The sequence below is a fragment of the Podarcis bocagei genome (genome assembly GCF_964188305.1).
Source record: "Podarcis bocagei genome assembly, chromosome: 7".
In the NCBI taxonomy this organism is placed as follows: Eukaryota; Metazoa; Chordata; class Lepidosauria; order Squamata; family Lacertidae; genus Podarcis; species Podarcis bocagei.
In genome coordinates, this window is record NC_138132.1 from 67148125 (window position 1) to 68296563 (window position 1148439).

At 47.2% G+C, this 1148439-nt stretch overlaps 14 protein-coding genes and 5 long non-coding RNA genes across 43 annotated transcripts; 7 read left to right on the top strand and 12 right to left on the bottom strand.

Annotated features, from left to right (window-relative positions):
* The first annotated feature begins 23427 nt into the window (after positions 1 to 23427).
* On the top strand, positions 23428 to 748213 carry CAMTA1 (calmodulin binding transcription activator 1). 3 transcript variants are annotated; one of them, XM_081201361.1, is made up of 23 exons: positions 23428 to 23712; positions 42415 to 42533; positions 231579 to 231646; positions 326540 to 326675; positions 529799 to 529870; positions 679863 to 680016; positions 700319 to 700459; positions 702652 to 704528; positions 707889 to 708015; positions 709514 to 709648; positions 715195 to 715343; positions 716357 to 716553; positions 717676 to 717754; positions 718099 to 718414; positions 719295 to 719809; positions 721654 to 721841; positions 722526 to 722772; positions 723365 to 723436; positions 724917 to 724937; positions 727036 to 727229; positions 728567 to 728641; positions 732399 to 732429; positions 744305 to 748213. In XM_081201361.1, exons 1-23 carry the CDS (start codon positions 23688 to 23690, stop codon positions 744335 to 744337), a joined length of 4971 nt encoding a protein of 1656 aa, XP_081057487.1. In that variant the 5' UTR covers positions 23428 to 23687; the 3' UTR covers positions 744338 to 748213. The 3 variants fall into 3 exon arrangements, with proteins under 3 accessions (XP_081057487.1, XP_081057486.1, XP_081057488.1); XM_081201360.1 differs by lacking the exon at positions 732399 to 732429; XM_081201362.1 differs by lacking the exon at positions 724917 to 724937.
* LOC308591203 lies at positions 47697 to 55614 on the bottom strand. Its single transcript, XR_014010056.1, has 3 exons — positions 55001 to 55614; positions 50260 to 51892; positions 47697 to 48862 (listed from the first exon to the last, which is right to left on the bottom strand). It is a non-coding gene; the product is annotated as an uncharacterized lncRNA (long non-coding RNA).
* Positions 531297 to 538135, bottom strand: LOC308591180. The gene is made up of 3 exons (XR_014010031.1): positions 537682 to 538135; positions 535153 to 535236; positions 531297 to 531541 (listed from the first exon to the last, which is right to left on the bottom strand). It is a non-coding gene; the product is annotated as an uncharacterized lncRNA (long non-coding RNA).
* LOC308591153 lies at positions 716809 to 721294 on the bottom strand. Its single transcript, XR_014009997.1, has 3 exons — positions 720914 to 721294; positions 720079 to 720208; positions 716809 to 717170 (listed from the first exon to the last, which is right to left on the bottom strand). It is a non-coding gene; the product is annotated as an uncharacterized lncRNA (long non-coding RNA).
* A 3362-nt stretch (positions 748214 to 751575) lies between the features above and the next one.
* VAMP3 (vesicle associated membrane protein 3) lies at positions 751576 to 759517 on the top strand. The gene is made up of 5 exons (XM_081201701.1): positions 751576 to 752042; positions 754985 to 755063; positions 755956 to 756114; positions 756870 to 756921; positions 757898 to 759517. The coding sequence occupies exons 1-5, from the start codon at positions 751591 to 751593 to the stop codon at positions 757915 to 757917; spliced, it is 762 nt and encodes a 253-aa protein (XP_081057827.1). The 5' UTR covers positions 751576 to 751590; the 3' UTR covers positions 757918 to 759517.
* On the bottom strand, positions 759015 to 762389 carry LOC308591185. The gene is made up of 3 exons (XR_014010036.1): positions 761996 to 762389; positions 761231 to 761373; positions 759015 to 759816 (listed from the first exon to the last, which is right to left on the bottom strand). It is a non-coding gene; the product is annotated as an uncharacterized lncRNA (long non-coding RNA).
* Positions 762390 to 762497: 108 nt separating this feature from the next.
* PER3 (period circadian regulator 3) lies at positions 762498 to 788453 on the top strand. Of its 5 annotated transcripts, none has more exons than XM_081201408.1 (22): positions 762499 to 762584; positions 767006 to 767630; positions 768841 to 768998; positions 769441 to 769556; positions 770387 to 770588; positions 771759 to 771807; positions 772253 to 772395; positions 772995 to 773073; positions 773640 to 773746; positions 774704 to 774860; positions 776467 to 776572; positions 776739 to 776867; positions 777368 to 777485; positions 777724 to 777847; positions 778868 to 778995; positions 779378 to 779587; positions 780230 to 780505; positions 781582 to 782294; positions 783348 to 783540; positions 784756 to 784936; positions 785995 to 786145; positions 787120 to 788453. In XM_081201408.1, the coding sequence occupies exons 2-22, from the start codon at positions 767341 to 767343 to the stop codon at positions 787252 to 787254; spliced, it is 3765 nt and encodes a 1254-aa protein (XP_081057534.1). In that variant the 5' UTR covers positions 762499 to 762584; positions 767006 to 767340; the 3' UTR covers positions 787255 to 788453. The 5 variants fall into 5 exon arrangements, 4 of the variants coding, with proteins under 4 accessions (XP_081057537.1, XP_081057534.1, XP_081057536.1 ...); XM_081201410.1 differs by having other exon boundaries at positions 784756 to 784870; XM_081201409.1 differs by lacking the exon at positions 762499 to 762584 and adding an exon at positions 762687 to 762704.
* On the bottom strand, positions 787796 to 793622 carry UTS2 (urotensin 2). The gene is made up of 4 exons (XM_081201763.1): positions 793496 to 793622; positions 790815 to 790937; positions 789903 to 789949; positions 787796 to 789757 (listed from the first exon to the last, which is right to left on the bottom strand). Exons 1-4 carry the CDS (start codon positions 793593 to 793595, stop codon positions 789641 to 789643), a joined length of 387 nt encoding a protein of 128 aa, XP_081057889.1. The 5' UTR covers positions 793596 to 793622; the 3' UTR covers positions 787796 to 789640.
* A 6869-nt stretch (positions 793623 to 800491) lies between these two features.
* LOC308591072 (uncharacterized protein) lies at positions 800492 to 825482 on the top strand. Of its 7 annotated transcripts, none has more exons than XM_081201631.1 (13): positions 800493 to 802489; positions 807065 to 807129; positions 807595 to 807688; positions 811659 to 811721; positions 813455 to 813587; positions 815028 to 815118; positions 816730 to 816853; positions 817786 to 817904; positions 819679 to 819741; positions 820657 to 820800; positions 821944 to 822041; positions 822279 to 822388; positions 824240 to 825482. In XM_081201631.1, exons 3-13 carry the CDS (start codon positions 807640 to 807642, stop codon positions 824398 to 824400), a joined length of 1155 nt encoding a protein of 384 aa, XP_081057757.1. In that variant the 5' UTR covers positions 800493 to 802489; positions 807065 to 807129; positions 807595 to 807639; the 3' UTR covers positions 824401 to 825482. The 7 variants fall into 7 exon arrangements, with proteins under 7 accessions (XP_081057759.1, XP_081057757.1, XP_081057760.1 ...); XM_081201630.1 differs by lacking the exon at positions 800493 to 802489 and adding an exon at positions 802684 to 802777; XM_081201633.1 differs by lacking the exon at positions 807065 to 807129 and having other exon boundaries at positions 800492 to 802489.
* Positions 825483 to 826587: 1105 nt separating this feature from the next.
* On the bottom strand, positions 826588 to 839483 carry TNFRSF9 (TNF receptor superfamily member 9). 2 transcript variants are annotated; one of them, XM_081201718.1, is made up of 7 exons: positions 839123 to 839483; positions 838963 to 839016; positions 837499 to 837630; positions 836655 to 836721; positions 836446 to 836561; positions 834225 to 834354; positions 826588 to 829328 (listed from the first exon to the last, which is right to left on the bottom strand). In XM_081201718.1, exons 1-7 carry the CDS (start codon positions 839208 to 839210, stop codon positions 829295 to 829297), a joined length of 621 nt encoding a protein of 206 aa, XP_081057844.1. In that variant the 5' UTR covers positions 839211 to 839483; the 3' UTR covers positions 826588 to 829294. The 2 variants fall into 2 exon arrangements, with proteins under 2 accessions (XP_081057844.1, XP_081057843.1); XM_081201717.1 differs by having other exon boundaries at positions 834225 to 834359; positions 839123 to 839426.
* An 8298-nt stretch (positions 839484 to 847781) lies between these two features.
* PARK7 (Parkinsonism associated deglycase) lies at positions 847782 to 853794 on the top strand. The gene is made up of 6 exons (XM_081201750.1): positions 847782 to 847966; positions 849414 to 849515; positions 850230 to 850289; positions 850744 to 850813; positions 852880 to 852966; positions 853387 to 853794. The coding sequence occupies exons 1-6, from the start codon at positions 847877 to 847879 to the stop codon at positions 853545 to 853547; spliced, it is 570 nt and encodes a 189-aa protein (XP_081057876.1). The 5' UTR covers positions 847782 to 847876; the 3' UTR covers positions 853548 to 853794.
* An 872-nt stretch (positions 853795 to 854666) lies between these two features.
* Positions 854667 to 869360, bottom strand: LOC308590996 (taste receptor type 1 member 1-like). The gene is made up of 6 exons (XM_081201483.1): positions 868924 to 869360; positions 866863 to 867145; positions 863645 to 864424; positions 860018 to 860224; positions 858705 to 858825; positions 854667 to 856642 (listed from the first exon to the last, which is right to left on the bottom strand). The coding sequence occupies exons 1-6, from the start codon at positions 869100 to 869102 to the stop codon at positions 855699 to 855701; spliced, it is 2514 nt and encodes an 837-aa protein (XP_081057609.1). The 5' UTR covers positions 869103 to 869360; the 3' UTR covers positions 854667 to 855698.
* Positions 869361 to 887263: 17903 nt separating this feature from the next.
* Positions 887264 to 901851, bottom strand: ERRFI1 (ERBB receptor feedback inhibitor 1). The gene is made up of 4 exons (XM_081201586.1): positions 901744 to 901851; positions 892397 to 892581; positions 891527 to 891603; positions 887264 to 889862 (listed from the first exon to the last, which is right to left on the bottom strand). Exons 2-4 carry the CDS (start codon positions 892510 to 892512, stop codon positions 888676 to 888678), a joined length of 1380 nt encoding a protein of 459 aa, XP_081057712.1. The 5' UTR covers positions 892513 to 892581; positions 901744 to 901851; the 3' UTR covers positions 887264 to 888675.
* A 24598-nt stretch (positions 901852 to 926449) lies between these two features.
* Positions 926450 to 936510, bottom strand: LOC308591204. Its single transcript, XR_014010057.1, has 3 exons — positions 936377 to 936510; positions 935667 to 935801; positions 926450 to 926517 (listed from the first exon to the last, which is right to left on the bottom strand). It is a non-coding gene; the product is annotated as an uncharacterized lncRNA (long non-coding RNA).
* A 29187-nt stretch (positions 936511 to 965697) lies between these two features.
* On the bottom strand, positions 965698 to 980364 carry LOC308592503 (zinc finger and BTB domain-containing protein 40-like). Of its 5 annotated transcripts, none has more exons than XM_081204045.1 (14): positions 979978 to 980364; positions 977684 to 978433; positions 976693 to 976838; positions 975771 to 975954; positions 975187 to 975350; positions 974054 to 974225; positions 972177 to 972581; positions 971323 to 971529; positions 970080 to 970244; positions 969174 to 969388; positions 968354 to 968516; positions 967617 to 967703; positions 967289 to 967515; positions 965698 to 966876 (listed from the first exon to the last, which is right to left on the bottom strand). In XM_081204045.1, exons 2-14 carry the CDS (start codon positions 978375 to 978377, stop codon positions 966763 to 966765), a joined length of 2943 nt encoding a protein of 980 aa, XP_081060171.1. In that variant the 5' UTR covers positions 978378 to 978433; positions 979978 to 980364; the 3' UTR covers positions 965698 to 966762. The 5 variants fall into 5 exon arrangements, with proteins under 5 accessions (XP_081060171.1, XP_081060172.1, XP_081060170.1 ...); XM_081204046.1 differs by lacking the exon at positions 979978 to 980364 and adding an exon at positions 979623 to 979749; XM_081204044.1 differs by lacking the exon at positions 979978 to 980364 and having other exon boundaries at positions 967298 to 967515; positions 977684 to 979509.
* A 27-nt stretch (positions 980365 to 980391) lies between these two features.
* Positions 980392 to 986072, top strand: MUL1 (mitochondrial E3 ubiquitin protein ligase 1). 3 transcript variants are annotated; one of them, XM_081204048.1, is made up of 5 exons: positions 980401 to 980619; positions 982652 to 982799; positions 983163 to 983250; positions 983555 to 983675; positions 984791 to 986072. In XM_081204048.1, the coding sequence occupies exons 2-5, from the start codon at positions 982680 to 982682 to the stop codon at positions 985479 to 985481; spliced, it is 1020 nt and encodes a 339-aa protein (XP_081060174.1). In that variant the 5' UTR covers positions 980401 to 980619; positions 982652 to 982679; the 3' UTR covers positions 985482 to 986072. The 3 variants fall into 3 exon arrangements, with proteins under 3 accessions (XP_081060176.1, XP_081060174.1, XP_081060175.1); XM_081204049.1 differs by lacking the exon at positions 980401 to 980619 and adding an exon at positions 981205 to 981625; XM_081204050.1 differs by lacking the exon at positions 983163 to 983250 and having other exon boundaries at positions 980392 to 980591.
* A 21141-nt stretch (positions 986073 to 1007213) lies between these two features.
* CAMK2N1 (calcium/calmodulin dependent protein kinase II inhibitor 1) lies at positions 1007214 to 1012334 on the top strand. The gene is made up of 2 exons (XM_081201770.1): positions 1007214 to 1007718; positions 1011267 to 1012334. The coding sequence occupies exons 1-2, from the start codon at positions 1007550 to 1007552 to the stop codon at positions 1011335 to 1011337; spliced, it is 240 nt and encodes a 79-aa protein (XP_081057896.1). The 5' UTR covers positions 1007214 to 1007549; the 3' UTR covers positions 1011338 to 1012334.
* A 25260-nt stretch (positions 1012335 to 1037594) lies between these two features.
* On the bottom strand, positions 1037595 to 1039009 carry LOC308591488 (putative CENPB DNA-binding domain-containing protein 1; the record flags this gene model as incomplete). The annotated part of the gene is made up of 2 exons (XM_081202251.1): positions 1038858 to 1039009; positions 1037595 to 1038305 (listed from the first exon to the last, which is right to left on the bottom strand). Exon 2 carries the CDS (start codon positions 1038123 to 1038125, stop codon positions 1037595 to 1037597), a length of 531 nt encoding a protein of 176 aa, XP_081058377.1. The 5' UTR covers positions 1038126 to 1038305; positions 1038858 to 1039009.
* Positions 1039010 to 1068737: 29728 nt separating this feature from the next.
* VWA5B1 (von Willebrand factor A domain containing 5B1) lies at positions 1068738 to 1138684 on the bottom strand. 6 transcript variants are annotated; one of them, XM_081201397.1, is made up of 23 exons: positions 1138311 to 1138684; positions 1138033 to 1138212; positions 1118831 to 1118990; positions 1117859 to 1118020; positions 1116685 to 1116907; positions 1115970 to 1116115; positions 1114514 to 1114645; positions 1113859 to 1113983; positions 1108787 to 1108963; positions 1102471 to 1102581; positions 1101010 to 1101212; positions 1099823 to 1099937; positions 1090992 to 1091177; positions 1088021 to 1088216; positions 1084424 to 1084620; positions 1082534 to 1082762; positions 1081169 to 1081489; positions 1080034 to 1080171; positions 1079193 to 1079306; positions 1077093 to 1077170; positions 1075861 to 1075921; positions 1075125 to 1075248; positions 1068738 to 1073818 (listed from the first exon to the last, which is right to left on the bottom strand). In XM_081201397.1, exons 3-23 carry the CDS (start codon positions 1118967 to 1118969, stop codon positions 1073138 to 1073140), a joined length of 3858 nt encoding a protein of 1285 aa, XP_081057523.1. In that variant the 5' UTR covers positions 1118970 to 1118990; positions 1138033 to 1138212; positions 1138311 to 1138684; the 3' UTR covers positions 1068738 to 1073137. The 6 variants fall into 6 exon arrangements, with proteins under 6 accessions (XP_081057523.1, XP_081057528.1, XP_081057526.1 ...); XM_081201402.1 differs by lacking the exon at positions 1138311 to 1138684 and having other exon boundaries at positions 1077093 to 1077167; positions 1082534 to 1082753; positions 1117862 to 1118020; positions 1138033 to 1138260; XM_081201400.1 differs by lacking the exon at positions 1138311 to 1138684 and having other exon boundaries at positions 1117862 to 1118020; positions 1138033 to 1138260.
* Between the last annotated feature and the right edge of the window lie 9755 nt (positions 1138685 to 1148439).

Consider the following 1148439-nt stretch of genomic DNA (forward strand, 5'->3'; position numbering starts at 1 on the left):
AGCCCTCATCAGCACGGTCCCTGACATGGAGATGGAGGGGGCAGGCTGGGGGTGGGAGGATCCCCCCAAAGGTCCTGAAGGTTATCCCCCTGGAGGGGGGAAGCCATCTGAGCCTTGTCTTCATCAGAGACCTTCCCTGTGCCCTACTTTGCTTCATTGAGAGCCAGTGTGGTGTAGTGGTTAAGAGCGGTAGACTCGTAATCTGGGGAACCAGGTTCGCGTCTCCGCTCCTCCACATGCAGCTGCTGGGTGACCTTGGACCAGTCACACTTCTTTGAAGTCTCTCAGCCCCACTCACCTCACAGAGTGCTTGTTGTGGGGGAGGAAGGGAAAGGAAATTGTTAGCCGCTTTGAGACTCCTTCGGGTAGTGATAAAGCAGGATATCAAATCCAAACTCTTCTTCTTCATGCCCAGCTTGCCTCCAAACCTCCAGCTGACATGCCCTTCTTCCCCCGAGAGGCCCTGACTCCAAGGTGGGAGATGGGGTCATCTCCCCGGTGCACCAGGGACCTCCCCTTCCCATGCCATCCCAGAGCGCCTGGGGCAGGAGGTTGTGAGACAAGGGCCTGTGAGCAGGAAAGACAGCAGCCCACAGTGCGGAAAAGTCAGGCACTTCCCCGCAAATGCCACAGCACCAATTATTCCTGCCAGGGGACCCGCAGCCTCTTCAGCGTTTGTTAATCATGGTTGCCGGTGTAGATCTTGCTTTTAATGGGAGCGCAGACATGAGCTTTGGGGATGGCGGAGGGAGGGGGGAAACCCTTCCTTCGGTGTCGGGATAATGGCCCCGCGATTCGAGTTCCGTAAACAGAGGGTTGCGGTTGCCTTGCGCTTTCCTGACGAAGAGCACACTCTGGGATTAATTAAACTCTCTGCTTTCTGCTCGCCAGCGTAACCTTTCCCTTTATGCATTTTAGTGGGTGTACGGTGGAAAAAGTCAAGTCTATTATCCGCATGGCTCCAAGGAAGAGAGTTATGCACATCTTTGGAGCGAACGAGGCGTTTAATGCTGCACAAGCGCCGTCGCTCCAGACGCAGCTCTCAAACATGCGCCGCTTAGAGAATCAAGTTGCAAGCCGGTCCCAAGCAGACCCTGGCCTGCTCCTTTTTGGGGGTATGGAGTAGGGTGTCTGGAAACACCCTAAAAGCCTCCTGGATCGGGCTGGAGGAGCCCTGCATCCTACAAGATGTTGCCCAGCTCTGACCTGCCCCGACAACAAAGTCCCAAACTGTTCACCTGCTCACAGGGCCAGATTAAGACCTTTAGACTCCCAAGGGCAGAAAAGGTGGTGGGGTGCATATGAGATTCAAAACCATGGCAACATTAAACCATGAAATAAAATTTTGGGTGGTTTTTTTACATGCTTGCTGGAATTAAGGTTCTAGGATTCCTGATTGCAAAATTCTGGATAAGTTGGCTGATTTTTTAAAAAATAAAAGAATCAAATGTCAAATTATTTCAAAAAACAGAACCCAACTCCCTCTTTCATATATGTGTTTTGGTCCAGCACCATCCATCCTCACTGTGAAGTGGCAATGGCAGTGGCAGTGGCGTAGCGTGGGGGGTGCAGGGGGTCCGGCCGCACCGGGCGCAACATCTGGGGGTTAGGGTTAGGGGGCGCAAATCCACGGGTTAGGGGGTGCAAATTACTTGCCTTGCCCCGGGTGCTGACAACCCACGCTACGTCACTGGGCAGTGGTAGATGCCCCCTGGAACAAAGGCTGGCAGAGAGGGCCCTGCCTCCCTATGTCATTGGGGTGACAGTGGAGGGCGTACCTGAGGGAACAAGGCCTTCTTAGAGGTGGCACCAAAGTTAATGAACTCATGGATCTGCAATGCCTTATACACAAGGCTGCCTTTGAAGATGGTTCGGAAACTTCAGCTGGTGCAGAATTCTGTGGCCAGGTTGCTTACCAGAGCAAGACGGTTTGAGCATATTATACCAATTTTGGTCCAACTGCACTGGCTACCGATTAGTTTCCAGGCCCAATTCAAAGTGCTGGTTTTGACCCATAAAGCCTTAAACGGCTCAGGACCACAATACCTCAAGGAGCGCCTCTTCCCATATGAACCTACCCAGACCCTGAGATCATCTTCTGAGGCCCTCCTTGGTGTGCCTCCTCCGCTAGAGGTCAGGACAGTGGTAACATGAAAATGGGCCTTCTCTGCAGTGGCTCCCTGTCTGTAGAATGCTCTCTGCAGGGAGGTTCACCTGGCACCTTCATTATACACCTTTAGATGCCAGGCAAAAACGTTCCTTTTCAACCAGGCCTTTGTCTGACTTGATCTACACATCCTATACCAGGCATAGGCAACCTTGGCCCTCCAGATGTTTTGTGACTACAACTCCCATGATCCCTAGCTAACAGGACCAGTGGTCAAGGATGATGGGAATTGTAGTCCCCAAACATCTGGTGGGCCAAGGTTGCCTATGCCTGTCCTATACCCTTTTTAAAAATACTGGCTCTTTGGGGGGGTATATTGGGTTGTTGGTTTTGTTTTGATTTTATGTATTTCATATATTATGTAAACTGCCCTGAGACCTTCGGGTAGAGGGCAGTATAGAAATTAAATTAAATTAATAATAATGATGATGATGGCTCTCTGATTTCACATTTTGTTGCTTTGCTGTTCCTGTTGGTTAATTCCTGGCACACCTGAGTAGTTATTTACTTCCTGTTGTCTTCTGCAGTTTAATTTTATTGCTTTTTAATATTCATTTCTGGTTGTCGTCCTGCCGATGATAGGAGTTGTAGTTCCAAAAATTAGGAGGGTACCAGTTTGGCCAAGGCTGGCAACATTTTGGACAGCCCTTTTGCCTTTGCTATCTAGAGGTTGGTTATGTATCACTTTTCAAATAATCACGTATAAAGATGCTACAAAATTAGCTTTTGGTTTATCTAAAACAGGGGAGCCTGTGGCCGCACAGATGTGTTGCTCCAGCTCCCATCAACATCCACCAGCACGGTCAGCGATGGTAGTCCAACAACATCTTCAGGGCTGTAGGTTTCAAATCTCTGGTTTCAACCCTTTAATTGTCTTAGCAAAGGGAGGAGGGAGAAATGAACTCCTTAATTCTGGGAGACAATGGGTGGTTATTACAATTCATCAATCAACAGCATATTTTCCTTCTGGCGGGAGACGGAGACCTGCCACAGTTTTTTGGTTTGCCAAGTAATCGTAGAAGAAGAGAAAAAGAATCAAAGCAGCTTTGTTTTTTGTTACTTTTCCCTCACTGGAGAAGGGATCCAGAAAAAGCTTCCCCTGCCTACCTTTCGGAAAAGGCTATTTTCTAAAGGATCCCATTTGCTTTCTCCCCATCAATATTTGATCGGGATATATTTCTTCCTAAATTGGAACGTTGAACTCTGAGAGGGGGCCATGCTGCAATGGAAATATTTTTCCAGAGGGAAGAACCTGAGAGGCGGGGGACCCTGAAGAGAGACGCAGAGAGGAACCTGGAAATGTCAGTGACGGAGAGGAACGATGGAGGGCCTCTCTCCTCCTCTCTTCCCCACACCAAGGGTGTGTGAAACTATTTCTTGCCTCTCCAACAACCCAGTCTGCCTGAGGTAAATCTTCTTTCTCCTTCCTAGATGTTCCCATTCCTTATAGTTCACCTTATATCACAATACAGTGGTACCTCGGGTTACATACGCTTCAGGTTACAGACTCTGCTAACCCAAAAATATTACCTCAGGTTAAGAACTTTGCTTCAGGATGAGAACAGAAATCGTGCAGCGGCGACGCAGCGGCAGCAGTAGGAGGACCTATTAGCTAAAGTGGTGCTTCAGGTTAAAAACATACCTCCAGAACGAAGTAAGTTCTTAACCCGAGGTACCACTGTAGTTTTTTTTAAAAAAACTTATTTATCTTTAACCATCAGCTATCCCCTTTCCAATTCTTTCCTTATTTTTAAAAATAAGTTTATTTATAATTTTTGTTTATAACAAATAAGCATTCCAACAATAAATAAGGATTTAAACAATTCTCACATATCAAACCTCAACATCCCTCCCCCTCTTTCAGCGGTTCCATGAATTTAACCTCTTTTCTTCTTCTTCTGCATATTCCAACTAACTCTATTTATTCTTTTCCTCATCTATTTCGTATATGTTTTAGAAACTGCAGGTTTCTATAATAATCCTGCTAATGTCTTAATTTGTTTACAAATTGTTTGTAAATATTCAATATACGATTCCCATTTCTTAATAAAACGTTTGTTGTCTTGATTTCTTATTCTTCCAGTAAGCTTTGCCATTTGTGTGTAGCCCATTCATTTCTGTAGCCATTCCTCTTTTGTTGGGACTCCCCTTGCCAATTTTTTGCACGTACAATGTTTTAACATTTGCAATATCTACAAGCAGTGCTATTTTTCTAGAAAAAGAGGTGCCGGAACACACCACAAACACCTCCCTTCTTCCCTTTGTGTGTAAATGGTGCCCACCTGAGAGGTGCCAGAACTGAGTTCCAGCAAGTTCTGGCTGAAAAAGAGCCCTATCTGTTGTATGGTGGGAAGTCTCTCTGAACAACAGTGAAGCTGGCTGCCTTATATAATGCTCAATAACTTGTAACAGTAACAAATTCCAACTAACTACCCAATCAGTGAAAGCAACTCTCAATCCTTCATTTACATACTGGTGGTCCAGAGTGAGAACTGCAGCCAGTCTGAATACATAACACTACAGTGGTACCTCTGGCTGAGAATGGGATCCGGAGCCCGTTCGCAACCTGAAAGGCATGCAACCCGCATCTGCGCATGTGTGGGTTGTGAGTCACCACTTCTGCGCATGCACGTGGTGTCATTTTGTGCGTCTGCGCATGCACGAGCGGCGAAACCCAGAAGTAACCCTTTCCGGTACTTCCGGGTTGCCGCAGGACGCAACCTGAAAAGACATAACCTGAACCGAATGTAACAAGAGGTATGACTGTATCTACAAATGAGGTTACTCCACAAAATTATCAGCCCCCATAAACTAACGCGAACCAGGCAGGGAGGGTGGATGATGTGCAAGAGGAGAAGAAAGGCAGAAATACTCAGCTCCTACCTGGCCTTAGTCTCTTGCATCAGGGAAATTGTGTTTTTCCTGGGGAAAATAGAACAATTGATATTAGAGATTTCCAGGCCAGGGACGTGGGTGGCACTGTGGGTTAAACCACAGAGCCTAGGACTTGCCGATCAGAAGGTCGGCGGTTCGAATCCCCATGACGGGGTGAGCTCCTGTTGCTCGGTCCCAGCTCCTGCCAACCTAGCTGTTTGAAAGCACATCAAAGTGCCAGTAGATAAATAGGTACCGCTCCGGCGGGAAGGTAAACGACGTTTCCGTGCACTGCTCTGGTTCGCCAGAAGTGGCTTAGTCATGCTGGCCACATGACCTGGAAGCTGTACGCCGGCTCCCTCGGCCAATAAAGCGAGATGAGCTCCAGAGTCGGTCACAACTAGACCTAATCGTCAGGGGTCCCTTTACCTTAACCTACCTGCTTGCAGGCCAGGATAGGTCTCTGGCTTTCGGACGTTGCTTCAGAGCTGCTGTCTGCAGGAAAGGGTGAGATACTGAAAGACCAGAGGTGGGCAAATGCTGCCCCTGTCTTCAAAAGGAGGCAGGGGAGGCAGATCTGGGAAACTTTAAACCAGGCCACTTGACATTGATACTGGGCAAAATTATTGAGCAGATTATTAAGTAGTCGGTCCGTGGGCCTCTAGAGAAGAATGCTTACTAGGAGTAGCCAGCCTGGACATATCAAAAGTAGGTTATGCCAGACAATTCTTGTCCCGGTTTGTTTTTTTTGACAGACTTGCTCGTCTGATGGATCATGGGAACGCTGCAGACATCGTGCATCTTGATTTCAGCGAAGCATTTTGCGAGCTGCCCTATTATGCCGTTGACAAGAAGACAAAATGTGGGCTGAACGGAGCAACTGCTTCATGGATCCGCAGTGGGCTGAAGAGCTGTTTCCAGCAAATGATCATGAATGGCTCTGCATCAGCCTTGATGGAGGTCTTGAAGGGAGGGCCATAGGGATCCATCATAAGCCCAGCGCTGTTCAACATTTTATAAATGTGGGGTGCTTATCCAATTTGCAGGTGATGTGAAACTGGGGCTGATGAACGCCACACTAGACAGACTCAGGATTCAAGATTATCTTGACAGGCTGGAGAGCTGGGCCGAAACCTACAAGATGAAATTCAGCAGAGATAAATGCAGTTGATTTTTTTTTTCTAGAAAAAGAGGCGCTGGAGCTGTCCATGAACTTCTCCCTTGCTCTCTTACAATGGCAATGGCACCCACCTGAGACATGCTTGGAGCTGAACTCTGGTCAGCTCCGGCTGAAAAAAAATCCCCAAATAAATGTAAAGTTTTAAAAATATATATACAGGTAAAGGGACCCCTGACCATTAGGTCCAGTCATGGCCGACTCTGGGGTGGCGGCGCTCATCTCGCTTTATTGGCCGAGGGAGCTGGCATACAGCTTCTGGGTCATGTGGCCAGCATGACTAAGCCGCTTCTGGCGAACCAGAATAGCACACGGAAACGCCGTTTACCTTCCCGCCAGAGTGGTACCTATTTATCTACTTGCACTTTGACGTGCTTTCGAACTGCTAGGTTGGCAGGAGCAGGGACCAAGCAATGGGAGCTCACCCCGCCGCGGGGATTCAAACCACCAACCTTCTGACCGGCAAGCCCTAGGCTCTGTGGTTTATCCCACAGCGCCACCTGCGTCCCTTAAAATATATAAAACAAACAAACAAAGGCATGATGAACATTGGATGGGGTTCAGTAGTACCTGTGAGTAGGATCTTAGGCCGCTTGAGCAGGAACAGAGACCACAAAAAGTGACTGCTCTCTTCTGCACCGGTCAGCAGGGTGCCCTTAGAATCCTGTCTCCAGTTCTGCGTGCCACGTTTCAAGAAGGACATTGACAAATTGGACTGCGTCCAGGGAAGGGTGACAAGGATGGACTGGGGTCTAGGAACCAAATTAGAATACGAGAAACGGTTGAAAGCATTTGGAGAAGAGACAATTAAGGGGAGACATGATAGCAGCCTTCAAATATCTGTTACATGGGAGATGGAGATGATATTCTCTTTGCTCCAGAGGGCAGGAGGACTAGAATGGATGTTTGAGAACTGCAGGGAAGCAGATTTGAGCTAAGCAACAGAATCTTATCAGTAATAAGGCAAGAACTAACCAGCAGTGGGACAATCTACCAGCTGCTCTCCCTCGCTAGGGGTATTGAGTCAAAGCCTAAGAACGTAAGAAGAGTCTGCAGGATCAGGCCTATGGCCCTTCTAGTCCAGCATCCTGTTCTCACAGTGGCCAACCAGATGCCTGCGGGAAGCCTGTAAACAGGACTGGAGCACAACAGTACTCTTCCCTCCAGTGACTTCCAGCAACTGGCATTCAGAAGTACAGTAGTACCTCGGGTTACAGACGCTTCAGGTTACAGACTCCGCTAACCCAGAAATAGTACCTCAGGTTAAGAACTTTGCTTCAGGATGAGAACAGAAATCGTGTGGCGGCAGCGGAAGGCCCCATTAGCTAAAGTGGTCTTCAGGTTAAGAACAGTTTCAGGTTAAGAACGGACCTCCAGAACGAATTAAGTTCTTAACCCGAGGTACCACTGTATTTATTGCCTCTGACTCTGGAGGCATCCCACAGGCATCATGACTAGTAGCTGTTGATAGCCTTCTCCTCCTCCGTGAATCTGTCCAATTCTATTTTAAAGCCATCCGAGTTGGTGGTCATCAACTCACTGCAGAGTTAAATTCCATAGTTTATGCGCTTCATGAAGGATTTTTTTTTGTCTGCCACTCTGTTCTGCCTTGCTCAGACCACACCTGGAATACTGTGTCCGATTCTGGGCACCACAATTTAAGAAGGATGTTGACAAGCTGTGTGCAGAGGAGGGCAACCAAGACGATTAAGGGTCTGGAAACTAAGCCTGATGAGGAGCGCTTGAAGGAGCTGGGTATGTTTAGCCTGGAAAAGAGGAGACAGAGAGGAGGTATAATAGCCATCTTCAAATACCTTAAGGGCTGTCACATGGAAGAGGGAACAAGGTTGTTTTCACCTGTCTGGAGGGTAGGACTCGAAATAATGGCTTTAAATTAAAAGAAAGGAGATTGCGGAAAAACTTTCCGACAGTAAGAGCTGTTCAAGACTTCCTCTCTCAGTGTTGTTTTGAGGTGGTGGAGTGGAGCTGCAGCTGGAAGGCAAACTCAATTGCTTCCCTTCATTGCCACCTGCCATGGTTTTCCTCCTCTGTGTAGCTTGCAATATTCACTGTGGAGTTCAGGAGCCCAGCAAAGCATAGAAGATTCTAGAAGGTGAGCACACAAATAAACAGCCTGCAAGGAAACAAAGGTGGAAGAAACTGGGCAGTGATTTTTGAAGAAGTGCTTCTCCCTGAGGTACAGCAGGAGTTGGAAAACTGTGTGTGGCTTCATTAGCTAATCAGAGAAGACTGGCTGGGAAAAGAGCTACATGAGGAAGTGGTGTTACATCTACTGCATCCTAACTGAGGCACTACACCCACACACCCATGCAACACAGACTGACAAGGCCCAACTTACATGTGTAGATATGGTGATATATGAGCATGAGCATGCACTGGAGATACAAACAAGCATAATGTAGCATACTGAAGGCTGTGACCAGAGGAGGAATGACAGCTGGGGGGAGCACAGACAGAAGAAAACCACCATGGTGCATCTGCAACAGCACAAACAGATGCCTTCATCTGCTCAACTGCAACAAAACATGTCTCTCCCCCATTGGTCTCTACAGCCATAGCAGGTGCTGTAACTCTTCAACAAGTCTGACTTCATCCCAAAAACGCACTCTTCCATTGTCGCCCAAGACCGACGGATGTCAACAATTTTATAACCACATCATAGGGCTTATCCAGAAGAAGATTTTTCAATATCAAGAAAGCAGGATTCTTGAGGCTAACACATGTGAGAACCTGTTGCAGTGAGTTCATACCTTGCAGTTTGTAAACTGTATCAAAAAGCAACTGTATTTTATAACACCGATTATTAAGAGCTGTTCGACAGCAGAACAGTCTCTCTCGGGAGGTTGTGGACTTCCTTTCCTTGGAGGTTTCTAAGAAGAGGTTGGATGTCCATATGTCACGGATGCTATAGCTGAGATTCCTGCATTGCAGGGGTTGGGCTAGATGAGCTTTGGGGGTCCCTTCCAACTCTACCCTTCTATGATCTGTCCTGAATTTCCCAAAATCCAAAACCATTGGACACACATGAGTTGTAGTGCAGCAAAAGAGAGGGTGAGGAAAGCTTTTTATATCCGCTTCCTTGATGCTTTTATTGTATGCTGCATTGCGGACTCTACTTTGAGCAGAGGTTGGTTGTGATGATCTCCAGATGTCTCTTCCAGTTCCATAACATGATTCCGTGCCCTGCTCCGCCAGCTGCCTGCTGGTCTCCTCGGCTTGGCCCAGCTTCTTTTTCTGCATTACTGTTTCTTCCTGCCAGGCTCCGGGGCAGTTGAGTAATGGTCCCCCATGTAATGTGGGCAAGCGGAAGCTGTAAAAATGGGTGTCGGAGTATTACCTGTCATCAGAGCCCATCGCATCTTGCAGCCTCTCCTAATGGGCTGACATATATCTTAAATAAGAGGATACTGGAGAGTGCTGAGAGCCGCAGAGCTCACCATCGCAGAGCCTCGGTCTCTTGACACGGCTGATGCATAAACAAGGCCCCTCCACTAAACAGTCTGTATTTTCAAGGTCTTTTAGCAACCTGGGGAAGAAATCGCCTCTCCTGCCCGCCTATCACTCTCGTTTCTCCTATTTAAGCAGATGAATTGCACCAAGTACTTGGACTGTGACCCTCTGCATGGAACGACGGAGGGACTTTGGAAAGGAACCTGCTCACATTTCTGCTCACAATGTGGGGCTCCTTTTAAACATTTCCTCACCCCCCACTCTTTGGTTTCATTTCAGATTTTCTCCGTTTGCTTATTTGCTGCATTTATAGACAATCTTTCTGCTATGGCACCTGGTGTGGTTCTTTTGAGTTATTCTTTTTTTGCAGTGCCAAAGACTAGATAGATAGATAGATAGATAGATAGATAGATAGATAGATAGATGATAGATAGACAGACAGACAGATTCAGACAGCCGCACATGCTGTCTACATTGCAGATTTGTGCACGGGAAAAATTTAAAAAGTTGTGTACAAATAATAATTGTTATTATTATTAATATTAATACTACAACAATGACAATAATCATAATCATAATTGTGTACAAATAAATTGTGTAGAATAAAAAGGAAACTAATTAGGTGCCAGTTGTGTAGTGGTTGGGGGTGGTGGTGGGTGGCTGAACTTTGGGGTTCTTGGAGGGACCCCTCCCCCCAATTCTCCAGGCATTACACTCAGATCATGCACACCTAGTTCAAGGGATGCCTGGCATCTCAACTTGAGGCTGGTTGCTTTCCCAGAGGTCTGACTCAGGACACTTTGCCCCCTTCCATACAGAAGCTGGCTGGGCTGGTAGCTGACTCTCACATCAACATTGGCACGTGGGCTAGAATTTCAGAAGGCAGAAGGTTTTTTTTGCTTCTCTTGACTAGGAAGTCAGCACAGCTTCTGCTCTTGATGGAGACTCAACTCTGGTGCTAGTTTGGTAACTGAGAAACTTCCTTTGCCAAGGCTGTAACCCTCAATCAGTCACTAGGGTGAAGTCCTGTTGTTCTTAAAAGGAGCTCCCCTCCTTCTGCAGAATTCTTAAAAAAAAATAAATAACTATTTCAACATAACAAATTATCAAAACAAATTATCTTCATTATTCCCCCCCATTTTTATTTTCCCTTCCACCTCCCCAACAAACCCTCCCTCCCCCCTACGACTTTTCTCAGCTCCTCTCTCTGATTTCTGAACCAGTGTTAACTTCTGCATATTATAAAATTGTATACATCCTTATATTATCTGTCTTAACCCTCAATAAATTTGTGTATATTTATTCAAAACCTGCCAAGGAGTCCAGTTCATTTTGATGTCTTTTAAAGTAATTTGTAAAAGGTTCCCATTCTTCTTTAAAGTCACAGTTGTCCTTGTCTCGTAGTCTGCATGTCAATTCCGCCAGTTCTGCATAGTTCATCAGTTTCTCTTGCCACTGTTCTTTTCTCGGAGTTTCCTCATTCTTCCATCCTCCTTCTGCAAAATTCCAACTGTTTCCCCCAGCCCCTTCAGCTGCACAAGAACATTCCAATTCATGGTTCAACTTATCCCAGCAGGGTGGCCTGTCAGGGCTGGTCAGCTTGCAAAGGAACAGCAACACTCCATCCATTTCTTCGATTTTTACTCTGCTGCTTGGTTGAAGCCCTCGAAGGGGCTCACAGTCAAATAATCAATTATGGAACTCCAACAGGAAGCAGTGATGGCCACCAACCTAGATGACTTTAAAAGAGGATGAGACAAATTCATGGAGGAGAGGGCTGTCAATGGCCATGGCAGCTATGCTCTGCCTCCACAGTTGATGGCGCCATGCTTCTGAATGCGAATTGCTGGAAACCACAGGAGGGGAGAGCAAGTATTGCTCTTGAACTTTGGTCCTGCTTGTGGGCTTCCCATGGGGGCAGCATGTTGGCCACTGTGAGAACAGGATGCTGGACTAGATGAGCCACTGGCCTGATCCAGCAGGGCTTTTCTTGTGTTCTTATGCCCATCAAACAAAACACCCAATGGAATAAAAAGACATGTTTTCAACCAGCTTTTCATAGTGACAACACACCCCTGTAAGGCAGGAATCCAGAAACCAAGCTCCTATAACCTTGATCCAAAATTCCCCAATAAAAACTCAACTGGGGAGCTTGTAGATCTTCTGTGCTTTAGTTTAGCATTGCAGAGGCTCAGACTGGATGGCCCTTGGGGTCCCTTCCAACTCTACAGTTCTATACCAAGGAATGTGGGTGGTGCTGTGGTCTAAACCACCAAGCTTCTTGGGCTTGCCCATTGTAAGGTCGGCAGTTCGAATCCGCACGACGGGGTGAGCTCCCGTTGCTTTGTCCCAGCTCCTGCCAATTTAGCAGTTTGAAAGCATACCAGTGTGAGTAGATAAATATGTACTGCTGCGGCGGGAAGGTAAATGATATTTTCATGGGCTCTGACAGTTGTCATGGTGCTCCGTGCACCAGAAGCGGCTTAGTCATGCTGAGCACATGACCTGGAAAGATTTCTGCGGACAAGTTCTGGCTCCCTTGGTGGAGATGAGCCCTGCACCCCATAGTAGAATTCAACTGGACCTAACTGTCCAGGGGTCCTTTACCTTTACCAATTCTATGATTCTATGATCCAGGAGCTCCAGAACTCTGAAGAGAACACAGTGTTAGGAGTGAGTCCAGGGTGGGTGGGCAGGTGGCACTGTGGTCTAAACTACTGAGCCTCTTGGGCTTGCCGATCGGAAGGTCGGCAGTTCGAATCCCCGTGATGGAGTGAGCTCCCGTTGCTCTGTTCCAGCTCCTGCCAACCTAGCAGTTCGAAAGCATGCCAGTGGAAGTAGATAAGTAGGTACCTTTGCAGCGGGAAGGTAAATGGTGTTTCCGTGCGTTCTGGCTTCCATCACGGTGTTTCCATTTTGCCAGAAGCAGTTCAGTCATGCTGGCCACGTGACCTGGAAAGCTGTCTGTGGACAAATGCCAGCTCCCTCGGCCTGAAAGCAAGATGAGCGCCACAACCCCATAGTCCCCTTTGACTGGACTTAACTGTCCAGGGATCATTTACCTTTACCTTTACCAGGATGAGTGGGATGTTCTTGACCGGTTCTGAGTTGCTTCCTGTTTCTGGGACTTTTTAGCCAGCTGCCTAGGAAATAACACAGATTTTCCTTGGATGACCCACAGCCTTCATCAGCCTTCTCCAACCAGGTGCTCTCCAGATGTTTTGGGCTAAAACTCCCACTGGCCCCTGGCCAAAACTGCTGTCAAATGACCTAGAGGGCACCAGGTTGCGAAAGTCTAGCCTCCTGGGAATGGTTGAGAACTATTGGGTGGAAGGCTGGTGGGGCAGGTTACATGCTGGCAAGGAGCAAAGAGAGTGAGGAGAAGAAATCGAAGGTGCTGTGTTTACTGAAATGTCAGCTGTGTCGGAAAGTACATGCCACATACAAAGAAAGATCACAGAGGAGATTCTTGCCAAGGCATTGCCTCTTCCTCTCTGAAGCTAATAGTTGACCAATCCACCTGCCCCTCCATGTCTTTGTAAACAATCCCCACATCTGCCGCTCCAACAAGGTTTTCTACCCTTGCTCTGTCCCAGGCTGCGATATTTAATATTTAACCATCTTTATTCAGTAAATAATTGATGCGCTTGTCTCAGCAACCTCAGATCAGCAGCCGGCTTTATTGTTGACAACAGGGAAACATTCTCCTGCTGTCCTTAACTGTTTGTTACATATGAACTTTGGGTCTCTGGATATATGAGAGCATCTCTTCCCGGTCCCAAGGCCACACACCTGGCTGCCCCAGCTCTGGAGATGTGGGTGCTGGGAGGATGAGTGCCTGGCCCTGGAGGAAACACAAGAGAAGAAGCAGGTGGGCAGCCCAGCAGGTGAATTGGGGAGGAGCTTGGCCCACACCTGAGCGATGAGCCTTGAGGAATCAGAAGATCTGTAGTGCAAAGCAGAATCCTATGGGCAGCCTGCAGTACTCCCCTCTGGCCACTTTTGGCTGTGGCGTTGAAGAGCAGGCAGAGAGCAAACAAGCAGGCTTGTTTGTGCCCAGGCTGATACCACAGTGGTGCAGACTCCCCCATTCAAAACCTTTAATTCATTACTAGGAGGCAGAGAAGCAGTTGCAAAGGAGTGTGGGGCTTGGGCTGATACCAAGGGGTCTCTCTCTATTTGCCATTCCTTTCTGCCCTGCCCTTTTTTTGAAGATAGAGATGCATACCCTTCAACATTTCTCTGATGAAAATAGGGGCATCCTATTCTATTATTCGGGGACGCGGGTGGCGCTGTGGGTTAAACCACAGAGCCTAGGACTTGCCGATCAGAAGGCCAGCGGTTTGAATCCCCGCGACGGGGTGAGCTCCCGTTGCTCGGTCCCTGCTCCTGCCCACCTAGCAGTTCGAAAGCACGTCAAAGTGCAAGTAGATAAACAGGTACCACTCCGGCGGGAAGGTAAACAGCGTTTCTGTGCCCTGCTTTGGTTCGCCATACGCGGCTTAGTCATGCTGGCCGCATGACCCAGAAGCTGTACGCCGGCTCCCTTGGCCAATAAAGCAAGATGAGCGCCGCAACCTCAGAGTCAGTCACGAATTGACCTAATGGTCAGGGGTCCCTTTACCTTTATTTTATTATTATTACTATACCCCACCCATCTGACTGGTTTGACCCAGCCACTCTGGATGGCTTCCAACATATCTAAAAACATAATAAAACATTAAACCTTTAAAAACTTTCCCTATACAGGGATGCCCTCAGATGTCATCTAAAGGTTGCATTGGTACTTCTCGGCTCGGGGGGGGGGGGGTTGCATAACTCCATATCTCCCAACATTTCTCTGATAGAAACAGGGACATCTTAAGGAATAGCAAGACGTTCCAGGATCAAATCAGAAACCAGGACGGCTTCTGTAAATCCGGGACTGTCCCTGGAAAATAGGGACACTTGGAGGGTCTGGAGATGTCTCCTATGAAAGATTAAGAACACAGTGCAGACTCAGGGACCTTGAGAGGCGACATAGGCTCGTTCCCAGCACCCTGTGATATATAAAAGCACCTGCTGCTTTCCACTCCGCATTGAGTGATAGGCAATTCCAGGGTGGCCTTTTATATGGACATATCAGCACTTGTTTTTAAGCCCAATGCAAACCGCTGCTTATCTGCTGTTGCCTGAATGGCCGTATCTCCTGCCTCCCTGCCACCCACCAAGATGGCTTGACAGGCATCCTTCCCACAAAACTATCATCTCAAAGGGAAGCAAGTTCTCTGGGCTGGGCTGAAAATGAGCAGCAAGCCTGCATTTATTGAACTAAGAATGGAATGTGAGGAGCAGCTGAAAACGTTTGACCTTGGCACTAAAAATCTTGCTTTTGAGCGGTGAGAGGGAAATGCGCTTTTTTTGAAAGTAACATCTGAACTGTCCCCCCCCCCAACTGCAGCTCCTTTGAGATGGCACCCACATCCCCCCCCCAAGTCTGACATGCCTGCCTTGGGAGAGGGATTTGTTGTGCAAACGGCAACAGATGGATAAGCCAAAAAGTGTGAGTGGAGACTCCCAACTTTGTCATTGCACCTTTTAAATGGCATCCTTTTTGTTTTGTTTTCCTCGTGGATGTTCAGTTTACTAAACCTCCATAGCAAGTCTCTGAGAAGCACCCACTCTTCCCTTCTCATTTCTGCCATATCATCACATTAACCCAATTAACCAAGCTTATCCCACAGCTGCCATGGAATGACAATGAGGAACAGGGGACGGCCGGGGTGTGTGTATCTTTAAACATTTTAACCTTTCCAAGAAAAGAAACCAAACAGGGAAACTAACACAAACACCCTCTCTCTCTCTCTCTCTCTCTACTACTCATCTGATGAGACACCAGAGTCCTTCCTTTTTGGGCACCAGGAAGCAGGCAGGTATTTAACCAGTTGCCTACATAGGTTCACGACAAAAAGGAGCCATCACATAAGAAGGTAAAGGTAAAGGGACCCCTGACTGTTAGGTCCAGTTGCAGATGACTCTGGGGTTGTGGCGCTCATCTTGCTTACTGGCCAAGGGAGCTGGCATACAGCTTCCGGGTCAAATGGCCAGCATAACTAAGCCACTTCTGGCGAACCAGAGCAGCGCACGGAAATGCCGTTTACCTTCCCGCCGGAGCGGTACCTATTCATCTACTTGCACTTTGACGTGCTTTTGAACTGCTAGGTGGGCAGGAGCAGGGACTGAGCAATGGGAGCTCACCCCGTCGTGGGGATTTGAACGGCAAGTCCTAGGCTCTGTGGTTTAACCCACAGCGCCACCCGCATCCATGCAGGCAAATTCTAGATGCAGTGTCAGGCCTCCCAGGTTCGCATTCACTGTAGTGTCAAGGCAGTTGTCTGGTCTGCAGCCCCTCTGGCCCAATGAAAACCATTGGATCCTGGTCCAAACCAGTCCATGCATGGAACCAGAATGAAACAAGACCTTCTCTCCTGCCCTTGAAGAAACTCAGGACTGGTCTCAGCACATGCTGGGTAGATCCCCCAATGCAGCCCATTTAGAGAGTCTGCAGAGTTAAGAAATCTGATGCCTGCCCCCAAATTGGTCACCCCCCCACTCTAGACCCTCTCTCACCAGACCTCAGCAGCAAAAGGGCCAATGAGCTGAGCTAGGACCTGGGAAGGGCCAGGGTTCAAGTTTTCAAGCGGCCATGAAGCACACTGGGTGTCCTTGGGCCAGTCGCTGTCTCTCTCAGCTTGACCTACCCCACAGGGTTATTGTGATGATTAAATGAGGGGGGGGGGGAGAGAACCATATATACCATGTTGAGCCCCTTGGAGAAAACGGTGGGATATAAAAACGATAAAATAAATAAAAACAAACTGTGGGTGACTCCCTGCAAAAAGAAAGCGAATATAGAAGGCAAAGGGCAGGTTTTTAATGTTAGTTCTCTACTGGCAAGGTATTTATTTTTGCAAAGGAAATTTATATGGTCTCATTTTTCCTACCACCACCTCCTCCTGAGTTCAACTCACTGAGCTCCCAATTGCTTTGTGAGCAGATTTTCCAGACTCAGTCCACCGCCGTCTCTGGGTGCAGTTCTGACTGTCACTTCAAACAGGGGAAGCGAATTCTCGTTTGATCTCCTGACAAACAAGCTGGACGATTTCCATCTCCGACTGTCTGTCTTCCCTCCCTCTGCACCCCTCCCCAAATTTGCTTCAGTCATCAGCACAAATAATAATAATAAAAAGCCATGAAAACCAACAGGTCGTTGAGAAAGGGAAGCTCGTTCTCCAGAGGCGCAGAAGGGAAGCGATCCCTTTTGAGCGTTTAGTCACACACATCAAAGGAAACAAGCGTTTCCATCTTCATTTGCATTGTGAAGGCATTTGATGTGGTCCAGTTCCAAAGGCGCCGCTTGAGGAGGCAGCGCGTGCCTTTGACGGCGCTGGGGAGCAAAAAGCAGCCAGGCAAGGAGAAGGAGGAGAAGTGGGAGATGGCCCAGCAGTGCCAAGGCACTCTGCATCTCCAGAAAAGGACAGAGCAATTTGCTTCGTTACCGGGGGGACTCATCGAAGCACGGATTCCTTGACATCTGCGATGGGAATGCTGGATTGGCGCTGATTCTTCAGCTCTCGAAACGAAGGCAGTTTTAATTGCTGTCCTAAAAAATAAAATAAAAATGCATCGACTGTTTTCTACTCTGGAACAAGCTCTGTAAAACGTGGCTCCTTATTAGGGAACGCTGGTATGTTGAGGTTTTTTATTATTTAAAATAGGATAGATAAAAGAAAGCCATTCTTCACACAGCACATAGTGAAACCATGGTTGTGAGTCGAGGACCCTCCACCCGCATAGGATTATAATAAGACACACAGACACATTATTTTAGGTTAATGGGCAAAATTAGGCCACAACTTTTATTGGTTATAGCATGTGAGTAGTACTGGCTTTGGCATTGGATGAAACAGCAATACAAGACTCCACCCTGCACAGCCAGGAGTCATATCAGGGTCAACAACCAATGGGAGGAGCTTGTTGATGCAAATACAACTGGAAGCTCCCCATGATGTCACTGGAGGTCGTGCCATGGCCCTAGCCACCAGCAGGGCATTGGACAGGATCCATGACCACCGGATTCCTTTAACGGAATACCCAAAAGAGGAGGGGTAGATGATGGGGCATACCCAATCCTCCAACACTGCACGCTCCCACAGGTGGCAGTGATGGCCACCAACTTGGATGGCTTTTAAAGAGGACTGGACTAATTCATGGAGGAGAGGGCTGTTGACGGCTGCTAGCCATGATGTCTGTGCTGCATCTCCATGGTCAGAGGCTGTAATGGTCCTGAGTGCCAGCTGCTGGAAACTGCAGGAGGGGAGAGGGCTCTTGGGCTCTGCTTGTGTTCTTCCCAGAAGAAGCATCTGGTTGGCCATGTGAGAAAAGGAGGGTGGGGCCAAATGGGTCTTTGGTCCAACAGGTCTCTTCTTACATTCTTTTGAGGTCTCACATGCTCCCAGTTGGATGGTTCAGCCTTAGGCAGAGGAGAAGGACCATGGCAAGACGTGGCACATGTACATGCTTGGGATTCTGGGAAGTGTTGTTCATCTAGGCCAGGGGTCAGCAACCTTTTTCAGCCATGGGCTGGTCCACCGTCCCTCAGACCATGTGGTGGGCTGGACTATATTGTTTTTGGGGAAAATGAACGAATTCCTATGCCCCACAAATAACACAGAGGTGCATTTTAAATAAAAGCACACATTCTACTCATGTAAAAACACACTGATTCCTGGACTGTCCGTGGGCCAGATTGAGAAGGCGACTGGTCCGCATCCGGCCCACGGGCCTTAGGTTGCCTACCCATGATCTAGGCACACACAACCTCTTCAGGTGAGGTGTTGACTTCACCATGACCCTCTCTGAACAGAATGTGCCCCAGAAGAACTCCATACCCTCCAACATTTCTTTAAAGAAAATAGGGACGTCCTATTCCATAATGATGATAATAATAATAATAATAATAACAACCTGGGTGGTTTCCAACACATATAAAAACATAATAAAACTATATAGGGCTGCCTTCAGATGTCTTCTAAGGGTTGTATAGTTACTTATCTCCTTGGCTCAGGGGTCACAGAACTCCATACCTTCCAACATTTCTCCAGTGGAAACAGGGACGTCCTAAGGAAAAGCGGGTCCTTCTGGGATCAAATAAAAAACTTTACAGCTTCTGTAAAATTAGGGTGGCCCTGGAAAATCGGGACACTTGGAGGGTGTTAACGGAAAAATCCGAGGGCTCCCTTGGACAAAAACAAAGACACCAACCAGGATAACTTGGAGCAAAACAGCAGCCTGTAGGCTTGGCCTTTATTGAACTGTTGCAACAGGGTGTTCCCCTCACTTGCAGGAGAGAGGAAAGAACCAGAAAGATGGTGTGCAAGACCTTATAAAAACTTTTGAAATTCCCATCCTCTAGGTCAAGCCCACCCCCAGAAACATCATGCATATATTACAGAAAGGAGGGGTTGAGGGAGGAGTTGTGGTGGTAACCTGAGTGTCCTGTCACCTGGATGGTTCTTCCTTTCCCCCTGCCCATGAGTCACTTCCAGGAGACAAAGGGGAGTTTGCAGTTTCCTGCCCCCAGAGGGAAGATCTGATCATTGTCCTTTGTTTCAGTCCATGCTGAATCCACTCCCATATGCAAGTTCTTTGTGATCCTGATTGTCTTCTGTCTGGGATCATCAGGGTTGACATAGCAACTGGGCAGGGCTCCTGTGGATGTGCTGGGATGGTGAAGGGATTATGGCTGACCAGAACCAAGCCACCCCCCTTTGATAGTCCTTGTCATATGGAGTAAAATAAAAATGGAAAAATGGAACAGTGCAAATCCGATGTATGGTTGATTTTCTATGAATTTATAACAGAAATGTGGCGTATGTAGTGTGTGAGTGTGAGTGTGTGTGAAGTTTGTACAAACAGAATGATTGGGGTGGGGGGGTTCCTGCTACAAGGGTAAGGAACTCAGCAGGAACTTCCATGTCCTGCACTGGAGGCGTAAAGCCATCATGGCAGAACAGCTGGACTTTTGTCAGCTGGTCTATCATTAGTGATCTTTCAGGGAACCCCAGTTAAAGATGCCCCTTAATACAAGAGACATTGAGCACCATGAACTTTGAAAGCTTTGAAACAGAAGTTTCATGATTAAATAGATTCCCCAGCCTTCTCAACTTCCCCAGCAAAGAGATTCAGACAAAGCAGGAATGGCAAAGAGATTAAAATTTGCTTCCTCACAAGAGACATGACCAGCTTCCCTATTCTTTTAATTTTTTTTAGCCCTATTAGAAACTAAGATGTCAAAGAGGAGGCTGTAGAACAAATTAATACAGTAAACTGCAATTAATCACCTGCGCTAGATTGTATGCATTCAAGAATTCAGCAAGATTTTAAGAATTAAACAGCTGTGCGGCTTGAAGGGGAAAAAAGTAGAAAGTTAATCTATCATTAAAATCAGTTCTCGTCCTGGAGTGTAGCCAGGGTTTTGCCGATCTGTTTGAAAAAGGCCTGAGGGTAATCTTGGGAATGGCAGACCAGTAAGCCTGACTTTAGAACCAGGTAAATTAGCTGCAAAAAATAATTAAAGATGGCATGGTATGATAGGGGCAAAGCAGCAGGGCTTCTGCAATGGGAAAAGCTTTGCCTCTCCAGCCTAATAAGATTCTTTGAGGGAGCCAACAACACAGCGGATAAAGGGCTGCTGGCAGATAAAATTTATTAGACTTTTCAAAAGTCTTTGATAAAGTTCCTCACAAGAGGCTATTAAGAAAACTAGGTAGTCATGGGGTGAGAGGTAAAGATCTGTTATGGATTAGAAACTGGCTAGGAGATCGCTAGAAACAAAGCAGGAATAAATCTTCGATGGGCAGCAAAAGGAAGAGATTAATAATGAGGTACTCCAAGTATCCGGAGTCTGACGGCTGGTTCTAAATACATGAATATGTTATGAAAGCAAGTTGTTAAAATCACATCAGCTTTGCAATGAAGAGTATTCTCTGGTGCCTAGCCAAGCTATTCCTAAATTTATGAAATAAAGTGTATGGAGACGTTATTAGGCAAATTTCTGTTTGTGTATAAAGGTGAAAGCTATGGTATTACACAGGGTTCTTCAGCAGGGAGATGGTATCGCTCCAGGTTCCCTGCTTTCACAGTCACTTTCCTGGTGAGGAGAGCAAACTGGGGCTTTATAATGTTAGGTGCCACCCCAGTTTCTGGGGAATGAGAGATTCCAGGGGTTCCAAGTGGTTTTTCCCAGGGTTTGGTTTCCTTGGAATGAAGGTCAGTGGAGTCCGTGGTGTTTTTAGAATGTGTGGATTTATTTGCACAACCTGTGCAGAGGATGGAGGGACTCACAGCATTAATGCCAAAGCAGAATTTGCTTTTCTTTTAGGTTTCCAAAGAAGCACCAAACCCAGCTTTGGATCCAGCACGGAGCAAAATATGGCTCTTCCAGCATCAGCCCAGCTCTCTCCCACATATTCTCATGCACAGCCCCTTGGGTTTTTCTTTTTTTCCATTCTAGGATAAGGTGGCATCCCACCAGGTGAGGTGAAAAAGACCCACCCATTTATGTCTATAGAAACTGAGCAACCTCTTTGGCTATATTCAATTGCCATACTTAACTTGCCAGCCAAAGCCTAAATTACCTTGACAAAGGAATTGGTTTGGCAGGCTTCCTCTTATACATTCTAGTGTTGGCAGCTTCAAGACTGCAGGTTTGGAAGGCACCCATGGTATCATCTATACTGACCCCTCCAAACTCGTAAGGATAGTGTTTCCTTTCTTACACATCAGGTTCTCCCGCTCCCTCCCTCTTTGGCCATGCAGAGGGAAATCAGCCTGTGAGAGAAGAGGAAACCAAGAGGCAACAAGAGTTTATGTTGAGCAAGGGGATACAGCAGGGCTCAGCAGTATATATATATATGTATATATCTCCCCATTTGGCCATGATGTTTCCTGGGTGACCTCAAGCTGGTCACAGCCTCTCATGCACCTGTAGAGGTGTGCCTTGGATTTCACCTGGCATGCAACGAAATGTGGGCATGTTCAATGTAGGAGAGACTGAGCCAGGTCAAACTGAGCAGGAGAATTGGAGGATTTTGGAGGGGATATTCACTGAGACCTTTCACAAGCACCACAGGAGAAAATGGCAGGGAACCCTGGGATACAGATAAGTTTCTTTCACTCATCCATAGAATCCAGTGGGCTCATGCAATGAAGCTGAATGAGAAAAGACAAAAAGAAGGACTTATTCACATATTGCAAAGTTACAGCTATGGAGTTATCTACGCAAGGTGGATGTTGCAATGAATATGATTTCCCAGCTTTTGAAGTACAGAAGACCAAAAAACATCTGTTGCAACTATGCATCCATTCCTGTGGCATAAAATATAAACATATTAGGGCTGCAACTTTAATAAATAGGGCAGATTTATCTATTAAAATATGTTTTGAGTCACTAAAAAGGTACTTGGGTTAAAAAAATCAAAAACTTTAGTTTGAAAGTTTCCTGTACAGTATAAAGCTTGCAGGACCAGGAGGTGCTTGGCAGCGGGGTGGAGGGCTCCTGAAATTAATAATGGTTGTACAGTATTACCACTACCACTTTCTGTCCTAAATGTATGCTTTTAAATTAAATTAATCTTTGCAACAATTATAATGGTGATAATACTAACAGCCGTCCTAACATTATCATTTTTAAATGGAATAGTTGCTATAACAATAAAAAATTATAATTGCATCAATAAAAAAATATAATTGCAACAATGAAATTAATCAGCGCAGTAATAAGAAAAACAGGCACAGTAATAAACAGATAATGCAATTAACACAAACCATAATTAATTAATTAATTAATTAATGGATTAATAGCGATCTTTTTATTTGCTTTTTGCAAATAAGGACCCATGCAGACACAAGCCCCTCCAGAACCCAGCAGAACAGCTAATGATGGCAGGGACCAAGGGAGATCCTCCAATCGGACAGAGATCTAGACACTTTCAACCATTGAAGTAAGCCACTGAGAGGACCCCTTGGTCAAGCAGAACCGCGGATTCGCTCCGCACCCCCTCCATTGGTCACAGTGCCCCTTTTGCGCCTCCGCCAATCAGAGCCTTTGTTTAGGGTTAACAAGGCGAGCAGGGGCGTGGCTGCCTGTCAATGCCAGCTGACCAATAGGAGCGCTCATCGGATTCCAGCCCCCGCCTTCATTCTCCCTCTCTGCTCCCTTCTCTCCCTTTGGGACGCGGCTCCCTCCCTCCCTCTGGCGTCGCGCTTCCTCGCCCTATTCGCTGCCTCGCATTTGCGTCACGGTTTTTCCCCGCCGCATCCATCCTAACGCCCTCATTTGGCACGGCTATTGGCTGAACCACCTGCCATCAACCCCCTCAGCACCTTTCTAGAGTCTGATTGGCTACGCTCCCCACTCTAGAGAGTCCCTCTGCCTCTCCCCGCTCCTTTCATCATGGCCGCACTAGCGCCTCTGATGCGCCTCCCTCCTCTTCTCCCGCCCACTCGCCGACTTAGCCGCCCATAGGCCGGCGCCGGTGCCAGTCAGGCCCATCCTCCCTTCCGGCTCGCCTCTGCTCAGCGAGGGTTGGCGGAGAGAGGCATCAGTCCGCGAAAGGCCCAATGGGTGCGCCGCACTGCCTGTGAGGCGGTGGCTGGGGGGGGGGTCGGTTGGCTGGCCCGGTGTCGGAGGCGGCGGCGGCGGCGAGGGGACGCAGGCAGGCAGGCAACAACGGCGGCAGGGGCTGGAGGTGGACGGCAGGGGGGTAACAACAGCGGCGACAGCAGGGGAAAGAGGTGGGGGGGCCTGAGAGAGAGGGAGCGGAACCGGAAATAGGTCGGCAGGAGGAAGGGGCGGGGGCAGCAGGCGGTGGCGGCAACGGCAGCGGCGCGCGCGCCTGCCTGGATCCCGGTCGCGAGGAGGAGGCGGCGGAGGAGGATGTGGCGCGCGGAGGGGAAATGGCCGCCGAAAACAAGCCGGAAGGTGAGCTGTGAGGGATGGGAGGGAGGGAACCGAAGCGCCGGCAGGACAGACCCGGCTGGTTTCACTGACTGATGGAGGGGACGGCGGGAGGGTGGCCGGGAGGGCTGAGGGGACACGCGGCGGAGGCGCGCAGGCGGGAACGCGCGCGCGCGCGCAGGGGGGGACAGCCCCCTCCCTCGAATTCCGCTCCCGCCTCGCGCGCGCTTCCTCCAAAATTCTTCCAAACCAGCCCAACGAGGCGGTGTCTCGGCTCGGCGTCTCGGGTCGGTCTCCCGGCCCGAAAGTTTCGAGGAGCTGCTGCCGCTGCTGAGGGGAGGGGTCGGCGGAGGGGGCAGCCTGGGGGCGGGGAATGGCCGGCCAATGGGAGAGGGGGGGCGAAGAGAGAGGGGGCGCGCGCGCGCGCGCAAACCCCTCCCCCGCCTCTGCTCCTGGCGACCCTTCGGAATAGGATTCCGCCTCTCATTGCCTTGCATGACAAGTGAGGCGGGCGGTGGGGTGGGAAGAGAGAGAATCGGGGGGTCTTCCCTAGGCGAGCGGGGGGTTTGTCCCTGGGGTGATGGTGATGGAGTGGGTGTCCTTCTTGAGCTGCAAGAAGAATGCTGGAGGGGCGCAAAAAGAGAAGAGTTCGGCGTGGGAACACAAAACACACATACACACGTCTGTGCCTCTTGTTTGTTAGGCTGGGGGTGGGGTAGGAAGCAGCACTTTTAGGCAGAAATCAAAAATATTTGCCTTTAGGTGCTGAATACCTAAAAGAAAAAAGAAACCTCTAGAGGTGACGTCTGCCTGCTCCGTGGAGCGTGTTGGAGTTGGCATGTCCCGCGATTTGGGCTGGCCGGCCAGTTCTGTCAGTGCACTGTGATGACGTCCAAGTGGGGAGGGTTGGGTGGGTTAAGGTCCTGTGTGCTAAGAGAGTGGCTGTCTGGCAGCTGTGACATGCTCATACACCCCTGTGAACACCAAAGGCATAAGCAGCATCTTTCTCTGTGTGAGGATTGCAGGCGGACAAGCCCTGCCTTTGAACACATGGTTCACCTGCCAGGGTTTGCCAGGCAAAGGAGCGACAGAGCCACCTGTTCTCCTTATCAGTGGAAAGGTCTGTGAAAGTCACTCTTTGCATACTGGGGAAAGAGCTCTGGCACTTTTCTCTCCAGTCTCTGGCACTGGAAGGTTGCGATTGCCCTCACTTTCGTATATTTAAACGACATGGGATTGGTGCCTTTTCGTGTTGGGATATTGCTGACCCACACAGTAATCTGCCAATGGCAAATGCAGGTGAAAGTGGGCATTTACTTGTCAGTTTGGAAGATCCATGCCTGATTACATACAAGGACACAGGTACTCTGCTGTACGGTGTTGGTGGGACAGGCCTGCTTACTGAAGGCTGGGTAAGGTTTGAGCCATAGTGAGGTCACAGCAGGCATTGCTATTTGTGCAATTGGAGGGAAGAAGGGATGTTTGACTTCTCCAGATGTAGGGAAAGAGAGGCATAATTTTGCCAGCTCTTTTGCTGGGCTGTGGTAATATATACATCCAGCCTTTTTATGTGGGGATCCGGTTTGCTGTTGTCACTGACAAGGGCAAGGCCTTGGAACATTAAAAAATATAACCCTGTTGATCCTTGGTAGCTAGCATGGGCAGAGAAAAGTGCTGTGGTACATGCATGATTAATATGTGCGTGAAAAAAACACCAATGTTGTGGACCAGAGAAAGAGGCAATGTTCTGGGCAGCCAAGGGCATGCCTTAAAAGGTAAGCTGGAGGCCAGGTCATCCTTTCTGTTGGTGGGGGTGGGTGGGAAACTGAATAAATTGAGTGGAGGACAGGGCCTTGCATCTCATGGCAGCTGAGGCATTACCATATTGCTCCAAATAGTCTATCCTCTGCTGCTGTTCAAGGAGAAGGTATGGTATTGCTGCTTGGAGGTGCAAGTGGAGGCTACAGCAGTGTCATGCACGTAGGTATTTGGCATGTACAAGTAGAGAGGCAGCCGTTTGTATAGAATAATGAATATCTGTGATTTAAATGTGTGCATGATAGCATTTTCACCCTTATGTATGCTCCACGGGCCATCTCTGGGTAGCACAGGCACACCTGTGTGGCTGGACATTCGTCTCCCCCTCTCCGTATAGAGAAGTAAATAAATTTGATGGCATTTACCCAACTTTATGCTTAGGTTTGTAATTGACCCGCATCTGCTTGTTTCCTTATGATGCTTCCCCTTGTTGCTTCCTCTCTGTGTTGTGGGCCTAGTGGGGCATGGGCTGGCTATTCAACCCTTGGTTTACTACCTCTTCTGCATCACGCTGTAAGACATCTGAGAGGGGACATGTTTTTAATGGGGTTGATTGACTGCTTCCAATTCACCTTCACCTCTTGGCACCATTTTGTTTCTCCTGTATATACTTCAGTCACAGGTGCAATATGGCCTAATTGATGCTGAGCCATAACAATCTTAATATGCCTCCCTCACCTGTAGGCAGGTGTGTTGGTGCTATCCATTTAGGAGCATTGGAAGCTGCCTTCTGTTGAAAGAGACACTTGATCCATTGAGCTCACTGTTGTCTACACTGACTGGCAGTGGCTCTCCATCTCTGGAGATGCTAGGGATTAAACATGGGACCTTTCACATGCAAAGCAGGTGCTCTATCGCTGAGCTACAGCTTTTTTATTTTTGCCTTGCATTATGGGAAGGGCCGATCCTGCCAGTGTGTGTGCATTATAGGACAGACAACCACAGTGGCCCATGCAAAGTGAAAGCTGGGGCACATGCACCCTACTGTACCAGTGTTTCTTAGGGAAAGGGGCTAGGCATTCTAGGTGTGACTTTTCAAAATGGGTAATCATCTACTATGGAGTAGTACTAGCTCATTAGTAAAGCACATGCTTTGCAGCAGGCATCTCTGGTTAAAAAATCTTAAGTAAGAAGCTTTGGGGAAAACCTCTGTCTGCTGGAGACCTTGGAGAGCCCTTGTCAGTTGGAAATGGTGTAGATCATATTGAGCTAGATGGACCAGTGGGCTGTGGCTCACTGTAAGGCAGTTTGAGATGTGGGAATTGCCATTCATAATAATATGCCCACTCAATAAACATACCCAATGTGTGATGTTATCAAACATTCTTTTCCAGTAGTACAGTATCTTGCCTTAGTGGCATTATCTTCCTTCTTTCTTTCCTTCCATCCTGTTGTTGTTTATTAAATTTGTATACTGGGCTTCAGCTGAAGATCCCAGGGCTGTTCACATGTGTGATGTGTGTACTTTTTTCTTGTGCAAATCAATCAATCTGTTCTAATGCTTCGAATATGTAAATGTGCATAACTTGTGTCTACATATCTCCATCAGAAGGAATTGCTCAATGCATATCTTCCTAGCATATGTCCTTGTGTGCCTGTCTGTTAAAATATTTAGGCAATAATCCATGTGCATGCCATTTTCATGGTGTAGGTTAGAATTATTTTGGTCCCACAAAATATTTGGAATGTCCAGTAAGCAGAGGAGTTTCCCTTGTTTTGAGTCAGTGGGTTTAGAGTTTGCTTTGGGGCATGTTGGTGCAGGTGAGATACTGGTGTCAAAGGCCTAATATTCAAAGTAGTCTAAAAATGAGAATGGAAAAACCCCCACCTGTGATTGGGATATGGTATCTGAGTTGCTACGAATCAATCTCAGGTGGCTCATTTTATGTATTACAAATTAGCATTCAACTTCTTTTTTGATCGAGAGCTAAAACTTTTAGCTGAACTAAAATAAAGTTGGTATGGTGCATGTCCATGCTTTAAACATTACTGCACAATGGGAGTGGTGTAGTAATTGAAGTGGTGGCAGTAGTAATCAAGGACTCTAGCCAGGGATAAAATGAGGGATCAAATTGTTTGTTGTTTACATCATTTTAAAGCAATAAATTTTATATTAAAATAAAATTGATTTTGTTAATGAATTCTCCACAAGTGTTTGAACCTTTTGTGTGATGTACAAAAGTCTTATTGAGATGTCACCTTGGTCTTGGAATTAATTAAAGCTTAATAGGTAAAAAAATATGACATGTGACGGGAAGAGGTAAAGCCTGTAACTTTTTGGTGAAGTTGCATGAAGAGAATACGGTTTTGAAAATCGGAACACGAGGCTTTTATTGCATAGCCACAAGGGGGTAGTGATGTACTGTCAAAGAAATTTGTAGTGTATTGGCTGATCCCTTTAAGAACATTTTAAATATACACATTGGGCTGGTATATATGAATGCTAACTCTGTGAGATATTAATTTTTTTTTTTTGCAAGTAAAGGTTTTCAAGGGTTAAACATGCCCTGTCTTTATATAGGCTGTGTAATGCTGGATGGTTAAATGTTCTTTTCTGTGCTTCTGTAGTCATACCTGCGTACACTTGCCAAGGCTTCGGTTGCAATCAAAGTTGTTGTTTTACATATTGCATTTAGAACTTCAAAAGTACTAAGGTGGCATGAGGTGAGGTGGGAAGCTGTGCCCAAACCTTATAACCATACGGATATGACAAGTAGGGGATGTTTACTCTTGAGATTAAAAAGCAGGTTCCAAACAGCAAAAAAATAAACCATATGTGAATTGTTTCCTTTTTGTTCAAGGCTTTCATTCATTTGCATAACTTTGTCAGAAACATGCAACATCACCTTTATTTGTACAGTGCTAGCAGGGCTGGAAAGCAGCTTGAAATCTCTAGATGTAGTCAATGGGTTTTCAGTCGGTAGTGGTATCAAATGTCACAGAGGACTTGTACCCAGTCAAACTGTTGTGGCTGGGTACTTGGGGCCCTACATGCTGGAATGGACTTTGGAGGTCTGAGGGAGTGAAATGGCACATGTTCTCGTTCCTTATGGAGATGCTGCTGAAACAGTATAGAATGGGATGTTAATATGTGTTTGCCTTAATAGAGAAGGTGAAGAGTCTTTTGTTAACATAGTAGGTCAAAGGATGCCATTCAAAATCTTCCACCAGTTTTATAACTCTTGTGCTTTAAAATACCTCATTTGCAACTGCACATATTCAGCTAAACGTGTACTGTAGTTATACAATTACCCACATCTTTCCCCCATTCACAAAATCACTGACTTGAGCTCCCAAATTCATGGCTTCTGCACGTCCATTTGCTGTGTGCCGTGGAAGTTTCGGGATAATCGAGCTTGCGTGGGTAAGTAAATGGAGAGGAAGATGCTGGCTTTGCCTTCTAAGATGCGAATAAGCATTTTCCTCACGTAAAAGGTTGTTGATGTCCTGTTTTGGTACAGGCATTACTTGAGGTGAATGAATTTCATGTGGGCTAGTAGTTATAAGCCATAAAGTTGCTTGAATAGTGCTTAAAGCTTCATTCTTGTACAATGTTCAGGAAGTCTAGTTCTTTGGGGACTGCAACAGCTGTTAGTGTGTTGAGACGATTAACCTGCAAGGTCACTTGTTTCTCTGCTGCAGAAGGTCTGCTGTAAGCCTTGACTTGCACCCTGTTTAAGCAGGAAGGTGTCATGTAGTCTTGCCATGCCATGTGATAGTAGTGTTGTCATGTGATATTCATGCATTAGTGTTTAAAAATGTCTCTTTATGTATTGCCCTTCCTCAACTACATTCTTGGTCCTTGTCGATAGTAGATGTGAATGCTGGCATTTAAATTAACATTCCGAAAACTCTTGCTCATCATCAAACTCCTGCGAGCTCTCTGAGATTGCCATATTCCAAACTGCTTGATCCCCACCCAAAAAGAACATTTTACCTTCATTACTTTGTGTTTACCTTGTCTGTAAATTATTACATAATTTTAAAATGGGTTACACTGTCCTTTACAGTAGCTCAGATTGTTCTAGACATCCTGACATTAACATGTTTTCCACTTAGTAAATATTTATTGTAATTTTAGTGAGCTGGCCTGTGGGTGGCCTTTCTCTCTTTCTTGGAGGAGGGGAAATGGCAAAAATTCTTTTTTGCTTTGCTTAATCACATGATACTTAACCTCTGTCAAAAGTATAAAGGGAGCCATTTCTCTCCTTTAATGATTGTACAAAGACAAGTATTTCACTAGTGGTTTATAATTGGAGATGCTGTTCCGGTTAACTTATAAAACTTAATGTTTAATAATCTCTGGACTTAACTGCGTGTGAAATCAAGTGGGCTGACCATTCTCAGGTCTGAGAATGTGACTGTATTTTGTAAGCCATTGATGCACTCCCTAAGGCACCATGGATGAAGTGGAAAGCGCTGGTGCTAAGAAGGAAGTCATGTTTATCCATTTGTATTGAAGGGTGGCTGCCTCTTAACTGTTCTCTGCCACCTGCAACAGGGGGAATAAATGACAAGGGAAGGGTGTCATTCTCAGTGGAGGGTTTAAGGGATGTTCTTGTAGTACAAGAGTCTTGCCCCTGTTGCGAGAATGGTTTGAAAGTTTGGTTGTTAAATTGTTTTCACCCCTTAGTATTTCTATCCAGAGTGTTGTACTGTATGGCCTGGTGGCTCACTTGGGGTGATGATGTACTTCCTGGGGGCGATAATGTTACCAGAACACAAGCATGGAGAAGCAGTCGTCTCCACCAGGGCAGATAATTCAGCATTTAAAACTCATTTCACAAACTGCCAGCCACATTTCTGGAGTCAAAAAAGTGTGTGTGGATTTTGAAGTGTTAAGTATTCAAGTGAATATTTATAGCAAGGCATAGAATGGGGTTGGGGGGGACCATGAACAGATTAGTTAACAGGTGAACGCAGATAGCTGTGCTAAGTGGATTCTCTATTGTATAGATTTGAAATAGCTTCTTGCTGAGCTGCTTCTTGGTAAAATCGAGCATTTAATTTGAAAAATGAAGACCTTTGTGGAGTGTTAAAGCTAAGGGAAAATGTAGCCTGTGCCTATAGTTTAGGACTGGCAGTTATAAAACTTAATCTTCAGAGGGTTGGGGATTGGAACGGCATCTGATGATGTCTCTTGCACAACATAGACATGTTATGATCTGGTTTTAAAGAAAAGCATGTTGTTGTTGTTTTTTGTGTAAAAAAACCTCTCTGTCCAAAGGTCTTGCTCATGTTGGAGTTTGGACTTTGAAGGGCATTTCCTGTGGCCATCTACTTTGATTCTCTTGCTTGTAAAATGTACTGCATGACGGCGGCTGCTGCTGTTGAAGAACTGTTCTGGTTTTATTGACCAACCATAGGCTGGGGGCAGCAAATCATCAACAGAAAGATCTCTGCTGTGGAATTTGCTATTAGTTCAGCTGGAAGCCTTAGCTGCCCCTGAGGTTTTCATACATGACTGGAATGGGAGCAGGGCTTTCAGCGTTTAAGCAACAAATGGCTGTTCTGGAATAGGGTTCACTTTAAAAATGAAATTGTGCCCCCTGTTAAATTAACAGATTTTCGTCACTTGTAGAAATATTAAGTAACATCTAATTTTAAACTGATGGCTTCATCTAGAAGTGGACACAGATCAATTTTTGAGTATATTTAGAAATGTTACAAAATTAAAGGTTTAGTAAATAGGGTTGTAAACTTGGACTGGCAACTTTCCCCCAGGTTTTTTTTAATGGAATGTGACTTTCACTTTGCATTTTGATGCCTAGGAAACTGGGAAATACTGTAGTTGATAGTCCAGTCAGGTTTTGTCTTTTGGCTCCAGGCCCTGACAAAGATGCAAGGAAGCTTCTTGGTTCCAAAAGGTCACTGTAGGGAAAAGAACTGGAGAATTTCTGTGACCCATTGATTTTTTCCAATATATCATTTTGAAATAACTGCAAGTGTATGGGTGTGTGTGTGTTTGTGTGGAAAGGACAAGTTCTTTGCTAGTGATTATCAGGAATCAAATGGGAATGAAAATAAGAGGGTACAAGTCTGTAAGGCTATTCTCTCCCAAGACCGGTATTATTTGGCCTAGTGCAACTGCGTTTGAAATATGGGTTACTGTTCTGGTTGCTTCATCTCAAAAATGATAACTGCTCTTTCCCATTTTTTCAAAAGGCAACCAATGCAATCAAAAGGTTTCAAGCACCTTTACTATGGGCAAAATATCTGGGGCTTTTTAGTTTAGAAGAAAAATGACTAAAAGGGCAATAATGGTTTTTAAAACTATGTAAAATGTAGAGAAAGTGCAGATATATTTTTGTCCTAACTTGTAATACTAGAGCTTTGGGTTATCTAATAACTCAATGGCGGGAGATTCAAAACAGTCATGGGAAAAGCAGTTCACACACACAGGAAGGCATAATAATGGTATGAAATTCAGTTGTGTGAGCCACAAGATGTGGTGATGGCCATGGACTGATATTGTAGAAAAAGGCATGGGGTTAGAGAAATTCTGGGAGATGAAAGATGGTCTTAATGGTTCTTCAGAGTGAAATTTTGAATCATATAATCTACCAAAAATGCGTCAAATACCCTTAATTAATTGGCACCTAGTTTCGCATATTCATTTGATGCTTTTTAAAGTTTTGTTTACTAAATATAGATGTGCAATCAAAATTTTATCTGTTCTATAATAATCTAAAGTTTCCTATAGCTAAATATATTTGGAGTGAAATATTTGATTAGGAAAAACATTTGAAGCACAATTACGGTGCAATCCTAGACAAGTGTACTTGGACAGAAGTCTCACTGAATTCTTGGGACTTAGTCCAAGCTAAGTATGTATAGGTTTGCAGCCTTAATGTGGTTTCAGTGTTTAAACAAATCCAAAGCTTTCCCTGGAAATTATTTTTATTGCCATTCTTGTAAAGACGTGACTATTCAGCAGCATGCACTTCCTTTGTATCATTTAAGAAGAAAATAACAAGGCATTTAAACCTATTAATAAGCTAGTTTCAATCTGCCCAAAGACCCACGTATTGAATATTTTCCAGGTAAAGTCATCTGAGAAAGTAATTAAAATGTTGAAATTGCCCAAATGCAGTGGCATTCTATCTACTCATTAGGTTAATCATTAAGAAACTACAGTGGTGCCCCGCAAGACGAATGCCTCTCAAGACGAAAAACTCACTAGACGAAAGGGTTTTTCGGTTTTGCGTTGCTTCGCTAGACGAATTTCCCTATGGGCTTGCTTCGCAAGACGGAAACGTCTTGCACTTTTTTTCTTAAAGCTGCTTGAAGAGGCGCAGTTGCGACGGACCGTGCTTCGCAAGACGAAAAACATCGCAAGACGAAAAGACTCGCGGAATGAATTATTTTCGTCTTGCGAGGCACCACTGTATGCATTTCTAGAACTGGGAAAAAAATATGTGGAAATAGAAATGGACATTTTCCTTCTCTGCTTCACTGGTTATTCTCTTTAACTGTTGAATGGAGTCTGCAGGATTGGAAACAATGGGCTTCTGAATACCAGTTGCTGAAGATACATAATATTGTACAGTGGTACCTCTGGATGCGAACGGGATCCATTCCGGAGCCCCGTTCGCATTCTGAAGCGAACGCAACCCACGTCCGCGGGTCGCAATTCACCGCTTCTGTGCATGCCGTGACATCATTTTGAGTGCCTGCGCGAGCGGCAAAACCCAGAAGTAATGGACTCCATTACTTCCGGGTCGCTGCGGAGCCAACCTGAAAATGCTTAACCTGAAGCTACTTCAACCCGAGGTATGACTGTAGTTGATCTTGTGTGTTGTTTGGTGACTTCCTGGAAGCAGGAGGTTGGTTTGCTGGAGAGAAAGCCATTGGGGAATGAGGGTGTTGTCCCTGGGCTTCTCCCCCTCAAATCTTCTTTTCATGCTATGTGTACTTACCTTCTTCCTGCTCTTTTCTTGAAATTGATTACAGCTGCTGTTTATATCTTGGTTATGAAGAAGTCTTTCCTAAACATGCTCCCTGAGGCAAGGGAGTTGTAGTCCAAAACATCTATGGGCACCAGCTTGGGGAAGCATTGGCAGAGTTTCTTGGTAGGGCGTCTACTACCTTACAATGTGAAAGTTGTAATGTTGGAATATATATTTTTTATACAGTCGTACCTTAGAAGTTGAATGGAGTCGTTCGACTTCCAAAACGTTTGCAAACCAAAGTGCGGCTTCTGATTGGCTGCAGGAAGCTCCTGCAGCCAATTGGAAGCCCCGTTGGACATTCAGGTTCCAAAGAACATTCACAAACCAGAACACTCACTTCTGGGTTTGCGGCGTTCGGGAGCCAAAATGTTCAACTTGCAAGGCGTTTGGGATCCAAGGTACAACTGTACAGAGGTTTTTTTATTATTATTTCAGTACAGGTAACTACTTTTTCTTGTTGCAATTTTGTTCCTACACTTGTAGATTCTTATCTCTTACTACTTTAGCTTTTACAATAATTATGGAAAAGACAAGTGCCCTGTAAAAGGCGAGAAAACAATTTTGCAGGCTTTGAAAAACGACTGCCTGGAAGCAAACCTAAATGGTACAAATGCATCCGCTCCAGGGCTTGTACAAAAAAGGCCAGCTAGGCTGCGTGGAGCTGGAAACTGCCCTGGCGTGTATTGCTGCTTTGTTCAGTTTTCAAGCACATGTTGAGCTTGCAGTCTGTCACCCAGATGGCTATTTTTAGCACTACTACTGCCGCTTTCAGAATTTCTCCCTCCCTCCCCCCTTTCCACTAAACCTTCTTGTTAAATAATATTCTTAGATGTATTTGATCTTACTTGGCGATTTGAGCCTGGCTTCAAACCTGTGCAGTTCATTTTATGCATTTCGTCTTCACTCTGCTTTCTCATGCATAAACTGAATGGGACTTAAGAGATAGCAGCTTGAGAATGTACATCATCATCATCATCATCATCATCATCATCATCATCATCATCTGGATTTCTTACACACCCTTCACCCTGAGGTCTCAGGGTTGTATGGCAGTGCAACATTAGAAGCAGTTAAAGCAGCTTAAAATCAAAAGAATTTGGTGATATATATGTCAAAGGCTGGGGCAAAGAGGTGAATTTTCAGCGTACAATAAAACCTATATACTGAAGTGCAATAGGGACGCGGGTGGCGCTTTGGGTTAAACCACAGAGCCTAGGACTTGCCGATTAGAATGTTGGTGGTTTGAATCCCCGCGACGGGGTGAGCTCCCGTTGCTCGGTCCCTGCTCCTGCCAACCTAGCAGTTTGAAAGCACGTCAAAAGTGCAAGTAGATAAATAGGTACCGCTCCGGCGGGAAGGTAAACAGCGTTTCCGCGCGCTGCTCTGGTTCGCCATAAGCGGCGTAGTCATGCTGGCCACATGACCCGGAAGCTGTACGCCAGCTCCCTCGGCCAATAAAGCGAGATGAGCACCGCAACCCCAGAGTCGGCCATGACTGGACCTAATGGTCAGGGGTCCCTTTACCTTTACTGAAGATGCACCTCTGTGGGGAGGGAATTCTACAACTTAGGGGATGCCACAGGGGATGTTCTCTCTTGGGCCAGGACCCCTCAAACATTTGTGGGTGGTACGACTACCCAAGAGGGCCCACACTCTCGAGATGGTCTATATAGGAAAGGAGGTAGCCTGTTCAGATATTTGTGGCCTGTAGTGTTTGGTGAAGTATGGCCTTGGTGCTGCTGTGCTCTCTCTCTCTCCACACATACCCCCCGCCTCGTACAGATCCACCTAAGTCATCTGGGAGACGAAAGTGAACAGAGAAGTAGCATAGTTTGAATAGGTAGTAGCAGTTAGCTGCATGAGAGTAATTGCATTGAGGAGTTCTGTCATCACATTATTATGTAGTGAGAACTTGATGGGAGTAATCAGCTTGTTTGTGATCCAGAAGAACTGTGTGCAGGGTAAATAAATGACAAGATGTTCAGTCCAAAATATTACTTTTCCAAGCTTCAGGAGAAATGTCTTGAATTGGATAATCATACTGCAGTATGTCTCCAATGACATCTTTATTTCCTCTCTCAAAAATACTTCCCTGAACTCTAAAATTGCTTAGAGGCATAATCTAGTGATTCTGCCAAAGAGCAGTAACATCATTAAATACTTTTCACTGTTTGCATTCATATCCTGGCTGTTGAATTTGTTGGGAGTGGGCTTCCTGCCCACCGCCTGATCTTGTGTGGCAGATTGTTTAGTTCTAAAGCAGAGGTTCCCTGCAAGTCTCATTCTGGTGGTTCACAGTATGCCCGTATTAAATAATTGTATTGAACTTTAATTGTATTTTTATTGCTGCTTTTAATTCTTATTGTGTATATTATTGTATTACAATATGTATTCTTCGGAAGGTATACAATATAATACAACATAAGAAATAAAAGAAGCAGTAAAATGCACTTGGAAATAATCCAGCACAGTGCATTACAGTTGCTGCAATAGGCAGAAAAATCATTTAAGTAGTCCTCCAATACAATCAGCAATTTTTAAGTGGAGAAAAAAAGTTTGAGAACTACTGTTCTAAAACATAACGATTACCTTTTTGTGCCCTAATCTTGAGTGTGTTGAAATTACAAGGGCAGGAAAAGACTTGACCTGACACAGCTGTTTGTCAGTGTTGGGAAGAACAGCCAAGCAGTGCAAGCGTGTTGCTTTTGTATAGTTGGAATAGGCTGTAGGTAGAACAAGACTGCATGTTCTGTGCATTTGTTCTATATTTGTAAACCACTTAGAAGCCATTTTGGCATATAAGTGGTATATAAATGAATAAATGATGATGATATTATAAACATGTGTAAATATCTGCAGTCACAGTGGCTGGTATAATGCTCTTAGGGATTTGTTCTTGTGTCCTTGGTTCTTTGTAGGATGGAGAGGTGGAATATAAATACAGTATGTTAAATGAAGAATTTTGAACCCGAATGGAAGGTCTGTTTTATGGGACCCTTTGGCGGGGGATGTACATTGCAAACAGTAAAAAGTTATTTGCACCAAAGCTTTGATAGTTAAAGGCCTACAGTTCCAAATCTATTGGATCACCAAATATGTAAGAACTGGTAAAAAAAAGAGAGGGGTATGTGTATATAGAGGAAGGGAGGGAGGCATGATTTGTTTGCTGTTGTATGTTTCAAATTTTTATTGTCTATGTTGCCTCCTTTGGGAGGATGAAGTGCAAGGAATGTGAATGAGGCTATAAAACCACCAAGACTTTATAGAGTGTAATTAATTCAGAATCCTTTATGGACTTTTATTGGTTGGCCTTCTCTCCCTTCCCTCACTTACCTTTAAGACTTTTAAGATTTTTGTACCATGGAGTTTAGATGATTGCTTTGCAGAACTTGGACTGCTGTCCAGTCCAATTTTTCAATTTTTGAGTCCCACTGAGTTCAGTTAGTAATTCCTAAGTTTTGGCTTAGTGTACTACACCCAAGACACTTACGAACAATGCCTTACCTGAATATGTAGCCACTTTGTTATTTTGTCACGGGGAATTTTTTTCTGCTTGAGCTGTATTGATTTTTTTTTTTTTTAATGACGTGGAGCTCTTGTTCCTAATACTGAATTCAGTTGTGGTCTGCCACTTGCTGCTCCATGTTCTTGCCTCCTTTGCCCCAATTTTTGCATTTGTCCACTGTGCACATGAAATGAATAGTTCAGTGTATAAAGTGTGACAGTTTGGTTCTTAGCTCTATTTTACCCTTCCAGTCAATGTGAAGTTTGTATGGTTCAAGAAATAGATAAGAGGCCTTCACCGGTTTGGTCCTTCATGAGGGTTGTTGGCTGTGCAGGACTCAAGAGAAGACTCAGGATTCACCAGCTGACCATTGGTTCTTGCTGAAAGCCCTGTGATAAGCTTTGAAGCTCTGACAATCAGCTGATCAGCAGTTCCTGCAATCCCCTTTTGGCCTAGTGCAACTTCAGCTGCCCACAGCTGATGCACATGGCTTTTTCAAAATGGCGTTGTGGGTCAGATGAGGAAGCCTGGCTGGTCTAATTAATTCTGCAAACTGGAGGTTCCCTGCCCCTTCCTGAAGTGATAAAAAGTTGATAGTTTGTAGGGACACGTTCCTCTTGAGTTGAGGAGAACACTTGAGACTTAATATGCCTGTAATAATAAAGAAATCTCAAGCTTCATCCGAGCCAACTTTCCCTGTTCTGGCACCCTTCAGATATTGTGAAACTACACCTTCCTTCATCCCATGCTGGCTTGGCACTCATGGGAGTTGTAGTGTGTGAAGGGCACCAGTCTGAGGAAAGATACAATTGTAGTGTTTTGCCATTACCTCCCACCTGCACTCTTGAAACTCCATTTTAAAATATTTCCTATTCTCCACCTCTGAAATCCCCAGCTGAGCAATTCACTTAACTTTTTTCCTCTTTCCTCCTGTTGCATAAACAGAGTAGGATGTAAATATTATTATTTATTATCTCATTCTACTGTTGTTTGCACCCAAAGTATGCATCCATACCACCATTAATTACTTACTGATAAAGGTGCTTTGTATAATGACTATACAGTCATACCTTGGGTTAAAGTCGCTTCAGGTTGAGCATTTTCAGGTTGCGCTCCGCGATGACCCGGAAGTAACGAATGGGTTACTTCTGGGTTTCGCCGCTTGCGCATACGGTCAAAATGACGTCACATGCATGCGCAGAAGCGGCGAATTGCGACCCACAGACGTGGGTTGCGTTCTGCTCATTCGCATCCAGAGGTACCACTGTATATCCAGACCAAAGGCTCCATATTTTGGTTTGTACTAAGCAGTGACTCCAGTTACTGAAGGTTGATAAGAATAAAATGATGCATGATCTCCATGTCTTAACAGTTTCTTTACTCTGGCATCAGAACATGTGTAACCCAACAGTGCTTCCTTTTTGCTCCCTTTTTATGTTACGTAGATGCTTCAAAGGGGAGCAGCTTTGCTTGATGTTCTGTCATACAAACAGCAACTTAGTGTGAATCTGAAAGAATGAAAAGACAGTTTAGATCTGAATGGCAGATCTCTGCTTTAAATAAGGAGAATGATAAAATTGAGAGGCTTCATTTCTGTAATTTTTGTGTTCACTGTAGACTTAGTTTATCAAGGCAGCATGCATAGTCCTTCCCTTTCCCTCCCCACCCCTATTTTATCCTCCTAACAACCCTCTGAGGTAGGTTAGGCTTAGAGTTGGTGACTGGTCCAAGTCACCCAGTGAGCTTTCATGGCTTAAAGGGGATTTCAACTTGGGTCTCCCCAGTTCTGGACTGACAACCGCTATACCACACTGATCCCTGAGTAAAGCTTCCCTGTCTTTCTTGACCTGGCTCTGCTTCGTGCCTGAGCTTAAACATTTTATAGTACTTTTTTGTCTGGTGAAGCTGATAGATGCTTATAATACAAGTCTTTCTTGAGGACTGTATTTTAGACCATGCACATTATTCTTTGTGTAAGACTGAAAGTAGAAAAACATTTGGAAATGTCAGTGGAAGATAATCTACTTTGCAATAGGATAAGATGTTATTTCTATATCCGTCTGCCCCCCTCTTTCCTGCAAATTAAATGCAGCCTATATGAATAGCCGCTTGTTACCTACACCTTATTTTAGGCCTGGATGTGGTATTCTAACAAATCCTCAGATGTGCTCAATGCACACAACTAAGGCTGATAGTAGAATAATTCACTGCTAGTTTGCTTGTGCTGCATCTATGTTTTCCTTTTTGTTATCCAAACTTCTTTTGCTTTTGCTTTCAGATCTTTGATTATACAAACATACATGCTGAAAAATCTGGAGAGAGGGCCGTATTTATTTTTAACTGGTATAAGCTTTTTTTTTACAGCACCTTGGACAGTACATGCTGTAGAGTAATAATAAGAATTTTAGTTGAGAAGAACAAACCCTCCCCACAGCTGTGCAGCCTTCCTGTCCATCATGACTTGGGTTTGGTCTCCATGTAGGCGGCCATGCTCTAGCTCACTCTAGACATCTGGGAGACTTTGTGGTTTAGTAGCCGTTCAATAGCTATTGTGTTGCTTCAGGAGACTATAGCAGTTTGCAATGGCCAGGCCTCTGTCCTTTTGTATGTGAGGATTGGGATGCTATGGTTATATGGTTCATGCAGTGATCCAGAGCAGGAAAAAAAATTCTGGTCCTATGCTTTCCCATGGAAACGTATTCATTTCTTAAAATGTGTTGTTGAACAAAATGAATCAGTAGCACAGTGGCCTAGGTCACATGTCACTTTAAAGCATAGTTAAAAACAAGCTGTTGCTTAAAAGCAAGCAATGTGCTGGTGCATTTACTCCCCCTATTCCTGCCTTTGTTGCATTGGGAGGGAAATAAACCAGAAGCTGGCTCAGTGTTACTTGCAAACAAGCGCTCATGATCTGTTTCTCTCAAAACATACCACAAGCAGTAAGCCAAGAGCAAACCTTGGCTAATGAGATTCCAGTTGAATTTTCCAATTCAGATTCTGTTTTTCAAGTAGCCTATGACTGCTCCAGTCATTTGCAGAAGCGTCAAGAGTTGTTGTGGTATTACTGAACCATACATGATCTCTTATACTGACCTGACACTCTCAGCACTATTGAACTTGCCCTTCAACTGTCATGCCTTATTTTTTGTGTGGAGATAATGAATAGAGAACATTATTTTGCATTATTTTCCAGTCTAGAACTGGAAGTTATTTGTTGTACTCTTTCTGGTTTGTGGTCAACCCTACACCAAACCCAGGACTCGGGCTCTATTGCTGTAATCTAGGACTATTCATGATTTTAAAAAAATATAAATCCCCAAAAGGATTGTAGTTTAAAATTACCTCTTTAGCTCTCCCATGTATAGAAGGCATACTGGGGTACTGGGAATGTCTTCTGTAGAAGTGGCAGCAGAGATTGGATTTGCTGTTCTGACACTTCATTTAGTACCACTTGGGAACAAAGCTGCTGGCAGCTTGTGTGGTTGGTTTGGAAAGATGTCAGCTCATAAACATACCGTATTTTTCGCACTATAGGACGCACTTTTTCCCCTCCAAAAATGAAGGGGAAATGTGTGTGCGTCCTATGGTGCGAATGCAGGCTTTTGCTGAAGCCTGGAGAGCGAGAGGGGTCCGTGCGCACCGACCCCTCTCGCTCTCCAGGCTTCAGGAAGCTATCCCAAGTCTTGCAAGCCCGGCGGGATGTCCCGCGGGCTCGCAAGGCTTGCGGGCAGCAGCCTGCACCCAAAAGCTGGGGACAGCGGGGAGGCGCAGAGCCGCCACCCCGCTATTCCCCGACCTGATCTGGAGGCTGGCGGGGGGAGAAGCAAGCCTGCTTCTCCCCCCCACCATCCCCACAACCTCCAGATCAGGTCGTGGAAAAGCGGGATGGCGGCGCTCCGCTATCCCGCTTTTCCCCGACCTGATCGGGAGGCTGGCGGGGGGAGAAGCAAGCCTGCTTCTCCCCCCCACCAGCCCCACAACCTCCAGATCAGGTCGTGGAAAAGCGGGATGGCGGCGCTCCGCTATCCCGCTTTTCCCCGACCTGATCGGGAGGCTGGGGGAGGGAGAAGCAAGCCTGCTTCTCCCCCCCACCAGCCCCACAACCTCCAGATCAGGTCGTGGAAAAGCGGGATGGCGGCGCTCCGCTATCCCGCTTTTCCCCGACCTGATGGGGAGGCTGGGGGAGGGAGAAGCAAGCCTGCTTCTCCCCCCCACCAGCCCCACAACCTCCAGATCAGGTCGGGGGAAAGCGGGATGGCGGCGCTCCGCTATCCCGCTTTTCCCCGACCTGATCTGGAGGCTGGCGGGGGGAGAAGCAAGCCTGCTTCTCCCCCCCACCAGCCCCACAACCTCCAGATCAGGTCGGGGGAAAGCGGGATGGCGGCGCTCCGCTATCCCGCTTTTCCCCGACCTGATCGGGAGGCTGGGGGAGGGAGAAGCAAGCCTGCTTCTCCCCCCCACCAGCCCCACAACCTCCAGATCAGGTCGGGGGAAAGCGGGATGGCGGCGCTCCGCTATCCCGCTTTTCCCCGACCTGATCGGGAGGCTGGGGGAGGGAGAAGCAAGCCTGCTTCTCCCCCCCACCAGCCCCACAACCTCCAGATCAGGTCGGGGGAAAGCGGGATGGCGGCGCTCCGCTATCCCGCTTTTCCCCGACCTGATCGGGAGGCTGGGGGAGGGAGAAGCAAGCCTGCTTCTCCCCCCCACCAGCCCCACAACCTCCAGATCAGGTCGTGGAAAAGCGGGATGGCGGCGCTCCGCTATCCCGCTTTTCCCCGACCTGATGGGGAGGCTGGGGGAGGGAGAAGCAAGCCTGCTTCTCCCCCCCCCACCATCCCCACAACCTCCCGGCTTCAGGAGAGCCCCACCGCCAGCCCCACAAGCTCGGGGGACAGCGGGAGAGGCGCAGCGCGCCATCCCGCTGTCTCCCGACATGGTTTGGAGGTTGGCGGAAGGCTTCCTCCTCCCCCAGCCCCGCAAGTTCCCAGAGCGATGCCAAAGCATGGCTCTGGGTCCCGTTCTGGGGGAGGGGGAAGCTCGGGCTTCCCCGCCCCAGCCCCGCGCCTGGGGGGGGGGGATAAATTTTTTTTGCCTTTATTTCCCCCCCCCCCCAATCTAGGTGCGTCCTATGGACCGGTGCGTCCAATAGTCCGAAAAATACGGTATTCTCTGCTTGTGAGATCAAGGGAGTATTATGTCTGTGGTACAAGCTTAGATTTGTAGTGGCTCATAGCCTTATGGTCACAAGTGGTATACGTAATGCGACAAGTTATGGAGATGAATTCTCTCTCTCTCTCTCTCTCTCTGTGTGTGTGTGTGTGTGTGTGTGAGAGAGAGAGAGAGAGAGAGAGAGAGAGAGAGAGAGAACTTGAACCTTTTGCTTCAGAGAGGAGGAGTAAGTTCTAAGTCTTGTTTTCTGATGTATTGTATTTACTTTTTTCCTCTTTGTAGATGATCATGGAAACAGCAATGGAAGTCATGTAAAAATCTTTTTACCGAAAAAGCTGCTTGAATGTCTACCAAAATGTTCCAGTTTACCAAAAGAGAGGCACCGTTGGAACACTAACGAGGTAGATACATCCAATTTCTGTGTTTTTCACTGGCTGGATTGTTTAAATCATATCACATTGGAATCAAAATCTTGTTCAAAAAGGCTCTGCCACCATCAATTCAGAAAGGTTCTGCCACCATCCCCCTCCCCCGGCAAGAATTGTCAATCAAGTCATTGGAAACTTAGCATGAAGTTTGAATTGTTTGTGTTTTTAAAAACAAAGAAGCAGAATTTGTGGGCTCTGCTGCATGTGGCAGGTGTTGGCATTTGTTTGCATGTCTTGCATTTTGCTTCTCTCCAAGGTATAGTTAAGATCTGTGTGAATCTGATGTAAATGCTCTTACACTTGTCAGGAATTAATGAAGACATAGCTATGGTGCATCTTTGTCTCAAGTATTAATTTGATAAAGACAGGAGGAAGATGATAAAACTTCCCAACAGCAGAACTGCTCTTGACCCTGCTTGCACAATAACTTCCCTGCTTTTCAAATTGCTTTAATATAGCATCCTCTTGACGGTATAAAGAATGAAATCTAGCCATGTATGAAACATTTGGTAATGTGCATAAAGGCTTTCAGAAATATTTAGTCTCTGAGGAATGTAGCATTCTCATGTCAATTTTAAAAAATCAAACCTTTTAAATTCCAAGATATAGTGGTCAAGTGTGGTTTGTTATAATGCAAAATATGTGAAGAGATGTGAACTCTATCCAAGCTCTTCTAAGTTCTTTGTTGACTTCTACAGAGTTAAGCACAGGCTTAAATCTCTGCTGATGAAATGGGTGGGTCTTTAAAGAGCATAATCTTTGTTTGGATTGTTCCTTGCATATCAAGTATTTCGGTGTAACTTTGGGCTGAGCACTGCGTTTAAGCAGTCACACTCTGCAAAGGTTCTACTTGCAGCTTGTAGAAAAGTATAGGTTTGTCAAGAATAAGTGGCTTGTAAGTAGTTGTGAATATAAGCAACTAACAATCTGTGAGGGAAATGTATATTTGATAGTTAACTTGCTAGTTGTCAGAGTTGCTTCAATACCTTTATCTGGTAACTTATTTCAGAAGGTTTCATCATCATAAATTGGGGGCACCATCTAGCTTAAGTTCAATGCTCTTAACATTCCATTTATTTTAGTGGAAAATTTTAAGCATGTGTGCAGTCAATGGGATTTACTTACCTTTGACAGGATTGTATCTGTGGTGTAGAACATGCACCTTCACAAGTGGGAAAAAGTGTTGATAGCAAAGTTATATTATCCTTGATTTCCCACTGTCTACCTTTCGTAACTTGTTTAGTATTTCATGGATTTTTTAAAAAAGCTTTTTGTGGTTCCTGAGTTCTGACATCTTAGGTGATAACTTCTGTTGGCTTTGTTGTAGCTTTACTTGGCTATTTGTCTTGCAGCCATGCACAATTGGACTCTGTCTCTGTAATTAGTAAAGCTTTTCCACGTAGTACTCTTGATGCCGTTTGCAAACCATTTTGAATATAATTAGAAAGTTCTGCAGCTTTTAGCGGATAAGTAAGAAAGAGAAAAGTCAATTCCTTCTAAAGGGAGTATCAAGCCTGTGGGCCAATATCTTTTGGTCTTTCTCAAAAGCGTTTTCTCTGATTTTAACCAAATCTCTGGTCTTTTCAATTTCTGCTTTGAAGGATATGAAAATAGCCAAGTGCCATTCATAAAAACTTGTGGGACTGGCTGCCACTGATTAGTTATTCACGATATGTTGATTCCTTAGGCCTAGAACTTCCACATAGACTGGAGATTTGCATTCCTGTTTGGGTTTAGGCAAGAAGCAGCTGAGTGAGAAGCAACAATAGTACCTCCTCAGTACAGTTAGATAGATATAGGGCAGGGATGGGAATGGGCCTGTGGTCCTCGATGTTGTTGGACTCTTTCCCCACATGAGCATCAGCCAGCATGGCATAGTGGGTGTTGTAGACCAACATCATCTGAAGGGTCACAGCCTCCCTGTCCCTAATGTAAGGGCTGATCTTCCTGTCATCCATACAGGATACCAATGAGGACCCCCCCCCCAGAGTAAGATACAGAAATGCTCTTGTAGGTTAAAGATTTCTGAAAGAGGGTTCTGTAACAAATGGAGCACTTAATGATTCTAAATCCTTTTTAAAGAGTGCGAGTATGTTTGGAATAATCATAGAAACAAAAGGTGCCCAGATACATTGCCAGCTGTAGCTCTAAGATACAGCATGGTCCATGTCAATTGGTTTGAAGAATGGCTTCCATTCATTCTGGGAGGGTGGGGCATGATGAGAGAACAGCCTCTATTGGCTTGTGTACTGCTGGTCAGGGAGGGTGGGAGAAGGCCTCCAAGAGCCTGTGGACAGGAGTTGTATTAGCAGTTGTGTGGGAAAGATGGCACATTCTCTGTGTAAGCCATAGAACAAATTGCAGTTGTGACCTATGCAGCAACTTGCTTTGTTCTTAGAATAGTGTTGATCACAAATGTGTGTTCTACTTTGAGTTATGCAGCATAAACAGTTGTATGATCAGGCACGAAATAAATTGTTGACTTTGCAGATGGTGCTCTTGAAGTTGAAGATTCGTCTTTATGGAGAGATTAAAGCAAATGGTTTCAAGTTCTTCAGAGCTGCAGTTTCATTTTTACTGCACTCTTTCTCAAAAAAAGAGTAGTTGCTCTTTTATCTTTGAGAATTCTTGGAGAACAGGTGAGGTCCCTACAGACTGGAGGTGGGCAAATGTTGTTCCCATCTTCAAAATGGGGGAAAAGGAAGACCTAGGTAACTACTGGCCGGTGAGCTTGACATCGATACAAGGGAAGGTCCTAGTTAATCCAACAATCAGCCTGTGAGCATTTAGAAAAGGATGATGTAAATACTAAAACCCAGCATGGGTGTTCATCTGTCATGGATGCTTTAGCTGAGATTCCTGCATTGCAGGGGGTTGGACTAGATTCTATGGACTAGATCCAACTCGTAAGATTCTATGATTCTATGACCATAGAGCACATTTTCTTATCTGTAAAATAGACAGGACAGCTGTAGCACAGGGTGGTTCAGATCAAGTTCTGGAAGGAAGAGGGAAACTTGGAGGAAGGATAGTCTCAAACCTTCCATTTAGTAAAGTAACATCTGAAGTTGTGGGTGATGGGAAAGGTATACAGCCTCCTGATGAGGGATTTGCTATTAGTTTGTGGTGAGTCACTTAAAGTGTTTGGAAATATGTAGTTGCCCAAATGCTGTCTCTTTTAAAATAAAAGTCATGGTGTCTGTTCTTGTTGAAAAAACACTACTTGTTCATTTTTTCCTTTCAAATTGGAGAAGGTAAATTATATCAGAAGTTAGTTTGATAATGTCATTGTGGCTTCACGTGGTTGAGACAGACTAATATACATTTGATAGTTAGGGGGAATAAAAGTTAAGGGTTTGTACAGCCATCATTGCTTAAGTTCGCTACCAATTAACTTCTCCAGCAGTATATGATGCATATCAATTTATATGCCCTTTAAAGAATTCCTGTTATACTCAGGCTAATACTGCTTTTATATGGCAGCGCCGCCTCTGGCTTTTTCAGCAAAGGAAGAGGGTGGTCGCTCCATTAGTTGGGGTTGAAATTACAAACTACTCATACCACATTCTTGCGATTCCCTAACACGTGTTCATACTGCAGTGTGATTTTTGTCTGTACGTGCAGTCTTTTTCTTGTGTGATTGGCTTCTATTGAGTGTTTGAGATTAGATTCAATTTTGATTTAATTTGTATGCTGCCTTTTCGTTAAAAATTGTACTTAAAGCAACTTACGATATATGCACATCTCTGGAGAAGATGTTGAAAGGAACCATTCCCATTTGACCATCAAAGCTGTAGTGGTAAACAATGATGTGGGACAGAACTTTATTCTTTCATGGAAAAATTTCCATTGCATAAGTTCATTAAGTAACAATGAATAAGTGTTAATAGCAAATACCATATTAGGCAATCATAGCTGTTTCAAAGCTATATTTAATGTCTTTGAGGTGATTATCCCTAGTAAGTATGTGAGAGAATATATATATATTTGAAGTCAAATACTTGTGGTGTGTTGGGAGAGGAGATTAACTTGGGGCACTTTTTAAGCTTTGTTCACTAAACTAAAGCGGATATGTTAAATGAGATCACCCTGGGGCATCAGAAAAAAATTCTGATGCAAATTATCCCAATCTTCAATAAAATAAAATAAAATCCTGGGAAACCCCTATCACTAATGCCAAGGATTCAGTTTTGTAGCCACCAGCTAGGAGGGGAAAAATGAAATGGCCAGACACCTTCACTTTACTAGCTGAAACTTTCCCTTGCATCAAATTGTATTTGAAGAGGCTCTGCAGCTCTGTGCAAGCACAGGTCTTTGCCAACTACTGGAAAATGTTTAGGGTTGGGCAGATGGGATGGACTTAAGTTGAAAGTTAGGGTAAACAAAGTAAGATTTGGAAGAATTTGCATTCTTTGCTTGATTAAAAGACAGCAGTGGCTGTTTCACTGATTTCACTGATATCCTTGAGAATTCTTTGAGAACGGGTAAGGTCCCTGCAAACCTGAAGTAGGCAAATGTTGTCCCCATTCAGAAATGGAAAAAGAGAAGACCTAGATAACTACTGACCTGTCAACTTGATATTAATACCAGGAAAGGTTCTAGAACAGATTATTAAACAGCTGGTTTGTTAGCACTTAGAAAAGCATGCAGTGAATACCAAGAGCCAGCATGGGTTTCTTAAAAATAAGTCATGCCAGACTAATCTTATTACTTTTTAAATATTTATTTTTGATTTGATTTACTTTTTGACTTACAAGCATGTTGGATCAGTGGAATGCTATGGATGTAGTGTATCTTGATTTCAGTAAGGCTTTTGATAAAGTCTCACACAATATTCTTGCAAAGAAGCTCGTGAACTGTGGGCTAGATGATGTTGCTTTTGGATGGCCACCTGTCATGGATTCTTTAGTTTAGATTCCTGCATTGCAGAGGGTTGGACTGGATGACCCTTGGGGAATCCCTTCCATATCTCCAAATCTTTGACTTGCGGGTATAGGGTGGTATACAACATTAATAATAATAATAATATGGTATTGGTAGCAAGTGAAAATGATGCCATGTTTCACAGGACAACATCAGTCAGGAATCTGACCCCTGTAAATTGCAAGGTACACAATGTTCTTCTTAATTGTAACCAGCAAGAGATTTGGTTTTTGGAATGTTTGCAGGAAACAAGGCTTCACCCTTACCTATAGTTAACTTGTAATATAGTTAATGATAGTTACAAGAGCCCTGGATGATTTGATTGGTTCATGAAATAGAGTATCTACAGTGGTTGGTGGACAATCTGTGCTGGCCATGTTGGCTAACAAGCTTTCAGGGTGCATAGACATTTTTATTATGCGGGCTTACTCTTTTCAGGAACCAAATGCTAACATTTCTGAAATGCCCTTTTTGTGGGAGCAGCAAGACAAGCTTTGCAGTGATCTCCTAGCTAATATTTATGAAGGGCTATGTCCATAAGCTGGCCTTTATAAGGGAAGCCAGCAAAGCAAGGTGGATACTGCCCAGCTCTGTTGATTTCAAAGTTGCTTTCCCTGTCCTCACTGGAATGAGCAGATGCCTATTCCATTCTGGCAGCCTTCATGGTTTCCTCCCTCTAAGTGTTATATAATGTAATGCCATTGTGATAAAAAGATACAGAACATCAGTGCCAGAAGCTGTCAGTTTAATTGGGTCCCAACATTATTGTTTTTATTTGCAATGTAGTCCACACATTATTTTATATTGGAAGGAATTACTCTCATGAAGTTATACAGAGCAAACTCTTCCCTGGTGAAATTTCCGAAATCTCTTTACACAGGGACTTCATGCCTCTTGGCTTCCACAGTGCCTTTCTGTCTTGGCAGAGTTCATTAAATTGACAGAAACTGAGGTTACCTGCTGTTAATCACAGGCGCAGCTGTCTGTTGTGAAGTTTAGAGCTGGAGTTACGGAATGTACTGTAGCAATCTCTGTTCTCCAAGAAACATCAAAGCCACAGACTTATGTGTTTTAGGAATAGGTTGTGTAAGCAGGCACATTTGCACATCTTTAGTTCAGCAGTACAAAACACCTCCTATCAGTGGGCTGAACACCAAGCCAATTTGTACTGCACATGATAGAAAATGTTTTGGTAAAAATACACAGAAACATTTGACTGCCAAGTTCATTTTCTCCTTTTAGTTTCCTTCATGAGAGCACCTTAGTTATGACCTATAAGTCTCTCTGTAGTTTTCCATTGCCCTGTCTTGTAGCAACGTTCACACTTGCAGATTTCAGGCTTAATGTCCCCGGTCTGATATTTTGGTAAATTGCTTGTGCTGGTCATAGGGAGAAAGTTCTTTCCCTTGCTACGGCTGTCACCAGAGAAAAGAATTTAGGGGAGGGATGAAGACAAAACACTTGGCATAGTGTACAAATCTTGGCGGTGTCCCCCCCAAAAATACCAAAAGTGCATGTGCTTTTCTAGGAATCCAGGCTGATGAAGCCAGTTGCATCTAAATCAAAAGTTACTGTGCCAGTCTCCCCCACCCTGATGACTGTGAATGCCATTCTGCTTTCTAAGCAGCTATGCAGCAGCCACTGTGTGCGAGGAGCCAAGATACTGATAGATCAGGAACCCCAGAGGAATTCAGGAGGAGAATTCTGCAGCAATACAGAGAATCACAAGTGAAGGTCAATATCTGCCTACTGCAATTCTTCTGTTTGTGAGCACCTTGCAGCCAGCCTGTCACAGTAGCTTTAGGTATTAATCAGTAGCAACCTCCCTGTTACAGAATGCTACTGGCAGAGTGGCTTTCTCCCCCTTAGCTATCCTATAAGGTAGGCTGGCTATGAAACAGCAGCCCATTTTTTTAAAGGGTGCCAACGCTGGTGTGTTCTAACTGCCCCTCAATGAGTCAGGTAAATAAAGTATTTTTCACATAGAAGGGTAGGTGAGTGGAAAGAGAAGCAATAGGCTGTCATGCTTGACTACTAATCTTCGTGAAACTAATTTGCTATATTGTGTAGTATCAAAATCAACTATTTCTACTTGGCCGAATGTACTGGGGTTGTCCCCACCCCCAAAAATGTGAAAGTAGCGATAACGTCTTAGGCCACAGTACAAAAATATGTTGTGAACAATCCTCTGATGTCCTTTGTATGGAATGTAAATGCAATGAGTTGAGTGCTTTGTGGTCAAGTAAGTTGCTTGTAATGTTTTGGCAGCCTATATAAGGAGGTCATCAAAATACATTTTCCTCTTGGGCCTGAGCCTTTGTATTACAAAGTGCTGTGCAGACATTATGAGGGTCAAACTGCCATTGAAAGCACAGCACTCTAGCTTGAACATAGTACTTTTGCTTGGAATAGACTGTTGAGGTAATAGGTTCAAATCCTGTGTTTTGCTGTTCTCAGTATTTCACTAATCTGGGGTTTTGTTTCTGAGATAAGGTTGAGCTTTGGATGCCTCTGAAGCTCATCCCAACTGCAGGGGTAATTTTCTACCCTCCCCAAGTCAACTTTGCCAAAGAGGGTAGGCCTGTTTTCATAGTCAATGAATGTATGAACCTCAGTCTCATAAACTAGTGCTGTACCCCTGAACATCTAATCTTTCACCTGAAATGTCAGCCAAAGCTTAGAGGTAGAGTTTACACTATGTATGTTCAAATCCTTGCACAGCTAATTAAAAGACAACAGAGTCCTACAATTTGGGTTTGGGGATATTAAGAATTACTGTTAGTCCAGTAGAGAACATATTCATAAGTTCAGACTACAGTAAATACCAGGATCTGGGTGTCATTAACATATAGCTGATACTGAAATCTCTTCTGGGATGTAGCCAGGGTGCCTAAGGAAGGGAAAGAATAGCAGGATGGTAAGAATAAACATAAAGGGACCCCCAACAAAGAGCAGGAAAGCAGAGAAAGAGCTTTCCCTTGTGGAAACATTAAAAGAACAGGCAAGAGAACTGGCTGAGGATGGAATCGTGGAGAGCTGGGGCATAAAGGGAGACAAGAGGGTGGGATAGGACTGAGGAGGGTATCAAAGTTGGAGAAGATGCTTCAAGAATTCCTGGTGTGGGTTGAAGAGGTGGTGTAGTCTTTTTTGGCTACACTATAAAACAGATGAGAAGGTGCAAGGATGATTTGGTTGTGGATGAAATTGGCCACGTCTTTTGTTCTCCTCCAGAGGTGTTCACCCATGTGAGAACATGAATGGAGACAGCAGTGGGCCAGGGCTGGGAATGAGAGGAGTTAGTAGTCTCCTGGAATAAAGGGCAGATATGTCTAGTTGCGGGCAGGATGGAATGAATTGAAAGTGAAAACTGCAGAGTCTGAGAAGGAGGCAAAGACAGCAGATGGAGAAGATCAGTGGATTGGAGGTCTTGGGAGGAGCAAGAGGCAAAATGTGGGGAGGTGGATGAAGGTATCAATCTGGCAGAGGGAATTTCACTACAGAAGCATTTGAGACTGAGTGGTTTTTGGTGAAGAGAAACTCAAGAGTGCCCTAGGCAGTGAATGAGGAGTCTGTCCAAAGCTGAAGAAAGACGAGGCCAAGAAGCAGCTGAGTCAGGGCGATAATCAACGTAAATGCTGAAGTTGCCCAGGAGCAAAGTAGAAGTGTTGTCCCAAACTCAGGTCATGCAGGTCACATGCCTTTGAGCCTTCAGATTCTATATCTGTGTAGGGACAGAGGGACAGTTGTGAAATTTTTGTTTGATTCTATACACATGCAATAAGACAAAGCAAGATCACTTACGGTAGTTGAAGACAAAATGGTCAGAACTTCCTAGAAGCAAAGGCTAGCAGTTATTCAGTGGAACGTTCTGCAGCATGTCAAGGACTGTAAATGTTCATACTTGATGGTTAACAGATAATAGTTTACACAATAATAAATGCCATGTATGCAACACCTTAGAGATTATGTCTAATTCTTGACCTTAAAATTCAGGTATTTTGACCTGGTTATCTCAGGTTTTGTTTATAAGCCCATGAGTTTAATCTTAAGAGATTTGCCACTGCTGGAAGCAGCTTATATGTGGCAGATCAGCAACATAAAATAATCCAGAAAATGGGTGCATTAGGCTGATGCCTTCTTTTAAAAAAAACCAAAACCAAAACTAAAAAATTGAGAGCTTGTTCACCTGTTCATGTATTTCACTTATGCTGCATTTGATGTCTGGCAGCTTTGTTGAGAAACATTTCTGCTTTTGAGAAAAGCGAAGGTTCTCTCTCTGATGTTATAGCAAGTCATTCCTTGATGTGCAGGGAAGCTTGAGTCATGCTTGTGAATATTGATGTGATGTTGACTTGCCCATAACAGACAACTATGTGTATATGTCCAGCGCGGAGGTGCAGTAGGTGCATCTGTAATGAAAGCAGACAGTTTCAGTCATGGCTGCGGTGCTCTTCTCCTCTTTCCTGAAATTCTGCTGAGTCATTTAGTACCGACTCCATGAGCTTCCTCCACCCCATACTCCATCCCCTGCATTTGTGCAAAACTGACTTGGCTACTCCACATTTTGCCTTTAAAAGAACCTTGAGGCAGAATTGAAATTTCTTCGTGCTGTGTTAAATTTACATAGTGCAGAATTTGCTGTTAATGTTGCCCTGCTGTATGTTTCTGCTAATGTTTACCAAATTAGCAAACGTTCCGAGTAGGCACAGTAATTTCACACGATTGAAAGGTTATAATTCTGGCTGATTTTTAAACAAACACATCGTACTAACTGTTGGGCTTCCAAAGAAGGTATCAAAGCAGTGCTGTGTTTTGCTTAAACTGCTGCATGGAAGTAGCTTTCTTTTTTGCTGCTTTTCCCAGTCTTTATTATTATTATTATTATTTTAGCTATAGGTAATATCACCTAGTTACAGTTCCCATATAACTTACAACTCCTGCAGATCTTTAAATGTTTTTGAAAAATATTTAAAGGAGCTGTTGAACGAATGAATAAATTTGAAATGCACACTACCTAATTGTTATAAATGAATATTTCAGAGGAGTTTGGGATGAAACTATATTGTTGGGAACCGTGAAAAATGCCTCTAGACAGACCTTCAGTTCATCATTATTTCAGTGAAAAGGGATTGGTGCCATGCAGAGTCGGTGAAGAAGAGAGAGGAAAAACCTGCCAGGCCATGTCTGAATTATCTCCCCCTAACCCAGCAGGAGGCAGGGCAGGGTTTGAAGTGAGCAAACAAACCCTTAAGCAACTTTGGAAATACTTCTGGGCCCTTTCATTGAAAGGGCAGTAGGGAGTGACTGGCAGATCCTAATGGACTCCTCTATTGTGCTTAAAGCCAATTAATAGCATAGTTTACAAAAAGTAGCCAAGGTTACCATTTGAAGTGCAGATTCCTTAGCTGATGGGGCCAATAAATCTTCCAATCAGTCTACTGTGATAGGCTTTCATCACTTTCTCTTTCTGGGAAAACTGGAAGACTAATTTTAGACTTGCCAGTGGCCTGGACTCAGAAGTGAGAGATGATTAAGTTCAGGACACTTTGCCTTTACGTACATGAAAAAAGAAGTGTTATTAACAAGGGCACCATAAAGTGCATGTGTGTGCACACTCCTGCCCCACAGCATTGTAAATTTAGTACAATTTACACAAGAGTTTGGGACTGCAGCTTTGGGCTGACAGTTGTCTGTTCATGGTTGCTCTATGCAGTGACAATATGCCCCTCGGTTCTCTTTTCTGTGGCCCTGGGGTTCTTGGAACAGAACTCAGAAATAACTGACTGGCAGATCTGGCTGGATAGCCTCAGAGACACAGAGAGAGAGAGCATGTGGAAACTGGCCTATCTATTTGTATTAACATTGTTCCATAGCTGCTGCGAAGGACTTCCTCCTTTATTTTTTTGAGACTCAAGGCTTCAACTGCTTCATTCCACTGGGTTTCCATACCATATGTGTCCCATTAATGGGTTACTACCATCTCTTTAGTCTTGGGAAAATGACACCATATCGTATACCCATGGTTTCCAGTAATTTGTGGCTTTGTAGTACCAAGACCTTTTGAGGGACACATATGATTTTTTGTGTGTGGGGGGGGGATTTTTTTCTTTTTTGTTACATTATTCCAGTTCATTAAAATCCTTTTAAACGTTGAATAGAGGAGTGAAGAGATATTTGTGTCTACTGATTAACATCATCACCATCATTTTATTTGTATGCCACCTTTCCATAGTTGCAACTGTGCTCAAGGCGGCTTACAACATGACAAGATTTTCATAACTACAAAATTACATAATTACAAACATAGCAGAAGTCATAAACAATAAATAAAACACACCAAACGTACACAACCAAATGGAAACAATTTCCATGTAAATCATAAGCTCTAAAAATAAAGATACAAGAATGATATCAATAACAGCAACAACAACATAACATAAAAATGTGATTGACCTCTGGAAGCATAGGTATTTGATTGTCATCCACTGCCAGTCCTTTCACTAGCAGTATCTGCCATTTGTTTGTGTCAAATTTGTTGTGATAAGAAAGCTTGCTGGCGATTGCACCACAGACTCTAAAATTGTAGCCTTGCATTCTGAATAAGTTGACGGGAAAGAATAATTATTGAGCAATAGGATTCTGTGCAGAAAACTTTCAACTATGATTTTGGTTTTGCAGTATCTGTTGAACTGTATGGTGCAATAGCCCACTTGGTGGCTTCTAGATGTTTTGGAACACAACTTTGATGGCCATGTTGATTGGGACTGATTAGAGTCAGGGGTCATTAAGAGAGTCAAGTTGGCTTCAGGATTGCTTTGTGAACTTGGATAAAGTGTCTATTTTTTCAGGGAATATTTCCTAAATTTTGACAGGCGAAGGATTTGTTTTCTGTGGAGTGTGTCTGGTATGTGTGCACCTTAAAATTCATGTAAAACTACCCCTTTGCTCACTTTGGAGAGGGTTCTCTGTCCCAAATGGCACCTCTTTAACAGTATGTTTCCCTGACTGTATCCTTCTAAACAGGTTTCTCCCTTCTTTTCAGCTGGCATTGCTATAGTCTGTTATATCCATTTATTTGGTTTCAACAATTTCTCCACCAAGCTTTTAATTGTGCCCGTATGATCTTTTATGGCACTTTGTGCATAATATATGTGTTCCACAATATAGTTCACCAACTCTGGTGCTTTAGACATCTCTCTCCCCAATTCATGTACTTTTTCCTGAACAGGCCAGCTAGAAAATTGACCTATCTCTCCTGAATGTCAGAGCACAGAATCTGACTGTTCTACCCATTATTATATTCCTATTCAGTTCTAGAAAGGGAGGGTCATTAATGTACTGAAACAGTGAAGAGACTTTCTACAACTAGAGGTTAGCTGCCTCATAAATAGATAGATAGATAGATAGATAGATAGATAGAGGAGAGGCCTTTAAAGATGCTTGCTAAGAAGGTGAATTTGCTCTTCAGGTGCCTGAATATAGCTCCTGCTTCACTTCACAGGTATATTTCACCCTACCTGTCTTTTATGCTGCCCATTTTCCCCAAGGAGTTTTTTTCTGCCCCCCCAACATAACTTCCTTCAGTCTTAATTTCCTGCTGTACATTTTTTCACTCATTATATTTTCTCCCTCCTTGTTTTGCGGGCTGCATCATCTTCCCCCACATTCTCTACCAAAGACTCTTTCGAAGTCTTAGTTTCTCTTCCCTTCCACCACTCTAATGCCCCCCCCCACCCCCATGGAGTTTCTGTGCTGCCTTCCTACTGTAGAGGTCAGGAACTTTGTTCTCCAAATGCCATTATGTTGTAAATCATGGTCCACACCAGCCAAAGGTCATAAAAGTGGCTAGTGTTCTTAGAGCTAAGCTGCTGTATTCCTTATTCCTTTCTGCTCCCCCCACCCAGCACTTAATACATGTGTGTCCTTTATCCTCAGAACTGTAACCTACTGAGTTCAATGAGATTTTCTAGTAGGTGTGCCTGGGGCTGCAGCCTTCCCAACTGTTTTGAGGGTAGCCATAAGTTGGAGGGTTGTATTCTACTAAGTAATACTTAAGTAGGCCTATTGGGATGAATGCATCTACGTGTGTCATGACCATGAATTTCAGTGGGTCTACTCTGAGTCAGATTAGCATTGTATAGAACCTGACAAAAATGAATATATCAAAATACTTTATTTGCGCTTTTGTATACATCCATTAGCGGTTTTTTCATTGTTTGCTGATTGTTTATATTTTGAAAAAATGCGAATAAAAACATTCTAAAAGGCACCCTAACACTGTATGCATCTGATACACTGCAAATCTCTCCCTGGCAGTAAATGAAAGATGATCAGCAGCCTTTTTAATGCTATGCCAATTCCTTGTATCAGTAGGTATGTATGCCTTTTTAAAATTCATCTCCTGCCCTAGCCATGTAATAGTGAATCTTGTGCTGACTAGTGGTTGTATGTGAAGCATCAAGGGTTGTATTAAATGATTATTGAGTTTTGCACGTTTTCCAGTGGCCTCTTCCTTTAGGACTAATTCAACCCTCTTATGCTTTTATGGATGCAGGTAGTATTTTTTCAGCTTCCAGGTACACCAGCTTGTCTCTTGTTACCCTTGGGGACCTGTCCCGACTTCTCCTTTGCCACTGTCTGACCCATGCCCATTCCATAAGCATTAGTATTTCTCTAGGTAGGTGCTATTTACAGCAGGTAATGGTAAGCAGGTAGTATTTCTGCTTCCTTCTTTCCTATTCTCCCACTTTCAGCAGTGGCCACTCATTTTATGTACAGCATTCTGTATCTGAAATATATTTAGAGCATCCAGCCTTTCTCACTGAAATCAATTATTGAGTATTTTCTTGTATAGGCTTTTTCTATGTGGGCATCTCTATGCCCCACCCCCGCTACTTCTCATGTTGCTTTTGTTTTCCATGTGAAATAACCCCCCTTGGAAGCATAGAAAGCGAGATTGAAAAGGCAGCATTTCAGCAACTTAGAAAATGTAATATTCTTCATTCCCAATTCATTTGATAAGTGAGCCAGTTCATCCGCCTCTTTTATTCTAGTGCCTTGCACAAAGATGTTTAAATCGACTTTGGAAAATAGTTTCTTTGTAAAATGCTGTGTAGAAGTACCAGGACCTGCAATACATATTGTAGAACATTTCCTTGAATGCTGATTTCCAGAGGCTGAGTGTTTTGTGATGCAGCAGCAGCTAATTGCTGCTTCTGCCCTCCAGATAAGCAGGATAAACACAGGATAAACACTTTGATAAAATTGAACAAATTACTGCATCTCTGCCAGGGTTTTGTGTGTGCGTTTATTTTTTTGCCAGCATGTTTTGAGATGTTTGGTTATTGCAGGAGGAATGGACTCATGGGTAATTTGTGATTACTTTTTCAGAAATAAGTAAATATTGGGAACTATTTCCAGAAATTTGAAGCAATGGGAAGGATGGATCCCCTCCATCCAGGGTATGTTCATTGCTGGGCACACTACCACCCCTCAAAACTTTATTGGCCATGGCTGCCCATGGGCTCTCTGGCAACCATGGAAAGGTTTGTATCCCTGGACCTGCTTTAGGCCAATCTTCTCCATGGGTGTGGTAAGAACATGGCTGTCTGAAGTTAAGATACCTCTGGGTGTTGGAAAAAATGTAATAAATGCTTTAGGGCCAAGAAAATTGAATATGAATCTTTTAAAAATTCTTGTATTCAATTAACAATTTAAAAACAGAATGATGTTGTAGCTCAAGTGTATTAACTTCAATGGGTTGTATTCAACATTGGTTCTACTCAGAGTAGACCCATTTAAATTAATAGACATGGTCTGTTAAATTCAGTGGGTCTACTGTCTGTTGGTCTAACGTTGGATACCACCCCAAGTTTGTAGTTTGGATTTCAAGGACAATCTTTTTAAAACTTTCAAACTGTTCAGTTTCTAAACACTTTAGAGTGAGCAAACTTGGCCCATACATTCCTTTTCATCTCCCCTCTCATAGAAAAGGACAGTCTTTACATTTGCAGACATAATGGTGAAATGACTTACACTTATCATAAATATTTGTAACTCATATTGCCATAAAAAAGGAATTCATGGGTTTTTAAAGTGTGTGTGTGTGTGTGTGTGTGTGTGTGTGTGTATATATATATATTAGAGATTGTCTACAACAGATATATATATATATTAGAGATTGTCTACAACAGATAAAGATGAGATGACAAATACAATAAATCAGTGGTTTAAAAACTGGTGGGTTTGCCAGCAGCCAAATAGTCAAATAGGAATCCCCCAGCCCAGCCTTCTGGAACTGTCTGTCCAGGAAGGGCTGCAACCAGTGTCCCTTTCCAATTGGATGGTCCAGAATGGTGCTGTATTCAATTATATCAAATGCCATTGAATGGTTCAGTAGAACCGGCAGGTGGCACTCTTACTGTTCTCTTCCCAGTGTGGTTTGCCCAACTGGGTAACAACAGCCGTAACAGGACCTTAATCTATTTCATCTGGGAGAATGTGGACTGATGTCACTACAGTGGTGCCTCGCAAGACGAAAATAATCCGTTCCGCGAGTCTCTTCGTCTAGCGGTTTTTTCGTCTTGCGAAGCAACCCTATTAGCGGATTAGCGGTTTAGCGGCTATTAAAGGCTTAGCGGCTTAGCGGCTAAAAGGCTATTAGCGGCTTAGCGGCATAGAAAAAGGGGGGAAAGTGAAAAAAATTGCAAGACTCACAAGACGTTTTCGTCTTGCGAAGCAAGCCCATAGGGAAATTCGTCTTGCGAAGCGCATCGAAAAACGGAAAACCCTTTCGTCTAGCGGGTTTTTTGTCTTGTGAGGCATTCGTCTTGTGGGGCACCACTGTACCACATTTTCAAACACCTTGCTCGGAAAAGGAATATTAGTGATTACCTGGAATATGGTGGGATTCAGTAAGGACTATGTTAGCAAAGTTCTTAACCACTACCTCATTTAATAAGGAAGTGTTTATCACTCTCCTCACCCACTTGGTCAGCCCACCCCTGGATATCTTTGTCCACCAGAAAGTAAAAGGACAGAATATGTTCTTAGTTTATCTACTGACTCTGCCCTAACCATTATAGTTTAGGGACCCCCTCCCCTAATCTAAGTTTGACACTGGGCCCTATTTAGTTAATTAATTTTTGTTACAGTGTGAGAGGAAAGCTGGAATGATCTACAATGGTTCAGAACTCTGACAAACAAGAAGAAACATGGTGATGTGTAGCCCTTGAGCCACATCACAACAGTGGTTGAATTCTTACCACACAATGTGAATAATGTTATGAATTAAGCTGAATATGTTTTCTGGAATGGTTTATACTTCAGTAGCTAATAAACTTCTGGCATTCATGTGATTTTGTGTGTAAGCACAATTTTAATCATTGTGCCCCCCATCCCCACAAATCATTTTATTTTTTCAAGTTTTTTGTGGGTTGTATCAAGTGTTGTCTCTTTAAGGAGACTAATTGAAATCAATGGACATGCCTAACTCAGGTCCACTAATTTCAATTGGTCTATTATGAGGGACACAGGTGGCGTTGTGGGTTAAACCACAGAGCCTAGGACTTGCTGATCAGAAGGTCGGCGGTTCAAATCCCCGCAACAGGGTGAGCTCCCATTGCTCGCTCCCAGCTCCTGCCAACCTAGCAGTTCGAAAGCACGTCAAAGTACAAGTAGATAAATAGGTACCGCTCTGGCGGGAAGGTAAACGGCGTTTCCGTGCGCTGCTCTGGTTTGCCAGAAGCGGCTTAGTCATGCTGGCCACATGACCCGGAAGCTGTACGCCGGCTCCCTCGGCCAATAAAGCAAGATGAGCGCCGCAACCCCAGAGTCGGTCACGACTGGACCTAATGGTCAGGGGTCCCTTTACCTTTCCCCATTCTGAGTGAAACTTAGTTCAGTGCAACCTTACATGTGAGATATTCAATATTTTGCAAAGTTTTGGAGATTAATTTTTGTCAAAAGGCAACCAGCCATGTCCTATACCTTACATTGGGGCAATAGGGGGGAAAAGTTTAATTTAGTGAAGGTTAAAAACTTAAGTTGTCAATTCGATAAGAACTATAGAAGGCTTTCAGTTTTACTCTGAAGCTCCTTAAAAAAATGGGTGCATGTTGTTCTTAGACATTGCCTTGTAGCTCAGATGTTAAGACATTAATAAAGAAATGTTCTATGTATGCTTTGATATACTTGTTCTGAAACACCCCACGTAGGCATATGTTAAAAGCATTTGTGGCAGTTTCACAAGAAACCTTGCAGTTTCAGTTGTCAAAAGATTTAATTTGTCCTGTGTGAATTTGGCCTTAAGATATTCGTCTTCAAATGAGTCATCACAATAATCACCCAGCCCTTCACCAGCTAGATGTTCACCATCTTCTGAACCCAGTGCCAGTTTTGGACTGTGCACATATCATTGCACACAAATCCATTTTTCTGGCAGACACATTTTGGCTCATTTATGCAACCGCAGGCTAAATGATAAAGTACACCCTCAGTGTATTGTATACATATGTATGATTTGGGTGACTCAAAGCTTACTGTCGGGTGCATACCCCAGTTCCTTCATTAATCTGTTTGTGCATATTGGGTACTTTTAGCAAGTGAATGCTGCATTTGAGTGTCTTGTGCACCAACAAAGTATTGGCTTGGACAAGAGGCTGTGGTATCTGGTAGAGTTTGGGTTGTGTTTTCAGGGGGCTCAAAGTTTACTGTGGGGTGCACAAACTCAGTTCCCTATTAATTTATACATATTTTTTGCTGTTACTGGCAGTGCAGTATAGCTTGACTATGTTTGTTGCCTTAACAAAGCATTGGGTTGGATGTGATTCTGTGGCAAACTGTAGAAGATGCTGCACTGGAGATGTGAGTGAGTTTGCAAAGCACTCTGACTGTTGTAATTCCTTAACCAGATCGCTTCACCTTTCTGCATAATTTAAGTAATGATCACACACCAGCTGCATGATGCCTGCAGGTCTGCCGCCTATTTTCCATCTCTTAGGTTGTAGACCTTTCCAGGAATGATATACACAGTATTTTTAATCAGGTATGGTATGAATTTTCAGTGTGGTTTGTGGACTAATATAGATAAATTCAGAGTGGGTGCTGTTTCATTAGCTGCCTGGACTAAGTCGTGTGGTGTTTCCTATGTAGCTTACGTGTTTTTTATTACTTGGATTAAATAGGGAAATGTTAAAAATGCCTTTTTAAGTTTAGCATGAATTTAGTTACATGGAATGTAATGTTTAGTTCCGGGGTCTGGATTTCTGTCTCCTTGAAGGATTCTTGATAGGATTGGATAAAAACAATGTATTGCTGAAATGTCACCTAAATGCTCAATTATAATAGTTAGGGATGCTTTTCAGCTTAGTTCTGCAAGGCCTCTTGTTCTTGGAGCGATGCAGCTGCTTCATTCTGGAGTTACCCATGTTACTTTCTTAATGATGTATCCCAGAAGTTATACTTTGGCTTTGAACTGGGCTTAGGGTTACTGAGGAAATGGTGCCAACTTAATCATACTGTTTTATCTGAAGTATGTTATCATTTCTCCCCTCCCCAAATAAATACGGTGTTTACTCAGATGAATCTGATTTCACCTTGCTTATATACTAGTTATCAGGCTTCTTAGCTCTTCCTCCCCCCTCTCCTTTCAAAGACTAGAACAATACAAACAACAGTGCCTCTGAAGGATTGTGTGCCTCATACTGACATTGTGATGGGATATTGATTCTTGCTGTAACATTTAAAATGGCGTGCATGCCTCCCAGCTGTGAATACATATGACAGATGCAATATGAGATGAGAATTCTGGTAGAAATGAAATGATGTAGGGTTTATTTTCCCGTTCCAGTGGCATTGCTGAGTGGGGAGGGGAGAGATGGGTTGGGTTTATCTTTTGTTCTTTTTGTAGGCAGCAGCCCCAAGGAACTAAGACATTAGTTTCCAGTCCTGCAAGTGATTTTAATAAAAAAACTAATTTAAGGAGAGGATTGGGCTGACTCTGCTTTTGTTTGTGTGCGTGTGTGTTGGTTGCTGCAGGATCATATTCCCAGAACATATTCTTATTTTGGCTCACTGTGTTTCCCAAGTAATTCCAGGGTTAACGGCTGGATGTAGAGGATGTGAGTAGGATGAAGATAGAAAAAGCAATACATGAATTGCAGTGAGAAACTTAAAAACTCTGGCTCAGCTTTCAGGTCCTGTGCAGATGTAGTGCTGCCCAGTTTCCTAATCATGTTGCAGACTTTCATGCCACCTCTCTGCACAGATCTTCCCCTCTCCTTTTTGACTCAGAGCAAAGTATGTCTAAGTGCTACCTTTCTGCCCATTCATTTCCTGACTATAGTTGGCAGCAAACCATAGTTTGCAACGATGGTCAGAATTAGATTTGCAAAGCATGGTTTGGGCAAACTATGAGTAGTGTGCTTGTGTAGACATTGCATGCTACTTGGCTTTGAAATAGTAAGGTTTTTGTTTTATTTAATGCCTGCAAGAAAGGAATGGGTTGAGGAGTGACTATGGGGTGCTCTCCCTCCCAACCATGGTTGGTCAGCTGTTCAGAGTTGTATCTAAACTGAGCCTGGATCTGGGAAACTGGCCTGTGATGCTTCTAAAATGTGAATGCCAAAAGCCTTTTAAACTGGTACCAGTTGGTATCCTTAAACTGGTACCATTTGGTGTAACTGGCTTTGTGGCAGAGACTAACGAATTCGTTTCTCTTTGCCTTAGCCTGGTTACTTCTTACTTTTCACAGGCTACTGTGTTTTGGGTTGAGATGGAAAACCAGGAGCAAACAGCCACACTGACATCACCCAGGGGGGTTAGTGGAAATAGTATGCAAATACAATGTATCTAAGACCAGCCGTCACAATTTCTGGTTGCCTGTTTGTGGGTCATCCCAACACGAAGGACTGGTCTCTGATGTCATGCTGAACTTTGCTGGTCAGCATGCAGCATGAAGTTAGGGATGATTCCCCCCTGCCCACTCCAAGCCTTGGTGGGGGGATTTTCTTTGTTGTGTTATAGAAACATAGGATGCTGTCTTATATAATGAGTCAGAACATTGGTCCATCTAGCTCAATACTGTCTACACTTACTGGCAGTGGGCTCTCCAGGCTTTCAGGCAGAGAGGTCTTTCCCAGCCCTATCTGACAATTCTGGGGATTAAGATTGAGATCGTATTCATGCAAAACAGATGCTCTATCACTGAGCTACAGTCATTTCCAAACTTGGGGTTGGGAGCTTGAGGTACTTCTACAGTGAATTGTGACTTCAGGGGCAACCCCCATTTTTTGGTGTGTGTGTGGGGAGGTAGAGGTTCATTGTGCTCACGAAAGGGGTGGGGTGCTTACCGTGACAAGAAAGTTATTGAGTTTCTTCCCCATTTGAGACTTAACTCTCTTTAATCTGTGTGGTGTAGTGGTTTGGACTGGGACTGAGGAGATGGTTCAAATCCCCATTCACTGATGATGCCCACTCGGTGATCTTGGGCCAGTCATAGTCTCCTAGTCAAACCTAGCTGGTTGTGAGGGTAAAATAGGAGGTGAGCAGGAAGAGAACGGAAAGTGAGGGACCATGTGTGCAGTCTTGAGCTCTTTGGAGAAAAGACGGGATATAATGTAATATATAAATTCATTCCCTTTTGTATTGGTAATCAGATTACTTCGTGTAGAGTCTCAGTTCTGAGAAGTCTGTAGCCTGTGGCTTGTTGCCTGAACTTATACTTTTTACCCTTTCTGCCCCGTTCAAATATCTTACATTACCAATAAGCCAGGAAGCCCTAACATTTGCTTTTTAAATGCAGCTCTAGGTTGATTGTATGCTGCCTTTTAATATAATGTTAATCTGTACATTACAAAAAAAACCCAGATTGAACTTGAAGTAGTAAGATGTGTTGTGCTTGGTGGCTGAGGGTTATGCAGTGTTTGTTTACCATATGAGACCAGCTGAACTCTTGAGGAGTCCTCCCCACCGCGCCCCCCTCCCCAGCAAAAGGAAAAATATTAAGTCTTAACAACTTGCTTTTTCGTGGGGAATAAAATTTAGCAAAATGAGAAGAATCAACATAACATTCTTATTTCAGAATGACTTGGGAACTGCTCTGAGATGTGTTAGAATGTATATCAAAGATTATTCACTTCATGTAGCGGAATTTCAATCACTTTAGATGTCTTTAGTAGTAAACTTACTTTAGAAGACCTATTTATTGAGTTAAAGAGCTACTTAAGTACTAACTTTAAACATGTGTGTTGGCTTTTATAATGTTTGCTAAATCAAGAGCAGCCAGATCAATAGTCCAACTGAGCTCAATATAGTGGGGTAACTGGGTTGAAATTGGAATCTGCTTCTTTTAAAAAATATGTGGGGGAAGCCTTTTTTTTGCAGTACAGTTAACAATATTATTTCCAAATAAATTGTTCATGCATTTCATCTATCACTGTGTCAAAAACATAGTGTGGTTTTAACTTTTTTTATTTAAAAAATTAAGCTACTTGAGTCATCACTGGATATGTGATGCATTCTATTTATTGGATTTTAATAAATAAGCAACTACAAAACTAACTGCTAAGTCTGTGCAGAGCCCCTCCCCCCCAAAAGTAGTAGAAATATGTTTTGAAGTGAAGGTGACTGTAAATGTTGATTTGTAACTGATTGCAATGTGTTTGATTCATTTCAGTAAATGTGAATCTGTGCAACATACTTAGTTTTTTACTTACTGTAGCTCCTTTGTTTTGCAGAGATCTTGATGCAGCGCCATTTTGGATTTCTTTTTAATAATGTGTGACCCTTCACCTTTGATCCCTTGACCTGCATTATCTTGGTAACCATTTCATTTTTAATTTAATTTTCATTTTTTGATTTTTGGTGTGCAAGCTTGTAACATTTCACCTTCTTAAATTGTAACATTCTTTGATTTCTCTAAATATAAGTATTATGTTTACCTGTAAATGTTGTAAAATGTTAGTTTCATTTTCTGTATTAAAATTCATTTCAGTTTTAAAAATATGCAGTTCTCATTGTTTTTCTTTTGATGTGTAACAGTGTGCATGTTTTTATACAGTATGTTTTCTAGCCATGTGTTTAGAGCACTTATAAACTAACATTCTTTTTTTAAAATAATAATATGCAAGTTTTAAGCTTGCATATTCTTAAAACATTTTTCTTGCCCAAGTCATATGTTAGCAGTTTTGAGATCATAAGAGTATTATAGGGCTGAATTTTAAATCTATCTATCTGTCTGTTACACACCTTACTTCACAAGCCTCCTTTGCAAGTACAGTTTCATTTAAATGTATGTAAAGATGCACCTTTTAATTTTTGTTCAGCCAAGTTAATTCTCCTTTTTCCTGTTCTGGAGAATATTTGTTTCTTTTATGAAGACTCCATAATTGTTGTTTTGCCTGATGATGATGACCATGCCTTGCTAGTTGACTTGTCCCTACTTGGTGTTTTTGGGACTTGCACTTCAAATTATTGTTGGTATAGTGCAGCCTTCACCAATCTGGAGCCCTGTGGATGTTTTGGACTACAACTCCCATCAGGCCTAGCCAGCAAAGCACCATGTTCCAGTTGCATTGAATTGCAGCCCAAAACATCCGGAAGGCATCAGATACATGCAAACGCTCCATTCTTAACTAAAATCTGATGTAACAATTTACTATCACTAGACAGCAGATTTGTTGGACAAAATGAAGTGATCAGCACAGATTCAGATGACTACTTCTCATCCTCATAACTGAAGTGGATGGACAATCGCTTGTCCTCCATATTACATTTTAAATTTCAAGGGAATATGTTTAGCAGCAACATTCTTGGCATGCACTGGGTCAGACTTCACAGAAGAGGTGACATGTTAAAATCTGAAAGGAACTGAGCTTGCAGATTCTTCCGAAACAGGTAGTTTTAGAAGGTTGGAGCATGCTTACAAATCACATTGATTTCAGTGAAGTTTTCTTCCAAGTAAGACTGCATAAGAATTATGGCACCAGTGGCACTGTTATGATCTAATGCTATTGGAATAGTTCACGTCAAGAGTGAGTATCGATTGATTGTAGAGCTCCAGCGTGTTTTTATGTATAAAAAAAGGAAAAGGTGTTGACACTTAAAGCAGTCAGCTAACTTAGGACAATGACTGTGACTTTGATAGGAATCTATTTTTGTCTTACAAATGATCTGATGAAATCTGTGCTGAGCATGGCCCAGTGGAGCACAGATTATTTTTTAAGTGCCTCATTATTTTATTCTCTAACATTTAATACTGAAGTTTTAATTGCACACAGCTGAAGCTGCTAAATGAATGCTGAAATGGGTTTAGGGCCTCTTGGAGCTGCCTTTGTCTATGAAACTGTTTTGTTCATTACAGTCACAAATTACAATTTGGGTTTGGTACTAGGGATCTTGAGCTCTTGCTGTCCACCTCTCCCTCATTTAGGATAATATCTTTGCCATCTCAGCATTAACAAACTGCAGACTCCAGGATTATTTGGGGGAAGCCAAGTGATACAATGCTGCTTTAAACGGATAGTGCAGACGGGGCCTTTTCTCCTAGGAGTTATGGAAGCCATGCAAGGCTGTGAGAATGCACCCAAGGCTCCTGAGGCCTTGCTGCTTGGAGTTAAGGAGTCAGGAGTTGGCTGTGGTATCGCACAGACCACCTCCTCCTCAACCCATGTGCTAATTTTACTCATCATTACATCTGTCTGTTAATCAGGGTCTATGATTTTTGCTGGCCAACCCCCAAATTCTGATTGTCTGGTTCTTCCCTACACTGGTTGGCTGGCTTTGGCACCTCTGCCAAATGGCAAAGAAATCCCCCCCCCCAACATTTCTTGTGGGAAAAGCAGGATGGAAGAAGCTGGTGCTTGGCAATGCGGTTTGGAGTCTTGCTGCTGAGCAGAGGCTAAGAGAGCTTCCCTACCTGTTTTCCTCTCCCTGTGAAGAGCGAGGTGAGGAGCTTGCTTCTTACTCTCAGCCAGCTTTCCTTCCAGGATTGGGGTGGGTGGGAATTGCAGTGAAGTTGCTGTGACAGTCCCAGCCCCACTCTGTAGCTTCAAAAGTGGACGCAAGCTCATCATGTTTGCCAGAGGTTGATATACTCACCATGGAACAGCACAGAGGACAAAGCCTGCTGTTACCATTGGTTTAAAATTCAAGTTAGAATCCACCTGACAGAACCACGACCATATTCCATTCACTTACCTCCAGGGAGCATTGTGTATACACTCCAGTGGATTCCACTGCTGCATAAATGAAGTGGGTTTTCTGCATTTGAACCTAGCACAATTCCCCCCCTTCTTTTAGTGGCTATAGCTGAGTACTTTGTCCTGCCAAAGCAACCCCATTGCCTTGAGCTGCCAGCTGCAGCCCTAAACACTTTGTGAGTTGGCTTCTTTGAAGTCAGCAGAGTTTTCTTAAGTAAATGTGCTTAGGAGCAGAGCATCAGGCTGTGAACCTGCCCACTTAGCTGTTCAAGAGCCCTTATTGGAGTTGAAGGGACTGTCTGAGCAGGAAGCCAAAGGATGAATCCCGGAGGCATGTATCTGGGGAAATGCAGGCCTGCTGCATGATGGGGGCACATGCTTTTGCTGGTTCTCATCATCAGATTTGCTAAAAGTCCAGAGGGTTTCAGTATTTTAGAGCAGTTTTTAAACAAGCCTTGTGGCGTGGCAAGCAATGAGATAGTCATGCTTTTCTAAGTGCAGAATGAGCTTTCAAACACTATAGGTCCAAAGGGTTGTTTTTACTTGCAAATGAGAGGTCTTTGTTTTCTTGTTTGCAGCACTTTTAAAAGGCAGGGTTCAGAAGTGCATTCTGCTGTTTTAGGGGACATTTGTTATTGAACAGCTGTGTCACCCCCCCCCCCCTTGGAGCTGGTTTAGAGAACTCAAGGTCCTGAAAGTTGTCTGGGTTTCCTGCCTCCTTTCCAGATGCTGCTGTAGCTGGAGTTGGTCAGTACTTTTAAAAACTCAAACTGATTAGGAGTTGGTCAGTACTTTTAAAAACTCAAACTGATTAGGGGCTTTTGCTCTGTTTTCAGCTCTTGGCAAACTCTTGGCTACCAGGAACTCCTAATTATGAACATACCAACAAGAAAGACCAACAGCTCACTCACACACACACACACACACACACACACACACACACACAGAGTAGTAGTAGCAGAACCTCATTTAAACATGACTTGAATATACCCCCCTCCCCCTTTCCTTTAGGAGTCATGCATAAAAGCAGTTGTTATGCATTTGAAATGGAACCTTTTAAAACACATTTTTCTTCTTTTAGGTTGCTGCTAACATGACAGCATTAAAAGCTTGCTTGTAAAATAAAGCGGATTGTCTCTGTAAGCCCCCTCCATCCTACTTCAAATAATTGTGTGGGAAGACAAACGAAATAAGTAATGGAAGACATAGAAGTACACCAGATTTTTCACCTAGTGCTCTCTGGAAGTTTGCTGAAGAGATTTAATAAATGGCAAAATGTAATAAGATGCTTGGAGAGAGCTGACATTCCTGTTTCAGAGGGGCATATTGTAGGTCCCTTGCAGGGCAAAGTTGGCACTCTTGTTGGGATCAGCCTATGGAAGTGAATCCTGCTAAAATTATTACTATTATATACAAATTAATTTATTTGATTTATATTTTACCTGTCCTCTAAGGAGCTCAAGGTGTTATGCATGATTCCGCCCCCCCCCCATTTTATCCTCACAACAACCCTGTGAAGTAGGTTAGGCTGAGAGATGGGTGACTGGCCCAGGGTCATTCAGTGAGCTTTGTGGCCAAGCGGGAATTTGAACCCTGGTCTCCCAGGTCCTACTCTTAACCACTACACCACAGTGGGTATGATTGTAGTACATGAGCAAAAACTCCATGCTCTAGTTGATTTCAGTGATACCTGGCCTCAGCAACATACGGCTGATGAAGCCAAATGGATTCCTCCAATATGGCAGCTTGTTTGGAAATTCATTGCTTCTTCTCCATCTCCCTCCCCACCCACCACGCAAAAACTGGCATGTTTGCCATTTCCATATCCAGGGTAGCACCAGCCAGCATAGTTAGTGATTGGGAATGATGGGAGTTGTAGTCCAATAATATCTGTAGGGCACCACATTGGTTTCCCTTACTACATACCATAATAATGTTTACAGTAGTTGAACTCTCTGCCAAACCTCATATTCTCTCCAGGAAACCAGGATTGAATGGCTCTTGGATCCCTCCGTTTGTACAATAACTTGGACAATTACATTTTTATCCCCTCCTTCCCTCAAGGAGCTTGGGGTGGGCCTTCTGTCCCCCTCTCCATTTTATCATGTGCTCAACTCTGCTGATTTACTTTCCAAAGGAGTAGCTGTGTTAGTCTTTTGCAGGAAAACATCAAAGTGTATTCTGCCACCTTAAAGACTAACAAATTTTATGATGGCATAAGTTTTTTTGTGAACTAAAGCTTGTGGTGTAATAAAATGTGTTGGTCTTTTAAGTGCCAGAGGACCTTACCGTTGTTTTTTCCTGTGAGGTGGGTTAGGCTGAGAGGCAGTGACTGGCCTAAGGTCACACAGTGATCTGAGTGGGGATTTGAACCTAAGTCTTCACAGTTGCAATCAATATTTTATCCACCACACCAGGGTCTACTTAGGTGGTGGTGGTGGTGTTTAACTAGAACTGCAAGATCTACCAACCAGATCCAGCTTGTAAATACACAACCAATTAAGGAACAGGCAGCCTCTATGTGCATTCTTCGCTGAGACATTTGTTTCTTGAACCAGAGAAATGAAGTGAGCCCAGAGTTCTTTCACCCAAAAATGCATTCCTGATTACTCCCAAATTTTCAGAATTCTCATTTAAGGAGGAAAAGTCCTATTTTTTCATTGCTATGGTTCATGCATAGGGAACTTGTTTATGACTCTTCAAATGTTACAGAACTACAACTCCCATCATCCCTGGCCATAGGCCATACTTGATAGGACTGATGGAAGTCGTGGTTCTGCAACATCGGGAGAGCCAAAGGTTCCCCATAGTTGAAAGCTGTTGCTAACCTACTTCAGCTCACCCAGAAATCTTCTGGTAGATCTTGGTCTACCTTCTCTCCCCACCTCAAGTCTGCACTGCAGCATACTGGATCTTTACTGAGAACACTGTGTGCAGTCTATAATGCTACATAAATTAACAGTTAAAACAAAGTAAGCATAGGGTATTAATCTCCATACAAATCTTTTTTGCTTTCGCTCTCTGTCATAGCTAAGAAAACACCAAGAACAGAGACTGAATTGTGTGTGAGTCTTGAAAGGCTTCTCTTACTATTTCATGTATTGCCCATACTTGGCATCGGCTTCGATGCCAGGTTTTAATGGAGGCCATAAATTTAAAGCCAAGACCCTCATTTTCTTTCCTTGAGCTGGAAAATCTTCCGGTTGGCCCCAAAGATCTAGAAGTGTGTCCTTCACTCTTCATAGGACTGGTGACCCAAGTGGTTGCAACATTATTGTCCAGTTTTCTTCTAGCTTGACCCTTGCCTCAGTGTTTGGACACCTTCTTTGGCCAGAAGCTTTGCCCTGGGGCCAGCTGTTAAAGGTTGCTTTGGGAACCTTAGACCCTCTACCAATGCCTTGTTATGCTTCTACCCATGTCCCTCCATGCTTTCCTACCAGCTTTGAATCTTTGCTGCAACCAGCATAAGGTTAAGCTTCTGCTCTTGGTTTGGAAGCTGATCAGTTCTCACTGTGTTTGGAAATCCTAATTAGCTGGTCTCACACAGGAGATTGGGGCGAAATTGGGAGGAGAGCTTGGGAATTCTTGCCTTGCATTGTGTGCAATAACTGCACCATCATTCTTGCTTGCACCAAAAGGGAACTGGTTAGCCACAATAGCTCTAGGGTTTAAAATGCCACATGAACAAGATTCATTCAGCTAATAAGCTTTGAGCCTTCGCCTTGGGTATCAATATTAAGGGGGTGGGGAAAACTATTTTCTTCACTAATGCAGTATTAAAATGGGTGGGAGCATAAATGAAGAGCTCTTTCCCTCTAAGCCAGTTTTGAGAAAGCCATTACGAGGTAACAAATGGCCGTTGTAGGTTGCTGTTCATACATGCCTCTGCATAGTCATAAGGTCTGCCTGCATCAGCACCATGTTGTCTTGGCACATCGCATCCCAGTGTTTTTCAGGAGGGGGCTTCACATTCTGCATCCACTTCCAGCTCCTGTCACAGACAAGCTTTTTACTTCTGTGGCTCCTTTGTAAAGTAAGTGTCTTCACATATTCTTATGCTGTGAACTGCCCTGAGATCTTTAGGTGAAGGGTGGTATACAAATTCAATAAATAAAAATAAAAATAGCAGCTGCACATGGCAATATATCATTACATTACATAAGCCTGCAACCTGTGCAGGGACTACGTTCCGGGAACCACACCTAAAGCCAGAATCGTCAAAACACATTGGGGACAATGGTGGGTCGGATTGTTGAAGTATTTTTTCCCGTGGGCACCCGCCCCCCCTTTTACTTTTTTTTTTTTTTGCCAAGAGCATTAAGCTCAATGCGCAAAAGTTAAATGTGCCATAAGTTGCGGGCTTACTGCATATATATTTAATGGGGTGTGAATGTTTTTGCCTTACAACATTTTTATATACTGCCTTTCCCCAGGCAGTTTATAATTTATAATAAAGGGCTTGCAATTTCAGAAGAGCCATGATACGAAAAGAAAGGGTATTGAGACAGGAGGAAGAAAATAAACATGTTCAGGTGGCAATTCTTTCACATGCTTGGTTCCAGAAGGATTGGGTTCAATGTTCATGCCTGGAGGCAGTTCTGGGAGTGGAGAAGCCCAAATCACAGTTGGTCCCAGGAAGCTAGGCTAGATGGGCCTTCAGTGTCTGTATTCTTCCTCTGGTGCAGCCAGTTGGAATGACCACAGATGAAATCCAAGTCAAGCAATCAGTAGGCTGGTCTATTTGGGGCCTCATGTGGTACAACATTTTGCTTCCCGAAGAAGCCTTCTTCAGACAGAGGAAGGCAGCACGAGTGGCACCATGTTGAGTATGGTGCTCTGTTTTCAGGACCCAGGCTGTGGATGCATAGTCCCCCCCCCCCCCAATGCCAGTGGCTATGAGCCATGCTGAATGCAAGATGTGGCACTTGTGGGACACACGGCCACTGCTATTTTGGATGCTCAGCATGTGTAAATCTAGGTGCTTTACCGCACACACAAGTTGCATCAGAATGGGGAAGAGTGTGCTTTTACAATGTAGTTTGCTCAAGCAACGATATGAAATGTCAGTGCATGGAATGAGTTGCTAGAGGACAGAGACAAGCAAACAAAAAATGAAGGGCACAAACTCAACCCCCAGGGGCTCTGTGAAGTGAGGAATTTGGGTAGTGTCATATAGAAATAGACCTTTTTTTTTAAAGCACTGTTCATCTGTATTTTAAATATTTTGTTGATGGGTGAGAGAGAGATTCCTGCCCACTAAATACGGTACAGTAGCAGCTTCTCAAGCACTGCAAAAATCAAGACAGCAGTACCCAAACTTTTTAGCCATCTTGGTCACCTTGGATCACTTGTTGAGCAAAGCTTATTGTAGTTCTTGAGGGGAGGTATTGGGAGAAACCCCAAGAATACAGCTCACTCGTGTACATTTTTCAGATGAATGCTCCTAAGTTCCTTGTGTGCTGGGAAATGCTAAGTAACTTCTCCCTTTCGCTTGCATTTAATATTCTGTCCCTCATGAAATTCCATGCAGGGTCATTGTGGGTAGGGGTCACGGCTACAGCCTTCACCCTGGGCACGGGTCTCTTGAGTGCATTGCCTTTACAGCTGGTGAATGAGAACCATTCAATTATACAGCAGGGAGTAGAGTACTACACTTGAAAACAACATCAGAGACTGCATTTAGTGGAGAAATTGCCCTGTTTGAAAGCTTGTGTTTCCAAGGAGCTGGTGTTCATACACACAATGCACATATCTGCAGACCTCAGATTCATATGCACACGTTTTAATAATAATAATAATAATAATATTTTTTTATTTATACCCCGCCCTCCCCAGCCAAGGCCGGGCTCAGAGCGGCTTACAAGCAATAATAAAAACAAGATGAGTGATTACAACTTAAAAACAAAAATAAAATACAACATTAAAATAATGGAACATTAAAATATTAAAATGGAGCCTCATTGCAGGAGAAGGAAAAGAAAAAAGAAAAAGGGGGGCGGAGGGAATCAAATTGGCTCCAATCCAAAGGCCAGGCGGAACAACTCTGTCTTACAGGCCCTGCGGAAAGAGATCAGATCCTGCAGGGCCCTGGTCTCATGAGACAGAGCGTTCCACCAAGTTGGGGCCAGTGCTGAAAAGGCCCTGGCTCTGGTTGAAGCCAATCTAACTTCCTTAGGGCCTGGGACCACTAGGGTGTTGTTATTTATGGACCTTGCGGCTCTCCGTGGGGCATACCAGGCGAGGCGGTCCCGTAGGACAACCCTATAGAGATTCTGAATGGAGGGAAGAGCTTTTCTTTCGTATCCTCAGGGCCTAGAGGCAGGCTTCGGTTTAGGACAGATACAGCACAAGCTGAAGTTTGCAGAATCAGCCCCCATCTTGCGTACTGCCTGGGGACTGTGGTCTCAGTGACAGGTGGAATGATGCAGTTTGGGGCAAAGTAGGTGCCTCTGTTGGGGGTAAACAACTGGGCATCTTCCCCTACTCGGTTGCCCACTGGTTCGTTGCATTGGCTGACACACACAGTTGGGCTTAGGAATTAATATATCCAACGTGAATCTGCACATTCATTGAGATCCTCCTGATGACCCTCGTCGGACGCGGGTGGCGCTGTGGGTTAAACCACAGAGCCTAGGACTTGCCGATCAGAAGGTCGGCGGTTCGAATCCCCGTGACGGGGTGAGCTCCCGTTGCTCGGTTCCAGCTCCTGCCCACCTAGCAGTTCGAAAGCACGTCAAAGTGCAAGTAGATAAATAGGTACTGCTCCAGCGGGAAGGTAAACGGCATTTCTGTGCCCTGCTCTGGTTCACCAGAAGCGGCTTAGTCATGCTGGCCACATGACCTGGAAGCTGTACGCTGGCTCCCTCGGCCAGTAAAGCGAGATGAGCGCCGCAACCCCAGAGTCAGCCACGACTGGACCGAATGTTCAGGGGTCCCTTTACCTTTACCATGGATGGGAAAAATGTTAGGGAGCAGCAGGAATGGCATCATTGGCCTCACCTGTGTGAAGCTGCTTTATAAGGAAGGAGCCTGCTAACAGTTCCTTTTTCACCATCTCTTCCTGTGCGGAGATGGTGATGAAACTCTAATCTGCCCAGTGTGAGCTGTTTTGCAGAGCAAACAGCACCAAAAGGAGGTGCCTTCCTCTTCTCTCACTACTACTGCTTCCGAATTCACTGTTTTTGTTTCACAGGGCCTTTTGATATATCCATATAAGCAAAAATCCAATAAACAATTTCAAAAAGCTTGCTCGTTAGGCTGATTTCCTCATTCTTTCACAATTCTAATTATCTGATGTGGAGGAAGTAACATAATACACCGAAAATCAAATGAGGAATTAAAATGGCAATAGCTTTATTGCTGGAGGTTTTTTTCCCCTCTTAAAAAGAAAATACTAATGAAGGTTTAACTATTATGGGTGGTGGGAAGTGGGGGAGAACTTGTACCCGCATTAGAAAGGCAGTTTCAGAATCTAGTTTCACACTTGAGTCATACTTGTCATTTGTAACCGGAGGCTGACAAGATGATGGCTCATTTTACCGAGGCTGGATGTGTTTTGTGTGTTGGCAAAGCCATATAATTTCTCTCTTCTCTGGCATAGGCTTCTTCCTGGGAATTACCTTGGGGAAAGGAGACGAACACTAGAAGAGCCCTGCAGCTGAATCAGGCCAAAGGGGGCCCATCTACTCCAGCATCCAGTTCTCACAGTGGCCAGGCAGATGCCCAAATGATGATGTTGTTGTTTAGTCATTTAGTCGTGTCCGACTCTTCGTGACCCCATGGACCCGAGCACGCCAGGCACTTCTGTCTTCCACTGCCTCCCGCAGTTTGGTCAAACTCATGCTGGTAGCTTCGAGAACACTGTCCAACCATCTCGTCCTCTGTCGTCCCCTTCTCCTTGTGCCCTCCATCTTTCCCAGCATCAGGGTCTTTTCCAGAGAGTCTCATGAGGTGGCCAAAGTATTGGAGCCTCAGCTTCAGGATCTGTCCTTCCAGTGAGCCCTCAGGGCTGATTTCCTTCAGAATGGAGAGGTTTGATCTTCTTGCAGTCCATGGGACTCTCAAGAGTCTCCTCCAGCACCATAATTCAAAAGCATCAATTCTTCGGCGATCAGCCTTCTTGATGGTCCAGCTCTCACTTCCATACATCACTACTGGGAAAACTCCATGGATGCCCAAATAGGAAGCCCCAAAAGCAGGACTCTCCCCTTTTGTAATTCCCAGCAATTAGATACCACCTCTTTCTCTGGAGGTTCTGCACAGCCATGGACAGCTTTATCCTCAGTGGATTGGTGTAATCTTTTCATAGAATTGAAGAGATGGAAGGGACTATGAGGGTCTTTTAGTCCAACCCCCTGCAATGGAGGAATCTTTTGCCCAATGTGGGGCTTGAACCCATGACCCTGAGACAAATACGTCCAAGTTGGTAGTCCTCAACTACCGCTGGTCAAAGCAAATTCCAGAATTTAACTGGGTGAAGAAGTTTCTTTTGTCTGTCCAGCAACCTGCTTCATTGGTTGACTCCAGGTTCTAGTATTCTGAGAGTGAGAAGAAAAAATTCTGTACCCACTTTCTCCAGGCATGCATAATCTTATATACCTGCATCATATCCAAAGGTTAAAAGCTACTTTGAATTATTCCCTGAAACAGGCAGTCCACTTTAAAACTGGTGCATTGTGTTTTGAATGACCAGTCCCACACAGAAATCTAGCTTTTGAGGTGATTGTAGCTTGTCCATAGTCTTTTGAAAGTCAGCCCCATGTATAAGGGACAGCTGTTGCCTCAGTCTGGATGTTACCAGGGCATGGATGACTGTGGCAAGGTTATCTCCATCTGTGAGTTGCTACAGTGGAACCTGGTCCTGAAAAGTATTTTGTAGAACCAAAAGTGCAACTCACGTAGTGGTAGAGCATATGCTTTGTACTTCTAGGATCCTAACTTCCATCCTCTGGAAATGCAGACAGAAAGATCTGAGATGGCAGATTTAACCTTGGAGAGCTGCTGCTTCTAGTTAGAGTAGACAGTGCTGGGTTTGCTTGATCTTAGTGGTTCTAACTCTGTGTCATCGGCAGCATCACAGACTCACACATAAGTACTGAAGGAAATTAGTTCTGTAAATTATCCCGTATTGATGAGAACTAGAAACTTCAGTGAACTGAGGAAGGAATAAATTGCTTCAAACTTGTTCTCTTCCTACAGAAGCGCTGGCTCTTAAAAGTCATTAATTGATGCGTGTGACTGCCTTTGAAGATGAAAACTTGCTATATAAATGCTAAGTATTATTATTATAATACGCTGCGCAAATCAATTGATGCTCCTGCGTTTCTGGAACTCTACTATGTCAAGGCACAGATAAATTACTGCCCAATCTAAAGCACGATCAATAATTTAGACCTGAGATTTATTCAGCTTCAATTTAAAAATGATCTGAAAACCCAAGGATAAAGTATGGATCACATCTATTGAACTTCTTCAGTTCTGTGCTTCTGCTGTGAAACACTATGAGGGTATAAATAATTGCATTGCTATTATTCACAAACAGTTTTAATATTTAATAATTTGATAATTATAAGCTTTTAAAACATCCATTAAATTCCTGAGCCTTTGCTGTAGAATTGGGTGGTACACTCCGTTTTGTAAATAAAAATGAAAAAGAACAGGGCCCCATACAGAACATGGAGTTGTGCCAAAGATAAAACAACCCTTTATATATTTAGACAGGGGTAAATCCTATGAGTTCAATCTTCCTCCCATGTTTACTGGATATAGGACTTCAGTATACAATGGTTCCAAGGATCTGTGAGCATGTAATACACCCTCTCTGGTCTCTCCTTCCCTGCACAAATATCCCTCACTGCCTTAGCCATGGTTATGATATGCTTCAATGCAACCTTAAGCTCCATGGTTAACATTAAGCAGGTAACTAATAGCCAGGGTTTTGCAACCAGTGTTAGACTCACAGACCCGGTTCAGCTGACACACTGAACCATACCATGGCACAGTTTGAACACATGGGTTCCCAGGGAGGAAATGGACACTTGCTCCTCTGGTGCTGCTGCGCTACTATGAAGTAAACCAATGGTTTGGCTTAGTGTGTTGACTGAATGCAGGCTGGTGCTTTGGCGTTCCTCCAGAAAAACCATGAACTGTAACCATGGTTTTTCAGCTTGTGATTTCTGTAGAGGGAACAAACCACAAGCCTGGGTTTGGACAACTTACTGAACTTAACTGTGGACTAGCTCACACAGCAGCAACAGGATTAGGAAGAGCAAAGTGAGAGTAATTTCTCTGGCAGCCTGCATGTTTGTGTGTGGTTTAGTGCTACATACAACCTGTGCCATAGTTTAAACTGCTGATTTATCAAACCATGGTTTGCATTAATGTCAATCTTTGTTATTGTGTGTGCCAATCTAAAGAGGGAAGGGCATTACATCACTGCCTATTCTTGATCCCTTAATCATGGTGCATCATTGTCTCAACAAACATATGATTGTACAATATATATTTGATTTATGGTGCAGAATAATAAGCCATTATAGCAATTTTACCTATAGAACTCCCCTGTGAATTCAAGGGTTGACATCCAAAACTGGTATACCATATATTAAGAGTCTGACTATGGTGTGAAAATGTTTGACTAGGAAATCTAGGGCAAGAACTGCCTTTATAGGGAGACTATTAGTCTTGGCAGGAAAGGCAGCTTTGGAAGGAGTTCTTTGAGAGATATTATAATTAAAAGCTTTGTTTAAATGTAGGGTTCCCCCCCCCCACCTTCTGAGGAGTTTAAAGAAATCCCCTCCCTTCCTAAATTGATTACCTCTCAACATCAGAACTCTTTGGCATTAAATACAAACTAAGCAGCCGCCTTGCTGATTTGACTGTTCCTTTCTGTAAAAATGCAAAGTAGGTTTTTAATCTTCTGATTTAGATGTTTTAATAGAAAGGAAATGTTTAACTTGCTTTTGGTTGCAGCTGAACCTGAGTTTAATCCACAAGAAAATTATTAGAGGAAGAGAGAGAGAGAAAGAATGAAAATGAATAGAAATATGTTATTTGCTGGACTAGCTGTTTTAAGTCTCTTGGAATATAATAAATTCCAAGCAGGGTTACTGTTTTTAATAGAAATGACAGCTTGCATTTACACACTTCCTATAATTTTAACTGATGGCTTATATATGGCAATTTAGTAGTATATTTGTGAACTGGGGCAAAACCACTTGAGTGACGAACTGGATTTCTTGTCCCATTCAGCTTGCCCAGTATCTCCTTAAAGAGAGTTTTCAAACTCTCTTTAAGTTTGAAACTTTCCTTTGAGTTTTCAAACTTCCTGTGTTCAGTTGGTCCTTCCTATCCTTTTTCCTTTGTGAATTCCATCTACCATGGGCACTCCATGTCAGACCTGGAGTTTTCAAAGTGTATTTATCCAAAGTGCACCTTCAGCAGATGCTGGTTTCTGACCAAGCCTGTTAGAACACCCTCCAGAACAGCTTCTGCTAGTTTGGTGTTGTCAGATGGGGCTGTTGTAATCCAAAACATCTTGGGAAGGCACCAGAGTTACAAAGGCTACTCTAGAATTTGCCTGACACTCATCCTTTGGCTATCCACTATAAGAAATATTGGGACATGGGTGGCGCTGTGGGTTAAACCACAGAGCCTACGACTTGCCAATCAGATGGTCGGAGGTTCGAATCACCGCGACGGGGTGAGCTCCTGTCGCTTGGTCCCTGCTCCTGCCAACCTAGCAGTTCGAAAGCACGTCAAAGTGCAAGTACCGCTCCGGCGGGAAGATAAACGGCGTTTCAGTGCGCTGCTCTGGTTCGCCAGAAGCGGCTTAGTCATGCTGGCCACATGACCCGAAAGTTGTATGCCAGCTCCCTCGGCCAATAAAGCAAGATGAGCGCCACAACCCCAGAGTCGGCCATGACTGGACCTAAAGGTCAGGGGTCCCTTTACCTATAAGAAATATTTTGTAACAATGGACAAAATGCTGGGCTTCCTGGGAAGCCTAATGCCACCATTATAATCTGCAGAGTTCAGATTTTTAAAGCCTGTAACCCACCTTTATCCTTAAGCCAGGAATGGGGAGCCTGCGTCCCCCCAGATGTGATTGGACTCCCACTCCCATCACCCCGACCCTTTGACACGTTGGCTGGGGCTGACTGGAGTTTGTAGCCGTGGTGTCATGTACTGGCAGAACGCAGATGAGTGATGACTGGATGCCGTTGAGTCGGTGCCAGGTGAAGTGGGGCTTGAGGCTGACTTGGAAGAAGAGATCGGTGATCTGGGGTAGCCTTTAGCAGCCAGGAGATGATAGTCAGAGGCAGGAGAAGCTGCAGGATTGGAGAGTGAAGAACAGGTGCAGAAGGAGAGAAAGAGAGAGAGAGAGATCAGGATGGCGTAGAGTCAAGGGCTTTCACCTCTCCACCTCTCCTGCTCCACTGTCTCCCAGGAACAGGTGAGGATTGGAGCTGCAGGAGTAGAAACAGGTTGCATGCAGGCACAGCTTGTGTTGGGGAGGTATATAAGCTGAGGTCAGGGGCAGGGCCTCTGTTGCAACAACTTCCTCATCGGGTGCACATCCAGGAGTAGCTGGTGGGCATGCCTTTTCCTAAGTTGTAAGAGTACTTTTGACAATGAAGAGTCAACTGTTCGCTCTGGCAGCGCCATGACACATGGTGGCTGAAGCTGATGGCTCCCCACCTCTGCCTTAACTTGCCACAGGGAACCCACTTTTAAAAAGCAAATGTTCGTATTTCCCCTCTCTTCCAAGGAACAGGGCTGTGTGTGTGTGTGTGGACTTTTCAGCCCTGAAGGCTGCGTTTGCTTCCTGCGAATCACATTGCAATGGTGGACGGGGCCAGAGAGAAAAGTGGGCAGAGCAGCGATTGCACATTTTATTTTTGTACAGGGGGCCAATTTCTAGGTACGCCCACACTATCCTATCTGTCCTCCATTCAGAAACAGAGATGCTTTAATCTCTTTTAATTATTTTAATTTTTTTTAAAATATTACCGTATTTTAATATTTCTAGTAAACTGCTTAAGAAGTTCTGCTACCATCAAGTAGGATATTACTTTTATTAAGTAAATAAAGATCATGGCAAGCAAGAAGGGTTTCTAGAGTTCAAGGACATACCTCCCCCCCCCCCCGTGAAACTGCTCAAGCTGGGCTTGAAGTATGGGTGTGGCTTGAGAAAGTCCTGAGGGCCAGAGAGAGAGAGCAGTAAATGACTTCATTTAGCCCTTTGTTTCCCCATCTCTCCCCTGGCGATGGAGCCATGGACATGATCCAGTTGAGTTGGATCAATGTGAAACGGCAATGCATTAAATCATGCCTGTAGGTCTCTTTCCCTCCCTTCTGTCTCTCCCATCTGTTGCCCGCCCCATGGACTATCATGTTCTCCCGAGGGCCATGGTTCCTAATGCAGAGTGGCCCTTCCTGGCATCTGGAATGTGGAGATGAAATGCCAAACCACCTTCACCTCCCGTCTGAGTGGTGATCTGCTGATGGACACTCTCACAGGCTTAAGTGTACAGATTTAGAATTCCTTGATGTTACCGTCTCTCCCCCCCCCCCGTTACAATACATACTGCATTGACTTCAGCTGGTTGAACCTCATTCCTATTGAAACGAATGGCATGCTGAGCTAGTCCCATTGATTTCAATGAGACCTAAGTTCAAGTAATAACTCAGTCTGGATCCAGCTCACAGGCTAGGGATCCTTCACATGAAACCCCAGAAGCTTCTTATGCTGCTGATACGAAAATCTTAAAATAAGGGAGAACAAGACGCGGGTGAAAATCCTCCCCCTCTTCCTCCTCCTCCTTGCCAAACTAAAGGGAAAGAAAACATGTAATCAGGACAGTCATCTGATGGATGAAATCTTAGCTGGCTGCTTATATGATGATTAAGTGATTTGGGATCTGCATGCATTTTGCTTTTGAATGAAACAAGAATTCTGGGAGAAGGAGGGCAAAAAAACAACAACTTACTTTGTGTTAAGGGGGTCTATTTGTCTGCCTCCACAGGTACCATCTTAGAAGGGTCATTTCTGTAGAGAAAAGGGGATGGCTCTTCTAAGTTAGCACACACTATTTGCCTTTTTCATTGGTTTTTTAAAAATCCAGTTAATCAGCAACACCTTTTCTAGCCAATGAATAAACATAGAACTGCAGCCCTATGGTAAAGGACATCCCCTCTTCATTCAGCTTGGTTTGGGCGGAAGTCTGCAGGTGGGAAGGAACGCGAGTGGCACTGTGGGTTAAACCACAGAGCCTAGGGCTTGCCGATCAGAAGGTCGGCGGTTCGAATCCCCACGACGGGGAAAGCTCCCGTTGCTGGGTCCCAGATCCTGCCAACCTAGCAGTTTGAAAACACGTCAAATCAAATAGGTTTTTATTGCATTAGCCGTGAGGCCATAGCATGATATACATTGAAATAACAACATAAAATGGGGATGGGGAGATAAAGGTAGATATCGTCCTGGGCAATTACTTAAAGAAAGGGGGGGGAAAAAACTGCTGAGGCTGGAGGAGGACCGTTAAAGGGTCCTTCAGCTCCTCAGATATGTCCTAACTCGATTGTCCTTGTACAATAAGGCTGCTTGGAACTTCGTTCGGTTGTGCGGCGTATCGACTGCAGCTGTGGTGTTAAGGAAGAAGTTAGTGCCGCTTTCCTCTTCATCACACTAAGCAGGAAGTTAGCTGTCATCTCGGTAATCCAACAATCAGAATCCTGCAAAAAGAGGGAAACTATCCAAGGCTGGATTGGGAGATGAAGCTTATTCACGAGGGGAGTTAAAAACCGAGATCTTTCATCTGTCCAGTTGGGACAGAAGAGCATTACATGTTCCATAGTCTCCAGGGTCATGTCATTACAGGTGCATGTTCTGTTTGCGATGGGAACTCTGGAATAACGACCCGACAGAACTGCTGTAGGAAAACAGTTGAGACGGGCACAGGTAAAGGCCCTACGCTTAGCCTCCGAAGAAATTGTGAAGCAGTATAGAGGGATCCCTTCAGGGGGTGGAATAGCTAGGGCTAGGCCTGAACACGGTCCTCTTGCATAGGAAGCTGAAAAACACGTCAAAGTTCAAGTAGATAAATAGGTACCACTCCGGCAGGAAGGTAAACGGCATTTCCATGCGCTGCTCTGGTTCGCCAGAAGCGGCTTAGTCATGCTGGCCACATGACCCGGAAGCTGTACACCAGCTCCCTCGGCCAGTAAAGCGAGATGAGTGCCGCAACCCCAGAGTCGGTCACGACTAGACCTAATGGTCAGGGGTCCCTTTACCTTTACTGCAGGTGAGAAGGAGGCTTCAGAGTTGTAGTAGCCATTAAAAACACCTCCCCAAACCTTTTCTCTGCTTGTGTTCACCATATGGTTGAAGTACTCAGGAATTCCCAGTGCATTTGAGGTACCACAATGGGATATAGGGAAGGAGGCAATCTTTTAGGTATGCCCAGCCCAGACACATCAGCACCACATAGCCTTGTTAGCCTCCAGAAAATGGCACGTTTTGTCTGGCAGGTTTAGAGTTGCTCTGCAGAGAATACTTAAGGATTTCAATGATTTGTCATGCTCATAGGAGAATTCCAAATATTCCCTATATAGCAGCGGTTTTAGATTCATTACTGAAGGCAAAATCTCTCTTCAGCATTTATTGCGTTTGCTGTTGAAGTTGCAAAGTGCTCTGGCTCTGGATATTGCCTGGAAAAGAAGAAGTACTGCTGTTTTTCTCTTCTCTGCCGAAAGATGATTGATCAGGCACTCAAACCATCTTGGATTACTCCGATACTTCGCTGGACATGCATTAATTACATGCAGTTCATGGCTGGATTGGGTGAATTGGCCGGCTGTACAACTGAGCTCCACAGGCCTTCATGAGAAGCTCAAATGTTCAGAAAGTTTCTTCCAAAGCAGCTTCCCCAGCTTGGTGACTTCTAGATGCTTTGGACTATAACTCCCATCAGCCCCAGCAGGAAGGTTTGCGCAGGGAGGGAACAACACACTGGGTTTTTGGACGGGGCTATTCAGGCCACATAGAATGGCTAAATTGTACCTCCCAGTGTTGGAGGTAGTTTGTCATAAATGCCACTTGCTGGGGGAGGCAAGAGTGGAGAGTGCTGTTGCACTCAGTTCCTGCTTGGGGGCTTTCCTGTGCAGCAACTGGCTGACCACTGGGCAAAACAAGATGCTGGACTAAAGGAGCCTATTGGTCTGATCCAGCTGCAGGGCTCTTATTTATATATTGAATAGTCTTGCATTTTTCTCCAAGGAGCTCACGGTGGTTCACTTGGTTCTCTCCTCCTGTAATCCCCACAGCAACCCTGTGAGGTAGGTTAGGCTGAGAGGCAGTGTGACTGGCCCAAGGTCACTCAGCCAAGGTTTCATGACTGAGTAGGGATTTGAACCCTGTTCTCCCATGTCTTAGTCTGGCACTCCAACCACTACACCACACTGGCTCTTCTTGGGTTCTGGAGGATCCCATAGGCAAATGTGAGTGGAGAGAACCATTCCGTCGCTGCATCCTGGCTGTGAGCAAATGCAGTCCGATCCAAAGGCAACCAGCTTGAGGCCTGGCAATTGCTTCTCTGGGCTGACAATGGGGAAACCTTATTTGGCTGGAGCGCCATGTTCCCTTCTGGGCGAGGTTCAGAAGGCCTCCCGCCAGTGGTGGGTGGATGGGTAGGAAGAAAGTGGATGGAGCAATGAATTTAATTTTACTTTTGCACGGTAGGCTGGTTTCTATACCGATACACCCACTCACACCCTTTGGTATCCTTTACCTAGAAAAGCAAGAGGCGTGTTCACAGTTCACAGTTCAAGGACATATTCCAGCCAGGCAAAGAAGCTCAATCAGGTCCAGAGAGGGGAGTGATCTGGGGGCCAAAGGAAGAGGTGGGGGGGGGAACATTCAGCCCCATACCTGAAATTCCTCCATCACTGCACTAGTCAATGCTGTCGATTCAGCCTTCTGCACCACCCTTAAACCTCCCAGGACTCCTGTCTTGGCATGACCTTGGCTGGGGTGGACATTCCCAGTCACACTGCCCACCTTTACTCTGGTGAGCACTGGGCTGGGGTGGGCAATGATAAGCAGCACTCAGACATCCTTCCTTGCGAGATTTCCGGGTTGAAGTTGACCCTCTGCAGCCTTGAGTTTGCAGCAGTGTGAAGTTGCCCCCCTCCGACTCCCCCACCACTCTGCTTCAGGTTGGCTTAACCCAAGTTTTCTTGATGCTGTTCTTTCCAAATCTGCCTCCCACCTCCCTGCCTAAATCCGCTCTTGTTATCTGAGCAGAGTGATTAGGTTCTTTACTCCCCTCCTGTGGATGTTGTCAAATAACATGCAGATCCCCCCCAACCTGCTGGGATTACCCTGCAGGCACATTTTAAATGACCCAACAAAGATTGCAGCTGGAAGTGACTTTTCTTTGCCCTTGTTTCCTTCCCCAGATGATTTAGGAAACTTTTTTTTTTTGTATACATAAATACTTTTGGGAAACATTTTGCCTACGTTTATAGAAGTGCAAAAATTGGTTTGTAGTCTGTGGAAATCATTGACTCCCCCTCTCGAATTTTTCTAGTGGTCCTTGAAGTTGTTCAGCCATTATTGGAAACTCTCAATGATACTTGACCCATTTAGGGTTTTATTCCCCACCCCAAGTATTCCGGTGTGTGTGTGTCACCTTTCCAAGTGACATATCTATACATTGTAAAACTAAATGCTAGCATGTAGTGATTCTCCAGTTGACATTGAGGTCAATGTTGCTAGAGGAGACTGGACTTCTAGCAGTGTATAAATTGCTGAAATATCTGGAGATGCAAAGAGCGCTCATTTCCCTCTCTCACTTGAGTGTAGTAACCAGGGGGTGTTGCTAGGTGCTTAAAAAGACTCTGGGCACAGGCCCATGGCACACATTTGCATAACATTTGCATATGCTAAGATAGATGTAAATTTAGACTGACTTTTACAGGGGAAAAACAAATTGTGCCTCTTGCTGTCAGGGCTTACTGTAGTCTATGGGGTGCAAACAGAATTTCCCTCTGGGCAAATTAAGTTGGTTGTTGATGGGGTCTCAATAGCCCTGGCTTTGTAGCACATCCAGCTCCCTGTAAGCACTTTATTTTAAAAATGTGACCACAAATAAAGGAAAAAAATAGGGTGAGAATTGCAACCATGCATGTTGGCCAAGACCACGGTCTCCGACCCTTTCACATGCAACTCATGCCTTAACCTGCAAAGGAAAAGAAGAGAAAGTCATAACAACATTTTACTGTTTCAACATTCTCATAGACCTTAAATGTTCCTGGAAAATAATAATAAACTTGACATATACTGAATTTCAATATTTAATGTATTAATGTGCTGCAAATTTATGGTTGCAAATATAAGCATTTTTTAAAAAGCTTTTTAAGCTTTGAAAACGGGAGGGGCAGGAGATCTGGGTCCGAGTGCAAAAGATTCTGAACCAACCCCCTACTGATGCTTCTGGTGGCAACAAGTTCAGGGGATATCTCTATGGGTCCATGGTTCTGTGTCACTTTACTTTTGGAAATGTTGGTTGCAACATGCTACTTCTGCGCTTTGAAGGAGCGGAATGCAGACACCCCCTGCGACTTGCTACACACTTGTTCCAACCTGTTCTTTGTTAAGCTTGTTAGTTGTTCTTGTGTAGGCAAGTCAAAGTATCTGGCCAGCCTGAGGTGGAGGGAGGTTCAAGGTGCCAGTCTCTCTTGAGGTCCACCCACACCACCCACCTGTCCCTTGACCCAAACACTCACTCTGCCTACATTTGTACTATTTATTTACAAGGCTTGCAATCGTTTGCACTATTCATTTCCAAGTTATTTACTATTTGTTCACAATAATTTGTACTGTAGTTGGGATCTGTCTATCTCGAGACAATGGAGTGTGCCTCCTGGGGTGAAGTCAAACCATTGTGTTAAGAGCACTGAAGTGACCTCCCCAGGGTACAAGCCTGGGTGCAGTGTGTGTGGAAGTCCTGGGCTGCCCACACGACAAGAGCCCCGTCTCGGCCTCGCTGATGTCGTCCAAAGGAAAGCAGAGCAATACATTTGACACCGGCTTGGCTGCAGGAATTGCCGGAAGGAGGCGTACAAGGTGCCATCCAGCCACCTTAGGGACTCCACTTCAGATTTGTGTAGGGTTTTCTCCTTGGTTTGTACTATTTATTTACTATTTGTATGCTCATCATTTGCTATTTATTTGCAATCGTTTGGGCTCTTTATTTCCTGTTTGTTTGCGCAAGGGAAGTCTCCTTGTCCATGGAGTGAGCCAGGGCCAAGCAGGGATTTTGCTGCCCTCCCAACTCACAGCTGCTTTGTGGAAAGTGTGTCTGAATTGCAAATAACTGAATGGCGAGAAAGGGGGGGGGGAGCAGTTTCTGCTATGCCCGAGCCCTTCCCTCCTTGGGCCAGGGACATTCCCTTCAGGGGTTCCCCAGTTCTTCCTTGGGCTTCTTCCATCCTGATCTGTAAAAGCAGCCACCATCTCTGCTTCCTGCCTCTTTGCTGGAGGGGCTGGTTGTGAGGCAAACTCTGCAATAGCTGCTGGGGCAAGGGGCTGGGGAGAAAGCCGAAATCAGCAGTTTTATTTTTAAACCAAAGCACCTGTCAAAGCCATGTGACAAATTGACTGGCCTTTCTCTCTCCCCCCGCCCACCCTCAAGGCTTCAGTAATTGAATCATAAACTTGGTGAAGTTCGTAATGTCACTGTTTCAAATGAAGATTTTTTTTAAAAAAAAAGTTGGTTCATTTAAATCTCAAATGTGGGCTTCCTTTTGTTTTCGTTTTGTGGGTGCTTAGCTATAATTGAGATCTTTTTCTGAGCCTACCCACCCCCCTCCGGCCTCCAAGGCTGAACACTGTTGGGCAAACAACGAATCCCTGAAGTCTGTTAAGAAAGAAAACAGAGAACTTTGCAATTTAAGCTTTGCACACCTATTTCCAAGTTAATTGTTTTCCAATCTGATGTATAGCAGCTACATTTTCTCTGCCTTTTGATTAATAGCTTTGCTAATTATGTGGCAAGAAGAGATGGCTGGATAGATTTTAGACTTCTCTTGATAACGTCCAAAGGGTTAGCCATGCTAGTGTCTTGCTGCAAAAAGATCAAAGGATCTTGTGGCACTTGAAACGACATGGGGATTTATGAAGGCATAAACTTTTGTGGGCAGCAGTCTCCTTTATCAGATGCATGGAGTGTTACCTGAGTTGTGAGTGTGTGTGTGTGTGTGTGTGTATGTATGTGTGTGTGTGTGTGTACACCAGGGGAATTGTAAAAAGTGAGGCCAGAGGAAGATTGACTGCTGTTTTGCCATGGACCTTTAAGTGGCCGTCTTAGGCTGAAGGAGCCTCAGAGGGAGACTGTGGTGCCAATCTGCTGAATTAAAAGTCTACGTTAATAGATTCAATGTTAAAATTTGTAGGCTGAGCTGGGAGAAGGGTGTTTTAGCACACAGAACCATACAATTGTAGACCCTGAGAGTCATCTAGTTCAACTCCTTGCAATGCAGGAATCTCAGCTAAAGCATCCATGACAGATGGCCATCCAACCTCTGCTTAAAAACCTCCAAGGAAGGAGAGCCCACAACGTCCCGAGGGAGATCATTCTACTGTCAAACAGCTCTTACTGTCAAAAAGTTATTCCTGATGTTTAGTTGGAATCTCCTTTCATGTAACTTGGAAGTCATTAGCTTGAGTCCTACTCTCCAGAGCAAGAGCAAACAAGCTTGTTCTCTCTTCCATGTGACAGCCCTTGAGATATTTAAAGATGGCTATCATATCCCCTCTCAGTCTCCTCTTTTCCAGGCTAGGCATACCCAGCTCCTTCAGCTGCTCCTCATAAGGCTTGGTTTCCCTTCTTGTGGTTTCTAGCAACTGGTATTCAAGAAGCATTACTGCCTCTTTCTGTTACTGTTCAACATTTGCAGGTTGCATGTTAGTTTAGAGCAGGGGTCACCAACCTAAGGTCCATGGGCCGGAAGCGGCCCGTGGAGGTTGTTTGAGCGGCCCACGAGCTGCCCCCAAACTGAGATGCCCACCTGTGTGCTGCACTAAACCAGCGCGACGCGGGGACTCGCTTCCGCGGTGCTGGAAATTGCGTCTGCGCATGTGCAGAAGCTGGAAATCACATCTGCGCAGACGCTGAAAATTGCAGCTGTGCACGTGGTCTCGTGTGTGATCCGGCCCACAGAGGGATCTCTGTGGGACGGATCCAGCCCAGGCAAGATAAACCTTGCTGACCCCTGGTTTAGAGAAAAGTTGAGAAAGAGGCAATATGATAGATGGACCAATGGTCTGACTGCATATGAGACAACTTATTTGTTGCTAATAGTCATATGGAAACAGCGTAGGGAAAGAGAGGCAGGTACAACCATCATTTTATTTGTATGATGTCTATCCACACACATAAAGGTCAGCCAAAATGATCAAGGGGGTGAGATGACTTCCCTAGGAAGGAAGGGGAAACATTTGGGACTTTTTAGTTTAAAGAAAAGGTGAGTAAGAGATGATATGATGGAGCTTTATAAAACTTTGCATGAAAGTGGATAGAGAAAAGTTGTTCCCTTCTCATAGCATATTCAAGGAAGCTGAATGCTGGAAGATTCAGAACAGGTCAAAGAAAGTACTTCTTCACCCATCTCATCGGGTCGCTCATCCACTCTGGGCAGCTTCCGACACATATAAAAACATAATAAAACATCAAATATCAAAAACTTCCTAAACAGGACTTCAGATGTCTTCTAAAGCTTGCATAGTTAGTTATTTCCTTGACATCTGCTGGGAGGTCGTTCCACAGTACAACACCACCAAGAAGGCCCTCTGCTTGGTTCCCTGTAACCACACTTCTTGCAGTGAGGGAACCACTATCAAGGTCCTTGAAGCTGGACCTCAGTGTCCAGGCTGATTGACTGGGGTGGAGACCAGTTCATAGAAGGCTATCAGTACTTTGCCTTCACGCTTGGAAGCAGTAATAGTTCTGATTACAAATTGCTGGAAACTGCACAAGGGGAGAGCGCTCTGCTGCTTGAATCTTGCTTGTGGGTTTCCAGTGGGCATCTGGGTGGCCGCAATAAGAACAGGACTCTTGGCTAGATGAGCTCCCTTTTGCCTGATGCAGCAGGGCTCGTATGTTCTTAGCGGTGGTAGTGATGTGTATCTGTGTGTGTGAGAGCGAGGGAACAAGCAGCTATTGCAGCAGTCAGAGTGCAACTCCTGTAATCTGAGAAACCAATTTTATTCTGGTATATGAAGTCCCAGAAGGTCAATCAAGCAGGTAACACACTTTCTAGGTATAAATGTGACATATCTGTCCTTGCGGTCCGGCCTGTTGCTAATTTGGGTGCGCAGTCCGCAGGAATAGTTAGGAAAGTCGGTGATTGGTGCGTGGGGAATTCTTTTATTTTCAGCTTGCTTTTCATTACTGCCATGTAACAGGTGAAATCCTGTGGGTTCTCTCTTTCTCTCCCTCCCACACACACACCTTAAATAAAATGACACGTAGCTGTAGGGTGCAGCTCAGAGAACAAAATAAAATGGTTCAATTTTAGACTTGTTCTACCCCACTGATACAGAAAATGAGGTTAGGCTGGAGTTACTGCGGGCGGTGAAATAACCTTGCCGGTAATCTTTGTCATATATACATTAAGAGGTTATGCATTTTTAATTGATATACTTTAAATGGAGGCAGGTAAAACAAGATGATTATTTAAAGAGAGAGAGAGAGAGGAGGAGGAGGGGAACATTTCATCATACATTAAGGGACACAGGGCGATTCTCTTTGGGGATTTCTTGCAGTTCATCAACTTGTGACATAAATATTCAGATGCCTCCAGCTTTTAATTTAACAAGCCCAAAGCAGCCTCCTGTGCTCTTTCCCTCATTAAAAGCAAGCAAACAAAAACAAACAAATAATGAACTGGCCACGGTTATAAAGCACAGGTGTTTTCCCTCTCTCTTTTTCAATGGATGTGAAAATGTCCACCAGGACCATATCAAGTTAAGGGTTCACATTAATCAGGACTCTTTGTGTTTGGCCGTTTAAAAAATAATTGCATGGAGGTAGCCTGAATATTTTGCCCAGGGAAAAAAACAACAACCTGAGCATATGCAGTTAACAAACAGAGAAGAGGTTTGTGTCCAAGGCTGATGAGTATGAGGGATAACTGAACAAGCCACCGAGGAGGAAGCACAAGGGTTGCTTTTCTCTTGGGGGGGGGGTCTTGGGTGCTGACTCCACCACTGGGGAGGTGTTTTCCCAGTCTTTCCCACACAGTCATGATGGTCTCTCGTGGTGGGATTGAAGGAAGATAAATCAGCAAACATCTTTGCGTATATGCTTCTGATGATGATTCCAAGTTGAAAACTGAATAAGCATGCAAGGCCACCAAAAGCATGTGCGACCAAAATAATGTTGGCATTTCAAAGGTTATTTATTCAATTTATGGCACCCCAGCTTTTTTTTAATCCAAAGAGCTCAAGGTGGCACATATGGTTCTCTGCCTTCTCATTTAATCCACACAACAACCCTACGAGGTAGGTTAGGCTGAAAGAGCTAGTGCCTGGCCCAACGTCACCCAGTAAACTCTGTGAGAATCTGAACTTTGGTTTGGCAGGTCCTATTCCAACACTCTAACCACTGCACCACAGTGGCTCTTCCTTGAGGTAGCTTGGAAAGGACCACAACTTTCATATGAGAAGGGCTACTCAATGAACAGCTGTTGCCATGCTTGTGAAACAGAACCTCCTTGTCAAGATGCAGTGCACCTCTGTAAAATGGGTGCAGGGGCAACAAAGGCAGCTGGAGTGTTGGCTTCAGGCTGTTCTCGAGAGCTCCTCCCGGATTTAAACACTCACGGAAGCCCAGCTATGTGACAAAAGCTCAATTTGCATCTTTCAGCAACCACAGAGGTGGTGGCAAGCCTTTTGTCCCAAGGCATATGCAGAGAAGGCCTTGGTCATGCTTTCACTCTCACCTTGTGGCCGGGGGGAACTTTAGAAGAGGGATGGGGAACTTGTGGCCCTGAAGATGTTGTTGGATTCCAACGTCAGCGTGGCAGAGAGTAGGGCCAAAATATTTTGGGGAGAGTGTTGGGATGCCCTGGTAGATTCAGGGCAGCTTGAGGCTCACAAGGGAAGCAGGCAGTGCCCAAATGGAAGCAGAGAGGACCAGCACCTTGGACAGCTCCAGAGGCCCTGCAGTCCTATAGCAGGGATGTCCAACTTCCAAGAGACTGTGATCTACTCCCACTAAAAACAACAACAACTGGCTGTGATCTACCCATTGTGTTGACGTAAGTTGTTGAGCTTTTTTGGGGGAGCATTGGTCAGAGTTGGAGTGGTAGGGGCTTCCTCCCTGGAGTTGCCTGGCTGGCTAAAGAGCTCGCTGCTCATTTCACAGTCTTCAGCTTCTGGGTAGCAGAAAAGATGATGTTGTTCCCTACTGCATATGGCAGGGATGTAACTGTCAGCTGAAAGGGACCCAGACAAACTGCTTACAAATATTTGGGGCCGTGCCGTTTGGATTGTCCACCTTGGGGCCCAAAATGTTTTTGTGCTGAACTGGCATAGAGGAGGAACTTGCACCAACTCAGCAGCTTAGCGAGACCAGCACGGGATCTCATTGAATTGTTGAGATCCTAGCCCCACTAGTCTCAGAAATTATGCTACAGTGGCTCTAGAATGGCTCAGTGTCTGGTAGGAAAAGGACCCTTGGACGGTTAAGTTCAGTCAAAGGCAACTCATCTTGCATCAGGCCGAGGGAGCTGGCATATGTCCACAGACAGCTTTCCAGGTCCAGTGGCCAGCATGACTAAACTGCTTCAGGCGCAACGGAACACCGTGACGGAAGCCAGAGCGCATGGAAATGCCGTTTACCTTCCAGCCATAGTGGTACCTCTTTATCTACTTGCACTGGTGTGCTTTTGAACTGCTGGGTTGGCAAAAGCTGGGACAGAGCAACGGGAGCTCACCTCACTGTGCAGATTTGAGCTGCCGACTTTCTGATTGGCAAGCCTAAGAGGCACTACCTGTGTCCTGCTCATATGTCTCTCCCCAACTTAAAATACCCCCTCTTCCACTTCCTTTCCTGCCCTGCTTAGGAATTTTTCTGGAGCACCAAGGGAGTGCTGTGCTGTGCTGTTTTTTGGGGGGGAGGGGTGGATGATCCCTGGTCACCCACTCCTCACTTCCTTTCTGCTCCTGGCCTCTGAGCTGCCTGGATCATTAGTTGCCCAAATCCCTCAACTCCCACCCTCCCTATTTTTCATTGTAAGCTTTTATATTGACAGCTGAACGTGCAGTACTAATTCGGCCGTGTTCAGCCTTCTTAAAAATAGCCCAACTATTGAAGTCAATGCCAAGAAGGCTCGGTCAATTTCAATTTAATTTAAAAGGCGTCAGATCAAAGGATAACATAGCAAAGCCCAATAATAGCCCAGGGTATGGGGATCGATGCATAACGATGAGTGATTCGGATCTGAACCTCACTGAAGGACAGTTGAATGGAGCAGTGGGAATGGGCTACCCACAGCATGCTTGGAGCCTGAACTGTTTGGCAGCTGCTCCCATCTGAGCTGGTTTTGGAGGAAGCAGAAAGGAAGTGAGGGTCATAGCCCAGGATTCTCCCAACCCCTGTCTTTGTTGCTTTGCCTTCTTGCTCTCTAACTCCCTCTGCACAAATGGTTGTGTTGCAGGGAACTGTTTCCAGGTGAAATGCATGTTGCAAGACAGGCCCAGAGGGCTGCATTCAGCCCCTGGGTCGGAGGCTTGCCACCCTTGCTGTAGAGGAGACACGTGTGTGCATTTGGGTATAAGAAAAGGGTTCGGCTCTGGAATATGCGGAAGCTACAGAGCAAGGCTTCTCCTGCAATGTTTACCTCTAATGGTGCTGAAACACCTGATCTGTTGTGACATCTTTTGAAAATCCATTTGGGGAATCAAACATATGTTTAAATGGCGTCAAAGTCGGGATTGATATGTGGTGGGATGTTTTCTTGTGTGTGTGTGTGTGTGTGTGTGTGTGTGTGTGTGTGTGTGTGTGTGTGTATGAAATAGAAATCTGTTCTGAACTAGCACCAAGCAGTGCAATGAAACTTCTTTGTGCGAGTCCTCTCTCTCTCTGTCTCTCTTTTTTTATTGGAAACTTGTCACTGTCAAGAAAGGTCACACCATTCCCTCAATCCGTCTCATGCTATCTGTGTTTTGCAAAATGCTGCAAAACAGGGTCATAAACCCAGATGGAATATTTTAATACTGACATTGACTCGCTCACCCACCAAAGGATTTCAAGCTTTTATTCCCTTGTATTCCTGACAAAAGGCCAGAGTAGGTGTAGTGCTGCCCACCCATTGCAAAATACCCCCCCCCCAACACAGCATTCCTCCTCCTCCTCCTGTGGACCATTTTCACCTGTGAAGGCCCCAGCTTTCCGAAGGTGGCTTTTCCTGCGTGAGTGACTCAGACATGTGGCAAAGGCTACATGGATGAGTCATGCTTCTGAGGACAGGTGTGAGTCCCTCCCTCCCCCATTCCCACAAGACACCAGAAGCTCGGAAGGAAGGATTCTGCAGCTCATTTGCATTGCTCCTGTGCAATGTGGAAAGAGAAAGAAGTTGTCAGCTGTCCAAAAAGTTGTCTGTTTTAGGTGCAGTTGCTAAAATAAACATTGCTGGGGAGGGGGGAGATTTTCTTCTTTCTCAACCATTTTTAGAAAACTGACCTTATGCCCTCCAGATGCTTCAGACTGCAATTCCCATCAGCCCCAGCATGGCCATATGAGCTCTAGGTAACTTTGGCTTTGCTAATAGACCCTGAACCCTCCACGGGAGGGGTGGAAAGAGATTCGCACCACCACCACATGTGACAGTGGATGCTGGACATGCCAAGCCAGACTTGCTTGCAGTCTTGCTCCCTGTTGTGGACTTGGTAGACTCAGCGCTTTTAAGACTATTTCCCTTTCCGCAAGGCTTGTACTATCCCTCCTTATTCCGAAGCTGCAGGGCGAAACTGCTACCTGGGTCCCAACCCATGCTTCTAAACCTTCTGGGCTGCAGAGTTCATCTTCTCAAGACTCCAAGGTTACATTTTGCTATAAGCTTCCAGGCCTTATGGCAGCAAAGAAATGCCCAAAGTGTGTGAAGGGTGGTGCCTGCTGAAATCTCAGAAGCTACAGGAGGGAGACACTGGGTAAGATTTCTGTGGGATCAGAAGAACATTAGAGCAGCCTCCTGGATCAGGCCAAAGGGAGCCCCATCTAGTCCAGCATCCTGTTCTCACAGTGGCCAACCAAATGTCCCAGCAGGAAACCTGTGAGCAGGACCTGAGGCTTCCAGCAACTAGTATTCAGAACCATACCCCCTCTCTAACCATGGATGCATAGCATAGGCATTGGGGTTAGTAACCGCCGATAGACTTCTCCTCCTCCATGAATTAGTCCAGTCCATCTGTTAAAGCCATCCAATTCAGTGGTCGTCCCTGCCTCTTGTGGGAGCAAGTGCCATAGTTTCACTGTGTGAAGGACTACCTTTTATCTGTCCCGAGTCTTCACTGTTGCATTCAGTGACTGTATGAGGAGCAAACAGGTTTTGCCCAGTGTCATGCACCATAAGCCAGGGTTGGCCACGCACCTTGGTGGGCTGTCTAATCAGCATTTGTTTAGGATCTACAGGGCTTCTCAGTTTCATGGAGTGGCATGCTCTCCCCTCCTGTGGCTCTCAACAACTGTTTTTCAGAAGTATTGCTGCCTTCAACTGTCTAATCCTTTTTTAAAGCCATCCAAGGTTGGTGGCTATCCAGTGGCAGTGAGTTCCATAGTTTAATAGTGCCTTGTGTGAAGAAGGAACCTATCTTCACAGGGGACTTGCTCCACTCGCTATATTATTTTTGGTTGCTCTTTTCCCCCTCAACCTTTCCCAACTCTACAATATCCTTTTGGAGGTGAGGTAACAAGAACTGTACAACCTGTGTTCTCCGAGGAGTGGAACAAACTGTGCCAAATGAGCAGATTTCACGCAGGTTGCAGAATTCTGGATGCTGAAAGTAGTCCGGGAGCTGCGGTTGAAAGGAAGTCCTTCGCTGGAACCTTGATCGTTGGCAAGGTCGAGGGCGCACGGCTGCCATCTGTTCCTGTGTGGCAAGTGGCATTTACATGGCACTCTGCTGAAACGTCTTCTTCTGCTTTCCGCACCAATAAGCCCCCTGCCCAGTGCCCCTCCAAGCTTGCACTGAAAGGCCTAGAACGCTGCCCCCTGGCAAAGTGTTACACTCCAGGCTTGGATGCAAACTGCAGATTACCAGCCCTCTTCTTTGGCTGGTCCTTGCTTCAGTGGCTCTGTGCTTCTGTTTTGTTTAAGGTCAAGGTATGTAACCCATACAGCTGCTGGAAATGTAACTTTGCAAATGTCGCCTCGCGTTCGTAAAATGTGAATGTTCGGCTGAGCGGCAATTGCGAGCCGAGCCATAAAGTTCTGGGAAGTGGTGACTGTGTGAATAGCGTGAACTGGGTGGGTCGGGTCGTCTTTGCAGAACAGCTTTTCAAAGGGCTTTGGATTAAAAATGTCCTTCTTTGTTTGAGAATTTATCTGATTGGCTTCTCCTTTTGTAGTTTTCTCATCACTGACAGGTGAGAAATGCCTGACCAGGTCACTTAGCCTGGTATTCTGCTTCCAGCGCTAGGCAGCCTGGTGCTTCCAAGCAAGGTATGAAAAGGATGTCCTTCCTTTATGACTATTTCTTTGCTTCTCTACAGCATCTTGTATTCAGGGATACTGCCTCTGTAAAGAGAGGTTTCATTCGACTTCTGTGGCTTATAGCTGCTGTTAGTCCCCCTCCTCTACAAATCTGCCACATTCTGGCAGAGATTTCCACAAGTCACTTATTTTGTATTTGATGCTGAATCCATTGGTTGGGGCTCACAGCTGCTTCAAGCAAGCCTCCAAGACAACCAGGTGGACCCACCCTTGTTAGAGTACTGTAATGCCTCTGCGTGGGGCTGCCCTTGAAGACTGTTCACACATTTCTGCTAGATGTGACTGCAGAGAAGGCTTGCTATGGTGTTCCTGGTCTGAACAGAGACATTGGATTCTTATCTCATTATACATGACTAAGCCATTTTTCACCTTCTCACCCCTTGCCTTTTCCTGTAAGACCTATTACAGTCATTAAGAGTCGTCAACAGGCTCATCTCAGCTATCTGCCAATCTCCCATTCCCACCACCCTTCTGAGTAATACCCCTCCCCACCTTCTCACTATATAGAAGGATCTGGCAACTTCTGTTTCAGTGTATCTGAAGAAGTGTGCATGCACACGAAAGCTCATACCAAGAACTAACTTAGTTGGTCTTTAAGGTGCTACTGGAAGGAATTTTTTTATTTTGACTATGGCAGACCAACACGGCTACCTATCTGTATGGTGTTCCTGCCAGACATGTGCCTGGTAGAGTCTGCAGGAAAGCCTTCTCGGCTGATCTTAAAGGATGAGTGGAGATCATATGTGAGAGAGGCACTGCATCATGTCAGGGTTCTGGGATGGGCATTCCAGGCATCCATTGGCAGCAACAAAGGAAGGGTGGAGACTTTTGAAGGAGCAGAACTGGAGAAGAAATAGTTGTAGGCTGGAATACCAGGTGGAGGAAGTTCTTGGAGAACACGTAGCGGGAGAAGCCTTCTTTGAGGATGGGGCACCCATCGCTGAAACCTCTGCTCTGCTCAAGAATGCACAGCAATTTATTCTGAGCCGAAAGATAAAGACTGCCAAGTATTTAATGCATCAAATGGCATTCTCTCTCTTTCTCTCTCACACCCACTAATAGTTATTAGCCACGTTGAGTAGGAGTCCTGAGATATTAGAGGAGGATTCCCCCCCCCCCTTTTCATTCGTGTAAATCAAGTGCTGTGTTTGCTTCAGGACTCTCCCTCTCCTGCTACTGCTCCTGAAATATCCTTTAGATTAAATTTTTATATTTGCCAGGAAAGGGCCTTCATAAAGATGATCAGATTAAGGTAACACCAGATGCCAGGAACTTGTTGCCCCTGTGAGGAGGGACGTCACAAAAAGTTTCCCCTCTCCTTGTTCTTGCGAACAATTTACATACAGCTGTGCTGGGGGGGGGATTATGCCAATTTGCTATGAAATCGATCCAGTAGCAATTATTTTTTTTGTTTAGTGGTGAGTGAAACTTATTAGATGCCTCAGTAAATATATATATATATATATATATATATATATATATATATATATATATATATATATATATATCCATCCTATAATTAACTGCCCTGAGACCTCCGGTTTAGGGTGGTATATAAATTCTAACAACAACAGCTGTTTGAAGATCTTGCACCGTCATTATTATTTGTTATTTATCAGATTTATAGATTTAATACAACCATTGTCAACAATTCTGTTTTCTGGGGCTGCAACCTCTAATTTGGGCAAGGGAGCTGTAGCTCAGTGGGTGAGCATCAGCTTTGCATGCAGAAGGTCACAGGTTCAATCCCCAATGACAGCTCAAGGTAGGGCTGGTGGAAAATCTCACTGTAACCCTGCAGAGCTGCTGCCAGTCAGTGTGGACAGTACTGAGCAAGGTGGACCAAACTTTCTGACTTGGTTTAAGGCTGCTTCCTCTTTCCCTATTTAAACCAGCCCTTCGCTCAGAACCATAAGGACTGAGATCTTGCTGTAGCTCAGTGGCAAAGTGCCATCAGTTTCCTTGGTTCATGGCTGAATCTCCAATGGTATCTCCCAGTAGGGCTAAGAACTCTTGCCAGGCATAAATACGCTGCAAAACAAAAAAATAAAACAACTCCTAGTTGCGCTTGATTTACAACATGGAATGCAACTACTTTATAATATGATCATGGGGCATCCAGAAAGTTTAAAAGAATGCAGCTACATAAGACCATCAATCATTCTCAAGATATAATTATAAGCAAGCCTCTTACATATGTACCTTAAGTAAGTATACCAACTCAGTGAGAGGTGGGAACTTGATTTTGCTGGGTAATCTCATTTATATTCGGTCTAATTTGAGACAAACAAACTCTCATCTCCTCATCAACGCAAATAAGCCTTTATCTCTTTTGATCCTTCTTAGGGATGCAGGTGGCGCTGTGGGTTAAACCACAGAGCCTAGGACTTGCCGATCAGAAGGTTGGCAGTTTGAATCCCCTCGATGGGGTGAGCTCCCGTTGCTCGGTCCCTGCTCCTGCCAACCTAGCAGTTCAAAAGCACGTCAAAGTGCAAGTAGATAAATAGGTACCGCTCTGGCGGGAAGATAAACGGCGTTTCCGTGTGCTGCTCTGGTTCGCCAGAAGTGGCTTAGTCATGCTGGCCACATGACCTGGAAGCTGTATGCTGGCTCCCTTGGCCAGTAAAGCGAGATGAGCGCCGCAACCCCAGAGTCGGTCACGACTGGACCTAATGGTCCCTTTACCTTTTTATTGTTCAGAGTTGAAAAATCTCTGTTCTCAGCGATCTCATGGAGAACTGTAGAAGACCTGCCAAGGCTCTTGCTCTCAGTTTGAAAAGATATCTATCCATATTCTGCAAATATAAAACATTCTTTTGATACTATATTACTATACTATACTAGACTGAAATGTTGAAATGTTTCTGTGATTGTCCTTGAATCTTCCTGCCACATTTGCCACCCTCTCCTGCCGCACCCTTTGAGAACCACTGGTGTTTTTATATAACGAGACCTTTCCTTCTAACTGGGAGCAGTAGTATTTAACCCCCACCCCCAATCAAATCATAAACAATCTACACCAGGGTCCCCTGGCGTTTTTAGGAGTTAATGGGCACATTTAAAATTTTGAGAGATGTGAAAAGGCACCTTCATCAGTCACTGCTTCACTTGCTCAGAGAGAGAAGCTCTCGCTTGTTCAGTATGGATGGAAGTATTGATGTGTGGTCCTGGCAGCCAGTGCAATGTGGGCTTGTGGTGTGTGTGTGTGCGTGTGTGTGCGTGTGTGTGTTTTCAGAACAGGAGAAGCTGGGGCAGTGCAAATGGGAATGGAGCTAGAAGAGCAAACAGCCTCGCACATGTTTTATTTATTTATAAAAAATATTTACATACCACTAAATCATTTACAAAAAGATAAAAACCATGCGATTTTTGAGGGAATATATGCAGAGATGCTTTGCAGGCATCATAGGGCATCCTGGCACCAGCTGGGTACCAGCACCTTTGTTGTTGTTTAGTCGTGTCCAATGCTTCATGACCCCATGGACCAGAGCACACCAGGCACTCCTGTCTTCCACTGCCTCCCACAGTTTGGTCAAACTCATGCTGGTAGCTTCGAGAACACTGTCCAACCGTCTCGTCCTCTGTCGTCCCCTTCTCCTTGTGCCCTCCATCTTTCCCAACATCAGGGTCTTTTCCAGGGAGTCTTCTCTTCTCATGAGGTGGCCAAAGTATTGGAGCCTCAGCTTCAGGATCTGTCCTTCCAGTGAGCACTCAGGACTGATTTCCTTCAGAATGGATAGGTTTGATCTTCTTGCAGTCCATGGGACTCTCAAGAGTCTCCTCCAGCACCATAATTCAAAAGTATCAATTCTTCGGCAATCAGCCTTCTTTATGGTCCAGCACCTTAGTGACCCCTAAAATTCTACACCACCCCCACCACCTCCAAAATCTTATGTATGGATGTTTTGCTGCTATGTAAAATTATTTTTAAAACCCCATCTCACTGACATAGTCTTACTCAGAGCAGGCCAGTTGAAATTTACAGACGTGGCTAACTTAGGTCCATGAATTCCAGTGGGTCTACTCTGAACACCACTTACGGTATTTGGGTATCGCTCAATGTACGTAAAGGATAAATCAATGCAGCTCTTTAATTGACTGATAGGACTGGCTTTTGCTAACTTGTCAAAAGGCATTTCTGCCTGATGGGGGGGGGGACGGGGGGGTTCACCAAAAAGAGATGGCGTTTCTGCTGCTCACCATTGTACTCTGAGCCCAAATGCCTTTGTGTCATTTCGCCAATGAAATTGGTGCCAGCCAGCTTTGCTGCTGGATGAATTACCCCGATTGACTGATAAATGAATAATTCTCCAGCCAATCAGATTTGCTTACTCCCGGTTGTACAGTGATTTTTGACTGAGGCACTGGGCATGCCAATCTCTCCCCCCCAAAAAAAAAACCCAAGCCAATAAAAATGTGCCGTTTTAAAAATAACGAGCCCAGTTGCCACTCTGGTCTACTACCATCCATCACAGGAAAATGACAAAAATTTGCATCGTTAATCTCCGGCTGCCACAACAAAAATGCAGAAAGCACCAAGAGAGAATTGCTCTGGGCCGCCGGGGTTTGGGTGGGGGGAATGAATGTCTCCCCACTGCAAATAAATGCTTTCCGCTCCCCCCCCCCCGTGGTGTTTTCAATGTTTGAAAAATGCCCCGGCTTCACAATGGCACTTACCTGGCACCAGGAGACCATTATCCTGACACAATGTTCTATTCTATTGACATAGGCTCTTAACTGCTTGCCTGCCAGCTTTTAAGTGGGCAGCTTTCGCCCTCCCTGGGGCAGGCAATGTTGAGGCAGGAAGCACAAGTGTGTGTGTGTGTGTGTGTGTGTGTGTGTGTGTGTGTGTGTGATTGTTACGGGTAAGCGATTAGCTGCCTGCCAGAAAATATTATGGGGGTAATATTTTGTAAATCACATTGATTGTTTGCTTCAAACGAAGTTCACAGATGAATTAAATCTCCCCGTTTCCCAAGTTTCACCCACGCCTGTAAATGTGTGATGGGGAATTGACTTACTTATATTTATCTTATCATTGCATTTACAGTGGTACCTCGGGTTAAGCACTTAATTCGTTCTGGAGGTCCGTACTTAACCTGAAACTGTTCTTAACCTGAAGCACCACTTTAGCTAATGGGGCCTCCCACTGCTGCCGCGCCGCCGGAGCACAATTTCTGTTCTCATCCTGAAGCAAAGTTCTTAACCTGAAGCAATATTTCTGGGTTAGCGGAGTCTGTAACCTGAAGCGTATGTAACCTGAAGCGTATGTAACCCAAGGTACCACTGTATACCCCACCTTTCCTCCCAAGGAACGCAAGGTGGCTGATGAGCTTCTCCCGCTCCCCATTTTATCCTCAAAACAACCTTATGAGGTAAGTCAGGCTAAGAGACAGTGACTGGCCCAAGGTCACCCAGTGGGCTTTGCAGCTGAGTGGGGATTTGAACCCTGGTCTCTTGCTAGTGCAGCACTCTAATCCATTTGCTGTCTTACCTTGGAAGGAAGACACCAGCCAAGGAATGCTGGAACCTCTATAAATCACAGTGAAGCCTTCCTGTGGCCTGGTCTCTTTTGCCGAAAGAGGTGCAGGTGACTTGATTCATCCTGTGTTTATGGTGTTGTGCCCCCAGCCTCTCAGCCTGTGCCCTTGGCTGATTTTTTCTAGTGTGCTGCTTCAGCCTAAGGTGTTGATGGACTGTCCTACTGCACATGTTTAACTTCGGTGGCACACGCTCATGGCACTCTTTCGCAGGTGGAATAAAGCTGAGAACTCTTGCCAGGCATAAATACGCTGCAAAACAAAACAAAAATAAACATGTCTTTGCCATCAAGCCTCTGAGTGGGCTAATATATGTACCATCCTGAAAATGCGTCAAATTCCTGCACCCCCACCCCAAACTGAAGAGAAACCATGGATTAAGGCATGCTCAAGTTCATTAATTTCAACAGATCGACTTTGACTAAGACTAGCATTTGATACAACCCCATGCCACAATTAAACTTAAGAGCATAAGAAGAAGAGTTTGGATTTGATATCCCGCTTTATCACTACCCGAAGGAGTCTCAAAGCGGCTAACATTCTCCTTTCCCTTCCTCCCCCACAACAGACACTCTGTGAGGTGAGTGGGGCTGAGAGACTTCAGAGAAGTGTGACTGGCCAAAGGTCACCCAGCAGCTGCATGTGGAGGAGCGGAGACGCGAACCCGGTTCCCCAGATTACGAGTCCACCACTCCTAACCACTACACCACGCGGACTCATTGGTCCAGCATCCTGCTCTCACAGTGGCCAACCAGATGCCCCAAGGGGAAACTTGCAAGCAGGACCGGAGCACAAGAGAACTCTTCCTTCCTGTGTTTTCTAGCAACTGGCATTTCACAGCATTACTGCTTGTGGAGGTGGAATGTGGCCAACATTGTAGCCATCAAACAGCCCTTTCCTCTGTGAATCTGTGCAAACCTCTTAAAGTCATCTAAGCTTGTGGCCATCACTACTGCCTCCTGCAGAAATGAGTTCAATAATAATAATAATAATAATAATAATAATAATAATAATAATAATAATTTTATTATTTATTTTCGCTGACCATCTGACTGGGTTGCCTCAGCCACTCTGAGCTCCCAAACAGAATATTAGAAACCACAATAAAACATCAGACATTAGAAACTTCCCTATCTATACAGGGCTGCCTTCAGATGTCTTCTAGAAGCCAGAGAGTTATTTTTCTCTTTGACATCTGATGGGAGGGCATTCCACAGGGAGGACACCGCTACCGAGAAGGCCCTCTGCCTGGTTCTCTGTATAACTTCACCTCTTGCAGTAAGGGAACCGCCGGAAGGTCCTCGGTGCCGGATCATAACATCTGGGCTGAACGATGAGGGTGGAGATGCTCCTTCAGGTATACAGGGCCAAGACCATCTAGGGCTTTAAAGATCAGCACCAACACATTGAATTGTGCTCAGAAATGTACCGGGAGCCAATGTAGATCCGTTAGGACCAGTTTTATATGGTCCTGGCAGCCGCTCCCAGTCCTCAATCTGGCAGCCGCATTCTGGATTAGTTGTAGTTTCTGAGTTACCTTCAAAGGTAGCCCCACGGAGAGTGTATTGCAGTAGTCCAAGCAGGAGATAACCAGAGCATGTACCACTCTGGAGAAACAGTGCTCAGGCAGGTAGGGTCTCAGTCAGCGTACCACATGGAGCTGGTAGACAGCTGCCCTTCACAGCCAGTAGACAGCCGCTCATAGTTTAACTAGGCGCTGAGCGAAAGAGGACTTCCTTTTGGTTTGAAATGAATGCATTGCAAAATGTCACACCGTTTTGGATGCCCCCTTAACACCTTGATCTGGGCCTGCTTCTTCTGTCCTTCATGTGACTGAGCAAGACGGTTTCTTGCATTCTCAAAACCGATGCTTGACTGTGAATTACACAGCTGGGGGAAAAAAAGACCTCTGGAAATATAAATACCCCCCCCCCCAAACTTCCTATATCCTTGAGATCCAGCGAGGTTACCCTGATAAGGGCAGGCTCATCTGGCGTCGTGCTGCTATATTAACTTGCGTGGCAGACATTTCCTTTGCAAAAGGCTACAAACTCCATTCCGCCAGGTCAGGCAAAAGGCTAAGCTAGCTTGGAGGAGGAACGTCTCCCATTACAAGCAGCTGACCTCATAGGAGAGAGGGAGCTAGCCCATCAATTGTCAGCTATGAGAATTATCTCAGGTACTACGGTGGGAGGGAGGAGGGGGTGGGGTTGGCTGGAGGGAGGGAGGGAGATGGCAAAGTTCCATATTTCAATATTCCATATTTCACAATGGAAATGTAATCACATCCTGGCAGCCCTTCTCTCTCCCCTCCTCCACATTTCCCTGGATATTTTAGCTTGAAATAATTAAAGTTATTGCCCAGATACTATTTTTACAGCTTGCAGGAGTAACATATGGTGAGACAACCAGCCTGGGTTTATTTAGGCAAGTGCTGGAGTTTTAACAAAATTAAAAAGAATAAAAATTCCTCCAAAAATATATATATTTAAAAAGAGACTGAAAAGAACAGGCGCCGTTCATGTGTATATATATATATATATGCTTTCGTAGATTTTCACGGGTACAGGAATGCAGGTTTTGGTGTCTTCGGGTGTCTTCCCGTGTAAGAGTTGGGGTGTCTAGGCGACGTTTCGACGAGGTCTCACTCGTCATCTTCAGGCTGGTGCTTTCGGCTTCTTGTTACTAGAACAGAGCAGGATCTCAGTGTTTGAGTTCCTATAAATACTGTTGAGGGGGTGTGGTGTATAGCCTCCAACGTTCTGGGCAGAGAGGGAGTTCCCAGGTTAGTGTGCCTTTTCTTCTTTTGTTCCTTAATTACTTGAGGGATATCTTGAGTGATTTCTTGAGTGATATTCTGAGTACCACTTAGGAGGGTCATTAGGTGTGGATTAGTTGCTAAAGCTTTCGTGTCTTGACCTCTTGAGCTTGTGAAGAGTTTTTCTGAGAAGATGGCTGTACTGCACTTAGTTGTGCTCTGGCTTGGCTTCGTGTATAGGGGCGAGCTGTGGTTTTGTGCCCTGTGCCAGCCAGATCTGTGTAGGGATTGCAGGGGGGTGCAGCATCCGGAGGTGCCACTATGGTTTGGCTACTGGATGGTGTCTGTACTTTATCTGTGGAGAGGGTCTGGGTTTGGGTCTGGTGTGGTTGATTGGAGATGGCGTTCTGTGTGTCTCTGGTTCTGGTGTCGGTTTTTGTGGGGAGGGCTAATTTCCAGATGTCTGGCAGGCGGGACGTGTCGTCACGCTTGTTCATGTTGTGAGGGTGTTTCTCTATCTCGATGGCTTCCATGATTATTCTCTTGTGGTGATGTTCCATGTTAAAGAGCAATTTGGAATCTGCAAAATTAATTTCGTGTCCTGTTTCTTTCATGTGTTGGTAAAGAGAGGAAGTTTTTTCTTCTTTTTTGACGGCATTCTTGTGTTCTGCGATACGTGCATTTATTCGTCTGTTTGTTTGTCCAATGTACGTGGCTGGGCAGACTTTGCAGGGTATTTCATAGACCCCTTGGTTTTCTAACTGGATTTTATCTTTTGGGTTTCTGAGGATATTGGCTATTTTTTGGTTGGTGCAAAAGGCTGTTTTGATATTGTGTTTATGGAGGATTTTGCTAATTTTATCTGTAGTGCCCTTGATATAAGGAAGGAGGGCCATGCCATTGTTTTCTTCTGTGTCTTGGTTTTTGGGGGGTGTTTCTTTTTGGATTAGCTTCGTAACCCTGTTTTGTTGGTATCCGTTGGCGATTAACACATTTGAAAGATTCTGTAACTCAGTTGTCAAGTGGTCTTTGTCAGCCAGGCGTTTGGTTCTGGAGATGAGAGTCTTGGCTACGGAGTTTATTTGTGCAGGGTGGTGGTGTGATTGTGCATGTAAGTAGCGGTTGGTGTGTCAAAACAGCCTTTTGCACCAACCAAAAAATAGCCAATATCCTCAGAAACCCAAAAGATAAAATCCAGTTAGAAAACCAAGGGGTCTATGAAATACCCTGCAAAGTCTGCCCAGCCACGTACATTGGACAAACAAACAGACGAATAAATGCACGTATCGCAGAACACAAGAATGCCGTCAAAAAAGAAGAAAAAACTTCCTCTCTTTACCAACACATGAAAGAAACAGGACACGAAATTAATTTTGCAGATTCCAAATTGCTCTTTAACATGGAACATCACCACAAGAGAATAATCATGGAAGCCATCGAGATAGAGAAACACCCTCACAACATGAACAAGCGTGACGACACGTCCCGCCTGCCAGACATCTGGAAATTAGCCCTCCCCACAAAAACCGACACCAGAACCAGAGACACACAGAACGCCATCTCCAATCAACCACACCAGACCCAAACCCAGACCCTCTCCACAGATAAAGTACAGACACCATCCAGTAGCCAAACCATAGTGGCACCTCCGGATGCTGCACCCCCCTGCAATCCCTACACAGATCTGGCTGGCACAGGGCACAAAACCACAGCTCGCCCCTATACACGAAGCCAAGCCAGAGCACAACTAAGTGCAGTACAGCCATCTTCTCAGAAAAACTCTTCACAAGCTCAAGAGGTCAAGACACGAAAGCTTTAGCAACTAATCCACACCTAATGACCCTCCTAAGTGGTACTCAGAATATCACTCAAGAAATCACTCAAGATATCCCTCAAGTAATTAAGGAACAAAAGAAGAAAAGGCACACTAACCTGGGAACTCCCTCTCTGCCCAGAACGTTGGAGGCTATACACCACACCCCCTCAACAGTATTTATAGGAACTCAAACACTGAGATCCTGCTCTGTTCTAGTAACAAGAAGCCGAAAGCACCAGCCTGAAGATGACGAGTGAGACCTCGTCGAAACGTCGCCTAGACACCCCAACTCTTACACGGGAAGACACCCGAAGACACCAAAACCTGCATATATATATATATATATATATATATATATATATATATATATATATATATATATATAAAGTGTTTCTCAAAAAATAAAGTACGGCACGCTCCCTCCCCCCTCCCCATCTTCCTCCATGTGAGATGTGCTTTTGGTACTTTCGAGGAGTAGCAGCTGCACATTTCTCCTGCAGAGGAAGGAAAATGGGTCAGTGCCAGTTCTGATGCTGAAGGGAGGGGCCAGGAAAGGTGTTCAAAGAGAACAGCTGGGGCAGGGCAGGAGCTGGTCTTCTCTAAACAAGAGGAGGGGGAGTCTGTAAACACCCCTGGCCTGGTAGTCTGTAGCCAGTGAGAATCGTCTTCCAGCAAATAATAGAACTGTAGAGTTGGATGGGATCCTGAGAGTCATCCAATCCAGCCCCCTGCGATGTGTGTTCAAGATCTCCTTCGCCACAGCATAAGGAGGTTTGTTTGCAATGAAGAAAGAGAGAAGACAGGTACAGTCAAGGCTGCGCCTGTAGAGTTCGGTGGTTCAAGAGCGCCTATAATCCGTTTTGGCTTCAGGATTCAGGATTCAGAATGCTGTGTATCTCAGCTGTCAGTAAGAAGCAAAAGAATCAGGCAATCTCCTAGTCCTCATGGGCTTGAATGTGCATGTTTGCGTGTTTGCCTGCTGCAGTCCCTGAAGCTGGCAAGAGGGGTCATTAACTGGACCGTTGTGTTCTGCAAAAACTCATGGCCATGCTCTATGGCAGGCATCCCCAAACTCGGCCCTCTAGATGTTTTGGGACTACAACTCCCATCACCCCTGACCACTGGTCCTGTTAGCTAGGGATGATGGGAGTTGTAGTCCCAAAACATCTAGAGGGCCGAGTTTGGGGATGCCTGTTCTATGGCTAGCAGGAATCCAGTAAGTTACACAAACTGAATAATTATAAGCAAATGCATTTAGTTTGCATAGTGTATACAAGTTGTTGGCACTTAGAGAGCGAGGAAAGAGCATGCTGTGTACAAACAGCTCTGAATGTGATTCTGAGGTCTGTAACTTGACATAAGAAGAGCCTTTTGAGGCAGCCCAACGGCTCATCTAGCCCACCCCACACTGCTGGTCTTTCAGCAACTGATATTCTGAAACACCAAGGGTCCTCTTGCTAGGAATCCAAACCTGGATTTAAACCTCCAGCAGCCGACTCCTATTTCCCCATCTTTGATTTATTTAAACTTATTTGACTTATTGCTTTTTCTGACCCTGGAGGCAGAGCATAGTCATCATGGCTCGTAGCCACTGATAGCTTTCTCCTCCGTGAATTTTGTCCAGTCCTCTTTTAAACCCATCCAAGGATAGCTCAGTTGAGCATGAGACTCTTAATGTCAGGGTCATGGGTTCCAGTCCTATGTTGGTCAAAAGACCCCTGCATTGCAGGGGGTTGGACTGGATGACTCTTGTGGTCCCTTCCAATGCTACAATTCTGTGATTCTAAGTTGGTGGCCATCACTGCCTCCTGTGGAAGGGAGTTCCATAGTCTATGCGCTGTGTGAAGTCTTTTCTTTTTATCTGTTCTAAATCAGCCTGGATAGCTCAGTTGGTTAGAGCGTGGTGCTGATAACACCAAGGTTGCAGGTTCGATCCCCGGATCCGGAACTCAGGCAGATGGGTGGGGTATAAATAAATAAATTATTATTATTATTAGGGCTTAAATGATCCTCAGGGTCCTTTCTGACTCTACAATTGTATGATAAATCGCCCAGTTTTCAGTTTCATTGGCTGCCCGTGAGTTCTAATCTTAATTCATGCTGGCATCAGGTCAAAAAGACAGGGCAGTTTGCTCTTTGCAGGTGCCCAAACCTGAATTTGCTTTTGCCTAAAACACAAAACTGCAGGAAGGTCCCTTTCTGCTTCCACTTACAGCTCAAAACACACTCCTCTCTTCAGACCACCAGACTATCAGCTGTTCTTCCTTTCGAGTTTCTGGTCTCTAAATGTCTGATACTTGTCTTTCTCTTTCTCTCTCTCTTTTTTTAAAGGAGATTTTTGCATGTTCTCGGCTTCCCCTCTTACTCCTCCGCTTTGAAATGTGTCTCCTGCGCTCCTGCGCTCCCCGCTCCCTCCCAAATAGGAGTGCGCTGGGCTTCCTCTGCGCTGTTGCCCTCTCTTTGAAATTTAAATTTCACCCCTAGCTCAGCTTTCTGCTGCCTTCGCTTTACTTTGAAGTATTCATGAGCGCAGTTATTTGAGGAAACCCTGACGCTATGATTAGTGATAAAGTAAACCGGGAACCTCGGAGGTGAAAGCGGCAGCGACGGCGTCGTCGTCGTCGTTTGCTTCGGCAGCTTTTTCAACCTGCAATTTCTAATTATAAAGCTCTGCCACGTTAATCCAATGCAGTCTTGCAAGGAGTTCCAACAATGAAACGTTCGGCGGTGTCGGCGGCAGGGGACGCAGTCTCTCATGCAAAGTCCATACCCTCGAACATTTCTCCGATGAAAATAGGGATGTCCTATTCAAATAATAATAATAATCATAATCATAATCATAATAATAAAATAATAATTTATACCCCACCCATCTGACTGGGTTGCCCCAGCCACTCTGGACGGCTTCCAACATATATAAAAACATAATAAAACATTACACATTTAAATTTTTTTCCCTATACAGGGCTGCCTTCAATATGTTGTATTATCTTATCTCCTCATCTCCTGGGGTGTCGCATAACCCCATACCCTCCAATATTTCTCAGATGAAAAGAGGGACGTCCTAGGGAAAAGTGGGATACAGTGGTACCTCGGGTTAAGAACTTAATTCGTTCTGGAGGTCCGTTCTTAACCTGAAACTGTTCTTAACCTGAAGCACCACTTTAGCTAATGGGGCCTCCCGCTGCTGCCACGCCGCTGCTGCGTGATTTTTGTTCTCATCCTGAAGCAAAGTTCTTAACTTGAGGTACTATTTCTGGGTTAGTGGAGTCTGTAACCTGAAGCATCTGTAACCCGAGGTACCACTGTATTCCGGGATGAATCAAAAACCAGGAATAGACCGTCCCTGGGAAATAGGGACACTTCTGAAAAATATTACCTTGGGTTAAGAACTTTGCTTCAGGATGAGAACAGAAATCGTGCTCCAGCGGCGTGACATCAGCAGGAGGCCCCATTAGCTAAAGTGGTGCTTCAGGTTAAGAACAGTTTCGGTTAAGAACGGACCTCCAGAATGAATTAAGTTCTTAACCCGAGGTACCACTGTAAATGGAAAGGGCTAACGTACATCCACGCACATCGGAACATAACAAGATGCCCCAATGGGAATCCCACAAGTAGGATCTGAATGCAAGAGCAACTTTCCCCTCCTGCGGCTTCCAGCGACTGGTATTCAGAAGCATTACTGTCTTCTGACCATGGAGGCAGAGCATACCCACCATGGGAGTAGCCATTGATGGCCTTCTCCATAAGTTGCCCCATCCTCTTTTAAAGCCATCTAAGTTGGTGCCAATCACTGCCTCCTGTGGGAGTGAGTCCCACAGGTTAACTCCGTGCTGCATGAAAAAGGCCTTTTTTTATCTGCCCTGAATCTTCCAACACTCAGCTTCATTGGCTGCCCACGAGTTCTAGGGTTACGGGAGAGGGAGGAAAACTCCCCCCTGTCGACTTTCTCCCTGCCAAGCTTCATTTTATAAACTCCTATCATGTCCTCTCCAACTCGCCTTTTCTCTAAATTAGCCCCTGTAGAAGGTACTCCCAGTCTAAGCAGAGAATATACTTGCAGATGGCCGTGTGGTTTGAATGGGTATAAGGTAGATTCATTTCGCTGTAGATTTTGCTGGCGTTCAAAGAGGATTGGGTAGGTTCACGGAGGACAAAGCTACCAATGGCTACTAAACCCAGATGGCTCTGCTCTCCCAGCTGTAACTACAGATACCAACAGCTGCTGAACCTCCAGACCTTTCTGCATGCTGAGCCAGGGCCCTGAGCCGAAAGATGGGTCAGCCGCGGGATAAAGTCTTAAGAACCTAGTTGCCACGTGGCTCCCCACTTTGGCAGGTTCAGCAAATATTAGCAGCCTAGCAGTTCCCCCCTTCCTCTACTGCGTGGCCTATTGCGGTCGTCGCCCTCTTAATTCCGCCCCGGAGACCCTGCATTCAGCTGCCGGGTGCCATGAAGGAGGCGATTTACGACGCCGGCACCTGCAGTGGGAAAATGACGGATGAAGAAAATGCCTTTAATTATCATTCCGTGCCACGTCCCTGTCTGCTCTCGTCTCGGGCGCTGCAGCTGTTGGCGCGCACTTTATTTTAAAGCCAATGTGCTTATCTGGAGGAGAGGCTGATCTCCCTGGGCAAATTGACTTGTGGGAGACGGGGGAAATGGCGCAGGCGGCCGCGAGGCAGGAGCAGCGGCAGCTGAGCAAATGCAGATTTGGGGCTGCGTTTGCTCCTCTTAATTGTCTGATCCGTTTGACTTCCCAGCAACTTCCCCCCACTCCCCGCCGCCACCGGCTTCTGTAAATAAAACATTGGTGGGGACACCGAATCGAACACCTACGACCAAATTGCTTTGCAGAGGAGACTCCGTGCCAGATTCCTTTCCCCCCTCTTTGCTGCTATCCCCGCCTCCCTCCCCCCCCACCCCGGCACAAAATGCATTCTCTGAATAAATAAGATTTATGTAAGTTTGCTTGCGTTGTGGCTGCCTTCTCCGCTGACGTGTGCTGCTGCTGTGATAAAACACATTTGTTTGGCTGAATTTGGGATTCTGTTGGCAAGGGGCGGTGGAGTGGGCCGCAGAGGATGTGTTTTTCGGAGTGGAGGAAGAGCCTGCGCTGGATCAGACCTGCACCCTGTGCCACCCACAGCGCTTGACCAGATCCCCTGAGGAAGCTCGCAAGCAGGACCTGAGGGCATCAGCCTTCCCTCTCTCTTTGCAAAGGAATCCTGAAGTTGGAAGGGATCTTATAGGCCACCTAGTCCGCCCCCCCCTGCAAAGGAGAGCCCACCTCCTCCAGAAGCTGTCTCTACCCATGTCCAAACTGCTCCTTACCTTTAGGATCTTCCCGCTAATGTTTAGCTGAAATCTACTTCCTTGCCATTTCCACCCAATGGTCCTAGCCCTCAGTGGGCAGGAGGGCTCCTCACTTCCAATGCAAGGCCTCTTCCTGCTGGTCTTTACTTTCTGCTGAGTCTCACCGCGTCTCTCAACATCCAGCTCCCTGCTCACCAGGAATTTGATTCCAGAAACTTGACTGCTCATGAAGTGTCAAGCATTGAGAGTCCCGGACCAGAAGCTCTTTAACAGAGAGGTCCAAATGCCTGGTCACCTCCACCACTCGGGCAGGGGAATCATAGAACTGTAGAGTTGGAAGGCCCTCTGAGCATCATCTAAAAATCTGTCTCGAATTCTTCACTGGAAGTCCGCAAGTTTGAGTGTTATATCGCTGCCGACTCTGGCCTGGATCCTGGGCTCTGAGCAGCTTGTTTTTCAGGCAAAGGCTGCCCATCTTGATGTGTCCCCGTTGCTGCTGCTGCTGCCCACTTGTGCTGCTAGCTTGCCTCCAGACTGTGAGATGATGAGAAGAAGGGCAGTCCTGGCCCCTGGATCACTCTGCACAGGTGTCCACTTCTTCCTTCGCTTCCCTCATCCAGAACAGGGAGCTCTTTACGGAGCAGAACTAGGCCCTGCCTGCTCCATCTCCTCCTTTAGTGCTCAAGAGTCCCAGGCCCTGTCAAGGAAAACAAAACAGCTACTCAGCTCCAATTATCTCAAGAAACATCCCCCTTTTATCTGGTAATCATCGCGTGACATCGGAGTAATACCAACAGCAATTGTGATGATGTGGAGGCAAATATAATTAAACAATCATGTGGCAATAATTGACTGGAGCTGCTTAAAAAGAGAGGCACAGAAGCAGGTTTTTTTAGAAGGAGCCTTACAGATTGCATCAAGGTCAGGAAGAGATGGCAGCACCGTTACGATGCTCATCAGAGGAGCCGCGCCACGAAAGAATTAACACGTCTTTTTTTCTGAGGGAACGCACCACGTACACAGCCCTCCTGCATTAATTTTTATTAAGCGTTTTATGTTTTAATACAAAGCCTCCTCACGGCGTTCTCCGAGCCTCATACGCTTTATACGTGCCATATATTTTGGCGAAGGTTTCGCTTAGTGGAAATGTGAGATTTAGCACTGCACGAAGCCAAACGCCCTCTAGGAGGGCTGACTCGCTACTTGACCTCTAAACGCAGTTGGTGGTTAAGGTGCCACGATCTTACCTGCTGATAGGTTTTGTTTTTTTCCAGGGAGGCAGGGAGACAGAGATCTGTACTGGAAGCTGTACTGAGCCACTATTGGCTGAGTTGTCCTGACGTCAGAGAGTGGAGTAGCAGGCAGCCAGGATGCTAGAAGGAGCGTCTAGGAGAAGCGGACGCAGGGGTGGCCCAGAAAAACAGGAGAGCAAATAAGACAGGCTGGGTGGGTTGCACTGCAATGCTGCCTTCTAGCCACAGACCATAAGCTGCTATTTCAAGGCTGTCTGCTGACTGGTGAAAAGGAAGAATAATCCTCATGAATAGAGGCTGTTCCCTCTATCGAGCATTGGATCCAAGTGAGATATAGACGCTTACATCCTTTTCCCCAAAGAGCAAGTCAGTGTGTTTGCCCAGCAGCAAAGCTCTCTCCCCTAGTCTCCCCACCTTCTCCTTTATTTTCCCAACTCCTGGTGCAGGATGGGGCACAGACAACCGTGGCCCCCACCGGGGAATGGCTCAGGTTCTCATGTGTTTTTCTGACAACAAACGTGCTTATCTCCTTTTCCTGGTTTTGGGTTGTCTGTGCTGTTTGGTTGGGTTGGGGAAGTTTCTCTCTCTCCAAGCGATGCAACAATACAGGCCTTTTGGCTGAATGAAAACCCCCTAATTACATGTGTGTGTGTCCCCCACAATTCTGTGTCCCACAATATGGTGGCAATCACTTATGGCGATTTCAAAACACGCTCTAAAGATTGTTTTTGGTAGTGGCTGTTCAAACAGTGGCTTATTTCTTCTCCAGAGGGGTAGTCCCCAGCCTGGATGGACAGCAGCTCTGCCACAGAATTATGGTGCTTCTGGGTCAGGCCATCCCAGGGCATTCCTGCCGAATGAAGCAAAGGAGAAGATGGCGGGGCCCAACCCCACACCCCATTCCACATACAGAAGCTGACCTGGCTGGTAGCTGAAACAGTCTCCAGCACTGGAGATGAACCAGGGCAGTGGTATAGCATGGGTTGCCAGTGCCCGGGGCCTAGCAGGAGGAAAACGGACGGAGTACACATGAGCATTCAACTGCTTAATGGCACCCAAGTTACCCAGGAGATTGCAGCTGCAGAGATAAGAAAAGAAGAGTTGTTCCCTTGTCTGGAAATGTCACAATGGAGCCCAGCAATGGAAGTGCACAGCTGTATTGAGGCAACACTGGGTGTTGAAATTTTCACTCCCTACGAATTCTGCGCCTGAGGCAACCGCCCCTGTGGCCCTCTCCATGCTATGCCACTAAGTCAGAGTCCTCTGCTGGCCCTGGAACTAGCTTGAGGGGGTTCAAGGCAAGCCCCCGACATAATAACACCCGTATCCTCCAATGCCCTGGAACTACTCCCCAACATCCATCGCCTGAGGCAGTTGCCTCAACCTGCCTAATGATAGGGCCGGCCTGGTTGCTGCTGCTGGTTGATGGCATCAAGCCCTTTTGCCTCACTGCGGTCTCTTGCCTCTGGCTGATGCATGGAGCCTTCCTTTTTCCCCACTGGAGAAAGGTGAGGTCTGCAGGTCTGCTGTAGTTTGATGCTGCTCCATGCATGTGTGCTTGTAGCACAGGGTTCTGTTTCCTGAGAAAGTGGGCACCCAGTGAAGCTGAATGTTGGAAGGTACAGGACAGCTAAAAGAAAATCCTTCCTCACGCACCACAAACTATGGAACTCACTCCCACAGGAAGCAGGGACGGCCACCAACCTGGAGGAGAAGGCTATCTATGATTCCTAGCCACGATGGTTCTGCTCTGCCTCCAGAGTTGGATGCAGAAAGGCTTCTGAGTACCACTTTCTAGAAACCACAGGTTTGGGTCCTGCTTGTGAGCTTCCTATTGGGGCATGCCACTGTGAGAACAGGATGCTGGACTTAGACGGGCCATTGGCCTGTTCTTAAAGTGTGAACAAGGGTCAGACGAAATCTCTGAAACGGGTGGCCAAATAAGAGTGTCACTTGATTGGCTCATGCAGCTCTTGGCCCCTCCCCCCGACTAGCAGAATAAATTATGCAAATTTGCAGGGTGAATGCAAAATGGATTTGGGGCAATAGGAGAGCTATGGTTTCGTTTGCAGTGTGGAGGTATTTTGGTGGAGCCTCTGGCTGCTTCTGCTACTGACCTAAGCCGGCAGCCTCCCCCCACCCTAAGCCGGGATAGGGGGACAGCGGGTGGCTCTATGCAGCTTTCGGAAAGCTTTCTGGGCTGCTGTGTCGTACAACAGCGTCTCGTGTTCCTACATCTGCAGTAGGGATTTTTAATGTGTGAAGCTGAATTTTAATCACTGCCTCAATTGACTATTAAAATACAGCACCGCACCGTAAAATCACTGTTGCTCTGCTGCGGGGATGCGTCCCACAGCAGCAGAGTGGCGCTCATGCGGGCGGCGAGCTGATGATTCTGATGAGGGCTGCAGCTTCTGTCATCTGTCTTCGTCCCTAGCTTGGCTCCTGTCCCTGCTTCCTTTTGCAAGTGGGGACCAGGGGGCGACGGGGTGAGTTGAAAGCCATTGTAGCCCCAGGGCAGAGCATCTTCTCTGCATGCACAAGGTCCCAGGGTCAACCCCCAAAGGCCTCTCCAGGGAGTTCTGGGAAAAGAACCCTGGTCCGAAATCATGGAGAGCCGCTGCTGCCAGTCAGTGCAAGCAGTGCTGAGCTAGGTGGACCATTGGTCTGACTCAGTAGAAGGTGCCTTCCTATGGTCTTAGGAAGAAATCCCCCACCAATCACTGAAACTGAAATGGCTTGGTAAGAAAGCAGCAGTGGGAGGGACCACCCACACTGCAGGAAGAAGGCCCCAGGTCCAGTCCTTGGCATCCTCAGTCCAAAAGGGACCAGGAAGGATCAGGTGATGTGTCAGAGAAGCCCTATCCTCCTCTATGAACTTGCCCCCTTTTAAAGTTTCCTCTTTACCCCTTGGACTCAGGACTCATTACTGCAACTGGAGGTTTTGGGAGCTTTCCTGATGAAATGAGCACAGCATCCCAGCATTGGGTTACAGGTTACAAACAGGCAGAGAACTACAAGATAAGGATAGGCTTAGCTAAGATGTTGAGCCAACCATTGACACATACACCCCCACACTCTCCTTCCTATGCGTCCAGATCTCCACCTCCCAATCCGCTGGGACCCTACCCCAGATTGAGCTCTTCCACTATGTCTCCATGGGACTCACGACACCACGAGCAAGTTGTTGGCCGTTACCATACGTCCTGAGGCTACAAGTCCCACATTTTTACCATGCCCGTGTGGAGAAATCCTTCCTTCTGCCAACATTCCAAGAATGGTGCTCAAAGGGTTTGTGGGGCAGACGGCCGCAGCCACAAATTCGCATAAATCGGCACATGCTCATTTACAGATGCTTCTGGGCATATGAAGATGGCAGGTGGGCCTGGGGGTCTCACCTGTGCTGTGTTTTGCAGGCCCTGCACCCGGCCCTGCAAGCAAGCGGACATATTATTTATTTATAGTGGTGCCTCGGGTTAAGAACTTAATTCACTCTGGAGGTCTGTTCTTAACCTGAAACTGTTCTTAACCTGAAGCACTACTTTAGCTAATGGGGCCTCCAGCTGCCGCTGCACCGCTGCTGCACGATTTCTGTTCTCATCCTGAAGCAAAGTTCTTAACCTGAGGTAATATTTCTGGGTTAGAATAGTCTGTAACCTGAAGCATATGTAACCTGAAGCGTATGTAACCCGAGGTACCACTGTATTACATTTATAGCCTGCCTTTTCCTCCAAGTATCTCAAGGTGGCGTACATGGTTCTCCCCACTTCACTGTTGTTGTTTTTATCCTTGCAACAACCCTGTCAAGTAGGTTAGGCCAAGCCTGAGGGACTGGCCTAAGGTCACTGCAGTAAGCAGAGCCAAGTGGGGATTTGAACCCTGAACTGTCCCAGGTCCTAGTCTGGCACTCTAACCCCTAGGCCACCCTGGCTTTCTAATTTAATACATGAGAGAGTTTGAAAATAGGGTGGGAAGAGGTTCTGGGGTCCATACACTTGGGACTCGGCCACTCTTGGCCTCTGGCTAGCAATGTTCTGCCCGGTCCGTGTTGAGGAAGCCTTGAGCCTGGTCCATTTGCCTCTGAAGCGGTGACACAGCGGACTTGCCAGGGACGGCCATCTGATTCACGGTTTGTTGGCACAGACTTTGGCTGTGTCGTATTTACTTTTTTGTTTACTGTTGGCTGTTAACAACGGTAATTACCGTATAGTTGTGAGATGAAAACATGACTAAATTATGACAGCGCTTGTGTAACAATCTCTTTGAACGGGCTCGGAAGGCAACAGCTGTACAATTAGGCTATAAATTCTCTTAAATGAACTTGTCTCTGCCAATGGTACCTGGGTGGCAGTGCTTTGGAAGAGATAACTAGGCTTAATGGGCTCGGTGAAGGAGCCCCGTGAATCGCAGGAGAAAAGAAGGGGAGAGAGGGGAAACTTTGGTATCTCTCTGCAAACCATCTTGCTCTCTCCGGAAAGCAAAATAACCTGGCCCGGTTAGTTTCCTCGCTTTTGTTGTGGGACAACCGAGAAAGCCAAGAGTTACCCCTTCTCTCTGCCTCACTCTCTCTGGTGTGATATTTGCTTCAAAGCCCGGCTGGAGTCTCAACACAGGTTCTCTCTACAGATGGCAGAAGGGAAGTTGGGAGAGAGAAAGGAGGCCTTGCACTGGATTTGTGTCGGTGCCAAATTCCGCGTGGGCAACTGCCTTCGTCTGATCGTCTCTTGAAGCTGTGAGGCAAAAGCCAAAACGATCAAGCAGTGCAAAGAGACGAGTTTCCGCTGCATTCCCTGTATTGATGTGTATTTTGCTAATTAAAAAGAAGCTGCTCCGGTTTGAATTAGACTGCATTTCAGGCAGCAGTTAGGGAGCTTCAAAGCTGTATTTCTCGTGTTTGGAAAATAAACAGCCGTCCGAGACTAGCTTCCTGTATCTTTTCTAGTCTGAAGCAGACAAGGGTAAGACCATGAGGGTGGAGAGGGTGATGGGTGGCTGTAGTCAGGGTTGCTTTCTCCAGTTCAGGTTTCCACCCCTGCACTCTGGCTTAGAATTGCCTACAGAAGATAGTCTTCTGTGTTATATCACTCATCAGCCCAGCGCTGCTGTCCTGGAGTCTCTTTCTCTGAAGCTTGCAAGCATCGTTCTGCCCAGACGTTCTGTCCAGCACCGAGGGTCTTCTGGCGGTTCCCTCACTGTGAGAAGCAAAGCTACAGGGAACCAGGCAGAGGGCCTTCTTGGTAGTGGCGCCCACCCTATGGAACGCCCTCCCATAAGATGTCAAAGAGATAAACAACTACTTGACATTTAGAAAACATCTGAAGGCAGCCCTGTTCAGGGAAGTTTTTAATGTGTGACATTTTAATGTATTTTTAATCTTTGTTGGAAGCTGCCCAGAGTAGCTGGGGAGACCCAGCCAGATGGGCTGTGTACAAATAATAAATTATTATTATTATTATTATTATTATTATTATTATTATTATTATTATTATTGCAACCGCACCATAGCATCATAGAAGCGTAGAATTGTAAAATTGTAGAATCATAGACTCTCATAGAATCATGAGTTGAAAGGGACCACAAGGATCATCTAGTTCAACCCCCTGCAATGTTGGAATCTCAGCTAAAGCATCCATGACAGATGGACATCCAACCTCTTATGAACCTCCAAGAAGGGAGAGTCCACCACCTTTCATGGGATCCTGTTCCACTGCTGAACAGCTCTTACTGTCAGAAAGTTTTTCTGAATGTTTAGTCGGAATCTCCTTTCTTGCAACTTGAAGCCATTAGTTCAAGCCCTACTCTCCAGAGCAGGAGAAAATAAGCTTGCTCCATCTTCCATGGGACAGCCCTTGAGATATTTGAAGATGGCTATCATATCTCCTCTCAGTCTCCTGTTTTCATATAGGTGGAAGGAAGTGAGTGTGGTATTGGCAATCCTAAGCAGGCCCCAAATTGGGGCTCTTCCCAGAGGGGGCAGCACATCTCCCCATTGCCAAGGAGCCCTTGGAGCTGGACATCATTGCCCCAGGGTGGTGGTGGGGTGTCCCCATACCAGCTACCTGACTTCCTGGCTGGCTCTCACCCAGGACAACAGGAGGAGAGAATATGGAGAGCCAGGCAGGAGATTCAGAGCTGCCATGGTTGTGCCCTGCCTGTGAGGCTACTCAGGAGGAGCATGAAGTACATGAAAGCACTGGCTCAGATCAGGACCCGGCTGAGAGCCAGGAAGGCCTCCAGGTCCTCTGAAAGCTCCTTATCTGAGTGGCTTCATTGCTCCAGACAGAAGTGCAGGACATTGCCCTGGGTTGCCACTCCAGTTGCAACATCTTCAAAGGAGTCTTTTCAGTGTGGTGCAGCACTGCACATCGATCCTGGCCAGAAGCTGAATGTTGGAAGATTCAGGACAGATAAAAGAAACTCGCTTCCACAGACAACCAAACTATGGAACTCACTCCCACGAGAGGCAGCGATGGGCACTAACTTGGATGGCTATAAAAGACGGTTAGCAAATTCATGGAGGAGGAGCAGGAGGAGGCTATCTGTGGCTTCCAGCCATGATTGCTATGCTCCGCCTCCACAGTGGTAGTGAGGCTTCTGAATAGCATTGTTGAATCACATGTGAAGGAAAGAGTTGCTCATGTGCTTAGGTTCTGCTTGAGGGTTTCCCACTGAGGCATCTGGCTGTCCACTGATGCTGGCCTGATCCAGCAGGCTCTTCTTATGTCCCCCCATTGAGTAACGTGGTTGGTCACTGTGGAAACAGGATGCTGGATTAGATGGGTTAATCCAACAGGCTCTTCTCATGTTCTTATGAACTAGCTGCCCATAATGGTGGCTGCCTCAACTCTCCTAAAGAACATGTGCATCCTTGCTAATATGACGCACAACTGTGTGCTACACCAGGCTGAGGGATGAGTCGATGCTGTGTGTTGTATTGAGACACACCCACCCCATGAATGTGTTTAGTACAAAGAGAATATTGGTACATGCAACCCCAATCTCTGAGAGACTCCTGGGATCCTAGCACTTACCCAGGGTTTGGTATGGTTGGAGGGTACATTGAGACTGGTGATTTACAGATATATGTTGCTAGGAACACCAGCAGGCAGAGTTTTCTATTCCACGCGGGTCCCGCTTACGGGTTTCCCATTGATGGATCTGGTTGGCCACTGTGAGAACAGGATGCTGGACTAGATTGGGCTGCTGGTCAGATCCCCATGTTGTTAGAGGGATCCATTCTCAAGTGCCCTGGAGCACGCTGGTTTTTGCATCAGCGTCCCGTTTCTTAACTTATGGATATTGTTATCTTTCTTGGAAAGCTGCTGTTTTTAATTCCAGTTACTCTGATCCCTGTAGTAAGGAGGGGCTGAAAATGTATTGGCAGAACGGAATGGAATTGGGTTTGGTCATAAGCTGAATTTCCTCCCCCCCCGCCCCCGCCCAGCTGCTCCTTGTAGCTCTTTCATTCAAGTTATCTGATGGATGTCTGTTTCTTAGGGTTTTTTTGTGAATGGATGTAGCAGCACATTAGAGAAACCGGAGACGGTGAAACGGTGGGGGTGTCCCCTGAGGGTGTACCCTTTCCTGAACGAAGATATTTTGTGTGTGTGTGTGTGTGTGTCTGAGCGTGTGCTGAATTTTCAAGCGGCTTTGCTGATTCGACAGTTTTGCTGAAAGTTTCATTGAAAACCTCCTGATGTTCTGAATTGTGTGTGTGTGTACACACATTCTGATTGCCATGACCTGTGGTTGAACAATGGATGATGATGAAGACGGACATGTCAAACTCAAGCAGCAATTTCTCTGTGAAAGCACTTAGTTTGGAAATCTCTTGTGCTTTGATCAGAGTGCCTCTTTTCATTGAGCTCGGGAAATGTTGCAAAATCCGAGTACATTTCATTAATCTGCATTTTTATGCGATGTGTGGGTTTGATTGTTTTTTTGCTTGCAATGCACTGCATTTTCTTGTCAAACGTTGAATAATTTTTGTTACTGTTTGTAAGTCGCGGACCAGAGCAAAGATGGGCGAAATTAATCAAAATCTCTTAAGTCAGGTGCAAGGCTAAAGGCCCAATCCACCTGTCTCCCCACCCTGGGGGTGCTTAGTTTTCTTTGCTCCTTCCCACATGGCAAGTGGATTGTAGGAGAGGTATCAGGAAACTGAGACTGGCATTGACAGATTGGAACACAGAAAGTTGCCTTCTATGCCAAATCAGACCCAGCTTTTTACTGACCGGCAGTGGCACTCTGCGATTTCAGACCAGGAGTCCTTCCTGGTCTTACCTGGAGATGCCAGGGCCTTCTGCATGCAAAGGAGATGCTCTGCCACCTAGGTACAAGCCTTTTCTTATAAAGCAAGATTCCAGTCATCATGGTTCTGAATGGAGGATCATCTCAGTATTGCCTGCACTGCCTCCAGAATTTCAGACCGAGAGTCTTTCCCAGCCCGACCTGGAGATACCATTCAGGATTGAACATGGGACCTTCTGCAAGCAAACCGTTGAGCCCGGGCTCTTCCCTTTTTCTTACAGGAAATACATTTGCCGATTGAAACCCTGCATAACCTTCCTTCTCCCTACCCAGGTATGATCTAAGTTGACTTGGGGGCTCATTTGGTTCATCATCCACTCATCATGGCCATCCCCCCACCCCATTCTCCGGTGAGAGAGCTCCTGCTTGCTTCTTGGAATAAATTGCCCAGCGATGCGTTTGCCCAGATTTATTCCCTCTTTATTTTGCTAAATCGAGATTTTCTACAGTGTTTTGTGGTTCAGGAGGAGCTCAGCTTTGTGGGGCCGTGGGCAGGCGCTGCCTGTTCCTGATCCAGGCTCCGAAATGGATTGGCTTTTGCTGCCACTGTTCCGGCACTGTCTTTCTAAGTCCTGGTTATTAATGGGGCTCTGCAGCTCCCCACGGAAAGATTCAGGCTGTAAATAGCGAGGCCAGGAAAATATGGCACCTGCAATCAGGCTCGCTTGTCTGCTCTCGGAAAGAGAAAGCTCTCCACGTCCCGCCATATATTGCTCCGGACTTCCCTTCGGAGCCACCTGATTGCTGGCAGGATGCTAATTTATGGGAGCATAACTCAAAAGAAACAACACGAGAAAAGTTCTCTTCTGCGTTTGGAGATAATCCACTTAAATCTCAGGGAATGAAGAATTAAGAGGGCGTCTATGGAGCAGTGATAATTCTTTCCCACAACCTCTCCTTTCCCAGAACCAAGTGAATTGAAAAGAAAAAGAAAAAGACAAGGGGGCAAGGAAAACACACAAACTTTGCAATGTTTGAGGGGAGGTCTGTGGGATCTGCCTGGCTTTCCTTTTGGACTCTGGTGTTGCAGCCCAGTCCCTTGTCTTCATTGATAATGACCATGACCATTGCATTTTATTTAGAAACTGCAGTAATAACAAATGGTGTGAACCAGGTTGATAGGCAACTGATTAATAATAATAATAATAATAATAATAATAATAATAGGCCTGCATTAGGGTGTGGCAGCTTCCCCTGTTCTTAGGTGCTGCTCAAAACCTGATCATTTCACCTTATGGTTTACTGGTCCTCTTGCTAGGGTTTGGGATTATAGAGATAAATGTGAAACTCCATGCATGCTTGAATACAATGCCCAGGAGAGCTTGGGGGTAAAGGTGTCAAGCTTTGGAAACTGAAATTTCGCGGAACATGTGCCAGTGCATGGTATGATTCTGAACATTATCTTGCATGCCAAAGGTATTTATTAAGGGTCCCTGAAGGGGCTACTATTGGCAGAGACAGATAACATATGATTCTTAAACATAAACCATTAAGAATGTTTTATCTAAATCCCACGTACGAGGATTTTTTCATGCACAGCCCAGTTGGCACCACTGTCAAAAAACCCCCTGAAATAAAGCCAGTGAACACCTGGGCATATTATTATTTTTTAGTATTTGGTTGCTGCCCTTCAGCTTTTGATCTCAGGGCAGTTCTTGGCTAAAGCCACCCAGTCTCTGTTCACCTGGGTCTTGCTGGATCTAGCTGCGTTTTCTCTTCCACTGTGATCTTCTTCAAATGGATTCCTGGAAATTAATGACCGGGGCCTCATAACAGCAGGGCACATCTCTTGAGTACCAGTTTCTTGGAGTCACATGTGAGGGAAAGGGTTGCTCTAGTGCTCAGCTTCTGCTTGAGAGTTTCCCATTGAGGCATCTGGTTCTCCACTGATCCTGGACCAGATGGGCTACTGGCCTGATCCAGCAGGCGCTTCTTATGCCCCCCCCCCAATTGAGTAACATGGTTGGTCACCGTGGAAACAGGATGCAGGATTAGATGGGGTAATCCAGCAGGCTCTTCTCATGTTCTTATGATCTAGCTGCCCGTAATGGTGCCTGCCTCAACTCTCCCATAGAGCATGTGCATCCTTGCTAACATGATGCACAACTGTGGGCTACACCAGGTTGAGGGATGAGTCAATGCCGTGTGTTGTATTGAGACACATGCACACACCCCATGAATGTGTTTAATACAGGGGTGCCCAAACTTTTTTCAAAGAGGGCTGGATTTGATGAAGTGAACATGCGTGAGGGCCGACCAAAGTTGTTGAGCTTTTATTGAAGTTGCTGGTTTAATACAAAGAGAATATTGTTACATGCAACCCCAATCTCTGAAAGACTCCTGGGATCCCAGCACTTACTTGGGGTTTTGTTTTGTTGGACTGAAGGTCCACGGAGACTGTGGTGACTTACGGATATATGTTTTTATCTGCACATATATACAGCTTAGCAGAGGATGGAGGGGCTCACAGCATTAACACTTCAACAGATATCGGTTCCCCATTAGGAGTCCAGGGGAGCTCCAACTCACAGCTTTTGGTCCAGCGTAGAGTAAGATGTGTCTCTGTTTTTGCAGCTTCCGGCATCAGCCAAACTCTCACAAGCAGCACATGCACCATTGGCTTATTGCTCTCCATCCTAGAATGATGTGGAATCCAGCCAGAGGAGGTGGGAAAAGGCCCGCCCATTTGTCTCCATGGCAACCTTTTTCAACATGTAAATGGGAGTACTTCACCGGCCCATCAAGGCCATCACCTTAACTAAAGAACTGGATTAGCTGGTTCAGCAGCCTCTTTTACTACATTCAAAACATCACCGGATACAGGATCCAGACCTGGAAGGGACCCATAGAGACCCTCCAGACCCCCCTCAAACCTATAACACTATGAATTTCAAAACCCAGTAGCCAATAAGCAGAGAGTACTTGTCCTGCTTCCTTGAGTCTTGGGACTTGGTCCCTGACACCAGCCTGCCCTTCCCTGTAGGCAATTTGCATCCAGCGGATTATCATACTAGAGCTGGCCACTCCATTCTCCCCAGTTAGGAGGGCCACAGCTCAGTGGGAGAGTGTAAGAAAAATTCCCTGGGATTCCTGTTGTAGTTGGCCTGGGTAAGACTCCTGCCCAAGAAACTGGAGAACCACTTGCCAGTCCGAGGAGACAGCATAAATGGCTTCATGCATTTCTCAGAAGATCTTGTGGGAATGTTGTAGATACTAGGAGAGGATATATTGATTTAATAGTATCCTTCCTAACTCACACTTGTGAGTCAGCAGCAGAGCGACATTCCCCAAGATATAGCAGGAAGCTAGTTGGTAGATTCATTTGAATCTCTTAAACAATCCAATCTGGCTTTGTTCAGATTGGAGTATATTCCTGGTAAGAGCCCTTTTATCCCTCCTAAAAAGAATAAAGACACAAGGAGCTTCTTTTAGAAGTAATAAGAAGTTTACTCACATTCAGTTCACAGTTGGATCTTTGAAGGCAGGATTTAGCTTAGAGTTACAGAAGAGGGTTTGCGTTCATCCCATATGGGAATGAGCCCATGTCCTGGTGCCTGAGCGTCAGCAGACAGCAAAATACATCAGTATTAGGAGAGCATGGCATGAAGAGGAAGAAGAAGAAGAGTCAAGAGAAGGAAGGTGGCTGCATGACTGGACCTTTTGTGTAATAGGAAGTTCAACTGACTGGATCAACATCCTCCTGTCTGTGTCCACTCTAGGCAGACAAGGAATGTTGTACTTGACTGCTGCCATAGATTACACCCCACAGATTTGTCACTTAGAAGATCTGTCAGCTACAAAGTTCTCCATTAGCACAAGGGTGGAGGACTCTGTATATAGAATAGTAAGCTACTGAGAAGAAAGGGAGCCAGGTAGCTCCTTTGCAACCTTTGGGGAATGCTGTACCCCATAACTCCAGTTCCCTTCTATTTGACCCTTTTGGGCAACCAGGCCTTACATTCTTGTCCTTCAGCTCAGTGGCAGGATTTAACCCCTTAAGGAATCCTGCCGTTGCTTTCGAAAGCTCAAGGAAACGTCCTTCTCTCTCTCTCTCTCTCTCTCCCCACCCCCCGTCATCCTTTGTTTCTTTCTCTTACAAAAAAAAAATTATAGTAAAATTAAGCAGTTATTAGTATTCACGAAAAACGGCTTGTAGCAGCCGCCATGGAAGTAACGAGAAGCCACCTGCAGTTCAAAGCAGTACTTGATAATGCTGTAATTAGATTTGAGATGCAAAAAAGCTCATTAAAATTAAATAACATATTTGTCACTGTTTTAAGAGGTACAGATTGCCTCGAATCACGCTGGTCTCCTGACCTTGATGTCTCCCGCGCTGTCGTGGCTGTCAGAATTCAAAATGAATGCTGGCAATTTTACGCGAGGATTTCTGGGGGTGCCGTGGGGTGGGGTGGGGTGGAGAATATTTGAATGCAATGTAAGCTGTAAGATGAAACAGCCAATGAAAGCTCCCGTCTCAGTAGCTGGATTGTATTTCGCCCCCTCCTTTTTTGAGGAGGGGGGAAGGGAAAGGGATGTAGCTTGGAGTGAATTTACATGGCCATTTGGTGAGGTCAGGTATTTGGGGGGGGGTCTTTTTGCTTGCCTCTGCTTGGGAGCAGACAACTGGGGACTGTCTTCTCAAATGTGCTTCTGGGATAAAGCAAGTGGATGGGTCTCCATGCAACCACCAACACAGATGCTGACTCTCTGGGGCCCTGGGTGCCTGAGCACCCACAAAATTTGCCATGAATGGGCTGGGCAACTACAAATTTCGGCACCAGGGCCATGCACGGCCATGGTGCCAAGTGTATGCAGACCATGCTTGTGGGGATACTGAAGATGTAGCCAATGGTGGCACTTAACCCATTGTTCATGAGGCTGCCATACTGCTGCTCTCCTTGGCTTTCTGGGCTGTAGTGGAGGGGGGAGACCCTCGCTCAGTGGGAGGCCATCTTCTTTGCATGTAGAGGGTCCTCAATTCAATTCCCGGCATCTCCAGGTGAGTCTGGGAATGTCCTCCACCTGTCACCCAGGAGGGCTGGACAAGACTGAGTTAGATGAACCAAGCAAGGCAGGTTCCTCTGTTTCTGTGATGCTTTGATTCTAGAGATAGCCGTTAAGTGAGGTGTTGCGTGGAAACATAACATTTACAAATGTCCAATACCTGAATGGAAAGAAAAAGGTGCTTGTGAGGAAAATGAGCTTGGTCGTTTGAGCATGAGACTCTTGCTGTCAGGGTCATGGGTTTGAACCCCACACTGGACAAAAGATTCCTGCATTGCAGGGGGTTGGGCTAGATGACCCATGGGGTCCCTTCCAACTCTACAATTCTATGAAGTAAACCTTTCAAGGTGGGGCCAGGGAGTCTATAGGTGGAGTGTTTGTCAGGGTGTATGTCTATCCCCACACTGCTGTGCAACCTAGTTGGCAGAAAAGAGAGCTCGTCAGTGCCTCCTCTTCAGGTGGCCAAAAGTTATCTACACAAAGGGGATGGGACGCAGGTGGCGCTGTGGGTTAAACCACAGAGCCTAGGACTTGCCGATCAGAAGGTTGGTGGTTCGAATCTCCGCGATGGGGTGAGCTCCCGTTGCTCGGTCCCTGCTCCTGCCAACCTAGCAGTTCGAAAGCACATCAAAGTGCATGTAGATCATAGAATCATAGAATCCTAGAGTTGGAAGAGACCACAAGGGCCATCGAGTCCAACCCCCTGCCAAGCAGGAAACACCATCAGAGCACTCCTGACATATGGTTGTCAAGCCTCTGCTTAAAGACCTCCAAAGTAGGAGACTCCACCACACTCCTTGGCAGCAAATTCCACTGTCGAACAGCTCTTACTGTCAGGAAGTTCTTCCTAATGTTTAGGTGGAATCTTCTTTCTTGTAGTTTGGATCCATTGTTCCGTGTCCGCTTCTCTGGAGCAGCAGAAAACAACCTTTCTCCCTCCTCTATGTGACATCCTTTTATATATTTGAACATGGCTATCATATCACCCCTTAACCTCCTCTTCTCCAGGCTAAACATGCCCAGCTCCCTTAGCCGTTCCTCATAAGGCATCGTTTCCAGGCCTTTGGCCATTTTGGTTGCCCTCCTCTGGACACGTTCCAGTTTGTCAGTGTCCTTCTTGAATTGTGATGCCCAGAACTGGACACAGTACTCTAGGTGAGGTCTGAGATAGATAGGTACCGCTCCGGCGGAAAGGTAAAAAGCGTTTCTGTGCGCTGCTCTGGTTCGCCAGAGGCAGCTTAGTCATGCTGGCCACATGTAAAGCGATATGAGCGCTGCAACCCCAGAATCGGTCACGACTGGACCTAATGGTCAGGGGTCCCTTTACCTTTACCTTACACAAAGGGGATTTAGGTATCTCCCACTGGATTTCCCCCAGGCTCTCTGGGACTCTCTTAGTCTGGCTTCTTGGGCAGAGAGCAAGGTACTCTCACAAGGCCAGACTCTCCCATTTCCCCTGCACTCCTGAGTCCCTGTTCCACTCCCAGCCTGCTTGCTCAGGCTTCCAGCTTTTCCAGAGCTATTGCTGGCTGTTGTAAAGATGGCTTATGCAGTGTTTTGTTTTAAAATGGGCCACCCTTTCATTATTTTGCTCTGGATGCCATGAAAAGCTAAACATGCTCTTAAAAACTCGATAAAACAATAATTTCATAAAAACACCGTAAGAAATCATTCTGACGGCGGCAAATAAACTCAAGCACTCATTAAAACACTTTCCTTGGGTGGGTTGGGGGTAAGGGGGTAGAGCTTCTGGGCTTTTTTTTGCTAGCTTGTGGAAAGAATATAAAGATGGCGCATGACGGACACCCCCTGGGGAGAGGATGCCCCAAATTCTTCCTCTGTCTTCCTACGATGTTGGAGGACGTGACGGCCACTGTCCTGTTTATCTGCAAAGCAAGGTAGCAGGAGCCGAGCACTGGAGGTGAAGTCAAGGAGCCTGAATTTGATATGGAAGGCAATTTGGAGCTAGCGGCAAGGGGACGAGGACTAATTGTCTGGCTGGATTTGCGACTTGCTGAAATCCATACCGTGACCATCACGGCAGGGGAAGGGCTGAGCGGAGTTTTGTCCGAAGGGCCCAGGGGTGTGTGTGGGGTGTGTGTGGGCTGCCTTCTTTGGGGGGGGGCACTTGGTGGGTGCTGCGTTTCCAACTTCCCAAGGTCCTCGGAGAAAGGGGAGAGAATTGTTCTCCGAAATCTGTGGCCTCCCCCTCAATTGGTGCAGGACTCTGAGCTTTCCCTCTAGGTCACCCTCTCGCCGCACGGCACGGTCCGTGAGCACCAGAGACATTACTTTCATTACAAATCTAAATATGATCCATATTAAACTCAATTGGCAATGCAGTTTTGGCCTCGGCAGTCAATTAAAATCATTTGCATTTATTACTAAACTACTTGTTTGCTTTCTTTGCCCCTTTCCACGCACACACAATCTCCAGCTGCTGTAGAAAATGTCCCTGAAGGTGACTGCCGTGATTGTGGGGGGCGGGCAAAAGCATCTGTTGAGCCCTCAAGTCCACGTGTACCTTTGAGTAGTGCCCTGTGTGTGTGTGTGTGTGTGTGTGTGTGTGTGTGTGTGTGTGTAGGAGTGAACTTGGCTGGGTTCGCTTGCAGCGATGTCAGAAAACATTGCCTAGAACGAGCCAAAGTGTCCAGAGAGCTGAGAAGCTTCTGCAGGCAACCCCTCCTCTCCCTGTTCCAGGAAAGGGAGCACTTTGGGGCTGACGCCATTCACAATTTTAGCATTTCAGGCTGGTCAGTATAAATAAAAAAAATTCCTTCCAGTAGCACCTTAAAGACGAACTGAGTTAGTTCTTGGTATGAGCTTTCGTGTGCATGCACACTTCTTCAGATACACGGTGTGTGCATGCACACGAAAGCTCATACCAAGAACTAACTCAGTTGGTCTTTAAGGTGCTACTGGAAGGAATTTTTTTTATTTTGACTATGGCAGACCAACACAGCTACCTATCTGTAGGCTGGTCAGTGAAATTGATCAAAGCGAGTTTCCAGCTTTCCAAGGGACTTGAGGGTTGGGAGAGGTGGCGTGGTTTATAGACTGGGCTGTGGTGGTACACGGAGGGGGCAGGAATTAATCTTAAGGGGTTGAGGATCCCAGGAGGAGAGGGGCTTGAGGTTGGCTTAAATATGAAATGTGCTGGCCACAGCATAAAACCCCGAGAAATCCCTTGGCCGGTTTCCTCTGCCCTGGATCGAGGGGCTCAGAACGGGTCTTCCAAACTGGAGAGCCAGTGTGGTGTAGTGGTTAAGAGCGGTAGACTCGTAATCTGGGGAACCAGGTTCGTGTCCCCGCTCCTCCACATGCAGCTGCTGGGTGACCTTGGGCTAGTCACACTTCTCTGAAGTCTCTCAGCCTCACTCTCCTCACAGAGTGTTTGTTGTGGGGGAGGAAGGGAAAGGAGAATGTTAGCCACTTTGAGACTCCTTCAGGTAGTGATAAAGCGGGATATCAAATCCAAACTCCTTCTCCTCCTCCTTCTCTTCTTCTTCTTCTTCTTCTTCTTCTTCTTCTTCTTCTTCTTCTTCTTCTTCTTCTTCTTCTTCTTCTTCTTCTTCTTCTTCTTCCAAACACACACCGTTGTGGCATTGTCTGGGACTGATGGGAGTTCTAGTCCAAAATATCTGGAGGATGCTACTGTAATGGGCAATGAGAGTGGCTCTTGGAGGGCTTTTCCAGCCTTGCTACACAAGATCCTTTTAACCGGAAGGTGCTAGGGTGCAAACCATACCAGATTCGCGCTGCGCCACTGTGCTGTGGTCCTCCCCTGATTGATGTTGTCTTCTAATCATTGCAGTGTTGTATCCACGCAGCTGTGTGCTTTTTATTGATGTGCTCTGTGTCTATCACATTGTTTTGTTTGGGAAGGGGTCTGGGGTCTTCTGGTTGAAGGGTGCTGTAGAAGGGCCCATATCCCTCAGTGGCAGACCAGCTGTTGGGTATGCAGAAGGTTGCAAAATCTCCAAGCCGGGCTGGGAAAGATTCCTGGCAGGAACCCTAGAGATCTGCCACCGCCAGTAGATGTGCTTGGTGAACCAGCAATCTGACTCAGTATCTAAGGCAGCTCCCTATGGCTCTCCAAAATTGCTAAACTAGCACACCTAAAAAAGCCCCTTTTGGCTTCTGGTACCCACCATGCTTCCTTCACAGCACCTCCTTTCTTTCTTCTACCTTAGAGGGACAAGCAAAGGAACATAGGAATATAGAAATCTGCCTTGTAATGTCAGACCATCGGTCCATTTAGCGCACTATTGTCTGCACTGACTGGCAGCAGCTCTCCTGGGTTTGGGGCAGGGGGCATTCCCAGCCCTACCTGGGGAATCCAGGGGTTGAACCTGGGACCTTTGGCATGCAAAGTAAGTCTTTACCATCTGTCACCACAGGATTCGAGCTGGACATGTGAGAAGGTTCCTTGCCTGTTTGGGGGCTGCTGGCCTCTGATATCCTTGCCTCCAAACACTGGCTTGCTTTGGAACATGGTATCCAAAGACAACTGCAAAGACGACCTTGAAAGCCCAGATGAGACAGGAATGGATGGAATAATTATGGGGGCCAGAACTGAGTTCTCACCTGCCTTGCCTTTGCATACCTTTCTGTGGCTTTATTTTAGGTACTTATTCCTTGTAAACCACTTAGAGCTTTTATTGCAATCCAAACAAGATATAAATTTTGTTAAACAAATACAGTGGTACCTCGGGTTAAGTACTTAATTCATTCCAGAGGTCCGTACTTAACCTGAAACTGTTTGTAACCTGAAGCACCACTTTAGCTAATGGGGCCTCCCGCTACCGCCGCGCTGCCGGAGCACGATTTCTGTTCTCATCCTGAAGCAAAGTTCTTAACCTGAATCACTATTTCTGGGTTAGCAGAGTCTGTAACCTGAAGTGTATGTAACTTGAAGCGTATGTAACCCGAGGTACCACTGTAATTGCGCAAAGAGGGCTGGGGAGCCACGGAATCTATTGACTTTTGCTGCAGCCAAAGTTCTCGCACCTCCTGTAAGTGCCACGTAGCTCAGATTCCCCCTTTCCCCCCCATTTTTTAAATATACAGTATATAAAATTATTATTATTATTTAAAAAATAGTTTTAATTTCATTTGAAGCAAATTATAAACCACCTGTCCTCGCCAAAAAAACAACATTGAGGCTGTTTGCAACCCACTAAAATGCAAGTTCATTAAAATCAATGCAACAAGCAGCAATCAATAATGGTGGCAGCAGCACCCCCATAACTGGCTAAAGTGCAGTGAGATGGGCTAATGGACCCCAAAAGCCAAAGCAAGCAAGCATGTTTCTGACGAGTGCCAGGAGCACATCACCACTGGCAGGCTGTAGAGCAACTTACTGAAACGAAACTGAAGACTCCGTGCGTGGCTCTTAAAATATGACCCAGAAAAATAGCTCATTCTAGACATTACGTAAAGAGCACTTTAATGATTAAAGTGAGGCTGCTGTTTCCATCCCCACCCCCTCGCCAATTGGCTTGATATTATTCCAGTAATCAGCAAAGAGCCTCCACGTTGCAGGAAACAGCTGACTTGAATGAAGAGTTTGTGTCTCAACGTTCCCTTTGGCATAAAACTCCCAGAGTGGAGGGCACCGTAGGCCAAGCTTTACTTCACCCAGATGTTTTGGACTACAATTCCCAGCAGGCCTAGGCAGCATGAACGTATGATGTAGGGGCTGATGGGAGTTGCAGTCCAGAATCTCTAGAGGGTACTAGGCTGCAGAAGGCTGCCATAGCCATTCCTCCACAACAGGCGTCACCTTTTCAGTATTTCACAAGCAGCATGCATTTCAACTTCCCTGTCTATTGTCCGCGCCTCCTTCCACACCATTCTCAAAAGAGCCCAAGTTAATTACTTGTGCATGGAATGGTACCTTGTTACGGCTTACTGCCCTTGGGTGTCCTCATATATTTTGCCAATATATTTTAAAGATGATTTTCAGTTCCACAAGAGTCTGTGTTGGCCTCATAACAACAAAAGCAGCATCTTTCAGAGTTGTATGGGTACATTAAAGGAAGAAAAACCCAAGGTGGTACTTAACATGGTATCTTACAACTGCTGTCTTTCAAGGCCATTGCTGAAGAAAGCCTTGGGTCCATTTTACAGGCCTGTTTGCCGCCTGAAACCGGGATTGCAGTTTGGAGATCTCTTCCCCTAATTCCTCTTCCATTTTGTTTGCAAGTACTTTTCTTCCAATATTTACAGATTAGAAGTGTGATTGCAAGGACACAAGGAAATTATAATCACAAATCTAATGAAGTTTGAGCAGTTCTTTTAAAGGGTTTCCTCTCTCAAATAGACAGCGTTCTTTGTCTCAACTCATTATGCCTGTTAAACTCTATGGTGGGGAGATGCCATAAATCTTCTTTTCCCAACCTACCAAAACCACTTATTTCCCTAAGTACTGCAAACTCTTTACTATGTATTGCTGATGCCAATGGTGTTTATGTGGCTTTGAAAGAGGTTATTAGACAAAAGGGAACAGTTGTTCCATCAGGCTGCTGGAGAGCAGGGAAGAGATGCAACTGCAGATCATCAACTTTTGGTGCCTCTTATACTTGAAATCTTTCCATTCTAGCCGGCCATTACAAGAATTCTGTAACTACAAAATAGTGCCTGAGTTTGCTTTTCTCCTCCGCCCATCCAATTTCTTTTCCTTTTGTGTCATGTCTTTTCAACTGACATTTGCAATCTGTTTAGGGAGCCTTCCCTCGCCGCCTTGACTGAAGAGTGGAATAAATCTGAGACTCCATTGCCGTGCCTGTCTTTGCTCCTTCTGCTTCATGCCAGAGGGAGAAGAGGGAACAGACTGGGAGAAGGAGGTCTCTGAAGCTGAAGAGGCAATAGGGTTTAGTGAGCAGGAAGAGGCTATGGCAGAGAGCAGTCCAGAAGAGAGGCTGGAGAGGAGAAGGGGCCAAGAGGCAGAGATGAGTCTGGTTGGTGAAGATGCCAGGGGGTCTTCCCCTCCGACTGACCAGCTCCCCTCCTGACTGGTCTTCTTCCTCTGGCCACTCATCATCATCCCACCACCAGCCACCTGGCTCTGAGACTTCTTTCCCTGCAGGTTCTCTTTGGGGTTCCTCAGCTGGCACCTCCCACCACTCCTGGGTATCTAGCTAATCCATGACAATTGAGGGGCGTAGGTTGATCAATATGAGCCATCACCTCTAAACAGAACCTCCTGGTTTAGAAGCAATGAGCCTCTGTAAATGTGTGTTTGTGTGTGTGTGTGTTTGCTTTCATGCCTTGTTTACAAGATACCTGGAAGGATCTGCCATTGTTGGAGTCAAGGCAATGGACTTGATCTGAACCAGCCAAGCTTGGTTATTTCTGTGTCAGTTTGGGAATTAGTGATACAATTAGTCAGAGGAAACACCCACACGCAGATGCAAGGGAAAGCTGTTCCACTGGCTGCCAGCTCCATCCGTTGATTCAAAGCTGTGAGGCACATCGCCACATCTGTTACCGGAATCAGCTGATTCTGCTTCCATCCCCAGGAGGGAGATAAGTCTACCGTGCCCTTTGGAAACTGGTCCTGCTCTGAGATTGTTGCTTTCGTTTCAGTTGCACATCTGCCCGATTGCCATTTTGTGGAGGCCAAGGGAGCTCTCTGGCAGGCGCACACCTTGGACTACCTCCTTGGGTGGCATAGCTGCACAGAGAGCCACTATTTGCCTAATGGATTTTGCTCACATGCCCGGCATGGTGCGTCAGCAGAAGCTAGAAATAGTTTCTACCCTGAGACATGACTGAAGAAATGTCTGTTTTGAGATGGAGAAGGCTCTATGGCACGGCTTGTGACTGACCTACATTGCTTTTTCCTTCTGAAAATGTATCCCCCCAGGTTTGGCGTTCTGCTGTTTGGGGTGCTTGTAGTAGCATCTGCTGGGCACTGACCTCTGAGACTGGTCACATCTGTCCCTTGTTGGTTTTCATGAGAACCTAAGCAGAGCCTGCTGGATTGTGCCAGTGGCCCATCTCATCCAGCCTCCTGTTCTCATTGTGGCCAACCAGCTTCTTCAATGGGAGACCCATAAGCAGGATTCAGGCAGAAGAGCAGCATTTCCCACGCACCCTGTGGTTTTTGGCAACTGGTATTCAGAAGCATTCCTGCCTCCAATTGTGGTGGCAGAGCATAGCCACCAAACATTTCATTGCCCATTTGTCTTCAGGTTTAAGCTTTGTAGACGCTGGACATGTTCTAACGGGATTGTCCTTCACAGCGATGCCATAAGATGTTGAGGAAACACAGCTATTCCCTGGGCAGATGATGCCCACAGGAGAGATTGTGTGCTTGGTGGTGGGACAAATCTCTCAAGGACAGCCCAGCTCAGTATTTATGTTTGGAAATGTTGACATCTTTACATCTCTCTCATGAGAACACTGACTCTACCCGTTTGGCAAATCCTATGAGATCTCTGAATAGGGTGGTTACTGTATGAACTTTTAAAATGTCATTGGTTGCATAAAAGAACTTGCTGTTAAGACTTGCAATTGCACAATGTTTATTCATCTCAGGAGGGCCTCTAGAGCAGTGTTTCCAACCCAGTGTGTCCTTAGATGTTTCTGGACTATAACTCCCATCAGCCCCTGCTCTCCTCAGCTTCAACATCATATGGTGGTGTTGGCTGGGCCTGATGGTGGGGTGGCAGCCTGAAACATCTGGAAGGCATCTGGTTGTGAAAGCTGCTCTGGATATATTCAGCAGAAAGGTTCTCCAATACCAGAAGTATTACCAGAAGCAAATGGCAATGATCAAGAGGTCTCGCTGAATATATTGTTTTATAAATATAAGATAAAGGTGTTGTGTTATAAGTAATGAGCAAATAACCCTGCTTTTCTGCAAAATATATTGCACAACTATGTGCTTCACATCTTTTCTCCACTCTGTTCCCACACTGGGTACTTTGGGAATCAACTTAAACCAAAGATTAATGCCATCAATTTGCACCAAGTCAGATTGTGATCTCAGTGCTCATGAAATCATGTCACAGCCTGCATTGCACCTTTCCCAGCCTCCAGGAAAATGGATACGGGTGGTGGTGTCAAGCTGGTGTTCAAATTTGTTCTGTGAAACTGGATACCTAACAAGCACACCAACATCCATTCTGTTTTTCAGTCCAGGACAGACAGCCCTGGACAATGTATTTTGCATCTTTCATTGAAAATGGGTGTTGGGAATTGGTGGTGGTGGGGTTCAACCTGACATTTCAACTGAAAACATGGAATCATAACAAATGTGGGATGCTAAAGACGCTGCTCTGCCCAGCCAGCAATGTACTGAGGGGCTGCTGAGAGAACAGATTGGCAGGAAATTGGGCTCTTCTGAGGATTCCTCTGTAAGACATCCAAGCTCTCTGAGAAAATCACCTTCCCTCCCTCTTCACTCCACAAACTTGGTCCTGCGTCTAGAAGCTTTTCTGAAAATAATGAGAGCTGGGGAAACATTTGCAGCAATTGTGCGGAGGACCCGGTTTGCAGTCAGGTGAGCATAAGCGAGGCTGGTTCCTGATGCAATTGCTACGAGTGGGCTTTGCTCTTTTCAATATATAAAAGAGGTGAGCAGACTTTAGGCTCATCAGGTCTACTTTGCTCTTATACTATAACCCTAAGATCTACTCACCAGAGCCAGTTTGCAAAAAGGCATGAAGATACAATTAAGAACTGGGTGCCTCGGAGCACATTCTGAGCCAAGGAATTTTGTTTTTGGGCACTGGTGTCTGGTTTGGCAAAGGAACCCACTTACCACAGCAAGGCAGCAATTGCAGCACCACGGTCAGCTCCGAGCGAGCCCTTTGCTCTGACAAAGCCAGAGGTGGACTGAGGGTTTTGAGTCTGTGGTCACATCCACCCCTTACGCTTAAAGCAGTATCCTCCCACTTTACACAGTCAGGGTTTCCCCCAAGTAATCCTGGGAACTGTAGTTTGTTAAACATGCTGAGAGCTGTTAGCAGACCACTCTTCCCCTCACAGAGCTACAGTTCCCTGGAAAGAGGGATCCACTGTTAAACTCCTTTGGGAATTGCAGCTCTGTTAGGTTTGGAGGGAAGGAAGGAGGATGGCTCTGCCTTGTGCCCTGTGAATTGGGAAGGTTTGAGCAAGCAATAAGAAGACAGGAGCTTTAGACACCAGGAATGACATTGTACTAAGTAACAGGACAGAAATGCATTACAAAAATAAAGGCTGCTTCTGTGCCAGGGTGTGAAAGGAGGGGTGGGACTTAAAGGGTCAGCCTGTGACAAGTTGACAAGACCAGCTAATGCAGCATCTCCTGTTCATCCATCACCTTCCATGCTTGGTTTGGATCCCAAGCTTTGTATCTAGCCAGGGCGCGAATCGATGCCGAGCAGAAACACATGCACACACTCATCTCCGTCTTTCCAGGCTTTGATGAAATGGAAGAAGACATGCTTGAAATGGCCACCCTTGCTTCTGCCTCTGAAGAAGCGGGAATCGGGAGTGCGAAGTGGCCTCCATTAGCAAAGCGTCGTAATTTTCCAAATTAATTTTTAATGGCTAATTTGTCTTGTTTCCCCCCCAAACATTTTAGAAAACATCTTCTCGTTTTTAAAGCAGTTCTTTCCTCTCTCCACAATGTCATCCTGAAGGAGAATCGGATTATCTCAGGATCTCCCAGTAAAGGCAGGCAGGCTGTTGAGCTCCTTCTCGTCTCTCTCGCAAAAGACTTTAAGCTGCAGAATAATTGCCAGTCACAATTAAATAGAAAGTGGTTGCGAAAGGGCCCTTGCAAAATGACAAGTGCAAACATGGGCACTGAAACAGCAACGCTCCCTTTGTGACATAAGCAAATGGGCTCTCCTCACTTAGATGGAAGGGAAAAGGCCACACACACCACCTCATTTCTTTAAAGGAAGTGACCAGCCGATCATGCCTGGGCTGTGAGCCTGTGTGATAGACCAGTGTTTCCCAACCTTTTTTGGGCAAAGGCACACTTGTTTCATGAAAAAAATCTCGAGGCACACCACCATGCCGGATGGGGAAAGGTCACTTTTTACTTATGTAAAAAAAAATAAAAAAATTGTAACAGCATAGAAGGTAATGGTTATCTCTTTGATGTCTGATGGGAGGGCATTCCACAGGGCGGGTGCCACTACCGAGAAGGCCCTCTGCCTGGTTCCCTGTAACCTCACTTTTCACAGTGAGGGAATTGCCAGAAGGCCCTTGGCACTGGATCTCAGTGTCTGGGCTGAACGATGGTGGCAGAGACGCTACTTCAGGTATACTGGACCGAAACCGCTTAGGGCTTTAAAGGTCAGCACCAACACTTTGAATTGTGCTCGGAAAGGTACTGGGAGCCAATGTAGGTCTTTCAAGACTGTCGTTACGTGGTCTCGGCGGCAGGTAGCAGCGCTCACAGCTTATGGACTGCACCGTGTAACAGGTGTCTGGCCCAGCAGCCTAAGGCGGACAAGCCACTGAAACAGGCATTCAGAATCCATTCATTTCATAAAACCTGCAGGGCTCAATCTCTGTGTTTGTGTATGTGTGTGTTTCTGTTTTGCCCAAGGGTCTGGGGGTGGGAGAGAGCTCTTTAGCATGATGCTTTTAAAACAATTAAATTATCAACAAACAAACCTGATGATACGAATAGCAACGTCAGGTGCTACGGGGGGGGGGGGAGAAGGGGGCCTACTCGGAAGTAAATACTGCGTCCAGGCGCAATTAGCGCTGATTTAAGGTGCACCAAGACTGCCTAAAAACCTCACCAAAGATATGCAACAAAGCGCTTCGTTGCAGAGGGGAGAGTTTGTGCACCGTGGAGGCTGGAGGGCTTCTATTCTACATGCGGGGGTTGGGGGGGCGAGGAAAATGTGCTCCGTGGGGGGGGCGGGGAAGGCAAGAAAAGGAGCTGAGCTCTAACTATAGGCTCCCACGCTTGAGCAGGCCCGACTCGGTGGGGCGGACCACCCTCTCTCCTGGAGGAGGAGGAGGAAGAGGAGGAGGAGATTCCCATCTACGGCGTGGCCTCCCGCGCTCCTGAACGGGAAATCTCTGCAGCCCAAGACTCTCCGCGAGGCAGCTCCTCCCTTCCTGCCTTGAGCCGCCGCCAGCCGCGCCCCCCTCCCCAGTTATCTGCTGCCTGCCAAGCCCCGCCCCTCTTCATTGTCCTCCCCTTCTGTTTATACACAAAGACCCCCATCTTCTTCCCCCTTCCCCTTCCTTCATCCCTCGCTTTTTTCCCTCTCTTTCCTTTTTTTAAAAAAATATTTTCTCTTCCCCTTCTTTTTCCCCACCCTTTCTTTTTTCTCTTTCTCCCCCCCCCCCCGCCCTCCTGCCTTCCTGGGTTAAAGGATTTGAGCAATGGGTCTGGAGGTGGAGCTCGTCGGAGGATTAGCCCGACTCGCCCGCCTCCCTCCCACGGCACACCAGGCAACGTCCGGCGGCACACTAGTGTGCCGCGGAACACCGGTTGGGAAACACTGTGATAGACTGCCTAGGAGGAGAGTTCACGGGCTTCAGAGAACAGCAACAGGACCCTGGACAGCTCCCTCGATAGTCTCCCAAGGACGCTGCTCTGCCAACACTCAGCACCTCAGAAGTCAAGCCCTGTCTGGTATTTGAGGGCTTTGCAGCCCTGGCTGCTTGGCACTCCCAGGCTAATCCTTGGGCAGCTGCAGAGTGGTGAAACCTGACTCCTTGGTGGAAGAGTCTGAGTCCCCAGCCCAAAGGACAGAGTCTAGGGTCAAGCTCTCTCCCTGGCCTCTTCCTTGGGGCATGGAGCCTGTGCGATCTTTCAGGGAGACTCCAGTTGACTCACATCCCTCAAAGCCCCCACTGCCTCAGAGCTGGCATACAAAGCCCCATGAATATGGGACAAAACAGTCACACTCAACTGATCAGAAGGATACATAAGGAATCACCTCCATAGCCAACAAGGGTCAGTCCATCTCATCTTAAAGAAGACAGCCACTACATCACCATCCACTTCAGGCTTTCTCAACCTCGGCCCTCCAGCTGTTTTTGGCCTACAACTCCCATGACCCCTAGCTAGCAGGACCAGTGGTCAGGGATGATGGGAATTGTAGTCTCAAAAATATCTGGAGGGTCAATGTTGAGGAAGCTTGATCCACTTCCTCCAATGGTGTTTGTAGCCAATCCCATGCACTGTGAAACTTCAGGAGTCAGGGTGTTAAGGGGTGTGCTTAACACAACCGGCAGAGCACATCAATAAGAGGAGACTGAATTTCTTTCTGGTTCTGGGGTCTGCAGTGGGCTCCTCTTTTGAGAAGGTTCCATCTCAAAGGACTGTAGCTCAGCATCCCCAGATGAAAGGCTCCCTCCCTAAAACCCCCAGAAGCTGCTGCCAGTCAGTGTAGACAGTATTGAGGTCGATGCACCGAAGGTTTGATTCAATATAAGGCAGCTTCCTAGTTTCATCAGACTTGGCCTCCAGGAGCTGGCATTTCCTGCCACTGGGCTGCAAGCTTCATCCCAAGTCCCTGCCTCTTGTTCCATCTCCCTGTCAACTGTTCCAGCCCCTGAAACTGGACTTTGCCAGTGCAGGGGGAAATGTCTGCCTTGGTGGACAAGGCTCCTTTTTGGAGTGCGCTGAGGCAACCCCAGACCATCAGCGCCAGGCCACCTGCGCTGGCCACAGAGCCTTCTGTCCTGTGTTGCGGAGGCGTTTCAAGTCCACCCATGCAGCCCCCTTTTCCTGTGGAGTTAATTGACTGCTGGCGATGCTAATCTGGGAGCCAGGCATAATCCTTTGCTGGGATGTGAAATTGACCAGAAAGTACATCCGAGAGATAAAGCCAGAGCCGACAGTCCCGCCAAGATGACTCATGGCCCTTTCCCCCCAATGTAAATATGTAAACATTGCTTGCGGCATCCGGGTGACATTGCACGGCTATTAATTACAAATGCAGGCTTAAATATATGCGGAGTACTCTTACGTTAACCCAAAGAGCACCAATAAATTTCAAGATCTTTGCATTAAGCAGCCAGTGGCTAATGGACAGGCAGGCAGGAATTGTCTGTAATGAAATGCCAGGCAGCTGTTAAGCAAGCAGTGGGAATGAAAAGGGAGCCTGATGGATCGTCTTGGAGAGGAGCTCATCCTGAAGTGCCCCCCAGCAGTTTTATGCCCCAACTTCTTTCCTCTCGTGGCCTGCCTCTCCGCAGATCCTTCTGCTGCCTGCCCAGACTCTCCTGCACCCAGCTTCTTGCCTTTCCTGCCCATCAAACATCTCTCCATGGACTTACCTGCCCGCTTTCCTCTGCCTTGATTTCCTGCTTGCCCCAGTGAGCTCCAATCCTCCAGCTCTGTTGTACTGGAAGTTTGCATGCAGCTCTATTTGCAGGAGTGGAATTTGCATGGATTAAAACAACAGAGTGAGGAACCTCCAGTTTTTCCTACTGTCCTTGTATCTTTAACCTCTTGAGCTGAGATTTCTATCCCTTTGTTGTTCAGATGGGTACCTCCTAGGTTGCATCCTGTTTTACAAATTCCTTCTCGGTCTCACATCTCTCTCTCTCTTGGGTTGGCCGCAAAATGAGATGTCATCTTTAACTATCCCCAAGAGAACAAAAGAGAAAGTGTGACTGCTTTGCTCTCCTCTAGACTAGATAGACAGACTGGAACTAGAAATTTTTGTATCCAAGTTATATATTTCCTACAACCATCAACTTCATTCTTTTTTACCTGTGTGTCTGCAACAGGTAAAGCCTGCCCTTTAAAACCATGATTCTCTAGCTAGAGGCTGCTGATCCCAGTATCAGGTCTGTTTCTAGGGGTTTATCTACACACAGGAGAAAAAAAGCTATAAATAAATAACAAATTAAATTGTTTTAACAAAAGGGGGAGGGAAACCTCTATGTAAAATTGCATAGAAAAGTTTTCTGCTCCACATCGCCATCTGGTGTTGCATGTTTGTAACACTGGTTTTTGACTAATGTAGCTGAGTCGCTGATTTCTTTAATGCATCACCACTTTCCTCTCTGCCCTACCCTCCAAGTGCAGAACACCCACCCAAATACCCAGATATCAGTGGTGGTGATGGGGACTTTTTTATTGAGAAAAATGCTTGCACACCGAAGTTTCATTTTTAAAAAGTCCAGCGATAATTACATATACACAATAAAACCCACATACACATTTAAAATTACAGGTTGCTAGCTAAGTATAGATATATTTCAGCCAGAGCCCTGCATTTCCTTCCTGGCCAGCCTCCCGAGGGTCACATGCCAGCAGTGGGCGGGGCCAGAGGCAAAAGTGGGCGGAGCAGCAAATTGTACCTTTGCTCTGGTTTCTGCACAGGCTCACCCACCAGTGGCTGGAGAGGGCTGGTGCCTTTGGGCCTTCCTCGTGCGCTTCCCAGAGGCATCTGCTTGGCCACTGCTGAAAACAGGATAGAGCAGGGTTCTATTTAACTTAGGATCTGGTGGGCAGGATCTGGCCCTTGGGGGTGGGGCTCAGTGCCCAGTCTGGGGGTAGGGCTGCTATTCTGGCTGGTGGCAATTCTGGTCTAAGGACACTTGTCAGTCACCTTACAAATCCTCTCCTTTTCTTAGTTGTCTGGGTGGCCCGGGGAATTAGGCCTTGCCTACAGGGCTCCTGGTTCGAGTCCTGACAGATCTCCTTTGCAGACGCTCTTCTTCCTTTTTGTATGTCTTTTCATCACCAACATCAAAGCTGTAGTGAAGTGCTTGAGGAGCTCTTCATGTCTGTCTCCCTCTGTTGCCATAGGAAGTCCCCCCCTCTTTGTGTGTGTGTGTCCCTTTTTTCAAGCATCTCCCCTTTAAGAAGAGTCAAATGCATGGCTGCAGCTGCTTTAGTCACAGAGGCAAGCACAGCTTGTAACACTTCTTGTTCCAGGGAGTGTCAAGGAGTGAAGAAAGGGAGGGAGTGAAAAAAAAACCTTGGAAGTAATTAATGGAACTGGGGGCGGGTGGTGGGCCTCCAGGAGAATAATAGCACACTGGTCCCCCCACTCCTATTTCCTCCCTCCTTCTTCATTCTATGAGTGCAATTACCTAGAAGTTCCTTTGCTTTCCTCCCATTCCATCACTTGAAATAGGAAAAACTAACCGAGGGAAAGGTGATGTCAAGTCTCCAACTTTGGCCAGGATTAAACGAGTGCTGTGCCAAATTCTGTCCTCTGGTTTTTCAGAAGCTTGCTCCTTCCAGGAAAGATGCTTCTTCTAATTTCCTGCTTGTTTTCAGGGCACTTCAGAATTCCTTGGAAATTTTAGAGAGAGTTTGGGGCCTTGCAGACCCTCCAAGTGTCCCTATTTTCCAGGGACGTCCCTGATTTAGAGAAACCATCCCAGTTTTTTATTTATTCCTGGAGGGTCCCATTGTTCCTTAGGCTGTCCCCATTGTCACTGGAGAAATGTTGGAGAGTATGGAATTATCCGACCCCCGAGCAGTATGAAGGCAATCCAGAGGGAAGTGGTTTTTTTTTTATAAAAAAAATGCTTAATGTTTTATTATGCTTTTATATATGTTGAGAGTTGCCCAGAGTGGCTAGAGCAACCCAGTATGATGTGTGGGGTATAAATAGTAAAAATATCATTATGGAATGGGACGTCCCTATTTTCATCAGAGAAATGTTGGAGGGTATAGCCTTGGGAGGTGGCTGCAGGTGGAGCGAATGTGCTTCTTTCCAGAACACTTTTCTGTAGCCTCCCTCCATGTCTGCCTTTTGTGGCCTGAAAAAGCCCCATGGGGAAGGAGTTCACCTCACCATGCCTCCCCCCCCCTCGGGAAACTGGGGGAGGGGGGCTGTGAAGTGTAGCCCACCAAAGAGATGATTTGTAGAATGAAAGAACAGAGACCCACAAGCAACCCTTAGCCAATAAGGGGCACCCCACCCAGGAAAATTCCACCGAAACGTTCTTATCCCTTTAATAAGGAAATGCAATTTCATTTTTTGTTAATTGGTGGGAAATGGTAAAAAAAAAAAAGGGAATTATTTTGGATGCAAAATTAGGCAAAATCGTCACGTATTCCTAAAGGCCTTCCTGGACCATCATGGAACATTCTGCCCACCCCACTTCCCAATGCACAGAGAGTATATTTGTATGAATTTTAGACACTATGCAGAACCAGGGGTGCATAGAATCCAGACTTTCCCAAGCTGGTTCTGCCCAGATGTTTTGGACTACAACTCTTACCAATCTCAGTCTCCTAGGACTAGGGAACTGTTGTACAAAGCACCTGCAGCTTATGGGAGGCTGGCTTAATCAGAGAGTGGCCGGCGAAGTGTCTCTGCAAAGCCCCAAAGTGGGTAAGGAGGTGGGCTCCACCTTTCTCCTCCTCCGAAGATGCAGAAGGACCCCTTTTGCACTGGGGTCTCCAGGCTCCCCCGCCTCCTCCTCAGCTTGTTCTTGTGAGAAGGCACCACACAGGAAAGGATGCCTATTTCTTTTCCTTGGTGCCTGGGAGAGGCCTCTACGCTGCTGCTGGTTTTTCCCTTGACTCCCTCCCAGGAGACTGGAGCTGTTTCGCAGTCCCTGGGGCACCCCGTTTCACAGGGGGGAAAAGTAATTTCACTTCTGAGAGAATCCTTTGATGTCCGTAGCCCAGTTTGTAGGCAGCTTCTTCCCCAAGCAGAGTTGCCTCATGACATCTTCCTATGGGCTTGGGGAAACCAGGACACTTGGCTATGGGGAGCCTTCAATCAGGGTGCTTGCCAATTTTCTTTTTAAGGGAACCATTCCTTCCTACCGTTTAAATCACCTCCCCCCGTTTTTTTTTTAAGTCCTCACTTTTTAAAACTAGCAACAAGCAGCTGCTAGGAGCATAAGAGTCAGCCTCCCAGCCTCTCGGTGATTACAGGGAAGCCCAGCTGAGGGTATTATGGGATTTTCAGGGAACTAGGGGCACCTGGGAGGGCTGCAGGATGCAGAGGACTGGAGGGATTATTTGTAGATTGAAAGGAAGGGGACTCACAGCCACCTTCCTTGAAAGTAAGGTAAGCACAACCAAACCCTGAACCCCACCCAAGGGACATTCACTAAGCACTTTCTTCTTCCTTTTGCTAGTTTTCAAATGGGCATTTTTGGGATTATTCATTGGTTGGAGAATTGTCATCGGGAAAAGGAAGAAGGCTTCCCCTCCTCCCTCCCCTCCATAGTTGGTTTGGCTGCTGCCAGTTTTGTGTTTTGCTGCTATTTCCGTGCTTTCGTTCGTAAGGGCTTTTTGTTTTGTCGGGTTTTTAGAATGTACTTAACGATGACACATTGGGTTGCTTTCATTTTTAAACGTTGGCATTGAGTATCCTAGGACTGGGAAGTTTAAAATGTCTTTAGTAAACCAGAGTATTTGCCACCTTGCAAAGGGGCGGTGGAAAGGATGAATGGCAAAGCGCAGGCGATGTGCTTTAAACATGCGCCAGCCGTAGATGTCAAATGCAGCAGTTCCTCCATCAATGTACTCATTTCACTCTGGCCCTCTTTGTGTGGGCTTCCCCTCTGGTGGCCTTCCTCTCTTTCTATTGCTTATCCCCACCAAAACCAGGCACCGTGGTACTCATGTAGATCGAAATAATGCAAGGAAATCGGATCCTGCCATGCGCTGCAAGAAATCTCTTCTTTGTTACTGAGATGATCTTCTGATCATGTGTACTGGATTTGTTTTTCTCCCTTCTTTCGTATGTGTGTGACACATATACATGTAAATAGTGTGCTGTGTAATTTGGTGTTGTTGTTTTTAATTGTTATTCTGAGTTATATATGGGAGCACCAGGGTGTTTTTTCCCTCAGCTAAAACTCACTGGAACTCAGTTCCGGCACCTCTCAGGTGGGCACCATTGCCATTCTAAGAGAACAAGGGAGCCATTCAGGGTGAGTTGCAGCACTTCTTTTGTCTGGAAATATAGCACTGGGGAGCACCATAATCTTGTCCATGTTTAGGGTCTCCACAGGTCTTAATCCAGCCTTTCTGGTTGGCCACTGTGAGAGATCTAGGGCTAGGCTAGAGGGGTCTTTGGCCTGATCCAGCTGCAGAGCTCTCAGAGGTACATAGGAAGCTGCCTTATACTGATGAGTCAGGCCATTGATCCACTTAGTTTGGTATCGTCATAGAATAATAGAATTGTAGAGTTAGAAGGGACCCCGAGGGTCATCTAGTCCAACCCCCCGCAACGCAGGAATCTCAGCTAAAGCTTCCATGATAGACGATCATCCAACACTGAATGGCAGCTTTCTGGGGTTTCCAGCAGATGACCCTTCCTGCCCTGCCTGGAGATGCTGTCTGGAATTGAACTCGGGACCTTCTGCACACAGTGCAGGTCCTCAGCCACTCTGCTATGTCACTTCCCTCTTTATGTTCTTAAAAAGCTGCACTGGGCCACTTGAGAGGAGTTTGCACTGGCCCAGTGCAGTTCCACCAGCTCTCTGCCCCTTTTGCACTGTAGGCTTCCCCTCTCCGCAATACCAACTCACAAATAGTTTTTGGAACTGCTACAATTACAGACAGCCCCAGCCTGTTGGACTCCAGCTCCCATCAGCCCTTGCAAGCAGCACTCCCAATAGCCGGGGATGATGGGAGTTGTAGTCCAACAACATCTGGAGGGCAGCAGGTTGGTTGGGAAAGCTGTGTCACATTTAGAGCCCTTTTGAGCTTGCTTGGCTAAGCCCCCTGCATCCTGGCTACGGAGGCTACTTCAGTGACCACCCTGAATATTGCATTCAGGGTGGGATTCCTAACCTCTCAATACTTGTCCTTTCGCAATCTGTAAATGAACAAGCTTGCATGTTTCCTGACAACACAGGGATTCGCCTCTGTGGAAGGACAGCCACTGGTGACTCAGGCCCCCTTGGCTGTAATCTCTTAATTTGTATTTATCTCTGCAATCCGCCACCTGCCTTCTCCGCCTTGTGGATGTCACCCGGGGTTAGATCACTCCCAAAGGCAACTAGGCTAGTACAATTTTGGGGATTGAAAAAAAATGCCTTCTGCCAGAGCGTTGATGAATTCTGTGTGACCTTGGAAGTCTGCGTCCTTCTAAATCAGCAGTTTATGTCCCAGCCCAGGCTTCTTCTCTTTGCACCCCTTGTTAGCCTTCCACTGAAGGAGGTGGAGGTAGGCCTCATCCTGTCAGGTGCATCTGCCTGGGATCTAGATCCTATGCTCTTAACCATCTCAGGAGGTCCAAGGAGCTGCAGACGGCGATACCCTTATGAACCACCTTTGTCTCCTGTGACTGTAGAGCCCAGCTGCCTGGGGATAAAGATCTCGCTCTACAGTTTTCCTTTTGTCTGTAAGGGCCACATCCTGCCCTGGCAGAAGTCTTTTAGCTGGAGGTGCTGCCTGGGATTCCTAGCCCTCTTCTCATGCAGTAACAAGAAGCTGAAGGAGCTCTGCTAGAAGGACCAGCCGCATTGCCAACTCAGGTTTGCAAAAGGGTTGAGCTGTGTAGCTGAAAGCAGCCACCCAGCCAGTCTTGGGGCCTGCTAGATAATCAATGGCCTGGGAAGGCCATGGCTTAGTGGTAGAGCATCTGCTTTGCATGCAGAAGGTGGCAGGTTCAATCCCCAGCATCTTCAGGTAGGACTGAGAAACGTCTCCATCCTAAAACCCTGGGGAGCTGCTGCCAGTCAGTGTGGGCAGCCCTCAGCTAGCTGGACCACTGTACCCAAGGCAGTTTCCTCTGCTCCAAAGTAATTCATTAGGATTTTGTGTCCAGGCTTTCATGGGGCTGCCCTCAAGGTGGCTTACAATAATTGAAAGAAGTAACAGAATGCAAAGCCCCCAAACAGCAAACAGTAAAGCCATGGAGAAAAAAGAGCCAAGCCGCTATATAAAAATGGCAGCCAAAGACCCTCAAAAGGGTCTTAAGAGAACAGGACAGATCTCTTCTAAAAAGGAACAAATGATGGCGCCAAGCCCACACATCTAGGGTGAGGCTGGGTTTCATCGTTTGGGTGCCACTGCAGAGAAGGCACTGCTACCCTCCCATGACCCCAGAAAGGGGGAGGTATTCAAGAAGACCCCTGGACAGATTGCTATTGGTAAAACTCAAATGGGAAAAGGGGCTGGGGGGGGGGGAATCCCAAGATGGGGCTGCTATTTTCCATGGCGCAGGCCTGTGTTCTCCTTTCCCTCAGGCAGTCTTTCTCAGCCTTGGGTTCGCAGACATTGTCAGACTACATCTCCCATTATTCCTAGCTAGCATGGCCAGTGGTGGGGGTGATGGGAGTTGTAGTTCAATAACACCTGCAAACCCAAGAATGAGAAAGGCTTTCCCTAAGACGTCTCCAAATTTTCCTTGTTGGCTCTCTTTTCTTCTAAGCCTTCTGCTCTGCCCTTCATCCTTTGGCATTATAAAATAGGGTTGCCAACCCTGAAAGGAGTTGTTGAGCTTTTTTTTAGACAAACTCCCAAGTTGTTCATATATATATATATACATATAACGATTTTTTGGATTGACTTGCCTAAGATCCAGGACAAAGCACAGCCTTTCGGAATTTTGGAAACCCCCCTAGACGTTAATTCTGCCTTTGAAATCCCGTAATATCTGGGAAAATCTGGACGTAAGGCAGCCCTATCATAAAAGGTGTCCCTTGCCACTTTCTGCTTTCTCTGTTCTTGGGGGAAACTGCAGCCATTCTAGCTATCTTTACAGCGGGTGGTTTTACATGGGCATCTCCAGGGAGACAGAGAGAGATCCTATTGGAGCAGTGCACTTCTGCAGTGGGGGAGAAAGTCCTCTGTTTTGCAGCCGCTGGAAAACGAGAGTTGTTTCTCCCCCCTGCTATCACCACCCCCAGCTTGGGAGCCCACAATTTGTATTCAGATGAAGGTCATCTGAAAGGTGTAACACAGTAAACAGCCATTATTTCATTTTGATGGTGGTAGTAAAATTATAGTGTTGGTTGAATTATTTTAGTGTGGGACCATTACCATCTCCCTAAAACACTTCTAAGGGGTTTTTTATATCGGCACTGCAGTCCTGAAATTAGAGGAAAATTAAAAATCACAAGGCTGAGGGAGCACCGGTAATTTTTTGAGAGCCTGCCTCGATTTTTATTAGGGTCCCTCTTGCAGCTGCTTCCGCTCTTGTGCTGAGAAGGGAAGCGTCCTCTGTCCCTTGACAAGTTGCCATTGCTGGAGTCACCCAATGACGTTCCAGCTCCATCTTCAAGCCCTGCCCTTGTGGGGGGGGGAGGGGGCTTCCATTCTGGCCCCCTCCACCTGCACCATGACTTGCAACAGCTTCACAGATGACTCGAGGGCTTCCACAGATATCTAGGTGGTGGTGATGGTGGTTGAGTTGACCCCCAAAGCAAGCAGAAGCAGCCCAGTGAAATAACAAGAACCTATCAGCCTTTCTCAACCTGTGGGTCCCCAGATGTTGTTGAACTACAACTCCCATCAGCCCTAGCTAGCAAGGCCAGAGCTCAGGGATGCTGGGAGTTGTAGTCCAACAACATCTGGGGACCCACAGGTTGAGAACCACTGCGGCCTAAATCATGAACTTAGCAGAGCTGTGAAAAACTGAACCCACCATTTCTTGCAAAAGATGCTGGGAAATTCAGCCAGTCTCGCCAAATGAGGAGAAAGGGACAGTAGCTTGAGAAACTACCAGGAGCGGAGCTGTAGTCCTACTCAGAGTAGACCCATTGAGCCTAATGCATCTGACTTGGTCACGTTCATTACCTTTGTCGCCGAGTGGAGGGGATTTGAACCCAGGTCTCTCCCAGGTCCTACTCTGACTCTCTTAACTGCCAACCAAGCTGCCAGTCTCTATCACTGGTACGTTAGGACTTCAAAGGTTGAAACCAGCACTTTGAATCCAGCCTGGAAGATCAGTGCAACTGGTCCAGAATCAGTGCCATGCACTCTGGCCATCGTTGCCCACATCAGAAACTGATCAGTAGCACAGCCTGTGCCAGTTGGGAGTTTTCAGACTGCCCTCAACAGCATGGTGCAGTGGTGAGGGACTAGGGACCTGGGAGAAACCAGGGTTCAAATTCCCCACTCAGTCATGAAGCTCCCTGGGTGGCGTTGGGCCAGTCACTGCTTGTCCTACCTCACAGGGTTGTTGTGAGGATTAATTGAGATCAGGGAGAACCATGAGCTCCTTGGAGGAAGGTAAAGGGTAAAGGGACCCCTAACCATTAGGTCCAGTCGTGACCGACTCTAGGGTTGCAGTGCTCATCTTACTTTATTGGCCGAGGGAGCCGGTGTTCAGCTTCTGGGTCATGTGGCCAGCATGACTAAGCCGCTTCTGGTGAACCAGAGCAGTGCATGGAAATGCCATTTACCTTCCCACCGGAGCGGTACCTATTTATCTACTTGCACTTTGACATGCTTTCGAACTGCTAGGTTGGCAGGAGCAGGGACCGAGCAATGGGAGCTCACCCCGTTGCGGGGATTCGAACCGCCGACCTTCTGATCAGCAAGTCCCAGGCTCTGTGGTTTAACCCACAGTGCCACCTTGGAGGAAAGGTCAGCCATAAATGCAATAAGGAAGTATCCAGGAACAATGCAGGTCAATATAAAGCCCGTCAGCATGGCGGGGGGTCGGGAAAGGTGAATGAATCTGAGCAGTGTACAGTATAGCAAACTGGCCAGCAGCTCTTAATCAGGGACAAGGAGTGCTTAAGTTTGCTATACTTCTGTTATGGGGAGAGCTGACTGTTTGGAAAAATCCTGCTCCTTGCGACAGTTACGAATCTGCCTTGTGGATAAACATCCTGACGAGGCAACGCCACTTTTCATCATGGCAGTTATAGGGAGTAATAGCACAAGGCATTATACAGACCGCTTCACAGATCCCCTGTTAACATTCAGAGCAGCCTTCCTCAACCTGGTGCCCTTGGGGAATTCTGTCCACGGCTGCATTCGCAAGGCAGTTTATTTTGACATTTCCCTCTTAATTTCTGCATTATACTTGAGCTTTCAAATGACGTAAACGCGGTTCAAGTTGAGCACTCCTTTCTGTGTTACTTTCCCCCCGGAGGGGGCGGGGAACCCCATTTGTACACAACACAGAAATGAGTGCTAAAGTTGAGCTGTATTTCAGATCGCGGTTTTTACGTCATGTGAAAGCTCAGATTAACAGTTAGGGAAACACCAGGAAAACAAAATAAGCTACTGTGTGAATGTAGGAAACAAGCAGCGGGTGGAGGGATGCAATACACCCAACCTGGGGTTAAAATGGCCCATTTACATACACCACACTGGAAACGCACATTCTTGCACATTTTCAGATATGTGGACCTTATAGTACTAGCAAACGGTGCTGGAATTCTGCTAGTATTGATGGGGTATTTTGAGAGGTTGGACTCTTGGGCATAGAGGGCAGTTTGCAGTCCCAAGCATCACAAACAGGCATAGGCAAACTCTGGCCCTCCAGATGTTTGGGACTACAATTCCCATCATCCCTGACCACTGGTCCTGTTAGCTAGGGGTGATGGGAATTGTAGTCCCAAACATCTGGAGGGCCGGAGTTTGCCTATGCCTGATCACGAAGGTACCAGCTTGGGGAAGGATAGGGATTCCATGCCTGAGATCATTAGGAAAAGGAACTGAAGGTTAAACTGATTATTTTGTGATACCATTATACGCTCCAATGGTGCAACTGTGTTTGGGCTACTGTGCGCAGCTGTGGTTGCCTCACCTCCAAAAGGATAATGGAGAGTTCGGAAAGGTTCAGAAAGGGGGTGGAGTGACTTGCCTAGGAGGAAGGGTTGAGGCGTTTGGGAAGTTTTGGTTTAGAGAAGAGGTGAGCAACGGGGGACATGATAGAAATTTACAAAATGATGCGTGGCATGGGGAGAGTGGACAGAGGAAAGTTTTTCTCCCTCTCATAACACTAGAACTCATGGGGTGGAGGATGGAAACAACGTCTTCATGGGGCACATAGACTATGGAACTCTCTCCCACAAGAGGCAGTGATGGCTACCAACTTGGATGGTTTTAAACGAGGATCAGAGAAATTTGTGGAAGACCAGTCTCTCAGTGGCTACTAGCCAGGATGGCGATGCTCTGCCTCCACGGTCAGAAGCAGCAAATGCTTCTGAAAACTAATTGTGATTTGAGGACCCGCCACCCGCTTGAGGATAAGAAGGACACATGGACACAGTTAATGGGGTAAAAAAGGCCACAGCTTTATTGATTACAGCATGTGAGAGGAATTGGCTTAGGCATTGGATAAAACAGGGAGGGGTGAGTCTAACAAGGGTTAACCACCAGTGGGAGGAGCCTGCTGATGCAAATACAACTGAAAGCTTCCCCTGATGTCACTGGGGGTCGTGCCATGGCCCTAGCCCCCAGCAAGGGCATCGGACAGGATCCACGACCGCCGGATTCCTTTACTGGAATACCCATAAAGTGGAGGGGTAGGTGATGGCCACAGCCTGTCCTCCAATGCCCAAACATATTCCAATGCCTAACAGCCAACACCTAAAAACTGTGACGATTTGCTACAAGGTAGGTGAAAAACCAAGTGGCCGGTGCCAATTTGCCAGTTGGATAAAAATTCCTACCAGGCCCCTTGGGCAACCAAGGTGACCAACCACAGGTCCATAGCAATGTCAAGAACCAAGCAATAAACTAAAGGGAGGGTGGGTGGGTGATCCAACGAAAACCAGCAGCACAATGAAAGGGAAGTGCTGCTGCGGCCACATTTGAGCGGCTAAACCCCACCCCCAAGCCTCCACCTGACTGGCTGGCTACCTGGGGGCGCGGCATGGCAGCCGGGCCAACTGGGCAGGGGCCGGAACTCCCCCTGCCAACGCGGGAAACAGCTCCCGCTCACAACTCCTCCCCTCTGTAAGGGGAGAGGCTTTGTTGGAAACCACAGGAGGGGAGAGGGCTGCTCTTGTGCATGGCTCCTGCTTGCAGGCTTCCCTTGGGAGCATCTGGTTAAGCACTGTGAGAACAGGATGCTGGACTATGTGAGCCATTGGCCTGATCCAACAGACTCTTATTTTCTTACGTTCAGGGCGGCTGCAGTATTTGGAGGGGGGACTTAGCTTCCAGCTCACGCTCCCTCCCAGCCCCCCCATTGCATCGGCCGTGTTTTGAGAAAGAGATCCCAGGAATGGTGTGATGTCCCCAATATAAGAAGAAAGTTGGTTAGAGGGAAGAAGCGGGGCTTGAGAGGGAAATAAAAAAAGAGCGCTGAATGTTCCGAAATACAGTGGTGCCTCGCAAGACGAAATTAATTCGTTCCGCAAGTTTTTTCTTCTTGCGAGTTTTTCGTCTTGCGAAGCACGGTTTCCCATAGGAATGCATTGAAAATCAATCAATGCGTTCCTATGGAGACCGTCCAGGGACAGAGGGGAAGCGCCGCGCGCCTTCCCCTCTGTCCCCGGACCTGTTTTAAAGCAAGGGAAGGGGCAGCGGGGAGAATCGCTTCTCCCCGTTGCCGCCCCTTGGTTCAAAAGGGGTCCGGGGAGAGAGGGGAAGGTGCGCACGCCTTCCCCTCTGTCCCCTCTTTTGAAGCAAGGGGCGGAGGGGAGAAGATCGCTTCTCCCCGTTGCCGCCCCTTGGTTCAAAAGGGGTCCAGGGAGAGAGGGGAAGGTGCGCACACCTTCCCCTCTGTCCCTGGAGATTGCGGGGCTGGCAACGGGGAGAAGCGATCTTCTCCCCGCCGCCCCTTGCTTCAAAAGAGGTCCGGGGACAGCGGGGAAGACGCGCTGTGCTTCCCCGCTATCCCCGGAGCTTGCGGGGCAAGCTTCGTTTTGCGAAGCAAGCCCATAGGGAAATGCGTCTTGCGAAGCGGCTAAGAAAACGAAAAACTCCTTCGTCTAGCGAGTTTTTCGTCTTCCGAGGCGTTCGTCTTGCGGGGTACCACTGTAAACAATCTTTTGGAAGCGGCTTTTCCCACCTGGAAAGGTAGCTTGGCATGGCTTGATTTCCATGACACAACAGTTTCCATCGCTGCAGATGACAGTACAGTCAGGCAGACAGCACCCTAATCCTACGCCATGAGCCAACATTGACTCACTCTTGGGAACTGAGTAATAGGGAGAAACAAATCTGACACCGTGCCAAGAGGACCAGGCACCTCTGTGAGTGAGTGAGTGTGTCTCTGTGTGTGTGTGTTGGGAAACAGAGTCAACTAGGCGTGGGGAATTCTCTTGGCAAAGGAGCTCATGAAAGCATTCGTTGCACAGCCATTTTCGGTTCAATTAGTGTTTTCTCACAAATGTTTGAATCGACCCCAACTGTTTGCTTGACGTTCCAGCGTCGCAGGCGCAGCAGCTGAAAGGCAGATGAGAGGCTGCCGTGCTGTTTCAAGTAGCCGTCCAGAACAGGGGGATTAGTTGGGGGTGGAGAGAGGAACCACAGTTCATCGGACCTCTTTTCTCTGCATGCCATAACCCCCAAAGCTTTCAGCTGGCTTCAAAACAGTGCACGCCTCTTTCTGTACAAAAGCAGGAAGCAAAATTGGATGGGCAAAATCTTTGCTAAGGCATTTTTTTTTAATTTTGCAAGGTTGGGATGCTAGCTATTTGTGATATTCAGCAAGAGGGGCAAGCGATTGCAGCCCCCTCTCTTTTCCTTGCCTGCTGTTATATGAGGTCCCTTTTGTGTTTATATCCCCACCACCACCACCACACACACGCTTTCCTTTTCAGAACTCTTGCAATATAAATGCCAGCTTAGCGGAATGAAAATAAATTCCACCACCCCAGTTCTAGCGAATCTTGGGCATGCCAGGGTGGAGGTTGGCTAGACAGGCTCAGGCAATTACACCTATTATTAGGAGGACGTTGGAGGGGTTGATGTACTGTGGGCCAGGCGGAAACAGGCGTCTCTAGACGTGGGCTACATTTTAATAGTGGGATTCTCATAGATTATCGCTTCCTTCATTAACATTTTCACACCTCGCTGGCTAACAAACGAGGAGAAGGCCTCTCTGTACTGGTAGATTTATAATGCTTCAAATGCGCTCTCTCCTCCTGTGTGTGCCAGACTTTAATCTCCCCTAACCTGGAGCTGCCGGAGATTAACTCTCTCTCTGCTGAGCCTTCTGAGCAAGATCCACACTCTGCATTTAAAGCGTACTCAGCACCACATTAAAATGACACACGCACACACCCTGCAAGAAACCTGGGAACTGCAGTTTTTCCTGCAGTTTCCAGCACCTCTTAGTGAAGGACACTTCCCACCACGGTGCCTGGCACTTTCCAAAGTCCTTTAGGGTGGGTGACTGTGGCTTTGCATGAGCCCCTTTTGGGGAATGAGTGGTTTCCTCTGCAGAACCCTTCCTAGCCTCTTGATTCATCTGCCTCTCGTGAGCCGGAGCCCCTGGATGCACAGGTACTGTTTAACTGCTCTAGCACCAGCCTGAGATCGCTTTATGGCACTTGCGGCAGTCCATAAATCTTGGGTGTACGTGTGTGAACTGCCTCCTCCTGAATCCAGCGTGCCTCCTCAGCACTGCCTTGACCCTGGACCATAGCAAGGAGTTGCATGGAGGGATGAGAGGTGATGCTTGTATAGTGCTGTGACTACAAATACCTACTGCTCTCCGGAGGTTGCTGGACTGCAACCCCCATGGGGTGTTAGGGGAGGGGTAGTGCCTCTGGTGGGGGACATGTCGTGCTCCTCCTGGGGTAGCTTGTTCACCTTTGGTCCCCACCCTGCACTCAGCTCTCACATGAAGCTCTTAGAGCCAGTGTGGTGTAGTGGTTAAGAGCGGTGGAGTCATAATCTGGTGAACCGGGTTCGTGTCCCTGCTCCTCCACATGCAGCTGCTGGGTGACCTTGGGCCAGTCACACTTCTCTGAAGTCTCTCAGCCCCACTCACCTCACAGAGTGTTTGTTGTGGGGGAGGAAGGGAAAGGAGATGGTCAGCCGCTTTGAGACTCCTTCGGGTATTGATAAAGCGGGATATCAAATCCAAACTCCTCTTCTTCATCTAGGAAGAGGAGGAGGGGGCTACGAATGGCTGCTAGCACAATGAAGTCTATGCTTTGCCTGCACTGTCAGAGGCAGCAGTGCTTCTGAAAACCAGCTGGAAGCCACAGGAGGGGAGAGGGCTCTTGTACTCAGGTCCTGCTTGCAGGTTTCCCACCAGACCATCTGGTTGACCTCCTTAGGTCTGATCCCCCAGGCTCCTTTTACATAGGTTCTCTCTCTCTCTCTCTAGCTTTATCTCACCTCCTGGGTATCTCTTGCATTGATCTCTCAATGGCTTTAAATCACTTTGGTATTTTAGCACCTGAGAGAGAGCTGGTACTCTCTTGCCAGTGTCATTATCTTACCAGTGAATGGCAGGAGGTTTCTCGTATGTGTCAGGAGCTGTCCGCTAAGTTGCATGAATGCACACCTGTCCGTGAAATGACACTAGTGATACTCCATGAGGGGCAGACGGTGACACATACTGGCCCCACTAAATGTGTGGTTCAAGAGCCTTAGACCAGGACTCAGAATAGCTTCCTCATTGGAACATTTCCCCTGCCTCTGCTTTCTGCAAACTAAAAAAAATAAATATTGACTTGAGCGCAGTAACAATTCTGGGATTCTGCAAAGCAAGACTTGTTGTTGTGCGTTAATATGATACACTGCTCACATGGCAAAATGGCTTCTAAGTGGTTTGAAACTGTAATGCAGAGGTACCTTGGGTTACATACGCTTCAGGTTACATACGCTTCAGGTTACAGACTCCGCTAACCCAGAAATAGTACCTCGGGTTAAGAACTTTGCTTCAGGATGAGAACAGAAATCGTGCCGCGGTGGCAGCGGGAGGCCCCATTAGCTAAAGTGGTGCTTCAGGTTAAGAACAGTTTCAGGTTAAGAACGGACCTCCGGAATGAATTAAGTACTTAACCTGAGGTACCACTGTATTTGTTTTCCCTCTCCATTTTATCCTCACAACAACCCTGTGAAGTAGGCTAGGCTGAGAGACAGTGACTGGCCTAAAGACACCACAGTGAGCTTCATTGCTGAGTCAGGATTTGAACTTGGGCTCTCCCAGGTCCTAGTCCAACACTCTAACCACTGCTCCAACAGTTCTCAGATGAAAATAGGGGCGTCCTGTTTAATAATAATAATAATAATAATTCTCTGCCCATCTGACTGGGTTGCCCCAGCCACACTGGACAGCTTCCAACATATATCAAAACATAATAAAACATTAAACATAAAAACTTCCCTATGCAGGGCTGCCTTTAGATATCTTCTAAAGGTTGTACAGTTGTATCTCCTTGGCTCAGGGGGTCACATAACTCCATACCTTCCAACATTAGGGACATCCTAAGGAAAAGCTGGACATTCTGGGATCAAATCAGACACCCGGACTGTCCCTGGAAAATGGGGACACTTGGAGGGTCTGCACCACATTCAGTCATAATTCATAAAACCATTACTTAATTAAAGTATGCCAACCTCTGGATGACGCCTCCCTTGGCCTTCAGAGCCTTCTGACTCCTCTTCCAAGACAGTCATCATCCAGCTCTCCAGAACAAATTGGCAGAGCAAAAACCGGCTGCTCCACCCCATGAGGGACTCAGGTCAATGAAGCACATGCGAAAAAGGGAAAAGGGAAAAGGAAACGACCGGAGAGTAAAGAGGACATGTGCAAAATCTCAATGTAACCTGCACCCCTAGAGCACTGGCAAATATCTTGGGCCTCGGAGGTGCTGCGTGGCCGTGTGAAGGCAGCCTTAGTGGGGGGGACGACACTGTGGTGCCTTGTTCATGCCCCCCTCCAGAAGCTGGAGTTGACCCGGAAGCAGTTTCCTCCAAGGAGGTGGGGTGCTCGGGTTGATGAATTGCCCCCGGCATCGGCTGCCACTGGAGATAAGCATCACCACCTGTTCTGTATTTATTATGAGCCACAATTTGGCGAAGGGAGAATTTAGATTAATAACATTCAGCCCGAAGAAGTAATTTCCTTTGAGGAAAGCGATTTGCATGCTCTCTGCCCAAAAGAGCCGTCACTGTGCTCTCTCCTCGTGTCAGCTCAAATAATGAAGTTGAAAATAACATGGAAGGTTAATAGGTCCTACTTATCTCCTTAGAGCCAAGAAGGGAGATTTACAGCGTGGAACCTCTTTTGCATATTTCCTTCGGAAAGCAAGAGTGCTCTAACCCCCCACCCCACCCCCCGGACAAGATTTATGGGAACCCCTCTGGCAAAAGGGACCTGCTCTGTGATTACTCAGCAGTGAGGCTGTACGCCTCGCTATTTGCACAGACCAGCTGTCCCCAACCTGGTGCCCGCCAGATGTTTTGGCCTAGAACACCACAGCTGGAATGCACAAATTAGGCAAGGCTAAGAGCGTTTCACAAGGCAAAAAGACGTCTGCTTTATCTTCCAGTCACTGATTTGTGGTTTTGATTGCGAATCAAATTTTTGAAAGATAATGATAGCAATTTTGGGATGCTGATGGAATCACTCGATGGAGTGAGATCAATGGGTCGAAACACTCTCCATACTGAAAATGTGCTGTAATTCGTTTTTGGCTACAAAAAAAATAATATCCCTGAGTTGATGTGCCTTATTTGCTGCAAATTAATGTCTTCTTCAGCTAGCCTATTGCCACAGTCTCTAGTCTAGCTGTTTGTAGCCTTCACAAAAAGTCTTGACTGTAAGATTTCTGTGTTTGTTCATCTGGAGGTGAGTATTACCTGCCACGGCTGACCAGTGGCAAGACTATTTACAGGCCTGGGTACAGGTTCCTAATGTGCCACTGATAGCACATGGAACACATGCAGAGGAGAGTAACCAAGAGGATCAACGTCTGGAAACCAAGCCTTGTGAGGAACAGTTGAGGGAGTTGGGTATGTTTAGCCTGGAGAAGAGAAGACTGAAAGAGGGGTGGGTGGGGTGATAAGATAGGCATCTTCAAATGTCTGAAATGCTATCAACATGGAAGATGCCCCAAGTTTGCTTTCTGCTGCTCCAGAAGGGAGGACATAAACCAATGGATTCAAATCACAAGGAAGGAGGTTGCAACTAAACGTTAGGAAGAACTTTGTGATGCTAACAGCTGCTTGACAGTGGAATGGACGCCCTCAGAAGCTGGTGGACCCTCTTTCACTGGAGGTTTTTTAGCAGAGGTTGGCTGGCCATCTGTCAAGGGGGTCGTTTCCAACTATGCAACTCCACGATTCCATGAGTATTCATGTGGAATCAGCTGGTGGTGCAGCAGGGGTCCATAACACTCCCAGGAAACCTCTTGCATGCGGGAAAGTGGAGCTCAGATGCTTAAAAAAGGTGTCCTCTTTCAGAACGGAGCAGTGTGGGAAGTCGTTCTGTACCTGTGTTTATGCGTGTGATAGACCATTTATCCAGCACCAACAGCGTACCAAATTAAATGAAAAAATGGCATATGTGGTATTTGAAGGTATTTAAAATCTATACAGGGTGGAGAAAGAGGACATACGGAAAAGTAGGAAGGGAAAGTCCAATGGAACCACGAATGAGAATTTGCAGATTCAACTTCAGCTGATCTGTTTTTTCCACACAGAAGTTCAATGGGATTTGCAAAGGGTGTAGGTAGGATTGTAGCGTGATGCTTTGCCTTGCCTTGGGATGAGGTCAAAGGATTAAGCCAAAAGCTGCATAGGAAAGGTGAGGTTGGGAAGAGGGCGGAGAATGGTGGCCGACACACTGGGGTGACAAGCATGGGGCAGAGAGGGAGAAGGAGCAGAGCCATCATGCCTGGGGCTCCCCTGGCCCAGAATATGAGACCCTACTTTATGTGTTTGGATCCGTTGGATTTTTGTCTTATTTGATTGCTTTTACATGTTTTTATTCTGCTGTTTTATTGGTTTTAGGATGTAATATTTGCTTTAATGATATTGTTTGCTTTTTATCTTGCACACCACTAAGAGATTTTTTAAAAAGAAAATATTAACACCATTTAGACATGCTTTTAAATAAATATATGCATTTATTTAAGAAGAGCAGGAAGCATTGGAGGGCACTGAAGCCGGGCGCAGTCTTGGGAATCCACACAATGGGAAATAATGGCAGATTTTTGTATCCTCTTGAGCCCCTTGAATGTACCCATAGAAGCTCCAATTTGAGAGGTGTCGGGTGCAAACAACTCTGATGGGGCGCAAATACATTTGGGGAAGGGGGTGTTTTACAGTTCTTCAACTGTGTTTTTAACATGAGAAGGCTTCAGCCATCATTTCCAAAGTCTCTGATCACTAATGGACTAAAATGCAGTGGCGTAGCGTGGGGGGTGCAGGGGGGGGGCCGGCCGCACCGGGCGCAACATCTGGGGGTTAGGGTTAGGGGCGCAAATCCACGGGTTAGGGGGTGCAAATCCACGGGTTAGGGGGCGCAAACTTGCCTTGCCCCGGGTGCTGACAACCCACGCTACGCCACTGCTAAAATGGAAACCCACATTTTGCTTTTCAGCCTGAAGGGCTACATGTTGAGTGTGAAGAAGTAACCAAGGCTGCAGCTTTGCAGCCTCACGTGTTCTGGGATGCTTGGAGCAAAGACCATGCAGAGGCACAACAGGCAAGCTCCTTTGAATGCAAGTGGTTGCAGAGGACCTTCCCATCCAGATTGGTTGAATGAGCCAGTCCTGCTTTGGGGGGAGATTAACTCACCTGGAAAGCGGCAAGGCCAGATTGGCAACTCACACAGAGACACGACAAGTGCCCTCCTTTGTAGATGGGCATGTCGGTCTCTTTGGGAGCCTTCCCTTATTTGGGGATTCCTGATCTAACCCAGCACCCGATCTCTCTGCTTTCTAAAATGTGATGAGTGGGCCTGGTGGAACTGCCATGTCACCCAGAACCTCTCCTGTCCTCAGCAGGCAGCCCTGACCTTGCGGGAGCTGAGAGGAGGCCAATCTGTTATCTCAGCATAAAGGAGTATCTGGAGCTTGCTCGGCAATTGACCACTTTAAAAAAGAAATCCATCTTGCTTAAGCAGCAGATGATAACAGGCTGCGCAGGAGGGAGCACTTTCAGGACGTGCTCCCTGCTGTTCCAAATTATTAATTATTATTGGTGCTATTATTATTGGTGTTATCATTGCCCTTATTTTGATTAAATTCCAAAGGGACCCAGGGCGCTTAGTTACGGACTTGAGCAGGCATAATTTCATTTTTAACAGCTAAGCTGTCCTTAGGTTATACAGACACAAATTACACAGAATTACCAGTTTCCCTTGTCCTCCCTCCCCCACCCCACCCTCCCCCTCTGCCCGCTTCCACTTAACTTGAAAATGGCCAAGCATGGTTTTGTTTTGTTTTGTTATTGTTGATATTAAAAATGGAAGTCAGGGATTCTTGTAATTGGCTAGCAGAAAATACATTAATTTTCAAAAGAATTGCATTATGAAACGGCGTTCTGTTGCTCCAGATAATGACAAAGGGGGAAATGGATTAGTTGTTTTAGAAAGAAAGAAATTAACCAAGTAGGCAGGTCTCTTCGGCACTTTGCCTGGCTTAACTTAACTCATCTTCCACTGGCACCTGGTTCCAATGTATTTTTGGTGTTTATTTATTATTTTTATTTTTAAAAAGAGTTGCAGAAATTCACCTGTGTTGCAACACCTCCCGTGACCATTCCCCATTTGTTGCCTCGTAAACAGGCACAATTCACTGGTGATAATACAGCTTTCTCAACAGCCCTTTCCTCCAACAACTCCTTCCGACCTGTAAAACTTATGTGTTTACAGGGTCATACCCTCCAACATTTCTCCAGTGAAAATAGGGATGGCCCATTCCATAATGATCATGTTACTATTCATACCCCACACATCTTACCTGGTTGCCCCAGCCACTTTGGGCAGTTCCCAGCATATAGAAAAACATAATAAAACATTAAACATTAAAGAAAAAAAAACTTTCCAATACAAGATAGCCTTCAGTTGGTTCAGGAGTTGAAAAATTCCACACCCTCCAACATTTCTCTAATGTAAATAGGGATGTCCTAAGGAAAAGAGGAACATTCCAAGATCAAATCAGAAACTGGGACAGCTTCTCTAAATCAGGGACTGTCCCTGGAAAATAGGGACACTTGGAGAGTCTGCGCACTTCTGAGCAGTTGGGGTTTCCATGAATATTCTATAACACCCCAGCGGCTGAGCCAATTGGTAGAAAGGGCTAGTTTCAGCCTGCAGAAGCCCATAGCTGTGAAGGTTTTTGGTGACTGTCACCTGCCTTTCCATGAAGTGTGTTTTTCTTTTGGTGAACTTCTCTAATTTGAGAGCAAGGCCCTGTTTCCCCGCAAATGTTCACGTTCTTGATTAATACCTCTCTTCAACTGTTAGAGCTCTTGACTACGTACCTCTCAAGCTACGCTTGCTGGCGTTCCCTGCAGAGAAGGGTGGAGGGCGAAGGCAGAATTACCTTTGGAAGTGGGGCGAAGGCATCTTGAAGGCACCACCCTGACAATGAACGTTGTGGGAGGCAGGATACAGAAATGCAAACTGCCTCCTTCTCACTTGAGAGCATGCGTCTGCTGAGAAAATGTGTGTGTGAGTTGTGTGTGCATGGAGGTTAATTCTCAAAGTCTTTCCCCTGTATTATTAAGGGGAAGGAAGTAGTGGTTTGGTTTTGCTGTGCTGCGTTTTTGCTTGAGGTGAAACCATTTGGTTTTTGCTAGTTGAGGTTCACCCTAGACAGGATGGAGAAAATTGTGTTTCCAGTCACAAAGCACTTCCTTGGAGGTGAAATGGACCAGCAGTGCCATTTTTCCTTCAGGTGACTTCATTTACATGTTTTTAAGTTTAAGTCAAGTGTTATCGGCCACTGCAATCTCTGCCAGACGGTGCACAAGATTCCAGGGGTCTTTGCACTTAACCAGGAGTTTGTGTTTCCTTCAGAAATGAGGCACAATGCAGGCTGTAGTGAGAGCCAGTGTGGTGTAGTGGTTAAGAGTGATAGACTCGCAATCTGGGGAACCGGGTTTGTGTCTCCGCTCCTCCACATGCAGCTGCTGGGTGACCTTGGGCCAGTCATGCTTCTTTGAAGTCTCTTAGCCTCACTCACCTCACAGAGTGTTTATTGTGGGGGAGGAAGGGAAAGGAGAATGTGAGTCGCTTTGAGACTCCTTCGGGTAGTGATAAAGCAGGATATCAAATACAAACTCTTCTTCTTCTTCTTCTTCTTCTTCTTCTTCTTCTTCTTCTTCTTCTTCTTCTTCTTCTTCTTTGTGAAATACGATTTATTTACACCTGAGCCTGCTGTTGAGCGGGTTAAAATTAAAAAAACAACAACAAAAAAACGTGAGGAGCTCCAAAAGGAAGAACTTTCTGACGGTAAGAGCTGTTTAACAGAGGAATGGAAGATGGTGGGCTCTCCTTCGTGGGAGGTTTTTAAACAAAGGTTGGATGGTCATCTGTCGGGGATGTGATTCCTGCATTGTAGGGGGCTGGACTAGATGACCCCTGGGCCCCACTCCAATTCCACAATTATATGATTCCACGAGCTTTCCATGGGCAGTGAAATGGTAAATGCAACTCAAAGCAAACAAGCCGTTAAGTGATGCACCTTGGTGCAGAAAGGTTCTTAATTTCACATATATTATAATAGGGTCTAAACTGGGGGTGGCTGGCCAGGAACGAGACCTAGGGGTGGTTGGTGAGGAGCTCGCGAAACTTGTTGAGCCCACATGAGGGCATTATTGGAGCAGCATGCTTTGCCTTTGATTCTCCCTGAATTCCACTCTTACCTGGCCGTGGGCTCTTCCTTCCTTGCAAATCAACGCAGGAGAAGATGTAGCCTTGGATTCTTCTTTTGCTGTGACATCTCATGTCTCTGAATGGCATGGAGCCTGCATTCTGCTGTTGTGAAACACGTTTGACATAACCTTCACCCACCAGCAAATGTAGGGATGTTTCAAGCGTCACGTTGACGGGAGAAGCATTTGCTCGGCATGTTTACAAGGGATTAGGAGGAGGCCGCGTTGAAATGGCAAGCACGTGGTCCTCTGCTTGCAGCGTGATTTTCGAGAAGCGGAGAAAGGGGGTTGCAGCAGCGTGATCCTTTCTCTGGAGCTAAACAGAGACAGGTTCTGGTGAGATAAATCTTCTCGACCCCCATGCCCAACCCCAGTACTGTAACTGCCTCCTAGGGCAGGTCACAGGGCGGCCGTATCTCAATCCAGCTCAGGCAAAGGCAGAAATCCAGTCTCTGTTTACATGCAGGCCTGGCCAACCCAGAGGTTTTCTGACATTTGCCAACATCATAGAGGACAAAGTGGTGCACCCCTTTTACTCAACTGAAGAGGGCTAGATGCATAATTCATAGGAGCTCACTGGCTGCAACAGCCTCAGACTCTTGAAATTTCAAAACAGAGAGTGGAAATACTGACACCTAGGGACAGAAGCCAGGTATTACAATTGCCACCTCAATATGGCTGCCAACATGGACAGCTTTGAAAGGGGATTAGACAAATTCATGGAGGAGAAGGCTGTCGATGACTAGTAATTCTGCCTCCTGGATTATAGGCACCATTGTCTGAAATCCATTTGTTAGGGAACACAAAGAGGAGAGCACTGTTGTGCTCGTGTCCTGCTTGCGGGCTTCCCATAGGCTGGCCATAGCGAGAACAGAAGTCTAGATGAGACGTGTGTCCCAATCAGGAGAGAACATGCATTTAGACTAGGACTTGGGCTGATAACTGAGAAAAACAAAGCCCAAAACAGAATTGCACCCAGTATTGCAATTGCGGAAGTTTTTGGTGGTGTTAATCAATTCCACAGTGATTTAGATTTATTGACTATGTGTTCTCCTTGGATAGCGACATTTTCATTTTGTTAAAAATATCATGCTTATACTGGCAAGCAGTATTTTATGTATTTTTCATATTTATATCCCACTTGTGAGCCAAGAGTGGTTCCTCAAGGCAGCTCACAATTAAAAGCAACAACACTGATGGTGCAGGAGGGGTATATTTATGGTACTACGCTCTGGTCTCCAGCAATTGACGCCATAGTCCAGTTTCCAGCTTCTTTCCTTCAGAAAGAGGCAGCAGAAGTTGTAGTTATGCTTGAGGGCTGAGGGTAACCCAACGAAGTCTCAAAGCAAACTACGGAGATGTGAAAACCCATGATGCAATGTGACAGTGGCAAAAATCTCCGGTCATTTCTGCAGTGTTAAGGCCAAAACATTACAATACCTGAGCCGAAACACAGCTACCCTTGGAAATTCACACCGCTTTGAGTTTTGCAAGGCTGTTCTCTAACCAAAATATCCATGCAAAAAAAATGTATTTTAGGGAGAGGTGTACACATTGTTACTGGCAAAAACAATGCACAGGTATGCATTATGTTAGATGAAATTTCTTGTAAAATGTGTATATCAGGGTAGATTACATCCAAAAATGCACATTCAAAATGCAGATGGATTTCTATGCAGGGTGTTTGTTTGTTTGTTTAATTGCAAACTAGTGTGAAAATGGAGAGGACCAAATTTAAGATTGGAAAAATGATCACCACAAAATGGACAGATTTTTTCCCGATTCCTGGGCTGACAGAAATGAATTTGAAAGCAACAACAGCAACTTGACAGAAATAGGCTGGATACACAAGTGAATAAACTGTTATCCAGAAGGCAGTTAGTTCTCCATAGAAACTGCTTCCTCTGGCAATTGGTTTCACGTCTGACCTCCTGGGTTTTTTCTTTCCATTTGCTCTGCTACACCTTGGAGATGATTCACTCCTTACTTTTGTAAAAAGAACATACTTTTTCATGCGGCGCGAGTTAAATTACGGAGCTCGCCCGACAGCCACCAAGTTGGACAGCTTTAGGAAGAGGGTAGGACAAATTCAGGGAGGAAGAGAAGACTCTCCAGAATGCGGCAGCTAGACTGCTTACTGAGAGTGGCCGCCAGGACCATAAACACTGGTCCTAAAGATCTTCACTGGCTCTCGGTATGTTTCCGAGCACAATTCAAAGTGTTGGTGCTGACCTTTAAAGCCCTAAAGAGCCGCGGGCCGGTATACCTGAAGGAGTGTCTCCACCCCCATTGCTCAGCCCGGACACTGAGATCCTCCTTCAAGGGTCTTCTCCTAGTTCCCTCATTGCAAGAAGCAACAGGGAACCAGGCAGAGGGCCTTTTTGATAGTGGCACCCTCCCTGTGGAACGCCTTCCCTTCAGATGTCAAGGAGATAAAGAACTGCACAACTTTTAGAAGACATCTGAAGGCAGCCCTATATTGGGAAGTTTTTAATGCTTCTACCTTGGGTTACAGATGCTTCAGGTTACAGACGCTTCAGGTTACAGACTCTGCTAACCCAGAAATAGTACCTCGGGTTAAGAACTTTGCTTCAGATGAGAACAGAAATCGTGAAGCAGTGGCACAGCGGCAGCGGGAGGCCCCATTAGCTAAAGTGGTGCTTCAGGTTAAGAACAGTTTCAGGTTAAGAACGGACCTCCAGAATGAATTAAGTACTTAACCCGAGGTACCACTGTACTATGTTTTTATATAAGCTGTAAGCTGCCCAGAGTGGCTGGGGAAACCCAGTTAGATGGGCAAGGTATAAAGAATACAATTATTATTTATTCATTATTATTATTATTATTATTATTATTATTATTATTATTAAAAATGCAATTATTATTATTACTACTACTATTACTATTATTACTGGCTTTACCTCCAGGGTCAGAGACAGTGATTTGCCTGCATACCAGGTTCTGGAAGCCACAGGAGGGGAGAATGCTCTTGTGCTTCTGGGTCCTGCTTCTGGGTTTCCTATTGGGGCATCTGGTCGGCCACTGTGAGAACAGGATGCTAGACTGGTTGGGCCATTGGCCTGATCCAGCAGGCTCTTCTTATGTTCTTAAACTGGATATCGGAAGTTAGTGAAAAGGCGCCTGTGCATTCAAAGAGCTACGCAAAACAAGCAGCTGCCAGCCTCTCGCTTTTGCTTAGCCACTTAAACTTCATTCGTTTGTCTCTGTTTTTCAGGCTTGTCTCTCACCCTTCATCCTAAGACCTCAAGGCAGGGGGCACAGCAAGTCTAAATACAGATAAAAACCACCCTGTGAAATTCAAAACTTAAAAAGCGCACCTTGGTGGTCTGTTAATATAGAAGTTAATTGCCAACACGTTAGCATTGAGGCAGGGGCTTTTTGGAGCCCAGGTTTGAAAAGAAAAGTGCAGATTAGCAGCCCTCTTAAAAGACAGCTCTGAAAAAAACGGTGTGGTTGGAGGGGGGGGCATGAGGGCCTAATAAGCACCCCCTTGTCTTGTGCAAAATGTAAAATATTAATTTAAGGTGGTGATTTCCCATTACCAGATAAGTGCAAAGAAAGGAATTAACTTTTCCAACTGCTTAAGGTATGATTCAATAATAACTGAAGCTTTTAAATGGATGAAATATTTAACATAATTTGCATACATTAAATGGCGGAATACTGGAATCTAACTGATGCATCACTGGAACGAAAGGATAAAAACCCGGAGGGATAAATACGAAATTACCTTCAGAATAAGAGGCTTCCTTTCTTGGCAACAATGGCATTTGTTCCAGAAAGAGTTAGCCAAAGCTCTTTCTAGAACTTCTCCCTCCAACAAAGGAAGATGCAGGGAGATGCCTTGTACTAAGCTAGACCTTTGGTCCATCTTGTTCAGCGTTGCCTACAGCAGGGGTAGAGAAAGTGGGGGGCTGCAGTTGTTTTTGGACTACAACTGCCACCAGCCCTTGCCAGTGTGGCAAACAGAGGTGATGGAAATGGTAGTTCAACAGTATATGAATGGCACCACATTGACTATCCCTTGACTCTATGCTGACTGGCAGAAGCTCTCCAGCTTTCATTCTTTCCTGGAGATGTTGAGGATTGAACCTTGGGCCTTCTGCGCTCAGAGCATGCCCTGCTCCTGAGCTGTGGCCTTTTCCAGGGTCTGGGAAGAAAATACACACCAGCAGGGTTGATGAGCAAAGCATTGCAGAGATGGGGAGCGAATCCCGGATTTGTAGAGCTGGAAGGGTCCCTGAGGATCATCTCGTCCAACCCCCTTGCAATGCAGGAATACGCAACTGTCCCATGCAGGGATCGAACTTGAAACCTTGGCGTTATCAGCACCATGCTCTTACCAACTGAGCCATCCGGGTGGATTGAGCCACGTTGGGCAGAAGAAGACGTTCCTGTTGGGTGGGCTCCCAACACAAGATGGCTTTGCTAGACAAGTGGAGGAGGAGCAGAGTTCAGTGCTGGTGTGTGACTACAAAAGGTGTCCATGGCATTTCGAGTGAGTCTTGCATAAGGCAGCGGATCTGTGCCTCTCCCTTGGGATGCCATGGCGGGTGGTTGAAAGAGGGCTTGAGTGCTACCCCTTTCTGAGGCCCATAAAGAGTGTTACGGCCACCCTCTTTTGGCAGCAGAGGCAGTATAAATTGGTGTTCTGGGAAATGGGTGCAGAGGGTGTGCTTTTGCTGAATCCTAGTAATGGACGGGATCCATTATGAATCCCCCTGTGAGGAAAGGCTGCAGCGTTTGGGGAAGTTTTAGTTCAGAGAAAAAGTGAGCAAGAGGTCATGTGATAGAAGTTCATAAAACTACACGTGGCACAGAGAAAGGGTATAGGAAATTTATTTTCCCTCTTAACACTGGAACCTGGTGAACATTCAATGAAGCTGAATGTTGGAGGATTCAGGACAGGTCAAAGAAAGTCCTTCATGTAGGGCAGGCTTCCTCAACCTCAGCCCTCTAGATGCTTTTGGCCTACAACTCCCATGATCCCTAGCTACCAGGACCAGTGGTCAGGGATGATGGGAACTGTAGTCTCAAAAACATCTGGAGGGCCGAGGTTGAGGAAGCTTGATGTAGGGCAGCCTTTCTCAACCTGTGGGTCCCCAGATGTTGTTGAACTACAACTCCCATCACCCCTAGCTAGCAAGGCCAGAGCTCAGGGATGATGGGAGTTGTAGTCCAACAACATCTGGGAACCCATAGGTTGAGAACCACTGATGTAGGGCATAATTAAACTATGGAACTCCCTCCCAGAGGAGGCAGTGATGACCACCAACTTGGGTGATTTTAAAAGAGGAATGGAGAAATTAATGGGAATGAATAAAGCTATTAATGGTTACACCTCCATAGTCTGAGGTGGTTAATGCCTCTGAATACCCGTTGCTGGAAACCGCAGGAGGGGAGAGGGCTCTTGTGATTGGGTCCTGCTTGCAGGCTTCACAGAGGCACCTGGTTGGCCACTGTGAGAACAGGATCCTGGACTAGATGGGCCATAGGCCTTTTCCAGCAGGTTCTGCTTATGTTCTTGTTATGCAGCTTAACTGGCTGCTGGGACCAGTTTCTCATCTCCCCCCACCCCGAAGAAGAGTGCCCACATGTTTGAAACGCGCAGGGAATTCCTTAAAAAACTTCATCCTTCAATAATTGGCTTTCTGGCACTGATTGCCTTTGCCCTCCTGCCTTTAGCTGCTGTCTTCTGCAGCTATATATGTGTGTGTAAAAGAGAGGGAGAGGGAGCTCAGCTTTGCTTTGCTTCGGAAATTTCCCTGGTGTCTCCTCCTCCTCTTAGCACGATACCTTTCTTTAGCTGCCTAAGAGCAAAGGGAATTTCATGGTAAATACTTCATACTAAATATATTTTCGGAAATCTAATGAGCCCCGGTCCTCCCCACTCCCTGTGGGGTGCAAATCTTACACACACACAGAGAGAGAGAGAGAGAGAGAGAGAGAGAGAGAGAGAGAGAGAGAGAAAGAAAGAAAGAAAGAAAGAAAGAAAGAAAGAAAGAAAGAGAGTGCTTTAGTCTGAGTAGGTAGGAGAGAACCTTCATTTTTCCAAGGATATCTAAGCTGCCCCATTTCAGAGGTTCAGTCTTGGTCATTATATAAACCAAACTCAACATTCAAAGAAGAAATCATGCAACATTTCAGACCTTGCTCAGCTAAGAATAACATTTTCTAGGCTCCCAGTAGCCACCATGGCAAGAGCTTCCTAGTCCTTCTGAAATCCTGTTGCTTTCTTCCCGTTGCTGGGGAGTAGCTGAAACTCAGGGGGTTGGGTAGTTTCTCCCCAGGCTTAAACTGGCTCAGTCACCATTCCTTTGGGCCTGGCTCTTTGGCCAGCTGTGCATCACTCACCACCCAACCAGACTTCCTTAAGCGTCACATACGACTTCCAGCGTCACATACAACTGACTGTCTTTGCAACCAGTTAAGAGATGATCTAACAGAGGGATGAGCGACCTGGCCTCTAGCCCAAAGCAGACAGCATTGCAAGCCATCTGTATTTTACTGAGCTCCTTAGTCTTGACTTTATTCTCCCAGTACTGAGGCCTGGAAAACCAGCAAGCAACATTCTGCCCTACCTTCGCTCCTTATTTATTAAATTCTATTTGGGCCCCATCTGTGAACCCTGCCTAGCCTCCCTCATCCTGCTATTTTCAAAAAAACAAAGCTTGGCAACCCCACAAGTGTGGGCTAGATGTCAACCAATCTGGCTACTGGTAGATGGAGGGATCTTGGGAGAAAAGCAATGACAAACCTAGACAGCATCTTAAAAAGCAGAGACATCACCTTGCCAACAAAGGTCCGTATAGTTAAAGCTATGGTTTTCCCAGTAGTGATGTATGGAAGTGAGAGCTGGACCACAAAGAAGGCTGATCGCCGAAGAATTGATGCTTTTGAATTATGGTGCTGGAGGAGACTCTTGAGAGTCCCATGGACTGCAAGAAGACCAAACCTCTCCATTCTGAAGGAAATCAGCCCTGAGGGCTCACTGGAAGGACAGATCCTGAAGTTGAGGCTCCAATACTTTGGCCACCTCATGGGAAGAGAAGACTCCCTGGAAAAGACCCTGATGTTGGGAAAGATGGAGGGCACAAGGAGAAGGGGACAACAGAGGACGAGATGGTTGGACAGGGTTCTCGAAGCTACGAGCATGAGTTTGACCAAGCTGCGGGAGGCAGTGGAAGAGAGCAGTGCCTGGCGTGCTCTGGTCCATGGGGTCTCGTAGAGTCGGACACGACTAAATGACTAAACATTGACAACAACAACAACTTCAAGGGTTTACCCTATATAATCCTGATGCAGCATCCAGACTCTTCTGCTGATCTTCCAGCACCCAGTGCCTGGTTTTGCCCATACTCCCCCCACTCCAATCCAGCAAGGTTCTGTTTATTTTTCTTACACCCCCCCCCCCAAATCATGAGGCTCTCTTGCTGAGAGTTGCAATTTTGGGCTAGGCTTTGGAGTAATTTGCTCACTACGGAAAGCTGTTGCCCAATTGTGGGAGTCAACACTAGCCTTCTTGCTAATGCTCATCCTACTAAACAACAAACAACAGCATAGATGGAGGGAATAAAGGGCGCTTGCCTTCTGCTCCTGAAAAATGCCCAGGCATCTCCATGAGAAGCTGGTGCCTCTCCATCTTAGCCGGCACATTCAGAGTTTGTCTGTAATCCTGATAGTTTGCTTGTGTACTGAAATACATTTCCTAGCTTTAAGGGAGCATGGGGGTGGGGTGGGGACAGCATGGAGGGAAGATTAAACACACCCAATTTCACTCCACCATCAAATCTTTTTAAAAGCTTTTTTCTTTTGTGGGGAGGGATTAGGGGTTGCAATTGGAGAACAGCCTTGTTGTGCATCCAAAGAGTTTAGAATCACAGAACTGTAGAGTTTGAAGGGTCGTCTAGTACAACCCCTGCAACGCATCCCTTGCCAGGAGCAGCCATTGCCCAGTGAATAGTCCCATTGAAATAGCAAACGAGGCAGAGGGGTTTAGACTGGGGAAACAGTACAGTGGTACCTTGGGTCTTGAACTTAATCCATTCTGGGAGTCTTTTCGACTCCTGAAACCATTCAAAAACCAAGGCGCGGCTTCCGACTGGCTGCAGGAGCTTCCTGCACTCAAGCGGAAGCTGCGTTGGACGTTTGGTTTCCGAAAAACGTTTGCAAACCAGAACACTTACTTCCAGGTTTGCGGCATTCGGGAGCCAATTTGTTTAACAACTAATCCGTTTGAGAACCCAGGTACCAGTGTATGGCCTAATGGGCCACATGCACACACCAGCCAACCAACCTGGTTCCACCCTCCAATCTAATGAGGGTGCTTTGAACTAAGAATGAAATGCAGAAGACCCATTCTCAATCCCCCTAGCATATTTTCTCATTTGGCTCTAAACTTTACTAGTTCCCATGTGATCCCCAGGAATTATTTATCTCATTCAGAAGGTTCATTGGGGTGGGCCTCGGTTTGGTATTCCTGTACTGAAGAAGGTATTATTTATTTATTTTATTTCCGATACGCTCCCTAACATTCCAGATTTCTGAGTGGCGTCCAGGATCATCCTCCTCTTCAAAACCGGGGTGCATTTCCATTGACTTCCTAGGTGCTCGAGCTGATCCCTGCAAGATGTTTTCTACACTGGCAATGCCATCTCAGAAGAAAGGCCGCAAAGAAGCCCTTTGCCAAGCCTTGCTGCCTGCTGCCACCCCCCCCATCCCTGGAGACCCCAAGAAGGGCTCTCGGTGGCTTATTGCTCTGGTTCACCATGGGGCAAGGGCAGGAGACACCACAGAAGTGCTCGGATGAGAGTGATTGCTGGCCGGCAGGAATTGGGAATGTTTGCTCCAAGGGTGCAGCTTACTTGAGTGAGGCAGGAGGTGTGTGAAAGGGGCTCTTTCCTTCCCTTGGGACAGTTTGTGCTCCTGGAGAGACAAACGGGGCTGTTTCCGAGAAAGCCTGGCTGTTAAAGGAAGCCAAGAGGAAAGAAGATTAAGGGAGGAACTTGATAACAATCTTCAAATAGTCAAAAGTCTGCTGCAATATAGTTGCAACTCAATTGTTCTCTGCTGCCACAGATAATCAAGCAAAGAGGCTTATATTTCAGGAAGGCAGGATTAGGAAACACTCTGCATGTGTGTGCTTTGGCGGGCGGGCGGGCGGGCGGGAGGGAGGGAGGGAGGGAAACATCTCAGCCACCAGAACAAGCGCCAACAAAACAGGTTGTCAAATCTCTTTTATGGAGTTTTCAAAGCAGATTCTAACCAACGTGTGGGAAGCTTCAGTCAGCCTGGCCAACGATCAGAGGTGATGGAATCCAGCAAAATCTGGAGGGTGCCTTGTTGGCTACCCCTGATATATCCCAACCTGATGACCAGCACTTTGCTGGGAGGCTGGACTTGAATTTGAGCCAGGAGGATTTCCACAGCTAGGAAAAGGGAGCTGTTAACACACCCAGTAAAAGCGCAAAGGAGACTGCTGCTGGAGTCTCTGCCATCTCCTCCTCTACTGAGTTGTTGCTTGAAGCTGGACATTCCCCCTCCTCTCATGGTAGACCATCACTTGGTCTTCTCCCTTCCTCCTGAGTAGACCTCTGCCCAGCAACTCTTGGCTCCCGTTAGGTCCATTGCACCTTTGCTCCTGAGGCCTGGGGAAGGATTGGGAATCAAGGCAGGGCTCATGGTGAGGTCAGAGAGGTCCTGGAGCTGGAGCTGTAGGTTCCTCCAGGTCTTAAGTTAGAATGAGGGTCCACCCACAAGGGTCCAAGTCCCTCCTTCCCAGCAAGCATGGGATTGATGGGAACACAGCGATGATGGCTGGGATGGATGAGAGCTGCCATCAAGAATGTTGGGCTGGCATCAGGCTGAGGAAGGCTGGTCCAAAGGAATGCAGGCAGTGACTGTGTCTGGTCCTTTGAGTGATTGTTCCACATTCTTGGTGCTGCAACCAAGAAGGCCCCGCTCAATGCATCAGTGGACTATCCTACTTCAAAAACACAACACAGGTTCTCGTCCCCCCAAATTTGTGAGCCCAGGGAGGAACACAGAGGCTGTCTCTTTCCCTAAGACAAATATGGGGAACTTGATGCCCTCCAGTTGCTACTGTACTCCAACTCCATTCATCCCTGACCCTTGACTGTGTTAGCTGGATTCCGACAGCATCTGAAGGGCACCAAAGATTTCCCACCCCTTCCCCTCAATGTATGCTGAGCTTGAGAGGCAATAACCAGCACTTCAGTTGGGCTTACGTTCATTGAGGAGACGGCTCCTAGCCACAATAGCTATTCAATGAGGCAGCAGTGCTTCTGAATACCTGTTGCTGGAAGCCAGAGGAGGGGAGAGGGCTCTTGGCCTTGGAGTCTTCTTGTGGGTTTCCCAATAGAGGCATCTGCCTGGGCACTGCGAGATCAGGCTAAGAGCAGGGGGAGCTAGTTTACTCTGAGTCAGTCCATCTTGGCAGAGTATCACCTACCCTGACTGCCAGCAGCAGCTCCTCAGGGTTCCAGGCAGGGGGTCTCTCCTAGGCCCGCCTGGAGATGTGGCTGGGGATTGAACCCCCGGGACCTTCGGCATGCAAAGCAGATGCTCTACTGCTGAGCTATGGCCCTGGTGGGCTAGATGGGCCATTGGCCTAATCCAGCAGGCTCTTCTTCTGTTCTTAGGGCCCCAGGAACATAGGGGTGCCTAGCATAACTTGACCAACTGGAGTTAGCGTTAGGAGCCTCAGAAAGGGCTGTGTGTGTGAAATCCAAGAGGCAAATATAAGGTCACTTTCCAAAGGAGTCCATGCCACTGCCAAACAGCATTAACAAGCAGATAGAAACAGGTTTCTAGAAATGCTGTTTCGTTTCTACTTATAAATTGCAGTTCATCATCAAAACAGTGGCCAGGCTGGATTGTCAATTAGGCCCAATTAACATGAGATCCTCCCCATCCCCCAGTTCTGAGTGAAATGCATTTTAGCAATTCATTATACTCTTTCTTTCTTTCTTTCTTTCTTTCTTTCTTTCTTTCTTTCTTTCTTTCACCAGCTCTTTGCAAATCATATCCTGAAATTAAAAGAACACCTGGGAGGAAAATGAATGTGGCTTTCCCAGTGGCTGGCTGGCTTTCGGTGCCTGATGGGGGTGGGGGGGACAGGAAAGGCTTTTAACCTCCTGATAGCTTGGATGCAGAGCTAGAAAGGGGGAAGGACATGTGGGTGTTGGCTGACAGGAAAGGCTGCTGTTTGCTGAAACGGATCTATACTTCTAACTGTGGGGAGTAAGAGCTGAAAGAGGTGTGCAGGTGTTTGAAACGGGCCAACATTTTCTGATTTCCCCAAATGCTGAACCTGCAACTTCAATTGTTAAAAAACATCTTATTTATTGAAACATGAACGCATCCGAAAATGAGAATCCTGCCTAATGGAACCGTAGAATCGTGGCATTGGGAAAGACTTCAAGGGTCATCTTCTAGTCCAGGAATCTCAGATGAAGAATCCCTGACAGGTGGCCATCCAACCTCAGCTTGGAAACCTCCAATAAAGGAGACTCCACCACCTTCCAAAGGAGTCCATGCCACCGTCAAACAGCTCTTCCTCTTCCTAATGCTTAGCTGGGATTTCCTTTCTTGCAATTTGAATCCGTTGGTTAAGGTCCTCCACTCTTGAGCAGCAGGAAGCAAGCTTGCTCCACTTTCCATGTGACAGCCCAGGTATTCAAATATGGCCATTGTATCGCCTCTCAATCTTCTCTTCAGTGACATACAAATACAGTGAATAGAAACTGAAAGGGTTCTAGTAGATTAAAGACAGCATAAAGGTAAAGGTAAAGGGACCCCTGACCATTAGGTCCAGTCATGGCCAACTCTGGGATTGCGGCGCTCATCTCGCTTTATTGGCTGAGGGAGCCGGCGTACAGCTTCCGGGTCATGTGGCCAGCATTACTAAGCCGCTTCTGGCGAACCAGAGCAGTGCACGGAAATGCCGTTTACCTTCCCGCCGGAGTGGTACCTATTTATCTACTTGCATTTTGACGTGCTTTTGAACTGCTAGGTTGGCAGGAGCAGGGACCGAGCAACGGGAGCTCACCCCGTTGCAGGGATTCGAACCGCCAACCTTCTGATCGGCAAGTCCTAGGCTGTGTTGGTTTAACCCACAGCGCCACCCACGTCCCTCAAAGACAGCATAGCATTGACTATTAACAGTAGACTTCTTATTATGGCAAAACCTTACCAAAACCCACCCATTTCCCCGTAGAATTATTGGTTTGATTTGCACATGCTGTTTTATGACCATGGGAACTTGATAAACATTACAATGGGCTAGATCTCTTCAATCCATTCAAATTCAGGAGGAGCTCTGCTTTTCTACTGGTTCTTTACAACTATTAGCCTGACGGTGTAATTTCATATTTGAGCATGGATGTTTTGGGGGCACCGTGAGAGCACAGCCCCTCCCCTCAAAAAAGTGTGTCTTTTGGACTCTGTAATCTCACAGAGGTTACATAACTCACACAGGGTACACAGACATGTACCCTGGTTTGGGGCTCAGGATGTTGGAGGTTATGCCATTTTAGCTATTTAGCCCCCTATAGCCCTCTCTTCCATGAGTTTGTCTAATCTTATTTCAAAGCCATCTCAGTTGTGTTCTGTAGAATGTTAATGGCCATATCTCTTGAATCATCTGCAGCCATTACTTTGTAATGCACCTGGATCTCTCTGTGCAATTTAGATGATGTGTGTGGCTGGTTTGTCACCAGATCTTGCCTCGGGATAGAAAGCTGGTTGATTTTGATGTCCCTTCTGCTTCTTTGCAAATTGCCATCTGGAACTGGGGAGAGAATCCTCAGGTACCCAGGGTAACTTGTGCTGACTTTATTGCTTTCAAAATCAATGGTTGTGTCACCTTTTGAGCTGGACAGAAGAGGGGGGTGGAGGGGGATGAGAGAAGCACTTTGCTTTCTTGCCTTGTGGCAAAGCAGACTTTTAAATTTTGAATGTCCCTGAAAATCCGATTTGAGATATTAAAAATACTTAAATCTCCTTTTGTTTCTTTTATGCAGTCGACACGCTGTGATCAGCACAAATTTGTGGCCTTTTCCAAAGTGACTTCCCACCTCTGGAAACAATTTTAAAAATAATATGTTTGTTTTAAAATTGAATATCTCTTCCTAACATCTTCTGATGGCCATCGAGAAGGAAATGCCCCCTCACTTTTTTAACCCGAAAGCTAGAGGTGTTTTCTTGGTGGGTATTTGTAGCTAGATGTTTTCTTAAATAGGTACTGGTGGCTTTTGACGATTCCACTGTTGATGTATGAATATAAACAGCAGTTCTTGCCAATAAATGTGTGATGTGAGAGCCCAAGAAATCTGGTTATGGTCCCTGACACAGAGCAAGTTCTGTCTGCGCTGGGAGCTTCTCCCAACTGAGACTGCTTTCAGTATATACAAGGGTAAAGGTAAAGGTAAAGGTAAAGGGACCCCTGACCATTAGGTCCAGTCGTGACTGACTCTGGGGTTGCAGCACTCATCTCGCTTTATTGGCCAAGGGAGCCGGCGTACAGCTTCCAGGTCATGTGGCCAGCATGACTAAGCCGCTTTTGGTGAACCAGAGCAGCGCACGGAAACACTGTTTACCTTCCCGCCAGAGCGGTACCTATTTATCTACTTGCACTTTGACGTGCTTTCGAACTGCTAGGTTGGCAGGAGCAGGGACAGAGCAACGGGAGCACACCCTGTTGCGGGGATTCGAACCACCGACCTTCTGATTGGCAAGTCCTAGGCTCTGTGGTTTAACCCACAGCGCCACCCACGTCCCTATATACAAGGGAACCACCCCCCCAATAAAAGTGGTTTAGCGCTTGGAGTGCTTGTGTTGACAGAGCCTGTGCTTTAGTGGGTTGTGGGTGGGTGGGGAGTCAGCATCAGAGAGAGAAATCTCTGCAGGAAAGGGTCTCCCATTTCAATTCCATTATTATTATTTAAGGTTTTGAGCATTTAAAAGTGCAGCCAGTCTGCACACAGGTCAGTGGAGCACAAGGCATGCCACTGAGTGTTTGCTGTGAATCACATCACAGAGGAAGTTGAGGGGACAATTGGGCTACTCTTTGCTGAAGCCTGAGAGATACTGAGGGTTTTGGACTGGGAATCCAAATCAGCCTCAGCACCACTCGGTTAACAGTGGACTATGTTGCAGTTTTCCAGCCTGCCTCAAACTTGGGTCCCCAGATATTGTTGGACTACATTTTCCACCATCCCTGATAATGGTCCTTGTAACACTTGCAAGAAGAAGAAGAGTTTGGATTTGATTTCCGCTTTATCACTACCCTAAGGAGTCTCAAAGCGGCTAAAGAATCTCCTTTCCCTTCCTCCCCCACAACAAGCACTCTGTGAGGTGAGTGGGGCTGAGAGACTTCAGAGAAGCGTGACTAGCCCAAGGTCACCCAGCAGCTGCATGTGGAGGAGCGGGGACGCGAACCTGGTTCACCAGATTACGAGTCTACTGCTCTTAACCACTACACCACACTGGCTGTTATACCCAATTTAACACTGGTTGTTATACCCAATTTCAGCCAAACAGTGGTCTCATAGCAGTGGGCAACAGCACAGGGTTGTTGTAAAACACCCAGAGCCTGACTTTCGGTATTCAGTGTGAGCTATACTGCAGGGCTGTGATAAGCCACTCTTTCTCAGCGCCAGCCCTTTTGGATTAGCAGGGTTTTTTGGAGGGGAGGGGATGAACTGCATGTGCAGTTCTCCTTCTGCTACATTTGGGATTTGTTGGGGTGTGGTGAGAACCCCTCTGTCCAGGCCTAGCTTTATTAAAATGCTGGATTTCTCCATTAGTTTCCGTGAGCAGTTTACACTTTTGTCTTGCAGGATGCTTAAAAACAGCTCCCCAGTGTGAAACAGGAAATGTCTTATCCAGACAATGAGACGGTCCTTTCTACACTTTATATGCTGACTTGTCTCTTCCTTCCAGCACCTTCAGTTCCCACTGAGTCTGCTCAGTCTTCATTGGGTTGATTTCGGTAGTTCTTGCACCCCCCTCCCCTTAATTTTTCTGTAGTCCTGCCAATGTTGGGATCCTCCTGAGCCTGGTGACCCCCTCCCCATTTTCATGTGGGTGCAGCTGCTGTTTTGGTGCTGGGCACTGGATATCGAAAGTAAAATGTTGGGTTGGAGTTCATAGCATAATGTCCGAGGCTAGTTCTCCCTTAACTTTAGCCCAATTGAGCAAGAAAACATTAAGTAGCAGCTTTGTTAGATATACAATGCAGCTGGTCTCTTCTTAAACCAAAGATCTTTTTTTAACACCACCATAAAGCATCCAAAGGTATTTCCGAGCCAGATTGCGCCTGTATTCTTAGCAGACATTTTGATTGATCCATAAACCACCTTTCTGGTTCCTGAGAAGCCATGCAGTAGAATGTGATCTTAGGAGCACGGATACCTCCATCTGTTTTTCTGAGCACAAGTCATTTGTATCGGGATGCGAGGGAGGATACAGGAGGTGCATACGGATCTCCTAATCAGCTTAATGGCCCCTTGCACTGCCTGTGTGTGAATCTGTAAACAGGGGTAAAAAAAAGGTATGCGGGTGGCACTGTGCTCTAAACCACTGAGCCTCTTGGGCTTGCGGATCGGAAGGTCGGTGATTTGAATCTGCGTGGTGGGGTGAGCTCCCGTTGTTCAGTCCCAGCTCCTGCCAAACTATCAGCTTGAAAGCACAGCAGTGCAAGGAGATACAGTGGTGCCCCGCAAGACGAATGCCTCACAAGACGAAAAACTTGCTAGACGAAAGGGTTTTGCGGTTTTTGAGCTGCTTCGCAAGACGAATTTCCCTATGGGCTTACTTCGCAAGACGAAAATGTCTTGCGTTTTTTGCAAGTTTGTTTCCTTTTTCTTAACACCGTTAATACAGTTGCGACTTGACTTCGAGGAGCAACTCATAGAACGCGGTGTGGTAGCCTTTTTTGAGGTTTTTGGTGATTTTTGAAGCTTTTCCAAAACTTTTCCGACACTGTGCTTCGCAAGACGAAAAATTCGCTAGATGAAAAAACTCGCGGAATGAATTAATTTCATCTTGCGAGGCACCACTGTATATAGGTACCAGTGTGTCAGGAAGGTAAATGGTGTTTCTGTGTGCTCTGGCTTCCGTCACGGTGCCCCATTGCTCCAGTAGCAGTTTAGTCATGCTGGCCACATAACCCAGAAAAACTGTCTGTGGACAAGCGCCGGCTCCCTCGGCCTGAAACGAGATGAGCGCCGCAACCCCATAGTCACCTTTGACTGGACTTAACCATCCAGGGGTCCTTTACCATACCTTTTTAAACAGGGGGGACAGTCACCTCCTGTTCTTACATTGGGGCCTTTAATTGCAAAAACTTGGCTCTCTGGTTTTAACATGATTTTGAGTTCAGAACATATCCTCCAAAATGTTCGCAGTTCCTCCCAGTTTTGCATCACACATAGACTTGATGTGCCCACTCCATCATTGGGAGGGTGATTTCATACTCTCCAACATTTCCCTGATGAAAATAGGGATGTCCTATTTAACAACAACAACAATTTTATTATTTATACCCTGCCCATCTGACTGGGTTGTCCCAGTCACTCTGGGTGGCTCCCAACATATAAAAAACATAACAGAACATTAAACATTAAGCCGCTTCCCTATGCAGGGCTGCCTTCAGATGTCTTCTAAAGGTTGTCTAGTTACTTAGCTCATTGGCTCAGGGGTTGCATAACTCCAGACCCTCCAACATTTCTCTGATAAAAATAGAGACATCCTAGGGAAAAGTGGGGCATTCTGGGATCAAATCAGAAACCAGGATGACTTCTGTAAATCTAGGACTGTCCCTGGAAAATAGGGACACTTGGAAGGTCTGGGATTTTAACATTAACACATTAAAAGAACAGCCAATCAAGGACCGGCCCTACAAAGAACTTTCTAGTTGCAGCGGGAATCCGCTAATTTTCAGCTTCTCTGCTATATTCAGGAGCGAGCCTTTCTGATTTAATTCTGTTTTTCAAGCTGAACAAGTAACCACAATAAAACAGAACGAAATCCAGGACAGTTACTGATGGAAGCAATTGATGAATTGCAAGCGGTTGGAGCATGGATATTAAATTGGCATCATCCTTATCCGATAGATGAAGAAGAATGACCCGGCTTAATAGTGATCAGAGGTAAACAGCTAGAGCCCTATTCATCTTGCTTGGAAACACACGACATTTCTCGATGCAAAATGATTCTATTCTTTGAGACACAGAAAAGATATGAGCTCAGAAAACTTGGGTGGGGGTGGGAGGTTGTTCTGCATTTGATCTGCCTTGTCTTCGGAATTAACAAGCGCCCCAGGATGTTTCATGGCTGTACTTTCTCCTCCAACTCCCAGCAGTCCCAGTAGCCAGCATGACCAATGGTCAGGGATGATGGGCATTGTAGTCTGGCAACATTTGGAGGGCCTCAGCAGCCTCCTCTGTTTTGCCGTCCTATCAGGGAATTCAGAGTATGGGGCTTTCAAAATGTTTTCCTTGTAGGCAGGTGTTTGCCAGATCTTCAGCCTCCTTAGCTTCAGAGGTGGACCACACAAGGTGGTCTTGCTATGTGTGTGTGTGTGTGTGTGTGTGTGTGTGTGTGTGTGTGTGTGTGTGTGATCTGTCCTTCCAGTGAGCACTCAGGGCTGATTTCCTTAACCTAACCATTCTTAAAGACTAAACAACAAACGTGTGTGTGTGTATGTGACGTTTTCCCTTACCAAAGCAGATAGGTTTTGGGAGAAACGACCATGTTTCCTCGGGGTATGTTCTACAATGGAACAGGCTGATCAGACAGAGCTTAAGGACATAAGAAGTTGCCTTGCTGGGTCAGAGGAAAAGTCTCCCTAGTCCAGGACTCTGCTTCCTACAGTGATGCTTCCAGGAAGCACACAGCTGAAGGCAAAGCCTTCAAGGAACTAGGATTCACAGGCTCACTACCCAACCCTGTCTCTCCATCCCATCTGAATCAGGAGAGGCTGTTCAGTCTGAGGGCAAGTGTCTGGAAGCAGCCATTGGCTGGGTGACAGCTAATAAACTGAGACTGAATAGGAAGGCACTGATGGCTGGGTTGTTCCCAGATCTGAGAGGTAGCTAGTTGGCCTGTTCTGAACAGAGTCACATTCCCCCAAAGGAGCAAGTCTGTCAACTGAGGAAGCTTCTTCAGCAAACACAGCCACTAGAGGCCCAGGTGGCCTCAGGGGCAAGGCATACCTAGTTCCCTCTCCAGCTGGTTTGCCAGCTGCAGCTCTTCCTGGACCAGTATAACCTAGCATAAGAAGATAAGAATAGCACGCTGGATCAGGCCAGTGGCCCATCTTGTCCAGCACCCTGCTCCCACAGCAGCCAACCGGACGCCACTCTAAATGCTCTGCTAACCTCCTGCTTAGATCATAGCAATGCACTCCTTGAGTCCTTGATGTCAGCCTGGAAACTGAAGCTGATGGAGAATGCAGCTGTCAGGCTATGTGGGATCATTTCACATTGATCATAAAAGAGCTTCTTTGGCTTCCCCGGCTAAATTCAAGGTGTTGACCTTAGTGTGTGAAGTTGTACATGTGTTGGGGACCCCTGCCCTGCCCTGCCCACCAAGTATCTGAAGTAGCTCCTGGTCCATCATCTGCCTTGACATCTACCAGGGAGCTCTTGCTGGAACTTACATTGATGACCATGGGGCATGCTGCCATGCCATGGGACTGGGCCTTCTCTGTTAATGGTGTCTTGCATGTGGAACTCCCATCCACTGGAGCCACAACTGTCCCTGTTTTGCTGATGCCATTTCAGCATCTGCTGAAGACCCAGCTGTTCCTGTGGACTTCTGGGGAAAGCTGAGTCAGCTCTTCTTTTCACTGTAGGAATGATGTATTGCCACATTTGTGGAAGACTCATTGGCGATTCCAAGGCCTTAACGTAAAGTCTGCACACTCTCCTGGGTGGTTTGAAAATGTCAGAACATATGAAAGGTCCTGTTGGGTCAGTTTTCTGTTCCCACGGTGGCTCAAAGCAGGAGTGCAACAGCAACTCTCCCCATTTACAGGCCACAGCAGCTGGTATTTGGAGGTATTTACTCTGAGACACCTAGGGACCCGGGTGGCGCTGTGGGTTAAACCACAAAGCCTAGGACTTAGAATCATAGAATCATAGAATCATAGAGTTGGAAGAGACCACAAGGGCCATCGAGTCCAACCCCCTGCCAAGCAGGAAACATCATCAGAGCACTCCTGACATATGGTTGTCAAGCCTCTGCTTAAAGACCTCCAAAGAAGGAGACTCCACCACACTCCTTGGCAGCAAATTCCACTGTCGAACAGCTCTTACTGTCAGGAAGTTCTTCCTAATGTTTAGGCGGAATCTTCTTTCTTGTAGTTTGGATCCATTGCTCCGTGTCCGCTTCTCTGGAGCAGCAGAAAACAACCTTTCTCCCTCCTCTATGTGACATCCTTTTATATATTTGAACATGGCTATCATATCACCCCTTAACCTCCTCTTCTCCAGGCTAAACATGCCCAGCTCCCTTAGCCGTTCCTCATAAGGCATCGTTTCCAGGCCTTTGACCATTTTGGTTGCCCTCCTCTGGACACGTTCCAGTTTGTCAGTGTCCTTCTTGAATTGTGGTGCCCAGACTTGCCGATCAGAAGGTCAGCGGTTGGAATCCCCACGACGGGGTGAGCTCCCATTGCTCAGTCCCTGCTCCTGCCAACCTAGCAGTTCGAAAGCATGTCAAAGTGCAAGTAGATAAATAGGTACTGCTCTGGCGGGAAGGTAAACGCTGTTTCCGTGCACTGCTCTCATTCGCCAGAAGCGGCTTAGTCATGCTGGCCACATGACCCAGAAGCTGTACGTCGGCTCCCTCGGCCAGTAAAGCGAGATGAGCGCTGCAACCCCAGAGTCTGCCACAACTGGACTTAATGGCCAGGGGTCCCTTTACCTTTACTCTGAGACAACTCAGTTGGCAGAGCATGAGACTCTTAATCTCAGGGTTGTGGGTTCGAGCTCCATGTTGGGCCAAAGATTCCTACATTGAAGGGGGTTGGACTAGATGACCCTCGTGGTCCCTCCCAACTTTACAACTCTGCAACTCAATGATTCTACTGCCTCAAACAGTGGAGGGGGAACCAAGCTATCATATGATGATGATAATACATATAACTGTTCCTAGCATTGTCTACCCACTGCCCTGCTTAATGAGGGTTTTTATTTGTGTTGCATATGAACATGTAAGCAGTTAAGCTTGCAAATGGTGGGGATACTCTGCAGGAAGTTGCCTTTGTGTTTATGTGTGTTTAAAAGATGCATGAAAAGATATGTATTGCTTAAAACAATCCTCATTTCCTTTTTGTTATGGCATTATTGTTATTATTATTATTGTTATTATTATTATTTGCATTTGTTGGGAATGCACTCTCTGAATTCTTAAAGTCATCCATTCTGGGACTGGCGGCTTAAATGGAAGGCGGTTAAGGCAACCTTCCCCAAAAGAAGCCCTTTCAAAGCCTCTCTCTCCCCCTCTTCAAATACCAAGAGCTTAAAGGTTCAGACCCAGTGAACTGTATGTAAAGAGGGATCATGTGAGTGAAGACTTTAAGATGAATGACGTGAAGGCGCCGTCAGAAATGCTTCAGCCTGCCTTGACTTGTTCTAATGGAATCTCAAAAATAGCAGCAAGAGGGGCTTAAGGAAACCTGGCATTTCTCCAAGCACCCATCTGCGGTGCTGATGTTAGCAGGCATGGCTTGCTCCCCAAAAGGACTCTGGGATCTGTAGTTTTGTGTGTAAGGTAAAGGTAAAGGGACCCCTGACCATTAGGTCCAGTCGTGGATGACTCTGGGGTTGCAGCGCTCATCTCGCTTTATTGGCAGAGGGAGCCGGCGTTCAGCTTCCAGGTCATGTGGCCAGCATGACTAATCCGCTTCTGGCGAACCAGAGCAGTGCACGGAATTGCCATTTACCTTCCCGCCGGAGCAGTACCTATTTATCTACTTGCACTTTGATGTGCTTTTGAACTGCTATGTTGGCAGGAGCAGGGATCGAGCAAGTCCTAGGCTCTGTGGTTTAACCCACAGCGCCACCTGCGTCCCAGTTTTGTGTGTAGTTGCCAGGAATTATTAATCTAATGGGTGAGGAATGGTCAACCTCTGCGGAGCATGCCAGCAGTGAGAAGGGGCAGAGGTAAAAGTGGACAGGGTTGGACTCTTATTTTTTGGTGGTACGTTGCATCCCACCTATGTGGAAACCAAGAGATTGCTACAACCTCCTCTCTCCATCCAGCCCAGCAATAGGCATGATCACAACTCAGGGGCGCATTCTGAGCTGGTGTGGAGCAGGGCTGGTGCCAGGCTTGGCTTGGCAAGGGAGCTGAACAGAGAGATTGGGAAGGGAGGGCGCATCTGGCCCCTGCCTCCGTGGCTCCCCAACCCTGCATTAGATGGTTTCCACTTCTGCTCACAGCTATTGCTGTTGTTATCGTTTATTTATATAGTGCCATCAACGTATACGGCTCTGTACACAGTTAAAACAAGAAATGCTACCCCGAAGAGCGTGCAGTCTCAAACAGTTGTTATGCTACGGAAATGGCCGTTTGCCTCCGCAGTGCAGACAATGCGGAAACCGCGAGAGTCATGGGTCCAGCGTGGCCATGCTTCATCCATGTTATTCTCCCCTTAGGGGAACTCATGTGCAGAAAGATGCGCAGGTGACATGAACATATCTAAAGGCTTCTCGTACTGCAAGTTCCCCTTTGGGCTTTACAGGGAGCATGCATGGAGTCTGTGTTGTTTTGTTTTTAAAAAGATTTTCGTGGATAACAAGGGATAATCTACAACTTCTCTGTTTTCAATTCATAGAGTCCTTTTTACAGGTCAGTTATGTCGTCTTCTTCTTCTTTGGCTATCACTCGTAGCCAAGTAAGATTGCCTTCCATAAACACAGTTATAACAATGAGTCTGTAAGTGACTGTGGAGGCCAATTCTGGATCTACATGTCCTTCCACAGTGGGGACATTGTTTTCTGGGCGGGAGTTGATCACGGTGTGGATTTGCCAAGTGTGCCTTCCTGTTAGCACATTTCTCCTTTGCGTCCTGAGTTCAAGTGTCTTCAAAGCTGATGACACTTTTGGTAAAGGCTGTTCTCCAACCGGAGCGCTTGCAGGCCAGTGTTTCCCCGTTGTCAGTATTTATACTACATTTTTAAAGATTTGCCTTGATACTGCTGTCATAGACATTGTGAGGTTGAGGGGATGGGGTGGGAGAGAAAGTCAGGGTGAAAAAGGGGTGGGTAATGATCTTTCATTCTTTTGCTATGTTTATGTGCAGAGTTTTTGAGTCAGCATCAGCGGGTTAGGTTCTTTGTTTGCCTGTTTGTTTTTGTCGGTGGTGCGAGAGGTTGCAGAGCCCAGAGAAGGGTAGGTTACATTCAGTTGACTGCAGTGAGTTTTGTTTGTGGGTGTGAGGGGATGAGGGGTGGTTGGGTCAAATCAGAAACAGCCCTACTAGAAAAGCTAAGCAACAAATTGAAACTAGCGTGGAGACAAACAAAAGAGGATCCCTTCACCCCAACGAGGCTCCCCTTTAATTTCTAGACAACCCAACAAGACAACGACCTAACCTGTGTTCCAGCAACATGGAACCTGTGTTCAAGAACCTCATGCCTCAGTGTGGATGTGTTGGGAACATGGCACCCAAATCCGTTCTGAGGCCACCCATTTATTTGATTTATACCCCACCTCTTCTCCAAGGAGCTCACGGCTCTTTTCCTCCTCGTTTTATCCTCACAACAACCCTGTGAGGTAGGTTAGGCTGAGAGAGAGTGCAACTGACGGAGCTGGAGAGATTTGAAACCTGGTTTCCCCCAGGGCCCTAGTCTGACTCTCTACCAGGAGTACTGACTCTCTACCAGCAAACTTTTTCAGCAGGGGGCCGGTCCACTGTCCCTCAGACCTTGTGGGGCGCCGGACTATATTTTGAAGGGGGAAAAATGAACGAATTCCTATGCCCCACAAATAACCCAGAGATGCATTTAAATAAAAGGACACATTCTACTCCTGTAAAAACACGCTGATTCCCGGACTGTCTGCGGGCTGGATTTAGAAGGCGATTGGGCCGGATCCAGCCCACGAGCCTTAGTTTGCCTACCCATGCACTACACTGCACTGATTCCTCAGTCTTGAAAAATTTTGCTTCCATGGTGGATGCATGAAAGCAGATAACACTCCCTCTCAAGCACCATCAATGCATGAGCAGCAGCAAGCCCTCCATCCCAAATTGGAGTTATGACACATGGAGGGTACCAATGGGCTTAGCCTGGATTTGTGTTGGGGGAGGGCAGGCCTTTTGTTGGGGGGGGCAGAACCTCAGTTAGCTATGGATTTTTATTGATTTAGGGTGGCAGCTGCCCCTCCCTGCCCCCCTTGGCTATGCCCATGGAGGGCACCCTGAAACAGCTGCCTGATATGGGGAAAGTTGCCCCAGGACCCATAGAGAGACATATTGCTAGTGTTGGACATGTGTGAACACCTTCCAGGGTACAGACATTCCCACCCGCCCCCTGTCTAACGTAAGGATGCATGCTTTGGTAGTGGTGGTTTCAGAGGGGCTGCACGCATTCAGTACCCCCAGTTTGAGACATCTTGTTCCCTTCAGTAATGACTGATTTCCATTCAGAAACAGCCCTTCCAATGAGCCACTCTGTGGCCACCTCCCTGCTAGGCTGCCCACAGTTAAAAGCCCCAGCTGGATGGAACAGAGATCTGATTGCTGGTGGGTTTCCTTCCTTCTTTCTTTCTTTCTCTCTCTCTCTCTTCCCCCACACTCTCGTCCTCTTTTTGGTAATGGTAATGATGAATGGTGTTTCAGCCCGGCCGCGACAGTGAAAAATGTGACAGCAGAATCCAGCAGGATGGAGCCGGGGTCCCCACTGAACTGGAACCAGATCAGCTGATTTGGAGATGTCTCTCGCCATGGGCACCTCTTTGAGTCTTGCCAGAAGCACTGGTGGACAGATGTTGGAGGCAGGCTTGGCTCCCCCCTCCCTCTCCCCCCTTTGCAATAATCAAAAGCAACCGTTTACGGAGTGTAGAGAACCTCAGAACATTTATCTAGTGCTTAACCTTTGGAAACTCTTCCTCTTGCATGAGCTGTTGTGTTGGGGATATACTGTGACAGCAGAAAGCTGGAAGCAAGGCCGATGATTATCCCGTAGTGTCTGTTGCCAGGAAGGAGGGGAGGCTGAAAAGGACCAGGAATAAAGCCCATAGAAAATAGAGGGAAGCAGAACTTGGCTCCTTCCCACATGCTGGCAATGTATGCTGGGGACACTTACCTGCAGAATTAGAGTTGTGCAGCTGCTATTATTATTATTATTATTATTATTATTATTATTATTATTATTATTATTATTATTAATGTGCCCTTCACCAAAGGCTCCAGGGCAGGTTACAGCCATACAAAATACAGCATTAAGACCACTTTGAAACAAATCACAAGAACAACTAGAGTGGGTCCAAATATATATATATAATCTCATGTGTCAAAGGGCAGAGTAACGAGATGCATCTTCATCATTTGCAAAAAAACTGTGGAATGAAATTGCCAGGCACACCTCTGTGGGGAGGAGGGGCTGCCTCAGAGATGCTGCTGTCCTGGGTCACTCCACCCAATCTCTGAGGGCAGTGGAACCTCCAAGAGGACACTTTCCGCTGCTGTTATCACCCAAGGGGATCTGTAGGGAAGGAGGTGGCCTTTCAGGTATTTGGGGCCTAAGACATTTAAGGCTGTAAACACCTTGAATTAAGCCTTGGAGATGAACTGGCAACCAGTGGAACTGTTTTTAAACTGGGTTTATACAATTACCCAGTCAGTAATCTGGTTGCTGCAATTTGGAGCGGTTGATGGGTGGATCTACACACAGGAAAAAAACACTATAAGTCAGAAATTAAATTGTTATATGTATATATAAAAGGCTACATTAAAATCTCATAGAATTTTTTTTTGCTCTCCAGCGCTATCTGGTGTTGCACATTTATAACATGTTCAAAACATTTTATTTTGACTAAGGGAGCTGAGTCCAAAGTTTCCAAGTCATCTTCAAGGGCAGCCCCACGTACAGTGCATTGCAGTAATCCTGTCTGGAAGTATGGAGTACAATGGCCAAGTCAGATTGATTGATTGATTGATTGATTGATTGATTTAGTTAGTTAGTTAGTTAGTTTTATTTATTATATTTGTATACCACTCTTCATCCGTAGATCTCAGGGCAGTTCACAACATAAAAATACAAAATACATAATAAGAACAAACCAATAACCCCCCCTCGCCCCCACCCCTCCCACATCTCTGAGCTGCCTGAAGCCGCCTGAGCCTCCCACGAGAGTGTTGGGTATGGTAGCACCCCCAAGCTAGAGACCTGCTCCTTCCAGAATAGGCTGTCTTCCCATCTCCTAGATGTAAGAATTTGGAACACCTCTGTCTTTTCAGGATTCAGCTTCAATTTTAGGGAAGTGAGGGGTCACACAGGCGGAGCTGAACCAAGGCTACTCTTCCATGCACCTTCCCATAACATTCAGTTCAGTAAGAGAGCGAATATCCACACACACCCCTGGTTGTTGCCTGTGTGCGAGTGTTGCAGCATTTTGTTTGCAAAATCTCAAAACCATTCACAGGTTAGTAGGGCGAGCTTTCGGATTGGGGAATTCCAGATGGGAAAGGGCTGGTAAGCAGCGTTCCTTCCAGGGGAAGGAGCGGGAAGGGAGCTTGGGGAAGGCGTTGCCTCCTCCGTGTCTCCTTAAAATGAATGGCATTGAATTAGTAATAGGGGCCTGCTTTAATATTCATAGCCTGCTACTTACGCAAGCCAAAAATATTTTCGCTTTTATGTCCTGCATGAAATTGTAAAGGAGAAGGCGATTTCATGGCAGCCGTGGGCGTAATGAGTTGCAGAGGAGCCTGATCTTGTACATTAATCAGCATTTGTTAGCCACCTTCTTCCAACCTGACCTAGAAGAGCTCTCCCTGCCTTTCAAAAAACAAAAGAAGACGACTTGCTCTTTTCTTAGGCTCAAGGATGGAGTTTGCCATTTATCGTCCCATGAGTCTATCCTCCTCTCGTGTTCCGCCTAAGTTCTTTGGTGTGCGTAGGCATGCCAGATTGTCACCTGGGGGTCTCCCCAAATAAAGTGGGGCATTTCGGTTGTGGAGAATAGCCTCCCTAGAGAGGCTTACCTGGCCCCATCTTTGTCATCCTTTCAGTGGCTGTTGGAAAAGACCTCTATCTTCCACCAGGCCTTGGCCATCATTGGTCAAAGTCTGGGTAGCTCTGAATGAACAGATCTGCCTCTTCAATCTGAGGGGGCAGTGGGCTTTTTTCTTTCTTTGCATCTGTGCTCATGGCTTGATGCCTTACTTTGCATTTCAGTTTTTTTAAAAATGCTTAATTATTGCAACTTTCCCAGAAAACTTAAGGTTATGGAACGGCCCACCAATAAATAAATGAAGTAACAAATGCCTTTTATGCTGAGGGGGTATTGTGTCGGCTGGCATTCCTGGCTGCCCTCCTTGCCCCAATCAATTTGAAGCTGTATCCTTTTTTCATCACTGAAAAAAAGACAAGTTGTGGTGACGTGTGTGGAGGAGAGAGAGGGATGGGATCAGAAGAAGACCTGAAAGGGTTTGGCAAAGGGCAAGAGAGACCCGCTGGATGCTTTTCGGGGAAGCTGCAAGCACTTGAGAATATTCTTGAGAATATCCTTGCAGGCTGGTGCTTGGCTCTGCATTCCCTGAGAAAACTGCAAAGAGAAGGGCTGAGGAAAGACAGTTGGACTGAGAGGCCCTTTTTAGTTTCACTTCACCATTTGGGACTGTTCGGTTGTTTCCTGACACAAGGCTCAGCAGCAAAAATGCCTCTGGGTTCAACTCTGAGCCATAAAGTGTGGTGTGTTGTCATTACGGAAACGCGGAGGTTTTCCTTCGTCGCCTTAGTATTCACAGGGAATTTTGGCTATTGCGTCTTTTCTTCAAGAAAAGCTCTTTCTTATTTTGTGAGCCTCCCCTCTCCCTGTTGCCGCTCTGCAACTTGGTTGATTCCCACCCCACCCCCCGACTTTCATCCTTTGTACTGAAAGCAAGATGTATTTAATTGCCTTTGTAATGGACTTATTTATACTCTCTGTGTGTTGGGGATGGGGGGGGGGAGGTTATGAAGAAGGATTTTGCGAGGTTGTTGGCTCATATTATTCCACTGAGAGGGCAGCCAAGGGTCAAAAGATTATGGAGATAATGTATGTGAAAGGCTTTGATCTCTCCTGATGAAGCTGTAGGAAGGAGGAGGGGTGCTCTTCTTAATTTTGAGGCATTTGGAGGAAAAGGGAGTGGAAGGACGTGAGATGAGTCCTGCTGGATCAGGTCAGAGGGGAACCCATCTAGTCCAGCATCCTGCTCTCACAGTGGCCAACCAGATGCCTCTTCTGAGAAAGCCTCAAGGAGGACCCGAACACAAGAGCTCTCTCTCCTCCTGTGGCTCCTTTAAGCAAACCTACTTCAAGGGTTTGGGATGCGGGTGGCGCTGTGGGTTAAACCACAGAGCCTAGGACTTGCCGATCAGAAGGTCGGTGGTTCGAATCCCTGCGACGGGGTGAGCTCCTATTGCTCGGTCCCTGCTCCTGCCCACCTAGCAGTTTGAATGCATGTCAAAATGCAAGTAGATAAATAGGTACCGCTCTGGTGGGAAGGTAAATGGCATTTCTGTGTGCTGCTCTGGTTCGCCAGAAGTGGCTTAGTCATGCTGGCCACATGACCCGGAAGCTGTACGCTCCCTTGGCCAATAAAGCGAGATGAGCGCCGCAACCCCAGAGTCGGTCACGACTGGAGCTAACGGTCAGGGGTCCCTTTACCTTACTTCAAGGGTTTAACCTATATAATCCTGATGCAGCATCCAGACTCTTCTGCTGATCTTCCAGCACCCACTGCCTGGTTTTGCCCAGACTTCCCCCCACCCCAATCCAGCAAGGTTCTGTTTATTTTTCTTACACACTCCCCCCCCCCCAAATCATGAGGCTCTCTTGCCGAGAGTTGCAATTTTGGGCTAGGCTTTGGAGTGACTTGCTCACTATGGAAAGCTGTTGTCCAACTGTGGCAGTCAACATTAGCCTTCTCGCCAATGCTGATGGTGATGATGATGAAGAAGAAGAAGAAGAAGAAGAAGAAGAAGAAGAAGAAGAAGGAGGGTTTGGATTTGATATCCCACCTTTCACTCCCTTTAAGGAGTCTCAAAGCGGCTGACATTCTCCTTTCCCTTCCTCCCCCACAACAGACACTCTGTGAGGTGAGTGGGGCTGAGAGACTTCAAAGAAGTGTGACTAGCCCAAGGTCACCCAGCAGCTGCATGTGGAGGAGCGGAGACACGAATCCAGTTCTCCAGATTACGAGACTACCGCTCTTAACCACTACACCCACTGGCTCTCTGATCTGTTGCCATGATGGCTTTGCTCTGCCTCCATGGCCAGAGGCAGTAGTGCTTCTAAATACCAGTTTCTGAAAACCACAAGAGGGGAGAGGCCTCTTGTGCTTGAGTCTGCTTGAAGGTTTCCTCCTGGGGCGTCTAGGTGGCCACTGTGAGGACAGGATGTTAGGCTCGATCAGGCATAGGCAAACTCCGGCCCTCCAGGTATTTGGGACTACAATTCCCATCACCCCTGACCACTGGTCCTGTTAGCTAGGGATGATGGGGATTGTAGTCCCAAACATCTAGAGGGCCAGAGTTTGCCTATGTGGGCCATTGGGTGATCCAACAAGGCTCTTCTTGTGTTCTTAGGTTCTTACCTGGTCACTAGCTGAGTGTGCTTTATCTACATGGCTGTGGTGTGATGGGCCCACTCCTGCTGTGTCTGGATTTTGAGTGCTCCAATGCTTTTCACTGACCTCTGAATGAGTCTGAATCCCAGGCAGCCATGCTTCGTTGCACCTTCTCTGCCGTGGCTCCATTCAACATACAATATTCCCCCAAGAAGAGTTGTTTTTAGCATCAACTGTGCTTGGGAGAACTTGAAGTTCTTGCTTACGCCGGTGCATTTTTAGGGTGACCTTTGGTGATGCTCATGGGAGTTGTAATCCATCAGTATCCAGACAGCGCACCATTTGATGGACACTTTCCCCACCCTCTTGCATTTGGGGAGGAGGGGCGTTTCCTTTGGGATGCGTGGTTCTCTCTCTCAAACCATCCCATGCGGCGCCGTACCAGAAGGCTTCATGTACTGGACAGAGCAGGATCTGGACCATGAAGATCCTCTCTTGGACTCAATGGCTTGGCCTTCCTTGTGACTCCTTGCCGGTTTTCAAATGGCTTCTGCTCAGGAGAGATGGTAGCTGGCGGAATTGTATGGATCCGGGATTATATGAGTGTCTGGTTATAATGGCCCCTTCGGCGCCATTATGGTTTAGCCTTGTAAACAGCATACATTTTAAGAGCTGCTTTAATATGTGCTTATACAACGGCCGCTAATGGGCCCTCCATATTCATTAAATCTATCAAGAGCTTCGTGTAATAGTTTTCTTTTGAAAACAAGCGTAAAAACTGTTAACACCGAGGTTTTGTAGCCCTTGTGGTCAGGCTCCACCCAGGCCGCCTCCTTCCTGCCTTTTACCACCCTTCCCTTGAAACAAGCCAGTGCATTAGGGCGCATTAGGAGGGAAGCTAATGCTTGTGGCTTTGCAGGCAGAGAGCTGGGGATGAGAACAGCAAAGGAAGAGGCTGGTTTCCGTCACAGCAGAGAGAGCAGATGGTGCTTTTCCAGCATCTTGTTTGGATTTCAGAGGGGTCACTTCTTCTGGACATGGGGCAGAACCAGGTCCAGCTGATCTAATGGAAGTTCTCAAGATGAAGCCTTCACCTCCCTCTCTCCTCCATTTCCTGTTGTTACAAGGCCCTTATTTTGTGTGTGAGTCAGAGTGTGAGCTTAAGGCAAGATCCCTGCAGCTGGATGAAGCCAAAGGACAATCTATTATTTATATTTATATTTATATTATTTATATTATTTATAATATTTATATTTATATTTATATTTATATTTATATTTATATTTATATTTATATTTATATTTATATTTATATTTATATTTATATTTATATTTATATTTATATTTATATTTATATTTATATTTATTACACTGATATAGTATACCACCTTTCTCCCCAAGGGAACCAAGGTGGTGTAACATGGTTCTCCTCCTCCTTTTCATCCTCACAACAGCCCTGTGAGGTATGTTAGGCTGAGAGATGGTGACTGGTCCAAGGTCACTCGCTAAGCTTTATAAAAAGAATCCCCAGAGTACTTTATGAAAAAGTTAAAGCAACAAAAGCAAGAGAAATCGACAAACAAGAGCTTAAAGCATACAAAAAGTTAAAATAGTAAAACAGGTTAAAGTTCCACATCAACTTTCTAAGCATCTGGCCGGGCTGGTCCAAACAGAAATGCTTTTAGCAGGTGCCAAAAATAATGCAGCGGAGGCGCCTGTCTGATATCAATAGGCAGGGAGTTCCAAAGTGCAGCTGCTGCCATACTAAAAGACTGAGTTCTTCCAAAATGTACATCTGTATTCTTACAGGAAAAGAGAGACTGTCTTTAGTGCTTCGTGCTGAGTTAAGACACAACCCAACTTCTTCCCACAACCCATCATGAATTTGCAGGGTTTGCTGACACAAGATGCAGCGATGGCCACCAACTTGGATGGCTTTAGAAGGCAAATTCAAGAAGGATAATTCTAGCCCTGATGGCTGTGTTCCATCTCCAGGCTTGGTGAGCCTCTGAATGCCCATTGCTGCCAGAGATCACAAGCAGGATGAAAGCTTGCACCCTCATCCTCCTGCTTGCTAGTTTCCCATCGTCATCCGGTTAGCCACTGCAAGGACGGGTGAGATGCTGAAGCTGATCAAGTTATTACAAATGCAGAATGGATATCATGCGGCACCAATAGTAGTGTAAATTCCACTAGTTGAAGTGGTCAAGTGGCCAGCAGTGTAAAGCAGTCTCATAGGTAAACTGGTTCCAAGTTGTTGACGTGAGATAAAGGGCCATCATAGTGTGTCAAGTTTATCTTTATTGTGTTTTAATATTGTAACCAGGCCTGGGACCTTATGGTTAAGGGTGGGACATTAACAACAACAACAACAACAACAACAACAACAACAACAACAACAACAACAACAACAACATGAATGGCAGTGGTAGTGGAGGGGGGCATTTCACAGAGCTGCCCATCTTCAAAGGAACTGAGTTTCGGTCTCTTGTAGCTCTGATATGTCCCAGCACAATCACTCTTAACATAATTTTGGCAATGATTTAATGTGCATCTTCTTCTTCTTTTTTTCCCTCTTTTTTCCAGAAAGCATTTTAATTCCCTGTTTGAAATGGGAAGGGGGGGAATCCCTCTCCACCATAAATCAGAGGCTGAATCTTTTAACATTTACAGTTTTAAATGAATTCCTGCCGAGAGTCTCTTAAGCCAGATTTATATCTGATTTTGCATTGAACTGTGTCGTTATGAGGGCCTGGAAAAAAATCTCGTAGAAAATTAGGCGTAATGCGGAAACATGCTGAAGAGACAGTTCTTCAGAAATGTGGAACGTTATTATGTTTCAGGGATATTGGAGGAAGGATATGCAAAAAAGAACAATTACCATGGACATTTTCCTTTTAATGATCCTTGTACAATTCTTTGGCAGAAAGGTTTGCTGATGCCTCGTTATAGATAAAGGAAAATTGAGGGAGCGATGAGACTGGCCCCAAACGGTGTCCGAACAAAGAGGAGGGCATCGAGCAGAGCAAGACATGTGCGTTCAGCTCAACCAGTCGGATGAATGTTTGTTCCCTGGACCAGGGATGGGTTGACGTCTCTTGCATGAGTCGCTCGTACATCTCGAGTTTACAAGGCTGTCTTGACAGTTGAGGCAGAGCTAATCTGCGCTGAGGGATCCTGAGTCTGCATTCTTGCTTCAGCAGATGGAGGAAGTGCCTTGCTGGATCCGGTTTTTACATTATTTTAAATATGTTTCTCCAGCATTCTTTGGAAGAATGCCAGATGGAAGTGAGGATCGACTTGGAAGCTGAATAGTGGCCTGACCTTTGCTTATTTATTGCCTTCACATCCCAGCTTTTTCTCTAGGGAGCTCAAGGCGGCATAATAATAATAATAATAATAATAATAATAATAATAATAATAATTTATTCCCCGCCCATCTGGCTGGGCCTCCCCAGCCACTCTGGGCGGCTTCCAACAAAATATTAAAATACAGTAATGCATCAAACATTAAAAGCTTCCCTAAGCAGGGCTGCCTTCAGATGTCTTCTAAATGTCTGGTAGTTGTCGTTCTCTTTGACATCTGGTGGGAGGGCGTTCCACAGGGCAGAAGGCCCTCTGCCTGGTTCCCTGTAACTTGGCTTCTCGCAGCGAGGGAACAGCCAGAAGGCCCTCGGCGCTGGACCTCAGTGTCCGGGCAGAATGATGGGGATGAAGACGCTCCTTCAGATATACTGGACCGAGGCCATTTAAAGGTATGCTGTTCTCTCCCCCCTCTCTTACTTAATCCCCATAACAACCCTGTGAGGTAGGTTAGGCTGAGAGACAGCGACTGGCCCCCAAGGTCACCCTGTGGGCTTCATGGCTGAACGGGGATTTGAACCCCGATTTGCTAGGTCCTAGTCTGATGCTCTAACCATTAAGACACACTATCTCTCTACCTTCTCTCCTCCCTGTCTGCAATATGCAAGGATCCCTTATGGCAGGGATGGGCAACAGGCCTTCTCAAGCCACACCCGCTCTCCACAGGCCACACCCCTTAACAGCCCTGTGTTCCACCTTCCCTGGATGTGTTTGCCTACCTCGGATGTGTCTTTTGACTTGGGATAAAGCCTCTTGCATGTCAGGATGGGGACAGAGATGTGCATAGGCATTTCTGACTGTCACATGGTTGGAATGTGGCCTAATGTATTAATGTGGGTTGCTGCATCCCCTTTTGCCATCTGCGCCTGCCCACACCCTTGTTGTTTTGGGATTGGAGAAAGGCACAGATTTTGCCCCCTATGATGACATTCATGTAGGTCCTCTGTCCTCCTTGGTTCTTTGCTGAAATGAGTGGCAGCCCTTGAAGGCTCTGCTGGGAGGCGGTCTGGGATAAAACCGTCCACAGAGGTTTACTGGTGATTCCTCCCAGAGTGCTGGGATGGGTGGGGAAGCCAGCAGCCTTGAATCATGGAATTCATTCAATCCTTCCTGCATCTGGGATTACTTTCCTTTTGCCACACAGGTTCGTTACAGGGGAAATCCTCATAGCGGGAGCCTCATTAGTCTCTAATACAGCCTTTCTCAACCTGTGGGTCCCCAGATGTTGTTGAACTACAACTCCCATCACCCCTAGCTAGCAAGGCCGGAGCTCAGGGGTGATGGGAGTCGTAGTCCAACAACATCTGGGGACCCACAGGTTGAGAACCGCTGCTCTAATAGATCTCATCACTGTACTAGTCTAATGAAGATTGCAATCCCATGCGAGGTGGGAGTAACTCCCATTGAACTTAATGGGTGTTCCTGAATAAACATGCCCTGGGATAGGCCTCAGAGCTTCCGATGCCATCTAAGGGCCATTTCGCCATTTATTGAACTACTGCTTTCTTTTTAAGCAAATGAAATGAGGAGTAGGCAGTGGGAATAATTCAGGGTTTCCCCATATTGAAAACACGGTCACTAGTGATGTAGCTGAGGCTGAGGGCGGGAGGCAGACAGGACGGGGCACTTCACACATTTGAATGAAAAGGGCGTAGGGAGAACAGTGGTCCATCTATCTCAGCATCCAGATGTCTGTGGGGAACCCATGAGCAGGATTCAAGCACAAGAGTCCTCTCCCCTCCTGTGGTTTCCAGCAACTGGTATTCAAAGCATTGCTGCCTCCAGCTGTGTAGGCAGAGCATAGCCATCGTGGCTGGTAGCCATTGGCAGCTTTCTGCTCTATGAACTTGTCCAATCCTCTTTTGAAGCCATCCAAGATGGTGGCCATCACTGCCTCCTGCAATCAACACCAAAAAAATCAAGGAAGACAAAAACTGAAAATGAAATAGATATGGCCTCTGAGCAATGGACACTCCAGGGAGTCTCTTTACGTTGCCGATAAATTCCATCAGTGTCCTGGTTACCCATAACTGTTTCCAAAGTGTACAAAGTATAGCAAGGGGAGGAGGAAGAGCTACAGTAATTTCTGGGCTGGGTTCAGATCATGCTCTGTGTTACGGACACCCAGCAAGCCAAATACATTGTGGGCATCACAAGCGTTTATAACTTTATTGACGCCAACATTTCACATACATACATACATACATACATACATAATTAAATAAATCCAGAACTCATCTAATACATTCTAGCCAAGTTGCAAACTCCAGTTTTCAGGAGAAAATATGACCCACCCCATCCAAGCTTGTTATTTAGAACACACACACAAACACACACACACACCCTGCTGCTGAGCTGTAAATTAAGATTGTGAAATTAGCAATTAAAAAAAAAAAGATAATTACAGCCACCGCGCAGTATCTCGATTCGACTAATTTAGAGTCACTCGCTTGTATTACACACTGAAAGTGATTTTGGACAGATGGTCCTTGCAGAAAGGTGACTGCCTCGCCACGTCCTCCAGGGGGCCGTTTCTGCCGCTTTCTGAGCTGAGCAAGGGGCTGCCGTTTGCTCGGCTTTGGCTTTTCATTAGCCAGCATTTTTGAATCGGAAGCTGCTTCTTTTTTTTTTTTTGCTGGGGGTGAGGAGGGGATGTATTAAATTTCATTCTCGGGGATTCTCCGAGTGGAAGAATTTCTGCGATTTCTTAGCCAAATGGATTCGGCGACAGCTTGCGAGGCAGCAATAACAGCAAACGGGCTATTCCCACCTCTCCATCCTTCCTTGTGTTTCCAGACACTGAAAGTTGCTTGCAACGTGCTGCGGAGGTCTGTGCCTCGGCCCAAGTCAGGTGGAAGGCAGGTGCTCTTACCCTGTTTTGCAATTTGCCCGAGACGGATAGAGATTTACCTCCAGGAGAGTCGCAGCAAGATTCCGAGGACTTTAGTGGGGTTAAAGGGTGAGCTGGGGAGCCACAGAACCTGGATAACTCCTTGTTAAGGTAACATCCTTAACACAAAAAAGATGTAGGGGGGGGGGAGCTGCAGGAAAAGGAAGGCAAAATGAGGAAAGGTGGTAGCATTTGTGGTTTAGGAAAAGGGCAATTGAATAGGGGGCGTGGAAGAGGTGTAGAAAATTCTGCATGGGGTGGAGAGGATGGTTAAGGAGAACATCCTCTCTCCCAGTGCCAGAACCCAAAGGGACCGCCCACTGAAGTTGAATGTTGGAAGCTGGAAATAACTAGTGTGGCATAGCAGGGGTCAGCAAACATTTTCAGCAGGGGGCTCAGTCCCTCAGACCTTGTGGGGGCCAGGCTATATTTTGAAGGGGGGGGGGGAAATGAATGAATTCCTATGCCCCACAAATAACCCAGATATTCATTTTAAATAAAAGCACACATTCTACTCATGTAAAAACACAGTTTCTCCTGGCCTGTGGACAGTCCGGATTTAGAAGGCGATTGGGCCGGATCCGGACCCCAGGCCTTAGTTTGCCTGCCCATGCGTTAGAGTGTTGGACTAGGCTGGGAGACGAGGGTTCCACTCCCCACTCAGCCATTGAGGTCCCACTGGGTGACTTTGGGACAGTCATAATCTCTCAACTTAACGAATCTCACTGGGTTGTTGTGAGCATGAACTGTGGAGGAGGAGAACCATGAGCTCCTTGGAGGAAAAGGCCGCATAAAACGTAATAATTAAATAAGTTTTAGGACAGAAAAGAAAAAGTACACCGGGAAAGACAAGTCGTGCAGAAAAGCCCTGCCAGATGGCTACTTGTGGTGTAGCTTTCTTTGCTCCTACTTGTGTTCCTCAGCAACTGATATGAAGTTTCTAGCCAACATGCATGTTGACTCTGTCTGCATGTTGAACCATTTGTGGATTTTTTTTATTATTAATGATATTTATTAAAATTTCAGAAACAAAAAGAATTACATAATTAAAAGTAAAAAAGACAAGGAAAAATATAGAAAAAAGAGAAAAAAACATACAAAATACAAAGTATAGATTTTTTTTTAGAAAAAACACTTAAAAACAAATTAATCCTTCCGTATCTTACATTTCATTTCCTTGCTTTCCTGACCTCCTCTCACCTCCCTTTTTTGTATTCCAGTTCAATTGGTTAATTCAGCAATTCCTTTCCCTCTTTGTTTTTGTCTTAGTCCTTTAACTTAATATATTATAGCTTTAGATTCTCACCTATTAACCATCCATTTTTACATACACCTTTATGACATTGCTGCTAAAACCACTTAACTTCATTCTGACATCATTCTAACATTCATTAATTTTACAATATTTCTGTAAGTAGTCTTTAAATTTCTTTCAATCTTCTTCCACCGACTCTTCTCCCTGGTCTCGGATTCTGCCAGTCATTTCCGCCAATTCCATGTAGTCCATCACCTTCATCTGCCATTCTTCCAGAGTGGGTAGATCTTGTGTCTTCCAATACTTTGCAATAAGTATTCTTGCTGCTGTTGTAGCATACATAAAGAAAGTTCTGTCCTTCTTTGGCACCATTTGGCTGACCATGCCCAGGAGAAAGGCCTCTGGTTTCTTCAGAAAGGTATATTTAAATACCCTTTTCATTTCATTATAAATCATCTCCCAGAAAGCCTTAATCCTTGGGCACGTCCACCAAAGGTGAAAGAATGTACCTTCAGTTTCTTTACATTTCCAACATTTATTGTCGGGCAAATGATAGATTTTTGCAAGCTTGACTGGTGTCATGTACCACCTGTATATCATTTTCATAATATTCTCTCTTAAGGCATTACATGCCGTGAACTTCATACCTGTGGTCCATAACTGTTCCCAGTCAGCCATCATTATGTTATGTCCAACATCTTGTGCCCATTTAATCATAGCAGATTTCACTGTTTCATCCTGTGTATTCCATTTCAACAGCAAGTTATACATCCTTGACAAAGTCTTAGTTTTGGGTTCTAACAGTTCTGTTTCTAATTTTGATTTTTCCACCTGGAAGCCAATTTTCTTGTCCAGATTGTATGCCTCCATTATCTGATAATAATGAAGCCAGTCTCGCACTTTGTTTTTTAATTTCTCAAAACTCTGCAATTTCAGTCTATCTCCCTCTTGTTCCAAAATTTCCCAATATTTCGGCCATTTGACCTCCATATTGAGCTTTTTCTGAGCCTTCGCTTCCATCGGTGACAGCCACCTTGGGGTTTTATTTTCCACTAGGTCCTTATATCTTATCCAGACATTGAACAATGCTTTCCTGACAATATGGTTTTTAAATGCTTTATGTGCTTTGACCTCCATTTGTGGATATTCACCACCTGTAAGAAAGGGAAGAGAACAACCCATCTTTTGGTGGTGAACCCAGGCATTTGGCTTTCATCTTCCAGGTTCTTATAGTCTTTCAGAAACCTGATTTGGTCAGAGGGGACCACAAGTTATGAGAGATGAGTGAAGGTACCATGAGGAAACAATGTCTCTCCTCCTCAAGAGTAGGCCCTCTCACTCCAGCCTTGGTTACAAAGGATGGGGAAGCCCTTGTAACTCCCCTGTCATGAAAAATGGGGTCTCTCTCAATGTCAAAAGGGTCAGCCGAGGACTTGATGGGGCCGCGGAGAAGTGTCTTCACAGTCAGATGACTTCATTGGCTAATCGAAGCTCCAGATTCCTAAATGTCATTTTATAATGTCCAATTAAGGTATCAGTTTGAAGGCATCATGTTATTTTAATTGAAACCGGTAAGAGTAATCTGTTCAATTTTTCCAGCTAAATTAGCGGTACAGACCTTTTAACAGATACTTAATAGGACTTTGTTATTAATGGAAACTTCCTGCTGTGGGAAAAATCTAATGACTTGCCCTGTTACATAAATGGAAGTGGGTGGAAGGAGCCACCTATGAGTATGTAGTCCTCAGTGGAAGATGGTTGGTGGACTCTGGAGCTGGTGTCCTATCTCCTTGAGAAGATCTAGACCAGGGTGTTTAACCAGAGACCCTCCAGAGGACATTGACCTTCACGTTCCATCAACACCAGCCAGCACGTCCAATAGGCACAATGGTGAGCCCTGGTCACCCTTGATATAGACTTCACAGCATTGAGGAATTCCGCCGCTCTGTTTTGCCAACTAGGGAGAGATTCAGTGTGGTGGTGTGGTTAGAGTGTTGGACTAGGACTTGGGAGACCTGCGTTCAAATCCCCAGGTGACCAAGAAGCTCCCAGAGTCACCTTGGGCCAGTCACTGCTTCTCTCAGGGTTGATGCCTCAGCCTAGCTCACAGGGTTGTTAGGCAGATAAAATTGGGAGGAGGAGGACTATATACACCGCCTTGAGTTACTTGCAGGAATGAAGGTGAGATATGGATGCAATAAAAGAGAGGGGGGGAATAGGACTGCACGAACAAGCTAATTTGCCTGAGTGTGGCTAGAGGCTTTGGGTTCTGTGAAAATGAGGCCAGGGTGGATACTTCTGTGGCATAAGAGTGTTGAACTTTGGAGAACGGGCTTCAGATCAGATCTCCACTCAGCCATGAAGCTTGCTGGCTGATCTTTCACCAGCCACGCCCTTGTTCAGCCCAGCATGGCATGTTCTGAGGTTAAAATGACTGCAGTATCATATGCACTGTCAGGAGTTCCGTAGGAGAAAAAGGTGAGAAGCCAATGTAATAAGTGACTAAAATCTCTCTTAAGGGGCTGCTCCTGATCTGACTTGTTTTTGAGGCCTGCTTCTGTCCCGGCGGTATGGTAGGGGCTTTGTCCACACAAGGCAGCACTGGGCTGCAGATCTGACTCTGCTAAGTTTTTTGGAGGGGAGCAGCAGCTCTCAATGCACTTCTTCAGGATGAGGGAATCTTCCTGCACTCATGAGCAAAGAGCTGATGCTGGGCTCTTCCTTTCGTAGCTTTTTTGCATGTTTTAGGATATCATGTTGAGACGGAGAGGGAGAGAATGCACATTTAAATATGTAAAGTGGTACCTGGGGTTACATACGCTTCAGGTTACAGACTCCGCTAACTCAGAAATAGTACCTCGGGTTAAGAACTTTGCTTCAGGATGAGAACAGAAATTGTGCTCCCATGGCGTGGCGGCAGCAGGAGACCCCATTAGCTAAAGTGGTGCTTCAGGTTAAGAACAGTTTCAGGTTAAGAACGGACCTCCGGAACGAATTAAGTACTTAACCCGAGGTACCACTGTATTTAATGATGAATTCATATTTAAATATGACTCTTCCTATGCATTTAAGCAAAATTATCCTACTGATTTGTAAATGTATTGGGTTGGACTTACCAGCGAACCCAGGCCAAACAGCAAATGAAAGTTAAATATGCAGGGTGAAATATGAGTGAGCTTGCTGATGACGCCTACAGCTTCCGTCCCCAGGGATTAAGCAGGATGGGCTCTCTCATATCCTGCCCCGCATAGTGGGTGGGCTCAAAGCAAAAGGAGGTGCTGCCTCCCTTGTGGGTGGGTATTCTAGACCCCTTCCCTCCTAGAGAGCCAATATGGTGTAGTGGTTAGAATGTCAGACTACTAGGACTTCAGAGGAGCAGGGTTCAAATCAGGCTATGAAGCTCACTGCAGTGATATTGGACCACTTACTCACTCTCAACCCAAGCCACCTCGCAAGGTTGTTGTGGGGAGAGGGGAGAGAACCATAAATGCCCCCTTGAGCTCCTTGGAGGAAAAAGGGGGATAGAAGTGCATTAAAACCTTGGTTCTCGAATGCCTTGGTGCTTGTACTTTTTAGCTCCCAAATTCCAAAAACCCGGAAGTAAGTGTTCTGGTTTTCAAACGTTTTTCGGAAGCTGAATGTCTGACACAGCTTCTGCTTGAGTGCAGGAAGGTCCTGCAGCCAGTTGGAAGTTGTGCCTTGGTTTTCAAACGGTTTCGGGAGTTGAATGGACTTCTGGAACGGATTGCATTTGAGAACCTAGGTACGACTGTATGTGCCCTGTGTGGTGTAATGGCAGAACGTCTCTGAATATTTAGTGCTGGGGACAAGGAACATGGAGGCTGCTCTTGTCCTCATGACCTCCTTGCAGGGCTAGCTGGACCTTTGGATGGATCCAGCCTCAGGACTCTTTTTATGTTCGTATTGCCGGCTTAAAATCTTGATTTTTTTTTTTAATATTCATTTTAATAGAAACTTGTCAAACAATAAAATCACTCTTATACGTGGATAAATTAATTTTTCTTTTTTCTTTCTTTTTCTTTTGGTCTTTTTTTAATTCTCCAGTCTAGCCTTTCCTTCCAACACACACCTATTGAGATTGCAAATCCTCTGTGTAAAAAAAGAAAAGAAAAGAAAAAAATACCTCCTAATTCAAAATGATGGATTTTTATGAGCCATTGGCACTTCCAGCAATGATTCATAATGACATGCACAGAACAAAGAAATATAATCAAATAAAGAGGAAAGCCCAAACGAGGGAGTGAAAGGGAAAGTAGTGGGGGTAGGGCAGGAAAAAATAAGAAAGAGAATCAGGAAAAGGTAAAATATATTTTCAGTACAGTGGTACCTCGGGTTAAGTGCTTAATTCGTTGCGGAGGTCCGTACTTAACCTGAAACTGTTCTTAACCTGAAGCACCACTTTAGCCAATGGGGCCTCCTGCTGCTGCCACACCGCCGGAGCATGATTTCTGTTCTCATCCTGAAGCAAAGTTCTTAACCTGAAGCACTATTTCTGGGTTAGCGGAGTCTGTAACCTGAAGCGTATGTAACCTGAAGCATATGTAACCTGAAGCATATGTAACCCGAGGTACCACTGTAATGCGGTCCCTATAACCAGGTCCATCTCCTGCCTTGTGAGATGCCCCCAACCCAGTTGTTTGTTGGTTGTTGTTATTTAACCACCCTTCACCCAGGTCAGGCTACAGCATCAAAACACATTAAAAACACTTTAAAACAACTCAAAATCATGGAAATAAAGTGGGCCCCTTTTCTGTCTCTCAGCCTACCTTATGTCACAGGGCTGTTGTAGAGCATGAAGCTATGTGACCTGCCCTGACTTTATTGGGGGAAGGTTGGGTTAGAAATGTAAACGTGTGAATTTTCAGAATTTTCATAAGACCATCAGAAGAACCCCACAGCAGCAGCAGAACCAGGCCAAAGAGGGCAGTTTCTGCAGTGGCCAATCTGGGCAGCCCACAAGCGGGACGTGAGATCTCTGCCTTAGGGAATTTGCTTATAGAGACCCAAGTTACTGCTGCTGCTTTATATCTTTATATCTACTTGGAAATAGGTGCAGGGACTGAAGCTTGAACTTCAAAGGGGGTCTTTTGGCCTTTAAGGAAGGCCAAGATACAATGACATGGTGACTGGCTTAGACACATTCTAAAGGGGATTAGATAAGTTCACAGAGGAGAAACTCAATAAGGGAGGTGGTGAGTGGGACTATGGCGAGAGAACCCCTTCGAAGCTTGCCGGTAGCTCCCCAAAAGCATCTGGAGAAAAGTGGAGCCTTAGTCTGATCCAGCAGGATGCTTCTCATTAAAGTGTGTTCAAACTTGCATGCAGGTCTTGCTAGCAAACAGAGGAAAGAGGATGTGTTCTGTGGGAGCTTGAGGACCTAATGGAAGCAGATCAGGACCTTGGACAGCTCCTTAGGCCCTGCTGCCCAGGGAAGCTGGAGTCCCTGAAGTCTTATGCAGACTAACCAGTCTTGACGGTTGGGAGGGTTAGAGTGCCAGGCTAGGACATGGGAGACAAAGCTTAACAACAACAACAACAACAACAACAACAACAACAACAACAACAACAACAACAACAACAACAACAACAACAACTTTATTATTTATACCCCGCCCATCTGGCTGGGTTTCCCCAGGCACTCTGGGAGGCTTACAACATATCTAAAAAACATCAGTCCTTAAAAACTTCCCTAAACAGGGCTGCCTTCAGATGTCTTCTAAAAGTCAGTTGTTTATTTCATTGACATTTGAAGAGAGGGTGCCACTACCGAGAAGGCCCTCTGCCTGGTTCCATGTAACTTCGCTTTTCACAGTGAGGGAACCAGCAGAAGACCCTCGGAGGAGGATCTTAGTGTCTGGGCTGATGTGATGGGGGTAGAGATGCTCCTTCAGGTATACTGAACCGCTACTGTTTCAGGCTTTAAAGGTCAGCACCAATACTTGGAATGGCCCTCGGAAATGTACTGGGAGCCAGTGAAGATCCTTTAGGATGGGTTCGAATCCCCACTCAGGTACAAAGCTCACTGTGTGACCTGGGGTGCAAGTCATTGCATTTCAGCCTAAACTACCTCACAGGGCTGTGGTGGGTATTAAATGGTGAGGGGGAGAACCATGTACGCCATTTCAAGCTCCTTGGAGGAAAAGGTGGGGGTAAGAAAGCAATAAATAAATAAATAAATACAGAGTCCACCTTCCAGAATCCAGGCCAATGACCAGAAAGACTCTGGGATGACTGGCAATCACTTTGACTCTTGGTACTTGCCCGTATATTTTTCTTTGTTTTAATGAAATGTGTTATTTCCACAATGCAGTTGGCTTCTGCTCTTTCTACATGCACGCTGATGCATGGCCATAAACCGAGCTGGCTGTGAGCCACGATGTTTGGGAGGGGAAATGTGGCTGCGGAGAATGTGTGTGTATTTGTGCGCCATGGGGCTGTTTGCACCTGGATTGCTTTCCGTTTGCAAGGCAGTGGACCAAGGTCCGTGCTGAGCTTCCCTTTGCCCACCTGTGGCTCTCTGTCTCTCTCTCTTTTGCTGGCAGTGTGGGCCGGTTCCGGATGCTGCTGCAGAGCCTCTAAATGAGTCAATTAGGGATGGTTTCACATGTTGATAATAAAAACCCCGCTTCTGTCTAATTAGGTAGGACATTAGTCGGTGTATCCTTCTTCAATTAGGAAAAAAATACATTTTAAATGTAGTTTTAATTTATTTGTGCCTTTAATTCAGTCACAACAGGGGAAAGGGATGGCGGTAATTGCCTGGGCTTGCTCACGAGGTTGGCTGTGATGGGAGCCCCGTGTTTGGGCTGATGGAGCTGGATTTGTTGGGGATATTAAAAGTCGGTCTCGCATCTGGCATAAATGACCGTCAGTCTAGCCAGGAAGCACCTGTGCCATGCCAACCTGTGAAGGCACCTCCAGGATAATGATGGAGGGAGTGTTGTCGCCTGCAAATGCCGGACGGGCACAGTTCCTTGGCCATCGTGGGGTCTGCAGGCTAGTGTGGTACCCACTCAGGAGGTTTTTGGAAGCCAGGCCGTATCTTCAGGATAATGCATTGCAAAGGCATGTCCCAATTAACTCGGGACAGTTGAGGGCTATGCCAACATCCGGAAGGCCAAAGTGTACCCGCCTCATCAGAACTGAAGGGTTTTCCAGAGCTTGATGCTAGATCGATTTTGCATATTTTCCAGTCAGCACCTTTTACCCCCCAGGGAAAGAAAGCTTCCTCCCAGCTTTGGAATCACACTTTGTGTGTGTGTGTGTGTGTGTGTGTGTGTGTGTATTATTCCAAAGCACTCCTGTGCTGCCTTATATTGTAAATGTCCAATGCAGTTTACAAACGGAAGAAGAAATACAACCAATAATGCAATTAGAGCTGTGCAATAATGACACAATGTATGTTCAAATAATGTCCCTGCTGATGTGAAGGACCTGTATCGGTGGTTATCACAGATGAGTTTGAGAAAGAAGTGTTCAGATGCAGAGGAGTGTGGGGGGGGCACGACACCCACTTGTCCCCCAGCATAAACGCTGGATAAAGACATCTCCATTAATTGGAGGTGAGCTGGATGGTGTCTCTTCGCATCAGTATTTAGATTTCAAACTCGGATTTCCCAGATGCAGATGAGGGACACAGGTGAAGATTTTCCTCCTCTTCCTATGTTGTGGTTATTAAAAATGGGGAATTTAATTAAGAGAATTAGGAAAGGGGGAGGGGGACCTGCATGTCATTAAAGCTGCAGCGGAAAAGCAATGCCAGTGCGGCCACGGTTCTCCTTCTGAAAATGGCTTTTTATTGCACATAAAGGTGAAATTAATAAGACGTGGAGCTCAGAGTGGTTTCCAAGATCTCCTCTGTAGGTTTCTGGAGAGGCTGCTCTGCTTATGGCTTGGAATCCCTGTCCAACTCAGCAGTTGGTTCTTTATTGGGACAGTGTTTAGGGATGATGTTCCCTTCTTCTTTTCTGGGGATTTCATGCTGTGCTTGGGTGGTGAGTGTAGCTGAAACCTACCAAGGGCAGCAGTAGTGGGAGAGTGGTGATGGCAGCCAAAGGCTTATTCATGACCTCAAGGAAAGCCAACAATAATCTCACATCGACTCCATCATGCCTAGGAGCCATCAATAACCTTACCCTCCATGAATTTGTCCAGCCCTCTTTTAAAGCCATGTGAGTTGCTGGCCATCACTGACTCCTGTGGAAGTGAGTTCCACAGTTTAACTATGTTCTGCGTAAAGAAGTCCTTCCTTTGACGTGTTCAGCGTTCAGGTTCAACATTCTGCTTTGTAGGCTGTCCACAAGCCAAACAATATCGTCTCCTGTTCATCACTTAGCAGCTTGTGGTTATTATTTCTCTTTCGTGCATCCGACCAATCAAAAAATGTAAGGAATGCAGAAATAATAAAAAGCAACAGAGCTCCGCTGTCTAAAGTGCATCTCACCCACAGTGACAAAGTGTAAATTATCCCACTAAACGGGGTCCGCTGGGGAAGGAAGCGGCGGCGGCGCGTGCGTGCGTGGTGTGTGTGTGTGAGCACCGTAAGCGAGGTTTTTCAACATAAATTATCTAATTGCTTTATACTGAGTTGCTATTAGCCAATTAAATGTAGCTGTCTGGTGGCAATATGTGGAGAGAGCCACAAAGGGGGGCGGCTTCTCTTTGAATTTACGTTGTACCATCTGCATAGGGGGCCCTGGACCCAGAAGCTCCCAAGTCGCATTCAATCGGAGCAAGCACCCAGAATGAGATGGGCAGGTGCCATCTACCAGCCTTGAAATGTGGTAGAGCTTTTTTTGGGGGTGATGTGGAGTTGCTTCGTTGGCACTTTCATGGCTCTTGTTTCAGTAAAGTGCGTGGCAGGGGGTGACAAGTGGCGGAGAAGATGCGGGTGCAGATGCGGCCCCCTCCATCCGTCAACGGCCCTCGCCCGCCTCCTAGACAGCCACGGCAAGTGAGCTCAGTGGCCTTGAATCATCAGCCAGCCTTGCTTTAATGCTGATGCCCTGAATAGTGAGCGAGTGAGTGAGCGGGTCCTCTTCAGCTGATGCTTGGAAACAATAACAACAACACAATCTGCGCTGTGCATATCGGGGGCTCGGACGGATCCATCTGCCGGCTGCATTTTGATTGCCTGGAATGAGGGCAAAAAATGGCAGATGACTAACCTCAAGCTGCTCCGAAAACGGGCCGAGAGAACACCTGCAACGACAGCCTCCTGAACTCCTCATTTTTAATGACTAATGGAAACGGCGGCGATGGCAAGAGGCGAATTACGTCGTGCTGTGTTCAGTCATATATACCTGCACAATCCTTTCAGCTGTCAGAACCCATCAGCGCTTGGAGTCGAGATGAAAGGATGCAATTTATTACAACCTGTTGCATGACCACCCTCGGCCTCTTGCTATTCGCCGGGGGATTCTTGTCTGCACACCGAAATACCACCCAGTGTGGCTGGAGGGAGTCGCGAGAGGGGTGGGGGGAGCCTTATTCTCAGCCCAGTGATGCTGCTGCTGCTGCTCTCCCCCCCCCCCAATGTTCATTGTCAAATGATTGATCTCTGCACTTGCATTCAATTCTCAGCGTACTTGGATCTCAGACACCCAAGATTCCAGCCCATAGCTCCTCTCTGCCCACTCTCCTCTTGGTTACTAGGGGTTGGGTGCTTCCTTAATCCTCCTCCATAGGCACTTCTCCCCTGGAGTTTGCAGTTCTGAATGGCCTGGGCTTGTTTCTGAAGCGGAAGTGATGCATTAGGAATCCTCTGTTGTTTCATTCTGTGCTGTGCATGCTTAGTTGGCCACAGGCTTTGGTTCGCTCATTCATGTCTGCCTCCCTCTCCTACAGCCGGGTGTGTGGAGGCATTGCTAAAATAACAGGGGGAAAGGGAGCGCAAAATGGAAAGAAAACGCTCTTTGACAAAAGGATCTTTGTGCAATGGGTTTTCAGGGGGACAGTCTGGATGACACTTGGGGGTCCCTTCCAAACCTGTGATCCTGTGTATGTGGAGATGGATTCTATGAGAGGAAGCCTGCTGAACCAGTCCTTCTGAAGGGAATGGCCTTGGCAGGACAGTTAAGTACTGCTATTTGCATGCCTAAGAGGTTGCCATAGAGACAAATGGGGGTGTTTGTAATCCCCCTCCACCTAGTTGGAAGCCACATAACCTTGTAAGTTGGAAGGATAATACCCAGAGTTTTGGCTGATGCTGGAAGCTGGAGAGACAGAGGATTGCCTTGCTCTGTGCTGGACTCAAGAGCTGAGGTTAGGGGCGGTGTTAATGCTGTGAGCCGCTCCATCCTATTTTCAAGTTGTATATATGTGCGAATAAAAGCATATATTCCAAAGGCGCCACAGTCCCCATCAACCTTCCTTCCAGGGAAAACAAACCCCCGGGTAAGAGATGGAACCTCTTGGCTTCTCCTGCTGCTCAGAGATTGGGGGTGCACATTGTTGTTTAATCGTTTAGTCGTGTCCGACTCTTCGTGACCCCGTGGACCAGAGCACGCCAGGCACTCCTGTCTTCCACTGCCTCCCGCAGTTTGGTCAGACTCATGTTTGTAGCTTCGAGAACACTGTCCAACCATCTCGTCCTCTGTCGTCCCCTTCTCCTTGTGCCCTCAATCTTTCCCAACATCAGGGTCTTTTCCAGGGAGTCTTCTCTTCTCATGAGGTGGCCAAAGTATTGGAGCCTCAGCTTCAGGATCTGTCCTTCCAGTGAGCACTCAGGGCTGATTTCCTTAAGAATGGATCAGTTTGATCTTCTTGAAGTTCATGGGACTCACAAGAGTCTCCTCCAGCACCATAATTCAAAAGCATCAATTTTTCGGTGATCAGCCTTCCTTATGGTCCAGCTTTCAATTCCGGGGGTGCACATATATATATATATATATCTCGTCACATTAAAGTGGGGAGGGGTAATATGTGGAAGTGTGCACCCCGATAACACTGAGAAGGGGAAAGATGCAGAAGAAGTGATGGGACTGGAAGTTGGAGGGAAGTGTACAGTGGTACCTCGGGTTACAGACGCTTCAGGTTACAGACGCTTCAGGTTACAGACTCCGCTAACCTAGAAATAGTACCTCGGGTTAAGAACTTTGCTTCAGGATGAGAACAGAAATTGCGTGGTGGCAGCAGCAGTAGGCCCCATTAGCTAAAGTGGTACCTCAGTTTAAGAACAGTTTCAGGTTAAGAACGGACCTCCAGAACAAATTAAGTTCTTAACCTGAGGTACCACTGTCCACGCTCCAATGCCTTCTTTCAGTAAGTTCAGAAGTCCTCCTGGCTCAACAGGGGAAGGGGCCGTGGGTCAGTTGTAGAGCATCTGCTGTGATTTGCTAAAGGCCCCAGGTCCTTGGCATCTCTGGGAAGGCCTGGGAGAGGCTTCTGCCGCAAAACCTGAAGAGTCGCTACCAGTCCATGTGTTTGGAGGGTCAGTGCCTTGACTGGGCGTAAGTCAGCTTCTGGCATTCCTATGAACTCAGCAGGAGCGGGACACAGCATAGACTGCATCTCCAGAACCCTGAAATAACAGAATGAGCAAGCACATTCGTTCTGCACTCTCTTCTCCATAACATAGAAGGCTTATCCCGGCCCCTAGTGCTGCCCATCTCTTCCCCCAGGGAGATGCACATCAAAGGAGTTGCCCCTCCAGGCCAGGATTGCCTCCTACCTGATGGTTGGCTGCAAGTGGTATTCAGGGGTATACTGCCTGCCTAGGGAGGCTTCTCACGGCATAATGTAAACAGAGTTTGACTGTGTTTGTGGATAAGGACCTGGATGTTGTGCTGTAGTCCCAAAGAAAAAGGAAATTTGAAGAGATCTCCCGGAAGGTGGTAGACTCTCCTTGGAAGTTTTTTAATGGAGGTTGGATGGCCATCTGTCAGCGATTCTTCATTTGTGATTCCTGCATTGCAGGGGGTTGGACTAGATGACCCCTGCAATCCCTTCTTACTCTGCAATTCTGTGATTCTGTGAACAAAAGAGGTGGAAGTGGCACCCTTCTGGAACTCAGGGCAGGGTATTCTGTAGTGGTTAGAGACCCAAGGGAGTGGGGGAGAGAGGAATCCTGCAATACTGATTTCTGAGGCGGCACTAAGACTTCTTTTTTGCCCTCTGTTTCTTATTTTCTTTCATTCTTCCTTTCATGCTGCAGTTTCAGTGCAATCTTCACAGAGAGAGAGAGAGGAAGGAAGGAAGGGGGGTGTATAGCCACATTGTGCAGGAATTAGATCCGACTCTGGTGACCTTGGTACTGACATCCTGGCTTTTGTTTGCAAAATTGGGCAGAATGCAAGTGACAAATGGGGAGATAGGAGACAAACGCAAACAATGAGCCTCTCCTGGAAGGGACAATGGATGGGGCTTAATTGATTTTCCTTTTCTTCTTTTCCTTTTTTCTGCGAAGACATTGATTTGACCCTGTAAGACACACAGAGAGCCGATCATTAGGGGGCTTAATGCACATCGAAATGTGGTTTATTATCGCAAAAACCCTGACTGCACACGTGGCAGCTTTGTCTTTTAATTATTATTTTAATGACATCTTTGTTATCTCCAGGCCTGCAAAATCTTTCTCCTTCTCCTTCCCCTCCTCCTCTGCTCGCTCAGTTCTCTCTCCCTTGCCCCCCCTCTTTAAGCACCATAAGCGATGGGACACTTCTGGAGACTGGGGAAGTTGAGGGTGGTGCAGCTAAATGAAAAGGGCCGCCACTGCAGCTCTAAAGCCGGCGGGAAATTTCATTTCATTTTGCTGTTTCTACCCTGTGCAGTTTGTGAGAAGGAAAACACCCTCAGAGATGCACAATAATTTATTTATTTTTTTAAAAGCACAAAATCCCCAAAGATAACAATTGACAAAGAATGTAAACATCCAATTGCATTTATAGTTGCCAAACACATATAATAAAGAGGATGGGTTGGGTTTTGCACAGAAAACCCAGATAACTTAGGGAAGGGCCGTAGCGCAGTTGCAGAGTATCTGCTTTGAGTGTAAAAAGTCCCAGGTTCAATCCTAGAAGGCGTTTTCAGGCAGGGCTGCAAAAGACTTCCTGCCTGAAACCTTGGAGATAATACAGTGTAGACAATACAAAGCTAGATGGTTTCCTACGGTCCTATAATCTTCACTTTCTACAAGTTTCTAGTCCTTATGGAAATAAAGATCTTCATGCATGCCTAGGGGCACCTTGCCTGTTTGCTGAAACTTATTTTGTATGTTGCATTCATGTCCCACCTTTCCTCCAGGAAGCTCTAGGTGGCCTACATACTTCTACCTATTTTATCTTCACAACAATCCTGTGAGGTAGGTTTGCCGGAGAATGAGTGATTACCCCAAGGTGAGCTTCATGGATGGGGGGGATTTGAACCCTGGTCTCCCAGGTTCTAGTCCAGCACTCTAACCACTACACCACACTGGCTACCAGAAGGGGGACAGCAGCTGAGTCTTTGCAGTAGACAGCAGCTGTGAAGGTCTGGAGTGTGGCAACATGAGAATGGGTCTTTTCTGTGGTGGCTTCCTGCTTGTGGAACACTCTCCCCAGGAAGGCTCACTTGACACCATCATTACATAGCTTTAAGTGCCAGGCAAAACCATTTCTTTCCCTTAGGCCTAATTGGATTTTAATTATCTGTGTTCTCCATGAGTGGGTGGGATGTTCCAATACCTGCCTTTTTCTTTTTTGAAAAGGGCTGTGTTTTAGATTTTTCTTTCTTTTACTTGATGCTGGTTTATTTTAGGTCACTTTGAGTCACCTGGGTTAAAAAACAACTTATTGATGATGATGATGATCTTAATAATGCAATGTAGCATCAAGCAATTGTGATCCCACACTTTCCAGTGCATTTATGCATTAGAGTCGCACCATGGTTTTCGAACAGCTTAGTTCTCGAACGTTTTGGTTCCCGAACGCCGCAAACCCGGAAGTGACTGTTCCGGTTTGTGAACTATTTTTGGAAGCCGAACGTCTGACGGGGCTTCCACAGCTTCCAGTTGGCTGCAGGAGCCGCGCTTTGGTTTCCAAACGTTTTGGAAGTTAAATGGACTTCCAGAACGGATTCCGTTTGACTTCCAAGGTACGACTGTACTTTCCTTACTGCAAAATGTTGTGTGTGTGAGAGAGAGGGGTGGGGTGGGGTTTGATTTCACAAGACTTCCAAATCTACTTTAATTGTGCAACATGAGTTTGCTGGTATATGACTGACACCCCCTGCCTTCAAAACAGCGGAAGCCTTGAAGCCACCATTGCTGTTAAAGTATTTTTATCCCACTCTCTCTTTTTCTTTTTTAAAGCCTCTAGGAATGCAGACAGCCAGAGATTTGATTTGCCAAGTGAAAGAGAGGACATTCACAACCCTTCTCAAGATGCCAGTGCTAAGACAGCCCCTGTAAAACACACAACACAAAAGGAAAAGGGATACGGATGGAGGGGGGGGGGAGGAAAAAAAGAAAACTTATGCACTAGTTCTCTGTTGGACCTTGTTCTGCATTTGAAGGCTGGAAAGCAAACTGCTTCCCATAGGGAGCTCTTCCCATTGGTGTCAGTCCTCCTGCAATGTCTGTCATGAGGGCAAATGGAGGGTTGCACCATAGACCTTGCACAGCAGACCTTTCCCATGGGAAACTTTGCTGGCCACTTTTTATTTTCTGCTTAGAACATTTAGTAGGTTCCTTGCAGCTGATGGCATCTTGCACCCAGCATTGGCCATCACAATGGCCTTGTTGACTCATGCAGGAAGTGGGAAGTAGGTGGTCCTATGGGAGAATGGACAGCTACTCAATAAAGACTGCTGCTTTAGTCCCCAAACACAGAAGCATAGAGTTGGAAGGGACCCTGAGGAACATCTCCTACAATCCCCCTGCAATGCAGGAATAGGTAGCTGTCCCATATGGGGATCAAACCTGCAACCTTGGCATCATCAGCACCACGCTCTAGCCAACTGAGCTATCCAGGCTATGTGGCCCATGCCAAAAAAGATTACACCTTTTTTGTTTTTAAAAAAGATGTTCACTAAGGGTAGGGACCCTTAGTACATTTGGAGAGGATTCTGTTTATAGCCACTGAAATCCCAACTGGGTTTAGGCTGTAAATGTATACAGCGTGTTGAATGTGCTTGATTGAGGGGCCTCTTGTCTCGATTTCCTGGTTTTGAATCATAAAAAGCCACCCTGATTAAACAAATAAGGTAGAAAAACCATATCCGAGTTAATGACTTCCAAGGCTGACCATCAATTGGCCAAGCGTTAATCAAAAGGCCCCCATAAAGCCAGGCTTCAGAGGGGCTTTCACAGCCATTAATCTCTCTAAGAAGTTCATTTCTCTCCCCCCCCCCCGTTCCCCCTGCCACCCCCCTCCCTTGGTGTGTGCTTTTTTCTAATGTGGCAAAAAAGAACATAAATTTCTCTCTCATAACATTGATATCCCTTTATGGTAACCTCTCCAAGAGCGGGATCCCTTTATACGAGTTTGATAGAATATATAAATTGCATCGGAAGCAGCTCTGTAGGATTTCTGTGATTGACTACGGCACCAGGAGCGGACGCAGCGGTCCCAGCGCCGTAATAAGGCCATTACGCATTGCTCAGTTTTTATATTCTCCAGCAGAGCTTTGCTTGGCAAGGGAGGACGTGGTGGTGTTAGGGAGGGAGAGGGGATCACACACTTTTTTGCAAGCTGAGCTGTGCAGGGGACGGTTGCAGGAAGCTGGTCGCGGCCCTATAAGCTGCTTGTGAACTGTAACTCCGCTAACGTCAGTGTAGGGAGTAGGATCGCACCCGGGTAGGCTCTGTTCACACCTTTGTATCAGTGCATGGGACGTGGGTGGCGCTGTAGGTTAAACCACAGAGCCTAGGATTTGCCGATCAGAAGGTCGGCGGTTAGAATCTCCGCAACAGGGTGAGCTCCTGTTGCTCGGTCCCTGCTCCTGCCCACCTAGCAGTTCGAAAGCACGTCAAAGTGCAAGTAGATAAATAGGTACTGCTCCGGCAGGAAGGTAAACGGCGTTTCCGTGTGCTGCTCTGGTTTGCCAGAAGCGGCTTAGTCCTGCTGGCCACATGACCCGGAAGCTGTACACCGGCTCCCTCGGCCAATAAATCGAGGTGAGCGCCGCAACCCCAGTGTCGGTCATGACTGGACCTAATGGTGCTTTACCTATCAGTGCATGGGGGCTGCCCCATCCCTCTCTGCCTTAAGAGGAGGACCCCAGCTGCTGGATCAGACCAAAGGCCCATCCAGTCCACCAGCCCTAAATGGCCTCGGTCCAGTATATCTGAAGGAGCGTCTCTACCCCTATTGTTCTACCTGGACACTGAGGTCCAGCGCCGAAGGCCTTCTGGCGGCTCCCTCACTGCGAGAAGCCAAGTTACTGGGAACCAGGCAGAGGGCCTTCTCAGTAGTGGTGCCTGCCCTGTGGAACACCCTCCCACCAGATGTCAAAGAGAACAACAACTACCAGACTTTTAGAAGGCATCTGAAGGCAGCCCTGTTTAGGGAAGCTTTTAATATTTGATGTATTACTGTATTTTAATATATGGTTGGAAGCCACCCAGAGTGGCTGGGGAGGCCCAGCCAGATGGACGGGGTATAAATAAATCATCATCATCATCATCATCATCATCTTGCTTCTCCCGATGGGCCAGCAGAGCTTGAGGGCAACAGCCCTCTCCTGCTTGTTTGCCCTTGAATTGAACATCTGATACCCAGAGGTAGACTACCCCTGAAAGTGGAGGCTCTGTATAGCCCTCCTAGATTACAGTGCTAACCTGACTCTTTCTTCCCTCCCTTTAAAGCCCGTGTACATCACCATGTCCTACGTACAGGAAATTCCATCAGGTGCTCTAATTAGGTGTGTGCGGACTTGTCTTATGGCTTATATGTCAGACCTTGCTGATGAGCCTCTCCAATTGGCTCGGAATCGCCACCTCCATCAGCAATTCTTCAAGCAGCGTCTATCACTGCTGTGAAACTTTTTAATTTAACCTTTCACATAAATGTCTAATGAGAAGCCAGGAGTGTTTTTCATTTTCTTTCATAGAGGAGTGGGGAAACAGGCCTGACTTGGGTCATTCCTGCTCTTTACCTCTAGATTAGATTACCCTGATGCACTTTGTGGGGGGCTGCCCTTGAAGACTGCCCTGGTCCAGAAGGTGGCTGCAAAGGCTCTGAGAGGGTTGTCCCTCCAGGCCACAACTCAAGCATTCCCTGCCAGAATGGAGATATCCAGGGAAGTCTTCCCAGTTTCTTCACTGCCTGCTCTCAGGCGGGTGGCAAAGACCATTTTATTCAACTGGGAGCATTTTAGAGAGCGTATGTTCTCTGCTGCCGTTTTAAATTGCTGTGAATTGGTATTATTCAACGCCGAAATCTATCTTGTCTTTTCTGCATCTTGACATGTCTGTAAGCCGCCTTGCAATATTTTGTTAAAAGGTTGGGGTGTAATAAAGCACAATTATGCTGTTTCCAGGTTTTATCGAGTACCAAATAATTAAGGCATATAGGAAGACGAAACTTGTGCTGTCATAGTGTGCTGTTTTTAGTCGTGTTACTGTATAATTTGAACTGCTAGGTCAATAATCTTCTAGAGGACCATCTCCTTTAAGAAAATATGTGCTTAGCCTTAATGAACTTTGGCTCTTTAAATTCCGAGGCCCTCCAGACTTCCTTTTCAGGGTGATTTGTGCTCATGATGCCATCAGGGTGCTTATAGGCAATACGGCGTTCAATACTGTTTGCGTCTACAAAAATGTCAGGGCGGACACATGTCTTTTTTCCAGTCAGTGTGCTCTCTGTTATCCTGTAACTTTTCAAGTTTGAGTTTCTCCAGAATGGGTTTAGATACGACAGACGGTACACCCATTTTGTTCCTACGTGGATGGCAATTAAAGAAAATAATCTGCGTTCGTTTAGGCTAACTTTGCTGAATCTACATCTTAACAAATTTGAAGTGGACTGTTGGAAAATCTCTCCAGGCCCCAGTAAGCTTTTAACTAGAGGGATTCCTCCCTCCCACCTAATACACAGTATTTTCTTAAACCATATGGTGAGTTCCACCTGGAATATGTTTCCCAAAAACTACAGAGGAAAAGCATAAGTAAGATTTTAATGTAAATCGATGTCATTTCTGCAAGAACCCCGAAGTAAACAAGTGTGAAATAATGTCCACTCTGGAGCAGATAAACCTGCTTATTACTATTTTGAAATTCTTTCTTGAGGTGATTTCTTGATTAGGTCAACCAAAATGTCACAAAACAGCATGGGAACTTGAGAGCCACCCAGAACTCTTCATCAGGCTAGGTGGTCAATAAAGCGGGAGGCCTGGGAGCAGCGGTGGAGCAAGCCAATTGGGTGTCTGGGGCAGTGGGCATGCCCTGGGCCCAGGGCGGGGCCAACCGGGGCAGGACGCTCCGCAGGGCCTCTGAGGAGTCAGCCGTCCTACAGCTGAGGGGGAGGCAGCGGGAGGACCGTTTGGGGCAGCGTGGAGCCTGCGGGCGCCCAAGCCACCATGTCACTCCCAGGAGAGACATGTGGCTCGGGCGCGCTGCAGGCCCCATGGTGAGCGCATTTTGTCACCCCCCTCTGTGGTGACACCCAGGGCGGACCACCCCCACTGCACCCCCTTCCTCCGCCCCTGCCTGGGAGTGGCAGAACAAACCATGGGCTCCTGGTTAAGCCCTACATCTGCCCCTTGTGCACATTTTCAGGGAGAATGTAAAAGGAAGGGATGGGGCTCAGTCTCAGGAGCCTTGCAGGGTCCAGCTTTCTCCAAGGCCTGATGGAAAGGAGAAATAACAATGGCCTGATTCCCCCATCACAAATTCTAATGAGCCAACACAGTTACCTTTTTTAAAAAATTTTAAAGGCAACCATACGGTTGAAATGTGTTTAGCAATTTATTTTTATTTTTAGCTCACCTTTTCTGCCCAAGGAGCTCCCGGTGCTATACATGGCTCTCCCTCCCTCTCCTCATTTAATCCCCACAATGACCTTGCGAGGTAGGTTAGGCTGAGAGTGAGTGACAGGCCCAAGGTTGCTGCAGTGAGCTTCATGACTGAGTGGTGATTTGAACCCTGGTCTCTCCCAGGTCCTAGTCCGATGCTCCAACCACCACACCACACTGGCTCTGGGGTATTGTTTATCTACCTCATGGTGCTTTTGAACATACTCTTGTCCTCTAGGCAATGTTTAATGGTGTCAAACGTCAATGCCAGGTGTCAAACGTAAGTTAATTATTATTATTGGGGGTGGGGGAAATGGCAGGATCTTTTTTTAACGGTCCTAACTTTCCCATTATTTCTCAGTGTCAAGACGTCAGTAACTATTTCTGTCATTTGTGACTCAGGCTAATCAGAAAGCAAGCCCCCCCTTTCCCATTCACCATCCACTTACCTCCCAGGTGAGCTTGCTGAAGAATGGGTGGAAAGATATCTTTAACCGTTGTTTTAATCGATGGCGCTAAATCATTCCTGCCATGTTGGAAGAGGGAAATGGCTTTGCCACCGTCTGGTATTTTTAAGTTGTATTGTTATTGATTGCATAACTGTGGAGCTGCTAGGTCAGTGAGCCTTTAAGAGGATTATCTCTTTTAAGAAAAAGTGACGAAATAAATGTTTTGATGAATTGGCGGGATGACTTGGAAAAGCAAAGTGAAACGGGGGGGGGGGGGTTTGAACCATTTCACGAAACCCTCCTTGAATTTCCTGGGCCACTTCTGCAGATGTTTAGGTCTGAATTTTGGGGTTTCCTGCCAGAGCCCAACTCCAGGATTAATGTAAGATGAGTTGGTTTTGGTTCATCTGGCTTGGGACCCCTCTGGGCCTGTCTTTTGTTGTGGGCGTCTCCTGCAACATGTTTTTTTTATTCTGCCTTATTTGCTGTGCCCACCCGGGTGGCGCTGTGGGTAAAACCTCAGTGCCTAGGACTTGCTGATCGTAAGGTCGGCGGTTCGAATCCCCGCGGCGGGGTGAGCTCCTGCCGTTTTGGTCCCAGCTCCTGCCCACCTAGCAGTTTGAAAGCACCCCTAAGGGCAAGTAGATAAATAGGTACCGCTTTATAGTGGGAAGGTAAACGGCGTTTCCGTGTGCGGTGCTGGTGCTGACTCGCCAGCTGCAGCTTCGTCACGCTGGCCACGTGACCCGGAAGTGTCTTCAGACGGCGCCGGCTCCCGGCCTCTTGAGTGAGATGAGCGCACAACCCTAGAGTCGGACACGACTGGCCCGTACGGGCAGGGGTACCTTTACCTTTTTATTTGCTGTGCTGCCACGCTGTCCAAATTACTACCACATTACTGCTGTCTGGAGAGGCTGTAGAACAACAAAATCTGGACAAAAACAAGCCAGAACATTTGTAGCATCAAAAATTATTGGATTTCACCAGGAGGTTATGGGCAGACACTCCAAGTGTCCCTATTTTCCAGGGATGGTCCTGGATTTACAGAAGCTATCCCAGTTTCTGATTTGATCCCAGAATGTCCCACTTTTCCTTAGGACGTCCCTATTTTCATTGGAGGTATGGAGTTGTGCAGCCCTGAGCCAAGGAGACAAGTAACTATACAACCTTTAGGAGACATCTGAAGGCAGCCCTGTATAGGGAAGTTCTTTAATGTTTACTGCTTTATTATTATTATTATTTTAAATGTTGGAAGCCACTCAGATTGGCTGGGGAAACCCAGTCAGATGTGCAGGGTATAAAGAATAAAATTGTTGTTCTTGAATTCCTTGAGCCAGTGTGGTGTAGTGGTTAAGAGTGGTAGTCTCGTAATCTGGGGAACCGGGTTCACGTCTCCGCTCCTCCACATGCAGCTGCTGGGTGACCTTGGGCTAGTCACACTTCTTTGAAGTCTCTCAGCCCCACTCACCTCACAGAGTGTTGTGGGGGAGGAAGGGAAAGGAGAATGTTAGCCGCTTTGAGACTCCTTAAAGGGAGTGAAAGGCGGGATATCAAATCCAAACTCCTCCTCTTCTTCTTCTTCTTCTTCTTCTTCTTCTTCTTCTTCTTCTTCTTCTTCTTCTTCTTCTTCTATTTTCATTGGAGAAATGTCGGAGGGTATTGAGGAATGTGCACTGATTGGCAGTGCAGCAGTGTGACCATCTCAAAAGCATTTGCAGACACAAGCAGTGTTGAGAGTGGAGTTGCGTGTGACTGCCCTGATAGCATCATGAGCAGAAAACCTTGTGAATGTGCAGTAAAGAGGCCATCTGGAGGTCCCCTTCAGCATCTGATGACACAATCCCCTGGGAAACTGGCAGAACTCAAGACGTAGTTTCTGCTGCTGCTGGAGGTAGGGTTAAGGCTGTACCCTTTGAGTACGTGATTCTTGTATTTTTCTCAATAGACATTTGCAGAATGGGAGGACTTCTCTGCTGGGTAACCATGTTGCTCAGAAGCCATTCATTATGGCATCCACACAGCCCTAATAAAGCACACAACACAGAGATCTGGCACCACAGGAATGCCCAGAGGATGTGAAGTATGAGCCTTAACACTAAGACTATTGGAAACAAGATATTTTTTGTGTCTCATTTGGGAATACTCTAATTGTATTTTGTGGCTCTGGCAGATGCCTGGGCCAGCTGGTTGGAGAAAAAAGCGTAGGGTTCTCTATCTGGAGTTGGTACCACATAAGAAGCCTTTTGGATTCTTGTTTGAGAAACACCGCTGCTTTTGAAACAAACCTGTTCTCATGTTTCTGTTAGGCAGGTTCGGGAGCTTTTGGGTGGGCTCAAAAGAGACTCCAGATGATAGCTGCAAGGGAAGGGAGGGTTGCTGTTTCTATACCCAGGTCAGACTCTCTCCGGAACCTGCACTGGGATGTGATAAGAAGAGCTGTGGATCTTAAAAGGCAAGGTTCTCGTGGCACAAACTGTTCCTGGGTTAAAGCTGTTATTGGTGTCAGGCAGGTTTGGCCTGTGCGTGTCCCAGCTCTCTCATTCAGTTATCCCATGGCTGAATGCGATAGACTGTGTTAGAGCATAGCAGTGCTTGTTTTCAGGGTCTGGTTGGCTGAGGCGGAGAGCGGGGAGCCTCCAGCCCAAGATCAGACCCTCCAAGTGTCACTATTTTCCAGGGATGTCCTTGATTTAGAGCAGCCGTCTCGGTTTCTGATTTGATCCTGGAATGTCCCACTTTTCCTTAGGATGCCTCTATTTTCACTGGAGAAATGTTGGAGAGTATGGAGTTATCTGACCCCTGAGCTGTTTGAAGGCAATCCTGTATAGGGCAGGTGTTGTTGTTGTTTTTTTTTAAAAAAAGTTTAATGTTTTATTATGTTTTTGTATATGTTGGAAGCTGCGCAGAGTGCCTGGGGCAACCCAGTCCGTTGTGTGGGGTATCATTAGTAAAATTACCATTATGGAATGGGACGTCTTTATTTTCATCGGAGAAATGTTGGAGGGTATTCAAGAGCCCCCCAGGGAGAGCTCGGACTGGCTGGATGAAGAAGAGCAGTGGGAGCCTGCCTCCCAAAAGCCCCCCCCCCCCGGGAGGGCTCCACAGCCACCTTAGAGCCTGGAGCTTGGTGGTGGGACACTGAGGAGCAGTCAGCAGAAGGGACGAGCTGTGAGCTGTTAGAAGCAGGAGATCTGAGCGATCAAGGGGTGTGTGCAGTGCTTCTTTTTCTAAAAGAATGTTTAGGGTTACTCTCATTTTCCCACTCATATTGAAATACTGCCCCTCAATGAGGCCAAACTTAGATTCACAAAATATTCAGGGCTATGCATACCCCTGTGGTGTCCTCCCAGAAAAAAGGACTGTGTGTGTGTGTGAAATGACTTCAGAGCAATCCAATACAATCTATTTCAGCCTAAATGGATGGCCCCTCCAGAATTTGACACACACACACACACACAGAGAGAGAGAGAGAGAGAGAGAGAGAGAGAGAGAGGAATTTGTAAATCTCTTTGTGGTTTGCTATTCAGAACTGAAATAGATGACCTTTCACACTCATGCAATACTGTACCATACAATACATGCAGGCCTGGGAAAATAAATAAATAGGGGGAATACAGTGGTACCTCAGGTTACATTAGCTTCATGTTGCATACGCTTCAGGTTACAGACTCTGCTAACCCAGAAATATCACCTCAGGTTAAGAACTTTGCTTCAGGATGAGAACAGAAATCGTGCTCCTGCGGCGCGGCAGCAGCAGGAGGCCCCATTAGCTAAAGTGGTGCTTCAGGTTAGGAACAGTTTCAGGTTAAGAACGGACCTCCGGAACGAATTAAGTACTTAACCTGAGGTACCACTGTATTCTGATGAGGGGATGAGTTTTGTTCCACATGTCAAATTTATGAAGGAAAGGGAGAATACGGGGGGGGGGGGGAGAATGGGGACGGCAAGCCTTGTGGGGAGCTTCTCCTCCACCCACCCACCTCTCTCAAATATTATGCAAGATAACTATGTTAAGAACAGGAGCTTCTGAGCTATACTGACATGAAACCGCTTGTTTCCAGAGACTCAGACTCTGTTGCTCGTTGAGGGATGGGACCTGGCATTCCCACGCTGCAGCCCTGCGGATAGTCACCTTAACCTAGCTGGAGCTGCAGGGCAGGGGTGAAACTAGGCTTTATTTCACCCGGGTCAAAGACACCCCTTCCCTGCATTTGTGTGCTCACACGCACAGGCTGAGAACCTCAGTGGCACCCCTCTGGAGGCTTCACCTGGGGCAAAAAACCTGGCTGCAGGGAAGTGGAAGGCACAACTGGAAAGCCTTACCCTGGTTGGCTCCTCCTTGGGGGCAGGATGAAGAGAGGGAGCAAAGTGGAAAAAGAAAAGGAGAGAAGTGAGAATCAGGGAAAGAGAGAGAAAAAGTTCAGCAGCAGAGTAGGAATAGGGGAAATACAGAACAAATTGTGTCCTGTATTGAATTGATACAGGACATAGCATTTTATACTGAAAGAAGGGACAATCCTGTATTACACAGGTCAGGGGGTGGCGCTGTGGTCTAAACCACAGAGCCTAGGACTTGCCGATCAGAAGGTCGATGGTTTGAATCCCTGTGATGGGGTGAGCTCCTGTTGCTCGGTCCCTGCTCCTGCCAACCTAGCAGTTCGAAAGCACATCAAAGTGCAAGTAGATAAATAGGTACCGCTCCGGCGGGAAGGTAGACGGCATTTCCATGTGCTGTTCTGGTTCGCCGGAAGCGGCTTAGTCATGCTGGCCACATGACTCGGAAGCTGTACGCCGGCTCCCTCGGCCAATAAAGAGAGATGAGCGCCGCAACCCCAGAGTCAGTCACGACTGGACTTAACAGTCAGGGGTCCCTTTACCTTTAAAGGACAATCCTGTATTACACAGGTCAGGGGGCCGGGCAACCTGTCTTGGGGTCCACCTTGTGGAACACACTCCCTGTGCACATAAGGCAGGCCCCGACTGTGGTGCATATAGCTGCCACCCCGACGCATAGCTGGCCCTATAGAAATATTTTAATAAAATGAATAAACAACATGACAATGCTGGCAATTCTATCTGTATGTCATCCAAGTAGGCGAACAGGTACCCAATTAGCTTCAGAAAGGGGGTCGTGGGTTGTTGCTTCTCATTTTGGGTGTCCTGACTGGGATTGTTATCTGTGTACATGTGTGGGGGGGGGAGGGGAAGAGTCGCCTCTTGCCTTGCAAGGATGAAGGATTAAATCTATTACAACACTTACCGGTGGCGATTTGTATTTTGTTCTCACGCCTGTTGACATGAAAATGTGTCTGTGGCTTCAGAGAAGCAGAGATGTCCATCAGCGTAATTGATGGATCACCGGCGTTTTAACCAAGCCGTTTAAATCTGCACATTATCCAAAAGTCTCAGTGCCTGCCCCCTTATTGAGATGTCGGAGGAAAGCTTAGCACAGAGGCCCCTCTCACAGCTTCCCTTTGCGTTCCCAGTTACAGTAAGCCCCCAGGAATAGCAGCCGCAAAGCACACTTATCGAGGGCGGCTTTCCGTTAGCTCTCCCAGCCCATTGATTAAAAATGGCACCACTCACTCAGTCAACTGAAGTTGCAGTTGATTAAGCTGCTTGTTAGTGTTAGGAACCCTGCAAAGAAACAATTTGTCTTACTGTAACCTTTCCCCGTCCTTGCAGGATTTTGCTTCTTCTGGCTGTTAATTATTCTCTCTAAACAAAAAAGGCTTTTCATTTCTGAGCGGGACAAAGGAAGTGTACAGAGAAGGGGATCGCACAGTTTAAATGTCAGCTGGGGCAGGTCTGGCTTGATTTATGTGGAGGGTGGGGAGCAGGCAGGCGGAGGAAGGGCAGAGTCCCCATGGCATCTGGGGCGAGGAGCAAGCCATATACAGTGGTACCGCGGGTTAAGAACTTAATTCGTTCTGGAGGTCCATTCTTAACCTGAAACTGTTCTTAACCTGGACTTCCGGGGGCGGCGCGAAACTGTAATGGCGGTCCTCTTCGAGCTCTGAAGAGGGGCTCCGCGGAAAAGGGTCGTTCGCTGCGGCATAGCGACGACCCATCAAGATAAACCACGGGTAGAGTGAGCCCGTGGCCGTGGGACTCGGCGGGCACCAGAAGCTGCTCCAAAAACACAGAAGGGACCCCGTAAGGAGACCCGGAGTGAAGGAGGGGTAGCGGTGCTGTGAGTTCATCGCTCTTTCCGCGGAAGTGAAGCCGCGCGGCTGTTACAGATGAGCGCTGATCCTTCTTCCTAAAATCAACACCAAACTGCAAGTAACATACCCGTGAGTAAAGGGGACAAAAATTTGGCAAAGAATTTCGTAAATTTGGCTGAAAGCGGGAGACGAGAAAAGGGAAGTCCGTCTTCCGACATTGCTGACAAGATCAAAGCAAAGCTTTAAAAAGCGGAAGCGCTTGAAACGGGACTTTGGGAAGCTTTAACTTTTTCGTGCTATTAAACCTGCTCTTTTTCCTGCTGAACTGAAGGTGGAAAGGGACTTTGATTATAAGAACGAGTAACGGGGGTTCTCCTCCTACCTTTCCCTCCCTTTGGGGTGATTTTTAAAGAGCCAGATCGTCGGGCTGCCGGAGAGAGAGACCGTGCTAAACTGCGGAAACAGTTGCAAACTTTGTAAAAACTTTGTTGGAGTATAACTGATACATTTGAGCAGGAAAGTTTGGATGTGATATTGTTGCAAGCACCCCTTGTGAAACTTTGTTGAACTTTAAAAGGTGCTCTGGGGAATTTTGAATCTTTGAAGGGACTGTTGGATATTGAACTTACTGAGTCGAAAAAATTTGGAACTTTAATGGCGGTCTACTTCCTTCTTTGTCTTTGAAACTTGGTGGCACTCCCCCTACAGGGCTTTCGGATTATAAAATCCTGGGAACTGACTTTTGTTTTGAATTCCACTTTACCGGTTGTTTATAATTGAATTTGTCTTTCTCATGGAACAATAGACAATTTGACCTTGAACACTGACAGATGTGTAATGAGTGGTGCAGGGAGAACAAGAGCATCTAAAGCTAAGGAATCTAAAGAGGCCAAAGAGAAAGAAAAGGAAAGAAAACCAGCACAACTTGTACAAACAACACTGACCCAAGGACGCCGATCGTCGGTTCCAGCTGTACTGGTGACCCAAAGGGAACAAGGGGAAACAACTGAGAAGTCCACTGAGGAAGATATGGCAGCAGGTGGGTCAGATACACTATTTAAACAAATATTGGAGCAATTATCAAGTTTAAACCAGAAGGTGGACGACCAGTCTTTGAAGATAGATAAAGCAACTTCCTCGATTCAAAAATTGACTGATCAAGTTTCCCAGCACACGCAAGCCATAGAGAATCTGCAAGGAGCAACAGCGGAAAATCGGGAATTGGCTGGAGAAGCAATCCAGAAAGTGGGAGCTCTACAAAAAGAAGTGGAAGAAATAAAAGGAGAAGTTAAGCCCCTGCACAAACAGGTGGGTGAACAACAAGTTTATCTGTCAATGGTGGAACTGAAAAATCGCGAGAATAACATCAAATTGAGAGGCATCCCGGAACTAGAGCAAGGAGATTTGATTGGATACTTAACACAGGAATTTTCGAAGTTCTGGGGTTTAAAGGAAGACACAGATTTTAAGATTGTCTCGGCATATAGACTGGGAAGAGTGGTAAAGAAAGATAGATCCAGAGACTGTCTGATAATTTTAAGATCAAAGGAAGAGAGGGATAAGATCCTAGGTCTTCATTTCAAAAAAGCAATTGAAATACAAGATAAAAGGGTGGAAATCTATAGAGATATCCCGAGACAGCTGTTGGATCTTAGAGCCACCTATTCAGAACTAGCAAAATTGCTGAGATACAACGCAATTCCCTACAGGTGGGAGTTTCCACAAGGATTATCTTTCACCTACAAAGAAAGGAAGGTTAAAATTAGAACACCTGAAGATAACCAAAAGTTCCTTCACGACCACGGAGAAGATCTCCAAAAAGGAGTGGATTGGCTTCCAGCTGTACCGGCACCAATATTGCCTGAAAGCGGGCCAACGCCTGCACCCTCGGGATCTGAGCAAAAGGAAGGCACACCATCTTAAGAACGTTTAAAATAGAACAGGATGTCTCTGCAGCTACTTAGCTGGAACATAAATGGCGGGAATTCTCCGGAAAAAAGAAGGAGGATATTCCATATTTTGAAAAAAGAACAATTGGATGTAATATGCCTTCAAGAAACACATGTGACTAGGCTCCACAGGAAAGTATTAATTAATAAAAGACTTGGCCAAGAATTTATCTCATCAGACAAAGTCAAAAAAAGAGGTGTTGTAATTTATGCAAAGGAGAACCTGTCACCAAAATTCTTATTTAAAGATGATCATGGAAGAATTCTCGCAATTGAAATCCAAACACAAGGGGAAAAGATTTTGATATTAGGAGTTTATGCGCCAAATGATGGAAAATCAGAATTTTATAAGAAGCTGCATGAGACAATGATGGACTATTTGGACTATTCTAATATTATCGTGATGGGAGATATGAATGGGGTGGTGTCTACAAATATGGACAAATCCCAAAATCAAAATTTAACAACAGACGGCAGACTCCCTAAAACCTTTTTTGAAATGACAGACAATATGGACTTGATTGACATTTGGAGGACAAGGAACCCCTTGGGTAAAGAAGGAACCTTCTTTTCTGAGGCCCATTTGTCATGGACACGAATCGACCAAATTTGGATATCTAGAGGGCTGGCCCCGAAAACGAGAAAAGTGGAAATCTGCCCAAAAACCTGCTCCGACCATAATGCCTTAAAAATGGAATTGAGACTTTTCCCAACTGGATCCTTCAGATGGAGAATGAATGACACCTTGCTAAGAGATCAAGAGATCGTTAAGAAGGCCCAAAAAACGCTAAAGGACTACTTTGAAATAAATTTGAATACTACGGTGGAGAAAAGAATAATCTGGGATGCAAGCAAAGCTGTAATGAGAGGGTTTCTGATACAACAGAATACAATAAAGAGAAAATTTTGGAATGGAAAGAAGGAAAAAATTCTAGAGAAAATAAGTGAAGGAGAGAAAAAGCTGAGAACTAATCCGAAGTCAAAAGAGGTGCTAAGAGAGATCAAATTCCATCAAGCACAATATTCGAAATTGATTAATCAAGAGATTGAGTGGAAAATCAAACAAATGAAGCAGAGATCGTTTGAATCAGCAAATAAATGTGGAAAGTTGCTAGCTTGGCAATTGAAAAAAAGACAAAAGCTAAATACGGTTACAAACTTGGAGATTCAAGGAAAAATAGTTCAGAAACCAGAAGAAATAAGAAAGTGCTTCCACAGATATTTCAAAGAACTTTATGCACAGGGGCCTCAGAAAGAATCGGAAATAGACCAATTCTTGAGGACAAATGGACTATCCAAAATAAGTCAAGATAAAAGATCAATGCTCAACAGTAAAATAACTCAACAGGAAATTGAAGGTGCCATCCAAAATATGCAACTTGGCAAATCTCCAGGCCCAGATGGTCTCACCTCCAAATATTATAAGACTCTGAAGGACTGTTTGACACAACCGTTGTTGGAGGTTTGCAACCAGATTATGGAGGGGAGAAAGGCACCGGAAACGTGGAAAGAAGCATTCATCACATTGATTCCCAAGTTAGAGAAGGAAAAGACTCAGCTTAAGAACTACCGTCCCATCTCACTCCTGAATGTGGATTACAAAATATTTGCAGACATTTTAGCAAGTAGACTTAAAAACGTATTAAATGAAGTAATTCACAAGGACCAAGCAGGCTTTCTCCCTGGTAGACACATGTCTGATAATACCAGGAATATTATTGATATATTGGAGCTGTTGCGAATTAGAAACACAAGGGCTGCTTTAATCTTTATTGATGCGGAGAAAGCATTTGACAACATTTCTTGGATGTTTATGAAGAAAAACTTGAAGGGGATGGGAGTGGGACGGGGGTTTGAAAATGGAATAGAAGCAATTTATTCAGAGCAAAAAGCCAAGTTGATAGTGAACAATGTGGTGTCGGATGAACTTCTAATTGAAAAAGGGACACGACAGGGGTGCCCTTTATCCCCTCTGCTATTTATTTCTGTTCTGGAGGTATTGCTGAATATGATTAGGGAGGACCAGCTGGTGCAAGGTATAGAGGTCGGAGCGAAACAATACAAACTGAAAGCCTTTGCAGATGACCTAGTCTTGACAGTACAGGAGCCAGTATCTAGCACAAAAAGAGTTTTGGAACTTATTTTGGAGTTTGGTCGGGTGGCGGGATTTAAGTTAAACAAACAAAAAACTAAGGTTTTGGTCAAAAATCTGACACCTACAGAGATAGAGGGGTATCAGAAAGAGACAGAGCTAAGTGTGGTTAAAAAAGTGAAATACCTGGGGGTATACTTGTCCACTAAAAATTTAAACCTTTTCAAAGATAACTATGAAAAATGTTGGTTGGAAATTAAAAAAGACTTGGATATTTGGTCAAGATTGAAACTTACCTTGTCAGGCCGAATCGCAGCTATAAAGATGTGTGTTTTGCCTAAAATGCTATTCTTATTTCAGACCCTTCAGGTCGTGGACAGAATGGAATGTTTTGGAAAATGGCAGAAGGATATTTCTAAGTTTGTCTGGCAGGGCAAAAAGCCCCGAATAAAATTTAAAATATTAACCGACTCAAAAGAAAGAGGGGGGTTTGCCCTGCCGGACCTAAGGTTGTACTATGAAGCTGCAGCCTTCTGCTGGTTGAAGGATTGGTTCCTGTTGGAAAACACCGATGTCCTAGATCTGGAAGGGTTTGATAATGTGTATGGTTGGCATGCATACTTGTGGTATGACAAGGCGAAGATTCATAAATTGTTCAAAAACCATATTGTCAGAAAATCAATTTTTGCCGTCTGGATGAAGTACAAGGACTTATTAGAAAGCAAGACCCCGAGGTGGCTATCACCTGTGGAAGCCAAGATTTCTAAAAAAAAGCCCAATATGGAGGCCTACTGGCCAAAATATTGGGAACTGATTGAAAGAGTTGGAGATAATTGGAAGCTCCAAAGCCAGGACAAATTAAAAGGTAAGGTGCGAGATTGGTTACATTATGCTCAAATTCAAGAGGTATTCAAAATGGACAAAAAAGTGGGTTTCCAGTTGGAGAAATCGAAACTGGAGACGGAGTTACTAGAACCAAAGATTAAGGTACTTTCGAGGATGTATGACTTGCTGCTTAAATGGAACACACAGGATGAGACAGTTAAATCTGCTATGATAAAATGGGCACAGGATGTAGGACACAACATTATGTCTGAGGACTGGGAAAGGTTATGGAACACCGGTATGAAATTCACGGCATGTAGTGCCTTGAAAGAGAACATTATGAAAATGGTATACCGGTGGTACATGACCCCAGTCAAGTTGGCTAAAATATATCATCTTTCTGATAATAAGTGTTGGAAATGCAAGGAGGCAGAAGGGACATTCTTTCACCTCTGGTGGACCTGCCCGAAAGTAAAGGCCTTTTGGGAAATGATACATAATGAGCTGAAAAAGGTATTCAGATATACCTTTTCTAAGAAACCAAGGATGAAGGATTAAATCTATTACAACACTTACCGGTGGCGATTTGTATTTTGTTCTCACGCCTGTTGACATGAAAATGTGTCTGTGGCTTCAGAGAAGCAGAGATGTCCATCAGCGTAATTGATGGATCACCGGCGTTTTAACCAAGCCGTTTAAATCTGCACATTATCCAAAAGTCTCAGTGCCTGCCCCCTTATTGAGATGTCGGAGGAAAGCTTAGCACAGAGGCCCCTCTCACAGCTTCCCTTTGCGTTCCCAGTTACAGTAAGCCCCCAGGAATAGCAGCCGCAAAGCACACTTATCGAGGGCGGCTTTCCGTTAGCTCTCCCAGCCCATTGATTAAAAATGGCACCACTCACTCAGTCAACTGAAGTTGCAGTTGATTAAGCTGCTTGTTAGTGTTAGGAACCCTGCAAAGAAACAATTTGTCTTACTGTAACCTTTCCCCGTCCTTGCAGGATTTTGCTTCTTCTGGCTGTTAATTATTCTCTCTAAACAAAAAAGGCTTTTCATTTCTGAGCGGGACAAAGGAAGTGTACAGAGAAGGGGATCGCACAGTTTAAATGTCAGCTGGGGCAGGTCTGGCTTGATTTATGTGGAGGGTGGGGAGCAGGCAGGCGGAGGAAGGGCAGAGTCCCCATGGCATCTGGGGCGAGGAGCAAGCCATATACAGTGGTACCGCGGGTTAAGAACTTAATTCGTTCTGGAGGTCCATTCTTAACCTGAAACTGTTCTTAACCTGAAGCACCACTTTAGCCAATGGGGCCTCCTGCTGCCGCCGCGCCGCCGCACGATTTCTGTTCTCATCCTGAAGCAAAATTCTTAACCAGAGGTACTATTTCTGGGTTAGCGGAGTCTGTAACCTGAAGCGTCTGTAACCTGAAGCATCTGTAACCCGAGGTACCACTGTACATGCGAATCAAAGGGATCATAGGGGGTCGCATGATCTGCTTCAGAGGGGGCCCCTTGGATTCAGTTCCAGAATTGGAGTGCCCGTTTCGCCACTGCTCTCTGTTCCTCCTGTCCTCTTCCCTTTACCAACGGTAGCCAAGGTGTTGCCCCCCAGACGGTGTCCAGCAACATTTTCGGGGGCACCACATCGTCTTCCCCACTTGGCATCATGACAGTGCCTACCTGCAGGCTGCTCACCTGGCAGTGAGGGGAAAGACGCAGAGGAATGGAAGGAGCCTGTTCAGTCGTGACAAACCACACACCTGCAGTGCGCTCTGTACAAAATTTGGAAATAGCAACTGAAATGACTGAGGTCTCGGTTCCACTTTGGAATGAAGATCAGATAATGCTGGGAGAAACCAATATGAGAGACCACGGCGCGCGCGCGCGCACACACACACACACACACACACACACACACTCCTTAGCCTGCTCTTTAGGCGAAACAATCAAACAAACGTACTGTACCAGGTTTCCCCAGAACAGTTGTCAAATGTCAGCGATCAGACCATTGCCACCATCAGGCTCACAATCTAAAAGCCATGACACAAAAGGAAAAGGGGTTGGGAAGCAGGAGGAAAGACTGCAGACTTGGGCGCCATTTCTTGGTTGACGGGATTATTTTATTTTCTCACAGAATTTTATTGGTCTGTGACTGTGATAAATAATTCTTTCCTCCCTGTCGTGACCAGCTGGAGCAGGAAAGACTTCAAGGACAGGAGGAGTCAAAGGTTGTCTGATCAGAAGTTATTTTGAATATGTATTTTGAATACTTTATAGCCTGATTGGTCCCCAAAGGAGCTCACAATGAAAGTGTGTTCAAGGGTGTAACAAGAAGGCTACATGGGAAAGGTTGAATGTGGCCAACCCTTCTGGTGTCTGGTTGTTGATGTCCCATTCCCCAGCTCTGGGCTCTGCTCTCTGGGGGGAGGGGGTAGAAGGGGCTGCGGAGGCATTGGACTGGATTGGGGGTGTGTGTGTGTGTGTGTGTGTAAGGCCTGGTGAATGATCAAGATGCAGAATCATGATGCCCCACTCTTTGGTGATGTCAAAGTCCCCCGACAGCTGATGATTTGCCGCGATCCCTGCTCTCATCAAGAGAAATGGTTTTTAGAGAAGTGAAAGCACTGATTTTTAATGGTTTTTCTTTTCATTTTCTCACCATTTGTGAGATGCTTGTGCGGTGCAATTAATAAGCTTCATTCACTCATTCATAATCTAACCCTCCCCTGTTTTTTCCTCTTTCAGGAAATTGCTGCATATCTAATAACATTTGAGAAACATGAAGAATGGCTAACAACCTCCCCTAAAACCAGGTAAGACTCCCAAAAAAGCCCTCCTTCTTGTGAAAATGCCCATTGATCTATTTTGCTCCTGATTTTACTTGACTGGCTAAATCAATTCATTGGTCACCCAGTGAAGGCAAAAGGCAGGGAGGGGCTCGATGGGGTGGGGGCCAGGCTGCAGAAGAACCAGCAGCCCACCAAGTCATGCTTGATAGCTTGTGACACCAAAGTCTCATTAATTGACTTAATGAGTATTTTATTGAATGAAATCAGACTGATTAAAACCAGGCCATCTGCAGTCTTGACAGGTGGGGAGGGGGGAGGCTGAAACCTGATGGCTTAACGTTTAATTGTTTCTGTTGAGAGGGATGGATTTCGAAGGCTTGGCTGAGCGAAGGGGTGTCGTCTGCTCAAGTCCGCGGCGTTCCCAATTGCTGCAAACCATTTTATACCAGACAGCAAAGGGAACCAGAACTGAAGGGGAAGTTGTGCGGGTGAATCTGAGATTGTCTGTTGTCCTGTTGGATTAAGCTTGCTGCGATGAGACCCTACCACCACCAGCCCCATCCCCAGCCCACTTTCCCAGGAAAGGCCACAACTGGAAGACCCGTTGTATACACTTTAGGTCGTAATTGCTACAAGGTCTTCCAGCTTTTAGAATTGTAGTAATTTTGCTCAGCCTCAGCTACAACAAATGAGAACAGAAGGTGTGTTTTCGTGCTGCGCAAAAATTGTGGACATTTTCAGTAGGGTTGAGAAGTATGTTGGGCTGGGTTTTTTTTTTTAATCTGGTTGTTATTATTTTTCTTAACTCTATTCTCTGCAAAGGTTTGTGTTTCGGGAAGGCTGTTTTGGGTCATTTTCTTCGGGCCACAGATGTTACTGAATTACAGGTCTTCTTCAGAATGACAGGGACAGGGGCTTATTGGAATTAAAGGTGACTTGAGAGCTCCTCTTGATAGCTCCACCAGCTTCAGAAGTCCAGGCGTGGTGGTGGCTCAGGAGAGGGCCTTCTCTGCAGCAGCCCCTAAGTTGTGGAACTCTCTCCCCCCAGAAGTGCACCTGGCAATGTCACTCTGTCCTTCCCATGTTATGCTGAAGAGGCATCTCTTCACCCTGGCCTACGACACCCGAGATACGTATTTTAGGACCCATCCCATTCTCTTGAACATAATCTGTATTTTTTTAATTGTTGTAATATGCCCTGGTGCTTTGTGGTAAAGAGCCATCAAGAGATTGAAATAACAACAGATTAATGACACAATTTGGGAGGCGGGAGGTAGAACATCTCCCTTTCCATTTCTTCTTGCTCTGTAAGGAATTGCAGTGAGATTAACATTTGCAAATAGCTGACATTTCAGCAATATCCAGAGGTTGCCGTTCAAAATGTGGAATTTAAGTTCCGTTTTGAATATGACGCTTTCATCTCAAAATACGAATCCTTTCCCTAAGGTACATTCTGTTACGTTCAGGGGGTCTTATGGCCAGGTAAGCATGTAATAAGAGTGTCATTTTAGAGGGACATCTCGGAGTGTATGTCAGATTCAGAAGTTCTGCGGCACTTCAGCTATCGCAAGGGGCCAAGCACAACTGCCTTCCAAACTCTTGAAGTGTTTTCAGGTATTGAAACTGGATATCTTCTGTCAAATAATCAGTGAATACGGTCAATGTGATTTGTTGCATATTAAGTGTCAGAATTTGCAGTGGGGAGCATTGGATTCTTTTGCAAGGGATAGATTAATTTCAGCTCCAATGAGTTCAACCATAGGAGCCAACTCCTAGGAGCTGTGGGGCCTCCTCTCCCCACAATAAAATATTTGAGGGGGCCAGGCCCCACAAAGTTGATAGGGATTCCCATTCAAATGCTGTGTGTGCACAGTGTCCTGTGATCAATTATGTGGGGCAGGCCTTACCCTGGCCCCCATAATATTTTATACAAGTTGGCACCTCTGAGTTCAACATTTATTATTTGACACATTTTATAGCCAACTTTTCTTCTGTGATAGAACTCGAAAGAGCTGGCATGGGGCTCCCAGAAAGCTTCTCATGTAGCTGATGACCAGGCCAATTTTTGAAGAAAAACATAGAGAGAAAAAATAGGGGTTACGGAGGGAAAACTTCAGCTCAAAGAGACAATAATTGTGCGAAAGCTCCCATTCCAAGCCCACTTCTGAAACATCAGAAATTTTGGAAGCATCAGAAATTGGGGAAGAGGAGTGGACTGTCCAGATTGGAGCCTTGGGCAAGGCTTGGTCTTGCTAACCTGAGAATGCCTTCATTTACAGTATTCCCAAATTCAGGGATTGATGCAGAAGATCCCAACTCATAGGCAAACTTGCACTGGGGTCCTGCTTGCGGGTTTCCCATTTTGACACCTGGTTGGCCACTATGAAAACAGGATGTTGGGGTTCCCCCCCTCCAATTCTTTTTCTCTCTCCATTCCCAAACCCAATGACATGCAAAAGCTACGCAAGTCAAATTCCATTCTCTTTACTTGCCTGTTGCTTGGTTTGACATCTGATTCCTTGGCAAACAGTTAGTCAGGAGGACAAAATTTTAGCAAGACTCGAGAACTGCTGTTGGGAGTAACACGTGGTTGTTGTTGTTTAGTCATTTAGTCGTGTCCGACTCTTCGTGACCCCATGGACCAGAGCACGCCAGGCACTCCTGTCTTCCACTGCCTCCTGCAGTTTGGTCAAACTCATGCTGGTAGCTTCGACAACACTATCCAGCCATCTCGTCCTCTGTCGTCCTCTTCTCCTTGTGCCCTCCATCTTTCCCAACATCAGGGTCTTTTCCAGGGAGTCTTCTCTTCTCACGAGGTGGCCAAAGTACTGGAGCCTCAGCTTCAGGATCTGTCCTTCCAGTGAGCACTCAGGACTGATTTCCTTCAGAATGGATAGGTTTGATCTTTGTGCAGTCCATGGGACTCTCAAGAGTCTCCTCCAGCACCATAATTCAAAAGCATCAATTCTTCGGCGATCAGCCTTCTTTGTGGTCCAGCTCTCACTTCCATATTTCACTATTGGGAAAACCATGGCTTTAACTATACGGACCTTTGTTGGCAAGGTGATGTCTCTGCTTTTTAAGATGCTGTCTAGGTTTGTCATCACTTTTCTCCCAAGAAGCAGGCATTCCTAAGGTTGTGCTGATGCCAAAAATAAAAGGAGACCCTGGCCCAGTTCCTTCCAGTAGGCAAAATGGCCTCATGAGCCATTTACTTAAAACAAGGGGGTTATAGCTTGTATATAAGTTTATGTCCCATTGTGTTTGATAAGAAGGTTGGTGACAGGCTATGAAGTGGTGGCGGCCCCCTTTTAAAATCAGCAGGGATGTGCTGAGCTCATGCTTGGGGACCATGGCAGGCAGGGAGATGGGTTTTCCCATCTTGCTACCTGGGAGACTTTAACTGGGGATTCTGTGGATATTCTGCAGGCAAACCAGGTGCTCTAACACTAAACCACAGCCTATTCCCCTGGCTGCTTGGAATAACTCAACTGCCGCAGGTGCTCCTGGGACCTTGGAGTGGAGTGCAAGCAAGGAAGGCAAATTGTAAATAAATAGATTTTCAGCATAGCCCTTAATTCTCCACTCTGCAGCCTTGAGTTGCTCCTTGCCAGAGCACCAGTATACAAGGGAGGAAGCTTTCCGTGCAAGCATTGGATGGCCTGGGCCAGGATCAGACCCCAAGGGCTTCGTGCATGGAGTCTGCCTTGCCGTCTTTCTTCTGACCGGTGAAGGATTTCCACCCTCTTTCTGTCTTCTCTCTCCCCTTCCCTTCCTTTTTGCTGAACAGCAGCCAAGGGTGGGAAACGCCGTTTCCTGACTTGAGAGGTATCGTGAAAGCGAAAGCAGATCATCCCGACCTGGTGCCGAGTCAACCTATTGAACGATCCAAAGTTCTCTTATGCAAAGTCGGGTGGGGTGGGGTGGAAATCAGCCGCAGTATTAAAATGTCTGATTATGGATGTATTTGCAGAAAGAGTTACTTCCCCCTCCTCCCCGCAGCACCCCATAAAACTTTGAGGGTTTGTTTAGTCTGCTGAAGGCAAGGCACAAAAATAGCAGGATTTCTATTAATATTACACTATCCTGCTCCTTTGCGATTATACTTGAAAGCTCTGCTGTCCCGGGAGAAGGAGAAAAAAAGACTGAATGTGTGCGTTTGTGCCTGTGTGTGTGTGCGTTGTTGTGCGCACAATTGCTGTTCAAGGACCTTAAATTACTTGTTTGAATTTGCTTTGGAATTTATATAATATATTGAAATTAATTGCTGCAGTTTAGTGCTGAGTTCATACAAACAGGCCTCTTGGTATTAAAGAATTAATGACATTGATCCTGCACTGGACTGGAACATTCTTTTGGGTTGTTTCTCTCCCCCTCCCCCTGCCCCCACTACTAATTTTGTTTGAGAAAATTAATAAAAATGAATTGCAAGGCCGTGACAGTTTCATAGAGTTTCTTAATAAAATGATGCATAATGTGAGCTGGAAGGATCCCTCTTGCAGCCGCTGTAGGTTCTGATATTATTATTATTTTTTAAAACCAAACATCCGCCCCCCCTCTTGCTGTTGGGGTGGCTCAGGAGACAATTAAAAACACAATCTATTAAAATGATTTCTAAATCAACACAACACCAATCAGCGGAGAAAATGATCGTGGCGGCAGAAACATCTACCAAACCCTGTCTGAGTAGCTAACCTCCAACAAACAGCAGCTGGAAGGAGAATGAGAGAGGCTGCAAGTGTCTCCTTTAGAGCCCCATAAGGAGGACACCACCACTAAGAAGGCCCTGCTCCTTGCAGCCTTCTGCATGACTTTACAGAGTTTCCCCGATTTGTAAATGAAGTTTGCAGCACTAAGAAATAAACAAACTGTCCATAGTCAAAACTGTGGGATTCACTTGCACAACATTAAGCGATGGCAACGACATCAAAGGGATGCCCACCAACTTGGATGGCTTTAAGAGAGGATTAGACAAGTCTACTGATGGCTACTAGTCACAAGGGCTATGGTCTGCCTCCACAGCAGGAGACAGCAATGCTTTTGAATACCAGTTGTTGGAGACCACGGGAAGGGAGAGGGCTCTTGTGGTTGGATCCTGCTTGAGATTTCCCCGCAGCCATCTAGTTGACCCCTGTGAGAACAGGATGCTGGACTTGGTGGGCCATTGGGCTGATCAAGCTGGCTCTTCTTGTATCTGTTTGTTAGTGTCTTCAATTCTGCATGTGACTTAGTTTTTATTCACACTTTCTGTACCACCCTGGTATCTTTTGAAGGAGGCAGTTAACAAATATATTCTTGAACAAACTAAGGAACAGCCTTGCTGGTGGGCCTCTTGGCAGGACTGGATCTCATGGATCACTGCAAGGAGGAGCATACTGAACTACACAGACCTTTGGTATGATCCCATAAAGTAATAAAATAAAATAAAATAAAATAAAATAAAATAAAAAATTATATATTTGTCACAAATAAAATACAATTAATCAAACATTTCCCCATACACATTCATTTAAAAAGTCGACTTCCCTCACACCCTTCCATGGTTTTCTAATGGTTAACTTCCGCTGCTGCATATTATAGTTAATCTATCCCTTCTTTTCTCAACTTTATTCCCAAAATAACTTTTACTGCCGTATTTAATGCCAAACCTGCTAGCAAACTTAGCTACTCTACAAGCCCACCACGTATAAAATGTACTTTCTATTTATTTGCATTGGGCCCTCCTAATGGTTGGTGGAGGAGGGCATTATTAGAGCACAAGACCAGCAGGCTTAGAGGGTAGGCAGGAGACATTCCTCAGGAAGGTTCTGCAGAGGAAATTGATCTGAAACGTGACAGGCCGGATCTTGGGCTGCAGATCTTTTGCCAGAAACCCAACCATATTTCGGTGATAAATGACTGCTATTATGAGATTGCTATCCGAGATCTGCTATCTTAAATCCTTGCTTCTGATTGCATCAGCTTATTGCTGGAGTGAGACCTGCTCTGCTTGGGAAGTGATAACTAAGGGGGGGGGGGGAATCTATGAGAATAACTGCAGGCAAACAAGGTCATGTGACAGTGCTCGGGCCATTATCATGTGGAAAGCTACCTCCATGAAAATGAATGGCGCAAGGCATCCAGCCCCACACTAACAGCCATTGGGATTTCTGTTGATATAATCAGGATAACAACAACACCAATAACAACAACAACAACAACAACAACAACAACAACAACAACAACAACAACAACAACAACAAATGGGTTTTCCACCAAGATGTGGGAGGACTGTAGTGCCAGAAATTCCCATGGTGGTTCCTTTGGGGCTTTCCTTTTGGTTGTGGTTAGAAAATATGCTAATGCATCAACTTGAGTATTATTAAAACTAATTAAAAACTAAATGCCACATCAAGATAGATCAACAAAGTACATTTCGCGATGCGTTCTCCTTGATGTTCCCTCCCTTGTAATCTCATTTGTTTGCTTGTTGTTGTGGTTGTTTTTTAATTGGCCAGCTAATCTACAGCAGAGCTGGCAGTCATTAGCATGGCTTGGGTGGGGGTGGGGGGCGGCACAGCGAGGAAATAAATGAATACATGAACTGGTCGAGAAGTACAGTAGCATCACAGGAATCTGGAATACTTTGCAGTTTCTACACAAAATCGTGGAAATTAATTAGGCGTTCTTGCAGTGAACAAAAACGAGGTTGGTGGGGGGAGCCGTGGGGGGTGGGGGTGGAGATGTGCTTTGGGCCCCACCAGGTTCCTTGTCATGACTAATTTTGGGAAACATCAGACAGCTCCTCGTTCTCCAGCTTCCATGGTGTATATTCTTCAAGGAAACAAACAAAAAGGCCTTCTGTTGTTGTTGGGTTTTTTTTGGGGGGGGGACTAAGTGTGTGTGTGTGTGTGTGTGTTGTGTATGCACCCACATCCACTTGTAACATCCAGTAAGATGAGCCGCTTGCATAAGCCTTGTGCCGTGCATGGCATTACTGAAAAGGCCATAATATTCAGAAATCTGCCACCCCTCCGCCATGCACTTCCTCTGGGAATAAGCTCCACAGAGCAGACTGAGTCTGCTCCTCCATGAATCTGACTACCAACACCTACCGGCCAGGATATCTAAACCACTGAGCCTTGTGGGCTTGCTGATCAGAAGGTTGGCAGTTCGAATCCCCGTGATGGGGTGCGCTTCCATTGCTCTGTCCCAGCTCCTGCCAACCTAGCAGTTCGAAAGCACGCCAGTGCAAGTAGATGAATAGGTATCACTGTGGCGGGAAGGTAAATGGCGTTTTTTGTGCGATCTGGTTTCTGTCACAGTGTTCCATTGTGCCAGAAGCAGTTTAGTCATGCTGGCCACAGGACCTGGAAAAGCTGTCTGTGGACAAATGCCTGAAGTGAGATGAGCGGCACAACCCCATAGTCCACTTTGACTTTTTTTAACCTGTGTACTACCTCCACTGCTAAAGGCAGCAAATGCCTCTGAATACCAGTTACAGGGGGATATATGATTGGGGAAAGTCCTGTTTCTGCACACATGTCCTGATTGTGGTGGGCTCCCCTTTGCCGCATCTGGCTGGCCAGCGTGAGGACAGGGTACTGGAGTAGATGGGCCTTTGGACTGATCCAGTTGCTGCAGAGATTTTCTGATGCTCCTTTTAGGGGCCGGGCAAGATCAGTGTTATGGGATGCAGGTGGCGCTCTGGTCTAAACCACAGAGCCAGTCAGAAGGTCGGCAGTTCGAATCCCCGCAACGGGGTGAGCTCCCGTTGTTCAGTCCCTGCTCCTGCCAATCTAGCAGTTTGAAAGCACACCAAAAAGTGCAAGTAGATAAATAGGTACCACTCTGGTGGGAAGCTAAACAGTGTTTCTGTGCGCTGCTCTGGTTTCGCCAGAGGCAGCTTAGTCATGCTGGCCACATGACCCTGAAGCTGTCTGCAGACAAACACCAGCTCCCTCGGCCAGTAAAGCGAGATGAGCACTGTAACCCCAGAGTCGTCCGCAACTGGACCTAATGGTCAGGGGTCCCTTTACCTTTACCTTTAAGAACAGTGTTGCATTGACACCAGCCTGCAAGCAATTCTTAGAGCCAAACTTGCATCCCCAGTGAATTCCTGGTACACCAGTGGAGGGCCGTGATCCCACACCCTCCAACGTTCCTTAGATGAAAATAGGGATATTCTATTCTATGACAGTATCATGGCTATTTAGTTGTATTTATTGAACCAACCCCCCTCCCCCGCAACCCGGGTTTCCCTAAATGCAGAACATAAATTCAAAAACTGCTGGGCTTAAAATACCTCAGTTTCTGTGTGTTTCCTCTAATAACTTTTGTACTTTAAAAAAAATAATATTTCATTAAGAGAATTTTATATTTAAAATGGTAGAGTGAGGAAAAAAAGAAAGTGACTGAGTGAGAGATAATGGAAAAAAGAGAGAAAAATACTGTTACATTACCATACATTAATATGCAGGTGTTTATCTTCTTATTTTCCTAATACACATATGATTGTGGGTAACCTAATATATTCTGTGTAAACCTATTCCAAATGTCATTGTATTGATCCAAAGAAAGTTTGCAAATAACTTTTGTACTTGACCAGGAGGAATTGCTCAAGCAATGATACTGATGTGGAATAGAATGTCCCTATGTTCATCTGAGGAATGTTGGAGAGTATGGGATCCTGGAGGTACTTAAGCCTAGGTCTTACTCTCAGTGGGTGAAAGAAGCCCCTGTGTTGTCCTTTTGACACAGCTTTTGGTCTGCAACCTTTGTTCTCGTGGCCCTGGGGGTGAGCATGTGTGTGAGAGAGACAGAGTCTTGTGGCATAGTGGGAGCTCAGGCCAGGGTGCATTTCTGAGTCTCTGTTCTTAGTCTAAGGGCAGACATCCTCCCTGGGTGCTGCCCTAGAACTCCCCAGTAGTGTCTGCTGGCTCTTCCTGGTCTTGGCATGCACTAAGGGCTCTGTGTGGGGCAGGCTCTCTTCTTTTGAGGGGGTGACACCAGGGAGTTAATCATGCCAACTGCGTGCCAACTCATGCAGATGGTTGCACGGGCACATTAGCAATTGGAGCTGGGCCTTTGTTTATCCCCACTTCATCCCTTGGGGAAGCATTTATGGGCTTTCCACTGTGGGATGCCACTTCTGACACCACTTGTTGCACTCATGTTACTACAGACAAACCCTCCTAGCCACTCTGTCCACACCTACCTTTTGGGCTTACCTTGTCTCCACCTTGCAAAACTTCAGCAGCTGGCTGTTTGGCTAGAAAGAAAGGCAGACATGTGGAGGGCTAGGAGTGATTTCCTTCGCAATTCATATTTGCCCCCTTGCCTTGTTTGGGCCCACACAACTGGCTCCTGTCCTCGCTTCCTCTAAAACATACCTGTGTGTTTGGAGAGTCTGCACCAAGGAAGTTGCTGTGTAACATTTCTAGGCAGCAGGAGTTGGCAATGATTAATATTTCTGAAACCCCAAAGTTCTGCGGCACTGTACTCTGGCGAATCAATAGCAATTTACATGCGGTGTCAGTATCTATTTGTGGTAATTTAGTTTTACTTCGGCTACCTCCTGGTTTTATTTTTAGCATTTTAATTTCCCTCTGCCAGCTTTTAGGAAAACAAGAGTCACTCCCCCCCCCCCCCGGCAGACAAGGGCTACTGGATGGGGGAGCCGCCTTTCTTCCTGTGATAAATTCTCACCTAATAAATCATGAAGCTTTTCGAATGGCCCGATTCCTAAGAAAGCAAATGTGCGCCTCTCCCCACCTTCCAAAAACAACCGGCTTCCTTTGTTGGTGGTCTCAGGGGAGACCTTTCCCTTTTGTGTCTTTTCTCTAACTGGTGCAAAAAATGGCTTTCTGAAATCCTTGCAGAGACAGGTGTATGAGCCTTCTGGAATTATGATCTCTCCCCTAATCCCCTTCCTCTTCTTTCGCACTGGGGCAACTTGGAGTCTTATCCTGTTTGATGGTTTGGTGGTTCGAGTGTCAGACGAAGACCTGGGTTCGAATCCATATTCAACCGTGAAGCTCACTGGGTGACTTGGGGGGCCAGTCAATGCCTCTCAGCCTAACCTCAGGGTTCGTAGATGGTCATAGACTCATGGTGTTGGAAGGGACCATGAGGGTCATCTACTCCAACCCCCTGCAATGCAGGAATCGTTTGCCCAACACGGGTCTCGAACCCACAACCCTGAGATGAAGAATCTCATGCTGTAATTGAGCTACCTCGGGTTGTTGTGGGGATTAAATGAGGAAGGGTGGGGGGGACCACATACACCACCTAAAGCTCATTGGAGAAAAAAGTGGGACATAAATGCAATAAAGAAAGAGAGGAAAGGGATTTTGTGAGGTGGAGGGGGCGGTATTTTAGGGTTGTATGGGCTGTGGTCTAAACCACTGAGCCTCTTGGGTTGCCGATCAGAAGGTCAGCGGTTCAAATCCCCACGATGGGGTGAGCTCCCATTGCTCGGTCCCAGCTCCTGCCAACCTAGCAGTTTGAAAGCACGCCCAAAAGTGCAAGTAGATAAATAGGTACCACTGTGGCAGGAAGGTAAACAGAATTTCCGTGCGCTGCTCTGGTTTCGGTGTTCTGTTGCACCATAAGTGGTTTAGTCATTCTGGCCACATGACCTGGAAAAACTGTCTGTGGACAAACGCCGGCTCCCTTGTCCTGTAAAGCGAGATGAGTGCCGCAACCCCAGAGTCATCTGTGACTTGACTTAAATGTCAGGGGTCCTTTACCTTTACCTTTTTATGGGTGTGAGGAGGAGGCTAACAAATGTGAACTGGATCCTGGAGGCAGGAGGTTGAGTCAGAGGCTCAGCTTGTGTGATACCTGGGGTGTTGTCTGAAAACACTGAAGCACTATTCATGAATTCTGTTTTCAGTGTTTGATGGTAGTTGTAACATCCAGGTGAGCCAGAAACCCACAGACAGCAGTTATAATTTTGCAGATTATAATGCCAGCACTTCTGACCTGATGTCAGTGTTCCTGTTGCATTAGGGAACCGCGGCTTTTGGACTGACATGCCACCATGCTACACTAAATTTAAAATGTCAGGAAAGACCTGTATGCCGGGATACTGCTCCAAATTTCGTCACGTGAAATTACGGCGCAAAACTCCCATCGTTTTCTGAGTCAACAGGGTTGCAGGTGGATTTTTTTTCTGAATTAACACGGAAATTATTGCTAAACTTCTACCAGACTCTAGTAGACTTCTAGAAATGGCTTTTATGTTGTGTGAAACATCACACATTTAACAGGTGAAGATGGAATAAAGTGCCATCTTAGTGCAGCCTAAGTCTCTTGGTTGTATAATAAATGTTGCTTTTTAATTCCTCTATTTTTTGTTGATTGGAAGAGAGTAGGGATGGGAGGCTCTGTCAGTTTTGGTTTGTTCAACTTTCTCAGTTTTCCAGTTTTAAATTTAGTTCACATTTCTGCAGGAAGTTACAAGTTATTATTATTTTTCTTAAAAAATCCCCATGAAAATTCTTCAGAATTTCTGTGTAGATTTCTCCTAATAAACACGGTTTTGACAAATAGACACATTTTTGAAACAATTTCTCTTAATATAATGCATTTTTGTATTCATTGTTGTGCATTCATTCCTCGAACACGTGCCTTTTTGTAAACTTTATTTGGTTGCAGAACTGCATCACAAAGTTCAGATAAGTTCATTTCTTTTAATGCACTTAACTCTTTTTTTCAATTCACCTAATTGTTTCGTAAAGTGCAAATTTGATAAATTTGGTTTTAAAGGTGAACTGAGTTAAATTTCTCCCCCATCCCTAGAAGGGAGGACATGCAGCGAAACACCCTGGGGAGGCTGCATCTGTTGAGACATTATTTAATCAGCAGCCCCTTTGGGACAGTCATGGAATTGCAGAATTTGAAGGGACCCCAAGGATCATCCAGTCCAACCCCCTGCAATACAGGAATCCTGCCCACAGCTGTCCCTGGGTGGGCTCGAACCACCAACCTTCTGGTTAACAGCCAGCTGAGAAAACAGCCGAACACTACCAGCGTCTTCGCCGCCACCCCCATGACCAAAATTTGGTGTTGAATCATCACCCTTATGGAAACCCCATATGGACATTGACTCAATGCCTTTTGGAGAGATGGGCGTCTACTGGTATTCCAGAACCTTTGCAATATATTAATTTTGCAGTATATAATTAATAGTAAAGTTAATTGATGAATTATTCATTTTTTTCATGTAAAAATAGGAGCAATAAATATTAATAACTTTTTTTTTTATTAAGGGACTTTCCATTTCCTGTGTCATTAAAGAGAGATTAACCAAAAGTTGGTTTTAAATGAAGATTGAAAACAATTGTGCTGTTGAATTAATTTACAGTGTTAAGGCCGTTATGCCGTGATCATAACTCCTTGCGTTGGAGAGATTCCCCTCCCCTTGACTGGATTAGTAATATTGGAGGCGGGGAAAGAGAGCACTGTGTGGAGCTACGGAGCATGCTGCTAAACTACAGAGCTTTCTTTTGGTGTTTCCAGATGCAATTCTGCCTTAAATTAGTAGACGAGGCAAATGCGGCCATTTGAACAGGCCAGAAACTGTGGAAGGGGGAGAGAACCACTGAGATTGTTTGCTGAAGTGCAGGGTACACATCCTGGCATTGCAGGGCGTTGAACAAGACAACCGTTTAGGTCCCTTCCAAACCTACAATTCTGTGGTTCGAAATCCCTTTCAAAACAGAGAGCCACTTGTGCTAACAATCTTGGGTGAGCAGTGGGGTGCTGTTGCAAATCCAACTTCTTGGACTGTCTAAGACAGATGTTGGATCTCCACTCTGTATTAGACTGGCTAAAATCTATTTCTCTTCCACGTTCACTCCTATACTAACAGGTTTTTACTTTGTGAGCGGTAGAAGTAGATCATAGCTGGTAACTAGTGGCAGCTAGACTGGTGACCAGGAGTGGCTGCCGGGACCATATAACACTGGTCCCAAAGGATCTTCATTGCTTCCCAGAGCACAATTCAAAGTGTTGGTGCTGACCTTTGAAGCCCTAAATGGCCTCGGCCCAGTATACCTGAAGGAGCGTTTCTTTTTTTTTTTTTTTTATAAAATTTTTATTGGTTTTACAACATTTTTAAGAAAACAAACAAACACAAAAAGTGACAGACATACATGAATAGTTTCAAACATATTTTCATAAACCTCTTTTCTTGAACTTCCCCATACCCCCCCTCTCTGCATCCCAATGTCCATAATTCAACTAGCAACTCCCAGTTGTTACTTTCTAATCTCTGTCATCTTAGTCCTCTTTTATAGTCTGGCCTTGTATCCCTGTACCCTTTTGCTTCTGAAAACCACAACATTTTAGCATTCATTAAGTTTATAGTAGTCCTTAAGATAACTTTTAAATTTTCTCCATTCTTCTTCCACCATCTCTTTTCGTTGATCACGGATTCTGCCTGTCATCTCGGCCAGTGTCATATAGTCCATCACTTTCATCTGCCATTCTTCCAAAGTGGGTAAATCTTGTGTCTTCCAATACTTTGCGATAAGTATTCTTGCTGCTGTTGTGGCATACATGAAGAAAGTTCTATCTTTCTTTGTCACCAATTGGCCAACAATGCCCAAGAGGAAGGCCTCTGGTTTTTTAGAAAAGGTACATTTAAGTACCTTTTTCATTTCATTATAGATCATTTCCCAGAAGGCCTTTATCTTCGGGCATGTCCACCAAAGGTGATAGAAAGTGCCTTCAGTCTCTTTACACTTCCAACATTTATTGTCGGGCAAATGATAGATTTTTGCCAGTTTGACTGGGGTCATGTACCACCTGTAAACCATTTTCATAATGTTTTCCTTTAAGGCATTACATGCCGTAAATTTAATACCGGTGTTCCATAACCATTCCCAGTCAGCTGACATAATGTTATGCCCAACATCTTGAGCCCACTTAATCATAGCCGATTTAACTGTTTCATCCTGTGTGTTCCATTTCAACAACAAGTTGTACATTCTAGATAGATTCTTAGTATTGGGTTCTAACAATTCAGTCTCTAGTTTTGATTTTTCCACCTGGAAACCGATTTTCCTATCCTGTTTAAAGAATTCCATTATTTGGCGATATTGGAACCAATTTTCTACTTTATGCTTCAATTTCTCCTGACTTTGTAGTTTGAATTTATCTCCATCCTGTTCTAAGATTTCCCAATACTTTGAAGCCCTAAATGGCCTCGGCCCAGTATACCTGAAGGAGCGTTTCTACCCCCATTGTTCAGCCTGGGCACTGAAGTCCTCCTCCGAGGGTCTTCTGCAGGTTCCTTCACTGCGAGAAGTGAGGTTACGTACAGGGAACCAGGCAGAGGGTCTTCTCGATAGTAGCGCCCTCCCTGTGGAACACCCTCCCTTCAGATGTCAAGGAAATAAACAACTCTATGCCTTTTCAAAGACACCTGAAGGCAGCCCTGTATCGGGAAGTTTTTAATGCTTGATGTTTTAGTATGTTCTGATATATGCTGTTAGCTGCCCAGAGTGGCTGGGGAAACCCAGTCAGATGGACGGGGTATAAATAATAAAATTATTATTATCATTATAACCATACTTTACTATAGCCAGAAAAATCCTCACGTTGACGGGCTTCCGGGCTAAGTAGCAAATGGCTCATTGAAGGCTGCCCGGAGGGAGCCTGATTCCTGTTGGTCTGTCGGTCCAATACCCCTTATAGCTTTGATTCCAGAAGAGGATGAACTGGACGGAAGTGGTATAATGGCCTTGGACTGAAAAGATTTCTATCGCATGGAAGTCCAGTAGATTTGGAAAGCCAACAATGAATCCTTTCAGCAGCTCAACCTTCTTCCCACTTTGTTTTAAAAATGGCCTTAGAGCAGGCGCTCCAGAGCAGCCGAGATCCGTTCATTGTCTCAGACGATTTCATTTTGACTGTTTCCGATGAATTATTCAGCCAGGCGGCAGGTGAGAACGGGCTCCCCCGGACGGCTTGTTTTATTTAATATCTGGCTGGTAACCGAGGAGGAGAACAGCGTCGCGGTGATAGACAAGAGATCTGCTAACTTCGGCGTGGAAGGAGATATCCGTGTATCCTCATATGGGGATTTAATTGGTACAGATGTTGATATTTCGGTTCTGCTGTGTAAGACAGTTTGTTGAACTTAGGAGGCGGGCAAAGGAAGGGGGAATTTCTGAATTGCTGTGGTTTTTGTTTTTTGAAGAGGTATATGCCTAGGCTGTCTTGGTTTGTGCATGAGAGAGAAAGAGTTATTTAGGAAGCAGGAAGTTACTACATATTTCTGGAGCAGCTGTTGGTTCCCTCTTCCCATTTCCAGTCATTTAACTTTTGAATTGGCTCTGCCCTGCTCAGGTGGGTAATTTGATACTCCATACCCTCCAACATTTCTCCGATGAAAACATTTCTCCTGTTCCTCCATCATCATCATCATCATCATCATCATCATCATCATCATCCTATTTATACCCCAAACATCTGACTGGGTTGCCCCAGCCTCTCTGGGCGGCTTCCAACACATATAAAAACACAACGAAACATTAAACATTAAAAAAACTCTTCCCCATCCAGGGCTTCCTTGAAATGGTTCAAGGGTTGATAACTCCAAACCCTCCAACATTTCTCTGATGAAAATAGGGACGTCCTAATGAAAAGAGGATCAAATCAGAAACAAGGGCAGTTTCTGTAAATTCAGCCAGCCCAAGTTGGGGAAAGAGGGGTACATGCATGGCAGCCCTGTGTGCCTTTTCCCCCACCTCAGGTTGGCAGTGGCTCGGGCTGTCTTGTTTTATTTCTCTTCAAGATATGGCAACCCTATTTTATTGGGAAAGTCCAGTTGAATGGCTGGTGACACTACTGTACCTAATGCTCTGTACCTTCAATGTATTATGAAGGACAGGAGAATTGTCCACAACATTATTATTATTATTATTATTATTATTATTATTATTATTATTATTATTATTATTTTGTACCCCGCCCTTCTGACTGGCTTATCCCAGCCACTCTGGGTGGCTTCCAACATATATTAAAACATCATAAAACATTAAACATTAAATAAAATAATAATTCAGCTTTGTTTTTATTTTGGTATTTATTGTGGTGGTGGTCTGTGTTTGGAAATGATGGGAGCACCTCTTCTTCCTGGTGAAAAGTTGGAGCATTTCAGGGGGACCCAACAAACTCATATTTATTCATGATATTTAATGGGGGTAATAAAATTAAAGACTTTGTGGCATTTTAAATGCCTTACAGCTTAATTTATATTCTGGCATGCTAATGAAGAGCCAGCTTTTGTCCAGGAGGTGAGATATGCAAAAATAACCTTTAAGTTGCTCATAATTAACCTTTAATGATATTCCCTCCACTTTACCAGTTTTGTTTTTTTGCACATCAGGAAGTGAAATGTAAGAAGCTGGCCACCCCTCTCTGCAGCCAGCAGAGCATGGCATTTTCTTTTTCTATTTTTAAAAAATCTTTTGTTTGGGGGTTTATTTATTTGCACAGTTTCTTTCTACGTGAAACCTGGCACCAGAAGAGGGAATGCTGAAGAACAGGGGCAGCTTTCTCAGTTTCCTTCCAATCTCTCTCTTCTGAGGATGATAATTATTGACAGAGTTAGTAGGCATGAAATGGTGACTAAATGAACTTTCTCTCCCCCTGCCTCTCTTTCTCTGCAGGTTTTTATTTTGGGGGGACGGGGGGGGGAGGAGAAGATGGGCTGTAAACAGATAGGATTAGTGGCGTCCCTGAGACCAGAGAACAACAGCAACTGAGCAGTAGGTGCCGCTGTCACCAGAGACTTCCCGTGTGCTGCTGCCCCGTGACAGGGCCTTTTCGGTGGTGGCTCCCCGGTTGTGGAATTCCCTCCCTGGTGAGGTGCGCCTGTTCCCATCATTGTCAACTCTCAGGAGGAATCTGGAAACATTTCTCTTTAACTAGGCATTTGGTGGCTGGAGGGAAACTCTTCCAAACAACCGTAAGATCCTTGCATAGAAGGATGCTTTGAATTGCTGTAAGGATGTTTTTCACTGTAGCCGACTTTAGATGTTACAAATTGTAATTGTTTTTAGAATAATTGCTTTTAGAACGGGTTCTTTTTTTAATGTTTTCCAGGAGCAGGGCTGGGGGGCGGGCAGGAAAAACCCATGTGGGCCTCTGGTGAGCTGCTGTCCGTCACAATAGACCATGCTCAGCTACATGGACCAGAGGCCTGACTCATAAGCCAGCTTCATATGCACAGGAACCTGGGATAGCTCAGTTGGTGGCGCATGAGACTCTTAATCTCATGGTTGTGGGTTCGAGCCCTATCTTGGACAGAAGATTCCTGCAATGCAAGGGGGTTGGACTAGATGACCCTCGCAGTCCCTTCCAACTCTACATTTCTGTGATAACACAGTGGATCAGGCCAGTGGCCCATCTAGCCCAGCATCCTTTCTTACAGTGGCCACCCCAAAGCCCCAATGAGAAACTTACAAGCAGGATCCGTGCACAACAGCACCCCCCTCCTGCTGTTTCCAGCAATTGGTATTCAGAAGCACAACTGAGTGTGAGAGCTAGTAGCCATCATTGGCCTTATCCTGCCTGAATTTGTACAATCCTCTTTTAAAGCCCTCTAAAGGTAAAGGTAAAGAACCCCTAGATGGTTAAGTCCCGTCAAAGGCGACTATGGGGTTGCAGCGCTTATCTCACTAAGAGAGCCACTGTTTGCCCACAGACAGCTTTCCGGGTCTTGTGGTCAGCATGACTAAACTGCTTCTGACGCAATGGAACACCATGACGGAAACCAGAGCGCACAGAAACGCCATTTACTTTCCCGCCAGAGTGGTACCTGTTTATCTACTTGCACTGGCGTGCTTTCAAACTGCTAGGTTGGCAGGAGCTGGGACAGGGCAACGGGAGCTCACTCCGTCGCAGGGATTCGAACCACTGACCTCCTGATCGGCAGGCAAGCCCAAGAGGCTCAGTGGCTTAGACCACAGCGCCACCCTTTAAAGCCCTCTGCGTTGGTGACAATCGCTACCTCTTGTGGGAGCGAGCTCCATTGTTTAACTAAGCTCTGCATGGAAAAAGAACTATATTTATCTGTCCTGAATTTTCTGACATTCAGCTTCATGAGATGCCCATGAGTTCCAGTGTTATGAGAGAGGAAGGCCCAATGTCACCAGGACTCATAGAATCATAGAATTGGAATAGACCACAAGGGCCATCGAGTCCAACCCCCTGCCAAGCAGGAGACTCAGAGTAGTTGGGGTTGGAATCACTGGAAGCACAGAGTTACAGGAAATCTGGTGAACTGAGGGAATGACAGGGCAGGAAAGAATGGGGTTTTTTTTTATTAAAATAAAATTAAAAAGGAGTTATTTTGAATTCTCACCCTGTAACCTTCTGCAATGCTGTCACGCCATTTCCTCTGCTGCCTTCCTGCTGTGCCCCCCCTTGCGCCTTCCCAACCTCAGCATGCATTCTTTAAGCTACCAGGGAGGGTTGGGATGCTGAACACCTCTGCCAGAGATGGATGTAACATTTGATCTGCTACCAGTTGTGACACTTGTAAGTCAGGCAAAACAGGGCGTTTTTAATTGGATTGAATATATTTCATGACCAAGAAAAGGCTTCATTGATTCCGGAGTCTTTTTGATGTTATCTGCAGGCACATTAACATCCCTGAAAGAGACTCACCCCCAGCAGCAGCAGCGGCAGCAGCAGCAACAACATCCGCCTCTCCCTGCCCCATTAAGGTGTCTGATAAACTCTGCTATGAGCTGTGCCTGGTGTTATTTACAAACACAAGGTGACCGGCTGGCTTCGGGAGAGGTGTCAGCCAGAGCCAAGGCCAGCTTCTTCTGCTGGGAGGAGGCTCTTGCACTCCCCAAAGGGGCTTTCACGTCCCTCCATGCCAGTCTGAGCCTTCTCTGCAATTACAAAGACCTTCATTAACTGCAAAGGCTTCCTGATGGAGGTTGGGGATTTCAGAGCAGCCAGGCCAGCTTGCCAAGGGGCAGAGTGGGGTATCCTTGCCCTCGAAAGGTGGAGGTAAGGCCGGGCCCAGGTGCTTCAAGACGACAGTGCTCAGGAAAGGACTCAGGCTAAAAGAGACAACTGGCACCCCTAATTTCACTGCAGCTTTTAAAACTGTCATTGGGGTGACAGTTTCCTCTTTCTTTCCTCCCTCGCTCCCTTGTAACCCATCCACTCCCCCCCCCAACCAAATAATAACATTCAGTGTCTTTTCATAAACCCATTATTCAAGCCCTATTTCAGAATGCGTTATGACTTAGAGCTACAGCATTTAAATATATTTAAATTGGTCAGGCCATTTACAAAAAAAACAAAAAAAAAAACCCTTTTAATTGACTTAAATAAACAAAAAACCTGATTAGTCTGAAAGCACTTTTGTGCGTGCATTTAATGTTTGTTTATTTTTTGACTTGTATCCAAAGTTAGCCCTCCTCAGAGCAGACCCAACTGAAGTTAATGGGCATGACTAACTCAGCCCCATTTATTTTAGTGGGTCTACTCTCAGCAGGATGGATGAGACCCAGCGTTTGCAGCGAAAGCCCTTACACAAACTGCGGGTGTCGAGTGCAGTCGTAGGAGGCATTTCCCCTTCTCACCTACATAATGTTACTATTTTTCCTTTTTAATTAATTCCCACTCAGCCCTATCATCCAAGGAGGTCAAGGTAACATATGTGTTTCCCTACACCCCATTCTGTCCTCACAACAACCCTGTGAGGTCAGTCTGGCTGTGAGAGAGTGATTGACAGAAGGTCAACCAGTGAGCTTCATGGCCGAATGGAGATTTGACCCTTGGCCTCCCTGGTCTTAGTTCAGCACTCTAACCCAGAACCTACCAAACTGTGCGTCACGATATGTTAGTGTGTTGGCTGCATTGCGTAGGTGTGTCACGCAAACACTCCCAGCGCTCTTCCCGGGGCTGATAAGGGGTTAGTTTAACCTCCGGTTTGCTAGCAAAACTGAATTACTTTGTCATGAAAAGTGAGTCACCAACGTGAAAAGTTTGGAAAGTTCTGCTCTAGCCATTATGACACTTTGGTGTCTCACAAGAGGAAATGATGTTTCTAAAATGCCTCCTCTGACAATGCATGCCTTGTTGGCAGCCATCAGAGGAATCCTGTGCTTCTCAAAGTAGCATAGAAGCATGGTCAGCAGAGAATAGGCCTGGCTCAACTCCCAGGAAGGCTCCTCTGGGATAGTTCAAACACTTCATAAGGCAATACAGGGCCAGGACCACTCCCCACCTGGAATTGGAGCTAAAAGACCAAGGAGAAGTGTTGGTGCATGGAGAGTAAGTTGTAGGCAAGCCCAACTGACGATGTTAAACATCACTTCTGATCATGGGGCATGTCTGTTGAGGCATCAGCCTTAGTTTCCAGTTCCCTGGTTTTGTGGAGCAACATGGGGCAGCCTTAAATCTGATCTTAAACCACCAAGTCTCTTAAGCCCTCTCACCGGACTGTTTTTACGCACGTGCAATTTATCTGTACAAACTTAACCAATCAATTGATTAATTGCCTAAAGCTCATGTGATCCATTAAGGAATGTTTAATTGGGTGTCAGCCCTGATTATTCGTGAGTTGGGCCCAAAGGTCCTGTTCCAGAATGTGGAAATCACTTCTCCTTCTTTTGAGCAAAAATCGTAAAAAGAACATCCCCTTGACGTTCTCCTTCTGCTCTGTTGCAAGAACATGTCCTACGTAGTCTCTTTGGGACCCCATTTTCCTGCTGCTCAAGTTTCTTTTCATCCAACCCATTTTTTAGTATTTATGCACCACCTTCAGCGGGCCTCTGCAATGGACAGAGTCCTATCAGAAGAAGGCAGCTCCCTGTCTCAAGGAGTTTACAGTCCTTTCTGTTTTGGTTTCACAGTGGATGGAAAATGGAGAGAGGAAAATGAGAGCTGCGAGTGACGGGTAGAATTTGAAGAAGTGTTATTACATTGTCAGTTGCATGGATTTAGGTCTCTACCTAGAAAGCCAGCTGGGCCCAATCTGGCGCCTTGCAGATTGATGTTTTGGATTCCAATCTCCCAAAAGGCTGGAGGACACCAGGTTGGGGAAAGCTGGGGTAAGCTAAGATCTGTATGGAAGGATGTCTGGAGGAGTTGGCACAGCCCAGGTGTCCTGGCATGGAGATCCAAGCATGAGGGGCAGGAGAGAGAGTGTGTGTGTGTCAGAGACATCACTGAAGGAAGCAGGAGACCTTTTGGCAGATCATTTTCAGAGAGCTGGAGGAACAAGGGACAAGCTGGAGGGAGAACTCAGAAGAGAATGGGATGCTGTTGCCGGTCTCTCAGGTGCCACCACCATCCCTGGTCAACCTGTAGGCCTAGCAGCAAATGACCACCGTGCTTGTATTGAATTCAGTGCACCCCTGTAGTTGGTTGGTGCACATGGTCCTGTGCCCCATGCTTGGGGGTCTCACTCTTGGGACATTGCTGAGGATTGAATTCACAGCAAAGTGTTGACGGCATTGTCCTGTGAGGCTGACGGCCTCTCTGATCCCCCACTTGGAGCAGCTTGTTCCACCGTTGAGGTGTGTCCTCTTGTTGTTCCTCCTTGCTGTGAGTTTTTTAGCTGCTGCGCTGGGGATCTCGGCGGGGCATTTGATGCTCTGAGTTCTAATGGCATGTGCTCTTTGGCTCCTGCTGGGGAGATGAATGTTTAATAAAGGCCTTCCACGGTGGTTTCCACCAGCCGCCTTTGCTGCCGCAGGATCACCTGTGCACATAAAAGTCTTCCTGCTCCTTGTTGGGAGTTCTGCCTCCCCTCTCTCCCTCCCCTCTTTATTTTAAGCATCTGATACTTGGGAACTTGTTACCGGAATGCTCCCGGCTGGAGATCCAAAGCCAATTTAAGCGGTGAGGGGGAAAAGCCGGCAAGGTAATTTTCGAGACCCATAAGCAAACAACTTGCGAGAGCAGCTGATGGGAAAGTGGGGAGCGAGATGTCGCCTACTGAGTTTACCTGGAGAGAAATCGTTCGTGCATCCCTTTATCTCGGCCTCTTAACTTATCGCATCCACTTTGCATTTAAATGGAAATATTCTCTCCACTCCCCCAATGTTTTTAATACTCCACGTTGGACTTAAGCATTTCTTAAAGTGCAGTGAGTAAACAGACAAGGAAGCGCAGTGGGGTGGCTGCTGCTCGGAGGTCACGGGGAGGGGCAGGCTGCTCAATCTTTTTTGGAAGTCTATATATATCTGAGACCTCTGACTGTGTGCTGCCTTGGGTTGCCGGAAGGCCAGATGAAGCATTAGGCTCAGTATGTGGGCATCTTGATGGTGTCATCTACCGTATTCCACATCCGTTTCCAAGCTCTACTTTGAAGGCCTCTTTTCTTCATCTCTCCTGTCCTGATCCTCTTTGCACAAGAATTTCCTCCCACCTTGGGTGAGGAGTGGAACGTGCCCCCTGCCCAACCTGAAGCCTTAAATGACACAAATTGGATGGCATGTGTAGTAGCCGATGCTATTCCTACTCAGTGTGGATTCATGGATGTTGACGGACATGACTCACTTCATTCATTCCAATGGGTCTACTTTCTCAGTAGGATTTAATTGAACACAACCTTATGCAATGGCCTGTTTGCCTTGGCTGGTCTTCTCCAATTGGAGCAAGCTGGCCTAGTCTGGTGTGTCTTCTGCACCTCTGAACCCTACACCACCTTGAAGATTGGCCAAAACCTACCTGTAAGAAGGAGAAAAAAATCTAGGCGCCTTGTGGATTTGTTGTGGCTCCCCCAAGAGCTGACCAAAAAAGGACCTGACATTTCCTTTTGGATACAGCCTTGGCTGTTTGAGAATTGACAGGTGTGGCTCTTCTTCTTTTTGAACACTTCACTTCCAATTTTCCCACCGCCTCTATTTGTTCCAGGCAATTGTGAACACAATCGGTAAAGTAAGCATCAACTAAGGCTTTAATTGTTCCGCTTAATGGACAATGACTGATGAGATGGAAGCTTTAGCCTGGCTGGTACCTTATACTGCACTGACAAGCTGCTCTTGTGGCGATGGCAGCAGCTGCCTTCTGGGCTCTGACCTCCTCTGGATTCAGAAGTCTTCCTTTACTTTGCTTTTCCAAGAGTTAGTGGCTGTATCAGAGAATCCTAGGGTTGTGAAGTTGACTTCTCTGTCCACCCCAACCCCAAGACCCCTTTTGGGGGAGCACCTGGGGATAAGTGTGATGGTGAGATGGCTATGCCAACACCAACTTCATCTCCAGGGTTACAGAAGTGCCCAGCTGTAGCAGACTGTGGATGCCCAGCCTCCATGGAGGAGTCCCCATTTGCTTGTCAGGATCTGAACCTCAGGGTGCCAGCTGTGCAAATAAGCTGTGCCCACCTGGCTCTTCAAAAGGAGTGCACAGGGGGTGTTCAAGTTGTTGAGTCAACGCCTTATCAGTTTCCCAGACAGAAATTCATACAAAATTACATATATATGGGAAGGGAGGGGGAGTTTACAAAATACGCACAGTGCATTATACTGGGCAAATCAGCTTATTAAAATTCATACTTCAGGGCTAAACTGTGCACAAAAATGTGAACATTTAGAGACATGTACATGGACATTCATACAAATTACTGTGTTGATTCATTCATTCATTTATTTACTGAGATCACAAACAGATGCAGGAATGCAGTGAACTAAACCAAAGTTTGGACAAACGAGAAATCGACTGATTCTTCCATTCCTAGCAAGGTGGTATAAATGCCTCCCTCTTCCCTGGGCAACAGCCCTGTGTGATGGGTTAGTGAGAGAGCTTCATGACTGAGTCAGGATTCAAACCCAGGTTTCCTGATCTTCACTTATCTACTCTACCGCACTGGCTCTCTTTCCTGTTGCCTCTTCGTCGAAACGTTTTGCCAGCCGTACAAACCAGAGAGAGACCTATTAGTGGCGGTTTCCATTTTGCAGTTGGGAAACTGAGTCAGGGTGCTGTTGAGCAGGGATCTGAACACTGCAGGATCTAGGCTCTGGCTGGCTCAGAGCCACATGGTACGCTCTGCAATCTGCAGCCCATCCCATTCTCTCCTCCTTCATAATTTGCCCTCTGCTTGCCCAAGCTGGATTTTTAGAACAATTAATAATAATGGAGGGGGATCAACAGTGCTGCTATTAATGATCTCTGCACCTGCTGATTCTTTGGAGCACCAAGCCTCTAGGGTTATTTCTGATTCTTATTATTAGAGGAGGGGTTTGGAGGCCACCAAAGGTGGAAGAAGGTGGGCCTGTCCAGAGACGTGGCGTTGGCATTGCTAATCGGGCTGCTTTAATTGAGGGCGAAGGCCTCCTTCAGGTCCCTGCCAAACCATCAAGCGTGAAGGTAATTTGGAAAGCTTTACAGTGCCTGCCTGCTTCCCTCCCTCCCTCCCTCCCTCCCTTCTTGCGGATGGTAAGCAGGTCAGCTCCTCTGCAACAAGGCCCTTGTTTTACGACAGAGCCTCAAAACGATCAGCTGAACAGGAATGCCAAGGGCTGGGATGTGTAAAAATTCCCCGACCCCATCTTTAGGTTTCTTTCGCCGCTGCTGGCAGTAACAAGTCCCAGGCTGTTTGCTAAAGACTGTAAAAAAACACCTTGCCCTCCTCATCTATGGACAGTGAGAGTGTCAAGCCTCTGTCGAAAGGATTTAGCTTCCTCCTGCTCAGTAGAACCAGGCAGCCACCATCGAAATCAGATGCCTTGGGCAGCTGCATTTACATGCTCCTGGCTACTTTTATTTTACAACCTGCTGTAACTCTCTATCCCCTCTCCTCCTCCTCAGTTCTTAGTGAATCTGAAACACCCTTTCTTAATCTCGCATTTTCTCTTTCTAATCCTCTCTTGCTGTTATCTGTCCCCAGTGATTAATTTTAGGTTGCAACAGCCTTGAGGCAGGTTGAGGCAGTGACCTATGATTTCTCCCCTATATTTTATTTTATTTTATTGCTTTTCTGAATCTCCTGAAAAAAGGGGGAGGAGTTTGGGGTGGTTTTTTTTGCTGCCTCTGAAAACCAGCAAATCACTGGGTCTGAATGTTTGCTACCCCAGAGTCCTAAAGAAACACAAATGTGAAATTGGTGATCTTCTTACAAAAAAATGTGTTACTTGTCCCTAAAATATCCGAGGACTGGAAAGTGGCCAGTGTAACACCATTAAAAACAACAACCACCAGATCTAGGAGGGACCCTGGAGATTCTAGACAGATTATTGTCTGCTCTTGGAAAACTGTTAGGAAGTATTGTTAAAGATATGATTAACTAGTGTATAGAAGAACAAGCCTTGCTGAAGCAGAACCAGCATGGCTTGTGCAAGGACAAGTCTTGTCTCACTTACCTTTCAGAATCATTTGGAAGTGAGAACAAGCATATAGATAGAGGTGACCCAGTTGACATTGTGTACTTGGATTTGGTATTGAAGTGTGACAAGATGCTGAAGAGAAGAAGCAGGTGTGTGCTCTTCCTGTTTCTCTCCTGATAAAGGTCATATTTCAGGGAAACCAGGACTGATTCAGTCTCAAACTTGGGTCTGAACACAGATTGAAATGGATATAGAAAATCGGTTTTCTCCAGAAACACCACAGCCCCCTCCACCACCCTACCTCCCCAAAATCAGCAACTGATCGTAGAATTGTAGTGTTGGAAGGGACCACAAGGGCCATCTAGTCCAACCCCCTTCCAATGCAGAAATCAATTTGCCGGTGGTTGTTACATGCCATTGGCATCCAGCAACAGCACAGTGGATAGGGCCCCAGTCATATGAAGGTGAGAAGGTGGATCAGAAAGGAGCACAGAGCACAAGCAGTTCAAAACTCCACAATGAAATGTGTCCTTGGTGAAGCCAAGGAAATCGCGGAAGGCAACAATGCTAGAAAACCATGCTAAACCTACCATTGGACAGAGTGAGCCAGTGAGGCTTCAGGCAGCAAAAGGTCTTGGGCAGGCTCTGCTGGGGCAGAATAGGGAGCATGCTTGAACCGGGACAGCTGGAATGTGTGCTCTTAGCCACAAACAACAACAACAACAATAATAATAATTTGTTGGGCTATGCTTTACATATTGTTTTGCATGTCTTGATTAACTTCTGGCTCTTAATATTGATTGTGGCCTCCATCTTTTGCATGTCTTGGCAATATTTTGCTTGCCGTCAGCTCCCGTGAACACCCCCCTTTCAGGTCTAGTCCCTGCCCTTTGTGCTGCTAATGAGATTATGTTCCTTTTCTCTCCCCGCACCCGCCTTTTGGCCTTGTTTTCTGCGCAATCTCTGAGCTGAGGGTTTTTGAATTTGTGGGCAAAGATAAGATCCGGGAGCAGGGAGGGCTCATGCCAGCAAATGGCATACAAGTGGATAAACATTTTCAGGCCCAGGCTAGGTTGCTTGGTAATCGATAGATGGAGAGGGAGCCGTAGCATAAATCCACGTGTCAAAATGATTTTTCAGCCCCTGTGAGAGAAACGGATTTCAAAAGAGAGATTGACCCAAAGAAAAAAAGAAAGGAAAGGAAAGGACGGTTTTCTCCCAAGTTCCAGTTGGTTAGCATTCTTGCTAGGCACTCTGTAACAATACTTTAATATAATTAAATTTAAAATTCCATGTAGAATCTAGTGGGTAGGCAGATGTACTGGTATGTTAAACTTTATGTCGCTTGAAAATGGTTTTCAAGTACATCAGAGGGAGACCATCCAGCTGTAAAATTATCTGCTTTATGACGGTGCATCACAGCTTTGGTCTTTCCCCCCTCTTTTAATTAAAAAATATACCTTTAAAGTCTAACAACCACACAGGCTGGCTCGACGGTAACTCCCACCACCCCTCCCTCCTTCCCTGCAACCCCCTCACCCACCCCACTATGCTTGTTTCTTCTTGGAACTGAGAGGTAGGTGTCCCATCCCAGGAGCCGCAGTGTGGGAACGGCAGGGAGGGAGGTTGTGGATGTGGTCTCTTGACAGAAGAGGAGGAGGCCTCAGTGCTCTTTGCAGTGGGAGGGGCATGGTGGGGGCAGTGAAGGGTGCAGGGGGTGGCCGACACAGCACTAACTCCCAGCCAGGCCGTAGCTCAGAAAGTCCATGTTTGACCCAGGTAGGGCATCTCCAGGTAGGGCTGGGAGCAAATCCTACCTGACCCTCTGGAGAGCCACTTCCAGTCAGAGTGGACCATAGTGAACTAAATTGACCAATGGATTGGCTTGTTGTAAAGCCAGCTTCCTGTGTTCCCATTTTGGAAGGGACAAGCTGATTGGCTGAGTGCCCATGTTGCCTTCTTTCAAAACGAGGAGGACTGGGATCAGGTGGGCAGGGTACAAGTAAACTCATCGTCGTCGTCTTGGGTGAAAGACTCAGTAGAGCACCTGCTTTGCATGCAGAAGGTCCCAAATTCAATCCCTGGTAGCACCTCTAAGGAGAGGACCTGGCCTGAAATCCCAGAGAGCCACTGCCAGTCAGTGCAGGCAGCACTGAGCGAGATGGATCAATGGCATCTGTCATTGACTGGCAGGACATTGATGAGTGTGCACTGGGAGAAGGGAGGTTGGAGTCTGACTCGGGAGAGGGGAGCAGCGGTTTGTGGGGTACTGTACCAGCCAAGAGGCAAAGTCAGAGGCAGGGGTAGCTTTGGAGCTGGAGGAAGAGGCAGGCCCAGCAAGTGAAGGTCTGGATGCCCCCCACCCTCTCCTGCACCACTGTGTCCCTGAACCAGGAGAGAGCTGAAGTGGGAAGAGCATAGGACGTTTCCATGCAGGCACAGTCTCTGGCTATGTGTGTGCAGCCCATCCAGGGAAAGTCCATAAACTGGTGGTGGGAGAGTTGTTGCCTGTTGCTGCAATTGCTCCGTAGAGCGCTGACCTGGGAATAGCTGCCTAGATGCCAGATTGGTGTCTGTAGATACCCAGAGGTGTAGAAGTGACTTTGAGTGTTATCTTTGACAGTAAGAAGGGTTTACCCTCTGCCATGTGCACTCCTTTGGCTGGCTAGGAAATGACCTTGATAGCATCTTCCTGTGTTCCATCATCTCACTGGTACAAAGCCATAGACCAGGGGTCAGCAACCTTTTCCAGCTGTGGATCGGTCCACCGTCCCTCAGACCATGTGGTGGGCCGGACTATTTTTTTTGGGGGGGGGGATGAACGAATTCCTGTGCCCCACAAATAACCCAGAGATGCATTTTAAATAAAAGGACACATTCTACTCATGTAAAAACACGTTGATCCCTGGACCGTCACAGGCCAGACTGAGAAGGTGATAGGGCTGCATCTGGCCCATGGGCTTTAGGTTGCCTACCCCTGCCATAGACTACTTCACTGGCAGCAGTTTTAAGCTACTGCACTTCATGCTGGCCAGGGATTCTGGATATGGAAAAGAAAGAACGGGTCTTTTTTGTGTTAGCCCCCCAGAGCTCACCTGCCTCAGACAATTGTCATCTTTTCAGTACCAGGCAACACACACACACACACACACACACACACACACACACACACACTGTATATATTTGCTGGCATTTGGACTGTATAAATGGCTAGGCTTCTAGCAGCTGTTTCTGCTGGTTGGTCAGCAGATATAGATAATTCTTGTGCTCAATGGTTTTGGAAGAAAGCTTTTAGTATATCCGTTATTTGTTTTTATGGATATCTTACGACGCAATTCTCTCTCTCTCTCTCCTTCTAAAATTGATTTGGGGCTTCTTTGGGTTACATGAGGTGATATATAAATTTAATAAACTGAGCTAAAACGGACTAAGTTCAGCAACCACCCTGAAATAACGAGGGCTATTCCAAAATGCTGTCGCACCATAGACTTGTTTAATGGCAGGACCATGCTAGCATTTTTATTTTCAAGTCGTTTCCTAATGATTCCTTTCCTAATGCTTCTTGCCAGCTTGGCCTCTGAACCCTGCCCCACCCCTCGGTATGGGGCAGCCTGTGCCATCCGTATGTGCCGTCCCATATTCATCCCCACGGGGGAAACAGCTTGAGGATCGGGTAGTGCTGAAGAGCATCCACTTTGCTTTGCCTTGTGGTCATTCCTGTGGTCTGTCAGATCAGAAAAGAGAATAGTTGTTTCGTGTGTGTGTGTGTGTGATGGGCTGGACAGTCACATCCTGCTTTGGAAGAACCTTATCAGACCTTAGGTGTGCAAAGGAAAGAGGGAAGTTGGTTAATGGAGGCTGGTTGGAGCTGGGAAGGAAGAAGAGAAGACAGCAACAGTGCAGCAGACGGACGAAGCTGAAGGCAGAAGAGGGAAGGAAGCAGATCAAGGCGAGGGCAGGAGAAGAACAAGCCGCGAGGGAGGGGCCCTCTTAACTAGCAACCGCTGACTGGCAATCATTTATTTATCCTTCAACAAATTCCCTGTTGCCAAGGAACCAGCAGCAGGTTGGTTTGGCAGGTATCATGGAGGGTTTGTTTTCGTGGACTTCTGGCTTACGGTTGCTCTGTATTTGGTATTCCTTAAGCTGGCAAGATAAAAGGATAGTTTATCAGGGACGTGGGTGGCACTGTGGGTTAAACCACAGAGCCTAGGGCTTGCCAATCAGAAGGTCGGTGGTTCGAATCCCCACGACAGGGTGAGCTTCCATTGCTCAGTCCCTGCTCCTGCCCATGTAGCAGTTCGAAAGCATGTCAAAGTACAAGTAGATAAATAGGTAATGCTCTGGCGGGAAGGTAAACGGTGTTTTTGTGCGCTGCTCTGGTTTGCCACAAGCAGCTTAGTCATGCTGGCCACATGACCCGGAAGCTGTATGCCGGCTCCCTCGGCCAGTAAAGTGAGATGAGTGCCGCAACCCCAGAGTCGTCCATGACTGGACCTAATGGTCAGGGGTCCCTTTACCTTTAAGCTGGCAAGATAAAAGGATATTGTTCCATTCAGGGTGTTTGCCAGCTTCCTGAGCACAGGACCATGAGGCATCGTAGTCCCGACAAATGCCATGACTAGAAGGGAAAGAGGTTGGGGAGCTTTGATGGTTTTCAGGCTGGTTTATAAATTTGTAAAATAATTGCAACACCGCCACCCCATGTTTTTATCAAAACAAACATGCGTAATTTTGATCCAAACAGTCCACATAATGGTCTCAGACTGACGCAGGGTAAGCACATTTAAGTTCATTGATTTCCATGGGCTAATGAATCCTTCAGGTTCTCCTGCACTGCCAGGGTTTTGGTCAACAGGCCAGGAATGTTCCGTGCTCATCTTGGGAGACAGAGGACCTGACAGTTTCAATGTGCTGAGTCACAAACTTTGAAACCTGAGTTATCTTAAACCTCACAGCTGTGCAGTGGGATGCATTACACCCTTGGCTGTCTCCATTTGCATTGGAAAAACTGGGGCAATTCCCTCTCACTGCTGCCTCCCCCCCCAAAAAAAAACTTTTTGAAAGTGGTTTCACTCTGTCCCATTACAAAACTTTGCAAGCCTCCCCCCTCCTTCGAAGAAACAAGGGCTAGTGACTTCTCCCCACGCGCCACAAGTAATGCTGATAGTTTGGCACATTAATTCTCCTGAGCTGTTGTTTGATGGGTTTAGGATTTGCCAAAGGGGTTTGCGAATGAACATCCAGAGAACCTTTGTGACATTTCCACATTTTAATTAACCTCCCGGCAGCAGGCGCAAATGTTATGAAGACGCAACCTGAATGTCAGTGACTATCTTCGAAATGCACAGAGGGAGAGGCGAGATTCTGACGGCCGCGGCCATGAGTGACAAGCCCAGGGTGCAGGAGGGGACCTCAGCTAGCGCCGGAAGCCACCAGAGAGGATCTTTTCCTCTGCCACAGGCTGGGTCGGGACGAGATCCAGTAAGGTGCGAGGAGATGGCTTGCTCAGCTGCGAAGGGCCTCCTTTAGGGTGGGAAAAGTTTGTGGAAAGCACAGCCAGCCAAGATGATGGCTCTGGAAATTGTGTCCCCTTCTCTCAACTTCCAGATCTGCCCACCCAAGGACAGAAGAGATCTAGTGACAGCACCTTCCATTCCCATCAACGTGTATTGATGAGCAGCAACCCTGTTCCCACCCACCAGCTGTTGTCCTCCAAACTCAGGCTCTCCCTAAGAGATTGCTTGGAGCTTCACATTTGAGTGGTTGCTGCTGCAGAACTGTCCAGCATGGTCTGCAGCAAGGTAGCTGAGGTTACAGAATCATATCATCAAAGAACTACAGAGTTGGAAGGGATTCCCAAACTCATCTAGTCCAACCCCCGTGCAGTGCAGGAACCACAGCTAAAGAATCCCTGATAGATGGTGATCCAACCTCTGCTTAAAAACCTCCAAGGGTCCACCGCCTTCCGAGGTTCCAATTTTCCAATATCAGAAAATTCTTCCTAATGTTCCATCACAATCTCCTTTCTTGCCATTTGAAGCCATTGATTTAGGTCCCACCGTTTGGAGCAGCAGAAACAAGCTGGCTCCATCTCTCACATCACAGACCTGTAGATATTTGAAGGTGGCTATCATATCTCCTTCTCAGCCTCCTCTTTTCCAGGCTAAACTTTCCCAGCTCCCAGACCCATTCCTCATAAGGCTAGGTTCCCACAGCCTCGATCCTCTTGCTCACCCTCCTCTGCACACATTCCAGCTTGTCAACATCCTGCTTAAACTGTGGTACCCAGAACTGGACACAGGACTCCAGGAGTGGCACTCCTACTTCCCTTGATCTGTATGCTTCTATTTAAGCAACCTAGAGTAGCATTAGCTTTTTTGCTGCTGCATCACACTGTTGACTTACAGTATATTAAGCTTGTGGTCTACTAAGAGCTCTAGATCCCATAGCCATAGAGGAACTGTCCAGCCAAAGGGTCACATGGTTCTGGAAACCGCATAGGAGATGCTTGTGCTCACAAATGCTGGACAGCCATCTGAGCACTTTTAATAATTGTCCCACCCCATCCTTGGGACATTGCCAGGACTTCTGCTCAGACATGCTCTTGGCTCTGCATCCTGGCGTGGCCTGGAGCTTGGTGTGTTATGTGTATGATCAATCAAAGTGCATCGTTCTCAGGTTCTCTGGATTCTGGGAGCTCTCTAAATGGGAGGTAGTTTCAAAGAATTTGTTGGGATTATCTGACTCCCCAAGAAGGAGGAGGAGGGCTGGTCCCGATAGTAAAGTGGCAGTATATTTATTTTATTCCCAAAACCAATAGACCATTTGATTGTAAAAGAAACCTCAAAGCAATTTAGAAAAGGAATAAACCTTGAGAGGTCCGGAGGCAACATGAGAACGGGCCTTCTCTGCAGTGGCTCCCCGTCTGTGGAATGCTCTCCCCAGGGAAGTCCACCTGGCACCTTCATACACCTTTAGGCACCAGGCAACAGTGTTCTTTTAAAACCAGATCTTTGGTAGATTTGATTGGCATCCTATGCCCTTTAAAAATGTGGGTTTTTGGGGGGCGGTGTTATTCAGTTGTTGTTTTTATTTTGATTATATATTTTGTGGTTTTATATTTTGATTTTGTTCTGTGAACCTCCCTGACACCTCTGGGTATAGGGAGGTAAATAAATTCAAATAACAACAATAATACTAATAATATTAGAATGAAATTGTCTGTAAAAGCAGTTAAAAACAACTGTTTAAAACACTCAAAAAATAATTAAAATCAGCGATAAACTAAAAACAGATTCAGACATGTGTTTGGATAGGTTTGACTAAACAAAGATGTTTTTAGCAGACATTGAAAAGAGTACAGCCAAGTTGCCTGCTTGGTCTCAATAGGCAGGGAGTTCCAAAGTGTCGCTGCCACCACACTAAAACATTGATTTCTTAAAGGTGGGGAGTGAATATTATATGACACTTGTAACAGTGCTGGTTCTCCGTATCCAAGCAGCCAAGTGGGCATATGGGAGTTAAGGTGATCACATAGGTACAACACCTTGATTGGTGAACTGATCTGTTGCCTCCAGCTCCTGACCCAGATCTGAAGAAAACAACACACAGAAACACTCCATCTGTATTTGGCCAGTGCTGCCCATGACTCCAGCCTGATGTTGGCTGCTCCTTTCCTCCTCTTCATTCTGATTGCTCTCTGATTGCTGTCAGTTCAGAGAAGCAACAGTAAAGTGAGGAGCAGCTGCAGCAGCAGCAGCAGCGGTGAGGCTTTCTCTATCTGCTAGTAGGGAAAGTGACACTGAGTGATACAGATGGCAGGAGGATGGAGTGTTTACAAGGGAAATGAGGTTGTATATTTTAAGCCCTACTGTAAATACAAGTGACGGGCCAATGAATCAGAGTCTGTGGGTCAGGCAGAGAAAGTAGGATTCCCAGCGCTGATTTGTAGCCTGGTGTTCGGCCTTCCTATTGGCACGGGGAGAGAGGCTCTTTCTCCCCCCCCCCACCCGAATTCTGTGCAAGTTGATGTACCAGCTAGATGCAGACTTTGCTGAATTAATATCTTGCTGACCTTTTGCATTATCCTCATATTGGGTCCTTTCAGCCCTTGGAAACACTCTTGTTTCAGGGCCAAAGTGACCAGGGACCGGCTTGTAGGCTGGATGTCTCTCCCAAAAGCAATGTTTCTGTCTTTTGGTTGGTCTTACAAAATTTTAATTGAGGCCTGTTTGAGGTTTGTCCACCATCTGCCTTTCAGAGGAAAAAAACGGCAATTTCAAGCTGTTGCAGATAGGTACATCGTACAGTTACTATACTTCAACCTTCCGTTTAATTTTGTACACGTGCACAATCTGGAAATGTCTACATTACAAAATGTTTTGAAGTTCTTTTGCGTTTTTTAAAATATAAATTTTGCTGGAAGCTGCACAGAGTGGCTGGGGCACTCTGGTTTAGATGAGTGGCATAGAAATAATAAAATTATTATTATTGCTGTGCAGTGTGGTGCCTGAATTTGTGCTCTGCCTTCTTCAAGCCACCCTGTGTCCACTCTGAGCCACTTGGAGCCAGGGCTCAGAGCTGAGAGTTGGTTCCAAGAGTCAGAGTTGAGAGAAGAAAGCAGTTTTAAAATCAGAGGAGGTCCAGAAGCAGATCCAGGAAAGGCTCACCAGGAACCCTGACGTAGAAGGGCTAACACATGCATTGATGGGGTATGTGCTGGTGGTGACTGACCAGGAATGAGACCTTGGGGTCCTAGTGAATAGCTCGATTAAAAACATCAGTCAAGTGTGCGGCCGGTGGCATAGGAAGGGGGGTGCGGCGGGTGTGGATCGCCCCGGGTATAATCACTGAGAGGGTGACCACAGGGCCTGGCCTGCAGTGTGCCCAAGCCACACGTCTCTCCTGGGGAGTGACGCTGTGGCTCAGGCACTTGCAGGCTCCATGCTGCCCGAAATAGCAATGTGGGGCTTGTGGACTCTGTGGAAGTTCCACGCAGCATGCTCTGCCCCATCTTGCCCGGCCCTGGGTAAAGGGCATTTGCGCTGCCCCGGGCGCCCGAGCAGCTAGCTATGCTGCTGTGTGCTGCAGCTGTGAAAAAGCCAAATTCCAGACCCTCCAAGTGTCACTATTTTCCAGGGACGTCCCTGGACTTTAGAGAAGTCGTCCCGGTTTCTGATTTGATCCTGCAATGTCCCACTTTTCCTTAGGATGTCCCTATTTTCATTGGAGAAGTGTTGGAGGGTATGGAGTAATCCGACTCCCAAGTCGTCTGAAGGCAATCATGTAGAGGGGAGGGTGTTTTTTTGTAATGTTAAATGTTTTATTATGTTTTTATATATGTTGGAAGCTGCCCAGAGTGACTGGGGCAACCCAGTAACATGTGTGGGGCGTAAATAGTAAAATTATCATTATGGAATGGTCTGTATTTTCATTGGAGAAATGTTGGAGGGTATGAAATTCCATGCTGGAGATTTGAGGGCCTTCTGGCAGTTCCCTCATTGCAAGAAGCGGGGTTACAAGGAACCAGGCAGAGGGCCTTCAGTAGTGGCGCCTGCCCTGTAGAATGCCCTCCCGTCAGATGTCAAGGAAATAAACAACTACCAGACATTTAGAAGATATCTGAAGGCAGCCCTGTATAGGAAAGTTTGCAATGTTTGATGTTTGAATTTGCTGGAAGCTGCCCAGAGTGGCTGGGGCAACCCAGTCAGATGGGCATCATATTATTATTATTATTGATGATGATGATGATGAAAGGGATTGAAAATAAAACTGTGGATGTGAAAGTTGAAATGCAACTGTATCTGGAGGGGCACATCTTCCCTGGCTCTGTTTCACCAGCAGGCAGTGTGGCTGCCTTGCTTTGATAAATGCTGTGCCACCCCCCCCCCCAAAAAGGGGAAAGCTTGGGTGCTCTGTGCCTCTACCCCCTCCCTGCCTGCCACATGCGCCTCGTGCTCAGCTTCCACCCCCACCCAACGTACACAGTGGTCTGACCAAGTTTTCAGCCTGCTGTTCACAGTGTTGCCTTTCAGAAAGGTTTTACTGATCTGGCAGCATGTTAATTGACTATCTTTATGGGGGAATATATATATATGCATTTTTGAGCAGAAATTTCGATTCAACATGCACAGGATGGTCATTATAGGGGAAAAAGCACTGATTAATAGAGCAAGGAAAACTGGGCTGTTTATCAATGGAAGGGAGCGACGGCTTTCACCTTGATTTGGGAAAGGGCTGGAATGGAGTGGGGCATAGAGGGAGATTGATTCTTGGGTCTGCAGCCTCCGATGGAATGCTACTGTCAGGGAGGCTTTCAAAAGTCTCCGCATCCAATTCCATCCCACATCCTGGAGTTCTTTATCTTGTTTCTGGAGTGAAACGAATGAAGTAGTCATTCTTCATTGCTTTGTTTCTTGTTTATTTATTTATTCCTACAGAGTAGTGAAGGGACACGAGTGGCGCTGTGGGTTAAACCACAGAGCCTAGGACTTGCCGATCAAAAGGTTGGCGGTTCGAATCCCCGTGACGGGGTGAGCTCCCGTTGCTCGGTCCCTGCTCCTGACAACCTAGAAGTTCGAAAGCACATCAAAGTGCAAGTAGATAAATAGGTACTGCTTTGGCGGCAAGGTAAACGGCGTTTCCGTGCACTGCTCTGGTTCGCCAGAAGCGGCTTAGTCATGCTGGCCACATAACCCAGAAGCTGTACGCCAGCTCCCTTGGCCAATAAAGCGAGATGAGTGCCGCAACCCCAGAGTCGGTCACGACTGGACCTAATGGTCAGGGGTCCCTTTACAGAGTAGTGAGCATTGACATATTCCTTACAGCATTTGGCTCTTGCCTCCCAAGCATCCCTGAGCATTGGGGGAAAGAGCAGGTGTGGGGTGGGAAAACTCTGTTTTGATGTGATTGTGCTCTGTTTCAAAATCTTTGTGTGTGTGTTGGGTTTGGCCGTCGAGTTGCCTATGTGCATATCTGTTCAGAGAGCACGCAAAAAAGGAACTCAATGCAAAACCACACATCAATTCCTATCTGTGGCTTTCTTGGCAGGAGCCTAGAAATGTAGAGTCAGAAGAATAGACCCAGTCCTAAGTGTCTCCAGTTTTGAGTGCCTCAGCTTCTTAAAACTAGACCCTGCAGTTGTGAGGGGCATGTTGAAAGGGGAAAATTAAGTGAAAGCAGATGCACGGGAGCCAAGTCAGTCAGCAGAGAAGAACAATTTAATCTCCCGAGTATTTGTTTCTGTATGCTATTTAATGATACCTTTGCAGTGTTTGCCTGATGGCTCAACTGCTGAGGAAGGTTACTGTGTATTCTTTTTTTATAAAAAATATACTTGCTGCTGAGTGTGGCAAAAAGAAAAATTACACAACGAGAGGCTAAAAAGATTTGGGATTCTTTAACTCGGAAAGTGATGGCTAAGCGTCAGGGCAGCCCCCGACGTCTCTACTTATAATGAACCTTTTGGAAGATAGGAATGGAAAAGAGATGTCTACTATTCCCCCCCCCCCCCGCCCCCTGCATCCTACTAGATTCGGAGGGTGCCCAACAAAAAGCTAATGAACCAGCGGAGAGATAAAAATTTGAAAAGTTTTTTTTAAAAGAACTATTCTGGCTGCTCATCGCTTTCCAGGGCCACAATGCAAGGCTTTTTGATTTTATTTTTTAAAGACATAAGTGCGGCTAGGGTACTTGGAAGCTCTGGGCTGGATTCAACTACAGTGGCACCTCGGGTTACAAACAACTCAGGTTACAAACACTTCAGGTTACAGATGCTACTAACCTGGAAGTAGTACCTCAGGTTAAGAACTTTACCTCAGGATGAGAACAGAAATCACACGACGGCGGTGCAGCAGCAGCGGGAGGCCCCATTAGCTAAAGTGGTACCTCAGGTTAAGAATGGTTTCAGGTTAAGAACGGACCTCCAGAACCTATTAAGTTCGTAACCAGAGGTACCACTGTATCTGGTTCCGTTAGTACAGGCTTCCTCAAACCTCGTCCCTCCAGATGTTTTGAGACTACAATTCCCATCATCCCTGACCACTGGTCCTGCTAGCTAGGGATTATGGGAGTTGTAGGCCAAAAACATCTGGAGGGCCGAGGCTGAGGAAGCCTGCATTAGTAGAAGCTGGCAGAAGGACTCATGCTAATGCAGTGGGACTTCCCTTTCCCTAACGCACCTGGTGTGTCTCCCCCAAATCCACTCTGGAGGGTTAGGGAGAACCTCAGAACAGTGAGGTGGGTGCGGCGAGGGAAGAACATAAGAAGAGCCTGCTGGATCAGGCCACTCACCCATCTAGTACACCATCCTGTTCACACAGTGGCTAACCAGATGCCTTTACAAATAGGGCCATAGAATCACAGCATTGTAGAGTTGGAAGGGACCCTGAGGATCATCTAGTCCAACCCCCTTGCAATGCAGGAATAGGCAGCTGTCCCATACGGGGATCGAACCTGCAACCTTGGCGGTCTCAGCACCACGTTCTAACCCACTGAGCTGTACACACAACAGATTTGTATAATGGCATTATGATGTTGACTTTCCCCCGTCCCCCATTCCTTTCTTAGTGATGCCTAGCATAGAATTTGAAAGGGGAGGAGATGGTTCTTAGGTATGGAAAAGTGGCCCCCTTACACTTCTGATTGGTGTTGCACCCCCCCACCCAAAGAGCAGCTGTACAGTCTGGAGCATGGGTAGGCAAACTAAGGCCCAGGGGCTGGATCCGGCCCAATCACCTTCTAAATCTGGTCCGCAGATGGTCCGGGAATCAGTGTCTTTTTACATGAGTAGAATGTGTCTTTTTATTTAAAATGCATCCCTGGGTTATTTGTGGGGCCTGCCTGGTGTTGTTACATGAGTAGAATGTGTGCTTTTATTTGAAATGCATCTCTGGGTTATTTGTGGGGCATAAGAATCCGTTCATTCCCCCCCCCCCAAATATAGTCCGGCCCTCCACAAGGTCTGAGGGACAGTGGACCGGCCCCCTGCTGAAAAAGTTTGCTGACCCCTGGTCTGAGTGTGCTCTTTGACACAGCTGCGTTGCTGGAACATCAAGTATTGGCATGCAGTACGTTTTACCAATGCTGGTTTGCCAGCAGTGACTATTACTGGATAGGGATGGCTCACTCCTAGCTGGACTACTGCAGTGTATTGTATAAGGAGCTACCCTCAGTACCTTTGATTACTTAGAATTTGGCTGCAGGAATTCTGTCTCTTGAGGGTAGGTGGAGCCATGTTACACAGTCCTCCGTTTCCTCCTGAGAGAATTTTAAAAGCCAATGGAATACATTGTTCATTGTTCCTTTCACATGGAAATTAGCACCTGAGCAGAGTGTGCATTTGTGAAATAAAACATTGCCATTTAAAATAGGACTTAATATGTGGTTAAGTGGCAGGAGCAAGTCATACAATCTCAAGACACAAAGAGCAAAATATCAACAGGATGCTAAACTCTTCTTCCCCATATGTGATTGACAGAAAAAACGCAGGATGATAAGTTTATACTGTACTGTGAAATCAAGCTATCGAGATAGGCTTCAATCCTAACTGCACTTACCTGGGAGTAAGCCCCACTGAATTCACTGGGATTTACTTTTGAGTAGACATGGTCAGGACTGCAGCTTTGTGATGGGTCGTTAGCTATTTCATTAACTTTGCCTTTAAGATGTCACAACAAGACTTTTGGGGTTTTGCTGCAAAAGGCCAATAGAGCAACACCTCTGGAAATTCATTAACTTTGAAAGGGAGCACACAGAGAAAAAGATTGCTTTGTAAATACCTGTCGATGCCCGAAATGTGGTTGCGTGGCAAGTCCCCTTCCCCATGTGAAATGAAGACACTGGACACATTATTTAAGGTTAATGGGCATAAAAAGGCCACAACTTTATTGATTACAGAATTGAAAGGTATTGGCCTTAGGCATTGGCTCCTATTGACTACCCGGCATGGAGACCGGGAAGGGTTATCCACAAGCCATGGGAGTCCTGTTGAAGTATGCCAACTAGGATCTCACGGGTGTCACTGCTCGGGGGCGTGCCGGAGGCCCTTACCACCCTAGGTTTCGGACAAGGCAACGCCCCCTGGAGTCCTCTACCGGACTACCCTTTTCCTTGGGGGAAGGTGATGGCGCTTCCTTCCCCCCATTCATTTGCATAACAATTAACCCCTGCCAATGCCTAACCACCAATACCGCGGAAGTTGTGACGTTTGCTACGAGGTAGGCGAAAAAACCAAAAGGCTGGAAGTGCGCCAAATTGGAAAAATTCCTACCAGGCCCCTTGCGGCGACCAACCGGAGTCCATAGCAAGATCATAGCTAGCTAAGCCTAAGGGTGGGTGGGATGGGAAAACTGCTCAGCCGGAAAGGGGAAAGAGGGCGGTCCCCGGGGCGTGCCTGGCCTTAAATAGGCTAGGCCATGCCTCCCCAGCCCGCCGATTGGCGGGCCGGGTTGAAGGCACGCCCGGGGATTCCCTGGATCTCGCGGGGGCAAAGGCCAGCCCCCGCGTGTGTGGGAGGGTGTAGCCCGCAACCCCTTCTCCTCCCAAGCTCGGAAATGGCTATGTCAGTGTGCACTATGATATACACATAAGATATACATTGCTTCCAGCAGGTGAAAGTTGCCCACAACTCACTTCCATGAAGCAGCATGCTCATTGCGCAAACCTGATAGACCTTCATCTTGATATTGGTCATTACCATCACATTCTCTCATATCCTTTCGGAGAGGCTAGCGGCCATTGCTGTAGCTGCCTTGCCCAGGACACTTACCCAGTTCGGCGTTGATGGAAAGATGGCTGGTTATGGTGGAGCCCAGGTAGACAAATTTGCCTACCACCTCAAGTGTGTGCTCACCAATGCTGATGTGTGGAGCGCTTCCTCGGGCTGATGGTGAGGCTGAACTCCCTGCAGCCTTGGGCAAAAGCAGTTGATGAATCTGTCTAGCTTCTTTGGAGTGTGCTGTCAAGGCTGCATCATCTGCAAACATCATCTGTTGTACATCACAGGTGCAACATATATATAGGGAGAGGGAGAGGGAGAAATATATACAGGAATGAAAACAAACAACATCTTGCTTCCTATGGGAAATTAGGGACAGAGAGAGAGCTAAACCAGAGTTCTTCTCCCTGATTGCCTAGTTGCCTGCTAGATGCAAGGACAGATCTGGTTGGTCTGAAGGATGCTTTTCTGCAGGTGTAACTATATCTTTAACTATATCTTTCAGCCCCAACTAGCTGTGGCCAGAGCCAGATACCAAGGCAGGCAAAACATTGGATGTGATTCTTGCCTTTCTATAGTAGGGTGTGTGCCAGAGGTTTCCACACACACAAACACATCCTCCACCTAGGAGAGCAAGAGAGACCTTCTGACAGGTCTAAGGCCCACTTCAGCCAGGCACCAGCATTCACTGATTGTTAGAGGTGTGGGCTGGGGAAAGGGGTGCATCCTGGGATAGTCCCAAGGGGCCCTATAGAGAGTTCCTAGGGTCCACATTTGGCCCCTAGGCCTGAGGTCCCCCCTGTGTTCTGTGAATGTGCTGACCACACTTTAAAAGTCCTTTCCCTCCAAAGACTGTTGCTGCTCCCGACAAGCAGGAAGCATCAGCCGTTGCCTCCCAATTGGACTGTTGTTTATTTTCATTTTTTATTTGTAATTTTCAGTTATATACATTTCAATAGTTTTACAGTCATTTTAACATTTCAAAACTCAACTTCCTTCCTCCTCTTTCTGTGGTTCTTTAAATTTATATTTCCTGCATATTCTAAGTTAACTTATTCTTTTATTCATCTACTTTAATTATTTACTCTTATGAAACTGCAGGTTATTCCAATAATCATGCCAGTGTCCTTATTGGTTTGGACTGTTGTTTATTGAAAAGTGTATTTCAGACCTCAGTGCTCTTGAGTCATTCCCTGCCCATCAAAAGTGGAAGCAGGGCCCTGGCCTTTCACCCTGCTGCTAGGGAAAAAGCTTTGAGATTTGAGTTCTAGGAGAGGCAGGGGAGGAGAGCCGGGTGCAAGCCGTGCTTCTTCCTCTGCAGGGATATTTCAGCTGGACTTGGCCTGCCCCAAACATGACTGCTGGCCTGGCCTTTGACAACCGGCTGTAGCTCAGCTGATGAGTTGGTCTTCAAGTTTGGCTTCCCAAAGGTCCAACCTCAGTTCTTCCTCTTCTGGGGAAATCCAGCAAATGGTCATGATGCTGCCGGTGAACTTGTGCAGCTGAATCCCAGCAATCGGCTGCCACCTACACACACACACACACACACACACACACCCTGCTTCTTGCAATTGTCTGTCTTCAGAGAAAACATTTTGTGCCTCTGCAGGCCGCAGTAATGGCTGAGAGCAAGGAGGAGATTACCATAGGAATGGCCCATTCATCTCCTGCCGTTGGTTTGGAATCAGCCTCCAGTGGAGAGCCTGCAGCCAAAAATGGCACACAGTAAGAGAGGAGCCAAAAATAGCCCTTTCGGTGGAGCGGAACTTTTAGGCCCTGAGTCTCTTGAGCAGAGAGTCCAGGTAGAAATACAGGAGCCGATTTTTAAGAGAATAGCTCCTTCTATGGTTTCCGAGCACAAATCAAAGTGTTGGTGCTGACCTTTAAAGCCCTAAACGGCCTCGGTCCAGTATATCTGAAGGAGCGTCCCCACCCCCATTGTTCTACCCGGACGCTGAGGTCCAGCGCCGAGGGCCTTCTGGCAGTTCCCTCACTGCGAGAAGCCAAGTTACAGGGAACCAGGCAGAGGGCCTCCTCGGTAGTGGCACCCGCCCTGTGGAATGCCCTCCCACCAGATGTCAAAGAGAACAACAACTACCAGACTTTTAGAAGACATCTGAAGGCAGCCCTGTTTAGGGAAGCTTTTAATGTTTGATGAATTACTGTATTTTAATATTTTGTTGGAAGCCGCCCAGAGTGGCTGGGGAGACCCAGCCAGATGGGCGGGATATAAATAATAAATTATTATTATTATTACTGTGGGACAAGGTATAAGGGCTGCCTCCTGAGGCCAAAGTGGCTCAACCTCTCCTACCCTTTGTACAGGTGCCCGGGTCATTTAAGGACAGGAGACAGCAGGGCCAGTCCCAGAACTTTAAAAGACAAGGTGGGGAGGTGATGTGCATGTGCTAATTTTGTTTATTTTTATTGCACCGATGTCCCACCTTCTTCTTCAAGGAGCTCAAAGTGCCATAGATGGTTCTCCCTCCCCTCATTGTTTTCTTCACAACAACCCTGTGAGGTAGGTTAGGCCCAAAGTGAACGACTGGCGCAAGGTCACCCAGTGAGTGGGGATTTGAACCCAGGTTCTGGTCTGAAATTCTAATCACTGCATCACACTGGCTCTCTCCTGTATGTACTGATGCAAATTTAGGCCAACTTTAAGAGGGAATGTTGCTCTATAAGTAAAGTTACAAATAAGGGGGGTGGGTGCAGGAGAAACGCCGCTCCCAGGGCACCCTGTAACAATGCCCCTGGGGACAAAATCACCCTCAGCCTGGTTGTTTTCTCCCATATAAGTGAATGGTTGTTACCATTAACCCCAGTGGGGAAAATTCCGTATTACTTTTCTATACTAGGGGTGTGTGTGTGACCACCTGTCAGAGTTGACCCATGAATTCTTTGCTCATCAGGGGAGCTTAATCCTGCTTTTTGCAAGGTTTGGGTGCATCAGCAAATTACCTACTGGGAATTATCTCATGTACCTGAACCAAGCAGGATTGAAACAGGTAATGTGCAGGGAATTCTTTCGGTTCTTCATTTTTCCTATGGTAGGAAAAAATGGGAACCCCAGAGTAGATCTTGCAAGTTTGAAGTTTGCTCACCTGGATGTAGAACCTCTTCGGTGCAAATTTCAAAAAGCCGTCAAGAAATGCGACATAGCTGACCTGCACAGCTGCCACAACAGTGCTGACTGTGCAACCGTATTTCAAGATGGATAGATACCTGGGCAAGTATTCAGATATTCACCTCCACCTGCAATCTTTGGTGTTACAGTCCAAAAACAGGTGCATTGCATTAGGCTGCTGTTCCTGTCTTCCAGCTTTGAGAGACAGCGACATTTCCTTTCTTGACCCCACGAAGTCCTCTTGGCACTTTGCTACTTCAGGGATGACATGACGCAGGCATCCTCCTCTGTTGTTTTTTCCCCGCTTAGGAAAGTGGCATCTGCTTTTTGACGGGGAAATGTGGTACATCAGACTGGATGGGTGAGCCATGGGGGGGGGGGCGACGGTGGCGGTTTGGTGCGTGCGTCGGCCTCTTTTCAAAACCAATTTCCCTTCCTTCACGGGATACACCAGCAAAGAGCTGCCATCCCTTGTCACCAGCTCCCGGGGAAAATTCATAGAGTTATAATTGAGAGAACAAACTGGGGATGGTGCTGCTAATATGCCCCGACAGCGCTAAGCTGAGTGAAGCCATATTATAGAGGCAGATGTCAAAACGGGTTATGTGCGTCACTCAGGTGGCTCTCTGGAAAGAGCAGAGCAGGGGACACTGGCCTTTAATGGAGAGCTCCTCTTCTGCATTCCCTGCTGCAGCAACCCCCTCCCAGCAGGCTCTTTTGAGGAGGTCCTGTGGCACTCAACTCCTGTGCAAGCAGAGAGAGGGAGAGAGATATGTACTCTGGCTTGTGATTAGCCATCTGCCCAGGAGGCAGATTATGGGAGAACTCAGCTGCAACTGGAGTGTGTAAAGCAGGTGAGACATGTAACGGCTTTTGCAATCTGTAGGACACCCTGGGAAATGGAGTCGGGGGTGGGTGTGGGTGTGGGTGTGTGGGTGCTCCTATGACAAAGCCCTTGGCTGCAGAGATGTGCAGTCCTCTCTCTCTCTCTCTCTCTCTCTCTCTCTCTCTCTCTCTCTCTCTCTCCTGGCGAACTTGTCAAAATCAGTTGAACATCCCTCAAAATTCCCACAAGCGCCTCACTTGTGACACTATCCAGTTTTCTCAGCTTCCAGTTCCAGGATTTGGGTCCATTATCATGCCTCCTGAGAGCTCCTGGACTAGATTCTGTTCTTTTCTAGCCCGCTGCATTTGCGCTGGCGGACTGCTGTAATAAATGTTTTCTTCTTTGCTTACATGTAAACACTTCTGTGGTTTGGTCTTGGGTGGGAGCCAGGGCAACATCACCACTCCTGGCAGTGTGTATCCCCAATTCCTGGCAGTGGTACCCCAGCACAGAGCAAATATGCTGTGTCAGAAACACCTCCCCCCTCGCCTACCTGCAAGTATTTATGTATGTTTAATTATACGTTATGGGGCAGGAAGAGGACTCAACTAGGGAAGGAATCATGCCTTTGTGAGCTGCTGGGGGGCTTCCCAGGAGACCCTGACTATCTCACTACTAGCAAAAAAGTGCTGGGCAAGATGCATCCACTTTCTTTGATAATAGCAGCCCTGCTGGACCAATCAATCAATCAATCAATCAATCAATATTATTGTTACTGCTTCTACTGTTACAAGGTGGAATGCCACTTTTGGTAAGTTGTTTTCACAGTTGCACTTCCCTCCCTCTGCCCCCTCCCAGAGATGATGATACTCTCTCTCTCTCTCTCTCTCTCTCTCTCTCTCTCTCTCTCTCTCTCTCTCTCTCTCTCTCTCTTGCTCTCTCTCTCCTTGACATCATTTGGGCTTGGATGACTTTGCTTTATCCTTCACACTAACATTGAACTCTCATTTCCAGGTCGTTTTGCCCAGCAGGGCAGCACAGCAGGTTGAATGAATTTGGAATGCAGATTTTGTTTGATAAAAAATTGCTTCTATGAATCAAGCCATCTAAATGATTTGCCTCAATTACCGGGTTTGTTTACCCTGGAACCGTTTCCTGCCGAGCGAGCCTGGCACCGAGGCTGTGTAAGAAGGGGGTGCCAGTGGCTGGCCTGGTTATCAAGGCAAAAAGAGGTTTCGCTTCATTGACTGTCATCAGCTGCTTCAGCGAGGCGGCGATGCTGAGCCAAAACTGCAAGTCAGACGGAGTCACTCATTTTCCAGGTTCCAGCTGGGACAGGGAACCTGTGTTCCTCCATAAGAGCATAGGAAGTAGCCTTTTGCTGAATCAGACCATTTGGTCTATCTAGCTCAGCATTGTCTGATTGGCAGCAGCTCTCTGAGTTTGCAGACAGATGTTCCCAAGTCCCCTTGGAGATGCCGGGGATTGGGACCTTCTGCATATGAAGCAGATGTTCTGCCAATGAGCTCTTACTCCAAATGTTGTTGGATAACAGCTCCAATTGCCAACCTAGCAGTTCAAAAGCACATCAAAGTGCAAGTAGATAAACAGATACCGCTCCAGCGGGAAGGTAAACGGCGTTTCCGTGCGCTGCTCTGGTTCACCAGAAGTGTCTTAGTCATGCTGGCCACATGACCTGGAAGATGTACGCCGGCTCCCTCGGTCAATAAAGCAAGATGAGCGCCGCAACCCCAGAGTCGGTCACAACTGGACCTAATGGTCAGGGGTCCCTTTACCTTTAACAGCTCCAACCATCTTTGACCATCGTCCTTCCTGGCTGGGGCTGATGGGAGTTTGGAGTTCACTAACACCTGCCATGCAGCAACACCCCCACATGTTCACAAACCTCATTTTTGACAGCGACAAATGATGACCTCACTTTGATGTAGGCATGTAAGTCACCACCAGCCTTCAAAGGGCACAAAGCACTTCAAAAACCTAGAGAGGGTGTTTGGCATACCCAGGTATCTCACAACCAGTAGGGCCATTTCTGCAGATGCTGTATTTCATTGCTAATGGCCAAAGCCTCATTCACCATGCAGCAGCAAAGTTTAATCTGTTTCCTTTCCCAGAGAGCTCTGGTGCGATTCAGGCCACGGATTAACATTTTGCAGATTGTGGCTGTTTCTCCGCTCTCTTTCCACCGAACCTCGCTCCTGTGCACTCGGTAGCTATCCTGATAATACAGGAATTATTTCTCAGTCACTCCAGAAGACCTGCTTCATTAGGTTGGTGACTGTTTGGCAATTTGCAAAGTCACTTTCACAAGTCCCCCCCCCCCTCTCCTTTTAATACTCTCTGGTTGAGAGTCACTGTAATAAATGTATTCGATCTTAAGAGTGTTATGATTCAGTTTGGAGTGAGAGGAGGGGAGAAGGAAAAAAATTAGTCTCCATAATTAGCTGTGACCTCAAGATAAGCTTGGCGCTCTCTGGGAGATTGTGAAGATTTCCTGCTAGGAGCCCCCCCACCCCCACTCTCTCTGGGTTGCAATTCCTGCAGATATCCTGCAGCTGCTGTGATTACATCTCCGTCAAGCTGGAATTGGACCTGCACTGGCTAAGGTGGGCTTTCTGACTGTATTTCTTAGCGGTAGTGCTTTCCCTCCAGCTTGAGCTGTGCAGACAAGTAAACAAAGGGAAAAAAACAACACACAAGGACAAAGGAAATTGGGGACTTATGGGGAGGGCAGGCAGGCTCCTTGCATCTGTGGAAAGACCACCTGGCTTCAGTCCCAGGTCAGGGGGCTGCTAGGAGGACCTATGGAGATGTGGTCTTCCTCCCCATCACCTGCTTGGAGCCACTGCACCATAGTTAGTGGGTGGCTTCAGGTGTTCAGCATCCTTTGACCAGTTGAAGCTGTGGGGTGAGGTGTAGGGACAAAACGGGAAGGAGCAGGTGGTGGCAGGTAGATGTTTGGCAACAGGGGGGCCAGGAGTTAGCCAGGTCTAAGCTCTGCAGAGAACTTGCTTCAGCAACCTCCAGAGGAGGCCCAGAGGCTGTAACTCAACTGATGCACACCTTAGTGTCCTGAACCACAGGGTACCTGGTGGCCAGTCCTGCTGGAGGGCATGATCCCACAGCAGATGCTTGCATGCAGTCCAGCAGGCCAATGTGTCCAATGAGTCCAGGTTCCTGCCTCTGCAGCCGATCCAAGGGCCAGGGTGCATGGAGATTAGTCCCTCACAAGCACAGTCCCAGAGAGCTCTCTGGACCATCCAAGCCATGGTCCAACCAACATGGGAAGTTGAACAGACACAGCAGTTCAGCTCTGCTTCCTTTGTGTACTTTGCCTGCTGATGGCAGCATCTGGGCTTGACGAGGCAGGTGACCCTCACCTGTCCTGAGCCTACTGGAGCTGAGGAATCACACCCTTCCTCCCAGAGCTAGCAAGCCCCACCTGGCCAGCTAGGGAGCTGGGCTGGGTGCCCTTGCCTGCCTCAGCTTCTTAGAGCTTCCCTCCTGCTGCTCCCTATGCCTTAGACCCTGCCGTGTTTGGGGAGAAAGGAGCTCCTCTGGCTCAGGTGATGGGTCCTGCTGCTCTGGTCCCTGTGCACTGACCCCCATCCCCTCTCCATCCTCCCATCACCCCATGAGTACTTCCTACACCAACCTCTCCTTCCCCACCCCCAGCTTCCCCAGTGTGTCCCAGTCCCAGCTACACCCCTTGTGGGATCCACTTCCTCCTCCCTGTCGTCAGTTTATGACACTTAAGGAGGAGGGGATCTCGTAAAGAGGCCTTGTTTTTGCTTTGGAGTCCAGAGCTCCTTGGCATCCTATTTCCTTGTGGCGGATGTGGTGGGTTCCTGCATGGCAGAGGAGCAATTGCTGCTCATCCCCAGATGGAGGGTCAGATCCTTGAAGCCCCATGGATACTTCCCCATGCCCATGTCTGAGGTCACTGCCATTGGTGAAACTGTGGTACCTTTCTATGTACGCCTCACTGGTTCGAACCAATTTGATCTCCACTTTATTGGTGCAATTCCCAGAAAGGATTGTTTCAAGAAACACCTAGTTAAACTAGGAAGCAGTGATGGCCACCAACTTGGATGGCTTTAAAAGAGGATTGGACAGCTTCAGACTGGAGAGCCAGTGTGGTGTAGTTGTTCAGAGCGGTAGACTCGTAATCTGGTGAACCGGGTTCGGGTCTCCGCTCCTCCACATGCAGCTGCTGGGTGACCTTGGGCTAGTCACACTTCTCTGAAGTCTCTCAGCCCCACTCACCTCACAGAGTGTTTGTTGTGGGGGAGGAAGTGAAAGGAGATTGTAAGCCGCTTTGAAAGCCCTTAAAGGTAAAGGTAAAGGGACCCCTGACCATTAGGTCCAGTCGTGACTGACTCTGGGGTTGCGGCGCTCATCTCCCTCTGTAGGCCGAGGGAGCCGACGTACAACTTCTGGGTCATGTGGCCAGCATGACTAAGCCACTTCTGGTGAACCAGAGCAGCGCATGGAAATGCCGTTTACCTTCCCGCCAGAGTGGTACCTATGTATCTACTTGCACTTTTACGTGCTTTTGAATTGCTAGGTTGGCAGGAGCAGGGACCGAGCAATGGGAGCTCACCCCATCATGGGGATTCGAACCGCTGACCTTCTGATCGGCAAGTCCTAGGCTCTATGGTTTAGCCCACAGGTAGTGATAAAGCGGGATATCAAACCCAAGCTCTTCTTCTTCATTGAAGACAAAGAGGATTGTTGCTATTAGCCACAACTGCTGTGTTTTACGTCCACTATCAAAGGGAATATGCATCTGAATCCCTGTTGCTGAAAACTGCAGGGGTGGAAAGTGCTGTTGTGCTCAGGTTCTGCTTGCGGGTTTCCCATGGAGTCATCTGACTGGCCACTGTGAAAACAGGATGCTGTTCTAGATGGGCCATTGGTCTGATCCAGCAGGCTCTTCTTGTGTTCTTAAGGTGAAGGCATGACTTGTGGCCTTTGGGGGTTCACCTAGACCACTAGTCTTCAACTTGTGGGCCGGGACCCACTAGTGGCTTGTGGCCTGATCCCAGGTGGGTCACAACAGGAGCACTTGCTCCATGAAGATATATGGTAAAATGTTATGAAATGGATCCCCAAATGCTTAAAAGTAGGTCCTGGCTCTGCAAAGTTTGAGGATAACCTGACCTACAACAATAGCATGCAGAAGATTTAGATGGGCTATTTTGTCTTATTCTGCTTTTTTATATTCTTGGAGGCTATTGGGTATGTTAATTGTGTTTTTTAAATGTTTTATTACTGGACTTCTTTGATTGTGTAAACCATGTTGTGAAGCAATATTGCCTGAACCGAGTCCAGAAACTCTTGAAACAAAGGAAGGAATAATTTCTTTCATCCTCTGGGGCCAAATGGCCCTTCTCAGTTTCTCCCCCCCCCCCACCCAAAGGGTTGTTTGTTTGCTCCGCAGAGACTTCCAGGCATGCTCACAAAATCAAAAGAGGCTCTGGCTTGCCAAAACTGTCTTTTGCTTTTCTGCATGTGAGTGGAATTCATACAATATTTTTGTCCTTTGCATAGATTTTTTTTTGGGGGGGGGGTATTATTCTTTGTTGTTGTTGCTGCTGCCATAAATGCCTCCCTCGTCTGGAGCAAAGCTTAACAGCAAAATGGATTTTGACATTTTGATAAGGCTCGGAATCGTGATGCTGCTGATTTATGTTTTTTTTCTTTTTGGGGAAAAAATAATCTATTTTGAAAAGCTGGTTGCTTGATGTAAAAGAAGAGTGGAGAAGGAACCCTCCTGAGCTCAAAGGTCTCTCTAATATATGCTTGAAATGTATCATTTCTGGATAGATAATGAAATTTTGAGTTGCGGAGTTGATCGGGGGCGGAGAGGCAGCAGCGGCAGTGGTTTCATCAGGCTCAAGGAGAGGGAGGGAAGTGGGACTGCAGGCCCCCTCCATCCCTTCTGCTGAAAGACCAGCAGCTTTTGGCTCTTCCTTTCCCTCTGCAGTCTTTCCATTCCAACCGCCCATCGCAAGAACTTTGCAACCAAGAACTGTTGCCTAAGTTTGCTTTCTGCCCTCCCCCTCCCAATCTCCTTTTCCTTCCGTGTCGTGGACCATGGCTGTCATCAGCGATATTTGCAAACTGTTCTGGGAGCTTCCTATGAATTTGGAGGCTTCGTGAAAGTGGTGTTAATGAGCAGGAATCTGCCAAGAAATCGCCCATTATTATTATTATTATTATTAGTAGAATTATTGTTATTATTAGTCCAGCTGTTCAAGGCAGCTGTGAGCTGGATCAAAGCCTGTACAGTCATACCTCGGGTTACAGACACTTCAGGTTGTGTTTTTTTTGGGTTACGGACTGCCGAAACCTGGAAGTACCGGAACTGATTACTTCTGGGTTTTGGCGGCAACGCATGCACAGAAGTGCTAAATCGTGCACTGTGCATGCACAGAGGTGCTGAATCACAACCCACACGTGTGTAGATGCACCGCTGCGGCTTGTGAACGCTTCGGATTGCGAACGTGCATCCCGCACAGATCATGTTCGCAACCCGAGCGTCCACTGTAATTATCACCACCTCTTGCGACATGAATTCCACAGATGAGGATGGAAGAGGGCACTAAAGCTTAGTCAAGGTTTCCTTTAGCTCCCAACTATACCTCTAAAACACTTATGGGTGAACAACTTGCTTTAAAAATAAAAAAATAAAGAAATCTGAAGAAGCTGGATTTTGTGGCCAGTGCCACATTAAGGCAAAGGGGGTGGGGGAGAATCAATGTCCAATGTGCCCTCCTTTGTGTGCCTGCTCCACAATATGTCTGGAGGGTGGCAACATGAGAATGGGCCTTTTCTGCAGTGGCTTCCCATTTGTGGAATGCTCTCCCCAGGAAGGTTGACCTGGCGCCTTCATTATAAACCTTTAGGCACCAAGAAAAACATTCCTCTTTAACAAGGCCTTTGGCTGATTGACATCCAATGCCCTTTTAAGAAGTGTTGTGGGGAGTGGGTTATTGGGTTGTTTTGTTTTTATATTATACCCCCACTTGGAGGGGTCTGGAGTGCTGAATGCATCGAACATAGTGGCTTACTCTTTCAAGGCACATGCAATAACCCACATTCTATCCAACTTAGCTATCCAGGCTGACACCTCACAGCCCAGCCTAGTTTGTGAATTGCCTTGATAAGGGCTAGAAACCTGTTGTTTTTTTAAAAAAATGAAAATTGTGAATCTTGGGTTGCTGAAGAGGGTGGTGCATTCTGAGAGTCCATTTCCATGGTACAATTTTGTAGCCATGGAATTCAGGACGACTGACCAGAACGCCTTGGACCTTGCATAAATCACCTGCAATATTGCAACGTATGCCGGAAGCAAGAGACTGGGTTAGCCTGACCAGTTGGTCTTACAACATAAGGCTGCGTAGCTTCCCTCCCTCCCACCCACCCCACTGCCGCCTTCCTTTTCTTGAGCTGATTGATGTTTTCCAGAGATTCTTTTACAATATATCAGCTTCTGCTGTAAGAGCGATGCAATTTATGAAGGAAATTACAGGGGGAACATGTCCTTCCTCTGACAGGTGTTTTCTTAACTGTTGCCTCCTGGATGACGGGGCTGATGTGGAGCTTCGATATGGAGAATTGCGGGGAAGGAAATGCGCAAGTGGTTAAAGAAAGTTCTTGCCATAACCTTGGAAGTGGCAGGGTGGTTTTTTGACAGGAGCCGCGGGGGCTCTGCGATTGCCCCCCCCCCAGATCTCTGGGTTTCATAGAAGCTGGCGCCTGACCAGTGCAATCAACCTGGTATGTTCTCGGATTGAGTATCATGCCATCAGTTTAATTTAATTTAATATTATTATTATTTTTTGCTAAAAAGGGTTATCTGCCCAACTCAGGGCCATGAATCATTTTGTCAGCTTTTTGTGCTGACTCTGCTTGTCTGCGTTCCGCTGTCAGAAATGGGACAAGCGGATTCAAGCCTGGGCTAAACGAGGAGAAGGAAGCGGTGACTCAAAAGAGCTCCCCTTGGATTTGGCTGTCCTGATCTGCTCTTGGCTCACATTTACACAATCGCCAGGGTGAGGGAGGGGGCAAGCTCGGGGCCGTTCCTTCTGCACTCCGCTAGGGAGAAGATAACTTGTTCCGCTTCTGAATTTCCCGCCGAGGAAACCTCTCAGGACAGATGTTGCCAGCCTCATGGTGAGGCCTGCAGCTGGGAACCCACTGAATGAACTACCCAGGATGGTGAGTGCACCAAGGGAACAAGGAATATTGGTGCCTGTGATTGGCAGGCAGTATGGAGCCTCTGGAATGGTCCGCCCTGGCATAAATGCAAAGAGCCTCGCCTTCTGCCTAAGCTTGTTGACTGCACCTTCTGCCTGCTGAACTTGAAGGTTCCAGATTGTACCTTTGCAGTCTTCCTGTTCCACCAACTAGCCTTGGAGGACATTGGTCAGATTTGGTTGTGGGCTAGCCCCCAAACACACCACTGCAACCACCACTTATTTCTCCTCCGCCTCCTCTTCCAGACAATGATATATGTGTCCTATATTATAAATAAATAAAATCTTGCAAGCCAAAAAGGAACCATGCTTTGGGGAGAACCTCCCCCCCCCAGGAGTTCAAGGTGACTTCCATGGTTCTCCCCTTCCCCATTTAATCCCCACAGCAAGCATGTGAGGTTAGACTGAGAGGCCCAAGGTCCCTCAGCAAGCTTCTTCATGGCCATTTGAACCCCTTTCTCTCCCACATCCCAGTCCTGCTCAGTAACCACTATACCAACCCCTGTCCTGGTGGTGACTCAGCTTGCTGAATGATGATAAACTCTGAAAACATCAGGGAGGGAACTCCAGATGCAGCTCCCCTGCCCTTCCTGCCCTGCCATGTGTTGGGGGTCCAGAAAGAAATGAACAAGGCAACTGTCAGGTCTCCTCTCTACAACACTGTCAGAAAATGCTGCTTGGCAGTTCTAAGCTGGAGTCAAAATGAATTTGGAGTTCAGCTAAGGAGGATTTTGGGGCAGAGGAGAGCTACTCAAACTCACTTCTGCACAAAAGTCTCTTGTCTTATTGTGGGACGGGAGAGGGGGACGGGTCCCAAAACTTACCTCAACCTCTGATGAGATGCTGGCTGTGACCAAAGGATAAGGCTTCCCCCCTCCTCCACAGCCCTGCCCGCCCCCCTCCTCAGGTCTCTCATTTCCACTGTACCTTTGTCTCTGAGAACATCCTCTTCTGATGCGGGCTCCCCCTCCTCACTTTCGCATGGAAATGCAAAGTATCTGCTTTAAAAATAATCATAAAGGGAGTTATTTATAGCAGATGGCAGTAACCACCAGCAGAATGAATTCCCTGGTTGTCCTGCGTGCAAATTACTGACAAAAGTAAGAGGGAGACAGCGATAAAGCCTGGCTGTGTTAAATCACCACTTTCATGCCTTCCATAAGTACCACTCATGATCCAAAATACGCCAGGCATCTCCTTTCTTGGTGCCCATCTCATCCCTTGCTCACCTTACAGGCCACTGTCTCTACTAAGGAGGCTTCAACATCAAAACTTCTGTCCAGATTTCCAGAGTCCTGAGTCACCTGTTCTTGTTTTTGAAGGGAGACAGGTCTCCCTATTTGGAATTCTCCAGTCTCCTGTTCATTATTATTTCCAAACATCATCTTGTGAGAGCAGCATATGTACAGTTTCAGGGACTTTGGTCAGTTTTGTGGGATCCCCTTCTCCATTACCAATATGCTCAATAAGGACCCTTAAGCAATGGGACCATTGCTTATCCTTACTTTGCTTCTTGGCTCCTGACTTGTACATGTTCTAGAGTCTTTGGACACTTTGGCTAGAAAGCTCACCTCCCCCAGCCTCATTGGGTAGAACTACTACTTGGGGCAAAACAGCCTGTTGAGGGAAAACAGCTGCAGGAACCCTGGCAGAGAATCCCTCAGGATTTAAGGAGAGTGCAGCTGCACTATGCCATCAGGGAGCAGATAGGCCCGAAAACTCTCCTTGCAGCTCCTTGTGAGTGATCTGCGTCTCCTTCCTAGCAGAAAAGCCAGGAATGTTCCTTGCCTGAAGGAGCCTGCCAGCTTAACTGTCGGGGTGAAATATGCCATCTCTCTCTTTTGCATGGGATTTCTTGCCGCCTGCTCCAGGTAAGCAGCCCGTAGACAGTATCTTATTTGAACAGTTGGACGGGCTGTGCCTGATAACACAATTCCATTAAGACGCTCCTATCTTTATCATAAAAAGGCAACTTGTAAAATAGGGCTGGTATTGTAGCAGAGTATAATCGGAATAAAAAATGCAGGGGGAGAGAATATTTGAAAGTGTTTATTTCCTGGGACGCTGCTTTGGCAAATGTCAGCGGTGATGGATGCGGCATTCAGAGGTTTTGTCAGCTGGGTCCCCCCCCCCCAAACGCCGTGCCATTGAAGGTTACATTTTCAGTATCTTTTCAGCACTGGAAGTATGCAGAATAAATCACTATTAAAAATGCTGGACATCCTGAATAAATATTCTGGCTTCATATTGGAATATTTTGATGGTGGCAATGCGTTTTATCTTACTCCTATCCAAGTGCGAGGAGAAGCAAAGGGAGGGAAGATAAAGCCATTTCTGATTTGAAATAACTTTAGAACAAGCCGGAGATATTGTACAATCTGTCAGTGGATGTGCCAGGGCCTGGGACAGGTTGAAGGGTTGTTCCTGAGCATGACTTCAGCCACACATGGATGACAAATGGAGCAGGGAGAAGTGTGATGCTCTCCAACTCAGTGGCAGGAACTGGACCAAGCAGGTGCGGGGCAGGGGGAAAAGTTAACCTGTTTCATCTCACAAGGTTCCCTTAAAGTACAGACTTCCTCTCCATCGTGACACCCACCCTGTGGAATTGCTTCCTTTGAAAGAGATTTGAGGAATGCCTTCCGCTCCATTCCGTATAGGTGGAATGCCTTCCACTTCCGGCATTGATAGGAGGTGCTGTCAAACAACTGTGTGGGTATCCCTGGTCAAGATACTTGAAGCTTTAAAGTACCTTGTTGGGTGCCTAGGGTTTCTGATTTTGAGAGATAGGTCTAGAAACAAGCTACCTTCTGCCTTGTAAATTATTCTTCCTCCTCCAAAATCCGGTTCAAACTGGTGCCTTCTGAATGCTGTTGGAACACACAACTAAACAGCCCCTTTGGCTGATGGTTCTCCTTCCTAGGGTGAGGTGTCATCCAGCTAGGTGAGGTGGTTGGGGGAAATTCCTGCCTCCTTCCTGAAGAGCACCCTCACTTAGTTGTAGCTCTTGCTGCAACCTAGCTCATACTTTGAGATTTGGAAGGGAGCACTTGAGTGGCCAGCTAAGACCATTGTCTTAAAAGGAAAAGTGGCCAGTTCAGAAGGCTCTTCTACTAAATTCTAATCCTCACTGGAAACAGCATCACAGACCTGGAAGTGCTCCAAGGAGACCATCCAAATTGCCACCCCCACCCCCAAAACATACAATAATATTATTCCTGATCTCCCATCTTGACTCACTCACTTCAGGGATGGGCATGGGCTTTCTGGGCAATGGTGATGCTTTTGGGATTCCTGATGACACTGCCTGCATGTGTATGCTTGTGGTTGGGGGGGGATAATTCTACCCAGGGCCTCCCCATTATAACTATGTGGACTGCTGGGAAGCATCCAAGCTGGCGGCTTAACTCCCCCCCCCCTCACTTGTCAGTCCCTCCTTTGGTGGCACTGCTGCTCTGGAAGACAAATAGAATTAATTTCTGCACCTCTCTTAGTCCTAAACTGAGTGTCATGTCCGGGCTTATTCCAGCGACCTTTGCGTACAGCTTGATTGCTACATTTTGCTGGGATGCTTTGCACTAATGAAATCTGATTGGGAAGATAGAATAGATTTCCGCCCAAAGGAAAGGAAGGAAAGAAAGAAAAAAAGCCGCCTCTTGCTTGCTCTCCCTGCCTGGTGTCCCACTTTAATTGCCTTGTCATCATTAATTGATGTCTCAGAAGTGATATAAATAAATAAATGGCATTCCTGAGGTTTGTTTGGAGCCTGGGGCAGAGAGGAGGAAGGGGCCCTCTTTGGAGCCTGGATGCATAACAGAGGTAGCCCAGAGGCCAGGAAATGGGGCTCAAGGGAGGTAACCTGGTCTTATTGCCGCAACTGCTCTCCTTTGAATCCCTTTGTATCTTAGAAGGGCGGGACGCGGGTGGCGCTGTGGGTTAAACCACAGAGCCTAGGACTTGCCGATCAGAAGGTTGGTGGTTCAAATCCCCGCGACGGGGTGAGCTCCCGTTGCTCGGTCCCTGCTCCTGCCAACCTAGCAGTTAGAAAGCACGTCAAAGTGCAAGTAGATAAATAGGTACCGCTTTGGTGGGAAGGTAAACGGCGTTTCCATGCACTTCTCTGGTTAACCAGAAGCAGCTTAGTCATTCTGGCCACATCACCCAGAAGCAAGATGAGTGCCGCAACCCCAGAGTCGGCCACAACTGGACCTAATGGTCAGGGGTCCCTTTACCTTTATCTTAGAAGGGAGGGTGACAAAGGGAGGCACAATAGTGCTAAATGTGGAGCTCACCACCCTGGCTGCATACTGAGCTCACACATCTCTTGGGGTGGGGGGTGGCGAGGGAGGGTGAGATGTAACAAATGGGCACATGGCGATTGTGATCTGTAGGTAGCACGGAGGGCCAGAGCAGAGAGGCAGAACAAGCAGAACTTCCCAGGTTCCAACCCTGACCCCTCCAGTTCAAATGACAGAATCATAGAATTGTCATCTAGTCCAACCCCTTGCAATGCAGGAATCTCAGCTAAAGCATCCATGACAGATGGCCATCCAGTATCTGTTTAAAAACCTCCAAGGAAGGAGAGCCCATCACCTTCCAAGGTAGTGTGTTCCACAGTCAGAACAGCTCTTATAGTCAGGAAGTTCTTCCTGATCTTTAGTTGGTTCTTGTAACTTGAAGCCATTGGTTTGGTTCCTACCCTCTGGAGGAGGAGAAAACAAGCTTGCTTCATCTTCCCTGTGACAGCCCTTCAGATGGCTGTCCTATCATTCCCAACCCTCTCAACCGTTCCTCATAGGGCTTGACATCCAAGACCCTTGATCACCTTGGTCGCCCTCCTCTGCACATATCTCACATATCAGGGCATCTCCTGATAAATCTTGGATATCAGGGCTGGGGAAAAGTCTCTTTCCACCCAAGACACTGAGGAGCTCCTGCCAGTGTGACTAATTGACTAGCCTTTGCCAACCTGTTGCCTTCCAGGTGTTTTGGACTGCAACTCCCATTAGCTCTAGACTGATTGGGGCTGATGCCAACATAAGGACACAAGGAAAGCCTGGCTGCTGGATCAGGCCACAGGGAAGCCATCTAGTCCAGCATCCTGTTCTCATAATGGCCAGCCCCAATGGGAAGCCCCATAAGTAGAACCTATAGAACAGTGCAAGAGCACTGGCATTCAGAGGCATACTGCTTCACAGCAGAGAAAGAACATAACCATAGTGCCTCGTAGCCATGGAGAGCTTTGTGTTTGTCTAATTGGCTTTTAAAGTTGGTGGTCATCACTGCCTCGTGCAGGAGTGGGTTCCATAGTTTTAACTATGCACTGCAAAAAGAAATGCTTTCTTTTAGCTGCCCTGAATCTTCCAACATTCAGCTTCATTGGAAGCCCGTGACTTTGAGTCTTAGGCATGGGTAGACAAACTAAGGCCCGGGGGCCAGATCCAGCCCAATCGCCTTCTCAATCCGGCCCGCAGACAGTCCAGGAATCAGCATGTTTTTTATATGAGTAGAATGTGTCCTCTTATTTAAAATGCATCTCTGGGTTATTTGTGGGCATAGGAATTCATTCATTTCCCCACCCCCCAAAAAATATAGTCCCCCCCAAGGTCTGAGGGACAGTGGACTGGCCCCCTGCTGAAAAAGTTTGCTGACCCATGGTCTTATCATGTCTCCTGCCTACTCACTAAACAGTATTCAATGCTGCAACTTTTCCTCATAGGGGAGTTGCTCCACCCCCTTGATAATTTCGGTTGCTCTTTTCTGAACCTTTCCCCGACTCTACAATATCTTTTTTGACACAAGGTGACGAGAACCGTACATAGTATTCCAAATGCGTCCACACCATAGGCTTGTATTGTTGCAGTAAGAGGTTGGCAGTTTTATGTTTAATTCCTTTCCTAATGATCCCTAGCATGGACTTTGCCTTTCTCACACCTGCCACACACTGGGTCAACAGTCCTGGTTTAGGCACAGGGTGTCATGGGCTTCAGACCAAGACATAGGGAAGTTGGGTGTAGAGGGGAAGCTCAACTCAACAGGAGGCAACTGTCTTGGGGTGGAGGTGGCAACCCCACCTGCTTTGTAATGTGCAAACCCACCATGCACAACCCTTTCAATGCAATGGAGTGCTGGCACCCGTGCACAGACTCTCAGAAGTGTGGCTTCCCATTTCATCTGAGAAACTTCTCGCTGAGTTTCAAAGAGTGATAAATTGCTAGAATATGATGGAGAGGGGAGAGAGGAGAGGCTGTTGGCCCACCCCACCAGGGCTGATTTACATGATGCACTGAACATCTCTCAGCCCTGGGTCAGCCTGGATTTATGTATATAATTAGTATTAATCAACAATCAAATGAGAGCTCTTGAGTAAATCAACGTTTTTTAATTAGATTGCTATGTTGCGTAAAATATTTTCTGACTGCGTGGAGAAAGGGAGCCCGCTGGAGCTCCTCCGTCGTGCCCTCTTCATTAGTGTTGGGGGCTCATATGTTTGCAGCCGCTCTCAGCTTCTGCTAATCAGGGGCTTTTGGTGGCTCTGCTGGGCTAGCAGTTGCATTCTGGGACAGCCTGGAGTGGAGTGTCTCGCTCTCCGAAGCAAGATTCCCAACAGCTGGATGTTGAAACATCAGCAGGTGAATATAAAACCATGGGGCTCAGGCAAGCCATTAGCAAATGGAGCAGACAGAGGGAGTTTCTTATTGATCTCAGAGCTGCCAGAGAGCCTGGATAACAAAAGACCCCTACTGGATCAGAACCAATGATCCTTCTAGGATTATGCTCATCGCAGTTGTCATGGTCTTGAGCCCTCAGAATCCCCAAGCAGTAGACGCTTCACAAAGGAGATGAACCCACCCACTCAGTGGGCCATTCTGAGTAGACCTACTGGCATCTGATTCCAGAACAAACCAACCCCCAGTCCTCAAACCTGAGAATGTATACTTGGCTGTGGACTCGGAGGAATGGGTTCCTAATTGCTCCAAGGATCACAAAAGCCCTGCAGAGCACCAACAGCTCTGTTCTCCACTGCTCCAAGCCCTAGTGCCTACAGCAGGGGACAGTAACCTTTTTCAGCTGGTCCACCATCCCTCAGACCATGTGGTGGGCTGGACTATATTTTTTGGGGAAAATGAACGAATTCCTATGCCCCACAAATAACCCAGAAATGCATTTTAAATAAAAGCACACATTCTACTCATGTGAAAACGCGCTGATTCCTGGACCGTCCATGGGCCAGATTGAGAAGGCGATTGGGCTGCATCTGGCCCCTGGGCCTTAGGTTGCCTACCCCTGGCCTAGATGGACCCTTTGCTTTCATAAGCAGCAGGCTGCAGCGCTCAGAACTCTCCATTCTGGAATTCTCCAGGTCAGACTACAAAGCTGTTGCCTGGGCAGTCACTGTCCATGGTCCTGAAATGCTTGCTCTTAAAGTATTCACTAAGGGACACGGGTGGCGCTGTGGGTAAAACCTCAGCGCCTAGGACTTGCCGATCGCATGGTCGGCGGTTCGAATCCCCGCAGCGGGGTGCGCTCCCGTAGTTCGGTCCCAGCGCCTGCCAACCTAGCAGTTCGAAAGCACCCCCAGGTGCAAGTGGATAAATAGGGACCGCTTACCAGCGGGAAGGTAAACGGCGTTTCTGTGTGCGACTCTGGCTCACCAGAGTAGCTTCGTCACACTGGCCACGTGACCCGGAAGTGTCTGCGGACAGCGCTGGCTCCCGGCCTATAGAGTGAGATGAGCGCACAACCCTAGAGTCTGTCAAGACTGGCCCGTACGGGCAGGGGTACCTTTACCTTTAAAGTATTCACTGCTGACACTGTCCAGGGTCCTGACTTCATGCTGCAGTGCGAAACTAACTTGGGAAGCACTGAACCCGTTTCAGTTGTCTTGCCTGGGCCATCACCACCTCAGGGGTCAGGACATGGGTGCAGATAGACCTCTCCTCCTCCAGCTGCATATGAGTTTGCCAAGCCCACTTGAAAGTGTAGTCCAATCTAAAGGCCATCTAAGCCAGTAGTCCTCGCTGTATCTTGTGGCCATGAGGCCCATAAGTTTACCACCACTGCATGATGGAATCGGTTGAGTAGGCAGCCTTTGTGAAAACGTACTCAAGGTAGTTTTGAGAGAGCAGCTTCTGAGATGTAAGGCTGTGATGTTCCCAGACACAGGCCTCAAAGGGATACGTCTGGGGATGCTCTGTGGCCTAGGATGAAGATCTGAGCAGTTCTAAATCAAGGATAGAGAGCCCTTTTCAGCCTGGGGGACCTCATTTCATCATGGAGGCATTCCTGGGGCCACCTGCCAGCAATGGGTGGCACCAGAGGCAAAAGTTGACAGGGCAGCAGTAGGCTACATTCCAGCCAGACGTCTCTATCTATCCTCTATCCAGGCAAGCAAGAGGTACCATAACAATGCAAGAAAACTTTCCAGTCGGGGAAGAGCCTACAGAACAGGGCAAGTGATGGGTGTGGCCATTGGCAAAATTAATGAGGGCTGCATTTCACCTCTGGTCCTGAGGATTTCTTTTTTTGCTCTTAAGGAACACCCTGGAAGGATGTGTTAGCTGTACTGTCTTTGACTAGCTGGGCAGGAAATAACCACCTCCCCCCAAATCAGTGAGTAGTGGAGTACCCTCTATCCACAACCTTCCCATAATAGGGTATAGTAGCGCTGAAGTGAGTCTTTTTCTTCTTCACCCTATGGGGTGCAGTGCTGTGGATGTCTGGATGACAGCAGCCATGCAGGGTCTTTAAGTGGTGGTCTGAGTGGCAGTTCCTGAGTTTTCACTCTTCCCAGGGTGAAAAAGAGGAGTGGGGTGGGTGGGTGGCAGGCCTGGATTCCTTCGGAAGCCTCTGTGATGCTCAGGGGGCAAATTGAGGTCTGTAATCTCGATCTATCTAGCCACTTTTTCTTTCTTTTCCTGGCTGACATGCAGGAAGGAGTTTGCAGACTGTCAAAAATGTAATATTGGCTTGAAGTGCTTCTCAATTAAAATTTATAATTAACAAGTTATTATTCCATTTTCAAATATTTACTGACTTTATAATATCTCAAATCATCTGCCAGGCACGACACTTTGTTAGAGGGAGATCCAGGGACCTGGCGATGACAGTGTTCCCTTGGTTGCTAAGCATGGAAGGTGTCTGAAAGTGTGGCGCTGGGGCTGTTTCCCCCCTTCAAAATTAGCTTATGTTACACAGCTCTCTGTCCCTATCCTTGTGTTTGTTGAGGGGTTTTTTCTGCACATATTTTGCCTATGTTGCTACTGTGGCAATGATTGTGGCATTTGTGAATGTGAGAACAAAGGCTCATTTTCATGAGAAAGCAGGAAAACTGAATCAGACCACTGGTCTACCTTGCACAGCATTATCTACACCAGGGGTAGTCAACCTTTTTATACCTATCACCCACTAATGCATCTTTCTTCATAGTAAAAATTCCTTATTGCCCACCAGTGCTTGATGGGATTCAGCTTGTGCCATATAACCCCAACCCCCCCACCTAGAATCCTGAAACACCTACTAGTGGGTGGTAGGGACCAGGTTGACAACCCCTGGTCTACACTGACTAGCAGCAGGCCTACCTGAAGGCACTGCGTATTGAGTCTAGGACCTTATGCATGCAAAGAGCAATGCCTCTCCCCCAAAAGAAGGAAGCCCGGGGCCTCACCCAGTTCTGAACTAGGGCTCAGATTCATAGCACCATGCTCAGACCAGATGAGCTAGGTGGCCAGCAAAATCTCATGGCAATTTGTAATCAGTGGTTAGGTGCCTCTGTCCTTTAGTGGTGTGTGTACATTACTTTATTTCTTCCTGTCATGCTATGATCTGCTTTGGTTCTGCAGAGGCAAGCTGGTTCTTGCAGCACTCCTGGGTGAGCCTTGGCTCCCAGCCCACTTCTCCTTGTCTCCTCCTGGGGTCCCTTGAAGACAACCAATACTGTGGCCTGAAGATGAGTACTTCTCCTGTATTTCATTGCCTCCCCGCAAGGTGCAATCCCTGCAGCTGGAAAGGTATTGCAGGAGACATTCAGTTTCTCAGGAACTGGGAGAGGCACCCACAAGCGTCCTTGCCCAGGTTCTGTGGACCACAGAACTATGGCATCTTCATTTCCAGGGGCTACTGATTACCTACATCAGCTTCAGATCCAGGAACTGTTGTTGACGCTCTAGCCTTTGATTTCCCATCCTGTTCTTTGCTGGCCATAGCAATTTCACATCAAGACTGACTTGCAGAAGGGCCCCCAAGGAACATCTGGGAAGATGCTGGACAGACAAAAGAGGAGGCAGGCATGGCCACTAACTTGGATGGCTTTCAAGGAGGATTAGACAAACTCATGGAAAAGAGGGCTATTGATGGCTACCAACCATGCTGGCTATGCTGTGCCTCTGAACACCAGTTGCTGGAAGACACAGGAGGGGAGAGGGCTTTTGGGCCTGGGGCCTGCTTGCTGGGTCCTGTGAAATTGCCATGACCGGTAGAGACCAGGACAGGCGTCTTGGTCGGCCGCTGTGAGAACAGGATGCTGGACCAGATGGGCCTCCTTTTGTCTGATCCAGCAGGCTCCCCTTATGTTCTTACCTAGTCCAACACTTACCTAGTTGTCCACTATAAGAACAGGATGCTGGACTAGATGAAGCTCTGTCCTGATCCAGCAGCCACTGGGATCTTTTAATGTTCTTCTGCTTAACACACACACCCTTGATGCAGGAAACCCCTTGTCATTCCATCCTCAGTGGGTAAGCTATCCAGCCTCTGTTTTAATGAAGGAGAATCCACCAACTTCCATGGCAGTTTCTTCCACTGTCTGGTCAGTTTCCAGTTAGTCAGTATTGACACAACGTGCTTCCAATATTTAATCCAGATCCTTTCCCTGCTGAAGTCCGGAGCAGTGCATGTCCGAATGTTCAGCTTTATTTTTCCTCAGGAGCAAATCTCCAGAATGACGTGGTTGCTTCCACACAAGCTCCTAGCCGCTTCCAACCCATTGGGCCATTTTTTTCTCTCCTGAGGATGGGTGAGCATCAAAGCTGGGATAGCTGGTTCCCTTCCCTGGTTCTCCTCTCATCTTCTGGGAGACAAAGTGGTCGAGGCAAGTCAGGAATTGATGAGACCCTTAATCAGGTTAGTTGAAGCAGATGAAACCTCCCATTGCCCCCCCGCCCCCCTGAGCTTCCATCTCTCCTTTTCCCAGCAAGGAACTCCAGAAGCAAAAGCAATTCTAAGTGCATTGTGTGTTAAACTCCTTTTAAAAAAACCACACACACACAACCCAAAAACCAATTAGATTAATAATAAACCTCTCACAGCTCTCATTAGCTCCAAATTGGGTTAAACTTGGTTGTTAAGTTTCAGGGAACATGTAATTTTCTTCACATCTGCTGCAAAACGTAAGGGATAAGAATTGGAGGCTTGCAGGTCCCCCCCCCCCCCAGAATGAAAGGTTTGGGCTTCCCTGGAATTAATGCGCTCTTTATTCTGGAGGTCTTTGCCCCAGGCCTGTAAACAGCAATTTTTATCAGTGCCTGCGTGGTTGTCCATCTTGGATGTTGAGAAGGCTCCTTTTCATTCTTTGCCATGAGGCTGGTTAGTTTTTTCACCCAGGGACTGCATTCCCTCATGGACCACCTTCTGGTGGGTGGAGCTAGAGGCAAAAGTGGGTGGAGTAATAGGTCCAGTTGTCACCTTTTTGCTGCTGTGCAAATGCACACCCACCCAACCACACCCACACCCCTTTTTGTCCTGAACCCTGGCAAGAAAGATGCATTATCTCAGTTCAAGGACACATTCCAGCCAGGCAGGAAAGATGTGCAGAGCATAACCCGGGGAGATAGAGAAGCCTACATGGCTGCAATTTGGTCCCCTGGTCCTGAGATTCCAGTTCACTGAGAAAAACAACAACTTTAGTGTTAAGCATTGCATTTCTCTCTAGCCCAGAATTAACCTCTTTTAACATATCCACAATGGAAGGGATGTCCCTCATGCACAAGCCATCTGAAGTAAATAAGTGAAGTAAATAAGTCTCCAGGGCCTTTTTACATATCTGGAGTGTGGTAGTGTTTTCCCCTCAAAGTGTCTGAGTTCCTGTGCTGTGGGGCCACCACAAAGAGGACCCTGCCCCTCATGCATGAGCCAGCGCCACTCACTGAGGTGCTGAGCAGACAAGAGGGGCCATGATATTCACATGTGGGCAGCTCAGGCGGGTTCTTCAAATAACTCTGGCCCAAACCGCTCAAGGTTTGAAAGAATGGAACCAATGTTTTGCAGTGGGCTTGGAAACCCCCCGCCCTTGTAACATTTGCAAGTGGTTTGGATTTGTCTAATGTGCTATTTTCAAAACTAATATCCAAATGTAAAATTTTTGATGCACCCTTAATAACTCTCTCCTGCTAAATATTTGTGATGCTCTTAATGATGGGTTGTATCCAGTGAAGTTCCACTCAGAATAGACCCACTAAAATGAATGGACCTTAGTTAGTCATGTCTGTAACCTGCAATGAGTCTACCTTGAGTTGAATTAACACTGGATACATCCCAGTAAGTTTTTATTTATTTATTTATTTGTTGCATTTATGGCTTCTTTTTCTCCAAGAAGCTTTAGGCGGCATACACAGTCCCCCCCCTCCTCTTTTAATCCCCCACAACAACCGTGCGAGGTAGCTTAGGCTGAGAGTGAATGACTGGCCCAAGGTCACCCAGTGGGTATCTCCTTGTCTGAATAGGGATTTGAACATTTATGTCTCAGACCCTGGTCCAGCACTCTAACCACTGCACCACATTGTCTCGCTGGTGTATGTGTGTGTATGTATCTATATCTATATATAGATATATGGGCGGGGGTAAATCTTAGCCCATTATTTCTCGGGAAGATGAATGGCCGTTGTCTTTCACAGCATATGCCGCTGCTGTCACAAATTTAAAAATGATTTCTGTATATGATCCTTCATAGACATTTATTAGTGTGGCAGGCATTGTTCCCCGCCGGGCGAGAGTGGCGTCTGGAGGATACCTCTCCAAAAACAAACCCAGGGAATTTTCCTTTTCCCCCTCTCCAGAATGAAATGTGAGAAAGGGGAAGACAGCAAGCAAAAGAGCACCTGCTGCATTTCATTTTACCGGTGGAACATTAAAAGGCCATAAAGAGAGGGGAGTGCCTCTCCCCGACAGCTCTCCTTGCAGCCCTTCTGTGGATTTGCCCACCACCAAATTGGGACATGGGTGGCGCTGTGGTCTAAACCACTGAGCCTCTTGGGCTTGCTGATCAGAAGGTCAGCAATTCGAATCCCCGCGACAGGGTGAGCTCCTGTTGTTCGGTCCCAGCTCCTGCCAACCTAGCAGTTCGAAAGCATGTCAAAGTGCAAGTAGATAAATAGGTACCGCTCCGGCGGGAAGGTAAACAGCATTTCTGTGTGCTGTTCTGGTTCGCCAGAAGTGGCTTAGTCATGCTGGCCACATGACCCGGAAGCTGTCTGTGGACAAACGCTGGCTCCCTTGGCCTCTAGAGCAAGATGAGTGCGCAACCCCAGAGTCGGCCGCGACTTGACCTAACCATCAGGGGTATCTTTACATTTACCTTTTAAATTGGGCTAATGAAATCTATGCCAAGCAGAGGCACACCCCAGCAGAGGAGAGAGGACAACTTGCCATCTTCTTCAGCCCCCCCAATGTAGAGCCAGCTCTTAAGTTTTGGGGTACTTGTGAGGGGGACACCCTCTACACCCTGCTCCCTTAGTGAGACTTCACCCTCAGCACCATGAATCTCCAGCTGCTGCTGCTGTTCCCCTTCCTCATTGATGCTCATCAAGCAGAGAGTCACTGAGCAAGCAGGCTATCTAGTATCTAGGCTCCCTTGCATGGCAAGGATCAGTTTGGCACCTCCGAAACCAGGAGAGATCATGGACCAGAAATTTATTTTGTTGCCTTTCACGCTCTGCCAGTGACTTCCTCTATGGTCATATGGTCATTGGTGTCTGCTCTGCTCTGCTGTGTTCCACCTCCCCCCTTCGTTCTCTGTCTGTCTGTCTGCCTGCCTGCCTGCCTGCCTTCTTCCCTCCCTCCCTCCCTCCTAGCCACTCCAAGGCAGAGTGGAGAGGCACAATTGTAGTGCCCAGAACTGGACACAGTACCCCACGTGTGGTCTGACCAAGGCAGATTACAGTGGCACTCTTACTTCCCTTGATCTGGACACTATACTTTTGCTAATGCACACCAGATTTGCATTAGCTTTTTTTTGCTGCTGCATCACACTGTTGACTCATGTTCACCCTAAGGCCCCAGAGCCTTTTCACATGACAGCAATCGGATTGTGCATTCCCCTGCACACACTCACACATAATCCAGGGCCTGCGTGTTATTTAATACAGGTCACATGATGATGTGAAAAGACACAAATGGAATTTTATAATGTGGTTTCAACTCATCCGTGCACCGCATGGTGATAAAGTTCTGGAAGGCAGATTTCTATGGCCAAATCCAAATTTCACAATGCGGATGTGTGCAGAAAATGTGCTCCTTTGCCTTGTTGTCTCTCCCTGTTTTCTCTTCTTTCCCACACCGTTTTTTTTTAAAAAAAATCAGCATTACATTTAGTCTGCCTAAAGGGATCAGTCTGGCAGGGTTTTATATAAAAGCTGTGTTTTTTCTTTCCATGGTTGTGGCAGCTAAAAACTCGGGTACTACAAGTGAAGTCTTGACGTTGCAGATTGACCTTTGCACCGTTTGCTCAGAACAGAAGTGTTCTTTTAAAGATTAAATCTTAGCTGTCATTTTCTGCAGGATTTTTTTTGTTTTAAAGGCAGGTGTGTTATTCTCTGAGTTCTTCACGTGTGTTTTCCAAAAAGGGGAAAACCTTTGTTTTCACCAATAAATAAAGCATTTATTTGGAATCCCACAAAGCCAGAATGATATGCAACATTTAAGCTATGTTTAAAATAAGCTTTGGGTTTTTTTTTCTTTTTGGAGGGTTTATTCTCCCCCCTCCCCCACTTAAATTGGAACTTCGGGTTCTCAAGATAATGACTTGTTTCCGTGGAGAGAGCAATCAATAACTCAAAACGACAGTTAACACAAAGAACAGAAATCCTGTAGCTATATTTGAAAATATAGATCAAGCAGGCCCTCTCCTAGGTGCACTAACAGATATGTGAGTGATTTATACGAAAACAGTTTAAAACATTCACTTGCTGTAAGGACTAATTTTCAATAAATCAAACTGCATTCCCCATAGGAGTGTGAAATAAATGAGGGCAGGAGAAATTGCTGAAGGTTGTTCTGCAATAAAGAGATGGCTCCGAGTTCCCTTAAAATTATATTTAAATGGACAAAGTTGATTTAACTGTCTTTTCTCGTGTCTAGTACCAAGATTTAGGTCTATAGCACGTCATTAGAACCAGAAATTATTCATCAGCCGACTTTTAGTATTTCGTATGCATTCTACTTAATGGCAATTTTAATATTCCCATCTTCGGCCCTAAATCGTTATGGAGAGGATTCAAATTGCTTGGTATATGGAGCAGCCCATAAAATTCTTTCGGGAAAATTTTTCAAATTGAGTGGCAAAGATAGAATTATCAACATCTGATATTATCTGGTTGTTTGAAAACGGGAAAGGGGGTTTGGGAGGGGGGGTAGAGAAGAGGCCTTTTATTGTGTGTTTGCTGGTGGCAGTAAAATCTATATAACCCAGAAGTTAAATATCCCTGCAGTGGGTGAACAATTTGATATTTACAACAATCACAGTTAAAATGAGAGTGGAACCCCATCCTTCCTCAGTGAGAGTGGTTGGCCCAGGGCCACACTGTGGCAGGCCACTGTCTGAGCTGAGTGGGGACCAGGGTTTAGGGCCAGAAGTGAAGAAACTGATGGTTTGAGTAAGCCAAGAGCCCGCAAAGGCCACCCAGGACTCCCCAAGTCCTTGCCTGTCTAGGAAAGCTCCATAGCCTTTCCTGTTCAGGAGAGCCAGTGGCCTCTTCCTCCTCTTCTCCACCCCCCCATTCCTCTCCCTCCTCCTCATCCCCTTCTTTTTTATTTTTTAAAAGAGCAATAATACAATTCTTCTTCTTCTTCTTCTTCTTCTTCTTCTTCTTCTTCTTCTTCTTCTTCTTCTTCTTCTTCCTTCTAGACTAACGCATCACTGGCATTCTATCTTGAACTGCAAAATAAATATAAGCTTTATAAAATGAACACCATACTTTGGCCAGCCTGGAAAGAACGGTCTTCATCTTTCTGCATATAGTGAAGACCAAGAGCTGTGTGGGTGTTGTGGGAGTTTGTGCACCGTGCTTCTGAGTCACATAAGGGTGTTTGAACCCTTGTGTGGGGGAATGGTAGCCATGAGGTCACTGCTGGCTGTGTCCTTCGGGCTGATGGATGGGTGGGGGGCGCTGGTGTTACCTTGTGTCTTGCGGTTAGTAATGCTGCTGCAAAGAGCTGAGCTGGGTCCATGTCTCCATTGGCATGAGAACCTAAGAAGAACCTGCTGGATCAGGGCATAGGGAGTCCACCATGTCCAACATCCTGTTCTCACAGTGGCCAAGCAGATGCTTGTAGGGAAGGTACAGGAAGACTCCCGCTTGTGATTCCCAGTGACTGGTTTTCAGAGGCAGGCTGCCTTGGCACAGGAGATGGTTGCATTGCCCTAAGGGCTAGTGGGTGTTGATGGACTTTCCCTCCATGAATCTCTGCAGTCCTCCTCATCCCAGTTGGTGACCATCCCTGCCTCTTGAGGGAGCAAAGGATATAGTTTAATTATGTGTGAAGGACTTAGGGAGAACATAGGAATAATAATTTATTTATACCCCCGCCCATCTGGCTGGGCTTCCCCAGCCACTCTGGGTGGCTTTCAACAAAATATTAAAATACAGTAATGCATCAAATATTAAAGGCTTCCCTAAACAGGGCTGCCTTCAGATGTCTTCTAAAAGTCTCGTAGTTGTTGTTCTCTTTGACATCTGGTGGGAGGGTGTTTCATAGGGCGGGTGCCACTACCAAGAAGGCCCTCTGCCTGGTTCCCTGTAACTTGGCTTCTCGCAGTGAGGGAACCGACAGAAGGCCCTCAGAGATGGACCTCAGTGTCCGGGTAGAACGATGGGGGTGGAGACGCTCCTTCAGAGCTTGCAGAATCAGGCCAATGGCCCATCTAGATTAGGGCATGTCGTTTTAGGGGGCGAAACTTATTTTTTGCACATTTTTTTCTCCAGTGAGGAGGTTTTAAAAATATGCCTTTGGATGTAAGAAATTAAAATCTATCATTTTTGTGAAGAAGCACCTAAACTGCTGTTGGAAAAACCAAAGAATTTTAATTTTGCCTTCTCAAAATATCAGGTAATGCTCAATAAGTGAATAATATATAATCTAGCTGCAAGTACTTGACAATTATTTTTAATTATTTCTATGCAATTTTTTAATGCACATTTCACTTACCAAGCAAAGCTAAATGATATCAATAGAACCAACAGATCTTTTGAATTCTCAAGGCATGTTGCAACTTTTTAGCAACCGCTCGTTTGGGGAGTTTGAAAGTTGACAAATTCGACTTGCCTGAGTTCAGCATCCTCTTCTCACCGTAGGTCCCCAGTGGGAACCCCCACCCCAAGCAGGACCCTGGCTCAAGAACCCTCTCCAGAGCCAGTGTGGTGTGGTGGTTAAGAGCAGTGGACTCGTAATCTGGTGAACTGGGTTCGATTCCCCGCTTTTCCACATGCAGCTGCTGGGTGACCTTGGGCTGCTCACACTTCTCTGAAGTCTCCCAGCCCCACACACCTCACAGAGTGTTTGTTGTGGGGGAGGAAGGGAAAGGAGAATGCTAGCCGCTTTGAGACTCCTTCGGGTAGTGATAAAGTGGGATATCAAATCCAAACCTTCTTCTTCTTCTTCTCCCCGCCTGTGGTCCCCGACAACTGGGATTCAGAAGCATTGCTGCCTCTGACCAGTGACTACTGATAGCTTTCAACACAAATTGGTCCAATCCTCTTTAATTTAAAGCCATCTGCCACATGTTGCAGCTTCCCGCCTTCTTATCTGGAAGCGGATCCAGAGCAGGCACCTCTGCTCTGGCCAAGGCAGAGGTTGCCAGGATGCCCCACTTTTTTTGGCACCCTTCTGTCTGTCATTGTGCTGGCCCCGATGAATGGCCGCCGTTGTGTTGATGAAGCAGCCCTGGGTGTTTGCTGGAAGGAGGAGGTGGGGATTAAGTGCCGTGGCCCACCGCTGCTCCGCCAAGACACATCCAGACTCCAATTAATGTGTCCTTGATGGGATTAGTCACTGCCTTGACTACGACTCCGGATAAAAATTGCCACGTCTGTTACTTTTAGGCTTTAACTTTCTCTAAAATATTGCAGATGCGATAGAGGCGCCCTGGCTTTCATCTGAAATGCAAATTGGTTTTAATATTGGCGACTCGGGGAAGGGTTGGCGTATTTACATTTCCGTGACGTGCCCGCGTGCGGGATTTATGTCGGTCCCTGCCTGAGTGGAAGAGGATCTCATCGCTAGAATCTTAATTTCATTATACGGGGAGCCCAAAGAGCCAGGTGAGCGGCAGGCAGGCATAACTCAAGCTTCCTTCAGCCCCAACGCAGGCGCCGTGCTAACGAAAGGGAGCGGAGTCTTTAAGAGAGCGAGAGGCATATAACTCAGCTCCCCGCATAAGATGAAGCACCGCTAGGGCTCCAGCTCAGGCGTCAAATTCAGTGGATTTGTGTTCCGTTGCCGGAGCAGGTGGTGTGCTTTTGTTTTGTAGCTTTGCTACAAGAAGCTGAACGTAAACTAAGATATTTCTCCGCTCCCTGCCCCCACCACTTCCGCTAGCAGCTTGAACACAAACCATATCTCAAGGCCTAAAGGCAAGTGCTTATTTTGCAAAACAAACAGACAGCCGAGAAGTGATGGATTGCATGTTAGCCTGCAATGCCACAAGTTGCAAGCAGAAATCTTTTCAGATAGTGGGGTGTGTGTGTGTTTTAAACTGACTGCAGGCTGTGTGTGACACGGTGGGCTGGATAGAGGTGGCCAGAACCAATTGCCTGCGTTGAGTTTTGAGTACAGTGGTACCTCGGGTTACAAACACCTCGGGTTACAAGCACTTCGGGTTACAGACTCCGCTAACCCAGAAATAGTACCTCACATTAAGAACTTTACCTCAGGATGAGAACAGAAATCGCGTGGCGATGGCGTGGCGGCAGTGGGAGGTCCCATTAGCTAAAGTGGTATCTCAGGTTAAGAACTTTACCTCAGGATGAGAACAGAAATTATGTGGCAGCAGCGGGAGGCCCCATTAGCTAAAGTGGTACCTCAGGTTAAGAACGGTTTCAGGTTAAGAACTGACTCCCGGAACGAATTAAGTTCATAACCAGAGGTACCACTGTGGATAGAAATGGCAGATAGCCATGCTGATGTGTTGAGGGAGGGGAACAGCAAGCAACAGTAGTGTAACAGGTGTGATAGCCTGCCTACAGTGACCCCGTAACCTTCCAGCTGGACTTCTGCAATTCACTGTATTGTGGGGCTGCCCCTGGAGACTGCAGCTGGTACAAAATACAACATTTATAGTGTTAACTACCCACACTGCAGTCTGGGATTTGAGGCTGGATGAGAAGGTCATCTTGGCACCACTGCCAAGTTTTACTTTCAGACACAACATGGAGAGTTTTCTTTTTCTCTGAGGCTTCTAGAGATTTTAGCCACATAGCCTTGAAGATAAGATGCACGGCAGGTGAGCGAAACAGGTCAGTGATCTTACACGTGTCTTTGTTTTGCATGCTGTAAACATTTTGCAACCCGTTCTGAGATTGCTTGCGAGCAACAGTGAGATATAAATTCTATAAAACGAACAAATTCCACTGTTTATTAGCAACGGCGCCATGCCGTTTATTAATTGCCCCTTGTTCTGAGCTGAGTAAGGTTGCCGAGACAGCAAAACAGGGACTTGAACCCCCTCCTCCTCCTTTTATCTGTCCTGAATCTTCCAGAATTTGGCTTCATTGGATGCTTGCGAGTTCTAGCGCTATGAGAGAGAGAAAAAAAAACTTTCCCCAAAATGTTATAAACTTACATCTTGTCACCTCTTACTCACCTTTTCTCTAAACTAAAAAAGTTTCATATGCTGCAACCTTTCCAAACAAGGGAGTTGCTCTATCTCCTTGATCATTTTGGGTGCCCTTTTCTGAACTCTACAATATCCTTTTTGAGTTGAGGCGACCAAATTTGCAGACAGTGCTCCAAGTGCAGTGGCACCATAGATTTGTATAACGGCATTAGGATATTGGCACTTCTTATTTTCCACCCTCTTCTTAATGATCCCAAGCATGGAATTTGCCCTTTTCGCAGCTGAGTTCCTTCAGTCCACTTTGACCTGCGTTTCACTCTTTCTGAATTCTGGTTTAAGCCAGGATGCAGTTTGCTTTAAGTTCCTTCTTGTAATTCCCCTCCCTGTGTTATTTAGCTTTGTGGGTTTCTTGGTTACATTTGTACCCTGACTTCCATATATATATAGAGAGAGAGAGAGAGAGGGCACGCTATCCAAGGTAGGCAACACCAGTACTATTCAACTAACCCACCAGCAGGTAAAAATGGAGCAGATTAAATGGCAGCTTGTTGGTAAGAAACATAACTGAATTAGAGAATTAGAGATACGGATTAAAACACAAAGCAAAACATACTGGCCACTGACTGAACTCCTATTTAAATAGAATAGATGTATAGAAACACATGTTTAGAAAAACAGAATTGGAGAGCTGGAAGGGACCCAGGGGGTGGTAATAATAATAATAATAATAATAATAATAATAATAATAATAATAATAATTTTTATTATTTATACCCCGCCCTCCCCAGCCAGAGCTGGGCTCAGGGCAGCTAACAGCAGTAAAATTATTTATACCCTGCCCATCTGGCTGAGTTTCCCCAGCCACTCTGGGTGGCTTCCAATCGAGTGTTAAAAACAATACAGCATCAAATATTAAAAACTTCCCTAAACAGGGCTGCCTTCAGATGTCTTTTAAAGAGAAGATAGCTGCTTATTTTCTTCACATCTGCTGGGAGGGCGTTCCACAGGGCAGGCGCCGCTACTGAGAAGGCCCTCTGTCTGGTTCCCTGTAACCTCACTTTTCACAATGAGGAAACTGCCAGAAGGCCCTTGGCGCTGGATCTCAGTGTCCGGGCAGAACGATGTTGGTGGAGATGCTGGACTTCTTCATCTGTCATCTAAAATACTTCACAGAAAACAACCTTGATGTGATCTTCCAGGCAGCTGCCTGTTTGGTGCAGAGCTCCATTCATGTCTTCTTACACACTGGCAAATTAGCATGATATGACCCTTTGGGGATGTGGGGCCATAGCTCAGTGGGAGAGCATCTGCTTTGCAGGCAGGTTCAGTCCCCAGCAGCATTTTGATATAGGGCTGGGAGAGGCCACCCCTGCCTGGAAACCTGGAGAGCGGCTGCCAATCAGTGTCGGCTATACTGAGTTGGGTAGACCAATGGTCTGACTCAGTATAAGGCAGATTCCTGTGTACAATCACATCCAGATGGCTTTTCCGCAGTGTTTCACCAAGGCTCAAGCTGTGGGAAACTGCTAACACACACACACAGATACCACTCTGTGCTCAAAATTTGGAATATTTCTGCCTCTTCAGAAATGAGACCAAGTCACCACAAAGTCCAAACTCCAGGGAAAGATTTGTCTGAGGAGGATTCCAGGAGAGCCTTCTGTTGAACATGGACAGGAGAGTTTTTGTCCTGGACTTCCAAACAGCAATGTCAGGAAAGTTTTACCGAGCCAAACTCTGAACCAGAGGTGAGCTTTTAATGGCTTCCTGGCTCAGGGAAGAGTCCTGGGCACTCACATCAGTTTATGCTGATAAAAGCATATAAACCTTTGAATCCAGTCCTTTGAAACTTGTCCTCCCCATACCCAGTCTTTCCAAATACTGGGAGACGATCAGAGGGATGCATTTTCCAGCTTCTCCTTCATCCTGCCGTCCAAGATAAACATCTAGGAGTAGAATCCTGGGGGATTGTGGAAGATGTAGTTGTCCTGAGGGCTTTGAGCTTACACTTCCCATGGTCCATGTCAACATTCCAGGCGCATTTATGCTTCTTTTTCCTGCACTCCTGCAAATTTGCTCTAAGTTGCAGGTGCCACAATAGTCCCTGAAGCCCCTGCTTCTGGCACAGTTCCCAAAGAAAGGTTGTTCTGTGGCTGCAATTGGCGGGACCCCTCCAGGCTAACAAAGCCTTGGAAGAAGCAGAGAGAGGCCAATCCCTCACAGAGGATAAAATGTTGAGGATATGCCACCTTGATTTTGTTGGCGGGAAGGTGAAATAGCAAATCAAATTCATAGAGAGTTAGGGCCAGGGGTCCCAAGTTCCATGGTTGAGATATTCTCTCCCCTCCTCCTCCTTTCCCTGTCTTCCTAAAGCCGTTCTTAACCACACCGGTGGAGAAATTAAGGCAGAGCACTTGGTGAGGCAAGAATGGCTCGTGCATTTGGTTTTTAATTTACAGCGAATCCTCAAAAGATTGATTCAGCTCTGGAAATAATGCCGGTTTCATTTGTTCTGCCGGTAAAAAAAAAAAGTGCCGCTATTGTGTTGTCTCGTAAATGCGCCTTGTTTCCAAAAACAGAAGCAGGCTCCCCTTCCTTTCTTCTCTGGGAGCTCGGTAGCTCTTGCCGTTGTAAATCTCCCAGAATGCATGATGGGCGCTGACATTTGCATTGTGCTGATATCCATGCGGGATGTTCCCTGGGAGTTTTTCTGCCACTGAGCAGCTTTGGACATTAATGATATGCACAAATGCAGGAAGCACCGGGGAGCCGCCCCTCCCTCTTCCCTGACAAATGCTTAACATAAAAACCGGGGGCCTGAAGATTGCTCTCTGCAGCCTCCAGAGCGGCCCCAGCGGTCACCAGGATTTCATCACTTGGAAACATGACTTGGAGCTGAATGAGAGTTGCGTAAGGTTTGGAGCAGGTTGGAGAATCAGTTTGGATAGCATTTCAGTGCAAAGCTCTCTCATTTTCACTTCCTCGAACAGAAAGCAAGCCAAAATACAGCTGTCGGTGGCCCCTTCTTCCATGGAGGCTTTTATGCAGAGGTTGTTCGATGGCCATCTGTCAGGGATGTTCTTTTAGCTGTGGTTCCCGCATTGCGGGGTTATGGTTGGGGTGGGGTTGGACTAGAGGACTCTTGGGACAGAGGGTGGCGCTTGGGGGGGAATTGTCATCACGCCACTCCTTGGTGTGTGGAGTGCCTCAGGGTGCAATTCTCTCCCCGATGCTTTTTAACATCTTTATGCGCCCCCTCGCCCAGCTTGTCCGGAGTTTTGGGCTGGGTTGCCATCAGTATGCTGATGACACCCAACTCTATCTGTTGATGGATGGCCATCCTGACTCGGCCCCAGACACACTGACCAGATGTCTGGAAGCTGTGGCTGGATGGTTACGTGGGAGCCGGTTGAAGTTAAATCCTTCGAAGACAGAGGTCCTCTGGCTGGGGCGGGACGATATGGGATCGAGGGGGCAACTCCCATCTCTTGCGGGGGTGCAATTAGTGCCAGCACCGTCCGTTAAGAGTTTGGGTGTAATCTTCGATACCTCCCTCTCTATGGAGTCGCAGATTACAGCTATAACAAAGGCGGCATTTTTTCATCTCCGCCAAGCTAAGCAGTTGGCCCCTTATCTCTCTCGTCCTGACCTAGCCACTGTGATCCATGCGACGGTCACCTCCAGACTGGATTATTGTAACTCGCTCTACGTGGGGCTGCCCTTGAGACTGACCCAGAAACTCCAGCGGGTGCAGAATGCCGCGGCGAGACTCCTTATGGGGTCTTCGCTGCGAGAGCACATTCATCCGGTATTATACCAGCTGCACTGGCTCCCGGTGGAGTACAGGATCAGGTTTAAGGTGCTGGTTTTAACCTTTAAAGCCCTATACGGCCTAGGACCCTCGTACCTACGGGACCGCCTCTCCTGGTATGCCCCACAGAGAAACCTACGGTCTGCAAATAATAACATCCTCAAGGTCCCAGGCCTCAGAGAGGTTAGGCTGGCCTCAACTAGAGCCAGGGCCTTCTCGGCTGCAGCTCCAAACTGGTGGAATGCTCTGTCAAAAGAGACTAGGGCCCTGCGGGACCTGACATCTTTCCGCAGGGCCTGCAAGACAGAGTTGTTCCGCCAGGCCTTTGGTCAGGGCGCAGCCTGACTCCCTCCTCTGGCAACCTGCACATAATTCTACTTAATTGGTTGCCATCAATTTGATTTAATTAATTTTTATAATGAAATTTTTAGATTGTGTGATTATTTGATTGATTATTTTATTGTTGTTAGCCGCCCTGAGCCCGGCTTTGGCTGGGGAGGGCGGGATATAAATAAAATTTATTATTATTATTATTATTGGGGTTCCCTTCCAACTGAACAGTTCTTTGAATCTGCGGTCCTTCAATATTCACACTTTGAATTTTGTGCTCCTCTTCTCCAGCCAGAAAAATATCTCCAAAAGTGCATTACGTTGGGGGAAAGTGTGTATAAATAGGTATGTATATACAGTGGTACTTTGGGTTACAGACACTTCAGGTTACAGACACTTCAGGTTACAGACTTCACTAACCCAGAAATAGTACCTCGGGTTAAGAACTTTGCTTCAGGATGAGAACAGAAATCGTGCTCCAGCGGCATGGCAGCAGCAGGAGGCCCCATTAGCTAAAGTGGTGCTTCAGGTTAAGAACAGTTTCAGGTTAAGAACAGGCCTCCAGAACAAATTAAGTTCTTAACCCGAGGTACCACTGTATATATTAGTGAAAATAACTTGCACAAATTTATGGGGGAAATTGCATGCAAAAATATGCATATCCAGAGAAATCCACACTAGACAATGGGACTTTTGGAAAAAGGTAATTATCTTGAACTGATGCAGAAATGTAGCGAACTTAAGACTGTAAAACCAACAGTCTTATTTTGTTCACTTTTTTGGCTGATAAGTGAGGGCCACCCAAGTGTTGGGTTTAAGTTGCCCCTTCCCATAAAAAAACCTTCTCCTGTGGCTTTTTAACCTCTTCCTGGTATCACAAGGCTCCTGAACCTGGAGTCAACCCTACTTGTTTGTTAGCATGATGATATTCATACTCCCTTAGAGAGAGGCAGCTTTCTTAGTCTTGACTTTTCCTTCTCTGTAATGGAAATAACGGTAGAGCCGGTTATTCGTTTGGTTAGATCATTTCTAGCCCAATTAATGTAAAGAAATCTCTAAGTAGGGCACAGTAAACTAAAGCAACAACCACAGAAAACTTCAACAAATGTTGCATTAATACAATTTACAAAGAGAGAAAGAGAAGGAGAAAGAGAAAGAGAGAGAGAGAGAGAGAGAGAGAGAGAGAGAGAGAGAGAGAGAGAGAGATTTACTCTTCTAACATATAATGCTCAACACCTCTCTGCCTCCTGGCTGTCACCCAGGGCTCATACAAACTCACTGCTCGCCCCCCAAATCTCACAGAGAATAGGGTTCCTGGAAACCGCTGGCATCACCCTAGTCTCTCCCCCCAGAGTTGTTATTATGGGCTGGCGCCCAGGTGGGATGGAGCATTTCAAGGCTTCCCACAGCCAGGTCCTTTTCGACCACTCTCTACTACACAGCCAGTTTCAGGCTGCAGCAAGCCGGGTGCCTTTTCCAGAAGGCATCAAGGCTGGCAGCTAACAGGACGGCCCCTCCACTTTGCAAGGGGAGATTAAAACACCTGCCGTGTTGTTTAGGGATGTTGTGCACAAATAAGGGCTGCAAACTTTAATTTGTTTTAATTAACCAAGATCTTAAAGTGCGGGGTGCGTCTTTATTTGATGCGACTGTGAGTTAAACGCATACGTGTTTGTATTTTTTGAGGCTCTAACACTGGTGTGTTTCTGTAATTGGGAAGGAAAACAGGAAAATATCTTAAGTTGGTTTATTAAATTCTGAATTATTAATTCCAAATTATATTGCACTTCAGTATCTCGGAGGGGAAAAAGGGGGTCCTGTGTTGAGGTTTCGATAATATGCATATTTAGTTTAAATTTAATCAAGTGATCAGCCAATTGACTGTCAGGTGATGACTCAACTAAAATTATTTTAATTAGTCAACTGCACCGGCATAAATCTAAATCTTAATCTAAATAAGTCAATGGAATCAAAGGGAAGCAAGGGGCCCCATACTCTTCCTCCCTCCTCTCTCCCCCCAACTGCTTCAGATGGCGTTTGAAGAGGATAATTCAGTGCAATGATTATGTTACAAAACCCATTTCTCCCTATCGAGCCCTCCTGTGGAGACTCCAGCTGCCAGGCTCTGCACCACAAGGTCTGGCCCCTGGGAATGGGAATGTAATTTCCTTTATGTTCTAAAGCCAAGAGTGCAGGTGAAAGGGGAACCTGCTTCCTCCCTCTTTCCCTTTACAGACCCGCTCAGAGGACAACACCTTTGGCTTATAGGGACACTGGCCCCATGGGGTGGAGGGAGGAGGAAAGATTAGCACCCAGAATGGTAAGATTACTGTTTTGCCAGTGTGGTGTAGTGGTTAAGAGCAGTAGTCTCGTAATCTGGGGAACCGGGTTCGCGTCTCCGCTCCTCCACATGCAGCTGCTGGGTGACCTTGGGCCAGTCACACTTCTCTGAAGTCTCTCAGCCCCACTCACCTCACAGAGTGTTTGTTGTGGGGGAGGAAGGGAAAGGAGATTGTTAGCCGCTTTGAGACTCCTTCGGGTAGTGATAAAGCGGGATATCAAATCCAAAATCTTCTTCTTCTTCTCTTCCTTTGGTTTTGATGTCGTTTTAATTGCTGTGACCTGTACTGAGTGCAGCCGTTCAAAGGAATACTTTTGCACCAATGTGATGGTGTGTGGGGTGCCTTTCCAAAGTGCTTGGACTTCACCAGTTGTTGTGAGCAGGCAAGTTGGCTCTGTGCCATCACTCCTTCCCCTCTGAGTGTCTCCTGCCACACTCCTTATCACCCTGCTTTTCTGCCGGAAAACAGAAGGATGGACTTTTGACAATTTTCCAGGCACTCAAGGACACAAATTTCATACCCTTCAGCATTTCTTAGATGAAAATAGGGTACTCTTGTCTAATAATTATTGCTATTGTTATTATTTATACCCCACCCATCTGACTGAGTGCCCCAGCCACTCTGGGCCGCTTCCAACATCTAATTAAACATTTAAATTAATTAAATTAAATTAAACATTTTTAAAACTTCCCTATACAGGGCTGCCTTTAGATGTCTTCTAAAGGTTGTATAGTTACTTATCTCCTTGGCTTGGTGGTTGCATAACTCCATGCCCTCCAACGTTTCTCTGATAAAAATAAGGATATCCTAAGGAAAAGCGGGATCAAATCAGAAACTGGGATGACTTCTGTAAATCCAGGACTGTCCCTGGAAAATAGGGACACTTGGAGGGTCTGATAATGATCAAAGGCTTCCTTCCTCCTAGGTTGCACATGAGACCACCAGGGATATGATCTATCTGACTCTCAAGACCCCGCGTTTCTGTTCTAATTGTAGTTGCAGTTCTCCTTCGTTCTGTTTATTGATTTATTTCCATGCATTTGCTGTAGATGAAAAATAATATGAATGAAGTTAATGGTGGGGAGAAGGAGTCGTGGTTGGGGCAAGAGGTGTAAAACCAAGAAGGGTGTGTTGGGTGATCAGGCAGAGCTGAAGGAGGAAGCAACAAGTCTCTGAAGAATGGATATTTTCTCAGGCGTGGCAGGTTGCCTGCCAAGAGGTTGTCCTCAGGCATTGATACACAGGAAACATGGAGGCCTTCTTGAGGCTTGTTTGGTGCAGCTTGGCTTGACTGGGCTAGAAGGCTCCTCCAGCAGTCTGTAGGCAAGGAGCCTGAGGAGCTTGGACAAGACTCACAAGGGGCTACGAGTTATGGCCTCAACCTGGATCTCAGATGTCTTCTGCTGCAGAGGAACAGCTGGTTTGCAGCTGAGCCCTTCTAGAGAGTGGCAGAAAGATGTGGTCAGCCTTTCCTCATTGGTTTATTATTACTGTTCATTACCCAACCTTCACCCTTGGGTCCCGGTGTTAAATTACAATACTAACAACAATTTAAAACAACTTGCAGTCACAAAAGTCAGAACATAAGAGGAGCCGGCTGGATTGGGCCAATAGCCTGTCTAGTCCTGCATCCTCCTAGCGGATGGAAGGCTTTCCTGTGGGGCTGGGAAGCCTGTGACAACTCCCATCAGCTCCAGCTAGCATGGCCAATTGTCAGGAATGATGGGGCTTGGAGACTAGCACCATCAACTTGAAGCAAGGACCCCATCGAAGAAAAGCAAGGAAGTACCCCCAGCCTGTGCTTGATTCTTTCCCTTATTTTCTGACATTGTGTGTATGCGGTGCCATCGTAAGCAAGCCTGAACAACTCATTATCACCTCATTCATTTGCCAAAGCGAGGGGATGTCGTCACTCTTGCGCTGTGTGTGTGTGTGTGTGTGTGTGTGTGTGTGTGTAGGGGGGTGGGGAAACATTCATGTTGCTGCTTCTCCTGCCATTTGAAAGCTCTTAATTACTGTAAAATTGGAGAGCAGAAATAGCCGGTGGCCTGTTGACTTTGCTCCAGGCCTCCAGACAAGGGAAGTTCAGCCACATTAGCTCCATTTAAACAGCAGAAGCAGCTTAACAGCAGTATGGCCAGGTTAGTAGGTTTCAAAGTATATTCCCATCATCTCCAGTGTCATGCTTCTTGACGCTGATGGGATTTGTAGTCCAATACATTGGGGGGCGGATCCAGACTTAGGAAGGCTGATGTATCGACCAATAACTTTGTGGACTAATTTGCAAGGTTGTTGCATTCACTTATTTAACGAAATGTATAAACAGATTATTAGAATGAAAAATCCCCCTATGCTGCTGACAGCAGACAGCCCTAAAATGTTCATTAAAAGTACCAATAAAAACATGCATTAAAAACAAGTTAAATAATGGACTTGCTGAAACACAAAAGGGTTTACAGGTGCCAAAACCAATACAGTGATTGTGTCTGGCCTGATTTCGGAGAGATCTGGCCCAGTGTAGCATTTTGCTCTTTCCTGTGTTTGCATTCAGAAGACTTCCCACCACGTGAGACCTCTCTGTTTGTAACGTGTCTAAGATCCAGAGCATCTGATCCTGCTTTCGATATTCAGAAATGCTCTTTCCTCCAAAGACTGGATGGGAAAGGGGGATCCTAGCTAGTGGCCTGGGCTTGTTTTTGAAAAGCCTGCAATGTTTTTTGTCCAAATGAGGAAATGGTCGCTAATGCCTGCTGACCTTGGCCGCGTCTCCCTTTCAGAAGCTAATTTCTCGATTTTATGGCGATGGGGGCTGAGGCGTTCTGAGTTTCCTTCTCTGCAGACATCTGAAATAATTAGAAGGGTGGAATAGTAAAAAGGCGAAAGGGGGGGGGCAGAAATCAATTTTAGAAAAAAGGACCTTCTCCAGGCAGGCTTTTGGATGACCTTACTCCTTTGTTCTAGAAAACTTTGAGTCACTGTTAGCTTTGCAATATTTACTGCGGACTCAGAGCTCCCTTGGCTGTAAAGCATAGATCCCGATTAAATTATACGCCTGACATTTACCAAATTTTTATGTGACAATTTAGAAGAAACTGGTTGCGTTAAACAGCCTTATTAATATTGCAGTAATGTGATTAGGGGGAATATCACGGTCATTTAGACCAAAGGGGCTTGTAATTTATGGCCATGGCTAGCAAGATGCCTCTTGACCAAAATAGAATTTCCGCAATGGCTGGTGGGCCGAGGGAAATAGGGTCTACCTTTTCTGGTTAACTTTGATCGTTATTAGTGTGTGCCATTTGCTCCTTAATACACAGACACCTGGCCCTTACTCTGGAAATCTCAGAGCAGCTTCTGGAGCAGGGTTTCCCAAACTTGGGTCTCCAGCTGGTTTAGGGCTACGATTCCCACCATCCCTGACCACTGGTCTTGCTAGCTAGGGATGATGGGAGTTGTAGTCCAACAACTGCTGGTGACCCTAGTTTGGAATGACTTGTTCTAAAGGTTCCCAGTGACTGAGTTGTCCATCTAAGCACTGGTCCTGTTCACAACACCATTCACTGGAGGTGGTGGTAGCCACTCCAAGATCATCCCATGGCTTTTCACGCACTGGAGCAGCCCTGCTGAATCAGCATAAGGCGAGCGCATGGAATCCAGCATCCTGCTTCTTGCCAATGGCAGTCGCTGAGAGGCGCAAGCAGGGCTTTGATACCATCCATCTTCTCTGCTGTGGCTCGCTGGCATCTGGCATTCTGTAGCACAGCTGCCTCCAGGCGTGGAGACTTTGCGATGGCCATCGGAATGTCTCTCCTCCCTCTGTGAATTTGTCTGGTCTGGTCTGCCAGGGGTGTTGAATGCAGAAGAGTGGAGCGGATGTGCAGTTAAAGATAAAGAAAGCATGAATAACCAATGTTGAAAACTCCCCTTTTAAAGCCACCCAAGTTGGTGGTCGCCATATCATCTTCCGGAAGCAAATTCTGCAATCCATCCCGTGATATTTTGTCGGGTGCAGGCCGTGGTGGAATTTCTACAGATGAAGTCATCGTTGGGCACATCATGGTGGTAAACGCAGTGCCCAGAAGAGGGGAGGTTGAATGTATCAGCCCACGGCACACCCTCCCTCCCAGTTGTGCCCAGGACAAACAATCTCTCTGTTTGAAATTTCTCTCTCTCTCTCTCTCTCTCTCTCTCTCTCTCTCTCTCTCTCTCTCTCTTTCTCCGTGTGTGTGTGTGTCCTTCCCCCAGGCCCCAAATAAGACACCGGGAGATAGGAGTGAGCAGTTTTCCTTAAATGCCACTGAGCCATAAAAGGGAGGAAATTCAAAGTTGCTTTGGAAGTTGAAGCTTGCCCTGGAAATATCCTGTGCTGTCTTAAATAGGGAAAGCTATTTGACAGTGGATAGATAGATGGAGCTCACACCCAGGCCAGCTGACTGGCTGTGGCTAGGAGGCCAGTGGGGAGCTTCATTGATGGGAAGCAGCAGACCTCCCATGCTGGAGGCTGGGGGGCGAATGGTGGGGTGCCCACCTCCCCTACTGCCAACGTGGCTACTTTGACTGACATTTGGGTTGACCCAGTGAAGCCAGTTCAGTTGTTCTATCTTTGTGCTATTTAAGTTTGGCAATGGCTGTGCTTGAAGATCCCACATAGATCTTCCATGGGTGGTCCTTCCATTTTAATTTTTTTTATTTTAATGTCATGACTTGGTGTTTCTTCTCTCTTTCTCCTATGGAGTAGTTAGAGGCCATCCATTCTGAACCCCTGGCTCAACGCAATGTCTGCAGTGCAGGAGACAATGACAGCATTGCTGACAGAGGCATTGCTAGCGGTCATCGATAGCCTTATCCTCCATGAATACCCATCACCCTGCCCTGGTCACCCTTTTCTGGACATGCTTCCATTTGACAATGTTCTCCTGAGAGCCAGTGTGGTGTAGTGGTTAAGAGCGGTAGTCACGTAGTCTGGGTAACCGGGTTCGCGTCTCCGCTCCTCCACATGCAGCTGCTGGGTGACCTTGGGCCAGTCACACTTCTTTGAAGTCTCTCAGCCCCACTCACCTCACAGAGTGTTTGTTGTGGGGGAGGAAGGGAAAGGAGATTGTTAGCCGCTTTGAGACTCCTGAAGGGGAGTGAAAGGCGGGATATCAAATCCAAACTCTTCTTCTTCTTCTTCTTCCTTAAAGTGTGACATCCAAAATTGGACACAGCACTCTGGATGAAGCCCATAGAGCTCTGAACAGAGTGGAACTATTACTTTTCACGATTTTCATTTGGCATGCCAACTTGTTACATGCAATGACTACTTCCTCTTCCTCTAATTATTATTATTATTATTATTATTATTATTATTATTATTATTATTATTATTATTTACATCCCACACTTACTCTAAAAGGATCCCAGGGTGGCAAAAGCATCCCCATTTTTTCCAAAATGAAGGAAAAAAAGAATCATTTTTAAAACAGTTAAAACATTCCAAAAACAGTCGCAGTTAATAAAACATTCTTCCATCCAGTGATCTCAGGGTTGCCAGGAGCAGTGTTCTTCAATCACCAAATCCCTGGGTAAACAGGAATGTTTTCAAATTGCTCCTGGAGGAGCCCGTTCCAAGCTTTTGAACTGTTGCACTTATTGTTCATTTGAAATGCTGTGAGACATACAAATGAACAGATGCTGAGGATAATGAGGATAAACAAGGGGCTAGTACTGAGATCTGTAGGTTTGGCTCTTGGTTTTCCAGAAGACCAATGAAGTAAAAGAAGCAAAATGAATACGATGTCAAAGGGCTAGTGAATCATAGAACGGTGAAACTGGAGGGGAACCCAAAGGGGCATCTAGTCCAACCCCCTGCAATATCTGTGTCTATATATCACATAGTATATTTACTAGCAAATCAAGTGACTGAAGATGTAAGCGCCTGCATTCATAGGCAAAACCTCCTCCCTTTATTTATTTTGGCCCCCAAGTTTGTGCTGTGTCTTCATGTTTGCTGAGGTCACTTGTCAAACGAGTTCCAGAAATACACTCCAAATCTATTGGAAGGCTGTGTCTTCTTGTAGTTTATTTAAGGACATAAGTATGGCTCTGCTGCTGGATCAGGCCATTTGCCCACCCAGTCCATCATCTTGTCCTCACAGTGGCCATTCAGATAATAATAATAATAATAATAATAATAATAATAATAATAATAATAATAATATTTTATTATTATTTATACCCCACCCTCCCCAGCCAGAGCTGGGCTCAGGGCAGCTAACAGCAGTAAAATTACAGTAAAATCATAATAGGAAAAAAACAACCAATTTAAAATACAAGTTAAAATGCAATTTAAAATGCAGCCTCATTTTAAAAGTAGCCCATAGATCAAAACCACAAGGGGAGGGAAAACATAAGGGTCAGACTGAGTCCAAACCAAAGGCCAGGAGGAACAGCTCTGTCTTGCAGTCCCTGCGGAAAGATGTCAAGTCCCACAGGGTCCTAGTCTCTTGTGACAGAGCATTCCACCAAGTTGGGGCCAGTACTGAAAAGGCCCTGGCCCTAGTGGAGACCAATCTAACCTTCTTGTGACCTGGGACGTCCAAAATGTTGTTATTTGTGGACCTTAAGGTTCTCCGCGCGGCACACCAGGTACGTGGGTCCTAGGCCACATAGGGCCCCATGGGGAACCTCAAGCAGGACCTAACGCAACAGCACTCTCCCCTCCAGAAATCTGATATTCAGAGGCATCACTGCCTCCAATTGTGGGTGGGGAATATTGTGACATGTTTTCACAGGTCTGTGCGCATTATCATAGAATTGGAGAGTTGGAAGGGACCCCAAGGAATCAATAATAGTAGTATGAACAGTTATATTTTTAAAAATCTGTTTGTTAAATATACATATATTTCTAGCAGTTAGAATACCCCCCCCCCGATTTTGATCGGGGAGACACAGCTTGGGTTATGAAAGGGAAAGGGGTGCTTCTCTAATCTGTGACGTCTCTAAGCCCCCCGCAACCCAAGCTTCCCCATTCCGTGGAATAATATTTCTTTACCCCTCCCTGCAATATTCAAAGCGAATGGCCCGTGTGTCCCTTGGAGGGGTCCCCCGGGTAATAATTTGAGATAATTTTTGCTTCCGATAACGCTCTGCAGGCTGCCTCTCCATTTGCATATACTGTCCAGCTTCCTCGGTACTTCTGCTCTGCCCCTGAAGGGACACAATTAAATTACCTGATTCACCTCCTTCCCTTTTTGGATCTGTGGGGTTGATGAATGTCTTCAGCTGTGATGTTGTAAAAGCAAAAGCCGGTCTCTTTCTTGGCCTGTCTTCAAGGTGATTAATGAGCCGTTCCAGGACGGGGGCAAGGAAAGGGGGGGGGAAAGAGATTTTCTCCAGCCTCCCTGTTTTTTATTAACTGCACATTGGGGAGAAAGAGCATTTAATATTCAATGATAAACAATTTAATAATTCAATAGCAACAATGAGTCAATAATACATACCATTCCTTCTTGGCACCTGTTACTGAGAGGAGAAGCTCAAGTGTTCAGGTCTGCTGAGTCTGGAGGTGGCGGAAGAAGTTTAGAAAACTCATGAGTGGTTTTGGAGGATGCGATGAGGTCCCTCTTCCATTCCATCATTGCAGCACTCCCTGCCTGCGTTCTCCACCTGTTTCCAGTTGAACTATTGGTGTTTGTCTAGTTTGCCTCAGTGATTTAATCACAAAGCGAAAAGGGATCTTGGTGCAATCCTGTGGCTGCAGCAAGATTCATTATCTCACTGCATTTTATAACAATATGTGTCATATGCGCCAACTCCTAAGGGCCGAGGCATTTTCGGCTCCTCCCCAATGCATTTTTTGAGAGGGCCAGCAACCTGCACGTTCGGAGGACATTTGGCTACACCTCCTGGCTCCTTGCGATGATGTTGCACGTGTGACTTCAAGACGTTGTGGGACGTCACACGTGTGGCATCAGAACGTCACATGGGACCCCCTCCATCAACTTGCGAAGATGGCGCCTCTGATATGAGTATCCCAATGTGCCCAGATGCTTGTCCACAGAAAAAATAGTGAAGTTGTGAGCCTTAAGTTGAGGAACTCCCTCCCCTTTGAGATGCGTTTGGCACCTTCATTATACAGCTTTAGTTGAACGCTGGCTTTTGACCCTTGTGGTGCATATTTGTAGAACCTGCCTTGCTTCTGTGATTGTTCCAAACCGATTTTAACATTGTGTTTTAATTGTTCTAACCCACTGTGGGACCTTTAGGTGAAGGGCAAGCAATTAATAATAACAATAGTTTTTACTTTTATTTGTTTAGAGCATTTGTGCCCTGCCCAAAAGTCTCCCAGAAAAGTTTGCATACAGTCAAAAAGGGACAGTCCCTACCCAAAGACTTAACACACAAACACGACAAACAAGGAAAAAGGGATAGGGAGGGAAGAGGAAAATCAAAACTCGGGCACCAATTTCTGAACAGTTGTTCTTATAATGACCAGTGGGCACAATCCAGGGGCAGGAGGTGCCTGATGGAGCTGGGCCCCCAGCAAAGCTGATGCAATGAGCCCTGCTGCTTTGCATCTCTCCAACTGAGGCTGCCCTCAGATGACACTTGAGAGGAGGCCTGATGGAGCTGGCCTGTCGCAGCAGAGCCCATGGAGGGAACCCAGCTTCACAGCTTTCTTACTGCTGGAATGGCTACTCCTTGATGATGTTGATGATGATGATAATATAATCCTGTGGCCAAAGGGAAATTACAGTTCTCAGCACCACTCAGCAAACAGAATTCAGTGGTTTGTAAACCCCAATTCCTGGGGCAAAATTCACATGAGATGATTTTTTATAAAACATTTAATGAGAAGCTGGACAAGAAAGATTTTCTACCTCCTCTGGCAGATGGGCAAAGGTTGTTCAACGAAGCTGAATGTCAGTAGACAGGCAATAAAAAAGTTTTCTGCTCTCCCAATGTGGAATTTCTGGCACAAATTGTAGTGATGTTCACTGGCTTAAGTGGTTTGGACAAATTTATGAAATGGGAGAGGTCTACTCAAAATAGTTGATTCACAGTGGAACCTTCCAAGTTCAGAGGTAATGTACCTTTAGTTACAGAGGCAGCTGGCTGGCCGCTGTTGGTGACAGAACACTGGGCTAGCAAACCCGGGACCTTTTTTTGAGCGAGCAGAAGTGGCCATTGCATATGCAGAGAAATACTAGAGGAAAGCACAGATTGGAAAGGCAGGAGAACCTCAGCGCTCCCCCACCCCACCCCCAATCTCGACTGTGCATGGTATAAATTTGATGAGAGAAATCCCCAAAGGGAAGTTTACAGGCCGAACCTTTCTGTGTGATTAGTTTGCAGGGTTTGTGCGTGCGTGTGTTTTATTTTACTTTTTGGTAATGTAATGTAGCAACGGAGCCATTTGTTTGCAGGATTTGTATCTGATCTTGATCTCGCCTTGCCTCCGCCATCAATTTATTACTCCTGGCCATGTTTGTGTTTGAGAGAGATAAGCGTGGGAGACATATTTTCTCAGCCTCCCTTTTCTCCCCCTGTCCCGGCCTCCCCTTCTTCGAAGCACAGAGAAAATCTGTAGGAATAATTCTGCAGCAGGTTGAATTTGACCCTTGTTTGTTATGACGCCAAAAACTAGTTGGCTTCTGCGAGGAACAGACTGACTTGGAGGGCTGTTGTTGAAATAGGCCATGGGGCTGATATCTGGAATTGGTTGCCTTCAATACCCTTCGGTCAAAGTTTGTTCATCATTGATTGCCAGGGAACAGCACCTGCAGGAAGCCTTGAGTAGGAGACCCAGGAATATGTAAAAATACTTATTAAGCAGCCGCAGGCAGCTCAAGCTCTTTGCTGAACAGCTGAAGGTCATCTAAGAAGGGAAGGGAATCTGCTGGCAAAAGATAAAGGGAGTGAGACTTGCTGAAGGAAAGGGGCCTGAACCCACATCTCTGAGAGAGTTGGTGTGCCCAACTCAGTGTACCTCCTGCAAGCGATTTGGCCCAGAACTGTGATAAATGCTTCTTGCTTCGCTGGGTGGAGGTGTGTGTTTGGAAACCTCTGGCTTTGGAGTAGCTGGATTTGCACCTGTTGCACAAAGCTAAGCACCATACTGTACCATTCAACATTTCTCGGATGAAAATAGGGATGTCAAAAGCAGGACATTCTGGGATCAAATTAGAACCTGGAGTGGCTTCTGTAAATCTGGGCCTGTCCCAGGAAAATAAGACCACATGGAGGATCTGTCACACCTGTTGCTCCACCCACATTTGCCTCTGGCCTCGCCTACCACTGACACCAGAAGGTTGCTCACGAGGGCATGCAGCTCTGAAAAGGGTGTACAGACTAGTCAGGTTCGTGAAGGATCATCCCTCTGTGAAGGGTGGTCCACATCAAGCCATTGGTCCCTCAAGCCCAGCATTGTCTGGTCCATATTTCTCTGTCCTGGTGGGCTCCCGATGTTTGGAATATAGGTTCCTATCACCTCTGACCACTGGTAATGCTGGCCAGGGCTGGCAGGAGTTGTAGCCCCAAGCCCACCATATCTGATGTAGGGACGTAGGCAAGGTGGTCACCGATGCATGTGTGTATTTCGCCTCCCTTTTTCCGTTGACCTTTGCAATGGGGATTTCATGCAACAGGTCAAGCACTGCTGGTCTGGAGGAATGAAGGATACAGATCATCCCACTCCACCCCACCCACAACTCTGCCACATTTAAGCCGTTCTGCTGGTGCATCTTCACAGCAGAACAGGTGTGCCAGGGGTGTGTCCCACTCATATGCCCGGGGGTGTTCAGCTGCTATGTCCTGCGTGCTCACTATGCATCTCTTGTTAAGAAGATAAGAAGAACCTCCTGGATCAGGCCCATCTAGTCCAACGTCATGTTTTCGCAGTGGCCAACCAGATGCCCCCAAGGGAAGCCTGGAAGCAGGACCTGAGCACAAGCACCACTTGCGATTCCCAGCAATTGACATTCAGAGGCATTTGCTAGTTTAACTACTTGCTGCATGAAGGAGGACTTTCTTTATCTGTCCTGAACCTTCCAGCATTCAGCTTCATTGGATGCTCAGGAGTTCCAGTGTTAGGACAAAGGGAGGACAACTTTCACCGAGAGGGAAATGGATTATGGATTGGTCCCCTTCCCAGCTCCCTGTTGTGTGGCATGGTGCCTTGGGGAAAACATGGAGCGCGCTCTCTCTCTCTCTTTCTCGTAATCTCAATTTTGATCTCAGTGGGGGGAGTAAAGCGATCAGCCTCCCTTTCCCGCCTGCTGCCTTCACAGCGAGACTTGGGCTGCCACACCTGTGTAATTACTTAAGGAGAGGAAAGATTGGGAACTGCCTGTGAGGTCCTTAAGCTTATGTCTTAGTGGGAGGCGAAGGAGGCCCTGGCCACATTGCCAGCTGCGGGGCAGCACAGCTGGGCTGCTTTTAGGTGGCTCTCGTCACCCCCCACCATTTTTCTCGGTGGGGCAGCACCTTGAAGCATCAGAGGGATGTAGGGATAGTGAAGAAATTCAATTCAGTTCACATTTAAAGGCAAACCTACCTATTGTGTACTTTCCCAAACAGTATGCAAATAGAAACATAAATCATCCTTCACATTTTGTGCTTCTCTGAATTTTGCAGTGCAGTTTTTCTCCAGCCAAGTCTTGTTTGCAAAAAATTGCATATATCGGAATAAAGTGAGTGCAGAAATGCACCGGTTAGTGAAAACATCATGCAAAATCACTTTCCAGTTTGGAAAAAATAATTGCCGTTCCAAAATTGTGTATATTAGACAAAATTGTGTACAGAATTAGGAGGAATTCACACTAAAATGCTGCCGAATTTCCACGATGACTACATGGAAATGTGGAGAACTGAAGACTAGGAAAATGTGAAACTGAGAGAAGCTGAAATGGATAGATTCTTCCATCCCTACACTGACTCAAGGGGACCTGAGATGGTCAGCTTTTCCTGGAGGTTCTGAGGGCCCCTTGATCTCAGCAATGAGTAGCTCGAGGCTGATGATGCTGAAAGCGCCTTTTGACTGGCACAACATTAAGATATGTGTTAGGAGGTGAAGGTCAGAGAAGAGACTGGCACACTTACTGATCCAAGGTGAAACAGTGTTCCCAGCCCTTGCTTTGCGGGTGCCAGCTTTGAAGTCAGGGTCATAACTCAGACCTCTGAAAATTAAAATCTGGAAGACCATTAAAAAAAAAGTAGAGAAAACAACAAAAGTTTCACAAATGTCCCGTTGTAAAAAATAAATAAAAATCTTGAGCAATCATCAGCAAGGCAGCAGGGACCAGACACACAAAGCTCTTGGGAGAGCCAGTGTGGTGTAGTGGTTAAGAGGTAGACTCGTTATCTGGTGAACCGGGTTCACTTCCCTGCTCCTCCACATGCAGCTGCTGGGTGGCCTTGGGCTAGTCACACTTCTCTGAAGTCTCTCAGCCCCACTCACCTCACAGAGTGTTTGTTGTGGGCGAGGAAGGGAAAGGAGATTGTTAGCTGCTTTGAGACTCCTTCGGGTAGTGATAAAGCGGGATATCAAATCCAAACTCTTCTTCTTCTCTTGCAGGAGGGGTAACAGGAGAAGACCTCATTCCTCAGTAGGGAGATAGTTGGGCACTCATACCAAGTGGGTTTGGAGGACTTGTTTGACCAAAACTGAGAGAGTGCATGTGTGCCTGTGATAGGCAGCAATACAGCAATCATTTTATTTAGACAGCAGTCACTTTGTTTTGCACTATTTGGACTTCCAGGGGAAAGACATTGGGAGGCAGAGGAGCCCCACCTCACATGGCATCAGATGTTGGGCCAAGCCCTCTGAAGGGCCAGTATGAACAGCCCCCCTCCCCACTGACCGCAAGGTCTGGGGCAGATGGTATAGGACGATGCAGATTGGTAAACTTCTAGACCTCTTGGGGAAGGGCGTTGTGTAGGCTGGGTGTGATGTCTGACAAGACCCACCCACATCTCATGGGACGATGGTGTCATAAGAACATGGGAAGAGACTGCTGGGTTTATTTATACCTTTGAACACTACTTTGAGATGCTAAACCCCTAAACAAATGGAGAAGAATATCTAAGGAGCCCTGCAGCTAGATCAGACCAGTGGCCCATCTAGTCCAACACTGCGTTCTCAAAATGGCTGACCAGGTGCCTCAAGGGCAATCCCACAAGCAGGATCTGAGCACAAGAGTGCTCTCCCTTCCACCAACTGCTTTTCTGAAGCATCACCTCCTTTTACTGTGGAGAGCAGAGCCTCCTCCATCATCTCTAGTAGCCATACCCCATGGATGGAGCCACAAGCAGTCCCCACCCCTCTCGACAGATCTCAAACCCGAAGCTGGTAGGTGCTCCTTCAGGCATCCCTCAAAGTACTTACCTTGCTACTTTTGGCTCCCTGAAAACGGCTGCCTGATCCTGAGCACAAAGAAAGTTTGGGGGTCTTTTACACTCTGGTTAATATATGTGTTTTGGGGTGTGCAGAGCAAGGAGAGAGTGACTTCCTTCCGCCCTCAGTTCCTTGCGTAGATTTTGTTTCACTTCCACAACTTCAAGAGATTTACGTGCTCAAATGCCGCCAACTCCAGGTTTTTCCCCAGAAGTTGTTTATGGCGGCAACTGCTGCTAATGTTGTTGTATTTCTTTCTGTTCTTGGTGTTCCAAAGCCAAATTACTGTGACTAATGTACTTCTATAAATTTTTGCAGCCATCTCCATGGCTGCTGTCTGAAAATGATGCACAGTCTCTTCTTTGTGAATTCTGGGTTTACTGAGGGCTGTTTTCTTTGGGGGGGGGAGGGAAGGATGGCTTGCGCAAGAGTGGTATTTCTATTATATCAATTTGCCATATGGTAAAGCGATTGGGGGGTGGATATATAAACATGGGCTGAATGGACGGCGACAGATGTTTATTGGACAAATGGCTGCACCATCCCCTGTAGCTATGCCAAGAAGGACATTTCTGAAAGAGATCTGGGAGCTTCCCTGGAGCTGATGAAGACAGAGCAAAAGCCAGGTCTAACACCGACCTGTGTTGGGGGGGTTCTGTTCTGGGGAAAATCAATGCTGGGTTGTTGTTGTTTTAATCTGACTTCTTTATTCCAAACTTCCTTTTTACTTAAATCATGAACGATGGGTTAAGAGAGAGAGAGAGAGAGAGAGAGAGAGAGAGAGAGAGAGAGAGAGAGAGAGACTCTTTTGAAAAGTATGAGATATTGTGGGGACCATAAACATAATCATTTCAACACCCCCTTTTTCTGCTGCTTCCTCCCTACCCCCCCCCCGACCCCACCACAAGACTCTAGACAAGCTGAAGAGTCTTTGGACACATCACACAGAATGAGGCAGGAACATTTTTCACAGTTCCTTCTAAGACCACTGGTTAATAGACCGGTCACATTTTTGAATGTAAATAAAGTTGTGTGTCTGCTTTAACTTGGCGTGTTAGGGAGAGAGGTTTTGCTCAGATCTAACAGTCAGGCTCCGGATCAAAACTCCCCCACTCATAAATGTGTGTCCCTTTTCAAATGGGCCGCAGACCCCGTTGAGACATCACTGGAAATGCTCTTTGCAGGCTGTGAGATTTTTTTTACTGTTCTCTCTCTCTCTTCCGTAGGGATGGGAGACAAATTTGGTTTGGCCCACAACTTCTTGTAAATCTCCTTAATTTAATGCAAACCTGCCTAATTCGCACTTCCCAAAAACATATGCAGAAGAGGGGGGGAACAGCAGCTGCACTTTGAAGTTTGTTCATTCTTCCACATTTTGTGGTGGCCAGCTCCAGCCAAGAAACGTGTACATGGAAATGCATGCAATTAGTGAAAATAACATCCAAAAATATAGGAGGGGAAATTGCATGCAAAAAATATGGATACTTGGGAAATGCACTTCAAAATGCTGACAAGTTTTTGTGAGGACTGTTTTTAATAAACTGGGATGAACTGACTAGAAAAATTAGAAGTGGAGGGAAAAACTGGAATGGGCAGATTCTTCCATGCCTTCTCCTCTGCCAGTGCCTGCCTTCCTTGACAGCAATCAGTCACCAATCAATCAATCAATCAATCAATCAAGGGGGAGGTAACCACCACCAGCAGGAAGTGCTTGCAGGTGGGTAGGCAGGTGCCCCTGTGGATGAACGGGTTGAAAATGATGTTCCTAATTATGATTTTCAATGTGAGTGGGAAGGTTGGTTGGTTGGGGAGGAATGGGATGCGCAAAACCAACTGGGGCCTTTTGAGCCCTTTCAGATACTCAAAGCCAAGCAAGCAATCCCTGGAATATTTCAAGAAGTTTGGCGGGATGCTCAGGCAGCCCAAATTGTTATTGAGACAAGCTGGGAACATTGCTAAGTGCTGGTGCTGCTTCATTGATAGCTGCAGGGAGCACCTCCAAAATATGATCTCCCCACCCCACTGCAATCCAGAATTCCCACACCTTCTGCAGCTCCTTCCTGGTTATGGGGAGGGGAGAAGGAGTTCTTCTTCACAGCTTCAGTCTACCCTTGGAAGGAGCTTTTGCTGTGTTGGCTTCCTGGGCTTTTAGGATCCCTCCAGCAAGTTCTCCCAGATACCTGTAAAAAAAACCCAAGTGTGGCACTTTGGTTTAAAGCCCTTTGCGTACATTGTCTGGGCAATCCAGGCAAGTCAGCCTGTCCTCATATTTGTAGATTGTGTGTGTATTGGGGGCGGAGGAGGACTTTGACAAAGGCCACTGAGCATCTCCATGGCTGTCCTGAGATTTGAACCGAGGGCATCCAGCTCATAGCTCATGCTCTCTGTCACAATGCTATGCTGGATTAGTGCGCTGCCTCCTCTGAACTCTCATTCTTAGCTGTTGCACTGCAAGAACTTTGATTGACAGGTTTCATTCTTTAGGGAGAATTTTCCAGCTGGGGTTTGGGAGAGGCGCAGGGAGGAGGAATACTAGGTAGGTGATAATTTTCTGCCACACGGAGAATATTTCCTTTCTACAGTAACTGCCATTGGTCACCTTATAGGAGTGAGTTCTCTACCCCTGGTAATTGACGGCTGAACCTCCCTCTCTCTGTGCATGTGTGTGTATGGGACTCACTCACAGCTTTGAGGCAGCAGCATCCCAGGTGTTGGGTGTGAACGCAGATTTGCTTGGCCTCTCTGATGAGCCACCCTCCTTTTGTTTTCCAGGCCTCAGAATGGCTCTATGATCCTATACAACAGGAAGAAGGTGAAATACAGGAAAGATGGATATTGCTGGAAGAAGCGGAAAGACGGGAAGACCACCCGAGAAGATCATATGAAGCTGAAGGTTCAGGGGGTGGAGGTAGGTGCACAAGGCGAGGGGGGCTTCATTGCGGGGGCTGCCATGTCTGGTTGCATCGGCTGACCAAGTAGGATGTTGCTGTTTTTTTTAAAAAAAATGTTGTGTCCATTTATATGTATTTTAAAATGCTCTGCTCCACTTGCGAAAGGCTACCTTCATGTGTGACCGTAATCCCTGTTATTGTAGGAGAGTCTCCTATTGCTGTTAGGGTTTGTTTTGCGAGCAAGAGGTTGTTTCTGTTGGTGTAGGGCTAAACCCAGCACTCCGGAGCAGTGTTCGAAACTCCCATTGTTCTAGGCACATTTTGCGACAGGGAATTTCATTAGCGTGAGCAGTTTCTGAGCTCTGGGAGCGATACTGTGCCTAAGATTTCAGATTAAAACTGCAAAGTGGAAGGAAAGGAGGACCTTTTCCTGCCTCCCCACCTCCAGCTACTCTCTGAAGATTGGGGAAGAGACTCTCTTAAGAATATTGGGGGGGGGGGTTGGCAGGGGAAGGACTAGACCATATGAAAAATGAACATAATATTTTGGTTACAGTTCATTTTCAGCTTTGTATTCTTGTTATAAAGTGGGCCTAGACGTCCTTTGTTGTGCCCTTAACCTAGGCTTAAGGTGCCATTTAGCTCCTAGCTTTCATATCTGAGTTTCGAACACTGCTCTGGAGAGTCCTTGCGACTTGGTTATGGGGCCAATGGAAGCCGCACATAGGAATCTTAACTGGTTGGAGTTGGATGGAGTTGTGACAGTTTGGAAGGGACTTGATTCTGTGCTTTTCTCTTGCTGAGCTTTTTGAGTTCTCTTACTCTGGTAAGGGGAGTGTGCGTGTTATCCTTGCGTCTTGAAAGATGAGTGATGCTTTGGGGAATTCTTGTCTCCCTGATGACAGTTTTTTATGGAAGCTTTTGAAAGCTGTTTATTGCTTAACAGGTTAAAAAAAACCAAAACCCTTATTGTGATTGAGTTCATTTCTTCTTCTTCTTCATTATCATCATCATTGCAATTGTGAATTACATCAATGGCGAAAAAGTTTCACAAGTGAGTTACTGGTGATACCAGAGTTGTGCATGCAAGCGAATTTCAATTCGTCCTGCTCTCGGTTTCCAAAATAAGTGCTTGAGAAGAAATGGCTTCTGGAGCCAGGGAAGAGCGACAGCTTTAAAAAACAAAACAGATTTGTTCAGATGTAAAAGAGAGTGTACAAAGTCCCATCAATATAACAGAAGTTTATGCGTTGCTGTATTTTATTATTCAGTTGCTTCACAAGGGACTGCATGTCGTGGTTGTGATTGATTCTCCTTGTATTTTAAAGTTTGAGCTTCTGCTACGTTGAGCTAGTTTTGACTTCTTCTTCTTCTTCTTTTTTAAAGGATATAAATATAAAATAAAACATGTGCCTAATACATGTCAGGATTTTAAAGGGATATGATGCCTGGTGGTACCTCTCATCCGCATTGATATTGCTTTCTAGAATGCTAAGGAGCTGTAATGACCATTAGCCATTAGAGATGTGCTTTTCCCACTCAATACTTAATAATTAAACTGCCCCTGGAGGGATCCGTGGAAACACTGTGTGTGTCACCATCAGACCATCTTAAATTCTAACTCATCCCCCACCCCCGCTGGTGACGCGATTCATGACAGAACTGAATCTAATTCGGCAAGAGGGTAGCCCCTTTCCATGGCACAAGTCAGATTGGGCACTGCCGTGGTTTGTGGGGCATACGGGGAAGCATTTCCATTGGCACCCCACCCCGTGGCCTTATTTGCATGTTGCTCCGCTGTGGATCTTGGCCCGAAGAAGTCTAAAGTCCTTTTCGGGCTGCCTGGCCATTTCTGCATCTTTGACAAAAGTGGCATTTGGGTAGCGATTGGGTGGGTTTTCTCAGCAGCAGAAGCACGAAGGACTGTGCTCTCTGCGTCTTTCTGCCTAATGACAAGGCAGTGCAGTCACAAATCAATGGAAAACTCTTGCCGGGCACCCTTCTCTTGCAATTCACTTCGTTCTGGTGCCCATTAAGATGCAGATTATCCTGAGACTCCTTGTTGCCACAGACTCCCAGCTCCCAGACGCTGGGCATTGATCAGGCTGCTCATGAATATTGAAAGCTGCGTGTCACTTGCCGGTTCCCCCTGACACAGGGCAACGAAGCGATGGCTGTGTCAACCAGGCAAATGCAATGCCCGAGCGGAGAAGCGGGGAGCCCACTTGAGGCCAGAGCTGTAGCTGTCTGCTTTCATGACATACCAGTAGCCCACCAGCCATTTCCCTGTTTGCTACGGTTTCCATTGCTGCTTCATCTTGTGGGAGAAGGACTTCTTACTTGACATTTTTTTGTGTGCTGGGGCAGACTGATATTATACCCTCCAGCATTCAACTGATTAAAACTGGGGTGTGCAGCTTTCGTTGCAGCTTCTGTAATTCCAGGATGTCCTGGGAAATTGGGGGTGGTTGTGTGGTACGTGATACTACCCTGGCTCACGGCCACTTATCATTAGTGCATACGTGCATGGTCCAATCCAGTGCTTCCTCCAGGGTCTCAGCCCCCACTGCAGTGGGGTGCATGGCTTCTGCCAACCTGTTTCCCTGGTAATGTGCAGAAAGAAAAACAAGTGCCTTCTTCGCACAATGCATATCTGAGTTACAAAATTCACTGTGGCAATCTGTATTGCTGGCTACTGACTTGGATGGTTTTTAGAGGGGTTTAGACAAATTGCAACAGGGATGTGGGTGTGCTGTGGGTGGCGCTGTGGCCTAGGACTTGCCGATCAGAAGGTCGGCGGTTCGAATTCCCGTGACGGGGTGAGCTCCCACTGCTCGGTCCCTGCTCCTGCCAACCTAGCAGTTCGAAAGCACGTCAAGTGCAAGCAGATAAATAGGTACCTCTCCGGTGGGAAGGTAAACGGTATTACCGTGCGCTGCTCTGGTTCACTAGAAGCGGCTTAGTCATGCTGGCCACATGACCCGGAAGCTGTATGCTGGCTCCCTCGGCCAACAAAGCGAGATGAGCGCTGCAACCCCAGAGTCGGCCATGACTGGACCTAATGGTCAGGGATCCCTTTACCTTTACCTTAGACAAATTGCAGTCATGCTTCCGAATACCATTTGTAGGAAGCGGGGGGGGGGGAGTTCTTGTGCTCAGGTGCCGGTTTCCTACTGGCATCTGGTGAGAACAAGATGCTGGACTAAATGAGTCATTGGCCTCATCCAGCAGGATCTTAATGGAGGGGATAAGGCTGTCTTCTACCTCCACTGTAGAAGGCAGTGTGTCTCTGAATGCCAGTTTCTGGGGATCAAAGCTACCAAGACTGCAGTCGTGGTCAGGACCTGCTTCGCATCTGGGCATCTGGTTGGCCACTGTCAAAATAGGACATTGGACCAGATGGGCCATTGGCCTGATCCAACAGGTTTTCCTTATGTTCTTAAGGGAGGGATGAGATACAATGGCTGTATTCGACCTGTAGCAGGCAGTATGTTTCTGAATGCCTATTGCTGGGGATCGCAACTGGGGAGAGCGCTATTGCATTCAAGTTCTGCTTGTGGGCGTCCCATAGGAGCATCTGGTTGGCCACTATCAGTACAGAATATTGGTCCCAGATCAGTGTTTTCCAGCCTTGGTTCTCCAGCTGTTTTCGGACCACAACTCCCATGGTCCTTAGCTAGCAAGACCAGTGGTCAAGGATGATGGGAATTGTAGTCTGAAAACAGCTGGAGACAAAAGGTTGGGAAACACTGGTTCAGATGGACTATTGTGACCTCATCTCTCTGGGTATTCTTATTCATTTGTTCAGGTGTTTTTATGTAGCATCCTGAAGTGGGGTACAAAGGTATAAATAAATTAAACCATATTAACATTGCAAAAATACACAAAATGACAACCCTCCAAGTCACTGGCCACCCCATGCAGGGAGCACAGAAATACTGACCCTGATGATGTCTTTTGCTAAATGTTTTTTAGGAGGCATTTTGGGTGGGTTTCCCAAACTTGGGTCTTCGGCTGTTTGGGGATTATAGTTCCCATCATTCCTGACCACTGGTCCTGCTAACTAGGGATGGTTGTAGTTGTAGTCCAAAAACAGCTGGAGACCCAAGTTTGAGAAACCCTGATCTAGACTCTCAGGGTAATCAGGCCCTCTGCCACTCACACAGGTTCTCAGTCCCCCATCTCCTCTGAGCAATCACATCTAGGCCACCAAGCCAGGGGAACCAGGCTGTTCAGTGCTCCTTTGCCATTCGGAAAAGACATGACCCCCCCCCCCAGGGAGGAGTATTTGCATGTGGGATATCTGTTAGCCTAGCATCACTCGGAAAGTGAGGCACATCCTTGTGTGTCAGCGGTGTTTGTCAGGTGGAATTTGCTCAGACTTTGGGTTGCCATTAGAGCTCTCTTGAAACGTCTGAGATGAAGGAGCGGAGGTATGCTTATTGAATTGTACAAACCCGAAGGAGCTGAAAACACTCTGAGGGATTAGATTAAAAATCAGGCAAAGATGGATTTTGCATTGCTGCGGTTCCTTCCACATCAAGTTTACTTGTCGATTCAACAGGAGCAGACTGGCGACGGATTCGACCGCCAGCTCCTTCTGCTCTCAGTCAAGCTCTCAGTCAAAGAGGGACGGACATGAACTGGTGAGACCAGAGGAGAGTGTTTTTGCATTTAGTCCAACCTTTCCCAAGCTGGTGCCCTCCAGGTCATCCCTGACCACTTGTCAGGATTGCTGGCTAGGGATGCTGGAAGCTGGCGTCCCAACAACATCTGGAAGGGAGAAGGTTGGTCTAAGTGTTTGACATATAACCAGATTTAATGGTGAGCTGGGATTGTTGTTGGGGTTTTTTAAGCACGGGCATCAGTTGACATCTTTGAAGGGGTGGAAGGAGGCATTGTCAGATTTCTGGATAACCAGGAAGTGAGTGAGTGAGTGTGTGTGAGAGAGAGGCTGATTCTTTAGGAGGCAGAATGAATAAAATCCAGAATAACCTTGGACTGACTGGTAAGTGGGTTGGGACTAACCAAGAGGAATTCAAGGGAGACCAATGGAAAGCTCTGGATTTAGGCAAAGCAAGAAGCAAGGAGAGGAGAGCCCTGCCTTAGTAGTTTTCCCTGGGGCACTTGGGGCAGCGGTGGCAGCAAAGAGACCAAGAAGACTGTCCTCACTCTGCATGTGCTGTTAGATCTTCATCAGAGGTCCAGCTTCCTTGATGTGGAATAGGTTACCTGAAGGTAAAAACACCCTGAATGAAACAACGCCTTCAATTGCTTAGCAACTTGCCCTCCTCCCCACATTTACGCTGTCCCAGCAGTGACATTACGCCTTTTACGGTTTCATTCTCACTGTAATTGAATGAGATGGTCTTTATGTGGACTTTTACAGGGAGGACTAGCAGAGGAAAGGGGCTCCCATCTGCAGCAGGGCACTTGCCACATTAGGTATTAAGAGGGCGAGAAATAATGGCTCTGACAAACAACTCCAGCTCTGATTTGCTGCTAGAGGAGGAACTCTTTATTGGGGTTGACAGAAGGCTCATAAAAAACACAGTGCTGAAGGGAGGCCAATGAGGAACATGGGAGAGGTGTCAGCTGATCCGAGGGGACCCCAAAGCTCTCAGAAGTACAACGTATCCTCTTTTCTAAAAAGATCTAAGGTGTGTCCCCTCAAGAAAAAGCATTACAGTGAGGACTGAGCATGCTCAGTAGCCACGGAATGTTAAGTGTCAGTGGGAAAAGAAAACAGAAAACCCATGGAATGGAGGAGGATGTCCCTGAACAAAACCACCCTTTGTTAGAGAATCAGGACGAAGCAGACACTGCAACACTTTGTTGCAGGTCCCCAAAGAATTTCATACTGTGGGATAAATGCTCCAAGAAGACAGCAGGTTCACAAATACTAACGCCAGATTTGCAGGGGGTGGGGGAGCTATGCAAGCCAGTTGTGCATGTGATCTGTTGCGATGATTGAGACCGGCGCTGCTTTGAATGGGGGAACACGATGTGCAATTAAAATAATTAATTGTGCCATGATGAACAACAACCATTTGTGTGCATGGTTGGGTTTGTGAACATGACGCGCGATTGCTGTTGTTTTACATTGCCTCGGGTGGTTTTATTTTTATTATTATTACAGAAAGGTGATTCATAAGCTTTACGAATGAACGAAATGCAGGTTATGCTCAAGTGATACATGAGAAGGAGCGGGATCAATCTTTTGACAACCACATCTCTGCGTTGGTGAAGAAATGCTCTAACTGTGGGGTTGTCAGCAGTGTGTTGGGAGGTGGAGTCGCTCGTGAATAGAAAGGACCAAACTGCACCGATTGCTTTAAAGGTTTTGATTTGCTGATGGAGGCGGGAGAGACGGCCAGAGCAAAAATCCCCAAAATGTGAAGTGGGCACTCTAGTGGAAGTTTGATGAGGCTTCTTCAAGTCAGACCATTGATCCATCTAACACTGGCAAGCCCTCTCCAGGGTTTCCAGAGGATTCCCAGCCTTTCTGAGGCTGCCAAGCATTGAACCCGGGGTCTCCTGGGGTTGCAAAGCATGCTCTCTACCACAAGGAACAAATGGTTGCACACACCCCAATCAATGAGCAGTGAGAGGCTCCATGGGCGCCTGTACTTGTCCAGGGTTCGGTTTCCTTGGAAGGAAGGTCAATGGAGACTGTGGTGTCTTTAGGACATATGGTTTTATTTGCACATACGTACAAGCTGAGCATAGGGTGGAGGGGCTCACAGCATGGCTCCCCCCCCCCATTTGGTTTCCAGCGAAGCCTCAAGTCACAGTTTTGGTTCCAGCTTGGAGCAAGACAAGCCTTTGTGGCTCCCCAGCTTTCAGCACCAGCCATACTCTCTCTCTCTCTCTCTCTCTCTCACACACACACACACACACACACAGCCTACCTTGGCTTATTCCCAGGTGAGGTGGGAAAAGCCCCCCCCCATTTGTCTCCATGGCAACAGAGCAACCTCCTTGGGTATGCAAGTGCCAGGTACTTAGCTGAGCAGTGAAGACTATTACCCCATCATTCAGCCCGGACACTGAGGTACAGTGTTCTGGCGGTTCCCTCACTGCGAGAAGCCAAGTTACAGGGAACCAGGCAGAGGGCCTTCTTGGTAGTGGCACCCGCCCTGTGGAACGCCCTCCCTCCAGATGTCAAAGAGAACAACATCTACCTGACATTTAGAAGACATCTGAAGGCAGCCCTGTTTAGGGAAGCTTTTAATGTTTGATGTATTACTGTATTTTAATATTTGGTTGGAAGCCACCCAGAGTGGCTGGGGAAGCCCAGCCAGATGGGTGGGGTAAAAATAATAAATTATTATTATTATTATTATTATTATTATTATTATTATTATTATTATTACTTGTTTGACTTCTTTCCTGTTATAGCTTCTAGCCCACATAAACTGTACCATAGGCTTGGAAGGGCCCCATAGGTATCTTCCAGACTGTATCCTTTCTCTACACTGATTGGCTCTGGTTCTGCAGGGTCTGTCCCATCCCTCCTTGGAGATGCCTTCTTCCTGCAAAGTAAGCATTCTACCCCTTCCCTTAAGGCATTGGAAGATGCCTTATACAGAGCCCTGGCTGCTGGTCCATGTAGCTTAGTGTTGTCTACACTGGCTGGCAGCAGCTCTCTGAGGTTTCAGACCAGGAGTCTTCCCAGTCCTTACCTTGGAGATGCTGGAATCTGGGACCTCCTCCATTCAGAGTAGATGCTCAAGCCCTGAGTTTTGATGTTGCTCAGTGAGTGTGTGTTGCTGTGGCCCAGGAGAATGGGAGATTCCTGGGGAAGAGTTCCTGTTCATTCCCTGGCTCCCTGTTGCTTTCCTAGCTTACATGGCCTGCAGTCTTTTAAAGCAAAAAAAAAAAAAAAAAGAAAAAAAGAGGAGAAAAGATTTTAGGCGGCAGCCCCAGCCATGAGGATTCACTTGGCCCTGTTGTATTTATATCTCTTGGCAGAAGCTGCCGAAGATTCCCCCAAATCATCGTCCTCCTTGAACTTCTAATTAGTTAGAATCCCTGGTGGTGTGTTCATAATCAATTTGCCATAATTAAAAAATTCAGCTAATAAATAGAGGTAAAGCTGAATGTTGGAAGTCACACCGTCGTCTTTCTGGGCTGACACGGCGCTGAATTTACAGCTGGGTGGTTTAGTTAATGGGTCTGCCTTATTCTTTGTGCATAAAGTTCTATAAATATCCAGGAATGATGTGTTTTGAATGCAGAATGGACCTCCCCCTTCTTGTTTGGGGTGGGGGAAAGAATAAAAGCATTGAGCAGTGGGTTGTTGTTTTTTAAATGTTAATGCTCGGTAAGAGATGCTTTTAATGTAGAAAACGACTAAAGAAATAAAGCAATAAGATGGGTTTTGTCATTTAATTTGGATAAATGTTGGGGCCAGGCTTTCTGAAGGACCCTGCCTCGCTATATGAGCCTGCCTGGGCTTCTGAGATCTTTGTGGCAGGCTTTCTCTCAGTCCCGCCGCCTGAGAGTGGGCCTTCTTGGTGGTAGCTCCCAAATTATGCAATTCGCTTCCACGGGAGGCTAGGCTGGACCCCTCTCTGCTTTCCTTTTGCTGGCAGGCAAAAGTTGGAGAAGCAGGTGCCAATTCTGCAGAGAAAGAATGGTTTTGGGAAACCGGAGGGCAGGTTTAGCACAGCACTAGCTGGGGATTGTGAGTCGGGAAGCTATTCTGGGACGGGGAAGGAGGTTTTGCTAAGGATAAAGCCTAGATGGTGGTGGAGGAACACAACATCATGGCAATGTGTAACCTCCTTGCTTAGAGGCAGTGTACCACAAAGTAAGCAGTTCTGTGGACATCAAATTGCTGCTGCTGGTGAGCTTCCTGGAGGCAGTGCAGCAGCTGCGAGGGGTGGGGTAGCCGGGTTTCTTAACCCGGGTGAAACCTCCAGAGGGGTGCCATTGAGACTCCTGGCCTGTGTGTGTCTGTCTCTCTGTGTGTACGCAAATCCGTGCAAGGTGTGTGTGCCAAACTGCATCTTTGACCCAGGTGAAATAAAGCCTAGTTTCGCCCCTGCTGGAAGCATCAGGCCGATTGCCATGCGAAGAAATATATGGGACAAAAATGATCCTTTTGGCCTTAGCAGCTGCAGAGCTCTTCTTGCATTTCTTTGGAATCTGGAACTAGAATCTGATCTCCTCCAAAGAGGCCAGACCAGGAACTTTCAGGTAGTAATTGCTTTTGTGGTTGTTGAATTGAATTGCTGGGTGTGTGTTGTGACCTGTCCTGGGAACGTTGATTGATGAAGGGCAGGCAAAATATACGAGAAATGTTGATGGATTCTGCCAGTGTCTAAACAGAAAATTCTCGGGGGGGTGGGGGTGGGTTCATACCTCAAGTGGGACAGTTTGCCAATTTCTTATGCTTGCCTTCAGGGCACCCATGCAGCTGGGAACCCATGTTTCTTTAAACGAGCTTTGGAGTCAGTATTTTGTGGCACGTTCAATACATTCTTTCTTTATAGCTGCGCCATACCTGTTTTGAACTTCATTAAAACAAAAAAAATCACTGAGGTGGGGGGGAAGTGGCCGCACGGTGTCAATTTTGCATGCAAGCCTTTCATTATTATTGTTACAATACAGATCTCCCTGTATGGATGGATGGAAAAAAAAGAAAATAAGTTTTCTTATTGCTTGGTAAGCGCTAGAACATTTCTGTCAAAAAGTGGGTGGGGGGAGGGAGGAAACCAGCCCACAAAAGGCTTTTGTAGTGTTTCAGTCTAACTATTACATGCAGGCTGGATGTTGCATTGCCAGGATAACCTTGGTGATAATAGGGTATTATTATTACCAACACAGCTTGGGAGCAAAGGAAGCCCTGCCTGAGAGCACGCTGCCTTTTTATTTTATTTTCCAAAGCCACCCCCAGTTTGCAAGTGACCAGTGGGGTTTTTCTGGCGTTCTGGATGTAAAGGATCCCCAGCTGGATCCAAAATTGCAGGAATATATGCTGGCATTACTCAGTTCCTTGCAGCTGTCGGCAAAACGCACTCCCGGGTTATTACCGGAGGACGAAGCAACTTGTGAGACCAGAGCTAATCTTGCAAAACTATTCCTAGGATGCTCTGATCTGCTTTAATTTAACATGGGTCTTTCTCTCCATCGGAGGTGAGCTGTGTAGTTTGCAAACTAATTAGGTTCATGTTGTTCAGACCGGCTGCTTAATGCATTTCAGCAAAATAGAATGAGGGCCACTTAGAGGAGGAGGCCGGGTGGCTGCTTTGATGCAGCCACACTGAGCTGTCCTTTGCAAAGGATGGTGCTTGGCTCAACACCCAAAAGATTTTGTGTTAACAGAACAGCTTGGTCTCATTCCAAGACCACCTCCTGCCCCCCCCCCCAGGATGCAGGCATTATGGCTGTGGTAACTGAACGTTTTTGACCAGGGGGCTACAATCCCTCTGGGGGCCATGTGTGCCACCTCCCCATTCTTCCCCATTCTTAGTTCATAAGGATCCCTGCTAATCGAGTTATCAATCTAATGATGGGAAGGAGGTGATTTGCATCCCTATAAGGGCGCCAAGCAGGATACAGGTGGCGCTGTGGGTTAAACCACAGAGCCTAGGGCTTGCTGATCAGAAGGTTGGTGGTTCGAATCCCCGCGACAGGGTGAGCTCCCGTTGCTCAGTCCCAGCTCCTGTCAACCTAGCAGTTCGAAAGCACATCAAAGTGCAAGTAGATAAATAGGTACCGCTCTGGTAGGAAGGTAAATGGCATTTCCGTGAGCTGCTCTGGTTTGCCAAAAGCAGCTTAGTCATGCTGGCCACATGACCCGGAAGCTGTACGCCGGCTCCCTCGGCCAATAAAGCGAGATGAGTTCCGCAACCCCAGAGACGTCCGTGACTGGACCTAATGGTCAGGGGTCCCTTTACCTTTAAGGGTGCCAAACTTCTCTGGCTATCGCCACACCCCCTTTCTATTACCACCAACAAAAGCATTGGGGGGGCGATGGAAAAAACTGCTCTGTGTTTTATTTTTTGGGGAGGGGCACATCATGCCTGTGGACTAGGAGTTAGCCACCCCTTCATGGCAGAATATAGATTGCTGTCATCCACTCCTAGGTAGGCTATAATCCATGGGACACTGCAGGATACTGCCTTGTGCAGGTAGTGGTGGGACATCCCTTTCAGGACCAAGGACAGGTCCCAGAGGAAAGAGGTGTTGTCCTCCTGCAGACACTCAGGCACTAAAGCAAAGAGGCTAGCCTTGACCTCAAAGGTGTTGTGGCCTCCCGCTGACCCCTCTAAGAGCTGCAGGGAGTCATCTAGGTGTGGACATGGCAGCTCACCTGACTCCAGTTGCCAGAGGACTCTTCAAGATGCTTCAAGTGCAAGGTCTCATATTGGTTTGGGGTCAGTGCTCACCCTCATCTGGAGAGATCCCTCAACTCTGAAGGTGCTGTCATAGGAAGCTGAGGGATTGAGAGACATGACAACCAACGTACCTTTGTGGTAGCGACAATGCGCTAGAACCTGTGCCTGAACTTGTGCGGAGAGTTGTGCCATGACTGTTGAAATTGGGCATCCTAGTTTCTTGTGAAGTATGTGGGTGGTATTCAACTAAGTTTTACTTAGAGTAGACCTGTTGAAACTAACAGGCCTAGCTAAGTTAATCGCAGAGGGTCTACTTTGAGAAAAAAATTGTTGAGTTCCACCCAATGTTTTCAGAGTCTCAGACCATGAAAAAAGACCCCTCTCTCCCCATCACACACACACTGACAAGTTACGCAAAATGTGAGGATAATAGTGTTGGCCTGCCTTAAAGGGTTATTTGTAAGGATTCCTAAGTTAATGCATGCAAAACTCTTAAAGTGCTCTCTAAATGCTAGGTGGTGTTATTACCCTATGCTCTGAATGTTCCTTTGGCCTGATGCAGATTTCAGTGAAATTCAAAAACTTTCGCCAAATGCAGCCAAAAAGTGGAATCCTGCCCATTTACCCAGGAGTAAGTCCTGCTGAACTCAGTGGAGCTTCAGGCTAGCCCAGGATTGTGCTGTAATTTCATTTTGCCGCATCAAGCAGTTGGTCCCTTACCTTTCCCGCCCCGACCTGGCCACAGTGATCCATGCAACAGTCATCTCCAGGCTTGACTACTGTAATTCGCTCTATGCGGGGCTGCCCTTGAAGCTGTCCCAGAAACTCCAGTGGGTACAGAATGCTGCAGCGAGGCTCCTCACGGGGTCTCTGCCATGGGAGCATATTCATCCAGTGCTTTACAAGCTGCACTGGCTCCCGGTGGAGTACAGGGTCAGATTTAAGGTGCTGCTTTTGACCTTTAAAGCCCTTCACGGCCTAGGACCCTCGTACCTACGGGACCGCCTCGTCTGGTATGCCCCACGGAGAGCCTCAAGGTCCATAAATAACAACACCCTAGTGGTACCAGGCCCTAAGGAAGTTAGATTGGCTTCAACCAGAGCCAGGGCCTTTTCAGCACTGGCCCCAACTTGGTGGAACGCTCTGTCTCATGAGACCAGGGCCCTGCAGGATCTGATTTCTTTCCGCAGGGCCTGTAAGACAGAGTTGTTCCGCCTGGCCTTTGGCTTGGAGCCAATTTGATTCCCCCCCCCCATTTTCTTTTTTCTTTTCCTTCTCCTGCAATGAGGCTACATTTTAATATTTTAATGTTCCATTATTTTAATGTTGTATTTTATTTTTGTTTTTAAGTTGTAATCATTCATCTTGTTTTTATTATTGCTTGTAAGCCGCTCTGAGCCCGGCCTTGGCTGGGGAGGGCGGGGTATAAATAAAAAAATATTATTATTATTATTATTATTTACATTGTGCTCTTAATACACTGCTTTTCAAAATAGAGGCATGAAGCAGTTTACAGTATAAAGACTCATAAGATGACAGGTGAAACCAGTAACAGTAGAAATAAGCAACTTAGATGTGGTTTATCATTGGTATGATCTCAAAGAAGAGGTGGAGCAGGAGGGATTTTACCTGCCTCTGAAAGCATCCAGTGAGGAGGATTCAGGTACACCTAAGAGTGGAAAGCACCCCACATGTTGGGGCAATGACTAAGAAGGCCCTGCCTAGTAGATTTTGTGACCTTTCCCTGGAGATCTCGAAAAGGGAGTGGCTCTTAAAGTAGATTACACATTTAAAAATTGCACCTCAAATTAGGTTTGCAAACATAGTAATAAGCAACACAGTAGAAGAGACATCTTGCACAGGTACTGGCTTGTCCAAGTCAAAAGATGAGCAACAGTAATTTGAATAACTTGAATTTTACAAACAGCCTTCAAGGGCAGGCCTACATGGAAAGTGCTCTACAGTAGTCTAATCTGGACATTGCTAAAGCACCAGTGACAGTGACAAAGTTTTTGGTCAGCAGCTTTTGAGAGAAGTTGAGGGGAGGTGAAATGGTGGGAAATGTTATTATTATTATTTTTTACTTAAGCCATTTCCTCCCACTCTTCAGCCCTAAAAGGCTCCTGGAGTGGCTGGAAGTCAGGTGCTGGTGGCAAGACATTCCCTGCCCACTGACCTGCAGACATGGCACAAAAGGAAAGAGGATTGAGAGGGAGAAGGAGAAAAGCAAGCTATTTGAAACTAAGAGCCTTTGTAGAGACCAGACCAGCTAAAATAGAAAGCTTTCCGGGAGAGGAAGAGCAAAATGCCGTACATATTTTCGAACAGCTAATGGGGAGGCCCTGCCATCTCCCTGCCCCCAGATTTTCTTCCCTCTCCTGTAGGGGCCCTCTGAAGTGAAGATGGGATTTAAAATTCCCAGGATTGGAGTTGAGAGGGGAGAGAGAAAGATAGAAGCCCCTTGCTTGCCAGTGCATTTATTAAGGAGAGAGCGCCTGCCCCTTAGGACACATATATTAGTCTTTCCTGTTTTAAGCATTTACATGACAGTAGGAGAAAAGCCTCGGTCTGTTTTCTGTAATCTGCGTGGCCATAAATCCTGCACCCTCGGTGGTGATGGATGTGAGAGGCAGGGGTTTATTACAAGGAGTGTTTAAAAAATGTTGACTCTTCACAAATTGATTATTTGGGATTTATTTCAGAAAATATTTGCCACGGCGTGTGATATACTGAACTTACGGTCATTACCGGCTCCTTAACGATTCACGCATCAAAGGGCACACCAGGGAAATCGGAGAGCTCCTTTTACAGTTTCTGAAGGGGGAATATGGATTATTATTAATTCTCAAATGGGCCTCCCGAGGATCTCTTCAGAAGGGGACGTGCATATCAATAATCCCCTTTTCTGTATTGGGGATCCTAATGTATTCATACACGGAAACATAAATTAAAAGCAAACACTTTTTCTCTTGTGGCAGGTTGATGCTCTAAGTGCTTGAGGGAGAATGTCTTTGAGCTTTGCCAAATACATAACACCCAAACTGTTTTAAACCACTTCACTTCCTTTTCTCGGAACTCATAATAGCGTTTACGGAGACAAATTCCTGGGAGCTGATGGTTTAAGGAGCCCTTTGAGCCAGTAAATGGAGCTTCCAGGTTCAGGCGCAGTCTACCTCTGCTGGGCGCAAGCAGCAGGGAGAGGACACTTCTTCTTTGTGCTTCTCTTCTCGGGTTCCCAGAGGATCTGCCCGGCGACAGTGGCGGGGATGGTGGCGGTGGTGGCGGAGAGAAATGTTGAACTAGATGGGCCATTTTATTTCTATTGCAGAGCAGGGATTGCCTTTGAGGGACTGCTCTGTGTTTGTTTAGAAAATGAAAATACTTTCAATACCAGATGGAATTGCTTGATGGTTTTAAGCAGCCCCAGAAGGGTCGGAGATGGCAATAAATCCGCAAAGAAGTAAAGAGTCTATTTCTTTGTCTGTCTCTTTTCAACTAATTCCTCTTGAAACATATTGTGAATGGGCTGAGTTATAACAAAAGCCACAGAGGGAAAAGCCGAGAGGCAGGCAGAACCAGCCTCGACATGGGCTTTAACCGGGAGAAAGATGCAAAGCAACTTCTTTTTTTGCCTTCCCCCACCCCCACCCTTTTTACACTCAATTAGTTTCCACGCTGCGCTGGGTGCAAACTTCGATTGGAGAAGGTTTTTTTCCTTCTTCTTCCCCCTGTTTGCTTTTTACATGATTAAGAGAGATGAGATGAAATAAATTGCATGAATTACCCACTGTGGTTGCTGCCTTCCAGCTTTCTTAAGGAAACCTTCCGGTGACTTTCTAATCTCAACTTTTGGAGCTTTTGGCGTTTTGCGTAGGGCTGGTTTTGCTATTGGTGGAGGAAGCGACAGCTGTTGAGTTCCAAAGAGGCATTATTGTCACAGACACCTACATAAGGACCGCGTAAGCCACCAACTTAGATGGCTTTGGAAGACGATGGGACCAATTCGTGGAGGGGCAGGGCTATCAACAGCTGCCAGCCACAGTGGCAATGCTCTGCCACCACTGTCAGAGGCAGTAAAGGGTTGTTCTTATGCTCTCACATTCTTAACTGCCTTGCTGAATTGGTCTAAAGTTCAACATCTGGCCAGGTTCCCCCAGATGCTCATGAGCCAGGCATGAAGGCAGCATCCTGGCCCATTGTTCATCTCCTCTAAGAACTGGTGCCAGCGCCATGCTGCTTCTCTGGATGTTCCCACAGAACTCTTTGCTTTGTCCTCCTCCATGAATCGGTTGAATCCCCATCCAAGTTAGCAACCACCACGGCGTCTTCTGGCAGGCAATTCCACTGAGTCTCTTTTCTCTTCCCTCCTCATTCCTCCCCCCCCCCTTTGTCTATTTGATTGGCAAGAATGGTCTTGTTCTCTGTATAGCACTTAGAAAATTGTAGGGGCTTATTAAATGTGGTGTTGTTGTAGTCGATGATGATCTGTGGAATGCCTGCCAGTACGTATTGGCCAGTTCCAGTGCCACCACTGTTGACTAGAAACACAGCTATTTCCAACGAATGGTCCAGGTTGTTGTTTTTGCGAGTTTCTTTTATTCCTAATAGTACTACTACTAATAAACCTTGGCTGATCCCTTCTTTGCCAAACCGTACAAGTGTTCCTGTTTGTCTTGAAAATGAAAACTAGAAAGTGCCGTCTTCTCCCCCCTCCCATCCTTGTAAATGTTTTCTCCCTCTCACCCATTTTCTCTCTCTGCCTGTCCTGTTTCCTTCCAGAAAGTTTTCTTCTTCACTTAGCTGAGCTCCCCTGTAGCAACTTGACCTCATCTGCCCACCAGTTGCCGTGGGTTGAGGATGAAGCTGACATACGTCTGAGGTTGACATCAGGAGTGAGTGATTCTCCCTGACTGAAAGCAGGTCTTTGCTAGGAGTCAGCTCCTGAGGGGGTGGGTGGAAGCCAGACACAGATGCCATCAGTTGCTGGAGACCTTGGGCATCTGAGTTAGCATCTTTCTCCAATGAGATCTGGAGTCCTACATAATGATGTAACCAGGTAGTTTTCACCAGTCACTTTGATTGTGATGGGTGTTAGGAATGTGGCTCTTAAGGGCATGGAGTGCCATGGGCGTAGCCAGGATTTTTGTGGGGGGGGGGAAACAGGCTTTTTTGGGGGGAGCAGAACCTCAGCTTTGTATTGATTTGTATTGATTTAGGGGGGACAGCTGCCCCGGTGCCCCTCTGCCCCCCTTTGGCTATGTCCATGCTTGCCTCTTGGTAGAATCCAGTTTTCTACAAACCATAGGGGTTCCTGTTTTAAGGATCTTGTATTCAGGGTGTTCCTGTCTGGTGTGTCCTGGGGAGTGCTTGATTCAACTGGCCCCCAACCATTCCAGTCTATGGGCTTCTTGTAGCTGAAATTGTGATAAAGGCAGAGAATCACCTGGTGACCTTGGAGGGTTTTTTGTTTTTTTGTTAATGGGTCTGCTTGTGCAAGAGCTGTTTTGGTGGTGATGCTACAGTTCCCTGCTTTGATAAGAGCACGGTGGTGGCACACAAATGGATTTTGGGCTCAGGGCTCGTTTATACACCCCTGCCCCGTTGTGTTGATTTCCTGCTATGCAAGCAGGATGGAGGCTCAAGAAAACTGAGCACTCTGGAAAACATTCTCTCTGCAGCAATAAAGCAGAAGGAGGGGGATGAAGCCTCTGCACCCCAGTCCCACTCCCACCCCACCACCCACGCTGGAAGAATTTGTCTCCTTGCTCTTGGGATTTTTTTTGCTGCAGTAACATTTATGGAGGGATGTTAAGACCCAGCTCTAGTGCGCTTGGGCTGCTCAACATTTTGCCTTCTGAATTTCACTGAAGGATAAGCAAGCGAAGAGGCGAACATCTGCTGGAAAACATTTAAGCAGCAAAAAAGTGTTTGTCTTGCAGAATATTTCAGGAAGCGCATTTAATTTATTTTGCTTAATTATCTCTCCTTGCATTTTTAATGTCCTTTAATACAGTTACGTTAAGCACTGCAGTGTCAAGATACTTAGAGCCCCCTTCTAATACATCCCGAATGAGGTGATTAAATTGCTTCTCTAACATGGCTTTGCAAAAAAATTATATATCTGTATCTCTCTCTCTCTCTCTCTCTCTCTCTCTCTCTCTCTCTCTCTCTCTCTCTGTATATACGTTGTGCATCATCACAGGGAATGGGGGAACTTGCATAACCCTTTGAATCGAAAGGTCACCATAAGTTTATAGAAGACAAAAAGGGAAATACTGTCCTCTTCCACTTAGGGATTTTTAAGCAATGAAATAATGCAATGAGTACATCTGCAAATTTGTGAAATATTTTTTTCAGTGCTGAGATCGATATATATTTTGTTAGTAATTTGTGTCTTGTAAATTTAAGTAATTTCTCTGGCAAATCCATTTTTAAACTTGTGAGCTCAATATTGAATGGATTTTCATTCTTTGTGGTAAATACTCGCCATGTGTCTCCCATCTGTGTTTTCAGAATTGCAAGAAAATTATTAATAGAAGGAGAAGAAGAAAAGAAGAACGCAGGAGTGTTGGGGAAAATATCCTGTCTCCCGTTTTATACTCCCTAATGCATCTCAAATAAATATTGCGCTTTCATGTTACATCTAGCAAATGTTTTAGGCAGCATAAATTATACAACTCATTATCTTTGCTTAGAAAACCCCCAGCAAAATTTTGGCTCTCAGATGCTGAAATTCCTGATAGGCTCCCTGTAATTTAGTTTATTACTGACTCACCTTTTTTATTATTAATTCCCAAGTGTGAGGGTTTGATTAGCTGCTTGTGCGTGAAAACGTGCTCCCTCAGAGTTTGTGCGCCCCCACAAACCTCCGTGTGTGACGGAGCTCCTCAGACATGTCTGCTCTAGTCACTAGTAGAGTCCGACAGTGGCTGTCTGCGGAAGCGTTTCCAACAAAGAAGTTCCTTAACGGAAACGCGTCTCCTGGACTCACGGCGTGACAGTTTCCTGCGAGGTATGGGTCTCCCTATGGGAGACTCCGATACCTCCCCACTGTTCTCGCTGGAAGCCTCCCTGAGCCCTCCCTCCTGCTCGCATTCCCTCAGAGACCCACTCCTCCCCCTGCTGGTCCCTGCTTCAGCAGTTGAGTCTCTTTCATCCTGCCTGAGTCCCTCCACCACCTGATGCTCTGATGGCAGTTCCCTGACACCAAGGAACTCCATCTCTGTTGCTCAAACCTCTGGGAATAGGGTTGTTTCCTAGAGAGAAATCTCACTTTAGAATTTTTTTTAAAAAAATATTTTGTTCTTTAGCACTAAGCATGGAACGGCTCTCTCTGTGGCTCATTCTTCTTTGCAATATCCTTTTGCTGCTGTTTTCTATTTATTGTTGGGTTGTTGTTGTCGTTTTTTGCAAATCTAACATGCCTGCTAGATTTTTCTATTAACCGTCCATCCTTTTTGCTGCAAAGTTTTCCTGGTGGATTGTAGCAAGAGCAACAAAAGAGTTCTGTGGCATCTTAAAGCATAACAAATTTTATTACAGTGCGATCTTTCCTAGACTACAGTCCACTTTATCAATCACATGAAGTGTTATCCTGAGTTCATAGCTATACACAGATCCCCCCCATTTCCCCCCTTTTATCAGAGATGCAGTTGTAGAAAGTGGGATTAGAGGGAAACAAGTACAAACAGTGAAAAATAGCTCATTAACAGTGGTTAATTCAGAAACCCACACATACCTCCTGCCATTGGTAAACCAATTCACACATATAGGGTGCTAAAAATCCTTTCTCTTGGCTCATTCCAGAAATGACAGCATCAAACTTCTTGCTGTCTTTCCATCCAGTTGTTTCCTTTCAATTTCCTTTGCTCTAGGGTGGTCTCTGCCAGGGTCTCAGGGTACTCTGGGAAGTTGAAATGCCTCCCCCCACTTCCAATATATGGATACTGCCATTTCTGATGTCAGATTCGTGTCCTTTCATTGTTTTGTATCAGGCTGGCCCCTTTTGTGTAGAAGCTGCAAAGGGGCACAAACGATTCCATACCCTAAAATATGACATCTACTCCTTTCAGAATGGTTTAGATTCCTCAGTTGAGATCGGACTATATGGGTTAATAAAAAGGGCTCCTCCTGGCTTGTTTTGCTTTTAGGCTGAATTTTGTCCTGTTTCCTACCTGTGCGCTTTCATCTCATTTGGTCCTCTTGTCAGTTTTGTGAAAGCTGTCTTGTGGAATTTGTTACTGTCAGTTGCCATGATGGCCACTCACTTAGGAGGAGTTTAAATGAAATCGCGGGAGGGGAAGATGTCTATTAGTGGCCATTAGCCAAGAGAGCTAAAGTGGAACCCCCATGTTCAGCTGCAGGGCTACCTCTTCTTAGGGGAGAAACACAAGGAAATGCCCATACCCCCAGCCTGGAGCTTTTTGGAGGCTGGGCAGCCCCTCAGTCTCACACGGCATGGCTTTTCATCTATTTCAGAGCTGCCTTCTCTATTCCTTGTGACGTATTTAAAATGAAGGACAAAGGGTGTTAACCCTTTGGCTTTTGAAGTTTTTTAACTGCCTAGTACTGTGGTACCTCGGGTTACATACGCTTCAGGTTACAGACTCCGCTAACCCAGAAATGGTACCTCGGCTTAAGAACTTTGCTTCAGGATGAGAACAGAAATCGCGCTCCGGCGGCACGGTGGCAGCAGGAGGCCCCATTAGCTAAAGTGGTACCTCAGGTTAAGAACAGTTTCAGGTTAAGAACGGACCTACAGAACGAATTAAGTACTTAATCCGAGGTACTACTGTAGTTTCTTTGCTAGCAGGATGTCACAAGCTGGGGGAAATCCAAAATGCACCCCTTCTTCCATCTTCCTCCTCTCACTGATAATCATGGTGGAAGTAAGTCATGTCTTAGTCTTGTGCGCTCTCTAATAGTTGTGTGGAAAAGAATTCTTAATGAAGGAAGGCCAAGGGAAGCAGGTGTATTGAGCCTAGAGAAGAGAAGATGGGGGGGGGATGGACCCCTGAAGGGCAGCCCACACAAAAGAAGGCAGGCTTGTTTTCTGCTGCCCCCGAGAGAGGGGCAGGCCTAGAGCTTATGGGCTGGAGTCAGAGGAAGGTAGATTGCAGTTGACTATTAGAAGAAATGTATAGGATGCGGGTGATGCTGTGGGTTAAACCGCAGAGCCTAGGGCTTGCCGATCAGAAGGTCGGCGGTTCGAATCCCCACGATGGGGTGAGCCCCCATTGCTTGGTCCCTGCTCCTGCCCACCTAGCAGTTCGAAGGCATGTCAAAGTGCAAGTAGGTAAATAGGTACCGCTCTGGCGGGAAGGTGAATGGCGTTTCTGTGCACGGCTCTGGTTCACCAGAAGCGGCTTAGTCATGCTGGCCACATGACCCGGAAGCTGTACCCCGGCTCCCTTGGCCAATAAAGCGAGATGAGCATTGCAACCTCAGAGTCGTCCGCGACTGGACCTAATGGTCAGGGGTGCCTTTATCTTTATCTTTATTAGAAGAAATGTATTGATGGCAAGAGGTTGAGAACAGAACTGATAATGCAGAGGGGTGTTGGGTGGGCTCCCTGCCTCACTGGGGGCGTCTTCAAGCAGAGGGATGCTCTTAGCGCTGGATCCTCTGACCCAAACAAGGGGTTGCAGCTCAGGCCCTGTTGCATCTGGCAGCTGTGTGGCAGAGCCGGGATCTCCGGCCTGCCTCCTTCCGCTGGTGGCTCAGCGCTGGAGCCAGACCAACGGGGCTCTCACGCTCACAACCAGCAGGGCAATAAACAAATCTTGCATTATTTATAATTGTGGAGATTAATTATGAATTGTAACGGTAAGGAACGTTATAGTGATGGATCTGCAGAGACGAAATTGTTCTCATTAAAGGAGCAGGAGGAATAGATTGGGGTCGGCAGTTGTCTGGAGAAGGTTTCTCCTTGGGCTCTGCTCCCCTTGTGGGTCTGGAATCCTGGTGTGGGGGGAGGCTGTTGCTCCACTCCTATGGATGTGGGTCGCAAAGGAAAGCCACCAAAAGGGGGCAGTTAAGAGGCGCCCACCCCAATGCAGCCTTCCCTCATCATCTGATTGCCACAGTGTACATTTATTTCTGCTGCTCAAACATCACTTCCTTGGTCTTGGGACCATCAGGTAGCAGGGGCCCGATGGTCCATTTTGGACCATTGAAGGATGCTTCCTTATTCTTATTCTCCTTTAAGCCCTTGATGATTGAGCTCCTTGCGTTGCTGGCTACCCAGTTTGCATTTGTAGATGGATGCCATCACCGTCATTGGGATTTATTCACACGCCTTGGCTGCTTCTGCTTCACCATAAGGTGCCAGAGTGGACCTCACAACAAAATAAAAATGCTAAATTAAATCAGTTAAAAGCAACTTACGACTGGAAGAATAGGCCGGGCAATATGGCGTCTTGGGGATCTGCTTCCACCTCTCCTCTGTGCTCATTAGGAGGCCAAACACCTAATGCTTTGCTGTCCTGCCTGCAAATCTGTTATGTGGCCCTATCTCCCTCCCACGGTCCCCAAGGATAACCCTGGTAGCTGTAGTGCTCCCTATCACTTGTTGGATCCTGTCACTCTTCCTGCTTCTGCACTGGAAATGTCAGCAGGACCTAAGGAATTATTTCAAGTAGACCTCGAAAGAGCATCTCTTTCTACCTACCAAAACAGCAAGTCCCAGAGTTCCTTGTGCAATCCCTCTCTCTTTTTCAAAGGGGGTCCTGGCCCAGCAGCCTCCTAGTTGGAATGTAGCTTCACCTGTTCTGATGGTGTTTCTGATTGATGCATGGAGATCTTACATGTTCCAGGCATGCTCCTGTTAGAAAAGCTAACCAACAAACTTAGTCTAGCAAAGTAGGATGCCTTCATCCCAGTGTTGTATAGCATAGCAGGACAATGACCTACCCCCTCTCCAAAAAAGTATACAAATCAATATGGCTAATCTGACCCAAAACCACCCCTATAACCTCACACATACAAACAAACAAACCAGAATTCCACTCTCTCCCACCACATAGCAATTCCCTCCGGAAATAAAGGAGGAGTTTAAATTCGGGTTGCGATATGGCACGGGGCAAGGATATTTGTTGCTCAAGTGCAGGGGGTAAACCCAGATACAAAAATACCATGTGCTTCACTTGGGGGTGTATAAAACAGGCTTAAGGATTCCAGTCCACATTTTAAAACCTGTAGCATGTTAATAATACCTTTTCCGGAGGGGTGGGTGGGTTCTGTGTTAAATCAGTTGCAGCAAAAGCGGCAGAGTCTCGTGGTGCCAGGAAGACTAACAAGCGGGTTCAAAACGGCAAAAGCTTATTCCAAAATAAAGGGGTTGGCCTTTCAAGTGCAACAAGAGGCTTTGATATTGTTTTTTACATGCACGTGCCAGAAGTAATGTGTGGCCCGTGACACACAGCCATGTGTCTCTTCCAAATCCGCCTTCCGGCAAGCTAGCCTTCGCTTGCGCTCCGTTGCATGTGCTGCAAATGCAGAGCAGGTACATGAGAATTGGGAGCCTTGTCATCTGCGGGGAGTGTAAAATATGGATTTTCCAGCCTGGCTTTGAGGCTGCCTAATTCTGCCCGAAGCAAAATCTCAAGGGGTATTTGAAAGACCCAGCTTGGATGAAATCGTCACAGCATTTTCAGGGATGCAAATGAATGTTTGGATAACGAGAGGGTGCCCGTTGCATCTCTTTGCCTGACTCATGTCTCCAGGTTTACCCCCTCCCAAGCAGCAGGCATGTCTTGAACCAAGTCACACACACCCCCACCCAGAGTTTTGCCAAAAGCATTTGAGGCCACTTTGGAGATTTCTTGCCCAGGTGAAGTAATGAATTCCTTGCAGTTTCTCTGCAGATGTTCCCCACATGTTGATCCCCCTGACGGATCTCATTTTCCAATTCTGAGATATGGGTAGAGTAAGGATATGATGCTCCAAAAGCACCTCTGGCATGGCTTGAAGCCAGCCCAAGGGGAAAGAGAGGCTCCTAGCATCTCGTTAGAATGTGGTCGAATCAGAATCAACCTGCTCTGCTTCCTGTGGCTTTTGCAACAGGCCGGGCTAGGGAAGGGGGTAGGAGAGAGAAAGTTGTTTTGCATTTTAAGGTGCACCCCCCCCCCAATTTGCACCTCCTGAAATAACCCCTTGCAAAATCTCTGAAATGCACACTTTTTCTGAATTGTGATGCAGTTCTCCAAACAAAAACAAAAAAGGATGCGAAAATGTGTTTTCTTTTGTTTTTTGAGAATAAAAATGCATTTATCAGTAGACATAATATTTGGTCAGTTGGAAGGCGGAATAGGGAATAGGGATTCAGCCTGCGCTGGAGGGGGGTAATTCTACCATTGAAGTTCGCAGTTTGGACATGCTGTCCTGGGCTCATACCTGAGCATAGATGTCCAGGTCTCTGCAGCAGCAAGGAGTGCATTTGCACAATTAAAGCTAGTGCACCAACTGCGCCCATTCCTTGTGATGTCTGATTTGGCCACAGTGATGCATGCCTTACTGTAGTTACATCCTGTTTGGATTGCTGTAACTACATGGGGCTGCCTTTGAGTAGGGCTCAGAAACTTCATCTGGCTTAAAGAACTGCAGCCAAATTGCTGACCGTAGCTGGTTCTTGGGAGAATACAATTCCCTTGCAGGAATAGCTCCATTGGCTTCCAGTCTGTTTCAGGGCACAGTTCAAAGTGCTGGTTGTGATCTATAAAAACCCTACATGGCTTAGGCCCAAGTGATGTGAAATACCATATTCCCTCATTTGACCCTGCTTGGGTTTTGAGATCTTTTGGGGAAGCCCTTCTCTCGGTCCTGCTACCTTCACTGGCATGCTTGGTGGGAAAGTGGGAGAGGGCCTTCTTGGTGGTTGCACCCAGGCTTTGGAGAATTCCTTCCTGGAGAAGCTAGACTGGCTCCCTCCTTGTTGTCCTTCCACTAGCAGGGGAAGACCTTGTTCCAACAGGCTTTGGGGAACTGACTGCTTTGAGTTAAAGGGCTGGTGCCATGATGTTTTTATTGTAATCATTGGTATGTTTTAAAATTACAGTGGTACCTTGGTTTGCATATGTCTTGGTTTGCATACGTTTTGGATTACAAACACGTCAAACCCGGAAGTGCATGTTCCAGTTTGCAACCTTTTTTTGGATGACAATCCCTTTTTTAAAAATTACGAACAATTTTCTTTTGGAGGCCCCATTGGCGAAAGCGCGCCTTGGGTTACAACCTGTTTTGGTTTACAAACGCACTTCCGGAATGGATTATGGTTGTAAACCAAGGTACTACTGTACTCTATGTTTGTATATAGTTTTGATTCTATCAGTGTTTAATTATTTTTAAATGATTGATATTTTTTACTGGTTTTTTCACTGGCTCTGTTTTTATCTGTAAACCACCTTGAGTCCCATGATTTTAATAGTAATATTTTTAAAAAATGCATATATTATGAAACATGGGTTGTTGAATTGTGTATATTGGACGAAGGTGTACGCAAATATATTTCTTTTAGGAGAAACATGAACTAAAATGCCAGCGATTTTTTGGAAAAAAACAGGAAATAAGAGAAATCAAAATGGAAGATTTGTGCCTCCCTTGCCTGGGCAGAAGGCTCTGAGCTGTTCCTGGGTGTCTTGCGACATCTGCTCCCACCATAGGCTCCTCTCTCTACTCTGATTGGTCACCTGAAAATTCTCACCGGAGCCCTTGAGAAAGCTACATCTTCCATTCATAAAACCTCAGGTCTCATTCAGCTGTTTCTTTTCCCAGGCCCATCCTTTCAATACCTAGGTTTATAAGACAAGCATCTAGGAGGACAGATTGAACGTGCACCATCTGCACCCACACCAGGAACTGGATGCTCCTGACCTTGTTTTTAATTAATGTCCGTTTTCTTTGTTATTGGAACAATTCTGCGCTGCATTGTAAGAAGGAAAGCTGGCTTACCCAGGCTTCTGTCTTTCACTGGTCCCACAAATCCGTTTGACCATCTCTTCCTCCCCCTCTCTCATTTTCTTTTAAACACAAGTTATTTTTTTAAAAATTCCTCTTTATGCTTGTTCCGGGAGGCAAAGCATTTTGTCTGCCTGCCCTTTAGTCAGAAGTGCCTGAGGGCTGCTAAAGCGACTCTGCCCAGATGGCTCAGGTCTCCTCTTTGCAAGATCGGCAAGGCCAAGGGTGCTTTGCTTCTCCTAAACCTGTCACCCGTCTTCCTGGCAAGGCTACAGCAACATCCCAGGCAGAATACAAAGGATGCTTTTGTGCCGAGCGAAAGGTGAAGTGCTGCAGCTCTGAGGTTTGCGCCTTCTCAAAGGCATGCAAACAAACACACGTTCGCCTTGTGGTATATTTTCTTTCTGAATCATTGCTGCTTTTTGCTGTAGGACTACGGCAGACTCTTCTCCCCACAACCTGGTTCTTTGACACCTTGCAAGGTTTTATTTCAGTCCCAGCTCCTGCCCACCTAGCACTTCAAAAGCACTCTTAAGTGCAAGTAGATAAATAGGGACCGCTTTATAGCAGGAAGGTAAATCGCGTTTCCGTGTGCTGCACTGGTGCTGGCTCGCCAGCTGCAGCTTCATCACGCTGGCCACGTGACCCGGAAGTGTCCTCGGACGGCGCCGGCTCATGGCCTCTTGAGCGAGATGAGCACGCAACCCCAGAGTTGGACACGACTGGCCCGTATGGGCAGGGGTACCTTTACCTTTAAGGTTTTATTTATTTACACATACACATAAGTCCTGACTTCCTTCCATCTTGCTGCACAGAGTCGTACTATGTGTGGTTTCCAGGAGGTCTGCGACATGGGCACTGAGCAGACACAGACCTGCTTAGCTCCAGGAAGGGGCCCACATTAAAGACCTTCACATCACCTGGTCCCGTTTCCCAGTCACTCTCTCCATCTTGTCCGGGTTCAGAACACACCAAGCTTTCTTAAGTCAGGCCACATTGTCCACATAGACCTCCAGTCATGGCTCTCTGTGGTGGTTTCGGGGAGAGTTGCATTTTGCCACTGAAAGTGTCCCTGGTGTTGGTGGGGATACTGACCATGTACATGGTGTCTTGCATAACCCTCCCCTCCATATTGCACCCTTTTCAATTTCCAATGAACGTGGGGGAATTTGGGGCTGGCTTTTGGAAGGAAGATCTGGGAAACACAACTGAGCAAGACGGACCTTGTAGTGTGTGGGTGTGGGGGGAGAGTTGCATATCCTCCAACATTTCTCTGATGAAAATAGGTACATCCTATTCAATACTAGGTAAAGGTAAAGGGACCCCTGACCGTTAGGTCCAGTCGTGGCCGACTCTGGGGTTGTGGCACTCATCTCGCTTTATTGGCCAAGGGAGCCGGCGTACAGCTTCCGGGTCATGTGGCCAGCATGACTAAGCCGCTTCTGGCGAACCAGAGCAGTGCACGGAAATGCCGTTTACCTTCCCGCCGGAGTGGTACCTATTTATCTACTTGCACTCTGACGTGCTTTCAAACTGCTAGGTTGGCAGGAGCAGGAACCGAGCAATGGGAGCTCACCCTGTTGCGGGGATTCGAACCGCCGACCTTCTGATCAGCAAGCCCTAGGCTCTGTGGTTTAATCCACAGCGCCACACACATCCCTTATTCAATACTACTACTAATACTAATAATAAATATACCCCACCCATCCAACTGGGTTGCCCCACCCCCTCTGGGCAGCTTTCAACACAGAAATCATTAAACATTTAAAAAACTTCCCTATACAAGGCTGCCTTCAGATGCCTTCTGTAAGTTGTATGGTGACTTATCTCCTTGGCTTGGGAGTTGCGTAACTCCATTCCCTCAACATTCCTCTGATGAAAATAGGGACGTCCTAATAGCAGGACCTCCCAGGATCAAATCAGAAACTGGGATAGCTTCTGTAAATCTGCGACTGTCCCTGGAAATTAGGGGCACTTGGAGGGTCTGGAGTTACTTCCATAGTAGAACCACAGAACTGTGAGCAATGGAAGAGAAACCATGTTCCATCTAGTCCAACTCCCTGCAATGCAGAAACCACAGCTTAAGAATCTCTGAGAGAAGACCATCCAACCTCTTTTTAAAAACCTCCAATGAAGGAGAGTCTGCCACCTTTCATTTTAATTACATCCCACTCCTAAGTTTAGAGGAATTTCAACCTTACTCTGTCTTCGGGGCCATTTTTACCCCTTCCATCCCAAACACCCTTGCAGAAAATATTGGGTCAGCTCTAAATTTTGCAGCCTGCCTGGCCAATGCTGGGGCTTCGCTCTGCATGCTGACGCTGCAGATCTCCATTATCTTCCGTACTTGTCTAGTTCCAGGCACCCTCCCCCTCCCCATGCAACAGGCCCCCTGCCACGAAGTTTCTGGTTTACTTGGCTGACCTTCCTGAGCACAGGCTCTGCGTGAATCAAGGCCGCGGCCCTCCCTCCTTCCTCTGCTGCAAGGCGTAATATTCCGTGTGCGGTATCAAGTTTGCAATAAAGGCATTGGTAATTGCTTTGTAATTGACTGCTTCACCTTTCCCCCCTCCCCCTCCCCCCATTTAATAAATAGCACGAATAAAGCCGAACCACATGTGGTGGGGATTGTAATTCAAATCCCATTCACTAAAAGCGGACCATTTTTCATTTAGCATGGAAAGGCGAGTTTCCTATGTAAATTATTCCAAAAGGATCTCGCTAGACTAATGACATTAGTGTCTGGATGGATTGAAGTTGTTTGAGTAATTGATGCTGGAGCACAGCTGCAAACTGTGCGAGGAGCCGAGGGCGCTAGCTGCGGGGCGGGAGACAGTGGGCGGAAGAGGAGAGTGCAGGGGGACACAGAAGTTTTAGCACCTTTCAGCAGACGGACTGCAAAAGCAGTAGAAAGCAGAAGCCGCCTGCAATGATCTGGTGTATGGGGCAGTTGCCCCCTTTGCTACATGCAGAAGTGACCCCGCAGCTCTAAACTTCAATTTGAACTTAGCCTGATCTTTTATTCCCCTTCTTTCCCTCCTCTTTTTATGAAGATTACCCGCTCTGGGATCCCACAGCTAATTCTCCCCTGGTCTCCTCACTGGCCCAAATAGGACTAATTTAGCCAGCTAGCCCTGGTGATCATCTAATGTTTATTGGATGGATTTCCCCCCTAAATTGATTTTTGAATTCTAAATTTATTGTTATTCATGTTTTATATTGTATTTTATGCTGTTTTTGTTGTTGCATCAATTAAGTGTTTTAAATTTGTTGTTAGCTGCCCTGAGCCTGGTTTTCTGAACCGGGAAGGGCAGAGTATAAATAAAAAATTATTATTATTATTATTATTATTATTATTATTATTATTATTATTATTATTAACACATCAGCCCAGCAAAAACCAGGTCTCAGGGGGCACAGATCGGCTGTTAAAAAGCTGTGGCTGTGCCAGCGAACTCAACCTAAGAACATAATCAGGGCCCTGATGGATCAAGCCAGTGGGCCATCTCGTCCAGCATCCTGTTTTCACAGTAGCCAACCAACCAGATGTCTTTAGGAAGCCCACAAGCAGGATCTGAACATCCTCTCCTTTCTATGGCTTCCAGGGCAATGGGAAGTTGCACTAGATAAGCCTTTGGTCTGGTCTACACTGAGTCTTCTTAAAGATGGAAACCGGGGCTTTGGGAATTCCATTGCCTCTCCAGGCATGGCTTCAGTGGAGAGGGCCTTTCCACAACATTCAGGATGCAGGCTTCAAGATTACATGTGGGATCTGCAGCAAAATGTTAAGAACATAAGAAGAGCGTGTTGGATCAGGCCAGCGGCCCATCTAGTTCAGCTTTGTGTTCTCACACTGGCCGACAAGCAGAATTTGAACATAAGAACCCTCTCCCCACTCTGTGGCTTCCAATAGCTGGTATTCAGAAGCATTTCTTCCTCTGACCAATGAGGCAGAATATGACCATCATAGCAAGTAGCCTTTTCCTACATGAATCTGTACAATCCTCTCTTAAAGCCATCCAATGCATATCCCCAAACATTTCTCTGATGAAAATAGAGACGTCCTAGTCTAATAATAATAATAATAATAATAATAATAATAATAATAATAATAATAAAAATAAATAATATTTATACCCCACCCATCTGACTGGGTTGCCCCAACCACTCTGGGCCGTTTCCAACATATATAAAAACATAATAAAACATTAAACATTAAAAAACTTCCCTATACACTCATACCTCGGGTTGCGAACGCTGCGGGTTACGTCTTTTCAGGTTGTGTCCTGCGGCGATGCGGAAGTACCGGAAAGGGTTACTTCCGGGTTTCATTGCTCATGCATGCGCAGACACACAAAATGATGTCACATGCATGCGCAGAAGTGGCGAATCGCGACCTGCGCGTGTGCAGACGCAGGTTGTGTTCCGTTCAGGTTGCGAACAGGGCTCCGGAACGGATCCCGTTCGCAACCAGAGGTACCACTGTACAGGGCTGCCAGGGACAAAGCTTGTATAATTACTTATTTCATTGGCTCATGGAGTGTTTTGGGTTTTTTTTGCATAACTCCATACTGTCCAGCATTTCTCTGATGGAAGTAGGAGTGTCCTACCATACCCTCCAACATTTCTCCCATGAAAATAGGGACATCCTAAGGAAAAGTGGGGCAACCCAGGATCAAATCAGAAACCGGGACAGCTTCTGTAAATCCGGGACTGTCTCTGGAAAATAGGGACACTTGGGGGGGGTGTTCTGAGGTAGCTTGCCTGGGTCACATTGTAGAGAGTTGGGGTGGGGGGAACTACCCTCCCCCCTCAAGCAAGCAGTCAGGGATACTCCTCACAGGGCCTCCGCACCCCAAGCACGGGGAAAACTCTCCGTCTTGTGTGCAAAGCATAGAGAGATGCTTCGCCGAGCCCCAGGAGCTGCTGCAATATTATTATCATTTATTACCATGGTTTAAAATATTTATATCCTGCCTACTAACTGTAGTTCTCGAGGTGGCTTCGCAGGACATTAAAAAGCGAGTAAGATAACAGGGAAAACAAACATCCACGTTAAAAGGGAGCGGCCACCAGCCGATTAAAAACCAGAAGCTGGGTTGATTAATCAGTCACTTAAACTCACACAAAAGCCCAGGTAAATAATGGGTCGATCTGGCCCCTGTAGGCATGTGTGTTTGCACATTTATGTAGGGGGTAGATTTATACCCTGACCCCCCTCCTCAGAAAGAGGGCATCGCGAGGGTTACAACAGCGATAATAAAAACAGCATAATCATAATAAACCAAATTTTAAAACCAGCAAATAAAATAAAACACAACCGTAAAGCCGCAGCAGTAAAATTCTGCATAGAACCACACTGCCGCTGCCCGTTGCTTGAAAATGTCAGCAGGGGGGGGGCAGGTTGGATATAATTTGGGAGGGGATTCCAGAGGTCTGGGGCTACCCCCAAGAAAGCCCTGCAGGCCGCCAGCAAAGGGAGAGCCCATCCGCTCTAGAGATTGGGTACCATTGCTCAGCTGCCTTTCCCTGTCTAGAAGAGTCACCTATTGTTCAAGCATTGTCTTGGGACTTAGCCTCTGGAGCAGCAGAAAGCTAGTTTGCACCATCTTCCATGTTAACAACCCTTCAGATATTTGAAAATGGATACCATGTCACACGTAAACCAGTCTTCTCTTCTCCAGGCTAAACATACCCAACTCCCTCAACTGTTCGTCATAAGGCTTTGTTTCCAGAGTTCAGCCTCTCCCTTTCAGCTTTCCCTTTCAGCTAGGACTCCTTCCTCCATCATGCCCATCCTTCCCAATATTTCTGTGATGAAAATAGGTAAACGTAAAGGGACCCCTGACCGTTAGGTCCAGTCGCGAACAACTCTGGGGTTGCAACACTCATCTCGCTTTATTGACTGAGAGAGCTGGCGTACAGCTTCCGGGTCATGTGGCCAGCATGACTAAGCTGCTTCTGGTGAACCAGAGCAGTGCACGGAAACGTCGTTTACTTTCTTGCCAGAGCGATACCTATTTATCTACTTGCACTTTGTGCTTTTGAACTGCTAGGTTGGCAGGAGCAGGGACTGAGCAATGGGAGCTCACCCCGTCACGGGGAATCAAACCACCAACCTTCTGATCGGCAAGCCCTAGGCTCTGTGGTTTAACCCACAGCACCGGACGTCCTATTCAGTAATAATAATTATTATAATACTTTTATTTATATCCCGCCCATCTGACTGGGTTGCCCCAGCCATTCTGGGCGGCTTCCAATGTGTGTGTGTGTGTGTGTGTGTGTGTGTGTGTGTGTGTGTGTGTGTGTATAAAAACATAATAAAACTATACAGGGCTGCCTTCAGGTGTCTTCTAAAGGTTATATGTCTCCTTGGTTCATGGGTTGCATAACTCCATACCCTCCAACATTTCTCCAGTAAAAATAGGGATGTCCTAAAGAAAAGTGTGACATTCTGGGATCAACACAGAAACCAGAACAGCTTCTGTAAAACCAGGACTGTCCCTAGAAAATAGGGACACTTGGAGGGTCTTGTCAGCCTGGTTTTGGATGTCCAAGGTGGGGGAGGATGTCTGATCCTGGCAAGTGCATGTGTGTGAGCTGTGTGGTTTCCCATTCAAGGCGATTCTCCAAGGAATACAAGGCCTCCTCCATCCCATCTCTACCTAGCCCAAGAAGGTCCAGGTGGGCATTCTCTTTTTCACTTGGTTCAGGTAGGAAGAGACGGTGAAGGGCCAGATTCATGCAGGGGAGGGAGTGTGGCCCAGGAGGTGGGGCTGCCCCCTCCCCTCAGAGGGCCCCATGTCCAGGGCCCCCTCCCAGCCAGCAGGGGGCACTGCACCCCGATGAAAGAGGTCACCTTTGGCATCTGTCTCCCAGTATAAACCTACCCGGAAAGAGCATCTGTTTTGAGGCCAGCTTCTCTTTTCATCCCAGTGGTTTATCATTCTTCGCAGACATCTCCTGTCTGCAGCTATCAAAATAACCTGAGCAATCTTTTCAGGAAGTGGGAGCCTCTGGGAGGGAGGGAAGGAGGGGGGAAAGGCAGGCTGCCCCTTGAGAATTGCTCTCCGCTTCTCCTCCTGCTCACTCTGGGGGAGCAGCTCTCTAGCTAGAATCGCCTGGGATTGCCACCAGCTCAAGAAACCTCCTGCAAGCAGCTCAGCCACACTTAAGAGATTCACCGCAACTCTCTCTCTCCCCCCCCCATCTTTTCCGGCCTCTTGAGAACCTGTCAGCGGGATAATGTAGAAATCAAAACTGCGGTGCAATTAAATACTTACTTACTCCTCTTCATGTCCCTTTAGACACAATCTCGCCTGGAAACTCTTGCTCCTTTCTATGTGATTATTTTGAGGCGAGGGTAAAATGGTGGTTTTTAACTTGGGGGAGCAATAACTTCATTTCTGGAAGCAAAAAATGCATGTTAATTCTTGGTGCGGCAGCCGCACACATAATGCTCAGGGCACATCTTATTTGGGCTACTGTTTATGAGTCTCCTCTGACGACAATTAGGAAAAAACCCTCCTACCCTGAACAAGAGTTCTAAACTGGGTCGCAGGTGGTTGTTGGTCCCCCTTCCCTTTTAATATCTGCGTTGGGGGGTTTTTTTGTCCTTGCAACTCAATCATTTCTGGGCCCAAAGATCTGGGTGAAGGCAGGAAAGTGCAGGGATTACAGAGAAGTGTTTATGAAACAGAACAACTGGGATATAAAATTGGTGGGCACTCCTTTCTTGGAGGTTTTTAATCAGAGGTTAGATGGTCATCTGTCAGGCATCCTTTAGCTGTTATTCCCGCATTGCAGAGGGTTGGACTAGATGACTCTAGAGATCCTTTCCAACTCTGCAGTTTCTGTGATTCTGTGGCTCCAACATTGAGCAGAAGTGGAGGCTCCACACTGCTCCACACAGAGGCTGCTGAGAGCATTACTTTGGCCCTTAAAGGGGTTTGGGGGGGAGCAGCTGGGTTTCCTTGCAGTGCAATGCTTGGGAACAAAGGTATGGTTTGGAGCAGGCTAGCAGGACTCAGCACATGGTAGCAGGAGCAACTGCTGCTCTTCAGGGTGTCTTATGCATTCCGAGGCCCCCAATTAGTTCCTTGAACTTTCAAAATAAGGAGAAAGAGGTATTGGCCGCTGAGAACCTAAAAGAAGGCACCTGATCCAGCAGCCCCGGACCCTTCACTCTTTCCCTCATTCCCATGTGGAAGAGAAGCTTGATTCTGCAGATTGGTGAATGAGCAAGTAAGATGAAGGGGGCTGAGTGAGTTTTCCCCACCCAAGCCGCATGTGGCCTGGGGAACCAGTATTTTTGGGCATTCCCCCCCCCCCTAATATATTCAGTTTGGCATGCAGTCCGTCCCCCCCAATATACACAATTCTGGTTAGATTTTTGCAAAATCCAGAGAAGCGTGAATTCCAGAGGATCGGTGCTCTTCCGTTCATTATTGTTTCCAGAAGTGCAAGTTAGGCAGGTTGGCTCGATGCAAAAACAGAACGGAATTTCTCCCTCAACCCAGGCGTTTGACGTCTGGAAAAACCGATGGTTTCCATGTGGCCAGAGACAGTCGAGCAACTCGAAAGGTTCCCTTGCTCGGGGTGAAGTGGCTCCTTAATCTGCTTGAATTGCTCACATTAATCAACAAGTCTCCTTCACTGCTAATGCTCCAAATGGCAGGCAGTTCACGTCCGTGACTCGGCCCAGGGATAGGCTGATAGCAAAAGTGCTGCCTTTAGCCCGGGGGGGGGGGGAGGCTGCCTCTGAAGACAGTTCGGAAACTTCACGTGCTGCAAAATGCTGCTGTCCAGAAGAATTTGCACTAGGATTGTAGTATTTAATTTATTTATTTGTTAAAATGTTTATACACCAGTACATCATGAGAAAAGGGACACGGGTGGCGCTGTGGGTTAAACCACAGAACCTAGGACTTGCCAATCAGAAGGTCGGTGGTTCGAATCCCCGCGACAGGGTGAGCTTCTGTTGCTTGGTCCCTGCTCCTGCCAACCTAGCCGTTCGAAAGCACGGCAAAGTGCAAGTAGATAAATAGGTACCACTCTGACGGGAAGGTAAATGGCATTTCCGTGCACTGCTCTGGTTCGCCAGAAGCAGCTTAGTCATGCTGGCCACATGACCCGGAAGCAGTCTGCGGACAAATGCCAGCTCCCTCGGCCAATAAAGTGAGATGAGCGCCGCAACCCCAGAGTCGGTCACGACTGGACCTAATGGTCAGGGATCCCTTTACCTTTACCTTACAAGAAACTGCATATTCTAATTTTGGTATGCAGTGCCATCCCCCCCCCCCCCAAAAAAATATATCAAGGTGGTTTGCAACAATAAAATATAAAACTCTACAAGGAAACCATAAATCAAGTTAAATACAGACATCAGTTTACCTTTGCGGAACAATGGAGTCTTGATTGCCTGCATGGGCCTGGCATTATAGAAAAGATTTCAGCAGCAGTTTAAAGTTATAACAGAAGGCACCCACTGAATCTCTATTGGCAGGGTGTTCCACAGGACTAGACTGATGACATAAAGCTCAGTTTCTTGTTGTTGTCAAATAAGCCTCACCAATTTGGAGAATGACCAGCGATGCTCCTGCCAGTGAACTCAGTGACTGAGCTGGGATACAAGGCTTCCGGTGGCCGTCGAGGTACTCTGGACCTAATTTGTTCAGGGCTTTGTATGCAAGGACCTTGAAACTGGCCTTGTAGTAAATGCTGGCACTTTAACAATGGTGTCCCTCAAGCAGAAGCTTCCACCAGCAGTCTGGCCACCATCTCCTGCATCAGCTGGAGCTTCCCCACATAGAACACGCTGCAGTAATCCAGCCTCAAGGTTCCGAATGCATGGACTGCAGTGGTCAGTCTATTTCTGTCCAGGAATGGCCATAGTTGGCAAACCAGACACAGCTAGTAAGAGGCACTCCTAGCCACAGAGGACACTACTTGGCACAGTGGTTCAGTGCTGGTAAAGGGTAAAGGGACCCCTGACCATTAGGTCCAGTCGTGACCGACTCTGGGGTTGCGGCGCTCATCTCACTTTATTGGCCGAGGGAGCTGGCGTACAGCTTCTGGGTCATGTGGCCAGCATGACTAGGCCGCTTCTGTTGAACCAGAGCAGTGCACGGAAATGCTGTTTACCTTCCCACTGGAGCGGTACCTATTTATCTACTTGCACTGTTGTGCTTTCGAATTGCTAGGTTGGCAGGAGCTGGGTCAGAGCAACAGGAGCTCACCCCGTCACGGGGATTCGAATTGCCAACCTTCTGATCAGCAAGCCCTAGGCTGGTAGTCATCTTTAAATCCCTCAATGGGTTGGGCCTAGGTTACCTGTAGGCCACCTGCACCGAGCTTCTGCTTGCACATAGCAATCTACTTCAGAGTCCCTGGCTGCTTTGGGGTTTCTCAGTGGTGAGATCATGTGGAATCAAACTGCTTGGGAGGATAGACTGGCTCCATCCCTCAAGAGTTTCCAAGCTCTCCCAGAGCTTTTGGTGGAGTATCTTTGGGTGCTGAGTTTGTGCTGGGCTGGGCTGATGGCTTATGGCTTTTGTGCTGACTTCTTGGATCATCATGATAAAACGTTGCTGTTTCTAAATGCTATTTGTATCGGTCGTTTTCTTATTGTGCCCTACTTGGCAAAGAATGTTTTATTAAAAAGTGGTTCATAAACCCATTAAGCCAAACGAAACAGTGCAGCAAAGATGGTGATGGGGAGGTGGTTGGCAGCAAACTCAGTGGCGTTGGTTATCCTTTCGGGAAGTCGCCCAAACTGTTCCTGTTTCGCCGGCAGCTAAAGATGAATGATTTCATAATTCTTTGGTTGTGTCCACAATTATATGCTCTGTGGCTTAGGAAGGGGTGGTGATTTCCTGAGCCGTAGGCATCCTGAATCAAGGAAGCTGGCTGGTGCCATTGTACCCTTGGCCCACCTGTGTGGCCTGCGTCCTCTGGGTGTTCTGGATTATTAATTCCCACCAGCTTCACCCAGCATGGCCAACAGTCAGGGATGATGGGTTTTGGAGGCGAAAACATTTGGAGGGCACCAAATACTGGGGAAACTGATCTCCTACACTGACTGGCAGCTGCTCTCCAAGGTACCAGACAGGGGTCTTTCCCAGCCTTACCTGGAGATGCTGGGGATCAAAGCAGCCATAAAATCAAAGCAGAAATTTTATTAATCGGCGATAACCTCATTAGTGTTAAAATTGAACCCCCTCAGGGCTAAAATCCTAGGAGTCCTCGATGCCATATCTGAGATGAGCTCAGGCAAAAGAACAGGCAGCAGAGTAGTCAATAGCCTGACTGACATATATTCAATCCTGTCCCGATTGCCCAATACCAAGTAGCCAGCTCTCTTCAATTGGTCCAGGGTAAGGAAGAGCCTGAAGGGACGCAGGTGGCGCTGTGGGTTAAACCACAGATCTTAGGACTTGCTGATCAGAAGGTCAGTGATTTGAATCCCCATGACGGGGTGAGCTCCCGTTACTTGGTCCCTGCTCCTGCCAACCTAGCAGTTTGAAAGCACATCAAAGTTCAAGTAGATAAATAGGTACCGCTCCTGTGGGAAGGTAAACGGCATTTCCGTGCGTTGTTCTGGTTCGCCAGAAGTGGCTTAGTCATGCTGGCCACATGATCCGGAAGCTGTACGCCGGCTCCCTCGGCCAATAAAGCGAGATGAGCTCCGCAACCCCAGAGTCGGCCACGATTGGCGGGGTCCTTTACCTTTACCTTTAAGGAAGAGCCTGCTTTCTTGGGCCACTGATATCCACTCTCCCCATCCACTGAGGCTACCATGTTCCTGGACCACAAATACCACAAAGAGCCACTGGGCTGAGACATCCCTCTCTGTTGCCATCTGAATCAGGTAGGGTAGGATTTTTTATTTTTATTTTTTTACCAGAGGCAAATGGGGAAAAATATAGACTGTAATTTTCAGAACTTGAGTAATCCCATTAAAGTTAATGGGGCTGCTCCAAGCAGAAGCCGCTTGCTGCTTGTTGCCCTCCCATCTGTGTCTGAAGCCACAGACATTTTCCTACGGGCGAGTTTGCTCAAGCTTGCCCTTTATGCAATCGCTGCTGCGCTGGCAAACGCCAGTCAATTTTCTCCTGGAATTACTCTGCAATTAGGGATGTGGAGGCAACGGGAAGGTGGCATTCAGCTACGTGGCGCTGTGAAAGGCAGGCCAGGCATGTGCTCGCCACTGTCACTTGCAATCCAGGGAGACGTCTGCAGCTTGTCTCTTGGCAATCGGGACTGATTACAGCAGACACCAGGGAACAAATTAGTGCACTCTGTTAAGAACGAGGGACCCGGACAGCGTCTGATGGCACTTCTGAGAATCACTCAGGCTTGAGCTGGCAGAGCAGCTGTTTCCGCGCTTGGAGACCAGGGCTGTGGCTTCCACAGTTTCCTCACCCCTTGACCCGGTCAGTCCTAGCCTGGAGTGCTGTAATCCTGTCTGCGTGTATCTCAACTGAAGAGTTGAGAGTGGCAATTGGTGCAGAGGTTTAGCTGTAGGACTCCTGCCCATGGCACACTGGGTAGCTCGGTTGGTTAGAGCATGGTGCTGGTCATGTCAAGGTTGCAAGTTCGATCCCTGTGTGGGACAGCTGCATATTTCTGCAGGGCATTGAACTAGATGATCCTCAGGGTCCCTTCCAGGGGTTTTTTTTCCCAGCTGGAACTCTCTGGCGGGCGCTTTTGGTATTATAGGAGAACAAGGGAGGTGTTCATGTTGAGTTCTGGCACCTCTTTTTCTAGAAAAATAGCACTGGGACTCCCTTCTAACTCTACAATTCTGTGATTCTGTGACTTGACTATGTTGAGTTGTCTCTTGCTCTATGGCTCAATCCAAGGTGCTAGAATTACGTTTCTGGGCACCAGTTGCAGGAGATCACAGTTGAGCAGAGTGCTGTCATGCTCACGTCCAGCTTGCAGGCTTCCGCCACAGGGATCTGGTCAGCCACCCCGATTCTGGCATTATTTTTGGAAATTCTGCTGCTCAAACCAGAAGCCCAGAGGAACAGGATACAGAGCAGAGCAAACCCACAAAGCCACCCAGGGGTGCTTTGGGTTACAACTCCCATCAGCCCGAGGGAGCGTGGCCCCATTCTTTATCCAGCCTATGGGAAGGCTTGGCCATGGATGGTGTCAGAGGTGCACATGGGCAACCAACGCATTTGTGAAACTGACCATAACTTCTGTATATCATGCACTGTAGAAAAATTATTGTTAGGATATTCCAAAGCCTAGCAGCAAAAATAAAATAAAATAAAGCTGCAAGAGATTAATCCTATTAGGACAGTTCAAACAGGCTACAGCTGGAAAAGGTCATTCATTATCAGTGGTGGGTGAGGGGCAGTTTCCAACTCTTGACAGTAGTCTTATTTGGCAGAGACATTGGCAGGAGTTTGCCTGAGTGAGGAGGCAGACCAGCGTGCTGCTGTTGGTTGCAGGAAGATACAGTGGTACCTCAGGTTACAGACGCTTCAGGTTACAGATGCTTCAGGTTACAGACTCCGCTAACCCATAAATAATACGTCGGGTTAAGAACTTTGCTTCAGGATGAGAACAGAAATCGTGCGGCAGCAGCGGGAGGCCCGATTAGCTAAAGTGGTACCTCAAGTTAAGAACAGTTTCAGGTTAAGAACGGACCTACAGAACAAATTAAGTTCTTAACCCGAGTACCACTGTATGTTTTTAGGACTTGGTTTGTGTTGATTTGAAGAATCACTTAAATATAACTCCCCAGGAAGGGCTGCTTTGGGCTCACATGTTTTGACGGACATCTTTGTATGTAGGTGCAGAACTTCGGTCCCTACAATTCATTACATGTCCCGAAAGAGATCTAAAGGGCCAGGTATTAAGGTGTGTGCGGGGAGCGGGTTGTGGGACAGAGGGAAGCAAAGCGCAACCTTAGCTGACTTCAGATTGCAATGATGAGAGCAGCAGGGGCACCGACACACCACCCCAACATCTATATTGACTTTTTCACTTTGGACGGATTGGAAATGGAATATCCTTTCCTTGCCGGCGCTCCAGGGGCTGGGATGGGGGGGGGGCGCATTTCATAGAAACAAAATCCAATTGCAGATCTAAAGATTGAGGGCCTGAAATGAAATATCTCAGGAATAAATGATATGGAGATTGGACGGTTGGATCTGTAGCCAAGGATCGGATGAAGGGGAGCAAGGTTTATTGGCCGAACCTCTCGATAATTGTGTGAGCTGCTTTTCACAACTTGGCAATTTAAAAAGCGATTCTTTCACTGTGAAATAAAAATGGGGGTGTGGGGTGGAATGCTGGACCTCTCTCTCTCTCTCTCTCTCTCTCTCTCTCTCTCTCTCTCTCTCTCTCTCTCTCTTTTCAATCTGTGTATGTATACCTTAAGAAAACAACGCCCTGAAGTATGTGGAATATGGAAAGTTAAACAGAGTTCCCTGTCTTTCTGTTTCCTTTACAATTTGCTTCCAACTTAAACATGGGAGAATGCTTTGGTGTCCAGGGTTATGGGGCTTGAATTGTGGCCTTTATGGCAGAAAATGTGCTTTTATCTCATGGGCCTGCTCTAGAGGAGCCTTCCCCAGCTTGGTGCTCCCCAGCTATTGTCAGACTACAACTCCCATAATCCCTCTGCTGGCTGGGCCTGATGGGAATTCTAATCCAGAACCATCAGCATGGCACCAGGTCGAGGAGAAGGTTGGTCTACGTGATTAATGGGTACCCTCCCAAATTTATTCTCATCTGGAATTCTGCTCTCCCTGCATTTCAAGATTTGAAAGGATCTGGCCTTTTCCCCAAAGTGGAAACTATGGTCCATTATTTTACCTCGTAGTGTTGAGCCCATCACTGGGTGTGCAAAGTTTATGCCTTGACGCCCCTTCTCTGGCATGTTTGATGAAACGCTACAAAAAAATGACGAATACGATTTTTGAGAAGGGATTACTTTTGTGCTGTGCTTTACCAACACAAAGGAGCATATAAACAAAATTACACAGAAGAAGAATACTGATGCAATTGTAATATACAGTCGTAACCTTGGCTGTCAAACTTAATCCATTCTGGGAGTACGTTCGACTCCCGGAACTGTTCGAAAACCAAGGCACGGCTTCTGATTGGCTGCAGGAGGTTCCTGCACTCAAGCAGAAGCCATGGAAGCCACGTCAGACATTTGGCTTCCAAAAAACGTTCGCAAACCGGGAGCTGAAATGTTCGGCGACTAAGCCATTTGACATCCAAGGTACGACTGTACTGAGAGCAACCTCATTCTCTCTCCTTGCCCCACAAGTATTGTTTTGTCAGTACACAAGTGTGCACTGGTTAAATAAAGGAGGGGAGGAAGGTGGCAGCAAACAGATTGGATCAGACTTCCAATCCCAGAGTCCCAGAGGAGTGAGATGCAAGGTGGAGCAAACCCACAACAGGCACTAGGGAGAATGGGGAAGAAATTTGGTCCAGTTGGCATTTTAATACTAAACTCCCTCATTTCCACAATCCTTCAAAAGTCAGGCTTCTCTGAATTTTGCGACGCAGGTCTCTCTAGTCAAGTAACTTGTACCAAAAAATAAATCAATCCATAAACTAAACTTTGCAAGAACAGGCATTCATTAGTGCCAATGACGTGTGAAAATACAGCGTATTAGGGAAGATTGTTCTGCAAATATGTATTGGGCAGAACTGCTTAGGGGAAAAAAGTGTATTGTGCATTTGCACAAAAATGCTGATGAATTTTGATGAGGACTTCAAAAAAATAAATCACAAACTGATGTGGAAATGTGAAGACTTGGAAAATGAGAACGCGAGAGAAGCTGAAATGGAAAGATTCTGCCATCCCTCCTTGGTTTCCACTCCCTGTAACCCTCCCAATTTTTATTTTTATGCATTTTATTTGAGGGGAGGTTTTTTGGATGGGGTGCTACCTGCTTTCTTGGAGGGTGCCTGTTTTTATTCTTGGTTTTGTTTTGTTTTAAAACAAAACCCTTTGTTTCATTTGTTCTGGGGCACCTAATTGTTTTGTCTGCTTCTGGAGTTCTGAGCATCGCCTAGTTTTCTTCTGTGAAATGGGTACTTAGTTTCCTAGATTTCCAAACCTGTCCCAGGGGACAAAAAGTTTGGGGAGGCCTGTTCTGCTGGCACTGGTGCATGTGTGTGTTTTGGAGGTGAGGGGTTTCACATGCAAAAACCCCAGCAATTCATGCAAAGAATCCCTGAAGGGTCTGGATTAGGCCTTTGGTTGCCCAGACTTTGCTCCATGCATCTGATTCCAATGGAGCTTTGAATTCTGGACACCAAACGGTGTTGGCCATTCCCAAGATTGTCATCCCCTCCTCCTTCCCCTTCCACCCTTTGCCTCTGGGAAGGATTTATAGGGGCAATATGTTCTCTGTTTGCAGGCCTTCGCTGGCATTTAGGAAATATTCTTAAATCTTTTTGTCTTCAAAACGACGCGTCGAGTGGATGATGCACTGTCTGTGATTTTTGTGCAATTTGTCAGAAAACATGTAGCCATCTATATTACCAATGTCCAGCTGGGCAGAAAGATAGCTTTTTCTGTGGGGGGAAAAATCTTGCACACCAAGAACATTTATGAACATCTGAAATATGAGCCTTATGGCGCTCTTGGTGAGGAGGGAGGAAGCCTTTAAACTTTTGCCTCCTTTTCTTGGGAGCACATTAATCGCCCATCAGAAATGGACATGCTACATGGATGGACCGTTCTGATTTACGTACATAGCATGTACAATCCTTAGCAGAGCATCATGAGCAATGGAGAAAGGCCCTCGCCTGCAAGGAGCTTACAGTCAGTGAGGGGAGCAGATGGGTGTGAGCTGATGTCCTTTCAAGAGGCTGGATTCTGGCTTGATGAGCTTCCGGCTACAGTTTCAGAACCTCCAAAGGTCCCCAGGCCAACAATGTCTGCCTGGAAAACTGAGAAGGGGGAAAAGAGATTTGATTTGACTCCCATATCAGTGCAAAGCTAACATATTGAAGCAATCTGTGAACTGAAACACGGGCACCCTTCGAAGCAGCTCACCAGAATGCGGTGCAATTTTCCAACAGAAAAAGTGTTGAAAACGTCACAGTAGTTTATTGCTCTTTGGCCAACCAGGTCAAATGCATCGCACCCACACTCACCCCGCAAACACATGCATCACAAAGCAAAAAACAAGCTTGCATGAAATTAAGTGCATGCAGGATGTATTATCATGAAAAGCTGTTTAGAAACATTCTCTCATGAAAGCAGAGCTCCGAAGTTATTTTAATGTGTGTGATCTTCAGGTGCGGTCTGTAGCATGCGCCTCTCGTAGCCTGTTTGAAAAATCTGGCGGCTCTGTATGACGTGTCGTAACCTGTATCTCCTGCTAGGAACGAGTTTCTCTTAAAGGGGGGTTGCTAAGTGTACAGAAATGTGACTGTTGGAGGAAAGGGTGCATGAAAACAAGTTTGGTTGTGAAAATAACATAAAGGGTGCAAGTGTTAAATCAGCAGCCTAAGCACAAATGATGGGGCTGTTTTACCAGTTTAACCAAGTTGACATAACTGGTGGCGGCGAGATGAGGGCTGACAGGGTGAGGAGCAGAGTTTTTACAGCCCTTGCATATTGAGCCTGCTGAGTCACAGGGAAAGAAGAGGCAGGGAGGACAGCGTCTCCCTCTGGGAGCTGCAGCCAAAAGCATCTTGTTCACCACATAGCTCTTTCAAAAGCAGCTAGGCTTCCCTGGCAGGATCGGGCCACAGGTGAGAAGGTCAGGGCCTGGGAACTCTTTTCAGCCTTCAGAATCATAGAATCGTAAGACCTGGAAGGGACCATGAGTGCCATCTAGTCCAACTCCTTGCAGTGCAGGAATATTTTGCCCAACATGGGCCTCGAACCCACAACCCTGAGTCCTGTGCTTTGCCAACTGAGCTATCCCAGCTGACGTGTTGTGGGCCTGCTCCTTGTTGGTGCAAAGCAGAAGCTGCCCTGTGTGGCCCATCTGAAGAGGAGCTGCCAGCCGAGGCCAGGCAAGGAAGGGGCAGAGGAAGTAGGAAGTAGGGAGGAAGAAGAACCCAGCCAAGAGGTCCAGGGATCTGGAAGCCTGGGGGGACCAGGTTGGTGCCGCAGATCTGCCTTTGGGGCTTGCCATGGTTTTGGATGAGCTTTGCGAATTGAGGAAGTGGAGCTCCAGGTGGAGTTAGGTAGATTTACAGTGGTACCTCAGGTTAAGAATTTTATTCTTTCAGGAGGTCCGTTCTTAACCTGAAACTGTTCTTAACTTGAGGTACCACTTTAGCTAATGGGGCCTCCCGCTGCCGCCGTGCGATTTCTGTTCTCATCCTGAAGCAAAGTTCTTAACCCGAGGTACAATTTCTGGGTTAGCGGAGTCTGTAACCTGAAGTGTATGTAACCCGAGGTAGCACTGTATCTATTTGCCCCTCTTGCCACTCTTTGCAGTCTTAAATGCTCCCCCTTCCCAAAAGCAAAAGAGATATTCCTGCATCTCTCCCCCTGCCCCGCCCCTTGTGGATCTAATAGCATTTTGGCTGAGGAAAGTGAAAGCAGGCACCCCCCCCCTTTAAAGCAGACACTTTGGGATGGATAATTAGGAAGTAAGGGAGAGCTGGAGTCATTAGGGTTGCCAGCCTTTCTGGGGGCACTTTTGCAAGCCGGGCAAACTGCTGCACACACACAGCTCTGCAGCCAAGCACACAATGCGATCTCTTCTCTCGGCTGCAACAGAGCACTGCTTTCCAGCCAAACCTCCATGAGGGGACGGGGAGGGGGCCCTGTGGGTGTTGGGGAAGACGGGTGTACCGGTGAGAGCCAGGTGGACAACCTCTGACATAGATTATGAACTGCCCGTGTTTTCAGCACCATGGATAGATCCCAGCAGACGCACCACTGGAGGGCGAAGGGAAGGCCAGGAATCTCCTGCTCGTCTCTGAGAGTTCACAGAATTATAGACCCACAGAATTGTAGGGTTGGAAGGGGTCCCGGCGCTCATCTAGTCCAACCCACTGCAATGCAGTGCTGGTCCAGTGCAGTCCTGCTCCAGTGAAGGGTGTGTGGCTCAAAATCCCCGGGAAGGAGACTAAATAGAGCAGTCGTTCCCAAACTAACCCCAATGGACCACTTGAAAATTGCTGAGGAACTTGGCAGACCATGTAATGATTCTTTTAATATATATATATATATATAAAATGCCTGTTTTAGCAATTGCAGTGTGCTGTGCTAGATGCTGTATGGTTTTTAGCTGCGTTTTTAAAATTCCTGCTTTTCTTTCTTATGCATCATACCCTACTGCATTACAGTTTGAATTCCATAGGGTTCCAATTGTAACGCAATAAAATGCAATGTAAGGAATAAGCGAAGCAGTAAAAATACAATTAGAAATCGATACGGAAATTTAGTGCGAAGGCTGCGCCGCCTCTCTCCTTCAACCACAAATCCACAAATCCATGCCGTGGACCACCTGAATGACCCTCACAGAGCTGTGGTGGACCACAGGCAGCAGTCTGGGAACCTGTGTCATAGATGAAATAACCTACACTCTGCCACCTCGGCCATGTGTCACAGAGGGTCCACTGATCCCTCTGAGCATGACCTGGATGTGGGCAGGTGGGGAGGCTTGCAGAGGATCCTGGAGAGGAATCTCTGGTATCTGAAGGTGCCCAGAAGGTAATGGGTGGAGCGAAGGGTTCGTTGGGTGATAATAATAATAATAATAATAATAATAATAATAATAATAATAATAATTTATTATTTATACCCTGCCCATCTGGCTGGGCTTCCCCAGCCACTCTGGGCAGCTTCCAAAAAAGTATTAAAATACTGTGATACATCAAACATTAAAAGCTTCCCTAAACAGGGCTGCCTTCAGATGTCTTCTAAAAGTCTGGTAGTTGTTGTTCTCTTTGACATCTGGTGGGAGGGTGTTTTCCACAGGGAGGGTGCCACTACCGAGAAGGCCCTCTGCCTGGTTCCCTGTAACTTGGCTTCTCACAGTGAGGAAACCGCCAGAAGGCCCTCAGTGCTGGACCTCAGTGTCCGGGTAGAACGATGGGGGTGGAGACGCTCCTTCAGATATACTGGGTCTGCCTCTTCCCCCTTTGTGATCTGCAGTGACTTTGTCTTAGGATCCCTGCCCCATACAAATCCTTTTCTGCGGACAAGCTTCCTGAATTTATGTCCAGGTCCTGAGTCACGGCAGGACATTCCAGAGGCGATGCTTTTCTGGACACCAAAAGGCCTCTTAATAAAGATGGTGGGGGAGGACATTCCATGCGCTCTGTGCAGCAGAAGAACCCATTTTTATGATTTAATAGTGCCTTTAAAAAATCAAAATGCATGGAATTTGAATGCAGAGCTTTTCTGCGCGTTCTTTCCAAAGATCTGCACAAAACGGGTCAGGACAGACCTGTGACTTGAGTGCCAGTGAGACTAAAAGGAGATGAAATTAGGCTGCTGGGCATTCCTAATCCTATGGGGTTTTCACACAGAAGCATATAATTGGATGTGACCCCGAGCATCATCTAGTCCAACCCCCTGCAATGCAGGAATTCCCCCCCCAACATGGAACTCGAACTCACAACCCTTAGATTAAGAGCCTTGTGCTCTACCCACTGAGCTATCCCAGGCATTGCCGTAGGACCTCCTCCCCATGGGCTGTAGGAGCCAGGGAGGGGCAGGGTCCATGCTGCCACAGCCACATGTCGTAGAAATGCTCTTCCTTTCCTGGAGGATGAAAGACTCTTGATGGCTACTGGTCGTGATGGTTTCTGCTCTGCATCCACAGTCAGAGGCAGAAATGCTTCTGAATACCAGTTTGCTGAGAAGCGCAGGAGCAGAGGGTTGCTGTGGGGCTCGTGGGTCCTGCTTGTGGGTTTTGCATTGGGGCACCTGAGAACAGGATGCTGGACTAGATGGGTCCCATTTGGCCTGACCCAGAAGGTTCTTCTTCGGGTCTGAAATGCTTCCCTGAAATCTGTAGGTTCGTCTGAGAAGGGGAAACGCTTCCTTGAACACCCAGATGCATATCCCTAGAGAGGACTCTACAGGAGAGACCTGAAGGTGTGCAGGAACTGCTCTTTTTCCTAGATGGTGAAGCATTTACTGTCCTTGGAGGGCAGAATTGCTCCCCTAACCCTCTCTTGCTCTTTCAACACCTGAGTCACAAAAACCTCCCTTGTGTGAGAATTTAAAAGAAAGTGTGGTGGGAGAGGAGATTTCATTAAAAAAAAAAAGATGTGCAGATGTCTCAGGCCTGCCAATAAACAGTGCTAGGAGCGCCCTCCCCCCTTTTATTGCTCTGCAGATATCCTGATTTTACAGGTGTGCAAGCAGGTGAAAAGGAGTGTACGGACTGTGGGTCCTACGCCTTTCATAGCTTTCACACAGGAGAAGCCTGAGGCTTGTCAAGACAAACCCCGCCATAGAGATCTTCCCTTTTTTTTTTTTTTTTTTTTTTTTGCAGCTCTTCACCCTCACTCGGCGTGATCCTTCACAGCCACTTCTTCATCTTAGCAGGTTTATAGTCGCTCTAGAGCAAATCACCTGGTGATATATATTCGTCTTGTGTCTACTGCCACCTTGTGGTCACCTCGATGTAACTGCAGCCGTGCCAAGCAGATCAAAATAGCTTTTTTGGTGTGTGTGTGTTGGGGGGGGGGGCGGTGTTCCCCTTCCCGCTGAAAGGAAAGAATATGATTTGTCATTTAGAGGTTTCTCTATTCCATGAAGTAGCAGGGAGTCTTTAACGCAGCATAGAAATGCAAGAAATCTGGAGATTTACTAGTTCCCATTTTTTAAAAATGAAATTAACATGTTTTTTGTTTTGTTTCTTACATGCATTTTACCCGTGTTAAGACGCACTCCTGCACCCCACTTTCAGTGGGGCTTACCTCTGAGTAAACCTGCTGCGTAGAAGTGCAATATATTGGTTTGCACTCAGTGGTTATGTATAACTTAGCAAATAAAATTAAAATATATAGAACATATCATAGATTCATAGAATTGTAGAGTTGGAAAGGACCCCTGAGGCTCATTTAGTCTAACCCCCTGCAATACAGGAATCTTAACTAAATCATACATGACAGAGACCCATCTAACCTCTGCTTATAGAAATATGCCCTCTGGTAGAGTCCTCTGAACTGCTTAAGGTGCTTAAATAAGGTATCAAAACTGAAAACCAAAAGCAGAATCACAGCCATAAACAGAAAGGAAGGTTTGATTATCTGCGGTTAGGAAAGCCAAACAGAAACAAAAGGAACTTTAGAACAAGCTCTTGAAATAAACATCCCTCTAATATAAGAAAGCAATACATATTCAATTACGCTTTATTATTTCCTATTCACCCTGCCTGGAACGAAGCCCTGTGGAACATTGTGGGACTTGCTTCTGCATAAACAGATATTGAGTTTAGGGATAATTTCCCTGATCAGTGCCTGCAAAAATCATTGCTGCCAATTCTGAGTTCTCACTTTCTGCTTTATGGACTTTAGAAAATGGAAGGTTCACACTAGTTGGAAATCGGGTTCTCTCACCTCTTCCCCAAGTTAGTCTGCTCTGTTTAACATGCACCCTCTCCATTGTTCATCAGTTGTTGGTTTTTTGCCTGTATCCCAGAGAAGGATGCTGATGCTGCTCAGTTGGGTTGAATTAAGGTCTTCATTCAAAGAAAGAAATCCCGCATGGAAATCAGCTCTGAAAATACATATGTTACTGTCGGGGTCTAGTCATGTTTGTGGGAGAGAGGAGGCTGTTCCTCCAGAGTAATGCAAATCATCCCACCCTTCTTTAAATATTCTGTTGTAATGTGGAGGCCAAATTCAGACTTTGGAGCTGAACTCTCAAGGCCAACTTGCTTTCTTCAACTTCCCTGGGCTTGGGTGACATTATCACACATGCAGAACCCTGGCTCAGGGTAGGTCCCACGTCTGGGATGTTGCAAACATACTGGACCCATTGAAAGGGCCTTCTGAGTTCTGCAGGCCCCATTGCCTAGACTTGGAGATGCTGTGGGATCTACCACAGGTTTGGGCATAAAATCGTTTTGTCCCTTTGCCTGGCTGCTTTAGCAATAAAGGTAAAGGGATCCCAGACCATTAGGTCCAGTTGTGGCTGACTCTGGGGTTGTGGCACTCATCTTGCTTTATTGGCCGAGGGAGCCAGCGTACAGCTTCCAGGTCATGTGGCCAGCATGACTAAGCCGCTTCTGGCAAACCAGAGCAGCGCACCCTTCCCGCCGGAGCGGTACTTATTTATCTACTTGCACTTTGATGTGCTTTCGAACTGCTAGGTTGGCAGGAGCAGGGACCGAGCAACGGGAGCTCACCCCGTCGTGGGGATTCGAACTGCCGACCTTCTGATCGGCAAGCCCTAGGCTCTGTGATCTAACCCACAGTGCCATAACAGTCTCCAAATCTAGCCAGCTCCACATCTCTTTTAAAGCCTTCCAAGCTGCTGCTTAGTTTTGGGATTGCCCTTCCTGTTATGTGTTGTCAGCTCCAGAAAGGAAGCTCTCTGTCTCTCTCTCCATTACCTTCATTCCCACCACCATCACCACATTGAATGCTATGACTTCTCCTCAGCTGCTAAGATGTGGCTAAAGGCTGCCTGTTTTACTCTGGCTGCAGTGAAAACTAGGTCAAGGCTGTGCCAGCAACTGGAGGTGACCTGTCGTTTGGGTGTTTTAATCTGTGTGCTTTATTATCCCGTTGCTCGGTCTCTGCTCCTGCCAACCTAGCATTTTGATAGCACAAAGTGCAAGTAGATAAATAGGTACCACTCCAGCAGGAAGGTAAATGGCGTTTCTGTGCGCCGCAACCCCAGAGTCGTTCGTGACTGGACCTAATGGTCAGGGGTCCCTTTACATATATATATAACCTCCAGGGATCCAGTTTAAACCTCTTCCGGGCTCTCAGGGGTGCTTTGCTTCCAGACAGCAGTCTAGACCTGGAAGTGTCTTGTGCCTAACCTAAATCGACTTCTTCAGCTGAACTAACAGACTAATGCAGCTGGTGACTCCAACAGCAAGTGCTCCACAGCTGTGGTGTCTGGATATACTCTGGTGCAGCTGAGACATCGAATTCTAGTGTGGGAAGGGACCCTGAGGATCATCCAGTCCAACCCCCTGCAATGGGGTTGTCCCATATGGGGATCGAACCTGCAGCCTTGGCATTATTAGCACCACACTCTAACCAACTGAGTTATAGATAGCACATGTTTGATACAAAACCCAGGGAGATGTAGCATTTGGGCTGGGCCTGCACCTGTCTCTTAAAACTTGATCTCCACCGCCCCACCGTTCCTAGGAGTGAAACGGCTCCTTCTAATCACCACCTCCTGATGAAAACTCAGTAGGGGCTGATAAAATTGCTTTATGGTCTAGAACAGGCCCTTATTTAAATGATGGCAGACTTCTCTTTGTTGCAGATGCATTTGGTGTGGAACACCCCAAAAACCTAATGTGGGAAGAGGCCCTTAGATTCCATGTCCATCGTGCAGGAACCACAACATCCCGATTTCCTCCAGTACAGCACCAGTGCTTGCTTAATGAATGAATAATAAGTTATCGTGTACATTTTTATTTTGCTCATCCTCCAAATTGCTTGTGATAGCTGGGAGGTTTGCTGGTGTTTGTTGCATCTTCCTGGTATCCCCACAAGATAGGCCGCTCAGCAAGCAATATGGCTAAGTTGGGGGTATGAACTTGGGTCTTCCCAGTGCCACCACGCATCCATTTCTAATGGCCCTCCCCATTCCCTCGTCTCCTGTGTTGCAAGTGCCAGGAAGGGTTGGCTGAACACTCTGGCTCTTTTCTAGCCTTGTACACCATGGAGGAGGGAAGATAGGGACCCCCCATATCTCACAACCATAAGAGTGTTTTATGGTTCAGTCTGCAGGGGAAGGGAAATCCCTTGGGTGCTTCAGTGGTGGTTCAAAAGTAGTGCCTGCTTGACCTTTGGGCGAATTTGGATGAGGCGAGAGCCACTTCTGCTGGAGGGCCATCATTGCAAATCATTGCCTTGCATCCCCTCCAGCTTTTCTCCCAAAATGGGGGGTTTTTTTGCAAGCTAGGGATGGAAGGATGCAGGAATGCCTCTGGATGCAGCTGTTGGAGGCCACACAATTGCACACGTGGCTGTAATTTTCCCTGGATAATGGTGTCATGAAATTGAGCACTTAACTTCTCCTGACCTTCTGCAACCTCCGGCAGTCTCTTAGGACTCCTGTGCCACAGGTTCTGCTCCCACAATTTCCCACCTCCCTCAGCTGCCTTATTGGATCCCTGGATCCCCCCCTCCACACAATTGCTCACTGCAACAGATATATTTTTTCCAGTGGAAAGGAGGAACCCTGTGTTGCTAAGGACTGCACAATTTTGCAGTACTATAAACCTGCTTTTGAGGATTATGACTTCTCTCTCTCTCTCTCTCTCTCTCTCTCTCTCTCTCTCTCTCTCTCTCATCTAAGTACATTTCTCAGCAGTGTGCTGGAATAAGAGTTTACGGCAGTGCTTTTGCTGTAATTTTTGCATCCCTGTTGTCATAAACAAGGAAAGTGGGTTAAAAAGGGCCCACCTCCTAAAAGATGGCATTCATAAAAATAGAAAGAGGCTCATGAAATCCACACACAGGGACTCACACTACCCTTTCTGGTGTTCCTATTTCTGTAGCTAATTTCCAAACTTAGCGTGTGCTTGGTGTGGGGCCTGTTCCAGGGGTGACCCTAGCACATGTGGAAGGTATTGAGGGTCTTGTTGATGGCTCTGGCCCCTCCTGTGGACTTCCCATCGGAATATCTGGATGGCCACAATCATCATCATCATCATTTTTAATTTGTATACAGTGGACGCTCAGGTTGCGAACATGATCCGTGCGGGATGCACATTCGCAACCCACAGCATTCACAACCCGCGTCTGCGCACATGCGGGTTGCAATTCGGTGCTTCTGCACTTTGGCGCTTCTGTACTCATTCCGGTACTTCTGGGTTTCAGTGGTTCATAACCCGAAAGAACGCAACCTGAAGTGGCTGTAACCCGAGGTATAACTGTAGCGTCTTTCTATCTTACAATACTTGGGGGGGGGGAATAAATAAATAAACAAAAACAAAAAACAAAAAATGTACACCTTATAACAATCCAATGCAATACAAAAATGCGATAATAAAACATAACTTTAAAATAAGCAAGCTGCATCAAAAAAGTAACATTCAACAATCATTAGAATAGTAAAAAATAATAATACAGCATATAAAAGTTAAACAGAAATTCACTCTTAACAGTTACAATGAATAATTTCTAAACTATAACCAATAAAACAACAGCAAGCCACAGTACATAAAATAATACAATACAAATTGAGAAGCAGAGACTAGAGGGTGGGGCAAGCCAAGTGAAAGAGAGCCAGTGTGGTGTAGTGGTTAAGAGCGGTAGTCTTGTAATCTGGTGAACTGGGTTCGCGTCTCCGCTCCTCCACATGCAGCTGCTAGGTGACCTTGGGCTAGTCACACTGAAGTCTCTCAGCCCCACTCACCTCACAGAGTGTTTGTTGTGGGGGAGGAAGGGAAAGGAGAATGTTAGCCGCTTTGAGACTCCTTCGGGTAGTGATAAAGCGGGATATCAAATCCAAACTTCTCCTCCTCCTCCTCCTCCTCCTCCTCCTTCTCCTCCTCCTCCTCCTCTTCTTCCCTGGTGAAGTCTCTCCCCTCACAGTTCTTCTTCCAGGACCAGCTCCCTTCTGAGGACTCCTAGGGCCAGAGGGTGGGGCAAGGCAGGTGAGAGAAAGCCTTGTCTGATGAAGTCTCTCCCCTCACAATGAGGACGGGACGCTGGGCTAGACGGGCCTTTACTCTGACCCAGCCGCGGGGCTCTTCTTGTGCTCATCTGAGCATATCCATTTCCCAGGGTCCCCCTCTCCAGGGACAGCCCCTTCCCCAACTGCTCTCACAATTCCCTCAAGCTTAAAGTGCAATTTAGAGGTTCGGCTTGAGAGCAAGGAAGCTCAAGACCCCTTCGGGGAATGTTGCTAGTGAGAGTTCCCTTGGTGTTACTTCAGCCAACCGCCCTCCACTCTCCCAGTTCTCCTTCAAATGTCAGTTTAGGTCAGTGTTTCCCAACCTTTTCCCGACCCTGGCCCCCTTCTGACCTTTTTTTCCTTCCTGTGCCCCCCTATGGGTGTGACCCCCTAGCTTCATGCTGTGCCCGCCCCCCCTCCATTTACCTGTTGCTAGGAATTGCAAGTAGGAGGGAGAACTCCTGGTGCTTCTTTGTCGCTGGGATGTGCTTCTCATTGGGGTATCTGGTTGGTAACAGGATGCTGGACTCGTTGGGCACTGGCCTGATCCAACAGGCACTTCTTCTTACTAGATTTCAGTAAAACACTCTCTGGGGACATTAATGATGCCCTTGAAGTTGACTCGGGAGTTGCAGCCGGTCCGAAACACAGCGAAACTCCATTGTCTGGGCAGAGCCAGCTATTGGAACCACATTTTCGCAGTTCTTCAAGATCTGCACTGGCTTCCAGTTTGTTTCCTGCTTGAATTCCTGGAATTTAAGCATCATAGCATGTGTCACAAGACAGGGCAGAGGTGGTGGTGGCCCACTTCAGTGAGAAGGAAGAGACTCGGTGGGTGAGTGGGGAAAGAGGGGCACCAGGTTGACAAACAAGGAGGTTTGGAAAAGGAATGCCTAGAGATTGAAATACATATTTAAGCCTCAGGAGTGTCAAGTTCCCAGTTCAAGAGCACAAGGCTCTCAATGCATCCACCTTGCCAGACAGCTTAAGCCATGGGTAAAACTAAGGTCCAGGGCGAGATCCAGCCCAATCACCTTCTAAATCTGGCCCGAGGACAGTCTGGGAATCAGCATGTTTTTACATGAGTAGAATGTGTCCTTTTATTTAAAATGCATCTCTGGGTTATTTGTGGTGCCTGCCTGGTGTTCTTACATGAGTAGAATGTGTGCTTTTATTTAAAATGCATCTCTGGATTATTTTTGGGGCATAGGAATTTGTTCATTCCCCCTCAGAAAAATATAGTCGGTGGACGGTGGACTGGCCCCTTGCTGAAAAAGTTTGCTGACCCTTGGCTTAAGCAGGCCTGGATCAGGGCAAGAGAGTGTTTCGGGCCCTCCAGGCATGTTGGCAGAAGGGTAGGAAATAATAAATTAGCACTGTAAACTCCCTTCCCCTTAAAGGAATTGGATAAAAATACAAATAGCTATGTAAAGTATGGAGTTATTTGCTCCTTGGCATGATTTACTTCCTTCCAAGTCATGTCTTCTACTCCTTCGTAACCCACTGAGCAGCAGGCAGTGGGTAGGCCTTGAAGCCTGCGGGGATTCCTGAGGCCCTTGACTTGCTACGGATCGCGTTGGGCCCAGGGCAAAAGCAGCGTTTATCGCCCTTGCCAAGGAGTTGTGAATGCCGCTCGCCCTGATTGCTACCTGCTCTCCACAGCTTAGGAGCTAATTACTGTTTTTGCCCGTCTCCTCTGTGTTGCGAAATTGCTAACTGATTAGGAAAATTGGTACGTCTCCCCGTCACCCAGGGCGGGGTTTGTGTTTGTGTGTTTTCTGTTTTGCCGAAAGGCCTTTTCTGAAACGCCTGAGGGGGTCTGGCACCGATTGGCAGGCTCTGTTCCTTGCCGTTTGAGCGGGAGATGGCGGAGCTGATCTTGGGGGAGAGGGCGGCACTTCTGAATGGGTGGCTGGGTGGGCAGCAGGCCTTGGGAGAGGGAAGGCACAGCTGCCTGCAGGGGAGCTGCGAGTGTGTCATTATCGGCCCCTCAGAAACCTCTTTCTGGCAAAGTTACGTGGATCGCGAGAGCTTTTCATTTTGAGATTTCATTTTGAGATCTCGCCTTCGGCCCAAAGAACGAAGGCCAAGCTTTGCAGGTGCATCAGAGCTGCACCCACTCCACCTTTGCACAGGTAGACAGCAACATGCCTTTAGGAAGTCCACAAGAGGCACACGAAGCCCCCACTCCTATGATTCCCCCCCACCTGGTATTCAGAAGCCTGTTGCTTCGGATCGAATCCCCACTTGGTCACGAAGCTCACTGGGTGACCTGGGTCCAGTCGCTGCACCTGAACCTAACCCACCTCACAGGGTTGTTGTCAGGATTAAATGAGGAGGGGAAGAACCACCTTCAGCTCACTGGAGAAGAAGGTAGGATTTATAAGTCCATTAAATAAATAAACAGGTCAATGGAAAATGCAGCCTGTATTTGGACCAGGGTGGGGGTTTGTCCTACACCCTCCAGACTCAGAGAGCTGCTATTCCTGTCTCCATGAACAAGGGGTTCAGGGTGAATCTGATTCCTACAATGTCAGAACTTGGGCACATTGGGTTGTCTCCAACTAAGTCCTGCTCAGGTGAAACACATTGAAATTGATGGGCTTAAGTTCACCATGTTCATTAACCTTCCAACCTGGTCTGCCCTGAGTAGGACTAGCACCGGATACACAGTCCAACGTCTCATATCCTGGATTGCCTTCCTCCCTCTCCGTGGGCCCCCTCGTTTGAAGTGGTCACAGTGCAGAATTGGGCCAGAGAGCCGAATGCATCGTCTTCTCTTATCCCATATTATCCTCATTTGTAAAATGGTGCGTCCGTCAGCTGAATGCCTTGGAAGGGGGACAGGAAGAGACAACTCCAGGTTTGCAAATAGCACACGGATCACCTCTAGATGGTCAGGAAAAATGAAGAAGTTGTGTTGCTTCTTAAACAACAGCTTGCAGAGGAGGGTTATTTATTTAAATGTTTTAAAACAAATCAAAAATCTCAGCAGAGCTTTTTAAAAGTCCTCCTCATGCTTCTCTGGGCTGGGACCAGAGGCTCCCGTAATCCACTGTGAAATCATCAGCCAGTTTCTCCCATTCACCTTGTGTGGCTGCAAAGCACCCTTGATGGTTGCTTTTGTAGAGCCTTAATAGAAATCAATGGCACAGCCCAAGGTGTGCGGAGCCTCCATTGTCCCAGTTCCAAAATGGAAATAATAGAGCAAGTGAAATGAAGAGGAGCAATTACGATCAAGGGCAGGAGACATCTCTCCCGGCAGAAGGTGGGTTTGAAAAGGGCTGGGGAAGAGAGAAGGGAATAATTGTGGATGGGCAGGATGGCAGAACGGAACCTGGAAGGCTGGCGTAGACTTTTTCTATACCATACCAAGAGTGGTGGAATTAACATTCAACGGGTCTGAAATGAACAAAGGGAAACATCTATTCATCTCCCCGCCCCTCACCCGACATCCCAGGTCACAATGAGACATAATAGCGGACAATTATATAGAACTTGTTCAGAACCGAACGAGATTTATCCTTAGCTGAGCTTTTGATTGCACAAAATTGGAGGACGGCGGATCTCCCTGCTCAAAACGAATTGCTTTTGAGGGTGTAGGAGCTCGGCTGAGCTGCGATGATGCTCATGAAACAATGGGAAGGAGACGTGTGGCTCAATGCGCTGGTTGCCGTGAGAGCAACGTGGCGGAGTTTTCAGGCAACTTAACGTTGCTCCAGGACCGCTCTATTGGAAATACATCAGAAGGTGTAGATAAAGATGGTAAGCAGTATCCAATAGATTCACATCCTAAAGGACCCCCAAAGGAAATGGCACTGGGGCCTAGCAATGCCCCCTTCCCCAAATCTCTACAGCTAGACACAGCTGGCCAGAAAACGCCCCTCACTTGCATGGTTTTGCCAGTGGCTCCCTTTTGAAGGCACCTGGGGATGGAGGGTGGGGAAAGGCAGGTGCAAATGGCCATTCCCTGATGGTAGAGACAGTCTCTCTTTCCTCAGAGGACTAGGAACTTGTAGAATATGGGTAACAGATGAAATGCCCTCCAGAAAGTGTTGGGCTTCAACCTCCCTGAGACCCCAAACTGCTCCAGCCCCAGCCAACATGGTCAACAGTCAGGGATGATGGGAGTTGTAGTCCAACAACATCCAAAGGGCACCCTGTTGGGTGCCCTGCTTCAGGACTTCCATTCAATGTTGGCTTTCCACTCCTTAGGATTCCAGCTTCTTGAGCTCCTTGGAGAACAGGTAGGGTTACGGAATAAAACTAATTTAAACAGCACACACGTAGTGTTCTCAGACTGGCCACAGGGACCTTGTTTTTAAAAGGCAGGTTTCCATTCATGGTGATACCTGAGGAGACAGATGGTCACCTGTCTGGGCAGCCATGGAGAATTTGTAGCACTGTCCATAAATTGTCCAGATGTCTGCAGTCTGGCAGATGTTAATGGGAGTTCTGCGGGCACCAAATCGTTTAAACAAAGTGACCCGACTGCATCCTGTTCCTGATCCACCAGGGTCAGAAACAGAAGGTCAGAAGTATGGGGAAGGGTCACCCACCCAAAAAACCCTTAATTTGATTTCAAATATTGATTGATTGATTGATTGATTGATTGATTGATTGATTACCTGCCCTTCACGCTGTGGTCTCAGGGTGGGTGACAGTAGTAAAGCACCATATTAAACCAGATTAAAACAACTTAAAATTAGAGGAAGTATAAATAGACACCTCCAGGGTCAAAAGGCAGGGTGAAGAGATGCGTCTTCAGCTGTATAATGAAGGTGCCACACACCCCTGTGGGGAGAGAGTTCCACAACTTAGGGGCATCCACAGAAAAGACCCTCTCCTGGATTGTGCCCCCCCCCCCCGAGCCTCTGAGGGCAGAGGAACTACCAAGAGGGCTTCCTGTACCCTCTAAATTCTGCAGATGAATCATCTGCACCATATGAGCATCTGGATAGTATCATTCCTCAACAGAGGAGGCTATGGTATGGGTCTGCCCTTGTCTCTTCTCAGTGGTGGAGGGTCTCGTGAAAGAGCTTCTGATATGAATAATCACCCAGGAGGAGTTGATCCTTGAGGAGTCCTGGACCTAAGGCATTGAGAACACTTTGAAACATCCCCAGAAATAGACAGGGAGTCAGCATAGCTGTTGCCCCACGGAGATGTCCTCTGTGAGCCTTGGCCTAGTAGCAGTGGCGTAGCGTGGGGGGTGCAGGGGGGGCCGGCCGCACCGGGCGCAACATCTGGGGGTTAGGGTTAGGGGGCGCAAATCCACGGGTTAGGGGGCGCAAATTACTTGCCTTGCCCCGGGTGCTGACAACCCACGCTACGCCACTGCCTAGTAGTCCATGGACCCTCTTGCTGTCTTCTGTAGTACTGCGTGTCCTTTGAGGTCCATTTTCGAGGCAGCTCCGTGTTCTCTAGATGGGCACAAAGAACTGTGGCTAAGCTAACTGTTATGTACTGAGCTGAATCCTAGAACAATAGGATCCAGAATGCAGCAGTCTGATTGGTCTGCAGGAGCCACCCAATCCAGCTCCAGGTGGAAGCGAATCAGCGACCTGATTGGCCTGCAGGAGCAGCCAATCAGGTTCCTGGTTAAAGTGAATCAGCAACCTGATTGGGCTGCAGGAACAGCCAATTAGGCCTCTGGAGGAGGTGAATCCACAACCTGATTGGCCTGCAGGAGCATCCCAGAATTAGCCAATCATGTGGGGCTCATTGTGTAAATAATGTATATATAGCTAGATGTTTTTGGGACGCGGGTGGCGCTGTGGGTAAAACCTCAGCACCTAGGACTTGCCGATCGCATGGTTCGAATCCCGCGGCGGGGTGAGCTCCCATCGTTCGGTCCCAGCTCCTGCCCACCTAGCAGTTCGAAAGCACCCTTAAGTGCAAGTAGATAAATAGGTACCGCTTTATAGCGGGAAGGTAAACGGCGTTTCCGTGTGCTGCTCTGGTGCTGGCTCGCCAGAGCAGCTTCGTCACGTTGGCCACGTGACCCGGAAGTGTCTGCGGATAGCGCTGGCTCCCGGCCTCTAGAGTGAGATGAGCGCACAACCCTAGAGTCTGTCAAGACTGGCCTGTACGGGCAGGGGTACCTTTACCTTTACCTAGCTAGACGTTTTGGGGGAAGCTTCATTCATTGCTGCTATGAGCTGAATAAAGAGCATGAAATTCACACTCTACTCCGAGTATTTTTCACTAACCTTATCTAGGAGAGGCTATAACTGGTGGACCAGCCAAAACCACTGAGGCCACTTGGAGTTCTGGATGGAAAGTCAGATCTAATGGCACACCTCCCCTACCCACAGCACGACCTGACCTTTAAGGGACAGCTCAGTAGCTCCATTCAGGACAGCCTGAACACCACCTCCCAAATCAGATGAACCACCTCCAAGCCGTATTGAGAAAGAGCTTCAGTGTATTGGCCTATTATCAACCCCAGTCATCCACAATGACACCCAGATTTGATAAAAAGGAGATGTAGAGTTGGGTGTCACCAGCATAGTCAGCAGTTTTAAGTGGATCAGGGTGAAACCTCAGCCTTGGGGAAAATGCAGTCCTCTTGACATTTGGTATCTGGCCCTTCCCAACCCACTCTTCTCACATTGCCTTTCTATAGGAATGGCTACTGTCGACATTCCAGGTGCAGCTGAGAGGCCGGCTCCTTCCACGCAAAGGCTTTCTCCCCTGCAGAAGGAAGTCCTCTCGGGGTGCGTTCGCTGTTGGTTTGGTCCTGGGCTGTCATTACCAGTGGTATTTTAAGCTTATTTGATTTTGTGCCTCTTCCCTTTAGCAGAGGCCAATCTCATTCTGCAGAATAAATTTGCCATTAGATGTGAGTTGCCTCGGACGGTGCCTATTTTGAATTCCCTCTGTTACATGTAGGGCTGAGCCAAAAATTACTTGCCCTGTTTCCTTTCTGCAAGCATTGAGAAACGTGGTGATTTTCAGAACTTGCCACAAATACATTTGGGTTGGTTTAATACAATTTTGGGTTTTTGCTTTCACTGCCCTTGGTCTCACTAGCCCACCCTGCCCTTTAATCCAATTAGCTGTGGCAGCCCACATGTTGATGACATCATAACGCTACATCTGATGTGTGGTGATGTCATAGGTGTTGCAAACAAAACCAGAACAAAATGCACAGCCCTCCTTGGGTTGCTGTTGCACTTATCTTCCTCGAGAGCAGGATTTCCCCAAACTTGGGTCTCCAGCTGTTTATTTGGCTACCACTCCCATCATCCCTAGCTAGCAGAAACATCTTATTGTAGAAGCCAGATTTGTAATTTCAAAGCACTGGAGAACTTTGGTGACCTGGTTTTAGAACGGACACCTCAAACCTGGCCCTCCACCCTTGTGGAGAAATTAACTCTCAAACTAAGTGCAAGAAGGGAAAACTCCGCAACAGACAATTTACGTATTATCTGGTCAGACTTTCTTTCATGCGCAATGGCAAAAGAGCATGATTTTCGACTGCCTGTAGTTTGTAGAAACTTGTGAAAGACCATGTTGGGATAGTACTTTTTTTGCTTACCATATGTCCAGTGCAGGTGGAGGGGAAGGGAAAATGTTTATCTTCTTCTCAAAAACCATGTTTTTGTTTTGTTTTGTTTTGTTTAAGGCTCAGATAAATGCTTTCGTATTGTCATGTAGTTCAGACATCTTAGTGGTGTCTCGCCATTGTAGGTTTTTTTTTATAGAGGGGAAAGTAAATGTGGGGAACAAATAATACATTTTCATTAGATGTGATTACATACTCCGTTAATTGAAGATAGCATCTCACCTTATAAACTGTTTTCAACTATCTAGCTTCTGAAAGCCTCTCTTTTGCAACACACACACACACACACACACACACACACACACACACACACACTTTTCTCCCTCCTGCTTCTCTTCCCCTATTTTTTATTGTTCCCTTCTCCTTTTTCTTTCTCTCTTCTATCCCCTGTCCTTTTCCCTTCCTCCCTTTTTTCCTTCCATGGTGTCCTCTGTCTTAATACCATACCTTAGTTATTATCACTAAAAGGTACACCTCTCTCTATTATACTTTGTGTGTGTGTATTTGGTTGCAGTAATATACCTCGCAATGGATGGGATAAGGAAATATTTTTCAGATGTACATTTTAATGTCGTATATGGCAAGTGGCCTTCAGAGCGTTCGTTGTTGCAGGTGTCTAAGAAACTGAAAACAATAATGTCAAACTAACCCCCTCCCTTTCACCCAGCCTGAAGGCAGAGTTCAGATCTAAATAATAATAAGAATAATGTTCATATCTGCACTGAAGTGCAGAGAGTCCAAAGGTTGCTGATCTCAATATAAAAGAAGGCATTGGCACCACAATATTTTCTCTTTGCAATATGCAACTCAAAGTACGTTTTCTTTTTTTCCTTTTTTCTTATTTTGAAACCATGAAACTAAAAAGGAAATACTTTAAAAACAATAAATATTGTTGTTTTATTTGATGTTCGAATGTGCTCTAAACTGCTTTGAGATTCCCCCCCTCCCGCCTTTAAAATCTAAAGCAGTAGAGAAATGAAATGGATAAGAAAAAGAATTAATAACAGATACCCAGCTAAGTAGCACCTAGAGTATCGCTTGCCCCGGGGATAGCTGGAGAAGTAGAGGAAGTAATCTCTGTGGTGGGGAAGTAGGGAAGACTTTTTCTGGATGATTCTGCCTCTCCCCTTCCTTCCTCTCTCTCTCTCTCTCTCTCTCTCTCTCTCTCTCTCTCTCTCTCTCTCTCCCACCCACACACCCACACACATCCCACGTCAAGAGCAGAGCTGGCAACTTTGGCAACTTTGTACAGGCTCCAGATTCAGGAAGGTCAGCATGCAGTCCACAAGACCGGTGCCAGCAATATTGTTTGAGAGAGATGGATTATCTGTCTTTGCTGGAGGAGGGATGGAGGGTCTGCAGAGGGCAAATGGAATACATAGCGGCACGCGTCAGACCGGCTGAAAGGCGAAAAGGGAAAGGTGGGTGTTTTGCAGAGCAAATCCCCAAGCAGCCCTCCCTCCTGGATCAGAAGTTGCTCGACACAGACTTTTCTCTCCCCCCCCCTCAACCCGCGATGGTCTTCTGGTACAAATAAGCTGCCTAGCCCTTCTCAAAGCTGGAGCAATGCAAGAGGGAGGAATCTGAATGTCAAAAGGGCTGCTGATGGGCTGTCTTAGTGTTGTCAGGGCTTGAGATTTGGATTTGAAAAGTGTCAGAGTTTAGCAGGAGGCAGCAGCCCCCTGGTGCTCCCTTCGGAGAGTCAGAAACAAATGCTGGCAAATGGAGGGTCAGCCGATGACATGCTTGCCTCTGGAGGTTTCACGGAGGTGGAGGAGAGGCCTGGATTTCCAGCTTCTTCAGGCTTCCTTAGCAAATGCCTTAGGCTGCTACTGAAACCTTGTGGATAAGGCCTGTGATTCGTATCACCTAAAGGAGCTGATAAATATCACCCAAAGGATACAGAGAGCCAGTGTGGTGCAGTGGTTAGAGCAGGCATAGGTAAACTCGGCCCTCCAGATGTTTTGGGACTACAACTCCCATCATCTCTAGGTAGCAGGACCAGTGGTCAGGGATGATGGGAGTTGTAGTCCCAAAACATCTGGAGGCCCGAGTTTGCCTATCCCTGGGTTGGAGTGCCAGGTTAGGACCTCGAAGACCCAGGTCAAGCGTCCCATCTCAGCTGTGATGCTCACTGGGTGACCTTTTACCAGGTCTGGAAAGGTCATGCCCACCCACTAGTCACATGCAAGGAAGGAAGTTCCAGGACAGGAGGAACAGGAAATTTCTTGCATGTCCACTCTAGGAAAACAAGGAATGTTGTATTTGACTGCTCCCAATGGATTCCATCCCACAAGGTCAAGATGCTGGACCAGGTGGATCCCATTGGCCTGATCCAGCAGGTTCTTCTTTGTTGTTGCAGAATGCCTTTCTCCCTACTGAGCCCTCTCCTGCCCCAGCATCTCCTCCCAGTTCAAGCTGACAGCCTCTTTGATGATTTATCCTACTATCTGTCTCTGGTTTGCCTCTGTTCCAGCCTGCCTGGGAGCTCCAAAGGGGCTGGAATCTTTATGCGAGGGAAGCAACTTCGCAAAGGTGGATGGGGGAAAGAGGGATGGCGCCCCGAAGGCTGATAAAATGCTGGGGATTTAGAACACATTTCCAATGGCCTTTTGGTGGCAGGAGGGTGTTAGGAGTTACGTGCCTGTTGAGATTATGCACTTTGCTTGTTGGTGTTATGGATGTCTTGCTGTGAGTTGCAGCCGGGCTCCAAGGTCTTTTCAGAGAGGCCGGTTTATATTGCTTTGAACTCACGAGAGCAGAGACCTTGAAAGGTGCCTCCATCCTTCAGAGGCATTTGCCACGGTGTTGCAAACCTAGAGCTACAGACCCAGCACCGATTTTCATCCGAACGTTCTCCTAATGATTCTGAAAGAGGGAAGACAGCAAGGGGAGGCCAGTTTTTCTCTCAAGTAGCGTATGTTGGGGCAGGAGGAGGATTTTCAGAGGAGGATTTTAACACCCCCCCAAAAAAAAACTTTAGAAAGAGGTTGACATCCTGTGCCAAATTAAAAACCTGACAATCAACAATTAACACAAGGGCCAAATGTTTAAAAAGAGAGGGGGGGAGATTGTGCAGAACTTAAATGACAAGATACATTACTTCTAGAATAAGCTGGCATAAAACAGAGATGTCTCGAAGTGTCTCCTGAAGTACCGTACTTTTCTGTGTATAAGATGAGGATTTCTCAAAAAACTGGGGGTCGTCTTATACAGGGATAGTGTATAGTGGGGGGGGGGGGACGCGCGGGACAGGTTGCTGCTGCAACCTGGAGATTGTCAGTGGCTATTGGACATGTTATTGGTGGCTGTGGCAAGGGCTGGTGTTGATTTGCTGTCGCTGCGCCAATTGGGTGGGCGATTGGCGGCTTCTGCCGGTGAGGGGACAGACGATAGGTAGTTTTGGGGGACATGCGCGAGTGGCAGCGTAGGTCTGGCAGGTGAGTGATTTTCGGCAATCCCACCATTTTCTCAATTTTAAGTCCCCCAAAACAGGGGATATCTTATACACAGAAAAATACAGCAGACCCAAAACTCTAGGCCCTCTGGGAAGAATCTTGATTCCCCAGTGATCCCACTATGAGGAAGAGCGCAGCCTCTTTACCTGGATGGAGGGAAGTCCTAGCAGGTGCCACCTCTGCTATGAAATCTCATTGAGATCGCACCAAGTAAAAGGCTCAGAGATCAAGGCTCTATAGCAGCTCCTTTGCCTAGACCAAAACCTCTGTGGTCTTGTCCACTGGCATCCTGAACAAGATGTTCTTGAATTTTTGATTAACACATAGGCAAAACTTTCCCAGCAATTCACCTTTGCAAGGCTATGCGGAAAAGAAAACAAAGAAAAGGTGACTGATTCTGTGAAACCTTAAAAGCACCAATGCCCTCACAGTGTTTTGTTTTTTGAAAAATTCCTTTGTACCCTACCTTTCTTCAACGAAAGTGGTTCATGTGGCACTGAGCAGCCCCAGAGCTTCAGTGAGGGGGTGGCCCCAGGCGATATACCAGGTTTAGGAGTCCTCCAGCCTCCTTCATCTTGCTCACAACCTCCTAGCAGCAGGTCTCAAGGATGCCTGCAAGTCGAGGGACCAGAGAAGTTCAGTGGAGCCACGTGGTTGGCTCCTTAGCATCATTCATCACCAGTTACAGGCTGTCAATTAAGCAGAGTGGGGAACAAGGTGTCCTGTGCTCTCAGCAAGTTTACTTAACACCCTGGGCTTTGTGCAAACGCACAGAGTTAGCGCTGTGGAGAAGAAGGCACAGTTGAGTTCTCAGTTTCCATACTCTGGGGAACCTCCAGATTCTTTAAAAAAACACAAAAAAGGCACACATCCAGAGTTCGTTTCCAGAAATAACCAGGTGGCTTTAAAAACCTGCAGAGTCTCCAACGGGCTTTGAAAGCAACGATCCCAGCAAAAGCATATATAGCAATTCCACTTTCATACATGCTGGCGTCGCAAGTTTCAGACACCCGTCCTCAAAATGGGTTGCATGGCTTTCACGGTGCATTTGTCACACAAAGCATGACGCATCTGGCTGTTTGTGGATCCTGTGAGTCCATGCATACAGTTTTGCACCTCTGCAGGTGCAGAGGGGGTGAGGGGCTGCTGGGAAGCTCCAGCGGCACTGCTTGCACAGAATACCCTTAGAACACTGTCCCATCCTACAGTTCAAGAGATCCCATTGGTGTCTTGCAGCAGGAGTATACAGACCTCAATCCCTGTTGAGCATTGCCTGTGCCATTGACTTAGATGCACATCCTTCTGATAACACCCTCCAAATTGCTCCCTGCTCAGGACTTTTCCCTGCACCTGGGGGACAGGTGGCTTCTATTTTCAGAAGAAGGGAAATGTGGATCTCCTCAGCCTTCGTAGGTGGAGCCAGGTGAGGTGGGATCCCTCTGTTATTTCTGCGGCCATTTGGATGTGGCACGATGATGGAAACTTGCAGAGCAACCACAGCTACCGGGCAGGCTTAAATTAATTTCTTTGCCACCATATGGCATTTAATTAGCTGAAACCAGGGGAAAGGATCCCGCTGCATTAATGGAATTTCTTGGACAAATGTTTTTTATCCGAGAGAGAGCGGGCAAAAATGTCATAGCTCTGAGTTGCGGCAAAAGGCAAATAGGAAGGGATACTCATTCCCCCCCCTTCCTTTTTTTTAATGCCAGAGGGGCGGAAATTGTTAGATATCCAGAAACACAAGCAGAATCTAAATGGGGGGAAGGACGTTCAGTGTGCTTTTGCTTCTGTTAAACAAAACAGAATGTTGAGTTGAGAAATGGAGGCCGAGGCAGCCAAAGTCCGCTGGCAAGAACCGCTGGCAGAGCAGATCAGCCTAAGCCATGCTCTGTTAACTGAGTTATTACAATGGCTCATCCTCCTGGAGTGCCAAAAAGTGAAGGTTCTGTAAATAATCCGGGAGGAAGATTGTCCTCACTCAGAAGGCTCGCTGCCTTATGGCAAGTGTGCCACAAGTCAAGTCTACAACATGAGTGAGTATCACTCTTGCATGCGCACACCATAAAAACTGCACACCTTTTTTTTAACAACAACAAAAAGTGGAGGGGGAAAATTCAAATGAATGAGTACCCACACATTGTTTTATGGGGTTGTAAGATGAGGTGGATGGGACGTGGCTGGCGCTGTGGGTTAAACCACAGAGCCTAGGGCTTGTCGATCAGAAAGTCGGTGGTTCGAATCCCCACAATGGGGTGAGCTCCCATTGTTGGGTTCCAGCTCCTGCCAACCTAGCAGTTCGAAAGCACGTCAAAGTGCAAGTAGATAAATAGGTACCACTCCGGCAGGAAGGTAAACGGCGTTTCCGTGCGCTGCTCTGGTTTGCCAGAAGCGGCTTAGTCATGCTGGCCACATGACCTGGAAGCTGTACGCTGGCTCCCCCGGCCAATAAAGCGAGATGAGCGCCACAACCCCAGAGTTGGTCATCTTACCTTTTAAGATGAGGTGGGAAGTGATAGATTTCACAAGAGCCCAGATGGATCTGCGGCGCCATTGTTCTTTGTTGAGGTGGGTGCGTTCCAGGCCTCTCCAGCCCTCGCTTTCTAAGAGATCAAATCAAACACATTGTTTTTGCCCCCACAGGAGGCAAGTGTCTTCTTGCTCTGCACTCCTCCGTCGGCGGGAGGTCCTGGCTAGCAAGCGCTCTCATTTAATCAGTTCTTCCCCCCAAACGATAGTTCTCTCCGGTTTTCCTCACAGCTGAATCTGCATTACAAATGAAGACATCTTTAATCACGCCTAGGACAAGGGTATGGATTTGCAGAAAATATGAAGCAATTATTTAATCAGGTTGATTTGTGCTAATTGGTTGTTTTGGCTACTGGGGCCACGAGAGCAGCAAGTGATTTACGGGTATTTCCTTGTGGCTGTTTTTGATCAGTATGAAAGTTAGGACTGGGTTTTTTTGGTGTTGTTGTCAGATTTGCAAGGGGGTTGGGGCAGGGGAATTGTCCTCCATTTATATGGGTTAAGCAGAGGGTGCCATGCTACTCAGAAGCAAGCTAAGGTGGCAGGCTCGGTGTTGTGAATGGCAGTTGCGTGAATCAGGAAGAGACAGAGAGGCAAGAAAGAAATGGGATTTCTGGGTCACAAAACAATGGATTATTCTCTTGCATCAGTCCATTGAAATAACCAAGATCTAACCAAGGGTACAGTAGACTCTGGTAGAGCTCCTGTTCCATTCTACTGAGGTTTTTTGCAGAAAAAGTTGGTGTGCAATGCATATTTTCCAGTTCCAATTTTCAGGTAGAAACTTGGAAGATTTTGTGGGAGAGAAATTCACCCAAACACTTAGAGCCACCCAGTCAGGAATCACACACAGTTGACTGGCACAGCACTGTATCATCATAGCCAATCGGGTGTGACTAATTGATGATGTCACAGCAGGCATGTCTAAGTGGACACTATCACAAAGTGCCTGATTGGGCGACCGCTTGGGAACCGCATGTATTCTGCCTTGAATTGCATGGTAGAATCCATGTGGAATATAAATGCGAGGAAATAAATTTTAAAAAAGGACAATCGGATGAGAGCTTGTTTTGGCACCACCCAAAAAAGTTTGCAAAAAACCCAAACAATCCTGTAAGTCATTTTAACTCTGCTCTCGGGAGGAGTTCCTGGTGGGTTGTGCCCATTTCAGTTAAAGTGAGGTTGCCCATTGGGATGTTGTACATCGGTGCCAAGATGTCTTGGGCCAGCCCTGATAGAGGTTGACAAGACACAGCAAAGGTTGCCAGCTTTGGGCATTTCAATAAGCAAAGGAAGCCAACACCGGCTGGCATGCCACCCAAACATCATGTCTGGCTCTAGCCCTGTGGTTTTGGCATCTAGTGGATGGTAAAGATCAAGTGTGCTCAATAGATGTTAATGCAGTTTCATCGCTGCTTCCTCTTGGATACGGCCAGCAAATTCCCCTTCTCAACCACCATCTCCTCCTTAATGTGATTTGATAAGCGATATCCTTGTGCCTTGATTCCCTTGGCTGGTCCTCCAGCAATCATAGAGTACTGGGAAGAGTGGTCAAAAATGAAGCTCCTCTTGATCAGTGTGGGTACTGGAAAGTGCATTCTGGGAATATTTCACACAGTGCAGTCAGTGGTGCACTTTGAGCCAAAGGATGGGAAACAATGAGAGCGACTGGCGTGCCGGCACTGCAACAAAGGCAGAATTGCATATCTGCTCCTTGTAGGAACTACAGGCATGAACACATTAGCAGATAAAAACACAGCGAGGTCATTCCCCCCCGCTGTGTCTCAAGGTGACTTTTCCATTGCTGTGCATAACATTACCTGATTCGCTTCCCTGTGCCTGCAACCACCCCTGTGCTCTTATTCAATGAAGCCGTCATCTGAGCATGTGCAATGACTGTACACACCTCAGCTTAACTGTGGGGGTACATTTTCAAATTGGACGGAAGCTGATTTGAGGGAAAATGCATCAAACAGCAGCGTTTCTCAAGGAACGGCAGGATACAGATAGATTGCGGATGGTGCCATGTTTTCTCGGCTTCAAATACCCGCCGTGAGAGTGCACGGTAACTGGAGTAAGGGGCCGTATGTGTGTGCAGCTTATGACTTCTGAAAAATAGCTGTAGTTTCTCCCATGCTTTCTGGAAAACTGAGAAATGTTTTTACATGGCAGGGTGAGGTAACGGAGCAAAAATGCACACAGGAACACATGAGTCCCTTTGGATAAATTTTGGGTAGCTTTGGCATGACTTTTGCTTTGCTACCCTCAGCGTTCCCCCGGAGATTCCACCTAACCAGGAACCTACAAATTTCCCTCAAAATGTCAGCCAGGAATGGGGAAGATTTATGGCCCTCCAGGTGTTGTTGGCTGGTGTGGTTGATGGTCATGGAGAGCCACCTGGAGGGTATCAACCTAAATGCTAAGATGCCCTGAAAAGACCTAGTGGGTGCCCTGGCTTGGCTACCAGGCAGAAGGAGTTCATCTTGATCTCTCACCCCATTTTAGCTCCACATTTTTGCATCCAGGTATTCCAGTCGACATCAGAGGCCATACTTATTTTATGAATGACTTCTGGGAGGGGATTATAAACCCCACCAGGATCCTCTCTGGGAGGCTGGCTCATATTCTATTTTGTCAGCAAACAAAAAAAAGAGAGGCAAGTTTAATACTTGCACAGGTCCTTTGGGATCACCCTGATGAATACAAGATGACAGTTGTCACAACACTCCATATAAATACAAGCAGTTTTGCAGAGCTCTCTTCTATTTTTAATGCAAAGCCCACCAAACTTGCTCTGGGGGGAGGCTGTCTGGGGAGCTGGCTCTGGTATCTATCATCCATATTGTGCCGTCACTTCTAAACACCCCCCGCCCCGCACTCCACTTTTATTAGTTCAATGAAAAAACAGTTAATCAGGTAATTCATCTGCCAGGTGCCATCTTGACAATCTGGATATATTTAACTGGCAGCTCAGCGGAGCCTGGCTGGGGACGGTGATTGGTGCTACCCTCTCATTGTCGCTGGCATTTTCTGCATATACGGCTGTTTTGTTTTGCTCCCCCCCCCCCAAGTTGAGCTGAACATCCCAGCAGCAAGAATTTAGGCCAGTTCTTCCCTAGTCCGTGCCCAATTCTTTGACCACCAGGCTATGCTTCCTTCAGCCCAACCCTGGCCTCTCCCTGGTGGCAGTTTAAAACCTGAATATGTTCCTGGGCGAAAATTGGGCAAAGTCCTAAAGTACTGAAAGAATAGGCCACATGGTCTTTCAAAAACTGGCACCTTCCAGCTGTTGTTGAACTACAACTCCCATGAGCCACAGCCAGCTGTGGGGAGTTGTAGTCCAGGCAGTGGAGGGTGGTTCATTAGGGCCAATGGGGCACTGCCCCATCAACCTAAGCCTGCCCTCAGCTAGCCCCCACCATGGGCGTAGCCAGGATTTCTGTTGGGGGGCAGGCTTTTTGGGGGGGGAAGAACCTCGGATTTGTATTGATTTTGATTGTTTTAGGGGAGGCTGCTGTCCCTCTGCTCCCCCCTTGGCTACGGCTATGGCCCCCACCTGCCTGCCTTCTTCCTTGCAACAAGTCCAGGGGGTGGCACCACCCCCCCACCTCAAAAAGGAAAGTCCTAAAAGTGGGAAGGGAACAGGGAAGAATAGCAACATAATGATGGGGGGGGGAGCGGTTTGCACAAAGAGCAATGAGCATTTTTAGTTGTGAGGAGGTAGAAAAACCCGGACACAAATGTTGTTGAGGGTTTCTTTGGCTCATTTTTGGCTTTGCTTCTGTGAGAGGGAGACAATGGAGTGAGGGGGAATCGGCAAGGTTTGTTTGTAGATTTCCGGGAAGGTGGGGAACTACAAACAGCAAATCAGCTGATGAAGTACACGGACCTGCCGTGGTCTGATCCAACAGATCTTAAGAGCTCCCGAAAAAGCCAAAAACCTGAATGCTGATCGCTGGTGGTAGGCTTGATCTCTTCTGCATTAGTATACTGTACTCAGCAAAACAAAACCCCGGTCCTGCTGCTCTTTAAAACAGCTCAAAATTATCTTGCTTTGTTTACATGTTAATGGATGCTGCTGGAGGTCTCCCTCCCGCCCCTTTTTTATTGCTTGCTTTTAAAGTGGGGGAGGGGGCGCAGGAGACCTTCAGGGATCCAGCTGCTTCTTGGCAGCCGATCCATTATCCTTCTTAGCAACTGACCCCCACAACTGCCTCTTCCGGATAAAGCGCCAGGGCTATTTTTAGCTCATCAAAGAGATGCCAAGGAAGAGACGTTTGGAAATGAGGGCTGAACTTTCCCAGAGAGGCTAATCAGAAGCAGACGCCTGAAAAGGGGTCCCAGCATCTCTGCTCACCCCTCTTGCCTGGCGGTGGGAAGAATGGACAGATATCAGGACTTGACCCGTCAAGGTCTCTCAACACATCCGACCGCCTTCCTTTTGCATCTGTGGCGGACCTCTAAGCTGCTTAGCTAAATTGATGCATCTGGCTCTTTTTAGCTAGCCGTTGCCTGCTCACGTCTGTGGGAATGCACACTGGGAAATTTCTTTCAAGCTATCCTGCTCCTCAGTAGTCCCCCCCCCGTCCATGCTCGCCCCCCCCGCCCATTCCTCCAGGCAAAAACAAAAAATTGCCTAACCACCATCTTCCTGGTGGGCAGGCTGACATGACAAGGAAGACCCCCGTTGCCTCGGAGCCCTGAAATGTGAGGTCGCCTTTGCGTGGAAAAGTTTAATAGCAACTTTCCTGAGCACAAAAAGGAGACTTCCTTGCATCCCTGTTGATTGCATAATAGAGGAAAATGAGTTGAGTCAGCTCCTGTACAACTGAACAGGCCCAAATGCCAGCTTTTGCCCTTAGGGAAAGCTTTCTCTATTCCTCTCCTGACATTCCCGGGAGATAACCTAATTAAAACTACAGATGCTGGGGTTTTTTTATTATTATTATTTAAAAAATGCTTGCCAGATGTTTGCTTAAAATGACCTAGCAGTGCTGGCAGATGAAAGGGAAAGTGCTGGCCCTGGACGCATCTGATGGCATGATGCAACCTTTTTTCTTTTTTCTTTTTTTGTGGTGGTGGGGCATTGAGAGGAGGCTGCCATTCTGTATGCTAATGAAGCCCAGCAGAATTTCAGTAGCAGGCCACTAAGCCATAAAGCAAATGGGTTTCTGAGAGCGCCGCATCAGTAATTCTTATCACCTGGCATCTGGAGCCACCAGCACAAGCAAGATGACTCTGGAAGGAGAGCCCAGCTCTGCATGACTGAGAGGACTCTGCAAGCACACCCTCTGTGGCCGGTGAGCTGGACAGGTGTCCTTGCCTGCAGCCAGTGACGTCAGCTGAAGAAGGACTTGGAGGAGGGAAGGGCCTTATGGGGTCTGGGATGGAGTCACCTTTCTTGCACTGCCACCACTATAGCTGCCTTTAAAACTAGCCTCCGAACCACTCCTGTCGCTTGTGCTCCTCTCGTCGCTGGACTTCCCTGCTCCTGTATCAACATCAAATCAAAGTACTTTGACGTGCAGCACATGAACTGTGGAACACACTGCCACAGGAGGCAGTAATGGCCACCGACCCAGGTGGCTTTTTAAAAAAGGATTCGACAGATTCGTGGATCAGAGAGGGCTGTTGATGGCTACCAGGTCAGAGGCAGTAAATGATTCTGAATACTGAATCGCAAGGGGACAGAGCGCTGTTGAGCTCAGGTCCTGCTTGTGCCCATCCCACTGGGACATCTAGTTGTCCAGTATGAGAATAGGATGCTGGACTAGAGAGGCCACTGGCCTGATCCAGCATATGCTTCTTATGTTCATATGTTCCTTCTCCTGCCAGCACATCCTCCTGGAAGCACCTTGAACATATATGTTCACATGTTAAAGCTGAAAAGAAGAGACGGTCCATTGCACAGACAAAATCTCTCTCCTCCCTGCCACTGCTAGAAATCTCCTTCACCCCAGGAATCCTGCTTCCTGCTGCCTTTGCAGACAACTCACTTTAAGTGCAAAATTCATGAAAGAATTGGCTCCTCCCTTACACGGTCCTTAAGTCCTTCTGTCCGGCCATATCCCAAGAGTCCAGAGTCCTGGAGAATTCAGCACAAGAGAATCCAATCAGACCTTGCTACGTCCTCTGCTGCGCCATCACCCTCAAAGGTGCGGGACTTTCCTATTTGGCGCAGATCAAAGATAATAAAACAGGCCGGAAAGGGACAAAGATGATGGATGCCTGATCGGCAGTTGCAGTAACCTGATCTGATACTTTAGCAAAAGCAGAAGCAGCGGCGGTAGCAGCAAAAGGAAAAGTTCAGCAAAAGTTATTGGTGGAACATATAATTGCTATTCCGTCCCTGTTGTTTTCCGGCGAGATGATGAATATAGCACCCTTTAATCAATTTCTTTTAAAGCAAATTGACTCTCGCTTTCCCTTGGACCGACAATTTATAGGCAACAAACGTCTATTGGCACATTTATCAAAGAAAACATGGAGGTTAAATTACAGTTAAACTAGCAGCCAGCTGTCAATATCTAAGGATCGCAAACTATTTTTTGCAGCCTCCGTTGGGGCAGCTCTCTGAGCTCCCAACCATGTGAGGTCAGGATTATTCCTTTGTGCGTACACGCACACACTCATGGATGACATATATCAATGTGTCATATCTGGAATTAAATCCAGCTTCTTGCACCTAAGAGACTTATAAATTGGTCCTGGGAATGAATCACTCCAGTTCCCCCCCTCTTTTTTATTTTTTTTGGCAAAAAATCATAGAGAATGCAAGGAAAGATCCCCCCCCCCCGCATATATGTTTTCAAAAAAAGGCACTAGAATTGTTCCTTTTTTACCCCTTCAAGGAAGCTTAAATTGTAACTGTGCTGTGTCACAAGGTACAGGTTGGGGGGAGGGCATAAATTTGATCTGCATTTTAAAACAACCCGCCAAGCCTGATTTGCACATCAGGAAACAGTTTGCAAGCCAAATCACAGCTATCCGTCAAAATCCATACTTCTGCAACTGCAGTGCAGTTCTCAAACCTTATTGGGGAAAGCGTAATCAGACGTGCATTTTATTACGGAAATTGCTTTTGCAAGAAAATTTCACATATTAGGCTAAATTGTATTCAAAGATATGCATATTAGAACAAATCCACCCCAAAATGATTTTATAAGAAAGCATGCATAAAACTTTCTTTAAAAAGAAAAGGAAACTTCCAAACAGATGTGGAAAATGGGGCTAGCTGACTGCGAAAACGAGAATCTCAGAGAAACCAAAATGGAGAGATTCATCTTTCCCTGCTACTGCAGTTGGTGGAGAAACACTGTTTTGGGGCCTCTAGTGTGTGGCCATGAAGAGGAAGGAGCCCTCAGGCGACTCTAGCTTCACCTATGCACTCTCAGTGCAGAGCAAGCTGCCCTCTCTGCCTCAGTTCCCCCACCTGCAGTATGGCAATAAACAAAAATACTCCTGCCTTACAGAATTTCTGGAATTTCAGAAATAGACTGGAAAGAGAAGCTGCTGAATTGCAACTCATTACCAAACTTAAAACCATGGAGAGACCTGGTTTGAACAAAGACATTGGATTCTTATCTCATTATACATGACTCAGCCATTTTTCACCTTCTCACCCCTTGCCTTTTCCTGTAAGACCTATTGCAGTCGTTAAGAGTCGTCAACAGGCTCATCTCAGCTATCTGCCAATCTCCCATTCCCACCACCCTTCTGAGTAACACCCCTCCCCACCTTCTCACTATATAGAAGGATCTGGCAACTTCTGTTTCAGTGTATCTGAAGAAGTGTGCATGCACACGAAAGCTCATACCAAGAACTAACTTAGTTGGTCTTTAAGGTGCTACTGGAAGGAATTTTTTTATTTTGACTATGGCAGACCAACACGGCTACCTATCTGTAACCTGCCTTACAGGGTTTGTCGGAAAGGTTAAGACACTATGATTTGTGTAAAGCAATCTGAATATTTGATGGAGGTCTAAAAAGCTCTGGCCACCTCGCCAGCATCCTTTTCTTTCCTTTTCCAATTCTTCAATGTCCGTTTTGAAGTGAGGCAACCGGAACTGTACGCAGTATTGCTAATGCGCTCCCATTAACGCCATTATGATATCCTGATAAGCTGCACCTCTTTGCGGGGAGGTTAAGAACGCAGCTATTGCAAGTACAGCATGCTAACTGCATGTGTGGAGGTTGCAGGCTCCAGCGTCTTATTTGAAAAGACGTCTCTAACTGTGCAGCTAGGGAATGTGGTGCTTGGCAGATGTTGCTGGACTCTCAACTCCCATTCGCCCCAGGCAACATATCATGGATGACAGGAGCTGGAGTTCAGCAGCTTCCTGGAAGCCCCCATGCTGGCAAACCCTGATAGACGGATCACTGCTGCTGGGGGATAATGTGTGTATTATATGAGCAAAAATCAGGAGACTTTATATTCAATGGGACTTACTCCTCTTAGAGACTAAAGGGCTGATGTGCTATTGGTGAGAAGATGTTTGGAGGGTTGAGCAACCCCCAATTCCACATGTGGTTTTAAGGGGGAGGTGGAGGAACTCTCCACAAAGTTGGTTTGTTTGTTGCAGGCCCAGCCGCAATGCCACACACCCCGCACAGTGGCTAAATTCTTAACATGTGATTAATAAACTCAAGCAGACAATGATCTGGATTAGAAATGGCCACAACTTTGTTGATTATGGATATAGGCGGCTTTTTTGGCTCAGGCCTTCGGTGTATATCCATTCCAGCCCCAGCCCCAGACAAAAAAATAATTATTATTTAATTTAAAAAGGTAAGGGAGCTCAGTACCTGCTCAAAAAACAACCACCACCACCACCCTGGTTTTAAATATTATTATTAAGATGTGCAACGTGCATCAGTGCAAAAACACCACCCGTACCTTCCCAGGAGTCTTTGCAAAACATGGTCCCAGATCCATCTCTCAGAGAAAGCAGTAACCGTCCTGATACAGTGGTACCTCGGGTTAAGAACTTAATTCGTTCTGGAAGTCCGATCTTAACCTGAAACTGTTCTTAACCTGAGGAACCACTTTAGCTAATGGGGCCTCCTGCTGCCGCCGCGCAATTTCTGTTCTCATCCTGAAGCAAAGTTCTTAACCCGAGGTACTATTTCTGGGTTAGCGGAGTCTGTAACCTGAAGCATCTTTATCCCAAGGTACCACTGTGTTTGGCTCCTGTGATCGCTTTTTAAAAAGCTGCACGATGGAGCTCTCCTGGCTCAGCTTCTCTGGTGCCTGTGGACAATCTGGCTTGGATTGTGTTCTGGTTGCAACCACAGCCTTCCCTTCCTTCCTGTGCAGGCTGGATTGTGGTGCCATCCAATAACTTTTGCTGCTTTTTTGAATCTTGGAAGAGAGGTGATAGGAGCCAATAGATACGGGGCGCTACTGACCAGAGGCATTTCTGCCCTGGAGCTGAGCCAGCGGCCCAGAGTGACAGGTCTCCCAGGGGAGAGGGGAGACCTGCCAAAGATGGCCACTGCTAAGCGTGGGTGATGGTGTTGTTGTGTGTGTTTTTTGTGTGTGTTTTTTTTAATGCCACCTTTGCCAGCTGCAGTGCCAAAGAGAGAGAGAGGCTGGTGATGAATGTGGGATTGTTCTCCCCTCTCATAAGCATCATCTGCGTGCATTATCTTCCGACCGCCTCAGCTCCGTCATTTGGTTGGCGTCCAGCGATGCCTTTGCAGAATTTCTAGGAGGCATTGTCTCTGTCTGGCCTCTCATTCTCTCCCCCCCCCCTTCTCTCTGTGGAGCAAAAGAAGAACGTGGAAGCCGCCAGCATTGCGGTCTGTGTGCCAAGCGCCAATCCGGATGGTGCAGTAACAAAAGGCAGGGAAGGCATTGTGCCACAAGCTGCCAGCCTGAGACAGAGGGGATTTAGTCTGGTTTCGCAGCGAGCGCCTGGTGGCTGTGCCGTGCTTTTCCTCTGCTTCATGACATGTGTTAGTTACGTCCCGCACCCAGAGATGTACCTGATTCCTTTACACCCTTGGCAGGGAGCTGTATCTGTCTGCCCCCCCCATCCCTTGGCAAGCAGATGTATTGGCGCCTCCAAAGCTAGGAGAGACCATAGACCAGAAACTCAAAAAGTTTTATTTTCACCACCTTTTGCGCTCCACCAGTGACTTCCTCCATGGTCATTGGGATCTGGTCTGCTCTTTTCTGCCTCTCCTCCTCCTCCTCCTCCTCCTCTTCCTCCTCCTCCTCCTCCGTCATTCCATCAATTTGTCTGCCGTCCTTCCTTGCTTCCTCTCACCGCTTTCCCTCTTAGCCATTCCAAACCAGAGTGCAGAGGTGTGATTTTTGCACAAATACTTTGCAGTTTTGAAACAGGCAGCAAATAGCAGCCGAGGAACAGAATAGGAAGAAAAGATTTAGAGAAGAAAGAGGAAGACAGAGGTAGAATGAAAATGCAGGTTGTCACAATAAGAGCCAGTGTGGTGTAGTGGTTAGAGCAGGGGTCAGCAAACTTTTTCAGCAGCGGGCCAGTCCACTGTCCCTCAGACCTTGTAACTGTTAGAGATGGATGGGCCTGCTTGTATCTGGTCCCTGCCAGTTTTGTGTGTCTACAGTCATAAGGCACTTCCTGCACGTTTCCAAATGAACGTGTATTTAATGTTTTTAAACTCCACTCTTTTTTGTATTTAAATATGTATTTCTGAACACATACATTTTTTAAATATTTAAATATGTATTTCTGATGAGGTTCCCCGAAAGAATGCATTTCTGAATGTGTATTAATTCTAAAATGCGCATTTCTATAGTTATTTTGATATTTTGAACTGCAGTGCAAAATTTGTAGAGCATGGAAAGCTGCCTTTTACTGAGTTGGGCCATTGGTCCATCTAACTCAGTATTGTCTACACTGACTGGCAGTGGCTCTCTTGGGTTTCAGGCATCGGCCATTCCCAGCTCTGCCTGGTGATGCCATGGAAGATTGAACCTGGAACCGTAGGCATGCAGAGCAGACTCCCTACCCCTCAGCTATAGCCCTTCCTCCAAGGGAGGTGCAAAATTCCGAGGAATAAACCACAACTGCATTTTATTCTGGAAGCTGCAGATCAGGCTGGCTCTCTTTAAAATACAAAGCGACCAAGTTCCTTGTGCATCTCTAGTGACAAGTCTGCAAATGCGCAGAGGACCTCATGAGGATACTGCATGTGGTTAAAAAAATAAAAATAAATGAAAAGGCAGGTGTTGAAAGTTCTTGGACTCTGCGCTGGTACAAATTTGCTCCTTCCCTTGAGGAAGCTGCAAACTCTCCACAAGATGCCAGAATTTCTTTGGAAGTTTTAGCCTCCTGGTGCAGTTCATTCACTGATGGCCATCTCAGCTGCAGGGCAGGAACAGTAACCCCAGCAGGGAGAAATTCTCCCATGGGGACCCTGTTTTATTGCTGTTCTGCTTTCTGGTGACCTGTCAACCATCTCCTTTTCCGATAAGTGAAGGGAAGCCATTTTGCAAATCTGATTTGGCTGAGCACAGCTCGCTTTCCAAGCCCAGCAGGGAGGCGACTGGCGGTTTCTCGGAACTGATGGGGCAGAGAAGAGAGGACTGTGTCTCCCTCTGCAAAAGTGGGTGGGGCTTTAGAAACTGGCATGTGGGCGGGTAAGAATCATACAGTGCTGGCCTGCCCTTCATAGAATCATAGAATCATAGAGTTGGAAGAGACCACAAGGGCCATCAAGTCCAACCCCCTGCCAAGCAGGAAACACCATCAGAGCTCTCCTGACATATGGTTGTCAAGGCTCTGCTTAAAGACCTCCAAAGAAGGAGACTCCACCACACTCCTTGGCAGCAAATTCCACTGTCGAACAGCTCTTACTGTCAGGAAGTTCTTCCTAATGTTTAGGTGGAATCTTCTTTCTTGTAGTTTGGATCCATTGCTCCGTGTCTGCTTCTCTGGAGCAGCAGAAAACAACCTTTCTCCCTCCTCTATATGACATCCTTTTATATATTTGAACATGGCTATCATATCACCCCTTAACCTCCTCTTCTCCAGGCTAAACATGCCCAGCTCCCTTAGCCGTTCCTCATAAGGCATCGTTTCCAGGCCTTTGACCATTTTGGTTGCCCTCCTCTGGACACGTTCCAGTTTGTCAGTGTCCTTCTTGAACTGTGGTGCCCAGAACTGGACACAGTACTCCAGGTGAGTACTGACCAGAGCAGAATACAGTGGCACTATTACTTCCTTTGATCTAGATGCTATACTCCTATTGATGCAGCCCAGAATTGCATTGGCTTTTTTAGCTGCCGAGTCACACTGTTGGCTCATGCCAAGTTTGTGGTCAACCAAGACTCCTAGATCCTTTTCACATGTACTGCTCTCAAGCCAGGTGTCACCCATCTTGTATTTGTGCCTCTCATTTTTTTTGCCCAAGTGCAATACTTTACATTTCTCCCTGTTAAAGTTCATCTTGTTTGTTTTGGCCCAGTTCTCTAATCTGTCAAGGTCATTTTGAAGTGTGATCCTGTCCTCTGGGGTGTTAGCCACCCCTCCCAGTTTGGTGTCATCTGCAAATTTGATCAGGATGCCCTTGAGTCCATCATCCAAGTCGTTGATAAAGATGTTGAATGAGACCAGGCCCAAGACAGAACCCTGTGGCACCCCACTAGTCACTCTTCTCCAGGATGAAGAGGAACCACTGATGAACACCCTTTGGGTTCGGTCAGTCAACCAGTTACAAATCCACTGAGTGGTAGCATAGTCAAGACCGCATTTTACCAGCTTCTTTACAAGAATATCATGGGGCACCTTGTTGAATGCCTTGCTGAAATCAAGGTAGGCTACATCCACTGCGTTCCCTTCATCTACCAGGCTTGTAATTCTGTCAAAAAACGAGATCAGGTTAGTCTGACATGACTTATTTTTCAGAAATCCATGCTGACTATTGGTGATCACAGCATTCCTTTCTAGGTGCTCACAGACTGTTTGCTTAATGATCTGCTCCAGAATCTTCCCTGGCATTGATGTCAGACTGACTGGGCGATAATTATTTGGGTCCTCTCTTTCCCCCTTTTTGAAAATAGGGACAACATTTGCCCTCCTCCAGTATGCCGGGACTTCGCCTGTTCTCCAGGAATTCTCAAAGATGACTGCCAGTGGTTCTGAGATCACATCTGCCAGTTCTTTTAATACTCTTGGATGCAGTTCATCTGGCCCTTGAGACTTGAATACATCTAAACTAGCCAAGTATTCCTGTACTATCTCCTTAGTTATTCTGGGCTGTGTTTCCTCTGCTGAATCATTTGCTCCAAATTCTTCAGGTCGGGCATTGTTTTCTTTATCGGAGAAGACTGAGGCAAAGAAGGCATTGAGGAGTTCAGCCCTTTCTGTGTCCCCTGTTTGCATTTCACCATCTTCTCCTCTGAGCGACCCCACTGTTTCTTTGTTCTTCCTTTTGCTACGGACATACCCATAAAAGCCTTTTTTGTTGCTTTTAACCTCTCTAGCAAGCCTGAGTTCATTCTGTGCTTTAGCTTTTCTGACTTTGTGTCTACACGTGCTGGCTATTTGTTTGAATTCCTCTTTGGTGGTTTCCCCCCTTTTCCATTTTTTGTACACATCTTTTTTTAATCTTAACTCAGTTAAAAGTTCTTTAGATAGCCACCCTGGCTTCTTTAGGCACCTTCCATGTTTCCGTCTCATTGGTATTGCCTGAAGTTGTGCTTTTACTATCTCCCTCTTAACAAACTCCCAGCCATCATGAACTCCCTTTCCTTTTAGTATTACTGTCCATGGGATCTCACCCAGCACTTCCCTAAATTTTATGAAGTTGGCTTTCTTAAAGTCAAGAAATTGAGTCCTAGTATGCTTGGCTGCTCCTTTCCACTGTATAGTAAACTTCAGAAGAGCATGATCACTCGCGCCTAATGATCCTTCCACTTCTACCCCACTAACCAGCTCATTAACATTGGTTAGGACCAGATCTAAAATGGCTGTTCCTCTTGTTGCTTCTCCCACTTTCTGGACAATGAAGTTGTCTGCAAGGCCAGTGAGGAATCTGTTTGACCTTATGCTCTTGGCTGAGTTTGACATCCAACAAATATCCGGGTAATTGAAGTCCCCCATTACTACTATCTCCCTTCCTTTTGCATGCTTGGCCATCTGTTCCAGGAAGGCATCATCTATGTCCTCCGTTTGGCTTGGGGATCTATAGTAAACTCCCACAAAGAGGTCTCTGTTATTCTTCTCTCCCTTAATTTTGACCCAAATGCTCTCACTTTGGCTTTGAGGATCTAAATCTTGGATCTCTTCACAGGTATACACATCCCTGACATATAACGCCACTCCTCCTCCTTTCTTGTCCGGTCTGTTTCTCTGAAATAGATTGTATCCCTCCATTATTACATTCCAATCGTGGGACTTATCCCACCAGGTTCTGCCCTTGCTGGGGCAGAAGGCAGGAGCCCCAGAGCCGATGGCAACAGAACCAAGTTGAGCAGTTTTGCCCCATCTTCCTCCCTGCTGACTACTACGAGGGCAAAAGGAAGAACATAGGAACAGCCTACTGGATCAGGCCAATGGGCCATCCAGTCCAGCATCCTGTTCTCATAGGGACCAACCAGATGCCGGTGGGAAACCTGTGAGCAGGACCCAAATTCAACACCACTCTCTCCTCCAGCAACTGTTATGCAAAGCATTGCTGCCTCCGACCATTGAGACAGAACATAGCCATCATGGTTAGTAGCCATTGATAGCCTTGTCCTTCACCCCCTTTTGAAGCCATCTAGGTGGGTGGCCACCACTGCCTCCTGTTTCATAGTTTTACTATGTGCTTCATAAGGAAGGACTTCATTTTATCCGTCTAGCATCTTCCAACATTCAGCTCCATTCAATGTACACAAGTTCTAGTCTTCTGAGAGAGGGAGGAAAGCTTTTCTCCATCCACCCTCCCCATGCCATCCATAATTTTACAGACTCCTGACATGTCACCTTTTCTTTCTTTTTTTACATGTACATTTTTATTAGTTTTTTTAACCTATCATTTTCAACAATAATTAAACATAATTTTACATCACATACAGTTTTTTTGACTTCCATCAATCACATCTGAAAATTTTCCAATCTAATCACTTAATATGCATTTCTTACATGTCACCTTTTCTCTAAACTAAAAAAATCCCAAACTCTGCAACCGTTCTTCATAGGAGAGTGGCTCCATCCGCTTGATCCTTTGGACTGCCCTTTTCTCGAAGCAACCAGAACTGTACACAGTATTCCACATGTGTTTGTACCATAGATTTGTATAGCAGGACTATGATATCAGCAGCTATATTTTCAATTCCTTTTCTAATGATTGGTGGACTGTGTTGATAGCTAAGAAGGCAGGGAGGTTGGGGGGGGCTGCCTGAGGGCAACCTGAGGTTGGGAAAGTCCAGTGCCCCTTTTGTCCTCATGGACCAGCTTCCACTGGGAATGAATCTTCAGCCTGGACTGCAGCGTGTTGAGAAGATGGCAGAAGACGGAGTGGGGAGGAGGAGGAGGAGGAGGAGGAGGAGGAGGAGGAGGAGGAGGAGGAGGAGGAGGAAACAGGCAGCGGGTCCTGCTCTGCTGAACTGGGAAAGGGAGTCAAGCCAGGCTGTGGCACTGCTAGAGGGCCTTCCTGGTCCAGAGGTAGACCTTATATTTCCTGACCATCACAGAGGCTGATGTTGGGGCCCCTGATCTGTTCTGTGTCTAATAGATGAATACCAATGTCTAGTAGCCACAATGTCTATGTTCCACCTCTGCAGTTTGAGGAAGTAATGCCTCTGAATACCAGTTACTGGAAAATACAGGGGGGGGGCAGTGTTCTTGTGTTCAGGACCAGCTTGAGAGCTTCCCACTGGGGTATCTGGTTGGCCATTATGAGAACAGAATGCTGGACTAGATAATATTGACTGCAAAACTGAGCTGATTCATCCATCTCTGGTAGAAAGCAACTAGAAGGCCTCATCTTGCGAAAGGATTGGCCAGAATTGACTGTCTAGGATCCACCTGGAGCCCTGTTCCTTTTAAGGCAGGGTTTTTGGGGTTTGTTTGTTTTTACAATCAAGTGCTGTAGAAATTTTATTAAATAAATAAGGCAAGCAATGAAGGCAGCAGTGCTTCTGGACGCCAGTTGCTGGAAACCACAGGAGAGGAGAGTGTGCTCAGATGCTGCTTGCAGGTTTCCCAGAGGAGGCATCTGTTTTGCCAGCACAAGAACAGGATTCTGGACTAGATGGATGCTTTGTCTGACCCAATAGGGCCGTTCTTATGCTCTTATGTTAAGCTGCTCTTAGCTCTGCATACAAGAGGGAGATAGAACTCATGCGATACCATTTAAAAAAGGAGAAGAGAAGAAAAGCTCCCTAGGATCATTGCCATGCACCAAGCATTTTTAAGGTTTTAGTAATCATTCCCACTCTTAGTGTTGACAAATGCTGCACAATCTGCCTTCAACCATTAGTAATAAATATGCAGGCAATTGAATCGATTGATGTGCAGAGAAGCAACTTTGTGAGAAGAGTGGGAAGGGAGCAAACAGTGGGGGAGATCTGTGCTTGGTGGCCTCTCCCCTGGGGGGCCAGGGAGATGCCTCCTGCACCTCCCATGGTGGGCTCCCTGGGCAAATTGAGGTCAGGTGCGGGATCTGTAGGACCTGCAGGACCTGGGACAGCACCAAGGCAGCAGAGACGTTTCCCCAGCGAGGTAGAAACAAAAAAGCTTGCAGAATCCCTAGGCAGGGTGTAGTGAGGGCTGGCCCCTCACCATGTAGGATCATGGAAAGAACTCGGAGGCAGTCGCGCAGGAAGCTTCCTTCTACCGAGGCAGAATCTTGGCCCATCTGTCTCGGCATTGCTCACAGTGACTGGCAGCAGCTCTCCATGCTTTCAGAGAGGGGGCATTCCCAGCCGCATGTGGAAATGCCAGGGATGCTGGTGCATGCAAAGCAGATGCTTTGCCACTGAGCTATGCCTCCCTGGCCAGTCCTCTGGCTTGTCCTCACTCAGTCATCTTCTCAAAGGTGGAAGGTGGAAGCAGGGGCCCTGGGACACTCATTGGGGTGCTTACAGTTGCTGGTCCCTGCTGAACCCCCTTTGTTTTACCCTTCTCCCTTCCCAGGCAATTCTGCACCTATGACAGCAGTGCCCCCTGAATCGACTGCTTAGGGCAGTGTGTGTGTGTGTGTGTGTGTGTGTGTGTGTGAGAGAGAGAGAGAGAGAGAGAGAGAGAGAGAGAGAGAGAGAGAGAGACTGACTCTCCTTCTCATCCACGATTCAGAAGGCTTTCCATTTCCCTAATCAGAAATTACCTCCTCCGCCCCCTCCCACTCCAGCTTGGACCAGCTTTCCCCTCCGCTCCAGCAAAACTTTCTTACATGGGCCGAGCATCAAAAAACCCTCACGCGGGTGTCTTCTGCATCATCTTGGATGCACTGGCCGGCCAGTCCTAAAGAGTCCTTTAAACTGATACAAGCCCATTAACGGGCATTGTCGGTTTGGGCACACCAAGTTGGCGCCATGACAGGTTTCTGTTTGCACCCGCAGGTCTGTGGGATGCAAGAGGGGGAGAGTGTCATTATCATTGTACTGTGTGAGGTTGGGGGGGGGGAACAGCTCGGAGAGAGACGTACGTGCTTTGCAGGGCAGTTGGCTTCCAAGCTGGCACAGGGGAGGCTGGGAGCCATTTTTCAGCTCAGTTCCTGGCTGATGAGCTGTTGAAGGACAAAAGGTCAGGCCATAACGTTGGCAGAGACAGAACCTCGGGCGGGCTGGCGAGGCAGTGGCTGCTCTTCTCCCTCCCTCTCTTTCTCTCCCTCTCTCGCTAGCTTGTCTCGCTGTAGTGAAAGTTGCTCAGAGTGTCACAGGAGTGGGGGGGGGGGAGAGGGAAGCAGGTGACAAGAGAGACAGCTGTGCCCATCAAGAGATGCTCCTGTGTTTCTAGGAGACGGCGGTGCGTGGGCCTGTTTGGTGGCATTGTTTGGCAAACGTGGCGGTGTGGGAGGCACGGTTGCACTCCTCCACGTCGGGCAGTCCTCCGTTTCTTTCTCAGCAAATTGCCAAGGGGTGGAAGCCCGTCTCTCTGCTCTTGGAAGCCTTAGGTGGGCGACGGGCTGAAGGCCAGACATTCTGTAGATCATCAAGAATCATTACCAGTACAGTAGTACCTCAGGTTAAGAACTTATTTCATTCTGGAGGTCCATTCTTAACCTGAAACTGTTCTTAACCTGAAGCACCACTTTAGCTAATGGGCCTCCCGCTGCCACCACGTGATTTCTGTTCTCATCCTGAAGCAAAGTTCTTAACCCGAGGTGCTACTTCTGGGTTAGCGGAGTCTGTAACCTGAAGCGTATGTAACTTAAAGCGTATGTAACCCAAGGTACCACTGTATTATCAACTGCAAACAGGCTTGGGGGCACCTTATGTTTTTTTAAAATGTATATTTTCACATAAAACTACAACTAATCCAGAATGCGGCAGCTAGACTGGTGACCGAGAGTGGCCACTGAGACCACATAACACTGGTCCTGAAATACCTACATTGGTCCCAGTACGTTTCCAGGCACAATTCAAAGTGTTGGTGCTGACCTTTAAAGCCTTAAACGGCCTTGGTCCTGTATACCTGAAGGAGTGTCTCCACCCCCATTGTTCAGCCCGGACACTGAGGTCCAGCTCCAAGGACCTTCTGGTGGTTCCCTCACTGCGAGAAGCGAAGTTACAGGGAACCAGGCAGAGGGCCATCTCAGTTGTGGTTCTCGCCCTGTGGAACGCCCTCCCATCAGATGTCAAGGAAATAAACAACTACCAGACTTTTAGAAGACATATGAAGGCAGCCCTGTTTAGGGAAGCTTTTAATACTGGATGAATCATTGTATTTTAATATTCTGCTGGTAGCCACCCAGAGTGGCTGGGGAAACCCAGCCAGATGGGCGGGGTAGAAATAATATATTATTATTATTATTATTATTATTATTATTATTATTATTATTATTATTACTACTACTACTACTACTACTACTACTACTACTACTACTACACTAAGATGCTGATTATATATATATATATATATATATATATATATATATATATATACACACATATACATATATAATTTTGACAAACATTTGTGAGGACTATTTTATTTACAGACTGATGTGGAAATTTGGTGGACTGAGCTTTAAGGCTGGGCAGCTGGAGAATGGAGAGAACCGATTTGTCCATTTCTGGCTGTAGCTCTGAATCACCAGAACCCAACACCTTTGCCCTGTGGCTCACCTGTTGCCTCAATGCCTTGTCTTTAAAGTGAGGAGCAAGTTCTGTAAGAAGAGGTGGGGGAGGATTCCCACTCAAATGCAGCAGTTCTTTACGGAGCGAAGAAGGCAATCCTTCTCTGAGATTGGGAAGAACTAGCGGCAGCAGGAGACTCTGGGGAGAGGCAGGCCAGGGAGTTGGAAGGTGGCTTCCTGACTTCCACCTTCCTGATGGCTTCAGGACTACAGGGCTTTTGAGGCTGGAGGTTTCGGCTAGTTGGCCTGAAGTGCTTGGCCGTTGTTCTCCTCAACCCGCTGTCCTGGTTGTGCAGTGATTAAAGCACCCATAACAACTCTCCTGGAGTGTCTGACTCATGAAAAAAGGGGTGCGTGATCCAGCCCAAGTGAAGCAAAAATTCAGCATATGCTTAAGCAGGAGACCCCAACGTCTGTCATGCTGAAAGGTGCATATTTGGGGGGGGGAGCAGAACTTGGGGGAAGGCTTTTGCTTGCAGTCATCCTTTTGAAAAGGGGGCCCCTGCTTTCTCCCCGCCCCCCCCCCCTGACTTGGTTATCTCTTGCCAAGATGAGACCCTGTCATCTCTCTGTTGATTTTCAACAGCTGTACCAGTTGGAATATTTTATTCCGTGCAGAGGGGTTGAGACAACAAATTGTAGCTGTGATATCAACTTAAAAGCCATTAGCATTCCATGCTTGCGCATGTTAATGACACCGCGGAATAGCGATAATTAGATGAAGCATCATTTAACATCATCGCCGGTGTACTTTACATTTATTTATACATCATTCCACAAGCCCCCCCCCCCGAAGTCAGCAAAATCGAAGCCCTCCATGGTGTTCAATAAGGAAAATATCCCATGGCTGCTAGTTAATTATGCCAGCTTATTTGTGTAATAATTCTCCTTATTGCATTACTGTCCGCTTGCAGAGGGATCTGGGGAAGTGACCCTGGCCTTCTCCCCCCCCCCCACCATTCTTTTCATTCATCACTTGTTCTTGTGTCAAGGCTCTGCTGCGGCTCTTATTGTCATTTTCTGCAGTGAGCCTGGCCGTGATGAAGCTGTGCCACGGTGCAGAGAGGAAAATCTAGCTGAAGGATGACAAATGAGAAGGGGATTATTTAGCTGCAAAAAGCTTGGTGGCAGCAGCAACAGCATGGGTTCTGGGAGGGTTGGAACCAGGCCAGGGGGCTGGGGGAGATCTTCACTCACCTGATGCCCTCCAGATTTTTTGGAGCACAACACTCTTCAACCTCAGCCAAGACAGCACAGGATGATGGGAGCTGCAGCCCACACCTCCAGGCAGTGTACGACAACACTGTGAAACACGAAAGCAAGGCAATAAAATCAAAAGGCAATCTGCCATCCAAATAAATCCAAACTCGCAGCAACAGGCACCCAGAACCAGAAAAGGCCATGAGGAACGGAAAGGTTTTCACTGTGCTCTGAAACCATGAGAACATTGAAGTGTGCCTTATTTCCAGGGGGAAGGGGGCCACCACAGAGAAGGGAAAGTCCTCTTCCTGGTTGTTGCTGGATGGAGATGGGGAGGTTGTGGGCAAACTGGGAGGGCTTGAGGTGAATGCATCTTTAGTCACTTCAGGTCAGAAAGAACTAATTGACTTTTGGAAGTGTGTGAGAGATGGACCGACCCATGTACAGATATGGGAAGGCCCCACTTCTCATTCCCTAATGGACCAGTTAGGGCACCACAAAGGGGCACAAGGCCACACACTGAGAGGCTCCACGTTCAAATCTCAGCTTATCCAGACAGCAGGAGAATGGCTCTAAGGAAGCTAAAGATTCTCATCCAGCAGTATCTTCTGTGAAGGCTGTTGGCTCCCACCTGTTGGGACTTGAGTCCCCATCCTGGTTTTGGAACCCTTAGAAATGTTTCCCCACCAGCAGAACCCCTTCCGACATATGAGACAAAAACTGGGAGCGCCACTCAGGAGATGTGCAATGGAAGAGCAATATCAGAACAAGTGTGATGGCCTGGGATTCCGAGTCTGAGAGCGATCCGGAGGAATCCCAGCCGGCACAGGAGTCCCCGCCTCCAGGGCCGGCTGAACTGGGGCAAGGCCTAGATGCTGAGGAAACTCAAGAGCAGGCACCAGGTGAAGCCATTCTGGCCCCAGAGGTGCTGGAAGACTCAGTGGCCACAGGTGAGCCTCCTCCAGGGCCCAGTAACCCTTCGGCCTCTCCTGATCTGCAGAGGCTTAGGGCAGAGAGGCGAAGGGAACTGGTTGCCCCCAGGAGGAGTGCTCGCCTTAAGGCCAGAGTAGGCGGGGCTCCTGGGGGTCGGGACCGCCCCTGACCTTAGAAGAGGATAAAAGCCCACTCATCCCGGCCCCAGGTTGCGGGAGCAACGTCATTGTTGGCTTCGGACCTTCCTGTGATCCTGATCCCTGCTCGGCCTCCTGTTCCTGACTAACCGGTACTCCTGTTCCCTGCTCGGCTTCCTGTTCCTGACTATCCAGTACTCCTGTTCCCTGCTCGGCCTCCTGTTCCCGACCATCCGGTGTTCCTGTTACCTGCTCAGCCTTCTGTTCCAGCGTTCCTGTTCCCCGCCCGTCTCTCTGCATCGGACCTCGCCCCGCTTCATGTGGACTCTGCTACACTCACGGTACCTTACCCCCGGGACCAGCACAACAAGCATGGAAGGCGCACAAGGAGACTCAGTTGGCTCAGACTGATCTCATGGCATCACACTGTGTGGTGGTGGGGCCTCGGGGACAAGGGCAGCTCAGTCACAGTACAAGCCTCTGGAGGGATAGCTCAGTAGGTAGCACATGAGACTCTTAATCTCAAGGTCATGGGTTTGAGCCCCACGGTGGGTGAAAGATTCCCGCATTGCAGGGGGTTGGGCTAGATGTTCTTCGTTGTCCCTTCCAACTCTATAATTATATGGTTCTATGAAGAGAGCAGAGTTGAAAGTCCAGTGCACTCCAGCCAAGCCAAGGCCAAACCCCCAAGTCTAGACCCCAGAGGCCAAGGTCAAGAGCACAGCCAGGAGAGGGAACTTAACCTAGAAGCCAGAGGCCTGTGGAGAGTCTGCTTTGCCCTCTGGGGTCTTGGGGTCTGGCACCAGGGCAGGGCAGGGCATAACAAACGGTCAGAACAAAGCCTGATGTTGCAACAAGGTCTGCTTGCACTTCAGGGCATCTTTGACACCCCCCTCCGAGAGCAGCCTCTGGACCACCTTCCGTATGTCTCTCCTATTTTTATCTCTCTCTCTCTGCCTTGCAAGGTTTGTAATTGCCCTTGGAACGGGGCCGTACAGATTCTTGGAAGGGAGGATGTGAGATTCCCAGCATCCTCGCAGGCGAAAGACAGGCCCTGCTATGTTGGCACAACAGTCTCCTTCCCTTGTACAACATCCTCACAGGAGCATCTCATGTCTCGCGCTTCTCATGCAGCAAGCACGCCTCACTCACTGTTTGGATTTGGCATGAGAGATGAATGCTGATTTCAGAAAATGGCACCTTCCAGGACAGACCCTCCTCCTCCTCCTCCTCTCCCTGTTTCTCCTTCTGAGGGTTCCCTTTAAAGTTCATTACTTCCCCCTCCACCCACCCCGTACAGGCGTGAATCCCTAAGTGCTTAGAAATTGCTCCAGTTCACCAGATGTGGGGAGAATATGAAAGGTTTTTGGTGTTTCTCTATTTACGACCTCCTCTTTAATAACAGAGCAAGAGGCTCGGCTGTTCACTGAGAGGCGGAGGAGATGGGAGGGGGGGCATTTCTGGGTTTTCGACTCCGGCTGACATTTTGACACAAATGTCATCATTTGCAAATTCCTGCCTGCTCTGTTCGCAAGGCACCTCATCTGCAGGTTTAACAATTGTCACTTCAAATCCTGAGGGGGGAGATGAGAGTGAGAAATCCAACCTTAGAATACAGTCTAAATTAGAACACCGTCATCCCTGACCATTGGTCCTGCTGGCTAATGCTGATGGGAGACAGAGTCCAGCAACATCTGGAGGGCCGCAGTTTCCCCATCGCTCCTTGAGCTAAATATGAAATAAAATAATACTGGCCTACCTTACGGTGTTGTTGGGATACTGAGATTATGTGAAGTGCCTTGAGCCCCTCATGTACTCTATAGAGATGAATCTGCTACTGTTATTATCCATTACCTTTTAAGAGGCTGTTCTTATTTCAGTTGGATGAGCAAATGGCTTTTCCCTCCCTCCCGTTTTCTATGCATCTGGTAGGCAGAGTTCAGGGGCAAAGCTGGAAATGGCTGTATTTGTGCCTAAGGCTCAACATTCCTCTCTCTCTCTCTCTCTCTCTCTCTCTCTCTCTCTCTCTCTCTCTCACACACACACACACACACACACACACACACACACTGCCCCTGGTGGGAACCAGCACCCAGACCAGATCAAATGAAGCGATGAGTACTGCTGCTGTTGTGTTTCCAAATTCTCCCTGCCCAGGTAGACTGCTCTTGCTCAGAAGCTCTTGTGCAAAAACTAAGGAACAAAGCAAAATCCTCACCCCCACTCTACCAATTTATACCTATCTGTAACCACCTAGAGCAGCCGTTCTCAACCTGTGGGTCCCCAGATGTTGTTGGACTACAACTCCCATCATCCCTGAGCTCTGGCCTTGCTAGCTAGGGGTGATGGGAGTTGTAGTTCAACAACATCTGGGGACCCACAGGTTGAGAAAGGCGACCTAGAATCTCACTGCACCTACCCCCACAAGGAGCGGAGTGTGTTTTGCCAAAGGAGGGGCAGCAGGAATTAAGTGTCCCAAATGTGAAGCCTGCAAACACAAGAGCATTTCCACCTCCCGTGGTTTCCAGCAACACATATTAGGAAGCATGACTTCCTCCAGCTGTGGAGACAGGAGCATAGTCATCATGACTAGTGAGGGTTAGGGTTCTTGTGTGATTTCACAGGCATTTCATAACTGTCACTGGGATAACTTGAATCTCATTTTGCACCCTCTCCAGTCTGTGCCAAAGCAGGCCCCCTTTCTACTTACCCTCCTTGTGAAGATTCACAGCAGGCTCCCCCAACCTGGTGCCCTCAGGGTTGTCTTGGACTACAGCTTTATCAGCCTCAGGTGCTACCTGGGGTGGCTGTGGGAATGATGGAATCTGCAGCCCAAAGCATCTAGAGGGCACCAGGTTATGGAAGCCTGATCTATGGATGCTGACCAAGGATGGAAAGACCTGCCAAGTTCGATTGTCTCAGGTTTTCTTTTTCTTTTTTCCAACCTTAAATTCAGTTCTCCACATTCTGCCGCAATTTGCAGTTAAAAACAAAACAAACAAAAAATCTCCTGAAAATCTCATGCGGTTGAGTGCATATTTCTCCTAATAAACACAGTTTTGTACCTATTTTTGAAAGCAATTTCCTCTAAAGCGACGCATTTTTGTATGTTATTCTCATGAATATTTTCATTTCTATGCACACTTTCCCCTGATATATCCATTTTTGTAAACATTGGTTGGCTGCAGAACTGCATCGCAAACTTAGAATGAGTGTGAATTTTGAAGGGTAACTGTGTTTTGGTTCTCATAATTGTTTCAGAAAGTGCAGATTTGGTAGGTTCGTTTTTAAGTGTGTATTGAGTTAAATGTCTCATTTACCCGAATGCTGACTGACCTGTCCCTCCCTATTTTTGAAAAGGAGCACATTTCAGTTTTGTGAAAAAGCACCTTCGACAGCTCCTTGAGAAATCTGAGAGCTCTGCCATATTGCCCACCTCTCCCCACTCCCCAACATTTTCTCTCTCTGCATTTTTGAGTTCTAGATAAATTCCCTGTGTGTGCGCACACATCCACACCCCCCCACACACACATTGCAGGATCGGATGCAGTTTGCAATACATTACTCGGTCTTGACATTTATGGCGAGTCTAAACAGTGTGTGTTATTCCTGCCAAATCATCAGGCTCAGGCCAGGGGGAGAAACGGCCAGCGGCTAGAGGAGGTTTTATACAAAAGAGAGCAAAGTGATGCACTCTGGCTTTTCGTACTGCCAGCTATAAAACAGAAAAGCGAAGAGCAGAAAATTGAAACCATCATGAAAGTGTCAGGTCCAGGGGCATCTGAGGCAGAAACCTTCCTGACTTTCGGAAGTGATGCCTGCATGGAATCCTCTGGTTGGCTCTCCTTCAAAGTTTCCCCCAGTGATTCTTTGGGTTTGGCGGGACAGACAGTGGGTGAGTCAAAGGGTCTCCCTTGCCACCCTAGCCCCATCCACACAGATACCATTGGGCATTTCTCTCCCCCAATTAAATGCTTCTGGGGTGAGGGGGTAGAAATGAAGGTTTATTTTTCTTAGGATGAAGCAGAGCTCTGTATGTGAGCTACTGATAGCTCTTTGAAATGGATGACTGAGAAGAAAGCTGCTATGATTAGGGATGGAATTGGTTGTAGGCTTTGACATTCTACAAGGTTGCCCTGTGTTATTATTTTTTATGGCTCAACTCCTGCCCTGTGGAATAGTTAATTTTAAATATAAACTGTTATATATTGGTCTCTTATAAAATAGCCATGCTGATTGAGGTTGATGGTGTGTGTGTGTGTGTGTGTGTGTGTGTGTGTGTATACAAACACAAACTAGGGGCCGTGTCTCTGCAAATTCTGCTGATCAACCCTATCATTTCCCCCACATTATGCAATGATCTCCTTCCCACCTCATGCAACTACTAAGCTTGCTTTTCATCTTCCCAACCTGATTTCTTTGTGCAAATCCAGGATGTGATGGGCACTACAAATACTCCAGTGGGAACTGCATGATGACAGCCTTACATTTCTATGCATATAGGAAGATATATATCCCACTCTCATATCTCACCTATTGTTTTGCTATTGTTCTTTTGGAAATTTCTTACAATGAAAGCCACTTTGGGGGAATTTTGCTCAGAAAGGGAGCCTATAAATATTTTCATATTTTACAGATTAAAACACAAGTCAACATTCTACACATCTGGGTAGGCTTAGGAACAAACCCCACTGACCAGAAACATAGTGCCTGACCTTGTTCTTCTTTAATCTTCAAGGGGCTTTTTGCTGATTGTATATTTATTCCATATACAAATAAATTCCAAATATAAATAAATATTATTCCACCTTTGTCCTCCAAGGATCTCAAGATGGTGTCCATGGTTCTCCCCTTCCTCATTTAATCCCCAAAACATCCTGTGATGTAGTTTGGGCTGAGAGGCAGTGACTAGACCTAGGTTGCACAGTGAGCTTTGTGACTGAGCTGGGGTTTTGAACCCAGGTCTCCCAGATCCTAGTTCAACATGCTAACCACTACACCACACTGTCCATAGTGTGAATGACATCTCCAGGCAGGTTCCTTCCCAGGTTCCTTCCCTCAGGGGGATCTTTCCTCTCTGAGTCCATGTCAGGGAGGATCTCTGAGTCTTGTGTAAGTTATCTGAACAGACAAAGGCATCGCGGCAACTCAGCCAGGTTTGCTAATATATTCATGGTTAAATTTAATATGAAGTGGAAGGCCTTTGTTGGTTTCTGTACATGTAGTTAAAACTCCTGACTTGACAAATGAGATGTGACCTTGAAGTAAATTTGTCTATTATCTTGAAGTCACGCCGGCAGATATTAAAAATGGACTTCATTTATTTTACGAGGAGTCGGGGCATGTCAAGCTGCTCATAATTAGTAATAAACTTATCTTTGCCTGACTACTTTTTACACTGTTTGTATTTTTTTATTGATCTCGTCATGCTTCTGCAGCAATCATCCTCAATCGGCAGCAGCGGGGTCATTTATAACAAAACGAGTCATCTCCCAACTTGGGATAGAGATGGGGGAAGTCCTTTAACTAATTAGTGCCATTTTGTAGGCTTTCATTCCGCGCAAGCTATCTTTAATCATAACTGCCAGTCAAAACTGCTCTCTCTCTTCTCTCTCTCTTTTGGTTTAAACTCCTTTTTGCAGCTGGTAAACAAAGTTGAAAGAATTTGTTTCCTCAAAGTGAAATAAAATACAATTGGCCAAGCCCCTCAGTCTGAAACAGGTTTGCTACACTGGCTTTGCTTCCTTTGGGTCTCTGTAACAAGACACACGAGACCTTTTTAGTTGTGCTGGAGTCAAAACCAAGAGAGAATGAAATGAATAAGCAGTGTAAAGATTAACATGTCTTTTTTTTTCAACTTTGGGTTGTGTTGTCTTGCTGACATAACTTTGCTGCATCAAAATAAAGAGACACACTGAATTGTTGATCCCAAATGATTCTAATCCTGGGAACCATCGTTTTCAGCCTATAATGAGAACAGCTCAGTTCAATGAGGCCAAGCTAGACACCATTTATCCCGGTCTCTTCTTCCCAAGAGGTGCCAACCTCTGAAAAGCTTATGAGCAGCGGATGAAGATTGTGGCCTCTACCTGTTGCTTGCCTCCTATCCCTGCTTCTATAATATTTCGGTACACTGCTTTGACAGCTGGAAGCTCCTTTGGACTGTCCTTTTTCTAGCCGTTGATCGACCTTTCTGCCTCCATGATTTGTCTTGTCTTCTACTTCTTTTTTTAAAAGCTATTTGAACCATCACATCAAACAGTGTTAAAATATTTTATTGGCAGGGGCCAAAGGGTCCTGGGCCCCTAGGAGTGCTCTCCTATTATCTAATATGCATATTTTTGCCTAATGGGCCCATGTTTGCAAGCAGTTTGACCCAATACAACACATTTTTGCACATTAATTTCACTGACGTAAGCAGATTTTGTGTGTACACACTTCCCCCCAGTACATCCATTTTTGTATGCATTTTGTCTTGGTTGGGGAAATGCGTCACAAAATTCAAAGAAGTGAGTTTCCTACTTTTGAAGATGGCTGCATTTTGCTTCATAAATCGGTTTGGACCAGGTAGGTTCACATGAAGATATGAACCAAATGGATTCCCCCACCCCATCCCTAGCTCTGGTAAGAAAAACCTGGGGGGGGGGAGGGAATAACACTTTTTGTGGGTCCTGAAACTTGCCTTGCAACCAGCCTTAACTTACCCCTTCCTAGTCAAAATATATAAAAAAATAAAAAATTGTTTAGTTGCACCTTAGAGACCAACTAAGTTTGTTCTTGGTATAAGCTTTCATGTGCATGCCAGTGTGGTGTAGTGGTTAAGAGCAGTGGACTCGTAATCTGGTGAACCGGGTTCGCTTCCCCACTCCTCCACATGCAGCTGCTGGGTGACCTTGGGCTAGTCACACTTCTCTGAAGTCTCTCAGCCCCACTCACCTCACAGAGTGTTTGTTGTGGGGGAGGAAGGGAAAGGAGAATGTTAGCCGCTTTGAGACTCCTTCGGGTAGTGATAAAGCAGGATATCAAATCCAAACTCCTCTTCTTCTACTGGAGAATTATTTATATATATATATATTTCGACTGCGTCAGACCAACACGGCTACCTACCTGAATCTTCCTGAGTGGTGTTCACTGTGCTGTGGATGTTGTAGAATGCGGTGAAGAGAGAAAACAAATGATGAGTCACTACATGATATTTTTGAATCTATGGAGCTTGCCCTTTGATATCTCTTTTCATTGTTTTAGTTTATTGCTTTTGGTTTTCTCCTCCACCACCCTTTTTATTTCCTTTTAGGCATCCTTCCTTATTTTGAAAAGTTCACTCTCCAGCCTGTGAATTTTTGCTCAAAGTTTGAAGGTTAGTTTGCAAGGGGCGGGGAAGCATTGAAAACAAGCAGAGTGGGGGTTTAATTCAGGAGGTACCCAAGATACCCATGTTAGAGGAACATGGTGGTTGGTGCAGCTTTTAGAAGCTGCTGCCAAAAGAATAAGGGCGGAGAAAAGCTTTTGGTCCTCGTAACACTAGAACATCCAATGAAGCTCAGTGTTGGAAGATTCAGGACAGATAAAAGGAAGTCTTCATGCATAGTTAAACTATGGAACTCCCTTCCACAGGAGGCAGTGATGGCCATCAACCTAGATGGTTTAAAAAGAGGATTAGACAAATTCGTGAAGGAGGGTAAAGCTATCAATGGTTACTAGCCATGATGGCTATGCTCTGTCCCGAAGTCAGAGGCAGCAAAACCTCTGAAGACCAATTACTGGGAGCCACAGTGGATAGGGGAGAAAGCTCTTCTGCTCAAGTCCTGCTTCTGGGCTTTCCATTGGAGCATCTGGTTGGCTGCTGTAAGAACAGGATGTTGGATTAGAGCATGGGTAGGCAAACTAAGGCCTGGGGGCTGGATCCGTCCCAATCGTGGACAGTCTGGGAATCAGCGTGTTTTTACATGAGTAGAATGTGCCCTTTTATTTAAAATGCTTCTCTAGGTTATTTGTGGGCCCTGCCTGGTGTTTTTAAATGAGTAGAATGTGTGCATTTATTTAAAATGCATCTCTAGACTATTTGTAGGGCATAGGAATTCATTCATTTTCCCCCAAAAAATATAGTCCGGCCCACCACAAGGTCTGAGGGACAGTGGACCGGCCCCTGTTGAAAAAGTGTGCTGACCCCTGGATTAGAGGAGCCATTGGCCTGATTCAACAGGCCCTTCTTGCGTTATTGTGATATCATACAGGTGTTCTGGGGAGCAGGTCCAAGCATACTGTCCTGATCCAGTGTGGTATAGTGGTTGGTGTGTCAGACTTGGTCCTGGGAGACTGGGGTTCAAATCCAAACACTCAGCCACAAAGCTAACTGAGTGACCTTGGGCCAGTCACTTACTCTCAGCCTACCTCACAGGGTTGTTGTGAGGATTAAATGAGGAGGAGGAGAGCCGTGTGCTCCTTGGACAAAAAGGTGGGATATAAATGCAAGCAATAAATAAGCCAAGCACTTTCAGTACCAGATGGAGATCTGGACCCTGGACAGGGGCATGTGTACTGGGTCAGAGTGCAGGAGCAGCCAGGGTTTCAGAGCAATCTCGCAGGCAGCAATCACACAGGTAAGAGTAGCAGGAGGAAGTTGCCTTTTGCAGAGGATTATAGTGGGGAAGTTTGTGGGCCCCAGTGCTCACCATGCCTGACCATTAGCCATGCTGGGTGGGGCTGATGGGAGTCCTACAATGTCAGGAGGGCCGAAGGATTCCCTTCCCGGCTAGAAAGTCTGGTCTGGAGCAATGACATAGCATGGCGGAAGGGCAGGAGTTACAGGGGTGGTTGCCCTGGGTGCAAAATTGTTAAGTGGTGCAGAATTTCAATACCTGGTGGTACCTCAATACAGCTGCATGCTTCTGTCGCTGGGCTCCATTGGAAATGCAAACCAAGAAGTGACCTCTCCAGACAATGGAACAACTTTTCTTATCTCTGTGGCTGCAACCTCCCAGGTGATGTGGATGCTGTTAGGCAGTTGAATGTGCATGCGTACTCTGTCCATTTTCCTCCCACCGCCACCCTCCACATGGCCCTGGCAACCCACGCTATGCCACTGGTCAGGAGAATCCAGGCAGATGCCTCCTGAGCATTGCAACATGCCTGTTAAAGGGCTCATTCTTGGCAGAGGGGGTTTGCGGGGCCTTGGCCAATGGAAGTTTCTTTGTCCTCAAGGCCAGGTGCCTCCTTGCAGGTTCAGGAGGCTGTGTGTCACATTTGGTGCTGGTCTAGTTGAACTACCTGGGGAACCTAAAACTGAGGTCTGTTTTGGGGCATATGGCGGAGCAGGTGGAGAGTTACAGGTAAGGGATTCCTTGGGGAGTAGGGGCAAGGAGAGGAGGGAGGGGGGCTCTGAAGAACTGGGATGAACTGAGGACTGGCTCTGCCACTCACAGGCATGTGAGGGAAGATTTTGGTTGGTTTTTTTTACAAGAAGGCAGCTGAGGCCTCGAGAGCGAGAGCTGGCTCAGCGTCCAAGGTGATATTTCTGTGTCTTCATTTCTGCCGTCATTCATCTCTTTTGCAATCTGGCCACAGGCCAGTTATTTCCTCTCTCCTCCCCACCCCACTCCTTTTTGCAAAATGAAGTTTACTGCTGCAAGTAATAGGGTCATTTTCCCGCGGCCATAAATCCGACTGTAGTTTGCTGTGGCTTCTGGATGGGAAGAGTGGAGGCCTTAGTTAATGGGCTTGAGCCACTGAAAAATGCAGAGGCCTCTTTCAAGGCATGTGTTTGGTGCTGGGGGCAGGGGGGACAGATTCTGCCTGTCTGCTTTGCAATTATGGCTTAGCGGAGGGGTGGGACTGAGAGGAGTCTTTGCCGCCCGTCCATCTGCCAAGCTCTTCTCAGTCTTCTTGAGCCAGGACTGGAGAGATGACCCTGTAGGTGTGACCATTAACATTTCCCCCCTACGATAAAAGAGGGAGGCAAATTGGTTTCTCCTCTTTCTCTTAGTCCCTGCATCTCATTTCCTACAGACTGTTGCAATTTAAAGAGGAGCTCTTTCCTCTCTGCAGAAGAGAGGATGCCCTTACTTTTCTCTGTGCTAAACAGAAGGGGAAAAGGACCATTGTCGTCTGTGAAGAGCAGGAAGAAGTTCTCATATCCAACTAAAATGCCTATGCCAAAATGGTTGGGGAACCATTTTCACACTGGCCACTTCAAGGGGGTTTGGGGTGCTCAGTGTCCCACAGTGGTTCCCTGTTGGTGAAGGCTCAGCCAGTCAGATCGGGTCAAGAGTAGAAGCACAGGTTTGGCCCCCAAGCAGCAAGGCCTTGGCGTGGGTGTGTGATCAGTTCTCTTCCCTGACCCTGTGATTCCAGGCATCAGTACCCACACCTGCTCCTGACTGCAGAGCCCCCATCCCAGCTCTGTGTTTCTTGGTCATGCAGGTAAGAAACACAAGACAGAAGCTTAAATGTTCATCAGCCTTCCTCAACCTGACACCCTCCAGATGTTTCAAACCACAACTCCAATCAGCATTTCCCAGCACTGATGGGAACTATAGTGGACCCTACCTCTGGTCGTTCATATATGTTCCCCTGCATGTGCCATAGAGCCACTTCCGCCTACAAAGGAGATGGGATTGTGGGTGTCATGGCCCCACCTCGCACGCAGAGGCTGGAGCCCAGCCCTTGCGCGATTGGGGGAGTCCCCAGCTGCGTCACCCCCGGCCAGCCAATCGGCTGGCTTTGGGGGTGTAGCCCACCCAATTTAAACGCAGGCACAGCCGGGGATCTCCCTCTTTTCCCGCATACCAGCTGTTCCTGTTTCCTCTTTAAGCTTTTCGTTCCGTAACCAGTAAAGTTGTGGCCATATTTAGCCCATTAACCTTAAATAATTGTGCCATGTGTCTTTATTTCCATTGGGGGGATGGGAACTCGCCACACAAGTAGTCTCTCTTTATCCCTCTGTATAGGGAAATGTTAAGTGGAACAGTTAATGTGCATAGCAACTCGTCATTGTGCACATTCACCATGCCTCGTGGAGTATGTGCACATGATCCTTCCAGGAATAGGACATTTCCCAGTTAATATACATAATAGCCAACAGGCCTTGGGGAAAACATGTGTGTTTAATTTCCATCAGAACTGGAAGAGCAAAGGTCTAAAACTCCTCTTCTTCCAGTCCTGCTGCTCAGTTGACTAGGGAACAACCGAGAGTGGTGAAAAGGGGGCTGGAATGCAGAAACAAAGTTTATTTATTTAAAATCTGGAATGCCCTTCTTCCTGCTGCTTAGCTGATCAGTGGGAGGATATGTTGTGGATACGTAAATCTAGGCAGTGGTCCAGAAGCAACCCAGGGGGTACAGATGGCACATTTCTGAACGGTAAACAATAATCTTTGGGAAGGCAGCATGAGGGCTTGGGTAGCTTCCCAGGGCTCTCCTGTGACCTTCCCAGAGCCCAGTAAGCAAGGGAACCCCACCGGGGTGCCGGAGTAGAATGGGGAATAAATAAATGGAAGCTGGGGAACGTTGGGTTTCCCCAGCTCTCCATTTATTTATCTGTATTTCCCCCACCCACAGACAGCTGTGATTGTGTAACTCTAATAAGTGTAAGATGCTATTTACCTGTATCTGTCTATATCACTATATTCCTGTTGATCCACTGACTGGTTGATATAGATGCAGAATTGTGTTTTGTAGCTGTACACAATGCGTAAGTAATTTATGGACTCCGATGGCCTCTGGCTTTGGTGGTTTTAGTCAAGGGGAGGGGAAGTTCCATCAATATCTATTATTTCAATCGATCGATCAATTTATTGCAGCCAATAGGCCAGAAGGAAAAAAAGCACACAGTACATATATCTACTGTTTTCTTTTCTTCTTTATTTCAGCATCGCTAACCCACATTGCTGTGTTGAAGTCAAACTGTGGGTGGCTTACAGATAAAAATATGTCAAACCAAGTTCAAAACAGTCGCTGAAAATAACAGTGCTGGTAGCTCACATAGAACCTTCATGTTCAGCAGCAGTCTACCTTTCAACATCCCATTCCCAGGGGGCACAGAGTCATGGGTGGCTGTTGCCTCCCCCTCTGTTTGTTGGCTTCCTATTGGGACATCTGGTTGGCTGCTGTGGGGCATCTGTTGGATCTGAGAGCCCTGCCATGGTGTAATCCAGCAGGCATTGTCTTTTTTCAGCATACTCTAGGAGAGAGAAATCACCCCTTAATCTCTCGGTTTGCCCTGACAAAGGAGGAGCTGAGAAATACCATTATTTTTTACATTCTGATTTATTTATTTTTTTTGTTCTGCAGAGGCCAATTAATACAAAAGTGCATCGTTGTGGATTTACTGTTCAAAAATCAAAATTCACCGGCTGCAGGAAAACAATGAGACGTTAGCTAAAAATAACTGGATTACTTCTCACCTTTGAGAGCTTGTGGATTCTGATTTTAATGTCTGCAGCATTTGGGGCGAGTCTGAGTTTACTATCTTAAGAGGAAAATTCCACACTCGTTGTGCAACCCGTCAGAAACAATCAAAGGCACCTTATTTTAAATATGCACCCCCGCGCGTGCGCCTTTTGGGATCCTGTCCTCAAAAGGCGGCTTCTGGCAATAGGCAAAAGCACTTAATGATACAAATAGAAAATTCGGACTGAAACTAAACATCAGGTAAAGTCGACAACTGAAGGCTTGTGTGATAGAGATCTGCTCAGACAGGCTTAAAACATAAAAGGTCAGTTGGGGAAGGAAGTCTTAAGAGCCCATTTCAAAGCAACCAGAGAAGATCTCTGGCACGTGGTGATGCTGGTTCAGGAGGCCCTTGTCTCTTCAGACCAGAAAGCTGAGCCACCATGACCCTTCTTAAGGTTCAGGCAGTTTCTTGAAACATTGCAGCAAGCCTGTTACATATTGATGAGTGTTTTAATCTCAGTATCAAAGGTGGGAGCCTGAGGCTGACCAATGGTGGCAATGTCCAAGCAAGATGTGGACCACTAGGCCCACTCAGTCACTTTACTGCATGACACCAGTACCTTCATAGATTTGGGAGAGGGACCTCCCCCCAAACCCTGTAAATTAATAAATGGTAGGATTTTGATTATTTGGGATGTGAAGGGAGAAATACAAGCTGTAGAGGAATTCCTGGACTAGCCTATGCAAAACCACCTGGCCAAGCTAGGGCCAATAGAGGGTCGTTGAGAGCCATTGGCAATGCAAGAGAACTGTCCTTCCCACTCGCCCTGAGGTATGAACAGAGACTGGGCCAGGTTTGGAAGGTTGCCAGGGAAATTGTGTTTGAGGTGACTGGAAAAGGGAGTCTGGTGGGAAGGGCATATGGGAAGGAGAAGGAAGAAGAGGTTAGGAATCCATTTTGGGCAGGCTGGCTGAAGGCTGGCTGAATTCTATGGGGTATAAGCCCCTCTTGGAATGACCATGATGTAAGATTTGGACTCCCTCCGTGCAGATTGAAGATGTAAATAGGTGCATAAATCACATTGCTTAAAGCCACAGCAATTTCCGCCGTGTCTCAGTTCTCCAAAGGAGCACAGACTCTGGGTGACCCCCATGGGCACTTGCTACCGCTCATCAGAGAGAGGGGGAGGCACCCAATTTTTGTAACCACATTCTTTGAGGGGTTTCTTCCTAAACTCAGGTGTGATTAGGATGAAAAGCCGCCCCATCACTTCTGCTCCCCAGTGCAAATTTAAGCTGGCACCTGGCACCACTTACACATTGGGATTGAGTTGTCAGCACTTCTCCTTCCCCCAAACACACACACACACACACACACACACACACTTCTGGTTACACCTGTAGGGGACCTTGAACTATGAAATCATATTTCATCTTCTGCACAGAGCCAGACGATTGATGTAATGTGAATGTCGAAGAGGTTGTTAATAAATAATGAATTGCAGAACGAGCCAAAGGGTTGACCTTTTGGAGAACACTGTCTGTCACTGGGAGCTGTGCTTGATCTTTCACTTTAACACCCATTTCCAAGGGGGGCAATCGGACTTCTCTTTTGCTCCCCTTCAGGCTACTGTAGCTTCTGGTCTTGTCTGTGCCTCAACTTGAACTCGCAGGAACTTTAATGCAGGCTTTTGGTGCAGTAGTATATGCACCCATTAATTCACCACTGGAGGGGTAGAACTGGGAGGGTTCCTTTGTGCAGATACGCTTGCTTTTTCCAAACCAAAAAGCTGGGTTTCTAGTCCTCATCATCCATATGAAGGTAATAAGTCCTCCCTGAACCCACCCTCTGCCTGTGTTGATGTCCTGAATAACAAAGGAGGCTCCAGAGGGAGAGGCCCTCAGAAGTGGCTTGCTCCTTTCTGGGAAGGAAGAAGAGGAAGGAGGGGAAATTTTGGAGCCTCTGAATCTCTTTTCCCCGCAAACTTAAGTTCGGTTCTTTCCATTTCATCCCTCTTTCTCCAAATACATTTTTGTATGCAATTTCTCCTCATAGAAATATTTCTGCAATGCAAATATATAATGCTTTTTCGTGCTGTTTCCGCAGATATGTGTATTTATATGCCTAGTCTATGCAATTTTGTACACATTACTTGGATGGATAACTGCACTGCAAAATCTGCAAGTTTCAAATGCAAGGCTGCATTTCAAGTCCTGTGTTGCTACGGGGAGTGCAAATGAGGGAAATTCACATTTGAATGTGAACCGGATTGAATTTCTCCCTATCCGCAATTACTTCAGTTGTGAAACACACAAGTAACATTTCACATGCCGCCATTGCGACCTTTCTATACAAGTGCTTCTTCATTTCTGATATATTACAGCAAAATTAAACAATCATTTTTTAAAAAAAGAAAGAAAAGGGAATGCTCTGAGCATGTGCAATTTTGCTTTTTAAAAACCCACCAACACCATAGTGCTATCATGACTGCAGGAATGAAATAGGCTTTGCTCCTGCCTCTTCACTAAACACATTTACTTGAGTCTGAGCACCATTTTGTTGTGGGAAGGGGTTGTATATGTTTCTGAAATAAAAAATAGTGCTGCGAGGGGCACCTTTCACCATGGACATTCCCAACCAGCCACCATCAGATTATGTATTTTAAAAGTTTTAACAAGAAGGAAAGCCGGTCTGCTACCCACCCTCATCATTTCCTGCTCTGTAGGCAATCATTTCCTCTTCCCCCCAGGTGGGGGTGGGTGGTTCTAGATGTAGAGGCACAGCTTCCTTCATTGAGGGGAATCTGTTCTGTTGTTTGGGAATAATTAAAAAGCAGGAAGAGGAGCTCATCTGTTCCCCCATACGCAAGTGAGTGTGTGAATCAGCCTCAGGTCAACCTGAGGAATCCACTTCAGTTTCAGTTTGCATGGTGAGTAAGATTTCTCAGGGCTCTCTGCTGGGCTAGGGATGCTGCTGCTCAAAAACAAGTGGGGTCCTTTGACTGTAGCTGCTGCTGCTGCCGCTATAAAGCACAAACACAGCAAAATCGACTGCCTAACTGCTTAGCAGAATTCTTGATGCTTTGCAATACATAAAGCTCCCCACATTTGCAGTTGCATTGAAATGTTGAAAGACATCTGGAAACATTTCTAGTTCCATCCTCTCCAGTGAGATACTCCAGTTTTGATAGCATTCATCCTAAAGCTAACGGCAAGGTTTTAAGAAGAAAAAAGAACAGCTTTGTTTGGAGGAAGAATGTCTCTCTCCCTGCCCCCCCCTTAAATGGTGTCACAGCAACCATTTATTATTATTATTATTATTTTCTCCTCCAGAGGAGTAGAGTTCTTATTGATTTAGAAATCAAGGCACCTGAAGTCACTTGAACCAAAGTACGCAAAGTGCAAAGTCTTCCCACAGCCCCATCCCCTCAATAAAAACAGACATGGATGGATAGATGTCAATAAGTGATGGGAGGGAGGGAGAGAGAGAGAGAGAGAGAGAGAGGCTTAGTATCTTTTAATGTCATGGGCACATGGATTTCAAAAAACTGGCAACAGGTTGTTCGGCTTGTAGTTGATATTCTGTTTAATGCAATGAGCTGCAGACTTCCCTTTACAGAATGTCATTATCATAAAGAAGATAACTTTTAACCTCAAAACCTTTCGGACTTGGAAATATTTCCAAATTAAAAAACAAACACCCAGTGTCTGGGTATTCAAACCAAGCAGATATAAGCCTTAACTAAGGCCACATTCACACCATCCATTTAGACAACTAAATGACCACTTTAAACAGAACTAGCTTCCCCGCAAAGAATTCTGGGAGCTGTAGTTTGGTTAAGGAGGATGAGAGTTGTTTGGAGACGCCAGCCATTCCCCTCCCAGAGCTACAATTCCTAGAACAGTTTAACAATCAATCCTTCTCCACAGGGAACTCCAGAAACTGTATCTCTGGGATCAGGATAGGTTTCACCTAAGAAGTCTCAGCACTGTCAACAAACCACAGCTCTCAGAATTCTTTGCTGGAAGCCATGACTGTTTAAAGTGGTATCATAGTGCTTTAAGTGGTTGGTGTGACTGTGTCTTTAGAGTACTGTAGCTAAGCTTTAACCTACATTTTGGATTCTTTTCAAAACCTCCCCTCTACTTCGATGTGCCATTCTTGAGGCTTCTCTCCATTCGCGGCCTTCGGTGAAGCTCCTCTCTCGACGTCCTCCGACAGCCTTTCTGACAGAGGTGGAGGTGGAGACGTCAAAACGCCTTTAAGTCATTCTCTCCTTTGTCAGCCACTTATTTACATATCAGTGTTTGTGTCCGGCTGCATCCGCAGGAGTCTGGGCCTCAGATCACCGGTATCTCTCTCCTCGTCTAGACCTCGGCTGCGCTTTGGCCCTTTTTTCCAATTTATGCAAAATGTAACCTTTGCTTGCCTCTCTCTCTCTCTGCCCTGCTCCCCACTCCTGTCCTCCCTTGGCAATCTTTTCCTCTTTTAAGGGGGGAAAACGCTGACAGGGCCTTTCTCCTGTGTCATTTTGGAAACTGTCAACAAATTCTATGGAGAGGTGACCTCCATTATGAGAAAGAAACCCGGTCTTGGACGGCGCCCAAGCTCCACACCGAAGCGCTCCTTTGAGTGGCAAGGTGACATTGTTTGTCATATCAGCATTCATGACCAGCTCCCCGCTCCTCGGAGAGTAATTATTTCTTTCTGAAAGAAAGGTCCAATTTGCTGTAAAGAACAGAGCCCCAGGTGAGAGAGAGAGAGAGAGAGAGAGAGAGAGAGAGAGAGAGAGAGAGAGAGAGAGAGGAGCCTGCCAGCGGTTCCCCTGGTACAAAATGAGGCAAGGAAACCGAACTTTGCATCACCCCGGCAATTGCGCGGGGCTTATTACGTTCCTCTCTGTGGCTTTTCCCCTGCCAGGTCCCATTAGAGCACCCAGGTGGCACTTTGGTTCGGCATACAGATCACAGGGCGAAGAGCACCAGCTTGCAGGCGTATTTGAAAACCCCAAATGCCTGAAGTCTAAATGGGACCCTTTCCTTCCTGTGAAATTTCTCAGACTCTTCTGTTTGCTAGGAAGTTTTGTCTCCACATTCCCCTTTAGCACTGGGTGCCACGTGGTGGGAATGCACAAGCGCACACTAGGAAATGTGGGCACTCTTTTTCCTAGTTGAGGTTATTGCAGTAATAATATCAGGGCAAAGACCCTCATCAAAACACCCTTCTCTTTCTCAAAATTGGCTTTGGAGAGACTGACGCCTCTGGGCGTCACTTGCTGGGAATCATAGGACGGCAGAGTGTTGCTGTTGGGTTCGGGCTTGCAGGCTTCCCACTGGGGCATCTGATCAGCCAATGTGAGGACAGGGTGAGGGTCCCTTCCAACCCGAAAATTTTATGGCTCTGTGGATTGAGCTTGGGGGCTTCTGCATGCAGTCCGTGTCCCGCACCCCCTCCTCAGTGGTCCCATTTAAAAATGCAACATGGGCATTGAGTCAAAGTGTTTTGCTTCCCCTGCTGTCTTTGTGGCTCTGGGCGCTGGGAAAAGGAAAAGAGGGCCAGTTTCTGTAGGTGCTAGAGGAGGAAACTTATCTTTCTTCTGTACAATGGTACCTTGGTTCTCAAACTTTATCCGTTTCGGAAGTCCGTTCCAAAACCAAAGCGTTCCAAAACCAAGGTGTGCTTTCCTATAGAAAGTAATGCAAAACGGATTCATCCGTTCCAGACTTCTAAAAACAATCCCTTTTAACATGAATTTTACTATCTAACGAGACCATTGATCCATAAAATGAAAGGAATAATCAATGTACTGTACTATAAAATAAATAAGACAGTATTGTAGATGATTAAAAATTAAAATTATTTTTTGTCTTAGCTGCACTGATGATAGCCATTGTTTAGATAGGGGGCTTTTATCCATTTCCGTAGTCACTCACTCACTCATCAGTAGCTGAACTGGGTTCCACACAGTCACAAAAGCAAATTAACCCAAAAAGCCTCAAAAACAAAAATGCAAAATAAATAGCAAAAACAAAAGTGCCAAACTTAATCTGTCCTAGAAGTCTGTTTCACTTCTGAAATGTTCGAAAACCAAGGTGCAGCTTCTGATTGGTGCAGGCGCCCCAGAAACAATAGCCGGCAACCATATCGATGTTTGGCTTCCGAAAAACGTTTGAAAACTGCAACACTTACTTCCAGGTTTTCGGCATTTGGGAACCAAGGCATTTGAGAACCAAGGTACCACTGTATTCCAAAATCAATGGACAGAATGGAGTCCTTGGTTTCCTGAGTTGGGATAACTGCAGTCAAACGTCTTGTGTTTTTTTTTAAAAATCGAACAACTATTTTGAATCCATTTGGTATGGCAAGCCTGGCTTTGCTATGATTTATCTAGCAGGGAGAAACTACTTGACACCCAACACAAACACACACACAGACAGTAGCCATTGCTCACCAGAAAACCCCAGTGACCCCCCCCCCATACTGCCCATTATGAGCTCTGTAGAAAAGGACAACATCATTTGGCTTCTGAGGTCCACAACGTGACACCCCTGGGCATCAAGCTGCCCTTGGACTCCCACTTGGTAGGACGCCTCCTACCATTAAAAAATGGCAAGAATTCCACTGCAAACTCCACAGAGCTGCTTTTGCAGAAAAGCATCCTGGACATGTAGAATGTGTTCTATTTTTTTCATCATGCCGGGAGAGTACAGCAGTAACCAAACGTCCGCACTTGTGTGCAACAGTGGGAAGCTGTAGAAAACAGGGCCACCCGTGACTGTATATTTTAGATCATAACTCACATGTGCTCTTTTCTCCTGGTGGGACTGAGATGTGCTTCCAAATAAAAGCCTTGATGCTGCTTCAAAACATTTTCACATCGTGGCTTACTCACCACTGCGCTGGGCCTGGGAGGAGAGGAGCAACTCAGCCCAGCACTGCAACAGGGAGAAAGGGCTTTGACTTCATTGCAAGAGAGCCTTCTCGCCCTCCAATGTGGCACCATTGCTGCAAGGTCCGTATTTAGGAAACAGGGAAGAACACACCTGGTTTCTAGAGCGCTAAGACATTCTGGCAAAAGTGGCGGGTCAGAAAAAGAAGAGGTGTCTTTGCAAGGAAGCTGGGGACAGGAGGAAGGGGAGGGCATTTTAGGAGGGATCTGGCAAGCCACTGTTAGCAGCTTGTGGGCCAGATGCCAGCTGCAGGTTCACCATACCGGATTTAAGGATTGCCTCTCTCCATAAGAGCCTCCCCATATGCCAGGATCCTCCTTGGAGGACCCATGTCATGTCCCCTGAACATCTGAAGATCTGGTGCATAGCAGTGCAAGGCACTGAGGTTGTGATGCTTCCTCCCCACTCACTTCTTTGTTACTAGCTTTTAGATGCCAGGAAGCATTAGGAGTGCTCTGATGGCCATTTTTCACCATGCATCTTCACATTGTACTTGTAGTGGGTTTGATAACTTCCCTTCCTGCTCATCAAAGCAATGACTAGGAAGGAGCAATTTGACGGTTCCGGGTCCACCTTGCAGGGTTCTCATTGAGGCATCTGGTTGGCTACTGTGAGAACACGATGCTGGACTAGATGGGCTCCCAGCAGGCTCATCTAATGTTTTCTCTTTAGATGTCCAAGCAGAGGCTTCACGTGCATATCATACTACAGTGGAACCTCAATTGTCGAATGTAATCCATTCTGGAAGACTGTTCAACTTCCAAAATGTTCGACATCCAAGGCTCAATGGGCGGTTGGCAAAGTCTATGGTGAAAATTGAGAAACACACCTCGGAAGCCGTTTGACTTCCGAGTCGCATTTGAAAATGGAAGCAATTACTTCTGGCTTTTCGGTGTTTGGGTTCTGAAATGTTCGGTTTCCGAGACGCTCAAAAGCCGAGGTTCCACGGTATTATTTTTGGCAAGCTAAGGTGGCAGTCCTTCTTCCAGGTTAGATACGACCTTCCCTGGCTTGGCCGTCATTTGATCAGGGGCTCACCTTTTTATCCAGTTTGAAAAAGGAATCTCGTTGGCCACTGTGTGAACAGGATGCTGGACTACAACGGCCCTGATCCAGCAAGGTTCTTCTTACGTTCTTATCCCATCAGTGTGCTGAGTTGGGCAAAGAGGTTGAAATCACTATGCCCACACCAGAACTGTGTCTATGATATATTCTCTCTCTCACACTCTTATTTTTTAGCTGCTGTCAAAAGCATTGGGGGCTCAGAAATCCACATGGGGATGCTTTTGGGGGGTGGGTGGGGGTCAGATCAGACTCAACATCTGGACCTTAACCATTCCTCCAGTAAGGACTATTGTTGCCTAGTTAAAGACACATCCACTGCAGAACATCTTTTTTATAGTTCTCCTGGTAAAAGGAAGCCTGTGGCTCTCACCCTGAGTCATTGGATTCCAGAATTCTGCACAAACCACTGCAGCTGTTGTTATGTAGACATCCTGCATCAAGCTCTAGGTCTGCTGCGCTTCATCCTTGGCATCCCCCTGCTCCGTGCATTCAGCAACCCACCTTGAGCAACTCCAAATGTTCTTACGTCGTCATGCAGCTTCCCAAACGACACTTTCCACATTCTGTCCTTTAAGGCCTCATGTTGGGAACGATAAAAATCCCGAGAAGGCAATTGGCTTCGGCACGGCATAAATGCAGCTTGGATATTATGGTGTATGCTAAATTTTAATGGCATTTAGAAAAAGTGTTTTGTGGGGTAGAAAATAGAACTGAACCTATCAAACATCCAGTGTGCTGTAAGCTTTATTGAGCAGAACCCTTTCGCTGCTACAATCAGAAGGATTTAAATGTAATAAGGTGCACCGGAACCCAAGGGTTTTTAAATATACGTGGCGTTTTGTTTATTTTTTTATTTTTTAAAAAACACACATTGATGCAAGAAGTAGAATGAACAGGCTGACTTTCAGTGAAGGCAGAATTCAAGAGGGAAGAGGGAGCTTTTAAGTGGTGCATGTTTGACAAAGAATTATTTATTGACAAGTGTTATTAAAATATTACAGAGTTAGGAAGAATAATGCCATCTCTCCACCTAGGTTTCACTCCTGTAATTTCTGTTTGTTGGTTCTTATACTCAAAATGACATTTAAAAAAGAAGCCATTAAATTTCCGTTTTAGCTAAATGTGTAGTGGGGGGGGGAGCTCCAGCAATGAACTGCCTCCACCTTTTACGGCAGCATGGAGTGGGGGATGCCCTGGGCTCCCCCTGCCACACTTTATAAAAGCGCAACATTGCTTTGCATATCTGTCCCGAAGAGGCTCAGCTGCTGCTGCTGCTGGCGCTGGGGTGCCTAGCTTTCCATTTTAGTGCCTGCCGTTAATGGAAGAGTGGTTTACATATGTCTACAAGTTTTAAAGTACTCTTTTATATTGCAATAAATGTGTTCTAGGCTGTTCCTCGTGAGTTGTGGTGAAGGGCGGACAAATCTGTCAGCTTCCATTTCTCTTGGTTTCCCAATTCCGTTTGCCACACTTCAACATCTGGAGGCAATTTATTCCCCCCCCCCCAAAAAAAAAGTTCTTATGGAAATTTGTCAGATCTTGATATGCATATATAGCCATTTCTGTATGCACTTTTTGGGCCTAATATATACATTTTGGCAAGTCCCCCTAATATAGTGTGAGGGTTTATTTTATTTGTATATGCATTTTTATGCACAATTTCATTTAATTTTGTTGCACATAAGCCCAGTCACCAAGCGGCAAGAGACTCAGGGGTTCCAGTGCTTACTCAGGGTGCATTTTCCTTGGATGAAGGTCAATAGAGACTGTGGTGTCTTTAGGAGATATATGAACACATATATACAACCTGAGCCTGGGCTGGCTCACAGCATTATCTCCCACCCCTATAGGGCTTGCTTCCCTGTTAGGCTTCCAGGGAAGCTTAAAAACATAGGCCAGCAAAAATAGATAAAACAGTACAATAGAAATGGTAGCCACTCAAGAATAAGTGTCTAAAATATAGCCTTAATTAAGAAATGGCAATCCAAAATACATAGGGGATGGGCAAGTTAGTAATATTCATCAACATCAATGGGCCTACTCTTAGTAAAGGGATGCTGGTGGCGCTGTGGTCTAAACCACTGAGCCTCTTGGGTTGCTGATCGGAAGGTCTGCAGTTCAAATCCCCGTGATGGGGTGAGCTCCCATTGCTCTGTCGCAGCTCCTGCCAACCTAGCAGTTCAAAAGCACGCCAGGTCAAGTAGATAATTAGGTACCACTGCGGTGGGAAGGTACACGGCATTTCTGTGTGCTCTGGTTTCCGTCATGGTGTTCCATTTCACCAGAAGCGGTTTAGTCATGCTGGCCACATAACCCAGAAAGCTGGCTGTGGACAAGCGCTGGCAATCCGGGCCTCAGGAGCAAGTTTCTCTGCCCAGGCAGGCTCATGCAATCCTTCTGATAACATTCAAATAATAAGGTTAAGACATGCCCCCAAACCCCACATAACTTACACCAGATTTGGCACAAACAAACATATGAAGCAAATTTGGGAGTTCCTGTTTGGATGACACAACACCTGAGGGGGAAATGGAGGGAGATTATCATGTTTTGGTTGGAATGCTGGGTTTTCCCAGGTTATGTGGTTTTGGTTTTTTGTATGCGGTAGCCCTACTCAGAGTGGACCCATTGAAATTGCTTGGCATCACTGATTTTGGTTCATTGATTTCAATGGGTTGTATCCTGCTAAGTCCTGCTCAGAGTAAACCCAATAATAATTTAATAAGCCTAAGTGATCCACGCCTACTCATTTCAATGGGTCTACTTTGAGTAGGACTAGCATTGGGCGCATCCCATTGGATCTGCTCGGAGCAGTTGAATGCAACCTCTAGCAATCATAATTGGTTGTGGGAAGACGTCCTGAATGTTACTTTTTTTTGTTCATACAAAGCACCTCCTTTGTGGGTCTGGATTAGTGCCTTGGCTTTGCCCTAAGAACAGGGACCTGGACTTTTGGAATCAGTTTGGGAAATCAGCCTCGGTTCTTTGTTTGTGGCATCATTGTATTTCCCCCTCTTCCTGTCTCTTAAATGTAAGGAGGAGGCATCTGTAATGGAGCCGAATTTTGCAGCATAACTCATGGAGTTGTACAAATACCCCATCAGCGGCGCAGCGGCTCATTTCATTGTCCTCAGTGCATGGAATCTTCATTATTTGCACTGTTGATAAAAGGCTGGGTTTCTTAGCAGATCTGCGCTACTCCATTTAGCCGGGAACAGTGATGTATTCTTCCCTCGCGATTGGACATCCTCTGTTTCCTTGGGTAATAAAGAACTCCCACACTGAAAGAGGAGAAAATGGCTGTTTCTCCCCTTGCTGGAGAGAGAGGGAGAGAACAGACCCAAACAATGCGGGGTGGGCAGAAGTCCCAGAGGGTGGGCTTGCCTGGAGAGAGCTGCCCAAATGCTCTGTGTTTCTTTCTTTCTCTCCAGATTTTGGAGTGCCGAGTTAGCTGGTTTCATTGCCAAACTGTGCCCGATGCCTGAGGGACCCTTGGTCTTTCTGATATTTGTTTCCAGATTTGGGGGATGCCTTAAGGGTACAGCTGGTCGTGGGCTGGAGACAGAAAACAAAAAAAGTGGGACATGGGAAGATGTCAAGTCTTGCCATTACTCCATCAAGCTCAGCAGTGTCTACAGCGGTTGCATACCCTCCAACATTTCACTGATGAAAATATGGACATTCAGGTTGGCAGTGGCTCCCTGGGGATTTAAACAGGGTCTTCCCTGCCAAGCATCTGCTCTGCCACTGAGCTGTGGCCCTTCTACAGGTTTGCACAAAGTTTGCTTGTTACAGGGGCCAGCAGGTCAGGCAGCTGTCCATGGTCCTGAGCAATGTAAGAAAACAAAAGAACTGGGTGAGCCCCAATGAATAGTATGAACTGAAGAAAAAATGACCATCGCTGATGCTAAGGAGCAGCTTCCTGGACTAAGATACTGAAACCCAAAGCATTTGCAGTGTGATTCCCTTCTTTGGCAGATATTGTCAGGTTGGGGGCTAATCCAAATTAGCCCAGTGGAGGGTTAGGTACGTCTCTCAGCTGTGTCTCAATACCAGCTTCTTCGCTTCTGTGGTAGTCAATGAGACTAGCCTGGAGATCTGACAGGGCTGGATTCCCATAGCTGACCATCCTTGCTGGCCCTTCCTTTGAAATCTCCTGATGTGCACTGGCCCTCCCTCCCCCACCCCTATAGATAGCCAGCAGCCTTCCCTTGTCTACACAGGCTATAAACATGCTCCAAGTAATTACGTTCCTGGCAGGTAATCCTGGGGAGAGAAAGGGAGACCCTTTATCTGCGTGTGCAGAGCGTCTCTCTCTAGACTTTTATCAGCTGCAAACAGAAAGGATGGAGGGAAGGCGAGGTTTATTTTCCCGACGATAAGGATCTAGGCTCCTCAGCAGAGACAAAGAGACAGACAGACAGACAGACAGACCCCAAACTTCATTGCGCAGGATGATCTGCCCAGCCAAGATCGCTCGGCAGATGGATGTTCTGGGTGGAGCAGGGGCAAGTGGGCCCTGCAGATTTACTGGCATGTTGGATGTCCCAGCATTCATTGCTGCTCAATCGTAATTCTTACTCAAGCTGTAATTGTAAACAAAGACACTTCCACAGTGTGACCCTATGAAAATAGGCCTCCTCAGAAATATGTCCTTCTGCATTCAGTGGGAATTACTGCCCTGTAAGTAGGAAGTGGGTGGCGCTGTGGGTTAAACCACAGAGCCTAGGACTTGCCGATCAGAAGGTTGGGAGTTCAAATCCCCGCGACAGGGTGAGCTCCCATTGCTCGGTCCCTGCTCCTGCCAACCTAGCAGTTTGAAAGCACAAAGTGCAAGTAGATAAATAGGTACCACTCCAGCGGGAAGGTAAACACTGTTTCTGTGTTCTGCTCTGGTTCACCAGAAGTGGCTTAGTCATGCTGGCCACATGACCTGGAAGCTGTATGCCGGCTCCCTCGGCCAATAAAGTGAGATGAGCGCCGCAACCCCAGAGTCGGCCACAACTGGACCTAATGGTCAGGGGTCCCTTTACCTTTTACTGCCCTGTAAGTGCTGCAGAGTTCAGAAGGGAAAGCGAACCCAATGGATCAAGCCAGTGGCCCATCTGGTCCAGCATTCTGTTCTCTGCCAGATGCCCGCAGAGGAAGCTCGCTAGCAGGACATGAGTGCAACTGTACTCTGCCCACCTGTGACTCCAAGGGCATAATGCCTCTGACAGTGAAGGTAGAACAAAGCCACCATAGCTAGCAGCCGTTGACTGCCTTCTCCTCCATGAATTTGCTCAATCCTTTCGTAAGATGACCATCTAAGTTGGTGGGCATCCCTGCCTCCTGTGGGAGTGAGTGTCATGGTTTAACTATGAGCTTTGCTCAATCCTTTCGTAAGATGACCATCTAAGTTGGTGGCCATCCCTGCCTCCTGTGGGAGTGAGTGTCATGGTTTAACTATGAGCTGTGTGAAGAAGGACTTCCTTTTGTCAGTTCGTAATCTTCCAACATTCAGCTTCATTGGAGTCCGCCTGTTCTGGTGCTATGAGAGAGAGAGAAAAAAAACTTCCATATCCACTTTCTCACAGATGATGGGGGTCTTGAGAAGAGACATGATGAATGAATGAATGTGGAGGAGATTATTCTTCCTGCGCAGCCTTCACCCTCCTGCTGCCTTCCAGATGTTTTGGACTACAACTCCCATCAGACACAGCCAGTGTAACTGTATGACAGTGTTGCTGATGGGAGTGCCGGTCAAAAACCTCTGGAGGACACCGAGTGGGTTGACTTCTCTTCTCATATTTCTCTCTCTCTCTCTCTCTCTCTCTCTCTCTCTCTCTCTCTCTGTGTGTGTGTGTGTGTGTGTGTGTGTGTGTGGAGAGAGAGAAAGATGGGGGTGAAGAGAGATCTTTTTTATTATTCTCTTTGTTCCTCTTGTTCTTTTAGTGGCTGAGTCAGCACTTTGTGTGGCATTTAAGAAAGTTAATAGGGAATGCTGGATAAATAATTTAAGGTCATAGATAGGCTCCTCAGAGGCCTGCCTTCGCTTTTTTCCCAAGCTTCTGTAATGTGATGCTTATGCTGTTCAAAGCAGGGAAAGCAATCCTAGAATGTTGGCAATAAAAACTGATACATACAATGATGGCTGCTTTGGTTGTGCCCAAATGGGCATTGGGGTAAATCCACATGGCTGGCACAACCTTTCTCCTACGACAGCTGAAAATATCTAGCTCCATAGTTTTGCTCCCCCACTCACTGTAAGGATGGAATCAATCAAGGACTCGATACATTTTTAAGAAGAATTTGGTGGGATTTGTTCTGGACATGGATACATGGGAAAGGTTTTGCTGGTCAGAAGATAGAACAGCAGGCCAGAGAGGGGGCTAGTGGGGGCCAGTAAAGGTACAGATCCAGCATCCATGACATCTACCAGGGTTCCAAGCTCGTTATCTTAGGCATAGGAGGCAGAATCCTGAGCCTCTGGGTTGTGCTTCATCAGTGTGGGCTGCTCCCTTCCCTACCTGGGTCAAGAAGTTCTTTCACTGTCAGTGGCATTTGGATGCAACCAGGCCTCTGTTCAACACTGTCAATCCCCCTTGCTTCTTGGTGGGTGTGGTTATGTGAGCTTCCTCTGATAAGGCACAAAGAAATGCCCCCATTTTCTCCCCACATGCTGATGACTTATGGTGGTCTCTGTATTGGAAGAACATAAGAAGAGCCCCATTGGATTAGGTCAAAGGATATTTAGTCCAATATCCTGTTCCCACCATGACCAATCAAGCGGGACCAGCGGGCAACAGCCACTCTCTGCCCCATTTGTGCTCCCCAGTTACTGCTATCCAGAGGCAAACTGCTTCCGAGAACCCTTCCCCCCCTTCTTAAAAAAAACAGCTCATTTTGCTCTTCCATGTGCACACATTGAAAAATGCTAATCTAAACATAAAAATATCTAAACAGACTTAATGTACTATGGAGCAGCTTTTTATCAGCTTGGGTCCTGATTCATTAACATTTGCTTGCCGAGGTGAGGGCCATTATTGTTATGGGATTCCTCGGCATGGCCATATGGATATGTTGGCTGTGTTGGATGGATCAGCATGGGAGCAGCAACAAAGCCATCTGGGTGGTGCTTGCCGTTCGCCTCGAAATAGCTTTTAAAGTGCAGGCATGGGGAGGCCCCCACATTTCCAGGCAGAATCTGGTGCCTTGTGTGACTGAAAGGCCCAGGAATTCACTTGCTTTGGTCTGGAAGTACTCAGCTCTCGGCCCTCTCACCACCTCTTCTTTTCCTACCCCTCACACCTCCCTTAATTCTCTCTCTCTCTCTCTCTCTCTCTCTCTCTCACACACACACACACACACACACACACACACCCTCTCTTTCTCTTGGATTGAAACTAGCAAGGTGTTTCTGAGGATGCAATGGCCTTGGCACACATGAATCATGGTTAGCTAGCAGGCATTCAGGACCATGGACAGCTCACTGCCTGGCTAGCAGCCAGTCGGGACCATGGACAGCTCACTGGTTAGCTAGCAGGCATTCAGGACCATAGACAGCTCACTCTGGGCTCAGAGTGAAGCAAGGAGGGAACCTTGGAACATTTTACCTTAGTTTGGGGCCTACCAAGGGCCAAACTGGACCTTACTAGGCTTGGCAGCCAGATCTGTTTAAAAAAACCAAACATAAATACCAGGAACTGGTTTTCACCAGGAATTGAAAACATAGGAAAAAGCTGTGAACCTGAAAAATAGTGCACCTCTCCCCACCCCCCAGGGCACTTAGCACTTAAAAAGAAAATACTTCCCTCTGATATCAATGGGAGTCTTCCACCCCCCACCCCCCGCATGCGCCCGCTAATTGTTGGGGAGGGGTGATTTTTGCCAGGATCACAACCAGAAAAATAAGTGTTAAAGTATCTCTCCCCATGTGCTCCCCAATGAAAATCAGGGTGGGGGTATCTGGTATTTCATTTTTGAAAACCATAGGTGTGGTTGTTAGTCATGCAATTAAAGCAGGCATAGGCAAACTTCGGCCCTCCAGATGTTTGGGACTACAATTCCTATCATCCCTGACCACTGGTTTTGTTAGCTAGGGATGATGGGAATTGTAGTCCCAAACATCTGGAGGGCCAGAATTTGTCTATGCCTGAATTAAAGTAACACCTAGTTGCCCTGGGAGGTTATGTAATCCCTGAGGGAGGTGAGTTCCCCCAGTTTTGTTTTGTTTTTTAGTGTCCACAGCATGGTTAGCAGTCGTGTAACCAGCAGAGGCCCATGGGGTCTCTGTGCCCCTTCCTGCCCCACTCCCCAGCCCAGGCTCCTGTCTCAACCCTGTGTAGTAGAAACACGCCATTTCATGGTATTTGTCAGCATGCCGAAAACTGCCCTGAGGTCCTGCATTTATGTTTGCAGACTTTGTAAAAATATTATTTCCCATTGCTACTTGGTTTTTATAATGTCAATATGTTCAGATCTACTCTTTGGAATTACATTTTATACACAATGCTGCTCCCTTTATGCCCTGGAGAATGTGTGTTGTCGAAGTTAGGTTTTTTTATAAAGGGGGTGAGAAAAGGAAAAGCCAGCCCCTTTTCAAGGGGAAATTCACAGGAGACTTGGGCTTTTGGCAACCATGTGGTGTGTTTTTTTATTGTGGTCTGGAGTGAAATGTGTCACAGATCCTTAATTGAAATTCACCTTTTTTATAATCCAGAAGCCTCTTCCCTCCACTTCTTTTTATGGTTGTGATTTGAAATCCATTGTTGAGGATGATTATCATCAAAGATTAATTCTCCTTGGGGAGGTTGCTGAGTTGCTGGTGTAATTGGAAAGACTGAAAGATTTTTTTAAAAAAAAATTTGGAGGGGAGGGGTGGGGAAAGGAAAGGAAAGGAAATAGACCTGTTTGCATCTCCCATCCCCATCATTGGCACTACTGTGCAATCCTAAGAACCGTCCTCCTGGACAAACTAGTGGTCTGATTTTGTGATGATGCAAACACAGCCATTCTATTGAGGTCCATAGTCTAGTCAAAATGGCCCCATCCGCTGCTCTTAATCCCAGTGTCTCACAGAAGTGGCTCTGAAAATAAGTCCCTCCAAAAGGATCAGCCCTTGCTTGTGGCTTTCCAAGAGACCTGGTTGACTACTATGAAACGCAGGGTGCTGGTCTAGATATATCCATCTAATCCAGCTGGAATCTTCCTACACTCTTCCAATATATTAGCTGTACAATCCCTGGCCTATCAGTGGCTACAACAGAAGGGCCCACCTGGAAGTTCCAGATCTTCATCCCAATATTTTCGGCTATTTGCAGGGCTGTGCAAAAACCTTGGTAACATTCTTCTCGGTGGATGTCAGCTGCCCTACCACCTAAAGCTCCCCTGCTCCCCTTCCCCCAAAACCACTTGTGCAAGATTTATAGTCTTCCCTGGCTTTGGCTACAAAATCATTCCAGATGATGACACTCTCCAAGGGCAACATCATCACCAGCCTGTCAGCTCACCACTGTCCCATGTGGTGAGCAAGATCACTGCAGTTTCTTAGGGAAGAACCTCCTGGACTGACTCTATCTATGATGGCCATTGGCTCCTCCTAGGCAGGGAGGAGCATAATGGGGTGTATAATATGTCTACTGAGCAATAGTTAGTGTGTCTGGTCTTGGCCTTTAGTTCTGATGCTGGGCCAGAATTTCCAGTCCTGCCTCCTAGTTCGCGCTGTGATCCAGACTGCTCTTTGGTCTGGATTTCCTGTGCCCAGCCCCAACAAACTCCTCATGAGAGGTTCAATCTTGTATATACTGTTGTAGACTGCCTTGATATTTTATGTGATGCTAGTGGTCAATAGTGTGTGTGTGTGTGTGTGATATCAACAGATTGCCCAGGTGGGTGATGCTTGTCATGTATTTCCCGGATCCACAAGCTGAATAGCAGGGATGTCCAACCGGTCGACCGCAATCGACTGGTCAATCCCTGGGAAGTTTGGGTCGATCGTGGTTGATGTGGGCTCTTTTTCCTTTGCGGGGGAAAAAAGAGGATCCGGCCCTGCCCCCTCGCCCTGCCCTCCATTCGCGCATGATTGCTAGAACAGAAGACGGAGTTTTCATTGTGAGGCTGCCTGTTTCCTGATCGATCTTTTGGTGAGCAACTTTTCCCCTAAAGAAAGCTCAACGACTCTGACCTGAACCCCCCCAAAAGAAGAAGATAACGGCCAGTTTTTTATTCTGTGAGTAGATCACAGTCTCTTGGGAGTTGGACATCCAAGGTTTTGTTTCAGTTTGTCATAGTCTGTTATTCTGGGACAGAGCTGATTCTGGCTCCAAATGCTTGACTCTTGGCTCTCTCCAGATTGCTGCCCACTGCCCAACACTGATACAGCCAATAGCTGCAATAGCCAAAAATGACCCTCCATGTTCAGAGGCACCTGACCATGAACACTGAGTGAGGGGGAAGCTCTCAATGTGCCCTGCTTGTGAGCTTCCAAGAGGCATCTAGTTGACCACTCTGATAAACAAAACAGTGGACCAGATGAAACTAGATCCTTAAGTTCTGGTGTTTTAAGCATATGAGTGTCTATTTACAATTGCAGTCTGATGTGTGTTCTCTCCAAAAGTGGAGATGCTATGCTCTTTGGCTGCCAGGGCTGGTGGACTCCAAATGACCTACCTTGCATGTTGCGTATATAAGCTATCCATTCTGAAAATGTGTGCCATCAGAAATAAAAAAAAGACTCAACTGAACATGTGCCCACCCACAGAGGAGGCCACCTGGCCGGTTCTAATCCTGCCTCCATCTGTGCATCATGTGTGCATGGATCAGCAAGAGACTCCTGACATTGAATCAGGACTTCTTGCGAGAATGCTGGTCATGACTCATTGCTCTGGGTTGCCTCCTTCAAGTCTGGAGATGTGCCCTGGGCAGTGAATCATGCAGAAACACAGATGGGCACTCCTCTGTGGACACTGATTTTTTGCTCTTTCACCCTTGCTAGAAATTGGGGGTGGAGGTGGAGGGGGGCTTTCAGGTCCAGGAGCAAAGCACTGCCTGCAGTTTGCTTCATAATAAAAAATCATGCTTCAGCTATCATAAGTTTAGTAAATACTGTTCTGTGTGGTGTAGTGGTTAAGAGCGGTAGTCACATAATCTGGGAAACCGGGTTCGCGTCTCCGCTCCTCCACATGCAGCTGCTGGGTGACCTTGGGCCAGTCACACTTCTGTGAAGTCTCTCAGCCCCACTCACCTCACAGAGTGTTTGTTGTGGGGGAGGAAGGGAAAGGAGAATGTTAGCCGCTTTGAGACTCCTGAAGGGGAGTGAAAGGCGGGATATCAAATCCAAACTCTTCTTCTTCTTCTTCTTCTTGTAATCCCTTTTAAAATCCGTTTATACAAGTTGCAAACATGACATCCCATGGCAAGCAGTCCTAGGGGGTGGCGTTGTCCATTTTTTGTGAATAAAATGCTTCCTTTCTGTTTTCCGGAAGCAGATCTTTGCCAGTTTCCACACCACAAAAGCCTTTCTAGGATTAAACATTCTAATGGATACATGAAGCCCACCCAGTTGAGAGCTCTAGGGAGTTTGGGGATGAGAGTCAACTACAGGATACAACAGGAGCAGCATTTAGGACCTATGAGGGTGGGCCTGTCTCTGATACGGCCCCCATTTCCTGATACCCAAAACTTCCCTTAGTTTTCTCCTTTCCCTTTGGTTACTGCCATTGTGTCCTTCCTGATGCCAGCTGCTCCGAGACTCTTGCTAAACTCTCAAAATTCCCCACCTTGTGAAGCACAAAATTAAAACTATGGTTCAATTATGGAAGGGGATCATTAGCTGGGAAGCAGGGCAATCCTTAATCAACTGCCCCAACTTAGGTAAATAGCACAGTTGTGCAATTAATTGGACTGTGCCTTTGCCAGCAACTGACTGGAGGGGAAGGTACTCCAGAATTTAAGGAACAAATTGTGTCGCACAATCCGGTTAAGAATCCCAAATCCCACCATCTTATGTTTTGACATGTCTATTATTTATATGCAAATGCAGTCTTTTCGGCAGAATTTCCTTGGAGATAAACTTTATTAAGGAGTTAAAGGCAGAGGACACAATATGTTAATGGGAGATAATCAACATGTGGCTTGTGACTTTGGGAACAGGCTTGCAAGGAAAAGGGCAGATTAGCTGCTTCTGTTCACGTTTCCTCCCCTGCGGAGGCAGCTGGGTCTACAAAATCATAGAGGGAGGGGGCTCTTGGCAGTCCTGCTTGCATTTCTAGTAGGCACCCTCCTGCGCTGGCGATGAGGACAAAAACAAACCCAACAGAAGCAGCCAGAACTCACTGAAGTCAAGTTCTCCATTGTTGGTGCTACCCAGTGTGTGCCCTCAATCAGCACAGTGTTGTTCAGATGGCCTTAAGCGAAAAACAAAACAAGAACAAACAAACCAGTCTTTGCCCCAACCTCTTGCCATGTAAATTTGACCAAGGGAAACTTGTAACAAGGGAGTTGTTTGGGCAAATGTTAGAAGGACTTGGGATAGCTCAGTTGGTAGAGCATGAGACTCTTAATTTCAAGGTCATGGGTTTGAGACCCATGTAGGGGAAAAGATTCCTGTGTTGCAGAGGGTTGGACTAGAGGACCCTGGTGGCCCCCTCCAACTCAACAATTCCGTGATTCTATGATTTGAAGAGGTGACCCTGTGTAAAGTCTGCGGGGGTGTGGTGTGGCTGAAAGGAGCAGGGAGAGCTCTGCAAGGGGATCGCACTGTGGTCTTGGGGTCATGGCAGCCCAACTCTTTCCTCACATCAGTATACCAATGCAAAGAGGCTGTGCTCCATTACAGTGGTATCTCAGGTTAAGAACTTAATTCGTTCCAGAAGTCCTTTCTTAACCTGAAACTGTTCTTAACCTGAGGTACCACTTTAGCTAATGCACCGCCGCCACCTGATTTCTGTTCTCATCCTGAAGCAAAGTTCTTAACCCGAGGTACTATTTCTGGGTTAGCGGAGTCTGTAACCTGAGGCATCTGTAACCTGAAGCATTTGTAACCTGAGGTACCACTGAAATGAAATTTGGCAACAATAGAAAATCTTGATAACTCTCTCTATAAATGGAGACATTGCAGTTTGGGGAGAGCTCAGGCTCTGGGCACATCTCTCAGACATATTGCATGAATGGGAACTTACAGATTCACCCCAACTTTGCTTTCACTGAGAGTCAATTGCAACCTGAAGCACCATTAAAGCTCTTAGTCTTAGCCAACCCCTGGCACTTTCACTACACAGCTTCTGGTGAATGCTGAAGACGCACCTCTTTACCGTGGCCTTTGGCACTTGAGGTGTACAGTTTTAGGACCCACCTTATTTCTGTAATTTTAAGTTGTTTTAACCTGCTTTTACTACTGTGTTTTAATGGTTGTAACCCGCCCCTGGGACCTTAGGGTGAAGGGCAGGGAATATAATGATAATACCCCATGCATTCCTTTTGTGTTTGTGGCTACCTTGCATGGACAGAGCTCTCTTCCATCTGCTTGCAAGCAATCACAAGGCCTTCTGTTTTTAAAAGCCATTCTTCCGAAGCTCAGCCTGATGCTGATGGAACTTCAGTGCACATGCCCGGACCTGCCAAGTGTCCCTACTTTCCAGGAACAGCCCCAGATTTAAAGAAACCATCCTGGTTTCTGATTTGATCCTGGAATGTCCCGCTTTTCCTTAGGATGTCCCTATTTTCATCGGAGAAATGTCAGAGGGACATGGAATGTGACATCCCCAGTGCATTTTTTCCAGCCAGGACTCACTAGAACTCAGTTCCAGCTTCTTCTTCTTCTCTCAGATTGAAGAAGAAGAAGAGTTTGGACTTGATATCCCACCTTTTACTCCCATTAAGGAGTCTCAAAGCAGCTAACAATCACCTTTCCTTCCTCCCCCACAACAAACACTCTGTGAGGTGAGTGGGGCTGAGAGACTTCAGAGAAGTGTGACTAGCCCAAGGTCACCCAGCAGCTGCATGTGGAGGAGCGGAGGTGCAAACCCGGTTCACCAGATTACAAGTCCATTGCTCTTAACCACTACACCAGGCTGGCACCATTGCCATTCTAAGAGAATGAGGGAGTGTTCATGGTGAGTTCATATTTCTAGGAAAATAGCACTGGACGTCCCTATTTTCATCAAAGAAATGTTGGAGGGTATGCATGCCTTGCTCTGAGGAAGAGAGAAGGGGGTTAATGTGCATGATTTGTATGAAGCCAGCTGGGAGACATAACAACCAATAAGATGAAGGGAATTGGGTTGGTGAAGCTCATGGTTCACTATGTGTGTGTTTGGGGGGGGGGCTATCTGCCCAAATGTCACTCTGTCCCCCAGAGTCCCACTTAACACAAGGTGACTTCAAGGAGCTCTCCGGAACTTGTTAAACTTTCTTCCAGGGTAGATGCAAACTGTTTCAGGCCTTTGCTGGAACATTTAATTTGAGGAGAGGAAGAGACAGATTGGAGGGAGGAGTCTCAGCTATCAGGCAATCAACCCTTCTGTTATTTCCACCTCCAAATTAATTTCTTGTAATTGTTTTGCACTTCCAGAACTGTGGCGGCTTAATAATGCTTCAAGAATGCCTCGTCTCTTCTCGTGCTTTTGCTTCTCTTTACTCAAAGGCTGGGTTCTGCGTCGCCTTCAAGGATTGGGCATCCAAGAAGCAGGGAGGGGAGAGGAGTGGGATAAGAATGCCTTTGCAGGAATAACCTGCTCTGTCGTGGCCAGGTGTTGAGATAAAGAGTCCTAGAGAGGGGTGCGCTTTCAGACTCCCAGCTCCCACCTTCATCCTCGGCCATTGGCCATGATGGTTTCTGGGGCTGATGCAAGTTGGAGGCCAAAATCATCACTTTCTTTTTCTCAGCAGGACCAGACATATTTGTAGAAATGCCCATCAGGAAGACAGGGTTCCTGGCCTCTGGCTTCCATGGAAGGTTGGACTCATAAGCATTTATACAGTGTCCTATAAGCCTTGAAAGAGGTTTGCTCGCAGTGGGGGAGGGGGTTTCAGGCCCAGAGGCCAGAGGTGGCCCCCGAGTCCTTCTCACACACCCACACACACGAGTCCCTACTCTTTGCTTTGCTTTTGGCTGAGCTGGAATGTCTTTGTGAACTGTGTTAGGTCTCTTGCTTGCCTGGATGGTGAGAGAAGAGATGTGAGGGTGGCTAGGAAACCCCTGGCTTTTGTGTGGCTTGGATCTCTCTGTACAAAGGCAAGTCACCTGTGTTGTTCCGTCCACTTTTGCACCTGGCCCTGCCCACCATGGAAGATTACCCATGAGGGAATGCAGCCCTCAGGCTGTAATAGGTTTCTGACTCCTCGTCTGGGTTTCAGGCCTGCTGTGTTTCCCAGCCCCACTTGGAGATGCCAGAGGTTAGCCCTCCTGTGGTCTAAGCCTTTCACCCGAACCCTTAAACTGCCTCACAGTGTGTATACAGCCCATCATTAAATGGTGCTTAGTGGCCAGCTCCAGGGCTGAAGAGCGCTTTACGTTTGCTCAAAGTCACACTGCAACATGGTATTTGAAGCCTTTGTGTAAAAAGCATTAGAGGAGCATACAGATAGCTGTGAGACTTCAGAAGGAGTTTTGCAGTGTCATGGAAGGTACCATTGCTTGCTGGTGTTGGCATTTGACAGTGGGGTTGTCAGAACCTTCCTGCGTAGGATTGAAAGGGTCTTTGGAAGCTGAGGTCAGAGGGCCAAGGACAGCCCAGACTGAGTAACTGTTGGGTGGTATGTTTTGGCCTTTGCTGCCTTGTCTGTGTTTACTGCTTACAGCTCTTGCAGTCTGCAGTCTGGTTCCCGTTTATACCCAGAAGCGAGCCTCAGCGAACTCAACAGGGCTTACTTCTGAGTAGACATGCATCGGATTACACTGTTAATCTTCCCTGGGAAGCTGCAGCTTTCAATATTTCACTGGCAAATAAGGTTGTTCCAATGTTTGCTCCAGGCTCTTAACTTCCAGTTTGAATATATTTATTTCTGTGTCCCCCCCCCTCCACCTTCTTCTATTCATCTCTTCTCTGGGGGGATGTTGTGAATGTTTAATTTTCCCCGTCATAAGCAAAGCCTGTTAAGCAGAGTGAAACAGAAAGAGACATCTCAGGGAATAGCTCACAAGACCAGCTCCCTTTGCATGCAAAAGGGTAACTGGATCTCCCCCCCCCCAAGAAACTCTGAGAAAAGAGGGGTGGGGAGATGGGACAGAGGGAAACTTGGAGAGGCTGGAGGGTTTCAACCTGATCCCTCTGAATTCTCCTGCCATCCCACCAGATCTGCACTTCCCGAAATATAGTGCGGATCGGAACCTGATTAACCCTCCAGGTTTCGCATCACAACAAATGTGCGTTTTCGGATGGAAATGTTAGAAATGCGTACATGGAGATAAAATCTGCCACTGTGCATTTAAATACAAATCTCCGAACAGATGAGTGTGTGTTTATGTGCATAGGTTTTAATGAAAGAATTCAGAGACTGCCGCAGAAAGAGGAAGGCGAGGGAGCTACGAATGAGCACCTGCAGAACCGGCTCTTCCATAGAGCCAGACATGCCAGGCTGTGAAGAGACAAGGGGAGTGGAGGGGGTGGGTGGGTGGACATGAGGCTACCTGAATGGCCCTCTTGGCTGAATCACACCATTGGCCCACCTAACCAAAACAATCAAGGGGGTGAAGCTACTCCCCTGTGCAGAAAAGTTGCAGTGTTTGTGATTTAGTAGTTCAGAGAAAAGGCAGGTAAGAGACAACATCATAGAAGTTCAAAAAAATTATGCACAACAAGGGAAAAGGTCCATAGGGAAACATTTTTCTCCCTCTCATAACACTCAGAACTCGTGGGCATGCAATGATGCTGAATATTGGAAGATTAAAGCTGAAGGGACCCCTGACCATTAGGTCCAGTCGTGGCCGACTCTGGAGTTGCGGCGCTCATCTCGCTTTATTGGCCGAGGGAGCCAGCGTACAGCTACCAGGTCATGTGGCCAGCATGACTAAGCTGCTTCTGGCGAACCAGAGCAGTGCACGGAAACACTGTTTACCTTCCCGCCGGAGCGGTACCTATTTATCTACTTGCACTTTGACGTGCTTTCGAACTGCTAGGTTGGCAGGAGTAGGGACCGAGCAATGGGAGCTCACCCCGTCGCGGGGATTCGAACTGCCGACCTTCTGATCGGCAAGTCCTAGACTCTGTGCTTTAACCCACAGTGCCACCCACATCCCATTGGAAGATTAAGGACAGATAAAATAAAGTATTTCTTCCTGCAGTGCGTAGTTAATCTGTGGAACTCACACCCACAGGAAGCAACCGATAGAAGCATCCTGGGATGGGGGAGAGCTGCCTATCCTTCAGCTCATCCTTCAGTGTGCCCAGACATGCTTCCTGATCTGCCACTCTGCCCTCCCCCTCCCCAAAAATCCTTTAAAGATGAGCTCATGCTGGCTCCCCGTGTGATAGATTGGAAGGGGCAGCAGAGGGCGAGCAAGCATCTCCGTTTCCCTGAAGGCAGGACCACATGTTTCGCCTAACACAGGTATCTTTCCCAAAATGTCGTCCCATCATGCATGGGAACACTTGCCCCAAATCATGAATATATTACATTGTCCTCTGCCCTGCCCCGCCTACCCACCCTACATACACCCCCCCACACACACACATCCTTGGCTGCTGGGGATCTTGCTCCTGAAGTTCTAGGTTAGACAAGCTCAGTTTTCTGACTGCAAAGTTTTTGTGGATGCTGCCCATCGTGGCCAGGTAGAGCATCTGAGCGGCTGGTGAAGATCAGCGCCCACCACAGATGGGCTTGGCCAGGCCCCTCACTCTTGACCGCCTGGCCTCCACGGCCGTGACGGCAAGCCAGCGGAGGGTGGCCTCATCGTCCTTGGCGAAGGCAAGCTCATTATGTATGCCTGAGCGGACGTTTGACAATTAACAAATGCAGAAGGCCTGGGTGGATGAGGAGGACCTATCCATCTTTTACTCCTCACTAATCTCTAACTATTCTTACAAATGGTCTGGAAAGTGGGACATTTAACTCAACGTGGCAATTATTTCTAACCTTTTCCCCCCATGCCGTGGGAATAGATTTGCTTTGACAAGGATCGTTGGCAGGGCTAATGGCGCTAAGGATGTGGGGGCAAGAGGATGGGGGCGGGGAGAGCAGCAGGCTCTGGACTCAACCCGGATTGAACCAGCTGCCCTGCGTGGTGCGAAAGAGCAGAGAGCGATGCCTCCCATTTCTGTCATTTTCGTCAGAGGCTCTGGGGATCCTCAAACCGAGAGTCTTGCAGCCAGAGTTTGGGACGTTGCTGAGCCAGCTCCCTGGCGCTGTGCATGCTCAGGACCAAAGGCTACCTCCTTCAGCCATGGAAGGAGAAAAGCCTGTGTGACATCAGCCACTGTCCTTGTAGGGCAGAGGCAGGCTTCCTGATTGGCCAGGCCTTGGAGGAAAGACCCTCAACAGCTGATATTCATGAGGTCAGATGGTTCCCACTATAGCAGCTCCCCTCCAACCTGGTGCCTTCCACTTGTTCTGGACTCCAGCTCCCATCAGCCCTGGCCAGCAGCTTCAGAAGTCAAGCAAGGAAGGGAGATGAGGAAGCAGGCCTGCTTCTTCACATTCCTGTCTGCATGAAGTTGATGCACTGATGTCTTTGCAAAGTTTGTGTGGAGGGGTGGAGTGTGGGGGTTCAAACTAGGCAGAGAAAAGATAAATTTCCCCCATCTTCTTCAGATGTAAAGGTAAAGTAAAGGGACCCCTGACCATTAGGTCCATTTGTGACTGACTCTGGGGTTGCAGCGCTCATCTCGCTTTATTGGCCGAGGGAGACGGCGTACAGCTTCCGGGTCAGCATGACTAAGCTGCTTCTGGAGAACCAGAGCAGCGCATGGAAACGCTGTTTACCTTCCCGCCGAAGTGGTACTTATTTATCTACTTGCACTTTGACGTGCTTTCGAATTGCTAAGTTGGCAGGAGCAGGGACCGAGCAACGGGAGCTCACCCCGTCGCGGGGATTTGAACTGCCGACCTTCTGATCAGCAAGTCCTAGGCTCTGTGGTTTAACCCACAGCACCACCCTCGTCCCTTTATTTAGATGTAGACCCTGCATTACTACATAGTGTTGCATGGCCCCCTAATCTCTGAGCAGGGCGAGATTTCAGCGGCCCCAGGGTTCATGTTTTCTTTGGGAATGAGGCTAGGCAGAGATTGCGGTGCCTTTATGATATATGGTTTCTTTGCATGTATATACAACCTGAGCCAGCGACGGAGGGATTCACAGTATCAACACCCCAAGAGGGGCTTGTTTCTCCCATCACTGCAGCCTCGGATTCAGACAGAAATCAAACATTTGCTTGTTCTTTCTCTCTGCCTTTTTGCTGCTTTGCTTCTAGCTCATATCACAAATCCCTCATCTCTTGCCTTTTGTCCTTTTCTACTAGCCAATTGAAGGGGGAGGGGCATGCATTTGCCATCTCATACAGATCCACTTCCTTTGTTTCCCTTAATGGCCCATCACCCAGCCCAGCACCTCATCAGGAAGCTAGACTTGGCTTATATTTTAACATTTGCTGGATCCAGGGGTTAGAAGGGTATTGCATACAGCCTGCTGCCCCCAAACTCATAGCAATACTAAGCGCCGTGGCATAACAAGGGCATAACCTCGCTTTCTGGAGCAACCTTGACCGGTCCTTTTCCAACCTGTGGCTGCTATTAGGAGCCAGGCAGTAGCTTCAAAGAGGGATGTATTTGAAGTGAGATGTGGAGGGTTCTCTCTGTAGCTCCTGTGGCATGCCATGCAATTTATCATGTTTATTCTACCTGGCAGGAAGGCACTTGGGGGTGGGGGCAAGGAGTGCTCTGCTCCTGCAGGGGCGGACTGAGAGGTTTGCAGGCATCTGTCTGAAACTTTGGGTTTTGCTCATTTGAGAAGGTGCTCTTCTCGGAGAGTGCAGTTGGGAGAGAGCAATCTATTTTGGGGAAGATTGAAGCTTCTGCAACTGATAATAGAGAAAATGGTCTTCTTTGAATAAAATGCACAGGAAGTGTGAAGGTGTCTGCTCCTCGGAACGCCCCCTCCCTAACTTTGAGGCCTCTTTCCCCATGGCTGAAGGCTGAAAAATAGAAGCAGGAATAAATTAGTCCCCTTCGTTAAAAAGACTGCTGAGATTTAAATAGCCGTGGCAGGATTCCCTTCCTGCCTCCCATCCCCTACCCCTCCTTCAAAGAACAGTGAATTGAATTAACATTTTGGGTTGCATTTATTGCTCTTCTCTCTTTTATTGGCTGCTAAATAACTTTTATGGACACATCCGTTGCTTCCAGCCTGCAGAGGTAACAACCCCCGTTTTGTCGCTCTGCCGTCAACTCTTATTTCACGCAGATGCTGAGGGAAGTTTAGAGTTCTGGTAACGCATGCCCTGCCCACCCAACAGGGTGCCGGGTTCAAATCCTGACTTGCAGTGTCTGGGTCCCTCTCTTGAGAAGTGGGCCTGCCTGATGCTTGTACCTCTCCAAGCCGCTCAGGTGTTTTCTTGGGGGAGGAGCCTCCATGTCTCTGCCAGATGTTTACAGTAAGTGACATCCAGCGTTGTCTTCAGGAGGTGTGGTAGGGGCCCCTCTAGCCCCACACCAGAGGAAAGCTCCCTGCCTTACTGAAATTCTTTCGGTTCCCCTTGAAATCCTCCAAGAATGTTTTATGAAGATGACAATATTTCTTGGAGTTTTATGAAGAAGAATCTGCATAGGATGGGGGTAGGTTCGGGTTTTGAGAATGGTATGGCTGCAATATACTCTGAACAAAAGGCCAAACTGATTGTAAATAATGTGGTGACTGAGGAGCTTAAGATAGAAAAAGGAACACGACAGGGGTGCCCGATCTCCCCATTACTCTTTATTACAGTTCTGGAGGTCTTGCTGAATATGATAAGAAATGACCAGCAGGTTAAAGGTGTGCAGGTCGGAGCTAAACATTACAAATTAAGAGCGTTCGCGGATGACTTAGTATTGACTTTGCAAGAGCCAAACACTAGTACGAAAAAGGTATTAGAAATAATACAACAGTTTGGCCAGGTAGCTGGATTTAAGTTGAACAAGCTAAAAACCAAAGTTTTAGGGAAAAACCTAACAGATATGGAAAAGGAGAAATTTCAAGAGGAAACAGGTTTGACTGTGGTCAAAAAGGTCAAATATCTAGGGGTTTATCTAACATCCAAGAATCAGAATTTGTATAAGGATAACTATGAGAAATGTTGGTCAGAAATCAAAAAAGATTTAGAAATATGGTCAAATTTGAAACTGTCAATGTTAGGCCGAATTGCAGTAATTAAAATGAATGTATTGCCTAGAATGCTATTTTTGTTTCAGACCTTGCAGATTATTGACAAGATGGAATGTTTTAAGAGGTGGCATAAAGATATTTCGAAATTTGTCTGGCAGGGCAAAAAGCCCCGAATTAAATTTAAAATACTGACAGATGCTAAAGAAAGAGGGGGTTTTGCCCTGCCGGACCTAAAATTGTACTATGAGGCAGCAGCTTTTTGCTGGCTCAAAGAATGGATGCTCCTCGAGAATACAGACATTTTGGATCTGGAAGGTTTCAACAATGCTTTTGGTTGGCATGCATATCTTTGGTATGATAAAGTTAATAGTGTCTTCAAAAATCACATTGTTAGAAAAGCATTGTTTAATGTTTGGATAAGATATAAAGATCTATTGGAAAATAAAACCCCTAGATGGGTGTCACCAGTGGAGGCTAATGCTGTGAAAAAACTCAATATGGAGGTCGGATGGCCGAAGTATTGGGAAATCTTAGAACAGGATGGAGATAAGTTTAAATTACAAAGCCAGGAAAAATTGAAACATAAAGTGGAAAATTGGTTTCAATACCGTCAAATAATGGAATTTTTTAAACAGGACAGGAAAGTCGGCTTCCAGGTGGAAAAATCAAAATTAGAAACTGAATTGTTAGAACCTACTACTAAGAATTTATCTAGAATGTATAACTTGTTGCTGAAGTGGAATACAGAGGAGGAAACAGTCAAATCAGCCATGATTAAGTGGGCACAGGATGTTGGTCATAACATTATGTCAGACGACTGGGAATGGTTATGGAACACCGGTATCAAATTTACGGCATGTAATGCCTTAAAGGAAAACATTATGAAAATGGTATACAGGTGGTACATGACCCCAGTCAAGCTGGCAAAAATTTATCATTTGCCCGATAACAAATGTTGGAAATGCAAAGAGACTGAAGGTACCTTCTACCACCTTTGGTGGACATGCCCGAAGATTAAGGCTTTCTGGGAAATGATTTATAATGAAATGAAAAAGGTACTTAAATGTACTTTTCCTAAAAAACCAGAGGCCTTTCTCTTGGGCATTGTCGGCCAATTGGGGTCAAAGAAGGACAGGGCTTTTTTCATGTACGCTACAACAGCAGCAAGAATACTCATCGCAAAGTATTGGAAGACACAAGATTTACCCACTCTGGAAGAATGGCAGATGAAAGTGATGGACTATATGACATTGGCAGAGATGACAGGCAGAATCCGTGATCAAGGAAAAGAGACAACGGAAGAAGAATGGAGAAAATTTAAAAGATATCTTAAGGACTATTATAAACTTAATGAATGTTAGAATGTTTTGGTTCTTAGGAACAAAGGGATACAGTGATATAAGGTTAGAATATAGAGATGACTAAGATGATTAAGGTTGGAAAGTAACAATTGGGAGTTGCTATAAAATTATGGACATTGGGATGCAGAAAGGGGGGGTATGGGGAAGTCTTAGAAAAGAGGTTTATGAAAATATGTTATGAAATTATACGTGTATGTTTGTTCTCTTAAGTGTTTGTTTGTTTTTTAAAAATTTCGTAAAACCAATAAAAATTTTATAAAAAAAAAAAAAAAAAAAAAAAATGAAATCCTCCAAGAATCACACTTGAGGAAGAGGCTTCCCTCCACACACATACACAGACCATTATCTGAAATTAAGTTTTTAAGTAAAATTTCCTTCCAAGTCTTCTAAGCCTCAGTTGAAAACTGGCTCTTTTGTAGCAGAGAGGTTTCAAAAAACGACTCTTTTGAAGGCAGGGCAAATCCAATCCTTTCTTCGATTTGCTTTGCACTGAGAGGAAGTCTCTGCACGCAGTATTAAAAGGAGAACGCTGACAGACCCGTTAGCCTGGTGATGAGGGTGCATTTGGGGAGAGGAAGCCGCCCCAGGAACAGGTCGAGCAGCCAGATCCATTGCAGGGGGGACATTTTTTTCTCTCCTTATTGTTTCTGTCCTAACGTGACGCACATCATATGCCAGTGTCCCAAAGAGGAGCCGAGTTAATTGAAGTGGAAGTCTTTGCTGCTTGAGCGCTTCCGGATCCAGGCGCGAGAGGCTTCGTTCAAGAGCTGGCAAAACCCGCTCATTAGGATCGATGGGCTTGGAACTATTGAGTTTGACATCTCCTCCAAGCAGCCCACGCCCTGCTCTGTATGGCAGTCAGGAGTGGGACGAATGCAGCTGCCAGTCTCCAGGCATCTCCCATTCTCCCACATCATGAAACTGGTCACCCACCTCCAACCTTGTCAGCAGCGCTCTGCTTCTAGGGGCTAGGCGAGCATCAGGGTGTTGTTGTTGTTGTTGTTGTTGTTGTTAACAGCTCACTTATGCCTGCTAAATCTTTGCTGATCTTGGCTTTGGGCGTGTGTTTAGGAATAAGTAGGAGGTAGCTTGGCTATTGGCTCGGTTTTCTTTCTTTTTTCCATATAATTTTTATTTGGTTTTACATATTTAAGTTTAAGTTACCGGTAGGTAGCCGTGTTGGTCTGCCGTAGTCAAAACAAAATAAAAAAGAATTCCTTCCAGCAGCACCTTAGAGACCAACTAAGTTTGTTATTAGTATGAGCTTTCGTGTGCCTACACGCTTCTTCAGATACACTGAAACAGAAGTCACCGGACCCTTATATATAGTGAGAAGGTGGGGAGGGGTATTACTCAGAAGGTTGGTGGGAATGGATGATTGGCTGATAAGTGTGGTGCAAGGGGTGAGATGGCTAAAAATAGCTTTATCATGTATAATGAGATAAGAATCCAATGTCTCTATTCAGACCAGGTCTCTCCGTGGTTCTAAGTTTGGTAATAAGTTGCATGCACATGAAAACTCATACCAATAACAAACTTGGTCTCTAAGGTGCTACTGGAAGGATTTTTTTATATTTAAGTTTATAATCATATCACAACACATCCAACTTTGCAAGATCCCCTGGACTTCCCACCATCCCTTCCATGGGTTCTGTTGTTAAACCTTTTCTGCTGCATCTTTTTTAAAAAAAATAATCCCCCCCCAAAAAAACACCTCGATTATATCCATAGCTCTCGTTACATTACAAGTGTCATTGCAATCCTGCTAATGTTTTCAGCTGTCTACAATGGTCTTCAAGGTAAATTATGAATTTTTCCCATTCCTTATTAACGTTTTGGTCTTCCTGGTTCCTGAGCTTTCCGGTCAGTTTTCCCAATTTGGCATAGTCCAACAACTTAATCTGCCATTCCTCTCTGGTAGGGACTTTATCTTCTTTCTGTCTCTGGGCTAACAGCATCCGTGCAGCTGTCAGCGCATGCATAAAAAGTATTTTCTGCTCCCTTGGAATTTCAGCACCTACAATTCCTAATAGAAAAGCCTCTGGGTTTTTTGAATAAAAGTTATTTTAAACATTTTTTTCAGTTCATTATACATCATTTCCCAGAATGCTTTTATTACCTTATATCTCCACCACATATAATAAAAGGTGCCTTCTTTTTCTTTACATTTCCAACATATATTTGTACCTGTCTTATATTTGCTTGATTTTCAGGAGGACCATGCTGGGTTGGAGTAAGGCCACTTTGGGCTCCATCCAATCTTTCTCACTGTCCTCTGCCTGGAGGTCTATCCCAGATCACCTGCATGCTCTCACCTGTCTCTTTTTCCCAGCAAACCCCATGAAAAAGAGAAAACCCAAAGATCTCAGGTCCGAAGTTCTCAGGTCCTTCACTTCTTAAAAAAAAAAATGCACTATCTTGGAAAAGTTATTAAAGTGGGTATCAAAGCCCCATTTGCTCCTCTTCCAGCATTCCAGGTGATGCAGTTCAATTATCAGCGCAAAATTGCAAAACTGAGACAAGTAGGAGTTGAGCCTATCAAACAAGCACATTGGCATGGATGCCCTCCGTCTGGGCATTTTGGAGGTGGGCAGAAAATTGGAGCCAGCCCTCTGTTTATTCATTTTAAGCTGCCTCCAACCTCCCTTTCCTTCCACCCCATGCAGAGTGGCTGTATCAGCCCCATCTCCTCGTCCTTTTGTGTTTCAATTGGCAGCAAGCGCTTTCCTCTCATCCCGCTGTGCCCTCCTGGGGATGTGAGTGTCTTTTGGTTCTGTCAATTCTATGAAGCTTTTAGTGTTCAAAGTGCTTTATTTTACTATGGTCCCATTCACTCATCCCCTGAAGCCACCCACACCCACACCATTGAAGCAGGGCACAGAGCTCAAGAGTGGCCACCAGATCTCACCTAAAGCTAAATTCCAAGGCAAATTTGGTGGTTTCTGCTTAGAATCATAGAATCATAGAATCATAGAATCATAGAGTTGGAAGAGACCACAAGGGCCATCGAGTCCAACCCCCTGCCAAGCAGGAAACACCATCAGAGCACTCCTGACATATGGTTGTCAAGCCTCTGCTTAAAGACCTCCAAAGTAGGAGACTCCACCACACTCCTTGGCAGCAAATTCCACTGTCGAACAGCTCTTACTGTCAGGAAGTTCTTCCTAATGTTTAGGTGGAATCTTCTTTCTTCAGGGGGAAGATCTGAGGACTATTATTATTTTATCTTTAGGGAAGAAAGAAAGTGAAAGAAAGTGATTTGGTGGGATGAGCTGATTTGCTCCAGGGAAGGAAGCACTCTGCTTCCAACCCACCCAACTAGGACTTCCAACAACCACTGCGGTGCTGCAATGGATAAGCTTTGCTGGCTTACTATTGGGAATGGGCATATTAGTCTAGAGCAGCGGTTCTCAAACTGTGGGTCCCCAGATGTTGTTGGACTACAACTCCCATCATCCCTGACCACTGGTCATGCTAACTAGGCATGATGGGAGTTGTAGTCCAACAACATCTGGGGACCCACAGGTTGAGAAACACTGGTCTAGGGGTTGCCAGTGCAGTGCCTGGGAGCACCAGTCTGTCCGCTGGTACCACCTACGGCGCTTGCAAAAGGTCTCTGTAAATATCCCCTTGGAAATACACAGTGCACCAGAGATTCCTTGCTCTTCCTGCTCAGAGCCTGTTTGGAGCCTGTCTCAGCCTCTCCTATGCTAAACATGTCCATGATTTATTGGATGTCAGGACTCGACACCTGCCCTCCCATCCTTTCTGACCAGAGGAGAGGCACAAAGAGTTTCTCTGTGTGGGGCGAGTGTGGTGGCTGCCGATGTAGGTGCCTCTTCCCCCATTGGTTTGGGGAGGGGCAGGATATGCCTGTACCATTTTGTCATCCTGCCTCCTTTTCTGCTCTGTTAGATGTGATGGGCATTTCCTGTACCATGACTCCAAAGCAGCCACTTTCTGACTATCTGAGACCATACCATCTCATACCAACCTGCCCAGGCTCTGAGATCTTAAGGGGAGTCCCACCACCCTCACAGGCATACTTGGTGGGGATGCAGGAGAGGGCCTTCTTGGTGGCTGCTCCCAGACTCTGCAACTCCCTCCGCAGAAAAGCTAGAGTGGCTCCCTCCTTGCTGTCCTTGAAGGGACCTTTGGGAACTGACTAATTTTTACAGAAAAGGCTGGTTCTGCTGATGTTTTTATTGTTGTTAGTCTCTTTATTTTAATAGGGTTTTTTTTAAAAAAAAACTGTTTTAATTCTATTAGTGTTTAATGGTGTCTGTGTTTTTAGCTTTGCTAATATTTTAAATGCTGTTTGTACCTGCAAACTGCCTTGAGTCCCAGTCTGGGGAAAAGGCGGTGTATACATAAATATAGTGATGATGATGATAATTCTGATGGGCATCTCAAGGTGACTGGCAGCTCTGCGCTTTCCCTGCCCGGTTAACGTGCAAAACAGTTTTATATATTTCATACAGAATCCATTGGCACAAAGCAAAATAATTGATAGAAGCCATTTTTATTGCCTCTAAGGTAGCAAACCTCCAGTGTAAATTAACTGCCTTAATTAATGATCAGCATAAAATCACCCCCCTCTTTTTTTTAGTGTAACTGTAAGTTCTCGGCTAATTTTACAGTTGAGCCAAAGTTAAAGACATCCTTTAGAAGATGAATGAGGCTGATAAGTTCTGGCTGTCTGAGAGGCTTTTTCTGGACTGACACCCTTTGGGCTGGTCCTCACATATATATTTTTGCCATTTGATGAATTGGAGCTGAATATGTGAACCGACTCAAAACAGAGATCTACTCGTCGTACCAACACCCAACCAGATTCCTTTTCATTCGTCGGTAAGCAGGAGGTATAAATCTCTTGGCCAGCTGAATTTGCCCTAAGCCCACCATGCACTGAAGGAGGGGGGAATTCCTGCCATGTGCTGAATGTGTCTCCAGCACAAAGCAATGGTGTTTAAAGTTTGGGACAGTTTAAAGAACAGTTTGGCCATTCTGTGGGAGACTTCTTCAATCTGGTACCTACCAGATGTTTGGGACTATAGCTCCCAATAGCCCCAGCCAGCACAGCTGCTGAGAGAGGCAGCCCAAACTGAGCCCAAACACTGAGAGCCAGTGTGGTGTAGTGGTTAAGAGTGGTAGACTCGTAATCTGGTGAACCGGGTTCGCGTCTCCACTCCTCCACATGCAGCTGCTGGGTGACCTTGGGCTAGTCACACTTTTTTGAAGTTTCTTAGCCCCACTCACCTCACAGAGTGTTTGTTGTGGGGGAGGAAGGGAAAGGAGAATGTTAGCCACTTTGAGACTACTTCGGGTAGTGATAAAGCAGGAGATCAAATCTAAACTCTTCTTCTTCAAAGCACTTGGAGCGAAAACTGGCCCATAACCATACCAGGAAATATGGAGAAAGGGCCACCACGGCCGGTGCTTGGGCAGGAGGTGCCTTTGGGGGTGGCCACGATTCAGGGTTGCCCAGCAATATGCTGGCTGATGCATGTAGAAAAGATTTGGTAGACTTCAGGATGAAAGGTGGCCGGTGGAAGTTCCCCATTCCTAAAACCTGGCTCCAGAGATTTTTAAATACCTCCACCTGGGCCTGTCTGGCAACCGTCAGACCAGTTAGTTTGCTGTGGTTTTTTTGTGGCACGCAGTTGTATTTCAGTGACCCGGCTTGCGGCGCAATAAATAAAAGCTCCTTGAAGGTTGCCGACTCCTTCACGTCACCCCAACATAGATTCTGTGTGACTTATACGAAAACGTCGAGAACATAACAAAATGCTTCTCCGAGACTCATTTGTTAGTGCGTTGCTCTCCGGGACTCAGGAAAGAAATTTATTCTGGATTTTGCTTATTTTCTCTCTTTTGTGTGTGTGTGTTGGGGGGGGGGCAGAACCCACGAGTTTTGGTTTCCCCCCTCCCTCTAGTTTCTTTTCTCTTCCTATATTTTGTCGAGGATCGTTGATATATGTCCCGGTGCTCTGGAATCTGTTTGCCAAGGAGTTTATCTTGCTCTAGTCGTTGGGATAAAGGGGACAGGCCTGCTTAAAAAGAGATCTTTCATATTCTGAGCTGTCTGAGCAATCAATAAGCATTCGTGAGGGGCAGAGCCACTGACCTCATGACAGTAATTTCAGTCATTTTAAAGAAAGTGAGCCATACTTCACTCTTGACATGCTGGAGAGGGAGGAGGAGGAGGACGCACTGCTGCTGCTCCTGCCTGGGACTCTTTGTTGCTTTCAGGGTACAATACCTCTTCTGTTGCTCCCCCCTCCCTCTTCAGGACTGACACTTTCCCACACTGTGACTTCTGACTAAGGATGCTCAAGGATTTTGTCTGCTTTGCATTTCTCAAGCAAACTGGCTTGATTCTCACCTTCTGAACCAATACAGTCATACCTCGGATTACGTTTGCTTCATGTTAAGTTTTTTCAGGTTACGTTTTTGCATCCCGCGGTGACCCAGAAGTAGCGGAAAGGGTTACTTCTGGGTTTCGCCGCTCGCACATGCACAGACGCACAAACTGACATCACGCACATGCGCAGAAGTGCCGAATCGCACCCCGTGCATGTGCAGACGCGCCGCTGTGGGTTGTCTTCCTTTCATGTTGCGAACAGGCCTCCGGAACGGATCCCATTCACAACCAGAAGTACCACTGTACAGAAAGAGTGTACTAGTTTTCATACTTCCCCCCCAAAAAATTATGCAGTAGCAAGCTGTCAGCTTCCCACCCCCCAAAGAAACCCCACCCACAAACCCCTATTCCATACTGGTGACTCTCAACTTATGCTGGGGTTATATAGCCAAAATCACATCTAGTCAAACCATATAGGGTGTTCAAAGGCGGGTGGGATGGCCAAACTCCAGCTGCTGAATTGTGCACTAGCTGAAGTTTCAGAACTGTCTTCAGAGGCAGCCCTACATATAACGCTCATTACCATCAGGATGATCCTCTCGCGTTTTGTCCAAATCCCTTTTTTTCTTGTCATTTGAGCCCAATGGGGGAGGCATATTTGGCCCATCGATTATGTGGCAGCCCTTGAAATGTTTGGAAATGGCTATCATATATCATCAGTGATTGATTCTCTGAAAGATGTCAGGGGTCTCCAAGAAGGGACTTGTCAGGGGAAGGAGGTGTTGAGTTGCCTTCTGCTGGGCTTCAGCACCCCCACTGCAGATGGTCAGAGAGGGGGGTTGCTCAGCAGGCGTCCGGGGATGCAGAAGGCCAGTTGGGCACCATATCGGGCACCATAAAATGGCTGATGTGGGGTCAGCCCAAGCTGCCCTTTTCTTGGATTGTGTACTTGACTCCCAGACCACAGGCTCTGAAAGTCTTTTGCATTTCGGTTTCAGTGATATTAATAATGATAATTAACCAGGGCTGGGGGAGAAATGCCTCCAGTTTAAACTTTTATGCGAGCCTACCAGATTTGCATTCTCCAGACCGAAATCCTCTGTGGAAATTTGACAATTAAAAAAGAAAAAACACATACGCGAAAAAGTGCGTATTAAGTGAAAGTGCCCACAAAAATGCATAGTTGTATGGGCAAATTGCTTGCAAAAATGCATAATGTATGGGGAAATGCTTGCTAAAAATAGCCCATATTGGGCAAAACGGTGTACAAAGATCTGTGTAGCAGGACTAACGGGCGCAAAACTGTGTCTGGTCTCTTCATGCAGACTTTGAAAAACAAAAACCACAAATTGACATGGAAAAGTGAGAGATTGACTTCGATTGGATATCTATGCACTGGGCAGTGTGGGCTGCAATCAGAGTCCCTGCCGTGTCTTTGAGGTTTGGTTCCGTATTTCCCACCTTGTAGCCGTAGTGCTGCTTTGTACATTTTGAATCCAATTCATTTCATGGGCCTCGTTCCCCGCTGCCACCACGGGATCAAAAGCACTCTTTCCCCAGAGGGTTTCGTGGGAGCTTCCCTGTCTTTGGGGGTGTTGCCTCCACCTGGGTGCCTCCCTGGCATAGGCAACATCTTCATCGGCCTCCCACAGCCGTAATCGGCTCCTGATTGAGATTAATAGAGAAAATATTTCCGTGCGCCTTTTCATTAATCTATGTTCGGGAAATTAATCTTGTGGGGCGACCTGTGAAAGGTGTTAATTGCAGTTTCACATGCGAATCTATCAAAAGTTTGGGAGAGGCACGCTAACAACGGCAAAACAACAGCCGGCGGTTCCGAGGGGATTTCTGCGGCTCAGAGGCACATCTTCCACCTGCCAATTAGGAGCAGAAAAGGGTTCCTGATGTGGCACAAATCTGGCCCCTTTTGCAGCAGGGTGGATGCATTTCTTGAATGGCTGCCAGGGGCCGCCGGGGAGGTGGTGAATCTCCGCTTTATTTGCTCTATTCTGCTGCACAGAATCTAATAATTGCTCATTCGCCGTAATGTGCTGCAGCAGCCAGGCAGCTTGTTGTTCTGTGGCTTTCATCCATGTCCAGTGACTGCTCCTGCCACTGATGTTGTGCACATGGAAAAATGACACACTTGTTTTAAAAGAAAATAGAGTGGGGCGGAATAAGCACATTTGAGATCTCCTGACCTTCGGACTCGTCACGTACTTAGAATCATAGAATTCCCAACTTCTTGCATTGTAGGAATCACAACCAAGGAATCACTGGCAAAAGGCTATCCAACCTCTGCTTAAAAACCACCGAGGTGTAGTAGAGTCCAGCATCTTCCAAGGGAATCTGTTACAGTCGAACAGCTCTCCCTGTCAGAAAGTTATTCCTAATTATCACATTTACAGTATATACCCTTCTTCTTCTTCTTCTTCTTCTTCTTCTTCTTCTTCTTCTTCTTCTTCTTCTTCTTCTTCTTCTTCTTCTTCTTCCCCAACCTTCTTCCCCAACTAATGGCTCACATCAACTGATCTGTAGTGAAGACTCTACAACCTGAAATAGAGACAATTCACGTATTTTTGTAAACCGAGAAACTCTTTAATAAACATTCTTTAGAAAGAAAGAAAAAGTTTCCTCCTAATGTTTAGTCAGAATTGCCTTTCTTGTAATTTGAATCCATTGGTTGGAGTCCTGCCCTCTGGAACAGCAGAAAACAAGCTTGTTCCGTCTTCCATGTGGCAGCCCTTTTGGATATCTGAAGGTGGCTCTCGGATCACCTCCCCACCCTCTGTAACCTTTATTGCTCTTACTTATCAGTGTGGGATTATAAAGGAAAACAAACCTTGTAGTTTTTCAGAATCTTTTTTTTCCCTGCCAGAGCCCCCAAACACCTCCGTTCCTCTGTGTTTTGTGCCCTGCCTAATGAAAATATTCACTGGTTCATTCAAATTTGCCTTTGCTTGCCCCAGTGACATAATTGCATAGGGGAGTGCCACCGCCCCCCAAGTAAGTGAGGTGGTAGCTTCGTGGCAGAGCACTTGAATTGCATGCAGAAGGTCTCATGTTCAATCCCTGATAGCATCACCAAGTAGGGCTGGGAACACCCCCTGTCTGAAAATCTGGAAAGCCAACAGACTGTCAGTGTTGGCAAAATGAGTTATGTGGACCAATGGCCCAACTCAGTATAAGACAGCTCTCTATTTCAAATGGACTTTTATTCCTGAACTTGGGGACTAGACTCTTACTTTCTTTTTAAGGGAGGGGCCACAGCTCAGTCATAGGGAATCTGCCTGACATGCCAAAGGTTCTGGGTTCTATCCCTGGCATCTGCAGGTAGGGCTAGGATTGCCCCCTGCCTGAAAAGCCAGAAAATCTAAAGGCATATCAGTGCTGACAACAATGAACCAGATTTACCAGGGGCCTGGCTCAGAATAAAGCAGCATCTTATATTCTTATGAGGTCACCAGGCAAACAACAGTGCTAAAAAAAAGGAGCACAAAACAAGTTAAGTATTCTAAATATTTAAATTGAAAAATCCCCAAAATCCACCAATTTTGATGCAGGAAGTGAAAGTGGTTCATACGTTCCATGGCTGTGTTAGTTATTCCAATTATCAACATTTTTGAATGAGCGTACAGTTGTCACTTGATTCTTCCCCACAACAAAGCAATTATTCCTATTTTACAGATTAGGAGACTGAATCAAAAAGATGACTCGCCCAAGGTCAGCAAAGGAGCACAGAACTGGGCTGCGATTATGTTCTTATCTCCATGTTCTAAACTTAGTGACAACAAATAGATTTAGATGAGCCTTTGAAGTACATCAGTGCCTGCCTTCCACACCATGGCAGGTAGATGGGACTGGCTTATTGGAAGCAAATCTAACTTTTTCCTGGCTATGGAGTCCATAATGCCTTCAACCAGAGGACTTTGGTCAAACTTTGAAAGAAGCAAGAGGATGTTAGAGCATTTCTTCCCTTTTCAGCAGTCAACAGTTAAAGATTTGTGAAAATAAATAAATGATGGCTGGCTTTTCTGGTTTTTGTTTGTTTTTTACTATTGAACCAAAGAAATAATAACAAAATGGAAATGTAAAAGCAACCAAATGCATTAGCCATCATGCCAAGATGGGGTGGCATTGTCCATGGGGATGCCATGCCCTCCAGCACTGATAGGTGATGGCCCAAGCAAGAGAAAGGCCAGGAACTTCAGGGTTTCATGCAGGCGAAGAATGTGAAGTAAGGAATTGGGTCAGCACCTTGGAGAGAGGCCAAGCATGGGTTTCAGGACCATGGCTAGCGACACTGCAGTTGAGGCCAACATGGACAAGTTGCCTTAGCACTGCCATGGAAGAAACACCTGGCAGATTTTTATAACCCATTTTGGCTGATTTTTCATTTGCAGCTATTGGCTTCTATTAAGCTGTAGCTGCCAAGAAAGACTCGGGTGCACTCTGTCCCTTCAGATTTTTTTCTTTCCATTTTTTTCTTTTGGCACTTCTTGAATTTGACACCATTTTCATTTGCCTCAAGTTGACAGGAAGAAAGGCACCACATTCAAAAAGCACCAAAGTCTCCTAGTGGCTGGAAAAGAAGAACTGGGAACCCACTCAGTGTGCCCCTCCCCCAGCGCCTTTCTTTTTAGTTTGGTCCTGCAGGTTTTCCTTGTTCTGTGCTTGACATCAGGTGTTCTGCAAGTTTCAGGGGCATCTCCACCCGTGCTGTAGGCTGATGTATCTGCATGAGGAAGGGTACATAGAAAGGAGCCCGCGACCTTCCTAGACTGTCCTTTGGATGTCCTCTCAGGGTCGCTGGCCTGACGTCACTTCCTCCTCCTTCTCCAGACATGCTTTGAACTCTCTCCACCTGTGATGCAAGAGTGAGTTGTTCAAGGCATCTGCACCTTAAATAGGATTGGGATCTTTCCTATCCAACATGTGTTTCCTGTCATGAACATGGCTTTCTTGTTTCCTTAAACTCTGAGCCTTGTCTAGTCTAAAGGGTGCTGCTCTAGCAGGGATCAACTTCAGCTTCTGCTGAGCATTTGGCTGCAAATGCTATCAAAGTGATAGTTTGGACTAATGAGGGGAGAGCAGCAGGGTTTGTGAGGGGCCTAAGAAGACCACTGTTCTGGAGGTCCCCCATCACATTCCTAGGCCCTGGGGTCTGAAGGGGCTGTGAGGATACTTTCTCAGGGCTCTTCTGATCCTCCCAGGAGTCTGTGGGCCAATTATTCAGAGTCCGATGGCAAAAGTACCTCTTCTTTGTTTAGTGGAGGAGATGTGGGCTTCAGTGGGTCGAGAAGTGGGCCCATTTCCTCTCTGGGGCTGTTTTCATTAGAGGTCTCTGCCTCCAAGGATTCCTGTTCTGGAGCCATGTCGAGAAGTAGATCCAGCTTTGCCCTCAGGATCCTTTTCTGTTCCCAAGGAGATTAAGGTGACGTGTGTGTGTGTGTGTGTGTGTGTGTGTGTGTGTGTGTGTCCCTCTTTTCCATCTTTGCCATGCATATGGATGAGAATTGCTTGGGGAAATTTTGCTTGCAGTTCCTAAGGAACTCAGGGTGGAATTGATTCATATTTTCTGGTTCTGGCAGTTCCACGACCAGCAAAAACTTTATACGTTAAGAAGATATAGGCACAAAGATGTTCCAATATTTGGACTAAGCAGGCTGTGTACATATTCTCCAGTAGACTGTGTGCAGAATAGTCCCAGGGGTTCCACTTGCAAGCTAAGCACAAACGTAAGGGTGGGGGCACTACACTCTGAGCAGACTGCGTGCCCAGAATTAAGTGTCAGTATTGCCTCTGTGCAGAAGATTCCAGCTTGGACTTGCTTCCCCGAAGAGCAAAGGAAAAGTTAAAGGCACTGCTAGCTGTTCCCTGTTGCCAGAGATATGAGTTGAAGTCCTCCTGCTTTTTGGAATTTAAAAAGTTCATTGCTGGGTCAGAACAAGGGGCAACCAGTCCAGGATTCTCCTTCAGGCAGCAGACAGGCCCTGGAAGGCCACAAGCAGGGAGTGGAAGGAAACAGCCCCATCCCCATTGATTGATAGCATTGATTGACTCCCTCCAAACCAGGCAGGACATTTAGCCACAAAAAGCGGAAGTGCAATTCTCCCCAGGCAGACGAGAAAAGCAGCTAACCATCACATAATGTGTATGGTGGTGTGGACAGTTGCCCATTCAAAAAAAAAGAGAGAGAGAGAGAGAGACCCATTGATCAGAGTTGTTGTGCCTGCAGTTGTTTAAAAGAGGGCAACAGCTCACTTCTTTGGGTCTGACCAGGGACTGACCATGTTGGGCAGAGGATTGAGACTGGAGTTAAGAGGTTGAAATATAACACAATAAAAGTAACAAAATATTCAAAAGCTATTGGCGTATCCTGGTTTGCTTCCCTTTTAGACTGTAGTTTGTATAGGGCAGGGAGCTTTTTTTATTTCTAAAAAGATGCAGCATACACTTTTAGATGCTCTACAACTCCTCACATATGAGATTGCAAAAAATGTCTGTTGGTCATGCTGGCAACATCCTCTGCAGGGTGAGTGTGCAGCTCAATGTGACCAAGAGACAGGGGAGGCAACAGCTTCCTCTGTGTAAGGGTCCCTCCCCCTTCTCCATCTGGCCTTCAGCATGGGGTGACAGGGGAGGGAAATGGCTGCTACCATGCTAGGTAGAGGCTCCCACTTCCTTCTTCCTTTTGCAGGGGATTGTGGGAAGAAGTTAAACCTGGCTAAGGCTAAGGGAGAGCTGCCACTCCAGCACACACAGCAAGAGAGGAGGGCTTTCTGGTGCCCTGTGGATCAGAGCTCTTTTCAGAAAGGAATTATTTATTTCCAATTACTGGTAATTAAATGTGGCATGGCAATAACCCTTGTTTACATTGCCCAAGCAGCCTCAGGATGATGATCTACAGTTGGCTATTACTTATGAAAGGACTCTTGGTAAATTTTGCGCGACTTGAAAAACTGCAGAGAACGTATTGGCGAAAATTGATGAATTGGAGGGCCGAGGGAACCGCTGTCTCCATTCCTGAGAGGCTCATTTTTAATGATACTTTTTCTCTGTGTTTGTTAGCATACTGCTTATCTCTGACTTGGAGAAGCAAACGGCAATCTGGGCTTTCACTTGAACCAGAGACAAACAGGAGTCAGTTTCAAGGGCTGAGGAAATATTACTTCTGATTTATTGCTATTAATAGGGCTGAAGTAAGACCCGGGGACACGGGTGGCGCTGTGGGTTAAACCACAGAGCCTAGGGCTTGCCAGTCAAAAGGTCAGCGGTTCGAATCCCCATGATGTGGTGAGCTCCCGTTGCTTGGTCCCTGCTCCTGCCAACCTAGCAGTTCGAATAGGACGTCAAAGTGCAAGTAGATCAATCGGTACCGCTCCGGTGGGAAGGTAAACAGCGCTTCCATACGCTGCTCTGGTTTGCCAAAAGCGGCTTAGTCATGCTGGCCACATGACCCGGAAGCTGTACGCCGGCTCCCTCGGCCAATAAAGCAAGATGAGCACCACAACCATAGAGTCGGTCACGACTGGACCTAATGGTCAGAGGTCCCTTTAAGACTCAGGCACCTGGTCAGTCTCCATCATGTATTTCCACCTGACAGTCGGGAGGCCCTTGAATGCTGCTCCCCTTCTTGGGCTGCTGGCAGAAAGCATTTTCCCGGAAAGGCCTCCCTTCCTTCTGTGGAGTCACATGGCTGTGGAAGCCTCTGGGTGCCCATTGCATGCAAGAGCATGGTTAGCTGCGAAGCCAGCGTGTCAGACCAAATTAGAGCCATCTCCAAGTGGGTTGACGCATCACCCCACCTGTGTGGAGCACACAAGCGCACACACGCAATCCACCAAGACTCTGTTTGCATCCTTGCTTTCCGGTCTCCTGCTGCTGGTGCCGCCATGCACAGAACATCATGAGCAGCCCCAGCTTGGAACAGCCTCTGCCTGGCTCTGCTCTGTTCCCCTTGTGCAATGCCTGACCTGCTGTGGCCTCATTTTGCTCCCCTTGACTCGCCAGGAATGAAAACGCTGCCGCAGCACATGCAGATATTTTTGAAGGGGAGGGGGGACGGGTGATCCGTGGCGCTGCTTCCTTCTACCAGGACTTCTGTGAATTTGACGGGCAGTAATACAGCAGGGTTGGGGAAAGCTTCTCTTGTTGAAATAGCACCTCGCATGCAGATGAGGAGCAGGAAAAAGTGGTAACTTGAGCCCCAAACCACATCATTTGTACATGCATGTGCACAGACGTGTGTGTGTGTGTGTGTGTGTGTGTGTGTGTTCATTCGTACCTGCAAACACACAAGCATGCTCTCCCCATCCTGTCAATATTTGCTCAAACAGGATATTATATCATGTATGCTGATTGCCTGAATTATAATGTACTCTGATCAGCCTCAGAGTACCTGCTCTGTGTCCCATTATGAATAAGGCTGTGGCACAAGAGCCATGGACCCTGCCGTGGTGGCTCCTCGATTGTGGACACTCTCCCTGCAAAGACCTGCCAGATGGCATCTTTGCTGGCTTCCCGGAAGGCAGCTAGAGTTTTTGTTTTTACCCTCAGATGATTGCTATGCTCTCTACTTGTGATCTACTGATGCTGATATTTAAGGGACAGCGTTAGGATGTTTGAATTTTATATTTTAAAAACAGATTTTTTTGTTTATTACAGTGGTACCTTGGGTTATAGACGCTTCAGGTTACAGACGCTTCAGGTTACAGACTCCACTAACCCAGAAATAGTACCTCGGGTTAAGAACTTTGCTTCACGATGAGAACAGAAATCGCGCGGCGGCGGCACAGCAGCAGCAGGAGGCCCCATTAGCTAAAGTGGTGCTTCAGGTTAAGAACAGTTTCAGGTTAAGAACGGACCTCCAGAATGAATTAAGTTCTTAACCCGAGGTACCACTGTACATTGATATACCACTGTTAATCTTCCAAGGATCTCAAGATAGTGTACATGCTTCTCCGCCTCCCCATTTCATCCTCACAACAACCCTGGAGGTAGGTTAGGCTAAGAGATGGTGACTGACCCAAGGTCACCCAGTGAGCTTCATTGCTGAGTGGGACCCCTGCTCTCCCAGGTCCTACACCCTAACCATTACGCCACAATGTTCATCCTTTACAAATGGCTGTTCCAAGTGAGATTGCTAAGCTTAGGTTCTTTTACACAGAAAAGAGATATATTCAGATAAATACATCAGAAATGGTACATCGGAAGCTGTCTTAAACTGAATCAGGCCATTGGTTTATCTAGCTCACTATTGTCCACAATGAATGGCGGCAATGGCTCTCTCTGGGATAGAGCCTTGGGCCTTTTGCATGCAGTGCTGCCTCTTGACCTATGAGCCTTGCGTGTGGCACTACAAGTCATTGGACAGGGATTGACTCACTAGATTGATCATTGGTTGCGTTCTCAGCAGCTTCCATCAAGACCTACAGAAAAATAAACAGGTCGAAATTGGGAGATGATTGGAGAGCATCCTGACCGGGGGGGGGGATGCTTCCCAGCTGGAATTTCACCCCTCCAAGCAGCGTAGTCTGAAAATTCATCCTCCTGCAGAGGGAGGAAAGATGAAAACTGAAAACCCCCAAATAATTTTATTTGCTTGGTATCCAGTTCCCGCATCTACCAATTCTTTAGATACCAATTCTTTAAAAAGTATGGTGGTGGTGATGGGGGAGGGGGAGTTGTTCTAGCTAGTGACCCAAAATATTTAGTGGATTCAAACTGTCCCTTCCCACTAAGCAGACAATGATGTCCATCAACTCCTCTGTTCATCGCAACCAGCCCTGTTTCCATTCTGCTACAATTTGGCTTCTGCTAAAACCTACATTGTTGGACTTGCTATTCGCTATGGCCAAAACTAACATAACATTGTATTTAATTATGCAATAAATTTCAATGGAAAGGGAACATCAAAAACAGTACAGAAAATAAATGTAATTATTTACATAATATTTGTGGGCTTTAAAAAAATGATAGCGAATACTGCTCATATACACTTGATGATTTCCATTCTTGGCCTTTGATGAACAAGCAGATCATAGCAGCTCCCACTCCCATTTTCTGTTGGTTTTCTCCAATTTCCATACTTCCCACCCGGCATATACCTTGACCTTGCAATAGGTCCATCAACATACTCAGCACAGCTAAGACAACCTGATGTGTGAGTCCTGGAATCCTGTGTTCAGTTCTGGGCACCACAGTTTGAGAAAGATACTGACACGCTGGAACATGTCCCAAAGAGTGCAACCAAGATGATTTAGAGTCTGGAAAGCAAGTCTTACAAGGAATGGCATGTGCTGATTTATCATTAATAGCTATATCCCACACCTCTTTATACCATTCGTCCTTCTTATATTCTGCTTTCCCCTTCCACTTCCTAACTATAATAATTCATGCAGCTGTCAATACATTTGTGAGCAAGTCCTTCATAGCTTGTGAACCTTCCATCACTGATACATTGATAATTGTACATTGATAATAATGCTACCTCTGGACTTTCGGTCAGCTTTAACCCAGTGATTTCTGTTATCTCCTTAAACACCCTTTGCAAAAAAAAAAAAAAGGTACACATTTACAGCTCCACCACATGTGAACATAATTCCCTGTTTCCTGGCACCCCCAAGGAAGGAGTTTCTAACAGTAAGAACTGTTCAACAGTGGAACGGACTCCCTGAGAAAGCAGTGGACTCTCCTTCACTGAAGGTTTTTAAAGAGGTTGGATGACCATCTGTCAGGGATTCTTGAGCTGTGATTCCTGCATTGCAGGGATGGGACTAGAGCAGGTTTCCTCAAACTCAGCTCTCCAGATGTTTTGAGACTACAATTCTCACCATCCCTGTCCACTGGTCCTGCTAGCTAGGGATCATGGGAGTTGTAGGCCAAAAACATCTGGAGGGCCGAGTTTGAAGAAGCCTGGAGTAGAGGGACCCATGTGGTCCTTTCCAATTCTATGATTCTGCCATTCTATGAGTTGCAGGCAAACTGGTTTTCACACCGCATAGTCACAGGTACGATAATCCACACACTGGCCCAAATAAGAGCTTGAGCTGTAGGAGAAGCACATCATCTCCTCCAGGCAGCAGCTGGGAAAGGCTGCTAAGCCACACAGTTCCAGCTCACTTAAATTTCTGAGTCCAGCTATGGAAAGGTTAACAGTGGACTGCTCTGTGGCTTAAGTCCTGCAGAGAAGAGTAGAGCTGCACTTCTGAAGCATGACCGTCAGCACGGGGGCACTGGGCTGTGTCCTAGCCTTCTCCAGGGGCTTTTAGGACCATCCTGAGCCCGTAGGTCATTAAAAAAAAAATTTAATCCATTCCCTCCCCCCGCAAAAAATAGATCTCTCTCATACCATCCATTGCACAGAGAAAACAGAAGCCAAACAAAACCCATCAGTGAGAAAGAATTTAATCCAGTCCAAGTATGAGGGATAAGCTGTGTGGTATGTCAGTTTTAGACATGGGGAGCGAGAGGAGCATTTGGAGGCGCACGAAAGGGAAAGCAAGGCAGGACTGCATGATATTTGGTAGAGGTCCGTTTGCCAGCCCAGTGAGCTTCCCTTGCAGGTGGGAATTTTCCTGTTCCAGGGCACTTTGAAGGAGCCTGTTAACCAATCATGGAAGACATGTTGATGATCACCCCATGCTGGCTCTGTAATCAGAATGCAGACATGGACGGAAATGACTCTGTGGGAAACTTCCAGACGGAACGAGATCCTCCCGCCTTAATTGCGTTTAGTAATCAGCCTTGGCTTAACGAAGGGGATGGGCACCTCATATTGTACCAGAGTTGTTAACAGGTGGTCTTTCAGAGAGGGATGTACTGGCAGTCTCCACCCTGAAGCTTTATTTTTCTTGCTGCGGGTAGAACAGCCTTCTGACTCTAGGTGAATCCCGTAAGGATTTGCTGGGCTGGATCATGCCTGCTGCCTTGTTTTCCGTGTGCATACATTGATCCTGGAGGCGCAGTGATGTACCTTTTGTTGTTGTTGTTTAGTCATTTAGTCGTGTCTGACTCTTCGTGACCCCATGGACCAGAGCACGCCAGGCACTCCTGTCTTCCACTGCCTCCCGCAGTTTGGTCAAACTCATGCTGGTAGCTTCGAGAACACTGTCCAACCATCTCGTCCTCTGTTGTCCCCTTCTCCTTGTGCTCTCAATCTTTCCCAACATCGGGTCTCTTCCAGGGAGTCTTCTCTTCTCATGAGGTGGCCAAAGTATTGGAGCCTCAGCTTCATGATCTGTCCTTCCAGTGAGCACTCAGGGCTGATTTCCTTAAGAATGGAGAGGTTTGATCTTCTTGCAGTCCGGGACTTCCGGTCGGTGCCAGCGCTTAATGGCGGTCCTAGCTCCGAGCTCCGGAGAAGGACTGCTTCGCAAGTTCGGGTCTTACCCGCTACGGCAAGCGGGGGACCCCTAAAATCCCAGGCGCAGAAGCCTGAGAACAAGGAGACTCGGTGGGCACCTTTGCGCCCCCCGGTACCGTGAAAGAGCCTTTTTAAAGGCTACGGATCGACATCGGGAGTGAGCGCGGTGCTGAGAGTCGCTACCCAGCCTGCGAAGTGAAGCCGCGTCGCCATAAGCGGAGAGCGCCGATTCCTTCCTGAAAAGAAATTCGGACTGATTCCCCGTGAGTAAGAACTGAAAAATAACTGGGACTCTTTTATTTTTAAAAATTGGGCTAAAAACGGGGGAGATTTAAACAAAGGAAGTCTGCCTCCCCCCGACTGCATGAAAGCGAAAGCAACGGAACTTTAAACCTGCATCCGTTTAAATCTGTCCTTTGATCAGCTAAACCGGACATTTAAACCTTTGATCTCCCCTCTAGCAAGCAGGGCAGAGGGGAGGCGAATCTGACCATTAACTGCATGACTTATTTGGAGGAAAAAAAAACATCTGCTGTCTCATCTGTTTGATTTTACGAAACGGTCTGCCTTCTTAGTACACTGAACTGACTTTTCCCTGTGAAGTGATACTTTGATACAAAGTTTTTACACTGCCTGACAATTGTATATCACAAGAAGAAACAGTATAAATTGGGCAACTGTGGCAATTTGATTTAGTAACATTGGCTTGGACTGTGTTAATTTTCCCCTTTTTCTCACTTTTTGGACTGTCTCCTTTGTTTTGGTACTTGGAAATTTTGTTCTATGGCCATTTTGATTTGCTCCCTCTAGAGGATAAAGTAAAGTTCGGCACGGCTTAAGACAGTGGAATTTTCCAAGGGAGAACAAATCCCGTGGGAATTGACCTTGACATGAGTGGCCCACAAGAAGAGATAGTGACAAGAGCCAAGATCAAGCAACAACAGCAACAACAACAGCTGCAGCTGCAACAAGCAAAGAAAAGAGGTTCAATTTCAGGCGCAACAGCCGGATCAGCAGGAACAACAGGTCAAGACAAAGGAGCAGCCGTCTCTATGGAAGCGGTGACAGAGGCCTTGCTTAAAATAAACCAAACCCTGGAGTCTTTGACAAAACAGACTTCAGAGAACACACAAAAATTAACAGAAATATCAGCAAGATTGAATCAGAATACAGAATCTATAAATAGATTGGTACAGGAGAACGCCACCACGCGCCAAATTGCCGAGGAGGCCAAAGCCACTGCCGGAGAGACACAGGAGAAGCTAGAACCCCTTGCCAAGAAGGTCTATGAGCATGATGCAACATTGGCCTTGTGGGACTTACAGAGGAAAGAGAGAAATTTAAAATTAAGACTGATTCCGGAGAACGAAAGAGACAGCCTTGTGGAATACTTGACACGGGAGTTTGTGAATTGTTGGGACCTTGAGGAAGACGAATTTAAAATTACGACTGCCTTCAGATTGGGTAAAAAGCAAGATAGAAAGACACCGAGAGACTGTTTGATTACACTCAGATCCAAGGAGGAAAGAGACAAAATATTAGGATTACACTTCGAAAAGGCCCTGCAAATTGGAAACTCAGCTGTACAGATCTTTAAAGACATCCCAAAATACATTCTGGACTTAAGAAACTTTTACAAGGACCTGGTTCTCTTGCTAAAGAAGAACTCTATTCGTTTTAGGTGGGAGTTCCCACAAGGACTGTCATTTGACTACAAGGCAAAGAAAGTGAAAATAAAGACAATTCAAGACAAAGACAAATTTTTGGCAAGATACCAGGAGGATTTACAGAAGGGGACTGTGGACGTACTTGCAGAACAGAGGAGAGCATTGGACATCTTGAATCTCTTGCCTGGACAAAAATCATTACCATCAGAAGAAGAGCAACAACTTGGAGCTGTTGGAGGAGTCTTAAGAAAATAACAAGATGGCTCTGCAATTCCTTAGTTGGAATTGTAATGGGCTCAATGGGCCTTTGAAGAGAAGACAAGTATTTCATATATTGAATAAAGAACAATTGGACTTGATATGCTTACAAGAAACTCACATAACCAGAGCCCATAGGAGATTACTTTCAAATAAAAGGCTAGGACAAGAATTTATCTCATCAGATAAAGTTAAGAAGAGAGGAGTTGTAATATATGTGAAGGAGAAATGGGCTCCAAAAATGATATTTAAAGATGAACAAGGGAGATATCTGGCTGTGGAGATACAAGTACATGGAGAAAAATTCTTAGTTGTTGGAATTTATGCACCAAATGAAGGCAAATCTGACTTCTTTAAGAGACTTCATGAAACCTTGACGGACTATTTGGATTACAATATGATAATCATGGGAGACATGAATGGCGTGGTCTCCACTAATATGGACAAGGCACAAAGATTAACAGTCACTAAAGAAGGGAGACTCCCTAAGACTTTTTTCGAAATGACAGAAAATATGGATTTGATAGACATTTGGAGAACAAGGAACCCTCTGGAGAGAGAGGGAACCTTTTTCTCCCAAGCAATGATGACCTGGACCAGAATTGACCAAATTTGGGTTACTAGTGGACTGGCTCCAAAGATTAAGAAAGTGGAAATCTGCCCAAAAACTTGCTCCGACCATAACGCCGTGAAGATGGAGATGAAACTCACAATAACTGGTCAATTTAGATGGAGAATGAATGACACCCTCTTTCGAGATAAGGAGATTCTCACGAAGGCCCAAAAGACCCTAAAAGACTATTTTGAAATAAACTTGAGGACCGACGTCGAGAAAAGAGTGATCTGGGATGCAAGTAAAGCGGTTATGAGAGGACTTTTGATTCAACAAAACTCAATAAAGAGGAAAAAACAAAATGAGAAAAAAGAGAAGATCTTGGAAATGATAAAAGAAGGAGAGAGGAAATTAAGAATAAAACCAAAGTCTCAGGACATTTTAAGAGAGATCAAGTTATATCAAACCCAATATATGGAATTGATGAACCAAGAGATTGAATGGAAGATAAAGCAAATGAAGCAAAAAACTTTTGAATCAGCAAATAAATGTGGTAAACTTTTGGCTTGGCAATTGAAGAAAAGGCAGAAACTAAATACAGTTACAAGCCTAGAGGTGGATGGAAAGAACATATCTAAACCCAATGAAATTAGAAATTGCTTTTTAAGTTATTTCAAAAAACTCTATACTCAAGGCCCGCAAAATGAAGAAGATATAGACAAATTCCTTGGAAGATATGGATTACAAAACATCTCTCAGCAAAGTAAGATGGACTTGAACCAGAGAATCTCAGAACAAGAGATAGAGGCTGCCATTCAGAATATGCAACTGGGCAAATCTCCGGGACCAGATGGATTGACTTCTAGATACTACAAATCGCTGAAGGAATGGTTGATTCAACCATTAAGAGAAGTTTGCAATGAGATCCTTGAGGGAAAAAGGGCACCTGAATCGTGGAAAGAGGCTTACATTTCACTCATACCAAAGTCAGAGACTGAAAAGACCCAACTCAAGAACTACCGCCCAATATCATTGCTCAATGTGGATTACAAAATTTTTGCAGACATTTTGGCAAAAAGACTTAAAAGAGTTTTGATGGAGATGATCCATAAGGACCAAGCAGGCTTTCTCCCTAAAAGACACCTGGCGGACAATGTAAGGAATGTTATAGACATTCTGGAAAAGCTAGAGGTGAATATAAACACTAAAGCAGTATTGATATTTGTAGACGCGGAGAAAGCCTTTGACAATATTTCTTGGAGTTTTATGAAGAAGAATCTGCATAGGATGGGGGTAGGTTCGGGTTTTGAGAATGGTATGGCTGCAATATACTCTGAACAAAAGGCCAAACTGATTGTAAATAATGTGGTGACTGAGGAGCTTAAGATAGAAAAAGGAACACGACAGGGGTGCCCGATCTCCCCATTACTCTTTATTACAGTTCTGGAGGTCTTGCTGAATATGATAAGAAATGACCAGCAGGTTAAAGGTGTGCAGGTCGGAGCTAAACATTACAAATTAAGAGCGTTCGCGGATGACTTAGTATTGACTTTGCAAGAGCCAAACACTAGTACGAAAAAGGTATTAGAAATAATACAACAGTTTGGCCAGGTAGCTGGATTTAAGTTGAACAAGCTAAAAACCAAAGTTTTAGGGAAAAACCTAACAGATATGGAAAAGGAGAAATTTCAAGAGGAAACAGGTTTGACTGTGGTCAAAAAGGTCAAATATCTAGGGGTTTATCTAACATCCAAGAATCAGAATTTGTATAAGGATAACTATGAGAAATGTTGGTCAGAAATCAAAAAAGATTTAGAAATATGGTCAAATTTGAAACTGTCAATGTTAGGCCGAATTGCAGTAATTAAAATGAATGTATTGCCTAGAATGCTATTTTTGTTTCAGACCTTGCAGATTATTGACAAGATGGAATGTTTTAAGAGGTGGCATAAAGATATTTCGAAATTTGTCTGGCAGGGCAAAAAGCCCCGAATTAAATTTAAAATACTGACAGATGCTAAAGAAAGAGGGGGTTTTGCCCTGCCGGACCTAAAATTGTACTATGAGGCAGCAGCTTTTTGCTGGCTCAAAGAATGGATGCTCCTCGAGAATACAGACATTTTGGATCTGGAAGGTTTCAACAATGCTTTTGGTTGGCATGCATATCTTTGGTATGATAAAGTTAATAGTGTCTTCAAAAATCACATTGTTAGAAAAGCATTGTTTAATGTTTGGATAAGATATAAAGATCTATTGGAAAATAAAACCCCTAGATGGGTGTCACCAGTGGAGGCTAATGCTGTGAAAAAACTCAATATGGAGGTCGGATGGCCGAAGTATTGGGAAATCTTAGAACAGGATGGAGATAAGTTTAAATTACAAAGCCAGGAAAAATTGAAACATAAAGTGGAAAATTGGTTTCAATACCGTCAAATAATGGAATTTTTTAAACAGGACAGGAAAGTCGGCTTCCAGGTGGAAAAATCAAAATTAGAAACTGAATTGTTAGAACCTACTACTAAGAATTTATCTAGAATGTATAACTTGTTGCTGAAGTGGAATACAGAGGAGGAAACAGTCAAATCAGCCATGATTAAGTGGGCACAGGATGTTGGTCATAACATTATGTCAGACGACTGGGAATGGTTATGGAACACCGGTATCAAATTTACGGCATGTAATGCCTTAAAGGAAAACATTATGAAAATGGTATACAGGTGGTACATGACCCCAGTCAAGCTGGCAAAAATTTATCATTTGCCCGATAACAAATGTTGGAAATGCAAAGAGACTGAAGGTACCTTCTACCACCTTTGGTGGACATGCCCGAAGATTAAGGCTTTCTGGGAAATGATTTATAATGAAATGAAAAAGGTACTTAAATGTACTTTTCCTAAAAAACCAGAGGCCTTTCTCTTGGGCATTGTCGGCCAATTGGGGTCAAAGAAGGACAGGGCTTTTTTCATGTACGCTACAACAGCAGCAAGAATACTCATCGCAAAGTATTGGAAGACACAAGATTTACCCACTCTGGAAGAATGGCAGATGAAAGTGATGGACTATATGACATTGGCAGAGATGACAGGCAGAATCCGTGATCAAGGAAAAGAGACAACGGAAGAAGAATGGAGAAAATTTAAAAGATATCTTAAGGACTATTATAAACTTAATGAATGTTAGAATGTTTTGGTTCTTAGGAACAAAGGGATACAGTGATATAAGGTTAGAATATAGAGATGACTAAGATGATTAAGGTTGGAAAGTAACAATTGGGAGTTGCTATAAAATTATGGACATTGGGATGCAGAAAGGGGGGGTATGGGGAAGTCTTAGAAAAGAGGTTTATGAAAATATGTTATGAAATTATACGTGTATGTTTGTTCTCTTAAGTGTTTGTTTGTTTTTTAAAAATTTCGTAAAACCAATAAAAATTTTATAAAAAAAAAAAATGATCTTCTTGCAGTCCATGGGACTCTCAAGAGTCTCCTCCAGCACCATAATTCAAAAGCATCAATTCTTTGGCGATCAGCCTTCTTTATGGTCCAGCTCTCACTTCCATGCATCTCTACTGGGAATAGCTTTAACTATACAGACCTTTGTCGGCAAGATAATGTCTCTGCTTTTTAAGATGCTGTCTAGGTTTGTCATTGCTTTTCTCCCAAGAAGCAGGTGTCTTTTAATTTCGTGACTGCTGTCACCATTTGCAGTGATCATGGAGCCCAAGAAAGTAAAATCTCTCACTGCCTCCATTTCTTTCCCTTCTATTTGCCAGGAGGTGATGGGACCAGTGGCCATGATCTTAGTTTTTTTGATGTTGAGCTTCAGACCATATTTTGCGCTCTCCTCTTTCACCCTCATTAAGAGGTTCTTTAATTCCTCCTCACTTTCTGCCATCGAAGTTGTGTCATCTGCATATCTGAGGCTGTTGATATTTCTTCCAGGAATCTTAATTCCGGTTTGGGATTCATCCATTCCAGCCTTTCGCATGATGAATTTGTTAAAGAAATAAATTGCATCTTTCTGGGAACAGTCGCTGACCCCATAGAAGCTCCTATGCAGAGGACAGCTATAGCCTTTGTTCTCATCCTGTGGTTTTTGGAGGTAGACTGCTTCTATATATGGAGGTTCCACTCAGATATCATAGCCATTCATAGACCTCCCCTCCTCTGTGAATGCATTGCCCTTTTTCTAAACGATTTAGGGTAGAATTCTGTATGACTCTTGAAAAAAAAAAAAAGCAAAGTAGTTCTAAGGTAAAGGGGACCCCTGACCATTAGGTCCAGTCATGACCGACTCTGGGGTTGCGGCGCTCATCTCGCTTTATTGGCCGAGGGAGCCGGCGTACAGCTTCTGGGTCATGTGGCCAGCATGACTAAGCCACTTCTGGCGGACCAGAGCAGCGCACAGAAACGCCGTTTACCTTCCCGCCGGAGTGGTACCTATTTATCTACCGTATTTTTTGCACCATAACACTCACTTTTTCCTCCTAGAAAGTAAGGGGAAATGTCTGTGCGTGTTATGGAGGAAATGCCTACGGGTGGCATGCCTACGGATTTTCCTCCTCTAAAAACTACATGCATGTTATGGTCGGGTGCGTGTTATAGAGCGAAAAATACGGTACTTGCACTTTGACATGCTTTCAAACTGCTAGGTTGGCAGGAGCGGGGACCGAGCAACAGGAGCGCCCCTCATCACAGGGATTTGAACCTTTGACTTTCTGATTGGCAAGTCCTAGGCTCTGTGGTTTAACCCACAGCGTCACCCGCGTCCCAAAGTAGTTCTAGGAAGCTTCAATTGGGAAAGGAGTAAATGGGTATTTAGGTCTTTCCCTGATTGACCCCTCAAGCCGCTTTGCGGTCTGTGGGTTGATGGGAATACAGGTCCCCCTTGCAACTCTGTGCAAACTATGTTTGACCCCTCGGAAGGTCCTTGCCTGGTCCTTTCTCTGGGGCTGATGTTGCTTCCCTCTAGTACCCAATCAACCCCAGTTACCTCCTGCATCCCCAAGAATGGGCTTCCAAGGAAATTGGCATGGCTGAGTCGCTTGCAAGGGAGAGCCAAGCATCTCTTGGTGCCCTCAGCTGGAATCAGAAGCCCGGAGAAACACGACCAGGCAGCTGCCTTTCAGCCTGAGCTGGGCCCCATCTCAGAGCATCGATCCGCCACCTGAGCACGACAGCCTGGAATAGCCACGGTTTTGTGTGGAAAGTGCCGACGCCAGCCCTTCTGGCTGAGATCCTATTATCGCCTAAATAACCGTATTGATTGGATTGATACTCTTTTCTTAGCGTTTTCTGTCTCATTATAAAACATAAGAGGCTGTTGGATGGGGGGGGGGCAAATGTGGACACCCCCTCCCCCACACTGCCTTTTCATGTATAGAATTTGTGAGATTAACTTGCTTGTTGTATGGGGGCAGCAGGGGCTGGGAGAGAGCCCTGGTTTTGGCAGTCCGCATTTAATGAAAGGTGGATGTTATGTCCTGGAGTTGGTAGCTTTAGAAAAGCTAGTTTTAAGAAAAGGAAGGAAGGATCCCAGCCAGCCAGCCAGCCAGCTAGCCCCAGCCAGCCTTCTGAATCCCCAGACCCCCCTGGGGATGAGACCAGGTTGTCTGAACTTCCCAGTTCCCTCTCTGAAGAGGCAAAGTTGCCAGATGAGAGTATCAGGATCCGCCCATGGACAGCATCCATTTCGGAAGCCCTACAAGTCTGGCTGTACCATCGGCAGAGAGAAGTGGGCACCTCAGGACGCTGAGTCTGAGAGTCACAAAAGGGCAGCAAGTTGTTAGCAAATATGTTAGGATTTTATTTCTTCTGCCAGGCAAGGGGAAGACAGAAGCACTTGGGGAGTTTCCTGCTGAAGGTAGAAAAGTGACTTGCCTCACTTTGGGTGCAGTCAGGGGCATTCTGAGGGGGGACGGGGGACAGTCCGCCCTGGGTACCATTCCAAAGGGGGGGTGACAAAATGCTGACCTCCGGTTGGCGGCACCCCCTGGGACGCGCTCTGCTCCGGGTACCAGAGCAGGTTGCTTCGCCTCTGGGTGCAGTTCATCTTGGGTTGCATGGGAGTAGGCAGGGATGGATCCGTCCCTCTCGATTCTCTCAGTTTCTCATTCCTGCCCCCATCTTAAATCCAATTCTCCATATTTCTGCAGGAATTTTCAATTTATTTATTTTTCAAAGAAAAGCCTTGTGCAAATTTGCCGGTGTCTCTGCAAATTTCCCCCCAATAAAGACATTTTTTGCGTGCAGTTTTGCCTAACGTACAGATCTTTTTTAAAAAAGTCCCCCCATATAATAATATATCTTTGAACGCTCTTTTTGCTAATATATGCATACTTAAGCATTCTTTGTCCATCCTAGTGATGCATTACTTTTTTTTTGCACACTTTACTTTGAGGGGACAAGGATAACTGCATTGCAAAAGTTGGGAGAAGTGTGAATTTTGACGGGTGGTTGTTTTTCAGTTTTGCATCTTGTTTCAGAAAGTGCAGATTTGGCCTGTTCTCCTTTGAAATGTGAACTTAATTGAATTTCCTCTCCATCCCTGAGAGGGATTGAAAATGTCTCAGGCAGCAAAATGCCCTGGGCTGACTGGATGTTTCTGACTCCCCCTGCCTCATCATCCACATTCCTCCCCTGTATTTGGTGGGGGCAGGTGGCTAAATGATGCTGTTTACAAGGTGGAACCAGCAGATTAGGAATTGTGTTTCCCCTACCTGGATTTTGTACAGGAGAACTTCTTCTGCCTGTGGAGTTTGCAGCAGCTTTTAGTTTCTTCATGCCTTCTTATCTCTGCTCTGCAACCGAACACCCCCAAAATGTGAGTGCACCTTGAATTAAACAAGGCAAAAGAAAAGAAACCTCTGTGTGCTCCTGTGCACAATAACATTAATATTATATATATATAATTCTACCACCTTTCTTCTCCAGGGAACCTAAGATGGTGTACATGGTTGTTCTTCCTCTTTTAATCTCCACAACAAACCTGTGAGGTAGGTTAAGCAGAGAGGCAGTGACTGGTCTTCACTGCAGAGAAATTCAAAGCCAAATTCAAACTTGAACCCTGGTTGATATTTTATTTTAAAGAGTAGTGTGTTTGTGTGTGTTTTGCAATATTTTAGCACTGAACATGTGGGAAGGCAGAGTAAACTAGAGGAGTAATAAAGGCGCAGAGAGGAAGAACATATTGTCATCCTGCACATGAGGTTTAGGGCTGGGGCCTCTGGATCCAGCCACCAATGCACTTGAACAATCCTTGATGTCCCAGGCATTTTCAGAAAAAGCAATGGTAGCCGTTCCGGCCACATAAGGAAAAAAAAAATTGAAAATCTGCATCAAATTGCGTACAAACATTTGAGTTTTCCAGAACTCTTCATCAGGTAAACAAAGGGTTGTCGAGTGCGGGGGGAGAAACAGCTGGTGCTGGAGCCACCTAAGTCTGCAACTAGTAGATCAATTTTCACTTTTGTTAATATAAAAACCGCTCCTAGCCTCTCTTGACTTTTGCTTCCCACCCACCAAGGAACCTACCAAGGATGGAGACAGACCTGAGCAACCTGTTTCTCCTTCCCAGCAGGTCTTGCTACCACTGAAGGCCTGCATGGTGTCTCACAGAGAGCTCCATTGGATTGGGTGGTACCCAAGTGTTAGGATATAGTTCCATTCCACCTTTAGAACAGGCATGCGGAGTTGTTGTATGTCACATGTCAGTTTACTTCCAGCACAGTCTGCTGGGAACTTCCGTTGTATATAGCTTTTGCCTATGCTGCTGTTTGCTTGGACACGAAGGGAAGCAGACATGTTTTCCTTTGTCCTGATGCTGAATAAATGCCTGTAAATATGCTTACATATGCCTCTGTCCGCTACTTCGGTTGCAAAGAGTTCTTATCTCTGCTGGCTTGAGACTCTCTCCAGATGCAGTGTTTGGTAGCACCCAATCTTTTTCTCTATGCTACTCTTGGGCCCTCTGCCTGTATTTTACCATCTAGCTGGGGAACTCTAAAGCTTGCACATTTCGGAGTGCTTGGGGAGGGGCCATCTTGGCTCAGTGGCAGAGCATCTGCCTTGCATGTAGAAGGTCCCAGGTTCAAACCCTAGTGGCATCTCCACGTTGGGCTGGGAGAGACACCTGCTTGAAACTCTGGAGAGCTGCTGCCAGCCAGTGTAGGCAACACTAATGATAATGGTCTGGCTCAGTATAAGGTAGTTTCCACTGTTTTGTGCCACTTTGGTTAACCTAATAAAAGAATTACCCTACTACTGATAATTGGAATCAAGAGTTAGTGTAATTTTGATTGTTTTGGTGGCAGTGTTGCTAGTGGGCTTGAACAAAAAGTGGGGTGTACCCTGTTTAGATTGGCCTTTCTCAATCTTAGGGACGCAGGTGGTGCTGTGGTCTAAACCACAGAGCCTAGGGTTTGTCGATCAGAAGGTCGGCGGTTCGAATCCCCACAAGGGGTGAGCTCTCATTGTTCGGTCCCAGCTCCTGCCCACCTAGCAGTTCGAAAGCATGTCAAGTGCAAGTAGATAAATAGGTACTGCTCCAGCGGGAAGGTAAACAGCGTTTCCGTGCACTGCTCTGGTTCGCCAGAAGCGGCTTAGTCATGCTGGCCACATGACCCAGAAGCTGTACGCCGGCTCCCTCGGCCAACAAAGCGAGATGAGCGCCGCAAACCCAGAGTCGGTCACGACTGGGCCTAATGGTCAGGGGTGCATTTACCTTTACCTTCTCAACCTTGGGTCCCCAGATGTTGTTGGATTACAACTCCCATCATCCCTCACCACTGGTCCTGCTAGCAAAGGATGATAGGAGATGTAGTCCAACAACACCTGGGGCTCCGAGGTTGCGAAGGACTTGTTTAGATAGATAAATAAGTTACTGGGGATGGAGGGGCTCCCCTTTCCTAAGCCTTCCCCACCTGGGAGAAGAACTCAAGGTATATCTGCTACTTCTCCCTCTGGAAGATTCTTTTCCCTTGCTCAGCAGTCTCTGCTGAGCCTCAAACTCCGACAACTCCTGATGAAACAAAGCAGCCGTAATTTACGGGATTTTTGAGATAAGGTCGGAGCAGAAGACAAGGGAGAAGGGCTCCCAAGCCTTGCCATTTTTCATGTGGTGGAATTGACCGGCGCCGTATATCTTACGAGAGCAGCTCTCGGACAGCATTTATTATCTCCCATGAAAATGAGCTTTTCAGCTTTGATAAAAAATTAATACAAGTAAATGTCGACCTTTTTCTCTGCTTATTGAATGTCAAGAAAGCTGAGCTCCATGGGCTCATTTTGAACTTTGGTAAATTTCTCCAGACTAATCAGAAGAGACGAACGGGCCCCCGTTTGGGTTTTGGGGAGGCATGAAAAATTTATTGGTTGATTGTGGGCAATGTAAACTTGGTATTTTCGCCGAGGCCTGTCCAGAAAAGCCTTTCTTAAAGGCTTACTTACTGTCACGGCTGCCAAGGGCCGGTGAGCTATAGCAGGAGGCTGGGAGGCTTTTAAATTGGAACAGGAAGATTTAATACAGGCATACACAATAATTTGCTTTTAGCTGTATAAATAGCATAACAAGCAGGGAGTTGTCCAGAGGACGCTTGAAGGTCAGACCTCTCCATGTTTGGAGCACACTTAGTGGTGGGCTACAAGACGTGGCGGCAGGAAGGACCTGATCTGGGGCCATCAACTGCTTCTAAAGGAGGGCAGAGAGGACTGAGGTGCAGCCTGGGTAGGCCAAAGAGGGGGAGCTGAACGATCCCCCTTGCCAGCTTAACTATACTTTGATTTTTGATTTTTAGCCAGTTTCTCTCAGAAGGGAATTACTTATGGGCACTAAGTGAAGAACAGCTTAAGGGGGTTGGATTCTCTCCCCAACTTTTGCCAACATCATTCTACTCTGTCTCCTCTACCTTGACCTCTGCAAAGCAGTTTTAAGCCTTTCTCCAAACCATAAACTGATGTGACGCAAGGAGGAACCTTAATAGTTGGAACCGCGTAAAAGTGAGAGCTGGTGTGTGTGTGTGTACACATGTGTGTATGTGTGTGTGTGCATGGCCTATGTACAATATCTAAAGGGGCTCAGCCCCTCTCTCCTGCCTCCTGCCTTCTCCACAACAGCCCCTCCCTCCCACTCAGGAGTTTAAATTGATCATGTCCAGGGAAGGCTTTGAACACTGATAATTATTAATTCTCCAAAGTGTAATGACTTCTTATCTTTAAAGATAATCGAGGAGTAGGATGAAACTAAGGGCCATCAAATGAATTGGCTCACAGCAAAGTTGGAAACGTTCCATTTTCTTTTCTTTTCTTTCCATTCCTTTCCATTCTGGTCAGAGGACAAAATGCATCACGGGCTAACAATGGGGAGGATAAAAAAGCAGCTGTAGGAAAAGAGCCAGAGAGAAGCAAACAAAACGCCAGGTGTGGAAGTTTATGATGCATTTCGGAGAAGTCCCTTTTTGAGCAAGGCTCTCTGTACCACAAAAGGAGAGAGGACATTATAATAGGACAGAAACTGCATCTTCTAAAGCTAGGACTGTCTGCTAGGAGCGGGCAGTAGGAACTGTGCCTTCTTTGAAGGTACTGGGAGAAGAATCCTTCCCATTTTGCTTTAGGCCAGAAAATATTCTTCTAAATTTCTTTCATCTCCACATGTGATCTATGGTGCTGAGGCCTCTGGAAGAAGGGGCAGGACTCTCCCTGAGCTGGCCTGAAAGGACCAGGGGCCCACCTGGTGTTAGTAGGCAGGGAAAGAAGCAATGGGATCCTAAAATCGTAGAGTTGGAAGGGACCCCAGAAGTCATCTACCCCAACTCCCTGCAATGCAGGAATCACAAGCAAAGAATCCCTGACAGATGCTCATCCAACCTTTGCTTAAAAACCTGAAATGAAGGAGGCCCCACCACTTTCCAGTGCAATGTGTGTCCAGCAAAGTCCCACCCAGCCCTGGAGGAGAGCACATCTTGATTTATGCATACTTTCACACAGCATCTTCCAAGATCCACCTTCAGGGGCCATAGGAGGAGCCAGGTAATGAAGAAGACCCTGTTCAATCCCCAATATCATCATTGCAAAGAAAAAAAGGTACCCATGGGGAACGTAAAGTATGACCCATTTCTGCACCACCTCTGCCACTTGACTTAGTAGCGATCAGCAGAGAGATTGGCAGTCAAGTCTCCATGTGGCTTCTGGATCTTCATCACCCGGTTGTGATGCTGTGCTAGAAGTATACCATGGTTGCCATCCTATATATTCTTATCCCAGAGGATAGGGGAAGCCCCATTAGACTCAACAGCCAGAGCTGAAAGAAAGTTACTCCCATATGTTCTCTAAATGTGCAAATATTTGGCTGGTACTCGGTACGCTCAGGGCCGGCCCTTGCATTAGGCAGAGTGAGGTGGCTGCCTCAGGCGGCAGGTGCTGAAGGGCGGCAGTGGAAGGAAGCACTGAGTATCACACTTGTCCAGGCCTCAAGCTCCTCTTCTGCCCTGTCACCAAAGCTGGTAAGATTCAGCTCCCAGCCTAGTCAACTTCTCTATGTAAAACTGCTGGGAGGGGATGGATCTTGTCCTTCACCTCAAGGCAGCAAAACGTTTTGAGTCAGCCCCGAATATTCCAAGTCAGCATTTGACATCCAATGATATTTAGTGTCAATATTTCACTGCTGATGTGACTTGCCAGTTGGTATCTGATAACATTTGACAGCTGATATGCAATCGCAGCCAGACTTTGACAGCATCTGACATGTCGCATGTCAACCTGTGACGATATTTCACATTAAGCAACAGCAGCAGCCTCAACGTATGTGACAGCCCCCAAGTCAGCTGACTTTCTGCAGCATTTAATATGGGGGTGGGTGGGGTAGGGGGAGGTTGCTCATTCATTCCATTTGCTCCCTGATCTCGAACCTCAAAATAATCTGAAAACCCAAATGGTTAAATCTTTAGTTTCATGCCAGATTCCAGCTTTGAAACCCAAATGTCAAGTCTTGGAGGTCTAGCCTCAGTGACACTTTCAAATTGTGAAATTTGAAATTTTGTGGGAATTTGAACCCTTCCACTCTGCTCGATGGGTCATTACGGTTTAATGATTCTTCTGTGTATAGTGGAGGCTGGTACCCATTGTGGCTTGTAGGACAGAAGGCAAGGAGCTCAAACAACAGATGGAGCAGGATCCAATGACAGACAGAGCCTACCCTTGCTCCTTTTGCTCCCATCCTCCTCCCTCCTGAGCTCCAGAAAGGGCAAGACTGAAACTTGTGAATGAGGAGGAAGCAGGCAGAGGGCCTGCTCGGTGGTGGCACCCGCCGTGTGGAACGCCCTCCCATCAGATGTCAAGGAAATAAACAACTACCTGACTTTTAGAAGACATCTGAAGGCAGCCCTGTTTAGGGAAGTTTTTAATGTTTGATGTTTTATTCTGTTTTTAATCTGTTGGGAGCTGCCCAGAGTGGCTGGGGAAAGCTGAGCTCCATGGGCTCATTTTGAACTTTGGTAATAATAATAATAATAATAATAATAATAATAATAATAATAATAATTGGAAGGCAGTTGGACTGGTTTTAAGTGAGAAGGCAAGCAAGTGAGGGCTGGCTGAGGTTGGTGGGACAGCACCCCAGGGATTCTTTAGCTGTGATTCCTGCTTTGCAGGGGGTTAGATTGGATGGCCTTTGGGGTCCCTTCCAACTCTACAGTCCAATAACTGTGTAGCAAACTTCACTTCACTTGGGAAGCATGCATGTCAGCAAGCAAGCTGGGCCAAGCACTTTCCCCTTGGCAATGTGCCTGTTTGTTTTAGGGGTTCCCACCCCATCTTTTAAGACGTTCCCAAGGCAATGTATTGAGTAGCCCCAAATGTTGGACCACCTGTACCCGTACCACCCTGCTTCTTAGGTTTCTGACAGTTGTTTGTGCAAGAAAAGTGACGCTGGCAAGGTTAGGACCCTCCAGCAGCTGCACCTCTAATCTATCTCCTGACATCCCTTGCGGCTTGTCCCATCACCTGGCCAGAGGCACATTTGCCCTCCCAGGTATGGCAACGTCTTGACTGTCGTCACAAGGTTAGGAGAATTGCAAGCAGAAGGCGGGGAGGGAGAGAAATCATCCCGAGCATTAAAGTCATATGGAAATACGGCTGCGATGCAGAGAACTATTTCATATTTATTCTCCTTTAGCAACCGTTATAAAAGGCATATAATGGGGATGTTGCAAATTAGACAAGTGTTTTCCTCCTAGCCTGACAATAAAAAAAATACATCAGAGTCGAGCTGGAAATCCTAATATAAGGAAAAATAATGTTGGAGCTGAGCTGTGACAGGAGTTAATGAAGATTTTACTAGAAGGTTTTCATCATATCGGCAGCAAGAAAAGGGGGAAAAAAGCAGAAGCAGGGTGGGAATCAGATATAAACTTGCGGTAATGAACTGTGACTGTGCCGGTGGGTTGCTGAAGCCAATTCTGTGCAGTGGGTCTCTGAGGCAGGTAACGGGCCCCACTCCGGGTCAGGTAGGATAAGGAAGGCTTCCTCAACCTGGTGCCCTCAAGATATTCTGCACTACAAATCCCGTCAGTCCCAGCCAGAAGGGAGAGGTTATCTCGTCCTGTTTTTGACAATCCAAAATATAGCTATAGGGATATAGGGATATCTAGAGAGATGCTATAGGGATGTATAAGGATATATATAGGGACGCGGGTGGCGCTGTGGGTTAAACCACAGAGCCTAGGGCTTGCCAGTTAGAAGGTCAGTGTTTCGAATCCCTGAAATGGGGTGAGCTCCCATTGCGCGGTCCCTGCTCCTGCCAACCTAGTAGTTCGAAAGCACGTCAAAGTGCAAGTAGATAAATAGGTACCGCTCCGGCGGGAAGGTAAACGGTGTTTCCGTGTGCTGCTCTGCTTCGCCAGAAGCAGCTTAGTCATGCTGGCCACATGACCCGGAAGCTGCACTCTGGCTTCCTCAGCCAACAAAGCGAGATGAGCGCCGCAACCCCAGAGTCGTCCACGACTGGACCTAATGGTCAGGGGTCCCTTTACCTTTATAGCCATAGCTAGATATATTTGACCTTCACATTGGTTTTCAGCTTTTACTAGCATGCAATCCTGACCTGCTGCAGAGTTCAGCATCTGACAGCCAGCATGTAGTCACGCCATCGTAGCTCAGCAGCACAGCACTTGTGTTACATGCAAAATGCCCCAGGCTCAATCCCCATCCCAGCCTGAAACCCTGGAATACCACTGCCAGCCAGTGTCAACCATACTGAGCTAGGCAGACCCATTAGCTAATTTGGGTCAAGGCCACTTCCTTTGCCTCCACGTTCCTGTTCGCTGGCGTTTGGTCGATGGGATACAGAGGTCCTTAGCGTTCAGCTGTGTTTGCCTCCTGGCAGCTCAGGAGAGATCAGATCCGATGTCTTGCAAAACAACCGAGAGAGGCCAACAGAGCAATGCCATCTGATGCAGAGGAGTTTCACAATGTGTGGTGTGAATCTGGTGGTTTTGTGAATATTGGTTTTGAATCTCTTTCAGACAGGTCTCCCTGTCCTGCTTTGACATCTTATCCTATTTTGCCTCTGGTTTAAGTCAGTTTCACTCTCCCAAAGGTTAGCAGTCCTTGGCGGCTAACCCCAGGAGTCAGCAACTGAGCAGCTCTGGCCTAACCTGTCCCATTCGCCTTCTGGGACCTGCAGCTATAGCAATGCACCTGCAGGGAAATATGGGGTGTGCCCATGTTTACCTGCAGGTACGTTGTGATTCCTGTATTGCAGGGATTGTACTAAATGACCCTTCCAACTCTACAACTCTATAAAGCTTTTCATGGATCATTTGCCTTAGTAAAGCATGAGGCTCTTAATTCAGAGTCCTGCGTTCGAGCCCCACACTGGGCAAAATATTCCCGCATTGCAGGGGGTTGGACTAGAATACCCTCGTGGTCCCTTCCAACTCTACAATTCCATGATTCTGTTATTAGGGATTTGTGGTACAGCAAAGCAGCTCAAGCTGAGAGCTTAAACAGGAGTTAGAGGCTCCAGACCTTCCTGGCTCTCAGCCAGGCCCTGATCCGGGCAATTGACTTCCTGCACTGCTCCCTCCTTCCAAATAACCTCACATGGGGGTCTCTTCTCAGGGCAACCATGATGCTCCTGCCTGGCTCAGCAATTTTTCTGCTCCTGTGGCCTTGGCAGAGATGAGGGAGGGCCCAATACCCATCTAGGAGTCCAGACAGCCACTTTGGAGATGTCCAGAGCCAGGGACCCCAGATCCAGCAGCTCTGCTGTTCCTGTAAGGGTTGAGCCTGTAAGGCTGAACCCTGACAGGTTGCAATACAGACAGACACACTGAGTCTTGGTGTTCCTTTCTCCCCAAGATATAAGAAGCAAAAGCCATAGCTGAGCATCTTCTTTGCAAACAGAAGGTCCCAGGTTTTGGACCTGGGAGAAGTACCCTGCCAGACTTTTCTTTCCACCACAAAGGTCCTAAGGATCCCATTTGTTCTGTCTGTCGGAGGCTGGTTGTGGTCATATCCAGGTTGTGATGCGAGCACCATCAGAGTTATTGCCGAGTTTCCCCATCAGCTGCTAATTACCCGACTCCTCTTGGACTTAATTATTCCTTTTGCCTTGGCAGTGATGGATATTGCCTGTCAGGGCAGCAAACGCCGTTCCAGCCACACTGGTGGGATGCCTTTCGGTCTAGTGTTCTTGCTGCGGGGCTCATTCTGTTCTGTTTTTGCAGAGGCCCCCGGGAGGCCGAGCTGAGTCGTACTTCCTAATGAATCCCTGTGATGATGCAACTTGTGAAAGCGCCCTTTTTGGTGTGCATCGCAACCGCTTCAAATGCAACAGTATTTTTTTTTTAAGGTAGCTTCTTTGCACTATAATTCAGCATCTCAATACAATGCAGATGGGCAGTGGGAGAGAGAATTACGTGACATAAGAACAAAATAGCAGAAAGACAGTGTGGTGCAGTGGTTAGAGTGTTGGATTAGGACCTGGGAAGCCAGGGTTCAAATTCCCACTCAGCCATGAAACTCCCTGGGTGACCTAGAACTGGTCACTGCCTCTCTCATCCTGACCTACCTCACAGGGTTGTTGTGGGGAGTAAATGAGGAAGGGGAGAACCATACACACCACCATACACGCCATAAACCAAATAAAATATCAGAGGAACTGGCTGGATCAGACCAAGGCTCTATCTAGTCCAGCATCCTGCTCCATGGAGTGGTCAACCAGTTGGTTTCTGGAAGCCCACAAGCAGAGGATGATTGCACCCATCCTTCTTGTTTTCCCAAAACAACCAACAATTGGTATTCAAAGGCAGACTGCTGCTGCTGCTGCACAGTTTCCATATACTGTTTATGTTAGTGGCAAGTTTGTCTAAGCTCTCTTCAAAACCGGGGATTAATTTTGAGTTGGGTTTTAAACCTGCCGCTCCCTCAAAGAAGTGTGCGAGGTCCCCACAACAAGAACCTTGTGAGGTAGTGTAGGCCAGGGGTCAGCAACCTTTTTCAGCAGTGGGCCGGTCCACCATCCCTCAGACCATGTGGTGGGCCGGACTATATTTTTTTTTGGGGGGGGATGAACGAATTCCTATGCCCCACAAATAACCCAGAGATGCACTGTAAATAAAAGCACACATTCTACTCATGTAAAAACACCAGGCAGGCCCAACAAATAACCCAGAGATGCATTTTAAATAAAAGGACACATTCTACTCATGTAAAAACACGCTGATTCCTGGACTGTCCGTGGGCCGGATTGAGAAGGCGATTGGGCCACATCCAGCCCATGGGCCTTAGGTTGCCTACCCCTGGTGTAGGCTAACGACTCACACAATGTTGTATGATGAGCTTTAGGACTGAACCAGAGTCCACCACTCTTGTACAGTGGTACCTTGGGTTAAGAACTTAATTCGTTCTGGAGGTCCGTTCTTAACCTGAAACTGTTCTTAAGCTGAAGTACCACTTTAGCTAATGGGGCCTCCCGCTGCTGCCGTGCCACCACCGCACAATTTCTGTTCTCATCGTGAAGCAAAGTTCTTAACCCGAGATACTATTTCTGAGTTAGCAGAGTCTGTAACCTGAAGCATCAGTAACCCGAGGTACCACTGTATACTGGTTCTCCAAGACGACCACTTTGATTCACAATCAGAGCACTGCACTCAGATGTAGAAATTAGTGGTTTTGCCATTTCCCAAGGTTGTGGGAGGCTGGACGGGGGCCTTGTTGGTTTCAAAATCTGGTTTGCCACAGTGTGGCTCTCTTGCTTGAGATACACACACCTAACTGCATGTGTCTTTAGGTCTCTGCCATAATAGAATCATAGAGTTGGAAGGGACCCAAAGCGTCATCTGGTTCAGGAGTCACAGCAAGACTACCTGTCCAAAGAAATGTCACAATCCAGTCTTTCTTCATTAGCGTAGCACCGACATTCTATCATGTATATGGAATGGAGATTCAGGTCCCTGTGCCTATTGAGTTATTTATCTAAATTTCCTCTGGGAGGGTGACTTCTAAGGGATCCCCTCTAGCCTCCGTGGTGAGAACCTTGTTGCCTCCATAACATTCCCCCAGTTTCTAGGCCCACATTCTCTGCAGGCCACCAGCCACTCCCCGGCACTGACAGGAACTTAGTTTTAAGAAGACTTGAGAGCTGTGGCAAAGGACTCCGCATGTTTCTAGGCAGTAGAGAGGAGTGTGGGGAGAGATTCCAAGTGGCCCCCGTCATGGTCCACTCGCTGCCTCGGCAGCTTTCTGCTATGTGCCTGTGTGCTACATCCAATTTCCTGACTAAAAAGTGAGGCAACAAATATGAATATGTATTAACAAAGTCCTTGATTAATTGCGCTGTTCAGCGTGGATACATCTTTTAATGATTATTTCCCTTTTTAATTAGAATTTATCTCTCCCCTAACCACAGACAACAGGATTAGAAGAGGGACTTTTTATTCTGCCATCAATTCTTTCCCCTCCCTTTGATGCGACTGGCAGGATGCAGAGCGAAGCAGCAGCCAGTAATCTGCATTGTTGTGTTGTCCCCCCCACCCAAAATGCCGCCACTCTCTTTGGGTCTGCAGGGAAGCTGGGGTTGGGGTTTTTTTTGGGGGGGGGAGATTCCTTCCCCCCTCCCTTCTCTTCTCATTGTTCCTTGCGTGGATTAGGCAGTCTGCAGACTTGGATGAGAGTCCACAGCTTTGTAGTATCAGGAGTTTGTTTGCTCTCCTTTCACAAAAGGAGGAGTGTTAAGAAGCTTCAGACTCAGGCGAGTTCAATTAATGACCCTCTTTGCCCTCAAGCACAAATGGAAGGAGCTTGGCTCTGACACAGACATCATCTGGCCAGCTTCAGATTCCTGGCTGATGGAGGCAGGTTGGTGGGGAATGTTGGACCAAGCAAGGAAGGGCGTTTGGAGGTGTGATCAAACACTTGGACTTTGATTTCTCCTGTTTAGAAATGTGCTGACCAAATGTCTTCTGCAGCAAAAGGAGGGCTTTGTTTCCTGATTATTTTATTCAAGCAACATATTTATACCATAACATAACAGAGCATCCGTGTAAACTTGCATCAATATTTTTTAAAAGCCTTTAACCGCCTACAGAACCACTTTGGATGTTAATCCAATTAAGAGGCTGCTTTGTACTGAAGATACTGCTTTGGTTCACATAGCTCAATATGATTGTCTACACTGGCTGTCAGGGGTTTCAGACAGGGCATTCCCAGCTGTACTTGACATCTCCAGATTCAGGAAGGCTGAATACCAGGGACAGGGAAACTTGTAACCCTCCAGATGTTGCTGGCCTAAAACTCCCATCACCGTTCCTGACCATTGGTTCTGTTGGCTTGGGCTGATGGGAGTTGGAGTCTGATAACATCTGGAGAGCTATTGATGTTCTCCATCCCTGCTGTAGCTCTTTCAAGGTGAGAGCCAAAATGGTAAGAAGCTGTGTCTGGAAGCAAATGGGTTGGTGTTCCTTAGAAGCAAATGGGTGGTGGTTTTGCTACTGCTAGTGCCAATTGAGAATCATATCATGGGCCAGCTGACAAACCTCTGGGTTGTCTTTTAGGGCAGACTCCCATAGAAGTAATGGTGATAGTCCAAATGAGAGCTTCCTTGTGCACATGTGGCGGTAGCCATGCATGATGACCTGAAGATTGGATCCCGGCCCAGGATTCAAGAAGGCTCATTTGGATTGTGGATTTGCTTGCTGCCATTGCCAGGGCTCCCATATGGAGCTGTCCTGGGTACTGCAGGATCATGATGCTAATCTCTAGGGATGTGCATATCACCCGTAAGATGTGCCTTGCATCTGTATCTGTGCACTTAAAAAAAAAAAAATCATATCTGTTTCTTAGTATCTGTAAAACGAACCTTTGTTTTCACCATGCACTATAATGGGGAATCTAAAAATGTGCAAAAGTGGGTGAAATTTGCAGGTACAGGAGTTTACCCAGAGTAGATGTGGTCTAGGGAGGGGGGAGCACGGGAGAGTTGTCTCTTGCTCTTTCTTACCTTAAAGTCATTAAGTGGTGGCCAAAGGCTGTGCCTTCTTGCTTATACATTCTTTAAAACTTTACAGCTTCACAACCGGCCTTTCCTTTCCCAGAGTTGTTTGTGTCCCCTGAAAATACACCTTACAACAGGCTTCCTCAACCTCGGCCCTCCAGATGTTTTGAGACTACAATTCCCATCATCCCTGACCACTGTCCTGCTAGCTAGGGATCATGGGAGTTGTAGGCCAAAAAACAGCTGGAGGGCCGAGGTTGAGGAAGCCTGCCTTACAGCATAGACTCTCCTAAATGTGTCCTGCATAGTTCTGAAGACGTCTGCTTTTGCTTGCTTGCTTAGTTTGTTGTTGTTGTTGTTGTTGTTAAAGCCAAGCAACATATTTTTTTAATGAAGTTTTTTTTAAAACAACAACAACAACAATCAACTGCTGCTGTGGTTCAACAAACAAAAAACAATAGCAACAATAAGCCCAAGTTCTCCCAGGTGCAGGCAGTGTTTTGGACAACCTCCCCAAGCCTAATAAGAGGAGGTGGATGGTGCGACTCCAGAGGGTTTATTGGCATTGCACAACAGCCCAGGAGTGGGGGAAAGCCCCTTGCATTTCTCTAATGTACCTTGCATCTAATGTACACAGCCGCCACATGGAACCATTTCACATCCAGATGCATCACTGCTGCCATTTTTGCTGCTTCAACCCGGCTCCCGACTATGCACACTTTGGACTTACTGTTTTAGCAACTTCTGAAACCCCAGCCAAAGAGTGTTGAGATATCTGAGGATTTGCAGGGGTCCGTGAGGATGCTCAGGCGTCCTCAGGAACATCTGACTGGTTGCTGCTAGACTGGGTGGGATTTTACTTTGAACCTATGAGCCTTTCTCTTATGGGCATGGTCAGAATTTTTGTGTGGAGAGCCAAAGGTTTTTTGTTTGTTTGTTTGTTTGTTTGTTTGTTTGTTTGTTTGTTTGTGGGGGTTGGAAATCACATTGAGCTTTTCTTGGGAAATCACAGCTAGAAATACTCTGTAAATAGGACATTGCGGGGGGGCTTCTGGGGGGGCCGAGAAACTCAGATAATTGAGTGCTTTCCATGCTTCTCAATAATATTTGTGGATCTGCCCCTACTTGGCTATGCTCATGGGTACAAGAGATGGGGAGGAAAGCAGGAGGAAATGAAGCTACAGGCATTTTTCATGTGAACAGCTCCAAATCCGTACCTAGTTTGGAGTGAGGTATCACTTATTTTTATTTCTGGACTGCTCTTTTGTGCAAGCGTAGTAGATCACAATAGGTCTATGTGCACATGTAAACAAATACCCATGGATCTCAGGTTTCCTGGCTTGGAGCAACACACACAAACACAACCAGAGCTGCTGTTTTGTGCAAATCTGGTAGATTGAGTAACTTGTAATTTTTTTAATAAATAAAGGTGTGTGCTTACAGGAAAACAGATACCAGTGTGCAAGGCCAGCCCACCCAGTATAGGTGCTGATATCCTGCTGATTTCTTGCAAGATCTCATCAAAGTCTTGCAAGATGTCAAGGAGAGCAAAAGATCTCATAAGATTTGGGTGAGAACTTGCAAGCTCTGAGGTAAGGCAGGCAAGGAAAGACAGCCTAAGTGGGGATCGTTAGCTCTGGGAGGAGGTGTCTGATTCCTCAATGGGAGTAGGCTCAGGTGAGGATCAAATGCCTTGTCCATCCCAATCCCAGCAGGTACCGTATATAACAGGAAGACCGTCCTGGCCGCCATTTTGTGGAGGGAGAGACCTGTTTAATTGGGGTATTGGCTGTTTTGGCGTGATATACCTGTGGTCGGTGCTATTTTTCTAGGAAAAAAATGTGCCAGAAATCACCACAAACACCTCCCTTGTTGACTTACAATGGCAACTGTGCCCACCTGAGAGGTGCCGGAACTGACTTTCTGTGAGTTCCAGCTGGAAAAAAGCCTTGCCTGTGGTGATGTTTTGCTGGGTGCTGTCTCCCTCCATGCCCCCTACTTCCGTGTGTGTGTGCGCGCACACGCCACTGGAATAGTCAGAGGCAGCAAATGCTGAATTCCCAGTGCTGGGAATCACAAGTGGGAAGAGTTGCTGTTGCACTCAGGTTCTGGTTGTGGGTTACATTTGCGGCATCAGTTTAGCTAGTTTGAGAAGAGGATACTGGACTTGATGCTCCTGAACCAGCAGGCTCTTATGATGTTCTTAACAGAAAAAATGGCAGCCTTTTACTTGGATTAGGGCATACATTGTAATAGTTTCTCATCTGTTCCTCTGATTCAACTCCTTCTATAGGAGCCGCTTTAATCTCTCCCCCTCCCTCCCTCCATTCCCCCCTCCCCAATTCTCGCACATCAAAGTGAGAGGTACCTTCATCGCCAGTGTTCTCTCACCAAGGCTGTTGTGATTAAGCACTTAAATTGATTAATCAAATTTCCTGCAATGAGAACCACTGTCATTCATTAATCGGAGCTAGATTATAAATAAGAGGTGGTAGATATAAGCGGCAAACGTGTTGACAGACGCGGCGCGTCACCTTGAATACAAATGGACCTGGTGCATCCACTGGGTTCTTGCTATAGGCAGCTGCTTCCCCACATATGAAATCAGATCCAGGTCATTTTAATGAAGAAATATGCTGTGGCTTTTGCCTGCATGCAAACTGTGGGTTGCTCTCAGTCCTGCCAGGAGATCTGATGCTGACATGATATGTAGAACTCCACATGCTCCCGCTTTGAGTTCACAGAAGGCTTGATACGACTTGCTTTGCCCATGTCTGCACTTGGACTGGGGAGGAGACTCACAATTGGAACTGCCTCACCTCTCTGCCCTTCCTTCCATCTCTGTGCTAAGGGGCTTGCAAGTGCAAAGACTCAAACCTTCTGGGTGCCACAAAGCAGTTGAGACTGCAGATAATTCCTTGTTTCTTTTCTGGTTTTGTATTATCTTTCTCTCAGTTTGGGTGTTGCTGTTGTTGTTTTAGCAATTCTGGTGTTGTCTAGATGGGGCTTCACTTCCTGTTTTGTTTTGCTTTTGCCCACATTTGGCCACAGTGCTACTGGATCCGATTGGCTGAGGTGGCCCAGCTGACTTGATCTGACACAAATCAGAATCACATGAGTTCCCACAGCCAATGAGAATAAAGGGCTATGGACACCAATTAGACTGAGGAGTATACAGAAGGAGGGGAGGTTGCTAAAGAGAGCCAGCAACCCAGTCGCTTCCTTGACACTTGTTAAGTGTTTCCCCCTCCCGTGTATCTCATGTGCTTTTTTTGAAGCGAATATTGCAATTGGAGAACATGGCAATTAGAGAAAGCCTTACTTTCCATGTTGTGGTGTTGAACACTTTTTGCATGTAGCTCACCTTATTGCTGTGGTTCTAGGCAGGTAGCAAGGGCCTCTTCTTCCTAATTTTATTATTATTTTTAGCTGAAGTCCAATCACAGTATATGCTTTAAGGCACAGCCATTGCATTGCAGCCTTGGGATGTCAATGTGTTTTAGGAGTGACTGAATTATGAAGGCATCGAAGATGATAAACAATTGAACCAGTGATTTGGGATGTCAGTGTTGAGCAACATCTGAAGGGCAGCAGGTGTGGGAAGGCTGATCAAGTCCATCCTTCCTGCGGTGATCTGCCAGGCACTTTTAGATGGGCCACCAGCAGGGTGTGATGTCTCCAGGCACCCCATCATCACCACCATCTTCACTGGTGACCCTCCAATTGCTGATCTTCCTTAGCACCCTGCCTTTGAATGGAAGTGCTGTAGACCCATCTTGACAAAATGTGCATCTCAAAGCTTTAAGGCAGCACATTAATGAACTCCAGAGGTCTTAAAGAGCATTTCCAGCCCATTTGACAAGAGATCCTAAGTTAGTGATGCCCATTAACTTCAGTGGGTCTACTCTGATTAGCATATAGGGCTACAAAAAGCTGCTTTATACTGAGTACATCCATTGGTCCAGCTTGCTCAGTATTGTATGCACTGACTGGCAGCAGCTCCCGGGGGTTTCAGACAGGAGTCTCTCCCAGCTGGGTAACTCAGTTGGTTGGAAAATAGTGCTGATAGCGCCGAGGTTGCAGCCGTGTATTCCTGCATGGCAGGGGGTTGGACTAGAATTCAGCCTTTCTCAACCTGTGGGTCCTCAGATGTTGTTGAACTACAACTCCCATCACCCCTAGCTAGCAAGGCCAGAGCTCAGGGATGGTGGGAGTTGTAGTCCAACAACATCTGGGGACCCACAGGTTGAGAACCACTGGACTAGATCGATGCGACTGGGGATTGAACTTGGGACCTTTTGCATATAAGGCAGATGCCCTCCCACTGAGCTATGGCCCTTCCCCAAGTGGAGCTGCCATAGAAATGTGCATCTCAAACCTTTAAGGCAGGCTTCCTCAACCTCAGCCCTCCAGATGCTTTTGCCTGCAACTCCCATGATCCTTAGGTAGCAGGACCAGTGGTCAGGGAGGATGGGAATTGTAGTCTCAAAACATCTGGAGGGCTGAGGTTGAGGAAGCCTGCTTTAAGGCAACCTTTCCAGGTGAGAGGCGAGCTAGGGCCCACAGAGGCTGAGTTTCTCCAGCCCACTTTCTCTGAAGTCACCCACTATCACTGAGAACTTGAATCGCAGAAGCTGGAGCTTGAAGTATGGCAGGTGAGAAAGGTCTGTGCTGTCAACTCAGATGAAGGCAGAAGGTGCGGGTCCCCATGAGCTATTGATATACCAGGCATGCCCTGCTCAGAGAGCTTACAATGCCTACAGCCACAGGGATGAATGCTGATCCTGCCCTGAACCCCAGGGGTTGGAGTGCCCAGAGTTGCAGGTGGACCACTAGGTGAATTCCCAAGTCCACTGCTCCCCTCTCCCACTTGGGGAATAAATGGCAGCTCTGCTCTTCAGCTCCAGCTTCTGGAGGGCATGTCAGTAAGTGGAGGGAGCCTTGCCGAGATTAAAGCTATCATTTCTCGCTGTGCAGCCTGCATGCCTCTGAGTCGTAAATATTTAAAGAACTCTTATTAAAAGAATTACCGTCGTAAAAGTTTAAGTGTTTGATAGATGAAAACCAACTTGGGTGTTGCTCTCGCGCTTTCGGGAGCGGTGGGAAGGGGCTGCTCTGGAGGTGAGGGAGCAAGTCAGGCTTGTGGGAAAGGAAGGTTTTTGTCTTTTGCAGGCCTTCTTTCAACTGCCCTTATAATTAAATTGGCCTCTCCTTTCATGGCACAGTGCCCCCTTCTGGCCTTGTCGATGTCTCCACCTCAGGCCCTTCCTCCATGCAGGAATGAAGGTAGCCCCGCAGGGAGAAAAGTCCTTGATGTGCTACATTTCTGTGCTTGAGTTTGGTGCATTCCCAAAATTCAACATCTCCCCTGAGGTTTGAAAGTGATGACCTTCAAAGAGGATTGGTCAGATTCCATACCCTCGAACATTTTTCTGATGAAAATAGGGATGTTCTATTCCATAACAATGAGGGATGCGGGTGGCACTGTGGGTTAAACTACAGAGCCTAGGACTTGCCAATCAGAAGGTTGGCGGCTTGAATCCCCGCGACGGGGTGAGCTCCTGTTGCTCGGGCCCTGCTCCTGCCAACCTAGCAGTTCAAAAGCACGTCGAAGTGCCAGTAGATAAATAGGTACGGCTCCAGTGGGAAGGTAAATGGCGTTTCCGTGCACTGCTCTGATTCGCTTAGTCATGCTGGCCACATGACCCGGAACCTGTACGCCGGCTCCCTCAGCCAGTAAAGTGAGATGAGCGCTGCAACCCCAGAGTCGGTCACAACTGGACCTAATGGTCAGGGGTCCCTTTACCTTTACCTTTAGTCCATAACAATAATTTTATTCTTTATACCCCGCCCATCTGACTGGGTTGCCCCAGCCACTCTGGGCAGCTTCCAACATCTATAAAAACATTTTTAAAAGTAACCATTTAAAAATTCCCCTATACAGGACAGCCTTCATATGTCTTCTAAAGGTTGTATAGTTACTTATCTCCTTGGCTTGGGGGTGTTGGAAAACGCCCTGGGGGGTGCCTGCAAGCCCCCAGAACTCTGAGCGTCCTCTGGTATGCACAGCTCTAAAAATGGCAGCTCCCTTCTCTTCCAGTGTGCTTCTAGTGACATACATCATAATGATATATGCACACTAAGCTTCTGGCAGAACACAGCAAGAAGCGTGAGACATCGTATAGCTAATCTACTATTTATTTACACAGTACGTACAGACAAAAGCATAATGGCGTCCGTTCTCTCCAGCTCCGAGAGAAACAACAGGCACAAGTAAAAGCGAAAGTACAGTGGTACCTCGGGTTAAGAACTTAATTCATTCTGGAGGTCTGTTCTTAACCTGAAACTGCTCTTAACCTGAGGTACCACTTTAGCTTATGGGGCCTCCCGCTGCCGCTGCTCCGCCGCCACACGATTTCTGTTCTCATCCTGAAGCAACGTTCTTAACCCAAGGTACTATTTCTGGGTTAGCAGAGTCTGTAACCTGAAGCGTCTGTAACCTGAAGCGTCTGTAACCCGAGGTACCACTGTATATTACAAAGTACATACAGTGGAAGAGATAAGACAGTCTTCCGTGTCCCACACTCTTCTCCGACTGGCATCTAGCCAATCACAAATGCAGCATCAGAGGAGTGAAACTGCTAACAGCGGGTTGCATAACTCCATACCCTCCAGCATTTCTCTGATGAAATTTGGGAAAGCGGGACATTCCAGGATCAAATCAGAAACTTGGGACAGCTTCTGCCAATCCAGGACTGTCCCTGAAAAATAGGGACACTTGGAGGGTCTGAAGATTCATGAAGGAGAGGTCTATTTAAGTCAGAGGCAGCAATGCTTCTGAATTCCAATCGCTGGAAGCCACAGGAGGAGAACGGGAAGCTTTTGTCCCACAAGCATCTGGTTGGCCACTGTAAGAACAGGAAGCTGGGCTGGATGGGACATTGGCCTGATCCAGCAGGCTGTTCTTACCTTCCTATAGTGTGTTTCTATGTCAGGAAAGCCCTCGGCTGCACACTCACCAGAAGGTCAGGACTAGCGATGTGCAGCTTCCAGCCCAGGGCAGACTCAGTAAAAAGTCCAGATGGTGCAGAATGGCCCTGGCAGAGACCTCTTGCCTGCTGGGAGCTTCCATTCTAGTGCCTGGCTGTTGAAAGCGTCAAGGGAGGGAAGAAGAGAAGGTGATGAGGAGGAAGGGGGTGCCTGGGAGCCGAGGCAGGTCTGTGAGGACCAGGCCTCCCCACCTCCCCCTCGGCCTGAGTGCCAGGCCCCTGAAAAATAAAGATTGATGGAGCCTGCTTGCTTCGGCCTGGCGTTGGCTGGGAGTCAGGGGGGCTTTATAGCGGCACGTTGGCTGTTCTCACTGAATTTTGATTAATGGAGCAGGCTGGAACTGCTGATGTCTCCCAGCTCCTTTAGCTGACAGGAATGAGGGTAATCTGGTGTTTAAATGGATTTGGGGATGTGTCTGTGGTTTTAGCCTCTGAGTCCTGAAGGGATGGCCATCTGCTGCATGATAGGGAAGCTCTGCATGGCTCAGAGGCTCTGGATTTCGGGTCCGCCAAAGACCAATGACACGTTTATAAAACAGGAGGTTCTGCGTCTCAGCGTTCTTAGGGTTCTGTTCTGTTTTAAAAGACTTTTTTTTCAGATTTGGCCAGAGCAGAGTGTGAAAGCCGCAGATCAAAGGCCTCTGGTCCCCTCCCTACGCTAGTCTCTCCTTTCTGGACCAGTTAGCCGTACATGTTCCCCTGGAGGGATTCCTTCGCAAACACAGATGGGGGGGGGAGGGGAACCTGCTCCTGAGTGTAATGTCTTTTGCACACCAGCAACCTGTTTGGCATTTTGATGATTTTGAGCGCATCCTTCCCTTGCCCTTTTAGAAACAGGTGCAACGGAGACAGTAAAAGAGGGTCCTCAAGCATCGTGCAGATGGCATGAACCCATTCAGCCTGGGTTTTATAAACAGCACGAATTGACAGGGTCGTTTTGCATGCGGCTGGACAATCCCCAACTCCCAACTGCATTGTGCTCCCCATGGCTGATAGTTGGGCTTTTTCAAGGAAAGGCAGGGTGGAAATGCATTAAATAAGTCATGGGGAAACTGTGGCCCTCTGGGTTTTTATGAACTGCAGCTTCCATCATTCCTGATCAAGCTGAAGAATGAGGCTATGTCACTCTGTGACTGTCAGGACATGACAGTCATAGTCATTGGGGCATGCTGATGCCTTCTAAAAAGCTCTGAGAGGGCCATGGTGAAATGGCAACCCATCTGTAGTGGGTGGTTGAGCTGGACAATATATTGTCCAAAATAGTTTGAAGTCCATATCGTGATATCAGTGTCATCATTTTTGACCTGGCAATATATAGTGGCTCATGGTGTGTGTGTGTGTGTGTGTGTGTGTGTGTGTGTTGTGCAAGCATCGCAATGTGGGAAAAACCGTGAAGCCAATGTCTCTACATAGCTTCATCTTTATTTCGGACATCTCAGTGTTTTGTTGATGATATATCACATTGTTGAAAACCAGGTTTTGCCCAGACGTAGTGGGTGGCTGAAGCAGGATTGGCATGGCTTGCCCTGATCACAGCTGTCTCCCCAAGCACCTGTGTTTCTTGCAAATCATGTAGTTGGTGTTGTGCGAAGTAGTGTCAGAGTACCTGCAGTAAACACCACTTTAGTAACCTGTTAGGCAGGTATTTTATTATATTTTGGAGTTTCTGCCTTTGAAGGGTTTGACTTCCATTGAAAGAGGAAGCCAGGACGCACATCAATCTGTTGGCTTCTTAAGACTCAATTCTGGAAGGCTGTCGCATTAAGAGAAGGCTGGGAGTGGGGTAGAGAGGGGGCTACCAGACCTTACAAATAAGCTGCATTTGAAATGTGTATGTGTCTCCCCTCCCTGCCAGAAAACACCGGGGTGCCTTGGTAAGCATCATGGAAACAGGAGGGACTAAATTACCCGTCCATGCCTTAGGGGGCTCGGAGGCCCACCAGTTCCTACATTACACTTGCAAAATTCAATACTGCTGTATTTGAAGCCTGACTGCTCATATTTTAAAGCAGTTGCATTTTGTTGCAGGCGACAGAAACCCTGTTATACATCTAAGAAATGTGTACCCCATGCAGCCGACACGCCGTTACATGTTTTAAAACGCAGCAGGTCCATCTTCTCCAAGCCTCATCCATAACGGAGCCAATAAGGTCCAGGACCAAGGTTATGAGCAGCTCCTGATTAAACCTGGTGACAGCCTTTTAATTTAAGGGACCTGCATCTCGTGGCTCAGGTTAGGGCCTGGCTCCCCTTCCTCCCTGGAAGTTTCCTGCTATTGTACAGGATGTTGTTATTCCCCAAGGAAAACTCCTAGAACAATCGGAGGGATAAATGGGGCTGTATTTATACCGCAATTTCCCCAGAGCATAGAAGACCTTGAATTTGTCAAGAGATCCAGCTTCCTCACCTTCCTTCCTTCCTTCCTTCCTTCCTTCCTTCCTTCCTTCCTTCCTTCTTTCTTTCTTTCTTTCTTTCTTTTCTCTCCCTCTCCCTCTCTCTCCTTCTCTCTCTGGATAGCTAGGTTGCTTAGAGCGTGCTGCTGATAATGCCAAGGTTGTAAGTTTGATCCCCATATGGGACAGCTACATATTCCTGCATTAGAAGGGGTTGGAATAGATGGTCCTCATAGCCCCTTCCAACTCTTCTATTCTGCTCTGCTCTGCTCTCTCCTAAAAATAAGTTTCTAGTCCTTATGGCCATGAAGTCCTTGTTCCGCACATTTAAGTCTTTAGCCATTAGAACATAAGAAGACAACCTAAGGAGAGTCTGGCTGCTGGATCAGGTCCCCAGGGGCCCACTCTGTTCTCGCAGTGGCCAACTAGAAAAGGGTGGGTGTCAGGAACTGCCAGAGACCCGAAGTGAGTTCCTATTGAGCCTCAAAGAGTCAGCCCTTGACTCAGGTGGTCAAAATGCAAAAAGAAAAAGACAAGGCTTCCTGGTTGCTCTTTTCGTCAGCACCTCTCAATCTGTTTCATTGGGTCTTTCAGTTCCAGAGTGCTGAAAGACACCAACAAAATGCATGCCCGCCCAGCCTCTGCAGGTCAGGCATCATTTTATAAATGTCTCTCATGACCCCCACTTGGACACGACCCTGTGAACTGCCTGTGTGCGGGATGCATCACTTTGTAAGGGTGGTGGGAGGGTGGGAGCATTCCCCACTCCCCACCCCCCACACAGTTACACCCACAAACGAACCTGTCATCTTTGGATGTCTTGGTTGGGCTTGCGATGGGCTGCCCTGCACTGCTGGGAGGCTGCCCTGTCCTCCCTCTTAATCCTACTCCCTCCTTGCCATTTTCCATCCTGATTTGGTTTTCCCTGCGGAAAAGACGGTGGCGCCTAAATTGGCCAGTTCAACTGGGCGGGAGGCAGGTCCTTGATGTCTCTTCCCTCCCCTGTGTGATGCTCCTTCCCTTTGCCGCTCATCTCAGTGCCTGGCTGTTCTCTTTGGATTGATTGTGGAGGCAGTTCCTTCCCCTTCACTCCCCACTCCCCAGATGCTGACAGATCTTTGCAAAGTAGATTTCACTGTCTCGTGGTTGTGGCGGTTGCTTAAACCCTGTTTCCAACCAGCTTCTTTCGCTCAGAAGTTGCTGCGACTGTATTTATTGGGAAGTCCGTCTTGAGTCGGGATTTCAGTCCTGCATGGTTAACCCGAACCTCCCCTCCCTCTTTTTGCTATCAGGTTAATTCTTCTATCTCTTAGCCTCCTTTTGGAGAGAAGGGAGTTAGGCATGAGAAATTGGATGTCAGGAGGAGAGAGGAAGATTTGGGGGGGGGGAGGAAGAAATTGCCTGTTGAGGGAGAGGGGGGGATCATGTGCTGATAAGACACTGCTTGGAGAGGGACTCCAAGACTGCTCAGCTGGGTCAGGAGAAAGAAGCCTACCCCCCTATCATTATGCAAAGCATGTCACTGCACAAAATAGGTGCATGTCAGCATTCCAGGGACTTCTTATGGAGAGAGGGGAGCCAGCCACCACTGTCTGCCAGGTTGTTTCCAGCACTGATGGATACTATAGGGATCTGAGTCGAATGAGCCAAACCACTGGTCCATCGAGCTTGGGATGCTCTCCTTGACTGACAGGGGCTCTCCGAGGTCTCAGGAAGAGAGAAGGGGCTTTCCACATCACTTGCTATCAAATGCTCCTCTTGTAGCTGCAGATGTTGGGGATCAAACCTTGAACCTTGCTCCCCAACCTTCTGGAGCACCCCTATGTCTGATTATTACAGGTCGGGGGACCACTGACATGGTGATCCCTAATACGTTGCTATCGGACCCCAGCTCTCCCTAGCCGGCATGGACAATGGTCCTGCCCCCTTCAAAAGCACTCTTGGTGGAGACGAAGAAGAGGGCCTTCTTGGTGGCTGCTCCTAGACTCTGGAACTCTCTCCCTAGAGAAGCCAGACTGGCTCCCTCCTTGCTGTCCTTCCACCAGCAGGCGAAGGCTTTCTTGTTTCAACAGACCTATGGGAACTGACTGTTATAAAGGAAAGGGCTGGCGCTATGGTGTTTTTTATTGTTGTCATTGCATGTCTTTCTAATAGATCTTTTTATCTATTGTTTTAATTCCATTAGTGTTCATTTACTTTTCAGTGGACGTGAGTGGCGCTATGGGTTAAACCACAGAGCCTAGGACTTGCCGATCAGAAGGTTGGTGGTTCGAATCCCCGCGATGGGGTGAACTCCCATTGCTTGGTCCCTGCTCCTGCCAGCCTAGCAGTTCGAAAGCACTTCAAAGTGCAAGTAGATTAATAGGTACCGCTCTGGCGGGAAGGTAAACGGCGTTCCCGTGTGCTGCTCTGGTTCACCAGAAGCGGCTTAATCATGCTGGCCACATGACCTGGAAGCTGTACGCTGGCTCCCTCGGCCAATAAAGCGAGATGAGCACCGCAACCCCAGAGTCAGCCACGACTGGACCTAATGGTCAGGGGTCCCTTTACCTTACTTTTCAATGACTGTATTTTCTATGTTTCTATGTTTTTTCTATTTTATCTTATTTTTGTTTGTTTATCTGTAAGCCACCTTTAAGTCCCAGCCTGGGAACAAGGTGGTGTATAAATGAATACAATCGTCACCATCTTGTTTAATTGATCATTATGTTTACATCCCACTTTCTTCCCTCTGAGGATCTCAAGGTGGTGTATGTGGTTCTCCCTCTCTCCATTTTATCCTCATAACAACCCTGTGAGGTAGGTTAGGCTGTGATATGGTGACTCATGGCTGAGTTGGGCTCTGAACCCTGGTCTTCTGATAGACGACTCTAACCACTACACTACCGCTGCCTTTTAAAGACAAGGAAGGGGGAGGTGAGAGTCGGATGCCTGACTCCAACTCAGGGAAGGCAATGGATGGGAAAAGGCAGCTTGGGAGGGTGACATACAGAGGTCCTTCCCTCTGGAAGGGATCACCAGGGAGAAGATAAATCCCTTAGAGTGTGGCCTCCTTACCTACAGCCCAGGTGTGCGGTACCCAAATGCTAAGACTGGAGCTCCACCTTTAGGGTTCCCAAAGTTCTGCATTCAATATAGGGACATCAGGACAGAAGTCCATAGTCACTTACCTCCCCCCCACGCCCCACTATTCTGTCAATGCAGAGAGTGTTACGAGATGCATTATGGAACGCACCGGGTCCAGGATCATAATTTACCCACATCTGCATATATAAACTTTTTAGAGCAGAGGTTTTTATGTGATTTGTTCTCTCTAAAGATTGATTTAGCTTCTTATTAGGGGAATTGGGGAATTGCATATGGAGAAAACTAAACCTAATCCAGGGGGGGTTTTGAAGGGGGTGATGGTGGTGGAGTAGGAAATAGATTTTATTTAAATATATATTTCTCTCTCTCCACTGGTGCAATTCAGCAGGGAGTAGATTTCAAAGCTTGTCCAACCTTAGCTTGAATTTCTGATTTCTTTTGCTTTTCCCGTTCACATCCCCCAAGGTGGTCTCATTAAAGGGAAAACACCTCAGCATTATTGTATTATTTTTAAATAAGCCACAGAAACTTGGAGGGCTTTGCAGAAGGGCAGCAGGTGGGTGGGGGGGGGAGAGAGAGAAATTCATCTCCTGCTTTGCATCCTCTTCTCTGCCCGGTTTTCACAAATGATGATCACGCAGGGATCAAAGTGAGCACACTTTGGAGTTGGGTCACCAGCAACCTTCATAGACACCTTCAACTATCTGAAGGGCTGCCACATGGAAGTCAGAGCAAGCTTGTTTTCTGCTGCTCCAGAGGGCAGGACCTGACCTAATGGATTCAAACTGCAAGGAAGGAGATTTCGACTAAACATTAGGAAGGACGTTAAGAGCTGTTTGACAGTGGAGCGGACTCCCTCGGAAGGTGGTGGCATCTCCTTCATTGGAGGTTTTTAAGAAGAGGTTGGGCGGCCATCAGTCAGAGATTATTTAGCAGCGCATTGTGAGGGATTGGACTAGATGACTCTTGGTATCCCTTCCAACTCTACTGTATTCTAAGATTCTATAAATCAGTGCTTGCTTTGGGTCTCATAGGATTGTTCTTGCACTCTACGTGGGGCTACCTTTGAAGGTGACCCGGAAACCACAGCTAATCCAGAATGCGGCAGCTAGACTGGTGACTGGGAGCGGCCACCGAGACCACATAACACCGGTCTTGAAAGACCTACACTGGCTCCCACTATGTTTCCGAGCACAATTCAAAGTGTTGTTGTTGACCTTTAAAGCCTCGGTCCAGAATACCCGAAGGAGCGTCTCCACCCCCATCGTTCTGCCCGGACAGTGAGGTCCAGTGCTGAAGGCCTTCTGGTGGTTCCCTCACTGTGAGAAGCCAAGTTACAGGGAACCAGGCAGAGGGCCTTCTCAGTAGTGGCACCCACCCTGTGGAATGCCCTCCCACCAGATGTCAAAGAGAACAACAACTACCAGACTTTTAGAAGACATCTGAAGGCAGCCCTGTTTAGGGAAGCTTTTAATGTTTAATAGATTATTGTATTTTAATATTCTGTTGGAAGCCACACGGAGTAGCTGGGGAAACCCAGCCAGATGGGCGGGGTATAAATAATAAATGATGATGATGATGATCATGAGCGACTCTCATTGTATAGTATAAACTAGTGGATGTCAAGCTCTCATCTCTATCTCAAATGAACCTGCTCCATAGCCCTTTTCACATTTTACACGCATGCAGGGCACTCTTGTGTTGAAATCAGTGTGAGACCCTGGCCCCAGTATCACACAGCCAGCTCCATCCCAGCCTAGCATCTGAAAGGTGAGCACTGAATTCCGGAAAGTAGAGGTGGTTGCCCTATGTCTCTCCCCTCCCCCAAATGCTGCTAGACTACAACTCCCATCAACCTCCCTGGTCATTGGCCAGGCTAGCTGCTGGAAGTTAGAATCCAGAAACGACATCTGGAGGGGACATGGTGAAGGGGCTTCCAATAATCGGAACACTCCATTTGCCAGGTCCTCCTCTGTATGCATGATCAGCTCTTCCGCTTGTAAAAACACAAATCAGGATCTGGAGGCAGTTATTGGGCTGGATGTGGGCCAGCAAACTGAAGCTGGACATAAATGAAATGTAGGTATTTTGGGCGGGTGGTTCCTGGGTGTGGGAGTTGGCAGAGCACCCCATTCCAGATAGGGTTGCACTCTCCTTGAAGGAGCAGGTGTGCAGTTTGGGGTTACTCCAAGAACCTCCTTGTCACCGGATGCCCAGGTAGCCTCAGAGGCTAGAGTAGCCAGCCATGGTTTTCCATGTTTGGGTAACCTCCAGGTTGGAGTACTGCAATGCGTTCTATGTGGGGCTGCCCTTGAAGACTGTTCAGAGGTTGCAAGTACAGTGGTACCTTGGGTTAAGTACTTAATTCGTTCTGGAGGTCCGTACTTAACCTAAAACTGTTCTTAACCTGAAGCACCACTTTAGCTAATGGGGACTCCCGCTGCTGCTGCACCGCCAGAGCATAATTTCTGTTCTCATCCTGAAGCAAAGTTCCTAACCCGAGGTACTATTTCTGTACCCTGAAGCGTATGTCACCTGAAGCGTATGTAACCCAAGGTACCACTGTAGTGCAAAATGCATCAGCCAGAATGCTTGTGGAAGTGGCATGCTGCTTGCGCATGACCCTGCCATCACAAATGCAATTGCACAGGTTGCCAAATATCTCCCAATCCCAATTCATTGTGCCAATGTGACATTTAAAGCCATGGATGGCCTGAAACCCAAATACCGTATCTGAGAAAACGCACCCCCCATACCATCCTGCCTGGTTCTTAAGATCATTTAATGAGGTCCTTCCTCCTGGTGGTCTGTTTGATGGATAGGAATCATATTGGAGAGGGGGCTGCAAGGCTGTTTCAGTGGCAGCTCTAGAATTCTTGAATGATCTCCCACTGTCTGGCCTCAACATCACATCTGGTTAGAAGGCAGGTGAAGACACACTTAGTCTGCCATGCTTTTGGAGGGGAGTAGGTGTGATGCATTGAGGGCTGTGAGTTGCATCTGACCAGACTCATTGCAATGAAGAAACCTAAGTCAGCCACGTCCATTAACTTCAGTGGGTATACTCTGAGTAGGACTAGATAAAACCCATCATGTGTGGTACCTGTAGCTGTCATATGCTATCCCATCAGCCCCAGCCAGCATGGCCAATGGCCAAGGTTGAGCGGGGTTGTATCTGTTTATTTCGTTAATGCACACAAAACATCTCCAAGTGGCAGATGCGCAGGAGGGAATCAGCCCAGACTATGGCAGGCTAGGGGTAGGTCATGAAGGAGGGCTCAATCAGAGGGATTGGGGCCCTTTCTGGCTAGCAGGAGAGCAAGGAGAAAGTGGCAAAGGAGTGAAGCCCAGACTCTGGCGCTGCAGCTATTCTCTGGCTTTGGAGTTATTTATAGCTTGGAGAGTCGATGGGGCTACCTGGGGTTAGCGGCTGGATGTTGCCAAGCCAAGCCCTGGAAAGAGAAGAGGCCCCCCTCTTGCCTCCCCCTCAGAAAGGCTGCTGCTCTTTTCTCCGTTGTGAAATTTTTCTTTTATTTTTGTCAAGTTAAAAGAAAATCATGGGTCGGTGTGTGTGTGTGTGTGTGTGTGTGTGTGTGTGTGTGTGTGTGTCCTCGCGCGCATGGAATTCCACCCGTCTCTGTCCAGCCCATTAATTCTGCATGCTCAGGACAGAATTAACCTTGGCAAGCTTTCTAGAGGAGAGAGTAATTCTAACCATAAAAATCTGCTGATTAAAGCTAGGAATTCGATTTCACTTAATGCCTTGGCAGCCAGCCCAGCAGAGCATTAACACAGCCACAGATACACAAACCTCTCTCTCTCTCTCTCTGTTGTTCGTTGTTGTTGGGGGGGGGGGTGTTCTTTTTTGTTTTGTTTTGTTTAACCTCTTCAATTAAAAAAAAAATCAAGCTAATGAAACTCCCTTTGCATGTTTTAAGCAAGAATTCATTTTAAGAACTCCTTTTAAAAAGTGCATTAAAAAAGGAGGAAGTGAGGTTTCCCTCCCTCCTGTTGCAAAGGGAAGGGGAGGGGGAGAGAGAAAGCCCTTGTGACAGTGGCGGGACATGTGCCCCCCTCCCCCTCCAAACAGCATGGCATTGTGCCTTGCAAAGGAGGCCACCCAGGAAGGGAGGGCTGTCAAGGAGAAAGCAGTCTTGGAATGCTCCAAGCGGAGCCCGGAGTGTGCTGACATTTGGAGGAGAATTGCCAGCGCTTTTGAAGGCCTCATCAGCCTATGCCAAATGTTTGCTAATTTTGAAATTTGCTTCAAAATTAGCATCTTTGACACAGCCAAGCTAATTACTGCTGAAGACAGGATGGGATGCTCACTTCGCCGAAGATTTACGCTGCTATGGTTCTCTCGGCCGGCTGCTACTGCTTCTTTGCACCACCTTCCTCCTGCTTTTGCCCTCACTGTCCCTGCCCTCATTTGCCCTCACCTGGCTTCTTCCTCATGCTGACTCCCTCTGCTGGGCACTCAGGAAATTCCTGGCCACAGGAAGGTGGTCTCTTATCTCTCAGCGATCATGTGAAGTTCTCCTGAGAATGGGTAGAGCATCTTGGCAAAGGAGAGAGAGTAGATTAGCCTTCCTCCACCTGGTTCCCTCCAGATGCTTCAAACAAAAACTTCCACCAGACACACAGCTTTCCTTCAAACTTTGCACATCTTTGAATTCAGTACTGCAGTTCTGCAACAGCAACAAGCAGTGCCCAGAAAAATGCATATATTGTGGGGAAAGGGCGCATGAAGTGCATATATTTGTGAAAATATTACGGAAATTCACAATTGGATTGCAAAAATGTGCATGCTAGGCAGAATTGCATACAAAATGTGTATATTATTATGGCATGCTGATGGGCAGGAGGATTTTCTGGAGGACTTCCAATAGATAGATAGATAGATAGATAGATAGATAGATAGATAGATAGATAGATAGACAGACAGACTGACAGACAAGCCAGAACTGGCCAATTCACCCATTACTTTCTGTTGCCCAAACATCTGGAGGGCATGGGGTTTAAGGAAAGGATAGAGCAGATCAAGTATCTTGAAAAGGGATAGATAGCTGCCTTCTCCATGCAAGTAGTTCCTCCTGCTATCAATGGCTGCTAGCCTGGGTAGCTATGCTCTGCCTCTGCAGTTGGAGGCAGTAAACACTACTGAATACCAGTTTCTGGAAACTGCAGGAGGGGGAAATGATCTTATACTCATGTCTTGCTTGAGGGTTTCCTAGAAGAAGCATCTGATAGGCTAGGCATAGGCAAACTCAACCCTCCAGATGTTTTGGGACTACAACTCCCATCATGCCTAGCCAACAGGACCAGTGGTCAGGGATGATGGGAGTTGTAGTCCCAAAACATCTGGAGGGCCGAGTTTGCCTATGCCTGTGATAGGCCATGGTGAGAACAGAATGCTGGCCTTCATCTGCTACAGGGCTCTTCCTTGTGTTGCACCTTTTGAAGTATTCCCTGTTGGTCTTGCGGAAGTGGGTCTTCTTTGTTTTGGATTTATTTGGATGTTGATTGAAAAGCGGAAGCCGGCCTTTGCAATAAAAAATGGAAAGGGTCCTTGTTGTTTCTCCTTCCCTCTCCAACCACAGGGTCGCTGAAGAGGGCCTGCCTGATACAGGGGGTGGGGAGCAGCGATTGAATTATGGAGGCGTGGGCTTTCTATCTTTCTCCTAAGCTGCTCAGAAGATGCTGGTGGCATCAGAGTGTCCATCTGCATGTGTCTTCCTGCCCCAATCCATTCGGTAACCTGTAATTTGGGATGCCTGGTTGTTTTTGCTGCCACTGTTGCAGGAATTTATGTATAGATTGGGGGGGTGCCCCTCCAGCAGATATCATGCACATGCAGCCCACTACCAAAACCAGCACAATCACTTTTGTGATTTGTCCCCACAAAACACTTCATCACAGTTCCTTCCTATCTATTCAAAGGGCCTTTGCTGCACGATACCAAATGTAACAATTGACTGATAAATGTCTCTATGTAATAGCTCACTGGGAAAACTTCAGAAATTCATATAGACATGTGAGCTCAGCTACTCAGCAGCCCCTCTGCCTGAGTGATAATTCCTGGCATCCTGATACCTGAGTGCCAGACAGGTAGCCATTCCAGAAATAAGGGTGTGATTAACTTGGCTGGGAAACAGGGAAATGTAAATATCTTTTTTGTTACACTTGATGGGTGTTTGGTGGAGGGCAAGGGGGACCATGGGGCAGGGTCCAGGATGCTCAGATTACTGCCACCAGACCTCCCCTTTCATGATGTAACCATGATGTATGAGTGATGTAGTTTGGGGGGGTGTAACATGGGGATTAGCGGCTAATAAAAGTTTGGGGGCTCTTTTGTTCCGGGCTTCCATCTTGTTCCACCTTGTGGCAGGTTGGAGTCCTGTCGCAACAGTCTTCAGTAAAGACCAAGCCTACTGGCTGCTGTTTTGCTCTGGTATTCCTGGCTGGTGTCCTTGTTTTATTGTCCAAGGGAGCCCTCAGATTTCTCCATTAACACCACAGATGTGTAGAGCTGCTCCTCTGGAGAGGTTGCTTTGAGAATGGCTCCTAGCATGATGTCCTTACACACACATACACATACACACACACACACACACACACACACACACACACACACGGCCTGTGGTCTGACCTGTGAATGACAACATGCTGCCCTGGGAGAAGCTTCCAGCCAAGCAAGATGTGAAAGACAAGACCTGGAGGTGAAAGGCCTCATCCCTGCCGGAAGGGCAGTCTTTGTTCTGTGCATTTATAAATGACTCGCTGGCTCCCCGTGGCGAAGGAGAGGTGAGCAGGCTAAGGCTGGCTAATGGGGAGCGCTTATCCCTGGCTCCCAGTAGCCCTGGCTGTGTGGCTTGACTCCTGCCAGGAATGGGCACAGAGCAGGAGAGCTTCCAGGGCTTCTGTCCAACATGACAGATGCGCTTGAAAGCAGCCCCTTGATAGTGGCTCTGGCCTTTGCAGGAACAGCTCCCCCTCCTTCCCCTTGCCCTACACTTCCTTGGAGGGAAGATTAGCCAAGGAATTCAACACTGTACATCAAATGGGTGGTGGACACTATTAGAAGGACAACAGATGCATAATTCTGTTAGAAATGCAAGAGTATTAAAAGCCATCAGCTGTGTTAGGGCTCAAGCAACATATGCAGGCTGACTGCAAGTCCTATTCTTTCGGGGGGGGGAAGAGAGATTTAGGGGCAGAGTGGCCCCTTCTTATTGCAACAGCCTGGATGTTTAGGGATAACTTTTAGTGCATTATTTTTAATGCCATGCTGATCTATTAAAAAGCAACCCACAGACGGATATTGTCATGAGGATCTACTTCAATTCATTATATGTAAGAACACAAGAAGAGCCAGCTGGATCAAGCCAATGGCCCATCTAGTCCAGCATCCTGTTCTCACAGTGGCCGACCAGATGCCCCACTGGGAAACCTGCATGCAAAACCTTGAATGCCAAGGATATCACAGTTTATACTTGTGGTGTTCACATCTGGTACACAGGCTGAGACCCTACCTGCCCACGGACTGTCTCGCCAGAGTGGTGCATGCTCTAGTTATCTCTCGCTTGGACTACTGCAATGCGCTCTATGTGGGGCTACCTTTGAAGGTGACCCAGAAACTACAACTAATCCAGAATGCGGCAGCTAGACTGGTGACTGGGGGTGGCCACCGAAACCACATAACACCGGTCTTGAAAGACCTCCACTGGCTCCCCGTACGTTTCCGAGCACAATTCAAAGTGTTGGTGCTGACGTTTAAAGCCCTAAACAGCCTTGGTCCAGTATACCTGAAGGAGCGTCTCCACCCCCATCGTTCTGCCCGGACACTGAGGTCCAGCACCGAAGGCCTTCTGGTGGTTCCCTCGCTGCGAGAAGCCAAGTTACAGGGAACCAGCAGGGGTGCCCGCCCTGTGGAACGCCCTCCCACCAGATGTCAAAGAGAACAACAACTACCAGACTTTTAGAAGACATCTGAAGGCAGCCCTGTTTAGGGAAGCTTTTAATGTTTGATAGACTGTTGTGTTTTAATATTCTGTTGGAAGCCGCCCAGAGTGGCTGGGGAAACCCAGCCAGTTAGGCGGGATATAAATTATTATTATTATTATTATTATTATTATTATTATTATTATTATTATTATTATTTATTTTGCTGCTTCTTGATCTCAGGAAGGGCTGCAACTTTGCATGCAGAACGTTCCAGCCCATGTAGAGAATAGTACTCACTTAGATGGGCCAAGGCAGTATATTCAGTATAAGAACGTAGAAAGACTCTGCTGAATCAAGCCAATGGCATCCTGTACCCACAGTGGCTGACCCAATGCCTCTTCTGGGAAACCCACAAGCAGGACGCAAGCCCTCCACTAAGTGACATGCAGGTTTCAGGTTGCCCCTAAGACTGATTGGAAGAAGAAGCACACAGTGGTCAAGCCTTCGTTTTTCAGAATCATCTAACTGTAGAGTTAGAAGGGACCCTCAAGGGCCATCTATTCCAACCCCCCAGCAATGCAGGAATCACAGCTGAAGAATCCCTGACAGATGGCCACCCAACTGCAGCTTACAAACCTCCAACGAAGGATAGTCCATCGCCTTCCAAAGGAGCTGAATAGCTTTTGAAATATAAAAACCCAGCTGTTCCCCAGATCTGCCTCCACCCTTAGGCAAAAAAAACCCACACAGAAGTTCTTTGCGGAGACTGAAATGTTGTTAAGGTCGATCTTCTGCTTAAAACAGACAGCTGGGATGGCAATGGGGGATACCCTTGCTGGCAGATAAGGCAGAGAATGTTAAGAAATGCATTTGTAAGTTTGCATTTGAGGGGTCTGAGAATCAAGAGGTGGGTAGATTCTCTTAAGCACCATGAATCACACTCTGCAGCACTTTCTGTGGATTTCTCTAAAACTTGGCTTCCCAAATAACTTATGCTTGGGATATCGCAGCCTCAGTCTGAGATAAAGCAATAAAGGTGTCTCTGGAGGATATGGTCACACACACACACACCAATGGGGACGTGCAAAAAGGGAGTGCGGTGCATGGCGGACACGTCCCCGTTCTCAGAGGTGGCTCTTTAACGTCCTTTGAAGTTGGTCTCTTTGAGAGTTTGCCCTGGAGGGAGGCTGGCACACGCACGCGCCGTGGGGCCGGCGGAGATGGAATCCACTGTGAGAATAATTAAATCCTCTTCAGGGAGCGGCACGCATTTCCACCCCATCGCAGAGGGGCTGGGCCACTTTGCTGGCGTTGGTGAAACAGAAATCAACAAAAAGGGAGCGCGAGAGAGCTGATTGAAATATTAAATTATGGTAAGCAGGAGCCTTGCCAGGAGGCTTCACACAAGCAAATAGGCATTGATTTTCTAATTAGAGGAAGGGCTGCCCGGGTGCTTGCTCCGCTCCTGCCTGCGCGGGGGATTGATTGAAGGGAAGGAAGGGACCTTCTTTGTTGGGGAGGGAAGAAGGAGCCTGGGCTGGGCGGAGGGCAGATCTGTAGCGGCTCCCAGGCTGCCAAAGGAAGTCAAAGAGGCTAAGGGAAGACTGTAGCTCAGCGGTAGAGCATCTGCCTGCATGTAGAAGATTCCAAGTTCAATGCCTGGCATCTCCAGGTTGGGCTGGGATAGACTCTGCTTGAAACCCTGGAGAGCCACTGTCAGTCATTGTGGACAACACTAAGATGGGCCAAGGATCCAACTCAACAGAAGGTAGTTTCCTATGTTCTTATCCTGCCATCTTTGGAGACATGCAGGTGTGCCCATGCTCAGGTAGAAGGTGATGGAGATGTACACAACCTCCTGAGAGATTCTCGTTGGCTTCCCATGAAATGCCTAGATTCCGATACTTTCTGCAGCTTAATGGTGATCCTGTTTGGTCCCAATCCAACACTGTCGGCAGAAACCTATTATTCCATTACTCTTACTCTTCCTCCTCTCTTTCTTGTTTCTCTCCTGGCTGCCCAACTGGGGATGCTTCTAAACGCAGGAACCTAGAAACCCAGAAAGCTGTGCCTTAGATGCAATCAGGTTCCTGGTCCAATTAGTCCTATATTGTCTGTGCTTAATGGTTTTGCCTGTGTTAGCCCTGAAGCAGGATCTTTTCATAGGCTGATGCTAATCCACCACCACCACCCCAACTGGAGACTCTGTTGAGCAATTTGAGGAGATGCTAATGGTCATTAGCAATCCAGTGTGAAAATGGGGTGGGCTTTTGCCATCTTAAATGTAGCAATCAATAGAATGCTATAATGTTATACTTTATTTTATTATACCAGTTGGCAAACACAAAAATACATATCCTGCATTGTTCATTTCCTGCTGTCTCAAATTCCTCCACCCACTTCACTTTGCTGCCTTTTAGGGTTCATAGAATCATAGAATTGTAGAATTGGGAGGGAACCCAAAGGATTATGTAGTCCAACCCCCTATGATGCAGGAATCACAGCTAAAGAATCCCTGACAGATGGCCATCCAACCTCTGCTTAAAAACCCTGATTCAGCTGCAGGGCTCTATTTCCTTATGTGAATCTCCCAATGGGTCATACCTGCCACCTCCTTGGAAGATGCTTCCTGAGAACCCTTTGGATGTCCACCCAATGCAAAGACAGTGATGCTGAGGACCCTCAGCAATTCATTTGGAAGGGCTGGAAATCCGATTTTTCAAGAGCGCCTGCTGTAAACAGAGGAAGGCTTTCATCTCCCTGTCATTAATCCATTGCGATAAACTGATCAGAATCAACTCATTCAGCATTAATGGGGCTGTCATAAAAAGCAACGCAGCTAAAAGCTACGACTTCCATTGCAGGAGAACGAACTCAAGCCATCCTCTCTGACTTGTCGCTGAAAACAGGTGGAAATAAGTTGGGGCTCTTTTCTGGTTTTCGATGCAATGTTCAGTCAAGAATGGAAAGTTGTCCACCACCACCTGGCAACCTTTGCATACCTACACACCACAACACATCTCACCAGCACCCCCATGTGGCTTTCTGACGTAGATATTTCTGGTAGTTATGTCAGGAAAGTCCGTTGGGTGGGGAAGACTCAGCCATGCAACCCAGTCCATGTGGCTGCCTGGTGCTTGTCTTCTTGGATGTCCTTGAGTTCTAAACATTAGGAGGCACTTTCTGAGGGTAAGAGCTATTTGACAGTGGAGCGGACTCCCTTGGAAGGTGGTGGACTCTAGGCTTTTAAGCAGAGGTTGGATGGCCACCTGCCAGGGATTCTTTAGCTGTGATTCCCGCATTGCCTGGGTTCAGACTAAATGGCCCTTGGGGTCCCTTCCAACTCTACAATTCTGTAATAAGTGTTATGAGAGAGGGAGGAAAGCTTGTCTCTTTCCACTTTCTCCGCACTGTGCAGAACATTATGCACAGCAGCCGTTTGCCTCCCCCATACTAACAAGCGCTGAGCATTGTAACCTTTTCTCATAGGGTAGTTGCTCTGCTCCGCTGATCATAATGCTTGCCTGCACCGACAAAGCATGAGGGCTGGGAGGGGGGGGGTGTGTCGAAAGCAGGAAGCCACAACTAGTGAAATTCCTCCAGGAAGCTTTTCTGCCTTCCAACCTGGAAGATCAGGCTGAGTTCAGACTTTGCCCTTCAAAGTCCCCCAAGGAAGCTGCTGATGCCGGCAGGTTAACAGGGAATCCAAGTGAGACTCACCTGCAACAAGAGAGAGGGAAGTGTGCATTATCACCATGGGAGCAGGCTGGGGAAACACCATTAATGGCTGTGCCCGACTGTGAGAATTGAGAGCATCTTGTTGAGGATGTTATGCCCCAGTTCACGTCCTAGGAGCCGTGTAGAAGCAAAAAATCCATTAAAAGAAAAACTCCACTTCCTACCCTCTGGGGCTGGCATTTCCATAGAGTATCTCTCTCCTTCCAACCCATCTTTCCCCAGAACATCGCTTTGAGCCTCTTGCCAATTAAATCCAGCCCCACCCCCAAATCACCACCACACATGCTTCCTGGTTCCCTTCAATCCAATTGTAGCATGTTATCAATTTTTTAGCTGTTATTTCACTTTATAGCCCTTTAATATATTATTAATCTCGGAAACCCTGCTTCCTGCCCCTCCAAAAAAAGGAAGCCATCCACCCACTATAGATATAGATATATAGATGTATATTTTCCTTTTCGCAAATTTATGTCTTCAACATTATTTTTATGTCTTTTTATCTGGAAATGCATTTAATTTTTATTACAGTCTTCACTCATGTCGTCTTCATTCCAGCAATTGGATTTATTAAGATTTGTTTCCTCTGCAGCTGGTCCTCATCCTTCTCCTCCAACAGTGTTTGTTCGGAAGTTCCAGGCAGCCTGGGCTGCCCGCATTTCATAGGAAGGCAGGGTGTATCTGGAGTCCCTAGGGAGCCTGCAAGATGCCCCTACCCTTGAGCAAGCTTATAGGGCAAGCGTCTTTTGCTAGCTTTGGACTGTGGTAGGGGAAAAGGATCCAGGGCCGTAGCGCAATCCAGAGATTTTTGGCTCCTGAAGAGAGCCCTTTGCCTGCTAGTCACTTCTGCAGCTTCAGGGATGGGGCGCCATTTGTCTACTACAAAGCTCAGTTCCACCCCCACATTAGTCCAATGCCCAGCCGTTCTCCATCCTCCTTGCACCTGAGGCAGAATCAGATTGGAATCCATTTAGTTAAAATTAATTTTGGAGCAATTCTCTCTTGGTTAACGAGTTCCATGCTCTCCGCTCTCAGTCAGTGGACAAATGGGATTTTAATCGGCTGGTCTGATCTACGACTTGCACTAGCCACAGCCTCAGAATGCGGGCGACAGCTTTGCAGGAGCCCGGTTGAGACAACCCAGAATATTGTTCCTCTGGATAATTTGTAAGAATAGACAAAATGAACATCGTAAAGTCCGAGGGGAGGGGTCTAGTGTCAGAGCATAAGGACAGCTTTTTGCTGGATCAGGCCTAAAGAGGCCCACACAGAACAGCATCCTGTCCTCACAGTAGCCAACCAGATGCCTGTGGGAAACCCACAAGCAGGACCCAAACACAAGAGCAGCCCCATTACTTCCAGAAACTGGTATTCAGGAGCATTACTGCCTCCAAGTGTGCAGGCAAAGCATCATCATCATCATTTATTATTTATACCCCGCCCATCTGGCTGGGCTTCCCCAGCCACTCTGGGCGGCTTCCAACAAAATACTAAAATACAGTAATGCATCAAACATTAAAAGCTTCCCTAAAGAGGATGCCTTCAGATGTCTTCTAAAAGTCTGGTAGTTGTTGTTCTCTTTGACATCTGGTGGGAGGGCGTTCCACTGGGCGGGTGTCACTACTGAGAAGGCCTTCTGCCTGGTTCCCTGTAACTTGGCTTCTCACAGTGAGGGAACCGGCAGAAGGCCCTCGGAGCTGGACCTCAGTGTTCTGGCAGAACGATGGGGGTGGAGACGCTCCTTCAGATATACTGGACCAAGGCCGTTTAGGGCTTTAAAGGTCAGCACCAACACTTTGAATTGTGCTAGGAAACATACTGGGAGCCAATGTAGGTCTTTCAAGACCAGTGTTATGTGGTCTCGGCAGCCGCTCCCAGTCACCAGTCTAGCTGCCACATTCTGGATTAGTTGTAGTTTCTGGGTCACCTTCAAAGTGATCATCAAAGTGCATCATGCCTTGTAGCCACTGATAGACCATTCCTCTGTTAATTGGCTCTTCAGACATTGCTGGACTCCCAACTCCCATCATCCTTGACCATTAGCATTGCTGGCTTCTTGAGGTTGGTGCTGAACAACAGCTGGAGAAGGACCACAGGTCCCATCACCCATTTCAAAGAATCCTAGGAAGGGAAACTTCAAAGGACCACACAGCCCAACTTCAGGCCTGGGATGCCTGTTGGCAGTGCAAGTTCCCTGGGATCCATGACTGTATCTTCTCTACATCAGGGGTTGGGCCATGAGTCACAAGGAGACATCTTGGCCAGGCAGGTCAGACGCAGAGGAGGAATGGGGTAGCAGTGTGGAACCTAAGCCCAGTAGCTTAGACAGTGTTGAGCTGGATGCTGAGGAGAGTCTGAGCAGGCTGTCGGGAGAAATCCTTGCCTCGGTAGCATCAGATGTCACAAGCGTCAAGGGAGAGCCACTTGTCTTGGCCCACCTGACACTCCCAAGCTGAAGGGAGGTGTTGGATCCTCGGTCAGACAATGAACAGACAGCTTCAAAGCCCCACCTCCATCTCCAAGGATGCACCACCCTTTGTGCCAGCATGAGCAGAGAAGGGTTGCTTGCCCAGTCCTGTGGCTTGGGGTGGGACACAGGGGAATGACTGTGCCCCCTCTGCTCTTCGAAAGGGTCGCTCGGGGGACATGCCAAGTGTTGGGACAAAGCTGACACCTAGCCGTGAATGCCAGAGCTCTGTTGCGACCACGTGACTCACACACCTTGCTACCTGATCTATGTTTGGAGATTGTAGTGAACTCTAGAATAAAGCTTTTGGCAATAATTGAGTCCAAGCGCCACACCCACAAGTGGGAGCCAGGGCAGGTAGCATGTTAATGGCTGCAATTCCCACCTGCCCCAGACAGCATGGCCAGTAGTCAAGGGAGTTGGGAGTTACAGACCAACAGAAGGCCAGAGGTGAGCGACCCATGCTCTATTGGAATTTTGAGCTCTATAGGGAAGGTTAAAGGTAAAGGTAAAGGACCCCTGACAGTTAAGTCCAGTCACAGACAACTCTGGGGTTGTGGCACTTATCTCGCCGAGGAAGCCAGCAATTGTCTGCAGACAGTCTTTCCGGGTCATGTGGCCAGCATGACTAAGCCTCTTCTGGCTCCAAAACCAGAGCAGCGCATGGAAACACTGTTTACCTTCCTGCCGGAGCGGTATCTATTTATCTACTTGCACTTTTGGGTGTGCTTTCAAACTGCTAGGTTGGCAGGAGCTGGGACAGAGCAATGGGAGCTCACCCCACTGCAGGGATTTGAACCGCTGACCTTCTGATTGGCAAGCCCAAGAGGCTCAGTGGTTTAGACCACAGTGCCACCCGCATCCCTACTATAGGGAAGGTTAGAACTGGCTATGCACCAGCCAAAGGGTTACTGCTGTGTTGACCAAGGAAGATCACGCCCTGGACAGCCCAGAGGCATGCTGCCAGCCAGTTACAGGGGCTGGTGTTGCACACCCTTATTCTCCTTTGTAGCTCTGAGATCCCACATAACGTACAAGACTATTAGTCTGACCAGTTTCAGAGCCTGCAGGTGAAAACCTGCAATGCCCCCCCCCTTCTGCCTGCTATGTGATAAGCTGAATTCACTTCCTTTCCCTCTTTCAATAGTGGGATTAACGTGCTGCACTTTCCTTTGGCTAACATTATCTGCTCCCTCCCTTCTTAGTCTTATTTTCAGCAGGGGGTGTCAATGTTTTTCCCCTAGACATGTTTTGGAAATATTATTAAGCGCTGGCATTTTGTGTTCATAAAAATAACTCCGTGACAGAAGCTGGCGGCCTTGAAAATCCTTCTTAATTCAAGCCAACCTTGTGAGTGATTATCTTGGGTGGCAAAAGGAGGCATTTCCTCTGAGTGTGCTCCCTGATAAAGCATGTCCTTTTTAATGACTCACCTGAATTGACATTTCCCCCCTCCCACTAATCCCGTTATGGGCCCAGCTAATGATGTAAAGCCAGGAAATGCTCTTATTGTTTTCAAAAAAAGATATACTTCTTCTTTTCCATTGTGAAAAGGATCTTTGGTGCTGAAGAATTATACATCTGAACTGGTGGAGGCAAATATATGGGGATGAAATAGCTCAGATTCCAGCATCAAGGAAGATATATGGGTCTGTGTGCACGGGCACAAGGATTGTAAATGAAGGCAAGGAGAGGATGAACAATTGAGTTTAAGGCTTTAGGTTCTTATCCTGTTCTGACGGGGTATGGTTTGTGGGGTGCTGGGCAAGACCAAGGCAACCGTGGGAAGAAGCATGAAGCCATCCACTGGCGGTGGAAACCAGAAGTATGAGCAAGTGGCATAACACTTGAGATGTGCAGGCTTGAGAAATAGCCAGGGCACAGTGAAAACCAGCCAGGACCAAGGACAGCTCAAAGGCCGCACCAAGTTGCTCCAACAAGCAGCAGAGCCCAACAGAACCTTTGTCTTCTGCTGCAGACTCTGATGATGGTATGGTGCTCCAAGATCTGGCTTGGGCCACAGATTCCTTCTTAATCACTGTCATCTCCAGTGTCAGCTCACATAGGAGGGCACTCCGCAGTCTGTACACTCCCAGGAGCTTTTGGGGTCCTAGTCCAACCTCAAGCCCTCCACTTCATAGAGATCTGCACACACTTCTCCCACAGACGCTTCCTTAGCCAAACGTGTGGAGTCAGGAGACGATGCTGGCCCTTGCACCTCTTCAAGGCACTAGCTGTATTTCCACATGATGCTAAGCCATGCAAGGGCAACCCTTGGGTCCCAGCTGGCACAGCTGCTCAATAAGGTCAATAAGCTTGTTTCCATTTCTGAGGAACCACAGTTTAGCATTACACTCTAAACGGTGGTTAGTCTTTCTTGAAACAAACCAGGTTTGTAACCCTCAGACTGAAGCTGGTTAGTCTCAACAAACCATTGTGACGTTTAGCTGCGGTTTGTTTGTGTTCAGATGTCATGAGGTCAAAAATGGAAGCGGAAGCTTCTGAACTCTGCCTTGTGGCAGAGGTAGGGAAGGGGAAGCGTGCAAGCCAAGCATCATCGTGCGGGGGTTCTGTGCAAGCACAACCACTGTTGAGGTTAGGGCTAGGGTTTGTGAGTATCCCAAATCCAATCTCCGATAATGCTTTGTATGTTCTGTATGTTGCATACATCTCTATGCTTGCCCATTCTCACTTGATCCTGTTATGCAGAAAGGTGCCAGTATTTCAAACCTTCTTTCTTTTCATTTTTGACATTTCTGTATGTTGGATTCTGAACCTGCTGCTATCAGGGAAAAATAAATGGGAAGGAGAACATCACCCAGAAACAGGGTTAGTGACTGCAGGGTGATTTCCAGGAGAGACCTACAGCAGCGGGAAGGCGTAGCATAGAGACAAGGCAGTGCACAAAGGCATGACAGCTGGTGGCTGATAATAAAGTCAGGGCATGATGGATATCCGTGATTTTCTTTGCCAGTGTGAAAGGCTACAGGTACAGATATGTGTCCCAAACAGGCAGCAGGGTTGAGAATGTTATCATCAGATGCATGAAATATCAGAAATGCTACCTCCTTCCCCACAGACACTCTCAGGGCCCTCTTGGTAGTTTCGCCACCCGCAGAAGTGTTGGGAATTATAGCCTGGATGAGGGACTTCTCTGTGGAGGCATCTGGGACTCCCTCCTCACAGAGGGACACCTTTCTTCTTCGCTATGCAGCTTCCAGCGTATGCTGAAGATGCACCTCTTTATCCTGACTTTTGACACCTGTGATGTGTTCTTTCAAGGCCCACCCCATTGCTGTGGTTGTAAGCTGTTCTAACTGTTTGCAGTTTCCATTGTTGTAATATGCCCTGGGAGCTGCCGGTATTGATGATGATGATGATGATGCAGAAAGCAACTTGATGGTCAAGTTGAAGTGCAGCTAAGCAAGTTGCAGATAACAGACGGTTCTTTAGGTAAGCTTTACTCACAGTTGACCCGCTGAAATGGAGGAAGTCAAGTCCATTAATTTCTATAGGTCTACTGTAAGTGAAACTTAGCTGAATGCCACCCAATGATATATGTTCTGTTGTATTTGGCATCCGTTTGTCTCAAGATAGAATGGAGTGCAGCTCTGGGGGTGACTTCCCCGAGCTGTAAGCCTGGGTAGTGTGTATGGAGGTCCTGGACTGCCCAGATGACAAAACCCCCCTCTAGACCTCACTAATGCTGTCCAAAGGAAAACAGAGCAATACGTTTGGCACCAGCTTGGCTGCAAGAGTTGCCAGAAGGAGATGTGCAGTGAAATGTTTGTGATGCATAAGAATGATTCACCTCTGTGTGCTTAGACAGTGCTTGAAGAGGTGCCTTTCTAGAATGGGCAACATTGTCCTTTGTTAACCTGGTACTTGCCAGATACTTTGGACTACAACTCCCATCAGCCCCAACCAGCATGGCTGGGATGGATGGGAGTTGTAGTCCATAAAACATGGAGGGCACTATGTTGGAAACATGTGTAGTACACGGCAAACAGTTAATCCAGCTACAAAGGACAACGTGAATTCAGATCCACTCCACCTTCAAAAAGCACATCTGCCTTCTTTTGTAGATGAGGGTCCCAAAGATCCAGTGCTAGCCTGCAGACTGCAGAAATATTCAGAGGAATCCAAAGAACTCAGCCCTCATAAAAACAGACACAAATAATCTCTCCCTCCAGAGCTGATGGAAGAGACCTCTGGCTATCACCAGCTCCTGGGATGATTCCTGAATGGCATTTTGTGCCGTTGGGAAAACTCCTTAAGAAATCCAGAAATAACTCGGGTGGGGGAGTTAATATCTTCAGAAGGAAAAGTGGCATCTCATAACTTATTTAGTTTTGGTATTTATTTCAGAAGCAGAGAGGCAGGAAGCAAAAGTTTCTGCTTTATCCGAGACCTGCTTTATCTTAATCCTCTGCTTTATGGCATCCGGGTGCTGCTAATATTTACACAGAGCAGCTCGTTTTAAAATATTTACAGTGCATATAGCTCTTAATAGCGTTAATATTTTAAAATGCTTTGGCACTGAAGGGTGCTAAACTTGCTTGCTGAGGCAGTATTAAAAAAAAGGCTCCAGTGGTAATAACTTGAAATCCAGATCAGTTTGGCACCTTTTCCCTTCTCTTCTTCCCATGCAATTTTGGAGCAAATGCGGCTTCTTCTGAAATAGAAGCTTACATAATATTGCCCTGTAGATCTGTGAGCCTTTCTGGCTGCGCCTTCTTCCTCCTCGGTGGCGCAACCGGTGTGCACCAGGAAAGCATGTTTGGAAAGCTGAGAGGGAGCTGGTGACCTTTCACCTGAGTGAGGACTCTGCCCTATATGCCCCTTCCCCAGAAATGCACGTACTGCTTTGCAGGAAAAGTCTTTTTTTATATAAAAAATATATTCAAAATTATAACAAGACATATTATCCAAAAACATATCATCCTTGTCCCCCCCCCATTTTTCCTCCCTCCCCCCTCCCACACAAAACCCACCCACCCACCCCGACTTCCCTTGGTTCCAGTCTTTGGTTTCTCTAAGGATGTTGTTTTCTGCATGTTACAAAGTTGTATAGATCCTCAAACTATTTAGCTGATTATTATCAATAAAAAAAATTGTGAATGTTTATTCAAAACCTGCCAAGGAGTCCAGTTCTCTTTGTTGCATCTTCAGATACTTTGTAAAGGGTTCCCATTTCATCCTTAAAGTCACAGTTATCCTTGTCCCATAGCTTATATGTCAGTTTTGCCAGTTCTGCATAGTCCATCAATTTTTCTTGCCATGATTCTTTAGTTGGGGTTTCTTCAGTCTTCCATACCAGAACTCTCATGGCCGTTGTCGCATACATGAATATGTTTTTCAACTTTTTTGGCAGGCTTTGCAGGAAAAGTCTATGTCTCAGTTCAGAGGCAGAAAGTCACCAGGCTCCATTTGCCAAGAGGCAGCCATGGAAGTGGGGGCGGTTAGAGATGCTGTGCTTGATGCAGATTCATGGTTTCCCTCTTATAACTCTGGATTTTTTCTCTCTTCTTTCTCCCCGTCTTTAGTGCCTGTATGGTTGCTACGTCCATTCTTCAATCATCCCCACTTTCCACAGAAGGTGCTACTGGCTTCTTCAGGTAAGACATGGCCTTTGTATCTTATGGTGAGAAGCAGATCTCTTGAGGATTCTGGAGGGATCCCAGCTACCTCCGGTTTGGGGAAGCGTTTCAGTCGCACAAATGTTGTCACAGATGTTTTCTTTGCCACGTGGTTGGAAATGAAATGGCTGCTTCTTTTTCGAAGAATTCCTGTTGGCGGACTCCATTGTTGTTGTTTGTGAGAAGGGATTGGATGAGGAGACCTGAGTTTTCTGTTTCTTGTGGTGTTTTGAAGCGACAACTGCAGAGGCATTGCAAGGCCAGTCTGAGGAACCAAGACTGGTGGCTTTGAAATGGAACAATTTGCACCAATTGCCCCAGCAGAGTGAAAGAAAGCTGGCTGGCATTGAACAGAGGTGGGAATAGGTGAACAACAGCGCTTGGATTAGGAAGGAAATTGTAGGGGAGAGTGCAATTTTATTTGTGGTATCTTTACCTGAGGCATCAAAGTCAACTATCTTCTTTGGTGTCAAGTTGTAGGTGAGGCAGAGAGGATGCAAGGCCGAGAAGGAGGAGAAAGTGAATGGCGGCCAATTCAAGACCTCAAACCTCACCAGAAAAGCCTTATTACTTGTGAGCGCCCAGGGGGCTGAAAGTCTGTCTGGTCCCCTCTTTTTGCCTGAGCCAAGTGTTGGTGGTAAGCCTCAAGTTGCAGACCCCCTTGACACCCATCCGATTCTGGTAGGCTGAGGTGCCCTTCTGTGCTGTGAAGTTCAGTTGTAAGCTTGGTGAATACTGGCTGAGCCTTGGGCGTCTTCTCCATCGAGCCCTGCCGGCGAAGGGGTTTTCTGGCTGTTGCCTGTTTTTCCAGTTACGTCTGCGTTACTTACTGGCAAAGCTTCAGGCCTCGCCGTTGAGTGGAGATGATTTGTGACTGAGTCCGGGGTGGGGAAGCTCTTTCCTCACTCGCCCCTTCCACTGTGAATCCCTGGGCTGCAAGTGGTGCAGAAATTGTGAGCTCGTGAGTTCAGCATCTCTCTTAAAAAATAAATCTGGCCTGTGTGTCAGTTTGAAATGGGACGTGCAATCCTGAGTAAAAGGGAAGATTTATTGTGCTGCCACTGTAGGAATGTTTGTGGGTCTCCCGTTGTTTCCATGTGAGAGGCCCTGCGAGTTTGTGAGGAGACCTGAGGATGCTTTTAGAGAGAGGTGGCGTGATGCAGGGGGTGCCAATAGCCTGTTCCATTTTGTAAAGCATAGCAAAATAAACTCGTATCTAGCCTCTATCTATCGGTCGGTCAATCTCCCATCAGTTGTTTTAAGGATTGCTTGCTGTCTACTAACCACAAATCAGCTACTTGAACATTATTTCCACATGGGATGCAGGTTAAGGTTTGCGGCTCAGTGTTTAGTTTGATTTATTTATTTTTATTTTTAAAAGGACGTAATCCTGAGAAAATGGGCTTCATGGTCCCACCCTTCTGTCCCTTGACCATCAGTGGGATCTACTGGCTTCTAACGGTTGTGTGAAATTCTGTGTCAATCAGAGGAAACTGGCGGATGACAGGGAGAAGATCCAGCATAGGGCTGCAAAATGGGTTGGGGAGAGGACAGCGCTCTTTGCCCCTCCCTCCTTATTTGCTCTCCTTTCATCTTCCAGAGGAGTCCAAAGGGCAATCAGGCCAGACAGAATGTTCATTTCCAGCTCTGCTATAATCAATGGAGAAATAAACGTGTCATCGTTTAAGAGTGATAGCATTTCCGTTTTTGGCTGACATAAGAACAGAATACTTTTTCCAAAGCCCTGAAATCCAGGGTCCATTTTCTTCTCACTGCCTCCCTGAGTGAACTTAAGTTGAGTTGAGTTTTTTGGGTTTTTTCAAAAAAAAAATTATTAATTTTCACAAAATTATAAACAAACAAACAAACAAAAATCATAACCTTATTAAAAATTGCACTTATTAACATTGTTAAGTGACTTGCTTGCTTCCCCTTGGTTGAATTTCAATGCATATCCTTTTAACGGTTTTCCAAATCACAGTTCTTATAAAATTTAACTTGAACATTAACATCTTTAAATCTTTTCATTTTGAAATTAAACATATTAATTCATCACCTAACTTATATAAAATCCTAAGCCAATTAATTATCTGTTGAGTTGAGTCTTGGCCTTCTCTTCTGAGGAACCTTGGGAGACCAGAGACCAGACTTCGTACCTCAGCAATCAGGCCTCTGGTCTGCCTAGGCACTGTCTAGATCAGCAGGCGTGTGCCCAGCAAAGACCTTCCCCAGCCCAGCTACTGGAAAAGCTTATTTAAGAAAGAAAATTGAGAAGGGAGGCCAATGAACCTGGAGCATTTTGCTCTGATCAGCTATTTCTTTCTGACCTGGGAGTTGCGGGGGGCGGGGGGCAAGCAGGAACCCTTGGGCATTCTGAGGCTTGAGATGTTGTCAAAAGGAGCTCTGGGGTTGTGAAAGAGCCAGGAATGTGTAGCCAAGCAGAAGTCGCAATTTAAGGGAGTGTGAGGTGGTTGAAGGGTGGCAAGAAGGGGCAGGCAGCTCAACTCACTGTTGGGCTCGGAAAATCCAGAAACCAGCTCAGTTATTCCAGTTACACACCCTTGCAGATTCTGTTGCATGCCAGTTTATGTCACTAGCAGCACGGCAGGGTTTAAATACTGCTTTGTGCCTGGTTCTCCTCTGGTCACTGCTGTGGGGCTGGGGATCTGCCTCCTGATGGAGTGATTGGGGGTGAGGAGGAGAGAGCTCAACCACTGGTCCAAGGTACAGAGGCTACAGCCTGCACTCCTCCCAGCATGAAGGAACTCTTGGCCCATGGGTGCCCCCTGTCTGCATCAGGGAGAGGGGCTGCTGAGCTGGTCAGTATCAGACTCTACCAACTAACTGGGTATAGCCAGGATGAGGTAGGAAAACTGTCCGGGACTGTACCACTTTGAAGACGGAAGGCTCACAAGACAGAATGTTCTGCTGCAAACATATATTATCTCAGCACAGAAAGCTGGGATATCATAGAATCATAGAGTTAGATGGGACCCTGAGGATCCCATCTAGGCAGGAATATGCAGCTGCCCGATATGAGGGATCGATCCTGCAACCTTGGCGTTATCGGTACCACACTCTAACCAAATGAGATATCCAGCTATCAAAACCTGGGAGAATGTTAGAGTAGCCTTCTTCTCTCTGACACCTGGTTTTCCACAGGCAGGATTTTTTAATTTAGTTTGTTTTATTGACATCAGAGTCCAGCTGGCCTTAAGGAAGCCGCTGCTTAGCCAACTTCAGCCCTCCTCTCACAATTGCAAAATGAGGATCATTTCCTGGCAGCGTTGTTGTTAAGATTGATAAAGGCATGCATGCGACTTCCTTCAGAGTGCTTGACAAGCGTGATGAGTTCCTTGGAGAAAAAGGCGGGATATAAAGGAAATAAGTAAAGTAAAATAAATACAGTGGTACCTCGGTTTATGAACTTAATCTGTTCTGGAAGTCTGTTCTTAAACTGAAACCGTTCTTAAACTGAGGCGCGCTTTCCCTAATGAGGCTGCTAGTGCCCTTCCACCATTCGGATTCTGTTCTTAGACCGAGGTAAAGTTCGTAAACCAGGACACTACTTCCGGTTTTGCGGAGTCCGTAAACCGAATAGGTCTTAAATAGGGCTGTTCTTAAACTGAAGTACAGTGGTACCTCAGGTTACAGACACTTCAGGTTACAGACTCCGCTAACCCAGATATAGTACATTGGGTTAAGAACTTTGCTTCAGCCTGAGAACAGAAATCGTGCGGCAGTGGCGCGGCAGAAGCGACAGGCCCTATTAGCTAAACTGGTACCTCAGGTTAAGAACAGTTTCACGTTAAGAACAGACCTCCATAATGAATTAAGTTCTTAACCCAAGGTACCACTGTACATTATGGCTGTAGTGTCATTGCTTTGGCTTCAGTTGAAAATGGTCGTTTGAAGGGGCTCTTTCCTCACTCCTGTCTCATGATTCTGTTCCATGGATCTTTTCCTTGGTGGGAATAATCAGCTCCTCAGTGAATCTCTCCTCTGCCTGGAGAATTGATGGAGATTTGGGCGAGCTGACCAAAAGCCCCTTTTTCTGGTGTGAGCTCGTCCATGAGTAGCTCTTGCCTCACGAAACTAAATTGCCTTAATCAGCCCCAAGGACGGGTTGTGCCTTTGTTGTGCTGAAGTGCAAGCGTGTGATTCATTTGAGCATCTTCCTGGCGGAAATGGGCATCCTTCGATCACCTCCCCAAGGTCAGACAGCTTTGCAAAGAGAAAGCGTGGGGATGGGGAGGCAGTGGGCAGAGATGGCTAATCCCTTTTCAGATACCTCCATGAGGCATCCATTCCGCGTCAAGGGTGAAAGCTGGGATAAGGAAGATGGAAAGCCTTCGCAGTGCCAAATGAAGCATCCATGATCAGAGTCCTTGCTGATACCTCTATATCAGAGCATGACAAGGGAGGGATTTGGGGCTCAGGGCTGTGTAAGTGATTCTCGGGCAGCTCCTGGCCATATGTTATTCCAAACATGGTGTTCTGTGCCACTTTGACTTTTTGAAGCTGGAAATTTGGTATCCTTGTGGATGTCAGCCTCCACTCTCAAAGGCTGGTTCCCCACCTGAAAATCCTCTTGCAGTTTGGTGGAGAGCAGGGCAACTGGCATGAAGAGCAAGAGGCCGAAAGGCCCTGCAGGCTGAGTATTAAACTTTCCCCTGGGTGCGGTGCCAAGTGTTGCTACTGGTCAGTTTGCACTCCATCCAGGGGGACACCACCTACATTCAGCCTGTCCGCAAAGCCACCCACCCAAAGAGGGCAAACAGACTTCAGTGCTGAAAAACAGCTCTGTGAGCCTGCATGTGGAGTTTGCACGCTGCTTTTGGTGTCCTGACCTGAGCTTCTTTCAAGTTTGCAAATTTGCGTTTAGGCTCCCTAAGGACTTTTTTTTTTTTTTTTTTGGTGTGTTTCTCCCCCCCCCCCCTTCAACGCAAGAGCGATGCCAGCCAAACTATTTATACACGCAGTGGCAGTTCGACTCTCTGTCCAGAACTGGGTTCCTAGTTCATGGCAACAGCTTGTTAAAATTAGAAAATAGCTTTAAAAATTCATGTGCCTCTTTTGCGTTGCTGTTCCTTTTGCTCTCTAAAGCCAGAGCTATTCTCAAGCCTGTTTTTACCTTTGATGACCTGTAAGCAACTCAACATTCATTTCTCCATTGATGTGGGGGGGGGGGTGCTGTGCCTGCTCTCAACACTACCTCCAGCTTCTGCCCCACAAAGGCTCTCTTCTGTGAAACTACTTACTTTTAATGCTGGTAGACAGATAGTTTATGTCAGTTCACCCTTGGAGAGAGGGTCAGGCCAGGCATCTGTCTTGCTCCAAAGGCGCTGAGGATGTCTATGATAGAGTGGTGGTGTTGTTACTGTTACTGTTGCTGTTGTTGTTCATTTCCTTTCTCGGTTGCTTTATATATTTTTAAGCAAAACATCTCAAAGCGGTTTACAGCACATCAGAACATCAGATTGGCTCACTCCATCTGTGTGAGGTAGGGTTGGGCCCTGGCTTTTATATAGATCTCCCTCATCTGCAATTCCTGAAGCTATGCACGGACCAGAACTCTGCTTCTCTTTTGGAAACTGCTCTCCTCCATTGTTTGCAAAGCAGTCCTCTCCATGTTAAAAATGCATACAAAAAGAAGGATCTATAAAGGTTGAGATTCAACACTGAGTTGCTACAGATGTTCATTTCCTTTCTGCGGGCTTTTCAGCTTGCCAAATGGACCAATCCCTTCTCCACTCCCAACCAGCGCTGTTTTGGGGGTTCCCTTAATACCCCTCCAAGACAATTCAGCGGGATGGGGGGGGTGCCTTATTTTGTAAGCCAAACTCCATGTGCAGAGGCTCTTACTGACAGGACCCATCAGGTGAATGCCACCCATAAATTTCCGAAAGCATTGTACAAAAACACGTCACTAAAGCGAGAAGGTATCACATTTGAAATCGGAAACTCAAAGAGATTGTAGTTTTCCCCTGAGCAAAACAACAAAAGAAGCCATTTCTTGTTTCTCGAGCCATCCTAAGCGCCCTACTGTTGGAATCAAAAGATTGCGCTCGACAATGCCATCAGAACAGGACCCTCTTTGACAAAAGATGAGCACCAATTAAACGGCTATTTAAGAATCCCCAGCTTAATCTGTATTAATGAGGCAATCAATTAATCATTCCGGATTAATGTTTTAAGCCCTACGATTTGCCTTTTCAAAGGACAAACGGTGATAAACAAAATGCCTGAATTGGTCGACTCTCCCAGCCCCCATGGAAGAGACAGAGAGAAAAAGCCAGGCATCTGATCAGCAAACATTGATCATCTGGTTCTGGACTTAGATGTCTTTAGGTGGGGAGTGGAAAACTTAGAAGTTCTCCTTCGCATGGGGTGAGGATTCTTCCCTGCATGTTCTGCTCCAACCTTGCGAGTTACCTCATCAGGGCAATGTTTCTTGATAACACCTTCCATGCTCTGGGTAGAATATAGGCATTAAATTGTTTCCTCCATCAACAGACACTTGAAAAAACATAATTGTGCTACCTCACCTCCAGATCTGTGGTTCACATTGAGGAGAACTGTTGCTGCCACAAAGTGTGGCAATGGCCCCGAAGATAATGGCTTTAGAAGAGGAGGCACAAGTTACCGTATTTTTCGCTCTATAAGACACACCAGACAACAAGACGCACCTAGTTTTTGGAGGAGGAAAACAAGAAAAAAAATATTCTGAATCTCAGAAGCCAGAACAGCAAGAGGAATCGCTGTGCAGTGAAAGCAGCAATCCCTCTTGCTGTTCTGGCTTCTGGTATAGCTGCGCAGCCTGAATTCATTCCATAAGACGCACACATGTTTCCCCTTACTTTTTAGGAGGGAAAAAGTGAGTCTTATAGAGCAAAAAATACGGTAATTCTTTTGAGGTGGAAATCCAAAGACCCAGAACCAGCAGGTATTTGTCGGCAGCTGTACTGCTGCAAAGTGATTTCACAGAATCATAGCATTATAGAGTTGGATGGGGTTCTGAGGGTCATCTAGTCCAACCCCCTGCAGTGTAGGAATGCACAGCTGTCCCATATAGGAATCGAACCTGCAACCTTGGCATTATCAGCACCATACTCTAACCAGTTGACCTTTCTACAGATATGAGTTGCTTTAATCTCGCTCACTCTCTGGCCTCTTTATTGTTCGGGTTTTTATTTTTTAAATAAATTGATGATTTTATGCTTTTGATTGTTGTGCTCAACCTCAGGCTTCTTGGGAAAAGAAAGGATGGATGGATGGATGGATGGATGGATGGATGGATAGTTGGCAGGCAGACCCAGCTAGCATCCCTTAGTAAAAATCTGTGTAGTTTCTTAGCATCCTTGGATGCTTGGGAAGTGATCCTTCCTTCCTTCCTTCCTTCCTTCCTTCCTTCCTTCCTTCCTTCCTTCCTTCCTTCCTTCCTTCCTTCCCCCCTTTCTTGCCCATGCTTAAAGGGTTTGCTCTGTGGAGCTCAGACCTCTTTATCTCTTCTCTGGGAAGTGCCATGTCTACTGGCAATGAGCAGAGTAATAAATAATAAAAGGCAGTTGAGCCCAGAGAGAGAGAATCCGCAGGTGACTTTTTTCCTGGGCTAGGGTGCCCTCCCTGTGTTGCGTCTCAGGGTTTTCGCTTTCTCTCTTTGAGATGAGGAAGAGGTCAGGGTCTAGCTAGGAGGGTAAAACACTTGGCCGTTGGGTTGCAACTCTTCCAGCAGAGAAGATTGCTTCTTGGCCTTTACCTCTGAGATTTGAACCACTCCTAATTTATACCTTGGTAGGTAGGCTGGAAGGAAGCATCTTGTAATGAGGCTGCCTCTTGTACTTCCACATATTCTGTAGTGCCAAGAGATCCACTGCAGGCTGTGGAATAAATTTTAGTAATAGCCCTGCTTTCTAGAAGGACTCGCACTCCTCACCAGCAAAGGGAATGTCTTTCCTTCGGATGCAATCTGTGCCAGTTCCTTTTCAAACCCTTGGAAAGGCTTCTGCGCTAAGAGACTTGTTTGACAAAGTGAAGGACTTGTCTCTGTGTGTAGAGAGAAACACAAGTTTGTGTGTGTGTTTAGACAGCACCAGACTTCTAGCAATGGAAAACAGGCCTGTATTTACAGCGATTAATACTGCCAGGAATGCGAGTTGGCTTTGCTGTCAGTTTTGGCCCAGCTGAATGGCAGAATGGAGTGTTTCCCTTCTGCTGTTGAGAATTAGTAGCTTGGGAGGCTCAAACACATCTGGCTGTTGTGAGATCGCAGGGCTGGCTGCCATTTGCCAAGCATCATCCTGCTGTCGAGTTCACCGTTGTGATGCTGGTTCCCCCCCCCCCAACTGCACAGCAGATTTGTGGGATCTTGGCAGGCACCGGTCTCCAGTCTTAAACTTAAACCATGCATTACTTCTATAGCATAGCATAGGGTTGAAGCCAATGTTGGTCCTACTCAGAGTAGGCCCATGGAAACGAATGGACCTGGCTAACATCTGTTGATTTCAATGGGTCGATTCTGAGTAGGATTTAATCGGATAACAACCTATAGGTGCTGGTTCAAAAAGAAGGGGGCAGATTTATTTAGATTTCATCAGTGTTATGCTCTAAAAAATAAATAAAAAATCAGTGTTAGGCTCTGTTCATTTAGGACTCAATCAAGACCTTGGCTTTCCTTTCCCATGAGAGCTTTTAAATTAGCATGGTAAAGCCGTATATAAGAAAATAGCAGACCCTCCAAGTGTCCCTGTTTTCCAGGGACAGTCCTGGATTTACAGAAGCCATCTCGATTTCTTATTTGATCCCGGAATGTCCCCCTTTTCCTTAGGACGTCTCTATTTTCATCAGAAATGTGTTGGAGGGTATGCAGTTGGGCAATCCCCAAGCCAAGGAGATAAGTAGCTTTACAACCAGTTTAGAAGATACCTGAAGGCAGCCCTGTATAGGGAAGTGTCTTAATGTTCAATGTTTCATTATGTTTTTATAGGTGTTGGAAGCTGCCCAGAGTGGTAACCCAGTCAGATGGGTGGGATAATAATAATATGATGATGATGGAATAGGACATCCCTATTTTCATTGGAGAAATGTTGGATCAGGCCAAAGGGGGCCCATCTAGTCCAGTTCTCACAGTGGCTGTCCATATGCCTATGGTAAACCTGTGGGCAGGACCCATGCACAACAGCTCTCTCCCCTCCAGCAGCCTCTACACACTGGTGTTCAGAAGCATCACTGCCTCTGACTACAGAGGCAGAACTTAGCCATCCTGGCTAGTAGCCACTGGTAGCCTTGCACGCCATGAATTTTCTGTCTAATCCTTTTTTTAAAGCCGCCCTGGTTGGTGGCCAGTTTCTGCTCTCGTGAAGGGGCACCATGTTCATCTTGGCTGCGTTTGAGCTTCATGCTGAAATGTCACGGCCCTCCTGTCCCTCTTTTGCTTCATATCCATTTTTCTGTGTGCGTCTTGAGTTGCATCCGTTGTCAGACCTCCTCAAAGAAGACCCGTCGAAAGGTTTACTCTGAGCAGAACGACTACTGGGTACAACTCTGTGTGCGCTTGCTGGCGGAGGGTAGCGTTTCACACCTCCGACAAAGCTGGCTCCGGTCCACGAAACGTTTCTGCCACAATAAATCTGTTAGTCTTTAACAAGTCGCTGCTGCTTTTGTGGCAACAGACCAGCACGTCTGGTCCTCTGGAAGTTGCTCAAGGAGTTGCTGCAAAATTCCCCTGTATGTTTTGTGAGCAGTCTTCTTCCGCTTCATTTGGGGTCCCTTCCAAACTGGTGGCAAAGTTCTGCTGTTGTTGTTTTTTCAGGGTTTTGCAGCACAGACCCCGTGTTTTGCAACACACATACACACACACACAAACAAACAAACAAACAAACTGAGTGGTAGATACCGTACATCAAACTGGGGTTCATAGTTAGCACCCCAAAAAACTCTAAATAATTTTTATTAACTTTTCCATTTAACAATCCAATCATGTCACATTAGTTATTCCAAATTATACCAATACATATCGAAAAGTCCAAATATTTTGCCAAATTTTAAATTTTTGTTGGGGGTTCCCATGCTTCAAGTTCAGTAAGGGTCCGATCATCTCATATTTCTGCTGCTTTTGGATTCACAAGTCCCATCTTTCGATCTTCTTGTTGTTATCGTTTTTCTTCTTAATAACATCTGAATTGTTTCCACAAGTGAGTTAAGGCAAGCATTATTATGTTTCTGTGTGAACTTTGTAAGGCTCTCCCTTTTTAAAAAAAAGCTGGTAAGTCTTTTGTTTGCAGTAAATCATCACACACAGCACTCAAAAAAACTCTCGCCGTCCCATTCATTCCTTGACCGTGCAGGCATCTGGTTGGCAGGCAAGTAGCTGAGGCAGGGAGTAGGCAGTCCGTGGTGCTGCAGGCGTTTCTCACCCCAACGCTCCTCACAGGGTTGTTGTGAAGGCAAACCTGTGGCAGGAGGGGGCTCTGTGAGCTCCTTGGAGAAGGAAGGGATAAGCATGCTTATTTGAACTGTGCACGGAGAATCCTCTCCTCACTATGGTGCCGGGAGGCATAGCAATGTTTTCTTTGCCCGAAGGCATTCTGAGATAGCTGGTCCTCCAGAGGCTGGGGTGTTGGGTTACTTTTATATAAAGGGGTGTAAATTCATGCTGTAGATGGCATGTGTTAATTTACCACTCTCTTGGGAGAGAAGCACCATTACTGGGTGATAAAAGAGGCCCTAAGTGTGAACTCCTGCCTCTGTTACCCATAAATGTACAATAAAGGCACGTGTGTGCGCTTGGGTAGCTCCCATTACAATAACTCTAACCCATCTCCACAAACATGCCCTGTCCGCCTTGAAATCATGGTTGGTAAGTAGCCCCTCTGCCCCCCCCCCGCCATCATATATGTCTGCCTGATGTATAGGAGGGTGTTAAAAGCTCTTGTGAACTTAGCCAGAGGCTACATATTATCGCTTCATAACAAGGTGGCAAAGGCGTCTCAAATTGGCACCTTGACTGTAAGTGTTGACTTCACAGTATCTTAAATGGAGCTGAACTGTAGATTTTTGTTCCCTTTCACATTTCATCCCTTTAATTATTTGTCTTTTCAAAACTATCTCCCCTGCTTGCTGCGCCGGGGCCGATAAGGTGACAAGGAAAGTCATAACAAAGGGAGGTCAGCAATACCTTTTTCCTTGACAAGAACATGGGCCAGGCAGGCTGAGGAAATGAATTGCCGGATGTTCATTCCGATTAGGCTGGGGGGGGGGGGATACCAAGACGCCATCCCCAGTTGCTGAGAGCGTGTTTGTTATTTGATTTGACCGTGTTGAGGATCCTTTATTTTCAAGGCGACAAGGTTTGCAGCTGCAAGTGTGTGCATGTTTGTGTGCACGAGGAAAGGGGGGTGAAGAAAGGCTCAGAGACATGTTTGCCCTGGAAGTGCCCTCAGCACACCAGTCAACCCAAACGCCTGGTCAAGGAACTTGTTTTGGGATCTAGGAACACGCTGAGTTATGATGGCACTGACCTGCATTGTTCCCGGGTCAGGAGACTCATTTGTCCAGCTCACGATGCTCAGCGGTTTTCCAGATCTTCCTCCCAAGTTTCTCTTCCAGTTTGGATGGGTGAAGGAGATTACAGTGGTACCTCGGGTTAAGAACTTAATTCGTTCCGGAGGTCCATTCTTAACCTGAAACTGTTGTGTAGTGGTTAAGAGCAGTGGACTCGTAATCTGGTGAACCGGGTTTGATTCCCTGCTCCTCCACATGCAGCTGCTGGGTGACCTTGGGCTAGTCACACTTCTCTGAAGTCTCTCAGCCTCACTCACCTCACAGAGTGTTTGTTGTGGGGGAGGAAGGGAAAGGAGATTGTTAGCTGCTTTGAGACTCCTTAGGGTAGTGATAAAGCGGGATATCAAATCCAAACTCCTCCTCCTCCTCCTCCTCCTCCTCCTCCTCTTCTTCTTCTTCTTCAACCTGAGGTACCACTTTAGCTAATGGGGCCTCCTGCTGCCGCCACACAATTTCTGTTCTTATCCTGAAGCAAAGTTCTTAACCTGAGGTACTATTTCTGGGTTAGCAGAGTCTGTAACCTGAAGCGTCTGTAACCCGAGGTAGCACTGTACCACTCTTTGCTCACCTTCAACAGATGAGCTGCTTTGCAGTGTTTTGTGAAGATCTTTTGTGTTAAACTCCTTACCATCTATGGGGCTCTTGACCTGCTCGGGATGCTATTGCAGGAGTCATGCAACTCCAGGTTATACCCCGCCCTTCCACCTGAAGGAGTCCAGGATGGCAACAGCACCGGCCTTGATCTGCTTATTGGTGTTCAGAAGGCATCTTTGCTAACCTGGCTTGTCACCTGCTGTGTCCAGAGTTTGGGGCCAACATCTCAGGAGCTTGGAGGTTCTGGACGCATTGGGCTTTGGGGTCAGGATACCCAGGCACTTGCTAGCCCAGGTTTCCAACCAGCTGCAGTCAAACTACAGTGAGACCTCCCTGTGCATAGCCACCACTAGCAGACTAGTAATGCTGTGATCAGTGTGGATCAAGCCTTACCTTGCCCAGATTCTCTCAAGCAGTGAACTGGGTCAGGAGCTCATCAAACAGCACCATCTCCTCAAGCTCATTTACCTCCTCTCTGTCAAGGAGCTACTAATGGTACCAGCATGGACAATGGTCCACAGTGGTGGGAGCTATAGTTCAGGAAGATCTGGAGGGCATCCTGTTGACTGCACCCTATCATGGATGGGTAAGGAATCCATTTACGGCAACCACCATTCTCTTCCATCCTTAGAACAGGGATAGGGTACCCAAGGTATCCCAGATATTGCTGGACTCCATCTCCCATTATCCCTGACCATTGGTCATGCTGGCTAGAGCTGAAGTCCCACAACATTTGCAGAGCCACAGCTGCTATGACCCACTCCTCCATTACCTTAGAATGACACAGAGTTGGTGGCAGGAAAGGGTTTTAAAAAGAATAATCTGTGGCACTCACACACCTCAAATGGACACACCCTCTTTAAATCTTGGCAGATTTTTGAACATCATTCCTCCCCCTCCCCCCAAAAAAATATTTGTTTCGCATTTTGGACCCCAAATTCTCTGCCTGCAAAATGGAGTAGCATACTTGGCACCTATTTTTGGATCAGCACTAAGATAGGTAGACAGACAGATCTGTGTACATAATTATGGTAGATAAATCTATTGAGGTACCAGAAAGGTGTACCAGTGCAACATCCCCTCTAGTGGAAATGTTGCCATTTTCTCTTCATCATTTCCCCTTTATTTACCTGCTCTGTAGGCAGGCAACCCACTCAGGTTGCCCAATTTGCAGTGGGTTTTATCTTCCTGTTCTCTGTGCTTTGATGGCATCATAATGCTATAGAAAGAAAAGACCCCACAGCTGGGGTTCAGCACAGAAGGTAGACAAGAGAGAGAGAGAAAGAGAGAGAGAGAGAGAGAGAGAGAGAGAGAGAGAGAGAGAGAGAGCATTTTGCAAAGTGTTAAGCAAGATTTATGAGGTTTTCACCGCTTCTGTTGGTGTGAGAGAACAGACAAGCTGTTGGATGCACACAGGACTCTGCCTGACCAAGAGATGAATAAAATCAGGAAGACTTCTGACATCATGGGTTCCCTTGTGGCATGTGAGCACCCATTTGAGCAGGTCGGAAGGTAGCTGCTTCTAATGTCAGTGGCCATATAGAGCAGCAGAAAAGAAAGCACACTGGACCACCAACTCCTTCTGGAAGAAGAAGAGGAGGAGGAGTTTGGATTTGATATCCTGCTTTATCACTGCCCAAAGGACTCTCAAAGCAGCTAACAATCTCCTTTCCCTTCCTTCCCGACAACAAACACTCTGTGAGGCGAGTGAGGCTGAGAGACTTCAGAGAAGTGCGACTAGCCCAAGGTCACCCAGCAGCTGCATGTGGAAGAGCGGGGAATCGAACCCAGTTCACCAGATTACGAGTCCACTGCTCTTAACCACTATACCACACTGGCTGTCTGGTTCAGTGCCCACTAGCTTCTTGCACCCTTTCCTCCAGGAATGCTGCCACCAAATGTTGCCAGTGATGCACTGTAGAGACCACAGTGGCGAATAAGAGCCCACATGCATGGGAGATCTGCACTGCACTCCTCACCTGTGCCTCTGAATGGGGACCATTCAGTACTGCTTTACCGTTGCTCCATTTCACTCCGTATTGCCTGCGACTCTCCAGGATTGCAGACTCAGAGTTCTCTCCAAGTCCTGCTGGGAGATGGCATTGGACAGGTGCAGGGGGACCAGATCTGAGGCATTTTGCATGCCAAGCAAACTTCTAACACGGACCTGCAATCCCTCCCCGTTTTTGAGCATGCGTCCCAGACATGTGATTCCCATGTCAGAAGGAGGCAGTGGCGGGGCGTTCCACGTGCCCCACGTGCTTTATCTGAGGCCAGCCACACCTCCGTCGATTCCTCCGGTCTTCCTTTCCAATCTCCAGTCTCCCGTCATAGTTTAGAGGACCGCGGCTGTTAAGCCCAGAGATAAAGGGAAGAGACAAACGGAAGCTGAATGAGATGCGGAGTCCTTAGAGATGGAAATTATTAATTAGACTTATTATCCGGAGCTTGTCAGTTGACTAATCCTTCGTGATGCTCAGGGCTTTGTGCTGCCAGGGTTGTGTCCCGTCAGCCTTGCGAAAGAATTGCTTTGCGATCAGAAGCACTAAGCCGGCTGCTTTGCTTGCTGTCTTTATTTGTCAGACCAAACAAGCGCTCACCTCTCTTCCCCTCGTACGTGGCTACGCCACAAGCAAAGCGGCCTGGAAAGCAAGATGCGACAACAGAATCCGGTGCTGCATTTCCAGAGACTGAGCAAAGCTTGGTGTTTCTCATGGGGAGAGGAGGAGAAGGAGGAGAAGTGGATCTTTGTGGCCCCTTACCCACTCCTGCTCCCTGGCTTGAATCTGGCCCTATTTCCACTGCAGTGGGGAGAGATGGAGGGGCAGAAAGCCCTATTATGATGACCCAGTGCCTGACCTCCTCTCTGCGGCTGAGGCCAGGGGCAGAGGAAAGGAGGCAGGCTTGGTTTTGTGAACCTGGACCTTCCCTCTCTGTCTGTGACCTCCAGGCCCACAGATAGGAGATATGGAACTGTCCCCCAGCCCCAAACTGGAACCTGAATTCAGAATGAAAGGACAAAAAGAGCAGGTATACTTGTGAGAATGAATCTGCTCCCATTCCATGCAACTTTCTCATTGGTACTAAACGAAGGCAGGTGATGACTGCATTCTAATCAGCAAAGTGGAGGCGTAGTCAGTTTGATACAAAATAAGTCGTTTTGGGTTGCCTTAGGCAAAATAAAGCGGCTGGCAAATTAAATTAATGGTAATAGCAGAGATATATTGAATCCTCAAGCATCTCTAAGGGGAACTCTTCCTATTCCTAAGCATTAATTCATTGCTGGATCTGACAAAGGTCCATTTGGTCTGGCACGGCATCCCCAAAGTGCCCACCAGCAACATGCCTCTGAGTACTCACATTTCTGCTTTCTCAAGTTGTATAACATTTTTCTTTCATCTCATGGAGGAATCTGCCTGATAAAGGCACTCTGAGGCACTGGAATGGACATAGAAAGAGTGGCAGCTACTTGTGCGTTGTTGTTGTTGTTTGTTGTTGTTGTTGTTGTCTTCATTATATAAAAGGATGATGAAGAAGAAGAGTTTGGATTTGATATCCCGCCTTTCACTCCCTTTAAGGAGTCTCAAAGCGGCTAACATTCTCCTTTCCCTTCCTCCCCCACAACAAACACTCTGTGAGGTGAGTGGGGCTGAGAGACTTCAAAGAAGTGTGACTAGCCCAAGGTCACCCAGCAGCTGCATGTGGAGGAGCGGAGACGCGAACCCGGTTTCCCAGATTACGAGACTACCGCTCCTAACCACTACACCACACTGGCTCTCAATCCACTAAAAGCATGAGCACAGTATCAAATTAGTATCCAAATTAAGCTCCCAAAGCCTGGCTTGTTCTTGCCTGCTGCCTAAAGATAGAGGAAGGTGGTGTCTGGTGTTCTTCCCTGGGGAGAGGGTTCCACAAGAAGGGAACCACCACTGAAAAGGCCCTGTCTCCTGTTGCCACCCCCTGTGCCTCCCTCAGGGGACACTTGGAGAAGGACTTCAAATGATCAAGGCAGGATCCAGGTTGGTTTTGATGAGGAGACGCATTGGGATCCTTAGGCTTCTTAGGCTTTATATATAAAGACCACCACTTAAAACGGAGTCCAGAAACTATCCGGTAACCAGTGCAGACATGCCAGTATCGATGCTGCTCGCTCAAATTTTCTCATCCCAGTTAGCAGTCTGACTGCTGAATTCTGCACCAACCACCATTTCTGAACCATCTTCAAAGGCAGTCCCACGTATAATGCATTGCAGTAATCTAGCCTCCAGACAGCCATGGCTAGGGCCTCTTCAGAGGGAGGGTCAGCCCATCCGGAGCAGGCCTGACCCCACCTGTCCAGTCCAATTGGCAACCTGCTCCGAGGCAGCTGTCAGGAAGGTGCGAGAGGAAAGCTCCAGCAGCCGCTTTGCAAGAGTTCAGCGGCTGCTGGTCTGGTCTTTGTCAGCTCCTCTTTTGATCATCCCGGCCTCTGCCTCAGGCGTGCCAGGCCCTGCGCGTCTCGATCGCAGGAGGGGGTTGCGGCAGTGTGGAGTGGCAGGCAACTGTCTCAGCTGCTGCTTGTGATGGGCGTTGAGTGTCACCTGCTGAGACAGCTCCTCTTGTTCGTTCCAACATGCTCATTTGCTGCCGCTGGAAACCTTGTTCTCATTTGCTCGCTTCAAACGGGTGCGGGGAAGAAGGGGCTCCATTGTGTGCCCATTTCCTCTGTTCGAGGGTCTAGGAGAGGCTTCCTTTGAGAGCCAGAGAGGTCAGTTGCCATCCATGGGGTTGGGGGGGGGAGAATGGGGCTGGTTCACGAGGGTAGCAGGACAAAAACAACAGCCTTTATATGCCCATCTTTCCTCTAAGGAGCTCAAGGTGGCGGACATAATTCTCCTCTTCCCCATTTTATCCTCACAACAATCCTGTGAGGCAGCTTAAGCCAAGAGCGACTGACTGTCCTGAGGGCACCCAGCAAGCTTTATGGCTGAGTGGAGTTTTGAACTCTGGTCTCCCAGGTCCAGCAGCCTAACCACTAGGCAACCCTGGCAGAGTGAGGTTGGAAAGGGGTTGCTGAGGTAGTAGAACGGGCATTTCTTCCCAAAACACACACACAGGTGGTGAGTCCCAGGTTCCCCCTTTGAAGCTCCCTCTTCCAGCAAACAAACAAGCCCAGCACCTCACTGAAAAAGATCCACACCCCTCCGGTTTTGTGCTTGCAAGGAGAACTTCATGTTGAGGAACCTTGAAAGCAGTTATTGTCCCCTCCTGCCGATGGAAGCAATGCAGGGAACAACACTTATGTTGTTCAAGGGTTTAAAGCACTCCGTAGTCCTTGTGGTAATCCAGTACGCACAGTAATTGCCTCAGTAGAAGAAGAAGAGTTTGGATTTTATATCCTGCTTTATCACTACCTGAAGGAGTCTCAAAGCAGCTAACATTATCCTTTTCCCTTCCTCCCCCACAGCAAACACTCTGTGAGGTGAGTGGGGCTGAAAGACTTCAAAGAAGTGTGACTAGTCCAAGGTCACCCAGCAGCTGCATGTGGAGGAGTGGAGATGCGAACCCGGTTCACCAGATTATGAGTCTACCGCTCCTAACCACTACACCACACTGTCATTGTCATCCCACACCATATTGCAGATGAGGTGCCTGAGAAGGACTAACAGCATCCTGCTCCCTTCTCAGGCTACATGTCTCTTCCCAAAGTAACAGGATTATTGCAGCATGCTTTTTTTCCAGCCGGAGTGCATCAAAGCTTAGTTCCGGCACCTCTCATGTGGACACCATTGTGGGCCAGTGGTCCCTCCACCCACTTCCTGCCTTTACGTGCTTCTGAGAAGCCTAAAACAAACATTTCAAGTGCTGAGTCTGAACTTTTCTTAGATCTGTGACTCCACCTAGCTCCTAGCCATGATTGGTCAAGCTACAGGACAGGCCTCATTCATATTTCCTTTTCTTTGATCCATCTCCTTTGTTGCGGCAGTGGGCTTTAAGCTTTCCAGCCAGGTCTCTACCATTGCGCACACGCACATTTGTGCAAGGGCCCTTCCGAGCTGCCTTAGCCATCCGCCTGAATCTAAGAGAGCGAGGGAGACAGGGGTGCATTCATTTGACCTGCCCCAGAACCAGGGGTGACCCCCCAATCCTGCTAGGGAAACGGCTTCACCATAGTTTTTAGCACCTCCGTGGGTGGTGAACGTGGCTGTTGTCAAACCGGCATCCGTTCAGGTCTTCCCCGAGTTGCCCGGCGACTTACTGGAGCAACTTCATGGAGAGTTCCGGCACCTGTTTTTCTTGAAAAAAGACACTGTGCCTGTACACATGAGCATAAGAAGATCAGTGCAGCAGGATCAGCCCAAAGGGTCCATTTAGTCCATCATTCTGTTCTCAAAGTGGCCGACCAGATGCCCCCAACTGGCAGGACCCAAGAGCAGGAACCCTGTCCTGAACTCCTGCAGTTTCCAGCAACTGGCATTCAGAAGCATCACTGCCTCCGACCTATAGGATGAGTAAAAACCAGGGATAGCATCCAAAGGTTGAATTGATCTTCTGTTGATGTTCTGGCTCAGGAAGAGCGAATGTGGGTTTTACAAATGAGCCGCTCTTAAGAACACGGGACGCATTTCACCAAAAGGGGTGTGTGTGTGTGTGTATAAATTTTATGGGAAGTTGTAATATATCAAGGCCCGCCTCTACGGACTGCACGGTGCAGAAATGAAATTTCCAACCTAACTTCATTTTTGCAGAGGTTTCTGCCACTTTTGTCTTGGGGACACACACACAGAGGGACAAAACCCATAAAGGTTCCTTCCCTGGGCATACAAAAAACCCCTGACATAAGTGCAAAACGAAGCCAGTGAGCCAGCCAGGAGCTCAAGTCTCTGCTTAAATAAACCATCAGATGTATTTTCCAGTCTGCCCTGGGATGTGCCCGGGTTGCTAATTGCTAGGGGTTTATGATCGAAATCCCATAAAAAAGAGAGTACTGAACAGGGGTGATTCGTGCTGGGCTGGGGGGTGGGGTGAGGGGACCAAAAAGCAGATTTAATGCTCCTGGCTCTGTGTGGAGCCGAGGTATCGTTTGCACTTTTACACCAGACTCAAGAGGCTGAGAGAGGCCTGTAGTTTTATCGCTGCGGCTTTGCTGCCATTCACCGCTGGCTCAGCCAGCGCCACACAAAATAGCAGCACAGCATGAGAATTGCCAGCAAGAACCAGGGGAGGGGCAGATCTGGCCTGGATGGGACAAGTGACAAGTTGGCAGTCGTGCTTCTGCCAGCTGCTAGAAACCACTGGTGGGGGAAGTGATCTTGTGCCTGGGTCCTGGGATCTGGTTGGTGACTGCAAGAATAGGATGCTGGGCCATTGGTTATTCTTATATTTTTTTCAAAGCAATTGTGATTCCCCAACTACCCCCCCCAACACACACACACACACACACACACACACACCAGAAGGCTTTATCGAGGTGACCTTAGTTTGTTCCACCTTTATTGGCCCATAACAGGAGAAAGTTCCGTGGTTTGATATATGTTATTGGCACACATGCATACATCCCTAGATCTCATCTCATGATGATGCCCAGGCAGATTTGGGAGCCCTTTGCTCACAGAAAGGTCTGATGTGTCTGAGCTGAGTTCTGCTTGGTGCAATGACTGAGATGGGAGATGAGAGATGAATGAGATGGGAGAGTTGAGATGCTTACATTTGACTGCATTGGCAAGACAGCAAGAAGGAGCCAGTGTGGTGTAGTGGTTAAGAGCAGTGGACTCGTAATCTGGTGAACCGGGTTCGCATCTCCGCTCCTCCACATGCAGCTGCTGGGTGACCTTGGGCTAGTCACACTTCTTTGAAGTCTCTCAGCCCCACTCACCTCACAGAGTGTTTGTTGTGGGGGAGGAAGGGAAAGGAGATTGTGATCCGCTTTGAGACTCCTTCGGGTAGTGATAAAGTGGGATATCAAATCCAAACTCTTCTTCTTCATCTGTGTTCCTGGGTTTCTTCTGTAGGCTGTTGCACTTGGATATTGGGATCAAACTGATAGCTGTCTAAAACAGGTTCTCTGGGACAACTGAACTGACCAGGTGAGCTGTAGATCAGTTTAATGTGAGTTCCCTTACACCCAGAAGTCCTTAAAATGACCCAGGTTTTTATTCCTTCACATCTGCAGGTGTACCTCTTAGCTTGCTAGGTGTATATGCTTGCTAAACATTTGTCCTACAAATCCTCCGAGGTGCTTAGGGTGGTTGATGACACTCCTTTCACATGCACAGTTTAAGTTCATAAACCAAACTCCTCAGTTCTGAACTGTGGATGCTTCACTCATTCTTCCTCTGTTTCCACCCCCTCGCCGCTGGTGCCGCCGTTGCAGCTCAGGCACCGCTTGGTCCCATCCCACCCGAATCTTTGATGCTTTCCATGAGTTATCTTCGCTGCGAGAGCCGAAGTCTGACAACAGCACAGCTCAGTGGGAAACAAAATCAAACTAAAGGCGATGTGATTTTTTATTGAGTTCTTGTACACCAAAGATTAGCCTCTCTCATTTTTGGCAGCACTTAAATTGCATTCTAATGCTATTTTGAGACATTGTGCATGGTAAATTGACTCCACCTCGGATCTCGGGTAAATGACTTATGAAATTGTGCTGTTTTCATGGAGTCAAATGCTGCGTTCTGTTGAGGATTGTTAAAACAAGAATTGGAGGTGGGGGTTCTTTTGTGCTCCTTTACCCACCCACCCCTTCCTTAAGGCTGCATTCCTATAAACCCTTACCTGGGAGCTTACTTCTGAGTAGGCATATATAAGATAGTCCTGCAAGCTTCCTTAGAGAGCAGATTTTACCTTTGTAATAACTGTTTAGAAATGTATGGAAGTTGATCGGATATTATTGGAGGTGAAAAAGCAAGCACATAGTAAGTGGTGTCAACATTAGCACAGTCTCAAAACTCAGAATTCTTAAAGATAAAAAACATATCTGTAGACTTCTTACTGATTTTGCCACACTAGTCCCAATGGGCAACAGCCTCCACTGCTTCCATCTGTCTGTCTGGAATTTCCCACCAATCTGTTTTCTTGGATGGTCCCAAGCCATATTTTTCTGTCCTTTTCTCTCTGCTTTCTCCAAATTGTGCATAACTTTTATACAACTCCATCATTTCCTCCGTTAGCCAGTGGCGTAGCGTGGGGGGTGCAGGGGGGCGGGCCGCACCGGGCGCAACATCTGGGGGTTAGGGTGAGGGGCGCAAATCCACGGGTTAGGGGGCGCAAATCCACGGGTTAGGGGGCGCAAATTACTTGCCTTGCCCCGGGTGCTGACAACCCACGCTACGCCACTGCCGTTAGCTGCTTCCCCACCCCTCACAAATTAAAAATCCCCAAATGCTTTGGCATTGTTTGCTTCCCCAGAAAGCTGATTTAAGGGTTTTTTCCGTAAATTATTGAGCATTCAGCTTTTGCATCACTGAAGTGCAAACAGGCCTCATGTTTCCACATGGCAGAAACACTTAACCGTTGACTCCTCACCTCCTCTCGTCCAGAAAGGACAAGGCAGACTTTTGTTTTGATGCAGCAGGGCAGTCCTTGTGCTCTTGGAATATAATGTGAAGGAGAGGTTTGAATGTCCCATGTTATATCTGGAGAGTGGCAGCACTTCCAGAAGGCACCAAAACGACCTTCCTGGTGAGTTTGCAATGAGCCCGGACTGGGGTTTCCTCACAGCCAAGCTACAAGCTCGCCCTGACTACTGATGGAGGGCAGGAGGCGGCTGTCAGGCTGGTGACATGGATGAGCCGAGCAGTTGGTGCTGGGCAGAGGATGCCTCTGTGTGGGTGAGCAGGTGAGGGCAGGCGGCTGCCAGGCAGCTACTGGCATGCAGAGTTAATTAGCCAGCCTGTCACACCTCTGACAGGCACGGACAGGGAATAAATCCTGGCTCGGGCATCCAAGGCACCTTAAAATAGATTCTGGAATTAGGCCTGGCCTGAAACGGGGGAGATTCTCGTTAAAACGGTTCTGCTTTTCGAGAAACGACGCCATCACGCTGGCAGGGCTCGGAGATCGGCTGCTTGCTTCCGAGTGCGGCAAAGCAAATGAATAAATCAAACGCTCTTGTGTGCTTTGAAAGACTGAAGAGATGGCTGGCTGTGGCTCCTCATCTCCCAAGGGGTGGAGGTCAGGGTTAGTCATGCCTTTCAGATTCTGGAAAGGGCCACTGCAGCTGGGCAGAATTTTAGGTGTGCAGGTTCCAAGGGGAGGAAACTGGGAAGACTGAAAGTTGGGAAACAGAGAGGAATTTACTGCCAGAGAATCCCCACCCCTCTACGAATTTTGGTGTGGAGTTTTCTCCCAACGTTCAGCAGATATCTCCATGAAAAATTAATTTGGGAGGTTTTACATAGCCTCCTATTGGGATATTCTGGTTTCCACTTGTTTCGTGTTGTTTCCTGGGGTCGGGGGATCTATAAAGTAAGCAGCACCCACCCCATCCTCTGCAGGTAAGTTAACCTGATTGCAGAAGTGCCGTGGTCAGCAACTGAGGCTGTAATTGTCAGCCCAAGCGAGGGAGCGAAAGGTCAGAGGATCAGGTTGCAATCCATTGCGGTTTGCTTACAGGGCTTCTTTTAAAATCCATATAAAACTGTCACTGTTTGGAGGAGGTACGCAAGCAGCTGAAGAAGGAAGGACGTTTCCAAGAGGCTCTCTGAGTTCTGAGTGTTTCCAAGTTCCCCTTGGATGCTTGTAGAGGGGGGCTCATTAATGAACGTACCTGCAGGGGGGCGTGGAAATGGAGTAATTAATTTTAGATACTTGTGAAACCAAAGAATGTTTAAAATATATATATATGAGTATGTTTTTTAAAAGAACGAATTTCTGGAAGGGACAAGAACCCAGTTAAAGGGAGATGCTTTGAGAGTGAGAGAGATTGAGAGAGAGTTTAAGCAAATATAATTTTGCTGCTCTGACCCCCTTTTATCTCTTGCTTTCAAGCCAGATAATAGCATTTTAGAAGAAGTCACCCCATGTGATTTTCTGTACAAAAGCTTGCGAGATGACGGGCAGATATTTGTTTGTGGTGCCTGAAGGGGCTGAGCAAAGTAATGGGATTGCCTCAAAGGCCTCCCCTCCCTCCTCCCTTTGTAGGGAGACAAAACGCGTAAGTATATCGAGAAGATCCTGCTGGGTCTCCAAATATCAGGCATTTCTGGGCATACAAAGGAAGGGTTTGCCTTCCTGCATTTATCGCTTGTGATCCCGACGCCTCCTTTGCTTCCCCACTCCTCTCCCTCTCTCTCTGTCTGCCCTTTGTCTGTGAGGACAGGAAACTGAGATGGTGACAGGCAACAGAACTGAGGAGGGCCGCTGGGCAAGCCTAGCAAAGGACTCGTGAACTTGAAGCAGACCCCTCTGGTGCCTGCGCACCATGCACTCAGCCTCCCAAAGTCACCAGAAGGAAGGGGACGTTGGGGTAGAGCAGGCATAGGCAATCTCAGCCCTCCAGATGTTTTGGGACTACAACTCCCATCATCCCTAGCTAGCAGGACCAGTGGTCAGGCATGATGGGAATTGTAGTCCCCAAACACCTGGAGGGCCGAGTTTGCCTATGCCTCTGCCTTAGCCAGCCCTCCTTAAAAAAAAAATTCCTCTGGTTCCCTCAGCCCAATGCCTCAGCTCCAGCAGGCACCAGGCTGGAGAGCTCCCACTCCCCACTTGGATTTGGGCATGGCTGCCAATGAGTTCGGCTTGCTCCCTCTCACAGGGCAATGGGGGGCTAGGGAGTAGAGCAACCATTGTTACAGTGTTCAGGTTCTCTCCACCTCTTCCTTCAAACTCCTCCCCAGAAGCTACCTTCCCTGTGAAGTGAGCCAGTGTGGTGTATTGGTTAGAGTTTCAGACTAGGACCTGTGAGGTCAGGGGAAAAACAATGCTGTCCAGAGCTGTAAAGACTGCGGAGAGAATAATTGGGTGCACTCTTCCCACCTTGGATCAAATCTATGCTTCCAGGTGTCATAAGAAAGCTGCAGAGATAGTGCAAGATAGTGCACACCACGGAAATGAACTCTTTCAGCTTCTGCCTTCTGGAAGAAGGTACAGGGTTATAAAGACTAGGACTAGCCGCCTGAGAAACCGTTTTTATCCAAATGCGATTTTGGCTTTAAACACAGTGTAAGGTAGTCTCTGTGGGAGTATATTGTATTTAATTATGGGGTATCAGAGTTTTTAGGGGGTTAACCAGGCTGGGATAGCAGGCTTGTTGGTTTTTGAATGTCTGGTGTAGATTTTTTCAATTTCATTGTTCTGCATGGGACAATGACAATAAAGATTATCATATCGTATCAATATGGGAGATATCAGGGTGAACCTGGGCCAGTCACTGCCTCTCAGCCTAACCTACCTCAGACGGTTGTTGCGAGGACAAAACAGGGAGGGGTAGAAGCATGTACGTCCCCTCGAGATCCTTGAACTAAAAGGTAGGGATATAAATGCAATAGATGGATAAATAAATGAAGTCTTCACCAGGAACCTTGAGTCCACCTCCTCCTCAAATGAAATTAACCTGATGTACATGCTGCTTCCTTATGTCACCTTCGTCCCTTGTGAACTTGGCCATGCCCTCCTTCTTCCTGCTGCCAAATTGCCTCCCACCGGTGATCACTGTCGACATCAAAATGATACTGGTCCTTTGACGCAGGCAACTGTCCATTGTGCTTCTCAGACTAGGATGCAAAGTCTTGCGTTCAAGTGTCCACTCAGCCTTGAGAATCACTGGGTGGCTTTGGACCCGTCACTGCCTCTCAGCCTATCACACGGGGTTGTTTGCTTTTTGTAAAAAAAAAAATTATTGAAGTCAAAAGTCCAATCAAGAAACAAAGAACCTAAGCGAACTGCTTCCAATGTTTGTTGGAAATGTAAAGAAAAAGAGGGCACATTCTACCATATGTGGTGGATGTGCAAGGAAATAAAAAGCTTTCTGGGAAATGATATATAATGAGTTGAAAAAGATGTTTAAAATAGCATTTGCTTTTAAAAAAAAACCAGGCTTTTTTGTTAAGCTTTTTTGGCTCAGAAATTCCAAGGGAGCAGAAAAGACTTTTTATGTATGCACCAACAGCAGTGAGAGTATTATGGGCCATGAAATGGAAGGAAGACAAAGTTCCAACACAAGAAGAGTGGCAGATGAAGATGATGGACTGTGCCGAAATGGCAAAGCCAACCGGGAGACTCAGAGACCAAGTGGAGAAGAAATTTAAGAAAGAATGGGAGAAATTTATAATGTATTTAAAAGAGCATTGCAAACAATTAAAAACTTTGGCAGGATTAGATTAATACTTGTGACATAATATAATATAATGGAAAAGAAGATAATGTTAACAATAATTTAGATAAAATAGGATAAGCTGTATGTAAAAAGGGAGAATAATGGAAACCAGAGGGGGTGGGTGGGAGGGAAGTCAAGGGATTCAGAGGATCCTATGTGCAATGGTGAATGATGTGTTTTGATGGAAATTTTATTTGTGAAATTTAATAAAAAATATTTATATATATAAAAAATAAACACTGCAATGGGGGGGGGGGGACCTAAGCGAAGTTACGAAACACTGGAGCAGAGCAGAGGTTGCATTTTCCAAATAAAGAGAGAGCGGGGGGGGAGCAGCAAAACACATTACACAATCCAAATTCTGTGGTTTGTGGGCAGGCAAAAGTTTTGGGTATGTGAATTTGACACGGAAGAAATTAAACCCCACCAAATTGTGTAGAAATGTTAAAGATTTTCCTTTCTTCCAAGTCTACCCTTTAAAACCCATAATTTGTGAGTTACCGTATTTTCTCCGCAATAGCCAGAGTGCACATATTCTTGTGCCACAATGAGAGGCTTAAGTCCTGTCATGTCTTCCGATTCTGGGCCTAGTAAGCTCTCACTGCAGCCAGCATCCATGTGAGAAGTTCCTCAAGTCAGAAAGCTGCTGTTTCACCTCACAAGCCCCAAAGGGCAAGTTTTGGAGAGGCTTGGGTGAGGCATTTAAATTTGTTTTGATACTGGGTCGGCCCAAAATTGAGATGCATGGAAAATTTAGACCTTGGAAAAATACTCCAAGAACCCTGTAGAGTATTTGATATATGAGGAAGATGCACAGGTGTGTGGTACCACCCTCACAGGGTTGTCATAGTGATGAAATGTGGCAGGAGCAGAGAGAAGAACACAGTAGGTTACCTTGAGTTGCCTGGGGGAAAGATGTGATACCACTGTGTTAAATAAATAAAGTGCTGTGCATATTGCACAGGTCCTGTACTTCATAGATCCTCAGTTACATTAATGCAGTAATATTTACAGCAAGGTATGCAAATGTTTTTGTCCTCCCCCCCCCCCATAGCATATGGGGCTCGGTGTCTGAGGTTGATAAACATTGCCTAACACCACTTAATGTATGGATGAGGCACCTGGAGCCGCTTGGCTCACAGCTCACGCTCTCAGCACCAAGTCTAAATAAATAATCAGTGGAGTGGGTCTCTCATCGTCCGAGTGATTCCTCTCTTGCCTTGTCAGAATTGCCTCCCAGGACAGTGATCTTGCTGCTACTGTAGCTGTAGCCGTAGACTTGGCATTCTCGTGTTCCCCTCCCTCCCAATTCTCTTTCCCCACCAAATTAAGGCAGGAAACAGGAAATCTGTCTCTGCTTAATGAGCTGGAGACATTAAAACAAAGAAAAAGCCACTGCGCTTAATATTCCGCAGGTGTATCAGCTTCTCTCCCAGGTAGTCACCTGCAGTTCCTAAAGAAAACAAAGCAAGCAAGCAATTGGAATGTGGCAGAATTATGGGATGGCAGGACTGGTCTCAGGGATTGGGCTCTTGCATATAAGCAGCATCTTGGTTCCTCCTCCACCCCATACAGATGAAACTTTGCTCAAGAAACCAGGATAAATAACCGAAGGTGATGGGAGCACCTTCAGCCAAGGCTCAGAAATGCACAACTGTTGGCCAAGATGCTAAATGCTGCACCCAGCCACGTATGGTGGTCTTTCTAACAGAATGGGAGGAACCATTTCATATGGGGGGGGATAGTGGTGGAAAGAGAGTTGAGAGAGAGAGAGAGAGAGAGAGAGAGAGAGAGAGAGAGAACAAAACAGTCCATATCTGAAAGCCATGGTGCAGCTAGAGGAGTAGCCTACAGAGCAAAACAGCTCCGTAGTTTCAGCACCATGGAGAGATCCAAGGCTGTAACTTGATTCAACAAGAGTTGGGAGATGAGACCAGAGGCATTTTGAACCTCTGCCTCCTGCCCACTTCTCCTCCACCTTCACTCTTTAAAGGGGGGCTAGGTGGTGCTGGGGGAAAAAAATTGATTTTGTTCACATTTTAAGGAGAAACTACCTCATTTGCACTTCTTGAACCAATATGCAAACCAGAACACAGCTATCCGTCAAAATGCACATTTCTCCAAATGTTGCTATTCAGCAGGCGGTGTGTACAAAGATGCCTAGAGGAGCAAAGTGTGCAAAGAAATGTATATATAAGTGAAAAACACACAGAGAGGTGTGTTATATTAAGGGAAAGTGCTTGTGAAATGTGTATGTGTCAAAATTGCGTACAAAAGTGTCTTGATTAGGAGAAACTTGCCTTAAAATGCTGATGAGGTGTGTGTATATATATATATATATATATATATATATATATATATATGAAAATTTATGTGGAAATGTGGAAGAATGAATCTAAGATTGGGGAAAAATCAGAAACTGAGAGAACTGGAACTGAGCAGTCTGTCCATCCCTGACACTAGAGAACCTCTCCAAGGAACAACAACCCCTCACTCTCAGAGGCAAGTCCTTCTCCTGCCTTCCATCATGGCATCCTTCCACCTAGAGCAGGGGTCAGCCAAGTTTTTTGTGGCTTGGACCAGTTCACGGTCCCGCAGACACCGGGGTGGGCCAGAGTGCACGGGCACACACGCACACATGCACAAACGCGAGGCATGCACAGCTTCCCATTGGCTGCAGGAGCTTGAGAAAGTGACACAGACCAGAAAGAGACTGAGATCCATCCTTCCGTCATGGAGAACAAACAAGACCAGAAGCCCATCTAGCAATTACTCTCTCTGAGTTCCAGGTGCTATAGACTCTCTGTCAAGCTTACAAAGAGCACATGAGCATCTGTCAAGCGCAGCGGCCACCAACCCCTTCCCTTTCCCTGGCACCATGGAAGGCAGAATGAGCTTCTCCATTTGTGTCCCAACGAGGTGTGGCAAACAGCCCCGAATTTCCCAGCAGTGTTTGGTGGCCATACAAATAGCTCAAGATTCAGTGGCTGTTACTCTTTGAATTTTATTGAACATTAAATCCATCACGCACAAGGGAGGGGGGAAGGAAGAGGGAATGTAGGAAGAAAAATGAATGCAACATCTTTCAAGGTCACTTACACGGATTGCTTCCTCCCCCTTCCCAATGCACAACGGACGGATCCAGGGCACTGGTGTGAAAAAAAATCCTGCATCAATTAACCACAGGGCCTCTGATCCAGCAGTGTGAACTCCACATCATCACGCTAGAATTTTTCTTCTCTAGTTCTGTCTCAATGGGGCTACAGTCGGAATCCAGTCTGGGGCCTTCAAAGTCCACCCCAGGGGATCAAGGTCCTCTGCTGTCCAAGGCTCAATCCATGCATCATCATCATCTGGGGGGGGGGGCTAGATAAGTCATCACTGAATGCTCCCTTGCTGGGATAGCTGGCCCTTCCATGAGGCAGAATGAAGAAGGTGGCCAACTCAGGCAGTAAATGCTGAGGGGCAGGAAGAAGTAGCAAGGTGACAAGTTATTCACAAGTTATCGGCCAGCCAGTGATTATTGACAACGTTCGGTTATACCCCTAGGACTGATATCTGAGCAGAACCAATAATTTCAGAGTCACCTTCAGGCATAGGCAAACTCAGCCCTCCAGATGTTTTGGGACTACAGTTCCCATCATTCCTGACCACCGTTCCTGTTAGCTAGGGATCATGGGAGTTGTAGTCCCAAAACATCTGGAGGGCCAAGTTTGCCTATACCTGAATGTGACTCTGAAATTATTGGTTCTGCTCAGATATCAGTCCTAGGGGTATAACCGAACGTTGTCAATAATCACTGGCTGGCCGATAACTTGTGAATTTGTCTAGTCCTCTTTCAAAACTGTTACAGTCATACCTCGGGTTGAAGTTGCTTCAGGTTGAGCATTTTCAGGTTGTGCTCCGTGGCGACCCGGAAGTAATGGAATGCATTACTTCCGCGTTTCACCGCTCACGCATGCGCAGACGGTCAAAATGATGTCATGCGCATGCACAGAAGTGGCAAATCACGACCTGCGCACGTGCAGACGTGGATTGCATTCACTTCAGGGTGCGAACAGGGCTCTGGAACGGATCCCGTTCGTATCCAGAGGTACCACTGTATAAGCCCTATTTGGCATCTCATGCTCACGCAGTTACAGTTTCACAAGGTGGGACAGTGGGTCTCTCTTCTGGACACCAGCCACTCTTTTTGCATTCTTGACTCCTAGTCACATGCCTCTCACATCCTATTACAAGCAGTGCTTTTTTCTGGGGGGTACACAGGGGTACGCATACCCCTAAACATTTTGTTAATCTTAAGTTTGGCCTCATTGAGTATTTCAATATGAGTTGGAAAATGAGAGTACCCCTAAACATTATTTTTTGGGGGAAAGCACTAATTATAAGGATGTGTAAATAGTGTTTATTCCCTAAGAAGGACTGAAGCATGTCTTTGTTCCGGGGTTCTGGCACTTCTTCTATAGCTTCCACTAAGTTCAGCTTAGGTTGCATGCCTTTCTGAAATACTGTGTGTCCCAAATACATCACTGAGATGGTACGGAATGAGCACTTTCATAGGACTATTTTGTTGCCGTTCTCCTTACACCACTTTCGAAATGCCACCATGTTCCACAGCAGTTTTGCCATACACTGAGAAGTACACAACATCTGAGGTATTGCCAAAAAAATGTGTGTGATGCGCTATTCTTTGAAGGGTGACGAGACTAATCCAAATGGCATCCTTTATGCCGGAACAGCCCTTCTGGGGTGCTAAATGCCATGTAGCCAAAGGAATCTGATGATCTGCTAGTGTCATATCCAAAGATATAAAGGCTGAAGCCTACTTTGAAGTAAGCAGCATCTGCCCTTTGGAATTCCTTCCCCTCCTCTGTTGTCTTTTCTGCATCTGCTTTCCTCTTTTCCATCTTTCCATTTCAACAAACCATTTAAGATCTTTCCAAGGCTGCATCTGTATTGGAATCATTTTAAAGGGTTTTTTATTATTATTCTTATATCTTCCTGATCGCTTCTCTGGGCAACTTTGGGAGGGAGAGCAGGATATAAATTTAATAAACAAAGAAGTTTTGTCAGTGTTAGGTAAGGGGAGACCACCTGCAACAACGTTAGTTTGCACCTCTCAAATCTATGAGCATGTGAAGAGTTCCATTCTGTTTCTGTTATCAAGACAGTGGAAGAAACCCATTCTGATGAGATCTGGCTATTATTACAGGTATTACAGCCAGGTTCAGCTGAATTTTATGTCTGGAATGCTTGGCATAACATGGAGTGTCAGTGAAAAAAAAATGGGTGATTATGTCTCTACATGCTTCATTGTTCATTTGTAATGCAGGATCCACACTATTAGCATCCAAAGTCATGTGGAGATCTTGCTGCTGATTCCATCCTTTTATGGGAACTTTTGCAACCTACATTTTACCTTCTGAAATAGGGTCCTTATACTCCAGAGCAGCTTTGAAACATCAATTGATAACACTAGGGGATCCTCCATAAACCCCTGGGTTTACATCTGGAGCTTCCAAGTTAAAGCATAGCTTGTAAAATAGCACCCAATATAACTGAGCTGGAATTGTGGATTAAGGGGGCCTGGAGCCATTCTTCGTTCATGCCTATTTATTTTCATCTGACTGTGTGCGACGGGTCATGATCACACTTAAGAAATTGTCCGGAGGCATTTCATCCTCATTTCCATCAAAATCCCCTGAATCACTACCACTTTCATAATAGACTTGCACACTTTTGGCAAAATGTCCTTTATTTGCGGCATTTGTTACAAGTCACCTTTCAAACAAGACACTCTTGGAAATCAGCTTTGTGGTTTGGATCCCCTCATTGGTAGCAGAAATAACTTTGCCCTGCACATTTGCCTTACAAGGCAGAATGGAAGCAGATTCCCTCCCCACCCCTGCCACCTTTGGAGAAGTTGTATCAAACTCCCTTTCCCCTCCCTGGCATGGCTCTTCTTCTGTTTTTATACAAATTCGTGAAGGAGAACACTATTGATGACTACTAGCTATGAGGGCTACAGTCTGCCTCCCTGGTCAGAGGCAGTAATGCTTCTGAATACAGTGGTACCTCGGGTTACAGACGCTTCAGGTTACAGATGCTTCGGGTTACAGACTCCGCTAACCCAGAAATAGTACCTTGGGTTAAGAACTTTGCTTCAGGATGAGAACAGAAATTGCGTGGCGGTGGCGCGGCAGCAGTGGGAGGCCCCATTAGCTAAAGTGGTACCTCAGGTTAAGAACAATTTCAGGTTAAGAACGGACCTCCAGAATGAATTAAGTTCTTAACCCGAGGTACCACTCTACCAGTTCATGGAAACCACAAGAGAAGAATCCTGTTTGGGTCCTGCTTGCAGGTTTCCCATAATGGGCATCTAGCTGGCCATTATGAGAACGGGATGCTGGGAAAGATGGATCTGATCCACAGGGCTCTTCTTAAGTTCTGATGCTCTAGTGGAGAAGCCCAAGAAACATGTGGAGAGGCAATCGGCACTGTGAATGGCATTCTCAGCCAGTTGTTCCAACAGCTGTCCCCCTGCCCCCCCAAAAAAAGAAGAAGCTTTCTTTCCAGTAGAAGTGTCTCTTGACGTTTGGATGAAGAGGTTTTCATAACAATGCAGTCTCTAATCACTTCCTCAGCTATGTTGCCAAAATCACAAGTCACACATAATGCAATGACATAGCAATCTCTTGGCTCTCTTGGTAGTTGAAACCTTGAATAAAATGTGTCGCTTTCAGCAATCACACTCACAGGAAGGTATTGAAAGGTCTCTTTGCTTGTGGAAGCTCCAAAATGTGAACCACCCCAAATTTCTCCTCCGTTCCTACTTTGGCCTGCCCTCCTTCTGAAGAAAGATGCCTCTTTTGCCCTTCTGCAGGAACACCACGGAGGAGCCTGTGCATGGGATTTATTCCCTTCTCTCAGCGTTCTGACTGGGTTTAGGGCAGTAGTTCTGAGCAGGAATGCATTCAATAAAAATTTGATGTGGCACTATAGCTCAGCAGAATCATCTTTTTAAGGATTCCACCTCTGGAGTATATTCCATTTTTAGTGCATTCTTTTTGGCACTGCAAATGAACTCTTAGCTTGTTAACCAGTTTATGGGGAAGAGGAAGAGGAAGAAGAAGAAGATTGTTTAATCCCAGTTTCATCCCTGAGCAATATTTAGGTTTCTCTCTATGGGTCGGGGACTCAGGGGCTTGCTGTGGGGAGCTCTGGATCTGGCACTGAGAACTGTCTTGGCGAGTCACCAAATCCAGTGGGTTGAATTCAACTAAGCCTTGCTCCAAGTAGATCCATTGAAATTAATGGCCCAAAGTTAGTTATGTAAATTCGTTCCTATGTGTCTACTCTAACATCTGTAGAGTCCTCTTCAGGCAGGAAGGAGAACAGATGTCAGCAGCACTGGCCCCTCTGATGGACAGGAGGAGGAACCATCTGAACTGGTGAGGCTTGGGATAAAGACTAGGAGATCTGGGCTTCTCCTTTCACCTTCTGACATGAACCTTCTGTCTGCAGCAATTACTACTATGCAACCTTAGCATGCTCCAGAGTCAGACTTAGTGCAGCCGGCCCTCATCTTGAGTCTTTTCCTTCACATCATCATTGCTTCTTCTACCACCTCCTTCCATTTGTGAAGTGCCATGTAGAAGTCGCAAGGTTGGCTCTGAATGATACCAACTGAGAGGATGCCACCCCTGAGCCAATGGGCAGGCCAGAGAAGAAGCCAACTGTGGCTGGTGGATATAAAGTTGTGAAGCCTGTTGAGAAGAAGAAATAAATTTGCCACATTTAGTGCGGCTGTAATAAATTTTGATTCTTTGTCCTCTTGAGGTTCACATTGGCTTAGCATGCAAAACGAAGCCATTTGGGAGCACAAGGATGTGGAGGAATGAGAAATGGGCCAAGAAACAACAACCGCAAGGCTTATTACAGCTCAGGGTATCAATGTATCTTGGGCATCCTTCTCATGGTGGACATGATGGGACTGTGTGGATTTTCCCTGGGTGTGCCCTGAAATCCAGATTAGCAGGAATTGTAGTGGAGTCAGAGAATATCACTATGAAGGTTTGACTTTGCTGCAGTTTGCTTGCAAGGGCTGGGTGGAGAGACATTCTCAGAGTAGCTCCTAGACTGCAGAGTATGGATGTATGAAAGCCAAGTTGAGGAAAACTCCTTGGGTGGCCAAGGGCAAGTAGTTGTCACATCTGATCCTGCCTCTCTAGTTGAGAGACGAGAAGTCCACTCTTGGGAAAGCAGGATTCAGTTGTTAGTGATAAGTAAGATGAAGCGAAAGCTGATAGTTTGTTTCGTATCTATCTATCTGTCTCACACTTCCAGTGAGCTGAAGGTGGTGTCTCCACTTATCTTCACAACAACCCAACAATGTCATAACAATGGCTTGACTTTGCTACAGTTTGTTTGCAAGAGATTTGTAGCTAAGTCTCTGTAGTCACTAGAGTCTGGTGGAGGGACAGAGAACCTTTGACGCTCCAGTTACTGCTGAACTACAACCCCCATCAGCCCCAGCAAGGATAGCCAAAGGCCAGGCATAATGAGACTTGTAGTTCAGCCACATCTGGACAGCCAGAGGTTCCTCACACCTGGTCAAGTAGAAGCATCGAGTTTGCATTTGGTCTTTTGGTCAAAGTGGGAAAATAATCAACAGTTGCATTTAAAAGGATGCGTTTTTTCACCTATTGCTTTTGCTACAGTTCTAATGCTAAAAGCATCTAATTTGCATTACTGCTGAGGCTTGTGGGAAATTCACCATAAGCTAAAATGAGAAAGAAAATGGAGCTTAAAGGGAGGGATAACAGGCTGCACATAAGTCTTGCAGACTGGGGCATTCAGTTTGACAAGTTCAGAGGTTGCACAGCTGCTTGTCACCAAGGCTTCAGTGCTGCCTTAGGCTTCCCCACAGATCTTCACAATCCTTCCTTGGAGGTATTTGCACTGCTCTGACCAAATTGTAATTGGTGTCACGATCAAGGCAAAAGAATAAAGTTTTGAAGGGCAGTTGAAAACAATAAAGTCCAGCCTATGCTGTGAGTCACTTTAGATCTCTCAAAAATAGATGGTCTTTTCATCCCCTTGGTGCTCTCTAATGGCTGCTGAAATTGCTAACCCAATTTGGAACTGAGCAGAGGGGGCTTTCTCCCACAACTAACATCCAGTTTACTGGCCTGTGGTTTCCTAGTTCCACACTGGATCCCTATAAAAATGAGGGTGCTGCTTCTGTCCTGCCTGCTTCCGACATGAAAACTGTTGTACAGTTAAGCCAGCAAGTTCCTCTTGCCCTGTTCTCAGTGAATATTGGCCCTTCCCTGCAGCATCACCTGGGAAATCACAAATCTCTATCCCTGGGATACTAAATAAGTAGAAAGACAGTCCGGCTCTTCCATGTCTGATTTTGCAGTCAACGTCCTCACTGTGCATGACCTGAGCTTCTGACAGTAATAGTAATAATAATAATAATAATAATAATAATAATAATAATAATAATAATAATAATAATAATTTATTTATACCCCGCCCATCTGGCTGGGTTTCCCCAGCCACTCTGGGCAGCTTCCAACTGAATATTAAAAACAGTACAGCATCAAACATTAAAAACTTCCCTAAAGAGGGCTGCCTTCAGATGACTTTTAAAAGTAACATAGTTGTTTATTGCTTTGACATCTGCTGGGAGGGCGTTCCACAGGGCAGGCGCCACTACCGAGAAGGCCCTCTGTCTGGTTCCCTGTAGCCTCACTTCTCGCAATGAGGGAACCGCCAGAAGGCCCTCGGCGCTGGATCTCACTGTCCGGGCTGAACGATGGGAGTGGAGACGCTCCTTCAGGTATACAGGACCGAGGCCGTTTAGGGCTTTAAAGGTCAGCACCAACACTTTGAATTGTGCTCAGAAACGTACTGGGAGCCAATGCAGATCTCTCAGAACCGGTGTTATGTGGTCCCGGCGGCCACTCCCAGTCACCAGTCTAGCTGCCGCATTCTGGATTAATTGCAGTTTCTGGGTCACCTTCAAAGGTAGCCCCACGTAGAGCGCATTGCAGTAGTCCAAGCGGGAGATAACTAGAGCATGCACCACTCTGGCAAGACAGTCCGCGGGCAGGTAGGGTCTTAGCCTGCGTACCAGGTGGAGCTGGTAGACAGCTGCCCTGGACACAGAATTAACCTGTGCCTCCATGGACAGCTGTGAGTCCAAAATGACTCCCAGGCTGCGCACCTGGTCCTTCAGGGGCACAGTTTCAAAATGACTCCCAGGCTGCGCACCTGGTCCTTCAGGGGCACATTCAGGACCAGGGAATCCCCCACACCCGCCCGCCCCCTGTCCCCCAAAAACAGTACTTCTGTCTTGTCAGGATTCAACCTCAATCTGTTAGCCGCCATCCATCCTCCAACAGCCTCCAGGCACTCACACAGGACCTTCACCGCCTTCACTGGTTCTGATTTAAAGGAGAGGTAGAGCTGGGTGTCATCTGCATACTGATGAACACCCAGCCCAAACCCCCTGATGATCTCTCCCAGCGGCTTCACATAGATATTAAAAAGCATGGGGGAGAGGACGGAACCCTGAGGCACCCCACAAGTGAGAGCCCAGGGGTCTGAACACTCATCCCCCACCACCACTTTCTGGACACGGCCCAGGAGAAAGGAGCGGAACCACCATATAACAGTGCCCCCAGCTCCCAGCCCCTCTAGACGGTCCAGAAGGATGTTATGGTTGATGGTGTCAAAGGCCGCTGAGAGATCCCGCAGAACTAGGAAACAGCTCTCACCTTTGTCCCTAGCCCGCCGGAGATCATCAACCAGCGCGACCAAGGCAGTTTCAGTCCCATGGTGAGGCCTGAATCCCAATTGGAAGGGATGCAAATGGTCCGCATCCTCCAGGCGTGCTTGAAGTTGTCTGGCAACCACCCGCTCAATCACCTTGCCCAAGAATGGTAAATTTGAGACTGGGTGATAGTTGGCCAAATTGGCTGGGTCTAAAGATGTTTTTTTAAGAAGCGGTTTAATGACCACTTCTTTCAGCGGGTCTGGGAAGTCTCCCAGGACCAGGACAAGATGGAATGAGGTTTGGAAACAAACTGGGACATGCTTGCCGCACCCTAGCTGGGTGGCATAGAGGAGAATCGACCCGTCCCCCGTCCCCAATAGACCACGGGGAGTTCAGAAGACAGTCTTCTGCCTTCTTCAGACCTGTGTAGCTTGTTTGTTTCACATCAAGAATGATGAGGCCTGCACCTTGGTCCTCTCAGAGACATTATCCGGCAGCTTCCTCTGATTCATCACAGCAAATGGCCCAGAATGACTGGAGAAGTGCTTCTGTGGGAAAAGGAACAACGTTCCCCTCCTCCTTTCCCGTGGACCTGCTATACTCAAGTGCTTGGCGGCGGTGGGGGGGGGGCTGGAGGCTCTGTCTGCAGACAGATTTCCTTGCTGCCACTAGACCTTTCCTTCAGGGGGCTCTTCCTTAGCTGAAGAGGAACATGGCCGTTTCCTGTGTGTTTTGGGTCAGCTTGAAGTGGACCCTAGCTGGCAATCCACTCGAGCTCTTTTCAGAGCAAGGCAGAGACTTATCAAGAACGGGAACAGGATCTAATCACTCGCTCCGGAATGAGCTCGGTGTGGCAGCTCCCATGCAACCATTTGTTTCTGGAAGGACTAGGTCCCTCCTGAATAGGTTGATTGCCTGCTCATTTAAACATTTATTATGTTGTGCTAGCAAAAAAGGGGGGCACTCATGTGGTTGTAAGCAGAGCCTCTGTAGTCTGCCTGCGAAGCCACCGCCAACCCAAAGATTGCCACACTGTTCACAGCCAGAGATGGGTGGGGTGGGGTGGGGGTATTTTAGTGACTTGGGGAGCAAGGTGATAAGAGGAATGAAGGAGTAACAGCACCAGTCAGAAGGCCTGGTGCAATTTCTTTTACCCTGCAAGAATGGTTGCTTTGTGGAGCTGCCATGTGGGGATGAGGTATGACTATAAAGCCAGTTCGGAGAAAGGGCAGAGATTTCATGCCCTCACTCTGTAGCCTTGTGTGCAAAAAGAAAAAGAAAAAGGTTGCCTCTCAGCAACTGGAACTTCTAGGGGCCCGATTGTCATTTGTGACCATGAAATAGGTAGTGGCTAAAAAAAAAGGTGAGCCACCTACTTCCGAACTGAATCTAACTTTTGGTTCAGCACTAGTTTTCCTGGACTTCAGGAGGGTGGCCTGATTTTCTGTGTGCTCTCTTGGTAAGGCACATTGCAACAAAGCCACAAGGTCCCTATAGATGCAGCTGACTCCCCCCCCCCCAATACATACACTCTTAAAGACACAGGAGCCTCATGGGCAGGAAGTGACACTCCTGATTTCCAAAGTGCTGCTAAGATGCAGACAAACAGCATTTCAGAAATGGAAGAATAGCCACTCCCCACATGCCTTCTTGGGTTTCAGGTTCTATCTATCATCTATCTTTCTGTATCTATCTATCTCTATCTATCTGTCTGTCTGTCTGTCTGTCTGTCTGTCTGTCTACCTCTCCAATGCCTCATTATGCGTTGTGGTTTTTACCTTCTGCCTTTGACTGTTAGATTGGCAACAGGGGCACATTCTGGAGAGCCACAAAACTTCTGTAAAGTCAGTACCAGCCGTTTTGCTATTCCTAACTTCTGGTCCTGCCCTTTGCTGAGCAGAACCACCTGCCAGCATTTCCTGGGACAGGCACACCCCAGGCCCAATGCCGTGTGCCTCTTTTCTGTAATTTTCAATTAAAATGCTAAAAGGATGCTCCTTTAGCTCAGCACGCCACAGAGTGCCTGGGCAGCTGATGCTGTCGTCTCAAACTTGTCAGGGTCATCTGTCAGAAATCCTTCTCCCAAATCCACTTAGGGGATTAAGGCAGCACTTGATGCCGTGAGGGGGTGTGGCTCCAGCCAGCATCCGTGGCCATGTTGGCGGGCCTTTCTCTCTCCCCACTTCTGCTGGTTACAGTGAAGCATTTTCTTAAACAGAGGCTGGAGCAGCAGCAGAGGTCTGGCCTGAGGCAGCCCTCACCTGCCTGCCTTCTGACTTACAACTGGTTCATGAGGTGGACCTGCCTGTCACCTTCCTCTCAGGTGTTGTCCTTATTATCATGGAGAAGAATGGGGGCAAATCTAGAATATATTGTCGGCTCTGGTGCCACCAACTCTTTGGGCTCTGCACCTTCCGCCTGACTGGTCCTAATGGGCACCAGCCACTGCTGGGTATCATTCCCCCTCCCCCAATATTTACACTGGCTGTATCTGGAAATCTGATCTAATGCCAGGCAGCAAGACATTTAAGAAATAAACACATAAAATATTGGGATCCTTCCATTTTCCATTCCATTGAAAAGCTTCTTTGAAAATCCTGCAGGTGGCAGGAAAAAGTCTATCAAAACAACAGTAAACTACTGATGGGGCCCAGACATGGTTTGTTTGGAACAACACAGTCCTGGCTTTCATTTGGAAGAATGCACCCTCCTTGCAGCAACTACCCAGGTGCCACTGGTGATACCCAGACAAGGATGTCAGTCCCCTGCCACCTGACTCCAGTCTGGTTCTCAGAGGTAGACTGCCCCTGAGCTATGAAGTTCTACTTAGTTATAATGACTGGGAGTTGTCAAGCTCAATCTCCTCTGTGAATTTGTCATATCTTCTCCTATACAAGACCTCTGCTGCTGCTCCAGCCTCTGTTTAAGAAAATGCTTCACTGTAACCAGCAGAAGTGGGGAGAGAGAAAGGCCCACCAACATGGTCACGGATGCCGGCTGGAGCCACACCCCCTCACGGCATCAAGCACTGCCCCATTTACCTTGTTGAAGCAGCCTCCCCAGGTGAGACAACCTTCCCACCAGCTTCCAAGAAACATGGCTAACCCTACCCACATCTTGACATGCCTGATGAGGGTCTCCTGCTGGGGTTTCATTCTATTTGCCAGGAAATGATGCTTTGAGCAAAATCTGGCCTCTTCAGAGCTGAGGCCCAGAGAAGTATGCTAGTCTCCTTTCCCCAGGTACATTTGTGTGCGTGCAAATGTACCCATAATGCTGCATTGAGATGATGGCAATGAGGAAGGCCTCAGGAGTGACTGAGAGAAGCTTCTTCTCCCAACCTGCCTTAAGCCCCAAGGAGCCCTGGCAAGTGGCTTGTGCTCTTATCATCTCAGCATCCTTTTAAAGATTTCTTGGAACAAGTTCCTGGCCAAGCTGAGGGAGGAAAACCAATGGTGAGCATCCCTGCTCCTGGGCCCCGATGGAGGAGATGGAGGACCTGCATCAGTGAGTGATTGCCTTTCCAATACCTCTTAGCGGAAAGCTGGAGGACCTCGAAGAGGGAGAGCTCCTGGCTATCTTTTAGTGATAAACTGGAGTCTCCAGTGAGTAAACAATTGGTTTATTCTACACCCCCCCAACTCCCTCCCTCCCCCACATTGCAGTCCTTCTTGCAGTAACATCTATTATGTCAACCCCCAAAATGTGTGGAAAGCATCCTCTGTTGCTGCCCCTCCCCCCTTGCTATAGAAAAGCAGCACCAAAGCAAGTAAAATGGCCCGTCATGGGGGATGAAATATGCCCACATTCTTGGCAAAGCCTGTTTTTATTGCATGATGGTCCGAGATTCCGTGGATCAAGGCATCCGGCACTATTTCCAAATGGCTCGCTGGCCCCGGTTGTCGTCGCTCACAGGCGCTGGGGCCATTCCCCCCCCTTCTGGTTTACTCTTTTTTAGCCGGATTATTATCCATAAGTTTTGAAACAGCAAAGGATTCCTGAGTGCTTTATAAATTAGGGCTGTATTATAGCTGCACCCAACAGCGCAGCTATATTTTTAGATGGTGTCAGAGTTTCTATTATAAACCCCATTTTTCAGAGCTTTATAACTTGGCCATAAAACTTTCACTGTGCGCCAACACCCAGAATAGACCGACTGCGTCTTGCACTTCGGAGAGGGAGGGGAATTAAAATCTTTTGGCCATATAATGGGGGTGTTTCTGTGCGTGAGACCGGGAGCAGGGCATATTGATTGTTGTGCGAAGTGAAGACAGAGAGGGCTCTTCACTTTCTCAGTTCATGAGTAGCCCCTGCCAGGCAGGAAGCAGCAATCATTAATGTCTCGTCAAGGTGATCTTGACATGAAACCTCATTTGCTTACCTGCAAAGTGGAAGCAAGTTGTGGGAATGTTTCACTCAGTTGTCAGAACACTTTTGGCACAGTCCTAAAAAGGTAACATGTCAATGGGGGAAATATGTGCTTGGGTATCATGCAGGTCCACTCACCCTGAAGGCAAACACCCCAACATTTCTCCAATGAAAATAGGGGCATCCTATTCAATTATAATTATATTATTGATACCCTGCCCATCTGACTGGGTTGCCCCAGCCACTCTGGGCAACTTCCAGCATATACAGTGGTACCTCTGGATGTGAACGGGATCCGTTCCGGAGCCCTGTTCACATCCAGAGTAAAATGTAAGGCGCGTGTGCGCCGGTCGCGTTTTGCTGCTTCTGCGCATGGCCGTGATGTCATTTTGAGCATCTGCGCATGCGCAAGTGGCGAAACCCGGAAGTAACGTGCTCCTTTACTTCCGGGTCGCTGCGGAGCGTAACTTGAAAACGCTCAACCTGAAGCACGTCTAACCCGAGGTATGACTGTATTAAAAACATAACAAAACATTAAACATTAAAATAAAACTTCCCTATGCAGGGCTGCCTTCAGATGTCTTCTAAAGGTTGTATAGTTACTTATCTCCTTGGCTCAGGGGTTGCATAACTCCAGACCCTCCAACATTTCTTCGATGAAAATAGAGATGTCCTAAGGAAAAGCAGGACCAAATCAGAAACCAGGATGGCTTGTGTAAATCCGGGACAGTCCCTGGAAAATAGGGACACTTGGAAGGTCTGTGAAGGAGCTATGCTAGCCTTCTGCTTCCTGTTCAGTGTAGATTCAGTGGCAAACCTGGAGGCAGGGTGGGGTTCTCATTCCACCATGCTGATCAGTATTGGAGTATGATGCTCAAGTTTCTGCTTCGAAAGGCACAGCTTGCAAATGAAAAGGAGGCAAATTGGGAGTCTCCAGCCTGAAAGGTGGTGGGTAGCTTCCTTTTGCCTCCCCTTCCCACCCCTGTACATGAGGGAGGGGAAGGAAGAGTCCAGGGAGGGTCCCCTCCTCCCTTTGCTTCTGCATCCCTCTTTCTGCCTGGAAATGCATTTCTCTTAAGTTTATTACAGAGAGTGCTGCATTCATTTCGCCTCCAGAATGCTGCTCTGTAAGGAACACCCTATAAAATTTCGTTTCAGGTGCTGCAAACGCCACAAGAATCCATTAAAATGGGGGTGGGGGTTTGCTGCTGTTGTTTTCTAAGTCATATTGAATTACAGCCTTTAGGGAGGATGTTTTTACTGTCTTTCTTCTTCTTCTTTCTATCCTTTGTACTGCCCACTATTTCTAATCTAAGACCTGCCCCCCCCCAAAAAAACAAAAAAAAAATGAACCAACACATCCACTCTTACATGCATAATGCATAACGTAACTGCCGCAGACATTTTGGCAGGTGTAATGATGCTGGTTTTATAAGGAAGGCTCACCTTTAATCTCACTTCACCTGGGTCCAAACGTCAATATTTTCCCACCAAGATCCTGGCTTTGCTTGCCGTTCTTTTCTCTTTCCTTCTCGTGCTTTTTAGTAGGGAGAAAGCAAGAGGGGACAGCAAGAGGAGGGGAAACTGGTTCCAGAATTGCTCAAGGCCCCTGTCCATCAGGAGCCAAGCCAGAATAAATTATGGAAAGTCATAAAGATCACATCATAAATAAATCACACAGAGTTAGAGCTGTTGTGCAATTTACTAGCTCACAGGATCCAGCTCGTCTTCCTTATTTCAGGATCTTCAGACACTTTCCCACATAGAGAACTCGGTGCCAGGCCACCCTTGGAGGCTGGAAACGGTGGAACTGCCCATCCTTACCCAGGATAAAAGATAGAAACCTTACATCAATGCAGGGTAGCAGGGAGTGTCAGATGAGAAAGAGGCAAGAACAGAAAGCTTGTTTTTGAAGGTGCCACCATGAACTACCCATCTCAAGAGCTTGGGTTAGGTACAACATTCCTCCACCGCACCTGCCATACCCTCTCTTCTGCCGACTCAAAGGCCTGGAAAGGCAGTTGTTCTCTTGGTTATAGATAGACCAGGAAATCCTGGTTGTCCTACAATGGACGGCCCAAAGAGACCTTAGTGGCAACAAGGTGAGCCTAGTGGCCACGTGGCCAGCTTTACGGATGAGAGTCTCATCAGCAGAAATTGCCCATCCATGGTCTTCCCTCCCCGCTATGGGGAGATGTACAGTATACCTGTTTTGTTTTTATTAATTTTGAAATTTGCATCTATACTTATAAATTAGCAAGTGAAGGTTTTGTGCAAATTTCTGGTGGTCCATAACCGCATATGAAATGGCAGACTGGTCAACTTCACACACCTACTTTGGCACTAGATGTGTCTGTTCTCCAGCCTGAGGTTCAACTCTCAGAGGGTCTAGCAAGAGAGTCAGATCCTGAAGAATAAGAAGGGGAATAACTTTGCTTTTACTAACTTTATCAAGGGCCCCACATCCTACAGAAATTAATAGAGATGACTCAGATCTTTTATAGTGAATTGTGTCTACTAACAGGTGGGTGAGGGTTGCAGGCTTTCCTTACATCAGGGATTTCAACCCTTCTTCAACCCTCAAAAGTAAATGTAAGTTTAACCTGTCAGGATATTAGCCTCAAACTCATATTACTCACACATGCAAACATGAGAACCAGATCTCCCAGGTTCCCTTCTGCGTTTCCATTTTCCGTAGCCACCATGAATTGGCCACGGTCCGAATCTGAGGGAAAGACTTATCTCTCACACTCTCCCATCCTCGTTTTCATTTCCAACTAAGGGAGAGAGAACTTCTCTTTGCAAAATCCAAAGGCAGCGAGTCAGATTCTGCCAGATTCTGGTGCATTTTAGCCCATGGGGAGTCTTCTGTCCTTCTTTTCTTTTTTTCTTTTTTACCGTTGCTGTACAGAAAGATGAAAATGCTTCATTAAGAAGCAAAACGCCGTTGTGTTTTATCTGGAGGAGATCCTAGAGGACTAAATTAGGAGCGAGAAACATCTGTTGCTTTCTGCCTTTGTTTTAGTGCTCAATCTGCCAGCAATTCTGGCCTTTTGTACCCTTTTTTAATGCGTCCCCTTATTCTAAATATTAGGGCATGTTTTGTTCATTAACTGCCATCATGTTGCAACCTTCTGGCAGAGGCAGCTCAAAGACCAGCGAGGGAGAAATCGGGGGCTTTTCGCTCTCATGCCAAGAACTAACAGATCGGCTTCTGGAAGTAGAAGCTGAGCCAAAAGTTGCTCTGTGAGAACTTTCCGCTCAAAATTTGGGGGACAAAAAACCTGAGCCTCTGCACACACACACACACACACACACACACACACACACTCCATTCCTGGCATAATGTTGTGTTTTTCTTTCCTTCTCATGTTTTGCTGCTGCTGTTCCTGCCTCTGGTTTCTGGGTGGCTGCCATTTTTATTTCCCATAATCCCCTGGGAACAATGCTACATCTCTTGGTTGTTCCAAGGGGATGACTAGGGTGGGCGGACAGGTGGAATATTGGCTTTCTGGTGCTCATAGGTTTGTCACCAGCAAGGACTCCTTATTTTGGCTCAGACTTATTAAACGGGTGGCATTTTAATTCTGAGGAATGAACGATGGTGTAGCGGCAAGTGCAGGAACTGATTTCATGGAGTAGGGTCTACAGGGCATGAACTGCTTGTGCTCATTAGGCCTGAAACCCAGCCAAACCTGTGAAGTTTGTGTTTCTCTAACAAAGAGTTAACTTCAGCATTGAACCGTATGATTTACTGTCTGGCTTGCTCCATGACAAATACCAATAACAAATGCTTTTCAACAGCATGCCATGTGCACCACCTAATGCCCATAGCCACACATACCCCTGCATGCAGGCACCACCCTCTGTGATCTTGAGCAGCTGGTTTTCTTTCAGCTGCCTTCCCACCTCCCACAACATGGGGATAACAGCACTGGAAGGATTGTTAGGAGAATTGGTGTGGTGAACCTTCAGAAGTGTCCAGAGCCTGGGAGCTGTCCGTGGTGCTGAAAGCTTTGATTCAGCCTGGATGGGATGGCCTACCCTAGAACTCTGGCCTTTCCTGGCCAGCTGGAGGAGACCTGCAGTTGCCAAAGGCAGGTGGGTCAGCATGTCAAAGCTCAGCATCCTTATTTCTTCCCCCCCCCCCAAGTATGTGGATCACCAGGAATGTTCCCACTGACAGAAAAATAAAGTCTGGCAACAGCTGGCTTTTACATTCTGTGAAGGTCTGGAGGCAAGCCCTTCTTCTCTCTCAAACCCAGATGTGCCCAAGACCATTTTTTGCCTGAGGTGAGCAGCCAAGGGCTCCCTGTTGCTCTCCCCAAGGCTTAACACCCAAGGGCACCCAAGCTTTTCCAGCCCCGGAGGCAGAGAAGCCCACGAGCGTCTGATGGTGAAAACACAGTAATGGCCAATTAAATAGCGTAACAATTTTTCTGTCCTTTGAGGGCGCCCTGAACCAGCTGCCCGAGGCGGCTCCTTCACTGCGCCCAATGACAGGGCCGGTCTTGAATGTGCCTGAAAGCATCCCGGGCCTCCTTCTCGGTGCCTCTGTGGCCATGGCAGTTTGACTGCTGGAAGCAAAGCGAAAGGTTTACTTTGCCCTGTCTGCTACGAATCTCCCTCCAATGGAAAGCTGGTCTCATTGTTTCCACATCACATCAAATAATACTTTGAGGCAGAAAGTGAGAAAGCTGGGGGGCGGGTTGGGGAGAGAGAGAGAGAGAGAGAGAGAGAGAGAGAGAGAGAGAGAGAGAGATTGTGCGGAAATATGGAGCGCGCCACGAAAGCAATATAGAGATGTTTCCCGTCGTTATAGCAACGGAAGCTAAACAGTTGACACTGAGACGAGGCGAGGAGTTTAGAGCCAGGGCTCCGCTGTGCTCCCCCCCCCCCGCCTTGTCACAGCCATTCCAGGACTTCTGCAATTCTAATGAATTTGACAAGAGGCGCTTGCTCTGCCGCTGCTGCCGCTCTGGCTAAGCAATTTTCTTCACAATCACCAGGCGGGTTTGCTTTCTCTTCGCCCCCACCTTGTTTGCAAAGAAGATGAGCCTGGGAAATTGAGACCGGTGCTTCTCCAGCCGAAGGTGCCTGCATGCAGAACTCTGTCTCTCCGTCTCTCTGTCTGTCTCCCTCTCCGTTAGACAACAGCATGGATGGTCCCCTGCCTTGCTTGCTACCACCACGAAGGGATTTTCCCCTCCCTCTCTCATGCACACACAAGTGCAGGTAGTGACCAAAACGTGTCAAAGGTGTCCACGGCTAATTATGCATTAGGTGCGTAATTAGTGTGGGACAATCATGACATTTTAATGTTGTTAATTTTTATGCCATTCGAGGGATTGGAACGAGCCCGCAAGTTGCAGGTGAAGAAGAACTACATTGGAGGCTAGATGGAGAGGGGGGGGGGAGAGATTCTAGCAGGCAAATATCATTCAAACTGAGGTGCAGGCAACTGCATTGCAGGATCCAGCCCTGCCCGCATCTGTCCCACTGATGTCCAAAGGATCAAGAAGCTTTGACTGACCTCTCCTTCCCCTCCAAGCTGTCCAATTTGCTGAGCCTGACTAACCAGCTGTGAACTAGGGGGAGCAATTCATGGATTAAACCCATGAATGCCCGTGTTCTTCCGTTGAATGACATACAGACCCCTCCAGAGTTTGGGCCCAGCAGGACTTACTCTGTCCCTTCCCTAGAGAGTTCCCAGCATCAAGCCCTCCATGCCACCGTGGCCTCACCCAAACTTACTCACCAGCAGCTGTGGGGGAAGAAGAGCCCTGCTGCTCCTCAGTATGCTGTTGAGAGTGGCAGAAAGCAGTTCCCCACTTTCCCCATGACCATGAGTTGTACCACAGTGCCCAGGCATTCACCTTAAGGGATGAGGTGAGGCTGCTCCAAAATACTTTTAACCATGCTACCTTGGCCAAGGTATGTATGGGACAAGGGAGACCCCAGGGCTCCAGTCCAGGGGGAATGGCCCGATCCAAACTGATCCCCAGCTGAAATAAGGACTAAATGAACTAGCTTGAATTGGGAGCATTCTGAAATGACCCACCTGGAGCAGATGCAGCTCAGCCGCAGTGGTAACTGTTTGAGGGACACAGTATTTGGGGGCAGCAGTGGGCTGGCTTCTTGCCGGGGCAGGAGAATGTAGCTGGCTTCTAGTTCACTCCCAGAAGCCAAGTGAAAGGCTGCTTTTCACTAGGGCTGGGCAAAAATTTCTCAACCCCTCACTTCTCTGCTGAATCTTTCTTCCGAACACAGCTCAGGGAGAAACCATGTGATGTTTGGGGAGGGTTTCTGTGAGGAAGCCACTTGACCTTTGAAAGGTGTGCGTGTTCGCAAGGTGTTTGGGAAAGGTATGGAGCCAGTGTGTGTGTGTGTGTGTGTGTGTGTGTGTGTGTGTGTGTGTGTGACTAGTCAGGCTGTCAGTTCTCTTAGCAGCAAACGCAGGGCCTGCCAATTCCTTTAGGGAGTTCAGCAAAGACAAAGCTGTGCTCCTGCCTTGCTGCAAGGAGAGGGGCTCCCTCTTCAGGGAGTTCTCCACTTGCTGATGTGCCTCTTTGGCTTCAGAGTGTGCTCAAGAATCTTTCTCTTTGGCTATCACTCGTAGCCAAGTAAGATTGTCTTCCATAAATACGGTTTTAACAATGAGTCCGTAAGTGACTGTGGAGGCCAGTTCTGGATCCACGCGTCCTTCCACAGTGGGGACATAGGTTTCTGGGTGGGAGTTGATCACGGTGTGGATTTGCCAGGCGTGCCTTCCTCTTAGCACGTTTCTCCCTTGCGTCCTGAGTTCGAGTGCCTTCAAAGCCCATGACACCTTTGGAAAAGGCTGTTCTCCAACTGGAGTGCTTGCAGGCCAGTGTTTCCCAGTTGTCAGTGTTTATACTACATTTTTTTTTAGATTTGCCTTGAGACAGTCTTTAAACCTCTTTTGTTGACCACCAGCATTACGCTTTCCATTTTTAAGTTCAGAATAGAGTAGTTGCTTTGGAAGATGATGATCAGGCATCTGCACAACATCATTCCAACAAAGTTGATGTTGAAGCATCATTGCTTCAACACTGGTGATCTTTGCTTCTTCCAGTACTCAGGCATTAGTTTGCCTGTCTTCCCAAGTGATGTATAGAAACCTTCGGAGACACCATTGATGGAATCTTTCGAGGAGCTGGAGGTGACGTTTATAAGTGGTCCATGTTCTGCAAATCATCTGCATGGTGCCTGGCTGCTCTTTCTGAACATAAGAACATAAGACAATGCTGCTGGATCAGGCAGGCCAGAAGCCCACCTAGTCCAGCATCCGGTTCTCACAGTGGCCAACCAGGTGCCCCCATGGGAAGCCCCCAAGCAGGAATTGAGCACAACAGCAGTGTTCTCTCCATTTGTGATTCCCAGCCAATTGGTAGCCAGAGGCACACTGCCTCCAACTGTGGAAGCAGAACATAGTCGTGAGAGTCAGGAGCTTTATCCTCTGTGAATTTTTCTAACCCTCTTTTAAAGCCATCCAGGTTGGCAGATTAGACACCAACAATTCTATATTTCAAATCCAGGCTCGGCACCCATTTTCAAGAGTGTCGGGAAATGTATAAAACATGCCATAATGTGATTGTTCCCTTGAGCGCTGCAAGTTCATGGTTAAGTTTGATGTGTAACCTTAACGGCACAATACATTGTTTGGATCCCCGGCTCCCGATGCAGAAATGCATTGCAGTGCGATGTCTCCAGCGACGGCTCCCAAACCTTGAGCCATGCCAGCGTTCTTGTGCGTTGTGGGATGGCACAAATAAATAAATAACCATAATGCGCTGCAAGCTTCACAAGGACAGGGAGAAGTTTAAAAAATAGATCATATACGTAAGCCACATAGCTGTCAACATTTCCCTTTTTTAAAGGGAAATTCCCTTATTCCGAATAGGATTCCTCGCAAGAAAAGGGAAAAGTTGACAGCTATGGTAAGCCATGTGCTAAATTGAGACACCTTCTAGCTTCAGTTTTTTCCTTGCTCGTGTGCTTGGGCGAAAGTTATGGAAGCAAGTGTAAAATATAGGAAGACACAATTCTTTGTAATGTTGGAATGGTCTATGCTTCCCTGAGCAAGTACGAAATGCCTTGCATAGAAGACAGAAGAGAGGCTAAAACTTCCAAGTGTGCAAAAGGGGTCATTCCCCCCTCCCCGATGTTTTGGCTTACAACTCCCATCAGCCGCAGCCACAACTACTGGGGCTGGTGGGCGTTGTATTGCAAAAGGGCACCAGGTTGGGCAAGGCTGGGCTAGAGGTACATCTAACTTTGCCAGTGATGAAATGCAGAATTCTCTTCTTCACAAGTCATCTTGTTTGAAAGGAGGGGGGGAAACCTCTAAAGCTGCAGTATCCGTCTTCCTAATCACCAGCAAGGCAATATAAGTCCTTCAGCAGTGCGGCGCGATAAGAAACAGCAAAACAAGTTAAGAGATAAGAAATGACATTTTTATAGGCACGCAAGCCTGGCCTTCACGCCTGTTCACTTGGAAGTGAGTCTCACTCATCTCCAGAGGACTTGCTCACTAGTCTGTGCGCTTAGGATTGCAGACTGCGTCACCTCAGAAGTAAGACCCAGTGATTTCAGTGTGGTTTCCTCCCAGGTAAGCAGCCCAGGATTGCAGCTGTAGCCACCAGCATCTTGAATTGAAGTTCTGAAGGAACTTTCTCATTGGCAAGGCATGAATAACAACATTGGTAATCCTTGCACACACAATGGGTGTGTGTGTGTGTGTGTGTGTGTGTCCTGTTGCTGGTTTGTTGAGCTCTGTTTTGACACTTGTTAAAATTGTGTCTTCATGCTTGGGAGACAGAAGCCAAACCACCAAGCTTGCAAACTCCTAAATGCCAAGGCCAGTTGTCTTCATTAACACAGCAATCAGCTTTTTTTGGAGGGGGGGAGTTGGAGAGAGAGAGAGAGAACACGTATTTGGTTCTGTTTAGCAGAAGCCTGATGAGCTTCTAGCTTTGCGGCTTTTTATTTTGCTTTCCTCCTTCTCAGAAAAGACTGAAATCGGCCTCCGTGCTGCTGGCTGTGCCCAAATGAAGGGCCAAATGGAATAAATTGGAACTGATTGTCATCCAATTAGCGGCCTGGGCAGTGAGGTGAGGCCTCGTCTCACAAGAGCTGAAGAAAGTGGGGGCTGAGCAGAGGAAGGGGGGCTGCCAGCTTTCCATTAATCATCAGAGAGGCAACAGGGAGGCAGGTTCCTCAGCAAAGGTCCCAAAGGGAGAACATTCTTTCTGGAGGACTGACAAGGAAGTGGCTCCCAACAATGCCTCAGGGCCATCCTGCACAGTGCATCAGCTTTTTCCCATGGTCACCTCCAGTTGATTGGGAGTCCAGCTCCCAGTAGCTCCAACCCAGCGTGCCCCATGGTCAGAGGTCACGGGAGCTGCGAATGGAGAGAGGCAGATCTGAGCTTGTCAACCAAGCTCCTTCCATGGGAGTGCAACCCTGTCCAGGGTGGGCAGTTGCCCAGTTTGGGAACATCTGGGCACCCCTCAAAAAAGGCATGCATCCCAGGAGGGGACCCATTGACTCCTCCATTCATCAGTGCAGCCTGCTTGGCTGAGACGCCAGTGGCAGGGAGGAGGAGAAACTGTTGATGCCACAGCCTGTTTGCTCATTGGTTCTCTGTGTGGCAGACGAGAAGGTGATAGGCCAGAGGCATACTGACTAAGGGAGGGAGCTACTCTTGCCAAAAACCCCTCCAGAAGCTGAGATTAGCACGGTGTGATGGCCTGGGACTCGGACTCGGAACCAGAGGGGACTCAGTCTGCACCTTTGCCTCAGGCATCATCTGAACCAAGTCTGGGGCTTGATCCTGAAGAGTCCCAGTCTGCACAGGTTTCCCTGCAACAAATACCAGCAGGGCCGAGTCAGGGGCCTGAGCCTGCCCTGGCTCCAGATTACCTCGTTGCCTTCAGCTGAACCATCACTTAAAGCTGCTCCACTACCGTTTGGGTCAGGGGAGGCTGAGGCAGCTCCTGGGTCTAGTAACCCACCAACGTCTCCCGAGCTGCAGAGACTAAGGTCTGAGAGAAGGAGAGACCTTAGTACTCGCAGGAGGAGTGCTCGCTTTTGGGCAAAACAGGGAGGTGAGTCGCCGGGGGATCAGGACCGGCCACTACCCCAACAAAGATAAAAGGCTGTTGGACCCCGCCCCAGGTTGTGGGAGCAACATTGCTGTATGCTAGATCCTGCCTGAGATCCTGTACCTGTCCTTGCCTGGTTTCCTGCCTCATGTCCTGCCTTGGTCCTGTCGGACTGACTCCTAGTGGAACCTTTGGATTCTGGACCGGTCCTGGACTGCGTTTCACGGGTTACCCCCAGGCCCAGCACACACGGATTCATTCAGTGGTAGCACCACAGCCTTGGAGGTCCATGGCTGCTCTGGAAGCCATTCCCTCTTCATTAGATGCTGTGTCCCAAACCTCCATTGAATAGGGGGCTGCTGACTGCAATGGGCTGGGCTAGCCACCAACTTGGATGGCTTTAAAAGAGTATTAGGCCAATTCATGGAGGGGAAGGCAATCAACGGCTGCTAGACACAATGGCTATGCTCTTCCTTCACAGTCTGAGGCAGCAGTGCTTCTGAATACCAGTTGCTGGAAGCTACAGGAAGGGAAAGTGCTCTTGTGTTTGAATCCTGCTTGCGGGTTTCCCACTGGGGCATCTGGTTGGCCAGTGTGAGAACAGGATGCTGTACTAGATGGACCACTGGCAGGTCTCTTCTTACGTCTTTATCGCTCGGTGGCAGGGAGAGAGAAAGCACTTTGGATGCCTGGATGCCTGCGATTATTTTACTCCTGAAGGGCTGTTTGCTCTTATTAAATGCTCAGCTTCTTCCACAGAGCAAAATGCTGGCTGGTGTTGAATGTGGAATCCCCCCAGCAAGAGGCCTGAGCACCCTGGACTCCCTGTGGATTGGACACTTCCCAGATTCACCTCACCGGCACTAATGGGGTGGGAGCTCTGGAGGCCTGAGAGACGCGCCCACCGCTTGCAGGCCTGCAAAGCTTTTCACAGGAGGCTTCCTTGCCAGCTGCCGGGATTCCTCTGAGGCAGAGAGCAGTCAGAGAAGCATGAAATGGTGGGTTTCTGAGGGGGGGGGAATCTGTCAGCAGCCTTCAGAGTTTTGCATCTCCAGTTGTGCTCATTCTCGGCTTTGGATTGGGTGAGGTGGTGATCAGGTAGCTAATGACAAATGTGCCCAAATTTCCATCTTCACACCTTGCCGGGAAGCCATTAGTTTGATGTGTTTCTCCCACCTTAGGAGTTGGGGATTTACCAGACCATTGAGCCATTTGGGGATAAGGATGCAACCCAAATCCAATGACACAGATTCCAGAATATCTGACCAGGTGGAATATTGGGTGCACGGGGGGGGGGGCGTTGCAGAAAGCTCCACCCACATGGCTCCCCTTCCTATGGTCATTGTGCCAGCACATGTTGGTGACACCAGCCAAGACGTGGTGATGGGGGGTGTCCCTTGTCCTTAAATAACCCCACAAAGCCCGAGCTATTTCAGACCAGAATGGCGTGGCTCCCAGCATTTCTCAGATGGAAGCCAGATACTTTTGTGGATTTGTAACACCTCAGATCTGAGGGACGCTGCCTCCACGTCGCACGCTGCCAAAAACTTTTCGCCACTCGGCATGGCTTGCATTCATTTAATCCTCTGTAGAATGACCCTGCGTCAGCTTCTCAAAGAGATGTGCAGTGGTGTGTGTGTTTTAAGAGTGCTTGTCTTTCAGAACACAAGACTGTTTACTAGATTGTTTGGTTCACAATGGAGCTGGTTGTACTTATTATTGAAACCTCGAAAGGCAGATTCAGCTTCTTGGTGAGGTTGCTTGCAGGGGCTGGATAAAAATGGGAAAGGATTGTGCTTCAAAGCACTTTAAAGGGGCAATCCTTTGCACACTCCTAAGGGGGAAAGACTCCTGGACTCCTGGAGTCGCCAGGGGAGGAAGCCTCACTGGACTCCACTGTGAGTCTTCGTTTTCAGTAAACATGCAGAAGAGTCTGCAAATAATTTGTGTGTTTTTTTAATAATAAAAAAGCTGGTCGTCGTCCCCATCTGTCCAGTGCCGCCCCCCCCAAAAAAACCCAGAATGTGTCCAGAGAGTGCCCTGTGGTTTTCAGGAATGCCCTGGCAGATGAGGAATGGTAGCAAATGTTGAAGACCCTTTACTCTTCACTGTTAGCGACTCTCCGAGATTTCAGGCAGCGGTCCTTCCAAGTCCTACCTGTAGACTCCAAGGATGGTGAGCCTGGAGGCTGGAACCTTTTGCATGCAAAGCAGGTGTTCTGCCACTGGACAGCAGTCCTTCCTATAAAATATGAAGCAAGATGCAAGCCCTCACGGTTCTGAATAAAGTCATTTCTTTTATCTGCCCCGAATCTTCCAATGTTTGACTCCATTGGATGTCCACAAGTTCTAAGGTTGCATTTGTCTTGGAACTGAAATGGAACTTCTTGTTTGCCAGGATGGAAAAGTGTGTGGATGGGTTGTAGAAACATCTGGCTTTTGCACAGTTGACGTAGCCTCCTGCACCACGGTCCCGGTTGTACCTCTTGGCCTCTGTCCATTTTTGCTCTAGCCTCCTCCACCACCACCCAGAAGGTGCCCATGGGGGAATGCAGCTCTGGGGCTGAAAGGGGTTCCCCGCCCTTGACTGCTGGAGCTGTCTAGCATTCTTGACAAAATGAGTTTCTTCCCCACCAGCACCGCACGAGCCCCCTCCTCCTGGTGAAGACCAGGAGGAAGTCCTCCTCGCCACCATCCCTGGTGTTTAATATCTGCTGTCAGCCTGTAGCCTTCTTGTACGCGAGACCTCTATAGCTCTTCATATTGAGCTGTCAGCATTCATCCCCTCCAACGTTTTTTCTCCTTCTGTCGGGTGCTGGGATGGCACTCAGCTGAGCAAGAGAGAACTGTAGGAAGCTGATATTATATATATATATATATATATATATATATATATATATATATATATATATATGCTTCCTACTCTGTGCTCAGGGGTGCATCTCTCAGGCTGCATTGAGAAAAGGAGAGTTATTGGATGTCATTCTGAAATGGCAGGTGGAAGCACAGTCTTGGTTGCTTTATCACCTGAAAATTTGGGGAGGCCACCGACAGCTACTCAGCATTGGTGCTGCCCACTGTAGACCAGTCGACTTGACCCAAAGAGAAAGCCAGATCAGGACAGACAAGAGTCCAAACGTGGGAAACCGGGCTATGCCACTCCAGGGGAGCCCCCCTCCTTTAAAAAAAATAAATGCTTGCCGACTTTTATTTAAAGAAAAAGCAATCTCCAAGAAGGAGACAAGAGCTGAACCAGGACATTTCTCCCTAGTGCCTTAGTTTTCTTTCATGTTTGTTGTGGGGGGGTTGTTTTGTTTTGCTTTTTGTTTTCAACAGGGCACACTACTAGAAGCTATAGAAAGAGTCCCCCCACCAGCTGCCTAAGTGGTACACTTCACCCTGCCAGTTCAGGAGTGCACCATTCAATTATTCTACTGCATTATGAAGGCCAGGAGGTTGTGTGGTGGGTTGTTGCCACAAACTGCCATGTACCTCTTTCACAGAGGGTTTTGGGTCCAGTTAATGAGTTGTGCAGAAACCGGGGGGGGGGTGATTAAGAAGATATGGACACAGCCAGTTGCTTTGTACCCAAGTCAGAGCGTTCTTCCATCTAGTATTGTCTGTGCTAATTGTCAGTGTCCCTCCAAGGTTTCAGCCAAGGGGTCTCACCCAATTCTACCATTGGGGATTGAACCTGGGACCTTCTTTTTTTGCAAGCCAGACACCCTCCCACTGATGTGCAGTGGTCCTTCCCCTATATCATGGTTTGGTGTTTCCCATGAAGTCCAGCTCATCCCCACCAGGCAGAGCAGCAACACAAAGCAGCCTAGTTCACACCTGCCCTCCCTTTCAATGGCTTCATCTTAAAATCAAACACACACACACACACACACACACACACACACACACACACACACACCCCAAGCACGGCAGGGAGCATCTCACTCAAGAGCTCAATCATAAACAGAATAACAGACTGGGAATTCATTGATTCTGCCGGCTCCCGATTCATACAGAAGTGCCTTTCTTCCAAAATGTAATAAAAGAGACAAATTGCAGCAATGTGCCACTGCTTTTGAGGCTGGGGCTTTGTTTGTTGAGAAACAAGCGGCTCGGCGTGGAGCTGAGATGATGACAAGAACGGCGGCGGGAAATAAACCCCCAAACTCTTTTGTTGCCCATGAATGCAGTGCCGTGGTTGGCATACAACACTCTGGAGTGGCAGAGAAAAGCATTGGGTCTGCACCAGTTGCCTGTTCATGATGCTCTCAAAGAGCTGGCAATGCTGCAGGCAAAGGAACCAGGAGTGAGGGGCTCTGCTCCCAACCCACCTCTCTCTAGATTCAAATGAGCATCCGAATCTGGCGAAGGTGAACACTTCATTCCTTTGGGGTTCTTCTCCCAAGGCAGAAGAGCATGGCTGGTCTTCTCAAACAGGCCTTGTTCTGATGGACCATTGTCCCCTAGCCATGGGTTGGGAAGGCATGGCTTGTTCCTTGGGGAGCCACGGAAGGTTCTGGGGGTGGTGGGTCTCACCAGCCCAGCACAAAGCTCTTCCACCCTCCTACAATTGCTACTTGTTCATCCATGAGCCTGACAGATGGAGCCCTGGACTTCAGAGATGCTGCAGGACCACTACCTCTCCTCCATCACCCTTAAAGCCCTCAGAAATTGTTCACCTGAGGAGGCCTTGCCTGGTACAGCTATCTATTAGAACCTGACCTTCCTGACGCAACACCTCCACCACTCTGTTTTGAATGGCACCACCCAGCTCCTTCATTGGCTTCTTCTGAGATGTCATCTCTTGCACGTTTTGTTCTCCTGGGCCCTTTGCCTGCTGCCCTTGGAGCATCTTCCATACCCACCTTGAGCCACGTGGCTCACCTCTGGGGCCTCCACAGTGACTCCATATCCTAGATCATCATGTTAATTCCACACAACATTCTTGTGGAACGTGTGCTCCATATTCTAAAGTTTCTCCGTCCACCCAAGTGCTCAAGCAGCCACACCCTCTGTGACATCACAGCAACTGAGCCAATGGCAGCTGGAAGGGCCATGACACTGTGGACTGAGGCCGGGATGGGATCAGAATATGAGAGCCATTTAGGCACTAGCACGTCAAGAGTAAAAGCAGGGAAGAAGAGAGGCCAGGAGGAGTTCGCAAGAAAGAGAGTGATTTACTCCTAAGTATGTTAGGTTTCAGATTGGTGCATAAATTGGCTTAAATGCTGGAGGAGGGGTGCTTGGGGCCATGAGGAAGGTGGTTCAACACCCCTCACTGCCTGTCATACTGATGGGCCCTTAGCTAGTACATTATATATAAAGCATATCTATTATATGAGAAAACTCTGAGTTTCCTGCAGGCCCTCTGTTCCATCAATATACTGGGAAGTGCAAGGAGGGCCTGGGGGAAATCAGAGAAAAGAAGAATCTGATTTTTCCTGGCATTAATCTTAATAAATGTCTCTTGTTCAGGAAAACAATAGTTGGTGAAAAACAGGCCTGCAAATTAGAAATATTTCTTACAAATAGTTTCCCTTCGAGCGTAAGTGTTGGGAGTGCGGCGAAGGACACCGATAAGCTGGGCGGCGGGAGGAGGGAGAGAGGAGAAATGATTTGCATGGCTGCCTCTGGAAGTCAGGCCAGGTTTCCAGAAGAAGTTGGTCAGGGGAGAGGGCTGGGGTGGGGATGCAGTGCTCAGGAGCAGAGGGTATACTTTACAATTCAAGGCCCTCTCCCAGCATTAGGAGCAGCATGAATGAAAGCTACTCCCCACAATCTTCAAGATTTCCTACTTGGAGATGCTAGCGATTAAATATGGGACATCCTGCATGCAAGGCAAATGTTCTGCTGTTGAGCTATGGCCCTTCCCCACACTCCTACCTGCAGAAGCCGTTCGTTTCATCAGGCTGCAGGAGAAGGACTGCAGGGCCATTCCATTGGCGCAACTGAGAGAGCAACAAATTTTGGTTCCTCTTTTGAGTCTCTTGCTTTGCTGCGGTATTGGGACTGTGGGGAAAATGGCCATAAATTCCACGCCCAAGGAGCTACCAAGGCACCCTACTGGCTGCATTTGGAAAGATGTTGTCTCTGCAAAGGCTTATGGTCACACCCGGGAGCCTTAAAGGGGCTGACAGTGTTGGATCTTCCGGGACTGGCATTCCTCTTTCTCCTGCAAAAAGAAGCCCTAGGGCAAAGCCCTGATCCAAATGGCATCCTCCGTGGCACCAAAGCTGCTTTTTTGGAGAGGAAGACAAAGGAATGCCTTCTGGTCACACAGAGTTCCATGTGATGCAATGAAGTGGATTTACTTCCCCCCAGTTCCAATCTCGTCCTTCTGCTGCTGCCGTTTTGTGATCTGCCACCTGGATTTTAGTTTGAGCAGGAGAGTGTCTAAAACAAACATGAGAGGCGCACTCAGCTTAATTTATTTATCTATCGCGCAGATTTACTGCCCACCCTCCATCGCCGTGGTCCCCGGGGTGGCCTGCAGATCAGAAATTACATAAGAGCCATTAAAACAGCCATAAACTGTAAATCGGCATAAACAATAGGAGCAGCTGAAATAGCAGCTGAAAGGACCAAAGCCACGGAAACTGCACAGGGCTGCCTGTCAAAGCTGAGTGTGAAAGTGACCATGGTGGGAATGTGCAATGTTCCCCTTGGCGCAGACACTTATATTTCTGGTGCCAAGCAAGACGAGCCAGTTTGCCTGGGCATTGTAGGGTGTTGGAGTACTTTTGATATAGATTCTGAATTAATGAACAAGGTATGATTGAAAAAGTGATCTCAAAATAGTGTAGAAAGCTGGTGTGAAAAGCGGTTTTGAGAGTCGCAGTCCCATGAGCCAGGACCCACCCTGCCAGCAATGGGGCATAAGAATGTTAGACCATTGCTGGATCAGCCAATGCACCAGGGCCTGTTGTTTCACTGATCTGTTGGTGCTCCACCAGGAGAATAGCTCTGTATGTACAACCACAAAAAGATGACAGTTTTGCAGTGTTGTTACCGATGCACATTTGCTTGCACTGGTAGTTTTGAGTTTGTTGGAAGAGATGAATCATCGGAAGGTGGGGTGTGGCAAACTGCCTATCCACGAGGCTTTGTTGGGAAGCCAAAAATAAGAACAAACAGAACCACACAGAGCATTCCTAATCCCATCAGTTTCGCTTTAGGAACTGGGAGTTTTGGAACCCCCGGCTCTGCTGGGAAAGGGATTCAAGATTTTTGGGTCATCTGTAGCTAATACACTGGCACTCTGAAAATACCGAGGGATCCAGGCGGGCTCCTCTGGGTGATTTATAGGAAAGCCAAAGTCCTTCACAGATTATGCCTTTTGTCTCTGGAGCCCAACTCCCAGGCAACATTATATGGGGAACGTAACTGGCCCTGAGTTACATCACTCAAGGGTGCCTGGGTGACGTTCAAGAGCTGTGTTTAAAATGAGAAAGAGGAGCATCCTGGACGCCAGCAATATTTGATGGAAGTAAAGGAAAGACACCTTCAGCAAAGGTTTTTGGTGTGTGTTTTTTAATATCAAGTGATTTCCGCTTGCTTCCCTTTATGTGCGGGAAGGGTTTTGATGTGCTGCGACATCCTCTTCTTCTTTTTTTAAAGGCCCAGAAAGTTCCATAAAACAACCCCAAAGAGCGGAGGAGGGTCTTTCATCTGCTTTCAAGCCATTTCCCCCCAAGGAGATGGAGAAAAGGGGAGGGCGGCAGCGTCGAGGCTGCAAGGTTACCACAAGGTCACTTGCTACAAAAAAAAGGAAACTGGGAGGGGGGGTCTCCTTCCTTTTTAAGAAAATATCCCTATGAACCATTAATGGGTGAAAGCTGGAGAACGTTTGCTTACTGCTCCGTTTTTGGATTTAAAGTTCCAGGGGTTTCCTTTCCTTTTCTTTTTTCTTTAAGAGCGATAAAAAGATGTGCCTTGAACTTTGGTATTGTTGTGTGCTCAGAAATAATGCCAGTCCTTTAAAGTTTGATGAGCTAGGAGCCTTGAGGGGATCAAAGGATTTTGAAAGGGAAGGTTACCATGTGCATTAACAAGGGCCCTTTTGATCCACGAAAGTGCAAGGCCTCCTCTCGCAGACAGGAAGGAAGTACTGGTGGCTACCCTATACACTGCTCCAATCATGGGGATGATGCCCCCAAATGGCCAAACTGCAGCTATTCATTGAAATGCAGATGATCCAACTGGCAACCTTGGATTCTGCAGCCAACAAACCCAAAGCCAGCATTCATGGGTGTCATGACCTGACAAGTTCACTTCTCTCTGATTCTCTCTCTCCCTCCCTCCCCCGTCTTAAGTTCAATTCTCTACATTTTGCAGCAATTGGGTTTTGTTTGTTTTTTAAAGAAAAATCCTCATGAAAATTCATCAACATTGTAGAGGGCTTTTCACCTTACAAACACATTATTCTTTGATATTTTGACTAATGTGCATGTTTTCCCCCAAACAATTTCTCCTAATGTAATGCATTTTTGTTGTTGTTGTCATTTTCTCTACTACCTTTATACACACTTTCCCATAACATGTGCATTTCTGTAAATGTTGGTTGGTCAGAGAGCTGCATCACAAAATTCAGATGAGTGTAGGGTTTTCTTTTTAGGATGGCTACATTTTGGTTCTCACAATTGTTTTGGAAAGTGTGAATTTGACAGATTTGGCTACTGATGCAAACAGAATCAAACCCTAACCCCGAAACTATTCTTAGAGTGACCCCAAAGCCAATATTAAGGAGTGTCAATCAGGGTTAGGTGTCTTCTATGAGCCTCCTCCGAGTATCCTTCAACCCCCAACCAGGGGGAACCTCTGTGTCAGGAGCTCGTCCTACACTCGAGTAGACCCTGGCAGAGACACATGCCCGACTGGCATGTTCTCTCCCTCCTGGTTGATTGTTTGGGAGCTTCAAAAGCTTTCTTCATCCCGAACATCACAGCGACCGATGCCAACAGACACCGGCACACTTAGGGATCCGCAGAGTCTGCGCAGTTCGTGTGACAGACCTCAGCAACTCATCATTTTGGCTAATCGACTTTATTTACATATAAACACACACAGGGCACTGTGACATGGCTCCCTCTCTCTCTAGAATCAGACAGCAAAGAGAAAAAGAACAAAGGACAATAGTCCCACTTCATGGAACACAGTAACACAAACATCCAGTAACACAAACATCCTGTCTCCATCACTTCCCACTTTGTGGAATCAAAACATATACCATCATGTGATAGACAACAATCCCATGACTGCAATCATGGAGCAGGAATTCTAACACTCTGGTACTGTAGCAGGGGGTGTCCAGCTCAAATGTCTCCTCAGAACCACAAGTGGCTGCATGGGAATGTACTGGGGGGGCTCTTGCTCCCCCTGGGGAGACCTCAGATTCAAGGTCTGGACAGCACTGACCCCCTGACACAAGGATGGGACATCTGCAAAGAGCTGAACTGCTTCTTTCCTTGGCAACATCCCCCCCCCCAGCCACTGCCCTTGCAAAAGTTCTCTGTGCCAGCTGTGGCTGGTTCTCAAAGGTGATGAAAGTTGCCAAGTGAGGCCTTTCCTGTTTTGTCAGCAACAAGCTGAACTTTCCTGTCACCCCCTAATGTGTTCGCTCTCCGTCTTTCTCTCTCTCGCTCTCTTTCTTCCCCCCCCCACCCCGCCTCAGTCAGTGGCACAGCAAAGTAATATCTGCCGATACTAAGCCATACATCTTGGCGGGTGACAAATCACTTTTTAATTGCCTCAAGGAAGAAATCCATTAGTCTTCCTTTTACGTGAGAATCATAATAACATCAGCTAAACGCAAGATGGATGGGAGCCTCGAGTCAATGGGGTTATGTGAGCAGATGAAACTGCCTCTGACTCGGCCAGGCCCCCGGACCCTCCTGCGGCCTGGCAGCCCCACCTTTTGATGGGCAGTGGCTCTCCAAGGGCTCAGGAGGAGAGGGGGCTCGATCAGCTTGGCTTCCACACACACACACACCCCTCAACACTTTGCAGACATGAACTGCCAAGCGGGTGAGGAACTCGTGGAAGAGGTTTTGAGGGGCACATGTACCTCTTCTAAACGGTTTCGGGCACAGCATTGATCTCAGTAGAGGACGGTGTTCTGCAGCTTTGTCCTGGAAGAAGAGGAAGAGGAAGAGGAAGAGGAAGAGGAAGAGGAAGAGGAAGAAGAAGAAGAAGAAGAAGAAGAAGAAGAAGAAGAAGAAGAAGAAGAGAGTTTTAGCATTCATCAGGGCAACTTCACAGACCCAGCTTGTATAAAGCTCCACAGTACTCCTTTGTGTCACCTTCCAATCCTCCACTGGCAATTGGGGACTGGTGGGGAAAGACTTCCACTTTCCTTTGGCAGGTGGAGAAGATGAAAGGGGGGAAAGGGGAAGGGGGAAGGGGAACACAGAGGTGGATTTGAGTCTCTTATGCATAGGGGAAACATCTTGAGAAATTCTAGGGGAAACATTATTTTAATAAGTTGGGGGGTGGAAATTGCCTGGTCAAGAACGGAGCTGTTTTGAATGGAGAGTTGATGGCTATTTGTAGCCACTTCTAGGGAAAATGCACTTCAGGGCCTGGCGTTCACAAGCTAGTCTCAATGGCTGCATTCTCTCTCTTCTATTGGAGCCAGTGTGCCTCTGAATGCCAGTTGCTCAGATGGGGAGAGTGCTACTGTTGTGCTCATGCCCTGCTTGGGGGCTCCCCACTGGGGCATCTGGACCAGCAAACAAACCCTTAGACAGCAGACAAGGAAAGAAAACTTTCTGACCTAAACTACTTCCGTTGCATGTGATGTGGGTGCTCCTATGGCTGAATGCTTTCCAACACCCCCGCCTCAACATTTCTAAATCGTGCATGTAGAAAACTAGTGTACCGGGAGAACAGCTCTAGCCTTGCCTTCTTCTCCCCACCTCCCACCTCCACTCCAGACATGCTGTTTTTCTATGTGCAGGGAACTTTGTTTCTGTGGAGGAGCATTCTTCCCACCTTGGATCAAATCTATGCTTCTAGGTGTCATAAGAAAGCTGCAGAGATAGCGCAGGATAGTGCACACCCCGGAAATGATCTATTTCAGTTTCTGCCTTCTGGAAGAAGGTACAGGGTTATAAAGACTAGGACTAGTCGCCTGATAAACAGCGATTTTGGTTTTAAAGGCAGTGTAAGGAGTCTCTATGGGAGTATATTGTATTTAAAAATGGGGTATCAGAGTTTTTAGGGGGCTAACCAGGTTGAGATAGCTGGAATAGCAGGCTTCTTAGGTTTTGAATGTTTTATGTAGATTTTTCAATTTCGTTGTTCTATATGGGACAATGACAATAAAGATTATCGTATCGTATTCTGTATTGTGACATCCCCCCCACACCTGCAGTCTGAAGTGGTGCAATATAAAAATAAATTTACCCCCAGTCGACTGCTAGTGAGTCCGAGGTCCTTCTTCTTCAGCATTTAAGTGTGATGTTCTGATGTTTATTGGGTTCCTCATTATGTGTAGTCAGTTATCTGATGATGACACCCTCAGCTTTGTGTCAGAACTCTTACCTGAAGAGCAGCCTGTCACAGGTCGGACACAACCACAGATGCTTCTCCTGGCCCGCTGCATCAAATTAGCTGGAATTAGAGCACCCATTTTTATCTACAGCATGTTGTTATAGAGAAAAAGAGAGAGGAGGGGTCTCTCTCTCTCTCTTTCTCTCTCTGGCAGTAACATCTGTAACTTTCACCATCTCTCCATTCTGGATACGCCTGGGAGCTCATTATGTTTTGAAATATAGAACAAATTACATTTTTTTAGATAATTACCTTAAATGATTAGGCTTATGATATCCCTGATTAGTCAGAAATTTAGGAGGAATCATGAATTTTAGATACGATAATTGGAAACTAATTTTTTCTCTTTCTTGAAGAATGATGGACAGAACATATTTTCCCCCCTCTTTTAAAACTTCCCCCTTTTTTAAAAAAATGACAGAATAAAATGTTTGCCCTAAATTTTCCTCTAGGGCTGAAATTGAGTCGCCACGGACCCAGGCTGAACAATCCAAGCAAGAGATACTTAAGTGCATCGTGGAAATGTACATCAGACCTATCCCTGCCCACTCAGAGCACACTTGCCATGTTTTCCTCCCATGTGCTGGATAGCTGGCCATCAGGAAAAAACATCATTCTTTTGGCCTTAGCCTCTTGTGCACAGAGAGAGTATAGGGATACATGCCTTGCAAGGCTGCTGTGTTGATTGCTGAGACCTGATGTAGAATTCTCTGAGCATTACTATAGGAAACGGGGCTGGTGTTCTTATACCTTCAGATGTGAGTTCAACAGCATTGTATGGGGGAAAGGGCGTGACTTGTTGATGGAGCACCTCCCTTGCCTTTTAGAAGGTCCCAGGTCATCTCCAGGTAGGGCCCAGAATGCCCCTTCCTGAAACCCTGGAGAACCACTGCCAATCAGTGTGAGGAACAAGACTGAACAGCAGATCCTTCACTGTTTTGCTAGCAAGCACTGTCTCCTCCGCATTTGCCTTTCCAGCACTTCCGGCAGGAAGGTCCCTCCTCTGACATTTTGATTCATGGAGACCTCAGCATGGAGGCCAGAAGAAAGCAGAGGGGATCAGGGTGATCGTCCCAGGTGCATGGCTCAAGCCACCCTCATGCCACCCTCCCTGAGCTACCCCTGCACTGCTTTGCAAGACTGGGATCTGCAAGCCAGCGTGGTGTAGTGGTTAAGAGCGGTAGACTCCTAATCTGGTGAACCGGGTTCGCGTCTCCGCTCCTCCACATGCAGCTGATGGGTGACCTTGGGCTAGTCACACTTCTCTGAAGTCTCTCAGCCCCACTCACCTCACAGAGTGTTTGCTGTGGGGGAGGAAGGAAAAGGAGAATGTCAGCCACTTTGAGACTCCTTCAGGTAGTGATAAAGAGGGATATCAAATCCAAACTACTCTTCTTCTTCTTCTTCTTCGCAAAGTGGCTCAGGGAGGGTGACCTAAGACGGATGCAGCAGCCATGCGCCCTTCGATCCCAGCACCTCGAGGGCAAAGCTGGGATTGAAGGGCGCATGGCGTCCTTCTCATGCTGTCCTCCCCAAGCCGCTTTGCGAAGCTGAGATCTGATCATTCCAGCCTCGCAAAATGGCTTGGGGCTGGTGTTGCTCTGGCAGCTGTGATGGCTGGAGTGGAGTGCAGCGGGCTCCATTCACCCTCCTGGCCCCGGGTGCCGTGAAAACCTACTCTGCCATTGGGAAGAAGGAAGTGAGGAGAGCAGATACTGCTGCTGCTGCTGCTGCTGATGGAGCTCCCTTTGTTCCTTCCCATATTCTGGGAAGTGGGATGGGAGCCTTTCCACCCGGCCAGAGCTCTTTCTCGCTGGAGGAGTGAGTTAGATCAAACTCTTAAGAGTCTCTTATAATGAGCAAATGACAGTTTGCATCCCAGGCAATCCCTAATGAAGCCGACTCAAGTCAGGCTGTTCTCACTGAAGGGTGCCAAGCTGTAGGGCAGTGAGATGGATGCCGGCCTCTTCCCTTAATTATTGTATGTCTTGCGCTCTCTCTCTCGGGTCTCTCCTTCCTGGTGCTTCCCTCACCGCGGCACAAGTCACCACAATCTGTAATTACCGGAGCGCCTGCTGGCAGCTATTTTTGAGACAAATACAGGGGGATGTGGCTGCAGAAACAGACTCACAGGCCTGCAGGCAGGGAGGGTCCTTGTAGATCCAAAGTTAATTTTCTTGTCCAGCCGACCCTGAGTTGCTTTTCATCTTTCTTTCTCCTTCCTGCCTGAAAGAGACGTGGCCTTTTGTTTTTGACATGCTGGCTGGTGTTATGTACGAAGAACCTTCCATGTATACAGTCCAAACCAGCTCACAATTTGGGCAAGATCTGGTGTGGTCATTACTAAACCCAGAGCTTTTGGATACAGGGGCCCCCAGAGGCCTCTCTGGAAATGGAGACACTGGGGTTTGAAATGGAGAAGAAGGTCCTGCTCTGTGGACCAGGAAAGGGCCCAAGGCCTAATTTCCAGTATGTATGCAAGGCCTGTCCAATGCAGAAGCTTCATGCTGCCTGCCACTAAGAACATAAGAAGATCCTGCTGGATCGGCCAATGGGGGCCCATCTAGTCCAGCATTCTGTTCTCACGGTGGCCAACCAGGTGCATGTGGGAGGCAAGCAGGGCCCAAGTGCAAGAACAACACTCCCCACTTGTGGTTCCACTAGATGGCTCAGTTGGTTTGAGCCTGGTGCTGATAACGCCAAGGTTGCAGGTTCAATCCCCGTGTGGGACAGCTGCATATCCTTTCATTGCAGGGGGTTGATGATCCTCAAGGTCCCTTCCAACTCTATAATTCTATGATTCCCAGGAATTGGTATTCAGAAGCATTACTGCCTCCAACCGTGGAGGCAAAGCATAGCCATCATGGCTAGGAGCTGCTGGTAGCCTTCTCCTCCATGAATTTGCCTGATCCCTCTAGGTTGGTGGCCATCACTTCCTCCTGTGGGAGCCAGTTGCTTAGCATAGCTATGCCCTGAGGTTGATGCTTAAGATCCTTCTTCCATTCCTTTCTGGGCATAAGAAGGAACCTGAAAACAGAGGGTATAGACCACCTTACCCAACCTGGTGCCCTCTGGATGTTCGCTGGGCTGATGTGAACTTTAGTCCAGAATATTAGAAGGGGCAGATTTGAAGCATGAGGATCAACTCTAGGTTCCTGACTTCTGTAGCAATTCCTGAGAGGAGGAGAAGGTTTCTGTGACCAATCAGTGATCTAAACACCTCTGCATTCTCATTTCCTTTGGAGACCATCCCCATCAAGACAAATTTTTACCAGAGTGGTGTGTTTGCTTTCTCTGTCCTTGAATCATTTCCTAAATTTACTTTTCTAAATGTCATTAACCTGCAATTTCAGGCCTTTCTGAATCTAATAATGTGCTGATGCCTCCATAATTGGTCAGCCAGACAGAATTAGGGAAGGTGTCGGGAGCAAGTTTGTGGACAGCAAAATTCAATGGGAGTTTCCCTCTTCTTCTCTACCTTTTGGCCCTGGCTTCCATAGCCTTACAGAGCATGAGATAGCAGAGCAGATAAGAGGAACCCACCATCACTGTTGCTGGCTGTGTGGATCCTGTTAGGTGGAAATTGTTTTTCTTTTATCCACAATGGCTAAAGACTGAATCTAAGAGTTCATCTCCAGCTCAGCTATGTAGCAGTCTTCAGTGTTAAGGCTACTGGTCATGACAGCAACAAACAAACAAAATGCATTGTCCCCTATGTTAGTGACACTCAGTGTAGATCCATTTAAATTAATAGGCATGACTAACATAGGCCCATTAATTTTAATGGGTCTACTTTAAGTAGAACTTAGTTCAATACCACCCATGCCCAGTGACTTTTTCCCCAAGTCAGGAAACAGGTTGGTCCGATTTGCACATAACACGGTGCTATGGTTTGTTTAACAAACCGCAAGTTAACCACATAGATGATCCAAGAAATCACGGCTCACTTCTCAAAAATGTGGCTTGCTTTCCTTCTGCCTTTTGTAGCTTGGCGATGTCTGGGGTGGAGTGGAGGCTTGGTTAAGGAAGGGTGTGATGCCAGGTTATCAATGAGACAAACCAAGTTTCCTAAGCCAACTGTGCTGTGCCTGCTCAGATTGCTCACTTCGAGGTCCCTCCTTGATGTCCCTTCTGGAGGTTCATGATCTTGGATCTGACAGCCTTTCAACTAGGGGGCTGTCCTCAGCAAAATAGGACACACAGCCGCCCTAAGTTTGGAGAATCATCTTGATCAGGTCAATATTAAGGGAAGCACTGATCAGCATCAAAAGATCTCCCATGCCATCTCTTTCTCCCTCACCCCAATTTGGAAATTACAGGCGAGGGAAATGCAGTAGGCAGTGTGAAGGGGCCCACTTTGCATTCATTCATTCATGCATGCATGCATGCATCATATTTTTTGGGTGTCATGAAAAGACAGCAAATGATTAATTATTTAATTTGTTTTTGCATTTTCATGGGGGGGAGAGGTAGCTGTGTGGTTTTCCGCCTAGTCCATTGCTAAAATAACTTGGCCCTGGCCCTTGGCCCTCCTCTGCCCCTTGGCTGCCCCACTTCAAGCAGCAAAATAGGAACATGGGAAGCTGCCTAGCTAAAGAGTCCATCTAGCTCAGGATTTTTGACACTGATTGGCCGCGGCTCTTCGGGGTTTCAGGCAGGGAGTCTTTCTCAGCCCTACCTGGAAAGGCCATTGCAGATAGAACCTGGAGAGCCAGTGTGGTGTAGTGGTTAAGAGCAGTAGACTCGTAATCTGGTGAACTGGGTTCGCGTCTCCGCTCCTCCACATGTAGCTGCTAGGTGACCTTGGGCTAGTCACACTTCTTTGAAGTCTCTCAGCCCCACTCACCTCACAGAGTGTTTGTTGTGGGGGAGGAAGGGAAAGGAGAATGTTAGCTGCTTTGAGACTCCTTCGGGTAGTGATAAAGCGGGATATCAAATCCAAACTGCTCTTCTTCTTCTGGGACTTTTTGCACCATGGAGTTGGTACCCATCACCCCACCAATTGATTTGTGCCAGCACTGGGTGAGTCGAGGCTCCTGTTGAGCGGTGATTAATTCAGAGGCCGGGGAGCAGGAATTCTGAGGGCAGAGGAAATGGTTTCTTTGAGACTGGGCAAAGTTTCTCACGGGGATGGCACAGCCCTCGCTCGAATCAAGGAAGCACAGTTCCCCATCACCACCTCTCCTCTCCCGCCAGCAGAAGCTAATGGCTCTGGAAGGAAGTCACATCACATTAACTTGATAACTGCACAGGCAAAGGGGCTCCGCTGCTCCTCCCCTTCCCCACCTTGATAGTTAGAGGAATGATCCCCAGGAAAGCCATAAATTATAACCCAATCACTAGCGAACTTCTGCCATGACCTATCAGGAAGTAACTCTGGTTTCCTGGGGATGGAGAAAGAAGTGGTGGTGTCTGGAAAAGGCAGCTGGACTCTCTGCACTCCTTAGTCTGAATCCTCGCGTGTATCGGCTTGCATCGAAACGGCCCCTTCCTCCTCCTCTTCGCCCAGTCCCTGGTGCAGGTGGCAAGCAGCTGGACAGTTGGTCATGAATAATGCACCGGGTTAAAGGCCGGCGAGGGACCTGTAAGCGGTCAGAAAGGTCACATAAGCAATTGTTAAGGCCTAAACACCGAGCTCCACTGTAGCGGCGTGATTAATTGACGGGATCGCGCGAGCTTCTTTGCAGAAGGGCCTCTCGGAAGTTTAACGAATTAGTTCATTAGTTACAGAAAGTTGCTTCTCTGCAGAAACTCCGAGAAGGTCGTTGCTCTCTCTCGGAAACAAGCCGGCCACGGAACAGCTTGGCTCGGCGCCCCGGCTGGTTCTGCTTGCGTTAACCTCAGAACCTGGAAGTGGAGGGGAAACATCAACTCTATCGTAGGCACAGCGAGGAGGATGCAAGGTGACTTTCAAGGGCCACTCGACCTTGGTTTGCATGGCAGCATCATTACACTGTCACCATTGTGTTAATTTATTCCTTTCTTGCTCTCTGGGGTTTTGTTTGTTTTTTCTCCTCATTCCCTGCTTCTCCTCTCTTTTTGGTTCTTCTGCTTTTAGTGTATTAGATCAAATCTGTGGTCCCTGCTAGGTGATTTATAGGGTGAAGAGGAGCATTAGCACTTTAAGAGTGGTGAAAGTGGTCTGCGGGCACCCTCCCTGCCCTCAAAAATGTGTACCACGCTTCCCTGCCGTGAGGCATGTTTGGGGTGGGAGGGAATGGCTTTGTTGTTTCCAGCTTGATTCCGTTTGAGCAGAGGAAAGACCATCTGTGGTTAGTGCCTACTGTCCAGTACTTGTGCCGTCACTAACACACCTCCCCCAGCTCCACTCCAGAGACAGGGAACCTTCCACCCAATTTAGAATCTTGGCTGGGAACATCCTGCACATTTTGTGCAAAGCCTTGTGTATTTCTGGAAGAGCTCCAGGACTCACTGGGAAGCTAAAGATCAGGGGCCTGTTTCTTAAATGCTTCTATCCCATCTGGGATAGAAGGAGAAACTTGGTTCAATTTGCATGTTAATTCAAACCTAGCTAAACCTCACTTCCCAAAACAATGCATGGGCTGAAAGGCAGCTAGCCTTTGAAATTTGCACTTCTCTGAATTTTGCAATGCCATTCCCCAAACAGAGAAATGTATACCTGAATGCATGAATCCAGGGAACCACATGTTACTGAAAATTATTTACAAAATGCATTTTATTAGGAGAAAATGTTTGCAGAATGTGTATAAATTATGCAAAATTGCATACAATAATAATGTTTATACATGCAAGTCCTGCTATCAGAGTGCTTGTTATCTGAAATCTCAGTTATCTGAACACAAAGAATTATATCCAAACCTCCCTACATGAACGGCTGATTCAGATATCCAAACAGCCAGAGTTTGCCCATTTCCTTACTAGTTTGAGGTTGCTTGATTGGCAGAAGCCATTTCAGGCAGAAACCCTGGGATGTGGGAGGGAGATCAGACAAATTGCTTTTTCCTTTGCTTGGCTTTTGCTGGTTGGCTGCAGCAGTTTCAGACAAAAACCATGATGGGAGGGAGGGAGATGGGACAAAGCACGGATTAGAAATGATCCCATAGGAAATAATGGAAATCATCAGCTTGTTATGCAAAGACTTGCTTACTGAATGATGTTCTATTTGTATTAGGGAAAATGTGCACTGAATAAAAAAAGTTCAAGAAGACTTTAAAACTGGTGTAGCAAACTGAACTTAAGATGAGGAAAGTGAGAATGTAGGAGAAACTGAAACTGATAGTTTCACCCAGTTCCCAGTCTCTAACAAAGGACAGTTATCTGTTTGAAGGGCTGTCAGGCTCAAGTGTGGTTTAAAGAAAAAGAACAACTTGAAAGGAAAGTGGCCGGGGGAGGGTCTTGTCCCCTCCGAGGCCACTGGCACTCCTGGAATGGATGCTGAGATCCATTATGCCTGCAGCAGCCCTGTCTAGAATTTGGACAGAAAAAAATGGGATTTATTCCACACTGTGCCCAAACATTTCCAATCATACTTCTTTGGCCATGGAAAGCATTTTACGGAGCATGTGTGTGCTTGTTTCGTTTGTTTTACTTAACAATTTTCATATCCCACTTGATTGTAATAAAACTTCGAAGGGGCTTGTCAAAAAAGAGAGAAAGAAAACATTAACATTATCAATAAAGGACTGTTAAAACTGGGTATTGAAAAGCATTCAAGAGATAATTGAAATGAACAGTAGGCCAAAAAGAGATGTCTGGGAGCCTGGCCTGAACAAAAAGGTTTGATTTGAAGTTCTGTAGGTATGTGACACCAGCTACAAAGCTGGGCTGGGGCTGCAGGTGAAGAAAGAGTCCTTCAAATGCCATATCTGAGTACTTTGCTTCTCATAAGGAAACGTCACTTAAGAACATCCTGGACAGGCCATGCTTTGGCCATTGGATTAAAGCTTCATTATGTCCTCAACAATGGACTACAAGAAGATCAAACCTATCCATTCTTAAGGAAATCAGCCCTGAGTGCTCACTGGAAGGACAGATCCTGAAGCTGAGGCTCCAATACTTTGGCCACCTCATGAGAAGAGAAGACTCCCTGGAAAAGACCTTGGTGTTGGGAAAGATGGAGGGCACAAAGACAAGGGGACGACAGAGGACGAGATGGTTGGACAGTGTTCTCGAAACTACTAAAATGAGTTTGACCAAACTGCGAGAGGCAATGGAAGACAGGAGTGCCTGGCGTGCTCTGGTCCATGGGGTCACGAAGAATCGGACACGACTAAATGACTAAACAACAACAACATGTCCTCAACATGGCCTGGTAACTATCAGTCTTAGCAGGGTGGAAGAGGAGAAGCCGTAGGCCTTGTCATAATGATCCCTGGGTGCCATCCAAGGTGGTTGGGAGGAGGAGGAGGAGGGCCTTTCAGAAGGACCAGTCAGGCCATGATGTTTGTTCAATAACTACAAATTGATTGAAGTGAAACAGGTGCATTGTGATGGTCCTGAGCACATTAGTGGGGGGATAAAGTCACTGTGATCGGATGCCAGCACAAAGCAAATCCTGCCTTTCCGGAATTATTGTAGCATGCTATTGATCACGTAGCTCAGAGGCTCACACATATTTTTCCCAATTGCACATTTTATTCAGATGCAGGGTGTGGAAAGCACAAGCCTGTTTGCAGATGGCAAAAGGCAGGAGATGGAGCTGCCCAGGAGGGGGCAAGCTTAAGCTGTAGCTCCTGTTTCACCTCTTGAGTGCCAAACTGGAAGTTTAGGGGTGTGCAGGTGGTCTGCTAGCATCCATGGATGTGTCCTTCCACAGCAAAACCTGGTTATGTTCCCAACACGTGTCAAAGTGCTTTTGGTAGCAAGACACTCTTGTGCATGTTTCATAGGATTGTAGAGCTGGAAGGGCTCTAAGAGTCATCTGGTCCAACCCTTGTAATGCAGGAATCTCAACTAAAGTGTCCCAGTCGCAAGGTGGTTAGATTGGTCTCAACTAGGGCCAGGGCCTTTTCAGTACTGGCCCTGACTTGGTGGACCGCTCTGTCACAAGAAACTAGGGCCCTGCGGGACTTGACATCTTTCCGCAGGGCCTGCAAGACAGAGATGTTCCACCTGGCCTTTGGTTTGGACTCAGTCTGACCCTTATGTTTCCCTCCCCTTATGGTTTTGATCTATGGGCTACTTTTAAAATGAGGCTGCATTTTAAATTGCATTTTAACCTGTATTGGGGGTTTCCCCCCTATTACCTGTATGTTTTTACTGTAATTTACTGGTGTTAGCTGCCCTGAGCCCGACTCTGGCCGGGGAGGACGGAGTATAAATAAATTTATTATTATTATTATTATTATTATTATTATTATTATTATTATTATCAGCATAATCATCATGATAGATGACCATCCAACCTCTGCTTAAAAACCTCCAGTGAAGGAGAGTCCGCCACCTCTTGTGGGAGTCGGTTCCACTGTCAAATAGCTCTTACCATCAGAAAGTTCTTCCTGATCTTTAGTCAGAATCTCCTTGAAGCCACTGATTCAGGTCCAACCCGCCAGAGCAGGAGAAAACAAGCTTGCCCCATCTTTCGCGTGACAGCCCTTGAGATATTTGAAAATGCCTATCATATGTTTATCCTGGATAACAGGAGACTGAGAGTAGATATGATAGCCATCTTCAAATATCTCAATGGCTGTCACACGGAGGATGGAACAAGCTTGTTTTCTCCTGCTCTGTGGTGGTAGGACCTGAACCAGTGGCTCCAAGATACAAGAAAGGAGATTCTGAATGAACAACAAGAAGAACTTTCTGATGGTAAGAGCTGTTTGACAACGGAACAGACTCCCATGAGAGGCAATAGACTCTCCTTCATTGGACGTTTTTAAGCAGAGGTTACCCACCATGGGACCTTAGAGTAAAAGGCAGGCAATACATTGTAACACTAACAACAACAAATGTGCATATATTTGGAGAACATGTGCATTAAAATTCCAAATATGAGTGAAAACATACAGACAAATATTGTATTAGGGGAAAGTACTTGCAAAAATGTTTATATTGGGCAAAACTGCATACAAAATATGCATATTAAATGCTGGTGCATTTTTATGCGGATTTATTTATTTATGTAAAAAAGCAAATCGATGGAGGAGGGAGAAAGGTTGTTTTCTGCTGCTCCAGAGAAGCGGACACGGAGCAATGGATCCAAACTACAAGAAAGAAGATTCCACCTAAACATTAGGAAGAACTTCCTGACAGTAAGAGCTGTTCGACAGTGGAATTTGCTGCCAAGGAGTGTGGTGGAGTCTCCTACTTTGGAGGTCTTTAAGCAGAGGCTTGACAACCATATGTCAGGAGTGCTCTGATGGTGTTTCCTGCTTGGCAGGGGGTTGGACTCGATGGCCCTTGTGGTCTCTTCCAACTCTATGATTCTATGATTCTATGATGCAGAGATACGATGAAAACGTAAGACTGCAAAAAAGAGAAATTGAGAGAAACCAAAATTGACAGGGTCCTCCTCCCCATCATTTTGTCATTTATGCAAAGGAATTCTACCCTGCCTTTCTATCTCTTCTTTTTAGCATTTTTTTCTAATTATGAAATTCATATAAAAAGTCGAATACAAATATAAATACAGATAATGTACAGTTAATGATATTTAAGGCACTAAGGTTTCTATAATGTTGTTGGAAATAGAGTATTCATAGTTTGATAAGGAATTCCATCAGTCAAGTATATACATGTATCAAATATATACCAAAAAGAGATATAAAAAGAGACATTAGTCATTTTCCCTCCATTTTTTCATACTGCCTGATCTAAGCTCCCACGCTTCAGCTAGTTATATAGCATTAAACTTCCCCTAAGAATATGGGTTTGTTCCATTAAGAGATAAACAAACGCCAAAGTTCCTTTTCTTAGCCTCTCTGACTTTAACCAAGTTGATTAACTTCGTCATCTATGCGATGCCCCAGATTGTAACTAACCAGGATTCTATAGGAGAAATTGTTCCCCAGTTCCAACATACAGTACTGCTATTCTGGCTTATTGTTAGCAAATGAGGAATCTTCCTCTGGTCTTTTAATCCTTGAGATATCCAAATAATATTACTGTTGGATATCTCAGGAGGTCAGGATCTAATATATTTTTCACTTCAATCAATACAGAATTCCAAAGTGTTCGGCTTTTTGGACCAGTCCTCATAATATGAGCTAGATTTGCTCTGGGCAAATCTACCTTACCTAGTGTGGTGGCTGGCTTCTCAGTATATTTCATTCAGTCAAACTGATGCTATGTACTATCTAGTTTGTTTATTTGCTTTATTTTTAGAAAGCGTTAAGAGATACATGTGTAAGGTCGATCCAGGACCCTATCTTCAAACCTTACCTGTTGGAACTGCTAATAGCAACTCTTGCTACTGTTTGCCTGATATTTACAGCATAAAGGTTCTAGATTAGTGAATGACTTTTATATATATCTCAGAACTCCCTTGGCTTGTCTATTAGACGTAATCAATATTTCAAAGCTTTTTGGATCTCTTAACGAGACGTGGATGCGTTGCAATTTATTTACTATCTTCCTAACTCGAAGGTATGTAAATCAAAGGTAACTGCGCGTACTCCAGAGTTTGTTTAACCTGATAGCTAAATGTTTCCAAGGTTTCTCCTGTGAACATACTCCTAAGTTAACACTGATTGGGAGCCGCCCAGAGTGGCTGGGGAAACTCAGCCAGATGGTGGGTGGGGTATAAATAATAAATTATTATTATTATTATTATTATTATTATTATTATTATTATTATTATTATTATTCAATCAAACCACGGTTCTCCCTCCTAAAGAGCCACATTCCCAAATGACATCTCAGAGTAGGATTGGAAAACACCCTCGTCTGAAATCCTGGAGAGCCGCTGCTGCTGGTCTGGTTTGTTTTGGAATAAGTTGGCTTTGTGTGTGTTCCTGTGATTCCCAGATCTGCCAGCCCAATAGATTTCTGTGCTGTCTTTTGTTGTCGTGGGATTTTTTTTCACCCTATGAGGTATCGGTTTTCACACCCACGCGGCAGGAAAGTTATCTCAGATAATTTCTCTGAAGCTTTTCTGAGCAACTGCTCCAGTATTTCTGTCATCTCCTGGCAACCATTGGAAGATGTTTTTCTTTTCTTTTTTTGGGGGGGGGGGGGAGCTTGCCGCTCTTTTCTTCATTCCCTTCCATTACAGCCCAAGGAAAGTCCAGAGAGGGATGCTGCTAGGCTCTTGGGGAGGGCAAGAAGTGGACCCCCTCCTGCAATTGGCTCTTTAATGGGTTCAGGGCAACTTTATTTAGCCAGATGGCTTTCGAGGTAAACATTGCTGCAAAGAGAAATGACTCCGCTTTATTTGCTCTGACTAACTTGTGACGCAGGTGGCATCGTGGGTTAAACCACAGAGCCTAGTGCTTGCTGATCAGAAGGTTGGAGGTTCAAATCCCTGCGACAGGGTGAGTTCCCGTTGCTTGGTCCCTGCTCCTGCCAACCTAGCAGTTTGAAAGCACACAGTGCAAGTAGATAAATAGGTACCGCTCTGGCAGGAAGGTAAACGGCATTTCCATGCACTGCTCTGGTTCGCCAGAAGTAGCTTAGTCATGCTGGCCACATGACTTGGAAGCTGTAGAGCGGCTCCCTTGGCCAATAAAGTGAGATGAGCGCTGCAGATCATGGAACTTTGAAGTGTCAGGCATAGCCCTATTGGCTTTAGCCCAAACGTAGCAGAGTTTTCCTGCACAGCGAAGAAGCTAGTTGCGGCGGTAATGACTAGTCAGCTAGACTCAGAATAACTATTTACAGGATTTATTAAAAGGGAAAAAATAAAACCTAGCAGAGTTTCTGCATACAAAACAAAGCAAATAAATCCTCTCTTTCTCTCTCTCTCTCTCATAACCATACACAGCACTTCTAACTCCTAACACACCTCACACCAAACTGAGCTAGCAATCCCTAGATAACAGAGTTGAGTGCTGCTCGTTAACCAATCAGAGTGAGTAGTTTCTAGGTCAAGCAGACCTGGGCTTTCTGCCAAGAGTAAATTGACACCAGCTTGAGTTAATTGGTGAAGCTAGAATCTGCAAGTTTCCCACGAGAACCAATTAACAGAAACTGAACACCCCCTCACAGATTCTGCTGAACAATTAACACCAAATACACCTATGTAGGAGATTATTTTTCCAGCAAACCTAAACCCTTGCACATTCGCTTGTTCTTTATCTTCGCCAATGGTTTAGTTAACACATCTGCTACATTTTCTTCACTTGACACATAAGTACAGGTGATTACATTGTCTTGTACACAGCAACGTACATTTTGGTATTTTACAGAGATATGTTTGGAACGCGATTTGAAACCCTCTGTTTTACTTAAGGTTATACAAGCTTGATTATCAATGTAAACTTGTACTGGTTCTCCACAATTTACATTTAAATCTGCCATCAAATGCTTGAAATAAATCACCTCGTTGCACAATTCACTCAATGCGGCGTACTCTGATTCCGTTGATGACACACTTACAACGTCTTGCTTGCGTGACCGCCAGCTGATTAAAGCTCCACCGACCATTATGACTAGTCCTGTGACAGATTTTCTATCTGGCAAATTTCCCCAGTCACTATCACAGTAGCAACTCAACATTTCGTCCTTGGAAGGATTTAATTGTAACATATAGCCAATTGTCTGTTTCAGATACCTCAGAACTTGTTTTACCCCTTTCCAGGCATTTAGTGTGGGTTTTGAGACCAATCTACTTAATATGCCTACTGCATAGCTAATATCAGGTCTGGACCACTGTGCTAGATACAATAAACTTCCAATTACAGAGTGATATACATCAGGATGTTCAAATTCAGGACTCTCATCTATATGAAGTGTTTTTATGAAACCTGGATCCATAGGCACCGCTGCCCCTTTGCAATCCTGCATCCTGTATGTAGTCAGTAGTTGTTTAACTTTGTTCTGCTGACTAATTAGGCAGCTGCCATCTTGGGCCCAGCACACTTCCAACCCTAGATATGTCCTAACCGGGCCTAAGTCCTTTACTTTGAACTTACTGGACAATTGCTTGGCAAACCTTTTAGTTTGTTTATCTGTTTTACAGGCATACAATACATCATCTACATAAATCAGACAAAACTCTTGATCACTGCCTGTACCATGTACATAAACACAATTGTCAGCTGTACTCTGCTTGAAACCAAATGACACTAAGGCCTCATGGAAGCATTTGTTCCAAGATCTTGCAGCCTGTTTGAGACCATATAAAGCTTTGTTTAATTTTAACACTCTATTGGAACCTGTCTCATAACCAGGCGGTTCGGCTAGATACAGGTCTTCTGATATTGGTGCATGTAAATATGCAGTCTGGATATCAAAGTGGTTTAACAGGAGTTTTCTCTTTGCTCCAAGCGTTAAAATCAGCCTTACACTGTCCCCCTTAGCAGTAGGCGAAAAAGTCTCGTCATAATCTTTTCCAGGCCTCTGAGAATATCCTTGAGCCACTAAACGAGCTTTGTATTTGTACTCTCCTATCACCAGAGGTTTAAGTTTGTACACCCACCTGCAGCCTACAATCTTTGCCCCCTCAGGCGCTGCTACTGGTGTAAAGACCTTGTGCTCATTCAGAGAGGACATCTCTTCCTCCATTGCCTGTTTCCAGCGCTCTGCCTCCTCTTTTGGTAACTTTAACACCTCCTGAAAACTCTTGGGTTCTGCAATTACACTAAACACATTTGCAGTATCAGGAGAAAAACGCACCGGAGGCACTCCTTTGTTTTGTCTTTTAGATCTTCTGGGAGAAAAATTTTTCTTCTGACCCACTTTCCTCCTCAGAACTACGACCTCTCTTTTGTTGCTTAGCAACTGGTCTTTGGCTAATTCCACTTTCTTGAGAGCTCTTATCTGAACTTTCCTCCCCCTCAGACTCTGATTCTCTATGTTTACCTTCAGAGTCAAGGAGCTCCTGGGAAGGTTCAAACCAAACCTCAGTATTGGCATGTAGTCTCTCCCAGCCACTATGTTCACAAAAACTGGCATTCCTGGAGATCACAATGCCATTTGTCCCTTCAGCAAAGCGGAAACCTTTTCCCAGCTCCTGGTAACCCACAAACACTAACTGTTTGGTCTTAGGATCTCCCTTCTTCCTCATTTGTTTCGGAATTAATACCCAGGCTTTTGATCCAAACACATGCAAATGGTCAATTTTAGGTTTTTTCTGAAACAATTTAAAGTACGGGGTTGTACCTATTGTTTGATGAAAGAGCCTGTTTTGGAGATAACACGCGGTGAGCATGCTCTCCCCCCAATAAGACATGGGCAAATCAGCATCATCAAGCATGGCAAACATCATATCTTGTAAAGATCTGTTTTTTCGCTCTGCAACGCCATTCTCCTCTGGGGAAAAAACGTTCGTTTTTCTATGCCCAATGCCACGCTTTTGTAACCAATCTCTAAAGGCATTTGACATAAATTCGCCACCTCTGTCCGTCTGTATCCTTTTGAGTTTAATGGACAGAAATCTTTCCACAGATGCCACCCAGCCTTTAAACTTAGTGAACACGTCACCCTTATTCTTCATGGGGAAAACCCAAGAGTAACGCGTGGCGTCATCCACAATTGTTAGTGAAAAGCGCGCTCCACCCCTGCTTACAGCAAATGGACCAATTACGTCCATGTGAACCAGCTGTAGCGGTGACTCACTAACTCTGTCACTTCTGGGGTAAGAGACTCTGTGGGTTTTAACCTTTTTACAAACATTACAATCAAGGTACTTGTTACAACTCTTTAAATTACCCCCATCAGCCAATTCAGACATTTTTAGTACACTTTTCCAGCAGGCATGCCCCATTTTCCTATGCAATAAGTGCACACAGTTGTCATGTATAGCTTTGTTATTCACTGCAGGCTGAGATTTACTGACTACTGCTGCAACTTGAGATCCTGCTTTAAGCCAAAACAAGCCTCCCTCTGACTTAGCAGTGCCTAAAATCTCACCAGCCTTCTTAATAATGCAACTGTCTCCTTCAAAATACACTTTAAACCCAGCTTTTAGCAAACAATCTACAGACATCAGATTGCTCCTTAATGAAGGCGCACAAAGTACATTTTGCAGGCATTCACGAAGACAAGGAACAAAAACTGCACCCCCCAAAATCACTTCGGAAGTACTTCCGTCTGCTAGAGCCACCTGGCTGCGCTGTGCTGAGTTCTTGGAAACAAACAATTCATCAGAATTTACGATGTGGCGAGACGCTCCCGAATCGACCACCCAGACCGCTTGTTTCTCATCAGCAATCTTGACCTCGGCGGTCACCAGCCGAGCCGACTGTTTTTGTTTGAAGAATTTCCTTTTACGCTGATGCTGCTGCTGCTGATCTCGTCTCTGCTCCTGCACCGGCAACTGAGACTTGACCAACTCCGGACATTGTCGTTTTAGATGCGCTGAAGACCCACATCGGAAACAACGCCTAACAGCAAACGCTGACTCCTCACCAGTACGCTGCTTTTGCTTCACCTCTGGCACGGCATGAGAACTCCTTCCAAACCGCCCACCAGTAGAAGCCTCTGCAGCCAACGACCTTTCTTGCCTCTTCTGCCATTCTTCAATCAAACGCCCAGTAACGTAACTGACTGATAAATCATGCTCCTGTATGCCTTCTAGAGACAAAACTAAATTATCCCAGCTTTCCGGGAGAGAACTCAAAATAATAGCCACCTTCTCCTGCTGGTCTAACGCACAGTCTCTTTCCTGTAGCGCAGAAAACTTTAACTGTAAACTGTGTAGGTGTTCCTGCATTGTAACCCCAGGCTGTAACATTGCCTTGTACAATGCCTTGCGAATGAACAGCTTGGAAACCGCTGTCTCACGCACATGGAGTTCTTTAAGTGCTTGCCACACACCTCTAGCTGTCTTGATTCCCCTCACATACGGCAACTGGGAATCTTCCAGCCCCAAGACAATTGTGGCCCTTGCTCTTTGGTCTTTATCAAGGTCTTCATCATCAGGCTTCGTAGGAAACTTACTCACCACTTGCCAGAGACGATCCCTCTGCAGCACTGCCTGCATGCGTTCCGACCACAGCAAGTAATTGGAGTCATTCAGACGCTCAAAAGCCATCTGACCTGGTTGTGAGGCCATCTTGAGAGTGATGTCCCTGGAACCCGGAACCAGCTACTCACGACCACCGAGAGAGAAAACAGGAACCACAGCACCCAGCACTCACACGCTGCAGCTGTTGTCCTTGTGTCCGCTGCGTCACCAGCTCACCACGGTCAGGAACCAGCCAGTGTCCATCTGCTGCACCAACAGGAACAACAACTTCTGGAACTACTGGAACCAACACCGTTGATGCTGACACCACCACAACTCAGGCTGGCAGCACAATGCCCATAACCTCATGGAACTTTGAAGTGTCAGGCATAGCCCTATTGGCTTTAGCCCAAACGTAGCAGAGTTTTCCTGCACAGCGAAGAAGCTAGTTGCGGCGGTAATGACTAGTCAGCTAGACTCAGAATAACTATTTACAGGATTTATTAAAAGGGAAAAAATAAAACCTAGCAGAGTTTCTGCATACAAAACAAAGCAAATAAATCCTCTCTTTCTCTCTCTCTCTCATAACCATACACAGCACTTCTAACTCCTAACACACCTCACACCAAACTGAGCTAGCAATCCCTAGATAACAGAGTTGAGTGCTGCTCGTTAACCAATCAGAGTGAGTAGTTTCTAGGTCAAGCAGACCTGGGCTTTCTGCCAAGAGTAAATTGACACCAGCTTGAGTTAATTGGTGAAGCTAGAATCTGCAAGTTTCCCACGAGAACCAATTAACAGAAACTGAACAGCAGAGTCGTCCGCGACTGGACCCAAAGGTCAGAGGTCCCTTTACCTTTAACTTGTGAATAGAGGGTGTTGCTAGGTACTTATGAGGGCTCTGAGTGTAGGCCCAAGATGCAAATGGACGTGCATGTAAAGAGTGCCTCTGGGCAAATGAAGATGGCATTGACTGGTAGCGGGTGAGGGGGGGCACTCACCAGCCCAGTGCTTTGCAGACCCCCAGGCACCTTGGTGAACAAAGTAAAAAGGGGGGAAATGGTTTTTAAAGGGGGTGGTGTTTTTAGTTGAAAAAAATTCTGAAAAATGGAAAGATGAGGTAGGAGATGGGGGGGAATACAGAAGACATGGGGGATAGGAGCCATCTCCAGGGACCAAAGTCCTTTTGCACGCACCTCCCAATAAACTATTTGAGGGGGCTGGCCCTCCCCAAAGTTGATGGGCATTGACATTCAAATGGTGTACATCCACCGCGTCTTGTGATCAGTTATGTGGGGTGGGGCCTTACCTCCCCTCCCCCATATTTTATTCAAGTTGGCATCCTTACATGGGTGGGGTGAGCCCCCTGGAGACCCTTGAAAATGTCCCTGCCTCCTCTTGACCAGCCTTGAGCCATGGCTGCAAAAGTGGTCCTCATGCCGAAGGGACTCTCTCAAGTCCATTTAACAGGAAACAGGCCAAGGAGCTGTGAGGTCCAGGAGATGACCTTTGCCATCGCCTCTCCTGGAAGGATTTGAATGGGCCTGGGGGTGCAACACCCATCTCTGTCCCCAGAGTCCTGTTGGAATGTGTGAGTGAGAAAGAGAGAAATAAAGATAAACAGAGCAACACACATACACAGGAAAACACCCTGTCCTGGCTTCCCTGTTCCCTGGGTGTCTTCTACCATCCTCGATTCCTTCCAGAAGCACCTGCCATTGATTTGGGGTCTCAAGCAGCCCCCTCCCTCCGTTTGACGGTGCCTTCAGTGGCGCAGTTACAAATGAGGGCTCTGCGGAGAGGAGCGCTCTCCGTTCCCCAGATCACCTTTTCCTTTCTTTTCTGAAGTGCTCAGAAATTGAAGAAACAAGCAGCGCGTCTGGGGAGTTTGACCTAGACAGCTCTATTAGGCTCGCATGTGGAGTTTGAAAAGAGGGAGCGAGAAAACAGTCACCTCCACCTGAATGTCGGGAAGGGGGGGAGGTTTTTTCTTCCCTTTCAAGAGGCAGAAGAGTGACGAGCAGCACTCACTCCCCCCACTGAGGCACAAAGGATGAGTTCAGCCCTCGCTGTCCCTTGAAGTTTTAACTCCCATCCCCTTCCTCTAAGGAAGCTCATTAAAATGTATTTAGGGACTTTTTTTTTTTTTTTGTCCTCCTAAATTCACATGCGTTAACTCCATCCGTGCTGCTGAGATTGGAGGGTTTCTGATCCTGCCAGGCATACTAGGACTGCCCGCCATGTGTGAATGTGAGTGACAGGCAGGAGGGGAGCGGCAGAGTCATGGTACTCACAGCAACACACCCTCATAGGTGTGTTGGTGCTGACCTTTAAAGCCTTGGTCTAGTATACCTGAAGGAGTGTCTCCACCTCCATCGTTCCGCCCAGACACTGAGGTCCAGCGCCGAGGGCCTTCTGGCGGTTCCCTCGCTACGAGAAGCCAAGTACAGGGAACCAGGCAGAGGGCCTTCTCGGTAATGGCACCCTCCCTGTGGAACACCCTCCCACCAGATGTCAAAGAGAAAAATAACTACCAAACTTTTAGAAGACATCTGAAGGCAGCCCTGTTTAGGGAAGCTTTTAATGTTTAATGGGTTATTGTATTTTAGTGTTCTGTTGGAAGCCGCCCAGAGTGGCTGGGGAAACCCAGCCAGATGGGCAGGGTATAAATAATAAATTCTTATTCTTATTCTTATTATTACAATTTCCAGTGCACATACATGGGCAAATGATTTGGACTACTCCAGTTTCTTTTTTCAGAGTGACTTAAGTTGCGCTTTCCCCAAAGTTCCATTGCACATGACAGAATTTGTGCACTGCTCTCCTGTGAAACCCCCCTTGCTTTTTCAGCGTAACTAAATGCTTACCTCTTGGAGAGTACAGAATGATGATTCATAGAATCGTAGAGTTGGAAAGGACCCTGAGGATCATATAGTTCAGTCCCCTGCAAGGCAGGAAAATGCAGCTGCCCCCCATACAGGTATCGAAACTGTGACCTCGGCGTTATCAGCATCATGCTCAAACCAACTGAGCCATCCGGTCTGATTCCTCTTTGTTCTTCCTGCACGCCTTCTCCAGAGAGTGGCCCTAGGAGCCAGTCCTCACCCCCTTTCACTCTGATTGGCTCCAAACAGCACAAGGAAAGGAGAAAACTTCTTCTTAGTCGCTAGAAAGAACGCCTTTCATGTTATTTGGGGGAGGCTCTAGGATGATGGAAACAGGGACTTAGCTGCAGAAATAGTACAGTGCTACCTCGGGTTAAGAACTTAATTCGTTCTGGAGGTCTGTTCTTAACCTGAAACTGTTCTTAACCTGAGGTACCACTTTAGCTAATGGGGCCTCCCGCTGCCACTGCGCGATTTCTGTTCCCATCCTGAAGCACAGTTCTTAACCCGAGGTACTATTTCTGGGTTAGCGGAGTCTGTAACCTGAAGCATCTGTAACCTGAAGCGTCTGTAACCCAAGGTACCATTGTAATGGGTTTTTGAACACCACCACCCCAACCCCAACCCCAGGGGACGCGGGTGGCACTGTGGGTTAAACCACAGAGCCTAGGACTTGCCGATCAGAAGGTTGGCGGTTCAAATCCCCGCAACGGGGTGAGCTCCCGCTGCTCGGTCCCTGTTCCTGCCAACCTAGCAGTTCGAAAGCACGTCAAAGTGCAAGTAGATAAATAGGTACCGCTCTGGCGGGAAGGTAAACAGCATTTCCGTGCGCTGCTCTGGTTCACCAGAAGTGGCTTAGTCATGCTGGCCACATAACCTGGAAGCTGTACGCCGGCTCCCTCGGCCAGTAAAGTGAGATGAGCGCCGCAACCCCAGAGTCGGCCACAACTGGACCTAATGGTCAGGGGTCCCTTTACCTTTACCCCAGACCCGTGCACCTCTGGGTGCATGAAGAACATGCCAAACCCTCCTCATCCAGTTCACAAATGGAGGGGCCACCAAGCAGGTGGTACAGTTGCAATGGGAACTGTGGTTCAGTCTATTTTCAGCTTTGTGCCTTGTGTTTTGCAGCAAGGCTTCAGCTGCCCCTGGGACCCGGGTCTCCCTTGGCTGGTAGTGGCTGGCTGAGGGTCCCCTCAGGCTGAAGGAGGGGCTGATGAGGGGGCTTGTTGCCCAGTGCCCCCTGGACATGAGGTCCGGTGGACGAGGCGGCCACCTGTTCATTTTCTCGCTCGCTCTCCTCCCCCCCCCCTTAATTTGAAGCAGTTTCCTTCCACCCTGCCCACTTATTGTCACAGGTTGAAATTAATGTCCTCTGATATAGAGGCAGGCAGCAAAACAATACCGTCAGAATTAGAGAGTAATTTTGGTCGCTGTAGTCATTAAGATAAAAGGCCCGTTAATGAGCAGCAGAGCCTTATTTGGTTCTGGTATCTTAATTTAATTGGATTTAAAAGCAGAAAAGAAAACTCAGGAATGTGAGGGGAGGAGGCAATGGGGACAGCACCCTGCACATTGTGTTCATTGAAGCCTTCCTTACATAAATCTCCACAGAATCAACACCAGGCACCTCTAAAATCAGCAAATTTCACCGGAGATGACAAGACATGTTTGTTTGCTTCCACAGAGGAAACTTCCAGCCTGTCCTTCCTTCCTTCCTTCCTTCCTTTCTTTCTTTCTTTCTTTCAACATATTTTATAAAATTTCCACAAATTTCACCTAAAATTCCAATACATAGTAATTTTTTCTTTTGTTTTACTGACTTCCCATTTCATTTTCCGTGGGTTTTTTTTTATTATTATTATTCTGTCTTGCTTTACCCCGTCTTCACTCTTTTTTTGTCATAACTATAATACAATAATCTCTAATTATTTCTGTTGCTCTATAGTTCAAATCCTGCTCATCATCACATTATAATATTCGTCATATTATAATAGGTCTTTAAATAGCCCAGGAAAGGCTTCCATTCTTCCATAAAACCGTCGTCCTTAAGTTCTCTTATTTTGGCTGATAGCTTTGCAGGTCCATCCTGTGCTGTTTCTGCCTGATGTGCAACCGCATGAAACACGGACCCGGTCGGACACCTGGAGGGCTGCTTCTGGCTGCCCATTCATTTGCCCTGAGAAACAGCTCAGCTCTCCTGCTGCTGTTCCCCCTTGACATCCTTGTAAGAGGAGCTGTCACAGATTGAACCAGGGACCACCTGCCTGCCTCTCAGGTGCCCCAGGAGGGAGCTGTCGCTGCCACCCCCCTCAAGTAGATCTTCTCTGGAGATAAATGGTTTGCTTGAGGGAGAAGGTCAGTGAGGAGTGTGTCAGCTCCGGACAGGAGCAGATAAAAGCAGCAGCAGAACCGTCACTAGCAGCTCAGATGCTCAAGGTTCTGCATCCCCCCCCCAAGCCACGCAAAAATAAAAGAAACAGGGTGATCAAATGCAATAAGTTTTTTTAAAAAGCAAGTTGTTTTAAGCAATAGTTACCTCTGCACCAATTCCTGTGGAGGAACGATGACTAGGTAGTGAGTTGAGAATGATTGTGCATCTATAAAGGTGTCATTGAACACTTGGGGGGTGTGGATTTTCCAGGGGAGAAAGCAGATGGTGCTGTCGAAGCCCTGGTCTCGTTATGGGATGGTGAGATGAAATGGGCTCCTCATTGGCATACTGGAGCCCAAGTGGTTTCCTGGTATTCTAAAAGCTTTGGGCTATGAAGAAGACCAAAGGCTAGCGCTTGATTGGCACAAGTCTTGCTCCAAAGCTGACTGAACACTGGATAGTGTGAGCTGCAAAAAAGGCTCATCTCTGGCCAGTTGCGCTGGAAACTGAGGACTCTCGGAGAAGGAGCAGGGGGAAGAGAACCGCTGCCACCACCACATCTCAGGAGACCTCCACCCTGCCAGTGACTCTGAAGGGTACTTGGATCTCTACATACATGGCCCAAGAGGACTGGAGGTCCTCACACCAGCTGCCTGGGTTCCTGCCCAGCTCCTAGAGCCCCCTTAACTTCTCCCTCCACCAGCCACAGGAGTGGAGGAGATGCTGAGTGAGGAAGCAGCTTCAGGGCTGCTGTCGAAGTGCCCAGCTGGCTGTGCATGAGGCCACTCAGGAGGGCGGGGAAGCACATGCTTAGATCAGGGCCTCAAACTCCTAGCCAAGATCCGAAACCGGAGCTTCCTTGCTGAAGCTCCAGGATCCAGACTTCCTGACCTGGGGAAGCAAACCTCCCCCATGGCAACTGCTGGCTGCAGTTGTAGTTGTAGTCCAATACAGTGAGGGCAAAAAGTATTTGATCCCCTGCTAAATTTGCCTGTTTGTCCTCTGACGAAGAAATGACCAGTCCATAATTTTACTGGTAGTTTTATTGTAGCTGCGAGAGGCAGAATAACAACAGGAAAACCCCCCAGAAACCCAGAAGCCCAAAGTCAAGAGATTGATGTGCATTATAACGAATGAAATAAGTATTTGATCCCTTTTGCAAAAGATGACTTAGTAGAATCATAGAATCATAGAGTTGGAATAGACCACAAGGGCCATCGAGTCCAACCCCCTGCCAAGCAGGAAACACCATCAGAGCACTCCTGACATATGGATGTCAAGCCTCTGCTTAAAGACCTCCAAAGAAGGAGGCTCCACCACACTCCTGGGCAGCAAATTCCACTGTCAAACAGCTCTTACTGTCAGGAAGTTCTTCCTAATGTTTAGGTGGAATCTTCTTTCTTGTAGTTTGGATCCATTGCTCCATGTCCGCTTCTCTGGAGCAGCAGAAAACAACCTTTCTCCCTCCTCTATGTGACATCCTTTTATATATTTGAACATGGCTATCATATCACCCCTTAACCTCCTCTTCTCCAGGCTAAACATGTCCAGCTCCCTTAGCCGTTCCTCATAAGGCATCGTTTCCAGACCTTTGACCATTTTGGTTGCCCTCCTCTGGACACGTTCCAGTTTGTCAGTGTCCTTCTTGAACTGTGGTGCCCAGAACTGGACACAGTACTCCAGGTGAGGTCTGACCAGAGCAGAATACAGTGTCACTATTACTTCCCTTGATCTAGATGCTATACTCCTATTGATGCAGCCCAGAATTGCATTGGCTTTTTTAGCTGCCGCGTCACACTGTTGGCTCATGTCACGTTTGTGGTCAACCAAGACTCCTAGATCCTTTTCACATGTACTGCTCTCAAGCCAGGTGTCACCCATCTTGTATTTGTGCCTCTCATTTTTTTTTGCCCAAGTGCAATACTTTACATTTCTCCCTGTTAAAGTTCATCTTGTTTGTTTTGGCCCAGTTCTCTAATCTGTCAAGGTCGTTTTGAAGTGTGATCCTGTCCTCTGGGGTGTTAGCCACCCCTCCCAGTTTGGTGTCATCTGCAAATTTGATCAAATTTGGTGTCATCTGCAAATTTGGTCCATCATCCAAGTTGTTGATAAAGATGTTGAATAAGACCGGGCCCAAGACAAACCCTGTGGCACCCCACTAGTCACTCTTCTCCAGTACCTGTTGGCAAAACCCTTGTTGGCAATTACAGAGGTCAGACGTTTCTTGTAGGTGGCCACCAGGTTTGCACCCATCTCAGGAGGTATTTTGTCCCACTCCTCTTAGCAGATCCTCTCCAATTCAGTAAGATTTGGAGGCTGATGTGTAGGTACTCAAACCTTCAGGTCGAGTAAACGGGCAAATTTAGCAGGGTATCAAATACTTTCCCCCCCTCACTGTACATCTGGAAGGAACCAAGTTGCGAAAGACTGTCTTTGAAGAGGGGTGGCCAATAAAATGTCCTTCAGGTGTGGCTTGGCTCCCAGCTCCCCTCACCCCGATCATGTGTTATTATGGGCTGTGGGACTGGCAGATACTCAAGTGTCGAGTGTCAAGTCCCAGTGAGGCCTGAGCCACAGAAGGCTCTTGTCAGCTAAAAGCAGGAAGGGAAGGTCTTCCCTTTTGCCCAGCAAAGGTGATGCAATAAAACCTCCAGGCCAGCTAAGGCGGGGGGAGTGAAGGAAGGGCCCCCACCTGCCCTGCTTCTTGCACAGCAAACAGGTCCCCATTCCACGGCAGAAGGCCATCCATCACTCCCCCACTGTTTTCTACTTCAGGAGAAATGAAATGTGGGACTGGAAGAATTATGGTGTTGACAGCTGCTTGGTGCCAGGTGTTTATGCAAATACTCATGGTGGCTTTTGTCCCTGCAGCTGCAAATGACAAATGCAGGCCTTGGAAAAAAAGACCCTCCCGCATTTCCCCATCCAAGACTAGCACAAAGCGCTGGAGGCATCAACCTCCCCACTGCTGGGAGGTGTGTGCATGTGTGTTTCTGCATTGCATAAAATAATTGCAGCCTATAAAACCAGTTTACATCATTCTGCCCAACGCTCCCTCCTTTATGTCATAAGAACATAGGAAGTTGGCTTTTAGCATTAGGCCGTTGGTCCATGTAGTTCACTGGTGCCTACACCATTCAGCAGTGACTGCCTATGTCTTAGGCAGAAGTCTTCTCCATCCCTAACCTGGAGCTCACTGGGGTTCAGCCTGAGACATTCTGCATGCACAGCCTGGGATCTCTTGAGCCTCAGTGCAGACTTTTTGCAGAAAGGTGGTTTCAAAGCAACAGGTAGTTCGGCCTCGGAATGATTTGCAGCAGATCGGCAAAGGTTTCTGACCTAGCAGCAGCAAAATTAAATTTGGCTTTCAAAATAAAGGAAGCTAACCAGGAGTGTGGATGTTTTATGAAAAAGCGCTGTGAGCTCAGTTCTGCTGAAAAGAAATCCCCCGGTTCATACTAGGCTCAGTGGTGCTACCTGGTCCTTAAATTCTATGTCTTTTCACCTGGCCTCACTTGGGAGAGCTCAGAGTTCTATTGAAGGGGGGGGAGGAAAGTAGCTCCAACAAGCCTGAAACCTGGCTGTCTCCTGTTTCTTAGGATCTCCAGGGGCAGACTAAACCTCAGCATTCACACCAGGGTTGGCAGTGTCTCTGACCAAACTCATTACTTTCTGCCCTGTAAGCAAATGACTGCCATTCATCCCCATCATTCACACTGGGGGACAACATTATAGGAGAGGGGGGCAAGTATCCATTAGCCTTGATCTTGGGTGACCTGGGCTTCAATGACAAGGATCCCACAATGGTATGCGAAGCATCTCTATGGAGCACAGTGGGTCCAGAGGTGTCCCTAGACCTCCTGCTCAGCCCCCTCTGCCTGCACTTTTTGAGGCTTTTACAGAGCCACTGGGTTTTGCTGCCGCTATTTAGCTGCTCATACTCTGAGAATGCTCTGTTTAATCGCCATCCCCTGACAAAAGTTGCATAATCACCCAGTGTAACACAGGAAGGGAGCAAAATCCAGTAGAATAACTCAGCATGGAATGGGAAGACACCATTCAATGGGAAACATTATTATTATTATTATTATTATTATTATTATTATTATTATTATTATTATTACTACTACTACTACTACTACTACTACTACTACTACTACTACAAACAGCCTCTATGCAATTCACGAAAATGAATACAAAACTGCAAATCAATGTAGTCATCATCAATGAACAAAACAGGCCTGCACGTCACAAACTACCTGCAATATCGTGCATTTTCATTAATATACAGGTTTTATTTATTTTATTTTATTTTATTTTATTTGTTCCCATTCAGCCAGTGTCTTTTTTGTACACATTCATTGGCTGGAAAACTGCCTTGCAAAATTTGGAGATGGATGCATTTTTCAGGATGGGAATGTTTGGGTTTGCATTTTGTTTGGGGGTGGGAGTATGGCTTAGGCAGCTCCCCTAAATTTCTCCTCTCCTCTCTCCCTCAGCACAATTTGCCACCTGGGCAACACACATACACACACTGTGGGCCTCCAGCCCCTTTGGCCCCTTGGCCCAACCCTTTCCCTTGCTCAGAACTCTGTTCTTCCATGGCTGGGATTGCCAGATCTCCTCTTCTTCCGGTAGAGATCCCCGTATGCTTTTGCCGTCCCTGCCAGTCTCTGCCGTTTGCTCTCTTTGCAAGCCTCGGGCTGGGACCCCCGAGGGGGACCGTGTCTTCTGACACTAAATGTGAGTGATTCCCAGAAAACCACATGTCAGCTTGATGAAAGGGGTTGTGACGCCAGGAATGCTTGACAGCGAGCAACTGGGGGAGGGGGGGGAGAGAAATGTTAATGTTCTCCTTCTGGGAGCAATTCAGCATCTGGATAGCGCCAAGGCTCACATCACCTGCAGGGAGCAGCAAACAGGACTCATACATCCCCAGCACAGTGGCTGAAACTCCCTCCCTGGCCTGGGAACAAATGATTTATGGCAAGCCAGGCAGGCAGGCAGGCAGGCGAGCAAGGACTGGCACGGCAGCGGCAGAAAGGTGTTTGTTTTCCATCCTACCATGGCCCTGAGTTCTTTGTATCCTTCCCTTCCTTGGGGACAGGCGATTCATGGTGACAACGACCCTCCATGCCGGGACCAAATTCCGTCTTGCAACTTCTGCATTCCTATCACGCAGGGTGGGGAGGTGGAAGGCAATTGTATGGGTTGCAATGAAGCATTCCTGCACAAAGTGGAAGGCAAATCCTCACCACATCAAGGGATTTCCAAGGACTACAACTAGGGAATTGTCATCCCAAACTTGCACTGCTGATTAGGTAAAAGGTAAAGGACCCCTGGACGGTTAAGTCCAGTCAAAGGCAACTATGGGGTTGCGGCGCTCATCTCGCTTTCAGGCCGAGGAAGGCGGCGTTTGTCCACAGACAGCTTTCCAGGTCATGTGGCCAGCAGGACTAAATCACTTCTGGCACAACAGGACACTGTGACAGAAACCAGAGCACATGAAAACGCTGTTTACCTTCCTACTGCAGCAGGACCTATTTATCTACTTGCACTGGCATGCTTTCGAACTGCTAGGTTGGCAGGAGCTGGGACAGAGCAACGGGAGTTGACCCCGTCATGGGGATTCGAACCGCCGACCTTCTGATCAGCAAGCCCAAGAGGCTCAGTGGTTCAGACCACAGTGCCACCCGCATCCCTACTGCTGATTAACATTTGCTAGCAGAGGGCTTGCTGTCATTGTCTAATAGCCCTCGTTTTCCCCAAGAACCAAGTCAAATAAATCAACCTTGGCAAACCTGGTGCCATACAGATGTTTTGGACAGGTGTGCTGGCCGGGGCTGATGAGTTGTAGCCCAAGACTTTCTGGAGGTTGCCAGGTTGGTGAGGACTAAGTAATGATAACCCTGAGTATTCATAGACTGGCGAGTCCAGAGCCTTTGTTCATGTTTACTTAGCGTAGTAGCCTAGTAGGATAATCTTTGCGTTGCAGAAAGGAGACTGATGGCAAGCATGGCTTGTCTCTGGTCATGTGGTGAATTAATGGCTGAAAAACTCATGGAGGAGAAGGCTACCAGTGGCTACTAGCCACCATAGTTATACTCAGCCACTGGTGTTGGAGGAAGTATGGAAATCACAGGTGAGGAGGCTACTGCTTGTTGCACGCAAGTCTTGCTTGTGGGCTTCCCCAGAATGGTGCCTGTTTGGCCACTGTGAAAACAAGAAGCTGCATTAGATTGGCCCCCTTTGGCCGGATCCTGCTGCAAGGCTCTTCTGCTGCTCTTGAGGAATGGAGCGCCAAAGGTCCCCACCATGCTGCCCTCTTCCAGCCTCTTCCATTGTCTCCATGGAGGGGAGGCTTTTCCTCTCTCTACCACTGGGGCCCCTCTGGACTCTATCATTTCCCCCTCCAAATTCTCCCTAGATGCCTTGCCCCCCACCCGGGCAGCCTCATCATTTCCCAGAGTTTCAGTGCCACCGATATATGCAGAAAGCACCAAGCTCTACTGCAGATCATCCGCCCTTCCTCCATAGCTGTGATTTATTGGATGGGGACTATTATAGCGCTATTATCTCCTTGTGTGTTTTAGTTTGTGTACCGGCCTGAGTTTCTTTGAACATTAGCCGTATAATTTCTTTTTAAAATAATAATAATAATAGAAATAAAAGTTCTTATCTCTGCTTCACACCCCCACCTGCAAAATGTGAGTGATTGTAATGCTGGTATAGCTTTCAGGGTGGTTGTTTGGGTGACTGAGATAGTGTGTGTCTGTGTTTGTTTTTGTGTGTGTGCGCGCATGTGTGCGCGTGTTGGAACACTCAAAAAGCTCATTGTATGGCGAGTCCCCCCCCAGTGGAAATAAAGACACATGACGCAATTATTAAGGTTAATGGGCTAAATAAGGCCACAGCTTTATTGGTTACAGGTGATGAGTGGTACAGTGGTGCCCCGCAAGACGAATGCCTCGTAAGACGGAAAACCCACTAGACGAAAGGGTTTTCCATTTTGGAGGTGCTTCGCAAAACGAATTTCCTATGGCCTTGCTTCGCAAGACGAAAATGTCTTGTGAGTTCCTGCGGGGTTTCCCCCCCCCTTTTCCCCAAGCCGCTAAGCCACTTATCAGCTGATTCGCTAAGCCGCTTAACAGCTGATCCGCTAAGACGCTAATCAGCTGATCCGCTAAGCTGCTAAACCGCTTATCAGCTGATCCGCTAAGCCCGCTAAGCCGCTAATAGCGCTAAGCCGCTAAGCCGCTAAGCCGCTAATGGGCTTGCTTCGCAAGACGGAAAAACCGCAAGACGAAGAGACTCGCGGAACGGATTCTTTTCGTCTTGCGAGGCACCACTGTATTGGCTTAGGCATTGGTCCTAACCGACTATATCCGGCTTCAGCCCGTCCGCTTGAAGTCTGGGAAGTGTTAACCACCAGTAGGGGGAGTCCTGCTGATGCACATCAACTAGGAACTCCCCTGGGGTCACTGATAAGGGGTGTGCCTTAGGCCCTCACCTCCTTAGGCTTCTCTCCATAGGCTTCAGCTCCAGAGGCTCCAGAGGCTCCATAGGCTTCACTGCTGCTGCTTTTGCATGACTCAAATTCCAGGGGCTTTAGGACAAAAGCACCCCATCAAGAATTTGCATCCCTGTGTGCCTTGAGAGGCCTTGTGTGGGATGAAATGGTTTGTGACATACAGGCTTCTACACTTGGGATTATAATTTACTAAAGCAGCCTGCCAGGTGCTGTTGTTGGACTCCAGCTCCCATCAGCCCCAGCCAAGGGTCAGGGATGCTGGGAAATCTAGCCTGCCACCATTGAGAAAGTTGCCAGGTGTGGGGGAGGCTGCACTGAACCCTTTGGCAACCCTTTTTAAACAACCTGCAGTGCACATGTCTTGTAAATCAAGATCTCTTCAAGAAAATCAACCCCCCCCCCCACCAAAAAATGGAATGGGGGTCACATAGCCCTGGTATCTGTGGCCTTAACTACAACCACTAGGTTGGAAAATGTATCCTCATATGTTTAATGTAGGGAGGATGACTCAGTCAGTACAGTAAGGTAAAGGTAAAGGTAAAGGTAAAGGGACCCCTGACCATTAGGTCCAGTCATGACCGACTCTGGGGTTGCGGCGCTCATCTCGCTTTATTGGCCGAGGGAGCCGATGTACAGCTTCCGGGTCATGTGGCCAACATGACTATGCCACTTCTGGAGAACCAGAGCAGCGCACAAAAACTCTGTTTACCTTCCCGCCAGAGTGGTACCTATTTATCTACTTGCAGTTTGACGTGCTTTCGAATTGCTAGGTTGGCAGGAGCTGGGACAGAGCAACGGGAGCTCACCCTGTCACGGGGATTCAAACCACTGACCTTCTGATCAGCAAGTCCTAGGCTCTGTGGTTTAACCTACAGTGCCACCCGCGTCCCCAGTCAGTACAGTACGTGACACTTAATCTCAGGGTCGTGGGTTCGAGTTCCACATTGGGTGAAGGATTCCTGCATTGCAGGGGGTTGGACTAGATGATCCTTGTGGTTCCTTCCAGCTCTACAATTCTATGTACATCAGACAAATGCTTTTCAAGCTTTGGGAGTCTCAACAACCTGCTTGAAGAGGCACAAAGGGGCTCGATTAGGTCAGCTTGATTTCAGCTCCTTTTGCAGCAGCAATGTGAGGGGGACACAGCTGCGGTTGGTGTAATCGATACTTTGGTTGCTTCAGAGACCAAAGGCTTCCTGCCACACCATCCAATCCCAACCTGCCTATGCGTTGCATATACTTCAGCCCCCCCTTTCTCTCCCACACCTCCCCCCCCCCCCGCCATTATGTGCATCTTACCTGACAGTCTGCTGTTGTTCCTCTGTCATGTTCCGCACAATTCTCAGCACTGTTATCACCTCCTTTTTGGAGAGGCTTCCTTCATTCCCCAGTGTCATTTCCCTCTGTTTCCTCAATGTCTTATCTGCCTTCACTTTAGCACATTGGCTCCACCGTAGAGGTGAGAAATCACTTGAGAAGCCTAGTGGCTTCAGACCTGGAACGCCAACAAATCAAATCATTTTCTCGTTGATTTAAACACATTTGCATTTTGGTGAAACCTTGGTATAGGCAACAGATAGCTGCTGAGGCGCTGCAGAGGCGGCGGCGGTGGCAGCATCTGAGTGAGAGTGGCAGAAACAGGATGACTTGAGGACTTGTGAGCTTGAGTTGGGGAGGACTTCTCATCCAAAGGGGGTGGGAGAAATCACAGTGGTTAGTTGGTGGAAGAGAAATAATAATAATAATAATAATAATTTATTATTTATACCCCGCCCATCTGGCTGGGCCTCCCCAGCCACTCTGGGCGGCTTCCATAAAAACCAAAAATACAGTAAAATATCACACGTTAAAAACTTCCCTGAACAGGGCTGCCTTAAGATGTCTCCTGAATGTCAGGTAGTTGTTTATCACTTTGACATCTGCTGGAAGGGCGTTCCACAGGGCGGGCGCCACTACCGAGAAGGCCCTCTGCCTGGTTCCCTGTAGCTTTGCTTCTCGCAGTGAGGGAACCGCCAGAAGGCCCTCGGCGCTGGACCTCAGCGTCCGGGCAGACTGATGGGGGTGGAGACGCTCCTTCAGGTATACTGGACCGAGGCCGTTTAGGGCTTTAAAGGTCAGCACCAACACTTTGAATTGTGCTCGGAAACGTACTGGGAGCCAATGCAGGTCTTTCAAGACCGGTGTTATATGGTCTCGGCGGCCGCTCCCAGTCACCAGTCTAGCTGCCGCATTTTGGATTAGTTGTAGTTTCCGCGTCACCTTCAAAGGTAGCCCCACGTAGAGCGCATTGCAGTAGTCCAAGCGGGAGATAACCAGAGCATGCACCACTCTGGCGAGACAGTCCACAGGCAGATAGGGTCTCAGCCTACGTACCAGATGGAGCTGGTAAACAGCTGCCCTGGACACAGATTTGACCTGTGCCTCCATGGACAGCTGTGAGTCCAAAATGACTCCCAGGCTGCGCACCTGGTCCTTCAGGGGCACAGTTACCCCATTCAGGACCAGGGAATCCTCCACACCCGCCCGCCTCCTGTCCCCCAAAAACAGTACTTCTGTCTTGTCAGGATTCAACCTCAATCTGTTAGCCGCCATCCATCCTCCAACCGCCTCCAGACACTCACACAGGACCTTCACCGCCTTCACTGGTTCTGATTTAAAAGAGAGGTAGAGCTGGGTGTCATCCGCATACTGATGAACACCCAGCCCAAACCTCCTGATGATCTCTCCCAGCGGCTTCATATAGATGTTAAAAAGCATGGGGGAGAGGACAGAACCCTGAGGCACCCCACAAGTGAGGGCCCAAGGGTCTGAACACTCATCCCCCACCACCACTTTCTGAACACGGCCCAGGAGGAAGGAGCGGAACCACTGTATAACAGTGCCCCCAGCTCCCAGCCCCTCAAGACGGTCCAGAAGGATGCTATGGTCGATGGTATCAAACGCCGCTGAGAGATCCAGCAGAACTAGGAAACAGCTCTCACCTTTGTCCCTAGCCCGCCGGAGATCATCAACCAGTGCGACCAAGGCAGTTTCAGTCCCATGATGAGGCCTGAATCCCGACTGGAAGGGATCCAAATGGTCCGCTTCTTCCAGGCGTGCCTGGAGTTGTTCGGCAACCGCTCGCTCAATCACCTTGCCCAGGAATGGAAGATTTGAGACTGGGCGATAGTTGGCCATCGTGGCCGCATCTAAAGATGGTTTTTTAAGAAGCGGTTTAATAACCGCCTCTTTCTGCGGGTCTGGGAAGGCTCCCTCACGGAGGGAAGCATTCACCACCCCACGAAGCCCATCGCCCAGTCCTTCCCGGCTAGCTTTTATAAGCCAGGATGGGCAAGGATCCAGGAGACAGGTGGTTGGTTTCACTCGTCCAAGCAGCCTGTCCACATCCTCGGAGGTAACAGATTGAAATTGATCCCACTCAACTTGACTAGACAGAACTCTAGCACTCTCCCGCCCCGGCCCTGCTCCCACGGTGGAGTCTACTTCTTCCCGAATCTGGGCGATTTTATCTGCAAAAAACTTTGCAAAATCATTGCAGGAGAACATGTGGCCCGTACTGGGCCCCGATGTTGCAGGTGGTTCCGCTAAATTGTGAACCACCTGAAAAAGTCTCCTGCTGCTGTTTTCTGCAGATGCAATAGAGGCGGTGAAGAAATTCTTCTTCGCCGTCGCTATCGCCACTTGGTAGGCTCGACGTTGAGCTCTAACCTGTGTCCGGTCAGATTCGGAATGAGTTATCCGCCACCGGCGCTCTAGCCGTCTCAACGATTGTTTCATTGCCCTCAGATCCGTGGAAAACCACGGGGCTGTCCGGGCTCCATGCAATCGGAGAGGGCGCTTCGGAGCCAAACAGTCAATAGCCCTGGTTAACTCCACATTCCAGCGGGCCACCAGGGAATCGGCTGAAAGGCCATCAACATGGGATAAAGCATCCCCTACCACTCTCTGGAAACCATTTGGATCCATTAAGTGGCGGGGGCGGACCATCCGAATTGGTCCCACCTCCCTGCAGAGGGGATGGGTCGCAGAGAAGTCCAGTTGCACCAGGAAGTGATCTGACCATGGCACTTCTTTCATTTCGCTTTTACTCAGTGTCAGATCACCAACATCCATAGAGGTAAACACCAGGTCCAAGGCATGTCCACGGCTATGGGTTGGGCCAGACTTATTCAGGGACAGCCCCATGGAGGCCATGCTTTCCACGAAGTCCCGAGCGGCCCCTTGTAAGGTCGTGTCGGCATGGATGTTAAAATCCCCTAGGACGACCAGGCTAGGTGTCTCCAGGAGAACATCCGCCACGACCTGAAGCAGCTCGGGCAGGGAATCCTTGGTGCAGTGGGGAGGTCGGTACACCAAAAGGAATCCTGTACTGCCCCTATTGCCCAACTTCCAGAACATGCACTCAGAAAACTGGGTCTTCCCAATAGGACGCCTGGTGCAAACTAATGACTTCCTAAAAATCACTGCAACCCCCCCTCCCCGCCCACGTGACCTGGGTTGCTGTGCGTAAGAGAAACCTGGTGGACAAGCAGCGGCAAGGACAGGCCCATCTGCTTCATCCAACCAAGTCTCTGTTACACATGCCAGGTCAAATCCTCCATCCATGATCAAGTCATGGATGGCAGTGGTCTTACGAATCATTGACCTGGCATTGCACAGCAGCACCTTCAGGTCACGTGGGTATCCCTTGCTGATTCTAGTATCCATCCGGACAGGACCAGACCCGGAGGCAGGGATAGTCCTCAGACAACGACTAAACCTGCCTCCTCTGTAATGACATAGTCTGGTCTTAGCGTAACTCCTCCTCCTACCCGTGATCACTGAGATCGGTTGTCCCAGTGCATCCCCCCCTGTGGAACATGCCCCAGCCATTTTGTGGGCTGGGGCCCACTCCCGGGCAGCCCTGAACCCTCCCCCTAAAAACAAAATAACACCTTAAACAAACAAACAAAACCAATAAAACAATACAAACAAAAAAATGTAAAAATTACAAAAACATCAAAATAAAAAAATAATAATTCCCCAAGCCCAACCAAACATCCATCCCACCCCCACCCCCCACATACAAAAAATCCAAAGAAAATTTTTAAAAAACATTTTAAATGATCACATGCAAAGATAAACACATTCTTCCATGTTGGATCGTAACCAGTCAATAAGCATAGGAAGAAGAGGAGGAGGAGGAGGAGGAGGAGGAGGAGGAGGAGGAGGAGGAGGAGTTTGATTTGGTATCCCACTTTATCACTACCCGAAGGAGTCTCAAAGCACCTAACATTCTCCTTTCCCTTCCTCCCCCACAACAAACTCTCTGTGAGGTGAGTGGGGCTGAGAGACTTCAGAGAAGTGTGACTAGCCCAAGGTCACCCAGCAGCTGCATGTGGAGGAGCGGGGACGTGAACCTGGTTCACCAGATTACGAGTCCACCGCTCTTAACCACTACACCACACTGGTTCTCAGAAGACCCTTTGCCCAATTTGATCCGGTCTTGTCTTATCTGACCAGCTGGCAGCTGTTTGTGGTCCATGAAGGTTACAGCCTTTTGGACTTTTTAGTTTGGTGGGGGGGGGGAAGGTGGCATGAAATAAGTTTATAAAAGATGTACGATCTGAAGCAAGCGGATAGAGAAAAAGGTTTTCTCCCTCTCTCTTAATATCAGACCTTGTGGACCTAGTTGGAAGATTCAGGACAGGGTGGGGGAAAGGACATTCACGCAGCACCAACTATGGAACCCCCTCCCACAGGAGGCAGTAGGGGCCACCAACCTGGATGCCTTTGAAAGAAGATTGGACAAATTCATGGAACTCTTAATGGCTACTTGCCATGATAGCTGTGTTCGGCCTCCACGGTTGGTGGCGGTCATGCTTCTGAATACCAGCTGCTAGAAGCCACAGAAGTGAAGGGCGCTCTGGCTTCCAGGTCCTGCTTGTGGGTTTCCCACTGGAGCATCTGGTTGGTCACTGTGAAAACAGGATGCTGAGACAGATGGGTCTCCCATTGGTCTGATCCAAAAGTCTCTTCTTATGTCACTGGCAAAGAACATTTTTCTACAGCCCTGATGACCAGGATCCTTTTAGCTTGAGATTCTGGAGACAAAACCTGCAAACTTCTGCGTGCCAGAAGGCTGCAGTTGTGACCCCTTCAGACTTATGGGGAATGTGATGCTAACAACACTCATGCAAGCACACACACACACTCAAAAAAATGTTTGCAATATTCATGCACCCTCCCCCAGCCTGGCATTTAGGCTGAGTCCCTTTTGTATATTCTCTGTTAACCCCTCCTTCCAACCATGTGACTGTATTTTTATTAGTAGTGGTAGTAGTAATTAGATTTGTTACATGTCCTTCACTAGAAATTCCTAGGGTGAGATACAGCAGTAAGTCATTTTGGGCATTAAACACTAGGGTGAGCATTTTAAATTAGACCTGGAAAGGCACTGGCAACCAGTGTGGCAACAAGGGTTAATTGCAGTAAGAGCCTCCAGCTTTAACTAGAGGGTTCACCAAATGCCGATAAAGAGACTCTCCATAAGATATACCTCCATAAGAGCTTGGAGCTTCCTGAGATTTGCTAGAAAAGCTCTTGGATTGCACAGTGTCCTTGCTTCTAAGAAACTTCCCAGAGCTGTGCCTTGTAGGTCATTCGCTTATGGATAGCACCATTCTCTGAGCTATGATTACGCTTGCGATTAGGCTTGGGCCTTGAGTGAAATTTGCAGGAAGGGGTGAGGGACAGTTGAAAACCCACTGAAGTATGGAGGTGCTTTTTGACCATTGATGAAGAAGAAAGCTTTGAAAAGGGCATCAGGTCTGGGAGAGAGGTCTTGCGAGCAGAAGCAGGCATTTCCATGAGTTCCCTTTGAAAATGTCAAAAGCCTATTCCAAACGGAGCCATTCCAAGACCAAGCAAGCCAAGCTATAGGCCACCACTTGGTTCCTCTGAACAGGATTGTATTGAGGCAGAGGCGTAGCAAAGTCAGGTGGTACTTGGTGTGGAATTTATTTTGTCACATACCCCCATCAATGGCTTGGGAGTCACAGGCAGGCGGCACGCCGAATGTCACTCCCCGGGCACGCTGCACGCCCACAACTCCCAATGAACTCCCACTTTGCTGCGCCACTTTGCCGGCGGCCTTCCCCCTTCGTTTTGACAGCTTGGGGGAGGCTTGGGAGTCGTGGGTGGGCGGTGCACCAAATGTCGCCCCCCTCAGCGATGACACCCAGGGTGGTCTGCTCCCCCTGCACCCCCCTTCCTACGCCTCTGTATTGAGGAAGGGGATAAGGAACTCCTATCTGCTTTTGATCTGCAGTGGTTCATTCACACATGCAGAGAGACATCCATGCAGGTCTGTATGAACCAGGCCTGGTTATCTTGATAAGACTTCAACGGCCTCAAGACCAAAAAGGCCTGTTGGGGCACAGTTGTTCTTTTCCCTGAACATAACCTGAGCAATGCATCCTCTGCTTTCGTTTTCACCCACCCCAAAACTTGGCAAGTGTCTCAAGCCACATTTCCCTCTGGACTCAGCAAAATCTTCTGTGCCTTTCCTGCCCCACCTTTTGACTGCGTGCTTCATGAATCAAAATCGGTTCCGCTTTCAGCTGCGCAGCGTTTTTTCCCCAAGCATTTGGTAAAGGGGAAGGGATGCTCTTTGGTATGGGGGGAACCCCAGTGCTTGGGTATTCCAGGTGACATCATGGTGGCAGCAGCAACCAGGTAGGAAGCCTGGCAGATTTGTTCCAGGGACCCCTTTGCTGGGGGTAGGGAGGGGTGGGGAGTGCAATCCTGCCTCAGCCATGAGCATTCAGAAATTAAGGAATCCTCCCCTGTGTTCTAGCCAAAGTCACAGCGCCCTCTGGTGCCCATTTGACGGAAACATTCTGCTTGGCAAGGCTGCCGAATTGCATTTCTAGCAGGGGGGATCCCATCATGAAAGCAGCAGCTTGCTAAACTCGCAGGTCCGCCTTCACCACACACAGGCCAGCCTTGTCTCAGCCTTGCTGTCTGTTGCCCTTTCCTCAAGGTGTACCATTTTGGTACAATCCAGATCAGCCGCCTTATTCAGCTCCCCTCGTGCACATGCATGTGTGTGTGCGCGCACACACACACACACACACACACACACCTGGCAGTAATCAAAACCAAGAATACAAAGGCAATGCAGAGTGTTATTTTTGTCCAAAGGAAAGGAAGTGACTCACTCATTGGTCGGGGATGAGAATCTCCGTCCGGCTCACAGCGGCATCACCAGCTGCCAGGTGCCTACATTGGCACTCGGCCGATGAGGGCCAGGAGAGCAGAATCAAGAGCCGGGCAACAGTAGCCGAGCATATCCAGGCATTTGCTTGGCATCAGGCAGAGATGAGAGAGCAAAGTCATGGCAAGAGGAGCTCCTTGACTCCCTGGTCAATTGAGGCCTGGGGTAGAGGATGGGCACATTTTCCCCTGAGGGGCTTCCGTTGGCTTGGACTAAATTTGTTGTCCAGCTCGGCTCTGGTTAAGGTCAGGTGGAGCTCAAAGTGTGTGTGGGTCACAACGAGGGGATCTCTCAGCAGCAAAGAGCACCAAGATCAGGCATTGACTCCATGTTGCTCCAACCATCTTGGGACCCTTTGACAGAGGTCAGGGAAAGATTGCCTTGCTGTGGTCTTTTGGGGCAGGGAGCCTTCCTGGCACAGGTGGAATTTTGCCTGGCATCCTTGAGGTTGCCAGTTCTGTGGGAATGTATTTAGGCACTAGGAAAGGATATATTGTTTGTTATCCTTGCTTGCTCACATTAGTGAGAACAGCAGAGTACCAACTTTTGCAGTTTAAACTTGGAAGCTAAGGCAAAGTTGATTTAACCTTGTCGGAACAATAATCCGGTATGCTTAAAGGCAGACTGGGTTTTCCCCAGTATTGCTTCTTTTTTCCTCTTGAAAACAACAATCACACACACATTGTTTTGTGAGGAAATAAAAGTCATATTTACTTACATAATCTAGGTCTTGAAGCAAGAGTTATGGTAACAAAATGAAGGCAGGTTTAAAACTACTAAGTTACAAAATGTACAAAATGTAAATTCAAAAACGGCATCTAAGCTGCAGAGCTCAGACACGTGCATGTTGTCAGCTTGGAAGCATGATGAAGAAAGATGAGGCTGCCCAGTCAGAAAAAAAGGATGCCGTATTAAAGCTTCCTGCCAAGACAAAGGAAGTGATCTCACTGAGTTCTCTCTAGCAAATTTTACAGCAAATCTCTGTGATCCTCATCCCCTTCATGCATCTATCTGGCAAAACATGAAGTCTTGGTTTGGCTATAATGATCTCCCACAAGTTCAAAACTATTGCAACCTTGAGTTCCAACTGTCTACCTTTCCAGTGGAATGTGTTTCTTGAGGAGGGGAAGTGTTACCATGGACAGAAAATTCTCAGCACTCTTGCCAGGCTTTCCCTTAGGAAACCCAGGCCAGGTACATCACCCCAAAACTTATGTAAGCCTGTTGTGTAGACATGACTATATAAAAGGCAATCCAGTTGAAATCTCTAGTTCATTTGCATGCAATTGATGGCGCTATGGTTTCTGCCTCCAGTGATGCAATGGTTGATTTTGAAGTGCAAGAGCTTGACACTATGATCCACACACACATACACACACACACAGAGAGAGAGAGAGAGAGAGAGAGAGAGAGAGAGAGAGAGAGAGAGAAGAAGAAGAAGAACTGTGTATCGCACAGCACCCCCATTTATTGGGATCAGCATAATCTCAATCCCATAGCAACATGGGGAGGAAGCTCCATTGAACGCAGTGATGATTACTTGTAAGACGCGTGGAGTTTTAGCAAAAGATCCTCAAGTGGTTGAAATGCAGCTGTTATATATTCATTAGAAAATGCAAACAAACTTGCAGAGAAGTGTCATCATTTCAAGTAGGGATGCTGTCAATGGAAAAGAAAGTACTCAGCCTCTGCTTGCTTATTTTTCCCAATCTCTGATTTCCACTGTTTCCATCTGTCCCAAACAAATTTTGCCAGGTGCTGAAGCCAGCCGAAAGCATCTGGTTCCTGATGGTGGTCCCGGCCCTCCCATTGGCAGAGTGATGTGGCTGCAGGCTGCCTCAGGCGGCAGGCGCTGAAGGGCAGCTGTGGAGGACAAGGTTGGGTATTCTGCATGCCCAGAAAATAAGCTCCTCTTCTGCCTTCAGGGACAAAGGAGGATGTTGCCCCATTACCGGTGCTGAACTGAGATGCCATTCAGGGATTTGTGCAGGGGAGTGCCCCATTTTTTCCTTCATAAGAATATAAGAAGTGCATGCTGGGTGAGGCCAATGGCCCATCTAGCCCTTCATCCTGTTCTCACAGCAGCCAACCAGTGGGAAAGCGGGAAGCAGGATCCGAGCACAACAGCACCCTCCTCAACTGTGCCTTCCAGCAGCTGGCATTCAGAAGCTCTCCCTCTGGAGGAGAGCATAGCCATCCCTGGCTAGTAGTCATCAATGGCCTTATTCTCCTCCACCAATGTTGGTGGGCATCACTTCTCCTCTGTTGGAACAGGTTCCATAGTTTAACTAAGTGCTGTTGCTTCTATCTGTGCTGAATCTTCCACAGCTTTATCATTCAGCTTTATCAAACATTCTGGAGCTATAAGAGAGGAAGAAAAAGCTGTATTGGTCCACTTTCCCCATAATGTGCATAATTTTATAAGCATCAGTTGTGTCACCTCTTGCCTTTCCTCTAAACTTTTGTTGTTGTTTAGTCATTTAGTCGTGTCCGACTCTTCGTGACCCCATGGACCAGAGCACGCAAGGCACGCCTGTCTTCCACTGTCTCCCGCAGTTTGGTCAAACTCATGCTGGTAGCTTTGAGAACACTGTCCAACCATCTCGTCCTCTGTCATCCCCTTCTCCTTGTGCCCTCCATCTTTCCCAACATCAGGGTCTTTTCCAGGGAGTCTTCTCTTCTCATGAGGTGGCCAAAGTATTGGAGCTCCCAAATGCTGCGACCTTTCCTCATAGGGGAATTGCTCCATCCCCTTGTTCCTCTTGGATGCCCATTTCTGAACCTTTCCCTTCCCTTCAGGCAGCAAAATTTCTCAAGCCAGCCTTGCTCCAATGCCGACAAGGCTAGGAAGATGTGAGTGAGTTTCCCTCCCCTTTTAGTTGCAGGCTGGTCCATATTTCAGATATGAACTGAGCCACTGTATTCTGTCTCTATAACAGAGAAGAATCATAACACTGGCCTCCCATTTGGGGCTTTCCAATTACTCCGAAAATGTCCACAGAGCAGTCTGGCCGTTTAAAGGAAGTGCTGCATAAATACCAAGCATTATTGATTAAAATCTCCCTTTCCCTTTTAGAACACAAAGCTGGGGTCTCCTGGCATTTCCCAGCATGCTGCGCTGATAATTAGTTATGCAGCTGGTTGCAAGCCAGGACAGGGGCAGGGGGAGATGATTTAAAGCCCCCCCTTTTTGCAAGTTTGAGTTGCTGTTGCTGTTAGAACACAGGGTCCCCCAGCACCCCCTTCCTTTAAAAATATATATATATATGCACACAAACCTGGGAAGTTTGGTTGAGTATGGAGTTCCTGAAGAATACACTCTTCTTTGCATCACTAAGCAACCGCAGTCCGTTCACTCACACGGAGCAAATTGAAACATTGATTTATCTATTTGTTTTGAAACCGGCACCAGTGGTTTCATTACTGCATCCCATAGGGAGACCCTCACCCATGCTTGGCTTGGAAATTAACTCTTTTTGCCCAAGAAGCAGCTCTGGAATTTGCATCAGTGAACTTGTGGCAGCAGCAGTGTGTGTGAGAGAAAAAGAGAGAAAGAGAGAAGATGAGGGTCTTACCCGGGCACAAGGAAGCATGAGATCAGGAGCTGTTCAGGGCTGCTTTTGTAGTCAAGGCAGGGCTGGTGAGAGCAAACCTGACCTAAACAGGTGCTTGCACAGTAGGGGCCAAGTGAGATTCAGGTAGACTGGTGTAGGATATGCTAAACCTGGGACCTGAGGGTTGTCAAGGCAGAGATGCAGCCTGGGTGTTCCTCCAGGTCTGGTCAAAGGAGGGAAGTACAGACAAAGTAAGGGACGCGGATGGCACTGTGGGTTAAACCATAGAGTCTAGGACTTGCCGATCAGAAGGTCGGCGGTTTGAATCCCCGCGACGGGGTGAGCTCCCGTTGCTCTGTCCCAGCTCCTGCCAACCTAGCAGTTCAAAAGCACGTCAAAGTGCAAGTAGATAAATAGGTACCCCTCTGGCAGGAAGGTAAATGGCATTTCCGCGAGCTGCTCTGGTTCACCAGAAGCAGCTTAGTCATGCTGGCCACATGACCCAGAAGCTGTACGCCAGCTCTCTCGGCCAATAAAGCGAGATGAGCACCGCATCCTCGGAGTAGGTCACGACTGGACCTAATGGTCAGGGGTCCCTTTACCTTTACAGACAAAGTAGGCAGACTAGGAGGAAGTATGTTTCACCCTACAAAGCTTCCAGGGCAGGTGTGGTCTACGCGATGACCCCTGATAGGGCTGTGCTGCTACTGCTCTACTGAAGTCAGGTTAGAAGTGCCTTTTTTCAACCTCAGCACCCCTTTTGGAAAGTGATGACTTTGCCACTGCACTCCATGCTTTGATCTTTTCCAGATTCAATTATTGCAATGTGCTCCATATGGGGCTGCTTTTGAAGACAATTCGGGAACATAAGTTGGTCCAAAATGCAACGGCCAGATATCTGGCAGGGATTCTGTTTAGATCTCCTATAGCCCCAATTCATGGTGCTCGTGTTGGTGTTCAAAGCCCTAAATAGCTTGGCCCCAAATGCCTGAAAGGCCGTCTCCTTCCCTACAGACCCTCTTGGGTGCTGAGCTCAGCAGAGGAGCACCACTTGGTCGTTCCTCCACCCTCAGAAGCTTGGTGGGAGGCTGGCTGTGGAGAGGGCCTTCTCTGTGGTGGCCCCTAAACCGTGGGACTCCCTGCCCACTGAAGTGCATCTAGCACCTTCACTCTACAGTATTTGCTGAACGCTGAAGATGCATCCTGGCTTTTGACACTTGAGATGCATGTTTTTAGGACCTACCTTATTTCTCTGGCTGCAGTTAGATTTAAACTGTTTTTTAATATTGTGTTTTAATCATTGTAACCTGCCCTGGGACCTTGAGGTGAAGGGCAGGTAATTAATACTCCTACTAATAATTTCACTTTACCCTCCCTTATCATCAGAAAGTAGCTGGATCTCAAGATCTCTCCCTCTCTATCTATCTCTTTCTCTCTCCTCCTCCTCCTCCTCTTTCCCTCCTTCCTTTCCAAAGTTCAAGGTGATGTATATAAAACAATGCAATAAAGCACCATAAAGCTGTGATTTCATAAACAAGACACTAGCAGCACCAGAACTGTGCTGTGACTCCCTCCAGTTTCACAGGTAGGAAAATCCACAGATGCTCAGCCAGATAGCACTTCCCCCACTGAATTTCCCCTATAGGGGAATTTACTGTAGATTTTTAGGGCCAGCTCAATTAAAACATTGGTAGGAGTTTAAGGGAGGAGTGAAAAAGAGTTGTGGTGAGAAGATAATAGGAAGTTCTCTTGAACGTTTTGCGTATCTCCAAAGTTCCAAAGGGTCTCAGGCTTTGGTCCAATGCATGGCTGTTGTCAAGGGGTGGCATTGGGCCCCAGATCTCCTCCTCCCCTTTCTCCTCTCCCCAAAACTCCCAAAAGCTTGTGGCTCTGTGGGAGGGAGGGCATGGGAAAAGCAAGCCGACCACCAGGCTTCACAGGCACCTTCATCATTCCTAACCTAGGGAGGACTTGAGGAGAGGTCTACTTGAGTTCTTTGAGTGTGGGGAGAATTTGCATTGGCCAAAATTCCCCCCGCTTTAATCTTACATCTGTTACAATATAATTATTATATTTATATATTTGTACTGAGGCTCTTTCTTCTCTCTTTAGACTGAGTCTTGAGAACTTGTGATAAGGTTGTTGTAAATAATGTGTGGTGGCTTTTTCAGATTCAGATTTCACTCCCTCTTCTGCTTTAATCATGTTATTTACAATTCCTTATATTAATGGGGAAGGACTTGAGACTTGCAACTTTTAAAGACTTTAAAAATACATGATACACAGACCCTTAACTAATGTCTTAAAAATAATCCAATGCCATTTTAAAATGTGTTGGAGGGGGTTATTGGGCTGCTTTTGGTTTTTTTGATTATGTATTTAGTGTTTGTACATTGTAATTTTATCTTGTGAACCATCCTGAGACCTGCAGTTATAGGGCAGAATATAGAATTAATTAATTAATTAATTATACTTAATTTCCCAGTCACCCTAGATATGTAGCAGGATCTTAGGAAAACAGGATAAGTTATGACATAAAATGATGACTGTAAAAGATTAAGTTTTATTTATGTTTGTGAAAAATTCAATAAAAAGCATTTTTTTTAAAAAAAGGAAAACAGGATAAGTTAGACAAACACCCAGGTATTTTAAAGCAATGTTCTTCTGTGCAAACCCTTTCAATTGAGCCTAGCTGACCAATGCTTGCCAGGAAAGCAGAGTATCTTGGCTGATCTTATGGAAATGAAGCCTTGAAACAAAATCAATCCAATTCAAAACCTGACCTCAGATAGACAATTGCTGCACAGGGAAGCTCTACTTTTGACAAACAATTTACTTTTTCTTTCCTTTTTCCCCTTTGGTCATACAGTCATAATACTTCTTAGAATTCCAGAGATCTACTTAAGGTTGAATGAAAGCCAGATACCGGTACATACACAGACCCTTTTACTATTTAGAGAGACTATCTCTTCTCCGGTCTCTTTCAAATTACGTTTTTATGCCCTTTATGAACAAATGTGTTGAGTTTTGTGCGTGTGTATGTAAAGGTACGTGGGGGGGGGGGCTTGCCAAACTGTGTCTTTGTCCCAAATGACAGAAAGCCTAGTTTTGGCCCTGGACACCCTATGTAATCTCACACCCAGCCAGGGACCTTGCAGACTCTGAGGTTACTTTCTTGGCTGAAAGGGGGTGTTATTTGGGGACTCAGCCCTGCCACTATCATCTGAGTCAGATGATGACTCCTCTGCTGAACCTCTGCCTCCCCACCAACACAGAAACCATAGCAGCCAAATGAGAGGAGGCCTTTTAAGTAGCCAACAAGTTCCTCCACATGCCCCATCCTGTAGCCGTCTTAAGAGGGGAAAGTTTGGGTACCTGGGAGCTCTCCAAGGTCCTGATCTTGTCTGATCTCTACTTTGTTCTGCTTCAGCTGGGAGCCTCATACTCCCTCGGTACAGATCCCTGTATGAAGCAAGAGAATATTAGAATATTTGGCCATATCCAGCTAAGTAGGTCTACTCTGTGTAGGACTGGCATTGGATACAACCCAATGTGCATGTAGGGAGGGAGAGGGGGGTGTATGTGTGTGTGTTATTGGGAGCAATCTGGAGCATGAAGTTTTCCAAAGGGAAGCCACCCCGAGGCTTCCTGGGCGAAGACGAGGCACCTAGACATTGGCAGAGTCTGAAAATAAGTGTGTAGAGCTGCATTCCTGTTTGAGAAAGGTCTCCCTGTGAGGAGGAGGGCAACTCCATCAGCAGAAAAGGAGGGGCAAGAGGAGACCACGGAAAGGCGTTGTTTGCAGAGAACCAGCTTAATACATTAGCAGATGGGCAACTCTATCGATCCGGCCTTCTGGAAGATGCCACACCTCCCCAGTGCCAAAGAGTCTTTGCTCATTATGCCCAAACTCCGAACGCAGTTATTTTTTTCCTTCCAATGGTTCTCCAGGAAAGTGTCCGTAATTAATAACTGCTAAACTTGGGAGGCTCATCCCCAGATCACCTCTCCGGTCTCACCACAGATCCCAGCCGCTCTCCAGCACTGCACTTCCACGGGCGCCACTGCACAGAGGAGCTGCATTATTAAAACGCACTTAGAGCAAGGAGCCTCGCATAGAGGGGGCTCAGGCCAGCTACATCAAAGACAGCCGAGCTGCCAGAATCAAAGGGATGATGAAGTGTGAGGTTGTTTACAGGCTTGGTCTGGCTGGGCAGGGATGTGCTCGAAATGGCGATGGTGCTGAAGTGAAGAGCATGTGGGGGGGGGGTAGGGAGGCGCAGGGTGCTGAGGAAGAGCCGCCGGCAGCTCTTTGCACCTTTCACAGCCCCATAAATTCTCTGCGGGAGCCAGGATAGTTGCACGAAAGAAAGGCTTTCGTTCCATCAGGCCTGACTGAGCTGCTCCGCTGGCACCCTGGAATGCTATCGAGGGCAGCATGGTGTGTGCATGTGCAGAGTGTCTCTGTGAGCAGTGTGGGGGCGGGGAGTACATCGTGGCACCTGGAGAAACCCTGGCAAGAGAGGACTCCTCTCCCTGTTTGGTGCACCTGCCCATCATTGCTCAGGCACTGTCTGTACTGAGCTTCAGGCACCTGCTCAAAACAGTCTCCTTTCAGGAGGCTTTGGCATCCTAAATGCTTCTCAGACGCTTTGCTTATCATAGAATTGTAGAGTTGGAAGAGACCCTAAAGATCTTCTAGTCCAACCCCCTGCAATGCAGCTGTCCCATACGGGGATCGAACCTGCAACCTGGGCGTTATCAGAACCACGCTTTAACCAACTGAGCTGCCCAGGCCCTCCTGTTGAGATCGTACCTTGAGGTTTAATTTATGCTTTTAATATTGCGTATTGTAAATTTCATCCCTGTAAGCCACTTGATGCCTACTTGGTGAAACACAGGAGAGAGAGAGAAAGAGAGAGGACAGATTTTGCCCTTATTACAAGAAGGCCCCAAAGAGTAGCTGTGTAATTTCCCTTACAGGTCTGAAAGGGAAAGGAAGGGACACCCCCTCTCACCTCTAACTATCTACCCTGTTCATCTGCTCCTGCCTGGGTTCTGTTTCTTAGATGTGCTATCATGCAATGGAATGTTGGTCACACTATTGTGTGACTTGTGATCGCTTTTCATTATATCGAGAGTTATCAATGGCTTGTGGAGCTTGATAGAGCAACACCGTCATTAGCAATTTCCCCACTCATTTTTGTGTCTCTGCAGTGACTGTTCATGTATGTAGAATCAATACCAAAATATGTCTGTGGGCCAGAATAAATGTCTGCCTTCCCCGCCGTTGATGCGGTACCTGGTGTACCCAAGACCCCAAACAGGAATTAATGATGCTGGAGTTCAAATCTCTGTGGAGACACTTACAAAAAGGTGAAGGGGTCCTCATCTGTCCCCCAAGTCTGAATGTGCCCCCTTCTCCACCTCCCCATCTCTTCTCTCTCTCTTCCCATAATCCCACATCTCTTCTGCCATGCTGTCTGCCAAAATTCATCAGAACTCAAAACATGGCCAACTCATCAAAATTAAATAGTAATGCTCTCTCTCATGCACACACACCCTGCAAATTCTCAACTGACGTATATCACAATGCAAGCTGTGGTTTGTACTCTTGGGCCACATCTACACTGTACATGGAAAGTACAGTCATACCTCTGGTTACAACCGCTTCAGGTTGTGTCTTCTTGGGTTGCGGACTGCTGAAACCCAGAAGTACCAGAACGGGTTACTTCCAGGTTTTGGCAGTTGCGCATGCACAGAAGCGCCGAATCGCAACCCTCACGTGCGCAGATGCGGGTTGCAAACGCTGAAGGTTGCGAACGTGCATCCCACACGGATCACATTCGCAACCCGAGTGTCCACTGTAGTCTTACCATCATGGCTTCCCCCAAAGCATCGTGGGAGCAGGCACACAGCTCTGCACATCAAAAACAGTCGTCGTCGTCTTCTTCTTCTTCTTCTTCTTCTTCTTCTTCTTCTTCTTCTTCTTCTTCTTCGTGAACTGTATTTATCTATTCTCCTTCAACTGCTCTATTTCATTACTAATTCTTTAAAGAGGACCCAAAGTCCTGATGGCTGTCAGGTGGGAGCCAGGCCAGCTGGGCTTATGCCAGGAGTGCCGAATCGCCACCTTCCAGCTTGGATTCCCCCTCCTCTTTTGTTCTCAAGCTGCCCTAAAGTGGGTTAGTGGATCAGAGCAGATTCCCACTTTGTTATTCACAGAATGCTGCCTTTTGGCTCCAGCTGGAGAAGAGTTCCATGTTTTCCACTCTTCTAAAAAAAGAAGCCCTCCCTGCACAAAGGCTGGCTATTTTTACCTCCCATAAATTGGTTTCCCTCCCCATCTCTCTCTCACTTACTCACTCGCTTTTTGTTCATCTGAGCAGAGAGCTTACAAGGCTCCGTGCCCCTTGCCCATATCTAAAGATCCTCATGTGGCCCAGATGGCCCTGTGAAGATCACTGTCAAGACATGTCCATCTCTCTCTCTTTCCCCGCCCCCACTTCTCTCTCACACACACACAATTCCCCAGGCAGAAGCTTCTCTCCTGACAGCATGGCCAGCGTCTCCCCCAAATGACCTTCCTTTCCATTGCAGGTGATGGGGGGCAGTACGGGAGAAGGGTGGACCAGCCATAGACAGCAGTCTTGGAGAGGTCCCAAGTGGAGATTCTGCCCTGGGAAGGCACAGTTGATGGGAGGCAGTGGGAGAGAGGCATATCACAAGATCTTTAAAGGCATCAAGGCACATCATCAGAAACTACTACTGATAGACAACCATTTTTATTACAGACCTGTGACGTACAACGTGCCTTTCGGAGCATTAACATTAGGAAGGCAGCTGGACCAGATGGAATCATGGGACGGGTTATTAGGGACTGCGCTGCAGAATTAGCTGGCGTATTTATGGACATTTTTAACCTATCCCTGGTGCAGGGTTTTGTCCCTACCTGCCTGAAGACATCGATTATAGTGCCAGTCCCCAAGCAGTCAGTGGTGGTATCTCTCAATGATTATAGACCAATAGCCCTAACATCTGTCGTTATGAAATGTTTTGAGAGACTGGTGCTAGATCATATTAAGGCTGGTCTTCCATCCACTTTAGACCCGTTCCAGTTTGCATACAGAAGAAACAGATCTACTGATGATGCTATTTCCATCGCTGTCCATACTGTATTGAGTCATCTAGAACGACAGGGAACCTACGCAAGGCTGTTGTTTGTGGACTACAGTTCTGCCTTCAATACAATTCTGCCAGACAGGTTATTTCTTAAAATGACCAATTTGGGCATACATCAGAAGATCTGTCTGTGGGTAAGGAATTTCCTGACTGATAGGCCGCAGACAGTGAGAATGGGACCTTACTATTCTTCTACTCTAGTATTAAGCACAGGAGTCCCTCAGGGATGTGTGCTAAGTCCCTTTCTCTATTCCCTGTACACATTTGATTGCACCCCACTGTATAAGTCCAACACAGTCATTAAATTTGCGGATGATACAACAGTGGTGGGGCTCATCAGTGAGAACGATGAGACTGCTTATAGGAAAGAAGTACAGGGGTTAATTCAATGGTGTAAAGAAAATAATCTTATGCTTAACACCAAAAAAACCAAAGAACTCATAATTGACTTTAGGAGAAAGAAAAGTGTATTTTTACCATTGCACATAAATGGCGAGGAAGTGGAGAGGGTTGGTAGTTTTAAATACCTGGGCATTTATATCTCGGAGGACCTCTCATGGACTGTAAATATTAATATGGTTGTGAGGAAGGTGCAGGGGAGGTTGTATTTCCTGAGAATGCTCAGGGGACTGAATCTATCCCAGCACCTACTTCTGTCCTATTATCATAGTACCATTGAGAGTGTCTTAACCTATAGTATATTATCTTGGTATGGGAGCAGCTCTGAAACGGATAAAAAAGCTTTACAGAGAACAATTAAAATTGCCCAGAATGTTATTGGGCTCCGACTACCAACCCTGGATGAGATCTTCACGTCTCGCATTTTGAAGAAGTCACATAATATCCTGAGAGATCCCACCCATCCTGCTCACAACTTCTTTGAACTATTGCCTTCGGGCAGAAGATATAGGACAATGAAAACACGAACCACACGCCTTCTGAATAGTTTCTATCCAAGAGCTCTGATTGCACTAAATAATGATCTCAGGGCCAGTTGCAAGGTTTAGCAAGCAGAGAGTAGGAAGGAATGAGATAGGTTTTAGGTTATGTTTTAGGTTTTAGGTTATGTTATGCCTTAATAGGTCATGTTATATTCTGGATTATGTTATGTTTTATAGATTATGTCTGAATAGGATGAGAGTGTCAGAGATACGTGCAAATGTATATGTGAACCCGGTCTTTGGGTGGGTGTTTGATTTTCGTTGTTGTGTATACTGTGTATATACGGACAATGACAATAAATTTATCTATCTATCTATCTATCTATCTATCTATCTATCTATCTATCTATCCAAGTCCAACATGATGCCATCAGAACGTAATCAGGACCCTGCAGCTTTGATGAGGCTGAAGGGGACCCGTCTAAGTGCATTATCCTGTTCTTGCATAGGCCAACCAGATGCCCAATGGGGAATTGGCAAGCGAGACCCAAGCATAAGAGCACTCTCTTCTCCTGCAGTTTCTAGCAATTGGTATTCACAAGCATGGCTGCCTCTGACCGTGGAGGCACAGAATATAGCCAGCATGGTTAGTAGCCACCAATGAATTTGTCTAGAGAAACAGAGAAGTATCACCTGGATGGACATAATTTCCATCTCGCTTTTTCTGTTTTGCAAGAGCCAACAATCCAAATCACATTATCTTCCAGGGAAGTTTGCACCTCTGCCCTGACAGTTTGGATGTGCTCCTCTTGATCCTGGTGCCTGTTGCTGTCAGAGTGTCAGAGATGCATCGCCCTAAATGTCCCTTTCCTCTTCCCCTCCTGCTCTCTTTCCTCCCTTGCTGACAACTGCCACAATCTCATTTCTAACAATGGTCTTTTGAGGCTGGGCCAGCTTGGCATCTCCATTTTTCATTCTCGCCAATGCTTTAGGGTTTGAGGGAGATTAACTGCCAGGAGGCCTGAGGTGCACAGGCAAGAAGAATGGGTGTGTTGTTGTTTTTTAAGTAGGAGAGTGGGTTTTGTCAGGGCTAAAAAGACGTGATAAAGCCATTCACAAAGTTGGCAGCATGAGGAGCTGTCCTTCTTGCACTTTCTCTCTGCCCTAAAAAAATTCCTTCCAGATTCCTGAAAGAAAAATGTGATGTCCCAGAAAGGAAATAATTCTTTGTGGGGAAGAAAAGAGGTACAGTGGTACCTCGGAAGTTGAATGGAATCCATCCCATTCCAAAATGTTCCAAAAGCTCCTGCAGCCAATCAGAAGCCACAATGGGCATTTGGGTTCCAAAGAACATTTGCAAACAATCACTTCCGGTTTTGCGACATCTGGGAGCCAAAACATTCAACTGGTAAGGCATTCAACTTCCAAGGTGCAATTGTATTTGGGGCCAGCAGGTGTCAAGGGTTGACCTAGCCAGGCAACTGCAAGGCACCCAGGAGAGTTTATTGGGAGGTTGAATTTTCCACCCTATCAATGCCACATTTCTGCAACTTTTTGGTGTCCCTCCCTCCCCCAAGAATATGAGAACATAAGAAGAGTCTGCTGGGTCCGGCCAATGGCCCATCTAGTCCAGCATCTTGTTCTCACAGTGGCCAAACAGATATCCACTGTGGGAAACCCACAAGCAGGACCTGAGCGCAAGACCTGTGGTTTCCAACAACTGGTATTCAGAAGCATTGCTCCCTCTGACCACAGAGGCACAGAGTAGAGCCATCAGGAGATGAACAACATTCACATAGCCCTGATGGGTAACTCTCTAGAGCTGACATGATTCTTTGCAGGGTCCTTGTGGCAAGATTTTGCACGGCTGGCTTAGCCACGGTCGGGGAGAAGTTGTGCACTCGTCTCTCCCCAAGCAATGCATTTTGAGGGTCTTGCATTTCAAAACTGGAGGCCTCTTGGGCAAAGTTGGATGAAGCCTCCAAGTGCCCACCAGGCCTGTGGACAGATATGAGCAAGTTCTCTTCCGAAAGCGCCCTTGCCTTCTAAATCAAATTACTCTGGTCCCCAGCTAAAATGCACGCCCGGGGCTCAGGCGCTCCTCTTGAAACATTAACTGTTGTGTGCAAACCCTGAGCTGAACACCCTTCAGAGTTATTTAAGAGCTCCTCTCCTTTCCATTTTGATGATCTGTTTCTAAATTATACATTAAACTTATCAGGGTGACTAATGCCTTGCAGCCTCTGCACATCAGGCCTAATGTTGCTTACTTGGCGTCAACTCTGTGTTTACATGGAGAGGAGGCAAAGGGGGCCGGTCTCCTCCCACCCCACCCCACCCCCGCAACCATCCACTGTGTTTATCTGGAAGGCTGACATCCACAAAACACATCCCCAGCGTCAGCACTCCTGGGCAATCCTTGGTCTGCACAGCAGCAGCAGTTCCTCATGGCGATGTTCAAAGGGCCTATGGAACAAGTCCCACTCCAGACACAACACTGAGAGAGGGAGAGAGGGAGGGAGAAGCACCCTTTCTCTTCTCTGCAATAAAGGTGGTGCCCGGGGGAGCTGTGTGGATGATGGATTTGGGCATGGGCACCTAAAGTTACATTTCATCCATTCATCTCATGTGAATCCCAAAGAGAGATGTACCTAAGGACTGAGGCCACAACTCTGCAGAGCAAGTCACCCATTGAAAGGAATGGCACAGGAATAGGATCAGGCAGCAAGGGAGTGAACCACACACCTTTGCAGAGGGGATAACACAGGCTTCCTCAACCTCGGCCCTCCAGATATTTTGAGACTACAATTCCCATCATCCCTGACCACTGGTCCTGCAAGCTAGGGATCATGGGGGTTGTAGGGCAAAAACATCTGGAGGGCCGAGGTTGAGGAAGCTTGGGATAACAGATCTGTCACTAGGAGTGGGGAGACACTTGTATCTAGCATGCTTCTTGGGGGCAGAAAAACACAAGTCTACACTGCCCAAGAAACCTGGGCCATGGAGCTTCTAGGCAAATTGGGCTACTTCCTCTATCTTCCCCTATTTGGTTCTGGGATGGCAGAGAAATTGTCCACTCCTTGTGATAGCCATCATACTAGCCCTATTCAGAGTAGGCCTATTGAAGTTAATGAGTAGCCTGACCAGCTTAGGTTCCATTGATTTAAACAGGTGTACTTAGTAGGACTTAGACAACTGAGACTACCCATTGTGCCCTCCAGATGTTGATGAACTTCAACTTCCATCATCCCTGACCATTAGCTGTGCTGGCTGGCGCTGACGGGAGTTGTAGTCCAACAACATTTAGAAGGCACAGCATTGGTTACCCCTGCACTAGGGATATCTTGTACAATCCTGGGGTCAATGGTTCCTGTTCGAAGGGTCAGATTCCAGGTGATAATCCAACCAAGGGGGCCATGCGCTAGAACTCCTGCATCCAGATTCACGGGTCTGCGGTTGGGCTACACTTTTGGCTTAGCAGGAAGAGAGAAAGCCAGCTATGGCCAGCATGCATGCATATATATATATATATATCCAAGGTCATGTTTAATTGCCATTCTCCTACCAGAAGGAATCAGAGTGGGGAAACACTATAATAGACTCTATTAATGAATACATTTATCTAGGACAAATGCCGTCTCCTCATCACAAGCTACTCGAAGAAATTAAATGCAAAATCTAATTAGGATGGTGTGTGTTTGGAAAGCTAAGCAGTCTAATGAAGGGAATCATCCTCCTTGTCAAAGAGAGAGAATATATTCACCCTGTGTGTGTTGCAACTTGTGTTTCTGCAATACTGGTATGTGTGTGTGTTTGTGTGCACATATGCGAGCACATGTGCAGTTCTGTTTTATCAAGGAAGATGTGGCACTGAGTTGAGCTAGGGTCCAGCCTGCGACAGGAACAGCTTCGCATTGCTATCAATCATGGCTCGGCCAAATGAGTGGCTTTGACACATAGGCAGTTTTCTGCTCCTCTGGCTGATGTAAGCACCTTTCATGCTATTTAGGAAAGGGGTATCTGTGGGAAGGGGCTGACCATTCCTAGATGGGGTCCTTTGCCCTCTTCAGAAAGAGGCACAGACTGGTGCTTGATTGTCATTCTTAATGTGGTCACTCGCTCCCAAATCAAACCTGGCAGCAGCTGCTCTGGACCCTTTGCTGGACTTACCTCTGGGATAAAAATTGGCATGTTTTCAGCCACAACAACGAACAGTTTTTAGACAGTAGATCCCCCCCCCCGGGCCTCCCCAAAGCATCCTGGGTATCTGTCCACCTCATCAGTAGCAACGAGAAATGCAGACTATGTGAGGCTGCTTTTGGAAGATGCTTGAAAGAATTCTCTTTGACCAATTTTCTCCCCAGTTCTTGGGAGTTCACGCTTACCTAGCCAAGCTTCCACAGTGCATTGGGCATTCTCCATTATTCCATTTTTGAACATCGCAGTTTTGTATGGAGGGCTGAACGTGTGCCATGAGCCACAGCTTCCTACCACATCTGATGCTTTGATGCCACGTTTTGTCAGTGTGCAGAAGTGCGACTGCACATCAGTGGAACATCACACAGAAAGAATGGCAGTCGGGCATTTCACAGCCAAATATTGTCATTTCCCCCCTCCCCTTCTTTATTTCTGGGCATCTTTCCATCAGAGTGTACCTGTGCACCACTCATTTTCAAAGGTGGAGGGAAGGGAGGCAAATTGATGGAAGGAATCTGTGCACACTCTGCTTCTGAGATTAATTTTAGAAGTTCTCCAGATTAAATTGATATTCAGGAGGAGTGGAACCCAGGGCAGAGCGGACCTGGGGAACAATCTGAGCTGGGGAAATTTGCTCATCTCCACTTATGCTTCACAAATGAATCTTCTCTTTGCTCACCTGGATTGATCCTGATGCTGGAATGTTCTAGGGCAGCTGAGAGCCAGTTTATTTTTTGACAAGAGCATAGTGGGAGCTGAAAAGACTTTTTGCAATGAGCAAACCCACTGGCTGCGCAAGCTGCAAGCAGGCGCTGAAGCAGGTGTCTTGAACCCCAAAGCAAGGCCAGTCCCTCACCTCACAATCCTAAGCACTGCCCATGCTAGCCAGAAACCTCTGAGCGATCCTGCCAGAGCTGTTTCCCCAGAGACAGCCTGCTTAATTTGTCCTACAGAACTCAACACACTGAGAAGTGTCAATCCTTATGCGGGTGCATTGCTTTTTGTTTGTTATTGTGGTATGTTGTTTTTGAGTTTTTATATTGCAAACCACCCTGGGTTCCTCATGTGAAGGGACAGTATAGAAATTTCAGTAATGGTAACAATGCTAATAAACCAAACCCCTCCCCCTTCATCTGCATAGCCCCACCCTGGGCCCCATTCCTTAGCCATACAGTGGTACCTCAGGTTAAGAACTTAATTTGTTCTGGAGGTCTGTTCTTAATCTGAAACTGTTCTTAACCTGAAGCACCACTTTAGCTAATGGAGCCTCCTGCTGCCGCTGCACCACCGGAGCACAATTTCTGTTTTCATCCTGAAGCAAAGTTCTTAACCTGAGGTAATATTTCTGGGTTAGCGGAGTCTGTAACCTGAAGCGTATGTAACCCGAGGTACCACTGTATTTGACTGTGACGGAATAATGGGAGTTTGCATCCAAGAGAGAGGACATTGGAAGCTGTCCATCAAACAGATGGATGGAGAGAGGCTCCAGAGCACCCCTGAATTTTCGTTCTGCCCTGGTTTGGACCCCTGTGGATGGTGAAATATTGTGGTTCGAGTCTCATTTCTGTACCGTTTGGAAAGGGAATCCAACGGAGTTGTGTGTTATTCTGTATAGCATCCTCATCTCCTGAGTACGAGGTGGAAGGAAGCCGAAATGGAGAGAGCATTAGGTAATTAACTAATGATGTCAAGGAGCTGGTTGTCCTGCCAAGAGCCCTACATGGCCACTGCCTACCCCTGGACCAAAGAGCCTTTCAAGCGAGGGTGTCATCTCCAGCTTCGAAAGCCCCCGCCTTCACCTCGCTCCTTTGGCTGCTGATCTGCCTCTTTTGTTCCTCCCTGGGAGCAAGGCTCCGTCTCAAAATGACAAGCTTCAAGAGAGATTAATTTGTTATTTCAGCCCTTTGGAAAGTGCAGTTGCGCAGAAACGAGGTTCCCGGGTCGTAACGAAGTTCAGATCAATTAAAACAATTTACTTTGCCGCTAATGATTTCAGACCATTGTAATTTATTAGTAAGTAAATGACTTCAAAAGTGCATTCGTTCGGCAGCGGCACAGGGGGAATCTTAACAAGTTCTCGGATAAATTAAGGCCAGGATTTTGGGAGCTCGCTTTTATCGTGGCGTCTTTAAAGCAGGGGCCCCGCCACTCAGCTTGATGGCTTCAAAGTTTCTGGAAACAATTAAAACTTCTAATCAGTTCTTTGGGGCTTTTTAAAGAAATGCAAATGAAGAGAGGGGCGGCTCTTGTGTTGGGTCAGTTTAAAGCAACCCTTTCTTCTTAGCAGGAATCACATTGTGCTTCCCTGTTTATGCCATCAGTGGCTAGGCACCCCACTCTAGTAACATGTGTTGTGGATGGGAGGAGGTGCTGTTTTGGCCCATGAGGGGGTGGAAGTGGGGGCTGAGGGTGCTTCTCTGCTGGATGTTGTTTGGGAGCCATGCAGTGAAGTCACTTCACTTTTCATAGTATACTGATTAGGATAGACAAGGAAATCTCTCCGCTGGTTTTCTTCTTCTTCTGCCAAGTGACTTTAACAGTGGCAATTCTCTTTCCTTTGCGTTTGCTGGGGCATAGCTTTGCACTGCTAAAACCATAGCTGTCAACCTTCCCTTTTTTTGTGGGAAATTCCCTTATTCCATCACAGTTTCCCACTGCTTCCCGCTGCTCTCTCAGATTGTTAGATATCCCGTGGACTGTCCCCAGGACAGGTGAGGCTGCTGATCCCTTACTTTCAAGGCTGCTGATCCCTTATTTTCAAATCTGAAAGTTGACAGCTATGTAAAACAGGAAGGGCAAGTCTTCAGTTCTGTGGACAGGACGAGGCAGGTGAAAACAGAGTTTTGCAAGGCTTTGGGGGGGGGTGGAGAGGGCTTAAAGCTCCGTGCCAGAGCTGGCGGCTTGCGTTGCTCAAGGCCCCACATGGCATCCACCACCAGACCTTGTGTGGCAAGAGGGAAGGGCTTTCCCTTGCTCTAGGGCAGCCTTTCTCAACTTGTGGGTCCCCAGATGTTGTTGAAGTACAACTCCCATCACCCCTAGCTAGCAAGGCCAGAGCTCAGGGATGATGGGAGTTGTAGTCCAACAACATCTGGGGACCCACAGGTTGAGAACCGCTGCTCTAGGGCATGGATAGGTAAACTAAGGCCCAGGGGCTGGATCCGGCAAAATTGCCTTCTAAATCCGGCCCGCGGACGGTCCAGGAATCAGCATGTGTTTACATGAGCAGAATCTGTCCTTTTATTTAAAACACATCTCTGGGTTATTTGTGGGGCATAGGAATTTGTTCATTCCTCCCCCCCAAAAAAAATATATATATATAGTCTGGCCCTCCACCAGGTCTGAGGGACAGTGGACTGGCCCCCTGCTGAAAAAGTTTGCTGACCCCTGCTCCATGGCTTAAACTCTGATGGCATCCCCAGGAGCGTAGGCTGAAAGTGAGGCCCACCACTACAAGAGGGTGGCACAAGCGCCTGGGATCTGGAGTCCCCATGAGTCACCTGCAGCGGAGGGTAAGCAGGGTGGCCCAAGCCCAAATGTTCCCTTGAAGTGCTTCTCCCTTGTGGCTCTTCAGTCGAGGAGAATGAAGAAACGATCGTGTGAATCTGCTGACAAGATGCATAGCTGTTCCTTAAAGCAAACTACCATCTGCAAGAGCCAGAAAGGAGGGGGCAGCAAACCGTCTGTTAATTAGCCCTGTCCGTTGGCACCTCTGCATTGCATCGTGGAGCGTGGGGGGGGAGGGGTTGAGTTGGAAAGTTTCAAGCGGGCCCTTGCTCTGCCTCCTTTATTGCCTCCTGCCCCCCTCCCTTAAAAAAAGCCACTTCAAAGCCTCAGCGGCTAATCAAGGCATCACTGTGCACAGGTGCCATTCTTGGAGCACAGGTGTGGGACAGAGAGCACAGCGCCTATGTTCAGGTCTGCTTTATTATCACTCTCCGAAAGGGAATTAAAGAGCAATTAGTGAGCGAGGACTGGGTTGTATGTTAAGTGGCTGAAGGTTTAAGAAGCCACCTGGAGTGCTTAATTAGTGAACGGAGAGGTGTTAGGGCTTGTGCTCACCTGAAAGCTCTCAGCCCTTTGACCTAGAAGCTGGCCAGGTGTGGGGAGTGGATCTAAGAAAGGGTCTCTGCTGCAAGGAGCTTACAAGGAGCAAACCCTTGGCAAGGAAGGCAAAAGACTACAGACGAAACATCTCGTTTCATTTCACTAATAATTTGTATGCCACATTTCTATACACAGGGCGGTACAGAAGCAACAAGGTATTACAACCAAGATCACACATCCTACAACAATCCAATCCAATGCAAGTAAGCCAGAATAATAAAACAATGGCTTTAAGATAAGCAACTTACATCAAATAAAGTAATATTCAATAAGCCGTTTAGAATATAATACTACACAATTAAATTAACTCTCAGAATATCAGCGAGTCATAATTAAACAGTAATTCACTCTCACCAATTACAATAAATCATTGCTAGGCTATAATCAATAAAAAAGAACAGCGAACTTGCAATCCATGAAATGCCACAATGCATTTTTTTAAAAAATGTAAAAGGACCAAATGGAGCAACAAAGTCGCATGATTTATGAAATTACAGAACGAACATAACTGGTCCCCTAGTCCAGGTCCAGTATATAATCTGCTTCTTGCAGACTCTTTGGAATGTTGGAAGAGCCTCACATATACTGTCCTCTTTAAACAAGCCTTTAAGGTAGGGTAGTGTGGTGATTCTTGTATTTTGAGGGAGGCAGAGACGCTTTCTGGGCTCGTGGGCAGATGTGTCTCCTCACCCAGGGGTGGAGAACCTTTCTCGGAGTGAGGGCCATGTTTCCCCAGGGGCAGCTTTCCAGGGAGCACATACCAGCAGGTGGGAGAGCCCAGAGGGAAACGTGGGTGGAGCATCAGACTTGCTGGCACTCCAGGCATGCAGAAGTCAGATTTACACACATGCACACATCCCTTGCTCCACCCTACAAACAAACAAGCTAGAGGCATGACTGAGGACATAGAATTGTAGAGTTGGAAGGGACCCTGTGGACTCTAGTGCAACCACCTGCAATGCAAGGAATAGGGAGCTGTCCCATATGGGGAACGAACCTGCAGGTGGCTGGGGAGAGGGGGAGCCTGGGAACAGCAGCGGAGGAAGCCGCTCGGGTGCCTGGGGCGGCGCGCCCAGGGGCGGGGCAAGCTGCCTGTAGGGGCGGGGCAAGGGCAAGGCAAGCTGCCCATAGGACCGTGGGTCCTCTGGAGTCTGCCTGCCTCCTCCCATAAAGCCACCCTACATCGGGGGAGGCAGCGAGTGGACTGTTTGGGCCCACGGTGAGTGCCGCCCGGCATTTTGTCACCCCCCTCAGTGGTGACACCCGGGGTAACACAGACCCACCGCTCCCCTCCTCTGCTCCTGCCTGGGAAGTCCCAAGAAACTGATAGAAAGGTGCAGAAGGCCACATTTGAGTGCTGGGTTGAAGGTCCCCACCCTCCAATCTCTTAAGCGTTAGGCTCCACCAGCTCTTGCGAATGATTAATTCGCTTGCTCTAGTGCTGGGTCCCTGGTCCAAATGTCAGGCTTCCTCATCATCATCACCACCAACAACTTGAAGCAGAACTTACCAAAGAGCAAGCATTGCACAGAGAGAGAGAGAGAGACTTCTTGAGGATTAACAGCCTGTGCCGCCGTTCTCAGGGTCGCTGCATCCGCGGACACGTTCCGCCGCAGCTTCAATCTGCCCCTGGGTGAAATTGAGTGTCAGCTGCCAGGGCCGCTCAGATCCGTCAAGTGCCACTCGCCTTCCCCTTTATTAGTTCTATCGGTTTTATTGCCTGGCTTCAGCTCTGAAGGGTGATGGTTGTTTAGTGACAGGCGCCGGGAAAATCATTCAAGTTGACAGTGCTTTTTAGATTCCATTTCTCCACCGCCAGCCCCTATCTCTGGATGCTTGTGTCTGCTCCTAAGAGGGAGAGAGGAGCATCAGGGGCCTCCTGCAACCGGTGAGGTAATATCACAAAGTTCTCCTATGTCCTCCCTACACCCAGGACTACATCAAGACTCGGGGAGTTATTAGGAAGACAGTGCTCGGGGAGTTATAAGGAAGACACAAGCAGAATCCAGTTCCATCTCTGGATCATCACTGTTGGAGTAGGGGGGTTGGACTAGATGACCCCTGGGATCCCTTTGTTTCTATGTCATACATTTTTATCTTGCCCTTCCTTCAAGGAATTTAAGGCAATGTATGCATTTCCCCTCCCTCCTCCACACACACACACACACTGTGTTATCCACACAACAACCCTGCGAGGAAGGTTAGTCGGAGGGAGTGGGATTGGAACAAAGCTACCTAACACTCAAACTGCCACAGCACACTTGACTCATCCTACCTGCAACTGGAGGAGGGAGGAGTCAAGGAATCCAGATGAGATGGGACTGTTTCACTTTCACATAGCACTCCTAAAATAGCCTAGCAAGTAACTAGTCCACAAGCATCATAGACAACCGTGCAGCTGATTATATTGGCCACTCTAGGCTAAAGCTAAGTTGGATACAGTGGGTAAACTGATGGGATCTCCAGGATTATTTGGGTTGAACCTGAAGGTTGTGATTTGAAGGGCCGTAATGAAAACGGAGGGATTGCAGTATAAAAATTGCTGTGAATCTGTGGTTTGGCAACTGATCCCCTACATCAAGACCTTGGCCAAACCTGCTTGGTTTGCAAAGCGTTTGTGGGAGGGCAGTTCTTGATTCATTTTTGTTTTTGTTTCATTATGTACTTCTTGTTCTCATTTTGTATTTTTCTGATGTGAACCACTCTGGGATCTTCAGATGAAGGGTGATATACAAATTTAATTGTTGATGATGGTGGTGTGATAATGATTATGACAATGATAACGATAATAGCAGCAGCAGTGTGTTAGTCTGCTTACTCTCTGCCCAGGACTCAGAATTTCTGCATAGATAGGTGATAGATAGATAGATAGATAGATAGATAGATAGATAGATAGATAGATAGATGATAGATAGAGCATTAACAAAAGTTTAGTGTCCAGATCTAGGGAAGTAATTTTTGTTGTTTAGTCGTTGAGTCGTGTCTGATTCTTCGTGACCCCATGGACGCCAGGCACTCCTGTCTTCCACTGCCTCCCGCAGTTTGGTCAAACTCATGCTGGTAGCTTTGAGAACACTGTCCAACCATCTCGTCCTCTGTCGTCCCCTTCTCCTTGTGCCCTCCATCTTTCCCAACATCAGGGTCTTTTCCAGGGAGTCTTCTCTTCTCATGAGGTGGCCAAAGTATTGGAGTCTATTCTGCCTTGGTCAGACCACACCTAGAATACTGTGTCCAATTCTAGGCACCACAATTTAAGAAGTGTGTTGACAAGCTGTGTGCAGAAGAGGACAACCAAGATGATTAAGGTTCTGGAAACTAAGCCTTATGGGGAGCGCTTGAAGGAGCTGGGTATGTTTAGCCTAGAAAAAGAGGACACTAAGAGGAGATATGATGGCCATCTTCAAATATCTTAAGGGCTGTCACATGGAAGAGGGATCAGGCTTATTTTCTCCTGCTCTGGAGGGTCGGACTCAAATCAATGGCTTCAATTTACAAAGAAGGAAATTCTGACTAAGCACACAGAAAAACTTTCTGACAGTAAGAGCTGTTCAACAGTGGAATGGTCTCCCTCGGGAGGTTGTGAGTTCTCCTTCCTTTGAGGTTTTCAAGCAGAGATTGGATGGCCATCTCTCATGGGTGCTTTAGCTGAGATTTCTGCATTGCAGGGGGTTGGACTAGATGATCCTACAGGTTCCTTCCAACTCTACAATTCGAATATTCCGGTGGTCCAAGCTTCATGAGAATGGCACAGCCTGCCTCAGAGATTTCAAAGCAGAGGCTGGATTGCCCACCAACCAGGGATGCTGTAGGTGTAGGCGATGCATTTGGAGATGCATCTGTTGAGAGCACATTGTAAGACAGTTGTGTTTCCCTGCTATGTTTTCAACCAGGCAGGCAGGCAGCTGGGGAATTGGAGCCTTCCACTGTGTGGACAGGGAAGGGAACAAGTCTTTGGGCAGTGCCACTTGGTGTGAGGACAGGAGTGTGACACTTTGCAGAGAGGAGGACAGTACTCCAGGAGGGAAGATTAACTGGGCCATCTCACAGTTGCAAGTCGGGTGGTTAGTCAAAGAAAAAACAAAATGCCTGAGTGCCTTTTGGAGTGTAAGAGTGGAGTGTCCCTCCCATTTTAGTTCAAGAAAAATAACACCCTTCTTCCCCAGGGATGAAAAGTTTGGGGAATGGTACCATTTTTTGGACACAGTTGGGACCTCACAGTAAAAAAAAAAATAACCGCCACTCCACTCTCCCTGCTTTTGACTGGAGCTTAGTGCAAGTGACCTACTGAAATGGGTGCCGGGGCAGGAAAACGGTGTCCAACCCCTCCTTCCGAAACCCAGGCTTAAAAACTGAAATCAGTAAATGAGCTCCATGCAGCAAATGGAAGGGGAAGAGAAAATGCCCCCGTCAGCCAAGCAATCCTATTCCCAGCATCTTAGAGAGGATTTTGGCTAACACCTGCAGTTCTGTCACCATTAAATATTTATTCGTCGATGGCGAGAGTGGGGTTGGCGTTTTATTCTTCCCCGTGTTGAAACTAGGCCAGGCTGGGATTTAAAGACGCAAGTGCCTACGTGCTTCCATTACCTTGCAGGATGTGGTACCTGCTTTGAGCGAGATGCAGGATTTGTGCTCCGTTTCACCGAACCTCCTCCTGAGACCTCTGTCGGCAGGAGCAAGGGCAGCAAGGCAGAGGAGAGACACCCTAACCTCAATTATCCGGGAGGAAGCCCCACTGAATTCAATAGGGCTGGCTTTTACAGAGACACGGCTGCGGTTGTGCTGTCAATCAGAGAACCCACAGGGCCATGGGCAGCCGTGCCCAGACCCGGGCACCGAGGGGGTCATATTCTGCTGTGGGTGCTGTGTAGGAAGGAGCAGGCACACCTTTTCTTGGTACACCTTACATAGCGCCAACTGGTAGCATTAACTGTAACTGCACTTACATTACAGCTGCTACATTGTGCTAGATCCGTGCCTGTCTGGGTTCAGGCCTAGATTTGGGGCTGAATCAGCCTTGATTGCCCTGATGGGCGACCTTTATAAAGGGAAGCGCGAGGAGAGGGCAACCCTGTTCCTTCTCCTTAGTCTCTCAGCACCTTTTGATACTATTAACCATGGTATCTTTCTGGAACGACTGCAAAATGACCGACTGGGAGCCAGTGTGGTGTAGTGGTTAAGAGCGGTGGACTCGTAATCTGGGGAACCGGGTTCGATTCCCCGCTCCTCCACATGCAGCTGCTGGGTGACCTTGGGCAAGTCACACTTCTTTGAAGTCTCTCAGCCTCACTCACCTCACAGAGTGTTTGTTGTGGGGAAGGAAGGGAAAGGAGAATATTAGCCACTTTGAGACTCCTTTGGGTAGTGATAAAGCGGGATATCAAATCCAAACTCTATCAAATCCAAAATGGGTGTTCGTAGCACACACTGCGGTGGCTCTATTCCTACCTGATTCCTACCGGGATCAGGTCCTGAGTGTAACGCTGGAGGACTGCTCATTGGCCCCTGATGTGGGGTGCTGCAGGGCACTCCTTTGTCCCCAAGGCTATCCAACATTAAGCCATTAAGGGCAGCGATTAATGCTTTCATTAGTTCTTTTTCGAAGCTTGTCATTCTTTGTACAACTGAGCTGAATGTTTCGGAAAATGACCCCCCTTTTTTCTGCTTTGCAGCAGCAGCTCCTCTTGCTACTCCTCCAGGCAGATACCAGGCGCCATTTTTATTTCCCATAAATCACCTTCCCAATCCCCCATTCTCTGCCCTGACTGTGCAAAAAGATCTCTGCAATCCCAGAGGAAGAATGCAAATAACGTCGAGGCGCAGCTGAACAGCAAGCTCTGACGGACAGCTATTCAAAGCCTTCAGACTGCAAGATGCCATTTGCATTTTGCATGCATGAAAATTGCATGAAGCGCAATTGCAAAATCTATGGAGCCTTTTTGCATATTTGCTAGGGACACGGTTGCCGCTCTGCTGAGTCGTTTCCCCCTTTCTACTTTGATCTTATTGCAGAAGATCTTCTCGCATCCAGATGTGAAATCTAAATCTGAGAGCTCTCCTCTCCCTGCACTGCACACCTGGACCTTCAGGCAGAGTAATGCTCCACCTGAAACAGTTTTAATCCTTATTTTCAAGTCCATCCTTATTTTCAAGTCCATCCCATTTCTGACCAGGAGAAGTCCTGTCTTATCCAGATATAGCCTTAGTTTGTTAAGTCCAGCTGCAGCCCTGAGAATACCCACAGCTTCCTCAAAGTAGAATGAAAAGAATAAAGAGAAGTGGCATGTTATCCATATGTTGGTAACAATGCAGCTCAAATCTCTCCCAATAACTCCATAGGGACATTAAATAGTGGGGTGAGCAAGTTGTGTCCCTGTGGGGCACCGGAATCCAGAATGCCAAGCAGGATCCCTCCACATGCTGGAACTGGCCCTCAGGGGAGGACAGGAACTCTTCTCAGCTGTGGACCGTCTTCATGATGCATCATTCCTCTGTCCTCCTTTTCTCTCCTTTGCCCATTCTCTGCTGAAATGCAGATGGCAAATGCCTTTCAGCAGGGCAGGCACCAAGGTGGTGCTGTGATAAGCAGTAAGCCATTCATTGTTCATGTAGAACCCAATTCAGCTGTTTCCCTCCGGTGGAAAGCAATGGTAAAAGCAGAAGGTGACTTCCTGTCTCCAGCCACCCTCTTCCTGCTACTCCCTTCCATTCACAGCATGGCTTTTCCCACTAGGGATGGGCTGGCCTGTTGATTTCTCTCTGTCTCTCATATTTCCCATCTTAAATCCCTTTCTCCACAGTTCCACACCAGTTTGCAATTTTTGAAAAATTCCTTGTGGAAATTTGTCAGCGTCTTAGTGTGAACTTCTAATATCGGTGCACAATTTTGCCTAATCTACACATTTTTGCAAAGCTCTTTTCCTTAACTTAATGCATTTTTGTGCAGTCTTTTCACCAGCATATGAATCTTATGCTCTGCACTATATGCATTTTTATACACTAAACATTGCTAGGGAACTGCATTGTAACATTCAGAGAAGTGTGAATTTTGCAAGAAGAACATGGTTTGGTTCATGTTTTGTTTTGCAAAGTGTGAATTGGGTGGGTTTGCCTTTAAATGTAGACTGAATTGCATTTGTCCCTCATTGCACTATGTCCTGTGATGTTTTCCTTACAAGAGTGTACCCTTGTGCAGCAAAAATGGAGCCATGTAAAGAGACATCTTGCCCCAGCCAGTCTTGGCTTCCCAAAGGCTGGTCTACACTGCTGTCCAGGGGGCCATCACCTAAGAAACTTACAGTCTTCAGATAAAAACATCTTGAAGGTCCCAGGCCACAGAGAAGTTAGGCTGGCCTCAACTAGAGCCGGGGCTTTTTCGGCTGTGGCTCCGATCTGGTGGAACACTCTGTCACAAGAGACTAGGGCCCTGCGGAACTTGACATCTTTCCGCAGGGCCTGCAAGACAGAGCTGTTCCACCGGGCCTTTGGCCAGGGCACAGCCTGACTCCCTCCCTCAGCAATCTTCGCGGAGCTCTGGCCCAATGGTTGCCAGTGGTTTGATACAAATTAATTTATAATGAATGATTTTAGAGTATTGTTTGTGCTGTACTTTTGTACTCTTTTATTGTTGTTAGCCGCCCTGAGCCCGGCTTTGGCTGGGGAGGGCGGGATATAATTAAAATTTATTATTATTATGCCTGAAGCAATGCCAAGTCACTCCCTGTGTTTGTGGGGCTGAACAGCATCGTCTGACTCCCACCCAACCCACACATCAGAAAAGCTCCTTTACCTTCTTTTGATGTGGCAGCCAGGGGGCTGGTGCTTATTTTGCTGCTCTGGGAGGAGAAGGAAGAGAAAAATATAAATGTATATCCTGCACAGCTTCCCAACGCCAGCTGATTGCAGGCACAAAATAATCCCAGGCCAGAGTTTTCCCCACTCACCAGAATCCCAAGTATTATCTGCTTGAGAAAGCTTCTGGAACAGCCTTACTCCCGGCGCCCCCAAAATCTGCCCCCACTGGCAAGTTAGAGATCTGAGCAGCAGCTGTTCAGCTCCTCTCTTCCACCCCCTGGAATTCCCTCTCCAACCTCCTCAACATCCTCCATTCATTTGAAATGGCCGCTGGGGAAGACCTGAGCAGTAAGGCAGGTAGACGCCACGAAAGGTAGAGACAGGCTCCCTTTCATATCTGCGTGCTTGAGCAAAGAAGGGATGTCAAGCCAGGAAAAAGAGGGTATTTTAGGCCAGTGATGTCATCACATATGATGCTGAGCTTTTGCCTCCCTGAACCGCTTTGCACATCTCCTTTCAGTAATCGCCCCAACAGCCCTGCAAAGCCGTTCAGCATTATTCTCCCCTTTATTGCAGATCACGACGAGAGGTGGTGGCTTATGTTGTTTCTTATTTTAGACATTATTTCACCATTAACAAAGCAGAAGCATGTGTGAAGGCATTTAAACAAAGAAGCAAACAAACAAACCAGAACCAGTGTCAGAATAAAATCAGAAGAACTGAAACTAGGAGCAAGCCACAATAGGATAGCAGTCATTCCACGGAGACGTCTCCCAGCTGCTGCTCCCTAAAGGAAAAGGAGTGGTGCTCACCAAGTTTCCCTGGGGTGGCTGTACCAGAAATGGGGCACAGGAACTGGAAAGGTCCTGCCACTGCCCACTTCCCCTCTGGAACTCAGCTTCCACCAGTCATCTCAGCAGACTGAGAGGTTTGGGCACAGCTAGGCAGCCCTTCAGGTGCCCTGGCTGGTCCCAGATCACATCCTCACCTGCAGGGCCACTGCTGAGTTCATGGTAAGTGGCAGGTAGGAATGAAGATTCTGGAAGCCTCATCTGATTTTGCAGCATGGCCATTATCCTGCCCTGATTCTCCCTCACCTGAGTTTTAAGTCAGCTTCTCCCAGCATGGTGCCTTCTAGGTGTTTGGACTACAGCTCCCATTGTCCCCTGCCAGCACCCCTCTGCAGTCCTAACTGGGGCTGTTGGGAGTTGCAATCCAAAACTTATGGACAGCAGAGGCTGGATGATTTGTCTCTCCTCATTATAAGTGGGTGCATCCTTCTTGGAGAGGGCAGTGGCTTCAACCCACCCATCTAAATTTTCTTAAGGTGATGCTCTATCCCCACCAAGAGCATAGGCTCTTTTGTCCTTCCCCGACTCTTCCCTATGGGAGGTGTCAAGGCAAGGATTTAAAAACCAACAGATGTTGTTTCCTTTTGTCTTGGGAGGAAAGAAAATGCTAGGCTCAGATATTTTCCAGCGCTTTGCATGTGAATAAGCCCGTTAAGAAAGTTAATGTCAACATTAATCCAGTCCCCAAAATTCCTAATTTGCATCAAGATGATAGCAAGCATATAAATTGTCCTGGCCCAGGGGGGGAAGCTGCTGGCAGCCTAGGGGAAGACCCCTAGTGGACCTCAGCTCTTTCTCCAGCCTCCTTGTTCGGAAATCAGCTGGAAGAAGTAATATCCAGAGGGGTTAGGCAGGTTGCTCTTCCTGAGTCAAATCAACAAAGAGTCATTAAGGCAGGGACAAATTTATGATGGCATAATAAGCTTTTATGGACTAGATTCCTTTGTTTGCTGATGTTACTGTGACTCAGCTTTTGAAACGATGCATATGGAACCCACCTTAATGTAAATAACAAGGCTCAAGATGAATTCATGAGTCTTGCAAGTGGGCAGATCCACTGTTGAGTGGCTCATACTGTCAGGGACCTCTGGCCAAAGTCCTTTGCCTTGTAAGTTAAGCCCATGGTTTTGGGTCCTAACCTCTGAAGCAACAGGAAACAAATTTGCTCCATTGTCTACAGGGCAGCTCTTCAAATATTTGAAGATGACTCCTATACCTTTTAAGTGCCTCTTCTCCTGGTGATAATACCCCAGCTGCTTCCACCTTTCATCACAGGGGGTTGTAGTCACTGCTAGCCTTACTAAGAGTAGACCCATTGAACTTGATAGACAAAACTAAACAGGGTCCATTAATTTCAATCAGTCTAGTCTGAGTAGGACTTAGTTGGAGTCAACTGTTACAAGAATTCTTAGGTCTCAAGTCTAGAATAAATGTTTATTTCTCTGCAAGGAGGAAGGAAATGGGGAAAGCTTTCCAATTTTCTTTGGACTGTAGGGGTTTACACCTCCCTGCAAATACAGTCTGGCAAGTATCTGTTAAGCTGAGCAAACTATCAATATGTGTAAGAGATTCAGGATTTACCATCTCAAAGGAATGGCCAGGCTACCCAGAAAATGCAGTCAAGTAAGGCATTATCAGGTATCCTGGCAGACAGGAGAGAAGCAACACTGTCAAATTTCTACTGGAGACTGCCTCCTTCTGTGATGTATGCATGATGCTTGGGGTGTGGGGGTCTTGGGCTACAGGGTGGGCAATTTCAAAAGCTTGTACACCATTGTTTTGGGTCTCTCTTACCTCCTTGCCAGGAGGGGAGGGAACTCTGTTGCAACAGAAAAATAAAGATCTGCCTGGCTTTCTATGGATCTTGCCTCCACCCCTTCATGTCTGACCAATCATGGACTTAGGGGACTCAGTCCCTTGGGGAGTTGGGCGGCAAAAGCCAAACTCCCGATTTTTGGGCAAAACCCAGGAGCTCCACACCCCTCACCCTTGCCATGCTCCTCTGAGGTGGTACCCAATGTACCAATTGGGGTCTCACCAAATGAGACTAGAGCAATGCTATTACTTCTCTGGTCACTATACTTTCCTTGACACAACCTAGAATTGCAGTAGCCTTTTTAGCCACCCCCTAGCACTGCTGACTCATGCTTAGCATGGGGTGCGCTAAAACCACAAGGTCCTTTTTGAAGGCGCTGCTGTCACCACTGCTGTCAATCTGATTGATCAACACATAAATGCCATTTAGCTTCTCAACCCAACATGGTGTCATCTGAGAATTCTATGAGCATCCCTCTCCACTCCTTTCTGGCCCAGGGCAGAAGCACGAAGCTTCCACTTGTCACCTGTCACCAGGTGGATGAGGAGCCATTGGTGAGAACTCTTGGGTACCGCCCATTGCTGGAAACTGCAGAAGGGGAGAATGCTCTTGTGCTTTCTGGTTTCCCACAAGCATCTGGTCGGCCACTGTGAGAACAGGATGCTGGAATAGATGGACCACCAGCCTGATCCATCAGGGCTCTTCTTATGTTCTTATGTCCATCCAGCAGCTGCAAATCCACCAAGCAGCAGAATTGTCTAGATAGGAGGGACAAGCCACAAGCTGTAACCTGGACGCCCAGCACTTGTGGGCTTCCTCAGAGGCCATTGGAAACTGTATTCAACAAGATGGGACCACCATGACAGTTCTGGGCTTCATCCTATCACCTGTTTCTGCACTATGCAATCAGGCACAGGCGGATGGAGTTTTTCTGGGTTAGCTGCCTGCTTGGAGAGGGGAATGTTTGCTCAGCAAAAGGGCTATCCCATTGCACATTGGACTACATTCCTCTTCCCCCGGCTTGCTAAAAGACTTCAGGTAGCTGTTTATTCCTCTGTGTTACCTGCTCCTTCTCAGATGCTTCTTTGGATTCTGTGGATGCCAGAAGCCTAAAGGAACCTTTGATCTGCGCTCAGCCTCCCTTACATCCTCCCAACTTCAAACGCTCCCTTGTTAAACTTTAATCAGCCCTCCATTCCGCTCTGGGTTCGGCACTTACCGCTCCATTTCTGGGTTATCTCAGCTGTTAGTAGGCACTCGGCTCCTCAAGGAGCTGAATGGTCGAATGAAAAGGAGGATTTGCCAGTCTTTGATGATGGGAGTCTTCAGCGCTTGCGGTTGCAAGTCGTGGAAGTCGACAAGCCCTCCATGCGGTGGAGGTTGGGCCTGGGAAAGGAGGCTGGTGGCATCTAGTCCTGATCCTTTGGGGCCAGCAGCTTGAACTGGAAATCCATTTCATCCTTCCTCCATCCCTTCACAGTCCTGGCCTGGCACTCATTAGCCTGCCTACAGAGCTGGTCTCTCGGTGAAGAATCAGATCCAGCATAGCGCTGCAGACTCCAGCACAAGAAGGGTATCCCTGACCACTGGGAGAGGGGGACTGGTGGGAGTTGAGAGCCCAGCAGCACCAGGTGGTGTTGGTTAGATTAGACTTATTACTAAATTGCTAAAAAGGTGATTTACTTTCATGAGGGAAGCATGCAACTTCAGAGTCGGCTGTTGTTGTTTACTATAATGCATGCATTCATTCACTAACTTCGCACAAGCATCTCAAGGTGATCTAAAATAAAAATTGCAACAACAAAAAACAACCCCAGCAGTTATATTTAAGAAACAAAACAAAACCCAAGCCATCCAAAATAGACACGTGGCAAAAGATCCCTTTATCCAGCTGGGAAATCCTATCAGAATGAAAATGCCTTTGTTTCCAGGAAGCACAGACAGTGGGTGCCTGTTGTATGTCAATGGGAATTCTGTTCTGCAGAACAGGGGCAGTCACTCTAAAGGCCCTGCTCTGAGTTATTGTGAAGGAGGCTTCAGCGATCTTGTAGGAAAGACTCTCCCGCAGAGTGCAACAATCTTCTGGGCATTATATAAGGGATAAGGCCGTCTCTCAAGTAACCTGGTCACCTGAGCTGTACAGGGACTAAGTTGTTAGCACCAAAGCCTTGAACTTGGCCCAGTAGCAAATTGGCAGCCAGGGCAAATCTCTCAAGCAAGTTTGCCCCCACAAGCAACCTAGCCACCACAATCTGCACCAGCTGTATGCTCTGGTCCAACCTCAAGGGCAGCCCCGCAAAGAGTGCATTGCAGTGATCCAGTCATTGGTTAAAGGGGGCTTGCTATCCTCCCAAGGGCTAAGGAGCCACTGGGAGGGAAAGCCCTCTGCTTGAGAGAACCTATCTTCCCTAATGCAGCCAGTAGGAGCCAATGGGAGCTGTCCAGGGTTCTGTCCTGTCTTGCTCTGCCTTGCCATGGATAGGGTGGTGCAGGCATGAGGCTCTGGTCTTCATTAGCATGTCCCAGTTGGAGGGACAGGGTGCTTAAGAGAAAGGAGGTCTGCCTACTATCTCCTTAGAGTGGACGTGGGAAGCTTTAGATCCAGTGACTCAATGGAAAATCCAGATGCAAAGGCAGCCGAGTATTAATAGATGGATGAATATCAGATGCTTGTTGCTTCTAACACACACTCCTAAGTCCAGCAAGGAGCCACTGCTGCATGGGAAGACTTCCTACATTGCAGGGGATGAACTAGATTACCCTTGTGGTCCCTTCCAACTCTACAGTTCTGTGGTTCTTTAATGGCCACATCATGGCTGGGACGTAGAAGCTGCTTCAGAGGGACAACTGGCAAAGTCCCTTTGACTTTCTGTTCCTTGGCTGAACTTCTAGCTCCAAGTTTTTAAATATTCTGGTTATTATTTTATTGTTATCTCCGCTTAGCAATGTCTTGGTTTTAATAATAATAATAATAATAATAATAATAATAATAATAATAATAAAGATTAACACCACTAATGAAGCCGCCGAGCCTTCAGCTTGCGACTGATAAGAGGTGGAAGTGTCTGAATTGAAAAGCCGAATTTTCCAGCGGCGCCTGCTGTTGATATAAACCTTGAGAGCTCTCGGTGAATGTCAGCCCGGCTTTGAAATTAAAATATCTCCTGTTTTGTTGCGTCTATTGTTCCATCGCAACCTCGAGTTAGCTGGGGAAGGAAGGGAAAGAGCCACTTGGGGGCTTGCGGTATAATACTGGCATTTCTAAGCGGTGGAAGGGATGGGAGAGTTGCAAATGGAGCTCCATCTGTTTGAAAGGCAGAGTTGGGGGGGAGGCGGTGTTCAGCTCCAAATGGAGAAATGCCACAGCTGCATCCTGGGAGCTACACTAGGCAGGGCAAAGGCCGGCCGGCCCTAGAGAAGCAGCCCAGTGGGGCATGAGCTAAGGCAGGCATGGGGTGGGGGGCAGCAGGTATTTGGCAACCAGGTAAGAAGATAAGAAGAGCCTTTCTGAGTCCCATCTAGTGCAGCCAAGAGAGACTTGAGAAGCCAAGAGCCAGGACATGGAGGTGACAGGTTCCCTCCTTACTGTTTGTTCCCAGGTGATATTCAGAGACATTCACCCTTTCAACATGGGGCAGTTAAGCTGCTATGGCTAACTACAGTGGACAGTCCTGTTCTTTTTCTTCTTTTCCCTTTGCCCCTCACACTCAGTCCATTATCAGGCTATCTCCATTGCCCTTCCCTTCAGATTTGACATTGCCGAACTGATCCCCTTTCTCGCTTTCCCCTCAGGAAAAATATCTGGTTGCTGCCCATGGCCATCTCTTGCCTTGACTACTGCTGTCTCCTTCTCTTTGGCCTTCCGTAGCCTTGCTGTAGTCTTCTTGTGTCCATCCTACACCCTGCTGCCCAAATCAGCCCCCTGATTGTCTAAGCCATAAATCCTTGCCCTGGCTATCTCTCTGCTCCCAGGTGCTGCACAAACATCTCTGCTTCTGTTGCCTTGTGCCCCCTGCCCCTTATATCACCCATACTTCCCTGCCTGTGACCCACACTCGCCTACTACTCTCAATGGTTCAAATTCTCCTGCCCCTTCAAATCTTCCCACCCTTCTTCCCTGATAGCTGGAACAGCCAGCCAGAACCCCCTCTGCATGACCCTTCAAATTCCTGCTTAAAATTCATCTTTGGCCCAAGCCTCTTGTCCTCAGGCCCAAGGCGTCCCACAGGAACTCAGTCTCACTGCATGTAACTGCAGCCATTGCATGTTGTCTCATTCCCCCTCTCCACCCTCCCCGCCACACAATCCCACTTCCTTCGTCTCTCTCTTGGGACTCTTGTTCAATTGTAAGACTTTTGGGGAAGGGACCTGTGCAGCCAGTCTTTGGAAACATCAGAGGTTGGCTTCATCAAAAAAGGCTCAAGATGTTCTCCACTTTTGTTCACATGCAAGAATCTGGGGAGGGATGAGATGCTACCCAATATTGTCTGGGGGTGGGGGGGGGGGACTGAAACTCTGCAACTGCATAGGGAGTCTGGATATTCTTTTTATCAGAAAATTATTTCCCTGAAACATTTTGGCTCAGCTTCGTCAGCGTTCGGTAGAGTTCCTTTCCTCCACAAAAGTTGTGTTTATTGCTGCTCGACTCACGCACATTGCAAAGTCAAACCCATAGAAAGTGTTTTGCTGCAGGCTCCCTGGGAACGATGCACAGCATTATCTAGGAGCAGCTTGCACTGGAGCGATTCCTTATGCAAATTCGGTGGAGGGGCCCCAAAGAGATTAATGAGACCTTTTTCAATTAGCGCACAGGGAGAAAAGGCAAAGAGTTCCCATTGTCATCTTATCTTCTGGGTTCTTTATCCAGGTGAAGAATGAAAGTCAGCTCTGTGCTAGGGGGCGGCGGGCGATGGCATTTTTTGCACTAGGTTGAGGGGCCAAGGGAGTCTGCATGGCCTTGGTGGTCCCTGTGAGCTGCCAGGCTGGTGGAGGGGCATCAGGTGTGGTCAGCATCAAGGGTCTGCTAGGAAAGACCACCACACTCTAGACCACCAATATGAGGTTTCAATGACAGGGCAGACTTCTCTGTTCAGGCAGAGATTGCTGTCTGATGAAAATGGCATTTGGGTTGCTAAGTTGACCCCTAGTTCTGCTAGCTTCTTATGGGCTGAAGTGGGGAAGGGAGAAGCTGGGGCACAAGAGATCCTGCTAAGGGGGCAGAGAGGCACCTATGGCACTGTCTGTGGGTTGAAGCAGCCCAGGAGGACTGAGCTAGTGAAAGCCTAACAACAGCAACAACACACTCCAGTTATAGACTGAATCGGGGCAGCAGCTCTGAGCACCATCAGAGAAAACTCTTTTTTTATGACTTTCTTTCAAATTTCGTAAAAGGACTACTACTGTGGTACCTCGGGTTAAGTACTTAATTCATTCCAGATGTCCGTTCTTAACCTGAAACTGTTTTTAACCTGGAGCATCACTTTAGCTAATGGGACCTCCTGCTGCCACCATGCCACCGGAGCCCAATTTCTGTTCTCATCCTGAAGCAAAGTTCCTAACTTGAGATACTATTTCTTGGTTAGCGGAGTCTGTAACTTGAAGCGTATGTAACCCGAGGTACCACTGTACAGTGGAACCTCAGTTTCCAAGCATCTCGGAAGTCGAATGTTTCGGCTTTTGAACTCCAAAAACCCAGAAGTAAATGCTTCCATTTTCAAACACTTTTCGGGAGCCAAACATGCCACGTGGCTTCCATATTGAGTTTTCCAGATGTAAATGCTTCCAGAAATGCAGGTTTCGGTTTTTGAATGTTTCGGAAGTCGGAACAGGTCTTCTGGAACGGATTACGTTCAGAAACTGAGGTTGCACTGTATAATGTTATGCTACACCTTTCACCCACCCCTCAAAGCTGCATCTATTTTTTAAAGAAGCAGGAGGAAGCTTGGGACCCCAGGAAACGGGCAATCCCAGACGCCATCTCCCTAAACTCTGAGAAACACCCCAGTCCAAATGTGTTCTTTGCTGCAGTCCTCTTCCCCACCCCCTTGCCTCTGTTTTCTTGATGAGGACAAAAAAACATTCTTCCCCAAAGCCTACAGATAACTACAGACTTCAGCATCATCTATAAATAAAGAGGGTGATCATCCCCTGCTCCCTCCTGCCTCAGTGTGTCCTTCAGGGCCCTGCCCTGGGTTGGTTTGTTATTACTCAGTCCCACAGAGATTAAGAAAGAAGGGAAACTTCTACTGAGGTCTGTTTGGAGGCTACCTGAAAATTCTGCCCCTGTGTAAGAAACGTTTGAACAATGCTGCCTGGAAAGGCGTCTGAGTAGGGCAAGCAGCCCAGAACCTCCCTGCAAGGCGAAGGAAGAACTGTCTTTGAATACTTCTCTCCTTTGGAGAGTCAGGCTTTATGAATGCTTTTGGGGACTATTGATTGACTGACTGTTGTGTCGTTGATTATCCTGGTACATTGTTCCCACCTTCTGTTCTTTTATAAGAAATATGGGGTATGCATTTTAAAAATAAGAACAGCAAGCCTTGTCATGCCACCCCCACCCCGTGGCTGAATCAGAAGACTCATCTTGGGACCTGACCTGCCTCCCCGATGTCCTTTTCCCGTCTCTGAAAATGAGTGGCATGTCCCCTTGTTGGCATCTAAAGGAGGAGAAGCTTCTGAGCTGTCTTGGCTTTCGCACAAGGATGCAGATTTGCTGCCTTGTCCTGCGGGGAGGTTGTGGAAGGGAAGGGGGGGAGCTCATGTCATCTGGGACGCTCAGATGGTGTTAGTGAGCAGGTATTGCCACAAATGGGGCTTGCGATGTGAAGGAAGCTTCCAGGTTATCAGCAAATGCCAGGAGTGACTGGAGGGAGTGTGGAGATAAAGAAGGATTAAGGAGGCAGCTAACAAGAAGGCAGAACTCTGATTTCCTAATCCGAGCCCTGCCCTGCAGCAGCTCTCTAACCCCTTAGTCATAAAATGTACAGCACCCTCCTCACTCCAGTGATTAGGCTTCCTTTTGTCCAACAAACGTATTAAAAAGGAGCGCACGCCGCTCCCATTTTCTTGAAAACAAATGCGGGCAATTCTGCGATTACCACGGAGGCGGCATAAACATCGCCCTGGGAAGCTGTCGTTGCTGGCAGCTCCAGGGAGAGGCTGGCTCACCTGAAACCAAGGCTGGGAGGAGAACAGCTCATTTTCTGGGACAAAGAGAGAAAAGATGGGCTGGGATTCGCCCCTCCTGCTCTGTCACGGTGCTTTTGTCAGCCACACACATGATCAGTCGCTCTGGAGTAGCTCTGGAGCGACAGGGCGCCTGCTCTGCAGGGAGAAGGTCCCAGGTCCATGGGCTGTCCCGGATTTACAGAAGCCGTCTTGGTTTCTGATTTGATCCCAGAATGTCCCACTTAGGACATCCATGTTTTCATGGGTGAAATGTTGGAGGGAATGTAGGGTGTCCCTATTTTCACTGGAGAAATGTTGGAGGGTATGCAGTACTGGACTAGATGGAGCAAGGATTTGAGTCAGTATAAGGCAGCTTCCTATGTGTCTTCCGTCCAATGTCCATGTGCAGGATGGTTCCAGGATGGAATGTGGATCTTGGCTGTAGCAAAATGCAGCTCTTAAGGTGGTGGGTGATACAAATATTCTTTATTTGTGTAGCCAAAGCCATTATGAAAAACAAGATACACAAGACAAAATAAAACGCATTACACAGGTAAGATAATTATTAAAACCAGGCATTCCATCGGATAGGAGTTTGCTCTCCTGAAGAAATTGGCTTATCATCACTACAGACTTTTCTCCTTAAAATTGTCACTCCAAAAGATGAATCCGGATATCTTTTCAGAAGTGTAAAAGCCAGTTGTTCAGTAAGAAGTTAATCAAGTACCCAATCCATCTCTCCGCTGAGAGATTTTAAATCTTTGAGCAAGGCTGCTCTTTAGTCCTCGCAGATTGCAAGCAAGGAAGTAGTTGGGTACATCTTAAGGCAGATGACCCCATGTGGACAGAGACTCTTTGTACTGAATTGGGCAATAGCGTCCTTCAACTATAGCAGACTGCATAGGTGGTACTTTCAGAGCCACAAAAGCATTTCTCCATTTGGCATTTGTAATACTGGTGTCATAGTGATGGCAAGGAGTCCGGATGAGTAGTTTGGCATACCAAGGGGCATATTCAGACAAGCAGGCAGAAGTACAATCAGCACAAAAATCATGTTTCAGAATACAAAATTTTATGTAGCAAGATGCCATCTCACAATCTGACGAGTTCAAAATGTCCAAAGAGTGCCCATACCTATCAATAACTTGTAGTATTTCCTGATTCCAGGATGGAATTGCTCCGTTTATTAAGACTCAGCATTTCCCTGAAAGCAGAAAATACTAAAATGGGCCCTATCCTTTTTTTAATTTCAACCAGTAGATGGTGATAATAAGGGTCCTGAAATAAATGAGTGCTGTGCAAACATCTGAGACAGGAGGCAGCTGTTCACGGGGTAGATTGTCCTAATCAATTTTATAATAACAGTGATTATTTTTTAGCTCCCTGAAAAAGTCTGCTTAATGTAATGGAAAGGTTCTGTTGGTGTGCGCACAGGCCCAGTTTCTCCAGCTCCTTTTCTAAGCTTTGGTTACCCACAAAAGAGGCTGGCAGCGCTATTTTCTTCCTTCTTTTCTCAATAATTTTCTCTCCTACTAGCTCTCCATTGGTGGTTGACTGGAGAACCTTCCCTGCCTAAAGGTCTTGGAGTTGAAATTCTCATGGCTGAGGTGGCACCCAGGAACTTATGCCTGTCCCTTGCCACTGACCGCTGCCCCCCCCCCCAAGCCGCTGCTGCTTCCATGCCAGCAGCTGTCAAATCCACCAGCCTTGGCATGCTTACTTATTCATGCCTTGCTAAGATGCCCTTGTGTCCTGTCGACTCTTGCTCTCTGTTTTATGTTTCTTATTTCAAAACTTAGGGGGGAAGCACTTTGCTTGCTGTGGGGCCTGGGGAGAAAGTTCCTCCTTAATGTGGGAAATAAAATGGGTTGGTGGAACAAACAATGGCTGATTTACTCCCCTAATTTCCACAGGCTGGCGCAGCCGAAAGAGAGCCTAGCGCATGCGCCTTCCTTCCGGTGCCTGTGCCAGGAGGTCCACAGCACCATTACAAGCCATTATTACTTTCTGGATAATGTATACATTTTCACTATCACCCAGCCCCTTGCTCCTTCATTTTTCATAAGAAGTGGCACGAGATTAATGACGCAGCCGCAGAAGAAACGCAACGCCACGCCAGCTTGATTTATTGACCACTTAGCATTGATGAAGCTGCAACCACGACTCAAACAGCTGTTGCCATTGCATTTCTCTTTATCAAAGGGAACAGCTTTTTGCATTTTTAACCAGGTCTTGAGCTGGTTTCTGCTTATCGTGCACAACCAAGCTAAAGGGGAAGAGCACAAAAGTGGAGCCAAATATCTTCTTTGTGTCAGGAACTACCAGGTTTAGAAAAACAGAAGTGTGCTTCCTGGCCAGAGTTGAATCTTGGTAAATGTAAAGGTGCCTCTGAGCATAGACTTAATAGCTTAAAATGCAGCCTTGGCAAGCAAAAGCAGCTTTGGCTCTGTCACCAACAGCTGATGGGCAGTCAAGCCCAAGTCTTGGGTGCTTTAAGCACCACACAGGGCTCTTTGCAAGACCAGCATGGGCACTTTGAAGTCTCCAAGTCGGGACGTCAAAGCACCCAATCACCTAATGCCATTGTGATGCCAGGTGATTGAATGGTGGGTCAAATCTGGTCAGCTGGGATCTGGCAGGAATCTGACCCATAGCACCAAAAATGTTCCCCACCTCCTCACCCCATATCCTTCCACTCCCAGTGAATAATGCCACTCCTCCCAGGCAGTTCCTGCCAGTAGCAAACACCAGGCTGCGTCAGGCAGAGAGCAGGTTCTTCGACTCACCCTGTGACTCAGCCTGTCCCCTTGTGCCCCAACTCTTGTGCAACAGGAACCTCTTGCTCCCCTTGCCCCTGAGGTGTAACTCCTGGAGAACCAGAGAGTGTGCTGCACAGGAAGCCCAGTGTGACCAAGAGACAGTCACCAGACAGGCAGGTGCTGACATTTGGGTGCTTCCACCAGCAACTGAAAGCACCTCCTCTTCACTCTGGATTTTCCTGGCCACTAGTAGTACCATTTTCTGGCACCTGTGCTTGTAACAGATGTTTTATTGATACAGATTTTATTCTTATATATTGTGTTTTTATGCTCTTGGCCTCTCTTTCAAAGGAATGGTGATATACTTTAATACATATATAGCTGATATGCCGCCATTTTGCCAGGGGCCACAGAATGCTTGCTCTGCGTCTATGAGTGATCAGTCTCTCAGTGCGATGACAGCTGGTCACACTCTAAAACTCCATATCCATTGACACTCGGTGGCTGGTACCTTCTCTGTGCTGTTCCTAACGGTAAAGGGTAAAGGGACCTTTGATCATTAGGTCCAGTCGTGGCCGACTCTGGGGTTGTGGTGCTCATCTCGCTTTATTGGCTGAGGGAGCCGGCGTACAGTTTCTGGGTCACATGGCCAGCATGACTAAGCCGCTTCTGGCGAACCAGAGCAGCACACGGAAACGCCGTTTACCTTCCTGCTGGAGCGGTACCTATTTATCTACTTGCACTTTGACGTGCTTTTGAACTGCTAGGTTGGCAGAAGCAGGGACCGAGCAACGGGAGCTCACCCTGTCACGGGGATTCGAACCAACCGACCTTCTGATCAGCAAGTTCTATGCTCTGCGGTTTAACCCATAGCGCCACCCGCCTCCCTGTGCTGTTTCTAGCACCTGCTAAAAAGTTTTTTATGTTTAGGAAAGACTTCCCAGACATGTAATTTTATTACGTAGGCTTGTTTTAAAATTCTGTTGACTTCCTCTGTGCTTTTGGATAATTTAATTATGTATATTAATTTATTTACAGTTTGTTGATTTGATCCACATTTTTATGCTCCGTTATGTGAGCGGTTTAGAGGGTCATCTTTTTTGATTAGGCGGGTCGATCGATAAATCCCTTTAAATAAATAGATAAAATTAATCCTTTGTTTTATGCACGGCTCTTAAAGTGCTTTCTGACCTGCCTCGAATCCTCAGCTTGCATTTCCAAAGGGCTCTGGCCTCCAACTGCTGTTTGTTTGCCCTGCTGTGTCTCATGGATGCAACGTGCAGGAGTTTTTTAAAATTTTCAATGCAAGCAGCATCACCTGGCTGCTAATTATGGGGAGTGGGGTCGACCTTCCCCTCCCCAGTGGTGGTCCTAAGGAAAATCTCTCCTCTGAAACTCTAGCGCTTGCCTACTTGAGCTGTGCTCTCCCCCTGGGTCAATGAGAGCATGTGCACAGACACACTTCCCAAGCATGAGCAGATCGCATTGAGACACTGCTAGCCACAATGACTGTGCTCTGCCTCCACAGCAATGCTTCTGAATACCAGTTGCTGGAAACCTCAGGAAGAGAAAGGGCCACAGGCATCTGGTTGGCTGCCGTGAGAACAGGATGCTGGACCAGATGGGCCATTGGCCTGATCCAGAAAGATATTCTGATATTCTTGTGTCCCAAGAACTCCTAAGTTACTCCTCAGGTAACTGGGAACAGAGTTGCTGCCTCAGCAGTGACTACATAACTTTATGACCATTGCTCCATAGCAATTGTTGTTATACTTTTCCTTTTTTAAAAAAAAAAGAAAAGATATTTATTTAAAAAATTTAAAATATAACAATGAAAATGAAAAATAAAAAGAAGCAAAATACAACATAAAAACAGTTAAAAAAACAAATAATTTTCCATAACATATCTTCCTTACACTTATTTCCCCAGACCTCCTCATACCTCCCTTCTTTGTATTCCACTTCAATTTGTTAGTTCAGCAAATCCTTACCATTAAGCTTTTACCCATTTGTAAACCTTTTTTTCCGTATCTCCTAAAGCATTACAGCTGGAAACCCCTTAGTTTCTATCCAACATCCTTCTAGCATTCATTAATTTTACAATATTTCTGTAAATAGTCTTTAAATTTCTTCCAGTCTTCTTTCACCATCTCTTCTCCCTGGTCTCGGATTCTGCCATGTTGTTATACTTTTCCATTCAACACATAGATGGGTTTTTGAAGCATTTCTGTATCCTTCTGCTGTGCTGAAGAAGAATTCCACGAAACAGTGGGTATATCCAGAATCACTGTTCACAACGTCTGTTTGCGAACTACTTAGGCAGCGTTGGACGCCATAAACAAAGCTTTACAGCCTGTTTTCACCAGATAAGAATCTGATACATTGCTTCTTTCAGAGCCTTGCATAGTCTTCAAAGACTTTCAGAGACTTATAAGACTTATGTTTATTTGGTTTTATGTTTTCAAGAGAATCCATTAAGAGTACATATTTTGTGACTTTCAGAGATTCATAAGTCTTCTGTTTGTGTGATTTCCTATATTTCATATTATATAAAGAGTGTACAGTGGTACCTCGGGTACATATGCTTCAGGTTACATACGCTTCAGGTTACAGACTCCGCTAACCCAGAAATAGTGCTTTAGGTTAAGAACTTTGCTTCAGGATGGAGAACAGAAATCGTGCTCCGGCGGCGCAGCAGCAGCAGGAGGCCCCATTAGCTAAAGTGGTGCTTCAGGTTAAGAACAGTTTCAGGTTAAGAACGGACCTCCGGAACGAATTAAGTACTTAACCTGAGGTACCATTGTATATTGATATCGTATCATTGTATTTGGTCATCGTGTTGCCTTGGATATTACTCAGTATGACGGTGGCAGGTGTGGGAGGGGGTGAGGGTGGTTTGCAAGGGAGCAGAGCTTTAACTGAAAGAGAGGGGTTGACATGCAATGTTGGAAGCAGCAGAAATCCGAACCGGCAGCTCAATTTTCTGCAGAAGTATTCCGCTCAAGAATGGGTAGGGAAACTGAACTTACCCAATGTCTTGCCTCTCTGAAGCCTCTCTATCTGGGCTGGCATTTAGCAGTCAGAGCTGCTCCCAAGAAGGAGATGTTATATAGCTTGATATTTAACTAACATCCGTAGTGAGTTCTATTTTTAAAAACTGCACTCCAGTCCAAGCCCTCGGCATCAGGTAAATAAAGAGTTCAAAGATGATGGGGCTTGCTTTGATTGGGCACCGTGGCGCCATTTATGAAGTTTGCCTAGGTCATCAAGGTGGGGTGAGCGAAGGACTCTGCATGATGAGGAAGGCGGTAGGATGCGTTTCAGCGATCGTAAAAGCCGATTGGGGTGAGCCGTTCTGCAGCCTCCTTGAAATACCTGCATCCAGGGCAGTATTAATTCACAATAACAGGACAATAAATATGATACATTTCTAATAACTCCCATTATAGTAAAACGAATGGAAGCGAGAAAGGAGATGAGGAGTTCTCTTTGCCTTTGGGAACTTTCACAATTGCTTTTTCTAAACGCTGGGTTAGTGGTTGCTCCCCCCCCCCCCGAGCATTGGGTTGATTTGCTCACTTTATGGGTCTGTTAGGAGAGGCAAAATTCCCACCAGATGCCCTTCCAAAGCCCTTCAAATAAGGGCTGGATGAAAACTACAGAGGATAAACATCCTTGAAACTGAGGATCGGGAGAGGCAGCACGTCTCTTCCTGAAGCTGTGCCAGCAGCTTCGAGGGTCCAGATTGAAAGGTCCTCTTCTCCTCCAGCTTAAGACACCCATAGGTACCACTTCCCTTTCCTCAAGCAAGCTGAATTGCCTGTGGCCGCCATTCACCACCTTCCCCCTCTGGACGCATGGCTGGAGGCTCTGCTGATTGCTGGATCTGCTGTCCTCCTCTACTGATTGAAAGGTCAAGAGGTTGTTTCTCCTCTTTGGATCAAGATTGGGGAGGGCGATAATTGCCCTATAACCTTGGGAGGTGGTGGATATTTTTAAGTAGAGGTTGGATGGCCATCTGTCATGGATGCTTTAGCTGAGATTCCTGCATTTCAGGAGGTTGGACTAGATGATCCGTAGGGGTCACTTCCAACTCTACTGTTCTATGATTCTATGAATCTGGAAGCTCAGCTTCTACAGTGTGTCCAACTGCCGCCTGAGTGCATTGCAGGGTGCATTAAGTGCCCCACCTGCACCATCACATCTGGATGCAAGCACACTTGCAGCAGAAGAGGCCTCCACCTCCCCACTTGGATATTTCACATCTAAAGCCTGTGCCTGGAAAGGGGACTGAGCCATGAGGAGTTCAAACCACCTTCTCACAAGGCATCCCAAAGTGGGCATCTGAGACCAGTTGCTGGAAGCAGGTGGAGGATCCTGCTCTGGGGGCCAAGCAAGCATATAGAGGGGAATCATGGAACCATAGAACTGTTGAGCTAAAAGGGACCCCGAGGGTCATCCAGTCCAACCCCCTGCAGTGCAGGAATCACAGCTAAAGAATGGAGCCACACAAACTAGGTCTCTTCCAAGGAGGTCTTCAGCTCTCGCCATCAGAAAGTTCTTTGCGTGGCAAGTCCCCTCCCCCATGTGAAATGAAGACACTGGACACATTATTTAAGGTTAATGGGCATAAAAGGCCACAACTTTATTGATTACAGAATTGAAAGGTATTGGCCTTAGGCATTGGCTCCTATCGACTACCCGGCATGGAGTAGGGTTATCCACAAGCCGTGGGAGACTTGTTGAAGTACGCCAACTAGGATCCCACGGGTGTCACCGCTCGGGGGCGTGCCGGCGGCCCTTACCTCCCTAGGTTTCGGACAAGGCAACGCCCCCCGGAGTCCTCTACCGGACTACCCTTTACCTTGGGGGAAGGTGATGGCGCTTCCTTCCCCCCATTCATTTGCATAACAATTAACCCCTGCCAATGCCTAACCGCCAATACCGAGGAAGTTGTGACGTTTGCTACGAGGTAGGCGAAAAAACCAAAAGGCTGAAAGTGCGCCAAATTGGAAAAATTCCTACCAAGCCCCTTGCGGTGGGTGGGCTGGGAAAACTGCTCAGCTGGAAAAGGAGAAAGAGGGCGGTCCCCGGGCATGCCTGGCCTTAAGTAGGCAAAGCCACACCTCCCCAGCCCGCCGATTGGCGGGCCGGGTCGAAGGCACGCCCGGGGATTCCCTGGGTCTCACGGGGGCAAAAGGCCAGCCCCCGCGTGAGTGGGAGGGGTTAGCCCGCAACCCCCTCTCCTCCCAAGCTCGGAAATGGCTTTCTAATGCTTCCTGGTCCTCCTGGCTGTTTTGCAGGCTGCATCCAATTGACTGGGGCAGGGGTGTTCACGGAGGGCTGGATCAGGCCCCTCTCCTTGTCCTGAATTGAGAGTTGAATCACACCACCCAAATGCATGTTGAAGACACCCTCCTTCAGGGCAAGGAGATGAATTGATTTGTTTTCTAATTGCTTGCCTACGATGTCCTCTTCCTCCATCTGGGTGGAGAAGCCACCCCAGAGTGTGCTTTTCCTTGATAGCTTCTGCAGGGAAGAAGCCCTCTCAGTTCCTGCCTGTGCCCCCACTCACTTGCGGCTTTCCCCACCACCCTGCCTCAGTTTTGCCCCCTTGGCAGTTTCCCTGCTGTCCTTGGTCTCAGCCTATAGTTCAGGCCCCGGTGTGTGTTTAAACCATCTGAAGGACAAGCAATTAATTGCCTGGCGGCATCTTTTTCATTAGTGAAGAAATGCTCGTTAGTGTGGGAGCTGATTTGATGGTCTGCTACCTTCCACCAGCAGCAAAGCGACTCCCTTTTGGCGAGGTCGGGCGGGGATGGGGGGAGCTGCTTGGTGCAGACACAGACCCTCCCCCATCCCCATCCCAAGCCCTGCTCCAGCAACATTAATGAAACATTAGAGTTTTAATTACACCATTATCCTATTTATTTTTATAAATAATTCCAGAGCAGTCATTAAAGTTTGTGGAATTTAGGAGCAAATGACTTCAGGGAGAGGAATCAAGTTTTCAATCTCGTTGTTGTCTGTCGTGGGGGTTCTTTCCTGGTTGCCTTGTTGTTCTTAAGATTATTCATTTATCCACCATCCAAGTGGAAGAAGTTTCTTTGTCGGAAAGTTTGTTGCGGCGGGACCAGACTTTCTGTGGTTGCTGCCAGCTGTCTGGGCCCCAGTTCTAGGAGTATACTGAGGTTCTGCAAATGTCTGAGGCTGCCAGTCTTCCTGTTCTCCTCTCTCCTGTGGGCTAGGGGTGCTGGGTGGCTGCTCAGACACATCATCATCATCATCATTTATTATTTATACCCTGCCCATCTGGCTGCGTTTCCCCAGCCACTCTGGGCAGCTTCCAACACAATATTAAAATATGGTAATGCATCAAACATTAAAAGCTTCCCAAATCAGGGCTGCCTTCAGATGTCATCTAAAAGTCTGGTAGTTGTTGTTCTCTTTGACATCTGGTGGGAGGGCGTCCCACAGGGCGGGTGCCACTACCAAGAAGGCCCTCTGCCTGGTTCCCTGTAACTTGGCTTCTTGCAGTGAGGGAACTGCCAGAAGGCCCTCGGCATTGGACCTCAGTGTCCGGGTAGAACAATGGGGGTGGAGAGGCTCCTTCAGATATACTGGACTGAGGCTGTTTAGGGTTTTAAAGGTCAGCACCAACACTTTGAATTGTGCCCGGATTCTGCACCCGGAAAAGCTGAGCATGACCAACCCTGCCTGGAATATACAAACGGAACCCATTTGCACATTTCCTCTTATTTCTCTTCCCATGCATAACTTGTCCTGCCATTTTCCCTGTTTTACATAATTTAGAGCCAGAAACTACCTTCCGCCTGCCCACCCACCAGCTTCTGAGATTTCAGTGGCCTTTGCCCTTTTCACACCCATCCAAGCTGACCTTCTCAGGCTTAAAAAAACCTTTCCTTTGGCTTCACCTTACAAGGGAAGAGCCCGTCAAAACACCTCTAGTGCCATGTTCAGTCACTGTCTTTTGAAAATGTCCAGCCTCTCTAGAACAGGTTTGTCACATATGAATGAAGTCACCTTGGTTACAACGGTAAAACCTGGATTCTTCCTTTGTGCAATCTATATATTTTAAAACAAAGATGAATGAAACTTGGATTGCTATGAATAAGCTGTTTGCCACTTGCCCTCCCTTATATTTAAACATCTTGGGCCCCACCTAGTCTGCCTCAGGCAGGGATGCCCCTAGGGAAAAACAGCACCTCTTTCCCACCACCACACCCATGGGTGCCCTTACAGAATGCCCACCCCCTTGTCTAGAGGTGGGCAGGTGATGACTGTGCATTGGACCCTGTTGTGGTCCTCACCCACACACACCCCTTGGCCATGTCCTCTGACCTCTTTCCAGTGCCAGGCGAAAACTTTTTTGTTTTGTTTGACTGAGTCCTTGAATCTGCTGCTCTTTATATTGCAGCCTGGTTTTTCATACTGTTGCTTTATGATTTATTTCTTGGGGGAAAGGGGCACAAACTGCCCTGCAAGGGTACAAACTGCCCTTGTAATTGCAGGAAGTCCTGAGCACAGAGGAAAAGGGTAGATGTTCCCTTCTGGGGCTCCCATTTGCATCCTGGGACCAAACTACTCTCACGTGTGCAATAAATTATTGCCACCTGGCTTGAAGCCAAGCACCACCAACTGGAGATGCCTTCTGTGGGTCCACTGGTTCCTTGGGGTTCTTTGGGGCAGAAGCCCAAGGAACTTTCCATACAGGCAGCTAAGTTCTTAATGTGAAGTTCAAAGCCTGGGATAGAGCCAAGCCCAGAGTAAGCCTTGAAGCAACGGATAGGCTTTGTCAGGAGAATCAGGAGGGAGCAGCCTCTGGAATGGACAGAACGCCAGGTTCGATTGACAGCGGTTTGGGGATGAGAAAAGGGAACTCAGGGCTGGGGAGCAAATCCATGCCCCATTTGCATTTTAACACGAACCTCCTGCTCCCACAGTTTCCAAACAGATACACCAACCGACACACAAACACCCTTCGGCAACCTCGTTGAATGTTGCGAGGCAGCACGGAAATGCAGATACTCCCCAAAATAGCATAGAAAACTACCATATGTTAGGGGGTGTTCTTGCAAAAGTGCATATATATTCGCCAAAATACATGCATGAGGAGATAAGGAGTACAAGACGGCCCATAAGTTTGTGTGTGTACGTAAATTTGTGTGCGTGACTTCTTTCCTAAGAATGGTTTGCGAATTAATGCAGAAATGGGGGAAATGGAACTGAAGTGGTTTTGTCGTTTAATGTTGTTGGCTTTTGTTTCAAACCTCCTTTTGAGCTTTTATCAACCGGAAGGTATCATCATCTACTGCAGTGGCTTTCAACGAGTATGCCGTGACACCCTGGGGTGCCTTGAATGATGGTCAGGGGTGCCGCGAGCAACACTGGCCTCTGTCCCTCTTTCCTTCCCTCGCTCCTCTCGCATCTCTGCCTCCCAAGGTTTACACAGCTGTTTGTTGCAGAAGCCCTGGCTACAAGCTGCCCAGGTGAATGGTGCCTCTGGGGCTGGTCAGGGGTGCTGGTTGCCAGGAGCTGAGGCTGCCTTGGAGTAAGCAAGCAAGCAGGCAGGCAAGGGAGCCCAGCCAGCCAGTCTGCCAGCCCTTGCTGTTGGGAATGGACAGACAAGTCCCTGGCCCCTGTGGGGCAGTGTGAGGAGGCATCTCTCTTTGGGGTGGGGGGGGCAGCTCAGAGACCAGTAGCGGCAGCAGCGGCTGTCCAGAGGACTCCCAAGGAAAAGGTAGAGGAGGCTGAGGGGACACTCCACAAGGGAAGGTGTTTGAAAAGGGGTGAGAGGCTGCCAGCTCTGCAGGCAAGGGGCAACATAACTGGGCTCCTGAGCCCTGCAGGGGTGCCGCAGAAAGAATGGAGTTGGTCAAGGGAGTCATGGACTCAAAAAAGTTGAAGAACTCTGATCTGCTGTATATTCCGGGAAGCGGTTTGACTGCTCACTCTGTATTCGGACACCTCTTTTGATACTGTGACCAGATTTTGTATGATGGTTCCTGAGATCAAGGAGCAATTCTCATGTACGTTTGGATACCACTGGGTGCCATTTTGAATTAAGATGGTGGACTTTTAACTTCTCATAACAGCACCGATTTCAACCACTAACTTCAAAACTGTGCTGATTGGTTTATTTATTTTGCTTTTGTGGGGGTGGGGCCTTAGAATTCCCGAGGGATGTCATGTATTATTTTGCTAAGAAATAATGGTGCTAATAGGTCTTTTAGAATAAGTTGGCGGTGGTGATGACAATGTGTGTTCTCTACCACTCTTCCTGCAGAACCCGGACATTGTGCTGGTCCACTACTTGAATGTACCCGCCATCGAGGACTGTGGAAAGCCCTGTGGCCCCATCCTGTGCTCCATCAACACCGACAAGAAGGAGTGGGCGAAATGGACGAAAGAGGAGCTGATTGGCCAGCTGAAGCCAATGTGTGAGTAGGGCCTGCTGCGCTTGGGGCCCCAGAAGCAGTAGGTCCCTGTGGGGTTTGTTTGTTTGTTTGTTTTGTTTTGTTCTTTGGTTGTTTGTTTTTTGCTGAGTGGGGATAGGGGACACTCCCCCTGGGCATGCATAAGGTAGCTGATGCATTCTGCATGCCCTTCAGTCGCTAACAATGCACCTTGCAGAATTTGCAGGAGGAGGATTATGGGTCATAGAATTGTAGAGTTGGAAGGTACCACAAGGGTCATCTAGTCCAACCCCCTGCAATGCCCTCCAATCTTTTGCCCAGCACGGGGCTCGAACCCACGACCCTGAGATTCAGAGTCTCCTGCTCTACTGACTGAGCTAAAACTGTCTGGCTGCCGTCCCATTACACACCTGTTTCAATTTCAGCAGTGCAAGGGGTGCAGAAAGGAGATGAGATAGATTCACGGAATTGCAGAGTGGGAAGGGACTGCCAGGGGGGTCACCCAGTCCTGCTATGCAGAATTCACAACTAAAGAATCCCTGGCAGGTGGCCATCCAACCTCTGTTTAAAAACCTGCAATGAAAGAGTCAGTCCCAACATCAAACATCTCTTACTGTCAGAAAGTTCTTCTTAACATTTAGGACTGTTTTGCCATTTGGACCCATTGGCTTGGGTCCTCCCCTCTGCAGTGGCAGACACAAGCCTGCTCCAACTTCCACGTGGCAGCCCATCAGATATTTGAAGATGGCCATTGTGTCACCTCTCAGAGTCACAGAGCCAGATCCCAAGGTCTACTCTTTTTTGCTTGTTGAAGAATGAGCCGCAAACGAAAAGGAAAGCGTGTCTGAGGGGCTCCTTTTTATGCCTCCTGAAAGTCACGGTGATGCAATCAGTGCTTGCCCAAGAAACGCCCTCTCCGAAAAGCAAAAGGCTGTGTACGTTTGCTGTTCGTGAGAATCATAACATGCCTTGCAGACATCAAAACCATTCTGCCATGGATAACAACAGTCGCCTGCTGCGTCAGAGCAAAGCCAAGGATGCTGCAGGGGGCCGCTTAGGAGGCTTCCTCACGTGCAGGACAAAATGCAGGGAGGCAAATGGAGGTGGCCACACCTGTGCCCACACAGCCAGGGCCTCTGTGCCCCGGGGCCTGGCTCCCTCGCCTGGCCTTCACACAGAGAGATGCATAGGCGCCGACTCCATGGGGCTTGAGGGGGCTCGAGCCCCCTCAAAAAAATTTTTGGGGGGGCTCAGCCCCCCCAATAATCTCAGGCGGGCGCCCTTCCAGCAGAGCGCCGCCGCCGTCCCCCGCCTCCTCCTTCGCCAGCCAGCCAGCCGCGCGCCCTAATCGGAGAGCCCCGGCTGGAAATCCCGCGAGAACAGGGGAATCCCGAGTGGCCACACCTCCCAGCCAGCCAATCGGCTGGCTGGGGGGCGTGGCTTGCCCTATTTAGGGCCGGAGCCACTTTATTTGCATATTCATGAGCTTATTTATTATTCATGAGCTTTCCCGGGCCCCCCCAATATTTTTTCTAAGTCCGCGTCCCTGGAGAGATGTGCCTGTTCCACGCAGGTTTGACTTGTTGCCTTGACAAGCATTTCCTTGTTAGGCTCCTGCCACCTGCTGCCCTCTGCGGGGGCTGCCTTGGCTCCTTCCCCTCCTGTCTGCCCACCGATTGAAGTGCAAAGAGCATTTTGGAGCAGCTCTTCCTTCCCGTACAGAGAGTGGCTGCTTTGCTTTAGCCATCCGGCATCTCCGCCCCCTTGCAAAAGGCTCAGAAATGGGAGACACCTCCTCTCTGCCAGCAAGCTGTGCTGAGAATGAGCCAGACCAGATCCACCTCCCTGACCAAGACAAAGTCGTCCCCTTCATTCCTTCTGAGCCTCGTTCCCAGGATATTGCAAGTGTTTCCACTCTGGATCCTGCTGAGCCTAGGACTGTGTTTGCAGAAGGAGTGCCTGGACAGATTGCAAGCAGACTTCGGGGGCAGACCAAAGGGAGCACCATCCATCGGCCAACCCCAGCTTTGGAAAACCCAGAAAGTGCAGCCGCTTCCTTGCTGGGCTGAAAGTGGCAGAGCCCATAATGGGAAGAGCAGCGGCTTTGCATGCAGAAGGTCCAAGATTCATCAACTCCAAGGTTGGGAGAGAATCCTGCCTGGAACCCTGGAGGGTCACTGCCGGTCAGCGCAGACAGACTATTTATTTGATTTCTTAACTGCCTTCATGGTATAAGGTCCCGGGTGAGGGTTACGGCAATAGAAAGATGCAATATTAAAACTGATTAACTTTAAAATCAGAAGGATAGGGTGGGTTCTAAAATATGTATCTCAGGGTAAAGATATACAGATATACAGAATACAGATATCATATACCATCCATGCACAGTCCAATTGTGGTTGAGAGGAGCAGTCTGGTGTGTATAACTGAGACGTGGGTGGCCCCATGCTAGTCCAGTATACCAGAAGGGTGGGAAGAGATGGCAGGTTGTAGTTATCCATAAAAACCCCACCTCCTTTGCCAGAAGATCCATCCACATAGTGTCTGCGATCAAGGGACTGTTTGTGGTGATGGACCACAGAGAAAGACGGAGGATACTGCTAGTTTGCTGTCCAGTTTGCTGCATTGCAACCACAACGCCACCTCTCCACAAGGGAACTTGGTCCAGCGAACCAGCTGGGGATGTAGCAGCCTGGGCCGCCATGTCCTCTCTGTGAGCCTTTGGGGTGTGGGGAGCTGCAACTTTGCAAACTCTGGAAGGCCCCAGTAAGGGAGACCAGGAGTACAGCTTACTTTATTTATTTGTTGCATTTCTATCTCTGCTTTTTTCCCAAGGAGCTTGAGGTGGTGTGCATCTTCATTTGCTCCTTACAACAACCCTGTGAGGTAGGCTGAGAGGCAGTGACTTGGCCAAGGTGGAGGTTTGAACCCTGGTTTTCCTGGTCCTAGCTTGACACTCTAACCACTACACCACACTGGCTCTCACACGTGTGTGGCTGACGCCACAGGTGTCTTTTTGTCCACTCTGATCCCCAACTCAGGCTCCTTCACAGACTCAGTTCTCGCCCAGTGGTGTTGCTTAAGCTCTGCAGTCTCCAACATTGCTTGTGCAATGGAAAGCGTATTCACAGCCGTTACACTTGGAAGGCTCCCCTCCCCGCAATGTGCAGAAGCCGAGAGTCTCAAGAAACTAGGTGGGCGGCCCTAGAATCCCCGATTCTGCCTTTTCCTGGCTGCTGCGCACACAACAGCTGGGGCTGCTGCTCCACTCTGCCAGAGTGACAGGAGGCATCGGCGCAGCCCTGACCTTAAAGAGAGGGGCCAAACTGCCCCCCAGGGCTGGAGATGTGGAGCTGGAAAACTTTTGAGGGCATCACTGATATCAATCCAAGGCCTGCCGGGCACCTCAGGAGGGGGAAAGTGGCAGCCGGCTTTAAAATCTGCAGTGCGTCAGGAAAAACGACGTGCGGATGACACCAAGCCGGCTGTAAATCTCTTTTATGTCTTGGGAGGGAAGCGCAAAGTTCTGCCCAATTATTCGGCCTGCTTAGGCATCTGCACGTCCCTGTTTATGGATGCGCATCCTGGGAGAGTTTCCCGTGGAAATGCAGCTCGGGTTGGAAAGGGGATGTGTGTGTGTGTGTGCGTTTGCGGGGTGGGAGCTTTAGATTCTGATCAGGCTTCCGGTGAGGAGGGGAGGGGGGAGCGTGGAGCTTGGCTGAGCACATTCCGGGGGCGCCAAGCGCTCTCCTCGCCAGGCAGGCCTGCGATTGGGTTCCAGAGCAGAGCCCTGCTGCTCAGTCCAGGAGCCAAGCCCATTAGCTTCATCACATTTCCACATAAATCACATTCTATCGCAGGCTTCACAGTTTGATTTCCTGATGTTTCCAAATTTCTCTGCCCTGAAGGAGATTAGCCCGTGATTGAATCTGAATGTGTTGCCTGTTCCTCCTCCTCCTCTCCTCCAGGAGTCCAGGGCAGGCTTTCGCCGGAGAGGCTTCTTCTTTCTCCTTCTCCCCCTCCCCCAATTCACCTGTTGCATAATGCAGCTCAGTCTCCTTCCTCCCACCCCAGTTGCTTTCATTCTTCCAGGCTTCTGGAGCACAAACTTCCGCAGGTGAGCTTTGATTCCCTGCCCTGCCTCAGAGTCAACCCTCTTTCTTCTGGTTCCTGGACCTGGCGGAGCCTCCACTGCAACCAGCCACTTAATTACAGGGTCCAGATGCTGCCTCCTTGGGGGCAGATTCAGGCAGAATTTATCAGCCCTCCAGAAATGGCTTTTAATTTCAGGCAGTGGAAGGTAACTTCCCTTGGCAAGGAAGGACGCCTGCTGTCCTGGCCACAGAGGAAGCTCACTGGGTAGGGGAGGGCAGATCATGCAGGTGCTTTGATCTGTTGAAAACGAAGTGGAATTAGCCAGCAGAAGAAACACAAGGTAAGGGAATCTGCCTCTTAACTTCGCTATTTGTATATAGTGCCATCAAAGTGGGCGGCACATCACATCAAGGGTAGAGCCATGGTGCTCACCTGACCTTGGACTACAACTCCCATGATCCTCCCTGTCCACTGCCCATGCCGGCTGCTAGGGCTGCTGGGAGTCTGAGCCCAACAGCAGCATCTGAAGAAAGGAGGTTGGGGGAAACTGGTCTAGATTTTGAAAGCGGGAGGCAGGGCGTGTTGATGCGTGTCCATAATCACATGTGCACCCACACATGGATGCCAACGCATGTCACTACCAGGGAAGTTGTGCCATTCAGGATCTCAAGCCAAGAGTCGCAGTAAGCCACAGGGAAGGAAGGCGCATTCTATGTTATTAGCATGGGTAGATTAGCCATAGGGTACAGGCTAGCTTCAGCTCTTGGTGAGCAACTCAATCTGCATGTATAGTATTGCAAAACAGGAATCGGTTAGCAGGTCTGCAGAGTGGATACAGCTGAAGATGTACATGCTCTGAAGCTCAGATATGGCCTGAACTGACAGCTCAGTGGACGCGTCATGTGGAAAAGGGAAAGCCAGGAGAAAGGAGAGAGGCAGAGGGCAAAAGAGGTCTGGCAGGGAGCAGCCAAGCCCTGGAGGCACATGTGGTGGGGAGGCGTGAAGACAGACCCTGAGAGACATGATCAGAGAGAGAAAACGCCAAGGTGGGCCTATTCCAAGAAGAGCAGGAGGAGTACAAAGTTTCTTTGCAGGCTAGACTTGTGTGGCTACCAAGGGTTGTGTGGCGAGGCAGCCTGGCTCTCCGATCAGAAGATGGGTCTTGTCATGCACAAACAGCCAGAGGGAAGGCAGTGAGGATGGTAATGGCCGGAAGGAGGCAAGACATTGGAGGTTCCCTTGAGCCTTGCACAGGACAAGTGAACTAGAGGGTTCACGTAGCACTGGGCCAGGCTGTTGCTGTTGGGTGGCACCCAGGGTGTGTGAAGGGGATAGATCTTGAAGCCTGGGTCAGGTAGCACTTGGGGTCAGGCAACATATTTGGAAAGGAGGAGCCCGCTTCCAGAGAGTTGTAGAGGGAGCTGCAGGGAGGTGTTATCATGAGCTAGAAACAGCGCGAGTCCCTGACGGTTGGCACCTGTCAGCTACTTCCAAGCACTCGGCCTTCAGCCTGCCGTTGTGCTTAATTGTTTCCCCTCCTGCTCCCCGCTATCCTTGCTTTGAGAGCTCTCCAAGCTGATCTGCAGATGCCCTTGGAGGCATCTGGTAGCTGAAACAAGATTAGCAAAGCAGAACTCCGTGTGCTCCAGCCAGGCCATCTGATCAGCAGCACTGCAAGGCAGCTGAGCCAGGAGAGCTGCGATGGTGGCCTTGACACTGCCACCGTCTTTCCAGTTCTGTAAAGCGAGACCCCAGAGGGTTGCAGGTTCTGCGTCAGTTGTAGCTGTGGTGGGGCCTCTCCCAGGCAGGCAGGAGTCCATATTGACCGAGGATGCTTGATGGCATGTGTGGAAATAGCCACCTAAACTAAAACGTTAGGCAGATTTGGATGGCTTTGCTCTGGCAGAACATTAAAAGAATGCAAGGGAAGGCAGAAGATAAAGGAAAGGCCAGCTGGGTTTTCGCAGCAGGCTGCCACAGACCCTGAGATTTAGTCACACTTGCTTTTCTCTGGGTCTCATACCTTGGGTGCTGCTGTCACAAATTTTACTGACTTTACAGGTTGTTGTTGTTGTTGTTATAATGGAATTGTGAAAATTTAGGGCCTGTGCTTCCCCTCTGCCTTGCCCTGAGGACCAATTGCCACTGTCACAGCACATGTGGTGTTTAGTCCTGAGGAGTGCTCCAGTCTCAGTTTCCAAAGCCCCAAGCACCAGATTTCCACAGACAAACAGTCGGCTGCTCTGCGTCTCGAACGGTTTTTCTTTAGCACTGCCGTTTTTTCACCCGTCATGGCATCCAAGCATCAGGTGGCCTCCAAAGTATTTGCTTGCATAACATGGATTTGTTGGGAAGGCAAGGAATGGGTTGATGGGAAGTGCCAGAAAGAGAATGCAGAAGATGCACTAGACTTGGTTGATGGAAGTGAGATAACAGCGACTAGGATATTTAAGTCCAGGACAATATAGCAGTTAATGGAAATCGTGGCAAACTTTTCAATGTGGCCATTTCTGGAGCAGGATTCAGAAGTTCTGAAATAGCATTACTCACCCATCATTTCATTGGTTGGTTGGTTGGTTGGTTGGTTGGTTTAAAGTATTTTTTCCATAGGAATTGTCATCAACACAACATGTCAACATTTATATAATACATAAAATTTCAAGCTTAAACAGAGCACAATTTGCTGTTATTATGAAGGAAAAAATATTGTCCTGCTGAAGACTCAGCATTACTAACTTAATATAACACGATGTGGATCATTCTTAGGGAAATACAAACCGAGGCATTGCATTTGGCCACAACCACTAATTTTTGCTGTATTCAACAAAACTGTTCCATCTTCTCCAAAAGCAGCTTTTGTCCCTTTGCTTCTGTTTCGGAATAACCAGAAATGGAACTCAAGGCAGCTCACAAAAGTTAAAACAAACACAAATAAAACACAGAAAGTCTTGTAGTGGCCACCAGAAAGGTCCTCTCCTGCGTCCCCACCAAACATGCCTGTGAGAGGGGTGGGACTGAGAGCAGGGCCTCCCCAGAAGATCTCAGAGCGTGGGCAGGTTCATATGGGAGAATAGTGTCCTTCAGATAGCCTGGATATGTAAAGATCTTTATAGGTCATAACCAGCACTTCAAATTGTGTCCAGAAACAGACCGGAAGGCAGTGGAGCTGTTATAAGAAGGGATTCATATTCTATCCCCAGCTAATAGTCTGGTTGCAGCTCTCTAGGCCAGCTGAAGGTTCCAAGCACTTTTCAAAGGCAGTTCCACATACAGTATTCCAGATGTGGTGAAGCTAAGGTGTGTGTCACTGGGGCCAGATCAGACAAATGCACTCCTGGCCACCACACAGACCTGAGGGATGCCCAAACTGCCTTCAAGGGATATCCCCATCCATTACAGGCTGAGCCCTATTGTTCCACCTTCTGACTGACCAAGAGCACCTCTGTCTTGCCTGGATCAAGTTTCAATTTGTTCACCCTCCTCCAGTCTGTTGCTGATGACAGACGTTGGTTTAGAGCCAAGGCAGCTTCCTTGGATTTAGGTGGAAAGGTGAAATAGAGCTAGGTGTCATCAGCATACTGGTGCCACCCAACCCCAAAACTCTGGAAGACCTCTACCAGCGGTTTCATGTAAATGTGAAATAACCTGAAGGACAGGACAGAACCCTGTGGCACTGCATAGGCCAAAGGCCAAGGCATCAGACAGGAGTCCCTCAGTGCCAGCTTCTGGTTTGCTCACCCAGGAAGGCATGGAGCCACTGTAAAACACTGCTTTCAGGTCCCATCCCAGCAAGGTGGATCAAACAACTATCATGGTTGATGGTTTCAAAAGCCGTTGAGAAGTCCAGCTGAACCAACTGGGACACACTCCCCCTGTCCAATTTCTGGCATAAGTCATTCACCAAGGCGACCCCAAGCCATCTCTGTCCCAGAAGAGGCCTAAAACCATGTCGAAATTAATCTAGAAAATCCATCTCAACCAGAAACCTCTGGAGATGCAGTGCCACCACATGCTTCAGTACCTTGCCCAGAAATGGATTATTGGAAGCCAGTGGATAATTATCCAACATGGTGGGATTCCAATACTGGTTTTAAACATCACATTTCCAGCAGATGGCGGGGATCACCTCTCATTTTGGCATTTCCAGCACATGGTAGAGTGATTTTTTATTAATCTTTTCTATCTAGACCAGATGGTTATATATATATTTTAAAAAACCTACTACTACTACTGAGTTTTAAAACTCATCATTCTTCTGGGAGCTTTTGATAATGATGATGCTTCATTACACGTATTAGTTGCCTTCTACCAAAGCCTCAAGGAGACTCACAAGAAGATGAAGTTGCTACCCAGGAGGACTCCCCTGCGAGCGCCTGAGGGCCCTAGTCCTGCCACTCACCACCTGGCCTAGGGCAGGGCCTGACAGGCTCCATAAAGGACTGCTGCTGCTGCTGCTGCTGCTGCTGCTGCTGCTGCTGCTGGGCAGAGAGGGCTCCATCTTTGTTTTTTGTTTATAAATTGCTGCTATTTTCTTACCTCTGTAATTTTAAACTGTGATATTAATGCTGTATTTTTGTTTTAGATTTTGATTTACGTGGAAATTGTTTTCCATTTGGTTGTGTATTTTTTGGATGTGGTTTATTTGTTGTTTATGACTTTTGTAATTATGTAAATCTTGTCATGTTGTAAGCCGCCATGTTGTAAGCCGTTTTTAACTGTGGAAAGGCAGCATACAAATAAAATGATGGTGATGATGATGATGATGATGATGTTTAAAACAATACAAACCATCAAGGACCACCCTAGTCTAGATGAATTCATGGATGAGAAGGCTCCCAACCACTGATACCGTGCTAGCTAAGTGGAACCTCCATGTTCAAAGGCAATGTACATCTCTGGGTACCCAGTGCACAAACGCCATCACCTCCATGCCCTGCTTGTAAGCTTGGAAGAGGCACCTGGCCAGCAGCTGTCAGAAGATGAGACCCAGAATTGGACAGGCCTGGAGTGGGTCTGCATGAGATTGGATCTTGGAGGTCCTGCATGAAGTGTGTGATGTGAGTGTGTGGAAGTTCTCCAGACAGCTGAATGTTGGAAGACTCGGGACAGATAAAAGAAAGTTATTCATGCCCCAGAGTTAAATGATGGAACCAGCTCCCACAGGAGGCAGTGATGACCACCAACTTGGGTGGTGTTAAAAGAGGATTGGAAAAAATCATGAAGGAGAACAAGGCTGTCAGCGGCTACTAGTCATGGTGACCATGCTCTGCTTCCACTGTGTGGAAGGACATCAAGCCTTCACATTGTGATTTGGGTATAGATCTGTCCAAGACTCTTGTTTTTTAAGGTTATTGCATTTTAGGATGCCCCCCACCACCACCTATCAGCCAGAATCTCTTCTGAAGCGATCAATAGGGCATTCTGCTTACATATGGAGCTAACAGCTTTTTATATGGATGACAAAGTTGTCACAACTGGTTAATAAGAAACCACAGGGAACTAGCTTTACAGGGGAAATGCAGGAAAATCATTCTTGCTGAAGTCAAAACCTTTGACGTGCCGTGCTCTGTTCTTTAAACTACTCTCCCACCTTTGTGGCAACTTTCTTTTTACACACCAAAAGAGAATATAAGAATATAAGAGCTGAACGTGCTCCAGTCTATGACAGGCCCAGATCCTTGCAGACCCCAGACCCTAACGTTCTGCACCCACAACTATCAGAGGCAGTAATGGTTCTGAATACCAGTTCCTGGGAACCACAGGAGAGAAGAGTGCTCTTGGGCTCAGGGCCAGCTTCCCAGAAGAGGCATTTGGTTGGCCACTGTGAGAACAGGACGCTGGACTGGATGGGCCCCCTTTGGCCAGATCCTGCAATCTCTTCTTATGTTCTCAATACCACCCATTGGGCCAAGGGGCTTCCCCGCCTTCCCCACAAAGGGATCGTCTCCACCTGAGCCCTCAGTGACGTTGAATGTTCAGGGAACTCTCTTGTCACACACGACGTTGTCTGCTCTTTCACACAGTGTTGTGTTTGACAACTGAATCTCTCTCCGCCTTCCACGCTGCACTTCCGCGCATCAAAAGCCGAGCTCGCACCTCCAGCAAATGCTGCTCCGTGTCAGTCATCCGTAATCACTGTGTTCTTGTTTTCTCCTAATTATTCAAAGCACAGACCTGAAACAGCCAACGGAATTCTTAAGTCTGTAATCTTGGTGATTATAGAATATTTAAAGGGTGGGGGTTGACCACTAACAGCAAAAGCTTTCATTTATGTATCAAAGCAAGCAGAGCCTCATCATTGCCTGGTCAAGGAGCTCCACCATGTGGCTGGCAGTAAGAACGATTCTCTTTTTTCCCCTATAAAATTGGGGCTGGAGGAGTAGGGGTTGTTTTCACACTGCACTGCTTCAGCACAGCTTCACCCAGCGAGCGTTCATTCTCTCTTGATTTGTTTGTGGGGAAGTGACGATGTTGCAAGGATTATCCCCCATTTTCCTGTCCCTTTCCTTATCGCATTCATGTTGAGCGGACCGGGGAGTGGATCTGTTGCTCAAAGTCTCCCACTTGACCGCCGCCTGAATTTGCTAATAGGCAATTGAATCCTACCCTGAAAATAATGACTGTCTGCAAGTGCCCCGAGCCTACCAAATCAGGATTTATTATCTGCACAGGGCATTCAAGGCTTGAAAACTGTTCCGGCTTCAATTTCTTTCTAATCGCCGTGGAACCCTGGCATGGGCCACAATGCTCATTCATATTACAAATGCCTCTTTCTTTATCTCCCTCCCTCCCTCTGGGTCTTCTGTATTGGCAGCACTCGGGTATTTGTATAAATAGCAGGGATAGGGATGCCTAGCAAAGAGCTGTCAGAGATCAAGCCGCCACAGGCAGATCTTCCTGGTCAGGTCACGCATTTAGCAACATGCCCTGAGGTGTTGCAAAATCCAGGGATGTGCCAGTGTTTGTGAACTGTAGTTTAGAGAAAAGGTGAGTAAAAGGTTGCATGATATTTATTTGTTGATGTTGTTTATTTCATATAATTTATACACCAGCTTGATTGAAAAAAGAAACCGACAACAACCTCAAAGCGATTTACAAAAAGACAAAACAAGAAAATCAAGAAGAAAAAATCACAACCATACTTTAAAACATGCAAAAATTTAAAATACTAAAATGTATTAAAATGAGCTCAACTTTCTAAGTATCTGGGTAAAGGTAAAGGGACCCCTGACCATTAGGTCCAGTCGTGGCCGATTCTGGGGTTGCGGCGCTCATCTCACTTTATTGGCCGAGGCAGCAGGTGTACAGTTTCCGGGTCATGTGGCCAGCATGACTAAGCTGCTTCTGGCAAACCAGAGCATCCCATGGAAACGCCGTTCACCTTCCCGCCGGAGCGGTACCTATTTATCTACTTGCACTTTGATGTGCTTTCGAACTGCTAGGTTGGCAGGAGCAGGGACCGAGCAACAGGAGCTCACCCCGTCACAGGGATTTGAACTGCCGAGCTTCTGATCAGCAAGTCCTAGGCTCTGTGGTTAACCCACAGTGCCACCCGCATCCCCAAGTATCTGGGTAGGCTTGTCTAAATAAGAATATTTTATAGCAGCCACCGGAAGAAGTATAGTGAAGGCAAGTGCTTGCTCTCAATAGGCAGGGAGTTCCAAAGTTCAGGTGCTGCCACACTCAACAATCAAGTTCTTACAAATGCGGAACGGGTATTATGTTATTATGTGGCACCTGTAATGGTGCCAATTCCTCTCTCTCCTTCTTCCTGTTGAGACATCTGGTTGGCCACTGTGAGAACAAGAAGCTGGAGGAAGAGGAGGCAGAGATCCAGGATCCTGATCCAGGTGCTGCTGCTGCTTCAGGACACTTCTTGTTCTTAGGTGTGGTGCTGATGCTGGGAATCAAAAGCAACCAGCAGCTAATAACACTTTATTTTTCAAAAACCGTTTGTTTATTTCCCCCCCCCTCCATTTATATCCCACCTTTCTGCCCACTTTGAAGCAGAGGGAAAGTGCTCCTTGCTGAGACGTTTGCTTTATAATTTGCTCTTTTAATTCGAGAGCCAACTCAAAGAACCATTTTGTGATGGGGCAGCCTATAAATAACAGGCCAACCGGCCTTTAGGCAGGCAGGCAGGGGTGGCCTCTCTCGTTTCGGAGATGCTTTGCAGGCTGAGCCTGCCTTTCCGGCCTGGAAGCAGGGAGAGGTGTCCCAGGTGTGCCACAGCCAAGCCAGTGCTTTGCTTTTGCTGATGTCGAGCTTGTGGGTTTGTGGGAAGCCATAAAGGGGCCTTGCAATGAGCACCAGAGGAGGAGGAGGAGAGAGGAATTAATGGCTCCTGCCGCAGGAGTCGTAAATGAGCCGTGTGGCAGCCGCTCAGCACTTCGCCAGTTTGTGTACCTGGTATAGAGATTCAGGAGAGAGCACCAAACTAGGAGGGGAGCTTCTGCACACACACACACAAAATCCCCTGTTTGCCAGCCCAGGAGCAACTGAGCAAGGCCTCTGATGTGCCAGAGAGTAAGGAGGACCAGCTGTGATGTGGACATCACCACTGCCCGCTGCTCCCCTGTGGCCCATCACTGAGAACCTCTGACTTTAAGATTGTAGTCCTAGGCCCACCTACTTAGGAGTAAACCCCGGTGAGCTCAATGTCACGTTCTCCAGAACAGAATTGTTTAGATGACTCAGAAGTAAACAACAGAACAGACATCCCCAGCCAAACCACAAGAAACACCTCTGTTTCAGCAGCTCACCCAACACCACTACACACAATATACACACACTGTCTCAAAGGCGCGCACACACACACCTTCCTGACCAAGCCTATTTCTCCAGAGCAGCTCTTCCCAGCCTGGTGTGCTCAAGCTGTTTTAGACTACAACTCCCATGATCCCCAGAGTACAGTTGGGGCTTATGGGAGTTGTAGTCCGAAAAGCCTGGAGGGAACCAGGTTGGCAAAGGTTGTGCCAAAGGGACTGTAGTTGCCCATCTGGGAAACAGCCCTCTAGAGTAATCCTCAAAGCGCCGTGTCTCCGAAGCGAGGACAAATTGTTTCCAACACTTCAATATGCTTGGAAAATTACGACCAGGAAAGGCTGGGTTGGGCCTGCAGTGCAAATCAGCTGAGAAACTTTAATAAGGAGTAAGGGCTGCTTGAGTTTTTCACTCTCCTTGGTCCTGAAAGTAGAACTTTTAAACACAGGCATCTCCCCCACTTACGTGGGGTTTTGTTTCCGGGTGCCGGGTCTTTAAGTAAAAACGTGCAGAGTAGGGAACACCATCTAAAAAAACCTGTCAATGCCCTCTAAACCTCTGGAAACCCTTTTAAAAACCAGCTGCGCTTACCAAACTGGCATGAATGGTGGCAATATGACTGTCTTCCTCATTGCTGGAGGACAATGTGGAAACAAGGCAGGTAGACCAGTCCCCCATAAGCACCTGGCTATGATTCAGAGGTAGACTAATACCCTGCATTGCTTGGCTGTGGCCATTTTCCCTCCCTTTTTGCCATGTTTTTGCGGTTTTCCTGCTCTTTTCCTGGCCTTTTTTGCCTTTTTCATGCCTTTTTGCAGTTTAAGTCAATTTACTTCATTATTTCTCAACGCGTATAGGCAGTCGTGTGTGGGTCGAATGCGCATAAATGGGGAGAGGCCTGTAAATGTAAGAAAACGGCAAGCTTCTGGTTCTTCTACTATCCCATAACATTCGTAGTGTCTTTTCTGCACTATCAGGCCCTTTATTTGGAATTTACTGTTTAATAACTGTAGCCCCTTCCGGATATGGACCTGGCGTTCCACCAGAGGCTCGTTTCTCTCTCTCTCTCTCTCTCTCTCTCTCTCTCTCTCTCTCTCTCTCTCTCCCCCTCCCTCCCTGCCTCTCTGACACTCAAAATATCTGCATGTTATGGAAGCCTTCTTCCTGCAAAGTGCAGCCTATTCCCATTGTTTTCAGTGCTTTCTCCCCTAATGCAAAGCTTTTGTAGATAGATCGATAGTTACCATATTTTTCGCTCTATAAGACGCACCAGACCACAAGACGCACCTAGTTTTTGGAGGAGGAAAACAAGAAAAAAAATATCCTGAATCTCAGAAGCCAGAACAGCAAGAGGGATCGCTGCGTAGTGAAAGCAGCAATCCCTCTTGCTGTTCTGGCTTCTGTGATAGGTGCACAGCCTGCATTCGCTCCATAAGACGCACACACATTTCGCCTTACTTTTTAGAAGGAAAAAAGTGAGTCTTATAGAGCAAAAAATACGGTATTTGTCTGCCCCTTTTGGAGACCAGAACTATACCCCGCACTTGAGAAGTGTGTAATCCAAGGGATCATTTCATTCCAAGCAGGTCAAATTGGGTCAGTCTACTGTGATAAATGGATAGGATGACTTTCTTCCCATCCCTGGTCCCCACCAGTTACTTGTTCAGAGCTCCGTGATTAACCCTGGTGAAGCCGAATGCTTTCGGCTCGGCACCACATGGCTCAGAAAGGGCAATCTCTTTAGGCACTTGGTTTGGGAGACGAACGTGATGGCGTTATAGCCGCAGGTCCCAGACCTTCACAAAGAGGCAGCTACACTTCTAATTGCCTTTTTGTAGTTAAAAGAAAATGCTCTGCCTTGCTTGACCCGCAGCTGCAATTAAGGAGCAAATGACAGACTCCGCCGGGTTTCTAAGGAGATCTTGGAATGAGCAGCGGTTGCTGGAGAAGAAAGGCTTGCAAAAGGAACCCCAAACAGGGATATTGTTTCAAGTCTGCTCGCTCAGCAATGCACATCCAGGTGGATTTTCACAACCCACAAAAGGGTGGGAGACACCTCATGCCAGGATTTGAAGGTTGTTATTGTGTAGGTGTTGGGAGGTATGAAAAGAGAAATCTAATTAAAGTTTAATCCAGTTGAGAAAAACCAGAAGCGATCCCTTTATTTCTGTCAGTTAAAACTTATGGGGAGTCTGGAATGAAAAGGCACATGCTACTTTTTCAAATGGGCAGTCGCCAAGGAGACCCCGGCTGTTGTGTGTCCACAGTGAGGGGCTTTGGAGACAGGGTAGTACTTTTTTTCTTGGAAATGTAAGAACACAGGAGAAATGGGGGGAGCTGCTTTATACTGAGCCCAGCAGCTCATCCAACTTCTGACCGGCAGTGGCTGCCTAGGACAGGGGTCAGCAAACTTTTTCAGCAGGGGGCCGGTCCACTGTCCCTCAGACCTTGTGGGGGGCCGTACTATATTTTGAAGAAGAAAAATGAACTAATTCCTATGCCCCACAAATAACCCAGAGATGCATTATAATTCAAATAACCCAGAGATGCATTTTAAATAAAAGGACACATTCTGCAGTGGTACCTCAGGTTACAGACGCTTCAGGTTACAGACGCTTCAGGTTACAGACGCTTCAGGTTACAGATGCTTCAGGTTACAGACTCCGCTAAACCAGAAATAGTGCTTCAAGTTAAGAACTTTGCTTCAGGATGAGAACAGAAATCGTGCTCCGGCGGCGCAGCAGCAGCAGAAGGCCCCATTAGCTAAAGTGGTGCTTCAGGTTAAGAACAGTTTCAGGTTAAGAACGGACCTCCGGAACGAATTATGTACTTAACCCGAGGCACCACTGTACTCATGCAAAAACACGCTGATTCCTGGACCGTCCGTGGGCCAGGTTTGGAAGGCGATTGGGCCAGATCCAGCCCCTGGGCCTTAGTTTGCCTACCCATGGCCTAGGATTTCGAACAGGGGTTTCTCCCCAGCCCTCCCTGAGAGGGTATGCCAGGGGATGAACCTGGGACCGTTTCATGCAAAACTCGTAGTCTACAGCTGAGCTGTGGCCCTGCTTCTCACATGTGTGGTTTTATATTTCCATGGAAGTCATAAAGACAGGAATGGCTACATAAGGGTCATGGGGTAAGCCACAAAGTCCTAGTTTGAAGGTCAGGGAGTTTTAAGTAAGCCATTATTTTATTTTAATATATTATATTATTTCCAAACAGTTGTAACCAGGTCTGTATTGACTATTTTCAATCCCAGAGCAAGGAACAATGAGAACAATATTCTCTGAGCATCAGCCCCAGAGATGATAAAAAAGAATGCTGCCCTGCTTTACAGGGCTGTTGTAGATGTTACTGCAGTCATATATGTATGTAGCACAGCAATGTGTTTCTCCCCAGTTGATATCCTATGCCCTTTTAAAATGTGGTTGGGGTTGTTGGGGGGGATATTGGGTTGTTGTTTTTATTTTGATTATATATTTTGTGGTTTTATATTTTGTGGGTGTGTTGTTTGTGAGAGATGGAGGGAGAGTTGTATGCATGGCTGTGCATAGGTGAAATGGATCTGTGTGAAAGATGATGATGATGATGATACCCTGCCCATCTGGCTGGGTTTCCCCAGCCACTCTGTGCGGCTCCCAACAGAATATTAAAAACACAATAAAACATTTAAAACTTCCCTAAACAGGGATGCCTTCAGACAGATGCCTTTGTCTCTGGTCTATATGTGTGTACATGAGAGAGTATGTGTGTGGTGCAGCTGCATTGTATATTATTATTAATAATAATAATAATAATAATAATAATAATAATAATAATAATAATAATAATAATATACTACCCTACACCCGGAGGTCTCAGGGTGGTTCATAGAACAAAATCAAAATATAAGACCACAAAATAAATAATCAAAATAGAAACAACAACCCAATAACTCACCCACCTCCAAAAAACCACATTTTAAAAGGGCATAGGATCTCAATCAAATCAACCAAAGCCCTGGTTAAAAAGGAACTTTTTTGCCTGGTGCCTAAAGGAGTATAATGAAGGCGCCAGGTGAACTTCCCTGGGGAGAGCATTCCACAGATGGGGAGCCACTGCGGGGAAGGCCCATTCTCGTGTTGCCACCCTCTGGACATCTCAAGGAGGAGGCACACGGAGGGCCTCAGAAGATGATCTCAGGGTCCGGGTAGGCTCATATGGGAAGAGGCATTCCTGAGCCACTTAAGGCTTTCTAGGTCAAACCCAGCACTGGTTTTTTTAAAAAAAACATTTTTAATTTTATTGAAGAAATTGTAGCATAATCAAACATTCAAATTACATTTTTCAATTTCAACTAACGACTTCCCCCAACTTCCCTTCCTGATTTATAGCATATCTGTTTCTTCTGCTTATAATTTTGTATATATATTAAAATTAAGGTTGTATCATTTATCTATTCTTCTCATTTTTACCTCAAAATTATACTTTCTGTTTGTATTTGTCCGTTGTAAGTGTATTACTCGAATCCTCCCAGTGAGGTCATTTCAGCGCATTGCTTCTGTATATACATCATAAAAGGTTCCCAATCTTTTTTAAAGTTGTTATTGCCCTTATCTTTAAGTCAGTTAGCTTCGTCATTTCAGCGTATTCCATCAACTTTTCTTGCCAATGTTTTTTCACTGGTATTTCGTCACTTTTCCATCTTTGGGATAGTAAAATTCTGGCTGGGTTTGTTTTGTTTTTTGCAAACCCAGCACTCTGAATTGGGCCCAGAAACTAATTGATAGACAGTGCAGTCAGACCAGGATCAGTATAACGTGCTCAAACTGTCTTACTCTGGTGAGCAACCTGGCTGCTGAATTCTGCACTAGCTGAAGTTTCCGAACCGTCCTCAAAGGCAGCCCTACATATAATGCATTGCAGTAATCTAACCTTGAGATTACCAGAGCACAGACAACGGTAGTTAGACTATCCCTGTCCAGATAGGGGCGTAGCTGGGCCACCAGCCGAAGGTGATGGAAGGCACTCTGAGCCACTGAGGCCGCCTGAACCTCAAGTGACAGCAAAGGATCCAGGAGGATGCTTCTGTTTCGCTATTTATTCATCTCTCTACCCAAACTCCAATGAGATCTGGTGTGCTTTCCAAGCAGTTTTGATCTTCCAGCCTTTCCGGGAGGGAGGTGGCAATGGGCTGTTTTATTAACCTTCCCTTCATAATGCTCTCCCCCCCCCCTTCCCACTGATTCATTATGTGTCAGGAAGCCGAGCGTGACATGTTAAAAGCCATCTTGATAGTATTTTATATTCAGTGCTAACAACTCACTGGCTCAGAGGAGGTTTTCTTTAAAAAGCCGGGGGTGGTGGGGGGTTGTGCTGCGCAAGGAAAGCGAGACAATCTGCATATTGGATGTGCCAAGACAGTCGGTAATTTACATTAAGCATCCTGAAATTCTCTCCTTGCAATCTGTCACCCTTCAGTGGGTTTTCATCGTATAACCTTCACAACAGAAGGGGGAGCAGCAGCAGAAAAAAGAAGCTCATTTGGAGGAGAAGGAGCAGCAGCCTAGCTTGGTGACCCAATGAGGGAAAGGTGGGGCGTGGGGACAGGATTTGTGGCCAAAAGAACAGCAAAGTTGAAGGCCCGCATTGTTCTTCTTCAGAGAGCTGGGGATGGACCAGTGGAGAAACCTCTCCCTATTCTGTACAGACTCAGAGCCAAATTGAAGAGGCCTTGCAAGGGTTTCCCCCCATCACCTCACGAAACACCGCCGTACTTTCTTGAGCAGCAAAACAGGGTCCCTTCCAACTTTATGATTCCATCAGCAGCAGGACGCAGAACCGTACGTGCACTGCAAGGGAAACATAGCTCTGGAATCTGTGATGTCACACCTTTGCACTCAGACCAGAAGCTGTCGCAAGCCCAAGGATTCCAGAGCCCCTGCAAAGTTGTGTCGGAAGCAGTGGTCCCTCAGGCCAGCCATTGATTAAATCTTGGCTCTGAACTATTTGCACACAGGCTATGCAAAGCTTAAATGTAAAGGGACCCCTGACCATTAGGTCCAGTCACGGATGACTCTGGGGTTGCGGCGCTCATCTTGCTTTACTGGCCAAGAGAGCCGGCATACAGCTTCCGGGTCATGTGGCCAGCATGACTAAGCCGCTTCTGGCGAACCAGAGCAGCACATGGAAACACCGTTTACCTTCCTGCCAGAGTGGTACCTATTTATCTACTTGCACTTTGACGTGCTTTCAAACTGTTAGGTTGGCAGGAGCAGGGACCAAGCAACGGGAGCTCACCCCGTCGTGGGGATTCGAACCACCGACCTTCTGATTGGCAAGCCCTAGGCTGACAGACTAACCCCACAAGCTGGAAGCAAAGACATATTTCACAGATGTGTTTGAAGGATGGGTGTGGTGCCTACTGGCTAGTGCGTATAATGTCATGACGGGAGCCTAATGCTGAAGAGTCTTTAAAAATTTGCTTCCTTTTGTTTTCATCTGTTGTTCTGCTGTCTGCCCATCTACAGCTCCTTCTCTCCTGCCACTTCAGTATCATCTCCTTTTCTCTCAAAACACACCTTCTCTTTCCAGGACTTCCTTCCTTTCTGGCCTAACACCTAATATGCACCAGGTGAAGACAGATAGTTTTCCTCCTCAGCTGCAAGTCTCTGCCTCTTGCCTGTTTATCTAAGCAGGGCTGCAACTAAAACAAGGGAGGCATCTGAAATTCTCCTTGTTTTGGTTCCAAGGTTGAACTGAAGGACCAGGAATCCTCTGTAGTTCTCTTTTTTATTTTCAGGTGGTGCGCAAAGGGCCATGCATGCACACATCACCACAGCCTTCAATGCATCGCGCGCACACACACACACACACACACACACACACACACACATTTGCATTACTGACATGAAAACCTTGCACAAGAGCCGCTTCAGTGTGACCTGATTGCACCAAGACTCTGTTTGGGCAGAGGTTGCGTCTCTGCACTTGTGTGCATGGCTGAAACGCAGCAAAGGTCACCTGCAGGAAACCATGTGCACGTTCATGCCAAGAGCGCTTTTGTAAGGGGAGGGCACAGAAGAAAAAGGAAAAAAAGAATTATCCCTGCACATATTTCTGTAGGTTGGTACACAGAGGGGTGGGGAGAATGCAAAGAAGCTGAAGGGAGTTGAATCTTTGGCAAAGGGTGTACACTCCTGTCCTGGGATTTATTTTAGGAGTTGTTCCAGCAAAGGAGGAGTGGGAAGCAGGGCAAAGCCCCCTGGAGAAACATGAAAGGGGAAAGGGGGCATCCTCTCACTCCCAACTCTAATTACCCTAATGGGAAATGAGGTGACGAAGCATGTGGTTCCGCACAGTCTATCCCCAACCAAAGATCCTCCAGAGCAAAGGATCTGCCAGGACAACTGCTGGTCGTCGGCTGCTGCTGCTGCTGCTTCCACCTCACCTCTTACCTTTCTCTCTCTCTCTCTCTCTCTTTCCACAGTTCACGGCATCAAGTGGACATGCAGCAATGGGAACAGCAGTTCGGGCTTCTCTGTGGAGCAGCTGGTGCAGCAGATCCTGGACAGCCACCAGACCAAACCGCAGCCTCGGACGCACAATTGCCTCTGCACTGGCAACTTGGGTGAGGAGCAGGAGCTTGCAGGGCAAAAACGTTCTGCACTCTCCCAGTTTTGGAATGCCACAAAGTGCTGGATTTGTGGGAGGGCGGAATCAGGGTGGGATGTAGGTTGGCGGGTGTAATGTGTATGGGTTGCTCGTGCGTAAGTTGCCGCCTCTCCAGGCTTTGTTGCCTTGCTAAACCTTTCAGTCTGGACAGCCCTTCACTTCGTGGCTGCCTCAGTCACTAGCAGAATCCGTCAGTGGGCGTTTCTTAAATCTTTTCCAACATAAAAGTTGTTTGACACCCAGTCTCCTCCTACTCTCTCTGCGCGGAAGTCTTCTGCGCAGGGTGGGCGTAGGTAGCGGAGGACCCGTGCTCTCCCCGCTGGTGTCTGGTGAAGAGTCCTGGAGCCCTCTCGCCGATTTCCCCATCAGCCCCTCTATATCCCTGGTGTTGCGCTGATTTGCTTCCCCATCTGCGGAGCTGCCTCTCTCCCTGCTGGGCCCTTCTCCGGCATCCTTTGAGAGCCTTCCCTCCGCCTCTAGCTCCGATGTCAGTTCCCTGACAGCGGGGAAGCAAGGCACCTGCTTTGCATGCAGGAGGGTCACAGGGCTAGGAAGCTCCTCTGCCTGAAAAACTTGAAGAGCCACTGCCAGTCCATGTAGACAACACTGGCATGGATGGACCAATGCTCTGACTCTGTACAAGGCAGCTTCCTGTGCTCAGGGCCAGCCCACAACTGAGATAAAGTGAAGCAACTACCTCAGCTGGCAGAATCCACAGGGGCAGCAGATTCTGGTGTAGACCATTATTCCTCCTTTGTTCCTGATGTCAAGCTTCACTTTCCCCTTCTTCCCTAGTGGAGAGGGGAACACCATTTTGTAGTTCATTTCAAGTGTCAAAATGTCTTGGGCCAGTCCTGCCTGCGCTTCCCATGTCCCTATGGGGCAGGAGGGGTGAAGGGCTCTTAGCCATAATACCTTAAACAGGACCCTACATTAGAGAGACGGCAGACATGAGAGGTGGACAGATCAGCCGATTTCTAGGTTACTTGGGGAGGTAACCTCCAGTTTACTGAGCATTCAGCCTGATTTGCTGGTGGGGAGGTCACATTATTTTGTCAAAGTAAGTATTATCCTTCGCTTCCCAGCGTATTTGCTGGTCACTTTGCTTAATGCAAAAAGCCCGGTCTTTTGAGGAAACAGGTCTGTGCAAGAGCTGGAAATTGACTATAGTTGCATGGCCTGCGCTTGCCAGGATATGACTGAATCCTCACCCCACCAATAAAAGGGGACATTCTGTATGTGCCCCAAATTTCAGATATACATTCTGTCCTGTTTCTTCTTCAGACTATAAACCTCTTTTAAATAATCACACAAAGAATTGCATTATTTTTGTATATTTTATCTTAAAATATGTGTTTTGAACACATTTTATTCTAAAATGCTTACTTTTGAATGCATTTTAATCTAAACTATGAATCTTTTTCATGATTTTCAGATTTATACATTTCAATAATTTTACATTTTAACATTTCAAAACTTGACTTCCTTCCCCTTCTTTCTGTGGTTCCTTAAATTCTTTTAATTTATACTCTCCTCCCTCTTGTTCTAATAAATTTCTATGTTGTCCACCCTTCTATCATATTCTTTTTCTTTACTGCTATAGCTTCCAACAGTGAGAGCCAAAGTGGTGTTTTTACCTTTAATAAATGTTTGTATTTATCCCATACTCTATACAAATTTTTCCTAATTATATGATTTGTAAATCCTTTATGTACTTTCACCTCTTCATACCATAAATAAGCATGCCAACCAAAAATATTATCATGACCTTCTAAGTCTAGAATATGTGAATTCTCTAATGTCATCCATTCCTTCAACCAACAAAGACAGGATGCCTCGTAATATAGTCTCATATCAAAATCAATGGAAAGCTGAGTTCCCTCTGGCCCATGTCTTAGTCCAAGAGGCACAAATCCAGCTGTAGGCAAAACATGTTCAGGCTGAAGCTCTGAATCCCCCAACAGGTTGATCCTTTCATGGTGCTTTTGCCCATCTTGATCTTGCTCTAAGGCTGACAGCTGTAGAAAGCTTCAGCTGTTCAGTCCCAGCCATCCCTCTGCACTAGAAAGTAATACAATACTTCTGGCATAAGGACCAGCTGTCTTGTGTTCCAGTCCGCGATTAACTTTCTGTTTCTACTTGGGACAGGCGCAGGTAGCAGTGTGCACCACAAGTGCAACAGTGCCAAACACCGCATCATCTCACCAAAGGTCGAGCCAAGGTCAGGCGGGTACAGCGCCCACTCCGAGGTGCAGAACAACGATGTCTCCGAAGGGAAGAACGAGCACAGCCATGGCAAGTCCTCCAGCCGGGAGAAAAGGAATGGCAAAGTGGCCAAGCCAGTCCTGCTGCATCAGAACAGCACAGAGGTCTCCTCGACCAATCAGGTGGAAGTTCCCGACACTACGCAGAACTCCCCCGTGTCCATCAGCAGTGGGTTGAACAGTGACCCCGATGTGGCGGACAGCCCAGCTGTCACCGGGGTCTCCAGCATGGCCGTTGCTTCAGTGATGGGCAACCTGTCGCAGAGCGCCACGGTCTTCATGTCGGATGTGACCAGCGAGGCCGTCTACACAATGTCACCCACCGCAGGTCCCAATCAGCACCTCCTCTCCTCGGACGCAGCTGCCCAAGGGCTGGTCCTGGCCGTGAGCTCGGATGGCCACAAGTTCACCTTCCCCACCGCCAGCAGCTCAGAGGGCCTATCCATGCTGCCCGCCAGCGTCTCCGAAGAGCTGGTGCTCTCCACCACTCTCGACAGTGGCCGGAAGATCCCAGAAACCACGATGAATTTCGACCCAGACTGCTTCCTTAACAATCCCAAGCAGGGGCAGACGTATGGAGGAGGAGGCCCCAAGGCAGATTGCCTGGGTCCCAACATCAGGCAGTCACCCACAACAGAGCGCGGGTTCAACTTCAGCGCAGCCCTCACCAAGGAGATTAAGACGGAGGACACGTCCTTTGAGCAACAGATGTCGAAAGAAGCGTTCTCCTCCTCTTCCTCGTCCAACTCGCTCACCCTTACGACCGGTTCCAGTTTGCTCCCGTCCGGCGGAGGCCTCAGCCCCAGTACCACCTTGGAACAAATGGACTTTAGCGCAATCGATTCCAACAAAGATTACTCCTCTGGTTTCAACCAAGCAGTCCAGAGCCCCCACGTCCACCAGACCCCTTCCCCCAGTTTCTTCCTGCAGGATGCCAGCAAACCTCTGCCTCTGGAGCAAAACAGCCACAACAACCTGAACGATGCAAGCAGTTCCTTTGTCAACCCTTTAGGGCTCCCCAACGTAAAGACGGAGGCGTCCTCCCAGAGCACTTCCAACTGCAACGGCACGGTGGAAGCTCGCATCGAGTCCACCTCTTCGCTCCAGCTCATGCAGTTCCAGGCAAACTTCCAGGCTATGTCGGCCGAAGGCGAGGTCCCGATGGAGACCTCTCCGCAGGCGGATGGGAACGAGAACCTGCTGAAGACGGGGGAGCTCCAGGCCTGTGGTGGGACAGAGCACTACATGCAGCCTGAGACCAACGGGGGCAGCTTGCGGAATGGGAACAGCCTCCCCATCCTCCAAGGGAACATGGTGCAAGGCCTCTACCCAGTAGCCCACCCGGGTTTGAACAACTCCTCCAACATGGAGCTGAGCTTGGACCACTTTGACATCTCCTTTAGCAACCAGTTCTCTGACCTGATCAATGATTTCATCTCGGTGGAAGGTGGGAGCAACACCATCTACGGGCACCAGCTGGTATCAGGCGAGAGCAGTGGGCTGCCCCAGCCGGAGGACGCCAACCGGGCCTCCTACAGCCAGGCAGAGATGTGTATCCCCTGCTGCAGCCCCCAGCAAGCCAGCCTGCACCTCAGTAGCAGCACAGAGAATGGGGCAAGCACTCTGGCCTACATGCACGTGACTGAGGTGGTGTCGGCGGCGGCAGCTGCTGCTGCTGCTCAGGGCACCCTGGGCATGCTCCAGCAGAGCGGGCGCCTTTTCATGGTGACGGATTACTCGCCCGAGTGGTCTTATCCAGAGGTGAGCTGCTTGGCTTTTCAGCCCTTGGTGGGTTTTTGGCAGTGCTATTTTTTCTAGAAAAAGAGGTGCAGGAACTCACCATGATGAACACCTTCCTTGTTATCTTAGAATGGCAAAGGTGCCCACCTGAGAGATGCCAGAACTGAGTTCCAGTGAGTTGCGGCTGGGGGGGGGGGAGTCCTGGGTTTTGGAAATGAGATCATTTGGCCTGCCAAGGAGGGGAGGGCCCCACCTCTCTACCTGACTGTCCCATCTGTGCTCCAGGGAAGTTGGAAAGGAAGGAAATCCAAAACCACAGCATGCAAGGGAGAGGGAGCTTCTGCTGTCAGAGGTTTTATGCCTCTGAATGCCAGTCCTGGGAGCCACAAGTAGGGAGGGTGCTGCTGCTGCTGCTGTTGCTGTTGTGCTCGTGTCCTGCTTGTAGGCTTCCCAGAAGAAACATCTGGTTGACCACTGTGAGAACAGGATTCTGGGCTCATTGGGTCCCTAAGACCTGATCGAGCTGCTGCTGGGCTCCTCTGGTGCTCCTATATCCTTCTTTCCAATAGGCATTACAGTCTCTCATTCCCACCAAGGCCTCTGTCCCTCCCTGTTTTAGGCTGAGAGAGAGATTGGGGTTACAGTGGTACCTCGCAAGACGAATGCATCGCAAGACAAAAACTCGCTAGACGAAAGGTTTTTTTGTCCGCAATTTGCCTCGCAAGACGAATTTCCCTACGGGCTTGCTTCGCAAGACGAAAACGTCTTGCGACTTTGTTAAGCCGTTTAAACCGTGCTTCGCAAGACGAAAAATTCGCTAGGCGGCAAAACTTGCGGAACGAATTAATTTCGTCTTGCGAGGCACCACTGTATTGGGAGTAGGTAGGTGAGGGACGCAGGTGGCGCTGTGGGTTAAACCACAGAGCCTAGGACTTGCCAATCAGAAGGTCGGTGGTTTGAATCCCTGCGATGGGGTGAGCTCCCATTGCTCAGTCCCTGCTCCTGCCAACCTAGCAGTTTGAAAGCACATCAAAGTACAAGTAGATAAATAGGTACTGCTCCGGCGGGAAGGTAAATGGTGTTTCCGTGCACTGCTCTGGTTCGCCAGAGTCACGTGATCCGGAAGCTGGCCACATGATCCGGAAGCTCCCTTGACCAATAAAGCAAGATGAGTGCCGCAACCCCAGAGTCAGTCATGACTGGACCTAATGGTCGGGGTCCCTTTACCTTTACCTTTACCTTTACCTTTTAGGTAAGTGACACAGTTGCCAGCTTCAGCCTAGAAATATTTTGAACCGGCCAGAATGCTGCCCTGCTACCCGGTCACCTGTGTAGAACATTTGTTCGGGCAGAAAAGTGCAAAATGCACCTTGGATGAAAGGCAGTTAGAGAGCTGGCCTCCTGGCAGTGCCGCGCAGCCAATCAGCTTAAGCCACATGGTGACATCACAAAACCAAACCAGACTGGGCAGGTGTTCACTGAATGGGTGGACATTTCCGCCCTGTTTCCTAAAGCCATTCATCTTAACCCCAGAAAAGAGCAGTCCATCCCCAGAGCAAAGTGCCTGCGTGTTGATGGGATGCCTTTCATGAAACACATCCTTCTGTGTTACCTTTCTCCAACGGCACGCCAAGACTCCCAGGTTGGCTACTAAATGTGCACTCACTGGCCAAGGTGCTGCAACCAGACCTGCTCACAGCATCCACACTTTTGACTCTTTAGAGAAGTAGATTTGAAAAGCATTAACAAAGTGTGTGTTGAGGGCCTCCCAATCCAAGCTGGTAAAATTGCTTTTTTGAAAAGTGTTTTCCTGCCTTTCTGCCACTGGGGGTCAGCACAGGAGAAGCATATTTCGGTTTCTCTTCAGGTTTTTAGATCTCTTGCCCAAATGTGGCATTTCCTCTTCAGCAGAAACCAATGCAGGGCGGCTCTGCAACCTGAAGATGTTTCTTGTCCTACTTGCTTGGACAGAGGCAGCAGTGGGACAGAGGCCTCTCCTTCCCCCGGCCCACATTTGATTCTCTCTCCCAGGGAACTTAGGCTAAAACAAGTCCTCCCTTCAGAGTCAAGGGTCAGTTTTCTTTGCAGAATAAGCAGCAGCTGCAGGAAGCTACCGTGGTTTTCCCCACAGAGCCATTTCTCACTGAAAATGCCCACAGTGGGAAATATTGTGTCTTTTCCTCATAGTGAGTCAGGGCACAATATTGTTCTGAAAAACAGGCAGAGGGAGAGTGGGTTAAGATGACCCTCCCCTGTTGCTGCTCCTCCAGGCTCTTTTACATTTTTTAGCAGAATCAGGAGACTGTGACCCACTTCTGTCTCGTACTGTCTAGCTGGGCCCTGAGAATTTCAGCCTGACTCAGGAGCTGCAGGCGAAGGGAGAGGGACCTTTTCAGCAGCAGCTCCCTTCTTCTGGAAGGGCTTTGGAAAGGAAGTCTGAATGTCTCTCTCCTGTGTTGTGGTTCCAGTATTGATGGATTGGTTTTTATTTCTCCTGCTTCCTTCAAGGGGCTTTCCTTCAGGTGGAATGGCAACAAGCTTTGAGGTCCTTATTGGGAAGAAAGCTGGGCGGTGAACATGCCTGATAACATTCATCAGACAATAGGTTGCTGCATTGTCCATTCTTTCAGATGGGGAACTGAGGCAAATAGCGACTTCTCTAGGCCACAGAGTCAACTGAAGCCAGGAGTGGTATTTGAACCCCTGCTGGTGGTGTCCAATGCTAGTCCTACTCAGAGTAGGCCCATTGAAGTTAACAGAAATGAGCAACTTAGGTTCATTAATTTCAGTGGGTCTACTCTCTGCATAGGTCTTAGCTAAATACCAGCTCACATCTGCCCTGTTTACACTTAGCTTCCTGTCTACTAGGTGGCATTGGTTGCAGGACTTTGTTGGAGGAAATAAGGAAGACAGTATCTGATGGTGCGGCACATGGTTGTTCTCTGGTTCCCACAAAGCTAGCCTTTGCTGAGTGATGCCTTTCCAATGTTTGGGGCTACAATATGGCCGTGACAGCTGGGGATGATGGGAGTTGTAGTCCAAAGCCTCAGTGGGGCACCTCGAACCACACACAGCTCCACACTTCCAGTTCCCAACTGAAAGCCACCTCTTAGATAGGGGAGGCCCTCCTACCTCGCCATGGAGCCCTGCCTGCTTGCCTGGTCTTGGTTGTCCCACATGCAGCAGGCATTGGCCACCAGGGCTGAGAGCCCCTTGACATCCATATGACTCCTGCTCTTATTTCCTCTCTCTGTGGCAAATGCCAGTAACTTTGTGGGGCAGGAGGAGGAGGGAGCCCCTGAGAGGAGGCAGCCAAGAGTGGTCCAAGATTGCCTCCTCCTGACCCCCATTCCCTGCTCTGCTTGCTTTTTTCCTCTGCAGGGCGGCGTGAAGGTGCTGATCACAGGGCCCTGGCAGGAGGCCAGCAATAACTACAGCTGCCTGTTTGACCAGATCTCAGTGCCAGCCTCCTTGATACAGCCGGGGGTGCTGCGCTGTTATTGCCCAGGTGAGAAATCCAGGAGTGTGTGTGTGTGTGTGTGTGTGTGTGTGTGTGTTTTAAAGCCACTTTGCTGGAGGCATTGCATCAGAAAGAGCTGGGGCACCTTTTCACACTTGTAATGCTTGCTTCAGAACTCAGGAGCCACTCTGCTGCTGAATAATAATAATAATAATAATAATAATAATAATAATAATAATAATACCCCTCCTCCAATCTGGCTGAGTTTCCCCAGCCACTCTGGGCGGCTCCCAATCGAGTGTTAAAAACAATACAGCATTAAATATTAAAAACTTCCCTAAACAGGGCTGCCTTCAGATGTCTTTTAAAAATAAGATAGCTGCCTATTTCCTTGACATCCGATGGGAGGGCGTTCCACAGGGCGGGCGCCACTACCGAGAAGGCCTTCTGTCTGGTTCCCTGTAACATCACTTATCACAATGAGATAACTGCCAGAAGGCCCTCGGCGCTGGATCTCAGTGTTCGGGCTGAACGATGGGGGTGGAGACGCTCCTTCAGGTATACAGGACCAAGGCCATTTAGGGCTTTAAAGGTCAGCACCGACACTTTTAATTGTTCTCGGAAATGTACTGGGAGCCAATGCAGATCTCTCAGGACCGGGGTTATGTGGTCCCGGCGGCCACTCCCAGTCACCAGTCTAGCTGCCACATTCTGGATTAATTGCAGTTTCCAGGTCACCTTCAAAGGTAACCCCACATAGAGCTCATTGCAGTAGTCCAAGCAGGAGATAACTAGAGCATGCACCACTCTGGCGAGACAGTCCACAGGCAGGTAAGGTCTCAGCCTGCGTACCAGGTGGAGCTGGTAGACAGCTGCCCTGGACACAGAATTAACCTGTGCCTCCATGGACAGCTGTGAGTCTAAAATGACTCCCAGGCTGCACACCTGGTCCTTCAGGGGCCAGTTCAAGCCTTTGGCTTCCAACCGCAGCATGCCAGGTTCCTGGAAACCTATGAGTTGGGGAGGAGTAAGGAAGCCCTCCCCGCCATTCGTTTCCAGCATCTGTTATTTGTAGGGACACGGCCTCTGATCATGGAGGTTCAATTTGACTGTCGTGTCGGTAGATCTGTCTTCTGATCTGTTGCTTTTCATATAGATTTTTTCCCCACCTGCTGCTGCCGTCCCAGTTTTATTGCATTGTTTAAGCTGTCCTGTTGTTGTTTGTTGTTTAAATAGTCGTGCTGGCCACATGACCCAAAAACCTGTCTGCGAACAAACACAGGCTCCCTCGGCCTGAAGCAAGATGAGCGCCGCATCCCATAGTTTCACTGGACTTAACTGTCCGGGGGAATTTTACCTTTACCTTACCACTTTGCAGCAGACAGAGAGCCAGCCTCTGCTTCCAGAAAGGGCAGGTGGTGGGGAGGAGAGGGAGTTGCCACAGTCCCCAACACAATGAGAAAGGTGTGTTTTGCAGGTGCCCAGTGAAGGCTTCCGTGTGTTGGGATCACTTTCTTAAAAGCCACCGTCTCCCTTTGCCTTTCAGCTCATGACACGGGGCTCGTCACTCTGCAAGTGGCCTTCAACAACCAGATCATCTCCAACTCGGTGGTCTTTGAGTACAAAGCACGGGCACTGCCACCCTTGCCTTCCTCTCAGCACGACTGGCTGTCCCTGGATGGTGAGAAATGCAAGCATAGCTTCCAGAGTGGTGGGTGGTCTTGGGGGCAGGAGGTCAGACTGTGCAGTGGGGGCTCCAATCTCCTGAAGATGGGGCAAGTGTCAGGCTTGATCGCTGGCGAATCCCTTCCTTGCAAATAGAGCTGTTGCCTTCGGTTTTGTCTTGTAAAAGATACCTTAACCAGCCCATCCACCAGCAGGTCTCAGCCCCTGTGACTCTGGAGCACTCCTGAGTGATAAATCTCATTCCAAAGCAAGCCCAGAATCTAAGAATGATGTATAGAACCAGAAGTGACTGCAAGGGCAATCACAAGTGTTTCTGGGGTGCTTCAGAACTCTGTAGCCCCAGATGTGCTCTATCAATAACAGGGATGCCACAAGTTCTAGGATAGCTCAGTTGGCAGAACATGAGACTGTTAATCTCAGGGTTGTGGGTTCAAGCCCCACGTTGGGCAAAAGATTCCTGCATTGCAGGGGGGTTGCACTAGATGATCCGAGTGGTTCCTTCCAACTCTACAATTCCATGATTCCAAAAATAGTGCCTCCCCTAGGCAACCACATCCACCAGCCTTCCAAAGCTTTGTGCCCTCCAGATTACTGATGCTGGCCTCCAACTCAGAGCGACCCCAAAAGCCAGCATGACCAATGGTTAACGATTGTGAGGAAGGCTGTAACCCAAACATTTAGAAGGCACCAGCTTGGGGAAGGCTGTGCAAATGAGCGGGAGGATGGCAGGAGCTCTGCTCCTCCTTCTACCTGTTCCTTTGTGGAAAAAGCCATGCTCTGCCAGAGGCTCGGTCTATTAATTTCCTTGGCAGTGGGGAAGCTGACCCAGATTGTTCCCAGGCGACTCTTCAAAGGATTCCACCTCCAGCTGACTCAGGCAACCTGGATTTTCTGTAGCTTACAGGGTGAAATGGGGGATAATGAAAATGCTCTGCTCAGGTTTCCTGGAGGAACTGAAGCTCACCAAGCTAAAAGATGTGAGTGGGAGAGATGGAGGGTGCTACAGAGATCCCTTTTCTCCTACAGGAGACGATAGGGCACCATTCTGATTTCATCTAATCAAATTTTATTGGCTCCGTTTGCACAGGGGTGGTGGTGGGGTAGGAAATGATTACCATTCAAATGCAACAAGAATCAAAGCCATAAAAGTCTGCCAAACAGCAAGGCAGGTAAAAGACAGTCCGGGGAGCTTTCTTTTCAAACACTTCCAGCAAATCCAGGAAACCCGACTTGCTAGCAGTGAGGAATACCTGCCCAGGGAGGGAGACACCTGGGAGGAGGAGCAGCTCTGCTTTGGGGCTCTGAGCTGTCTGTGGGCTGCATCACTCCAGACATTTCATGGGGGAGCCACATGACAAAATGTCCCTGCGTGCCAAAACAACAAACCCCCCATGTGGAAAATTGTTGGGGAGAGGAAGGGCTCTGAGCTCCTTCTGCAAACATTTCTTCTTCATGGGGAAGGATCAGTTAATCAGAGGATCCCTCAGGTACATTTAATCTGATGTACTATAGCCAGGTGTAGCTGCAATGCCTTAGCAAGAGCTAGGCCAGTATCCTTGCAAGCGTGAGGGTTGCTCAAAGACACAATGAGCATTTGCAGATGATGCAAAACTGTGAGGGAGAGCTACTATCACCGCAGACCTTGAGAGAACAGGAAACTGGGCCAAAACTATTTTTTTAAAAAAATAACAGCAACAAATGCAAAGTTCTATATTTAGAGAGAGGCACACTGAAGTGTTGTTGTTGTTGTCATTTGGGGGGGGGACCTGCCTTGGCAGCATTACATGCAAAAATGATCTCAGAATTGTAATCAGCTACAACCTGAACATGAGCCAGCACTGTGATATGGCTGCAAAAAAAAGGCAAATAATTTTAGGCAACATGAATAGGATCATAGTTTCCAAGTCCTGGGAAGTAATAGTTCTAATTTATTCGACAGTAGTCCAACCTGGCAGTGGCGTAGCGTGGGTTGTCAGCAACCGGGGCAAGGCAAGTAATTTGCGCCCCCTAACCCATGGATTTGCGCCCCCTAACCCTAACCCCCAGATGTTGCGCCTGGTGCGGCCGCCCCCCCCTGCACCCCCCACGCTACGCCACTGCAACCTGGTCTGGAGGACTATGTCCAGGTATGAGTGCCACACTCTTAAGAATGATGTAGACAAGTTGTATTATAGACTTGGGCGGGACCTTGGAGACACGTGATGCCTGGCTCAGTGCAGGATCTGCAATAGCAGCCTCCTTAGCAGCTGGTGACCGTTCCACCTCCAGCCAAGGAGAGCCCATCGTCTCCTGAGGCAGCCTTCAAAATGGGGAGCGTGTCACACCCTGAAATGCAGGAATGCCCAAAGCCATTTCTCAGGCTTGGCTTGGCTGAGCTGGGCACCGGCATGCAGGAGGGGGAGGCAGGGAATAATGGCTCTCGTGTGATTTGGGGGTGGGAAGAGAGGAAAGTATATGTGATCTAGGAAAAGGGGGAGGATTGCCTTGCCGGCTCTGCTCCGGACGCTGAAGGGGACCTGCCCAAGGGAAGGCCGTCCCAACGTCGATCCCACCCCAGTTTAGCCATGCGTCCTTGCCGCAGACCCTTTGCTTCACGGATGCCCCAGCACAAGAGTTGGAGGAGACTCCCGCCAAAGCCCACCCGCAGGGATGGGGGGGGAGTGGGGGAAGCAGGGAGGCCGAATCCAGGGACGGCAGGAGCAACCCGGAGGAGAAGGGAGGGGGACGGCGCAAGGCATAGCGCCTTGCAGCTTGGAGGGCGACGGCCGACAGCCAGCCAGGGCCGGCGAAGGGGCGAGGCGGGCGGCTCAGCCCGGCGGGAGGGGGGCGGCGTTGCCGCGCGGAGGCGGCTCCAGCCGCGCTTTGTCATAATGCGGAGCGCCCCCTCCCCGGCGGCTGCATTGCGGGCGCAGAGCGGCGGCAAGAGCGAGCGGGACTGGCCAGGTCGCTCGCTCTCCGGGGCGAGCGCATCCTCCTTCTCCTCCTTCTCGTGCGCTCCGGCCGGGCATGGCGGGGCCGCGACGGACGGCGCAGGCAAGGCAGGGCTGGGCTGGGCTCCGCGGGCGAGGTGGGCGGCGGCGCGGGGCGTCCCGGGCCGGGCACCTGTTGCGCTGCCCCGACGGCTCCTCGTTGGCTCCGGCGCGCGTGTGGCGAGCGGGCGCTCCCCGGCGGCAGCGGGGGCTGATGTCACTTTCCGCGCTGCGGATTGGCCGCGCAGAGGCGGGGAAGGAAAAGGAGGGCTGCCCAAAGAGCCCGGCGGGCTGGCCAGCCGCTCGCTCGCTCGGGCTGCGTCCGAAGGGACCCGCGGGCGGGCGAACTGGCTGGCAGGTAAGTGCGCCTCGCTCCCGCCCTGCCCACTTTTTTTGCGCCACCGCGGGGCCCGCGCGGAAGGTGGGAGCGGACTCAAGGGGAGCGCCAGGCGCGGACGAGGAGCGGGGAAAGTTCCCAGCCGCACGTGGGGAAGGAACGCGCCCTCTTCTCCCCCGCCCCCCACGGAAGTTCCTCGCTATCCCCTACTTCGGGAGGAGGCTCCCGATCGCCCACCGCCAGCAGCGGCGGCGACCTCTCCCTCGGGGCTTCCGAAACGTAAGAAAACTTATTTTGAAATGCGGGGGACGGGGAGAGAAAGCGATTGGAACCAGAAAGTGGTGAAGCCTGCCCCGTCCCCCGCCCCAAGGAAGTGCCAGGCCTCCTTAAACTGGTTGACCCTCGGGGTCGCTTTTTGGACAATAGTGTGATTAGTATACAGCTAGCTGGCGGGTGGGTGATTTTTGCTCCCAAAAAATAGGCTACTCAGCACTATTTGTGCTCCCCAAAAATAGGCTACTCAGCCGGTAGAGGTGGCCTGTGGAACCGCCTGCCTTGGTTTGCCACCCTGGAAGTGGAGCGAAATCCCAAGAGAGGGAGTGCCCCCCCGTCGAAATCTGACTGTGTCAGGGATCTCAGTCCCCAGCTGGATTCATGGGAGAGCTGGTTTTCCTCCAGGCAGGTTCATCACTTGATGACCACAACCTAAGGTGGAGCACATGGATTTTCTCCCTTGCTCCAGAGGGCAGGCCCAGAGGCCAAGGCTGCAAATGGGAAGGAGGAATGCCCCTCATGGTACAAGGTCTTCCACTCTGGAAGCAAGGCAGCCTCTGGGGTGATGGGCTCTATCTATCCTGTTAGGGTGCTGTCCTGGGTGCTGTAGTTGCAGATCTCTGCCTTGCACAAGGTTGGGCTAGATGTCCTGCAGCTCTATCATTCTATAATTATGCTGTACAGCAAAGTCCTTTTCCTCCAGGCTGCAGATATTAGGCCCTCAAACATGTGGGTGATGCCTGGAAGAATCTGGAGTAGGGGAATGGCCAACTAGGTTATATTTATTTGCTTGTCAAATTTCTGCCCCCCGGCACCACCAAGATCCCAGGGAGGCAAACAACAAAGCAGGAAGACAGTGTAGTTAAAAATAAAACATTTAAAGCAATTAAGGACATCTGAAAACAACAGCTAATAATGTCAAGCTTGCTGGAATCAGAATTTCTCAGTTATCAAATAGAAATGTGTTTATACTCCTCCTAAATGTTAGTTTTGAGAGAGACAGAGGCATCTCACCAGGGAGGACCACAGATGGGGAACCACCACCAAAGGGGCCCTGTCGCTAGTCAGTGCCAGTTGAACAACTACCAGAAGTGGCAGCACCAATTGTAGGGCTTGGGATGGTTGATATTTGAAGGGGGGAGTTACTTGGGTCCCAGCTGTTTAGGGCAGTGCTTTCAGGACTGGTGATGCTTGGCCCCTTGGGGCTGCTCTACCCACCAATCCAGCAGCTGCATTCTGCATTTGAGTGTCAGTCTTCCAAGGGCATTGGTACCCTATATATAATTGCTTCACTATTCCCCCACCTGAGAGAGAAGCAGGGTCAATGACTCAAAAGTAACATGGTTGGCCGAACGGTTTCTACATGAAATCTGGGCAAGCAAGATGCATTGTGACATTTCAAGGGCAGAAGCATCCTGAGAGTGCAGAGTAGGGTCAGTGGTGGATGTGGCTTGTGCAGAGACTCTTGGTGCCAGATACACCAAGAGGGCTGCATAAGTCCCCCAGGCCTGAGGTTCCTCACTGTTTCACTGGGGTGTTTGGAAGGATGCAAGCTGGCCATCCTCAGTGCCTTGGTATCCAAAGATAAACGCCTGCAACCCGGAGGGCCCATTTAGCCTACATGCCTGCTAGCTGTTGTTTGGTCTATCCATTGGAAGGTGCCAACAGGGCCAAAGACCCTGGGCATGCATTGCTTTCTTTTTGAGAATGTTTAAATACAGAAGCTGATTCTGTTTTGGGTGGTTGAGAAAACCCAAGAAAGCACTCAGAAGCAGGACAGTGTGATGCAGAAGAAGAATTGCTAGCACATTGATTCCCCCAGATTACTCCACACACAAACTTCTCAAGACTTGGGACCTTTTTGTCAGTGATTTGCCTTTTGCTTTTGCTCCCCATGTCAGGAATGGGAGTAGCCCTCTGATTCACACTCTTTCTCTTTGTTTCTCTCCTGTGTTGCCGCAGAGAACCAGTTCAGGATGTCTATCCTGGAGCGACTTGAGCAGATGGAGCGGAGGATGGCCGAAATGACTGGGTCCCAGCAGCAGCAGCACAAGCAAGGCGTAGGTGGTGGTGGGGGCAACGGCAGCGGCAATGGAGGTAGCCAAGCACAGGTACATGCTGAGCCCCCTGGCTGTGTTCCTGGGTGCCCCACAGGAGTACTTTACATTCAAGAGACTTTTGCAGTCTCTTCAGAATTTTGTGCCACTCTAGGGAGGCTTCCTCCTCCCTCTTGACTTTGAAGTGGCTGCTAATGGTGCAAAACAAAAAACCACCAGTACCATCTGGGAGGAGGGGAAGATTTAAGGTAGAAGCTTTGTGCTCCATGATGCTGGACCACCCACTGTAGGTTAGTGGTAGAGCCCCTCCTTTGCATGCTGAAGGTTCCAGGCTCAATCTCCCATGGTATCTCCAAGGTGGGGCTGGAAATGTCTCCTGCTTGAAACCCTGGAGAGTTGCTGCCAGTCAGTGTAGACAGTACTGAGCTAGATGGACCAATAGTCAGACTCAGCAAAAGGCAGCTTGCTATTTATCTTCTATGTTCAGTGTTGATAATGAAGATGAACAGTCCATTTTGGGTACAAAAATTGCCCCTTGAAGACAACAAGTAAGGAGAGATATGTGCTACTATGTGGAAATTAAAGAAGCTAAAATGCTCAGAAATGAGAGCCACTAATATTGTAGTTAGTGTAATTGGTTGCTCATTCTGAAGAGGGAAAATAATGCATAGGCAGTTTAAAAACAACAACAACAACAAAAACCCAGCAACAACCAGAGTATCTTCCGCATTAGCTCCCTGGGCCCTTCCCAGCTGTATTCTTGGGGAAAGCTGCAATGGTCCTGAAGAAAAGCACAGGGAGTGTCCTAGCTGGCAGCCTGGTCCTTTCTCACAAGCTCAGACTTGCACTTCCTTGTGTTTTCCCATGCTTGAGGGACATGACCCATTCATAGCACAGAGCCAACAAGCCCCAGCTGTTTGAGGACAGATACTTCTCTCCTTCAAGCTGTCATTTGTTCATGGCAAAATCCATTAAGAAGCCTTAGACTCTGCTCCCTCTCTGCCCACACTGCTTGGCTTGCTCTACTGAGAGCTAGCCCCTGAGCCCAGCGCATCTCTCCCTTGCAGTGCGTCTCGGGGGCAGCCACCTTGGGGAACTGCTTTGAGAGCCGTGTGGTGGTTGTGTGTGAGAAGATGATGAGCAGGGCCTGCTGGGCCAAATCCAAGCACCTCATCCACTCCAAGACCTTCCGAGGGATGACCCTCCTGCACCTGGCAGCAGCCCAGGGCTATGCGACCCTCATCCAGACTCTCCTTAAATGGCGGTAAGAACCCGGGGGTGCAGGGGCAGGTTCTGGGGATGGGCACTTGGCTATGCCGCTTACATAGGAGGAGGCATCTCCTGGGGTTCAGGGCTGTCCTGGGGACTTGGCAGGAACCCCTTAAGGGCTGTTGAAGCTCTCAAGTGACTAGTTGACTACCCCCTGTGCAAATGATTCCTCCCATTGCTGTGGTGGCTGCATCTTCACAGTACATGGGTGCAATCTCTTTTTGGGTCCATATAAGCCACAAAGGAAACTCTTAAATCCCTGAGCACTCTGGGTGTGTGGCCTTTGCCACTTGGGGAAGCTTGATTGACCATCACAGTGTGTCTGGAGTGTGGGAATCTGTCCAGAATTGAACTATTTTGGATGAAGATTGGGCAGCTATGGGAGAAAAAATCCTTGTAAAACAAATTCAGCAAGACTAAAATAAAATTATTTGAAAATAATACAAAAATGGCATTTAATGCCTTAAAAAAAAGCACTAAAATTCTACTCAGCTGCTTGCTGCAGGGGACGTCCAGTGCATGGTTCCTTCACACACATGTGATGGTAAAGTGCCAAAGTTGCCCAATTCTGGGATGAAATATTTGTAGAAGTAACAAAAATACTGGGAAAACCTGTAAAGAAGAAGAAGAAAGAAACCACTATAAATAGCATTGTTAGGTGTATTCAGCAGAGACGAACTAAGGCTTAGTAAATGGCAGCAAGAACATTGCTAGCCAGAAATTGGAACGAAACGAAGTGTTTAAATGTATTAAAATAGTACAGTGTAATTTGGGAAATGGCACTTTCTGTAAAAAAAAAAAAAGCTTTTATTTATATTGACATCAGCAACCTTCGGACTCTCTCCACTCCAGTGCTTATACAAACTTTACTGTTATTATTTAGATCTAAACTATGCCTTTAGGTGGGGTAAAAGCGGGGGGGGGGTGCTAGGGAGGATGTTTAGTTTGTAATTTTCCCCTCTTCAATATGTAACTCAAAAGCACAATTTTATTTTGCAAGTAACTTTGAAAAAACCCACCGTCGAGCTGCCATCCACATTTTCTTTGGGGCAAAGATTCCCCCCCCCTCCCCTGAGTAAGCAGCTCCAAATGACTACTCTCCTTCTTGGGCCCCCAGTACCAAGCATGCTGACAGCATCGATCTAGAGCTGGAAGTGGACCCCTTGAACGTGGATCATTTCTCCTGCACGCCGCTGGTAAGTAGCCACGCCCTGCGCACGAGGTGCTCAAAGTCTCTTTTCTTCGCAGCTTGTGGTAACCAGGGAGAGGGTGGCATGAGTTTCCCATTGGGATCATTGCACAAGTTTTGCATCCTTAACCTGCCACTCCCTTTCCCTGAGCATATGTGATGGAGTAGGCTTGCCAGCTGTGTCCAACTCCAAGAGACTTGAATGTGAAATAATGGAGCTGTCATATCCTGGGGTGCACATACCAAGACTTGACAAGCCTACAAACAGATAGTTATTTGAGTGGGTCCTGTACTCTGCCACAGTCCCCTCCCCTTTTCTTTCTTGCCCACCCAACTTCTTTTTACTTCCAGATGTGGGCATGTGCGCTGGGCCACATGGATGCAGCTGTGGTCCTTTACAAGTGGGACCGCCGTGCTATCTCCATCCCCGACTCCCTCGGGAGGCTCCCCTTGGCTATTGCTCGTTCTCGGGGCCACGTGAAGCTGGCTGAGTGCCTCGAGCACCTGCAGCGGGAGGAGCAAGCCCAACTCAGGCAACCCCCCCGGATCCCCTGTCCTTCGCATGAGGAACCCAGCAGTGAGAACTGGATCGCCCAGTGGCACAGTGAGATGGTGGCCTCTCAGGAGCCCCAGAAGGGAGTCACCGTGATTTCCAATTCCAATACAGGTAGGATGTTGTTGTTGTTTTTGTTTGAAAGGCCTCCATCACATTCCTTGGAAAAAAGGTTTGGCCCATTCTCCTCCTCCTTCATTTGTTTCCCAGAAACTTAGGACGATCACACAGTGGCTAACTTTGGACGTCAGTATCCTGGCTCAATAAGCTGAGCTATTCACAAACCTTCTACCTGCTGGCTCCATCCACTACTTTCTTCTGATCTTGCTGCACACCATGAAGACTTCCTGGGTTAACCATTATTTCCTTTTCTGTCCAAACCAGGAAATGCTGGTTACTCGGGTGGGGGCACACCAGGTTTTGAGACAGATCCTGGTTTGTGCCAGCCCTGGCAACCATGGTTTCCTGGTTTATATGGAATGGGAAGCTATGGTTACTTTACACCTGACATCTGGTACTGAGGAGGGAAGGGGCAGTGCAACAGCAGAACACAGGCACAAGGCCCCCTATGTACCCCAGCTTAATGAGTTCTGTTCATCCAGTGCAGGTGATTGAGTCCTCTTGGTTTATCACAACTAGACCCTTGCCTTCCTGTTATGATCTAGAAACTGACTCACGATGAGGCCAGTTTAGAGACCAGTTTTAATCCCTCTCAACAGTGTCCACCAAATGTGCCCTTTTACACAGGGATGCTATTCACATATGTGGGGAAACTAAGGTGCCTGCCCCCTCTGTCATAAGAAGGGGGCCTGCGTGCATCTCCATACAGAGCTGATGCAGAGGTGCTCTGCTGTTCCCCACCTTGGGCACTTGCTTGCCAGACTTCCAGAGCCTCATGGTCCCTTTGGAAGAGTGAACGCAGGACATATTTCATGGGAGATGCACATGCACACTTGCATGACTGAATCCTGACTTGTCTTCTGTTTGGTTCCAGAGCTGAGGCGGCCCCGGTCCGAGCCCTCCAGTTACTACAGCAGCGAGAGCCAGAAGGAGTACCCCGCGCCCAAAAAACACAAACTGAACCCCGACTACTTCTCTGCTCGGCAGGAGAAGCTTCTTTCCACCGCCCTGAGCCTGGAGCAGCCGAGTGCCCGGAAGCCAAGCTCCAGTGCTAAACAATCCCTCCCAGAGACAATCAGCCCCAGGCATGGGGTGCGGGACTATGCGCGGGAGCTTGTCTCCGAAGTGGCTGGCTACCACGGCTCCGGCACACAGGCAGGGGCCAAGTGGAGCCCAAAGGAGGCGTATATTGGCGTGCCTGCGATGCAGGTGGCAGGCAGCCCCAAGGGGCTGGCGCTGGGGAAGGACTCAGGGGCCCAGCGGCTCCATCCGCGGGAACAGATGAGCGTGCTGATGATGGCGGAGCGGGAGGTGGCTGACGCAGAGCTCCTCTCCTTCCGGGACGGCACAGAAAGTGAGGACTGCTTGCATCACATGGATGACCTGCAGGTGAGCCTTCATAAAACACACACCAGGGGAGTGAACCGTCCAATATCAAAAGAACTGCAAACAAAACAATCATTAAAATGACTAGCTATGCAAGAGATAGTTTAAACATTAAAAAAAAAATCATGAAAAAGCTGGAAATGAGAATGTCATTGCCAAATCTCTGCTGGAAGAGTGTTCCACAGCATGGAACCTGCTGCACTTAAACACCCAATTTTTGGTTGAGGCCCATTGGGCTTCTGTAACATGGGGGAGCAACTAGCAGGGCTCACCTGGATAATCTCAGTGATCAGGCTGGGATATATGAAGGTTCAGACAGTCCTTGAGGTACCCTGGGCTCAAGCTGCTCAGGGTGTTGTATATCAGCAGAAGAACCTTGAACCTGGCCTGGAATATAAACACCTGAAATAAATAAGAATGGGAGGAAAGAATGGGTGTCTATTAGCATGTATTTGAGTGTAAAGGAGGGCAAGGGGTCTGTCCACTGCATGCGGCCCTCAGTAGAGCAAAAAAGGCTGACTACAAGCCCTATCAGGGAACCCATTTCCCTCAGCCTTGCTGGTATAATAAACAAAGATTTAGGTAGCTGTGCTGCTTTCATTTCCCACTGCTACCAACACGCTCAGAACAGCTTTCAAAACCTCCTAGTAGCTGATATAGCCAGCTTAGGGGTGAGGTTGACATTTACACTAAGGACAGGATGAACTCCTGACTAAGATGGCTGGCTTCTTAAGGGGAATGCTGTGTGCATGAGGGAAATATGGATATTTGCAAAGGGGTCTTAAAGGTGCTTGTTAACACTTTCTGAAGGCTCACGAAGTGCTGCTGTTGCTGACCCCAGCCTCTTTCACCTCAACCCAAATTCCCTAAACATCCACCATAGACAAGTTTGTCCACCACCCACCCCAGCTCCTGGGGGCAAACTGTACTCCTGGCTGTTTGGACTGTTTGGTCAACTTCAAAAACCCGCTTGTGGGAAGACCTTGACACAGGGCAGCCTCTCAAGCTAACTCCCTTCCCTTCATTGTCATCAAATGAGTATTAATAACACACTGGGCAATAGTATTTATGCTTCAGCTTTCTTTCTCTTGTCTTTTCTTCACACACCTCTTATCGACTCCCCTTTTCCCTCAACTGTCAAAATTCAACAGACTCTTTCTTAAGACCCAACCTTCATGATACATTTAAAGCACCAAAATGTGACTTTAAACAGGCATGGCTTCTTCCCCCACAGAATCCCGAGAACTGCTAAGTTTGATAAAAGTGCAGAAAGTTATTAGGACACCCCTTTCCCTCTCTTTCAGAGAGCTTCAATTCCCAGAGTTTTCCTGGGAAGAGGGGTTGACTCTTAAACCATTCTGAGAATTATAGCCCTGTGAGGGGAATAGGTCTTCTGACAACTCTCTGCAGCCTTTTCAAGCTGCAGTTCCCATGATGCTTTGAGTGAAGCCATGACAGTTTAAAATGGTTTAAATGTAGAGGGCAAATGGGGCCCAAATGACATTTAACTCCCAACTGATGAGAATCTCCAGCCAATCAGAGTCTGCTGTCAGCCACACAGACCAATCAGAATGAATTTACCTGAACCAAGCAAAATAAGATTCGCTTGTCATCACAAGCTAAACAGGCTTGCAACGTCGTGTGATGGGACATGGCCTCAACCTTTGCCAATCGCAGAATACTTTTTACCTTCCAAACCCAAGCACAAGCATTTTATGTACAGCATACCTCCTCGGTCTGACAGGAGCAGGTTCTGGGACCCAACAGGAAGGGAAGCGGTGGGAAGTGCTGTTCTTGCCTTGTCTCCACCCACATGCCCCTGAAAAGCTTTCCTTCTCACTTCACAGGTGACCATGATGACTCTGGCAGAGCACATCATCGAAGCGACCCCAGAGAGGATCAAGCGGGAAAACTTTGTGCCGATGGAGGCGCCACCAGCCGAGAGGACGGAGAGCGCCACCATTAGCACTTCAATGAGCTGGCTGGCCAGTTACCTCGCGGATGTCGACCATTTACCAAGTGCTGCTCAAATAAGGTCTGTGGCCTTGTATTACCAGGACTGGTCGAGCTTATGATGCCCACTGGCCCATATTGACTTTTCTGGCCTTCACCTTGCAAAACTGAAAACCCACCAGGCAAGGGTTGGTGGCTCCTTGTTGCTGCTGGTGCTGCCATATGGGGGGGGGGATCTCCTACCCAGTGCCCAGCTGTTAGATGCTTTAATTCATTTTTGAATTTTGGGTTACAACAGCTAAAACGAATCCACTTTCTTTTTCTGAGTCAAGCCAGTAAAGGTTCAGAACATCCCTGAAACAGGTTCCATTCAGGTTTGCTGGGTGTGGAGCAAGTTAACTAGTTACGACAAAGTTTCAACCCTTAACCCTGAAGTACTGTGAAATAAAGATCCCTGGAATGCTAAATAGTAAGCTTGCAGCATGTTTTCATGCTGTTTCAACAAGGGTTGGCACATTCTGGGTCACCAAGACTTAGCCCCTGCCTCAGAGAGGGTGAAGTGTAGTTTTACGGTGCTGGGAATCATAGTTGTGTAAGGAGGTAAACTACAGCTCGATGATTCTTTGGGGAATCTATGTGTTTCACTGTATGGCTCAGATGTGACCAACTCACTTGTCTCTCCCCACCCTTAATCTGAACCAAATCCAGGATGTGTTCTTTTTCTCCAGCCAGCCAGCATGTCTTCCCCCTGTGCCTCTTTTTGCAGAAGCCTGTACATTGGACCCCTGACCCCTTCTTCCAACACCAGCCTGAGCCCTGCAAGCTCACCAGTCAATGAAATGGCTTTTGAGAAGCCCAGCCTCCCTTCGGCAACAGACTGGACAGAATTCCTAAGCGCCTCCACCAGCGAGAAAGTCGAAAACGAGTTTGCGCAGCTGACCCTCTCCGATCACGAGCAGAGAGAGCTCTACGAGGCTGCCAAGCTGGTCCAGACGGTCTTCAGGAAATACAAGGTGAAGGGCAGAAGTCGCTGTTGGTAGGGGTGGGTGCAGGGAGATGGCATCGGGGTGCATGGAAGCCTCCAAACCTCCCTTTGGAATCAGTGGCACTCCGATGCCAGCTGACAGAAATAAGTTACTTTAGAGCACAGTAGCAAGTGAAGTGGAAGCCCGGGGCTGGTGTTTGGCACATGATTGTCCAATCTGCCCCTGCATGTGTTAAAGGGGGCAGCAACAAAAATGGCCCAGGAAGATTCAAGGGAGGTGCCCTCCTCCCCTGCTGATGCTGCAAATACATTGTTCAGTTTGCTCTATGTTCTCCTGTAGTGTTTGCTTCCCCACTACAAAACATGAGCTGTCACTGACAGGAGCAGGAAAATGTACTTCATGGTTGTGTCAGGTGGTGCTCCAGAGGCTTCTGCATTGGGCAGCCTGATGTTCTTTGCCACACTTCTTTCCATGCTTTGAGTTCCAGTTCTCACAGGGTGCTTCTCTGAGGTATTCAGAGAATAATCTACAGCCTTGACACAGTTGCACTTATATGCTGTGGCACTCAGGTCCTGCTTGCAGTCCCATTACCTCTACCATTTGTCCCCTTCCCTTGCAGGGACACCCCCTCCGGGAGCAACAGGAAGTGGCCGCTGCTGTCATTCAGCGTTGTTACCGGAAATACAAACAGGTGAGCTGCAGATGGTTTTATATTGGTACCACCAGGCAAGTGTGAGAAGCCACCCTGGGCTGCTTTGTTTCTTATAACTCAGCAGACAGCTACTTCAGAAGTTTCAAAGATGGAGTGTGCCCAATTTTCAGCCTCCACAAGTGAAGGAGCCTGGATTACTCCTGCTTCCTTTGCCTCACACCTCTTGTGAAAAAATTAAGCATCCCAAAGAGAGAGGCCCTCTGATCCAGCAGCTCATTGCACGGTCAAACAGTTTCAGCACCATTTCAGACGACAGGTTGGGGTGGGAATCAATAGCATGACACCTTTAAAAAAAGCTTGTTAGACCTCAGTCCTGTTCATCCTTTCCTCTCCACCTGAAGCCTCAGAGTAATCCCCCAGATCAATGTGTTGAGTCAAACTTCTGTAAATATGTGCATGGAAGCTTAACTTGCATTTTTTCTGTATTTGAGTAAATGTACAGATTCAAGGTGGTGGCAAGGTATGGGAGCTAATGGGCCAGATAGGTTGTGAGGGAGGACAGGGCCCTCTTTATGTGGAAAGGAATGTATAAGAAGGACTTTAGGAAATCTGCTATCAGGGGGAAATATTCTATCCCAGCCATCTGTCTGACATGCTAGTCCCCAACCCCATTCAGTTCAGCAATCTTCACCCCACCTTGCCATCTGAACAGCCCAGGAACAGTTTCGAACACACGTTGATGGCCCTTTTTTGCCTCGAAGCCCTGAGATTCTGGTAGTTTTTTTAGGTGTTGCATACATCAAGTATGTAGCTGTATTTACTGTAGCCGCCAGCAACCTACTTTTGTTTCCAAACTGCCATGCTTCATGCTGTGGTGTCATAATGTAGAGCAGCAGAGGTTATGAGGAGGACTCTAAAGATATCTACTCAGTGTGCACAGCATTCTAGCCATTGTCAACCACTGGTTTTGCTTGAGATTCACCACAGAGAGAGGGTGAGAGATGGTTTATTTCCATGTTATGTTGCTGCAGCAGTCCCCAATAGCCAATAAAGTTGGGGTATTGCTGTGGTGTTTAACTTTCAAGGCAGGAGAGAGAGAGAATCTCTAAAAACAAAAGCTGAGGAATGGCTTCCTTCAGAGGCTTGGCAGTGGCCCACATATTTAGGCTGAGTTCTCAACCACCAATGGCAGAGCTTTTTCTGAGGAAATTGGTAAAGCTCAACTCTGCAGGCTCCCAAGCAAAGAGCCCTTTCCCAGCCATCTTACATTCACCCCACAGCAGGACTCCCCAGGGAATTGCTGCTGCAGCAGCAACTTCACACCCTCCTCCCTCCCTGTTGTGGTTGAACCTGAATGTGGCTGTTGGCCTCCAGCAGCACCCAATTGCTTTGAGAGAATCTCTTCTGGAGGCACCCAGGTCTCCTAAGGAGGCAGAGCCCCTCACTCTGTGCTGATGATGACTGACATGGCAGGCCGTTGAACGTTAATCTTGTATTTTCTGTTTCTCCCCCTCCCAAGCTTACTTGGATAGCCTTGAAGGTAATGACTGAAAACTCCCAGCATTTGGGCTCATGAGCTTTTCACTTTCATTGCAAGCCAAGGAAAGGATCTGTCCATTTTGCTAGAGCACGTGGGTTGCATCCTGCTGTGGAGCGTGCATGCCAGCAGTCCTGCTTTGTTATGAATGGCAACCTGTCCCTTATGAAAGGGGCACATTTTTAGGGCTTTGCCTGGCATCACAGAATTTGCTGGGGAGGGAGTTAGATTTGGGGTGCATGCCGGAGGGAGAGACCGCAAATCACTGCAAAGCAAGGAAGGACTTCTACAAATAGCTAAATAGGTTAAATTTAAAGTTGTTAAAATCATGAAGTCTAATTTAATTTCCTTAGCTTTTTCGTTTGTATGTTTTTGCACTCAATGGCCAAAGCTCTGGATGGCAGAGAAAGAAACTGGCTCAGAAACAGCCTGCCCATTTTCCTTTAAGTTTATATAATTGAAGTGGGATAGGTGCTTTTTAATTTAAAAATGAAAGCTGAAAATTCAGGGAAGTTGTCTGGTCACTGGAAGCCCACCTCCAGTTTGGCACACTGGCCTTCCATTCCTACCATTTCACAGGCACGCAGAATTTGCCAAGGATGGGCCAGAATGGGGGGCTGAGTCCTCTCCTATCCCCTCTTTCCCAGTACCTTCTTCCTTCACCTACAAGTGTGGTGACCCCCTAAACTGCTCCCCATATAGAGAACATACCAGTTTGCTTCCTTGATTAGGAGAATTGAGAGAGAACATCATCTGGCAGCAGTGCAGATTTGGCAATTTGGGGGGAGAGGTTCAAGCACAATTTGGCGGTGGGTTAGGGTAGAGCAGCGGGGAGAGATTCCTCAGTCACAAACACCAACAGTTCTGTACACTTTGCTGGTTTAGAGGCAGTCTACCCCCAAGAGGTAGCTTATGCGGCTAGGAAACAAGGAGTGGCAGCTTCATCTTGTCCAGTTTCTCCATTCATTGACCCATGTGTCAGACAGTAGGGGCTAGATCAACCGTTGGCCCAGTCTAACATGGTGGCAAGCCTTGTGTGTCAAGTAGGCACAGAGCCCACTTTTTCTGTGTGGTGCTGGTTTGCACATAATACTAAGCCAAGGCTCATGGCTTGTTCCTCTTGGCTCCAGGCAGGTTGGAAACCCTAATTGTACAATGCCAAGGGAAAACAGGCATCAGTTCTCCTGTGCATCAGCTGTTGGGTGACAGAATGAAAGCCTGCTGGATCAGCTGCTCAGGGCTTGCAGACCACTTTGTACACGGGTTCCCCGGTGCAAGTGGGATAACCCATATGACATCATTATGACATCATTTGATTGACATGTTGGTTGTCCTCACCTACCTGTCAAAGTTGGTCCATGGGGTCCTGGCCCACGGAGCTGGAAATGTTGTTCACCCTTGCATTGGATGCTGCCCATTCATGTTAAACATGACCAACTGCATAGCACGATGTTTGAACCAGCCCACTATCAGGTTGAAAATTGGTGAAGTATTTGGCCTAGTGTGCAGGTTTGTGTGCTTTCTCTGTCTCTTACACGTGCACAATAAATGGAAACCAAGTCTTAGAGCAGATTAGATTTAAAAAAAAAAAAAACATTTCCCCCATACTCTGAGGAGTAATTGAAATATTTTTGTCATTGTCCATGGAAAGCACTCTTAATTGGGAAACATTAATATTTCCTAAAAGTCCCAGTCTAGTCAGCTTCCAGTTTGTGGAACATACATGTGCACCATCCAGAGATGACTAACAGGTGTGGAAGGCCTGCCACAGATGTACACCTTGCGTTGAGATGCATTCTGCATTTTCAGGGCAGAGCCTTTTTTGCATATTCAGCTGCCCATCCTCAAGGGATTGAGCTGCTTTGTGTGGAGAACCAGTGGAGGAGAGGGGGGTTACGGGTAACAAGGAATGGAATTTATAGGTGCAATCTTTCCCCCTATTATGTGCCCTGCTTAGTAAAAGCAGCAGGGTACTTTTTCTGTTATCGCAGTGAAATTCTTCTGTGCCCATCTCTGGATTTTCCCCTGAGTGACTGTTATTTTTGCCTTTGGGAGTGCTTCAGCCTCTCTCTCTCTCTCTTTCTCTCTCTTCCCCTTGCAGTATGCACTTTATAAAAAGATGATACAAGCTGCCATCCTCATCCAGAGCAAATTCCGAAGCTACTACGAGCAGAAGAAATTCCAGCAGAGCCGGAGAGCTGCTGTCCTAATCCAGCAGTTCTACCGCAGCTACAAGGAATGTGGGAAGAGGAGACAAAGTCGCAGGACGGCTGCTCTCGTGCAGCAAAAGCTCAGGTGAGGTGGGCATGCTGGAGAAGGTAGACAGGGCAAGGGCTAGTCCTCACGGATCTTAGGCAGTCCCCCACATTGACTTGCCAGACAATACCAGGCAGAGTGGATGGATGGATGGAAGGGGGTGTAAGGCAGAGATTGATGCTTATGCACTTGAGTAAAAGAATAAATTATGCACCAAGGAAACCTAGATCCCCCCCCCCCCCCGGTGAATCAAGCAAATGCATAGGAACAAACATTTCTCTCAGAAGCCACGATTCTGCATCTGTTACCGAAGAGTGCCTGCCAGCTCACAATTGGAAGGGCTAAGAAAGGCAGGGGGCACTGATGGGTGAAGGGACAAAAGGGCAGCTCAGATAGGTGGGGGCTTTCTAATGTAAGGAGGCTGCAAGATCGGTAAGTACAACAGAAGGGTGGCATTCAGTCACGAAGGACAGAATGAATCAATATGCATCAAAGCAGGTGTCTGAATAATTTTAGCCAAAGGCCTTGTAGGAAGAAGGCCCATATTCATAAAGTGTTTTGGTTTGTTATAGTTCTTTCTAAAAATAAATATATTAAAATTTTCTCTAATACAGTAAGATTACAACTACAAAAGATACAAATTGAATAAGTAAAATACAGAGCCCTCACTTAAAATTAATTGTTAGCCTTACCACCCACAGAGGACAGCAGCTCCTCCCAGCTCTCACCTGGGATCTTTCCTTTCTCCTCCCAGCTTCTCACCCTGAGAGACCGACCTTTCACTCTCTCTCACCCAGGGTCCTCCACTGACCATCGACCACCCCATCAGTATACAGTCTTTGGACCTTAATAAAGGCTCCAAACATATGACTCCAAAGAAAGAAGAAAAGGAATAAAAGCAAAGAATAGAAACAAAACAAAAAAGAAAGGAACAATAAAAAAGAAAGGAGAGAGAGAGAGAGAGAGAGAGAGAGAGAAAGTAAAACAGACAAAATAAAAAGAAACTAGCAAAAAAAAATGGAGTGTTTTGTCAGCCAGCCTCCCTTATTATGAGTAAAAGCACTAAAGTTTTTACAGACATCAGCTTGGACAGTCTCCCTCATGGGAGCATTAAGCTGCTCTATATACCACAGGCAGGCAGTTGGTCTATATAGCTCAGTATTGTTTGCACTGATTGGCAGAGGCTGTCTAGGGTTCCAGAAAGGGGGAGAGAGTCTTTCCCAGCCTAACTGGAGATGTCTGGGATTAACTTGAGCTTTTCCGCATTGAAAGCAGATGCTCTACTACCACTTACTTAGATGGCCTTTTCCCCTCCCCACTTCCTCCTTGGTAACTCCTGGACCCTGATGTTCTCTTCCTTCCTTCCTTTCTTGCAGAAGCAGCTTGCTCACCAAGAAGCAGGACCAAGCTGCTCGCAAGATCATGCGTTTTTTACGACGCTGCCGCCACAGGTGAGACATCACCAGCGTTCAGTTTCTAGGTGTGCCCTCCCCAAGATACCTAGTTGGGGGCTACAGACCAAGGATTGGAAGGTAGTGCGGACAATCACATGGGGGGGCTGCAAATGGTTGTGCCAAGAAACAAAGTTCAGGTGCTCCCCAGAGGATTGGAGCCTGGTTGGATCATGAGTGTCCATGGATGTTGTCCATGGGAAGTTGACTTGGGCCTCTGAGGGCAAAGGCAGGCACAACACTCTTGGCTGCAGCCACGTGAACCTTTGCCTGCAGTGTAAATCTGGTTTTATAACATCACTGTTGAGTGCTAGATCTGCTCTTGGTTTGGACCCTCTTACATGCTTCAGGGGAGCTGCCTGCCTTTAAACATATACAGATGTATACTGTATATTTATATTAGTGGTTCCCTATACCTCATAGAAATATTAATGATCATTTCAAAAAACAGATGCTAAACTGCCCTGGCAGTTTATTGTGTGGTTGATGCTTTGATGTGGGCATGGTCAATAGGAATCCAGCACCTTTCCTGACAGGCTCAATGTCTGCAGAAATTTTTTTTAGGTTCAAAAAAGCCCCCTGTGTTTCCCTCCCAGGACAGTGTAAGTCTGTGGTACCCCCAGGTAAGGCAATAGGACATGCTTCTGTGGGATCCATCCCAAGAGGACTGTCAGTCCAAGCAGTGGGGTGTAGAGGGGGTGCTCCTGTTGCTTCAGAATGAAGAAAGGCCATCTGAAATTTCAGAGTTTGGCACATGAGGAGGAGAGGCAAGAGGAAAGTGACTGGGTGGATGTGCTAAGAAGGAACAGAAGGGGAACTAAGAGCTTTTCTGCATATGACCCAGGATAAAGTATGCCATTTCAGATTTAGGACTAGTTGGGTGATGCTGGAAACTGCAGAGTGCAAATGAGTGCAACCAACAAAGATTGTGGGGTTTGAATGGGCAGCCAAGCTTCAGGTAGAATTGCTGCTAGGCTGCAATTGTGCACTTCACCTGCAGTTTGGGCTGGGGTGGTGGGAAGTCACTTAAGTGCAGAAGCTGTCTTAGGTTGACAGGCCTTTGTATGATGCCTTCATGGCTCCCAGCAACAGTTCAAAGCTGCTCAAGACAATGAGTCTGCAATCCTATGCCCACTTAGTTAGAAGTAAGCTCCACTGAACTCAGTGGGGCTGAATCTGTAGCAACATATTGTTACCAGCTCCTTCTAGCTGAAATGGGGCCTTCTTAGTCTTCAAGTCATATTCTATGATTTATTTTTTTCTTGTGCACAGAGAGAGCAGCAGGTTTTGTGGTACATAAAAGCACTTTTCAGTCTCAGACCAAGATGCTTTAATGGTTATAGCAACTAATGAGTGTGCACATTTTTCAGGAAATACAACTGAGGAAATGAGTTTTAAAACTATTGAGTTGTGCCCTACTCATAATAGACCCATTGAAATTAATAGCCATGGCTCAATTTGTTACCTTAATTTCAATGAGTGCACTCCGAGTTGGACTAGCATTAGATACAACCCATTATTGAAATCAGTAATGCAGGCCTCTTCGTCCCCCATGAATTTGCCTGATCCCCTCTTAAAGCCACTGAAGCCACATTTGGTAGAATCAGATTCCACAAGCTAACTACATGCTGTGTCAAAAGTAATTTCTTTTTCTGTCCTGAATCTACTGCCCACCAAGTTCACAGCGACCCCAAATTATACTGTTGTGAGAGAAGCAGAAGGAAGGAAAAACCCCTGTCTAATTTCACCCCATCTCATCCCTACCTACTTCTTACTCTTCTGTTATCTAAAATAAGAAGCCCCCAAACAGTACAGCCTTTGGGATATTCCAACTAAGCTCTTTTTAGAGTAAGCCCGTGTAAATTAATGAACCTTAATTTAGTCATGCCCATGAACTTCAGTGGATCTACTCTGGATAGGACAGAGAGTTCTGGAGAATTCAAAGGTTTGCTTGGTCCATTCTTATTAGTCGTAACAAAAAGACCCCAATATTATCTTGATGTAATAACCATCTCTTGTAACACTAGAATACGTGGACATCCAATGAAGCTGGATGTTAGAGGATCCAGGACAGACAAGCGAAAGTACTCCTTCAGACTGTGTATAATTAAACTATGGAATTTGTTCCCATGGGAGGCATTGAGGGCCACAAATTTGGATGGCTTAAAAAGAGGATTGGACAAATTCATGGAAGATAAGGCTATCAGTGGTTAATAGCCAGTATGGTTATGCTCCGCCTCCCCAATTGGAGACAGTAATACTTCTGAATACAAGTCACTAGAAAACTGCAAGAGGGGAGACTGCTTTTAAGTCCTGCTTGTAGACTTCCGATAACCATCCAGTTGGCCACTGTGAGAATAGGATGTTGGACTAGATGGGCCACTGGCCTGATCCAGCAGACCCTTCTCATCTGATGTTTTTCGTTGTTTAACTCGATACTAATTCACTTGTATTGCCATCTCTGCTCCATTTACTCAAAGAACCTTTGTTTGACAGACTTTAAAAAAAGATTTTGGAGCTCCAAATATATACTACCTTCAAAATAACCACTGCCCATGTATTAGTTGGCAACATTCAGGTTTATAGGAGTTGCTCCCACAATGGCCTCTGTGTTTGTTTGTGTATTTTGTACCATTCTTCCCATTATATGTGAGGGAGAGATGCAAACCTTCCCCACCCCCCACCTCTTATGGAAGGGACAAATGGCGATATGACAATGCAAAGTCGTGGTCTCTTTAGCTTGTGATAGCCCGACTCCAAGGGCTCATCAACACTTCCACTTGTCTCACTCCTTTCCTATGGAAAACCCACTGCCTAGCTCTAAATCAGAGCAAACATCAGTCCAGAGAAAACCCAAATTGAACTCCCATTGAGTGCTAAAGAGCAGTTTTCCCCAGAGGAAAGCCGCGGAACAAGAGGAAGTTTGGATAAGCCCTGAATATGCTTTGAACTTGACAGCACTTTTAAGGATGTACACCAGGGGCTAGCAGGTCATCAATTGGCAGTCCAGATGTCATACCTGTAGCCCCATCTGCTGGTGTTTCTTGACATCCTGTGCACAGCAAATGACTGGTTTGGCTTTGAAACAAGTAATAAGGCATGACTAGCTTTTTCCAGCAGAAAACACATCAGGTGGCAAAATGGCATATTGGGATCAAGAAGTAAAGGGAATTGGGCCCTTTGGAAAAGTGGCCAGCACCTTTCTGTTGAATCTGTTGTTAACCAGAATTTTTATTCTGATTAATAGATTTTCATTACTTAATTTGAACCTTGGTAAGAAAGTGGAGTTTTGGTCAGTGAGCCAAGATGGCTACAAGGTTTTGACAACGGCTTGGATACTTCTTGCTGCGTTCGTAGCCCACCATATCTCTGGGGTTACAGTTAAGGAACACCTTCTTTCTGATTATCACATAGTATTTCTAAGAAAACTTGTTCTAGTCTTCTGAGTCAGAGAAGGAGGGTCTTAGAACCTCAATGCTACTTTCCACCCAGCTCTAATAAAATAGACCCGCATTTGGGTTTTGCTCAATATTGTATGGTGCTACTCAACCGGCCCCACCCTCCCAGCACGTAGGTTGTTGCAAGCTGGCCCCTGAGATCTGACACCCCCACCTTGGCCACCCTCTCCTCTCCCTCTCCCTTCCCCAGAGCAGGCAGCTTGCCTATCCTCCTTGATCTGAAGCTGTTGAATAAAAGGTGTCTACCTGTTGCCATCTATATGCTAATAGCTCTTTGCTATCGTTTTGCGCATCTGAAGCCCTCTGGTGGACCATAGGCGGTACAAAAGGGTGAGTTTAGCTGCCTGCTGGACTGTTTCTCTTCCATTTAAAATGATATATCTATATATATCTCACTATATATATATACATATATACACACACATATATATGTCTCTCTCTCTCTTTGCTTTCTGCTTGCTTGCATGGGGCTGCAGCTGAGATGATGACCATGAAGTTTCACATCCATTGAATTCTCTCTGAATCGGGGAAACTGACCATGCCACAACTAACTGTTGCGGTTACTAACACCGCTGCTTCGTACTACCTGCAGTAGCTGTTACAGATGCATGAACGGAGCAGGGGTGGGGAGGGAACACTCCTGTCCATCCATCATGGGGCATGCTGATCAATGAGAGGGAATGGGGCAGAAATCTCTGTCCCATGGTCCCCCACCCCCAGTAGCAGCTGTACTGAGCCTACCTAGCTACATTCTCTGTGGACGGTATCTGCTTCTGTCTATACAAAATTGCCCATAGCCTGAAAGCGAGGCTCCATCCAGCGCAAGGCCTCAATACTTTGTTGAACAGACTTTCTCCTCTTCTGCCAGGAGGGAAGAAAGGAGTGAGAGCTTCCTGCTCTAGCCTAGGAAGCGCTGGCTCTCAGCACTTCAGGCCAGGAATCAGGAACTGGGGTGCTGGGGGATGAGGGCTCAGCCAAGTTAAACATCATGGGTGGGCGGCCCCTCTAAAGGCACAGGATCCGCCCTTGCCGTTGGCAGGTAGTATGAAGTCTATGGATTTGATGAATACTGATAGCCTAACTGTAGCTGCTGCCTACTGTAGTTCAGAATCTGGGAGAAGCCCCCAGCCTGGATCAGGCAGCCCAGGTCTGACCTGAGAGCAACACGCACAACTGCATTGGCATCATGCAGGCTCTCTTTTCCTTCCATGTCCTTACAAAGCTGACATCTTGCTCCATGAATGACTTCTGAAAGTCAGTGGAAATGTAGGGGCTAAAGAGTGGAGGGTTGGATGTGAGCTGCTGGATTGCAGGACTGGGAAAGAGACTCAGCAGAGCCCTTGCTGCCAATCAGAGCAGGCAGCACTGAGCAGCAAGGAGGATCCACTGCCTGGCTTACAATCAGGTAGTTTCATGTGTCTGGAGCAGGAGAGCACATGCTTTGCACGCAGAATGTCTATCTCCATCTCCAGCAGCAGCAGTGCTGGGGAAGACCCTGGAGGACCAAGCACCTCATCTTACCTGCTTTCTGCACAGTTACAGGTTATGCTGTCCTTGTTCCTCATTTGTTGTGGGGTCCATTCTCCACCCAGCCAATCTTGCAGTTTGTTGGGCATCTTGTTCTTGGGACTGCCTCAGATATGAGATTTTATTTCATATATTCTTTTAGTTATATCATTATTTTACAATGTGAACCATATCAGAGTAGCCAGCAAGATTCAATGGCAACATTCCTCCTCGAAGCTGGCAGCAGCGATGAAGAAAATCATCCTTAAGATTTCTTGTATAGCTTTTTTTCCATTCTCTGCTGAGTCCTTTAGTGGCTTAATCATGGGGTTTGTCCACAACCGAGCATTATTGAGCTGTTAACGCACTCCCCCTCCCCCGCCCCACATTTGAATTAGTCCACGGCTGCATATACATGAATTTGCCTATGAGGAAGAACTTTTATCTTTCCTGTTCATGTCAGTAAGCATTCCCTTTTGCGTTTTTCCCTGCCTTCTAATTTGCTGATTCAGTTGTGCCAAATAAATACTGACAGGGCATGTGTACAGATAACTGGGCAGGCAATTTTTAATTCTTAGCACACACTTTTGTAGTTTTCTGACTTTGTGCAAATCTGAAGGATCAAAAGAAAATATCTAAGGCTACACTCCTCCATTCAGGAGTGTGCCAGAAAAGAAAACAATTGTATGTTTTCAGCACATACTTTGAGATTAATACTGTTCAGTATTTGGTGCAGATTTTTGTGTGTGTGTGTGGTTTGCTTGTATAGTTTTCTGGTTTTGTGCAAATTTGAGAGATCAAAAGGGAAAAAACCACACGGCTGTACACCATTCGGGAGTGCAGTGAAAATAATTAAGAATATGACTGGAAAAGAAATGATGGTATTGAGATAGTACTGAGCATGGAAAGGTGAGTAGCAGAAAGTGAAAATAGATCCGCCCACCCCTAAATAAATAGTTTGCAGTTCCAAGTGCAGTAGTTTGGAGCCCAATTTCCACTAACGTCACATTCCCCCTGTGTTGGGAAAGGATTGGTGTTTGAGGGTAACATCATGTGGATAATACAAATTAAATGGGAAAGCAAACCGCTGCAAACACACAATAAACTCTGGTGTGAACAAACCCACTGATGTTTGTCCAGAAAAAGCCCTCTCCTCAAAACAAAACAAAACAAAACCACACACCCCACAACAATTCTGAAAGTCTTACATCTCAAGTGGTGACCACATCTTCCCAGAATATGTCTTCCTATCCTGTTGCAGGTGTTGAGCTTGTCACATTTCTTTCTGTGGCTGTCTAGTAGGAGTTTATTAGCTACATGGTAGTTTTTTAATTGGATTAATAGCCATTCCCTCTACTCGGGGAACTCTTTGGCATGTAGTTCTGTGTTGGAATCCTAAAGTTCCCCAGCAAGATAACGCCACCATCAAAACACCATCAAATGCAGTATTTCTCAAGAAACTACTAGAAAGATGTGGGTTGTGGCTGACACCATTGTGTGTGTATGGCTTCACAATCCAGTGATGGAAGTGCATGGATGCTGAGCAAATGGAAGTCTGTCCACTGCCTCAGTACTGTGGGCAAGGAAGACTCCCATTCACAAATGCAAGGCTGGACTGATGCAGAAGAATTGCTTTTGAAAGGGGCTGGAGAGTCACCTCACGCCTATGTGAACACACTTTGTAACAAGTGTGTGTGAATGGCAGGGTCTGTTCACTGCGGTGTGGACACCAGTTTTGGACAGTGGAACCCATTTTGATGCCATTTGACTCTCCCGTTACAAAATCTACTGGCACATTTGGTAATGGTGAGGGAGCTTTCCCTTTTATACAATACCTTTAAAACAGTTGTGTGCTGCTGAGCTGGGATTTGAAAAAAGAAAAAGCAACATGTTTGTTTACTGATTGTCCCTTAAGTTTGTTGATGATGCCATGTTTGGTATCCTACAGTAAAAAATGCCACTGCACCACCTCATTCTCTCCCTTCGCCTGGCAATTTTTACAGGGCTGCAAAGTGAGGAGAATTCCCAGCATGCAAGGGGGACGTGGGGTGTCTCTCAGTTCAGCTAGGCCTTAAAGGTAAAGGGACCCCTGACCATTAGGTCCAGTTGTGACTGACTTTGGGGTTGTGCACTCATCTCGCTCTATAGGCTGAGGGAGCCGGCGTTTGTCCGCAGACAGCTTCTGGGTCATGTGGCCAGCATGACTAAGCCGCTTCTGGCGAACCAGAGCAGCACATGGAAACGCCATTTATCTTCCCGCCGGAGTGGTACCTATTTATCTACTTGCACTTTAACGTGCTTTCAAACTGCTAGGTTGGCAGGAGCAGGGACTGAACAACGGGAGCTCACCCCATTACAGGGATTCGAAACGCCAACCTTCCGATCGGCAAGTTCTAGGCTCTGTGGTTTAACCCACAGCGCCACCCGCGTCCCTATCAGCCAGGCCTTAGAGGCATGATAAATAGCTTCAGGATTGTATCCATGGAGCAGCCCCATAGCACAGCTTGTGAAGGGAGGTGTTAGGACAGCTGCTCTGACAGGTAGAAACAGTTGCTGCTAGGACTAGGCACCTAGGGAGTGAGCAAAGAGAAAACTCACAGTGCTGATGAGAGAGGGGGACATGAGAGTCCAGAGCCTGGGGCTGACTCAGAAACACATAAAGGCAGGCACAGTAAGAGAGAGCTCCCCAAAGTGCTGAGAGGGAGGCCTTGCGGCAGGAGGCAGAGTCTTTCCTAGTAGTAAGTGCAGGCAGCCACTTCCCAACAAAAGCCATGAAAGCTGCTACATTTGGCCATCAGCTGAGCATCTGTAATATGGATCTTTGCTTTGCAAAGGATCTTGATCTGACAGCTGACCTAAAAGCATTCTAGGGGGTGAACCCCAAAATACCATTTTAGTTATTCAACTGTGTTCTATTTAGGCAGGTGGAGGAGAGTCCAATCAGGTCCTTCAGTAATTTTGCAGATTTGTCGAAGGGAAGCGAGAGCTTTAATCTCACTGGCAACCACAGGGCACTTCCACACAAATCAGCACCAAATCTGGACTTGCCATGGCGCACCAACCCTGTAAGATAACCCAGTAGCAACAGGTGTCCCATTCTCTTTTTGTCTCTCCCTCTCCTTGCTACCAACCATGTATGTCACTTGGGGCATAGTATAGGATTCCCACTTCTCTCTGTTGATCTCAGGAGTAGGAAAACAGCTAGATGAACTCCCAAGTCTCCTACTTGACAATTCCTGCTTTCCCAGGCACCTTAACAACAGTTGTATAGTCCAATGTCGGGAGATGGATCACCCGCCGTTGAAGGTATCCAGGATTCAGAAAAGCCCAGGAATCCAAATCAGCAGTTTTATGCAAAATGAAAATATAAAATAGGGAGTGAATATGCAGATCAAAATGGAGATAAAAACACTATGTTAGAATGTTGGATGGTGATGATGATGATTTTATTTATACCCCACCCATCAAATAAGTTTTACTCAGCATAGGCTGTTGTTTCTACTTCTGTGTAAGCTGCCTTGAGTCCCTGTCAGGGAAAAAGGTGGGATATAAATAAATATAATAATGAAAATTAATGGTCCTAACTTAGCCATGTCTATTGTTTCAAATGGATCTACTCTGCCTGGGCATTCTGAGCCAGGGACAAAGGTGTGTGGAGGTGAGGAATAGGAGCCACCTGTGCCATGGTCCGTCCCTTCAGGGAGAATTGGGTGGTTGCATGTTCAGGTGGCTTTGGGCACCTGTTTTTAGCATGGTTCATGTCAGCCCAGATCCACTCCTGTGCCTCCACCTCCTCCTTACGTTGCAACCCCCAGGACTTCTGCTTCAGGCGGCCTTGACCATCTCTGCTACTTTGATTTCCCCACAAGAGCAAACAAGAGCGAGCTGCTGCTGCTCTGCCCTCCTATACAAAGCCACACCTGCTGCGGCTGCGACTGCCGTTGCTGTGCATGTGCGGGACACACTCACATCTCTGAATGCTGCTGCTGCTCCTTCCCAGTTGCCATGAGAATTTGTACAGTCCCCATTCACCTCACAGCACAAAGCGCTCACACAGCTGGCCTCTTTCAGTTAGAAGCTCTGAGGCAGGCCTAGTCTGGCTTCTCTTGTCCAGGTCTCTGTCCTGGTTCAGGAGTGGGCAAATGCAGCAGCAGCTGCTTTTGCCATGACAAGGAGTCACAATGCATAGGAAGATTTTGAGGTTTGAAACCTGGGCCTAACCTAATAACCCATCCATGAGTATGTATATGTGTGTGCATGCATAAGCCTCAGAGTCAGTGTGATCGGCTGGCTAGATGAAGCCTCTGGATTGGACAGACATAACATAAGTCCTGGGACTCTGGGCTTTCTTACTCTGCCTGCTCAACAGAGCACTACGGTCTGCCTGCTCCAGCTCTCAGTTCCAGTGACTGACCTCCAAGGCATCTTTGGGCTTGAGAATATGCACTGCTGGTCTGGATACAGGAATAGCTGTCCACAGCTCTGACCTGGAGTGGAGAAGCCTTAGCTGGGATCTGATCTGTAGTTCAGCATGGCTGTTTCCAGAGCTCCTGCAATGGGGTTTCATGGTTCCTCTGCCAGTGGTGACCCTTCCATACTAGTGCAATGGTGCTCTGGCACTGTCCTGTGAGCTTTGCACAGGAATGGGGTCCTGGCCCCTTCACTTGCACACAGGGCATTCCCTGGAAGCAGTGGAGGAGGGAAGCATGTAGCTCAGCTGTGTGAGACATTTCTAATTGGGCAAGGGGTGGGGTTTCCCGCTGGCAAGGCAACACTGTCTTGGCCCCACAGCTTGGGGGGTGCTCAGGGAACATCTGTCATAGCTGTATAAGGGGTTCCTTGCACTTTTGCATGTCAAAGCAGGCTTAGCTGTTGCTGCCATTTCATGTTAAAGAAGAAAAATGGGCAATTGGCAAAAAGATATATATACTATGTTCAGTGAGTAAGTTTCCTTATATGTACAGCCCTCTCATGAATATGGTTGAATAAAAAAGATCTCTCTAGCCAAAGTGTACATCTTAACAGCTCCATGAAGGACATGTCTGAAGGGTTCCCACAGGCAAACCTTTCAGAGCTGCTGTTTTCACAGTTCTCTATTGAGTGGGGGGTAACCAACATGGTTCCCCCACCCAATTTTGCTGGATCCCAACTCCCATCATCCCTAACTTTTGGCTATCCTGGCTAGGGGGAATTGGAGTCCAATATTTTCTGAAGGGCAACCCATTGGCTGTCTCTGCTGTGCAGCTTCCTCAGGTGCAAAGATAAATTTTCCAGATCTGGGAGTGGTCCCACTGATAGCAGCATCTGTATTTAAACAGGTTGTAGTATATTCATTGCTATATTCAATAAGGGTGACTGAGTACTGACAATAGTGTGTTTTGGTAAGTATGTCTCTTACTATGTTTGAAACCTGAATTAACCACTAGCCATTTATATGTGACACTGGATTTTTGGTTTCTTCTGAAGTCTCATCAGTTTCCCAGTTCTTGTGCCACCTTGAGAGTGCATAGTTAGATGGTGTCTTTCTTTCTTTCTTGTTTAACCTGGACTTCTCATGCCTTGGGCAAATCCAGCATCTCCCTGCAGCATCAGGGCCTGAGATCCATCGGTGAGGTGGAAACAACACCAGGGAGAGACTTTCAAAGGTCAAGAGTGAGGCTAAAGAGAATGGTGGATTTGTTGTTGGAAAGCCAATCTGGGGTTAAGCGCAAGAAAGCCACCCAAGGAGGCAGGGCAGGTGGGAGCACAGAGAGAAGCCAGTAATAGGAGCAGTAGGAGGAACTGTTGAGAAACTCTGAAAGGCTGGGAGGGAGGGAAACAGCCAGCAGACAAATGCCTTTCACTACACAAAGAAGAGGGATAGGAAGAGGAAGTTTGGCCTGGAATTAGGCTGGGGAGGCCCTGTTGAAGAAGGGAGGGAGAAAGGGTTGCTGCAGCCCAGTTCTCAAGAAGTCCATGTGACTTAAGACACCCGTCACCACTTGTCTAAACTTGTCCAAAAGAGCAGGGATGAGAAAATAACGCATCACATGTGGTCTGCATCAAGGCAGCCACAGCCACCATTTCCAAAGTAATCTTGTTCCGTTTGCCTCTTTCAGGAGCTGAATTCTTTCGAAGTACAAATCAGTGTGTTAAGTTGCAGGCCACATGCTCTGGGGTGTCTCTCTTATTGGGCCTTCTCTCTCTTTTTGCTTTGCAACCCAAATGAGAGATCTGGAAAAAGGGAGGAGCCCCCATTTCCCAAATTTCCCACGAGCCATTACTGCTCTAAGAGAAACAGGTAACTGATTCTAAAGTCCCACCCTGGGGCTCCACCCACTCCACTGCCACCCTCTGCTCCTTTTCCTTCACCGGTCAGTTTCTGACCTTTCACATTGCCCCAACCAGTTCTGCTGTCCACTTCATCCAGCATTTCTTTGGCTGGGCATTTTGGAGTCCGCTGTGATGCAAGACAGCTTTGCAATGTGCTTTTTACTCACTCAGCCATTTCTCTGCTCTTACAAAGTTATTTTCCCCGCCTAACTAGACCTAACTCATTTTGCTCACAATATCGTCATCTGAAGTTGGGGTGGGGAGGTGGATAATTGGGCAGAGGGCTTTGTCCGCAGGTGGCTTTTCAGGGCTTCTGCTTCTGCCATTGCTTCTTCAATATGTTATGCAACCCCCTTGTGATTCATCAAAGAAAGCAGCAAAGGAAATTCTCTGCTTGGAGGGGGAGTGAGGCATCTACTTGGCAGCAGGGTGTGGGGGTGTGACCACATCCTTTATTGAAAGGATGCACAGTGAAAGTGTTTCTAGTTTAAAGTTCTCAGCTGCATCCATATCATCTAAATTGTAAATGAAGCTTCTATCCCACAAGTAAGATGCTCTGGGTGCTACTGGAAGCAACCGCCCAACCCTCATCAGATTAGAATGGGGAAAGGAGATGGAAGATCCCACTCAGTATTCTGCTCTATGTGGGGCTTGTTTAACTCTATGGTGTCTGGATGTCTGCCTCTGTTGTAGTGTAATCTTCATGCCTCGAGGTTTGACCACTAAGTGTACAAATACCCACTCCACTTTTTAGACTTTTCAACTAATCAGGGTGTTTTCAACTATATTTGAACCAGATTTCTCTTGCTACTGTATCTTGTAGTTGATTCCTGTGCTTCTTCATCAGTAAATCACAGTGTTCTCCACGGTGCTTACACGGGTGTAAGTGTGAATAGGATTGCACAATGAAACATTGGAGAGAGTGGGTGGAAGGGATATTTTTATGCCTATCCATTTGGGAGGAGAAACATGCCAGTGTCTCCTATTCAGAATGGCCTAAGTGGTCTCCAAACTTCCTTCCTACTGCTGCAGAAGATTGGGGGATAGGTTTGAGGGTGTGCATTCCCCTTCCATGGAGTGCTGGCTAGGCCTGTTGAGCCTCACCACCATCTCCATTGAAATGGTAGGATAGTTCGAGAACATAGCCAAGGTCTGCTGGGATGGGAGGCCTTTTTCTGAACATATCCCAGAAAAGTCAAAGTGCTCTTCAAATGTTTGCAGCTTAATGTTTTTTGCAAAATAAGAGAAAATAGCAACACAATCAAAAGCAAGTGGGAGCAATATTAGGAGATTTGACTAATGGTATATAAATTTTTCTGAATACGATAAATTGGAATATTGGGTCTTTTGCAAAATGGGGAGAAGTGTCTTTGCATCGAGGAGGAAGGAGAGGAAGGATGTGATTTTGGCTGGTGGCGTCATGGTTGTATTGAACCTGCAATTTCATTAGCACTATATATTATCGATTTAGTAGTCTGCACATAGTTGTAAAACTGGATATAGTGTTTCCAACAAAGCATAAAATTATTTTAAACCTACCTGTGTTTGAAACAGTTGCTCAAAGCAAGTTAGTATCACTCCCCTGCCCCAGCACCCACACAGAAAAAGGGGCCTGATGCATCTCTAGCCCAACCTGGTTGCAGGCAGCCAGCAAGCCTAGACAGCAAGGAGCCACCCATCTATCGCCAACACATCCATTACATCAAGTTGAGTCTGCACAGGTATATGGAGGTGAGGCTCACGTTAAAGGCCACTGTTACATCTTGTCACATCAGAAACTGCAGCTCTAGAGTGTACATCCATTTCAGCTAAGGAGCATCACAAAGCTCTTAATACCTCAAGAGTCAACAATTGTCTATCCATTAAGTAGTTGGTCTGGTGTTTAAACCTCAGCATTCAAGCAAGTCAGCCACCTGATTGGTCCCAAGGAAGGCGTTGTGTAAATTTCTAGATGACATCTGTACTCGCGCAAATGTGGAATGTGGCGAGAATCCGCATGCATTTTCCAGACAATGGCAACTGGTCTCCACCAGTCCAGACACTGCATGCTGATGATGACAGATGGTGCCAACAAAGCATGACTTGCATCCCCTCCACTCCAGCAGAAGTGCTCTGTTAGCCTAGACTTTGCATGACTCAGCATGTCTGCAAAGGAGCCACCAGCTTCGATTGATCATGCATGTCCTCAATGAGACCCCATAGCAGGTGGGTCTTCTACCTCAGTGAATGAGTCCACAATGGGAAAATGTGGGCTTTGCATGGGAAAAGCACGCCTGGCCTGACACATGTATCTCCTCTTTCTGAATTTAACATGTCTATTACCTCAACTCACTGTGAACATGGTGTGCCTACCTGGCCAGGTTGCAAGTCAAGAGAGAGGTGGGAAGACGCTTGACAAAAGGGCTTTGTGGACAGTGACAAGAACTATAAAAGAGAGGAAAAGGTTTCTAGCTTCATGGGACAAAAAAAGGAAAGGTCATTCCAACCTCTGTCTTGGCTAAGGAGCCAGTTGGGAAGCCTGGCGGGCCAGTGTTGTCTCCAACAGAGGCACATAAAGAGAGAAAAGACAGGATAAGTCGATCACCAGGAAAAGTTACTCGTCTGACAATTTCACTTGGCGCTAGACAACTTGCCCATTGCTTCAACCAGTGGAAGTGCATTGCTAGATGATATTTTCATCCCTTCAGCATGCTCACTGTCCAGCAAAGATGGCCAAGCTGGTTGTGAGCAGGTTGTCTGAACCCACCTTGAAATGAGCATCATTACTGGTCTCATGGAGAGTTCCTGTGCATACCTTGAACTCCCACATATGCAACAGAAGGTTCAGGAGAAAGGCTGGTCTTTATGTTGAACTTATCTTGGCCAGTTGTTGACCAGAGGTGGGGCTGAGGGAAGACAAGAAGCCCTTGCTATGTTGCTACCACTAAGTAGCTGTACCTTTTACGTGTAGCTGGTCTTTTTTACACAAAATGCCATGTGTCTGAAGGGGCAATCCAGATCAGGAATCTTGCTTGGTGGGCAACAGGGAATTTGGGCGAAAACACCTGTTTGCTTAGATGAGAGCTTTATTCCTCCATGCAAACTGCAGGTATAGGGTCCTGATTGGGATCGCAGCAGAAGGAAAAAGGGTTAAAAGTACACAAACCATTACATGCTACCTATTGGGATTCCGATACGGATCAAGCACCACCACCCCTCTGGATTATTTTTTTAATGTACATTTAAATGTTTTTTATTTAAACAATTCATTTATATACTACTTAACTACAATAGTCTAAGCAGTTTACAAAAATGCAATACAAAAAGTATAAACCAGTTAAAACTATAAAATCAAACTTCAATTAAAAGACCAGCTGGGATTAAAAAAATATTTTTAGTAGATGCCAGAAGTTCAGTAGGCAGGGGACCTGTCTGACTGCAATTAGGAGTTTCATAAAATTGGGCCCACGCTAAATGTGCGGCTACAGGCATCTGAGCCACATGGGACTGCTAACAGTGATGCCCCCCAAAGACCTCAGTGATCGAACAGGGATATAAGGGATTAGGCCATCCTTCAGGTGTCTTGCAGCCAAATTCTTAAAATACTTTGTAAATTAATACAAGAATCTTGAAACTGGCCCGGTTGCGAATGGGCAGCCAGGTTGTGGGGTTTCCTGCTTGGCAGGGGGTTGGACTCGATGGCCCTTGTGGTCTCTTCCAACTCTATGATTCTATGAGTACAAACTTGAGCACCAGAGGTTTGTGCTGGCAACAGTCAGACCCCCAACAAGTCTAGCCACAGTGTTTGGCACCAGCTGAAGCCTCTGGACAAGGCCTAAGGGTAGCTCCACGTAGATGCATTGCAGTAATCAAATATTGAAGCTTCCAATGCATAAATCACCATGGCCAGACTGTCCCTGTCCAAGAACGTCTGTATTTGACACACCAACAAGGCTGGTAAAAGACATTCCTAGCTCCTGAGGCCTCCTGAGCTTATAGGGACAAAGGTGGATCCATAAGCACTCCCAAACTGCAAGCCTGTTATTTCAAAAGAAGCATAGCAGTATCCAGAACAGGTGACTGGCATATATTCTAGACATGGGAACTACCAGTCTACAGATAGATCTTCTGTCTTTTCAGAGTTCAAGCTATTCTCCCCCCCCCCCCCCGCCAGCTTTTTCCTAGAAGCTGCTTCAAATGACACTTGCCTTTTGGGACTACTGGATACAGTTAATTTCTTTCTTTTCTTAAATTATTAGTGAAATATGGGAGAAAAATGAGGTGGTTACTTCCTCTGCCAAAAAATAAAAATAAAGAAATGCATAATGCCTTTTTGTTTTTCACACCAAGGGTTTTGGAAACAGAAACGTCATACCTTTCCCCCATTTTCCCTTTTCTTTCATTTCAGAGCGAAAGAATTGAAAAAGGCCAAGGAACTTGAAGAAAGAGGCGGCGGCGGCAGCATCCCGTAGCAATGTGACATTGCTTTTCAGACTGTTTTCATTTTCTGTTTTTAGCAGAAACATGCAACAACTACAAAAAAAAAAATTATTAAAAAAAAAAAGAAACTGACTGCAGTGCCGAGAATTTCGGCTGCAGGATTTTAATGGTAATGTTTAGTCATTACATTTGCACTTTCATGGACAACTTTTAATTTGTTCAGCAAGACATCTTGGAACTCAAATCTTTGGTTGGATCATGGGGGGGAAAGTGACACCCGGAAGGCGTTTTCATGAGTTGCTTCGTTCCTCTCAAATATGAAAAAAAAGAGAAGCAATTAATTATCCTTTTCATATAGGGCTGTATTAAAACAAAACAAACAATGTGTGGAACTGTACAAATAATAATACCAAAAAAAGCAAAAACCCCACAACCCAAGAATGCTATTCCTGCACCTGTCAATCATCTCCAAGACCCGGAACCGTTGGGATTCCCTGTGGAAAGGCGCTGCTCACCTTCCTTCCGTCTTGCGCGGGGCCTCCATCTTCCCTCCTCCATCACCTCCTTTGCACACCTGTGTCTTTTTGTTCTTCATCGAATCTCTCTCTGCAACTTTTTAGATCTGCTGGTTTTAAATGTATCCCGTGGGACTTTTCCCAGAAAGCTGTCAGTGTTTTTAAGGCAAACGGGTATTTTGCAAGAGGGTGGGGTGCGGGGCGGGGGAGAGAGAATGGGTGAGCAGCTCAAGCAAAAAGATCCTTTTGGTTCGGTGGTTTTCCTTTTTCTTTCTCTCTGTCTCTCTGTCTCTCTCTTGTGCTCTCTCTCTCTCTTTCTCTCTCTCTCTCTCTCTCTTTCTCGAGCCTTCAAGTATCTCAGCTGCCATATGCACTTCTCATATTTGGCACTTTATTTTCTGGCCTTACTTCACGCAAGATTTTTACTTCTTTAATAACAATGATGATTTGTAAAGCATTTTGGTAACCTGCAGACCTCTTGTTCGACCGAAGAGTCACATGCAAATAAGCTGACTGGACATTTCTACCACCGAAGGGAGCGAGCAGTCGGGTGCTGCATTCCGGCCAGTAAATCTCTTGTTTTGGCTATTTCATCTCAAAAAAGAAAAAAAAGAAAACCTAGGCAGTTTCTGTACATAGAGAGAAGGTAGAAATGGAAATGAGAAATAAATATTTGAAAGGGAATATATTGATTAATTGCTAACTATTTTATTCACAAAGGGTCAATAACTTGGCAAGAGAAATTTGCGTATTTGTATAGTTTTGTCTGAATGAACGAGAAGAGTGTGGATGTTTGTACATATTGTATATACTAAAACAGATGTGCATGAATTCAAGGACAAAAAGAAGACATGAAAAAGCAAAGCATTAGTGGCTTATGGTCTGTAAAATGAAACAAAAAAAACTTTATTTCACTATAAGAAACTTTATTTTAAATGTTCTTTAGAAGAACATTTTGCTAACGCATGACTAAACTGCAGAAGCAGAAGAGCTAAAATGTATTTAGACTTAGGAAAAAAACGGCAAAGTAACATTACTTTTTAAAAAAAGAGTTATGTTTACATTTGATTTTGGCTACCAGGAGTTTATTTAAATTTCTTTTAACCTTCTTGGTTACCTTTTTAATATTTTATTTAATTTCTCCTTTTTTTGCCAATGGTGCCAAGTAAAGTGAATGCTAATATTGCTTAAGAAAAATTAAGTTATTTTGCAAAGCAGATAATCATAAGAATACAAAATTGTATCTAGCTTAACACCATACACTCTCACTCCAATAAAGAACACTTAGAATGAACATAAAATAATAAAAAAATAAAAGAAAAAGAAATAGTATGAAAGTAGAAAAAAAAATATGTTTCACATATCCATATTTCCTGCTGGAAGTCAGACAATGTACTAAAAATTGCACAAAATTTTAAAAAAAGAGTAAAAGTTTAAAAGATGCAAGCAGGTTTTGTAGGGGTGTCATGGTATATTGCTATTTCCACATAGACAGGAGCCAAAGAAATCTGTTTTAGAAGAGTCATTTCGATATGGAAGCTGATGTGAAATGTAGACGCTGGGAAGTGGGGTGAGGGGTGAGGGGGTGGGCAAATCTTGATTTTTGAACTACACTCCGCTGCGCCTGAAGTCAGATGGATTATTTTGGCTTTTGACTGGGTGTAGCTCAGGTCAGAGGTGGCGGTGGGGGTCCGCCAGCCTGCCCGTCCAGCTCTGCCTGGCTACCTCTGTCCATCCCGCACGCCTCCCCCCCCCCAATGCCCTGTATCCTGCTAGTGCCAGTTGAAACGTTGCCAGTGGGTTGGTCGCTTGGCCTGGCCTCTCTAGGCGTTTTGCTTTATGGAAGAGTAATTGTTCTTGCTTGATCCCAGCCACCAGATGCAATGTGTAGTCTTTGCTCAGAGGCTTGTTGTGAAGCCTAAAAATACTCACAATTCTGTGAAGCTTTTAAACTGGTGTCTTTATAAAAGAAGAGTTAAAACACACAAAGATTGTGGCAACAAAAGCGAAAAGAAAAGAAAGACAAAAGCCAACCTGGGGTCAGAGCTCTCCGTGCCTTTTCTCTCATTGAAATTGTATATCTCTCTCTTTCTCTTTTTTTAATTCCTTTATTTCACTGCCAAGACTGAAAAATAACTGCGGTGTGTGTGCTGAAGCTCCTGCTTAGACCCCTCTGTACGTTTGTTAAGTGCTGTTTTGTGGCCCAGTTCAGTAAAGGGGGGAAACACAGAAAAGCCCAAAGCTGGGCAGGCGGGCAGAGGAGACCTCAGCTCCTGCTGCTGCCCTCTCAGGCCAGCCCTGGGCTTCCTGGGCCCTTTGCACAGGGGGGCAAAGAGGAGCCAGAAGTGGGCGCCAACTTGGCAGCACCCTCTGCTTGCCATTTTCAAACGGTGCGCTTGTCTCATTTTGGGCTGACCCTTGTTGCTTTCGGTCCTCACCAGTCACGACCCGAGTGGCGATTTTGGGAGCCTGTCCCCTCCGTTTGTCCTAAAAGGGGGTTCTTCAGAGTCAGGGCTACCTTGAGGTGTTTCCGCTTCAACCCTTCCAGATCCGCAGGCTTGGTGTTGCGTTGACCGAGCGTCAGCCTGGCTCTCGGGGTGCTGCCAAGGCTGGAGCAAGAAGCCCTTGCTTGGGACCTACAAGGCAGGCTGAGGGTTACAGCTGTCATTTCCCCCCTCCCCTTGTTCCTCAGAGAGCTCCAGGTGGGGTCCTTGTTGGAACAACCTGTGTGTTTATTCCAGTTTGACACGTGCCAAAAGGCCTTGCTGAATCAGGGCCATCACCTTTGGGCATATCAATGACCTCAGGCATGTTTGGTTTGAGAACGCTCCCAAGACAGTATATCAGTTTTTTAAAAATAAATAAAAATATTTTGCTTGCCCTTTCCTGGGTTGCGGGACTCAGTTAGAAACAGGAAGACCCCTCTCGGGGCCCCCTTCCTGAATCATTGAGGTGCCTGAGTCCAGGACCCTCTTGTATGTCTCCCCAAAACCCAGAATTGCTCCTTTGTGTGACATCACGTGTGAAACGAACGATCCTGTGTGAACGAAATAAAGAATATAACATGAACCCCCTCTATGGTTGCACGCTTAATGGCAGTTCCACACAGCAGTTGGCGCCCAAACAGAGGGGAGGGGGGGTCCCCGAGACTTGCATGTAAACCTAGTATAGATGTCTCTTTTTGTAAGTTTTATTTTTGTAACTGTGCATGTTAAAAGCATCACTGAATCAATGGATCTGTTGAAGAACTCAGCTGCTGGAACCATGCAAAATGTTTTGAATTGCCCTTAAAATATGGAAAATGTTTTCTGAATGCTTTATATTCTTTCTGCTGTAAATTAAAAATGAAGAAAATTTCCCCACTTGAAGTCTGTTCTTTTTTAAGATATGCATGTATTAATATAGCTACTCCTATTTCAACGCACAGGATTGCCACTGACTAGATCCTGCTCAGAGCAGACCCACTGAAATCAATGGACCTAAGTTAGTCATGTTCATTAACTTCAGTGGGTTTACTCTTGAGTCAGGCTAGCCTTGGATAAAACTCACTGCCAGGTTTGGGCACCTGTTCAGGAGTGCAAAATGGGCATAAGTGAGATGGGTTGTTATTAAAACTATACCCATTTCCATGATTGAGAGGGACATTTTTGCTTCTCATGAGCCCCTGTGACAACACAGGACATGCCTCCAGCCACTGGCTATTCTTACAGGCCATGATTTGGCTACCAGTCGCGAAGCCGCCTTCACAATTTTTCCAGCCTAGGAAGAACGGTTTGAATCCAGACTGCAAATAGGTAGTCCAAAAGCTTCTATTCCCACAGCTGGTAGACTCCTTTCTTCCCTGCCGCTGATTTATGGCCAAGAGTCAAACACACTCTTTTGTGGCTAAGGCAGGCTTTGCTCCATATTTTCAAAGTGTAGCGTTCCGCCCTCTTCCCTCTCAGTTCCTTTCTCTCACACATGCAGTTCCAGTTTTGTTAAATTCCATATTTATATTCCAATTTCTTCCTCACTTTTTTTTTTTTAAAAAAAATGCATTCCGGGAAAGGTTACTGTATCATAAACGTAGAGAAAAACTTTGATATAAGCAAACCGTGGGATCCCATCCCCCCCCCACCATCATCCGAATGAAATCCGCTCTCAATCCAAACCTTTTAAATCCTTGTAGCTGTGTTTGTTTTTGCATTTTATCATCTCTAGCACACACCTGTAGTTTAAAAAAACCCAATTAGCAGGATAACCTGTTCTTCCAGGAACGCGATTGGGGGTCATGGCAGCCAGATTGCTCCATGCACCCAGTGCCTTTGTCTACCCTCACATTCCATGGGGAAGCAAGTGCCAGGCAAACTGTGGATGAGAGCCAGGTTCCGCTTCCAACCAAAGAGGAACGCAGAAAATGCAGATTATCTGTCTCTCTTCATGGTGTCGGGAGAAGCGTCCATCCCCTGGCACACTGGAAACTAGAAGCCAGCAGCCCTGCTCTTTCTAGGCAGCAGATACAGGCAACAAGTGCAGGTGATCAACTGACTGCTGACCCTCCCCACCCTGCCGCTTGAGGCAACTGTCGGTGGGCCGGCCCTACAAGACAGCAGTCTGTTGGCCTGTCAAAGTCCTCATACCATCAGGAAATTTCTTAATGTTTCATTTAAAATGTTTCAAGCCCTGTGGTTCATGGCCTTCCCTCTAGAGTAGCAGGTGGAGAATCTATGATGTGGTTCCCATCATTTCTGGGCATGTTGGTGGTGGTGGTTCAACAATATCTGGAGGTCTGCAGGACCCCCCATCCTCCAGCTCTGAAGCAACAGAAAACAAATTGACTCTGTCCTCTAACGTTTTAATATCATTTCCTGGCTAGACATACCCAACACCTTTCCTCATTGGACCTGTTCTCCAGGCCATACCTCTCAAAATAATCAGTGCTGTTCTTCTGGCATTACAGAGGGCTCCAGCAATTAAGATTCTCAGTAGAATTTTGTACATGCCAGGCTTGAATTGCCCTCAGTGCTCTTTTCCATGCTGAATCACAGGAAAGGCTTTTGCAATGCAAATGCACTTTCTGCCCAGCCTAGGCTAGCTTTCCATTAGCACTGCAAAGGCCACGTCAGAGCTGCTTCTGTGTGGAAATAATCTCTGGGCTTTGGAAGACTGGCTGAGTGACAGGTTGTGCCGTGAGTCAGCCATCTTGCATATGTGCCCAGGTTTTGCCTAACTTCCATACTGAACTCTACATTTATCTCTGTTGAAATTTGTTTTGGCCACTTCTCTGTCTTCCTGTTTCCATCTTCCAGTGTTTTAGCTACACCACCCAGTTCGGTGTCATCTGCAGATTTCCATTTCTTTGTTCAGTCATTTATAAAGGTGTTAAGCAACAGCACACCTAGGTCCAAACCCTGCGTGGCACTCTTCTCCAGGTAAACAAAGAGGCATTTGTAAATGCTCTTTAAGTACAGTTCCTTAGATACCAGCAGATAACAAGTGTAATGGGGGGAAATTGTCAAAAGCACTGCTGAAGTCAATATGCAGTACTCCAATGTCCACAGCATCCTGCTGATCTACCAGACTAGGGACTCATCAACAAAAGGAGATGAGCATAATCTGTCATGCCTTGTTCTAAGAACATAAGGCAAGTCCGGCAGGATTAGGCTAAAAGGGGACCATCTGATCTAGCATCCTGTTCTCACAGTGACTGGCCTGTGGGAAGCCTACAAGCACAAGGGCACTCTCCTTGCCTGTGGCCAGTGGCGTAGCGTGGGTTGTCAGCACCCGGGGCAAGGCAAGTAATTTGCGCCCCCTAACCCGTGGATTTGCGCCCCCTAACCCTAACCCCCAGATGCTGAGCCATAGGCGCCGACTCCATGGGGCTTGAGGGGGCCCGAGCCCCCTCAAAAATTCGTTTGGGGGGCTCTGCCCCCCCAATAATCTCCGGCGCCCCTCCAGCAGAGCGCCATCGCCGCCGCTCCCCCAGCCCAAAATGCACAGGGTCGGGCTGCATGCCTCCTGCCCTCCCTCCCGAGCAAAAGCTCCACCCAATTTCCTTCGGAGCTGATTAATAGGCGCAGCACGCTCTCCCCTATTCGCTCACGAGGAGGCGGCGCCACTTTATTTGCATATTCATGAGCTTATTTATTATTCATGAGCTTTCCCGGGCCCCCCCCCCAATATTTTTTATAAGTCCCTGTGCTGAGCCCGGTGCGGCCGGCCCCCCCTGCACCCCCCACGCTACGCCACTGCCTGTGGCTTCCAGCAACCAGCATTTAGAAGAATTATGAATGCGCCTAATCCTCTTATAAAACCATCCAGGTTGGTGACCATCACTACTTCCCGAGAATTCCTTGTTAGCCCGTTTGTGGCCACAACCTTTCTCTAAATCAAAAGCAGGCAGGGTCCGGTCCCGCCCAACATGCCCACCTGCCCAGCACTAGGCATCATATTTGGCATCAAGCGTGGCGCAGGTAAAAACGTGCCCCTCCATCAGGTACTCCCAAATGCAGCCGGTGATGGGCTGCTCCGTTCTTAACTTGAGCGGATCTCCTCTGAGTAGGACGAGCACCGGAGGCTCACCAGCCTCCCTCCAGCGCAATGCACTTAAGAACATACAGTAAGGAGAGCCCTGGTGGATCAAGCCAGTGGCTTATCGAGTGCACCGTCCAGCGAAGCAGTGGATAACGCGCAAGTACCGGTAGGTCCCGAGCGCAAGAGCCCTTGTCCCTTCCTGTAACTTTCAACCACTGCCGTTTAGATGCATTGCTGCGCCTGGGAGCGGGGAAGAGCCATCGTGCCTAGTAGCCTTCCAGTCACGGCCGTCCAGGTAAAGAAGACGCCACAAATCAAGAGTTTCCGAAGAAGCCCTAAGAAGAGACTGACGGGCGCCGCGGTCAGCGGGTTCAGAAGCCGTCGGCTGAGCGCGCTCAAGCGCTTGCAAGGCTTCCCTGCTGCTCCTTGCCGTCGGGCGGGTTTCCAGCTCCGCGAGTTGCGCTCTCGGAGGCGCCTAGCTGCTTCCCCTTCCTCCGCCTCCTGCTCCTGGGGCTGGGGGCTTTCCCCGGCCGGCGGGGCGGAGCTTCCCAGGGCCCCACCCAGCGGCCGCGCCTGCAAAAGTTGCAGCCCGAAGCGGCAACAGCAACAGCCCGCGGAGCAGCAGAAGTTCTTCGGAGAGAGCCGCTGCTGCGCCACCACCAGCCCCAACGTCACCATGTGAGCCCCGTTCGCAGGCGGAGGGGGACCGATCCTGATCTGGGGGCGGTGGGCGGGCGTCGGGGCTCCCCTCTAGCTGCCCTGCTTGGGGCGGCGCCTCCCCGGCCTTAGGCCCCGGCCCGCAGCCCGGTTGCTCTCCCTCCCTTTCGCTTTTGCACCCCGGCGCGCTGGCCCGTCCCGTTGCTCCTGGCCGCCACGGAGGGTAGTGAAAGTCGGCCGGACACTCTCTCGTTTCTTTTCCCGGGCTTGCGTGGCGTGGGCAGAGGCGCGGCCTCTAGGCATAGGCAGAGTGCCTTCGGCGACGCGTCTCCACCGACGCACAGAACGGCTGCAGCCCTAAAGTGGCCCGCTGCCGAAGTTGCGTTCTCACGCCTCTCCAAGGCTAGTCCTCCTCGGAGTAGAAGCTACTGGCTTAAGTGCATTAATTTCACTGCGCCTGCTCCAAGTAAAACTTTTTGGGAAGCAGCTCCATGTCTACTTGGCAGTAAATCGCCTTGAATTCCATGCTGGGTTAGGGCGGAAGCCTTAAAGGAAAGGGATGCAGTACCGTGCCTGTTCCCTTGTAAGGCAAACGAAGAGTAATCTTTCAGGCTTTCAGTATGGAGGGGGAAATTGGAGCTAAATTTGTTTGGGGGCTCAGCCCCTATGAATCACGGTGCCAGCGCTCAGGAGCCCTGACGCTCTCGAAGAATTAACCACAGGTTGAACTTGAGCAATGTCACCACTTTGCAAGGGGTGTTGTATATTCTAATTTTCTTTTGAAAACAAAGTGTTCCCTGTTGAATTTCAAGTGGTTCAGGGTGAGCATGTGGAATACAGGTCACCCTATGAAATGAGGCTCTCCCTTTTCTTCTGGTGCCAGCTGTTAAACAGCTGTTTCTCTTGCCCACCTGGACCAGAATTCAGCTGGGAGGAGATTAGTATAAATCACACATTTGGGCTGAAGGGGCCCAACTTGGCACAATGGCTCCGTGCCATTGAACACTAACCAACCAGCGGGGCACCAGGAAGAGTCAGCTAGACTCGCCAACCTGCCAAGTCCTTTCTCTTACCAGTACTGCTGGGCAGAAACACCCCAGTGAATTTCCAAAACTCACTTTCGGAAGGAGATGGATGTTCAGTTGTGAAAGTGAAAGAGGCTTTCAGTGCTATCCCATGTTATGTTGACTGTGGCCCTCCCTTGGGAAATGGGATTGTTTCCCCTCACTGATGGTCTTCAGATGCTTGCAAAGTCTTTATTTATTCACCCAGGCCTTTAGGAGTTAAATCCCCAGGGACCCAACCATTGTACAACCATTAGACTGCTTTTTTAGAAGCTTGTGCCCTTAGGTATTTTAATGGCAGTCTGAATTAGTTTGTGTTGATGGCTTTAATTACATTTTGCTCCTAACTGGGTGGAAAAAGCAATATAAAACTTGCATAAATGCTACTCCTAAGCAAGCCACAGTCTGACTAATGGGGCTTTCCTGCCTAATAACTGTGTCCCAGCATTGCAGTTAAAAATGGTTACAAAGGAAGGGTCAGCCATATTGGACACTTTTGGAGGTTGTTTATCAGTTGACATGGATAGGATTTTACACCATTCTGTTTTGTTATAGGGAGACCTGCACACAACACTGGAAGTTTCACATATTAGCAGTTTAAAGTAAAACCTCCATCAAACTTAAAATAGGGTTTTCTTGCATGTGTACGTAACACTTGTGTTAGGGACATTTGGGTCAGCCCCCTTGGTCAACTGCAATGCATGCCCTTCTGTTAACAAGAGAGTGATCAGTCTGATGGATCGTGCCCTTTCAAAACTGGTTGCTTCCAGACAGGGCCGTCTTTAGCAGATGCGGCGCCGGGGTGCAAATATCCGCTCAACGCCCCCAAATTAATACAGATGGGAGGGCAAAGCTGTGTACTACCAGCCATCGGGGGGGGCAACTCTCCCCCATGCCGCTGCGGGAGAGCGATCCCTGCAGAGGATTGGAAGTTGCATGCCCACAAGCCATATGGTTGGTGGGGCGCAGTTGGGCATGCAGGGAACGGGGAGGCCGCTGGCAAAGCCACGCAGCTCCCCCACTCGCTGGGGCACCCCTGAGAGGCCAGTGCCCTGGCGCGATGCACCACTAAGCCCTATGGGAAAGGCAGCTCTGCTTCCATAAGTTTTTTGTGGGGGTGTTGCCCTGATAATTTAGATTTTGGGTGGGGATTTGATGCAAGAGAAACAAACCTGCAAACTTTAAAGGACTTAACTGTTATGGGCAAATCATCACATCCTGTCTTTGAGCCTGTTGTGGGTCTGGTGGTGTCACTGTGTTGACAGCCTCCTGGCAACTTGTGGTGGCTTTCCCTTATTACAGGGGTGAGCCCTGTTGGACTCCCAAGACCCATCAACCAACCCCAGCATGATAGGAGCCTCAGCTGGTGCCCCCCTCCTGACACTTTGCCTTCCACTTCAGTATCACAAATGGCACCTAGACTGAGATTTTAATAACATGCAAGTCTCTTGACACTTAATTGGCAAGAAGATATGATTCAGCCATGAGCTGAAATCCTAAAGACAGTGAGGTCTAAGAGAGCTAGAGCTCACTTCCTGAAACTTTAAATCACTGGTTTGTGTGTTTTTTAGCAGCTAATCCTTCAGTTTGAAACTTTGCACTCTCAAATGCTGCTGACATTTGTTTTCATTTTTCCTTCCCGCAGTGTCCATCTTTTGGAAGCTGGTTTTAATTTTTAAAGGTGTAAAGATTTGGGGTTTTGGTTTTTTTTTTAAAAAATGAAAGCTGGTGTTTTTAACTCTAAATGCTAATTCTGAGCTGCTTTCAAGACACCATTTGGTACAATGGACACGAATCTAAGAAGCAACACATGCGGGGGGAATTCTTTACCACTGGAATTCTGTCCTGGCCAAGCACACAGTAGGCCGTGATAACCTGACTGTTGCCTCTGACTTGCAGGTCAACCAGTGGCCCCTCAGGGGCTGCCTCTGCCCCAGGCAGCAACCGGATTCAGCAAACCCAGAACCAGGTGGATGAGGTAGGTGTGGCACCATTGTGGCTCCCCTGAGCATCCCTGTGTGGCGAGGTTCATCTGTCTCTTGCAAGACATGAGCAAAGCTGGCCATCATCTGCCCTCTTCCTTCCTCTTCTCTTTGGCTGCACTGCGTGAAGCTGCAGCAAAATGCATACTGTAGACTACCTACTCTGTGGGGGTGGGGGGTAACCTTCAAGAGGGGGGTGTCTAGCTGGTGTAAACTTACTGTGGCTTCTAAGTGCCAAGCAACTTGGCACCCTGTTGTGGTTTTCCTGTTTCCAGAGGGGTTCAGTTTGACCGTCTGCTGCCGTGAAATCAACAAAGGGTATTGTGTGGCCAACTACAATTTATTACGGCACAAACCAGCCTTCCAGATGTTCGTCACCTCCCAACTCATCACTGGATGCTGGGTTTTGGGGTCCAATACCATCTGGAAGGCACTAGGCTGTGGGCAAGGCTGGCCCAAGCTTTCCTCTGCTAGTGGACTTAATCCATGGAAGTATATACACAGAGACCCCAGCTGCTGAATCTGGCCAAAGGGGGCCCATTCGACTTCCAAGGTATGACTGTATATACAGTCATGCCTTGGGTTATAGATGCTTCAGGTTGTGTTTTTTTGGGTTACGGACCCACCAAAACTCGGAAGTACCGGAATGGGTTACTTCCGGGTTTCGGTGGTCGTGTGCGCAGAAGTGTTAAATCGTGCTTTGCATATGCGCAGAAGCACCGAATCGCAACCCGGGCGTGCGCAGACGCACCACTGCGGGTTGTGAACGCTGCAGGTTGCGAATGTGTATCCCACACGGATCACGTTCATAACCCAAGCGTCCACTGTATATGTAAAGAAATGATAGGGGCATACACATGCATGCTAAGAATCATTCTGACCTCTCAGGTGGTGGATATCATGAGAGTCAACGTGGACAAGGTTTTGGAAAGGGATGAGAAGCTGTCCGTGCTGGATGACCGCGTGGATGCCCTGCAAGCCGGAGCTGCCCAGTTTGAGACAAATGCTGCCAAGCTGAAGAGGAAGTACTGGTGGAAGAATTGCAAGGTAACTCTGACTGGGCGGCAGCAGCCTTCGCCAGCCTGGGGCCCTCCAGGTGGTTTGGAATACAGCTGAGGTCCAGAACATCTGGAGGGGAACTAGGTTGGCAGAAGATACGGGGTTCCCCCTGAGTCCCTGGACAGCTGCAAAGGATGACTGAGGGAGCCTCTTCGAAACTGAAGACCTGTAGAGGGTCAGGAAAGGGACACCAGTGGGAAGTTTATTTTCTCCGGTTCCAGAGGGTAGGACCAACCCCGATGGCTTCAGTTGAAAGAAAGGGGATTCCAACTAAACATCTGGAAGAACTTTCTGACAGTAAGAGCTGTTTGACAGTGGAACGGACTCCCTTGGAATGTGGTGGGCTCTCCTTTAAGTAGAGGTCAGATGGCCACTTGTCATGGAGTCTTCAGTTGAGATTCCTGTTGCAGGGTTTACCCTTGGAGTCCCTTCCAACTCTACAATTCTATGATTATGTGTTTTACTCCCTGTTAACTAATGCACACAATTTCCCAGTTCCTGAATGATTGATTATTTATTTATTTATTTTGGTAAAAATATATACTGCTATATTATATTGACCGGAATCCTTGTATTAGTAGGCTGCTACTTCTCAAAGAAATTCACAGTTCCCAAATGATGTTAAATGCCAGTATCTGTTGAGTGATTGCAATTAGACAAAACTAGGATACTAGATTAAACTTGCAAATTATGGTAGTGGCTCGCAGATTTAATAGTTCTGCTCTGTTTCTCTCTCTTGGCAGATGTGGGCCATTCTGATTGCAGTGGTGGTCGTTCTCTTAATCATCATCATTGGTAAGCATTTTGAGTCCTGGTTAGGCATGGAATATCATCGACCAACCTTCGCCAACATGTTTCCCTGCAGTTTCTTTGGACTACAACTCCCATCAGACCTTGCAAATATGGCTGTGGCTGATGGGAGTTGTAGTCCAAAACATCTGGAGGTTAGCAAAAGCATCCATAATCAGATAGAGGCCTTGGAATTGGAGACCCCTTGCTCCTTAGCCTGGGACTCACTGATCTATTGGACCTCTCTGCTTCATTTGCCATTTGTGCCCCTGAAAAACGTCTTCAAAGAAAGAACTTGTGATTCTCCGTTGGAAGGCCACTGGTAATGCAGTCAAGTGGCTTTCTTCTGTCTGTCTCTCTCGGGAGAGGGGAGCCAGGTATTATATATTCTGTTCCGATCCCAGTGGACCCGCTGCAGACTGAGATCTCTTCTAAAAGGTTGTGTGTAGAAGCCCTACAAGATAGTATTTCCCCAGGTACATTGATCTAGTAGTAACACTGCTCAAATTGGAAGATCTTTTATCTCTTCTCAGTCGCCAGGCTAAGGAGCAAGGAGGGGCTCCCAGATGTTGCTGGACTCTCATCACCATCAGCCAGCATGGCCAATGGTCAAGGATGATTGAACACAGTATGCCCTGATTCATGTACAAATTGACTCAAGACTGTGCAGATAACTTTCTGGTTTGATGGCTGTTGGCTTCATGCAGCTGGAGTCCCAACAACATACGGTTTGGGAGGGTAAAACTGCCGCCCCAATTCCTTTTGTTGAGTTTGTTCTTAATGGGAAGTGAACGGCAAGTGCTTTGCATTCTGTGGTTGCCAATTTTGCTAGTTGCCCAGTGTCAGATGATGACCACTTTTTATAAAGGGAACACTCTTTAAATATAAATAGTTTTTAAGGTATCCTTTGATTTGAAGCATAAAATCATGTTTCTTCTCCTGACCCCTTGTGATTATTTTTTTATAATATATATATATATAGTTTGGAGCGTGTCCTCGTGAGCCTTTTGAGGAAACCCTGGAACTTGAAGCAGTTTTCAACAAGAACATCAGTCTCCATATCAAGCTTTCCTACGGGTGCACAAATCAAACGTTTATTTTGGATAGAAATGTTAACTCTGTAGCCTATAGACAAATGTGCCTTTATTCAAATGATGCGCTTCAACTTGTAAATGCTGTTGCAGTTGGCTGAGACTGCTAAGACCTGTATGAGTGAGGGTGAAACATCTTAAGGCTTGGGTGTATCATGATCTATACTGAAGCTGTGAGTTTCTGGGTGGGTTTTCATAGATCATGGGTATTTTTTATCTGTTTCACCTCCTATACCTGGGCAGGGAAGGAAACTAGCTTTCATTTGTGCTTTCTGGAGAATTTTTTTTCCTCTTGTGCCATTTTGGAATCATTGTTGCCTTAATTAGATAATATCTCCTAATGGGGAGGGGAGCAACCATGAAACTTGCACACTCCAAGCACTTAAGTGCCAATACACCTTTTTGCAGTATTTGGGACAAAACACTGCCTTCTGCTCTTCTCGTCGTATGCTGTCGTTCCTCAGTGCCTTTTGCCTGGACCCGAACAAATATTATAACAGTATTTTTGAAAACATATTTCTGGTTGAATTTAACTAACGTTTCAGCATTGGGGGTTTTGGCAAAACTAAAACCAGCAAGAAAAGCTTCCTCAGCATACCAGCAGATCATATTATCCGTTTGGGAAATGAGGGTCAAAAGCAACCTTGAAAGTACTTTTGACTTGCATCTCATGTTGCTTAGGGTGGTCCATGCAGATGTTGGCTGCCCTCCTTGAGAGATTTTGTCAGAGAGTGCTTCTGTCCTCTTCAGTGTGCCAGATACTCTGGTGTGTCACAGCTCTTCATGAGCCAAGCAGTGTGCGATTGTGTGCCTTCTGAGTGATTCACTTTCGCTTCCCACCCACCCCCTTGCACCCTTCGCACAACACCCCACCCCTTTGGGTCTTCTGTTCTCCTTGTCGCCCTCTACTTATGAGCAAAAACTGCATATATGAATGAGACCGGGTCTGTACTGTTTACCAGCATTGCCAAACATGTAGTCCTTGGTTCCTTGCGGATCCCCCCCCCCTTTTGTACACATTTGTTGTTCAAATTGCTAGAAAACTAGAGTTTTAAAGGGGTGGTGAAGATGAATGAAGAATAGGTTGGTCTGCCTTAAAGAACTCCAAGCAAAACCAAATTGGCAGGCACTTTATAAGGAGTCTTTTTCTTGAAACTTGTCCTGCGATAGTTGTTAACCTGCTAGTTTTAAAGTGAAGGTGGAATATACATTGGGAGGGTAAGAATTATGGTAATGATTTCAAAAATGTTTGATTATTCAGGTGTTATCAATCCTCTTACTGTATAAAATGTTATTAAAACATTTCTTTAAACTTCAAGCTTAACCAAACACTGGATGTGAATTTTGCCTTGTAAGACTTGCCAGTGCCTTGACTGAAATCCAGCATTGTTTTGTGTATATGTGTGTATGTCTTGGCCAGGGTGCAAAGCTTCGCACAACTTCCTGGCACTATTAACAGGGCAAAGAGAAGCCTTCTTTACAACTGCTTAATAAAAAGTGGATTATAAGTCGCTTCTGGTGTGCATTCTTTTTTGTAAAAGTAATAAAGTAAAAGTGGAAGAGAAGCCGCAGAGGATTTTCCTCTACTCCATTCACTTCTGCTTTCTGCTGGTCATGATGCTGTTGGTTTCAATTCCACTTTCGGACACAGTATGCTTTGGAGGGCAGTTGCTGGGATTCATGAGCGGGGAGAGCTCTGCTGTTCTTGCAGTCAGGTCATTCTTGCAGGCTCACCAGTAAAGTCATTCAGTCGGCCCCAGATGCTCGACTGGGTAGACTCCCTTTGGCCTTGTTATAAGAATTATAAGGACTTAGATATAAAATAAATGTACATGGCAAACATGTACATAAATATATAATCCACATGTCTGAAACAGTACAGGAAGACAGTCCTGAAATGATTTTCACTCTCCCAAATTGACCAAATGTTTCTCTGCAAGGAGGGAGGAAATGGGAAAAACCTTCCCATTGTGTCTTTGCTCACAAATCCTGCCTTAAGGGCACATTTAAGATATGAATAGGGTGAGCCTGTGACGTGGACTCTGGAATTAAGTATTTATCACCACATAAGACTGGCCAGGCTCTCCAGATAAACCCATCAACAGGTTTCCTGCCAGACAGGATTTCTGCTGTAGACTGCCTCCTGTGATGTATTTCTGCTGTAGACCACCCCTTCAGTGATGTATTTTTGATGTATTGGGGGGTGGTCTTGGGCTCTAGGGTGGGCAATTTCAGAAAGTCTATATAAGGGCTGGCACACCATTGTTCAGGATTCCTCTCCTTCCTCCTGTGTGGGGGGTGGGGGGTTTGAGACCCTTTTGCAACAGTTTAATAAGGATCAGGCTTACTAGCGTCTTTGCTTCTCAATATTCTCTGGTTGGCCTCTTATTTTCTCATACCGATAGAGAACCTACATAAGGACTCTGTATGGGCTCTTGGGTACCCCATAAGAGAAAGGGAGCAGTTTTTTTCTTGTAACAGCCTGGTTCAGCTGCAAGGCTCTTGAAGTTCTCAAGTGAAGAGTGCTGTGTCACTCCAGATAGTGACAGACTAACTGTCCAGGAAAAGGTTCGTCTCACATTCTGCAACTTCTTTTCCTTTGAAGGTTCCCTTCCCCCTTTTTAATAGCTAACTTTGTGCCAGTAAGCCTCTGCTTTTTGTTGGCCAATCCTGGCTTGGCGCATGCTCTTGTCATAAGGTTGCCATGTGCACAGAATAGCCAATGAGCCCTGCACCTGCCACAGACCTAAAAGTCCATTTACCCTGGTGTCTTCTTTCTGACATTGGTCAACCAGACGGTTCCTGGCAGCCCGCAAACAGGCTGGAGAGCAATAGTCTTGCTACCAGGACCGGCCCACCCATGAGGCAAGGTGTAGGACCACAGGAGCAGCAGCTCTGGCCCCCAAGAAAGATATTGCACGCTGTGGCAGCAACAGTTGTGTTGTGCTCCTTGGAGGCCAGATCTTCTGCCTCCTTGGCAGCACCCCCATGCCACCTTCACAGCAGCCTGCCCATGGATAGGAGGCACTGTCTGGTCTCCTCTCACCCCTAGAAGGGCTGGCGTGGCACCGGTCACCCTCCAGATGTTGCCCACTGCCACCCCTGACCATTAGGCAGGCTGGGAGTTGGAAATGTGGCAGCAGCTAAGGGGCCACAGCCACTTTCTCCATTCAGGGCCTAGGCCAGCCTTCCCTTCATCCCCCCCCCCCAAGACGGTGCCCTACCTGAGTTTTACATGCAACCAAGGACAGTGGCCTGATGCAGATGGCAGCTGAGAGCTTAAAACATCTGAAGGGGGTCCATGTAGGGGCAAGGCTGGTAGAAGTGCTTCTGTGGGCTGCAGCCCCTTGACCAGATGCATGAAGGGCTGCAAACAGGATTGGCAAAGGTGTGTGCGTCAGTGTTTGATGGAGGTGGGGGGCGGCAGGAAACGGGGAAGTCGGATGAAAATAAGAGGCAGGAAAAAAGACATTGCATATTCTGTGGCAAAACACAGTACACCAGACCAGATGGGTCGATAACGCAAACATCCTGGCATTGGCAAGCCCACGACAGTAAGACACTTTCAGCGCTTGGAGCGAACTAGTTTTGTGAAGTTCGCTGAATTACGTAGTTGAAGGCTATCTGAACCGCAACCTCAAAATAGTTCCCTGGAATGTAATTGAAGTAAGATTTTGGAACACAGAAATAAAATCACCAAACCATCAATTTTACCACGGGGGGGGGGGCACTTAAAATATTTAACTTGGAATTTGAACGATTCGTATTCGTAATTGTTTTCTAATTTGGTATTGTTATAATGGGGCTATTGTTGGATTGTAATTGAAAACTATTAAAAATTATTTTTAAAAAAGTTTTGTCTTGTAAAAGGAGGAAACTGCGAAGTGGAACCAGCTCCCTTTTTGGAAATGCTGAACTTGGGACCAGAACTTTCCAAATTTTTATTTTTATTTTTGTTTTTAATCGCCTTTCCAGGCTCGTGAGTTTACCAGGCGGCCTTGGAGACCGACAGAGATTGGCAACGGGCAGCCAAAGCCGTCTGGGCAGAAGATGGCTAGGAACAGCCGCTTCCCTCCTGAGAGGATACACTTGTTAGGAAGACTGCGGGAAACAGCTGGGCGCGCCTCGCAAACATGTTTACGGTGAAGCGGCCGTTGCTGAGCATGCGCAGCAAAGGGCAGCCGCCTCCCTCCCCGCCCATTTGACCACCGTTCGCTCCCGAGCATGCGCGCGGGAAAGGAGTGAGTGCGCGTGTGCACACCACACGTAGAACACCCTTTTCGGCTCCCCTCGTTCCAAGAGCGAGCGGCGGTGGGCGTGACACCCTCCTCAGGCACGAGGCATGGAAGCGCGACTTCCCGCGGGCTCCTCCCTCTCTCTACCAATAGCAACTCCGGCCCTCTTTAAGACCCCGCCTTTGCGGCCCCGCCCCTCCGCGCGCTGGTCCAATCAGGACGCTCATGCAGATGGCGCGCCCGCCTACGGGCCCTGGGGGCGGGGCTCCTGTCACGTTGCGTGGATGTGTGTAAAGTGTGAGGGGAAAGAGCGAGCGGAGGCGAAGGTCGGTGCTGATGGCGGGTGAGTGAATGGGAGAAGTGGGGCGCCCAGAGCCGGGTTGCCCCCGCCACCACGTGCGTCCTGAGGACTAGCAACTTGGCTGGACCCGGTCGTTTTTGTGGGGAGCGGGGAGGAGTAAAGGTAAAGAGTTGCCAGTTGGTGTTTGTTTTGAGGAGGAATCACCTAAAAGACACGCACTTCAATTCAGCTCAGTCGGTAGAGCAGGGAGGGTCTATTAATATCACGGTCGTGGGTTCGAGCCCCGTCTGCATTGTAGGGGGTTGGACTAGATGACCCTGGGGTCCCTTCCAACTCCAGGACAGATAAAAGGGCGGGGTTTCCGTAAGGATCGTAGTCAAATGTTTCTCCGTCCCAGTTAAAGCTCCCTGTGGCCGTGGCCCCCTTTTGTCTTGAGGTCTCTCTCCTTGCCTGGCTTTTGCTCTTTCTCCCCAATCGTGCGTCTGAAGATTGCGTTTACTCCCAGAGCCCCGACCCTCCAGGATAGGGAGCAGGAGAAATCTGCTTTGCCTCTGTGGTTTTTTCCCTGTGGGGGGTTGTTGTTTTTTGGGGGGGGAAGCTGCTTTGCTTTCCCTAGGACGGGGTGAAACTTCGCCTGGAGTCGTTTTCTGCTGCTCTGTTGCGTTAAAAGCCTCCAAACCTCGGGAGGGGGGCGGGGCAGGGGAAAGGGCTGGGAGAGACCAGCACAGCAGCCTCACGGTGCCTTGCGGTGGTGGTGAAAAGATGCGCCCATTGTTTAAACATTGCAATCAAAAGTACAGTATAGAACTCCTCCCAGGTCTCCACCTCTTTCTCTCCCACTAGCCCACTTCCCAGGAATGATAATAAGCATTTTTGCTGTGTTTCCTTTTACCTCTCCATGATTCTCATCCTTGTATCTGTCTCTCCACCAATCGTACTGTAGTGGTGGCTATTGAGAACAGGGTGACACAAGGATGGGGCAGGGGTGGGGCGTGATACTTTGTGTATATATAGTTTGATTTCTATCTATGTTTAGTTGTTTTCCAGTTTTTTGTTGTTGTTTTACTGTGCTCTTATTTTTATCCGTAAGCTACTTTGAGTCCCCGTCAGGAAAAGCTGGAGTATAAATAAATAAACATAATAATATACAATAATAATTAGTATTGGGCTAAGCTATAGGGATCATTGGGATAGGGCCCGCTGTTTAAAGGAAGATCTTTTTCCTGCTGTGGAGTAGGATGTCCATTAAATATTTTGGTATGTACGTACGCGCACACACACTCTTTGTTCCCTTCATCTTTAACAGTTCTTTACAGGTATGGTCTTCACCTGTTGCAAGAAGACATGTGTTTCAGATTTATTCCGGGGCAGCAGGGAGAGATTTAGACAGTTGGCTGCAAAAACATCTTTTGAAACTAAGCAATGGTCTCTGCATCATCTAATCTAGGGCACCAGAAAGTTCAGAAAGTAAAAATCTGTAGGCCTAATTTGCTTGGTCTTAGCTACCATGTCAGACTATTGTGGGAATGGAATTCCACTTCACCCATAACTTAAGATTATTCAGGAATGTGGCTCATTTGCTTTCTGTTCAGTTAGCCAGGGGCCTTGTGTAGTTGTGCAGGTAGTTATGAGTAGGTTCCTCACAAAACTTTGCTTCAGCACTTGTCAGTTAAACACTATTTCCAGTTCCTCCATTTTAAGACGCATGCACGCGCGCGCACACACACACACACACACTGATGTCTAGGGCACACTGCCCTGTTTCCCCCCACTTTTGTTCATACTAGCCTCATTCAAATCTTCATGCCCCCAATGTTACTAGGTGCTACTCAACCCCCAACCTTCCCCTGATGAGACTTTCAGGCATGTTTAGGTGAAAACTTAAAAGCTTCTCCTCCTGCCCCTCCTCATTTAAGAGTCTCCTTTTAATAAGATGTGGAGTGCACAAGATCCCTTGCGGGAAGATCTGGTGTGAAATTTCCATGCAAGTTGTGTTACCTTGTTCAGGACTATTGCCAGAAAAGGTCTATTGTGCAGTGTTCCTCTCTCCCTCCCTATTCAGCTTGGATTTATTATTTTCTTGCTTAGAGTTGATTGCTCGTCTTTTGTGACATCACTGCCTGCATTTCTGAGAGTGCTTTTCAAGCTTGCTTTTCCTCTGTTGCACTGGCTTTGAAAAAATTATTAATCCTGCCTCCCAAGAGGAAGCACACCCTGTTATAGGAAAATAAGAAGCTTGTTGCACAGTATGGACTTTGGGGTTTTGACAACACATTACAATCTGCTGGAGTTGGACGGTGGAGATGTTGGTGTTTATGGTCCTGTACCAGGCTAACAATTAGCAAATCATTTTCACTCTTCCATTGCTTCATCTAGTGTTATATAAGCAAGTGAAAAAATGCCCTGGAAGTAATTAATAGGAATTCATGGTGGCACGTTGGTCCTGATTGGCGTGCCTCCCTGTGGGCCAACTTGCAGCCTGGGAGAAGCCCTGAGGAGCTCCGTCTACCATCTCGCTTGGTGATGAGTTCTGGAGCACTTAAAAGCTTGCATACTATTTTGTGATATTTTGGTTGCCCCAATAAAGGTCATGCCCTATGGAGGACTTGCTGGTTTGTTTTTCCCTTAACAGCCATCACAGCTACCCTTACTTTTTTGTGTTGCTTCCTTGGCAGAAGTTAATGCCCAATGGTTAGTGTTGTACAACATTGTAGAACAGTGGTAGGGAGTGACTGTCCCTCCCAAGTATTGTTCGCCTCCAGCTCCAGACAACGTGGCTGATGGTCAGGGAGGGTGGGAGTTGTAACCCAGCAACACCTGGGTTTTTGAGACCATTTTGCTGGTCAACTTTGCACAATGGAGGGGTCATCTCCACACCTATGCACTTATCTGCAGATTGAATCTCCTGCTTTGGTTATACTCCTGTAATAAGGTGTGGATTCCTTGCCTCCACACTTCCCTTGGAGGCTTTCACTCTCTGAACTGCACTTGAGTCTTTGGGTGGGGAGGGGAGGGGAGAGTCTCAAGTCCAGGAATATCCCCCTGAGCTCATTTTCTTCAACCAGGGGTGGGGCATCTGTGTCCCTCCAAACGTTTCAGGCCTGCAGCTCCTATTTTCAACCATCCTGGCTGCTGGGGCTGGTGGGAGCCGAAATCCAGCAGCAACAGGCTCCCCGCCCCTGCCATAAACAGTCATTGTTGTGACCCAAGGAAGCAGCTCAGCCAAAAGGCACTTTTACCAAACAATTTAAAACATGACATGGTCCTGTTTTTGTTTCTTGTTTGAATTTTATTTCTTGCTTCCACAAGTATTGTTTCGTTGGTCCCCGGATAAAGCTGCAAACAATGTGAAGCTGGGACTCTTGCACATTACGTCCCTCTGCTTGGGTTTGGCAAGCAAGCCATGAGTCAATAAGAAGAATTTCAGGTTGGGTGTTAACAAGCATTATGTAATAATGGAGAGGAGCATGAGACTCAAGGCAGTGTCTCCTAGAGTGTCCTGGGAGCTGTTGTGAACAGAACTTGCAGTGGAATCTGTGGCAGTTTCAAAAGTTCCCTTTTCATTAAACATGCTGAGGATTGTACTGCATGTGTTTTGCCCATATTTTTTTAGCATGTGGTGTATTAACTGGGACGGTCTATTTGAAAAAGCCTTTTATGGTACCTTTACATTCGGTTACAGCAGAATTTATTGTCCTTACTGTAAACTCGTCTTTTCTTTGTTGAAGAATACCTTTCAAGTTGTGCTGTTCAGGGGTTCTAGCTTAGATACATATGATCATCAAGACGCTTCCTTTCTCTTTGGCTTTTGATGCATTTTTATTGAGGAGGCTGCCTAGCAAGGTGGCAACACCCCTCAATTTAATTAGAAAGGGAGTCTGTTGCCTGCAGCCTTTCAGCAGGTTGACTCCAGTTTCTGTTCATCAAGTATTGGTGAACCGCCTGCAAGTGTGTGGTGGAGCAGCAGCAGTGACTTGACTGAAGCACTGAGAACCAAGCTCTGCCTGCTCTTGTGTGACACTCTGGGGATGGTTCTGTGTGTGGGGTCAGCCAGCTATTCACCACAAAGATATATTCGAAAAAAGCAAGTTTGCTGAAATCCACCAAAGCAAAATCTCTCTTTGGGTGTTCTTTTCCCTCCTGTAATTGTGCAGTGAGCACAGTCAAAGTTCCATATTTCAGGAGGAGCCTCCAGGAGTGCTTGAAATATGGGGACAAGTATGTGTCAGGGTGCTGGGCTTCCCCCTCCCATGGTTGCAGTAGTAATCAGGTCTTCTGATGGACCCTAATGTGGTTATGGAAATGCAGCAGTCTGGCTTCAGTGCTGAGACATTTCAAAAGGAGTAAGATGCACCATCCTCATCTGGTTATGGGCTATTCTTCTCTCTTAGCGGAGATGTTCATCATCATTAGCTTGTCTTTCTCTTTCTCACTCTCCCTCCACTTGGCTTCTGTTTCACCAGGATGAAGGCGCTGCAGGATGAAGGCGAAGGGGAGATGGAGTCGTTGAAACAAAAGGCTTCTGCAGCTCTCAGTCGGGAGAGCTGTCTGAAGCTAACTCCCCACAAAAATCTGGGGCCATTGGGTCATCTTCAGACGGAGAGGATGCAGTAATTCTGGATGCTGTGCCCATCCAGAGGTGTCACATGAACACGTTGTTTTCAACAGTAAAATGAAAAGGGGGCGATTGCTAATGGTAGATTCATGCGGTTTTCCAGGTGGCTTAGAAGGGAGAACTTGAATTTGACCAGGCCATGGCAATAGAAGCCTCCTTACTGTAGCCCTTTGTCCGCTCACTATGAATGAGGACCTGCTCCAGGATGACTTCTTGGACCAGCAGGAAAACTGGTTGCCGGCCAACTTGGCCGAAATTGAGAACCGGGAAGGCGATACTCTTGAGCAGAATGGTACCTGCGAAGAAGCCGCCGCACAGATACGTTGTGGTGGAAGTACAGAAAGCAGCTCCATTGGAAATGAGTCCATCGGGACCAGCACTCACTGCCTTGAATCAAATGGCAGCTTGGCCAGAAATCCTGATGGGCAGGACAGATCTGTAGGTGGCAGTGGTAGCAGCAGCAGCTGCAGCAGGTAACTCTTTTTGCCAGTTTGGTGAAAAGCATGGCCGCATTCTGATTCTAAAGTTGGCGCTTATAATGTCCCAGGGTTGAAACCAGGAGCTGCTAGAACTGCTGGGCCAGAATTTAGGAGCCAAGCACCATGTCTTTGGGCCACATTTGGAGGTATTCAAGTATAGACCAGTCAGTTGTGGTCACAGAGTGACACTTGGGGGATGAATGGATGCAAAGTTCCAGGGAGGAGTAGGTGACTCTATCCTCCCTTCATCTCCACCATCCAAGAATTGGGTGGGCTCAATACTGCCCCCCCAAAAAATCGGGTAACCTTCACTGATCCATGTAGTGCTTGCTTTGGGATGAAGGCATCCCCATCATATTAACCAGTTTTGGCAGGAGTGAAATAAGAAAGAGTTGCCAGCTGATTTCCTCCACGCAGAGCAGAAATGCCCTTCTAAAGGCAGTATTGGGTTAATTGCAGCCTTGGCCAGCCTGGTGCCTGCCAGTTGCCTTGGACTAAAAGTGGGTTAATCCCTTAATCCACAGATCCTTTCATGCAGCAGCAGACTTCCCGCAATTGTGCATATGATTGGCATTGCGGGGGGGGGGGGTGCAATAAAAATTTAAAACCACAATAGTGAGGCACAGCAAGTAAGTAAATTAAACCACAGGAGACTTCAGAAGCCACCAGAATACATACTTTTTTAAAATTCAAAACCCCCGGAGAAAGAAAGAACTGTTCCCATCCTTCCTAGAGAGGCCATTCTACAGCTCTGGAAGCAATTTCAGAAAAGGCCATGCTCCTAGCCATGCCTCTTGGAAAGTGGGATATGGAGCAGGGTTCAAAATGGGGGCATAGGAGTCCATACAGAGGGCGCTATTATCTTGGGCCATAATGGCTTTTAAAGGCATGCTTCAGTGCTCTCGGATATTTTAGCTAATGGCCAGGCAGTCTGAAGTGTTTATGGGGCTTGTGACAAGAAACGTAGAGCCTGGAATGTGCAAAGTGCCATAAACAAATAGGGTTCGATGCGCCAGCCTTGCTCACATACTGGTCCTGTTAGATGACAGAGCTCCAGGTCCTTCTTTACAGCACAAGGAGCAACCTTTCTTTGTGCTGGAGCAAACATGGCTTTCAGCTTCTCCCCAACCAAAGCAGATATCACCTAAGAAAGGCCCTTCTTTCTAAAATGTGCTGTTGTGCGTTTTTTTGTATTCATCTGCAGTGAGCTGCTTTGTTGGAACCAAAGTAATAATAGAAAGCTGAAGCTGCTGATCCAGGAAATGAAGCAATATCTCCCTGCAGAGCAGGTGGAGAGTTGCAGCAAGGCCAGCACCCTCTGTGCCCTGAACTACGCTCTCAAGTGTGTCCAGCAGATCCAAGGTACGTGGGTGCATTTGAAGAAATCCCACACTGCACGTGTCGGCCTGTGCCCCAACTCCCATCTATTGGCATGGCTGTATGATGCTGGGGATGGACTCCAGTGTTCTGGAGGGTGCTGAAGGGTGGCACATGTAATGGCAATTTCCTGGGTTCCATCTCTCTTGTGCTCACTCACATGAGCAAGCAGTGTAACCCAGGAGGGTGCACCTGCCAAGGCAGGGACTATGAGAGGGCACACAGAATATGTTGGGCTTTCAGGAAGGGGCCACTGGCCGCTCGTGGTGTTCAGTGACAGCATGACTTTGAATTCTTCCTTAGAAAGGGATCTTGAATCTGGCATGGTCATTTTACAAGCAGGGTTACGTAAGAAATACCCCAATTTGCCACCTGTTCATTGCTGATTTCTCCCCTCTGCCTCTTGCTTCCCTTGCCTCCTCACCAGCTGACAACAAAGTTTCTAAGGCTTTTGGTAAGCATGGAGCACATCAGACCGATGCCCCTGTGTATGGAGTGGAAGAGCTGGCAGCCATCATGTCTGAGCACACCCCCAAAAACACAGTAAGTGACCCGAATGCTAATTGGGGCTCTTTGCCCATTTCAGGTGTACTGGTCAAAGAGTTAGCAGCAGCTCCAAGACGCTTCATAAAACGTAACCACCACAAAATGGCTGTTGTCTTCCTTCGCTGTAAAGCTGCATCTCTGCTTCACTCTTAGAGAAGGGATGACAGAGACCTCCCAAGAAGTACTAATGAGTGATAAAAGCACTGAGCAGGAATTGGTGGATCTGTCTGTGTGCAGGTCCCTGGGACACTTTTGTTTCTCAGCCTCTGGAAAACAAAAGGCCGCGAGGGTTCTGTGTTGATGTCAGTAACCTATCTCCATTCTGAATCAGGTGGGGGAGGGACCTTTTAGATGAAGCAAGGCCACATTCCCTAGTAGGTGGAGCCAGAAGCTGAAAGCAAGGCAGAGCAAGAGATGTGTCCCTTAGCTTTGTACAGCTGGCTACATTTCAACCAGAGAATTTCTTAAACATGCATATCTCCATCCTCCCCCTAGGCAAGCAGGAAATCTTCTCACACTTCAGGACTCATTCCTCTAGGCAAGAAGCACTTGGTGGAGGGCAAGGAGTGGGGCCGCTGGTAGAGGAGCAGGGCTTGAAGAGAGTCCCAAGAGAGGGAGGCATGGAGGGCACATTTGACCCTTGGACCTTAAGGGCCCTTGCTTCTGGTTTAAGGACATACCATGTAGCTGAGAAGCGGCAGGTGGCAACTGGATCCCGATTTGTAACCTGAAAACTGAACATCTGTGTCTCTCTGTGATCTTGTTGGCTTGCCAAGTGGCTCCTGCTGTTCTGGCTGTGCTTGAGGATTGTGCTTTTTTTCCTCCAGGACACCTTTGTAGCCATCTTTTCATTGCTCTCTGGGCGGACTGTGCATGTCTCTGAGCAAGCCGCCTCTGTCCTGAATTGCAAAAGGAAATGCTTGGAGTCCTGCCGCTTTGCAGAGCTGTTGGCTCCCCAGGATGTGGGCGTCTTCTACACTCACACCAACCGGGCTCACCTGCCACTTTGGAATACGGAGGCCCCAAAAGGTGAATTGCTCTGCCCGGGGAAATTTCATCTCATGTGCATGGTTGTATAAAATGCAAAACACTTGAATGAGTTGTAAATATTGTGCTCCAGATAAACACAGAGAATTACCTGGTTTACCAGTAATTCTTGTGTTGCTATTACAATATTGCAGCACATAGTCACAACCTAACCAAATGGGGGGGGGAGGGGGGAACCCTCCAATCTTCAGGCCAGATTTGACCCGACATGTGTCCCAATTTTTGCCGGGCTCTTTCAGCTCCCACACACCTGATGTCACCTGTGACATCTGTATGGGACAGGTAGAGATGTGACTGAGTTGGCTGTGCAGCCAAGTTCAACACAGGGCATTTGATTGTTCAGCCAGTCCCTGCAGAAAGCATCAGCTGAAGGGCACTGAGTTTACCCACTGGGCCAGGCAACCGACTTGAGTTCCGCTCCTGGAACTTGATAACACAGCTGATTCCTGCTGTTCCTCACCAGCTGGCTGCTGGGTGGTTGGGAAGGACTTTGACAGGTGGACATGACAACCTGTCTGTCTGTCATCTGACAGGACATCTGGTACTTGACTCGCTCACCTATCAGAGTTAGCCTGTGGGGTTGGGGACAGATAATGTCGTTAAAAACTTGTGCACGCTCTTGCAGCACTGAAAGTTCAGAGACTAGTCCTGGGAGAAATGGGCTGAGGGTGGAGGGGTGGGCAGGTCAAGGGCACAAAGAAGTAGTTGGTCTTCTTTGCATGCAGCTCATCTGACCATGGAATGGGAGCTGAGCATGAGCTTTTAGTTGCATAGGAGAGCTGAAAAGAATGCTAATATATTTCACATTTGGCAACTCATGCAGTTCTTTGGTTTCAGATAGTACATGGGTAGACGAGTCTAAAAAGTCTGAGGCACAAATTTTCACAGCCGTCTAGCAGCTATGGTGACTCATTTACCAGAAGTAATGTATTTAGCATTAACTCTAGAAGTATATACTCAGTTCTGACCAAACTGAGCCTGCTAGAGTGAAATATACTTCCACTCCCATCTTCTCTGGTCTTGGTGGGCAAAAAGGCCATCTTAGTTTTTGAAGTAGGTGCTGGGGGTGAGAGGGTACTAAGATGTGCATGCTGAGAACGAGGAGAATTAATAAACAAATGTTGGTCTCTTTGTGTATTTTTGCCCTTACAGACTCACTTTATGAATATGCACAAGTGAAGTCCTTTTTCTGCAGACTAAGGTGAGTATTATGCAGGATTATGGTAAGAAGAGGGGTGTTACAAGCTATTTTCACCAGAACTTTTCTGTGTGCATGTTGATGCCCAAGCATTTTAGGATGGTAGTGGTGACATTTCTTCCTATTACCACCCTGCTTCATTTTACGAGATTAACTGGAAATAGTCCTTCTCCCCCCCCCCCCACTTGGTAGTAGAATCTGTGACTACAAGGTGATCCAGTTTCTTACTAAAAGGAAGCGTTTGGCTGTAGACTGTTCCTACTGTTATAACACTTTGATGCTAAAATGCTGCTCTTCAAAGGAGACAAAGGAATCAAGCATCAGAGTGAATTAACAGGACTGCAGCTTCCTCTTCCTTCTAGCCAGAAACCTAGACAATCCCTTGCCATTTGGAGTAAACTTCACCTGTAACTGACGAATCAATGGTTTTCTGTTGTTTTGTTTGCAGGGGAGGCAAAGGTCAAGACCGAGAGGAGCACTACTACCCATTCCGGATGACCCCTTATTTGATCAACTTCTCTGTCTCTGATCCCAGTGGGCCGATGTCTTGTTGCTTGGCTCTCGCTGAAAAAATCCACTCTGGCTATGAAGGCAAGAAAAGGGGAACTCCAGTTAAAATTGGCTGGGCTAAAACCCAAGTGTTTCATGCTAGATTCTGTTATGTTTCCATCCCATCTTCTTCTGGGAATTAACTTTGGGACTGGATTGCACCCAGCATCCCTGTTAAATGGTCTGTGTGTGTCTCATGGATGTGTCGGGATGTAGACAAGGCGGATGCTTTCAATTCTTGTGTGTGAGCCAGTTTGACAGAACATTTCAACTTCCTGGTCAGCATGCAAGGGAATATGGACTGTAGCCAAGCAGACCCACTGAAATTAATACCACCTAAGTTAGTCATATCCATTAACTGCAGTGGGTCTGCTCTGAAAGGCACTAACCCTGGATAAAAATTCCATTACTCTAATCTAATTCTGTGAACGAAGGGAGGTTCTAGATGGAACAGTATCTCTTTTCTTTCCTCAGCCTCTTTTGATAAGGAAGGGCTCCTGAAACCCAGAGAGAGAGTTCCTGAAAGTGTTGAGTGTTGTGGGTCCACTGTCAGAAAGGAAAGTTGCTTGGGTTCACATGAACCTCTAAGTGGATCTTGAGCTATCACTGATACTTTGTGTTTCTTTCTTTTAAATTGTTAGCTCCTCGAATTCCTGTAGAAAAGAGGATCTTCACCACCACTCACACCCCAGGCTGTCTCTTTCTGGAGGTGGATGACAGGTGACGACTTTTATCTTGCTCATACATATGAGGTGTGTTGCTGGCAATGCCAGAGAGAAATGCCATTAGGGGCTGATGCGTTGTCTGTTGCAGGCATGGGGTGCGCCCCTCTGTGGCCCTCCAGAGCTTGTTGGACTCCACCTGTGAACTGTCCCGGCAGGCAGCGTGGCCAGGGGTCCGAGGTGGCAATGGGAGTTAGAGTCTAGCAACCCCTGGAGGACACAGATGCTCCCCACACAATGGGTGTATTGCTTTGTCTTATCCTAATAGTAACCAAAGAGCTGTCTCCTGAAGGCTTTTGAAAACACCCTGAACTCATGAAAGGTTCAATGAACAGCTGAAAAAACGCAGCCCTCCCGGTGTGGAACCATTCATGAATTGGTGGTGATGGGAATGGCCTTTCTGGGTGATTGACTGAGATCATAGCCAACATGTGCTTAATAGTGCCATTTTCTTGATGTTTAAAAGCCCCCCCCCCCCAGTTTCTATGTCACAAAAGGCTCCCTTACAAGGTTGGTGTTTGCACTGTGCTTTTGTCAATTGGCCGCTGCATTGCTCGATTTCAGGGCGGTGCCTCTGTTGGGATACCTGCCCCAGGATTTGCTTGGGACGTCCATCTTGCAGTACCTTCACCCGGACGATCGACCCATCATGGTAGCCATTCATCGTAAAGGTAAGTTTCAGTCTCTCATCTGCCTTTGGACCTGATGTGGGTGGAGGGAGTGTCCTCAGTGTCACAAGAGGAAGGGAGCAGGTTTTTCCCTGCTCAGCTCCCATTCCGTGGTCAGACGAGCCGCATGCAGGGAAGAGGGTGATGCTGTTTTGGAGCAATGAGGCCTTTGCGTGCATTCTCTCTCCCCAGAAGTGGAGGCTTCCACTCCCATGGTGTAGTGCCTGTAGGTGAGCCAGTTGCTCATCTAAGGGACTATTTTGGGGACCATTTGTTCTGCATGTTTTTTAACTTCAACCCATTCTGGATTTTATTTCAATTTGTTTCTTAACCTCTGCATTCAGGCCATAGAACCCATAGCAAAGGCTCATGGGATTGCAATTGCAAAGGCTCCTGCGATTGCTAACTATTTTATTGCTTTTTTCATGCCATTTTGAAATTTACTGCTCTTTTTGGGCTGTTTTTGCCCTTTTTGCAGTTTAAATTGATTTAATTATCTCCTGGTCACACATGAGTAGAACACGTGTAAGTGGGAGACACCTGTATTATGTTCACTGACCAGCAACAGCTCTCCAGGATTTCAGGCAAGAGTCTCTCCCAACCCTACCTGGAAGTCATAGAATCAGAGTTGGAAGAGACCCTGAGGATCATAAATCCAACCCTCTGCAATGCAGGAATAGGCAGCTGTCCCATATAGGGGTTGAACCTGCAACCTTGGCTTTATCAATACCATGCTCTATCCTATCCAACTGAGTTATCCAGGATGCCAGATGCTGAGGATTGAACTTGGGATGTTCTACATGCAAAGCAGACACTCTACCACTGGTTGCCCCCCCCCCATAACCTCTCTCCTTCTGGCCAAGAAGAATGATAGAACTTTGCATTAAGCTAGTTCCACTAGGTGCGCTTCCATTGGCTTTTGTCAATCCAGCCTTGTCTTTGTCTCTGGCTTTTACTCAGTTCTGAAGTTTGCGGGCCGCCCTCCCTTCGAGCACTCGCCCATCCGATTCTGTACTCAGAATGGGGACTACGTCATCCTGGATACCAGCTGGTCCAGTTTTGTGAATCCGTGGAGCCGGAAGGTCGTCTTTATCATTGGGCGGCACAAAGTCAGAACGTAAGCCTCCTGAAGCCACCGTGTTTGGGGTTTGTCATCTTTCCCTTGACACCCAGAGCCAATAAGGAGAATTCAGATTGGATTGATACTGTGCTCCTGTGTGTGGGGGCCTGTAGAACTGGTGTAATAATTTGGGTTTAGTCCTACTCAGAGTACAGTCGTTAAAATCAATGGCTGTGGATAGCTTGGGTCTGTTCATTTAAATGGGTCTCCTCTGAGTAGGATTTACGTGAATACAACACAAAGATGGTGAGGCATGTGGCATATTACAAGGGCTTTAAATAAAGATGATGCCAATTTATCAGAGCAGGTCCAGTCAGCATCTTGCATGGTGCAGCAGTAGCAATTTCCCAGGAGTGCTAAGCTAAGGCACTGCTGTTTATTCTGGCTCTCTGCTCTCCAGGACCTGTTGAGATGCTAAGCGTTGAGCCTGGGATCATCTGTATGTAAAGCATGTGCACCTCCCCTTCGCTAAGGCCAGAGCAGATCTGACTTGCATCATTTTATAAGCCACAAAGTCCAAACGTAGGAAGATTCTGGCTAACGAAATGCTTGTGGCCAGTACCTGGAGGCTGGAGCTAGACAGGGAGCCCAGGGGAGACTGAGGGATTCAGATTCTTGCTGTCAGCTGACTTCTGACTGATCACATGCTGGGCGTTTGCAGCTGAATCTTGTGATTCTTAGTAGACCCTTCCAGGAAGACCCTGGTGCTGGAGCCTTCTGGCAGGGAAGCAGACCAGCAACTCTGAGCTTCGCATTGAGTTTGCTGCTTCCTTCACTTCTGAGGCTGGGGAAGGAGAGTGTGAAGAATCAGGGATCCAGGCAGGGCTTGGGAGGGGCCGTTGGGGGCTCAAGTGAGGCATCTGTGAGATGGAGCTCTTTCAGGCTGCCTCAAGACTGCTGGGCTTTGGTGCAAGGCCCTCGGCTTCTTCCTCAGAAAAGCTTTTCATGGGGTTTGGGTTGGGCAGGATCCTGACACTTCGTTAAAATTTGCCTTCGCTGCAGCAAAAGAAAGGATGCCATGCCGGATATTATTGACATAGAATTTCTGTTTTGTGTTCAAATTGTTCATTGTTGAAATACTGTCTTCTCATGAGCCTCTCCGCTTGCTGCCAGGGTATTTCTTAGCCCTGCTCTAGCCTGTTTGGGCTTCCTTGGGCTGCCACAGACATTTCTCAAGCTCCGCTTTAATCCAGGCCTTGTGTAGGAGAGCTCCTTACTTGGAAGAGCGTTTTGTTTCTAAGATATTCTGAAAATTCATTTTCAATTTGTGTCATTAGCAGATAAGGCCAGTTGTTTCCTTTTCTTTTCCCCACAGCAGGAACAGATTTCTTTGAGTATCCAGCTACGTACTACTCAGATCTACCCTAAGTTAATCATTTTCATTCACTACAGTGGGCCAACTCTGAGTAGGACTTGCACTGGATACAACCCTCTGGGTTTACTCTTTCATCAGTCTGTTTAACATTATCCAGCTGAGGAGCCAGAAGAACTCTGCTGCAGAGCTAATCCCTTTCCTTGAATAACTCACTCCTGTAATCTTGTGATACAGACCTTCCCTCATCTAGTGTCAAGATGACGCTCTGCTTCCATTCATGCTTTGCAGGAGCCCTCTGAATGAGGATGTCTTTGCAGCAAGAAGCAAGGGGATGAACAGGGTTGACAAGGAGATCTGGGAGCTCCAAGGACAGATCTATAAGCTGCTTCTGCAAGTAAGGAGGGGAATGCAGCTCCAAGCTGGGATGCCTTCTGTCGGGTGGGGGCAGGGTGCATGTCAGCATTTTCCTCTCCGTGTGATCCAGAGGCATGCAGCTGACAGGAACGATTGCTGCAGCCCTTCCCAGGCTTTGGAAGACCTCTGTTTTTCTTTATTTCCAGCCTGTTTATAGCAACGGTTCTAGCGGTTACGGAAGCCTTATTAGCAATGGATCTTACGAGCACTACATCAGTGTGGCGTCTTCCAGTGACTCCAATGGGAACTGTGCGGAGGAAATACAGAGAGAACTGGTGAGTCTCTGGTCATTCACAACCAGCCTGCAGTACAGGTAGCGGCTGGGGGGCGGTGTTGTGGGGGTGCCTCTTGCCTGTTAACTAGCAAGGAAGCTTGCGAAGGAAGTGGATTTAGAGGGGTTTGAGTCAATGGGTATTCTATTCTACTTAATTTTAAAATTATTTGTAAACTGCTCATTGTCAAAGAGACAGAGGCCCTCTGCCATTAAATATACCCGGTAATGGGGCCGAGTCTACAAGCTGACCATGGCTACAGCATCCTGCCATTTTTTTGTACTGCTGTTTGTGTTCCACTGTTCCCTTCCCACCCACCCTTACTTTTGTGTAACATCTTGCCTCTTGAAGAGGCCTGGAGAGAACTTGAAATCCCCACACACCTTTGCAACGGCTTGCTTTGTCCTAGTGAAAGTCTTGGCCAGCTGTGGGTTTGGTAGGTTTCTCTTATGGACCAATATTGCTACCTTTGCTTCATTCATCCTTTGTCCCCCCTGCCCCAGATGTCCTTACAGCAGATCTTTGTGGATGCCAACAGACTCAAGAATGCAGGTCAGCAGCTGTACATTGAATCACACAGTAAGCCTCAAGCTGGAACTCCCAGGGCAGAGCAGCCAGGAGGTGAGTTCATGGGGGCGACAATGGCCAGGGAGTGGAAGGGATGCATCGTCGAGGGTGCCTGCCCCAAGATGGGGAAAATGGTCCAAGACAGATTGATCTTTGGGGACAACAAACATTATAATCTGGAGCCAGTGGGAATGACATTGAGACCAGGGGCAAGTGGCCAAGTGGTGGTGGTCACCCCACTTCATTGTAAGGGACGTTCTCTTTCCCCCTCCCCCCTCTCCCAATTTTCTAGACCAAAACCCGGGTGTTCCCCCTTTGACTCTCATTGACCCACCAGCTGAATCTTGTGATGTTTTGAGAAGCACCAACCATGTCCTGTCCTATCAGCAAATTAACTGTATGGACAGCATCATCAGGTAATAACAACATGGCGTCTCAGCAGGTGTCAATGCTCCTGAAGTCTTGACTTCCTCCTCAGTCCCTGCTAGGCATTTCTCATGCCAGCAAAATTCAGTTTCTGTACCTCGTAAAAAGAAGAGTGATCTGTCTGTGAGGCCCTCGGAATAAGGTTGTGCTGCTTTCTCTGGTGAATCATGTTATTTTCCCTTTTTCTGTTGTTTTGGACTACTTAGCCTTCCTTTCTAAGCCTCAGGGATCTCAAAGCAGGTTGGGGCAGGGGGAGACATAAATACAGTCATACCTTGGTTTTCGAACTGCTTAGCTCTCGAACGTTTTGGCTCCCAAACGCCGCAAACCCAGAAGTGACTGTTCTGGTTTGTGAACTATTTTTGGAAGCTGAATGTCTGACGGGGCTTCTGCGGCTGCTGATTGGCTGCTTTGGTTTTCGAACGTTTTGGAAGTTGAACAGACTTCCGGAACAGATTCTGTTCAACTTCCAAGGTACGACTGTAAATAGAAACGTTTATCAAAATAAAACCACGCTCAATTCTAGTAGTGTGGCAGAAATTATATAGTGTCTGTGTGGAAACAGGATTACATTCAGGCAATTCCTAGCATCATCCTAGGCACCAGTAGCTCCCCCCACAAAAAAAACCCTTGAGGTCAGCGGGTGGGGCTGAGCAGCTAGATCTCTCTTGGCCCTTACGGGGGGCCAAGTTTGCTCTTCTGTTGGCATCATTAGACCATTCTGTTTGTATGTTTGAGTGTGGTGTTTTATGTTCTCCCTAACAGACCAATGTATTAAGCATAGAAGTGCTTGATAGAATTTCCCCACTTTCTAAAGTGTCAGAGGACCATGGGGGGGGGGTGCGCGCGCGAAGAGAATACCTGCATAAATTCAATGAAACAGAGGGTTGGATTGATCCTGATCTTTGAAACTTGCCTACTCCTTCGCTCCCATTCTGATTGGCTGGGTGAACAGCTTATATTCACGGACTTAGAATAGGAAGATGCTCATGCTAGGCTCCTGATTGCAGATACCTGGAGAGTTGCAACAGTCCCGCCCTGAAAAGGAAGTGCGAGTCCTCTACCAATGCATCCTCTTCGTCCTCCGATGACGACAAGCAGGCTCACCTATGCCAGAATGACAAGCAAATCTTGGAAGGTGAGAGGGAGCTCAGGAAGGTTTTCAAGAGTTGTTTCAGTTTGCTGGCAGCGCAGCTGGAGGGTGCTGGTGGTAGCTGTGCTAATGGCTGTTTCTGCCAATATGTTCCAGCACTTCATGTGCTCTGTGGAAATGACTTCCTACACAGATACTTTTTTCCCATTTGAAAGCCCCACATTTATATTGATCAACTGGCTTGTCTTGGCTGTGCTTTTGTTGCGTCGTATTTTTGAAAGCATTTGCTTTAAGGTTTTTAAGTGGAGGTTGGATGGCCATCCATCTTGGATGCTGTAGTTGAGATTCCTTCATTGCAAGGGCTTGAGCCAGACGAAACTCAGGGGTCCCTTCCAACTCGACAGTTCTATGATTCTTCTCCCACTAGATGCTGCTGAGCTGCCCTTGGTTGATTCCCAGCCAAATGTGACACCCAACCTGGAAGGCGACGTAGAGCAGCAGGCCCCAGCGAGGGTGGTGAGCGGCGCTGCTGCAATGACTGACCTGGCGCTGACTGCCAAAGCATTGAGCGTGGTGTCCGCCACCAGCCAGTGCAGCTACAGCAGCACCCTGGTCCACTTCCCACACCCGGAGTCAGGTAGGTTGGCAGACGGATCTTGCTTCTCTCCTGAGAAAAACACACAAACCTCCAAGCTCCTTTGCTTGCTTACCCACCCACCTCCTCTGGATCCTGTCCCTGTCCTCCGGCAGCGGTGTAGGAACCTCACTCAGTGATTGTGGGGGACAAATTGCTTCCTGTTTATGGGCAACATCCACTGCAATGAGCACCAGTCACCTTGATTTCAGGTAGGGACCTTCCAGTTCTGTTCCAGGGAGCACACTTATTCACAGCAGTGCTTAGAGTTCCTCTGGCCTTCCTTACTTTGCCTGGCTAGACATTTGGGCCTAAGTAGGAGAGGGAGGGCCAGTGCCCAACCAGCCGAGAGTCCCAAAAGCCTTCTCCTCCACCACTTCCTCCTCCTCCTCTTTTTCCCCATATCATTCCTGTGCAGCAGATTCTCGGCGGGATAACTTTGATTCAGATGCTGTCAATCAAACGGTATCTGAGTTGCCTTCCATGTGGCATGTGGCTCCCCCTTTTGCAGCCTGAATAATCCATTCCGGTAGCCCTGCACAACATCTAGGTGAATATTTGGGTGGCAGAGAAGGAGGTTCCCGAGTGTTGTCGGCTGCCTCCTCGGGAAAGTGTGGCTGACTGTCCTCCTCCTACCCCTCACAGAAGCCACGGCGCTTGAAGAAGCCACTCTGCAAGGTGAGCAGGTGGAGCCATCGCTGGCCAACCCCACACCCAGCGCAGCTGGGGCTGGGGCTGGAGCCACCCTGGAGGAAGTCAGGCTAGTGGGGCTGACCAAAGAGGTCTTGTCGGCTCACACGCAAAAGAAGGAGCAGGAATATGTGGACCGCTTCCGCCAGAGGGCCCTGCTGTCCTCATACCGGCCAGCCTACCTCCAGCACGGAGGGGCCAGGAGCAGCCAGCCTCCTTCCCAGGACCAAGGTAGGAACCAAGTGAGCAGCAATGGTGGGGGAGGCAGAGCTGTGGCAGCTCCCCATAGTGCTCTTGCTCTCCTCCCTACAGGCCACTGAAACCTGCTTCTCTGTGTTTAGGGAAATAGCCTCCCCATATTCTTGAATGGTGTGTGTTAGGGGAAGAATTTAGCTTAGGGGCTTAGAGAGGTCTCTCTCTATTTGGCTAGCGAACAGGGTGCTATGAGTCTGCTAGAAGCCAGCTTGCTTGCTGCTGTACCCAAGAATACAGCCTGTGCCACGTTGCAATTGTAGCCTAGGTTGCAGATTACACTCGTAATGTGAGCAGCAGAGGCACAGCCAGAGACGCATCTTTATTGTGAGAGCAAAATGAAAGGTAGTTTTTGGATTGACTGAGAAGGGAGGAAGGGAACGAGAAGCGAGCAGCAATGAGGCAGAGGAGGCTGGAAAGTGAGAGAGTTTCCTTCCTTATATCTAAGAAATATGTCGGGGTAAGGGTGGGGGAACGAAGGTTTTTCAGCGGCAAGAAGAGGAGGCTTCTTGCAGGCAGTCTTTGCTGAGGGCAGAACGAGGCCCCCAAAGAGCCAGGCCAGGCTTCTGCATTCATCTCCTGACAGCGCCTTGAGAGAAGCGGTTCAGGGGTTCAAAGAGGCTCCCAGCTAGGACTTCTGCAGGCCCAAGAGCTGAGCAGAAGAGGGTATGCCAAGAGGACTGCACCTGAAAGCACAAAGTGGTTCCGCCTTGCCGGAGCCACCAAACTGTTGCCCTCTAGTTGCCGTTGGGCTCCAACTCTCTTCCCCTGAGTGGAGAGCACCTGCTGCGGGGAGGACTGCAGGAGAGGGGGAGGGGAGAGGGCCTTAGGGTCAGGCAGGTGTCAGGATGGGCAGTGTGACTGCCTGCTTTCTATCCTCAACTGGGAACCGGTGCTATTCTGCGCCTCTCCTACTGTCTATGGCAAAAGCACTCTTGGCTTAACCTGTCCTTGAACGGTCAGTCTTGGTCACCTAAACAAAGGGTGCTGCTCCCGCCTGCCTGCCTCTCTCTCTCTCTTCACAATTTCCCCGCCTTTGGCTTCTTCCTCTGCAGACGATGTCTCTCCAAAGCAGACCAGGCCGGTGGGCTGGAAAAGGAAGACCAAGCCGGGGAAGTTCAAGCGCCAGAAACCACTGGGCTCCCCCGACAGCAGGAGTGGTGCTTGGGAGGCGGATGCTTCCCAGGGACCCCACCCTGGGGCCCCAAGCTTCACCCTCCCTGCCGATCCTTATGCAGCAACGCCTGGTTTCCCTGTTGCCTCTCTGGGAGGAGGCCCTGTCTTGCCGCCTTCTGCCACTGCAGCAGCCCCAGCCACCCGACCTTACCTGCCCTACAGCATCCAGCCCCTCCCAGCATTCCCTGCTCCATACATGGGCGGCTTCATGACTGTCCTCTTTCAGAATTTCCCAGCGTATCCTCTGCCACCGCCACCTCTTTTCCTCCCTCCGCCTTCCTTCCCTGCGCAGCTCTTCCCCTGCCCCTCTGCTACTTCCTACCCCTGCCCTGTGATGCCCCCGGGCCCTCCTTCCGCTCTCCCCGTGGCAGCGCCAGGCCCCATGGAGCACCCTTCGCCCCCCTCTACCCCAGTGTCTGCTGCCGAGGAAGAGCAGCCTGCATCCTCGGGGGACCCGCCCCACCAGAGGCTCTTCAGCAACTCCCGGAGCAGCTCCCCTCTGCAGCTGGACCTGCTTCAAGAAGAGCTGCCCAAACCGCTGGAGCTGTCTGGCACAGCACAGGCCCCCCTGGCAGGCACAGGGGCCATGTGTGTAAGTTCCTGCAAGGGGCATCCCAGGTCAGGTTTTGGGAAGGGTTCGCTGCCAATGGTGGCAGATTCAGGGGGGAAATAGCGTAGTGCGCAAGGAATGCCACTCCCCACAACCCCAGCTGTTTTCTTGCTCCGTGGGCCACAGAAGGAGCTTCTCCGTCACAGATCTGTGGGGCCTTGTGAAGCTGGTGGTGGGGCATCCCACCCAGAGATCCTTGCAGTCCATGCTGCTTATTCCGCTTGGGTTTGGGTGGTGCTCTGCACATGGGGCACGGCAGCTTCAAACATGGCAATTCATTCCTCCTCCCCCCCCCCTTTCTGTCCTGGTCCTTCTGGCTCTTTCGGGAGCCGCCTAACAGCAGACGGTGGTTGTTCTAATTACGCCCTCTGTCTCCCAGGGATGCAGCTAAGGAGCGAAGAACAGGGACTTCCTGCGTTGGGTCGGTTTCCGTTCCGCTGTGTTCTCAGAGGTGGGAATCAGAGTTCTGCAGGCAAAGAGGAAAAAATGTATTGGCTCTTGAATCCAGATTGGACTGGGGAAGCTGGCACAGCTGCACTTTGGATGGGTAGAGGGTCCCTGGCTGCTGTAGCTGTGAGTTGGGCCCAGCTGACTGTGGAAATGAGACCCCCTTTGTGTGTGTTGTGTGCTGTCGTCTACCATGTGCTTTGCGTCTGTGGCTGCATTGCGCCATATGAAACAGCAGCAGGAAGCTTGTTTGGTCTCTGTTGGCAGGAGAAATCCTTGGGTTTAAAGCACCCACCCCTCCAGATGTTTTGGGCTCCTATCAGCCTCTGCCAGCGTGTCCATAGTACACTGGGAGTTGTAATCCAAACAATCTGGAGGACAGGTTAAGGAAGTCTGCAGGGCTCGTGGGCCGTATTTGCGCGACCACATTATCTGGCTCCGCGACAGGAGTTTTTTACTTTCAGAACCAGCTGAGCTGGTACCAGCTGCTATCCTGACCCCACCTGGGTGCCTGCAGAAAGCACCGCCATCTCTCCTTGAGCCCGGCAGTGACTTTGTGTGGATGGATTTGTCCCATTTCCTTTGCAGGATGAGGATGGAGAGGACAGCGTGAACAATGACAGCCACTCCGTCTCCAGTGACTTCTTCGACCTTTTGCTACTGGAAGATTCCCAGTCTGGAAGTAGCTCAGCGGCCTCTGGCAATGGGTCTGCCGAGTCCAGCTCCTTGGTCTCTGGGTCCAACGGCTCCAGCTCCAACAAAACGTCTGGTTGTGGCACAGGTAAGGCAGGCACTCTGGGCACGAGAGGGAGACCCTGAAATATTTGACGGTGGCAAATGTTAGTCCAAGCCAGTGCCTTACAATGCACTGTGTGAAGGAGGACTTCCTTTGTCTGTCCTGAATCTTCCAACATTCATCTTCTTCTGATGTCCCCAGCAGCTAGTATTACGGGAGAGGGAGAAGAGCTTCTCCTGATCCACTTTCTCCACTTAGTGGGGGAAGTTGTTCCATCCCTTTATTATTTTGATTGCCCTGTTTGAACCTTTTCCTGCTCTACAATATGTTTTTTGAGGTGAGGTGATCGGACAGTACACAATACGGTCTTACCTCGAGTTAGAGATGCTTCGGGTTGTGCGATTTCGGGTTGTGCACCACTCCGAACCCGGAAGTACCGGAACGGGTTATTTCTGGGTTTTGGCGCATGCGCAGACGCGGCGCTGTGGGTTACGAATGTGCTTCCGCACGGATCACGTTCGCAACCCGAGTGTCCACTATACTTCAAAGGCACTCACACAACACATTTGTATAAGGGCATCGTGATATCAACAGTTTTATTTTCAATTCCTTTCCTAACAATTCCTAGCGTGGAATTTGCCTTTTTCACCACTGCTACACACTGGATCAACATCTTCAGTGAGCTATCTGCTACGATCCCATTCTGACCCCATGAGCATATATGTGAAATTAGAAATTTTTGCTCCTGTGTGCATCACTTTGCACTTTCTTACACTGAATGTCATGTTATAATTTCCTGCGCATAGACCCCACTTTGGAGCTCCTCAGAAATCCCTCTTTGTTTTAACCACTTTGAACAATTTGGCATCAACAGCAAACAAGTCTACCTGAGTGCTCACCTCAACTCTAGATCATTTGTAAACAAGTTAAAAAACACAGGGCCCAGTACCGATCCTAAGGGAATTCTAGATCTCTCCTTTTCTCTGTGAAAGTAGTTCAGGCACAGGAGGGATCTGCCCGGTGTCTCCTACTGTGAAGACAGATGCAAAGAATTTGCCTTGGGATCTCTGCAGCTCCTTTTTCTTGAGTGACTGGGCCACAACTTAGAAGGAGAGGAAGTGCTGTGTGTTTCGGCTTCCACAGAAAGAGAAGCCCAAAGGGATTTGCTAGCAGGGGAACGGCCACCCTCCTCCCTGCCTTGAGATTGGCCTGTGCAGAAACCCACATCTCATTCGTGTCCACCCACCTGTCTCCAAACAGGCAGCGGAAACAGCAGCAAATACTTTGCCAGCAATGATTCCTCCGAGGTCTCAAAAAGGGGGAAGAACAGCCAAGAAGGAGGAGAAGAGGCGGAACGGCCACCGCGGCCAGCCAGGTTGGTGCGGAGGACAGTGAATAGTTTGCCTGAACCAATCCAGATGACCTACCAAATGCCAAAGCGGTGAGAAAACGCATTTGCTTTGCTATTTCTCCAAACTAGGTAGGCAGGCCCTCCTGCCTTCCAGAAGGCAGCGCTGGGAAAATTGGGATGGGGAAGGGCAAGCGGTTCAGGAAGGGGAACAAAATAGGATTTCCATAGCTTAGTCACCAGCAGGCCCCGTGATGTTTGCCCCCTTGTGAGGTGCTGGACACATTGGGTTTTTATTGTTGCTGGGAGTGTTGGCTATTGATGGAAGTCTTCTCCACCAAGGAAAATCTCCCGAAACTCTTGCAGGCACCATCCTGGTCTGTCTCCGCACTGGAGCAGAAAGAGCACGTTCTGATGAGCATCTTAACACAATGGATGAAATGTGGAATGTTTTTGTTTTTTTAATAATGGGCCAGGAAGAGAGGTAAATGGAGGAAAGGAGAGCCATGGGCAGCCCAGTCCTGGGTGGATGGATGGATGTGTTGCCTAGGGGCAGATCTGCATTTCATGCAGAGTCTTTGGAATTACAATTGGGAGGTCCTCTCATCACTCTGCTGCCCGTTCCCTAGGCTATTGTTGAGAAGGCAGAGGCAGCCCTGAAATGTCTTTGGAGTTGTTTTCAGGAACCTAGACCAATGGACCAATTTGAGGAAAGGCTTATAAAGAACAGAGAAGTGCTTTGGGTAGGGCTTAGGTTTTGCATCCAACTGCAAAATATGGATGGCAGAGAGATTGTGATTGCAAAGTAGGGAAGATTCAGTTCAGAAGGGATCTGTTGGGCCTCCAGATATTGGATTGTCTAAACTGCGCCCTAACGTCCAGCAGGATCAATGACCAGGGACAACAGCAATGGGAGTTGCAGCCCTCCAGGCATGGCTGGGGTACAAAAGGCCTGCTTTTCTGTAGCTTTAGCAGCTAATGTTGTTTTAAGGCTTTTAAGATTTTGGAGGGTGCCGCACCTTCTCTGTAGGACTCTGGGTGGTGAAAACTAGCTGAACTTTATGCAGAGGGTTGTAGGAGGAGGTGATGTCAGGATTTTGGCTTTGTCGGGCTGGTGCCTTTTCATCTAGCCAGCTTCTCATCTCTTGCAGAATTGCAGAGGAGGTGCTGAAAGAGGACCTGGAGAAGCTGGCCACCCTGGAGAGCAAGCAGCCCTGTTTCTCGGAAGGGCAGAAGGAGGAGCTGGCAGAGGTCCACCCCTGGATTCGCACCCAGACTGTCCCCCAAGAAATTGACATCCAAGTAAGGAAACCTGGGTGCATGGAAGCTGGTACTGTGGGTTTCAAATCCATGTGCTCTCACTGTACTCTTTCCGGCAACTGCTCAAAACATTTTTGTTAGGGCCAGCCCATCTGAACACGTAGAAGCTGCATGCGATTTACTTCCTTTTAACCACTGCTGACTTCAGTCATCTTTTGAATACTCTTAAATACCTGCTTTTAACTGTGTTTTATCAATCATTTTAATGTTCTGTTGCATATTTTTGTAAACTGTTTAGGAGCTCTCTTACCATCATGCAGTTTATAATATATAACAACAAATTCAATTTAAAAAACACACACACTCCTTTTCCTTTCAAATTGAGTTTGAGCCTTAGTGCAACATACTATTCAGTAACTGTCCTCAAGCAGAGATGGGAAGGCTTGGAAAAAAACCAGAAAAATTGCGGGGCGGGGACACAGACAGGTTTCCCTCGATTTTTTCCAAAGCCGCTTTTTAGAAGTCCATGAGAAAAATGACGAAGAGGAAGAAGAAATGAAAAATGATAGTAGTAGTTCAGAAAATGAGATAGAATAAACTGCATGTATATGTTGTGTCTTCCGTTTCTTTTTTTAAAAAAACACTACTCCAAGGGTAGACCTATGGAACTTAAATATTGAGTTGGACCTTAACTATATTTGCTATTGGTGCTGTGGCAAATCTGATTATTTTTTATGTTGATGGTTTCTTGCTTTTTTGGTTGCTTTTGAGGGAAAGGGGTGGTGGCTACCTGTTTTATTGCAACTCACACAATTTGTAAAACTGCTCCACACTGAACTTTTTTTTTCAATATTTCCAAAATTTCTATTTTGGAAAACAGGGGGAAACAGTTTTGTTCTCGTGACTTCAAAATTTCTGGAAATTGTACATCTCTAAGCTGGAGCAGGTGGACCTTTCGTCCTGCCCAGGAGGGCTCCATTCTTCCATGTTACTCACCAACTTCCTTCCCTTGCTAGGGCTGTATCATGTGTGACAACAGGAATGCCGGCTTGACTGTTGTTGGCGGGCTGGAAGACAGAGATCCTCAAGAGGAGGACAGCAAGGACCTCCTTGATGAGACACCGCTGCTTCCACTACAGGCACCGCCCTAGAGAAGTCCGCCCTTCCTGTGCACGTGACCCGGCTCATCTTTCCCTCTGGCTCTCCAAGATGCTGGTTCCAAAGGCTCACCCCTCACACCACTCCAGAATTTCTGAAATTATGGCAACTAATAGTTGGTTCTTGTTTGGGACAAAGCGGCAAGGGCCCCACTACAAAAGACCATTTGGTTCCCAGAATCCATGAGTATTCAGGTGCGCCTGTGCTCATCTCTCTCTCTCTCTCTCTCTCTCTCTCTCTCTCTCTCTCACACACACACACACACACACACACACACACACACAATCACCACCAATGGGGCTTCCCCATTGGAGCTGGATTAATGCCTGGAGATCATCAGGCCGGATCTCATCCAGTCTTTCCTTTTCATGGCAGAGAGCCAGATTTTCCTCTCTCCCACCCCTGGAGGGCCACCCACCTGTCAGACCACCTTAGGTCATAGCAGTGTCAGGTGATGCTTTTCTGTTTGAAGCCAACTGCGGGGTTTTCAGGCAGTTCTGTGTAGACGGTCTCCTCTCCTGCCACTACTTCTGTTGAAACAATTTTGGCTCACCAAGGAATATATTAGAGTTATTGCCGTTGAGGGCTGTCAAGTTTTTCAGAAGTAGAAATAGCAGCATTTTAAACTGACAAAACTCTCTTCCCTCATTTCTGCCTTTGAATTACGCCCAGGATCTGCCTTCTCTTGGCTTGGTGTGATGCTAGGCAGTTAGCCGGGAAAGGAAGGGAGAGTTATTTTTCCCCTCCTTGGGAACCACGTTCTTAAAGAAGAAGAAGAAAAAGTTGTCACCAACTAAGTTTTCTTCAGAGTAGTCCCATTAATGCACCTAACGTAGCCAGGACATTTTAACTTCTGTGGACCTACTCTGAGTAGGACTCATGTGCTACAACCCAGTATATATAATGTTGATGCTGCTGATAGAGACCATGTCACCTGCAGCAGCTCAGGAGGATTTGCTCTAGGAATGGGACACACACACACACACACACACACACACACACACCCCATTGCAAGCCACAGTGTAGAATGTATAGTTCCAATTAGTTATCAGTGGGATTTATAAACTGGTTTTGGGGCAATAAACTTGTTTGTACCATACTTTTCAATATGTGCGTTTTTAAAAGGTGACCTGTTTGTGCGTGAGATGGGGAGAATTTTTCTCTTTTTGAAACAAAATAAAATGTGAAAATCATCTTCCTGGGTGTCATTTTGCAATTTAAAATGCAGCCCCAGCACCTTCTTCTTTCTTCACCACCACCACCACCAACAAAAACAACATGGTGCCTTTCTGCTGTTGGACCTTCCTATCATTGGGGAAGTGAAGGGGAGCCTTGTCAGGAAAAAAAAAAAGTTTAATTGGTTTCAGTCTTTACACATTTTGAGTGAAAAACACAGGATGGGGGATTGCAGAACCTGCTTCAGAATTAAGTAAAGGCAAATTGGCAGCGGCAACAGGATAACTCATAATTTCATCCAAGTTGATGGCTACACTTAATTGTTTTGATTCTAAGAAGGACCTTGCATTTGCTCGCTGTTCCGTCTGAGGCCAGCGCTTGTTTACTTTTTGAGAGACACTGCAAATCTTCCCAAAGTATGTCAAAGCCATAGAGAGGAAGTGCTCCCTTCAGCAGAGCTGGTTCTTCTTAAATCACATCAACTTCCCATGCATTTTATCTGATTGCAGCATGATGCTCCCGCCAGAGAGGCAGAGATTTATGGCGGGCATCTTCCAAAGAGCTGCCGCCCATTCATCATTGCCAGCTCCACTCTTCATCTGAGGTTGAGGGACAGGCTGTCATGTCTGTGACTAAAAATGAGAGCGGAGGTTGCAGCGGGTAGAGAGCCTTTTAAAAAAAAGTTAATTGGGTTTGATTGTCATAAAGGAATAGTCAGTCTAGGGACACCCAGTTCAATGCCAGCAGAGTCAGTGACATAGCTAAAGTCTGCCATTTCTGCTGCTTTCCTTAATTGGCACAGAAATGTCTGGCCTTCCTTTCCCAGTGCTTCCCCCCCATAGAGAAACTACTAAGTGTTTTTCCTGCCTCCCTTCCGCTGGCCTGGCAGAGCATAACACACAAAGAAAGACTCAAAGCCTATCCACGCAGACAGGAACCACCAAAGGAAGAAAACAATTCTTTGCTTACAAGATCTTAGCAAACCAGATAGGATTTATTCCTCTCGCAAACAGCAAGGATCATAGAGGTTGTGGTCTGAAGTGTGATTTGTTTTTGCCAGCTTCACATTTCTTTATTTTAATCTTTTAAATATGCACAAATCTATATGCAGGGTTCTAGGATTCTTCTTGATGACATAAATAAAGGAGCTAGAATGGGGGGGGGGGGGTGTCCAGTTGGCCATCAGCCGCTTCCAACCATCAGTTACACACAGTATTTCCAGAAACATTCGGAGAGGTTGCCACGCTTCTTGTACTGCTTCCTGTCTGTGGCTAGCAAGCGGCTCAGCAGCGTGTTCTGGGGGAGGTTTCCGAAGAGTACCTGAGAAAAGCAGATGTTACATGTTGAGTCATGTAAGGAAGGTTGACCGGAAGTCCCTGGCCGCACACTGAGAACCCAGCAGAGTCACAGCACCCATAACAAGGAGAAAAGCTTTCAAATGGCCTTGGGGCTGGGGACTTCTCACCTCTTTGACATTTTCCCTCGATGGCATAAAGCCTCTGGGGTGGAGACCTGGAACAAAAAGAAAGAAGATACATCCAAGCATTGCTTTCTCCTCTGGAAAGGTCATGGTCTATTTTCCAGCCTTGGTTTGGTCCCCTTCCCCAGCTTCCCTTGGTGGGAGCTTTTGGACGTTGCTTCCTAGGACAGGAGTGGACAGAGAGAGTCAAAGGGGGCAGTGTGCCCATGCTCTCAGCTCATGGTTGGTGCTGGTCAAACCAGTTTGCCAACTCTTAATCCTAGAGGGGAAGAAAAAGAGCCTCTGCTGTACATTTCTTCTCTGGGTGGGAGTTTTCCAAATTAAAAGTAATGAAACCCAGCCTTGCAGAATACCAGGCATTTCCCTATTATGCCCTTCCCCAGCAGCTCGCTTATCAGGATTCTTATCTCACCTTTTCTACCCCCCAAGGTGACTTTCTTCCCACTTGATCCTAACAACAACCCTGTGAAGAGGAGGTTAGACTGAGAGGCCGGAACTAGCCTAAGTTCAGAGTTTGTGGCCAAGCGGAGATTCAAAGCCTGGTCTCCCGATTCCTGGTTTAGCCCCCTAACCACTACACCAGGGGTCTTCCGCCCTTTCAAATCCACCTGCTGCAGTTGCACCCAGCCTTGGATCAAACCATAGGTCCTGACCCATCAGTCAGAAAACCCCTGGCTCTGTTTTGAATGCTCCCTGGTTGGCTAGGTTGCATGGAGTGCGAAAGAAGGTGAACAGGTAGTCCTAAGGGCAGGTATGGCATGGGCGGCTTCAACCCTTGGAGCAGGATCCACTGGGAAGCAGGAGCAGCAGCAGTTTGGTTGTCTGCGTTGCAAGTGCTGCAGAATGCCCCTGTCTGGCTTGCTCCTCCAGAGGCAAAAGGGGGTGTCTCTGTCTTACCTGCTTTCCTCAGAGTGTCTTCCATCTGTGCTCCCACTAATCCCTGTGGGGTCTGCATGAGGGAGGACCCTCTGTTCCTGCTGCTCAGGGCCTCCAGAGTTATCCTGGCATCTTCATCAGTGGCTGTAAGGAGAGAAGGACACGAGAGGGAGGCATCGCACAGCCTGAGGGGGACTCTATGCCTTATCATGGGCCAACTGAGGCACAGGGGTGGTTGGGTTGGTGGGATGCAATTGACATTCATGTGGTAGCAGATTCTTCCCAAAGGGGCTCTGCACAATCCACCCACCTTCTTCTCTCTTTCCCTGCAAAAGGAGTTCCCCCTGCCCGGTAGCTTTTCCCCTGCGTCATTCTGTCACCTTTAAGAGTGTAAGATCAGACCAAAGTCCTCCAGTGTCTATTGGGCAGCTTGCCCCCTGCTCACCCTCTGCTCTTCAGAGGGCCCCTGGATCTAGGGCCTACTATGGGGTGGGGGCCAGGAGGGCCCCTTGGCCCAGGGCCTCAAGGGCCCCCTCAGATTTAGATGCCAAATTTTAGACATTGGATAAACTTGCTTTTATGCACATCCAACAAAAACCTCTCTCTCACACACACACAGAGAGAGAGAGAGAGAGAGAGAGAGATTATAACTGCAAATTTAAGCAAAGAAGATACATGGTTTAGTAAAATGATATTTTTTGTTGTTGACTGATACCTATTAACATTTGGGGGAATTCCAGATTCTGATGGGGTCTGCCTGCCTGTACTGAAAAGGGTGTGTGAACTGAGGCTCACAGGCTTGTGGCTCTGGGTTTGTGAGCTTCTGTAGCTTGTTGTTATTCCTGTTGTTTCTGTATGTGTTTTTTAATATATTTCTCACTTTTTATAAACCTCTGTCGGCCTCTTTCAAGACACCTCTTGTTTGAATCTTGATTTTAAAGCTCCTCTGCATTTTAAAGCTCCTCTGCAGAAAAAGTCTCTGTTCTTATTATTTTCTCCCACTCTGTCTGCTTCTGATATCAATTGTGACTTTTTGTAAGAAAGCACATTATGTGCACACAAGGAAGATGCACAGACAGGTAATGACGGTATGTGCTTTGCACACAAATTATAATCGCATTCCCCTGGGCAGTAGTATTCACAATATTTTTAAAATGCCATTTGCACAGCAATTTGCAGCACAATCCTAAACATATCTACTCAGAAGTAAGTTTTATTGAATTCAGTGGGGCTTACTCCCAGGTAAGTGGGCTTAGAATTGCTGCCAAAATATTTGAGAATCGGGAGTTTCCAATGCCAATATCTCCCATCCAGTCTGTGCATTTAGTACTCAGGCAGATCATTTTTATTTACTGCTGTGAGTCTGAAGCAATAAAAGGAAGCAGCTTTTGGTTGTTGAATGCCCTATTTTGTTTTTCTGTGCGGGCTCGCCATTTTTAATTTTCATTATGGGTAGGGATGTCAAAAGCCGGGCCTCTGAGCTGCTCAGCCTGCCCCCGGACATGCCTTTTTAAAAAGGCCATCCAAGCTGCTTGTGGCAGGGAGTTCCGTAAGTGAATTAGGCTTCCTTGGGTCAGACCTGTCCTGCTGCAAATGAAGAACTGTGGCTCAAAACCTTTGCCTCCCTCTGCACCCCAGCCAGAAAGGATCATGTCAGGGTCTGGTGTTCCTCTGCAGCCACAGTCCCCCCCCCCCCAGTTTCTTTCCACAGGGCTCCAGCAGCGTCAACCACCCACCTCATCCTTTGACAAGGAGCAGATCTCGGTAACCTAGAAAGGCTGCTACAATGGCCATTCCCAGGATTGAGTGGCTTTCATGGGCATTCATTTTCTTCTGTCATTATTAAACGTCAGGAGGAAAAGCTTCTCAATGGATGGATTGATGCTCTTTCAAAGATCCTCATATTTGGCAGTGCCAAGTGCAGGAGCCATCCCCAGTGGTTGGGGTGGGTGGTTTAGAATAGATGACCCGCAAGGTCCCTTCCAACTCTGCAATTTTACGATTCTATGATTCTGTATCCTGACGGGTTCCCGGGAAAGGGCTTGCCAGTTTCCTGATGTGCCTGTTGTTCATCCCTTGAGGGTCCACTTAGGGCACCAGGGGCTCCCTTAAGCCGACACCCAGCTTCTAATCCTCAAGCAATCGGCACACCTGTGTGAACTGGGATGTTTATCCATTTATTTATATTAGGAAATTTATATGCTTTGCCCAAAGGCCCTCAGGGCGGTTCCTGTCATAATTATAAATGATGCAATAACCACCCAACACAAGAACTTAAAACAATTGTATCAACCCAAATCCTATTTAAAGCAGCAATGTCGACCCATTCATAAATTTCTTGGCCGTTCCTCTCATTGGGAACATGAGAAGCTGCCTTATGCTGTATCAGACTGTTGGACCGTCTAACTTAGTGTTGTCCACACTGGCTGGCAGCAGCTCTCCAAGGTCTCAGGCCGGCGGGGATTGAACCAGGGACCTTCTGCATGCAAGGCAGATGCTTTGCCACTGAGCTATGAGGGCAAACTCCTGCTGGAAGAGGCGTGCCTTAACTGTTCCCTAAAAGAAGCGGTGTGACTGGATGCCCAGCATTGGGGGAGATAGTTTGCGAAATTTCTCTCCCTTGGCTTTTCTGGTTCTCCTGAACCTATTCTTCCACAACAAAGCAATGTCTTACTGAGCAAATGGAAAGGGAGAGGACTTACCTGGGAGCCAGTAGGACCCTTCGCTGGCCACAGGGATTGCCCAGAGTGGGCCAGAGAGACTGGCAAGGGAGAGGCAGATCCAGCCCAGCTTGTCCATCATGCCTCCCCAAAACGTCAGCGCTGAGATTCCCACCTGGCCGATGCGTCTTCTCCTGCTGTTGCCCCCATCGTGTGCTTTTATGCCACAGGTCCACCCGTGATGGCGAGTGACCTCATGACTCCACCCAGCGCGGATTCTCCAATGGCTGTCTCGTCCGTGGAAGTGGCAACGCAAGCACGCTCTTCGCATTGATGTCATCTTTCAGAGTAGCGGTTCTCAGACAATAAATTTACTGTCTCGTTGGCCCGGTGGACAAAGCGAACATGATCTCCGACGAGGGGTGGGGTGGGGAAAGAGCAGTGAAAAAAGTTTATAAATCGGGCATAAAATAAAAGAGAGCACCTTCCAGCGATAAATCATGAGCTTAATGAAAGAGCTGGACGTCATCTGAAATGGGCAGAGTATTGAAATGGCTGATTTATGAACCTGGGCAGGCCTGACGCAAAGGATCTGGGACTGAACGGATTGCGCTTTTTCTCACTTCCCTCCCCCCTCCATCTTTTGGGAAGATGGATGAATGAGAATGAGAATGTTTGAAGCTGCCACGCCAAGATGGTGAAGCACACGAGGAGGGAATGACAGATCCTATTTCAACTTTTTCGCATCAAGGAAAGTCGAGATGAAGTTCTCGGTGGACTTTTTCCCATTTTGTTTTTTTCTTCTTCCCTTTCCCCGCTTGCTGATGCCACATGCAAGAGGGATATAGGTGATCTGCCACGGCATTGTAAAAAAAATCAACATGTACGCAACCATGTCCAAAGAGCACAAGGGTGGCGTATTCATCTCGGGCTGCTGCAGTGCACTATGCCAGCAACGCTGGTCTTGTGTGGGAATGTCGGCAACGACACTGAGCCGGTCGGTTTTCTGTGCTTGCCCCACTCTTGAGGGCCGGTGAGAGTATAACCAGAAAAGGGCAGAGGCAAAAAAAGGGGAGTCCCTCTAGGCAGGGACTGTGGGGTTGCCACAGATAGCCGAGTGCCTCTTATGTGAAAAGACGTACATTCCCTCAATGGTCACCTGGTGATGGACTCCGCTGGTCCAGTTTCCCAATATCCTCCAACTAAAGATACCCACTTTTAGTCCCTGATTGGCATGGCTGGCCCAAGATATCTGGGCACCCGAGGCAGGCCCCAAAATGGCACCTCCCTCTCTGCCAGGGAAGAAGGGCTGGGGTGGGAATAAAGATTGATATTGGGATCTGCTGCCCCAGTGAATTCTGTTGCCTGAGGCGGGTGCCTCATCTTGCCTCATGGGAGAGCTGGCCTGGCTGATTGGGCCTCCTCTATGTCCAAAGATTGAGGCAAAGGAAGCCCAGAGGAGGAGCTGTGAGTGTCATGGATTGTGTGGCGTGCAACGACACTGCACCAACCTCTTGGGGATTGGGCTCCTGAGGATGAAACGTGGACCTTTTGCTTTCAAAGCAGGTGCTTCTAATTATTCAGCTCATTTATTTTCCCCTCCTGTCAAAAATAGGCCCATTGAAATATTTAGAAAGCATAAAGGTTAAAGCTGGGGTCAGGGAGTGTCCGCAGTAGGCTTCCCCGGCCTGCTGCCCTTCAGATGTTTTGGATCACAGCTTCCATCAACCTCAGCCGGCACAGCTGTATGATGCTGCTGCTGGGGCTGCTGGGAATTGTAGTCCAAAACATCTGGAGGGTGTCAGGTTGAGGAAAGCTGTTTCAGGGAGAGGAAAGGGCCATGGCAGAACGGTCAGTGTGTATGTTCAGGTGCAATACATTTATTTCTTCAGCCTGCCGTCATCTCGGGTCAAACAGGTTTGTAGGTTTGTAGGTATTTCAACAATCCAAAAAGCCTGTTTGACCAGAGACCAGATAAGTCACCAGCCAAACCTGCACATAAATTCGATTCAAGCTTTAGTTTAACTCACTGACGAGGCTGCAAGTCAAGGGCACAGGCTTTTATTTTGAGGGGTTATAATTTCTTTCGGAAAAAATATCAACATTGGGAAGGGGGAAAATATGGTCATGAACAGCATAAGATCAACAATACTTTGCTTTGTACCATTGTGCTACAGGGACATGGAATGAAAGCAAAAGTATGGGCAATGGCCTTTCTTTCAAACAATGAGGTTTAGTTCATTTCTAAGCCACTTGAGACTTCAGAAGGTGAAAGAGGCACTAACATTGAGGGTTTTTGTTTGTTTTTATTTTTTGTGGTTGTTGTTTTTTTGTAGCCATGGGCCAATGTGGCTCCTGGCTTTATCTAAAGTAAGTTTCTGAGGGTCACAAGTGAGGCAAAATATAATAAGAGCTGTCCTTGGAGGTTTTCAAATGGTAGTTGGATGGCCATCTCTCATGGATGCTTTAGCTGAGATTCCTGCATTGCAGGGGGTTGGACTAGATGACCCCTGGGGTCCCAACTCTACGATTCCAAGATTCCCATGCTGCCCACTGTGAGAACAAGAGGCTAGGTGGGCCGCATTTGCTCTGACCCAGCAGGCCTCTTCTAATTGCTACGGGAGTCGGAAAGTTGGATGATTAATCGGCATGCCGGGCTCAAATGGATTGACAGCTCTCTCTTGATGGGAGAGGAGCCGGCTGCCTCCTCCGGCCCGCTCCTTCCATCTCCTCCTTGGTGACTCATGGGCCTCATTTCATTTTGCTGTAGCGCAAAGTAATTAGGTCTGTGTGGAGACGGCGCGACCTCATTGCTCACAACAAACCCTTCTTCTCCTTCTCCTTCAACAAATTGCCAGTGACAAAAGCGTCAACCTCCACTCGGAGGAGCCACAGCGGAAAGCTAATGAAGGGAGACCTTCTTGAGAAGGTGCGGCCTGGAGAGGTGCGTCATGAAGGGGCTGGCAGTGGTGGGTGGGGGTTGCCTGTGCCCTCCTGCCTTCACCTTGGCTGCTCATCGCCTCTGGCCCATGACGGTGGCATCTTCCGACACAAATGGATGTCAGTCGGCACTGCAGTGGCACAGAGATGAACCAAGAAGTTTCTCCAAGTGTTGAGGCGGAGGACATGGAGGGAAGATCTCCGACAATGGCAGTGTCATAAGAAAAAAACCTGCTCCTTTTCTCTTATGGGGTATCCAAGAGCCCGTATAGAGTCCTTAAGTGGGTCCCCTATTGGTAGGAGAAAATAACAGAGGCCAACCAGAGTACAGTGGTACCTCGGGTTACAGACGCTTCAGGTTACAGACGCTTCAGGTTACAGATTCTGCTAACCCAGAAATAGTACCTCGGGTTAAGAACTTTGCTTCAGGATGAGAACAGAAATTGTGCAGCATTGGTGTGGCAGCAGCGGGAGGCCCCATTAGCTAAAGTGTTTCCTCAGGTTAACAGTTTCAGGTTCTCTGGAACGAATTAAGTTCTTAACCCAAGGTACCACTGTATATTGAGAAGCAAAGCAGCTAGTAAGCCTGATCTTTCTTAAATTGTTGCAACGGGGTCCCCACTCACCACACGCAGGAGGGAGGAGCACGCCGAACAACGGTGCGCAAGCCCTTATATAGACTTTTGAAATTGCCCACCCTGTAGCCCAAGACCCCCCCTAAAACACCATACATACATCACAGAAGGAGGAGTCTACAGCAGGGGAGACGGTCTACAGCGGTCTAAATCCGGCCTCCCAGGATACCCGATAATGGTCACTGATTGCTTTACCTGGGCAGCCCGGCTATTCTTTTGTGATGGTTAATACTTTAGTTCCTGAATCCAGGTCTCAGGCTCACCCTATTCATACACAAATACGCCCTGAAGACAGGATTTGTAAGCAAAAGACAATGGGGAGGCTTTCCTATTTCCTTCCTCCTTGCAGAGAAATATTTGAGGTCAATTTGGGAGAGTCAAAATGGATTCAGGATTGCTCTCCTGTACTATTTCAGACGCGGGTGGCGCTGTGGGTTAAACCACAGAGCCTAGGACTTGCTGATCAGAAGGTCGGCGGTTTGAATCGCCGCGACAGGGTGAGCTCCCGTTTCTCAGTCCCAGCTCCTGCCAACCTAGCAGTTCGAAAGCACGTCAAAGTGCAAGTAGATAAATAGGTACCGCTCTGGCGGGAAGGTAAACGGCGTTTTCGTGCGCTGCTCTGGTTCGCCTGAAGCGGCTTAGTCATGCTGGCCACATGACACGGAAGCTGTACACCGGCTCCTTCGGCCAATAAAGTGAGATAAGCGCTGCAACCCCAGAGTTGGCCATGACTGGACCTAATGGTCAGGGGTCCCTTTACCTTTACTATTTCAGACACAGGGTTTATATACTTATGTATGTGTTTGTCTTGTACATTTAGGAACATTTAATTTATATTTGAGACCTTATAATTCTTATAACAGCAGGATAAGGCATAGAACAGTTTTTTGAGATCATAGGGGGCAGGTGCCTACTTTGGGGCAACACCAGTGCCACGCTAGGCAGCAGCCTTCCCCTTTCGTCCATTTGATGCCACCTCTGCCAAGAAGCCAGGAGCGGGGTTGCACTCTGGGCCTCCATGAAGACTCGCTGGTTCTTCCCTAAACAATCCCTCAAGCATCACACCAGGACCACGTACGTATAGCGAGGGGAGGGGAGACACAACTGCCCTGCCTTGGCAATACAAGCATCTCCTAAGAGAGGCCTCCAAACCCTTTCCCAGCTGCCAAAACATCGCTCTTTGTAGTGCCTTCTCTTGCATGGAGCCCTGCTGGGCTGGCATGTGACCCGTACGGCCCCTTCTGCCCAAGCGGAGCCTTTGCGAGCAGCACGCTGGCATTTCACAACCAAAACCCTCCCCGCCCCGTTCACCATGAGGGAAAACAAGTCTGGCATGAGGCCAGAGGTGCCTCCTCACAGCTGAGTCCCCTCTCAGCCCCCGGCAAGGGCAGGCCTCCTGGGAGAGATTGAAGAGGCTGCCCCAAAAGGAGGCCCCAGTCCTCGCCGCCTCCCAAGACGAGCAGCGACTCTTGGGGAGACGGGGAGATGTTGCGGCCTAGATGTTTAGGTTCCACTTGCTGCTCTAAAGGCAAGCCCAGCGGTGCCACAGGGTATCGCAACTATGACGTAATGCTTGTTGTTGTTTAGTTGTTCAGTCGTGTCTGACTCTTCCCTACCCCATGGACCAGAGCACACCAGGCACTCCTGTCTTCCAGTGCTTCCCGCAGCTTGGTCAAATTCATGTTCGTAGCTTCGAGAACACTGTCCAACCATCTTGTCCTCTGGCGTCCCCTTCTCCTTGTGGCCTCAATCTTTCCCAACATCAGGGTCTTTTCCAGGGAGTCTTCTCTTCTCATGAGGTGGCCAAAGTATTGGAGCCTCAGCTTCACGATCTGTCCTTCCAGTGAGCACTCAGGGCTGATTTCCTTCAGAATGGATAGGTTTGATCTTCTTGCAGTCCATGGGACTCTCAAGAGTCTCCTCCAGCACCATAATTCAAAAGCATCAATTCTTTGGCGATCAGCCTTCTTTATGGTCCAGTTCTCAGTTCCATACATCACTTCTAGGAAAACCATAGCTTTTAACTATACAGACCTTTGTCGGCAAGGTGATGTCTCTGCTTTTTAAGATGCTGTCTAGGTTTGTCATTGCTTTTCTCCCAAGAAGCAGGTGTCTTTAATTTCGTGACTGCTGTCACCATCTGCAGTGATCATGGAGCCTACCTGGAGTAGGAACTGGCAAGCCACTCCAGTATCCCTGCCAAGAAAACTCCAATGACATAATACAGTGGTTCCCAATTGTTAGTCCCCAGTCCTCAGGGGGTCTGCATAACCCACCCAAGGGGTCCTTGGCACCCATTCACATAACAAAAGCTACCATTGAGATATATAAGATTTGAAAGTAAAGGGTCAGTGGCTTTGCTTTTGAAAAGGGGGGGGGAGGGGTCCGCAGTACTTGGCCAATTGGGAGCCACTGATGTAGTGAATTGAATAGAATGGAAGGCAAGAGGCAGGAGAGGCGTCAAATTTTGGCCTTGCAGAGGGTGCCGCTGAAATTTGAAAGGTCAAAGTCCGCCCCAGATTCCCCTCTCCACTTGGGTACTCTGGACTTTAAAATTTGTTTCAGAAGTCTATTGCTCGGCTTGAAATTGCTTACACTACAAGTGAGGAGGCTTACAATTGCACTCTGCCAGCAGATGGCGCCGGTAACCTTGCTTGTCATTTATTTTTCCGCCCCAAATGGCAGAACCCAAAAACGGGTTTGCATCTGGGGCTCTGAGGTCCCCATGCCCCATACTTTTTATAAGAGGCAATACATATATACCGGTACAAACCTGTGGTTCTTAAAGGATCAAACACCGCTTGCTTATTTGCTTAATTAATGCATTGCTTCCCAAGAAACACCTCCTAGCAATTAACAATAATAAAAGATCAACAGTAAAAGCAATTTCATACACAGACTTGGGAGGGAGCTCCGAAGGGTTGTGGTGCCGCCACACTAAAGGCCTGATTCCTGCATCCTGTGTCGGTGGGACAGATCTCTTCTATCTGCAGCACAAAGTCTAGTCTGCAAAGCATGCTATAGAATCATAGAATTGTAGAGTTGGAAGGGGACAACGTGGGCCTTGAACCCACAACCTTGAGATTGCCTCAAGCTCTGCCGACTGAGCTACCAGCTGAGTATATAAGGGGCAAGACGCTCTCTTAGTTTATCCTGGTACCGAGCCGCATAGGGCTTTGTATACCAGGACCAGCATATTAAACTTAGTCCCGCAGCTAACTGGCAGCGTAACTGGCAGCACTGGCGTAACATGAAGCCAATACTGTATTCTGCCCCCAGGGAGCAGTCCAGCTGCTGCTTTTTGTACTCGCTGCAAGTTCCAGGCCAACCACACAGAGGGCATTTCAGTAATCCAGCCTGGCAGTTTACCAGCACATGGCTGCAGCTGGTGAAAGGAACTCCTGGCCACTGAGAACAGCTGGGCTTCTATTTATTTATTTTTCCAATTTTTTTATTCATTTCATAACACAAATAAACAATACAAACAGAAATACAAACAATACAAACAAATTCTTGTCTTATCCTTATTTTTTCTAAACATTGTTAGGTGAGCTTCCCCAAGTCCCCCCTATCTGATTTTCATTTTACTTCACCTTTAGCAGTTTCATATATCATAATTTTTAACCATTTTTTTAATCACACTTACTTTTACCTTACAAAATCTTCACATTTTATCACTTACAAACAATACTTTTTAAAAATACACTATCTTCTACTTATAACCCTACAGCCCATATCCACTTCCAAAGCTATTCAAAGGTTTAAATATTAACATATTTTTCCAAATATTCTTTAAACGTCTTCCAGTCTTCTTCCACTGTCTCTTCTCTCTGGTCTCGGAGTCTCCCAGTCAGTTCAGCAAGTTCCATATGGAGGACAGCTGGGCTTCTAGCGACACAGATGATGCAGGCGAATCCCTGGATTTACAAACTTACTCTTTCAGAGGGGAGTATGCAGGCAATTGTCCCAGCTGGAGAACTGGACACTCTCAGCACCTCTGCCTTGCCAGGATTCAGAATCAGTTTGTTGGCCCTCGTCCAACCGACCACTGAGTCCAGCCACTGGTCCAAGGTTTGCACAGCTTCTTCTGATTCAGATGTTACGGAGAAATTGTTCCACCAGCACACAGAGGACACTGTGCCCCGAATCACCAAATGATTGTTCCCAATGGTTAGTGTGGGAGGTTAAATAGCTCTGAGAACAAGCTGGTACCCTTCGGCACCCTACGGTACAACTGCTGCCCTCTCCCAAAATAATAGTCACCCAGTGCCAGTGCTATTTGTCTACAAAAAAAAGAGGTGATGGAACTCACTTGGAAATGCCCCCTTTGGTAAAACATGGATCCTCCTCAATACCCATCTCACAGAGTCAATTCAGGAAGATTCCACCATCAATGGAATATTTGCTGAGAGATTAAGCAAGAATAATAGGGTGGCCAGGGCTTTTATTCAGCCAGAACTCAGTTCCGGCACCTCTCAGGTGGGCACCATTGCCATAATAAGAGAACAAAGGAGGTGTTTCAAGGTGAGTTCTGGCACCTCTTTTTCTTGAAAAACAGCACCACAGGGGGGCTCTCCCCTTGTCCTTCTCCCCATGAAGTTCACCCATCAGGACACTTCAGGCCTTTAAAGAGCCAGGCTTGGACCCAGCCTGAAAAGGGACAAAGTGATCAGTTTCACCCAAGAGTATTTGCAACTGTCTTGCCACTGTCTCCCTTAATCGCCTTTCCCCCATGGAGGGTATTTGTCACAAGCCGCTGGGTCCAGAGTGAACTTTCTTCTCAGAAGTGATGGGATCCCCATCTCTTTCAAGAGGTCCAGGACCACTCCCCTCGTGCCAAGATGTGTTCAGCCACTTCTGAATTATGTATTCAGACAATCTTATATACTGCCCAATTGCAATCGTCTTTAAAGCCATACAAACTTCAGACAAGTTCGCTCTGGATCCTGGTAGGATGGTAGTTAATAACTCGAACCACACACACATTTTTTTCACCTTTTTTTTTTAACCCGAACTAAAACAAGTTTTCTTGCATTTGCTGAAAACCTTTCACAACATCATCCAAGCGACCTCAGTGAGCATTTCGATTTCAAATACTCTGATTGTTCCTACTTTTAGTTAAGGATTTTTATTTATCTTGCTTGCAGCCTTTATTGGGGGGTGGGGCCTTTTCGTGGAGGAAGGAACCTGGACAGCTCAGTTGGCTAGAGCCTGGTGCTGATCATGCCAAGGTTCCATGTTCGATCCCCTGCAGGGGTTGGACTAGATCCCTTCCAACTCTACAATTCTACGACTTGCTTGATTTACGCTTGGCAACGCATGGGGTCCCTTCGTCCTGATGGGTCTCCTTTGAGTAAATTTAGCTGGCTGCAGCCCCCGTTTCCTCCTCCGCCTCCTCCTCCCATTGCTTTAATCCTACGCAAGGCCGCTTATCCAGGCGGTCGCCGGGCAGGAGGACGAGGTAGGAGCCGCTGCTGCAGCTGGATCCGCCCGCTTCCCTCCTTCCTTCTTGCGCTCCTTGGGGAGGCCTCCGGGACCGGGGAAGGCGGCGGGCCCCGTGGGTGGGTAGGCGGGCAGGGGCTGCGGGGGGGCTCGGCGGGGCCAGGAAGGCGGGGGAGGTGTCGCCCAGCCTCCCTCCCTCCCTCCTTTCCTTCCTTCCTCCCATCCGCCTGCGGAGCCGCAGAGCCGCCGCCTCCTGCCCGCCAGAAGGCGGGGCGAGAGCGCCTTGGCCGCGCAGGCAGGCAGGCAGGTAAGTAAGTACTTGGGTGGGTGGTTTTGGGGTGGGGGTCTCCCTCGTCCCTTCTCATTCTGGCGTCTTGGATGAGAGGTTGGGGGTGGCCTCCCCCTCCCCAGCAGGTTGGAGGGAGGGGCCGGAGGGGTTTCGCCCAACAACAGCCCTGCGAGGTGGTCCCGCCTTCCTCTGACCTGGCGTCCTGCAAGTGTTGGCTGGGGGGGGGGGCGTGGAAGAAGAAAGGGCGGTGTCCATCACGGCCAAGAGTGGAGACCTGGCGCAGCAACGCGGATGCGGGTCTCCCCTCTGGGCTTTGCAGCAAGGGTAGCTCAAGCCAGGCAGGGGAAGGAGGGACCAGGGTCGTGGCTATGCCCCCTCCCACCATGGCATGCCTGCCAGGTTGCCTTGTCTCGCTGTAATCCTCTGGTCATGTGCAGAGTGCTGCCTCTTCCTCCTAAAAGGGATAAATCTTGCCGTCAGCCTGTCTGCATGCAACACCCCCCCCCCCAAAAAAAAAAAATCAACCCCAGGTGGGACCTGGAAAACCTTGGGAAGGGTTGCAGCCAGCAGAGGCCCTTAAAAGGAACAGAGATGCTACTGGCCATGTGCAAAGTTCTTCCCCCTGTTGTATATTAGCAAAGAAGGGTCCAGTCATGTCCCCGATAACATGAAGTCAAAACCAAACCCAAAATGGCAGCTTACTAAAAATCCTAGAGGGGCTGTAGAGGTCACCAAGTTGAAATCCACATCCCCACCGACACCCCCACCCCCCGCTGCTCATTGCAGGAATTTGCAACTGCAACTCCCTTGGGGGAGGCTGCCCATTCTACCCACAGCGAACGAGGGCCCACTGGCTTCAAAGGCAGCCTTAGTCTCTGTTCCACTATCAAATAATAGATCTTGGCTGCTCAGAGGTTATCTGCTCCCCTCCTTCCTTGGTTCTGGTTGCTGGAGCATCTGCAGGGGATTCCACTGAGAGCAACTACACCTCTGTTACAGTGGCTTTACATTGCTTCACAAGAGCATCTTGCTAGAGGGACAAAATTCAAGCCGTTTGATCATTTTGGATGAACAGTGTGTGTATCTCTGTGTGTGTGTGTGTCTGTGTTACGGTTGCATATCTTTCAACAGTGGCGTAGCGTGGGTTGTCAGCACCTGGGGCAAGGCAAGTAATTTGCACCCCCTAACCCGTGGATTTACGCCCCCTAACCCTAACCCCCAGATGTTGCGCCCGGTGCGGCCGCCCCCCCCCTGCACCCCCCACGCTACGCCACTGTCTTTCAATTAACTTCTAGGGTTGCCAGGTTTCTTGCATACTCTCCTTTGGATTCCTTTGAGGGGCCTTGCTCATGTTCTGGGGGTCCGGAGGAAACGGGATTATGATATAGGGGATTTGGCAAAGACTTTCCGAGCGCTGGAGGGACGCGGGTGGCGCTGTGGGTTAAACCACAGAGCCTAGGACTTGCGGATCAGAAGGTCGGCAGTTCGAATCCCCGCGATGGGGTGAGCTCCCGTTGCTCGGTCCCTGCTCCTGCCAACCTAACAGTTCGAAAGCACGTCAAAGTGCAAGTAGATAAATAGGTACTGCTCCGGCGGGAAGGTAAACGGCGTTTCCGTGCACTGTTCTGGTTCTCCAGAAGCGGCTTAGTCATGCTGGCCACATGACCTGGAAGCTGTACGCCGGCTCCCTCGGCCAATAAAGAGAGATGAGCACCGCAACCCCAGAGTCGGTCACGACTGGACCCAATGGTCAGGGGTCCCTTTACCTTTACCTTTCTGAGCGCTGGGTTAATTGATGGAGAAGCTGGGGCTGAAGTGAGCCTGCTGGGAATGGGTTGCAACTCTGCAATTGCAGATGTGTTCATGTTAACACACACACACACCATGGGTTTCACATCTGCACAGCTTCATTATTGTCAGATTTGTTACCTGTTTTGTGTGCGCACCGGGGGACATTGACAAGATGGGGGTGTCTTCACTCTTCTGACCTTAGGCAGAGATGAGCTTTGTGAACACAGAGGGGAAACCTGGTAGCACTCAAAATACAGCGAGTGCAGAATAAAGGGAAGTCTGGATGGAGCCACGATACAGAGAAATTGAGCAGGAGAAGCTCTACCCACCCGTTGTCTCCCTGAGAGGAAGCGCTTCACATTTGCAGTCTTACAGGAGAAAAAAGATGAGGCACATATAGAGAGTAGACCCCCACACATCAACCGGGCACATTCATATGCCCTTACTTGGGAAAAGTTGCATTCCTCTCTGGCTGCTATTTCCAGAAGGAATCCACAGTCTTCAAGCTCTCCTCTGGGGAGTTTGTTTAAATTTAGGAATGAGCAGAGACTTTGCACGACCAGACCAAGCCTTGATGAAGGGGAGGTTTGCACCGCGCTAGAAGTTAGAGAGAGGTCAGGGGTCCCTTGTGAGTGTGCCTTCCATGTGCAAGTCAGGTATGTTTTATATAAAGCTTTGAACCACCTTCTGATTTTGTGTGGAGTGATTTCGTGTGGGGTTGTCTGTTGGCAGTAAATATCATCATCACTTTTCTGTGTTAGGTCATAAGTTCAGCTCCTCTTCTTCCATTAAGGGGAACAAATCTCTGTTCAGCTATGCTGAAAAGCAACACATGGCTAGATATGGTCTAGGGCTATTCTAGGGACAAATGACAAATTGGCAAATCTCGGAGTCTTGATGGTGTTCATCTAAGTAGGGTAGACAATCCTCTTCATGTGTATGTTGAAGTATGTTGAAGTATGTTGAAGTATGTTGAAGTATGTTGAAGTATGTTGAAGTAAGCCCTAGTGAGTTTAGTGGGACTTGGATCTATGTATTTTTTTGCAGGATTTCAGCCTAAAGGAGATGAACTTGCTCAAAATATTCCACCTCTTGCTAAAATATTCCCCCTTAGCAGAGAACTGGAAGGCAGGCAGCTTAACATGTATATTTATTTATTTATTAAGTGTATCCAGGGGCAGGGGGAGGATCCAGGAAATTGCATTGTAATGTCCGTTTCAGGTAAATTGGTGGAAAGCATAATTAAAGACGAAATTGATCATGCACATAGAAGAACAAGTCTAGCTGAGAATGAATCAGCAAGGCTTCTGTAAAGGGAAGTTCTGCCTCAGCAACCTTTTAAGAGTTTGTGAAGAAGAGTCAGGGAGCACGCGGGTAAGGGAAATCCAGAAGATGTTGTATACATCTTCTGACACCCAGCGTAGCATAGTGGTTAGAGTGTTGAGCTATGAACTTGGAGACTTGAGTTCAAATCCCCTCTCAGCTCCCTGGGTAAGCTTGGGCCATTCACCATTCCTTGGAGGAAACACGGGGTAGAAATGTAATAATAAGCACACTCAAAAACCTTTTGACAAAGAAACACTTCACCGAAAGCAAATTAAATCAAATGCATTTAACAGTCATAGGATAAGACAATAGGCCTTTTTTAGGAGTTAGTAACTAATTAAAGAACAGTAAGCAGAGGGTGGATTAAATAAGTATTTCTTGCAAAGGAGGAAAGCAAAAAGTGGAGTCTGCCTGCCTGCATACTGAGGGAATCGGAGCTTGTTGTGACTCTCCCCAGAGGGTGCTGTGCAGTCGTGGCAAATAGCTTAGTGCAAACACTGTGCGACAGCTGCGGAAAAGGCTAATTCCATGCTGGGGATTATTAAGAAAGGGACTGAAAATAAAACTGTCAGTATCGTAATGCTCTTAGGCAAATCTTTGGTGCAGCAGCTGCATTTGGATCTATTTCCCCACCCCCATTTCAAAAAAAGTAGAGTAGGAAAAGGCGGAGCAATCAAAAATATGTTGGGACTATGGAGGCAACTCCCCAGAGGAGTAAGGGTAAAGCTACCATTATTCCTGTTGAGACAACTTCCCCACCCACCCACCCACCGTAATACTAGAAGTTCAGGTCACCCAGTGAAACTTGCCAGCCAGCAGATCCGAGCGAGATAAAAGAGAGCCGCTGTTCGCAGAGTGTGCAATTTTAACTTGTGGAATTTGCTTCGGCAAGAAGATGGCGGCAGGTTTAGAAAGGGGAATAGACACGTGGGGCAGTGTCTGTGTTGGTGGAGAGGAAGGCAAGCTGCCCGTTGGAGGCTGGCAGCAACTGGAAGCCACCCCGTGCCTTTGTGCCATCCTCTGCTGGGTCACCCATCTTGCCACTCACCATGTTGGCAGCAGGAGGTGCAGGGAGACAGCACTGGGCTCCTTTGGGAGGAAGGGCCGGGTATAGATGTGATCAAGTGGAATGTTTGCCCAGCGTTGATCATGAGTTCACACGCCTTCTTTTCTCTCAGTGCCCTCCAGATGTTTGGGACTGTAACTCCTTGCAGCTTAGAGTGGGGATTGCAGTTTAGAACGACAACTGGAAGGCAAGTCTCTCTCTCTCTCTCTCTCTCTCTCTCTCTCTCTCTCTCACACACACACACACACACACACACACACACCCCTTCCCTAAATCAGGGTTTTCCAAAACTTGGGCCTGCAAGGCCTCAGCTGTTTTTGGACTACAAACCCCCATCACCCCTAGCTAGAAGGACCAGTGAAAGCCTTGCACAAGAGATCTTTGGGGACCCTGTGGGCTATCTCTTGTTCCTGGGCTTGGGGAACTCTACACAGAAGCATTTCCTCTTGCGCTGGCCCTGGGAGAGAGTTTTTTGGAGGAGCATGCTCACCTGTCAGCACCGACAGGCTTTGCCAGGCGAACCTCCCTGAGAGAGCCGCAGAGATAACCCGGGCTTATGCAATGGGAAGGGTTTCTCCTCCAGCATCTCTGAAACCCACTTAGGTTATCATCACTAGGCAATCCCAGTAACTCGTAGCCTCGCTTCTTGCAGGTTGCCTTTTCAGGAGTCCATGAGAGCACAGCCCGGTCTCTGAAGATGACGGAAGTTCAGATTGACACCTCCCGCCTGCCTCCGGTGCAGGAAGGTAAGCCATGCAAGAAGCTAGGAGTTCACCTTGGGGTGTGTGTGTGTGTGTGTGTGTGTGTGTGTGTGTGTATATATATTAGGAAACACGAAGTGAAGTTTCTCTGATAATCCCACTTTACTGATCTGCAGCTTGAAATGCATGAAATTTCTAACCTTGAAAGGTGAGGGTTAATAATAATAATAATAATAATAATAATAATAATAATAATAATAATAATAATTTATTATTTATACCCCGCCCATCTGGCTGGGTTTCCCCAGCCACTTTGGGCAGCTTTCAACAGAATATTAAAATACAATACAGTGGTACCTCGGGTTACATATGCTTCAGGTTACAGACTCCACTAACTCAGAAATATTACCTCGGGTTAAGAACTTTGCTTCAGGAGGAGGACAGAAATCGTGCTCTGGCAGCACAGCAGCAGTGGGAGGCCCCATTAGCTAAAGTGGTACCTCAGGTAAAGAACAGTTTCAGGTTAAGAACAGACCTCCAGAACGAATTAGGTTCTTAACTAGAGGTATCACTGTACACAGATCCAGTGGCTGCAGAATGATGGCCCCAGGAGGTATTTGGAAAGGTGGCTCAAGCTGTGGAAGGGCGTCAAAATCTAATGCCAGTCCCTTAAAAATATATATATTAAAAATCCCCTCCCTGTGGCCCAGTTAAGCAGGGTAGTCTTCCCCAGCCTGGTGCCCTTCAGGTGTATTGGACCAGGGGCAGCTGCTACACCTTGCCCTGCCAAGATCTCCTCTAGAATTGTGTGAGGATGACGATTGTGAAGGCCTCAGAAAGCACCTCAGAAAGATGGGCGTAGCTAAGGCCTCTGAGAGAAGCTTGCTTTCCCCCCCTCCCAGCGCTGCAGTGTTGGGGAGGGGCGCATTTTTTCCGCCACTGAGATTTGATTCCGGGCCAGTAATTATAATGTGTGACATGTCCCTTATTCACCTTGTAATGCGATACGGAGAGGGACGGGGAAAGGATTAAATGAATGTAATTTGGGAAGGAGGAGGAAAGCGATGCCAGCTGGAAATGAGGTCGTGAGGCTGAGTGGAGAGCCACTCGGGGAAGCAAAGCTCAGAGTGGCGGGGTTTCCACTGACCTGTGGCCGCTTGACCATTCAGCTGCCTCTGGGAAGAGATTCTTCAGGGCCTCTCTGCTAAAAGAGCAGCAACTTCCGGGCACCCCTGGGTTGCTTCCACAGGGCAGCTGGTTGTGGCCTCAGTGCTGCTCACACAGGCAGATATTATTATTATTTTTACAATATCCACACCAAAGTGCCCCACCACCACCTTTAACCCAGAGTTCTGTTTTCCGTGGTGGTTTTTTTTACTTCTCACACGTTCTGCAGAAGAGGCAAGTCCACATTAAATGGAACAAGAATAACATTCAGTAGCAATGAGTTCCACAGGTCGCCTTTGAAGGAGTATTTTCTCTCACAACTCCAATTCCACCTTGTTGTTGAATTCTAATTGATCATTGTTCTAGTTGTTGACTTCCAATTCTAATCCGTTCTTTCAGTGGTACGGAAAAAGGAATACAGTGGTACCTCGGGTTGAGAACTTAATTCGTTCCGGAGGTCCGTTCTTAACCTGAAACTGTGCTTAACCTGAGGTACCACCTTAGCTAATGGAGCCTCCCGCTGCTGCCGTGCAACTGCTGCACAATTTCTGTTCTCATCCTGAAGCAAAGTTCTTAACCCGAGGTACTATTTCTGGGTTAGCGGAGTCTGTAACCTGAAGCGTCTGTAACCTGAAGCATCTGTAACCCGAGGTACCACTGTACAGATTTCGGGCAGCCCCCTCCCCCCAAAATGGTACCACTTGAGCCCTTGACTTCCTTACTCGCTTGGAGGTTCCCTGGCGATGGCTGCTGGCTTCAAGTGGTGATTCCTGGAGTAGGGGGAGAAGGGCCCTATTCATCATGATGCAAGGACAATAAACTTGAAGACTGGTTTTGTTGTTTCGTTTTTGTTTTTTCTGTCTGTCCCCCCCCCCCCCGGCGCTCCACAGAAAAAAGATGCTGCGTGGGGGCTAACTTCCCTAGACTGGGTGTGTCTGATTTCTCATTTTTTGGAAGCAGAAGCTGTGTTTTTGCGCAGCACAAATGTGACCCCCACCGGCAAGCAGCCGGGCTCTGTGACAAGGCTGGCTGGCACTCTTGAGCAAACGAGAGCTTTGCCAGGCGCAAGAAGGCCTGGCGTGCCCAACATGGTCCTTTGTTGCCACCTTGGAAAAGGTTTTCCCTTGCAATGGGCAAACCTTATTTGCCGCCCTTTGGTTGAAGTGTGGTTGAGGCCTAAATGGCTTATTTGGGGGGGGGGGGTCACATCATAAAGACTCTCCCCAGCTGGCATTTGCCACGGCACCCGGTTTAGGCTGAGAGGTGCGGCCCTCCATGTTCACTCCCCGCCCTTTTTCTCTTTGTGTTGCGTAAACGGTGCGTGTAGACAGAGATCTTTCAACACCTTGTCAAGCTGTGCTGACTTGTCGGCCAAGTAGCTGTGGAATGGCTGGGTGGGCAGGGACTGGGTGTGCTACGTTGGAGACACCCAGATTCTGGCAGGGCTCCTGCAAAGAGGCGCCTGTTGCCTTGGGCAGGCTGGCTGCCTTTTTGCCAAGGGAGCGCAGCTCACAGTCGCCTCAGTGCTGCCGCCGCTGCCACCTCTTCCTCCTCCTGTTAGGAAGGCAGAATGGACGTCCTGGAGGCAGCGCTGATGCTCTGTGGGGTTACAAGTATTTGGCAGCAACTACACAAAACATGAGGGATGCGGGTGGCGCTGCAGGTTAAACCACAGAGCCTAGGACTTGCCGATCAGAAGGTCAGCGGTTCGGATCCCCGTGACGGGGTGAGCTCCCGTTTCTTGGTCCCTGCTCCTGCCAACCTAGCAGTTCGAAAGCACGTCAAAGTGCAAGTAGATAAATAGGTACTGTTCTGGTGGGAAGGTAAATGGCATTTCCCTGCGCTGCTCTGGTTCACCAGAAGCGGCTTAGTCATGCTGGCCACATGACCCGGAAGCTGTACGCAGGCTCCCTCGGCCAATAAAGTGAGATGAGTGCCGCAACCCCAGAGTTGGTCATGACTGGACCTAATGGTCAGAGGTCCCTTTACCTTTACAGTGGTGCCCCGCAAGACGAATGCCTCGCAAGACGGAAAACCCGCTAGACGAAAGGGTTTTCCATTTTTGAGCTGCTTCGCAAGACGAATTTCCCTATGGGCTTGCTTCACAAGGTGAAAACGTCTTGCGAGTGTTCCGATTTTTTTCCGCTCTCCCCCCCCCTTTTCTAAGCCGCTAAGACGCTAATAGCCTTTTAGCCGCTAATCCGCTAAGCCTTTAATAGCCGCTAATCCGCTAAACCGCTAATAGCGCTAATCCGCTAATAGGGTTGCTTGGCAAGACGAAAAAACCGCTAGACGAAGAGACTCGCGAAACGGATTATTTTCGTCTTGCGAGGCACCACTGTACCTTTACACAAAACATTTCTCCTCCAAATGCTGTTTCGGATGGCTGTGAGCTTCCTCGGTCCAAAACACAGCAGCCAGAGGACTGGCTGGCTGGCTGGCTATCCAGTCGCAACTATCTTAAAACCTGGTGGCTGGTTTGTCTTCAGGCCCAGTTAAAAGTTCTGCTTGCATATGTGTTTAGAGCTCTATAAACAATTTAGGCCCCAAACATTTGAAAGTCCCTCTACATCCATACCGGCCTTCTTCGGTGTTGAGATTTGCTGAGATGCATCGCTTTAATCTGGCCTATTTTGCTGGATTTGCATTTCTGTTTCCATTTTGAATGGCTCCCCCCCCCCATTTGATAATTGCAAAGGCCTTCCCTGTTTACGTAGCTGCAATGGTTGGAACTCAACCTGCTACTTTGTGGTGTGATGGATGGGTAAGAAAACTTGCAGATGAATGAAAATATTGGCAGAACTGGGCTCTGCTGTTGTTTAATTGTGTGTTCTCTTTCCCCCTGCAGTTTGCCGAGATTTTGCGGTCCTGGAAGATGGCGCTTTGGCTTACAGCCTTCAAGAGCAAGAGAGTAAGAGCTGATGGGACTCTTCATGCTCCTCTTCCTTGGGGCAAAGGCTCAGAGCAAGCCCAGCCTTGCCTTCCCTGGCCAGTGTTTTGGAATTTCTTGGGGTCTTTTTCTACCTGGTCTGGCTGGGCCCCTGGCTTCAGCATTTAACAACAACAACTTTATTATTTGTACCATTCCTACCTGGCTGAGTTTCTCCAGGCACTCTGGGCAGCTTACGGGATACAGTGGTACCTCAGGTTACATATGCTTCAGGTCATACTCCGCTAACCCAGAAATAGTACCTCAGGTTAAGAACTTTGCTTCAGGATGAGAACAGAAATCGCGTGGCAGAGGCGCAGCAGCAGCGGGAGGCCCCATTAGCTAAAGTGGTGCTTCAGGTTAAGAACAGTTTCAGGTTAAGAATGGACCTACGGAACAAATTAAGTACGTAACCAGAGGTACGACTGTATATAAAAACATAGTAAAATATCAAGCATTAAAACCTCCCTGATACAGGGCTGCCTTCAGGTGCCTTCTAAAAGTTTTGTAGTTCTTTATCTCCTTGACGCCTGAAGGGAGGGTGTTCCACAGGGAGGGTGCCACTACTAAGAAGGCCCTCTGCCTTTAGCATTGGAGTATTAACCCCCCTCACCCCCCCCCCTGCATACACCGCATCCACTTAGAGGCCTTCAGACGATCCCTGGAAATAGGTCCGTCCTTCATGCTCAAGGCATCCTTTGGAAGCGCATTTAGTTTTCCTAGTACGGGGTGCCTGTTGGAGCCAGAGTTTTTACGGCCTTTTTTTTAGTTAATTAAATGGAGCCTAGTGCTTCAGTGAATCAACCTTGCAGATTTTAACGAGGAACAGGCTTGACAGGCACCACTCTCTCCAGGGACACTCTCAAGGTTGACTCCTTTTGGCGGCCCTTTGGAAGGGGACGGTTCCTCTTGCAACCCAGCCTTGCCCACCCCAGCCTGTCTTGGCTGCCACAGCAGGTGCCCATGAATCATTCCGCGACGTCATTCCCCGCTGCAGTGACGCACACGGTCCAGGCAGAGGACACTTCTCCCACCTCCCCCGGTGCCGCCCCCTTCGCCACCCACACCCTGTCAGCGGGACTGATGGATGGCAGCTAAGATCAGGGCTGCCAGGGGTGGTGGGAGCAGCTGGCTTGCCAGCCAAGCAGCTCTTGTCTGTGGCACCCAGGGGTGGTGAGTTAGGGTGGCAGGCCGAAGAGGAAAGAGCCTTCCTTCTCCGTCTCTCCTCACCAAGCACCCTTGAGAGGGCAAGAAAGTGTCAACAGCTACTGCCCAGCAGACAGGATCTGGAAGAGATCCAGTCAGATGAGCAGCTTGGCATCACGCCACCTGTTTGGGCTGCTACCTCAGAGTCCTATTGCTCCACCTTCGCAGTCTTCCTTTCCCCCTTCTGCCCAGTGTCTGGAGAGGCAGCCTGAGGAGTTTTGCCCCCCGAAAGTGCGTCGCTTGAAGCAGGATCACACATGCCCTGCAGCAGCTCCTTTGCGTTGGGCCATGCCTCCTCTGTGGCAGCCATTTTGCGACTGGCGCCCCCAGCACTCTCTCAATATCCGGCCTACACGGACCGGCGGCAGCTCTCCAGTGTTCCAGACAAGGGAGTCTTTATTCCCAGCCGAACCTGGAGATGCCCTTGAAGGCGAGGAAGGGAGGAGAGAGGAGGATGAAAGAGGCCTCTCCATTCCAGCCCACGCAGTGAAGTTTCCATCTCTTTGCAGTTGAGCAGCATTACACTTCCAACATTCAGAAGAACCAGCTGGTCCAGAAGGACATCCGAATTGCCAAGAAACTTCAGGGCCTGGAGGAGGAAGCCAGGAGGAAGCACCAGCTCTCTGAGCAACAGAAGGAACTGTAGGTTTGCTTTGGAGTCCCAACTTTATTGCAGGGCGGCGGTGTCTCTTGCTTTGGGTGGGAGAGAGAGTTATGGTGATGCTTATGGGAAGGCATCCCAGTGGGATGGACAAGGCCTAGTCTTGGTTCTGCTGCGGCTGCATCTTCCAGTGTTTCCCAAGCTTAGGTCTGCAGCTGTTTTCGAACTACAGTTCCCACTGGTCCTGCTAGCTAGGGATGATGGGAGTTGTAGTCCAAAAATAGCTGGAGACTCACATTTGTGTAGACCGAGGGTGGATGAGCATGGATTGGATGTGGGGAAAGTGGGGCAGACTAATTCTGAAAGGACTCTTTTCCAAGCCTCTTTTTATTCATTGTATTCGCTTCTTAAATTTCTATACAGCCCTACACCCCAGGGTCACAGGGCGGTTTACAATATAAAAACACAAAAATACACAACATAGTGAAAATAAAAACAATGCCCTCCCAAGTTTAAAAGGCCATAGGTTGTTTAATTAGCCAAAGGCCTGGGAGAAAAGAAATGTTTTTGCCTGGTGCCTAATGGTATGTAATGAAGGTGCCAGGCAAACCTCCCTGGGGAGAACATTCCACAAGCGGGGAGCCACCACGGAAAAGGCCTGCTCACATGTTGGCACCTCCAGACCACTCAGGGAGGGGCACAAGAAGAAACGTCCCAGATTATGATCTCTGGGTCTGAGTCCCAGAGGTGGGAGAGGTGGTCCTTGAGGTATTGCAGTCCTGAGCTGTTTAGGGCTTTATAGGTCAAAACCAGCACGTTGAATTGTGCCTGGAATTGGATTGGCAAGCAGTGCAGTTGAGCCAGAGTTGGCGTTATATGCTCAAACCGTCTTGCTCTTGAGTGAACAAACTGGCTGCTGAATTATGCACTGGCTGAAGTGCCCAAACCATCTTCAGAGGCAGCCCCACATATGATGTGTTGCAGCAATCTAACCTAAAGGTTATCAGAGCATAGACGGCAGAAGTTGGGCTATCCCTGCCCAGATTAGATCAAGCTGTCCTTTGAGGCTGAAAGGGACGTAAACTGAGGTTTGTTTTCTCCCCTCTGCAACTCCAGTTATAATCTGAGCTGCAGAAGAATTTGGGGCTCTTTTTTGCGGGGAGGCAAGCCTTACAAGCCCACAGAGCTTGTGTCTGACCTTGCTTGTGGCGAGCTTTGCACCTGCAGTGCAAGCAGACAGAGCATGTTGATGTCTAAAGTGTGCACCTGGTGCAGATGTGTATGCTAGAGGCAATGGATGACTTTTCTCTGTAGCTCCCCAGGTGCCTTTGTAATGTTCCTGAACTCTTGAGGTCAGATTAAGATCTGATAGGAGGCCCTCTGAAGTTCCTGCTCTGTCCCTCTCTTGTGCATCTGGACAGAGGCTTCCTGCTTCACTAATTGCCTCTTCCTTCCCTCTCTCCTGTCCGCATCACACGCAGGGAAGATCGGGACTCCGAAATCGCCCGTGCAATCCAGGAAGACATTCGGAGGGAGGCGGAGGAGAGTTGCCAGAGGAAGGAGAAGGACCAGGTAACAGGAACACCTGGAGCCAGGTGGCAGGCTCCCTCACTTCCTCTGGCCCCCTCTCGGCAGGAACAGGACAGGGTGGGCTGCCTAGCAGGTCCTTCCGAAAGGCAGATTATTTTTAGCTGGCTCTAGCAAACCCTGCAGTAATTTGACTCTGGGTCCGATCACCCCCTGCCCAAGTTAAGTGGCGGGAGTAATGATGGACTGACATCGTTGCATATCCTCATTGCAAACAAATCAGAATGTTTTCAGGGGGTAAAAGGTAAAGGTAAAGGGACCCCTGACCATTAGGTCTAGTCATGAATGACTCTGGGGTTGCAGCGCTTATGTCACTTTACTGGCCAAGGGAGCCAGCGTACAGTTTTTCCGGGTCATGTGGCCAGCATGACTAAGCCACTTCTGGCGAACCAGAGCAGCACATGGAAACACCATAGAACAGTGTAAATGTTTCCTCCAGGGCAGGACTGGAAAGAGAGATTTATCTGGAGGCAGATGAACCAATGGCTGCTATCTTATGGATGTTTCCAGTGTGCATTGTTGGCTGACTTGGGCTGGGTTCTTGCACCTCCTTGTTCCTCCACTCGCTGGTCAGTGGGAAGCCGGCTGTTCACTGTGGAGCATTGTGGAAACCCACTTGAACGAGAGTTTCGCCTTTGCAAAAACCTCTTCCTGCTCCCTTCCATTAGTGGCCAAGGGCAGCTTGGCCGCCAACCGCTTTGAGGGCGACGTTTTAATATGTAGAACAGGCTGTTCGGTTCCAAATAGGATTAGCCTGGAAAGAGCAGTTTGGTGGAGCTGCTGCTTGTCTGGCTAATGGAACACAAGCAAGAGATCAAAGCTGGCGGGGTCACCTGAGGTGACAGAGATCCCTGGAAGAGGCTCTGCCTGCCTTCTAAGAACAGCAGTCCCAAATCTGGACTTTCCTCAGCCCCTTCTCCCTCACAAGGGATTGAAACTCCTCTGCCCATTTCCACAGTTCCTCTGGAACAAAAGCTTCCCCAAGAGAATATCCTCTTCTAAACCAATTTCCTTATCAGGCAAACAGAACGAAAAAGAAAATTGCCATCTCCACTCCATGGTTTCAGCTGATCAGAATTACGTATAAAATTACATTTTTTATGGCTGGCTGAACGTTGGCTTGAAAACAACCTAAGGAACTTTGAAAAAGATGAAGGCTTGAGTGGAGGGATGGTGCCCAGGTCCAGAACAGCATTTCACCCTCTGGTTTAAAAATGTTCTCCAGAAGATAAAAGCAGGCACAATATTCCAGCTTTGGGCAGGAGACGGCTGCAGTGCAGAGTTCGCAGCAACTCCTGTCATCTCATTGAGTGAGGCTCCCTGTCAACACCAGGAGCCATCAACAAGCCTTGCTTCCACAAGAACCATTGGGAGGAGTGCACTTTAAGGCTGCTTTCCAGTAGCTCCTTTGCAAGGGGGGTGGGGTGGGAAATAAGGCCACAGATGCACAATTAGTACACCAGGTTTCCATTGTCTTTGTTGTCTGCCAGCTGAATGGGAGACAGAAAGCACCACGAAGTAGTGGCAGGGTGAAGCCTGGCTCTGGAATTCCATTTCCATCCCCTCTCAGTGGGTTTTTTCCTCTCCTCCACACAGGAAATAGCCAAGCAGCTTCAGGACTTGGAGGAGGAGAGCCTGCAGAAGAAACAGCAGCTGTGGCTCAGGAGCTCAAGTGCGACACAGCGAGAAGGAGGAGAAGGTATCTGGAGCTGGAGGAGCGGTGAGGGTTGCTCCAGAGAGGAGGGGCTTCTCTGGGGGCCGCAAACCAGACACACGGGGCCTCCCAAATTTCATCTGACTGCAACTTGTGTCCTCAGCTGGAGCGCAGGTGGCACAAGTCTCGTGAGGGCATCCCAACACGCATGGGACCAAAGACGGCACCTACTTTGGGTGCCTCCGTTGCCTGGCCATCGCTGGTGCTGATGGGATTTGTAGTCCTACCAGCATCCGGAAAGCAGCTGGTTGGGAAAGGCTGGTGCACAGTTAGCACCCGGCTCTCGGGGATGTCTCTGGGCCGGGGCTTTGGCTTTACACCGCCCTGCGACTGGGAAATCTTGGCACTGTTTTCACGTGGGAGATTTCCAAGCACAAAAGCGCTGGAAGTATATATGAAGGAGCGTCTCCACCCCCATCGTTCCACCCGGACACAGAGGGCCTTCTGGCGGTGCCCTCACTGCGAGAGGCCAAGTTACAGGGAACTAGGCACAGGGCCTTCTTGGTAGTGGCACTCACCCTTTGGAACGCCCTCCCACCAGATGTCAAAGAGAACAACAACTACCAGACTTTTAGAAGACATCTGAAGGCAGCCCTGTTTAGGGAAGCTTTTAATGTTTGATGTATTAAGGTATTATAATGTTTTGTTGGAAGCCGCCCAGAGTGACTAAATAATGGGCAGGGTATAAATAATAAATTTATCATTAATTAATTAATTAATTAATTGCCTTTCGGAAAGGGACCAGGCCAGCCTCGGCTGGGTGGTCCTGTTTCTCGCCTTGGCCTTCAGCTGCCAGCAGAGGGGCAACCTCTGCAATGAGCTCTCAGCTTCCTTAACCAGCAGCACATGCAGAGCTGCTCCTTTGTCGTCCTTCCCCATGACTCCATTTTTCATGTTTGTCTTCCTGTCTCTCTCTCTCTCTTTCTCTGTGTCTTCAGATGACTCCCTCGGGCCCCTAAACTGGGTGATGGCAGAACTTGAACTTCAGAACCAGCAGCAGCTCCAGCAAGATGAAGAACTAGCCCGGGAGCTACAAGCTGAGGAAGTGGCTCGCCTGGTGAGCGCCCATTTTATCCTCCTCCTCCTCCTCTGGGCCAGGAACTAAAGTTTGGGTGGCAGCACTTACTTGCCCGTTACAAACTGGGCCTGTCAAATAAAGAGAGCATGTGAAGGTTTTAAGGTTTCACATCTGGAGGCGGGTTTGTGATAACTGCCCAGTACCTTGAAGGTTGTAAATCTCATGCTGGGACGTGTTGGCTCCAGGATGCTAAATACAGACTGGCATGAAGTGGTTGAAATCTGGAATCTCTCAGGGCAGTGTTCTCCAAAGCAGGAGAAGTACCAGTTTCCTGCACTTTAGAACTTTCTGCTCACAGTGGCTTCCTCTTGTCAGGATTCAGTTTCAGTCACTTGGCCCTCATCCAGCACCCCTGCAGTGGGCTCTGGTGACAAGGGAGGGAGAGCCGAGTGTCATCAGCATTCCAGATCCCCAGCTGACCTCCCTCCAGTTGACTTCTAATAGACTCATAGAACTGTAGAGTCGGAAGGGACCCCCGAGAGCCATCTAGTCCAACCATCTGCAATGCAGAAATCTCGGCATGTGGTCCCCCATCCAATTTGAAACCATACCGGACCCTGCTTAGCTTTGCAAATGTGCTAGCGGTTTTATTGCTGCATCACTAGAGGGATGCTGTTAAAGAGTGCAGAGGATAAGGTGGGCCCCATGGGCCCCCGAAACACCAGTGCCAAAGTGTGTGTTTGTATGCGTATAGATGGTCTGAGCATATTACACCGATCCTGGTCCAACTGCACTGGCTACCGATTAGTTTCCGGGCCCAATTCAAAGTGCTGGTTTTGACCTATAAAGCCTTAAACGGCTCAGGACCACAATACCTCAAGGACTGCCTCTTTCCATATGAACCTACACAGACCCTGAGATCATCTTCTGAGGCCCTCCTTGGTGTGCCGCCTCCTCGAGAGGTCAGGAGGATGGTAACACAAAAACAGGCCTTCTCTGCAGTGGCTCCCCATCTGTGGAACGCTCTCCCCAGGGAAGTCCGCCTGGGGCCTTCATTATACACCTTTAGGCGCCAGGCAAAAACATTCCTTTTCAACCAGTCCTTTGGATGACCTGATCAACATCCCATCCCCTTTTAAAATGTGGCTCTTTGGGGTGGGGTATTATTGGGTTATTGCTTTTATTTTAATTTTATATACTGTGGTCTTTTTATGTGAACCTCCCTGAGACCTCTGGGTATAGGATGGTATATAAATTAAAAAATGATAATAATAATAAATAACAACAACAATTACCCACACCTTTCAAGATTAGAAATTTCACGCATTTCAAGCTGCAAATTAGTAAAGTGGGATTATCACCCTCAGAGAAGCTTCACTTCAATAAATAATAATAAATAATCATAATAGATAAAGGAAGCTGTCCAAAAGGCAGCCGCACTGCCTGGGAAGATGCTTTGTACCGAACTAGGCACCACTGAGGCCTGGCTGGCAGCAGCTGCCCAGCAAATGGCCTGAGGCAGCATTTATATATTCCTGCATGAATCAGAATTACAAGGGCACCTCAGAAAAGGAGCAGGTGTTCTTTTGCCTTCCCCGGGTGAGAATAGAGCTTGCAGCTCCTTCCTTGGGAGAGCAGGGTTCATCCTCTGTATTGGAAATGCCTCGTGAAAGAAAGAAAGAAAGAAAGAAAGAAAGAAAGAAAGAAAGAAAGAAAGAAAGAAAAAGAAAAGGATTTGTGGTGTGAACAGAGCTCCTCCTCTTCCATCTTCCCTGTACCGCCTTGTTTTATTAGCTTTTTCACTCTCATGCAGAAAGCCAGGAAGAACCGGGAACGCCACAATGACTACAGGGCAGCCCAGGTGGCTCAGGATGAGGTAAGGAGCTGATCGCTGGTCTCTTCGCTCGGCTTGGCTCAGTGGGGCTTTGGGGTTTGTGTGGGGGGGGGTCACAGCTGTGGGCTTGCCCACTGGTGGAGAGGGTGGCATCAAAGCAGCTCTGGCGTGACGGCCCAGCCCAGCTCCAACAGCATCCAAGGATGAAAGCAACTCTCTCGCTTCCCTCCATAAACAGCCAGGCTCCCTCCTTCAAACTGGACCATGACTGGCTGGCTCGCAGTTGAGGCCACAGCACTGCCAAGCCAGCTGCTCTCACCATGGGCATCAGAGCGAGGGTTTGCTGCTGGGGGGCTCCTTGCCCACTGCCCCACCCTCCTCTGAGTGTGAAGCAGTGTCCCAAGAGCCAGTTTGTCCTCCCCCCAGTGCCTTGTAAGCTGCTCAGGCCCTGCTCCACCGACTTCTTCCCTCCCTCCCACCTTGAGTCCTTTTGTGGGTTCTTTTGCCTGAAGACGCCTGCTTGGGGGGCGGGGGCCCCCCTTCGGCCCACTCACGGCTCTGCGCCCGTTCAGAAGAGCCCCAAGACCTCCCTGTTTGTCTGGGGCTTTTTGGTTCAGGGTTGAGCCAGGAAAGACTGGAGTGTGGAAGGTGCTTTTGGACCTGGAGTGTGGGCTGTCGAGTTACGAATGCCTCAACTCTCCTCTGTGGACCCTGAAAGACTTCAGATCCTCTCACCTGGAGCAGAAACCGCCCAAGGCCACTTTGTTAGGGTGCAGCCTGGAGCTAAGCAACCAAAGGGCTTGTGGGAGTGGAACACAGGTGGGTGGTTGGGGGACACCATTTGGAAAGCCTCACAAGGCCAACGTCACTGGGCTCCGAGACAGAAATACCTTCAATGAGAGATATTGACTTGCCTTTTTAAAAAAGGTCTTTCTCCCTCCCCTATCCTCCTCGCAGGAGATTGCCCGCTACATGCAGGACCAGGAACTAAAAGCTCAATGGAGATCTCCCAGAAGGGTCAAGGCCATGACAGGGGCAGGGGCAAGGGGCAAGGGCGCCACCATGGAGGAGGCAGCCCCCAGCAGCAGCCCCAGCCAAGAGGTAAGTGACCCAGCTGGGTGTGGGTGTGTAGCAGAAGTCGCCTCTGCATGGACCCAGCAGCTTGGAGCTGGCCGTGGCACCTTCCTCATGCATAGCAAATCTTGACGTGAGGGTGCTCCTAATGACAGGTTCTATGCCAGGGGTCAGCAAACTTACCGCACCTCGGGCCTGTGTCTCCAGCGATGATCGCGTGGCCGGCCAGAGGGTGGGGGAGCGCGTGCCCATACGCGTGCGCACACGCTATTTCCGGCACACTTCCGGGTCGGAGGAGCACTGGAAATAGATTGTGCACATGTGCACGGGCCTCCTCCGACCCAGATGTGCACCAGAAATAACACATGCGCACAAGCTATTTCTGGTGCTTCTCCAACCCGGAAGTGGGCAGCCGCGCAGCGCAGTGCTGGTAAGAGTGGGTGGCAGCAGCGGGCATTGCTGCGGGCCGGATAAACGAGTCCCTTGGGCCTGATGTGGCCTGCGGACCTTGGTTTGGGGACCCCTGTTCTGTGCCCTATGACAATATAGTGGTACCTCAGGTTAAGTACTTAATTCATTCTGGAGGTCCATTCTTAACCTGAAGCACCACTTTAGCTAATGGGGACTCCCGCTGCTGCCGCGCTGCCGGAGCACGATTTCTGTTCTCATCCTGAAGCAAAGTTCTTAACCCGAAGCACTATTTCTGGGTTAGCGGAGTCTGTAACCTGAAGCATATGTAACCTAAAGCGTATGTAACCCGAGGTACCGCTGTACGGCAAAACCAAACTTTTGACCAGCGCAGGCACAGTGACTTTGGCTCTAGACGAGTTTCTTTTTTCTTGCTTATGCTCCACTTTGCTTAACACACCACCTGGACTCGAAAGCGGGCTTGCTGCTTGACGACGTTTCAGCTGGCCTTTGGAATTTTCCAAAACGAAAATTGCCATTTGCCCCTCAGCCCATGACTTCTCCTCTTCCTCAGCTTGGCTTACTATGAGCAAAGCTTATTTGTGGGCTATGTGGAGGGTTGGGAAATAAGCACCATGGGGGGGCGGGTGGCACCAGCATCCCTGGAGTTCACACCCAGCTCTGAAAGAGAGCATCTAGTCCCTTGGCAGGCAGAACGGTTCAAGGTCTGTCTTACGTGGCGCCGTGTTGCTTTCTTGCCAGAAGGAGGCGCAAGAGAGCTGCGGAGCCGCATCGCCAACCGGACTCTGGTCCTCGGACAGCTCAGAGGTGCCCACCCATGGAGGCCAGCCGGACATCAGGTCAGTGCTGCTCAGATGGTAACTTTGCAAAGATCCCTTATGAATTTAATTATACAAATGGTTATTAAATTCTGCTCTCAGTCTCTCTTTTAAAAATTCACTTCCGGGACCCATTTATTGTCTTCATTAGAAACCAGATTTCCAGAGAGATGGAGGGCAGGGTGGGAGGGAACACAAAGAGCTGCCAGGGCAACTGGAGGGGAAACAAACTTGTGAGTGTCCTGTCCTTTCTGGCAGGTTGTCCCTCAGGCCACAGCTGTGCCGGAATATCGCAGAGGACCTGGACCCAACCTTCAGGGCCCAGAGGGTGGAGGCCCCTGCTGGAATGGTTGCCCTTTGCTCCAGAGGTGGGTAATGCAGCTGGTTCTTCTGGGATTGCAAGCCGTTTCCCAGGGCTGACTGTGGACGGGGGTGTCCCTTTGACCTCAGGTACACACAAGAGTGGGACGCGGGAGGTACTGTGGGTTAAACCACAGAGCCTGGGGCTTGCCGATCAGAAGGTTGGCGGTTCAAATCCCCGCGATGGGGTGAGCTCCTGTTGCTCGGTCCCTGCTCCTGCCAACCTAGCAGTTCAAAAGCACATCAAAGTGCAAGTAGATAAATAGGTACCGCTCCGGCGGGAAGGTAAACGGCGTTTCCGTGCGCTGCTCTGGTTTGCCAGAAGCAGCTTAGTCATGCTGGCCACATGACCCGGAAGCTGTACGCTGGCTCCCTCGGCCAATAAAGCGAGATGAGCGCCGCAACCCCAGAGTCGGCCACGACTGGACCTAATGGTCAGGGGTCCCTTTACCTTTACGCACAAGAGTGGCCACCAGGGGGCAAGCAGGTGTTGGTGAGGGCTTCGAACATTTGCTTGGGCACCATCTTTTAAGTGGGCGACAGCGTAGCAGCCCCTCCTGCCCTCCCCAGCGGCCTCTCTCTGTCCTCTATGTTCGTTTTGAAGTGCTTATGGTAGTGTAGTCAGGGTGCGCATTCAGTTGTGTTACGTTTGTTCTCTGATCTGCCTTGTGTTAATGAAGGATGTTAAAGATATCATTTTTCATAAACAAACCAGCCACAGTTCTGATCGGTCCAGATCCGGCAGTGAGATCTAATTCCACGCTCAGGTGCTCCATAAAGGGCAAACACTAAAAAATAACATTTAATACTTGTCCTTCAATTCCATGGCTAGATGTTACAACGTGGTTTTCCAGCCCCGTTTATCCTCCGCAACGAAAGGCTGGGGCCATTTGCAGGCCAGTCAGAATCTTAGAGTTATAGGGACACTGAGGGCAATCTAGTCCAACCCCCTGCAACGCAGGAATCTTTTGCCCACTGTGAGGCTCAAACCCATGACCTGAGATGAAGAGTCCCATGATCTACTGACTGAGCTGTCCCAGCTGCAGTTGATGGGGAAGGGTAGCCCCAAGGCCCAAATAGAGCAGGGAAAAACTCATCACTAAAACCCTGGTGAGCCGCTGCTGCCAACCAGAGTAGGCGGCACTGAGCTGCATGGACCAGTGGCCTGAGTTAGTGTCTAAGGCAGCAGCTTCCCCTGTTCCCATCCCTCCCCGACTGCACCCGGAAGGCTGGAAGTTGCTGCTGATTCCTATCATTCTGTTTGTCATCCCCGAGTCAACACTTGCCCCCTCCAAAAAAACCCTCTTTGGCTCCCTTGAATGATCCCAAGATTATCAGTGGTGATAATTACCAAAAGGCTTTGCAACTAGATGCGAGCGCTTCCTGTGCAAGAGGAAGGTGCTCACAGCCTGCTCCACTGGGTGCTTGGCACCCCAGCACCACCATGTCCGTGTGCCTGGTTGCCTTGGGGAGGGTTCTTGTCCTATCTTCCCCCTTATCTCAGCCGGTAGAGCAGGAGACCCTTAATCTCTGGGCAATGGGTTCCAGCCGCAGCAGATCCCTTCTCCCTGTGCTGCAAAGGGAAGAAGCTTCTTCTCCTACAGCTGTCTTGGGTATAGCACAACTGCCTCATCAGCACAGCAGGGAACAGACTTGCGAGCACCCTCCTCCAGTCTGCTGCCCTCCACATGTTACTAGACTACAAATCCCATCATCCCTGAGCACTGGCCGTGCTAGCTGAGGCTGATGGGCATTGTAGTCCAAAGCAACTGGCTCGTTTGGGATGTGGGGATGCTGCTACTGGTGATGCCATTACAGACAGATCTCTCTCTCTCCTCTCCTCCGTCCAACCACTTTAGCCGCTGCTGCCCCAGGAGGACACTCAGTCCCTGCGGGCAGCTTCTTCGACTACCCAGATGAGCTTGGCGAACCGGCCTTTGTGTCCCCGACAAAACGACAGCCAGAGAAGGTAGGCCGGCAGAAACCCAGGGACAAGAAGGAAGGCTGCAAGCAACAGTGACGCATCTGCTCCCAGCAGAGCGGCTGCTCCGCCCAGCCCTTGCCACAACCCTCTGGCCTCTTTGCCACCTCTGCCCATACCCGCAGTTGCTCGGGGGGGGGCAGGATTTGCTATAACAAATCTGAGGCCAACGATGCAAAAGGCTGCCATTTCCCCCCACCCTTTGCAAAGAACGTCAATGTCCGCACAACTGCTGCATCCTCGGTCCCAAAAGGCTGCCGTCCCTTTTCTCCGGGACCAAAACATTTTAGCCATCTTGACTCGCTCGTGTGACCTTTTTGCCCTGGTTGGGAAGAAGATGGCTTTGCCAGGCAAGGTCTGCCGGGTGTCAAGAGGTAGAACAGTGGGTGCTCTGCAGACAGGCAAAGCCCTGCCCTTGGACTCCTTTGTGGGAAGACGCTCTTTTGCTGAGAGGGTACAGTTTTGCTGCAGCGAAAAATGGGGCAGCAGCTATTGGACGGTTGCGAGACTGGAAACATCCTCCGAGAGGCTTGACAGGATAAACCAAGAGCCCTGGATCAGACCCATCTAGTCCGAAATCGTGTCTTCATAGGAGCCAACTAGATGCCTTGTCTAGGGAGCTAGCTAGTACAACATTCATTTTAAGCCTGCAACTGGTATTCAGGGGCATTGAGGTTGCTTCCTCCTCCATGAACTTGTCTTATCCTATTTTAAAGCCATCCAAGTTGGTGATTTGTCATCGCCGCATATTCCGGAGCTCAGCTTCACCCCACCAGCTTTTTTCTCCTTGTACTGCATGATAAGTGGGTTCTGAGTGACCCCACTAGGCTTTGGAGGAGATCAGGCATTTCCAGGGGATCCTAAAATGAGGCTCTTTGATAAGAGGGAGAATATATTACCTTCTCGGGCTCTTTGCCTTTCTGCAGCATTGGACACGGTGTGCAATATAAACGAGCAAGGAGCAAGAGCACGAAATGCTTTCGAAGTAGATTTGGAAAAGGTCTTCCACAGACACCCATCCCCTACTTATTGCCAGGACTGGATCTCGCACTGCAAAGAGTGCAGTTTGAAATTGGTGCTAAATGTGCTAGGCTTAATCTTAAATATATATAATAATCCCATGTGTATGTGTGTTTTAATGTACTAGCACCGTGAGCAGGATCTGTGCCCAGGGTGGCTGGTGCTGCTCAGCAGTTCTGCTAGCAAGAGTCTTGCTGAAGAAAAAGCTTCCTTGTGACTATTTCGTGCATTTTCTGTGGGGGCGGGAGTGGTGTGTGTTCAGGAAATGAGCCCTTGCTCGAAAGCTGGTTCTTGCGCACTTTCGGGCGGCTTACGTAAACTTTTCCCACCTGAAGGGTGCAAACCCATTCACCTGGACCACATCTTCTGGGATTTGAGAAGGCTCCACAGGGGAAATCCTGCTCCCAATTGCTTCTTTCCTAGGTAAGCTGTATTTTCTGGTGTTTCCTCAGTTAAAGAACAGGGGAACCTCTAGAACAGTGTTTCCCAACCTCTGTTCCGCGGCACACTAGTGTGCCGCGAGATGTTGCCTGGTGTGCCGCGAGATGTTGCCTGGAGGGAGGCGGGCGAGTTGGGCGGCGAGAGGCGGGGCGGCAGCGGCAAGGAGAGGCCGCCCAGCGCGGGGCTCTCACCGTCTGCCTGCCTGGCTGCCTGCGAGCTCGGCGGGCAGCGCCTCCGTCCGCAGCGCCCGCCTCGCGGCTCTCATTCCCTGCCCCTGCCAAAGCTCACCCAGCCAAGCCGCGCTCTCCTTCCTGCCTCGCTTTGCTGCCTCCCCACCCCACCCCCAAAGCTTGGAGGTTCCCCGGCAAGGGGGAGGGGAAAAAATTGAAACTTACACTTTCGTGCGTCCCTCCTGGCGTGACGCTGCGCGCTGACGTCACGGGGCTGTAATGGTGGTGTGCCTCGAGATTTTTTTCATCAAACAAGTGTGCCTTTGCCCAAAAAAGGTTGGGAAACACTGCTCTAGAACTCTGTGACAACTCCCAAAGGAGTTTTGCAGAACGCTTTGCTAGGGCTTTATGGGGATGAGGGAAGTGTGCCAAGACCAAGTTTGTTTTTTGCCAACAAGCGATGTATTCAGACACATTCAAAATAACATTCTCTTCTCTCCTCTTAAGCTTCCTCTCAGCTTAATAGGCCCCTTAGACCATGAAGGTTCTCTTTCACACCTCATATTTTCAAGAAGAACAAAAGCACAGGGGGAAATTGTTTAAAGCATTAATTTATTACAAAATATATATCTCTACGTAGCCTGATAGTAGCAAGTAACAGATAGAGCTTGTATCAGAGGTATATCAAAATGTTGTCGTCCCCACATATTATATATAACACTGTTTATGCAAAGTATCAAAGCTTTTGTTAAAAAAAAATATATCACGTTAAAAAAATTCCTGTGAAAAAAATATAATTCCTGTGAAATTATCTTGAGGGAGAAACTGGATTCCCCCTTTCCATGCACCCTCACCAGCACACATGATGCCTTGCCTATGCAGTGCCACCATTCATGTTTTTGGGGCCTTACAACAACCTCCAAATGTTTGGGGATGCAACTCTGAAGAATCAGCCCCAGCGGATGAGTGAAGGCTTCTTTACAAAGCACGAGGTAACAGATCCCGGCCACAAGGAGCTTACAGTGAGAAATCAGTTGCAGTGGTGGATTTAAAGGCACTTGGATACACAGAGGCTCTCCGAAACGCCCTTGAAAGCACTTTAAGCAAAGCCTTGGGGCTTCATACTTTAGCAGATTCTGCCACCTTTTGGTCAGCCTAATGCAAAGTGAGCTGTTTTCTGGGAACTCTACAAGTCCCAGTCCTTGATGAACAAATAACTAACCCCTTATTGGAAGAGCTTTCGGGATGCCACACATCATTATTTCCCCCCCAGAATTTGGCAATTCTTCTGCCCTTCCCAGCTGCCCCCCAAATCCTTTTTTTTTTTTTTTTTGTAAACCAAGAAATATTTAATTTAAAAAAACACACGTTAAAAAATGGAGCAGAGTTAAAATCTTAAATTCTATCTTAAATTTAAAAGCAATACAAGTCCTAGGATGGGACTAGGCCCCATCAGCACATTTAAAGCAGTATGTTAAATAGCCATGGCTTCCCAAAGAAACTTGGGAACGGTGTTGAGAGCTGTTAGGAGACACCATTCCCTCACAGAGATACAAGTCTCAAGAGTGCTTTCACTATCAATCCTTCTTCCCAGGGAACTCTGGGAATATTAGCTCTGTGAGGGGGAATAGGGCTCCATTCCCCTATGCTGCCCCAAAATTCCTGAAGTCAATAGCTGGCGAAATAGCAGCTGAGAATGCTCTTTGTTAACGAGGAGGCTGGGTGACTTTGTGTAACCCAGGGCGGAAGCAATTCCAAACCCCTCTCGTGTCGGAGGATGCTCACATCCGCTGATGCATTATGTCGCTACAGCCACCCATAACCAACAACTGTTTGGGTTTGGGGGTTTTTTGTTTTTTTTCAATCTAGGGATCCAAACCACAGCACCCATTTCCTGCTGCTTCTAGGTTGGCTAGGGATTGCAGGGCTCCCACCTAGGGAGAGCAAGTTTCACTGAACTCAGCAAGACAAAATAAATATAGCTAAGTGCCATTAATCTAGAAGGGGAGGAAGGAGCATCCCAGGCCCACAGCTGAATGTGTCCCTCCAGGCAGCACCCTTTGCCAGCCTTGTTCTACCTAAAGTCCTATGCTGGGGCTGTGATCGTGACTTCCCTGACTAGAGAGTGGAGAAGGGAGGCTTTTAGCACGGCTGGAATGCAACCTCTTGTACAAGAGGCCAGAGACATATTTGGTTCCTCTCTGCTTTACACCCTGCCTTTCTATCTTGAGCATCTTGCAACTCTGGCTCGCTTGTCTTGTGCACCTGATGTTGGGTTTGTCAGTGAGTATCTCTTAAAGCAGGAGCTGCTGGACTTTGCCTTGAGCAGGACAAACTCTTTCCAGAGGGGGTTATATGTGCAGCTGATGACAGGTGCACCTATTCATATTCCGTTTTAGCTTTTTCCATCCCCAGCAGTTGGTAGCATAGAGAGAAACCAGGTCCCGGATCTCTGCCTTCTACACACACACACACACACACACACACACACACACCCATGTGGCAATAGCACATCCTTCAAGAGGCAAGCAGAGCAAGGGTGGAAGAAGGCAGTTCACCAGCCTGGGTGCCCTTTACAGATCAAAGACCTCAAACCTCAGTTCGTCACAGAAGTTTCCGTCGGCGCGGTCACCACAGCCACTCCACGTTAAGGAAAGAGTGCAGAGCACACCGCCGTGAGTCATCTGTGTAACCCTGAGCAAAAATGGTAAAGTGGGAGGTAGGGAGGCCGGGTCTGGGAACTGTAAGATAAGTTATGGTCTTCACTGGGGTCTTGGGGGCTTTAGCTCTGCTGGGATGGGGTGAAGAGAGAAGGTCTGCCGGGCCGGTTCAGCCCAAGAAACGTCGGTGCCTCAGCTTAAAACACCTAGTGATAAAAGCAACCCTCAGAAGGGGCAGACCCTCATTGGATAGAGTGCAGCCCTGGGGGAAGAGAGAGTTGGGCCACTGCTCTGTCCTCCCCACTGAAAACCTACTGCTTGGGTCGGTCAGGGCTACTGGTGGGTTTTCGCCACACGCTCAAAAAGGAAAGGGCAGTTGCAGTGCAGGTGTCTGCCTCGAGGCCATTTCACCAGCTCCCTCCCCTGCACCCCACATCAAAAATAAAATAATAATAAAGGCCAAAGCAATGTGAAGACAGGCCGGATGCTTTTGACCCAGCCCAAACTCCCATCAGAGGTCGCATCTTCAGAAGCATCCTGGGCAGCAGGGCTCACTAAGGGATTTTTTCCATGAGCTGCCCTGTCAGCCCTGCTGTTTCGTTGCTTCCTCCCTCTTCTTCCTCCGGGTAGCGGTAGCTGCAGTCATCCACCTCCTGGGCCAACTGTCCAAGTGGCACTAGTGGGGGGGGGGGAGAGAGAGAAACAGGCGAGTGATTTGCACAGCTGCCCCCCAGTTCCTATTCTGTGGATAGAATCTGATTTCCATTCCCAGTTTGTGCCTTCTGTGCTGAAGCTCCCGTCCATCTAGCTCAGGGCTGGCTGGACTGACAAGCAGTGAGGGTCTCGGGCCCAGGCCATTCTGCAGCCCTAGCTGGAGGTGTTGCTAGGAATGGAGAATGGGACCTTCTGCAAGCCAAGCAGGTGCTCTGCCACAGAGCCACCGCCTTTCTTCAAAAACAAAAATTCCACCCTGCTGCCGCCACCCCTGCCAGGGTCACTACTGTCCATGTGAAGCACCTCCCCACCCACCCCTCCATTTGTCTTCCGGCACAAACGTGGGGCGGATGAGAGAATTTTGTGGGTTTTTTTGTTTAAAAAGAAATCCCTGCTAACCTCAAGAGATCAGCTTCAAAGCCACCTCAGCACTCTTCAAATCTAAAGCCAGCTTCCCAAATGCCTCAGAGTTAAATGGAGGCTTTGGCTAGACAAGAGGAAGGCCTTCACGGGCCACCATATTCCCAGCCTATGTGGTGGCAAGGCAGCAAGTGGAAAAGGGCTCCTTTCTACCAAAAAAATGACAAATGTGTGCTGGTATCTGGCTTCACAGCTCGATGGGGACTGGACGTTTGACGGTCTATTGATCCCTGTGCCACCACTGTGATTGCCTCCTCACTGCCACCAACCCGTTTCTCTCGGGTACACACGGAGTCCAGACAGTTGTTAACATTAACAAATAATCAAGTTTATTTTATAAGCATGAACATGTTTATGGTTTCAGTTAATTTTTCTTGGCAGTTTCTTAATCTTAGTTTCTTTACTGACCTATACGTTCCTGACAACTTCAAACTGATTATCCCAACTATCTATCTGACTCCACCTAACAGTTCCTCTTACTCTCTCACATTAAAACTAGACCAACCCACACACTTATCCTCCCTCTTCCTTCTCCAACTCCCAACTGACTTCCAAACAACTCTAACTCCTCCCCTTGGGTTCCCACTGGCCAATGACTTCACACTCATTTAACCCTTTCCTTATGACCCACCTAGGAGGGCAAACGCCACAGGGACCCCACAGCATTTAGAGAGTGATTGATGTGGCTTTTCTGACTCAAGCAGAGAGGCAGGCTGAAAGGCAGAAGTCGCCCAGCTTTTTGGACCAGGGGGGCACATTTTTGAAAGTGCTGGGGGCACACGTCATAAAACGGCTGCTGTAGGCGGTGTGACATAACACAAAGTGAGAGAGAGTACAGTCATGGTGAGGTTTCTCCCATAATTGTCTTTTCATACGCAATCGTTCTGCCTAGGAAATAAGACAGTGGCAGGGAAAATGAACGAAAGGGAAGAGGGAAACAGCAGCCCTTTAAGTTGCCGGAGATTCCTTTCCACTGGTGTCCAAGCAGCTCATTCAGTAACCACAGCTCTGACTACAGTCCTTGGCTAAAAACACGGACAGGTAGGGCTGTGTTGCTGTGTGGAGGCTGAAGTGAAACAGGGAAGGAGGTGACCTCTCTGGGCCGCAAGGCCATGGGTGCCTTACAGGGTCAAAGCACAGCCTTCCGGTGGTGGGCCCTGAAGGAAGAAGTGACCGGGGGACCAGGCCAGGCAGAGGCAGGCTCTTGGGTGGTGGCTATTCTCAGCAAAAATTTAAAAATTCTCCACCGAAGCACGGAAAACAAGAAGCGGCAGCTGCCGGAGGTTGCAGCTGGGACCTTCTGCCTGCACATCAGTTGCCCAACCGCTGAGAAGTGCTGATGTCTGCAACCAACATGTATTGAGCAAAGTAATGTGATGGGTTTCCCCTCCCTATTTTGCACTGCATATCCTGCGATTTGGGCTAATTTTGCACAAGTCTGGTGTGGCACTCATGCGGAGGGAGAAGGGCTGCTCTGCAGAGCAACAAGGCCTCCCTAGCCCCCACTTCAGGCTCTGAAAGCCATTTTCAGACACCCTGTTTTGACTTCGGCGGATTCTGAAAAATAAGCCCACATCCTTCCAGATGTGCCTTAGTGGCCCCGAATATGCTAATCCTGTTTTTGTTTTTAGAAAGCAGAGGTTTTCAGGCAGATGAGCTGTGGGCTCACTACCACATTCCGTGCTTCTGTGGGGTTGGGGACATATCCCTTGGGTGACCGAGATGTGATTGGGGTGGCTCAGCCCTTGGTTAGGAAGGAAAGAGAGAGAGAGATAGCTTCTGGTTCCACTCTGCCTTAATGGAGGCAGCCCCCACGACAACATGAAATCGTTGGCAAAGGAAAAACAAGGATGATTGAGGGTTATTATCCTTGCAAATTCCCCCCAGGGACAGGGGGGAATAGGCTTCACTCGCAGTTCATCTTGGTACCCGGCTCTCACTCCGGCATAGATTGCGGGAGGCAGGGAGGCGCTGAGTGCAAAAGCACTTCGTCTGCTGAAAACCCATTAAGAAGCAGAGCTTCTCCCCTTAATTAGAGCTTAACTGGACTAAAGTACAGGTGTTGTACTAGCAAAGATGAGATCACAAACTGCAGAACATAAACAACTGCAAGGACTTTAAGGTTTGAATTTGAAATAAAACTTCATTTGGTGCAAGAGACGGTGGGGGGGAGGGGAGACTATGGTTTCTTTACTTAAAATTTTATTCTCTACATTTATGATTCAGCAACCCTCCTCTGACTGTTAGTTCAACCTATATTTGTACAGTACATGCAAGGATGGAAGAAATTGGATTATAAATATGGAATATAATTTCAAATGGAACTGTGTGTGTAAAAAAAGGAAAAAGGGAGGGGAGCTCTATATTGCAAAAGGTTTACCGTACAATGGAAACTTAGAGCTGACTCTTTCCCATCCTTTATTATTTACAAACTGAATAATGCTAAGAGGACTTGGAATTTAATATAATTGGAAGTATAATTGCACATATACAGTTGGAAGGAAGCATGACAGGAGTCTGTGAACTGCCAAGGAACTGATAAGGTTCTTTACTGAGTCATCTGCAGTTTGACATACCGCTCTTCCTCCCAGGCTGAGAGGGGAAATGGTGACAACAGGTAATATTGACTGGGACAGAGTGACTTTTGCAGCTGTTGTTAAAGTTGCAAAACAATGAAGCACAGGACAGAGAGACAGAGAAATCTCTGAAACAACAATGGGATATCAGCTCTGCCCAAGGCATGATGGATAACAGCAACAACCAGGGGAAATAAAGACATGACATCTTACAAGGACAGGAAGAAACACCACGGACAAAATAATTGCCACACACAGCAAGAACAAGGATATAGTTTGAGTTCCTCACTTGTAGTTTTATAAATCATTTAATGTGTCCACACAAATAGAAGTTATTAATATCGCAGTTGTTGTATAAGGGATTATTATTATGACCAGTATGTAATTGAAATTAATAAGATTATGGAATGCAGAAATAAAATCATCAAACCATCAAATCTAGCACAATTTGGTATTTGAACGATTGGTATTAATAATTGTATTATACATTGGTATTATTATAATGAACTATTGGGCTGTAATTGAAAACTGATAAATATTATTATGAAAACAAAAAATAAAAAAGAAAGCGAGAGAGAAACTCCAGGCATTTGAAATAACATTTAAGTGTTGGAAATGTAAAGAAACAGAGGGTACGTTTTATCATATGTGGTGGGAGTGTAGGAAGGTTAAAAAAAATTAAGAAATTATATATAATGAAATGGAAAAAAATGTTTAGAATAACCTTTATTTAAAAAGCAGAAGCCTTTCTATTAGGTATTGTAGGAGTGGAAATTTCAAAAGATCAGGAAAAAAAATGTTTATGTATGCTACGACGGCCGCTCGAGTGATGTTAGGCCAAAGATGGAAAGAAGAAGCAGTCCCCACTAAAGAAGAGTGGCAAACCAAGTTAATGGACTATGCTGAAATGGCAAAACTAACTGGAAAGCTCAGAAATCAAGATGACAATAAATTTTAAAAAGAATTGGAAATGTTCATTATGTATTTGCAAAAGTATTGTAAACAGATAAATACATTGGCAGGATTTTAAGAATACTTGTAATTTTAGTAGTATAGGGAATCTGAGGTTAGAAAAAAATTGGAGTAGTAATGATATGCATTTGATAAGAAATTTAGGGAACCAGGAATGGGGGTCGAGAGGAAAGTCATGGGATTCGGAGAATCCCACTTTATGGAATTGATATGGTTTTATGTATAATTTTCTTTGTTTGTGGATGTTATTGCATTTGTTACTGTTTGTTTTTTTATTTTTGTTTTTGTTACTTTTGATGAAAACTTAATAAAAATACTTTTATTAAAAATGAAATAATATTTATTCCAGGCCCAACATATTTCAGGGGGAAAACGGCCCCAAGGAAAGCTTTTCTTCCTAGATGCATCAGGCCTAGACTAAAGCTTATTTCAAGTGTCATAGAACTGTAGAGGTGAAAGGGACCCCAAAGGCCATCTAGTCCAACCCTCTGCATTGCAGCTAAAGTGTCTGACGGCTATCCAACCTCTGCTTAAAAACCTCCAAGGAAGGAGAGTCCACAACCTCCCAAGGGAGACCATTCCACTGTTCTGCTCTCCAGAGTATCTCTTTTTCCTCCTGGGAGCCCTGAGCTGCTAGGAGCTGAACCCGCAACCTGGGAGGTTAAAAAAACAACACAGGGCTTGTCTTTCTGAATCGTGAAAGAAAGAAAGTCCAGCCCTTTCACCAGCCAGGGTTTGCATGGCCAGAAAACCAAAAGGCTGCAGTGACCCAGGAATGCTGAATGGCTGCAATGGGGACCCCCACTAACCCTGGACAAAGCACCCCATTGGGGTGTGTGAGGGGGGAACAGAGAGCAGGTTCCTGGCAGAGGATCACGCCTTGGTCTTACCTTTCAGGATCACAGCCGGGAATTTCTCTCGAGCCCAGGATCTGAAGATGATGCAAAAGAGCACCAGGAACAGCACGCACAGAAGCAAGGCTACCGCCAAGGCGATGCTGATGGGGACCAGATGGCTGTCCTGCTCTGAAAACAAGGAGAAGGCATCCCTCAGAAGTAGCCCCAAAACTAAGCCGAGCTCCTGTAGGAAGTCCTACAGGTGTGCTTGGGCTCAGGAGAACAAGGCTGAAAAGCCTTCCTTCACCACTGAATACTTGCCCCAGGACAAGTAGTACTAAACCTACATTTAGAACAAGTATTAGGAAGAAAGATCCATGTTATCCGAGGCCTAAGGAGAAAACCAGGTACTCCAGCTCTGCATAGGGGAACAGGCCTGCTGCCTGGGAAGAGCTCTGGGATCTCTAGCACCAGGTACCTGGCAGTACCCGCCCAGTCCACCAGGTGCCCAGCAGTGGCACCACTTTGTCCAAGATGGAGGCACAAAGGAGTCCGAGACCTCCAACCCAGGATGTGGCTGTAACAAAATGCTCAGAGGCAAGCACACCTATCTACCAAGAAAATGTGACTCATTCCAGGAGAGGTGGACATAACTAATTGTGTACCAAAACAATGGATGGTCATTATTTCAAAGCAGGCAGCCTCTAGAAGGCTGTGAGGCTGGTGTGGTATTTTGCCTCGGAACGGATGGGTACCTGGCCCTCACTTGAACTCCTGAATGAAGCAAACATTTTTTCTGTTATTACAGCCCACAATGGAAACTCATCATCACCCTAAGCATGGAGTTTTGAACATTTCAGGTACTGTATTTTTCACTCTATAAGACGCACTTTTCCCTTCCTAAAAAGTAAGGGGAAATGTGTGTGCGTCTTATGGAGCGAATGCAGGCAGGAGGCTCTGCTCAGCACTCCCTTTAAAGAGCCGCGTGGAGCGTGTATGCGGCTCTTGGGGGCTTTTCCCCAAGGAGGGAGAAAGGCTGCCCTTCTCCCTCCTCAGGGAAAAGCCCCCAAGAGCCACACACACACTCCACTCGCTCTTTAAAGGGAGTGCGGCTCTTGGGGGAGCCTTAGTTGTGCGCAGCTTCTCCCGGACAGGGGGTGAAGACTCCCCTTGCTCCCGGGAGAGTCTGTGCGTGGCTATCCCATAAGCCAGGACAGCCAGCGGGATCGCTGCACTGCGATCCCGCTGGCTGTCCTGGCTTCTGGGATTCAGAATATTTTTTTTTCTTGTTTTCCTCTTGCAAAAACTATGTGCGTCTTATGGTCTGGTGCGGCTTATAGAGCGAAAAATACGGTATGTGTCGCTATGACCTCCAGGGTGAAAAGAGGTGGTCGTGTTGAGCATGCGAGAACGTCAACTGAGGGGGCTTCAGAGTGACCAAGGATAGCTGAGGACCAGTGTGTACTGTTTCTGGCCATAAGGACAGTGGCGGAGGAAGGGTGGGTGGTGCAGACCACCCCAGGTGTCATCACTGAGGGGGGGTGATAAAATGAGTTTTTTAAAAAAATTGGGCTCACAAAACTTTAGGAGTGATGTAATGGCTTAGGCGCCTGCAGGTTCTGCGCTGCCTAAAATGGCAGTGTGGGATTTGCCTCTGCCTACTGCCTCTCCCTCAGCCGCCCTACAGTGTCGGAGAGGCTTGCCCTGCCCCCATGGGTGGATCACCCCGCCCCCGGCCGCAGGACATGCCCCCACACTAGGCACCCGAGCGGCTAGCTACGTTGCTGCATGCAGAAAGGCACTCGAGAGCTGAATCGGAGGAGAAGAATGAGAGGCAGGAGCAGCAGACAAAGAAGAGGTGTAGAAATAGGATGATTTACCAGTCTAGAAGCTAAACGAAAAAGAAAACAAAAAAAATGTAATAATACGTTTTCCACCCAGTTAGGGTCCTTGAAGCAGCTCATAGTCAAACCCAGCAATTCAGAAACTAGAACAGCTGCCAAAAATAAATCCCCCCAAACCAAGCTGCAAAATGACTGTGCATCAACTGAGTGTTCTAGCAAATGTTATTCTCCTCCCTCGAGAGAGAGAAGCCAGGTCTCCAATGTCGATCACAAGCATTTCCATCAGTCACTATTAGTGTGACACACAGTAGAGGGTGACTTGCCCTTATTTCCTTTTGCCACCCTCCTCTGCCTAGAGAGCAAAGCCCTCTGAGTGACGTCTGCCAAGCTGCTGGTCGTTCAGCACTTAGAGAGATGCAGCAAACCCTCACCTGTCTCCTTCGTTAAAACCGGCCAAGTCGGGGGTTTTGTAGGGCCTTCTGTTGTCGTATTGCAAACCACATCAGTTTTCGCCGTCCCAGGAACTGAGATCTGATTAGCTGGACATCTGCAGGCAATCACAAAGTCCCATTAAAACACACACCAGCAACTATGATACTGAGAGAGAAAATGTTTTTGCTGGGTTTTTTAAAGGACTTACTGTGTCCAGTTTTGGCATTTGCCAGATATCCAGGCCTTAAACTTCCCTTCAGGACACTCTTGGCAACCTTTGAGGAACAGGTGGGGGTTACTTAATGGAAGTGAGGCAACAAACCCAGCCCTGCCCTCTGGCCTGGTCAAACGGACTCCCAAACTCACCAAGCTTACAAGAGCTTGAAAACCTCTACCCCTTCTGCTGGCAAGGAAGGCATGTAACATTATTTCCCATATATTTTGATGCCTTATAATTCTTCTCGGTTGGGGAAATGGTTTAGTTTGGCCCTATAAGATGTTGTTTCGTCTAAAACAGAAAGCACCTCTTTGCTGACTAATATTCAACAGGGTCACTAGATTCTCAGAGAACACTTGTGAGGTGTCACTGGAAAGTGAGGGGGCAGCATTGGGGGTGAGATGTTGTTGATGAAGGAGGTGGAGCCTCGGACACATTCCTTTCTCTTATTTCTGCGGCACCTTTTCTTCATGTTCCAAAGCCTCAAAAGAAGGTGCCCAGAGATGGCAGGAAACAGCCCATAACCTGGGGACAGCCCAAGTTTATTTCCAGGCACCTCTCCCTTCTGTTCCCCATCCTCCCCTTTGCGCCCTCCAAGTCAGCCTCCCCTTCTCCATCTTCTGTCAGCTAGACACCCTTCCCCACCCCATGCCTCTTTTCTCTATCTCTCCAAATCGTCTTTCCCTCCCTCTAGCGCCCCAGAAGCACAGCAACCAAAGAGGGACCTTTCTGCCCACCCAACTTGTCTGTGACATGAGGGTCTCTCCGCCAACAGTGCCACATCATGGACATATCTCCAGTCTTTGACACATTCCTACCCATCCTAAGCCCTCACCTGCTCCGTTCCACTCCTCTCCAATACCACAGATGCAGCTGCCGCACTCTAGATCTCCGCATTCATATTCAGGGGCGCATTTGCAGACAGCATCAGAGTCTTCTGAGCAGCGTCGCTCATACTGATATTTGTCTAAAGAGTTAATGCATTTTTAGAGGTCCACATTATACCCGAGGAAAGGGGCCGTTGGCTCCATCAAGCAGCTGTGGCCACACAAAGTGGCAACCGAGTCAAAGGAGGAGTTCTGGAGGCAAGCAGGTGGGCTCTGCATGACAAGGTGTTTGGGAGAGAGCCTTTCTGGCCTCCACTAACTAGTACCCTTGGTTACTAGTTAATCTGACAATTGGGAGGGGCCATCCACCTGTCAATCACCTGGCATCACAATGATGTCAGGGGCAAGGTGCTTTGAACGATAAGAATATGAATGTGTCAAATGCGGTCCACGGGAAACCTCTTTAATTAAATTGAATTCGTTGGCATTTGTATAATTGGGTTAATATTGGAAAACTAATAAATTTTTTTGTCAAAGCACCCTGCAACATGGGCATAGCTGGGGTGGGGGGTAGCTGCAGCTCCTAAATCAAGTAAATAAATATAAATACTTAACTAACTGACCAATTGCATCAGAGATATTTCGGTTCTGCCCCCCCAACATAACGCCTACCCCCCCAAAAAAAATAAATCCTGGCTGCGCCCATGCCCTGTAAGGTGCTGCTAAAATGAAGGGCTTTTCCCTCTGTTTTAGCAGGGCTTTTGTTGCAATCACATTCCTGAGGGTTTGCATTGGAAGACCTGCTAAATCGGTGGAGGGCTTCGGTATGGCTCTGAAAAGCAGCTGCTGGGCATCGCAGATGGAGAGTGTGTGCTCAGGTTCTCATTGTGAGGACATCCCTTTGGGGCATCTGCCCACTGTAAAAACTGGATACAGAGCTAGATGTGCCACTGGCGATGTGATACAGCTCTTCCCGTGTTTGCATGGCCTTGAGGATGCATGAAAGTGCTTACGGGCTACCCTGCTCTCTAGCAAATTTGCATTGCACCTCTCTTGTGCATGCCCAGCTCTTGTGGACTCCCCACACCCCTCACTGTCCACTCCTGTCTCCGCCCACCTTGCACCCTGGTTCCCCATCCCAAGCAACAAAAGCCCTTAAGATCTGGGTTGTGCCAATATTTCATCATGCAGAAGAGGCAAGTCCAGATACCCTTTTCCCAGGTGGCAGCATTACTCCACTTTCTAAAGGAAATTGGTCCAGATCATCCCTGCTCAGAGCCTGGGATGTCTCCTCGTGAGCCATCCCGGGGTTGTCCTGAGCATCAGCTGGCAGTCTCTCTCTCCACCACCTACCCTCTCTCTCCACCACCTACCCTTGGGATTTCTCACGCCCTGTTTGCAAATTGAAGCCCCCTTCGGAAGCAGCAGGCGCCAGCTGGGAGTGGGGATCGCGAACGGGAGGAGACACCTACCTTGGCACGGGGTGCAGGGGCTGCAAGTCTGGCGCTGGGCGTCCCGGTAGGTGCCTGGAAGAGAAGGGCAAAGGGGAGTCGTCAGAGGAGCGTGCTGAGGGGTCAGCCGGGCTCCGGCCAAGCCTCCCCACCTGTCCGCCTGCCGGGGCAGCCCCCTTACCTTTTTCGCAGCCCGCCTTGGCGGCGGCGAGGCATCTCCAAAGGAGGAAGGCGAGGAGCAGGAGCGGCATCGGAGCGGAGCGCCCCATCAGAGCGCGTAAGAGGCGAGTAGGGACTACTCTCGCTTCCTCGGGGCGGCGCCAAGCCTTTTGTGCGTCGGAGCGGGGCGCCAGCGACACGTGGGGGGCCCCGGGGCGGTTCCAGGGCCGGGAATCCCCACCGAAGGCGGGGGCAGCCCCTCGAGAGCGCCAGGGAGAGAGGCTCTAGACTTAGGACCCTCTCAAAGGCGAGATGGGGGGCGCGCACCCTTCCACTCCTGCGCGCAAAAGGCTTCCAGCTGGCCTTGGAGGGGACCAGCAGGCTTCACTCTCCTGCCCGCGGCTGCCGCCTGTTAGTGGGGTAGGGGTGGGGGCAGGTTAGACTCCTTTCTTTGCAGGGCCAGGGAGGTTAGACGACGTTGCTTCCAGCAAGGGCATCGTCCCTTCCAAGCACCTGTCCGGTTGCATTTTCCGCTCACTTGCCTTCTTCTCGCCAAACCTCACATGGGGGCGATGGGTGGGTGGGGGGAGTGGGGCTTTGCTCCGGAGCTCCAAATGCGCACTTTTTGCCTGCACGTGATCGGATCCCACTCAAAAACGGGGGGGGGGGCACTGCTTTGGAGCAGCACAACGCACACCGGGAAGGAGGGAGAAGCCACACACAGCACAACGCAGATAAGGGTTCAAGGCTAATCCAGGGAGGAGCATCCTCTTTGGGCTACGGAGTGGAAAAGAGGGGGCAGGACAGGCAGCAACGGGGGGCGGGTTCTGAGGACTTGGGCAATGGAGTCATTTGGGGGCACTTACAGGTAAGAAGTAAGCGTTGGTGGTATAATGGTGAGCATAGCTGCCTTATAAGCAGTTGACCCGGATTCGATTGCCGGCCCACGCAGAGTGTCTTTTCTCCTGCCAACCTAGCAGTTCGAAAACACGTCAAAGTGCAAGTAGATAAATAGGTACCGCTCCAGCGGGAAGGTAAACGGCGTTTCCATGTGCTGCTCTGGTTCGCCAGAAGCGGCTTAGTTATGCTGGCCGCATGACCCGGAAGCTGTGCACAAGCTCCCTCAGCTAATATAGCGAGATGAGCGCCGCAACCCCAGAGTCGGTCACAACTGGACCTAATGGTCAGGGGTCCCTTTACCTTTACCTTTACAGGTAAGAAAGCACCTCATGCATAATTCTGTACATCATGAAGCTGCAATGAAAGGATGGATAAAGATAGCATCACCAATTTGTTGTGGTCCATTTTATTATAACTGGAGTGGAGAATATTGCTCAATATGTTATATATCACCACTTAACTATAAACACATTAATACAAGTCATGAACAAACCAAATCATTACCTCCATAAGCTATGGGAGGGACATAAGGTGAATTGGTGTGAACCACTTCACTGATAGATAACAAGACCGTGATTAGTGGCTGATGAGCCCTTTCTCTTCAGTAATATCCTGTTTTAAGACATGAACTTTTTTTTAGCTTTCTTGGAAGCAAAGTCCTCAGATCACTGTAATCCAAACCGCTGCCAATTCAACTGAAATCACTACTAAGCCACCACTGCATAACAGACCCACTCAGGCAGCCACAGCAACCTCCCATAGCTCACTGCATCACTTGGGAAGCAGGAGGTGCGAGTTCGAGACCCACCGGCCATGTCAGGGGCCAAAGTGAGGGAACTCCTGGAGTCAAAACCAAACTGGGTGCTCCACAGAGAAGTACAGTGGTACCTCAGGTTACATACGCTTCAGGTTACAGACTCCACTAACCCAGAAATAGTACCTCGGGTTAAGAACTTTGCTTCAGGATGAGAACAGAAATCGTGCTCCGGCAGCGTGGCAGCAGTAGGAGGCCCCATTAGCTAAAGTGGTGCTTTAGGTTAAGAACAATTTCAGGTTAAGAACGGACCTCTGGAACGAATTAAGTACATAACCAGAGGTACCACTGTACTGTGACACCACCCAGCCATGGCAGCAGACAGGGCAGCAGGCATCAACCTGTACACCAGTGTCAGGAACTACAGGAGGAGCCCCATTGAGATAGAAGAGGGGGCCCTAGTTCGAATCCAGGGTCATTCCCACATTAGGAAAGGGGAGGAGGAGGATCCCACACAGGGACACCTAAGGAAAAGCGGGGGGGGGGGGAGAGAGTTTCACAGACCAATTATAATAGGGCTCCTGTGTGGGCCAACCAGACCTTTTAGCTCAACCCCCCCCCCCCGCAACCCACCTGACCAATCCACTCCCTCTATGTTACCTGATAGGTCAGCCATGAAAGATAACACCCCCCCCCTCATCCCAGCCTGTCCTCTCACAGCCCAGAGAATGGGTAGGCAAACCAGATCCGGCCCAATCGCCTTCTAAATTCGGCGTGTGGATGGTCCAGGAATCAGTGTGTTTTTACATGAGTAGAATGTGCGCTTTTATTTAAAATGCATTTCTGGGTTATTTGTGGGGCATAGGAATTTGTGCATCCCCCCCCAACAAAATATAGTCCGGCACCCCACAAGGTCTGAGGGAAAGTGGACAGCCCCCTGCTAAAAATGTTTGCTGACCCCTGGACCAGAGAATGGTGTGAGCAGTGAGCGAAAGAACTACTGCCTCTGATTCTGCCTCCCACCAACTCAGAAGTTTCTCCTGAGGCTTAATGAAGCCTGTTCCTAGGGGATCCCTAGCTACCCTTCCTTGCAACAAGGAGACATGTTCACGTTAGTTAGTTCCATCACCTTTCAGCTCAGGTAAACTGTGAGGGCCCCATCCTTGTCTCGTTTCATTGCAACGCCTCAACAACTGCATAATCTGTGTTTGTTTGTAGACAATGACCTCCCAGGTCTCATCCTCTTTTACCCGTTGGCCAAACAAGTCTGACCAGCGGTCTTTCAGTTTTTCATACCTACATTTCATCCGAGCGTGAATTTGGGGGACCCACTTCTTAATCAGGCTGCAGTGAGCCCAAAACGTATTATCACTGGAACACCAGTGGTTGTGAAGAAAAGGCGTTTGCCTTCACCTGGCAAGCAGAAAGCCCCCACCCCAGATAATAAGCTGACCATGATGCCCTGTGCTGGGAAGTACAGTATGTGAAATGTCAAAGGAGGAAGGGGAGTTGGGTTTCCTGTCACTGGGCTGGATTAGAAACATGAGCGGTAATCTTGCAATTGTGATTGAAGATAGAGAACTGTTAACTGTGGCTTCAAATAGGATGTTGTTGTGATTTTGAAACAGATAAAGCAGTTTTTCTGCTTGATGATACCTACACATATGCAAGCAAAAATGTAAAGTGCAGTTTAGATAAGTTATCCTAACTGAAAAAGCATTGGCACCACTGACCCGGTTGGGCATGTTCATTTTATTTTAATTAGCGGCTTATACCTGTTTTCTTCAACTTGGAAAATAAGACTGTTTTCTCTTGGAAAAAAGTATGTGCAGTTGCCTTTATTCTTAATAGAAATTATTCTGAAATGCCCATGCACTGACTCTCCAGCTACTAAACATGGGGTGAAGATTGAGTGCACAGAGAAATCAGGTGCTGTGAATGTTACTGCTGCTAAAAAAATTAAAATGGGGACAGGTGATGTGCTGCTCTGGTTATATGTTAATAGCACATTGTCTTGATAGTTTCTTCAGTGGCACAGCCAGGCTTGATGGGGCCATGGGCAGGTGGGGCATACTGCTACCCTGCTTCCCCCGCCAATGGTTGCTCAGTGCCCCAGCCCACTTGCCAAGCAGTTGAAAGGGACTAGACGACCAGGGAGGAGCGAGAGAGCACACCCCTCCCCACCCCAAATGTCTGAGATGGTTTGTATCACCAGTCTTTGGCTAGATCTTTTGATAATCCTAGAAATCACTGTGTAAAAATCTAGGAAACTGCAGACCATTAGCTTAATATCTGTTCTGGGAAAAGTGGTGAAAAGCATTACAGATATAATTCTGAATCATGCAGAAGAACAAGTCTTGCTGGAGCAGAACAAGCATGGCTTTTGCAAGGCCATCCTGTCGAACTAACCATTCTGAGTTCTTTGAGAATGTCAATAAGCATGTGATCTGGTAGACATTGTGCATCAAGACCGTTAAACAGCTTTTGAGAAATTTCCTCAGCAGAGAAAGCTTAGCAGTCATGGGTGATGAGAACAAGTCTTTCCGTGATTCAAGAACTGGAAGCAGAATTGGTACAGCCAAGGACCCACAAGCTTTGGTGTGTGTTATGAATGCCTACCCCATTATTAAAATGGCCATGAGGTTACTATGGGATTGCTTGGCCCAATGTTTACATTCCACAATACTGTCCTTCGAGTCTCTCAAAGCTGCTAAAAAAATTCTAGCATTTGAAGATGGGCAATTTATTGAATTCTAATAATGACTTTAACCAATGACAGCTATTTGAACCGACTGACACGACCAGATGATTGGTTGTAAGTCACTCTGGGTTGCTTTGGGCAATATAAAGTGACTAACAAAAGTAAGAAATAAGATAGTAAGATGCAGTCAGCCCTTCTAAATAAACCCTCAGTCATCCTGTGAAGGCACCCAGGCTTGAAATTTTGGATATGCCAAAGAGCCTGTTGAAAAAGCTGTGCCGCTATTCTTACCAAGTGACTATGAAATGGTAAAATCCTAGTTTCTGGGAAATATCTTAACAACTTTGTTCTCTGGGAGTGAAGTTTAAGGCGGCAAAACTCTGATCAAACACTTACTGATGCCCTTACTCACACACAAGAGTCGAATAACTGGCTTTTCTGCTTTTACCACCCAAAGAAAATTTCTGCTATCAGAAGATTTAAGAACCAGTCTGGTGCATCATCAAGCCTGAAATCAGAGTCCAGAGGCATCATGCTGCCGCTTCCCACGTTGGCCAGCCAGATGCGCCTGAGAGCCTATAAGCAGAATGGGGAAACAGCAGTTGTTTGCTCTCCAAGCACCTGGAATTCAGGGGTAGACTTCCTCTGGACAAGGAGGTTCCACTTCGCTGTCATGGCAATCACATTACAGTGGTTACCTCGGGTTAAGTACTTAATTCGTTCCGGAGGTTCATTCTTAACCTGAAACTGTTCTTAACCTGAAGCACCACTTTAGCTAATGGGGCCTCCTGCTGCCGCCGGAGCATGATTTCTGTTCTCATCCTGAAGCAAAGTTCTTAACCCGAGGTACTATTTCTGGGTTAGCGGAGTCTATAACCTGAAGCGTATGTAACCTGAAGCGTCTGTAACCCGAGGTACCAGTGTATTCATAAACATGGACCCAGCGTGTTGCCCCTTTGTGCTTGGTTTTCCCTTCACAGGGTCTGTGACCTTCTCACTGCTGGGGTTTAGTTCGACCAGAATCCAGAGCATCCATTTCCAGAGTTAACTCTCATAACATGACTCCCCCGGGGTCCGACGCACAACGCAGAAGCTGCCTTTCCCCATTGGCTCCGCCGCTGCAGGTAGGCGGGCCTTGGCCTTCCGCCTCGCGCCGACCCAGGTGCGAACGTGACGTCAGCAAAGCCCCCTCAAATGCCAAAAAGCGCGGGCTGAGGCGGCCGCTCGCCTTTTAAACTTGCTTCCCCTCCCCCACCCCCAGCCGCGACCTTTTCGAATGACGGCCGCTACGCGCAGGGCTTGAAAGCGAAATACGTCACGAGTCTCCTCAGATCAGACCCCCTCGCCAGGGAATTTCCACACAAGTTCTCATCAAAGACATTTAAAACGCGCGACTCCCCCACCCCCCAAAAAAGAAGAATATTATTGGCTGCTGTAGTTTAAGGGTGCTGGAGACTGTGGGTGTGACACATTGGTGGGGAGAAGGTGCCGGGTATCTGCGAAGCTGCCCCCTCCCCCCCCCACCCTCTCGCCATAGGCCATTTAGGCAGCTTCGCGGTGAGGTCGCACAATGTTGTTAGGAGACTTCCCCTCCCCCTCTTTCGCGAGCCATAATTCTCGCAGTCGTTTAACGCCTTTCCCCTTGGGGAATTCTGGGAATTGTAGTCCTTATGGGGGGGGGGGAAATGCGACGAACAGGGGACCTCTAAGGGTTCTCAGCACCCTTAACAAAATACAGTTCCCAGGATTCCTTGGGGGGGGTAAGTCGCCGCTCTTTAAAGTGGTAGGAGATACCGCTTGAAATGTGAAGGGCTGTTGTAAGAGAGGGAGAGCCGCAGCTGGCGCGGAAGGTGTTAAGGGGAGTCGGAGGCTCCTCCTCCTCACGGGAGTTCGAGTGTCGCTCTTTCTCCGGCTGTACCATTCCTCCTGGAAGCGGGGGGGGGGGGGAGGAGGAGGGGAGGAACCATTAAGCCTTCGCTGACGGAGAGCCATCGCGAGCTTCCAGCGAGTGGCAGCAGCAGCAGCAAGCGCCCGCCTTGTCTCTAGAGGAGGAGGAGCTGCAGTTGCTGCCGCCTTTTGCACGTAAGAACGGGTGCATAAGCGTGCGGGAAGGAGGCGCGTGCAAAAGGTGGAGGGATGGGGCGCCTGGGTGAAGCGAAGGCCTGGTCGTGGAGGCGGCGGGGCGAAATCCTCCCTCGTAGCCGCCGGAAGGCCGCCCCTCCGACTCGCGTCTTGAGCAGCCTCCCTCCCTCCCTTGAGACTGAAAGCCGGGCAAATCCCAGCAATGGGAAGCGCGGCGGGGGAGGCCTGGCTGGGCGCGCATTCGCACGACTGAGGTGACCCGGGTTACGACATGTGCGTCAAGGTGGTCCAGGGGAGTGCGTGCCTCCGTCTCTCCGGGGCAGGCCTCCAGATGACCGACAACGTCAGCCCCGCCCCCCGCCCCTTCCCCAGCCCTGCTCTAAGCATACAGTCAGACAGCAACCAGGTCTGCTCCTCTGCCCTTGCTTTCCATCTTTGGGTAGGCCAGGCATCCAGATACCCAAGGCTGAAACCTCCAATCTGTCCCCTGCTTTCACAACTGTGCCCGCTGACCCCAATTTCCTGAAAAAGGCCAATGCACTAGGATAACACAGGACTACACTGCTGGACTGTAACTCCTTCCTACTCAGCTAAATAGGTATTAGCAAAGCAGAGCTATTTTGCACTGCTGGCAATAAGCGGTGCACCCTCAGCTGCATAGCCATCTTGATACTGGTATAATAATGATGGGGTCTTTTATGCATAGATACTGGCCATGGAATTAATATTTGAGAGGTTGCAATTTCCGCAGAGATTTGAGCTGCAAGCCCTTCACTGCGTATCTGCAAAAGTGGCTAACAATATATTGCAGTTTTCCTCCTGCAACACTTCTGGGGAGAGAGGTACTCTGTGCTCCTTGTGTCCTCCCTGACAAGAGGGCACCAATTGCAGGAGCCATTTTACCAAAAAGGCTCTTACCATCTTCTTCTGGTCCCCGATTGTAGCCTTGAATTCATATGGTTGGCCTGTGGGCCTGATCCTACAGCTCTTCAGGTTTGATTTCCTTTTCACTTTAGCTTCACTGTGTTAGTGCTGTTCTTAATATTTTCTTCAACCCTTGCTAACTAATAGCGTTCAAGCATTGTGTGCTTTCCTCTCTCTTCTCAGTAAAATTCAGTTCAGAAGCTATTTTTTTCAGCATTACGTCTGAATCCGCTGCAACTGATGAGAATCCTGTCAGTTACCCGCCATTACTGTACTGCTCACAGTCAGAGCAGGCCTAGTTGCTGTAATTGCTGGCAAAAGTAATTGAAAATGTGAAAGAAACCTGTGCTCTCATGCCGATTTACAGAATGTTTAACCAAGGGCGAGATGAATAGATTACTGTCATTGCAGTTGTTATGTAGTGAGCCCTTGGGTCATCTTGACTCTGTATTTCTGCATCCTCCCAAGGTGCTTATTTGACCACTGTAAAGTTGGAAAAGGGGCAACAGAAAAATGGTGGTCAGCCCACTGGGACTTGCTTCAGGCAGGATTGCAGCTTGTGACCTTGCCAGATTAATGATCATTATGACTTCCTTGCAATAACAGTTGGAGATGAGGTTCCCTATGTCTTCTCGGCAAGAGTTGGCTTCTGATGTAGGGAGAAATGTCATTCCCCAAGCACTTGGAAGTAAATGACCTCATTTCCCCAGCAACAGGTTTTCCCCCTCAGTCACAAATTGGTGGTTTGTTCGTTTTGGGCTGTAGTTATGAGATTGCTTCTTCTTGCCTGGTGCCCCTCATAACCAAGGCAGTGGGTATCTATGATCTCTTGTCTGCCTTGAAGACTGACGTAGATTTAAAAAAGGGCTGAGATCAGATATGCAGCTGGCAGGAAGCTCCTATTTCATCACTCTTCCAAGAAAGAAATGCTAAACCAGAGCTTTTTTTCAGAAAAGTGCTGTGACCTTTGATCTTCCCAGGACTCTGTGGGTGTTCCTGGCCATACTGATGTTGGCTGCTTTAAGGTGCTGCTAAGGCACTTAATGTTGACCTCTGTCCAGCAATTCTCCTTGCTATATCTTTCTTCTCTTCAGTAACTCCTCAGTCTGGCTGCAGCTTGGAGTATTGAGCAGTGACAGATAGGTAGCCGTGTTGGTCTGCCATAGTCAAAATAAAAAATTCCTTCCAGTAGCACCTTAAAGACCAACTAAGTTAGTTCTTGGTATGAGCTTTGAAGTGTGCATGCACACAAAAGCTCATATTGAGCAGTGGTGATTGAACAATAAACTGTGCAGATAAATGTTGCTTTGCCTAACACTTTGTTTCTCTCTTGGTCTGTAGTGTGTGTTTGTGTGTGTGTGAGAGAGAGAGCTAGCCTTTTGTTATCGAGCCGAGCAAAACGCCCAGTTTTCAACATGACTGCCAAAAGGGCTCTGGTGATCTTGGCCAAAGGAGCTGAAGAGATGGAAACTGTCATCCCCACAGACATCATGAGGAGGGCAGGTGTGAGTATGCCCTGGGGCTTCCTCCATTCCTCCTGGCGTTGTTGTTAACAATAAGACATTGTCCATGTGCAAGAAGGCAAGTCCCTTCCTTGGCATAGGGAGCTTACAGTAGCCGAAATGGTTGTCCTGTGCCCCTGCGTTGTTGCCTGCAGGTGGATTCCTCATGAACTAGATGCTTAGCTGGTTGCAACAGTGTTGACTGTTTAGTCCTGGGACCTGGAGGACTCATGCACTGTTTAGAGTTGCATAGACAAGGCATGTTTAGTTGCTTGGCAATTGCGAAGTGGTTTGAGAAGCCATTTCTGCTGAGTTTCCCTTGCGTAGGCAAGCATGGGAAGTACAGCAGGCCACCTGTCATTTGAGAAATCCTCCAGAGTGGAAGGTGGCTGAACCTGGAGCCTGGGTAATGGCCAGGGATGGCGGGAGCTGACGTCTTGCAGCATCTGGGGGGCTTTGGGTTCCTCCACTTCTGTTCCATGCAAACAGCACTTTGGGCAGGAGGTGTTCTGTATTAAGGATGGGTAGGTTTACATTCTCAACAGTCCTATCACCATCACTCCCCTTCCCATACCACCAACCCACCCCCCGCTATTATGTTGGGGACAAGGCTATATTACAATATAGAGAAGCAGACCCCCATCCCTGCAGCCTCAAACCAGGAAAGGAGAGAGAGATTTATAGACACAGATTATCTAGATGTAGGTTTATGCAGGTAGGTAGATATAGGTCTCTGCCTGTTTTGTGGGCTCAGAGGGATTTACAGCTGTTTTATCATTCTTGTCCTCATGGGCCTCACAAAGCCAAATGTTTTGGCATGAAAGAAGCCCCCCCCCCCAATAAAAACTGTTCTTGTAAATGTTGTAAACCCTGTTCTAATAAGCAAATAGTGAAATAAAGTAAACCACACCATCCCAAAAGCCATCCAGAGGCAGGCTGGCTGGCACCTGCTAGACACCAAAATGATGTGCTGTAGAGCAGGGCTGGACTGCAGAACAGAGGCCAGTTACAGGGGACTCTTTCTGATTGGCCACTTGTGCATACCAACCATTAGTCCTCTGAGTTTTATATACCCACTTAATTCCACGTATGCCTCTTTAACAGCTATTGTATGCCCACAGCATATTTAGAGGAGATATGCTAGAATGTCTGCGGACATTTATTTGCAGCCAGGGAGAGGTGGGATATATTGTTCAGTTATGTTGCTCCCTGTATAGATTTCTCCCAAGGGATTCTTCAGAGAGTTAACTTTTTGAATAATAGTGGGTGGGGTTGGTTACTTGCTGATGGATTGGGGTGGGGGGAAGGAAACACGCTATATACAGATTTACTAAATGCGCATTGTGCTGGGGACCACTAATGCAAAAATTTACCTCCATCAAACTATTTCCATTTCTTTGGTGACTCAGTAGATTTTGGCAAATGAAGCAGTTGTCTATTTTCTCACCAGATCTCTGTGACCGTAGCAGGCCTGACTGGTAAAGAGCCTGTGCAGTGCAGCCGAGATGTCTTAATTTGTCCCGACAAGAGTTTGGAAGATGCCCGGAAGGAGGTTGGTGCCACACAGATTTCATGGTGCAAAAAAAATGGGTGCCCCGCCTCTTTCATATTATGTGCAAGTTTCTTCATCATCATCATCATCTAGGGGTGGCCCAAGGGTACCTTCAGCTTGCACAGTGATAATAATCAGGAGAAGGGGGGAATTGCTGAGGAGCTGGAAACTGGCTGGTAAAGAAGCAAATGGTGACTCGGGAAACTTTGGAGAAACCTCTCACAGTGCCTGCATGTGGCTTCATGGAATCATGACTACAGAAGGGAAATGCAGTGGTTGAACTTGCAAGTTTCTGCGTGGCGTTCTATTAGCAAATGTGGATAGTGATTCTTAGTGCCACTGAGTTTAAATAAACACTATGACCTTACATTTCAAACAGATGCTAAGAAATGGCACTATGAAAAAAACAAAACACCCCACAATATTTATAACTTTTGGAGGGAGGGGAAAGATGCTAGGATCAAATCTGTCTGGAAGTAGCATCCTCTGATCCGGAAGATCTCTTCTGCCCACCCACAGTCCCCAAAATCCTGTAGTTTTAATGATGAAGGGAAAACCCTCACACCAGAGACGCTTATTTGTGTTTATTCCAGGATTGAGCCATGGCACAATATTGAGCGGTTGCCTGCTAAAGCATAGCTGCAAATAAGATGTTTACTTTTGTTTTTCCAGTCTTCATGCTTTTCTTTTGCTAGTGCTTTTTTCTATTCTTAGGGACCCTATGATGTGGTGGTCTTGCCAGGAGGGAACCTGGGAGCTCAGAACTTGTCAGAGGTAACAACTTGGGGAAATGTGGGAACTTCCCTCCTATTTGAGCAAATATTCTCCTGTTCTGAAAGTGAAGGAAGCGGAGTGCAATATTTCCAAAGTCCAAAGCAAATGTTGCAACTGCTTTGGTGTGTCTAAAGTCAAACTGGTTTCTTTTCTGGGGGAAATTGGTCCACCTTCCCTTCCCTTGTATAATGCTGTAGATATAAATCCGCAATTGAGCCAGGCTTACTCGAGCGGTTTTGAAACAAAAGAGGGCCCAATGGCATGTTTTGGGGGTGTGGGGGCAGGGAGAGGAAGAAGCAGTTTCCTTTAGTCATCTAGTAACAACAAAATCTTCCAACACCTTCCTTTGCATCCTTTTTCTTTGTTGGACGACCAGTTCTTATACATAACAGCCTTCTTGTGTGCATAGCTGGAAAAGGATAGCTTGTTGATCAAATAATATCTTTCCTTGCAGTCGCCTGCTGTGAAGGAGGTCCTGAAAGACCAAGATGGCAGGAAAGGGCTGATTGCTGCCATCTGTGCAGGTATGCTATCAAGGTCCGCACCCAACACTCCAAAGATCCAGGATACCAACCCTGCATAGAGCTTCGCCTACGACAGCTGATGCCGTTGGCTGCCTCACTTCTGAGGTTTGGCTTTCTTGTGCCACTAATGGTGTAAAGAAAAACACAACTAATATTGGCTTGCTGCAAGTCTTGCGGGTTTGAAAACTGAGAGTTGAAACGCTGTCCCAAATCTCTACCCGTTGAGGAGAGAAACTTGAAGATAACAATCCCGTCATTTGTGCTTGCCCCCAGGTGGAAAACGCTCTGTTTATACAGCGAAGCAGGCCTGGTTTGTTTTTCGAAGGGAGGCTTCCTTTAGGGGCAGCTTCTCTGAGTTGGGATGTGACACAAAATAACACTGCAGAAATAGCTGCATTTCCCCCATGGAATCCTAGGTCCCTCTTCCAGTTAGCAGCTGCTGGCTGTGATTCTCTTCCCTCCTTGCTGCTTCTGACAGGGTGCCTGGCCGGGCTGTGCTTGCCATATGTGGTGTGGCTTGACCTTCTCTCACCACTTGGCCTTTGGGTGCTGTGAGTGTCGGGTTCCGCAGACTCCTGAGAGTTGCTCAAAAGCATTCTGGGTTGGCTCTTGTGAAGGGATCCGTTTTCAAGAAATGCATGTGGATGTCTTAAGCTTGGCCTACCACTCCAGGAGGCCTCTCACTGTAGTGGGGATCCTTGACTCAGTCTCTCCTTAGACACACTTGCTGTAGGAACTCCTCTGAAGTGGGAATGAGTGTCATTCTCAATGCAAGGGTTTCCCAAAGCAAGGGTTGGCTTCTTCTGGCCAATGGGGAAACACCAATCTCCCTCTACATTGTGGCAATAATAATCCTTCCAACTGCTTATTTGTATTTGCAAATGCAAGAACCAGCCAACCTCCTCCTTAGGGTGTAGGTGAGGCTGACTTTGACATATGGGCAGAGCCACCTACCTGTCAAATGACCTGCAGTCATGGTGACATCAGGTGACTGATAGGTGGGCAGCCCCAGCCCCCTGTCGAAGTTGACCCATAGGGTGTGAAGAGGAGTCAGCTTCACCAGCGCCTTCCCCACAGGGAACTTACCGGCAGGAGTGAACTCTGGGTTCTGTGCTAGCTCTACACACCCGAAAGGTGTTACCAAACTTCCTGTTACCTTCCTCTTCCAGTTCAGTGGTTTAACCAGGACTAATCTTTTAGTGACTTGCTAATGACACAGGGCACAATGGTGTTTTTGTCGCCAGATTAAAAGGAGGGAGATAGCTTTGAAACTCTGCATAAAAGTTCCCTCTCTTAGTTATGTAGATCAGTTCAGTATGTGTTGTACTTTGTTCAGTGGGACTTAAAGGGAGGTTAAAGGACTCATGACCGACTCTGGGGTTGCGGCGCTCATCTCTCTTTACTGGCCGAGGGAGCCGGCGTACAGCTTCCGGGTCATGTGGCCAGCATGACTAAGCCGCTTCTGGCGAACCAGAGCAGTGCACGGAAACGCCATTTACCTTCCCGCTGGAGCGGTACCTATTTATCTACTTGCACTTTGACATGCTAGGTTGGCAGGAGCAGGGACCGAGCAACGGGAGCTCACCCCTTCCCGGACTTTTGAATCGCTGACCTTCTGATCGGCAAGTCCTAGGCTCTGTGGTTTAACCCACAGCGCCGCCCGCGTCAGTGCGACTTACTCCCAAGCAAATGGTGATGGGTGTACTACAAGTTGCATAACTTAATTGCTGGTTGTTTCCAACTGGGGAATCGTCATCCCACATATTTGGAAGTTTTGTTAAAACGGGGGGAAAGGTTTTATGGTCTTCCTTCATTTAAACCTAATGCTATCATTTCAAGCTTATTAACTGCACACACTTAACCGTTCCTCCCAAATCCTGCATGGGTAGGGCGTGTGATGGTGGTAATGGAAGGGTGAGGGATTCCCAACACTTTTGTGGATCTGGCCTCACTTGCCACTTCGATGCTGGGACATCTTTCCAGCATGGTAAATGTGGCCCCGGGTTCCAAAAAAAGGGTTCCCGCTATAAAGTGTGCACAAGTGACGGCTCTTTGTTGATCTCTAGGACCCACGGCTCTGCTGGCACATGGCATTGGATACGGATGCAAAGTGACAACCCATCCCTTGGCCAAAGACAAGATGATGAGCGGAGGTAGGTGGCTGCAGGCGCACGGCACAGATTGACTTGCGCAGAGAGTGTTTCATGAAGCACAGCTCAGGATTGTAATTAAGATGCCTTTCCCCCAAAAGGAATGTCGGGTAACACACAAGTATTATCAGAGGCTTTGGTTTTGAGGAATTGCCAGTTCTGCGAGACCTAAATCCAGCGGCAGTTCAAAGTTTGAGGTTTTTACCTCTTTGGGTGTCCCTCTCCCCTTACAAACCATCAGTATATAAATTTTATGAAATAAATAAAGGATGAGAATTGCGGCTTCTCTCCTTGCTATAGTCTATGAGGTTCATAGTTGGGGGTAGAGTTACTTCCTACACATTCAAGGCAGCTTCCTGTGGCTGATTCCTGCTGGAGTAACCTGTTCTGTTATGTTTTTTTCCCTTGTGCTTTCCTCTGAAGACCACTACAAATACTCCGAGAGCCGCGTGGAAAAAGATGGGCACATCCTCACCAGCCGGGGACCCGGCACCAGTTTCGAGTTTGGCCTTGTGATTGTGGAAACGCTGCTGGGGAAAGAGGTGGCCGCACAGGTGAAGGCCCCCCTTGTCCTGAAAGACTAGGGCAGTGCCTTGCTGAAAGAGGAGAAAGCCTTGTGGCAGAAAGCCCGTTTCCCCTTTTATAGCAATAGTAACACACATTCTCACACAGGTCAGGCAGCCCCCTTAAGCGCAGCAGCAGCAGCAGAGATGATAGTTGCACTTAAGCCTGGAAACTTGAAGCAGCCTGGAGGGGAAGGTGCTGCTGTCCAAGTCCCTTTTGTGTTTTCTGAGACCCTATTGCTTTCAATAAAAGAGGAACTCTGTTGAAGAGGTTTGTCTTGTATTTGTGGCCCTGTTTATTTAAGAATCCACATCCCATTGTTTTTTTATCTTGTATCCCAATAAAACAGTTTAAAAAAATCTATGAGTACAACAGCAAAAATAAAACCACCAAACTGTAAGACTTAAGCAGTGACCCACCTGCAATCCAAATGTGTTGCAAAACAGGCTTGCTAAGGTGGTGGCTTTGAAGCCATATGAAGTTGGGGTTAGGTGGGCAGCCGTCTTGGGGTTGGAATTCAGCTAAGCTTTACCAGATGAAGCCACGTATTTGTCTTGCACTGCTTCAGCATAGGCAAAGGGGTGGATTTGTTTCATTGTTTGAAAAGATGCAAGATTTCGCCAGACCATCAATGGAGCAAGTAACTGACAAGGGATAGGTTGAACCCACAGCCTCCATTCCCCCTTTCTAGCAAACCTTTTGAAGCCTAAATTGCAGAATCACAGGTGCAAAATGGCATTTTGGCCTCCATGCAAAACAATGTTTGCTTATCAAATTATCTGGTTTGCCTAGTCAAGTCATGCAAATGGAAGATAAATGTTGAGGGAAGTGATTAAATAAGAGCGATTCTGAGAGAGTACTGCAGGGAATACATAGATGGTTGAGACATTTTTCATGTTGACTACGCACAAATGACTTCTAGGCTTAATTTTCATATTCACTATTTATAGATGTTTAAGAGAAAGAAAGCAGCTTTGGATCAATGCAGTTAGTTGCGTGCCTGAAATCCAGAAGGGATGCCTCAATTGTTTGAGATGCCATCCAACATAAAAACAGACACACACTTGTCCACAGCAGGGGTACGACTGCCCCCCCCAATGAAGGAAAACGATACAAAAACACAATTCTTTCACACACCCTAACTTGAACTTAAGGATTTTAATAGCATGCATAACACCTGAGTTGAATTGATGCTGAATCGAGTCTACTTTTGGCTAAGTGTTCCAAAGCATTGATTTATCCTATTTAACAAAATTTATATACCACTTGGTTGTTTAAAAAACCCTAGCAGTAAACCTGTAAATTATTTACAAAAACAGTCAAATGTCTTGCCCCAGGGGCACCTTTCAGTGGGGATACCCCTTCATAGATCACCCCTACTGAACTTAAGGGTCAGTTTGAGAACACCAACAGAGAGTTTTGTGAAATAATTCTGCTGCCCTGGGTAGATGGTGCTGAAGTGTGAAGGAACAGCCCCCTTCCCAGATTCTCCTGCAGTTGGAGTTTACTCCTCTTCACCCTCCTCCTTCCTACTGTGCCAGGAATGGGGACCTGCCCAATATTGTGTGAGCTCCCAGTTCCCATCAGCCCCAGCAGACCATGTGGCCAAGAGTCAGGGAGGATGAGGACGGCAAGCATAACTCCAGCTGCATCTAGAGGGGGTCCCCCTAAGGCTTCCCTATCCCTGCCCTAATTCTGGAAAGAGGGTGTCTTACTTGGGCCTTTGATCTTGCCTTCTGATGGTGGTGGAGGGAAGAGGAGCAGCTATCACTTTCTTACGTAGGATCCCTAATAAAGATTACACAGACAAGCGGCAGAGAGATTTGCTTACGTGTGGACCAGTGCTCTTTGGCAGTAGCCAAGCAGCACCATCAACAATCCTGTTTTCATTGGACCTCTGCCCGAAAATCCATTGAAATTCTACACCGAATTCTCAGAAGCTTGAAATATACAAATGTAGCCTCGCTCTGTAGTTTCTGCTATTTGGCTCTCGAGCACACAGACGTTCTAGGATTCTGAGCACCCAGCCTATGTTTACAACACAGGTGAAGTGTGCAGCCCGCTACCCCCGTCTCCAGGCTCCCGTTTCTTGTTGGAGCAGAAGTTTTCCCGTGGTCCTTCCGGGCTTTCTCCTGCGGGAGAAGCCTTTTCCCCACCCCAAGGAAGGCTTCTCACTGCTCGGCGTTTCTGACTGTGGCCGTGTAGGCTTGGATACAGGTCTGGAAATGGGCCACCGTGTTGAACTGCGGCTGGAAGAGGATCAGGTAGCATTTGGGCAGGAAGAAGGTGCAGAGGATGGCATAGACGCTGGTCTGCACCGTGAACATCTGCAAAGCAGGGATCCCCTTGCCCTTCCCTTCGGTGGTGATGTAGATGAGCATGAAGCTGCCCCAGCCCATGAGGAAGACCAGCATGCTGGTGGTGAGGAGCCTCGCCTCGCTGTAATTCTTGGGCAGGTTGCGGCCCCAGAAGGCGAAGGCGAAGCAAGCGCCGCCCAGCAGGGTGATGTAGCCCAGCACCCCTCCTAGCCCCATAAAGTGGCCCTCTGAGCATTGCAGGTAGACCTCCCTCTCGCTCACAAAATCCTCTTGCAACGTGGGCGGGGAGAAGCGGAGCCAGAGGAGGCAGATGAGGGCCTGCAGGCCGCAGCTGAGGCCTACTGAGACGTAGGTGCCTTTGTACTTGACCCAGCACTTGGCAGCTCCAGGGTGCAGCTTGCAGGCCATTTTGAAGATGAAGATGATCTGGAAGGAGCGGACCAGGAGGCAGGAGACGCAGACGGTGAAGCTGATGGCGAACAAGGGCTGCCGGATCAGGCAGGTGACCTCGGTGGGCTTCCCGACGAACAAGCTGGTGGTGGTGCAGGAAGCCAGCAGCGAGGCCAGCATGACGAAAGCCAGCTTGCCCCCGGCCGCTTTGACCACTGGCGTTTGACGGTGGAGGGCAAAAACCAGCAAGCAGCCAAAGAGCAGGAAGAAGTCGACGATGGTCAGGATCACCAGGGCCAAGATGGTGGTGGTGGTGATGTTGAGATACGTGATGAGCGGGGGGAAGCAGGTGCTGCTCTTCAGAGGGGACCACATCCCTGGGGGGCACAGGATGCAAGTGTCTCCACCTGAAGAGGATGAAAGGAGAAGCTCAGTCAGCTTAGAAGTAGAAGAAAATGCCTTACACCAAGGCAGGCACTGACTTGTTGTCTCTACATTGACTCTCCAGGACTTCCATGCAGGGTTCTCTCCCAGGCTAGGGATGCACCTTCGCCGCATCAAGCAGTTGGTTCCTTACGTTTCCTGCCCCGACCTGGCCACAGTGATCCATGCGGCGGTCACCTCCAGGCTTGACTACTGTAATTTGCTCTACGCGGGGCTGCCCTTGAAGCTGTCCCGGAAACTCTAGCAGGTGCAGAATGCTGCAACAAGGCTCTTCACGGGGTCTCTGCCATGGGAGCATATTCACCCAGTGCTTTTCCAGCTGTACGGGCTCCCGGTGGAGTACAGGGTCAGATTTAAGGTGCTGGTTTTGACCTTTAAAGCCCTTCACGGCCCAGGACCCTCTTACCTACGGGACCGCCTCTCCCGGTATGCCCCACGGAGGACCTTAAGGCCCATAAATAGCAGCACTCTAGTGGTCCTGGGCCCTAAGAAAGTTAGATTAGCTTCAACCAGAGCCAGGGCCTTTTCAACACTGGCTCCAGCGTGGTGGAACGCTCTGCCTCATGAGACCAGGGCCCTGCAGTATCTGATTTCTTTCCGCAGGGCCTGTAAGACAGAGTTATTCTGCCTGGCCTTTGGCTTGGAGTCAACTTGATTCCCTCCTGCTCTTTCATTTTTCCTTTCTCCTCCTGTGATGAGGCTGCATTTTAATGTTTTAATGTTGTCTTTTAATCTTGCTTTTAAGTTGTATTCATTCAACTTGTTTTTATTATTGGTTGTTAGCCACCCTGAGCCCGGCCTTGGCTGGGGAGGGCAGGTTATAAATAAAAATTATTATTATTATTATTATTATTATTATTATTATTATTATTATTATTATTGGAAAGATATGTTGACAAGCTGGAACATGTGCAGAAGAGGGCAACTCAAATGATCAAGCATCTAGAAGCCAAGCCTTATGAGGAGTGGTTGAAGGAGCTGGGTATTGTTTAGCCTAGAAAAGAGGAGACTGAGCGGAGATACGGTGGTCATTCTCAAATATCCAAAGGGCTGCCACATGGAAGAGAGAGCAAGCCTGTTTTCTCCTGCTCTGGAAGGTAGGACTCGAACCAATGACTTCAAGTTACAAGAAATGAGATCCTGACTAATCATCAGGAAAAACTTTTGACAGTAAGAGCTGTTCGACCGTAGAACTGTCTCCCATGGGAGGTTGTGGACACTCCTTCCTTTGAGGTTTCTAAGCAGAGGTTGGATGGCCATTTGCTTTAGCTGAGATTCCTGCATTGCAGGGGGTTGGACTAGATGACCCTTGGGGTCCCTTCCAGCTCTAAAGTTCTGCTTTTGAGCCCTGCCTTCCCATTGTGGACAGTGAAAAAGTCTTTGGCCAAGCCTCAGTCTGTGTAAAGTCAGGAAGAAGAAGAAGGAGGAGGAGGAGATAATTAATTAAAATTTTTTTTTAATCCCACGTTTCCCCCAGATGGTGTCTTATAGCTGGTGAGCTTCCTGGGGCTTTGCAGAGCCCCACACTCTGTGCAAAGTTCAGCATGGGCCTTTGCAAAGGTCGTGGAGTCACAGATAGACACAATCGCTGGAGCCTGTGTTGCCATCCACAAAGAGCCCTTTGCCCGAGTCTCTGCTTGGGGGAGAGGGGAAAGGGGCAGAGGGTAAAGCTGTGTTGTGACTCAGAACAAAAACAAACCCTCCAGAGGACCCTCTGTCAGCCCATGAAGGGACAGAGGCAAAAGTGAACAGCAGCGGCCCTTTGTGCTCCTGTTCTGGACTGTTGTTCATTCGGCAGAATTGGCACCATCACGAAAGACTGTGAACGGGGATTTGAACCCATCACCTTATCTAACACTCGTAACTCCTACACCTTGGGACTCTTTCCTGCCTTCCGCCTCTGCCTACTTGGCACTGATGACCTCTGAGTCAAGGGAAGGAGCTAGAACTTGTCTAGCGCATAGCGGAGGCCAGTCTTCAGATTCACAAATGAGGCTCCCTGAGCCACGCGGTGTTTGCACTCGCCTGTTTCGTTTTGATAGGTCCCTTCCAGGCAATCGTCACAGCGACATAAACACTCCTCCAGCAATTGCTTGCTTCGGATTTGACCCACTTCACACACTGCCATGCAATATGATTTGGGGACCTAGAACAGGAGAGTTCGGTTAAGTGGAGGCATTTGAGTTGTTGGCGACTGGTGGAAGTCAGTCGGTAGTTCACTGCACCCATCCAATGTGGTATCCATCATTAAAAGGGGTCATTAAAAAGGAATAACAAATCAGTCCCCCAATATCCCAAGGCTTTTATGGAAATCTATGTTGAGAAAAATGTAGGATATTATATCAGAAAATGTAGTGTACTGTTAAAACAGAAGGGGGTCAAACCATCACAAGGGGTGTTGAAATTTTGGGAGGTTGGATAGTTACAATGGAATGGTCTCAGTGGTGGGGTACATGTGTTTATTCTTATTTATTTATGATTATTACTTTGTCTAAATGAATGAATGGAAAAAACGTAGGATATTGTAAAGTTGGAAAAGGTGTGCAAGAGAGCAAGCTAAATTATCCAGAAGCTGCAGCAACGCCTTGGATAGGCAGCATGTGGATGTCAAGGAAGCAGCAAGATGAAGCTTCCCAGAAAGATCTCTTTGGTCACTGTGAGAAACGGAATGCAATAGCAGAAGGAGCCATTAGGGTCAGATCCAGATGGCTGCTCTTAGGTTCTTTTATGTCCAAGTAAGCCCCAAGCTGTTCCCCAATCTGATGCCCTCCAGTACAGCTCCCATCTTTTGTAAGATCTAGCTACTGACTCACAGCTGCATGAATGAAAGGGTTAACCCGAGCTCAGGTTGTCAGTGGAGAAGGAGCTTAGCAGGCTCCCTGCAGCCTTTTGTTTCCTCCCCACCCCTTCTCTCTCTTTCCCCCTCTGTGCTTCCTGAAATAAGCAACTGGGTTCCCTGCAAGTGAGCTGACTCTCTCCAAAATGGAGATTTTAAAGCCTGCGTCTTTGTTAACCTAAAGATTGCATGATTCTTTCAGTGGATTGCATGATTCTTTCAGTGGATAGAGACTTGTTTCTTGTAACTTCTGGAATCTCTGTGAGTAAAAGCTTCACTTATTTGGAAAGCTAAGTCCCTGTGATTTATTCTAGCCTGAGCATTTATGTGGGGAACATTTGTTTAAAGGTGGGCAGATGTAAATTGGAGCATTTGCCACTGTGCTTAGCTCTGCTATGGAGAGTAAGAATCTCTTCCAGACTTCTCTCTCCCAACATCTATCATCCCCATCCAGCATCGCCCGTGTTTTCCTTCTTTCTGGGTGTTTCGCCTGGTGTCTTACCTGATACCCTGGTGCTGGCCAATTGATTTCAGACTTGTTGATAGTCAGGGCTTGGGAACTGTAGCTGCCTATCATCTTGAAAGCAGCCGTGTCATTTTCCCAGCTCCAGGTGACGACACTGTAGCCCAGGAACAGATCTCCCTCTTGGCCAAATGTGATGGTGTTGCCTTGCAGAGGAAAGTTCACCTTGTACAATGCTTCATAAAACTGAAATGAGAAGAGAATTGCATCTTGGGGGTGCAGGGGGAGGGGTTTACTGTCTTGTTGAAGGATGTGTGGGTAGCACAGCTAAACATTGGCCTGAGAGATGATGATCCCTGTTGTTTGCTTTATTTCAGCTGGAGGCAGGAGACAATGTCAGCCTTCTCCAGAGATTCACGCTGAGCAGGATTTTCTAGAAAAATTATGTCAAGCATTCTGGGCATATTTAGTTAGAATTTAAATGCCAAGTTTCCTTAAATTACAATGCTACCTCGGGTTACAGACGCTTCAGGTTACAGACGCTTCAGGTTACAGTCTCCGCCAACCCAGAAATACTACCTCAGGTTAAGAACTTTGCTTCAGGATGAGAACAGAAATCGTGCAGCGGCGGTGCAGCGGGAGGCCCCATTAGCTAAAGTGGTGCTTCAGGTTAAGAACAGTTTCAGGTTAAGAACGGACCTCCAGAACAAATAAAGTTCTTAACCCGAGGTACCACTGCACAACGATTTGCTGTTAAAATGCACGGTTCATGGCATTTTTTATTTATTTATTTAAATTAGTTAAAATTAATGAAAAGGTTAAAAGTGCCCTTTTGAGATTATCTCTCTCCCGCTCCCCCATGGAAATTCCTTTTTTTTAAAAAAAATCATAAGCTCTGCTACAGACACTGCACCCACTCCTCTCCCGGGTGATGGGAGAGATCTGCTTCAAGTTTCTTCCCTTTCCTCCCACAACCTCAGGGCACCTGATCCTAAAGGCAGCTACTGCCTTGGACATCTGAATGCCACCTGCTTGCCTTGGGTTTCTGAACCAAGTGAGCTGGGGAAACTGCTCTGGCTGCAGCCATTACTGCGGAGGCACTAGCTGGCACCTATCGGATGCTATTAAGTCACACCACCAATAACAACAACAACAACAACAAATTTTATTTACAGGGAGGGGGAAAAGTATTTGATCCCCTGCTAAATTTGCCCGTTTAACTCTAGCTGAAGGTTTGAGTAGCTACACATCAGCCTCAAAATCTTACTGACTTGGAGAGGATCTGCAAAGAGGAGTGGGACAAAATACCTCCTGAGATGGGTGCAAACCTGGTGGCCACCTGCGAGAAACGTCTGACCTCTGTAATTGCCAACAAGGGTTTTGCCACCAAGTACTAAGTCGCCTTTTGCAAAAGGGATCAAATACTTATTCCACTCATTATAATGCACATCATTCTCTGACTTTTGTCTTCTGGGTTTCTGGGGGATTTCCTGTTGTTATTCTGTCTCTCACAGCTACAATAAACCTACCATTAAAATTATGGACTGGTCATTTCTTCGTCAGAGGGCAAACAGGCAAATTTAGCAGGAGATCAAATACTTTTCGCCCCTCACTGTATATCCTGTCCTCCCCGGCCAGAGTTGGGCTCAGGGCGGCTAACAACAATAAAATTTCAGTAAAAACATAATAAGAAAAAGAAAAAGAAAAATTAATAAAAAGAATACAACTAGACATGTTGCACATGGACACAGGAGGGAGGTGAGTGGCAAATGCGCTTTAGTCCCTTGGTGCTTCAAGCCGACTTCCTCCAGGCATTGAGGGTAGAGGACAGACGCTTCCTAGCCTGCCTTTGAACAAAGGGAGATATGGAGCAGCCTGATCCCAAATATACCAGATGTTTGGGAAGGAGCAAAGGAGCTGAAAGGAAAAACCCCGGGGAGAGGATGCTATTTATCAAAACAGCAGCAGCAGTGGTGGCCTGCTCCCCTGAACGTAGCGCTTACCTCCATGGGAGCATGTTCACCCAGTGCTTTTCAAGCTGCACTGGCTCCCGGTGGAGTACAGGGTCAGATTTAAGGTGCTGCTTTTGACCTTTAAAGCCCTTCATGGCCTAGGACCCTCGTACCTACGGGACCGCCTCTCCCGGTATGCCCCACAGAGAGCCTCAAGGTCCATAAATAGCAACACCCTTGTTATGTAGTGTAGTTTCACCCTGGGCCAACAGGGGGATACTGTATATAGTTTTCACTCAGGTCTGTAGATAGTTTTCACTCAGGTCCGCGGCAGTTAGTTTAGGCGGGAACTCTGGGGCTGTTGTGGTTACAATGTTGACAGCCGGCTGCCTATAAATACAGGCCGGCTGAGCTGTTCGCAGTCAGTTCTATTCCAGCTTGTCTTAATAAAGAGCTACTTGAAGAAATCGCTGTGCCGGCTGCTATGTCAACCCACTACTTAATACTGGCGACGAGGATGGGATGGATGGACATCAGAGCACAGCCAGATGCGGCCAGCCTCTGAACTGAGCTGAATCACAGAGCGAAATCACTGAGCGAAATCACTGAGCGAAATCACTGGGCAGAACCAATTCAGAGCTGACTGTTCTGGCTAGAGCACTGTGTTCCATCCATCGCCCTTCACGCCGGCATCGGAATCATGGCTTCACTTGTGCCTCTACCGCCGTTTGCGCCAGCCTCTGAGTCATGGGACTCCTACCTCGCTCGGTTCGACTGCTACCTCCAAGCCAACGAGCTGACAGCAGTATCAGTGGATCGGAAGCGGGGCCTATTCCTCAGCCTCTGTGGGCCTGAGGTGTTTGAGACGGCCCGAGCATTGGTTGCGCCTGAAGCAGTCCAGGCAACACAATGGGACACGATCCAAGAGAAACTCCGCAACCACTACGCACCAAAGCCGTCCAAGATTGCTGCCCGCCATGCGTTCTACCACCGGAACCAGGCAGAGGGGGAGTCAATCAACAACTACGCCACCGCCCTGCGACGGAGTTTCCCTGTCCCGGAAACTCTAGTAGGTGCAGAATGCTGCAGCAAGGCTCCTCACGGGGTCCCTGCCATGGGTGCATATTCACCCAGTGCTTTTCCAGCTTTACGGGCTCCCGGTGGAGTACAGGGTCAGATTTAAGGTGCTGCTTTTGACCTTTAAAGCCCTTCATGGCCTAGGACCCTCGTATCTACGGGACCGCCTCTCCCGGTATGCCCCACAGAGAGCCTCAAGGTCCATAAATAGCAACACCCTAGTGGTCCCGGGCCCTAAGGAGGTTAGATTAGCTTCAACCACAGCCAGAGCCTTTTCAACTCTGGCTCCGGCCTGGTGGAACGCTCTGCCTCATGAGACCAGGGCCCTGCAGGATTTGATTTCTTTCCACAGGGGCTGTAAGAGTTGTTCTGCCTGGCCTTTGGCTTGGAGCCAATTTGATTCCCTCCCTCTCTTTCTTTTTTCTTTTCCTTCTCCTCCTGCGATGAGGCTACATTTTAATATTTTAATGTTTCAATATTTTAATGTTGTATTTTAATGTTGTCATTCAACTTGTTTTTATTATTGCTTGTAAGCCGCCCTGAGCCCTGCCTTGGCTGGGGAGGGCGGGGTATAAATAAAAATTATTATTATTATTATTATTATTATTATTATTATTATTATTATTATTATTATTACCTGCCGTGGCTTGAACTCCTTGCTTGCTGGACATCCTTCCAGGCTGCACCCCAGGTGGTTGTGGAGGGCCTCGGCCAGGATATAGACAGAAGCGTATGAATAGAAAGACCACTGCCAAATGGAACTGTTCAAAATGTTGGCTAAAGCGTCTGGGGAGAGCAGTTGGTTCTCATCGCAGGACTGGGAGCAAGCCTCCACCGTCGGGGCCTCAGAGAGCAAAGGGCCATCCGTCTTGTTTAACGGGGAGTGCTGTAGCGTTTTCCCAACAAAGTGTACAAATTGAGGCAGTTTGACTGGCTTGACAGTGAGTCCAAGCACGGTGCCTGTTTGCTCGATGTTTGGTATGGAAGCAATGGTGTCGGCTAAGATCCAGGATTCGGGTGCGATCCAGACTTTGCCTTCGATCTTCAGTTTGATGACAGCATGGAAGAACTTCCTGGTAATGACCACATTGGAAAGGACGATGACGACGTTGGTTCTGGCTTTCTCTATGTTCTCAATCACCCTCTGCAGCCGGCTTTCCAAGATGCGGAGATCGGCCGTCATCAGCCCCTGGTAGGAAATGCATATGCCCTTGGCTGCTGCCTTGGCAATCAAAGACTGAACTGTTTTCTCGCTGGCTTTGGTGCCACTGTCCACAGCGGAGACGTACTCCCAGCCAAAGGCCGAGATCAAGGAGATGAGCCCCGAGACCTGGTGGTCATTGCTAGGGATCGTACGGAAAAGCAGTGGAAAGAGCTTCTTGTCAGCAAAGATCTCTTTCTTGATACTGTACGAGACCTGGACAGGAGACAGGCACGTTTTTAAAAGCAGGAGGGCAATATGGAATGGTGTGTGCACAGCTCAGAGAGTGCCTAGAGCAGTGTGTGTTCTTACCAGGTGCAGATGGAGAAAGTGGGGGAGTTCTCATTTATCGCGTCCATTAGTCACCTAATACGCGTGACCAAGTTTAAAAACATTTACAACTACAGCCCCAAGGTGAAAGACTTCTGGGAGAAGATTTATAACGAATTGAAAAAAAATGTTGAAATGTACATTTATTAAGAAACCAGAGGCCTTTCTTCTTGGAATAACAGGTTTGGAATTGCCCAAAAAAGATGTTAAATGATTTTTGTACGCCACAACTGCAGCAATAATTTTGTTAGCAAAGAATTGGAAAACACAAGAAATACCAACAGTGGAAGATTGGCAGATGAAGATGATGGACTTTTTGGAGCTGGATGACCTGACTGGAAGAGTCCGCGACCAGAAGGAGAGGAGTATCAGGAAGAATGGATTAAATTTAAAGACTATTTAGCGAAATATGTTAAGATAACTTAATTGGAAAAGCTTGCAAATAAATAGATAGGCTTAGGATTCAAATATGTAAAGATAAGTTTTAAGATGTTTAAAGTTAAATTAGAAAGAATGAAAGATGTTAAGTGACCAAGTTAATTTTTTGAAAAAATAGATTTTGGAAAACTGTTATAATGAAATTCAACCAAGGGGATTTGAGTCACTTAATAATGTTACCAAGATTTAAACAGGATGTATGTCTGTTTGTCTGTTTTGAAATTTTGAAAATCAATATTTTTTTGAAAAAAATAGAAATAAAAACATTAACAACTACAACATGAGCAACCACTGGCCATTAAACAACGTATTAACAACATACACCTAGTTCTATGTGGTTGGCACTGCCTGGCAGCAGGGAATGTTTCCTAGCCCTGCCTGGAGATGCCAGATGCAAGGGGGTTGTCAGGCTTCAAGGAATCTGTTTCCCCTCCCTCACGGCAGTCTGCCAGTAAGGGAAAGACAAGAAGCTCTTACCAATATCTTTTAGTCAATATTCACAGAGAGAGACATCGACAGCAGCGGAGCAAGCCGATTGGGCGCCTGGGGTGGCGCATGTGCCCTGCGTCCAGGGGCAGGACCAGCCGGGGCAGGACGCTCCGCAGGGCCTCTGAGAAGTCTGCCTGCCTCCTCCCACTCAGCTGCCCTACAGCTGAGGGGGAGGTGGCAGGCGGACCGTTTGGGGCAGTGCGGAGTCTGCGGGCGCCCAAGCCACTGTGTCACTCCTAGGAAAGATGCGTGGCTCAGGCATGCTGCAAGCCCCGCGATGGGTGCTGCCTGGCATTTTGTCACCCCCCTCAGTGGTGAAACCTGGGATGACCCGCCCCCCACCGCCCCCCCTTCCTCCGCCCCTAGACATAGAAATGCAGTCTCTCTTGGATAATGGCGTTGCTCTGAGTAAACCCCTCCGTCTCTCCTATTATATGTCATCCCTACATTGGCTGATCTGTGCTTTCTGCCTCTGAGCTTTCTGTTTTACTTTCAATGCCCGCTGGGTCCTAGGAGGGGTGTGTGTGGAATACTTTCTCAAGTCACTGAGTCTGTCAACTGTCTCTCCCCTGGTGTTGCTTCTTTTCCCTGTTCCTCTCCCAATATTTCCCAGCTTCTCCCTTCTGCAGCCTCTGAACTGTGACCTTCTGCAAACCACTGTTCTAAATCTATACTGTCTCTCCCTCTTCTCTGGGAAGTGCAGGAGGAGGGGAGGGCAGTCTCCACTATTCCTCCTCAGTCCAGTCCCTGACAGGGGTTGAACTTGGGACCTTCTGCATGCAAGTGTTGTGGTAGTGGGGCTGTGCCCACTGAGCCATGGCCCTGAACGGCGGGCGCTGCCAACTCTCCCAAGCCGCCTACATCGCTGGGTGAGGCAGCTGCAGGCTCCTCTCAGCCACCTGCTGTGTTTGCTATTGTCTGTCATTTGGACCTTTTTACATGTAGTGCCCAAGTTGCTTAGGGCTTTGTGAATGAATTAACACAAGAGCTTTGAACCTGTCCCAGCAGCACGCTGGCAACCAGTATAGCCCTGGGACATCCTCTCCTGGGAGCAACCTGCCTGCCGCATTCTGTGGAAGTCAGAGCTTCCAGACCAGTTCCACTTTACACATTCACCCAACTGGTGAGGGTCTAACAAGGATTTGGCTGACTTAACTGCTGCCTTTGGGGTCTTCCTTCCCTCTCCCAACATGGTTGCTTGGTGCCTGAGAATCCCTTGAGGTTCATTCCACAGCTTTTCTGGCACATATATGCAAATATGGCTGACACCACAACAAACCAGTCCATTTGTAGGCCCACCAGCTCAGCAGAGTGGAGACGGCTACAGGGTCAGATGTTGAAACCGTTTCTCGAAAAGGCCACCGAGACTAATGCATAGCATCAATTTAGCAGCTCACCTGCGGAAGGCCGTAGAAGGTGAAGACTCTCGCTGTCAGCTGCGTCATTTCGGGCGTGTCGGGACCCACCACACCGATGACTCTCTGGGAACAGCCTCCTTGGTGCGAGTGGCACCACTGGTGTGGGGAGAGCTGGAAGGCGGCTTGCAGGTAAAGGCTGTCTTGGCAGGTGTCCCATATGTGGTATCCCAAGGTGATGTTGGGGAGCAAAGTGGAAGAATTGTTGATTTCCTCAACAGCCAGCCTCATGGCTTGAAAATGAACATAGCCCCAAGGGTTTAGACTGAGGAAATAAATGTAGGGTTCAATTAAGCCTGTAGAAATGGTACCTCAACACGCACACACCCCACCAGAGAAGAATGGCAGATCAAGTTGATGGATTATGCCAAAAGGGCTAAAATGACTGGAAGAATCAGAAATCAGGAAGACCAAAATTTTAATAAGGAATGGGGGGGGGGGTTATACTTTATCTTTAAAACCATTGCAAGCAGTTAAAATCATTAGTAGGATTGGAATAACACTTGTAGTTTAGTGGTGAATTTTGGAAACAATGGAGAGGTAAAAGATTTGGATTATTATAAAAGATGCAGGAGGAAATGATTAACAAAAGGACCCACAAAGGGGAAGAGGGAAGTTCTGGAGATTCTTTGGAATCTTGTTTCAATGTTGTATGTTGGATATGTGACTGTAAAATTTTAATCTGAAAAACCAAATAAATTTATACATAAAAGTAGTTATTATTACTATTATTATTATAATTAATTTTATTTATATACCACCCCTTATGCAAAGATCCCAGGGCAGTGTACAACATTAAGGACATAGTTTACAGAGCATAATGATAAAAAACATAATATGGAGCATAATTAAATAATCATAATAACAGTCCCAGCCCCCAGCCCAACACACATTTAACAGGCCATAGATTATTTAACGGCCGATGGCCTGAACAAAGAGGAATGTTTTTGCCTGGCAAGCTGTCTGGAGAGAGCATTCCACAGATGGGGAGCCACCACAGAAAAGGCCATTCTCATGTTGCCACCCTCCAAGCCCTCTCATGGAGTGAGGGTATAGAGAAGGGCCTCAGATGACAAGTACACAATCCAGCTGGGTTCATATGCGGAGAGGCGGTCCTTCAAGGTATGGAGGTCCCAAGCCATGCAAGGGTTTGTAGGTAAAAACTAGTTATAAACAGACTCCAAGTTTACTTGCCAGCAGGCAGAGAGGGAGGGTGGCTGGAGAAGAGGTCTCCTAAAATGGTAGGGGTGGGTGTCTTGGGGAGAGGCATGCCCAGGACAGCTAGAGAGGGATGGAGGGCCAATTGTGGTCCACAATCTCGAGGTTGCACTCCCCCAGATTTCTGGCCTCCCAGCTCTGTGACGGTCCAAGGAAAAAGAGTGTGCACAACTGCTAGAGAAAAATGCTGTGTGTTGCACCCCAGTCCTATCTGAGAGATTCCTGCTCTGAGCAGAGAAGGCTGGGCTAAGTGGGCCCCTTTTGGTCTGACCCAGCCAGAAGCCAGCCCCCCTTTTATGTTCCTCAGCACCCTTTGCGGCCTCCTCATTGCTGCCCCCACAACCAGATGCCCATGAACGGTCACCCACCAGCTGGCCAAAGACAGAGGAAGAGTCAAAGGGGGCAGTGGCGTAGCGTGGGTTGTCAGCACCCGGGGCAAGGCAAGTACCGTATTTTTCGCTCTGTAACACGCACCTGACCATAACACGCACGTAGTTTTTAGAGGAGGAAAGTCCGTAGGCATGCAACCCATAGGCATTCCCTCCATAACACGCACAGACATTTCCCCTTACTTTTTAGGAGGAAAAAGTGAGTGTTATGGTGCAAAAAATACGGTAATTTGCGCCCCCTAACCCGTGGATTTGCGCCCCCTAACCCTAACCCCCAGATGTTGCGCCCCGTGCGGCCGGCCCCCCCTGCACCCCCCACGCTACGCCACTTAAAGGGGGTGAAGCATGCTGAGGCAACAGCCCTGATTTCTGCTTCAGGGATGGGAGAAGAAAGAGCCCCGCCACAACACAACACAAAAAAACCCAGCCCTCTCACCTCTCGCAGGAAGGCAGCTGAAGTGGGCGGGTCCTGTTCCGCTCAGTGCTATTGCTATGGACTGGGTAGAGGCCGCCGATGATGAAGTCCCCTGGCAGGTTAAAGAGGGCCTGGCAAGAGCCGTTGGCAGCAGCCATGTGCCCCACCAGGAAGGCGGCCAGGACAAGCCGCGCAGGCATGATGGAGAGAAAAAGCAGCTCGCTGCCTCTCCCTCCTTGGGGCAGGCCGGTAGCATGGGGCGGGCAGGGGCTTGGAGGAGGCTCACACGTTTCCGCCGACGGCTGGCTTTGCCACTGCTACCTGCCCCTCTCTGCATGTCACCCACGGGGGCCTCTTCTCCTGCTCTTCGGAGGAGGAGGCCCATTTGCTTGCTTAGAAAGTGTTTTACATGCAGCTGAGACTGCTTTGCTTAATGGTGCCAGCTGGGAGTGGGAGTGGAGTGGCGGGGCGGGAAGCCGAACCAACCCAACCTCTCGGAGGGAGAGGGGCAGGCAGGCATGTTGGTAATATCCAAGGCAACACGATTACAACAATGCAATATAATAATAATAATAATAATAATAATAATAATAATAATAATAATAATTTATTTATACCCCACCCATTTGGCTGAGTTTCCCCAGCCACTCTGGGCGGTTCCCAATTGAGTGTTAAGAACAATACAGCATTAAATATTAAAAACTTCCCTAAACAGGGCTGCCTTCAGATGTCTTTTAAAGATAGGATAGCTGCTTATTTCCTTCACATCTGAAGGGAGGGTGTTCCACAGGGTGGGTGCCACTACCGAGAAGGCCCTCTATCTGGTTCCCTGTAACCTTACTTCTCGCAATGAGGGAACCGCCAGAAGACCCTCGGCGCTGGATCTCAGTGTCCGGGCTGAACAATGGGGGTGGAGACACTCCTTCAGGTATACAGGACCGAGGCCGTTTAGGGCTTTAAAGGTCAGCACCAACACTTTGAATTGTGCTCGGAAACGTACTGGGAGCCAATGCAGATCTCTCAGGACTGGTGTTATGTGGTCCCGGTGGCCACTCCCAGTCACCAGTCTAGCTGCCGCATTCTGGATTAATTGCAGTTTCCGGGTCACCTTCAAAGGTAGCCCCATGTAGAGCACATTGAACTCTTTATATAGTCTATACGGAAGATTGAGACACCAAATAAACAGAAATCTTATAAATCTCTGAAAGTCACTAAATGTGCACTCTTGATGGATTCTCTTGAAAACATAGAACCAAATAAACCTAAGTCTTATAAGTCTCTGAAAGTCTTTGTAAGTCTCTGAAAGAAGCAATGGGTCAGATTCTTATCTGATGAAAACAAGCCGTAGAGCTTTGTTTTATGACTTCCAATGCTGCCGAAGTGGTCCGTAAACAGATGTAGTGAACAGTGATTCTGGATATACCCACTGTTCCGTAGAAGTCTTCTTAGGCACAGCAGAAGGATACAGAAATGCTTCATAAACCCATCTATACGGTGAATGGAATTGTATAACAACAATATCTGTGGAGCAGTGGCCATGAGCAGTTTAAGAAAATAAGAATCCTGCAGTTGGATTGAGCCAAAGGTTCCATCCTTCTGAGATGCCATGAGAAGGAGGACATGGGATACAGCTGCTCCTATGGCTTCCAGCAACAGGCATGCAGAACCATTCGCTGTCTCTGCCCATGGAAGCAGAGCAGAGCCATTGTGGAGACAGGCTTGCTCCACATCTGTTAGTGCTGCCTCAAGTGGCACCTGCTTTTTAAGCAGTCACACCTCACTGCTGGGCTCAATTGAGAACCAGCAAAGACACTGGGATCCTTATCAGGGCTGCTGCTGCTGCTACCACCAAGGCAGGTATCCCCCATCCCAGGCTGGGGCCCTTCACTTTTTTAGTACCTAGATGCAGGACTTCACTTATTTTATCTCTGTTGTATGGCACCTTTTCGATGTTGCTCCAGCCTGCTCACCTGATAGGAGCTGCATGGCACCTCCAAATGTCAGAAGCATCCCCCTCTACAGCCCCAGCCAAAAGCTTGATTAACTATGAACCCCCTAATCTGGGATCCCCCTCAAAACAGGTGCCAAAGTTTTGCAATCGTTTTGCAGCAGTTTCAGCAAAGAGTCCATGTTTTGCAGCACCCCACAGATGGAGTAATTGATGCATCAAAACAGGGTTTGTCGTTAATGCCCCCAAACCCAACGATTCGCTCCAAACCGGCACCAAACTTTGTCCGATTCGCTCCAAACTGGCACCAAACTTTGGAAAAGTTTTGCGGTATTTTGCAGCTAAAAATTCCATGTTTTGCAGCGCCCCGCAAACAAAGCAATAAGCACTCAAAGCTGGGGATCACAGGGTAACCCAAAAACTAAATGTCATCCAATTCACTCCAAACTGATGCCAAACTTTGGGGAAAGTTTTGCAGCAGCGTTTTGCAGCAAAACCCCCACAAATTGAACAATAGACACTCAAAATGAGGGTCATGGGTATTACCCAAAAACCCAACGTCGTCTCATTCTCTCCAAACCAGCACCAAAGATTTTAATCAACAGGACCTGAACGAATTACAGAAGCTTGCCAACATACCCAAGAATGATTGGTAACAGTTAATATTTATAAATATAAATATAAACATCTATAAAACCTGCAATCAGAATAATTCAACCAAATAACCAAAACCAATGTGATGCTGTTTGGGGGGGTCTCTGTGGAACACGGTTTTTTGGCCACAAAAGGCTTCTGCAGGGCATTCCTCAAGGTTTAGCGCCATTTAGGGGTGAGTCGGATGGTGATGCTTTTGGGGGGATGCCGTGACCCCCGCAAATTATGTTGCCAAAGAAAACGTTTCGGGGGTCTCTGTGAAATGATGTTTATTGGCTGCAAAAGGCTTTTGTGGGGCTTGTACTGATGTTTGGCACCATTTTGGAGTGAAATGAGTGACGCCTTCCCCCCCTTTTTTTAAACTGTGATTCCGTGGGTTAGGGTGTCGAGGACATTGTGTTGGTGGTCTCTGCAGAACACGGTATTTTAGCTGCAAAAGGCTTCTCTGGGCTGTTTCCCAAGGTTTCACCCCGTTTGGACTGGATTCATCTACAATTGGGTGCCCGATGCCATATTGAATTAATATGGTGGACCAAACTTGTTGTTGTTGTTTAGTCGTTTAGTCGTGTCCGACTCTTCGTGACCCCATGGACCAGAGCACGTCTTCCACTGCCTCCAGCAGCTTGGTCAAACTCATGTTTGTGGCTTCGAGAACACTGTCCAACCATCTCGTCCTCTGTCATCCCCTTCTCCTTGTGCCCTCAATCTTTCCCAACATCATAGAATCATAGAATCATAGAATCATAGAGTTGGAAGAGACCACAATGGCCATCGAGTCCAACCCCCTGCCAAGCAGGAAACACCATCAGAGCACTCCTGACATATGGTTGTCAAGCCTCTGCTTAAAGACCTCCAAAGTAGGAGACTCCACCACACTCCTTGGCAGCAAATTCCACTGTCAAACACCTCTTACTGTCAGGAAGTTCTTCCTAATGTTTAGGTGGAATCTTCTTTCTTGTAGTTTGAATCCATTGCTCCGTGTCCGCTTCTCTGGAGCAGCAGAAAACAACCTTTCTCCCTCCTCTATGTGACATCCTTTTATATATTTGAACATGGCTATCATATCACCCCTTAACCTCCTCTTCTCCAGGCTAAACATGCCCAGCTCCCTTAGCCGTTCCTCATAAGGCATCGTTTCCAGGCCTTTGACCATTTTGGTTGCCCTCCTCTGGACACGTTCCAGTTTGTCAGTGTCCTTCTTGAATTGTGGTGCCCAGAACTGGACACAGTACTCTAGGTGAGGTCTGACCAGAGCAGAATACAGTGGCACTATTACTTCCCTTGATCTAGATGCTATACTCCTATTGATGCAGCCCAGAATTGCATTGGCTTTCTTAGCTGCCGCGTCACACTGTTGGCTCATGTCAAGTTTGTGGTCAACCAAGACTCCTAGATCCTTTTCACATGTACTGCTCTCAAGGCAGGTGTCCCCCATCTTGTATTTGTGCCTCTCATTTTTTTTGCCCAAGTGCAATACTTTACATTTCTCCCTGTTAAAATTCATCTTGTTTGTTTTTGCCCAGTTCTCTAATCTGTCAAGGTCGTTTTGAAGTGTGATCCTGACCTCTGGGGTGTTAGCCACCCCTCCCAGTTTGGTGTCATCTGCAAATTTGATCAGGATGCCCTTGAGTCCATCATCCAAGTCGTTGATAAAGATGTTGAATAAGACCGGGCCCAAGACAGAACCCTGTGGCACCCCACTAGTCACTCTTCTCCAGGATGAAGAGGAACCATTGATGAGCACCCTTTGGGTTCGGTCAGTCAGCCAGTTACAAATCCACTGAGTGGTAGCATAGTCAAGACCGCATTTTACCAGCTTCTTTACAAGAATATCATGGGGCACCTTGTCAAATGCCTTGCTGAAATCAAGGTAGGCTACATCCACTGCGTTCCCTTCATCTACCAGGCTTGTAATTCTGTCAAAAAACGAGATCAGGTTAGTCTGACATGACTTATTTTTCAGAAATCCATGCTGACTATTGGTGATCACAGCATTCCTTTCTAGGTGCTCACAGACTGTTTGCTTAATGATCTGCTCCAGAATCTTCCCTGGTATTGATGTCAGACTGACTGGGCGATAATTATTTGGGTCTTCTCTTTTCCCCTTTTTGAAAATAGGGACAACATTTGCCCTCCTCCAGTCTGCCGGGACTTCGCCTGTTCTCCAGGAATTCTCAAAGATGACTGCCAGTGGTTCTGAGATCACATCTGCCAGTTCTTTTAATACTCTTGGATGCAGTTCATCTGGCCCTGGAGACTTGAATACATCTAAACTAGCCAAGTATTCTTGTACTATCTCCTTAGTTATTCTGGGCTGTGTTTCCTTTGCTGAATCATTTGCTCCAAATTCTTCAGGTTGGGCATTGTTTTCTTTATCGGAGAAGACTGAGGCAAAGAAGGCATTGAGGAGTTCAGCCCTTTCTGTGTCCCCTGTTTGCATTTCACCATCTTCTCCTCTAAGTGACCCCACTGTTTCTTTGTTCTTCCTTTTGCTATGAACATACCCATAAAAGCCTTTTTTGTTGCTTTTAACCTCTCTAGCCAGCCTGAGTTCATTCTGTGCTTTAGCTTTTCTGACTTTGTGTCTACACGTGCTGGCTATTTGTTTGAATTCCTCTTTGGTGGTTTCCCCCCTTTTCCATTTTTTGTACACATCCTTTTTTAATCTTAACTCAGTTAAAAGTTCTTTAGATAGCCACCCTGGCTTCTTTAAGCACCTTCCATGTTTCCGTCTCATTGGTATTGCCTGACGTTGTGCTTTTACTATCTCCCTCTTAACAAACTCCCAGCCATCATGAACTCCTTTTAGTATTACTGTCCATGGGATCTCACCCAGCACTTCCCTAAGTTTTATGAAGTCGGCTTTCTTAAAGTCAAGAAATTGAGTCCTAGTATGCTTGGCTGCTCCTTTCTGCTGTATAGTAAACTTCAGAAGAGCATGATCACTCGCGCCTAATGATCCTTCCACTTCTACCCCACTAACCAGGTCATCAACATTGGTTAGGACCAGATCTAAAATGGCTGTTCCTCTTGTTGCTTCTCCCACTTTCTGGACAATGAAGTTGTCTGCAAGGCCAGTGAGGAATCTGTTTGACCTTATGCTCTTGGCTGAGTTTGACATCCAACAAATATCTGGGTAATTGAAGTCCCCCATTACTACTATCTCCCTTCCTTTTGCATGCTTGGCCATCTGTTCCAGGAAGGCATCATCTATGTCCTCCGTTTGGCTTGGGGATCTATAGTAAACTCCCACAATGAGATCTCTGTTATTCTTCTCTCCTTTAATTTTGACCCAAATGCTCTCACTTTGGCTTTGAGGTTCTAAATCTTGGATCTCTTCACAGGTATACACATCCCTGACATATAACGCCACTCCTCCTCCTTTCTTGTCTGGTCTGTTTCTCTGAAATAGATTGTATCCCCCCATTATTACATTCCAATCGTGGGACTTATCCCACCAGGTTTCAGTGATGCCTATTATGTCATATTTAGTTTGCTGTACCAAGAGCTCAAGCTCATCTTGTTTATTTCCCATGCTTTGCGCATTAGTGTACAGACATTGAAGTCCATTAATCATTCCCCCGTGTCTCTTATTTAAGGATTTTTTCCTCCCACCACTAGGTCTGCGTGCTGTTTGCTCCATTTGGTCTATGACATTTGGATGATCATCTTCATCAATTGATAGACTCCTACCTTCAGGAGCACTGTCTCCCTCCCCCACATTAGTCAGTTTAAAGCCCTCCTGATGAGGTTTCTGAGATTTTTGGCAAAAACATTTCTCCCAACCGTTGTGAGGTGCAGCCCATCACTTGCCAGAAGTCCATCTTCAAGAAACTGCAGTCCGTGATCTAAGAATCCAAACCGTTCCTGTTTACACCATTTGCGAAGCCAGCTGTTCACTTCCACTATTTTTCCCTCTCTCCCTGGGCCACGTCGTTCAACTGGGAGGACAGATGAGATGACAATTTGTGCATTTAGTTGCTTCAATTTCCTGCCGAGAGCCTCGTAGTCTCTTTTGATCTTCTGGAGGCTATTGCTTGCAGTGTCATTGGTTCCCACATGAGCCAAGAGGAAGGGGTATTCGTCAGTGGGTTTTATGATTCCTTGCAGTCGTTCAGTTACATCTTGGATCTTAGCCCCGGGGAGACAGCACACTTCCCGAGACATCTTGTCAGGCCCACAGATCACTGCTTCTGTTCCCCTCAGTAGGGAATCCCCTATCACCACTACACGCCTCCTCTTAGGTTTGGTCGGGGTTCTTCCGTGAGCTGTCCATTCCAAGGTCGCCTGCACATTCCCTGAGGACTGACTTTGCTGCTCGTCTTCATATACCTGATCAACTGAAATGAGGGAGAGATCCTCAAATGGAGTCTGCTCTTCGTCTTCCATGCTAGGGGAGAGGACCTCAAAGCGATTGTGTATTTCTAAACAATCAGAGCGAACCCTGGGCCTCCTACTTCTTTGAGTCACATTTCTCCATATATCTGGCTCCTGTGTTGGTGAACTAGCCTCCTTCTCAGGGGAGTCCCCTGTCTCCTCCTTGGTGGAGACGGTGTGCTCTGTTGCTTCCAAGAAGAGCTCCAGCTCTCTAATTCTTTGGAGCGTAGCTACCCGTTCCTCCAGTTGCTGGACTTTGTCTTTTAAGAGGGCAATCAACATGCAATTGCTGCAGGTAAAGCTGCCTGCAACCTTTGGCAAGATGGCAAACATTGAGCAGGAACTGCAGGCGACTGCAGCTGTTCCCTCCTCCTCCATCCTGGGAACATGTCGTTGGGGGTGGCTAGAGTGGTCCTCCATCATAAAAAGCGTGAAGACAGGACAAATAACTCCTCCCACAAGAAAAAAACCTAGGCCTCCCAACAAACTTTTGAGACTAGCTCCCCTAAATCTAAAAGATGGATCAAACTGCACGCGCCGCTGCCCTGCTAGGTCTGATAAGCTCCTCCCACAGCTAATCCCCTGCCTCAACAGAAACCCTGCCCCCTCTGACCTTTGCACAGGGAGAACAGCTAATCAGCCACAAAGAAACACACAAGAAAACCTTTTTTGCTCCTTCTTCAACTGCTGCCCTGCTAGGTCTGATAAGCTCCTCCCACAGCTAATCCCCTGCCTCAACAGAAACCCTGCCCCCTCTGACCTTTGCACAGGGAGAACAGCTAATCAGCCACAAAGAAACACACAAGAAAACCTTTTTTGCTCCTTCTTCAACTGCTGCCCTGCTAGGTCATCAGGGTCTTTTCCAGGGAGTCTTCTCTTCTCATGAGGTGGCCAAAGTATTGGAGTCTCAGCTTCAGGATCTGTCCTTCCAGTGAGCACTCAGGGCTGATTTCCTTCAGAATGGATGCGTTTGATCTTCTTGCAGTCCATGGGACTCTCAAGAGTCTCCTCCAGCACCATAATTCAAAAGCATCAATTCTTCGGCGATCAGCCTTCTTTATGGTCCAGCTCTCACTTCCATACATCACTACTGGGAAAACCATGGCTTTAACTATGCGGACCTTTGTTGGCAAGGTGATGTCTCTGCTTTTTAAGATGCTGTCTAGGTTTGCCATCGCCTTTCTCCCAAGGAGCAGGCGTCTTTTAATTTCATGGCTGCTGCCACCATCTGCAGTGATCATGGAGCCCAAGAAAGTAAAATCTCTCACTGCCAAACTAACCCTAGTTAAATATTCGCTCCCACCCCACCAATTAATTTGGGGCTGGATCAGGTGCTCCCTGGGTCAGGTCAGAGCTGTAGGTTCACACAGGCCTAAAATTAACAAATAACACGATCCATTTTAAAATCACAGTATTTTTTAGGCTTCCTCGACTTCCAGGGCTGCACTAGAAAGTTCCTGCTTGTAATATGTATGATAAATATGTAATTTATACTGTACAATTAACAAAATCATATATAAAATGTATTATTACTGTGTATAAAATATAAGATATAGTATTATATTAAATGTACTAAAAGAATGTAATAGTGTAACTGCAGCCTCTTTTCCTACCCATTGCTGTCACCTGGTGGCATAATAGTATAAATGCAGCCTCTTTCTGTGGACTCCTGCCATCTGGTGGTATAGAAGTACTGTAAAGGGTCCCCTGACCGTTAAGTCCAGTCACGGACGACTCTGGGGTTGTGGTGCTCATCTCGCTTTACTGGCCGAGGGAGCCAACATTTGTCCGCAGACAGCTCCTGGGTCATGTGGCATGACTAAGCCGCTTCTGGCGAACCAGAGCAGCACACGGAAACGCCGTTTACCTTCCCGCCGGAGCGGTACCTATTTATCTACTTGCACTTTGACATGCTTTCGAACTGCTAGGTTGGCAGGAGCAGGGACTGAGCAACTGGAGCTAACCCGTCGCGGGGATTCAAACTACTGACCTTCTGATTGGCACGCCCTAGGCTTAAACCACAGCGCCACCCGCATCCCAGTATAGCTGGAACCTATTTAAAGCCACTGTTTGAACTGTTTAGGCTCATAGCTTGGCAGTGCTGCTTGATCTGGTCCTCCTGTTGTAGTTGTAGGTGGCATCAGTGGCAAGGGGCACCTTTTCCCATCATGAGCTATGACTTGCCCTGACCAAATTGGACCATGACATCATATTGCATGTCCTAGTGACCCCGAGATTAGACCAGTGTTTCCCAACCTTTTCCTGACTGTTGCCTCCTTCCATGATTGTAGCTGGGGGGGGGGCAAGGGGGCAGCCGCAGCATATTTTAAAGATGAAATGAAATAATAACATAAAATAAAAACTGTTCCCTTTGCTTGAAATCACTAGAGCCCTGTAAATATGACTTTTGAGATACAGTCGGTTTCTAAATTTGTGGCTTTTGTAACAGAGAGTTAATGCCTGGAACAAGAGCTCCCCCTGGAGGCGGGGAAGATAGGATTGTGTGTCTAGGAACTTTCTACCATATGTGGTGGATATGTAGGAGAATACAGGTATTCTGGGAGAGTATCCATGCAGAACTGCAAAAAATGCTAAAGATCTCTTTCAATAAAAAACCAGAGACCTACCACCTGGGAATAACAGATTTGGATATTCCGCAAAAGAGGAAGGGTATCTTTTTAAATGCGACGGCGGCAGCAAGAGTTCTGATCGCGGCAAAATGGAAGAGTAATGAAATCCCCTCTATACAAGCTTGGATCCAAAAGCTGACAGAATATGCCGAATTAGATGGTCTATCAGAAAAAGTAAAGAATAAATCAAAACAGGAATTTGTTTCAAAATGGGAGGTTTTCAAAGAATATCTGAAAAATAAATATAGTAGTTTAAATTATGTTGCAGCATTCGAGGAACTTCAGTAATAGTTGCAAGGTAGATATAAGAAATCAGATATATTAAGAAAAAGTTTAATTATGATAAAAGTGTGTATTGGCAATAAGTAATATGAAATCGAAATATGGAATAGATGGGAGGTTGGGTCTTTAGTGTTAAGACCAATATATGTTTTATTGTTTGCTAAGAAAATTATGTGTCTATGGTTATTCCTGTGTGTAATTTGGTATTTGTGCTTTTTTCTTTTTTCTTGCTGTATCAAGAAAAATCTTTTTTTTTTTTTAAAAAAAAGGGATTTTGAGTCTAGGTCTGGGTACAAGCTGCTGAAGTGAGGCTCAATATTCAGACCTCAATATTCCTTGTCTTGCCCAGCTTGCTCTTTGTCAACAGCCCAAACTACCGTATTTTTCACTCTATAAGACGCACCAGACCACAAGACGCACCTAGTTTTTGGAGGAGGAAAACAAGAAAAAATAAATCTGAATCTCAGAAGCCAGAACAGCAAGAGGGATCGCTGCACAGTGAAAGCAGCAATTCCTCTTGCTGTTCTGGCTTCTGGGATAGCTGCGCAGCCTGCATTCGCTCCATAAGACGCACACACATTTCCCCTTACTTTTTAGGAGGGAAAAAGTGAGTCTTATAGAGCAAAAAATACGGTATTTTCTAACTGGCTTTTTCCTTTCTCCCACTTCCAAGCCTTCCCTGCCCTTATGAGAAGAGGAAGGGGAGGAGGAGATGCGCCACTCATCAAAATCATTAAACTTAAGGAGTACCGTCTATCGCACAACCACCTACTCACAAATTCCTCACCGTTCCCAAAGAACCTCCCAGGATCTCATTAATTTGCAATTATCTCGGGATGTGCTTGGAACTGAAACACTCCCAAAGTGTAGGCAGCCCAGGTACGTCATGCCAGCCTCATTCCTGGGCTGGAGGAAACAACGAAAGCCTTTGCCAATCATTTATATCAAGGTGCTTCTCAGAAGCACCGAAAAGCCAGTGTGGTGTAGTGGTTAGAGTGCCGGACTAGGACCGGGGAGAGCAGGGTTCGAATCCCCACTTGGCCATGAAGTTCACTGGGTGTGACCTTGGGGCAGTCGCTGCCTTTCAACCTAACCTACCTCACAGGGTTGTTATCGGGATTAATTGAGGAGGAGACACATGTATGCCACCTCAAGCTCCTTGGAGGAGGGATATGAATGCAGTAAATAAATAAAAACATTGTCCACATTATGGGGGGAAGAAAAGCTGGTGGACCAATGGGCAAAATGAATGAATGAGTACAGTGGTACCTCGGGTTAAGTACTTAATTTGTTCCGGAGGTCCGTTCTCAACCTGAAACTGTTCTTAACCTGAAGCACCACTTTAGCTAATGGGGCCTCCTGCTGCTGCCGCGCCGCCAGAGCACAATTTCTGTTCTCATCCTGAAGCAAAGTTCTTAACCTGAAGCACTATTTCTGGCTTAGTGGAGTGTGTAACCTGAAACGTATGTAACCTGAGGTACCACTGTAATAGAAAGCATGCATTTTGCTTTCACACCAAGCCTGAAGGGACAGTTCTGAAGATTCACACATGTCAGCTCTCAAATTCAATCGAGGGGAGAATTTTGAGGAGCTGTTGTTCAAGGGGCTCAGATTTTGTCTCTCCAACTGAAAAAATAATAATTGATCTGGTGGCCCAGGACAAGTGGGGACATGCAAGAAGGCCTAGATTGGAAGAAATTCAGAGGTCTGGAGAACCGCTAAGTCATGGGAGTCTGCTATAAGACTGTGGGGAACGGCAATGCTCCCCACCCTCTGCAGCTGGACAGAGGAGGTTCGTGATGGCAGCAGGAGACGTGTCCTTGGTGTTCCCCGTGATGATGAGGCCAAAAGGTGGAGAGTGTCCTGGGGGCAGCTTGGGGGTGGCTTTGGACCCCCCAAATCTTAAGCACCTTCCTCAACCAGGTATGCCAATCAAAGGATCACAGCAGTCTTGATGGATGCAACCCAATGTCACCATCCCAAACCAAACAAAATCAGTTTAGTTTTTCGGATTAGCCCTCATCAAATCATGTGATTACACAGAACCATCTTTTCAATGTCTTTCCTTATTAAGACTTTGACTAATTTCCCTGTTAATTAAATCATGGGTCATCTTGATGCAACTCCCTGCGAAGCAGGAATCTCAGCTGAAGCCTCCATGACAGAGGGCCAGTATGTCTCCAATATCATCTGTCTACAAAACAACTCAAAATTAATCACCCGTGTGATGTGGAAAATATGAAAACAATGAGAAGAGGCAGGACTGAAGATTTGGAGATATACTTCAGAGGTCCAGACTATGGGGAGCCTGGAAAAATTAATAATTATTACAATTTGGTCTTTTTGATTTTATTTTAGTTTTTTGTTTTTAATTGGATTATGATGTGGACATGTTGATTGGCTGTTTTTATTGGAAAATCAAGAAAAATGATTTAAAAAAAATTAATTACCCTTGTGGTCCCTTCCAACTCTGCAATACTAGTTGTGTGTGTGTGTGTGTCGGGGGGATAAGCCCATACTCTACCTCTACCCTTCCCCTGCCAGCCACCATGAGCTTGGCAGGGCCGCAGCCGTGGTAGCCCCTCTGCCACAGCCTCACTCCTCTTCCAATCTTTGCAGGAGCGCTCTGCTCCGATGCTCAAAGATGCTGCCTCTTGATTCTCGGAGCTTGCGTCACTGCTTAACCACATCACATTTGACTGGCAGTGATTTATGGTGGGTTGTCCACCCCAGGAAGAACAGGACCCAAGGAATGCCATTGCGGGCGGAGTCCAAACTGTCTCCTCCCTTTTCATTCCTGAAGTTGTGTGTCCTCGGCTGCCTTATTAAGGGGATTGCTGCCTCCTTCGCACATCAGGCCAAAGCTTGATTGTGTTCGCAGATAACAGAGCATGGTTGTATAAGGAACTTGCCACACGTAGTTCAGGGAAGGGGGTGGGGTGAGCAGCAAATTCTTTGCCCGTGGAAATTGGCACATGGGCAGGGGTTGTGCAAGGCCCAAATTACCCTGCAGGACGGGGTAGAAGGGAACAGCCGCCTTTCCCCAGACAAGGTCAGCCGCTGAATTCATCACAGCCATGTTTATTACAGGTTAAAAAGTATGCTTGCCTCTGCCTGAGAAGCTTGCGTTTCCAAAGCAAGCAGTGATCACAGGAATGGCCTGCATTGGTGGGGATACTTCCACATCCCTGGCAAGAAAGACAGTCTTGCATAGTGGTTAGACTAGTGTTGGAGACCAGGGTTCAAATCCCCATGGGAGGCCAGCCACTGCCTCCCAGGCTTATCTACCGTATTTTTTGCTCTATAAGACGCACCCGACCATAAGATGCACCTAGTTTTAAGAGGAGGAAAACAAGGAAAAAAAATATTCTGAATCAAATGTTGCACTAAACTATTTAATAAAGAACCGAAGGGTTTCACCAGGATACCCTGAACCTTGAAGATACTTATATCACACACATCCAAGGAAGCTGTTAGGTAGGAGATCAGGACAGACAAAAGGAAGAACTTTGCACAATGTATGGTTAAAAGACAGAACTTGCTACAAGACTGAACGACAGCTACCAGCTTGGGTGACTTCAAAAGGGGATTAGACAGATTCCTGCAGGATAAGGCTATCAATGGCTACCAGTCATTATCACTATATGGTACCTGCAGGATTAGAGGCAGCATGCCTCTGGATACCATTTGCTGGTGAACATGAATGGGAAAGTGCTATGATGCTCATGTGCTGCATGTGGGCTTCTCACAGGCACCACTGTGTGACAAGAGAGCAGGACTAGGTGGGCCTTCCGTCTGATCCAGCAGGATTTTTCTTACATTCATCTGACTGCCCACCTTCACCTGCATAGCAGGGAAGTTCAAATGCATCACATGGCTCAATGACTGGCTCAAGACTGACTGAAGAGGAAAAACAAGAATAATGTTCTCCTGTCTGTTTGTCAAGTTGCTCAGGGGGCTAAACAAGGGCTATCACACAACAACCTCACAACAACCTAGTGCGGTTAAGGTGGCCCTCTCTGCACAGTGCCTCTCCAGCAAAGCGGGAGGAGAAACAGAAGGGGCTCCGTTTCTCTTCCCGTTTCACTGAAGGGGCGCTGCGCAGCTCTCCCTCTCTGCGCAGCACCATTCGCTCCATAAGACGCACACACATTTCCCCTTACTTTTTAGGAGGAAAAAAGTGTGTCTTATGGAGCAAAAAGTACGGTACTTTGCAGGGTTGCGGTGAGGATAAATGGAGAGGTGGAGAATTACCTTCAGGACCTTGAGCTCCTTGGAGGAATGGCGGGATGGAAATGAATTGAAGAAATAAAGAGAGGAGCCTCTTAGCAAAGCAGGTGTCTCAGTGGTTGTGCCAAGTGAAAAGTTCTGGCTCCCTCCCTCTGCTTGCTTCCCTACAGTTCCTTAGAAGCAGAGCATATAACGCAGCCTCCAAGACTATTCAAATATGCCATTTGGAGTCCACTGCGGTGCAAAAGAGGGGCATTTCACCAGTGTTGGTGCAGCCATGGCTGTTATGCACTGAAGTTCTCATCCTGGGCCAGCAGGGGGATACTGTAGATAGCTTTCACTCAGGTCCACATATGCAAATAAGGAATTGAAAGTGACATTCAGTGATTGGATAGTTACAGAAAGTTGTTACTGTTGCGTTGTAGTGGAGCTTATATAAGCAGGCTGGCTGAACCCTTCAGTTCTGTTCTGTTCTGGCCTGTGGATAAACAAGAGCTGTCTGAAGAATCGCTGTGTCGTCTAATATGTTCACCCACAACTTAACAATGGCGCTGTACCAAGCTTAGCCTGTAACTAACCCTCACCCTTTCCTCTTCCATTTAGGGCACAGCCCACCTGTTGAGAGGGAATTGCAGCAAGGACAGGGAGAGCAAATATCTAGAACGATTAAATCAGGCTTCCTCACAATTGCTGTTACTGAATGTGTGGACAGACAAGTCTGGCACTCTAGGATCTCAATAACCCTAGAAAAAATCTGCATTTGGCAGGGTGGTAGAAGAACTTACGAACTTTACCTATTGCCAAATAAAACTACACAGAAACTGCGAGTTTCCAGGGGTTTTTCAGGGATTATTTCCTGTGCTTCAGACCTAGATGCTCAAAATTCACCCTCCACGCCACCTCTGGGAATATGGATGTGTTGGTTTATATTGGTGTCATTACCTTTTCCTTCTCTTCTTGTTTATTGCTTGTTTGCTTTGTATGACACAATTTTAACCTTTTGCTATTGCACTTTGGGGTTGTTTATAGCATCAATAAAAGAAGGATAATGGGAGCAGCAGAAAGATGGAAGTATCGCTGGTGAGGGTTACAGATCAAGGCATCTCCAGAAGTGGTGAGGCTTGTCGCATGGGAAACTGGTGCCCACCTCATGGCCTGGAACTTTTAAGAAAGGTGACTTCCTACAAGGTAAAAGGTATGGTAAAGGACCCCTGGATGGTTAAGTCCAGTCAAAGGTGACTATGGGGTTGCAACACTCATCTCGCCTTCAGGCTAAGGGAGCCGGCGTTTGTCCACAGACAGCTTTCCGGGTCATGTGGCCAGCAGGACTAAACTTCTTCTGGCACAACGGAACACTGTGATGGAAACGCCGTTTACCTTCCCGCCACAGTGGTACCTATTTATCTACTTGCACTGGCGTGCTTTTGAACTGCTAGGTTGGCAGGAGCTGGTACAGCTCACACCATCACAGGGATTCAAACCACCAACCTTCTGATCGGCAAGCCCAAGAGGCTCAGTGGCTTAGACCACAGCACCATCCGCTGTGGCGTCCTACAGAAGAATTCTTTGGAGAATCTGGATTAGGACCACCGCTCTGGTTGTGCACTAGACAGGTTTCACTTGCAGATTTCGTAAAAAAAGAAAGGAAAGGAAAGCTCAAACTTTACAGAGACAACCTAAGTTTGCACCCTTCTCTTCTCCAAAGGAAAGCAACCTCAGGTAAGCACTGCACTGAGGAAGAGGAGAAAGACATTGATAGGATCATTCTCTCGTATTGCAGAATGGGGTGGGGGGTGCACAAATATGGCAGGGGGAGGGACAAGGCAAGGTCTGTGCTACTCCTGAGTCTCTGCACCACTTCCCCTCTCATATAAACAAATGCCTGTCAAGGAGAATATCCCAGCCTCCATTTCTCAGAAGGCAGAAGGCCTGTCCACGGGAATTTGGCCCAATTTCCCCCACATTGATGCTGAAGGTCAACTGCTGCTTCTGGGTGCCTTAGGACCAACTGGCCAGTGGTTCTGAGGAGAGGGCCTGGAGGCAAATCAAAGACAGAACAACCCATCTGCTGCTGGGGTTTTCAGGACCTTCAAGCAGCAAGATTTGGCGGAGTTTGCCTGCAGAGCCAGCCCACTGAGGGCATCTCCTTAGCACCCACCCACAGAAAGCTCTCCTCTCTAACAGGGAGGCCTCCTTCAGACCTCCTGGGGAGCACCTCTGCCTCCCACCTCCCCTTCCTGAGGCAGCGCCAAGCCCTCGCTGTTGAGTATCTGAGTAAGTGATCAAGAAGCTATTTGCACAAGCGAGACAGGAGGCCTGACAAGTCACATCCTGCACTGCAGCAGGAGGAGGAGGAGCAGGACGAGCCTCCTTGGCTCACCGGTTATGGCAGTGCTGCTGCAGCATCAAGCAGGAAGGGGAGGGCGAGGCAGAGAGACGGTGGCCAAAATCGGGCACCACAGCAACCTGCTAGGACAGGGGAGGTCAGCCTTCTTCTGCCCATGGGCTGGTGCATCTGTGGCTCTGCCCTCAACCTGCAAATCTCAACCTCTACATACAAGAACCCAGATATCCGCCCACCAGAGCAGGGAAACCTGGGTCTCCAGCAGTTTTTGGACTACCGTTTCCATCATCCCTGACCACTAGCTAGGGATGATGGGAGTTGTAGTCCAACAAGAGCTGGAGACCCAAGTTTGGGAAACCCTGCACCAGAGCCAAGGGGGAAAACACAAACCTAGAATTAAATAATTCTAAGCCCATTATTTATTTATTTTTTTGAGTACCAGAACCAGGCACAGCTCAGAGCATCCTTCCACACAACACACATTTCTGACCATCAACTCCCGATTTTCCTATCAATTCCACCAGCCCAACTGTGTGGTTTTTGGTATTGCCATTATTAAATGCTTGGGAGTTGGATCTACAGCACATAGTCTTTTGCCCACCTTGCTCTGGCACCATTTAAATTGTCTGTGGCCTTCCCTCAAGAGACACTGATAACTGAAGGCAGCTGCTGAGCAGAGATCTCATCAGTCCTGCAAGGGGAGTCAGCCCTAACTATGTGGAGATGCAGCTAGCAGTGGTTCTCAACCTGTGGGTCCCCAGATGTTGGACTACAACTCCCATCATCCCTGAGCTCTGGCCTTGCTAGCTAGGGGTGATGGGAGTTGTAGTTCAACAACATCTGGGGGCCCACAGGTTGAGAAAGGCTGAAGGTTGCAAAGCAGTTTGTCTACAGGCACTGCAGCGATGCCTTCCACAGCCTCAGGTACTCAAGGTGTTAATAACTGGGTGGCAAAAATGCTCCTAGGCTGCATACACAGATTTCTTCTTTAAAAGCCGTGTAAGACATGCCTGTTTTCATTATGAGTAAAATTAAGACATCAGTTTAGTAGCTCAGAGGGCATCTAGTCATCGGCCCCTGCGCACACATCCCCAGTTTGATTCCAGAAAAAGTGATAATAGAAAATGAGGAAAAAGGGAAATGTTTTTCAGAAAGGGGGTGGTGGAGGGTTTCATGTACTGCCTGGGTGGGGGCAGAAGAGGCTTCACGGAAATCAACCTGCACCTTCGGGGATGGGGTGAGGAGAGATGTCAACCCCTTGGGCAGGACTCAAAATGCTTGAGAAGAATTCTTCCAAGCACCAAAACAGATGATAGCAGCATTAATGTGGCTGCACCCTATTTGCATGGGCACAAGTCACACTGGCAGAGGGAAGGAGATGGGGTTCCTTTAAAAGTCAGAGAAGGGGCTTCCTCCTCCTTCCGCTTGAGTCCTCTGCTGCCCCCTTCTCTCCCTCCATCTCCCAGGGCTTTCCACCTGCCCCACAGCTCTCACAAAGCAAGCCCAGCCAGGGAGAGGCTTTGTGGGGTAGGGAACAGACTTCAGGGCTTGCCCACCCAAGCTGTCCTGGGAAGTGTCAACCCCTGCCACCAGCCCAGAAACCACAATTACAACGCAGGACAGGTCAAGAAACACCCTGGGAGTTGTACATCCTGCCTGCCCACGTGCTGGGTGGCTCTGGAAACCAAGCACCGGTGGCAAGCTGCCCAATCTTGATAAGCTGCATAGCATGATTCCAGGGAGCTTCTCATTGGCCAACGCAGGGAGATGAGGAGACGCACCCCTAAAATGCACCAGGAGGGAGGAGGAGGAGGTGGAGGCGGCGAGAGCTCGCTGCTCTGCCGCTTTTGCGAAAGGGAAGCAGAGCCCCCACACAAGACGAGGCAGCCGAGGTGGTGTTATCATAAATAAGTACATTATAACTTTATTAAAATCCAAGACACGGAAATATTCCAAAATACAAAGTGAACGACGTCATTCTTCCTCAATACTGTACACCTGATGCAGGACCTCTCTCAGTGCATTATTATCAATATTATTTCCAGAATGTGAACATTGCCTTCATTTAGAGTTTGTACTAGAACCAAGTCAGCTTCCCAGACGGTTTCAGAGGGGTGGGAGGCAACAGCAACTCCCAAGCGAACTTTATTTTACACTGTAAACCGCAGTTGCGTCCGCCAGGAAAAAGCCAAGGCCACGCCGGGCCCTGGCCAGAAAGCACCGTCCCCCTGGGGCCTGCGGGAACAAGTGGAAGTGTGTGGGTGTGCGTGCGAGTGTGCAAGGGGGGTGGGGAGAGAGACGGCAACACCCTTCACCAACCCTGGCTGGGCCGCCTTCAAAGAGGACTTGGCAATGCCCAGCCTCTTCCACCATCCTGCAGAACACTGGACAAGACAGACTCAAGACCAGCTTGCGCCTCACTGCTATGCATAAACACTCCAAACGCCACCTGGAGAACAGAAGTTGGTCCCATTTTTTAAAATATTGGGGTGGTGGGGAAAGGGGGGGTTGCTGCTTCACCCAGGGTGCTGTTCAGCCTGAGCTCCAGCTACCCAACTGCAAGGACACACACAGTCCCACAAAAGCTAGCGCACAAAAGTCCTTCTCGGGTTTCATCAAAGCCAGAAGCTGTGGGTAAAGGAGAACCAGTTGAATTGTGGCAAGTATCCGAGTGGCCGGGTGTGGGTAGGTGGAGATTAGGAACCGGGGGCAAGATTCCCCACCCCAGACCAAAAGTCTAAAACATGTGGAACGGCCCATCCAAACTAAGGCGAGCTCAGAAATGGGTGGTGGACTTCCCTGCCGCCCTCGCCCCCCCCCCCCCAATCTCCTCCCACCGCAAGGATAATTCCTGCTGGGATTCCCCACCAGTGGGAGAAGAGCAAATATTGGCAGAAAGGGGTTTTTTTTTAAGGGGGCGGAAACACACTGTGACCACCACTGTGCAGAAAAAAGAATACTGAATGGGGCTCCTTTTCTCTTCTGCTTCCAGCCGAAGCAGCTTGTCCTGTTAGCAAGAGTGCAATTCTTTCCCTACTTATGCAAGTTTGCTCTAAGAATATTGAATGACAACTGGCCAATGCTGGCTATGTACGCTCGAGTCCTCCTCCAAGTCCTCTCCTGGACCAGAACCGCCAGGGCCAGGCAGCCGAGCCCAACGCAGGCAGCGGCTGCAGCACCAGACAGAGGGGCCTCCCCCCTGCTCCTCTCCGGGAGCTGGAGGACTGGGCTTCTGCCCCTCCTTTTCATCCTCGAAAGGCCTGTGGCCAGCTCCCCGATGCCTCCTTCCTTGTGAGGCTCCCTCTTCCCTATGGAGACACCATGCAGGGCAAATGCTTGCGCTTGACTGGAACGTTGAGCATCCCGGCCAGGCTGGCTGCCTCCCCTTCCGGAGCCTCGGGCCAGAGGGACGGCGGCAGCTGCCCTTCTGCGCTCAGGCTGCTGCCCTCTTCTGCTTCCCGGAAGAACTTCTCGTACCTGTCCAGGTAGGGGGGCCTTTCGGGCAGCAGGTAGTAGTGGGTGGAGCTGACCTTCTTGCCGTTCTCGATGATGGGCAGGATGCAGGGCACCCGGCTGCCCGAGCCCTCGCTGTGCTGCCGCTGCAGCGCTTTGCTGCTGACGTATTTGGGGTCCGGGGCAAAGCTCTGGGTGGGCGGCATGATCCCGTTGAGGTACGAGGGTAGGCTCTTGGGGCTGGGCGTGCGGGAGTTGCTGCAGGACAGAGGCTCCCTCGGGGGGACCTTGGGCGGTTTGTCCTCGTCGCTGTAGGCGCTCGAAGCCACTTCGGCGGACCACCTCCGGTAGTCAGGCTTCAGCACTCTGGGCGGGATGGGCACCCTGGGCGGGACCTCGGGCTTGTCGTCGTCCGAGCTGGGAGACGCCCGGCGGAAGTGGCTGGAGACCCTCACCACCGGTTTGTGGAAGGACCCGGCTGGCCCGGAATGCGAGCGACGCAACCGGCGATGGAGCTGATGCGCCGTGGGAGCCGGAGGAGGTGGTGGTGGAGGAACAGCAGCAGCAGCAACAGCAGCAGCACAGACCCCGGCCGGACACCCGCTCTGCTTAGCGGAGGGAGGCTCTTCCGCCTTCGATCCCGCCAGGGCGTCGAAGTAAGCGTAGTTTATTTGTCCGCAGCCCCGGAAGCTCCGCCTGCCATAGGTGGCGGGCTTGAAGGCAGGGCCGCTGCACTCCTCCAGCAAAAAGTCCGTGTCGGAGCTGGTGAGGAACTCCACCTCTCGGTCCACGTCGTCGTGCACGAAATCCTCCGGGATGGGCAGTGGGGGAAGCGGGCGGGTGCTGCGCTCGGCACCCGGAGGCGCCGGGGGGAAGGAGAACGGCCCGCCCTTGGTGGGGGTTGGGGGAGCCGCCTCATTGGACGCGGCGAGGGAGAGTCTGCCGAAGGCGGGGACCAGGCCGCGATCCTCTGGCCTCTCTCCATTGGGGCTGGGCTTGTCGCTGCCACCGTTCTGTGCCGGATCAGGGTCTGAAATGTGGCCTGAGAGGGAGAGGGAAAGAAGGGTGAGTTGCTAATCTCAAGACACAGGGCACCTCATGCACAAGTTTCCTCAAAGGGGGGGGGGGGAGAGCGTGGCTGCTGGAGTGGAGAAAGCCAGATACACCTGGCTGTTCATTGCCAGCACATGGCATTTACTGAGACTGGTAGACTGCTTTTGAACATGGAGGCCCCACTGGCTAGGAGATATGGATAGACCCCGCCTCCTCTGCCATGTTCTTAGATGACTAGATGGTCGTTGGGGTCCCCTGAGAACTCTGCAATTCTATTAAAAGGGGCTGGATGGAGCCCAAGTAGGGCCCAGCCTCCAAAGTGGCCAACTGGGTGCCTCTGGGAGCCTCACAGACATGGCAAAAGCAGCAGGCACAGTCCCTCCTTGACTCCATCCCTCTCAGCACTGCTGGGTGAGGTATCACAAGCCTTAGAGCCATTCAGCCTCAATTGTGCACTCAGATGCACACATGTATATAATCAGATCTAGATATACATGCATATAATATTTATAACATATATGAGGATTTAGATCAAAGAACGGTCAGGAAAGAATGGAACTGGATTTCGGACAACTTCCGTTCTAATATAATTTCAGGAGAACTATTTTAAAACCTTTGCTCGATAGTATTTAACACCTTATAAACTGAACTATAGATAGGATCGGATAAATGCTGCGAGACGTGGATTAAATAAAGCAGTTCACATACACAGCTTTTGGAACTGCTCTCAAATAGAAATACCCTGGAAATCCGTTCAGGCCGGTATCTCCGATGTGTTAGAATATCATACATCATATGCCCTCGGAACCGAAAATATTTCTGCTTTGCTATCTAAAACACGTTATTCCAGTAAACGATCAAGAAACAGTGTTCAAAACCCGATTAACCGCTGCTAAGATTGCAGCTAAAAAATGCGGGCAAAAACCATTTCTCCTACCACAGTGGTGCCTCGCAAGAGGAAAAGAATTCGTTGCGCGAGTCTTTTCGTCTTGCGATGTTTTTCGTCTTGCGAAGCAGGGTCCGTCGCAGCTGCGCCTCTTCAAGCGGCTTTTTAAAAAAAGCGCAAGACGTTTTCATCTTGCGAAGCAAGCCCATAGGGAAATTCGTCTAGCGAAGCAACGCAAAACCGAAAAACCCTTTCATCTAGTGAGTTTTTCGTCTTGCGAGGCATTCGTCTTGCGGGGCACCACTGTATATCTGAATGGACTGATACGATTTGGTCTGTAATAACTATGCTTAAGGTTACTTATTACAAAATAATGTATACAAACTGTCCTAACAAGTTTATGGAAAGAATGGTGTGGGTTTTTTTGTAACTTTCTGGAACAACAAACTCGATGGCAATGCTGCCTTCAACTTGCTGTAACAATATTTCTTTATGCTCCTTATTCTTGGTTTACTTTGTTTATTAATATTATTATTATTATTATTATTATTAAAAGCAAGACAGCATGGGGTACTCCAGTTCTCTGGCTGCCAAGACTGCTGGTTTTTCTGCTGCCTGCCAACCTTCCTCCTCTTCTTCAATAATAAAAAAAGCAGGTATCTTCAGGAACCAAATTGCTAGTGGAAGGAGGAGGGGGAGTCACAAGTGAAGAGCTCTGAGCTGCAACACAAATAAATATGAGGTCGACGGCGGTGCCAGGTACCTACCGATGGACGTTAAGTGATGCTGTGTGGACGAGTTCAGATTGTAGGCCATTGCTACGGGCTCCATGTTAAAGAAAGGGCTGAAATAATAAATAAATAAATAAATAAATAAATAAATAATTTCTATTTGTACCCCGCCCTTCCCAGTTCAGAAAACCAGGCTCAGGGTGGCTAACAACAAATTTAAAACACTTAATTGATGCAACAAAGAACAGCATAAAACGTGAATAACAATAAATTCAGAAGTCAAAAATCAATTTAGGGGGGAAATCCATCCAATAAACATTAGATGATCACCAGGGCTAGCTGGCTAAATTTGTCCTATTTGGGCCAGCGAGGAGACCAGGGGAGAATTAGCTGTGGGATCCCAGAGCAGGTAATCTTCATAAAAAGAGGAAGGGGAATAAAAGATCAGGCTAAGTTCAAATTGAAAGCCAGGCAGAATAGCTCTGTCTTACAGGCCCTGCGGAAGGAAGTTAAATCCTGCAGAGCCCTGGTCTCATGGGACAGAGCATTCCACCAGGTCGGAGCCATCATTGAGAAGGCCCTGCCTCTGGTGGAGGATGATCTGACTTCCTTAGGGCCTGGGACCTCTAAACTATGGTTATTCATGGAGCTTAAGGACCTCTGCAGGGCATACCAGGAGAGGCGGTCCTGTAGATACGAGGGCCTTAAGCCACAAAGGGCTTTAAAGGTCAAAAGCAGCATCTTAAACCTGACCCGATACTCCACCAGGAGAGAGAAAGGAGGGTATCTGTAGGTGAAGCAGGGACAGCCGCAAAAGGCCCAACCACCATCACTCGCCCATACCCGTGCAAGGAAGTGATGTGAGTGGGAGAAAAGATCTGGTACCCTCCCTGAAGGAAGACTCACTTTTCAAAATGGCCTCCCCAACAGGGCTTGAGGCTCCCAATGCCTTGCCCCTTGTGGAGGAAGCTGCTCTTCAAGGGGACTCTCATCTCTGGAGCTGCAATGCCGGCCGTGGACATGCTGCTTGGCTGACGTCTGCGCTTTCAGAAGTCCACTGTCCTCGCCAGGTAGCCAGCTACTTCAGCAGCCTTTAAAAGAGGGGGAGACAGACAAACAAGGGTGTGTTAGTCCCATGCAGCAGAGCCAACAAAGGTCCAGGGTCAACACAGGAAGAACTTTTCAAGGCTCACAACAGCCAGCGGAAGGAGAAGCTGGCTTGTGTAGCAATTCTAGGTCAAAGGCCCTCCTTGTAGCTCAGTTCAGTGGCAGAGCATCTGTTTGGCGTGCAGAAGGTTCCTGCGTCAATCCCCAGCGCCATCTCTGGGTGAAGGCTGGGAGGGAACCCTGGAGAGCTACCCTTCCTCCCCCAGACACACCATGATTTGAGCCCTGGCATGATCATATTACGAAGCCTGTTCAGAGCGACAGCAGGAAGCACTGCCCTCACTCGGAGTGGGCAAACATTTTCACATATGCAGGAAACGCTACTGTCAGGTCTCCTGGTGTTTTGTTTAAAGGGGAGGGTAATAGGGGAACCCGAATGGACATCTAGACATTGCTGGGCTCTGGCTCCCATTGTCACTGGTCCACAAACCCTCAAGTTCCCGAGGCCAGATTTAAAGCTTCAAGGGAGCCTCTTGGTGATGGTAGGATTCAGGGAGTGCGGAAGTGGCTACGGCTCCCCATATCCCCAGTGCAGACTGCTTCCCAGCACTGCTACCCGCACCCAGTCCCCCCCTCCAGCTGATTTAAATAATGCTGGGTTTGGAAGGGTATAAGAGAAAGAGAGAGCGCTCCTTTGGCAGTGCTCAGATATTTAAATCAGCTATATAAGTTAGGCGCCAAACAGCTCCTTAAACCAGGGTTACAGCCGCCAACGTGTAACGCCTAGTCCCCATTAGGGAGCCATGTTTCAATACGACTTTTCGGTTCCCGAAATTCATTCCGATTGTGCAGATTAAAAATAACGGATGGAATTCTACAGGATGCGTTGCTAGTGTTTGGAAAACAGTCAAGATCCAAGGATCCCCAGGCATGCGCCTCCAGACGGTAGAGACACCAGGGGCCAGGGCATCTTCCCATGGCCATAAGTGGCCTATAGACAGGTACAAAAATTTCAAACTCTGCTCCCTGCCCCTCCTCCTCTTGGCACTGCAAATTGGCACTTTCTTTCTCATCAAAACGCGGTATATCAGCATATTGCAAAATAAAGTACAGTGGTACCTCGGGTTACATACACTTCAGGTTACAGACTCCGCTAACCCAGAAATAGTACCTCGGGTTAAGAACTTTGCTTCAGGGTGAGAACAGATATAGTGCTCAGGCGGCACAGCAGCAGCAGGAGGCCTCATTAGCTAAAGTGGTGGTTCAGGTTAAGAACAGTTTCAGGTGAAGAACGGACCTCCGGAACGAATTAAGTAATGAACCCGAGGTACCACTGTATGTTTCCAGCACAAGGCACAGGCCCACCAAAGTAAACATAAGAACCTCCCTCCACTACCCCCTGAAGAGATGGGGCAGGCAAACAGACCCCATTTGCCATCTTGCGAAAGCCAAGAGGTGGACATACTCCCCAGGACACTTGTTAATGGCCCCGCTGCCTGCCCCCCCCCCAGGCTGTGGGGCTCAGGCCACCCGCACCCTCCTGCTCAGGCTATATGAAAATCCCTCCGTGTGCTGTGCCAAACCTGGAAAGCACAGAACACCTTGTGCCAGCCTGCCCCCTGCAGCGCCCGCAGGGGTGTTGTGCAACCAGCTCTCGTTTTGAAACCGTTCTGGAATGCAGAGCCTCCACTGCCATCAGCACATCGACAAGGACGGAAAGATCCTCCCACTCCCTGGCCTTTTTCAGGAGTCTGGCGGCTGCGGTGGGGGTGGGTGGGTGGGGTGGGGGTGGGGGTGGGTATGGTTTTATGGCCCAGTTCCTCCCTCCTCAAAAGAAAGTGAAGCAGACGTAAACCCATTTTCTACAAATGGAAGCCACCAGAAAGGGGCACCCGCAATGCTCTAAGAGCCAAATTGGGATAGGGGGAGGGCAGAGAGAAAGGGAAGGAAGTCAGCCCAAAGCTCACCAAAATGGAGGAACAGAATCACAGAACTGGAAGGGACTGCCTAAGGTCATCCAGTCCAACCCTCTACAATAAAGCAATCTCAAAACACGGTTTCCCATCCAGTTTGAAACCATACCAGGCCCTGCTTAGCTTTGCAAGTGTGCTAGCAGTTTTACTGCTGCACCATTAGGATGGTGGTAATGTTATTATTGATGCTGAGGCTGGCTCTCATCATTATCATCATCATCATCATCATCATCATCATCATCATCATCATCATCATCATCATAGCAGCAGCAGCAGCAGCAGCAGCTGACTTCTGGTGCTAAATATGGGTGCCTTATGTGGAGGTCGCTTTCAAATCATTAAATAACAGCATGCATACCCCCTGGGTGCAGGGAACCTGGTATCCGGGGCTCCCATGGCTCTGGGCACAGTTCAGGGATTTGCAGCAAATGCTTCCAGTTACTCCAACCTAATTCTTTTTAGAAGGCAACAAAATTAGTACCCTGAGTGCACTTCCTGGAGTTTCAAGTTATGCAACCAGGAAAAGACTCTGATGGTGGGGGATGGGTGGGTGGGATTTACAAGTTACCCACAAAATTAATGCGGAAACTGTCGCTGAGGCAGGTAGTGCAGAGGGCTTTTAAACAGCCTATAAGTTTGCAAGGAAAAACAAAACTTTCTTCAGGGAGAGAGGGGCAAGAGGCTGCTCCCTGCAATTGTGACCTCCTTGGGGCAGAGACTCGCCTCTGCTACTCTGACGAGCGCCTGGGATGCTGATGACAAGCCTGACAGTAAAAGCAAAGGAACATAGAGGAAGGCACCCAGGCCAAAACTACAAATTGGATTATGGCCCAGAAAATGCAAAAATGGGACCCAAAGTGAGGCAGCACAAAAACGCACAGTCAGGTGAAGGCTGAAAGCCCTGAAGGAAGCCGCTGTGTGTCCAAATTCTGAATACATGAGGTGGGGGGGGGAGGGAGGAAGTGTCCAGGCAGTCAGTCCATAACAACTTTGTCCTTTTGCGGCATCAAAGCAGCACAGGGAGGAAGGTTCTTTGCCAGGTTCCCAGGAGGCGATTCCAATTCCTCCTGCCCTGGGGTCCAGCCACTGCCTCTTTCCTCTCTTAATGAGAGCCAGAGTTTCAGAGAAGCTTCAGCTGCCCTCAGGGCAGTCATGGGGGCAGCTCCCAGTCCACACCACTGACTACCAGCTCCCACCAATGGGATACAGACATTCCCGGAAGCCACATATCTCAGGTCCCCTTTGGGGGCGAAAAAACTGGGCAGGATGAATGGTGAATGACTTGCGAGTCAGCTGAAATCTAAACCTATCTCAAGGATTCTTTAAACTGGCTGCTTGTACAGTGGTACCTCGGGCTACAGACGCTTCAGGTTACAGATGCTTTCAGGTTACAGACTCCGCTAACCCAGAAATAGTACCTCGGGTTAAGAACTTTGCTTCAGGATGAGAACAGAAATCGCACGGCGGCGGTGCAGCAGCAGCGGGAGGCCTCATTAGCTAAAGTGGTACCTCAGGTTAAGAACAGTTGTAGATTAAGAACGGACCTCCGGAACGAATTAAGTTCTTAACCCGAGGTACCACTGTACTGTAGCATTTATTACAGCACTGGGTTTTTGTTTTAACTGCTTGCGTCCAATGAAACATATTCAAAGGCCCTGTCAACGCATAAAAGGAGTAGATGGAGATCTGCAAAGTAGGGAGGTGGTTGGGAATCTTGCATGAAGAGCCAAAATAAAATCAGGCAGAGGACAGCCAGCCAAGAAACCTTCCTGCGGCCACAGCAAGTGGCTGGCAAGATAAAAAAAACCCGGGATTCCTTCCTGTGGTTCAGCCAGGGTGCCGGGAGAGGCGCCATGCTGCCCTCGGGGGAACACAGAGCTGCATTTATCCAGCCTGCCTTTTGCACAGGGAGGAAGAGGAGGCGGAGGTGGAGGCAGCTGCTGCTTCTCTTTCTCTCTAGTGGTAACCTAATTTTGCCTGCTTAACCACCGAGTATCATGAGTAAATCTCCAAAGAGGGAGGGAGGGAGGGACCCATTACTAGCAGCCAACTCATCAAACCCAGCCTGCAGCTCTTCCCTGCTTGACAACCACATGACGTCATTTCCTCCTCCTCCTCCTCCCGTTGAGATTTATCCAGAGCTGAACTCAGAGGCACTTTCGCAAAACACGCTCCTGAGATCCCAATAAAACCCAGGAGAGAGAGAGGGAGGGAGGGAGGGAGGGAGGGAAGAGGAAACGCCCCCCCCCACCAGTGCAAACTGGACTGTTGGCAAGTAGCACGTACCATGTCCTTCCTAGAATTCATAAAAGGCGTGCTGTGCAGCCCCTTACGTAATCTCCAGTGGCGTCAGCCTTGCAGGATTTTGCTCACAGGTAGATGATGCCAGGACATCCGGGGCTCCAGGTTGCAACAGACACCTGGGCTTCTGCAGCTGCAGCCTGCTAGCCCCTCCCCTCCGTACCACTATTCAGTCCTGCTACTCTTTAAAATAATGAAGGGATCAGCCGCCCACAGCAAGCCACACCACTCAACACAAACCTCAACAGGCTTCCTGTTCCGTTCCCCCACCCCTGGACTCTTAAGGTGAGGAGAGCCTGAAAAAACCAGTTTCCTGATGCCGCTCAATTTCTGCGTTTATAATTTCCTGTGGTTTCCCCTCCAAGTGCTGCTTGCAAATGCTGGAGGGTGTTGCAGTGTTTCAAGGCTGCTTGCTCGCCACTTTTGAGTGTCAAGGGAAGGCAGTAAAATAAAAAAGCAGATTCCTGCTTTGCCCACACTTCCTAGGCACTAGGTCTGAGCGGTGTTGCCCAGTAAAGCCCTCATCTTTAAGCAATAAATCAGAGCAAACGTCAATCCAGAGAAAACCTGATTGTTTGTTTGCTCAGGTTCGGGAGTAAATATGAGAAGTGGTGGGGAAGTCTTGTGAGCTGCGAGTGCCCAGGGCTGTCCAGCTATACCTTCCGGCTCCTCAGCAGTCCTTCCACAACACTGCCTGCCTCTGCAGAGCAACACAAGAAACCTAACAAGACCCTGCCCAATACGCAAGAGCCTCTATTTCCTGAAGTTGCTAGGGCTATTGCAGGCTGCAGCCCATCACAGATGGAAGCCACCCACACACAGAGGGGTGCGATTGTGAAAGGGGAAGCAGGTGTGTCCTGGTCCACATGTCTGATGCTCAGGAACCCAACAGGGCATTTGCATGTGGGCCTATGGGCCTGGGCACAAGGCATGTCTCCTGCACGCTGGAAGAGATGTAGCATACTGAGCATATGGAACAGGCTGACCCACAGAAACATCCGACTGCCTGGGGACACAGAAGGAGCAGAGCCCTAGAAACCCCAAAGGGAGCGGAGTTGGGTTTTCAAGGGAGAAATGCACGGGTGGGAGGGGATTTTGACAGCCAAGGGGCAGCTGCACAGATCAATGCAAAAGGCAGCCGAGAAAGAAGACCGGAGGAGATGATGGCGAGGGTTTGACAATGGAGGCACAAATTCGGTCACTAAAAGCTAAATTCTGCAAAACAACCAACACCACCCATGAAACTCCTGAAAATGCACCCAGATAACATTACTGGACTCAAATACGTCATTTACCCTTGAGGTTAGCTTGGTTGGTTAGAGTGTAGTTCTGATAATGCCAAGGTCATGGGTTCGATTCCCATTCAGGACTCCTGCATTGCAGAGGCATGGACAGAATAATAATAATAATAATAATAATAATAATAATAATAATAATATTTATACCCTGCCCATCTGACTGGGTTTCCCCAGCCACTCGGGGTCCCTTCCAACTCTAAGATGCTGTCATAGGAAGGGACACTCATGTTTCATGGAGTCCTGCCCTGCAGTGCCTTTTGAAGAGCTCCCCAGATATCCTCACACGCCAAACAAGCCCACAAGGCCTAAACCCTTGACTTCTCCCGACATGGACGCTGAACTTTGCACATACTTCTAAACTCTGGTAGGTCCCCCTCCCCCCGAACCTATGAGAGAGAGAGAGCCCTGGGTTTGCTCAGAGTTGCAGAAAGAAAACTTACATCTGAGGCAGAAGAATTGAGCAAAGCGAGACCAGGATTTGGGGTGGTGAGGACATGTGAGGAATGGGGAGATGGTCTGGTGAGTCCAAGAGGGAATCTCTTGCTGGATGGACGGCAACAAAGCTGACCTTTCTTTCTTGGGAGCTGAGAAGCGCCTGAAACCCACCGTGGCCTGTAAAGGTGGCAACCTTGTCTCAAGGAACCCCTTATTTAGGAAAGAAGAGCCCCCTTTCCTTTTGCATTTTCAGCACTGAGTAGTGAGCACAGTGGGGGTTAAGGCTGGACTTTGCTTGCAGGAGGACCCTGGGAACATGGGCCCTGACAATGGTGTGTACCCCTGGAAATGACCCCGAAAGGGGAAGGGGGCTGCTTGGGAGGGAGAAGCACAGGTAAGAGGCTGACTTCTGAAGTCCCTGGTTCAAATCTCCCCCCTGGCCTGCCTCTGGGAGGAATCTCCACTGCAATTGTCCTGTCTGTGATATGAGCCTTAAAGTTACCTCCAAAGCTCAGAAGTTTGGCATCTCAGATGTTGAGAAGCACTGATGCACAAAGCTCTCTCTCTCCCCCCCCCCCCCATAGAGGATGTTTGGAGGCCAGTTTATCACCTTTGGCCCATGATAAGAACTGGAACAGACATAGCATATCTGACACAACAGAACTCAACCCGCTTTGTAGATGCTTACATCTCCACACTGAAACTGGGGAAGTGCATTGTGGCACGTGTGTATTTTCTGCACAAGAAATGCAACTTGGACCCTCCAGGTTGAAGAGGCGAGGGAATAACATCTTTGTCAGATTGACTCTGAAGATGCAATTGTTAGCTGAGAATTTTTTTAAAAAATTAAATCAATTAAAGAAGAAACTTGGTGTGTGTGTGTGTCCTGGACGTGACAACTTATGAGAGCTCCCACATTAGACAGCAGTGATAATAGACTCCACATTTGTTGCCAAAGAAGCAGTAGAAGATTCTTCGCCCCTTTAGAGTTAGGGGGTTGTCAGATGCCTCCCTCTCCCTCTGACTGACCAGAATCAAAACCATTAAAGAACAAGATTGATCAGCCCAGGATACAAGTCAGCCTTCGCCCGCCTGCTGCCTCCAGATTTGTTGGACTACAAGTCCCATCAGCCTCGGCCAACTATAGAGGCTGGTTCAACACATCAGCTGCTTTCAAACACACACCCCTTGCAGATTTCAGCAAGATAAGGCAAAGCAATTTTACACCAAAGTCTCTTCTCATTCAACTAGCCTGGTGCTTGCACACTTGAGAACATGGGCAGGCTAGTGGCCAGTCCTGAGGGGCCTTTGCCCACCGATGGAAAGGCTGACCACTCTCTGTTTCCTGCACACGGAAGTGGAACACACTAAATCCCCAAATCCACCCCCTTTCCTATCTGAATAGTTCTGAGCTAATAACCAACATGGTGCCCTCAGCAATGTGTTGCAGAACTCCAGCTGCCATTATCCCTCAGTGACTACTGGTCATGCCAGCTGCTGCGAGTTGGGAGTCCAACAAGCACAAAAAGCAGTGCACACAAGTACACATATCAACAGTGCCCCTCAGCAAATGTGCCTTCTCAAGAGTAAGGGAATTTGCTGCATGAAGGGCCATCACAGTAGCAGAACCATCTCCAGATATAACGCCCTGTGGCCTCAAGCGCACTGTTCTGCCCCCTTGGAACTGACCCTACCTTCTGCCTTGTCGAAACGCGCCTTTCTATAAAACGGCGGGGGTGCAGAATTCACCACATCCCAGCAAATATTAAGAACTGAAAACCTGCAGGCAGAGATGAAGTAGCATGCTGGTCAAGCTATTTAAAGGCCATTGTGCACAAGACCTCTTGAGGCGCAGCCAGGGTGCAACACCATGTTTCAAAAATTAGGGATTTAAGGCTGTAGTCCTCAATGCACTTACACAGGAAGTAAGGTCCAGCAACCTTCGTGATGCTCATGTCCAAGCAGACATGTGCAGGGGCTGAGAGACATCCTAACCGTAACCGGCGTCAACAGGCACCCCAACGGGACCAACCAGGACAGCCCTATCTGCACCTAGGAAGAAATGGCACGCATGCAAGCGCCAAGCTTCCAAGGCCAGGGAAAACAGGCACAGAAATCGCTCCCACTTTCATGTTTGGCTGCTATCATTTGGATCACAGGAAAACACCAGCTTCTAAGGAAAATGTCATGGAAACCCAAGATGCAGAGGAGGCCTGGGGCTCAGTGGCAGGCTCAAGCTGCCACCCACCACCTTGCGCAGCCCTGGAAGCTGCTCCCGCTGCAGGGACCCCTCCTCTGCCCCGGCCCAGAGGCTGGCACCAGTGAGACAATGGCTGCCGTTTGCCCCACCAGCCTTTCCCTGCCAGTGCCTCAGTTTCCCAGCCAGGCGGCGACAAGGGAGCCTGACACCGCGCAGGCACAAGAAGGGGGGGGGGTGACGTCGTGACCTAGATGTCCCCCGAGTCCCTCTCCTCTGCATCCCGTGCAAAACGTTTTCATCGCAGCTGAAGGCACCGATCCTAAAGAGGGGGCGCGGAGGGCGGGCTTGCGCTCCTCCGTCATGCATACCTGCCGCGGCAGGAAGAGACCCGCCCGGGTCCGTGCGCCGGAGAAGCCCTTCGGGAGCGGGCCAGGGAGCGAAGGGCAGGCGGTAGAGGAGACAGGGAGGCCCGTCGGGCAGCAGCTCGCCGCCTCCGCCCGGGCGGTTGCGTGGCAACGGCCCTCGCCCTACCTGCGCGGCAGGTGCCCCGTCGCCCTCCTCTCCGCCGCAGCCGCCGCCGGTCCTCCTTCCAGGGCGGGGATGACTAAGCCGCCCTTCCGCAGGCGGAGGCTGCCTCGACGGGTAGGACGGCACAGCCCGGCCAACCTTGGCGGGAGGGAACCGAGCGGCGGGCCAGGCGGGTAGCGCTCTAGCCCCTTCGCAGGGGCGGCGGCAGCAGCATCAGCATCTGACCGACGAAGAGGCGAAGCCCCGTCGGGCGCTCCGCCGCCGCCCCAGGTCTCCAGCCCGCCCCAGCGAGGCGCCGCTGCGCTCGCACTGCCCCGGCCCGGGGCTATGCTGATGCCATCAAAAAAAATCTACACGTGTCCCCGAATCCTCACGTCCTCTCCGTTCACGCAGCCTGCCTCCCGCCCTTACCCGTAGGGCAGCGCCGGGGCTCGACATGTCCCGTCTCCCCGCGGCGTCGTTACTGCGCACGCGCCGCCGCTGCCATCTCCCGGCACCTCTCCCGACCGCGACTTCCTGGCTCAATGAAGGCGGACAAGAGACGCAGCCTCTTTTTATAAGGGTGGGCGTGGCCCCGAGCTTAGGCCGCGCCTCCTCCCCGCCCAGCGCCAGGGAGTCTTAAAAGGGTAACGGCTCTAATTTCCGGCGCAGGGAGGTTCCGCTTCATCCGCGCCCCCCACTCCCGCTCTAAAGTCACGGTACTTTCTGGGTTGGCGGTCCTCCCTTTGCTCCTCCCCCCCCCGCACAGGTTCAACAGGTGCAGCTTAATTCTCGCAGCAACGCCTCTGTGATGCTGTTAAATTGTTGCCTGTAGGCAGCCGCTCAAGGCGAAGGAACCCGGGGGCAGCTATGCATCGTACTTTATCTATTGGGCTCAACACCATCACAATTTTCCTTTGTTTCCTGGCACTAAGCTCCATGGACTTCAGTGCTTACTTCTGCCAAGGTTTCTCTTCACCCTACCTGCGATCTTCTGTTTACAGGGTATTTTTACCCGTGATTTCCCAAGAAAAGCTCAACAACTTGATTTCCTTAAAAAACAGTGCAACAACTTTGACTGCCCCTTCAAAAAAATAAAAAATAAAATCCTGGGTATGCCCATGGTCCACTTCTCACCTGACCATTGGCTCAGGTGGCTTTGAAGAAGTCTATTTGCCTCCTGCTGTGAAACCTCCAAAAGTCTGGTAATAATAGCACTTGACCAGGGAGAACAAGGAACTTTAAGGAAGCTCCCCTCCCTCCCTCTCCTTCCCAGGCCCTCTGGGTTTCCATCTGGCCAGCCCTGCTGTTTGAGAGTGGGGTTAGCGGAAACCTGAAAGGCATATCTGCTGGGGAACCATGGGCTGGAAGTAATTCCCTCCCGTTCCCATGGCAACTGGAGAATCCAAAAGAGGATGCAACTATCACCATAGTCGAGGCTGCCTGGCAAAACAGCTTCTTTGCCCTCCCACAACTGAGTGGTTTCTGAGAGATGAAGATTGCTAGTCGGGGCACCCATGAGCCACCCTCAGTGAAGCACTTGAAACAACCCTGGAGCACATGTGCATCTGTTTATGCCCTCCGATGACACACCTTGGCTCAGGTTTTCTGCCTGAGTGCAGCAAAGCTGTTTGGCAGTGGACAAGGCAAACTGGGCGTCCGGGTGTCAGAAGTTCCCCTTGCACGGTTATTGATGATTCTTGGGTAGAATCCAGGATAGGAGGACCAGGAGCACTGCACAATGTGGCTTCAGCCTGGCCTTTGCCTCTTGAGGTCCTCAAAGTGGCTGCTAAATTTGCTGGATGCTCTGGGCTTTTATCTCTCTGGGCACCTTTCCTCCTCTGGCCTCAGGGTCTCTCCTCTCATGCTAGCCAATATCCAGCAGGCTGCCCAGAGAAGCCTGTGGGTTGCTGGGATTCCATCAAAGAAAGCTGGAAAACGTGGGTTCGTTTCATCCAGTGTCTCGCAGATGAAACACACATCCCCAATTCTTACATTTCCTGAGGTTTCCTGCTCTCCCAGTTAAGACGAGCCAAAAGCTCTTTTCTTTTCTTAAAACATAGTGTTTTGGAGGCCTTAATCTCACAGCAAATCTTGGTGTTGTGAAAGATTTGCAGCCAAGGCGCATTTTCCAGAGTGGTTGCAGCAAAAACAACGAGCAGCTGTTGAGCCAATGGGCATTAAAATGGCAAATGCAATTCAAAGTGATGCACAATAGGGAAAGAAAGAAAGAAAAATTCCCATATATGCTCGTGGAGTGTGAACTGACAGCAACTGACCAGGAACAAGACCTTGAGGTCATAGTAGGTAGTTCAAGGAAGATGTCAACCCAGCAGCTGTGAAAAAGGCAAATTTGATGCTACGGACCATTGGGAAATGAATTCAAAATAAGACTTCCAACATCGCAGTGCTGTTATACAAATCTATGGTGCAACTGCATTTGGAATACTGTGTACACTTCTGATTGCCTCACCTCAAAAAGGATGATGCAGAGTTGGGAAAAGGTTCAGAAAAGACAAGTAAAAACTGACAAGCTGGTGGCCTTCGTTACCTAAAGGGGAAGTTTAAAAGAACTGCACTTTCCCTCTTTGTCAGGAGGAGATCGAGGCTTCCTGCAGACTCAGGGACTTCTTCAGAATCCGTCCTCCGAGGCGGCATGGAGAAATTGGATAGAGAAACGTTTTTCTCCCTCTCACATAACACTCAAACTCCTGGATATTCAATGCAGCTGACGGCTGGAAGATTCAGGAATGAGAAAATAAAGTCATTTTATTTTATTTTACTAAAATATTTGTATGCTGCAACTCCGTAGCAAAAAATCAAGATGGTTCATAACAATTGCAATACAATAACAAGCCACACAAAAATTGAAGCAGATCACCAGCCATGGATGGCCTCAACCTCCATGAATTTATCTAATCCTCTTCTAAAGCCATCCAAGCTGGTGGCCTTCGTTACCTAAAGGGGAAGTTTAAAAGAACTGCACTTTCCCTCTTTGTCAGGAGGAGATCGAGGCTTCCTGCAGACTCAGGGACTTCTTCAGAATCCGTCCTCCGAGGCGGCACCAGGCTCTCCAGCTGACCACTAGGGTGCGCTCTCCTCCCTTCCCAGGAAATGGGCAGCTCTTCAGTAGGCAGTCCCAGGGACTGTTTGAAATGCCATGGTAGGGATGCTCCATGCTCCAGTCTGGCCATCCTTCGTGGGGAGAGGAGTCTCGTCCCTCTCTTGCAAGGAGATGAGGGGCTGTGAAGGTGCGCAGCGTCAGCAAGAGCGTGGCTCGGCACCCACTGCAGTGACATCAGACGTGGGTGGCTGTCACTCTTCTGCAACCTCACAAACCAAGTTGCAATCATATGCATTTTGCTAACAAGCTCAGGGTGTTTGCATGCAAGGGGAAGGTTTTTCTGCACAGCAGTGGCATAGCAAAAGGTGGGGAGGGGAAGGAAGAAGAACACCCCGCCCTGGGCCAAAAACAAGCTTCAGAAGTGCTGTGATATCGTGATAGATTAAAAAATGCCCCAAGCAGCCCGTCAGCCATGAAGTAGAGACAGTGGCCAGAGAGTTTGCTTTGCATGATGACAAAGCTCACTTTCTCCTTCTCAGGCCCAATGTGAGCAGTTGCCATAGCGAAGCGACGCCAGCCTGAGTAGGACCAGTTTGTCAGAGAGCATGGACTCAGTGCAGCAGAGCTGTTACAAAGATGCATCGCCTGTTCTTCACTCACTGCCAGTCACATTCTGATCCAGCCAGCCAGGCTTTCCTTAATGGCAGGTGAGAGAGACCAGGTCACTTACTGCAGGTTGTGAGGGGCGACCTGGTCGCCCCTTGCTGGGCATGAGGAACGGCCTTACATGGCTTCACTGGAAGCTTTTATCATATATGACTTTCTGTATTTTGTACATCCTCCAGCATTATATCTGATGAAACTATGGACGTCCTATTCCATAATATTAATAATAATTGTACTGTTTATTTGACAGGGTTGCCCCAGCCACTCTGGGCCGCTTCCAACATATATAAAAACATAATAAAACATTAAATATTAAAAAACTTCCCTTGCAGGGCTGCCTTCAGAAGTCTTCTAAAGGTTGTGTAGTTACTTATCTCCTTGGCTTGGGGGGGTTGCATCACTCCGTACCCTCCAGCATTTCTCTGATGGAAATAGGGATGCCCTAAGGAAAAGTGGGACATTCTGGGATCAATTCAGAAAACAGAATACATTCTTTAAATCCGGGACTGTCCTTGGAAAATATGGATGCTTGGAGGGTTTGACTTGACAATCGTTATATATCAATTGATAGGTGTTTCAATTATTCATTGAAAACAGAAGTAGAGGCAAAAGGGTCAATGCGATGGACGTGACTCATAGCCTTGCAAAAGTCGGTCACTGCACACACGCACCTCTGCACCCCTTAATCTCTCCAGCCTCCATCCCAGACAAGCAAGAGGCACACCCCTCTCCCCGGGTTCAAGGAGGGCCCATCCCAGCCAGGTAAAAGCACTGGAGGGGTGTGTGGCCTCTGAGAGGGGGTGTGACCTGGGAAGGAACCCTGAGGGCAAGCTGAGAGCTCAAATCCAATTTGTACTGTCCTATTAGGTTTCGAAATACAGTGGTACCTCGGGTTACATACGCTTCAGGTTGCATACGCTTCAGGTTACAAACTCCACTAACTCAGAAATATTACCTCGGGTTAAGAACTTTGCTTCAGGATGAGAACAGAAATCGTGCTCTGGCAGCGTGGTGGCAGTGGGAAGCCCCATTAGCTAAAGTGGTGCTTCAGGTTAAGAACAGTTTCAGGTTAAGAACAGACCTCCAGAATGAATTAAGTTCTTAACCCAAGGTACCACTGTACATTTATATCAGACCGTTTGATGCAATGAAGTAATGGCACTTTGTCTTGGCGCTGTGCTGCTGTCCTCATCTCGCGTCAGCCATATTTGGGCACATTTATACGGGGAAGGGGCAAACAAATCCATGTCGTATAACAACACCTCAAAGAGTATTATGTGCTGTCCTGGTTTCAGGGCTGTGGGCTGGCAGGAGCTAGATTAGGGGTAGCGGTGATTTACTACTTTACGGCGTGGCCTGCAGTAAGGGACGTGCTTGCTGGGGCAAAGCCGCTCGCGTTACACTCAGCAAATGAGTAACATCTGTTCATCCCACATACAGAGCTGACTCCATCTGGGAGGGCCTGTAATTTTAAGTGCTTTTCCTCGGAACCTGTTCCTAACAGTGGCTGGAAGTCAAAAGACGGGCTTTTGGGATGGGTAATGAGTTAAAACAACAACCCAAAGCAAACTTCCTGCAAGCTGGTAACTGCCCTGAAAAGGGGCAGGTCTCCTCCTCCTCCTCCTCCTCCTCCTCTCACACTGACCAGAGCAGCACCTTTAATTGATGCAGGAAGATCTTGTGTGTCTCCTCTGGCTCATGACACACACAAGCGCGCACACTGAGTAACTCACGAAGAACGTGCTCACTTCCTCTGTGAGCAAGAGGCTATTCATGCCTCTTTCCTGGTTTCTGCAACGGGGAGAGCCCTGAGCTGGCCTCTTCCGTCCACTGTCTGCCACATGGCGACAGGCAGCTGCTACTTATTTATTTATTGCAGCGAAGGAGGAGAAGGGAACCTTTGCTGGTTTCCAGTGGCGTAGCGTGGGTTGTCAGCACCCAGGGCAAGGCGCCCCCTAACCCGTGGATTTGCGCCCCCTAACCCATGGATTTGCGCCCCCTAACCCTAACCCCCAGATGTGCGGCCGGCCCCCCTGCACCTCCCACGCTACGCCACTGCTGGTTTCTGTGACCTCATAAGGAAAGAAACTAGGACCGTCTTCACAGAGTGCCCACCTGCTCGGCCACTCACCTTTTCCTTCCTGGAGGTTCCTTAGCAACAACCAAAGTCCACCTCCCTCCTAAGGGCAGGTCCATACTGCAAGCTTTTCTACGTGTGTCACTTTAACTGTCATGGTTTCTGGGAACTGCGGTTACTGAAGGTGCAGAAAAGTCTCCTAAGAATGTAAGAGAAGCCTGTTGGATCAGGCCAATGGTCTATCTAGCCCAGAATTCTGTTCTCCCAATGGCCAACCAGGTGCCCCGATGGGAAGTCCTCAAGCAGGGCCCAAGCAAAAGAGCATTCTCCCTACCTGTGGTTTTTCAGATATTTAGAATGCGGGAGATATTCAGGAACATTTGCTGCCTTGAACTGTAGGGGCAGAGTGTATAGCCGCCATTACTAGCAGCCTTAACTTCTACAGATTTGTCCAACCTTCTTTTAAATCCATCCAAGATGGTGGCCATTGCTGCCTCCAGTGGCGGTGAGTTCCATAGTTTGGCAATGCGTTGTGTGAAGAAGTGCCCTCTTTTCTCTGTCCTGCATCTTCCAGCAATACAAGAGAGGGAGAAAAGCTTTCCTCTAGCCACATTATCCATGCTGTGCATTCATAAACTTCTCTCATGCCTTTTCTCTAACTCGCCTTTGCTCTAGACTGAAAAGTCCCAAAGGCTGCTGCAAGCTTTCTTCATAGGGGAGTTGCTCCATCCCCTTGAACATTTCAATTTTCCCTTTCTAAACCCTTTCCCAACTCTACAATATCCTTTGGGAGGTGAAGCTCCTTGCAGTGCCCAGAACCCTCCAGCAAAGGAATGGCTATCGAGCCAGTTTAAGTCTGTGGCTGAGCCATGCCCTTGGAATGACCTGGCTCTTCCTGCATATAATTATGGCATAAGAGGATGTGCTGGAAAGGAGAAGCTGATGGCAGCACAGGTTTGAGCCAATCACACCTCTCTCTTCCTCACCTTTGGTGCCTCCTCTTGCCCACAATGGGCACTTGCTGCTGCCCATGCTCCGTTTCCCTAAGACTCTGTCTGGAAAGAGAGATAACTGTCTACTTATCTGGTCTCCATTCATGCTGTTTGCTGAAAGATCAGCTATAAAAATGCAGTAATATGTTCTACTTGTAGCAGTCCATCAAGCTAGTTTTACTTTGCCAGTGCATTAAGGTATGGTTTCAATTTAAAAAAAAAAATTTTTTTTGCAATCTAAAAATGAAATTCTTCTTGCAAACGATACATGGGGAAAAATGCTGTTTGGCATGCTAGCCCCAAATAAGAGGAAGTTCTCTTGAAACAGCTTTTCAAGGATGTGTGTGTGTGTGTGTGTACTTGTGAAGACAAGGTTGCTGTTCATTAACAGAATAATCTCCCTGCCGCATTTATGCTGGGTTGCAGATACCCCAGCATGGCTGGTACTTACGAGAGTTCCCAGGAGGACCACTTAGCCAGCTTAATTCAGGAAACAGGATTTCCCATTTAAGACATTTTAAGGGCAGGTGCTAATCTGTAACATACGAAGCAGAGCATTGCGGGGGTGGACGGATGCTGATTGCAAAGCAAAAAGCGTCCCAAAAGCAAAGGGCTTATTCCCACATCAAGGTTCCTTCATCTCAGTCAGCTGTCAAAAATATTAGGCTTCTGTCTTCCTTTGGCAGCTGTGTTTCACCCACCACTTGGTTGTTCCCAGTTCTCTACACAAGCACGTGGGGTGTTCTCAGAGCTGCCAGAATTAAAAAGCCACCGGGGTTAGTGTCATGGGAGGCTTAGAGGACACAGTCATGTTCCCACAAGGCTAAACAAAAACTTAGCTGGGCCCCTCCAGATGTCTTTTTCATTGTGCATTCATGATGGTTTGTGTTCTTGATGCTTATATGCCTTCCCACTTTCAATATTGCTTGAGCCTGCACATGGGTACCCATCCAACTGATATAAGCCCATTAATTGCATCCATGACACTGGCAAGTGCTGCAGAGTTCACCCACCAGTCTAGAGAGGCCTCTTGTCCAATGGCAGAGGAAGGGGTGCGTGGTGGTTAGGGATGCCCTGGGTGCCATCAATGAGGGGGGTGACAAAATGCAACTCACTGCTGCCTGTGGAACTGAGCAGGGTTGAGTTGCATCGTGACGCATCCCCTTCCCAGCGATTGGCCAGTGTGGTGCAGTGGTTAGGAGCGGTGGACTTGTAATCGCATCTCCACTCCTCCACATGCAGCTGCTGGGTGACCTTAGGCCAGTCACACTTCTTTGAAGTCTCTCAGCCCCACTCACCTCACAGAGTGTTTGTTGTGCGAGAGGAAGGGAAAGGAGAATGTTAGCTGCTTTGAGACTCCTTCGGGTAGTGATAAAGCAGGATATCAAATCCAAACTCTTCTTCATCTTCTTCTTCTCCCATCTCGTCCATGTCCCACCCTTGGAGGGACCCTGTCTTGCCTCGTGAGCAGCAGCACAGCTTTGAATGAGGCCACACACACACACACTGAGGGGGGGGGGTGACATTCAGCACGCTGCCTGCCTGCGACTCCCAAGCCTACCCCGAGCCGTCAGGGGAAGGCAGGGAGCTGGACCGCTTTGCCAGGGGCCTTCCCCCCTTCATTTTGACAGCTTGGGGAAGGCTTGGGAGTCACAGGCGGGTGGCACGCCATTGCCGCCCATGCTCCCGGGCTGCTGGAGGAGGGCAGGGCAGGGCTTTCTTTGACGGGGGGGGGGGGAGTTGGAGGGAGGAAGAGGGAGAAGGCGGGATCTACATTGGATAGCTGCCTGTGTGGCCTTTTTTATAGAATCATAGAATCATAGAGTTGGAAGAGACCACAAGGGCCATCGAGTCCAACCCCCTGCCAAGCAGGAAACCCCATCAGAGCACTCCTGACATATGGTTGTCAAGCCTCTGCTTAAAGACCTCCAAAGAAGGAGACTCCACCACACTCCTTGGCAGCAAATTCCACTGTCGAACAGCTCTTACTGTCAGGAAGTTCTTCCTAATGTTTAGGTGGAATCTTCTTTCTTGTAGTTTGGATCCATTGCTCCGTGTCCGCTTCTCTGGAGCAGCAGAAAACAACCTTTCTCCCTCCTCTATGTGACATCCTTTTATATATTTGAACATGGCTATCATATCACCCCTTAACCTCCTCTTCTCCAGGCTAAACATGCCCAGCTCCCTTAGCCGTTCCTCATAAGGCATCGTTTCCAGGCCTTTGACCATTTTGGTTGCCCTCCTCTGGACACGTTCCAGTTTGTCAGTGTCCTTCTTGAATTGTGGTGCCCAGAACTGGACACAGTACTCCAGGTGAGGTCTGACCAGAGCAGAATACAGCGGCACTATTACTTCCCTTGATCTAGATGCTATACTCCTATTGATGCAGCCCAGAATTGCATTGGCTTTTTTAGCTGCCGCTTCACACTGTTGGCTCATGTCAAGTTTATGGTCAACCAAGACTCCTAGATCCTTTTCACATGTACTGCTCTCAAGGCAGGTGTCCCCCATCTTGTATTTGTGCCTCTCATTTTTTTTGCCCAAGTGCAATACTTTACATTTCTCCCTGTTAAAATTCATCTTGTTTGTTTTTGCCCAGTTCTCTAATCTGTCAAGGTCGTTTTGAAGTGTGATCCTGTCCTCTGGGGTGTTAGCCACCCCTCCCAGTTTGGTGTCATCTGCAAATTTGATCAGGATGCCCTTGAGTCCATCATCCAAGTCGTTGATAAAGATGTTGAATAAGACCGGGCCCAAGACAGAACCCTGTGGCACCCCACTAGTCACTCTTCTTCTTTGACGGGGGGGGGGGATGGAGGGAAGGAGGGGAAATTTCAATTTGGGCGTGACAAAGGAATTTCTGCACCAGGTACCACCTGACCTTGCTACACTATGCCACTTCTCTTGTCTCTCTGAAACAAGAGCCAAAAAGCAACAGGATACTTCTGACTCCATCCAGACACAACCAAGTCCAACCTGGTGCTGCTTGTTGAGCAGCAGGTGAGACGGTAGTGGCTGCTGCCAGCCTGACCAGTTAGCTTTGGCATAGTCTCCAGCAGATGTACTAGGTTTTTCCAGCACTGCTTGTGCCATTGGCGTCTTCTCAAGAAGAGAAAGCACTGTTGCTGGTTTCTGTTAACTCTTCCCTCTCCAGCCTTCTTGACTGAATATGACCGGGGTGCCCTGCTTTTCATTTCCACAATAGCTGGAGTCCACCTTGTCTTTTCTCTCTGCCTGGTTATGAATTCTCTCTCTTTTCTCTAGCTAGCTCTAAATATCAACCCCACTCTTTGTAAAGCCTCTCTCAGCTTGGGAACCTGCAGCAGCAACTTTCTCCACATCAGACCACTTGGGGAGGAGCTGCTTCTTTCACTCTAAGGTTGGAATTTACATTTTATATCCTCTATTTATTTTATCATTTCATTACGGTAAATTGTCTTGGTGCCTTGGTAGAACATCAATCAACATAGTAAATGAATAACGGTTGTCCTGATTTGCCCCCCGCCCCCAGCAATTCAGTTGGTGTGGACCCACAAGTTAAAAGAGCACTAGCCGGTCATTCTGTTTCAATTTCTTTTCGGTCTGTATCTCACAGTGTGCTTGATGGCAGTGAGCACTAGTGGTTAGGTGGCCAAAGTTGTAAAATGGCTGGAAGGAATGGAATTCATCTGCCATTGTGAGACACAAGACAGGCCCAAAGAAAACCTAATGTTTGTGCATGATATTTACATTTTCTTTGCCTTGCTAGGACTTTGTGATTTTAAAACTTGGTTTCTGGCACCATACTGTGGAAGACTGGAAGGCTGTATTGTCAGCCAGAAAGCTAGACAAGAACTTCATTGTCTCCCTGAAGAAAGATGAGGAAGCTCCACCCAGATCAACAAAGTCCGGTACTGCCACTTAGCAACTAGCCCACAATCTCAGCGGTGTAACCTCAGCCACACGGGTTAAGCAAACATCTGCCAGCCCCCAGAGCACATGAAAGGAACATCTTTATTTATGAGTGGTAAAAAAAAAAAAAGCCTAGCGAAAAGGTCGTAATCTTTGTACCACCATCACATCCCTGTCTGGCTACCACAAACATTCTAGGGCCTTCTTATCCACTGTTGGCAGTCTGTCTGTAGGATATCCTCCCCCGAGGCATGGCTGGGGCTCCCCTGGGCTCTTTCAGGAGGAAGAGCGAGATATTACTGGGAAATGGAACAAAGCAGTGTTGTCACTGATTAGTTTTGGGCACCAGTCGCAAGCGTCCCTCTTCTGACAGGCCTTTCTCGGGATGGAGGAGATAATAATAATAATAATAATAATAATAATAATAATAATAATAATAATAATAATAATAATTTATTCTTTATACCCTGCCCATCTGGTTGGGTTTCACCAGCCACTCTGGGCAGCTTCCAACAGAATATTAAAATACAATAACCTTTTAAACATTAAAAGCTTCCCTAAACAGGGCTGCCTTCAGATCTCTTCTAAAAGTCTGGTGGTAGTTGTTGTTCTCTTTGACATCTGGTGGGAGGGCGTTCCACAGGGAGGGTGCCACTACCGAGAAGGCCCTCTGCCTGGTTCCCTGTAACTTGGCTTCTCGCAGTGAGGGAGCCGCCAGAAGGCCGTCGGCACTGGGTCTCAGTGTTTGGGCAGAACGATGGGGGTGTAGCACAAGAAGCCACCCAGATCCCCCTTGTGTGTGTGTTTTGAGAAGAAACTGGTGGGACGAAATCTATATTGTTAGGCTGGTGTTAAGGTTTTTATTTTTATTTTCTGGTGTGTTTTTATTTGTGTGAATCGCTGGGATAGAAATGGTGCAAGCTAAATGAATGAAAGCTTCCCCTTTGGTATCCTTGGAGGCTAGTCTAGCAAAGCAGTTTCCATGAGTGAAATGCAAAAGCTGAGTCCAAAGACCAGAATGGCAGGAGACCTACTCCCTTGTATGGATGGGGAACAAGCTGACCTGCGCCCAGGGGGCATTCTGCCTCCTCTCTTCGGTCCCTGGGCTGTTGTTCAATGAGCCCCTCGTTGGCACTTTGGCAGGGCCCCCACAGATGCCCTCAAACCTGGCAACCTGCTCTGCCCATGGCCTGCATCTACCATGGCTCTGGCTGGAAGCCACTTGATGACCGGCAGTCCCCTCCTTCAGCAGCAGCATAGCACATAAAGAGCCTGACGCATCAGTCGAAAGTTCAGCAGCATCTAGTTCAGCATCTTGTTCTCACAGTGTCCCACCAGATGTCCAAAAGGGAGACCTGCAAGCCAGACCCCATCACAACAGCACTCCCCCTCCCTGTGGTTTCCAACTGGTATTCAGAAGCATTACTGCCTCAGTTCTCAGCCAGTGTGGTGTAGTGGTTAAGAGTGGTAGTCTTGTAATCTGGTGAACCGGGTTCGCTTCTCCACTCCTCCACATGCAGCTGCTGGGTGACCTTGGGCCAGTCACACTTCTCTGAGGAGCCCCGCTGAACTACTAATGGGTCGGCGCCTTTCAATCAGATTGGACCGCCTTCACCCCGATAGAGCTCAGGATGAGGTAGTGGTGGGGGAAGGCAGGAACCCCTGGACCTTCGAGGCCCAGGACCAAGTGTACGCAAATAATTTTGGGGCAGGCCCTGCATGGGTACCCGCCACAGTCACCAGGGTCACTGGCCCCGTGTCGTACGAGGTGCTAACAGATGGGGGGGGGCAATGCTGGCGCCGCCACTGCGACCAGATACGGCAACGATTCCCGGGAGAAAACCAGGAGGAGGAGGACAGGTCAGAGGAGTCCCAAGGGAACAGTGGGGCAGTGAGGCCTATAGAGTAGCAGGGGCCAGCAGGAGAGGCAGAATCAGTAAATACAGAGAGGACCCGTGAGGCTGAAAGGACACTGGAACCAGAACCACGACTGAGCGAGCCGGTTGCGCCAGACCAAACAGGCCCATCACAGCCAGCATCCTTAGAACACGAGCCAGAACCTGAACCCCGGACCAGGGAACACCACAGGCCGCAACGCACACGTAGGCTGCCGGTGTACCTTGAGGACTATGAATGCGACCTCCCGGGCAGGACTGGAACTTAGAGGGGAGGGGTGTTATGTACTGAGTTGAATAGGATCCAAACTGCAGCAGTCTGATTGGTCCTAGAACAATAGGATTCAGAATGCAGCAGTCTGATTGGTCCTAGAACAATGCAGCACTATGATTGGTTGGCAGGAACCACCCAATCATGCTCCAGATAGAAGTGAATCCACAACCTGATTGGCTTACAGTAGAATTCTGGAATTAGCCAATCATGTGCAGCCCATTGTGTAAATAATGTATATAAAGCAGATACTTTGAGGGGACATTCATTCATTCCTCCTCACCACTATGAGCTGAATAAAGAGCATGAAATCACTTTGCGATTCTGAGTATATTTCACTCACTCACCTCACAGACACAGATAGGTAGCCGTGTTGGTCTGCCATAGTCAAAATAAAAAAATTCCTTCCAGTAGCACCTTAAAGACCAACTAAGTTAGTTCTTGGTATGAGCTTTCGTGTGCATGCACACTTTTTTTATTTTCACCTTACAGAGTGTTTGTTGTGGGGGAGGAAGGGAAAGGAGAATGTTAGCCGCTTTGAGACTCCTTCGGGGAGTGATAAAGCGGGATATCAAATCCAGTATCATCATCATCATCATCTGTGGCTCCTGGAAGCTGTCAGCCTGAGACAGAGGTCCCACCCCTGAGACGAGCCAGCTAAACCAGGTGAGGGTACCCAGTGGGTCTCGAACCTTTGGTGAGTTAGGGACTTCCCCTGCATGTGATCACAGGCTGCTGCCAGCGGTCAAGAAGGAGGTTTCTGCATGTGCTGTAGAAGGAGGTGAGAGGCAGGTGGAGCTCATCAGCCTGGGGAGGTAGCTCATTTAGGAGAAGGAAAACTCTGGTCCTAAGCCTCTGCTGCCTTGAGGGATATCTTTGGGAGAAGGAATGGCTAAACCCTACACAGATTCGGAGTGGAGTCTCTAAGATGGTTGGATGCATGCTTCCTTCCAGCAACTCCTGCAGCCAAGCTGGTGCCAAACGTCTCGCTCTCCTTCCTTTTGGACCACATCAGAGGCCAAGAGGGTGGGGGTGGGGGTCTTCTAAGCAGCCCAGGACCTCCACACACATTGCCCAGGCTTGCACCCCAAAGAGGTTACTTCCTTGCTACTAACATTTGACTTCACCTCTGGAGGCGCACTCCATTGCCTCTCCAGACAAATGCAAACAACTGCCTCGGACTGCGGAGGCCGAGCGTAGCCATCTTGGCTAGCAGGAGCCAGCCACCGTGTCTAGTAGCCATGTACAGCCCTCTCTTCCATGAATGTGCCTGATCCTCCTCTTTTCAAGCAGCAGCGCCCCGCGTCTTTTCCCGCTGGCAGGTCGAGCCAGCCAGTTCCAGGCGCAGACGCCGCTGCCTGCTGGCTGGAGCCGGGGCGCTGGGGATGCTGATGCTGCGGCTGTTCCCCGAGTGGCGCCTGCGCTCCGCCTGCAATTTCCTTGATACGCATCGGCGGCGGCGGCACCGCTCCTCCGTCTGTTGCGAGGCTGAGGCGTCTCCGCTCAGCTTCTCGCGGCCATCCCTCGCTCGGCTTTGCCCTCGGCGGCCTGATCCCGTGCGATTGTCGCGGGTTAGGACGGAGGCGGAGGGAAGATCTGCACCCACGCAGACTAACTGATCAAAGCGCATCCTCCATCCCGGCTTAAAGTGGGAGAAGTTGGCTCTGAGCTTAGCAGGGAGAGGGCGACTCAGAAACACAAGAAAACGAGGCTCCCATTAAAAACGATCTGCTCACCCACCCAGGTCATGCCAGTGATGGGGAGCTGCCTGTGTTGTGCCCCCTTCACATGTTGCTATCACCCCACCCAGCTCCCATCAGCCTCACGCAGCTTGGCATGAGCATAATGGGGGAGTAAAGTAAAGGTAAAGGGACTCCTGACCATTAGGTCAAGTTGTGGCCGACTCTGGGGTTGCGGCGCTCATCTCGCTTTATTGGCTGAGGGAGCCGGTGTACAACTTCCGGGTCATGTGGCCAACATGACTAAACCACTTCTGGCGAACCAGAGCAGCGCATGGAAATGCCGTTTACCTTCCCGCCAGAGCGGTACCTATTTATCTACTTGCACTGGCGTGCTTTTGAACTGCTAGGTTGGCAGGAGCAGGGACCGAGCAACGGGAGCTCACCCCGTCACGGGGATTCGAACCGCTGACCTTCTGATCTGCAAGTCCTAGGCTCTGTGGTTTAACCCACCATGCCACCCGTGTCCCTTAATGGGGGAGTAGCTGCCCCCTAAAATCAAGCAAAAACAAACAAACAAAGCTAACTGACCAATTACATCACTGGTAACTCGGTTCTGTGCCCCCCCAACATAAAGCCTGCCCTTCCTAAAATAAATCTTGACTACGCCCATGCAGCCTGGCTAGCCTTCTGTGATGATGCTGGGAGATGGAATCCTGCAACATCTGGAGTGTGTGTGTACAGATGTTCCTCACTGCTGCTTGATGCTGAGTACATCTCGGCACCCATCCCACCCCCCAGCCCCAGCCCCCACCAGCCCTGTGTCTCCCTGTTTCTTTGCACATCAGCATAAACTGGATTGCTGGTAGTACATGTGAAAAGGATCTAAGGGTCTTAGCAGACCACGAGCTTAACATGAGTCAACAGTGTGATTCAGCAGGGAAAAGAAGGCAATTATTCTAGGCTGCATCAAGAGAGGGCCAGTTTCCCAATCAAGGGAAGTAATAGGCCTGTTCTGTTCTGCCTTGCTGGAGTGCTGCTGCATCTCATTCTGGGCAGCACCATTTAAGATGGATATTGACAAGTTGGAATGTAGGCAGAGATGGGTGACCAAGATGACCAAGGGTCTGGAAACTACTTGGTTGGTTGTGCAAAAATGTGGCATGCCCACATCCGAAGCTCCTCTCAGCTTATTACACAACCGTGAGTCACTGATGAAGTGAGCATAACTGTTTGGAAAGTGTTAGCAACAAGGTCAGGAGGATCAAAGCATTGAGAAGGTATAACCCACATTTCAGGTCTTTGAGATGTTTCCAGAAAGTATTCAGGTCATATGTTATCTGCCTCCCACCTACCCCCCTCAACTTCCCAAGTATTGGCTGAGGCAAGCTGGAAATAGATGTGCTTTGGAAACCCAAAAATATATCGCACTGAGTCACATTTGGTGAATCAAGGTATGCAAAGTAGTATTTGGATTTCTCCCCCCTGAACAATGCTCGGAAATGCATTGGCTCAGGAATCCAACTCTTTCCCTCCTTATTCCTCTCTTTCCTCCCTCCCTCTCTCCTCTGTCAATCTGCAGCATGGAAGCCCTTTGGGGCAGAGACTTGTTTGGTTTTTCTCATGTTATTTGAAGTCAATGGATGGTGTTCTTGCTGTTCTGAACAGCACCCACCACTCTGAACCTCATACAGTCCCTGTGCCAAGGAGGCTCAGCAAGGGATTCCCAGGCAGAATTGCTGCACCTGCAAAGGGCCCCCAGATTCACTGGTTGTTCCTCTGGGGTGACTCCCCAGCAATGGTGCCATTGATACAAGATCCCAGGAGATCTTTCCTTTGTCCTCATTTCTTTGTCAGATCATCCACTTGCAATATCCCAATCGCCACGCTACATTCCTCCATGCAGCCTCTCCCTGTGCCATTTCCATGCTTTCAGACCTCCAAATTCTTTACGGGAAAATTGCCCACCAGTAACACACAGCCAAAGGGTCACTGACAAGGGCAGCTGCTGTGCTGCCTCAGGCGGACAACAGAAAAACCACCTGGCTGGAAGCAAGAGGAAGCCTGGAACTTGGCCGCCTCCAAGGGGAAGCCGGCCGGACATCTGTCTCTGCTTCTTCTCCCACACATTTACAAATGTTCTGCAAGCCTATCGTTTGCTTCCTAGGGAGAGAAAATCCATCACACTCACAAGGAGCTGAAACAAACTTAACCATTTTAACAGGTTGCTTCTTACAGAGGCCTTTTCCCATATCTCAGCATTTTTATGTGTCAGAAATCGTGCTGGTGGGGGGGAAAAATCTGTGTCTGTAAGGGATGGCGGTCATAGGGATGCTTCATGTTTTACGTCTTTCATGTCGGCCTTCCCCAACCGTGTGCCCTCCAGATGTTTAGGACAACAGCTGCCACCAGCCCCAGATGCCATGGCAGTTTTGGGGAGGAATAAGACCCTCTTACTTTTAGGGCTGATGAGAGCTGTTGTTGTCCAAAACATCTAGAAGGCATAAAATTGGCTGTTTTACGGCATTTCTTGTATCGCCTCTTATCATAGAATCCTAGAACTGCAGAGTTGGAAGGGACCTTGAGGATCATCTAGGGTTTCCCAAACGTGGGTCTCCAGCTGTGTTTAGCCTACAACTCTCATCATCCCTAGCTAGTAGGACCAGTCGTCAGGGATGATAGGGGTTGTAGTCCAAAAACAGCTGGAGACTCAAGTTTGGGAAACTAGTCCAATCCCCCTGCAATGCAGGAATATATGCAGCTGCCCCATTTGGGGATCAAACCTGCAATCTTGGTGTTATCAGCACCACGCTCTAACCAGCTGAGCTATCCAGTTGGTTATCATAATCATCCTCTTCATTTTAATTGCCTTCTCCCCTTGGAGCTATAACTGAAAGGTGGTATGAAAATAAACTATGTTAATAAAAGAAAGAGATTAATGCTAAAATATGCTTGCTTCTTTGGCAGCGGATGATGGATTTATAAGCATTGGTTTTGTACTTCCCTTTAGTGCGACATTTCAGGAGCAGCCTTTAGCAGAAGCTGCTTCCTGTTGAAGGGAACGTATTGGACACTCGGGGTGTTTTCTTAACATTGGTTTATTTATGAATATATACACTCTGAGTGGAAGTGGGTGAGAAGCAGACACAGTGACTGGGAGTCCTTGTTTTGAAAGAATGCCAGTCCCTAAAAGGAACAGCAGGCCCTTTCAGCAGCTGTCCCAAAGTGTGTTTTGCCACCCATCTGCAAAACCACAAATCCAAGTGCCAGGTGGTGTGAGGAGCATGGAAATCCAGGGACCGTATCTTTCAGCAATCAAATGCCTCAGTAAACAGGGATGTTTTGAAATTCCTTCTAAAAGTGTCACAACTGATGGACATGAAGCAGTTAATGCAACAATCAATAAAAGCAACCCATCAATCAAAATAAAGCAGTGTATTAGAAATCACAGATTAACACACACACACACACACACAAAACAAACAAACAAACACACACACACACACACACACAATAAATAGGCAGAGTATTCTTTAAAAATGACTTCTGCTGAAACGGAAAGGTCTTCTTCATCAAGCACCTGCAGTTCAACAGGGAAGGGGCCTGTCTGATCTTAGCTGGTCCACAGTACTGAACGAATAGCTTTTGGCAGATATGAGCGCTAAAGTAGAGCTCATCTGCACCCAACTTTTGCCCTGTGTTTTCTAGGCACAGGCCTCTGCTTTAAAGCTCTGTGTCTGAGAGCTCCCTGCCCCTTGCTTTCCCCAGGAAAACTTGCCTCTTTGCCACTGAATCGGAACAAATGGCAATTCGTATCTTCCATGGATTGCCATCTGTTCCGATTCAGCACTAAAGAGCAGGTTTCTGTGCAGAAATTGCCAGGGCGAAGAGGTGGGGAAAGTGCTTGGACAGAGCATTTTAAAGCATGGACCTGTGCCAGGTAACGCGACACGAAAAGAAGTCTGGATGAGATTGAGAGGCAGGAGCAGAGTCGCATTGCTAGTACAGGTCACCCATCAGGTCAACCAAGTTGGATTTAGTTCCAAAATCAAGCCTGAACCCAGATTGAAATGAATCTGCTCTGCCACTGCTCTCCACCAACTTGCTCAAGAACAGGGTATTTGTGACCAGGTGGCAGTTCATAACAGCTGCAAGATCCAAGGTGGGCTTTTGCAGGAATACATACACTACCACCTGTTTAAGGGCAGGGGACTCACTTCATCACGTGTTCACCGCACTCTGGACCCACCCAGTCAATTGTCCCCTGTCCCCTGGACTGTCATTCGCCAGCCAGGATGGACAGGAATCAAGACAGCAAGGAGGTAGTCACTGGAGCAAGATGGTTGGAGCATATTACACCAATCCTGGGCCCATCACCTCCTGGCAAATAGAAGGGGAAGAAACGGAGGCAGTGAGAGATTTTACTTTCTTGGGCTCCATGATCACTGCAAATGGTGACAGCAGTCACAAAATCAAAAGATGCCTGCTTCTTGGGAGAAAAGCGATGACAAACCTAGACAGCATCTTAAAAAGCAGAGACATCACCTTGCCAACAAAGGTCCGTATAGTTAAAGCCATGGTTTTCCCAGTAGTGATGTATGGAAGTGAGAGCTGGACCTTAAAGAAGGCTGATCGCCAAAGAATTGATGCTTTTGAATTATGGTGCTGGAGGAGACTCTTGAGAGTCCCATGGACTGCAAGAAGATCAAACCTATCCATTCTGAAGGAAATCAGCCCTGAGTGCTCACTGGAAGGACAGATCGTGAAGCTGAGGCTCCAATGCTTTGGCCACCTCATGAGAAGAGAAGACTCCCTGGAAAAGACCCTGATGTTGGGAAAGATTGAAGGCACAAGGAGAAGGGGATGACAGAGGATGAGATGGTTGGACAGTGTTCTTGAAGCTACGAACATGAGTTTGACCAAACTGCGGGAGACAGTGGAAGACAGGAGTGCCTGGCGTGCTCTGGTCCATAGGGTCACAAAGAGTCGGACACGACTAAACGACTAAACAACACCAACACCAATCCTGGTCTAACTGCACTGGCTACCAATTAGTTTCCGGGCCCAATTCAAAGTGCTGGTTTTGACCTACAAAGCCTTAAATGGCTCAGGACCGCAATACCTCAAGGACCGCCTCTTCCCATATGAACCTACCTGGACCCTGAGATCATTTTCTGAGGCCCTCCTTCGTGTGCCTCCTCCTTGAGATGTCCGGAGGGTGGCAACACGAGAATGGACCTTCTCTTCAGTGGCTTCTCATCTGTGGAATGCTCTCCCCAGGGAAGTCCGCCTGGCGCCTTCATTATACACCTTTAGGCACCAGGCAAAAACGTTCCTTTTTAACCAAGCCTTTGGTGGATCTTATTGACATCCAACACCCTTTTAGAATGTGGCTTTTGTGTGTGTGTGTGGGGGGTGATACTGAGTTATTGCATTTGGTTTGATTTTATATGTTGTGGTCTTGTTGTGAACTGCCCTGAGACCTCCATGTATAGGATGGTGTATAAGTTGAAATAATAATAATAATAATAATAATAATAATAATAATAATAATAATAATAATAATAATAATGGTCCCATTATTGCAAGTGCCCTGTTCACATCACCAAGCTACATGAACTGAAATCAAGTACGTGAAGGTGCTACTTTAGACACTGAATTTGCAAGCCCTGCATCACCCAAGGTGCTGCAGACTGGAGCAACTTTCTCTTGGAAGTGCTGCAGAAATCGCTCACAGATGGCTGCCGTGCACTCCAGTCTCATTGGTTTCTCATTGATTTTTTTAAAAAAATATTATTTTGTTCAGTGCTTTTTTCTGAGGGGTACTGAATGGTATGCAGTACCAGCACCTTTCCCCCCCTAGAAGAAAAGCACTGATTTTCAACTGTTTAATTTTGTAAGCTTCCCCGAGAAGAGAAATACTAAAGGGCAGGATATAATTCTCTTAAACAAACAAAGATAGGAAGGTAAAGAGAGCAACTAGCCGGTGCTGTTTGACTTTTAAGCACACAGAGTTTTCAGCTGGCTACGGTGGAGTGGGAACGCGGCATCCAGGTCTGTTTCTGGAAGGATGTGATGAATTCATCCTCAGCTGTCAAGAGAGCGGATGGGAAAGGGATTCTGAACCCAGTGCTGCACTTTGTCCCTTTCTGACACATTCCCAGACTTCTTCATTTCCTTGCAGATAATGCTGGGAGGTTCCTTGCCACGGCTGAGCAGAGGCAGGAGATGTTAAATCCAGCATCCACCTCTGTGACTCTGGGGAGCCTCAGCCGCAGACAGAAGGTTCCCTTGCGAAGCCAAAGGGTCCATAATTCATCCCAACAACCAGGGGCTTCTTGGCCCTGCTCTGCTGCATCCTGTCTCCGAGGCACCAGAGGACATGCAGGCGAGATGCTCCGGGGTCCTGCGGCTGCCCGACTGGCAGCATTTACAGATGTCTGGCTGCCGAAACAGATCTTGTCGAGGGGCTTCCCTCGCCCCTGAACATTTCTGAATTGCACGAGACATATTTCATTTCTTTCGTCGTGCAGCCAGCCTCTGGAAAAACGAAGTCGTTAAAAACCAAATGTACTTTTCCCCCTGTGGCCGAAGGAGGACCAGACTCTCTGAACTGTGAGAGATGTTTCTTGTTGGGAGGTTTAGGAGGGAAACAGCAGTCTCCATGAATACAATGGCAGATCTGTTTATGGACAAGGGAGAGAGTCAAACCCTGACTCCTGTGCTGCTGAAACTGGGGCAAGGAACAAGGGGGAAGGAAGGAGAAGGTGGCCCATCATTTGCAGCCAAAGCATAATCTCCAATGTGCCCAGTCCAGGGAGGAATCTAGACATGGAACCCTTGATAGAATCCATAGGAATGTCAAGAATAATTTATTACTGGGAACGTAAAAAATGACCCAGAAAATGAATGAAATCAGGGAGGAATCCAAAAGGTGGACCTAGCCTTAATTGTTTCTATGTTTTGTTCAGATCATATCTTGTTCACTGATTTGATGGCTTGTGAAGAGGTCTATGAATTTAGTTCATCCTCATCATCTAGACTAGTTGGCATCCATCTTTCCTTGGGATATTATGGAGGAGTGGGCCATTGGGGTGAAGTCAAACCATTGGAAGGTTGCAGCCAGGGGTGCCAACTTGAATGAAATATTTTTTTTGGGGGGGGAGGCAGGTAAGCACCACCCCACATAATTGATTACATGATGCGGTGCATACACACCATTTGAATGCCAATGCTCATCATTAGGGGAGGGGCTGGTCCCCTAAAATATTTTATTGGGGGGGTGAAGACCCCTCAGCCTCTTGGAGTTGGCTCCTAAGCTTGCAGCACCTGCTGCGGCTGTAGAGACCGATACGGGAGAGACAGGTTTTGTTGCAGCTAGGGCAACTGGGGGCGTCCGGTTGTGCTGCTACAGATGCAGATCATCTGGACTGCTGTAATGCACTCTACACGGGACTGCCTTTAAAGATAGTGTGGAGACTTCAGCTGGTGCAGAACGTGGCTGCCCAGGTGCTTGCCGGAACTGAGTGCACAGGAAATGTCACACCAGTACTGCTCCAGTTGTGCTGCTTACCAGTGGACTTCCAGGCCCTATTAAATTGCAGGTTTGACTTTGAAGGCCGTAAGCAGCTTGGGGCTGGGTTATCTGAAGAACTGTTTGCATCATAGGGGCTGAGGCAGTTTTGGCCCCCTGAATGTATTTTTTGGAGGGGTCAGGCCCTCTCGATTTGCAGAGGGCATTCATCTCCAGCCCCTGGCACCTTATAACACCAGGATTTTGCACGATGGTGTGTGTGTGTGAGATGTTGAACCGGGCTCCCATAGTCCTTTGGAGAAGCTGGTGCCTCTGGTCTGCATCCCTACCTGGACACATGTAGATGCGCCTCAGAGGTTCTGCTTGTCTTTCACATCTGCAGATATTGCTGGGCTAGAACTCCAAAACTCATCCCTGACCATTAGCCATGCTGGCTGGGAGCTTCTGGGAACTGAAGTCCGGCATCCTAGGAAGAGCTGTAGGTTCCCCGCTGAGGCTGTGCTGCTGTTGTTAAGCCAAGAACCCAGCTGAATGGTTGCTAAGGAGAGAGACTCATGCAACGTACCTACTTCATCTAGCCTGCTCTTAAGTGATGCAAGCCTGGTTGGCCTTCTGGACAGCAGTAGGCTATATCCCAGAGCCAAACTCTGAGGCTATGACCTCAAGCACTAGATCAGTGTTTCCCAAATTTGGGTCTCCAGCTGTTTTTGGACTACAGCTCTCATCATTCACAGGAACAGTGGTCAGGGATGATGAGAACTGTAGTCCAAAAACAGCAGCAAACTCAAGTTCGTGAAACACTGCTCTAAAGCCTATGGTGGCTCCAATTGACCGGCTGTGGGATCGCAGCAACGAAACCATCAGCCTACCTAGAAGACACAGAATTGGCCCTGAGAGAGTCTGGCTGGCCTCAGAGAGTTCTAAGGCATGTCTTGTTCTCCCTTGGTGAGAGGAGGGAGGCGGACCAGTGCCAGGCCGGAGGAACTGAAGGAGTTAACTGAAGGCAGCTGCAACAGCAGCACCTGTGATGTGTGGCTTACACAACCTCCACTCAGGAGGCCCCTGGCCAGGAAATCCTGTATTTCAGGTTGGGCTAGACTAAAAAAGAAGGCTGTCAAGGATATTTTCCCTCTGTCTGCTTAACTTCCCTCCCTAAAAAAAGTCTCTTGCGAAATCTGTGCGTTTGTGTAAAATAGAAGACTCCCCAAAGCCTTCACGCTTTCACCTTCAGGGCTGGCAGCCCAAGACATTTGAATGCCTCAGGAGAAAACCCAAATTGCAGGGGTCCCATCCCTTCCCTTCCCTTCTAGTTGACCCCATGGCTTGCACGCTACCTGCCGGCAACTTCCCTTCTATGACTGAAGAGAGCAGCCCCAGAGTTCCTCTTCTCAATGGGTCAGCCAACACAATAGAAGCAACGGCGAGGATGTCTCCATGCAGGCAGTGGTCGAGTGGCAAATTCAGAAGTGCAGGTTTGCATCAGGATAGTCGCAGCCACGCCCCTTCTAAGATAACCTTATGCTTATGCAACAATAATAATTAAGGACGCAATGCAATGATCAATGCAGATCTGCCTTTCAGTTACATCTGCTATTCTCTGTGCAAATCATTTGAGGGACCACCATATCTTCTTTTGGAGGGACTTAATCTGTGCATTACCCGAAGTTCCGTTGTACATAATAGAACTTACGCACCATTCTCTTGGAACTGAAACCACCCTTGTGGTTTCCACATTCCCAAATGCTTAGCTTCAGAGCATAAAGGTAAAGGTACCCCTTACCATTAGGTCCAGTCGCAGACAACTCTGGGGTTGCGGCGCTCATCTCTATAGGCCGAGGGAGCCGGCGTTTGTCCACAGACAGCTTCCAGGTCATGTGGCCAGCATGACTAAGCCGCTTCTGGCAAACCAGAGCAGCACACAGAAATGCCGTTTACCTTCCCACCAGAGCGGTACTGATTTATCTACTTGCACTTTGGACATGCTTTCAAACTGCTAGGTTGGCAGGAGCAGGGACCGAGCAACGGGAGCTCACCCCATTGTGGGGATTCAAACCGCCGACCTTCTGATCGGCAAGCCCTAGGCTCTGTGGTTTAGACCACAGCACCACCCACGCCCCTCGCTTTGGAGCATAGAGAGGCTTTAAAAGCAACCCTTTCATGCTTATTGGGTGGTTCTAGGTTGATAGAGACCAAGGACCCAGCTGCAGATACTTTTCTGTGGTGGCTCCCCAATTGTGGAATGCTCTCCTCAGAGAGGCTTGCCTGGTGCCATCACTACATGTCTTTCGGCGCCAGGCAAAAGCATTCCTCTTTACCCAGGCTTATGGCTATTAAGTCATCTGTGGTCTGTGAAAGTGTGGGGCAGAGAGGATTGCTATGATGATGACTATTTTTTTTATTAGGCTGTCAGTCAGTGTGCTTTTTATTATGTTTTTATCATTGATGTTCTGTAGCATGTTTTTAATGTTATACGCTGCAGTGCTGGATTTACGTATAAGCTAAACAAGCTATAGCTTAGGGCCTCACTTTCTTGGGGCCCCCCAAAAAATTCAAAGGAAAAAACACCGGGATGTACATTTCCAAAATATAAGATAAAAAACAAATAAAATAAAACCTACATAAAAGAACAGTGTTTTGTGTTGTGTAGGCTCCTATGATGTAAGTAATGGCCCCCGCCTGCTAGCCTGCTCCCTAAAATATCACTGGTTTGCTCGTTTCTATACGTAGGGTGCCTACATTCTGCATGGACTGGGTGCATGGCAACATGTGCAAATGCCTTTAGATACCTGTTAGGTCCATAAATTACCATATAGCATATATTCAGCACAAAAAACAGTGAAAATTTGTTGTTGACACAGAGGGACATATAAAGGGCCCCATTACCTTCAGTAGCTTAAGGCCTCATCAAACCTAAATCCAGCCCTGACGCTGCTATGGAATCTCTTCATAAAGGGTGGTATATCAATTGAATGAATGAATGAATGGGTCTTTCACTTACACACACACACACACACACACACACACACACACACACTTACCTTGGCCCACTTAATATGGGGCAACACCAGCAGGGCACTTCCTCCTCTTCCCTCTTCTCTGAAAGTGAGGACAAGGTGAGTCCCAAATACCGGCGGACTCTCCTCATCATCCCAGAAGCACACCAAACAGAGAAGGTAAGCCCTCTTCAGCTCTGTCTTATTGTTTATGGAAACTGTCAGGCATCAGGGAATCCGATCCTCCCCCACCCCACGGCAGGCTGCCGGGGATAGACAGCTTTGTGTCTTGTCTATGTGGGCCAGCAGTGACCCTCCATGGTTTTAGACAGGGAATCTCTCCCAGCCCTACCAGAAGATGCTGCCTGGAGGCTGAACCTAGGATCCTCCGTATGAAAGGCAAATGTTCTACCACCACTGAGCTATGGCCTTCATCTCTGGTATGAAGGGTGGGCGCTGTGGCTGGGGGGTGTCTTCATGTTAGAATTCCTGCTTCGTGATTGCAGTCATGAGATTGTTGTCTATCACATGGTGGTATATGTTTTGACTCCACAGAGTGGGAAGTGACGGAGACAGGATGTTCGTGTTACTGTGTTCCATGAAGTGGGACTATTGTCCTTTGTTCTTTTTCTCTTTGCTGTCTGATGCTAGAGAGAGAGGGAGCCATGTTGCAGCGCTCCGTGTGTGTTTATACGTAAATAAAGTAGATTAGCCAAAATGCTGAGTTGCTGAGGTCTGTTACGCAACTGCAAAGACTCTGCAGATCCCTAAGTGTGCCGATGCCTGTTGGTATCGGTCACTGTGATGTTTGGGCAGAAGAAAGCTTTTGAGGCTCCCAAACAAAAGAGCAGGAGGGAGAGAACATGCCAGTCGGGCATGTGGCTCTGCCAGGGTCCTACTCGAGTGTAGGATGAGCTCCTAACACTTCATACCCTCCAACATTTCTCCAATGAAAATAGGAACACCATAATAAATAAATAAATAAATAATAAAACCCCACCCGTTTGAGTGGGTTGCCCCAGCTAACCTGGGTGGCTTCCAACATACATAAAAACACAATAAAGCATTAAACATTAAACATTAAAAAGCTTCTCTATATAGGGCTGCCTTTAGATGTCTTCTAAAGTTGTATGGTTACTTATCTCCTTGGCTTCGGTTGGGGGCAGGTTGCATATCTCCATACCCTCCAACATTTCTCCGATGGAAATAGGAACGTCCTAAGGAAAAGCCGGACATTATGGGATCAAATTAGAAACTGGGACAGCTTCTGTAAATCCAGGACTGTCCCTGGAAAATAGGGATACTCGGAGGGTCTGTGAGCATTTTGCTAGCTAGTAGTCATAATAACTTTCACAGATGCTGGGCTTAGGGCTCGATCTCACTCCCCCCCCCCCAAAAAAAACCATGCACACTCCCCAGGACCCGCCTTGCTTGGCATCTCACTCAACTCACTAAAGAGACATTTGCTGCCTCTGAAAAAAATTATTTTGCATGCTTCTTTCTGGCCCAAAGTGCGGTACAGAAATGCAGTCAAAAATGGCGAAACAAAACACAACAAAACTAAACAAGTAGCAAGAAGTGCTTCCGTTAAGTTGCATAACAAAGAAAACTAATAAAAAAGGGAGAAAATAAGATAGTTTTTTTTAAAAAACAAAACCAAACAAACACAAAGCGTTTCTGAGAATGTGCTGCTCCACCTCCCTCAAAATCTCCTTTGTCAAAGCCTGACACTTCCCACCATGTCAGGAGCAAAGTCCTAGGCCCGCCAATCCCTTCTGGTTCACAGGAGGCTCGTGCTGGCAGAATTGCCTCTCTGACGTTTGGCAAAGGGCAAGGTCTACGTGCAAACCTGCAGCGCCAGTGCCGAGGTCAGCGGCCCCCTTCCTTACAACTCAAACACAAAGCCAGGAAGCTCTGGGGCTGGTGTCTCCTCCAGGTGAATGCGGGGGTGGGGTGGGGGAGCCAAGTGTGCAAAGCACACAGCCACAGCCCCACCATAAACAGTGTTCCCTCCCAGGTTGCTAGAAGATGAACTTATCCCTCTGTATCATAGCTGTCAACTTTTCCCTTTTCTTGTGAGGAATCCTATTCGGAATAAGGGAATTTCCCTTAAAAAAAGGGAAATGTTGACAGCTATGCTCTGTATCAGGGGGTAGAGTACCAGATGGCATTGGACTCCAACTCCCATCAGCCCCACAATAGCACAGCCAGTTTCCCACCTCTGATCCTGTACTCACAATCACCTGGCAAGTGGGTTAGCCATGCAGGGGCACTTTCATAAGCCCAGCCATAAGGGGATCCTGGCTGTTAAACTGTCTCCGACCCAAAGGGGCTTCACCTACTTACAGTGCAATCCTACACATGTCTGCTCAGCGGCAGTAAGAGTCCCATTGATTTCAATGGGATTGCACCTACTATTGTTGGCTAATCAATTAACTGATAGGATAACTGGTTGATTATTCAAGAAGCTACATTTAAATCTTTGCATATTACCAGGACCTCAGTATGGGGGGCCTTTGCAGGACGCTGAACAAAATGTGGGATAATAAACAAAAGCGTTCCCTCCCTGCTGGGGTGCCAACTTGAATAAAATATTGCCAGGTAAGCCCTGCTCCATGCAATCAGTTACATGACATGGCACACACAAACCATTTGAACAGCAATGCCCATCAAATTTGGGGACGACGACATTTTATTGGGGTGGCCGAAGGGATCTCGCCCCCCATAGTTGGCTCCCACGCCTTACTGCTAGAAGTGAGGAAAGAATCATCTTAAATATTTTATTTTTTGTTCCCCAAAGGCACCAAAACCATAAGGCACCATAACCAGAATAATCTACAGCACTTTAGTTTATATAGTTAAGTTGATTAAAGTTTGAATTATTATTATTTTTTATTGTTTACTAAAAGGGAAACGTAAAGCGCTCATCTCGCTTTCAGGCCGAGGGAGCCAGCATTTGTCCACAGACAGCTTTCCGGGTCATGTGGCCAGCAGGACTACACTGTTTCTGGTGCAACGGAACACTGTGACGGAAACCAGAGTGCACGAAAATGCCATTTACTTTCCCGCCACAGCGGTATCTATTTATCTACTTGCACTGGCGTGCTTTCAAACTGCTGGGTTGGCAGGAGCTGGGACAGAGCAATGGGAGCTCAGCCTGCCACGAGGATTCGAATCGCTAACCTTTTGATCAGCAAGCCCAAGAGGCTCAGTGGTTTAGACCACAGTGTCACCCACATCCCTTATTGTTTACTACTACTAGTAGTAGAGGTGGCAGCAGCAGCTATGCTAATCGTATGTTGCTCATCAGTGTCCATGACACTTCACATGGTAACATAATGATAAAATAGCCCAAGTCTTGGCTTGAAGGCGCCTACACCCAAAGGGCCCCTCTGGACAGCATTTTCATTGCACAGTCATGATAGTAGAATCATAGTTGTAATGTTGGAAGGGGTCACAAGTGTCATCTAGTCCAACCCCTGAACTAGAACCTGCTTTGAATACTGTTGACCCCTGCCAAAGGTATTGGGGCAGTCACACGCCTTCATTTCCAATCAGTGCATAAACTTCCTGCTGAAATCGCCCAACTTTTCATACCACCAGTGTTCTAGGGTTTCTTTTAGCCCCCCACTGCAGCCGCCCCAGACAGCAATTATGCGACAGCAGTCCGGAAGCAGAGCGGAGCGACAAAGAAAGCAGAATAATATCTATCCTTGTGCCAAGAACCTGTTGCAGAAAAAACCTGTGAGAACAGCCCAGTCCGGAAGGACCCTATGTTTTGACAGCTTGGGAGACAGAAAAGGAGAAAAGGGGAGAGAGGGTGAGGCCCAGCTGCAGATTTCTAAAAATAATTTAGGTTTTGTTTTAAGTACCCCTTAAGGGATGCGGGTGGCGCTGTGGGTAAAACCTCAGCGCCTAGGACTTGCCGATCGTCAGGTCGGTGGTTCAAATCCCCGCGGCGGGGTGCGCTCCCGTTGCTCGGTCCCAGCGCCTGCCAACCTAGCAGTTCGAAAGCACCCCCGGGTGCAAGTAGATAAATAGGGACCGCTTACTAGCGGGAAGGTAAACGGCGTTCCGTGTGCTGCGCTGGCTCGACAGATGCAGCTTGTCACGCTGGCCATGTGACCTGGAAGTGTCTGTGGACAGCGCTGGCCCCCGGCCTCTTAAGCGAGATGGGCGCGCAACCCCAGAGTCGGACACGACTGGCCCGTACGGGCAGGGGTACCTTTACCTTTACCTTTATGAGACACTGAGGGCTTGTCCACACTTAACACTTTCCCCGTCTGTGTCCGAGTGCTTTTTCCCACCCACCCTGCTTTCTCCAGGAAAGCCCGATCTTTAGTGCTGAATTGGAACAAATGGCAATTCACATTTTCCACAGATTGCTGAGAGCATTAAAGAGTGGTTTTTTGTTTTTTGTTTTTGTGGGGAAAGCAGGCAGGGAGGAAAGTGCTCAGATATGACTGGAAAGCATAGGCCTGTGCCTAGAAAATGTGGAGGAAAATTAGTGTGAAAAAGCCCTGATGCCCAGCAGAAAACTTTCATTCAAAGGCCACAGCAAGGCTGAAAGCTAGGAGACTAGAGCGCGCGCTCTCTCTCTCTCTCTCTCTCTCTCTCTCTCTCTCTCTCTCTCTCTCTCTTTCTCATATTGTCCCACTCCATAACCTGTTCTTCTTTAGCCCTTGTTGCAGGGATTTCTTGTGGCATCACATGACTTAAACACTAGAAGCCTTGACTGGAGGAGGAAGGCCATTTCCTCTTGACAAAGGGTGGGACTGTTGGATCAAGTGACTATTAAACACCCCAAACTGCTCCAGGGGCAGGAGGGGAATTGAGAAACCAATTCCTGTTTGGCTCAGGACTCACACCTGCTTCCTAAAGGCATCTAATTGGAACCACCTTCTCAGCGTTTCAGAGTCTAGCCCAGATGCTGCCCTGGCGTCATCACCCAGCTCTTGGCAACGGGTGCAAGATTTCGAAGCTTGGCCACAGCAGAGCCAAGGAGGCAAATTAACTACGAACCACATAATTTGGAATCTCCTCCAAACCTGTGCCAAAGTTTTGCGGGGGGTGTGTGTGTGTGCATCTTTTTTTGCAGCGAAAACCCCACGTTTGATCAATTGCTCAGTTTGTGGGGTGCTGCAAAATGCAGGGGTTTTGCTGGGGGGGGGAACCTGCCAAATTTTGGCACAGGTTTGCAGAGGATCCCAAATTTGGGGGTTTGTAGTTAATGGGCATGGTTTTGAGGCCACTCTTGTCTTTCATCGCATGCAGCAAACTGCTGTTCGGCTCAGTCACAGCCTCTCTGTCTGTGGCCCCAGTGGCGTAGCGTGGGGGGTGCAAGGGGGGCAGGCCGCACCGGGTGCAACATCTGGGGGGGCGCGCTCGCTGCCTCCGGAGTCGCCGAAGAGCCTCGGGCGCAGGCTGTAGCAGAGCCGCATGTCTCGCGGAACCGACGAGCTGTGCGCGCGTCCGGGCTGAAGGCGCCCGGCAGGCAGCGGCTCTCAGCGCTCGCCGCGGAGGACGCACCAGGCAGCCCCTCCTCACAGCCCCGCCTCCGCCGCTGCTGCTGCAGCTGCTGGGCCGTTGCATTTTCCTCGCCTCTCTGCCCCCCTCCTCCTCCGGGCAAGCGGCGTCGTTTGGGCGCCAGCGCCAGCGGCAACTCGCAGGTTAGGGGTTAGGGGGGGCACAAATTACGTGCCTTGCCCCGGGTTAGGGGGCGCAAATTACTTGCGTTGCCCCGGGTGCTGACAACTCACGCTACGCCGCTGTGTGGCCCCCACTCTCAAAACTGACTTACGTTGGCAGAAGAAAGCATCTTATGTTTGAGAGACAAAGATGCAGGGAGTGTTCGTGCCAGGGTGGGGGAAACTTTTGAATTTATTATCTGAGCTGGTTCTTTTTACCCTCCCAAACACACACTAAATGGGTGACGGTTTCTGCTTTTATTGGTTTTGGCGAGTGCACCTGGTCCTTTAGGAACACATTTACCCCATTCAGGATCAGTGAATTCCCTACATCTGCCTCCCCCCCAGAAATAGTACTTCTGTGTTGGGATTCAGCCTCAATCCATTAATGGCCATCCACCCACTGGCGTATGAAGGGGGGGCGGGGGAGTGTACCGCCCCGGGACCATTTGGGGAAAGGGTGCCATCGCGGCCGCCCCCCCCCGGGACACGCGGTGCATGCCCCACATCCCCGGATGCATGACATGCCCCCGCGGGCAACACGACATGCCCCCGGGATGCACACCAGCCATGTCCCTGCCTGTTCTCTGCTCCAGGGGCTGCAGCATGTTGCTCTGCCACTGTATGCACCCCCCTCTGCCTCCAGACACCCACACAAGACGTCCACCTCTTTCACTGATTCTGATTTAAACAAGAGGTAGATCTGGGTGTCATCCACATATTGGTGAACACCCAGTCCAAACCCCCGATGATCTCTCTCAGCAGCATGTTGAAAAGCATGGGGGAGAGGACAGAGCCCGAAGGCACCCCATAAGTGAGTGCCCAGGGGTCCAAACACTCTCACACACAGCCCGACACCACTTTCTGGACACGGCCCACGAGGAAGGAGCGGATGCACTACATAACAGTGCCCCCAGCTCCCAACTCCTCTAGACGGTCCAGAAGGACATTTATGGTTGATGGTATCAATGGTCGATGGTATATTAAGACGTTCCTGCCAACCTAGCAGTTCAAAAGCATGCCACTGTGGCGGGAAGGCAAACAGCATTTCTGTGCGCTCTGGTTTCCGTCACGGTGTCCCATTGCACCAGTAGCGGGTTAGTCATGCTGGCCACATGACCTGAAAAGCTGTCTGTGGACAAATTCTGGCTCCCTCGGCCTGAAAGCGAGATGTGCGCCCTTTTTTATATTAAGTCGTGAAAACCTCTGTGGTAAACCAAGTTATACATGATGCACTTTCTGGCCATAAAATCCTAAAATGACTTTGGATATGTGGTTTAAAGCACCCATACCCTGCAATTTCCATCTCCCCCAACCCTTCCCTCTTCAAAAAAAATTGAAAAAGAAAAAAACCTCTCTGTCAGCTGAAGCCAGCGTGGTGTAGTGGTTAGGAGTGGTGGACTCGTAATCTGGTGAACCGGGTTCGATTCCCTGCTCCTCCACATGCAGCTGCTGGGTGACCTTGGGCCAGTCACACTTCTCTGAAGTCTCTCAGCCCCATTCACCTCACAGAGTGTTTGTTGTGGGGGAGGAAGGGAAAGGAGAATGTTAGCCGCTTTGAGACTCCTTAGGGTAGTGGTAAAGCAGGATATCAAATCCAAACTCATCTTCTTCTCTCTGAGTTGACGGATTTGAAGAGTTCCCTGAGGCAGTTCTGCAATGTTCCATGCCCTGCCTACAACCCTTATGGTTGGTCACTCCACTTTTCTATGAGCTCAGAGTGCTTCTGCATACCAATGGCCGGAAGCCAGAGGAGGAGAGAGGGCTCTTATGCTGTGGTCCAACTTGTGGGGCTTCCCAGAAGAGGCACATCTGCCTGTCCACTGTGAGAACAGGACTAGATGGGACATTGGGCAGATCCTGCAGGGCTCTTCTGATGTGCTTATTTCCATCCCGTCAACGTTGCCTTTCATGCTTCCCAGGAGAATCCCTCTCCTTTGCCTGGAGCCGTTTCTCCTGAGCTAGCGGCACCCAGCCTTGAAACTCATCTTTGCTCCGGGATGACTCAGACGCAAACGGCCTGTGGTGACATGGAGACGCAGCTCTTGGCAACGGCGCCGTGTATCTTTTTACTGGGTCAAATGTTGTTCTGTATGGGTCTGACTCAGCCCCCGAGCGGGTACCGAATGCCAGTGGGAATCGTCAGCTCCTTACTCTAAAGCAAACATTGCTAAAATTAGAAAGCCGCAACCTCCCGCCTTAAACCAGCCTGATCCCTTTCGCAGCGGCTGCAGAGCGAATGTAAGATCAGGGCTCCTGCATCACATCATATACGACTTGGTGACTCAGATGCCCAGTCAATGTCTCCCAAGCAGCCAAGTTTGCCTAATATGGAAGAGGAGGAAGGATCCGCCCCCTTCTCCATCTTTCAGGCATCCTTTGGAACCTTATGGCCTCCGGCTAAACGTGAGGGCCTCCCTTAGTAAGGCAACTGGGAAGTGTGTGTACACTCAGGCACAGGAGGGGGAAGAAAGGCAATGTTATGTACTGAGTTGAATAGGATCCAAAATGCAGCAGTCTGATTGGTCCTAGAACAATAGGATTCAGAATGCAGCAGTCTGATTGGTCCTGGAACAATAGGATTCAGAATGCAGCAGTCTGATTGGTCCTGGAACAATAGGATCCAGAATGCAGCAGTCTGATTGGTCCACAGGAGCCACCCAATCCAACTCCGGGTGGAAGTGAATCCACAACCTAATTGGCCTACAGGAGAATCCCAGAATTAGCCAATCACGTGGGGCCCATTGTGTAAATAATATATATAAAGCAGACATTTCGGGGAAACTTCCACTCCTCACTACTCTGAGCTGAATAAAGAGCATGAAATCCACACTTGACTCGAGTATATTTCAGGCAACCTCAGCAGCCGCGAAGTCTCTGGGTCTGCCAGTCTGGCTCTTTCTTGCTGGGTCTCCTCTTGAATTTCAGGTGTAGAAACTGACCTCAGGGATCCTGGTCTAAGACTTCGGCGCTATGAAGCAGGCTGTCCCCAACAGCCTCTCAGAACGCTGCATGAGGTCTCCCTGCTCATCAGGGCCATTTTGGCTTAGATTTTCCTCTTGCTGAAGGGAGCATCTCTAAAATGCTTCTCTAGGAAGAAGCAGCCCTGAAAGCAGATACAGCACCACCCATGTCCTCAGCTCAAAAGGAGCTGGTTCATTTCTTCTCCCACATTTTCAGCATCCATTAAAAGTTTAAACGCCACATTCTTTTCATTCCGCAGGTATACTTCATAGAACCGCAGAATCGGAAGGGACCCATGAGGATCCTCTAGTCAAGTAGAATTGGGACTAGGGGATTATCTGAAAAATGAAACCATTCTGGTAGTCCTACCAGAAATGATCCATCGAAAATCTGTGTAGGCAGAAGGGAGAGTGAGTCACTTCCTCGCCCAGCCGTGCCTGCCTTCCTGTCACTCAAGTGAAGGAGCAAAATTCCAGTTTCTAACCATGACTCATAAGGAGGCCAGGAAAGGGTCTGGAGCAAGCAAACTCATTCGGGATGGAGTGCTAATGAGGACTGATGAGTGAGCGAGGTTGGCAAGTCTCCTGGTGCACAGGACTGCAGCCGCAGGGTGAAAAGGGACAGGCAGAGCTCTTCCTTCAGGACCTGCAACACACATAGTGCAGCCCACATCAAAGCCCACCTCCCTCCTCCTCTTCCTGCACTTCAGCGAAAAGATATCACTGCTTTGCGGGGAGGGGCTTCAGCACCTTTGCACATCTGCAACCTTAGCACCAAGCCCTGTTTATTAAAAGGAGAAGCAGAGAGGGGGAGGGAGGGAGAGAGAGAGAGAGAGAGGTTGTGCTGAACTGCATTCAACTCTCCATCAGGTTTTGGATACTCTGGTGAAACATACTCGGGAGTCGAGTGTGGATTTCATGCTCTTTATTCAGCTCAGAGTAGGTTACAGACTCCACTAACCCAGAAATGGTACCTCGGGTTAAGAACTTTGCTTCAGGATGAGAACAGAAATCGCACGGCAGCAGCGGGAGGCCCCATTGGCTAAAGTGGTACCTCAGGTTAAGAACAGTTTCAGGTTAAGAACGGACCTCCAGAATGAATTAAGTTCTTAACCTGAGGTACCACTGTACTCCTTATTTTATTCCATTCATGATTTTATTCCTATAAAATATATCGAAGTGATTTAACAATAACAACAGCCACAACATCCTGTTTAAACATCAATTGCAACCATTTCATTAGCCAAAAACGAGTTTGAATCCAATACATATGCAGACTGGGAGGGAAACTGCCCCTAAAAAAGGCTTGTTGAAGAAAGGAAGGCTTTCAATAGGTGCTGAAAAGATGGTGACTACCTGACATATAGAGGGACGGAGATCCAGCTTTTTGTGGCAGATTTGTTGCACCAGGGCAACAGAGCACTTTAATCCACTTCAACTGTGTAAACCACAAGTTACAGAATGCTCCGGAATCCCTCCTGCAAAATAGAGACAGTCCCAACGTTTGCAACAGTTGTTAACCCGCCAAGATTCACAGGCAGGTGGGTGATTCACAGGCAGGGCGATGTTGTGTCTATCACTGCTGTCCGTTCTGGAAACTGAACAGCAGCCAAAACCCCAGGCCAGAAAAGGGTGCATGCAGATGTGAAAGTTGTCCTTGGTAGGATGTGAGAGTCCCTGAAATATTTTTGCCTGGCCTTTGCCAGGATGAAAAGAAAAATATCCCTGGACAATTTACTCACCACTAAATTTACTGGCCTGGTCTTCTCCTGCACTTTGGTTCATCATAGCAAGTGGTACAGGGTTTGATGATGGGTGCTTTGATTCACAGCTGCTTTCTAACTTTTATTTTGAATAGCCATCCATGAGTTTTCATTTTGTTTAAGGTAAAGAGACCCCTGACCATTAGGTCCAGTCATAGCCAACTCTGGTGTCTGCGGCACTCATCTTGCTGTATTGGCTGAGGGAGAAGGCGTACAGCTTCTGGGTCATGTGGCCAGCATGACTAAGCCGCTTCTGGCGAACCAGAGCAGTGCACAGAAACACCGTTTACCTTCCTGCCGGACCGGTACCTATTTATCTACTTGCACTTTGGCGTGCTTTTGAACTTCCAGGTTGGCAGGAGCAGGGACCCAGCAATGAGAGCTCACCCCGTCGTGGGGATTCGAACCACTGACCTTCTGATTGGCAAGTCCTAGGCTCTCTGGTTTAACCCACAGCGCCACCCACGTCCCTTCGCTTTGTTTAGTTGACTGGAAAAACGACTGGCTGAAATTGCTTCTAGGAAAGCACTTAATCAAGGGGAAAAGATGGTTGAGATTTGCTTTCTAATCTCCTCATATCACGTCCCCTTCCTTGCTTCCACCAAAACCCTTTGGGAAACTGTAGTTGCCTTTCTCCAGCTTTGCAGTTTGAATGGCTTTCCCCCCCAAGTGGGGACATTAGGTCACCTGTTGCAGGCATTGGAGGGAGTTTTATATGGGGTCTTCTCCAGCCCCCTCCCCACTTGCCACAGCTGGAGAAACAGGCCCCTAATCCTGTTTTTATGTGCCAAAAGATCTCAAGACTCCAGGGCGGGCAGAGAGGCAAGCAGTGCACCCTGACCCGGTTGGAAGGGCTGCCAGAGCATTAATCTACTACCTGACACCTCAGCTGACTTCTTAGAAAGACAAACAAAGCCAGAAGAGGTGGTGGGGGTGGAAGGGGGTGGGGACGGGGCCCAGTCTGATGTCTCTTGCAGGAGGAAGAATCTTGGCCAGAGGTGAATAGCAGGATTTAAAACAACAACAACAACACAGAGAGAGAGAAAAGGCAGAAATAGGAACCCTTTGCTCCCAGCAGAGAAGGCATCGCTGACCTCTGGCTTCCTGTTTGGTTGCAGACCAAAATAAGTAAACATTGCACTGAATGGGGCTGCCGGGAACAATTGGCCACATTGTGTGGCCCCCACCCCATTTTTCCTGGTGAAATGAATAGCTGTGTTTTGGTGGGGGTGGCGTTCAGGAGAGAGAGAATCTCGGCTAGCCCCATTTAGTTAGGACTGGAGTCCGAAGCAAAAGCCAAGGATGGCTGGAAGCCACAGGAGGGGAGAGCGCTGCTCCAGCCCCTCCAAGTGCCCCTATTTTCCAGGGACAGTTCCAGATTTACAGAAGGTGTCCCTGTTTCTGATTTGATCCCAGAATGTCCCACTTTTCCTTAGGATGTCCCTAATTTCATCGGATAAATGTTGGAGGGTACGGAGTAATGCAACCCCCCAAGCCAAGAAGATATGTAACTATACAACCTTTAGAAGACATCTGAGGGCAGCCCTAGATAGGGGAGTTTAAATGTTTAATGTTTTTATATATGTTGGAAGCTGCCCAGAATGGCTGGGACAACCTAGTCAGATGGGTGGGTAGAGAGAGGGAGCATGGCATTGGACCTGGGGTCCCCCCCCCCATTTTGCTCCTGTGCCCCTTAGAGAGCCAGTGTGGTGTAGTGGTTAAGAGTGGTGGACTCGTAATCTGGTGAACCAGGTTTGCTTACCCGCTCTCCACATGCAGCTGCTGGGTGACCTTGGGCTAGTCACACTTCTCTGAAGTCTCTCAGCCCCACTCACCTCACAGAGTATTTGTTGTGGGGGAGGAAGGGAAAGGAGAATGTTAGCCGCTTTGAGACTCCTTCGGGTAGTGATAAAGCGGGATATCAAATCCAAACTCTTCTTCTTGGTTCGAACCAGCACTTTAAAATGGGCTCAGAAACAGACTGTCATCCCATCCGTTTTGCTGGTTACGCAAAAGAGCAGAGCAAGTTTTGCAAAGGTTCTTCTGACTCTTTCATCAAATTCAGTCTGCTTCTGTAGTGGGTGGTGAGACAGGGCAAGGAAGGAGCTATAAAGGCCCAGAGGGAAATCTGACAGCTGGAAAATTGACAACCCCCACCTCCCCACAACCTCCAGCTTCTGGGATCTCAGCAATCATTAGGCAATAGCCAGGCAGCTTCGGACTTTATGGCATCCATGAAGGCTAGAATATTGATATGAGAGGGAGAGGGGGTGGGGACGGCTGCTGTTGTTTTGGAAAAAGAATCCTGTGCCCTTGGTGACCTCCAAGTGGGAAGCTTGAGAGGAGAGCAGGCGCTTGATACTTTTGACTGGCCTGATTCAAAGTTGAATTAATATGTGAAACACAAGTTTGGATATGACTCTGCTAAGCTATCATCAGAGAATCATGACTCCTCTAGCTATTGCGTTCCACAGCAATCCTCTGTTTCCCCTGCTCCTCCTCCCCAAGTTCACTTTTTTATATTCTTTATTGAAAAATAAAACAAATACAAAATTACAAGGGGACAGAGTAAGATAAGACACAAAAAGGAAGAAACAGGAAATAGTACCCATGCAGAAAACAAAACAAATATATTTTGTACATTACAGTGGTACCTTGGGTACAAACACCTCAGGTTACAAACACTTCGGGTTACAGACTCCGCTAACCCAGAAGTAGTACCTCGGGTTAATAACTTTACCTCAGGATGAGAACAGAAATCACATGGCGGCAGCAGGAGGCCCCATTAGCTAAAGTGGTACCTCAGGTTAAGAACAGTTTCAGGTTAAGAACGGAGCTCTGGAACAAATTAAGTACGTAACCAGAGGTACCACTGTACAAAAAAGGCGGTGGCGCGGGAATTGTTATTGTAGTTAACCAGACCTTAAACTAATATGGTATGTATTTTTTAAATTAACAATTTTTTTTTTTTTGGCAGGAGGTCCTGGGACCTTCTGCATGCTCTCCCCATGGGCTGAAGCCCTTTCTAGGATTTCGCTTCCAGCAAGGGATCTGAGAGGTTTTGCACTGTGGAAGCCTGAGAACAGCGCTAGACATGGAATATGCCAGGAAGGGCCTTGGAGGAATTACTTTGAGGTCAGCAGATTTTAATCTGTTATTTGTTACAACACTGGAGCTTTAGCAAGCTTAGCCAGTGTGTCTTATTTATATTGGCAGCTCCAAAGATAACAGAAGAGTGAGGAAACTGGGAACAAGGCATCTGCAAAGAAACTCCACCCCGTACCATGAAATGGACATTTTATCAGTTCTCAGAAGTTCCCTGCTCAGGTAAGGGACAGGAACCTTGAATCACCCCCTGCAGCATTGTGTGTGTGTGTTTACTTCACATGAGTTTACTCTGTGTGTGGCCTATAAGCAGATAATGCACCTTCACCACCGCCGCCACCCCCACCTCCCGCCACCCCCAGGAAGCAATTATGCAAGCGCCTTCTGCAGGGTAAACTCTCAAATGAAATCCACTAATGTGCACCTGTCATTACATAAGCTCTCGCCCATTCAAGATGTGTGACTCATTATCCCCTAATTAAAAACAATCAGGTTCCTTCATTTTCATTCCCCCTCATAAGTAAATTTAAGTGAAGTACATTTCTTCTGTGGCTAACCAAAAAGAGAGAGGGTGAGAGCTGTAATTAGCAGGGCGCCATTGGAGGCACCTGAGCTCTTTGAATTGAGTTTGGTGCTGGAAGAGGTGATGAGCCAGCCTTGCTGCCACGGCTGCCGCCTCCACGCGGCGTGGACCTCTCTGAGCCTTGAAGTTGGCAGCAGCCTCTTTCCAAGGGCGGAAGCACACTTTGCTTTTTTAAATGCTGCCTTTGAAGGAACTCCAGTGCGGATTATTATCAGGCAATCCTCAAGGGCTGACGAATGCTGGCTCCTTCTAGAAGGTGGCTCCTTGCCCAGTGAGACACCATGGCATTTAGGGGAACGGCCGCTGTTGTGAATAAAGAGGGACTGGATACCATTTTAATTATATTTAGGCGTTCTATCTTGAGAGCCCAATGCAGGCAGAATGGTGAGACAATAATAATAATAATCTCAAGTGATTTAAACTGGGCTGCAGGTCTGCGGGTCTCAAAGCAAAACGGGGTGCTGATCAAAGGTAGAGTACATTGCAGCAGTCCAAGTGGGAGATAACCAGAGCATGCACTACTCTGGTGAGACAGTCTGTGGGCTGGCAGGGTCTCAGCCAGTGTACCAGATGGAGCTGGTAGACAGCTGCCCTGGACACAGAACTGACCTGTGCTTTTAAGCCAGGCATGTCCAAAGTCCAGCCCGGGGCCTAATCCAGCCTGCTGTTTGTTTTAATCCAGCCCCTGTGGCAGTTGGTTGGCCCTCACACATGTTCACTTCATCAAATCTGGCCCTCTTTGGAAAACGTTTGGACACCTCTGCTTTAAGCAAAATGTCAGTGTGTAACCGATACAGAGTTTACATCTGCTTAAAGCTACAGTTGCATAGAACTAAACTAGGGTGGGGAATCGTTTTGGGGCTGATGCATTATCCCAATGAAAAGTTGTTGCAGACCCTCCTAGTTTCCCTATTTTCCAGGGACGTCCCTGATTTAGAGAAGCCATCCCACTTTCTGATTTGATCCTGGAATGTCCCACTTTTCCTTAGGATTGTCCCTATTTTCACTGGGGAAATGTTGGAGGGAATGGAGTTATGCGACCCCCGAGTCGTCTGAAGGCAATGTGGTATTGGGAAGTGTTTTGCTTTGTTTTTTTTTTAAAAAAAATGTTTAATGTTTTATTATGTTTTTATATATGTTGGAAGCTGCCCAGAGTGGCTGGAGCAACCCAGTAAGATGTGTGGGGTATAAATAGTAAAAGTATCCTTATGGAATGGGACATTCCTATTTTCATTGGAGAATTGTTGGAGGGTATGTTGTTGGAAGCTGCGGTTCCACTGAACTGGCAAAAAACTAACAGCAAAAGTAAGAAACCAACATGACAGACTATTTATGGAAAAATGGAAGCCCCTTTTGGAGTATCTGAAAAAATATCATAACCAGATGAAATAGCAAGCAGGATTTTAAATAAGAACAGTGGAAGAAAAATGATAATATTTGAAATAAAAGAATATGTGTTAGGTGAAATGCAGTATGTAGACAGGATGGGATTAATAACAGCAGGGAAGGGAAGGCAGGAAGTCAAAGTTTAAAGAGAGATGTATGACAAATTTAAAAGCTATATGTGTGTGCGTGTGTGTGGTTGTGCAAAAGGCAAAAATAACTTCGTAATCTCCGAAAAGAACACAGAAAACATCAATGCACAGCCAAACTCAGACCCTGCCTGCCTATTCAAATCCTTAAGTTTCAAAAGGCAACAGCACCCAGAAAACTGCATGTGTGTAATTGCAAAATGCTCAGATGACTTTTTGCTTATTTCCAAAAAGTGCTAGTCAACCTCTCTGCATTTCCACAGCTGCTTTAATCTTCTTGCAGAGGAAGAAGCTGCAAAAGCACACTTTCCACAATGTCAAAGCCCTTCTCCCTTTCATGTGCCCTCGCCTCAAATAAATTCTAATATTGTGCTTTGAGTACTAGGAAAATGTCGTTTTTGGTAACAGCTCTGCAGGTATGATGTGCAAAGCATATTCATGTCAAAGTGAGAAATGGATCCTGCAGACAGCATCCTTCATTTTAAACTTGCACATACAACATCCGTGCAAAAGAAGAAGCCTTTAAAGCTCAGCAAAGAGTTAAGGCAAACTCCACCAACCCGTCTGTTTAGGTGTCTCATGCAATCTCTAGGCCAGGTGAGGCATGAATACAAGGAAAGGGGTGGGGGGAGAGGGGGAGGGAGCTCTGGGATCTGAAAACACTTTCAGCTCCCAGCCAGCGTAGGCCCGTGTGACAAGATGTTCAAGAAACAGAGACCACGTGATTAAACAGAGCACACAAACAGCATATCATTAGCGAACAAAAGGCAGGGTGTTCAGTACACAGCCCCACCCGTGATCAGTGACCTGTGCAATTGGCTTGGGGGTGGGGGGAAGGATGGAGCAAATGGTTTTATATCCATCGACAGAACAGATAAAACATAGTTGCTTTGACAAGATCCCAGAATGCTCCCTTGACCACGGCTCCTAAGGAAGGATGATGAGAAAATTGCCGCTGTCCAGGGCATGCCATTGATGGAAAACACAGAAAAAGAAAGAAAGTAACCTCCACACGAGTTTCCAGTGCATGCGGACCCTTCAGGGGGAAGAATTAAACTGATTCCCAGCCCTTGAAAGCCAGTGAAGGAAGTTGATGAAGCCAGAACTCTTCAAGAGCACTCCTTGCCCCCAAACTTACCCCGAACCCACACTCCTTGACATTAGCATCCCAAACGCAGGGCAATGTGAGGGATGCAGCAGCAGAAGGCAGGGCATCGCTTGGTTAGGCATCGCTGGACCACAGCTCAGAATGGCCAGTTTGTGGGCAACATCAGGGCGAGTTAGTTAGGAATGTCTTTGGGGACACCCCTTTTACACCAGCTCTTTAGTGGACACAAACATCTCCTAGGTTTAGCGACAGGTAGGAGGATTGATGGCGATAGTGTTGCATCCTTTTGCTCTAAGGCTTTTCCTGGTCCTCCCTCTCCCTCCCACCTGCCAGACACCCTTCCCAAACCACACCAACAACCTTTCTTAGGGCCCTGCCATCGTAGGAAGCTGGAAGCCAGTAGGGTCAGGGCTGTGGAAGCAGCTTCAGTGACCAGGCAAGGGGCACTGATCTTGGATCTCCAAGCTCTCTAAATCTGGGGAGAGAGATCTAGTATATTTCATGGCTCCTAGGATGCCCTCCCAGGTGGCCACAGGATTGGAGCCAAAGGTTGCTTCCAGACAACCTGTTAGTTGAGCATGCATCCTGATTTGTTTGCACAAGTTTATGAGGATCACTCTGTTTTGGTTGCAAAGACGTAACATGAGGTTGTGTCTGTTGTGAGAAAGAAACGGATGGGGGAATTGCCTGCTTTCTTTCTCTCCCTTTTGCTGAGCTGCAGAATGGCTGGCTGCCCCAAGTGTTTTTAAACCTGGGCAGTGGCAGTGAGGCCTGAATTGCATCCACCTTTTAAACATGTGTTCCCTCCACAAAAAGCTTATGCTAAAAAAAAATGAACTGCATAAAGAAGTAAAGGACATTATACTCAAAACATTTGAAGTCCCAGAAACAAGGCTTTTTAAACATATCTCTCCATCCAGTTGGCAGAAGGATTCAAAATGGAGGTTCCGAAAGAGAAAATAATTACTGTATTTTTCGCTCCATAAGATGCACCTGACCACAAGACGCACCATAAGACGCACCTAGTTTTTAGAAGGGGAATGCAAGAAAAAAAAATCTTTAAAGGGAGCGCTGAGCAGAGCCTGTATGCATCACAGGCTCTGCTCAGCGCTCCCTTTCACGAGCTGTGAGGATTGTGTGTTTACCCAAGGAAAGGGGCTCTTTAAAGGGAGCGTGGCTCTTGTGGGCTTTTCTGGGAGGTGGGGGAAGGGACAGAGGGCAGCCCCTCTGTCCCTTCCCCCACCTCCCGCAAAAGCCTGGGATAGCCATGCGAAGCCTCCTCGGGGCAGTGGGATGAAGGCTCCCCGTGCCCTGAAGAGGCTTTGTGCGGCTAAGCCAGAAGCCAGAACAGCAAGATGGAGTGCTGCGCAGCAATCCCTCTCGCTGTTTTGGCTTCTGGGATAGCCACACAGCCTGCATTCACTCCATAACACACACACACATTTCCCCTTACTTTTTAGGAGGGAAAAAGTGTGTCTTATAGAGCGAAAAATACGGTAAATTTAAACTCAGGAACAAAAGGTGAAATATTCGTGCTAATGAAAGAAAAGCAGGCTGGGTGAGTCTTCCAGCTGGGAAGATTCGCCATGTGGAAAGCCCACAGCACCTGCTCCTAAATCTTAATTCTTCCACAAAGAAGCAGGCTAACCTGAGAGAAACAAAGAATGCAAAGTGCTTTTAGTCTCTCCCAGGGGAATGAGTTCATAACTAGGGGGCTTACTAGATCTGCTTGCTTAGCTTAACCCTTTTATGTATGCAAGAGGCAGAAACTATCTCACAGTGTCAAGCACTTTCCACTGCATTTCCACCCCACCCCCACCCCATCACTTTTCTTATTGCAAAAAGTCACACTTTGGGAGGGAAATGGGCTTGTTGCACAAGAGCTCCAAATCGACTTTCATTGCGCAATCTCAGTTTGGCTTTGTGTGGTGGAATCTTACCTGGAAGTAGCAATAGCTTGGAAGAAGCCCTGGAGACAGATTTCCATGAACGTGAAAGGAAATGACTTGAAAAGATGCAAACCACAAAAGCCTTGACATTACTTTACAAACTGACAGTGTGTTATTGTTGGTGCTTTGCAGATTGTTTGCATATATGTTAGAAATATATTACCAAGAAACGTTGGGTTCTGTTGAACAAATACAGTAACTTGTTGCAAAATCCCTGCTGCTCCTTCCTTAATTGCAGCTGAACTGTCCAGGAAAACAGATGACTGACTCAGAAATGGTTCTAAGCCTGGCAACGGCTGCCAAAATGACTACTGGAAGACAAAGGCTTTGTCTTGATTGGCATCTTCACGCTTTGCACCCTCTCTTCTTCTTGTCCCGTTAAAATCCACATTTAGCTTTTATCTCATCCCTGGGATACTTTATAGAGGGCAAATACAATGTTTGCAACACTTGCCTTTTAAGTTAGATAATGATTGGTGGCATTTGGATTTGTGGGTTGTGTGTACAGTGCATTTAAAAACTTTTGAAGTTTTCAGGAAAGAGTTCAGGGTTCTGTGACCCTTCAGGGTGTCGGGTCTGAGTTTTATGAGCCCCTCTCAAATTGCCTTGGGGGGCCCTTCGAGGAAAATGGGAACTGGCCCCTCTCTCCAGTTCTGTGGCTCCTAGTGGCTGGTGGATAGCAAAGGCTTTCCTCCACCGCAGACCAAGGACAGCCACTTCCCAATGCCACCCAGGTGCCCCAGAAGCCTGGCTGACTATAAATGAGCCACCCTCCTGTGAAAAATGGACACCGTGTCCTCGCGTGAGCATGTCAACAGAAGAGGCCTGGCTGACTGTATGCAAACTCCAAGGCTGGAGCCTGCCCTACCTGATGTAACAAGCATTCTGGGTTGCAGATGCTCCTTTTCCTTGGAAACCCTCGACCGGCTGAATAACTGCAACGCTTGGCTCCCAGCCACAGCAAATTGCCAGAGCGACTGGCTGCTGCTGGGGAGGAAGTGATTCAAAGAACACTCATACAGCTCTCCTGGTTTTGCAACCGGTGAGTCACTTGACTCCCTCACTTGCTCTCCCCTCCCAACCCTTTCTCCTTCCCTTTTCTCTTTCAGTTTTCCCTGTTCTATTTGGGTAGCTCCATGGTGCCTCATTCGCTGGCAGACCCGCACTGTGAGCAGTGTTCTGGGGGAAGAGGTGCCCTCTCTGCCTGCCTGCCTGTGGTTTGCCCTGGCAAGGGTCTCCTAGGTAGGATGCTGGTTCTCTACCTGGTGGGGATAAGGTGCAAACACAACCTTATTTCTCTAGTTTTGAAATGGCTAGATTAAAAACCCATTTGGCCCACTCTGAAACATAGGTTGGCTTGGGTGTAAGTTCACTATTGTGCTATTCCATTGACAAATCTATTATTATTATTATTATTATTATTATTATTATTATTATTAAAGTTGCATGCCCACAGGTGAACAAATACCATCTTACGTGCTCACAATAAACTTCAGGTTTGCAGTTACACTTAAACTTGTAGGCCTTCTCAAGAGTAGACACACCAAAGTTAATGGACACAGCTAACTTGGGTGCGTTCCTTTCAGTGGGCCTCACTGAATACTCTTGAAAGCTCTTGTGCAGACGAAAGCCCACAGAGAAAAATGGAATCTGTGCAATGCTCCAACAGCCATACACAGCTCCAGTCCCAGGTGGATCGCCTCTACCTGTCACAACTCTCCCTGCCCTAGGAGAGCGGCTTTGCTCAAGTGACAGCCGGAGCTGGATGTTGAGAATTATGTCATCTAATTTCACGAGTTGTTCATCAGCCAGGGAGGTGCTCACGCCCTCCTGGGTAAACAGCTTCTGCCCCATTCCTTGAGGTTGCATCATTCAGCCCATGCGGAAGGACCAGTGATGTCATGCTCTGGAGCAGGAGCCTTTGAGACACAGGCAAGAAATTGTGTCAGGCTCTGTTGTCGTTTCTCTTTGTCTCTCTCTCTCTCTTTTTTATATTTTCACTTGAACAAATATTCTGATATCTGTCATCAGTTCAAATCTAATCTCCCATCCTGGTTGGTAAACAGGTCACGCAGAGGTTGTGTTTGCAGGGTGTTGTGAAATGCCTCTGGATTTCTTGCGGTGCCTCAGCTGACTGCTGCGAACACCACCCCTCCAGGTCCTGTGCAGTCCTAGGACTCCTCCTATGGGTGGGTGAGCAGAGGGAAAGGGACAAAGAATCTCTGCAGAAATTCTCACACTGGACTAACCTTGAGAAACACAGAGCTGAGCTCCCGTAACATGGCTGTGCTGTGGGGACCTCCCAGGCTGACCTGGAAGTTCTTTGCAGATTCCCTGTATTTTTTCAGATTACAGCTATCTTCAGTCAGCAGGGGCAAAGAGGAAGCCTGAGCTCCGGTACATAAATTATCCTTTTCTCCCCATCTCTACTTAGAATTTTTGGCACCAACCATTTTTAAACTGTCCTTTGTGATGCCCACAAACCACAACCAGAGCAAAAGATGGGGAAAGGACAGGTGGGTTGATGCCCTCAAACGAGTAAGGCATCATCAGTGTAACTGCAGAAGAGGAGAGAGGCAGCTCCCCATTTTCTGGTTTTGCCCATTTATCTAAAAGAAAACATGCCCAAGGCAACCTACCCAGTCTAGGCATGACCAGAGTCTTCCTGCAAGCATGACATCTGCTGAATTGCAGCATAGGATGCTCAATGCGTTGTGGCCAAAAGAATGAGGGCCCTCCCACAGCATGTGCTAAGCATGTGCCGGCTTATCTCTTCATTTATATACATTATATACATTTATCAACTGTCCCAAACAGGGATCGAACTTGCAACCTTGGTGTTATCAGCACCACACTCTAACCAACTGAGCTATCCAGTTCTCCTGAGGATCATGATATATATATTTATTTATTTTTATACCCTACCTATCTGACTGGGTTAACCCAGCCGCTCTGGGTGGCTTCCAACAAAATAACAAAGGAACAAAATGAAACATCAAACATTATGAGTGAAGGGAGTCATGTTGCCTCTGCTTCTGCTGCCCTATGTTCAGCTTTTGGGCATCCCAGAAAAGACACCTGCTTAGCCGCTGTGAGCCTGCTTTGGCATGATCACTTTAACGGAGAGAAGGATGATTCTTATTAAATGACAGAAGCAGTGACTTGCAGCGCAGATTCCGTTGCCCTTTTAAGACACAGCGAAGGGAATGGATGCTTGAGTCAGCAGCAGCAGCAGCGCAGCAGCAGCAGGAACTGGTGGCTCAACTTTCACGAGCTGCTACACCCCCACAGTGTGACGCTGCAGGTCAGACTGGGCAGCGAAAAGCATGAATCAGTGGAAATCCACGCAAGGAGACGGAGAGTCTTTTCGACAGAAAGAGAGAGAGAGAGACTGAGCGGCACAGCATGTTCCTGGGCTCAGGTTTCCATCAGGACTCTCTGCCCGGTCTGTGTGTCAGATTTATTTTTACACATTCTCCCATATATTTGTTCAAGTCTGCACTTGTTCCTTCGACAAGGAGCGTTTTCATGAGTCCGCTGTGGTCTGGGGAGCACTTCTCCAGCTTACTTATGACCCCACAAGTATTTATAGCTTGCGCTCCTCCTGTAAAGTCATCTTGCCCCAGAAATAAAATAAAAGTAGACTAAACGAATGGAGATTAACAGCCTGACCCCAGCCGCCTTTAGGGCAGCGGATGTGGCTTGCCCCTACCCTTTAATGCACTTTTTGCAACTGCTGGATGGGGGGGGGGCAGGGAGTGGCTCAGATTCTGCTGCACAGAGGGGGAATCCCCCAGCACACATGGGGCAGGGAGCACAGGATCAGTACCTAAGGGGAAAATGGGGCCCACTGCCTCCTCCATGGGGGAAGAAACTCTACCCAGTGCCTCTGTGCGCATGTGCTTGTGTGTCACGCATCCCACACATGTTCATGGTGAGTTCCAGTACCTTCTTTTTCTGGAAAAATAGCACTGTAATCACATCCCTGTTTGAGGTGGTTGCCCAACTTCTCTATCAAGGCCCCCACTCCTCTCTGCAGTCCACCATGGGCATTTAAGGAGGTAAAGGGGATAACTTATAGGCAGTTTCTATGTCATTTGCTTGCCGAAAGCTCCTTCTGTGGTTCTGCCAGGCTGGGCTCAGCGAGAGAGCAGCTCGCACGTCGCTTAGGCAACTGTAACCACAAGAGACAAGAAACAGGTTATAAAAAGAGTTTATTATAATAAAAAATCATCCCCGATGCAAAAACAGAATGCCAAAGGTTAGAGGTACTAGGTCAAAGAAGTGCGCTGTACAGTAATAACAAACAAAGCAGAAAAACGACAAGGGCTCTCTGGATAATGGGCATTCAACCCTGGGAGAGGTCATTCTGGAGTGGAGAAGACATTCTCTTGGCTCCTTTTATCCACTAAAAATTGTCAGCGCCACCCCTCCAGAAATATGTAAGTTGCGATGCAAAGTCTCCAGCATTTTTGAATAGATAGGCAGCAGCCTTCCCCACGAGGGGTGCTACCTATTTCTGATACAGTGGTACCTCGGGTTAAGTACTTAATTCGTTCCGGAGGTCCGTTCTTAACCTGAAACTGTTCTTAACCTGAAGCACCACTTTAACCAAAGGGGCCTCCCGCTGCCGCCACGCCATGGGAGCACAATTTCTGTTCTCATTCTGAAGCAAAGTTCTTAACCGGAGGTACTATTTCTGGGTTAGCGGAGTCTGTAAGCTGAAGCGTATGTAACCTGAGGTACCACTGTATTTGCAAAGGCTACACAAAAGTGAGCAAGATTCTATTTCCTCACATCCTGATATGTTAACTCATCTCCTGTCCTGTCCTGTTTTGTTCACCCGAAACAGGTGCTTGTCCTGTCTAACGAAACCATGTCTGACCGCAACTCTTAGTAATCCGCCCCCCCCCCCCCGCTGTACTGTGTTCCTTGTGTACTGGTTTCAGTTTCTCCCTTCTGCTGGACACCTGAGGTGTCATCCTGTTTTCCCAAAACAGTACTAGGCTGTACTGTACCTGCATCTTCATATCAACTCAGTACTTTTCCAGCATCCCAGACTTGCCCTTTTGCCTGGATTCCTCTGTCCTGATAACCACTTCCTCTGTTCTAACTAAGTCCATCAGCAAGTTTGCATGTTGTTCCTTCTCTTCATGGTGAAATGAAGCCTGTCCTTGCAGAAAGCACCTTTAAAAGCAGAGTGTTGTTGTTGTTTAGTCGTTTAGTCGTGTCCGACTCTTCGTGACCCCATGGACCAGAGCACGCCAGGCACTCCTGTCTTCCACTGCCTCCCACAGTTTGGTCAAACTCATGCTGGTAGCTTCGAGAACACCATCCAACCATCTCATTCTCTGTTGTCCTCTTCTCCTTGTGCCCTCCATCTTTCCCAACATCAGGGTCTTTTCCAGGGAGTCTTCTCTTCTCATGAGGTGGCCAAAGTATTGGAGCCTCAGCTTCAGGATCTGTCCTTCCAGTGAGCACTCAGGGCTGATTTCCTTCAGGATGGATAGGTTTGATCTTCTTGCAGTCCATGGGACTCTCAAGAGTCTCCTCCAGCACCATAATTCAAAAGCATCAATTCTTCAGCGATCAGCCTTCTTTATGGTCCAGCTCTCACTTCCATACATCACTACTGGGAAAACCATAGCTTTAGCTATACGGACCTTTGTTGCCAAGGTGATGTCTCTGCTTTTTAAGATGCTGTCTAGGTTTGTCTAAAAGCAGAGTCTCAGAATAAAAACGTAGCTTTTCTGAACGCATTGGGTTTTTTAGGGTCCTACACCACCACCCCATGGTCTGTGGTTCTTGCCTTCAAGAAACTTTGCCTACACTTCAGCAGAAATCTACCTCATGCCAGGATGCTCAAAGCCAGTTTAAAGAATAATAGAAGGGACCAGGAGGATCATCTAGTCCAATCACCTGCACTGCAGGAATCTTTTGCCCAACATGGGTCTCGAACCCAGAATCCTGAGACTCTCATGCTCTACCGACTGAGGTTCCCCAGAACAAGTGACTTATTTGCAACATTGTGGTTTCCATTGATCATGGATGCAGACAAGGAGTCATCACTGCATCTCCAGTTAAGTTCTGGGGAAATGCTTTTTTAAATAAATAAGTAAAATCACCAAACCACTTTAACACTCAAAAGTCTTCTGCCAGATTCAGGAAAACAGAAAGCTATTTTCCTTCTGTACATTTCTCTTATAATTTCAAAACTTCCAATAAAAATGATATGAATAAATGAATGAATGAATGCCCTGCCAGACTCAAACCGGTTAGGACCTTAACCCTTTCTGTGCTTGCGATGTGGTTATAATGCCCAGCACTCAAGCAGGGCTAATTGAGCAATTAAGTTCGAAATGGGATGGAAAGGAAGGAGGAAGGGAGACACCCAACTAAGTGGATGTTGCTGCTCATTAGCTTTCATTTCATTATGTAACCTGCCAGGAGGATGGAGTTGGCAAAGCTCAGCAGAAAGTTGCTGTCAGCCGCTGGAATGACTGAGGAGCTACACGAGGGATGGATAACCTCTCCGGTCCAGAGAGGCTAAATATGCCCCTCCACCTGTTGCCCCCTCCACATGCTCTGCCCAGGGAAAGCGATTCCCCAGGCCAGGCCCATTTTGCTATTGGAAAGAGTATTCAGGTATCAGCTTCAGCAGCCAGTGTGGTGTAGTGTTTAAGAGCAGTGGACCCATAATCTGGTGAACCGGGTTCGCTTCCCTGCTCCTCCACATGCAGCTGCTGGGTGACCTTGGGCCAGTCATACTTCTCTAAAGTCTCTCAGCCCCACTCACCTCACAGAGTGTTTGTTGTGGGGGAGGAAGGGAAAAGGAGATTGTTAGCTGCTTTGAGACTCCTTAAGGTAAAGGGACCCCTGACTGTTAGGTCCAGTTGTGACCAATTCTGGGGTTGCGGCACTCATCTCGCTTTATTGGCCGAGGGAGCCGGCGGACAGCTTCCGGGTCATGTGGCCACTTCTGGAGAACCAGAACAGTGCACGGAAATGCCGTTTATCTTCCCGCCGGAGCGGTACCTATTTATCTACTTGCACTTTGACGTGCTTTCAAACTGCTAGGTTGGCAGGAGCAGGGACTGAGCAACAGGAGCTCACCCCGTCACGGGGATTTGAACCGCTGACCTTCTGATCGGCAAGTCCTAGGCTTTAACCCACAGCGCCACCCACGTCCCTTTTGAGACTCCTTAGGGGTAGTGATAAAGAGGGATATCAAATCCAAACTCCTCCTCCTCCTCCTCTTCTCTCTCTCTCTCTCTCTCTCTCTCTCTCTCTCTGTCTGTCTGTCTCTCTGCTGCTGCTGTCAGCTGCCCAGTCACATGCACAGCACCTTCTTAGGCACCTCAGGGCTGGCAGTCCATCCTGGGACTCCTGCCAGGCACAGCACCACCTAGGGCAGTGGTTCTCAAAAGGTGTGGCACACCACACTGGTGTGGCAGGAAGATTCAAGGACAAAGAAACATTTAAGCATTTCAGTGTAGCAGAGTACCAAGATCAGAAAGGATAAAGGCTTCTTTGTGTTGATGAGACGAGAGTTTGTTTGCCTCATATTAGACCTAATGTAAATGAGATTACCTGGCAAAAGCAAGCTCACACATCTCATTGAGTTAGTATACATACTTAATGTAAGAGGCTCGTTCATAAATATATTTTGGGAATGATACATTGTTTTATACTTTCTGGATGCCCCACGATCACATTATAAAGTACAGTGGTACCTCAGGTTAAGTACTTAATTCGTTCCGGAGGTCCGTTCTTAACCTGAAGCACCACTTTAGCTAATGGGGCCTCCTGCTGCTGCCGCCGCACAATTTCTGTTCTCATCCTGAAGCAAAGTTCTTAACCTGAGGTACTATTTCTTGGTTAGCGGAGTCTGTAACCTGATGAATCTGTAACCTGAAGCGTCTGTAACCTGAGGTACCACTGTAGTTGTGTTTTATGTTATAAAATCAAGCACTGCTAGGAGTTGTTCCTCTTTGTTTTCCAATGTATTTCTTATATAAAAAAAATTAAAATGGTGTGGCACAAGTGATTTTTAATTCTGAAAGTGTGGCCCAAAGAAAAAAATTCTGAGAATGGTTGACCCAGGGGCAACCACATGGCCTCCAGTCCAACAGGGATTTGAGCACCAGTTTCATTGCAAAATTCAGAGACATGCAGATTTTGAGGACTGATGAGTTTCAATGTTCATATTGTTTCAGAAAGTGCAGGTCTGGAAGGCTCGCCTTTAAATGCAAACTGAATTGGATTTCTCTCTCCAGCTTGGTATGCCAATGACTTGATGGATTAGTTCCAGTTGCAGCCTTGAGTTTGTGGTTCTCCGCTGGGTTGCTGCTTAGACAAATCGACTGAAGGAACCAGGGTGTGTCAGTGTGTTGGCTAAGATTTGGCATGGTCTTCTGTACTGGCCTTGATTGGATCACCAGATTAACTTTGTTGTTGTTGATGATGATTTAGAAAATGTGTTTAGTAATAGGTAATACAGTGGTACCTCAACTTAAGAACTTAATTTGCTCTGGAGGTCTGTTCTTAACCTGAAACTGTTCTTAACCTGAGGTACCACTTTAGCTAATGGAGCCTCCCACTGCTGCCGCGTGATTTCTGTTCTCATCCTGAAGTAAAGTTCTTAACCCGAGGTACTATTTCTGGGTTAGTGGAGTCTGTAACCTGAAGCGTCTGTAACCCGAGGTACTACTGTAGTAATCAAGTGCATTTATGTATTTGTTTTCTCCTTTTAAGTATATCCTGTTTTCCCCATTAAAATACCCCATTAAAATAATTCAAGAAGAACGAACAATCAAAACATCAAAATAAAACAATAAACACACATGATCTCCACCTGCACTCATGCAGCAATGCAGGAAGAGAGGGCAAAGCCAAAATAACCCTTGAGAGTTATATTGACTGGACCAGAATTCCCCTGCTATCTGGTCTAGTCCATTTTGCATCTCCTTTGTATTCTGCTGGTTGTTGAGGAATTTGGAAAACGAAGTGGACAACTCCAATAATGGACGTAGCCAGGATTTATGTTGGTGGTGGTGGGGAAGAACCTCAGTTAGTTAAGTATTTTTATTGATTTGCTTGATGGGGGGGCAGCTGCCCCCCTGCTGGCTACACCCATGATTCCAATCAGGTTCTTTGCAGTACTACAATGAGTGCCTACCCCAGGACAACAATACTTGTTGAGTTGCATTTCCATTGTATGACAGAATTATGACGTCTTTGTAACATTTGCTTCATTTTTCTGTGGTGCTGCTTAGGGTGTTGGAGACCAGGACTAAGGAGACCAAATCCTCACTCTTTTTAAAATTTATTTATATTTTTCAAGTTTATACATTTCATTAGTTTCACAATCAATTTAACATTTCCAAATTTTGACTTCCTTCCCCCCCTTCTGTGGTTCCTTAAATTAATTTTTTAAATATTTTCTGCATATCCAAGTTCATTTAACTTGCTCATTTATTTACCTACTGTAAATATATACTCTTATAAAACTGCAGGTTATTACATGAATCCTGCTAATGCTTTTATCTGTTTATAATTTGTAAATATTCAATAAACCATTTCCATTCTTTTATAAAAAGTTTGTTACTGTATCTTAATTTCTTATTCTTCTGGTATGTTTCCTCATTCAGTCAGTGTAACCTAACTCACTGAGTTGTTGTGTGGAGGGGGGAGAATCAAGTCTGGTCCCTTGAGCTCCTACTATGGGAGATAATACTAGGGCAAGCAGAAGACCCCCTTCCCTGAAAGCAACCTGGGCAACATCCCAAACCTCACCCCCCCTTTTGCCTAACCCTACCTGGAAACACACTGCTAGGGACTGGTAAAAAGGTAAAGGGACCCCTGACCATTAGGTCCAGTCGTGGCTGACTCTGGGGTTGCGGCGCTCATCTCGCTTTATTGGCTGAGGGAGCCGGCGTACAGGTTCCGGGTCATGTGGCCAGCATGACTAAGCCGCTTCTGGCGAACCAGAGCAGTGCACAGAAACGCTGTTTACCTTCCCGCCAGAGTGGTACCTATTTATCTACTTGCACTTTGACGTGCTTTTGAACTGCTAGGTTGGCAGGAGCGGGGACCAAGCAACGGGAGCTCACCCCGTCGCGGGGATTCAAACTGCCGACCTTCTGATTGGCAAGTCCTAGGCTCTGTGGTTTAACCCACAGCGCACCCAAATTCTGGAGGTCACTTTCCCATTTATGTGGGGAAAGACTATCCATAGTCCTCAACATTCATTTGCCACAGGCCTGGAACATTCATTCATTCACAGCTATCAAAGAGCAAAAGCTACAGCTGCTTGAGGAGACCAACAGCAGCAAAACCAAGGCACTGGGGAGCCGGAAAATGCTGTAAATCTCTCCAGCGGGAGGAAAATTAAGAGGTGAATATTGTGTTTCCCGATTCCCCATTTCTTGACATTTGCCTCTGAAACAGTCAGTCTTAATGACTAGCCCAGGGTGACAGCAGCTGTGGGCTGAAGCACTAGATCATAATCACTTCCTTGGGCTTCGACAACCAAGGTGGACAAGCCAGATCCACATCCTGAAGGAGGATGCAAGGAAATTGGGACTTCCTTCTGGAGGAGGAGGCAGTGGCGGCGAATGTTGTCCTGCCAAGGCAATGCTTCCATCCACTTCAGTGGTAATTAGGTTTCAACAACTTATACACACAGTGACCTCTGTCTCTGAGCAAAAGCCGGCCAGTTGTTCTCCCAAGTAAGGAAGGGTTGAGTTCTAAGCTTCTCCTGCTGCACCCCTAACCCTGTGCAAGCCTCTTTGCAATCTTGCCCCTCCCTTTCCCTGGTCGGTGCCAGTGATATTCCTGCTGGGAAGTCAGTGATGCAGTTCTGCTCCAGTTCAACATGCAGACCCTCCAAGTGTCCCTATTTTCTAGGGACAGTCCCTGATTTACAGAAGCCGTCCCAGTTTCAGATTTGATCCTGAAATGTCCCACTTTACCTTAAAAAGGTACCCCTGACCATTAGGTCCAGTTGTGGCTGATTCTGGGGTTGCGGCGCTCATCTCGCTTTATTGGCTGAGGGAGCCAGCGTACAGCTTCCGGGTCATGTGGCCGCTTCTGGCGAACCAGAGCAGCGCACGGAAACGCCGTTTACCTTCCCGCCGGAGCGGTACCTGTTTATCTACTTGCACTTTGACTTGCTTTCGAACTGCTAGGTTGGCAAGAGCAGGGACCGAGCAATGGGAGCTCACCCTATCACGGGGATTCGAACCACTGACCTTCTGATCGGCAAGTCCTAGGCTCTGTGGTTTAACCCACAGCGCCACTCGCATCCCCCACTTTACCTTATGATATGCTTATTTTCATGAGAGAAAAGTTGGAAGGTGTGGAGCTATGCAACTGCCAAGCCAAGGAATTAAGTAACTCCACAACCTTTCGAAGATATCTGAAAGCAGCCCTACATAGGGAAGTTTTTTTTTTAATTGTTTAATGTTTTATTATGTTTTTACATATGTTGGAAGCCACCCAGAGTAGCTGGGGCAACCCAGTCAGATGTGCAAGGTATAAATAGAACACCACCACCAGCTGCTGCTGCTGTTATTGTTGTTGTTATTATTGAATAGGATGTCCCTGTGTTCAGTGTTGGAGAGTATGCAACATGGAGGTCCACACTTCATAAGAAACTTTACAATATCTTCTCAAACATGTTTCAGACGATATTGAATTATTTGAGTAGGTATGAACAGTTTGGGGCAATTAAAATGTTAAAAGTTAAATAAACCTTGTGGAAGGAGGAGTGTTAAGGTATAGAAGAGTGTACATATGGTTGATTTGAATATGTTATTATTGAATATGTATATTATTGAATATTGTATACCAATGTATCAGCCGCCTGGGGAGTTTCACTGTTTGTGTTTTGGTGGTTGGTAAAAAATAAAATAAAATAAAAAGAAACTTTACAAGTCCTTTATAGAAACAGCTGTACAAAACCACTGGTACCATTAGGCAAAGTGAAGCAACAGGATGCTGTGAGCTGAGGGCAGCAGTCACATTCTGGATTAGCTGCGCTCAGAGGGGAATCAGGCTTGTGGGGGTGGGGGAAGCCCACCGCCCAGCTTGGCATCCTGCTGAGTCCCATTGCCCCCAGTGTACCCAGCTCTCTCTCTCTCTCTGGCTTCTGCATTAGCCATCTCAGCCCCTGCTGGTGACTATCCCCACCCCCACATGCAACACTTCCCAGTGCCGTTTGCTCAGAAGCCTGCTGGGTTGCTAACTCTCACCAAACTTCCGGCTGTATCCTGCACTTCGGATGTCCAAAGGTCACAGCTTCTGCCAGGCAGATTATTAGCCAGCTGACCCTGGCATTTGTTCTGTGTCAAACGCTCTACAAACAGTTGTGTTGACTTTACCCTGCAGTTACCTGGAACTGGGAGGTCAGTTTGCCGCCACCCACCACACAGAGGCAGCCATTGGCTCAGGGATGTTGGCATATGTCTTCTGGACGGGACATCCCGTCCCTACTTCCCTTTTCTCTTTGTCTTTGTAAGAAGAACGGAGAAGGGTGGAAAACAATGCCAGATGCTGCTTTCTCTTGCTGTGTGCTGAAGAACTCATGAACGTGAACCATTAGGGCAAAGGGGGTCAAAAATGGTGTGGAGCCCAGAAGCCCTGCCTAGGCTTTCTCTATGAAGGAAGATAGCTCCGTTGGGTAGAGAACAAGACTCTTAATCTCAGGGTTGTGGGTTTGAGCCCCACGTTGGGCAAAAGGTTCCTGCATTGCAGGGGGTTGACCCTCATGGTCTCTTCCAACTATGATTCTATGACTCCACTGCAGAGTGAAGACATGGGCTGTGCCTGACTGCCCATTGGGTGCATATGAGCGTTTAGGCTTCCAGCAGATTGTCTACCAGAGACTGAAAATGGGCTCCAAAGAGTCTGATTGGTGGATCTGATTGTTAGGGGGGGCGAGGAGAGACAGAGGTCTACCATACAATGCAGCCATCTTTGGCCTCAAGAGAAATCCGAGTGTCTTGTGTGAGTGGGAAAACTAATGTTGTGTGAGCGGTGTGGGGGAGGGGGCAGGTAGACGGGGCTGAAATTCTTGGAAGGGTTCCAGGCTACCTGCCAAGCCAAGCTGCCCCCAACTGCCCCCTCTTGAACAGGGAGAGCCTGCCGCCCCCTGCCTTCCATGTCTTTGCAGGCCTTCTGCGTGGATGCAGGGACCTCCCAATGAAACCTAAGTCTCTCTATGGCCTCACAGGTTTTTCTGGCTGTCTGGTGCAGGAGCAGCCTCAGCACTGCAATTAAGTCTGTCTGTCTCCGGTGTCGCATCCTGTTAAGAAGATCAAGATGGCAATCAGAGCTGGAATTGCACACCGTCGCCCTGACTCAGAGACCCGAGGAAAGAGCTGGGGCTGAGCGGCACGTAATTACGCCTGCAAACAAAGCAGTTATTTTGTCATTTCCCCTGCAATTGAGAAAGGGCCACCAACAGCAGGGACTATTAAGGACCTCAAAGGCTGGACTGCCATTTTCCAAGGTAGTACGTGCTGCAGCTGCAGGATGGCAAGTTTTGGCTAACCCCAGCACCCCGCCAAAATTTATAGCCCACTTAAAAAAAATAAATTAAAAATGTACATCCAGGTTACATAAAAGTGTAAGATATTAATTAACCCCCCTCGATAAACCCGATGAACTTTCAAAACAAATAGACATAATGAATTGATGAAAAGTACTGTCACACAAGTTAGCATGTGCACATTTCCTGCAAATATGTATCAGATTTGGCCTCATTTCTGACAAAGCCAAAGAGGGGGTCCAGAAAGACATTCAAAGAGTCCATGGCATGGAAGAGTTTTATTGGGGGGGGGGAGTGTTAAGTAGTCACAAAGCACAACTTCTCTCCATTTGTTCTCTGTTCTGAAACAGAGGCACAGGTGGCCATTAAATTAGCCCCCATGTGGGAGCTTGGAATGAGAGCTAATGAAAGGTATTTTATGCCTTAGCCACTGTGGGCTTTGTAGATTATAACTAGCATATTGTAAGGAATGTACAGAGAACAGACGATGCCACAGCCCTCTGCTTTGCCAACAGTTCAGGAAGCAAGAAGAAAGTATTCGATATTCTTTTGACACAGGGCCATGTGGGTTATCGGGATGCAAAACCGTATCAAGAAATAGCTCAGCAAGTAGAATAAAGTTCTGTTCCAGGCATTGTAAGCATGACTAGCAGAGGCGGCGGCGGCGGCAGCGACTGCTGCAGAGGTTTACAAAGATGAAGATCTATTTTCCTGTACATGCAGAACTCCATGGCAAAGGGCCCGTGGCTACAAATGGATCTGGCTTGCAAGCAAAGAGAGGGGGTGTTCCACACACATGTATACTGCACAGCAGTGGTGATGATGCAAGGCAGGAACTCTGAAATCACCCAGGAGGCATTCTGCTTGCTGACTCCTTAGGTTTGCACAAGGATTCCCTGGAACTGATTGTTCTTGAGCCTGGCAGACTGTCAAAACCAAATCCTGTTAATGAGAGTAATAACTAGGTACATTAAAAAAAAAAGACTAAGCTAGATTAAAAAAGCAACAACTTCGTTTGTCTCCAGAACCAATTTAGAGCATCAGAATGGAAAAAGAGCCTGCTGGATCAAGCCAATGGCCCATCTAGTCTGGTATCCTGGTCTCACAGTGGCCAACCAAATGCCTCCAAGGGAAAGCAGCAAGCAGGACCTGAGCACAGGAGCAGCCCTCTCTCCTCCTGTGGTTTCCAGCACTGGCATTCAGAAGCGTTGCTGCTTCTGAATGTGGAGGCAGAGAATCGCCATCATGGCTTGTACTCACTGATATCCCTCTCCTCCACCCATTTGTTGATTTAAATAGACATGGCAGGCTTTGGGCACTTGGAAGGTTTTTCCGAAACTGCAAACAGGATCTCTTTCTAAGGCTGTTGTACCCATTACCAGGGCATACATATCACAGGTGGTTGAAGCTTGGAGGGTCTGATTTCATGCAGAGCAGAGGACACACACACCCTGCCTACTTTTGAAGGGTTGGAGTTATTCTCTTCCTTCTAACCTGCTCTGAGCCATTGCCCAGGCTGCAGGCTTTTCAGGAGGCCTCAATGACCTCTTCCTCAACTGGTCTTCCAGAAGTGATATATATTGTTGCTTGTACAGTGGCAATGTTTTCTTGGCTTCCTTGTGAGCAGATTGGATCAGATGAGCTGCTTGAGGTTTTAATCTTTTCTTTTCTATTTCTGGTGGTGTTTTTTTTGGGGGGGGGGAGTTGTTGTTGTCATAAGCAGCTTTCAGGAATTGCTTGGAAAAGTAGCCTGAAAGTATTTTTTTAAAAAATATAATAAATCCTGTCTGTGACATAGCTGGATAGATTGGAGCAGGAGCTCCTTCAGATGATGAGAATGCTTATTGAGCATTCCCATAAATCAAACATTTATATCATGTTTTTAGAATCCTTTCCCCTGTCACTTTCCTAACAACAAAAAGTGTGGGTATTTTGAAAGTGGATTTGTTGCACCAGAGTGCTTTAATCCACTTTAACTGTGCAAACTTAAATTTTGGCATGCAATTGAATTCCTCCAGCAAAATATTGACAGTCTGGAGGTAATCCAATCAAGATCTGTCACAAGGCTGCTCCGTTTCCTGAAAGTGAGCAATCAGGGCAAGCAAATAGGAAGGTTTTGCAACGGGATAGGTGCAAAAGACAAACAGAGGCTGGATTTGTTGGGTCTGATTTGTTGGGAGATTATGGCCTGCTCATCTTTTTCTGTGTTTGGTGCTTCCAACCCCTCTTTATGCCGATAACAGGAAACAATAGGCCTACTCAAGTATTCAAAGAACCTGCTGGGAGGGGCTCCAGGGACACATTCCAGCCTTGCCCCTAACACCCCACCCTTCCTGTGTCAAATGGGATGGCTTGAAAGGAGATCCTTTACATGTTCCTCTGAACCCATTTAGAATCCGCCCTGCCATAGGAAACCTCATAGGATGCACAGGTTTCTCAGCTGCAAAAAGACCTCTTAAACACGTTCATTTGAACGCACAAGAAGCACATCACTGGCTTAAAAGCTTCAGCTTCAGTGTACAAACGTCAGGGATTGAGGAGGAGGGTAACATATGCCCCGCCTCCAAATCCTCCTCACTTTATTCCTCCACCTGGATATCGGGTCACATCTAATGTGGCCAGTTCTGGGCACCTTATTTTAAGGCAAAACTGGAGCATTCACAAAGGAGGGCGATCGGCCTGGAGCCTGGAACCTACATTTGGTAAGGAAAAATTGAAAGAACCCAGTATAATTAGGATGGCAAGGGGTCAGATTTTTGTGTGTGGAACACAAACTGGATAATACCATGTCAGAAAATCCCAAATCCCCAGCAATAATTAATTAATGAATTATAATAATAATACCCCACCCATCTGGCTGGGTTTCCCCAGCCACTCTGGGCGGCTTACAGCACATATAAAAACATAGTAAACCGTCAAACGTTAAACACTTCCCAATACAGGGCTGCCTTTAGATGTCTTCTAAAAGTTGTATAGTACTGGGAACAGCCAATGCTCTCTCTGTGACCTCCTTTGGAGGGTCTGGAAGTTTGCTGGCTGGGAAAGGGAACGCTAGACTAGAGGACGATCAGTGTCATCACAACGTTTATGTTCTTATAAGCTTGCAAGCCCCTACATACTTTGCCTGAAAATATAATGGACGCTCCCAGTTAACTCTGAAACAAAATACAACACAGCATGATGAGATATTTTCTCTCCCCCACCCAACAAAAAAAAAAACCCCAACAACCCCAGCATTCATTTTCTCGTATAAAACCCCCCCCCCCCAATACACTTGTGTCAGAGCTGTAAAAGGGAACTAACTCAGCTGGAGCTAATGCTTCCTTCGGAGAAAGGATTATGGACTGCTTGAAAGGGAGGTTTCCAAGAAACAGTGCAATAAGCCCCAATCCGAGAGAGAGGGATATAATGAATGAAGGGTTTGTCTTTTGCTAAGCCAGGTTGCCAAGGCTAAAATGAAGCTGTAAACGAAGGGGAAAGATGAATACCTTGTCACAAACCATTTCATAGGGCAGCTACACAAAAGGACTGGGGCTGAATGAATACGGAACGTCTCATCTGGATGGAGGAGGCATCCTGAGCGGAGAAAGCATCAGGTATGCAAAGCCATGAGCTGACATTCATCCCAAAATGCCCCCTTTGTGAGAGAGGAACAAAGTTGGGTGTCACTTCCAAGAACAATTTATGTGTAAATCCACATGCACGGTAGCCCGGGGACAGAGCGAGAGATTTGTAGCGTCTCTTCTGTCTCAGCTTCCCCCAAAAGAATGAAAAAAGGTTGGGAACATTTTCAGTTCCCATCCTTTTTGGTAACTCTGGGAAGGCAGAACCTCCTCACCTCCCCCTCCTTCCACACATAAAGCAACACCACAGAAAGGCCATCTGGCCATAGCCCAGGGGAGTTTCTGCTGGGTGGCAGGAAAAAATCTAAGACAATGTTCTGGATTTCCCCGCAACCCGGGATATGTCTCTGACAAAAGCCAATGGATCCTCTGACTGGCTGGTTTTGCAAGCAACATAAAATGTCCTTCTTAGCAATTCAGCAGCTTGCTCTGTATTCATCCAGGGGCTTGAAGGCCCTCTGGTGTGATCAGATTGCTTATTAATAGGGTTGTCCACTGATTTGCTCATTTTTGATTAGTGAATTTATTAAATGGAATACACTTGAACATCACCACAATCCCAAAATCAGGAAGGTCATTTTAGTCACTTTCCTTTGGGATGCTTAACATGGGCTTCTTTCGTAGTTGCAGCTCTCTCCTTCCCAGCTCTGTTTCTCTAAAGCAGTCTTCCCCAACCAGGTGCCCGCCTTGATCTTTTGAACTACCGCTTCCACCAGCCCCAGCTAGTGTGATGTTTGGGACTGACGGGATGTTGTTGCCCAAAAGATCTGGATGGTGCCTGGTTGTCAAAAGCTCTGCTCTCAGTGCCTCTTTCTGTCTTTCCTGTCAAGCGCCACTTGCAGATTATTGAGCTGTTATAAATAATAAAGTAAACTTAAAACGATACCCCAATTTTCTGTGAAGATCCAAGCTGCTTACAAATAAAGATATTAAAAATACTTCAATATATTATCAAGAATGAATTTCATGGAGGTTCACTACAGTTCTAGTGTTGATCACAACCAACCAACCCCCCCCCCATTAGATTTTGGGTGATAGTTATTTGGATTTGCTTAAGTCCTCAGAGTATGGTATTGTTTTAAGTTGTACCCAACTAAGTCCAGCAGGCACAATGAAATGGATTGATCTATATAAGGGTCTTCTGAACAGGACTAGCACTGGGATTAACCCTGTAAATCTGAGTGCTTCCTAAAGCATGTGTAGCCAGTGTGCTGCTCTCCAGATTATGTTGGGTTACAACTCCTATCGTCTCTTACCACTGGTAATGTTGGCTGCGACTGATGGGAGTTGTAGTCCAACATCTGCAGGCCATCACTTTGGATACCGCTGCCATATAGGAATGGAAAGAATACTCCAAGAATGAATGATTAAACAGTAGTTAAGGAGCAGTATCAGCCCACTCTCAAGAAAAATGACCCTGTAAATGTAGACTGCTCCTGGTGCTTGCCACCACATAGTGAGTGTGGTATGCTGACATACCACTCTTTAGCTGCTTTTACCACAAACTCTTCCATTCATATCCTCTGCCCCAAAGTGGACAAATTCCTCCCTTTCCTCCTTTGAGCAAATTCATCACTACCTCATGAATGCCAATGAAAAAGCCTTGTGATGGGAGGTCATGTGACAGATCTGCGACTGCCCCTTCACACATCATGTGAAAGACCTCTATTAACCAGGCCTGCATGAGGAAGTATGATGCAAAGTCTTCCTCCATGCTTATGAATGTCATTATGTGATCGCCAAACCCAGCTGAAGTTGTCATCAGATTTAAGAGGCTCTATGACAACAGGCTCCCACGTGGCATGGAGTAAAATACTGTGCTTGTATCTGAAGAATAATTCCCAAGACTCAAAATATTACAGGTCAGTTAGCCTACCTGCCCTTTTAGTTAAGAAGCTGGTTTCTTACTTCTTAGGGAAAATGTCACTCTTGGGCCTTACAGTAAAACAGGATGGTTTTTACGAAAGGCTTTTGCAATAGGTAGCTCTTTCAGCCGTCAGAATTCAAGTCACAGATAAGCTGTAGGTGGCAGAAAAAACCCCTGTACACAATCTTTGTTGATCTAGGCTTAGCTTTTGATACCCTAACTGATGAACTAATAGAACAGGAATGTCCTTAACACAACGGATACATTAAACAACCAATTCTTGACCTCTGGATGGAGATAAAGGCAAGTTAATGGTCCCGGTTTTTAACCGGTTCTTCAGTCCTGCTGGCAAAACACATTAGAACATTATCAAGGCATCTTTACCATATGCCTAGGCGAGATTACTAATCATGAAACAAAGCTCCAGGTATTTTAAAGCTCAGCCGTCCTCACAGTGACAAAGATCTAATAGTTTTTTAAATTTATGTCAACTTTAGAGACAGCAGTCAGGGCCCTCCATTTCTTAAGAGCACACTGGTATATGGCTGCTCCCCTAATACTACCAGCATAAAGGCAGATGACAACAACACAGAGAAGATTGTGCTCCACAGATGGAGTACTGATCTTTTGTCACAAGGTGGCAGCAACACAGTTTAAGAGACTGCAGGCTCAAGGATAGCACTTCAGCGGTCTGGATTTCACCCCTCTGTATGCAGTGGCTGGCCTGTGTGTCTAATCTGTGCTAACCTTATATGTGAGAAGTCAATTTAGGAGCCAATCAAAGTAATTTTGTAGGTGCTACTGATGTTCACAACCTGCAGATGGAAGGCACAGCCCAGAGGGGTGGGTTCTGCCCTGCTCCGCCCCTCTTTTCATTCGTTCATTCACTTCATTCAGAAGTTTTTAACGTACATCCATAACTCATCAATATCAACATTGGAAGAGTAGCAATGGCCTTCACTGAAAGGGTGGCTGGACTGACTTTCTGAATGCCCAACACTGCACTATACAATGGTTAAAGAGCTTGGGTCAAACATGGATTCATTCAGTGCTATTTTTCTAGAAAAAGAAGTCCTGGAACTCACCATGAACACCCCCCTCCTTCTCTTAGAATGGCAATGGTGCCCACCTGAGAGGTACTGGAACTAAGTTCTGTCAAGTTCCAGCTGAAAAAAGCCCTGGAGTCATTCATTCATTGTGCAGAAGCATCAACACTGTCCAAGTCCCCACCACCGCCATTCCACATGCCACTTTATGAAGGGATTTGGCGCCACATAAAAAGGTAATGGAGTCAAAGGGATAAGACAAACTGAACACAGAATGCCTCTTCGTCCTGTGTTACGTCATTTGCATAGTGTGTATTTAAAACATAAAATGTACTCCAGAGCTGTTCCTGGGTTCCCTGTTATTTCTCTTTTTTGAAAAGAAATAAAATACACTTCCAAATAAAAAATGAAACAGTAAGCCAAGCCAGGCTGAAGATGCTCACCCATGTTCAATATTCGGTAAACCCAGGCTGACTCTGAGAGATTTTCAACAGGAACAAATGAATTCAGGGTTTAGGATTATCACTAAATAAGACGTGTAGCACAGACTCATACAAAACAGGAGCTCAGTTTATTCAGCCAGTTTGTAAACATCATTGTTAATGTTTGCTAACTTCATATAAGTAATTTCAATACCAGTTTGTCCTCGCACAGTTGAGTACGTCAGAGCTACTGATGCATATTACAAGGTCTTGCTTGCAAGCTGTTTCTAGAAAGCTCAAAGCCATGTTTGCCAAAGGACTGCCTCATGAAGAATATGTTGCAGTGCAAGGGCCAGTACAGCTGCCGGGGCCCATTTGTGACAACTGCCTTGGACCCCCCCCCCCCAATCCGTTAAAAAAAAAAGTTCTGGTCCAAGCAGAGCAAGGTGGCTGGGACAAGCTTCACACAATCCCAAGAGTGAAACAACAGGTGGGAGCCTGGAGGGAAATTTAAAGGGCACTTTGATCCAGCTTCTCAGTGTCACAGCTGCCACCATTGCCTGGTAAGTCTACCAGGACCCACCAATGAATGGCCTACCAGAGGGAAGTTTATCCAGAGACCCCTCAAGCCTTGAGATGGTTCTGGATGGAGCTCATGGACTGCAGGATGAGCAGCCGTGTTCTTAGGAGTAGGTTGGGTAGGGGTTCTTGTCCTCAACTACCTGCCCACATGGCAAGGCAGCCATGCTTCTGCCATCCGCTTTGCCACTCTCTATTTGGATCACCATGTTCCCCTACGCCTGCTTCCAGGAGCAGAAAAATAAACGTGGCACCCAGGCCCCTGGGCAGCCCTCACGCAGCTCCCCTATTCATCTCATAAATGGCCTAGCGTACCCAAACAGAAGGGAAGGAAGCCTTAAAAAGGGCACAGCCAGGTGGAGAACAAAACCACGCAGCCTCCTATGATGCCCAGAAGGGAGAGTTTGCCTTTCAATGGGCGCATCTGATCCAAACCTTTCCATCCTGGACACCCTGTTTTTCTAGGATTGCTTTCATCCCTGCTGTGCCTTGCTCCATGGCAAATGTTCAAGCAGGTTCCAGCCCAACAAAAGCACAGGCTGGCACAGGCTATCCCTCTCCCCATCTCACATCGCCGTGACTTTTTCATCCAGCAAGTCTTCCGAATTCACCATCACCAGCTGTGCTCCACTTTGGTACCCTGTACTTCTGGCAACGTCAGAAACACCTGAGCGTCAGCAAATTCCGGCTCTGCCACGGTGACCACCGGCTCAGGTGTCTGAAGCACCTGGCAAGGAAAGGACATGGATGTCACTGCTTCAGCTGGGCAGAAGAGTATGCTGGACATTCACTTTGCGGGCAGGTAGCCACTCACACTCAGCCTGGCTTTCCTCTTCACAGTATAATGGGGAGTGGGTGAAGTTGAGGCAACTCCAAGTTGGCATCAGAAGAAAAGGGGCGTCACTGTTTATATCCAGACTGGGGAACTGGATCTGACCGGCTGGCAGTCAATTGGGCCCATGGACTGGAGGTTCCCCACATCTGGCCTATATCGTAACACACCAGGAAAAACTTTGCGTGTGGGGGAAGCTGTGTTAAGAGGCTTTGCCCTTCCTGATGGGATGAAACAGAACAGGGGCCCAGACAAAGGACTGGGAAGGGGTCAGCTTAACATCCCTAATGGGAAAGGTATCACTGACCTGCACTACCTGGGCCATTGGAACTTGTGAACTGGCAACCACCACCTTTGGGTGCTCAGCACCACAGTGCTGCTCCAGCTGCTCTTGTCCAGGGAAGACTTCCTCGCAGAGTGTGCAGACCCAGGAAGGCTCCGAAGGACTGGTGTGTTTGGTGGCCAGGTGCTGCTGCAGTGCCCCCTGGAGGTGGAAAGAGGCTGAGCAGTGTGGGCAGTGGAGGGGCTGAGATCCTAAGAGAGAGAGAGAGAGAGACAGCGCAGTCATGAGTAGACAGGGAAATGGGAACCTCCAGGGAGAGGGGCAACAAGGGGAAAATTAGGGGCACACTCACCCGAGTGCTGGCTTTTCTCATGGGCCTGCAGCAAAGCGACCGAAGGGAAGAGTCTCTTGCACTTCTCACACTCATGGAATGTCACTTCTAAAGGAAAGCCGTGAGATCCCCGGTGGGTAGTTTATCAAAATGAGGGTTCAGCTACAGGCCAGATATCCACTGACCTTCACCCAGTCCCCTGCTCAGGAGAAGGGCTTGCAAAGCCTTTTTGGGTGGCTCCTCTAATGCATTCTCTTCCAACCAACACAGCACAAAGAGCCAATGGTAAGCCACCCACCTCAGTAGAGTGGATCCCTCTCCCCCAAAACCTGGCTGTTGTGGGATCCGCCAGGCTCCCGACACTTGTCCCCTCAATCCAAAACCACTGCCTAAAAAGTGAAGTGTGAAGAAAGCATGCACCCAAACCCCACCAAACTATGGCAAGCAACGGAGGTTTTGTGGAGGTCCAACAGTTCCTAGGAAGAGTGTGGTGGGTTCCATATACCTCCACACCCCCAGAGGAAGTCTACCTCTGAACACAATGCTGGGGGAGGGCAGGGACCACCCTGCTTTTGACTTTGCCAGGAACAAAGGTAGAGAAAGACAGGCTGCCGAATGAGCTGGACCTTGGTCTGATCCCACAAAGTTCACCTAACAGCCAGTGATGAGCTGGAGGCGCCGTGCCAAAGAGACAAGATCTGTCAGGCACCAAGAGCAGAAGGCACCAAGGTGGCACCTTTGCCCTCTGAGTCCTTTACCTGCATGCTCTTCCTTGGTGTGTCTCCTGTGGGCTGCAGTGCTGGGAAAGGTCTTATCGCAGGAGCTGCACTGCAGCGAAGAGAACTTGGAGGACCGGTGGTTTTGAGCAGCAAAGATGTCCGGGTGATGAGTCCGATTGTGGTACCACAGCCCTGACAATTGCTGGAGGGAGCAAATCCATTCTGGTTATCACAACCCACAGAGGGGCTTGGGCTGCAGGTTCAAAGCCTCGACTCTGGGATTCACACTAACTATAGGGTTTCCACTCCCTCACTCCACCCCCAAGGTAGACAATGGCTTCTGTCTCCAAAGGAAACACTGCCACATCATTCCCTTGGCTGTTGCTACCCCACATGCCCCCAATTGCATTTTCTATCTATCCACAAAGGGAGGTGAATGGATGCACACAGCAGAGCCTGATCTTCAGTGGAGGCAAGTCTTTGGAAGAAGTCCAAGTAAGACTTCCCTGGTGCTCCTTCTCTGCCATCCCTGGGTGCAAAGGAGTGACCAAGTCAGAATCTGATTGCCTGTTGTAAACACAGTCTTTGGAACCAATGGGCTGGTTTTATTTGGTATTTTATTGTTACGAAGTCACCTTTGACTGATTTTTATTGTAAAACGCATTGTGCGAAATACAGCTTTTTATCATGTACAAAAAGACAAAATGTCCATTTTAGAATTCAGCACTTTTGGATTCCCAGAGACAGGGGAAGCAATGGAAGACGTGCCTGTGTGTGTGAGGGAGAGGTGAGACCTAAGAATGGCAAAGGGGAGGGATGGTTGTCCCATTGGCCGCTGCTTCTGCCAAAGCAGACCCACCTGATAAGCTTTGTTGCAGATCTGGCAGCTGAAAGGTTTCCCCCCGACATGGGTGACCACGTGGCGCTCCAGCAGGGACGGTGCACTGAAAACCTTCCCACAGGTCGGGCATGGGTGGTACTCCCTGGAGTGGGCTGCATGGATGTGCTTCTGGTGCTCCTGCAGGGTGGGGAAGCTCATCTGGCACTTCTGGCAGTCATAGGGGTCGTCAATGTCTGAGTCCCCATGTGGAGGGGAGGGCAGAAAGGTGGGGCCAGGAAACGAGTTCACATGCAGAGGGTTCAGGAGGAGAAGGACAAAACAGGAGCTGGTTACAATCACACAACTGTTTCCCCTTAGATTATGACTGCCCTACCCCCAGGAGAGACTTTGCTCACAACCAGGACCACATTCAGTCTTAGCTAGGCATCATGTTGGTGCTCCTCATGATTCCAGCCTTGCTGGCAGAGCCCAAGCCCTTGACTATACCCTGCTGTGTGGGACTTTTAGGCAGAGACACAGAAGAACAGCTGCCACCAATAGCAGACCTCCAGCTCCTGGAAGGACAGTTGGGGTCACCCTACCTCAAGGGCTCAGGACTGCCTCCTTCTCCAAAGCAGCAACACATGCAAGAGTGTAAGCTTGAGAGCAAGAACTCTCAGATTACTCAGCGTTATAAAAAAATCTCTAAATAATAATAATGATGAGCAACTCCTCTAGATCTCTGGCACTGGTCCAGGAAGGGGATGCCCTCACAATAAGAGGCAGAGCAGGGGGCATCCTGCAACTGCTTCCTTCCAGGGTGTGTTTGCAGCACTTTTAAGTGCATGAGCAGTAAATGGCAAAACTTACAAAGCTAGGGAGGGTGGGAAGCTGTTGCTGTCATTGTTTGCTGTCATTTATTATTATGAAGCTCAAGGCACTCACTGTGAAAGGTGTGCAGGTGTATGGAGAGACCGTTGGCTTGGCGGAAGCCTTTCCCACATTCCCGGCAGACGTAGGGTTTGTCACCTGTGTGGGTGCGCACGTGGCGGGACAGCTCAATGGACTGTGCGAAGACGGCGGCACAGTACTGGCAAGCATACATCTTCCCTGCCAAGAGAGCCAGTGCAGTGTGTTGGTATGAGGGCAAATATTATGGCACTGAGCCTAAGCATGGAAGGACTGGCATGCTAGAAAGACCACCATCAGCTTTCCAGAATACCCAAGCAGTGCCTGGTCTCGCAGCAGTGTTAGAAAATCAGATATACAAGCTAGGCGCCAAATGGCTCCTTAAACCAAGGTTGCAGTTGCCAAAATGAAATGTCTAGTTGCCACTAATTGATTCTCAGTTAAACATCCAGCTAGTTCAGATGACAATCTTGAGCCAGGTTAGGAGCTTGATGACCTTAAAGATGAAAAGTCACTTGACCCAGAGAAAGGCCTATTCTGACCTGTTTTTCTTAATGGTGACTGCTCCTGCTCAGGCTGTGCAGAAAAAGCATTTGGGTTCCTGAAATTCATTCCAATTGTGCCAATAAAATATTACCGGCAGAATTCTACAGGATGGGGTATGAGTGTGTGAAAACAGTCCAGATCCAATGACCCCCAGGCATGCACCTCTGGACAGCGGGTGTCAAACGCCATCCTGGCACCCAGGCATCTTCACTTGGTCAGAAGTGTTCAAAAGCCAGGTGCAAAATGCGCCTGGCTAATCTCAAACACTGTCTCAGAGTGACAGGGATCAGCTGGAAAAGACAGCAAGAGGAGCCAAAAAAGGGACAGAGGGCACAGAGGGAAGCAACCCACTTTGGGGTCTTCAAAGCTGTGATGAGGTCAGTCTCTTCCCTGTAGCCCCATAAGGGAAGCACTCATACACCCCAACGTTCAGTACCCAGCAGCTTGGGCCTCTGTGAAGTTTAGCCTCCTCCACACAGCGGGGCTCAGTGCTGCTTGCCAAGGTGCCTTTCCCTGACTCTCAGCCCTGCTGTGCAGCAGCACATCACAGCCCAACCCATACTCTACTGGGGAGCCTTGGCACATTTCGGCAGTGGGCTGCGTGAGATGCAGCCTCTGGGTGTGCAGGGGGAAATGACACGTGTTGGCAGGGCCCCTGGTTCTTTGCTAGCTTCCCTGACTCCTGTCAAGTTGCTGCGGTCGGAGGCTGACCCGGAGGGGTGCCTGGCCTCACCTTTGGCGTGCTTCTTCTTGGTATGGTAGGCAAGAGCTGAAGCCTGGGCGAAGCTCATCTGGCAGTGCTTGCAGGCGAAGGGCTGGTCACCTGTGTGCAGGCGCTGGTGGTTTTTGAGCGTGGAGTTGGCCGCAAACTTGGCGCCGCACTCTTCGCAGGAAAAGGGCTTCTCGTCAAAGTGCTCCGTCAGCTTGTGGTACTGCATCCCTGAGGGGAGGCGGGGAGGAACAAGGAAACAGCAGCAGGTGAGGCAGGAAGCCTTCAGCTCCCCAGCACACCATGTGCAGCCTTTTCAGATCAGCTTCTCGAGGGACACAGAGCTGCTCACCACCGCCTGCTCAAACTGGGCCCAGGCTGCAGCGGAGGGGATTCACGCTGGGAAAAGTCCCTGCTGTGGGAAGAGCCCTCTCTCAAGCTTTTCTAGGGCATGGTAAGGAAGTGGCATTCACTCGCACACCCCTCGCAATGTGCCCAGAGAAAGTCATCTAGACTGGGCTAAGCAGAGTGGGAGGAGCAAGGCTTCTTCTCCAGCCTCAAGGCTTTGAAATGGGCTGCCAAGCCTGCTCCCTCTGCCTCAGCCAGGCTCAGCAGGCATCTGGATCTAGAGCAGGGTTTCTCAAACTTGGGTCGCCAGCTGCTTTTGGACTACAATTCCCATCATTCCTGGCCACTGGTCCAGATAGCTAGGGATGATGGGAGTCCAAAAACAGCTGAAGACCCAAGTTTGAGAAACCCCAATCTAGAGGATGACTGGACCTCTGGGGTTTCACTTCTGAATGCAAAGGGGGCCTGACTGTAAATGAAGAGATAAAAGGGAAGCCTGCAACTCCCAGGAGCCCTGCGGCTGGCCATACCTGATGTGTGTGCAAACTCCCGCCCACAAATGTCGCAGGCCACGGGGAGGCGGGGCTTCTTGGGCTTCTTCTTCCGCAGGGAGGAGCCTAGCTTGCCGTGAGCCTCCGCCTGGTGCTTCTCCAGCTCTGCCTTGGAGGCCTTCGCCTCGCCACACTCTGGGCACTGCGCCGATTTCTGGTGGGCCACCCGGCAGCGCTTCTCGTGTACCTTCAGGCGGCAGTAGAAGCGAAAGCTCTTCTCGCAGGCCTTGCAGGCAAAGCTCTTTGGGGAGGCAGCCCCCCTGGGGGCCTCTGGGCTTTGGCCCCCCTTTGGCTCTGCTTTGCCCACCGCTTCAACCTGAGACATGCTGTTCACCTTCCATTTCCAGACACTGGCCTTCCCTCCGCCAACAGCTGTCAAGAGCCCTGTGGAAGAACAAAAGGAAACAGCCGTTCTGAGGCATGTGGACCGTGGCTTCAGGGCCATCAGCAGGAGCCAAAAATATCTGTAGAACAATATGCTGAGAACCTTTGTAAGGGTCAAGTTTCTAGCTTCTAGCTTACTAGTTTCTAGTAAGTGCTTCCAAGCATCAGGACAGTTCCAGAGGAATTCCCAGGAGTGGTCAGCAGTAGCAACTGCTTCAGCTTCTTATCTACCCCCTTGCCAAGCAAAACTTACACCAACTGTGTAAGACAATAGGAATTCTGAAGCGCACTTGAACGGGTGCAACATATGCAGGTCACATAGCTTTAATCTTTGTAGAAACTGAGGCAAAAACCTTGTACCACTTCCCTAAAGCTACTTGGAAAGTGCAAGATAGGCTGGGCAACGAGGATCAACTACCTCAAGGTCAGGCGGCTTGAAGGGAAGGAGAAATCCTGCAAGGACATCCCTGCACCTGAGGGGGACACCGCTCTTCCCATGAACTGCACAGCTCAGCAACAGGAGAAATGGGTTTTTGCTATAAGGGTCTATATTTTGCATTGTCTTACTTTTGTTTTCGGTGTACCTGCTGTTTTTTTTAAAAAAAACATTTTCCTGTTTCTCCTGTACACTGTCTTCAGATGATTGTGTAGAAGTTGATTGATAATAATACTTAAAAACCTGAAAATCTATTCTGCCTTTAATTAAGCAAGTTTCTAGGCCTTAAGTGTGCAAGGGAGGGGGGTTGTGTCTGGTGGAATCTCTCATAATAACAATAACAATAATAACAATAATAACAATAATAACAATAATAATAATAATAATTTATTTATTTATACCCCACCCATCTGGCTGGGCTTCCCCAGCCACTCTTGGCGGCTCCCAACAGAATATTAAAAACACGATAAAACATCAAACATTAAAAACTTCCCTAAACAGGGCCGCCTTCAGGGGACTGAGCAGGGTTTTCAGGGTTAGAGAATGCTTCCATGAACTGCACCACTCTCTCCTCCTCCCCATGGCAGTAGAAGAAAGCAGAAGAAACCAGGCAAAATCAGCTGCCATGTGAAAGTGTCTTCCACACTTTCCTCTGCCTGCTCCCCCCTACTGGACCCTTGTACAACAACCAGGCCCCTCATGCAACAACCCAAAACCGTAGGCCTTTGAGTACTACCTCTACTCTGCAATGAAAGGCTTCTTCTTCAGCAGCCCCCTGAAAGAAGCTGGGAGTGACTCTGGGCAGCATTCAGCCTCCTGGCTGTGGATTCCTGAACTGATGCGCAGCGGGAGTCGCTTTGCAGTGAGCTGCTCCCCCCACTCTCCCTTTGCCTCAAGTTCTGCCAAATTGACCACAAAACAATGCACCTCTCAAGCATGCACACAGATGTGTATGTTGCCAATTGTAGACTGGGGCCGGGCGTGTCCCCCACCACGTGCCTAGAGAGTGGCATATACAAGGCAGAAAGATTCTCACCAGCTTGCTGTAGTTCCTGCATCACTGTCTGCAGGCCTGGGAATGACTCCTGAATGCTGCAGAGGAGCTGGCAGATCTGGGTGGCAGGAAGTGGCTTATTGTTCCAGGCACTGCTCAGAGCTGCCCTCCAGGAGGTCGCAGGGGCCACCTCCTGCAGGCAAGTGCTCACCAGCTGGGAAAAGCCACAGAAGAAACACACAATGAAGCGAGTCCCCCTACCCTGCTGCATGGCAGGATTATTTGATCTCTCCACTGGGTGCCCGAGCAGGTGCAGATGCTCCCCATGTGTGGCATGGGGGACTAGATCAACCCAGAAGGTCCAGCGAGTTCAGCCACATGCCTCTGGGAGCTGCGAAGCAGAGACATAAAAGACAGCAGCCCTGCCCTGTCGAACCGCAGTCGTTTATTGACTCCTAAACATGCCCTGGGGGACGCGGGTGGCGCTGTGGGTAAAACCTCAGCGCCTAGGACTTGCCGATCGCATGGTCGGCGGTTCGAATCCCCGCGGTGGGGTGAGCTCCCATCGTTCGGTCCCAGCTCCTGCCCACCTAGCAGTTCGAAAGCACAATTAAGTGCAAGTAGATAAATAGGTACCGCTTTCTAGCGGGAAGGTAAACGGCGTTCCGTGTGCTGCTCTGGTGCCGGTTCGCCGGAGCAGCTTCGTCACGCTGGCCACGTCTGCGGACAGTGCTGGCTCCCGGCCTCTAGAGTGAGATGAGTGCACAACCCTAGAGTCTGTCAAGACTGGCCCGTATGGGCAGGGGTACTTTTACCTTTAAACATGCCCTGAGAGCCTATAGGGCAAGGAATGGTTTTCATGTGTAAATAAATAAATACATAACCAACCAAAATGAAATGCAACATAGAAGCTCTGTTGAGCTACAGTGGTAGAGGGCTGTTGATGATCAACTTCCTCCCTGAATGTGTCCATTTTTTATCTTGTGGCAGTGAATCACATAAGCTGATAATGCATTTGATAAAGAAGCAGCACGACCACCTTCCCGGTCATTGGGGGTGATGTTGCAATGGGGTTACGGCTAAGCAGTGAAGCACACATTTACCTGGCCATTGGCTGTCTGAATCTACCCAGAAGACATCCTGCTACAGACTTAGCACACCTGAGATATACACACCTGGCATCCAGGGACAGCATCCTGAACCTCCTTGGCTGGTTTGGCCAGGTCTGCTTCTACTGGTGGCAACTCCTCCTCTGGACCAGCTCCCTGCTGGAGGGCCTCGGAAATCAGCTTGCGATGCCTCAGTAGTATTTCTGTGGCAATGTTGTCACTAGAGCCAACTATGGAAACGGGGTGGGGTGGGGTGTCAAATTACCAACTAGAGGGCTACTGCAGAGCCTCAGCTTCCCAACAGTCATGCCATTTCCCTGCCCCATTATGTGCTCCCCATTGTGAGAAATCTTCAAACTGTCTCTTGGAGCCTGGATAACCCAGATGGGATGGTTTCAAACCTAGACTAGAGGACATGTAGGAACAGGCCATCCTGAGCAAGCAAGCAAGACCAGCTGTATGCAGAAAGAGTCTATGTTGTGGGTGAAGACTCTCCTGCATGTCACAAAGACCATCTATGGTCTACGTTGGACAAGGTGGGGGGTGGGCACCCTCTGTTCCATGATGCTGAGCGAGAGCTCAGTTGGAGCCATAGCATGCAAAGCCTTTTCTGAACACTCACCGCCGCCAAATTGTCACCCCAAGGGTACCTGTGCTGTCAGAACCAACTGCTGCAGCCACCCAACGGTCCAGCAGGAGACCCAGGCCAGGGAAAGGAGCTTTCAGGGCCCCGAGAAACTTTGACAGGGCCTCTGGGCTCAGGATCTTCTCCTCCTTGAACAGATTCTCTGCAGCGTCCCTGGGTGAGCTGCCCTCAGAGCAGTCCATGGCAGCCTGCAAGGACAATTACACAGCTAAGCAGGAGATTCTGAGAAACGTAGCAAGCGCACATGCAATACTCCCCTACCCCCATACACACTTTGATGCAGTTTGCAGTAGCTGAAATTTTGAAACATGTACACTATTTCAAGTATGTTTCAGAAATCTAACCTGGCATGTTTGGCAGTGACAGGATCTGTGCATTCCAGGAAATATTTCAGTTGGGCACCAATTCTGTGCAAAGGCACCACTGATGCTTAATAGCTATCAAGAGCAATGCAAACTGGGAAAACCTGGCCCTAACTTATCTGTTTAATTCATTTATATACCACCTATTAGGGTACAAACTCTTGCAAGGTATCTTACAAAAGATATATAAATGTAATATATGATAAACATTAAAAAAGGCAAACTGATTTAAAATAACTGACAGAAGCAGCAGCTAATGCATGAATCCAGCTTAAGACCTTGAGATCATGTTGTCCCAACTCCCTTCCAATGCAGGAATATGCAGCTGTCCCATACGGGGATCGAAACTGCAACCTTGGTGTTATCAGCACCATGCTCTAACTAACTGAGCTATCCATCATGAAGTGAACTGGGCAACTCTGCCTGACATAGAATTAAGTACTAGGCTAAATTCCTTGGCAGAAAGGAAGGAGGCATTAGTGGGAGAGAGAAGGGTAATGTGGGTAAGAAGGGAGTGACAAAAAGACACAGGTATGCCCCTGCCTTTCTCTTTTTCCAATTTACCTGCTTTTCTGCCCCAGAGAGGAAAGCATCATCCTCTGATGTGTCCAAGAGCCCTTGGATAGGCCTCAGCTGTGTCAAATCCTTTAGAAGCTCTTCCTTACTTTCCTGGGGCACAGCAGCTATAGGCTTCACCTCTTCTGAGCTTCCTATGAAAAGAGGAAGCCCAGAAAGTCAAAGGGAGAAAGGCCAGTGGAAGCAGGATGATAGCAGGGGCTTTTGTCTTCCTCTTCTGAGAATTATTCACCAAGCAAGAGAACACTGCATACTGTGCACACCAAGCATACATAATGGATATATGTGCCCAATTGATCACTGCACTCTGCAGCAGATTTCATCTGGGAGTGCATTCCATGTTGGCATCTACTGAAGACCTCCTTCCAAAATGCCTTGTAAGTGCAGATTTTTATCCCAGCCTTTATTCATCTAGAAATTGTATTCCTTTTTTCTTTGTTACTGTTGATGCCTTGTTCCTAAATTGCTTTGGGATGTTTCATGGGAAGTGAGTCACAAATGAAACTGGCACAAATGAGTGCAAGGAAACATTCTGGTGGGAATGTTTATGCTAAAAAACCAAAACGTCTTAATTACCTAATAGGTGCTGCTGGAGGAGTTTCTTGGGAAGAGCTTTGCTTTTCCCACCTGGGCTCCTGATTAAGATGGTGCATCTCCCTCCTCTTGCAGACAAGGGGGGAAGCATGCATGGACACAGGCAGAAGCTCTTGGCTTTTGGCTTGCAACAGGAGCAGCAGCTCACAGCATCAAGTGATGAATTCCATGTGTGAAACAGCCATCACAGGGAAAGCACAACAAACAAGGCTGTCTCTGCACAGAATCAAATGCAAACTTTTCAACTGAGGCAGTTCACTAATTGACCTCACCGTTGTCAGACAAGGTACATACATGTATGAATCAGTCCACTGGGTAGAATTACAACAGGCAAAGTTACTCTATCGTTTATTAGGAGCAGGCAATGTCAAGGTGACACTCTCACCTGTACCTCCAACCAGGTCTTTCGCCTCTGGCAGTTTGGTGCTCTCCCATTCCTCGCAAATGCTCTGGCCACCTGGACACAGAGGGAGGAGAACTTTGGGATCCTGGCAATGAGAATCAGGAAGCTGAGTTTCCTTGTCTGAAGCTTCCTGACATGTGCTCTGTCCTTGCACTCTGGTAGTGTCCACAGAGTCTGCAGAGCCAGAAGAAACCTGCTCAGGATGCAACATCACTTTGACACTGAGTTTTGCACCATGAGAACTGTCCAAAGTGGCAACACCTTTACTAGATGAATCCCCTGCCTGAAGAGAAATGTCCCTCAGCACTTCTTGACTTGGAAAGCTCAGAAGGTCCCCAAGAAGGGTTTTGCAACTGACAGCCACATCAAACATCTGCAGACTGTCTGCCACAGATATGATGTTGGTGAAATTGTGCTTCCCAGGAGGCAGCTTGCCTGTATATATCATTTCTAGCAGGAGAGCAAATTCATCTGGGGCCACCACAGAAGCATCAATGGAGACTGTGTCTGTTCCATCCAGCACAGACCTGAACAACACACTGGCTGCTGCCAGCACAAGCTTGTGGGCTCGGAAATGCATCGTCCCAACCAAGATGCTACAGTCGCAGAACTGCTGTTCCCTGCAGAGTGTATGGAGCTGCTGAAGTAGTTGCTGGCTGTAGTTTGGAAGATCCATAGCTCCCTGGACGTCTCTGCTCCCTTCACGTTCTGTATAGTTTTGCTCCCAATCAGCTGTATGCAGATGAGAAGAGCAGCAAATTAGTTGCGCGGACTGCACTTGTTCCCTTCCCCAAACTATCATTGTTATCAAACCTGTGGCGTTGCCACGAACAAAGGTGAACAGCCTTGGGACACTACTGCTTTCCACCTGTAACACCCAACTAGACTTTGAGTAAGAAGGTATTTCCCCAAACAGGGTAATACTATTTACAGACCTCTGCTCTGCTTTCTAGTTCTGTCTGCTGTGTCAAACTTGCCTTCCTTCCAATCCTTCCTCAAAATCTACATTTCCTGGCTCCCATTCCTTATTGCAAACCTCAACATGTAAGGAAGCCTAGGGGGGCCATCTTAAGTGGATACAAATTGTTTTTGTTCCCCTGTCCCTGGCCTCTGCTGCTTCCCATGTGTTAAACTCCAGACTGTAAGCTCCTTGGGGCAGGGACCTGCCCTCTTGCACTCTGTAGAGCCTGGTTTTCGGAGGTTCAAAGAGCAGTGCAACGGCATTTGAAAGCAACCTTTGCAAGAAGCCCAGTACTGCTCCAGTTTGAAAGCATGCCAGTGCAAGTAGATAAACGGCACCGCTGTGGTGGAAAGGTAAACGCCGTTTGTGTGCGCTCTGGTTTCTGTCATGGTGTCCCATTGCACCAGAAGTGGTTTTAGTCATGCTGGCCACTTGGCCCGGAAAGCTGTCTGTGGACAAACGCCAGCGAGATGAGAGCCACAAACCCATAGTCACCTTTGACTGGACTTAACCATCCAGGGTTTCTTTACCTTTTACTTTTACCTGCTTCTTAAATATCTGAAATGGTAGAGTTAAAGAGAAGCATGGGCCTGTTGGGGACAGGAACTTTCAAACAGCCCAGTGCTGTTCTGTGGACCTTTGGTTTCCCACTCAAGGGAAGCTCCTTGAGGAAGGCAAAGTCCCACAAACGATGCCAGGTTACACCGGTGCCGCCCGTGCTTCACCCAAAGAACCCTGGAAGCTCCAGTTTGGAGAACTGCAGGTCTTTTGAGAGGCGAACTACAGCTCCCAGGATTCTTGAAGGGAAGTCATGCATTGGAAACATGTGATGGGCCTGAGTTTGTGGTGCCCCAGCTTTCGTGGGAGCCTTTTTGTAAGGGGGGGGGGGTAGGGGACACAATGAAAGCGATGCTCCAGCCTCGAGGCATCTTCCCTCCCTCATTCCCTACCATGTCTCACAGCCTAACAGGGCCCAACTTGGGCCGAGTGCCCTTTCATGGGAGATGCGTGGCCGGTGGCCAGCTGCGAGGGGACGGACGCAGAGCTCCCCCCCAGCAGCAGCAGCCTCCCGAGGGGCTTGTCCCGGACGAGGCCTCCCACCCGGGCGCGCTCTCTCCCTCGCCCGCTCGAGCCAGGCGGCGGCCTCCCAGAGAGGCCCCAGGCCCACGCAGAAGCCAAACGCAGGGGCCTGCCCAGAGCCAGAGTCTTCTTCGTGGCCCCCACCCTCCCCAGTCGGGTGAAGGAGAGACGAATTGGGATACGGCGAAGAGGGCCTAAATCGGGCGCCTAGGCCGGCTGGTGTTGCCATGGTTACCTTTATTGGGAGCCGCGCGGCGGCGGACACGGGCGAAGGTGGGCGCGAGGGAGGAGGAACAATAAAGCTTCAACAAGGACGGCGTCCCTCAGCCGCTTCTCGGCCCCGCCTCCTCCCGGGCACAGAGGCGGAAACAAGAGAAGAGTCGCGCTTCACAGGCGGGTCTCGAGGCGGGACTTCCTCTCTCGTCGCTTGTCTGTCAACGGAGGTCCACCACCCGCCTCTCGTCAAATGGTTAACTTCTGAAGACCGGATTGGCCGCTGCGGGAGCAACGAGGTCACGTGAACAGCCACGGCCTGCTGTGGAAGAGCGCTCGGGGCTGGGAAGGGAGAGGCTGGTCGGCTACTGTTCTAGATTCCCCCAATGGCATCGTTTGTTAGCACCACCCTCCCTCGAAAGTAGGAGCCAGGACGTGATGCGTCTAAAGACAGGAGTGATCAGTCTACTATTTTTTTCTAAGTCTATGGTTCACGGGTTATTTGCATGAGCCGAGCGACCGGATGTTGGAGCTTCGCGTCGCTCTAGGCAGCGCCCTGAAATTCTATGAAAAACATCCTTTTGGGCCTCTTTGATGTCATCAGACGTCGACAGGAAGAAAATTTCCTTCCCGGAAGTAGGTCGGAGGAAGACACAAAATAGGGGTAGGAATGCTGTCTGGAGAGCATCCTTTTTCTGGAGCCGGATATGGTGGAAGCCTCCAGTGTTACCCTGGGGATAGAGGGCGTAGGGGTGGAGTCTCTTTTAGGGGTGGCTTGCTTGCCCTGGGGAATCCTGAGATTGGTGTTGGCAGCTTGGGGGTGCGGCCGTTGTAGCTTTACTGATATACAGTATTACAGGAAAGGGACACTGGCATGAACTGACTGGCAGAAGAGACTGGTCCTTCACATTATGTTGACTTGTCTTGTGGAACTGCCTGCCACATGATTTGAGCATAGACTCCCACCTCAAGCAGCTTTAAAGGGAGATGAGCCAAATTTCATGAAGAAGATAAACTGTGGAACCATCTGGGAGAGGGCTGTGGTGTACAGCCCCCGTTTGTGACCTCCCCATTGTGAAAAGCACAATGTTGGTCTAGATGGGCCTCTGGCCTGGTATGGTAGAGCTCTGCTTGTTGCATTATTACATTTATATCCCTTTATTCCGTGTTGCTCAGAGAGTATGCAAAGGTTCTCTCCTGCCTCTATCCTATAATTTTGTCCTCCCATCAACCCTGTGAGGTAGGGTAACCTGAGAGATTGTGGCTGACCTGAAGTCACCAGCTGAGCTTGATGGCTGAGTAGGGGAGGGATTTGAACTTGATCTCCCAAAGTTTTGGGGATTAGTCTGATTAGCTTTGACTACTTTTATAAGTTAGTGACTGGAAGGTGGTTTGGAGAGCTGGATACTGGAGGTTTTTTTTCCTGAGGCAGCAGTTGTATTTGAGATGGCATTGTGTACTGTGCCACCTTGATGGGTTTAATTGAAGCATCTGCTTCCGTGGTCTACAACCCCTTCATCAAGTGTATAAAATGTTGTCCTTCATGAGTATCTAACTGACAAAACAGATTATAGTCTGCGAAAACTGGTGCCACAATAAATCTTCTAGTCTTTGAGGGTCTGCAATATTCCTTGCTTTAAGAATAGTGGATAGCCAATGAAATTCCCGAGGTGGGTAATAAAAAGAAATAAAAAGTAGTGTACATTCACCTCCTTGGTATTCCAGGTTAAAGCTACCATATTAACCAAACTTTTAATGGCAGATTTGTGACCTGCTGGGACTGCTAATTTTTGATGTTATGAAAGAGTGACTATTTCTTCCTGTTTTATGATTGTAGGGTGAATTGATTGATTTTAGGCTACATGGGGGTGTAATGAATCTATGTGAGCTGCTTTGTAGAATCTGGAGAGGAAAAGCTGCACACAAATACTTATAATAAATGCGAAAAATCACATTGTTTCTGAATACGGTGTTGTATTTGAAGTTTGTGTATATATTTGAAAATCAATTAAAATATAATACAAAGAAAAAAGATAAACGCATTCAAATCAAGAATCCACATCTAGAGAATAGTAAATCTGGTAAATAAAAAAGGCAAATTTTCAGTTGAGCAGGAACCACAAATGAACAGGGCACGTTCTAGAAACTAGCAGCCATCTATATTGTTTTAAATATTAGTGTTATAAAAGGTTGTCATAATGAATGAGGAGACAGCTTGCAGAGAGAATTCTCCAAGACATAAGAATCATTTATAAGCACCTATTGGGGTGCTTTCACAGTTACTGTATCCAGGCTGGATAGTTGTATTCTTTTTTAAATGCAGCTTATGGTAGCCAAAAGCAACCTTGATACTAGCACAGGTAGGCTATTATGTGTTATTTGTTTCCAGAATTTTTACATATCTGAAGAAATCTCTCTTTCAAAATATCACTATGCCCAGAGAAATTTCCCTCAGTCTGTTCTTGCTGTGTGTGGACTCTTGAAGGTTGTTGCCAGATATACTCCAAATGAGTCTAAGGTGTATAATATGACTTGTGGGCAAGATAAGACACGTATAGACATAGGAGTAAAGTATTGAAATAGGATTGGGCAGTCTTTGGGGATATAGTGTTGCAGAGATGGGAGGCTAGGTTATTTCTAACCCTTTGTGCTTTCTGACTAAAGAGCCCCAAACCATTTTATTTTTCTCTTTCTAGGCATATATACCAGAGTTAGATTATAGCAATGGATGCTGCCGGACGTCCTTCGACGGGACAGGTGATCCTCCTGGCGACCAGTTCAGCTGTCACCGCAATTCTGTATGCCATTTACAGGCAAAAGTCAAAAATAGTTTACAGCTTGAAGGTCAGTTGCTGCTTAGAACAGGGCCACAGATAACCATTATTTTTAATTTTACGTATTCAGTATTTTTTCAATGTCTGTTCTGCTTCTCAACTGAAAAGTATCTGGAGCAGCTGCAACAGCCTTTAAATGTTGAATTTATAAAAGTTAAAGCCTGTTATGAACATTATAAACTAAAAGTATATTGGATCCAAAAACTACAAATGCCAAACGAAGGGAGGAAATCCCAAAAGGCGAGAAAGGAGTGGGGGGTACACAATTATTGTGTTATGGGTTGTAGTCAATTAATTCCTACGCAAAGTAGACCTATGCAAAGATTTTGAGTGAAGAACGGGCTCTTACCAATATTTAATTCCCTCCACCCAGGGAGCGAAAAAAGTCACCCTAGACCAGGATTTGAAGACTATCCTTATGGAAGCGCCTGGGAAATGTGTTCCTTATGCAGTAATAGAAGGTAGGGTTTGTGAGTCTTGTGGGTTGCTGGTAATGGGGGTGGGAAGCATGTATGAGTGTTTGCCATTAGGTGTCTAGTTTGCTCCATCTGTCAGGGAGGATTATGGTATAACATGCACACTAAAATGCAACTCCCATCAGCCTCAACCAGTGATCATGACTGTCCCTGCACTGCATAGTCCTTAGACCTGTGGGTAATTAAATAGGTTCCTATTGCTCTTGCTGTTCTGTTACACTGTGGTGAGTCTTCAGGTGTGCAAGTAAGCTCTTTTCAGCTGTTTTTTCTTCCCTCTGCCATCCAATAGGTGTAGTGCGGTCTATTAAGGAAACCCTCAACAGTCAGTTTGTGGAAAACTGCAAGGGAGTGGTTCAGAGGCTAACACTGCAGGAGCACAAGATAGTGTGGAACCGAACCACGCACCTCTGGTAGGTACATTTCACTCCCAGACTTGAAAATGGGGCAAGAGGGTTGTTGCTTCCACTGGTGTATTGGTGTGAGGCAAGAGCCTTTATTGGAGCATGTGGCTTAATCAGTAGCGTAGGCCAGGTGCCATTCAGATTATTATAATCCACCTTTCAATCTCTTATCAGGGTGGAGTCTGCATGCATACCTTTATACTCCTCTGGCTCCCAGGGCTCTCCCCAGGCTATATCCCCTCACCGGGCTTGCTCTGTCCCCCCATGAGTGCTTTTGCCTGGCTGGAATGTGCTCCTGTGAGAATGCCTCTCACTTGCCAAGGTAGAGAGTTGTGTATTTTAAAAATCTGGCTTCTGTGCCAGAAAAGCAGCCCCCTTGCTAAAAAAAGATCCCGCAGGTTTTTTCAAAGTCTGCATCTAGCACATAAGAAGTTTAATCAAAGTGTGTTGTGGCACCTTAAAGACTAATGCATTTGTTACGGTATAAGGTTTTGTGGACCAAAGTCCGTTTCAGTATAGCGTAAAGGATCATTCTTAGTGGGCAGATATGGGATGGGGAGAGAGAGATGTAAAGAGTGAGGCAAAGTGTCAATGAAAAGCAAACAAAAGAGGAAAACAAAACAGTTTGTGACAATTGCATTGCAGTTGGAAACAGGGGCAGGGGACCGTTTGGACCAGTGGTGGGTAGAGCCAGAGGCAAAGTTGGCAATAAAGAAAATAAAGTTTTACCTTGTATAGCAGGCTAGATTTTACACACACCTCGGTCCTTCATTGAGAGAAGGAAGAAACATTATCAGAGTTCAAGAATGCATTCCAACCAGGCAAGAACACTGAGGGGAGGGTGCAACTTTGGAAGATGTATGGCTTGATGAGAGGCCTGAGGGCCATAGACCTGCCCTGTCCCTGATCTGAATAGTCATGATACGGAAGGGGAGGGAAGAGAAGCGCAAGCAAATCCCGGCAAACTCAATCAAATTCTTCATTAAGTTTCTGTAGACCGAAATGTTAGGACCCGTGTCCGGGCAAACCTTTATGTGTGCAGCAGGTGGGCCCAGCTAAGTGGGCAACCCGTTCTGTGTTTCTGCTGCTGCTTTAAACCTTTTTGCTGGGTCCTCGTTCCCCAGGAGCGACTACGAGAAGATCATTCACCAGAGGACCAACACGACAGCCTTTGATATGGTGCCCCAGGAGGGAGGAACCGATGTCGCCGTGAGGGTGTTGAAACCCCTGGACGCTGCCGAGCTCAGCTTGGAGACAGTGTACGAGAAGTTCCACCCGTCCGTCCAGTCCTTCACAGACGTGATTGGCCACTACATCAGCGGGGAGCGCCCCAAAGGCATCAAGGAGACCGAAGAGATGCTGAAGGTGGGGGCGACGCTTACCGGAGTGGGCGAGCTGGTGCTGGACAACAACACCATCAGGCTGCAGCCCCCCAAGCAGGGGATGCGCTATTACCTAAGCAGCCTAGATTTTGAGGCCTTGCTCCAGAAGGAAGAATCGAGCGTCCGTCTCTGGAAGGTCCTGACTCTACTTTTTGGTTTTGCCACGTGCGCCGTGCTCTTCTTTGTCCTCCACAAGCAGTACCGCCATCACCGGGAGAAGCAGCGCTTGCGTCAGGTGCAGGAGATGATCGCAGCGGGCGGGGACACGCTGAACGCATGCGTCGTCTGCTTGAGCAATGCCCGCTCCTGTGTGTTCCTCGAGTGCGGGCACGTCTGCTCGTGCGACAAGTGCTACCAGGCGCTGCCGCAGCCTCCCCGTTGCCCCATTTGTAGGCAAGAGATCGCAAGAGTCGTGCCTTTGTACAACAGCTGAATTGGCGGCGCCGTCTCTTTTGGCGACCTCCCCGTCGGTCTTTCTCGTTGAGGAACGTTCTTCCGGCTTTCGCTGCAGCATTAGAGGCGTGCGGGGTGTGGGCTTGGTGTGACCCTTTGCACAGACAGTTGGAGAACCAAGCCATGTTGCATAGAGCTGCAAACAAAGATTCAGAGCTTTTAACGATTGCTGTGATTTGGGAAGTAGACTATTCAACACTTCTTGGGTGGATTTTCTTTGCCAAAATGAAGGTTCTCAACTGACAGTTCACATGTAAACCATGGAAAATTCGGTTTTCTCCAACCTGTTGCCCCGCAGATATTTTTGACTACAGCTGCCATCAACCCTGGGGGTGTAGCCTAAACCACCTGGAGGGCAGCAGGTTGGATAAGCTGCTTGAACTAATCCTTGTGTTTTCTTTCTCCTGTGTGAGAATTAACAGGATCATGTTTCTAAACTGGTATGCTTTTTTTGAGTGTTTTTCACCAGTGCGCTCTCTGTGTGTGTACTTCCTCCGAAACATTTACCAATCCCAGTTCTCTCCTGAGAAGCTCCAAATTCAGTGCTCAGAATAAATTAAGTTTGCACTGCTTTGGTTTTAATTTTGCTTTCAGTATTTCAGAGCTCAAATCTTTTTCTTTCTTTTTTTTTAAGTAAGGAGGTGGTTAGAGAGAAGAGGGAAGACTCTTGAGCTTATGGCAAGGGGGCAGGCAGGGCAGCAGCCCCAGGGGGGAAATGGAAGGCTGCACTGGCCAGTGAAGTACAACCTCTCCCCCACCTGGCACAGCTCTCTGGTAGTTGCTGACTGTTCATTAAACAGAATCAGGAAACCTCGCAGGGTGAATGATGATGAAAAGGGCAACCAAAGTGATCAAGAGGATGGAGCAACTCCCCTATGAGGAATGGTTGCAGCATGGCAATTAAAGGATTTAAAGTGGTTTGATTGTAATTATCCCTTCCTATAATTTTTAAGGAAAACATAAAGTGCTTTGTATGTCAGCACTTCACAATTTCCTTAATTTGGTGCAGGTGTTCATTTTAAGTATAAACAGGACTCCATTTTCATAGCTGATTGTATGCAGCAATGCCCTCTTTATGCACCAATGTGGTCTAAACGTGCATATTGTCCTCTAGATCCAAGTTTTGGGCACCTGTATTCATGCAAACACAAACCTATACATATTCACACAGAGAACTGGTATTATAAACTGTTCAGTTATAGCAAAGGCTCTTGTTTCTGAAAAGGACAGGACGGTGTTTGGGTGACAGGGACTGATCTCTCCACCACATTTAATTGTTCTCTGAAATGTGAAGGGGAGGGAAAATGGGGGAAAAAGATGAATTATGTCTGCAAGCCCCTTCCCAATACCGACCCACTTCAATGGATGGAAGGGAGAGGTCTCCTTCATTTACAATACCAGTAAGCAGTGTGCGTATCCAATGTAAACGAGATGCTACGCTCTGTATATAAAAGGCTAGACTATTGGGCTACAGGTTTGCAGAGGAGGAGGTGGCTGATGGGTTTGAACTTCCCTTCTATCGGTTCCAAAGGTGGAGAGTTTCGAAGCTCTTCTTGCACAGGGGTTTCCCAGCCCAGAAACAGCTTTCAAGCTCTCAGACTTCCTTACCTGCTCTTAGGGGCTCTGGCGGGAACTTGGGCAACCTTGCGAAAGCTTGCGGGAGCCTCCAAGAGTTGGGAAAGCAAATCTGAGCTTAGAAGCTTCCCGCTTGGGGGGCAAGGCCTGCTCAGAGCCCAGTTCTGGAAAGGGTAAGAATGTTCGCGACAGTTCCATGGCGGTGGTTTGAGTATACGCGTACCTGCATATATGTGACATCCCCAGAATGTGACTCTCTTGCAAGGCACAATCACACTGTTCTCGCTGCTTTGGCACTTGCCTAAGAACGTGAGCTGAGCTGTACTGGATCAGGCCAGTGGCCCACCTAGTGCAGCATCCTGTCCTCCCAGTAGCCTACCAGATGCCTGTGGGAAACAGCAAGCGGGACCCGAGAACAAGAACTTTCTCTTGCCCTGCCCCACTCTCCACGGTTTCTAGCAACTCTTCCCACACAGCCTTGCAATGATATTTTGACCCTTTTCTTTGTCCAGGGGATGATTGGCTGACCTCAAGGTGAGAGAACAGGGAAGGTGCATTTACATCTCTGCATAAGTCCATGCGCAGAGCTGACTTCCTTCCAAGCGAGTGCGTACCCAGAACAATGACTCGCACGGAAATGTGGGCTACTCCTGATGGTGGCTGGTTCTGTTGGGGCTGAAACAGAACTGACGACGAATGCAGAGTTAGTAACTCTGTGTGATTGGTTAAAGGAGCTTCCTGTGGTCCAGATCTTCCCACTCTGCTGCTGCTATTTACTTAAGAATGCACCATGCAGTTGCATGATTCCTTGTTTTGAATCCTGTTACCAGAATCCCGTGAAGCAGGTTAGGCTGAGTGACTGTCTGTGCACTTCATGCCTGAGTTAGGTCATAGAATCATAGAATCATAGAGTTGGAAGAGACCACAAGGGCCATCGAGTCCAACCCGCTGCCAAGCAGGAAACTTGGTCACCCACATCCTATTTCAGCTCTCTTAATGCTCTACAGCAGGGACGTGGGTGGTGCTGTGGGTTAAACCACAGAGCCTAGGGCTTGCCGATCAGATGGTCGGCGGTTCGAATCCCCGCGACAGGGTGAGCTCCCGTTGCTCGGTCCCGGCTCCTGCCAACCTAGCAGTTCAAAGCACGTCAAAGTGCAAGTAGATAAATAGGTACCGCTCCGGCGGGAAGGTAAACGGCGTTTCTGTGCGCTGCTCTGGTTCGCCAGAAGCGGCTTAGTCATGCTGGCCACATGACCCGGAAGCTGTACACTGGCTTCCTTGGCCAATAAAGCGAGATGAGCGCTGCAACCCCAGAGTCGACCACAACTGGACCTAATGGTCAGGGGTCCCTTTACCTTTACCTTAATGCGCTACAGCACGCTGGCTCTCGATGTGACAATTTAACAGGCATAACAATAGCAAGCAGGAATCCAGTTTGCTCTCTGGAGAAGACTGGTGCAATCACCTGAGATAGCTACTTCATTTCCTTATTTAATGCATTTGCATCCTGCATTTTCCTCCAAGGAGCTTGAGGTAGCATACATGATTCTTCCTCCTCCTCCATCTCCACAGCAACCCTGTGAGGTAGGTTAGGCCAAGAGGCCGTGACTGGCCCAGGGTTTAGTGAGCTTCATGGCCAAGTGGGGATTTGAACCTTGGTCTCCCAGGTCCAGGTCTGGCACTCTAACCACTACACCACATTCGATTTCTGCTGTGCTGCCATGCCTTAACCAGTTGTAGAGCTTAAAACGATCTGCATGAATTCTGAGCCCTGTATTGTTTGGGAACCTATGCCTTGTGGTTCCTGGGATGCTGTGTTGGGACTCTAGGTGGCGATGCATCACCGTGATGGTTGCGCTCAGGTGGCCAAGCTCCGCTGCAAGCCCACAACTCCATCTGCTGGCAGGCTTTCCTTCGCCAAGCGAAGATGCAGAGGTGTGATGGTAAACAGGGACAGCAAAGCAGAGAGAGCTGCCACTCTGGTCTATTTCTGTTTCTGCCGCTCCCTTTCACTCCTACAGTGATGATACTATTGGACCTATGAATCTGTTTTCCAAGTAAGAGGGTGTCTTCGGCAGCCACCTGTTTCAGTCCCAGAGTGAAGCAACAACACAAAAAATATTTCGACAGTGTTAATAAGCACAATATCCCATGCAAGTGGTCCATATGTGTGTGCATGTGTCATTTTCACACGTCCATCTTTGCTGGATTTGGAGATTGGTGTGAAGGAAGGCAAGATGGCTGACAATCCATCTTGCATGTGCTGCAGTCTGCACATGCCCAGGGACAGTCTTTTCTTCATGACATTGCAAGGCATCAGAGAGAGGACAGTGGCTCAGTTGCAGAGCACCAGCATTGCATGCAGAAGGTTCCAGGTTCAATCCTTGACATTTTTGGGTGGGTTTGGGAATGTCCCCTGCCTAAAAGCGTGCAAAGATACAGCCAGTCAATGTGGACAATACTGAGCTAGAGGGATCAATGTTCTGACTTTGTCTGTGCACAGTTTGCTCCTACAACGTAAGATGGCCTCCAGTTTTAAAAGGGATAAGACAAATTCATGGCGGTGGCGGGGAGTTTTTAGCATGCACCAAAAACAGTGCTGCAAAGACATCTGTCTAATACCAATGGGCAGGGAGTTTCAAAGTGTAGGTGCTGCCACAATGAAGGATTCCTTACAAGTGTGAAATCAAAGTGATATGGCACTTGTAAAAGGGCTGATTCTGCAGATTGTTTAGGTGAATGTATACTGCAAGAAGCTTGTCATAGAAACCTAGAGTTGGAAGAGATCCTGGGGATCATCTAGTCCAGGGGTCAGCAAACTTTTTCAGCAGGGGGCCGGTCCACTGTCCCTCAGACCTTGTGGGGGGTTGTACTATATTTTTTTGGGGGGGGGGAATAATGAACAAATTCCAATGCCCCACAAGTAACCCAGAGATGCATTTTAAATAAAAGCACACTTCCTACTCATGTAAAAACATGCTGATTCCCGGACCGTCTGTGGGCCGGATTTAGAAGGCAATTGGGCTGGATTCGGCCCCTAGGCCTTAGTTTGCCTACCCATGATCTAGTCCAACTCCCTGCAATGCAGGAATCTGCAGCTGTCCCATACAGGGATCGAACCTGCAACCTTGGCATTACCAGCACCATGCTCTAACCCACTGAGCTATTCACTGTCCTGATCATCCCCATGTGGAATTGGGTCAGAAATGGGAACCTGCAGCTTTTCAGAGGGAGCTGGACACCACTGCCCATCACCCCCCACCTTTGGACATGATACTGGCCGGGGCTGATGGAATTTGGAGTCTTATCAACATTTGGAGGGTTACTGGTTGATTCCCTCTGACGTACCTCTTCACTATCACTTCTGCATGAGATCATTTAAGGCCAAGATGGGGGAACTTGTGACTTTCCACTTTCCAGTTACGTACTTTGAACCACTTTTCCATTCAGTTTGCAGAAAGCCTTTTGAAGTTTCTTGCAATCCTGTGTGTGTGTGTGTGTGTGTGTGTGTGTGTGTGTGTGTGTTTGGTGTTTTTTGGTGTGTGTGTGTTTTTTACTGTCCTGAACAATTTGGTGCCACCATTCAAAGGAAGTAAATTAGTTCTGAATCTGTGGAACTGCCACCAAGAAGGCAGGCCTTTTCTGTGTGCATTTTGCCCCACTCCTTTCAAAAGGCCAGTGCACACCCTTCCTTCCTGCCCTAACCAAAAAACCTCTCTGCAGGCACTTTGTGGAAGGCAAACACAGTTGCCCCAATAATCTCTTATTTGGAGTCTTGATGCTTCATGTACCTGTTGTGAAAAGTGGGATCCATCAAGCCAATAGCCTCACGCTTAAAAATGGCACAAGCTTCTCTGGAATGAGAGAGGCAGAGCCTTTTCAATCTCCATGGTGTTGCTTGCTCTTATTTAACCAGAATATATATGTGTGTATATATAATATTAAAGTGCTGGATGAACCCAGGGTGTTCCATCTGCTAGCTTAGGTGGCGAGACGGAAAATATTTGTTTTACTCTCTTCCAAGTGAAGTTTGGGGGTGCGTGTGAGGTCTTTGTGTGTGTGGTGGTGGTGAGGAGGCAGCTAAATGCACACAGTGCTTCAAGGCATGATAGAGCAGCAAATTAAATTAAGAAGTAAGCAGGCGGCTCTTCTTGCACCTCCTGCCCACCCACGCTGGTTGTTTTTTGAGTAAGGGCAACAAATCCCTCTTAATGTTTGCACTTGAAATGTGCCGGTCAAGAAACAGACCTCATAGTTCTCTATTCCACCCTCCCACCGACTCCCCACTCATCAGTAGGGCTGGCAAATCCGACAGTCTTGGTTTCTTATTTTTTTCCCCAAGGTGGGGAGTGATCTGGAGACTGTGACCTGCAGCTTAGGCAGAGAGAGGCAGGGAGAGAACAGAGCTGTGTTTGGTAAACTGAAGGCTGCTCCCTGGCATTTCCAGGTAGGGCTGGGAAAACATCCTTGCCTGCGCAGAACCATTGCTTGTCAGTGTAGATAAGGGGTGGGGAAATCATCTATGCACAGTTTCTTATTCCCCTGCTCTTATTCTCCCATCCCGGCCAACAATTAGGCTTGGGAAAAAAGTCTTTTCACTTTTTTTTTCAAGCATAAGGGGAAGGCATGTGATCTTTGGAGAGTCCGACTGGGGAGGCAAGAGTTAATCATCCCTCCCCCAGCTGCAACCCCCAGGAAACTCACAACAACCCTGCAACAGTTAGGCTTGGAGGGAGTTACTCCCCAGGTCCCAATCATAATCCCTCCAAATCCTGCTCCCTCAATGCAGTTGAAAACCTCTTCTGTTGTAGCATTCTAATTTTCAAATCTAATTTCAGTAAGGGATAGGAGAATGGGGTCCTGTGGGCACCATCTAGTTGCGTGTAAGACCAGAAGTGCATATTGACAACCCATGTTTTAAGCTGCCTTGATGTCCCTTTTGTTGCTTTTACTGCAAGAGACTGCTTCTTGTGAGTGAGCATCTTTTCATGAGCGCTAGTGACGTGCCCAGCTCAGGGATATTTTTTTAAAAAATGGAGTCACCCTCAAAAAGCATACGGTCATATCTCGTGTTACAGACGCTTCAGGTTGCACATTTTCGGGTTGTGCACTGCGCCGAACCTGGAAGTACCGGAACGGGCTACTTCTGGGTTTTGGTGCTCACGCATGTGCAGAAACACTAGATCGCGTCATGTGCGTGCGCAGACACAGCACTACGGATTGTGAATGCTGCGAGTTGTGAACGTGCCTTCTGCACGGATCACGTTTGCAACCCGAGAGTCCACTGTACAGTACATCTTTCTCCAACTCCGAGATCATCTTTCCATTCAGACTTCATAAAAGTGTTCCTTTTCTAGCATTTTCTAATCTACATCAAGCTGCTTTTGGAAGCTGGGTTCCTTGAAACACATTTCTGTGTGTGCGAGACCTGAAACTGGGAAACTGAGACAGTCATTTTTATTCCTTACAGGACTCTCAGCGGGAGACGCTGAAGGGAGCTGGCAGCCAGAACCTTCTCCTGAAATGCTTGAGAAAAACTGAGTCAGATTTCCCTGTGGGAAGCAGGGATAGGATAGCTCCTGGGGAAAATACCTTTAAGATGCTCTTGAATTACATTTCACCCAGTTGTCCTACTTTCCAAAGTACCCTACTTTATAGAGGACAGTCCTCTATCTCAGGGGATCTCAAGAGAGAACAGCCCTTTATTTGGAGATATCTTCTGGGACTTCCCAGTCCAAATCTGGTTTAAAGATATGGAGGATATACAGGAGAGGCCTCGAAAATGCCCATGAACATCTAGATGGCAGATTGTGGCAGGCACACAGGCCACGGTCTTCCCCACCAGGATGAGATTTGATTTCTATTAAAATGAGAAGAGCATAAAAGAGCCTGCTGGATGAGGCCAAAGGCCCTTCTAGTCCAGAGTCCCTGTTCTCAGAGTGGCCAACCAGATGCTTGTGGGAAATGCAAGCAGCTACACGCGTGCAAAAGCACTTTCCCCTCCGGTGGCTTCCAGCAACTAGTGTACAGAAGCATTTATTGCCTCTGGCGGTGGAGACAGAGCAATAGCCATCATGGTTTGTAGCCCGATCCACCAGGGCCGGATTTAGGTTCGATGAGGCCCTAAGCTGCTGAAGGTAATGGGGCCCTTTATGTCCAGCTGTTCTTTGTCAGCAAGAAATTGTCGCTATTTTTTGTGTTGAATATATGTTATACGGTAATTTATGGACCAAATAGGTATCTGAAGCCATTTGCACATGTTGCCATGCAACCAGTCCATGCAGAATGTAGGCACCCTATATATAGAAATGAGCAAACCATCGATATTTTAGGGAGCAGGCTAGCAGGCAGGGCCCATTACTTACATCATAGGAGCCTACACAAGACAAAACACTGTTGCCGTATGTAGGTTTTATTTTATTTGTTTTTTATCTTATATTTTGGAAATGTACATCCAGGTTTTTTCCTTTGAATTTTTTGGGAGAGAGCGGGGCCCTAAGCTATAGCTTGTTTAGCTTATACGTAAATCCAGCACTACTAACCACCCATGGATTTGTGCAATCCTCTTTTTAAAGCCATCTGATTTGTTGGCCATCACTGCCTCTTGGGGGCAGGAGTTCCATAGTTTGTGCTGTGTGAAGAAGGACTTTATTTTACCTTTCTTGAATCTTACAACATTCAGCTATATTGGCTGTTCGTGAGTTCTAGTGTTATGGGGGGGGGGGAAATAAGTCTCTCTCCACTCTCTCCATGCCATACATTATTCTATAAACGTCACCTCTTATTTGCTTTTTCCTTTGCTTTTTTTTCAGAGTCCCAGTAGCTGCAGCATTTTTTCATAGGGGAGTCTATTCATCCCCTTGATCATTTTGATTGCACTTTTCTGAACTTTCCCCAACCATACACAGTATTCCAAATGCAGCCGCACCAAAGATTTGTATAATGGCATTGTGATATTGGCAGTTTTATTCTCAATTTCCTGCCTAATGATGGAATCTTTCCCTAGCATGGAGTCTGATAATTATCATTCCTATGCATCCTACACAACCTCTATTTTGAAGGCATGTCGCTTTTATTTATTTTATTTATTTATTTATGTGAGGCTGCTGTTTGTGGATTTTAGCTCTGCTTTTAACACTATCCTCCCCCATAGACTGGTGTCCAAGCTAGAGGCGATTGGACTCTCCAACTCCACCTGTCTCTGGGTTTTGGATTTTTTGTCAGAACGTTCTCAGAGGGTTAAAGTAGGGTCACACATGTCCACAGCCCTTAGCCTTAACACCAGCTCACCACAGGGTTGTGTGTTGAGTCCCCTGCTCTACACTCTCTATACGTATGACTGTACAGCCATCTATTCCAGCAACAAAATCATCAAGTTTGCTGATGACACTACGGTGGTGGGGCTCATTTCAGGAGGGGATGAGTCCGCCTATCGGGACGAGGTGGAGCGGCTCTGTGTTTGGTGTGGAGAGAACAATCTGGCTCTTAATACGGCTAAGACCAAGGAATTGGTGGTGGATTACAGGAAAAAAAAGGCGGACATTCAGCCCTTGTATATCAACGGGGAACGGGTGGAGAGGGTGGCGGAATTCAGGTTTTTGGGAGTAGCTATCGATCAGGGCATGACTTGGAGCGCACATACCACCGCTCTGGTGAAGAAGGCCCAGCAGAGAATTTATTTCCTCAGACTTTTAAAGAAGAACAATCTGAGTGAGAGACTGCTGGTGTGCTTCTACCGTGGCTCCATAGAGAGCATTCTTACATACTGTATTTGTGCTTGGTTCTCCGGTTGTACAGCTAGGGAGAGGAAGGTGCTCCAGAAGGTCATAACCACAGCCCAAAGGATTATTGGTCACCCTCTCCCACCTTTGGAAGAACTGTACGGTTCCCGTTGTCTTAGGAAAGCAAATAACATCCTGCATGATTCATCTCACCCGGGACACGGTCTGTTTGCACTACTGCCTTCTGGCAGGAGATATAGAAACATCAAGTCAAAGACAAATAGACTGAAAAACAGTTTCTATCCAAGAGCTGTGGCCTTTTTGAATGCTGTAACTCGATAGTGTGACCTGGGAGTTTGATGGGTGTGGTGTGGGTGTGGCTGGAATGTGGTTTGTTTGGTTGTTGTTGTTGTTTTGCTTTTGATGTTTTAAGGGATGGCATCCAATTTCGTTGCACTTTGTACAATGTTGCACTTGTGTAATGACAATAAAGAATCTATTCTATTCTATTCTATTCTATTCTATTCTATTCTATTCTATTCATTTCATAAAAGCGATACACCCCTTGATTGTTTATAAAGAGAATAAAGCAATAACATTATTGGTAAAAACTAAAAACAACAACAAAGAACACCTATTTAGAACATTTTTACAAAATTAAAATCAGCAATAAACTAAAAAAAAAGCTTGTAATGTTCAACGTTATCTGGGTAGGCTTGTCTACACAAAAATATTTTTAGCAGGTGCTGAAAAATGTACAGTGAAGGCGCTTGTCTGATGTCAATAGGCAGGGAGTTCCCAAGTGTAGGTGCTGCCACAAAGTTCACTTTAAACAGCAAGAACCTTACGAAGGGAGGTCTGTGCTGGTCTAGTTCAGCCGGTAGAGCATGGGACTCTTAATCTCAGGGTCATGGGTTTGAGCCCCATGTTGGGCAAAAATATTCCCGCATTGCAGGGGGTTGGAGTAGATGACCCTCGTGGTTCCTTCCAATTCTGTGATTCTAAGATGCCCACCCACACCTGGACAGCAGGCTAAACGGGCACACAGCTCACCTGGCCACGGTGGGGAGACGGGTTGTATGTCTATTTAATTTGTGGCCCTAGTTTCTAAATTTGAACCGACACAGACTGTTTAAATGCAAATTGTATCATGAACGATGGGAGTGGAAGTTCAACAAAAACTAGAGGGCATCATGTTGGCTACCTGCGTTGTAGCCTTTTCTTCTAGGCCTGGGAAATTGTTCTGCATCTTTTCCAACTACATCATTTATTGGGATGGGGTTGGGTGGGAAAACACAAATCTGCGGGTGGTTTTCCTCCCCAGCCCATTTCCCAATAACCTCTCGCATGAAGTTATTGCTTTAATGTTCATTTAAATCACGTGAATCTGTTGTGGTGATGGGTAGATGCAACTTGCGAATTTTAGCGTTGGCCAAAGGTGCCAGACTTTGCAAGCGGATGTCTTTGCGGTGCCTGTGCAAAAATGAAAAGGCTGCAGAGGTGATAGCAGCCTGTAAATATGAGGTGTGCTGCTGCCAGTGTGCATTTAAAATACTTATCGACGGTCCTGCAGTTGGGTCAGGGATCAGAGCCTGTACAGTGGTAGCTCAGGTTAAGTACTTAATTCATTCTGGAGGTCTGTTCTTAACCTGAAACTGTTCTTAACCTGAAGCACCACTTTAGCTAATGGAGCCTCCTGCTGCCACCGCGCTGCTGGAGCCTGATTTCTGTTCTTATCCTGAAGCAAAGTTCTTAACCTGAAGCACTATTTCGGGGTTAGCGGAGTGTGTAACCTGAAGTGTATGTAACCTGAAGCGTATGTAACCCGAGGTACCACTGTAGTTACATTTCCAGGGGAAAGGAATATCTGCAGGTTTGAAGGGATGTGTCAAACCTCTCCATTCTTAAGGAAATCAGCCCTGAGTGCTCACTGGAAGGACAGATCTGAAGCTGAGGCTCCAATACTTTGGCCACCTCATGAGAAGAGAAGACTCCCTGGAAAAGACCCTGATGTTGGGAAAGATGGAGGGCACAAGGAGAAGGGGACGACAGAGGGCGAGATGGTTGGACAGTGTTCTCGAAGCTACCAGGATGAGTTTGACCAAACTGCGGGAGGCAGTGGAAGACAGGAGTGCCTGGCATGCTCTGGTCCATGGGGTCACGAAGAGTCGGACACGACTAAACAACAACAACAACAAGGTGGGGAAGCTTCCCTTCCCTTGGGAAGGATCTGTGCCATGGAAATGAAAGCTGGTTCACCTAGCCTTTATTTGCTTGCTCCTCTTCCCAGATCTTGGCTGTACTTTGGCCCATTGGCAGCGGAAAATTGTTATGCCTTTGGAAAATGGCCAACAGAGAATAGCTCTTTCCATTTGCCCAGAGTGAACTCAATGCCCCCGAAGTGGTCAAAGGCATATCAACCATTGCTTTATACAGCTTTAAACCTGCACTTTGAATTGTTTGTGGAAGAGAAGGAAGGAGGAAGCGCATTGAGGCAAGTATCTGACCCAGGGGTGGCTTGCCTTGTGTGTGTGAGTGTGTGTGCATATCAGTGGTGGGTGGGGTCGAAAGGGTGTGTGGCTGCCACTCCCCCCCAATACAAAACACCAAGCAGCGCTCTCTTCTCAGTTGATATGTGCAGATCAGCTGATGGGGGTGGCTATATTTTCCTCCCTACTGGTCAAATGATTGACTTGATAACCAGGAAGGAAGGCAATTTTTATCTGGGCTCTTTCTCCTTGCACCTCAGTGCCTTTTTTTTGGTTTCCAATTATGTCTCTGTAGGGCAGTTTGTGTGGTCAGCCGTTAACCAAAAGGTTGGTAGTTTGAGCCCACATAGCGAACATTTCTCTTTAATTCTTCTACTTGTTACAATTAATAGTAATGACATACCCTCTAGCATTTCTCTGATTAAGATAGGGACATTCTAAAGGTAAAGGGACCCCTGACCATTAGGTCCAGTCGTGGCCGACTCTGGGGTTGCGGCGCTCATCTCGCTTTATTGGCCGAGGGAGCTGGCATACAGCTTCCGGGTCATGTGGCCAGCATGTGGCCTGCTTCTGGCGAACCAGAGTAGCACACGGAAACGCCATTTACCTTCCTGCCGGAGTGGTACCTATTTATCTACTTGCACTTTGACATGCTTTCGAACTGCTAGGTTGGCAGGAGCAGGGACCGAGCAATGGGAGCTCACACCATCGCAGGGATTCAAACCGCCGACCTTCTGATTGGCAAGCCCTAGGCTCTGTGGTTTAACCCACAGCGCCACCCGCATCCCTCAGGGACATTCTATTCCATCATAATAATGTTACTATTTATATAACTCTGTCAGGGTTGCCCCAGCCACTCTGAGAGACTTCCAACATATATAAAAACATAATAAAACATTAAACATTAAAAAAACAACCCTTCCCTATACAGGACGGCCTTCAGATGGCTTGGGGGTTGGATAACTCCATAGCCTCCAGCATTTCTCTGATGGCAATATTGTAGGGACATCCTAAGGGAAAGTGGGACATTTTTGGATCACATCAGAAACTGGGACAGCTTCTGTAAATCCAGGACTGTCCCTGGAAAATAGGGACACTTGGAGGGTCTGTAATAATAATCCTTTTATTATTTATACCCCACCCACTTGACTGGGTTTCTTCAGCAACTCTGGGCGACTTCCAGCGCATATAAAAACATAATAAAGCATCAAACATTAAAAACCTCCCTATTCAGGGCTGCCTTCAGATGTCTTCTAAAAGTTGTGTAGTTCTTTATCGCCTTGACATGTGATGGGAGGGCGTTCCACAGGGAGGTTGTCACTGCCGAGGAGGCTTTCTGCCTGGTTCCCTGCAACTGCAGTGAAGGAAGCCCCAGAAGTCCCTCGGAGCTGGGCCCAGTGAACAATGAGGTTGGAGATGCTCCATCAGGAATTGGGGGTTGCTTAGGCAGGCAACCCCCAATTTGCGGGGGGTTGTATTCTGGTTGTTATAAGAATTTTAAGGTCATATATATATATTTAAAATGTTCATAACTGTATATATAAACCACATGTCTGAAACCCCACACATTAGGTCCTGAACAAATTGACCTCAAATATTTCTCTGCAAGTCATAATATCATGTTTGCTGACTGGGAGAGGTTGTGGACCACCGGGATTAAGTTTACGGCATGTAATGCCTTAAGAGAAAATATAATGAAAATGATGTATAGGTGGTACATGACCCCAGTCAAGCTTGCAAAAATATATCATTTGCCCGATAACAAATGCTGGAAATGCAAAGAGATTGAAGGTACATTCTTTCACCTTTGGTGGACGTGCCCAAGGATCAAGGCCTTCTGGGAAATGATATATAATGAACTGAAAAAGGTATTTAAATATACTTTCCCGAAGAAACCAGAGGCCTTCCTCCTGGGCATAGTGGACCAATCGGTGTTAAAGAAGGATAGAACTTTTTTTATGTACGCTACAGCAGCAGCAAGAATTCTCATCGCAAAGCATTGGAAGACACAAGATTTACCCACCTTGGAAGATTGGCAGATGCAACTAATGGACTACATGGAGATGGCGGAAATGACTGGCAGAATCCGAGACCAGGGAGAGGAGACGGTGGAGGAAGATTGGAAGAAATTTAAAATTTATTTGCAGAAATACTGTAAAATTTATGAATGTTAAGGACATTGAAATGAATCGCAGGGGCTTTAGCAACAAAGTAAAATGTAAGATTGGACTAACAACAGATAAATTAATAGGATATGAATTTGCTGAATTAATTTTTAAAAAAGAGATACAAGAACGGGAGACATGAGGAAGTCGGGAAAATAAGCTAATTGAAAATGAGAAATTAAGAAAGAGGGAATTTTTGTTTTTTGTTACTATATGTGTTTTTATCTTTTTTTCTTTTTCCTTGATGTGTTTAATGTTTGTATTTTTTTGTATTGTATTGTTTTTTGTGATTTTGTATTTTCTTTGTCTATGTATGTTTGTCTATTGTGAAAACTTAATAAAATATTTATAAAAAACAACAAATATTTCTCTGCAAGGTCAAGGTGGGAAACCTCCCCATTGTCTCTTTCCTCACAAATCCTGTCTTAAGGGCACATTCAAGATATCAACAGGGTGTGAGCCTATGTCCTAGATTCAGGAATTAAGTAGTTATAATAACAAAAGAGTGGCCAAAACCCAGATAATGAAATCAGGTACGATAACTTGCCAGATAGGAGATAAACAATGCACTCAGATTTCTGTTGTAGACCACCTTTTCTGTGATGTAAGTATGATATATCTGGGGGTGGTCTTGGGCTACACCCCTTCTGTGATGTATGTATGATGTTTCTGGGGGTGGTCTTGGACTCCAGGGCGGGCAATTTAAAATGTCTATATAAGGGCGGGCACACCTTTGTTCTGGGTCTTCATCCTCTCGCCTGCATGTGAGGGGAGCACCCTGTTGCTACAGTTAATAAAGATCAGACTTACTAGCTGCTTTGCTTCTCAATATTCTATGCTTGGTCTCTGTTATTTTCCTCCTACCAATAGAGAACCTACATAAGGACTCTGTACGGGCTTTCAGGTACCCCATAAGGCAAAAGGAGCAGGTTTTTTTACTTATATCATGGGTCATCGTGCACATCAGTGGACCATGCATAAGCCCACTCTGCCCCATTATGCCCCCACCCCCTTTTCCAGCCACTTCTGAGTCACTGTGATGCATATGTGCGTGATCGCACGCCAATGGGACCCGTGTAAATTGGTCATTGCCTGTACATCATTTGGGGAGCCTGTGGTAGTGTAGTGTTTAACTTATGATTACCAGATTTTTTTCATTGAATCTGGGGGCACTTTTGGGGTTTGTTTTTTTGAAGCTGAGTAGCAACAGGGAGTCAGTAGTGGGGATGGTGAGGCAAAAGACCCTGGGCCCAAACACACATGCATATTGTATAAAGGTGCAAAGCCCTTCTTTCGCACCCTGTGAAACATAAATGCACAGAGTTTTTAAAAAACTGGGCAACGGCCACCCGCCCACAACTCGCGAGCCTTCCCCTATCAGTCAAAACAAAGGGGGAAGGGGACAGGAGATCTGTACCGCCGGACGTCCCCGGTTCCCCTTCGGCAGTGGTGGCGGCAGCAGCAGTCAACAGCCCGGAGACAGCCTGGTAGCGCAGTTGGTTCTGGCTGGCTTCAGGAGCTGCTCACTGCCGTGGCGCCTGCCATTTTTCCTCGCCAGAAGTTCCAGCAAGGAAAAATGGCGGGCGCCACAGCAGCGGGCAGCTCCTGAAGCCAGCCAGAGCCACCTGCACTACCAGGCTGGCTCCGGACTGCTGAGGCTGCCACTGCCACGTTTCCCGGGGACAGATTTGCAAATCTGGGGACTGTCCCTGGGAACCCTAGTTTAACTAGGACCTAAGAGACCATGGTTTAAATTTGCCTTTCAGAGTAACTTGCCTCACAGGGTTGTTGTGGGGGTCAATTGAGGGGGGCAGGGAGAACCACAAAGGCTACCTTGTGCTCCTTGGAGTGAGGGCAAGGATCAGGAGGTCTTTCCCTGCATCTGAATAAGGTGACATCTCTCACACATGGCGGCAGGGCAGGGCAACCCAGGCTGGGCCAAGAACAGAACTCCTGGCTTCCTTTACCTTCAGGCTGTAGGAAACTGACAACTGAAACTGATGTCTCAGGTAGACATGGGGTTGCATCACCTTGCTGTAACACAGTTAGCGATGCCTTTCAGTCACCTAGGAGGATTCCATCCTGAGACTGGATCTCTCAAGTTACACAGCCAACCCGGAGCCAAAGGAGAAACTGTATGGGGGTGTTTCAGTTCACTGCAGCAAGTAACAATGGATCAATGCATCAATTTTTGTCTCCCCCGCCTCTCTTTCAAATCTTAAATTCATTTCCATAACCATTTCCAGATACCTCATGAAAACTCCTTGGCAAATTTCTCTTAATATGCAACTTTTTGTATGTAGCGTTGACCAATATAGATTTTTTTTTGGGGGGGGGGCAAGCTGTTTCCACTAGAACCATAGAATTGTACAGTTGGAAGGGATCCTAAGAGTAATCTAGTCCAACACCCTGCAATGCAGGAATCTCAACCAAAGTGCTAACATGATTCATTTCTGTAAGTTCTTTTCATTAAGAACATGCACACCATGAAGATGGTCTGGAGGCTGCAGCAAATGCAGAGCATGGCTGGCATGTGGGGTAGCCCAGTGGGATCATGCATCTTGATAGCACCTACCTGGCCGCCAGAGAGCTACCAGGCCAAATCCAGGCCAAATCCAAGGAGTTAAAACTAGCATAGGTAAAGGTAAAGGGACCCCTCTGGGGTTGCGGAGCTCATCTCGCTTTATTGGCCGAGGGAGCCGGCATACAGCTTCCGGGTCATGTGGCCAGCATGATTAAGCCGCTTCTGGCGAACCAGAGCAGCAGACGGAAACGCCGTCTACCTTCCTGCCAGAGTGGTACCTATCTATCTACTTGCACTTTGACATGCTTTCCAACTGCTAGGTTGGCAGGAGCTGGGACTGAACAACGGGAGCTCACCCCGTCACAGGGATTCGACAGTTCTGATCGGCAAGTCCTAGGCTCTGTGGTTTAACCCACAGCGCCACCCGCATCCAGTAAAACTAGCATGCAAAGCCCTAAATGCTTAGGACCCAAGTACCTTAAAGAACTAATTCCCCAATATCAATCATTTGAATACCCTACGATTGGCAGGTGAGGCCTCGTTGGTGGTGCAGGGCCTTTTTGGTGGTGGTTCCCCATTTGAGGAACGCCCTCCTCAACGAAGTGCACTTTCCCCCCTCAATATTGACTTTCAGGAAGAATTTCAAAGTATTCCTATTTACCCCGGCATTTAATGGCTGAAAGACACTGTTCCCCAAGATCACTGGTTGAAAATGCTTTAATATGTTTTGGTTTTTTTTTTATTTGGTCGGGTGGTGGGATTTAAATTAAACAAGCAAAAAACCAAGGTTTTGGAAAAAAAATTGACACCTTTGGAATCAGAAAGGTTTCAGAAAGAGACAGATTTAAATGTGGTTAAAAAGGTGAAATACCTAGGGGTTAATTTGACTGCCAAAAATTTGAATTTATTTAAAGATAATTATGAAAAATGTTGGTCAGAAATTAAAAAGGACTTAGAAACTTGGTCAAGATTGAAACTTTCCTTGTTGGGTCGAATTGCTGCTATAAAGATGAATGTGTTGCCAAAAATGTTGTTTTTGTTTCAAACCCTACAGATTGTGGACAGAGTGGAATGCTTTGGAAAGTGGCAGAGAGATATTTCTAAGTTTGTCTGGCAGGGCAAAAAGCCCAGAATTAAATTAAAAATACTAACTGATGCAAAGGAAAGAGGGGGGTTTGCCCTGCCGGACTTAAGGTTATATTATGAAGCTGCAGCTTTCTGCTGGATGAAAGATTGGTTACTTCTAGAGAACACTGATGTCCTGGATCTGGAAGGGTTCAATAATGCTTTTGGATGGCATGCTTATCTGTGGTACGACAAGGTAAAGGTTCATAAAGCATTCAAGAATCATATTGTCAGGAAAGCAATATTTAATGTCTGGACAAAATACAAAGACTTATTAGAAAACAAAACCCCAAGGTGGTTATCACCTATGGAAGCTAAGGCTCGGAAAAGACTCAATATGGAGGCCGTATGGCCGAAATATTGGGAAATAATAGAAAAGGTTGGAGATACCTGGAGGTTGCAGAGTTTGGAGAAATTAAAGGACAAGGTGCGAGATTGGTTACATTACGCCCAGATTAAGGAGGTTTTAAATTTGGATAAAAAGACAGGATTCCAGGTGGAAAAATCGAAACTAGAAACAGAATTGTTAGAACCAAAGACTAAGGTACTTTCAAGAATGTACAACTTGCTGTTAAAATGGAATTCTCAGGATGAAACAGCTAAATCAGCCATGATAAAATGGGCTCAGGATATTGGGTACAACATTATGTTTGCCGACTGGGAACGGTTATGGACCACCGGTGTGAAGTTCACGGCATGTAATGCCTTGAAAGAAAATATTATGAAAATGATATATAGGTGGTACATGACCCCAGTCAAGCTTGCAAAAATATACCATTTGCATGATAATAAATGTTGGAAATGTAAGGAGACTGAAGGGACATTCTTTCACCTCTGGTGGACTTGTCCAAAAGTGAAGGCTTTCTGGGAAATGATCTATAATGAGTTAAAAAAGGTATTTAAGTATACCTTTCCCAAGAAACCAGAAGCCTTCCTCTTGGGTATTGTCGGCCAGAAAGTGTTAAAGAAGGATAGAACTTTCTTTATGTATGCAACTACAGCAGCAAGAATACTCATCGCAAGATATTGGAAAACACAAGATTTGCCCACACTGGAAGAATGGCAGACGCAACTGATAGACTATATGGAGTTGGCCGAAATGACTGGCAGAATCCGAGATTTGGGAGAAGAGACAATGGAAGAGGACTGGAAAAAATTTAAGGACTATTTACAAAAACAGTACAAACTGTATGAATGTTAAGAAATTGCACGATTGAAAAGAGTTTGGTACCAGCAACTTAGTTGAAAGATATATGAGACTAAGTGATGTTTAAGAAAACGAAATCTGAAGTAATATTATATTTGAACTAAATTAATAAGTATTGGACAAAAATTATTTGAACTTTGAGACATAATATTTGAGAAGTATAAATTAAGAACTGAAACAAGGTAATAAATTGCTGTCTATAATTTTATTATTGAGAATGCAGGGAAGGGAGATGTGAGGAAGTCCAGTTAGATATGGAAAAATATGTTATGAACAGTTATGATGTGTTTTATTTTAGATTTATGTTTTTGTTTATGTATATTTTCTTTGTTTGTTATTTCTTGGTGAAGGGATTGTAAATGTTTGGTGATATTTCTTTGTTTGAATTTTACAATAAAAAATATTTATAAAAAAATATATATGTTTTTTTTTTTAGAATAGTTCCAAATGGTATCCACTGTTTGTTAGTTTTTAAGTGTTTTATCATTGCTGTGTCTGGCCCCCGCCCTGGGCTCCTCCAAGAGGAAGAAAGGTGTATAAATACTAATAATTTCTGCCATGGATATTTGAAGGCTGAACTTCTGACTTAAGAGCAGCCTTGCCAACCAAATGTCCATGTCAAAGTGCTATAAAAACAGGTTTCTTTTTCATTGTGCTTTTAGGGTGCTAGTTGTTCTGATTTGGCACATATGCTGTCTCCTGCTGTGTTTTGGGGCGCTTTCTTTTTGCTATGGATTGTGCTTTTAATGTGTCTGTGTGTGTGTGTGTGTGTGTGTGTGTGTGTGTGTGTGTGTGTGTGTGTTGTTTAAAATTTTATTTTCTTGAAACCACCTGGTGACTGAGAAGTGGCGTATACCTTGGGGCTTGTAAACCTACAAATAAATAAACAAACAAGTGACTTTTTTTGCTCCTTTCAGGTGTGCTTAATAAATTGCCCCCTCCCCGGCCACAGCATGCATGCAGCGGGGAAGGCAGCATGGGATGAGAGTCCAGCTCATAACACTGCACTCTGCACATGCCCTGGAACAACCTCTTTTTTACGACATTACAAGCCGTTAGAGGGAGAACTGTGGCTCAGTGACAGAGCACCTGCTTTGCATGCAGAAGGTCTCATGTTTGATCCTTGGCATCTCCAGGTCGAGCTGGGAAAGACTCCCTGAGAAGCTGCTGCCAGCCAGTGCAGAAAACACTGAGGTCAATGGAACAGTGGCCTACCTCTGGTCAGTGTCTTAAGGATGAACTTCCAGTTTAACTTTAGCCCTGCTGCGTGGGAAAGGCAAGCAGATTGGCCAGTTCAGAGTACTGCAGAAATGCAAAGATGCTTTGGGAAATGACATTATCCTGTTTTCCCCCCTCCGAAATGCTGAGGATCATTTTCATGCGCTTGTAGCTTGTAGCCAATGTTGGTACCTCTCAGAGTTACCCAACAGAAATGAATGGACTTGGCTAACTTGGGTCCATAATTTCCATGCACAACTGAGCTGGATACAACCCATAGCTTTCTTCTCATCCACGTTACCCTCATAACAACCCTGTGAGGTAGGATAGTCTGAACGAGGCAGAGCGAGAGCGAGAGCTGGGAGCTGACCCTGGCTGCTCGCTTCTCCTGCTGACAGCAACCACTGCCATTGGGGATGCTGGTTCTGTGCAAGCTGTCACGTATTTCCTGTTTCCTGCTATTTAACTTTAATTGTTGTGATTGTTTTATGCTTTGTGTACTGAGTTGCACTTAATTTTTAAAAAATGTTTGTTTCATGTTATATTACCTGCTATTTCCTTGGGGAAAAAACAACAACCAGCTGCTAAAAGCGCAATAGATATGTTGGGCAAAGGAACGCAACACACACAGCGACTAGGAGAGTAATAATAATAATAATAATAATAATAATAATAATAATAATAATAATAATAATAATAATAATAATAATTTATTATTTATACCCCGCCCATCTGGCTGAGTTTCCCCAGCACTCTGGGCGGCTTCCAATCAAGTGTTAAAAACAATACAGCATTAAATATGAAAAACTTCCCTATAATTTTTTTAAAATAATAATATAATTTTATATTTAAATTCATTTATTGCCGGCCACTCTGGGATTGTGGGACTGAAGGGTGGCAATGGGAAGTTTTAATAGAAATAAATGCAATTATTTTCTTGCCAAGCAAGCCATTGAAAACACCATAGATGCATTTGGCAAAATTATTCATGCAAGCATTCACACAAACAGAATGAGGAGTGCATAAATATGTGCGTGTGTGCGCGCTCACACGTACACAAGTTGTTTTACCCGTTTTTAAAATATCGGTTACCATAATCTGCCCTGAGGATGCTGAGCTGACAGGGCGGCAAAGGCAGGTTGTAAAACAAATACCATTGTTTTCTTGCCAGCTGGTGAAAATTTGGCCAACAAATACAACAAGGCAGGGCAAGAGGTGTCCTGAGTTGTTGCTGCCGCTGCCGTTTCTTAAAGGGTAATCTACTGTTATTTTATTTCTTCCCCACCCCTTTCCTTTTGGAAAAAAAAATGACGAAAAAGAGATGCATTTTGGCTGCTGCTCGCAATAACCGTAACGTGAGCATGCTAGTCTCCTGGAGTCACAGAGGAAGGTCTGCAGGCTGGGCTGCAACATTTCAAAACAAGCCAGCATGGGCTGTAAGATCAACGCCGTTGCAAAAGACGTGCCAGCAGCTGGTCCGAGATGAACACGCGAGATAAGGAGAGCGCAGGAATTTTCCGACGCGCTTTCTTCCTTAGAAACACGGATGAGCGCAAGGAGACACGGCTGAGAGAAGAGTGAGACACTTTCCAAGCTGCATGCATCTCTCTCTCTCTCCATTCCTCCTCCCTCTCTGACGCTGTAGCTTTTCCAGGGATCTCTGCCTTTTTCCTCCTCCCCTCCCTCCCTCCCTCCCTCCCCTCCCTCTCCTGTCTCTTCTTCGCTGGGTTTTGCCTGCCAGTCTGCTGAGCACCTTCCCTGCGCACCTTCCCCAGCCGCGAGCGCGCAAGCCCCAGGCAAAAACAGGCTAGGCAAGGAGCCACATCCTAGCCGGGCAGCCCCCCAGGAGCCTCCCGCCACCCCCCTGCGCCTGATCCTACTTCTGCCACCAGCCGCACCCCGGAGACGACCCCTGCGGACCTGCCCGAGGGACTTCGCCCTCCCGGAGCTGCTACTTGCCGCCGCTGCAGTCTCGTCCGCCTGCCTGCCGCGCTCTCCCGGGAGCTGCCTCGGTGGAAGCGACGATGTCGGAGGTGCTGCCTTACAGCGAGGAGAAGATCGGGCCCTACGGGGACGGCGGCGAGGTGGGGCAGATCTCCTTCACCTGCCGCCTGCAGGACACCAACAACTTCTACGCGGGGGGGCAGACCAAGCGGCCCCCCAAGCTGGGGCAGATCGGCAGGAGCAAATGCGGTGAGCGCAGCGGGGCAGCGATGCGGGGCACATGCGGGGTAGACGCGGAATAAAGGGGGAGCAGCAGGCGAGGGGAGGCTGTCGTTGGGCGCGCTTGGAAACTGCACCCCAGCCTCCCCATTGCTTTGAGGCAAATTGCTGGGCCCCTTCCCTTCCCCAATGTTGTGGAAGTTCTTAACTTTTCCGAGAGTGGGGTGGCCTGTGAGAGCTTGCATCCCCTTAGTTACAAACCCTTATTTGCAATTCCTCTGGGTTCTCCTACCACCAGGAGCTCCCATGGCGGAGTCCTAGGTGTGCTTACTCAAGAGTAAGCCTCATCATGTTCCATAGGAGCACATACACTCCCCCTCGATGTGCTGGGAGCGCAGCAGTGAGGAACGACAGAGCAGCTGCTTTGAATGCAGAAGATCCAGGGTTCATTCCCCCCCCCCCAATATCGCTAGGTAGGGATGGAAATGTACCCTGTCCGAAAGCCTGAAGGGCCTCTGCCAGTCAGTGTAGGTAATCCTAAGCTAGATAGACCAGCGACCTGACTTTCAGTGCTTCTGTTAAAACTGGCCCCTTGATTAGAGCCACGAGGTCGGGCATCTTGCTTTGTTTTTAGAGGACGGGCCACAGCTCAGAGATGGAGCACCTGCTTTTAATGTCGAAGTTCCCCGGTTCAGTTCTTGGCATCTCCAGGTAGGGATAGGGAGCTCCCTTATCTGAAACCTGGAGAGCTGCTGCCAGTCAGTGTAGGTAATAGAGCCAGATCAAACAACGGCCTGACATGATATAAGGAAGCTTCCAGTGTTTCTATGTTCGCAACAGTTCCTGTGCCCTTATCTGATTCTGAATTAGATAGGACCCCGGCTTAAAGCACCTTCCCATAGATAAATACACCCTTAAAAATGATCCATCTTTTTCTCCAAAACCACTTCCTTGCACAACAGCTGGGGTGAAACTTGTTTGTGCCATAGTTCTTAATATGTTTTAACTCAGAGACGACCCATTGAATTGAATCGACTTAAGTGGTCCGTTCATTTCAGTGGGTCCACCCTGCGTTTGACTGATGTTGTACGCAATCTGCAACTGTTAATTCTTCCTAACCCTGCACCCGTTCACCCCCTCACCTTTTCTCTGCGCTAAGCCCATGCAAACCTTTCCGCTCTCCTTCTCCCTCCATCCCTTCGCAGACTTTTAGCTGTTCACCCCATCCACATATCCTGGATCCAGAAGCACCCTCAGCAGGGGGGTCCTTGACCTGGCAATTTAATCTTAAGAAACATGCCCAAGGCAGGCTGGATGTGTGCTTGTGTGTGTCAAAAGGATATAAGCTTAAAAAAGTAATAAAAGGAGTACCCATTCCCAAAGATGGTTGTGAGGCAGTGGCGTAGCGTGGGGGGCGCAGGGGGGGCCGGCCGCACCGGGCGCAACATCTGGGGGTTAGGGTTAGGGGGCGCAAATCCACGGGTTAGGGGGCGCAAATTACTTGCCTTGCCCCGGGTGCTGACAACCCACGCTACGCCACTGTTGTGAGGTGAGGGTCAGGTGAGGAGGCGGGATTTAAAGCCCAATGCATGCAACTCCTGTCCAGGAAGAGTTTCTGCACTCTCTGCAGCAGTGCTGCGAAAGGGCCTTTGATCGGGGCTTCAATGGGGCCAAAGTGCTGAGTGAAAAATCACCCTTCCTCTCTCTGTGCAAGAAAAGGGCATGCACACACATATCTGACACTCATTTACCGAAGAACTGGTTTTCCATAAGCTCCTACCGCAGTGTCAATAATATGGAGTATAAGTCTGTGTGTCTCCCATTCCCATGTGCTCCTATCTCTCACAGTCCCTATAAGACCCAGTGAAGCAAAAATATCTGGAGTCAAATGAATTTGCTGAAATTGGAAGTCCTTCTTCTCCTGCTGGTGTCCTCGGTGTATGTTAGCATATGAGAGAGAGAGAGATTGAGATTGGTCACTGTCCTCTAAGCGCTTACAATCTAAAATGTGGGAAATTAGGCAGTGAGGGAAGGAAGGCTGTGGCGGTAATTACAACAACTTTGGCTGCTGGTGGTCAAGAACAATGTTTAAAACGATCAAGAGACTTGTGGCACTTCAGTCTGTTTTGGTGCACAGTGCTTATGCCAAAATAAATAGGTAAGCCACAAGTCTATTCCATTGTTTTTGCTGGAACAGCATGGCTGTCTGGAAATACAATAATATAGAGGTGTGAGGTTATAGACTGGGCCATTCTCCATTTTTGTGGGGGGGGGGGAGGGGGTTGGACCCCACCCCAAGTAGGTGGGCCCGCTGCACAGAAACCATGACACCCCTTTCACCCATGTGCAGGTCCCCAGTGGGTTCCGCTTGAGATTCTTATTGACGTAACAGTAGTAAGACTTGGAGGTGCACAGCACTCTGCTCCAGGTGATGAGTTGGGAAATGTATTATTGAAAGGCAGGACCTCTGTCTCCTCTTGAATCCTTAGATCCAGTTCACTTCTGTCAAATGATTTGGTGGAGAGAGGAAATGGGTTGGAGGTACCAACGTTCAAATTTAAGATTTTAGAGAGGTGGGCGCGGAGGAAGGAAAATAGGACCCCAGTAGGGGACAGAGGTCATCAATGGACCCTTTCCACTTACAGCTTTCGACTCGCTTACGTTTTTCCTTGAGACTGGAGGGTCTCACCCAACATAATTAGGGCTTAATTATAATGAGTTGAAGGGGTGTGTGTGTGTGTGTGGTCTCTTTGTGCTTCTGATCCTGCAATTAATTTTAGGATAGTAATGGCACTAGCTAACCTGGGACTTCATTTGCATGTTTTTTGGTGGAGTCGGTGCTTTTTTGTTTTGCTTACAAAAAAGAATCTTAATTTGATACTCTATATATCACCTTTGAGGTTGTAGATTTTGTGACCTTCGAAAGAGCAGATTCTCAGTGATAAACTTTGCAGGCACTCCTCTGGAAAGAACAGCACATATTTGGACTGAAATCATCTTTTCAGAAAGGAGTGTGTGTGTGTGTGTGTGTGTGTGTGTTTGTGTACGTGTACGTACACACCCTACAGTCATGGGGAGGGTGACAGCAGATTTTCTGAGTCACAAGTAAAAAACGTTTTGTGACTGCAACTCTAATTTCACTCACTAGGTAATGATCCCCTATTGGACATAGTGTGACTGGAGATTAATTTTTATTTTATTTTTGCGTGGAAGAGGGATTAAAAATAATTGCAAATGATAAATGATGGTTTTCAAGGTGAGTAAATGGATGTAAATTCAACCCACACACTTTCACTCCCACTAATTCGCTCTGAGACAAATCCACCAGGTAATTCTCCTTTACAAGACCTGGGATAAATTGTTAATCTGATGCAGGGCTCATTTCTTTGGACTGTCAGCTACAGAACTTCAGTTCTCTGGTTCACATTTGTCCCTTTCTCATTTTATCACCCATTTTAAAGCCCCGCCCCACCCTGTGGCTTTTTACTATAGGGCGATGTCAGCAATTAAAATCCAAATAATGGAAGCTTCATAGAATCTTAAATGCTCTGCTTTCTTTTCTTTTTATCTGCTTACAGTTGTCATTGAAGACGACAGAATTGATGATGTCCTCAAAAACATTTCAGAGAAACCACCTCCGGGAGTTTAAATCTTTCCACAGAGACACTGAGTGAAAAGGAGGGGGAAGAAAATGATTGACCTTTTATTATTGGGTAAACAAAAAACAAAAAAGGCAAGCAAACTAATAGCACTTTGAAGTTATTCCTTGCTATCCTGTGACCCATCTTGCGAAATCCTTAGGAGCAGGCTCAGAGGCAGACGGTGTGAGATGAGGAAAGCAGTTTTACTCATGTGTGAAAAGATAAAAATAAAAAATCCAAGCCCAACTAGATTCCAGGAACTGTAAAATGCAAACCGTACAAATTGAAATGTACGAAGAAGAGCTCAGTTGTCTAAATTAAGACTGGTGCTCCCCTTTTTTTTCCTCTGGATGATGAGTAATTGGGAATTTGGATTTTAAAAAGTCCCTTAAACATACAGAACAGAAAAAGGCAGGGAATCTAGCAGTGTTTTCTTGGAAATCTTGGGAAGTGTCACTGTTTATACTTGTTCTGAACAAGCACTTGTTTACATGGTAAAATCTTGCAAAAACAATTCCATACATTTCCATACAATATGCTCTCCATCTCCATTTTTTTAAAAGAAAATGTCTGTATTTATGAATGTGGGTGGGGAAAGGGAGGGGAAAATAATGATATATAATTATAATTATAAACATATATCTATATATCTATATCTATATTTAATTCTAGCTACCTTTTAAAGTTTCAGTGGAATGTACGGAACCAAAACTTTTCTAAGGAAGGGATTCTACAGGGAAGAAATTCTCTCAGTATTATTATTTTCTGAAAACAGATTGCAAATCTGGTATTTCACTGTTGCAGGAGGCAATTGTTCTTAAGGAGATAGAGAAATTTAATTTTATATGTGAAATGGGGGCAGAAAAAACAAAAGATGTGCATCGCTTTTTCTAATGACCACAAGCAAGCAACGTGGGCTAACTGCTTTCTTTCTTTCTTTTTTTAAAAAACTGTGACTTTATTCTCTGTCACACAAAAAACACCCCACCCTGCAAAAAACAACAACCCATCCCAAACCACAATACAATGACAAGTGTGCCAAATATTTTGAAATGCCAAAAGGCATTATTCTTTTTCCCTTTTCCTATTTTTGTGATTTTGAGTCCACGTAAAGATGCATTTTTGTACCTGAATAATCCTCTTCTTTATAAAGGCTCTTTACTGATCTCTTTACGTGAAACACACATATACCTATGGAAAGCTGACTTTCGGAGTCTCCTCCATTTTCTCCTTTCTTCCTTTCTGGTTCTCCTGATTGTACTTCAATTTTACTTACTTTTTGCATGACCTGCAAAACAAGAGGGGAAATGCCTCTTCAAGTGAGGAAATATTTTTTTTGCCGTTCTCTTCGCATAAACTCTGGAATGACCTTTCAATGGGTAGTCTTGTTTCCTTTACTTATAAATATCGTGTATGTTGCACTCCTTTGCACAGGGCTATTTCTGAAATGTATAATAAAAAAGGAAAGAAAAAAAGAGAAAGAAAAGAAAGTTCTTGTGTTCTCATTTCATTTTATCCTTATAACAGCCCTGCAAGGTAAAACAAGCTGAAAGATAGTGGTTAGATCAGTCTTAGTAAGCAAATTTAATGGTTGGGCAAGGATTTGAATTCGGTAGCCCAAATTTTCCCGTTTAAACAGTGTATTAGTGCTGGTTGGTTCCCCCCCCCCCTTTTACATTTTATGACTTCCATGACAAAAGTCCGTATTGATTGATCTGCCAAGAAACTGGATAACTCCTTTCTTGATTGAAAACCAATACCATCTAATCTTCGGCATGTGAAAACAGGAACATGCTTGTAAGAGTCCTGGCCTCATCCCATAAATTGCTTCTGCTATTACACATTACTTAAGGCAGGGATGGGCAGAAAGTAGAGTGGGGTCTACTGGTAGAAGATCAGCAAAGATATTTGACTCAGAACTGTTTTAAAAACGTCAACATCAGAAAGACCCCCATGGCTAAAAAAATAATAATAATAGGCTGCTGAAAACAGGAGTAGATTTGCCCGTGAAACAATTTGTGTGGAAGTGCCAGTTATGTTACTGCAAACAAACTGAGCTTGTTGTCAGAGGCCTCTTAGGGTCTCCCAGATGTGCTTTTTTATTGCATATCCATGATAATTTGCGCTCACAATGCTATCAGGCTGTTCATAAGCAACCTCCCTTTCAATACTGATTTGTGCCTGCAAAAGCTTTGGGGCAACCACCTGTCTGAATTTCCATTCAGTGCATATGCTGTAATTTCCCACCCTACAAATATTCTGTTCCATTTTGTTTTGGTTCCGCCTTTGCTGCACTACAGCCCATCTGGACAGCAATAATGTGGCATCGCTCGGGAAGCATCATAGACCATCGAACAAAGCACTCACCAATGCACTATTACTGCATCAAGAAGGTGTTGCAGAAGACACCAACTTGGGAGGGGGCCACATACTGTAATTCGACACCTGTGTTTTTGAGCCATTCTTTTGCACCAAGATCCCATGAGCTTAAAGTCAGTCCACTAGGAGCAGAGAACCTGTGGTCCTTCAGATATCATTGTGATGTCCAGCTCCCTTGAGGCTCAGGTTACCAAAGGGATGATGGAATTGTAGTCTTATCAACATCTAGAGAGCAACAGATGTTCCCCATTCCTGACTCAGGGTCTACCCTGTCTGCTATATTCATGCAACAGGCTGCTCTCTGCTGATTTCAGAGCAAAGACTTGTTTATCATTTTGGTCAAACGCATGCTTGGAGTGGGGAATTCCCCTGCCTTGCTATTGACTATTAGGCACCATTCAATATCCTTCCATTGTGTAATGTGAGATGTGGTGCCTTAGGGGACAACCCAAACCCAAGATCCGCCAGGCAAAGGGAGTTAGGATCTGGTGCATTCCCTCCTCACTCCACCAGTCCCAGAATGGCTAGGCTATGACAGCATAAGCCCCTCATCTCAACTCAGAGTTACACCAGGATAAATCCCTCACCCTGGCCCATCTGGCTAAGCTGGGACTGTTGAATCTTATACCAGTGCAAGTCCTGAAAGTGGGCATTCTGGAGGAGGAAGGACTGGGCAGAGGGGACTTACCTTGGATCCTAACTCTGTTCAGTTCAGTCATGTGACCTGGCAACCTGGCAGAACTAATGCCAGCAAAAAAGGATGGTGTTAGTCAAACTCTATTTAAATGCTTGTTTTCCCCTCTGCCAGGCCCAGATGGGCTCAGGGCAAGTGGCAGAAGCTTGGAACAGGGGTAATTTATGCCAGTTTAATTTAAACTGGTGTGAATCCCTCTGGCTTCCTATATTTAGGATTGCTCTGCTTGTAGACAAGCATGGGCATTGAAATACACGTGCTCTAGATGGCAGGAAACAGAACATCTAGGAAACCCCGAGGCAGTAAAGTTTAGCTGTTGAAGCCTGAACACAACAACTGTTCAGACTTTAGCAAGGCATATTGAAGAGGAAAAAATAAACAGGAAACTGGGACTTGTCCTTGAGATTCTGGGACTAGGGTCTTTCCACTTGGCCATTGCCAAGAACCAGGAAATGTATCACCTGAAAAAGAGATCAGGAAATGCCACAGTTTTGCATAAAATGTGCCTATGCTGATTTATATGTGTAGATGCAAAATTAGAATGACTTTAAATAGCAAGTCATGTCAACATAGCGGAAAAGTTGGTGGCTTGGTTAGCTGTGTGCCAGCTCAGTCCAAGTGCTTAACTGTTGATGGGCAATGTCAAGTCCCACCCATCAGTCTCACCAGACCTTGCTTTGAACCCTCCATGGATTTTGCTAGGCTGGATTGTGACCTTGGACACTGATAATGCTTGTTCAGATAGAGAGGCAGTGTGGAGAAACTAGCCACCTGTAAAATGTACATTCATTGCTCCACCCACTTTTGGCTCTGGCCCCGCCCACCCCTGGCATCTGGTCCTCCAGAGGTTGCCAAGAAGGGGGTGTGGCCATCTACCTGGAAAAGGTTTCCCACCTTTGCCTCAATCAATTGCTAAAGGCAAATCAATTAAGATGCTGCTTCGCGTTTCCAAGAATAAAGATACAGCCTTACTTAACTTGGTGGGTATAACTGGATCTAGCACTTCCCCAGTTGGCAACTTTGTAGATCTCTCTCCATCTACCTCCATCCCTCTAAAAGGCATCTCAGCGTGTCAACAGATTATAGCCTAAAATGGGCTCGCTGTAAAGCAAGCAGAAGCAAGACTCAGGGTGACACCTTACTCAACAAATATAGTAAGGAAAGAAAATCTAAGGGGCAAACCCCCTTTAAAACTTTCAAAGGTTGCAGAGTAGCCTCAAAATGCTGACTGAAAACTGGAAATCAATAATGGGTAGGAATGGAAAAGGAAAACTGGAGATGGAATGGAGTATCCTGGCAGAGGGCATGAGGAAAGCTCCTGTTAGGAGGGAAGAATAGACTGGAACATTTGGCTGCTGGTCCTACTTTTTCAGTTAGGGGCAAAACCACAAGTTGAGCCTCCCTCTATAGAGCTTGGTTCTTGGGTTCTGGAACTGCAGCCCTTGCCTTGAAAATCTCGGATTCTGCAGACGAGAGAGGGAGCACACGAGGAGACAAAGTGTACGTGGGGCACACGGTGTTTGAGCAAGATCCCAGATGGACACGTGATGTGCCCTGCTCAAAGGGAAGGCACATTAAGCATGAGCTCTGTGTTAATTGCAGGGATTAAAAAGCCACGACGAGCCTCATCGGGCTTGCAGGGAGAGCGTAAAAAGAGGCAGTAACGAGCATGCCGTGTGATCCCCCTGGCTTCAGAGCGCCAGAGGAAGGAAAACTAGCAAGAAGCTGCTGTTAGAAAATGCACAAAAGGAAAGCAAAGAGACAGAGAGAGAGAGTTGGAGGGAGACGGTGTGGTCATCTAGTCTTGCCTCAAATGAATGCCATATTCACAACTCAGAAACTGCTTTTGTGTCCAGTTGTATTCAGCTGCTTCTAGTTTATGCACAGGCCGCGAAGCCCTCCTCTCCTTTCCACCAGGTTTCTCTCAGCCCCCAGCATTGAGAGGCCTCCTGTGTCTGAGCACAGAAACGTCTATCGCCATCACTGCTCATGCATTTAACCACATGTGCACCAGGGACAAGGTGCATGAGATGCATAGTGGATATCTGGAGATATAGGGTGAAGAGGAAAGGAATCCCAAGGCTGTGCATGTGCACACCATACATTTAGAGCACATGACATCACCTCACTCCCAGAATCCTTGGAACTGTAGAGCCAATGTGGTTTGGTGGTTAGAGCGTCAGACTTGGAGCTGGGAGACCAGGGTTCAAATCCCCGCTTGCCTGTGAAGCTCGATTGTAGGGCTTGTTTTTGGTGCTCAGTCACTGCCTCTCAGCCTCATCACCCTCACAGGCTTGTTGTGAGCATAACATGGGGGGAAAGAGAGCCACGAATAGAATAGAATAGAATAGAATAGAATAGAATAGGAATAGACCACAAGGGCCATCGAGTCCAACCCCCTGCCAAGCAGGAAACACCATCAGAGCACTCCTGACATATGGTTGTCAAGCCTCTGCTTAAAGACCTCCAAAGAAGGAGACTCCACCACACTCCTTGGCAGCAAATTACACTGTCGAACAGCTCTTACTGTCAGGAAGTTCTTCCTAATGTTTAGGTGGAATCTTCTTTCTTGTAGTTTGGATCCATTGCTCCATGTCCGCTTCTCTGGAGCAGCAGAAAAACAACCTTTCTCCCTCCTCTATATGACATCCTTTTATATATTTGAATACATTTAGAGCACATGACATCACCTCACCGCCAGAATCCTTGGAACTGTAGAGCCAATGTGGGACTAGGGTTCAAATCCCCATGTGGCCATGAAGCTCACGGTGATTTTGGGAGCTAGTCACTGCATTGTGCCTAACCTACCTCACAGGGTTGCTGTGAGGATTAAATGAGGAGGGGGAGAGAAGTTCTTTCCTGGTGCCTAAAGGTGTTTAATGAAGGTGTCAGCTGAACATCCCTGGGGAGAGCACTCCACAAATGGGGAGCCACTGCAGAAAAGGCCTGTTCTCATGTTGCCACCCTCCAGACCTCTCAAGGAGGAAGCGCACAAAGAAGGGCCTCAGGTGATGATCTCAGGTAGGTTCATATGGAGAGAGGCGGTCCTTGAGGTACTGTGGACCTGAGCTGTTTAAGGCTTTATAGCTCAGAACTAGCACTTTGAATTGGGCCCAGAAACTAATTGGCAGCCTTTGCAGTTAGGCCAGGATTGGGTGTAATATGCTCAAACCGTCTTTCCCCGGTGAGCAACCTGGCCCCTGAATTCTGCACTAGCCGAAGTTTCTGAACCATCTCGAGAGGCAGCCCTATGTATAACGCATTGCAGTAATCTAACCTAGCTTCCATTCATCTGCATGTGGTGAGGCAAGCCCCCAGTTTCCATGCAGACATCTATTGCCGAAAGCATGAAATTAGGAGATGCAAGCAAAGCAACCTCCTCCTAAATACCTCCCCATGTACCAGCATCAGAGCAGAAAGAACTGAGAGGAGAACTGTGTGCTTTGGCATGACTCTGATGCTCTGCCAGAGCCAAAAATCTGACTCTTCCTCTGGCTGGCAAATGAGGGTTACATTGCACAGGGGTTGAGAGCCAGCTGGCCAGGCAGGGCAAAAGAATCATCATCTAATTTCTGCCAGGGGTGAGTGGATCTATCCATTTCATTTTCTTTCACTTTCTCATTTTTCCAATCCCACGTTCAGTTCTCAACATTTCCTCATGTGTTTGAATGTTCCACATGAAAATTCATCGGCATTTCAGGGCCAGCCTCTCCCAAGATATACACAGTTGGCAAAGGAATTTTCCCCACCACAATGTTTTGTGGGGTTTTTTTGTATTTTGGTTTCACTAATACATGTAATAGGGGACGTGGGTGGCATAGTGGTCTAAACCACTGAGCTTCTTGGGGTTGCCGATCAGAAAGTTGGCGGTTTGAATCCTCGCGATGGGGTCAGCTCCCGCTGCTCGGTCCCAGCTCCTGCCGACCTAGCAGTTCGAAAGCACACCAGTGCAAGTAGATAAATAGGTACCGCTCGAGCGGGAAGGTAAACAGTGTTTCCGTGCACTGCTCTGGTTTTGGTGTTCCGTTGCACCATATGTCCCGGAAACACTGTCTGCAGACAGACGCAAGCTCCCTCGGCCTGTAAAGCAAGATGAGCGCTGCAACCCCAGAGTCGCCTGTGACTTAACAGTCAGGGGTCCTTTACCTTTGATACATGTATTAATATGCACACTTTCCTCTACCATATGCATTTATGTAGAAATTACCTGACTGGAGAAACTACAGTGCAATTTAGAAAAGTGCAGATTCTGAAGAATGGCTGTATCTTGGTTTTGTGTACTGTTTCAGAAAGGGTGCATTTCACAGGTTCACCTTTAAATGCAAATGGAATCAAATTTCTTTTGGGATAAGCAGCAGCCTTTAATTAACACTCACTATCTTTAGAAAAAGAAGCCACAAAAGGGTTAAGTGGCTTTTCTGAGCTAATCTGAGCTTTTCTCTCCCATTTCCTCTTTCCTTCCTCTATAACCAGTAATGGCTGATGATTGTAAGTAAATATCCAGTTACACTTTACAGCTGTGTCTGTGTTTCTTGGAATGAGATCAAAACCTGCTCTGCAACCATTTCTCTCTGCCCCCCCCCCCCGCATCCCTAATTACCACCTAAAAAACAAACCATTGCACAGAGATGTAAGGTTGGGAGCTATTCTGAAATGCTACAAATCCAAATTTCTGCCTGAGTTTTGGAGTTCAGAATGACTTGATTGTAAAATGGAACCAGTGGATTAGGAATTCGGCAGCAGAGTACAGTGGTGGCTGTTGTGGCTGCTCTGGTGGTGAGCAGTTTGCTCCTTGGAGGCTGGATCTGCCGCCCGAGGCAGCTGACTCACCTCACCTCATGGGCAGACTGTCCCTGGTCCCAGTTGTATGTCCCACCTTCTTTTCAGTTAAAGGGGCCCAGCCTATTCCAGCAGTCCTTTACTCCAGGAGACTCTGGTTGTACTGGGGCTTCTGAGCCAGAGGAGGGTGATGCAATGTCCTCAAGTGGGATGGGCACTTGTGCCATGGGCTCACATGGCAGTGGTGTTTCTCCAGGATGTTCTGCATCCTCAACCTCATCCCCAGAAGAAGGTGGAACCAACCCCCGGGACCATGACAGTCACATGGGCTTGCACAAGTTTAACGTGTCCATATTGCTGCCTAGGCAAAGGAGAGTGGGCCCGCCCCAATTCTAAGAACAGAAGCTGACTGGGCTGGCAACTGAATCTTCCTTCAATCATGGCAACAGCTGTACAGCACCACAACCTCCATCACAGCTGAGGGCAACAAGATAGTTGTGTATGTAGGGTACACCCAGCTCTGCCCCTTAACAGAAGGGAATGGTTAGGGGCCAGGAGAACCATCTCTCTCTCTCTCTCTTTCTCTCTCTCTCTCTCTGTGTGTGTTGTCCGTACTGTCTCTTGTGTCTGCCAGTTAAGACAGTTGCCGCATTCTGCCTAACAGTAGGGCCACACACACACACACACACACACACACTCTCCTACACACCTGGTGCCAATAATCCACACAGAACACCTTGCACAGGAGGGGGGGGGCTGAGAGTGAAAACAGTTCCTTGTCTCATTAAAAGACTGTGAGGTAATTTTGCAAATAACATAAGAAGCCGTTCTGAAGAGATTTAGCATCTTATCCCGACTCATTTCCAACCTCCGGAATGCGTTCCTTGAGCGTCGTTCGAATATCATTAAAAGAAGTCAATCCGCAGGAAAGGCGGAGAAAAGAAAGGAAGGAGGGGGGGTGGAATCTTGTTCTAGGGGTTGATTGGATTCTCTCCCTTTCCTTTCTGAATCTGTAAGGAGCCCTTCCATAAAATGCACCTGTTCACCTAATGATGGGTTTGGGAGGGGATAGAGGAGAAAGAACAGGGGAGGGGGCTGCCTGCAGCAGAGCAGAGAAATTAAATTTGGTTTGCCTTCAGTAAAAGGCCTTAAAGATGCACACACACACACACACACACACACACACACACACACACACTACACAATACACCATACTCCCCAATTCTCTTCCCACACATAGAAGTAATTTTGTCAAATCTTTTGTCAACTTCACCAGGATGAGCCTATTACTTCGGTGTGCTATTTAGCTCATTCCGCTCTGAACGACCAGGCACAGACTATATTATATGCCTGGTATTCAACTAAAAGCTGCTCAGAGTTGACCTGCTGAAATGATCTAAGTTATGTGCATTCGTTTTTATGGGTCTGCTCTGAACAGAACTAACACTGGATACAATCCCATGCTTTTAAAAAGGAAACGAATGTTTCCCATCTCAAACTAAATGCATCCTGAAATAATATTTATTGGGCTCAATCTTCGAGGGAGGGGGGAAGAGCGTAGCTCGCTCCATCATGAATGTTTGGCATGTGAGTGCATGTGTGTGTGAGAAATGGAATGCGGGGAGACAAACACAAAATCTGGTGCAGATTCACAAATTCATTAATTGGGACCAATTAAGAAAGGGAAGGATTTTTAAAGATGAAAATACCAAATGGCAGCAAGCGTATCTCTTGCTCCAAAATCAAAGAAATGGGAGGAGGGCAATTTCTTTGGAATGCCTCATGCCAAGCCCAACTAATGGAGCATCTAGCTTAGCACTGTCCATCTCAGGCTTCCACAGCCTGGTAGTCCCACCCACCCCAGATATTGTTGGATCCTAATTCGCATCTTCCCTGACCAGTGGCTATGCTGGCTGGTACTGATGGGAGATGGAGTCCAGCAACATCTGGAGAACGCCAGGGTGGCGAGGCCATTGGACACTGAACAGCGGCAACTCACTTTTCACCCCAACCCGAAGATTTCAGGGGTAGACCTTTGGGTCCTTTACATCCAACATGAGCTACAACCCTTCCCCTAACTCAGGAAGCTGCCACATGTGCCCTGAGGCATCACAAAATCTCATTGTCCCAAGGAAGTGGTGGCTTAGATGAGATGACAAGAGAGCAGGCTGTGAGGTGGAGCAGACTTGGAGTGGGATCACATCATCAGGACCCTGGACAAAACTGACAGTAGCTACACTTCAGCACCATGGCTAGCGATCTTGGCAGTTAAGGCAAAGCCTAGGTCTAGGTGAGTGTTTCCCCAGCTTGGGTCTCCAGCTGCTTTTGGACTACAATTCCCATCATCCCTGACCACTGGTCCTGCTAGAAAAGGATGATGAGAGTTGTAGTCCAAAAACAGCTGGAGACCCAAATTTGGGAAACACTGGGAAACAAAAAGGCTTTTGCTCCCCTGGATCCAGATCATCCCTCCCAGACTTTGCTCCTCTCTTGAGGAGTGGAAAGCCTTGAAGGGGCAGCCAGACAAAAACCACTTAAGGAGCGTGTAGCCTTTAGGAGAGGGTGTGGCCCATGGAGAGTCATGGGGGCCAAACAGAGAGCCCTGGAATGCCATATTTGGCCTCTAGACCTGAGGTCCCTGTCCTGCACTGTTGCAGAGCAATGTGGCTCAATGGGAGCTGTCCCGGGTGCTGAAGCTGCCAGCTTGCTTGTTCCACAAAGTCTTTTTGTCAAGGGCAGAGCCACATGCCACACAGCTGTTTTTATGAAGAGGGCATTGCCAGTTGGCTCTTGGTATTACAGAGGGAGGCAAGGGAGGCCTTTTCAGGTGGGTGACTCCCGTGCTAGTCAGATGCCTATGCAATTTCACAGGCAGAGTACAGTGGAGATAAGTCAGTAGCTGGTATTCAGAGGTGCACTGCCTCTGACCATAGAGTTACCATTGAGCTCTTAGTCACTAAGTTAGCTAAATCATTTTATCCTGCTCCTCTGTTGAAAAGGGCACCCAGAGCAGGGAGCAATAAGCAGTAACGAGGCAGTCCCTGCCCTCAGGATTGCAATCTAAAAGACAAGGCACAAAAAGATTCAGGAGGGATGGGAGATGGGGAAGCAAACCCAGGCATTAGTTTTTAATTACAAAATTGTTGTATGTGTTCCTTCTGGCAGGGAGTGGGGAAGCAAAACTCCTTCCCACTGCTTCTTCTGTGGCCAATGGATGAGGCCTATTGGTCTCTCCTTGGTCCCGATGCTGGTCATAAAGGGCCAGTCTCTCAGTAGTCTTTGGTCCCCTAACCAATGGTAGACACCAGTGTGTGCTCTCCTTCGGATGCGATGATGACAAATTCATGGGGGATGGGGCTATCAGTTGGCTGTATGCCATCTCTGATAACTGAGTTGGCATGCCTCCTGCCTATTGCTGAGAATCCTATTGTGGTCATGTCTTGTGTGTGTTTTTCCCAGAGACTGATCACTGTGAGAACAGGATGTTGGACTAGATGGGCCATTGTTGGACTAGAGAGCCAGTGTGGTGTAGTGGTTAAGAGCGGTGGACTCATAATCTGGTGAACCAGGTTCGCGTCTCCGCTCCTCCACATGCAGCTGCTGGGTGACCTTGGGCCAGTCACACTTCTTTGAAGTCTCTCAACCCCACTCACCTCACAGAGTGTTTGTTGTGGGGCAGGAAGGGAAAGGAGAATGTTACCAGCTTTGAGACTCCTTCGGGTAGTGATAAAGCGGGATATCAAATCCAAACTCTTCTTTTTCTTCTCTTCTTGTATGTTCTGCTGTCTCATGAGTCTCTATTTCCAAAAGCTAATGGTCATTACCACATCCTGTGGCAGTGAGTTCCCCCGATACATGATGCCCTGTGGGAATAAAAGGGCTTTCTCCGCTCTCTTCTGGAAGTCTCCCCTCACCCCACTTTCAGTCTCTCTCTCTGTCTCTCTCTCTCTCACACACATGCACTCACACACCAGCACCCACACACTAGCCTATCATTTTATATCCCCTTCTTATAACCCTCAGCAAAGCGCTTCCCTTCCCATGCTGGAGTGCACAGCTGTTTCGTGCACCTGACGACACAGAAGAGTAGGCAGAAAGAGCCATTCGCTGGTCTTTTATGCGAGAAGTGCCATTTGCACAAAGCGGATCTCGGATTGCTTCAGAGCAACATGAATAATGGAAGGCCTCTGGTATTCTCAGTTCAGTTACTCAGATAAATAATACAGCCATCAAAGTGGATAACATATAATAACCAAGGAAATGAGCAATATGAAGAAGGGAGGAAGAAGGCAAATCATTTGGGAAGGGGGCAACTGAAGGGTGGGGGAAGGTAGAGTGGGAAAAGAAACCAGGTGCTTCATGGTCTCTGCTCAGAGACTGAAATTTCCGAAAGGTACTTATTATAATAATGGCTAAAGCCAACCCAGGGCGGGTTACATGAAATATTTAACCATCATCATCCAGAGGCAACCAGCACACCTCCTATTCCGTAAACCAGACAGGCATCTGAAGCTGGATTCCTGCAGTGAACTCTGTGTGGGGCTTTCCTTGTACTTGCTCCAGAAACTGTGGCACAAATCCTAGAATCCTAGAGTTGCAAGGGACCCCAATGGTCATCTAGTCCAACCCCCTGCAAGGCAGGAATCTCAGCTAAAGCATCCATGACAGATGGCCATCCAACCTCTGCTTAGAAACCTCCAAGGAAGGAGAGTCCACCACTTCCCGAGAGAGCCTGTTCTGCTGTCGAAGGACTCTTACTGTCAGAAAGCTTTATTCCGTATGTTTAGTCAGAATCTCCTTTCTTGTCACTTGAAGCCATGGGTTTGAGTCCTACCCTCCAGAGCAGGAGAAAACAATCTTGTTCCCTCTTCTATGTGACGGCCCTTAAGATATTTAAACCGACAGTTCTGAAACCCTCTCAATGTATTACAGTGGACGCTCGGGTTGCGAACGTGATCTGTGAGGGAGGCACGTTCGTAATCTGCAGTGCCATGTCTGTGCGAGCGCGAGTCACGGTTCAGTGCTTCTGTGCATGTGCAAAGCGCGATTTAGCACTTATGCACATGCGCGAGAGCCAAAACTCGGAAGTAACCTGTTCTGGTACTTCCAGGTTTGGCATGGTGCACAACCCGAAAACACGCAACTTGAAGTGTCTGTAACCCGAGGTGTACAATGTATTGCTTGAAGATTTGTGTGGGATTCCCAGAGTTCCCTATGAAGAGGGATTGGCAGTTCCACCACTCTGACAACTGTAGCTCTGAGAGGGGAATGAGGGTCTCCTAACAACTCTCAGCACCCTTAACAAACTACACCTCCCAAGATCCTTTGGGGGAAGCCATGATTGGTTGTACTGATATCATAGCGTTTTACATATAGGGTGCCAATATGGGCCAGGTCTCCTGCAACAGGTTGGACCCCTTTCAGAGCAAAGTCTCCACTCATCCATGACAGGGCTCCCTTCTCAAAGGAAGCTGAAGACCTTTTCAAGGCTCAGTCTGGAGGGGTGTGTGTTGAGGATTAAAATCAAAGCACCACATTGTTTAGTCTAGTTTCAGCAAATGCTGAACCCAAGATTATGGGGAAGAATTGCATTTTCTCATAGCTTGGGTAGGTGAGTGGGATGGGAATTTCCACATGGCAGTGGGAGAGCCATGAACAGAAAAGGGAGTGTGCCAAACCCGCTCCTTCCTCCGTCCTCACTAAGCTTCTGGCCTGATTCAGAGCTCCAGTGTTTGACAGCTGTGAGCGACCCATTCGCAAAAGACACCTGAGAGGCTGGGCTGTTTCAAAGGGAAGGTAATCTGGACTACTTGTCAATGCATTCCATTGTCTCCCCAGTGACCTTCTTGCCTGGGAGGACAGGGCCTTGCTGTCCGGACCATATGATATCAGCGATCTGGTTACACTGCACCGGAGAAGCCCAGTCACTGAAACCGGAGGAAAATACCCTCCTGGAGAGACTGCGATGGTCTCGGGGACTTGGCAGAAGCTGCTCTGGATTTCCGTCGCTATAGCAACCGCTTCCACAGGCCAGTGCTTGGCGCTTCTGCTGGGAACTTGGAACGCGATGCAGAGGAGCTTTGTTGATTCTGCTTCCACAAACCACTGGAGTCTTGTGGGAATGCCTGGGGTGTTACCTGTGGCAACTGGGTAGGGGAGGGAAAGATGCCCCAAAGACAGGAAGGGTATTACTGGGGTGGGAGCCAATACTGTCTCACACTGACTGGCAGCAGCTCTCAAGGGTTTCGGATGGCAAGTGTTTCCCATTGCACCCTTGAGATTCCGGGGACTGAACTGGAGACCTTTTACATGTAACACATGTGCTTTATCACTAAGCGATGTTTCTTCCCCGACATTAAATTACGATTCTAGTCCTCATGGTTCAGAACAAAGAGCCAATTTAAATAAAAAGCTGCCTTATGCTGAGCCAGGTCATTGGTCCAGCAGAGATGCTGGAGACAGAATATGAGACCTTCTACATGCAAGGCATGTGCCCTACCATTGAGCACATGTGCTCTACCACTGAGGTGTCAGGGCAAGGGCCATTCTGAGATCCAAGCAGCCTGAGCCCTCCTTCCATCACAACCCTGGCTCCAGCAGATGTCTGCAACCAGCGAGAGAGGCATTCCATTGGCTCTCTATTGGGGAGAGCATTCTGCAGTTCGGTGCCATGAGACTGAAAAGGATTCCATACCCTCCAACATCTCTCTGGTGAAAATTGGGACATGTGTTAGCTGGCTCTCATGAGAGCGTGGCACCACTGCAAGTGTTGGCTCTCTGAGCTCAGTGGCAGCAATCCTGGAGTGGGGGAAATGGGACACTCCGAGAACAAATCAGAAGCTGTGGTGGCTTCTGTAATTCTGGGATGTCCCAGGAAAATTGGGACCCTTGAAGGGTATGGGATTCATCTCTTGCAGTTGCCTGTGCGATTCCACAGGGAATGGACAGAAGACTCTCTGACCTTGATCTTAAGGAAGAAGGGAGTAACAGAGAAGGTGGACCTGTAGTTGGGTGGGAGGGTGGGAGCTGTGGCTCTCTAAAAGCTGTTGAACTCCAACTCCCCTCACCCCTATCCGTTGCTGGATGCTGGGGTGAGGATGATGGGCACCAGAGTCTTACAGCATTTGGAGGGCTGCAGCCTACCCCACCCCTGGAACAGAGGAAAGTGGGCAAAGTTATTTTCCTCAATTCTGTTTCCTCTCCCGAGTTCTCACGGTGCAGAGGGAGATGCTGCCGTTGCCACAGTAACCTGAAAGTGCATTTGAGCTAGAGAACTTAACCCAAGTTATTTCTGTGCTGAGTTTTTTGGGAGATGTACAGAAAACTTTGGCTCTCTTCCTTAGGTCATTAGGCAAGTGGAATCCAAAATCCATTCTGCCCATCTTGCTCGCCCACCCCACCGACTCCTCTATTGCGAGGGAGCACTGTCAGATCTGAATTAATAACACCCCTTCTCCCCCTTTGCGCCTCCCAACCCATTTTGTATTTCTAATGCAGTAAGGCAATAAAAACATGAGAAGAGACCTGCTGGATCGGACAAAGGTTGCTTGGAGCCTGATCATCTTCCCCACAGGGACCAAACAGATGCCTTGTGAAGCCCATAAGCTGGACACAAGGACAAATGTCCCTCACCCCGTTGCTTGCCCCTAGCAACGAGTGTTCCTTTCCAATCTCCCTCAAAAAATAACTCCTCTTAACGGTGAACTCAAGTGCTCAGTGGCAACAGGATTGTAGCCAAAACAGGGCCACTGAGAACAAGATTTAGCACGTTTTTGGGTGGAGGAATTCTGTTCCAGAGGGCAGAACCTGAACCAATGGATTCAAATTGCAAGGAAGGAGATAGCTCAGTCAGTAAGAGCACGAGACTCTTGATCTCCGGGTTCAGGTCCCACGCTGGGTGAAAGATTCCTGCATTGCAAGGGGTTGCAATAGATGACCCTCCTGGTCCCTCCCAACTCTGCAATTCTATGATTCTTTGATTAGGGAGAACTTTCTAATGTAAGAGCTGTTCAATAGTGGAACAGTGGAACAGACTCCACCAGAAGGTGGTGGACTCTCCTTCACTGAAAGTTTTTAAACAGAGGTTGGATGGCCATCTGTCAGAGATTCTTTAGCTTTGATCCCTATATTACAAGGGGGTTGGACTTGATAATCCTTGCGGTCCCAACTCTATAATTCTATGGTTCTGTGATTTGCTCTATAGCTCCAACCAACTTAGTCACCACATTGTGGTGCACTGAATGAATTTCTTCATAGGCAGCTATATATCTCCCCTGAACAGGCAGGTTTCATCCCAGCAGGTACACTGGTGACTCCATCAGGTTCAAGTGGCTTGGGTAGTTGAGGAAGTCAAGATTACAGGCAGTGGCGGAGCAAGCCGATCAGGCGCCTGGGGTGGCACACATGCCCTGCACAGAGGGGCAGGGCCAGCTGGGGCAGGACGCTCCGCGGGGCCTCTGAGGAGTCTGCTTGCCTCCTTGCACTCAGCCTCCTTGCACTACAGCAGAAGGGATGGCAGCGGGCAGACCATTTGGGGCAACACGGAGCCTGCAGGCACCCAAGCCACTGCATCACTCCCAGGAGAGATGTGTGGCTTGGGCATGCTGCAGGCGCCGCTGTGAGTGCCGCCTGGCATTTTGTTACCCCCCCTCAGTGGTGACACCCGGTGCGGACCGCCCCACCGCCCCCTTCCAGTGTGGTGTAGTGGTTAAGAGCGGTAGTCTCATAATCTGGGTAACCGGGTTCGTGTCTCCGCTCCTCCACATGCAGCTGCTGGGTGACCTTGGACCAGTCACACTTCCTTGAAGTCTCTCAGCCCCACTCACCTCACAGAGTGTTTGTTGTGGGGGAGGAAGGGAAAGGAGAATGTTAGCCGCTTTGAGACTCCTGAAGGGGAGTGAAAGGCGGGATATCAAATCCAAACTCTTCTTCTTCTTCTTCTTCCACCTCCCCTGGTTACAGGTAACTTACCAGCACTCCTCTCTCTTGATGCTTCAAAGCGTTTCATTGCATAGAATTGGGTTTTATTAACAAGGTGGCAGTGATTATCTTCTGTGGGCTCCCCCCCCAGCATACATATAGGCAGGGACACCAAGCATGACACCCCCCTTGCCTCTCCTGTTTGCATTTGTTGTTGAGGTTTTGGCCAATAAGTTCAGATCAAATTGTGCTAGGTAGTGTTGAAGGGTTTCCCGTATTGTAATGTGGCCCTCGGACTGAAAAGGTCGTGTCCCCCCAGAATGAAAGGGTTGAATTAGATGGCCTCAGGCGTACCCCCTCAGTGCAGTAGTTCTCATTCTGGTGCTGCTGAAGCCATTTCTCCTGTTCCTCCCTCTCTCCAGATCGCTGAGATTGGCTCCAGCACAGAAACATTGGCATGCCTGCTACCCAGCGCCCAAGAGATGCCACTGAAAAATCCAGCAGCTTGAAATAACCCACATGGGGGGGGGGGAGAGGTCAGTGTGCTCTGTTGTAAGAGGGCGGAAGCCTCAGCTCTTCTGGGGGCCTTGCACATGTTCCCTCTAAGAATTGAGGCAAAATAAAGCGAAATGTTCCGCCTGGAACAAAGATAAACAGGTTAATTATTCACAACTCCCCTTTCCAAGCTGTCTTCTCCCACAAATGTAGCACAATCTTGAAATATATAAATATTCATCATCATCATCTTTTTTTTCTTTTTTCTTTTGCTCAAGTAGGGCTTGCTAAACTAGGTCAGCTTTTTACTGTGAAATGGTTTATTTATGATACATGGAAGGAGAGGGAGAGCAGCTTTGTTTGGAAAGAATTTTTCTAAAGGAAAGCAAACCACATTGTCTCCGTGTGTAGAATAGCATGGAGATTCTTAGGATTGCCCACTTGTATTTGACTGGCAGGTCAAATGCAACTTAGATTGCTTGTTCTTACCCAATTGCCATTGAACATTCAATCTTGGGGGGGGGGAATAGTGCAGAGCTACAAACTGGTTTTCACATCTATTTCATGGTTGCCCAGACAGCACTTTTTCGGGTTGGGAACCAAAGTTTCGTTTTGTTTTTCGTTATTATTTCATTTCATAATGTATATAAAAACAGAGAAAATAATTCCACCAACTGACAAATAATTAGAGATGGAAAGCAAAATTATAAAATAGGCATGCAGAATGAGTTAAAATAATAGCATCTAAGTAAAGACGATCAGCTTTACCAGATCAACAAATACAGTTCCAGGCTTGCTTCATGTACATTCTCACACTTCACAACAACCTTGTAAGGTCGATTAGTGTTGTTTTATGCCTGTGTTGGAAAGAGAAAGCAGAGGGTGAGAATGTAAGATGATCTGATGGATCAGATCAGTGATGGCTTCCCCATCATCGCAAGACTCCTCTAGTCCACGATTCAGCTTCCTAAAGCCCTAAAAACTGGACACTTTCTGAAAGCCCTTCTTGCTGTTTATCCCTAAGCTCACCCAGTGAGCTTCAGTGGCTGAGTGGGGATTTGAATCCTGATCTCCCAGGTCTTATGCAGCCCCATCCTCCCAAAAATCTCTATTGCCCTCCAGATGTTTTGCACTACAATTCCCATGGAAATTGTAGTGCAAAACACCTGGAAGGCACCAGGTTGGAGAAGGCTGCTCTACACTGACAGAATCTAAGACAGGTATCTTTCCCAACCTCACCAGAAGATGCTAGGAATATAGAACCTAGGACACTCTGACTGCAAAGAGCCTACTCTAACACTGAGCTATGGCCCTTCATATCCCACATTTAAGAAATTAGGTAGAAGTTGGGACATAAGCAAGCTCCTCCTCCCTGTTTGCACATAGGACAGGAAAGGGAAATTAATTTTTTGCCCCGGCCAGTAAAATGGCTTGACCTGGCCCTGTCTGCATTTCCTCCATTATTCTTTAGCATCCTTAACTCCCAGAATAGAACAGTGAAAAACTTTCCAGTTCCAGAAGCATTAGATGTAAGTCATGGGAATGTTACGCAAGGTTTGATGGTGCCTTGTAAACAGTCATTAAAGTGATTGAAAAGCCTGGGCGGATGTCTATGGAAAGTTAAAAAAAGATAACAGATGAATTCTAATAATGATGACAATAATTGCAGTGTGGAAGACCTTCCATAAATTCTAGAAGCATTGCAATAGGGGAATGGCATACCGCAGAACGATTGCGCGTTAAAAAGACCATCAAAGACATATGGAGGAATTAGGGGTGGCGAAGCGGTGACCTTTCAGATGTTGTTGGACTGTAGCTCACGCCAGCCCAAATAACATGGCCAAAAGTCCAGAAGCATATGGAGGGTTACAGATTAGTCACTCTTTCCTCAAAGACTTGCGAAAAGGCTGTGCTGCACATAAATAATACAGGCTGCATGCAATAAAGTTGCCCCATTTGTGCACAGAGTTCTGTTTGTGCTATGGGATTTCCTCTCCCTCTCCTCTCCCTGTTTGTGCCCCCCCCCCACAGATCTGCTCTGGAGGGCTGGCAGAAAAGCCCAGAACGGACTTAGGGGCATACAGGAGGAAGGGAAGTCCTGTTGCACCAGTGGAAGTCTATCACTGGGCATGCTGCACTCGCTGCAGTTTCTGAATCAACTGCAAGGAAAGCCCCACATAGAGTGACTTGCAGTAATCCAGCCTTGAAGTTACCAATGCCCCCTTTTTTAAAAAAAGAAGCTCATAATCAGGGGGTTTGGAGGCTATGACTGGCCTTCATCTTTCCATGTCTATCCTTTCACAACCAGGTTCCCCCACCCCCACCCCAAATTCTAAATGATTGGTCTGATAGCGATTAGTTCTGGGCCCTTCACCAATGCAGTCCTCCAAAGAAGATAAGGCAGTTGTCAAAAAGAGGAAGAAACAGCTTCTATTTATGCATAAATATCTTGATCAACGATGAGAGCAGCAGCAGAAATATGTGACTGTTAAGAGGATTTTGGGGAGAAACATTCTGGAACACGCCACATTGCACCAACAAAGTGGCTATCCCTGGGCAGAAAAAGACCCTGTGGAGAAGGAAAGACCTCCAGAAGGCATTGAAAATTGGGGAGAAGAACAGGGATAGTTAGAGCAGGCAGGGTTCTCCTTGTTATGAAGGCTGTCTTCCTGGAGACAGGCAGAGAAAACTGGCAGGGATCATAGAAATGAACTGAAAATTTCTCAAAGGGTGCTATACACAATGGCATTGTGTGGAGGGACTTGGGGGTAGTTGCCCCGGGTGCAAAATTGTTAATGGGTGCAAAATGTCAACACCCGGTGCTGCCAGAATACAGCCACACTTCTTTTGCTGGACTTTGTTGAAAACGGCTTCTCCATGCAAACCAGGAAGCGGCCTCTCCAGACAATGGAACAACTCTTCTTTTCTTGTCTCTGCGGCTGGGCGATGCAGACACCATTAGGCAGCTGAATGCGCGTGCATACCCCATCCGTTGCCCTAGCTCCCACCCACCTCCTCCGTGCGGCCCCGGGTGTTGGCAACCAACAGTACGCCACTGGTTATACACAGAAAAGAAAGGGTCATAACTTAGTAGGGAAGCACCTGTTTTGCATGCCGAAGGTCTCCTGCTCAACCCCTGGCATCTCCAAGATGGACCAGTCAGTGCAGACCACACTAAAAGGATCATTGGTCTGACTCAATGTATGGCAGCTTCCAATGGTTCCTTTCAGAGACAGTAATACCTCTGAATGCCAGCTGCTGGGAATTGAAGGAGGAGCGAGGGTTTCCCACAGGCGTTTGGTTGGCCACTGTGAGAAGAGGATGCTGGGATAGATGAGCCATTGTCCTGATCCAGCAGGGCTCTCTTTTTGTTCTTAGGTACTCCAGGAGGCTTGACAGAAGTGGCAAATCCTGCTGGCTTGGACATTTCCCCTTCTGGTCCCTGCATTCAGTGAACACATTTATGAAGAGTGTGAAACATTCCTCCTAATAACTTGGGAGTTCTCCAAAGGAATCAGCCTTATTTACACTCCTGTGGTCACACACGTTCCCTCGGTATCCATTTTCCTCAAATCTCGCTCTGTGTGCAGCTGGGCGGCATTAATTTCCACTTTGTTTCAAATGTCGGCTGAATGACTCTCTCCATAATGACACCAATTCATTTTCTTTCCCTCAAGTGGCTCTGTAGGAAATTGTTTGTAGTTGATGTCAAGCGGCTGTGGGGTTTCCCGTGTGTTGAAAATCCAGGTCATTTCAGGAAATCTCCCAGACCTACTCATCAGGTTTCCTTTTCAAGTTGGGCACACAGGCATTAATAAGTTTTGCATTTTATGCTGAAAGTGTAAAGACAAATTGGATGCGTGCGTTCGTGCCCTGGGAGGAGCATGTCACGTTTACTTTCTTTTCTCCATTTCCTTTCCAAACAATTTAATATTACAGCTGAGCTGAAAGTTCATACGAATGACTTGCGGCTCAGTGTTTGATGGGTTGGAAGTGGGGTTGGGGAGAGCCATGGGGGCTGATCTATTAGGGCAAATGGGCCACTCTCCCACCTTACCAGTCCCAAAGGAGCTCGTAGCCACCACTACAAATGGGACCTGAATGCCCAACATTTCCTGCTATCATCAGTGAAGGCTATTCCCACTTTCTCTCTGAAATGTAGGTGGGTTCCCACGACGCAAGACACAGTGATAACAGCAAGAACCTTTATTGAACTAACAGAACTGGATAACAGGGGCAAAGCAACTGCTTATAAACATTTCTGAAGGCCTGGGCCACTCCCACTCCCAACGTGATTGGCTGTCTAAACTTCCAAGTTGTGAATCATGACTTAGAGTTCAAGGGCCAATGGCTGAGGCCCAAATCCTGAAATGTTCTGTGACTGGATATCATGTATCGAATCAGAACATAGGAGCTTAGAATCCTTAGTCCAGACTCAAGCTCATGCAAACACAGACCACTGAATACATAACACTCTCCATGCCCAAACCATTTCCCAACAAGTTGCATAGGGATGAAAGTATCCTTATCAGAAGGATTAGACAAATTCATGGAGGATAAAGCTATGTTCTACCTCCACCATTAGAGGCAACAAGATTCTGAACACCAGTTGCTGGAAATCAAAAGTGGAGAGAATGCTGTTACACTCAGGTCCTGCTTCCCATAGGCATCAGTTTGGCCACTGTGAGGACAGTGATGCTGGACTAGATGGGGTCTTTGCCTGATCCAGCAGCCCACACTCTTCTCACATTCCTAAGGCCTGAAGAAGGCTTATCTCCCCACCACACATCTTGAGCCTGAGATACCTGAAGGCTTGCCTGTCATATTTTCCACTTGCCCACTCTTTTTGAACTGTAGAGAGCCATCCCCGAGTCTCCCCTACCATTGGAGTTGCTGTGGGTGACTACCAAGGAGAAGACCTTTTTGGTGATGGCCCCGTCACTGAATGCTCTTCTTGCAATGGATGCATTATCAATATCCAGCACATAGCCTTTCTAACAGAAACAACAATGGTCCAGGAAACTAGCTCCTTGAGAGCTGACTCAGGAAGGTGGCCTGCCTCGGGAACTGGTATTCTGTGCAGGCTCCCAGAGCTCATAAAAAACAAAGTTCGTTCTACCATTATCTTAGCTCATAGTGAGTTTCTTCACAAAGAGCAGAAGACAGAAGCTTTTCTGGTGCTCAGGGCTGGGCAATGACTTGGAGAGAGTCAAGACCCAAGGGCAACCAATATCTGAAGACAAATTACAGGTGAAACTCAAAAAATTAGAATATTGTGGAAAAGTTCATTTATTTCAGTAATTCAACTTAAAAGGTGAAACTAATATATGAGATAGACTCATGACATGCAAAGCGAGATATGTCAAGTCTTTATTTGTTACAATTGTGATGTTTATGGTGTACAGCTGATGAAAACTCTAAATTAACAATCTCAGAAAATTAGAATATTAAATGAAATCACCAAAACAAGGACTGCAAATAGAGCAATATTGGACCTCTGAGAAGTAGAAGCATGCACATATACTCATGTGGTTTGGGCCCCTTTTGCATCAATTACTGCCTCAATGCGGCGTGGCATGGATGCTATCAGCTTGTGGCACTGCTGAGGTGTTATGGAAGACCAGGAAGCTTCAATAGCAGCCTTCAGCTCTTCTACATTGCTCGGTCTCATGTCTCTCATCTTTCTCTTGGCAATGCCCCATAGATTCTCTATGGGGTTCAGGTCAGGTGGGTTTGCTGGCCAATCAAGCACAGTAATCCCATGGGCATTGAACCAGGTTTTGATACTTTTGGCAGTGTAGGCAGGTGACAAAGTCCTGCTGGAAAATGAAATCAGCATCCCCATAAAGCTTGTCTGCGAAAGGAAGCATAAAGTGCTCCAAAATCTCCCGGTAGATGCCTGCGTTGACCCTGGACTTAATGAAGCACAGTGGACCAACACCAGCTGATGACATGGCTCCCCAAATCTCTTTTCTGATGAGAGCAGCTTTTGCATCTCACTAGGAAATGAAGGACCCAGAGTCTGGAGGAAGAATGGGGAGGCACACAATGCCAGATGCTTGAAGTCCAATGTGACGTTTCCACAGTCAGTGTTGATTTGGGGAGCCATGTCATCAGCTGGTACAGTGGTACCTCGGGTTAAGAACTTAATTCATTCTGGAGGTGTGTTCTTAACCTGAAACTGTTCATAACCTGAAGCACCACTTTAGCTAATGGGGCCTCCTGCTGCCGCTGAGCTGCCGCCACGCGATTTCTGTTCTCACCCTGAAGCAAAGTTCTTAACCCGAGGTAATATTTCTGGGTTAGCGGAGTCTGTAACCTGAAGTGTATGTAACTTGAAGTGTATGTAACCCGAGGTACCACTGTATCTCCTTTCCTGTGGTATATTCTTTTAACCCACTGCCCAAGTTATCAGCTTTTTAACTTCTAGTGATCTGTTTTAGTTGTGAGGTTGTTGTTGAAGTTTATTTTAGGGTGCTGCATGTGCTTTTAACATTTTATTATAAGCTGCCCTGGTAAGGGTGTTGTAGGAAAGGGGGTATGCATGCAAATGACAGGTGACCAACAATCCATGCGCAATAATAAACCGAGATGTTTGGTTTGGGTTTTGCTTGTTTTTTTCAATAGTATTCCTCCATCACTACCATTACGTGCTCTGCAGCATTTGGCTTTCCAACAGGGTGGATTTAACTCAAGCAATAATAACTTGCCCTGTTGTCATGACAACTGTGAAAGTTAGGCTCCTGATCAGAGAGCGGCAGTGTGCATGTCTGTGTGTGAAAGTTTGCCATGTTGCTAATTGTAGATCTGGTGAATATGTTTGGAGGTGTCACAGGATAATAAGTCAGGAATGTTACCAGTGCTGGATTTATGTACAAGCTAAACAAGCTATAGCTTAGGGCCCCACTCTCTTGGGGCCCCCCAAAAAAAATTAAAGGAAAAAAACTGGATGTACATTCCCAAAATATAAGATAAAAAAACAAAAAACCTACATACAGCAACAGTTTTGTGTAGGCTCTGGTGAGTTCCATAAATTACCATATAGTATATATTCAACACAAAAAACAGTGACAATTTGTTGTCGACAAAGGACAGCTGGACATATAAAGGGCCCCATTACCTTCAGTAGCTTAGGGCCTCATCAGACCTAAATCCAGCCCTGAATGTTACTGATGATGATGATCAAGCTAATTGGAATGGGCAGAATGTTGATTGCATTCCATTTGTACAATGCTTTACTAATAAATGTGTGCAGCAGACACCACACAGAAGAAACGTACAGTGAAATGAACAATTGCATCAAATTGCTTTGTGGTTTCTTAGTGTTTTCATGTTGGTGGTGAGGAATATATATATATATATGCTATCTATCGATCTATCTATCTATGCACTCTATCTATCATCTATCTATCTATCTATTATATATATATATATATATATATATATATATATATATATATATATACACATATATATATATATACATACATACACACACAGTGGTGCCTCGCAAGACGAAATTAATTCGTTTCGCGAGTTTTTTCATCTAGCGAATTTTTCGTCTTGCGAAGCACGGTTTCCCATAGGAATGCATTGAAAATCAATTAATGCGTTCCTATGGTCAAAAAAAGTCCAAACAAAGCCAAATTGGGTACAACAAGAGTTTATTAACTGCTCTTTAAAGTCACACATACTTTAAAGAGCATTTCAAAAATTGAAGGAACAATAAATTAAGTTTCTAAACATGACAGAAAAACATTTAAAAATCAACAAAGTGTACAGTACATACATTTTCTAAGACTCTGGGGACCACTCGAAGAAGGTTCCTCTTCCACTCTTTGCTTCTTGCTGAGGAACCTGTCCATGGTCTGCTGCTTCATCCACCTTTTCAGCAGCTCCCTGAGAGGCAACATGACCGTCATATCAAAAGTGTTCGCTTGGTCATGTGCCACGTGCTTGTTCGGGTGGTGCCACTCTGCAAAAGCCTGCACCTCCTTCCACTTCTGGCAAATGTCCCTCAGTTCTTTGGAGGTCAGCCGTTCCTCAGTTGCTTCCTCCTCTTCCAGCCAGGCCTGCTCCTGCGCAACCTCTGCCTGCAGTTCAACCAGCTCCTGGGTGGTCAGCTCGTGGTCGTGCTCCTCCACCAGCTCGCTGATGTCCTCCTCTGTGACCTCCAGGCCCATGGTCCTCCCCAAGGCAACAATGTCCTGCACCACTGTTGACTCTGGTGCATCAGAGTCACTTGGTGCCACACAGTCCGGCCACAGGCTGCGCCAAGCGCAATTCAAATTTCTCTGGCTAATCCCGTTCCAGGCCATGGTGATCATCTTCAAGCAGGTGACGATGTCGAAGTGGTCCTTCCAGAATTCCCGCAGGGTGATGGTGGTGCAATCAGTCACCTCGAAACATCGCCTGAAAAGCTCCTTGGTGTAGAGTTTTTTGAAATTGGCGATGACCTGCTGATCCATCGGCTGGAGCAGTGGCGTGGTGTTAGGCGGCAGGAACATGATGTTGATGAAGCTGAACTCCTCCAACAGTGGTGAAGCTGAACTCCTCCAACAAGTCCACCTCAAGGCCTTTAGGATGAGCAGGAGCATTGTCCATCAGAAGCAAAGCCTTCAGCGGCAGGTCGTTGTCCATCAGAAGCAAAGCCTTCAGCAGCAGGTACTGTTTGACAGCAGGGCCAAAAGCAAGATTGACCCAGTCCACAAACAGCACACGTGTGACCCAAGCCTTGCTGTTGGATCGCCACATGACACTCAGCCGCTCCTTGTCGACCTTGTGTTTCTTGAAGGCCCGCGGGTTCTCCGAGTGGTACACCAGCAGGGGCTTGATCTTCAGGTCGCTGCTTGCGTTGGCACAGAAGAGCAGGGTCAGACGGTCCTTCATGGGCTTGTGGCCAGGCAACTTGGCCTCCTCCTGTGTGATGAAAGTCCTCTTCCAAAACAGCCCGGTCTCGTCGCAGTTGAAGACCTGCTGTGGAACGTAGCCCTCCATCTTCACAACCTCCTGGAACTCCGCTGCAAAGTCTTCAGCCGCAGGAACATTAGAACTGGCAGCCTCTCCATGCCGGCCACGCTGTGGATTCCAGATCTTGCCTTGAACCGGTCAAACCAGCCTCTGCTTGCCTTGAAGACTTCTGGCTCGCCTGAGGTTCCTGGCTGTTCCCGGATGAGGTCTGTGTGCAAGGCCTTGGCCTTCTCACAAATGACGGCCTCAGTCACTGTGTCCCCTGCACGCTGCTTCTCTTCTATCCAGATGAGGAGCAACTTCTCGACCTCCTCCAGAACAGCTGGGCGGTTCTTCACGATCCTGGTGACTCCCTTGGCTGCATCAGTCGCAAGAATCTTCTCCCTCATCTTCAGGATGGTCCCGATGGTCGATGGGTTCCTGCCGTACTCCCTGGCGAGGTCCATCACACGCATTCCACCGTCGTGCTTCCAGATGATCTCCTTCTTCATTTCCAGCGTCACCTTCTCCTTCTTCTTCTCGCCGGCCTCCGCAGCAGCAGCAGTCTTCTTGGGTCCCATGGCAGCACAGCTCTTACCTTCGTAAACTCAGAAAGAAAGAAAAATCAGCAATTCAAACCCAGAACCAAGTCCTTGAATTCCAAACACCCAACCCAAAATCCAAAAACCCCCCAAAAAGTTTTAAAAGTTTAACTTACGAAATGGCTGCAAATCACCAAAGTCTTCAAAATCCTCAAATGGCTGCAAAAGAAGTTTTGGAAAAGCTTTAAAAATCACCAAAGTCTTCAAAAACCTCAACTGTTCCCCCAGCCACCCACCCAGCACACAGAAATTGCAAATCCCTCCCCAATGGTTCCCCCAGCCCCTCCCCAACTGTTGCAAACCCAGTGGCGTAGCGTGGGGGGTGCAGGGGGGGCCGACCGCACCGGGCGCAACATCTGGGGGTTAGGGTTAGGGGGCGCAAATACATGGGTTAGGGGGCGCAAATCCACGGGTTAGGGGGCGCAAATTACTTGCCTTGCCCCGGGTGCTGACAACCCACGCTACGCCACTGTGCAAACCCCTCCCCAACTGTTCCCCCAGCCACCCAGCACACAGAAATTCAAAACCCAGAATTTTTTTCAAAAAACAACAACATGGCCCAATGGTCACAGAAAATCATAAAAATGCAGAAGAAAACCACACAAGCTCCCAGATTCTTGCAAACCTCTCCCCAACACCAAGTCCTTGAATTCTAAACACCCCAACCCAAAATCCAAAACCCCCCAAAAAAGTTTTAAAAGTTTAACTTACCAAACAGCTGCAAAAGAAGTTTTGGAAAAGCTTCAAAAATTCAGCAAACTCTTTAAAAAGCTCAAAAAGGCCACCACACCGCGTGCAATGTGTTGCTCCTTGAAGTCAAGTCGCAACTGCACCTCTTCAAGCAATGCACCCTGGGTATTAACGGTTTTACGGAAAAGTAAACAAACTTGCAAGACGTTTTCGAAGCAACTCGAAAACGAAAAACTCTTTCGTCTTGCGAGTTTTTCGTCTTGCGAGGCGTTCGTCTTGCGGGGCACCACTGTATATATATATATGCTAAGATGCAGGTTTGGGGCAAGTACTCTTTGGTGAGAGAACCTCTGCAGAGACTCAAAATCACAAAATATGCAGCAAAATAAAAAATGAGAATGTAGGTTTTTAGTCCTTTAAAATATGCCCTTGTTAGTTCCACTGGGCCCATCACCTCCTGGCAAATAGAAGGGGAAGAAATGGAGGCAGTGAGAGATTTTACCTTCTTGGGCTCCATGATCAGTGCAGATGGTGACAGCAGTCACGAAATTAAAAGACGCCTGATCCTTGGGAGAAAGGCGATGGCAAACCTAGACAACATCTTAAAAAGCAGAGACATCACCTTGCCAACAAAGGTCCGTATAGTAAAAGCCATGGTTTTCCCAGTAGTGATGTATGGAAGTGAGAGCTGGACCATAAAGAAGGCTGATCGCCGAAGAATTGATGCTTTTGAATTATGGTGCTGGAGGAGACTCTTGAGAGTCCCATGGACTGCAAGAAGATCAAACCTCTCCATTCTGAAGGAAATCAGCCCTGAGCGCTCACTGGAAGGACAGATCGTGAAGCTGAGGCTCCAATACTTTGGCCACCTCATGAGAAGAGAAGACTCCCTGGAAAAGACCCTGATGTTGGGAAAGATGGAGGGCACAAGGAGAAGGGGACGACAGAGAATGAGATGGTTGGATGGTGTTCTTGAAGCTACCAGCATGAGTTTGATCAAACTGCGGGAGGCAGTGGATGACAGAAGTGCCTGGCGTGCTCTGGTCCATGGGGTCACGAAGAGTCGGACACGACTAAACGACTAAACAACAACAAAGTTCCAAAATAGTCTCCTCTTCTCCCAGTGTAGGAAAAGTTCACATGTTTGACAAGTTAAAAATGGTTTACTTACAAAGTTAAAAACCATTTACTTACAAACTCTCCCAAAGTCAGATTCATGTGCTTCTCAATACAGCAGTAAAAAAACAAACCACAGGCAGTGAAACTTTGCCTAGTTACCGTGGTGAAAGTTCCTAAATTATTAGTATAGGAACAGAAGAGAGGCTTGTTAGAGCCATGCGGTCTGAGCCTGGAGCAACCAGCTTGGAGCAACCAGGTCAGACCTCTATGCATGCTGAGGTTCTCAGGTAGACAAAGGTGAACAAAGGGTGAACAAAGGCTTTGACAACCCTTCCTCCAAGGTGAGGAGGAGTGACCTAGTTAAAGCTGGTAGGGCAGCTTACTCTGGACTTAGCTACATTAGTCAAAAAACAGCGTTTTGAATGCATTATAAACATGCAACACCAGTTGGTGCTGTAGAGCACAAAACTTTTCTATGCGATTTTACATAGCATTTTTTCCTTTTGTTATAACAATTTAACTTATTACTTATTTATCGCATTTCCCCCCTGTGTAGATCCACCCTCTATGGCATTACCTTCTTTATGCATTAATTAGACTTAAGCATGTTGGTTATGTTATCCCACATTTATCACAGCTCCACTGCAGGCCTTCCTACACACAGCACAGAGATCTAAAGTGGGTGGTTGAGTTAATGCACTTGGAGGTCTTCTGGCAGTCCACCCACACACTGTACCATTGGTCTTCCTGATTGTTGTCAGCCCAAGATCCCAAACTTCTTCCAGCTGCCCTCTGGCTCACCAACCACCACCCCCTCCATCACCTACCACTGCCAACAACAAGCCAAATGTCAGAGGTTATGACATACACATGATCCCCTCCACCTTTGCAAACAAAATGCGTCCTCACAAGTCAATGACACATTCCAGCCAGCCAAAAGCACTCTGGGGGGGGGGTGGCTTTTGGAAGAGCATGTGATTGGCCTGGGAAGCATCCTGAGGACCAAGCAGAGAGGACAGTGTGGTGTAGTGGTTAAGAGCGATAGACTCGTAATCTGGTGAACCGGGTTCGGGTCTCCGCTCCTCCACATGCAGCTGCTGGGTGACCTTGGGCTAGACACACTTCTCTGAAGTCTCTCAGCCCCACTCACCTCACAGAGTGTTTGTTGTGGGGGAGGAAGGGAAAGGAGAATGTTAGCTGCTTTGAGACTCCTTTGGGGAGTGATAAAGCAGGATATCAAATCCAAACTCCTCCTCCTCCCCCTCCTCCTCCTCTTCTTCTCCACATCTAGTATGATAGAGAAGTTATGGGGAACTGAAAACCTGGGACACATTTTAGTGATATGTGGGTTGGGCTATGAATGAAAAATAACCTTTTTCTCGGCTGAAAAAGTGGGGTAAAAATGCTTTTGATAAATAACCAAAACTGAACCGGACTAGGATGATCATTAGCCTGAGAAGCAGTTAGGCTTCTGAAAGCCCGACTGTTTTACAGAGTGGCAACGGTTTAGCTTTTTTATCTTTCCCCCAACCTGCCCCAATTAGAGGATGATTCTCACCATGCTCTCGCTGAAGCCCGGAATCCAAGCATTTTGCAGGTCACCCACGGATACTGGTTATGTAATGGGGGTGGATGGGAGGGGGGGTGACTCTGCCTCCCACGCTGCTGAGATAATAAAGGCAAAAATAAAGACAACCTAGTAAAAAGCTGTGGCTGCACCAGGTGAGCACAGATAGATTTTAAAATCCAAGGCAGGTAGGGGATGTGGGAGGTTTAGAGTGAATTCAGTTCCTCATCTCTTCCAATCTTAGGTTCATTCCTTCCCTTAGGATGGGGGTAGAATTTTGATTTAGTTTGCATGTTAATTTGAATTTGGTTAAATCACACTTCTGCAATTCTATTTGGAGGTTTGGATAACCTGGGCTTGTTTCCATTGCAGACCTAATATATTAGGACATCTCCATTCTTCCATGTCCCAGAGTGTGCTTTCAAATCTTTGTGTTCATTTGCATCCTGCATCCCATGCTACTGATATACCCCTGCCTAGGAATAAAACACTGCAAGAAAGCAATCTTGATGCGATTCTGTGGGAAGTTACATCAATGCCCCTGTTTAGTGTGGTGTCTCTACAAGGCCAGCTGCACATCGGTAAAGCTCCACCCATGGTCCTACCTGCATTCACATCAAGACAGCTTTTAGGACTCACCTGTTCACCATCTTCCTTGCTTTACTGAGCTGTTCCTTGCTATATAAATCAGTCATTCTAAATTTGAACCTTTATCACTTAACCTCTGCACATTTTGTGCAAGCCCACCTCCTCTTTTAGTGATGGGTTTCTTCTTATCTGTCAATGCTTAGGTGGCTGCTTTTACCTAAAGGAGCGTCTCCACCTCCATCTTTCTGCCTGGACACAGAGGTCCAGCGCCGAGGGCCTTCTGGTGGTTTCCTCACTGCAAGAAGTAAGGTTACAGGGAACCAGGCAGAGGGCCTTCTCGGTAGTGACGCCCGCCCTGTGGAACACCCTCCCACCAGATGTCAAGGAAATAAACAACTATCTGACTTTTAGAAGACATCTGAAGGCAGCCCTGTTTAGGGAAGTTTTTAATGTTTGATGCTGTATTGTGTTTTTAATATTTGGTTGGAAGCCACCCAGAGTGGCTCGGGAAACCCAGTCAGATGAGTGGGGTATAAATAATAAAAGGATTATTATTACAGACCCTCCAAGTGTCCCTATTTTCCAGGGACAGTCCTGGATTTACAGAAGCTGTCCCAGTTTCTGATGTGGTCCAATAATGTCCCACTTTCCCTTAGGATGTCCCTATTTTCATCAGAGAAATGCTGGAGGGTATGGTAGAATGTCTCCATTTTCATCGGAGAAATGTTGGAGGGTATGGATTTTTTTACTGCAGTGGCACCGCAGGAGCACGATTTCTGTTCTCATCCTGAAGCAAAGTTCTTAACCTGAAGCACTATTTCTGGGTTAGCGGAGTCTGTAACCTGAAGCATATGTAACCTGAAGCGTATGTAACCTGAGGTACCACTGTATTCTGTTGGGAGCTGTTGGGGATGTGCGGGGTATAGATGATATTATTATTATTATTATTATTATTATTATTATTATTATTATTATTATTATTAACCTGTCACTGAGACTAAGATTCTCTCAGGCCAGTGAGCTATTTCATGCACCCAAGAATGCAAACATTTATATTAATCTCTTTTAACCTCCTTTTCCCCCTTCAGGAATTGCTCTGTCCACTTTGTGTTGCTGTGCTGTGCCTTCTCCATTTTGCTCCCATTCCTCTGCTCCTCACCCCACCATCATGGGTGGCCTGCAGCCAGCTTGGTGCTGCCCCCGTCTCTATGGGAACCATCACAGAATATGCTCCCACCATAGATCTAAGCACCCACGTTCACGTTCACCTCCTGCATTTCATTGACCCACATTTCCAGCAGCGGCAAGTTCATCCTTCTCCACCCTCACCACCTGCAGAATTCAGCAGGGCTGGCCTGTGCTAATTCCAAACAGCAAATTGTTATGTCAGAGCTTCCTTCGTGTTCATTCCCCGGAGCATGTTTGTAAATGAGCTAAGACCCGTAAAGCAGAAACAATTGATCCAAAGCGAGCGAGGCGCAATGTAGACCTGTCAGAATCAATAGGACTAAGAAATCACTTGTTTAAATGGGGATTATTATGAGGGATATACCAACCGATGAAACAAACCTTTATTGATTAACCAGCTACCTTTCAACCAACTAATGGAGTAATTCAGTGCTTTTCAGATAGCAGTTCTAGACAGGGATGAGCGGATTCTCCACATTGTCTTTGTTTAGCAATGCAGAACTTTGCTCTCCGGCTCCTTAATTCTGGTTCAACGAAAGGAACGGAGGAAGAATTTGTTTGGTCCACTTTCAGCAGCAGACTAACCCAATTTGACACTCCCAGATTTGCCTGTGGATCGGCGTGCAAACCACCTGCTGGATTGCACACTTCTCCAGATTCCGCAAATCGGTTTCGGTCCCAAATGCAGTGCACGTAAATCAGAAAAGATGTGTGCTTTAAATGCTGAGCTGATCCCTGCAAGGAGTTTTCTACCATCTGCTAGATTCACTGTTATCAAAATAATAAAGATTCTGCAACGCAAGGGGGTTGGGGAACCTGTGAACTTCCAGATATTGCTGATCTGCACTTCCATCTTCCCTGACCATTAGCAGGGCTGTCTGGGACTGGTGGGAATTGGGAGCCCCATAACATCTGGAGGGTGTGTGGATATCTCACCATCAACATCCCATACTTGGCCCCCCTACAATTGTCACTGCAGGGGCATCTGAAGGCACATCTTGCCCTGAGATGAGTGAAGAAGATGCATTAACAACCTTTTCTAAACAAACCAGTTGTCTTCTGCATTTTATTCCAACTCCCCCCCCCCAAAGGGATGCTTATTGTTGCAATACAGTAGTACCTCGGGTTACATACGCGTCAGGTTACATACGCTTCAGGTTACAGACTCCGCTAACCCAGAAATATTGCCTCGGGTTAAGAACTTTGCTTCAGGATAAGAACAGAAATCATGCTCCAGTGGCGCGGGGGCAGCAGGAGGCCCCCATTAGCTAAAGTGGTGCTTCAGGTTAAGAACAGTTTCAGGTTAAGAACAGACCTCCAGAATGAATTAAGTTCTTAACCCGAGGTACCACTGTAATCGTACGTAAACAGCTTTGTGAGGCCCCCTTGAAAAGCAGTATACTGTAAATAAATAATAAAAATACTTCAAGTTTCTCCTTTTTCCAGGTTTAAGTTCCGTTTTCCACATTTCCACATAAGTTTGTGTGGGGTTTTTTTTTAAAAAAAAGTTTTCATGTTGTCATTTTGTTGCAAATGTCTCCTAATCTACCAGTTTTTTGCAAAGCAATTTCTCCTAATCAAATCTCGATCGTTACGGCCAATGACCAGCACTAAAGAAGCAAAATAAGGGGCATATAGAATAGCAACATACAAATGTGTGCAGTGAGGTTTATATGAAAATAAAAGTAGCGTAAAGTAAAATAAAATGGGCACCAACAATTTAAAAGTTATAATTATGCCAGGAACTCCAAAGAGGAAAATTACAAAATATTTGGGGTTAGCTCCCAGCGGGTTTTGCTTGCTGCAGCACAGAAATTGGCCGCACTGAGAGCAATAGATGTGTTTTGATCTGAGAGTCGTTTCCTAATGTTTGTTTGCTGTTTATGGTTTTGTTCTCCAGTAGTTTTTGTTTTGTTTTTTGCATCCATACACACACACACAAACACACACACGGTCATGTGCACACATACATCCCACTACAATCCACTGTCCGACCCACTCACCATCTGCAGCTTTCCTAACGCACAGGCAATTTCTCACTCTCCCGCCCCCTGCTTTTTGCTACAGCCTCTCCTAGGTGCTGACAAGCCCCACCTCTGCCAATCTTCAGTTGACAAAGCATCCGAGCATCTAAACAACAACACTAATGAGCTGATATAGATCACTGCTGTTTCATCTTCTCATGCCTAGAAGCAGGAGGAGGAGAAGGGCTGGGGGTGGCACTGAGGCTCATAATCTCCCAATGGGCTCTAACACAGATTTGAAAATTTGAGCTTTTGTCTCTCTCCCTCTCTTTTGAGCTCTCTTTCATATAGCTCTCTCCCTGTGGAATGGGACACCCTGGGTTGCTTGGATGTTGAACTCCTGGAGTTGGTTTGCGGTGGGTTATATCCTGGCCCTTGCTGCTGGACAAAGAAATTGAACTCCCTGCTTTGTTTCCGCCAGAGGTTTCGATGCATGAATTAGAGGGGTACACAGGCAAGGCTCAGGTGTTGAGTTGTAGCAGATTCAAAAGATCCATAAGATGCTAAGCAGAAGCTAAAAGGATGATCCAACAAGCGACTCTCCCCACCTCCCTTTTGGAGAGTGGCATGGGCACAGCTCTTACTGCGGTCAGTGTCCAGAGTCACAGGATGGAGCAAGTGAGCAAGCACTCCTTCCAGTGGGCTGAGTCTATGACGTTTGTTCATGGCAGTGTCAGCACCAGCTCACCATCCAATTTACTCTCAGTCACCTCCCCTGGAGGAGGAGGCTTCTCACTAACAGATGGTGGTGCCTCATTGGCAGGAAGAGGTGGTGGGGTTGTCCAATGTCACTCATCTGCCATCCCTGTTAGTCCATCACCTGCATCCAGCTGTGCATTCCTTAGACCACGGGCCTGCTCCTCTGGGTCAGGTACTTCTTAGGGTCCTGATTCCACCTCCTACCTCCCACTAGTACCTTCTGCAGGGTCACCTAGCTCCAAATCTCTGAGCTCTTCCCAGTCCTCCTCAAGACCCAACCATCCCCTCTATGCCATCTCCACAGGACTCGTGACAGATTGTAAGTATTGCGAGAGTTGCTGTTGCACTTGGGTCCTGCTTGTGGTCTTCCCATTGGGGCAGCTGGTTGTCCACTGTGAGAAGAGGATGATGGACTAGATGTAGCAACCAGGCTCCTCATACATCCTTAGGTTAGAGTGTGCCAGCAGAACTGAGCCACTATTTTCTCCAACTAAATGATTCACTATAAATTACTACTACTAATAATAATGAAGGAGATTCAATGTTGTCCTCTCTGTTACAGCTCAGTGGTGGGGCACCTGCTTTGGTCCCCAAGTTCAGTCTTTGGGTTCAGACATTCAGTAGGGATGCTCTTGTCAAGGCGCAAATTCTCTTTTCCCCCCCATCAAATATTTATTAACTTTTCCAAATTTTATACAAAAAAGACAAAAAACAAAAATAAAAACACACAATTCAAAATACAAAAATACAAAAATTAAAAAACACATATAATTTCATTCACCCATTTTCTTAAACTTATTTCTCGGACCTCCTCATACCTCCCCTTTTTGTATTCCAATTTCAATTATTCATTCAGCAAATCCTCATCCTCAATTTTCACTTAATTTTACACCTTACTTCTTCTTTTTTCCCCAATTATCTTAATCATTTCAGCTAATAACCACTTAACTTCAGTCCAGCATCAATCTAACATTCACCAATTTTGTAATATTTCCCAAGATAGTCCTTAAATTACTTCCAGTCTTCTTCCACCGTCTCTCCTCTCTGGTTTCTGATTCTGCCAGTCATTTCTGCCAGTCCCATGTAGTCTATCACCTTCATCTGCCATTCTTCCAGGGTCAAGGCGCGAATTCTCACTAATACAATCACTGCCTGAGCCCCTTGCCCATTCCTGCATCACTGATGGCTCTACACCACCGGCTAGACTAATCTTCTTTGCCAAAACTTATCCTCCACTGAGATGAAAGCCAAGAAGGTGTTTGTTCTTGGGTTCCACTAGTCCTACCATCTGTTACTGGTGGTTCAAAATATACCTTGGCAGCTGTTGGGTGTGGCAAGGCAGGCTGTGCATGATGCCTTCGTGTTCATGCACATGAAGTGACACAAGATGCATCCTCCCTTGGGCTGGAGAAAGAATTTGTCTGGAGGCAGCAATGCTTTTGAATACCAGTTGGTGGAAGCCACAGGAGGGGAGAGTTTCCCTTGTGCTCTGGTCCTCCTTGAGGGTTTCCTATGGGCATCTGTTTGGCCACTGTGAGAACAGGATGCTGGACTACATGGGCCATTGGCTTGATCCAGCTGCAGGGCTCTTCCAATGTGGTGTAGTGGTTAAGAGCGGTGGACTCGTAATCTGGTGAACCGGGTTCGCGTCTCCGCTCCTCCACATGCAGCTGCTGGGTGACCTTGGGCCAGTCACACTTCTTTGAAGTCTCTCAGCCCCACTCACCTCACAGAGTGTTTGTTGTGGGGGAGGAAGGGAAAGGAGAATGTCAGCCGCTTTGAGACTCCTGAAGGGGAGTGAAAGGCGGGATATCAAATCCAAACTCTTCTTCTTCTTCTTCTTATGTTGGCTTTTCACAGAGGTCTGGCCTGATGCTCCTGAACCCGTTTGCTGACTAACTAACGCCTGATCAGATCACACACTCACCTGGGTTACACAATGCTGTTTCAGTGCATGAAAAATGTGCAAAAAAAAGGCGCCCTTATACACCTATTTATATGAAAGCCTTATTATACGGGGGAAAGTATTGAAAAGCACTGAGAAATGTGAATTTTACATAAAAGTGTGTATTTTGCTTAAAAAGTTTGTACACGGGGGTGCCAGCTCAAATAAAATGTTTGGGGGCGGCAGGTAAACCCCACCTTACATAATTGATCACAGGATGTGACACACACGCACCGTTTGGATGGCAATGTCCACGAAATTTTTGGTGGGGGCAACTCCCTCAAATATTTTACAAGGGGCCAAAGAGATCTTGACCTCTAGAAGTCGGCTTCTATGTTCGTACATAATGTGTACACTTTAAATGCAGGGTTTTTGGGGGGTTTGTTTGCGCATTCCTTCAAAACAAAAATCTGCACACAGAATGGGATGGAACAGAAGCTATGATTCTTTGACAGAGAAACTGAAGTGGGATGGAATCAGGGCTCTGCTTGGTTCATCCCTAATTTACCTCACACAGCTTATATGTAAGGGCTCGGGGGCCAAATGTGGCCCTCAAGGTCTATCTACTTGGCCCTTTGGAATGTCCTTAGGCCTTTTCCCTTACTGCCCCTGCTCTGTGCCCCCTTGAAACCTTAGAAAGGTAAGAGTCACATTCTTTTTTTTTTTTATAAAATTTTTATTGGTTTTACAACATTTTTAAGAAAAACAAACAAACACAAAAAGTAACAGACATACATGAATAGTTTCAAACATATTTTCATAAACCTCTTTTCTTGGACTTCCCCATACCCCCCCCTCTCTGCATCCCAATGTCCATAATTCAACTAGCAACTCCCAGTTGTTACTTTCTAATCTCTGTCATCTTAGTCCTCTTTTATAGTCTAGCCTTGTATCCCTGTACCCTTTTACTTCTGGAAACCAGAACATTTTAGCATTCATTAAGTTTATAGTAGTCCTTAAGATAACTTTTAAATTTTCTCCATTCTTCTTCCACCGTCTCTTTTCGTTGATCACGGATTCTGCCTGTCATCTCGGCCAGTGTCATATAGTCCATCACTTTCATCTGCCATTCTTCCAAAGTAGGTAAATCTTGTGTCTTCCAATACTTTGCGATAAGTATTCTTGCTGCTGTTTTGGCATACATGAAGAAAGTTCTATCTTTCTTTGTCACCAATTGGCCGACAATGCCCAAGAGGAAGGCCTCTGGTTTTTTAGAAAAGGTACATTTAAGTACCTTTTTCATTTCATTATAGATCATTTCCCAGAAGGCCTTTATCTTCGGGCATGTCCACCAAAGGTGATAGAAGGTACCTTCAGTCTCTTTACACTTCCAACATTTATTGTCGGGCAAATGATAGATTTTTGCCAGTTTGACTGGGGTCATGTACCACCTGTAAACCATTTTCATAATGTTTTCCTTTAAGGCATTACATGCCGTAAATTTAATACCGGTGTTCCATAACCATTCCCAGTCAGCTGACATAATGGGTAAGAGTCACATTCATGGCTCTGCCTCTGGCCTCACGCACTGCTGGCGCGTGGCCCCCGGAAGGTTCTCCATGAGGGAATGTGGGGATGAAAATGTTTCCTCACCCTTATTCCACAGAGCCTCACTGAAGAACTGTAGCTTCGTGGTAGGCCATGGCTGTTGAATGCCGAAGGGGCCCAGGTTCAATGCCTGGCACCTCCACATTCCCTGCCTGAACCTCTAGAGAGCCGCTGACAGTCAGTGTAGGCAATATTAAGCTGAACTGGGAATCATAAGTCGGGGCTGTGTGGCTCAGCTCAGGCTCCAGTTGTGAGCTTCCCATTGAGGCACCTCGTTGGCCATTGTGATGTTAGGATGCTGTCTGGATCTACAAGGATTTTTCTGATGTTTTCCCTCATATGCCCGAACTCTTACAAAACTGCAATTTGAGACTTGAGGGACCTGCCTAGGCTTCCCTTCAAGGTTCTGAAACCATTTGAACCCTAGTCTCCAAAGAACTGTATTGACAAAATAAATCTAACCACCTCCCCCAATCCTCGGATTTTGCTTCAAACAAAAGGTATGTCACGCGGAGAAAGGGAACAAGAGGAAAACAGACGCCAAGGTGTTTGAAGCGAGGTGTTTTGTTGTTTAATTGGTCCCTGTGGGAAAGTGTTTTCCGATCTCCTCACTGTTCCCTCAGGGACTAGGCCAGAGCACCTTCCCAAAGAGGCACAGTGTGTTTCTGTAGACCCATTTCATACAAAATGGCTGCTGAGTGGCGTCTGCTTGAAACCAGTGGCGTAGCGTGGGTTGTCAGCACCCAGGGCAAGGCAAGTAATTTGTGCCCCTGCTCTCCGCACCGCACCGCACGCCTGGCACCCCCCCCCTCCACAGTGGGCAGTGACCCGGCGGCTCAGATAGGATTCGCACTGCAGTGAGAGAGAGTGAGTGAGCCAGGTAGGGGCAGAGAGCTGCGAGTGCGAGCGTGCCCCCCCCCAGATGTTGCGCCCGGTGTGGCCGGGGCCCCCTGCACCCCCCACGCTACGCCACTGCTTGAAACTGAACCCCAGCTAGCGATCTATAAGGGCTGTTGTACTTGGACCAGTGGAAGTTTCTGAGGCATCTTCAAGGGCAGCCCTGTGGACAGCTGATTCCAACAATCTAGTCTGAAAGCTACCACAGCATGGAATACTGTGGCCAAGTCATCTCTGCTCCCATGGGACTGTAGCTAGCAAACCAGCCACATCAGGAAGTAGGCATTCCTAGCCAGCGAGATGACCTGGGTCTCAAGAGACAATATTGAATCCATGAGAAACCCCAAGCTACAAATCTGCTCCTTCCAGAGGAGTGTGACAACATCCAGAACAGGCTGTCTTTCCGCTGGACTCAAAAACTTGGAACACATAACACCTCTGCCTTTTCAGGAGATCATAGTTATTAAACTGTTTTTAAAATGTCTTTAGAACGTTTGATCATTGCAGTTTCTACCACCCTGGCCTCCTTCTGGAAGAAGGGAGGGGTGTTGAACTGAATAAATAATACTAATACTACTATTAATAATAATAGGGCTGTATCTGATTTAAGTTCTACTCCGAGAAGATCCATTGAAATTAATGAGCCTAAGTTAGTCACGATAACATTTTGGCGGATCCACTCTGAGCATGACTAACTTCAGATGCAAAATAGAAGCATGGTTAATTCTTAGGGCCCTGCAGAGAAAGAGGGGGCACTTAATTTGCAACTCCAGAATGAAGCAGAGAAATTCAGATGCAGGGGATTTCAGAAGTCCCTGCTCAGATACCAATGTATGACTCAGCACAACATCCCAGCATCCCAGTGTGGAATGCCTTGGGATTTGTGTGTTTGCTGAGCTCCCCTGCCAAGCCCCACACATAGTGGCTGCTTTCCGGCCTCCCCACTTCTTCAGAGTTCAGCCCCCCCCCCTCCAGGAAGCTGAGTCCCTTTGATTTAGGGATGGACAACACAGCTTTGATTATCCTAATTCTCTTCATCTTTACAGCATGGCAATGTGTTTTTTCCCAAGGCAGGAGAGAGAGAAAGGAGAAGCCTGCAGTGTGATAATTGCAATTGCAGGCACAGCTCGCCAAAACCCATGGGAGAAAGCCTTTGTAGGAAATGGCGAGCATTAAACACTCCACTGGAAATAATGAGAATTGCAGATAGCAGAGGAAAAGTGGGGTGGGTGCTAACGGCTCGTGAAAAGGAGATGGGTGCAATGGTTATCAAACAGCCGGATAGCTCAGTTGGACAGCAAGAGATTCTTAATCTCAGGGTTGTAGGTGCAAGCCCCAAATTGGGCAGAACATTCCTGCATTGCAGGGGTTGGACTAAATGACCCCTCCTGGCACCTTCCAACTTGACAATTAGATGAGCTGCGGGGGTCATGAAATGCATCCTTTCCCTCTGCAGTGCCCTGTCTGGCTTTCTGATTTGTTTGTGCCAAATCTTAGCACAATGCTGAGTTTTCTACTTCTGGGACTGAGGCAGGGCCTAGTGGGCAGAGCTCAGAGCAAAGATGGGGGTAGAGGCAGTGGGTTGGGAAATCAGAGAAATGGTTAGAGGGCAGTGGGGGGAGCATAGCAAGCCACAATATCCCGAGACCAAGTTCTAGTGTTAGGAGAGAGGGAGAGAAAAACTTTTCTCGATCCACTTTCTGCACGAAATGCGTGATTTTTATAAGCTACTATCCTGTCACGTCCTACTTGCCTTTTCTGTAAACTGAAAAGTCTCAGTCGCTGCAACCTTTCCTCCAAGAAGAGGTGAGCAATGTTCCGAAAATAAGAGAAGATTGTTATGTCACATATACCTCCCAACCATCCCCATTTACTGGTGGGGAGGGTGGGGCTCCTTGTTTTCTAATCACTGTCCTAATTTTTGCCTTCTGGGGGTTATTTTTTCTTTTTAAAAAGTTATTCTGCAGAGTTCAGCCCACTGACAGTTAAACATCTCACGTGGTAGTGACTAAAGAAGGCATATTAGCCTTCTTCAGCTGTCCCTCCATATGCTCATGAAATATAGAAATATAGAAAGGAAGGGTGTGTGATCACTCCTGCTGGGTCTCCAGTCTCCACCTCTGCAAATAATGGGATAATGGATCCTATGCATAAACAGCCACACATGCCCAGAGGCCCTCCTGACACCTTATAGCTGCAGTTGCAGGTGACAGGCTTATTTTTTAAGCTTGTGATTCGTAAAACATTCTCTCAAGATCTTGTGGATGCTGGCTTTGGAATCAATTACTCCAAGCTAGGGATACAGGGATAGAGTTGATTTTCTTGGTATTTTAACAAGAATCCTACCTAATTTGTGCTACTTGAAACAACGACTCAGACTGCTATCTTTTCAAATCTTCTCTTCTCCGAATTTTGCAATGCCGTTCTCCAAACAGATAACATTTGCAAAAATGCATCTATTGGGAAAAAGTGTGCATTAAAATGCAAATGTTTCTGTATGTGTATAAACCAAACGGATATGGCAAGAAAGTCTGCTTTCCCAGCAGTGGACAGAAGGAATTCTCAGAATGCAATGTGAAATGGTTGACCAGCTCCCTCAAGGACCAAACTTCCAGTAGATCCAGGATGGGCAACCTGTGGCCCTCCAGATGCTGGGAACTACAGCTCCCAAAATTCCTGAGCATCGGCTGTGCTGGCCTGGCTAAAGTTAGAGTCCCACAGCATCAGCAGGGCACTATGTTGGAACATGGCCATAGACCCAGTAGCCATTGTTAGCTCCATGAACTGGTTGAAGCTGCAATGAGTGAAACACCAGACCACGGACAGCCTTACAATCAGTGCCCAATGGGGATGAGCACCAGAGACAGACCCTACCATGAGGCAAAGCGAGGTGGCTACCTCAGACAGCGAATTCCGAGGGCAGGATAGCAAGGTGGACTGCCTCCAAAGCCCATAGCCAGCTTGCAGCCCTAGCATGGCCAGTGCAGAAATGAGGTGGCGTGAGGTGACCCACCTTGGGTGGCTAGTTCCATGGGTGGGTGGGGTTAGATCTGGACTCAGATTTGGGTAAGTCGAAGACGCAGCCAAGGATGGAAAGAGCAGCAGCAGGAGCACCTCACTGAAAGCTCCCTTTTCCCCCTTGCCAGAAAGAGGTGCTCCTTCAGACCAGCTGCATTGCCGCAGGCCTCCCTCCACCCTGGCAAATATCCAGTGTCAATGGTACATCTTCACACCCTCCAACTGGTGAAAATAAGAATGTCCTATTTAACAGCAGCAGCAGCATTTTATTATTTATACCCCACCCATCGGACTGGGTTGCCCCAGCCACTCTAGGCAGCTTCCAACACACACACACACACACACACACACACACACACACACACACACTCTCACACACACATATATAACATTAAACATTAAAATAAAACTTCCCTATGCAGGGCTGCCTTCAGATGTCTTCTAAAGGTTGTACAGTGGTACCTTTGGTTAAGAACTTAATTCATTCCGGAGGTCCATTCTTAATCTGAAACTGTTCTTAACCTGAGGTACCACTTTAGCTAATGGGGTCTCCCGCTACTGCCGTGCCACCGCCATGTGATTTCTGTTCTCATCCTGAGGTAAAGTTCTTAACCTGAGGTACTACTTCCGGGTTAGCGGAGTCTGTAACCTGAAGCGTTTGTAACCTGAAGCGTTTTGTAACCCGAGGTACCACTGTAATGTACAAAATAACTCCTTGGCTTGGGGGTGTCACATAACTCCATATCCTCCAACATTTCTCTGATGAAAAAAGGGGTGTCCTAAGCAGAGCCGTAGCTAGGTGATCTTGCGCCCCCGGCAGAACCATCCAGATTGCGCCCCCTAGCCATGGACAAATTAGCTCTTCTTTCCGCCTCTCTTCCAACCCTGCCCCCTCCACCCATTCAATTCACCCTCTATTAAAAACCTTTTCTTATGAGGTTAAACATCACTATTTTTATTTCTAGACATATTTTATGGACATATTTTTAAGCTGATTTTTCGCCTGCGCCCCTGGCAGGGGCCCACCTTGCCACCCTCTAGCTACGGCCTTGGTCCTAAGGAAAAGCAGGACATTCCAGGACCAAAACAGAAACCGGGACAGCTTCTGTAAATCTGGGACTGTCCCTGGAAAATAGGGGCCCTTGGAGGGTCTGCATCTTGTCTCAGGCGCCTAAAGGTCTTGGCTAGAGGCCCTGGCTAGAGGCATCCACTCTCCACTCAGAGTTTTAACTTCCAGGACAAAGGAGGTGAATAGCAAGGCAACGTGTTTTTTAACAAGCCCCCCTTCCCACCGCCACATAGGGGCAAAACCAGGATGGCGATTTACCAGAGACCAGGAAAGCAGGACTGTCCCAGGTCAATAGGGACAGCAGGAACACATGGAATCCCTATTTCTACATGTAATTCTTGCTTTGGTCCTAGCGGTTGCCTGGGCAACGAGAAAGGCATCCGAGCTCATTAAGGATGGAGCCTGGCTGCACAGCTCCCCCTAGCGACTTTGCCAGGGATGCAAGAGAGCGGCGGTAAGCAGTCGCCTGCCTTGCCCCTTAGGCCTGCAACAGATGGATGGGCTTGTCCTGCCGGGATGTTCTTTCTGAGCAAAAGGGCCCTCTTGTTTTGCGGGATGAAAAGGATCTGGAGCTCAGAGACCTGTGTGAGGAGAGGAGTTAGAAGGAGAGAGCTGAGATGGGTTTGTTGACGTGGGCTCAGATGTGAGCGGTGGGGGAGGGGGGGGCAAGTTCCCTGCTGGGTCCTCCTAAGAGCATAAGAGTGCCAGGAGATCCGTGCTGGGTCAGGCCAGCAGCCCATCTTAGTCCAGCATCCTGCCTCCTCTTCTGGGAAACCAGATTCCAAACACAAGAGCATTCCCGCGGTTTCCAGCAGCTGCGATTCAGAAGCGTTGTTGCCTTCAGCCGTGGAGGCAGAGCAAAGCCATTCTGACTAGAACCCATTGATAGTTTTATCCCCCATGAGTTTACCTAACCTTCTTTTAAAGCCCTCACTGCCTCCTCGAGGGAGCGAGTCCCACCGTTCTAGCTATGCACGTCATGAAAAAGTGCATTTTCTTTCATCTCCCCCAACCGTCAGGCATTCAGCGCCAATGGATGTTCACGAGCTCTAGCATGATCAGATTTTTCTTAGCCATTCTTGTAATTTTTTAAAGCGGCACTTGTGACAAAAAGTTGCAGGATACTGTGATCCTCTTCGGGGTCCCAGCCAGCCATGCCCTTTTCTAGGACACTGCATTATATTCCCCTTCTTCAGGTTTTGCATTCTTCCCCACTCTGCCCCGAACACTTACTATGCTCAGCTCCCAGTGAGCTGCTTTGGGTTGTTGTGTTTTTGCCCTGTTTGCGTGAGTTTGCAGGGAGGAGGACTTCTGTAAACCTTGGGGCATGCTGATGCCTCCTCCTTCTCAGCAGCCCTGTTTTGGCTACAGTATTGTTGGTGCTCAGCACCTGAGTTCACTATTAGAGGGAGGGGGTTATCAATACGGCTGCTCCAATCGTCCCTGTTTGCCTGGACTGTGAATAGCCTCCACAGGTGCTCCAAGAACCACAGAAGATCCCCTTGGAGTCTAAGCCTTAGAGCCTCTTGCATAGAAAGGGTGGGATTTTTTAAAAAATATATTATTATTCAGTTTGCATTGAAAGGTGAACCTAGCTAATTCACACTTTCTGGAACAGTAAGCAAGCTGAGATGCAGACGTCCTTCTAAGTTTGCACTTTCTCAAATCTCATAATGCAGATCTCCACCCAAAGAACATGTAGCAAAATGAATATATTGGTGGTAAAGTGTGCCGATACATATGTGTGTGTGTGTGTACATACATTCTGTATATATATGCAATAGTGAAAGTAACATTTAAAAAATGCATTATTTTAGGGGAACTTGCTTTGCACCAAAAAAAGTGTAGAGAAGGCAAACAAACATGCCTATTGAGAGAAATTTGCATCTGGAATGCTAATGAGAAAAGGCAGGGGCTTTTTCTTAGGGTGGGAGGTGGGAAGATTCAACTCTCTGTATGTGCGAAGATCAAGATAAGAGGGTGACTGAGGGCTACATATAGATTTATAATCTTGTGTCTTATGGTTTCTTTTTCAATTTTCTTTTTTCTGTTTGATATATTGCTTTTTATTATTCCCTTTAATTTAGTTGAAATTTTATGCTACATTAGGTTGAAAACCTTTAATAAAATTGATTAAAGAACAAAACAAAATGCTGTTGATTCCCCCCCCCCCAGTTGTTTGTATGTGTGTGTGTGTGATGTAGAAATGCGGAGCACTGAAGATCAGACAAAGGAGAAACTGAGAGAATGGCCAGAACTGTCTTACCTGCACACAACAAAATGTTTGGGGCCTGTCCTGATTGCCTCAAACCCAGGGCTGTGCAGGACTGGTTTTCTTTTGCCCGCATCAGTGTCTCTTGGGATGAGTTGCAGATCAAGTCAGGCAGGTGCTTGGCATCCGAAAAGCAACTGCATGTGCATTAACGAACACCATGGAGATGCGTACTTTATAAATACACCTGTGCTAATCATCCTCCGAACAATCACCCGAAAACGAGCCAAAGTGTGGGCAGGAAGATCAGAACCAAAGCACTTACCTGTCAATTTAGCTTTCCTGTGAAGCTTCACAAGCACTGCTGGCGGCGGCGGCTGGGGGGGGAAGACCCCGCGACGCCTCCAATACGTTTCCCACCCCCACCCTCCAGTCCACGTGCTGCCTAGATCAGCTGCAGCCTCTGCCTCCTCTTTCGGCACAGAGCATCATCAGCTGTCAAAACTCAAGGGGAGGCTTCAGTAAGTCTCTAAAAGGGGTTCCCCACCCTTCACCTTGGGGATTGGGGTTGGGTATTTGCTTTTTAAAAAGAGGAAAGCCTGGGGCTTGGGCTGGATTAACTTCCTACAGAGGAAAGAGCAAAGTCGGGTGGGGGCTGCTTCGTTAGTCCTACATTCTAGAACTGGGGCCACCTTTCCTTCTCGGTTATTTTCTGGGGGCCACTTTCCTTTTTAAAAAAATATTTTTTATTTAATTTTCCACTTTTATCATAATCACATTTTGTTACATACTTCTATAACTTAATAAATTACAGTGGTACCTCGGGTTAAGAACTTAATTCGTTCTGGAGGCCTGTTCTTAACCTGAAACTGTTCTTAACCTGAAGCACCACTTTAGCTAATGGGGCCTCCCACTGCCACCGTGCAATTTCTGTTCTCATCCTGAAGCAAAGTTCTTAACCTGAGGTACTATTTCTGGGATAGCAGAGTCTGTAACCTGAAGCATTTGTAACCTGAAGCGTTTTGTAACCCGAGGTACCACTCTAATGTACAAAATATCTCCTTGGCTTGGGGGTGTCACATAACTCCATATCCTCCAACATTTCTCTCATGAAAAAAGGGGTGTCCTAAGCAGAGCCCTAGCTAGGTGATCTTGCGCCCCTGGCAGAACCGTCCAGATTGCGCCCCCTAGCCACAGACAAATTAGCTCTTCTTTCCGCCTCTCTTCCAACCCTGCCCCCTCCACCCATTCAATTCACCCTCTATTTAAAACCTTTTCTTATGAGGTTAAACATCAATATTTTTATTTCTAGACATATTTATGGACATATTTTTAAGCCGATTTTTCGCCTGCGCCCCTGGCAGGGGCCCACCTTGCCACCCTCTAGCTACGGCCTTGGTCCTAAGGAAAAGCAGGACATTCTTAACCCGAGGTACTATTTCTGGGTTAGCGGAGTCTGTAACCTGAAGCATATGTAACCTGAAGCATCTGTAACCCGAGGTACCACTGTACTCTATAAGAGCATCAACCTCCTTCCCTCCCTCTTTCTGACTTCCACACATATTTCACCTTGTTATCTGTAAATCACTTCCTTACAAAACATTTCAGTTCAAGCCTACAAACGTTTTCAAATGTTTACAGTTTTCTTTCATATAAAGTATAAATTTGTTCCAGTCCTTTTGAAACAGTTCGTCAGGCCATTGGCCTGATCCAGCAGTAATAATAATAATAATAATAATAATAATAATAATAATAATAATAATAATAATGTATTATTTATACCCCGCCCATCTGGCTGGGTTTCCCCAGCCACTCTGGGCAGCTTCCAACCGAATACAGTGGTGCCCCGCAAGACGAATGCCTCGCAAGACAGAAAACCCGCTAGACCAGGGGTCTGCAACCCGCGGCTCCGGAGCCACATGTGGCTCTTTTACACCTTTGCCACGGCTCCGGGGCGGATACTAGCGAGGGGAGGAGGCGCATTGTGCGCCCCGACACTCCCCACTGTGGCGGGCGCTGTACTGGCTGTGACGTCGCATGGGGGCGGTGCGTGCGTTAGTCACGCACCGTCCTGACGTCACCTTCCCGGTTTTGCGGCTCCCAGTTTTTTCCCCCCTTCAGAAATGGGTCCAAGTGGCTCTTTTTGTCTTAAAGGTTGCAGACCCTGCGCTAGACGAAAGGGTTTTCCGTTTTTGAGCTGCTTCGCAAGACGATTTCCCCTATGGGCTTGCTTTGCAAGACGAAAACGTCTTGCAAGTGTTCTGATTTTTTCCCGCTTCCCCCCCTTTTTCTAAGCCGCTAAGCCGCTAATAGCCTTTTAGCTGCTAATCCGCTAATCCTTTAATAGCCGCTAATCCTTTAATAGCCGCTAAACCGCTAATAGCGCTAATCCGCTAAGCCGCTAATAGGGTTGCTTCGCAAGACGAAAAAACCGCTAGACGAAGAGACTCGTGGAACGGATTAATTTTGTCTTGCGAGGCACCACTGTATTAAAAACAATACAGCATCAGACATTGAAAACTTCCCTAAACAGGGCCGCCTTCAGTTGTCTTTTTAAAGTAAAATAGTTGTTTATTGCCTTGACATCTGCTGGGAGGGCGTTCCACGGCACGGGCACCACTACCGAGAAGGCCCTCTGCGTGGTTCCCTGTAACCTCACTTCCCGCAGGGAGGGAACTGCCAGAAGGCCCTCGGCGCTGGACCTCAGTGTCCGGGCTGGATGATGGGGGTGGAGACGCTCCTTCAGGTATACTGGACCGAGGCTGTTTAGGGCTTTAAAGATCAGCACCAACACTTTGAATTGTGCTCGGAAATGTACTGGGAGCCAATGTAGGTCTTTCAAGACCGGTGTTATATGCTTTCGGCGGCCACTCCCAGTCACCAGTCTAGCTGCCGCATTCTGGATTAATTGCAGTTTCCGAGTCACCTCCAAAGGTAGCCCCGTGCAGCACTTCCGGAGGCGGCGCGTTCAGCAATGGCGGTCCTCTTCAGCTGCTGAAGAGGGGCTCCGCGGAAAAGGGTCGTGCGCTGCGGCACAGCGACGACCCATTCAGACAAACCACGGGTAGAGTGAGCCCGTGGCCGTGGGGTTCGGCGGGCACCAGGAGCGACCTCGGAAACGCAGAAGAGACCCCGTAAGGGGCTTCGGAACGTGGAGGGGGTAGCGGTGCTGTGAATCCATCGCTCTTTCCGCGGAAGCGAAGCCGCGCGGCTGCTGCTGACCAGCGCTGACCTTTCTTCTTTGAACAATTGAATTGAAACAACAGACTCGTGAGTAAGAAATTTGAGGCTTTATATGAACCTAATTTGGCGAAATTTGGCTGAAAGCGGGAGACGCTAAAAAGGAAGTCAGTCTTCCGGCTCTGTTTAAAGTATCGAGCAAAGACTCTTTAAAGCGGAAGCGTTAAAAGGAGCTCAAAAGAAGTTGGAATATACCCTGCAAATTCGGATTTGGTTGCTTAAAAGTTAAAGGAAAATTATAACAGACCTATAAGTGGATAAAGACTGTGATTCCTCTCTCTATTTTTCTGTGGATTACAAAGTTATGAAACCCTGCTCTCGGACTGTCTGGATACAAGGTAACATCAGACTGCGGTAACTATATATAAAAACATAAAAAGTTACGCTGGGCTACTTCGTAAGCTGTAAAAAAAGGAACTGTTGCATGCACCTTTGCAAAGAACTTTTATTCTCTGCAGTTAAAATTGAATTTGGAGGACTCCCCTCCTATTTTGGATTTTACTTATTTTTTTCTTTGGGAACTTAATGGTGGAAATTTTCTATCCTTCTCCCTAACCTATGGGGAGCTCCCCCTGCTGGATTGTGGATTTATTAGTCTCTGAGAACTGCTGTTTGACTTGGAATTTTTATGTCTAGATGTTTATCTCTTTTTGGATTGTCTTTCCCATGGGATTTACAATTTGACCTTGACGCCTGGACAGCTGTGGAATGAGCGGCGTAGGAAAAACAAGGGCTGCTAAGAAAGCAAAACAAACTGAACTTTTGCAATCAACTTTGCCGGTGCAGCCACGCAGATCATCTGTTCCTATTGTGACAGGTCTGCAAGAAGGACAATTCCAGCAGCCAACTTTTGGGGATATGGCTGCAGGAGGGCTGGACCCTGTTTCTAAAGAAATATTGGAACAGTTGGCAGCATTAAATAAGAAAGCTGATGAACAAGCAGCTAAATTTGAGGAACAAGCGGCTAAATTTGATAAGGTGACAGCCACAATTAATAAACTGACAGATCAAGTCGCTCAAAATACACAGGCAGTAGGAAAAATTGAAAAGATTATAACAGAAAATCGAAAATTAGCTCAGGAAGCAAATACCAAAGCAGACCAAAATAAAGAGAGGATTGAGGAATTAAGAGGGGAAGTAAGACCACTGAGCAGACAGGTTAATGACCAGCAAGCGTACCTGTCTATGGCTGAACTGAAAAACAGGGAAAGCAATCTTCGGTTGAGAAATATCCCAGAATCAGAAAAAGAAGACTTGATCGGCTTTCTGACTACAGAAATATCCAAGTTCTGGGGTTTGGCAGAAGAGAAGGACTTTAAAATTGTTACCGCTTTTAGATTGGGAAGAGTGGCCAAGAAGGATAAACCAAGAGACTGCTTGATCATTTTGAGATCTAAGCAGGAAAAAGATAATATACTCGGCCTACATTTTAAAAATTCACTGGTAATTCAGGGAAAGACAGCAGAAATCTTCAGAGACATACCAAAACAGTTGTTGGACTTAAGAACTACATACAAAGATCTAGCAAGCTTACTGAGAAACAACACAATTGCCTACAGGTGGGAATTCCCTCAAGGACTATCCTTTACTTTGAAAGGGAAGAAGGTAAGAATAAGAACAGCAGAAGAGCAAGAAAAGTTCCTAAACGATCACGGGGAGGACCTCCGGAAAGGAACAGCAGGAGCTTGGCCACCTCCTTCGTTTGGCCTTAACCCGGTTCCACCTCCAGTCAAAGACGATAAAGGAGACACCCCCACTGGCTAATAAACTGATCCAGGATGTCTCTACAGCTTCTCAGTTGGAACATTCATGGCGCAAATTCTCCCAAAAAAAGGAAAAAAAAAATTCACATATTGAGAAAAGAACAATTGGATGTCATTTGCCTTCAAGAAACACATGTGACTAGGCTCCACAGGAGAGTGTTAATCAACAAGAGACTAGGCCAAGAATTTATTTCATCAGACAAGGTTAAAAAAAGAGGAGTAGTGATATATGCAAAAGAGAGCCTAGCACCAAAGTTGGTGTTTAAAGATGAATTTGGAAGAATTTTGGCAATTGAAATACAAGCACAAGGAGAAAAATTTTTGATAGTAGGAATTTATGCACCAAATGATGGGAAATCAGAATTTTATAAGAAGCTGCATGAGATAATGCTGGACCATATTGACTATTCTAACATCATTTTGATGGGAGACATGAATGGGGTTGTCTCCACTTACATGGATAAGTCACAAAACCAAAACTTGACCAATGATGGCAGACTTCCTAAGACTTTTTTTGAACTTACAGACAATATGGACTTGATTGATATTTGGAGAACAAAGAACCCTTTAGGTAAAGAGGGAACATTCTTTTCTGAAGCCCACCTATCTTGGACAAGAATCGACCAAATCTGGATATCTAGAGGACTGGCACCTAAGGCAAAAAAAATAGACATCTGTCCTAAAACCTGCTCCGACCATAATGCTTTGAAAATGGATCTGAGACTCACACCAGCTGGATCCTTCAGATGGAGAATGAATGACTCTTTATTCAGAGATCAGGAGATTGTAAAGCAGGCCCAAAAAACGCTGAAAGACTATTTTGAAATAAATTTGAATACCTTGGTGGAAAAGAAAATAATCTGGGACGCGAGCAAAGCTGTTATGAGAGGATTTTTGATACAACAGAACTCTATTAAGAAAAAACTCCAGAACAGTAAAAAGGACAAGATCTTGGAGAGGATAAGAGATGGAGAGAAAAAGTTGAGATTAAATCCAAAATCAAAAGAGGTTTTAAGAGAAATAAAATTTCATCAAGCACAATATGCGAAACTGATAAACCAAGAAGTCGAATGGAAAATTAAACAGATGAAGCAAAAATCATTTGAATCGGCAAATAAATGTGGGAAACTGCTGGCATGGCAGTTGAAAAAGAGACAAAAATTGAACTTTGTTACCAATCTTGAGGTTGAAGGAGAATGTATTCAGAAACCAGAAGAAATTAGAAAGTGTTTCCAGAGATATTTCAAAAAATTGTTTACCCAAGGACACCAAGCAGAGACTGAGATAAACCAATTCTTAGAAAGTTATGGCCTGCAAAAACTAACACAAGATAAACAAACAGCCCTGAATTATAAAATAACACAACAGGAAATTGAAAGCGCCATTCAGAACATGCAACTAGGCAAATCCCCAGGTCCAGATGGACTTACCTCCAAATATTACAAGATACTGAAGGAATATCTGGTTCAGCCACTAATGGAGGTATGCAATCAAATTATGGAAGGGAAGGGGGCACCAGAATCGTGGAAAGAGGCATTCATCACTTTGATACCAAAATCGGAATCTGAAAAGACTCAACTTAAGAACTACCGTCCCATCTCACTCCTAAACGTGGATTACAAAATTTTTGCTGATATTTTAGCAAATAGATTGAAAAAAGTTTTAAACGAAGTAATACATAAAGACCAAGCAGGCTTTCTCCCTGGCAGGCATTTGTCTGACAACACTAGGAACATTGTGGACGTTTTGGAGTTATTACAGACAAATTTGAACACAAAAGCAGTTTTGATCTTTATAGATGCAGAGAAGGCCTTTGATAACATATCTTGGAAATTTATGAAGAAAAATTTGGAAGGGATGGGTGTGGGAAGGGCGTTCCAAAATGGTATTGAAGCAATCTATTCAGAACAAAAAGCTAAACTGATAGTAAACAATGTGGTGACAGAGGAGCTTAAAATTGAAAAAGGGACACGACAGGGATGCCCCCTATCACCCTTGTTATTTATTTCTGTCCTGGAGGTGTTGCTGAACTTGATCAGGAAGGACCAGCAGGTGGAAGGAATACAGGTTGGAGAAAAACAATATAAATTGAAGGCCTTTGCAGACGATTTGGTTTTGACAGTACAGGAGCCAGAAACTAGTACAAAAAGAGCTTTAGAGCTAATCTCTGAATTTGGTCGGGTAGCGGGATTCAAGTTGAACAAACAAAAAACTAAGGTTTTGGCAAAAAATATGACACCTTCAGAAATAGAGGGGTTTCAGAAGGAAACAGAATTAAACGTGGTAACAAAAGTGAAATACCTGGGGGTTAACTTGACCGGGAGAAACTTGAATTTGTTCAAAGACAACTATGAAAAATGTTGGTCTGAAATTAAAAGGGACTTAGAAATTTGGTCAAGATTGAAACTTTCCTTGTTGGGAAGGATCGCAGCAGTGAAAATGAATGTATTGCCAAGAATGTTATTTTTGTTTCAAACCCTCCAGATCGTGGACAGAGTGGAGTGTTTTGGAAAGTGGCAGAAGGACATCACGAAGTTTGTCTGGCAGGGCAAAAAGCCCCGTATAAAATTTAAGATACTAACAGATGCGAAGGAAAGAGGGGGATTTGCCCTGCCGGACTTAAGATTGTATTATGAAGCTGCATCCTTCTGCTGGATGAAGGATTGGTTTCTGTTAGAAAACACTGATGTCCTAGATCTGGAAGGGCATAGCAATGCTTTCGGGTGGCATGCATACTTGTGGTACGACAAGGTAAAGTCTCATAAACTGTTTAAAAACCATATTGTCAGGAAAGCTCTATTTATTGTCTGGACTAAATACAAGGACTTACTTGAAAATAAGACCCCGAGGTGGCTATCACCGACGGAGGCTAAAGCCATTAAACTACGTAACATGGGGAGTGGCTGGGCAAAATACTGTGAGTTAATAGAAAGAGATGGTGATACTTGGAGGTTGCAGAGCTTTGAAAAATTGAAGGGAAAGGTGCGAGACTGGTTCCATTATGCCCAAATTCTAGAGGTGTTTAAAAAGGATAAAAAAATTGGTTTCCAGGTGGAAAAATCAAAACTAGAGACAGAACTACTTGAACCTAAGACGAAAGTGCTTTCAAGAATGTATAACTTGTTGCTTAAATGGAATACTCAAGATGAGATAGTTAAATCAGCTATGATAAAATGGGCTCAGGACATTGGGTACAACATTATGTTTGAAGACTGGGAAAGGTTATGGACCACCGGTATGAAATTCACGGCATGTAGTGCCTTAAAAGAAAACATTATGAAAATGGTATACAGGTGGTACATGACCCCAGTCAAACTTGCAAAGATATACCATCTGTCTGACAATAAATGTTGGAAATGTAAGGAGGCTGAAGGAACATTCTTTCACCTCTGGTGGACATGCCCGAGGGTGAAGGCTTTTTGGGAAATGATTTATAATGAGTTGAAAAAGGTGTTTAAGTACACCTTTCACAAGAAACCAGAGGCCTTCCTCCTGGGCATTGTGGGCCAGAGAGTGTCAAAGAAAGATAGAACTTTCTTTTTATATGCAACTACAGCAGCAAGAATCCTTATAGCTAAACATTGGAAGGCACAGGAGCTACCCACGCTGGAAGAGTGGCATTCACAGCTGATGGACTACATGGAACTGGCCGAAATGACCGGCAGAATCCGAGATCTGGGAGAAGAGGCAGTGGAAGAGGACTGGAAAAAAATTTAAGGACTATCTACAAAAACATTATAAGCTATATGAATGTTGAGAATTTGCTAAGTTTTTGGGAAAAACATGCTTCAGGATTGAGATCTATAAACGATGGAAATTAAGTTATGATTTTGAAAAGTATAAATTACAGATGATATAACTAAATGAAAGCACAAAAACACATGAAATAAGGTATCAATTTGCTGTTTATTTTTATTGTAAAGAAAGCAGGGGATGGAAGATCTGGGGAAGTCCAGTTGACTACGAAAATAGATCTGGAAAAATGAATTTTCTTTTATAATTTCTTTTTTTTCTGTAAAATCGCTTTTGTTATGTTGTTGACGATGTTCTTTGACCTTGGAAAAAAAGCAATAAAAAATTTATTTAAAAAAAACAAAAAAAACACAAAGGTAGCCCCGTGCAGTAGTCCAAGTGGGAGATAACTAGAGCATGCACCACTCTGGCAAGACAGTCTGCGGGCAGGTAGGGTCTCAGCCTGCGTACCAAATGGAGCTGGTAAACAGCTGCCCTAGACACAGAATTAACTTGCGCCTCCATGGACAGCTGTGAGTCCAAAATGACTCCCAGGCTGTGCATCTGGTCCTTCAGAGGGGCACAGTTAGCCCATTCAGGATCAGGGAGTCCTCCACACCAGCCCACCCCATCCCTCAATCCGTTATGTGCCATCCATCCTCCAACTGCCTCCAGACACTCACACAGGACCTTCACCACCTTCACTGGTTCTGATTTAAGAGAGGCAGAGTAGGCTTTTCTTATGTTCTTATCCCTGCTGTACAGTCTTTTTCCTGAGATGTTTATTATTAGATTTGAGCCCCACCCCACCCCAGTTTTAACTGGGTAATTTGCCTTTCCCCAAGTATTTCCATGCTTTCTCCAGATTTGGCTGTCTCCTTTCTGCAATATTGGGAAGGCACAATGAAGGTGTCCCATAGGAGGATTCTTTGTGTCCCTGTAGAGATGAAGCAGTCAAAACTTTAGGCCACTTTAAAAATAAATAAATAAAAATAAACCCTGTAATCTTCACGGAGAGCAACATAACAGACTACTTTGCCCATTTCTGAGGAAACATCCTGTAAGGACAGCAGTCCAGAATGGTACCTGAAATCTAGATAGCTCAGTTGGTTAGAGCATGGTGCTGATAGCACCAAGGTTGCAGGTTCGATACCCATATTGAACAGCTGCATATTCCTGCATTGCAGGGGGCTGGACTAGATGAACTTTAGGGTCCCTTCCAACGCTACAATTCTATGAAACATTTCTTGGCTGATACAAACAAGCTAATAGAGTCAGTGGCCAAGTTTCTGTTCTCTCCTCAAAGGTCTCATAAGGTGATGCTCTCATTTTAATTGCAGTTGGTAGCTCATTTTCCCCCCTTGTATTATATGTTATTTAAATATGTTTATGTTTTAATGATTATGTTCTTACTCCATTTGTCCTGTTTCAATGGGTCCCTGACAGTATAATAGATGATTCATTGATTGTTTTAATATATGCTTTTATAAGTCGCTTCAAGGTGTTTCTGTGAAAATTGCTGAGTGGGGCCCTGGCCATTTACCACAAAGTCCTTTCCCTCTCAGAGAGGTGCCAAAATCTGGTGATGAGGGAGCAGTGCATTGATTCCGTCAGTGGTGCCTCGCCATGCTTACAAACTAACACAGAAAAGGTTTGCTTGCAGTGTTATGGTTTTATTGCGACACCAAAGCTTCCACAAGAGAAAACCAACACAAGAAACCAGCCAAAGGAAAAATAATAATCCATGCAGTCACCATTTTGCTGATATTGCACAATGCCCTTCCCTCACTAAACTGCTCCTCCAGCAAGCAAGCACACCAACTAGAGTTCAAAACACAATTCGGAGAGGCATTTTTCTTTGTGTATCCAAAAACACTCACCAAACCCCCATTCATAATAAACCCCCATTCATAATTTGTTCCCTGATATTCCTAATGACTGTTACTGGAGAGATAGATAGAGATAGAGATGATAGAGATAGAGATAGAGATAGAGATAGAGATAGAGATAGAGATAGAGATAGAGATAGAGATAGAGATAGAGATAGAGATAGAGATAGATAGAGATAGAGATAGAGATAGAGATAGAGATAGAGATAGAGATAGAGATAGAGATAGATAGAGATAGAGATAGAGATAGAGATAGAGATAGAGATAGAGATAGAGATAGAGATAGATAATTAGGTTGTTTCTGATATTATTCTCATGTAAATTTCTCCCCAAATTTTTAAGTTCTGAATTACTTGATCTGGTTTCCATAACGGATCCAGTGCATTAGGAATCATTTCTTGTTCTGTCTTTAAGTTTCCACTTAAATTTTCGTGCGTGCAGGCTCTGACACAGCTTTCCATTTCTTCGAGCCATTTGTGTCTTTCTCCCTCCTCGCCACTGGGCCATACACATTGCTAAAACACTGCACAAAAGCAACCCTTAATACGACTGCGCATGCGATTGTGTCAAGATTCTTTTTATGTGGTGTTTTACCGATATGTTGTGCATTGGTGAAAACACTACACAAAAAAGAATCTTGGGGAGCAGATGTACAATGGCATCAATATTGCCTCTCTTTTTGGGGGTTGTGTTTTATCAATGTATATCTTTGAACGTAACCTAGATAGCAAAACAGAAAGAAGTGATGCAAGTAAACTGAAAGTAGGGAAACTGATCACAGCGCTATTCCAAATGAGATTTATAAATGCATCTGATTAAGGGGGCAATCCTGAAATCAGCTTGGGCTGGCTGAAAGTGATTGGAGCCAGTGAAAATGCCACTTGGCTGGCAGAGAGCAATGCCTGGTGGTGGGGCAACATTTATGATGCTCCCACATGCTACTACTTAAGTAGCACACATAATAGCTACTATGTGGACTATCTGCAGCATAAGAGACAGCATTAAAAAAATCACTCAGTATATACTATCTATTCAGGGAGCAAGGGTACATAAAAAAGACATTCAATAAAACTAGTCATACAGCAGAAATAGAGAGCGTAATGAAAATCCTCATAGATCATAGATCAGCTGCCAGCTAAAAACAGCAATTCAGTTTGGGAAAGGCCTGAGAAAAACCAGTTTTGCAGCACAGAGTAGTAGGCAATTGTTGAAACAGCAAAGAGGACAGGGTCCCATCCATTACGGGCATGGATACAGAGAAAAGTGGTTTCTCAGCTATTCCAGTCCTGAGTTGTTAAGGCTTTAGAACAGTGCACTCTTAACCATGTCTCCTCATAAGTAAGTCTTGTTGAATTCAGTTTACTACCAGGTGAATGAAGTTAGGATTGCAGCCTTAGACCTAGCTGCTGCATTTTGCCCTACCTGCAACTTTCAGCTCAACTTTAAAGGTAGAATGCACTGCAGTAATCCGGTCTGTGTCTGAATACCAGTTTGTGGAGACCACCAAGGGGGAGACTTCTGGCTCTTGCCCTCATAGCCTCAATGCAGGTTTCCCATCTGTTTGGGCATTGTGAACACAGGATACAGGACTGGATCAGCCCCTCGATGTTGGGGGAAAGATCTGCTGATGCAGAAGTACCAACAGCAGGGTTTCCACGGTGGTAGGGAGTAAAAGGGGGCATGTTGGAGGTGAATTAGGGAAGGTCTTGGACCCATAGGAAAAGGGTAACAATCTGTACCCGCTCTGGATCTGATGACAAGGTTATTTTTTTGTTTTAAGTAAAAAAAGAGAATGGAACCAGTGGAAATTCTACTTATCTTATTTTGAAAAAAGCATAGGAACCATTGAATCTGGCAAGCTGATGCTTCATATCCATCAACAAGAGTAAGGTTTCGTGTACTCTTGGCTGTATTTAATTGGAGATTGAAATACTCATTTAACAAATTTTAATCTTGCTTTTTTATATTGCTGTAAGCTTCCTCGGGACCTCATGGGTGAAGGGTGGGCAAGAAATCAAGTTGTTGTTCTTCTATTAATTTCCAGCTGGATTCCAAAAGTAAAATCTGAGCAGAAAGTCAGAAAACCAAAACAATATTTTTTTGGGGGGGGCGGACCAAAGTTTGAATTTGTGGGTTGTTGTTGTTTAATTACCAAAATGGCACTAGTTTAAATTGAGGAGAGGAGTGCCTGATCCCGACTTCACGCAACACTGTGCAAGCTGCAATAAATATATTTTAGCTCACAGGAATACTCTGCTACATGAAAACAAAAGGGAGGCAAGAAAAGGTTTCAATATTTCCCCCCCACTTTCGAGGTTTTGGGCTCATGGGATGGCAAATGCAAAGCCCAGACACCACAGTCGAAAGCGTCAGCGATACAGCAGGCGTGATCACATCCGGAAGGCACTTCGGACGTTAGATAATTATATCATCACATTGAGCAGCAAGAACAATTATTGAAAGAGGCCACCTGGTGGACTGACACAACTAAATGAAGCTGCTAACACTTTGCCGGAAGTATGAACACAGCTCAGTAGAAAACCCCACTCCAAACATCCCTGGTGGCAGAGCCGGAGGGCTGGAAGATGAGTGGCAGGTAGGGGGGCTCCTGAAATTCTTCCAGTCTGAACCCTGGAATAACTGGGAACTCTGAATCACCTAGTCTTGTTTTCAAAATAGAGCTGATGCTTTAGGAGTCTTCCACTGCTGTTTTAAACTTCCTCATCTTACATATGTGCAATTGGCCATAGCTTTGCGTTCCATGAGGACTGGGATCTTATTTTACATTTAGGGGAAAGTCTATAGCTCAGGATGGAGCATCTGATTTTCATGCAGAAGGTCCCATGTTCAATCTCTAGCAGCTCCAGGTAGGGCTGGGAATGTGCCCAGGCTAAAACCCTGGGAAGCCACTGCCAGCCAGTGTAGACAATACTGAGCTAGAAGACTCAATGGTCTGACTCAATATATGACAGCTTTCTATGTTCTTTCTTGTGTTGTGCCAAGACCTGCCCTTCAGTTTCTCAAAGGTTTTCTCCCCATTTGTCTGCATGGTTCTCAGGGTAGGGCTTTGAGCTTAGCTTATCGATGTAAGCATGCTATGTATGCTTTTCTTTACATCAAACATTTTCCTCCATGCTCTGTAGCCTCCCCAGGTGCCTGTCCTTCCTAGCCTCATATGTGGAGTTACCTCATGACGTCTTTCCCTGGGCTTTAATTGAAGCATGGGCACCTGGGAGGGCTGCAGAGTGCCAGCCACAAGGGGTGATGATTTGCAGAGTGAAATAAAGGGCTGTGAATGTCTTGTCTTTCTTTCTCCAAATCACTTGCAGCCTTCCCAGGTGCCCTCAGCCACCTTGAAACTAAACACAACAAAAAGCCACTGGCCCACCCATTACGACCAACATTTTATCTTCCCTTTGGATGCAATTCCTTTTCTCATTAGTTGACAAAGAACGGTCCCTCCAAAAGAAAAGTGGGAGGAAGTTTTTGTGCTGCAACATTAGTCTTTTCACCTCCTCTGCATTACCAGTGTGCAGGAACGTGCTGATAAAAAAAGACACTGCTCAAAACCAACCTTGATGGGATTGTGCATCTGCATCTGTCCTCCTCACCATTCCAGTGGCTGCCTCAGTGGGAGAGATGAGAAGCAGGACTCACCCCATCACCTCTACTGAAAGGCCAGCTCCATCAGGCACCTCCAACCCCTAAACTGTTCCCAAGTGGTTATTATAAAAAGGGCTATTGAACTTTAAGAACGGGTGCCTGATTGTTCCTTTTTCTGTTGTGTGCCATGTCTTGTGATTGCAAGCCTGTGGTCAGGGAATATTCTGTTTTCACTGACTGCTTATAAGCCTCCATGGGATTCTTTCCCACAAAGCAGATTACAGTGGTGTTGTGATCTGCAGGCAAAATTACTATTTCTGCAGCAGGGTCAACCCAATCAACATGAAAGAGGAGCTTTTTAGCCACTAAGAAGCCTTCTCACCCTTTGTGCTGATTGGAACGAATAAGTGTGAAAGGGGCTGAGCCAGCCAGTGAGGATTGGCTCCTAGGCTAGGGTCACCCTGGAGAAGGTGTGTGGGAAGAACATTGAGGAGAAGCTGTTATGTATGCTCCGAAGCTAAGCGTTTAGGAACACAGACAACACAAGCTGTTCCAGTGGAACGTCAAGGTAAACACAGCTTAAGCCACTCTGAAAGAACATATTGGAGCACTCTGAATCAGTTCCCAACGTACCAGGCATAGAAAATAGTAGATCCAGCTGAAAAGCAACAAATGGAGATTTGTATTTATCGTTTCAATGCATCCCTAATTATTATTGTTTTATATTTGTAAGATTATTGTATAATCTTAGGTCATATAACTTTAGAAGTGGGTGTGTCTGTGACTAACACGAAGGGAACCCTGCACTTCCGAATTTGTCACTACAGTACCGGCGTAAACTTTTACATCATTCCTACATTTTGCAGAAGACAATACTGAGCTAGGCAGATCAATGGTCTAACTTGGTTGAAGGTAGCTTCCTATGCTTATATAGGAGAAAGGCTGTAGCAGGTGCCCTATCTGGAAAAGATCCCAGGTGCAACCCCCAGCACTTCCAGGAAGAGATTCCTCTTCGAAAACGTGGTGATCTGCTGCCCTGCCAACACAGACCAGGGTGGGGAGAAAGTAGATCTACTGTTAGGTCTCAAGGTGATTTTCAGTAGATCTGTGAGGGTTTTTTAACAACAGGGCAATAACAACATAAGGCTTTCTCCACATCTGACTCTTCTAAAAATTAAGCTGCTGAGAGGAAGAAAGTTTATTGGGAAAACCAGGAGTGGAGTTTTGTCTGGGACTGGACTGTAAGTTTAGATCTGATGATAAAAACACACCCTTGGGCTGAGCAAATGCTAAGAAGCACCTTGTTCCTTAATTCTAGGCACATGTTGCCCTTCCTCTGACTCTCTTTCACACTCTGATTGCTGGACTTTGACATTCACCGGCATCCTAATAAACCAAGAGCAGGAGTGGGACCCATGAGCCTGAAGTTTGCTGCTCATCCCTGGTGTCTACAAGAATGGGCTGGATGGACCCCATGGGCTAAGGGAGCTTCCACGGTTTGTATCTACAGGCGGGAATAATATTAGCCACCATCACAGGACTTAGGCAGGAGATGGCAATGCACATTGCAAGCTTGGGACTTGATAGAAAAGGATGCATAATATTACCACTGTTTAAATAATTCTAGCCCCATAGAAAATGTGTGTTGCTGGCAGAGGATACAAGGATGCAGGGGTGGGGAGTAGCCTCTGAATGCAGCATTGTTCATTGTCTGGGAAAACTTTACCCAGGGGGCAGGGAATTGCTTTTCAGCCCAAAGGCCACATTCTCTAGCAGGCAACCTTCTGGGGGCTACCTGGCAGTGGTAGATGGGGTTAGGCTTACGGATAGGACTCCTCCTCTTTCTGCAGCAGGCTACAGTCCAAACACAGAGCAGTCAGAGAGGTTCTACATAGACAACTCTGCATCCAGGAAAGCAAGAAGCGTTATCACAGTTCAAGAACACGTCTCAACCAGGTGAAAGAGCTCAAGGAAGCTCAGGAGGAGGGTCAGTGAGGGGTGTGACCTGTGAGGAGCCCCAAGGGGTCGGATAGAGATCTTTGAAGGGCTGCATATGACCTCTGGGCCTGAGATTCCCAGCCCAGCCCTCAACCCAACATACAGGGGTGTTTCTGGCAGTAATTGGTAGGTTGTAACCTGGTTCGTGAATGAGCCACCATGTGCCCACCTTCCCTCCTGAGAGCCCACCCTCTCCTCCTCTCTATACATTATTCGGGTTGTAGCAGAGCAAATTGAACTCCAGGTTTTCATCCCAGTGCCTGAGCAACACAAAGAGCTGCTGAGCCGCTGCCTTCACTGCCGGCAGGCTGCAGCCTTCAGGAAAATCTTGCTCGCTTAGCCACAGGCTGGCCTTGGCTGCCGCCAGCTCCCACTCAATGAAGTACGAGGCAGAGCTGTGCTCCAGCCAGGCTAGGGCCACGGCTGTGGCCCACAGCATTCCCTCTGGTGCATTCTTCTGCTGGAGCTCAATGTCCACCAACCAGGCCTGCAGCTCGGAGCTGTCCGTCTCAGAACCTCTCCCGCTGTCAGCCTGCGACTCCTGAGGCGATGGAATGCTTTCTGGAAAGGAGAAGCGCTGGATGGTGATGGCCGGAGGAGAAAGCTTGTTCTCAGCCTTCAGGGCCCCGGAGTGACTTTCGACAGACTCACTCTCTTTGTTTGTCGAGAGATTGACATTGTCCAGTGGTTGAGTTCCCTCAGAGCTCTTGGTTTCCTCTGACGTGGCTGGTCTCCTGGAGGCGCAGGAGCCGGCTGAGGGGCTGGCAGCCATGCGGTGGCAGGCAAAAGGAGACGTCCACTTCAGCTTCTCCAGGGGGATGTTGATGGCCTCACAGAAGGCCTTGTTCAAGAGGAAGGAGCCGCAGGCAAGCTGGAGAGACACCTGAGGGGAAGGGTGGAAACAGTAGTCCTTTTGGATTCCCAAACAGGCAAGAAACTCAGGTGGTCACAAAGGAGAGTGCTGGAACTCTCTAGAATACTGAGATAAGCAGTTGACAGGTGTGTTCAGTCTCCTACAAACAGGGCCGCCACATCCCATTTTGCCGCCATGGCGCCACGGAAACTTCCCTTAGCTGGGTTGTGTGGCTGTGCCTGCAAAGTGGCAGCAGGTTTCAGCGAGATCTCACAGAGCACACAAGATCTCATGAGATTTCAGTGGATAAGCTGGTGCCACTTCTCTGCCGGTGGTGGGGCACCCTTCTGCCACATTAGGCTGCTGACTCAGCCTGCCTCATGGGTGGGCCGGCCCTGCCTAAGAAACCCTAAACCAGCAGAATTGTAGCCAAATAAGTTATACTCAGATCATAACAAGGTAGGCAAGCTGGCCTGAGCACCTAACACCAATTTTGGCCCCGCTGCACTGGCTACCAGTTAGTTTCTGGGACTGACTCAAAGTGCTGGTTTTGGCCTATAAAGCTTTCTGTGGCTCAGGACCCCACTGCCTCCAGGGTCTCCTCTCCCATCACATGAAGACTGTGTCTATGTGCCTCCTCCTCAAGAGGTCCTGAGGATGGGAATATGAGAACAGGCCTTTTCAGTAGTGGCTCCCAGCTTATGGATTGCACTCCCTTGGGAGGCTCACCTGGGTCCATCATTACACATCTTTAGGTACCAGGCAAACACACCCACCCCTTGCCAGGCTTTGGTTTTTTAATTATCTGAGGCCTCCCACAGTGGGTGGGATATTTTGATCATGCCTTTTGAAATTGGATTGTCCTCTAGATTTCCTTTGTTTTTGTTTACATCCGTTTTGATATATCTTTGTTTATGTATTGTAGGTCACCCTGAATTACCCCTGGGTAAAAAAAGTAAAAAAATGCATCTAAGAAATAAATAACAAGAACAAGGTTGCATATGGGGATTACTATTATTTCTGGAAGTGTCTTCATCAATGCACCTGCACCATGTGGAAGGGATGGAGGCACATAGGAACTGCAGACTGTGCGAAAGCTGCAGTCAGTTATTTATTTAGTTATTGAATTTCTATGCACAACTCTTGTGCAAACGTCGGAAACAGGAGCTGTGCAACAAAGCATTCCTAATACCTGGGTTCCACTTCAGTAAAAAGTCACAAGGAAATGCAGAACTCCAAAATAAGAGAATAAATTTTGATGGTGTTTTTTTTTGGAAGCATCCCAATGTGAATGCTTGGAGAGCAGTGTCTCAACCTGGTGGGACCCGATACTTACAAGGGGCAGGTAGTCAATGTTTTCATTGTCACTTTCCAAACTCGTCTCGCTGGTCCTGGTGGGTGTTTTTCCCATAAAGCCTCGGGCTGCTCGCGTCAACAGTCTTGTTTTGTTAAAGGTGAGCCTGGACCACCAAGACAGGAATGTGCAAAGAAAGCAGATGCGCTGTTCAGCCTTCAGCATGATGGCTGCCCTCTCCCAGTCAAGCACATGCTCTTTGGCTGAGGAAAAGTAGTTTCTCTGTTCCCCCACCCCACAGAATTCAAGTCAGTTTCAAGGAAAAGATTTGACTGTGTGAGGAGCACATTCACCCTACTGACATCTTGACCCACCGGTTTTTGCAAATTTTTCTTGGGCAACATTTTAAACAAAATAAAGATCGCCCAACATTTCACAGCTGAGCGCGGGGGAAGGTTTGCCACTAGAGCTGTGTACAAACAACCTCTCTAATTCCGCCATCTTCTTTGTCCACATAAAAATTGGGAGGTGGGACAGTGTAGCCCTCTTATCGATATACAAAAGCTGCCTGGCCTGGGTGAGTCTTCCTTCAACACTGGTTGACAGAACAACATTTCCACTGTCCCCAAGGATAGCAGGCTCTCCTAGGAGGTGCAAGGTGCAAATCCTGCTTGCCACCCCTCCCCCCTCTCGGCATTTGCCACCTGAGATAGTCACCTCAGAGATGGTCACCACCTTCTCAGGAGGAGAAACAGTCCATGGAAACATCAGCCCTTACCTGGCCGCAAAAAAGCTCTCAATGGATTTCTGAGAGGAGACAGATGGACTTCGTAGTGGAACTGAGGAGAGAGAGAGAGAAAATGGAAGATGGCGCCAGAGCCGGAAGGATGACAGTTTAGTGTAGTGGTCAAAGCAGGTCTCTCTATCTGGCCCTCAGAACTCTCCCCAAGCTGCACCCCTCTCTAGTCCTGCTTTTCACCTTTCTTGAGGGTTGGTACAATGGCAGAATGTCTTCCTGAACTCTAATAATGCCTCTGGCTTGTCTGGGCAGAGGACAGAAAGAGAGAGGTAAATTTGTGTACAACCCAACCCACTGTAAAGACATGAAGTGGAATTTGCATTCATTGCTCCACCCACTTCTGCCTCACTGGCATGTGGCCCTCAGAAGGTTGCCCAGAAGGCAATGTGGCCCTCGGTCTGGAAAAGGTTTCCTAACCCTGAGGTTGCCATGACCCTGGTCCTTCTCATGCCCCTTCTCTGGGGAATGAGGTCGGGGATTGCACTGGATTGCACAAATGCACACTGTGTCCTAAGGTAGATGGATGAATGATATGACCCAGTCTAAGGACTTGTCCACACTTCCGCTTGCCCTGCTACTTCCCCCCGAGAAAACCCACTCTTTATGGCTGAAGCGGAGCAAAGGTCAATTGGATTTCCCCCGCAAATTGCTGTTTGTTCCGATTCAGCAGTAAAGAGTGTGTTTTCCCTGGGAGAAAGCAGCAGGCAAATGCAAAACTGCTGCCTGGAAAGCACGGGGCAAGTGGCAAAACTCTTTGACCTGTGCTTTCTAGGAACTGGACGAGTGGAAGGCTGGATGAGTCCTAAGGCAGCTTTTGATGTTCCTACTTAAATCAGTGCTTTATAGCTCAGTTGGTAGAGCTTGAGACTCTTAATCTCAAGGTCATGGGTTCGAATCTCACACTGAGCGAAAGATTCTTGCATTGCAGGGGATTGGACTAGGTGCCCCTTATGGTTCCTTTCCATTTTACAGTTCAATGATTCTTAGGACTGGAATCTTTCTTTCTCCTGAGGAGAAGAACCACAGTTAATTTGTGGAGCATCTGTTTTACATGCACAAGGTGCCAGGTTCGACCTCCAGCATCGCGAGCTGCGGCTGAGACCGTCCCCTGCCTGAAACCCTGGAGAGCTGCTGCCAGTCAGTGTAGACAACACTGAGCTAGAAGATCCCATGGTCTGACTTGGTGCAAGGTTCTCTAAGACGTTCCTTACCATCTGGGAAAGTGATGCGATCCCATCCCGAGGAGGACGGTGTACTGCACGGAGACAGGCTGTTCTCTTCTGCATCTGCTTGTGGGGGGGGGGAGAGACAAGAACCAGTGACCACCTGGGTTAGCCTCTTTTGCAGCATGGCAGGTGTGAGGGAACTGCCATCGAAAGGGGGGAGGGGGCACAAGAATACAGGGAGCCTCCACTCTCAGAAGCAGCTCTTGGTCAGGCAGTGGAAAGAGCCCCGCCTCAAGTGAAGCAGAGGGGGGAAGGAGGGAGGCTACTGAGAGCCCAAGAGATGCCACTTCCATAGCCCAGTTTTCAAAGAGGGATGGAACATAAGGAGGGGAAGTGGAGATTTGGGGTGTCTAAGTTCTTATGCTGGCGGGGGGGGGGGGGGAGAGAACCGAAAGAGGCCACTCCCGGAATCTGCAAGTGACTGAGGCAGACATGAACTTTGGATTTCCGCACTGTACATACAAGATAAAGGTAAAGGGACCCCTGACCATTAGGTTCAGTCGTGGCCGACTCTGGGGTTGCGGCACTCATCTCGCTTTATTGGCCAAGGGAGCTGGCGTTTGTCCGCAGACAGTTTCCAGGTCATGTGGCCAGCATGACTAAGCCACTTCTGGAGAACCAGAGCAGCGCACAGAAACGCTGTTTATCTTCCCGCCGGAGCGGTACCTATTTATCTACTTGCACTTTGACGTGATTTTGAACTGCTAGGTTGGCAGGAACAGGGACTGAACAACGGGAGCTCACCCTGTCGCGGGGATTCAAACTGCCGACCTTCTGATTGGCAAGTCCTAGGCTCTGTGGTTTAACCCACAGCGCCACCTGCGTCCCTTGCACTGTACATAGTTTGCACTAAAATAAAACCTGTAAAAGACAGGTTGGAGTCCTGGCTGTTTACTCGCAAGCAACCACCTGCAAACCTGACAGCAGGGATTGGGTTGCTCAGTGCAGGGGCATCTGTGAGGCTCTGCCAGGGCCCTAGAGTCCTCCTTTCTCCTTCCCAAACCCTAGCTGGTGCCTTCCCAGCTTTCAGGAAGAGATGGGAGGGCTCCAGGACCCTTCCAGAGCCTCGCACCTACTTCGCAAAGCCAGGTGCTTCCTTACCTGCCTTTGGGAAGGTAGTGTGAGGACTGGGGGGGGGGGTTGTGCACCCAAGTTTGGGCTTGCACAGGGAGGGTGCAATGGTACCCAAGTCCACCGCTCCTCAGTGCAATTACAATTTTAGGCGAACCGTCTGCTCATTGCATGCTGATAAGGGGTGTCAGCAGGGCTGGTGGCAGGTATAGGCATTGCATGGCCCATAACCCTAAGAGGGGGAGGGCAACATCCAGTCCCTGGAACTGATCCTGGAAGGAAACCCTCAAGAAACTGGGGTACGGTTCTAATTTCGCCAGCTGTCAGAATAAAAACAGACCCTTTAAATCCTGGGGAGAATTCAGATGTTTTTTTTTTTAAAATAAATAAATAAATAAATAAATCTATGCCTTTTAAAAAAGAAACCTACTTTAGTTAAAAACAAACAAACCCAGAAGTTTATCTTTTAACTATTGCAAATAAAGATATTCCAAAGGACCTTTAAATTTTGTTCGTATATGCCACAACCATAGCCAGAATGGTGTTTGCCCAGAAGTGTAAAAAGATGCTATACCAACTAAGGAAGAGTGGGTGATTAAACTGATGGATTATGCCAAAATGGCAAAACTGATGGATGTAATAAGAAACCAAGAGGGATGTTTTATTAAAAAATGGGTGAAATTTGTAGAATATCTGAAATGTTCTTGCATGCAAATAAGTTCATTAGTAGCATTAACTTAAATCAAGCAGTTAAAAATATTACGAAGGTAAAAGGAAGAATAGCTTAAAAATGGAGTAAAGTGGAATATGCAGTGTTAAAAATCTAAAGTAGAAAAGGAACCACAAAAAGGGGGGGGGTCAACTATGGAATTGTATTCATAATTTGTGTCTGCAAATTTCTGTGTCTTGGTCATATTGTGAAAACTGAAAAATCAAATTTATTTTAGGGGGGGGAGAAAATATGACCCACGGGAATGCTGTTATCTTACTCATGCCATGCATGCAATTGGTCACCTGCTGAATCTTGACCACAGGTTGACTGGATGCGTCCCAGCCCAGAGGAGAGCGTTCTGTGCCGCCTGTTCTCAGAACCAGAATTCCGTTGGCTGCCTGGTTTCAGGGCTGGACCTTGGAACAAATCAGATGGAATTATTATAGAGTGAGAACTGGCAATTTTGAGGGTTTGGGAGGGGGGGTGGACATGTCTTCTAACCCAATGAAAATGAAACATGCCCCCCGCCCCACGCAAAATGGAGTTATTTGCAACAATTTCTCCACCCACGTTTGCCTACTGTTGGCATGGGGACCCTGGAAAGCTTCTCAGAAGGGAATGCAGATATAACAACAACAACAACAACAACAACAACAACAACAACAACAACAACAACAATTTATTTATACCCCGCCCATCTGGCTGGGTTTCCCCAGCCACTCTGGGCAGCTCCCAACCGAATATTAAAAACAGGGTACAGCATTAAACTTTAAAAACTTCCCTAAACAGGGCTGCCTTCAGATGTCTTTTAAAAGATAAGTAGCATGGGTGTAGCTGGGTGGGTGGGTAGGCAGGGAGTGGCAGCTGCCCCCCCCCCCATCAATAAAAATACATAGCTAACTGAGGTCACCCCCAACAAAAGACCTGCCCTCCCAACGAAAGACTTGCCCCCCCCCCAAGAAATTCCTGACTACACCCATGGCAGGCAGCATGAGATGGCTCCAAGGCCTGATTCTGAACAAGACAGCCTCCTCCATTTCTGGTCCATGGGAGCATATGACATAACCCTTGTACTGGTCAGTCTTCCAGGTGACACCAGGCGCTGTTGCCCACAATCCTTGTGCTCTGGCTAGGCTCCTCTACCTGCATTGGGATATTCCACAACGATCGGCAAGTAGCTATTGTTGCTCAGGTCTGCGGGCAGAAAGGCTGTGTATTTGCTGATCACATTGCAGGCCTTGCTGGTGTGCACGGCATTCACCTGGTACCGCCGGCCGGACCCTGTTGGACATAAAGTGCCGGGTAGAGATAGTCAATCCTTCCCCCCCCCCCCCCCGAGATAGAGAAGTTTGCTTCCTACAGATCCAATCTGACTGCACAGTAAGAAAGACGTCCATACGAACCTACCTGGACCTTGAGATTATCATCTGAGGTCCTCCTTCATGTGCCTCCTCCATGAGAGGTCCGGAGGGTGGCAACATGAGAAAGGGCCTTTTCTGCAGTGGCTCCCCATTTGTGGAATGCTCTCCCTAGGGAGGCTCACCTGGCGCCTTCATTATACACCTTTAGGCGCCAGGCAAAAACGTTCCTCTTCAAACAGGCCTTGGGCTAATTAACATCCTATACTCCTTTTACATGTGTTTGTGGAGCGGGTGGGGAGAGGGGGTTACTGATTTGTGGGGGGTTTTTTAAGCATGTATTTTGTGCTTTTATATTGTATTTTGGGATGCGGGTGGTGCCGTGGGTTAAACCACAGAGCCTAGGGCTTGCCGATCAGATAGTCGGCGGTTCGAATCCCCGCGATGGGGTGAGCTCCCGTTGCTCAGTCCCAGCTCCTACTAACCTAGCAGTTCGAAAGCACAAAAGTGCAAGTAGATAAATAGCTACCACTCCGGCGGGAAGGTAAATGGCGTTTCCATGCACTGCTCTGGTTCGCCAGAAGTGGCTTAGTCATGCTGGCCACATGACCTGGAAGCTGTATGCCGGCTCCCTCAGCCAATAAAGTGAGATGAGTGCCGCAACCCCAGAGTCGTCCGCGACTGGACCTAATGGTCAGAGGTCCCTTTACCTTTACTATATTGTATTTTATGTTGTGAGCCACCCTGAGATCTGCAGATGAAGGGCAGTATATAAATTTTAATAATGATGATGATGTCTGGACAGGGCCCCAAATTATATTTACAGCATGTCAAAACATGGTTTGGCTTATTGGGGTAACTCCATCTTCCACCCGCCAGCAAAGAGTAGCACTTTCATTGCAGCTATCAATGCAAGTTACCGTGCTCAATTTCACATTCCCTCTCTGCGAGCTGCTCAAAGTCCCGGACGATGGACTTGGCAGCCAGGTGGTGGAAGGTCTCGCTCCAGAGATCATCTTCGTCGTTCCTCTTGCCCTCCCGACCTCGGAAAAGCGGGGCGATGTCAAACAGCACCTCCCACTGGACCACTTCATTGTTCCGCAGCCCTTTCACCACCGCCTTGCAGGTGGATCTTGGAGAGTGCCGCCAGCTGCCGCCAGCTGAGCCAATCTCTGGGTCGTGGGATTCCCAATCCGACGAAGTCTCCGTTTCAAAGAGGAAGGATGGGTGCTGGGCAACATCTGCTGGGAGAGGCATGCAAGCAATTATGTGATACCTGCGGGACTTGCAACAAAATGTCTTGCTCAGGTTTCTACTCAGCCAGCCATGCCCTTCTTCCAAGCTGCTCCATTCCTTCCCCCCTCCCTTTTGGTTGGCACTGTGGTCTAAACCACAGAGCCTAGAGCTTGCCGATCAGGTCGAAGGTTCAAATCCCTGCGATGGGGTGAGCTCCCATTGCTTGGTCCCTGCTCCTACCAACCTAGCAGTTCGAAAGCACATCAAAGTGCAAGTAGATAAATAGGTACCGCTCCAGCAGGGGAGGTAAACGGCGTTTCCGTGCGCTGCTCTGGTTCGCCAGAAGCGGCTTAGTCATGCTGGCCACATGACCCGGAAGCTGTACGCCGGCTCCCTTGGCAAGTAAAGTGAGATGAGCGCTGCAACCCCAGAGTTGTCCGTGACTGGAATTAATGGTCAGGGGTCCCTTTACCTTTATTCCATGTCTATTAAGCATGCTCAGTCCCCACTGGGCTGGAGAGGGGTTGGTGCCCTCTTTGTGGTGCTGATAACTCCAAGGTTGCAGGTTCGATCCCTGTATGGGACAGCTGCATATTCCTGCAGTGCAGGGGTTGGGCTAGATGATTTTCAGGGTCCCTTCCGATTCTATGATTCTCCCCCTAAATCTTTTTGTACTTCTGCAATCTTCTGGATTCCCCCACACTATTTCCAATGCTTCCCTCTTGCTCCTCAGTGGTGCTGTTTCGGCTACAATCCTGTTAGCACTCACCAGCTGAGTTTGCTATTAGAGGGAGTGATATATGAAGCTACTTGAAAAGCCAGATCATTAGTCTGTCTAACTCAATATTTTCAACTAGCAATGGGGCAAGGAGAGCAGCAAATAATGCTGATATATTTCACATCTGGCAACCGACACAAATTTCCATGGCCCTCTAGCAGCCACGGTGGCTCATTTGCCAGAAGTAATGTACTTAGTGTTAACTATGGAAGTGTATACTCAATTCTGACCAAACGAAGCCTCCTAGGGCCTGGTGATTTGGATGGCTTACCCAGATCCCCCGGGCTCCGGCTCTCTGAAAAAATGGACCCTGGGAGGGAGTCGGTCTCAAGTGGCCCAAAGTTCTTCCCAGTCTGTGCAAGGCTGATGTGCTGCTGTGGTGATTCTGGGTTGTGGCAGAAGGAGAGACGACTCTGCTGCAGCAGGGAGGGCCGCCTTGCTCCGACCCCCCGTATTCTTGGGGTAGATATTTGAGGGCTGGCAGCAAAAGCCTGAGAAGACTGAAAGGTCGGGAGAGGAGAGGTAGGATCCCGTGCATACTCCCACCCAAACACACTGTCTCACACTGCCCCAAAGACTTACTCCTTACAGCATAAGCTTTCATGCACACTTCATCGGATGCGCTTCAGTTAAGTACCCAGTGAAGCTAGTGGCTCTCCACAATGATTCCAACTGCGGTTAATCTTGGAGGTGCTACAAGGACTCTTGATGGTTTATGGAGCCAACAGACCGGCACCCTGACTCCTCTGAACGTCATGTCTCGAGTGATCTATGCTGCTCCACTTATTGGAAAGGTTTCGCTGACCTCTTGCAAGGTAGACAAAGCAAAATATACGAGCTTCAGCCAGCCAGCTGCTTTAATTACAGAGAGGAAGATTAGGTGTATGATACCAGGGCTCAGTTGCTTGGTAACCACAGCTGGAACCTCTGTGGCGTTCTGTGTGTTTTAAACAAGGCCCTTTCTTAGAAGGGGGTAGGGATTGGGGATTAATATATGTAGTACTGAGAGGGTCACACTCCATTTCTAGGTTCACTTTTTTTAATTCTTTTTTTTAAGGATAGCTGTGTTTTGGTTTGCATATTGTTTAGGAATGTGTGAGTTTGACAAGTGGATTTCAGTTGCTGGGAATCGCAGTTGGGGAGAGTGCTGTGTTGTTGCCCTCTCCTCCTGCTTGTGGTGCTTCCCATTGGGAGAATCTGCTTGGCTACTGTGAGAACAGGATCCTGGCCCATTGGCCTGATCTAGCAGACTCTTCTTACATTCAGAGATTTTCAAGGAGAATGTGATCTATCTTCTGATTGCTCCTGTTCTGCATTCAGGAGAAAGGTACCATGTTTTTCACTCTATAAGACGCACTTTTCCCCCTTCAAAAATTAAAGGGGAAATGTGTGTACGTCTTATGGAGCGAATGCAGGCTCCTTGGCTTCAGTGATAGCAATGCGAAGCCTCCGAAGCGCAGAGGGAGAGCTCCCCCCGCACTCCGGAGGCTTCGCGTTGCTTTTGCTGAAGCCGCCTGAAGCCCCCGGAGTGCAGCAGGAACTCCCGCTGCGCTCCGGGGGCTTCAGGCAGCTATCTGCAAGCCTTTGGAGCACAGCAGGAGTTCCCGCTGCGCTCCGAAGGCTTGCAGAAAGCCTCCTGAAGCCTGGAGAGCGAGAGGGGTCGGTGCACACCGATCCCTCTCGCTCTCCAGGCTTCACTTTGCTGGAGAGGCGCTGCACAGTTTTCCCTCTCTGCGCAGCGCCCCTTCAGCGAAGCGGGAGGAGAAATGGAAGGGTCTCCGTTTCTCCTACTGCTTCGCTGAAGGGGCGCTGTGCAGAGAGGGGGAGATTTCCCTCCTCCTATGGTCCGGTGCGTCCTATGGTCCAGTGGGTCCTATAGTGCGAAAAATACGGTATCGTCAGACTTCCTTAAGAACACCCCTCACATTCCCATCTACAGACATATTTCCCCATTAAAGATCTGTTCTCGACTTCCTCTTGGGAAAGAGTCTACCGTAGTGGGAGATAGCTTGAGCCACTTGCCCTGGTATGCTGAACTTTCGGAGATGCGGGAAATAAGCTTTCAACACACCCATTAGAAAACAACAAAAAGGCACGCGGATAAGCAGCTCCAGGGACACCCTTCCAATGTATATTTTACTCAAAGTGCAAGGAAGCTTACCTGAAACTCCACCTGCCACAATGGCGGTTCTGGGCTGAGTTGGGTGAGATCCTGCAGCTGGGCCTTCCGAAGCGGATTCTTAATGAGCGCAGAGCTGGGGTCGCTGGCCGTGGGAACCTTCCGGAATGGTTCGTGGTCAGCAATTTGATTGGTGCTGTACGCTCTACGCCGTGACGGAGCTGTTGTCGCGTCCACTCCTGGGAAGACAAAGCATTAGTAGGTTGTATGCAACTAAATCCGACTTAGACTAGGCCCAGTGAAATTAATGAACCTAAGTTAGTCATGCCCATTGTGGGGAAGAATGAAATTATCATTTTGGGGAAGGATTGCAACGATAAAAGTGAATGTGCTACCGAAAATGTTGTTCTTATTTCAATCAATCCCAATAATTAAAGGAGTGGCAATATTTAAAGAATGGCAAAGAACAATATCAAGATATATCTGGCAGGGCAAGAAGCCGAGAATTAAATTTAAGATATTAACTGATGTAAGAGAAAGAGGAGGTTTCGCCCTGCCAGATCTGAGATTATATTATGAAGCGTCATGTCTTTGCTGGATGAAAGAATGGATGAAGCTAGAAAATAATGAATTGTTGGATTTGGAAGGGTATGACAATAGATTCGGTTGGCACGCATATTTGTGGTATGATAAAAAGTGAGTACATAAAGGTTTTGAAAACCGCATATTCAGAGGATCTTTGATTGGAATTTGGAGTAGGTATAAAAATCTACTAGAGCCAAAGACTCCACACTGGTTATCACCATTAGAGGTTATGAGTGTTAAAAAGATCAATATGACGGGGAGATGGGTAACATATGAGAAATTAATAAATAAAGAAGGAAACAAATGGAAATTGAAACCATATGAGGAAGTAAAAGAATAAGTGAATGATTGGCTGCATTACTTTCAGTTGAATGAAATGTTCAAAAAGGAGCTATTAGAAAGAGGATATTCTGAAAAAGAATCTAGATTCCAACAGCAAATTTTGAATAACGAAGTGAAAATTTTATTTAAAATGTATAAATTACTGTTGGAATGGAATACGATTGATGAAGAGGTTAAATCAGTAATGATTACATGGGCTAAAGACTTTGGATATAATATTGAATTTGATGATTGGATTAAATTATGGAAGGATGGTTTAAAATTCACTGCATGTACTACGATCAAGGAAAATGTAATGAAGATGTTATATAGATGGTATATAACACCTGTAAAATTGGGTAAAATGTATAAAGTATGTAATAAATGTTGGAAGTGTCAGGAGACAGAAGGAACATTCTACCATATGTGGTGGGATTGCAAGAAGGTGAAAAGTTTCTGGGAGATGATTTATAATGAGTTAAAGAAAATGTTGAAATATACTTTTGTTAAAAAACCAGAAGCTTTTCTACTGGTAATATTAGGTAATGAAATTAGTAAAAAAGATGTGAAATTAGTTTTGTATGCAGTGACAGCAGCTAGAATTTTGTTGGCCAGAAATGGAAACAGGAAGAAATGCCCACGAGAGAAGAATGGAGAATGAAATTGATGGAATACGTAGAAATGGACAGACTAATGGGAAGAATTAGGAATCAAAGAGACCAGAGATTCAACGAGGACTGGAAGAAATTTACAGAGTATATAAAAAATGTTTGTGATGATCAATTAATAGTTGTTGGTTTTCAAGAAGCTCTGTGAAAAATACTGGTAGAAATATTGCTTAAAAAGATAAGATTTGACCAAGATTGTTAAAGTGCAATATAAAATTATGAAATGTGAGATGAAGAGATAATACGGAGAATTGTCAGACAAGGACAATTGTCTGAAGGAAGTCTAAAGGAATGACTAAGAAATGGATGTTTAATTTGGTATAAATTTATGTTGGAAAATTAATAAAAAATATATATTAAAAAAAAGTTAGTCATGCCCATTAACTTCAATGGACCTACTTTGAGTAGGACCAGCCTTGGATACAACTTTATTTTACATAGCAATATAGACAGGGGGGGCAGAGGGAAGTTTAATAGGCAAAGCTCTCCTCAAAGCTGTAGCTCCTTTGAGAAATAAAATCAGTCAACTAATAAAAAGGCTGGTAAAAGGTACACCTGGCCACTGAGGTCACCTGGGCCTCTTGTGACAGGGATGGATACATGAGCAGCCACAGACTGTGGACCATAAAAGAGGTAAAGGTAAATGACCCCTGGACGGTTAAGTTCAGTCAAAGGCGACTATGGTGTGGCGGCGCTTATTCCGCTTTTCAGGCCAAGGGAGCCAGTGTTTGTCCACAGACAGCTTTCTGGGTCATGTGGTCAACATGATTAAAATGCTTCTGGTGCAACAGAACACCAATACAGAAACCAGAGCAGCGCACAGAAATACCGTTTACCTTCCCGCCGCAGCAGTACTTATTTATCTACTTGCACTGCCGTGCTTTCGAACTGCTAGGTTGGCAGGGTCATTCCACATCAAAACACCTGATTTTAATACTCGACCGAGCTCTCACGACTCAGATTTCCTTCAAGAGTTTTTTAAAAATTAGTTTTATTTTGATACCCAAATAAGCCCAATTGGTTGAAAACTAAGTGAAACGGGAGGTTTTTTCTAAACTGACGCAGAAATTGCATTAGCCTAAATCGCTCAAAAATCAAAATTTTAAAAAAATTCTCCTGCGCCCAATTTTGGACCAAAATATCTTTAAAAATTAATTTGAGGTTCTCTCATAGGTATCTACACATTTAAAAAAATAGAAGAAAATCTGAGTCACGAGAGCACATGGCACCAGGTGATTTGGCGTGGAATGATCCTTCAAGGAGCCTAAGGTAGCATCTGTGGTTCTCTCCCCTCTCCATTTGACTCTCACAATCCTGTGAAGTAGGTTAGCCCTAGAGATGGTTACTGGTCCAAGGTCACCCAGCGAGCTTCATGGATGAATGGGGATTTGAACCCGGGTCTCTCCCAGGTCCTAGCCCAGCACTCTAACCACTTTGCCACACTGGCTCTCATCTAAAGTGTGGTGCTTCACTGCACCAGGTAAAAATGCCTTTCCAGAATGAGCCCCTGCACTTTGCACCATTGTGAGCTGTAAAGCGACATGCAAAAGGAACCAAAATAAGATGGCTTCTTTCCCAAGGACTTGGCAGAAAGACAATTCCATTTTCATTTAAAGGTGAACCTACCTAATTCACACTTTCTGAACCAATACACAGAGTGAAACACGGCTATCCTTCAAAACGAGCCCTTCTCTGAATTCTGCAATGGAGATCTCCAACCAAACATTGCATATGAAAATAATAATTTTTAAAAATGAATATGTATGGGGGAAATGCACATGTTTGTGAATATAATGCACGTATTAGGGAAAGTTGCTTTGCAAAAGATGTGTGAATTAGGCAAAATTGCATAAAAGCATGCGAATATGAAAATAAACTTGCACAAGAACGCTAATGAATTTTCATGAGGTCGCCACACCACCACCAAACTTGATCTGGAAACGTGGAAAACGGAGCAAAACATCTGGGAAAGGAGGAACGTTTAGGAACAGTAAAGGAGAAAATCTTATTTTCCCCTTTTACATGTATGAACGACATCCAAAGAGCTGAAGGAGAGGAAACTGACCAGAGTCCACTTCAGAATCACTTCCCAGGTCTCCGCCAACCCCCAGGAGCTCAGGGGTCCTCTCTGAAGGCAACCCGGTTTCTGAATCCTTGAGGCAGCCCCAGACATCCGAGCCACCTCCTTCTTCTTGTGAGTGGAAGAAAACAGAGCTGCCAGACTCTTGGGAATGCAGCATGCTATAGCGTCGCCTCTTGTCCTAATAATAATAAAAAATAATAAATTTTGATTTATACCCTGCCCTTCCCGGTTCAGAAAACCAGGCTCAGGGTGACTAACAACAAATTTAAAACATTTGATGTAGCAAAAAACAGCATAAGATACAGAATTGGACAAAATGACAGGAAGGATTCGAAACCTGCAGCACCGGAGATTTACACAAGATTGGAAGAAGTATATGAATTATTTGAAGAGGAACTGTAATCAACAAATTACGCTAGTAGGACTACAAGAAGTTTTGTAAGGAGAAATATATGAAGTGTTACAAAGTAGAAAAAATAAAAAAAATCCTTCCAGTAGCACCTTAAAGACCAACTGAGTTAGTTCTTGGTATGAGCTTTCGTGTGCATGCACACTTCTTCAGATACCTGTGCATGCACACGAAAGCTCATACCAAGAACTAACTTAGTTGGTCTTTAAGGTGCTACTGGAAGGAATTTTTTTATTTTGACTATGGCAGACCAACACGGCTACCTATCTGTTAAAGTAGAAAAAGATAGAGATATTGGTTATGAGTTTGAAATGTAACAGGGAAGATAAGAAATGCATACTGAGAGATTAGATTGGCAAATTTTCAGACAGGATTGATGGAAGTCAAAAATTTGAATAAGATGTAAAAGTATGTTTAATTACTGTTGAAAATGATATGTTAAAAAAACTAATAAAAATTATATAAATCAATTTGGGGGGGGGGGAGCCATCCAAGAAACATTAGATGATCACCAGGGCTAGCTGGTTAAATTAGTCCTATTTGGGCCAGCGAGGAGACCAGGGGAGAACTAGCTGTGGGATCCCAGATCCTAGGGGAGAGAGGAAAGTGAGGAAGGAAGCTGGTTCAAAAGGATGGTTCAGCTCCCGCTGCAAAGCTACCGGATACTGCCCCACACCATTTGGTCCATCTGTCTCATTGCTGTCTACACTGACTGGCAGCAGCCGTCCAGGGTTTCAGACAGGCTTCTCTCCCAGTCCTACCTGGAATTAAACATGGGACCTTCTGCATGCAAAGCAGGTGCTCTAATGATAAGCTACAGCCCTTCTCCACTTGCTGTCTTTCCCCCCCTTTTCTTCTTCTTATTGACTTAAGAAAGTTATACAGACAGCAAAACGAAGAAGCCTAAATTAACATTGCCTTCTACTGATAAGAAATAATAACTATTAAAATAATGAAAATACTAAAAATGCATTTGCTTCCCCTTTTGAACTTCTATTCTGGTTACAATATATTACTATTCTATTAGAATCTATTATATACTTTGCTGTCCCATATATTGTTTTATTTCCCAAATTCAACCTAACCCTCCCCTCCTCGCCACTGCTTCCCTTCACCTGTGTGAGATCTTCCCATCATAATATTTTTTTCTAGTTGCTTTAACAAAATAGAATAACATGAAAACTGTTAAATTATAATTACTTCTTTTGTCCTTACGTGCTTAACAATTGCCTATTAAGAGTTCTGCTTTAACACCAGATTTCTTCCTGTATTCCCCTAGGCATTCCCATTCTGTGTAGAATTGTTGACTGGAGCAGCCCCTGATTGATGCAGTCATTTTTGCCATCTCGGCAAACTGTCTTTTTTTCTCCCGGGTCTGATTTCTCAGGCGAGGGTGACCATCAATAAAAGATGCCTACTTATATGGCTGAAAAATTGCCTCATTGAGTTCGGCCTTGCCTGCTGTAACTGGGAGTGGATCTCCCGATTCTCACGGCATTGAGTTTGTATAATGCCTTCTACACGGAATCATAGAATTGTAGTGTTGGAAGGGACCCCAAGGGTCATCTAGTCCAACCTTCTGCAATGCAGGAATCTCAGCTGAACAGGGTAGGGCTGTGACCTGCATTCAAGAACTAAGGTATTTACTTGCCCCAAAATGGAAAGAACAGAAGTCCCAGCAAAGGAAGAACTCATATAAAAACTTATAGAGAAATGGCAAAATTTACTGGAAGAATAAGAAATCAAGATAACAATTTTTGAAATAAAAAAAATGGAAATGGTTTGTTGAATATTTACAGATGAATTATAAAGAGATGAAATCATTGGCAGGATTATTGTAACAACCTGCAGTTTTATAAGAGTATATATTTAAAGAAGATGAGTAAATGTGCAGATTAAGTTAATTTGGATATGCAGAAGATATTAAAACCGCAGAAAGTGGGGGAAGGAAGTCAAGTTTTGAAATGTCAAAATGACTGTAAAATAAGTGAAATGTATAAAATTAGTGAAACGTATAAACTTGAAAAGTATAAATAGATAGATAAACATTTTTTAAAAAAACAAAACAAAACTAAGGTATTCACTATCTCAAAAGAATGGCCCAGACTGGCCAGTTAATGCAATCAGTGACCATTATCTTGACAGACAGGAGAAAAGCCACACTCAAATTTCTGTTGTAGACCGCCTCTTTCTGTGATGTGTCTATGATGCTTTTGGGTGGTCTTTGGTTAAGGGGCTGGGCAATTTCTAAAGTCTTTAAAAGTTCTCACACACCTTCATTCTGGGTCCTCACCTCCTTGCAAGGTGGGGAGAGGAACTCTGCTGCAACAGAAAAATAAGATCTACCTTGCTTTCACTGGATCTTGTCTCCATCCATTCATCTCTGACTGATAATGGACTTAGGAGACACTGAGTCCTTTGAATGAGTGTTGAGCTGTAAAAGTGAACCCCATTTTTTTCTATAATGGGGGAAGAACAGGATGGAGCCAGATCATCATTAATGGCATTATATTAAGCAGAAGGTATACTGTGGGGGTTACTCACCAGCCTGGGGTTCGAAACATACAGGGATGTATCACAGACAATGCTGTAGCCCACCAACCGGTCCCCTGGGAAAAGGCAGCTTGCACTGACAGGTGAGATTAAGACTTCGGCTGTTTCAGGGAAGACCCAGTCCACGGAGACGTCACTAATGACAGGAGCCATCGCCTTCTTCAGAGATTTGATCATCTGGGAACCCAGAGCAAGAACAAGTCTGTCAAATCAGATTTCAATCACACGTACTGGTAAACCTTTGTGCTGAGATCTGGTCATAGTTATCCACATATTCAGGCCGGACTACTGCCATGAGTTGTACCTGGAGCTGCCTTTGAAGGCCATTTGGAAATTTCGGTTAGAGCAGAATATTGGCGCAAGGCTGCTCACTGCTATGGAAAGTCAGCAGAATAAAGAGCTTCATGGGTGCTTAGCATGTTTCTAGGAATAATTGATGTACTGGCATTGAACTAGAAAGCCCTAAAAACCCAAACCTGCTCCCCTGCATAAAAGATGGGAAAATGTGGGAAACAATACACCTCAATGGCAGAGTTTATGCTTTGCATGCAAAATTTTCCAGGTTCAATTCCCAACATTTCCAGGTAGGGCAGAGACGCCTGTCTGAAACTTTGGAGAGCCACTGCCAGTCAGCGATACAGTTACTGAATAAGATGGACCAATGGTCTGACTCAATATAATACAATTTCCTGTTTAAATCAGCCCTTAAAAATATGAGGACTAGAATCTTGTTTTATTTTTAAGCGAAGGCTCAGAGTGATCCTTAAGCAAAGGCTCATATCCCTATGTGTGATTGCAACAGGTAAAGTCCACTCTCTAAGCCAAATTCACAGTCCATACACTGCATACCAAAGTCCAATAACGTTGGTGAACATAACATAGAAAATGCATTATATATGGGAAATTGCTTGGGGGGGGGGAAACGTTATTTTGAGGAGAAAATACATACAAATGCAATTATCAGGAGAAATCTGCACAAAAATGCTGATGACTTTTTCATTTTCAAAGAATTGCAAATGTTGCTGTGGAAATGTGGAAAACTGAATTTAATAATGAGAAACCGAGAGAAGCTGAAACAGACAGATTCTTCCATCCTTATGTATGAGTGAAACCGCCGAGTACGGCTCCAATTAAACAGAGTTCAGGAGGAGTGAAACACAAGACTGAGCAAACCTATGAAGTGTGTGTGTGTGTGTGTGTGTGTGTGTGTGTGTGTGTGTGTGTGTTGGGGTGGTGAATCTGCTCACTCCTAACTCCAACCTTCCGAAAGCTTATGATGCAATAAATGTACCGTATTTTTCGCCCTATAGGACGCACCGTCCCATAAGACGCACCTAGTTTTTTGGGGGGGAATAAAGGGAAAAAAATTATTTCCCCCCCAGGCGCGGGGCTGGGGCAGCCCGAGCTTCCCCCGACCCCAGCCCCCAAACAGGCAGCTCTCTGCAAGCCGTGGAAGCCCAGCGGTGGCTCCCACTGCTTGAGGAGAGATCCGCGAAGCCTGGACGCGCTGAGATCAGCGCGCGCAGGCTTCGGGATGCTGGCAACTCTCCCCAAGCAGCGGGAATGTTCCCGCTGCTTCAGGAGAGGTCCGCGAAGCCTGGAGAGCGAGAGGGGTCGGTGCGCACCTACCGCTCTCGCTCTCCAGGCTTCAGCGAAAGCCTGCATTCGCCCCATAAGACGCACCCACATTTCCCCTTCATTTTTGGAGGGGAAAAAGTGTGTCTTATAGGGTGAAAAATACGGTATTTTAAAATGTATTGAAAGTGCCACAGCTGCTTTGTTGATTTTGATTCATCCCTATGCTGCTTCCTTCCTTCGTGTTAGGGCTCCAGGAACAGGGTGCACTAAACAGTACACTTACTTAAAAAAAAAAAAATGTTGTCTGCAATGCTGTAGTCCTCAGAATCCTCTGCCTCTCCATACCAGCCCATGGTTCAGGAGCTGCTTTCAGAGGCAAAAGAGAGTGAACCCTTCTGCTATAAATCACACGGCAAAAGAGGGAAGTGTTGTTTTAGATGAGGCTGCTCCATGTATCCCCCGGGAGCAGTTGACTCTGCTTTTTTCAAAGAAGTCCAATGGCCAAATTAATGGCCCTATAAATGCTTGCTTTCATCTCAGGGATACAGAGCAGAGAACCTCAAGCTTTTGAAGACGCATAAATTCCATCCCCTCATTTGCTCCGTCTCTTTCTCTCCTCCCCCCCCACCCCCCGCTTGGCTGATCTGCAAAAAATAATAATAAATTAAAGGTTGTGCAAAACTTGTGAGCCGGCAAGATTTGATACAATCCAGACTAGAAGGAGATGAGCCGGTGGTCCACAGACTCTTGAAACCTTCTTTTCCAGCTGGACCAACCCTGATTAGAAGTGTCACTGCTGGACTGTGAGTTGGGAGGTCCAAACGTTTTGTGAACATTTATATATTCATGGCATTTTTATCTGACCTTTCCTCCTGTCAGCATTTGGTGTTTGTATGCAACAGCAGGAGGTTACCTTTAGCAAAATGAATCCTTGCTTGGAGCACACCTTTAATTGGAAGGCACTCAGACTAAATGTAAGATAAAGAAGCTTATGTCTATTAAAGGAAGCGCATTCTTATTTGGAAAGAGTTCTATAGCCCTAGCTAGCTAACTAGTTGGAGAAACAAAGAAGCTCCTATTGCCCCTTCTTTCTTGGAAGATACAAGCAACGTGGCCTTGGTGCTTGCAAGTCCAGAAAAAGTGTGAGAGGAGGTGGAAGGGGAAAGAGGATGAAACTGAAATGACACTTTAACTTCAAAGGACAGGTCAGCACAGAGATCAAAGGGACAGAGACAATTTAGGAATCTGGACTCTTCCACTATATCTGTCTTAATACCACGCAGAGCCTTCTAAGCAAGCAGGGTTGCACCTCAACATCCATCCAATGTCTCCAAGGAACCCAAGGAGCGATATACTTTCCCTCCTTTTGCTCTAATAATCTTCTTCTTCTTCTCTTCTTTGGTGATCACTTGTAGCCAAGTAAGATTGTCTTCCATAAACATGGTTTTAACAGTGAGTCCATAAGTGACTGTGGAGGCCAATTCTGGATCCACGTGAACTTCCACAGTGGGGACATTGGTTTCTGGGCAGGAGTTGATCACGGTGTGGATTTGCCAAGCGTGCCTTCCTCTTAGCACATTTCTCCCTTGCATCCTGAGTTCGAGTGTCTTGATCAGGCATAGGCAAACTTGGCCCTCCAGCTGTTTTGGGACTACAACTCCCATCATCCCTAGCTAACAGGACCAGTGGTCAGGGATGATGGGAATTGTAGTCCCAAAACATCTGGAGGGCTGAGTTCGCCTATGCCTGGTCTTGATAATGCCCTGATGATGATACTGTGATGGCCATTGGACAGGGATCAGGAAGGAGTGGGCATTCCTGGTAAAGGGGGATGCTTGGATAATATGGAAAATTGCGTGTGTGAGAGGACGTTGTAGCAGTCAGAGTGCTCAAATGCTTGCCAAGCCAGGAAAAAACAACAACAAGGAGATAGATTTTTTCAAATATTGGTGACAGCCATTCTTAAAATTATATGCAAACTAGCCTCTCAAACATCTTCACTCTGTGAGGTGGGATGGAGGAGAACTTTTATGTTACTTGAATTTTAATGAGAAGCAGTCTAATCTGCACTTCTCAGGCAAAACTGAACAGGCAAACTGAAACACACCTATCCTTTGAAATTCACCCTTCTCCAAATTCTGCAGTTTTCCTGCCCAATAACGTGTGCAAAAGTGCACCTATTAAGGGCAAGAGTGCCTAAAAATCCAAATATCCCTGAAAACAACATGCAAACAATGTGCATGATGTTAAGGGACTGCTTTGAGGAGGGAAGGTGCGTATATATCAAAACTGTGTACAAAGAAAAAAGTGTTTATTAGGAGACATTTTCACCAAAATGGCTGACCAATTTTCATGAGGGTGTGTAATTAAAAAAAAAGTCAATCAAGCACAAAGTACTTCAAGAAAGGTGGGGGACAGTATTTCAGGGTGGGGGAAATGAGAAACTGAAAAGCCCCGGAAGAGCAGATTTGTCCATCCCTATTTGTGGGCCCAGAAATTGGGAGACAGGGGAACCAGTTCACCTAAGTTCTCCAGCGGGAGGAGAAACTCTTCAGGGGCATCTGACAGAAGCAGAGCTTTTATCCTTTTCTTCCAAGTCTGACAACCATCCTCCACAAGGCCCAGACTGAGCGTCATTCCAGGGCATGGCATGAGGAAAACAATGGCTTTTGACGCCAGTGGTCTGAAAAAGCCTTAAAGAGTTGTCGGTGTGAGGAGTCTGACACACCAAGTTGATTTGACATCACACTGAGGCAAAAAAAAGCAGCCCTGTTTTATTGCTCTCCCCACCCCCCAATTTCCGGCTACTGAACACCCAGGATCAGGCCCTGGCTAGAAAACAGAAGGGCTGGTTCCACTTCTTGCGCAAGTTACGTCTCCTCTGCTTCTATTGTCTCCGATGCGGTGAAAGCAAACCCCTTTCTCCAACCAAGACGGTTCTTTCTTCCTGCACATAGACACACGCACTCCCCCGCCAATCTCCCTGCTCTTACACACAAAAGGGTAAATTGCATCTCTCCGGTGACTGGTCCGCGGGGGCGCTTTTCATCCGACATAACTGGGCCCACTCAATGTGTGGGCGTCAGGGAGTGGAAAAAGAGCACCAGCTGCCAAACCGCCTGCCTCCGCAGTCCTTCTGAGATGGGGGGGATCATTATATGATCAGAAGAAGATCAACTGCAAGACTAACGCTAAAAGACCAGAGCATCTTGGAGGAATTTTGAATCGTAATGAAATCCGGGGGGTGGGAATGCTTTTTTCTGGTGGGATGATGGGGTGAAAGGAGACACTGCAGAGGCTGTGTGGATGCTACATTTGATGGCTATTGTCCACCTAGCTCAGTACTGCCTACCACTGACTGGCAGTGGCTCCCAAGGTTTCAGGCAAGGGTCTGTCACCTGGAGATGATGGAGAGTGAACCTGGGATGTTCAACAAGCAAAGCAGGGGCTCTTCTCACTGAGTTATGGCCCTTCCGCCAGAAAACAGAATGACAAAGGACGGGGCTGGCCTCAGATGTGCTCTGCCTGCTTCTATTTTTCAGGCATCGTTTCTGTTTTCTGGACCCTGCCTCTGACAAATCCCTGCCTTATGGATTTTCACCTCTTGCTAGAAATTTGTTTGTTCCATGCACAATATCCTTTATTTTGTTCTAGGGATTTTATTCCCCCTAGCATCTCAAGGGGCTACATCACTGAGTGGAGGGTGGATGCCTCTCTATCAAATACATATGCAAATCCAAGCACTCAAACCTTTGGCCAGGCTAGGAATATCAGAAGCTGCCTGATACATGATACAAGCACATCAGGGTGTGTGTGTGTGTGTCGGGGAAAATACACAAAGGATCTGAAAGATGAAGCAAACTGTACAGGAGCTTAGAAAGCTGCCTTATACTGAATCAGACCATTGATTCCTCTAACTCAGGATTGTTTACACAGACAAGCAGAGGCTCTCTGAGATTTCAGGCCTTCCCCAGCCTCTGCCTGTAGATGCCAAGGACCTGGGGCCTTCTGAAGGCAAAGGATGATGTCTACCAATAGGCTACGATGCTCATAATAAATACAGGAAGCTTCCTTAAGCACTATGACCTATGCTTCACGTAGCTCAGTGCTGTCTACCTGCCAGGGTTTCAAGTGGTACCTGGAGATGCCCAAAGTGAAAATTGGAACCTTCTACATGGGGGCACTGTTGCCTGGAGCTGATGGGAGCCGTAGTTCTAAACATCTGGAGGCACCAGGTTGGCAAAGGCTGCTCTGGTGCACCCTGAAGGTACCTTTGATCAATGATCCCAAGTATGAGCCAGCAAATGAAACAATTATTGAGAGAGCCTGGCTCAGCTGCATGCAGTTGTCTGCTGTTACCAAGTGTGCTGACCTTAGGACACTGGAGTAATATTGATAACAACAAACAAAAATGGAAACCGCGTGTGATCTGAAATGAAGAAAGGAGGGGGAGGGGAAGATGAAGCAGGTCTGTTGGAAAGACAGAATAATTTCCCTCACTTCAGTTTAAAAACAACAGACAAGGAAAAAGACTGAGATTTTTGTGTGCTACTGACAGAATGTAATCTTAAAATAAAGTTTAATTGGGCCATAAATCTCTTGCTGGAAGGAAAAGAATTTGGGGGCTGTGATAAGAACGTTGCAGAGATTCTGGGAGTTGGAAAGGAGTATTAAATCTGCAGTGCATTCAAAAACTGCACACCTTTTCCTAGGCTGAGAGGAAAATGGCAAAGATCTACAACATGTTTTACTAGTGAGACGAAATGGTTTCTAGCAGACTGTCATCTGTTCTGAGACACTGAAGCAAGGGACGGAAAAATAAGACCTCTGAGAAACTTTGAGATTCAGTTCCACCCCAAGCCACAATGGGAGAAAACAACAGATGGGAAGTGAAAGAGACAACACCATATACTGTATGGACAGAAGGATTCTCCATGGATATAAGAGTTTTCACACCCAGGGCACAGTAAAGGTAATAGTTTGAGTTCCTCACTTAAAGCTTTATAAATTTACCGTATTTTTCGGTCTATAAGACGCACCAGACCATAAGACGCACCTAGTTTTTGGAGGAGGAAAACAAGAAAAAAAAATTCTGAATCTCAGAAGCCAGAACAACAAGAGGGATCGCTGCGCAGCGAAAGCAGCAATCCCTCTTGCTGTTCTGGCTTCTGGGATAGCTGTGCAGCCTGCATTCGCTCCATAAGACGCACACGCATTTCCCCTTACTTTTTAGGAGGGAAAATGTGAGTCTTATAGAGCAAAAAATACGGTATATACTGTAACATCATGAATGAAAATAATTATGTAGCTGTTAACGAAGGGATTATTATTATTACTGAAATGTAACTGACATTAATTAGGATTATGGAACACACTGATATAAGATTGGAAATGCACCCAAACCATCATGAGGGGAGCCACTTTCACTAGAATGTAATAACTGGGAGTTGATTGGCACTTTGATAATTGTATAGTTTGTTATTGCTATAATTTGGTTATTTTGGGGGTATACTGGAAAACTAATTTTAAAATGTTATTAAAAAAGTGTGCTGATCTTAATTGCTAGTTTTGTCTTTGGCTCATGCTCCTCTGCAGTAGGGTGACCAAACTTAAACTGAGCTCATCGACCATCTTCCCTGCGCTGGCTGACTCCAATCAAAATTTTTTAATGATAGAAAACAACTGATTCCAAAGCACTTCAAAGTTTGCACTGGCTTCCTAAAGCCAGGTGAAAACTCTCAGGCACACAAAAATGGGTGCACTGGGGCCAACATTCTGATGATTCTAGTCCCTAACTTGGGAAGATGGACTTGGAAGTAGTGGTTGGTCTTCAGGGCACACTTTGCCCCTTCCCCCAGACTTACGGGGGGGGGGAGCAGATCTATGCACATTTCCACAGTGGAAAAACTCTTGCAATTGATTTGCTTTGGAGTGGATTTAAAGTTGCTTAGACACTTTGGAGCATGTCTGAGAACCCACTTCCAACCACCACTTTCTGAATCATGGTTCACAAATTGCCATCTGTAGGCCCAAATATATATATATATATATATATATATATATATATATATATATATATATATATATAAAACTTTTTTTTGGAGTGTTCTAAATTAGATCTGTCTTCTTTTACTTCTTTTACTTCTGCATGCAGAGGACGGAGTGGAGGCAGCAAGTGTATTGAGCGGGCAGGGACAATATCACCAGAACAATAGGAGGTACCTATTGCCACAGCACACTTCCCATCATTCCCCAACAGTCCTCCTTGGGTTCAAGGGGAGCCCAATAGCCTGTCAGAGCTTGGGGCCAGGGAACTGGAAGCCATCAGATAGTTTTCCCAGGCAGGCAGGCTAAGTCAGGCAGAAGCAGCTTCAACAGACATCAGGACCCTGGACAGCTCCCAGCGGCCCCTGTTGGATAAACATCTCAGCAGATTGCTGAGACCATCTGAAGCAGGGGTCAGCAAAGGCCGGTGTCTCCAGCGCCAATCGCAAGGCAAGCCGGAGGGCGAGGGAGCGCATGCCCATATGTGTGTGCACATGCTATTTCCGGCGCACTTCCAGGTCGGAGAAGCACCGGAAATAGCTTGTGCACATGTGCACGGGCCTCCTCCGACCCGGATGTGCACCAGAAATGATGCTTGCCCATGTGCAAATAACGCTTGCGCATGCACACAGGCTATTTCCAGTGCTCCTCCGACCCGGAAGTGGGCAGCCGCGCAGCACAGACTGGGCGGCGGCAGCGGGGATCGCCACGGGCCAGACAAACGAGTCCCTCAGGCCTTATCCAGCCCACGGGCCTTAGTTTTGGGAACCCCTGATCTGAAGCCTTAGGTAGCTTAGCAAAGCCTGTACTGTACTTGACTTCTCCTCCTTGGAGAAACTAGCTATGCTATCTTAAAGGGCTCTTACCAGGTTGTGCAAACATGGCTTTTACAAGCTCAATGAGTTAGGTATGCTTGGGAGCTTGTTCTCGAGCCTGATAAAGGTGGGAGGAGCTGCAGCATCTTCCCCATCAGTATCTTCCCCAGGGGTTACATTTTGTGGGTTATGTGATAGAGAAAGTTTATAGAACAATGCATTTCATATGGAAAGTATGTGGGGTTGGGGGGAGAGAGAGGTAGAGAACTTTTCTTCCCCTCTCATAATCCTGTAACTCAGCTGCCTGGCTGGTTGGAAGAGTGAAGAGGAGCAGCCCACATTGCAAACCTTTCTTACAAAGGAGATGGAAAATCACAGCAGTACCTTTGGCTGCAACCTCTCTCCCTCAACCAGGAATTCCGCACTTCCTTTGGACACGGCAGCCAGGCCATTCACCAGCCTCCGACAGGCATTCTGCCCAATGCCAAAAGTATAGCACCTGCAAGAGGAAAAGACAGAGGGATTGGATGCACCCTCAATGGTGGTGAAGGGAAATGCCGAGACTCTGGCAGTGGAAAGTTCTGCGAGGCTAGAATTCCAAATGAATTTTGCTCCCATCAGCAGCAGAAGCACAGCTGGTGGTGGTGGTGGCATGAGAGATAGACTTTTCTGTGACTGCTCCTGCATCGTGAAATTCCCTCCTTAGCAGGATTAGACAGGATTCCTCCTTGTTATTCTTCCTTCCTGTTCCTTTCTTCCAATTCAGACAGGCCTTTGGAAACTAAGGCACAGAAGATGCTGGCCACTGTCATTTATTGGGGGTGCGGAGAGTGAAGGGACTTCGGCCGCTAGGAGCTGACTCTTATGCTGTTAGGGCAAGCTGTACTCTAATTGCTGCCTCAAAATCTGTTCTGGTGCATCTTAATTATTCTTTTTAACTAGTTTCTATGACTTTTTATTCTATTTTACTACTTTTTATTTGTGCGCCTTTCTAGGATGAAGCAGCATTCCAGCCAGGTGAAGTGTGAAAAGGCTCACTCATTCGTCTCTATGGCAACAGAGGTCGATCTTTAAGATGCAAAGGATGGGTACTTAAGCTGGCCAGCTAGAGCCATTACCTTAACAAAGGGAATGGTCTGACCAGGTTCCCTCTTATAGATCCTGCCCTCACAGATACAGAATTGTAGGTTTGGAAGAGACCCACTCGGATCATCATCCAGACTGACACCTATCAAATCTATAACAGTTTATTAGCCTACAGTGCCAATTCTCCTCCCTCCCCACCACAAGTTCTGTCCACCACTCCTTTAGCTTTCTTCCAGTCTTAAACATGAAGGAGACATGATAGTACAGTCAGACAGAGAGCTTGGAAGCTCACAGAAGGAGCTTTCAGCCTCCACAAAGCCCCAAACTGACAGCCCAGAAAGGCACTTGGTCCTGGGGAGATTTGCCTTTGCATTCAGCCTGGAATAAAGGTCACAAGTCAATAAATAGATTTGTCAATACAGTGGAGGATGGGAGAGGCTGTTGCAAAAGAAAGGGGGAGAGGAAATGCCAGAAGGGGCTTCTACCTAGTGGAGAACGAGTGGTTCCGGACAAGCTCGATGACCTTTCCCGTGTTGCTGACGGCGCCATCGGTCAGCAGGAAGAGCAGCCGTGGGTGGCCTTGGTGGATCGGCTGCCGGATGACCCACCTCAAGGGCGACAAGACATTGGTGCCACCCATGTCAGCACGGATCTTCTTTATGCTTTCACATGCAACAGCCAAGTTCTCCTGCAGAGGAGCACAAGAACCACCCAGGGGGCTCACACATGGACAAAAGGCAAACTGGCATTTGTGGAGGGGTTCACATGAACAGGAGGAAGGATATGGGGCAGGGTTATGTAAGGGTTATGCTAGGTGAGGAGCAACCAACCTTTTGGGGCCTTGAGAGCACACCTGCAAAATGGGAAAACTATTGTAAGCATGGTGCTGCAACCAAACACACAACGCCATCAATTCCATCAGCTGCAACACAATTGTCATGGATGTAGAAAGGTGGAGGGAGGCACCAGCTGGGAAACGTCCAATGGGAACAAGGTTCAGAGCCGGGGGTTTGATGTCCCCAAGTTCTGCTCTTATAAGAGAGGGAGAAAAACTTTTCTCTATTAGCTTCCTCAATGTCGTGCACAACTTTATAAATTTCTATCATGGCACCTCTTGCCTTTTCTCTAAACCAAAGTATAATGACAGCATATGTGGCCACTAACTTGGATGGATTTAAAAGCTGATTAGAAAAAAGTCATGGTGCATAAGGCTATCAATGGCTGCTAGGCACAAACTGACTATGTTCCATCTTCAGTGATGGAGACACTGAACGCCAGCTTCTGGGAACTGCAAGTGGGGAGAGAGCACTTAGGTATTCCTTTCGGCAGTGGTTCTCAACCTGTGGGTGGCCAGATGTTGTTGGACTACAACTCCCATCATCCCTGAGCTCTGGCCTTGCTAGCTAGGGGTGATGGGAGTTGTAGTTCAACAACATCTGGGGACCCACAGGTTGAGAAAGGCTGCCTTATGGGCTTCAAAGAGGCATCTGGTTGGCTAGTGAGAAAAGGTAGCTGGACTAAATGGGCCATTGGCCTGATCCTGCAGGGAACTTCTTATGTTCATATAAGAAGAGAGAACTGGGGGAGGGGTGGATAACTCATTTCACATCAAGATGAGAATGAGGTAGATGAGAATTAGCTGGGGGAGATAGAATCATGTGGATAAGTTCAACATTAAGATTATAAGAAATTTACACACACGGGCCTAATATACAGTGAACTGGTTCCAAAAAATCCTGTTCATTTTTCAGTGAGTGGAGGGTGACAGACCTAGTTGAAGGGGGTGTGATGAAGGAGGAAGATCCAGCTAGCAAGTCCCTATTGCTCCCTTACCATGTGAAACTCTGAAGGGAATTACGGAGTCACCACAAAGTCTGCTCATGATGGGTTAAGATCTCTGAGGAAAAGGAGATTTAAAATAGAAGAGACAGAAAGCGTTCCCTCACCTCGCAGTAGGTCTGGCTGGAAGGAAACAAGGCCTTGAAGGTCGATCCAAATCCAATGATATTGAATAAACACGTTGGCATCAGACTCTTCAGAATGACCAGGAGGGCATCCTGGCAAAGGGAAGAAAGGAACAGAAAGTCAGGACTTCTGCTTGGTAGCAGCATATATGTGGTCCTATTTTTCCCAGAAGTAAAGTCCAGAGACAGCTTTAGTTTCCTTTGGGGAAGAAAAGAAAATAAGGAGTGGAAACTTAACAAGACAAATAGCGGCTGAGGGGTCTGCAAACCAAGTCCATTGAGGGAGAGTTGAAAGAGCTGGGAAGGTTTAGTCTGGAGAGATGAAGATTAAGAAGATCATGCTTTTCAGCTACCTGAATGGCTGTCTTGCTCCAGAGTGGAAACTGCGTTTCAGCAGAACATTAGTAGAGGGCTCTTAATGTTGAGGACTGTTCCTGTTAAGTTGTGGGTGAACATATCAGACGACACAGCGATTCTTCAGACAGCTCTTGTTTATTCACAGTCCAGAACTGAACTGAACTGAAGGGTTCAGCCAACCTGCTTATATAGAGCTCAACTACAAAGCAACAGTAACAACTTCCTGTAACTATCCAATCACTGAACGTCACTTTCAATTCCTTATTTGCATATGCAGACCTGAGTGAAACTATTTACAGTATCCCCCTGCTGGCCCAGGGTGAGAACTTCAGTACATAACAGTTCCAGCAGGGAAATGGGCTCCTTCAAGAAGCAGTAGGCTCTCACAATCACTCACTCTCACACACACACACACAACCAGCATGGCAGCAGGCTGCCCACTTCCCTGAGCAGTGAGAAATTCTGGGGACCAGCACAACTAAGGGAGCTAAGCCTTTGTTTCCTTCGGATCAAAGAGCAGTGGAGATTGATGGCATCCTTGCGATATTTGTTTTATTTGCAAGTCCTCTCCTTTCAGCCAACTTGCAGCGCTGCTGTTTTCCTGGACTCCTATGTTCCTTTTACACTGCATTGCCCATTGCATTATGTAACTGTGACCTTTTGATCAACATAATGCCACGTCACACCAGAAATTTAAATGGCATAAAAAGTAGGCTGGAAGACAACCATGAATTCCATCACATGAAATTATGATGCAAAACTCCCAGGATTTTCTGGGTTGCAAATAGATTCCTCTCCCCCTCCTTTCCCTCTCCCGGACAGAAATTAGCACTAAAGTTCTGCAAGATTCCACTAGTAGTTTGCTGAAAAAGTCAGCAAACTTTTTCAGCAGGGGGCCAGTCCACTGTCCCTCAGACCTTGTGGGGGGCCAGACTATAATTTGAAGAAAAATAAAGAACGAATTCCTATGCCCCACAAATAACCCAGAGATGCATTTTAAATAAAAGGACACATTCTCATGTAAAAACACGCTGATTCCCGGACCATCTGCAGGTCGGATTTAGAAGGTGATTGGGCCGGATCCGGCCTCTGGGCCTTAGTTTGCCTACCCATGTTTTAGACCCTGGGCTAGGGACTGGTGAATCTGCCAGTGGCGTAGCGTGGGGGGTGCAGGGGGGGCCGCCGCACCGGGCGCAACATCTGGGGGTTAGGGTTAGGGGGCGCAAATCCACGGGTTAGGGGGCGCAAATCCACGGGTTAGGGGGTGCAAATTACTTGCCTTGCCCCGGGTGCTGACAACCCACGCTACGCCACTGGAATCTGCCAGTTTCAGTTGCTCTCAGTTTCTTATTTTCCCAATCTGAAGTCCAGTTTTCCACTTTTCTACATCAAGTTGTGCTTTTTGGCATTGCCTGTCACTTTCTGGGGGGTCATTTAGGGGGTCCTGCAATGACAGAATCATGGGGTTTGGCCCTAAGGTCTAAAGTTAGGTGATCCTGAGTTTTGCAGTCTTAGAAGTGCCCCTTCTCTTTACAGTGGTACCTCGGGTTATAGACACTTCAGGTTACAGACTCCGCTAACCCAGGAATAGCACCTCAGGTTAAGAACTTTGCTTCAGGATGAGAACTGAAATTGCGCAGTGGCAGCGGAAGGCCCCGTTAGCTAAGGTGGTACCTCAGGTTAAGAACAGTTTCAGGTTAAGAATGGACCTCCAGAACAAATTAAGTTCTTAACCTGAGGTACCACTGTAGCTGGTAAAGTGTTTTATTTCCACTTAATTCAAGTGAGATGCTGGATTTCTGCCCTGGAGGTGCCATGGCCTCCCAAGCAGCACCCCCTGCAGGCAAATTACTACCCCACCCGGGAACCACCCAGGGCTGGGGTGATTTGTTTAAAATGAAGAAGAGGAGAAGAAGAGTTTGGATTTGATATCCCGCTTTATCACTACCCGAAGGAGTCTCAAAGCGGCTAACATTCTCCTTTCCCTTCCTCCCCCACAACAAACACTCTGTGAGGAGAGTGGGGCTGAGAGACTTCAGAGAAGTGTGACTAGCTCAAGGTCACCCAGCAGCTGCATGTGGAGGAGCGGAGACGCGAACCCGGTTCCCCAGATTATGAGACTACTGCTCTTAACCACTACACCACACTGGCTCTCAATATTCCAGACTATACTCAAGAACACATTCCTGCATTGCAGGGGGTTGGACTAGATGACCCTTGGGGTCCCTTCCAACTCTACAATTCTATGATTCTATGACTCCAGGAGAACCCAAAGTGACAGACACATTCACAGTCATTCAACAGCAGATGCTCAACATCAAGCACACACACTATTCAACAGGATCCCCTCCTGAGCTCTTCCAGGAGATGTACCGGTAGATAAATAGACAGGCTAACAAGGAAGATTAAAAATTAAATACATACAAGGTGAATCATTGTCAGCTATTTACTCACCTTCAAAGGTATTTTTCTCCCTAGCACCAGAACATGTTTCCACCCCCCACCCCCCTTGGGAGTTTAAGAAACAAATCTAGATTTCTGATTTCCATTCAGGGAGCTGCCATTAGCAATACAAAGAGACAATGGGTTTCCGCTGCACCCAAAACCATTATTCCACCCACCCAGGCATAATCTTGTTTATATGAAGATAATATTCCCTTCAGGCGACCCATTTCCAATCTTGCTGTTCATAAACAGAAATTACACTTTCCTCAGACTAGGCAAGGTTGTCTTCTCCCTCCCTCCTCCGCTGCTTCTGAATGCACAACACAACAAAACCTTAGCTCATTTTAAGCAAAACAGCAGGGCTGAGTTGAAAAGCTCTGTGAGAAAGCACCTGCTTTCTGTACAGGAAGTCCCGGGGCTTTTTTCAGCTGGAACTCACCAGAACTCAGTTCCGGCACCTCTCAAGTGGGCGCATTGCCATAATGTCCCACTCGTCCCTATTTTCACTGGAGAAACGTTGAAGTTATGCGACCCCTAAGCCAGCCAATGAGATAACCTTTAGAAGACATCTGAAGGCAGCTCTGTATAGTTTTATTAGGTTTTCATATATGTTGGAAGCTGCTCAGAGTGGTCAGGGCAACCCAGTCAGATGGGCAGGGTATAAATAATAAAGTTGTTATTGTTGTTGTTGAATAGGACATCCCTATATTCATCAGAGAAATGTTGAAGTAATATTAGCTGGTAATATTAGCTAGAAAAACCAAGGATTGAATGAGGGATCTTCTGCCTATAGAGAACCTCCTCTGCCACTGATTGCCCATATATGTTGCCCATACATGTTGGAAGCCACTCAGAGTAGCTGGGACAATCCAGTCAGATGGGCAGAGTATTATTATTATTAATAATAATAATAATATTTAGGACACCCCTATTTTCATCAGTGTTGGAGGGTATGCAGGGCTGGCTGGCAACCCACCAACATCTGCAACCTCCATATAAATAGGTTTCCCTCCTGGAAACGAGCTACAGGTGCCCCAAAGTTCTTGCTCTTCATGGGTACAGCTAGTTGGCCAAGCTTCCTGGGTGCTCCAAGTGCAGGAGAAAATGGCTGAGGGAGCTATGGTTAGTATACACCACATTCAGAGAGAAAGCGAGAGAAACACCACAACACAGACCCACACCCTAAGCACACACGTATTCAAAACACACAGAGAACCCTGTTCTCAATACGGTAGGCGTTTCCCAATCAGGAAACCTCCCCTGCGTCATTTGTTCAGTCACATAAATGCCGCTTCCCGTGCGCCACTTGGCAAGAGGAGCGAGCGAGTGCCAAAGCCCCAAACCTGAACTATTCCACCCGCTTTGACTTTGTTCAGCATGGAAGAGCTATCAAGAGTGCTCAGCTGTGGCTGAAGGAGCACATTAAACAACATTATATGCCATTGTCAGGATGACAGAGCAGAATCCCTGAAGAATAATTAAGAAGTCACTTAACTGAATGAAGGACAAGGAAAAGGAGACCTCCCTGCGTCTTGAATGAGGGATTGATGCACTGACGATGAGTCACCACTTTGAAGGAGAGTAAATAGCTGCAGAACTTCACCCTCCATTTTCCTAGCTGGGTGGGTGAGGTGGGGAAGGGGATGACAGGAATGTGTTGATAACAGGAGGTAAAACAAACCATTTTGGTTCCCCCCCACACACATTTATATTTCTGCTTTCCGAAAAGGCAAGCAATCATATGAGCAGGGTGCTTATGCTTTCCAAAAGTGAAAAGAATACGCAACTTCTAAATATCTGAAAGTTTTGTAATGGCTGCATCGCTGGTTCAATGCCTGTGCAACACCTGAACTTCAGTCTTGTTTCTCATTCAACGTACAGTCCTGGCTTAGTTGTGTATCACTTCCCATCCAGCAATGCAGACCTGGTTTAATTTTATTCCCCAACACAGACCTGGCTTAACTGTGCATTGTTCCCAATTCAACAGCACACAGCCAGTTTAACTGTCCATCACCTCCCATTCAGCAATGCAGACCTGGTTTAATTGCATTTTACTCCCCCTTACAACAACAGCACAGAGCCTATTTAACAGTACAGACTCGGCTTAACTATGCATCGCCTCCCATTCAACAGCACATGCCTGATTTAAATGTGCATCCATTCGTCAGCACAGATTTTGCTTAACTGTACACCATTCCCAGCCCAGTGGCACAGGCCTAGCTTAATTACAGGGCTAATCCGGATTTGCACTTGCATATCCCTCAACTGTCCTGATTAAATTGGGACCTCCCATTTTGGGGGTCTTGTGCAGGCCATATGAATCGCACGATAACATAGCCCCAGTAAACAGGAATCCCGGTTTTCTGCTGCAACATGTTGGAGGGTATGCACTTGTCCCATGCTTAGAAAGCATGATTATTTTTTTTTACCAGTTTTGCAGAACTGGTAAAAAAAAAATACGTAGCTTGGCTTCTCTCCAAAATCAAGGAGGGAGAATGGAATGTGTGTGTGGAATGTGTGTGGATAAATTCTACATTTTCAGGAAATTCCACCTGAAACTGTCTGAAAAGCGTGATAACGATATAATAAAGTAACAAAACTAAACACAAACACATTTTAATAAAAGCAATCGCTTGAGGCTGCAGCTATCAGCCGTCGCCATGAGAACAGGGCCGGGAACACAGTGACGTGCAAACAGGACCACCAAGATCTCCCTGTGTGTTTGTTCATGTTTTCAGCTTCCCTTCTTCTCTTATCTCTGAATTAATCTGGTGGCTCTCAGGGAAAGAAAAACGCAGAAAGTTTGATTAGCCTTTACGTGTCGATGCTGCTGCAGTCTCTGGATGGATTGATCTGGAGGATGGTACGTGCTGGGGGGGGGAGAGATAAAAGAAACTGGGGGTTCGGCAGAAAGTAATAAAATGGTAACTGGGGTTTGTTTGAAACTGAATTGGATTTCGATAAAAGGAAAAGACTTTGCACTGCTGAGTCTTTTAAAAAAGACTCAAGCACAATTGTCTAAGGTACAGCTAGGGAGCCCCAGGCCCAGGGGGCAATGTGGTTCTCCAATTGGCTCCATCCAGCCCTCCAGGTCACACACACCCTCCTGTGCCACCCCTCTTCTCCCCAGGCCACCCCCCCCTTCATCACCCCTGTTTTGTACCCTCTAAGTATTTACACCAGTCAGGAAAGCATTTTGAACTTCGATAATGCTTGCTTGCTTACTTACCTGAGTGGGGCCATTATATGTCTAGTTTGCTTTTAAGGGATATGGTTGTCAGAAGGTTGCCTGCTCCCTGCCATTAACTGCCCCATGCTCCTTTCCACACACTCTGCATTAACTTCCAGCATGGAAAACTGTCACCAGAAGGCCACTGCTAAGCACTGCATCGTGTGGCAACTCAATTTTCTACCCAATTGCCCAGTGAAACTAGAAGGCATTCACAAACGAATGCCCTTCTCACCCTGCATGCAAGAATCAGGTAGCCATGCACACCTTGACACGGTTGATGTTCACACCACTCATACTCCCACTGCGGTCCACGAGAAAGATGAATTCTCCGTGGCTCTTCCTGAGGTTGGGTTGGACCGTCCTCAGATCAGGACAGAAGTTCAACATGATCACTGGGTGGTGAGGGATGTCCTTGTGGAGCCGCTTCCTGATGATTTCTGTCTGCAACAACCAACAAGAAAATCGGTACAGGCTGTTGATGTCTTTCATTTAAAAACAAGAAAGCCAGTTTTATTCCTTAGAACGGCGGGTCCTTTTCATAAATTAGAATCATGGAGCTGAAGACAACACTTCCCCTTATAACCTAGGGTTCATCCACACTTTCGCTTGGCCTGCATTTTGATTGTACTTGAACTGACCAATTCCCCCCAGCCTGAGAACTTGTTCTGTGGCTGTGCCTTGCAAAGATCTGATCTTACTGAACTGGATCTTACCAGATGCGTGGGAGATCTGAAGAGAGCTTTTGCTTAACTAAGCTTCCATTCAGTGGGTAAGATGAGATTTTGGCAAGGCACAGCTGTGGAACAATGAGAAAAGCTGGGGAAATTAATTGGTATACAATATGATCAAAACAGGGGTCAAGGAAATGTGGGGATGAGCCCTTATTCTCAGTGGCCTTTATACCTTTCCTCTCCGTGTGTGGGTGTGTGTACACACATATTCTCCCTTTCCTTTCTCTCTCTTTTTCTTTTTTCTATGCTGTTCTTTATCTTATATACCCTGTTGTTGTTTAGTCATTTAGTCGTGTCCAACTCTATTTCCATGCTATTACTGTTATTAGTTTTATTTCTACACACTTTTCCATTAACTCCTCATTCTCTCGTTATGTGTGTATGTGGGGTGGGTGGGTGTCTTTTGTATTTCTTTATATTAACATGATTCCTAACCGATTGAGTAATTATCTATGTGATCACATCCAATGAAATGCGTCATTCCTCCTCTCCATTTGTCTTCAACTTTTCATTATATAAATACCCGCTCCCCCCACCAAAAAGCAATGATGAGACGTTATGAAGATATCAGAACTGCATGATGATACGAAAGCATTTATCTGAGCTTTTAAAAGGAAATAAAGGTGGGATTCGTTTAATAGGATGTCTTGTGTCATGACCGATGTGCATGTACCCATCAGACTACTTCATCTCTCAGCGGGCACTTGGTAGCAACCATTCCATCAGGCTGGAAGAGACAGAGAGAGAAGAGAAGCAGAGCATTCCATCAGCCTAGTTGAGAAGCCAGTGATATGGGGCTCCTCTCCTCTTCCTTAAACTGTCTATAATTTAATGGTCATTACAAGAGCTTTGTAACTAAGATCTAGTGCCAGAATTCACTTTTCCTCCTCAATCCCTTCTAGGGTTGCCATATTTCAAAAAATGAGAATCCAGACACAAAAGGTGAGCTCTCTTTCTTTGGCAAAGTTGTTGAGCCTTCCCACCCCACCCCCAACCCAACCCCTTTTTGGTCAACATTGTTGAGTTTGTTTTGCACAATGTGAAAAAAGAAGAAGTTGTGAGCTTTTTTTTAAGGGAATTCGCTGAAATCTACACTTCCAACATGAGTTGCCATACGTCTGGATTTTCCCAGACATTTCAGCAATTTCCGCCCGGACGAGGGCCAAATCCCAGCTATGTACGGGAAATTCCGGATGTATTGCAATCCTACTTTTCCTCTTGTGCCATGTCTAAAGGCAGGGCCTCTCCTCTTATTGATTTTAGTGAGTTGGTCTCAGAGTCTTTTTTTTTGGCTGAAGAGTGTAGGCAAACATTTCCCGCACTGCTAGCCTTGGAAGTATTGGAACTCAATAGTGCAGCTGCTCTGGCAAGAATAAAATGCGTTTCTGCTTAATCATCTGAGTCCCCCTGTGCCTTGAATTGGGAAAGACATTTGCATGGGTTCTTATTAACACCCTCAACCCATTATCCAATTATGGTATAAACTAACAAAAGCTCATTAGTTGCCCACTGTTTCCCCAGGATGTTTGTCCCACGTAATCCCACTAGCTAACGAGTATTTGCATAACACGCCAAAGACAGGAGCTTAATTACAATTTCCAACCGACATTCTGAAACTTAATATTTTAAAGAAAGGAAGGAACTCCAGCAGAGTCTTGTGGAGGCTGTTTGCCACCAGAAATCGCTCCATTTGCTGCTTTCTTGGATATCGTCAACTGGGCACCTCACAAGCTGCTGAATGTAATAGGATCACTTTTCCTATTCAATGCACATTGATTTCACTAGTTTTCCACCATAATATAATGGTGGACTTTGTTGAAAGCCTTGCTAAAATCAAGATATGCTACATCCACAGTATTCCTGAAATATACTCGGAGTCGAGTATGGATTTCATGCTCTTTATTCAGCTCATAGTAGTGAGGAATGAAAGTCCCCCCCCCCAAAAAAATCTGCTTTATATACATTATTTACACAATGGGCCGCACATGATTGGCTAATTCTGGGATTCTCCTGTAGGCCAATCAGGTTGCAGATTCACTTCCACCTGGAGCTGGATTGGGTGGCTCCTGCGGACCAATCATACTGCTGCATTCTGAATCCTATTGTTCTAGGACCAATCAGACTGCTGCCTTTTGGATCCTATTCAACTCAGTACATAACAATTCTCATGATCCACCAAGTTAGAAACAATCAAAAAAGAAAAGAAGAAAAGATTCATCTGACATGACTAGTTTTTGAGAAACCCATGCTGGGTCTTAGTAATCATAGCATCCTTTTCTAAGTGCTCACAGACTGTTCAGTTATCTGTTCTAGGACCTTTCTTGATACAGTGGTACCTGTTAGGATATTTCTGTTCCACCTTAAAAGGGAACAGGCTTTGTGAGTCACACAGCCTGCATATTTCCTGTTTCACAGGATGTTTCTGTTGTGTCTTTGTTTTCTCTCTGTGTGTGTCACAGACACTGAAGCAGGCAGTCATGTTTTTCTTTGTTCTGATCAACGCTGAATAAAACTTGTAAATAATGCTCTTCTGCATGCAACTTTTGCTGTGCATTATCTGCTGATAGAGCGTGCATGAGTTCTGGAATGTGGCAGGCTATTTCTGGAGCTCGTGTCGCTAATTGCTGATACTGTATCTACGGGAGATCGATGGGACGTCCAGAGGCGACTTGGGGGCCATGATGGACTTTGTCTCCCCGGCAGTATCCCAACAGTACCTCGGGTTACATATGCATCAGGTTACAGACTCTGCTAACCCAGAAATAGTGCTTCAGGTTAAGAACTTTGCTTCAGGATGAGAACAGAAATCGTGCTCCGGCGGCACGGTAGCAGCAGGAGGCCCCATTAGCTAAAGTGGTGCTTCAGGTTAAGAACAGTTTCAGGTTAAGAACGGACCTTCGGAACAAATTAAGTACTTAACCTGAGGTACCACTGTACTGATGTCAAACTGATAGTTTCCTGGGTCATCTCCGGCACCATTTGTGCACCTCCAGTCTGCAGGGACCTCACCTGTTGGATCAGGCCAAAAGCCCATCCCGTTCAGGATCCTGTTCTCACACTACCAATCAGGTGCCCCAATGGGAATCCTGCACAACAACAAAAACTCTCCACACCTGTGATTCCCAGCCACTGGCACTCAAAGGCATCCTGCCACTACATAGCCACTGAGGCTAGTAGCTATTCATAGCATTATCTTTTATAAATATCCAAGCTGCTGGCTGTCACTGCCTCCTGTGAGGGCAGGTTCCACAGGCTGACTGTATGAAGAAGTCATTTCTTTTGTCTATCCTGAACCTCCCAACATTCTGCCTCTTTCTTGGAGGTCTCTTGAGTTCTAATACTATGGAGAGAGGGAGAAAATCTTTTCTCTATTCCCTTTCTTTGCAGCCACAGAAGTGCAAAGACCTACACTAGTGGCCAAAATTGTGGAAACCTTTTGGGAAAAGTGTATTTCCGAGGTTTGGTGGCTCATAACACCACTTTTTTTGAGTAATACCATAATACAGTAGTACCTCAGGTTATAGACGCTTCAGGTTAGACTCCACTAACCCAGAAATAGTACCTCGGGTTAAGAACTTTGCTTTAGGATGAGAACAGAAATTGCGCAGTGGCAGCGTGGTGGCAGTGGGAGGCCCCATTAGCTAAAGTGGTACCTCAGGTTAAGAACAGTTTCAGGTTAAGAAGGACCGCCAGAACAAATTAAAGTTCTTAACCCGAGGTACCACTGTATTATGTATCAATGGAAAAATAGTTTAATGAAGAATGTAGTGCAACAAAGTTTGTTCAGTTATCTGTATTCTATCAAAAGTTATAGCCAAATAACCAGAAAAGGGAAGCACAACTTGCTTGGGTTGATATGCAGTAGTTTTCCTTCATTTGAATGTAGCCAATGAGTATGACTGTGTAAAGAGAGCCAATTAGGTGTTATGAGCCATCAAACCTTGGAAATACACTTTTACTAAAAGGTGCCGCAATTTTGGCTACTAGTGCAGCATCCTGCTTTCTATAGTGGCCGACCAGAAGTTTCAAGGAAGTCACAGGCAACACCTGGGGGAAACACTCCTCCCCTGTTATTTCCCCACTGGGAATTCAGAGGCATGCTGCCCCAGAACATGACGTACCTGGGTCATAGAATTGTAGTTGGAATGGACCCTGAGGATCATCTGGTCCAATCCCCTGCAATGTGAGAATATGAAGCCATCCCATACGGGGTTCGAACCTGCAACCTTGGCGTTCTCAGCATTGCACTCTAACCAACGGAGCTATCAGCAGAAGTGGTGAGCCTGTGGGTCCTCCAGGTTGTACAACCAGCCAAGCTAGCATGACCAGTGTTCAAAGTTGATGGGAGTTAGAGCCCATCAACATATTGAGGGCTGCAGATAAGCTCCCCAAATTGTAATGAAAGCTATCAATACCCATCCAGACCTCATTTCCTCAATGAATTTGGGCCAAACCGCACACCATTATGGGTGCAAACCTTGCTTATTGCTGGCTGCTTCTCAGAATGGTTTAAGAGTCAATCTCTCTCCTCCCAGGGAACTCTGTAGCTATGTGAGGCTGGTGTAGAAAATGGAGGGAAGTCTGGCTCGCTCTTCTGCCCCTCACCTTTCTCTCTGCACTTGCATCTTTCTTGGTTCCTTTAATGAAGTCATTCCGCCCCTTCAGGTGCTGCTCATATTCCGCAGGGGACATGTCACCCTCTTCCATTAAAACATGGGGCATGTGAGGCTCTGGAATGGCAGGGAGATTGGGAGAGAAAAAGAAGAGGTCAGGTTTGCGGGATCTACTTTGCGATTTTTCTAGAACTTTGGGATCCACCATCAACAGGAGCTGGGGGCACCGAGAACAGGGGGTAGGGATGCTTTTTTCAGCCAGAGGATAGAGGAAGATGGGTAGAGTGTCTGTATAAACTAGTCTACTGTACATAGTGTGGGATAACCAACCTCCTATAAGCAACATGCTTAAGTCTAATTAATGCATGAAGGGGTTAAGACCATAGAGTAAGCTGTCCTGCCAGGCTCAGCTCTCATTGGGAGGGACTAGGTGCAAGGTATATTTTTAACAAGCCACCCCCAAAATGACAAATGCAGAGGCAAGATTGGATCGGCAATTTACCAGGGACCGGAAACTATGGACTGTCCCTGGTTAGGTGGAGCATATTCAAGATGCAATGTTTCTTGCATTGTCTAAACAGAGAAGGAGGGATCTCTGGGATGGGGAGGCCCCAGAAGTCAAGAGATAGCAAGCATGGCCCACCTACCGCTTGGATGGATCAGGATCTCCACGGGTCGGTCAAAAGTATGTTTATTGGCCAGTGTGATCACAATGCTCTTGGCAGATCTAGCTGAAGGAGCGGCATCTGCGCGGATCTCGTGCGTCGGGCTTTCAACTCCTAGTTGGGGAAGCCAGTGTGGAAAATATGATGAAGAACCCCAAAGAACTTGAGAAGAGGTGTGTGTGTGTGTGTGTGTGTGTGTGTGTGTGTGTGTGTGTGTGTGTGTTTGAGTGTAGGAGCCATTGTGGAGTAGTGGGAGACCAGTGTTCAAATCCCCAGTCAGCTATGAATCTCATTGGGCAATCTTGGGCCAGTCACTGTTTCTCAGTCTAACCCACCTCACAAGGTTGTGCGAAGATGAATTTGGAACCCAGAAAACTTGAGTTTGGAGAAAAGGTGGGCATATAAATGCAATCGTAAGTGACAGCAAACTCATGCACTGCTACGATAAAAAGCAGGATGGTAATTGATTTTAATACCGCTACTTTTCAACAAAACGTTTTCGCCTTGCTTGCAGTGCAAGCCCTACTGAAGTGTAAACTATACTAAACTCAAACTGAACTATGTGCCGGTGCATGTTACAGAAGTCATGCCTGCTTCACTCCTCCCCGACTTTTGCCTCAATAGGAGCTCAATGGGAGCCTCAATAGGCTTAGCATTATGTCCCGTTGGTTTATTTCCAAACAAAACCATGAGCTGTGAACCAAGGTTTATTCTTTGCTTAGCACTTATGGTTTGTTTGAGGGAAAACAAACCATAAGCCTGGGTCTGGACATAGTGCTAAGCCAGACAATGGCTTAGCTTCCAGCCGGGCAGCAGAAAAAGTTGGTGTGAAGTGTAGCAGCCTTAATTTTTATCCCTTGCACCAACACCACACACGAAACCATAGTCTAGTTTGACTGTGAGTGAGGGAAAGGGCCGTAGCTCAGCAGCAGAGAACCTGTTTTGTACTCAGAAGACCACAGGTTCACTCTCTGGTAAAGTTGTCATATTTTGAAGAGCAAAAAAAACAAGGACGACACCTTTGCCGACTTCTACTTTTAACTATGATGATTCCACCCATGAAAAAGAGAACATGTCCTGGTCAAAGAGGACATATGACAACCTTGTGAGATCAGCTGGGAAAGAATCCTCTCTGAAACTCTGAGAACTCTGCCAGTCAGTGTAAACATTACTGAGGAAGGTGGGCCAATGATCTGACAGCTTCCAATTGCTTAGACTGGAGGAGTCGGCCATGGAGTAGTAGCACTGAGAATTAGAACTCACGATTGTTCCACAGAGCAGAGGTGGTGAACTCAATGTCCTCCAGAAGCTGCAGACTACAACTCCCATCATCTCTGACCATTGTCCATGTTGTCTGGGGGCTGATAGGGGTTATAGTCCCATACCAGGTGGATGTTAAAAAATGTTCCCATCCCTGCCCGCTTTTATATAGACTTACCTGCAAGTAAGCACGGTCCTCTGATCTCCAGGTAGAAGCTGAACTCATACTCAGTAGGATTCGTTGCCTCCGTTTCCAAAAGCCGAGCCAGACAGAATTTTCCAGGCTGATCCGGACTAGCAACACCACAGTAGTGTCTGTCTCTGCTAAGAAGGAGGCGATTTGTAAAGGGAATGCTAAAACACAACTTTCAGGTTGTGCGCAGACCCATCTAAATCATCAAAAGGACTTCAAAATCCTCCCTGTATTTTTTAGTCTTGAACAATCTGGGCTTTCCTTAAAAGCAGAAGCAAAAGTCCTGTTCCTTGTTACACCTCTAAACTTTAGATAGCATGGAGAGCTATCTATTCCCCTCACAGAGCTATAATTCCCAGAGTTCCCTGTGAAGAAGGATGGACTGTCAAACCACTATAGCTTTGTGAGGGGAATAGGGGTCTCTGAACAGCTCTCTGCACCTTTAGCAAACCAGAGCTCCCAGAATTCCTTGGGGAAGCCATGACTGTGGAGAGGGGTATCATAGGGTTTTTAGTGTAGGCTGCGCATGTAGCTTAAGAGGCACACATGAGGCTCCCAGGTGATTCTGCCATAGTGTCCCTTTAGGCCATGCTATAAAGCCTTGGCAGCTTTGCCCTAGGATGTGGCAATGTTGTCCCTCCCTCCCTCTTGTAGCGCTAGCTAAACCCATCAAGAGCAATATTTTATGTCGGTCCCTTACAATCGAAGGTGGTGTCCAGAGATGGCGGCGGTGGCATCTGTGCTATTCTGGGGGACCTTAGGGACACACACAGCTGGAAGGAGGACCCTCACAGCACCGCTGGGAAGGGTCTGCAGCTCTGAGGAGGTACTGATGCAGATGGAGACATTTTCCTGAGGAGGAACGATGCCCAAATTGGCCACAAAGACGATCCTCTCCAAATCCTCATCTAGCACAATACGTCCTGTGTAAAAGAAAATAAATGACAAAATGTCAAAACATTCATACCCCCAGCAACCCCACCCACCTCTCTATATAAGGGTTGCCATGGCCTAGTTTTCAGAAGTCCTAACTACCACTAGCGATGGGTGAATCTCTCCATTTTGGTTCCTCTCATTTTCTCATGTTTTCAATCTTAAATTCAGTTCTTCTCATTTCCAAATCAGGTTGCTTTTTTAATAAAACAAAAAATGCCTCCAAATAGACATAGTTCTTGCCTAGTGTAAACATTTTTGTCAAGCAATTTCAGCCTAATATACAACATTTTTGTATGCTGTTTTCATTAATATCCTCCTTTTAATGTGCACACTTTATCTTACTGTATGCATTTTGGTATGCCACATCATCATTCACTGTGAAAAAGTGTCTGAGCAGCTTATGAAAAGACAATATTAAGAATAATGCAAAACCAAAGCAATATATTTCAGTAACACAATTTCAGTACACCCGTTTTGATCCTAGTCTGTATGTGTATTGGACTTGATTATTTGTTTGCTTTGAATATCGACTGCTTGCCGATATTTTCATTGTTAAATTGCTTTGGGATGCCTTATGGGAAGTGATTCATAAATGATACAAATAATTAACTCTGTGTGTAAAGGAATTCTACCCTGACAAGGACTGGGGCACTGTCAGATTGGGGAGTGGCAAGGGAAAAAGAAATTTCTCTTCAGTTTTCAGGAGGGGTTTGCTGTTTACTTTACTTGACCTTTCAAGGTGGCCAAAGGTATTCTGTTCCCCCTCCTTTGCTTTTAAAACTTTTTTCCCCTTAGAAAGGTTGTTTTTGCCACTTCCCAGATAAGGGTGGCACTTGGCTGCCACTCTGCCACCTAGTGGCCTGGAGGGACTACACCCTCACCAAGAGTTGCTACCATCTTAGATGTGATTGTATTTTCCTCGCAAATAATTCTCTCACCACCTTCGTCCAGGGCCCTGCCATTGGGGAGGCTGCAGCAGTCAACGTAGCAGTCGTCAATTCTGGCCTTGTCTTTGATTTGCACGGTCACAACCCGTTCAGAAACCATCGCCTCAAAGCCAACCACGGTTGTGTATTCATCCAATGGGTAGACAAAGAGCCCTGCCAATGGGAAGCATCCTTTCAGGAGACATAATGCTTATGCCTGGGGTCAAAGGTCATTGGGGCTAGGGGTGGCTAAGGCAAGGAACCTCACACCTGGGAAACAAATCTGACCCTAGGGACTTTCTCCTCCGGCAACATCCCAGGCCAATGTTATGAGTCCCAAGGAGATGTCTTGGAGGGGCTGGTCAAGCCAGGATGAGAGATGGGAGGAGTTGGAAGATGACCCTAGGGAAACTCTGTGGTCCCTTTCCCACCAGCTCCCGCACCAGTCTCACCTTCAGCGCTGGATCTGCCACCTGCATAACTAGAACCCACCCCTGGTTCAGTATCCCAGGAAGCACCCGACACCTAACCTGGCCTACGGCTGTTGCTGTCACCCCCTCTGTCACTTAGGTTGTGGAGGCGCCAGTACCAGACAGATCATACCCAGCCCAGCTGAAGGAGTTCCTGTTTGGTTGCCCAGCGCAAAGAAACATTCTGCTTGCTGCACTGAAGTTGCGTCAACCCCAGTCCTAGGTACAGGGGCCAAGGGGGCATGTTGCTTGCTGGGTCAGCATCTTAGCTGATTTAGCCACGTGAGATTCCAGGGTCTGGATCAGCTGGGTTCCTGACATCACCACTAACACCGGGTATGCTAACAGGGATGGGGCAGGTGGCAAACTGCAGGACGCCTTGCTGGGGGTCTCCTCAGAGAGGCTTGCCTCATTAGACCCTTTAGGAAGCCTCTCCCATGTGGACACATATCACCTGAGACAGATGAATAAGTCTCGAGTACGGACATAGTTGCACATTCCCTCTGTCTCTTACCTTCAAAGGGGTGGGTCTCCGAGTTGCTGTAGGTGAGAGAGGCCGTCATCCCAAAAGCATAGCCGCTGACACAAGAGGTCACCTCAGAGGCCGCGAGAGGGAGAGCAGAGTTGGTCATCCGGTTGATGAGCCCCGGCATGGTGTTAATCGTCTCTCCAGACTGGAGCAGGGTGGGAAACCACAGTAACAGTCAGATTGTTAGCTTTTTTTTTCTTGGCAACTTAACTCAAAGATTTATAGGGGCTGAGGAATGCTGGCAGCCCCATCACCTGCTCCCGCTTGGGGGACTAATTGTTAACACCTGCCTGAGGGACGCCACCCAGAGATACTTGCTTACAGAATCGCTCCTTCATGACAGGTGTTAGGCCAGGCCAATGGACCATCTAGTCCAGCATCTTGAAACCTTCATTTTGGATGTGTTTCCTGATTGGTGGTTTCAGACCCTCCAATGAAAATAGGGACACCTATTTACTATCTTTTAGTAAAGAAAACCAGAGGCATTCCTTTTAGGTATAATCACAAATGATATTCCTGACAATCAAAGGAAAGTATGCCTCTATGCGACAACAGCTGCCGGGATGCTCATAGCAAAAAATTGGAAAGGGAGAAAAATTCCATCAATGAAAGAATGGCAAATTAAATTTTGTGAATATATAAATCTGGCAAGACTCACAGCATTAATAAGGGGACAATCGGACCAAAAATTATTAAAAGAATGGGGATGTGCTAAAGAGTATATGAAAGAACATTGTTCTGGAGTAAGCATATTTGTATGTAATGAATGAAGCTTTGCAGGGTTAAAGAAAGAGAAAAATGGTGTAAAAAGTGTAAAGATAGAGGTATTCTACATTAGTCAGAACAACTTAGAGTAAAAATTTCAAGGTCTTAGAACAAAGGAAGGAAGTCAATATGTGTATATGTATGTAATGATTAGATTAGAATGATGATGTGGTTTTGTTTGTAGATGTGTGTTTTTGTTTTGTTTTTGTGTTCTTTTTTCTCTTGGGTTTTTTTCTTGTTTGTACTGTTTCATTTTGGATTCAATGTTTGTAATTTTGTTGTAATTTTGCATTGAAAATAAAAAAAATAAAAAAGAAAAAGAAAGAAAATAAGGACACCCTAAAATAGTAGTAGTAGTAGTAGTAGTAGTAGTAGTAGTAGTAGTAGTAGTAATAATTTTTTACCCCGTCCATTTGACTGGGTTGCCCCAGTCACTCTAGGCAGCTTCCAACATTTCTAAAAACATAATAAAACTATACGGGGCTGCCTTCAGATGTCTTCTAAAGGTTGTCTAGTTACTTATCGCCTTGTCTCAAAGGTCACCTAACTCCATACCCTCTGACATTTCTTCAGTGAAAATAAGGATGTCCTACCATACCCTCCAACATTTCTCCAATGAAAATAGGAGCGACTCCTAAGAAAAAACGAGACATTCCAGGATCAAATCAGAAACTGCAATGACTTCTGTAAATCTGGGGCTGTTCCTGGAAAATAGGGGCACTTGGAGGATGTAGGATCAGCCTGTCTGGCATTTCAAATTGCAGGTTGCTTCCATTGACACCTTTAAGCAAATGACAATAAAAAGATATCACCCCAGTCAATTCCATAATTCATTAAAATATGATCCACCAGGATGCTATCAGCAAAAAAAAATTACAATCCATAAAATGCCACAGATTTGATAAAAAGATTAACTGAGCAGCTCAGTCACACAGACATTCAGCCTTTCTTGATTTAGATCAGAAAACCACTCATTAAACACATCAAATGGTGTGAACTTTACCAAGTAATGTCTGAAATTAGGAAACAACTAAGTAAAGGGCCAGTAGCCCAGAGAGGCAAGACTACGTTAACACACATCAAATAGAAATACCTTTCCTGATTGACAGTTTCAGTCCTAAATGCGCTTTCCAGGGAGCAGTAAGCCACACTGAGCCGAATGAGACTTAATTACTTTTGAGCAAACATGTTTAGGATCTTTGCCCATGGGGCTAGGCTATGGGGAATAAAGCGCTATATAAAGTTCTACATTGAGCCCATGGTTTTAATTTTGTTTCCTGCTGATTGTGAAAGAATTATGCCCCAGAGGCACAGAAGTGTACTAGAGAGGAAAAGATGGTAGTTTTAATTAAGCGCTACCGTTAACTATGCCTGTTGCTGGTTTAAAAAAATAATTACTGGTAAGAAAATTCATATAATACGCTCATTCTGGGATTGAGCTACTTCGGGATTTGGCAGAGGCGTAATCAACTTTGCATGGTTCCCTTGATCAAAACTCCCCAGCCCTGGAAATTTAGCTTCATTTAGAATTCTAACTTTTATCTCTGACATGCAAACTTTTCACGAAAAGTAAACTCAGGGCACAAAAGAGAATGCACCCATCCTGCATTCTTGAGTGGTACAAACCCTTGTTAGCAGGACTAACAGCTCCCTTCGATAGCTTCCTATTCATTTCAAGAGAGTTTGCACAAAGCAGGTTTGCTGCGAATCAAGGCCTTAATTACATGAGTAGCAGCTTAAATCAGCCTACATTACGTTGCTGAAATGGAAACTGCTAACCAGAGAGTGGTGTGCAAGTTCTGTTGCACACAATGGTACTTCAAGGGAAAACACGACTTAAGTCACTTCAGAAGGAGATATTGGAGCACTCAAAATCATTTCCCCATGTATGTGCACAGAAAGCAGTAGATTGAGCTGAAAGGGCAACACATGGAGATCTGTGTTGATCATTGCAATGCATCCCTATGCTTGAAAAGTATAGAGCAGCAGTTCTCAACCTGTGGGTCCCCAGATGTTGTTGGACTACAACTCCCATCATCCCTGAGCTCTGGCCTTGCTAGCTAGGGGTGATGGGAGTTGTAGTTCAACAACATCTGGGGACCCACAGGTTGAGAAAGGCTGGTATAGAGGGTTCTCAAAGAAATGCTTAAATCTATAATGTGCTGGTTGATTTCAAAATTTCAGCTTCACTTTGAGCTAATGCTTGAATATATCCCATGGTTTTCACATATGTCACATATGGACTAGTTCTTGTTGTTGACAAAGGTGCTTTCACTGTGAAATCGCCTCAAGATATTTTATGGGAAGAGATTCATAAATGGAAGCAACTAAATAAATAATCCAAAAATTCACCCGAGGGACAGTGCTTTGTGCAAACAGATTCCTGCTTAATGACTATTATTATTAGGCTGGGCAAGGAAGGGAAGGGAAGAGACAGAGCTCAGTCCCCATAGTCATGGTTGAACTGGCTTCTCCTGAGGTCTTCCCAGAAGGTGGCTAGACCTTCTCTCCCAACTTGCAGCTTGCCAAGAGACTATCCAAGAATCTATTGTGCGTCAGCAAAGATCTGTGTAAAAATCATGCACTGCTGCAAACTAAGCAGGGGAGGGGGCTTCTGTAGATGCTGGCGAGTCAAAACAGCTGGAATGGTGTGGATGGAAGCACAGCTGGGGAAGAAGGTTGCTAAGGGAAACGACAGCCAGAGCTCAGCCAATCACATAGGCACGGTACCAGGCATTGCAAGCTGAGGAAATGTGTCTGTGGGTCTTTGCAAATCTGCAGGAGGCCAGAGTAGAATGAGAACAGACTTCAGCTGCAGCTACTGGCTTGTGGATTGGTTGAGGCACCCTGGAATTCCGTGGTTCAAGTTGCACAGCTCTGAAGTGTAGTAAGGCTCAAAGTGTGCTGGCGTTCGTCAGCCATCCACAAACACTAGTCTAGTGGTGGTTGGTGGGCACTGGGGCCAGAAGGGTGGAAGGCAAGGAGGCCAACACTAGATGGCGCCAGAGTCAATGGCAGGAAGAGCTAGCAAAGCCTACTTTGGGCCGATTCTCCTCCTCCTTGCTGAGTTGTACAGGGGCACTAAGTTCAGACTAAGGAGGAGGAAGGAGACAGCCAGGGCCATGCCTTGGGCTGGTTGTAAGTAAAAGAAAAAGAAAGCAAGTGGAAACTGGCTGAAGTTGGTGGGGCAGTGCCCTGTTCACTCCGATGGATCAACTTCCACTGTCCCATCATTGGCCGCCAACGTTCTAGTTCTCTCCTTGAGATGAACTGAAATTTCCTCTGGGCATTCTTTGGAGGGAAGGCCTAAGATTTCCATTGTCCCCAAGTTCCCCTAGCTAAACCCACATTGCCAAGTTCCCCTAGCAAGCCCACATTGCAGAATGTGCTCTGAATATCATCACCATTTTTTAATGGCAACCATCACCCCCCACTCCCTCATTTTTCTTTTTATTCATTTTCTATAACCAAACAACCAAAAAAAGAAAAAGACAAATAAACAACACACACCAAAGAAAAAAGAAAACATCAACCAACACAAAAACATAAACAAGCCAGAAGACAAACATTAATTAACAACAAATAACGGTTGACTTCCCTCCATCTCGGATTTGGGTTATGTAACTATTAAATCCATTCTGCAGTTTTTCATTTTACATCGTCTACACATCGCAAGGATTATATTAAACCTACTGTGATTTTTATGTCTTTAGAGTTTGTTTCCATGTATGTTATGAATTTGGTCCAATCATCAATAAACTTTGTACCTTTTTGCTGTCTAATATTCTGCGTCATTTTTGCCAAATCCATATATTCAAATAATTTAATTTGCCAATCTTTAACGGTCGGGATATTTGGGGTTTTCCAATTTTGTGCTAACAGAATCCTGGCAGCTACAGTTGCGTATTGAAACATTATATGATCTTTGACTTCTGGGATGGCGCCATCGGTAATGGCGGACTCCCTCTGATCCGGAGGGACCAGCTCCGTGGAAATCGGGTCTTTCCCGCTACGGCGAAGCGGGGATCCTTTCAAAAATCACAGGCGGATGAAGCCTGTGACCATGGGACTCGGCGGGCACCTTTAGCGCCCCCCCAACCCGTAAAGGAACCCACTTCTGGGCTCCAGAGCGAAGAGGGGAAAGTGGCGCGGTGCTGAGAGTCAACTGCTTCTTCCGTGGAGCGAAGCCGCACAGCCGTTGCCGGAGAGCGCTGCCTTTTTCCTGGGACAATTTGGCTTTTAAAACAATCACCCGTGAGTACTTTAATTTTGGACAATTGGACTTCAAATAATGACCGGCGATTAGAAGGAAAATTGGACTAAGAAATTTATATTAATTTGGCACTGAAACGGGAAGGTCTAAACAGGAAGTCAGCCTTCTGTTTCTTGTAGATAGATTAAAGCAAAGACATGGCAAGCTAGAGTTCAGAAAATCACTTGTGAAGGATTAATTTTCATCATTTAAAATTGTTGAACCCCCTTCAGAAGCAGGAGAAGAGGGGGGATTTTTTTCGGACTGTTTAAACCTGCAGAAGCGAGTGTAAAGTAAAGTAATTTTCCACCGTCTTGATCCTGGGAGCCAGGTGTCAGGACTGACGTTCACTGGAAGCTCATTGACCAGAGACAAACGTCTTTGACAGATAGTTAAAAGAAGAGAAACATAGTGATTCCATTGTTCACTTTCGCATTCTAATGGAACAAATATTGACAAAATATCTGAAAAAGGAAACTTTGTTGCTAGATCCGCCTTTAAAAGAAAGAACAAATAGAAGTTCTTCCCCTAGAGGGAGCCTGTGAAACTGTTATTAAATTTGAATTGGGGAGCTCTGCAGCTGCAACAAGATTACGATCGTGGGAATAGGCTTCTGACCTTGCATAACAATGTATTCAGAGGCTCTGGTGTGTGCTCTTTGCAAAACAAGTGCCCTATTGGAACAGATACATGAGAAGACGGACTTGATGACTGCTGCGATCAGAAACTTTGGACAGGTAGTGGGAAATTATATAGAGCCTACCCAGGAATCAAATCAGGAGTGTGCTCTGACAGACCAGATGAGGGAAGAGGATGTTGCTGAACCTTGGGCACCAGAGATGGAGGGAGTTGTGGCCCAGCAGGAACATGAGTTTTTGGATTTGACAAATGAACTTGGAGAAAGCCAGATTTGGAAGGATAAAGTTTGGTTTGGTTTGGAAATGGGGGGTTGTATAGACCCCCCTATGCAGGGATGTTTGGACTTTTCAAGTCTGGCAATGGGCCGTGAGATGTTTGGGGTTGTGGGGGCTCTTAATTCTGGAGGGACTTTGAAACATGTTCTTAAATACCATATGGGGTTTTGTGTGGAATATGGAAAAGGGACTGATTTGTCGAGAAGGGTCAAAAACACTGTTAAGTTGGAGTTCCTACGAGTGAAAGGAGCAGGAGACAAAGTAAAGTACAGGTATAAATATGAAGAAGAGCTGCAGAAGGGACATGGAAGAGACTTAAGGGCCTCGGACATAAGATTACCAGGTTAATGCGCTTGATTGATGGGATAGAAAGGACTGACAAAACCCGGGACCAGGAGGAAGAGACGCTGGATGAAGATTGGAAGAAGAAAAAATTATTTTTTATTAGGACTGCTTTATAAAATTGATGAATGTTAGAAAAATGCTGGAAGAAGAAGAAGAAGAAGAGTTTGGATTTGATATCCCGCCTTTCACTCCCCTTCAGGAGTCTCAAAGCGGCTAACATTCTCCTTTCCCTTCCTCCCCCACAACAAACACTCTGTGAGGTGAGTGGGGCTGAGAGACTTCACAGAAGTGTGACTGGCCCAAGGTCACCCAGCAGCTGCATGTGGAGGAGCGGAGACACGAACCCGGTTTCCCAGATTACGTGACTACCGCTCTTAACCACTACACCACACTGGCTCTCTGGAATGAAACTATTTGGCTTTAGCAAAAATGTTAAAAGAATTATGTAAGAATATGTTAGGGTTATGAAATAAGATTTAAGTTTTAAGTTTTAGAGTCTTCTATAGTAAGATAAGGTTAAAATAGATTAAGGTAATGTAATGACAGAATATTATGAAAAATGGAATGGATTTGCTGTGACAATTAATAACTAGGATACAAAAAAAGGGAGGACTGAGGAGGTCAAGGAAAGAAGGTAATGACAGTTAAGGATCGGAGAATATTGGATTTGTTTTTAAATGTTTGTGGCTTATTTTTGTCTTTTGATTGTGTTGTTGTATTGTTTGATTGTGGTTTGTTCTTTTTTTCCTTTTTTCTAGTTTTTCTTTTTCTTTTTTGGTTTTTCTGTAACTTTAAAATTCTTAATAAATATCATTAAAAAAAAAAAAGAAACATTATATGATCTTCTTTCTTAATCTCATCTCCGATTATTCCCAGAAGGAAGGCTTCGGGCTTTTTAACGAAAGTGTATGTATTTAAGCATTTTTTTCAGTTCGTTGTATATGGATTCCCAATTTTTTTTAACTTCTTCACATTTCCACCACATGTGGTAGAAACTACCTTCTTTGGATTTACACTTCCAACACCTTTTATCACCAGTCTTATACATTTTTTGCAATTTCACAGGGGTGATGTACCAACGGTACATCATCTTTTCCATATTTTCTCTAAGGGTAGTGCAGGCTGTAAATTTCATTCCTTTAGTCCAAAACCTCGACCATTTGTCAAAATCCAAATTATATCCAATGTCTATTGCCCATTTTACCATAACCTCCTTGACCTCTTCGTCCTTGGTGTCCCAATCTAATAGCTGATTATAGATTTTAGATAGCAGTTTTGTTTTGCTTTCTGTTATCTTTACCTGGAACTTAGATTTTTTCTCATTCATTCCAATCTTTTTATCTTCCTTCCATAAGGCGTTAATTTGATGATACTGCAACCAGCCTGTTAATTTGCTTTTTAACTCTTCGTATGGTCTAATTTTCCATCCTCTTTCCGAACTTACCAGGAGATCTTCATAAGTCACTCACCTTCCATGTTTGTTTTTTTAATAGTTAAGATATCAATAGGCGATAGCCACCAGGGCATCACCCCCCACTCCCAATACCTGGGAATGATAGTGAAGGGTATCGAGATGTGATGGCCTGGGATTCCGACTCAGAGGCTGAACCTGAGGAATCCCAGCCTGCACAGGAGTCCCCGCCTCCAGAACCAACTGAGCCGGGGCTCGGGCTTGAGCCTGAAGGGTCCTCACCTGTGCTGGATCCTCAGGTGCAGGCACCAGCTGAGTCTGCTCTGGCTCCTGAGGTGATGGAGGACCCATTGCCTGCAGGTGCTCCACTCTCAGCCCTGTCAGGGGAAGAGGAGGTTGCCTCTGGGTCCGGTAACCCTCCAGCCTCTCCTGAGCTGCAAAGGCTCAGGGCAGAGAGGCGGAGGGAACTAAGTTCCCGCAGGAGGAGTGCTCACCTCCAGGCCAGGAGAAGCGAGTCAGCTGTGGACCGGGGCCGGCCTATGCCTCGGGGCAGATAAAAGCCACCCAGCCCCAGTCCCAGGTTGCGGGAGCAATATTGTTGGTAGCCTGTTCCTGCCTGCACCTTGTCCTGCTCTTCTGCCAGAGTTCCTGACCTCACCCGAATCCCTGCCTTGGACCCAGCTACAGCTTTGACGGACTGCCTCCAAACCGCGCCCTTGACCTCGGACTGGACTCAGACCTCACTGCACGGTTAACCCTTGGGACCAGCACACAAGAGCTACTAACCATGACGGCTATGCTCTTCCTCCACAGTTGGGTTTCCCATAGCTGGCCACTGTGATAGGGTTGCCATATGGTTTTCCTGGACATGTCTTCTTTTGAAGGGCCAGCGTGCCCATCCGGCTGGATTTTTACACTTTAAATGAAATGTTCAGGTTTTCGGGGTTTGTTTTGATTGATTCATTCATTTCCAATGGAGCACATGCATGCTCGGGAGGGCACTGTGCCCTGGAAGTGGAAGCACCACAGCGGGATCTGGAGTGAGGTCTGCAGCCCGTGCTGGTGCCACCTCTGCTGCAGCCATCTCCGGAGAAGTGTGCAGCCTGTCACGGCCTGCTCTAGGTTTCTTGATGTCTCCGGCAGCCACCAGGCCCTGCTCAGCTTTCTGGGGGGCACATCAGGTGCTGTGTTGTTTCCTGAGGCCACCAGGCCTGGCCTGGGAGCTGCTCAGCTTCCCATCGTCTGGAGACGTAGCGTCTCATGAGCAGGAGGCCAAAGACAGCAATAGTAATAGAGGGGAGGGATGGAGGAGGTGAGCAGGCAAGCGAGTGTCCTCTTTTTTGCTCTTCGGACTATGGCAAGCCTACACTGTGAGAACAGGATGCTAGACTAGATGGGCCATTGGCCTGATTCAGCAGGTTCATCTTATGTTCAGATTTTTCTTATGTGTGAAATCATTCTTTCAGTGTGACAGCACCTACGCCTGACACATAATTTCAGGATGCTCATTTATTTTCTTAAAACTTGTTGATTTTTTGTGTGTTTTGATCATTTTATTATGTTTAGCATCTGTTTTCTACTGCTGTTTTTATGAACATATTATGCCATTTTATGTAAACTGCTCAGAGATTTTTAAAAAAGCAAAACAAAACGGTACGTAGTTAAATAAGTTGGTTGGTTGGCATCTTTCTGCATCGGGAGATGATGGAGGTGTACCTCTCTGGGGGTGAAGTCAAACCATTGGAAGGTTAAGTAAGTAAGTAAATAACTACAGATAATGGGAAACGTATCTTTATGCCTGAGACCAAAGTGACTCAGAGCCAGTCAGACTATCCTCCGGACTAGGTGAGCAAATAATCTGATCTGGTATGAGGCAGCTTTCTGTGTTCATGTTATCTGCCTTGAACTCTTGGGGGCAGGTTGGCTTTAGAATCCAAACAGATAAATGAAAGAGAAAATGTGTGGAGACTGTAAGGCTGTAACAGAAGAAAGCTGCAGGTTGCCTCTCTTGACTGATGCGCTAAGGGGTCCTCTATCTGCTCTTAACAATCTGACGACCTCCTCTTTGGAAGGAAGGTGAGGAAGATGAAGGAGGGGTGATTTATGTCAGGACTGTCCTTTTCTTGCAGGAACATAAACCAGGGATTTAGTGTTCCTCTCCAAGTGCGTTTATGGTGGCGCACTGGTGTTGTGTTGATATGATGGGAGGAAAGAGGTGATGCTTGGGGAATGTTAATCCACTTGCATGCCTTTGTAGCAAATTACAGCATAATAATCGTAATAATTTTATTATTTGCATGCCACCCATCTGACTGCATATAAAATCTGGTTATTTAAACATTAAAAGATAAACATCCATTGTTACGGTACACAGCAAAGCAATCCCAGTCAAACAGCACAGTGTTTAAGGCAGGTGGAGAGATCAAGGGAAAGCCTGTGTAAACAGTTGTGTCTTCCAAAGCCGGTGGGATGCCAATGCAGATGGGGACTCCTGTATTTCAGCATTCTGTTACACTGATGTGACCAGTGGGAAATATGCTATGGGGAGGGAGGAGCCTCTGGCCCAGGAGCCAAATGCAGCCCTACAAGTCTGGCCCTCAAAAAAGACTCCTCCTCAGGCCACACCCCTTCCTAGGGCAAGCCTCCCACTTGCCCAGCTCCACCCCTTTCTCAAGGGCATTGGCCTATTGGAATGGGTCCTTGGGATGCCTCTATCTTGCCTGGATAGGGAGTGGAGAGATGTATGTGGATTAGGGTGTGTATAGGAACCTCTGAGTCGTGTGGCTGAACAATTGCTTACTGAATCCATGGCCCCACACACTTTTGCCTCTGGATCCATCAAGGCCTGTCATGCAGTTCCCAGAAGCTTTCCCATGGGGCAATGCAGCCCTCGGGCTGGAAAGGGGCTCCATTCTTGCCATTCAGACATGAAAAGTGATGGATTTGCATTGCTCTGCGCAGAAGAGCAAGCGGGTCACAGAACCATGGATCAGCTGTTGGAGAAATGGGCATCTGTTCAATGTTCTTCAAATTAAACCAGAATTCATGGGTGAGATAGTGTGTATGTGTGTGAGGCACCCCAGGCAGAGTAAATCAGAGGGATCGTACAGGAACAGGACAAGGGAAACAAGACTCATTCCCAGATGCAGTAATATCACATGTATATTGATGCAACACATCAAAATTGGAAGTCTTACTGCTAGAATCTGATGCACTCAATAAAGAACTGAATAATTGTAAAGGGACAGGCCATTAATTGCTTTTTGAGTTGCGTGTGAGCATGGCCCGAGCAAATCTTTGAGGGCTGCCAGATTATTGGACAATGCAGATCCCTGAACCGACAGGCGAGCTGTTTGCCAGCAATTTCTTCGGCTGGCTCCCAGTCATTTTTGCTAAATGCAAGTCAAAGCAAAATCATATGTAGGGAGTGGGGAGTGGAGAAGGCAGCAAACTGGAGTCGTATTTTTGTGTTCATCTACGCCTCCAATCCATGAAAGGCTTAGCAGCATTAGTATTCCACACGTCATGTCAGCTGCTGAAGGGTGTGTGCATGTTTGTGTGTCTTGAACTGGGACCTGCAGTGACCAGCAGCCTTCAGCTCCTTACTTCTTGCACAATCAACCAGCCAGGCCATAAGGTAAGATGGTCTCATAGGCTGCAGTATCAGCCTGTGTGCTCTCAGCTAATCCTGAAGGTTGTAGCTACATGCTAAAGAGGAGAGGGTTTGTGCACCTTCAATAAGTGTGTGGCACACTGCACCTGCTGAAATCTCCTCTTCTACCCAACATTCCCCCCCCCCATGCTCTTTATTGAGTTTTCTTTAACATAAACAAACAAAATAAATACTCTAAAATTCAACAGTCATATGTCTACTTATTTTCTAAACACTCCGTCGCGCACGGACTTCCCTCCCTCCCTTCAACAGGCTTTCATATTGAATTTTCTCTTTTTTCGCAGATTCTTAATAGCATCCTATACACATCACAAAATTTATTTTAATCCTACTACAGTCTTTAAACTTCTACAGTTATTACCTATATACTCAATAAATTTACTCCATTCATTTTTGAACTTTGTTTCCTCTTGGTTACGGATCCTGTGGGTCAGTTTTGCTAATTCTACATATTCAACCATTTTTGTCTGCCACTCCACTAGTGTTGGTATTTCCCGAGTCTTCCATTTTTGGGCTACTAAGATTCTGGCAGCAGTCATAGCATACATAAATAGTCTCTGATCTGCTTTTCTTATTTCATCTCCTATCAACCCCAGCAAAAAGGCTTCCGGTGTTTTTTTTGGGGGGGGAGGTATATTTGAACAGTTTTTTTCAATTTGTTGTAAATCATATTCCAAAATTTTCTCATTTTTTCCCATGCCCACCACATGTGAAAAAGCTTTCTCTTCTCCCCAACAATTAATGGTGTCGGAGTCCTGAGGAGGTCAGCTGGGCTTGCAACCTGATAGAGAGGCAGCAGACCTGATCAAATCCCTCCTTCAGAGCTGGGTTAACAGTCTAAGCAACGTGTCGCCTCTAGTTTCCTTGCCAGCCTCATAAGAGCATAAACCGAGCCTGCTGGATCAGGCCAGTGGCCCATCCCACCCAGCATGCTTTTCTCACAATAGCCAAACAGATTCCTCATAGGAAGTCCACAAACAGGACCTGATCACACGAACACTCTCCCCTCCTGTGGTTTCTGGCAACTGGGATTCAAAAGCATCGCTGCCTCAAACCATGGAGGCAGAGAATAGCTATCGTGGCTAGAAGCCTCAATAGCCTCCTGTTCCATGAATGTGTCTGATCCTCTTTTAAAGCCATCTAAGTTGGTGGCCATCCCTGCCTCCTGTGAGAATGAGTTCCATAGGTTAACCGTGCGTCCATGCGCCCTGTGTCAGAGCACAAAATGAAGGAAAGATTCTTGGGGATCAGGATCCCGAGGATCCATTTCACGGGGTGAGTTGAGCAGGAAAACACTCAACCTGTTTCGTGAATAAAAAAAAGAGGGGGCTGCAATTTTCCAGGAGTGAAGGCACCATTTAAATATAGTTTCACACACAATGGAGTCTTGATGTGACAGCTAATAATTGCATGTGAAGAACAGAGTCTTAATGGAAATTGATTCAGTGGAGCGTAGGTGTGACAGAACCTAGAATCTCAAGGGAGCAGGGAGAGGCCTCCTCAGACTGGGGCTGCCATAGGCCGAGGAGATTTGACTGCCTTTGGGTTCTGCTCAGAGAATAGACCTGTGCTTTCTAACTTGTTTATGGACAATCTAAAGTTAGGAGTGAGCAGTGAGCTGGCTGAGTTTGCCGATGGCACTAAATTGTACAGGGTCGTCAAAGCAAAAAAAGAGATCATGAAGATATTCAAAAAGGACCTCTCCAAATTGAGTGAAGGGGCAGTAAAATGGCAAGTGGAATTCGACGTGAAGAAGTGTAAAGGCATGCATGTTAACAGTGGCGGAGGAAGGGGGATGTGGTAGGGACGGGCTGCCTCGGGTGTCACCACTGATGGGGGTGACAAAATGCTGGGCAGCACTCACCACGGGGCCTGTAGCCCACCCGAGCCATGCATCTCTCCTGGCAGCTCCATGCTGCCCCAGACAGTCCACCCACCGCCTCCCCCTCAGCTGTAAGGCAGCTGAGTAGGAGGAGGCAGGTCCTGGCTGGCCCGGCCCCGTGGGCAGCTGGCTCGGCCCCTGGGCACAGGGCACGCTTGCCACCCCAGGTGCCTGATCAGCTTGCTCTGCCGCTGCATGTTAAGGCAAAATAATCTTCATTTCACACATATGCCTAAGAGGTCTGAATTGGCAGTAACGGACCAAGGGTCCTAGTAGACCTTGGGGTCATATTAGATAGCTCGATGAAGGTGTTGACGCGGTGTGCAGCAGCTGTGAAAAAGGCAACTTCCATGCTAGGGAGCAATGGGAAATAAATTGAAAACAAAGCTACAGATATCAGAACGGTTATTATACAAATCTATGGTGCAACCACATTTGGAATATTATGTGTACAGTGGTACCTCGGGTTACATACGCTTCAGGTTACATACGCTTCAGGCTACAGGCTCCACTAACCAAGAAATAGTACCTCGGGTTAAGAACTTTGCTTCAGGATGAGAACAGAAACTGTGCTCCAGTGGTGCCGCAGCAGCGGGAGGCCCCATTAGCTAAAGTGGTGCTTCAGGTTAAGAACAGTTTCAGGTTAAGAACGGACCTCCAGAACGAATTAAGTACTTAACCCGAGGTACCACTGTAGTTGTAACTGACTCACCACAAAAAGGATATTGCAGAGTTGGAAAAGGTTCAGAAAAGGGCAACCAAAATGTGAGAAAAGGTTGCTGCATTTGGGACGTTTACAGAAAAAGCGAGTGAGACGTTGCATGAGAGAAGTTAGTTTTAAACTTCTTTTTGACTGCTCCTTGGTTGTGTGGCTCTGGGCAGGGGGTGTCTCATGATGAGCTCCTGCACTTCCAGATTCCCACCCCTATTTGGCAGTGGCACCGTGGCTCTTAAGAGCATTCCCAGAGAGGCTCTCCTCTGTGTCAGGTGAAAAACTTTTTATTCACCCACACTTCAAAACTGTGTTTTAAATCCATGCTCTAAACTGCTCTGTTGTAAGAATGGATGTTTAGTTCTCTTCTTTTCCGTTCGCTTTCTAAGATTATTATAGATTGTATTATTAATATTGTTTCATTTGTGGAATATTTAGCAATGGACTGCTAGGCAAAGGCCATCATCAACTCCATACAGCTCTCCAACAGGTACAGTTCACAGGATGCTTCAGGTGTCCACTTTTGTGGAGCCTCACCATGAGATCAGCAGCTAACCCTTCATGGAGTTCCAAACCTACTGGTTCCAACCAAGCTCCAGTTAGCCCCATGACGGACAGCTATACAACAGGTGAAGCCATTCCTGGCATAGAGATGGGCCCATGCTGCACATGGCACCTCCTTCCCTGCTCATTGTTGCTCATTGTGCAACTGTTAAGTGCGGAGGAGCCCTGCCTAGATGACTGGCTGAGTTTTTCATTCTGAAGCCCACTTGATCCCAGAAGCTGTTCAATAAAGGCAGCTTGGGAACAACTTTTTTTCTTTTAATTTGTCACCCAAATGGACCACCTGATGATGATGATAACATTTTATTTATATCCCGCCGTCCCCAGCCGAAGCCGGACTCAGAGTGGCTAACAACAATAAAAGTAACACAGTCTACATAAAATCAATTAATTGAAATACATTCAAAAATCTATTCAAAATCAAATTAATGGCAACCATTGGGCTAGAGTTCTGTGAGGATTACCAAAGGAGTGGGTCAGACTGTGCCTTGGCCAAAGGCCTGGTGGAACAGCTCTGTCTTGCAGGCCCTGCGGAAAGATGTCAAGTCCCGCAAGGCCCTAGTCTCTTGTGACAGACCGTTCCACCAGATCGGGGCCATGGCTGAAAAAGTCCTGGCTCTGGTTGAGGCCAGCCTAACCTCCCTGTGACCCGGGATCTCCAAGATGTTTTTATTTGAAGACCGTAAGGTCCTCCGTGGGACATACCAGGAGAGGCAGTCCCGTAGGAACAGGGGTCCTAGGCCGTATAGGGCTTTAAAGGTTAAGACCAGCACCTTGAACCTGAGCCTGTACTCCACCAGGAGCCAGTGCCGCTGGTATAGCATTGGGTGAATGTGACATTGTGACAAGTGGGTGGCCTCGGCTCAAGCTGGATGTCCTAGATTGGTTGGATGCAGAGGAATAGTGGGAGGAACCAGCTGAGGAACCACCAAGGGAAGAAAGCTTAGAGCCCAAGGAATGGTGGCGGGACAACGATGAGTAGTCAGAGGGAGAAAACTAGGAAGAGGAGGTGTTGGAAGCTGAAGAGGTAACAGGACTTAGTGAGCTGGGAGAGTCTGTGACAGAGAGAAGTCCAGAATCAGAAGCTGAGGCTGAAGCAACAGAGGAGGGAGGGCCAGAGGCAGAGAGGAATCAGGCTGGTGAAGAGTCATGGGAGTTTTCCCCTTCTGCTGCGACAAGCTCCCCCTCCCACTTTTTCCCAGAAACAGAAGAGGACTGAAACGGGTGGAGCAGCAGAAAGCTGCACACAGTGCAGTCTCCAATTGCTTGGAAAAAGCCCTGTAGAGGATGGGATTTAGATGGCTGTGAGCAGGTGGGGATTTTCAGTCTTGGCAACTGATTCATGGGGAAGGACCTACCCGGGATGAGCTGCTGTGCTCATTAGGCCTGACACTCAGCCAAATCTGTGAAGGTTATGTTTTCGCTAATACTGTAAAGGGTTAACTCCAGCTATGCACAGTGTGAATTACTGCTGACTCACTCTGTGACGTGTGTGTGTGTGTGTGTGTGTGTGTGTGTGTGTGCTGAAATAAGAATCTTGCCCACTGACCAAATCCAGTCCTCCTCTTACCTGCAGTATCAAAACCAACATAAAATGATCCTTCAAAATTTGCATGCCTCTGGTTTTGGGGGTGCAGTTTCCCAACCAACCAGTGTGTACAAATATGCACACCCCGTGGGAAATGTTCATCACACAAAGAAGCATTTCATTAGGCAAATAGCTTGCAAAAACAAGCAAATTTGCACGAAAATTGTGGTAAATTTTCATGATTTTGTGTGTTTTTAAAGATCGCAAATTGCTGCAGAAACATTAAGTTATTCTGAGATTGGAAAACCGAAACTGACAAAGCGAAAGCCAAAACTGATATATTTGTCCACCCCTAGTGTCTCCCTACTTTAGTGAGTGGACGGGCTGGCACACAGATGTGGCTGCCTCATCAGCCTGTGATTGGTGGGAATCATTGGTGTTTCTTTTCATGTTGGGGGCGTGGCTGTCATAGCTGCTCCAATTTTTGTGGCGGCATCACTTTTACCTTCTCAGCCTTATTGCTGGGCAAGTCTAGGATACCAATGAAGTTGGTGCCCAGTATATATATACCGGTATATATATATATATATATATGTCTAGTGGATTTAATGCTGTTAGAAGGGACTTTGCTTCAGAATCACGGACTGAAAATAACGTTGGTTTCTTCTGGATTTTGGCCATATTCATGCCATATATTTAAAGCACTATAGTACCACTTTTGACAGTCATGGCTTCTTCCCCCAAGGAATTCTGGGATCTCTGGTTTGTTATGGGTGCACAGAGACCCCTATTCTCCTCATACAGCTACAGTTTTCAGAGCGGTTTAACAATCAATCCCTCTTCACAGAGAACTCGGGGAATTGTAGCACTGGGAGGGGGAATAGGGGTCTCCAAACAACTCTCAGCTCCCTCAGCAAACTGCACTTCCCAGCTTTTTGAGGGGAAGCCATGACTGCTTAATGTGGTAGAATGCTTTAAATTTGTGGTTTGAATGCGGTCTTTGTACCGTCCATCTCCTAGTCTGTACAATGGCGCACTTATGGGGTAGGGGGAAGAGAGAAAACCTAATTAGGCAGGGAAGAGAAGACCCAATACTCCCCACTGCAACCATCAAATCATCACCATGGGAGACTCGAGTCTAAACAGAGCAGAAGGCCTCTGTGCCCCCATCATATAGCACCCTGCAATGCAGGAATATGCAGCTGGCCAGTATGAAGACTACAGGATCTCTCTGTACAAAACTCAGCTGTGAACCAGGATGTCCTCAGTTCAGATCTTTCCTCTGCCACAAACTCAAGAAGTACCCTTAGGTAACTGCCTATTCGCTTGGCCTCAGTCTTCCCATCTGCAGTACGGGGATAACTATACTGACCTACCTCAGATTACACAAGGCTGTTAGAGTGATTAGTCAACCACACCAGAAGAATGTTAAGTTTACTTGTTGTAAGAATATAATATTTCCAGTTAATTTCCTCAAGTTTTTGGAAGTGGTGAAATAGTATATTCCAAGGTCCTTTGGAAGATGTGAGGACACGAGATTTCTACTGAATACCCCTGGGGAATTCTCAAAAGTGCAGGGAGTGAAACAGAGCTCCAAGGTTTAGCAATGGCACATTCAAATCTTGAGATTTCACACCCTCTGCTAGCCCAGGAGGGACTGTACCAAGTCTGAGTATCACACACTAGAGTTGCGATCATGTATTTAAGCTGTCATGGTGTTGATTTCTCCACAATAATGGTATGGGTGGGTAGATGCAGTAGCTCCAACGGCGTCTAATAGTAACCTTGCGAGTTCAAAAAATGAAGGGGGGAAAAATGGGGGAGAAATGAAGCCAATCCTGCTTGAGAGTGAGACTTAATCTGAATCAAGTGGCAATTAGCTGCAGAACCTACCAGTATTTATCATGCAGTGCCTGAGGCCCCCTGGGTGAAATGCAAAGGTGATTCGACAGACTAAAGCTATGCTTCAAAACATGTGCCCAAAACGCTCTTCTCTCACTACTAACTGGTCCAAAACATCATGCGCTTGTGGGGGGAAGACTTTGGGGGTGGGCAAAGCACTTGACTCTCAGCCCTAGCCCTCCACTGCGATAGATGAAACCATTTTGAAAGCACTGCAAAAATCATTGCTCACCCATGGTTTAAGATTATTTTAACAAATAACAATGTGCTGATACAGTGCAGCCAAAGTGCATGGAACTTTCCAGAGCTACATAAGACCAGGTCCCTGCCCTGCACAGCTTACAATCTGCATGTAACAAGAGGGGAACAGAGGGCAGAAGCAATAGTGGGGAAGAAGAAAAGAGGGGAGGGAGGAGAGAGGGGAGGATTACAGTTCACGATGTTTCAAATGATCTAGCAGCTTAGCAGCCACAGAGAGGGTAATTAATGAAAGAGATGAAAGCCTCTGCAGGCTATATGGATCGTGTTGAAGAGGTCTGATCCAGAGATGATATTCAGGCAGCTTGAGGGAGCCTGTGATTTTCTCATGCAACTCTTTATTCCTATATCCTCCAGAGAGACACCGAACATCAAAACAAGTCTGAATGTAGAGGTTGAATGGATCCAGCACCTTCAATGGCACCTTGGAAGGGTTGTTGTTGTTGTTTTGAAACTGGGGCTCTGGTGCTGTCTCTCTCTCTCTCTCTCTCTCTCTCTCACACACACACACACACACCCTTTTCAGCCAGCAAAGGGGGTTCTGTGCTGCCCCAGCCTTTTGCCACCCAATTCCACCCAACTCTGCCTCCCCTTTGCCAACAACATCCCTTAAGAGACTGGTGGAAAATGATGCTTTGGAAAGCAGAATCTCTCTCTCTCCTCTCTCTCTCTCTCTCTCTCTCTCTCTCTCTCTCTCTCCCCCTCCCTCTAAGTAGGAGCTACTAGAGCCTGTAGAAATGTTCAGACAGGGAAGGTGAAGTGCCCAGCTACACATACACAACTAACTAGACATGGAATACGGCGCTATGGGAAGAAAAGTGCAGTCAACAGACAGGCACGCAGAAGGAACGCAGACCCTGGCACCGCAGCAGAGGCCAATCTGTAACACCCCTCGCCCCCCCCCCCGCCCTCCAAAAAGAAAAAGAAAAAAGGAGAGATCAAGAAGAGAAAGTCGCTGCTTTGCTTCCCCGTCTTTCCTACCTTGTCTGGAAGGAGAAATGAGCCGGGAAACGGGGAGGTGTCGCGGGGAGAGATGCCGGATCAACTTTGCAGGTTCCTGAGCGCTCGCTCGCTCCGCTTGCTGGGCTCAGTGGTCCAGAACGGGCTGGACCGGTCTAGGCGATGGCAAGCCGGCAGGAAACCTTTTCCCGCTTCTGTGCTCTGTGTGTGAGAGACAGTGTGTGAGAGAAAGCCACAGAGAGAGAGGAGACATGAGATAAGGAATCGGGGAGGGAGGGGAAGGAGGGATGCTCAGCAACCTGTGGGATTCAATAGGCGCTCAGCATCCTGGAAAGGGCATAAGGAGCACCAGCTCCGCGGCAGCCCAAGCCTTGGACCGGTCTCTCTCTCCATCCCAGCTGGGTGGAGGCAAGGCAGACCTGCCACAAACGCGAGAACTGCAGCTGCCCTGCCGGGCTGGAGCAGTTTGCCATCTGGCAGAGGGTATTTTCGGGGTGTCAGCACGCAGGAGAGCACCCTGGACCAGGATTGCACGCCTGAACAGGGTTTCCAGAGCGGTGACCATCTATCCTACGACAATAGCACTTGCATCCTGATTATTAGCGATTCGTTATTATTTGGTATTATTGGGATCATTTCCCCCCCAGTTTGCTCTAGGATCGTCTGCGTTACTCAGCAGTTGCAAGGAACAAGTGGAAGTGATTCCAGTAGACTTTCCAGAGAATTGTGTGTGCGTTGGGGGGGGGGTTTACTTCTCCACATCTCCTATTACGAGAACTTGGGGGGAGGGAGAACCAATGGAGCTGAACACTGGAAAATTCAGGATCTCACAGAGTTAAGCTGTGCAATTTGCTACAAACTGCAGTGATAATCAACAGCTTGGGTGGATTTAAAAGGGGGTTAGGTAACTTTACAGAGAATAGCCACAGACCCTACATTCCCCTTCCACTGTTCATAGGAGCCAACTCCTAGGGACCAATGTCCCTTCAGCCCCCCACCCCAATAAAATACTTGAGGGGTCCGGGGCCCCCAAAGTTGATGAACATTGCCATTCAAATGGAGTGTGTGCACTGTGTCATGCCATTAATTATGTGGGGCAGGGCTTACCTGCCCCCACCTCCATATTTTATTCAAGTTGTCACCCCTGCTACTGTTGGAGGCAATATGCCTCTGAGTATTGGTTGCTGGAAGTCACAGGTGGGTTAAGTTGGTGTTGCACTCACATCCTGTTTGTGAGTTTCCTATTTATCAGGTCACTGCAAGAACAGGATGCTGAGCTAGAAAGGTCTCTGAGTGGTGCAGCTGAATTCTGGATTTATGAGGTCCTTCATATGGTGTGGCATACATGGTTCTCCCCCTCCCCATTTTATTCTCACAACAACCCTGTGAAGTGGGTCAGGGTGAGAAACAGGGGTCGCCAGACACTTTGGAGGCTGTGTGCAGATTTGAACATGGGTCTCACATCCCAGTCCAATGCTCTACAGCTCACTTTGGCCGCAATCCTACTTGAGAGTAAGCCCCTTTGAATTCTTTTTTTATATAATATTTTTTATTAATTTTAACATATAAATTATAAAATGTACCACAAAACGTATCACTTATACAATCTTTTTAGACTTCCATCAGCACCTCTGATGATCCACCGTTTTAACCACTTCTTATGCATTTCTTAACTTTATATTGCCTTTACATCTCTTAACAAATCCTCCCCCTTGTCCATTTTTACAATACTTCTAATAATACTCCTCACAAAACTTCTTGCAACCCTACAAACGTCGTCTGTTCTTCACAATTACTTTTCAAATAGTCCGTAAATTTACTCCAGTCTTCCGTGAATTTCTGGTCTCGCCGGTTTTGAATCCTTCCTGTTAGTTTATCTAATTCTGCATAGTCCATTAACTTCATCCTCCATTCTTCAATCGTTGGTAAAAGCCCCATTGAATTCAATAGGACTAACCTCTGAGTAGATGTGGCTAGGCTTGCACTGTTAGATGGGAATGATCTTTGGCACATCTACATAGAAGTAAGTTCTGCTGAGTAAAAGGGGACTTGGCCCCCATTTAAATGTGTGCAGGATTTCAGCCTTGCTTCAAAATGTGAAAAGCTAGCCCTGTTGCATTGCAGTGGGGGTAGGGGGTGGTAATGGACTGCTCCCCCCCCCAAGACCTACCCAGACAGCAGCACTTGCTTGTGTGATCCACTTTTTAAAAGGACTCAAGTGTAAAATGTTCTAGAGTGCTACAGATGGGAGTGCTTAGCTTACATAGAGAAGAGGACAAACAGGTCAATGAACAGCACCAGATCCAGGGATTTTGTGTTAGGGTGGGGTGGGAAGATCTGGGGAAGGCACTTTCAGAGGTTTTCTTCATCTGGTTGAGATTCAAAGCACGCAGCCTGAGAATGGGATTTCTTTTGCGGCCTAGGACCCACATACCTATGGGACTGCCTCTCCTGGTAGGCCCCACGGAGGACCTTAAGGTCCACAAATGACAACATTTTGGAGGTCCCAGGTCGCAAGGTCGTTAGATTGGTCGCAACTAGGGCCAGGGCTTTTCAGTACTGGCCCCGACTTGGTGGAGCGCTCTGTCACAAGAGACTAGGGTCCTGAGGGACTTGACATCTTTCCACAGGGCCTGCAAGACAGAGCTGTTCTGCCTGGCCTTTGGTTTGGTCTCAGTCTGACCCTTATGTTTCCCTCCCCTTATGGTTTTGATGAGGCTGCATTTTAACCTGTATTTTAAATTGGGTTTCCCCCCCCCCATTATGTTTTTACTGTACTTTTACTGTTGTTAGCTGCCCTGAGCCCGGCTCTGGCTGGGGAGGGTGGGGTATAAATTATTATTATTATTATTATTATTATTATTATTATTATTATTATTATTATTATTAATTATTATTATTATTATTATTATTATTATTATTATTATTATTATTATTATTATTATTATTTCACAATGTATGCACAAGCTTTGCAGGCTCAGTACACCCTGTACCTTCAAAGCACATTCAGAGCACATTCTTTGCCTCAAAGAATTCTGGGCACTGTAGTTTACCCCTCACAGAGTTACAATTCCCAGAAACCTTTAACAAACAACAGTGCCCAGAATTCTTGGGGAGGCTGTGTGCTTCAAATGTGCTTTCAAGGTATATTGCATACACAGCCCTTCTCTCTGGAACGGACCTGGTATGTAAGTGTTGCTGCAGATGAAAAGTTTAGCCTTGCTGGCATTTCACGTAGTCTTTTTAAAAAAAGACTGAAACATCTACCCCAAGTAGTAATTATTTTGCTGGTGGCCCTCAGGCTGGTAATCACATAGGACTAGAAGGCTGCAAGTAAACTTATCACAGACACCTGGTATCAAAAAGGTTTTTATTAATAGCCATCTCAGAAAAATTAATTCATCACACAGAGGTACAAAGGGGCAGGGCAGAATGGGAACTTGGTGAGGTTTCATTATTCATACAAAGGGGTCCTTCAGAACACCATGGGTTGCTGGCAATGCTAGTTCTACTCAGGGTAGACCTCTGAAGTTAATGGACATGACTAACTCAGTTCCATAAATTTAACAGGTCTACTCTAAGTACAGTGGTACCTCAGGTTACAGTCACTTCAGGTTACAGACGCTTCAGATTACAGACTCCGTAACCCAGAAATAGTACCTCGGGTTAAGAACTTTGCTTTAGGATGAGAACAGAAATCCCGCAGTGGCGGCGCGGTGGCAGTGGGAGGCCCTATTAGCTAAAGTGGTACCTCAGGTTAAGAACAGTTTCAGGTTAAGAACAGACCTCCAGAACGAATTAAGTTCTTAACCCGATGTACCACTGTTTAGCAGTTAGATAGAAACCCATGTCTCCAAGTAGTATGAGTTCATACGGGGGGGGGGGAATTTGGCAATCTCTTTTGTTCTCGGTTTTTCCTTAGATAAGGTTCCCTCTTCAGTGTTACTTGTCAGAGTGATTCCCAATTTGGCCAATTCTGGTACCTATCTTATGCCATCCTGTAACAAAGCAAAATATATTGTTAAGCTGTGTATTGCTCCTTTGTTGATTATTTTGATATTGTGTATGGTACATCAGTGTCCACTTTTGGTTGTAAAATAATGGTGATGATAATAATAGTTGTTTGGTTGAACAGACTTTACAGTTATTAACAGTGAGAAGGCTGAAATCTGGGGACTTCCGGGTTAGCGCGAACAGCTAATGGCGGATTCCCTCCGAGCTCCGGAGGGAATCGGCTCCGCTGGAGACGGGTCTTGCCGCGACGGCATCGCGGGGACCCTCAAAAACCGCAGGCGCGGATGCCTGCGGACCTGGTGACTCGGTGGGCACCTTAAACGCCCCCTCTGACCCACGAAGAGCCTTTTTAAAGGCTTCGGAAAGGGTACGGAGAGCGGCGCGGTGCTGGGAGTAGACCGCTACTCCAGTGGAGCAAAGCCGCGTGCCATGGCTGAAGAGCGCTGACTTTTTTCCCTGAATTCGGCTGGAAAAGAAACAACCCGTGAGTAAAGTGGAATTGGGACTTTAAAATAGCTACCTGTGAATTCGGTACGACCGGGGTGTGTGTTAAAGGGAAGTCCGCACCCCCCCCCCTTTGCAGACGATCTAAAGCAACAATAGAAGAACTAAGCTGGAGAGCCTACCCTTTGTGGGGTGAGTTAAAAAAGACATTAACTTCCAAGATTTGGCAAAATGAAATTTTGAGCTGGAGTGGAAGAGTGGAATTTTAAAAGTTTTTTTTGTTGTTGTTGTATGCAACCCCCCCTCCCGGGCCCAGGAGCATCCTGTGTCTGAGCTTGTGGAAGAGGAATACGGAGTTTGACAGCTGTCAAAGCTGTGAAACGGACAGTTTAAAGCTGAAAAATTGTTATCTAAGATCCCTTTGGATTAAAATGAGTTACAATTGAACTAAAATCGTTGGAAACAAAGTAACAATAATAAGTCAGAGGTTTGTTGGAGAAAGATTACTAAGTAACCAGATTCCCTCTAGGGGGAATTCTGTGACATTACAATGGCTGTGGATGGAAAGTTACTAGTGGAAATTGAAAGAACGTTTTATTTGGTGGGAATCTTACAAGAGCAGAGTCTGGCTATGAATAAACAACTCATGACCTTGACTTCTGGAATAAACAGCTCTGCTGAATGTATTGAGGACCTGAATGAGAAAGAATCTGCAGCTGAATCGGAAATGATATCTCAAGAAGTGGAGGAGACTAAACAAGGAAAAGAGAAAGCAAATACGGAAAGTACCAACCAGAAGCTTACATCAGTGGAGTATAAGCAAGGAGACTTTTGGATTACATCGACTACAAATCTGCGAAAGATGCAAAAGATGAAGGAGGAGGCCCCTGGAGTATATGGAATACAGGAAATTAAAATAAAGAAGAAATATGATTGGGACCTCCATTCTGATTCTGAAGATGCATGGCCTGTGGAACTTTTGCAGCAGTTGTTTTTAAATGCCCTTGTGGGAAGAGAACCTGGTTTGATGGGGACAGAACTCCTTCGAGACTCGACGACCAACATAAAGGACTACCAACAAGACCGGCGGAGAGGGACTGAAAGAGACTTGAAAGCCTCGGATGTGAGGAATCCAGGCTAAGAACTGTTGTTTTGGACATGTATTGGGGAAGGGACGAAAACCGGGGATGGGAGGGAGGGAAGAATAGAACTTTAAAAACACTCAGGACTTTTGGGTTTAGTTAATATGACTTTTATACAAGACAAAATGGGAAATCGATGGAAGAGAATTTGAGTCCAACTTAGAAAAAACTTATTTTTTATAAAAGAGGTAATATTAAGATGGTTAAGAGGAGAAATAATAATTTGCTGACACAATCATGGGAATTGGGATGCATGAAGGGGGGTGGGGGGAAGTCAAGGAACAAGGTTAAGAAAGTAGGATTTTCTGAAACTATACATGTCTTTGTCTTTGTCTCTTTGTGTGTGTTATGTTTTCATAAAAGGTGAAAAACCAATACAAATTTTTATTATAAAAAAAAGAGAGAGAAGGCTGAAATCTGAAGGACATGTGTGTTTCACACAGCTACAACTCCCTGCACCTGTAACAAACTATAGTTCCCAGGATTCTTTGGGGGAAATGATGTGCTTTAAACGAACACTGGATGTACTTTTGATGCATGATGTAGATCCTCCCAACAACATTGTGAACATTTTAAATCTCAGTTCTCACCATCCCCGACATTTGGCCATGTGAGCTGGGTCTGACTGACAGTTCAATAACATATGGAGGGCATCCTGTTGGCTTTACCTGGACAGAGCCTGTTGGTGGCAAGGGAAAATAAATAAATATCAAAGGAGAATTCCCTGGATACCAAGATCCAGGGCAAGTACTCTTTGGTGAGAGAAGTTCTCAAGAGAACTCCATCAAAAATTTAAAATCACACAATATGCAGCAAAACAGAGCATCAGAATATAGGCTGTTAGACCTTTAAAATATGCCCCTGTGAATTCCTTCCAAAGTTTGCCTCTTCAGCTACCAGAGACAAGTGCATGGGGACACCTGCTTGTCAATCATCCTATGTTCCCTACTCTATTCAAGCTGGTCTGTTCTGCAAAGGGGAAATGTTCCTTTGCCCATGTGGTTTGATTTTAAAGCATGCTGGGCAAAGGTCTTGCAGCTGCCTCCTGTCAGCTAACCAGCACTGATGACTGCACAGCCTGCTTCCTTAGGCTACTTAGTTTGATTTCAAGGAAAGCATTTTCCTGCAGTCAGAAGGGCTTGCAGGTGTATTAACTTGCCCAGGAACCAACAGTGGCCCTAGGATACATTGTAGTGCAGAGCAAGGCAGAAAAACTCCCTATGCCCCCCCCCCCGCCACTCTCTATATAAATAAAAATAAGTAACCAGCTGTTTCTGCCCAATTGTGTACAAAGCAGAGGGTGGGAGGGTCAGATTTTAAGGGGGATAGACATAGGGAGGATGGGTTCAGGCAGTCCTTGTGGTACCCTGGACCTAAGTTGTTCAGGGCTTTGTAAATTAGCACAAGGACCTTGAACCTGGCTCTGTAGTAGATGGGCCGGCAGGGCTGATGCTTTAACTAAGGTGTTGCATGTTCTCAGCCAGATGACCCCATCAACAATCTGGCCACTGCATTCTGCACCAGCTGGAGCAAGGAGCAAGGACCAGGGTCAAGGGCAGCCCCGTGGAGAACGCATTGCAGTAAACCAGCTTCAAGGTTTAAATGTATGGCATGGGTGTGCTCTTTTGGTCATACTTAGTTGTGACAGAGGAGCGTGGCAATTCAGTGCCTCTGCTGCACTGCCTGTCATCTAATGATTTAAGATGGAATATTCTATTTCGTCTATTTGTTTACTTTCAATATTTACAGGCCACTTTTCACCGCGGATGGTTGCAAAGCAGCTTACACAATCCATCGATCAAAATCTCACAGTGCTTGAAACAAATGGAAGCAACAGGGAAAAGCATCAGATCAATAAACAGGGGTAGCAAGAATTGCTTAAAAGGCCCCCTGAAATAAATAAAAAAGTCACTTCACATGGGAGCAGTGGGACTTACTCCTGAGTAAACAAATATAGGCTGGCACTACTGAGACACAGAAAGCTGTTGTGTCGTCTTTGGCTCCCAGCCACTGCTTTTTCCCAACAAAGGGTTGGGAAAGGCTGAGTTGCAGAAGGGTCATTCCCACCACCAGCTGAAGGACGCGGAGAGGAAAACAGAGACATCATAATAAGCAGGACGGAGACATCCCTGGCGCTCAGCCCAGCGTTCACTCAGTCAATTAGATCATGCGTCTACATTAAACTTGTCAGATGTGATACATTTCCCCAGTTCTTGCGGATTCCCAAGGAGCAGAAGGCATAGGGAAAGGGACTGCATCAAAATAAAGGGTGGGTTTGTTTAATATCTTTTTGCAGTCCTGGAAGGTGGAGACTGGGTTATTTTAACAGTGTGGATCAACAGGCACACACAAGGGCTACCTTTAGACACAGTGAGGTAGGATGCTAAGAGTGGCATCAAGGTGGCCTCTGCTATCACAGAGGTCTCACCTACAGGGAGTAGCTGGCTTATACCTCCGCTATGAGATGTTTTGGGGGCAGAGAGGGGTCAGGGAGAGACCCTAAGCCAGCCCAGCTACCAGCGATAGCGTTGAGCCAGCTGGTGTAGCAAAGGGACTGAATTGTCATACTCCTCTGTCTCAACTGAGTATGACCTAAAGAGCACACCCATGCCATACATTTAAACCTTGAAGCTGGATTACTGCAATGTGTTCTCCACAGGGCTGCCCTTGGTCCTGGTCCTTGCTCCTTGCTCCAGCTGGTGCAGAATGCAGTGGCCAGATTGTTGATGGGGGCATCTGGCTGAGAACATGCAACACCTTAGTTAAAGCATCAGCCCTGCCGGCCCATCTACTACAGGTTCAAGGTCCTTCTGCTAATTTAGAAAGCCCTGAACAACTTAGGTCCAGGGTACTACAAGGACTGCCTGAACCCATATATCCCACCTCAAACACTGAGATCATCGGCAGGAGCATTGTTGGTCATCCCGTGAGTTGGCGAGGCTCACTTGATAACAAGAAATCAGAGTGTCTAGTGTTGTCAGCCGAGTCCTGTGGAATACTCTGCCAGTAGAGATTTAGCAGGAGCCTTCTGTTTTAATTTTTGAGTGCCTGATGACAACAACGCAGGAGTTAAGAATATATCTTTCTGCAATAGTTAATACATGCCTGTTTCAAACATTTCCCTAACTTTTTAAAAGGGTGCTGAGAATTGTAGTTCTGTGAGAGGTAAACTATAGTCCCCGGAATTCTCTGGGGGACGCCACCCCCAATGTAGGGTGTGGATGCGCCATTTTATTTCGTAATGCTGTTTTGTCATTTACTGCTAGTTTCATGTGCTACATAAAGATTTTTTTTTAACAAAAATCTATTAAGCACTTATAAATGCTTTTAGGAAGTGAGAGCTGGACCATAAAGAAGGCTGATCGCCAAAGAATTGATGCTTTTGAATTATGGTGCTGGAGGAGACTCTTGAGAGTCCCATGACTGCAAGAAGATCAAACGTCTCCATTCTTAAGGAGATCAGCCCTGAGTGCTCACTGGAAGGACAGATCCTGAAGCTGAGGCTCCAATACTTTGGCCACCTCGTGAGAAGAGAAGACTCCCTGGAAAAGACCCCGATGTTGGGAAAGATGGAGGGCACAAGGAGAAGGGGACGACAGAGGATGAGATGGTTGGACAGTGTTCTCGAAGCTACAAACATGAGTCTGACCAAACTGCGGGAGGCAGTGGAAGACAGGAGTGCCTGGCGTGCTCTGGTCCATGGGGTCACAAAGAGTCGGACATGACTAAACGACTAAACAACAACAAATACTTTTAAATAAAATAAAAATACAACACTTTATTTATTTATTTATTTACTGGATTCATTGGCATGCGTACAGCAAACGATGAGGTCAGCTTACTGGCTCTGCATGTGTATGTGAAGTTAATACTCAAATTGAACCATCTCCCTCCTCTCTTCTCTGTCAACGTTACAGGCCTAAGTTTAGCTAATGTTTCAAAAGATTGAATTTGCTTCACTTTTGGGGAGCTGGGGAGGCATGTCTCCAGTCTCTCCTTGCTCAGTCTCTTGTGTGCGGCTCTTCAATTAAGTCTTTCCACTGCTGCCATTTCCCATTGACAGTCTCCTTGTGGCTTTTGCGCCTCTCAGCACCCTCTCGGGCCCGGCGACACGGTTGCCATGGCGAAGGCTGCAATGTCACCTTGGAAAAAAAACAAGGCAGCGAGACCCCTAAGTTCATTTCAGCACAAAGTGAGCAGCGTTGAAGAAGCAAAAGTTAATTAGGCCATGCACGCTGGCAGGGGAGTGGGGAAGAGAAGCAAGGCGGGCAAAAATGCAAAGCAATCCCTCATATGCTGTCCGTACCATGCAGCAAATATTCTGGCAGTGATGGAGCCAGACAGGCAAAAACAAAAACAAAAACACACGACCGAAACAAAACCCAGAGCAAGTGACAAGGCTATAGGGAGAGAATGGGGTTTCTGAGGTCTCCCTTTAACCCTAAGAGGTCTGGGCTTTCAGATAATCACATCAGGCAGAAATTTTAAGAGGCTCCCCCCCCCCGCCTCTTTTTTATGTTAAACACAAAAAAAATTCCCAACAAAGGATGGGTTTGAAGTCTTTCGCATATTATTAAAAGATCTAATAAGCAGGTGAAGAATTCCAGAAGATTGTCTACGGTAACGAAAAAACATCATAACGTCCAAATTTCACTGGCTGTTGCTGGTATATAAGGCCGAGCATCTGAGTTGGAGGTATAGACAACCAAGTTCTACCATGCCACGTTGAACGATTGTGGCTTCTCTTTGCCCTTGCAATAAAGATACTGTTTAAAAATATCCAAGTTGGTGGCTATCGCTATACCCAGTGCTACCGAATTCCATAATG

Excerpts from the sequence above, each read along its gene's own strand:
- TNFRSF9 (XM_081201717.1), bottom strand. The coding sequence starts at position 839,210 with ATGGGGCGCTCCGCTCCGATGCCGCTCCTGCTCCTCGCCTTCCTCCTT. Across the intron at positions 837,631-838,962 it reads CCCCTGCACCCCGTGCCAAG|ACAAATATCAGTATGAGCGA; the intron begins GTAGGTGTCTCC and ends TTAACTCTTTAG. Across the intron at positions 836,562-836,654 it reads AAATGCCAAAACTGGACACA|ATGTCCAGCTAATCAGATCT; the intron begins GTAAGTCCTTTA and ends GATTGCCTGCAG.
- ERRFI1 (XM_081201586.1), bottom strand. The coding sequence starts at position 892,512 with ATGTCCACGGCCGGCATTGCAGCTCCAGAGATGAGAGTCCCCTTGAAG. Across the intron at positions 891,604-892,396 it reads TGGGGAGGCCATTTTGAAAA|CCCTTTCTTTAACATGGAGC; the intron begins GTGAGTCTTCCT and ends TTATTATTTCAG. Across the intron at positions 889,863-891,526 it reads GCATCACTTAACGTCCATCG|GCCACATTTCAGACCCTGAT; the intron begins GTAGGTACCTGG and ends TCTCCCTCTCAG.
- UTS2 (XM_081201763.1), bottom strand. The coding sequence starts at position 793,595 with ATGATGGACAAGCTGGGCTGGATCTGCCTCTCCCTTGCCAGTCTCTCT. Across the intron at positions 790,938-793,495 it reads AGGGTCCTACTGGCTCCCAG|CCACTGATGAAGATGCCAGG; the intron begins GTAAGTCCTCTC and ends CTCTCCTTACAG. Across the intron at positions 789,758-789,902 it reads CGAGGGAAAATGTCAAAGAG|GTACTCTTCGGAAACCTCCC; the intron begins GTGAGAAGTCCC and ends TGCTTTTCTCAG.
- LOC308592503 (XM_081204043.1), bottom strand. The coding sequence starts at position 978,503 with ATGATAGTTTGGGGAAGGGAACAAGTGCAGTCCGCGCAACTAATTTGC. Across the intron at positions 975,351-975,770 it reads AGTTGGTTCTGACAGCACAG|TTGGCTCTAGTGACAACATT; the intron begins GTACCCTTGGGG and ends CCGTTTCCATAG. Across the intron at positions 972,582-974,053 it reads GCAGGAACTACAGCAAGCTG|GGCTCTTGACAGCTGTTGGC; the intron begins GTGAGAATCTTT and ends GTTCTTCCACAG.
- CAMK2N1 (XM_081201770.1), top strand. The coding sequence starts at position 1,007,550 with ATGTCGGAGGTGCTGCCTTACAGCGAGGAGAAGATCGGGCCCTACGGG. Across the intron at positions 1,007,719-1,011,266 it reads GATCGGCAGGAGCAAATGCG|TTGTCATTGAAGACGACAGA; the intron begins GTGAGCGCAGCG and ends ATCTGCTTACAG.
- CAMTA1 (XM_081201361.1), top strand. The coding sequence starts at position 23,688 with ATGGCCGCCGAAAACAAGCCGGAAG. Across the intron at positions 326,676-529,798 it reads TGAAGGTTCAGGGGGTGGAG|TGCCTGTATGGTTGCTACGT; the intron begins GTAGGTGCACAA and ends CCCCGTCTTTAG. Across the intron at positions 718,415-719,294 it reads GATTTCCAATTCCAATACAG|AGCTGAGGCGGCCCCGGTCC; the intron begins GTAGGATGTTGT and ends GTTTGGTTCCAG.
- VAMP3 (XM_081201701.1), top strand. The coding sequence starts at position 751,591 with ATGCATTGCTGCGCCTGGGAGCGGGGAAGAGCCATCGTGCCTAGTAGC. Across the intron at positions 755,064-755,955 it reads CCCAGAACCAGGTGGATGAG|GTGGTGGATATCATGAGAGT; the intron begins GTAGGTGTGGCA and ends CTGACCTCTCAG. Across the intron at positions 756,922-757,897 it reads TCTCTTAATCATCATCATTG|TTTGGAGCGTGTCCTCGTGA; the intron begins GTAAGCATTTTG and ends ATATATATATAG.
- PARK7 (XM_081201750.1), top strand. The coding sequence starts at position 847,877 with ATGACTGCCAAAAGGGCTCTGGTGATCTTGGCCAAAGGAGCTGAAGAG. Across the intron at positions 850,814-852,879 it reads GATTGCTGCCATCTGTGCAG|GACCCACGGCTCTGCTGGCA; the intron begins GTATGCTATCAA and ends GTTGATCTCTAG. Across the intron at positions 852,967-853,386 it reads AGACAAGATGATGAGCGGAG|ACCACTACAAATACTCCGAG; the intron begins GTAGGTGGCTGC and ends TTTCCTCTGAAG.
- LOC308590996 (XM_081201483.1), bottom strand. The coding sequence starts at position 869,102 with ATGCCTGCGCGGCTTGTCCTGGCCGCCTTCCTGGTGGGGCACATGGCT. Across the intron at positions 864,425-866,862 it reads CCTTCTACGGCCTTCCGCAG|GTCTCGTACAGTATCAAGAA; the intron begins GTGAGCTGCTAA and ends TCTCCTGTCCAG. Across the intron at positions 856,643-858,704 it reads GACCTATCAAAACGAAACAG|GTGGAGACACTTGCATCCTG; the intron begins GCGAGTGCAAAC and ends CATCCTCTTCAG.
- MUL1 (XM_081204048.1), top strand. The coding sequence starts at position 982,680 with ATGGATGCTGCCGGACGTCCTTCGACGGGACAGGTGATCCTCCTGGCG. Across the intron at positions 982,800-983,162 it reads AAATAGTTTACAGCTTGAAG|GGAGCGAAAAAAGTCACCCT; the intron begins GTCAGTTGCTGC and ends CCCTCCACCCAG. Across the intron at positions 983,251-983,554 it reads TCCTTATGCAGTAATAGAAG|GTGTAGTGCGGTCTATTAAG; the intron begins GTAGGGTTTGTG and ends GCCATCCAATAG.
- LOC308591072 (XM_081201633.1), top strand. The coding sequence starts at position 807,640 with ATGACGGAAGTTCAGATTGACACCTCCCGCCTGCCTCCGGTGCAGGAA. Across the intron at positions 807,689-811,658 it reads CCTGCCTCCGGTGCAGGAAG|TTTGCCGAGATTTTGCGGTC; the intron begins GTAAGCCATGCA and ends TTCCCCCTGCAG. Across the intron at positions 819,742-820,656 it reads CCCAGGTGGCTCAGGATGAG|GAGATTGCCCGCTACATGCA; the intron begins GTAAGGAGCTGA and ends TCCTCCTCGCAG.
- PER3 (XM_081201408.1), top strand. The coding sequence starts at position 767,341 with ATGAATGAGGACCTGCTCCAGGATGACTTCTTGGACCAGCAGGAAAAC. Across the intron at positions 773,747-774,703 it reads GGTAGCCATTCATCGTAAAG|TTCTGAAGTTTGCGGGCCGC; the intron begins GTAAGTTTCAGT and ends GCTTTTACTCAG. Across the intron at positions 777,486-777,723 it reads CAGGGCAGAGCAGCCAGGAG|ACCAAAACCCGGGTGTTCCC; the intron begins GTGAGTTCATGG and ends CCAATTTTCTAG.
- VWA5B1 (XM_081201397.1), bottom strand. The coding sequence starts at position 1,118,969 with ATGCCGGGGCTCATCAACCGGATGACCAACTCTGCTCTCCCTCTCGCG. Across the intron at positions 1,084,621-1,088,020 it reads TGATTCTGAAGTGGACTCTG|GAGTGGACGCGACAACAGCT; the intron begins GTCAGTTTCCTC and ends TTGTCTTCCCAG. Across the intron at positions 1,080,172-1,081,168 it reads GGAATGTGAAATTGAGCACG|GGTCCGGCCGGCGGTACCAG; the intron begins GTAACTTGCATT and ends TATGTCCAACAG.